Raw genomic sequence first — 1,153,433 nt, 5'->3', positions numbered from 1 at the left:
GAGGAAACTGGTAAGCTGCAGTCCATGGGGTCGCGAAGAGTCGGACACGACTGAGCGACTTCACTTTCAATGTCCACTTTCATGCATTGGAGAAGGAAATGGCAACCCACTCCAGTGTTCTTGCCTGGAGAATCCCAGGGACGGGGGAGCCTGGTGGGCTGCCGGCTATGGGGTTGCACAGAGTCGGACACAACTGAAGTGACTTAGCAGCAGCAGCAGCAATGTATAGAAATGCAATTGACTTTTGCATGTAGATCTTTTATCTAGAAATTTTGCTAAATTCTTTTACACATTACAAAAATCTTCAATAGATTCTTTGAAATTTTTGATATAGAAGATCTCATCCTCAAAAATGACAATTTTATTCTTGGTTTTCAGTGCATTTATCTTTTACTTCCTTTCCTTGTTTTATTTTGTTGACTAGAAATTTCCAATAAAATACTGGAAATATTTATGATACCTATCATTTTCATCTTTTTTCTGATTGTACAGAAAATACATTATCTATTCTACCAGAGGTATAATATTTGCTGCAGGGTTTGTGTATATATGTTAAAAGCAATTTTTATTTTATTTTGTTTTTTTTGGGGGGTTGTTGTGTTTTCATTTTCATTTGTTTCTATGCAAATTTTGATTTCTTTTTTGATTTCTTCTGTGATTTGTTGGTTATTCAGCAGGGTGTTGTTCAGCCTCCATATGTTGGAATTTTTAATAGTTTTTCTCCTGTAATTGAGATCTAATCTTACTGCATTGTGGTCAGAAAAGATGCTTGGAATGATTTCTATTTTTTTGAATTTACCAAGGCTAGCTTTATGGCCCAGGATGTGATCTATCCTGGAGAAGGTTCCATGTGCGCTTGAGAAAAAGGTGAAATTCATTGTTTTGGGATGAAATGTCCTATAGATATCAATTAGGTCTAACTGGTCTATTGTATCGTTTAAAGTTTGTGTTTCCTTGTTAATTTTCTGTTTAGTTGATCTATCCATAGGTGTGAGTGGGGTATTAAAGTCTCCCACTATTATTGTGTTATTGTTAATTTCTCCTTTCATACTTGTTAGCATTTGTCTTACATACTGCGGTGCTCCCGTGTTGGGTGCATATATATTTATAATTGTTATATCTTCTTCTTGGATTGATCCTTTGATCATTATGTAGTGACCTTCTTTGTCTCTTTTCACAGCCTTTGTTTTAAAGTCTATTTTATCTGATATGAGTATTGCTACTCCTGCTTTCTTTTGGTCCCTATTTGCATGGAAAATCTTTTTCCAGCCCTTCACTTTCAGTCTGTATGTGTCCCCTGTTTTGAGGTGGGTCTCCTGTAGACAACATATGTAGGGGTCTTGTTTTTGTATCCATTCAGCCAGTCTTTGTCTTTTGGTTGGGGCATTCAACCCATTTACGTTTAAGGTAATTACTGATAAGTATGATCCCGTTGCCATTTACTTTATTGTTTGGGGTTCGAATTTATATACCATTTTTGTGTTTCCTGTCTAGAGAATATCCTTTAGTATTTGTTGGAGAGCTGGTTTGGTGGTGCAGAATTCTCTCAGCTTTTGCTTGTCTGAGAAGCTTTTGATTTCTCCTTCATACTTGAATGAAATCCTTGCTGGGTACAATAATCTGGGCTGTAGGTTATTTTCTTTCATCATTTTAAGTATGTCTTGCCATTCCCTCCTGGCTTGAAGAGTTTCTATTGAAAGATCAGCTGTTATTCTTATGGGAATTCCCTTGTGTGTTATTTGTTGTTTTTCCCTTGCTGCTTTTAATATTTGTTCTTTGTGTTTGATCTTTGTTAATTTGATTAATATGTGTCTTGGGGTGTTTCGCCTTGGGTTTATCCTGTTTGGGATTCTCTGGGTTTCTTGGACTTGGGTGATTATTTCCTTCCCCAGTTTAGGGAAGTTTTCAACTATTATCTCCTCAAGTATTTTCTCATGGTCTTTCTTTTTGTCTTCTTCTTCTGGAACCCCTATGATTCGAATGTTGTAGCGTTTAATATTGTCCTGGAGGTCTCTGAGATTGTCCTCATTTCTTTTAATTCGTTTTTCTTTTATTCTCTCTGATTCATTTATTTCTACCATTCTATCTTCTAATTCACTAATCCTATCTTCTGCCTCTGTTATTCTACTATTTGTTGCCTCCAGAGTGTTTTTAATTTCATTTATTGCATTATTCATTATATATTGACTCTTTTTTATTTCTTCTAGGTCCTTGTTAAACCTTTCTTGCATCTTCTCAATCCTTGTGTCCAAGCTATTTATCTGTGATTCCATTTTAATTTCAAGATTTTGGATCAATTTCACTATCATTATTCGGAATTCTTTATCAGGTAGATTCCCTATCTCTTCCTCTTTTGTTTGGTTTGGTGGGCATTTATCCTGTTCCTTTATCTGCTGGCTATTCCTCTGTCTCTTCATCTTGTTAACGAGATGCCAGTCCAGGTCCAATGCACAACGCTGGATGCCCGGGGCTGGCGCACCGGGACGACCCAGAGGGACGGCATGAGGAGGGAGGAAGGAGGAGGGCCCAGGACGGGAAAAAAAGAAAAAAAAAAGAAAAAAAAACAAGATGTGGCCTATTTCAAGGAATCATTGAAAACAAAAATGAGTGTCATTTGAAGACTTTATGTAATAAATTTGAAATTACCAAATTAAAAAAAAAAAAAGAAAGAAAATTGACTTCCAGAAAATACAACTAATAAGGAAGCAAATGTTCAGAAATTACTAAAGGATTTTCTCCTCCCTCCTATTCCAGACAATCTTTTCTCCTACCTCTCAATCCAGGTAATATTTTCTCTGACATTCCATGCAACTGTCATACAGGGTAGATGGTTCCATTTCAAATTTTATTTGTCCAACATCTTTGAAAGTTTATTTTCCACTAATTTCACAATGCTTATTCGGTTGTTCAGACATCTTTGAAGATTCTCAGTTTCCAGCGGCTCAGTGGTCCAGGGAAAAGTAGAACTATGCCAACTGCTCAGGGCCTCATAAGGCTGAAATTAAGTTTGCTAGTCAGGCCATGTTCTTTTCTGGAATTTAAGATCCTTCTCTAAGCTCACACGATGGTAGACAAAAATGAGTTTTTTGCAGTTACAAGAATAAAGTCCCAGCTTTCTTGCCTGTGGTTCTTAATTTCTAGAGGCCAAGGAGCCCTCAAAACATGGCTGCTTTGAACTTCAAGGCCTGTAGAAGAAACTAAAAGCAATTTTTAAACTCCAAATCTGAGAATTATAATGTTATTAATTGGCATGGAATTTTGATAAATTCATTTTTGTATCCATTGAGGTGATCATTTATTAATAATTTCCCTCTAACTTGAAACACAATGGTTATAATAACAAAATTTTCTAATTTGAAATAACCAGGCATCCTTGGAAGAAACTTGGTCATGCTATATTATATATTTTTATACCTATGGATTATTAGATTTAGAGTACAAGTATATTCAGGAGTGAGATTGATCTATAATTTTTTGTCATTATGATTGCATGGTATAGTTTTGATGTCTAAGTTATGGAAGGCAAAGAGTTGGGAAATTTTTCATCATTTATTTTTAAAATTTATTTTAAATTTATATATAGTAAAATTCATTATTTTTTATGCATATTTGGCAAGGTTTATTTTTTTCTATTTCAGCCTCCAAATGCACTGATAGATGTGCACTGATATCTCAAGCAGTGACTAATGGTGTTGAATATCTTTCCACCGAGCCACCCATATATCTTCCTTGTTAAAGTATCTGTTCAGATTACCTGCTCATTTTTTAAACTGGATTATCTGTTTTATTATTGTGGCACTTTAAAAATTCTTTATTACTCATATGTATATATGTATATATATATATATATATATATATATGTGCTTCCCTAGTGGCTCAGATGGTAAAGAATCTGCCTGCAAAGCAGGAGACCCAGGTTCAGTCCCTGGGTTGGGAAGATCCCCTGAAGAAGGAAATGGCTACCCACTCCAGTATTTTTACCTGGAGAATTCCATGGATAGAGGAGCCTGGTGGGCTACAGTCCATGGAGTCATAAAGGGTCAGAAATGACTGAACAACTAATACTACACATATATATGCATATATATATGATTTAAAATATTTTCTCACCCTTACAGTTATGGTCATTCTTCAAGTTTTGATTTCCTGCTCCAGTTGGCCTGTTATTATTTTTTAGAATTCTCGGGTAGTTACTTTTGGGGGGAGTGAAGCAGGAGTCTAGAGCTTTGTTGTAATCAATGGGAAAGACATGCTATAAAAAACTAATTTCATCTCGACCTGCATGAAAATTCAGTCATTCTTTTATCCTCAAAAACTTTTTTATGAAAGATTGGAATGATTAGTTCTTTATGTTCCACAGAATTCACATATAAGACCATTTGAGCCTCTTAGGGTAGATTTTAATTATCTCCAGGTTTTGAAATGATCATAACATCATTCAGTTTTTCTATTTCTCCTTTAGCAGGTTCAGTAATACACATTTTGGAGGGAATTTGTGATATTACTTAAGTTTTAAAATTTATAAGCATAAAGTTATTCATAATATTCTCTTTTCAATTATTGTTTATTTCTAGTTATGGCTTTCTTTTGTTACAGTATTGTTTATCTTTGGCTTCTCTTTTTTGTGGAAGAGGGATGTGTCAACTGTGACAGAGGTTGACAAATACATTACCTTTTATAGAAAAGGACTTTCTATTTTTTTATACATTTGCATTCTATTTAATCTCTTCCTATTATCTTCTTTATAATTTCCTTCCATCTCTCTTCTTTGAATTCTATTTTATCCATAACTTTTCTAGTTGGCTGTGTATTTCATTTATCTCCATCTCTTCAGGATTGTGAGCATTAAAAGTTATACTTCTCCTCTATGTAGTTTTAGTCCACATGAGTACAGGTTTGTGGTTAAGAATTCTTACAATAGAGTCTTGCATTTCTTGGTTATGCATTTCTAATAGTCTATCCCACGGGGAAAATACAGGCTTTTGTTTGAGGTTTCTGCAGTTTCCAGTCAATTTTACTAGCCTCGCATGAATAGCCCATGCCTCGTTGGTCTCCCCCCAAGAAGAGTCCATCTGGGTATGACATGTCTGATTCTCATGCCTGATTTTCAGTATCTATTGTGGCAGAACCAATGGGGAATAAGTGACTGGCAATCAGCAGCTCACCCAGAAAAGTCTGATCTCTCTCTGGGGTTTTCATTCTTCTATTTTTCTTTGCTCTCATAGCCCTCAGTTATCTTTCAAAATATGAACTTGCAGTTTACTAATTTTTTCCAGTTAATACAAAGGGAAAGTGAGTCTGCCTCAACCTACAACATATCACTTAGAAATAAAAGTCCTCTTTGTACATTTTAAAACCATTTCTCATTTTCTTATGATGCATAAATTTATATCTCTAGTCCTGACCTCTTTCCTGATTCTTGAATTCACATGTTCACCTGCCCTCAGACCCATCAACAAGAACGCTCTGCTTAGAGTTTCAACAGGGTATCCAGAGTGGAACTCCTTAGGCACAGCTTCCCACACAGCTCAGTCCTCTCATGTTCCCTGCCTCAGTTGATGGTTCCCCCATCTCTCCAGTCATCCCAGGTGTTTCCATACCACGCAGCCCTAATGTGAATTGCTATCTACTTATATCTGTAAGCATAATGATTGGTTAATGAACGAAACATGCCTAAGCCTGAAATAAGAGGCCTTTTTTTCCCATCTAGAAAGACATGTGCCTGAAGCTATTTGAGACCATGGTCCCAGTCTCACGGATAAAGCAGGGTGAGAGGGTGAGACAGTAATGATAGCTCCCGTTACTTGAGCACTTACCATATGCCTGGCACTGTTCTTAACGCCTTGCATGTATTAACCGTTCAAATACTTCTAATAACCCTATGAAGAGGAACTAAAAAGCCTCTTGATGAAAGTGAAAGTGGACAGTGAAAAAGTTGGCTTAAAGCTCAACATTCAGAAGATGAAGATCATGGCATCTGGTCCCATCACTTCATGGGAAATAGATGGGGAAACGGTGGAAACAGTGTCAGACTTTAATTTTTTGGGCTCCAAAATCACTGCAGATGGTGACTGCAGCCATGAAATTAAAAGACGCTTACTCCTTGGAAGAAAAGTTATGACCAACCTAGATAGCATATTCAAAAGCAGAGACATTACTTTGCCAACAAAGGCCGTCTAGTCAAGGCTATGGTTTTTCCTGTGGTCATGTATGGATGTGAGAGTTGGACTGTGAAGAAAGCTGAGCGCCGAAGAGTTGATGCTTTTGAACTGTGGTGTTGGAGAAGACTCTTGAGAGTCCCTTGGACTGCAAGGAGATCCAACCAGTCCATTCTGAAGGAGATCAGCCCTGGGATTTCTTTGGAAGGAATGATGCTAAGGCTGAAACTCCAGTACTTTGGCCACCTCATGCGAAGAGTTGACTCATTGGAAAAGACTCTGATGCTGGGAAGGATTGGGGGCAGGAGGAGAAGGGGACGACAGAGGATGAGATGGCTGGATGGCATCACTGACTCGATGGATGTGAGTCTGAGTGAACGCCGGGAGTTGGTGATGGACAGGGAGGCCTGGCGTGCTGTGATTCATGGGGTCGCAAAGAGTCGGACACGACTGAGCGACTGAACTGAACTGAACTGAATAACCCTATGAGGTAAGTCGTATTATTCTCCCCATTATACAGATGAGAAACTGAAGCACAAAAGCATAAACTAACGGCCCAGACAGTCCGGTGCGGAGGCCAGACTAGGAACACAGGCAGCCTGACTCTGCTTTTAGTCGCTATGCTATACTGCCCCCTAATGGTTAGTCAGGCATTGTAGCTGAAGCACATCACATGCAAAAGCATGATCACGTGCAAGTTCATGGGAACAAGTATTCCCATTTGTATGGAGTAAATGTTCCTACAGAAAAGAAGTAGGAGAAAAGACTGAGTTCTGTCACTTGCTCAAGGTAGCAGATCCAGCACTCAAATTCAGATCTCACTGCTAGCAGCAGTGATATTTTAGTCCATTCAGCCTGCCTCTTTATCATCAAGGTTACACAAGATTTCCGCCATGGACACCGCGCTATTGATGAGCCAGTGCCAGGGGAAAGCTGACCAGCTGGTTCCTGATCAATCACACCTGGGATCAACTGTTGTCATTCAGTTGCTAAGTCCTGTCTGACTCTTTGTGACCACATGGAATGCAGCACAACAGGCTTCCCTGTCCTTCACTATCTCCCTGAGTTTGCTCAGACTCATACCCATTGAGTCAGTGATGCCATCCAACCATCTCATCCTCTGATCAAAGACCCTGCTGAACTTCCCATCAGCCCAAGAAGGCTTAAAGAAAATTAGCTTCCGGGTTGGAAAGGTAATAGTCCACGGAGTGGACTGCTGTTTGCTCTGAATACCACCAGCAAATAAAGCACAGAAGACAGGTGAGCAGTGTTCCTGGCAGCCAACGAAAGTGAAAATGAAATCTATTCTAAGCTGCCAACTCGCACCTCTCCTTCAGTTTAACAAGTATATTATTGTCAACTTTGCAGCTACGGACATGCCAGTTATGGTTCAAAACCATTTCTGTTTTAGCCCCAACTCAGTCAGATTTGGCAGGGAAGGATTTAAAAAAAAAAAAAAAAGAATACTTTTCAGTCATTGTTCTCCAATGTGAATCTTAAGTTACTGTGACTGTGTGTGAGTAGCAGTTGGAGAAGTCCCCGGAGGTTTTTCTCAGGTCATTGAAGAGGGCATTTGGCCCCGATTCCATTCCCTTATCTTTAACTGGTAACTTCTTCAAACAGATTTTTTTTTTCCCCTGGAATTGTTTAAAATTTCAAACATCAAACACAGCCTCCAGGGAATCCTGGTTGAGGGCATAGAATCCTTGCTGAGCCAAAGGAAAAAAGAGATGATTTTTAATTAAGGAACTTACTCCCTTGAAGAGATGCTACATTAAGACCTGAAGATGGATGACGAGTCAAAGAACCAAGAGATCCGTTGTAAGAAACAAGAAAAGGAAGAGAATCCTGCCACTCCTGCTAGGTGTCGGGTGCTGTTCTAAAAATTTACACTTATTAATTCATTTAAACATCACAACACCTTGACTGGTCAAATGCCATATTAGTCATCTCCTTTTACAGATAAGGAAACCGAGTCACTGAGAAGTTAGATAAATCACTCAAAGTCAAAAACATTGGTAGAGGTCTGGTTGAATGCAAGCTGTTGGACGCTTGTTTGGATATTGACCATCATGCCACATGCCTCTGAGTGCTTGCTTTGTTTCAAGGGACTTTCATGAAGACAATTCTCATGCAGCTGAACAGAGGAAGAGCTTAATCAGGGTACAAGCAATGTGCAATGGGTGCATACAAGAAGAAGCTAGAGGGGATGGAAAATAAGCACCCACCTTAGAGTATGGGTAGATTTGGGCAGGATCATGGGAAGTAGGTAGGATTTTAAAGGATTATAAACAAGAGGTTTGTGGATGGTTCCTTGCTCTTGAGTTCAGGCATGCAACTTCTTTTTGGACCTTCTAAACTTGGCCATTCACTGTGATTTCAACTCAGCATATCTGAAACTGAACTCAAAAGTTTTCCTCTCCCTCCAAACCTGTTTCTCTTGCACTCTGCTTCAAATAGTGGTCCCTTCATTCCTTCAACCACCCAACTCAATAATCAACCTTTATTCACTTCCTCAATATCTCATCAACAATTATCCTGACTCTCAAAATTTCTTATTTTGACAGGAAACCCAATTTATCAGGAAGGCTTGGCCTAAGGGACACACAGGGGAGTCTTTGGGAAACTCCACATGGGAAATACCCTCAAGAAGCTTGATTTGTTAAACTTAAACTGCTGCAAAATGAACACATATCCTTGGGGCTCAAATTCCTCTTCTGTAAAATGGCAGAAGAAACAATAAAGAATAAAAGTTGATGGACTAAATTATTTCTAAATTTCTTTTTAGTTTTAGCATTCTCTTGTTCTTTGCTTTCTGTCTTTGCTTGCAGTTACTTAAGAATTTATGATAGATTTTGTTTGGTCTTCATCAAGTTATAATTAATCCTTTTCCCATCCTTCATAAGTTCTGAAGGCAGAAAGAGCTTGATGGACCTGTAAATTCTGATTCCTACAAAATCAGAGGCCCTAGGGATCCTCAGGAGGCTCAGTGGTAAATAACCTGCCTAACAATCCTAACAATGTGGATGATGGAGGAGATATGGTTTTGATCCCTGGGTGAGGAAGATACCCTGGAGAAGGAAATGGCAACCTGCTCCAGTATTCTTGCCTGGGAAATCCCATGGACGGAGAAGCCTGGCCGGCTACAGTCTATGGGGTCTCAAAAGAATCAGACACGACTGAGTGACTAACCACACACACACACGGAAGCCCCAGTGAATCACCTTGCTGTCTTCTTGTTCTTATCTTAGTTATCAAGGTTAGTCCGTTGGTTTCTCTATCCTAGATCAGAGAGCAGATCTATGGCCTCAACAAAGCTTATTTCTCTATAAACCACACTCTGATTCCTGCCAGGTCCCTCAGGATGAAGTTTTCTCTTGAGAAGAGGCATTCCTTGATCTGCCTTATCGAGCCAGTCCCATGGGATGGAAAAAAGAAAAAAAGAATCAGATGAGAGAGAGAGGAGTCTAAGAAAGAACAAAGGAAAGAGTATCATAAATTCCCCAAATTTGAAACAAGAAATCTCAAAATACAAAGGTACCCAAATGCAATAAGAAGTTGATTTTTCCGTCCCAAAATTCCACTCCTTCCCTCTTCCCCCAAGGTCATGGCTCAAAACGGAGTCTTTGACAAAGAAACTCTCCTTTGGAGTAAAATAAGGCAGAAGAGACCTTGAGCTCCTCTTAGAACTCAAATCCTGCCACTGCTATACAACCTGCCAAATAAAAGGTAGATGTTCAATCAATATCTGTCAAGTGAAGGATGAATACATTAACATTGTTATGTTCTTCTCAACACTATATTTAATAAAAAATCTGATTCAAGCCACCATAAGTATTTGACCAGATAAAGCTGAGTTTCCTTCTCTCTGTTTTCCAATCATTTGGGCTTTGGATCTCTACTAATGTTGCTTTTATTTTTGTTTTATATATTTGTCAATTGAAAACATACTCATTATTCCATTCTTTTCATCGACGAGGAAACTGAATTTCAGAGAGTCTAGATGCTGACTGACAAGTAATAGAGCTGTGAGGGTAGCCAAGATTCAAATCCATTTCTACCAATTTTCAACTGGATAGCTTTTCCATCTCACTGTGTACTGATAGGAACAGATGTGAGCAAAATTCAGGACAGATAGACTCAAGTTTTATCATCCTCATACCCTCTAGCTTGCTGAGAAAGTAGAAATTTAATTTCCACTTTGCCTGTTCAAATATGTCTCTTAGGAGCTACATCAAGAGGAAGATAGTGTTTCTTGAAGGAGTATCCCATTTCCATGTCTACATATGATGGCAATACTGCAAGGCTGACAATACATTGCTATAGACTTTTTTTTACTTAATTGAAATTAATGAGCATTTCAGCTGGGACTCTCCTCCTAAGAATCCATCCTAAGATGCTAAAAGTACAGTCAGGTATATCTTTGTTACTCTCTTCCATTTCAAAAAAGAATAGGGACAAAACAGCCTTCTTACCAGGTGTGCAGGATGAGTGTGAGAGGCTGACAATTTTTTTTCCTTTTGCCCTTTCCCATCTCTGTCACAGCAATCCAGTCTATTCCACTTGCAGTTTAAAGAAATTATTAGACCCTTGTTGATAATAGTTCAGTTGGTAAAGAGTCTGCCTGCAATGAAGGAGACCCCAGTTCTATTCCTGGGTCAGGAAGATCTGCTGGAGAAGGGATAGGCTACCCACTCCAGTATTCTTGGGCTTCCCTGGTGGCTCAGCTGGTAAAGAATCCACCTGCAATGTGGGCGACTTGAGTTTGAAATCTGGGTTGGGAAGATCCCCTGCAGAAGGGAAAGGCTACCCACTCCAGTATTCTGGCCTGGAGAATTCCATGGACTGTATAGTCCTGCTGCTGCTGCTAAGTCGCTTCAGTCGTGTCCGATTCTGTGCGACCCCACAGACGGAAGCCCACCAGGCTCCCCCGTCCCTGGGATTCTCCAGGCAAGAACACTGGAGTGGGTTGCCATTTCCTTCTCCAATGCATGAAAGTGAAAAGTGAAAGTGAAGTCACTCAGTCGTGTCCAACTCTTTGCAACCCCATGGACTGCAGCCTACCAGGCTCCTCAGTCCATGGGATTTTCCAGGCAAGAGTACTGGAGTGGGGTGCCATTGCCTTCTCCAACTGTATAGTCCATAGGGTAGCAAAGAGTCAGACACGACTGAGCAACTTTCACTTTCACTTTCACTTATACTCTTGTTGGTTCTTATGGAGCCCACTGTTCTTTTCAAAAGACCTGTGCCCAAAATACAAAGACCTAAGTCAAACTCTTAGAGGTATCAGCATGAGCTGCAGGGCTTATCTAGATATTAGCTCAGCTGAATGTAGATGCTAAATCTTAAGGAAAAAAGAGACAATGTATATACATTGCAAAGGTTTTGGTCTTCCAAATGAATCATACACTTATAACTTTAAAGAGTTTCTGTTCTTTAAAGATAATTTTTTGTGATGATATTTCAATTTATGTATCTTGTCAAGGTAAAATACTAGTAAAATGACTGGTTGGATAGTGCCAGTATTCATCAATTCATATTGATCCATATTCACCTGTGCCCATGTATAAGTACCCACACACAGCAGCTCCCTTTTCACCCCTTTCCACTTTAGAATTGGTAGACAGGAAGTCTTATTCCTGTAATTTGATGTTTACTTGCAAATGAATTAATATCCACTAGAAAGATTCCCCTGTGTCTTGCTTACACCTCATCCCCTCCTCCTCTGAGTGTGAGGGGCTTGCTCTGGTAACATTTATATGTTATATGACTTTGAGAAGATGAACCAGGTACGAATAGAGATCTACCTCTTCCATTCTTATTATCTCTTTAAGAGCACCCTTCTGTCAACCACAAGGTAAGTTTACCTGTAAAGTCCTGCCTCTTGTTAGTGAGACTTTCCCTAACCCTGCTTGTGTCTCATTCTAAAGCTTGGTATCAGGAAGCCCACAGTGGCAACTCATCCAAGCCATGAATCTAGCTTTAATAATGCTAATACCTTCTCTCTCAGTGCTGAACACAGGCAGGAGGAAGGGAAATTATGTATTTACAACAACAACCCTCAACAATGGCAACTACAATTGCCCCTTACTATGAGAGAGTCAATTCCTAGGCAGGTTGATAAGAAGTTCAGGGGTCCCCAAGGAGAGAGGGGTCTGGAATTCTCAAGGAGGAGGAAAGGGCAAACTTTTTTTGGCTACATTCCTTATTCTTAGTCAATTACACAACTCAGTTTAAACTCTGTACTAGGGATTATGCAACAACAATGTATCCTGCTTGAGGACAGTTTCACCTTCCTGAAAACCTTCTGGGTAATCCTGTTATCTTAAAATGTAAATTATGGGAGTGGGTCTAGTGAGGTCTTTACAACCTCCAGACATTCTTTTGATTCACTGTAATAAGTAATTAAAAAGTATATAACTCCCTTGCTAACACTAGGGGGGGGGTACTCTTTCTGCCCCCTTCTGATGTCTATGTCAGAAACTTTCTCTATCTCCTTTATACTTTAATGAAACTTTATTACACAAAAGCTCTGAGCGATCAAGCCTCATCTCTGGCCCCGAATTGAATTCTTCTGGAGGCCAAGAATCCTGGCATCTTTCATGGTTCAGCAACAGCCCTTCATCTATCTGTGGAGAGCTGGTTCTAGGACCCATGGCGTACCCCAAACATTATAGATGCTCTAGAAACATAGTTGACCCTCTGTATACACAATTCTCAGGGAAGGCAATGGCACCACTCCAGTACTCTTGCCTGGAAAATCCCATGGACGGAGGAGCCTGGTAGGCTGCAGTCCATGGGGTCGCTAGGAGTCAGACACGACTGTATAACTTTCAAGTAGACAACCTGAGCGACTTCACTTTCACTTTTCACTTTCATGCATTGGAGAAGGAAATGGCAAGCTACTCCAGTGTTCTTGCCTGGAGAATCCCAGGGATGGGGGAGCCTGGTGGGCTTCCATCTGTGGGGTCGCACAGAGTTGGACACGACTGAAGCGACTTAGCAGCAGCAGCAGCATACACAGTTCCACATCTGAGGACCAATAGACAAGTCTGAATGGTGCAATGCTGTATATATTTACTGAAAAAACTTGCATGTAAGTGGACCTGGGCAGTTCAAACCCATGTTACTCAAGGGTCAACATTATTTCCATTTTCTAACCTGTAAGTGGACACTGGCTAAAGGAAGGGAACAAACACATGCTATATTGATGGAACACAAAAGTCCTCCCCAGACAACAGCTCTCAAATATCCCTTCCATTAAATGGTGGGGGTGGGAAGGGAATTCTGGCTTCCTTTTTGGGCTCAGCCATGAAACCAGCACCATCACAGTACCACCAAACAAGTTACACACACTCTTATGTTCATAGCAGCACTATTCATAATAGCCAAGACATGGAAACAGCCTAAATGTCCATCAAGAAATGAATGGATAAAGCAAATGTGGTGCATATATACAATGGAATGCTACTCAGCCATAAAAAACAACAAAATAACATTACTTTGTCAACAAAGGTCTGTCTAGTCAAGGCTATGGTTTTTCCAGCGGTCATATATGGATGTGAGAGTTGGACATAAAGAAAGCTGAGCACCGAAGAATTCATGCTTTTGAACTAGGGTGTTGGAGAAGACTCTTGAGAGTCCCTTGGACTGCAAAGAGATCCAACCAGTCCATCCTAAAGGAGATCAGTCCTGGGTGTTCATTGGAAGGACTGATGCTGAAGCTGAAACTCCAATATTTGGCCACCTGATGTGAAGAGCTGACTCATTTGAAAAGACCTTGATGCTGGGAATGATTGAGGGCAGGAGGAGAAGGGGACGACAGAGGATGAGATGGTTGGATGGCATCACTGACTCAATGGACATGAGTTTGGGTAAATTCTGGGAGTTGGTGATGGACAGAGAGGCCTGGTGTGCTGCAGTTCATGGGGTCACAAAGAGTCAGACATGACTGAGTGACTGAACTGAACTGAACTGAATGCCATTTGCAACAACATAGATGCAAATAGAGATTATCATACTAAGTGAAGTAAAGATATCTTCACACTGTGAAGTGAAGATAGACAAATACCGTATGATATCACTTATATGTGGAGTCTAAAATATGATACAAATGAACTTATCTATGAAACAGAGACAGAATCACAGACGTAGAGAACAGACTTGTGGTTGCCAAGGGGGAGGAGAGTCAGAAAGGGTGGGAGTGGGAGTTTTGGGATTAGCAGATGCAAACTGGCATATATAGAATGGATGAACAGAAAGGTCCTACTGTACAGCACAGGGAACGATATTCAATATCCTGTGATAAACCATTGTGGAAAAGAATATGAAAAAGAATATATATAACTGAGTCACTTCGCTGTACTGCAGTAATGAACACAACATTGGAATTCAACTACACTTCAATAAAATGTAAATTAAAAAAAAAAAAGATACTTCCCCCACACCCCTTGTGAGCATAGAGATCCTCTACTGACCCATTTTATAGATGAGGCACCTCTCTGGGCTGTACCTCTTTCACCTTCTGGGGATAATATGTAAATAATAGTGTTATCCACCTTATAGGGTTACTGGCGGATAAAATGAAGACACCAGACAGAAAATAGTTTTGGACACTCTAGAGGTCTCAGTAATAGAGACTTTATCCAGATTTGTTATTTCTTTGCTTTGTTTTTACTTCGCTTTGTTAGTTTTGACAATGAGGCCCAGGGAGGTTATGCATCTTCATGCAAACATTCATTTCACAATTTGGCATCTGTTTGCTTTGACATCTCACCCGTCTCTCATCTCAGCTCGTTGTTAGCATAATGCCAAATTAGCCTAAGTGGGCAGGTCTCCTTTTCATGAAGATTGAGTTAGAATCCTAATCATTTTTTCTAAGTGATCACCTTTAGTCAAGAGAGACAGGACCTCTGTGTACACAAGAGTCCTCACTCTTTCCTGCATTGATTGGTAAAGGTGTTCATGGCACCAAGTCTATAATTAATTACGCAACCCTCATAGGTCAGCTTTTCCACTATCTCCAATTTTATTACAGATGCATCCAAAGTGAGGGAGGAAGGCACAGGGGAAGAGTCTAGTAGGCTCTTCAAGACAGTTACAACCCTGTGAGGACTCTGGGAGCCATAGCTGCAGAAGAAGCAGATCAGGTCAAGAGGAAGTGATGATTTCAGATGCGTGCATGCATGCTAAGTCGCTTCAGTTGTGTTCAACTCTTTGCAACCCTATGGACTGTAGCCTACCAGGCTCCTCTGCCCTTGGAATTTTCCAAGTAAGGATTCTAGAGTGGGTTGCCATGCCCTCCTCCGGGGGATCTTTCTCCATCCAGGGATTGACCCTGTGTCTCTTATGTCTACTGCACTGACAGGCAGGTTCTTTACCACTGGTGCCATCTGGGAAGTCTGATAGTTCAGAAAGCTGGGCCCCTGAGCAGAAAGGGTATGGCTTTGAAGTTTGGAGTTCTGGGTTCAGGTCACCTGTCTGCCTCTAAGTGGCTGCCTGAACGCTGACAATAGAAGGAAACTGGCATCACTGAATGCTTACTCTGCCAGACTGCTCATGAATTTTATTTCACTTCTTTAAAATCGCCATGAGAGAGACATTATTTCCCCTTCCCCCAATCTACAAAGAGTAAAAATTAAGCTCAGACCAACAAAAACTGACTCAAGAGCACACAGTGAGTAGATTGCAAATATGGGATCCAAACCCTAGAGACAGGCTTGTTGCCTGGCATCCTTCTGTCTCCAAGATACCAAGCTTCTAAACTGCAAGATGAAGGATGCCTCTACATCACAAACTGTTCACATGTTGCCCACCAGCCAGCGGAAGCTCTGTGCTATTTCATCCATCACATTGCCTCTGACTCCATCCAGGTACTATTATCTTTTTGTCCTTTAGATGCCAAGGTTATGGTCATTTAGAGGAATCTTCTCCATTACCTCTGCCTTAAATATACTAGTCCTTTAAAAAGCATTTTGCTTGTGCCTATAATGGACATAAATTATTAAGACTTCCCAGAATTTCTCCCTTCCAACGGGAATAGAAATTTCTTTTCCTGGAGCTTCTCTTCCTGCAATTTCAGCCGTGGTGTTCAAGTGGCTACCACTCTCTTCTTACAAGCCCTATCTTCCTGACTACATTGAGTTCAAACCAGTCTATCATAATAGCACATCTCCCAGTCTTTCTCCACTCTTGCTATGAAACAAGCAAAGGAAAGACTCTGAAAGTGGAAGCAGCAGGATTAAAAATGGGTGGCCCATGGAACTCATGGGTGGCTATATCCCATGCCAAGCAGAGAAAGCAGTGTGTGTTGGAACTGATTGAAACAGATGATTAAGACCAAGGCAAAGGGGGCCCTGTTATTGTTATGGCTCAGTTGCTAAGTCGTGTCCAACTCTTTTCGACTGCATGGACTGTAGCCTGCCAGGATCCTCTGCCCATGGGATTTCCCGGGCAAGAATACTAGAGTGGGTTGCCATTTCCTTCTCCAGGGGATCTTCCTGACCCAGGGAACCTTCACCTCCTGCACTGGCCACCTGGGAAGCCCAAAGGGCATCAGCTCAGTTCAGTAGCTCAGTCGTGTCCAACTCTTTGTGACCTCATGGACTGCAGCACACCAGGCTTCCCTGTCCATCACCAACTCCTGGAGCCTACTCAAACTCATGTCCATCAAGTCGGTGATGCCATCCAACCATCTCATCCTCTGTTGTCTCCTTCTCCTCCTGCCTTCAATCTTTCCCAGCATCAGGGTCTTTTTCAATGAGTCAGTTCTTCACATCAAGTGGCCAAAGTATTGGAGCTTCAGCTACAGCATCAAGGGCATCCAGCGATGTTCAAATCCTCCAGGTCCTGTTTAGCTGCATCTGTACACTGCCTGCCACATTGTAGTTCAGCTAATACCAGGATACCTTCACAACAACTTCTAGTTTTTGCCTTCTTAAATTGAGTATACTGATAACAAAAATATCCTAATTTAATATCTATTCACTCCTCTTTTAGAGAAAGAGAAGGAAAATCAATCCTCATTATTCAGATTCCTAGTCACAAATTTTTATACTTGCTGAAATTATTTATAAAAATTGCTCATGGCACTTTTGCAGTCACTTGTAGATATGTAGGGATACAAAAATACTTGTTGCTGACATGCATGTTTTCAGATGAGGTTGAACGAGGCATTGGTCTGCTTTCTTGTTTCATGTCATACTGTAAACAAATGTCCTTTTCACAGTTATTTAGTTCTACTTTTTTTTGGTGATGCTATCCAACCATCTCATCCCCTGTGCCCTCTTCTCCTCCTGCCCTCAGTCTTTCCCAGAATCAGGGTCTTTTCCAATGAGTCAGCTGTTCACATCAAATGGCCAAAGTGTTGGAGCTTCAGCTTCAGCATGAGTCCTTCCAATGAATATTCAGGATTGATTTCCTTTAGGATTGACTGGTTTGATCTCCTTGCTCTTAGAGGGACTCTCAAAGAGTTTTCTCCAGCACTGCAGTTCAAAAGCATCAGTTTTTTGGCTCTCAGCCTTCTTTATGGTCCAACTCTCACATCCATACATAACTACTCAAAAAACAATAGCTTTGACTATACAAACCTTTGTTAGTGAATTCATGTTTCTTCTTTTTTATACATTATCTAGGTTTGTCATAGCTTTTCTTCCAAGGAACAAGTGTCTTTTAATTTCATGGCTGCAGTCACCATCCACAATGATTTTGTAGCCCAAGAAACTAAAATTGGCCACTGTCTGCATTTTTTCATGATCAATTTGTCTTGACTGCATGCCATGATCTTAGTTTTTTGAATGTTGAATTTTAAGTCAGCTTTTTCACTTTCTTCTTTCACCTTCAAGAGGCTCTTTAGTTCCTCTTCACTTTCTGCCATTAGGGAGGTATCATATGCATATCTTAGGTTGTTGATATTTATCACAGCAATCTTGATTCCAGTTTGTGATTTATCCAGCTCAGCATTTTGCATGGTGTACTCTGCATGTAAGTTAAATAAGCAGGGGGACAATATGCAGCCAATTTTTATTATTCACACACACACATATATATGCCTGTAAAGAGAATATTACATATATATGTATGTATATAAAGAGAACATAACTGCCATATATATTTATGTGTGTGTGTGTGTGTGTATCTTCCCTGGTGACTCAGTGATAAGGAATACACCTGCCAAGCAGGTGGGTTTTATCCCTGGGTGGGGAAGGGCCCCTGGAGAAGGACATGGCAACCCACTCCAGTATTCTTGCCTGGGAAATCCCATGGACAGAGAAGCCTGGTGGGCTACAGTCCATGGGGTTACAAAGAGTTGGACATGAAGGGGCAACTAACACTTTTACATACACATACACACACGTATCCATATATGTGTGTGTGTGAGAGAGAGAGAGAGACAGAGGAAAAGAGAGTGAGAGAGATTTATTAGAAGTATTTTCCAAAATCTTCCGATGGATAGGGACAATTTTATACATACTCTTAAACCCTTTCTTCACCACCACCCTACTTTCCTCTTATTATTGAGTAAATAAATGCCTACTCAATGAAATGATGGTTTTCTCACCTATCTAATCAGAGGCTGATTATCAAGCACCTACTATATCACCATAGACTGTATATTATGACTCATCTGCACAGAAATCCTGCAGAAGCAATCATAGCCACTCCCAGTAAAAGGAGAGCAGCTTATCCTGGGTTTGCCCATTGTCAGGGGCATTGGAGAGTAACTTCAAGGGGAAACAGAAACATGAACTTGGGTAGTCTAATACCTGAGTTCGATTTTTAGCACTCATTAGCCCTGAGACTTTGGCCAGTCACTTAATATTTGTCCCATAAAATATTCCTCTCGCCATGAGAAGGTGCTCTAGAGAAACCCTTGACCAGCAATCCTCTGAGATGTGTGATGGGCAAATGTCCCTGCAATCATGCAGAGGAAGGGGTTCTAGAGAATAATACACTCTCAATGCCTCCCCTGATAGTGACTCATATGACAGGTAAGACGAGAGAGAGAGTTCGCATAAGACAACACAGAGAAAGCTTGAGCCCACAGCTTCATTCTGAAACCACCAGAAATAACCTGCCAGAGTCAAAGCTGAAGATGTCAGCAGGGATAAAAGGAGGTTGAGTAATTAAAAGCCCCAGCGAGGGTTCTGTAATAAGGGGAAAGGTGAATTGTGGCATGGTGGGCAGAAGCTATCCTGGAGCTATTTGCAAGTTAGGAGAACAAAAAGACAAATCTCTGAGGAACCTTTAGTGATCTGGGGAGCCAGGTCTCTATGGCCGAGCCTCCTGTGCATGCTTGGAAGCTGCTGACTAGCTAAATTTGTTGCATAAAAGAAAATAACTGCTTACACATGGCCTAAGCACTTTTTAGTCAGCAAAGCACTTTCCCTATGTTGTCTCACATTTGATTCTTGCAAATACTCTAGAAAGTAGGCACTTTTACAATAAGGAAATAGAGACACAAAAGTTAGGTGAAATGCATGAGGTTACACTGGCAGTGAGGGCAGAGCTGGGGCCAGAACTCAGGTCATCTGATTCCAAACCCAGAGCTCTTTCTGCCCACCATCACTGTGTCCACTAGACATAGGGACCCTAGGGACATTAGGAGTATATTCTGGACTTCTTCATAGAAGACAACAGTGATAAACCTAATTTCCTATACAGAAATCAAGGAAATATGATATCAACAAAGGAACAAACACCAGGGTGGACCCAAACATCTTCACATGGAAAAGGGGAAAGTGTTTAAAAATATTCCTCAGGTGATTCCAATGTGCAAACAGGAATGAGAACCACTGGACTAAGATAGTGTTTTTCAAACTTTGATATGCATCAAAATCACCTGTATGATTTATTAAAACCCCTGTTACTGGGCCTTTATGTGCCAAGTTTCTGATTCATTCGGGGGGTCATTCATTTTCACTTTTAATAAGTTGTCAGGCGGTTCTAATTGATACAGCTGGTCCAGGGACCACACTCTGAGAACCACTGGGTTACAGCATGACAGGCTCAGGTGTGCCTCTCTCCCCTCTTCAGCCCTACCGGTTTGCAGAGGGATTTCTTTCTAGGCAGCTTCCCTGCCTAGGTGGTAAACTGCATTGGAGAGACTCTTACTCCATCAGAGTGAGACGTGCAATTTTTTTAAGGGAAACCAAATAAATCTCAGACTGAAGCTGTATTTCCCAATCCAGCTGTGCTTGAAGTGAAGTTAATGTTTCTGATTCCTTGTACAATTTTCAATTGATTCCATACCCAGAAGATGAAGACAAAGTTATAGTTCATTGGTACTCTTCAAGCTCCAATAATAGAGAACATAATTTTCAGAACTTTGAGCTTGATGCTGCTGCTGCTGCTAAGTCACTTCAGTCGTGTCCAACTCTGTGTGACCCCATAGACAGCAGCCCACCAGGCTTCCCCATCCCTGGGATTCTCCAGGCAAGAACACTGGAGCGGGTTGCCATTTCCTTCTCCATGAGCTTGATGCTAGATGGGATGAAACTTTGGGGGCCTTGGGTGAAGGTGAATATATTTTGCATATGTGACCAAGAAGGTTGCTGTGATAGATGGAATCATTAGCCCAGATGCCTCATTCCCCCACTGTGATGTTATGTATCCACAAGCATGCCATGTCATTGATGATGTTTCCCTATCTATGCTTTGACTTGACTTCACTCAATGGGATTTTAGCAAATGTAACATTGACAAGACTTAAAATATGCCTTCCTATTTGGATTTTCCCTCTTGTGCTTCTGAACATGTCACTGTAGGAAGAATGTGTCTAAAGAAGCCATGTTCCTCTGACCTCTGCTCCCCTAAAGATATATGGAACAGTGTTAATCTGACCAACACTCAAAACTGAAGCTCCAAGCAGAGTCATCTGTGAAAACCTGAGTGAGAAGTATCTGCTTATTACTAAATGTCATTGCATTTTATAGCGAACTTATGTAGCACTATTATAATGATGACTGACTAATACAGGAAGAATGATAGAAATTTCAGAATGAGATTAAATAAGAAATAGAGGAATGAAAATATCTGGAGAAATTATACGTGTATCAGTCAGAGTTGTCTATTAAAAAGAGACAGTGGCATACATATATATTAAGAAATTGGTTCATATGATGTTGGAGGCTGACAGGTCCTAAGATCTGCAAGCTGGGGACCCAGGAGATTTGGTGGTATAGTTCTAGCCTGACCTGTAGTCAGCAGACCTAAGACTCAAAAGCGTCAATGTTTCTGCTAAAGACTGAAGGCAAATAAAGAAAAAAAAATCCCAGCTCAAAGGCAGTCAGGCAGGAGGAGATTCCCCTTATTCAAGAAAGACTCCACATTTCTGTTCCATTCAGGCCTCCAACTGATTGGATGAGGCCCACCTACATTAGGGAGGGCAATCTGTTTTATTCACTTTATTACATGGCTCAGTAAAGTTGACACATAACATTAACCATTATTATCTGCAAGAATGTTCCCAAAGTAAAGAAACAATAAGACCGCATATTGAAAAACCTCATGCAATACCAAGCAAGATAGAAAAAAGAAGCCCTCAACTCAACATACATAGTGATACTGAGCACAAAAGGACAAAGAGAAAAATATAAGTGCTTATGAGAAAAACGTCTTTTTGTAGTGATCACACCAGTCAATCTTAAAGGAAATCAACCCTGAATATTCATTGGAAGAACTGGTGCTGAAGCTGAAGCTCCAATACTTTGGCTACCTGATGGGAAGAGCTGACTCATTGGAAAAGACCCTGATGCTGGGAAAGATTAAGGGCAGAAGGAGAAGAGGGTGTCAGAGGATGAGATGGCTGGATGGCACCATTGATGCAATGGATATGAACTTGGACAAACTTTGGGAGATGGTGAGCAACAGGGGGGCCCAGTGTGCTGCAGTCCACAGGGTCACAAAGAGCTGTACACGACTGGGTGACTGAACAGCAATGAGATAAATGGAAGGCCAAGTAAAGAGAGAGAATATTTGGTTTGGGGAGTTTGGGGTTGACATAAATGCATTACTAAATTTAAAACAGATAATGGAATTTAGAAAGATGATAACAATAACCCTGTATTCGAGACAGCAAAAGAGACACTGATGTATAGAACTGTCTATTGGACTCTGTGGGATTGGGAGAGGGTGGGATGATTTGGGAGAATGGCATTGAAACATGTATAATATCATATATGAAATGAGTCGCCAGTCCAGGTTTGATGCACGATACTGGATGCTTGGGGCTGGTGCACTGGGACGACCCAGAGGGATGGTACGGGGAGGGAGGAGGGAGGGGGGTTCAGGATGGGGAACATATGTATACCTGTGGGGGATTCATTTTGATATATGGCAAAACCAATACAATATTGTAAAGTTAAAAAATAAAATAAAATTTAAAAAAAAAAAAACAGATAACCAACAGGAACCTGCTACATAGCATAGGGAGCTCTGTTCAATGTTGTATAATAACCTAAGAAAAAATTTAGGTTTTTAGGGAATATTATTTTTAGGGAAAAATATTTAAAATAATAGATATGTGTATACGTACAACTAGATCACTTGGCTGTACACCTGAAACTAACACAACATTGTTAATCAACTCTACTTCAATATAAGACAAAAGTTAAAAAACAAAGATCTTATTTAAGAGAAAAAAGCAATATTGCATAGTCAAATTCAGCTGGACCGATGGCTAGCAACATATCATTAGTCAAGTGATGTAACTTCCTGTGCCTCATTTCCTTATCTGTAAAAAGGGTTAATAATGGTCATACCCACATTTATGAAGTCTTTATGAATAGTAAATGGACTACTACACATCAAGTGCCTAAAATAAGACGTGGCACATCAGGACTGATGTTTAAGTGTTTATTTCTGTTATCTGGCTAAAACTTGTAAAAAGCACCAGATGCTAGAATATGATGTAATATTTTAAAGTGTTGTATGATGAGGATTTTGGATTTATATTTTATGCTTCACTAAACTAAAAGTTAAAATTAATATAAAATATATTCTTGGATGTTTAAGCCCTCTAATGTTTACGTTTAAAAAGACCTTTATGAAAATGTTCATGAAGAAGAAATATGGCAGGGAGGAACCAGAGAAATATGGTGCCAAGAGGGGGGATTAATGGGACTCAATAAGAGTTGATGTTGATTAAATAAACAGTAACCAAACATACAAGGAAAGGAAAAGCATACTTGTGACAGCACAGACCAAAACTTTTTGATTAAATCAAATTGCTGGGGTACACACCATGACAAATGAAATCAAATGTTCATGCAAAAATTTGTGCACAAATGAAAGAACTTGCCAGCCAATGCAAGAGATGTAGTTTTAATCCTTGGATTGGAAAGATCCCCTGGAGAAGGAAATGGCAACCCACTCCAGAAATCTTGCCTGGCAAGTTTCATGGACAGAAGAGCCTGGTGGCCTATAGTCCGTGGGGATGCAAAGAGTCAGAGACAATTAAGCAACTGAGCACGCACATTCATAGCAGTGCTGTTCGTAATGGCCAGAAAGCAGAAACAACTCAAATTTCCATCAACCAATGAATGGGTAACTAATATGTGGTATCCACAGCAGATTATTATTTAATAATAAAAAGTAATGAAGTGCTGGTACATTTCACAATGTGGATGAACCTTGAAAACACTGTGCTAAGAGAAAGGAGCCAGTCACAGAAGACCACATATTTTACAATTCAGTTTATATGAAATGTTCAAAATAGGCAAATCTACAGAGTCAGAGAGTAGATAAGTGGAGTCTAGGGCTCAGAATTGGAGGCAGGGGAGGAACACAGAGGGTAACTTAGTGGGTAAAAGTCTTCTTTTTTAGGTTACTAAACATAACCTAAGATAGATCATGACAATGGTTGCACAACTGTGAATACACTGAAACTATTGTACTGTGCAATTTAAATAGGTAAATTGTATAATACATAAATTACATCTCAACAAAGAAAAATGAAAGTTTAAGCAAATTTAAACAAAAATTCTTCAAGAATTCATAAAAATAATTCTAGGCAATAATCATTTCAAAAAGGTCATTAAAATGAATAAAATATTAATACCAGACCCAGAGGGATGGTATGGGGAGGGAGGAGGGAGGGGGGTTCAGGATGGATTTTCTTTTAAAAATTTAAAATAAATAAAAAATAAATAAAAAAATATTAATTTCATAGTGATTATAAAAGAATCACTCATCTTAAAGGTCAAGAAAAAGATCAAAATTTTTATTTATTAGATGAGATATTCATAAAAACAATCTTTGAGAATGACTTTAATACCCCTTTCTTGCTTTGGACAGAACAGAATGTGAAAAGAGAATGACAAAGAAGGTTTAATCATTTAAACAGTATGAAAAAATTAATAAACTATATATACAAATATACTGACATTAAACAGAAGACACACCTTTGTAAGTATTCCTGTGATGTTTCCAGAACTAAATTATATTGTAGAAATCATACAGGCCATATTATATTCTCTGGCAACATTGTATGAAAGCTAGAAATTAATCACAAAGTGTAATCTAAACAATGTGAAAAAACCACTTGGAAATTAAACAACATTCTATTAAATAAGGATTGGTTCAAAGAAGAAATAAAAAGTATAATTACATGCCATTTAGAAAACAGAAAAAATGAGAACAATATTTATCAAAACTGATGGGAAAAGTTACCCTTTACGTAAAGTCACAGTCAACAAAAAAGTCTGAAATGCAGTACTTGGATGCAATCTCAAAAATGACAGAAGGATCTCTGTTCGTTTCCAAGGCAAACCATTCAATACCATAGTAATCCAAGTCTTTGCCCCGACCAGTAATGCTGAATAAGCTGAAGTTGAACTGTTCTATGAAGACCTACAAGACCTTCTATAACTAACACCCCCAAAAGATGTCTTTCATTATAGGGGACTGGAATGCAAAAGTGGAAGTCAAGAAATACCTTGAATAACAAGCAAATTTGGCCTTGGAGTACAGAATGAAGCAGGGCAAGGCTAATAGAGTTTTGCCAAGAGAACACACTGGTCATAGCAAACACCTTCTTTCAACAACACAAGAGAAGACACTACATGTGAACATCACCAGGTGACCAACACCGAAATCAGATTGATTATATCCTTTGCAGCCAGAGAGGGAGAAGCTCTATACAGTCAGCAAAAACAGAACCAGGAGCTGACTGTGTCTCAGATCATGAACTCCTTATTGCCAAATTCAGACTTAAATTGAAGAAAGCAGGGAAAACCACTAGACCATTCGGTTATGACCTAAATCAAATCCCTTACAAGGATATAGTAGAAGTGAGAAATAGATACAAGGGATTAGATCTAATAGACAGAGTACCTGAAAAACTATGGACGGAGGTTCGTGACATTGTACAGGAGGCAGGGATCAAGACCGTCCCCAAGAAAAAGATGTGCAAAAAGGCAAAATGGTTGCCTGAGGAGGCCTTACAAATAGCTATGAAAAAAGAGAAGTGAAAGGCAAAGGAGAAAAGGAAAGATATACCCATTTGAATACACAGTTTCAAAGAATAGCAAAGAGAGATAAGAAACCTTCCTCAGTGATCAGTGCAAAGAAATAGAGGGAATGGGAAAGACTAGAGATCTCTTCAAAAAAATTAGAAATATCAAGGGAACATTTCATGCAAAGATGGGCTCAATAAAGGAAAGAAATGGTATGGACCTAACAGAAGCAGAAGATATTAAGAAGAGGTGGCAAGAATACACAGAAGAACTATACAAAAAAGACCTTCATGACTCAGATAATCACAGTGGCATGATCATTCACCTAGAGCCAGACATCCTGAAATGCGAAGTCAAGTGGGCCTTAGGAAGCATCACTATGAACAAAGCTAATGGAGGTGATGGATTTCCAATTGAGCTATTTCAAAACCTAAAAGATGATGCTGTGAAAGTGCTGCACTCAATATGTCAACAAATTTGGAAAACTCAGCAGTGGCCACTGGACTGGAAAAGGTCAGTTTTCATTCCAATCCTTAAGAAAGGCAATGCCAAAGAAAGCCCAAACTACCACACAATTGCACTTATCTCACATGCTAGCAAAGTAATACTCAAAATTCTTCAAGCCAAGCTTTAATGGTATGTGAAAAGTGAACTTCCGGATGTTCAAGCTGGATTTAGAAAAGGCAGGGGAGCCAGAGATCATATTGCCAATATCTGTTTGATCATTGAAAAAGGAAGATTTCCAGAAAAACATCTTTGACTATGCCAAAGCCTTTGACTGTGTGGATCACAACAAACTGAAAAATTCTTCAAGAGATGGGACTAGCAGACCACCTGACCTGCCACCTGAGAAATCTGTATGCAGGTCAAGAAGCAACAGTGAGAACTGGACACGGAACAACAGACTGGTTCCAAATAGGGAAAGGAGTATGTCAATACTGTACATTGTCACCCTATTTATCTAACTTATATGCAGAGTACATCATACGAAATGCTGGGCTGGATGAAGCATAAGCTGGAATCAAGATTGCCAAGAGAAATATCAATAACTTCAGATATGCAGATGACACCACCCTTATGGCAGAAAGTGAAGAAGAACTAAAGAGCCTCTTGATGAAAGTGAAAGAGGAGAGTGAAAAAGTTGGCTTAAAACTCAACATTCAGAAAACTGAGATCATGGCATCTGGTCTCATCACTTCATGGCAAATAGATGAGGAAATAGTGTCAGACTTTATTTTGGGGGCTCCAAAATCCCTGCAGATAGTGATTGCAGCCATGAAATTAAAAGACGCTTACTCCTTGGAAGGAAAGTTGTGACCAACCTAGATAACATATTAAAAAGCAGAGATATTACTTTGCCAACAAAGGTCCATCTAGTCAAGGCTATGGTTTTTCCTGTGGTCATGTATGGGTGTAAGAGTTGGACTGTGAAGAAAGCTGAGCACTGAGGAATTGATGCTTTTGAACTGTGGTGTTGGAGAAGACTCTTGAGAGTCCCTTGGCCTGCAAGGAGATCCAACCACTTCATCCTAAAGGAGACCAGTCCTGGGTGTTCATTGGAAGGTCTGATGCTGAGGCTGAAACTCCAATACTTTGGCCACCTCATGCGAAGAGTTGACCCATTGGAAAAGACCTTGATGCTGGGAGGGATTGGGGGCAAGAGGAGAAGGGGATGACAGAGGATGAGATGGCTGGATGGCATCACTGACTCAATGCACATGAGTTTGGGTGAACTCCGGGAGTTGGTGATGGACAGAGAGACCTGGCGTGCTGTGATTCATGGGGTCACAAAGAGTCAGACATGACTGAGTGACTGAACTGAACTGAATGGGAGGCAGCAGAAAGAAGTAATCATGCTCACGATGACTGTAGATGTGGGAATTATCAGATAGATGGCATAAAACTGAATATACAATTTACTTAAAAACAAAAGAGGTCAAGGAATTTAGAGTTCAATATGCAGTTATTGTTTAGTTGCTAAGTCATGTCCAACTCTTTTGCAACCCCATGGACTGTAGCCCACCAGGCTCCTCTGTCCATGGAGTTTCCCAGGCAAGAATATTGGAGTGGGTTGCCATTTCCCTCTCCAGAGGATCTTCCCTACTCAGGGACCGAACCCTCATCTCCTGCATTGCAGGTGGATTATTTACCTCTGAGCCACCAGGACAGCCATAGCTCAATAGAATGTCTATCAAAATCCCAATGACTTTTTTTTTTTTTTTTTTTTTGCAAAAGTAGAAAAATCCACCCTAAAATTCATATGGAATCTTGAGGGACCCTGAATAGCCAAACAAAATGTTGAAAAGGAAGAATAAATTTGGAGGACTTATACCTTCTGTTTCACTTACTGCAAAGCTACCACATACAGCAGCAAAATTAAAAGAATTATTCACAATGACCAAATAAGAGTTACCTAAGAAATGCAAAATCACTTATTATAAGGAGATCTATCAGTGTAACATTTCATATGAATATACTTAAGGAGAAAACAGGAGTAACAATTTTAATAGAGGAAGAAAAAAAAAGTCAGTAACATGCAAAGTACAGGATACAATCCCCAAATTTGCTTTTTTGGGGGAAATATAAATAGAAGATTTTTTTAAAACATATTAAGGCTTTGAGTCTGAAACTAACTACTAACATTATCTTTAAGAGTGAAAACTAAAAAAGAATTCCTATTAAAACCATAGGCAAAGGCAAGCAAACAAGATATCATTGTCATCATTATCATTTGCCATTGTTCTGAAAATTCCCAGCAATGCAATCAGCATGAAACAAGAAGAAGAGATATGATTATGAAAAAGATGGCAAAACTGTCTCTTTGTACAATAATGCAATTATATTCTTTAAAACTTCAGAGAATCAATCTTTAAAATTTATCTTTTTAGTTTTGTAAAATAGCTTCATAGAAGGTATTGTTAAAATCTGTATTTTTATATCAGTTCAGTTCAGTTCAGTCACTCATCGTGTCAAGACTCTTTGCGACCCCATGAATCGCAGCATGCCAGGCCTCCCTGTCCATCACCAACTCCCGAAGTTTACCCAAACTCATGTACATCGAGTCAGTGATGCCATCCAGCCATGTCATCCTCTGTCATCCCCTTCTCTTCCTGCCCCCAATCCCTCCCAGTATCAGAGTCTTTTCCAATGAGTCAACTTTTCGTAAGAGGTGGCCAAAGTATTGGAGTTTCAGCCTCAGCATCAGTCTTTCCAATGAACACCCAGGACTGGTCTCCTTTAGGATGGACTGGTTGGATCTTCTTGCAAGTCAAGGTACTCTCAAGAGTCTTCTCCAGCACCACAGTTCAAAAGCATCAATTCTTCACCACTCAGCTTTCTTCATAGTCCAGTTCTCACATCCATACATGACCACTGGAAAAACCATAGCCTTGACTAGACTGACCTTTTTTGGCAAAATAATACCTCTGCTTTTTAATATGCTATCTAGGTTGGTCATAACTTTCCTCCAAGGAGTAAGTGTCTTTTAATTTCATGGCTGCAATCACTATCTGCAGGGATTTTGGAGCCCCCAAAATAAAGTCTGACACTCTTTCCACTCTTTCCCCATCTATTTCCCATGAAGTGATGGGACCGGATGCCATGATCTCAGTTTTCTGAATGTTGAGTTTTAAGCCAACTTTTTCACTCTCCTCTTTCACTTTCATCAAGAGGCTCTTTAGTTCTTCTTCACTTTCTGCCATAAGGGTGGTGTCATCTGCATGTCTGAGGTTATTGATATTTCTCCTGGAAATCTTGATTCCAGCTTGTGCTTCTTCCAGCCCAGCATTTCTCATGATGTACTCTGCATAGAAGTTAAATAAGCAGGGTGACAATACACAGCCTTGACGTACTCCTTTTCCTATTTGGAACCAGTCTGTTGTTCCATGTCCAGTTCTAACTGTTGCTTCCTGACCTGCATATAGGTTTCTCAAGAGGCAGGTCAGGTGGTCTGGTATTCCCATCTCTTTCAGAATTTTCCACAGTTTATTGTGATCTACACAGACAAAGGCTTTGGCAGAGTCAATAAAGCAGAAGTAGATGTTTTTCTGGAACTCTCTTGCTTTTTTGATGATCCAGCAGATGTTGACAATTTGATCTCTGGTTCCTCTGCCTTTTCTAAAACCAGCTTGAACATCTGGAAGTTCACGGTTCATGTATTGCTGAAGCCTGGCTTGGAGAATTTTGAGCATTACTTTACTAGTGTGTGAGATGAGTGAAATTGTGTGGTAGTTTGAGCATTCTTTGGCATTGCCTTTCTTTGGGAATGGAATGAAAACTGGCCTTTTGCAGTCCTGTGGCCACTGCTGAGTTTTCCAAAGTTGCTGGCATATTGAGTGCAGTACTTTCACAGCATCATCTTTCAGAATTTGAAGTAGCTCAACTGGAATTCTTTCACCTCCACTAGCTTTGCTCGTAGTGATGCTTTCTAAGGCCCGCTTGACTTCACATTCCAGGATGTCTGGCTCTAGGTGAGTAATCACACCGTCGTGATTATCTTGGTCATGAAGATCTTTTTTTGTACAGTTCTTCTGTGTATTCTTGCGACTTCTTCTTAATATCTTCTGCTTCTGTTAGGTCCATACCATTTCTGTCCTTTATCAAGCCCATTTTGCATGAAATATTCCCTTGCTCTCTCTAATTTTCTCGAAAAGATCTCTAGTCTTTCCCATTCTGTTGTTTTCCTCTATTTCTTTGCATTTATCATTGAAGAAGGCTTTCTTATCTCTTCTTGCTATTCTTTGGAACTGTGCATTCAGATGCTTATATCTTTCCTTTTCTCCTTTGCTTTTCACTTCTCTTCTTTTCACAGCTATATGTAAGGCCTCCTCAGACAGCCATTTTGCTTTTATGCATTTCTTTTCCATGGGTATGGTCTTGATCCCTGTCTCCTGTACAATGTCACGAACCTCCATACATAGTTCATCAGGCACTCTATCTATCAGATCTAGTCCCTTAAATCTCTTTCTCACTTCCACTGTATAATCATAAGGGATTTGATTTAGGTCAAAGCTGAATGGTTTAGTGGATTTCCCTTTCTTCAATTTAAGTCTGAATTTGGCAATAAGGAGTTCATGATCTGAGCCACAGTCAGCTCCTGATGTTATTTTTGCTGACTGTATAAAGCTTCTCCATCTTTGTCTGTAAAGAATATAATCAATCTCATTTCAGTGTTGACCGTCTAGTGATGTCCATGTGTAGAGTCTTCTCTTGTGTTGTTTGAAGGGGGTGTTTGCTATGACCAGTGCATTCTCTTGGCAAAACCCTATTAGCCTTTCCCTGCTTCAAGGCCAAATTTGCTTGTTACTCCAGGTGTTTCTTGACTTCCTACTTTTGCATTCCAGTCCCCTATAATGAAAAGGACATCTTTTTTTGGGTGTTAGTTCTAAAAGGTCTTGTAAGTCTTCATAGAACAGTTAAACTTCAGCTTCTTCAGCGTTACTGGTTGGGGCATAGGCTTGGATGACCATGATATTGAATGGTTTGCCTTGGAAACGAACAGAGATCATTCTGTCGTTTTTGAGATTGCATCCAAGTACTGCATTCCAGACTCTTCTGTTGACCATGATGGCGACTCCATTTCTTCTAAAATATTCCTGCCTACAGTAGTAAATATAATGGTCATCTGAGTTAAATTCACCCATTCCAGTGCATTTTAGATCGCTGATTCCTAGAATGTCAATGTTCACTCTTGCTGTCTCCTGTTTGACCACTTCCAATTTGCCTTGATTCATGGACCTAACTTTCCAGGTTCCTATGCAATATTTCCCTTTACAGCATCGGACCTTGCTTCTATCACCAGTCACATCCACAACTGGGTATTGTTTTTGCTTTGGCTCCATCCCTTCATTCTTTCTGGAGTTATTTCTCCACTGATCTCCAGTAGCATATTGGGCACCTACCGACCTGGGGAGTTCTTCTTTCAGTATCCTATCATTTTGCCTTTTCATACTCTTCATGGGGTTCTCAAGGCAAGAATACTGAAGTGGTTTGCCATTCCCTCCTCCAGTGGACCACATTCTGTCAGACCTCTCCACCATGACCCGTCCGTCTTGGGTGGCCCCAAATGGCATGGCTTAGTTTCATTGAGTTAGGCAAGGCTGTGGTCCGTGTGATCAGATTGACTAGTTTTCTGTGATTATGGTTTCAGTGTGTCTGCCCTCTGATGTCCTCTTGCAACACTTACCTTGTGTCTCACTTGGGTTTCTCTTACCTTGGACGTGGGGTATCTCTTCACAGCTACTCCAGCAAAGTGTAGCCGCTGCTCCTTACCTTGGACGAGGTCGCCCCTCCTGACCTTGGACGTGGGGTAGCTCCTCTCACCTGCTCCTGCGCCGTTGCTGCCTGGCGCTCTCAGTCGCCACCCCTGACCTTGGGCGTGGGGTAGCGCCTCTCATTTTTTTTTTTTTTAATAATCCATGAGAATGCCAAAAAAGACATTTTACCATGGTAATCAGAATATAAAACTCTGAGAAAAAAAAGACTTTTGGAAGAATAGGTAGAATTTATGGGGTACCCTAAAAAATTTACTGAAAATAACAAGAACAATTTTTAACTTACAGGCAAAAATATTCATGCGTGAGAGATTTGTATAATAATTCTTCTGGAATTAATTTATGGGCTTAATGAAATCCCCATTACAATCCTAATGGAATTTGTTTGGAACTTAATTATTGGATTCTTAAGTTCTCCTGGGGGAAAAAGCAATAATAAGACAAACAAAGCAGATTAATAAAAAGAAAAACTACAGAGAATTTTTTTTTAAGAGTGATTAGGAGAGAATTTTCTTACAAAAAATAAAAAAATCAAAGCATACAACCATCAAAATCATGTGATAAAAGCAAAAGGAGAAAGCTCATTTGAGGAGGGTGGTTGAGAAATAGGACTGTTTCCTAACTGAGTAGGAAACCTCTACTCAGGAAGTGAGAGAATATTCACAATATTTTAATGGAAAAATTCACTCTAGGTTTAGGGGAATAAACTGTAACTTCAACCAAACCACTACACACAAACTTTGTTAAGAAAAAAGTTGAAACAAACAAACAAATATACAAACTCAGAAATCAGAAATAAGGGGAAAATATGGGTAAGTGTTTTAACTTCTGTAGCTCATCAGAGTTTCTTCATCAAGCCCTGCCTTCCTCCTCACACCCCACCACTACCCCGATCTCACCCCTCATCAAGTCCTTTGGAGCTAAGTTCTACAGCCTGTCTCGAATGCTTGCCCATTTCTCCATCTTCTCTGCTACCTCACCTGCCCAGGTCACTCTCCCCTGGACCACTGCTGCTATCTCCAGGGGTCTTCTGGTCTTTCATCCTTCCAATCCATTCCCCACCTAGCAACCAAAGTGACCTTCATCACACACAAATTTATTTGCATTATTGGTATCCTTACTTCCCTTCCAGGATTCCCAGGTGGCATTGGTGGTAAAGAATCTGCCTACCAATGCAGGAGACGCAAGACACACCGATTTGATTCCTGGGTCGGGAAGATCCCCTAGAGGAGAAAATGGCAACCCACTCCAGTATTCTTGCCTGGAAAGTTCCATGAACAGAGGAATCTGTGTGGGTCACAAAGAGTCGGACACGACTGAGCACGCACGCCAGTGCACTTCCCTTCCTGGCAATCTGTTGCACTTAAATACATCCCACAATCTAAAGAATTTTCTTATCTGTCTCCTCTTTGCCTCTCCAATCCCAAATTTGCACATCTCCCTCTCTCTCATCTTCTGCTCCAGCTACATTGCATTGATCAGTTTTCAAAAATAAGAAGCTTGGGAAGAAAATAGAAACAGGCAATGAAAGAATAGCTAAGAGTAAAGATTGATAGACCTGATAACATAAAATTTTAAACCTTCTTTCCATAAAAATCATCACTGAAGAAAATCATCATTAATAAGAGGATGAGAGATGATGAACTGGAGAAGGATTTGCCACAGATAACTAGACCTGGATTCAGATGCACTGCTACTTAACAAGGCTTTTCAAATTAGTGCAATAAGACCCCAAAATTCTGATTGCAATCTGGGTCTGGAATACACCCGGGAAATTCACCAACTAAATGCTTAAGACAGATTAACATGTGAAAGATTTTCTTTCTTACTGAGTCAAAGAAATGAAAGTTTGAACTACAAGATAGCATTTTTCACCTATTGCTTTGGTAAATACATTTTTTCTTTAAAAATATGTTTCTATTGAGTTTTAATGTATACACTAAAATATTCATATATGAAACATACATAGTTTTTGTATCCATGTAACCACACCCATTGGAGAAGGCAATGCAACCCCCTCTAGTACTCTTGCCTGGAAAATCCCATGGACAGAGGAACCTGGTAGGCTGCAGTCCATGGGGTCGCGAAGAGCCGGACACGACTGAGTGACTGAACTGAGGTTTGAAGAGCACCCCACTCCAGTACTCTTGCCTGGAAAATCCCATGGATGGAGGAGCCTGGTAGGCTGCCGTCCATGGGGTCGCGAAGAGTCGGACACGACTGAGCGACTTCACTTTCCCTTTTCCCTTTCATGCACTGGAGAAGGAAATGGCAACCCACTCCAGTGTTCTTGCCTGGAGAATCCCAGGGACAGGGTGCCTGGTGGGCTGCTGTCTATGGGGTCGCACAGAGTTGGACACTACTGAAGTGACTTAGCAGGAGCAGCAGCAACCATACCCAGATCAAGATATAGAACATGTACAGCCCCCTGAGAAGCTTCTTTATGACTCTTTCCAGTTAATACCTCCCTCATAAAAAGTAACTGTCTGGCTTCTGTTTCCCTAGTTTAGTTTTGTCCACTCTTGAATTGGACAAAGGTGGGATTTTATAAAATGTCCTTTTTTGTATCTGTCTTGTTTTGCTCATATGTAGAAAACACTTCACCCCACTCCAGTACTCTTGCCTGAAAAATCCCATGGACAGAGGAACCTGGTAGGCTGCAGTCCATGGGGTCGCTAAGGGTTGGACACGACTGAGCGACTTCACTTTCACTTTTCACTTTCATGCATTGGAGAAGGAAATGGCAACCCACTCCAGTGTTCTTGCCTGGAGAATCCCAGGGACTGGGGAGCCTGGAGGGCTGCCGTCTATGGGGTCGCACAGAGTCGGACACAACTGAAGTGACTTAGCAGCAGCAGAAAACACTTCAATGTATCTCTTCATTCTCTTTTTGATGGACATTAAGGTTGTTGTTTGGAGAAGGCAATGGAACCCCACTCCAGTACTCTTGTTTGGAAAATCCCATGGATGGAGGAGCCTGTTAGGCTGCAATCCATGGGGTCGCTAAGAGTCGGACATGACTGAGCAACTTCACTTTCACTTTTCATTTTCATGCATTGGAGGAAGAAATGGCAACTCACTCCAGTGTTCTTGCCTGGAGAATCCCAGGGACGGGGTTGCCATCTATGGGATCACACAGAGTCGGACACGACTGAAGTGACTTAGCAAGGTTGTTGTTTAGAACAAATTTGAAGAGATTTGCTCTGATACAGGCATGTGTGCTAAATCACTCTGTTGTGCCCAACTCTTTGTGACCCTATAGACTGTAGCCCGCCAGGCTCCTCTGTCCATGAGATTTTCCAGGAATGAATACTGGAGTGGGTTTTCATGCCCTCCTCCAGGGGATCTTTGTGACCCAGGGATTGAACCTGTGTCTCTTAAGTCTCCTGCATTGGCAGGTGGGTTCTTTACCACTAGCACCACCTGGGAAGTCCTTGCTCTGATATTCTTGTATATATATTTTGGGGGACATATATATTCATTTCTCCTAGATATAAATCTTGGAGCTGGACCAGATTGCCTGGGTCATACATATTTCATACGTTCGGCTTTGGTTCAGCTCAGTTCAGTTCAGTCACTCAGTCGTGTCCGACTCTTTGCAACCCCATGAATCACAGCATGGCAGGCCTCCCTGTCCATCACCAACTCTTGGAGTTCACTCAAACTTATGTCCATCGAGTCGGTGATGCCATCCAGTAAATAATACCAAAAGTTGTTCAAAGTTATTACATCAGTGATTGGTGCTCAAGCCTTCTACAATGGAGTTTGGTTCTCTTTCCTAGAATGTGAAGATAGAATATTGTTTCCTTCTTTTCTTCCTCCACCACTCCTTCCTCCCATCCTTCCTTCCTTTTCCAATCTCTCTCTCCCTCCTTTAATCTCACACTCTTTTTTCTTTAATCTTTCCCTCTCTTTCTTTCCTTTACTCTCCCTACTCAACTTGTCCTCTCCCCATTCTCTCTCTTGCCCTCCTACAGGCACCATTTCAGACCACTTACAGCTGGAGATGCTTCTGGCCTGAGCAAGGCTGTAAACTAGATTTTGTGCTCCTTGGATCAGCAACTGCCTAATTAGAGACACAATTTGCGGTCCAGTGAAGTCTCCACCAGCCTAATGTGCCTCACAGAGCTGCATCCTGCCTGTAATTACCTCCAACTTCCAGTTAACAGAAGGGCAAGAGCAAATGTATCAAGAGTGATGAGAAAACCCTTGCCCAGGGTCTTCTGCAACAAGAATGTAAAGCAGGGAGCCAGCATGAATGGTCCTTCTGTGGGCCATCCTTTACTCCTTCTGACAGCTCCTCGGCACCTCCTGTCCTCTGTCTCTCTTGCTCAAAGGAGAGGACTCAGTTTCTGCTTTTGGAGCCAGTATTTATCATTTAAATGGGAGAAGAAGGACAGAATGAGGCTTGTGTGCAGCATATATTCTTATTTTTAAAAATTAATTTTTTAATTTTATTTTTGGCTGTGCTGGGCCGTCGTTGCTGTGCAGGCTCTTCTCTAGTCGCAGTGAGCACGGCTACTCTCTAGCTGTTGTGCATGGCTTCTCTTGCTGCAGTGGCTTCTTTTGTTGCAGAGCATCGTCTCTAGGGTACGTGGGCTTCGGTAGTTGCAGCTTCTGGATTCTAGAGAACAGGCTCAGTAGATGTGGTGCATGGGCTTAGTTCCCCTGCTGTGTGTGGGATCTTCCCAGATCAGGGATCAAACCTGTGTTTCCCGCATTGGCAGGTGGATTCTTTACCACTAAGCCACCAGGGAAGTCCTGGAGCCTGGATTTTTAAACATAAGAACACTGAGGCATGTTGCAAAGTTAGTCGGTTCCTAATAATTAAAGCACCAAAATCTCCAAGTGATTCTCTTTTCCTATAGATAGAAGATGTACATCTTTCCTTGCAATAGCAATTCAATACCATGCGTTTGACTCTCTTTAGTACCTACCATGTGCCAGGCAGTGGAGATTCAGTATAAGAAAAATAGAAGCTGTTCCTATTGTGGTACTTTTACAGTCTAGTTGTATATTAACCAAATCATCTCTCAGTTATTTACTTAGTAACTATTTCATGTTAGGAAGTAAGGGAGAGGTTACGGAGATCTAAGGGCAAATTTCAAGGGTCTTAAAGAAGGGTGAGGAGGTCAGGAAAGGCATCACTGAGGAAATGACAGTTGTGGGCTACAGGATGGATGGTTGTTAGGAGGTTGGAGGGCCATGGATCAAATAGTCCAGAGTGAAAGGGTGCTGTGTTGGTGGGAAAGAAGGGGCCAGAATGACAATCAGGTACTGGAATTACCAACTTCCCTGGTCATTCCCATTAGAACATCACAGGCATGCAAAATTTACTGTAGCTTAATTGGCTGGAACAGATAAAAGCAGAAACTTGGTCTGGCAGATATCATTTCTTGAGCACTTACTATGTCCCATGCATCAAACCAGTCAATCCAAAAGGAAATCAGTCCTGAATATTCACTAGAAGGACTGATGCTGAAGCTGAAACTCCAATTCTTTGGCCACTTGATGCAAAGAACTGACTCATTGGAAAAGACGCTGATGCTGGGAAAGATTGAAGACAGGAGGAGAAGGGGATGACAGAGGATGAGATGGTTGGATGGATGGCATAACTGTCTCAGTGGACATGAGTTTGAGCAAACTCTGGGAGACAGTGAAGGTCAAGGAAGCCTGGTGTGCTGCAGTTCATTGGGTCACAAAGAGTCGGACACAACTTAGAAACTGAACAACAACAACAATGATTTAAAAGTATTTTCTCATTTAATCTTTACACTCATTTTTTGAGCTTGGCCCTCTTGTCATCCCCAATGTACAGAAGTGGAAACGGAGGCACAGAGTAGTTAAACAAACTTCACAAAGTTGCCTTACTAGTAATTTCAGAGCCAAGTACACAAAAATTCCTATGTTCGGTGGAAGCAGCAGCAGGCCACCATCCATCCTGGGCCTTCTCTTTAGTTGCAAACCTATTGTCAGCCCAGGGAGTTCCCAGACTCAGTGAAGCCAAAAGCTTCTCAGGGGCCTCTTCTTTCATGCAGACACAGCTGCTGGTCCTGACCTTGCCCAACTGAACTTCTGAGATATATCCACCCAAGGAATCTGGAGAAGCCTAGGAATGGCATGAGGCAGCTGGTAGAACAAACCCTGTACTTTCAACATGATATTACCCAGTGTCGCAAGCATGACTTTACTCCACAAATTTCAGGTTGAAAAATATTTCAGAATGTGTTCTCTGAACCAAAAGAAATCTGGCTTCTAGGGTCATTAACAGGCAGACCATTCCACTTTCTAAGTTCACTCAAGGGCTCAGAGGGACAGAATCGGTACAAAAAATGTTGTGAATACCACTGCTTTCTTCTTTCCTCCAGACTTAGTCTTCTCCGCTCCCTCTGATGAAATTTGGACTTCTCCCCATCATGGGAGTTCCAGACCTAAAGCCCAGCTTTGGGGGTGGGGGGGCGGGGAATGTTCATTCATACCCTGTTGGGGCAAGTGGAATCCAGCCCTCCACTTGCTACATGGCAGAGCAAAATAATATATCACTTAGTACTTTCTAATGAGCTTAGGGGAGAATCAAGTTATCTTGGGGAGTCTGTGTGAGAGAGAGGAGACAGGAGAAAAAGACAAAAATCTAACTAGAAGAAAATACTCCAAATATAAATACTAATTATCTCAGCATATCAGGATTTGGGATGATTTTTGCTTCTTAACATGTTTTGCTATTTTCTAAATTTTCTAAGACTGACTCTTGTTACCGTCATAATCAGAAAGGAAACAGTAGAAGTCCTCCCTCTCTCCTGCATTTTTCCTTCCTTCCTCTGTTTCTTTCTCTCTCTCCATCCCTCTCTCTCTCTCTTTCTTTTTCTCATTGGCTCTTGTGTTTATTCAACTCTGTATAATTGCAGGGTGCCTTCACAGAACGTGAGCTCCTAGAATTCCACGGCACTTTCAGCTGCATTTTTGTTTCCTTCTGTCTAACTGGCATCAGCAAGCACTGTTATTATCACCAGCCTTCCCCCTGCCTCACGGTCCAGGGAAATGGGAGCTCAGACACCCAGCCTCCGCATCTCACAGCTGCAAATTAGGTCTAAGTTTGCGGTGACCGTGGCCCGCGCCAGGAGTCCAGAACTGAGAGGGAATTTGTTGAGGCCACTTGGGCCTCCATTAGGCTAGGAGGAGAGAGGGGGAGGCACTTGGGACAAAGGGACCTGAGATGCTGTCGTGCTGGCTCTGCAATTTTGTGTGTTTTGACAAGAGTGATTTAGCTCTAATTACCGACAATAATTATTTTCCAGCCACAGTGGGAAGCTGTCAGGCTTGTAGCTATGTGGATTCTAAGGACCTCTACTTGGGCAATGCCTCTGCTGAGAAGCGGTTTGGACCCTAAGGGCTCTCTGGTATGAAGGACTGAGCCTAGAGATGAAGGGGAGTGGGGAGGAGGAATTCCAGGAGGGCGAGAGCTGCTGGAAACCAGGCTGATGGCCAGAGCGCCTGCATCAGAGCATCTGCCTGTGGCAAGAACACTAGCCTCAGCACCAGGAGCCCAACTCTGATGCTAACTTGCTGTGTGAATGCAGACCTCTTTAAGCCTCAGATTTCTCATCTGTAAAATGGTGATATAATGCCAACCTCACAGGCTTGTTGTGAAGATTGAATGGAAAGCTCTGGAAGAGAGAGCCTTTGTTGGGTTTTGGCCTCCCAGCCCTCTTCCTACCTTCCCTGAGTTAATGACACTTCAACTTCTATCTGAGGAATTTCTCCCCCCCCCAATCTTGGTTCACACGTTTCAGAGGCTTCCCTCTCTTGGCTCAAGTGGCCCCAAGTCAATCAGTGCATACGGATCCAAGACCCTAGGGTCTCACACGAAGAATGTGTGTGCGCATGTTGAGTTACAAAAGCCAAATGGAAATTGTACATGTACTCAAAGCGAGGTCACTCAAGCAAACTAAAACGTCAAATTTTCTCCCCCCCCCTTTTTTTTCCAAACTTAAGACTCAAACTATATTCATTCAATGTTAAAAAAAAAAAAAAAAACTGATTAATTCGTGCCCATCAGTAGGTCTCTTTGTGGAATATCTTTGGTTTTCAAAAAAGCATAAGTACAAATTAATTATTACTTAACAGATGCACTCTTTTAGATATAGCCTTCTGAAACATTCGGTCCCAGGGGAAAATAGCTACAGGGCTGCTTGGGTGTTAAAAATGATGAGATCCTAACGAATTCCCTTCTGGCTCTAACCATCTAGGAGCATCCTGTGGAAATTGTAAGCCTCCTGACAGACAGAAGGGAGTGTTTGAGGACTCGAAATGTAGGTCAACAAACCTGAGACCGCGCTGGACTGCCAGGTGAAGGAATGGCCGAACGAATGGCTCTGCTGGGCTCCTCCCATGAGTGTTCTCACTGAAGTCTCACAAAACCCTGAGACGTAGGAAGATTATCCACATTTTATAGGTGGGAAAATTGAGGCTTGGTGAAGTGAAGTAACTTTCACAAGGTCCCTGTAAGAGAGCAGTGCAGTGAAGGCTAGAAGGCAGAATTCAGAACTTTAAAGGGATGTTACGTCCAGCCTCAGGCCCAGCTCCCCCAAGCCGGCTCAGAGGCAAGAGCTACAGCCAGTTTCCTGACCCCTGAATCGTAGCTCAGCTGTTTTGCACCTGAAGCCAAAATTTCTAGTGTTGGAACTTCTTAATCCCCCAAATTCTTGAGAGTGACCAAGGAAGCAGCTCCATGGGTGGGCTAGTTCTGTAGTGTCATTCTGGGATGTTCTATGAGCCCAGACTTCTGGCCACTCCTCTATCCTTTCCAAAGATTCTGAGATATCCTAATCTTCTGTTTGGGCTTCCTAGGTGGCTCAGTGGTAAAGAATCTGCCTGCCAAGGCAGGAGAGGCAGGAGTGTGGGTTCGGTCCTTGGGTCAGGAAGATCCCTTGCAATTGTTGTTTTTCAGTTACTAAGTCATGTTTGACTCTTTGTGACTCCATGGACTGAAACACACCAGGCTTCCCTGCCCTTCACTATATCCTGGAGCTCGCTCAAATTCACATCCATTGAGTTGGTGATGCCATCCAACCATCTCATTCTCTGTGGCCCCCCTACTCCTCCTGCCTTCAATCTTTCCCAGCATCAGGGTCTTTTCCAATGAGTTGGCTCTTTGCATCAGGTGGCCAAAGTATTGGAGCTTCAGCTTCACTGTCGGTGCTTCCAGGTAATATTCAGGGTTGATTTCCTTTAGGATTGACTGGTTTGATCTCCTTGCTGTTTAAGAGACTCTCAGGAGTTTTCTCCAGCACCACACTTCAAAAGCATTGATTCTTCCATGCTCAGTAACCCACTTCAGTATTCTTGCCTGGAAAATTCCATAGACAGAGGAGCCTAGCGGGCTACAATCTATGGATTCGCACAGAGTCACACATGACTGAGCAACTAAGCACAGCAGACAGCAGTCCTCTGTTTAAAATACTTCCTGATGAAAATACCTACCATAGTCTCTATGCTTGCAACTGATTCCTGATTGAGTCAACTCTCAACCTCTCGCACCATAAACATGCTTCTCTTATCTGGGAACAGGAGGAAAGGAAACAGCCAGCATGTCTGAACACAAAGCAGAATGCCTCCATGGGGCTTATTTTCATTTCTTTACCCAGTGGGTTCTGTCCTCTTACCTTGGGATATCTGTGACTATACTGGTTTTGGGGCTATTAAATCCACTCCTTTTTTTTCTACTCTGCAGCAGAATGTCTCCCAGAACACATTTGCTTATGGAGCAGTGTGAGCCTTCTTTCTGAGATGTCCTCCAAGGGTAAACTGGCATTTAGGAAGTCCTTGCACGTTGATAAAGGGTTTAGCAAAACTATTTATCTAGATATTCCTTCTGCTGATATACCAAACTAGGCTCTGGAATAGGGCCTCAGAACGCATGTCAGCAGGAAGCTAAAAATTCCTGCAAGCAGAGTACAAATAAGCACATTCTAGGGACCCAAAGGTACCTCTAGGATCTCCCCCATCTCCCAATCCTTGCTGGAAGGCAGCATGGTTCTCTGGAGCCTCCCAGGTCTAGAGTAAGTATTTTGTATTTATACCAGTTTTCCATAATACTATATAACCATGGAAAAATTTTTAACCACTTGTGTTATTGTTGCATTGACTGGAAAACTATGATTAAATGGTACCTATGTACTCCGTAAAGTGGTTGTCAGAATTAAATGAAATGATGTGTATATTTCACTTAGGACAAACAGGTCCGAGTAAAATTAAGTTCTGTACAAACACTCACTATTATTATTGTTCACTTAATGTACAAGGCAGACGATATTTCTCCATGTTACATTTGAGGAATCTGAAGCTCAGAGAAGTAACTCACCTAAAATCTCTGCTGCCACTTCCTGTCTGTCAAACAAAATGTCACCCCACTTCCTGGCCCAGTACGAATGCTCTTCTCTGTGAAGCTCTTTCTAGTACATGTACACTTATGGATGGGCAAACACACACACACACAAAGAAACAGCCGCCATGTTAGGTGTAATGTTTCCTTTTACTATACCCTTCCCATAAGATTTAACACACTTTGACATATACAATTGGCAAGGGCACTAACGTTATCCACTTTCACAAATTGCAAGTGAAATTTCTATGAGACAAAGACACTGTATTTCAGTGTTTGAATTTGCCCCAGTGCCTAGCATTTTTCCTTTCACATAATAATTATAATGATCACAACACGGGTATGTGGCCTTTCAGTTTATATCAAGCTTTCATTTGGTCCCTTAGTTCTCACCGTCCCCCTAAGGATTGGGTATCGATCTCCACATTTTACAATAAAGAAACAGAGCTGGGAGACGTGGTGGTAGAGTGAGGGTTTGAACTTCAGTCCGACATCAGAACTCGTGGCTTTTGTAATACACTACTATTACTTCAGTAAGAATCTTTGAGACAGAATGGAGTGAAGGAGGATGGACTGGGGAGATGAGACAGATGAGAGGCAAGGCGAGGACCATGTGTACAGGAAAAACAGGATGCCTTATCAGAGTCAGACGGAAGAGGTGAGCAGCACAGCTTGATCACTGGATCACACTTTCACAATAAAACCACTGGTACCTTCCTTTTCTTCAAGGCTGTTGTGAGAGTGAAATGAGGGAAAAAGCTGAAACTGTTGAGGAGAAAACAGTGCTTTCTGAAAACATAAAGGATGGTTAATGTCATCCCACGTCATCTCAGTGACGACCAGAAGATGACAAAATTCCTGGGCACTCTCTGGGCACTCTCTCAGTCAGAAAGCCCTGGTCAGACAATACTGACACTGAAACTATTGAGGGCAAATCATGCTTTCCTCTCCTCTCACAAATGCAGTGCCCATTTCTCCTCTCCATGGAGCTGGGATGCCAGAACAGAAGGTAAAGGCTAGACCTACTAGGCTCAGGGCAGCTCAGAGGAACTGAGGCCCTGGGTCATGTTTCTAGCTGGTCAGTCAAAGGCAGGAATTCCTGTGGGGATAGTACTGTAAATCTGAGGGGGAACCATGCAGAAGCTCAAGACCTTAGTTTTAGGTCAGCATCTGGACACCCTGATCTAAGGCAGCAAGGACTCACTTCACCAGAACAGACTTCACGCTCAAAACTCCATTTTTTTAATGAATTTTGTACAGAAGCAATATCTTTCTGTCTCACTTATTTCACTTAGCATAATGCTCTCCCAGTACATCCACCTTGCTGCAAATGGCAAAATTTCATTTTTTATGGCTGAGTAGCATTCCACTGTGTTTGCGTGTGTATCTCACATCCTCTTTGTCCATTCATCTTCTGATGGACACGATTCCATATCTTGGCAATTGTCAATAATGCTGCTATGAACGTTTAGGTAAATGAAATAAGTCGGACTGAGAAAGACAAATATGGCGTCTTTGACAAATGTGGAATCTAAAAAATACAAAAAAAAACACTAGTAAATATAACAAAAAAGAAGTAGACTCACAGACATGGAGAATAAACTAGTAGTTACCAGTGAGAAGCAAGATAGGAATGGGGGAATGGGAGATACAAACAAACTACTGGGTATAATATAGGCTCAAGAATGTATATTGTACAACACAGGGAATATAGCCAACATTTTGTAATAACTGTTAATGGAAAGTAACCTTTCAAAATTATTCAAAACATAAATTTAAAATTGTAAATATTTGACACTCTTTCCACAGGCAACGCGCCTTGCAATGGATAGGAACTGGACTACAAGGACGTTCAAAGCCACGTTGACTCAAATGGAGGCACAGTGGCCAGAGCAAGTCTAGGAACAAAAGTTCTGTGATTCTGAGTCCCAGGAACTCCCCAGCAGCCATAGTCTAAGCATCAGAATTGACCAGGCTGCTCTTCTAAGCAGAGGTCAAGAGTTTCCATCTTCAGGAGTTTCCATCTTCCAGGTCATGGGTCTGCTCCTATTCATGCAAAATAAAGATATCTACTGCCGATTGTATTCAAACCAAGTCATGCCCTTGCTTTAATATTATGGGATGTATATAAGATATGGGATGAAATCTTGGAATCACAACCTGAGCTATGGACACCCTCCCTCCTACATTTTTAGATATTTCCAGATTTCAAGAGTCCATTTATATGAGAATTCAAGAAGCACATAGCAGGGCCAATGATTAAACACGTGTGATCAGGGACCAAGGTCACACATTCATTCATTCTTTTTATTTTTTACTTATCAAACATGACAAATGGAAGATTGTCCCTGACTTTAAGGATCTTGCATGAGATAAACATGTAAATAAATGATTGTGTTCTTTGAGCAAAACACCATGCCACTGGCAAGCATGTTAGCATTGAGAAAAACATCTTAATCACACTTGGGATGGAGAGAAGGCTTCTAGGAAGAGATGAGGCTTAGCTTGAATCAGTTCAGATCAGTTCAGTTGCTCAGTCGTGTCTGACTCTTTGTGACCCCATGAACTGCAGCACACCAGGCCTCCCTGCTGCTGCCCCTAAGTTGCTTCAGTCGTGTCTGACTCTGTGCGACCCCAGAGACGGCAGCCCACCAGGCTCCCCCATCCCTGGGATTCTCCAGGCAAGAACACTGGAGTGGGTTGTCGTTTCCTTCTCCAATGCATGAAAGTGAAAACTGAAAGTGAAATCGCTCAGTCGTGTCCAACTCCTAGCGATCCCATGGACTGCAGCCTATCAGGCTCCTCCATCCATGGGATTTTCCAGGCAAGAGTATTGGAGTGGGGTGCCATTGCCTTCTCTGCCAGGCCTCCCTATCCATCACCAACACCAGGAGTGTACTCAAACTTATGTCCATTGAGTCGGTGATGCCATCCAGCCATCTCATCCTCTGTCTTCCCCTTTTCATCTTGCCTTCAATCTTTCACAACATCAGGGTCTTTTCAAGTAAGTCAGCTCTTTGCATCAGGTGGCCAAAGTATTGGAGTTTCAACTTCAACATCAGTCCCTCCAATGAACATCCAGGACTGATCTTCTTTAGGATGGACTGGTTGGATCTCCTTGCAGTCCAAGGGACTCTCAAGAGTCGTCTCCAACACCACAGTTCAAAAGCATCAATTCTTCTGCACTCAGCTTTCTTTATGTCCAACTCTCACATCCAAACATGACCACTGGAAAAACCATAGCCTTGACTAGACAGACCTTTGTTGACAAAGTAATGTCTCTGATTTTTAGTATGCTGTCTAGGTTGGTCATAACTTTCCTTCCAAGGAGTAAGCGTCTTTTAATTTCATGGCTGCAATCACCATCTGCAGTGATTTTGGAGCCCAGAAAAATAAAGTCTGACACTGTTTCCATGTTTTCTGATCTACTTCCCATGAAGTGATGGGACCAGATGTCATGATCTTAGTTTTCTGAATGTTGAACTTTAAGACAACTTTTTCACTCTCCTCTTTCATGTACATCAAGAGGCTCTTTAGTTCTTCTTCGCTTTCTGCCATAAGGGTGGTGTCATCTGCATATCTGAGGTTATTGATATTTCTCCCAGCAATCTTGATTCCAGCTTGTGCTTCTTCCAGCCCAGCATTTCTCATGATGTACTCTGCACATAAGTTAAATAAGCAGGGTGACAATACACGGCCTTGACATACTCCTTTTCCTATTTGGAACCAGTCTGTTCCATGTCCAGTTCTAACTGTTGCTACCTGACCTGCATACAGATTTATCAAGAAGCAGGTCAGGTGGTCTGGTATTCCCATCTCTTTCAGAATTTTCCACAGTTTATTGTGATCCACACAGTCAAAGGTTTTGGCATAGTCAATAAAGCAGAAATAGATGTTTTTCTGGAACTTTCTTGCTTTTTCAATGATCCAGCGGATGTTGGTAATTTGATCTCTGGTTCCTCTGCCTTTTCTAAAACCAGCTTGAACATCTGGAAGTTCATGTATTACTGACACCTGGCTTGGAGAATTTTAAGCATTACTTTATTAGTGTGTGAGATGAGTGCAATTGAATACTGGGGGATAAGAATGGATGATTAAGAAGGAGAAGAACATCTGGGGAAATATTTAGTTTACTGAACATGTATTTGCTGAGACTATATTATGTGCCACGTCCTCTACTAGTAACTAGGCATATACAGTGAATGAAACAAGCATGGTCCCTGGCTTCATGGAAATTGCCTCTAAGTACTTAACTGTAGATACCAAATAAATTTACTTCCAGCTGGCATCCCTAATAGAAAAATAAATTGCAGAGAGACTTATTTTATATAAAGTTGTGGGAAAGAATGGTAACAGTTAATGAAAAGCTGGATCAAGTTTCCCATGGACATAAGCAATGGCTTTTATCTAGGAACTTGAACCAATGTCCTAGGAAGCAGAATCCACTCATGCTGAAGCTGAAGATCCAATACTTTGGCCACCTGATACCAAGAGCTGACTCACTGGGAAAGATCCTGATGCTGGGAAAGATTGAAGGCAAAAGGAGAAGGGGGCGGCAGAGGATGAGATAGTGAGACAGTATTACCAACTAAATGGACATGAATTTGAGCAAACTCTGGGAGAGATGGTGAAGGACAGGGGAGCTTGGCATGCTGCAGTTCATGGGGTCAAAGAAAGTCGGACACAACTTAGAGCCTCTGAACAACAAAAATAAAAAGGGAACAGAATCACGATATAGGGTGGCAACTTGATGCTAAAATAAGACTGCATTCAAGGAAATGGCTATATCTCTGCATCTTTTGGTGGAAACCAAAGCTTTATAACCCAGTGAGAGAAGGCAGTGTGGGTAAAATAGAAAATGAATTCACAGGGATTCACTTAACAATTTTTGGAACAGAAGAAATCTGTTAAGTTGTTAGGGAGAAGTGTTATCTCACCTCAGTAGCTTTTAAGTAGAGAAAGGACTACCCTTCAGCTAAAGGGTCATTTAGTGGTCTGTATCAAGGGAGGAGGAGCTAGAAGTTGCCACGGATGGAAGGAAATGGTGGGTGCAGCCAGTGGTGATCCCTACAAGGCACCCTCATGGACCCCTGCAGGGAAGGGCAGAAGGTTTGCATTGGCGGGGTCCTAAGGACTCATTGTAGGGACTGAACTAGGGTATTAATTTTGGTGTCATCCAGAGAAGTCATGGTACCCCAACTCAAAGACCACCACCTCTCGCTCATCAAGTCCCCCCTCTTTGAGATCAGAACGGCAGACCACACTGCTGGGGACTGGGTAAATTGGTACACACTTTCTTTAAAATACTTGTAAAATTTCTATCATGAATGTTTTTTGAAAAAAAAAATCAGGCAACATGATATTTTGATATCTATACACATTGTGAAACTATTAGCATAGCCAAGCTAATTAACATATCCATCATTTCAACAGTGGGAGAATGCCACTGAAAGAACTTCTAATTGACACCAACTCAGTACCCCCAGATCTGCCAGGATAGCCAGTAAGGAAAGGTCACATCCTTCCCCACCACTGGCTGCCAAGCCATCCGCATCCCCTTGTGCTGCTGCCAAATTCCACAGCTCTCAGTGGGGACACTTCAGACGAGCAGGAGCAAGTGGCCCACGGGAAAGACAGACACTGGGGACTGGCAGAACACTTGAGACATAAAGTCAAAACCCAAGATTCTGGGAACAATGCAGCCTGCAAAGCGTACACTGTCAGCAAGTTCCAGGACTCTTCTTCCTAGAAAGTTTTTGAAAAGAGAGAAATAGGGAGTGAGAGAAAGCATTATTTTACTGACTTTAAAAGCCCTGACCTTTCAATCCAGCCAAAGAGAGAACAGTTTGTGTTTCACAATGTCTTTGGAGTCAATGAGCCTGAATACGTTCCTTGAAATAGGCGCTCATAAATCTATATATATACAAGTTAAAAAGATAACTAAGTGCTCTGATTCTGAGAAGCAGCAGTCCTTAACAATTAAAAAACTGAAAATGCATTCATCTCAAACTCTTCTCTTCTTAGACCCAAAGACCTTCCTTCCTATTCTCACTCATTCTCATAATAATTCAATCAAAGCAACACCCGGAGCATATTTTCTTGTCCAGCTTGAAGAAAGCCTTGCAGAGAATACAAAATAAATAAGAGAATGTGGACCCTAGACTCAAAGAACTTAGACCTGGGGCAAGGAAAATACAATTATTTACCCCACACGTATTGTCAGGTGCTAGAGCTATAATAGGGACCTATAGAGACACAGTCTTTCACCATATGGAGGTTAAAATCTATTGAAAATAGGTAATGGGCAACCCAAAGTGAAACCCCGAGGCTCAGATAAGTGGCAAGGACAGGAAGAAGCTGAAAGTGTAACTGGGTGAGGCTGGTACTGAACCCAAGTTCGGCTGCTCGCCACTCAAAAGGCCAATGCTTTTGAGACAAGTGTTAATGGAAAAGAAAGAGTTGCTTTATTCACTAGGTCAGCAACCTGGAAAGATGGTAGACTAATGTCCTAAGACCATGTCTAAGTTGAAAATTAGGAGACAAAGGTTTTAAAGACAGTGTGAGGGAGGGGTCTGTAGGGTGTGTGGTCAGCTTGTGCTCAGTTCTTGGATTGATTGGCATCAAGGTGAAGTTTTGAGCATCAGTCTTCTGGTTTCAGTGGTTCTGAGATCTACATGCTCACAGTCAGCAGTTCTTACCTGGTGGGGTCTGTTTCCTGTTAAAACAACTTAGTAGTGTGTGTCAGACCTTTATATCTTTCAAGGAACTGGGAGTTCGTTTGGTAACTCTGCTAAGTGGTTGGTTTATAGTCTAAATTGTTACCAGTTTCCAGGCCAAACAAGTAATTCTTTGTTTCTACATCTTCACATTTCCTAAGAGAAACCTGGTGGGCTACACTCCATGGTGCTGCAAGAGTCAGACATGACTTAGCAACTGAACAACAACAACTCTTGAGCCATCCTTTTGACACTCAGGAGAGGCCCTGGGAGTGTCAGGGCCAAAAATCCTTTTACTTTAAAGGACAGAGACACAGGAGCTTGTATGCAGTTTCAATTCCCCCTTTTCTGTGATGTCCCTCAACCTTGAGGGGAGCACATGTTGGATAAGAAAGGGAATAAGGTTTTGGATAGAGAGGTTAATCATACACTCCTCAGAGGAGTGCTTGTTTTGTGCCAACACCATGAAGGATGCTTGGCATGCACTGTATCATTTAATTCTAGAAGGAAGGAGTAGGGATTGTACTCCTTGGTGGGAAATCGATTGCCTCCAGATTTCATGAAGAGTATGATGACATAAGCCAGGTCTCACTCCAAGTGTGTGGTCTTCCAGCAATAATAGAAGTGCTACAGGGACTTCCCTGGTGGTCCAGTGGCTAAGACTCTGTGGTCCCAATTCAGGGAGCACAGGTTCAATCCCTGGTCAGGGAACTAGATCCCACAGGCTACAATGAAAAGATCCTTCATGCTGCAACTAAGACCCAGCACAGCCAATATGTATTTTTTTTACAAATACAAATTGTAAAAAAAAAAAAGAAGAAGAAGAAGAAGAAGTGTCACAGCTTAAGATCCTGGATCCAGGGACCAAAGGATTGATTGGCTCCCCAGTAAGTGATACTAGTAAAGCAAATTCCTCATTGGATACTGAGGGTCACTGAAATAGACAAGATTCCTCACAGAAGGAACAGGCATACTGTCATTTCCCTGCCTCAGATAAAATCCTGCTTTGGAAAGTCTCTGTTTCCAGCTCCCCTTGGAGTGAAATTGAAAATTCCCCTGTTTGTTCCTGGGAAGCATCAGTATTGATTTTCTAGGGCTGCCATAGCAAGTTTCCATATACTTGGGGTGATAAGTTTAAATAAAAGAGATGTATTGCCTCCCAGGTCTGAAAGCTAGAAGTCCCAAATCAAGTTACTGGAAAGGCCACACTCTCTCTGAACTTGCAAGGGCAAGATCTTTCCTTGCCTTCAACTTATGGTGGTTCTGGGTGTTCCTTGGGCTTCTCTGATGGCTCAGATGGTAAAGAATCCACCAATGCGAGAGATCTGGGTTTGATCCCTGAGTAGGGAAGATCCCATGGAGAAGGGAATGGCAATCCACTCCAGTATTCCTGACTGGAGAATTCCACGGACAGAGGAGCCTAGTGGGCTGCAGTACATGGGGTCGCAAAGAGTCAGACATAACTGAGCAACTGATACTTTGGATGTTCTTCGACTACAACAGTTTAACTCCAGTCTCTGCCTTATCTTCACATGGCTTTCTTTCCTGGGTGTCTGTGGCCTCTCTTCTTTTTATAAGGATACAAGTCATTGGATGTGGGAACTACCTTACATCAAGGAGGATATCTTGATATCCTACTATATTTCAGAGACTCTATTTCCAAATAAGATTATATTCTGAGGTTCTGAATGGATATTTTTGGGTGGTACTATACAACCTATTGCTGGACCCCATCACCCATTTCTTTGTTCTATAAAAACACCTAAATGTTGATCAGTTTAAAATAATTCTTTCCTAAGCTTCAAATAGGGTATAAGGAAAAAGTGGAAGGGAAATGGTCTTCACTGACCTGAAACATTTTTATGATTTTGAGAGATGTGGTAGTGACAGTATAGAATATGAACTGGGAGATATTGCTTTCAGTATTAACCCCATTGTTTGCCAATAATGAGACTTCAGATAATTTATTTGACATCTCTTGGAACTCCATTTTTCAGGTCAAGAACTGGAGGCTTAGAGAGGTTTAGTAGGTTGCCATTTCCTTCTCCAGGAATAGCTCACCAACCACCAAAGAGTGTTGTTATCTCTTCAATAGTATAGGTTATTGCTTCGAAGTAGTTGACCAACCAAAGGTTACATTTCAAGTTCACCTTTCATCTTACTGAGTCTTTTGAAAAGATCTTGCCAATGGGATTGTGTCACCTTCAGGCTGAGTTGGCCAAGAATTGGTAACGAGATGCCAGTCCAGGTTCGATGCACGATACTGGATGCATGGGGCTAGTGCACTGGGACGACCCAGAGGGATGGTATGGGGAGGGAGGAGGGAGGAGGGTTCAGGATGGGGAACACATGTATACCTGTGGTGGATTCATTTTGATATTTGGCAAAACTAATACAATTATGTAAAGTTAAAAAAAAAAAAAAAGAATTGGTTACACCTCTTCTATCCCCTACTTCCCTGTATGGAGATTGGATGAAGAGGATTCTGAGGGCCTCTGAGAGGGTGGAGAATGGGCAGAGCCTAAGTTCCTGAATCACCATATGGAAGGCTGCCCAATAACAAGGAGCACAAAGGTCAAGTTCTTAAGTGAACAAGAAATATGGAGGACAGTGTGGAGATTCCTTAAAAAACTGGACATATAACTGCCTTATGACCCAGAAATCCCACTGCTGAGCATACACACTGAGGAAACCAGAATTGAAAGAGACACGTGTACCCCAATGTTCATCGCAACACTGTTTATAATAGCTAGGACATGGAAGCAACCTAGATGTCCATCAGCAGATGAATGGATAAGAAAGCTGTGGTACATATACACAATGGAGTATTACTCAGCCATTAAAAAGAATACATTTGAATCAGTTCTAATGAGGTGGATGAAACTGGAGCCTATTATGCAGAGTGAAGTAAGCCAAAAAGAAAAACACCAATACAGTATACTAATACATATATATGGAATTTAGAAAGATGGTAACAATAACCCTGTATACGAGACAGCAAAAGAGACACTGATATATAGAACAGTCTTTTGGACTCTGTGGGAGAGGGAGAGGGTGGGATGATTTGGTAGAATGGCATTGAAATATGTATAATATCATATGTGAAAAGAGTTGCGAGTCCAGGTTCGATGCACGATACTGGATGCTTGGGGCTGGTACACTGGGACGACCCAGAGGGAGGAGGGATCAGGATGGGAAACACATGTATACCTGTGGCAGATTCATTTTGATATATGGCAAAACCAAAACAATATTGTAAAGTTACATAAAATTAAATTTAAAAAAAAAAGAGAAAAAAAACATCAATTACATATCTCTTACATCTGGGGCTTTGTCATTCATCATAGCACATAGTATCACCCTAGATAATAATCCTAGGGTGCGCTGACATGTGATTAAAGCCCTTTCCCTTAAGACCCATATTCTTCACCATACTTTCCTGTTGCAAGATGTGAAAGGAGTGGACCTGGACTCAGGCCAGTATCTCCATCCCACAATCTAGATGAGCATTTGGCTGGAATACAGCTCATCCTAAAGCCTTAGGGAACTGAGCTTGTTGGAAGCAAGTACTAAAAGGGGTCACAGAGCGAACTGGAAAGGTGAGTGAGTGAGTGAAAGTCGCTCAGTCATGTCTGACTCTTTGCGACCCCATGGACTATACAGTCCATGGAATTCTCCAGGCCAGTAGATTGACTGAATCAGCATGAAGGTTGTTGAGGATGAGTTCAGGACCAATACTGGAGGGAATATTGTACAAGCTTCCCTTGTCGTTCAGTTGGTAAAGAATCTACCTTCAATGTAGGAGACCCAGGGTTTGATTCCTGGGTTGGGAAGATCCCCTGGAGAAGGAAATGGCAACCCATTACAGTATTCTTGCCTGGAAAATCCCATGGACAAAGAAGCCTGGCAGGCTACAGTCCATGGGTTGCAAGAGTCAGACACAACTCAGCGACTAAGCCACCATTGGAGGGAAATCTCCACACCAATGAGCAAGTCCTCAGTTTCGCAAAGGGTGCTATCTTTGAGATGCAGGGTAACCTCTTTCAGACCTGCCTCTTCCTCATCTTCCAGACGACCAACCCAACAACTTCTCAAAGATGTATAATTGTTCTTTTAATAAACCCAAGTTTCTCTTCTCTTTCCTGTCACAGAAATGTATGGGCCTATGGTAAAAAAAAAAAAAAAAAAAAAACCCTAACGACAAAGTCAAACATCAGATATTAAAAGTCAACTGTTGGAGTTTAAAAAAAAATAATAAAATAAAAAGAACACTTCTTGTACAGCACATTCCTTTGAAAAGCCTTTGTATTTCCCATTATTGAAGTGATGGTATTTTATTCAGCCCAGCATAAGAAATTTGAAGCCATTGTAGAATATCCAGAGGAAGTTTGCAGATGGAATTTTCTGTCTGAGATTAAAGGCGTGTTAGAGCAAATGCTTAGCATTTTATTATACAGAGGAGATCCCATCAGAGCTCATGCTTTGTTAGGTGGTGGAAAGGCCTTTATTGCTACATTTAATGCCTTGTGTTATACCAAGTTTTGTACATTCAGAGCACTGGATTTGAAGCCTGACAGGCGTGATTTCAGGAATTCATTGTAAGAAGGTTTTGGTCTTTGGAACCCAAAAGAGTACTCAGATCCAGCCATCCTGGCTTCATCCCAAGGGAGAGACACTCACAAAGGACAATGACAAGTGGGAAAACTCGGTAAAATGTTATTATTAGTTGGGCTTGTGCCTAAAGCCACATGCAGAGCTTTCTGGTGAATATAACTGGAGAATGAAGAGGTTCACGTGAAGCTTGGGGCAGAGGGATCTACTCCAACCCCAAGGGACCAAACCCTATGTTTACCTGATGACAACATTCAAGTCCAAGGAACAAAGAGAGAAGAACAGAGAGAGAGAAGACAGATAGATAGAGAAACTATTATCATCCCAGTGCTGCCTTCGTATGGATAATCAACCCCACCCTCTAGGACAGGGGTCCCCAGCCTCCAGGATCTAATGGCTGATGATCTGAGGTGGAACTTATGATGTAAGAAAAACAGAAATAAAGTGCACAATAAATGTAATGCACTTGAATCATCTGAAAACCATCCCCCTCCCTGGTCCATGGAAAATTGTTTTTCATTAAACTGATCCTCAGTGCCAAAAAGGTTGGGGACCACTGTTCTGGGATACTGAGCCAAATCAGACTTTTCAAATGTACCTATCGGATGAAGAACTCCTGAGTGAAGGGTTAAAGGACAGTAAAATTGCAGGGGGAAGGAAGACACATGATTTGGGTGCATCTCACATCCTAAAATCCTACCCTCCCTCAAAACCCATCCCTCCCGCTCACTATTTGTGTGCCCTTGGGACAGTCATTGGTCCTTCTGCCTCGACCTTCTTCAGATGATTGACAGAGGCAGTAAAAGGAGTAAAATACATAAAGTTTCTACAGCAATACCTGGATTCTATAGAGGTGGTGCTATTCCCAGGTCAGATCAAAATAGACCCTACAGATTAGGTGGAAGGATGAGCTGAAGGTAGAGGTTAGGTTTGTCAGATGGCAACTAAGAAGGATGCAAGCCTGATGAGGTTTCAAAAGTAGGGTGACAAGCCAAGAATGAAGACAAAAACTGAAATTCCTTGCTTGGAAGCAACAAGAGCCAGGGTCACCCTGGGTTTGGAGCACAGGTCACCATGAGATCCTCAGATAGGCTAGGTAGCCAAAGATTTCTGCCCCCCACCCCTACCTCTGATTAAGAGGCTGATTAGTTTCAGAGCCTGAGGCAAGTCAGACCTGCTTTGAGGACTAAATTGCTAGTGCTGCAGAGGATTGGAGAAATATGGGGGCAGGGAGCCAGGCAGGTTTATTACGAATTCCAGGTGCCAAGCTACAAAGGAAGTAGGGTCTGGCAGTCACAGGCCAAAGAACTGCCAAGACTTTTGACAATTGTCATTTAAGATTTAATTGTTCTGAGGCAGCATTGCTCAGAAGTAAATACACTTAGGAGGCTTGCAGAGAACTGGGATATTCTGGTGGCCGTTGTGGCATGATAAACAACTGAATAACTCTGTCAAAGAGGAAGCAGGCCAGGGGAGGAAAGGAGACCCCTGTGAAGGGAACTGTGCTGCCCCATTGTTTTGGCAGAAAAATGTCCAGGACTCAGAGCTCAACAGTCCCTCTTCTGGGCCCTGATCCCTGGTCTAGAAGTTTATTTAAGGTAATTTTTGTTCAGAACTCTCTGCCCTACCAGGGAAGCCAGGGATAGTTGGGCTTTTCTAGGTCTCCCAAAGCTGGGCGTGTGCAAAGGATTTTCCTTAACCAAAGCCGTTAAGTGAAGATTATAGAAAGTAAATTGTATTTCCTTATATTTGTTAAACATTTCTAATTTTCAAAGCACTACAGGAGTGCTTTCTAAGGATTATTTCATTTAACCCTCTAAATAGCCCTATGGATTCAGAACAATTATATACCCCTTGTTTAGATGAAGAAACTGAGGCCTATGTATGTTAAATAACTTACCCAAGAATGCCCAACTGGTCAGCGGTCAGTCAGAAACTCATACCAATGCCCACATCCCTAGCTATTATACATCGCCATTTGCTAGGAACCCAAGAGCCTGAAGAAAATATGTATTTGGCACCATTTCCACTAGAATACATTTGAATGCAAGTAATAGATTGTTTCAGAGCAGCTTAGAGCCTAAAAACAGTTGCTAGTAAAGTCAGCACTTCATCAACGTAAACACTGGTCAAAGCTTTTGAAGTCTTCTTGGACTTTCCCTGGTGGTCGAAAGGTCTTGCCTCAGCTGTAAGGGTTACTTCCCACCTAAGTGTCACCACCTCATTTCTCTGACCCCCTTTACAGGGCAGCTCTTCAAAATCATTTTCCATGCCCTCTCTTTCTCCTTCATCTCCAGCCATTCTCTCTAGAAACAAATCCAATCTGGCAATTTTTCACCCCAAGCCCACCGAAACTGCCTCTTTGCAGGTCACCAATGACCTCATGTTGTCCAATCCAAGAGTCAGTTCCCAGTCCTGATCTTACGTAGCCCACTTACAGCATTTGATACACAGGACAACTCTCTCCTTTGTGAAACACTGCCTTGTTTTGCTTCTGGACATCACTCACTCTTTGTCCCCCTTTCTGGTCACTATATTTCAGTCCCTCTGCTGGTTTCTCCCCATCTTTTCCAACTTCCAAATGCTGGTGTGCCTCCAGGCTCAGGAGTTAGACCTCATTGTCCTATATTCCATACACAATCCATAGGTAACATAACCCAGCAAGGTTTTAAACACCATATGTAAACTCATCATTCAAAATGTATCTTTCCAGCACTAACTTCCAGATCTAAATATAAGACTGACTTTTTAATAGCTTCATTTAGGTACATTCAAAGTTAACATACCCCAAACAGAATTTCTGATCTCACTTTCTCTCCCAAACTTAATTCTTGTTCAGTTTGACCCTTCTCAGTAAATGACAACTCTATTTCTCCAGTCACTCAAGTCTTAGGATTGTCTTTATCTTTCACCTTTATTTATCACCCCATGTCCAACTTATCAGAAAATGTGCTGGGTCTTTCTCTGAAATAAATCTATAATCAGACCACTTCTCACCACTTCTAGTTTTCGGTTCCAACCACCACCACCTCTTATGTAGACTGTCACAGTAGCCTCTGTCTGTTCTCTGTGCCTCCACCCTTGGCCAATTACATTGCATTCTCCAAAGAGCGACCAGAGTTATGTTTTTATTGTATTTATGTATTTTTGGCTGGGCTGGGTCTTCTTTGCTTCATTTGCTTTTCTCTAGATGCAGCAAGTGGGGGCCACTCTCTAGTTGTGGTGAGTGGGTTTCTCATTGTGGTGGCTTCTCTTGTTGAGGAGCACAGGCTCTAGGGTTTGCTGGCTTCAGGAGTTGCAGCTCCTGGGCTCTAGAGCGCAGGCTCCGTAGCTGTGGTGCAGGGGCTTAATTGCTCTTCGGCATGTGGGATCTTCCCAGATCAGGGTTTGAACCCATGTCCCCTGCATTGGCAGATGGATTCTTTACCACTGAACCACCAGGGAAACCCCAGAGTCAAGTTTCAAACATATAAATTGCTCTTTAACTCCAAATGTTTTAATAGCTTTCTTACCCAGTCCCCTTTCAGAACCTGAAAAGCACATTCTCTGCCCCTCATTACCTCTCTGATCTGAATTCCTACCACTCTCAACCTATCTCAGTGTAACTGTGGGATCTGATCTACTAATAGGTAATATAATCTATACAGATAATCATGACCAGACTTTTTTTTTTTTTAATTGGGGTATAGTTGATTCACAGTGTGTGTTAGTTTCAGGTGTACAGCAAAGTGAATCTGTTACACATATTCATATAGCCATTCTTTTTTAGATTCTTTTCCCGTATAGGCCATGACAGAGTATTGAGTAGAGTTCCCAATGCTATACAGTAGGTCCTTATTAGGTAACAAAATAGAATAAAATAGAATAGACAACATCAGGGTGCACTGCACAGGATAAAGGCAAGCATTCCTTTGTGAAATTTTGAGTTCAGTGTGTGTATGTGTGTGCAAGTGAGTGAGTGTGTGTGTATCTTGGTTCCAGCAGAAAATTTATGTCTCACTGTGGGTCATGGTCCAAAAGTTTGAGCCCCAGCTCACTCTGCTCCAATCATTCAGATTCCTGTTTAATTTCTCCAACATGCCAATCAAACCATTGCCTGAAGGACTTTGCCCTCTGCCTGAAATTCTCTTGCACCAGATATCTGCTTTCTCACTTCTTTTCAATCATTTCTCAAGGTTCCCCTGATGAGAGAGGTCTTCTCTGGTCACATTATATAAAATAGCACCTCATCTCTTTCTGCTCTACCCTGCTTAATTTTTTTTTCATATGACTTCTCACCACTTGACATGCTGTGGATTAATTTTTAAACTAATTCCTATCTTCCTTCTTCCAGTATAAGTTCCATTAGAGTAAAGATTTTTCTGTCCTGTTCCTTACTGTTTCCTGGCAAATATTGGCAACTCGACAAATATTTTTCAAATGAATGGATTACATAACTCAAATAATATCCTTCCTAGAGATGGGAATAAGGTATTCTCCCAGTATATTTGATTTCTCTCACTAAGAAGAGGTAGAAGAAGCCTCCTTCCAAATGCTGCTTAGTCGCTTCAGTTGTGTCCGACTCTGTGCAACCCCAGAGACGGCATCCCACCAGGCTCCCCCATCCCTGGGATTCTCCAGGCAAGAACACTGGAGTGGGTTGCCATTTCATTCTCCAATGCATGAAAGTGAAAAGTGAAAGTGAAGTTGCTCAGTCGTGTCTGACTCTTAGCGACCCCATGGACTGCAGCCCACCAGGCTCCTCGGTCCATGGAATTTTCCAGGCAAGAGTACTGGAGTAGGGTGCCATTGCCTTCTCCATTCCAAATGCTGGGTATACTCAAAATTGGGAAGGAAGAACCTAGACTCCAGGGTAGAATTATAAACTGAAGGCTTACGGCTTCTCTAAATGAGTTCCTCACCCAGCAGACCCAAATCCATATTGGGCTCTGTGTCTGGGCATCAGATTGGAAGGCTTCTTATCTGCCATCCCCAGCTCCTGGCTCACACTCAGGAGTGGCCCCAGCCCCATTTTGAAACAGCAGTGAGAATTTAGCTAGCCCATCTCAGGGGATAGTAACTCATTCATATCCCAAAATGTTGAATGAACATTTTTATATGAGGCTCTGCTCTAAATTCTTGGGATAGAGCTGTGAATAATACAGACAGAGTCCCTGCTCTGATGAAGCTCGTGTTGTAGTCAATTTTAGAATAATTAAACTAATGAATAGCTTCAGCTTGATGTAAATGCTATGAAAAAATTAAATAGGATAATGTGACAGAGTGACAGAGTGACAGAGGGAGGAGGAACAGGACCATCTGAAATAAGGCAAGTTAGGGAAACCTTCTCTGAGAAGGTACATTTGAGTAGAGACAGGAAAAGGCACATGGTAGGATACATCACTGCTCTTCCAAATACATGCAGACATTGTTGTGCACAGGAGTGTGGGATCAGAAAAATGGCCATGCAAGTAGAACAAAGCAATCTTAGCAACAGGAACAATTATGATCATTCCACGGCCTTGAAAATGTTTGTCAAAGCATCACACTGCCTACCATTTGTAAATCCATACAGAAATGAGAAAATTTAAAAATAGATACAATAGTTCTGCTTCTCTTCCAAGGTATCCCCTCTCTGTGACAGGATTATGTTTCTGCCTCATTCCTGGGAGATTTGATGAGGACAATGGAATGTAAATTCAGAGCAAAATTGTTTTTCTTTTTAATATATATATATATATTTTTTTTTTTTTTAATTTAGCTGCATCAGGTCTTAGTTGCAACGTACGGAGCCCTGCAGCGTGTGGGATCCAACTTCTCCCACAAGGAATCAAACCTGTGGCCTCTGCATTGGAAGGTAGATTCTCAACCACTGAACCACCAGGGAAATTCCCTGAAGTGAAGTTTTAAGAGCTAACTCTTGGTTTGTGTCTCTCTTTTCGGTCTCAGTAGGGTGTGCTCCATATGCTAGCAAAGTAAGATGTAGAACAAAGCTACAGACAATCCCCAGTGCTTTTGTAAGTTTAATCAAAAGCAAACCTTTCTTATTTAAGTTTTTAAAATTTTAGTGTACACCTAAAGCAACCAGAGGTCTCGGTAAAACAAGAGAAATGGGCCCCATCCCAAGTTTTTCGTTCAGGAGGTCTGGATCTGCATTTTTACCAAGTCCCCACATGAATTGATGCTGCCTGTCTAGGGATCACACCTTGAGAATCATTGTTCTAAATCACTCTAATTTGGGGGTTCAGTTGTTACGTGGGATAACTTAGCCTACACTGACTAGTACGAGGAGAATAAACAAGTTCTGTACAGATAGAGGTAAAGAAGGATGCAAGTAGAAGTTACTTTAGGGCTTTGAAATTAGACAGATTGGAATTAAAATCTTTGTTGTTGTTGTTCAGTCTCTAAGTCGCATCTGACTCTTCAATCTCATGGACTGCAGCACACCAGATTTCTCTGTTCTTCACTATCTCCCAGAGTTTGCTCCGATTATGTCCATTGAGTTGGTGATGCTATCTAACCATCTCATTCTCTGCCACTCTCCTCTCATTGTGCCTTCAATCTTTCCCAGCATCAGGGTCTTTTCTAATGGGTCATCTCTTCACATCAGGTGGCCAAAGTACTGGAGCTTCAGCTTCAACATCAGTCTTTCCAATTAATATTTAGGGTTGATTTCCTTGAGGATTGAAAATCCTTACAACTGCTTATCATATATCAGGCATTGTGTCAAGATTCATGAAGAGGAGAGTTGCTACTTTCAAAAGTTTATACCCTTGGAATGTTTGTCTGGATTTTTTTTTTAATGGTTCTCTAATTACTTCTATTACTCAACAAAATAACACTTATTATTCCTCTAGGTAATTTTACACTGAATCAAAAATGGGCCAATTTGAATATTTCTCCAAGAAAGTTAAAATTTGATTATAGATATTCTAGTTAAGGCTGACCTATACTTGCAAAAAGATGGTAACTCAAGATTCTACTGTGTGGCCAAGGATAGCTTGGCATGTGTAATGTGGAATATAAAAGAAAGCTTTAGAAGAATATGACGTAATTGTTCAAAGAAAAGTGAACATGTGAGTTAAAAAGATTGTCCTGATGTGTTTCCAGATCCTGGTTCCAATTTTTTTTCCTGAGACTCAGCTACTTTCTTCCCCTTGGGTGATGTAAGACACTTAAGTATTTTTATAATGAAGTCCTCTAATCCCTCATGATTTTTTTTTTTTTTGGTTTAGCAATCTCCAGTGGATATCTACAATTTATACTTTAATAAAGTTTATAAGAATGGAGTTTTTAAATAAAGAAATACACTATACTGTGAGAAGTATAATGGCATTAATCCATTGGATATATTCTGAATGGTTTTGATGAGTTTAATCATCCTAACAACTCTGGCAAACACATTATCCTTATGCTCTAAAACTGCAAGACAGATGTAATGAAATGTTTCTTTGGCAGCATTTAAATATATAATGACTCGCTAAATTCTCATCTGACTAGACACTGCTTTTAGACAGGATGCCATATAGGCGATGGTAGGAGGTGGAATGTTTGTTTTCAGAGTCAAGGACGGAGTAGTCTTAGAAGAATGAGACTTTATGTCAAGGATTTATCAGTTCCACCCTAATCTCAACCCCACGTTCTAGAAAGGCTCACTGCTTGGTTTTAGTAACCAACTTCAGGCATGCTCCCTACACAGAAGACCTTGAAGTCTTACCTTGGTCATCAATGTATGTCATTGTCTGCTGCTGGAAAAGTTTGTTGTCATTTTCAAACTGAGGTCTGTTCAGGGCACAGTCTATCAGTGGGTTGGTGAGGCATTGTTGCATCTCCAGATATATTCATTTCTTCATCCAGCCAGCCAGCCAATCATCCATTCATTATTCATTATGGTGGAAGGGAGGCTCTGTATGGGGGTAAAACATATCAGTTCAGTTCAGTTCAGTCACTCAGTCATGTCCGATTCTTTACGGCCCCATGAACTGCAGCATGCCAGGCCTCCCTGTCCATCACCAACTCCCAGAGTTCACCCAAACTCACGTTCATTGAGTCGGTGATGCCATCTAACCCTCTCATCCTCTGTTGTCTACTTCTCCTCCTGCCTTCAATCTTTCCCAAACCAGGGTCTTTTCAAATGAGTTAGCTCTTCACATCAGGTGGCCAAAATACTGGAGTTTCAGCTTTAACATCAGTCCTTCCGATGAACACCCAGGACCGATTTCCCTTAGGATGGACTGGTTGTATCTCTCTCTCCTTGAGAGTCCAAGAGTCTTCTCCAACACAACAGTTCAAAAGCATCAGTTCTGCACTCAGCTTTCTTTATAGTCCAACTCTCACATCCATACATGACTATTGGAAAAACCATAGCCTTGACTAGACAGACCTTTGTTGGCAAAGTAATGTCTCTGCTTTATAATATGCTGTCTAGGTTGGTCATAACTTTCCTTCCAAGGAGTAAGCGTCTTTTAATTTCATGGCTGCAATCACCATCTGCAGTGATTTTGGAGTCCCCCCAAAAAAGTCAGCGACTGTTTCTGCTGTTTCCCCATCTATTTCCCATGAAGTGATGGGACCAGATGCCATGATCTTAGTTATCTGAACGTTGAGCTTTAATATAACTTTTTCTCTCCTCTTTCACTTTCATCAAGAGGCTTTTTAGTTCCTCTTCACTTTCTGCCATAAGGGTGGTATCATATGCATATCTGAGGTTATTGACATTTCTCCTGGCAATCTTGATTCCAGCTTGTGTTTCTTCCAGCCCAGTGTTTCTCATGATGTACTCTGCATATAAGTTAAATAAGCAGGGTGACAATATACAGCCTTGACGGACTCCTTTTCCTATTTGGAACCAGTCTGTTGTTCCATGACCAGTTCTAACTGTTGCTTCCTGACCTGCATACAGGTTTCTCAAGAGGTAGGTCAGGTGGTCTGGTATTCCCATCTCTTTCAGAATTTTCCACAGTTTATTGTGATCCACTCAGTCAAAGGCTTTGGCATAGTCAATAAAGCAGAAATAGATGTTTTTCTGGAACTCTCTTGCATTTTCAATGATCCAGAGGATGTTGGCAATTTGATCTCTGGTTCCTCTGCCTTTTCTAAAATCAGCTTGAACATCTGGAAGTTTATGGTTCACATTTTGCTGAAGCCATGTATACCTATGGCTGATTCATGTTGATGTATAGCAAAAGCCATCACAATATTGTAAAGTATTTATCCTCCAATTAAAATAAATAAACATCAAAACAAAGCAAAAAGTCTAATTATCAATCACCTTTCATGAGTCAGATCTCATGTTGTAGATATACAGACACTATAGATATAAACATTGTTGTTCAGTTGCTAAGTTGTGTTCAACTCTTTGTGACCCCATGGACAGCAGCATGCAGTCTTCTCTGTCCTCACTATCTCTAGGAGTTTGCTCAAACTGATGTCCACTGATCTGGTGATGCTATCTAACCATCTTATCCTCCATTGGCCCCCAGTCTTTCCCAGCATCAGGGTCTTTTCCAATGAGTTGGCTCTTTGCATCAGGTGACCAAAGTATTGGAGCTTCACCTTTAGCATCAGCCCTTCCAGTGAATATTCCAGGTTGATTTCCTTTAAGATTGACTGATTTGACCCCATGGTCTATAGCCTGCCAGGCTCCTTTGTCCATGAATTACCCTGGCAAGAATACTGGAGTGGGTTGACATTTTTTCCTCCAGGGGATCTTCCTGACCCAGGGATTTAAGCTGCATCTCCTGTGTCTCCTGCATTGCAGGTGGATTATGCACTACTGAGCCATCAGGGAAGCCCAGATAAAAACATAAATACAGTTTTACTCCTACCTTCCAGAAGTCTAAAGTCTTTTGGTAGTCAAGAGCATAGACTTTGTGGTTTCTTTATCTTCAAAATGATGGCTTATTCATCATAAATTGTTTTAAATATTCTTTGAGGTTGGGACTTTCCTGGTGGTCCAGTGGTTAAGACTTCATTTTCCAATGCAGGGGGTGTGGGTTCTCAATGCCTGTACAGGGAACTAAGGCCTACATGCCTCGAGGCCAAAAAACATAAGGACTTTTTAAAATGGTCCACGTAAAAAATTTTTTTTAAATTTATTGAGGTAATGCATGTAAATAAAACACTAAAACAGCCTAGAATTTTGATAAGTCTTTGCATGATGTGTGTGTGTCTGTGTGTACACTCTCCCTTTTACTTATGACCTATGTTTTTATATTTAAAGTGGTTTATTGTAAGTAACATATAGCTTGGTGTTTATTTTTTATCCAATATGAGCATCTCTGGAGCATCATACCATTTTGATTTAATGTAATCATCAGTGTGATTGTGTTTTAAACTACCATATTGCACATTTGTTTTCTTTTTATTCCATCTGTTCTTTGTTCCCTTTTCCCTATTTTCCTGCCTTCTTTTGAATTAATTCGGTATATTTTAGCATTTCATTTTGTGTCTATGATTGGCTTCTTGACTATGCCTCTTCATTTATTTTCTTAGTGGTTGCTCTTGAGTTTACATTATATAACTTTAATTAATCATAGTCTACCTTCAAACAATATTATAATACTTCATGGATAGCATAAGAATATTATAGTCTTGTGCTTCCTTGTCTCCTCCTTATTTCTTGTGTTATTCTTATATTTTTTTCTATAGGTTATAAACCTCAAAACATATTGCTAAAATTTTTGCTTTAAACAGTCAGTTAACTTTTAAAGTGATTAAAAATGAGAAAAAGGAAATTCCCTAGCTGTCCAATGGTTAAGATTCAGTGCTTTCACAGCTGTGGCCCTGGGTTCAATCTCTGGTTGGGGAGCTAAGATCCCGCAAGCTGTGTAGCCAAAAGACAAAATGAGAAAAAGCACTTTATATTTATTTCAACACTAGTCACTTCTGGTTGTGTTTATTTCTTTACATATACTGAAATTTCTGTCTGATATCATTCTCCTTCTGCTTACATAGCTTAACAATTTTCATAATGTGGTTTGTTCATAAACTGACCCAGCTTTTAGTTTTCAATTACTTTTGAATAATATTTTCACTAAATGAACAATTTTTCTGATCCTGTCAAATTCGTCACTCCGATGTCTTCTTGCTTGTATAAATTTTGATGACAGGTCTGCTGTGTTTACTAAATTTGCTCCTCTACATGCTATGTGATTTTCTTTTGCTCTGACTTTTCTAATTTTCTAATTACTACTAGCTTTTGGCAATTTAATTATGATATATATTTGTGCAATTTTCTTAATTTTTTGTCAATTTTTATTGGAGTATAATTGATTTACAATGTTGTGTTTCTTACTGCTCTACAGCAAAGTCAATCAGTTATACACATACCAATATCCACCCTTTTTAAGGTTTTTCCCATATAGATCATGGCAAAGTATTGAATAGAGTCCCCTGTGCTATACAGTAGGTCTTATTAGATGTCTATTTTTATATGGTAATGTGTATATGTCAATCCCAATCTCCCAATTTATCCCTTCCTTGTTACCCCCAGTGAAACTATAAGACTGTTTTCTACATCTGTGACTCTGTTTCTGTTTTATTGACTTTCTTACTAGTTTACTTAGGGTTCACTGAGCTCTTTGTTTCTGTGAGTATATACTTTTCATCAAATATGGGCTTTCTTTAGCTATTATTTCTTTAAATACTTTTTCTGTTTCCCACCTGCTTCTGAAATTTTAAACACATGTGCTACATTGTTTGACATTCATGCACAGAACGTAACAGATTTCTCTGCAGCCTATTATGAAATATTTGAGTTCTCTAAGCTTGGGTTTCCTGAGTGGTGATGCAAACTCTCTTGGGCCCTTCTGTGTTGCTCCTGTTGGATTTGGGAGGCAAAGAAAACCAAGGAAAATCTGAGGCTTAGGCTTCTTGCTGTGCTGTGAGTGATCTGTGTCCTTTGACTCTAACTCAGGAATTTCATGTCTCCTACCAGCACCCAGGAAGCTGAAGCAGTCGTCACAGTTCTTGACAGTTGACTCCACATCAGACCCTATACCACACAGTCTAGGCTAACTGTGATAATTCTATCCCCTTTTACAGACCTACTAAGGTGTGGACATGAGCTCTGATTTTAACCAATGAGATACAAGAGGAAGCTAGCTTCATAGTGCCTCTGGGCAAATTTTCTTGTTTTCCAAGAGAATGAAAAACAGGAGGAGGAGGAGGGCAGGGGAGAGGAGAGAAGGAGGAGAAAGAGAAGGAGGAGATTTCTTCTGTTTCTCTCTTTGTATAGGATGATAATTTCTGAAATTAATAGAATCATATTTAAACTAGTATAAAAATAAAGAAGTTTATCTCAAGAAAGCAAGGTCTATTTAATGGCTGAGTAATACTCCATTGTGTATATGTATAATATCATATATGAAACGAGTCGCCAGTCCAGGTTCGATGCATGATACTGGATGCTTGGGGCTGGTGCACTGGGACGACCCAGAGGGATGGTATGGGGAGGGAGGAGGGAGGAGGGTTCAGGATGGGGAACACATGTATATCTGTGGTGGATTCATTTTGATATTTGGCAAAACCAATACAATATTGTAAAGTTTAAAAATAAAATTAAAAAAAAAGAAAGCAAGGTCTAAATGTAGGAAGCTTCCAGGGTTAGGAATCAAGAACTCAGATTTTTTTTCATGTTTCTTCACTCCTATTTTTAGTGTTTTTTTTTAAACTGATCTTTGGAATGATAACCAATGGCTACTCATTCAAATATATTTCGGGGAAAAGCAGGGTCAGAGGCTGTGCTGTCACCACTTTCTTCTCCACTCTGCTCCATTACCCTGCCTTTTTTCCTTCTCTGCTTCTTCCCCCTTCCCTTCATCTTCCAACCAGAGATGTCTAAGTGTGCACTAAAACCACAATGGAGGGCTGCCATAGTAAGCACTAACAGGGACCATCCTGATGATACTATGATCACCAAGAAGGAGGCTGCTGTGGCTAAAGCTAGGATCATCCCAAAAGGGTAAAACTTTTTCTGGAGACAGTGCCAAGAGCAGAAAAAGAGAAAGCAAATATAAGGCTTTTCCCCCTCCGACAGTATCTTTTTATTGGCAAAACTGAACAAAAAGCCAGATGGTAAGTGAGTTCAGGAAATGTAATTTACACAGGCTCCTGGCCTCAGCATTACAGACAGAGGTACAGGTGTATCACTTCTACTGGAGAAAGGAAAACGGACTGGAAGGGAAGAGATGATGATGACGATGATGGCATTGATGATGATGGTGGTGGTGATGATGCTGGTGATGAAGAAGATGGTGGTGATGATGACGAAGATGATGACTGTAATGATGAAGATGGTGGTGGTGGTAACAGTGATGATGAAGATGATGATGATGGTGGTGATGATGATGATGGTGGTGATGAAGATGGTGGTGATGATGATGAAGATGGTGATAAGATGGTGATGACAGTGATGATGAAGATGGCGGTGGTAATGATGATGATGAAGAAGATGATAGTGGTGGCCGTGGTAACAGTGACGATGAAGATGATGACAGTTACAACAGAAAGACTAACAACAACAGAAAAATTAGGATTTGTGGCCAGGCCCTGTTCTAAGCACTTTGAATGTATTTGCTCAGGAGAGAGAAGGAAAGAAAAGAGGAGAAATCAGGGGGAAAGGATGGACAAGAAGAAAACTCACTGCTCTGATATATAGCTTATCATCCCTGAGAAACTTCAGTTTGCCCTTGTTCTTGCTCACTGCCGTGCTCTAAGACACAGAGGAGAAAAAATTAGCATATGTTGAATGAGAAGCCAGGGACTAGATATGGTGCTGAGGACTCCTTACCATTTATCTCATCCAATGTTTGCAATAATTGTATGTTAAAAAGGGCACAAGGGGACTTCCCTGGCAGTCCAGTGGTTAAGACTCTGAGCTTCCAATGCAGGGGATGTAGGTTCTATCCCTGATCAGGGAACTATGATCCCACAGGCCCATGGTATGGCAAAAATAAAAAAATAAATAATAAATAAATAAATAACCAGATAAATAGTTCCACATCATTTTTAAAAAGGAAAAGAAAGAAAGAAAAAGGAGTACCAGGACAAGTTAAATAACTTGCTAACCATCAGTAAATAGCTTACAGAAATAATCAGAATTATTTCTGATTTTAGAGCTCCTGCTCATTCAATCTAAGTGAAAAAAATAAAAGCTATTCTCACCTGGATATCCAAACCCCGTGCTCATACCTGCACCCTCTCAGAAGGCTGCTTCCACCCACGAGAGGCACAGGGGATATGGTGCTGTCTTTTAACTGGGAATCTGAGTGAGTCTAGAGCCTCTGGCCTGGGGCAACCCACTCGGGCCTAAAGAGGATTTGCTTTGAGAAAGGGGTTTTGAAATTGACAATGAAAGTAATTTTCTCCCCAATAGAGCAAAAATAGCAGATCATGAAAATCTGTCAAGCAAAGAATAGTTTAAAAGAGAGAAAAATTCAAAGTGCTACCACTATCCACCTTCCTTCCCCCAAAGCGGGGACATAATTCAAGACATAGTGAATTATCTAAATTAAATAGTCACAACCAACCAATAAACCTTTTTTTCCCCAGCTTTATTAGAACATTATTAACATATAATATGTGTCAGTTTAAGGTGTTCATTGCAGTAATTTGATATGTATGTATATTTGTGAAATGATTATCACAAGAAGATTATTTAGCACTTCCATCCTCTCACATAATTACCACTTTTTGTGTGTGTAGGTGATGATAACAGTTAAAAATCTATGTTCTTAACAATTCTCAAGTATGTTGTATGGTGTTGTCAATTATAGTCACCATGCTGTATATTAGATCCCCAGAACTTATTCATCTTATACCTGGAAGTTTGCCCCCTTTGACCAAAATTCCCCTTTCCCCCATCCCCCACCCCTTCATAGCCACTATTTTACTGTTTATTTCTATGAGTTAGGCTTTTTTAGACACCACATATAAATTAGATCATATTTGTCTTTCTCTGAATTTTTCATTTAGCATAATGCCCTCAAGTTTCATCCATGTCACAATGGCAAGATTTTCTTTCCTTTTTATGGATGAATAAAACATATAAGGGAGAAGGCAATGGCACCCCACTCCAGTACTCTTGCCTGGAAAATCCCATGGACAGAGGAGCCTGGAAGGCTGCAGTCCATGGGGTCGCTGAGGGTTGGACACAACTGAGCGACTTCACTTTCACTTTTCACTTTCATGCATTGGAGAAGGAAATGGCAATCCATTCCAGTGTTCTTGCCTGGAGAATCCCAGGGACAGGGGGACAGATGGGCTGCCATCTATGGGGTCGCACAGAGTCAGACACAACTGAAGTGATTTAGCAGCAGCAAAACATATAAGACCATATATACGCATATGTATTTGGCTTCCCAGCTGGTACTAGTGGTAAAGAACCCTCCTGTCAATGCAGGAGATGTAAGAGACAGACGTTTGATGGATTTGATTCCTGGGTTGGGAAGATCCCCTGGAGGAGGGCATGGCAACCCACTCCTGTATTCTTGCCTGGAGAATCCCATGGACAAAGGAGCCTGGCAGGCTACAGGCTATATGGTCACAGAGTCAGACAATCTGAGGTGACTTAGCACACATGTGTGCGCGCACACACACGCACATAGATAGATATACATCACAACTTCTTTATCCATTCATCCATAAGTGGACACAGGTTGTTTCCATGTCTTAGTTATTATAAACAAAGCAGCAGTGAACACAGGAATGCAGGTATCTCTGCAAGATAGTCATTTCATTTTGAATATATACCCCAAGTGAGACTGTTGGATCATATGGTGGTTCTATTTTTAATTTCTGGAGGAATATTCATGATGTTTTTTATCCTGGCTGCATCAGTTTACATTCCCACCAACAATGCATAAAGGTTTCCTTTCCTCTCCATCTTTATCAGCATTTGTGGTCTCATGTTTTTTTGATAATAGCCATCATAAAAGGTATGAGGTGATATCTTATTGTGGTTCTGATTTGCATTTCCCAAACAATTAGTGATAGTAAGCATCTTTTAATGTACCTGTTGGACATCTGTATGTCTTCTTTGGGAAAATGTCTATTCACATTCTTTCAGTTCAGTTAAATTCAGTTCAGTCGCTCAGTCGTGTCCAACTCTTTGCGACCCCATGAATCGCAGCACGCCAGGCCTCCCTGTCCATCACCAACTCCCGGAGTTCACTCAGACTCACGTCCATCGAGTCAGTGATGCCATCCAGCCATCTCATCCTCTGTTGTCCCCTTCTCCTCTTGCTCCCAATCCCTCCCAGCATCAGAGTCTTTTCCAATGAGTCAACTCTTCACATGAGGTGGCCAAAGTACTGGAGTTTCAGCTGTAGCATCATTCCTTCCAAAGAAATCCCAGGGCTGATCTCCTTCAGAATGGACTGGTTGGATTTCCTTGCAGTCCAAGGGAGTCTCAAGAGTCTTCTCCAACACCACAGTTCAAAAGCATCAATTCTTCAGCGCTCAGCCTCCTTCACAGTCCAACTCTCACATCCATCCATGACCACAGGAAAAACCATAGCCTTGACTAGACGGACCTTTGTTGGCAAAGTAATGTCTCTGCTTTTGAATATGCTATCTAGGTTGGTCATAACTTTTCTTCCAAGGAGTAAGTGTCTTTTAATTTCATGGCTGCAGTCACCATCTGCAGTGATTTTGGAGCCCAAATAAATAAAGTCTGTCAAGTTCTTTAATCATTTTTAAATCAGATTTTTTTTTCTTGCTACTGAGTTGTATGAATTCCTAATATATTTGATAAAGGGTTAATATGCAACAGTTTCATTTACAAGTAACCACGGCTTTTAAGGCTCCCTGTGTATGACAGCTTCTGTTGGCAGAGTAGCTAGTTAAGTTCATGTAAGTGTGAATGGATTTACTGTCCTTTTCCAAGAGGCATTTGTGATGATGGAAGAAATAACATCCAGGCCCTAGTGCTCAAGGCAGGAAGGAAAAGGGGCCACTCCATTCATTTTTTATCACTGTTGGTTTCTGCCACTGCAGACATTACATGTTTATTATAGATATTACACATTTATTATCTCACAGTCTCTGTAAGTCAGGAGTTCCAGCATGGCTTATAGTTCTCTGTTCATGGGTTACAAGCCTGCAGGCAAGGTGTCGACCAGACCTGGACTTCATCTGAGACTGAAGGTCCTTTTCCAAGCTCATTTAGTTTGCTTGCAGCAGTCAGTTTCAATCTTAGTTGTAAGATTCCTAGTGGCTCACTTCTTCAAGTCAGACACACAGAGAAAAAGATTGTCTAGAGTGAAGTGAAAGTTACTCAGTCGTGTTTGACTCTTTGTGACCCTGTGGACTATACAGTGCATGGAATTCTCCAGGCCAGAATACTGGAATGGGTAGCCTTTCCCTTCTCCAGGGGATCTTCCCAACCCAGAGATCACACTCAGGTCTCCCACATTGCAGGTGGATTCTTTACCAGCTGAGCCACAAGGAAAGCCCAAGTGAACTGGTCAGCAAAATGAGCCTTACATATCCCGCTCACAGGATGTCTTATCACCCTTGACATGTCCATTGGTTAGAAGTGAGTGGCAGGGTCCATCCACACTGTGGGGAAAGAACTTACACAGGGGTGTGAACACCTGGAGTCGAGGATCATTGGAACCACCCTAGAGTCTGTCTGCCACAACCACTGGGGCTGCAGAGCAGAGTAGTGACAAGATGCTGATGGGGGCCTTCTCAGCTTCCTCACTTTCTCTCTATCTTGTGCCCTTCACCCACTCTTTTCCTACTTTGCCCTGCCACCATCCTCTAGACCACGCAGCAGCCTCTGATCACACCTCACATCTGCCTAGAAGCAACACTGGAAGTCTTTGCCACTCAGGGCTCTCCTAACAGGTCCAGGAGCAGGAAAGGAGGCCTTCAAGGGCTCTGTGTGCCTCGGCAGATCCACGCCTAAGGCCCCTGCACCAGGGCCTATGGTGGGAATGAAGAGCAGGGGATTAGCAGGTGATGAGAACAGGCAGGACTGTGCTTAAACCTTCTCCCCTATCTAAGCTCTTATTGATCGAGAAACATCACAAGGAGGTGTCTGGGAGGAATTAACACTAATCCCTTTCCAACTCCGCAGTGCCTTCATTCACCAACCTTCTCCTCTGCCTGGATGCTCCACTGGGGATCTGTCAGTCACAGAGGATCCTGGGTAATCAGTTAAGATGCTCACACACCACCTTCAGAAATGCATTAGCTATGGTCCCACCAATACATTTTTAAGTAAATCACAATAGAAGTGAGATCTGGAGCATCACAAATGAATTAAAAGGGGAAAATGAAAGTGGGAGAGACAGGCATGGTACAGGTTTTCACTTAAATAGGAAAAGAGAGATAAGAAAAGGAAAGGAAGACAAAGGGAAAGGAGAGAAGAAAAAAGAGAAAGGAGCTAATTTTTCTTTTAAAGCTTAATTCTGCTGCTATAAACTGGGTCTGACAAAGTCCCCAAGAACCTACTTGAAATACATAGTTAGGCCTGCCAAAAGGTGAAATTCACAGTCGTGAAAGTGTAACAAGAGTTGAATGGTCCAAAATGAGGGACTTGTGCATTAGAAAGAAGTCTGATCCTTATGTCTTGGGTCATTTTGTCCAGCACATGGCCTGATACAGAGGAGACATTTTGGAAATGTTTTGTTAAATGAATTATTTTTTGTTTCCTATACCAATGTTTAATCACGTTATCTTCCTCCAAGTTTCTGCTTACCCTATTTTCATTCACTCATCTATCAGTTCATCTATTTATCAGGCATTTATTGAGTTTAACCCCATCTGTGCCTGTCCCTATGATAATAAGTGGTGACATAACAGTGACTGAGATGACATTACTTTTCCAGCATACCCCTTTAATTGGGCAGATATTCATAAGAGCTAGAAGATGTTAATAAGTGATTAAGTATTAAGTTAGGACCCATAGGAAAGGCACTTAACCTCTGTTTTATGGGATATAGAGAACATTCAGGAGCTAGTTACATCTAAGTTAAGACCTAACAAGCGAAAGCAGGCAAGGGAGCTTGGGACAAGAGTCTTCCATTCAGAGAGAAGAGCATACTTGAAGACTTGATGTCAAAGCAGCACATCAGAGGAGATCAGCATGGTTCAGAATGACAAGAGCAGGGGCCAGGTACAAGTTACCAAGTATAATAAGTACAGGGGTGTCTGAGACATAAGCCTGGAGAAATAAGCAGCATCAGATTATGTTTCATGTTTTGTTCTCAGGGCAACAGAGGCCTCCTGGAGAGTTTCAGGGAAGAAAAATGGCATAAATCGATTTGTGTTTAAAAAGTGTTACCCCAAGTCTAGAGAAGTCTCAAGGAAGTAAAACTAGAGGTAGTCAAACTAGTCAGGAGGCAGACTGAGACAGCACTCTTGGTAATAGATAAAGGTGACTTGAATGTGGGTAGCAGTGGAGGTGATGGGGAAACGAAGAGATTTGGGTGGGGGGAGGGTGGGAAATTGGCAGAACTTAATGGCCGATTGTGCCTGGGTGGAAAGTCAGGAATGGCTTTTCTCCTGGTATCTCTCTTGCTCAACTGGGTGATTGGTGGTTCTGTTTACTGGTAGAGTGGTAGGATTGGGGAGGGAGAGAGGTGCTGAGTTTAAGTATAGGGACTCTCGTTTATCCACAGCACATCCAAGCAGAGATTTCTAGTAGGCTTTAAGGGAGAAATCCTGGCTAGAGGCATCATCATATGGATGGTGATCAAGATCATGGAACTAGATGAGATTACTCAGGGAGATGTGGGTCCCACAGGCATGCCTTGCTTTACTCATTCTTCCTTCCCCCATCAGATCTTGACTCCCAGCCCATGTCAGAAGTATAGGTGTGGCTGAGCTCCACTAAAACGGACTTTATAGCAGCTTTTGGTGGGGAGTGAGAGTTGGGGAGGGACCACTTCCTTAGCATTAGGTTTGGACCACAGAAAAGCTTTCTGCTGTTCTCACTGTGATTCTTAGAGCCAGAAATATGTATTTGGAACGCTAGCTATTTTTATACTGCCTGTTTTCACTGCAATTATTTCCTTTCAGTTTCTCTTAGTGTTTAGTAAAACTCTTTCTGAAAATACCAGCCTGTCTCAGTTGTGTTAAAGAAATAGAAGAAAAAGGAGTTTTGTCAAGCTTGGGTTGCACTGTTGAAAGGGTAACTGTGGCCCTTGGGGCCCTGGCATGGTGTCACAGCAGGGACCAGCCAGGAAGAGACCCAAATGGAGGGTAAAACCCTGGGGAATGGAGTTGGGGGCCATGTACACATCTGTCCCCTCTTACATGAAGGGGGACATATCTGTCCCCATGTACACATCTGTCCCCTCTACATGAAGATGGTCTTCCAACCTGATTCTCTGCTCTCACTTGTTCTGTGAGATGTGGTGGAATATTGTGAAAAGCAGAAGGAGATTGGAGGTAGACAGAAAGGACTTTGATCCTCAAGACTGACATTTAGTAAACTGAGAGATTTGGGGCGAGTGATTTAACCATTCTGAGCATCTGTTGTCTCACAGGTAAAATGGAAATAATGATAAACAACCTTGCAATATTGTTAGAAAATGTCTATAAAACTCAAGGCACAGAGTAGGAACTCAATAGATGGTGATTATTGTCATGATTATCCCTGTGAGTAGCTGTAAGGAATGAAAACGGCTGAGGTCTAAAATTAAAAAATTAAAGATGAGCCTAAAGGAGTTGAATCTAGGGAACTAAAGGAAAAAAAAAAAAAAAAGGTCAACATTGGGGTCAAAATCAAGATTCAGACCCGCTGGTGAGAAACAGGAGACCTGTCAGAAACAGAAGCACAGAACAGAGAGAAGATAAGAGGCCCCACCTTCAGAAGATACCAACTTGAGATCAAGTCATGCCTCAGCCCTTGCATTCTTGTACTTTTCCTTCTGGGGCAGAAGTCTACCCATCAGCTCAGTTCCCCTGTGATCTGAGGCTGGCCCAATGGCCAGAGGGAGCAGGTGTCTGGAACATAGATGGAAGATTCTGGTGTTCTTTCTGGGATGTTGAAGTTATTGACCTATTCACACTGAGCCCCTACTACCTACCAGTGACTCTGGGTGTAGCCTGTATGCTCTATTTACCTTCTCTACTTCTTCTCTCATCCCTAAGAAATGGATTGGGATGAGATTTCAGTTACCTTTCAAAGACTGGGTGGGTGACTACAGAGAACAACTGGTGGCCTCCAGCTCATTTCCTCCCCCTTGCCAGTTGTCTGCATTCCTCTTCCCATCTCCAGTGGTGGGAGGTGGTTGGATTATAGTTATTTCCTAGGAATTACAGATGTGGAGATGACAAGATGGCTAAGAAGTAGGTCTACCTGGCAAAATTCACCCTTTTTGGGTAGATATTTATGATGCCAGGGATGAAAGAAAGAGCTCATGAACTCACAAAATACAGAAGTTGCAAACTAAACTGCCTCACCTCAATCCTATGTGCCCTTGTCCCTGGGAGACAAGGTACCCAAGCCAGAGGGATGCACTCTCCCAGGTGTCCACCAACCAGTACATGCATTCTTCTGTGGGTACAGGACTGATGTTGTCACAAGGGAATGAGCTTCAAGACATTCATTCAGTGGTTGGCAGGTAAAAAGTCATCTCTCTGCTTCTAGATGTGAGTGAGGGACCAGGTAGCCCCAGGAGCTGTCAGCATCTATAGTGTTGACCTGAGAACTGAGCCTGAGATCAAAGCCAAACTACAAAGAAGTAGAACCAAGACACCTGGGGGGAAATGGAATGGCAGCCCCATATCCCTGGTATGTCCCTAAATGCAACAAACGCTGAAACCTGCTCTCCTGGTTTCCTGGATCACTGCCTGTAAGCCACCTTGAGTCAACTTCTCATAATTTGAAATATCAGAGCTTTCTCTTGACTTACTACATGGAGAGTCTTACTGTTCTGCTCCCCTTTGGATCAACATGGGCCCCAGAAAGTACATGCACATTCCCACACTCTTCTGTACTCCATATGGAGTGCTGACTACCCTTTTGACCTTTGGAAAATTATGTAACCTCAGAACCTCAGGTTTTATTATCAGCAAAATGGGATAATAATAGATGAACTGCAAAGAATGTGCTCAGACCAGCACATGAGTGCTCACTGTACACTGACAGCTGTTGTTTCAAACTGTAGTAATAGCACTGATGGTCATTTTATCATGTTGGTATTATTACCCACAACTCTAATTCTGGGACAGTTCTTCATTTTTTTCCCCTTGCTCTGTGGTCTGGAGTTAAGTCACTGGGGATAAGTATTAACTTTGTATTTAATAATCCCCAAGTCTGGGAAAGAGCCTGGGTCTAAGAGGGAGCTAGGTGGGGAGATCTGGCCAGGTATCAGTCATGTGGAGTGTGCTGTGATCTGAGTGACAAGGGGTGACAGCCAGACAGCCAGACTGAGAGGTGCTTATCAGAGGAGAGAGGAAACACATGAACAGGCAAATTCAAAGCAAACCCAAACAAACTGAAGTTAACCAAGTCTAAACGTGATTAACCAGGTCAAAATTCAGGCAAAAATAAGAACAGAACTAGGGTAGGGGAGGAAGGAAGAAAGCTTCTAGGGAGATTGCTCTCAGGCCATGTGGTCTTTGGTGAACTGGACTGCCTCCTCTAGACACTGTTGTCACTGAGGGAGTTAGCATGTTCTCAGCTCCACCTTACTGGTCATTGCTTGTGTGGGTCATGGGGATGGGGGCAGGGAGAGCTGCATTAAAGAATCAGGGTCAGGGTGGACAAGAGCTACTGAGGATTCAATGTCAGTTACTGCAAAGCCCCTATGGGTCCTGTGATTCTGTGAACCCTAAAAAACAGGAGCAATCTTTCCTGTTGTTTTTTGTGGAATTGTCAACTTCCAATGGCATCCTGAATTTTTCTTACTGCAAAGTAGTCATCAACCTGCCTGATGCCTTCCTGATCAGTGCTTCTTCCTGATACCAAGTCATTCCAGGTGGACAGAACAATTTTCCAGGGGAACCAAGAGATATCATTTTGCTTTCTTCATAATACAATTTGTCTCTGATAATCAGCTCGTCATTTCTAACTTTCCCCCTTCCTACCGGCAGCAACAAGGGCTCTTCTCATTACATGGCTGCCAGGCTGTCTCCAGCCCAGCCTGCTGCAGAATTAACTTGTCATGTCCACCTCACTATGGGGACTGGCAGGGTGTCAGAGACACCAGCAGATGAAATGCCTGAGGGAAAGGGGACCGGCTTCCTGTGTCAGTTCCCATCTTCAGCACCACGGCCAGCTCATTAAGGAGTGCGTTGGAAAGTGCTGTGGATGGATAGTGTACAAGGAGTATGGGGACTTGTTTTCGAACTTAAAGCCAGGAGGACACGTGTTTGTAGGACATTTTACACCTTCCAAAACACTTTCTCACATTCTCACGTGTGAGGCAGGCCGTTGGGAGGTGATTATTTCTCTTTTCACAGAGTTAGCTGCCATGCTGCAGGAAAAGAATCCCTGAACTCTGAGTCAGGAGCACTCGTCTAAGTAATGTCTCTGCTACCAACCAATTTGTGAATTTGTGCAAAGTCACTTAACTTTTTCAATCTTTGGTCTTCTCAGCTTCAAAATCGAGGCCATAAAACCAATGTTAAGAGGATTTGATTAGGTGAACATGATTTTAAAATGTTTTATAAATTCTAAAGTGTTGCAAACATTAATCCATTATAATGATTCAATTATGAAGCTGCAGTTCATGCTGAAGTTATGAAGTGTCAGCAAAGGCAGGAGGGCAGCATGTGCCCTGGGGCCAAACTCCCCAGGTTCCAATTTTTTTTCCTCCTCTTCCTCACTCTGTGGCCTGGGGTAAGATACTTAACTTCTTTGTGGACTGATTGTTGCATCTGTAAAATGAAAAATAATAAAAGCTACTTTGAGGTTTATTTCTTATCCCTCTGTGCTATCCTTTGGAACTCTGCATTCAAATGGGTATATCTTTCCTTTTCTCCTTTTCCTCTCACTTCTCTTCTTTTCTCAGCTTTCTAAGGCCTCCTCAGGCAGCCATTTTGCCTTTTTGCATTTCTTTTTCTTGGAGATGATCTTGATCACTGCCTCCTATACAATGTCACAAACCTCCATTCATAGTTCTTCAGGTACTCTGTCTATCAGATCTAATCCTGTGAATCTATTTGTCACTTCCACTGTATAATCATAAGGGATTTGATTTAGGTCATACCTGAATGGTCTAGGGGTTTTCCCTACTTTCTTCAATTTAAATCTAAATTTTGCACTAAGGATCTCATGATCTGAGTGACAGCCAGCTCCCAGTCTTGTTTCTGCTGACTGTATAGAGCTTCTCCATCTTTGGCTGCAAAGAATATAATCAATCTGATTTCAGTATTGACCATCTGGTGATGCCCATGTGTAGAGTCTTCTCTTGTGTTGTTGGAAGAGGGTGTTTGCTATGACCAGTGAGTTCTCTAACAGGGTAAAACTCTGTTAGACTTTGCCCTCCTTCATTTTGCACTCCAAAGCCAAATTTGCCTGTTACTCCAGGTATTTCTTGACTTCCTACTTTTGCATTCCTGTCTCCTATAATGAAAATGACATCTTTTTTGGGTGTTAGTTCTAGAAGGTCTTGTAGTTCTTCATACATCTGGGCCCATAACCTCATGGCAAATAGATGGGGAAACAATGGAAACAGTGAGAGACTTTATTTTGGGGGGCTCCAAAATCACTGCAGATGGTGACTGCAGCCATGAAATTAAAAGACGCTTGCTCCTTGGAAGAAAAGTTATGGTCAACATAGACAGAATATTAAAAAGCAGAGACATTATTTTGCCAACAAAGTTCCATCTTGTCAAAGCTATGGTTTTTACCGTAGTCAAGTGTGGATGTGAGAGTTGGACTATAAAGAAAGCTGAGCACCGAAGAATTGATGCTTTTGAACTGTGGTGTTGGAGAAGACTCTTGAGAGTCCCTTGGACTGCAAGGAGATCCAACCAGTCAATCCTAAAGGAAGTCAGTCCTGAATATTCATCGGAAGGACTGATGCTGAAGCTGAAACTCCAACTCCAATACTTTGGCCACCTGATGTGAAGAACTGACTCACTGGAAAAGACCCTGATGCTGGGAAAGATTGAAGGTGGGAGGAGAAGGGGATGACAGAGGATGAGATTGCATCACCGACTCAATGAACATGAGTTTGAGCAAGCTTCCAGAGTTGATGATGGACAGCGAAGCCTGGTGTGCTGCAGTCCATGGGGTCTCAAAGAGTCAGACATGACTGAATGACTGAACTCAACTGTGATTTATTTTGAGGATTAAGTAAGATAGTGCAGGCAAAGTACACAACACAGAGACTAGAACATCATTACATGTTCAGTGAATACTTAGTATTGTCATCATCATCATTATTCACTTCTAGTTACTAAACTATAGAACTAGAAGCCAGAATCCATGATTCCTTGTCCAGTGCTGCAGAAGTCTCCCATCAATTTGATGACTCTAAAGGGGTACTGGCAACCACAGGCCGCCTTTCTACTATTATAGACAAGACAACTGGTGTTCAGAGAGGGAACTGAGCTACTCAAAGTCATAGGAGGTAAGGAAAGGGCTCAGACTTCAACTCAAGTTCCTGGGCTCTCAGTCCAGTTCTGGCACCATCCTGCTGAGCCAGAGACACATAGATCTTGGAACTGTGAAGAGTGTGAAGGGCCATCTATGCCTCATCCCATTACTCATGATGGGAAATGGGAGGCACGTCCTATTAGTCATGATGGGAGATGGGAGGCAGTCATGACACAGCAGACAAGGAAACAACGTTGCTACTCCAGGGTCCTCCTGATTCACCTCAAGTCTCCTAAGAAACTTTGCTCTGAGCACCAATGTCAAAATGAAAATCTAAAAATTCCAAACCAAAAGGAGAAACTGCCTTCAGAGAAACAAAAGAAACAAAGATAACACACTTATCAACAGATACCAGCAATGCCAGAAAACAAAAGGAATGGCCTCATAAAGCTCTGAAAAAAGCAATTGCCAGTATACAATTCTACTCAGAAAAACCATCCCTAAGAAATGAAGGCAAAACAAAGACATTTTCAGAAAAACACAAAAGGAGAGAATTTGTGGTCCACAGATTCACATTGCAAGAAATGAAACCTTTTGGAATGAAGAAAATTTACTCCAGATGATTGTACAACAGTTCAGGAAGGAATGACCAGCACTGAAGGGCCTAGATCTGATAGACAGAGTGCCTGATGAGCTATGGAATGAGGTTCATGACATTGTACAGGAGACAGGGATCAAGACCATCCCTGTGGAAAAGAAATGCAAAAAAGCAAAATGGCTGTCTGAGGAGGCCTTACAAATAGCCGTGAAAAGAAGAGAAGCAAAAAGCAAAGGAGAAGAGGAAAGATATAAGCATCTGAATGCAGAGTTCCAAAGAATAGCAAGAAGAGATAGGAAAGCCTTCTTCAGCGATCAATGCAAAGAAATAGAGGAAAACAACAGAATGGGAAAGACTAGAGATCTCTTCAAGAAAATTAGAGATACCAAAGGAACATTTCATGCAAAGATGGGCTTGATAAAGGACAGAAATGGTATGGACCTAACGGAAGCAGAAGATATCAAGAAGAGATGGCAAGAATACACAGAAGAACTGTACAAGAAAGATCTTCACGACCCAGATAATCACGATGGTGTGATCACTGACCTAGAGCCAGACATCCTGGAATGTGAAGTCAAGTGGGCCTTATTAGAAAGCATCACTATGAACAAAGCTAGTGGAGGTGATAGAATTCAAGTTGAGCTATTCCAAATCCTGAAAGATGATGCTGTGAAAGTGCTGTACTCAATATGCCAACAAATTTGGAAAACTCAGCAGTGGCCACAGGACTGGAAAAGGTCAGTTTTCATTCCAATCTCAAAGAAAGGCAATGCCAAAGAATGCTCAAACTCCTGCACAATTGCACTCATCTCAAAATTCTCCAAGCCAGGCTTCAGCAATATGTGAACCATGAACTTCCAGATGTTCAAGCTGGTTTTAGAAAAGATGGAGGAACTAGAGATCAAATTGCCAACATCTGCTGGATCATGGAAAAAGCAAGAGAGTTCCAGAAAAACATCTATTTCTGCTTTATTGACTATGCCAAAGCCTTTGACTGTGTGGATCACAATAAACTGTGGAAAATTCTGAAAGAGATGGGAATACCAGACCACCTGACCTGCCTCTTGAGAAATCTATATGCAGGTCAGGAAGCAACAGTTAGAACTGGACATGGAACAAGAGACTGGTTCCAAATAGGAAAAGGAGTACATCAAGGCTGTATATTGTCACCCTGTTTATTTAACTTATATGCAGAGTACATCATGAGAAACGCTGGACTGGAAGAAACACAAGCTGGAATCAGGAGAAATCTCCTGTGCCAGAAGAAATATCAATAACCTCAGATATGCAGATGACACCACCCTTATGGCAGAAAGTGAAGAGGAACTCAAAAGCCTCTTGATGAAAGTGAAAGTGGAGAGGGGAAAAGTTGGCTTAAAGCTCAACATTCAGAAAACGAAGATCGTGGCATCCGGTCCCATCACTTCATGGGAAATAGATGGGGAAACAATGGAAACAGTGTCAGACTTTATTTTTCTGGGCTCCAAAATCACTGCAGATGGTGACTGCAGCCATGAAATTAAAAGACGCTTACTCCTTGGAAGGAAAGTTATGACCAACCTAGATAGAATATTCAAAAGCAGAGACATTACTTTGCCAACAAAGGTTCGTCTAGTCAAGGCTATGGTTTTTCCAGTGGTCATATATGGATGTGAGAGTTGGACTGTGAAGAAGGCTGAGTGCCGAAGAATTGATGCTTTTGAACTGTGGTATTGGAGAAGACTCTTGAGAGTCCCTTGGACTTCAAGGAGATCCAACCAGTCCATTCTGAAGGAGATCAGCCCTGGGATTTCTTTGGAAGGAATGATGCTACAGCTGAAACTCCAGTACTTTGGCCACCTCATGCGAAGACTTGACTCATTGGAAAAGACTCTGATGCTGGGAGGGATTGGGGGCAAGAGGAGAAGGGGACGACAGAGGATGAGATGGCTGGATGGCATCACTGACTCGATGGACGTGAGTCTGAGTGAACTCCGGGAGTTGGTGATGGACAGGGAGGCCTGGCGTGCTGCAATTCATGGGGTCGCAAAGAGTCGGACATGACTGAGCGACTGATCTGATCTGATCTGAAGAGGGTAAATATATGGGTTCACTTTAAGAAATATATGGATGGTTTAAAGCAACATTAAAAGCAATGCCTTGTGAAAAGTACAACATATTTTGAGAGAAATATATGATAAAAAAGAGAAAAAACTGAAAAGAGATAAGTGGAGTTAAACTACAGTAAAGATGAAGCAGTGTTCTGAGTGTGATAAAATATTAACTGTAGGTAGATTATAATAAGTTCAAAATGCATTTCATAATTTCTGGGATAATCACAAAAATATGATATTGAAAGGAAAAAAATGGAGGAGATAAAATGGACTAGTGAAAATACATAATAAATACCTCATACATAGTAAACAGGGAGTAATAGAGCAAAGAACAGGATGGACATACAAAAAATACCAACATGGTAAATTTGATAATCTTAACCTCAATTTTATAAGTAGCTGCCTTGAATTACAATAAATACTTCAATTAAAAGATTTCCAATGAAGCAAGAAAAAACAAGACCAGCATGTGTGTTAATTACAAGAAATACATTTCAAATATAAGGGATAGGTTGAAAGTAAAAGGATGAAAAATATATATCAGTTCAGTTCAGTTCAGTCACTCAGTCGTGTCCGACTCTTTGCGACCCCATGAATCGCCACACGCCAGGCCTCCCTATAACATTTATCAAAACAGACTGCAGTGCAGGCTACAAATCAAGTCTTAAAAGAATTCCAGGGCTTCCCTGGTGGCTCAGTGGTAAAGAATCTGCCTGCCAATCGATGCAGGAGACACAAGTTTGATCCCTGATCCAGGAGGATCCCACATGCCAAGGAGCAACTAAGCCCATGTGCCACAATTACTGAGCCTGTGCTCTAGAGCCTGGGAGCGGCAACTACTGAGCCCATGAGGCAACTGCTGAAGCTCATGCTCCCTAGAGCCCGTGCTCCACAAGAGAAGCCACCCCAATGAGAAGCCTGTGCACCACAGCTAGAGAGTAGCCCCTGCTATCTGCAACTAGAGAAAAGCCCAGGCACCAATGAAGACCCAGCACAGCCAAAAATAAATAAAATTATTAAAAAGGAAGAAATAGAAACAATTATTTTAAAAGAACTGCAAAGAAGAAAATAATTCAATGCGTACTCTGATGAATGTGAAATTAAATTAAAATTCAATAACAGAAAGATAACTAGAAAATTTCCAAGTGATTGAAACTTAGTTAACATAGCTCTAAATAACCCACATGTAAAATGGAAATCTAAATGGAATTTAGAAGATATTTTTATCTGAATACTGAATATCTCAAATACTAATATCTAAATTTGTGAAATGAAGCTAAAGTAGGACCTGGGAGGAAAGTATATATTTATATGCATATATTAGGAAAAAAGAAAAGTTGAAAATCAATTATCTAAGCTTCTAACTCAATAAACTTGAAAAATATCACCAAATTAAGCCCCCCAAATGTTAACAAAAACAAAAAGAGAAGCATAAAAAATTATGAGAATATAGATTGTGGACAGGCTAAATTTATACAGCTAAAAGTTGATTCTTGAAAAGATCAATAAAATAAAACAATAGTGAGACAAAGAAATAAAACAAAAAGCAAACACAAATTATGAGTATCAGGAATTAAAAGTTACATTATTATAGAATTTGTTGACATTTATGTTGACATGTTGACATTTCATGATAAGAGATCATGAAAAATTTTATTCCAGTAAATTTACTAAATACATGCAATGAACAAATTTCTTGAAACACACAATTACCAAAACTTTTACTGGGAGAAATTGAAAGTGAGGACAATCCTGTAACTACAAGGCTTCACTGTCAGATAGCAGAGGATCAAATAATACAAATCTTTTTGAAAGTCTTCCAGAAAACAGAAGAATAATGAACACTTGCTAACTTCTATCATAGTTCAGTGTACTCTTGTTCTAAAACCTGACAAGAACATTGTAAGAAACAAAACTTGAGATTAATATCCTTCCTGAATAGAGAAGAAATCAGTCACATCAAAATATTAGCAAATCTAACTCAGTGGCTGTTTTTATTTGTTCCACTAATGCACTGAAGAATGAACATTACAGGAGACATTTTAAAAAGTTGCATGTCAACCTCTCTTGTGAACATAGTAGTAAAAATTGCAAAGAGCACTCCTATGTATGTGTACAGGAGAAATGAGTGCATATGTACAGAGGCATGTACAGAAATTTATATTCATTTATTCATCACAGTCAAATCCTAGAAATGGTCAAAATGTCCAACAACAGAAAAAGGGATAAAATTTTCTACATTAGGTATGAAATACCGCACAGCAACAAATAAGAACAAAGCACTCAAACACAGAGCAACATGAATAAATTTCACAGGTATTAGCACGAGTGAAGCCAGTTTCCATCTTCTGATTGGACTCTGATTATTGCAAACACATACTGTATGATCTTGTTAGACATGCCTGAACAGACCCAATTTATCTATGGTGCTAGAAATCAGAACAGAAGTTACCTCTGGGGTGGTAATATTGACCAGGAGAGGACAGGAAGAAATCTTTTGAAGTGTTGGTGGTATTCTATATTTTGACTAGTATGGCAGCTACACAGTTGTATACACATTGCAAACACTTATTGAGTTTTCACTGTATGTAAAAAAGAAAAATACTGAACTTCCCTTTCAAATCATTTTACTGTTACAGTATCTTTTTCTTGTCAAGCTGTAAGCACATTTTTAGTTTACAGATACCATGTCTTGATCTTTCAGCAATATTAAATTTTTTCAGATCTATTATTTATTGATTCTGTCCATTGCTTTTGTTTATGGCATCTTTCATCACACAGAGTTTAAGTTTTTTTTTTTTATATAGACAAATATTCTGCTTTTAAATCTTCTGGGTCTCTAATTATGGTTAGCCAGTTCTCAAGGTCCCAGATTGTGTATGTTATTCCCTGGATACATTGTAAGATATTTATTCATTTTCCTTACATACATATTTCAATCTATATAGAATTTTTTGTACATTGTGTGTTCTATGGGTTGAGTTCTGTCCACTCAAAATTTATACACTGAAGCCCTAACCCCTAATGACTATATTTGAATATATGGCTTAAAAGGAGGTTAGGTGAGGTCATTAGGGTGGGACTCTTGACACTATAGAATTAATACCTTTGTAAGAAGAGACATGAGAGACAGATCACTCTCTCTTCATTATGTGAAGACACAGTGAGAAAATGACTGTCTGCAAGTCAGAAAGAGAATCCCCACCAGAAACCAAACACTACCAAGAACTTGATATTGGACTTTGTAGCCTCCAGAACTGTGAGAAAATATATTTCTGTTGTTTAAGCCACCAGTCAATGATATTTTGTTATGACAGCCAGAGGAGACTAAAACCATCTGTTACGTTAATCTATTTTTTATTTTCTTTGAGGTATATAATCAAACTCAAAAGATTTTAAATAATATTTCTTTATCACAAATATTTTGGGATCAATATCTGGATTCTCCATTCTATTACATTAATAAGTTTGCCATTTCTATATACATTTCAATACCGTATGAAAGAATAAATGCCCAGGAATAGTCACAAAAAAAGAACACTATACTACAAAGCTCCTAAAATCAAATTAACATAGTGTTGCCAAGGGGGATACACTTAGAAGTGCTTTCACATATTGCTGGTGGAAATGTGGAGGCCACAGCTCTCGTAGAAAGCGAATTTTCCAACATCTATTAAAATTAATAATACATAGTGTCTTCAATGAACCATTTCAATTCAGAGTATATACCTATGGAAATGAAAGAATAAGTACACAAAGGCATGAATTCTGGGGTGTTTATTTCAGTATTTTTCTAAGTAGAATGCACTGGAAATCAAGTGAATACCCATTAATAGATAAAAGACTGAGTAAACTATGGAATATTTACATGCAATAGTATGTAGTCCATTTATAGAAAATTAATTAAAACTATCTGAGGACTTGGAAACATTTCTAAAAGGAACTGTTGAGTGAAAAAAGTAAGATGCCTGAAAGATCATAAACTATGACTCCATCTGTGTAGGTTGAACAATACTATCAAACGTTTGATATGTATGTGTATTATGTGTGCTCAGTCACTCAGCCATGTCTGACTCTTTGCTATCCTGTGGACTGTAGCCTGCCAGGCTCCTCTATCCATGGGATTTTCCCAGCATGCATACAGGAATGGGTTGCCAAAATATCTATATAGAATCTTATGGGCTTTCCAGGTAGCTCAGTGGTAAAGAATCTGCCTGCCAATGCAGGAGATGTAGGTTCCATCTTGGGTCAGGAAGATCTCCTGGGGAAGAAAACAGCAACCCACTCCAGTATTCTTGCTTGGGAAATCCCATGGACAAAGGGGCCTGGTGAGTTACAGTCCTTGGGGTCCCAAAAGACTCAGACATGATTGAGAGACAAAACAACAACTCAGAACTATATGGATACCAATAGAAATATGGAAGAATTCATCATAGTCTATTAATACAAGTACACAGGGAGAGCAAGAAGATAAAAAGATTAAGGATGTGGGGGGAAAAGTCACACTAAGGAAAAGCAGGTTTATGACTACATTTATGTATTACTGTAAAACTCTGTGTGTGTGTGTGTGTGTGTGTAGGGGACAATGTACAAAATCTTTTAAAGAATTTTTACATAAAAGGAAAAACATTGAAAATTTAAAAACTGAGGTTAAGCTCAAGAAATTACAGTAAAAAACTGAGAAATAGAGGATGAAACAACATAGAAAATATCAGAAAGTAAATAAATAGAAAAAAACAACTATAAAGGTGAGTAATAAAAAAAACTTGCTATTTTAAAAAGCTAATAAATACATCAAATGTCTGACAAAATAAATCAAGGGAAAAGGAAGAGGGAGTGCTACTGCATACAGCAGCACACAGAAACCAGAAGAAATCTGCTAAATGATGTAACAGATTGTCCTAAGAATCTAGGTTTGGAAGAGGAGTTAAATGTCACTCCAACAATTTAAACAGTGATGGAATTCTCATTCACCTTAAGAGTATCTATAATCATTTGTGCAGCTACATAGCTATTTCAGCACTACAATGGGCTTACAATGGGAAGATCTGGATCAAATTAAATGTCTACAACAACAGGACAATGAGAAACCAAATCAATTTTCTAAATATTCTTTGAAGCTTAATTCAGTGGCAAGCCTTGTGTTAAAAGCTTTAGTTGCTTTCTAATTTACTCTTCACAGCAATCTTGTAAGATAAGAACTATTATTATTTTGCCCATTTTTTGTTTTCAGGTGAGCAAGTTTCAACATGAGGAATTAAATTGTCCAGAGTCAACTCACTTGTAAATGATAGAGCTAGAACCCACTCCAGTGTTCTTGCCTGGAGAATTCCAGGGATGGGGGAGCCTGGTGGGCTGCCGTCTATGGGGTTGCACAGAGTTGGACACGACTGAAGCGACTTAGCAGCAGAATCATCCCACGTACTCAGAACCTCAGTTTCTCATTTATAGAAGGTGGCTAGTGACCTCTATCTCAGAGGGTGGATCTCAGAACAAAGAGATCAGGAGATTGAATGCTGGACATCTACTAAATGTGGATGAATGATTACCGGGTTTCCAGAGACAAACAGATCTAGGTTCAAGTCAATCTCCGTTAACTGAGAAGTGGTCTTGAGAATGCTGACTCTCTAAACCTCCACTGAGAGCTGCTAGATTTAACAGGTAAAATGCAGAAGTGGAATTAAATTTGATTTCAGATACACAGTGAATAATTTGAGCATAAGTATGTCCTAGGCAACATCAGAGACATAATTGTACTAAGAAAATGTTGTTCATTTGAAATTCAAATTTACCTGGGCAGCCTCTATTTTATCTAGCAACTCTACCTCAGTTTTCTTGTCTGAAAAGATGAAAATAAGGTGGAAGTAACTACCAAGAACATTAGTGTCACTGAGTGTGTTAGTTGTGGCCAAGTATCCATCCTCTTCTTTTCCCTAATAGAACCCTGATTTGTAGCTTAGCATTTAGGTACCCACCTAAATAACTGCATTTTCTAACCTTCCTCATAGGAAGTTGTGGTCATGTGACTTCGTTCTGTCCGATGAAGAGATAGAGGAGTATAGAATGGATTTCCAGGAACTTGCCTTGAAAGTAAAAAGATATGCCCATCCTTAATCTCATTTTCCTCCATCTTACTTTTCAAAACATGGATGTGATGGCTGAAATTCAAATAGCCATCTAGACCATGAGGTTAGCCATAAAGCTCATGTCTGTCCTAAGGTTTGCAGTGCCAAGAGTTGGAAAAATTGGGAAGTAATGACCATTATCAATGGTCTGTAACTTGCCTGCCTATTAGAATTACCTGAGCAGCATTTAAAACTCTTAATATCTCAAATGTTTAAATTAGAACCTCTGTGGGCATCTGTATTTCTTAAATACCCCTTAGGTTACATTATTTGGCCAAAGTTGAGAAGTTCTCTTCTTTTTATTTTATTTATTATTGAAGTATAGTTGATTTACAATGTTGTTAGTTTCAGGTGTACAGCAAAGTGATTCATATATACATATATATGTATATATATTCTTTTTCAGATTCTTTTCTCTTACATGTTATTAAAAATAGTGAGTATAGTTCCCTGTGCTGTACAGTAGGTCCTTCTTGTTTATCTGTTTTATACATTGGTGTTGTTTAGTTGTTAAGTCAATGTCTGACTCTTTTGTGAACCCGTGCACTATAGCCTTGCATGGGATTTCCCAGGCAAGAATACTGGAGTGGGTTGCCATTTCCTTCTCCAGGGGATCATCCTGACCCAGGGATGGAACCTGTGTCTACTGCTTGGCAGACAGAGTCTTTACCCCACTGACCTACCTTATATGTATGTATATATATTTATTTATTTATTTATACTGTGTATATGTTAATCCCAAACTCCTAATCTATCCCTCTTTCCTCTTTCTACTTTGGTAGCCATAAATTTGATTTCTATGCTCGTGGGTCTATTTCTGCTTTATATATAAGTTCATTTGTATCATTTTTAAAAGCTTCCACACATAAGTGATATCATATGATATTTCTCTCTTTCTGACTTATTTCACTTAGTATAATGATCCTAGGTCCATCCAGGTTGCTGCACATGGCATTGTTTCATTCTTCTTCCTGGCTGAATAATATTCCTTTATTTATATATATATATATATATATATATACACACCCCATCTTATTTATCCATTCATCTGTCAATGGACATTTAGGTTGCTTCCATGTCTTGGCTATTGTAAATAGTGCTGCAGTGAACACTGGGGTGATCCCATATACCTTTTCAAATTACAGTTTTCTCTGGACAGAAGTCCAGGAGTGGGATTGCTATATCATATGGTAAGTCTATGTTTCACTTTTTAAGGAACTTCCATACTGATCTCTATAGTGTCTGTACCAATTTACATTCCCACAACAGTATAGGAGGGTTCCTTTTTCTCTATACCCTCTCTATCTTTTATTACTTGTAGAATTTTTGATTATGGCCATTCTGACTCTTGTGAGGTGATACCTCATTGCAGTTTTGATGTACATTTCTCTAAATTCACGATTTCTCTAATAATTAAGTTCTCTTCTGTGTTTCCCAAACAATATCCAATGAACAGCAAGAGTTACTATGTCCTTCCATACCCACCCAATGGGGACTATAATTCAGTAAATTTACATGGGGACCCAGGAATCTGTTTTGTTTCTGTTTTCACTCGGCACTCTGAGAGATGCTTATCTTTAGTCAGGTTTGGGAAATACTAGGTCAGTGTGTCTGAGTCTGCACATCTAAAATTATAATGAGCATCAAAATCACCTGGAAAGCTTGCTTTTTTAGAACAACTTTATTGAGATATATTTTACATATCATAAAATTCACCTATTTCACATGCACAATTCAGTGATTTTTAGTAACTTGACTGAATGGCACCATAAATCAGTTTTAGAACATTTTCATTCTCCCAGTAAGATCTCTCAAGCCTGCCAACAATTAATTCCCGTTACCACCCCCAACCCCGGACAACCACTAATCTACTTTCTGTCTTTATAAATTTTGCCTTTTCTGGACATTGCCTATAAATGGAATCATAAAATGAGTGGTCCTCGGTGTCCGGCTTTTTTCACCAAGCATCATGTTTTTGAAGTTTATCCATGATACAGCATTTATCAGAGTGCAGTCATTTATTTTTGCTGAGTGGTGTTTGGACAGTTTGTTAAAACTCAGAACTACCAGTGGGATCCACCCCTCAGAGATTCTCATTCAGTATAATTTGCATTTCTAACATGCTCTCAGGTGGTACACCACACTTGAGCAGTGGTCCAGAAAATGCCAAACCACAACTGCCTATACTAACACACCTGTCTACTAAATAGCACTCCCACTTTCCTTTAAGTGCCAGGATGTCATTATGAAGGTGTCCCCAGCATAAGGGCTCATCCTGAGGAGGCTTGTTGCTGGAAGTTACCTTTTATTTTTACTTTATCATTTACTGACACAGATGTCGCTGCATGCATGTCCCTGCAAAAATCTCAGAAGTCATTTAGAAAAATAGGGAAATCAGGTCATTGACATGTGGGAGCATTGCATTTGTCCAATAACTGGGAAGAAAATGTTAAATTTCACTAATAATTTAAAAGATAAAAATTAAAATCATCTTATCAAATTGCCAATGATGCATTTAAATATCAAATGCTCAGAGTTGTGGGGGTCATCATGAACTAAGTGTCCCCAGCTGATGGAAGATTAATGGTAAAACCATTTTTACCAAAAATGGTAAAACCATTTTTGAGGATAATGTAGCAATATTGTCTGTATCAAGATCCTTAAAAAGGTTTGTGCTTCTTTCTCTTCTGAATTCTATTTTTAACTTAATCCTAACAAAATAAAGATGTACACACATAAACAATGTTATTTGAAGCAGTGATGTTTTTCATGTTGAAAGCTAACTGCAACTTAAGTCCTCAGCATGATAAGGAGAGGGGTTACACATATTTTAAGGCATTATATGGTAGAGGCCAAGAGCAGGAATTTTTTCTCTAATTTAGAAGAGTTCAAATCCCAGCTGTGTCAATTGTTGGCTCCATAACTGTGGGAAAATAACTTAATACCTCTCTGCCTTAGTTTCCCCATCTGTAAAATAGATACAGTAATATTACCTATAGGCTTCCCCAGTGGCTCAGTGGTAAAGAATCCACCTGCAATGCAGGAGATGTAGGTTAGATCCTTGGTTGGGAAGATCCCCAGAGAAGGAAATGGCAAACCACTCCAGTTTTCTTGCCTGGGAAATCCCATGGATAGAGAAGCCTGGTGGGCTACAGTCCATGAGGCCACAGAAGAGCTGGAAATGACTTAGTGACTAGACAACAACAGTCTACCTCCAAATATATGATGGTTAATTCTATGTGTTAATTTGACTGGGCCACAAAGTACACAGCTATCTGGTCAAACATTATTCTAGGTGTTTGTATGAGGGTGTTTTAGAGAGGAATTTAGACTGACTTAAGTAAATTGTCACTGGAAAAGACTCTGATACTGGGAGGGATTGGGAGCAAGAGGAGAAGGGGACGACAGAGGATGAGATGGCTAGATGGCATCACCGACTCGATGGACGTGAGTCTGAGTGAACTCCGGGAGCTGGTGATGGACAGGGAGGCCTGGCGTGCTGTGATTCATGGGGTTTCAAAGAGTCAGACACAACTGAGCAACAGAACTGACCTGAACTGAAGTAAATTGTCCTCAGTAAGTAAGTAAATGGGCCTCATCCAATCAATTGAAGACATGAATAAACAAAAAAGGCTGACACTTCTCCAGATAAAACCTCCCGAGATAAAACCTCCTACCTGACTGCCTGTGATGTGAGACAATGGGTTTTCCCTGCCTTGAGAGTCAACTGAAACATTAGTTCTCATGGTTCTCCAGCTTGTTGACTGCCGATCTTGGGACCTGTCAATCTCCATCCTCATGGGGGCTGACTTCACATAGATCTATTGCCATAGATGACAGATAGAAAAATAGAGAAAATATATGTAATGTACATATATCCTCTCGGTTGCATTTCTCTGGAGAACTCTGGATAACATAAAATGGCACTATGGTGATTTCTCAAAACCTTAAAAATAGAATTACTGTTTGACCCAGGAATCTCACTTCCAGGTTTATTCCAAAATAATTGAAGGCAGAGACTCAAAAAGATATTTGTGCCTCCATGCTCCTAGCAGTGTTACAATAGCCAAAGGGTTGAAGCAAACTCAAGTGCCCATTTGGCCTATGACTTGATAAACAAAATGTGGTCTATATACATTAAAAATAATCCTATTCAGGCTCAATTAGGAAGAAAGTTTTTGACATATGCTACATGGTGGATTAACCTTGAAGATATTGTGCTAAGTGAAATAAACCAATCAAAAAAGGACAAATGTTGTATAATTCCACTTGAATGAGGCACCTAGAATAGTTGAATTCATAAAAACAGAAAGCAAAATGTTGGTAAGCAAGGGCAGCAAGGAAAGGAAATGGAGAGTTAGTATTTACCAGGTCCAGATTCACTTTGGGAAGATGAAAAAGTCTAGAGATGGATGGTGGGGATGGCTCCACAGCCCTGTGAATATACTTTACCCTACAAAATGATACACTTAAATGGTTAAAGTGGTAAATGTTATGTGTCAGTTCAGTTCAGCCACTGAGTCATGTCCAACTCTTTGCGACCCCATGAATCACAGCATGCCAGGCCACCCTGTCCATTACCAACACCCGAGGTTCACTCAGACTCACGTCCATCGAGTCAGTGATGCCATCCAGCCATCTCATCCTCTGTCAGCCCCTTCTCCTCCTGCCCCCAATCCCTCCCAGCATCAGAGTCTTTTCCAATGAGTCAACTCTTCACATGAGGTGGCCAAAATATTGGAGTTTCAGCTTTAGCATCATTCCTTCCAAAGAAATCCCAGGGCTGATCTCCTTCAGAATGGACTGGTTGGAACTCCTTGCAGTCCACGGGACTCTCAAGAGTCTTCTCCAACACCAGAGTTCAAAAGCATTCTTCGGCACTCAGCCTTCTTCACAGTCCAACTCTCACATCCATACATGACCACTGGAAAAACCATAGCCTTGACTAGATGGACCTTTTTTGGCAAAGTAATGTCTCTGCTTTTGAATATGCTATCTAGGTTGGTCATAACTTTCCTTCCAAGGAGTAAGCGTCTTTTAATTTCATGGCTGCAATCACTATCTGCAGTGATTTTGGAGCCCACAAAAATAAAGTCTGACACTGTTTCCACTGGTTCCCCATCTATTTGCCATGAAGTGATGGGACCAGATGCCATGATCTTCGTTTTCTGAATGTTGAGCTTTAAGCCAACTTTTCCCCTCTCCACTTTCACTTTCATCAAGAGGCTTTTGAGTTCCTCTTCACTTTCTGCCATAAGGGTGGTATCATATGCATATCTGAGGTTATTGATATTTCTCCCAGCAATCTTGACCCAGCTTTTGCTTCTTCCAGTCCAGCGTTTCTCATGACGTACTCTGCATAGAAGTTAAATAAGCAGGATGACAATATACAGCCTTGACAGACTCCTTTCCTATTTGGAACCCGTCTGTTGTTCTAGGTCCAGTTCTAACTGTTGCTTCCTGACCTGCATATGGGTTTCTCAAGAGGCACGTCAGGTGGTCTGGTATTCCCATCTCTTTCAGAACTTTCCACAGTTTATTGTGATCCACACAGTCAAAGGCTTTGGCATAGTCAAGAAAGCAGAAATAGATGTTTTTCTGGAACTCTCTTCCTTTTTCGATGATCCAGCGGATGTTGGCAGTTTGATCTCTGGTTCCTCTGTCTTTTCTAAAACCAGCTTGAACGTCTGGAAGTTCACAGTTCACGTATTGCTGAAGCCTGGCTTGGAGAATTTTGAGCATTACTTTTCTAGCATATGAGATGAGTGCAATTGTGCAGTAGTTTGAATATTCTTTGGCATTGCCTTTCTTTGGGATTGGAATGAAAACTGATCTTTTCCAGTCCTGTGGCCACTGCTGAGTTTTCCAAATTTGCTGGCATATTGAGTGCAGCACTTCACAGCATCATCTTTCAGGATTTGATATAGCTTAACTGGAATTCCATCACCTCCACTAGCTTTGTTCGTAGTGATGCTTTCTAAGGCCCACTTGACTTCACATTCCAGGATATCTGGCTCTAGGTGAGTGATCACACTATCGTGATTATCTTGGTCATGAAGATCTTTTTGTACAGTTCTGTGTATTCCCACCACCTCTTCTTAATATCTTCTGCTTATTAGGTCCATACCATTTCTGTCCTTTATCGAGCCCATCTTTGCATGAAATGTTCCCTTGGTGTTTCTAATTTTCTTGAAGAGATCTCTAGTTTTTCCCACTCTGTTGTTTTCCTCTATTTCTTTGCATTGATCGCTGAAGAAGGCTTTCTTATCTCTCCTTGCTATTCTTTGGAACTTTGCATTCAGATGCTTATATCTTTCCTTTTCGCCTTTGCTTTTCGCTTCTCTTCTTTTCACAGCTATTTGTAAGGCCTCCTCAGACAGCAAAATGTTATGAACCTCCATCCATAGTTCATCAGGTACTCTATCTATCAGATCTAGTCCCTTAAATCTATTTCTCACTTCCACTGTATAATCATAATGGATTTGATTTAGGTCATACCTGAATGGTCTAGTGGTTTTCCCTACTTTCTTCAATTTAAGTCTGAATTTGGAAATAAGGAGTTCATGATCTGAGCCACAGTCCGCTCCCGGTCTTGTTTTTGTTGACTGTATAGAGCTTCTCCATCTTTGGCTGCAAAGATTATAATCAATCTGATTTCGGTGTTTACCATCTGGTGATGTCCATGTGTAGAGTCTTCTCTTGTGTTGTTGGAAGAGGGTGTTTGCTATGACCAGTGCGTTCTCCTGGAAAAACTCTATTAGCTTTTGCCCTGCTTCATTCCGTATTCCAAGGCCAAATTTGCCTGTTACTCCAGGTGTTTCTTGACTTCCTACTTTTGCATTCCGTCCCCTATAATAAAAAGGACATATTTTGGGGGGTGTTAGTTCTAAAAGGTCTTGTAGGTCTTCATAGAACAGTTCAATTTCAGCTTCTTCAGCATTACTGGTTGGGGCATAGACTTGGATTACTGTGATATTGAATGGTTTGCCTTGGAAACGAACAGAGATCATTCTGTCGTTTTTGAGATTGCATCCAAGTACTGCATTTCAGACTCTTTTGTTGAGCATGATGGCTACTCCATTTCTTCTAAGGGATTCCTGCCCACAGTAGTAGATATAATGGTCATCTGAGTTAAATTCACCCATTCCAGTTCATTTTAGTTCGCTGATTCCTAGAATGTCGATGTTCACTCTTGCCATCTCCTGTTTGACCGCTTCCAATTTGCCTTGATTCATGGACCTGACATTCCAGGTTCCTATGCAATATTGCTCTTTACAGCATCAGACCTTGCTTCTATCACCAGTCACATCCACAACTGGGTATTGTTTTTGCTTTGGCCCCATCCCTTCATTCTTTCTGGAGTTATTTCTCCACTGATCTCCAGTAGCATATTGGGCACCTACTGACCTGGCGAGTTCCTCTTTCAGTATCCTATCATTTTGCCTTTTCATACTGTTCATGGGGTTCTCAAGGCAAGAATACTGAAGTTATTATGTTATGTGTACTTTACCATAATAAAAAAATGAAGGAAAGTTACTTACCTCATAGAGTCTCTGTGAGAAATAAAAGCATTAATATATATAAAATGACAGACACACTGAGCATGATATAAATATATTTGTTTCACAAATACAGATCTCACATATTTTCCAAGTACATTAACACATAAAAATACTCATGAGAGAAGGTAAAATTAAAATGCAGAATACAAACCTATGCATTACCAGTATAATTCCAGCTTTACTTGAAATATTTTTTAAGATCTACATATATCTCTGCTTGGCCATCTGATTCAAAAAGTTGACTCATTGGAAAAGACCCTGATGCTGGGGAAGATTGAAGGCAAAAGGAGAAGGGTATGGAAGAGGATGAGCTAGTTAGATAGCATCACCAACTCAATGGACACAAATTTGAGCAAACTCCAGGAGACAGTGGACAGAGAAGCCTGGCATGCTGAAGTCCATGGGGTCACAAAGAGTCAGATATGACTTAGCAACTGAACAGAAACAACAACAAATATCTATGCATGGAAATGTGATCAAGAGTCTTGACATGTTTCTTATTTTCCCAGTTTTGACAAAGGATGTGTATTATTTTATTAGCTTCCCCCCTAAATGATGATTGTACGTGCTTAAGGGGAGCTTATCTGTATCCTCTGTTCTAACACTTCCTCATTTACAGGGGAAGACTGTCTGTGCACTGTTTATATCCCCCAGACACTTCACCTATATGTCCAAGACAAAGCAAGGGTCTAAGTACTAAGGACATTTCTTGGCCCATTTGTTTCACATCCTGTCTTCAGAAGAATTTTGAGAGTCCACAGAGACATGGAGACTATAAATTAGAAACAGGAGTCAGATAAGAAAGTTGGCTCCTGTCAGATATGGGCAAAGTTGGCATTTCTGTGTATGTTCCACTTTTTTTCAGTTAAAGAGACATCAGGGAACTCGCCCCACATCCCATGTAATCAGGGCTTAGTTGGACATCTCTGAGACTTCTTATCTCTGGGCTCTCTGTTGTCAACCACATCTTCTCTTGCCTTCTGTGTAGTTGGAGGGTTTCAGAAGCAAAACTTCATAGAATGTCACTTACGTCCTTCCAAATTTGGCCTCAAGTCTCATCACCTTACTCCAGGAGTTCTAAATCTAAAACATACCAGCTACAGCTTTCCACCATCCTCTGCTGGGCACATGCACAGTATGCTTGTGCTCTTCTCCCTGCCTAGATGTATTCTTCCTGTCTTCTGCCTTTCTATTTCCCATTTTTCAAGGCCCACATGAATTGTCACCTCTGGACAGCCATTCCCAACTCTCTAGGCAGAGTGGAGTTCCCCATCCTCTGAGTTGCCAGGGCAGTTGGCAACCACCCAGATGATTCATTCTTGATGTATGTCTAGGGAGACAAATCAAGAAAGAATCTGAGAATGTGAGCTTCCTGAGGGCAAGGATGGTAGTCACTCAGCTTTGTAGCCAGAACTCATTGACTATACATCAGATATTAAAGTATTCTGTTCAGCTTCCTCTCAGCTGTGACATATCCAGGTGGCGCTAGTGATAAAGAGCCTCCTGCCAATGCAGGAGACATAAGAGATGCAGGTTTAATCCCTGGGTCAGGAAGATCCCCTGGAGGAAAGCATGGCAACCCACTCCAGTATTCTTGCCTGGAGAATCCCAAAGAAAGAGGAGCCTGGTGGGTTACAGTCCATAGGGTCCCAAAGAGTTGGACACAACTGAAGGAACTTAGCATGCATGCACAAACTTGATCAATAACGGTATCCACAATGGGAAGACCATTCTTGTCTACTTTGCTTGGTTGGCAGAAGGTGAAGATCCAAAAAGTTATTGAAAATCTCTTATTCAGAAAGTTTCAAAATTATCCCAAAGGATCATGATAACAACCATGAACTTGCCTGACTCCAACAAAGCAAGCCTGAGCCAAACCATTGCTCTGGTCACAGCATTGCTTAATACTGCTAGAAGTGGAAGCTTTTCAACTGCATTCACCTGAATAATTGAATGGTTCCGTGCTTGGGAGAGGAACAATTGAGTATTCAACTGTTGGGAGAGGAACAATTGAGGATGCTCCATTGTTTGGGAGAGGACTGATTGAATGTTCCATTGCTTGAGAGAGGAACAATTGAGCATGGAACTATTTGGAAGAGAAATAATTAGGCATTCCATTGTTTAGGAGAGGAACAATTTAATATCCCATTCCTTGGGAGAACATTTAAGGACACACGTACACCAAATTAAGCTGCTGTTCCACCTAAAAAGTTAGTTTCCAAGTCATTTATTTGTTTGGAACAGAGAACATTTTTATCCAGAAAAACAATGTTTATAATGATTTATAGATTTGTAGATTTCCAGAGTAGCAGTTTCACCCCCTGCAACATCTATTAACTTTCCATTATATTTGAAGGAGAGTGCTGGCTTCGATTTTCCCTTTCAACGTATCACCACTTCTGATTGTGCATCAGTAAGAAAGTGTGTCTTGGCAATACAGTCCATGGAATTCTCTAGGCCAGAATACTGGAGTGGGTAGCCTTTCCCTTCTCCAGGGGATCTTCTCAACCCAGGGATCAAACCCAGGTCTCCCGCATTGCAGGCAGATTCTTTACCAGCTGAGCCACAAGGGAAGCCCAAGAATACTGGAGTGGGTAGCCTATCCCTTCACCAGAGGATCTCCCCAATCCAGGAATCGAACCGGGTTCTCCTGCATTGCAGGCAGATTCTTCACCAACTGAGCTATCAGGGAAGCCTGCTCAGTCACTCCGTCATGTCCAACTCTTTGGGACCCTATGGAGTGTAGCCTACCAGGCTCCTCTGTCCATGGGATTTTCCAGGCAAGAATCCTGGAGTGGGTTGCCATGTCTCCTCCCAGGAGACCTTCCCAACCCAGGAATCGAACCTGTGTATCCTGTGTCTCCTGCATTGGCAGGCAGATTCTTTACTACTGAGCCACCTGTAAGCCCTTCGGTAAGGAAATGCAACCCTAAATTCAGCCCTGGATGGCAAGAGTTTGCATTCCCTGCCTTCTCTGCAAACATGTGAACTCTTTTTTGTTTTTTGCTGTCCCTGTTGTTTTGGTCCTTCACAAGTAGAACGTGCTGGATAGCCCAGACTGGTCACTCTCTCAATCACTCTATGTACATTGAAATCAGTTCTGTGTATATGCAATTAAAGAAAGTAACTCTAGGCCATTCACTCCTCAGTGTGTCCCAAATGTCCAAAGGTCAGTGTTATACATCAGGTTACCATAGTTTCATTGCTTTATATTTCTTATCTTCTAAGAGCAAGTTACAGTGAATTGTACCAACTGCTAAGCCACTGGTACAAGATTTCTTTTTTTCTCTATTTTTTAAATTAAAGTATAGTTGACTTAAAATGTTGTACTAATTTCTTCTGTACAGCAAAGTGTGTACAGCTATAAACATATGCACATTCTTTTTTAATATTCTTTTCCATTATGGATTATCTCAGGAAATTGTATATAGTTCCCTGTGCTGTACAGCAGGACTTTGCTGTTTATGCATTCTAAATGTAACAGTTTACATCAACTAACCCCAAACTCCCAGTCCATTCCTCTCCCCGCACTTCCCTCTTAGCCACCACAAGTCTGTTCTGTAGTCGGCTTCTGTTATGTAGATAGGTTTCAGTTCAGTTCAGTCATTCAGTCGTGTCCGACTCTTTGCGACCCCATGAATCACAGCACGCCAGGCCTCCCTGTCCATCACCAACTCCCGGAGTTCACTCAGACTCAAGTTCATCGAGCCAGTGATGCTATCCAGCCATCTCATCTTCTGTCAGCCCCTTCTCCTCCTGCCCCCAATCCCTCCCAGCATCAGAGTCTTTTCCAATGAGTCAACTCTTCACATGAGGTGGCCAAAGTACTGGAGTTTCAGCTTCAGCATCATTCCCTCCAAAGAAATCCCAGGGCTGATCTCCTTCAGAATGGACTGGTTGGATCTCCTTGCAGTCCAAGGGACTCTCAAGAGTCTTCTCCAACACCACAGTTCAGAAGCATCAATTCTTCGGCACTCAGCCTTCTTCATAGTCCAACTCTCACATCCATACATGACCACAGGAAAAACCATAGCCTTGACTAGACGGAACTTTGTTGGCAAAGTAATGTCTCTGCTTTTTAATAGGCTATCTAGGTTGGTCATAACTTTCCTTCCAAGAAGTAAGCGTCTTTTAATTTCATGGCTGCAATCACCATCTGCAGTGATTTTGGGGCCCACAAAAATAAAGTCTGACACTGTTTCCACTGTTTCCCCATCTATTTGCCATGAAGTGATGGGACCAGATGCCATGATCTTCGTTTTCTGAATGTTGAGCTTTAAGACAACTTTTTCATTCTCCACTTTCACTTGCATCAAGAGGCTTCTGAGTTCCTCTTCACTTTCTGCCATAAGTGTGGTGTCATCTGCATATCTGAGGTTATTGATATTTCTCCCGGTAATCTTGATTCCAGCTTGTGCTGTTTCCAGCCCAGCGTTTCTCATGACATACTCTGCATATAAGTTAAATAAGCAGGGTGACAATATACAGCCTTGACGGACTCCTTTTCCTATTTGGAACCAGTCTGTTGTTCCATGTCCAGTTCTAACTGTTGCTTCCTGACCTGCATATAGGTTTCTCAAGAGGCAGGTCAGGTGGTCTGGTATTCCCATCTCTTTCAGAATTTTCCACAGTTTATTGTGATCCACACAGTCAAAGGCTTTGGCATAGTCAATAAAGCAGAAATAGATGTTTTTCTGGAACTCTCTTGCTTTTTTGATGATCCAGCGGATGTTGGCAATTTGATCTCTGGTTCCTCTGTCTTTTCTAAAACCAGCTTGAACATTAGGAAGTTCACGGTTCATGTATTGCTGAAGCCTGGCTTGGAGAATTTTGAGCATTACTTTACTAGCGTGTGAGATGAGTGCAACTGTGAGGTAGTTTGAGCATTCTTTGGCATTGCCTTTCTTTGAGATTGGAATGAAAACTGACCTTTTCCAGTCCTGTGGCCACTGCTGAGTTTTCTAAAGTTGCTGGCAAATTGAGTGCAGCACTTTCACAGCATCATCTTTCAGGATTTGAAATGGTTCAACTGGAATTCCATTATCTCCACTAGCTTTGTTAGTAGTGATGTTTTCTAAGGCCCACTTGACTTCCTATTCCAGAATGTTTGGCTCTAGGTGAGTGATCACACCATTGTGATTACCTTGGTTGTGAAGATCTTTTTGTACAGTTCTTCTGTGTATTCTTGCCACCTCTTCTTAATATCTTCTGCTTCTGTTAGGTCCATACCATTTCTGTCCTTTATTGAGCCTATCTTTGCATGAAATGTTCTCTTGGTATCTCTAATTTTCTTGAAGAGATCTCTAGTCTTTCCCATTCTGTTGTTTTCCTCTATTTCTTTGCATTGATAGCTGAGGAAGGCTTTCCTATCTCTTCTTGCTATTCTTTGGAACTCTGAATTCAGATGCTTATATCTTTCCTCTTCTCCTTTGCTTTTTGTTTCTCTTCTTTTCACAGCTATTTGTAAGGCCTCCTCAGACAGCCATTTTGCTTTTTTTGCATTTCTTTTCCATGGGGATGGTCTTGATCCCTGTCTCCTGGACTACATCACGAACCTCCGTTCGTAGTTCATCAGGCACTCTACCAGATCTAGTCCCTTAAATCTATTTCTCACTTCCACTGTATAATCATAAGGGATTTGATTTAGGTCATACCTGAATGGTCTAGTGGTTTTCCCTACTTTCTTCAATTTAAGTCTGAATTTGGAAATAAGGAGTTCATGATCTGAGCCACAGTCAGCTCCCGGTCTTGTTTTTGTTGACTGTATAGAGCTTCTCCATCTTTGGCTGCAAAGATTATAATCAATCTGATTTTGGTGTTGACCATCTGGTGATGTCCATGTGTAGAGTCTTCTCTTGTGTTGTTGGAAGAGGGTGTTTGCTATGATCAGTGTGTTCTCTTGGCAAAACTCTATTAGCCTTTGCCCTGCTTCATTCCGTATTCCAAGGCCAAATTTGCCTGTTACTCCAGGTGTTTCTTGACTTCCTACTTTTGCATTCCAGTCCCTATAAGGAAAAGGACATCTTTTTTCGGTGTTAGTTCTAAAAGGTCTTGTAGGTCTTCATAGAACAGTTCAGCTTCTTCAGCATTACTGGTCGGGGCATAGACTTAGATTACTGTGATATTGAATGGTTTGCCTTGGAAACAAACAGAGATCATTCTGTCGTTTTTGAGATTGCATCCAAGTACTGCATTTCAGACTCTTTTGTTGACCATGATGGCTACTGCATTTCTTCTAAGGGATTCCTGCCCACAGTAGTAGATATAATGGTCATCTGAGTTAAATTCACCCATTCCAGTCCATTTTAGTTCGCTGATTCCTAGAATGTCGATGTTCACTCTTGCCATCTCCTGTTTGACCGCTTCCAATTTGCCTTGATTCATGGACCTGACATTCCAGGTTCCTATGCAATATTGCTCTTTACAGCATCGGACCTTGCTTCTTTCACCAGTCACATCCACAACTGGGTATTGTTTTTGCTTTGGTTCCATCCCTTCATTCTGGAGTTATTTCTCTTCTGATCTCCAGTAGCATATTGGGCACCTACTGACCTGGGGAGTTCCTCTTTCAGTATCCTATCATTTTGCCTTTTCATACTGTTCATGGGGTTCTCAAGGCAAGCATACTGAAGTGGTTTGCCATTCCCTTCTCCAGTGGACCACATCCTGTCAGACCTCTCCACCATGCCTGCTCATCTTGGGTGGCCCCAAACAGCATGGTTTAGTTTCATTGATTTAGACAAGGCTGTCATCCTAGTGTGATTAGATTGACTAGTTTTCTGTGATTATGGTTTCAGTGTGTCTGCCCTCTGATACTCTCTTGCAACACCTACCATCTTACTTGGGTTTCTCTTACCTTGGGCATGGGGTATCTCTTCACGGCTGCTCCAGCAAAGCGCAGCCACTGCTCCTTACCTTGGACGAGGGGTATCTCTTCACCGCTGTCCCTCCCCACCGTGAACGTGGAATAGCTCCTCTAGGCCCTCCAGTGCCCGCGCAGCCACCACTCCTTGAACGTGGGGTTGCTCTTCCCAGCAGCCGCCCCTGGCCTTGGGCATGGGGTAGCTCCTCCCGGCTGCTGCTGCGACCTAGATAGGTTTATTTGTGCCAAATTTTATATTCCACATGCAAGTGGTGTCATACAGTATTTGTCTTTCTCTTTCTGTTCTATTTCACTTAGTATGGGACGAGACGTCAAAGCATTCATTCTTTTGGAGCTGGTTGCTTCTTCTAAGAGAGAAATCTCTGACAGTGACAGTTTTCTTCAGATAGGATTTTGAACACGTCCTTCCCTCTTTCCTTCTCTTCATTTTATACCTGTGATAACTGTTTGCCAAACTGGCTGCCATAGTCACCATCCTTGTGACCATACCCCTGGGTAACCTCTTTCCATGCTGACTCTGGGCTTGACCGTATAACTTGATTGAGCAACAGAACAACAGAGAATGCAAAGCAGGCAGAGACTTGAAAAGTGTTTATGTGTTGGGGCTTTATCTGTTCTTAAAGCTCAGCTATCATGTGGGCAGGCCTGACCTAGCTTGTTTGATGATGGGAAACACATAGCCAGTTACCCCTGCTGCCTCAACTTTCAATTGGTTTTCAACTTCCATGTGTATGAGTGTGGTTACAGATGACTCACTCAGTCACTGGTCATTCTGCCAGGTGACAAGAGGCTCATGAGTGAACCCAGCAAACATCAGCCAAGTTTGGTTGGCCCAAACCAAAAGTAAGAGTCGGTCCATGGAATCAGAAGCTGAAAAAAAAAGTGTTTAGTGTATTACTCCAGTGAGTTCTAGAGTAGTTCTGTATACAAAGGCTTCCCAGGTAGCGCAGTGGTAAAGACTCTGTATGCCAATGCAGGAGATGCAAGAGATTTGGGTTCAATTCTGGGTCAGGAATATCCCCAGGAGTAGGAAACAGCAAACCATTCCAATATTCTTGCCTGGGAAATCCCATGCATAGAAGAGCCTGGCAGGCTACAGTCCATGGGGTCGCAAAAAGTCGGACCAAACTTAGCAACTGAACTCACGTGCACACACACACACACGCACACACACGCACACACAAATTATATAACAAAAGCTAACTGCTACAGGAATTGACACCTAAAAGTTGGAAGCTGCTGTAACTAAAATCTAAGGTCTCTAGATCAAAGAGACCCACATTCAAAGAACCACAGCCACAGAGCCTCATCATATCTGGGCTTGAAGAAGTTTAGGAGATCCCAGACTTTCATTCTACTGTTGTAACTGGATGATATTTCAGAGGATTCAGAGATGGAACAAGTATGTTTTGCACGTGGGTGGAACGTAATTGATTTTTCAGAGGGAAGACTGTGGTAGATTGTATAGGGAGCCAAAGACTCTTCTTAGAAAGGCTTGTACACTATGTTTTCACTTTCTTGCTTCTCTTGAAATGTGTGCCTAGTTACTCAGTCATGACCAAATTTTTGCAACCCTAAGTACTGGAGTCTGCCAGGCTTCTCTGTCCATGGGATTTCTCAGGCAAGAATACTAGAGTGGTTAGCCATTTCCTTCTTCAGGGGATCTTCTTGACCCAGGGATCAAACTTGGGTCTCCTGCATTGCTGGTGGATTCTTTACCATCTGAGCCACCAATAAGCCTCGGTAATTCTGACATGTGGAAAAGTCTTAGCTAGCCGTGAGTCTGAGTGAACTCCCAGAGTTGGGGATGGACAGGGAGGCCTGGCGTGCTGCGATTCATGGGGTCGCAAAGAGTCGGACATGACTGAGTGACTGAACTGAACTGACTGAACTGAGCCTGTTGGATGATGAGAGACCTGTGGCAGACATGCTCCTTGCCAGTAACCCACCAGAAGTTTGAGTGATGCCATCTATGACCAGCCAACCTGCTGAGGCCAAACGATACAAAGTGAATGCAAACCTATGAGCAAGCTCTGCTGAGATTCACAGAGTCCCACCTGTTAGAAGAGTCATACATCAGAAATGCGAGCAAAAACTGACACACCTCTAAACACCTATGATTTACTATTAACTGGAGCTTCCCAGGTGGAGCTAGAGGTAAAGAACACACTTGCCAATGCAGGCAATGTAAAAGACACCGGTCCAATCCCCTGAGTAGAGAAGATACCCTGGAGAAGGGTGTGGCAACCCACTCCAGTATTCTTGCCTGGAGAATTCCATGGACAGAGGAGCCTGCAGGGGTACAGTCCATGGGTGCACCATGAATCAGACATGACTGAAGTGACTTAGCATGCACAATTAACCACTTTATCAAAACGATACCATAAAACCACTGGAATAAATTATACATATTCTAATTTTTTGTTTAAGATTTCTTTTTTTTTTGACATGGAGCATTTTTTAAAGTCTATTGAAGTTGTTAAAATATTGCTTCTGTGTTTTGTTTCAGTTATATGGCCATGAGGCACGTGGAATCTTAGCTCCAGAACCAGGGATTGAACCCACAACCCCTGCACTGGAACTTGCAATCTTAACCACTGGACCACCAGGGAAGTCCCTACATATTCTAATTTGGAAACTTTAAAGATGCTCCAACTATACCATGTACTTACCGCTCCCTTTTATCCATTCAAAACAAGGCTTCCTCCTTTATTTATTAAGGAGAAAATCTCACCTCTTCCCTATCTATACTGTAAACTCTACCCACCTCTCCCCCCCAAAAAATGTGGCATAATGGTTAACTTCACAGACTTTGGAGTCACACTATGTGATTCAGGTCTCAACTTCATGACTACAAGTTCTGTGACTTTGAGTAAGCCATGTGACCTCACTGTATTCAATTTTCTTAGCCCTAAAATAGGTGAGTTTTATGTGTTTCCATTATTTGAGGTTCAAGATGAGTCTTAGACAATGCCAGATCCCCCTTAATTCCTCATGCTTTGATTGGTAGTACATATCTATAAATTGTTTGCTGTTTCATCACTAAGTCAAAGTCCAACTCTTTTGAGATGCCATGGACTGGAACCCACCAGGCTCCTCTATCCATGAGATTTTCCCAGACAAGAACACTGGAGTGGGCTGCTCTTCTCCAGTGGATCTTCCAGACCCAGGGATCGAACCCATATCTCCTTCACTGGCAGGTGGATTCTTTACCACTAAGCCACTAGGGAAGCCCGCATCTATAAATAAAGTAATGGTTAATCAAAGATGTGGGAAATTCCAGGGATTAATTAGACTAGGAAGGAGTGAAATAGATGTAATATATTCATAAAGTTGTCAGTATATGGTATTTGTGCAGCACTTTGCTTTTAAGAATCTGGGAGTATTCCTCAACCATTATCACAACCAGCTCTGCCACATGCCCTGCTATGTTCTAAGCCTAAAAATGGGTAGATGACTTTTTACACATTAAAGCTGTGTTTTATTATTAGAATCTCCCTTCCTGTGCAGTGAAAACAAGAAAACACCTGTGGTACTTCCTCCAAGTCTGGCCGAGGCTGACAAGGGCAGCCCCCAGGTGTTCACATCTCACCTTCTTGATGGGATCTACTGTGTGTTCTGTGAGTTCTGCTTTTCACAAGGCCTTTGTCAGGTCTCTGGACAATCAAGCAGCACAATGTCTTTGAAGGCAAAGTCACACTTTGTTGCATGAGACAAAATCTGGAAAGGAGTCCTCTGTGAGTCAGCACAGGTGAATTCTCCATAGACGGAGGAAGGGTGAATAGGTAATTCCATGAAAAGAGGAAGCTGCCTCAACGCAAGGAATCTTCATCTCAGGCGTGAGGCTTGTCATCCCTCAGTCCACTGTGGTCTTGGTAAGAATGTCCACTGGACAAGTCAGGCATAGCTGGTTGCTATCAATCAACACCTGCATTGATTTAATCTGTCCTTGCATTATGGATATTTGTAAAATATGATCCTTGACTCTACATCTGAATCTCCATGAGCCAACTCAAAATTCTGATGCTGAGCTCAACCCAGGCATATCAGGTACATGTCTCTAGGGTGGGTGAGGCCTGGGAAACTCCTCTTAATGATCTCCCAGATGCCCCTTGCACCCACTCACGTGTAGGTCAGGTGCTGACTTGTGTTATAATGACGAGAAGCACGATGAAGAGATTGCAATAGAGAGGAAACAGAGTGCATCAAATATCCATCCTTAACACATTTCTCCTTTCATTAAAGACAGAATGAATGCCTGTGCAGAACATTTTTTACATCAAGAGCTGACAGACATACCCAGAAACACACACACTTAACCAAAACAAAAGTTTCTGAAAATAATACTTACAAAAACTTCCAGACACAACTTGGATTTCTTCTATCTTTTCAGTATACTTTTTTAAGAAACCAGTCACATTCAAGTAAATTGGTTTTTTCCACCCACTAATGGTTTGTAAAAAGCATTGGTGTGGATGAATTGGTTGGTGGTAACAGTGGAAATTGAGACTCTCTCCAAGTGAGAGTTCCTTGGACTGCAAGGAGATCAAACCAGTCAATCCTAAAGGAAATCAACTCTGAACATTCTGTGGAAGGACTGATGATGAAGCTGAAGTTCCAATACTCTGGCCACCTGATAGGAAGAGCTGACTCATTGGAAAATACCCTGATGCTGGGAAAGATTGAAGGCAAAAGGGAAAGAGGGTAGCTGAGGCTGAGATGGTAGATAACATCACTGACTCAATGGACATGAGTTTAAGCAAACTTCAGGAGACAGTGGAGGACAGAGAAGCCTGGTATGCTATAGTCCACGGAGTCTGCAAAGACTTAGTGATTGAACAAAACAACAATGGAAATCAAGGTAGATGAGAATCAGAGATTGGGCTTTTTCTTCTTGCAGGGAGAGGTGATAACTAATATTGCTCAGAAAGAAAAAGAAATCCCTTTATTCCCCTTGCCTCAGTCACTTTCATGACATGGATCTTATGGATTCCCTATGATAAATAAAAATCTTGGGAAAGATGAATTGAGAATAAAAATGGTAGCTAGCCAGGAAGCAAACACACTGAGTTGGAGGAAGAGAATAGAATAAGATGACTTTCTGGGGACAATGAGGTTTATACCAAAGCTGTTTCTCATGGAGGAACAGTTGTCCTTAGGTCAACATGAATCTCCAGAAGTCTGGAGACATTCAGCTCTGGTTTGTGCCAAAATACCTAACTTCCCACAACATTCTTTTGCTCGTCCAACAGAGATTTATTGAATGCCTAGTGAAATGAGGGATAGAGCACTGAACTAAAAGAGAGGAAATCCCCTGCCTTCATGGAGCTCATATTCCAGTGGAAGAAGGCAGAATTTTTTTTAACTTTTTTATTTTGTATTGAATTATAACTGGTTAACAATGTTGCAATAATTTCAGGTGAACAGCAAAGGGACTCAGCCATACATCTACATGTATCACATTCTCCCTCAGAAGTCTTCTTTAAAGTGAGCAACATATGTGATATGTTTAATAACAGTGGGTGTTAAGGAAACAAGGAAGACAAGAGTAACAGAGGATGTTGGGGAAAGGGTTGCAGTTTTAGATAGAGATAGCCAGAGAAGGTTTCACTTCAAAGTGCCTGTAGTGGTAGAATTGTGCCACATCCCCACTTTTCCCACTTTGGGGGTAGGGATATGGTTGCTTTACGATATTGTGTTAGTTTCTGCCATACAATGAAGTGAATCAACTATATATGATTACCTCTTGGACCTCTACAGATACCTGCAACCTTCCTTCAAAGAGTGTTAAACTTTGCTTTAGCAAGTACTTAAGTTACTGGATGATCACCTATTCATTTTGAGATTTCTTTTGAAACTTTGCTAGACTGTGTTTACAGCAGACTTTAATCCAGGCTAGTTTCTCCTTGGGCTTCCCTGTGGCTCAGATGGAAAGAATCCATCTGCATTCCGGGACACCTGGGTTTGATCCTTGGGTTGGGAATATCTCCTGGAGCAGGGCATGGCAACCAGTTAATCCTTAGTACTAAAGTGTGACTCCACTGGGGTCTCTACTGAATGCCTATTGTTCATCAAGGACTCTCTACTGAAGCTGATTGGAGCTCTAATGCCTTCAGCCCTGTATGGGGTCTGGAAACGATTTAACTTACAGCTTCCTGGCTATCCTTTGCCCAACCTTGCAGTTACACCCTATACATCTATGTAATGTATTAGTGATTTAGAGTCCTCCCAAGTGGCGCTAGTGGTAAAGAATCTGCCTGCCAACATAGGAGAAGGTAAGAGACGCAGGTTCGATCCCTGGGTCAGGAAGATCCCCTGGCGTAGGGACTGGCAATCCACTTCAGTATTCTTGCCTGGAAAATTTCATGGACAGAGGAACCTCACGGGCTACAGTCCAGGGAGTCACAAAGAGCTGGACACAACGGAGTGACTGAGCACATGCATTAGTGACTTAGTAGTCATCAGCAGACTCAAGAAAACTCGTGTTCAGATGTCTGAAGCTTTCTTTTTATTGCATTGATTCTCTGCTGCTAAGTCACTTCAGTCGTGTCTGACTCTGTGTGACCCCATAGACAGCAGCCCACCAGCCTCCCCTGTCCCTGGGATTCTCCAGGAAAGAACACTGGAGTGGGTTGCCATTTTGATTGTCTAGGTTAGACTAATCTCAGTTATTCTATCATAGCCAGAAATAAAAATATTGTTTGGGCTTAAGTACTATTGTAAAACACTGAAGAACTGTACAAAAAAAGATCTTCACAACCAAGATAATCACGATGGTGTGATCACTCACCTAGAGCTAGACATCCTGGAATGGGAAGTCAAGTGGGCCTTAGAAATCATCACTACGAACAAAGCTAGTGGAGGAGATGAAATTCCAGTTGAGCTATTTCAAATCCTGAAAGATGATGCTGTGAAAGTGCTGCACTCAATTTGCCAGCAAATTTGGAAAACTCAGCAGTGGCCACAGGACTTGGAAAGCTCAGTTTTCATTCCAATTCCAAAGAAAGGCAATGCCAAAGAATGCTCAAACTACCGCACAATTGCACTCATCTTACATGCTAGTAAAGTAATGCTCAAAATTCTCCAAGCCAGGCTTCAGCAATATGTGAACCGTGAACTTCCTGATGTTCAAGCTGGTTTTAGAAAAGGCAGAGCAACCAGAGATCAAACTGCCAGCATCCGCTGGATCATGAAAAAAGCAAGACAGTTCCAGAAAAACATCTACTTCTGTTTTATTGACTATGCCAAACCTTTGACTGTGTGGATCACAATAAACTGTGGAAAATTCTGAAAGAGATGGGAATACCAGACCACCTGACCTGCCTCTTGAGAAACCTATATGCAGATCAGGAAGCAACAGTTAGAACTGGACATGGAACAACAGACTGGTTCCAAATAGGAAAAGCAGTATGTCAAGGCTGTATATTGTCACCCTGTTTATTTAACTTATATGCAGAGTACCTCATGAGAAACTCTGGGCTGGAAGAAGCACAAGCTGGAATCAAGATTGCCAGGAGAAATATCAGTAACCTCAGATATGCAGATGATATCACCCTTATAGCAGAAAGTGAAGAGGAACTAAAAAGCCTCTTGATGAAAGTGAAAGAGGAGACTGAAAAAGTTGTCTTAAAGCTCAACATTCAGAAAATTAAGATCATGGCATCTGGTCCCATCACTTCATGGGAAATAGATGGGGAAACAGTGGAAACAGTGTCAGACTTTATTTTTGGGGGCTCCAAAATCACTGCAGATAGTGATTGCAGCCATGAAATTAAAGGACACTTACTCCTTGGAAGGAAAGTTAAGACCAACCTGGATAGCATATTCAAAAGCAGAGATATTACTTTGCCAACAAAGGTCTGTCTAGTCAAGGCTACAGTTTTTCCAGTGGTCATGTATGGATGTGAGATTTGGACTGTGAAGAAAGCTGAGTGCCGAAGAATTGATGCTTTTGAGCTGTGGTGTTGGAGAAGACTCTTGAGAGTCCCTTGGACTACAAGGAGATCCAACCAGTCCATTCTAAAGGAGATCAGTCCTGGGTGTTCTTTGGAAGGACTGATGCTAAAGCTGAAACTCCAATATTTTGGCCACCTCATGTGAAGATTTGACTCATTGGAAAAGATTCTGATGCTGGGAGGGATTGGGAGCAGGAGGGAAAGGGGACGACAGAGAATGAGATGGCTGGATGGCATCACCGACTCGATGGACATGAGTTTGAGTGAACTCCGGGAGTTGGTGATAGACAGGGAGGCCTGGCGTGCTGCAATTCATGGGGTCACAAAGAGTTGGACACGACTGAACAACTGAACCAAACTGAACTATTATAAACACAGATTTAAGTATGTTTTGTAGTTATTATTCTCTTTTCACCAATAGATGTCTCATAAAGGTAAGTTTCAGGTCTTCCGTACATATTCTCATTAATTACAATAGCTTTCTGGGTTCTACGAAGATGGTTCAGGCTTGTCTTATTATTTTGTCTGTCCAAGATCTGGAGTCAAACATTTCTACAGATGCCCTGGTTTCTTCCATTTGGAAGTGGGGTTGGGGACCACTCTGCTTCCTTTGCAGCTCAGTCTGTAAAGAATCTGCCTGCAGTGCAGGAGACCCACGTTCGATCCCTGGGTTGGGAAGATCCCCTGGAGAAGGAAATGGCAACTCACTCCAGAATCCTTGCCTGGAAAATCTCACGGGCAGAGAAGCCTGGTGGGCTGCAGTCCATGAGGTCACAAAGAGTCGGGTACGAATGAGCGACTAACACTAACTTACTTACTGTGATACTAGGGACACTCATTGCTACAGGACTGGTCATCGAATCCCGTACTTCTCAGTATGCTAAGCTAGGAAATAAGATTTTTATTTTCTTTTTCATTTGAGGGGATTCATTATGAGTCATATGCAAACTTCCAAATCAAATTCAAGACTAAGGAGTTTTTATTCTCTTCAATCTGACACCTTTATATCTACTACCCCCCACCACACACACACGCTAATAATTTTAGTTCTCAAGATACCAATATAAGCACTCATTTAATTTATCCCACAACGTACACACAGAAGTCTCAGAATAACCATAGCCACACTACACCAACATTATTACTGCAGATGTTTAAGTGTATTTTATAGCTATTTTTATCCATGGAATGTATGCCACTAGAGATGTAGTCAAATTATTGTGTTTGGAAATCACTCAAAATAATTCTTCTCTATTTGATTATTGAACACACGGCTAAATTCATTTCTTTCACTTTGCTTTCAATCTTTAGAGATTGCTATCTTCTAAATTTGATTTTGCTTTGTAATTATGTAAAATGCCTTTCTGGTTCCAGAGTTGAGTCTATAAAGCCAGGTATATTCAGAGATATTTCACTTCACCCTCTATGTCCTTCATCTTGTTTCCTCACTGTCCTTAGAGGTATGTGTAACCTTTTTATTTGTGTTATCCTTCCAGCATTATTCTAAATATCCATATATATATGTGTGTGTGTATATGCATGGGCTTCCTTGGTGGCTCATATAACTTATAAACTTACTCCTGTTTTCTCAAATTACACATGCTTCTTTCCACTTTTTTTGATTTACTTGCTTTATCCCAGAATATACTCTGAGATCACTCCATTGCCGTTTATAAACATACTCCTTGTTATAGCCCTGTGGACATTCCAAAGTTTATCCAGTTAGTGCCCTGTTGATGAACTGCATTTAGGTTTTCCCACTCTGTCATATGCCTTTCTTTTTGCCCAAGAGTATTTTTAGGCTCTCCTGTGGATTTTTATGGAATCTTTGACTCTATAGACAATAGGGTCTTTAATCAATGGCGAGAAATATACTCTTTATGCCTTATTTCAACTTCAAGGATATTATTGATCCTGTGCTATGCCCAAAGCACTGTGCTAAATAAGTGTACAGGCAACACTAAGATAATGAGAACCATCTTGCCCTAAAGAGCCCCAAAAGAGTCACAAAAGCATGAGACAATTAGTCATTAATAAAAGGCACAATAAGATCAGTGTTACAGAGAATTACAGATGAGAAGATGAAGAAAAAATATGGGATGACATAGCTGGGAAGAATCAGATATAATATCATGATGGAAGAATATTGGATCTTTTAAACAATTATAAATTTTTGACCAACAAAGGTAAAGGAGGATGGGCATGCCAGGAAGAATTACAGGGCATAAGCACAGCTGTGCTCAAGGGACATGTGACTTGAAGCTTGGGGGATTCAAAGGGAAGCATTCAGAGGTAACATAAGGATAGCATAAAATTACAACTCGGGAGTCAGACACCAGCCTTCAAGTCTTGGATGTTCACTTAGGCTCTGGTCTTCAGCAAGTTCACGCAACATGTATGTTTGTTTATACTGGACCTGTTGTGACATATAATTTGCTTATATTGCACTTATTAGTTTTCCCTTGTCCAGCCGAGTCCTAAAATAGAGTTCCACAGTGCCTGACATTGTTGATGACCTCTTAAAACTCTTCATCATGGACTTCTGAGATGACCTCCTCATTTTCTGAGACTAACTCCCCATTCTTCTCTCCTCTGACTGGCTGCCTTTCTCCTAAGCTCACAGGGAGGAGCTCTAGCTGCAGAGGAAGCCGGACCTTTGTTCTTAGCACAGATTTCATCTTCCTCAGGTTCCTGCCTTCATGGTGTGGTGATGTGATGGCTTCTATGGCAACCATCTCCTTCATGTGCACATCTCTACTTGCATGGCCCTTTCTTCAGACATCTCAAGACATCTTCAGACATCTATTCCATGCCTGAGATGCTGGTTTGCACCAGCAATATCTCAGCCATCCTACGACTATATAGGTCAGAGAAGTTTCTCCAAACCATCTTTCCCAGCACACCTTACTCTTTGTTTCCATACCAAACTCCTTCAGGCATGTGATGTAAAATTACCCTTCATCTCTCCTCAATTACAATAATAATGATCAATTGATAGCTGACATTTTAATATATATTCAACAAATATTGATTGATTGCCTCTTTTGTACCTGGCAAAGTTCTAGACATTGAGGATAAAGTCATGAACAAAATACCCTGATGAAGCTGTTAAGGAGCATGCAATATATCAACTGTTTAGTCACTAAATTATGTAGGACTCTTTCGACCCCATGGAATTTAACCCAACAGGCTCCTCTATCCATGGGATTTCCCAGGCAAGAATACTGGAGTGGGTTGCTATTTCCTTCTCCAGGGGATCTTTCAGACCCAAGGATTGAGCCTGTGTCTTCTGCACTGGCAGGTGGATTCATTACCACCAAGACACCAGGGGAGCCCTAAAGAGAGCTGGGACACTCAGCTGAGGCACCACTGGGGTATATGCCAGTCAGTCCGCTAAATATTTTATGTCTATCAAATGACTGAATCCTTGCAACAAGTCTGTGGGATCAGTATTTTTCTTGAGTTTGTTATAGGTAAATAAAATGAGTGTTGGTTAGAGGAACTAATGTGACACCTGAGCTTGTTTGTATTTTGCTCTTCCTCTGACGAGTTGTCTAATTTTGACACAAATTTCTTTTGACAGCTCTGTGCCTCACTTTCCCTACCTGAGAAATGGGGATTATAGTCACTCCCTCGTAAGCCTTGTGAGAAATAAATGAGCTCTTTCCTGGAAAGGAAGTAGTAGCAGTAGTGACAGGGTATTTCATAAATGTTAAAATTATTGTTGTATGTTTCCAGACTTATCATGCTTCCCTGGTGCCGTAGAGGCAAAGAATCCGCTTACAATGCAGGAGACGTGGGTTCGATCCCTGGGTGGGATCTCCCGGGGAAATCCCCTGGAGAAGGCAATGGCAACCCATTCCAGTATTCTTGCTTGGGAAATCCCATGGACCGAGGAGCCTGGCGGGCTGCAGTTCACATTGTCAGAAAAGAGTCGGACACGACTTAGCAAAGAAACAAGAACAACAAAGAGTGTCCTACTCATGGGACAGGACAGTGTTGGCAATTTATACTCTTGCTACTTTCTAAGTCTTATATGATATGACATTCATTTGTTTAAGCATTTGTTCCCTTAGATTGTGAGAGTCAAAGGATCTCAATTTTGCTTTATTTCAGTTTCAAAATCCTCATGTATAAATGGGGTTGCTAATACTTTGCAGCTGAGTTGCAGGATTAGTGTGAGTATTTTGTTCTTGTTAAAAGCACAGTTCCTAATCTATAGTAGATGCTTAATAAATTTCTATTTTTATAATTATTATTGTTATTACTATCATCACTATTAATTCTTTAATGATTAGCACAGTTCTAGTAATGAGAGAGTGTTCAAAAAACATTTTGTGACTCAAATGGAAATAAGTGGGAAAGAATTGATTTGGAAGCACCCCTGCCGTCCATGAGACCTGAGGGCGTACCATTGCCCCCTTCTGCTTCCTAAATGGCAACTCATCACTCGCTTTGGTTGACACTGAGCAGGAAGGGCTTACCCTTGCTAACTACTTAAAAACTAATATTGAGTTTGCAAAAACTGCTTTTAATGATCTTCAACAGCCCTCCAGAAAACCTCATTAGCAGGCATCAAATCACTTGGGGCTGTGCAGAGTGGGGTTTGCATGCATGGCCAGAGGTCATCAGCACCCATTTGTCTCTGATTAAAGGCAGAGCATGTGCTCTGTACGAGCTCCACAGAGACACTTCCCCCAGGTTCCTGAGAATCACTTCTTCCTGTCCATCTTATCTGGGGTCTCAGGGCTCAGCCACCAGCCACCTGACCCACCAGATTCCAGACTTTTCCTGCATGGATCCTCCCTGGTCCTAACAGATAGGCACCATTCCCCTGCTCAAATGTCCAGCAAGGATCCCTATTTCCTCTGCCACCAACTCTGAGCTCTTTACAGGGGCCCCTTCCCACCTCCAGCACTTGCTTCTCATGACTCCCCCACCCTGAGACCGTCTGAATCAAGTAAATCAGGATGCTGTGTCCCAGACCCACAACTTCCCTGCTTCTAAGCTTTTGCCCATGAAGTTACCACCACGTGGACTGCCACTACTCACTCCCCAGTTGCCCCTGTGGCAACGTGGGGGAAGAAAAAGAACTCAGGAAGTGGATTCCATAGATAGGGGTTCTGATTCTATCTTTGTCCCTAAACAATTCTTTGTGAGAGAAAATTCCATGGTCCACCTGTTCTTTATGATTCAAAATATTTCTACAGTACTAACATGTAGGGCCAGGTAATTCTTTGTTGTTGGGGTGGGTTGGAGGCTGCCCTGTACATTGTAGAATGTTTAGGAGCATTCTGGACCTCTATCCACTAGATGCTGGTACTTGTTCCCTTTCCCCAAGCATGACAATTCAAAATGGATCCAGACATTTTCCAATGTCCCCTGGGGAGCAAAACTGCTGGCAGTTAAGTAGTATTGCATCATACTGATCATAAGAACCTTTCTCATATTCTACCTAGGATACTGTAATTTTCCTCTTCATATATCTAGTATCCCTTTTAACAAAAACAGCAACAGCAAATACTTCTGCAACCCTCATTAAATGCCTAGCATTGTCCTTAAGAGAGCTACTTACATTAGTTTATCATCACCTCCCCAATGAAGTAAGTACTTTTATTGTCTGTTTTACAGAGATGAACATAAGAGTCACAGGGAAGTTAGATAACTTGCCCACAGTCACACAGGCAGAATTTACTCCCAGGCACTGTGTCTCCAGGATTTCCCCTCTGAATCCATAACAGCTCTTGAATTAAGCAAATATTTTGAAATAAGAAAGATCTAGGTTTACATTCCAGCTCTGGCAAATGTGAGCTCCAGAGTTTTGGGCAAGTTGGATCTCTGATTTCCTTAGTCATCAAAATGGAGATGAAAATATTGATGTTGCAGGACTGTTTGAAGTTTAAAACTAATATGTGTGTGTGTGTGCACTCAGTCATGTCCAGCTCTTTGCAACCCCATGGACTGTAGCCCACCATGCTCCTCTGTCCACTGGATTTCCCAGGCTAGAATACTGGAGTGGGTTACCACTTCCTTCTCCAGGGGATCTTCCTGACCAGGGGTCGAATCCATGTCTCCTGCTGCATAGCAGGTGGATTCTTTACCACTGAGCCACATATATGTATGTGTGTGTGTGTGTGTGTGTGTGTGTATATATATATAGGAAAGGTCCCGGTGGGAGGGAGAGGGAAAAAGAGCTCCTAGAATAGGTCTGGCCCAGAGAAGATGCACCATTAAGAGGGCCAATGGTGGTGGTGGTGACTGAGATAAAAGAGAAGTCAAAAAAGGAGAGAAGAAACTGTAAAATCCTAGGGAAAAAAAAAAGGTCAGTGCCCTTTTTCTTCTATATATTCCCACAGTTCAGACGGTTCCTGACATAGAGGAGATGTCGTAACTCTGTCTTCCTGGGCCCCCAGAGCATGGGCTGGCAAACCACAGTCCACAAGCCAACACGGCCCACCACCTATTGTTGTTAATGAAGTTTTACTGGAATCCAGCTCCACCTGTTCACTATTCATTGTCTATGACCACTTTGATACCGCAGTGGCAGAGTTCAGTAGTTTCAACAGAGACTGATGGCCCACAAAGTCAAAAATATTTGTTACTGGGTTTTTTTTACAGAAGAGGTTTGCTTACCTCTTGTATATAATGTGAATTATAAAACTCTGAATGTTAAGACCTCCAATGTTCTTTCCTGACTCAAATGCTTCCTGTGATTTTCTGAATTCCCAGCTCCAGACTCACTTCTTCCACATTACCTTCTGTAATCGACTTCACCCAGTTCAGGCTTTGCTGATTGTTTTTTTCTCGTTGTCCCTCTTGCACCCTCAGATGAAGGCACTGTGCTGTTAATTTTCACCATCTCTCATGTTGTCAATCTGCAGGTGTCTCACGATTGCTTCCAGCATAAGCTTCTGCAGACAAACTCCCTGGGGCTAGCTCAATGTTGTTGCCAAGGGCTGCCCTCTGAAGCTTTCTGACAGCACAGCTGCTGGCTTCCAGACTGGAGAAACAACACTAGTCTTGCATTCAAAGGGAGCAGACTGAGGCAGGCCCACAGCTGACCCAACCCTTTGCATCCTGGTTTCCCTCCATCCCTCCTAGGGTCTCCAGATCTGATTGATTTCCTGTAGATATTGCCATGACACTCAACAGCTATCAAAACTCCTCTCTATCTTTATCAGTTACAATAGAACAAAGTTCTCTCTTAAGAAGAATTCAGAAACTTGAAGGGAAGAATAAAACAAACACAAAAGTATAAAGAAAAAGAAGTTCTGGGTCCATTTTGCTTTCTAGAGACAGGTGCTTAATTTTTAAGGTAGCTTCCAACTCCATAACTCCATTTTCCACAGATTGATGCTGTGATATTAACAGACAGGGTGTTCAGCAAATGTAGATCAGGGCCACTTACCAGCTGTGACACTGAGGTATCTCTCTTTATTGGGGAAGAAAACTCTTAAAATAGGTTCATATGCTCTTGCCATAGCTGCATGAGAGTTTGAGGTAGTGAGCACCTGTCATTCTCAACATCTGTTGTGAGAAGTGGTCTCTTCCAAAAGGCGGAAGAGAGAGGGAAATGGCTGTTGAGCAGGAGCAATCTGTGTTTGTCATCCTGAGTCACTACTATCCACGAATATATAATAAAATGCCCTATGTCTATACACAACAATGTATATTATTGTTTACAAATGTCAGCTACCCAGAGGGCCCACACTGTGAGTCCCTTTTCATTTTTGCTCACAGAAAGACAAGGCTCTATTCATTCTAGCAAGATGCTTTTTTCCCTTTCAAAAGGCTTGAAATTTTTAACAAATTCCTTGAGTCACCTTTCCACAGCCTGTTGAGATTGGCACATTGGAGACGGGAGCTCAGTATGTGAATATTCACTGTCCCCATGTACCCAACATCCCTCTAATTACTTTCAATGCATCACTTTATTTAGACTCAGGTAGGCCTATATCTCTATCTCATATCAACCCTATGAGAAAGAGATATGATCATCATCAGGGCCAGGGGACTAGGGTGAAGGATTGGGTACCTAAGGCTAAAATTTTAAGGAGATTATTCTCAGGGCTGAGCCGGTGGCTTCCCTGTACTGACAAGACCTAGAGAGTGGGTGCCTCCTTAAATTTTGCACTCTAGGGTCCTCACTCAACTTAGCCTCAATCTGGCCTGATCATCACCCCTGTATAGAGGAGACCATCCTAGAGGCTGTAACTTCTCCAAAAAGTTCTCCTGGAATTCTCCTGAAATTTGACTGTCTGCCTGACTCCAGAGAACTCACCCTTAAACACTGGATTCTGCTGCTTTAAGTGATGCAGGCAGGTTCCATGGAAATGGGGTGGAGGTCTGTTAGAAGAGCTGGGACCTACTAGTAAGCCAGACATCTTAAAGAAACAAGGCTCCACTTTGCTGAGTAGCTCAGCCATTAAGGGTATGTGTTGACCACAGGTGGTAGAAGGCAGCTGCTTCCCTCCCCTCCTTGGCTTGCTGTTAAGTCCCACCCACAGCTCCAGCCCCTTTTGTTCTGTTCCTCTCTGTGGCATTTGCCTTCCCTCCTGGTAGAATACACCTGCAAGTCCCTAGAGCATTCCCCAATCCCTCTTCTGAGTAATTAATTAAAAATCTGAAATACAGCATTACCCCATGCCTCCCTGGTGTCATTCAACAAGAGATAGCTTGTTGTTTACCACTTCTTAGCTTAGATTTCCTGTGTGCTAAGTATTGAGGCAACTTAGTAACAGAGTTCTTTTCCACCTCCAGGTGAATGTCACAAGACAATTTGTCTAACTGTGTCTATGCCCTTCCAGTTAATCACAAGAATCTGAGTATAGAAAAAAAAAATCCATCTGGTGTCCAGAAAAGAAGACAATGTTCAAATGGTGTTTAATTTGATTGGCAAGTACTTGGTGAGTTGTTATGATGTGTGAGACACTGTATAAGTCTTTGCCAAGGACACAAGGACACATGTGCTGAGCTGCTGAGGTTCTGCCCTCCCTGTAACCTAAATTTATGGGCCAATTAACACCTACCCATAGATCCATCCTGCCACAAATGTGGTGACAGATTTTTATTACTCAAGTAAGGGGTACATTACAAAAAGACATCCAAATCTACCCAGCCCCATGCTTTAGCTTTTATTTCCTTAATTAGATGAAGTGTCATTTTACTTTATAATTTAACAGCTAAGCTTCTACTGTATATCCCACATTTAGGGAGCAGGTTTCTCTTACCTCACCAGGCTTATGCAGCACCTTTTCTATCCCTGGGTAGACTTCATGGTGTAATGAAAAGAACATGGACTTTGGAAGGAGTTAGATCTGTTTAGGAAAACCTGAGCTGAAGCAGGAAGGTTCCCTCCCAGTCTAAATATTACCTATGGATACTAGCTAACACTTAACAGAGATCATTTGCCAGGGACTGTTCTGGGTAGTTTATATAGGTGGACTCATTGACTCCCCATAGAAATTCTTAAGCACAGTTGTTATGTCTGTGAGGAGGTCGAAGGCACAGAGGGTTTAAATATCTTGTCCAAGTTTGCATAGCAGAGTGGTGGGGCCTCATCAGCCCCAGCAGTCACATGTGAGAGACTGTGATCATAAATACTATGCTTTACTGCTTCTCATATGAAATTATTGGACAAAAGTAAGGACAACAAAAATTAAAATTATTTTTCACTTTTAGAGATAATTCTCAGATGCCACAAAGAGAGAATTTAAAGCAAAGAAGTAAGCAGGGGTAGAAGTAAATATCCAAATTGGTACTGGAATAAAATGTGGAATTTAGAAGCTATGACTAGGGTTCTAATATCCATTGAGGAACAGGGACTGATATCTCATAACATATTTAAAGAAATAAAATAGGGTAGCAAAAGTATGACAAAAGATCATCTCTTCTCCTCCTATCAAAATTGATGGGGAAATTTTGAAAAAGAATTTCAAAATGGGAACTTTAATAACTGAATAAATAATACTAATTTAACACTATGAATAGATTACATAGTAGATTAGGTAGAGGTGAAGAATCTTGGTGAACTGGAATATAGGTTTAATTAATTACCAATATTGCAATCAAGAAAGACAAAAAGACAGGAAATATGAAAAGGAATCATAGAAGATACAGCAAAAGATCTAACCCAACAGTTGGTGTCCACAGGAGACAAGAGAAAGACTAGAGAGACAAAGGTCATATTTAGATTGTTACTGAAAAATTTTCAGAATCACTGAAAGGCATAATTCTATAGTTTTAGGAAATCTAATAAGTCCCAGAAGACAAAAATGAATGTTACTGTCAAAAGGGTTACAGACTAAAATATGATTTCTCATTCACAAAACTGAAAGCCAGAAGATGATTGAATAATATCAAAAATAGTGAAAGAAAATCATTGTCAATCTAGAATATATATAGTCAGAGAAACCATCTTTTCATAGAAATAAAGACATTTTCAGACACACAAAAACATAGTATTTACTACCAAGAAACTTTCATTAAGTATGTATTTAAAAAGGAAAAAAAGTGAGCCTCAAAAAAGGAGTTACATACAAGGAGGAATGGTAAGGGAAGAAAGTAAATGTGGGAAAAGTAAATGTGGGTGAACCTAAATACTTTAGAAATGTACACAGCAATAAAATGAAGTCTTAAAAAAAATGAAGTCTTGTTTGTCAGGCTAAAAAGGAACTTAAAAATGCATCAATTTTTATTACTGGAGGGTAAGAAGTGAACAGCAACTAAAGAGCCTCTTGATGAGGTGAAAGATGAGAGTGAAAAGCTGACTTGAAACACAACATTCAAAAGCTAAGATCATGGTATCTAGTCCCATCACTTCATGGCAAATAGAAAACATTGACAGATTTTATTTTCTTGTGTTCCAAAATCAGCGTGGACGGTGACTGCAGCTAGGAAATTAAAAGACTCTTGCTCCTTAGAAGGAAAGCTGTAACAAACCTTGACAGTATTAAAAAGCAAAGACATCACTTTGCTGACCAAGATCTGTATGGTTAAAGCTATGGTTTTTCTGGTAGTCATGTATAGATGTGAGAGTTGGTCCATAAAGAAGGCTGAGCACCAAAAAATTGATGCTTTTGAATTGTGGTGCTGGAGAAGACTCTTGAGAGTCCCTTGGACTGCAAGATCAAACCAGTCAGTTTTAAAGGAAATCAACCCTGAATATTCATTGGAAGGACTGATGCTGAAGCTGAAACTCCAATATTTTGGCCACCTGATGTGAAGAGCTGACACATTGGAAAAGACCCTGATGCTGGGAAAGATTGAGGGCAGGAGAAGAAGAGGGAGGCAGAGGAAGAGATGGACAGATAGCAACCAACTCAATGGACATGAATTTGAGCAAACCTCAGGCGAGAGTGGAGGACAGAAGAGCCTGGTGTGCTACAGTCCACGGGGTCACAGAGTTGGACACGATTTAGCAACTAAATAACAACAAGACATATAAAAGCATTCTCTGATCCTTTTATTGGTCTATGCTATGCTTAGTTGCTCAGTCGTGTCTGACTCTTTGCGATCCCATCCCATGGACTGCAGTCTGCCAGGCTCCTCTGTTCATAGGGATTCTCCAGGCAAGAATACTGGAATGGGTTGCCATGCCCTCCTCGAGGGGATCTTCCCAACCCAGGGATTAAACACAGGTCTCCTGCATTGCAGGCAGATTCTTTACTGTCTGAGCCACCAGGGAAGTCTTATATTTATTCATCAGGAAAATATAATTAGTCCTTTTATTTGTCAGCAAGATAATTGGGCTTCCCTGGTGGCTCAAATGGTCTAGAATCTGCCTGCAATGCAGGAGAACCAGGTTCAATCCGAGTCAGAAAGATCCCCGGAGAAGGGAATGGCAACCCACTCTAGCTTTCTTGCTTGGACAGAGGAGCCTGGCAGGCTACAGTCTGGGGTTGAAAAGAGTAGGACATAACTGAGCAACTAACCCTTTCACTTAGATTATTTTAAGTTAAATATACATTTTAAAGGGCTTCCTTGGTGGCTCAGTGGTAAAGAACCCGCCTGGCAATGCAGGAGACATGGCTTTGATCCCTGGGCCAGGAAGATCCTCTGGAGGAGGGCATGGCAACCCACTCCAGTATTCTTGCCTGGGAAATCCCCATGGATGGAGGAGAGTGGAGGGCTACAGTCCACGGGGTCACAAAGAGTTGTACACAACTGAGTAACTAAATGACAACAACAACATACATATTAAAACATCTAACTACTAAAAGAACAGAAATAGCTAACTTTAAGACTAACAGTAAGAAAACTATAAAATGAAAGATCTCAATTCACAAGATGAAGCAAAAGGAGATGAAATCGAAACATAGAAATTAAAAACAAACAAAAGTAAACCATATTATCTTTATTCCCTTCCTTCCTTTATTCCATATTATCTTTATTTCCTTCCTTGGAGAAGGAGCAATGAACTTTCCTGACCACCTGAGCTGGAGGAAGTTGTCTTCACTGGATATCTCCATAAGTCGGGACATATGGGCTCCACAAAAGTTGCAACTAAAAATGAGCTTGTAGTAAAAAAAAAAAAAAAAAAAAAAATTAGTAACTACATGAGGAATGTCAGTGAGAGTCAGTACAAGTGTTAGAGTCACATGTCAAGAACCGTGTATGATAATAACAACAACAAAGACAATAATAATATGACAGCACTATTTTATAAACATAGAACTCAGTTTTAGAGAAGTTAACCTGTTTTTCTAGTATTCAGTATGTTACTTTCTACTCAACATTCTGACATTTTGGAGCCAAGGCCAGGTAGAGGATGAGGCTTCCAACTTAAGTATGTTTAAAAATATTCAAAGAGATAAAAGAAGGAAGAGATTCACTAATACAATAACTACAAAAAATTACCACCAGATTTGAAAAAGAACAAAAAGAAACTCAAGAAGTGAAAAATATAGCAATAGAAAACAAATAAAACTTCAGTAAATAGATCGAATGGAAAATCTTTCATTGAATTTCAATTCTATAACCTACTGATTAATCACAGTTAGGCAAATTATTTTATTTCTCTAAACCTTTGTTTCTATATTTATAAAATGGTCTATTAATAGCTATCGCATAAGACTATTATGGTATTTAAATGAATAATATACGTAGACTGTCATGTGGTTATGCTCAACCTTGTTCATTTTCCAAATGCTTGCCTGTTGTTATTTTTTTTTTTTGGTCCTGTATTATAGTTATTTTTATACTTGAATTTTCCACTATCTAAGTTCTTCACAAGAAAGATCTACCACAAAGTTTGCTCAGAGAGGATTTTGAATAAATAAAATTATGTATGTATAATTAATATGAGAAAACTAAAATATATTGAAAATGAAGTAGAAAATGAAGGATCTCTGTCCAAACACACTCAAAAAAAGAACCTGAACAGTGCCCCAAATTTGAACTGATGGTTCCTGGCATTCAGCCACACTCATTAAAATAGCTTAGAAATCAACAACCTTTTTCTGTTAAAGACTTGGAAGTAAATATTTTAGGTTTTGTAGATCATATGGTTTCTGCTGTAACTACTGAACTTGGCCACTGCTGTGCAAAAGTAAGCTCTATTTAAATAATTGAGTGTGGCTGTGTTCCAATAAGATTTTACTTATACAAACAGGCTGGATTTGGCACATAGGGCATAGTTTGCTAACCTCTGAAGCAAGCTGCTTTTCTCTATGCTCTTTCTTCTTTTCGTTCCTTCCTTTTCTAGTCACTATCATAATATATGCACATTAGGGGTATGCATATCTGCCTCTATTACTGAACCATAAGCTTCTCCAGGTTAGGTATATGAATAATTCTCTTTCATAACCCCCAGTAGTACTTAGCCATGCCTTGACACAGGAGAGGAGCTCTGTAAATACTGACTGTGGAAATGAAAGCTTGAGAGGTGGGGTTTAATACCCCTCTGCTTGAATCTGCACTGGTCTTAGGACTTACTTAACTAATAGAATGTGACAGAAATGATGAGGTGGGGGGGGGGGGGTTGTTCCTGAAACTTTGACATAAGAAATCTTACTGCTTCTGCTTGGGTTTCATGAAACACTGTCTCGTAGCCCTGAGTACCTATGTGAGAAGTCAGACTATTCTGCAGGAGAGAATGTTTGGAGTGGCAGATGCTGAGACTACATGCAGTGACCTGAGACTGGTCTTCTAGTCACTCCTGACAAGGAAACAGTGTAAACAAGTTATATTGGACCCTACAGCCCAGCCCAGCCCAGCCATCTCTTGAATACCATGGTTCTAGGTGCAACATGGAACAGAAGAATCATCCAACTGAGCCCTGTCTGAATTCCTGACCAACCAAGTTATAAAATTAAAAAGTGGTTGTTTTGGGCTGCTACAATTTGGGGTGGTTTGCTATACAGCATCAGATTATTGGAACCCTTGAAGATGTATTTATATCAAGGAGGTAAGCTCCTTCCATGTCTCTGGGTAGCACTTGTTTGAGAAGCTGTCTTCTCCAGCAGTCTTAGAATTTTTCTGTTCCATTCATCACTTTTCCAGAGGGCTCTCCTGGCTTATGCTGACCTTTGAAAATCTTGCCTTCAGGATCTAGACCAAGCCTTGTAGACCCCAAAGAAAGGCCTTTCTGGGTTCCTGCAGGCCATGGTCAACACTTCCTTCTCTACAGATCAATACTACTTATTTCCTGGTCCACCCTCTGGAAATTCTTACACTGCTATTACCTAAAATTGTTGTTTAAGTCTTACTTAGGTTTTTATTAACACATTTTATGTTCCAACATTTGTGGGAGATTGGGCTGTATGACTTCTGAATTCTCTTCCAGCTCAGCAATTCCTAGGTCACATCTAGGATAGCTGAGCACTTATTCTAGCTGGGTCTAAACTTCTCTTTAACAATATAAATAGCAAGGATAAAGCCTGGAGCAAACCCTCAGGATCACTGAATGCACAGGAAGAAGGGCAACACGTTTCTGGGTCCCCTGTAATCTCTTCACCTGCAGTGATGGATACTTGGGTCTGGGCACAGCTGGACAACCTGTCAGTCTGAACTCAAGAGAAGGGACCCCACCTGTTGCTCTCCCTTTGTAACAGGTGATCATGAATATGACCTTGCAAAGGGAAATACACATTCTGGACTTGTACACAGGCAGACTGAGGCTGGGTGCCAGATACTGAGAGGCACCTTGGGGATGACCAGATGCCCAACACCTGGAGACCTGGGGAAGCAGGTGTCAAGCATAGCCCCTCCCACTAGGGGCAGGGCTAAGACCCCTCTCACTGGTTGCCAGGCAACGTGAAGAGAGCTGGAGAGGTTATTCAGCCGTTCTAGGCTGCCCTGGAAGCCTTGTCCCCCATCCCTTTTATGCTGTCCTATGGGCTAAAACAATCCTAAACTTTTGCATTGCTGGGCCCCCTCCCCCACCAGCTCTGCCTGATGGGGAACAAACAAACATGCCCTGTGCTCTTTAGGGCTGTCAAGAATTTCTTTTTCTCACACTCTGTATCCTTGAGCAGTCCTTCATGAATCCACAGCAGATGTTTCTTAGTCCTTTCATTTTCCTTTTTCAGAGGAATTGTAATCGGCTGCGCTTTAATTAGGATCTCCCTCAGGATACTCCTGCTTTCTTCCACACCCGCAAGTTTGCAGCTTCCTTCTTAGTGCACCAGCCTGATTAGATTTCTTAATTCTCTAAAATTTCCTGTCTCAAAGCCTAATACCCTTGTAGTGATGAGGTCTGCTCCTCTCCCTCTCTTCTCCCTGTGCTCACTCCAGGCACCTGTCCCTGGTTAAGAGGCTGATTCTCTGACTTGGGATCCCTTTCTCCAGCAGGTAAGCTGGCCTTGCAGATGGAGCCTCTCCTGGGCGAACAGCTTTGCTGTGCCCTCTGCATTGGGATTCCCAGGTGGAGCCAGAATTAAAGAACCCACCTGCCAATGCAGGAGATATGAGATGATGGTTCAATCCCTGGGTGGGGAAGATCCCCTGGGGGAGGGCATGGCAACCCACTCCAGTATTCTTACCTGGAGAATCCCATGGACAGAGGAGCCTGGCAGGCTACAACCCATAGGGTCGCAAAGAGTTGGACACCACTAAAGTGACTTAGCATGCACACACTGCACTGATTTGGACAGTCCTCCTCCTCAGCAGATTGCTCTGGCCCCACCGGGTTGAGGGCTTCCCAGGTGGCTCAGTGGTAAAGAATCGTCCTGCCAACCTGGAGACTCTGGTTCCATCTCTGGGTTGGGAAGATCCCCTGGAGAAGGGAATGGCTACCCACTCTAGTATTCTTGCCTGGAAAATTTCAGGGACAGAGGGAGCCTGGCGGGTTATAGTCCATGGAGTCACAAGAGTCTGACACGACTGAGCATGCATGCACACCACCGGGTTGAGTCTAATTTGGAGGCACAAGAATCAGCCTAGCGTGGGCTATAGCTTCTTATTCATTCACCCTCACGCCTTCCATGAATTTTTATGGGGTGCCTACAATTTGCAGTGGAGATATCATGATAAACATGGCCATTAATTTCTCAGAAATTATTAAGAGGGAGAGACCAGTAAGTGGAAAGACAATTAAATACTTGGTGGTGAAAATGCCTTTGAGCAAAGCAGGACACCTAGGTGGGCATCTCATCAGTCTTTGTGGAATAGAGAGGAATTTCTGGAAAGAGAGAGGAGTTTCTGGGAAGAGAAATATTTAAACTGAGACTTGACGTGTAAGTAGATGTTTCAGGCCAGGAAGGCATGACAGAAAAGAAGGTCTTCTAAGCAAAAGGAAGACACAGTGAGGCTTGTGGTAGGACTTGCAAGCAATTCATTGTTTCTGGAGGGTAATCCAGTGGACAAGGAAGTGAGGTGGGATGTATTTGTGTAAGGAGTGTTGAGAGCAAAAGCTGGCAGAGCAGGCAGAGGCCACAGCAAGAGTCAGTGAAGCAACGGGAACCATTGATCACGTGCAATGCATCTGATAGAAGTGCTGCTCTCACTGCTTTCAATCCCTTATAATGTGGGGTTTATGACCTGGCACATCTGTGTTCAGTTTACATGTGGCACACCTGTGCCAGTTTACACCTGGCACCTAGTGTTCATGGGAATTGGGAGAGTCCATCACTACTCACATCCTAGTTCAGGCTGGTCCTGGCTGCAGTGTTGCCATCAAAATCTAAAATACACACCATCTCTGCTCTTTGAAGCCTGTAAACCACTCTAATGGCAGAAACTGAGGGGCAGCTAAAGAGCCTCTTGATGAGCGTGAACGAGGAAAGTGAAAAAGCTGGCTTGAAACTCAACATTCAAAAAACTAAGATTATGATATTCGGTCCCATTACTTCATGGCAAATAGAAGGAGAAAAAGTAGAAGCAGTGACAGATTTTATTACCTTGGGCTCCAAAATTACTGCAGATGGTGACTGCAGCCAGAAAATTAAAAGACACTTGCTCCTTGGAAGGAAAGCTCTGACAAACCTAGACAGTGTATTCAAAAGCAGAGACAGCACTTTGTCGATGAAAGTCCATATAGTCAAAGCTACAGTTTGTCATGTATGGATGTAAGAGTTGGACTATAAAGAAGGCTAAGAGTTGAAGAACTGATGCTTTTGAATTGTGCTACTGGAAAGACTCTTGAGAGTCCCTTGGACTGCAAGGAAATCAACCAGTCAATCCTAAAAGAAATCAACCCTGAATATTCATTGGAAGGCTGATGCAGAAGCTGAAGCTGCAATGCTCTGGTCACCTGATGCAAAGAGTCAACTCATCGGAAAAGACCGTGATGCTGGGAAAGATTGAAGGCAAAAGGAGAAAAGGGTGGCAGAACATATGGTTAAATAGCATCACTGACTCAGTGGACATGAATTAGAGCAAACTCAGAGAGATGGTAGAGGACAGAGGAGCCCGGCATGCTGTAGTCCATGGGATCTCAAAGAGTCGGACACAACTTAGCAACTGCACCACCGCAACAAACCTTCTGACCAAGGAAGCAGTTTGGAAAAGGCAAAATGGGTCCAGCAAAGAAGCAGAAAGAAAATGCTCACAGCCTCTGTGAACCAGAAGCTGGGTGTCCTGGGCTCTTAAAGAAGAAGCCAGAGTGATGGGGCAAAGCTGCCTTCAATTTTCTACTGTCAGAAATACCCTCGCTACATCCAAACATGGCCAATAGCCTCTCCAGGTGGACCCTGTCATTGATACTTGACACAGATGTATGGGTTGTCTTTTTTTTTTATCTTTTTGAAGTTTTGAAACTTTAGTTTGTCTCAAAAGCTTCTTACTAAAGGGTAGAACAATGGAGGAATGGGGCAGACACGGCAGTTGTGTTTATTATTTTTTTAATCCAGATTCAGGGAAACACAGAGAAATAGAGCTTTCTCAGAGGATCCAAGATCAGGATAAATAGGAATTCACAGAGACCAGAGAATGACTGGAGTTAGAGACTAGGATAGGAAAAGAGTAAAAGGCAAGAAGACATCAGAAACTGAAGCCAGCCAGGAGACAAAACCCACAAAATCCCAGTAGCAGATTGGGCAAAAGTATCAGGTATGAGGGCTTTTCTGATGGCTCAAATGGTAAAGAATCTGCCTACAATGCAGGAGACCTGGGTTTGACCCCAGGTTAGGAAGATCCTATAGAGAAGGAAATGGCAAACTAATCCAGTATTCTTGCCTCAGAAATCTCATGGACAGAGGAGCCTGGCAAAGAGTCAGATATAACTGAGCAACTGAGCACACACACACAAACATCACTCTTTCCTCAAGCCATGGGGTCACAAAGAACTGGACAAGACTGAGTGACTCACACACACACACACATCAGGTGTGAACGTTAATAAATATCAACCAGTTGATAACACTGTTATCAACATTAGTTACAATGATTGTTATTGTTAACATGATAATCTGTTATCAATCAATTAACACTATCAATGATCATTAACAATCAGTGTGCCATTATCAGGCATTTACTTTGTGCCAGGCACAATGTTTTCTAGAAGATTGGTAGACAAATACACACACATACATACATTTAGATATCTAGGTAAGTAGGTAGACACATAGCAGGACTGTCTGTCTCCTGTTCCCCCTTATTAGTAGCTAAAATCCAATTACTTCAAAGCCATAATTGGGCAAAATAGTGGTCATGTATAGATGTGAAAGTTGGACTGTGAAGAAAGCTGAATGTCGAAGAATTGATGCTTATGAACTGTGGTGTTGGAGAAGACTCTTGAGAGTCCCTTGGACTGCAAGGAGATCCAACCAGTCCATTCTAAAGGAGATCAGTCCTGGGTGTTTTTTGGAAGGACTGATGCTACAGCTAAAACTCCAATACTTTGGCCACCTCATGCAAAGAGTTGACTCATTGGAAAAGACTCTGATGCTGGGAGGGATTGGGGGCAGGAGGAGAAGGGGATGACAGAGAATGAGATGGCTGGATGGCATCACCGACTCAATGGACATGAGTCTAAGTGAACTCTGGGAGTTGGTGATGGACAGGGAAGCCTGGCGTGCTGCAGTTCATGGGGTCACAAAGAGTTGGACACGACTGAGTGACTGAACTGAACTGACATCCGAAATTAATTCAGTTCAGTTCAATTGCTCAGTAGTGTCCGACTCTTTGCAACCCTATGAACTGCAGCATGTCAGTCCTCCCTGTCCATCACCAACTCCCGGAGTCTACCCAAACCCATGTCCACTGAGTCGGTGATGCCATCCTACTATCTAATCCTCTGTTGTCCCCTTCTCCTCCCACCTTCAATCTTTCCCAGCATCAGGGTCTTTTCAAATGAGTCAGCTCTTCACATGAGGTGGCCAAAGTATTGGAGTTTCAGCTTCAACATCAGTCCTTCCAATGAACACCCAGGACTGATCTCCTTTAGGATGGACTGGTTGGATCTCCTTGCAGTCCAAGGGACTCTCAAGAGTCTTCTCCAACACCACAATTCAAAAGCATCAATTCTTTGGAGCTCAGCTTTCTTTATAATCCAACTCTCACATCCACACATGACCACTGGAAAAACCATAGCCTTGACTAGATGGACCTTTGTTGGCAAAGTAATGTCTCTGCTTTTTAATATGCTATCTAGGTTGGTCATAACTTTCCTTCCAAGGAGTAAGCGTCTTTTAATTTCATGGCTGCAATCACCATCTGCAGTGATTTTGGACCCAGAAAAATAAAGTCAGCCACTGTTTCCCCATCTATTTGCCATGAAGTGATGGGACTGGATGCCATGATCTTAATTTTCTGAATGTTGAGCTTTAAGCCAACTTTTTCACTCTCCTCTTTCACTTTCATCAAGAGGCTCTTTAGTTCTTCTTCACTTTCTGCCATAAGGGTGGTGTCATCTGCATATCTGAGGTTATTGATATTTCTCCTGGCAATCTTGATTCCAGTTTGTGCTTCCTCTAGCCCAGCGTTTCTCATGATGTACTCTGCATATAAGTTAAATTAGCAGGGTGACAATATACAGCCTTGACATACAAAGTTAATAAAAAAGGTTTATATTGGGCAAGAAAGACATACAAGCACTGTGAAAAACTGAATCTTATATATAGCCCTCAGGGAGGACTTTTGGCAGAATATTAACCCTTGAGGGACAAGGTATCTGATTTAAAAAAAAAAAAAAGAAAAGAAAACTACTCCAGACTACTGAAGGGAAAGAGGGGGATAAAAGAGTCAAGAAGGGACCCACGGCAAATGGTTCTCAAGTCTTTCCCTAACCCCACTTCACCTCCATGGTTTTCTGTCTGCCCTCACCCAGCAATAGAAATACATGCAAGAATCCTGAGATGCAGAATGAGGCTGGAAACTTGATCATTGCTAGAGAAGGATGATGGTCTGGGAAAGGAGTGGAGGGGCCTTTCTGAGAAAGGTAGGAAGCTGCTTGACATTCTTCACAGACTAGAAGATTGTCTGCAAGGGCTCCTGGAGACAGGCAGCTGGGGAACTGCTGCAAAAGCCCTAATCCAGAGCAATTAAAACCAGCTAGTTGAAAAGATGGTTAAGGAAGAGAAATCTTTAAAAATGAAAGATGCATATCTTAAAAATTTTGTTTCCACCTAAAACATATTCATGAACATGTGTTTGCCTTTTTCCAGAGGGCCCATATCTTTTTTCCACATCATCCTGCAGATTGGATACCCCCAGTCTTCTTCACTGGGAAAGACCCTGATGCTGGGAATGATTGAAGGTAGAAGGAGAAGGGAGCGACAGAGGATAAAACGGTTGGATGGCATCACCGATTCAATTCACATGAACTTGGGCAAACTCCGGGAGATGGTGAGGGACAGGGAGGCCTGGCATGCTGCAGCACATAGGGTCTCAAAGAGCAGGATATGACTTGGCGACTGAACAACAACACAACAATCTTCTTGTGGCTTCCCCAATGGCTCATTGGGGAAAGAATCCACCTGCAATGCAAGAGTCACAGGAGATGTGGGTTTGATCCCTGGGTCAGGAAGATCCCCTGGAGAGGGAAGTGGCAACCCACTCTAGCATTCTTGCCTGAAAAAGTCCCATGGACAGAGGAGACTGGTGGGCTACAATCCATGGACTCACAAAGGGTAGGATACAACTGAATAACCAAGCACACACACAGTCTTCTTTTAGAAACCACCTTTATGTTTCAATTTTTAGTTTCAAATCCTTTAAAATGGAATGAGAGTACAGAGACCCACGTGAAGCAATCAGACTGAAGAGTCATTTTCCGTTTTTACTACTATTTTCCAACCACTTACTATTGCCTCACGTACACCTGATGGAACAGCATTTTTTAAATGACTTGCCTTTTCCAATTTTTCCAATTAATTTAACTTTATTTTTATGGGCACGCTGCTCTATTTCCTTTTACATGCACATTTTATCAACTTATATAATTTCTAATTAGGTTAAAGTAACAAGAGTAGCAGGATCTCAAATGCAATTTTTACTGTTGACCCAGAATTAGCAAATGACAAGGTGGTGTTGAGTAGCCCATATGCTAAAGAGAACTGAGAAGACCCTCCCTCAGGGTGTCTAGGGGAGGCTGAACCCGCAAACCTCTCCTGTGTATGAGCAGATTGCTAGGGGAAGGATGAGATTTCAGATACCAGCAGAGTCCTCATAGGCGTCAGTATGGTTTTGTCCCTCTCTTCTCGCAGGGGAAAGAGAAGATGGCCCCTTCTTCCAAGACACGAAAGGAAGATGATGAGGGCCCCCCAGTAAAGGCTGGGGACACTTCAACCTTTAGTGAGTTGTTGGGTATACAGCATATTTCTGATTTCCCTTTGCTCCATGCCTGTTTGAGCAGAAGGAGAAGACAGCAGGGAAGAAATGCCAGGGCTAAGAGGAAGAAGCAGCAGAGAAGACTGTACTCTCACAGCTGTGGCAAGGAGGGAGGGCCTCCTGTGGGTTAGTGGATACTGCAGAATGTAGCCATGAGCTGGGAGCAGAGGGTTGGTCACTAGTGAGAAGACTTTCTTAGCCAAAGTATGAGAGTTGTAATATAGGAAATGAGCAGAAGACAGGCGTTACATCCTAGTACACACAGTAGAGAGCCCCCCGCCCCCCCACCACAAAGGCCCACACGTGTGTCTGAAGAGTCAATCTATCACCACACAAAGGGCATTGCTGGCAATCAATGATGGACACAGCTGGCTTGCTGCTGCTACTGCTGCTAAGTCGCTTCAGTTGTGTCCGACTCTGTGTGACCGCATAGACGGCAGCCCACCAGGTTTCCCCGTCCCTGGGATTCTCCAGGCAAGAACACTGGAGTGGGTTGCCATTTCCTTCTCCAATGCATGAAAGTGAAAAGTGAAAGTGAAGTCGCTCAGTCATGTCCGACTCTTAGCGACCCCATGGACTGCAGCCCACCAGGCTCCTCCATCCATGGGATTTTCTAGGCAAGAGTACTGGAGTGGGGTGCCCTCGCCTTCTCCGACAGCTGGCTTATAGCATGGTTTATTTTTCCCTGTTGCCCATTTGTATCCCAGGAGTTAAAGAGATGCTGGTAATTACTGAAGGCAGTAGAGAGTACTTCTAGAAACTGTCTGAATATACATATAAACCTATAGATACCTAAATGACAAAAAAGATACCAAATCTTTATATGGTACCTATTAGTAGGCACTACTTTAAATGCTTCACCTCTGTGCTAATTAATTTCTAAATATTTATTTGCATATTTATATATAAGAAGATAAAAGAATACATATAACATATGCATTTTATCCAATAAAAGTGGAACTTATTTATTCAGGAATAGAGACCTGTGGCAGATACTGCTAGTTGCTTACCCACCAGCCATCCTTCTTTCTTCTTCCTTTCTAACAGAACCTGACTTTATTTCAGGCAAAATCATGCCCATCTCCAACTGATGAATTGTGATTGCTCTTAGCCTTTTTTCCCTTGCTACCCGTCTGTTTCTTCCCAAGGGGTAAAAAGGAAAGTGTACCAGGAACTTTTCAGAAAGGTTTTGCTTTTCTGATTAAAGAGGCCACTGAAGCTGCTCCTTCTCTCCTTCTTTCTCCTTGGATATGGATGTGGTATCTGGCACAGCAGCAATCATCTTGCATTTATTAGGTAATAACAATTATTATCATTGTATTATAATTATATATTGTTATAATTATGATATTATATAATTATGATTAGGAAAAGCCAATGTACTAAGGATAGTGAAGCAGAAGGACAGAAAAATGCATAGTCTTTGACAACATTTTTCAGCAGCTGAATCAGTAACAACAACAAACTCCTTAATGGGGTAAAGGTGGGTGTTATTTAACCATCACTTAGGTTTTATGCTATTAATTATAGCCACCCTCAAATAGTCTTATTCCTAAACTACTACATATCTAGATTTAAAATCCTTTTTGATAAAATTGTATCAGTTATATATTAAGATACAAAATAAAGTTTGGAAGATGATATGAGTTCATAAGAATAACATATAAATAGTACTGTAACTGAAAAGTAACTTCTACATAACTAGTCAACCTCATATAAGGGACTGAATGACTCTGAAACATGGTTCTGATTAGAAATATACATATCATCACAGGGTTTTATCAGAACAAGCAAAGTTACATTCTCATTATTTTTCTGAGCATGTCTGCTCTAATTATAAAAGGATAAGTTTTTAAAATGAAACAGAAGAGATGTGCACCAGTCGCTGGATTTCTTGAGCAAGACAGAATAAAAACAAGGGGGGGGGGGTGCTATTCAATAAATAAAAGGATTGCTTCTGTATTAATTAGGAATAACTAAGAATAAGATGTCACACTCCACAGTGATCTTCATTAACTTCTGCTACCCCTAGCCGTCAGAAGTTAACTCACACTGTGGTTTATCAAGCATTCTGTATGTTTGTTCCCCATTTGCTGAAGTTGTGCGTTCAGACCCAGGCTGAAAGGTGCCCCGTGAGAATAGTAACCATCTGACCTTAGGAGTCTTCTGAATGGACCACTCCTGATACACAAGTAAACTTGATCTAAGGAAAGCAGTAGCAGGACCTTCACTTTTTGAAAAGCAGAGGCTAGAAGCATATCTTGGTCAAATCTCTTTCGACTGCAAATGACAGAACTCAACTCTGCTTTAAAGAATGGAGGGGTAGCTGTTGGTGGCTCATTCAAAGGCAGAATTGGGTATTCTAGCTTTAAGCAAGACTGGATCCAGTTAGTCAGACAATATCAACAGAAATCAATCTCCCTGTCTTTTAACTGTTCTTTCCATTGTATTGGCTTCATTTTCAGCCAATGCTTCTCCATACTGGTTGGAGGAGTGGGGATAAATGGCAGAAGCTCTTGCAAGCTTCATGTTTGCATGATCCCAGCCTCAAGGCAAGAGGAAAGAAAGGTTCTTCTTTCCAGGAGTCCCAACAAAACTCTGTAATTGCATCTTATTGATGCCTGGACTGGGTCACATGCCCCCTGATTTGGTCTACTCAGACTGCTCTAACAAAGTACCATAGATTGGGAAGCTTAAACAACAGTCACTTACTTCTCATGATTCTGGAGGCTGGGAGTTCAAGGTCAAGATGCTGGTATGGCCATGTTCTGGTAAGAGCCCTCTTCGTGGCTTGCAGATGGCCATTGTCTCATTGTGTCCTCATATGGCAAAGAGAGAGGGCTTCACTTTCTGTTTCTCTTCTTATAAGGACACTAATCTTATTATGGGGATCCCATTAGCATGACCTCATATAACCCTAATGATCTCTCAAAGTCCCCACCTACAAATTCCAATACATTGGAGGTTAGAGCTCCAGCATATGAATTTGAGATGGGGCTGGGGGACACATACCTTCAATTCTTAATACCCATTGTGAACCAACTGCTGTGCTGAAAGGGAAGAAGCTATGCTGTGAATAGCCCAGCTCACAAGGGCTAGGTACCCTTCCCTGGGGTGAGGGGTGAAGTCAGCTCTACCTGAACCACATAGACTAAGCTAGGAGAGCTTTCCCAGAGGAGTATCAGGACACTGTCAAAAGGAGAAGGGGGATGGATCCCTGGTAGGAAAAAAATCAGATTTCTTCAACAGATAAGGAAGGTTATTGCACTGCCACTAACAGAGAGCATACTATGTGCTAAGAGAGCTACATGCCTTGTGTCTGTTCATCCCCACAACCACTTTGAGAGACAGACAGCATTATCCCTATTTCACAATAAAATAAACTGAGACTCAGTACCTTGAGAAAACTTTCCCCCAGCATCACAGAACTAGTAAATAAAGTTGCAGGGACTCTTATCTAGAATACATCTCATCTCTAAGTGCCTAATCCCTGGAATTCTGCCTTCTGTTGTGTCATTTACAAATCAACCAACATAGCAAGCAAGTCCCTGCTCCATTTGATGTGGGGGTAAGGTTGGTGTTTATCTTCCATAGTCTTGGGATCAGCAGGTAATTTCAATGGTGGGCAGAGAACTGAACGGGATTTTGAAGGCGAGGCATAATTAGCTAATTGTGGGGGGGAAAAAACATTCAAAATTATAAATACTGAATAGTTTATTAGAAATGTAGAAAAAGAAAAAAAGAAAAACACACAAACTGGAATCATATAACCCAAAGGTTGAGAATAAATGCTTCAGCGAATTAAAATGTAAGGAATTCTTTTTTCCTCTTTATATTTTTCTGATCTTTCCAAATTTTCTGCCATGAGAATGATTTCTTCTTAATCAAGGGAAATTTTCTTTTTTTTAACAATCCTGGAAATACAGGGTGAGAAAAGCTAAAATAACCACTAAAATATTTGAATCAGGTTGATAAGCTGGAAAAGCTAAAAATCTCATCAGGTTTCTGTGAATGAATTTTTAAAAAAATGAACCATTGGAGTTAATAGGAAATTCTCTGCATGAACAGAAGCTGATATTTTCATGCCCTCTGGCTCTCGGAGGCCAGAAGCACAGAGGGCAGGTATATATATTAACAACCCAGACATGAGTGCAAGTAGCAAGGTTGAAAATTTTTTCTGATTCAGCCAAGCTCCCAGGGTTGGAGGAGATGAAGCAAAGGCAAAATTCTGAGAACTCTTCCTGGAAGAACTAGAGCTTCCAGGATCATAGACAAGGGAAAGGTGAGCGATGAACCTGGAAAAGGAAAATGAAATGGAATTTTCCCCTGGGATGCAAAGCTCCAGGCAATACTTGGTGGTGGCTCCCTCCTGGTCACCCCCTAAAATGCCTCTCAGATCTTTCTATTCATTACAGTTTAAAAACCACTTTCTCATTTACAACCTCATTGTATTCTGGTTGTATCAAAGAATGATTTTGTTTTTAACGAAACACACACTGAAGTATTTGGGGGTAAAAAGGCATCAAGCTCTCAAATGAAATTATTCAGAGAGAGCGAGAGAGCAAAGAAGCAATGGAGAGGGAAAGAGAGAGGTCTACACACACACACACACACACACATATGCACATACAGAAAGATAAAACCAATGGTATATAAAAGTAGACATAGAGATATAGGCATAGGTATAAAATAATAAAGCCTGCTGACAGTTGGGCAATCTGAGTAGAGGTTATAAAACATTTTTTTTTACTCTTCCTGCAGCTTTTATGTCAGTGTGAAACTCTTTCAAAATAAGAAGTTTAAAATAAAGAAAATAAATAAATGAAGTACCTCTGAGTGTATAGATTTGGGGTAGATGGGCACCTGAGAAGCAAGTTCCCACTGCATTCGACAGAGGCAGGAAGAGGACAGGTGGTTGAATATGGTCACGGATGGGACTCATGAGGTGTACATTACTTGTTTCCAAAATGAGGTGTACCTGGCTTGACTCTTTTATTTTTTCTACACAAGTCACTGTCTGGAGAAAACTCACTACAGTCACATGAGAGTTGCAATCATACCTGGACAGACATCCTAATGCATGTGAATATCATGCCTTGGATCCAAGAAATGGAGATGAGGGGAAATTAGCTATTTGTGACTCCTCTAATAAATACACTTCAGTCTTGAGTATGAGTGTTAAAAGCATTTATTTCAACTGGTCCATCTGGACAGGTAGTTGAGGAGCGTAATAAGTTGTTCTTATGACGCTGAAATAATGGAGCTTATCCATGAGCTGGACAAGTCTCTCATGTTAGCTATAATAAGATGGTCCAGCAGAGCCCAAAGCATCTATCTTCAGCACAAATGAAATGGATCGACCACAGAAACCCTGCCCACAGCAAGATGCCAGTGAGGTACATGAGATTAAGTGCCCAGACTAGGACAGCATCTGAGGAAACAGCAGAGAGATGTCTTAAATAACTTGTGTGACTTCTTCATGGTGTTTTGAAAGACTGCCAATACCACCCAGTCATGGATTAAATTTCAAATCCTCCACATCGGTGTGGGGGCCCTCTGCTTATCATCCTATCTAACCCAAGGTCTCCTGGGAAGGACAAGTCCCTTTTCCATTTTGAAGGTGAGAAAAGCCCAGAGATTAAATGACTGGCTCAAAGACACACAGAACAAGACTATAGACCCGAAAATTGCACATCTTACATCCTCTTAATTGCACATCTTAGAAGAATCACTTTTAGAACTTGTGATTTTCCACACAGTATTTCCATCTTTGTCCACTAGACAAAAAAAATTTGTGGACAAGATCTTTGTAGATTTCATTTTGAATTTACCCCAATTCTAGGATAATACCAGTTATGAGGTTAGTGTATAATAAGTGTTTGTTGAGTAGATAGTCATGAAACCTTAGTGGTCATCTCAACCAGTGGTTCTCAATCATGGCTATAGATTAGATTTATCTTGGAAGGCTTATTTAAAAATCTCAGTCCCCCCAAAAAATGTGGATACATGTGTTATATGTATAACTGATTCATTTTGCTATACAGCCGAAACCAATACAACATTGTAAATCAATTATACTCCAATAAAATTTTAAAAAGAAAAAGAAAAACTTGCAACTCCACTCTAATCATGAAAAATCCTCAGTAACACACGAAATGAAGGACACTCTACAGACTACCCAACAAGTACTCCCCAGAGTGTTGCTGCTGCTGCTGCTAAGTCGCTTCAGTTGTGTCCGACTCTGTGAGACCCCGTAGACGGCAGCCCACCAGGCTCCTGCATCCATGAGATTCTCCAGGCAAGAGTACTGGAGTGGGTTGCCATTGCCTTCTCCAATGCATTAAAGTGAAAAGTGAAAGTGAAGTCGCTCAGTCGTGTCTGACTCTTATCAACCCCACGGACTGCACCCTACCAGGCTCCTCCGCCCATGGGATTCTCCAGGCAAGAGTACTGGAGTGGGTTGCCATTGCCTTCTCCCCCAGAGTGTTAAGGTCATAAAATGTGAGCAACTGTCACAACCAAGAGGAATCTGAGGGGACATGACAACTAAATGTCACACGGAATCCTGGCTGGGATCTTGGAACAGAAAAAGGACATTAGGGAAAAACCAAGGATGTCTGGATTAAAAAAAAAAAAAAAGACTTGAATTAATAAGAAAAAAATTTTAAGTTAAAAATTAAAAACTGAAAACAAGAAAACAATCACTGACCTACCTTGGATTATTGTTTTTATTCAGTCTGTCTTTGATTTATTTATCTGTTTTATTTATTGTCTTTATTTAAGTCATGTCTGACTCTTTGTGACCCAAGGAACTGCAGCACACCAGGCTCCTCTGTCCTCCACTATCTCCTGGATTTTGCTCAAGTTCCATTGAGTCAGTTCAGTTGCTCAGTCATGTCCGACTCCTTGCAACCCCATGGACTGCAGCATGCCAGGCTTCCCTGTCCATCACCAATTCCTGGAGCTTGCTCAAACTCATGTTCATCGAGTCAGTGATGCCATCCAACCATCTCATCCTTTGTCATCCTATTTTCCTCCTGCCTTCAATCTTTCCCAGTGTTGGGGTCTTTTCCAATAAGTCGGCTCTTCGCATCAGGTGGCCAAAGTATTGGAGCTTCAGCTTCAGCATCAGTCCTTCCAATGAATATCAGGGTTGATTTCCTTTAGGATGGACTGGTTTGATCTCCTTGCAGTCCAAGGGACTGACTAAATTCAAATACATGGGATTGGGGGAAAAGTTGAGGAAGTCAGAGGTTCTATAGTTCTTTAAAGTTCTTCAAGTGATTCTAACATGCTGCCAGGATTGAAACCACAGATTAAACCAAAATCTCTCACATTTCAGAGGCAGAATTGAGAAATGTGGAGAAGAGAAGTGAACTTGTTAAGGTCTTACATAATTAAATGGGATGACAGAGACTGGAAGGCTCTTTCCTGGCTATCAGCCCTATAATCTTTCCATTCATCATGATGCTTCCTAATTCAGTCGCATTGTCTGGAATGGAATGAGGTGAGAATAAATGGGGAGGTACAGGGTGGAAACGGATGCAAGAAAGAGGAATAAGATGGGATGGGAAGGAATGGGATTGGATGAGAGGATAGGATGAGATGGGTTGTAATGGTCTGGAATGGAATGAAACTGAATGCAATGGGATGGGCAGAGACAATATGTTATAGAAAGGAATGAAATAGAAAGAGCTGTGATGCAGTGTGGTACCCTGCAATGTGTGTGATAGGATTATAAAACGGGAAAGACACCATCAGGCAGAAAACAGAATGTGGATGACAGATCCTAACATTCATGGCAGGAAGCAACATTGCACCTGGATAACGCACTCCATACTCAAAATTCTGCACGATTTAGTTCCATGTTCTTCTATATTTAGATCCATGTTCCTCTCAGAGAGAAGTTCGTAATATGAGCATCTGACTTGCCAGCCAGGAAGATCAAGATATTTGTATCCACTGGCCAGCCAGGCAACTTTGGAAAAGTCCTTAATCTCTAAATCCCCCAAGCCTTACCTCTGTAAAGCTTCCAGAAACATCTGATACAATCCACTGCCAAATGCACAGAGCACAGAACAGCTCCCTGGAATAAATGCATTATGTTCCACTGCCTAAATTCAGGGTTGACTCCATTCACCCCATTACAGGCTCCTGAAAAGATCAACTTGAAACTCATATCAACATATAAATTGTCAGGGTGTGATTAAGCCTTAGAGAAGATTAATTACTGACTTTCTTATGTATTAACCCTCCTCCTCTGCTCACATTCCCTACCCCCAACTAAGCCTCTGAAAGAATCTAACATTATAAACAAGGATCTAATTAGCAACTTGAATTCAGACTTAAGATCTTTTGTGAAGGTTTGGTCACAGGTGCTGCTTTAATCTCTGAGGATTATTCCTCAGCATCCAGAGATACATCAGTTATTTTCCAGGGCCTTTGAGGAATTTTATCCCATTTGAATACTGCTGCCAGCTTCTGAAGACCTGCTGAGAAGTGGACCCAAGATTAGCCCTGAGAGTGCTTAAAAGAGCTCTCTCTCTAGCATTAGACTTCCTTCCCATTCTGTTTTCATCTTCAGAGGAAGCTAACTCCCCTAACTCAAGTTCTTGGTTGGGATGACAAGGAGAATGTAAGTCTTCAAACGCTGGCTTCATGTTGGGGAAGATACAAGAGAGCACTGGTTTGCTTGCCAACTCTAAAGAGCTTTGATGGTCAAGACCCCCAGTGTGGTCTCTGGAGCTGACATTCCTTCCCTCCCCTCATTCCCACTGTTCCATCCTCACAGGAGTTATGAAATGAAATGTTTTCTGCTCTATGTTTACAAGTAAACAAGCCTTTTCCAAATGCAGGCTTCCAGTCCCAGGTGAAATAAAGTCAGCTATTTGGAAGCCATCAGCTACTTCTTCCTCAGCTACTTTCTTCCCAGCTACACACTCTCCACTGGAGAAGAGAATGGCAACCACTTCAGTATTCTTGCCTTGAGAACCCCAAGAACAGTATGAAAAGGCAAAAAGATAGGACACTGAGAGATGAATTCCCCAGGTCGGTAGGTGCCCAATATACTACTGGAGATCACTGGAGAAATAACTCCAGAAAGAATGAAGAGACGGAGCCAAAGCAAGAACAACACCCAGTTGTGGATGTGACTGGTGATGGAAGTAAAGCCTGATGCTGTAAAGAACAATAATTCATAGGAACCTGAAATGTTAGGTCCATGAATCAAGGCAAATTGGGAGTGGTCAAACAGGAGATGACAAGACTGAACATCAACACTTTAGGAATCAGCAAACTAAAATGGACTGGAATCAGTGAATTTAACTCAGATGACCATTATATCTACTACTGTGGGCAAGAATCCCTTAGAAGAAATGGAGTAACCATCATAGTCAACAAAAGAGTCCAAAATGCAGTACTTGGATACAATCTGAAAAATGACAGAATGATCTCTGTTCGTTTCCAAGGCAAACCATTCAATATCACAATAATCCAAGTCTATGCCCCGACCAGTAATTCTGAAGAAGTTGAAGTTGAACACTTCTATGAAGACCTACAAGACCTTCTAGAACTAACACACAAAAATGATGTCATTTTCATTATAGGAGACAGGAATGCAAAAGTAGGAAGTCAAGAAATACCTGGAGTAACAGGCAAATTTGGCCTTGGATAAAAGAATGAAGCAGGGCAAAGGCTAATAGAGTTTTGCCAAGAGAAGGCACTGGTCATAGCAAACACCCTCTTCCAAAAACACAAGAGAAGACTCTACACGTGGACATCACCAGATGGTCAACACCGAAATCAGACTGATTATATTCTTTGCAGCCAAAGGTGGAGAAGCTCCATAACAGTCAGCAAAAACAAGACCAGGAGCCGACTGTGGCTCAGATCATGAACTCCTCATTGCCCGATTCAGACCTAAATCAAAGAAAGTAGGGAAAACCACTAGACCATTCAGGTATGAACTAAGTCAAATCCCTTATGATTATACAGTGGAAGTGACAAATAGATTCAAGGGATTAGATCTGATAGACTGTCTGAAGAACTATGGACAGAGGTTCATGACATTGTACAGGAGGCAGGGATCAAGACTATCCCCAAGAAAAAGAAATGCAAAATGGTTGTCTGAGGAGGCCTTACAAACAGCTGTGAAAAGTAGAGAAGTGAAAGGCAAAGGAGAAAAGGAAGGATATGCCCATTTGAATGCAGAGTTCCAAAGAATAGCAAGGAGAGATAAGAAAGTCTTCCTCAGTGATCAGTTCAAAGAAACAGAGGAAAACAATAGAATGGGAAAGACTAGAGATTTCTTCAAGAAAACCAGAGATACCAAGGGAACATTTCATGCAAAGATGGGGTCAATAAAGGAGAGAAATTGTATGGACATAACAGAAGCAGAAGATATCAAGAAGAGTTGGCAAGAATACACAGAAGCACTATACAAAAAAGATCTTCATGACACAGATAATCACAGTGGTGTCACGATTACTCACCTAGAGCCAGACATCAACATCCTGGAATGTGAAGTCAAATGGGCCTTAGGAAGCATCGCTATGAACAAAGCTAGTGGAGGTGATGCAATTACGCTTGAGCTATTTAGGATCCTAAAAGGTGATGCCTTGAAAGTGTTGTGCTCAATATACCAGCAAATTTGGAAAACTCAGCAGTGGCCACAGGACTGGAAAAGGTCAGTTTTCATTCCAATCCCTAAGAAAGGCAATGCCAAAGAATGCTCAAACTACCACACAATTGCACTCATCTAAAATGCTAGCAAAGTAATGCTCAAAATTCTTCAAGCCAGGCTTCAACAGTATGTGAACCATGAACCTCCAGATGTTCAAGGTGGATTTAGAAAAGGCAGCGGAACCAGAGATCAATTTGCCAACATGTTGGATCATCAAAAAAATGAGAGTTCCAGATAAACATCTATTTCTGTTTTATTGACTATGACAGAGCCTTTGACTGTGTGGATCACAATAAACTGTGGAAAATTCTTCAAGAGATGGGACTACCAGACCACCTGACCTGCTTCCTGAGAAATTTGTATGCAGGTCATGAAGCAGCAGTTACAACTGGACATGGAACAACAGACTGGTTCCAAATCGGGAAAGGAGTACGTCGAGGCTGTATATTGTCACCCTGTTTATTTAACTTATATGCAGAGTGTATCATGAGAAATGCCAGACTGGATGAAGCACAAGCTGGAATCAAGATTTTGCGGTGAAATATCAATGACCTCAGATATGCAGATGACATCACACGTATGGCAGAAGGCAAAGAAGAACTAAAGAGCCTCTTGATGAAAGTGAAAAAGGAGAGTGAAAAAGTTGGCTTAAAACTCAACATTCATAAAACTAAGGTCATGGCATCTGGTCCTCTCACTTAATGGCAAATAGATGGGGAAACAACAGAAACAGTGACAAACTTTATTTTGGGGGGCTCCAAAATCACTGCAGATGGTGACTGCAGCAATGAAATTAAAAGATGATTGCTCCTTGGAAGAAAAGTTGTGACCAACTTACAAAGCATATTATAAAGCAAAGACATTACTTTCCTAACAAAGTTCTGTCTAGTCAAAGCTATGGTTTTCCAGTTGTCATGTATGGATGTGAGAGTTGGACTATAGAAAGCTGAGTGCAGAAGAACTGATGCTTTTGAACTGTGGTGTTGGAGAAGATTCTTGAGAGTCCCTTTGACTGCAAGGAGATCCAACCAGTCCATCCTAAAGGAAATCAGTCCTGAATAAGCTGAAACTCCAAGACTTTGGCCACCTGAGGCGAAGAATGGACTCGTTGGAAAAGACCTAAAAGACCCTGATGCTGGGAAAGATTGAAGGCAGGAGGAAAAGGGGACGATAGAAGATAAGATGGTTGGATGGCATCAGCGACTCGATGGACATGAGTTTGAGCAAGGTCTGGAGTTGGTGATGGACAGGGAAGCCTGGCGTGCTGCAATCCATGGAGCCGCAAAGAGTTGGACACGACTGAGTGACTGAACTGAACTGAACTTCCTCCCCAGTAAGGGCTGAGGAGCTGGGCGAATGTGATAGGTGGTGACCTGCCACATTCACCATCTCTTACAGTAAACAAGGAATTAGTATGTGAAAAAATAAAGAAAGCAAGATTGGCCCCAGATAGCTAGATGCATATGAAAGAAATTATTTCAGCAAGCCCAGACACTTGCATCTTCCTATACATAGAAGATCACTAAATCTCTTCATGTGAGAGATTTAGTTTTCTCTTAACGAACAGTAATCTTTTAGTATTCGGATTACCTGCCCCTTGTTGCAAACTTGTATATAGCCTGGTTATTTCACTGGCTCCTTCTCCGCCTTCTCAGAGTCTGCTTTCTCAGGGTCACCTGAGATGGTATATCCCAGGCTTGAGTCCTAATATTCACACTGAATAAAACCTAACTCTCAACTTGTAGGTTGTGTGTATTTTTTTTAATCAACAGGTTCCATATGCCTCATGCCTGGACCACATCTATCTTCATTCCACTCCCATCTGTCTTCACTCCTACATAACTTTTCTGCTACAGCCAGCTTCATGGTCTTCGAAACAGTTTTCATCGTATTACTGCGTTCAAACAAACCTTTAGTGGCTCCTGGTTGTTCAGTGACCAAAATCCAGAGTCCCTGCTATGGATCCAAACCACCATGTCTACCCTTCTGCCTTACCCTCACTGACACACTTTTATACCAGGTTCTTCAAGCTGCTGGCAATGGCTTATTAAGAAGGCTCTACAGGATGTCCCTGGTGGTCCAGTGGCTAACCCTTTGAACTCCCAATGCAGAGGGCCTGGGTTCAATCCTTGGTCAGGGAACTAGATCCCACATGTCACAATTAAGGCTCAGCATAGCCAAGTAAATAAATATTTTAAGAAGGGGGGGTATCAACATTTAAAAAAAGGAGGTCCTGAAAATCAATTAAGTGTATTGTGATCAGTATTTTTAATGAGGTGTACAGCAAAATGGCAAATATGCATTAATATTTGGCTTCATCCCCTGGAAAAGGGAATGGCTACCCACTCCAGTATTCTTGCCTGAGACATCCCATGGACAGAGCAACCTGGCAGGCTACAGTCCATGGGGTCATAGAGTCAGACACAACAGAGCGACTAACACTTTCACTTTTTCCTTAAAGCAGGCTCTGTGCTAAATCCTTTACATTAGACTCACAGATGAGGACACTAGGACCCCATGAGTTTAAATAAGTTGCCTAAGGTGGTTAAGCCAGCCGCCTGAGGGCAGAGGCCGTATCCCTAACCACCATGCAGTATGGCCTCCTATGCTATAGAACTATATGGAATAGAAGAGAAAATCCAGGTGCACTGCTTCCATAAGGGTAACCGTTTTATGAAGGTCTGTTGCAGATGAATGTAAATATATATATACACAAGAATGACAGAAAATGTGTGTCACCTTGAGCACACAGTGTAAGAGTGTCTTATTGGCACTTGAGGTCAAAATGTGTGAAACCCTCTCTTCCAGCCAAACTGAAGGACCCTCCAGTGGTTCCCTCACACTTCTCTGCCTCCATGCCTTTACCCACTCTGAGCCCAGCACTTGAAATGTCTTTCCTTATCTTCTTCTACCTATGCATCTTCAATCCAAATACTATCTCCTCCACAAAGCCCTTCTTAGTTCTTCTCTCCATTCTGTCTTCTAAAGTAGAACATTCTCAAGGACTTGTGTATATTAATTTCATGCTTTCTGATTGAGCCTCATCCTCCCAGAAGTTTTCACTCTTACTCCCCATCAATTTGATAGTTTTCTTGGTCTTCAACTTATTTCTGTGTCAGTTCAGGGCAGTGGGAAGTGTGGTCCCCAGACCTACAGCTTCAGCACCACCTGGGAACCTGTTAGAGATGCACATTCTCAGGTACCGATCATCACCTACTGAATCACAGATTCTGAGGGTGAACAACAGGAATGTGTGCTACAACAAGCCCTCCAAACAACTCTGCTGTTTGCTCAAATGTGAGAATCATTGGCTTAAGAAAAAATCATTCTTATTCAATATCAGAGAAGAGTTTCCTCCATGAATCTGGGCCAGTTGATGCAATGTGATGTTGATAAGGACAAGGTCACGGGATCAACCTCATGGATGCAGGTCGGAGATATTTCTCACTTATATGCTGATCTCTAGTTTTAGCCTTTGTGCAATTGTAGGCTATTTAGTCCTAAGACAAACAATGGATGCTTCAGTGCTCATCTGTCCCCTGTTCAAGGCTAACTTGCAGCTCTAAATGATTACTGCATAGCTCTGGCTCATTTGAGGAGCCAGGCCTGGGCCATGTGCTATCAGCACTCAGAAGCAGGCAGTAAAAGCAAATCTAGGGATGGACAAGGATATGGTCAGAGGCCAAGAGAACCTGGGCAGAATAGCAGTCTATAAGGCAAAAGCATTTCCAGAAGTATAGCCAAGACAGATTGAAAATGATTCCAAAAGATAACGCAAGTCCATGTGGGTTTAGAATGGGAATAAAATTTCACAGGACATTCAGTGAAAGTCGCTCAGTCATGTCCGATTCTTTGTGACCCCATGGACTATAGCCTGCCAGGCTCCTTTGTCCATGGGATTCTCCAGGCAAGAATACGGGAATGGCTTGCCATTTCTTCTCCAGGGGATCTTCCTGACCCAGGGATCAAACCTGAGTTTCCTGAATTGGCAGGCATATTCCTTATCATTGACCACCAGGGAAGCACACAACCCCAAATGCCACCATGTCTGATCCCAGGGCTCTGCCCTTTCTGTTTGTTCTCCTTTAAGTATTCTGCCCCAGAGGTTCCCACAGCTGCCTCCTCCTCATCCTCTCAGTCTCAAATGCTGCTTCCTCATAAAGGTCTTCTCTGACCACTCAGGCTACCCTCTATCCCTGAATTTGTTTCCTGAGGCTGCAAAAATCAATGGCCACAACTGGATAGCTGAACACAACAGGAATCTATTCTCTCATGGCTCTGGAGGCCAAAGGTCTGAAATCAAAGTGTCAGCAGGACCCTGTCTCTCTAGGGGAGAACCTGCTCCATACCTCTCTCTTGGTTTCTGGTGGTTACCAGCAACCGTTGGCATTCCTTGGCTTGTCAATGCTTCACTCCAGGCTCTGCCTCCATCATCCCATGGCATTGTCCTCTCTGTGTCTGCGTCCATGTTTTCAGAAGGACACCACTCACTGGATTAGGGACCACCTTGACACACATGAGCTCACCTCAATTTGAGTACATCTACAAATATCCTATTTCCAAATAACGTCACATTCATAAGTACTGGGGATTAGGACTTCAATATATCTGTTTGTGGGAGACACATATCAACCCACAACAGCCCCAGACACTTCCACCACAGTATCTTGTTTTATTACCTTCATAGCACTTATCAGTACATGGTACTATCCTATTGACTGATAAGCATATTCATTGTTGCCTACTCCTACAGTCAACTAGAAAATTGAGAATCCTTCCAGCCAAGGTGTCTCTCTATCTTCTTCACAGCTAAATCTCCAGCACCTAGAATGGGGCCTGGCACAAAGTGATGTTTATCACATATTGATGACTGAAATCCCTCTCTCCACTGGGATCTTTAATCACCTGGACCCACCTCTGCAACCACAGGGATGAGTGTATGACCTGGGCTGGCCAATCAGAACCATTTTAAGGAGATAAGATTGTGTAAAAGGGGGAAACCATGATCTTTCTTTGAAGTTACTGGCTGTGCAGATGATGAATGATACTGTGGGGTTGCCAGATAAAGATCAGAATAACTAATACATGTTTTAGTATAAGCGTAAACCAAATGGGCTTCCCAGGTGGCACTAGTGGTAAAGTACCTGCCTGCCAATGCAGAAGACATAAGAGATGCAGGTTCAATCCCTGGGTTGGGAAGATCCCCTGGAGAAGGGTATGGCAACCCAGTCCAATATTCTTCTTTGGAGAGTCCCATGGACAGAGGAGCCTGGTGGGCTACAGTCCACAGAGTCACAAAGAGTTAGATACCACTGAAGTGACTGAGTATGCATGGACGCATATCTCAAATATTGCATGGGAAATACTTATACTAAAATATGTACTAGCTGTCTGAGATTCAAGTCTAACTGAGCCTTCTATATTTTTATTGGTAAATCTGGCAATTCTATGATGTCAGCCTCAAACCACCAGCAGCCAGGTTGTCCACCCCATGGAGAAAGCATGCCTCAGAATGAAACTTTCGAAAAGAAGACAGAGCCAAGATAAAATGACTGATTCCTGGTGATATTTTCCAAATGTCTGCATCCTGTCATGTCTAAATTCTTTCTTTGCCACAGGGACTTTCTGGTAATCTGGCTCAATAAAATCATCTTTTTTTATTTCCTTAATTTTTTTGAATTAGGTTTTGCCACCTGCCAATGAAGGCATTCTGGTGAATACAAGCTGTCTTCCAATCAGCACCAATTCATAGCTCCATGAACAGCAGAAAGTCCATGATCTCTCCATTTCCCTCCTTGCTTTTCTACCACTTTCTTCATGTATCCCTATTTCATTCTGATGTGGTCCTTTGTATTCAGGCCAGACATCTCATCTGCACACCCTGGATCTGTATTATCAAGTCCCACCAAGATGCAGAGCAAGAATCAACAAGATACAAAGCCTTGCATGTTGATGTTGATCACCTTTCAGAGCATAAATTCAATGTGTCATTTGATGCAATTTAGTAGTGATGAATGAGAGGGACAAAAAAGGTGAAGAAGACAGAGAACCCCATCCTGTTGCAGCAAAAATGTCAACAGAACCTCAGGAGAGACAGGCCCTAGTGCTTGAGCTGGATGCTGTAGATTTCCTGAGCAACAGGACCCCAGCCTTTCATTCCCTTCTCCAGCTTCACAGCAGAAGCCCTAGAGAAGACCTAGTTGACCATACAAGAGAGACAGCAAAGGGAGGCCCCCAGAGGGAAGAGAACACCCCAGAAGGCATTACCTGGAGAAGATTTGTGCATTATTTTCACTGTAAAATGTTCTCCTTTGCTTCTGCATAATAGATCTTCTCTTGTTGAAGCGGCAGATAGCTGGGATCGCTACATTTAGTGTTGACAGATCTTGATTTAATAAAGCTTGACTCTTTCATTCCAGGAGAAGAGAAAAAAGAGGCCAAATACCAATGTGCCAGTCTCTGACCATCTGAGCAGGAGAGAAGAAAGAAAACTCATGGCCTTATCAAGAGATCATTCAAATGGCCATAGGCAAGGTCATTGACCTCCATTCAAATGAAACAGTCAGGCTTCTGAGTCCCGTATTTGCCAAGCATATACTTCATAAAGACACTGCTTATTTATCCACCAAATATTTATTAAGCATAAAGAATATACAGATGTTGTGCTCTGCATTTGGGAAACAATAGTGAGCAAATGTGAATGTGATCTCTTCACCCTGGCTTCTCTAGTTGGGAAAATGAACATTGATCGAATGAACACTCAAGTAAATGAAAACATTATTGTGCTAAATGCTTCCAAAAAGAGAAATATGTAATATGAGAACAAATAAGAGAGATTCAACAGACTTTATTCAATATTCAACAAATATTTGTTGAACCCCTGCTGTGTGCCAGGCACTTGTGGGTAAGTGACAACCACACTCTATTCATCCAGGGACTGGATGTGTTTATTAACTGGAGTTATTTACCACCCCACCCCACCACCAAACACCCAGTGTAGAATCTCCTCTTGGTCCCAACTTATATAATGAATATTCCTTCCATCCTGTTGCCCATTTCCTGGTTATCTTTAGCCCAGAATAGACACTTGTCATACCTGTTAGTTTAAACCTGCAGAAGTCCAGGGTCTGCAATCAGTCAGACTCTGGGCTCTCAGGGAAGCAGGGCACAGGCAAATGAGGTCCTGAATCTGAACAGAGCAGGCTGTTATTTTGTTTTTGGCCTCCACCTGAGAAGGAGTAGAATTGAGAGAATTACAGAGTGGTGTTAATGCAGTACCCAACTGGTTAGCATTCAGAGCGCTACACTTTGTTGATGACTCATGAGGTGGGAAGTCTGGAATTTTAACTGTTACATATGGACCTTTGCAGTGTTTTGTTTTGTTTAATATTCCTGACTGCCCATGGCATCTCTCCAAGTGATGGGCCCTGTGATAGCCTGACTTCAGACCCACTCACCACAGCCAGCTGAGGAAAATCCAGTGGTGGTTTCCTTGCCATGAAATTGCCCTTGCTCTTCCTATAGTTTGGCTATTTGCCCAGATTCAAAATTCTCAAAAATTTTGCAAACTTAGAAAGCATCTTCCAGCAGTTCTGGATCACAGCAGTTCATGTGTTCATCAAGTCTTTTGAGGGTAAAAGCAACCCACTCCAAATGAACTTAAGCAGCAAAAACAAAAAGTGGAGAGGGACATGCCTGGTGGTCCAGGGGTGAAGACTCTGCTCCCAATGCAGCTGGATCAGGTTCGATCCCTGGCTGGGGAACCAGATTCAACAGGCCACAGCTAAGATCTGGGACAGCTAATCAATAAATAAAAATAAATATTAAAAAAAAAAGAAAAGGGGGAGAGGTAGGAGGATGTATTTGGAGGACACACATGTGACTTACAGAACCCAAGGGAGCAGAATGTCACCGGCCCCTACAAGGGTCTGGAACCAGGAATTGGGAAGCCCACAGGGAACAAAATGATCACAAGTTAATTTCCTCAGTGTCCCCAAGGTCCCTCCTCTTCACTGGCCTCTATGTTACCAGAGTCATTCATCTTGTGCAGAATAGCTGTCTCTTCACTCTGTGCCCAGATGGAAGGATGACTACAGTTTCTGCATTTCTACGTCCTTACTTTCTGCCACACAAGAGGTTAACTAGCTGTTGTTTTCCTCTGAAGTTGTAAAATTCAGCCACATACTCACTTAACTGCACTTATGACAGGTGACTCAGTGGTAAAGAGACCACCTGCCAATGCAGGAGAGGCAGGAGATGCAGGTTCAATTCCTGGGTTGGGAAGATCCCCTGGAGGAAGAAATGGCAACTCACTCCAGTATCCTTGCTTGGAAAAGCCTATTGGCAGAGGAGCCTAGTGGGCTACGGTCCATGGAGTCGCAAAGAGTCAGACACAACTAGCAAGCATGCACGTATTATGAAGCACCTGCCAGAACCCTGTTCTAAGCACTCTACAAATATTCACAGGTTGAGGTGAGCCCTTCAGAGTTATTATTGTGAGGGTTTTTTGTGAGGGTCTGATAAATGCCATCCCCTCCCACATGGTGTATGGAATAATTTGAGAGACAAGAATATCAAGCCAAGTGCAACTGAAAGTCACTCAGTTGGGTCCGACTCTTCGCAACCCCATGGACTATACAGTCCATGGAATTCCCCAGGCCAGAATACTGGAGTGGGTAGCCTTTCCCTTCTCCAGGCTATCTTCCCAACCTAAGGATCAAACCCAGGTGTCCCACATTACAAGTGGATTCTTTACCAGCTCACGTAGGAGGGAAGCCCAAGAATACTGGAGTGGGTAGCCTATCCCTTCTTCAGCAGATCTTTCTGACCCAGGAATCAAACTAGGGTCTCCTGCATTGCAGGTGGATTCTTTACCAACTGAGCTATGACAGAAGCCCCATAGCAGTAGTATGTTTTTATTATTTTCAAACCAAGTAGTATTGTTTTTATTATTAAGACTAGGTTGGATTACGTGAGTTCTATTTGTACATTTTCAAAAACTGAACCCCAGAATTTAAGACATACCCTCAATGGCAACCCACTCCAGTACTCTTGCCTAGAGAATCCTATGGACAGAGAAGGCTAGTGGGCTACAGTTCATGGGGTAGCAAGGAGTTGGACATGACTGAGTGACTAACACTCTCAGACATAGGCGAACCTGCCAGGCTAGGCCTAAAGCCCTAAGCAGAGATGAGAGCCACTGCCTGCAGGAACAGCTTAGAACTCGTATATCCTAAGGGCAGCTTATCCCACAGAAGAACCAGGAAGAGTTTAGATGAATGTGACCCGTTTACTTTTTCTAAATTTACCAAATAGATAAATCATTTTTCCTCCCCTCCGGCAGAGCGTCTGAAGAGGCAGAGAGAGCTCAGGAGTAGCAGAACTATCTTGCTACATGGGAAAAAAACAAGAAGAATAGAAAAAGCACCGTTCATCCTGAAATAATCATGTATACTATTATTCTTTGTCATTATCATTTTTTTAAATCTTTCATTAAAAAGCCTGATTTTCTTTATTTTTAAACTGTGTGGGCATGTTTTGCTGCTGATATTTTGGAAATTTGGGGGCTTTGTTTGTTCCAAGTGGCTGTCTTTATAACTATGTGTGATACTTAATTCTCTATTCTTCAGCTGATGTCTGTCAACTCTCTAATATGAACTATGACAACAATATATTTTCTCTTCCTCACATATCTTCTTTCTTTTTGTTAGTACTCAATTTTCATTGAAGTATGTTGACTTAACAATGTTTTGTTAGCTTCAGGTACATAGCAAAGTGATTCAGTTATAAATTCAGTATAAAAATGTGTATACATTTTTAGATTTTTTTTGATTATTTTTCATTATAGGTTAAAAGCTATGATAAACCTAGACAGCATATTAAAAAGCAGAGACATCACTTTACTGACAAAGATCTGTATAGGTAAAGCTATGGTTTTTCCAGCAGTCATTTACAGATGTGAGAGCTGGACCATAAAGAAGGCTAACTGGTGAAGAACAGATGCTTTCAAACTATGGTGGTAGAGAAGACTCTTGAGAGTAGCTTGGAGCTCAAATCAGCCAATCCTGAAGGAAATCAACCCTGAATATTCTTTGGAAGGACTGATGCTGAAACTGAAGTTTCAACATTTTGGCCACCTAATGCGAAGAGCTGACTCACTGGTAAAGACTGGGAAAGGTTGAGGGCAGGAGGAGAAGGGGGCACCAGAGGATGAGATACTTGGATGGTATTACTGACTCAATGGACATGAGTTTGAGCAAACTCTGGGCGATAGTTAAGGACAGGGAAGCCTGGCACACTGCAGTCTGTAGGTCTGCAAAGAGTCAGACACGATTTAGCAACTGCACAACAACAACACAGTATTGACTATAGTTCCCTGTGCCATACAGTAGGGTCTTTTATCTGTTTTATATATATTTGTATGTGCGTCTCAGTCACTTCAGCCGTGTCCTGCCAGGCTCCTCTGTCCATGGGATTCTCTAGGCAAGAACACCAAAGTGGGTTGCCATTTCCTTCTCCAGTGATAAAGTATGAAATGAGTGAAGTGAGTGAAGTGAAGTCGCTCAGCCGTGTCCGACTCCTTGCAACCCCATGGACTGTAGCCTACCAGGCCCCTCCATCCATGGAAATTTCCAGGCAAGAGTACTGGAGTGGGTTGCCACTTCTTTCTCTTATATTTGTAGGTATCTGGTATCTACTAATCCCAAACTCCCAATTTATCCTCACCCTGCTTACCCTTTAGTCACTGTAAATTTGTTTTCTATGTCTGTGAGTCTGTTTCTATTTCATAAGCAAGTTTATTTGTATCATTTTTTGGAATCCACATATAAATGATATCATATGGTGTTTGTCTTTCTCTGTCTTACTTCACTTAGTGTGATAATCTCTACGTCCATCCATGTTGCTACAAACGGCATTATTTACTTCTTTTTTATGGCTGAATAATATTCCATTGTATATATGTACTACATTTTCTTTAATCTGTTGATGGACATTTAGGTTGCTCTAGGTGATTCTTATATTTTTAAATATACTTCTACTACTTGATTTATCAGCTTTGTGTTGTTGTGTTGTTAGTCACTCAGCCATGACCAACTCTTGCAACCCCATGGACTGTAGCCCACCAGACTCCTCTCTCCATGGAATTCTCCAGGCAAGAATACTGAAGTGGGTTGCCATTCCCTTCTCTAGAGGGTCTTCCTGACCCAGGGATTGAATCCAGGTCTCCTGCATTACAGGCAGATTCTTTACCAACTGAGCTATCAGAGTAGCCCCTTCGCCCTTACACACCCTGACAAACGTCTCTGTATCCTTCAAAACACAGTGGACTATTTTGCCTACCCTGCCCCACCTGCAGACTGCTTCTTGGGTTTGTGGTTTGTCTGTGTGAATTTCCCATTCAGTCCTCCCTTCTCTGCTTCTCCATCAGGTCAAACTGGGTCCAGGGAAACTACTGCCATGAATTTATATACCAGTCCCTGGTGTTCTAATAAGGGCTCACTGGGTTTGCCTTCTGGCTGTACCATGGACTTTGGAGAATGTGTTTGACCATTTTCTCCTGAGGATCTGTAGTGTGAACATACTCTCTCTGTACTTTCCCTCCCTTCATTTGATCTTCACTCTATCAGCAGCTCCTCTCTATAAACTGTGGTTCAGGGTTGCCGATGTCTCCTGGCATCGCTAGAGATGGAGATTTCATTTCTTTCCACACAATCTTTGTTGCTTTGAGGGTGAACTCCAAGAGGAAAAAGAAGAAATAATCTCTCTCTACCGTATGAAAGTGGAAATCACAAGATATGCGATTAGTAATTTGCTTTTAAGAAGATAAATCTTGACTATAGTAGTTAGGTTGGACTGGGAGTAGAAAACAAAAGGGCAGGTTTATACTACTTGGTAATAGCAGATGGTCCAAAGAGAGGTGTCCAGGAGGCTGTTGGAAGTTAGAGTCCAAAGAGGTTACCAAAGGATTCAGCAAAACAAAACCTTAAACAATGTATTCACTCCAGTGAGCCAGTCAGGGCTCAGTTGTAAATAACAAAACTATTCTTTTTAAATTTTTTAAAAGATATTTAAGGGAATCAAATCAATACAAGACCTATAGAAGCAAGTTCTAAGTAGGGAATTGACCAGGCATGACTCTGAAAGAGCACCCCAGAACTGACTCATCAAGGGAACTCTGCAACAAAAAGGCTATTAAGGAATCAGAAAGCCAGTGTTCTAGCTACTGCTTCCACAATCCAGGCCCAGTGCCACAAATGTTGGATCCAGGAACAATGCACCTTAAGAGTCATGTAAGTATACATTACCATATGTAAAATAGATAGCCAGTGGGAATTTGCTGTACGACACAAGGAACCCAAACCCAGTGCTCTGTGACAACCTAGAGGGGTGGGATGGGGAGGGAGGTTCAAGAGTGAGGAGACATATGTATACCTATGGCTGATTCATGTTGATACATGGCAGAAACCATCACAATACTGTAAAGCAATTATCCTCCAATTAATAAAACAAAATTTAAAAAAGAATCATGTGGGGTCTGGGAAGCCACCATCAGCATGATAACCCCTCTTGAGCCAGAGTGGTCCAGACACTGGCAACATAACACTTCATGTGTTGTCCCCTTCCACTCACCTCAGTTCTGAATCCGAGTCTCACATGTGTCTGATTGGCAGGATTTTTACATCAAAAACTACACTTTCAATGGAGCATGTTATTTTTAGATTCCCAACCTGTCTAGTTTAGAAAAGCATATAAGAAGAACACTGGAGCAGATGATGAGCAAAAATACCCAACTTTGGTCCAACTTTCTCTTGCCTCCTCTTGAGCTCAGTTTATTGATGCATTGGCTGTTATTAATGTGGATTCCCTCAAACTCCAGTCCTCTCCCACAAATACCTCTCTTACTGAATATCACATACTATCATATTTTCTTTTTTTTAATGTTTTTAATTTTTATTTATTTTTTAAATTTTATTTTATTTTTAAACTTTACAATATTGTATTAGTTTTGCCAAATATCGAAATGAATCCACCACAGGTATACCTGTGTTCCCTATCCTGAACCCTCCTCTCTCCTCCCTCCCCATACCCTCCCTCTTATCAAAACAGCCCTAGATATTATTAAACTTCATTTTATAGAGAAAGACACTGAGACCCATAAACGGTGAAGTGATGTGCCTAAAGTCACCCAGACGACAAATGATGGATTTGGGACTTAGCCTCACAATCTAACTGCAGCAGGAAACGGCTACCCACTCCAGTATTCCTGCCTGAAAAATTCTACAGGATCACAAAGAGTCAAACATGACTGAGCGACTGAGCACATACATACCTCACGATCTAAGGGCTTCCCAGATGGCACAATGGTAAAGAATATACCTGCAATGCAGGAGACACTTGTTTGATCCCTGGGTAGGGAAGATTCCCTGGAGGAGGAAATAGCAACCTGCTCCAGGATTCTTGCCTGGAGAATCACCATGGACAGAGGAGCCTGGAGGGCTACACTCCATGGGGTTGCAAAGAGTCAGACACGACTGAGCATGCGCACTCACGGCCTAACTCTGAATCCCATTGTGTTTCTTCTGCCTTTTAAATTTATTGTTCTTCAACTATATTTCCTTTTAAACTGAGAAGGGCTTTGGCCTCTTCTGAGCAAGTAAAGTTGGTTTCTTAATCCCTATTTTTTTTTTTTTTCAGAAGCCTGGTTACTCTGTACCCCTCACCACTGCATGTCCAGACGGTTAATGTTGTTGCCAGCCTGGCTGAGGATACACATAACATTCCCCTATTCTTAAGGGGCTGCCACCTTATTGGCTGCTTCATTTTGCCTGTGCAAATCATGAATCAAGTTTCCCCACACTGGCCAAAGTTACTGATGGTCACTTGCTCCTGAATATCTAAAAGGAAAACTCTGGGCTCTCTGATCCACAGTACTGTTCAGTCTATAAACTGACTGGAGCCCTCATTGTCCCAATTTCCCCTGATAACCATCACTTGCCTCCACAAATCTGGCTGAGTTATTCTTGGGCATGCCCCTGCTTTCATGCCTTTGTTGATAACTATCCTCTTTGCCTGAATTTTCCTTCTTTTTCCCAATGCCTGGGAACCCATAACTTCACTCATCTTACATGATTTATCTCCATCAACCCCTTGTCCACAATTCTAGACTCCTGCATAGATTTCCCCAAAATCTCCACTCCCAAATTTGAGTTCTTGCCACTGCAGACAGTTCTCTGCACCGGACATAGAAATGTGGTAACCTATAAGCACAGTTATCTTCAAAGTAGATCTAGAGGTTCAGTCGAAAGGATGACCTACTTCTCTTTTCTTCAGCACCTCAGGCCCCCTCTTAGTTCAGGGACTGTTGGCTCTGGCACTGGCCTCACCCCTCAGCAGCTGGGAACAGTGGGAGTTCATGTTTGCGGAGAGCCAGCCTGACTTTGAACACAGCAGGGGAAAGTCAGAGTCACCCTCTCCTACTGGTTGTGATTTCAACAGCATGCAGGCTGTCTGTGCTGTCACAGAAAGCTTGGGGCCATAGAAAGGGGCCTATGATCTGGAGGCACTGGTTCTAATACCTGATCGCTGGTTAGTGGTCAATGACCTTGGACAGGGCACATAGTCTCTAAGACAACTCAGTATTCTAATCTGTAAAACAGGAGCAACAAGAGCTAAATTCCAGGGGTGAGGTAGGCGTTTGAATGAGATAATGCACGTGTTCACCTATAGCGGTTGCTCTGCATTCGTTGGTCTCCTCTGCACTGACCCCTTCATTCTTCCTCTTCATGCATCAGTCAGGATAGATACATGGAGGACACAACACTAAGACAGAAGGACAGACTGCAGTAATGCATCCGCAAGCCAAGGAATGTCAAAGAGTGTTGGCAAAGGGCAGAAGCTAGAAAGAGACAAGGAAGGAGCCTCCCTTAGAGCCTACATAAAAAAAGAGGATGGCCCTACCAATACCTGGATTTTGGAAACACGAGACAATACATTTTGTTTTCTAAGCCACTCCATCTGTGGTACCTTGTTACGGCAACTAGAAGAAAATACAGTTGGTTATCGTTCTTATGTGGCTATAAGGCTTCTTGAAGACAAGAAGGATTTCATGCCTTTCAGACATCCTCTTTGGGTTTCTGGAGCCCTTTGGGAGCCTAGAGAGAAGGCAGTCTGGTTTGCAGAATCACGGGAGATTTTATGAATTCATCCTTTTTATGACATCATGGAAACAAAACCACGAATTATCTCCAGCCTCGTTTACTAGGTGAATTTTAACTGAGGCTTATATAAGGCACACACACAACTAAGCACTCTGCTCCTTTTTGAATGCCTCCTAGCTCTCTTACAGTTTCAACCTAACTTCCATCACCATAATAAGACATATCCCAGGACAAGCAGCAGGAATGTCATCTAGAGAGACAAGGAGAACCAGCCAGGCAGTGTAGCCTCTGTCTTCATCTCAGAAGACTTGTCATTACCAGTTAGGTCACAGCCTAACTGGTTCACTTTCTGCATTTGATGTTCTTCCCTATGAGCTCTGAAAGGGCTCCATATGGAATCAGACTTCAGACAAAATCTTGACTCCAGGTAAATGACTTAAAAACTTCCTCCATGTATTTTTCCACCCAACTTCTACCTGCTGATCACGTCAACTGGAAGGCATGTATCTTAGTGGATGGATGCGTATCCATAGTAGCCATAGTTGGTTGCTCACTCAGCATCCATTTATCCATTTCTCCCTCTTCCTCTTCCACAAGCCATGGGTCTCAGGAAACCCATCCCTACTCCCTGAGTTCAGGAATAGATCCTGATTGGTCTAAACATAGTTTTATTTCCCTGGCCAGGGGTTGGTGCAAGACTGAATGGTACCCAATTCAGAACCATAATATGAGCGGGATTCTGCAGGTGGGCTAGTGAGAAAAACGTCCTCACCCAACCAAAGAATGGCAGAAGGAGGCAGGAAAGGGCAAAGAAGACAAAGAGGAGAGAGAGATGCAATCTTTTTTCTTTTATGGACATTACTGGGTCTGGATATAACACTTCGACCCTAAGGATGAAGACATCATGCAGAATAGCAGAGGAGAGATTTAGAAACCGGATTGTTGATAAAAAAAAAAATGCTGAGCTGCTAAACCAACCAATTTGGAAGCCTCACATGTTCTGGGTTTTTTTTTTTTTTTTTCCTATTATATGAACTTACTATATTTACTTTATTATTTAAGCCAGTTTGAGTCTGTGTCTGATACCAGCAAAATAAACGCATTTCAACAAATAAAAAATATATTTTAAAGCAAAATTACCATATTGAAAATAAAATTTACCTTGCTTTTTCACTTACCAAGAGAATTTTCTTATGTTGGTAGATAAACTTTATAAATTTAATTCTATAGAAAGATTATTTTTACATCATAATTTACTTAACTATTTTGGGCTAATTAGGTTTAATTTCATTTTCACTATTATAAACAACATTGAAAGCAACATCTACAAACAACTCTTTTTAGTTTCCTCAACTAGATCAGAGAGGTAACATTTCTGGTTCAAAAAAAACTTTTTGAAGGTTTTTGATATTGCCAAATTGCTTTCTAGAAAGACTAAATCTATTTAAACTTCCATTAGCGTGATATAAGAGAACCTCTCTCACCACAATGTAAATCAAAGGTATTTTATTAAGATAAAAGAATAGCATTCTCATCTTAATTGAAATGTTTGATTACTAGTGATGCAATATTTTCCTCTGTTTACTGGCCACATATATTTTTCTTCAATAAATTGCTTGTTCATGTTCTTACTAATTTTTAAATTTAGGTTTAATATTTCCCTGCATAATTATAAAAGCTCTAGGACTAATATATGCAATAAACTTTCAATTCATAATTTACTTTAATCCTCAAAATAATTTTGTTAGGTTGTTGTTGTTTAGTCGCTCAGTCGTATCTGACTCTTCCATGACCCCATGGACTATATAGCCTGCCAGGCTCCTCTGTCCATGGGATTTTCCAAGCAAGAATACTGGAGTGGGTTGCCATTTCCTACTCCAGGGGAATCGTCCCAACCCAGGGAGTGAACCCATGTCTCCTGCATTGCAAGCAGATTCTTAATGGCTGAGTCACCAGGGAAGACCAATTTTGTTAGGCAGGTTTGATTAAACCCATCTTGGGATAGGATGTAGGATCAGAGAAGTTAAGTAAATTTGTAGCAGTCGTCAGGGTGTGATTCAAGGCTGAGTACAGGTGCACACACAATACCAGCTTGACATCTGCCATCTGAAGTGACTCAGCTGTCACCCAGGCTCTGTTCTTTTTCTAGCAGGTGAGCTTTATATCTGGGTAATAATCTAGTTCTCCATGAAAAAGAGATATTGGTAAATATATGGATGTATTTTTTCCACTTGGTATGTTTCCTGTTCTTTTGATATAACCTCAGCTCCCTGAGAGTGACATATTTCCTACCATTGGAATGCCCCCCAATGCAGCAACTGTAGCGATAAACACAAATGTTTCTAATGCATGAAATATGACCAGTAATTGCCTTCACCACCTGCTTCTTGCTTGTTAGCAATTGCAGGGACAATTGCATCCCATGCTCACACTGACAGATGACACAGTGGTCGTGGGACACTTTGAGCTCCCACTTTGGCAGAAATCATAAAAAGTAATCCAAAGAAACTGGTGGGAAGGGGGTGGGTAACATATCTGGGTTAGGAACCATAGAGCACCAGTTTTGAAACCACATATAAGAATCACCAGAGAGATTTTTAAAACCATCATGCTTCAGGTCACACTCAATACCAAGTAAATCAAAAGCTCAGGTGGGTGGGATCGAGACATCGGTGTTTTTTATACAACCTCTCAGGTGACTCTAACATGCAGTCAAGTTTGAGCACCAGTGCTGTAGAATCACACCTCTGATTTTCTGTCTTGCAAAGGAAACCTTGCACTCAGAGATGCAGGAAGGCTCCAGGAGAGAGAGAAGAAAGGTAGGGCTCAGGAAGAGCTTGGAGACCTGGCAGGAGCAGTCAGACCATGCTGAGATGGCTTCTACACTGCCTGCCTCAACTCCAGGACGTTCTTTGATTTAAAAGTAAGGTACCTCCACTGGCTTAGGTGACTGATGTTGAGATAGTTCTATCTTTGAGTAAACTCATACACTGAAAAAGTCAGCTCATTGGAGAAAAGGGCACGGGTAAAATACTGAGGCGGGTCCTAGGCTTAGAAACCAAGTCGCTGTTAGGAGATGGAGCTTATGTTCTTTTAAAAAGGAAATTTCTCTTGAGCTCAAGAAAGATACAAGCATGAGGTGAAAGGATCCAGGGACCTTCTTAATGAGCATGATGATGCTATAAGCACTTCCCAAACTCTGAACTCTTGTTACATCCTTCTGATTTTCTAGAGACTGGGGACTCATAAAACAATATCCCCCACTACTGCCAGGAAACAAACCAGAATAAAAAGAGCAGATATGCTGAAGGATCTCTTCCTGCCTCTAAGCACAGCAAACTCCCATTTCATCCTTTTCTCCTTTGGTTTTTCTTTCCACCACCTCCACAATGGTAGAACTAAATTAGGTTTCTCCTGAACCTAATTAAATGGTGATTATTTATGCACAAGCATTCTTCAACATTTCTACTGTCCTGAAATGTCTTTCTCCCCCATGATCACACTTTGAACTACAGCTTTATCTCCCCTTATGATATGTGTCTTCTACTCTCCCTCGCCATTTTTAGTAAAAATCCTCAGATGTGGAACAAGAGCTACAATTCCTAATTTACAGATGAAGAGATCAAGAGAATTCCTAGGGTCCAAATCTACTCAGTGGAGAAGCTGAGAGACAGTAAGACACAGATGTGGCCAGTGAGAAAGACTAGCCCAAAGACAACCAGAAAGGAGGCAGATGTTCACAGATTCAAAGGAAAAGAAAGACACAGATTCTGGTGGATGCAAAGACGTAGAAACATGAGAGAGATCCAAAGTCAGGAACAGACGAGCTTTTCTTCCACTGCAGACAGGTCTTAGCAGAAAAACCTATTCGTAGGTTCTGCTGCAGGTGTTGGGTCATTTCCCCCGCTCAGGTTCCCCCCTGTGCGACTGGGAGTAGAACAGTGGTGACAAATGAGTATCATTTAGTGTGCCAACTCCAATCAGCAGTCACTTACACACTGTATTGACAAGGCTTTGAGGCTACACCTGGGTTCATAGAAAAAGACCGCAGTGATGGATTAGCAATGTCTGCCATGGATGCGGGTGACGAGAACTGCAGCACACATGCCAAGTGTTCTCCAGCTCTGAAGTGGATTGTTTTTAAATTCTAACTTTGGCGCTAACATTCTATGATTCGATGCAACCATGGCAAAAATGCAGAGTCTTTTCACTAGATCACTGTTTTCTTCTAAAATTGTAACTATTAACTGCCATCATTGAGTCTAAGGAAAAAAAATAGGATTGAAGGAATATTTAAAGAGGGAACATTTGTGGGTTTTCGTTTCTCCCAGAGCTTCTAGAAATACGAACATTTTAGAGTGCTAGAGGCTGCTTTTTTGCATCCCTTGGAGAGATGGAAAAAGGGAGACAGCTGGAAAAATTTAGGACACTTCTAAATTATTTAAGACCCTTTGCTTTACTTGTACTTTCCAAAAGAACACAGGCGCCAAGGCTTCAACCCATGCACCCTGCTCACTCAATAAGAAATATGGAAGCTTAAGCTGTGAAAATAAAATAACCACAGCATGTGCTCAGAAACATCTGAAAGCTGGAGTTTAGTGATTTGTGTTTTACAGTACAGGTGATTGGTCCTCCAGGAACTGAAATCTGTGAAGGGATGGGGTGGTTGGCAAGGAGTTCAGACCCATGGTGTTCAGAGGGTGGTGATCTTGGGAAACAGAACTGTCTAGCTTAGGGTCTAAATACAAGAATGCCAATGGGTGGTCTTGCCCTCCTAATGACCTTACAGCACAGGCAGTCTGTTATGAGATGCTCTGGACTTGGGAGTCTAGAGATCGATTTTAGATTCTGAATATTTCAGAAATCTGTTTCTTTCTTTCTGACTCTCCCACTAATTCTCTAGGTATGTCCTTATCCAGTTTCACCCAGATTCCTCCTAAGGTCTTTTATCTCTTCTCTTGACCTGTTGGTCCATCCTCAACATTGTAGCCAGACTGATCTCTTCAAAATTTATACTTGACCACACTACTCCTACTTAAAACCCCTTAATGACTCATGTGTGTATAAGTTTATTTTTATTTTAAATGAATTTTTATTGGAGTATAGTTGCTTTACAACATTGTATTACTTTCTGCTGTACAGCAAAGTGAATCACTCATACGTATACACATATCCCATATTTTTTGGATTTCCTTTCCATTTAGGTCACCATAGAGCACTGAGTAGGGTTTCCTGAGCTGTACAATAGGTTCTCATTAGTTATCTATTTTATACATAGTAAATTCAAATTCCTGAAAGTGTTCTAAGAGACTTTGATCCCTACTTCATATGTACTAACACCAACACAGCTGAGTTTCCCCTGCATGGTGTGCTCTGTTCTACCTTTAATCCTTCATTGGGAGTGGCTGATCCATAGCTGTCTGCCTGGCTAATTCTTTAGCCTCCCCACCCCTGCCCCTGCCCCAACTCTGCATATCATGACATTTATCATATTTTGCTATAATAAATATACTGTTTCTCTACTCTTCCAGACAAGAGCACCTTGAGGATAAGAACAACATCCTGCTCATCTCTAAACTTTTGCCATCTGAAAATGTACCAGGACCATATAAATTTGTGTTGAAAACAATGAATGGAAAATATAAAGTATCTACCTTTTACAAGAATCACTCCTGTTCTTTAGCAAATTTACCCAAAGAAAGTTACAGTGTATCTTTAAAAGGATGAAATAAAAATCAGCTTGAAGTTCAAAATGGGTTTGTATGAATAGTCTACTATCCCTTTTCTTCCCATTTGACCATCTTCTCAGTGAAACCATACTCGGCTACCTACCTCTTCCTGATTATGTGGAATTATTGTTTCTTTTCATGGTTTCCTTAACATCTAATTTCAGATCTTCAATACAAAGTAAATTTTATATATCAATAAAAATATCAGTCTCCCTAGAAAGAATATGAGCTCCTTGAAGGCAGGAATTGTGGTTGATTTGTGTTTGGAGTAAAAATTCACAGTACAGATAGTAATGATTTAATAATTTTTAAAGCAAAAAAGTAAATAATTTATTATTATAATACCTTGTATTTATTGAGTACTTATCTAACTTAACTCTCATAGCAACTCAATGAGCTAGATACTATTATTATATCTATTTTGCAGATGAATCAACTGAGTCTTCTAAATGGTAGGTGATTTGTCCAAGGTTACATTACCCCCAAGTAGCTGAGCCAAAACTTGAAGTTCGATCTGGCACACAATGAAGTGCTTCAGTGAATGGATAGGTTGATGGATGGATGAATGGATGGGTGGGTGGGTGGATGGATGGATAGGTGGATGCGTGGATGGATGACGAGCAAACTACTTGGATTCTAAAATCAAAGGGAAACATTAGACATTCTTCACCACCACTACTATCACCACCACCCCCTGCTCCAATGTCTTGAGAAGACTAATAGCTCCAGCACTCACTGAAAATGATGATTTTGTAACTAGCAGAACCCACTGGGCCCTTCCCAGCACAGATTCCCCTCCCCACATCCTCTGCATGCCTCTTGTCTTGAGAAAAACTTTAGCCTCCTAAGTGAAAGAAAGAAAGTGAAGTTGCTCAGTCGTGTCCAACTCTTTGCGACCCCATGGACTGTAGCGTATCAGGCTCCTCCGTCCATGGGATTTTCCAGGCAAGAGTGCTGGAGTGGATTGCCATTTCCTCCTCCAAGGGATCTTCCCGACCCAGGAATCGAACCCGGGTCTCCCGCATTGCAGGCAGATGTCTTACCATCTGAGCCACCAGGGAAGCCCCCAGGCCTCCCCCAAGTCCTGAAGAATAAATTTAACCAGATAAGTAAGAAAATGCAGAAAGGAAAAGTCAAGCAAGATAAAATAATAATGACAATAAGATACTAAATAATAAATTAAATAATAATAGTTTAGCCATTATACAAAGTCAAGGACCTATAGTTCCTCAAGTGCTTATGCTCAGTTGCTAAGTTGTGTCTCTTTGAGACCCCATGGGCTGAAGCCCACCAGGTTCCTCTGTTCATGGGGTTCTCCAGGCAAGAATACTGGAGTGGGTTGCCATTTCTTTCTCCAGGGAATCTTCCCAAACCCAGGGATCAAATCTGCATCTCCTGCACTGGCAGGCAGATTCTTTATCACTGAGCCACCAGGGAAGCCCCTCCTCCTCCAGGGCTGTAGATAATATTCTTAGCCATATCCTCTGAACTGTTTTGCAGATACTAAAATCCCTACGAAGTGGAAGAAGTTAACTGTATGCTGTCCACAAGCACATAGACCTCAAATCAGCTGGAATCAGAAGGTTGATGGTGTTGACTCCCGATTACCTCACCACCAACCAATCAGAAGACCGTACACAAACTGATCACACACCCCAAACATCCCTCCGTCACCCTATCTTTAAAAGATGGTAACAATAACCCTGTGTACGAGACTGCAAAAGAGACACCGATGTATAGATCAGTCTTATGGACTCTGTGGGAGAGGGAGAGGGTGGGGAGATTTGGGAGAATAGCATTGAAACATGTATAATAACATGTATGAAACAAGTCGCCAGTCCAGGTTCGATGCATGGTACTGGATGCTTGGGGCTGGTGCACCGGGATGACCCAGAGGGAGGGTAGGGGAGGGAGGAGGGAGGAGGGTTCAGGATGGGGAACGCGGGTATACCTGTAGCGGATTCATTTCGATATTTGGCAAAACTAATACAATATTGTAAAGTTTAAAAATAAAATTAAAAAAATAATAATAATAAATAAAAGCCTTTCCATGAAAGCCATTCCTGAGTTTGGGTCTTATAAACACTAGCTGCCTAGACTTGCTAGGTGCTCTGAAGTAAACATTTTCCTTCACCACAACCCAATGATAAAAGCTTGACTTTACTGCATGCAGGCAAGTGGGCCCAAGTTTGGTTTAGTAGAATTCTTTGTGGGGAGCAGGGAGAAAATCTTGGAAGAGAAGCCTAGTTCGATTCATCAAGAAATGATAATTTCTTAGTACCTGCATTGTATCTGAAAGCTTGTTTTAAGTTATAGGATCTCAGCCTTTGTCCGTATTCATTCTTCTTACTCCTTGAATATTGCTAAACTATTATATGTGTCTCTGTGTTAGAGATGAGTCTCTTCCCTTTTTACAAAAGAAATACTGACTTTTTTTTTAAGTGATTCTTGACATTTTCCCATGCCAGAAGGAATTCCCACTTAGTCTAATTAGGCTCTCTCCTTCCTTAGGTCCCTATCACTCATTTGTTTCCAGCTGAGTGATGCATTACAGGGAGCTTTCTAATTACTTTTGTTTTGTAGGCAGCCTCACCTGCAGGTAGCCAGTGAATGCTTACCTAAGCCAGACTACTGATCTCTACTGACTACTGACCTAATAATACCTACAATCTGCTCCCCCCATCTCCTCTCACCCTATTAAGAAATCAAGAACAAAGACCCACACCATACAGTAAAAGAATATCACCAAATAAAAATTTCTTAGAGGAGCATCATACTCCAGATGAAGAAGCAGAGTTTCACTTTTGAACCTACCTTTCTTAAAGCCTCAAGTTTATCTACCGCATGATTTCTCAATCAGAGCACACTGGTCCTGCAGTGGCTCTCCATGCTCTACCAGATAAAACCTTTAGCTGCTTCCTACCAACTGCCATTCTTTTGAATGCAGCAGCAGCTCACAGAAATTTTCAATAACTTGAGTGACTTTATAATTTATTATCCCAAATTAGTGCATTTTTGGGAGTCAAAGTGGGCATTATCCTGATGACACCAAGGAAATAAGTGCAAACTAGGATCATCCCAGTCAACAGCCCTATCAATAACTACTTAAGCATCTTTGTATTCCACCCCTTAACCTCTGTCCATGTTTTCCAAGCCTCGTGAGGCTTTAGGATGAAGCTGCCTGAGCTACGACTCAGTTCTTACTATGGCTCTCGCCACATGCTTCCACCAAACTTCTCACAGAACACAGGTTTACTCCGTCACGGTTGCTTGTGTCATCGTGTTCCCTTCTAGACGATAAGCTAGATGATGGCAGGAATTGGGCCTGTGTCCCTAGCACTTGGCACAGTTCCTAGTATAGAATCAGTGCCTAATAAATACTTGTTTTGCACATGGACAGTAACTACCATGTAACCTGCTTCACTGATGACCCAATAAAGACCTTGTGTAGGTGGCTCAATTGTGTCCAACTCTTTGTGACCCCATCGACTGTAGCCCACCAGGCTCCTCTGTCCATGGAATTTTCCAGGCAAGAATACTGGCGTGGGCTGTTGTTTCCCACTCCAGGGGATCTTCCCGACCCAGGGATTGAGTCTGCGTCTCTTACTTCTCCTGCATTGGCAGGCAGATTCTTTACCAACCGCACCACCTGGAAAGCCCAATAAAGACCTTAGGCTCATGGTACTAAAGATGACGCAATTCACCCATTCATTCCTTTTCCCATCTACTGAGCACATATTAACATGAGCCGCCAGATCTTCATTTGAGAGCAAACTAACCCAGGACTATGGGTCATCTCTGTAAATCGATTTCACATTTTCTCCTAAAGTGAATCAGCTGATATCATGTGGGCCCTGTGCCTTATAACTCTTAAATTTTCCTTTTCCTTTTGCTGTCCAAAACACTACGCCTATTTTCTAAAAACCGGGTCAGAAGATTTTGATCCTGACAGACCACAATGGCATAATATGATAGATTAAGCCTAGACAGTCACAATTAATTCCTAAACGCACTTAATTTAATTTCCCTTCTCCAATAAACCCAATTTACCTCAGCGGAGGTGTGACACGTCTGATTAGACACAGCGATGCTGAGAGCAACCGGCCTTACAGAGGAAGGGTTGTGTGCACAGGGCGATAAGAAATCAAAGCGAAGTGGGATTCCTCCGCTGCGTGATTAGCAGTAATTCACCAGAACCTCCAGTTCTGCCGTCCCTCTGCTGCTCTTTAATTGGAGGGATAATTAAGCTGGAAGAGGGTGGGGAAGGGTAGGCGGGGTCAGCCCTCGCTTAGCGTTGGAATTACAGGGCGAGGAGAGACTTGTTCAAGGAAACAATTTTATAATTTTTGAATGCTAACTCAGAGTTCTGCTCCCATGCAGTCCTACTGAGGAAGAAATGGGGTCAAGCCCAGTGCTTCAGAGATACTCAGTTTTCTCAAGAGCAGCTAGAGAAACTGATGTTTAAGTCAATGTGCAAAGTATGTTTTTAAATTGAACAAGCATGATAACTGTCAATGCTTAGGGCACAGAACTTTTAGACCTCTCTGTTCGATGTACTCTGGGTGTTGAGGGTAGTGAAATTAATAAGACACACCAGTTTTTTTTTCATTAGTTCCGAAAAACTCAAGAGGTTGAGTATCACAGATTTGGAGTTTCCCCCATCCAGTTGTTATTGTTAATTCCCCTGATGAACTGATAATCAAAAGCATTTACTGAAGCATTAATAATTGCTTCAGACATTTGAGGTCTCCTCCTTTATAAGGGCAATTTCATCATCCTACCTCTCACTCCTTTAGTATCCTTCTCAAGACATGGCAAAGACAACCTACTGGGGACTCCCCTGGTGGTCCAGTGGTTAAGATTCTGCCTTGTAGTGCAGAGGACACAGGTTTGATCCCTGGTTGGGGAACTAAGATTTCCTAAGCTCTGGGGCTACAGCTACTGAGCCAGCAGCCTCTGGAGCCCACCCTACCCCATATAATGCAATGAAGACCCCACATGCTGCAACTAAGACACAATGCAGCCAAATAAAAATAAATGTGTTTTTAAAAGACAGCTGAGGGCTTTCCTGGTGGGTCAGTGGTAAAGAGTCTCCCAGCCAATACAGGAGACACAGTTTTGATACCTGATCCGGGAGCATCCCACATGCCTTAGAGCAACTAACCCTGTGTGCCACAATTATTGAGTCTGTGCTCTAGAGCCTGGGAGCCACAGTTACTGAAGCCCATGCGCCCTAGAGCCTGTGCTCCACAAGAGAAGCTGCTGCAAGGAGAAGCCTGCACACTGCAACTAGAGAGCAGCTCCCACTCACTGCAACTAGAGAGAAGCCTGCACAGCAATGAACACCCAGCACAGCAAAAAATAAATAAATAAAATTATAGGTATATAAAACAGACACCTGATTCTGTTTTTAATTCTTGTTCATGCCCTGACAAGCTGTGCAATCTTAGGCAAGCTACCTAACCTCTCTGAGCCTCAGTTTCTTCTCAGCATTAATGGGGATAATATGACCCGCCAAATGGAAATCAAACCAAGTAACTAACAGAAAGCAGCACTTAGTATGTTCTCCATAGAACATGGTACCTTTCTTCCCTAGGAATCACTACAATGACACACTGCCCATGGGAATAGTTCAATTTCCAGATGAAGCAAGGAAGCCTCACAATCAGGGGTCTTCAAATGATAGTAGGAAAAAGAAAGACAAAAGCACCTCTGAATTGTGACTCTGTAGAACAGAACTGACACGACTGAGCGACTTCACTTTCACTTTTCATTTTCATGCACTGGAGAAGGAAATGGCAACCCACTCCAGTGTTCTTGCCTGGAGAATCCCAGGGACAGGGGAGCCTGGTAGGCTGCCGTCTATGGGGTCGCACAGAGTCGGACACGACTGACTTAGCAGCAGCAGCAGCAGAACAGAACTGAATTTTAATTAAGCAACAAGATAGGAGACACCATGCATTTCCAGGCAATTATGGAGCACCACAGGGGGTGTTGTAAAGTAAAAGGCTGCAGGCTGAGCGACTTCAGAAGCTCACCAATTCCACTGAAACATGGACCCCAGGATATCTTGTTGCGAATGGGGAGCAGTGTCCGTCAATGAAAAGAGGAGAGAACTCTGGTGGCGAGTCATCGGACGGAAAAGCTGGATTCTCATGTCTGAACAGAATGATCCTGAGCTCTTTCTGTGTAGTGGTGCTGAGCACATACCAGGCTTTCCCGGTGGCTCAGTGGTAAAGAATCTGCTTGTTAATGCAGGGGACACGGGTTCGATCCCTGGGCCAGGAAGATCCCACATGCCACAGAGCAACCAAGTTCATGTGCTACAACAAGAGAAGCCACCGCAATGAGAAGCCCACGCACCACAACTAGAGTAGCCCTGCTTGCTGCAACCAGAAAAAGCCCACGCAGCAACAAAGACCCAGCGCAGACAAAAGTAAGTAATACATTAATAGTTTTTTTAATTAAAATAAAGATTAGACATTTTGTTAAAAAAAAAAGTTCTTGATGGACAGATGTTAATATCTTACCATGGTTGGCTCTACTCATGTCAGTTTGAGGCAGGACTCAAATTTAAGTTTTCAGAATAGAATTGTTGATACTCTACCCCAAGCCTACCCTTCTCCTAATCTTCTCCATTTCATTAAAGGTTACCACCATCCACAACATCCTTGCTGCTGCTACTGCTGCTAAGTCGCTTCAGTCGTGTCCAACTCTGTGTGACTCCATAGACGGCAGCCCACCAGGCTCCCCCATCCCTGGTATTCTCCAGGCAAGAATACTGGAGTGGGTTGCCATTTCCTTCTCCAATGCATAAAAGTGAAAAGTCAAAGTGAAGTCGCTCAGTCGTGTCCGACTCTTAGCAACATCATGGACTGCAGCCTACCAGGCTCCTCCGTCCATGGGATTTTCCAGGCAAGAGTACTGGAGTGGGGTGCCTTTGCCTTCTCTTCATGATCATCCTTAATTTCTGGCTATTTACACACTCTGTGTCCACCAGCAAGTCTTTTAGCTCTTATTTCAAAAAATACATCCCACATCTAACCACTTCTCACGTTTGTAGCGTCCTTCCAACCGTACTCTCCACTTCCTCTTTTGCTTTGTATATTTTATTCTCTACATAGCAGCTTGAATCCCCTTTAAAAGACATAAATCTCTCCCCTATACAAAACCCTCCAGTGGCCCATATTCACTCAGAATAAGATCCAAATTCTTTCCTGTGACCCACAAGGTCCTACTTGATACAAGCCATACCTTCACCTCTCACTCTTGTCTCATTCCACTCTCCTTTCTCACTCTATTTCAGCCACATTGATCTTGCTATTTCTGTAAAATGCCAAGCTAGTCACCACCACAGGGACTTTTAATCTGCTTTTCTCTCTGCCTGAACGATTTGCCTCACAGAACTATCATATAACAATCAATAACATGAGGCTTGCTTCCTCATGTTACTCAGTTTCTACCACAGTGAACTTCCTTCAAGAATATTTCCCTGTCACTCATATATCCAGACAAAACTATAATTCAAAAAGATACCTGCACCCAATGTTCACAGCAGCACTATTTACAACAGCACAAACATGAAAACAATCCACATGCCCATCAACAGATGAATGAAGGTGTGCTGCATGTATGCAATGGAATATTACTTGGCCATAAAAAGAATTGTGTTGCCATTTGAAGCAACACGGGAGAACCTAGAGCTTATCATACTAAGTGAAGTAAATAAAAACAGAAAGGAAAATACCATATGGTATCATTTATGTGTGGAACCTAAAATATTACATAAATGAACTCATCTACAGAACAGACTCACAGCCATAGAGAACAGACTCACCATGGTGGTGTGGGGAAGGGATGGATTGAAGTTTGGGATCAGCAGATGCAAATTAGTGTATACAGAATGATAAACAACAAGATCTTACTATATATAGCACAGGGAACTATATCCAATATCCTGTGATGAACTGTAACAGAAAAGAATACAAAAAAGAATGTATCTGTGTGTGTGAGTGTGTATAATTGAAACAGAAAAAAATATTTCCCCATCACATATTCTTCTTTTCCAATTTCCCCCAAAGTTTACATTCTACCTACTTTATTTTTCCTGATAATATTTCTCTCTGCCATAAATTATACATTTATTTGTTTATTTCCCATTTTCCCTGCTAGCATACAGATTCTACCAGGGCAGGAAACTCATCCATCGGACTCACCTCTATGCCCCTCATACCTATTACAGAATCTGGCATGTGGTAGGAGCCAGAAATATTTGTTGAAGAAAAGAATAAACTGATAGTGGAAGATGGGTAACCATTTAAGATTTAACTGGAATAAGGGGAAAAGAATGGTGGGCAAGTACTGGCCACAATGTATCCCTATATAGAAGTATCTGGTTAGCAGATCAACCCATTTTCTGAATTTCCAGTAACTAAGAGGAACCACATGTAGTTGTAATAATAACAACACACATAAGAGACCAGCCTTTTCCTGGCTCATCCAAAATACTGGGTTTATTAAATATGTTCAAGAAAGACCCTGATGCTGGGAAAGATTGAAGGCAAAAGGAGAAGAGGGTGGCAGAGGATGAGATGCTTAGTTGGCATCACTGACTCAATGGACATGAGTTTGAGCAAATTCCAGGAGATAGTGAAGGACAGGGAAGCGTGGCATGCTGCAGTCCATGGGGTCCAGGGAAGCCTCGCATGCTGCAGTCCATGGGGTCCAGGGAAGCCTGGCATGCTGCAGTCCGCAAAGAGTCGGACATGACTTAGCGACTGAACAACAAAAAGAAGAAAAACTACTGAGATGTGGGACTCGCGTTCTGGGCTATTTAGACTTTTGGTTCAGAAATTCAAAAGTAAACAAGAAGTTTGTGAAGGAGCTGCTTGCTGTAAGTGAGGTTGCAAGGTACCAGTGAAATACACCATTTCATATTTCAATTTAGCATCAGAACACGTTGACTGAATATTTCCACCTTCCTTTTTTACACAAGAAGAACTATAAGGATGGGTATTTAAGAAAGTAAAGGTAAAGATTTCATCATCCTAAACTGGTCTGATTTGATTTCAGACATAAAAGCTGAACTACTTTGAATGCATGAACTAGATCATTCTCTTCCTATAAATACAGCAGAGCAGCCTAACCTATTTTCAGGTGATGTGGCGCCTTTTTTTTCCTTCATAAAGCTTGTATTAAGAGTCTGATTTTAAGAGCAGATGATCAACACTATGGCCTCATTTGCAATGATGAAAGGCTGAAATTTTTTTCCACTTGTATTCTTCACTCTCTTTCAATCAATTGCCTTAAGATTTTAGAGATAGCTTCATTGATTCCCCAAATCTCCCCATCCACCCTTCTATCAATACTGAGTTCAAGGTTACAGGAGGTACCATTTGTCTTATTGATGTAATTCTTCCTTCTATTTCCACTGGCCTAGCTTGAATCAATTTTATTAATAATACAATTGGTATCTTTCCACCCTTTCCCCCTCCCTCAATCCCCAAATACACTTCAACTTCAACCTTTCCATTAAAAGTATTCCCTCTTTCTCAGAACATTCTGAAAAACTGTGCTGTCAAGAAATAACCCTCCCTCGGCTGTCTCTGAACTGAGGATGTTTGACCTCCAATGAATGTTTGAAAAACTCCAAGCTTAGGGAGTCTTTGTCTCCAATGTTTGCATGTTCTTTTCATCGCAAAAGGTTCAAAAGTCCAATCTCATTTTATTTATCTTTCTACTATGAATGATCTTTCTTTTTGTATGTTTCAAATTTACTTTTTTTTATCATAAGCTTCTTGGAGGTAGATATTGTATTTTAGTCACCTTTAAGCCTCCCCTATGGCTTAGCAAGGAGCTTGACACATAGGAGGCATTCAATAAGTATTTGGAGAATGCATAAGTAAATGGATTGTTAAGGTTTCCATAGGGACATTTATGTTATCCTCCTACAGATTTTCTAGAAGGTAGATTCAAAATGAGTGAACTGACTCCACCGGACTGAGCTTCCAGGAGCCTGGGTGTCCCTTATCTCTGTATCCCCAGGAGTGAACAAACAGCTGGTGACACAGAGGAGTAAAAAGAAATGAAATATTGTTGAAAGAAAGAATAACAGCAATACTTTCAATTTTTTGTTTACTAGGGTGAAAAGTTGCATACAAAGCTCCTCGAATTCCACAGGATGCTAGACTTTTTCTGCTGGAAAGAGAAACTTGATGAAAGGTACTGCATGGGTTGAATGGTAACCCTGACTTACCTAAAAGATGAGTCCAAGTGCAAACCCATAGAACCTGTGCATGTGTCTCTATTTGGAAGAAAGAGTCTCTGAAGATATAATTAAGGATCTTGAGATGAGATAGATCATCCTGGATTTCCTGCTGCTGCTAAGTTGCTTCAGTCGTGTCCGACTCTGTGTTACCCCATAGACGGCAGCCCATCAGGCTCCCCCGTCCCTGGGATTCTCCAGGCAAGAACACTGGAGTGGGTTGCCATTTCCTTCTCCAATGCATGAAAGTGAAAAGTCAAAGTGAAGTCATGTCTGACTCTTCGCGACCCCATGGACTGCAGCCTACCAGGCTCCTCCATCCATGGGATTTTCCAGGCAAGAGTACTGGAGTGGGGTGCCATTGCCTTCTCTGCCTGGATTTCCTAGTAGGCTTGAAATCCAATGACAGATGTCCTTAAAAGAGACAAAAGAGGAAAATACACAAAAAAGACGAGAATGTGATGTGAAGATGGAAGCAGAGACTGGAGTGATGTGGCCACAAAGAAAAGGATGCCAGCAGACACCAGAAGCTATAAGAGGCAAAGAAAGAGTCTCCCTTAGAACCTCCAAAGGAAATGCAGCACTTCTGGTCTCCAGAACTGTGAGAGAGTATGTTTCTGTTGTTTTAAGCCACAGAGTGTGTGACAATTTTTACAGCAGCCTCAGGACTCTGATACAGATGCTTACATTGAATCCTTATCCTGTTGAATCCTTTCAGCTTTCACTATTTTCATTTTTTCACGAGGGGAAAGTTGAAGCACACAGAAGTGAAGTGATGGTAGTCTCATAGCTGGTCAGTAAGAGAGCTGAGATTTCAAACAATGTGCATCTTGAATAACAGCTCAACAGATTTTCAATGAGACCAGGCTTTTGCTCCCAGCCCAGGTGAGACTCCGGGGTTATAGACCCAAATAAGGTGTGAGATCTACCTTTGAGGAGCTTTCAGGAAACCTATGCAGGGAGGAAAGGAAGAAGAAGAAAGAGAAAGCCAATCTCCAAGAAAGTGGTAACAAGGGAGTATTTCTGTGATGAAGGACACTGGCTATCTGATACACAACTGGAAGCTAGTTTTGCCCTCTGGAGTGACAAGAAGTTTAAAAAAAAAATCTTTCTCGGGAATTCCTTCCGATATTGAAAGCCAGCTATTATATTCTACCTATGTGTACTCTTTTTCAAGTACATCTTGTATTACTTTAAGGTTTGAAAAACTCTTTCATCACATATTAAGATGTTTAACCCTTCTCATGATTGAATGAGGTAGGAATAAAATTTTAACTTAGTAGGAAAGGAAATAGTTTCATGGATAGTACATGATTTTCCAGATTAGAGATAGAATTCACATCCAAGAACTCTGAATACACATTTCCTTACATCTGCACATGAAAAATTAGGGACAGGGAGACTTTGTATCAGGGGAAGCTAGTCCTCTAAAATTCACTCTGCCTGTCAAATTTTAGCTAGGCGTGTGGTCACTCAAATAAAAGCAACATTTCTTAGGCACCTCAGCCACTAATTGTGGCACGTGACTAAGTTCCAGCAAAAAAAGAAACATACAGAAAGTTATTTCCAATTCTTAGAATAAAGTCATACACAGAAAAACTATGTTCTTCTTTTCTCCCTGTCTTCCTGATTCCTAACTGGAATGTTGATGTGTTGGCAAGACATGGGCAGTTATGGACTATGAGGTGAAGCTGTTTTGAAATGGTGGATTAGATGCTAGAAAAGAACTAAGTTCCAGTGATCATGGTAATGTCTTGTCCACCATGGATTATTTATATTTACCCACATGTACTGGGGGGGCTTCCCTGATAGCTCAGTTGGTAAAGAATCCACCTGCAGTGCAGGAGACCCCTGAGTTACCCAGATGACACCATCCTTATGGAAGAAAGCAAAGAAGAACTAAAGAGCCTCTTGATGAAAATAAAAGGGGAGAGTGAAAAAGTTGGCCTAAAATTCAACATTCAGAAAACTAAGATCATGGCATTCAGTCCCATCATTTCATGACAAATAGATTGGGAAACAATAGATACAGTGACAGACTTCATTTTGGGGGGCTCCAATATCACTGCAGATGGTAACTGCAGCCATGAAATTAAAAAACACTTGCTCCTTGGAAGAAAAGCTATGACTAACCTAGACAGCATATTAAAAAGCAGAGACATTACTCTGCCAACAAAGGTCCATCTAGTCAAAGCTATGGTTTTTCCAGTAGTCATGTATGGATGTGAAAGTGCGACTATAAAGAAAGCTGAGTACCAAAGAATTAATGCTTTTGAACTGTGGTGTTGGAGAAAACTCTTGAGAGTCCCTTGGACTGCAAGGAGATCAAACTAGTCAGTCCTAAAGGAAAACAGTCCTGAATATTCATTGGAAGGACTGATGCTAAAGCTGAAACTCCAATCCTTTGGCCACCTGATGCAAAGAACTGACTCATCAGAAAAGACTCTGATGCTGGGAAAGATTGAAGGTAGGAGAAGAAGGGCATGACAGAAGATGAGATGTTTGGATAGCATCACAGACTGGATGGACATGAGTTTGAACAAGCTCTGGGGGTTGGTGGTGGACAGGGAAGCCTGGCATGCGGCAGTCCATGGGGTCGCAAAGAGTAGGACACAACTGAGTGACTGAACTGAACTGAACATTTACTGGGAAAGAATTAATTTCAATAAAGTTTGTTTAATTTCAGTTCAGTTCAGTTGCTCAGTCATGTCCGACTCTTTGCAACCCCATGAATGTTTAATTTATTATTACCTTAACGTTTCTGTTATTTTCTCTGAAATCTAATTTTAACTGATACAGTTTCTAAATCTTCAAGGAGACCTACTGGTTCAAAATCTCTTGGGTTTAAGGTTCAGGTGACTTGCCAATGTTAAATTTCTTAAAATTGCTTTTGTTGTCTGTAAAAACTGTAAAAATGGAAGGACATTAAAAAATCAGAATTGCACTAAACTGTGGCATACTCATGAGGAGCTGGGATTTTGTTAAGAAAGAATTATTGACACGGATATCGAGTCACTCTATTTCTCTTGGGCCTTGCTACAGGTTGAACTATTGCCTGTTAGAGAGATTGGTTAAATAATTAGGTTTGGTGTAGTCAGCTTATTTCATCCTTTTTTGGCATCAGCTTTACTGTGACATAATTTACTACCATTCAATTCATCCATTTGAAGTATACAATCCAGTGGTTTTTATATTTGCAGAGCTGCTGGCAACCACTGCTGTAGTCAGTTATGGCACCTTTTCATTATCTCCCCAAAAGAAACCCCATGCCCTTGAGTAGTCACTTCCCATTGCACCCTATCCCTCCAGTCCTAAGCAATCAGTAATCTACTTTCTATCTCTATGGGTTTGCCTATTCTAGACATTTTTATATAAATGGCATCATGTCATGTGAGCTTTTTGCCTGGTTTCTTTCATTTAGCACAAAGTTTCAAAGGTTCAACTGTGTTGCAGCATGCATCAGTACTTTCTTTTATTGGCATAATAGTATTCCGCTGGGGGGATATACCACATTTTATTATCCAATCATCAACTGGTAGACATTTAGGTTGACCCCAATTTGGGGCTTTGATGAACATGGCTGCTGTGAACACTCCTGTCTTATCTCAACTTTGAAGAGTTCTGACCATTACAAAGTTTTTATTCACAGTAAACCACATTCTAGGACTAAGTTACTATTGGTCTTGATTTACTTTCTTGATAATTATTTTAGAAGACAAAATATGTTCCCATTGGTCAACTGGAGTCCTGTCATAGCATCAAGGGAAAAAGCAACTTGTTTCTAGGGTCAGAGTTTAACAACAGCAAAGATATTAATAACAATAACAGTACTATTAACTGTTGAGATTCTCTTATGTGTTTATCACTTCCCATTAATGCTGTTGATGCATCTTAATTTGGTGAATAATTCCCCTATCACTCCCATTTTGTAACATGAAGGTTAATACTTCAAAAACCATTTTCAGGCAGAAAAGTTTTTCTTCTTTCCCCTAAGAGTATCTTCTCAGGATAAATTCCCAGGTGGCGCTCATGGTAAAGAATCAGCCTGCCAGTTCAGCAGACGCAAGAGACCTGGGTTTGATCCCTGGGTGGGGAAGATCCCCTGGAGAAGGGAATGGCAACCCACTTCAGTATTCTTGCCTGGAGAATCCCATGGACAGAGGAGCCTGGCAGGCTACAGTCCCCTGGGGTCACAAAGAGACAGACATGACTGAGCACTTGTCAGCAGCAGCAATAGAAGCCTCTTCTGAGGATAAATTCACAGTGCTGTTGGTGAAAAGGATAAACCCTCCTAATGCCTAAATGCCATATTGATTTATAAAAGCATTTAGAAATACTAATTTCAGCACACTTCACCGTCCCTGGGTTCTAACCTTTAAAACTTTTACAAATTTAATCAGTGAAAAACACAAACTTCTCAATAATGACTTAATTTGCATATCTTTGATTACTTCTTTATTGTTTTGTTGAGAACTGGGGCTGGGTTACCCCATGGAGTCTTTGTGAAAAATTGGATTTAAATGAACACAAACTTTAACCCATATCCTTATGAGCAACTGACCAAAGGAGTGATGACATATTCGAATTAAAGGTGATTTCCTGGAACAAGAAGGAGCCTCAGGGGAATTTCCCAGAAATGCCTGCAAAATTCAATTTCATTGAATGTGTTATCTTCATTAATGATTTGGGAGAAAAGAGTAAACAGCACTGAAATTAACTTCACAGATGGCTCTAAATTGAGAGGATTGTAAATAGCAATGAATAATGAGAAATTACACAGGGATCAGAAAGGTGAGAACCAGCAATACATAAACACCAATCCATCCTGGGAAACAAGACTGCCATGGCAGGAAAGCAGAGGCTTATGACCAATACAAAAGTGGGAAAAAAAAAGAGAGGTCCAACACACCCACACCCATGGACACCCACCCTGCATCAAGCAAGTGCCAGGGCCTCTCAGATTGCCACATGCAACCTATTATTTCATCCATGACCACTCACACACAATGTTCCCTTTACCTGAATGTCTTATTCTCCAGTATTTACCCAATGGAACACATTCCTCTGGGACTTTGTTCAGACAGCAGTTCCCTCCTCAAACTGACCCCCAACTCTTGCCCCAGTCTTCCTCCATACTTCAGGAGTATCCCCTGTCTACAGCTAATTTAGCACTTAAAAAAAAAAAAAAATTGGGCCACACCATGCAGCATGTGGGATTGAACTTGTGCCTCCTGCATTGTAAGGCAGAGTTTTAACCACTGGATCGCCAGGGAAGTCCCTATTTTAGCACTTTTAGAGCTACATTTTGGAATCGTGGAAAGATGGCTACAATGGTCCGGTAGTTTTTGGATCCCTTCCCATGAGACCATACAGAGCAATTATGATAGCAAACTAAAATCCCACAGACAATGAATATTTCCAACACAACCAGGTGATAAGATATTCTCAAGAGCAGCATAACAAGTCCCAGTGAAGACAACCCATGGCTGTCTGTGCTGCACAGTATCAGCATGTGTGTGTCAGGTAGGAGAGGGAAATAGTTAGGAATCTGGCAGCCTGAGGCCAGAAGAGCTTCTAAAAGAACCTCATATGTTCATTAGGAAGTGCAGTGAGTCAACCTAAGAAAGACCGGACACACGGTGAAGCTTCCTCTGTTGTTCGTGAGTGAATGCCAAGGGTTCTCACAAAACTGAAGCAGTCCATGCCCTATAAACAGTCAAAACTAACTGGTCGACCTACCACACCTTTTCAAGACCAAGATTCACACTGAGGAAAACCTCTGGAAAGAGAGCTGGTATTGATCAGGATAGAGACAATAGAAGCAAAGGTCAGAGAAATCTAGATAAACGTGGAAGGAGGAAAAGCAATCATGAGCTCTCAGAATTCATAGGGCCTTGACTTCTTAAAACTGCAAAAACAGCAGAAAAGAGAACTCCAGAGTTCTAAAGCTAGAAAATCTATCCTGACTCATCCCTCCCTCCACAGACTACAGGAAAAGAAATTTCATGTAAAACTGAGCATGAGAAAAAGACTATACTTAAATACCACACAAAATGATTATGAAAACAGCAAGGCAAGAACAGGAGGACAAGGGGACGACAGAGGATGAGATGGTTGGATGGCATCACCAACTCAATGGACACGAGTTTGAGTAAACTCTGGGAGTTGGTGATGGACAGGGAAGCCTGGTGTGCTGCAGTCCATGGGGTCGCAAAGAGTCGGACACAAATGAGCAGCTGAACTGAACTGAAGAGGAGAATAATGTTCTTACATATGATAAAAGAATGACCCCTCCAAACTGTACAGACAAGAGGCTGTCATATAGAGGGAAGTAAGTCAAAAGAGAAACACAAATATCATATATTAATGCATATATGTAGAATCTAGAAGAACAGTACAGATGAACCTATTTGCAAAGCAGAAATATAGACACAGACACAGAGAACAAATGTCTGGACACCGGGGTGGGGGGTGGGGGGAGTGGGATGGACTGGAGGATTGGGATTCACATATATACACTACTGTGTATAAAGCACCAGCTTCCCTGGTGGCACTAGAGGTAAAGAACTCGCATGCCAGCACAGGAGAAAAAAGAGACATGGGTTCGATCCCTGGGTCAGAAAGATCCCCTGGTGAAGGAAATGGTAACCCACTCCAGTATCAGTATTTTTGCCTGGAGAAGCCCATGGATAGACGAACCTGGTGGGCTACAGCCCATGGGGTCGCAAAGAGTTCAACACAACTGAAGCAACTTAGCACATGTATAAAATAGAGAACTAATAAGAACCTGTTGTATAGCACAGAGAACTCTACTCAGTGCTCTGTGGTGACAAAGAGAAGATATATGTTTATAGCTGATTCACTTTTCTGTACAGCGGAAACTAGCACAAATTGTAAAGCAACTAAACTCCAATAACAAAATAAGAGATAAATTCAAAAATAAATAAAATTTTAAAAAGCGGTGACTCTTTAAGTTTTCTTGTTTTCTAGGGGCAGAAAAATGTATTGCATTATGAATGATAAGTCCTGAGCCTGTTCTGTTAATTAAAGTCATGAGAAAAAAAAATATTACTTCTTAGTGGGGAATGAGAGGAGGAAGAATCTGTTTATTAATTGCAATTGCTTATAGCAGAAAATCAACAGACCATAACTAAAAACAAGGAGATTGAAGGTGTTAGTATACAGATGAAAAAAAAAAGAAAGAAAGAAATATCTATACACTGCTATGCAGTTAAGTCCCAAATTACATGTTTAAGGGAAAATAAGAAAATATATCAATACAATATTGTAAAGTTAAAAAATGAAAAAATATATATATAAACATGCATTTGATATGCTCCTATTTATTGAGAAAGATTATGTATATACTTCAGTTCTTAAAAAACAATAAAAGATAAACCATGAGTATTTTTAATGGTTATCTATAAGTGAAGGATTAGGTTAGAGTTAGCTTCCCTGGTGGCTTAGTGGTAAATACCCTGCCTGCCAATGAAGGAGAGGTGAGCACAATCCCTGGGTTGGGAAGATCCATTGGAGGAGGAAATGGTAACCAACTCCAGTATTCTTACCTGGGAAATCCCACAGATAGAGAATCCTGGTGGGCTATAGTCCAAGGGGTCACGAAAGAGTCAGACATGACTTAGAGACTAAACAGCAACAACATAAGGGAAAGAAGGAGTAGGGTGAAAGGCACAGAGATCGAAGGTGGTCTTATTTGAATACATTTTGTCTTACAAGTTTGATTTAGAATTATAAACTATTTTATGTAATTGTAAACTAAACTAAAAGTACTGAAAATGAAAAATAAATCAAGTTAATAACAACAAAAATCCCTAAAAATGCATCTGATTTGTGGCAGAGCCACACAGACAGGAATTATTCCAAATTATTTATTTATTTTTGGTTTTATGATTTCTTTTTTTAAATTTTATTATATATATATATATAAAACTTTACAATATTGTTGGTTTTGCCATACATCAACATGCATCTGCAACGGGTGTACACATGTTCCCCATCCTGAACCCCCCTCCCTCCTCCCTCCCCATACCATCCCTCTGGGTCATCCCAGTGCACCAGCCCCAAGCTTCCTGTATCCTGCATCGAACCTGGACTGGCAATTCATTTCTTATATGATATTATACATGTTTCAATGCCATTCTCCCAAATCACCCCCCCTCCCTCTCCCACAGAGTCCAAAAGACTGTTCTATACATCTATATATGGAATTTAGAAAGATGGTAATGACAACCCTGTATGCGAGACAGCAAAAGAGACACAGATGTATTTCAAATAACTTTAAAGGACAGTAATTTTACCTGTACATCCCTAGTGGACTACAGACCAAGGATTTTTTTTAAGATACAATATCAAAATACTGTTTTCCATAATTATAGTGCAAGAGATGGTGTTGGTATTCTTCTCCCACTGTGTGTTCAATAATTAGGCAACTTTCTATAATACTCTAATTCTATTATTCCCAATTTTCATGAGATCAAGCATCTCCCAAGAAAGGAGATAAATATGTAACACAGAAAAGATTAAGGAAAACCCCTATAATCCTGGCATTAAATTGGAAATATCAGTATAAATTCACGATATAGATTCTCTTAGAAAATATTTCGTGTACCCCAATGTTCATTGCAGCACTGTTTATAATAGCCAGGACATGGAAGCAACCTAGATGCCCATCAGCAGATGAATGGATAAGAAAGCTGTGGTACATATACACAATGGAGTATTACTCAGCCATTAAAAAGAATACATGTGAATCAGTTCTAATGAGATGGATGAAACTGGAACCTATTATACAGAGTGAAGTAAGCCAGAAAGAAAAACACCAATACAGTATACTAACGCATATATATGGAATTTAGAAAGATGGTAACAATAACCCTGTGTACGAGACTTCAAAAGAGACACCGATGTATAGATCAGTCTTATGGACTCTGTGGGAGAGGGAGAGGGTGGGAAGATTTGGGAGAATAGCATTGAAACATGTATATTATCATGTATGAAACGAGTCGCCAGTCCAGGTTCGATATACGGTACTGGATGCTTGGGCCTGGTACACTGGGACGACCCAGAGGGAGGGTAGGGGAGGGAGGAGGGAGGAGGGTTCAGGATGGGGAACGCGGTATACCTGTGGCGGATTCATTTCGATATTTGGCAAAACTAATACAATATTGTAAAGTTTAAAAATAAAATAAAATAAAAAAAAAAAAAGAAAATATTTCTTAGCTTTGTTGACTGAAAAGACTTAAAACATTGAAAACCTGATAGCAATGAACATTCCCAAAGCACAGACTGCAATCTTGAAATTTCATTTCCTAGTAGAAGAAATCAGGTTCCTAGCAGAAAAGACTGATTCTCTACCTGAAGCAGGAAATGCACAAGGTGAGCCTAGAACATTATTAATATAAATTAATAAATTAATATTAATATTGCCACACTGGATTCCTATAAAACTTTCCAAGATGACCGCTAGCATAGTGTCAGAATCAGGAACCAAATCAAAGAGACTTTCACTGGCCAAAACAGGACATTTTGAGCATCAGGCGGAAATAACTTCAATTGGTTAAAACACAACAAATTTCTTTGCACTCATGAGAACATAATGATGATTTCAAAATGTAAAGTAATTGGTCACTATTGAAAGATAATAGAGAACTCAGTTTACTATTTTTGAAACCTTGACTTCCTTACTCTAGGTAACGAGAGTAGAGGGGAAAAGTTTTTTTATTCCTAAGTCAATAATTCTATACTGAATCAATAATTCAATGAATCAAAAAGAAGCAATAAAATTAGAATGTTGCCATTTTGTAACCCCTGCTTAATAAACAAATGCAGGTATTGACAATTGTCACCAACATAACAAAAAGAGACTTCATGTGCCTCCTGGTGGAAAGTCTTGTCAAAGAAAAAATAATCAACCTGAATACTTTAGATCCAATTGCCAGTTTATAAGAAATAGAGGACAGAGAAAATGTCTTAAATGTAACATGTGGATGCAATCACTCAAATCCAGAATTAGGGAAGCTATGGGGTCACTAAGAGTCAGACACGACTGCGCGACTTCACTTTCACTTTTCACTTTCACGCATTGGAGAAGGAAATGGCAACCCACTCCAGTGTTCTTGCCTGGAGAATCCCAGGACGGGGGAGCCTAGTGGGCTGCCGTCTATGGGGTCGCACAGAGTTGGACACGACTGAAGTGACTTAGCAGCAGCAGCAAAGACAAAAGACATAGTTGCAAAGGGGAAAAAAGAGATGGAGTGAATGTTAGATTTAGGATCTTAAAATACATGTCAAACAAGGTATGGACTTATTCAAACAAAGTTATTAAAAAGTGACGCATGAAAAACGGAAATTTGACTACCACCTTAATATAGTGTTGAAGAACTCAAGTATTAAGGTTACTGAAGAATTATTGTTAACTTTTGAAGGTATAATAATGATATTCTGTGTTGTTTATAGATTCCTTGATTTGTAAAAATATATAACTAGTAATTCTGGGAGCAATTATATAATGTCTGAGATTTGCTTCAATGTATAATATTATGGACAAAACACACATATGAGTACAAATACACAGGTGAAACAGGGAGAAATCTGAATAAGATCGGCAGATTGTAGCACTGTTAATATCCTAGTTGTGATATTGTATGGCAGTTTTTGTTTCGTTTGTTTGTTTTTATTTTCTGTACAGCATGTGGGATCTTAGTTCCCTGACCAGGGATCAAACTTGCACCCCTTGCATTAGAAATAAGAGTCTTAACCACTGGACTGCCAGGGAATTTCCTGTATTACAGTTTTCGCAGGATGTTACTTTTAGGGGGAAAACTGGGTGAAAGGTATACAGATCTGTTTCATTTCTTACAGCTTCATGTGATCTACAATGATCTCAACAAAAATTCAAATTAAAAAATAATAATTTTGAGGATATTGGTGGAAGCATAGACAAAATAAGAATGGCAATGTTGGTGATTAATTTATAATTGTTGAAGCTGAATTTTAAGTTCAAGGGAGTTTATTATACTATCTTAAAGCTCAACATTCAGAAAACGAAGATCATGGCATCCGGTCCCATCACTTCATGGGAAATAGATGGGGAAACAGTGGAAACAATGTCAGACTTTATTTTGGGGGGCTCCAAAATCACTGCAGATGGTGACTGCAGCCATGAAATTAAAAGACACTCCTTGGAAGGAAAGTTATGACCAACCTAGATAGCATATTCAAAAGCAGAGACATTACTTTGCCAACAAAGGTTTGTCTAGTCAAGGCTATGGTTTTTCCAGTGGTCATGTATGGATGTGAGAGTTGGACTGTGAAGAAGGCTGAGTACCGAAGAATTGATGCTTTTGAACTGTGGTGTTGGAGAAGACTTGAGAGTCCCTTGGACTGCAAGGACATCCAACCAGTCCATTCTGAAGGAGATCAGCCCTGGAATTTCTTTGGAAGGAATGATGCTAAAGCTGAAACTCCAGTACTTTGGTCACCTCATGCGAAGAGTTGATTCATTGGAAAAGACTCTGATGCTGGGAGGGATTGGGGGCAGGAGGAGAAGGGGACGACAGAGGATGAGATGGCTGGATGGCATCATTGACTCAATGGACGTGAGTCTTGGTGAACTCCGGGAGTTAGTAATGGACAGGGAGGCCTGGCATGCTGCGATTCATGGGGTCACTAAGAGTTGGACACGACTGAGCGACTGAACTGAACTGAATTCAAATTTGTATATGTTTGTAATTTTCTATGACACAGTTTTTAGTAAATTTATTTTTCATATCTCTCCATCTGTGAAACTTTTGAAGACAGTATTTGTATCTCATATATCCCTAGTTGTTTGCATAGGACTTGGTTGAAATATGTCAACCAGTCAAGCTCCTGGTTCAATGAACTAATAGAAAAATGGAATAATGAATGAAAGCATATATAAATAGAAAAATACATCATACTGGTGAAGGTTTTAATCCGGGAACAGATGCCAATGTCCAATTGTTATCAACTGTGCCAAAATAAAGACTTGGGATAACAGAGCTACAGTAGACGATGAAAGTGTGTGTACTCAGTAGTGTCTGACTCTTTGCAACCCCACGGACTGTAGCCCGTTGGGCTCCTCTGTCCATGGAATTTTCCGGGCAAGAATACTGGAGTGGGTTGCCATTTTCTGCTCCAGGGGATCTTCCTGACCTAGGGATCAAGCCCACGTCTCTTGTGTCTCCTGAATTAACAGGTAGATTTTTTAATACTGTGCTACCTGGGAAGCCCAGTAGACTATGAAACTACTTGCCAACATTTGATTACCCACCTTGGTGGTGTATAATTTTATTGAAACTTTGTTTGTCATATGACTTGCTTCAGTTCAGTTCAGTTCAGTCCCTCAGTCGTGCCCGACCGTTTGCGACCCCATGAATCACAGCACGCCAGGCCTCCCTGTCCATCACTAACTCCCGGAGTTCACCAAGACTCATGTCCATTGAGTCAGTGATGCCATCCAGCCATCTCATCCTCTGTCTTCCCCTTCTCCTCCTGCCCCCAATCCCTCCCAGCATCAGAGTCTTTTCCAGTGAGTCAACTCTTCGCATGAGGTGGCCAAAGTACTGGAGTTTCAGCTTTAGCATCATTCCTTCCAAAGAAATTCCAGGGCTGATCTCCTTCAGAATGGACTGGTTGGATCTCCTTGCCGTCCAAGGGACTCTCAAGAGTCTTCTCCAACACCACAGTTCAAAAGCATCAATTCTTTGGTGCTCAGCCTTCTTCACAGTCCAACTCTCACATCCATACATGACCACAGGAAAAACCATAGCCTTGACTAGACGGACCTTTGTCGGCAAAGTAATGTCTCTGCTCTTGAATATGCTATCTAGGTTGGTCATAACTTTCCTTCCAAGGAGTAAGCATCTTTTAATTTCATGGCTGCAGTCACCATCTGCAGTGATTTTGGAGCCCCAAAAAATAAAGTCTGACACTGTTTCCACTGTTTCCCCATTTATTTGCCATGAAGTGATGGGACCAGATGCCATGATCTTCGTTTCTGAATGTTGAGCTTTAAGACAACTTTTTCACTCTCCACTTTCACTTTCATCAAGAGGCTTTTTAGTTCCTCTTCACTTTCTGCCATAAGGGTGGTGTCATCTGCATATCTGAGGTTATTGATATTTCTCCCAGCAATCTTGATTCCAGCTTGTGCTGTTTCCAGCCCAGCGTTTCTCACGATGTACTCTGCATAGAAGTTAAATAAACAGGGTGACAATATACAGCCTTGACATACTCCTTTTCCTATTTGGAACCAGTCTGTTGTTCCATGTCCAGTTGTAACTGCTGCTTCCTGACCTGCATATAGATTTCTCAAGAGGCAAGTCAGGTGGTCTGGTATTCCCTTCTCTTGAAGAATTTTCCACAGTTTACTGTGATCCACACAGTCAAAGGCTTTGGCATAGTCAATAAAGCAGAAATAGATGTTTTTCTGGAACTCTCTTGCTTTTTCAATGATCCAGTGGATGTTGGCAATTTGATCTCTGGTTCCTCTGCCTTTTCTAAAACCAGCTTGAACATCAGGAAGTTCATGGTTCACATATTGCTGAAGCCTGGCTTGGAGAATTTTGAGCATTACTTTACTAGTGTGTGAGATGAGTGCAATTGTGCAGGAGTTTGAGCATTCTTTGGCATTGCCTTTCTTTGGGATTGGAATGAAAACTGACCTTTTCCAGTCCTGTGGCCACTGCTGAGTTTTCCAAATTTGCTGGCATACTGAGTGCAGCACTTTCACAGCATCATCTTTCAGGATTTGAAATAGCTCAACTGGAATTCCATCACCTCCACTAGCTTTGTTTGTAGTGATGCTTTCTAAGGCCCACTTGACTTCACATTCCAGGATGTCTGGCTCTAGGTCAGTGATCACACCATCGTGATTATCTGGGTCGTGAAGATCTTTTTTGTACAGTTCTTCGGTGTATTCTTGCCATCTCTTCTTAATATCTTCTGCTTCTGTTAGGCCCATACCATTTCTGTCCTTTATCGAGCCCATCTTTGCATGAAATGTTCCCTTGGTATCTCTAATTTTCTTGAAGAGATCTCTAGTCTTTCCCATTCTGTTGTTTTCCTCTATTTCTTTGCATTGATCGCTGAAGAAGGCTTTCTTATCTCTTCTTGCTATTCTTTGGGACTCTGCATTCAGATGCTTATATCTTTCCTTTTCTCGTTTGCTTTTTGCTTCTCTTCTTTTCACAGCTATTTGTGAGGCCTCCCCAGATAGCCATTTTGCTTTTTTGCATTTCTTTTCCACAGGGATGGTCTTGATCCCTGTCTCCTGTACAGTGTCACGAACCTCATTCCATAGTTCATCAGGCACTCTATCTATCAGATCTAGGCCCTTAAATCTATTTTATTTTTAATAATTTTATTGAAACTTTGTTTGTCATATGACTTGCTTAGCCAATTACATATGATGAGAAGTCATTAGTGTCACTTCTAGGAAAATCGTTAGGCAATAAATCACCAGGGGTAAAAAAAAAAGAAAGAGAGAAAGAGAATTCACCATGTTCTCTCTCCTTCTCTGTGACATGAAGACAAACATTAATTATTTCAGAAAGTGTTTGCTGCATTTCAATGTATGGATCCCGAGTAATGTAGAACAGAGATGCAGACAGCCAGTGATGAGTATGTAAAGTATGCAAGAAAGAAACCTCTGTGTTGAACACCACCAAGATTTTAGAGTTGTTTTTTACTATATGATAAGAATAGCATCACCTGATAGAGAGTTACTGGGGTTTTGCTTTATTTTAGCAGGAGCAAGAATAGTAAAAGCCAAGCTCACAACACCCCAGAGAGGGGTTGATGAAAACATAAACTAATGGCAGTAGAAAGTGATGGAGCTGAGAGACATCATAAAAGTAACATCCACAGGACCAGAAAAATGAATAGAAGGCATCAGGGAGAGAAAGATTCAAGAAGTTGTCCAGGAATGTCTGGGTACATGGTGCTACTATTACTGAGAAAGCACTGGGAGACGAAGAGAAGGCTGTTATGGAAGGGGAAGATAATGACTTTGGTCAAGCAAGACTAAAACTATACTCTATTTGTGTTAAAAGCTCTGCTCGCCACCCAACAGACCAATAAAAGATGCTGGGATAGGGAATAATGACTTGGAAAGCTGAAAGTCCAAGAAGATGGCAGACTAATGTCCTAGGAAATCATCTTACCCAAGTCAGAATTCAGGCTTCTTTTATACTAAAAGAGGAGGGAGTATGACTGGCTTTTGCAAACTTCTTGAGGTTGGAATCCTTTGTTCTTGCAGCTGTCCACAGAGGCCAGGTCATGATGTTCCTATAAGCCTCCATCAGGACAAATGTTACTCTATTCTGCAACTTCCTATCTCCTTATGAATGCTGCTAAGTCGCTTCAGTCGTGTGCGACTCTGTGTGACCCCATAGATGGCAGCCCACCAAACTCCCCGCCCCTGGGATTCTCCAGGCAAGATCACTGGAGTGGGTTGCCATTTCCTTCTCCTTATGAATAGGAACGTGTTAAACTCTTAAACGGAGAAGGCAATGGCACCCCACTCCAGAACTCTTGCCTGGAAAATCCCATGGATGGAGGAGCCTGGTAGGCTGCAGTCCATGGGGTCTCGAAGAGTCGGACATGACTGAAAGACTTCGCTTTCACTTTTCACTTTCATGCTTTGGAGAAGGAAATGGCAACCCACTCCAGTGTTCTTGCCTGGAGAATCCCAAGGACGGGGGAGCTGGTGGGCTGCCATCTCTGGGGTCGCACAGAGTCGGACACGACTGAAGCGACTTAGCAGCAGCAGCAGCAAACTCTTAAAAGTCACAACCTTGACAATGGATGATCTTGTATATTTCCGGCTACAGGTAAAATTCTTAACTGGAAGAAAAAACAGTAGAATACAAAGATTAAAGAAATAAATCTAATATGGAGTCAGATTTGTTTTTTCCCTGTTAATTTGTACAGTCTATCTGTTCAGTAAGCAAAGTAGAATCTCAACACAGACTGCAGGTATCAAAAGGGTAGTGATATGAGAGGGGGCTCCTCCCAGGGTTGTGTACGTGTCCAGCCAGGCTAAGCCTGCAAAATCCCTGACAGATGGGGGTGTTCCTGCTTCTCCACCTTTGCCAAGGAAGGCAAATTCCCTGACTTCTCCAGGACCCCAGCAGTGTCTGACAAGGCCAGTCGTCAGCAGGTTTTCCTCTTAGTAGGCAGGCAGCATCCACCCCTGGGGTGGGCAGACCGCAGAGCATCAATCAATAATCACTTTTATCAGAGCTTTCAAGATTTGGCATTGGAGGTAGTGTTCCTGGATTCCTGGAGTCTGTCTGAGCTTCAACCTTGAAAAGGCCTCTTTCCAGAAGTCTCTTTCCTTGCCAAAAATAAAACAAGCTATGAGAGATCTAAGCCATATATCTTTATTTGGGAGCTTTCTGTGGGCAGTCTCTTACTAGCAGTGGTAATAATAAAATAAAAATTATAAAAATTATAATTTATTTAGCACTTCATTATATTCCAGATATTGTGCAAATGGCTATTGTGCAAATGGCTATTGAGCCTGGCAGGAACGGGGGAACCTGGGTCTTTCCAGTCTCAGCTGGCCTTTTCCAAACAGTGAATCCAGCCTCAGTGAAGCAAGATGCTACCCACTCAACCCCATAACAGATCAGGAGCTTCCTTCTGCCTATCCCCACTACTGACCCCAATCACCCTACCAGAGAAGCAGGTGGATCTAGCCTGAAATGCCAAGGACTGGATCCCTTGAGTGACGTAATTTATCAGATTCCCCAGTTCCCCGACAAAATGAGGACAATGGGCAAGACCTACCTAACAATGAGCTAGTCAGGCTCAAATGGACTTACGTATATGAAAGAACTAACGACCAGGCTTGGTAGCCATTCAGCCAAAACACAGACATAGCATCTTCCATCTCCACTACTGGGAGACTCAGGGCTTTTCTCTTTGAGGCATGACTTAGAGACAGGAGCTGGAAACCAGATATACCAGGGCACACATCTCTAGCTCATCACAAGTTCTCCAAACTCTGCTCATTTGTAAAATGGGAACAATGACAGGGGCTCCTTCCCAAGACTCTTCTCAGGTCCCAGTGAGATCTTACACGTAAAGCTCTCAGGATGGAGGCTGGCCTGTCATCGTGTTCACCAACCAGGCTGTTAGAACGCTTGGTTTGGTTTCGTTTTCAAACGCCTCTTCTCCCATTTCCCTGTCATGTGCTACCATGTGCAGCGCCCACCTGCACTCATTTGAGAGGACCGCGTTTTAATCACCACTCAGGCTGGTCTGCAGACGGGCAAACTCAGAGCCTCAGTCACGTCCTAATGCTTCACAGGGTACATGAAGCAGCCCCGGACTGTACTTTGAAAACATCCTGTTACTGGCTTCTGGGGAATGAATAACTCCTTCCAGATCTTTATTTTAGAGATGTCTCTGCCTAAAAGGGCAAAAGTGTTCAAGGGAAGAGGATTATATTCTTGTTCTCAGACGTTGTTCTGGAAAAGGAACACAAAGTGCTCCCAGTAGGTCGGCATCGATACAATTCTATATTTAATGGTGTGGTTTTGCTTTTGTGAATTCATTATTAGCTGGTCATTAAGAGTATAATCACTGATTGGAATTGGTGCAGAGGGAGGAATTTTCTTGCTGTCTGCTTCTGAATCTTAATTGTAAGGCAGATGGAATGAGTTTGTGAACTGACCTGGGAACGTGTCTGAAGACATCTTTCTGGTGAAGATGAAAACAAACAAATCAGCCCACAGGCAGCCTGGTTCCCAACTCAGTCTGAATGGTGGGAGGGAGGGAAAAGCAGGCAGACCTTTCTTGGGCTGAACTCTGGCACCAGTGGCAAAGGAATTTGAAATCCACCAAAGATATTTGAATTGACCACCAGAGAGACAAAAGCTAGAGGGATACTCAAATAGATTCATCAAACTTGTTCATTACCCCTAGGAATAAGCATACCCACCTAGATGCTTATTACGTACCAACCACATGCCCCTGGGAAAGTGCCTTTTTCTCCCTGAGCCTATTTACCTGCCTGTAAAATGGAAATAACAATGTTTTCTCAAGATAATTTCTGTAAGATTTAGTGAACCTATGCTTGGTATATGGTAACTGTTCAGTATGAATTATAATATTATATTATATTATTATTGTATATATTATGCTATAATATAATAATTGCAGGTTTTACTTGTTAAGTAGTTTATATAGGTTTACACACATTACACAGATTAGTTCATGTAATACACACAATCCTATAAATAATCATTCTTATTCTTTAAAAAGAAAAAAGAGGAAAACAGAGGCAGAACACTCGATGACACAAATCAAAGCAAGATCCTCTATGACCCACCTCCTAGAGTAATGGAAATAAAAACAAAAGTAAACAAGTGGGACCTAATTAAACTTAAAGGCTTTTGCACAGCAAAGGAAATGATAAGCAAGGTGAAAAGACAAGCCTCAGAATGGGAGAAAATAATACCAAATGAAACAACTGACAAAGGATTAATTTCCAAAATATACAAGCAGTTCATCCAACTCAATACCAGTAAAACAAACAACCCAATCCAAAAGTGGGAAAAAGACCTAAACAGACAATTCCCCAAAGAAGACGTACAGATGGCTAACAAATACATGAAAAGATGTCAACATTGCTCATTATTAGAGAAAGGCAAATCAAAACTAGAATGAGATACCACCTCACACTCATCAGAATGGCCATCGTAAAAAGTCTATAGACAATAAATGCTGGAGAAGGTGTGAAGAAAAGGGAACTCTCTTGCACTGTTGGTGGGAATGTAAATTGGTACAGCCACTATGGAAGACAGTACGGAAAGTCCTTAAAAAAAAACTAGGAATAAAACCACCATATGACCCAGCAATCCCACTCCTAGGCATATACCTTGAGGAAACCAAAATTGAAAGAGACACATGTAACCCATTATTCACTGCAGCACTATTACAACAGCTAGAAGATGAAAGCAACCTAGATGTCCACTGACAGATGAATGGATAAGGAAGTTGTGGTACATATACACAATGGAATATTACTCAGCCATAAAAAGGAACACATTTGAGTCATTTCTAATGAGGTGGATGAACCCAGAGCCTATTATACAGAGCGAAGTAAGTCAGAAAGAGAAAGATAAATATTGTACACTAACATATATATATGGAATCTAGAAAGATGGTACCAAAGAATTTATTTGCAGGGCAGCAATGGAGAAGCAGACACAGAGGACAGACCTATGGATATGGGTAGAGGGGAGGAGAGGGTGAGGTGTATGGAGAGAGTAGCCTGGAAACTTACATTACCATATGTAGAACAGATAGCCAATGGGAAATTGCTGTATGTCTCAGGGGACTCAAACAGGGGCTCTGTATCAACCTAGAGGGGTGGGGTGGGGAGGGAGATGGGAGTGAGGCTGAGAGGGAGGGGACATATGTATACCTATGATTGATTCATGTTTAGGTTTGACAGAAAACAACAAAATTCTGCAAAGCAATTATCTTTCAATTAAAAAAAAATAAATTTTAAAAAAGAGCATTTACAACTCAAAACAAACAACCAAAAACCCCAGAAAATTTAGACTTAAAGAAGGTAACTTACTTTCCTGGTCTCAAAGCCAGCAAGTACAGGGTAGAACAGGTTTTAAATTCAGATGATAATCTGATTTCAAATCTTAAGTCTTAATTCCTACAATATCATGGTCAGCAGCAGAAGCAGGAACATCTGGATTCATCAATAAATAACCCACCATCCATCCTAGCCCCCAAACAGCTTGCAGACTGATGGGGGAGTCAGACATGGAAACACATAAATGACTCAACGATGTGTTAAGCACTGGAATAGAGTCACAGACAAATGCTGTGAATATGTCAAGGAGAGACAAGCTTGTCTGTCTCGTCAAGTGAGAACAGAATCACAGAGGAGACAATATCGAAGCTCAGGAGCCCACCAGGCTGAGAAAAGGGAGCTGAGGTCAAACCAAGGAAATGGGAAAACAGGCACAAGGTCATAAAATCACATGGGCATGCTTTGCCCAGGCTGATGGAAAGTCCAGTGTGCCTTTAGTGGATAGAGCATGGATTGAGAGGGCAGAAAAAGCTCAGCATGGAGAGGTTTACTGGGCCAGATTATGAAAACTCTTATGTATGACAAGTTTCAGCATTTGTCCTGTAAAAACCATGGAGTGAATGGCAGGGAAGTAGACCCATAAGGTTATCAAACTGCATTTTTTTAAAGAAAACTCTCCCATGGCAGTTTAGGGTAGTGGAGGCAGAACTTGAAACGGTGGAAGAGACTTTGAGAATCAAAGAACTGGTGAAGGACAGACAAATAGAACACAGTGTCAGCAAACTGTAGCCTGCAAATAAGGCAGAGTAAATTCTCTGGTCCAAGAACGAAATTCATGTTCTAAGATGGGGAATCATGTCTGCATAGAGGTCAGACACAGAGATGGGGAGGCTTTAAAATGAGAAATGAAGGAGGCAGAAAATGCCCAGAAAAGGCCTTTTGCTTGAAGAAGACAAGCATTTACTCAGACATTCAATAAATTCATATTAAGTGCTTATTTGTAGGCACTGGGAACACAAAGATGAACACATTGCTGTAGTTATGTCGTTCTCTCCCCTGAGCAGAGTCAGTACATGAGAAGAACACAGAGGACAGGAGGGCTCAAGGGTCACGTGGGAAAGGCCTTACAAAACATGCTCAAGTATCTCTTCACCTTCCAGCAGAGCAAGCGTGGATGATGAACGACTTGACCTGGGGGTCATCACCCAGGGAGGCAGTGCGCTCCCAGAGCACCACAGGGATCTGGTGAAACAGGATTTGAAATAGGATGACCAGGATGGAGAAAGGTATTTTTTTTCTCCTCAAGAAGGATGTAGAGTCCACAGACCCAACACTGGTAATCTGAGTGACAATGGAGAATAACTTTCTGTGACAACATTAGGACAAGATAGAGCAGCCTGGCGCCACTTTAGGAACATGAGATCTGGAGTTTGGCCAACCGAGATTCTCTACTATTGAGTCTCTGAGTGATCTTGATTGGCAACTTCATCTTTCTCCTGTTTCTCCAGCCTCTTCATCTGAAGAATGTGAACAATAATATCTTCCACCTAGGTTTGTGGAGAGGAATACATGGGACAAATATGAAATGCCTGTTGAAGGGACTGCAATATAGCAGTCGAATGCTGGGAGTCTCTGAGGAAGACTAAAATGTTTATCTCTTCTCCTTGCCCACATTTCTAAGCAAGGGGAGAAATAAAATATAAGAATGTTCTGTAATAACCTAAATGGGGAAAGAATCTGAAAAAGAATGGATCCATGTATATGCATAACTGAATCATTTTCCTGTATATCTGAAACTAATATAATATTGTAAATCAACTATACTCCAATATAAAATAAAAATTAAGATTAAAAAACACAAGAGTAAAGATGGAGGTCCAATATTAACTTTATTACTCATGTGCAACTCTTTGCAACCCTTTGGACTGTAGCCCACCAGGCTCCTCGGTCCGTGGGATTTTTCAGGCAAGAATACTCGAGTGGGTTGCCATTTCCTCCTCCAGGGATCTTCCTGACCCAGGAATTAAGCCCATGTCTCCTGTATCTCCTGCACTGCAGGCAAATTCTTTACTTGCTGAGCCATCTGGGAAAACCATTACTAATTATCTGCATAACAAAGCACCTTAAAATTTAGTGACTGAAAAACAATCTTCATTTTGCCTCTAAAGCTGCCATTTGGACACAACTAAATGGGAACGCCTTGTCTCTGCTCTACTGAGAATCAGGTGGGGCAACTCGAAGGTCAAGGGCTAGAATCATGTGATGATTCAGTCACACAACTGGCAATTGAGGCTGCCATCAGCTGGGCCCCACGGCTGGGACACTGATAAGAGTCCCCTCAATATACCAGTTGGATTCTGTGAGCAAGCCTCCCCAGAGGACCAGGCGGAAGTTGTATTGCCTTTTATGACTTAGCCGTGGCATTCACCTGGCATCACTTCTGCCATTTCCATGGTCCCACCCAGAAGTAGGGGTGGGGACACAGATTCCCGACTCTTGATGGAGGAGCATCAACATCACATTTTAATAAGAACACATGTGAAACAAGATATGTATTGACACAATCATCTTTGGAAAATACAATCTGTCCCATCAATAGGTGTAACCAGTCAGGCTAAGCTGTGGAGGAGGGTTTAGTATACACACAGATGTGGGAAAAGTTTAGGAAAGGACCTGGACCTAATTATGGTGGAAGTTGTTACCACATCTTAGCCTGAGGGATAAGGGAGAGGAGTGGTTGCCTGGCAGACTTCAGTAAAGAAAGTGGCCAACCAAAAACAGTCAGTGCAGAGAGAGCCAAGGAAATAAATACCCCACCCTCACTCTCCTTTTGATCTCCCTCCAGACCCCTCATTCCAAGTCTTCAACCAGAGGGCAAGATAGTGTGTCGATGCAGGAGGCAGTTCAGGATGCAGCAGAGAAGAGAGAAAGCAGAATATGGATCTGGAGGGGCAAATAAAAGTCATACAATACAAAATCCACGTTGGGATATCTGGGTTTAGGTAGGATGGCTAAATGGTTTAACTGTCTTAAAGCCTCTCAATCTCCAAGTAGGGCCAGCCCATCCATAGGAAGCTGGCATCCTCAGAGTAGAAACTTTTACCCTGGCCATTGCCCGCCACACGTTGTGTAGAAAAAGGAGGAGGAAGGGACCATATCAGTCCCCTTTGCTTCATTAACCCAAACAGAAATGCAGATGGGTCACCAACTGGAAAATTCACTCCACCACTCCAGAGGTGGGAGGTGTAAAGAGGATGGGGGAAGGGAAGTCCCAATTAAGGAACTGGGCAGGGGTCAGAGGGGGGTTCCCTCCAACAGGGTTCAGTCCTCCTCTCCCTCTTGTCTACCAGCCCCTTGCCTCCTGCTAAAAAGGAAACCATGACACTAAGTTATGTGAGTGGAGTGTAGAGAAGGAGATTCTGTCTACATTAAGCCAGCAGCACAATCCATCAATTTCAGGCACATCAAACAGACCAACTGAAAACAAAAGACTTTGCACTGGATTTCTGCATTTCCCATGTACGCAAATAATACGAGAGGAGACAAGCAATGCCCGAGCATCTCAATCTTCCTCCTTCCAGATCCTAATAGAAGCTGACACTCTGCAGGGCAACTTCTCAAATAAACAGCCAGGGATGGACAAGAAGCAAATGCTTTGTGCAAACACCAATAATTCTCATTCTATCCTCTTATGTATTGACATGTTCTAGCTGTAATCTTTAAAAAAAAAAAAAAAAAACTTTCTCCTTTGGGAGAAGGTAAAGTGGCTCAGAAGGCAATTCCAGTGACAGAGAGAGCAGAGGAGAAAGAAGGGTGACATGGAAGGTGGTAGCCTGGTGGTGGCCTCATCTGGGAACCCATCCCAGATCTCCCATGCATGACCAATAACCTCTCCTTTTTACTCCTTCCACACGCTGAATTATACATGGTGTCTCTCTGTTCACATGGTCCACCCTCCTTAAGGGTAGAGGCAGCTTCCTACAGGTAGAGGCTGCATTTTTCTCACCTGTACCTGGCTCATTAAACATGAGGCATTTAATAGCGTGAAGTAGGATTGGATGGGGCTTCCCAGGTGGCACTAGTGGTAAAGAACCCTGCCAATGCAGGAGACGTAAAGAGATGCGAATTCGATCCCTGGGTCAAGAAGATCCCTTGAGGAGGGCATGGCAATCCACTCCAGTATTCTTGCCCAGAGAATCCCATGAACAGAGAAGCCTGGGAGTCTACAGTACCTAGGGTCACAAAGAGTCAGACATGACTGAAGCAACTTAGCACACATGCAGGGTAGGCCGGAGTGCACACACCTGCTATGGAGAAAACTGTAACATTCTTCCTCTTCTCCACTTGTAATGTTCTGTATATGATACATGGGAAATTGCAGTACAAGCCATAATGACTACAGTGTACTACACTCTCTGAGTGCTGAGAGGCGCAGCAGTCAAGACCCAGGGGCTCCATGGTCAGAATAGTACAGACTATTTCAAATCAGAAATACAGTACAGTTGTTAAAAGCAAGATGGCCTTGGTTCAAATCCCAGTTCAACGTATTACTCACTGTGTGATTTTTCTCAAGTCACTTACCCTCTCTGTGCCTTGGTTTAAACATTTGTAAATTTGGGACTATCATGCCATTACCTCATGGAGTGGCTTGAGAGTCAAATGAGCCAATACAGAAAAACTCTTGGGGGACATCCCTGGCAGTCCAGTGGTTAGGACTTCATCTTCCAATACAGGGGGCTATGGGTCCTATCCCTGGGCAGGGAGCTAAGAACCCACATGCTTTGAGGCCAAAAAAAATAAAACAGAAACAATATTGTAATAAACTCAATAAAGATTTTTTAAATGGTCTACATCAAAAAAAAGAAAAGAAAGAAAAACTCGTGAAACAGAACCTGGCATAGAACATGCACTATATTATTAGCTGCCATTGATAAACATTTTTATTTTCATTATAAATATTAATAACCTATATATAGCTAGTGCCTCAATCTCCTGCAAATCTTAGAGGTATAATATTCCATCCTCTTGCCACCGCACTTCTGGTGGACAGGTGCACACTGTCACACTTTTGTCTCCATAAAATTCACTGAGGTAGATATCATTATTCCCCCATTTAGTAGATGAGGAAACTGACGTTCAACAGGAAAGCTACTCCTGGTCACACAGCCAGGAAAGGGTAGAATCGGAATCCCAACAGAGCTCGCCATACTGTCAAGCCCTAATCAGCCCTTTCTTAGCCGGAGGATCACTTTGGGCTCCAGTCACTATGTGTGAGCTAACCTTCCCTCTCCCACCTGCTATCTCCTCCTGCTCCATCCCTTCCACCCACTTTCATTTAGTAAGTGTAAAAATACTTCTACTGATTTATTTATTCATAATTTTCTGAACACCCACATGTGCCAGTCACTAGCATGTGTGCTGTGGGTTAAAAGAAAAAAAGAGTACTCCACAGTCCCTGACCACAGAGTCTAGGGAACTCTGAGTTTTTAGTGCCAGGCAAATATTCATTAGGTCATTTCATGATGGAGCTGGAGGGAGAGGGATGAACACAGTAAATGGCTTAGGCTGAGGTCCTCCTGGAAAGCAGAGCCTGAGTCAAGGCCTTATATGCAGGTATTTTGTTTTGGACAATGAGCCAGGGAACAGGAGTGGGAGACTGGATAGTGAATCATAGAAGTGGAACCCATGTAAGGCACGATGCATGATATTGTGCAAGTATTAAGTTGGCCCACACAGTGAACACTTGGGACATGGCCCCCTGAGACCTTCAGAGGAACCCTCTAGAATGCATCTCAGAACTGTCTACCAATATTTGTCTACTATCTCAGTAAAATATATAAATGGAAAATAAAATCATATAAAACCTAGAAGAAAATCTCAGCAAAAAAAAAAAACAAAAACAAATTGTGACCTTTGGCAAAAAGTTCTTAGACATGAAAGCAAAGGCATGATCCACAAAATAACAAATTTATAAACTATACTTCATTAAAAAAAAACACAACAAACTTCTACTTTGCAGAAAGAAATGTTAAGAGGATGAAAGGGAAAGCCAGATACTGAAAGAAAATATTTGCAAATCCCCCAAATTTTGTATTCAGTATATATAAAGAAAGTAAAAACTAAGCAATAAGAAAACAATCTGATTTTTAAAATAGGTAAAAGATTTGAACAGATACTTCAAAGAAGATATCTGTATGGCCGATAAGAAAATGAAAAGATATTCAACATCATAAGTCGTTAGGAAAATGAAATTAAAATCATGGATATCCCGAATGTAGAATGGCTACAATCAGATCAGATCAGATCAGTCGCTCAGTCGTGTCTGACTCTTCTCGACCCCATGAATCGCAGCACACCAGGCCTCCCTGTCCATCACCAACTCCCGGAGTTCACTCAGACTCACATCCATCGAGTCAGTGATGCCATCCAGCCATCTCATCCTCTGTCGTCCCCTTCTCCTCCTGCCCCCAATCCCTCCCAGCATCAGAGTCTTTTCCAATGAGTCAACTCTTCGAATGAGGTGGCCAAAGTACTGGAGTTTCAGCTTTAGCGTCATTCCTTCCAAAGAAATCCCAGGGCTGATCTTCAGAATGGACTGGTTGGATCTCCTTGCAGTCCAAGGGACTCTCAAGAGTCTTCTCTAACAACAGTTCAAAAGCATCAATTCTTAGGCGCTCAGCCTTCTTCACAGTCCAACTCTCACATCCATCCATGACCACAGGAAAAACCATAGCCTTGACTAGACGGACCTTTGTTGGCAAAGTAATGTCTCTGCTCTTGAATATGCTGTCTAGGTTGGCCATAACTTTCCTTCCAAGGAGTAAGCGTCTTTTAATTTCATGGCTACAATCACCATCTGCAGTGATTTTGGAGCCCCAAAAAATAAAGTCTGACACTGTTTCCACTGTTTCCCCATCTATTTCCCATGAAGTGGTGGGACTGGATGCCATGATCTTCGTTTTGAAAAGCCAACTTTTTCACTCTCCACTTTCACTTTCATCAAGAGGCTTTAAGGGTGGTGTCATCTGCATATCCGAGGTTATTGATATTTCTCCTGGCAATCTTGATTCCAGCTTGTGTTTCTTCCAGTCCAGCGTTTCTCATGATGTACTCTGCATAGAAGTTAAATGAACAGGGTGACAATATACAGCCTTGACGAACTCCTTTTCCTATTTGGAACCAGTCTGTTGTTCCATGTCCAGTTCTAACTGTTGCTTCCTGACCTACATACAAATTTCTCAAGAGGCAGATCAGTAAAAAATTGTTAAAAATCCAACATTACCAAGTCCTGGTAAGTTCAGAGAGCACTGGATCTTTTGTGCTTTGCTGTTGAGAATGTAAAATGATACAGGAAAATATTTTGGCAATTTCTTATAAAATTGTAAACATACACTTATTACATAGCTAAGAAATCACAATCCTTACATGTACACTAAAGGAATGAAGTGAAAGTGAAAGTCACTCAGTCGTGTCTGACTCTTTGCAGACCCCATGGGCTGTAGCCTCCCAGGCTCCTCCATCCATGGGATTTTCCAGGCAAGAATACTGGAGCGGGTTGCCATTTCCTTCTCCCAAAGGAATGAAGAGATGTATTTACTCAAAAATCTATATGTTAATGTTTATAGCAGCTCTATTCAAAATCATTCCAAAAAAAATTGTAAATAACCGATATGTCCTTTAGAAGGTGAGTAGATAAACAAACGATAAATAAATAGATAAATAGTAGATAAATAAACATCCACACAATGGAATACTACTCATCAGTACAAGAAACAAATTATGGATACTCACAGCAGCTTGGCTGAATCTCAAAGGCACTGTGCTAAGTGAAGGAAGTCAAATTTAAAAGATTATACAGTGTGTGTGTGTGTGTGTGCGCGTGTGTGGGTGTGTGTATCTTCCCAACCCTGGGATCAAACCCACATCTCCTGCGTCCCCTGAATTGGCAGGTGGATTCTTTACCGCTGTACCACCTGGGAAGCCTATGCACAGTATACGGCATGAGATTTTAGAAAAGACCAAACAGTTGCAAAGGCTAGAGATGGGGAATGGTGAGACTACAGAGGAACAGCACAAGGGAGGTTTTCTAAATCTTGGGGCTGTCGTGACTGTGAAGGTGGTCACAGAAACATATATGTAATAAAACTCCCAGAACTGTAACAACAAAATCAAATGAGTTTTACTGTATATAAATTAAGAGCAAACAACCCAAAATAAAACCCAGAAGGTAGGCTCTAGGATCATTTTATCTATTTGGTTCTCAGCTGCAACTCTGGCTGTGTGACCTTCAGTGAGTCACTTAACCTCTCTTTGCCTCAGTGTTGTAAAATGAAGACATTTTCTGCCTCATAAAATTTTGGGGAGGACTGAGAAAATCATACATATCCAGAATGTGGTGTATAAAATAAATGTCATTATAAAAAAATGCTTACTCTCATCATTAAGTTTAGTCCAGTTGTACACTGATTTTACTTTGTTATTCAAAGACTGATCTCTTCAGGGGGTTTGTACAGGAATTCTCACTTAATTCAGAATATCCTTATTTCTCAATGAAATTTTTTCATCTGTACCAGATTCAGAAGGAGTTTAAGAATTTTGTAATTTACCCTTATGAGACCCTGAGATCATCCTTCTGTATTAAGCTGTCTGCCAGGTTTTGAAGATTTTTCAAGTTTGCCAGTTTAAACTAGTTTTGGGGAGGAAGTCGGGACCAAAAATTGGAGTCCAGAAATGGAGTGGTGTCATCTGCTTAACACTGCATGGCTCAAATTCTTCCTAGCCTGTCTTGAATACCATCACTTTGATAGAGTGAATTGTGATTCTTGACACAGAACAACAAATGACTCACACACTCTTCCTCAACCGTGGAATTTCCTGTTATTCTTTTCTTTCGTGTCCTGTGGTTCTTGAAATAATCTCTCTTTTATATTCCTTCCATCTCCCAGTCCCCAGCTTCCCACCGACTCTAACACGCTCAAATAAGGAGATGATGGCCTTTGATATGCCATTTTCGTCTTCAAAGGACTAAGTGTCTCCGCTCTCCTTCTTGAGTCATCATTAGACTCCTTTAGCACATTTTCCACTGGAGATAATTGTTGTGACATGTCCTCAATTCCTTTCTAATGAAAGTGGAGCATAACCCAAGGCTTTTCAAAATTTGAACAAAAGGATTTCATCTCAGGCACACAAAACGCAGTCATAGCCAGTTGCCAGTTCCACGCCTTAACAAATGTATATTGAACACTGTTTGTGCAACGCACGAAAGGAACAAACACGACTATGAACAGCCCCATGAAGCCACAGGGATTCTCATATATTGCTGCCGAGAGTGTAAGTGGGACTAACACTGGAGAAAACAGTTTGCCATTATTATTAATGCTGAAGATATACCCTGTGACCCAGCCATTTCACTCATGGGTCTCTATCTTAAAGAACCCACGCACGTGTGCACCAAGAGAAGTGTCTAAAAATGTTACACAGCATTGTTCCTGACAACACCCAAACCTGAACAGCCCAAAGGCTCATCAACATCTGAATGGATAACATACTACTGTCTGTTTATACAACGGTACACAGAAATGAAAATTAATTAACAACAGCTATGCACAACGACATGGATGAGTCTCACAAACACTGTCAAATGAAAGAAAGTCAGACATAAAAGAGTACATTTGATTTAAATAAAGTTCGAAAAAGGTATAATTAAGTCATACTGTGGTACAGATGGTAAATAAAAGATAAGTATGGAAATAGTTCCTATAAAGTCAGTAGTTAACAGTCACTTCTAGCAAGGAGGGGAATGAGTCATCAGTGATATCAATAATGTTTTATTTCTTAACCTGAGTGGTTGTGTCAATTCATACTAATTTAACTATATATATGTGTATATATATGCATATATTGTTATATATGTATTTATGCTCTTTTCTTATGTCAATTTATACTCATTCAGCTATATGGATATAACTATATATGTGCATATAGTTATATATATATATCTCTTATGCTCTTTTCTTATGCAAATTTGTTATGTAAATTGATACTCATTTAACTATATATATATGTGTATATAGAGTTATATATATATCCCTTATGCTCTTTTCTTATGCATATTATGTTTCATAATAAAAACTTTTTTAAAAAGGTAAAGTTAAAAGAGAAAAGTAAAGAAACAGGCTTACCATCTTTCTCCCACTGGATGCAGACTGCTAAAAAATAAACAGCAGGGGACGTCATTGGTGGTCCAGGGCTGGGGATGTGGGTTCCAACCCTAATCAGAGAACTAAGGTCCCTATGGCACTGAGTGCTGCCAAAAATTTTCAAAAATAAATAGCATCAGGTAAACTAGCGAAGATGAGAATTTGAACCACCAAATGGGAGGGGGGTTTGGGGATTGTTTTGTGGTTTTTTTTACTAATTTTATTTCTTTTTTATTGGAATGTAATTGTTTTACAATGTTGTATTCGTTTCTGCTATACAACAAAGTGAATCAGCAATCTGTATGTATGGACCCCTTCCCTCTTGAACCTCCCTCCCACCTCACACCCTTCCCGCCCCTCTAGGTCATTACAGAGCAAGGAGCTGTGCTCCAAGCTTCTAGCTGGGGCTCCAGACTCAGAAAGAGTATGAAAACACTCACCTTTTCCTTCTCTCTGTTCACAGGTATCCATGATCTCAAGGGGCAGAGGGTTCTATGGGAAGCCACGAGGGCCAAATTGTGAGCTAGGCGATCTGGCTCTGATCCGTGCAACTGTGATCCCAAGAAGGTGGGAGAAGGTGGGACTTTTAAAAACATGCATTTTTATTTTAAAATAGTTTTAGATTTATAGAGAAGTTGGGAAGGGAGCACAGAGAATTTCCATTTACCCCACAGGCAATTTCTCCTATAGTTAACATCTTACAGTCTGAGCTGGGCCCTGAATACACGCACAGTTTAAGTGGTTGGTGCAGAAATGTACTTAACACCCTACCTTTCTACCCAAAGGAGAGGAAAGGGGACCCTAAACAAATGTAAGGTGCCAGAGGCATGAGGGAGACATGAGAGCTCAGGAAAGTGATTGCATAAAGTGGTTGATGAATTCCTATGCTCACATCCAAGCTGTGCCCGAACAGGTCTGATCTGAATCTCTCTTAACCCTGAGACCTGGATCAGCAGCTACACCACTACTCACATACTTAGAATAACCACTGGAGGGTGCAGACATGGGCAGACATATAGCATTATGGAGTCTTGGAAACAATTGATATTAAAATCAGAGGCCACACAAGGAAAGTTGGAACTTTCCACCGGAGTCTAAGCAGATTGATTTCCTACCTGAACAAAAATGTTCCACCAGGTCCCAGAGTTACATAACAGGCAATTCAAAATGTCCAGAGTCTAATCCAAAATTATTTAACATACCAATAATCAGAAAACTTTTAACTCCTATGGGGAAAAACAGTTAAAAAATGACATAGATGTTGGAATTATCTAACAAAGGTAGTCAACATACAAAAATTTTATTAAAAAAAAGAATAAAAGTATAGTCTAACTATAATAATACTTATGTTAGATACCAAAAAAATAAAAATAAAAAATAAAACTCAATATACAATATAATATACATTGTATATTATATTGTATTATATATTATGTATATGTATATATATATGTATATATATATATACACATATGTATATATGTATATACATATGTGTATATATATAATATAATCATTATATATATATAATACACACATATATATGTATATATATACATATATACATGTATATACATACATATACATACATATATATACATATATACATATATATACATACATACATATATGTGTATGTATGTATGTATACATATACATACATATACATACATATACATACATATATACATATATATATAATATAATCATTATATATATATAATACATATATATATACATATATATGTATATACATACATACATATACATACATATACATACATACATACATATACATACATACATACATACATATACATACATATACATACATATATATATACACATATATATACATATATACATATATATACATACATACATATGTGTGTATGTATGTATGTATACATATACATACATATACATACATATACATACATATATACATATATATATAATATAATCATTATATATAATACATATATATATATACATATATATATGTATATACATACATATACATACATATATACATATGTATGTATGTGTATATACATATACATACATACATATACATACATATACATACATACATACATACATACACATACATACATACATATACATACACATATATACATACATATATATACATATATATACATACATACATATATACATACATATATGTATATATATATAATATAATCATTATATATATAATACATATACATAATATATATGTATATGTATATATATATTATATATATATAATGATTATATCATAATAATACAATATACAATATACAATAAGCAATCAGCAACAATCTTGAAACACGCAGAAACATAAAAAGTCTTATTAAAGAAATAAAAGATCCATCAAAGAATCAAATAGAAATTAAAAAAAAAAAAACTGAAATTAAAAAAAAAAGAATCTCCCTGGATGAATTCAGTTGCAGATTGGATATGACAGAGAAAATATTTAGTGAACTTGAAGGTTTATTAGTAAAAATTATCCAATTTTAAGAACAGAGAAAAAAGATTGAAAAAAAACAAGCAATCCATTACAGGCCTGTGGCATTATAACAAAAGGTCTAATATTATTGTCATCTGAGTCTAAAGGGGGCAGTTAAAGAGTGTGACAGTGAAAAACTATTTGAAGAAATAAAGGCTGAAAACTTCCCCAATCTGGCACTTTGGGATTATTAAAAGGAATATAGTCAAAGTCTAAATAGAAACATTAAAACAAAATAATAAAAAACATTCAAAATAATCCATAAGAAAGCAGGATAGAGAAAATAGAGAAACAAAACCAAAGGGAACAGAGAACAAAAAACAAAAGAATAAACCTAAATCAGAACATATGCCACCTAACAAGTTTCAAAACACCCCAAGCCAAAAAAAAAATCCACATAAATCCACAATTATGGTATGAAATGTTTAACCCTCGTCTTTCAGTAATAGATAGAACTAATAGTCAAGAAATTAGCAAAGATATGGAAGAAATAACAAAAACATCAACTGACCAGACCTCATTAGTTTTATAGAACATTCTACCCAACAACATCAAAATACATATTCTATCCGTGTGCATGTGGAATACTTACCAGGTAGACCATATTCTTAGCCATAAGACACACCTTAACAAACTTAAAAGAATCAAAATTCTCCAGAATATGTTCTTTGACTACAACTGAATTATATATTAACAAAGTCTGGAAAATCCCAACACAGCTGTTTATTAAAAACATCCTTCTAATTAATCAATGAGCCGAAGAGAAAATCTCAAGAGAATCATGTTGAACTGAATAAAAATATAACACCAAATTTGTCAGGTGCAGGTAAAGCCGTGCATAAGGGAAATTTCATAACATTAAATGCTCATGTTAGAAAAGAAGAAGGGTCTCAAGTCAACAATCTAACTTTACACCTTAAGAAACTAGAAAAAAATGAGCAAAATAACCCAAAATTAAGCAGAAGGAAGAAAATAAAAAAGAGCAGAAAGAAAAATGGAGTATTACTCAGCCATTAAAAAGAATACATTTGAATCAGTTCTAATGAGATGGATGAAACTGGAACCTATTATACAGAGTGAAGTAAGCCAGAAAGAAAAACACCAATACAGTATACTAACGCATATATATGGAATTTAGAAGGATGGTAACAATAACCCTGTGTATGAGACAGCAAAAGAGACACCGATGTATGGGTCAGTCTTATGGACTCTGTGGGAGAGGGAGAGGGTGGGGACATTTGGGAGAATAGCATTGAAACATGTATAATATCATGTATGAAACAAGTCGCCAGTCCAGGTTCGATGCACGGTACTGGATGCTTGGGGCTGGTGCACTGGGACGACCCAGAGGGAGGGTAGGGGAGGGAGGAGGGAGGAGGGTTCAGGATGGGGAATGCGGGTATACCTGTGGCGGATTCATTTCAATATTTGGCAAAACTAATACAATATTGTAAAGTTTAAAAATAAAATAAAATTAAAAAATAAATAAAAATGTAGAGTGAGATATATATTTTGAAAAGAGATAAATATCACCTAAATAGCCATAAACAAAGAATATTAACTTTTAATTATAATTGTTTTCTAAGTTATCTGCTCTAAAGATCAAAATGTATTCTGTATTATTCCTATTATTACTTGTTACAAAGTTTAAGTTATTTAGTATAACAAATCTGGAAACATTTTTATTGAAAATATTTTTAGCATAATATTATTTAAATATGTACAAATGTAAATTAAGGAAAAAATAAAATCCTCATTTGTATGGCCCTTATTCACCAATGCAACCAAAATAAGCATATTAATTAATAATAAACATAATAAAAGTTAGCAAAATTTAAATTAAAAAAAATGAAAAGAGAAAATCAATGAACTGCTATTTTAAAAGACAAAAAAAAAAGATAAATCTCTGAGACTGACTGTAAAAGACACCAATTACCAACATCAGAAATAAAAGAGGAGAGAGAAAAAAAAGAAAGAAGGAAAGAAAAGAGGAACTAGTAATAGAACCTACAGACATTAAAAGGATTGAAAAAATGTTATGAACAAATTGACAAGGTAAGGTAAGGTAATTGACAAGGTAAGGTAAACTTCACTAATTGGAAGAAATGGACCAATTCCTGAAAAATACACGAACTTCTCGATTTCATCCAAGTGAAACAGATACACTGAATGGACTTACACCTATTAAACAAGTTGAATCCAGAGTTTTAAAGTCTTCCAAAAGAGAAATTTCCTTACCCAAACTGTATCAGTGCAAATTCTCCCAAACATTTAAGGAATGAATAACGTCAATTCTAAACAATCTCTTAAAGAAAATATAAGTAGAGGAAACACTTCCCAACTCATTTTGAGACCAGCATTACCGTGATACCAAGGACAGTTCAGAGCTGGCAGTACAGAAGTGCGAGTCATAGTGTAACAAGGCTTTCCGGGTAGCTCATCTGGTAAAGAGTCCTCCTGCACTGCAAGAGACCCCAGTTCGATTTCTGGGCCAGAAAGTTCCCCTGGAGAAGGGATAGGCGACCCACTCCAGTATTCTTGGGCCTCTCTGGTGGCTCAGATGGTAAAGAATCTGCCTGCAATGCAGGAGACCTGGGCTCTATCCCTGGGTTGGGAAGATCCCCTGGAGAAGGCATGGCAACCCACTCCAGGATTCTTGCCTGGAGAATCCCCTCCAAAGGAGCCTGGCAGGTACAATCCATGGGGTCACAAAGAGTCATGGGGTTACATGACTGAGAGACTAAGCACAGCACAACAGCACAGTGTAGTAGGAAATAGCAGTGCACATGCAAAATCCGTGCAATTAGCTGAGATTATCCAAGAAGAACACATCTAATAGGAAGAACCCGGAACCCATGGGAGAACACTGGGAAACCACAAAGGACTGGCAGCTGAGAAGTGATCAGAACTGAGAGCAAGGGAAGCAACAGCTTCACACACACACACACACACACACACAAAACGAGAGGTCAATAGCATCAAGAGAAGCAGTGTGATGCTAAATGAGAAGAAAGGTGCCTACAATTATTGTCCACTTACGAGTACAGGCTCCCTAAAAGGGAACCATTGTGCACTCACTGTTGGGATTGTAAAGTGGTTCGACCACCATCAAGAAGAGTATGAAAGTTCCTCAAAAAATTGAAAATAGAACTATAAGTACAACCCATCAATCCCACTTCTGGGTATATAGCCAAAGGAAATGAAAACAGGTCATTGAAGAGCCATCTGCCCTCCCATGTTTATTATAGCATGATTCCCTGGTGGATCAGACAATAATGAATCTGCCTGCAATGCAGAGGACCCAGCTTCAATTCCTGGGATGGGATGATCCCCTGGATAAGGGGATGACTACCCCCTCCAGTATCCTTGCCTGGAGAATCTCATGGACACAGGAGCCTGGCAAGCTACAGTCTATGGGGTTACAAAGAGTCGGGCACAACTGAGCGACTAAGCACACACACACATTCACAATAGCAGCTATGGAAACAACCTATGTGACCGCCAGTGGACAAACGGATAAAGCCGTAGAATGCATACATAATAGAATACTGTTCAGCCATGAGAAAAGAAAGAAAATCCGGTCATTTGTGACAACACGGATGGACTTTGAGGACATGATGCTAAGTGGGATAAATGAGAGAAAGACAAATACTGTATAATAGCCCTTTTACCTGGAGTCTAAAAAGAACTGAACTCACAGAAACAAAGGGTGGAACTCTGAGTTGGGGAAATAGGAGAGATACTGTTTAAGGTGCTTGTGTGTGTGCTAGGTCACTTCAGTTGTGTCTGACTCTTTGTGATACTCTAGATTGTAGCCTGCCAGGCTCTTCTGTCCATGGGATTCTCCTGGCAAGAATACTGGAGTGTTTGCTAACACCTCCATCACATAACTGCAATATAAATGCATCATCTTATACAATAAATAAATGCAAAACTTATGCAATGAAAAGTGAAAGTGTTAGTGGCTCAGTCATGTCTGACTCTTTACAACTTCATGGACAGCCCACTAGGCTCCTATGTCCATGGGATTTCCCAGGCAAGAATACTGGGACAAGTTTTCATTCCTTTCTCCAGGGGATCTTCCTGAGCCAGGAATGAAACCCAGATCTCTTGGATTGCAGGCAGATTCTTTACCATCTGAGCCTCCAGGAAAGCCCCATATTGCAATATAAATGCATCAAATCAATATGATGCACCCCTTATACAATATTATATGTCAGTTATTCTTTAATTTTTTTAAGGGAATATAGGCTGTCAAGTTCATCTCACTGGGCTCAAATCCTGGCTTCAGTAACTTGGTGCTGAAGTTACTTGGTGCCTTATCTATAAAATGGGCTGATAATGGTTCCTGTTTCAAAGATTGCTGTCAAAGAAAAGAATGAGCTAACAGGAGTAAACACTTGGAATAGTTGCTGGGCACAAAGAAAATACTTGATAAATATTGTGTATGTATGTGTGTGCTCAGTCGTGTCTGACTGCTTGTGACCCCATGGACTGTAGCCCTCCAGGCTCCTCTGTCCATGGATAAATATTAGCTACTAATATTTCAGTGTTCTTCCTGCTGACTTTCCTGGCAGGAACTATACATAACATGCTGCTGCTGCTGTTAAGTCGCTTTAGTCGTGTCCAACTCTGTGTAACCCCATAGACAGCAGCCCACCAGGCTCCCCTGTCCCTGAGATTCTCCAGGCAAGAACACTGGAGTGGGTTGCCATTTCCTTCTCCAATGCATGAAAGGGAAAAGTGAAAGTGAAGTCGCTCAGTTGTGTCCGACTCTTAGCGACCCCATGGACTGCAGCTTTCCAGGCTCCTCCGTCCATGGGATTTTCCAGGCAAGAGTACTGGAGTAGGGTGCCATTGCCTTCTCCGATGTGGAGGCAAAATGAAGTGAACAACCAACCCCCACCCCCCACCTTAGCTGGTCTTAATGTAAACACATGATGGCCCTTGCAGCAAACTCTGACATCAATAGAGCTTCAGTCCTTCTCTGAAAATGCTCAGACAGCACAGTGAAAACCCAGGTATGGGTGTGACCTTGTTTTCTGACTGTGCCATGTAAATGAGCCTATCTTCCACATACAATTAAAAGACAACATGATATTTATATAGGATCTGTAGGCCAGTTCGCCAAAAATAATGGTTATAGCCCTGGATTCTGCCTCCAACTGGCTGTGTGCCTGAATGCTCAGTTGCCTCTGAGTCTGACTCTTTCCAACCCTACGGACTGTAGCTCACCAGGCTCCTCTGTTCACGGGATTTTCCAGGCCAGAATACTTGAGTAGGTTGTAGTTTCCTCCTCTTTCGGACTGCGAGATCAAACCTGCATCTCCTGCATTGGCGAGTGAATTATTTACCACTGAACCACCTGGAAAACTCTGAAGTGGCCACAGGACTAGAAAAGGTCAGTTTACATTCCAATCCCAAAGAAGGGCAATGCCAAAGAATGTTCCAACTACTGCACAATGTACTCATCTCACACACTAGCAAAGTAACGCACAAAATTCTCCAAGCCGGGCTTCAACAGTACATGAACCATGAACTTCCAGATGTTCAAGCTGTATTGAAAAAAGAGGAACTGAAGATCAAATTGCCAACATCCACTGGATCATAGAAAAAGCAAGAGAGTTCCAGTAAAACATCTACTTTTGCTTTATTGACTATGCCAAAGCCTTTGACTGTGTGGATCACACAAACTGTGGAAAATTCTTCAAGAGATCGGAATACCAGACCACCTTACCTGCCTCCTGAGAAATCTGTATGCAGGTCAAGAAGCAACAGTTAAACTGGACATGGTACAACAGACTGGTTTCAAATTGGGAAAGGAGTACATCAAGGCTGTATATTGTCACCCTGCTTATTTAGCTTATATGCAGAGTATATCATGTGAAATGCTGGGCTGGATGAAGCACAAGCTGGAATCAAGATTTCCGGGAGAAATATCAATAACCTCAGATATGCAGATGACACCACCCTTATGGCAGAAAGTGAAGAAGAACTAAAGAGCCTCTTGATATAAATGAAAGAGGAAAGTGAAAAAGTTGGCTTAAAGCTCAACATTCAGAAAACTAAGATCGTGGCACCCAGTCCCATCACTTTATGGCAAATAGATGGGGAAACAATGGAAACAGTGATAGACTTTATTTACTTGGGCTCCAAAATCACAGGAGATGGTGACTGCAGCCATGAAATTAAAGATGCTTGCTCCTTGGAAGAAAAGCTATGACCAACCTAGACAGCATAATAAAAAGCAGAGACATTACTTTGCCAACAAAGGTCCATCTAGTCAAAGCTATGGCTTTTCCAGTAGTCATGGATGGATGTAAGTTGGACCATAAAGAAAGCTGAGTGTCAAAGAATTGATGCTTTTGAACTGTGGGGTTGGAGGAGACTCTTGAGAGTCCCTTGGACTGCAAGGAGATCCAACCAGTCCATCCTAAAGGAAATCAGTCCTGAATATTCACTGGAAGGACTGATGCTGAAGCTGAAACTCCAATCCTTTGGCCACCTGATGCGAAGAACTGACTCATTTGAAAAGGCCCGGATTCTGGGAAAGATTGAAGGTAGGAGAAGAAGGGGACGACAGAGGATGAGATGGCTGGATGTCATCCCGACTCAATGGACATGAATTGAGTAAACTCTGGGAGTTTGTGATGGACAGTGAGGCCTGGTATGCTACAGTCCATGGGGTCTCAAAGAGTCAGACACAACTCAGCGACTGAACTGAACTGAACACCTGGAGTTCCCAATGGGCTGTGTGAACCTGGGCAGTTCCATTGACTTCTCTGAGCCTCAGTCCCTCCTCAGTTTTGACTCTTATCTTCCCGTCTCATATCACAGCTGTAGGGCTTGAGCAATCACTGAAAGCAGACTCCTCTCTCACCTCAGTATTCCTGAAGATCTTCAAGGTGCAGCTGTGTCTGAAGTTGCCAGCCTGAGACTTAGATGGGAGGGTTTGAGGATCAACAGGCCAGTGTGGATGGTTTAGAAATGACACAATCACTCCTTTTAATCCTGGGGTTAGAAAGAGTCCTTGGAGAAGGGAATGGCTACATATTCCAGTATATTTGCCTGGAGAATTCCATGGACAGAGGAGCCTGGCTATGGTCCATGGGGTCACAAAGAGTTGGACATGACTAAGCTACTAACACTTTCACTTTCCCATCACTCCCTAGAATTTCAAATCCCCTTCTAAGAGGTCAAGAGGTTACCCAAACTTTCTGCCATAATGTTGGTGATGGAGATCTCACTATATACCAAAGCCAGACCCCAAAAGCCTATTCTGCATTTGAACAGTTCTCACCATTCAAGAGTCCCTGAGGATGTGGGTATAGCAGAATCACTCATACAACAGTCATGGGAGCTGAGTGCCAGGCCAACTCCTGACCCCAGTTAACTGTGAGATCTTGAACAAAATACTTCTCCTCTGTGGACCAGTTTCCTCTGTGGAACTACCCAAGGAGATAAACAAAAACAAGTAAATTTCCAACCAGAATACTTTACTGCTATTCAATAAGAAGGTTTTCTTCCCTCCTCCTTCTCTTTGTCTTTGGGTGGCATTTAACGTCCATGGAAAGTGTAGGTTTTAAAGCCACCGTGGCAAAAATGCTAGCTGACAGTGATGCCAAATGGGATGAGGGCAACGTCACCTCAAAACTGCTTATCATTTGGGGACACAGGAGGAAATCAACTCCCTGTTATTTCCCAATTATTTCTCCTTCTGAAGCTCATTAAGGCATTCTTAATTCATAATCAATACATTAAAGTCCCTCTGTTTTATAAAATAGTTCATCAATATTTTATGGTTTTAATAATTTATGTTTTATTACAGAAGCAGATGGAACCCTACAGCACACATGTTCTCAAGAGAGTCAACAGAGGAGAAAGAAAACCTGAGTTGCAGATTCTGGGCTTCAGTAATCAGCCTTTCTGGGCCCCTGACTCCAATTTGGAGCTTTGGGAGGCAGAATGGAGGCTGGAAGATGAGCCACCTGACCAGACACTTCAAGAGGGAGGATCTGGATCCGATTATTTCCTGACCATCTCCCCCATGTCAGTCATTACACTGAGTACTCTGTCATGGCAGTCCAAACGCAGGTTAGAAAAGAATTTCCAGACACAGAGTATAGCAGAAAGGAGTGAGTTAATTAACAAAGAGCAGAGACAGTGCGGACAATGGGAGCATGGCAGGCCGACGCCTTCTGATATGCCAGGGAGAGTCGACCCTCTTCATGGGTTAGTGGCCAATTTTTCTAGCCTCAAGACAAATAAAATTCCTGCTGGAAGGGTGGCATTAGGTGGTTATTTGGGGCATTTTTGCCTAATGCCCCAAATTTAGGGGTCAGGAGGCTGGCTGGGAAGGATCATGGGGACTTCTGGCAATGGTTCCAATGGGGCTCAGTCAGTTTCGAAGGTGACCTTATTTCTCCATGTCCGCGGCCTTGGTGCAAAGCCTTATGTGTGTGGGCTAGGACTCCACTCCACAAACTCAATGGGTGTTATATCATCAGCTCTCCCTAGTAACCTGACGACAAATCTTAGTTCAGGCATATAAACCAGAGTCAGGCAGTCACTGAGAATCTGATCCCAGACACATGCCTGTAGCACTGAGAACCTGAACTTTCTGGACTGTACCAGAGCTAAAGACACCACCAGTCATTTTTTAGAATATCTGCTAGCTGCCACCTTGTAGTTTCAAGGATCTCTCCTTGCAACTAGGCAACCAATTCAGACTCCAGCCAATCCTTGCTTAACAAGTACCCTTCTTACCAGCTCCAATCATAGTACTTGAAAAACAATGTAAGTGTCTAACTGTGGCCTTGTGAGTTTTGCCTTTATAAGCCTCCTTCATTTTATGGTCCAGGAGAAAAAACACAGGGGCTTCCCAGGTGGCTCAGTGGTAAAGAATCCTCCTGCAATGCAAGCGAAGAGGGTTCCATCCCTGGGTGGGGAAGATCCCCTGGAGAAGGAAATTCTAGTATTCTTGCCTGGAGAATTCCATGGACAGAGGAGCCTGGCGAGCTACAGTCCATGGGGTTGCAAGGAGTCAGACACGACTTAGTGACATACAGCAGCAGCCACAGAACAAACACAATTCAAGTGCTTCTTGAATCTGTGCTTCCCGGCCTGCAGTCCTAAAATAACCCCAAATAAATGCCTCTTGACTTCAATCAGGTCTTCATTTCTAAAGTTTTGGTTAACAAACCATAGGAGATATGTATCCTTGTCCCCACTGCCCAGATGGAAATTGGGGCTCGCAGTTAGCGTGTAACTTAGCCAAGACAGCACAGTCAGGAAACAGCAAAGCTGGGATTGAAATAAAGTCATCTGACTCCAGCATCTATGCAGTTAACAGCTTGCCATACAAGCTGTTACATTACAGTCAACAATTTCTTCCTTTGGAAATATTTGTTTACTGATCACAGGCTTTTCTAAGCATCCAGGATGCTAAGATGAGCCACACAGGCAGGAACCTGAACTCATGGAGCTAACATATTGGTGGAGTTAGACCACATACAAGTAAAGGTTTTTAAAAATCAAGAGAACACAGAACTCCCACCAGCATCCATTCAATTTTGCCTTTGCAACAAAGCTCCTGAAGCAGCCCATTTTGCATCACTAGCCAGGTCATGGCATGACGTGATCATCTCAGCCAGGCTCATGTGGTTGAGAGCAAAGACCTGGACTGGACAAAGGAGAGGTCAGACTAGGTTCCAAACAAGTACCCCCAGAAGTACATGATTTGATTGACTTTCCCGCTGGGAGTGTGTTTTCCCTATGTACCTATGAGTATTCTCCTGGGTGTTAATGTTTTCCCCGCAGCTGTTATTCTCAAGGGAGCTGTGGTTTACTGCAAGGCCAGGAGAGTACCTTCTTTCATAAGCTCACAAAGGAACTTCAGGCTTGGAGAAATACTTACTTTGATTTCCAAGACGAAGACAAATGTATAAAGGCTTGTTCCACTATAATTTCACTGTCTGCTTATGAATCTATCTCCCATATTAACTTCTTAAAATGGAGGTCTGTTTCATTACGTGCTAGACTCCATTGCCTAACACAATGCTGCTGCTGCTGCTGCTAAGTCACTTCAGTCGAGTCCGACTCTGTGTGACCCCGTAGACAGCAGCCCACCAGGCTCCCCCGTCCCTGGGATTCTCCAGGCAAGAACACTGGAGTGGGTTGCCATTTCCTTCTCCAATACATGAGAGTGAAAAGTGAAAGTGAAGTCGCTCAGTCGTGTCCGACTCTTGACAACCCCATGGACTGCAGCCCACCAGGCTTCTCCGTCCATGGGATTTTCCAGGCAAGAGTACAGGAGTGGGATGCCATTGCCTAGGTGCTCAATAAATGAATCAAGGGATCACTCCTATGCGACTTCGTGCTAGGCACTTCACGCTCTGTGCCTCCATGTCCTCATAGATAAAATAAGCCATAGAATAGTACCCACCTCAAAGAGCTTTCAGGCTTTCCTGGTGACTCAGTGGTAAAGAACCCATCTGCCAATGCAGGAAGCTCGGATTCAATCCCTGGGTCGGGAAGATCCCCTGGAGAAGGGAATGGCAACCCGCTCCAAAATTCTTGCCTGGAAAATCCCATGGACAGAGGACCCTGGTAGGCTACAGCCCATGAGGTTGCAAAAGAGTTGGAAGTGACTTAGCAACTAAACAACAACAAGGTAGAACTTTCATGAGAATTAAGTGAGCAAACAGACATGAAGCTGTTAGGGGAATGCATGGTCCATAACATACACAAAATAAACAGTAGTTTCCTGTTTGTCACAGTGGGTATGTTTAGTCATGACCATTTTCCTGATGAATATAATTTTCTCATGCATATTTTGTGCATAAGTATTTGTCCCATCCAGGATACGTTTTTGTAGGTATTTTAAATATTAAGTGTAGTTTTTTTTCCAGAATATATTTTTATCTGTGCCTATTTCTGGAGCACTTTTTTCTCCTAGTGAAAATTTTTCTTGTAGGCATTTTTTCCAGAAAGACTATTTCTCCAGAGGTTATCCCCACCTCACCCCTATTTTTTGCAATGATTTTTTTCCAGTGTATACTTTTCCTAATGAATATGTTCCTGGTGACCATTTTCATAATTACCATTTTTCTTAGGGAGCATTTTTAGTTAGAATTCTTCTTGATGTGTATTTTTCACAGTAGGTACTTTGATTAGACAGTATATGTTTCCATGGAAAAGGAAGTTTGTATCCAGTGGTTGTTTTTCCAAATAGGCATGTTTTCCCAGAAGTTATGTGTTTCTCCTTGAGTATTTCCACCAAGAAGCATGATCTTCATTATGGACTGAATTTTGCACCACTCCCCCCCAACTCAAATGTTGAGAGTACAAATGTGAGAGTTGGACCATAAAGAAGGCTGAATGCCAAAGAATTGATGTTTTCAAATTGTGCTGGAGGACTCTTGAGAGTCCCTTGGACAGCAAGGAAATGAAATCGGTTAATCGTAAAGGAAATCAACCCTGAACATTCTTTGGAAAGACTGATGCTGAAGCTCCAATATTTTGGCCACCTGATGCAAAGAGCCAACTCATTCAAAAAGACCCTGATGCTGGGAAAGATTGAAGGCAGAAGAAGGGGACAACACAGGATGAGATGGTTGGATGGCATCATCAACTCAATTGATGTGAGTCTGAGCAAACTCAAGGAGATGGTAAAGGATGGGGAAGCCTAGTATGCTGCAGTCCCTGGGGTGACAAAGAGTCAGGCGTGACTGAGAAACTGAACAACAACAACTCATATATTGAACAAGAATCCCTATGTATTTGGAGGTGGGGGGGCCTTTAAGGAGGTAATAATTAAGGTTAAATGAATTCATAAGGATGGGGCTCTGATCCAATAGGATGAGTGTCCTTATAAGAAGAGAGAGAAACACCAGGAGTGTGTGCACTGAGAAAAGGCCATGTGAGGACATGGCAAGAAGGTAGCCATCTACACACTGTGAAGAGAGGTCTCAGGAGAAACTCATCCTGCTGACACCTTGATCTTGGACTTCTCACCTCCACAACTGTGGGAAAATATGTTTCTGATTTTTTAAACCACCCAGGCTGGTGTTCTGTTATAGCAGCCCAAGAAAACTAACATAGCCCCCAGTATTTCATATTTTTTTCAATGAAGCCAAAATAGCTGTAACCTTTGGCCACTTTCTGCTGATCACTCAAGAGCATCTCTTGCTCACTCCACATTGAACATTAAGGCCTAACACAGTAGAAGCAGAAAACCTACACTGGTCTATGGCTCCCTTGTGTGCTGATAAAAGGAGATACTGTCTTTAATCCAATTTATTTCCCAGCCAGCAGCCCTCCATAACTCTAGCCCTGCAAAATCAGCTCAATAATGAGTGCCTCCTTCCCATCCGTGCAGCCTGGAGGTCATATCACAAAGTGCTGCAGACACATAAAAGATTGTGAGGAGTGCAGAGAAATGGCTTAGGTCCCTTTGCCTGGGTAATCACATCAGGGGGGCACCCCAAGAGTCCTCTCCTCAAAGGTCCATCCCTTCCATTCTCAGGATGGTTCCAGAGACCTGATTTGGATTTGGAGACTTCAGACTCTCTCCACTAGAGGTCTTTCAATGGAGACTGGCTTAGCATTTGGGAAGATGCACCTTATATTGCATCTTCCCAAATGATATATATCTGATATAATGATATATATCTCCTTTTATCTCCTGAGACCTCTCTCCACAGCATGAGGGCTTCCCTCACAGCTCAGGTGGTAAAGAATCCACCTGCAATGCAGGAGATCTGGGTTCGATCCCTGGGTTGGGAAGATTCCCTGCAGAAGGGAAAGGCTACCCACTCCAGTATTCTGGCCTGGAGAATTCCATGGACTTTGCCGTCCATGGGGTCACAAAGAGTCAGACACAACTGAGCTACTTTCACCTTATATTGAGGGCTTCCCTGGTGGCTCAGACATTAAAAAATCAACCTGCAATACAGGAGACTGGGGTTCAATCCCTGAGTCAGGAAGATCCCCTGAAAAGGGGAATGGCTATCCACTCCAGTATTCTTGCCTGGAAAATTCCATGGACAGAGGAGCTTGGCAGGCTACAGACCATGGTGTTGCAAAGAGTCAGACACTTTTCACCTTATATTAATACATTTACATGTTAGACTTTGAATAATCATATATTAACTCTGTGAGCATAAGGAGAAGTGCTGGGCAAAATAGACCAGAAAACGACGTCCTTGGCAGTCCAATGGTTAAGACTCCACATTTCCAATGAAGAGGGTGTGGGTTTGATCCCTGGTCAGGGAACTAAGGTCCCACATGCCTTGTGGCCAAAATAAAATATGTATTTCTTAAAAAAAAAAAAGAAGAAGAAGAAGAAGAACTGAGTTCTGGCCAATGAAATCTGAACAAAAATGATGTATGTCACTTCTATGTCCAACTGATAAAAGCCTCTTGGCTTGATCCTCACATTCTTCCTCCAGCTAAACAGAGATGTCTCTGATGACTTGTAGCAGAGCCACAAGGTAAAAAGAATATGGGTTCCTGAGGGACTGTGTGGAGGAGAGCCCTGCCCGCCCATGCTGGATGTGATGTGAGTGAGAATTACAACTTGAATGCATTAAGCCACTAAAATCTTTGGAGTCTTCACTACAGCAGTTAGCCTACCTTTGGCCATTTACTGCCCCTAGTTGAGCCTCAGTTTCTGGATTAACTAAAATAAGGCAACCATGCAATTTCTAAGATCACTTGCCTTAAAAAAAATCTACAAAACTCTTACCTTACTTTAACACTCATGTAACAGAAAACATTTGGAAGCAAAAAATAAGGCAGATTTCCAATTTTCATTAAACACTTCTTAATTACCTACAAAAAAAAAAAAAAAATCTGCATGTCTCTGACTTTCTCCAGAATTTGGTTCCAAGTCTTCAGGGATAAAAAAAAAGTCAAGCGTGTCCATCCACCAAGTGAGCCCTTAATGTTATGTATGTTATGCTCTGAACAGATCCATTTGTTTTAATAATAGAACACCAGTTCCATCCATAACTGGCTCATTCTGAAACCAGGTTTCAATTGACTGAGCCTCAGAGCGTTTGAATTCCATAACAGAAAATCAGTCAGCGATTGACTGAGTTTAACTAATTTCAATTTGTGGGATGGCTCCTGATTTAAACACCATTTCTTTTTCTTTTTTCCTATCACTCAGCTCTTTGCCAGCTGTACACTTCCAGATGGATGATTCTTCTAGATTTTCCAGCTAAGAGAGCTCTCTGGGGGTACCGTCCGTCTTAATGGAGCAAACACGTATCTTGATCGCCTCTGTTTGGGAAATTTGGGGCACAGCTAGAGGGAAGGACCTCTCTCTCCCCAGGCAAACTGTATTCACTGACAATAGTGAAGTCTTTCCCAGTTCCCATGATACTATCTGCCGGTGAAATCCACCAGGGCAAGTGAGAGAAAGAAAAGGTGTGTTTTGTTTGTTATATGATGATGACTGATCTTCCTAATGGTCCCACTCTTTCCCTGCTTGACCCTAGAGTTTACGCTCAACCCAGCAGCCAGTATGATCCTATTAAAACACAAGTTGGACCAGGTCACACCTCTGCCTACAGAATTTAAAAGAGTTCTATCTTGTTCAAAGTCAAAGCCATAGTCCTTCCAAAGGTTCATGGGGCCCTACATTTTCTGGTCTGATGACATTTCCTTCTCATCTATTGTTCTTCCAACCCTGTGACTCGAACACTCTAACCAAACTCCTGCCTCAGGGCCTTGGCACTTGCTGTTTTTGCTTTCTGGAACAGACTTCCCGAGATCTCTTTGTATCCACCCCCACTTCCTTCAACTCTGTTCTGATAGAGAGCTCTTCCCTGCAAATCCTATTTATAACTCCTGTCACCAGTGTACTGCCTGTGCTTCTTCCCTGATATTATTTCCTCTGATATTATTTCCTTTTCACCTTCTATATAGTCTTACTAGCACACCTAGGTTTTATTTTATTGTCTACCTAGCCCTTCTGTGAGAGCTTTTGGTGTTCTTTTGCTGCCATTCCCCTAGCACCTGGACTACTGACTGGGACATAGTGAATACTCACTAAATATGTTTAACCAAACTGAAATTTCGCTCTGCCCTCGTATTTATCAAATGATATTTGAGGCACATTGTATTCAACATATTCCATTCCGTGCTCTGGGCGGGTGTCAATTGTTTTTACCATAACTTTCCAGTAATTGCAAGTTTCTCACCCAAAGGTAGAAAATGCAGTGGCATTGCCCCACTCTGAAAAGCCAAACTTGAGAAAGATGGTGGTGGGCACTGCTGGATCATGGAGATCCCTTTCACTGATTTTTGACTGCATGGAAGGTTGGCTCCCGTAACTCCAGCATTGTTCAGGGTCAACTGTATATGTATATATAAAGTCATATAGGCCATGATATGATATTTTATATAATTGTTTCTTTTTTTAATTTTATTTTATTTTTAAACTTTACATAATTGTATTAGTTTTGCCAAATATCAAAATGAATCCACCACCGGTATACATGTGTTCCCCATCCTGAACCCTCCTCCCTCCTGCCTCCCTATACCATCCCTCTGAGTCGTCCCAGTGCACTAGCCCCAAGCATCCAGTATCGTACATCGAACCTGGACTGGCATCTCGTTTCATACATGATATTTTACATGTTTCATTGCCATTCTCCCAAATCTTCCCACCCACCTTTATATAAATATAAAATTATATATTTTATATAATTGATTGCATATTGTGTTATGCTATGTTGTGCTATAGTCAGAGCTTCTGTTATCAATCAAATAACCTTAGCTGTAATCAGATCTCAAAAGGATCTAGGATCTCCAAAGTTTAAGAATAGTGTTCTGGAATCTCAGCCATAGAGAATGGACTAGTGATTGCCCAGAGGGAGGGGGTTGGGAGACGGATGGAGTGAGGGGCTGGATTAGCAGATGTAAGCTTTTTTACAGAGAATGGATAAACAATAAGGTCCTACTGTATAGCACAGAGAACTATATTCAATATGTATAGGATATTCAATGTCCTATGATAAATAATATTGGAAAAGAAAATTTAAAAAATAATACATATATATGTATAACTGAATCACTTTACAGTAAAGCAGTAATTAACACAGCATTGTAATTAAGTTATACTTCAATACAAAATAAAATAGTGTTTTGGAGTTTTATTAATCAAATTATGGCCTGACCAGCATCAGCTTCACCCAGGCAATGGTTACAAATGCAGTCTTTTGGATCCCACCCCAGACCTATTCGATAAGCACCTGCACTTTCACACAATCCCCAGGGGACTGTTATGGAAACTTGAGGAGCCCTGTGTGAGCATCAGCATGATGTGGGAGGAAGCTGTCAGAATGGAATTCAGGAAACCCGGGTCCTAGATTTGATCAGTCCAGATCTATACTAGTGTTCAGGAAATGTTTTTGAACAAATGATTTAATTAAAAGAGTCCTTTAGAAACGCACACTGAATGCAGAGAGCAAGGTAGTTTTTAATTATTACCATTATTATGAGGATTATCTCTTTAGAGATCCCTCCCCAGTTCCAACAGCCTATGAATTACGGAATGAGTCACTTATCACTTGAAGGGCTAGCAAGGATGGGTGTTTTGGAAATCGCAGACCCTCAGCTGATGCTTTTCTTAAGAAGATGTCATCAGCAGGTTATGTCGACCCACTCATAGAAACCTTCTTAGAAAACAAGGATTAACAAATAATTCACCTGCCTAGAAAAAAAAAAACAGGTGCTAACTTCAACTTTATGGCTAAGCCTTGGGGAGGGGGAGTTGATAAAAGGGACTGTTTCCATAGCAACAGAAATGCACACATTAAAGAACATAGTGTCTTGCTTAAATCTATTTATAAAAGAATGTGTAGGAAATACAATTAAGGAAACTAACAGCAGATGAAGTGCTTGGGCTCTGGCTTAATTGTCTGTCTTCCATCCTTTAGCACTCGAGAAAAATGGGCTGCAAGAGGGTTGAGGGGTCAGCGCCTGAGTGGGGGTGGGGGCACCAAGAGGAGCAGTGACTTTCCTGCATGGCTGCAGAGAGCTGAGCGGCCCCCTCCCCCCAGCACCCTGGTATTCCCCCGCCCCCAAAGCAGTAGCTCCTTCTGCCAGAACCAGAACTGACCCTGTTCAGTTTTTCAGAGCTGACCAGAGTTGTAGGTTAGTAAGCCATCACCTCAGGGGCTTGATTTAACTGTCCTCTGAAGCTGCAAAAGTCTTTATTGTTGACCTGAAATTCCCACCATGAGATCCCCAAAGCTTCATCTATATTCCTTGACTCTTTCCCCAAACTCATAATGCTACCTGGTACTTCAATAGTGCTGATAACTCAGCCTTTTTAAAAGCAGTTGCCCTTCCTGACTGGTTTCCTTCTGTCCCATCACCCTCTCTAGCTTCTAGAACTGATACCTCCCACATCCCTAAATCTTGCTCACTTTTTATCCTCAACTGTCTCTTACAAACCTTTCCATTGTTGTATGCCAAGATTGCACAAAACACAGCTGAGCCCGGCTGAATGCAGGTCTTCTGAGGACAGTTCTGGGCTGTTTCCTGAGCCACGTCATCGCTCCCATCACACACCCTGGTCCCAGGTTCCCAACCCAGGGTGTACTCAGCTGTCTAAATCCAGTATGCTAAGCAAAAACTCAACCACACAGTTCCTGAACTTCCTAGCCCAACGCTTGAGGATTTGATGCTGGAGCAAACACAGGATGGCTTTATTCCCTGTACAGTATTGCCAGGTGTTTTCGGCCTTCCCCTGGTTTTGTGGAAGCTGGGGTTCTGAGCCTTCCCCCACCACTTCCACCTTCATGCTGCGTGAGGCACTCAGGACATGGCCAACTGTCAGTGGTGACTGCTAACCTCCCTCCCCCATCCTCTCAAGCTCCACAGCATTCACAGGCTCTTATTCAACCTGGAAAAAGGAAAAGAACACCCAGAATATACCTATGTCTCTCTTACTAATGAGACGAAGCCAATTGGGCCACCTGAGACCAGCGCAAGCATGCCTGTCCTCATCTCCTCATCACGTGGGTTGATAATGACCCAACACTGCAGCTGACAGAGAAAAATCCTAAACACAAGAACACACAGCCCCTTGCTTGTTCAACGAGCTCTCCTGATTCGTTTTTTCAGCACCCTCCTCCCTTCCACCAAACTGTAAATCTTCCATCTTTTCTCTGTAGTAACTAAAGGTCAGGATGCTGCTGGAGGAACTTCACCCTTAGGTCATCGTCCTCGAGCCAAGTTCAGGTTCTCTTCAAACAATCCAGGTGCATTCCCCTGGGACAGGCTGCTCCCTCTCCCTGAATCTCTTTCCTCCAAATCCTTCTCTGTTTGGCTCCTCCTTCCCATTCTGTTCTCAGCTCAGAGTAGCCTTCCTGGACCATCCTGTCTAAAGAACCTCCCCTTCCCAAAAATGCCATTCTGTTTGCTGTTTCCTTCATGGGATTTGTCCCTGCTTGCGATTATTTTGTTCATTAATAGTTTCACTTACTTTCTATTTCCTCAGCTTGGCTATCCATTTGTTGAAACAAATACCTTGTCTATGTTGTTCACCGTGATATCCCCAGAATAATGCCTGAAAAGAAGTAAGAGTTCATCAAGTATGCACTGCATGGATGAATGGTTTGTTCATACAGCCTAACGCTTAGAACCATAGGCTTCAAAGTCTGTCATCCTCCATGTAAATCCTGGATTGAACCATCAGTAGTTACCTGACTGCAAACTGTCCAAGGTCTTTCTCTCTCTCTCTCTCTTTTTTCTCATTTGTAAAGTAGAGTAAAAGAAAGCGATTTATCTCATAAGGTGATTGTGAGAACTGAGAGAGAAATCAGGTCAAACACTAAATACAGTGTCTGGCACATAACCTCAACAAATGGAAATGATCATTATCTTCCTATTTACCCTTATTCTACTTTAAAATGCTCTTCCTATTATTGCCAATTAATAAAAATTAAAATTCATATTCTATCTCACCTATAGTCTTAAGGAGGCTCTGGTCTAATCCAATTCTTCCCTATAGCCATATGGAATTCCTATCTCTTCACAAGTTACTGTAAAACAAGAACAGACTGCTTATTTATCAAGCATCTACTGTACTAAGGCATTTGACATATATTCTCTCTCACCCTTGGGGAACCCTGCCAGGAAGAGGGCAGACACTGACAACTGTCACACAATATCCTTTCTACCTTCCTTCTTCAGTGACATGGCCCTGATTATTGGGGAAGAGGGAGCAAAGAGAAGATTTCTCAGCCTCTTTTCCTTAATTGTATTCAAGTCAGTGGTACCTGGGTTTTTTCTCCCTAAGTAGGAAAACTTAATCCCAATCTTTACCATAGGCATTAAAGGTCCATGTTCTTGAAAAGCAACCAGAACTCAGAAAGAATGAATAATGTGCTTAAGATCGCACAGCTAAAAAGTCACCACCTCGTATTTGAAAGCAGATGAACTTCATTCCAATATACTAGTCTTCATAAGACATTAATCTGCAAGCTGTTTTTCAACGCAGAACAGAAACATCAGAGCAGCAGCCTAGTGATGGAGCAAAGCTACCACAGAAGCAAAAAACCAATAACATATCAACACAAAAACAGAAGGCACCAAAAACATGACAACAACAGCAACAACAACAAAGCCCACTATAATGAATAAGTCAAATAAAAACAGGAGCCGCTGAAAGAGCTCCCAACTGCAAAAGCTGGAAGAACGTGAGCAACAAAATAAATTACTATTGGGTTATAACCCAAACCAGAAAATATTCATGAGTTTGTGCGAATCACTGAGTCAGTAAATAAATGGGAGGAAAGAGAAAAATCTCCCACGCAGAAAAATTTCAAACAATATTTGGAAAAACTCCACCCTCAAGCAGGTGGAGCTTCATTTCATACTCCTTAAGTGCCAGCTGTGCAGAGGGACTTCCTTCCGAAGAAAACAATGTGGCAAGTGGGCAGGATAACTTTGCAGTGGAGAAGCCGGGCATACGTGACTTTGAAAGGTGACCAAGATCAACACCAACAGTGACAAGTCATGCTGACGATGTGTACCCTTTACCTCTGTGATCTTCCTCCCCGAAACCCTTAAGTCTCCTTAAGACTATAGGTGAGATAGTCGATAAGGTGTGTCCAACTCTTTCGGCCTCATGGACTACAGCCTGCACAGGCTCCTCTGTCTATGGGATTTCCCAGGCAAGAATACTGGAGTGGGTTGCCCTTTCCTTCTCCAGGGGAGCTTCCTGACCCAGGGATCAAACCTCACTGCAGGTGGATGCTTTACCTCTGAACCACCAGGGAATCCCTCCAAAACCCATAGCCCCTGTCTAATCACAAAAAAACACTGGACAAATTTCTACTGAGGGACAGCCTTCAAAATACCTACCCAATACTTCTCCAAATTGTCAAGGCCATCAAAAGCAAGGCAAGTCTGAGAAAATGTCACAACCTAGAGATGCCTAAGGAGCCACGATGCCTAAATGCAACATGGTGTCCTGGTTGGGGTCTCGGAATAGAAAGAGGATGCTAGGGGAAACTGAGGAAATCTGAATAAAGTACAGACTTTAGTTAATAATAATGTATCAATATTGACTTCTTAATTGTGACAAATATGCCATACTAATGTAAGATGTTAAACACAGAGGAAACTGGATATGCAGTCTATGGGAACTTCCTGTACTATCTTTGCAATGATTCTGTAAATCAAAAACTATTTAATGCACTAACATTAAAAGTGTATTAAAAACACAAAACAGATGGCATCAGACCATGTGTGTTTCAGGGCTCTGCACATCTGTGGAGAGAACCCTGACCAGCCTCTCTAGAGCAATGACCAGTAAGGGTCTCAAAGATTTGATCTGAATTCAAAGGCCCTATTTCTCTCCTCTTTAAGATCATCTAAGATATGCTCTCCCTTTTTACTCAGATTCTAACTTACAGAGACACAGGGGAGGAAAGGCACTCTAAAAATCAATGAATTATCACAGATAAAAAGGGAGCTTAAAACACTGGACTTTGATTACTGCTTGGACCCATCCAGTGGGGCAGAGACACTTGAATGATAAGAATGATCTTGGGGAAAAAAAGAAGCTCCATTTATGCTGCACAATTAAAAAAAAATTTTATTGAAATATAGTTGATTTACAATGTTGTGTTAATTTCTGCTTTATAACAAAGTGACTCAGTTATATATATCATTTTTCATATTCTTTTTTTTTCACTTTCTTTTCATATGGTTTATCACAGAATAGTGAATATAGTTCCCTGTGTTATACTGTAGGACATTTTTGTTTACCCATTCTATATATGATAGTCTGCATCTGTTAATCCCAAACTCCCAGTCCTTTCCTCCCCCACTCCCCACTTCCTCCCTGGCAACCACAAATCTGTTCTCTGTGTCTGTGAGTCTGTTTCTGGTTTGTAGATAAGTTCATTTGTGTCGTTATGCTGCATAATTAAATGTTATGTGCCTGAAGAGCTAAGATTGCCAGAGAAAGAATGAAAAGAACAAAAAGTTGTGAGCTGTAGATTTGTGAATAAAAGTTTCTCCCATTCTGCTGGATATACTTTTTTTTGAGGCTCTTGCCCCCAGGATCTGCCTTCCCAAGTTCAAAAATAAACTTTGACTTAAATTGGTGAGTTGTAAAGAACAAGTGATTAAACAAGGACTCCATGGGCTGAAAAGTCAAGGCCCTATTAAACAGAGGAGAGTTAGTTTCCTATCCTGCCCTTGATAAAAGGTTGGTTAGCAAGCCTGTTTTAATAAAGGCTGCTCTCAGGGTGTCTGGAGTTAAACTGACATTCATAACACCCATCCAAGGAATGGACAATAATCTCATCTATTGTGCATTTATTTTAAAAGTAATTGCTTGTATTGTACTCTTGCTAAATCATTCATTGAACACTTACTACATATTATGGTTCCTGGGAATAGAAATGAAGGACCAGACCCTACTCTTCAAATGGTTCACAATCTAAAGAGGAAGAAGGACAAATAAAGGGTCTGTGATAATGCAATTTAATGGGTACTGTGATGAGATGTATTTGCAGAGAGGGAAGAGGAATTGACATCTGAACCAAGAGTTGAAGGATGAAAAAAAACTTGGCCTACGTCATGAACTTAACTGTATGTTGTTTGCTGTTGTGGGATTACCCTGGGGGCTTGACAATAAGGAACCCACCTGCCAATGCAGGAGACAAGGTTTCGATCCCTGGGCTGGGAAGATGCCCTGGAGAAGGAAATAGCAACCCACTCCAGTACTCTTGCCTGGGAAATCCTATGGACAGAGGAGCCTGACAGTCTACAGTCATGGGGTCACAAAAGAGTTGGACATGACTTAGCGACTAAACAACGTCATGATTGTTGTTTAGTTGTATCCCTCCCCCAGTTTTGAAGTCTTAACCCCTAACATGATGGAATTTGTAAGTGGGCCTTTAGGAGGTAATTAGGGTTAGATGGGGTCATGAAGAAGGGTCCCATCATGATGGTGGGATGAGTGGCTTTTTAAAAAGAGGGAGAAAGAGCACTCTCTCACCCAGAGAGGACACAGAGAGAAGGTGCTGTGGATGAAAAATGTTGCCTGTCATTATCAGCAAACAAAGGACGCTTCAGACATCATGCCATCAAGCCGCTATAGCTGCTCTCAACAGTGAGCCTGAGGGAACTGGGAGACAGATGGGCTGCATGCCAAGCCCTCAACCACTGCAGCTGCCTGAAAGGGTGTATCCTGAGGGGCTCAGGGTAGGAAAGCACAGGACCCCGAAAGAAAGAAAGTGAAAGTCACTCAGTCATGTCCAGTCTTTAAGACTCATGGACTGTAGCCTGCCAGGCTCCTCTGTCTATGGAATTCTCCAGGCCAGAATACTGGAGTGGGTAGCCATTCCTTTTTCAGGGGATCTTCCCAACTCAGGGATCTAACCCAGGTCTCCCACATTGCAGGCAAATTCTTTACAGACTGGGCCACCCCTAGATATCAAAGGGATGATTTCAACATGTCTGGATTCTTGCATCTTCCATACACAGAAAAGCACTAAATTCATTAACTGAAAATGTCTGGTTTTCTTTAACAGTAACATTTGATGTTCTGACTACCTGGTCTTTGTCGCAAAACCTCCTATACACCCTGGCTCCTCCCTTTCCTCTTAAGAGCTGTCCCTCAGAGCTATCTGAGAGTCTGCCTTCCGGGCTTCCAAATAAAATGTAATTCTCAACTTTTCGGTTGTGCATTTTTTTTTTCAGTCAACAGTTTCCATCTGAAAACCAGGAAGATGGTTTTCACCTGGCACCTTAATCTTAGATTTTCAGCCTCCGGAATTGTGAGAAGTAAATGCCTTTTGTTTGAGCCTCCCAGTCTGTGGTAATTTTTTTTTTTTTTTTAATGCCAGTCCAGGCAGACTCAAACAGACTTAAAGGGAGAGACAGTATTCTAAGCAGCAGAAGCAGCACAAGTAGACTCCAAAAAGATGTGCTGAGTTTAGTCGCTCAGTTGCGTCCGACTCTTTTGTGACTCCATGGGCTGTAGCCCACCAGGCTCCTCTGTCCATGGGGATTCTCAAGGCAAGAATACAGAGTGGGTTGCCATGCCCTCCTCCAGGGGATCTTCCCAACTCAGGGATCAAACCCGGGTCTCCAGCATTGCAGGCAGATTCTTTACTGTCTGAGCCACCAGGGAAGCCCCCCAAAGAGAGGAACTCCTGCCATTTTGGGGGAGCTATAAACAGTTCCAGAGTTCACAGTTCCTGTATTACTGGTGCTACAAGAGAGGTAACAATGACAATGAGAATTAGAAATGAAAGGCAACAGATACCCAAGTCAACCTAATTTGTATATGCCCTTCCAAGGAAGGGCAAGTTCAGTAAATGGTGAGCAGGGGCCACGGGGCAGGAAAGATGCTTGGAGGGGATGTGGCCACAGAGGGGGCAGGCGCTGGCCCCAAGCCCAAAATAGAATCCAGTACATCCCTATTCTACATCCAATTGTAATATGAGCAAGGCCTCCTTTCTCCTCTCAGCCCCTTTGCAGATTTTTTTTTTTTTCCCACCCGGAAGTTGTTGAGGGGCTTGTTTTTTTATTTGATTAAGGCAGATTAGAGAGGCGAGGCTTTGGTAAATGTACATGGAGTTCTTTCAAATTGGATAAATTAAAGTACCTTTTGGCCAAAGGATTCCCAAAAGTCTTTGCCAGGCAGGTTACACAGAGACAGTGCTATGTATCGTATCCTCTGATACTATTTCATGGGCTGGGTTGTACATCCACTGTGGACCCCTATACCAAGGTTACAGGTAGGGAGCCCTGTACCAGGGTCACAGGATAAAAACCTCAGGAACTGACCAAGTCTCATAGCAACTGTTGCCTTGAGCCTTCAGATCTAAACAGGCCAGTTTCCTGACCCCATATTAGGTACCACCCCCCCATCACCCACCCTATAGTTTCCTAATCAATCACTTAATTCCACTATTCCAGTAGGAATTTTCTCTGTCTTGAGGCTATAAAAATTGGCTACTAGCCTGAGAAAGGTTCAGCTCCCCCTTGAGCCAGCCCACTGTTCTAACAGCATCTCCCACTCTAATAAACTTTATTCTTCTTTCATTCTGTCTCGCATCTCGAAGAGACACGCACAGCTCTATTAAACCATTTAACACTACCATCCTCAGGCACTTGGGGCCAGAAAAGATGGTGTGTTTGAAGGGTGGTATTTAAAAAGACTCATTCCAAGCATGTACAGAAATCATTTTTTCTAACAATTAAGAAACATTTTCAGATACTTTACTTTTATGGGGTATTTCAGAAACATTTGTGTCTTTAAATGCCAGTTTCTTCAGACTGGTTATTGTAGAAGTATGGAAAAAATTCTATTTGAAGACATTTGTTTCAGAATGCACTCAGTGGTTCAGCATGGGGGACTTTTTAATTCTTTCTCAAACTTTGAAGCCTATCCAGGAGTGGTTGGGACCTTTGAGGACCTTAAGACCAGCTCCCTACCTCTATAGTTCAGTTCAGTTCAGCTCAGTCATCGCTAAGTCGTGTCCAGCTCTTTGTGACTCCATGGACTGCAGCACACCAGGCCTCCCTGTCCATCATCAACTCCCGAGGTTTACTCAAACTCATGTCCATTGAGTCGGGATTCCATCCAACCATCTCATCCTCTGTCGTCCCCTTCTCCTCCTGCCTTCAATCTTTCCCAGCATCAGGACTTTTTCAAATGAGTCAGTTCTTCACATCAGGTGGCCAAAGGATTGGAGTTTCAGCTTCAACATCAGTCCTTCTTATGAATATTCAGGATTCATTTCCTTTAGGATGGACTGGTTGGATCTTCTCGAAGTCCAAGGGACTTTCAAGAGTCTTCTCCAATACCACAGTTCAAAGTATCAATTCTTTGGCACTCAGCTTTCTTTATGGTCCAACTCCCACATCTATCCATGACCACTAGAAACAGAATAGCTTTGACTAGTCGAAACTTTGTTAGCAAAGTAATGTCTCTGCTTTTTAATATGCTGTCTAGGTAGTCATAGTCTTTCTTCCAAGGAGCAAGTGTCTTTTAATTTCATGGCTGCAGTCACCATCTGCAGTGATTTTGGAGCCTAAGAAAATAAAGTCTGTCATTGTTTCCCCATCTATTTGCCATGAAGTGATGGGACTGAATGCCATGATCGTAGTTTTCTGAATATTGAGTTTTAGGCCAACTTTTTCACTCTCCTCTTTTACTTTCATCAAGAGGCTCTTCAGTTCTTCGATTTCTGCCATAAGGGTGGTGTCATCTGTATGTCTGAGGTTATTGGTTTCTCCCAGCAATCTTGATTCCAGATTGCGTTTCATCCAACCCAGCATTTCACATGATGTACTCTGTGTATAAGTTAAATAAGCAGGGTGACAAGATACAGCCTTGACGTACTCCTTTCCCAATTTGAAACCAGTCTGTTGTACCATGTCCAGTTCTAACTCTTGCTTCCTGACCTGCATACAGATTTCTCAGGAGGCAGGTCAGGTGGTCTGGTATTCCCATCTCTTGAAGAATTTTCCAGAGTTTGTGTGATCCACACAGTCAAAGGCTTTGACACAGTCAATAAAGCAGAAATAGATGTTTTTCTGGAACTCTCTTGCTTTTTCGATGATCCAACAGATGTTGGCAATTTGATCTCTGGTTTCTCTGCCTTTTTTAAATCCAGCTTGAACATCTGGAAGTTCACAGTTCACATATTGTTGAAGCCTGTCTTGGAGAATTTTGAGCATTACTTTACTAGCGTGTGAGATATGTGCAATTGTGTGGTAGTTTGAGCATTCTTTGGCATTACCTTTCTTAGGGATTGGAATGAAAACTGACCTTTTCCAGTCCTGGCTGGAAATTTGGCTATGCCAAATTTTGTGGCATAGTGAGTGCAGCACTTTTAGGATTTGAAATAGCTCCACTGGAATTTTATCACCTCCACTAGCTTTGTTCATAGTGATGCTTCCTAAGGCTCACTTGAATTCGCATTCTAGGATATCTGACTCTAGGTGAGTGATCACACCATCGTGATTATCTGGGTCGTGAAGATTTTTTTTGTACAGTTCTTCTGTGTACTCTTGCCACCTCTTCTTAATATCTTCTGCTTCTGTTAGGTCCATACCATTTCTGTCCTTTATTGAGCCCATCTTTGCATGAAATGTTTCCTCTGTATCTCTAATTTTCTTGAAGAGATCTCTAGTCTTTCTCCTTCTATTGTTTTCCTCTATTTCTTTGCATTGATCACTGAGGAAGGCTTTCTAATCTCTCCTTGCTACTTAGAACTCTGCGTTCAAATGGATATATCTTTCCTTTTCTCCTTTGCCTTTCACTTCTCTTTTTTCACAGCTATTTGTAAAGCCTCCTCAGACAATCATTTTGCCTTTTTGCACATCTTTTTCTTGGGGATGGTCTCCATACCTGCCTTTGATACAATGTAACAAACTCCATCCTTAGTTCTTCAAGCACTCTGTCTATCAGATCTAATCCCTTGAATCTATTTCTCACTTCCACTGTGTGGAATTTGATTTGATTTAGGTCATACCTGAATGGTCTAGTGCTTTTCCCCTACTTTCTTCAATTTAAGTCTGAATTTGTCAATAAGGAGTTCGTGATCTGAGTCACAGTCAGCTCCTGGTTCTGTTTTTGCTGACTGTATAGAGCTTCCCCATCTTTGGCTGCAAAGAATACAATCAATCTGATTTTGGTGTTGGCCATCAGGGGATGTTCACGTGTAGAGTCTTCTCTTGTGTTGTTGGAAGAGGGTGTTTGCTATGACCAGTGCATTCTCTTGGCAAAACTCTATTAGCCTTGCCCTGCTTGATTCTGTACTCCAAGACCAAATTTGCTTGTTACTCCAGGTATTTCTTGACTTCTTACTTTTGCATTCCAGTCTCCTATAATGAAAAGGACATCTTTTGGGGGGTGTTAGGTCTAGAAGGTCTTTTAGGTCTTCATAGAACCATTCAACTTCAGCTTCTTAAGCATTACTTGTTGGGGCATAGTCTTGGATTACCGTGATATTGAATGGTTTGCCTTGGAAATAAACAGAGATCATTCTGTTGTTTTGAGATTGCATCCAAGTACTGCATTTCGACCTCTTTTGTTGACTATGGTGGCTAGTCCATTTCTTCCAAGGAATCTTGCCCACAGTAGTAGATATAACCTCTATTGGTTCATTTCTTTTTTGGAAAGTCTTCCGTTTATCTACTATACTCAAATACTGCCAAAATGTCAATAATCGACCAAACATTTCATGCTATTGGGTGTCTTTGTTTTTGTGCTGTTTCCTTGGCCTAGAGAGAACTTTCACATCCATCTGCCTGGTGAACACTTTCTTTTATTTTTTAATTTTTTTTAATATAAATTTATTTATTTTCATTGGAGGTTAATTTATTTACAATATTGTATTGGTTTTGCCACACATCAACATGAATCCGCCACGGGCATACACGTGTTCCCCATCCTGAACCCCCCTTCCACCTCCCTCCCCATACCATCCCTCTGAGTCATCCCAGTGCACCAGCCCCAAGCATTCTGTATCAAACCTGGATTGGTGATTTGTTTCTTATATGATATTATACATGTTTCAGTGCCATTCCCCCAGATTGTCCCACCCTCTCCCTCTCCCATAGAGTCCAAAAGACTGTTCTATACATCTGTATCTCTTTTGCTGTCTCGCATACAGGGTTATCATTACCATCTTAAAAGCCTCTTGATGAAGGTGAAAGAGGAGAGTGAAAAAGTTGGCTTAAAACTCAACATTCAGAAAACGAAGATCATGGCATCTGGTCCCATCACTTCATGGGAAATAGATGGGGAAACAGTGGAAACAGTGTCAGACTTTATTTTGGGGGGCTCCAAAATCACTGCAGATGGTGACTGCAGCCATGAAATTAAAAGACGCTTACTCCTTGGAAGAAAAGTTATGACCAACCTAGATAGCATATTCAAGAGCAGAGACATTACTCTGCCAACAAAGGTCCATCTAGTCAAGGCTATGGTTTTTCCAGTGGTCATGTATGGATGTGAGAGTTGGACTGTGAAGAAGGCTGAGTGCAGAAGAATTGATGCTTTTGAACTGTGGTGTTGGAGAAGACTCTTGAGAGTCCCTTGGACTGTGAGGAGATCCAACCAGTCCATTCTGAAGGAGATCAGCCCTGGGATTTCTTTGGAAGGAATGATGCTGATGCTGAAACTCCAGTACTTTGGCCACCTCATGCGAGGAGTTGACTCATTGGAAAAGACTCTGATGCTGGGAGGGATTGGGGGCAGGAGGAGAAGGGGACGACAGAGGATGAGATGGCTGGATGGCATCACTGACTGGATGGACGTGAGTCTGAGTGAACTCTGGGAGTTGGTGATGGACAGGGAGGCCTGGCATGCTGCGATTCATGGGGCCGCAAAGAGTCGGACATGACTGAGCAACTGAACTGAACTGAACTGAACTGATACTGTATTGGTGTTTTTCTTTCTGGCTTACTTCACTCTGTATAATAGGCTCCAGTTTCATCCACCTCATTAGAACTGTATCAAATGTTTTCTTTTTAATGGCTGAGTAATACTCCATTGCGTATATGTACCACAGCTTTCTTATCCATTCATCTGCTGATGGACATCTAGGTTGCTTCCATGTCCTGGCTATTATAAACAGTGCTGCGATGAACACTGGGGTACACGTGTCTCTTTCAATTCTGGTTTCCTCAGTATGTATGCCCAGCAGTGGGATTGCTGGGTCATAAGGCAGTTCTATTTCCAGTTTTTTAAGGAATCTCCACACTGTTCTCCATAGTGGCTGTACCAGTTCACATCCCCACCAACAGTATAAGAGGGTTACCTTTTCTCCACACCCTCTCTGGCATTTATTGCTTGTAGACTTTTGGATCGCAGCCATTCTGACTGGCATGCAATGGTACCTCATTGTGGTTTTGATTTGCATTTCTCTGATAATGAGTGATGTTGAGCATCTTTTCATGTGTTTGTTAGCCATCTGTATGTCTTCTTTGGAGAAACGTCTGTTTAGTTCTTTGGCCCATTTTTTGATTTGGTTGTATATTTTTCTGGAATTGAGCTGCAGGAGTTGCTTGTATATTTTTTAGATTAGTTGTTTGTCAGTATACATCCTTTGAAATAGTAGAGACATGACTTCCTCCAGAATCCACAGGATAAATTTACTCACTTCCTCTCTGCTGCAGCAACACCTACAAGTTCAGTTCCTACTCTTGGCTACTTGGAGAGTAGAGGTGAGCTTCTGACCCTCTCCTCCCTGCCTTATAAAAATGGAGAATCATGGCAGTTTAAAAAAAAAAAAAAAGAATGAAATAATGCCACTTGCAGTACCATGGATGGACCAGAGATTATCATGCTAAGTGAAGTAACTCAGACAGAGACAAATACAATATATCACTTATATGTGGGATCTAAAAAAACTGATATGAATTAATTTATTTACAACACAGAAATAGACTCACAGACATAGAAAATAAACATGATTACTGGAAGGGATGGGAGGATAAATTAGGAGATTGGGATTAATATATATACACTGCTGGGGACTTCCCTAGTGGTCCAGTGGTTAAGAATTCACCTGCCAATGCAGGGGATACAGGTTCGATCCCTGATTTAGGAAGATCACATATGCTGAGGAGCAACTAAGCCCAGGCTTTAGAGCCCAGAAACCACAACTACTGAAACCTGTGTGCCTAGAGCCTATGCTCTGCAGCAAGAGAAGCCACCACAATGGGAAGCTCAAGCACCGCAACTAGAAAGTAACTCCCACTTGTCACAACTAGAGAAAGCCCACTCGCAGCAACAAAGATGCAGCACAGCCAAAAACAAATAAATAAATACATGCTGCTGCTGCTAAGTCACTTCAGTCGTGTATCAAATACATATACGACAAGGCCTACTGTATAGCACAAGGAACTATATTTAATGATTGAATGTCTTATAACCTGTAATGGAGAAGAATCTGAAAATTTTAGTATATAAATATATGACCAATGTCTTATAATAACTTACAATGGAAAAGATCTGGCAAAGTTTATATATATATATATGAATCACTGCTGTATATCTGTAGCTAACACAACATTGTAAATTATACTTCAATTATTAAAAATTTAAAAAAAATGGAGAGTCAGAACCAGCTTCAGAACATGACCCTTTGCTCCTTGTCCATCCCAGACACTCATCTTCCCTGGCTCTGGCCCAGGCTTATTCCAAAGCTCTCTCAAAGCTCAAGTGGGCACATTCCTTCCCTGGTGAGTGTTAGAACTGTGTCCATCCTCTTGATGAACTTATAGGTACCTGGATGCACACACAATGATATCTGACAGTCTGTGCTGTGAGCTTTCCTAAGTATGTCTGGCGTCTTAACAAGTAAATTATGTTTTACTCTCAGTCTTTGTAGGCCTGGGCTTTTGGGGCAGTGCAAACCAAAGCTCAGCCTCATATTGGCCAGCCAGCCAGGAATGAGGATTGAATTTTAGGCATTCTGATGAGTACTTAATAGAATTTTTGGCACAGAGTGCTGTGGGAGCACAGAGGATGGAGCTGCTGATTTTGCCCAGGGAACAAAGATAGTTTCACAAAGGAGATGATCTGTACAATCATTACATCTATGCCAGCGCATCCTGGACAACAATGTGGGCTTATTTGGGCTATTTGGTAGTTCATGGATGAACATTTAAGTTTAAAATATGTGTCAGTTTAAAGATAAAAAATAGTAAAGGTAGAATATGGGTTTGGCAAATATTCAAACAACCCAAGTTTATCATCTGCAATTCTATTTGCTTAGTTGATGAATGCCATTTTGTCCTTACTGTGAGAGGGTCACTCATTTATTGTTTTCAAATATTAATTCATTTGATAAAAAATTCATTTGAGAACAATTCTGTGAAGTAGATACTCTACTATGTTTAAATCCAAAGGATAGAGGAACTAAGGCACAGAAATGCTACAGAATTTCCCAAGGTCATGAACTAGCAAGTGGAAGCATTTGATCCCAGGCAGTATGGGGCTAGAACTCGTACACTTAGATGCTGTAGTATGTTGCCTGCTATGCAAATACATTTGGAAAAACCGTAAGCTCTAGGAAGCTAAGATTCATATCTCTTTTTTTCCCCTCCACTGTATATCCATCCCTGAGCTTACAGCATGACTCATAATAGGAGCTAAATACTAAATACTTTTGAAAAAACGGACAACAGAAACAATCCAAAAAAATCTTTTGGTTGCATTGCTCACACTATTGTTTATGTCTGTTTACATATTTGTCTTCTCTTCAGACCTTGAAATTCTTAAACATAAGAACTAGATTTTTTTATTCATCTCAGAATCTTCCCAGGCCCAGCCCACTCCTGTCACATAGTATTTACTCGGTGAATTAATTAATTTAAAAGCCATGTATTTAGTCCTTTAAAACTAAGTATCACATAATAGAAGATCTGTAAATGCCGCTATAATGGTGCTCTAAGAACTTGGTGGGGGAATTTTTTCAATCAAAAATTATTAGCACATCAATCATAGGCCTATATTTGTGTACAGTCATCACCACAGCAAGGGTAACCCCTTTAAGAAAGTCCGATTTCACAAAAGAGAAGTTGACAGAACACCATGCTACTTGTGTTACAAAGAACACAGTAGGGTTCCTCCTTATATTGTGTTCTAAGCCACTTCAGTCGTGTCTGATTCTTTGTGACAGGATGGACTGTAGTCCGCTAGGCTCTTCTGTCCATGGGATTCTCCAGGCAAGAATACTGGAGTAGGTTGCCATTTCCTTCTCCATCCCTTGTATTGGTTCCCCTGAAACAGATTTCAAAGTTATAATTTTCAAAACTTTAACTTACACTTGTTCGAGGGCAGTTCTGTGATGTAAAATGAGTGTACCCATAAATCAATCAACTTACATTACACACATATATTTCACAGTGATGCCCACAGGAAAGGGCACAGAGCTTTCTCATCAGATAGTTCATAATTCTTCCAGCAAAATGATGTGATGGTTCCCCTTTCAGTTGTAATTAGTGATGTTATCTGGTAGAACATGTTGCAGAATAGTGAGTAACAATCAGCTTTAAAGTTGGACTTACATGGGTCAGATTTCAGTCCAACACCTCTAGTTGTATGCCCTGGAACAAATGAATCCTGAAAAAAAAAAAGGAAATAATAATTGTTCGTCTACATGGACATTGTGAAACACCATATGTCAAGTACCAGATGCATAAGAGTTCCGAAATAAAAATTGCTTCCTTTTCTTTTTTCTCATGATCCTCTATATTCATAAAAAGTTATCAATTGTATATTATTAATAAGAAGCACCTAAGCTAGAAAATATATGCCTTACCAATGTCTTGACCCCTCCAGTGTTACTCAAGGAGTCTGGTTATCCAGGATGACTAATAAGGGCTAGAAATTGAAACAGGGTAATAGAATTGACTTCCCCCAATACTTTCAGGGTCATTTTAGTGAGTTCTTTGAAAACTCAATAAAGGGAATTCCCATTGTATTGTTTCCTGAGGTGAGTGATACAAGCTCCAGCAAGCTATTTATAAAATATGTATGCATGCACATGGGCTTCCCCAGTAGCTCAGCAGTAAAGAATCTGCCTACAATGCAGGAGCCACAGGAGACCCTGGTTCAATCCCTGGGTCAGAAAGATCCCCTGGAACAGGTCATAGCAACCCACTCCAGTATTCTTGCCTGGAGAATCCCACGGACAGAGGAGCCTGGCAGGCTGTAGTCCATGGGGAGTCAAAGAGTCAGACACGACTGAAGCAACTTAGTACTTACATACTTAATAGTATGATATAGTTTTCAAGAATGTGGATCCCAGAGATGGACTACCTAAATTAAAATTTGAGATTTCACATGTACTAGTTGTGTGTTCTTAGGAGATGTATGCAGCTTCTATATGCCTCAAGTATGTCCTTTGTAAAAGGGAGTTGAGAATGGTATCTATCTTTAAGGGTTGTTCGGAGGATTGAATGAAATAAGGCATGTAGAACACTTAGATCAGTGCCCACCATGTTGGAAGTGCCCAAACAACCATGAACATCCAAATATTTAACAGGATTATGTGGGTGGTGGGATAATGGTTGACTCTCAGTACTTTATATTATTACTTATTTCTTGAATCCTTTACAATGTGAGCATATTCATTCATCCTCTTACACACACACCGAAAACCTTAATTTTGTTTTGACATGAGAGACTTTTTAAAAGTGAGCAACCTTTAATTCAAAGAGGTGAGAGTTGGAGACTTGCATAGAGTCAATGCGTAGAATACAGGAAGAACCAACAGCTAAAGATGGGGTGATACAGTCCAGAGAAATTTCTAGGGGGAAAGTAGCTGCAAAAGCTTTTCACACAGGCCTCAGGGATGAAAAATCTTTTAAAAAATCTTTTTATGGAGTATAGTTGTTTTACAATGGTGTGTTATTTTCTGCTGTACAGCAAAGGGAATCAGCTATATGTAAACATATATCTCCTCTTTTTTGAATTTCCTTCACCACAGAGGATTGAGTAGAGTTTCCTGTGCTAAACACCTAGATTCTCATTAGTTATCTATCTTATACCTAGTAAGGCATATACGTCGATCCCAATCTCTCAATTCATCCTATCCCTCCTTTCCCTGTTGGTGTCTGTCTATAATTTTGTTCTCTACATCTGTGTCTCCATTTCTCTTTTGCAAATAATTCATCTGTACCATTTTTTTCTAGATTATGCATATACAGAGGTGAAAAATTTGTAAAGTAAGATCCAAAATCAAATACCAGCAGATGATACAAATGAGTGAGGGTGAGAGGTTGCAATGAGTAGGGAGTGGCGGGAACGCTGGAGAAACGACAATACACACAGGTTCTCTAGAGAGGGCACTTCTTGCTTGCTGTGGCCATGCAAAGTTTCTAGAGCTTGTCTTTTTTAAAGACAACTAAAAAATCTGGAACTTTATGTAAAATATACTAAAATTTAAATGTTGGAAACTAAATTTAAAAAAATATATATATTGAAAGCTAAATAAACTTGTCATGAAGCCATCAATTTACAACCAACCAATGCATTAAAAGCTCATCTCTATCCCCAAAAGAAGTCTGTAGAAGAACTCCATCTACTGTGCACTTTATTTCTGTTATTATTACATCACCTCCGTTTCAGATCATCAGGCATTAGATCCTGGAGGTTGGGGACCCCTGATCTAGAGAACAATTTCATGTCAGGCAAGGTGAAGAAATAAAACTGTAGACTTGCCTTTGGCTGGCTGCCAAGAACATGGAGCCTGAGTACAAAAATCAAGGACAGAGTGTTTAGTCGGAGGCCTCAATGCCTTATTCATAACTATGTTCATCTGGCTGGTATCTGGGAAGGTCCTGGCTCTCATCTACTTGTCACTTTCTTGTACTGTCCAATTTGACAGCATATTTTCCAGTTTTCCCTTCTCAGATACTCCCAAGGCCTGAAATGAGTAGATAAGTAGAGGAGAAAACTGGGAGAAGTTAGGGAGACTGGGTGTCTGGGAGGAAGAAACTGGCTGGAAATCACTGCCTTAGGAAGATGAGCAGGAAGTTGTTATTCTCAGGGTCTCTGTTTGTAGCTCCTCCCTCTTATCTGCCCACCATACTCTTCCTAACCCTAACCCTATCCCTATCCCTAACCCTAACCCTGGTATAGACACTAATGCCAGCTCTGGAGAAAAGCTGAAGCTGGTTCAACTGTCTCAGAAATTTGAGTAAATCAAAAGATGAGAGCCAGGTGTGTCCAACAGGAAAGAACCTCTTCTTTTGTTTCCACATCCTTGTGCTCAGAAGTGGAAGCTGGGTGCATGCCACAAAGGGCAGGAAAGAGGATTTCTTCCCCAAAGAGCCCTATTTCCTTCTCCAAAGCCCTCTTCAAATAGGAGACATGTTTTTCACCTTTCTTCCTCAAACCAGAATTAACCCTTTGTGACTAAGGCCAGGCACATTTAAGTACTTAAAGCAGCAGCCCCCAGCCTTTTTGTTGAGTGACTAACTGAAAGAAAAATAGCATCGCAGAACATGTCACTTGGAGGAAGAAAATGAAGGTGAGGGATGGCTGTTCAATCTGCTCTTCCTCCTTCCATCCCTGTGGCTTCTCTTTCGCTCTCCCTCCCATCTTTTCATTACCAGGAAGATCACAGAACTTGAAAACCATCTCTCATCCTCAACTTTCCTATGCTAGTTCTACTTCTGGCAGATTGACTTTTGACTAAGTGTCTTAAATCTTTCATGCTCCCTCTATAGCTAACAAGCTTCTAGTCATCACTCAGAACCCAACTGAAGTGGTACCTCCTCAGCAGAGTCGTCTCACCTCCATCAGGGAATATAAGCACCCACTCCCCAGATTCTAAAGAACTTTCGTTGTTGTTCACAGTTCTGCTCTTACAATAGCCAGGCTGAAATCTTTGCCATGTATGTCCTCCTCCTCATAAGAAGAGTTACCTGGGGGCAAGGACTGAGTCTTCCTCTCTCTACCTCTGGCATCCAGCAGAGAGGCTGGCAGCTAGCAGGTGCTCAGGAAATGCATTGAATAAATGAATGAGTGAATGAATGACCAGGATGTGTCCAGTTTTTTTAATAGAAGATTTCTCAGAAGGCAATAGCATTCAGACATTCCATAGCTATTTCTTAAGTGCCTATTCTGTGCTGGGGACAGTTCAAGGCCCTGGAGCTAAAGTGTTGTACAAGGTAAGAGAGATAAGAAGCAAGTAGAGAATTAAACAAGATTAAGTTGTATAGCCGTGATGCTATGAGGGAAATCATGTGGGAGGATGTAAGAGAGAGTCACTGGGATTTCTTATAAACAAGAGATTGGGATGGCCTCTCTGAGGAGCTGAGGCCTGAATAACCAGCAGGAGCTGGTGGGAAAGATGAGTGAGCAAAGCTGTAACAGGCAAAGTGAGCATTGAGGGACCTGTCCTCAGGAAAAATAGGTTTATCATGTTGGAGGCAGAGTGAAGGGATCTGGGTATCTGGTGAGGTGGGAATGAAGAGGGTGGAGGAGATGAGCTTGGAGACCATATGTAAGGATCAGATCATCCAGGCTAGTGGATCATGGTAAGGACGTCAAAGGGTATGCAAAAGGACAGTGACTTGATCTCCCTTTTGTCGTTGGGAAATTCCTCTGGTTCAGGAGAATGGGTTTGATGCTATAGTGGGAGGAAACACAGGAAAACAAGTTAGGAGACCACTGCATGAGTCCATTGTCAGCTGATGGCAGCTGGTCCAGGATGTATAGTAGGGATGTAGAGGAGAGGTGCGATTCGGAAGATGTTTCAGAGGTGGGACCTACTGACCTTGCTGGTGTAGTCAGTGCAAAGAGTGAGAAAAAGACGAGAGTGGAGGGGAGTGGTTGTTTGCACAAATGCATTTATAAACTAATACATTTCCATTATTCCTTGCTTCCAGAGAGGATCGCTCTCAGTTTCGCCCCTCCACGGATCTGGCGGAAGGTGCTGGAGCATGAAATCTACCAGCACACTGGGCTGCCTTCTTCCTATTTTCCAACCCTTCTCCGCTTGCCTCCTGCATCTTTTCCTCTCAAAAGCACGGCCTAAGCCTGCAAGTCATTGCTATTGATTTCTCCAGCAAAATGTAATTTGGGAGGCTGGTTTACTTTTTTTAAAACATCATTTGTACACAGGAAAGCGTTATGTGGGGGCTGATGGCTTCTATGGAAAGCCATGCCATCTCAGGCGTGGTAAGGCACTGGATGAGTCAACAGTGTGGGGATGGGATGGGGGGCTGTAACATTTCATGAAGTGCTGATTCCTTGTGGGGTTTCGTGTCATGGAGGGAAGTGACCTGAGCCGATCTCAGGCTTCTTTGGCTCATGGTTGCCAGAGCTCTTTAAGGAGGTTTAGAGGTTCATTGAGAAAAGAGCCTGTCATAGATCAGACCCCATTGAATCCTAGGCCAGGCTATTAAATTGATTTCTTGTACTTTATTTTCATGGTTTAAATAGCAAATGGGGGTGTCTGTGGTTGGTCTACAAAAATCCAGAAATTGAAAAGGCACCCTACTTCCAGATGGCCCATTCTCTCCTCCCCTCATTGATGTACATTGGTCAGGCTGAGCTCTTCCCCAGGTTTTCAGAGCATTTAGTCAGTCAGACAATATACAAGCATTGAATGCCTCTGAATACTCTGGAGTTAAAGCCAAAATCAAGGCAGAGGTCCCCACTCTCATGGAATTCACATCCCAGTGGGGAAGGGGAGACTGAAATAACAAAGGAGATGATTTCATAGAACAGTATAACAAGGAAAATAGAACTTATTGCTATAGAGTGACTCCAGAGCTGGGCCTGGCAACTGTTTTCTGTCAAGAGCCAGAGAGTAGATATTTTTGGCTTAGTGGGCTGTAGGGTCTCTGTCACAACTACTCAGCTCACCTGTTGCAGGATGCAAGCAGTCATGGACCATATATAAAGAAATGAGGAATGAAACTTTATTCTGAGAAACAGGTGGCAGGCCCAGGGACTATATTTTATCCACCCCTTCTTTAAGGGAAGGTGGGAGGAGTATTGAATAAAGTGGACTGAAATAGGGTGACATTTAAGCTGAGGTCTGAATAAAGAGACAGAACCAGCCCATAAAGATGAAAAGGGAAGACATTCCAGACAAGGAGACAGAAGTGCAAAGCCCTGAGTCATGTCTATTTCAGGAGCAGAAACACCCACCCATGTGTTAGGGCAACAGGAAGTTGGAGGGAGAGAGATGATAGGTTGACAGTGATCAGGCTGTGATTGGCCTCATAGTCCACGTTGAGACCTGGCACATAGTAGGTCTTCAATAAATTAATTATGGCTCTAGCAAAGGAAATTTAAGGAGCTATAGGTTATTACTCAAGTCTTCCCCAGTAGCTCAGATGGTAAAGAATCCACCTACAATACAGGAGACCCAGGTTCAATCCCTAGGTCAAGAAGATCCCCTGGAGAAGGGAATGGCAACCCACTCCACTATTCTTGCCTGGAAAGTCCCATGGACAGATGAGCCTTGTGGGTGAGAGTCCATAGGGTCTCAAAGAGTCAGACGTGACCTGAACACGAGTCCAAGGTTACTACTCAAATAATTAGATGACATTCCATAATCTTTGAAATACTGAGGGTAGGAGGAGAAGGGAGTGACAGGATGAGATAGTTGGATGGCATCACCAACTCAGTAGACATGAGTTTGAGCAAACTCTGGGAGATTTGAAGGACAGGGAAGCCTGACCTGCTGCAGTTGATGCAGTCATAAAGATTTGGACATGACTTAGCAACTGAACAACAGCAATCTTTGTTAGCTTTATGTGCATCATTTGTGCCAATTCTAGAATCTTACTTTGCTCCTGTGATCAAACTCCCACCTAGAACCTAGAACCTCAGTTCCCTGAATTATGTTTAGCCTTGACTCCTATAAGGGGCCCACCTGTGCCTAAACCCTGCCTCCATAACCTAACTTGAGATCCCAGATCTTTCCAAACCAAGCCCTCATTAACTTGAACCTAAGGAATTCTTGCCTCTGACCCCTTAGAAGGAAGGGTATTCCTATGTGCCAACTGCTTACAGGTGAAGACTTGTTAAGACAGTTATTGGGAATATTCACGAGTATTCTAGTCATAATTTTTCCAGGTTCTTCCTCATTCCCTGAAAGTTTTATGCAATCAGTGACTTGCTTTAGCCAATGAACTGTAAACAGACAGGGCATGTGTCACTTCCAAGTACAAGCTTTAAGAGTCCAGGTACAAATTGCCATCTCTCTCTCTGTCACCACAACTGTGGGAGCATCTGCCAAGAGGGAAATATGGTATCAGCAGAAATAAACTTGTGTCAAAGCACAAAGACTTTGTGGTTATGATTCCAGCATGGTGAGCTCCTCCATCCTGACTAACACGGAAATGAATACTTAGAAGTAAGAGACTGTCATAGCAAAAATCTAAAATGTGTTGCATTGACCTAGAAGTTGGACAGTAGGTGAGTCAGGATATCCAAAATTAAGTCAAGAGAGAATAAGCCATGGGACGGTAGGAACACAGTAAATCTAAGAAATATGGCTCCTCAAGAGTTGTGGGCATAACCATGGGCTCACAGGAACCACTAGAGATGAATTCTGGCTCTAGATGCTCACACTCTATGAAGAGCACATCCGAGTAAGCAAGGAAACACAATGCACTGTGTAACAAATTCCATGGTAGGGTCATGAACAGAGTCATTGGGGATCAGAGAAAGTGATGTGTCATGAATACTATCTTTAACTGTACAGTGATAGTAAGATTAATGGGCCAGGCTAACTTTCATAGATTATGTAGGCTGGATGAAAGTTGGGATTTGTCTGGCTAATCCTCTGTTATATTCCTGGAACCCTCCTATGGGACTGGTGAGTAGGTGTTTAATAGATTTTTGTTGAATAAATGAGTTTTGAATTTCAGAAATTTAGTGGTGAAAGAGTATTTCAGACAGAGGCAAGAGCATACGCTGAGGCATGGGGCTTATCTCTGTAGTCTAAAGATTTCCACTTACCTGATAATGTGTTGTGCCAAGGATGAGGCTGAGGAGACAAGAGAAGGGGTTGGAATGGTCCTGGAGAAGTAATGTGGGAATCTGTTTTGCAGGCACCCTTGCATGCTTCACTGTGGCTGACTATTAACTTAGAGACCACGCTACATGAATGTGTGAGGTCATAAGTTGTCAAGACAATATGTGCCGGTGAAAACCAGGACAACTTGATGAACTATTGGTGCATGTTCTCCTGAAAGCTGTAAGTAAGTGATGTTTAAAAATATGATGGGGCTTCCCAGGTGGCAGAGTGGGAAAGAATCTGCCTGTCAAGGCTGAAGACACAAGAGAGTCCCGTTAGATCCCTGGGCTGGGAAGATACTCTGGAGTAGGAAATGGCAACCCACACCCAATATTATTGTCTGGGAAATTCCATGGACAGAGAAGCCTTGTGGGCTACAGTCCAAGGGGTCACAAAGAGTCAGACATGACTGAGCATGAATGCATGCCCCAAAATATGATGATGGCCAAATACAACATGTCTGTAGGTCATAAACCAGTTGCAAGGCACCAGTTTTCAAATGCTGCTAAAAGAGACAGTCAGAAGCTGACAGAAGTTTCTAGAAAAAGATTTCAACTCCACAATCCATTAACCCTTATCTTAAAATTCTAAAAGCCAACAATCGAAGACTTTTTCATGAGTTTGGCACAAACTCATTTGTCAGTGAACACTAAACTTACATGAACGCTATTTGTAATCTTTATTTGTCCCTCTTCATGTAAGTGCTCTTTTGCATTTCAGGATAGAGTGATGGCTCAGAGTACACTACAAGGCCTACACAGTGTCCTGAATCTTGATTTTCTTTCATCCGAAAGATTCTGAACTTTTGCAACACTCCAAGTTTTAGATAAAGGATTATGGATCTCTAGCACCATCAGATTCATAATCTTTTGGTGGAAAACTTTGGCAGCAGCATTAATGATAAACCGGAGGAAGGAGAGAAGGAAGCTGGTGAAAGAGCTGTGGGCAAACCAGTGGTGATAAACACTGACGGCTGCAGCAAGATGGAAATTCTGGAAATGGAAAGCTCTGGGGGCTATTTCCCAGTCATATCAACACAGCTTGGAGCCTGATTGGAGGTGGGAGGTAAGAGAGGAAGGAATCTAAGATGAGCCTCATGCTTCTAGCTTGTAAGACTGGACAGATGGTGAGCCTTCCACCACAAGAGAAAATTGAGAATGATTAGAAGTAAGAAAAAATGATAAATGTCAGTTTGGACCTGTGTCTATGAGATTCTTCTGCACCCTGGGGTTGGAGACGTGTGGTAGGGAGTTGGCAATGTGGATCTGGACCCCAGAGAGCAGCTGGTGATGGAGGTACCAATTTGGATGGGTGAGGGGGGGTAGTGCTTTGAATAGAGTCCCTCCCTGAAAAGGTATGTCCAAGTCTTAATCCCTGGTAAAGTGAATGTGAACTTATCTGTAGGTAGGGTCTTGGTGGATGTAATTAATTTAAGGATCTTGAAATGAGATAATCCTGGATTTATAGTGGGCCTAAATACAAAGAACTGGACAGGACTTCATGACTGAACAACAACAACAATGAAACACAGTAACTGTTGTCCAAATAAGAGAAAGGAAAAGGAGATTTGAGACATGGAGGGAAAGACATATGATGATGGGGGTAGAGATTACATGGATACATCTGCAAGCCAAAGATTGCTAGCGCCTCCAAAACCTAGGAGAAAGGCATGAAACAGAGGCTCCCTCAGTCCTTCCTGGAAAAACCAAACCTATGACACCTTGATTTTGGACTTTTGGCCTCCAGAACTCTGAGAGGATAAATTTCTATTACTTTGCATGCATGCTAAGTTGCTTCAGTTGTGTCCAACTCTTTGAGACCAAATGGACCATAGCCTGCCACACTTCTCTGTCCATGGGATTCTCCAGGCAAGAATACTGCAGTGAGGTGCTGTGCCCTCTTCCAGGGGCTTTTTCCTGACCCAGGGATAGAACCTGGGTGATAGATAAGAACTGGGAGAGTGGAGGATCAGAAAGGCATGAGCTCCAGGCAGGAAGCTATGTTCCATGGTGTCAAATTTTGCAAAGAAGACATCTAGGATTAAGGTTTAGAAGAGAATATCAGATTTAGAAATAAGGTCATTGATGACATCAAGATGGAGCAGTTTCAGTAACTAAGAAAGAAATGTCAAATCAGTAGAGAATTCTTCCAAGATGTTTAGCAGTAGTGAAGGGGACAAAGAGGCCATGTCAGTAGCTTGAGAGAGTTTAGAGTAAAGAGAAATCATAGGTAGGATGGGAAGCAAGAATATATCTAAGACTTCTGTGGAAATTGTGCCAAGCAAGGCTGTCAGTGAAGGAAACAACAAAGAAAATGAAAGAACCAGGATCATATGACAGCAATAGTTAAATGTCCACCAACATTTGGTGTATAGAGTACAGAGGATTTCTTAATACAGAGTTGTTTTTGGAAAGCAGGTACCATTGAGAGGCAACCTTTCCCAGCCTCCTTTGCATCCAGATGAGGACATCAATCAGTTCTAGCCAACAGAGTAGAGTGGAAGTGGTAAGTCGCCTTCAAGCCACGGTGGGTGTGCTTTCCCTACTCTTTCCCCCATCTTCAACTGGAAGTAGAGGATTTCATAGTCCTCAGAGATTGCAGAACCACAAAAGTGAAGTGTCTCAAATTCCTGAATCACCATTTCCCATTAATAGGAAAACCCACAATGGATTGTTATACAAGCAAGAATAAAGATTGTCTTAAGTCACTGAAATATGGAAGTTCATTTGCTACAGCAGCTAGTGTGACTCTAATACAGACTGCATTTTATATGTGTCCAGATCTTACAATGTTAGGTTCCCACCACCTGTCAAAGAGTCAACTCCCACCAGCCTAGCCCACTAAAGACCATCTACCTGGCAGCACCTGGGACCTATCCCATTCTGACTGAAGGTCTTTCATTCATTCAACACAGAGTTATTAATCTCCTACTATGTGTAGTATACTGGACTGGAGTCAGGGATGTGGTCATAGATGTGATCAAGACCTGCCTTCAGGTAGATTATATTCTAATGGAGCAGATAGAAACTAAACAGATAGACACATAAAGAAACATAATAACATCAGGTAGGAAAGTATGATGTGCTATTTAAAGAATAAATAAGATAGCTTTGGCTATTCGAGGTTTTTTGTATTTCCATACAAATTGTGAAATTATTTGTTCTAGCTCTGTGAAGAATACCGTTGGTAGCTTGATAGGGATTGCATTGAATCTATAAATTGCTTTGGGTAGTATACTCAGTTTCACTATATTTATTCTTCCAATCCATGACAATGGAGTATTACTCAGCCATTAAAAAGAATACATTTGAATCAGTTCTAATGAGGTGGATGAAACTGGAACCTATTATACAGAGTGAAGTAAGCCAGAAAGAAAAACACCAATAAGTATACTAATGCATATATATGGAATTTAGAAAGATGGTAACAATAACCCTGTGTATGAGACAGCAAAAGAGACACTGATGTATAGATCAGTCTTACCGACTCTGTGGGAGAGGGAGAGGGTGGGGAGATTTGGGAGAATGGCATTGAAACATGTATAATATCATATATGAAATGAGTCGCCAGTCCAGGTTCGATGCACGATACTGGATGCTTAGGGCTGGTGCACTGGGACGACCCAGAGGGAGGGTATGGGGAGGGAGGAGGGAGGAGGGTTCAGGATGGGGAGCACGGGTATACCTGTGGTGGATTCATTTTGATATTTGGCAAAACTAATACAATATTGTAAAGTTTAAAAATAAAATTAATTGAAAAGGCTAAAAAAAAAAAGAATAAATAAGGCAGAATAAAGGGATAGAAAGTGATGAGCAGGATATGGTGCAATTTTATTTTTATTTATTTTTTTTAATTGAAGGATTGCTTCAGAATTGCTTTACAGAATTTTGTTGTTTTCTATCAGTGCAATTTTAAATAGATTGGTCTGAAAGGCTGCTTTGAGGATGTGGTATGGATGCAGAGACCTATGTGAAGGGATCAAGTCAACAAAGAAAGAGCTGGAGGAAGGATAGCCTGGACAGAGGGAGCAGCTCATGCAAAAGTCCAGAGCAGAGCACAAGCTGGGTGTTTTGGAGATGATCAGGAAGGCCAGTGTGGCCAGAGCAAAGCAAACAAGGTGAGGAGAAATGACCAAAATGAGGCAGAAAGATAGCAAGGGGTCAAATTACAACGGGTCCTGGTGAGGACATCAAGTTCTATTCTAAGAAATAGAGTGACACTGACCCTGCCTAGCCTCCCAGGCAGGCAGAATTTCTCCCACCACTCCCCATGAGTCAGCTTCTTCCTCGCAGACCTGTCCAGCAGCCAGGACCCAGATCCAGTCCATCTGTTAACTTGCTCTGAGCTCCCCTGGGCACTGAGTCGGCAGACTGCAAGGTGCATTTGCCAAGGGTGAGCAAAGCAGAGGAAGTCTTTTTTTTTTTTCACGGAGAGGTAACTCCTCTGCAAAGAAAATAAAGTTCATAGGTTTCCTAGGGGAGAAGCAGCACCCACGAGGCACTGAGCACTAAGTCTATATTTGAGCTGAAAACATGCAGACGGGCGGGCGGGAGCCCAAACACAACTGCTTCTGCCTTCTGCGATGGCAAATGAGTAATTTTGCCTCCTGGAGTTTCAGGAAGCTCCTCTAAGCTCTGAAATGGAGCCATTCCTCATACTAGAAGGCTGCAAAGATACGTGTGAGGGCTTTGGGGCCGCCACAGATGGAAACAATCCTAAGAGCCACAGCAACTCTCATTTGCAATCTACACTTCCCTCCTCCCATCCAAGCTGTTCCATCTTCACAGCAGTATAGGATGGAGCCTGGACAACTTCATCCTACAAAGGACATTCTGGCCATGAGAGGTGAAGTGTTAGGACTATATGATCACAAAGTCAGTGACTTGGCTATTCTCATGAACCACATTTAAAAATAATCATGATTCCCCTGCTTGAAATTGTCCATGTGTACTTAAAATTCAAACCTCTCCCAAGGTCCTACAACATCTTGTACCAGGGACCAGTTAACTGCAGCCCATGACCCGACTCTGTAAATATAGTTTTACTGGGACACAGCCATGCCCTCTCATTTGCATATTGTCTATGACTGCTTTTGTACTATGACGCGAGAATTGAGTCGTTGTTTCAGAAAGTATTAGAGCCACAAAGCTGAAATATTAGCTGTCGAACCCTTTACAGAAAAACATGTCTCCCTGGCTCTTTGAGATTAGTCCAGCGCCCATTCTCTCACGTGTTCTGTCTTCCATCTGCTCAGTCTTTTCCAGGCACCTTATTCTTTCTTCTCTCCCCAAACAAGCCTGGATTTCCTGCCTCAGGATCTGTGCACTTGCCACTGTCTCTGCCTGAAACTCCTTCCTTCATGATTTGACTCTCTGACTTTCTTTCACTTTTCAGGCCTCAGATCCAATGCTGATTCCACAATCTCCATATCTAACAGCCTCCCCACCCCCACAGTACTGTCTCAAATTCATTCCTTTATTTATGGCATATATAACCTTCTAAATTATCTTATTTGTTTATGTACTAACAGCTCCACGGGAACAAGTACCCAGACAGTCTCGATCATAATGAAATCCTTGATGTATAGAATAATGTCTGACACATTCTGGGTGCTTCACTGTCAACAGCTAAATGAATAAATCAAATGACTATTGAATAAATCCTAACTGTCCTTACTCTACATCAGAGTTTCTCATCACTCAATGATCTCATCAATTTCAAATGTCCAGCATCATTGACAGTTGGGGCTGGATAATCCTTTGTTGTATGGGGCTGTCTTGTGTATTGTAGAATGCCGAGTAGCATCCCTGGTCTCTACACACCAGATACCTGTAGCAACAACCCACTACCAAACTTTGACAATTAAAAATGTCTCTGTGTGTATGTGCTCTGCTGCTGCTGCTAAGTCACTTCAGTCATGTCCGACTCTGTGCGACCCCATAGACGGCAGCCCAGCAGGGTCCCCCATCCTTGGGATTCTCCAGGCAAGAACACTAGAGTGGGTTGCCATTTACTTCTCCAATGCATGAAAGTGAAAAGTGAAAGTGAAGTTGCTCAGTCGTGTCCAACTCTTAGCAACCCCATGGACTGAAGCCTACCAGGCTCCTCCATCCATGGGATTTGTATGTGCTCAATCGTGTCTAATTCTTTGTGACCCATGAACTCCTGTGTCCACCAAGCTCCTCTGTCCATGGAAATTTCCAAGCAAGAATACTGGAGCAGGTTGATATTTTCTCCTCCAGGGGATCTTTCTCATACAGGGATCGAACCCGCATCTCTTGTGTCTCCTGCACTGGCAGGTGGATTCTTCACCACTGTGCCACCTGGGAAGCCAAAAATGTGTCTCCAGATATTGCCAAATGTCCTCCTGGGGGAGAACCACTGGGCTACATGGTTTGAATTTACCCTTGAAGCTTAAAATATAACAGTAAGTTTGTGCACAAGACCACAATCACTCTGGACTTCTGATTAATTGTAGTTGTACCTAAGGATGACCTTGGCATTGGGGCCAGCTTCAATAATAAGTTGATGAGATGGCTCCTGAAAGGAAGTATCAGCATGTTTTGGAAACAGAAGTCCCAAGTTAGAAATCACTTTCGAGTTTTCAGTAGGGAACAATTAATAACAAGAAAGCCAGAAGGTATAGCACTACAAGTTATTACCACAGTCCAGACTGACATCACTGCAAAAAGATGCTGTTGTGTGACAATGAGAGTGGCAGGAGGAGGAGGCAATGAGCATGGCGAGGCCAAGGGGCTCTCTTGGGGATTTGGCCATTTACGGGGCATCAGAATTATTGATGTGAGTGTTTTGTTAAGTCTCCCTCCATGACAACAAGAAAAATGAATGAGAACAGAGATGGAGCAAATGCACCTACTGGCAAGGCCTGCCGGTGATCTCTGGGGTCCGTGGATGAAGGAAGGATATGGAAAGTCATTTAGTGATCTTGTTTTCTACAAGGAAAATGCTGAGTGCAGGGAGGCTGTTACTGCTGCAATCTGGCCACTGCTGCTGCCTTTGATGTAAAGGTTGGTCAATGTATTTTGCTCAGTTCCCGGGGATGGAGTCTATTTTAATAGCTCTGGCCCCCATGGGGCACAGCTTAATGTGCTATCCAATGGCTATAGTTCTGCTCACTAGAAGGAGGCTTGCCCTCCAGCAGATGACCCATGGGGCACCATGGTATTAGCCAAGAGGAAGGACTCAGGTCACATAGGCTTCCATGACCTTTAAGCTGCATTTTCTGATGAAAGTGGGGTTTGGAGTGGAGATATGGGGGCATCACAGCCAGCACCCAGGCACCAGGCCTATTGAAGTAAGTAAGTTTCTCCCAGACCAACTCCCCATGGGTCCCTCTTCCCTCCTGAAAGCCTCCAGGGATGAATTCTGCTTCCTATCCCTCCTCCCTACCATCTCTATTTCTCAGATTTGTCTCCCACCAAAGACTAGTTTCAAATCAGGATGTAGTCCTGGCTCCCAAATTTCACTGTGGAAAACAAGCCTCCAGTCTTTTCTTCCTTGGATGTCAGGACTAGGAAATAGAGGGATGCATATAAATAGAAAAAGGAGAGAAACAAATATAGCATAATCTGTTGTTTTAAAATATTTCTAGCATCTATTTCCCCTTCCTATTTTAACACTTACATATTGGGGAAGATCCATTGTACCCTAACTCTCAGTCCTTGGAATTTGTGTTATGGCTAGACTCAGCCATACCAGACTCAGGGGCAGGCACATGGCCCAGTCCTGGGGCCAATCAGGATGTTCCATCTTCTGTTCATGAAAATGGGTGTCCAGATGGACAAATGACCCAGGTCAATTCAATCATCATTAATTCAAATTTATATGCTCAAGAGTTTAGAGAAAAGGAATGTTTCTTCTGCCTGGATTGAGGAGAGAACAGGAGAAAGGCTAGGAACTGCTAGAAATCATTTTGTCATCACTGGTAGGGAGTCTGCCAACAGTGAAAGATAGCAGATAGAAACAGGAGATGGGACAGTGTGACTGCATCCTGGTGGCCACTCGATACAGCCATGCCTGAAGATGGTCCTACTATGAATTTAGCAATTACACAGATGTTCACTATATAGAATACTCTTTGTTGATTTTTTTTTTCTCAAGCATGTTTCAGTTCAGTTTGGTATCACTTGCAACAAAAGAATCTTGTGTTTTAACTGACAAAGTTCCAAAACTCTCTGAATTTCACAGGGACATGCTATTTGGTCAGTATTAGTTTTCCTTAGTCCCTTAAACAGTGGGTGGGTACTTTCTTAAGTTTAAGAGTATTCACTCTTTAATCCCAGCTACTAAGTATTTGTTGAGCACCAAATATATTCAAGGCATCATGTTTGGTTTTTAGCTAGGCTTTTTCATTTACCTTAGGTTATAAGAACATGTGATACACAGTCTTACTCTCAATTTAAAGGTAAACAAACTGGAATTCAGAAAATAGAGAAAGTGCTAAGTCATACAGCTAATAAAGGGTAAAGTGAACCTTTAAATCCAAGACACATTTCCTGGGTCACAGAAACTCTCCCATTGAAGCCTGAAGTCATAATTATGTACTGCTTGACAGTTCAATGTAAGTAATACAACTCACCATTTGAGTACCCACTAGAAGCCCGTGCTCTAGGCTAAATACATTGCCTATGTTTCTAATAACGATACAGTAGGATAAGGATTCTTTTCTTTTCGTCATCATCTCTTTTTTAATAAAGGAAGATACTAAGGCTTAGAAAATGTGAAACAACTTGCCTAAGATTATATATACAGTTAGTTCAGGAAAAGATTGGGTACAAAATCAAACAGACTCTAAGCCCGTTGCTCTCTCCAGTAGTTAAATTTTCTCCCAAGTCTCTAGTGAGAAATTAGCATCTTAAGAGTTTTGTCTTCTCCACCCCCAGGTATCCCTAATATGTAAGAGAAGGCTCTCTTAGAAAATTTCGTCATATACCATCCACTTAAATACTTCACGCAGGAAAAGCATGAATCCCCAGTTAAAATAAGGTACTTGGAGGCTGGGTTCATGAATTACACATCCACCCAGAGGCATAGCAAGTGTGCGGTAAATACTTACTGAAGCCTACACTCTTTCCATACCTTTAAAGCCTCCATTTACACCTTTTCCCCAAGTGTGGTCTATGGAGATTTCCCCAGGAATTCTGCTAAAATTAAAAGTAGCCAGATCTCAGCCCAGGCCTATGAAATCAGACTATATGGGATGAATGGATAAAGAAAATGCAGTATATTGAAATAGTGTATACATATAACATATATAAATGATATAATTTATGTAAGCTATAAATTAAATATGCAGCATATATAATATGATTTATATATTACAAATTATGCCACATAAAATTGTATATTATATACAAGGTTCCAATAATGAGTATATTATTTGTTTATGTATCAATATAAATTAATGTATTATAAAAGTATTTTTATATTAATGAATACATCTACATATAAATAAATTTACATGTAAACTATATAATTGTATATAAATAATATATAAGTTATATGACATTTAATTATATTGTATATAATTATATATAATATTATTTATCATTACACATATAATAATTACTATATATCAATGACATGATTTATATAAATCACTATTATATAACAACCCAGTGAACCACATAGTCCTTATATATTTATATGTAACACTCATACTGAGCTCTGAAGGTTGGGTAGGAAATTACCAAGTATACCGGCAAACTGTTGCAAGCATGAAGGTCAATATGTGCAAAGGTCCTGAGATGGAAAGGTGAAAAGAGGATTCTAGAAACTGAAGGAAAGGGAAAGAGTCTATGTCCTGGAGACAGAGAGTGAGAGAGAGCTCTACATCCTCAGGCTGGAGAATCACAGCACACAGGAGTCCCTACCCCACAGTCAGGGTCACATTTTTGAGCTCTCAGTCCAGCTGCTTTGTTGAGACGAGAAGGGAAGAGGACCAGGGTGAAAGCAGAAAAAGCAACAGGACTGTGATCGTTCTCCAAACTGGAAAGGAAGGTGACATGGACTGTGTGATTGTAGACAACGGACACAACAGTGTTTTGGGGAAATAGAAACAAGTCTCAGTGATTGAGCTGATACCATGGTTAGGAGAAGAAAGAGTTGCATGACTAGGTGGAAACTCCAGAAGAGAACCAGCATGTGTCAAAGGATGGGATGAACTTGGTCTTAAAAACGTTGAATTTAGGTATATATCAGTCAAGGCTCAGTTGCAGACAACAAAACCCCCTCTAGCTATTTTAAGCAATAGTGGATTTATTTCCCAGATAGGTATTCTCTCTGCTATCTCTGGCTGTGTAACAAACCACTCCAAACTTTGTGGCTTCTAACAAAAGCCATGTACTTAGCTCATGATCCTGTGGGTTCTTTGGGTTGAGCTTAACTGGGTTTTTCTTCTGGTCTTGGCTGGGTCACTCTTTCCTGTGTTCAGTTGCAAATTAGCTAAGCCTCACTGCATCTGTTGCTTGAGCATGATGAAGACAATGGGGCCACGTATTTATGATCATTCAGCAGGCTAGCTTGAGCTTTTCACAGAGCTGCCGAGAGAGTTGCAAAAGGGAAACTGCCTCTTAAGGCACAGGCTGAGAATGGGCACAATGTTACTTTGCCTCATTCTGTTGGTTAAAGCAAGTTACAAGCAGCCCAAATTCTAGGAGTGGGGAAACAGACTCTCTCCAAGGGATGGGTTGCAAAGTTTCATTGCAGAGTCATGAATTTTAGAAGGAAGAGGGGAAATTGTGGCCATTTTTTGTGACCGATCTACCATAAGTACTTAACAAATCGTTCAAATGATAGCAGAACATGCTCAGCCTCTAAGAATGAGTCTGCTCACCAGGGGAGCTTATGCCTCTGCCACCATCAGGAAGTCTATCCCAGGACCATTGATTCCAAGAATATACCACTGTCTTATGATCCTACAATCAAGAAGCCTCTTGAGCTATCCCTTCAGCAGAACACATTCAGGAAAGCAGTGAGTGGAGCCTGGAACTCTGCTGCAGAAAAATCCAACATCCCAGCTACTGCAACAAAACAATGACCTCAGCTTCCAAATCTCACACAAGTACATATAACTGATGGAGTTGATGGTTTTGATCCAAAACTTCAAGAGAGTCTAAGAAGTGTAACTGCTAGCTTTCCAACTTCAATAATATAGGAAGTCACTCTGGAAGGAGTTTGGAATGAATTCTGCATGACAAATCACTATATACATTCCATATATTATGAAAAAGCCAAAGAGAAATCATAATGAAGCAGTAGAATGGATGCAACTGCAACTCAGAGGATTCTGGGCTGATCTGGGATTTGAGCAAAGACCTGAGCAGGGTCCAGAAATTCATCACTGTGTGCCTAAGACTCATGCCAAGATCAAACATCCTAACCATTTCTGGAATGTAGTTAATGTCCAATCCTATTCCCACTGACTTGGTGATTCATGCTTCAAGAGCGGAAGAGTAAAAACATTTTTCAATTACACCAAGGAGACCAGAGTCTAAGCTTGTTATTCAACAGCTCTGTGAGCTTGACCACCCTCTTTCCTCCCATAGCCTGGTATTTTCCCTATCCAACAAGTTGAGTGGGATTTGTCTACATGGGTGAATGGCAAAAGCCTCTTTCAGCAACAGAATCTATGAAAGTTCCTTGCTCCCATGCCCAGGTAGGACTCACCTACATGACAGAGTCTCTTTGTCAAATGTATACTTCCCAACTGGTGCGTGTATGCTCAGTCGCTTCAGTTGGATCCAACTCTTTGCAACCCCATGGACCATAGCCTGCCAGGCTCCTCTGTCCATGGAATTCTCCAGGCAAGAACACTGGAGTGGGTTGCCATGCCCTCCAGGGGATCTTCCCAACCCAGGGATCAAACCTGTGTCTCTTCCACTGCAGGCGGATTCTTTACTGCTGAGCCAGTGGGGAAGCCCAGCTGGTAGAAGGGCTTATTCACTCAACACTTGGGCAATTAAAGCGAGGGAGGTGCCCTGGATGCTTGCCAGGCTGTCCTGTTCCCCACTCCTGATGGAAGCAGCTGTGCCCCCTGCACTGGGATCCCTTCTTTTTCTTTCCCACTTCACCCTTCCTTCTGATAACATTCCTACCCCATCCTGCCCTGGACCTGGTCTCTGCTGGGGGCCAATTATAGGACATAATCCATCTGTCCTACAAGAGCAGCTTAATGGCTGGGATCTCAGTAAACTCCTAATCCATCCATTACAAATCCAATAGTTATTCAGGGACCAGCCAGATGGTTGGTAAATTTGCATTCAACTCACAAATGGTATAAATAACACTCCTATGCATCCTGGCCAGAGAAGATGCCACACCAACCCTGATCCTCAGTTACTAGCAGTATCCAGAGAATGGTACCAATGCAGTAACCCATCCATTTCTCCAGACTGGTCGAGAAAAATTTATTGGACAATTACTTGGAGCCAGGCGTGGTTCTCAGTGGTAGAGTTTCAAAGGTTAACATATTTGACAAAAGCTGTGCTGTTGTTGAGTTTGCCTTCTAGAGAGGACACAGTGAATAGAGAACTGAGCCCATAAATGAACAACAAACACTAGTGAGTGTTAAGTGCTATGAAGAAATCAAAACAGGACAAGGGAAGGTTGAGGGACTAAAACAATATGCTTGATTCCAGTGACTAAGAAGGCTGCTCGCAGGCCACAGAGGGCATCACCAAGCAAGTGGCCCATGAACTTGAACTGTGCCCGATGGTGAGAAGCATCAGGAGACAAAATTATGAGAGTATCAGGTTCCAGAAAGATGCGGGAACAAGTGCAAAAACTCTGAGAGGGGATCAAACTTGAGACATTCAGGTACAGAGAGGCAGTCTGTGTGGCTGGAACTCAATGAGTGAACTGTGGGATGTGTCAAGGCCCAAGATGTCTGCAGGAATTGATGAAGTAGAATTGAACAGGTCACTCAAGGAGGGGATTTTATTCTAAGAGCAATAGGGAGGAGTCAGAGGGTTTTAAGCATGGGCATGTGTAATCCAGCTTGAAAGATCACTCTGAGTGCTACAGAAAGAGGAGATAAAGGGGTGAGAGAAGGAGGTGAATTGATCAGGAAGCTATTGCTGAGACCTAGGTAGGAGGAGACGTGAAAGATGATGGAGCCTCTGCAGAGGTAATGGCAGGAGAGATGGTTGAGCTGTGGTCAGATTGGGGAGGGGGAGAGTTAGCCAACAGGACTTGCCATTGCAAGGGGTTAAGGGAAACAAAGAAACAGAATGACTTCTAGTTGGTTTCCTTGAGCTTGCGGGTGGGTCATGCCAACATCACTGAGATGGAAAGTTCTAGAAGAAAAAGTTGAAGAATAAAAGTGTCAAACTTGGCCCAAGTCACAGTTGAGATGTGCATACAGTGCTGAATTAGATGTGTGAAATAATAGATAATGGATATGGGGATGTGGAGACAAGGAAAGTCACGTCCAGAGATGACAATTTTAGCATTATCACAAAATACATGGTTTATAAAGGTTTGCACTGTTTATATGTGGAATCTAAAAAGAAATAATACAAATGAACTTAGTCACAAAACAGAAACAGACTCACAGACTTAGAAAATGAATTTATGGGTTGCCAGGAGGAAGGACAGAGTAAGGGATAGTTAGGGAGTTTGGAATGTACAGGACACATTGCTATATTTAGAATGGATAACCCGCAAGGACCTATTGTATAGTACAGGGAACTCTGCTCAATGTTACGGGGCAGCCTGGATGGGAGGGGAGTTTAGAGGAGAATGGATACCTATATATGTATTGCTGACTCCCTTTGCTGTCCACCTGAAACTATTACAACATTGTTAATCGGCTATACTCCAGTATAAAATAAAAAGTTAAAAAATAAACAAAACAAAACCAAGTGGAAAAATATTTTTAAAGATCATAAAGGCTTAGGCTGGATGCACACACAAGTAAAGGATCCTGGACTGAGCCCAGGGGCACTTATTTTTTTGCAATTCAGTTCAGTCGCTCAGTCGTGTCTGACTCTTTGCAACCCCATGAATCACAGCACATCAGGCCTTAGAGGATAACAAATCATCAGGGCAGAATGACCAAGCTAGTGAGGTAGAAGTGAAAGCAGGAGATGGTGGTATCCTGAAGCCAAGAGAAGCCCAGCACCTGAGTAGAGGAGGTTTGCTCTTGCTCAGTCACTTCAGTTGTGTCTGACTCTCTGTGACCCCATGGACTATGGCCCGCCAGGCTCCCCTGTCCATGGGATTCTCCAGGCAAGAACACTGGAGTGGGTTGCCATTTCCTACTTCAGTGATAAAGTATGAAGTGAGTGAAATGAAGTCGCTCAGTCATGTCCAACTCTTTGCGACCCCATGGACTGTAGCCTACCAGGCTCCTCCATCCATGGAATTTTCCAGGCAAGAGTACTGGAGTGGGTTGCCATTTCCTTCTCCAGTAGATGAGGTTAGGAAAGTCCAAATCAATCACCCCTTCTGGAAGTACATTCAATCAGGGCTATTATCTCCATAGAGAAAGGGGAGGCACTTACTGAGGAAATGATGTTGGGTAAATAACTACATGATAATCAATAACCATCACCAGGGAGAAGAACTATTTGGTTCAAACAGTAATTACAAGCCCAAATCACAGATCATGGTTTGAATTAATTTTGAGAGCTTAATCTGGTAAACCCCAGTTCCAAGAATATGTTGAGACCAACTAGACAGGAAATATCATGAGAAACTCTACTCCATCCTTTAGATGATGTCTCCATAGCGGCCATTAATTTTTTAGAAAGGTCTTAATATTTAACTTGCTTAACTTACAATTGCTTTGCAGTGTTTTTAATTGTAGATAATCACTTGCAGCTTCAAAGTGAAATGAGATGCATCAGTTGCAGGAGACAGAAGAGCACCAGGGAAAAAAAGAGGATTGATTTCAAATTATTCTAGAAGCAGGGATCCCTTGAGGAGCTGTGGACAGAACTCATGGGTCTGTAAAACTGGGGGGCAAAATTTTTCATCTTTATTTTTACTAACTGCTGATACTTGGCACTTCTTTCAGTGCCTTTGTCACCCAAATCAGTCCCTTATGACTATACTGTGGAAGTGAGAAATAGATTTAAGGGACTAGATCTGATAGAGTGCCTGATGAACTATGGATGGAGGTTCATGCCATTCTACAGGAGACAAGAATCAAGACCATCCCCAAGAAAAAGAAATGCAAAAAAGCAAAATGGCCGTCTGAGGAGGCCTTACAAATAGCTGTGAAAAGAAGGGAAGTGAACAGCAAAGGAGAAAAGGAAAGATATACCCATTTGAATGCTGAGTTCCAAAGAATAGCAAAGAGAGATAAGAAAGCCTTCCTCAGTGACCAATGCAAAGAAATAGAGGAAAACAATAGAATGGGAAGGACTAGAGATCTCTTCAACAAAATTAGAGATACCAAGAGAACATTTCATGCAAAGATGGGCTCAATAAAGGACAGAAATGGTAGGAATCTAACAGAAGCAGAAGATATTAAAAAGAGGTGGCAAGAATACATAGAAGAACTGTACAAAAAAGATATTCATGACCCAGATAATCGTGATGGTGTGATCACTCACCTAGAGCCAGATATCCTGGAATGTGAAGTCAAGTGGGCTTAAGAAAGCATCACTACAAACAAAGCTAGTGGAGGTGATAGAATTCCAGTTGAGCTATTTCAAATCCTGAAAGATGATGCTGTGAAAGTGTTGCACTCAATATGCCAGCACATTTGGAAAACTCAGCAGTGGCCACAGGACTGGAAAAGGTCAGCTTTCATTCCAATCCCAAAGAAAGGCAATACCAAAGAATGCTCAAACTACTGCACAATTGCACTCATCTCACACGCTAGTAAAGTGGTGCTCAAAATTCTCCAAGCCAGGCTTCAGCAATACGTGAACCGTGAACTTTCTGATGTTCAAGCTGGTTTTAGAAAAGGCAGAGGAACCAGAGATCAAATGGCCAACATCCACTGGATCATTGAAAAAGCAAGAGAGTTCCAGAAAAACATCTATTTCTGCTTTATTGACTATGCCAAAGCCTTTGACTGTGTGGATCACAATAAACTGTGGAAAATTCTTCAAGAGATGGGAATACCAGACCACCTGACCTGCCTCTTGAGAAATCTATATGCAGGTCAGGAAGCAGCAGTTACAACTGGACATGGAACAACAGACTGGTTCCAAATAGGAAAATAAGTACATCAAGGCTGCATGTTGTCACCCTGTTTATTTAACTTATATGCAGAGTACATCGTGTGAAATGCTGGGCTGGAAGTAGCACAAACTGGAATCAAGATTGCCGGGAGAAATATCAATAACTGCAGATACACAGATGACACCACCCTTATGGCAGAAAGTGAAGAGGAACTAAAGAACCTCTTGATAAAAGTAAAAGAGGAGAGTGAAAAAGTTGGCTTAAAGCTCAACATTCAGAAAACTAAGATCATGGCACCTGGTCCCATCACTTCATGGGAATTATATGGGGAAACAGTAGCTGACTTTGTTTTTCTGGGCCCCAGAATCACTGCAAATGGTGATTGCAGCCATGAAATTAAAAGACACTTACTCCTTGGAAGGAAAGTTATGATCAACATAGCATATTCAAAAGCAGAGACATTACTTTGTCAACAAAGGTCTGTCTAGTCAAGGTTATGATTTTTCCAGTGGTCATGTGTGGATGTGAGAGTTGGACAATAAAGACAGCTGAGCACCAAAGAATTGATGCTTTTGAACTGTGGTGTTGGAGAAGACTCTTGAGAGTCCCTTGGACTGCAAGGAGATCCAACCAGTCCATCCTAAAGGAGATCAGTCCTGGATGTTCATTGGAAAGAGTAATGTTGAAGCTGAAACTCCAATACTTTGGCCACCTCATGCGAAGAGCTGACTCATTTGAAAAGACCCTGATGCTGGGAAAGATTGAGGGCAGGAGGAGAAGGGGACAACAGAGGATAAGATGGTTGGATGGCATCACCGACACAATGGACATGGGTTTGGGTGGACTCAGGGAATTGATGGACAGGGAGGCCTGGCATGCTGCAGTTCATGGGGTTGCAAAGAGTCAGACATGACTGAGCAACTGGACTGACCTGTCACCCAAAGAATCAAGGAATTTCTCTATCATATTAGAGTTGTTACAGGTATCTTGAAATATTATTGATGCTCACCTACTACACTGGAGGAAACTGACATCTAGGTCTTAAAATTTAATGTGTTAATAAAGAAGTGCATAACATCATTAAATTATGATGCTTATTTGTTTCATCAATATTTTGATAGCTGAATTTCAATGTAACTCCTTAGTACTCCCTTGTGTTTTACTTTCTGCATTTAAAAGCATTACTCTGAGGGGGGCCCATCAGCCTCACCAGACTACCAAGGAATCCACGATGCAAAAAAGATGAAGAGCCTGTGTCTAGAAGGAAGCCTGGGCCCAGCAGGGGAAAATTATTTCAGGAAAAATGGAGAAGATGGGTGACTCCAGAAACAAACCTGATCCAGAAGAGAAGGTATTCAACAGGGAAGATTCCACACATGAGAAGAACAGAGCTAAGTGGAAACGGCTCCTCAGAAAATCCAAAAAACATCAAGCAGCTCTTACTACCTGGGAACAGCAAAGAAATAAACCCCCACTTTGGAAGTATCTGAGGCAGAAAAACCCAAAGCAGCAATTTTATCGTAAAATTTAAAAAAGACCATCAGATCAGATCAGTCCCTCAGTCGTGTCCGACTCTTTGCGACCCCATGAAGCGCAGCACGCCAGGCCTCCCTGTCCATCACCAACTCCCGGAGTTCACTCAGACTCACGTCCATCGAGTCAGTGATGCCATCCAGCCATCTCATCCTCTGTCTTCCCCTTCTCCTCCTGCCCCCAATCCCTCCCAGCATCAGAATCTTTTCCAATGAGTCAACTCTTCGCATGAGGTGGCCGAAGTACTGGAGTTTCAGCTGTAGCATCATTCCTTCCAAAGAAATCCCAGGGCTGATCTCCTTCAGAATGGACTGGTTGGATCTCCTTGCAGTCCAAGGGACTCTCAAGAGTCTTCTCCAACACCACAGTTCAAAAGCATCAATTATTCAGCACTCAGCCTTCTTCACAGTCCAACTCTCACGTCCATACATGACCACAGGAAAAACCATAGCCTTGACTAGATGAACCTTTGTTGGCAAAGTAATGTCTCTGCTCTTGAATATGCTATCTAGGTTGGTCATAACTTTCCTTCCAAGGAGTAAGCGTCTTTTAATTTCATGGCTGCAGTCACCATCTGTAGTGATTTTGGAGCCCATAAAAATAAAGTCTGACACTGATTCCACTGTTTCCCTATCTATTTCCCATGAAGTGATGGGACCAGATGCCATGATCTTCGTTTTCTGAATGTTGAGCTTTAAGCTATAGCCCAGGTGATATATTCTTACATTAATGGTTTTCAATATAGAGATGCCAGATTTGGCCAATAAAAATATTGGGTGACTGGTTACACTTTAATTTTAGGTAAACAAAAAATAATATTTAATATAAGTATGTCCCAAATAGTGCATAGGACATGTGCTCAGTCACTCAATCATGTCCGACTCTCTGATCCCATGGACTATATAGCCCATCAGGCTCCTCTGTCTGTGGAATTTTCCAGTCAAAAATACTGGAGTAGGTTGCCATCTCAAAGAAAAAATTTTAGTGTGTTCCCCAAATATTGCATGTAATCCACTTATACTATATATATATGTAATATATATATGTATACTATATATATATATATATATATAATTTCTTTAACTGAAATCCAAATACAACTGATTGTCCTGTATTTCATTTGGCAACCCTACCAATAAACTGTAGCTCCCAGCAGCCGTAGCTTTGCATGCCCTTCCCACATTGACTCTGGTCATGTGACTTGCTTTGGCCAATAATATGTCAGCAAACGTAACACAGACAGAGACTTGATAAATGCTTCTGCAGTGAGGCTGATTCTTTTGAAATGCTGCTGCCACCATGTGAGGAAGCTTGGTTTAGCCTCTTTGAGGATGGAAAGCACCATGGAGAAAGAGGACCAGCTGGCCAGTTGGCTTAATCCCAGCTGATGCTCCAGCTGAACGCAGCCTCATGAGGGACCCAAGTGGGCCCAGCAGCACAATCCAGAGTGCCAACCCACAGGATTTAAAAAATAACAAATCATTGCTGTTTAGTGGTGGTTTGTTATGTAGCAACAGATAATTAATATGGTGCATCTTCATCAAATTCACTTAATGATTCTGGAGCACCTACTACCTGGCAAACACTAAAATAGGTTGATGAGCTGTAATTTCCAGAGCACTGTGATCCACCTGCATTAGAATGACATGGGTTATTTGTTAAAACTCCGTATTCATGGACCAGTCGGATTGAAACCAAACCTTTGGAGGCTGGACTGCATAATTTGCATTTTTGACAAGCCTCCCTGGTGATGTGTGATCCTCCCTCTTTAGAATTTGAAGATCACTGAACTAAAGAGACAGAAATACGTTAGACACCGCTCTGCCCTTATGCTATGCAACCTAGGAGAGGAGATAGAGAGGTACACAGATACCTATAATACAAGACTGAAGGAAAGGACTGCCCCAAATAGGTCTAAAGGAAAACTCCATGAGCCACAAAGAAAGGTTAGATTAACTCCCAAAGAGAGGTACAAGAAGGATGGGTCAGCCCTGGATAATAGAAAAGGGCTGGACTAAGAACTGGGGTTCCTGGGTTTGGGTCTCAGCTAATAATAGCCATCATTCATTGAGCGACTACTATTTGTAAATGAATGAGCTAGACTCTTCATACGTACTGTTTTGAATCTTCACAAAAACTCTTCAAGGTAAGTACTGTAATCCCATTTCTAAATAAGAAAAGAGGCTCAGAGAGAAGACATCACTTGCCCAAGGACACACAGTTAGGAATTGGCAGAATGAAGATTTAACGCTACTGCTAAGTCACATCAGTCGTGTCCGACTCTGTGCGACCCCATAGACGGCAGCCTACCAGGGTCCGCCGTCCCTGGGATTCTCCAGGCAAGAACACTGGAGTGGATTGCCATTTCCTTCTCCAATGCATGAAAGTGAAAAGTGAAAGTGAAGTCACTCAGTCATGTCCGACTCAGCGACCCCATGGACTGATGCCTACCAGGCTCCTCCATCCATGGGATTTTCCAGGCAAGAGTACTGGAGTGGGTTGCCATTGCCTTCTCTGGAAGATTTAATACCTGTATACCTGACCCCATGAATTAGGTACCTTTCACTGGCTCACACTGCCAGCTCACCCTTCTGGGCTGCCCTCTACCTTCTCATCTATGAGATGAGACAGGGTGTACAAGATGATTTCTGAGGCCCTATTATTGGGGCCTAATCAACTCTACTCCACATAATGATTGTACTTGTTGGGTGGGGGGAGGAGGGAGTGAAGTCACTGAAGGAGTGAACCTCAGCCCTTGGGGATTTGTTGCTATGTCAGCTTGTGCTGCTACAGCAAGGTCATCAACTGGGTGGTAAGTAAAATGTTTACTTCTCACAGCTCTGAAAGTTGAAAGTCCAAGATCAGGGTGGCAGGATGAGTGACTTCTGGTGAAAACCCTCTTACAGGTTGCAGACTGCCAACTTATTGCTGTAGCCTCACACAGCTGAGAGCAGAAACAAACTCTCTTGTGATTCTTATAAGGGCACCAATTGTATTCATGAGGACTCCACCCTCATGACCTCAACCTCATGTAATCCTATTTACCTTTCAAAGTCTCTACCTCCTAATACTATCCCACTGTGGAGACAGAGTTTTAACATACAATTTTTGAGGGGACACAAACATTCAGTCCATGACAGAACTCAACCCAGAATGCCAGTTACAAACAGTAACTCTAAAGACTCTGCTGGTCTCCTTCTCAAGGAAGAGAATGAGCAGGAAAAAAGGATGAAGGGAGTGATGCAAGTTAATGAATAACTGGATAATTATTTGAGAATAACTGAATGACCAGATGAATGATTGAATGGATAATAAGTCAATAAATAAATAATGGGGAAACAGGTGGTTGAGGAAACTCTCATAGATTGGCTTCCATTTACTCAAATTAAGAGGAAAATTGGGGCTTCCCTGGTGGCCCAGTGGTTAAGAATCTGCCTTCCAATGCAAGGGGCACGGGTTCCATCCCTGGTCAGGGAACTAAGATCCCACATGCCATAGGGCAAATAAGCCCATGCTCCACAAATAGAGAGAAGCCCCCACACATCATAACTAAGACCCAGCACAGCCAAATAAATAAATAATTTTTTAAGAAGTAAAAATCGAGTGACTGAGAAGGAGGCAAAGGGGGTAATCTGTTTTTGGAGCAAGAAGAGTTTAGCAAGCATGGACTAAGGAGTAAGACAAGGTGTGAATGAATGGATGATGAGACCAACAACTTTGGCCATGATGGTTCAGGAGGAAGGGCAGAGAGGATCCAGCAGAGGGTGAAATAGAGCCAGAGTCTTGGGGTGGTGATAGCAGCCAGCTTGCCATGAAATGCAGGCTGAGTGAGGAGCATGTTAACACCCTCTGCACAAGTTCTACCCACAGTGGGATCAGTCACTAATTAATGATGATGTAAACAGGGAGATTTCACTGCAAAAGGTCAGAAAGGCCATTCAGATGCCTGGGTGGTGAAGTATTGGAATCATCAGATTCTGAGACAGTGAAGGCTAATGTGATGGTCAAGAATATCAGCCCATGCTGAGAGACCTTAATTCTGTACTAAATGAAATCAATTCAGATCATTTAATTAACTGTGTTTCTCAAGTCTTCTTACTTTGAAGAGAAAAAAATGCTTTCATTTTATTCTGATTTCTGAGAAAATTAGACTAGGCTCTAAGACTGTGCATGTAAGCACTTTGAAAATATGAAGTGCTTTTAAGTACAAGAGATTGCTTTGTTAAACAAAGCAATCTGCCCAGAATGGGGAAAAGGAACCAGCATTTATATGCCAAGCTGTGTACTTGATGAACATCAAATCCTGTAATCCATATCACAACCCTCAATGGTGTCTTGTCTCAACTATACAGGTAAGGAAACCCAACCCAGCAGTATCCAGCCAACAAGAAACCAAGCCCCCAGTTTGGAGCTTGGCCAAGGGCTTTCCTGTAGGACTGTGATGTGTGTGTCATTGTTTTATTTCCTTTCTCAGGGCACAACCCGGAGAGTACATCTCTTCCAATATTTGCCATACTAAAATACCTTTTCCATTCCAAAACCCATTCTATTTATTGAATTTGGGAATCCTGACTAGGGTCTAATAATTTGATATTATTTAATACAATCGCTTTCTCCTAGTTAAAAGGGTAAATGTAAGAGATGGAAAGAAATTTTCAATCCAGTGTGCCTCTAATCAAGACTCTGTTTCTGGGAGAATAATGATAAATTATATTTACATGCAATGTCATAAAACTGCAGGCATTTCATGCCTGACACATTCAGAACTGAAGCCTGGATTTTCCCTGAAGTTCTCCATCCTTTTACTATCTTTCCTCATCTCAGTCAGTGTCCCTGGCACCCATCATATTGCTCAGGCTGTGTTTAGCAGGGATTGTAGGATTTCCATTCCCCAAATAGGGATAGAACCTGTGTTCCCTGCAGTGGAAGTGTGGAGCCCTAACTACTGGACCATCAGGGAGGTCCCAGGAGACATTTAATTTTTTTTCCTTTACCCCCAATTTGTTCCTCATAAAAACCTTGAGTCCCAAACCCTTTCATTTTCTCCATCCTCATTGTCAGCCTCATATCCCACCATCTCTCACTCAGTTCCCCACTGTGGCTTTCTAACTAATCCTCCATTTCCAGCCTTATCCCACTCTGATTCATTCCCAGCCAGGCCATTTTCTACAAAGACTGTCCCTCTATTATGTTTATCTTAAAGATTAGGAGACTATGTTAATTGGTTATACCCCAATACAAAATAAAAAGTTTAAAAAAGATTACTTGGACTAAAATTCAAACTCCTTCCTACAGCCCACCTGCCTCCCATAAAGAGTTATTGTTACCCTCCCACGCTCCTTCTTCTCCATTCACTGCAGCTTCTTCTCGTAGAAAATGCCAGTCATGAAAAGCCCCTCCTCACCCCTGGATCTTGCACCTGCCATCTTTTCTTCTGGTAACTCCTTCCTCCGCTTTTCATATTGCTTTTTTTGGGTCCTTAGGTATCAGATGAAAACTGCTCAGTGTCTTTCCTGATGCCCCAGCCAGCATGGTTTCCTCTCTGAGGTACTAATTCTCCCAGTTGCATACATATAGTAAGTAGCAGAGTCAGACTTTAAACCCAGGTAGTCTGGTTTTTGGAGAAAGCAATGGCACCCCACTCCAGTACTCTTGCCTGGAAAATCCCATGGATGGAGGAGCCTGGTGGGCTGCCGTCTATGGGGTTGCAGAGTCAAACACAACTGAAGCGACTTAGCAGCAGCAGCAGCAGCCTGGTTTTTTATTCTGTGCACTTAAATCTAAAAGTCTTACCTATCTTTAATGAGCAAAGAGAAATCTGCTCACTAAAAAAAAAAAAGTATTCTTATTTGAGGGAAATGAGAATGTACAGAATGTTAAACTTTTGGTCTACTTCCTTTTAGGCTTTCTTGTTTTTTTTTTCTAACTTTGTTTAAGCAGACTATAACCACAGTTTACATACAAATTTAAAGCCTGCTTTTGAAGGAAATGGCTACATAATTAACTTTGTTACAAATATCTTTGTAAAAAAGTTTTGCAAAGTGAAAATAATAAACATGCTTATTGCTTGCAAGTAATGGTACCCAGCCCACAAGTTGGAATTCCTCTCCACCAAGGGTTGTAGGGACTCTGACAGAGCCTCCATCTCAGAATTTCAATCTGAAATGTAGAAGCTGACGATATTTAGTTGGTGCCTTGACTTTATATACTCAAGAACATTCCATTGCTTTCCATCTAGTGTTACTGTTTCCTCCACACACTACTCGATACCTTCTTTCCTTTGCTTCCCTTCACATCTCCCAGCTAGGGTTCTATTTGGACCACTGCTATTGAACATAGCAGGGGACAGTAAGTCCTTGTTTTTCCTTTGAGTCCTTGTTTATCTTCTGGGGCCTGTGAGTTACACTTTGCAGAAAACAGAGTCTATGCCTTTCAAAAGCAGTTAATAAAGTGTTACAGCTAAACCTTGTACACCCTTCGCCCATTGTTTATATCCAAACACAGCATTTATTAAGCCTTCCTATGTGTTGAAAAGAATGTATCAAGTGAAAGATTTGGAAGTTTTTATTTTCCCCTGATATTGACCTGAAATATCTAAGTAGTCTCCTTATTTCTCAACATTACTTCTCCCAGGAATACATAAACCAATGTTTATATATTTTATATGATTTAAATTTGGCTGATTAGTAGTATCTCATGCATAGTTTGATTTAAATACAAATTCTAAAAATTTCCTTATCCCTCCTCGATTAGAATTTCCAAAGATAAGACGCAAAATGTTCTGATTTTGAAATATACCCCAGTGTATCTGATGGTCAGTCATACTGGGAACCACAAAACTAATTCAAGGTATACTGAAAGATACTGGGTAATTGAATTTCAACTGAAATTTTATCTTTTCACTTGGAAAACATTAATTAAGATGTAACTTGATAGTAAAAAGACCAACACAAGTGAAAGTGGGCAAAGGATCTGAATAGACATCTCTCCAGAGTACGTATTCAAACAGATACAATAAACACACGGAAAGGTCTCAACACCATTAGCAATTAGGGAATTGCAAATTAAAACCACAATAAGATATCACTTCATACCCGTTAGGATGGCTATAATAAGAAGGTAGATAATAACAAGTATTGACAACATGCGGAGAAATTTGAGCCCTCATACACTACTGGTGGGAGAAGGCAGTGGCACCCCACTCCAGTACTTTTGCCTGGAAAATCCCATGGATGGAGGAGCCTGGTAGGCTACAGTCCATGGGGTCGCTAAGAGTCAGACACAACTGAGCGACTTCACTTTCACTTTTCACTTTCATGCATTGGAGAAGGAAATGGCAACCCACTCCAGTGTTCTTGCCTGGAGAATCCCAGGGACAGGGGAGCCTAGAGGGCTGCTGTCTACGGGGTCGCACAGAGTTGGACACGACTGAAGCGACTTAGCAGCAGCAGCAGCACACTACTGGTGGGGATGGAAAATGGCACGGCTACTGTGGAAAACAGTCAGGCAGTTCTTCAAAAGATTAAACATCAGGTCACAAGGTGACCAAACAACTCCACTCCTAGTTACATACATAAAAGAAATGAAAGCATATATCCAGGGAATTCTCTGGTGGTCCAGTGGCTAAGATTCCAAACTCCCAATGCAGGGGGCTGGGTTCAATCCCTGGTTAGGGAACTAGATCCCACATACCACAACTAAAAATTCGCATGCCACAGCTAAAGATCCCACATGCTACAGTGAAGATTGAAGACCCCATGCACTGCAACTAGGACCCAGAGCAGCTAAATAAATAAATACTAAAGAAAGAAAGAAAGAAAGAAAGCATATGTCCATACAGAATTCATATGCAAATGGTTATAGCAGCACTAATTATGATAGCAGAAACAATCCAAATATCCATCAACTGATGAATGGATAAATAAAATGTAGTATATTCATATAATGAAATATTATTTGATAATAAAAAGAAATGAAGTCCTGACAGATGCTACAGCACAGAAAGGTCTTTCCATGTTTTCCTTGAAAACACACTAAGTGAAAGAATCCAAAGATCACATAATGCATGTTTCATTTGTATGATATTTCCATAATAGGCAGATTTATGCAAATAGAAGTAGATTAATGGTTGCTTAGGGATCAAGGGAAGGAATGATGGGAATTTGAGAATGACTGCTAGTAGGTACAAGATTTCTTTAAGGGGCTATACAAATATCCTAAAATTGATTTGGTGATGATTACACAACTTTGAGGGCTTCCCTGGTAGCTCAGGTGGTAAAGAATCCTCCTGCAATATAGGAGACTCCAGTTCAATTCCTGGGTCAGGAAGATCCCCTGGAGAGGGGATAGGCTACCCGCTCCAGTATTCTTGGGCTTCCCTGGTGGCTCATACAGTAAAGAATCTGCCTGCAATGTGGGAGACCTGAGATCGATCCCTAGGTTGGGAAGATCCCCTGGAGGAGGGCATAGCAACCTGCTCCAATATTCTTAACTGGGGAATCCCCATGGACAAAGGAGCCTGGTGGGCCACAGTCCATGGGGTGGCAAAGAGTCGCTCAGACACAACTGAGTGACTAAGCACAACACAGAACAAAACTCTGAATATGCTAAAAAAAATTAAATTATACATTTAGATGAGTTAGATGGAATATAAATTACATCTCAATAAAGCTATTTTTAAAAAATTGATTAAGATAAACAATTAGCTTAGTCAGACAGCAGTCATTGCATCATTAAGATAGTCGGACACACCAATCAGATGGGAGGGAGGAGGAAGGAGGGTTCAGGATGGGGAACACGTGTATACCTGTGGCGGATTCATGTTGATATATTGCAAAACCAATACAATATTGTAAAGTTAAAAAATAAAAAAAATAAAAAATAAATCAGACATTTTTGACTCAGTCTTTTCCTTTGTCTGGATATGCTAACCATCCCAAAATACAGTATCTTACAATGGCAATCACTTATTTAGCTCATAGACCTGTGGATCCCTTGTGGTGATGCTGGACTGGGTTGAGCCTAACTTGGCTGATCTTGGCTAGGCTGACTCATGTCTGTAGTCAGCTGGCCAGTCATTGGGGAGTGGTGAGTTAAAGTGATGTCCACTGCAGTGATTCATGTCTGTCTTGCATGCTCTCTCCTTCAATGGAGTATCCCAGTTTTGTTTTGTTCACATGGAGATAGTAGAGTTCTAAGAGGAGAACTGGAAACCTGCCAGACCTCTTGAGCCCTAGCCTGAAATTGGAAATTGCAGTACAGTCACTGCCACCACATTGAATTGGATAAAGATGGTCATAAATCCAGTCCAGATTTAAGGGGGTGGGGGGGTGTCCCTGAAAAATCATACTGCAAAGGGCAAGCATATAGGAGGAAATAAAGAATTGAGGCAGTTTTTATAATCAATCAATTTCATAGTCTTGGAGCCATAAGTCTAGCTTTTAATTTCATATTAACCACTCATCTTACAGGTAGTGTTGGCCACGTTTATTGCTTCTTCTTGCAAAGAGATCAGGCACATTTGACCTTCCATTAGATTTCTTGGTTGAAATTAGATTTAAAACTTCTTTATGCTACCTATTAAAAAAAATTTTAAAGGTTAAATACAAAGAGAGTATTCCATACTTATTAACAGTAAATGTCTTATGATCCATGGATATAAATAAGGCAGAGTTTAAGCTATCACATACTGGAGAGATCTGAGATTTCTGAGAATTAAAAACCTATTTAGGTAATGCCTTCCTTGGAATAAAAACAGAGTACAGAAAATCCTTACATACATAGTATGAGTCACCCACTCTAGCCTGTTCAGTTCACTATGACACTGTGTAAGACACTGGGATACAAGAATGAACAACACCTGACCATTCCTTCCAGGAGCAGGTTTAGGTGAGACTAGGAAAAGAAAAGATGCATTCTAGAATCCAAGGTATGAGAGCATTTCAAGAAGGATGACCAGTCAGCAACATCAAAGGCATCCGAGAAGACTCTTAGAGTGACAGTGGAAACGGTCCATTGGGTTGAGCTGAGCTCATTCACTCTAGACAAGTTAGTTGACCACTTCTCTGTCTTTTGGCTAAGACCAAGTGTAGTCTTTCTTCTTATCAGTTTACTATAAATGTTAGCTAAGAAGTTACAATCTACTAGGCCTTCTGTTGGATGCTGCTGCTGCTAAGTCCAGTAAACTTTAGAAATACCTGGAAATGGCAATATATTTGAATTCAAAGTAAATCTCCCTCGACCGTCTCTCTTTGATCTCAAGTGACCCAAATTGCTCTGTGTTCAGATATTTGGTTAAAAAATATGAGCCCTTCTCTTTAATGGAAGAGTTTGAGTAGGATAGGTGTTGCTAATTCACTTCAGTCGTGTCTGACTCTGTGTGATCACACAGATGGCAGTCCACCAGGCTCTGCCATCCCTGGGATTCTCCAGGCAAGAACACTGGAGTGGGTTGCCATTTCCTTCTCCACTGTTGGATGCTAGAGTACAGTATTTTTTTAATCTTTTTTTATTTTTTGGCCTTGCCACACGGCTTATGGGATCTTAGTTTTCTAACCAGAGATCCAACCTGGGCACCCTACCGTGGAAGTGGGGAGTCCTAACCACTGGACAGCCAGGGAATTCTTTAGAGCACAGTATTGATAAGGCTCTTAGATTTCTAAGAACAGGCCAGTGGGAGAAGAGAGACATCGAAAAATAACAGTAAGTGTTTTGACGGAGTTTTTTGGTCTCCGTACAAAGTATGCTTTCAATGGAAAGAGAGTCAGAGCAAGAACAAGACCGATGCAGGATGGATAATGAGGGAAAGGTAAAGATAATACTAGTAATTGAAGAGAAAAATAAATCAGGGAACACCTTGAGGAGAAGGCTGAATTCTGGGAAATGTTTAGTGTGTTTTGTCTTGGCTTTTATTTTGGTTTGAATTTTGTATGTATTTTGCACAAACCTCAAAGTACATTTGAAGGTTACCAGAAGAAGCCAGTGGAAAAGAAGAGCTTGGAAGTCAAGAGCCGGGGAAAGCAATAGCATTGCCTCCTAAAAGGGAACTGGATCCAAGACACATGACAAAGATTTATTTGGAAAGGAAAAAGGAGCACTTTTTTTCTGTATGTAGGAAGGATAGGAGTAAACTTGAGCAAGGGCTCATATTTTGTGTGTGTGTGTATGTGTGGCAAGCTACTGTCTTTTTAAATTTTTTTTAATTTATTTTATTTTTTAACTTTACAATATTGTGTTGGTTTTGCCATATATCAACATGAATCTGCCACAGGTATGCACGTGTTCCCCATCCTGAACCCTCCTCCCTCCTCCCTCCTCGTACCATCCCTCTGGGTCATCCCAGTGCACCAAGCCCAGGTCCAGATGGCTTCACAGCTGAATTCTAACAAAAATTTAGAGAAGAGCTAACACCTATCTTCGGAGAAGGCAATGGCACCCCACTCCAGTACTTTTGCCTAGAAAATCCCATGGACAGAGGAGCCTGGTAGGCTGCAGTCCATGGGGTCTCTAGAGTTGGACGCGACTAAGCGACTTCACTTTCATTTTTCACTTTCATGCATTGGAGAAGGAAATGGCATCCCACTCCAGTGTTCTTGCCTGGAGAATCGCAGGGATGGGGAAGCCTGGTGGGCTGCCATCTATGGGGTCGCACAGAGTCAGACACGACTGAAGTGACTTAGCAACACCTATCCTACTCAAACTTTTCCATTAAAGAGAAGGGCTCATATTTTTTAACCAAATATCTGAACACAGAGCAATTTGGGTCACTTGAAATCAAAGAGAGACGGTCGAGGGAAATTTACTTAGGATTCAAATATATTGCCATTTCCAGGTATTTCTAAAGTTTCCTGGAAACAAACAAAACAGAATAATTGAAATGGGGAGCTTCCAGGAAAACTCTGACATGAGTTTGCTCAGTTATTCTTTTTTAGAGATGAGTGTGAGGGAAGCTGAGAAACATCAGGGCAACACATCTCCATTTTTCTTGGTAGGGTTGGAATAAGGTCGTCTGCTGAGAGTAGCACTGAAGCAGGGGACTTTCAGGAGGCAATGAATTGGACCAACTGACATGAAGGTGGGAAAGGGTGCCAACCAGCAGTCATCTCCCCAATTTATTGGATATAACTGAAAATGAATTTATATAGTCTGGGATAGATGCTAAAGATCATAGGTGCTAAAGACCAGCTAAACCATGCTGGTTTGTGGAAAGACTAATTAGGAAAGTTAATCAGATGCAAAATTATCCCAGTGAATTCCATGCATTCCCAAGCTCAAGCATTATTATTTGAGAATTGCCTGCTGTTTTGGACCCTGCACACTGCCAACTCTCCTCTACTATTGGAGATAACTGTATTCATGGTATAGGGTGTCTCTATATACAAATGTGCAGAGCAAGCCACACTTTTCCTGGGAGCCGCTTGTCTCTATGCTAGCTTGTTGCCTTGAAAACAGAAGTACTTGTGGCTGTGCTTGGACAAACAATACAGCCAGATACCGCTACCGCTTGATACAGCTACAAAGCCTTTGATGGTGTGTGAGTGTTAAGTGTACCGTCCTGATTCCTAAAACTACATATTCTCTATCCCCAAAATGTCAGCTCCAATACCTCTTATTGAAATCTGCTTTCTTATTTGCTAGGAGCACAAATAGTTGAGGGAGATAGTTGACACTTTTGTATTTTTCCTTTCTTCACAGGAAAATTTTAAATGACTGTACTGAAAAAGACTTGCTGGCTACTTTATTCATAATCTTAATTAGTTTTTAAAAAAACAGCACAAGTTTTGGAGTCAGGTAGTTTAGACTAGAAAGTCAGCTCTGTCATCTGGGGTCTGCTAAGTTTTCTGAGCCTTTTGTTTTCTTCTCTGTATTACTGGGCTAACTATATGTACACAAATATGTGTATAGAGTATGTAAACAGTAGAAAGATGATTGATAGAGAATGGTAGACAGATAAATAATGGATATTATGATGGTGGTGATGAAGATAGATAAATAGATGATAGATAGATAGCTAGATAATAGACAGTGAAGGAGAGAGAGAAGAATAAAAATGCACATGTAATTTGAAGTATACTAGTTAAAAGCACAGGCTATAGAGTTAAACTGCCTAAATTAAGTCCAAAATGTTTTAGTTACTAGCTATGGTAACTTGGGAAGTTCTGACTCATCGGATGGTTATGGGGATTTAAACTCACTAATCCTCTAAAATCCCTGGCACATAGCCATATTAATAACCAATTGTTATTGCATGCCTATTTTGTGTCAGCTTCCAAGCTAAGCAATTTATGCACAGTAACCTACTTAACTCTCCCAAGATCCCCAGGAGGAAAGTATTGTCCCCGTTTTCAGATGAGAGGATGAAAAGTCCAGGCAACGTGTACAGCCAGGAGGTCTATGCTTTGCCTGCCCCATGGCTGCCGTCCACGAGGACTAGATGGGGTTGAGCCGTCATGGAAATTAAGTAACTTGCCTGAGGTTATACGGAAAGCAAATAGTGAATCAATTACTTAAATCCAGGTACATATAATATCTAAATAAATTTGTATTTTTAACCCCTAAATCCCTTCTACCATAAACACTGTTTATTTTGTTACCTAAATCAGGCTGGTTGAAAACTCAGTTTAGTGTTCAGAAAGGTAAAGAAGGTAGGGGGATTAAAAAAAAAAAAAAAACTGTTGAAAAAATTATCTTGACATGTCTCCTTTTCTTCACTGACCCTCTGTCTCGGGCATTGCACAAGTTCTATTAGCAAGCTTACAAAGCCAGCTTACATAGGATTTAAAATTTTTTGCACTTAAGCTCTGGTTGCTCCCTACTCTCAACCAATTGGGTGTGGCCTATCCCTTGCAAATCCGTTCCTTATTTCCCAACCAGTAACTATTGGCCACTCTTGCCTCTCTGTCCTTCAGAGTTTGCTGAGGGAACAAAAGCCAATTTAAATCATAGCCCTAGGAAATCTCCATTAGGACGTCTGTATGCTGTTCCCTTTCTCTTTCCTCTGACAAATTCCATGCCCGAAGGTCCAAGTCTTGGCAGGATCAGAGTGGAGACACTTATCAATGTTTAGATAATCTGGCCAGGAATAGATGCTGAAGGTGCTAGCATGCAGGTTCCAGCTCACTCAGGAGTTGTCAGCATCTCACCCCAATCTGCTCTTCCAACAGTGACTTCAGCCCATTTTCTTCCTCCTTCTTAGAGTCCTCTCCAGATGACATATATATGTCCACCAAAAGATTTAAAGTAGGGGAATAATATAGCCAGATTTGCATTTCAGGGAAAATCATCTGACGGAAGAATGGATTGAAGTGGGGGCAAGACTAGAAAAAAGAAAATAAATCAGAAACCTATTGCAACTTGTTCAGAATTCAGATGGAAGGACAGATATGACTGAAGAGATACTGGAGGAATTTCTCTATGTGACTTCCCCCAATTCTCCCATTCTGCTCCAACCTCAGACTAGAATTTGCCTCTTTCTTCTCAGAATGCCATTTTTATTGATAATTTTCTTATAGTCTTGGCAATTTTCACCATTCATTATAGGCTTACCTACTCAACTGGATTGTTGCCTTTGGTGACTAAACTTTGATTTATTTCTCCTCATTGACTGGAGTCAGAGTTAGCCGTTAATAAATAAATTCACAAAATGGATTAATCCTTACAAGTTAGAAAAGAAACACCTGGGCAAAATCAACAAAGGGTAAACCTGAAAAGGGAGCTGTAGCAGTTACCTGTTGCTATATAACACACCATTCTGAAAACATACTAACTTAACCACAATGATGATTTCCTGCTCACAAATTTACAGGTGAGATGGGTGGTTCTGCTGACCCGAGCCAGGCATCACCTCATTCATGTGTCTGTGGTCATCTGGCAAGCTGCTGAGGACTGATCAAGAGAGGACAATTGTCAGCTGGGTAATGAGGACTCCTGGACCATGTGTCCTCATCTAGCATGCTAGGTTTGGTTCTCATGGTAACAAGGCAAATTTCCAAAAAAGTAAACAGAAGCATGGGAGGCCACTTGAGGTCTGAGTTCAAAAGTGGAACAATATCATTTCTTCTGTATCCAGTTAGCCAAAGCAAGTTGTACAACCAGTCCAAATTCACGAGGTAAGGAAAGAGAGATGGGAGGAGCTGACAAGTCACACTGTTAGGGACACAGAATAGGGAGGGGTAGAAAACTGGGGGCATTTCTGCAATGAATCTACCATGGGAAATTTCCACACACAGCTTTGGCTGAGGCAAAATCCCCTCTTACCAGCAGTGACCAAGAGAGAGATTTGTTTAATGATTACAGATGATGATAATGATGATGCTGATGATAATGAAGATGTTGATAATGATGATGTTTATAAAGATCACACATCACAAGGGTTCTCCTCCATAAATATCTTAGGTAAATGCTGCTGTGATCCCCATTTTACAGATAAGGAAAGGTAGTTTTCAAGCAAGGAAGTGCCTTACTCAAAATTTTCTATCTACTAAGATGATAAATAACAGAACTAGTAAAATACATCTTGTTTGTGCTTTACATGAAGTATTTTCTTTAAAAGCTTTGTGTACAATTAAAATGTGTATATTTTCCTGCAGATCTCCATTGTGACTTTCAGAGATATAGCCTTAAAAAAAAAAAAATTGGTCCTGAGAAATTTCTTCAGTGTTTTTCCAGGCGACTTCTATACATTGAGGTTATTAGGTCTCCACTAGACCCAATGGCACCCCATTCCAGTACTCTTGCCTGGAAAATCCCATGGACGGATGAACCTGGTAGGCTGCAGTCCATGGGGTCGCTAAGAGTTGGACACGACCGAGCGACTTCACTTTCCCTTTTCACTTTCATGCATTGGAGAAGGAAATGGCAACCCACTCCAGTGTTCTTGCCTGGAGAATCCCAGGGACGGGGGAGCCTGGTGGTCTGCCGTCTCTGGGGTCTCACAGAGTCGGACACCACTGAAGTGACTTACCAGCAGCAGTAGCAGTAGAAGCAACAAACATAATCACCTTATGGAATGCTGGACAGTTGACTTGGGATCCAACTGCAGGGGAAATTTGACACAGGCTGCCCTGCTTGGTTTGGAACTACAGAAGATTTTTCATTGAGGTCTTTTCTTCCTATTGCATCTTCTTTGTTTTCTCATCCCTCTTGACTATTCCTATTCCTGTTACGTATATTTTTAAGATCTAGTTCATAATGTTTTATAATAAAAAAACTTTTTTCATTGCTTTATAGAGACATGGAGAGGATTAACACTTCATTTAATATTTGCAAATGCCTTAAGCACCTTGGAATTAAACATGTCATGTGCAAATAAATAAATAAAGGCTTTAGAGTAGAGCCATAGGTCTTCCTGAATTATATACTCAAAGCATCTAAATGCATGCATGCACACAGTTGAAAAATCCCTAGACAGGGACCAAGTGACCCTAAAATTTGCTCTTTTTCATGAGGTATTAGAAGGAAGAGATGTAAGACAAGATTCCATCATCCACCACATTTTCTATCTGTACATGGAGGAGATAAAAATAAATTAAAAATTCTAGGTTGCTTCCATGTCCTGGCTATTATAAACAGTGCTATGATGAACATTGGGGTACACGTGTCTCTTTCAATTCTGGTTTCTCCAGTGTGTATGCCCAGCAGTGGGATTGCTAGATCATAAGGCAGTTCTATTTCCAGTTTTTTAAGGAATCTCCACACTGTTCTCCATAGTGACTGTACTAGTTTGCATTCCCACCAACAGTGTAAGAGGGTTCCCTTTTCTCCACACGCTCTCCAGCATTTATTGCTTGTAGACTTTTGGATCATAGCCATTCTGACTGGCGTGAAATGGTACCTCATAGTGGTTTTGATTTGCATTTCTCTGATAATGAGTGATATTGAGCATCTTTTCATGTGTTTGTTAGACATCTATATGTCTTCTCTGGAGAAATGTCTATTTAGTTCTTTGGCCCATTTTTTGATTGGGTCATTTATTTTTCTGAAATTGAGCTGCAGGTGTTGCTTGTATATTTTTGAGATTAGTTGTTTGTCAGTTGCTTCATTTGCTATTATTTTCTCCCATTCTGAAGGCTGTCTTTTCACCTTGCTTATAGTTTCCTTTGTTGTGCAGAAGCTTTTAAGTCAGCAGATGAATGGATAAGAAAGCTGTGGTACATATACACAATGGAGTATTACTTAGCCATTAAAAAGAATACATTTGAATCAGTTCTAATGAGGTGGATGAAACTGGAGCCTATTATACAGAATGAAGTAATCCAGAAAGAAAAACACCAATACAGTATACTAATGCATATATATGGAATTTAGAAAGATGGTAAACAATAACCCTGTATACGAGACAGCAAAAGAGACACTGATGTATAGAACAGTCTTTTGGACTCTGTGGAAGAGGGAGATGGTGGGATGATTTGGGAGAATGGCATTGAAACATGTATAATATCATATATGAAACGAGTCACCAGTCCAAGTTTGATGCACAATACTGGATTCTTGGGGCTGGTGCACTGGGATGACCCAGAGGATTGATATGGGGAGAGAGGAGGGAGGAGGGTTCAGGATGGGGAACACATGTATACCTATGGCGGATTCATTTTGATATATGGGAAATCCAATACAATATTGTAAAGTAATAAAATAAATACAAAAAAAAACCACACACAAAAATTAAAAATTCTTTCCTTAATGTTTGACAATCCAAGTACACACACACATACACACATCTTTCATATGTTTTTATATTCCCTCCTTTCTCTATTCCGTCTCTCCAAAACTCCTTTACTTCTCCAGGATCCAATCACCTGGTGGGTGACTGAACAAAGAGGGGGAATTGGAGGGTCTGCTTTAAAGTAGACCCAGAAAGAAGTTTGATGCTTACATGAAGGCAATGCCTAGTTTATTAGCATGCTTTTATAGCAATAACCAGTTTATTGATAACCTCTCTGGCTACTGCAGTTAGGGTTTTCACCCATGTTATCCAATCCTAGCTTCATGACTCAGCTAAGTACTACCCTGAGAACTCAGCATGCACAGAAACCTGTGATTGGAGAGAACCTCTGGAACTTGTAATTTAGCTGAAATTACACATAAACTTAATATGTCTTTGTGGGTTTCCCTAAAACCACTTAAAACATCTTCTAAACAACCAATGTATGGATGGAGTTTTAGAATAAAAATCTATGGTTGTCGAGTATGTGGCATGCATGCTAAGTCACTTCAGTCGTGTACGACACTTTGCAACCCTATAGACAGTAACTCACCAGCCTCCTCTGTGCATGGGGCTTCTCCAGGCAAGAATACTGGAGTAGGTTACCGTGCCCTCCTCTAGGGGGTCTTCCCAACCCAGGGATCGAACCTGCATCTCTTTGTATCCACTTGCATTGGCAGGCGTGTTCTTTACCATGAGCACCACCTGGGAAGCCCTAAACCATCGCACCGCTTCCTAACTCCCTAAACCCTATACATTCTCAGAGAAATGTGGGAAACAGATGGAAAAGCAATCTTTACTTCCTCATCCAGAGCAGAAGTGGCCTAAGACACATGTGGGAGGCTTCCAGCCCAGGACCCTAGTCTGGTTTCTGAGGTATCCAGATGTAAGGGAAGAAGAGCCTCCCAAAAGGAAGCAATTGGGTTACAGGAGAGACAAAGAAAACAGCAGCTTGCCATGAGAAAGCAGGTCTTGCATGAAACTCTTTGTTTCTTCCATGGAAAACTCCACTCCATCCTCATAGACAATTGGCAACTTTATAAGAGCTCCTCCTTCCAAGTAGGGAGGTGAGGTTAGAGCTGGGGAGAGACCTGGAGAAACTCCGAAGGGCAGAGTTTGTCCAAGTGCGGTTGTTCTACCACCTGCATCGGAGCCTCCCGAGATACCTGTTAACATTTCCATCTCCGTTGCATCACCCTCCACACATGTGCTAATCAAACTCAGAAACTGGGGTTTTTCCAATGGGCAAAAGTGATTCTTAGTCTTGATGAAATGAATCAGACTCACTTAGGAAGGTCACTTAAAATGTACATGTTGAGAACTTCCCTTTCTATCCAATGGTTAAGACAGTGCTCTTCCAATGCGGGGGCATGGGTTCAATCTCTGGTCGGGGAACTAAGATCCCACATGCTGCACTGCACAGCCAAAAAATAAATATAAAATGTACATGTCTGGGCCTCATAAGAGGAGATACTGACTCAGTAGATCCAGGAGAGGGCCCTAAAATCTACAGGTTGATGAAGATTTACAGGTGATTTTGATGCTAGTTCAAGTTAGACTTTGCAAAAAGCACAGATTTTCTTTTTCTTTTTTATTCTCACAGGATAAGCTTTTTTGAATTTCTTTGCCAGAAAAATCTAGGAATTGTCATCAAACACTGCTAACCACATAGTGGAGACTTAATATGAGCAGGCACTGTGCTGAGCTTTTTAGCATGGATTACTTCATTTAATCCTCAAAGCAAACCTGTGAGGTAGAAATGTCTATTGCAGGTACAGAATATATTATTATTCCCATTTTATAGATGAGGAAATTGAGGCTTGGAGAAGTAAAGTCATTTCTGTGAGGCCAAAAATCTAATGAGGCAAAGCCAGAATTTACACCCAGGCAGTTTGATGCTGGGACCTTTACCCTTAATTATTAAGCCTATTGCCTTCCAAAGATGTTCAGACTAAAACGATCAAAAAATTTAATTTAAAAACCTGGCCAACTGAGCAAAAGTTGTTGGTTTTCTTTTTTTTAATCTTAAACATTTCTCCAAAATGTCAAATTCCATTTTTCTGGATTTTCCTCATATAGAAGTTTGAACTAGTTAAAATGGATGTATATGGGTGGAAAGCAATCAGAATAATTGGTTTGAGTCGAGCAAAGTAAGCAATAAATTAACTTGAACAAGACCTTTCTGAGGTGGCCTTCTATTTTGTTCCTATTCTCTGGCCTGGCTTTGTCCCTCATTAATTGGTAATTTGTTCTCTAGTCGGGCTGCCTTTTTCTGACACTGCGTAATGTATTATGAGATAATCTACTTTCTGTGACTTCACACAGTTCCCATGGCAACTGTCAATGCCATTTCCCCGCAGAACGGCTGCTTCATTTGTTCCCAATGTGTTGCAGGAATGTAAACATCTTCGATAAAAATGTCCACTAAAATGACAGTCCAAGAAAAGGATGAGATCTATATAATTACAAAAGGGAAACAATCTATAAATATACCAACTTCTTTCCCCAAATTAAAAAAGCAAGGGGAGGATCTTGTTACTGTTGTGTTTTATTTTAACTTGTTTCAGGGGGGCGGGGGGAATCCAGAAAAGGTTTGCTTAACAAAACTAAATTGAAGAGACACAACACTTCCGTGAAAAGATCTTGTTCATTAAAGCTTTAGTTCATTGAAGTTGAGGTGGCAGAATTTCTAGAAGGAACATATCTATCAGCCCAACCACCCCAAATGCAAGGCAAGTGCTCACCGGGAGCATTGCCTCAGGTGATCTAGACATCTGGACATTCGAAACCAATAATTCAAGATTTTCCTGGTCACTAGAAAGAGTTCTTTATTTTTTGTTCTTGCTAGCTAGCCACTTGTGTCCTCAGAGTGAGTTTCTGAGAAAATCTCTCCAATCAAAACTCTAAGATGCTATCCCAAAGTGAAGGAAATCAGAGTCTAGGTTTTTATAAGCTTTGTGTGTGTTAGTTGCTCATTTATGTCCGACCCTTTGGAAAATCCCATAGACTGTAGCCCTCCAGGCTCCTCTGTCCATGGAATTCTCCAGGCAAGAACACTGGAATGGGTAGCCATTCCCTTCTCCAGAGGAACTTGTGACCCAGGGATTGAACCCAGGGCTCCTGCATTACAAGCAGACTGTTTACCATCTGAGCTCCCAGAGAAGCCCATTTTTAAAGCTTTATTAAGGTATAATTCATACACAAAAATATGCACATATTTAATGTATACAACTTAATCAGTTTGGACTAGCATTTGGATCTTGAGATCCAAGAGCATCTGCTCCTTTTCTCTACCTTCTTTGCTCTCTCCTCTTTGTACATGATGTTCCTCCTGCCTTGCCTGCTCATCCCACCTTTTAGGTCAGTTCACTTCACTGTCTTTTGGAACTAAATTCAAGTGTCACCCACTCTGGCAAGCTAGAGCAGGCAGGATTTTAAGATTATCCCCAAGACGCCCATCCCCTGGTATACACATACTGTGTAATCTCCCCTTGGACGTGGGTGGCATGTATGAATATGATGGAATTTATCTCCTGGCATTACAGTAATCAAGAAATTTATCCACAGTGGGCCTGACTTAATCAGGTATCAAAAGAAGTTACTATGGGGCTATCTATTTCAACTTGGATATATGAAGAGCTTAAAAATTATCACTCCTATCCTCACACCAACAAAAAATTAAACAATCTGAAAAATCAATAAATTTTTTGGACCCTTGAGATAATTGAAGATGAAGAAGAAGTCTTGTCCAGAGAGAAATAGCTAAGATCATCTTACCTGGAGCAGAAACATCTGGGGTCATAAACTGATAGGAAAAATCAAAGGGCGATTTTGATGAATTTCTAGGGGCTCAGCATGTTCTAGCATGTGAGTGAGAAACCCCTGGGGACAGCAGGCTTAGGAAGACTCCCACACTTATGAACTTTACCTCCAGGAATTCTACTAGGTTTATGTGGTGAAGGTTCAAGAAATATGCTTTTCTGGCTCAGAAGCATGAGGGGAAGAGTTCAGTTCAGTTCAGTCGCTCAGTCGTGTCTGACTGTGATCCCATGAATTGCAGCACACCAGGCCTCCCTGTCCATCATCAACTCCCGGAGTTTACCCAAACTCATGTCCATCGAGTCGGTGATGCCATCCAGCCGTCTCTTCCTCTGTTGTCCCCTTCTCCTCCTGCCCCCAATCCCTCCCAGCATCAGGATCTTTTCCAATGAGTCAGCTCTTCCCATGAGGTGGCCAGAGTATTGGAGTTTCAGCTTCAACATCAGTCCTTCCAATGAATACCCAGGACTGATCCCCTTTAGGATGGACTGGTTGGATCTCCTTGCAGTCCAAGGGACTCTCAAGAGTCTTCTCCAACACCACGGTTCAAAAGCATCAATTCTTTGGTGCTCAGCTTTCTTCACAGTCCAACTCTTGCATCCATACATGACCAATGGAAAAACCATAGCCTTGACTAGACGGAACTTTGTTGGCAAAGTAATGTCTCTGCTTTTCAATATGCTATCTAGGTTGGTCAGAACTTTCCTTCCAAGGAGTAAGGGGAAGAGTAATCACTTGGAAATATACCAGTGCTTTCTCCAATACAAAGGGCTAGTCTACAGAACAACTTTGCCAGAGCCATCCAGCTTGAGGGAAGCAATTCTTCCACTCTAACCCCCTTCAATATTTCTATCTCACCAAAGGGGAGGAAACAGATAGTCAAGAAGGGAGTCAAGGAAATAGATAGGAAACACCATAGCCAGAGAAAAGAGGATACAACAAACAAAAAACTCTATTCCTGGAGAAATATTCGCGAGGATCACAGCCTCAAAACACAAGCACAACAAAAGATTGAGATTTAATGGGAAGCTTATAGAATGCTCCCCCTCCTTCATACCTTACCACTGCATCAACAGGATTGTTGATATATGGCAAAACCAATACAATACTGTAAAGTAATTAGCCTCCAATTAAAATAAATAATTTTTTAAAAATTAAAAATAAATAAATAAAATTAAAAAGCAAAAACTAAAAATAAAATAAAAGGTAAAAAAAATAATAACTTAGCAGGTCACAGTTGAAAGAGCTACAAGACACAGACTCTGAGAAGGAGCATTAAGGACGATCCAAGTCAAGAAGAGAGGCACAAATAAGGACAGTAATGAATTTGAAGCCACTGGCACCCATAGCTAAGTAACCATTAAACAGAATCCAACTTCTTCCCAGATTAACATAAACCCTTACACTAAAGGCCTACTTACCCTGGGGAGCTGGCTCCTATTGCCTAATACAACACATCTGGCTTTCAATAATAATTATAAAGTAGGTCAAAAGGCAAGGAAAAAAAAATGTCTAAGGAGACAAAGCAATCATCAGATCTAGACTCAGATATGACACAAATGTCAGAATTATCTGTCAGAGAATTTCAAATAGCTATGGTTAATATATTAAGAGATCTAATGGGAAAAGTAGACAACATTAAAAAAATAGAAGGCTGACATAAACAGGTAGAAACTCTAAGAAACAATCAAATCATGCTAAAAATCAAACACAGAAATAGAAATTAAAAATTTCTTCCAAGGGTTCATCAGTAGACTCAGCACAACCAAGGAAAGAATCAGTGAGCTTGAAAACAATTAAAAGAAACATCTCAAAATAAAATGCATACAAAGGTAAAAAAAGAAAGAAAAATAATAGAACATCCAAGAATTGTGGAACAACATCAAAAGGTGTAACATACACATGACAGAAATACTGTAAGAAGAAAGAGAGAGTGAAACAAAGAAACATGTGAAGCAATAATGTTTGAGAACTTTTCAAAATTAATAACAACACCAAACCACACGTCCAGAGAAAACCAGTGAGGATAAATGAAAAGAAAAACATTAAGGCATTCATATTCAAACCTCAAAAAGACAAAGAAAAAAAATCTTAAAAGAAGCCAAAAGAAAAGTACACCTTACCTATAGGAGAACAACAATGAATCACAAGGGACATTGCATCAGAAACCATACAAGAGAGAAGATAGTGTAGTGAAATCTTTAAATGTTGAAATAAAAAAATACCATCAGCCTAGAAATTTATATCCAGCAAAATTATTCTCCAAAAGTGAAGAAGAAATAAAGACTTCTTGCACAAAATTGGAGGAATTTCATTGCCCAAAAGACCTGCCCTACAATAAATATTAAAAGAAGTTGTTTAGGCAGAAGGAAAATTATATGGATCAAAAACTTGGATGTGCATTTTAAAAATGAAGAATATTGGAGGAGGAACAAATGAAAGTAAAATAAAATCTTTTACTTTTCTAATTTTTAATCAATCTAAAATAAAACATTATAAGGCAACAATGGTAACAAAGTATTGCATAATTATATCATATGGATAGTTGAAATAAATAACAGTAATATCACAATGGATGAGAATGAGAAATTGGGAATACTCTATTATGACATACCTGCAGGACCTGTGAAGTGGTGTAGTATTATTTGAAACCAGACTTAGATTATATGTTAAGGTGTGTTGCAGATAATAAATGGAATGTGGTATCCTGAATGGGAACCCAGAACAAAAGAGGATATTAGAAGAAAACATGAGGAAATTTGAATAAAATATGGATTTCAGTTCATGATAATGTATCAATATTGGTTCATCAATGATGCTAAAAGTAAGATGTTAATGACAGGAGAAAAGAGGCGTGGGATAGATGGGGAATTATCTGTGTTATCTTGCAACTTTTTCATAAATCTGAATCTGTTCTAAATGGAAAGGGAAAAGAAAATGAAGCTCAGAGAGATGATCCCGCTAGTGCCAAGGAAGAAAGCAAACACAGCTGCCTCTGGAGAAGGGCTGCTGCTGTTGCTGCTGCTGCTGCTGCTGCTGCTAAGTCTCTTTAGTCGTGTCCGACTCTGTGCGACCCCATAGACGGCAGCCCATCAGGCTCCCCCATCCCTGGGATTCTCCAGGCACTGGAGAAGGGCAGAATCTAGTAACCGAGGGACTCAGTCTCACAACCACAAGTAACTGAATTCTGCCAAAATCCAAAAGGAGCTTGGAAGAGGATCCCAGGCTGCAACTGAGAACCACAGTATGGTCAACATTTGATTGCAGCTTGATGGAGCCTGAGCAGAGGTTTCATCTGAGCTGTGCCTGAATTCCTGACCCACAAAACTGTGAGATAATAGGTTTATGTTTTTTTTAAGGTGCTATATGTGTATCCATTTGTTATACATCAAAAAAAAAAAAAAAGCACAAGTCTTCCCTGACGATTCTAACCCAGATATATGTGTTTCCCCTGGGGGTGCCCATCTCCTTTATCCATTCATGCAGCCTACACATATTAAGACTTACTACCTGCTACACATTGTGATAGACAATGAATGCATTCATGCATGCTCAGTTGTGTATGACTCTTTGTGACCCCATGGACTATAGCCCACCAGGCTTCTCTGTCCACAAAATTTTTCAGGCAAGAATATTGTATTGGGTTGCCATTTCCTTTGATAAACAATGAGTAGATAGTGGTAAATGAAATATACTCCTTACCTTCTTGAAGCCTTGAGTGTGGTGAAAGGCACAAACAAACACCATGTAGATGCTTAATTTATAAACTATGGTATCTTCAAAACTAAGAAAAAACAGGATTTCACAAAGAGAAGAAATTTTTAAATACTGGAGAATCTGAAGAATCTTCTTTGAGGAAATTGAAATTAAAGCTAAGACCCAAAAGATACATGTGAATTGGCCAGACAGCAAATGAGAGCAGAGAAAATAATATGTGCTAAGGCTCCAAGAAAAGAAGGAGCTGGAAGGTTTTGAGGACCTGGAAACCACCACATGATAGGAAACTGAAGATCAAGAGAAAATCTTGAAAAGAGCCAGAGAAAATAGCCAGTGTGGCTGCTGTGAGTGATCAAGGGGAGAGACACAGGAGGTACATGTAGAAGGGTAGAGAGAGGTTGACTGTGTAAGGTCTCATGGGCCAGAGTACGACTCTAGGAAGCCCTTGAAGGGTTTAAGCAGGATGGTGCTCAGATTTGCTGTTTTAGAAAGTTCAATCTGGCTGATGGAAAACAGATCCTCTGAGGGCAAGAATGGGCTTGAACACAACAGTGAGGAGAGGATTCCAAAAGCCCAGGTAGGAAACCAGTCAGGGAAGAATGGTTGCCATAGATATGAAAAGAAGAAGACCTGAGAGCAACTCGGATGCTGGAGTAACTGGACTTGAAGTGAGTTGATGAGAGCATGAAAGAAACATCCGTGCCAAGAAGGACCTTGAGGTCTTCCACATCCTGGATGAAAGCATCAAATGATGCTAAGGTGAGGAAGGATAAGCAAGAAGCCCACCTGTTCTCTTTCAGGACTACACCTTTCTATTACTATTTCCTCTGCCTCAAATACTCTTCCCAGCCATCCTTACCGAGCCAGTTCCTATTCTACCTTCAGAACCCAGCTCAATGCCACCTCTTCTGAGAAGCAACCCTTGACTACTCATTCTTCTTATTCTTGAACTTCCTCTTGTCCCTGAGCACTTGGGCACCACTCTTACAGCACAGTGTTCTATGACATGTATGTATACTCCCTTGCCCCACAAAAAAAAAAAAGAAGAAAAAAAAATGTACTTCAAAACTCTCTATTTCCAACTGGAATATATTTGGCATACAATAAAGGTTTACTGCATGAGCAAATAGAGTAAAAATGTAAGAATGATTCAACATAGGGAGCTACTGTTCCTCAGCGCACAGCCCAAATGTGAGGAATAAAGAAAAGTCCTTTGAAACGTGGAAGGAAATACCTTTAAAGGCAAGCAGTAAAGTTCATGCACTCTACTCCAATGCGAGACACCTTGACAGAATTGAGAAGCAGTTCACAATTTTAAGAAATACGACTTCTCAGGTCTCCTCATCCAGAACAGATTAGTTGGAATTTATGGAAGTTGCCACCCTGAAAATGAGCACAGAGCAGGAAAATAAAGTGCACTTGACTGTTGAAACCGGGGCATCTTGTAGCCAAAAAGCAGCCAGTGGGTGTCTAATCTCCAGTCCGTAGCCACATACTGATTGCAGATTTTAAAACAAGGTAATTGTAATAATGAGTATTTACATCGCACTGTCCACAAACAAGATTAATTCAATCTTCTTAACAAATGTATGAGAAATTTAAAAATCTGTTTCAAGAAATGATCCATCGAAAATTCTGGAGGGGGCTTTTCCTGGCCATCCAGTGGTTAAGACTCAGTGCTTCCACTGTGAGCAGCTCAGACTCTATCCCTGGTCAGGGAATTAAGATCCCACAAGCTGCGGAGCATGGCCAAAAACTAAAATAAAAAGCAAAATAAAAAATATAAATCACCAAAAAATAAATAAAATAAAATTCTGGAGGTAAGGGGATGGCGTGGCACAGAATACAGAGAAAGAGGATTATGAGATGAAAGATGAACTCCCCAGGGCCTCCATGGGTGTTGGTGATGATCTGGGTGATAGTATTAAGATGTTTATTTATAAGCTTTTACTTGAGAATTACATTCAATGTTTTTATTTGCATGTAGGAATTATAAGACATAGCTTGCTTGCTCAGGGTTACGCGGCAGAGCTGGTTGAAACTTCAACTCAGACTTTGCAATTCTAAGTCTAGTGCCACTGCCAGCACTCTTTAATGACATTGTTGCATAGCAAGTGTCACCATGTGCTACATCATGGCGCATCGCAACTAGTGTCTGTATGTGACAGGGGTATCCAGGGAGATGTGCGCATCTTCTTTGGTTAATATCATAAAGTTTGATAATAATCATGCCCATGTTATGGTTACTCTTATGGTTTTTTCACTGCATGGGTGTACATTGCTTCACTCTATAACTGAGTTTATATATAGAAAAATCACTCAATCACATCACAATTGCCCTTCAGGACAAGTCATATGACTCCCATTAAACAGAAAAGGAGATTAGGGCTAAGTAACTCAAAGACTAGGTGGAGTTTAACTCCTTTCTCCCTGATTCCAAAATGTCATTCTAGCTCTAGTCTCTTCTGGTAGTGTAGGTCTCTACTCAACCTGTTCATCATACTTCTCAGCAGTAAAACATGGTGCACACAAGATTGCTCAGGTCCTCACTTGGCCACCATGGCACCTGCTTACACAAGGGACAATTACAGAATGGTTGTCAAGACTTCGCTTCAGCCAGTTTCCCATTAGCTGAACTCATCATTGTGGAGTTCAGGTACAATGCTGAGCTTGTGGCTCAGATCTCGGGTCTAAGCATCCCTCCACCTTCTGACACTGAGGGTGAACATGCTCAAACAGACATGCAGCAAGACAGACAGAAAGACAGAGAGAACTCTTGACTCCAAGGCCCTCTGATTCCTCAAGAGGGCCCTGAGCCCAGCTACCCAGAAAGCCATGTGGATAAGAGGGAGGAGGTGTTGAGATTCATGTCTTGGTAGTCACAGTGACCTGGAACCCAGGTAATTTGAAGAGTAATTTGATATCATTTTCCTTCCTTATAGCGGTTCAGTGCCTGAAATGTGCACTGGGAGTAGACAGAGTACTTTCTCCAGACCCAGATGATGCTTTCCATATTGCTTCCAATACCAGCCTTAATGAGCCTAGGCACTGCACAGGCACTCCTGTCTTCTGAAGCACATCAACCTTATCTCTACATGCAAGAGTTCAAGGTCCAGCTCTAAGTCATAAGTAAAAGTGAGGAACCCATTCTCCCTTTTGTTGCATGCTGCATGGGTTGGTTTCCTCCTAGAATCAAACAAGACAGTCTCATGTGAGCATCACACTTAATGCTCTCTCAGCTGGATGCCCATGACTGCCCTGCAGATACCCTTTGTCCTGACACATTATTAACTTGAAAAGCTTGAGGTTATTTGCATCCTTGAAGATGCTATTGTGAAGAGCAATTGTGAAAGTACTTAAAGTCTAAGACCTCACAAATCCTGCTCTTTGAGTGTCTCCCTCAAGAGAAAGGTAATAGTCATTAGATTCTAAACATTAAGCTGGTCTATTCTGTAGTCCTCTTCCATGAGTAATTTTTTCCCAATAGGTACACTTCCACATAGAATAAATGTCTATTTTGTTTTCATATTTGAATGATAGTTTCACCAAGTTTGGAATTCTATATTGACAGATTTGAGTTTTGGTCAGTATGTTAATCTACTTGGGATCCCATTTAAACAAATCATAGACTGAGAAGCCTAAACAAAAGAAATTTCTTTTCCCACTGTCCTGGAGGCCAGAAGTTCCAGATCAAGGTCTAGCAAGGTCAGTCTCTGATGAGGGCTCTCTTCTTGGTTTGCACCAAGGCTCTCTTCTTGTTGCACCAACACACTCGTTGCTGTGTTCTCACAAAGGGGAGAGAGAGATAGAGTCTAGTGTCTTTTCTTATAAGGACACTAATTCTGTTGGATCAGAACCCCACCCTTATGACACATTTAATCTTAACTACTTCCTTACTCAAAATACTGCCGTACTAAGGGTTAGGGCTTCAACATACAGATTTGGGGGTTCAGGGGGGACGCATTCATTCAGTGCATAACAGTGGTGATTTTAATTTTAGTTTATTGTCTTCTAGTTTGCTCTATTTCTGTCATGAAGACTATAGTCATTCTTGTCTTGACTCCCCGGTACATCCTATGTCCTTTTTCCTGGCTGGTTCAGGTTTGTTGAGTTTTTTAGACCTGTGAATTTATAGTGTTCAGCAAATTGGAAAGTTTTCAATTATTTCTTCAAATATCTTCTCTGTCCCTGCTCCTGTCTACCTAGAACTCCAATTACACCCATATTATATCACTTGATATTATCTTACAACGTCAAAAGTGACACGTTACCAAAACTTTGTTCATTTCTTCTTTTATTTTAAAATTTCTTTTGATTCAGCTTAGATGATTAGATTTCTATTGCTACATCTTCAACTTCATTTGATTTTTGAAGTCCCTAGTCATCCAGTGAATTTTTCATTTCAGATGTTACATTTTTGATTTCCAAAAGTTTTATTTGGTTCATTTTTAATATCTTACTCTCCTTAATATGTTCATATTTTCTTTTAAATCCTGGTATCTTCCCAAGTGATACGAGTGGTAAAGAATCTGCCTGCCTGTCTGCAGGAGACTCAGCAGACAAGGGTTTGGTTCCTGGGTCAAGAAGATCCCCTGGAGGAGGAAATAACAACCTGATCCAATATTCTTGCTTGGAAGAATCCCATGGACAAAGGAGCCTGGAGGGTTACAAACCATAGGATCACAAAGAGTCAGAGACTACTGAGTAACTGAACATGCACACATATACACATATTTAGAATAGCTTTTTTCATGTCCTTGGCTGATTATACCATTGTTCCTGCTATTCCTGTATCTGTTTAGATTGCCTGGTCACATTTGTTTCTTTGTATGTGAAATTTTTTATTAGATTAAATTTTTGTCTTCCCTTCAAAAAATGTTGGGTATTTTCAGGCAAGCAATGTGTTACTCGGAGTTCATTCTTTTTAGTGTTACTTTTAGACCCAGGCCTTCCCTCTGGGTCTAGTCTAGCCTCACTACTAAGGCATGATCCTTCTGGGTCTCCACAAATTGCCCTGGGTATTCAAAGAGCCCTTCCACCCTGGATAGTCACAACTCAGATGTCTTCAGCCCTGTGTGAACTCTGGGAATTCCTCAGCTTATAGCTTACCAGTCACTTTGCCCAGCCTCATGGAGTTTCACCCTACACACACGGCTTAGCACTCAGCAAGACTTGGATGAATTCCTATGGAGATTTCTGGAGTTTTCTCTTTCAACTTCCCTCTCTCTCTCTGTATCCTCTCTTACTCTCTGTGTGTGTATGCTCAGTTGCTTCAGTTGTGTCCGAGTCTTTGGGACCCTATGGGCTGTGACCCACCAGGCACCTCTTTCCACGGGATTCTCCAGGCAAGAATACCGGAGCAGGCTGGCATGACCTCCTCCAGGGGATCTTCCTGACCCAGGGAATGAACCTGCATCTTCTGCATTGCAGTAGATTCTTTATCCACTGAGCCACCTGGGAAACCCATCCTCTCTTACTCTATGCCCCATAAGTGCCAGCCACCACAACCTCCCTGACCTCCAAGCCCTATGTCTTCATCTCAGCCAGACCACCATGCAACATGGTTAGGACAGTGCCTCCAAGCCAAAAGCCAGGACACCGGCAGGAATTACACTCTCGTTCCACTTCTCTCAGCAGTCATTGTCCTACACCGCCTGCTATCCAACGACTGAAGACAGTTCCATATACTTTATCCTGTTTTTTAGCAGTTTATAGTGGAGAGTGCAATTCTGGTCCCAGTTATTCCATCCTGACTAGGAACAGGAATCTTGTCCCTTTTCAAGCTATTTTTAGCCACAAAATTCTCTTTTTGAATGAAACCTGTCATAGGATCACAATAGAGCAGAGGGGTAAGTGTGAAAAATTTGGAGTGCCTCTGAATTTAAATCATATTCTTAGACATAATTCTTTCATTATTTATGGAACCCCTTATTGCTCCTCTGTATGCATGAAGTTTGAAAGTCATCCTCTAGATCAGTCTTCAAATCTCTAGAACAAAGAAGGCTCAAAATGAGCCTTTGGGGTTTTGGAAATAATACCTGAATTGATCTTTATTTTCAACTCATTTTTAAATGTCCATTTTGCATAAATGCTTTATGGTTAAAAAATATATTAGTGGCATGGTAGGACATTTAAATACTACTTCATAAGTAAACAAATATACATATGTAGGTCAAAAGATGTGGGTTTTTTAAGAGGAGTCCATGATCAAAATAGCTTGAAGGCCTCTGGACTTGATGTGGTCAGTAAACTTTTCCTGTAGAAAACCAAATAGTAAAGTATTTTGGGCTTTGGAGACCATATGGTCTTTGTCAAAACTACTCAGCTCTGCTCTTATAGCATGAAAGCTGTATGCACATAAATGAGCATGGCTGTGTTCCAACAAAATTTTATTTGCAAAAACAGGTGGTAGGCTAGATTTGGCCTGCAAGCTATAGTTTGTCAACCCTTGGTGTAGGTGATTTCTGAAGACCCTTTCAGCAGATTGACCCTTTCAGCTCAATCTCAATCTACAAACTAGACCGGGACAGAGTGGAATCTCTTTGATATGTCCAGCTCCTATACTTTCTTAAAGGGCCAACATGATTTATATCACTTAATCCTAACATTCCCACAAACAAAACCCTCTTCTTTCACAGCATTGAAATATATAATTAAAAACTCTCTCTCCCCTTATGCAGGCAAGGGCAGGGGGCGGCAGTGGCTGCTTGGTCTGCCCAGAGCCCCCAGTGGGTGAGCCTGGAGCCTCTCTGGTCGTCTTCCACGATGTTGGCGTGCTGACAGACAAGCTCTTCCCTGTCGTGGAGGCCATGCAGAAGCACTTCAGTGCTGGCTCTGGGTTTTAAGTTTTTTAAAAAAATAAATAAATAAATAAAAACTCTTCCAAAATCACTGAGTAGTTAAAACTCAGGCACTGGAATAAAAGAGAAGTCAAAATCCTTATGCCATTGTGTAGAGCTAAGCTCAGCTTTATCATTACTTCTGTGGACTTCCATCCCCATCATGTGTAACACAGGGACTCCAAGCTAGCTAGCAGGTCTGCTCCACTGCTTGAAAGAGATAATGTATTTGAATTTGGCAGCACGGGTTTACAATAAATGCTCCTCCAATCTTCACTCAAGGACCTTTTCGCCCTCCAAAGAAAAAAATGGAAAGAGAAAAACAGGGAGAGAGCAAATGGAAAGATGGAGAGAGAGAGAAAAAGAGAGAAAGAGTTTTGTTACACCTTTGTCCTTCTCCCAAAGGTTTTGCTTCCTGTATAGGGAAAGATGAAGCTCTTTAATGCTTTAGTAACCACACCAAAGGTACCTCCCTAAGGCAAGAAAAGTAGGTAATGGCTAGCAAACCTGGTAAGATATCCCTTAAGATGTATGCATTTGAACTGCTCAGTTTGTCTGAATCTTTGCAGCTACATGGACTGCAGCACACCCGGTTTCTCTGTCCTTCAGTATTTCCTAGTTTGCCCAAATTAATGTCCACTGAGTCAGTGATGCTATCCAGCCACCTCATCTTTTACTGCCTCCTTCTCCTTTTGCCTTCGATCTTTCCCAGCATCAGGGTCTTTTCCAATGAGTCGGCTCTTTCCATCAGGAGGCCAAAGTGTTGGAGATTCAGCTTCAGCTTCAGCATCAGTCCTTCCAATGAATATTCAGGACTGACTTCCTTTAGGATTGACTGGTTTGATCTTCTTGCTTTCCAAGGGACTCTCAAGAGTCTTCTCCAACACAATTCAGAAGAATCAACTCTTTGGCACTCAGCCTTCTTTATGGTTCAACTTTCATATCCATACATGACTACTGGAAAAACCATAACTTTGACTATACAGACCTTTGTTGGCAAAGTGATGTCTCTGCTTTTTAATATGCTCTGTAGGTTGGTCATACCAAGCTCTTTTAATTTCATGGCTGCAGTCACCATCTGCAGTGATTTTGGAGCCCAAGAAAATAAAGTCTGTCACTGTTTCCACATTTTCCCCTTCAATTTGCCTTGAAATAATGAGACTAAATGCCATGATCTTTGTTTTTTTAATGTTGAGTTTTAAGCCAGCTTTTCATTCTTCCTGTTTCACCCTCATCAAGAGGTTTTTTAGTCCCTCTTCACTTTCTGCCATTAGAGTGGTATCATCTGCATATCTAAGGTTGTTGATATTTCCCCAGGCAATCTTGATTCCAGCTCATGCCTCATCCAGCCCAGTATTTCGCATGATTTACTCTGCATATAAGTTAAATAAGCAAGGTGACAAAATACATTTAATTACTGCTTAATAATAAAATGTATTCTCTCTCTTCTCCAGGTAAATGACTAGGGGGAAAGCATCTGTGATTTGGCTGTTGGTGCAAATGCTCAGTGTCGGGCATGCACCAGGATGCCCAACTCGTCTGCTTTGCAGAAAAACCTCATAAAGAGGCACAGTGCCCTTCCTAAGACATTATCAGCTCTTTCCCATTTAAGTTGACAGAGAAATATTTATCCAGGGTTGCAAAAATCCTCCAGGAGGGCATTACATGGAAAAAAAATAGAGAAAAGAAAAAAGAAAGAAAGAAATTTCTTGCCATCTTGGAAAAGCAGCGCTTCCCTTTTGACATTTCATAAGGCATAAATTTGATAGCAATAGAAGCCCCAGAGACATGCTGTTAGCTGAACTGCAGGTGAAGGCATATTGCTGGGCAGCCTGGGAAGCACCGTGTCCTTGCCTCTGTTATCCTGAGCAGAGCCTTGTCTACAGCATCTCTGCTACACATCTTCCTTCCCAATATTAACTCACCGGGGACTCCAGCTTCCAGTTTACCCTCTTAGAGATGCATGCTTTAATCCCCATCCCTGGCTCCCTCCCAGAAGCCGTCCTGATGGCAAATAACTCCGGGGTCTGAGTTTAAAAAATTTGGCAGAGCTCTCTGGGCCCTGGCAAGAGCTGATTATTATTATTTCTGCTGCCTTTTAAAAGTCACCCCCCTGCTCTTGAGTAAGAGGGAGAGGAAAGCCGGACTGCCATCCAGATGGTGACATTTGGACCAAGGGGAGGCTTTAGACAAGAGTGCATTTCCTGAGCTACCAGCAACTCCTGGTGGGTTTCAATGAGGCATGTGCTGCCACCAGCTTTAAAAAGAAAAAAAAAAAAATTTATGGTTGCCAGGTCCATGGATGTCATGTACACATTGCTATATTTAAAATGGATAACCAGCAAGTTCTATGACACATGGAACTCTGCTCAATGTTATGTAACAACCTGGATGGGAGAGGTGTTTGGGGGAGATTGGATATATGTATATGTATGGCTGAGCTCCTTCGTTGTTCTCCTGAAACTATCACAACACTGTTAATCAGCTATACCCCAATAGAAAATTAAAAGTTAAAAAAAAAAGGAAAACAATTTTAAATAACAAATGGGTGGGGTTCAGAATCTGACCCTTACTGAGATGAACTTCAGTTCAGTTCAGTTCAATTCAGTCGCTCAGTCGTGTCTGACTCTTTGTGACCCCATGAATCGCAGCACGCCAGGTCTCCCTGTCCATCACCATCTCCCAGAGTTCACTCAGACTCATGTCCATCGAGTCAGTGATGCCATCCAGCCATCTCATCCTCTGTTGTCCCCTTTTCCTCCTGCCCCCAGTCCCTCCCAGCATAGGGATCCTCTAAGTTAATTAGAGAAGGTTGACTTGCTGTGGCTCTTGACCTTTCATGTATTTGATTTGCCTGCTTGCTTTACTGAAAATACAGAATCCTAGCCCCCATTCCAGGAAAGTCTGATTCAATAGGGTGGTATCTTTGACTCTGCATTTTGCAAGTCATAGGTATAATTTTGATGCAGATGGCTAGGAAGTCAACTTCAGGAAATTCTGATTAAATGAAAAGAAAAATAACTGCAGAATCAGAAAGCAATATCTACTCTGATTCAAACCCTCACTAGGTCATTGATTTGCTGAGTGACTTTGGGCATGGAGCTTAACCTCTCTGGGCCTTGGTTTCCTCATCTGTCAAGAAACCTCTGTCTCAGGGAGACCGCCACCACTTGGATTCCTGATCTACTGAATCTTTGAGTGGAAGAGAAAAAAAACAGGAACCAGCATTTGATCGAGCCCCTGTGGTGTAAGCACTGAGCTCTTCCCCTCCTGTGCCCTCTCAGCTGAGTATGCCTCCTTGCCAAGTCAAAAAGCCTATACTAATGTCTTTGGGCTTCTGGAAAATATAGGGCAGTGGTTTCTGACCCATATTCTAACACAAAATATGGGTGGTGGGTTAATTTTGTTCAACACACTTTAGTTGTTTTATGAAAAGAAAGTCGTTTCACATGGGTTATTTAATGCAGTTCAATTTCTTTTATTCAGCAATCATTTAATGACTGTGTTCCCAGCCATGTGTGAGATGCTAGGGATCCCACCTGGAAAAAGCGCTAGGCTGACCTCTCTGGGCTGGGCGCACTGGCCTTCCTGGCTGGCCCACAGGGCAAGTTTATTAGAAGCAGCAGGAGCAGACATTTCCCTGCTCATTCTGGGCAAGGAGAGGCTGAAGAGGAGCTGGGAGGGATTGGCTCCAGCGGCCAGGCTGAGCTGTCAGAGTTTGGCTGCTCTACACTGCAAGAGGCTCAGGCCAGGTTCAGAACACCTGCATAAGACAAATAGCAAGATAAGAATAATGTGACATTTAAACCCTGGCATCTAGACCTTTGGGGCTTCCCTGAGGCTCAGATAGTAAAGAATCTGCCTGAAATGCAAGAGACCCCAGGTTTGATCTTTGGTTCAGGAAGGTCCCCTTGGAGAAGGGAATGCCAACCCACTCCAGGATTCTTGCCTGGAGAATCCCATGGATAGAGGAGCCTGGAGGGCTACAGACCATGCGGTCGCAAAGAGTCAGACACGACTAAGTGACTAACACACATCGAGACCTCTTATCAGCTGTGCAGGTGTGTAGGGAGAAGGTTAAAACAATGGAAAGGCCACACATATCCCCTTAGATGGAAACACTGTGACTCAAACAAGCAGGATTTCTTTAAATGTGGTTCCCAGGCCACTGGCCACAAAACTACATGGGGAGCTTATTTAAAATGCAGATTCTTCCCTCTTACTCTGTTGGCGGGAATGTAAATCGATGCAGCCACTGTGGAAAGCACTATGGAGGCTTGTTAGAAAAACTAAAAATAGATGCACCATATGACCCAGTAATTCCATTCCTGGGTATTTTGGTATCAGTCGCTCAGTTGTGTCCAACTCTTTGAGACCCCAAGGACTGCAGCATGCCAGGCTTCCCTGTCCTTCACCATCTCCCAGAACTTGCTCAAACTCATGTCCATTGAGTCAATGTTGCCATTCTACCATCTCATTTTCTGTCATCCCCTTCTCCTCCTGCCTTCAATGTTTTCCAGCATCAGGGTCTTTTCAGATGAGTCAGCTCTTTGCATCAGATGGCCAAAATATTGGAGCTTCAGCTTCAGCGTCCATCCTTCCAATGGATATTCAGTGTTGATTTCCTTTAGGTTTGACTGGTTTGATCTAAAAACAAAAACACTAATTTGAAAAGACACATGCACCCCAGTGTTCATCAGTTCAGTTCAGTCACTCAGTCATGTCCGACTTTTTGCAACCCCATGGACTGCAGCACACCAGGCTTCCCTGTCCATCACCATCTCCCCGAGCTAGCTCAAAATCATGTCCATCGAGTCAGTGATGCCATCCAACCATTTCATCCTCTGTCATCCCCTTCTCCTCCTCCCTTCAGTCTTTCCCAGCATCAGAGTCTTTCCCAATGAGTCAGTTCTTCGCATCAGGTGGCCAAAGTATTGGAGTTTCAGCTTCCAATGTTCATAGCAGCACTATTTACAACAGCCAAGGCATGGAAACAACATAAGGGTCCTTTGACAGACAAATGGATAAAGAAGAGGTGGAATGCATATACACTGGAATACCGCTCAACCATAAAAAAGAACAAACTTCTGCCATCTGCAGCAACTTGGATGGACTTGGAGGGTATCGTGCTAAAAGTGAAATAAGCCAGACAGAGAATGACAAATACCATCACTTATATGTGGAATCTAAAACATACTACAGACTAGTGAATTAAATGAAAAAGAAGGAGACTCACAGATACAGAGACCAAAATAATGGTTACCAGTGGAATGAGAGCGAGAGAACAGGGTTAGGGCAACATAGGGGTAGAGTAAAAAGGGGTTATTATGGGATTATATGAAATCATGTGTGTGGAACTTCTGAAAATTGTAAAACACTACAGAATTAAGACTTTCACTCAATAAAAAAATGGAAAAATTAAAATAAAATAACGTAAAAATGAAGATTCCTGACATCCCTCCACCACCACCACTCCCACCTCCACCAAAATTTGCTGCGAAGAACTCAGATTGGGGGGGTGGTGGGGGTTGGTGGTTGGGAAGCTTGAAAGCTGCATATATAACAAGCTTCACCCCTCCCCTCTCCCACAGTGAATTGCTACAGCTAATCTGAGAATTGCTGGAATCTTTCTGTATCTAACCTGTATGGGTTTTGCAGTAGATGTGTCTTCCTCCTTTGTGTTATTAGTGCCAAAAAAAAATAATAATTGATAATGTTTCCTGAGCACTTTCTATCTGCCAGGGAGTGATCTAGGCACCTCACCTGAACTTGTTTTATTGCTACCAAAAAACTCTATCTGGGTCCTAGTGTTGTTCTCCATTTTATAGGTGGGGAAACTGAGGCACCAACCTTTCCAGAAAGATTGGTGATCTTCAGGGATGCAGCCAAGATTCATTCTCAGACCTATAGGCCACCCAAGAAAAAAAATCCAACATTTTGTAAAAACGAAATAAAATAAAAGCAAGATATTGGTGGCCGATCTTAGGGTAGTGGGAATACAAAGAAGTTTAATTGTTGCCTATATACCTTTCTAAATTTTCTACAATGTTTGTGTGCCTGTGTGTGTGCTCCATCATGTCTGATTCCTTGGAACACTATGGACTGTAGCGTCCCAGGCTCCTCTGTTCATGGAATTTTCCAGGCAAGAATAGTGGAGTGGGTTGCCATTTCCTTCTCCAGGGGATCTTTCAGACCCAGGGATCAAACCCACGTCTCTTGCATTTCCTACATCGGCAGGCAGATTCTTTACCACTGCAGCACCTGGGAAGCCTTTTTCTACAGTAAACATGCGTTTTTTTGTGTTTTGTTTGTTTGTTTGTTTTTAGTGTGAAAACAGACCTTGGTTCATATTTGTTATTTTGCATTTATCTGCCATATGAATTCAGGTAAATGCCTTAAACTCATTGAAGTTCAAGGTTTACATCTGTAGAATGGGTATAATAATTATTATCATCAGATTGAACTAAGATATTTTATGCTAAACAGATGGCTCAGGGCAGTTGTATAGCTATTGGTGCCAAAACAGGGTCCTTTTCCCTGCTTCTTTTTCATTGCTAGTCTCTGCCCTCAAAAAGGCATCCTTGTTTCACCTATCACAAGTGATGAACTGGAGTCTTTCTGCCCTAAGGATGGTCCTGGACCACAAGCACTCTTATCCCTGGGAAGCTTGTTGGACGCTTGTGTTCCTACCTCCAAGATCTACTGAATCAGAATTATGCATTTGGGGACTTCCCTGGTGGTCCAGGGGCTTCCTTGGTGACTCAGTGGTAAAGAATCCGCCTGCCAATGTAGATGATTTGGGTTTTGAGCCCTGGGTCAAGAAGATCCTCTGGAGGAGAAAACAGCAACCCACTCCAGTATTCTTGCCTGGAAAATCCCACAGAGGAGTCTAGAAGGCTCCTCAATGGGGTCACAAAGAGTCAGACATGACTGAGCAATTGAGCAGGCATACATGCTGGTGGTCCAGTGGTTAAGGATCTGCCTTCCAGTATAGAGGATACCCATTCGATCCCTGGTGCAGGATCTAAGATCCCACATGCTGTGACCCAGCTAAGGCCACATGCCACAACTACTGAGCCTGCACACCACAACTAGAGAGAAGCCCGTGAGCCACGACAAAGATCCCATGTGCAGCAACTAAGACCCAACGCACACACACACACACACACACACACAATATGCAATTTAAGATCCACAAGTGATTCTCATGGAAACTTGGGCTGGAAGATTAGTTTCCACATGAAGTGGTATTACACAGGAATTAGAACAATGATCTCCTGGGGTACAAGAAGAAATTATTAGAGCTTCTATTTATATTTAAGCTCCCATTTTAATGCCTGATATTTGTGTATATTCTGTGATGCCTTTGGTTGATGAGTACCAGGTACAGACATATATACAGTTTATAAGCAAACATGGTTATGGTCCTGAATGAAGGGTGCACTCAGATTTTCACAAACTCAGATAACATCGTCCCTTTGGCCCTGGATCACTGCCTTCCAGGGGCTCTGTTGATTTTAATGGGGATACCCCTTCCCCACAACCTTACTTTGAGTAAAGGACTCTCTATTTTGGTAATATGTCCAACCTCTATCCTTCCTGGGAAAGGGAGAGTGAATTAATCACTTCATAAGTTGGTGACCTAGCCCCTTTCTCTTCCACCTCCTTGGGGAAAAGACATTTCACTCTGTTTTCCCATGACGTGTGCTATAAAGGGGCTAGTCTTTCCCTATAGGGTACCCCGTGGTCACCCCCATGCCTAGCCTGTCAAGTCTCTTGCCTGTCCTTTCTCCATTGAACTTGCCTGACAAAACTCAAATCCTGGTCTACTCCAACACTCAGCCTGTCGGCTCCTCTCCCAGAAAGTTGGATGTAATCTGCAAAAACACACACCCAGCTGACAGCACTCTCCTGGAATTTATGTCCATGAAGGTCGAATGGACCTTTAATTTTGCGTGACCTTCCTACCGTGTTTTCCCTGTCAGTTACTCTCACTTTCTCCTTTCCCTCCTTCCTCAAACCTCCAAAATCTCCTTTCCCTCCCCACCCTGAGCTCGGGACCTCTGTCCCATGCTTCAAGTTTTGGGAAGATGCCTGTTCCTTGCCAGGGCTGTTCCCACCTGGATTCTATATTCAGACATTTCAGCCCTCTGGGATCAAATCAGATCATCTCTAGTTCTGTGTTCTTTCCGGCACACACAGCACTGCAGGCTCCCTATCAGTGCTGAATCCAAACACCACAGCTTCAGAAACTGCCCCTTTTCTGAGAACCTTGTGTTGTGTTAGTAACTCAGTCGTATCCAACTCTTTGCGACCCATGGTCTGTCCATGGGACTCTCTAGAGTGGGTTACCATTCCCTTCTCCAGGGGATCTTACTGACCCAGAGATCGAACTGAGGTCTCCTGGATTGCAGACAGATTCTTTACCATCTGAGCCACCAGGGAAGCCCCTACTAACCTGGTAAGAGGGTCTAATTATGTTTTAACTCTGTGTGCTCAGTAGCTCAATCGTGTCTGACACTTTACAGCTCCATGGACTGTAGTCTGCCAGGCTTCTCTGTCCATGGAAGTTTCCAGGCAAGAATACTGAAGTGGGTTGCCATTTTCTATTCCAGGGGCTCTTCCCCACCCAGAGATTGAACCCATGTCTCTTGTATCTCTTATACTGGCAGGCAGACTCTTTACTACCTGGAAGGACCCATGTTCTAACTCTAAGGGAATCAGAAAATACAAAATGCAAGGATTTCTCCCTGGCTCCCCAAATGAGTTTATATAACTAGTCTGGAAGATTTCTACAGATGTGGGCTAGTTTCAAGACCCAAAATCCAAGAAGGGTGTGAGGGGTGCCAGGGAGAGATCAACGCTCTCCAATGAGAACTTTTTAAAAAAACAAGAATGACCCGATCCAAGCTGGCTGCAAAGGGCCCTCAGATCTTTAAGTAGTTCTCAAGCACTAGGCAGGCTGATGATGGGCTTTGCAGAATCCCCTAAGTCTATTGCAAATACATATTTCTAGGCCCTAACTTACACCAACAGTATCAGAATCTCCAGAGTAGGATCAGAAAATCTGTATTTGTAACAAACTCCTCAGCTGTTCATGATACACAGCCAGGTTCGGGAAACCTTGAGTGCCCCTCATTATGAATCTATTTCAGTCCTAAAATGACAAAGCTGGCAGGGGCATAGAGATCCTTTAGACCAACTCTTCATTTTATAGATAAGAAAATGAACTCTCAGAGAGCTGTTGCCTGTCCAAGTTCCTAGACCCAGGGTGAGTTAGCTGTGGCCCATTTGACTTTGAGTTACAGTCTCAGATCTAATTTCAGGATCAAATCAGTACCACTGAAATACACTTGAATGTTCATCCATGATGTTGCAAATGGCAGGATTTCCTTCTTTGTTAAGACTAAATAATATCCCACTGTGGTGTGTGTGTGTGTGTGTGCGCGTGTGCGTGTGCGTGCGTGCATGCGCACCATGTGCTACATCTTTTTTTATCCATTCAGCTGTCCAAGGAAACTTGGGAAGTTTTCATGTCTTGGTTATCATGAGTGATACTGCAACAAACATTTGAGTGCATACAACCCCAACCCACTCCAGGTTGTTTACTGTCTGTGGATCCCTCTTCAGACAGTAAACACCTCAAGGGTAGGGATCTTTGTTTCTGTTTGCTAATCTTGCCAAACATCTGAAACAGTGGCTGGAACATGGTAGGTGATTCACAAATATTTCTGAATGACTTTGATTCTGATGGAGTCTGGATTCCAGTCTCCTTTCTGCTTATTGTTATCTCTGGATCCTAGGACAATGCTGTTTTTTCGTTAGCTTCATTTTCCTTACTGGTGAATCAGGAACAGAGACTCATTCCCTAGTTTAGGGTTAGAGGCATTTAGGATCATTGGTACCAAAATCCTGGGCTTTGGAAAAGCCAGATAGACTTTCTGCCTCAATTACATACTTGTTATGACCTTGAGCAAGCCACTTATCTTCTCTGGTCTCAGAAGTCCCTGCCCTGATGGAGCTTTCAATCTAGTTCATGTTATTTCATTTATATTCAACAGCCCCATCGGATGGATAGCTACTGTAATTATACCTATTTTATAGGTGGAGAAACAGAGGCCCTTAAAAAGCAGCTGGACAGCACAGTACACAATGTTGAGGAATCTATCAGTCTCATAGGGTGATTAAAGCAACTTCAGTAGCTGAGAAGGCCCAGTCCAGTGAGTGAGGGATGGCAGTTCAAAATCAATGCTGTGATTATGTGATCATATGAGCACATGATTATGTGATCATATCATATGATCATAGAAAGTCCTTTATCAGCAGAGGACAGGCAAGACTCACCTCCGACCCCAGGGGATGGATGAACAAGAAATAAATGGCAAGAACCCATGTGTACCAGGGGCACAGCTTCTGGGTAGTCATGAACATCTGTGCTTGTAATCCCTCAGTTTGTGAGCTCACCTCTGGTCGGCATACATCCTAGGCAAATCTGTGGGAGATTTCCTAAGTTGTTTTCTGTGACTCTTATACCCTCCTCACAAAAAAATTTACCACATCTGCAAAAATCACGATACAGCTGAATCCAATATAGGAATCAGTGAAGGGTCCACTTTATGGGAAGGTTGACTCAAAGCCAGAGCAAAGCCAACCTATACAGTCAAAGGGACCACTGATGGTTAGCCAAACTGTACAAGGTAATGTTCCAGTTGAGCAAATACTTACCTGTGTGCATGAGAGAGTTGCACAGATGATCTCATTCAACATTTACAGTATTATGAGAAGCAAGCACTCTTATTCTCTGCATTTTGAAATTTAAAATATAAAATAAGGGCCAGAGAGTTTCAGTAAGTTGCTCAAGGTCGTTAAGGAGTAGAACTTGGGTTTGAACTCCATTCCATTTGACTCCATGTTCTTGTTCTTAATTACTATACTCTCCAGCTCCTCAAATTAAAGGACTGGGTGTAGCCTGCAGAGAGGAGAGTCTGGGGAAGAGACTGACAAGGAAGCTGTTACTCTTTTTTGACTCCCCGTTACCCTTTCTGCCTACCTACCAGGCACTTTGCTTTTACATTTCGGTGGTGTTTTAAAAAATTGGAACAAGAGCAAAGATCAACTACACGGCCCTGCATCCAGCTCTCATCCCCAAATCCTGTAACTAGTAGAACATATTTGAAAGACTACATCTACAGCAAGGATGAAAATCAATAAAGGACAAGTGGATCAGAGGAATATCTGAGAGACTGAAGGCAAATTGGATCAGACCACTGATGGAGGGAAAACATGACCTAAAACACCTGCAGGGGCTTCCCAGGTTCTGGGGATGCTCGAAGATGAGAGACAATGCCTGCCTTGCATCGCAGGAGAGGGCTCTGAAGCAGACATCAAGGTGATTGGTCAGGGAGCCTATACTTTAAGCATCAAGGCACTGAGCCCCTTCTGTGTCTTACATCTTCTTATGCCAAGCAATGGGCAGGGAGGTTCCTGTCCCACTCCCCCGTCCAGAACAGAGTTATGAGTGTAGTGTTTGGGCTAAAGAACCTAAGTGGTGCCCAAATAGTACCACCGAGAAAGAATGTTCAGTCGCTAAGTCATGCTCAACTCTTTGCGACCCCATGGACTGCAGCACGCCAGGCTCCTCTGTCCTTCACTATCTCTCAAAGTTTGCTCAAATTCATGTCCATTGAGGCAGTGATGCACTGCCTCAAGATCAAGGCAGTGATCTTGAGGAGTCCCCATATATTAAGGGAAAAATTACTGAGACACCATCCTTGGATTATGTCCTATCGTTTCTTCATAGCTATTAGAGATAGAAGGTAATAAAAAGAGAAGCCACAGAAGGAAGGCGGGGCATCTCCAAAACAAGTGAGTGAAAGTCACTCAGTCGTGTCCAACTCTTTGCGACCCCACGGACTATACAGTCTACGGAATTCTCCAGGCCAGAATACTGGAGTGGATAGCCTTTCCCTTCTCCAGGAGATCTTCACAACCCAGGTATTGAACCCAGGTCTCCCACATTGCAGGCAGATTCTTTACCAGCTGAGCCACATGGGAAGCCCAATAATACTGGATTGGGTATCTTATCCCTTCTCTAGCGGATCTTCCCCACCCAGGAATCGAACCAGGGTCTCCTGCATTGCAGGTGGATTCTTTACCAACTGAACTATGAGGGAAGCCTCTCTCCAAAACAAAGAGGGGCATAAAACCTAAAATCACTGATAACCTGAGGAAAAGCAACATCCAGAGAGATGTATGTACCACCAGCCTTAGAAGAGAAGGAAATGTTGTCATATGCTACAACACGGATGAAACTGGAGGATGTTATTATCATAAGTAAAATAAGCCAATCACATATAGGAGGTATCTAAAACAGTCAAACCTGTAGAAGCAGAAAGTAGAATGATGGTTTACAGGAGCTGGGGGAAAGGAAAATGGTTCAATGCATATAGTTTCCATCATGCAAGGTGAAAAAGTTCTCGAGATCTGCTGTAGCTTAATGCACATATAGTTAATGATACTGTGCTGTACACCTAAAATTTTGTTTAGAGGGTAGATTTCAAGTTATGTTTGTGTTTTTTGTTTGTTTGTTTGTTTGTTTCACCACAATGGAAAGAGAGGGAGAGAGGAGCAGAGAGGGAGAGAGAGACAAAGAAGAAAAGAGGGAGGGAGAGAGGGAAGGGAGGGAGACAGAAAAAAAAGGATTTATTCTTCTCTAGAGCCTTCAGAGGGAGAATGGTCCTGCCAAAGCCTTGATTACAGCTACCCAACTTAAAAAAGACCCTGATGCTGGAAGAGATTGAGGGCAGGAGGAGAAGGAAGTGACAGAATGAGATGGTTGAATGACATTATTGACTCAATGGACATGAGTTTGAGCAAACTCCGGGAGATAGTGAAGGACAGGGAAACCTGGCGTGCTGCAGTTCATGGGGTCACAAAGAGCTGGACACGACTGAACAACAATAACAATCTCCAGAACTGTGGAAGAGCACATCACTGTTGTTTTGTGGCCATTTGTTACAGGAGCCCTAGGAAACCAATGCAAGACAGAAACAGCAAGCTCAAAAAATGAAAGAACTGATGCCCAAGGAAATATGAGGACGAAAAAAAAGGAAAAATATTTTCAAAGAATAAGAAGTAAACATTTTCAATGACAAGGGAAGATATCCATAAAATAGAAATAGGCTCTTAAGAGATAAGACCAATTAGCTACCACGGATAACATCCTAAAACAAAACAGATTTGATAGTGTAAGGCACAGGGTATACACACATGGCAGAGGGCAGGGGGGGCCGACCATGTGGTAGATGGAGCCTGGGAATTCTCCCAAAATGCTGTGCAAAAGAATAAAAAGGTAGAAAATAAGAAAGAAGGTTCAGATATAGAAAATAATTTGAAAAGACTCAACATCTTCAAACAGGTATTCTAGAAAAAGAGGACAGAGGAAACATAGGGAGGTGAAAAATGAATGAAGGACTTTTCTCATGGTCCAGTGGTTCATGTTTCCAAGGCAGCGTGAGGAGTGGGGCATGTGTTGGATCCCTGGTTGGGGAACTAAGATCCAACATGCCTGGTGGCAAATAAATAAATAAAAGTAAAAATGAATGAGAAGACATTTCCAGAGTTCATGAACGACACAAGACTTCAGACTCCATGGGCATTAAAATGCTGAGTGTTTGATGGGAAAGACAATATTTTGATGTTATAAATTTGGCTCCTTTGCTCATGAGATTGCTCAGAGGCAATTGGTTCCTCACCCTCAGCCCTGACATTTATATTAAGCACATGCCTATCTGGAGGTGTTCTCCTTTCTCTCTCATTTTCAATGCAACTTCTCCTCTATTATCTGAAATGCAATAAAAACATCGGCTCAGACTTCATCCTTGATTCGGGGCCAATATTTGTGGTGTATGGAATTGGAAGTGTCCATTTCAGAAGAGGCCTGTGGTGTAATTAAGTTTATTAGTCTCAGTAGTGTATATTCATTAGAAGTTCACCCCATTTGACACAGTCTTGGCCTGTGACAGGCTAAAGCTTTCATCCTTGCCAAATTAGAAGGGAAATCAAAATAAGGAATCATCTCTGGGATCCTTTATTGCATATAAAGTGTGCAAAATGCTAAAAACAACAACAACCTCATGTAACAATCTGTTTGGATAATATTGGAATGTATTTATTGGAGATGTTAACATGTTTAAGTGAGACAACTATTGTTCATAAAGTGAAATGGACTGGGGATTATAAGAATCTCTGACCAGATAACAAAAATAAAGAGCTCCATAAACCAATCAATTCTTTAAATTAAAAGAGCATTAATCTGGGCTGTGAGATATCAATTTTGTAAACATGGTTCAGGAATCGTCCTGGGTGACCTCCAGTGTCTCTTGAGAAGTCAACAATTCACAGGATTATTTTGTTAATCAGCTCTTAAGAGACAGAATCAGACAAAAAAAAAATTTTTACTTAGTAAATGAAACATATTTAATTTGCTATCTCCTTCTGTGTTAGGCCGTCTTTAGAGGAACCCATATCAAGACATATAACAACAGCTTTCCATCAATAATTATTTGACAGTTACTATGCTACTGGGTGTACCTTTCAAATTTATAATTAGGAAGACTTAGGCAGATGGGACACATTGATCAATAACATAGTCAATTTTCCATCATGGAAATAAATTGATATTTCCATTGTAAAAACATTTCTTTCAGTACCTGAGAATACCACCATTTATTTCTAGCAAGAAAGTAACTAAGGGGAAGTATAAATGTTAGACAAATAAGTGGTGCAGTGGTAAAGAATCTGCCTGCCAATGAAGGAGATACAAGAGAAACAGGTTTGATTCCTGAGCTGGAAAGATCCCCTGAAGGAGGGCATGGCAACCCCCTCCAGTATTCTTGCCTGTAAAATCCCACAGACAGAGGAGCCTAGCTGGCTACTGTCCATGGGGTCACATAGAGTCGGACAGGACTGAGCAGCAAGCTTGGACCAGTCCTTTCAAATACACTGCATTTTCAGCATCCCTAGGAGATGTCAGTTGGAGAAGGAAATGGCAACCCACTCCAGTGTTCTTGCCTGGAGAATCCCAGGGATGGGGGAGCCTGGTGGGCTGCTGCCTATGGGGTCGCACAGAGTCGGACACGACTGAAGTGACTTGGTAGGAGGAGGAGGAGGAGGAGGAGGAGGAGATGTCAGATTTGCTCAGCAACTTCCTTGCAAGAGTTTTATTCCTAGATGGCTGCCTCAGGTCAGGACAGCTGGACCCAAAACTTATCTTACTGTTCATCCAAAGTGAGTGTTATTGGAAATGGAGTTGGCATCAGTGGCAGGTGGGAGGCAGAGGAATACAGAGCACAAATGTAGAAATCAAACAGATCTGGACATAGATCTTGGCCTTGAACTTGAACACATTACTGACTCTCTCTGAACCCTAGATTCCTTGTCTATAAAATGGACCTGAAGGAATCGAAAGAGGGAGTGAGTGGCCTTAGGAATGGAAAGAAAGATATTTTAAAGGTTTGGTGGAGGAGCTGCAAATTGCTGCTCTCCTCCCCAGGGTGAGACTGTGCTTGCCAAAAATGGCTGCAACGACCTCTCCCATCTCACACACTCATCTGCAGTGTGACCTTGACTCTCCTCCATTGACACATGGTATCTAAGTTCCTTCCCTTGAAATTTGAACTCATCTCCTGACTTGCTTGTAACCAGTAAAACGTATCAAAAAAGGCATAGATACATGTATGTGTATAACTGAATCACTCCACTGTACACATGAAACTAACACAACATTGTTAATCAACTATAAGTAATTTGTGTGCCAAGTCGCTTCAGTCATGTCCAATGCTCGAAACCCTATGAACTGTAGCCCACCAGGCTCCTCTGTCCATGGGATTTTCCAGGCAAGAATACTGGAGTGGGTTGGCATTGCCTCTTCCAGGGGATTTTCCTGACCCAGGGACTGAACATGCATCTCTTACGTTTCCTGCATTGGCAGATGGGTTCTTTACCACTAGCACCACCTGGGAAGCTCCAATATAATTTTTCTTTAAATTTTTTAATTAATTAATTAAAAAAAAAGAAGTGACTCTGACATTTCTAGGACTAGGTCAGAGAGTCCAGGCAGCTCCCACCTGGTTTTTGTGAAACCAGGCACTATGCAGTGAGAGGGTTGTGCACACCTGTGTGCTCCGGATGAGTCACCCCAGCCCGGGTACCAGACCAGCCCAGACCTCCAGATGATTGTAGCTCCCAGGTGTCTAAGTCCCCACCAGTCATTTGAGTCTCCCCAAGGGAAGCTCCACGCACTGTGGAGCAGAGACAAGCCGTCCTCTTTGCTCCCTGCATTCCTGATCCGCACAATCTGTGAGCTGGACAACACGCCACCATCTCACCCTGCTGAGTTCGGACTGTTTTGTCGTGTGGCATCAGTGACTGGGACACTTCCCAACGCAGATAACAAGTAAGCACAAGCACACACACACTTGTGCATGCTCGCCCATAGTGGGAAGTAGAGCAAATGTTACAAAAGAGAGACCGACTCACTAACTCTCCATGGCCCAGTTTCCCCACCTGCAGGTGATGGGGAGGTGAGATGGGGCTCCCAAAGGCTCTCTCAGTTCTAACGTTCTGCCCCTGTGATCTTCTCTCCCTCCTCTTCCATTAAAGCCCAGTCTGAAATCCTTCAGGTTCTCTGAGGTACACATGACTGACAACTCCCCAGCAGTGGTTGTATTTTAGGCAGCATCAAAGCCTAAAGGAAAAGGAATAAAGCTTTGATGGTGGAATTTTAGAGCCCGTGGTTATTTATTTATTTATTTATTTTTAGAAGATGACAGAGATGGGTTATCCTAAGTCTTGAAGATGTAACTGCATCTGCATATCCTTATGATATAAATGAGTTCTATGATACAAATTAGACACAGTGATTATTTTACATGGAGTGTTACCACCTGTTGATTCGAATTTTGTGCTGAACGTAATTCCAGGCACTGTGCATGCATTATGCTCCCACCTCATCATGAGTGGTACCTTCCCTGACACCATATTTGAGAACATAAAGGAATCTGTCCCCTGGGGAGATGAGTCTGCCTGAGAATGCTACACTAAATGAGAGCCCATCTAGCCCAGAGGTTTTCAAATCTCATTACACTGAAACACTTATATTCTGTATTCTGAATCAAGGTGTTCTGCTGGTAAAAATTGAATAATGGTCATTTCTTCATTTGCATGAGGAATATGTTAATGAAGAGGGTTTTCAATTTTCCTCCCATAATTTTTTAAACATCGACATTCGGCACCACTTGCTGGTTAGGAAAACCAATTCTAGCTCGAAGGAGAGGAAAATATTAAAGCAGTTATTCAAATGGGCTCTAGAGTTAGACCAAAGTTTGAAAAATGAACAAAAATTAGCTATTTACTGCTGTGTAACCTTGGGTGAGTCACTGTTCTAATGCTTAATTGTATTATTTGTAAAGTAGAATGGCTATAGTTTCTTCCACATAGGATTGAGTTGGGACTGAAGGAGACAAGGCATTAGGTATAGTGCCTAGCACACATAAATAGTTAATCCAAGTTTGCTACTTTTATCAATAAACCATTCCTGTATCACTGTAGCCAGACACAAGGCAGAAGGCAGTTTTGTTTTCAAAGTGATTTGGACCTGCCAGAGAAAGTCTTAGGAAAAAGGGAAATTGCCTGTGAGCATGCATTCACATCTGAGTTTTGCAAAGTAGATAACGTCTTACAATATAACTTCCAGATGGGTTGTTTAATTTTCACTCGTTTCTGATCTATAAATACCCTAGAGAAAAAGAATACAGTGAAGCAGGAATAGCATGGGCTTTGGAGTAGGACAAAAATGGATTCTAATCCCAGATTAGTTACTTGTCTTCTCTGAACCTTGGTGCAAACATGTATTAAGTGTTCAATAAATATTTGCAAAGCAGAATTCTAAACTTTTAATACTATTTACCTGTTTCTTTTTTAGGATTAAATGAGATATAGAGTGAAAGTATCTAGCTCACAGATGCTAGCTGGCAAATGATCGTTTTCTTTATCCACACATGATTTTTTAAATGCCTGGCATTTTTTATTAAGAAACTCCAAATTTGATCAGTTCTTTTCATCCTGATACATGTCAGTTCCTCTGTTTATCATGCAGGTAACTGTTTTAGCCACAAACCTGGTTTTGTGTACTCACTCTATTCTATCCCAGAGATTCTCTAAAACTATACGCTGTGTGGATAAAGCAATGGTGCTTCTTGAAGGAACTCAGAAACTGCACAGATATTAATCCTCATCTTGATGAAAATAGAAAACACATCATTTTTCATTAAGAGCTAGCTGAGTTTCCTTTTATCATGGAGACACACATACACACACACTCTTACCCCTTGAGTATGCTGTCTCCTTATAACCATGAAGTTCTATACGGTCATGGAGTCATTAGACTTTTCTTCCTCTGGGGATAAATTTAGATCTCTATGATTTCCTGAAAGAAGATAATTTGTTTCATCTTTAAAATGAAGGAGTAGAAGGGAAAAGTTCCAGTGATTCTTTTTTTAATGTTCAGCAACTTTTCCACTTAGAAGCAACTAAATTCACATCATGTGACTTACCTTCCTGTCATAAATCTGGTGATCAATCTATAAGCCCCAGCCAGCCAGGCATTTCCTACATAACCAACCCCAAGTGGCTTTAATGGACAGCCCAAAGCAGTCAAAAACCAGCAAGAGAAAGAAAACACTTGCCCTTCTGTACTTTTCTCAATATGTTTAAATAATTTAAAACACCATCAAGAAGCTAATCCATAGATAAAATGACATGTAAAATATGATTGCAGAGTTCTCCTCTCCCTTCATTGATTCACTCAGGAGGGGAAAGAGCCACTTACTCAAGGCTTTACTCGTCCCCAAAGAAACTTCTTCCAACCTTTGAAATGAAGTTAGAGTTATCAGGCTCAGTCTTGTCCATTGGATGAGTTACAAATGGGCATGAGCTTTAAAAGTAACAAAACTGGGTCATTTGCAGAGACGCGGATGGACTAGAGACTGTCACAAACAGTGAAGTAAGTCAGAAAGAGAAAGACAAATACCATATATTAACACACATATGTGGAATCTAGAAAAATGGTATGGATGATCTTATTTGCAAAGCAGAACTAGAGACACAAACATAGAGAACGTATGGACACCAAGGGGGAAAGAGGGTTGGGGGGTGGTTGGGATGAATTACAAGATTGGGATTGACATATGTACAGTACTATGTATAAAATGAATAGCTAATGAGAACCTACTGTACAGCACAGGGAACTCTGCTCAATGTTCTGTGATGACTTAATGGGAAGGAAATCCAAAAAGGGAGGAGGAGGAATATATGTAAGCATACAGCTGATTCATTTTGCTGTACAGTAGAAACTAACATCGGAGAAGGCAGTGGCACCCCACTCCAGTACTCTTGCCTAGAGAATCCCATGGACGGAGGAGCCTGGTAGGCTGCAGTCCATTGGGTTGCTAAGAGTTGGACACGACTGAGCGACTTCACCTTCCCTTTTCACTTTCATGCATTGGAGAAGGAAATGGCAACCCACTCCAGTGTTCTTGCCTGGAGAATCCCAGGGACAGGGGAGCCTGGTGGGCTGCTGTCTCTGGGGTGTCACAGAGTCGGACACGACTGAAGCGACTTAGCAGTAGCAGCTTAGAAACTAACATATAGCAACTATACTCCAATAAAAATTAAAAAAACAAATGAGCATGAGCTAAATGTTTGCAACAGTCATGACTTCTAAGTTTCCTTTTAATTTGGAAATATCATAAACTGACTCTTTTTGGAATGTTCACTGGATTAAATTTAGTAATTCAAGAAAGTATAAAGGTTAAAGCATCCATCAGGGAGTTAGTCCACAGCTGAATCCTGACTCCAACGTGTAACAGTGCATGACCTTTGGAAAGGATACATAATCTTTTGAGACTCTATGCATTGCTTCGTTAGGTGGGAGGAATGAAAATAGATTGTATTTCATCGGATTGTTGGGGATGCCTAAATCAGGTAATACAGGTCAAACGCCTAGCACAATGCTGGTCACAGGATAAGCATTTAACAAAGGTTAGAAATAAATGAAAAAAAGAAGGAGGGGGGAATCACTTTCTTATATGTAAGTACCTCTGAGTGTCAGGGACCAGATTAAAGCATTTATACACTTGAAAATACAAGAGCCATAAAGAGTTAAATGGCTCTAATTGGAAGAAAAAAACCCTTTAACTCTGGAATATCATGGTTGACATCATAGACAGCAAACATATACTGAGCATCCTTTTTGTGCAAAACAGAGGAGCAGATGGAGAGACCATGGGTTTAGAATCAGATAGATTTAGGTTCAAATTCTGTTTTTCCATATTAGTTGTATGACCAGGGATAAACAACAGATCTCATCTTCAAAACAGGTACAGTTGTCAGGGCTTATGGTTGCAATCTACATAAATGGACTCAGCAAATTTAACCAAACATGCAATTCATGAAAAGTACTTGGAACACTTACAGAGTCAACGAGAGACTGGAAGACCAATTTGGAAAACTGGTTAAGGTTTGGGAAGTTCTCAGACAGCTAGGTGGAGAGAACCACAGAAAGGCTACACAGTAGTCTGTTAGAGGCCATCAATATTACCAGCATAAACGCGACCTCCAATTGACTCCCTGCCCTTAGATCACTGGCTTAAGATTCAAAGTCCTTGCTTGTGACTGCCACATGATTCACATGCTGCTGCTGGCTCTGCAGGATCCAAGAGACCTCTTTAACCTCCATCACAGGACTGTGATGGTCCCTCCGCCAGCCCATGCATGATGAGCTATTCCAGAAAAGGACAACTGGGCACCAGACCAGCAAACACCCTCGTGAGAATAATGGTGTTTATAACAGAATATCAGAAACTTGTGAGGATGAAAGTGCATATCACAATTCCTGGCACGTAGTTGACACTCAAGCTATTATTACTAAATGTTCTGAGCATAGGCTCTGGAAGAGAGAAAACTTTAAATTTTTATTTTATTTATTTTTAATTAATTAATTTTTTTTTTTTTTTGGCTGTGCCACATGGCATGTGGGATCTCAGTTCCTCGACCAGGGATTGAGCCCATATCCGCTACATCAGAAACTTAGAGCCTTAATCCCTGGACCAGCAAGAAGTCCCAGAAAAGTTTAACTGACCACCTATTCTGCGCCTGGTCCCACGCTAGACTGAAGATGGACTGGTGAAAATATAGCTTAATATAGTATGACATCTGCTCATAATGAGATTACAGTGGATTGAGGAAGACTGAGAAGTCAAAAATAATAATAGCAATTTTAAATAGCCATGATGAGGACCATATGCTCTGGGTAGAAGTGAAGTGCTCTAAATTCTAAAAGGAAAAAAACTTTTTATTCTGTCTTGGATGGCTAGAGAAAGTGAGGGGGAAAAAGGAATTTCCCACTGGAATAGTGGCAGTTAAGCCTGGAAAGTATTCTTCTGTCTTCTCTGCTGATTTCGTACATTTTTCAAGGTGCTGCCTTGAATGAAACAGTCTTGCTACTTAATCCAAAATGCTCATTGAGGACTTGAATAGATAAAAGTTCTGGGACAAAACCTTCCAAGTGAGCAAGAGGTTGCCAGTCAAAGACATTCTTACATTCTGGGTTTTGTTTTGTTTTTTTCATTATTAGTCATTGTCATCTTGACATTATTCCCAGAGAAATATTTTTCATCCTTAATTAATGGTCTGGTGCAAATAAAAGGTTTTTCTCTTACTTACTCATTTATGATTCCAATAGATGGCCAACATTCTCTGAAGTGACCCAGACAGTAATTTTTAGTGGTTAAGCCCTGGGATGATGGAATCAAGCAGATCAGGATCTAGACCCTACCTTTACCCTTACTCACCAAAAAATATTGGGCAACTCACTGAAACTGTTTGTTGTTTATTCACTGAGTTGTGTCCAAATCTTTTTCAACCCCAGGCTGTAGCCCACAAGGCTCTTCTGTCCATGAAATTTCCCAGGCAAGAACACTGGAGTGGGTTGCCATTTCCTTCTCCAGGGATCTTCCTGACCCAGGGATCAAACCCACATCTCCTGCATTGGCAGGCAGGTTCTTTACCACTGAGCCACCAGCAAAACCTTAAAAATGTTTCAGTTCAGTTCAGTCGCTCAGTCATGTCCAACTCTTTGTGACCCCATGAATCGCAGCATGCCAGGCCTCCCTGTCCATCGCCAGCTCCTGGAGTTCACTCAAATTCACTTCCATCAAGTCGGTGATGCCATCCAGCCATCTCATCCTCTGTCGTCCCCTTCTCCTCCTGCCCCCAATCCCTCCCAGCATCAGAGTCTTTTCCAATGAGTCAGCTCTTCGCATGAGGTGGCCAAAGTTAACTACGTGCAAACCAGGAATACACACAATATACATGATTCTCAGAGTTGTGACCCCACACACATATATCCTTACAGGATGACAGGTGTTCAAGAAATGTTAGCTGTAATAATGAAATATGAGAGAAGTGCTTTCCATTAGCAAAAGACAGCCTAGAATTTTCAACATGTATATAAATACAAGCAGAGCCAGGAAAGAAATAAAGAAAGTTCAAGAAGTACAAAAGTTTGACCTAATCAAGAAGAGATTTCTGATTCTTTCATCACCATTGCTGAGAGAGGAAAATGGGCAGGTCTGCCTATGGTAATAATTTATGGTGGTAAAAGAGTAGAGAAATGAGGTCAGGTTCCCACGTGGCTCAGTGGGTAAAGAATCCACCTGCAAAGCAGGAGATGCAGGAGACATGTGTTCAATCCCTGGGTCAGGAAGATCTCCTGGAAGAGGGCAAACCACTCCAGTTCATGCCTGGAGAATCCAGTGGACAGAGGAGCCTGGCGGGCTACCATTCATGGACTCACAAAGAGTCAGACACGACTGAATCTACCGAGCGCACAGCACACACAGACCTGGATTTAAGCTTTTTACTAAATTGTGTGATGTTGGGCAATTTACATTGGGAATCTCAAAATTCAATGAACTGTGATTCATAGAGTGCCAGGCGGAAGGGTCAACCCTGAATAAAAAGTAGTTATAACTAAAGCTTCCCTGATTGTTCCACAGTGATCGATTCTTCTGCAACCCTCTCTCACATTCAGTCTAAACAGAGTTAGCAAAGCACAACCAGTGGATCAAAAACAGCAGGCTATCTGTGCTTGTAAATAAAGTTTTATTGAAATGCAGCCAAGCTCATTCACTTACTTTATCATCTATGGCTGCTTTCACACTACAATGACCAAGTTGAGTTGCTACAGCAGAGACCAGATGTCCCACAAAGCCTAAAATATTTTCTATCTCACACTTTGCAGAAAAAAGTTGGCCCATCCCTGATCTAATCACCAACTGAATACATTTTCTGTGCTGTTTATGATGATGAAGATCTATTGTTACATGCAAACATCCTCTTCCACATTAAGATTTTAAGTTCTTTGAAGTTGGACCACTGCATGTAGTTTTCCTCTAATAATACTACTTCACATTCACTTCTTGCTTGCCAAAGAACTTTGATGTGTGAGCTGTCATGTCCCACAGAGTAGAGTATAGTGTTGAGCAAACAGAAGACACTTGAAAAATATTTGACTGATTGATTGCCTTTCTCTGATATATTTCAAGTTCTAAGCAATTGGGCCAATGGTTATTTTTATCACTGACATGATAGGTCATGAAGACCATACAAATCCCTGTATCAAATGGAGACAGAATATTTCAAACCACTGTATGAAATGGCTTTTTTTTTTTTTTTTGGTAACATTTCTGGTTGTCACTCCTTTCCATCTGAATCCTTTATAAGCATTATGTGATTTTTTTCCCCCATAAGAGACAGTACTGTTTCTGTAGAAAAGAACAATGTTTAGAGTCAGACTTGAGCTAAAAATCCCAGTTTGACCACTTCCTGTCTTTGAGGCCTCAGCCATATGGCTCATGTTTCAGGATCATTTAGAATCTAGACAAGTCAGAAATACGTTCCTCTTTCAGTCATCTGTCTTAGTCTCACTTTTCTACCTAGCAGCTCCCCAGAAACAATGGTTTAGAATTTACCAGTTCCTGGGAAATCATATTGGTAAACTGTCTTTTTTAATTCTAGGCAAAGGCACAGACTGACCTAAAGTCAGAAAAGTTCACTAAGAAAAAATAATGATAACAGGCAATGTTCAAGGCAGGAGCTAAAGAGATGCTGAGAAATACACATGCCTGTTTGAGAAGCTCTGAACTGATGTGACGTTTCTTGTCATTGGCTTGACCTACTTATTGCTCCTCCATGTAACAAATGGCAAAGCACTCAACACTACTAAATATTCTAATTCTGCACAATGTGCAGTTAATTTTAATAATGGCCTCTAGTTATTTTGTGCTTTTTCTTTTGTTTGTTTTAACTTTTTATTTTATATTGATGTAGAGCCGATTAACAGTGCTATGATAGTTTCAGGTGGACAGCAAAGGGACTCAGTCATACGTATACATGTATCCATTCTCTCATGGACAGAGGAGCCTGGCAGACTACAGTGCATGGGGCTGCAAAGGGTCGGACATGGCTGAGCAGCTAACACTTTGACTTTCACACTTGTCTCCCCCATGGGCAGGAAACAGGTGGTGCTAGTGCTTAAGAAACTGCCTGACAATGCGGGAGATATAAGAGACATGGGTTCGATCGCAAGGTCAGGAAGATCCACTGGTGGAAGGCAAGTCAACTCCAGTATTCTTGCCTGGAGAAGCCCATAGACAGAGGAGCCTGGTAGGCTACAGTCTATGGGACTGCAAAGAGTTAGACTCCACTGGAGCAACTTTGCATGCACGCATTCTCCCCCAAACTCCCCTCCCATCCAGGTGGCCACATAACACTAAGCAGAGTTCCCTGTGCTATACACCAAGTCCTTGTTGGTTATCCATTTTGAATATATTTGTGCTTTATATCATGTGAACAAGGAGGACCTCTTAGAAAAAATTGAATTTACCAAGGAGATTTCACTACAAAAACAAGTTGAACATGGTCCAACTACTTAATATTGTGGCTAAATGTAAACCTGATGCTGAAGATTTTAAATGGGAGATTTATGCAATTATTCTGAATTAATTCTGTCTTTATTCCAGGTATTAGATTCTTCTTTGTTGGAATCTTGTATTTACTAGATGCATTTTTTTGCTGGGTAATTTATTTTTAAAAGCCTCTGAAAGGGATTATGTAGCCAAAAAACAAGGCCGAGTGTGGAAGAGATGTTTTTCAACTAAAGGAGAATATGACATAGTCACTAGCAATTCTGCACACCATTGAAGGTAACCAAAGGCATGAATTGCCTTCCATATCATCATATATTTGACAGCAAAATGGATTTCATATTTATATTTGAATATGGAGAGAGCTTATATTATGGAAATTCACTTCAAATTAAATAATGAACCATGAAGACTTAAACATGGTTGAACGAGCTTGAACTCATCCTTCAGAACTTTAATAGTGATATGTCTTGACTAATAAGTAATAATATTCTCCCCATGTCACTTATCTTATCTCATTTGATCACCATAGTGATCCCATAAGGTAGGCATCAGTTCAGTTCAGTTCAGTTGCTCAGTCACGTCCGACTCTTTACGACCCCATGAACCGCAACATGCCAGGCCTCCCTGTCTATCACCAACTCCCGGAGTCCACCCAAACCCATGTCCATTGAGTTGGTGATGCCATCCAGCCATCTCATCCTCTGTCCTCCCCTTCTCCTCCTGCCCTCAACCTTTCCCAGCATCAGGGTCTTTTCAAATGAGTCAGCTCTTTGCATCAAGGGCCAAAATATTGGAGTTTCAGCTTCGACATCAGTCCTTCCAATGAACACCCAGGACTGATCTCTTTCAGGATGGACTGGTTGGATCTCCTTGCAGTCCAAGGGACTCTCAAGAGTCTTCTCCAACACCACAGCTCAAAAGCATCAATTCTTCTGCACTCAGCTTTCTTTATGGTCCAACTCTCACATCCATACATGACAACTGGAAAAATAATAGCCTTGACTAGACAGACCTTTGTTGGCAAAGTAATGTCTCTGCTTTTTAATATGCTGTCTAGGTTGGTCATAACTTTCCTTCCAAGGAGTAAGCGTCTTTAATTTCATGGCTGCAATCACCATCTGCGGTGATTTTGGAGCCCAGAAAAATAAAGTCAGCCACTGTTTCCACTGTTTCCACTATTTCCCATGAAGTGATGGGACCAGATGCCATCTTAGTTTTCTGAATGTTGAGCTTTAAGCCAACTTTTTCCCTCTCCTCTTTCACTTTCAGCAAGAGGCTCTTTAGTTCTTTTTCTTCACTTTCTGCCATAAGGGTGGTGTCATCTGCATATCTGAGGTTATTGATATTTCTCCTGGCAATCTTGATTCCAGCTTGTGCTTCTTCCAGCCCAGCGTTTCTCATGATGTACTCTGCATGTAAGTTAAATAAGCAGGGTGACAATAGGCAGCCTTGACGTACACCTTTTCCTATTTGGAACCAGTCTGTTGTTCCATGACCAGTTCTAACTGTTGCTTCCCGACCTGCATACAGGTTTCTCAAGAGGCAGGTCAGGTGATCTGGTATTCCCATCTCTTTCAGAATTTTCCACAGTTTATTGTGATCCACGCAGTCAAAGGCTTTGGCACAGTCAATAAAGCAGAAGTAGATATTTTTCTGGAACTCTCTTGCTTTTTCGATGATCCATCAGATGTTGGCAATTTGATCTCTGGTTCCTCTGCCTTTTCTAAAACCAGCTTGAACATCTGGAAGTTCATGGTTCACGTATTGCTGAAGCCTGGCTTGGAGAACTTTGAGCATTACTTTACTAGCATGGCAGGTATTAAAATTTCTATTTTATAGGGAAAGAAAGTAAGCCTCAGGGAAAGCAAGAGATTTCTCCATGCATACTACTGGGTTTTAAACCTGTGTGTGTGTCTTAGTCGCTCAGTTGTGTTCGACTCTTTGCAACCTCATGGACTATAGCCCACCAGGCTTATCTGTCCATGGAATTCTATGGGCAGAATACTGGAGCGGGTTTCCATTTCCTTCTCCAGGGTATCTTCCCAACCCAGGGATTGAACCCAGTCTCCTGCATTGCAGGTAGATGCTTTACCATCTGAGATACCTGACTTTAAATTGGTTAAGATGTCTAATCTTTTATCAATGTGCCATCCTCTGCTCTTCAGAAAAGGAGCAAGCATGATCTTAACAATTGTCCTATGTTCTCCTTCCCTACAGAGTCCGTCTGGCTTCTGACTTTTTCTTTGGTCTTGTCTCTCAACTCTAATCTACACCATCCCCTTGGGAGCCAATAAAGAATTCACCTTCTCTTTGGGGGCCATATTTCTGGCTCCATGTTGTTTCAAGGTAAATAGTACTACCCAATGCACCTGCAAGGCCTGGATCTATTCCTCTCCACTTTTGGAAGACAGTTCCTGCTCTAGTAAGTTATTTTGGTCGCCAAAGAATCTCTGTACTCCATTTACTCTGGGAGCATATGTTCAGATCTAATAGCAGAGACTAGAGTTCTGGTTGAGGGCTGAGGATTGAAGAGAAGACAAAGACTATGAGGAAAATATTCCCCACCTGGCAGGCTGCTAGAATCAGTTTTGGTCCCTATTGCTAAAAGAGAAAGACAGGATTGTTTTATTGAGAAACTTTATGAGACTCTGAGCCAAGTCCAAACTTCTTTGGTGCCTGGCGCCTTATATAGGCATTCATTCAGCAAATATTTAATGAGAAACTACTGTGTGCCATATGCTGTTAATAGACATGAAAGAAACATCAGGGAATGAAACAGGGGAAGATTCCTGCTCTCAAAGAGCTTACATTCTGGTGGAAGATGCAGACAATAAACATAAACAAAAATAAAAACATTTTAGCTTTCCAATCCTTGAACATATGTTTCAATTTACTTATTTATTTCACTTCTCTCAACAATGTTTAATAATTTTTAGTGTACAGAACTTGGCCTTTGGTATATTTAGTTATAAGTATTTCATGTTTTCAGTTTGACTGTAAATAGGATTTTTAAAAATTTCACTTTCCAATTTTTTCCTACCAACATGTACAACACAGTTCATAGGTTTATAACAACCAAGAATTGTGTGACCTTGCTAAATTCACTTACTATTTCTTGTAGTTGTTTTATAGATTCCTTAGACTTTTCTATGTAAATAATCATGACATCTGCAAATAGAGACAGTTTTACTTCTTTCTTTCTGATTTATAAATTTTTTAGTAAATATCTTTTGACAGATTAAGGAAGTTCCCGTCTATTCCTAGTGTGCAGAGGTGTTTTATTATGACTCAGTATTGACTTTTGTCAATGTGTCTTTACATCTACTGAAATATTTATATGGTTTTTCTTAATTATTCTGTTAATATTATCAACTATATCAAATTTTTAAACACAGATATATAAGAAAGTTGTAGAATAAATGCTATAAAGAAAAATGGACAAGTTAAAAGGAATAATACTAATAGGAAGTACTGTTTCAAACAGAGTGGACAAGGAAGTCTTTTTTAAAGATATAATATTTGAATAAAGGTATAGATGAAGGGAAGGAGCAAACTATGCAAAAGCATGAGGAAATATTCCAGGCACCAGATCGTAGAAGAAGGGTTTAAAGAGATATCCAGGGGCTGACTATAAAGCCCTGGAGGATATTTTAAAAAGTTTGAAATTTTGTTCTGAGACCATGGGGAATCATCAGTAGGTTTTCAGCAAAAGAGCACCATAAAGTGATCTATTATCTTAAAAGATAATTCCAGCTGTTAAGTGGAGAAGTGAATGTAAGTGGCAAGAGTGGAATGGGGAAATTAATCAGGAAACAGTTTTATTATGCCACCAGGGATTCTAGCATCCTGGATTAGAATGGTAACAGGAGGTGGTAAAACATGATCTCTTTTGGAATTCCTGTTGGGTTGGATCTGGACCCAAGGGAAAATGAGAATTCAAGGAGAAATCCTAGAGTTTGGAGCCTGAGAAACTGGATGCATGATGTGCCATTAACTGATGGAGGAGAAGAGGATTGGGAGATTGAATCAAGAGAGCGGTTTTTGCAATTTGGATATTCACCTCTTTAGATGAATTCAACATACATGGCTGGATATAGAGTGCTGAAGCTCAGGGAAGAAGGGAGAGAAAAAAGGTCTCAAGAATACAGGTGGTATTTAACTCCACTGCAACAGGTGAGTTCACAAAGTATATGAGAATAAATAGAACCATGTACTGGGAATTTCTAAAACAGGTAGAATCAAAAAGAAGAGGGAAGGCCAGCAAAGGAGGTTGAGAAGGAGCAGCCAGCAGGGTAAGAGGAAAACAGGAGGAGTAGGGTGACTCAAAAGCCAAGAGAAAAAAGGTTTTGAGAAAGAGGGAATGATCTACTGTGTCCAATGCTTCCAGGAGGCCAAGTGAAACAAAAATAAAAAGTTGAGAGGTTTGGGAATATGGTGGTGCCTGAGGTAACAAGGGATGGGAGGCATAATGGGATCAGGGTCTTGTAAGGGGAGTTAAGTTCCCAATTTTCATTACGGACTCCTCTTAGGGATTGACCAAGTGGATAGTCAGTTGTGGGGGCCAACTGTAATGGTCTATCAAGTGTGTATAGATTTCCAGGGGCCTATGATGGTTACACCATGAGATGTCTCTCCTCACATCTGCACAGAAGCCCATACTCCAAGTCCTGGCAGTTTGGGAAGGACTGGGTCACTCTGCCCTTCGTAGACCAAGGAAGCATTGTGATGAGCATGCAGAACAGTGACTGCCCCAGACATGCTTTAAGCAGATTCCAGAGTGGTCAAGATGAATGATGGGAGCTGGAGCAGGAGAAGAAGGTCATCCTTTTAAGAATTCCCCCCAAATATCCTACATCCTTGCATGGGAGAATAGGGGTGGAGAGCTTCCTAGTCACTGTGACTTGAACGTAAGTGTGAAGTGACTCAATTCTGTAATCATGGGTGGATGAGGCCAGAGGCCATAGAAGTTACAGGCAACTGTTCTAAAATCAAGTCTCCTTGCAAAACTTTTCCCAAATAACTCACTTCTTGCTCCCTCTCTTTCAAAAAAAAAAAAAATTGAAATTTGTGTTTTTTGAAAGCATTCCCTGGAGCCTGCTCCTTGGAAGGCAAATCTAGACAGTGTATTAAAAAGCAAAGACATCACTTTGCCGACAAAGGTCCATATAGTCAAAACTACAGTTTTTCCAGTAGTCATGTATGAATGTGAGAGTTGGACTATAAAGAAGGCTGAGTGTCGAAGAACTGATGCTTCTGAACTATGGTGTTGGAGAAGATTCTTGAGAGTCCTTTGGACAGCAAGGAGATCAAACCAGTCAATCCTAAAGGAAATCAACCCTGAATATTCATTGGAAGGACTGAAGCTCCAATACTTCGGCCACCTGATGTGAAGAGCCAACTCATTGGAAAAAACCCTGATGCTGGGCAAGACTGAGGGCAAATGGAGAAGAGGGTGACAGAGGGTGAGATGGTTGGATGGCATCACTGACTCAATGGCCATGAGTTTGAGCAAACTCTGGTAGATGGTGAAGGACAGGGAAGCTGGGTGTGCTGAAGTCCATGGGGTCACAAAGAGTTGGACACAACTTAGCAACTGAACAGCAGGAGCAGCCATGGCTCTTCACCAGATAGACTTCAAAGAATGTCTTCATTGGCAGAGCTATCCAGAGTTGAGGTGTCAACAAACTAAGTGAGAAAGTAGAGCAGTCTAGCGTCTCACATACAGCCGTGCAAGTTCTACATGGGGCACCCAGAACAAGGAGCGCTATTTTCTAATCTGAACGAAGGCAACATATGGGCTAATGGCAGTCCTGAGTGGATAAACCTGAAAACAAAGCCAGAGCATGTGTCCAAGAGGCAGCAGAGTACTCTTCATCTGTATAAAGTGGGAGGACATGGACTTCATTTATGGAAAGATTCTGGTGAAAGATGGAGAAAAAGACCTGGCTATTTAAATACTTCTCAGTGTTCAACATTTTTTTAGCAAATCTTTTCAAAACAAGCAATTCATGATATTTTGTCTTCCATTCTACATGGCGTGAAGGATCTCTCAACATCTGTTCTAGCTCTATTAAGATATTCACTTCTATGTTTCCCTTCCCTTTCTGAGGGTTAGGATCATAGTCTAATTCCTCTTATATTCCCAGGATTTGACCAAACATGGATACTCAGAATATGCTTGTTGAATGGAACTGAGCATCACATTGTCTGTAACGTGAAGCTTCAGTTCTAAGACAATTCTGAATTCAGAATTTTAATCTTACAAAATCAGAATGGAACTAAGAATAACTAATTTTTATTGAGTTCTATATGAATTATATTATTTAGTCCTCACAGTATAGTCTGTAAGGTAGGTATTGTTATTACTTCTTTTATAAATAATAATAACAACAATAATAAATAACATATAGTACCTAATATGTTCCATTCAGTGTTCTAAGCACTCTTGCTTATGTTAGCTAATTTAATCATCTGAACAAACCTTTCAGGTAAGTACTATTATTCTCCCCCTGTTAATAGCATGATAGGAAAACTGAGTTGTAATTAATGCACTTAGTAAATAGTAGAGCTTGGAATATCTCCGGCTTCAAGGTCCAAGTGATTTCATTGCCTCTCTCCAAATTCCCCAGCCCAAATAACAAACATTCCAAGATTTTCCTAAACATCTATATTGACCTCCATCTAAAAAACAATGTCATTCTTAACACTAAATCCAAAAGATTCTGTGTTCTTAGGAGAGGAGGGAGTAACTAGAAATGGGAGAGTGTGTCTTTGAATGTATTTCATCCCGATGTAATCTTCATGGGAGAAAAAAAAAATATCAAGAGTTTAGAAATGTTATTGCAAAGCTTGACTGCACCCTTTCAATGACCTGTGTGCCCCCCTCACGGTAAGTGGCTCAAGTACAGATTTCCCATTTGGTCATTAACACCCATTATTTCACTTCCCGCCCGCCCCCGCCACAGACTTGCCAAATTTACTTTTAACTGCTCTCAGCACTGAGACAGAAGGGGGGCCAAGATAATGAGCCTCCACAATGTATAATTATTATAAATGAGCAGAGATAAACTACACCTGTCAAAATAAATGATCAGCATCCTAAATCGCTGGTTTCTCCACGTACTGTTTTGTAAACTCGAGTTATTCATTCCTGCTAATTTCTCCCACAGCCATTCCCACAGCTTTTTTCCCCCTGATTTGAGCTCCTAGAGTTCGCTCAGAAAGTGCTTGTCACCCCTAGATTCTTCAGAGGATAAGAGACAAGCTCGAAGTAAATTGTTCCTGCAGGAAATGAATTACTACATCGCGAGAGTTCCCTTGAAAGGATGTCAGACATAGGCTGGTTCATTGTGGCTCTGTCTATCAATGTTCAGCCCTTCAATAATATCCCCTTTTTGTTCTTTTCCTAAGATTCTGCCAAAGTGACAAAAAGACAATGGTGGCACGGCATAGAAGTCAGGCTAATTCTAAGTGTAACTGTATTTAAGGAATGTTCAGCTGACAGTATTTTGGATGCAGAAAAAACACTTACTTCATAGTCTACAAAGTTCAAATCCAACTAAGAAAACTATTGCTGGTTTCAGGTCTATGCATCTACACTCATGTAAAATAACTATCTATGTGGTTTTTAATGAGAGTACACACACCTCTTTTTGCTGTGATTTTCTTTTACCTTACTACCTGGGTCTATTGGTCAGGATCCCCAGGACGCAAGCAACCAAAAAAAAGAAAGGAAGAAAGGGAGCTTTGTTTAGAAAGACAATGAGTTCATTCAGCAATTCAGAAATAGAACAGGACAAACAGACAGCGTGTTGGCAATAAGGACACAGTTCCTCCTAGGGGGACTGAATGGGATTGATTTGAACACCCCCATTCTTTTGAGAAAAGATCTGATTGACCTTGAGAGACCCATGTGGCCAACCACAGGGTTGAGTGAGTCTATAACCAAAGGAAGGGAAAATAAGAACAAAAGCAAAAAATACATAGCTTACACCCTCTGATTGATCTGTTACTCCACACAAGGAACTCTCAGGCTTCCAGAGTTTAGTTCCTGTTCCAACACATGCTCTGGCCCAAGACACAGATCTGTTTTCCTTTGAGTTCTTGGGCGACAAGCAGATCTGTGGAAAGAAAGGCAGGTGGGAGTCAGCACACGAAGTTGTTCAGATCGTGCTGTGTCCACTGCCTGCTCCTTGCTGCACTGGTCTGGATATTCAGAGTTTAGGAAGAAAAACGATTGTGTAGCTTCATCTCTATATATTAAATGCCCTCAAAAGTCGCTCTCACACTCTCAATCGACTGGTGATCCTGTGGTTAACTTCACCTTGAGGGTAAATACATCCAAGGATGCTATTCAAAGCCTGCAGTAAACTGCATTGCTCAGGCTACTGGCTCCCCTGCCCCCCACCCGCCCAGCTCAGTTCAGTTCAGTTGCTCAGTCGTGTCTCACTCTTTGCGACCCGATGAACCGCAGCACGCCAGGTCTCCCTGTCCATCACCAACTTCCAGAGTTTACTCAAACTTATGTCCATTGTGTTGGTGATGCCATCTAACCATCTCATCCATTGTCATCCCCTTCTCCTCTTGCCTTCAATCTTTCCCAACATCAGGGTCTTTTCAAAAGAGTCAGCTCTTCGCATCAGGTGGCCAAAGTATTGGAGTTTCAGCTTCAACATCAGTCCTTCCAATGAACACCCAGGACTGATTTCCTTTAGGATGGACTGGCTGGATCTCCTTGCAGTCCAAGGGACTCTCAAGAATCTTCTCCAACACCACAGTTCAAAAGCATCAATTCTTCGGCACTCAGCTTTCTTTGTAGTCCAACTCTCACAACCATACATGACTACTGGAAAAACCATAGCCTTAATTAACTAGACGGACCTTTGTTGGCAAAGTAATGTCTCTTCTTTTTAATGTGCTGTCTAGGTTGGTCATAACTTTTCTTCCAAGGAGTAAGCGTCTTTTAATTTCATGGCTGCAATCACCATCTGCAGTGATTTTGGAGCCCTCAAAAATAAAGTCTGACACTGTTTCCACTGTTTCCCCATCTATCTGCCATGAAGTGATGGGACTGGATGCCATGATCTTAGTTTTCTGAATGTTGAGCTTTAAGCCAACTTTCTCACTCTCCTCTCCAGCTCAGGACAGATCCAATTCCTGCTATGCCAAGAATTATCCCTTTAGTTGCTGGATCATGGGAGGTCCAAAAGCTAGTGGGGTGCAGAATATTTGCAGGAACACTCATGGGTCTCAGCACAACAGCTGTTTACCAACCAGCAGAGAACATTTCAGTAGGTGAACAATCTGCATGGCTGTGCTGATGTGTTTCTGATACCAACCCTAAATATAGACTCTGAAAGACTTAAGCCCATGGGCCTTTGGGGTTTTTTAAACCCAAATAAAACCCAGATGAAATCTAAGGGCAGTCTTAATGATGAGAAATTTTGATTGAGTAGAGAGAAATAGAGGGGACCAAAAAAAGTAAAAAAGGCAGATACATCCCAGCACAGACCAAATGCTTACTCCTCAGCCCAGGTGATGCTTCCTCCAGCCGGCCAGTCTCCGAGACCCTTCCCTCTTGCTGCTGCCTCTGGAGGCCCCCCTGCCAGTCATTAGGAGCATGCTGGGAGCTCTAGTCTTGGTCTTGGCATCAAGTCCTTTGTGACACAACTGAATCAGGTGTGATGAACCTGTTGTATATCTGGATTCCAGTTCTATTTTTGAGCAAGAGTCCCCACGGAGTGACCCATTATTTAGATACTACAGACACTCTTTGTCCCCTGGAACCAGCTTCCATTCCAGTACTACGCCTAGGACCTCATTCCCAACCGAGGACATGGACATGGACTGCTGGGCACCATTTCCCCTGCCATTCATCCACTGGTCCATTCACAAATATTCCCTGGGGACTCTGAGATTAATTGAAACATAATACTTGGGACTTACCTGGTGGTCCAGTGGTTAAGAATCCAGCTGTCAATGCAGGAGACATCTCTGGTCCTGGAAGATCCCGTGTGCTTCAAGGCAACTACGCCCATGTGCTACAACTATTGAACCCGAGCTCTAGAGACTCGTGAACTGCAGTTACTGAAGCCCTCAAGCCAAGAGCCCATGCTCTGCAACAATAGAAGCTACCCATAACCCTGTGTGCGAGACAGCAAAAGAGACACAGATGTATAGAACAGTCTTTTGGACTCTATGGGAGAGGGAGAAGGTGGGATGATTTGGGGGAATGGCACCAAGACGTGTATATTATCATATAAGAAATGAATCGCCAGTCCAGGTTCGATACAGGATGCTTGGGGCTGGTGTACTGGAGTGACTTGGAGGGATGGTACGGGGAGGGAGGTGGGAGGGGGGTTCATGATGGGGAACACGCATATGCCTGTGGCGGATTCATGTTGATGTGTGGCAGAACCAATACAATATTGTAAAGTAAAAAAAAATTAAAAATTTAAAATAAATAAAACCACCAGGAACTTCAAAATAAAAATAAAAATGTTTAAAAAGCAAAAAAAAAAGAAGCTACCCCAGTGAGAAGCCCAAGCATTCCAACTAGAAAATAGCCTCTGCTTGCCTCAACTAGAGAAAGCCCACATGCAGCAAGACCCAGAACAGCCAAAATAAAACAAAACCCACAATCCTTGTCGAGAGAAAAAAAATCCTATTCTTTGAGCAAAGGACTGGCTACCTGCTTGTGGAACTCTTAGAAAGCAATAACCTTTTGGTTTATTGCCAAGTCTAAAATTGAAGAAACTGTCCTCTACTCATTTCTTGGGAAGGCTGAATACTGAGATGGACACTACCGACTGGAGAGCTTGGATATTAGGATTCCCTGGTAGCTCAGATGGTAAAGAATTTGCCTTCAATGCAGGAGACTTAGGTTCATCCCTGGATGGAAAGACGCCCTGGAGAAAGTAATGGCTACCCACTCCAGTATTCTTGCCTGGAGAATCCCGTGGACAGAGGAGCCTGGAGGGCTACAGTCCATGGGGTCGCAAAGAGTTGGACGGGACTGAGCAACTAACATTTTCACTTTCACTTTTCCTTCAACACTAGGAGCTGCTCCATTCCCCGCCTCTCCCCACCCCCCGCCCACAAATGGTATTAATTTAGCTCTCTTTACCCTCCTCTTGGTTTCACAGATGGCACTAGTGGTAAAGAACCTGCCTGCCAATGCAGGAGACATAAAGATACATGGGTTTGATCCCTGAGTCAGGAAGATCCCCTGGAGGAGGGCATGGCAATGCACTCCAGCTTTCCTGCCTGGAGGATCCCATGGACAGAGGAGCCTGGCGGGCTACAGTCCATAGGATTGCGAAGAGTCGGACGTGACTGAAGTGACTTAGCACACAGGTACCCTCCTCTCACATTTCCAGTCTTACTAAGTTACAAGACACACCTAGCTACATCCCCACATAGTACCCTTAAACTCACCATAAATTTCTGATTCATTGTTATCATGGGGTCTCTTGTGTTTACCCTAGGACAAGAGTAACTCTAAGGCCAAAGGCTGTCCTAGTCTGTATAAAATGTGAATGTTCAGCTTTCCCCAAAGCCTCTGCTTTAATATAAAAAGTATATTAGCTTAGAGAGGTCACCCTAAAAAAAAAAATCACCAAAAATAGGTTATTAATTCAGAAGATGCCTGATTTTGAGATGTCCTACTTTATTACCCTAAATTTCAGACTGCTATATCCATATCCATGACTAGATATTATATAGCTATTGTAGTGTTCACAAAATATAGGAAATTGGAAGCATTGGCTGAAATATGTTTGAGGATATATTTGTCCTTCAGAACAGAAAATAAACTCCCAAAGACAAAATGTCACTGTGGCTATCAGACAAAATTTTTTATTCAAAGGCAAGCAGGACACATAGCTGGTGAAAACTGAGAAAGTACCAGATTGTCTTCCTCTACTGGTTCTGTAGTTAAGTGAAACCTGCAAAGGTTCATGGGTAATATTGGGTTGGCTTTATCTTGTCATTGCATCTTGTCAGTGCTGTAAGATGTAAAGAGGGAACATTTTTAGTAGTAAACAGCCACTGGCCTTCAGCCCTGCAAGAGCCTGTCTCCCTGATTCATCAACCTGGATCTGGAATGCCCAGAGTTACCTGGCTCTGACCCTCTTCCAAGGCCCACTCAGTGCATGCACTGCATTGCAACCTGGCTCCAATCCCCGTTTCCATCATTCTTTCCTGTTGATGGTCATGGTCCATTTTTAAGGTCTGGTGTTCAGTCCCTCTTTCTCTCCTTTCTTAGTATGACCTTCAATGATATTTAAAAGCCATTTCCAGCTACTTTGCCTCTGGATGCTCTGGGTAAATACCTATCCCAATTCTTTTGGATCACTGGGCACTAGAAAGGGGCTCTAGAAAAAGGAATGTTAGACAAGCAATCCTTCTCTACAATAAGCTAACATTTATCTTTCCCATAAAGACTGGCCATGGCAGGAGGCCATTCCCTTCTAAAGAAGCTGTGAAGTCTATTGCCCTTGTTTCTATCTGAGCATCCTGAGGATGCAGGATTGCAAGCATCTGAAGATGGTTTCAGAACTGATTAAATCAAGGTTCAGAGAGTGACATATATTAAAGATCCATCTCTCTTCTCTTTTTTGACAGTGCCATTTAAAAAAAAAAAATTATTTATTTGGCTTCACCAGGTTTTAGTTTTGGCACACGTGATCCTTAGTTGCTGCATATGGGATCTAGTTCCCTGAAAGTGAAAAAGTGAAAGTCACTCAGTTGTGTCTGACTCTTTGCAATCCCATGGACTATACAGTCCACAGAATTCTCCAGGCCAGAATACTGGAGTGGGTAGCCATTCCCTTCTCCAGGGGATCTTCCCAACCCAGGGATCAAACCCAGTTCTCCCTGTCCAGGGATCAAATCTGGGCCCCCTGAATCTCAGCCACTGTACTATCAGGGAAGTCCCCCATGGTATTAGCTTCATGCTTGGTGAAATCATGGTCATAGGACAGCTGCTGTCATTTCAAGCATGATATGAACACACTAAAGTGTCCAAAGGAAGGGGGGGCTATCTCTTCTATCGTGTCCCTTTACATCGGTAATGACACCTGTGCCGAAAGCTGCAGAATATTTATCACATCTCTTTGGCCAGAACTCCCTTAAGTCACAACTCTAAACCAATTTCAGGCAAGGAGTACCTCAATGGTAGATTCAGACTAACAAGCATTTCTTCCTGGAGCTGGTGGTGGTTTAGTCGCTAAGTCATATCTGACTCTTTTGATCCCATGGACTATAGCCCACCATGCTCCTCTGTCCATGGGATTTTCCAGGCAGGTATACTGGAATGGTTTGCCATATTCTTCTCCAGGGGATCTTCCCAACCCAGGGTTTGAACCTGAGTAGGTCAGCTCGTAAAGAATTTGCCTATAGTGCAGACCTGGGTTCAATTCCCAGGTCGGGAAGATTCTCCTGGAGAGGGAAATGGCAACCCACTTCAGTATTCTTGCCTGGAGAATCCCATGGACAGAGGAACCTGGCAGGCTACAGTCCACGGGGTCGCAAGAGTTGGAGACGACTTAGCAACCAAACCACTCAGGCCTGGAGCTGGGGACTTTGCCAATAAGGATGAAGGAAGAATAGCCTTGGCAGTGGGCGGGGCACTCCATCTGGATGGCAGAATTACTGTGGACAGTTTGCATACTGGTTGCTTTTCAGAAAATAATCAGGCCTCCCAGGATTGCTTTCAGTGGAAGGGTACACAGTGAGTGGCCTAGGAGTGTTTTATAAACAAATATTTAACAATGAGCTGCTCTTCTGAGCTCTGGGTGATAAGGGAACAGACTTGGAAATATCGCCTCAGGCTATTTCCTGCTAGATGTGCATTTCTGGCAATGGACCAAAATTTTTCTGTGCACAATGGATACTCCAAACTTCCCTTAAGATTCCCTAGCAGAAAGAGTCAGTTACACTACAAAGTTAGTGTGAGATTGTGATTTATAAAAAGCAATCTGTATTTAGTCTTTGTCCTTTAGAGCACAAAGTTCCAAAAACCCTTAGAATTTCCTGAAAGATTTGAAGTATCTTTTGTTATGTTAATGAGATGCCTTTGGACTGAACCTAAGGTTGGAGGCTGATTACCAGGAAACCAACTGGGTTATTAGAGGGTTGGAACTCTCAGTAGCCCCCTGACGTCCAGGAAGGGGAGATGGGTTAGAGGTTGAATCTGTAGCCAAAGACTAGTGCCTTATTCAACTGTGCTTGTGTAAAAAAAAGCCTCCATAAAACCCCAAAATGTGGGGTTCAGAGAGCTTCCAGGTTGGTGGGCACCTGGAGGTGCTGGGAGAGCCTGGATGCTCTGTTACCTGCCTCCCAACCTGTCCTATGTATCTATTCCATCTGGCTGTTCTGGAGTTGTATCCTTTTACAAGAAACCATTGATTTAGTTTTCTTTAAAGCTATGACAAACCTAGATAAATGTATTACAAAGCAGAGACATCACTTTGCCAGCAAAAGTCTGTATAGTGAAAGCTATGGTTTTTCCAGTAGTCATGTATGGATGTGAGAGTTGGATAGTAACGAAGGCAGAGTGCTAAAGAATTGATGCTTTTGAGTTGTGGTGCTGAAGAAGACTCTTGAGAGCCCCTTGGAGAGCAAAGAGATCAAACCAGTCCATCCTAAGGGAAATTAACTCTGGATATTCATTGGAAGGACTGATACTGAAGCTGAAGCTCCAATACTTTGGCCACCTGACATGAAGAGCCGACTCATTGGAAAAGACCCTGATGCTGGAAAGATTGAGGGCAGGAGGAGAAGTAGGCAACAGAAGATGAGATGGTTGGCTGTCATCATTGACTCAATGGACATGAGTTTGAGCAAGCTTCAGGAGTTGGTGATGGACAGGGAAGCCTGGTGTGCAGCAGTCCATGGGGTCCCAAAGAGTCAGACACAACTTACCAACTGAACAACAACAAAATGGTACAACCATTATCAAGGCCATGCCTCAGAAAGAGTGTGATTAGGAGACCACTCTGGGTCCTGTCATTCTAACGTGTTAGCTTTCTTTAATTTCTGAGCCTACACTGCTGCCATACCAGCTTTTCAGTGGTCACTGGAACCATCTCCAACTGACCTGGGTGTCTGCTTTACTCTCTCAGATGTCAAAGTCTTTGATGGGGACATTTGATTGGCTCAGCCTAATTCACCTGCTCATGCCTTAGTTCCCAGAGAGTGCCGGGAGGGAATATCTGCCCTGTGATATGTATTTGGATATTTGTCCTGGTTTTGGCTGCCCAGTTCCTTTTGATCACTTTGTAATCTCTGAGTAATCCACGCCTTTCCCAACAGGTCTCATCTTCTCAAGGTAGAAATCCGAAAAATAATTTTTCTGGATTCCTTCCAAGTCTCGGCCTAGATCTGTGACCTCAGCTCCACCCACTGACAGAGGACAACACAAGGAAATGGGTTCTATGTGAAGCTTCCATTTTGTGGAAGGTTAAGAACCATGCAGAAGTGGCATCTGAACTGTAGCAACAAGTCTAGTTCCTAACAGGGGCATAAGCTCTAGAATCTAAGACTCAACGGCAGCTCCAAAGTTTCCTTACTGGACCAGCTCTCCAGAAGTTTGGTGCATGGTCATCTGCCTATTTCTTTCACCCTCCCAATGATCTATAAATGATCCCACTTTGTGTTGATCACGATCAAGATCCCTGCCTGATGATGTATCCCTCTCCAGTTTCTTCAGCTGAAGTCTGGAACTTGCCTCCTACCAAGACCAAAATAACAGGGATTTCCCCCAAAGAGGAGTGGGATTCTGATCCTGGGAAGCCAAAGATAAAAAAATACGTATTATTTCTAGGACTGCACTCTCACATACATTATCTCAAACTCTCTCAGTGGTCTCTAAATTTTCTATTTCTTGTTGCTGTTGTTGTTTAGCTGCTTAATCATGTCCTACTCTTTTGCAACCACATGGACTGTAGCCCGCCAGGCGCCTCTGACCACGGGATTTCCCCGTCAAGAGTACTGGACTGGGTTCCTATTTCCTTCTCCAGGGTATCTTCCCAACCCAGGGATCAACCTGCGTCTCCTGCATTGGCAGGAGGATTCCTTACCACTGAACCACCTGGGAAGCCAAAGTTTGCTATTAGTATAATCATTTCAGAAATTAAACCAAGGCTCAAAGAGATAAAGCAACTCCAGAGAAGTCACATAAGTCAGCAGAGCTGTACCTAAGCCCGTCAAGTTCTGATTCCCAGAGAGCATTCAAAGCCAGTTCTTTCTAATTCTTGTGTGGTGTAGTGCATGCGTGCTCAGTCGTGTCTGACCCTGCCACCCCATGGACAGGGCCCACCAAGCTCCTCTGTCCATGGAATTTTCCAGGCAAGGATACTTCCCTGGAAATAGGAATGGGTTGCCATTTCCTATTCCAGGGGATCTTCCCAACCCAGGGATTAAACCCACGTCTCTTGTGTCTCCTGCATTGGTAAGTGGATTCTTTACCACTGGCACCACCTGGGACACCCATTACTATTTTTTCATGGTAACACATAAAACACATTTCTTTTTGTTAACAGAAAGCAAAAACACAAAATGGCACCAAACACAAAAGTCAACATCCATAAAAACCCCTTCCCTTCAGGGAAATTTTACTACTAGAGTTTTCCAGAGTCCTTAGCTAGGAAGATTTCATAGGGTGACAATGTCCTTGGAGAAGGAAATGGCAACCCACTCCAGTATTCTTGCCTGGAGAATCCTGTGGACAGAGGAGCCTGGTGGGCTGCTGTCCACAGGGTCACACAGAGTTGGACACGACTGAAATGACTTAGCAGCAGCAGCATTGTCCTTACCAAGACATTCACAGCAAACACGAGGGGTTCTGTGGGTTCCTGAGGCAGCACTGCATCATATCTAGCATTAAAAAAAAAAAAAAGTAATTAACCTTCAATTAAAATAAATAAATTTATGTTTAAAAAATTATTTATTAGTTTATTTTGGCTGTGCTGAGCCTTTGTTGCTGTGTGCATGCTTTTCTCAGTTGCGGTGAGGAGGGGCACTCTCTAACTCCAGTGCTTGGGCTTCTCATTGCGGTGTCTTCTTCTGTGGAGCATGGGCTCAGGGCACATGGGCTTCAGTAGTGGTGGCACAAGGGCTTTGTTCCCCCAAGCCAGGTAGAATCTTCCCAGACCAGGAATCAAATCTGTGTCCACTGCTTTGGCAGGCAGATTCTTAACCACTGGACCACAGGGAAGTCCCAGCATACCGTTCCTAAGAGTGCAGGGTGGGGAGACACACACACCGGACTTTGAACCCTGCCTGTGTCACTGAAGCTGCGGCATCCCGGATGCATTCCTCAACCTCTCTGAGCTTCATATTAGTCTTCTGAGCAACAGGGATAATAATAGAACCATCCCCTTTGTCATGAGAGTTGAAAGATAATGCTTTTAAAGCACTTGGGGAGCACAATATCTGACATAATATTAAAGTCTCAACAAAGGTTGGCTATTCTTATCCTTGGGTGACCTTTGCTAAAAGGCGAAGGCATTGCACAAGGAGCAAGTCAGGCTCAGAGGGAGACTGTAGTGATATGGCTGAAGCCTCACATTGGTCCAGCTTGATCCTGAATCTCTCTCTACAGGAGCAAATTAAGGCTGAGTTTTGTTTTATTTTTTCCCCGGGGAGATAATAACATCCACCCTCCCTGATTCACAGAGTCATTAAACAGACAAAATAAGATAATGTATGTGCAAAAAAAGCACTAGGCAAAGAGTTAAGCGCCATCAAGTTGCAAGGTATTGCTGTCCTTGCAGCTGTTATCACTTTTGGAAAGCTTTTACCATGGTAAGAAGACTTGCCCTTGAAAGCCCTTAAATACATAAGGTCCAAGTGTGTGACCAAAAAAGGGGGAAAAAAAAAGTTTAAGGGATTTAAATTAGTCTAGCAAAAGGAAGGTTGAACGGGGTGATTTAATTATTTTTTTGTAACACAAATATTGACTCCACAGGGAAGGTTGTGACCAAATCATCTGGTTTCTACCAAGGTCTGAACAATAGGAAATTAGTTGCAAGTGCAAGTGGAAGAGATTAGGTTAACTCTAACAGATTTTATTGGAAGGATTAAAACTGTCATACGAGAATGCTCTCTGTATAACCGTAGGGGCCTTCTAGTACCAGGAGCCCAGGTGAATGATTGGACAAAATTTAAAGGTTTGTAAAAATAAGATCGTGGTTTTTATTTTAAAGGTAAGCAGAGATGGGATATGAGTTTCTCAAAATGGAAACTCAGAGTTGAGCAATATATTAGAGGTGGTCCCGGTAAAGCCAGATTACTGAAAGGTCATCCCATTCCCACAGGGAAGGAGATGACTGAGGATGGGATGAGGGACACTTTTAGAAACTATAATAGGGAAGAATAAATCTGACTCCATACCAGATCTGTTACTTTAACCTGGGTATTCTATTGCTTTTGCTACAAGTTAATCACTAAAGATGGACTTCCCAGGTGGCACTAGTGGTAAAGAACCTACCTGACAATGCTGGAGACATAAGAGATGCATGTTCAATCCCTGGGTCGGGAAGGCCCTCTCGAGTAGAGCATGGCAACCCACTCCAGTATAATCCCATGGACAGAGGAGCCTGGTGGGTTGCAGTCTGTAGGGTCGCAAAGAGTCAGACACAGCTCAAGCAATTTAGCATGCATGCATGCATACAATCACTAAAGATAGGTTGCCTATAAGTATAAATTACATATCATATGGCCCATCTCTGGGAACCCTGCCTCCCAGGTAATGAGCATTAAGCTGAAATACCTGTGTTTAGCTCACAGGAAACATCCTGACCAGGTCCACCTGTGAATGACTGAAGATAAGAAGAAATGAATACATCCCCTCCAGATGCAGACTAGAACCAAGAAATGTTTGACTTTACTCCTTCCTCTTTCAATATAAAAGAAGCCTGGATTCTAATCAGGCAAGAGGGTTCTTTGGGACATTAGTCCACCATCTTCTCAGCCTGCTGGCTTTCCGAATAAAGTTGCTGTTCCCTGCCCCCACAATGCTTCTCTTGATTTTTTGGTCTGTTGTGTGGTGAGTGGTACAAGCTGGGATTCAGTATCAAAGCCAGCTCAGTTCAGAGTCAAAGACATATTGACAGCTTTCCAATAATCTCTCTGCTTAGGATAGTGTGTTCCCAGCATATGATTTAAGGGGGTTAAGTAGGTCTTCCAGCACAAATGAGAGAAATGCAGAGGGAAGGGAGCAGGGAGACCATCACCAAGAGTAAAGCTGGGTTTCCCCACGTCTCCTTAATAGGCAAAACTGAAAGACAGACAGAGTGATAGGATTTTGCTGGAGAAAATTCCAAAACGGTGCTGACTTGGATCAGCATTAATTTGTGTGAAGTTCAAGGGACCACACTGCTCCTTGGCAATGCACTTATTCATCTTTTGTTGATTCCCCCAAATGCCCTCAACAGCTGTTTATATCCTATTCCTTTCTGTAAGACTCTGCCTCCTACTCATTAACCTCCAACTGCCCTGGCCTTCTTTCAGTCCCTCCAACCTGCCATGTTCTCCTGCCTCATTGCTTTGTACATGCTCTTCCTTCAACATGGAATAGCTTGTCTTCATTCATTGCCTGAATTACTTCTACTGCAACCTAAATCACCCTTCCTTGGAGAGATCATCCTGAACTCTAACTTTGGTCCTTTTCCCATTGTACCGATTTGGTTTCCTTTTTAGTATTTCCCTAATTAACAATTATGTATGTTTTTTGTTTTGTTTTGTTTTTTTACTTAATGTTTGTCTCTCCAACCTGATCATACTCTTCATGAGGCCCACGGGAAGTCCTGGTTGAACACATGTTAAATATCTTCAGCAGAGATAACTTCCACCAGCAATCAGCACATAATAGGTTGGGCAGGAAAGAGTTAATTCATTGCCACATTTGTCTCAATGGAAGGGCGAATCCAAAGCAACAACCAGGCTAATTGTTAGACTAATCTAACTGGCTTTGCTGTGATAATTGAGCACTAAATAGGCCTTTTTGTATTCTTCTTATGTTCCCTTGAAGTGGATGATTGTTCTGAGAGAAGATGCAATATTTGAATTCTCACAACCTGTTTCCATTGGGAAGCTGGAATATATACTTTTCACTAAATCGTAGCATCAAACAAATCCTTCAGCAGGTGATGTTCATAAACAAATTGCCTCATAACCCAGTACCAGAAAATAATAAGCTGTGGTCCTCTCCCTTGTGAGCGTGGAATAGCTTTGATTGGTCACACATTGCCTTTTGTGACTTCTTACCACAAAATAACATGGAAAAGTGGGCCTCACAGTTGAGTTATTATTTCTACCAACTACACAGCTGTTGGTGAGATGGAGAGGCAAACAGTCATGGGTCAGCTTTATTGAGGCAATTGAAGCATCAGGAGCTTGAATTCATAGGTAGACCCTTCCTCTGTTTGAGAAAGTCTAGGTCTCAACTCATGAGAATCTGAAAGATATAGTCCCTGCAGGTACATCAGTATAGGGATGAGCAGTGAAGGGAACAGCTAAGAACCTTTGCCTGCTTCTCTTGTTCAGAATGTGGCTTCCCTGGTGGCTCAGTGGTAAAGAATCCACCTGCAATGCAATGCAGGAGATGGGTTTCATCCCTGAATCAGGAAGATCCCCTGGAGGAGGAAATGGCAACCCACTTCAATACTCTTGCTTGGGAAATCCCATGGACAGAGAAGCCTGGTGGGCTACAGTCCAAGGGGTCACAAAAGAGTCAAACATGACTTAGCAACTAAACAACAAAAGGAACTAGTTCAGAGTTTTGGAGAGCCAGGTGGCAGGGAAAGAGAAGATTCATTCTCAATCCTCGGCAAGCCACACGTGACCCACGTTGGCCAAGGAGGGGACATTGGGCGAGGAGCTAAGTATGCCTACCAATCTCTGCCCAGCTGTAGATCTGGAAAACAATTCCAAGCTACCACTCTTGAGGCTTGAGCTAAGGGAAATCCATCATCAGTGTACTGGTGAATACTTCGTGTAGGTGGATGTGTTCTTATTTGAGGATAAATAAGCAGAAAACCACAACTACTCAAAGCCATCAAAAAGCACCACAGAATAAGGGAAAGGGAAGAACACCTTAAAGATTCAAGGAAAGAGGAGTTCTCTCAAAATGATTTACTGTTGGAAATAAAGTAATACTTTAGAACCTGACTGACATCCATAAAACTGGAGCAGAAAGGCCAAGATGTCAAGGCAAAGAAAATGAAGTTAAAGAAGAGACAGATGACATAAATAAGAATTGTAAGGAGAACAACAACAGCAAAAAGAAAATACAAACAAAAAAATTAAAATTTACAATGAAACAGTAAAAAACAGAAGTGAACATATGGAAATGTGGATCAGTGCAAGGGAGGACAAACCAGGGTAGCCCTCTCTGAAGGTATATGTCAATGATAGGGTGCTAAAGATAATGAGATGCTGAATGGCATCTATATGAGATGACACACGTGGACAAAAACATAGGGAACTAGCCTGCATCTTTATCCACCTCTTCCCCAGCCATTATTCAAGTTGTGAATAACCTTTCAAAAGCTCCTGCAGCTCTGTTTTGGTGGCTCAGAGATGTGCCTCCAAATTCATACCTTAGTCTTGTTATGATCTTAATTTGTTTTTGATTGCATTTTACAGAAGCAATATGGCAGAGTGGTTAAGAGCAGATGTGTTTGTGCTCACTCAGTCATGTCCAACTCTTTTCCACCCTGTGGACTGGGGCCTGCCAGGCTCTTCTGTCCATGGGATTTTCCAGGCAAGAATACTAGAGCAGGTTGCCATTTCCTACTCCAGGGGATCTTCCCAACCCTGGGATCGAACCTGTGTCTCTTGTGTCTCCTGCACTGCAAGTGGATTCTTTACCACTAGTGCCACCTGGGAAGCCCAGACTAGAAATAAATCATGTGTGTTTGAATTCCAGTTCATTATTACTAATTGTGTAAACTTTGGTAAGTTATATGACTTCTTTATGTCCTATTTATCTAATCTGTAAACTGGTCATGATGATGATAGTAGAGATGTGCCCTGCTGTATGAAAGAAGAGCATTCCTATGTCACCTTTCGTAAACTGACCTTAAGACACATCTTGCTAACAGATGCACATATAGATGGAGACGAAGCCTAGATGCTCACAGACATGGTTCAAAGCTATGGGGGCTTGAAGCAGAGATGTTTAATATATCTCCCTGGGAAGGAGCTCACAGGGCTGCTCTCACAGCTTGGGGTCCAGTCTCCCTGCAAATAAATGCGAACACTGTTTTCGTTTTTTTGCCCTTTTTCATAGAAACAAAAATCCTCTTTAGATTTCTTTATGTTAGCAAAAACAGGTACTAATGTAGGGCTTCCATAAAAGAGAGGTGGTGTAAAGTGAACTTTGAAAATGTGTTATAATATACTATTCTCATAAGATGTAGTAGGATTAAATGATCCAATGTATGAAAGTGTTTTGAACATTGCCTAGTGGATTGCAAAATCCATACCAAGTCACTATTCGTACCTTTTGGTTTGTCCCTGGTTTCTTGTTTTTACATTAATTTTTAATTTTATATTGGAGTATAGTTGATTTACAATGTTGTGTTAGTTTCAGGTGTACAGCAAAATGATTCAGTTATACATACACATATATCCATTCTCTTTCAGATTATTTTCCCATATAGCTTATTATAGAATACTGAGTAGTGTTCCCTGTGCTATACAATACGTTCTTGTTGATTATCTATTGATAGTTTATATATAGTAGTCTGGGCTTCCCTTGTGGCTCACTGGTAAAGAATTTGCCTTAATGTGGGAGAACTGGTTTTGATCCCTAGGTTGGGAAGATCCCCTGGAGAAGGGAAAGGGTACCCACTCCAGTATTCTGGCCTGAAGAATTTCATGGACTGTATAGTCCATGGGGTCGCAAAGAGTTGGACACGACTGAGCAACTTTCACTATATACTAGTTTGTACATGTTCTGGAGAAGAAAACAGCAATGCACCCCAGTATTCTGCCTAGAGAATCCTATGGACAGAGGAGGCTGGTGGGCTGCTGTCTATGGGGGCACACAGGGTCGGACCTGACTGAAGCTATTTAGCAGCAACAACAGCAATTTGTATATGTTAGTCTCAAACTCTTAATTTATCCCTACTCACCACCATGGTCTGTTCAGTTCAGTTCAGTCACTCAGTCATGTCCGACTCTTTGTGCTCCCATGAGTCACAGCACGCCAGGCCTCTCTGTCCATCACCAACTCCCGGAGTTCACTCAAACTCACATCGATCAAGTCAGTGATGCCATCCAGCCATCTCATCCTCTGTCGTCCCCTTTTCATCCTGCCCCGAATCCCTCCCAGCATCAGAGTCTTTTCCAATGAGTCAACTTTCCGCATGAGGTGGTCAAAGTACTGGAGTTTCAGCACAACATTCCTTCCAAAGAAATCCCAGGGCTGATCTCCTTCAGAATGGACTGGTTGGATCTCCTTGCAGTCCAAGGGACTCTCAGAGTCTTCTCCAACACCACAGTTCAAAAGCATCAATTCTTTGGCACTCAGCCTTCTTCACAGTCCAACTCTCACATCCATACATGATCACAGGAAAAACCATAGCCTTGACTAGACGAACCTTTGTTGGCAAAGTAATGTCTCTGCATTTGAATATGCTATCTAGGTTGGTCATAGCTTTCCTTCCAAGGAGTAAGCGTCTTTTAATTTCATGGCTGCAATCACCATCTGCAGTGATTTTGGAGCCTAAAAAAGTAAAGTCTGACACTGTTTCCACTGTTTCCCCATCTATTTCCCATGAAGTGATGGGACCAGATGCCATGATCTTCGTTTTCTCAATGTTGAGCTTTAAGCCAACTTTTTCACTCTCCTCTTTCACTTTCAGCAAGAGGCTTTTTAGCTCCTCTTCACTTGCTGCCATAAGGGTGGTGTCATCTGCATATCTGAGGTTATTGAGATTTCTCCAGGCAATCTTGATTCCAGTTTGTGTTTCTTCCAATCAGCGTTTCTCGTGATGTACTCTGCATAGAAGTTAAATAAGCAGGGTGACAATATACAGCCTTGACGTACTCCTTTTCCTATTTGGAACCAGTCTGTTGTTCCATGTCCAGTTCTAACTGTTGCTTCCTGACCTGCATATAGGTTTCTCAAGAGGCAGGTCAGGTGGTCTGGTATTCCCATCTCTTTCAGAGTTTTCCACAGTTTATTGTGATCCACACAGTCAAAGCTTTGGCATAGTCAATAAAGCAGAAATAGATGTTTTTCTGGAGCTCTCTTGCTTTTTCGATGATCCAATGGATGTTGGCAATTTGATCTCTGGTTCCTCTGCTTTTTCTAAAACGAGCTTGAACATCAGGAAGTTCATGGTTCATGTATTGCTGAAGCCTGGCTTGGAGAATTTTGAGCATTACTTTACTAGCATGTGAGATGAGTGCAATTGTGCGGTAGTTTGAGCACTCTTTGGCATTGCCTTTCTTTGGGATTGGAATGAAAACTGACCTTTTCCAGTCCTGTGGCCACTGCTGAGTTTTCCAAATTTGCTGGCATATTGAGTGCAGCACTTTCACAGCATCATCTTTCAGGATTTGAAATAGCTCAACTGGAATTCCATCACCTCCACTAGCTTTGTTTGTAGTGATGCTTTCTTAAGCCCACTTGACTTCACATTCCAGGATGTCTGGCTCTAGGTCAGTGATCACACCATCATGATTATCTGGGTCGTGAAGATCTTTTTTGTACAGCTCTTCTGGGTGTTCTTGTCACCTCTTCTTAATATCTTCTGCTTCTGTTAGGTCCATACCATTTCTGTCCTTTATTGACCCCATCTTTGCATGAAATGTTCCCTTGGTATCTCTAATTTTCTTGAAGAGATCTCTAGTCTTTCCCATTCTCTTGTTTTCCTTTATTTCTTTGCATTGATCGCTGAAGAAGGCTTTCTTATCTCTTCTTGCTATTCTTTGGAACTCTGCATTCAAATGCTTATATCTTTCCTTTTCTCCTTTGCTTTTTGCTTCTCTTCTTTTCACAGCTATTTGTAAGGCCTCCCCAGACGGCCATTTTGCTTTTTTACATTTCTTATCCATGGGGATGGTCTTGATCCCTGTCTCCTGTACAATGCCACAAACCTCAGCCAGGCACTCTATCTATCAGATCTAGTCATCAGGCACTCTATCTATCAGGTCTAGTCCCTTAAATCTATTTCTCACTTCCACTGTATAATCATAAGGGATTTGATTTAGGTCATACCTGAATGGTCTAGTGGTTTTCCCTACTTTCTTCAATTTAAGTCTGAATTTGGCAATAAGGAGCTCATGATCTGAGCCACAGTCAGCTCCCGGTCTTGTTTCTGCTGACTGTATAGAACTTCTCCACCTTTGGCTACAAAGAATATAATCAATCTGATTTTGGTGTTGACCATCTGGTGATGTCCATGTGTAGAGTCTTCTCTTGTGTTGTTGGAAGAGGGTGTTTGCTATGACCAGTGCATTCTCTTGGCAAAATTCTATTAGCCTTTGCCCTGCTTCATTCTGTATTCCAAGGCCAAATTTGCCTGTTACTCCAGGTGTTTCTTGACTTCCTACTTTTGCATTCCAGTCCCCTATAATGAAAAGGACATGTTTTTTGGGTGTTAGTTCTAAAAGGTCTTGTAGGTCTTCATAGAACCGTTCAACTTCAGTTTCTTCAGCATTACTGAAGGTTGGGGCATAGACTTGGATTACTGTGATATTGAATGGTCTGCCTTGGAAATGAACAGAGATCATTCTGTCATTTTTGAGATTGCATCCAAGTACTGCATTTCAGACTCTTTTGTTGACCATGATGGCTACTCCATTTCTTCTAAGAAATTCCTGCCCACAGTAGTAGATATAATGATCATCTGAGTTAAATTCACTCATTCCAGTCCATTTCAGTTCACTGATTCCTAGAATGTTGACGTTCACTCTTGCCATCTCTTGTTTGACCACTTCCAATTTGCCTTGATTCATGGACCTGACATTCCAGATTCCTATGCAATATTGCTCTTTACAGCATCGGACCTTGCTTCTATCACCCGTCACATCCACAACTGGGCATTGTTTTTGCTTTGTCTCCATCCCTTCATTCTTTCTGGAGTTATTTCTCCACTGATCTCCAGTAGCATATTGGGCACCTACTGACCTGGGGAGTTCCTCTTTCAGTATCCTATCATTTTGTCTTTTCGTACTGTTCATGGGGTTCTCAAGGCAAGAATACTGAAGTGATTTGCCATTCCCTTCTCCAGAGGACCACATTCTGTCAGACCTCTCCACCATGACCCGCCTGTCTTTGGTGGCCCCACAGGGCATGGCTTAGTTTCGTTGAGTTAGACAAGGCTGTGGTCCTAGTGTGATTAAATTGACTAGTTTTCTGTGAGTATGGTTTCAGTGTGTCTGCCCTATGATGCCCACTTCCAGTCATGTTGCTGCAAATGGCATTATTTCATTCTTTTTTTCCCCCCACAATTGGGTAATATTCCAGTTTGCTTCCCAGGTAGCTCAATGGTAAAGAATCCACTTGCAAGACAGAAGACACAGTTTTCATCCCTGCATCAGGAAGATTCCCTGGAGAAGGAAAAGGCAACCCAGTCCAGTGTTCTTGCCTGGGAAATCCCATGGATAGAGGAGTCTGGTGAGCTACAATCCATGGGGTCACAAAAGAGTTGGACATGGCTAGATGACTAAACAACAGCAACAACAATTCCAGTTTAAGTAAATGAATGACTGCATGAAAGTGTTTTGAACAGTGCCTGTGGGCATGTTAAGTCATTTTAGTCATGTCTAGCTCTGCATCCCTATGGACTATAGCCCGTAAGGCTCCTCGGTCCATGGGATTCTCCAGGCAAGAATACTGGAGTGGATTGCTATGCCCTCCTCCAGGGGACCTTCTCTACCCAGGGATAGAACCTGCCTCTCTTATGTCTCTTGCATTGGCAGACAGATTCTTTATCACTAGAAAAGCTTTATGACTGGAAATCCCCTCTGAATAGTGCCTATTGGTTTGGAAATCCATGGTAAATCATTATTCACATCTTTTGCATTGTCCCTGATTTCTTCTGTTGTACTCAAACCTGACTGGTATTTCAGGGTTGACACTTCACTTGAGGGTTTCAAATTAAGTTCTGAACTTTAGGCTTTCCCTTGGCTCTACACTCTGCAGCCCTTGGAGCTCTGGGATCACCCCAAACCTGTCTGGGGTTGGTACCCAGACCCCCACACAGGGAAGTCAGACTAAAATTATAAACATTTTTTTTTTTTGCAAAGTAAATGGAATAAATAAGACATAGGAACCATGAGTTTCGAGAAGGCAATGGCAACCCACTCCAGTACTCTTGCCTGGAAAATCCCATGGAAGGAGGAGTCTGGTAGGCTACAGTCCATGGGGTCCCAAAGAGTCGGACACGACTGAGCGATTTCACTTTCACTTTTCACTTTCATGCATTGGAGAAGGAAATGGCAACCCACTCCAGTACTCTTGCCTGGAGAATCCCAGCGATGGGGAAGCCTGATGGGCTGTCATCTATGGGGTCACACAGAGTCGGACACTACTGAAGCGACTTAGCAGCAGCAGCAGGAACCATGAGTTAATAAAAAATACACTTAGATATACTCGGTGGAAGTAAATTGGTTAATATGTAGGTATGGGGAAAGGCCAGTGTTAGGAAGCTGAAACTAGTAAGTGGGTTTTGCAGTATTTCAGGTGACAGATAAAAATCTGAGATAAGACAGTAACAGTTTGGATGAAGAAGTGGGAATGGATTTGAAGGATATTTTGAGGGTAGGATGGACAAGAATTGGGGACTGAGGAAAAACAGTGGATGAGTCGAAGAAAAGTTAAAAATTTAACCCTTCGTCTTTTATTAGTAATATTTCCTCTCTGTAACTTGGCATATGCTATAAAAGAAGAAGAATTGTTTATTTTTATTAAAATCCTCAATGGCCAACATAATAACTGACACACAGTAGGGATTCAGATACTCTTTGTCAAATAATTCTAGACCCAACTTACATTTCCGGTTTCTGATCCCTTAAATAAATGTGTCACGTTAGCCAATCACACCTTCTGCTTAACATCTTTGTTGCTTCTCAAAGATTGAAACTTCTTCCTTTTACATATGGTCCACTCTTGCCAGATCTTCAGCCCAACAAGAACCTCCTGCTTTTAGACGTTTTCCAAAGACTAGATGAACCGTGTTTCTCTCTCTTCCAGATTCACAACACTGCTTATCTTCACTGCATCTTTTGACAACACTCAATGACACCCCTTTATATTGACTTAATGTTTGCAAAGTCATTTAACTCTTCAAAGTAAATGCTTGACTCCTGAATTGAGAATTGGAGGTTCTCAGTTGCAGGACTCACATCCACCTTCCCCACCACTCCCAATCCCATAGAATGCATAGAATGGTAGTAATATATGAATAGTAACTACTTATAAGCCATAGGCTACACCATTCTAAACACTCAAGTTACATGTTTTGATTTCTTAAGTTAGCAATTTAAAAAATCATTTAAGATGAGAAATCTTTGACTTTCTAGAAATCTTTGTCAGTGGGTAAAACACTGTCAGAAATGGCCCTTCCGTAGCTTCTGTGCATACCCTAATCTCCCATGAGAGAGGAGACTAATTTGAGGCTTGGGTTTGGAGTTTAACTGGGACAGCAATGACTTGACCCATCTATACATAGGTCATCAATCTAAATTCCCTAGTTCTGTGACCGTAGCAATCCTCAAGTCCAAACATACAGAAATAAAAGCCAAAGGTCAATTGACATGGTAGAGAAAAGAGTTGTTACGGGCACTTTGAGTCATCAGCAGTTCTCAAGTCAGATTCTTGCCAGAATGTAGATCTGCAAAGGTCAAAGCAAAGGTTCTGGAGGCAGCATCCAGCCCCCATGACAGAAATACTGGAAGGAACTATGGGGCAGGGGTGAGATGGCTAAAGGATCAACCAAGCAGGCTGGGTCTCAGGATTAGCTTCAGACTCAGTGGGGGGTTGGTGTGTTAAATAGATCCTCAGGCAAAGCGTAGTTGTGGTTCAGGAGACCAAGCATGGATGACCGGCATTAGGTTGAGAATTGCAGGTTAATGTTCATGAGGCATGTAGGTCTCTGTTCATGCCAAGCATAAAATAGCAAATGATTTCCAAACCAAATTTCACTCTTGGGAAGAGGGGGAGCACCTTGAACCCTTTGAGGATCAGCCGTCATTGCATCCAGGAATAAGAAGGATGAGATCTGCTGTATCTGAGTCTTTGGACAGGAAATCTTTTTATCTATATTGGTTAGGATGTTCTTGGATCCAAGTGAGAGAAACAATTAAAATTTACACAGTAGGTGGATTTATTGACTCATGTAAATGAGGAATTCAGAGTGAGGGTAAGTTTCAGGGTTGGTCCTATTCAGTGGCTCAGTGGTGTCAACAAGTGTGAGACACTATTAGTATGTACCCAAGAGCCACGTCCTCTCTTTCTTTGCTAATGAAACTCCACAGTGTTCTATTTCTAGAAGGTGGGTCATGATTAGCATAAGTCAATCCTAAGAGGGAAATATAGCAAAAGAGGAAATACTTTCTGCCTGTCTTTTTCTTTCTGCTTTGGATGTTGGTTTGAGAAGATGATGTTTGGAGCTACTGCAGCCATCTAGTGACCATGAGGCAACCCGTAAAGCCAATGTGGCTGATAGCAGAGCAGCAGACTGGATATAAAAATCTTGGGTCCATGGGGCTTCCCTGTTGGTCCAGTGGTTGGGAGTCTGCCTGCCAATGCAGAGGACATGGCTCAATCCCTGGTGTGGGGAAAATCCCACATGCCTCAGTGCCACACCTACTGAGCCTAAGAGCCCATACTCCACAACAAGAGAAGCACTGCGATGAGAAGTCTGTGCACGATAACGAAGAGTAGCCCCTGCCTGCTACAACTATAGGAAACCTGCACATCGCAACAAAAACCCAGTACCGATAAATGAATCAATCTTAAAAAAAATTCTTATGTCCTTGAGCTGTCACACCAAATCTGGACTTGCCTACCTTGAGACTTCTCATTATGTGATATCATTACTTAAGGTCCTGCTGCTGCTGCTAAGTCACGTCAATCGTGTCCAACTCTGTGCGACCCCATAGACGGCAGCCCACAAGGCTCCCCCGTCCCTGGGATTCTCCAGGCAAGAACACTGGAGTGGGTTGCCATTTCCTTCTCCAATGGATGAAAGTGAAAAGTGAAAGCGAAGTCGGTCAGTTGTGTCCAACTCTTCACGACCCCATGGACTGTAGCCTACCAGGCTCCTCCTTCCATGGGATTTTCCAGGCAAGCGTACTGGAGTGGGTTGCCATTGCCTTCTCTGACTTAAGGTCCTGTGAGCTGGGTATTCTGTCACTGGCAGCTCAAAGCAATCCTAACCAATACAAACTGGGTTTTCTGTCTCTGAGTGCTCTGCTGTTCTCCATGTCAGTCACATCCTTTGTGGCAGCAAAATCACTGCAGTTTTGTATCTGTGGATCACGTGGTCCAGAGGTGACAGAATCTTTTCAGTAGTCCAGCATCCCAAAGTCCCAAGAGTCACCTTGATTGAACCAGCCTAGATAATCTACTAGGCTTTGCACCAAGATGGTCATCAGGAGTATGGAATGCATGGAAGAGCTTATGCTATTCAGGGTCTACTCCTGGAATGAAGGAGAGGTCAGGTCAGGTCAGGTGCAGACAAAAATCTGGATTCTTTTAGCAAAGGCTGTTAGTACCTTGCTCATCTCTCCTAGACCCATCTCCTTGGGGATCACCTCCATCTGTGATGGACAATGTCCATATACACTGAAGGTTTCCTACTTAGGCACCTGTGACTCTTTGCTGTGGGTATGCTCTGACCAGGGGAGCATGGTAGAACTACTAGGAACTGACCAATTTCCAGGAATAACCCTCAAGAAGGAAGAGATTTGGAGGGTAAATACCCCTCTAGATTTCTTGGTCCTTAATGGGACAATTCCAAGTTATTTTCTATACCTATTCTGTCCAACACAGTAGGCAGTAACCTCATGTGGCTATTTAAATGCAAACTGATGAATATTAAAATAAAAGATTTAGTGTCTAAGTCACACTAGTCTCAATTCAACTGCATAGTACTCACAGATGGCTAGTGGCTGCCATATTGGACAGGGCAAACATATAACATTTTCATCACAGGTAAGTTTTTTTCTTTTTTTTTGGACAATGGCGTTGTATACAGGGGCTTCTCAGGTGCCTCAGGGGTAAAGAATCTTCCAGCCAAGCAGGAGACATGGGTTCCATCCCTGGGTAGGGAAGATCCCCTGGAGAAGGAAACAGTAACCCACCCCAGTATTCTTGCCTGGGAAATCCCTCTGTCCATGGGGTGCTGGTGTGCTACACGAGGTCAAAAAGAGTCAGACACAACTTAGCGACTAAACAACAACAGCAACATTCTACACAATCTCTTACGGGGTCCTTACCAGAAGAGCACCATTGACAGTTTATTGATTCACCCCTTATTGGTCTTCCTCCCTTTCCTATTTCATTTCCTCACTCTCATTGAAGCTTCCAAATAAGTTTCTTGCCCCTAAACCCTTGTCTCAGTGTTTACTTTGTGGGGAGCACTGCTAACATAATACCCTTGGGATAAGAAAGGGGACACAGGATGTGGTTGACTACAAACAAAAGTCCTCTACAGTCTTTCTACTTAAAGTTTGGTCCGTGGACAGGAACTAGATGCCAAAGCAGAATGCTGGGCCCTACTCTAGGCCTGCTGAATCAGTGTTAACCTTTTAACAAAATTCCCTAGTGATCTGTACGCACGTCGAGGTTTGAGATGTCCTGATCTATGAGTCCTTTAGACAGAGAGAGGGAAAAAAAGCAAGACCTGATAAAATATACCCACACAACTATGACAGCTTTTTAAACAGAGGTTTTTCTGCTTAAAAGTCCCCAAAGGCATGTGCCATCATCTTTTATTTCAGAACTTCAATTTCTTTACCAATGTTTGATTTTTTTTGCTTCTTTTGAGGGTCTTGTGATCCATTAGCTTGAGGTCCCCTTATCTTTATGGGGGCCATGATCTCAGGAGAAAAACTCACTCTGTGCTTTATTTTTTTTTTTAAACCCAAGTGCATTTTATTAAGATGCAAATTGTACAAAAATATCTGGTATTTTATTTCACTTTGTCATCATCTGTATTACAAGCAATAATAAAATTTCCTATACTTCTCCCTTCCAAAAATTAAAAAAAATTCCTTCTTTTAAAAAGTTAGTTATTTATCTCAAAAAACCTATCATTAAGGCCAGAAAGGAGATTCAGTCAGAACCTCCCTAGAGTCTAAAACTCAGGAAACACTTTAATACTGAGGAAGGTCTTGTTTATAACTGCCTCTAGATTTAATCTAAACTCAGTGGATAAAGGAGCATATTAAGATTTTCCACAAAATTTATTCTTTTATTCTCTTATTTCAAGTGCACATTTGTAATGACCCACAGTAATAGTGTGGGGTGTTTTCCGTTCCATCTTAAAACAATTCAAGGATAATGAATTAGTACCTAAGTAAAGGACCATCTGTTACTCTTGTACTTTAAATTCATCTCTTTAGCACTGATGTTTCCTTCCTGTCTTCAGAGGGGCTTTGAGTTCCCAGTTGAGCATTTTGTCATAAGGTGATCAGGGTGCTATATACCTGGCAAGGTTTTCCTCTAATGGATTTTCACAGTCAGTGAGTGAATAAACTCTCTCTCCTAAAGACAATAGGATTCTCCATCTAGAACCAAATTTGTTCTCATTAGCTGGCTCTGAGGCTTTCAGTGGCAAGTTTTCTGGATGTTAATAATGCTATTTTGAGAATACCTGTACCTTACCTGCTTAATGAACATGATGATGGAAAAGCAAACTATTTTTCATTCCACTAAGAAAGACTTCATGCCCATTCCCTGTCTCATGTTTCAGTTCTAGACTTGCTTTGCTTTTTGTGAAATTATGTTCAAATCACACTTCCATTAGTGTTAATTTGGTGGCTTTTGCAATGGTCTTTAATTCTTCAGCTAGCAAGTAGCTTGTTCCCTGCTTATCCCTGATGGAGGCATTTTGTTTGGCTCAGGAATGTCTTTTGAATACTGGCTTCAGTGACAGAAGAGTGTCACAAACGGTGCTTAAATTTACACCTTAAACGTATCTGGAAAGGACATCTGTTGTATCAGCAGATTATTTATACAGTACTGGTTAATTAAAGAATAATCAGGCTTCTCCATATATGTGCAATCTGAGTGCTGTTTGATTCTTGATCCTCATAAAAGACATCTTAATCTTATTTACTGGGAAGATGTGGGAAATACATTATGTGACAGCTAAGGATTTGGAAGCCCTGAAAATGTGATTGCTAGATATTAAAGTCTAGGAAAAATTTGGGGCAACTTTATGTATGGTCAGGCTGATATTCAGTTGTTTTGAAAAATAAAACATTATTGTTAAAATATTAAAATATTTCCACATTGGCTGTTAAGTGTTTCCAGAGGTAAGCTCCCCCACCACACACACATGATTCCTGCTATACCCTGCCTCACCACCCCAGCAGCCACTGTTTTCCCCCCAAGGAATCTCCACCTTCCTCCTACCTCTAAAATTTTACCATTAAATCCACTAAAGATTTAACACCTGGCCTTCCGGGTTCTTCTGATCTCAAGGAGATAGCAGTGAGCAATGGCTTGGACGGAGAAGGCAATGGGATCCCACTCCAGTACTCTTGCCTGGAAAATCCCATGGACGGAGGAGCCTGGAAGGCTGCAGTCCATGGGGTTGCTAAGAGTTGGGCACGACAGAGCGACTTCACTTTCACTTTTCACTTTCATGCATTGGAGAAAGAAATGGCAACCCACTCCAGTGTTCTTGCCTGGAGAATCCCAGGGACGGGGGAGCCTGGTGGGCTGCCGTCTATGGGGTCGCACAAAGTCGGACACGACTGAAGCGACTTAGCAGCAGCAGCAGCAGCAGCAATGGCTTGGAGTGAGATCTTAGTTCCCTGCCCAGGCAATGAACTTGGGTAGCCTGGTGAAAAAATCAGAAATCCTAGCCACTAGACCAGGAAGGGTTAGAGGCTAGAGGCAAAGTTTCCCTGGCTTTTGTTCCATTTGAAAGTAAAAATGTTTCAAGGAGGCAAAAACTGTAAAAACAAGTAAAAAGTTTATTATTAGAGATATAGCCTAACAAGTTGGAGAGGGCACAAAGAAACAGTTTATTGAAGACAGAAGCAAGGCAGAGATGCACACCTGGAGAGAAAAGGGTGTGGGTATCGTCCCTAATGGGGAGGAGTGCCCCAGAGAGGTGACCATTACTTACATAGAGCACTTCTTCTGGGCCTGTGTTTCCCTTTGGCCAATCATCTCATTGCTTTCACATCTGACTTGTCCTAGGTGCCTCCTTGGCATGCATGCACATCTTTTAATCAAGAAGGATTCCAACACAGAGGCCTATGGGAAGGTTGACAATCCCTTATGAGGTGGCACCTCTCCTTTTTGACCCCTAAGGAGACTTTCTGCGCATGAATAATCAAGGAAGTCTCCTTGACCTGGAGAGTGAGAAATACATGGTTTCTTTATCTTTTATTCAAGCAGGACGCAGCTCTTCCTCACTCCTGTCATCACCTTTATCTTGGAGTGTCTGCCCACAGGGGGCAGTTTTCAGCTGCTCAGCCTGGGGACCTTCTATCTCAAGCCTCACTTCTAGGACTTTGGTTATTGCTAGTGCCCCTGTGGCTAGCTGGCTTTCCATAAGTTGGCTGGTGGATGTTCTGCTGTACAGGTTGCTTAAAGTTTTTTCATGTCACCCCTGTGATTTATTACTGTGAGGATTCATTCATCTTGCTACCTATCACTTGAACATTCAAAGCATTCAGAAAACAGCCCTACAATCTTAGACGGAAGGTTCTATTTGGAATAGTAAAAATAACTGAGTCGACTTAAAGTGGGTAAGACTGGCCACTTTCATCTCAATGAATCCAATATTCCTTTTACTGTTGTATTTTTTGGAGGCAAGCAGAGTGGGGCAAATATTCTTCACTCGTCAGTCAAAATGAGACTCTGGTCTTTTAAGACGTAATGCTCAACTTTCCTCCAAACTTTGCACCATGCTCCTAACTTGTTTTTAGATTCCAGTTTCATTAGTACCCAGAAAATAAGACCTGGAAAAACAGAGGTGAGAGCAGGTTTTTCTCCTTCCTCTTTGAGATGCTTTTAGGGCCCCCTAGTGGCTGTTTTGAAATAGGTTTCTTATGATTAGATCTCCTTGACCCTGATTTTTTTTTTTTTTTTTTGAAGAGACCTTTTTGAATCTCTCCTATGACAGGTGCAATAACAGTATGGAGATAAATAGATAACAGTCGGTTTAGAGGGCTCAATATTTTTTTCAGTTCTCAGCTCTTAACAAAAGCAGTGTAGATTCCTTAGAAATAACAGATATATCACCTTACCTATTCTGTTCTGCATTCCTCATACTATATCATAGCTGAAATCCTTTGAAGACATTTATATTTGGTTTGTGTCAAAGGGCTATAATTCATAGGCAAGTACATCCTACTTTTGGAGATAAAGATACAGATACAGGTATAGATAAAATCTCCCACTGGTGGGGGAAGAAATTCTTCAAATGTGGGGTTTGACGTGATATTAACTAACAGAAGGGTTCAGTTTGTGGAATAATTCAGTCTGGCAACATTCCTATCATTTACAGTATTAGATATTCCACTGACTTTAAAACACTGCAAAACTGAACTGACAGAGGAAAGCTTTTACATGTTTAAGGTGCTTACTGACTGATGCAAGTAATTTTTGTGAAACCCCTGAATAATGAATGTACCTTACTGATCAAGGTGACTATTATTCCCTTCCCTACCATGGTCATATTTTTCTTTCTAAAATCAAATCTCAAGAATACACTATATTGGGGTAATCATAATGGAGATGTTTATTTCCCACATGCTTATCTTTTAGTTTCTGATGTTATTCTATTGTTTTCCCCTTTGCTTGTAAATTTCAGGTCTCTCCTTTGTCAGTCACATTACTCTTATTCATATGCTAATATAATAATGTATTTTACACCACTAATAAATTGAAGCAAAGCAATGAATAAAAAGAAAGCCCAAATTCTTGCCATAACTTTACCCGGATCTGAGGCGAGGGTTGGACTAGCGGGGAGTAGGAGGAAGCAAGGACAGTCGGCCGCAAAAAATAAAAATGATCCCCTTGTTTTCAGCGAGTTCTAGAACAGAGCTGCACGTCACAGGAAGAGAGGAGCAGCTTTCGAGCTAAAAGGGTTGGCATTAAACTTTGACACCTAAATGGCCTCTAAGGATATTAGATAGTATTTAATCATTTAATATTCTCCGACACAGTAATGGCATCAAAACCAGAGATCTCCTATCCCTGCAAATGTGCAGGGTCAGACTCGTCCCCGCGGAGGTAAGACAGCAGGACCCCAGCTTCATAGTTAACTTATCCCAAAGCTCCAATGCAAACGTTTTTTACTCCTTCGCCGGGGCCGCTGCTGTGCAACCACTACCTTCTTTTCGCATTCTCCTCGGCTCGGTGTGCCACAGAGATTAGGTAAACTGCGCTCCGAAGCTGGACAAGAGCGGGTGGTGGTGTTGCTCGCGGTGTAAGTTGGGGTGGGTGGGTTGGGGAGTCGTTGCTAAAAGAGGCTGGAAAGAAGGGAGCGGGTGGGGGGAAGGGTCCTGGCGATGACTCGGGTTATTGAGGCAGGAGTCAGCTCCCGAGCGGAGCGAGGGACAAACGTCCGGAGCCCTTGGGTCCCCAGCCTGACCTCTGGGGAATGTGGTCAGCGCAGCACCCCGAGCTCGGCGTCCTTTCCTTACGCACCCACTCCCTTCCCCACCCTTGTACTTTCTCTTTTTGCCTCCTTTCCTTGCCTCTTCCAAGAACTAGGGTGGGCTTTCCGCTGCCTCCTCTGAAACCCAGGCTAAGAGAGCCCCGCGCGGAGGCGAGGCGGAGACCCGGCTGCCCACCCGGCTGGGGAGAGGTGGGGACCCTGGGGGGAAGGGGACCCCAGAAGCTCTGGGACCGAGCTGAGGAAAAACCCAGGAGCTGGATCGCGCGCCGGAGCTCCGGGCTCCCAGAGTTGTCCATCCTTCTCCCTGTCTCTCTGCTTTCTCCGTCTCTGGGTTTTCTCTCCGGGCCTCCACGTTCCAGCCACCCTCACCGCCCCCCTCCCCCCAACCCCCGGCCCAACCGATTTCACCCTTTCCTTCCTATAGAGAAGTCTCGGCGACCCACGCTGGTCTTTAGGATTGGGAGGCTGGAAGTCCATTCAATGGGATCCTGCGCTCGGGATTCTTATGCCGAGAGGGAAAGAGCAAGAATGAAATCAGAACAGGGAGGGGGCGTGTTGTGCTTGCATGGGGGTGTGTGTGTAGCGTGGGGGGTGGGGGGCGCAAAGAAATGCAGTTTCCCCGAAAGAATACGGAGCCTTGGACCGGATTCTTGAATACGTAGCTCCAAATGATGCTGTCAAAGCCCTTCAACGTGGCTTCTCGCAGCCTCAGCCTGTCCCATATCCTGCCCACCTTCGAGAGGAGCGGCGACCCGAGTAAAAGTGGAGGCGGGGAAACTTCCTACTTTCCACGACGGCTGCTTTGTATAAGCAGGCGTGGACAGGCTGCACGGCCTCGCGAGCTTGCAACACGAGTGTCTACGGCAGCAGCTGCGGACCCGTCCCGCTTCCCTTCCCCCTCTTTCCGCGAGGCTCGCCAAGCCCGAGGCGGCCGGGAGCGGCCCGGCTGGGGAGGGAGAAGGGCGGGGAGCTCCCAGCTTGCACCCTTTCATCTCGGCCCGGGCCAGAATCCCGGCTCCGGGTGTTGCTTCCGCCTGCGTGCGAGAGAGCAGAAGAAGTAGAAGGGAGGAGCCTCGCCCGGGGGCGGAGCCTAGGCGGGGGGCGGCCGCTAGGTCCGTGAGGCTGAGGCGCCTGCAATTGGCCGGTCCCGCCGTCACGGGGTGGAGGCGGGCGCCGAGGCGGGCACTGGCCCCGCCCCCGCTCGGAGCCCGGCCGGGGCTCGCGGTCCCCCCCAGCTGCACAGACATGACACAGACACACAGTCACTGCAGCTGCTGAGCGAGCCCGGCGCCCTGGGCACGCGGCGGCGGGGCCAGCCCGGACCCCGGACCCCAACGCTCGCCCGTCCGCACCCCCGCCGAGCCCCGCGCGGCGGCCCCCGCCTGGTCCGGCGCGCGAGGCGGGGATCGCGCGCCGGCTCCGGCCAGCGGCGCCCGGCTGCCTGCGGCGGCTGCAGCGACCGCCCAGCTCCGAGTGCCGGGCGCTCGGGGAAGCCGGCGCGTTTCGGAGGCGGCGGCGGCGGCCGAGGCCGGCGAGCGCTCCCGGAGGCAGCGGGGCCGCCCGCCTCGGCTCCCCGCACCCACTGCTCTGCGCCCCGCCTCCGCTCCGGTGACCTTCCCGGGGCGCCTCCCCCGGCCCCGCGCCCCCGGCCCCGCGCCCCAGGCCGGGGCGAGGCCCTCTCCAGCGTCTCCTTACCGCGGAGCCGCGGGCGGGCGGCGCAGGCCCGGGGGGAGGGGGCGCCGCGGCCGGTTGCAGCCCCCTAGCCGCTGCGCTCTCGGTGCCCGGCCCGGCCGGACTGCCGCCGCTCCGCCGCCGCGCGGGAGCCCGGGCGCCCGAAGCTGGGGGCGCGGTTGCCGGGCAGGGAGCGGGCAGGCCCTGCCCTGAAGGGGCGAAGCGGCTCCGGGGAGCGCGGGAGGTGGAGCCGGCCCCGGCGGCCGCCCCGCGTCTCTCCCCAGCGCCACCTCCCCGGACCCCAGTCCGAGGCAGACCCAGGCCCCATCCCATGCGGGGCGCCCCCGGCTCGGAAGAGTCCGGGGGGCAGGGAGCAGCTCCAGGCAGCAGTGCCCAAGGGAGAGGAAGAAGAAACGGTGCTCAGCTCGAGCGGCCCGGACCCTCCCCGCCGCCTTCCGAGGCGGGGGCTGCCCCGAAGTCTGCGCTTGGCACCGACGCTCGGACTCGGGCAGCGCCTGCTGGGACCCCGACCCGGAACCCCTGCGCCTCGTAGGCGGCGGCGCCGCCGCGCCACCCGGCTCTTCCGCGGTCTCCCTCTGCCCAGCGGCAGTCACGGCCAAGGTAGGAACCCCGGGAGTGCGAGAGAGCCAGCGCGGGGCTCCCTGGTGAGCGGCGCCGGACAAGTTCTCCCGACCTGTGGCTGGTACTCCCTGTACTCAGGATGCCGGGGAAGAGGGAGGGAGTGAGGGAACACCCTCTGCCGCCTGGGCCCAGAGCCCTGGAGAGGCTGGAGTGAGAAGTCGCCGAGTTTCTGGAGTCCTGCTGGACTCGTCCCCGGGCCTGCCCTCCTCCTAGGCTCTCGGGCTGCTAACTGGAAGCAAGGAGGAATTTCCCGTTAACACCAGGAGGTGTTATCCACTCACCCTTTCCCATGCTGCTTGTTAGCTGTGAGCATCTGTGCTTTAGGGGAACCTGCTGTATTTGAAGCTGTCCCTTTGGGCGATCCCCACCAGCCTTTCCAGGCGTGATGCTGTGAAGAACTTTCTTTGATCCATGTTGCAGAGTCGAGGCCAATTTGGGGTGAGAGCCACAGATTGCGAGTCCCTCGATTGGACAGTGCGATTTCGGTGACAGTGGTAGCTGGAGGCAGGAAACCCCATCAGTATCACCCCTATTAGACAAACCTGCTTGTGAGGGGTAGTCTCTAGGTAGCGATCCAGTCTTGTGAAAGTCATTGTTTCTGAAGGGTGGAATGACTCCAAAGTTTGTGCATTCTTAAGTTGTTTTGCTTACTGCCTTAGCACCTTCTTTGAAATTTTCCTCTTAAGGAACCTCAGTCCCCGCAAGCCTACCCTTGCCTGTTTGAAATTTACTGAACCCTTGAGCTTTCCTTGGAACGATCTGATTTTAAATGGGTCACCTAGGAGGGAGCAGATTGTCTCTCCTGCCCTGAATATGTCCCCCCGGGTGACCCTGTTAATGGGGATGGATTTTTTTTTTTTTTTTTGTCCCTGAGCTGATGTACCTCAGTTGAGCAGGTTTTTGCCCATTTCTGAATCTGTGAATTTTGTCACTCAGTCATTAAAATGAACCCCCGAGGGAGCAGGATAGCAGCTTACACTCTGCTTGAATGTCACAGGAAGTTTTCCAGGGTCTTATGTAAGTGCCCCCAGAGTGGGCTCTGGTGCCAGCTTCCTTCCTGGGTGGGAGTGGGACTGGGGAAGGGGCACCAGGTGGGCATTCGTCTTCCCTAAAGGCAAGTGCCAGCCCTCTTCGACACAGGTGAAAACCCAAAGTGCTTATTCACTCCCTGCCGGCAGTCACTTCAGGTTAATTTTCCTCCTCACCTCTCTTGCCTCCTTCCCACCTCAGGAGTCAGCTTTGATAGACTTAAGATAAAGGAAGATTCTAAATTGGGAAAGGAACACGTGGAGGTTTCTTCTCTCATCCCTCACAAATGGGTGACATGAATGAATTACTCACGGGCATGGAGAGTCCTTGCTGAGGACTAAAAAAAAAAACAAAACTGGCTTGAAGGTTTCACACGTCTTTTAGTGCACCTTTATTTTTCAAGAGTACTTTACACTTTAGTGAAAATTGCTTGCGGAGAACACACATTTATCGAGCCTGGCCCTATTAATTCCATCCCGGGAAGAAAACTAAATGGAACAGAGAGGCAAAATCGTCAAGGTTTAGCTCTTAGTGGGTTTTTGAGAATGGTAGGGAAAGGAAATAAATCTCCCTAGTGGTTTTAAAAGAAAATACGGTATCACTCTGGGATAAGTGGATGTTGCTAGCAAGTATGGCTAACACTGAATGAAGTGTGCTGGGTTGGGGGTTAACTTTTTGGCGTGGGATAATGCAGATTCCTTTGCCTTTTTAAAACATAACTTAGAAGGGCCTCCATAATGAAATGCAAGGTTTTTCCATATCATTGCAGGTCCCAGGAGTGCTTCCACCTCTTGGGAAGGAAGCGAAGGTTTCCTGTGGTTCTGGGATCCTGAGTCCTGCTTGAAAGTTGATGCAGGAGTGCCTCCATCCTTCCGCTTTGTACAGTGGCAGGACACTAGGGGGGACTAGTTTTCTATTCCATCACCGATGAAGAAAACACCAGGACCTGTGTTACAAAAGGCTGTGGTTTATCTTGAAAGCTCAGGAATCCAAGTTTTTGGTACCCAGTACATGCTTGCACTAATGAGTGGATTCTGAATGCTTAAGCAGTAGGCCTGCTTACATCTAAAGTGTCATTTGGGCAATGACAGGTGATCTACAAAGTACTGTGTGAGACTCTGAAAAGACTCGGTGATAATCTAAGTACATGAGGGCTATAAGTTTTGGGGAGACAGAACCTCCTGCAAACTCTCTCCTTGGGCATTAGATGATGGTCTCATTTCCCTGGGGGTTTGTAATCTTAACACCCCCTTTTGGTTTTTTGAGCTGTACATCTCCTGCTGTCTTCATAAAAACATGCCACCTCCATTCTAGTTGGTGCCTAAATTGACTCCATTAAGCTTAAAGTTTCTCACTGCCATTCCCTTAAAAGTACATGCCTGTATTTATACAGATGTAACAACTGTTGGCAGTGTGGCTGTGCGCTCATCTCAGGTGCTCTCTGTGCACTTTTAACAGTATTAAATCATTAGTGTCTAGGTGTTATGCAGCAAAAATGGAAGATAATTCTATTTCAGCTGAAGAACAAAGCTGCCTGGCCCAGGCTTACCCACCGTGGCCAAGTCTTATCAAAACTGACTCCAGAGATGGGCAGACAGGAAAGGTTGGAGAAAGAGTCCAAGAAGAGACTGCCCAGCTTGGAATACTGGCACAAAGAGAGGCAGATGTTGCCAAGATTTAGGAGTTACTGGAGTCTTAAAGACCCAGCACAGCATCAAGAATCAGACTCAGCCTTTGGGTCTGTGAAGCTGCTGGAGTCATTACATTTCCCAGAATTTTGGAGTCTAGTAGGCTGTATTTGTGATCCTTTACCCATATGTATAGTGCATATTTAAGTAGTTTGAGGAGAGCTACTGATGGGACCTAGGGGAAATGGTCAGCATAAAACTATTTCTGCTATCAAAGGCTTTGTAGATTGATTCTCCTAAGCACAGTATAGCCAGGGGGTAAGAGATTAGAACAGGAAAATAGAAAACTGGTCTTGGGGAAGGTGTGTCCTGTAATCTTAAGATATGAATTAAGTCTTGTGACTTTCAAGGAAGCCACGTGGCAGAGGTTGAGTAAGAAATTGACGCATGATTTGGGCCTCCTTTAGGGTCCAAGAATAAGGTGAAGGTGTGTTTGCAGCCAGGGATTCTCAGAGTGGGTGCACACAGGGTCATGGATGTAAGACTTAGGGGACTAAGAACTCCAGGTCACCCCCTCACCCCCAGCCCTTGACACCCTTGGTGATTCAGCCACCTCACAAGATCTGCTAGTGTTGATGAGGCTTTGAACCTCTGCTCCAGAGCATTTGACAGTGAGAGGCACTCAGGTCCTCTGTTCCTTCCTGACCCTACTGACATTTGGCGAGCAGGAGGCAGCAGCCAGTAAAGCTAAGGCTCGGAAGTGAAAGTCACTAAGTTGTGTCCAACTCCTTGCAACCCCATGGGCTGTAGCCTGCCAGGCTCCTCTATCCATGGAATTCTCCAGGCAAGAATACTGGAGTGGGTAGCCATTCCTTTCCCCAGGGGATCTTCTTGAGTGTATTCCAGGAGGCTTTTCTTCTTTTAACTTAGCAGATGATAACAGAACATCTGTCATGTGACAGATGCCATGCTCTGTGTGGAGGCTCCTGAGGGCCCATGATTAGTTTATAGTCTTCTGGGGGCAGGCAGACATTGAACCACTACAATGAGGTATTCTAGAGTACAGGTTTGTTTGAAGAATGAGCTTGAGTTTGCCAGGATAGTAGAATGGGAGGGAATGCCAGGCAGAAAGAACAGCATGGAAACCTTAAAATATGTAGTGTGAATGGAGAACAGTCAGTAGTGTGGCTGGAAGATAGGATGTTCTGGAAGAGGAAAGCTTGGTGTTACTTAGCAGGGAAATAATTTAACAGGATTCCTAGTTTCATGCTCTGTGTATTCAAGCTGTGGCAAGAATGATTGCTGGATAAGGTCCAAGAGTACCAGTTGATTATCCCACATTGTTATTAAAAGCAGAAAAGGACATTTTCTTTTTTTGTTCTTTATCCTACATGTAGCATTTTGCCTGTTTGTTGTTTTTTTTTAATAAACTATTAGCAATACAAATAAAGAAAAGGTCCCTTATCAACCATAAGTCTGTCCTCCTGTGTACATGAATTACATCTGCGCCTTTCATTAGGTGATTATGCAGCAGTGGGAGAAATGACAGTGTTACTTGACAAATGATACAGTGAGGGGGAAAATTCTTCCCTATGAGAGCAAATTCCATTTTGTCAGATTTGCTTCTGGGTAGAGTTATGGCTGCATTTAACCCTCAAAAAGCGTCTTGTGTTTGGATTGTCTCAGTTGTGGCCTCAACTTTCTTTGCTGTTGGAAAAGGAAGAGTTTTGTAGTATTGAGGATGGGCATGCGTGTGCCCATGACTGTTTTGTGGGATGAAAACTTGAAGTGAGGAACAGAGGCATCCGTCTTCCTTGATGGCACTAGTGGTAAAGAACCCTCCTGCCAATGCAGGAGATGTAAGAAATGTGGGTTTGATCCCTGGGTTGGGAAGATCCCCTGGAGAAGGACATGGCAACCCACTCCTGGATTCTTGCCTGGAGAATCCCATGGACAAAGGAGCCTGGTCAGCTACAGTCCATGGGGTTGCAAAGAGTTGGACGTGACTGAAGCGACTTGGCACACACATACACACTGGCCAGAGGATATTAGAGAGAACGGAAAACCACAGTTGCAGTAGTGATCCCCAGGGTCAAATATATTTAGTTTTCCCAAAACAGTAGTCAGGATGAAAGTGAAAGTAGATGTCTCTCTCTCTCTCTCTCTCTGTGTATATGTTGTCTCTGTCATCCTTCCCTGAGTTCAATTGAGTTGACTGGGAGGCAGCAGAGTTTAGGTAAAATCTGGAGATCTGGGTTCACATCTTGCTTCAACTTATGCTGATTTGCACTTCCTGGCAAATAGATGGGAAAGCAATGGAAACAGTGAGAGACTTTATTTTCGTGGGCTCTAAAATCACTGCAGATGGTGACGGCAGTCTGAAATTAAAGGATGCTTGCTCCTTGGAAGAAAGGCTGTGCCCAACCTAGACAGCGTATCAAAAAGCAGAGACATTGCTTTGCTGACAAAGGTCTGTCTAGTCAAAGCTATGGTTTTTCCAGTGGTCATGTATAGATGTGAGAGTTAGACTATAAACAAAGCTGAGCGCTGAAGAATTGATGCTTCTAAACTGTGGTGTTGGAGAGGACTCTTGAGAGTCCCTTGGACTGCAAGGAGATCCAATCAGTCCATCCTAAAGGCGATCAGTCCTGAATATTCATTGGAAGGACTGATGCTGAAGTTGAAACTTAAGTACTTTGGTCACGTGATGTGAAGAACTGACTCATTGGAAAAGATCCTGATGCTGGGAAAGATTGACGGCAGGAGGAGAGGGGGTCGACAAAGGATAAGATGGTTGGATGGTATCACTGACTCGATGGACTTGAATTTGAGCAAGCTCTGGGAGTTGGTTGTGGACCAGGGAAGCCTGGTGTGCTGCAGTCCATGGGGTTGCAAAGAGTCAGACACGACTGAGTGACTGAACTGAACTGATGCTGACTTACTGTGTGACCTTAGACTGTGTATTGACATCTCCGGGTGGCTTCGGGTGCTGTCTCCATACTTCATTGAGTTTTTTGTCTTGTAACTAGGAATGCAGAGGCCAGAGGAAGGGTTTGTCTAAGTTAGTGGCAAAGCCCAGAGTACTTAGGTTTTCTAGTTTTCTAGCTCTAAAATGGGAAGAGACCTGACCAGTTCAAAGGTGTACTGTACCTTGAATTATCAAACCACTGCAAGCATACGGTGATGAAGAAAAGAACCACAAAACCTTTGCTGTGTTGATTTTAGATTCCATAGAATTGTAGATTGCAATAGAATTTCTCTGATATGTTAGGCCATTGATATGCATCTGGGCTTGCTTGCTAAGTTCTGTATTATGGAAACCAGTGGGTTTGGAAGTATTATCTATTCTTTGAGAACTACATGATGATGATGCACTTTGTGATAAAAGCGATGCTGAAAATTGTAATTGTTTCCAAATTAAGTAGATAAAAGCTGAGTTGACCCTGTGGCATTTTGCAAAGCCTGGACTCTAACAGGGAAAGGGGAACCTTCTCATTTCGCCTGGGAGATTACCTTGTAGGGGAGATGTGGGGTGAGTGTGAAGGGAGGAATTTTGGGAAGAAAAACAGATGCAGAAAAGCAATTGTGTCGAAGTAGAAGTCAGGAAAATTGCAAACCAACTTAACTTTAAGCCTTCAAATTTGTGTTGCTAGAAAGAAGTTTCCTCACCACTCTGGCTCTGATGCTCTCCTGGGTAGAAAGGGCTGTGCTTATTGGAAAGAGGAGATTAGAAGTAAGTGCAATTGTAAATATAAGGTTTGTGGCATTATTATTTCAATATTGAAGCTAAGTGGCCTATTTTAGGAGAATTGGGAGAATTTTTTTCAATCTTTAACTGTTTATTTTGTAATTGTAGCTAAGCATAGGAATGCCCTGTTTTAGGAGAATTTGGCTTATAAATCTGATTTTTAGAAGCAAATAATTCAAAGGAAGTAATTAGGGTACAAAAGTATTTTTATTTTACAAAAATGATTCATAGCAAAGCTTTTTGTAATAGTTCCTTTATTGTATTTCAGGTTATTTGAGTAACACAATCATGATGGACACTTTTGAGAGCCTTGCCTATTATAGGAAAACCAAGGATTTTTCAAATATAAACTTTTCAAGGAATAGAACTATCATAACCCCCAGCAATCCCACTACTGGGCATATACCTTGAGAAAACCATAGTTGAAAGAGATACATGTATCTCAGTGTTCATTGTAGCACTTTTTACAATAGCTAGGACATGGAAGCAACCTAGATGTCCATCAACAGATGAATGGATACAGAAATTGTGGTACACATTTACAATGAAATATTACTCAGCTATAAAAAACATATTCAAGTCAGTCCTAATGCGATACATGAACCTAGAGCCTATTATACAAGTAAAGTAAAACAGAAAGACAAATATTGTATATTAATGCATGCATATGGAATCTAGAAAGATGGCGCTGATGAACCCATTTGCAGGGCAGTAATGGAGATGCAGACATAGAGAACAGACTTGTGGGCACAATGGGGGAAGAAGAGAATGGGACGAATTGAGAGAATAGCATGGTAACATATACATTACCATATGTAAAATAGATAGCAAATGTGAATTTGCTGTATAACACAGGGAGCTCAGGGCTTCCCTGGTGGCTCAGATGGTAAAGAAGCCACCTGCAGTGTGGGAGGCCTGGGTTCAATTCCTGGGTTGGGAAGATACCCTGGAGGAGGGCATGTCATCCCACTCCACTATTCTTGCCTGGAAAATCCCCATGTACAGAGAAGCCTGACCCGTGACAGTCCATGGGGTCGCAAAGAGTTTGACATGACTGAGTGCCTAAGCACAGCACAGGGAGCTCAACTCATATCTATAACAACCTAGAGGGGTGGAATGGGGTGGGAGATGGGGAGGGGGGTTCAGGAGGGAGGGGACATACGTATACCTGTGGCTGATTCGTGTTGATGTGTGGCAGAGGCCAACACAATATTGTAGAGCAAGTGTCCTCCAATAATTGTATTTTGTTCCCTACTTCTCAGTATTGTACAGGTATAACCTTTGGTGATTATAGTTAACTCAAAACAAAACAAAACACCTACTTCAGTATTCTAACAAATAATACCAGCTTCTCCTGCCAAGGAGCCTAATATTGAACTGTGTTACGGAAAAGAAGTAGTTGCATAAACTTTGTAACCACTGACTGCATAGTGTTACTTTGCTTGCTTACCTACTGGGGCCAGTTTGTCAGTTTAACCACCATTCCTCCTGGCGATTTCAGTCATAACTTCCTAACTATCCATCTGCATGAGTTCCTCAACCACCCTCATGTTCTATGTCTTAGGACATACCAGGAACAGAAGTGGTTTAAAAAGTAAATTGAGTTAGAGTTTCCAGGCTTCTGAGTTTTCCTAGTTGGAGAGACATGGAATTAATTTTGTTCCACCGAAGTATACAGTTGAGGCGATATGCATGAGACATTTACAAAAAAATCGAAATCGTGCTCACTTGCTGGCTCCTTTTTCCCTGCCCTGAAATATCTAGGGCTTTTGGGTTTTGGTTTTTTTTTCCTTTATCTCTTGTGAAAGTTTCCAAAAAAGAATTGGTTCTAGGAATGAAAGAAAATGGAAGGCGTTTAAGGCTCCAGAGGTAATTTTGGGCAACCTGGAGTGGTAGATAATCACAGGCTGGGGTGAGAATGGGATGTGCAGTCTCACCCATAATTTTAGCTTCTCGTGTCACATTATGGGGCCATGCTTTGGATGGGCAGCAAACGCAGATGGAGATGGAACCTGGGCTACTGGATGGAGCCTGCCCTTAACAGAGCCCTTTATTTTGACATCCCCAGGCCAATTGGAAAGAAAGGACTTTCGCTGATCTTTCTCATGCTAAATGGTAGCCTGAGAATTTAGGGGGATTTCATTCTTACTCTTCTTTTTTTTTTTTTTTTAAATTCAGTAGCCAATCATGGACTCTTTAGTGTTACTCTGTGGTTAGGGACTGCCTTGATGCATTAGACACATGTTTGTTATTATTGAGGTTAACATTTTTGTGGCTAACTGGGAACCATCCCCTCCTGCTTTTGTTTCCAGAACAGTTGCATAGATCTTTAATCTGCCAACACTATTTGTGTACCAGCCTCCTTGACTGATGCCAGCTCTCCTCCGGGAAGGGAATGGTATTTCGTGGCTGCTTGAGGAGCCAAAACAGGCGCAGGCTGAGTGATTCACAGGGTGGGGCTTCTCTCGCCTACAAGCATGGCGCCTGTCACTTAGTGGGTCTGCAGTGAATAAACAGTTGTGTCCACACAGCATGATTTGCTGGCAGAGTTGTGTTTCCAGCTTCAGAGTCGGGTGATGGGGAGAGATAGCTGAGTGGATACTGGTGGACTCACAGACATGGGCTTCTTGAGGTCTCTGCCGAATGCTGTTATCTTAAAAATGCGAGGGACATTTCAGATCAGCGAAATGAATTCTCTTAGGGGTTCATTGTTGTGGTTCAGACATTGATGACTTTGTAAAAAGGCAGGAGAAATAGGATCCTGGAATGCAGCGTGTGTCTCCTTTCCTCTGGGTTTCTAAGGACTGTGACTTCTCTGGCCTGGGAGGAGTGGACAGGCTCTGATGCTGATTCACATGTGCATGTCAGGTTGCCTTGAAAAGCATCTTAAATACAGCACACCTTTGGATGGATGGTGGATGATGACCTTTCTGTTGATGAATGTGGAGGGACTTAGATGTGGATGTGGCCAGGGCTCCCGCATTTGGAGGATGAAATGGACCTGAGTAAACAGAGGGGGGACTCAGGTGCTAAACATCCAGTAGGAAGGACTTTCTTTGCCATCTTGGCATCTTCTCCCCCTTCTCTGTTGGCATAATTCCTTCCTGCCCAGGCTTGGCAGTACCTTGTAAGTACTCACGGATTCCTTCTTGGTGGACATCTGAGCTGCAGTGTTGAGACACCGCTGGGGCTGCAGCTGACCCTTGAGCCCACTTGACCTTCATTTCACGGTCGGGAAACTAAGGCTGGGGAGGTCAAGAGAATGGTCCAGAAGGGAGGCAGGAGAGGACCCTGGCTTCCTGACCATCTCGTGCAACCTGAGGCTCTCCCTCTTCATATCCCCTACCTTCTGGGTGTCTGCCCTCTGCCCTTTCCTCCAGCACACTCAGCTCCAGTTTTTTCCACGCCCACATTTCTTGTGTGCTGCTTTTGTGCCAGCCACTCTTCCATTTGTTCATTTTATGTCACTTCATCCTTAACAATCACCCTATGAGGTAAGTGGTCTTACTCTCCCATTTTCCAGTTGTGGAAGCTGAGGTTTGCCCAGATCACACAGTCATGGAGCATGGAGCCAGGATCCAACTCACAGCTGTCCCAACTCCTCTGTCTGCTGTCTCTGTACTGACCTGGCTTCTAATCAGAATTTCTCCTTCCTGCCCACAGGCCCTCTACACTTTCTGTCTCCTTGAGGTCATCAGTCAACATCTTCTTAGCCCGTGTTCATTCATCAGCCACCATTCAGGAAACTCCTGCTTTGTGAGATCTCTGTTTGACGTTAGGAACATGGAAATGAGATCAGGCCTTGCATCCTCTAGTAGCCTTGTCTTGGTGAGGGAGGTCGATGGGATGAAGGCATGGATGGAGGGCAGTGGGCGTGGGGTCTTGGGTAGCATTTTGCTGGAGGGAGTCAGAGAAGGAGAGAGTTTCGATCTGGGTCTTAGTGACTAGGAGCTGGAAGGACAGAGTGAGAGGGGGCATCACCTAAAACACCCCAAAATGTGCTTGTCCTCTTCTCCTTGGCATTGTCAATATCTGTCTGCTTTTCTTATTTTCTTCCTTCTGCGTCATGCCTTGAAGCACTGAGACTGGCTTATACTCCTCCCGCTCCTCTCCTAGCACTTAGGAATCCTTCAAGAAACATTTATTAAATTACATTGAAAGCCTTCTGTCCTTGCCCTCAGGCAACATAGTTGGAGTGATTGGGGAAAAAAAAAATGTGTGAGAAGTTAACAACAGAAGATTCAAATGAATGGTTCAGAGCAGCAGCAGCAACAGTGTGGCAGTGCAGTAAAACGCAGTGGATTATTGGAGCCGAAAGTTGATGGGAAATCAGAAGTGGGAGTTTACTTTAGCTGTTTCAACTCAACTGAGGTAGGATTTGACTTGGGTCCTTGGACACAGGATAATTAAAATTTGAATGGAAGGATTAAACGAGGTAGAGGGGCCGGCTTAGGCTGATGAATGCACACATAGACATTTTGGGGTTGTGAAGTCAGTCAGCTTGGGTTTCCGTTAGTGAGGAACTGGAGATGAAATTGGCAAGCTAGACGGAGGCTATGGGCTTTTGGAAGGCTTTTGATCGGGAAGATGGTGTATGTACGCAAAGCTCTGTTTTAGGAAGCTGAACCTAGTGGCAATATTGAGGCCAGACTGGAGTGGGGAGAGATGGCAGCTGGGAGGTCACCGAGTAGGCTTTTGTACTATCGGATATGAAGTTCTAAAGGCCACTGGGTTAGAACCAGTCCAGGTGGATGGAAACAGAGGGATGCGTCAGAATTTTCCCCAGGTCCCACTCACTGAAGTCCGAGATGATTTTCACTGCCCAATGGAAAGTAGTCTCATTGGAATGAAGTCTGTTTGTGGCAGTAGCAGCAGTTCTTAGTGGTACTTTCTCCCTTGTCTAGGCTGGGCATGAGGATGGGTTTGGGGTAAAAATGAACCCTTGGACCCTGTCTTATTGGGGGCTTGTTCAAATGAGCTCTTGATGATAGAATAACCCTTTTCCTAGTCTTGGAAAATTTTCCTTTCCTTGTGAGCGGTTCCTAAAGCAGCTCTGGAGGGATGAGTGTGAAATAATTGGAACTCTGACATCTGGGCTCCACATCCACCTTGAAAGTGAAGCTGGGTCGTGCTCCGTGTGACTGGTGGTGTGTCTGCCTGAGGAGGGCCCTGCTGTGAGAGATCACAGTACACACTTTTCAGAATTGTGCAATTGGCCATTATGGTTAACAGAATTTTTCAAATAGGATAGTCCAGTTCCTTATAGAGAGTCTTTCTTTTGAATCTTTAAAAAGAATGAGGGCTTTTCTAGAATGTCCTATGTATTTATCCTCACTGACTCACTCTCAGCCACTGGAAAACATCCAACTTTCTTATCAGGAAGCACAAAGCTTGCTGTGAACTGGCCCCTGCCTTTCTCTGCAGTCTCATCTACCCCCACCACCACCCCCCCCAGTCCCTAGCTTATTATTTTTCTTCCTTACTGTTTGGTGTGTGTGTGTGTGTGTTAGTTGCTTCAGTCTTGTCCGACTCTGTGACCCTATGGGCTGTAGCCCGCCAGGCTCCACTGTCCATGGGATTCTCTAGGCATGAATACTAGAGTGGCTTGCCATGTCCTTCTCCAGGGGATCTTCCTGACTCAGGAATCAAACCTGCATCTCTTTATGTCTCCTGCATTGGCAGATGGGTTCTTAACCCTTAGTGCCACCTGCGAAGCCCTCAATGTCTTATTTGCCCTCAAACCTACCCAACTGGGCATCTCCCTCTCCTTCTGCCTGATAAGCTCTTTCCCTCTTTATCTGCTTGGGGTACTTCTATTTTTCCTTCAAACCCAGCTCAGGCAGTCTTTCCTTCAAGCTTTTCTTGATACTGGGCACTGAATTGCATCTGTCTTTGCACGGCTTCTCCTGCTGTGCTTTCTGCACTATGTTCCCTGTGCCTCCAGCTGGCTGGCCCGCCCGAGTGTAGGAGCCCTTCAGTATAGACAGCTTCTCACAGCTCTGGTTGTACCATGTGCCTGGACCATGTTTTATACCCAATGAGTGGTGGATGGTGGTGGTGGTGATTTTGGATTTCATTGAATTTGCTGTCCAGGCATAATGGAATACTTTCTAGCTGAACCTGGAGTATTCTGCTGTCCTGCAAGGGGATACTCAAACCTAAAGAAGGTATACTCCCTTGCCAGTGACCAGATGGTGGTGGGTCATCCCTGGGGTCCCTTGATGCCTTGAAGGAATGTGGTGGAGGTGGAGGGGAAGGGGGTGGTGGTGCCTTACCATTTCTCCAGGTTAGACATGTCTTCACACCAGCCTTTATACCAGTAACCAAGGGGACGGGCGGGCTGGAAGGCCTTTGGTCTCTGTAATCTCCACGACTGTGTTGCCACCACTCTCATCCCCATCCCTCTTCTACTTACTGCTTTTCCTGCTATTTCCCTGCTACATTTTTCTGCTTTTTCCATTTTCTCAGATCTTCAGCCTCCTCATTCCTCTCCTCTTAGGCTTTTTAAGCCCTGATGGAGTTATCGTCAGGCAATCCAAAACACACCTTTTCTTCAAGTGTTTGATTGAAGGCCTTACCCTCAAGTGTTTCCTTTTTTCTGGCCACAGTGTCAGTCCCTCGATGCTCACGGAGGCTTGGATCGCATTTTCCGTTTACTAGGCTTAATACCATTCCACATTCCTAGAGAACCAGTTGCAGAATTGCAATTGTAATTGACTGAGAAATTATCAGACAGTGAAGGGGAGTGGCTGGGGAGGGTTGGCTGAATTTGTGCAGAAGCCCAGCGCCCAAAGACTCTTCACTCGATAAGCACGTGTTTATGTTGGAATATTTATTATTGCCTCTAGTATTTGTGAGGTCCATTTGGGTTTTTATTACACTGCCCTTGTAAGCCAGGCATTGGTGCTGCCTGAATAGGTTTGCTCAGCAAATTACGGAGGAGTGATGGATGAACCCTAGGCTTATCAGACGGGTCGTGTGATCCAGGCACCACAGTTTGTGAACCTGCATGCGGCGTGGGCTCTGGTTACATGGTTCGGGAAGTCCTGCTGCTTTTCCGGCGGCGGTCTGATTTAACGCATACCCAGGGGTGCTCTCTCTGTCTTGTTCTTTGTGCCAATTTCCTTTTCCTTCTGCTCGGATTTATCCATAACGCCTGTTGAAATGGCATTTTTGAGCTCAGTAAATCTGTTAATGCGTGTGTAATGCTCAGGACAGGAACTGGTACACAGAAAGCACTCTATACACATTAGCTGTTGTAATTGTTGTTTTTATTTAGAGTCTCTCCATTGTGTCTCCCCCATCTCTCCCCCTTCTGGTAGCTGTGCTTAGTGAAATAGGAAAACACAGTACCCAGGGATGAGGAGAGGGGCCACTGACTTTCTCTGTTCAGCCCTGTCCGGAGGTCTCAGAAAATCTGCAGAAATTGGAAGGTGAAGGCACACACTTACCCAGTAATCACTCGAGGCCATTTTTTTCAGGAGCTTTTGGTCCATCTTGCTGCTGACTCTCACTGGGGATTTGGGCTCCAACAGGTAAAGTGGCTGAGAGCCAATAAAGAGTATAGGAAGGCACTCTTAAGTAAGTTGTCATGAGCAGTATTTAAAATAACAGTAACATGATAACAGGTGATCACCATGATAGCTCCCATTTATCAGATGCTTCTTATGCACTTCTGAGACGTGCTTGACATGCATGGGAACTTATAACCCTCCGAGCCATACAGGTTCATGTTACAGATAGGAAACTGAGGTGCCCAGAGGCTATTTGTCCATGTGATAAAGCCAGAGATGGGAACTCAGTTCTGGCTCTAGAATTGTTTCCTTGTAATCACTGGTCCATGATCCACTAGCCCAGGTATCTTGACACTGGATTATACAGACCCCTGGGGATACATGAAGCCTTTCATGGAGTATGACAGGTGCGGGTAGTTTTAAAGGGGAGTCAACATCCAGAATTTTGACCTCGTATGTGGACGCTTTCTTGAAATTGATTGGACTGACACCACCACTTCCACCTCCCCTTTCATAGTCCTTTGTCTCCATTTTATAAAGCCACATCTCTTGTCCAGCACTAATCTTACTGACGTACATTGCTCTGAGTACAAAATCCTTAAGGGGCACTGAACAAAGGAACTGTTTGAATTGGTGTGTGGGAAACTTCTAAATAAGCAAGGCACTTCTGCAAGGCTGCCTCTTCCTCCTTTTTTTACCTGTTTAAACTTGGTGCTAAAAACAAGGCATTTGGGTCCCTTTCGTATACTAAGGAATGCTATAAAAATTTCAGATCTTAAAAAATAACTTGCTTTTAAATCTTTAAAAATGAATGATAGGTATCAGATTTAGATTCCATTTAAAAATATGATGTGAAAGTTTTATTTTAAAATGTTTGTGTTTACCATATGCTCAAAATTCTGTTCTTAGAAGGTACTCAGTTTATAATGAAAACATTAGACAGTAGCCTAAAAATAGGTGAGGTTTTCAAATCTCAGAATTCAAAAAAAGCTTGAAGATCACTGTAGTATACTTCTTCCTAAGATACTGCAGTTCAGAGGGGACAGTTCTAAAGTTGTTTTCTGCCACAGACCCTTATACACTACTGTATGTGTTTTGTTTTGTTTTTTTTCCCCATAGAATTTTAGCAACATCAATGTCTTCCCAGGTAGTTCAGCTGGTAAAGAATATTGCCTAGAATGCAGGAGACCCTGGGGTTTGATTGCTGGGTCAGGAAGATCCCCTGGAGAAGGGATAGGCTACCCACTCCAGTATTCTTGGGTTTCCCTGGTGGCTCAGATGGTAGAGAATCTGCCTGCAATGCGAGAGACCTGAGTTCGATACCTGGATTGGAAAGATTCCCTGGAGGTGGGCATGGCAACCCACTCCAGTATTCTTGCCTGGAGAATCCCCATGGATAGAGGAGCCTGGCGGGCTGTAGTCCATGAGGTTGCAAATAGTCAGACAAGACTGAGTGACTAAGCACAGTGCACAGTGTCTTCAAGGCTCCTTCACTGTACTCCTGATTATGTTGTTGTTGTTGTTCAGTCACTCAGTCGTGTCTGACTCTTTGCGACCCCATGGACTGCAGCACTCCAGACTCCCCTGTCCTTTACTATCTCCTGAAGTTTGTTCAGATTTATGCCCATTGAGTCAGTGATGCTAACCATCTCATCCTGATTAAGCATCCTTCAAATTGTACAGAATTTCAGTAAAATGCAATCATACTTTAAATTTTGATGAAACTTTTAAGTATGTAACTAGATATGTGGTCTTGTATACCAGAGTGCCTAGTGACTCAGCAAGGACTGTTTCAGGCACAAGTGATAGAAACCCTATTCACACTGATGTTAAAGAAAGAGAAATGGACTTTATCTGCTTCAGTAACTAGATTCTAAAAGGCACCTTAAGGTAGTGCTGGATCCAGGTCCTCAACCTTCATCATGAAGTCCTTGCTCTGTCTCTTGACTCTGCTCTCTTCTCAGGCAGAATGTCCCCATGGGATGGCAGGGATGGTCCTCAGGAACCCCAGGCTTACATCCTAGCCATCTCAGCATCACAAAGGAGAGCATCTTTTCCCAACAGATGTGATGGAAGTCCTGGCTGTGAGCCGATTGGAAGGGCCAAGATCACATCCTTGAACCTGATCGGGAGAGACGGGATCCATCCTATTTGAATTGCTTGGAGAGAGGAGACAAGGTGGTTCTGAAGGAGAAGCTGAGCAAACAGAAAACCCCAACATGTTCAGTAGGAATATTAACCCGAAGACCTTGAAGATCAAATGAACTACAGGTGTCTTCTCTAAAACTCTTTCACTCTCCTGGGCATGCGTCTTCCCTTCCACGCATTACCAGCCAATACTTGTACTTGTTGTGACACCCATCTGCCCATCGACAAAATGACATTAGTGATACCGTCTGTTCCCTGCGTTGGTAATCTCAAGACTTTTAAGGCAGTGCCAGAAATCCCTGACTTAATGTATTTTGTGATTTTTTTTAAAGCCATTAGTTATGCAATTAAAAAAAAGAAATTAAAAATCATGGAACTCCATCTGTGTTAGTTTGCTAGGGCTGCCATAGCAAAGTACCAGGGACTGGGTGGCTTAAACAAAAGAATTTTGCTTTCTCACAGCTTAAGAGGCTATAAGTCCCCAGATCAAGTTGTCAGCCACGTTGTCTGTCCCGAGGCCCCTCGCCTTGGTTATGAGACAGCCATCTTCTCCCTGTGTCTTCACGTGGCGTTCCCTATGTGTATATCTGACACATAGTCATACTGGATTAGGGCCCATGACCTCATTTAACCATCATCCTCTCTTTAACCTATTCTCAAAATACAGTCACTTTCTGAGGTCCTGGGTGTTAAGATTTCAGCATGTGAATTTGTGGGGGATTCCTTTCAGTCCATACCATACCTGTTATTTTAACTCTGTGCGTGGGTTATATTTTGAAAAATAATATGAATGCACACACCTTTTTAAAAATCCAAATTAGTAACAGGTTCACCTGTGCAAACACAAACTAACAATTTTAAATTGGACACAGTTTGTTATTTGAGTATAGTTTCCTTTGAATAGGATCAGAGAGAAGACAGAGTAGAGATGACACCTGGTTGTGAGTTTGTCAAAGTTGATTGGGATCAGAGAGTAGGAATCTGGACCTTGCTCATCCTTAAGCTCAGTGCTGCCGCTGTTATTGTAGTAACAACTTCCCTGATCTGGCTGGGAGCTCTCCTTGTACCAGAGCTGGTGTGTGTTAGAGAGAATCTTGTCATTCTACTTTTTATGTCTTAGGGAGCAAAGTTTGTACACAAGGGGCTTAATGAGTCACTTTGACCCAGGTCCCTGAAGGACCGTTATTGCATCAGAAATCGCTTTCCATTCGCATCCAGGGCTCAGCCTCTTTAAACGCCGCAGATGACAAACCAGCCCATTATTCTCTTCTGCTAAGCAGTTGTCACTGTTCTTTTCCCAGCATTAATTATTGTTTTAATATGGCTTGTGTGTTCATTGTCTGGTCTGTCGATGTTTGTAATGGAACATCACAGCCAAAAGGATGTGGAGAGTAGGTAGGAGCTTGTCAAAATGGTAATCTTTTCATGTCAGAAACCAAAAAATCCCCCACCTGAAATTTAGCTTGCCTACAATCCAGAAATTCCAAAGCTTCAATGCTTTGCAAAGCAGTTTGCTACAGGATGTGTTTGAAGTGCACATGTGTTACCTGGGAGGAGGATGAGGTTTCGAAAAACCCATCCACATAGCATCACCCCTTCATATGCCAGTGTGGATGGTGGTAACTGATTTGGAGACTGACTTATTAAGAGTAAATCCCAGTGAGAGAACAGGACCCAGGAGCAAGAAGTTTTCACTGAGCACAGTGTTATTAGACGGCTCATCTTGGATGAGGCACCTTCCTACACTGTATGGACTACATACGGCTGCTGTAACAAAGCACCGCAAACTCAGGGGCTTAGAACAACACAAGTGCAGGGTTTCACAGTTCCGAAGGCTAGAATCCAAAATCAAGCTGTCCCCAGGTGTCAGCAGGGCCACAGTCTCTGTGTTGGCTCTGGGGGACAATCCTTTCTTGCCTCTCCTAACTTCTGGTGTTTGCCGACAGTCCTTGACAATCCTTGGCTTTGAGATGCATCACTCAGGTCACATGACCATGTTCTCACGGTGTGTTTTCACATCGTTTTCCCTCTGTGTGAGTCCCTGTGTTCAGATCTCCCCCTTTAAAAGGACACAGATTATACTTGGTGGCTCAGTAATAAAGATCTGCCTGCAATGCAGGAGACACAGTATATGCAGGTTCTATCCCTGGATCCGGAAGGCCCCCTGGAGAAAGAAATGGCCATCCACTCCAGTATTCTTACCTGGAAAAATCCCATGGACAGAGGAGCCTGGCGGACTATAGTCCACAGGGTCGCAAGGACTCAGACATGACTGAGCGACTGAGCACCCATGCAATCATTCTGGATTAGGGCTCAGCTCAGTGACTTCATTTTAACTTGAATCCTTTGTAAAGACCTTCTTTCCAAATACGGTCACTCTCTGAGGCCCTGGAGGTTAGACCTTCATCATATCTTTCTTGGGGAAATGCAGTTCAACTCATAACTCCACAAGCTTTATTTTTCCTCCTCTAGGAAACGAGGTACACCTTCAGCCTAAGGTTCAAACACAGTCACAAGAGAAAGCACCCTAGGAAATACAACCCCTGGATGATGGCAGAACGCCCCGTGGGACGTTAGATGTCTCTTATTACTGCTGTATGGTATCTAGTGAGTGTTTGGATCTGATACTCGTGACTTCTGTTCTATGCAGGTTTTCTATGGTAAGTCCTCCAGGGGTGCTGCGAATGTTTGACCCGGGCTGTGTGCTCAGTGGAAACTTGGAGCAACTTGTAAGCTGGCAAGACTTGCAGGGGAAGTGCCACCCTGAGGGTCGAGCTGTGGCCCCGTGTAGACTTTCTGACAGTTGTGTCGGCTGCTTCATCCTGACTTGTCCATTCGCTGTTGCCTCGTAGGACTGTTTGTTTGTAAATCCTGAGATATCTGTCCCAACTCTTGAATCCTTCACGGAGAGCATGGGAATGTGTAGTAGTTTTATTGGTTTCTTTTCAAGAGTTGTGTTTTGGTATTCATAAGAGGTTCACTGGGGCAGAGGCTAAGCGTGTTTTCAGAATACGTTTCTCTTTTGCCTGCTGCTAGTAACTTGCAGTGATAAGGAAAAAGCGACCTAAGAAACAGGCCAAAAGCAACCCTTAAAGCCCTCACACTGACACTTAAAGGATTTGGTGTCTCTAATTGCCTTTTACATAAGGCACAGGCATGTATTGCTGTCTGATATATGTACATATAGGTGTTTTCTTTGAAATGCTCAAAGTTGCACAGAAATCTCACTTTATTGGTTAGTTTTAGCTCTCTTCCCATTAGCTGGATCCAGGTTTTTTTTAGAAGGGGCTACAGGTCCTGGGGGCCACTTGGCTTCACTTCATTTCTTTACTCACTCATTCAGTGAACACACTGCCTTTGGTCATCCGTATGTGCCAGGCACTGAGCTGAGCTCTGCAGCGGAAAGGAGAGCAAGGGCCCTGGCTGAATGGAGCTTTCACCCTGGGTGGCCTGGTTCATTGTGACCAGGTTTGCTTATCTCCCAAATCTCCATCCTCTTTGCAGGCAAACCTGCCTCCTCTGCCACCTGCCCCCTGCATTCTCGGCTAAAAGCTACCATATATCTAACTCCACTTGGTATTTATTGGGTTGTTACACCAAATTTTGCAAAGCCAGAGGCATCACCTGGTTAGAAGGAATCCTCTTTATTCTGCTCCTCAGAGGCCACTCAGTAGGCTTTGATGATCCGTAAAACCCAGCTCCAAATCTAACATGGGAGCTTATAACTTATTTTTTGCCTTTGAGCTCTTTATAGAGTATTTTGAGAGTTGGGCACCATCAGGCGGGTTTTATGTTGCTGCCTCTCGGATGGGTGATGAAGTTCTGAGATCAATTTTGTTATATGACAGCCTCCCACAGCACGGCTGTTGGAAGCATGACACCATGAGAAGTGGTCTTTTCATGGCATGATTTCCACATGGTAATTGACATGGGGCTTCCCTGGTAGCTCAGATGGTAGAGAATCCAGCTGCAATGCAGGAGACCCAGGTTTGATCCCTTGATGGGGAATATCTCCTGGAGAAGGGAATGACAACCCAGTCCAGTATTCTTGCCTGGAGAATCCCATGGACAGAGGATCCTGGCAGGCTACAGTCCATGGAGTCGCAAAGAGTCGGATACGACTGAGCGACTAAACACAATTGAGACAGAGACGCCAGAAAGGGCTATTAGTGTCTCTATGCTGCACACGGGAGTCCACAGCCATCCTCCAGAAGACCCTAAGGGATTTGCTGTCCTGCTTGCTTCTGATGGGGAAGAGTGCATGCTGGTCTCCCTCTTTGGGCATCTGGCTCAGCACATTCTGTCTTTGGGTATCCAGCCTTCCATCCACTTCCTGACGGATAACTCTGCGACAGGACTTGTTTACAGTACTTAGGTTGTGCTGCCTTGAAAGGCAACTCAAGGGGTGAGGGAACAGGAGGGAAGAAGGTTTCTACATGAGGGAGGATGTCTAGGACAGTTGCGTATGTGTTGGTTTTATCTTAAGATGAATCTTGTAATGATTTTATTGAGGAAAAGGTGGAAATAGAAGCTATTATTATCTGGCTTAAAGCTCTTTGCACTCTGCATCTTAGAGCAATGCAACCTTCCAGCTCCAAAGAGGCTTGTGGACAAACTGTATTGTTTGGACAGATGGAACACTTCCATCCAGGAGGTCAAAGGACTTGCCCAAGGTCACACCAACTTAATGGTAAAACCCAGGCCCCCTGGGTTCCAAACTCTTACAGTATCCTTCCAGCCCAGGCTGCCTGCCACATGATTTGGTGGCTCTTTAAACATGACTCAGGCTGTTTGGGGGGCAGGTGGGTGCTCACAGAAACAGCACAGCCCTCCTGGAAATAGTTGGGTATCTTTGGAGTTGCCACAGCCATGGCCACATTGATGTTAGAAGGCATGTCAGGGCTGGGTCTTGTTTTTTTTCTTTTTTAAAGCAGGGGTCTCATTGCTATAATTATCGAATGTATCTTTTAAAGATGAATATAAAACAGCTACCCTCCCAAGCAAATCATAAAACAAATTATACCCTTGCCACCCAGAACTACAGAGAAACAGCAGGCTCTTCGTGGCACAGAGAGTAATGGCTGCAATATTAAAACAATGATGGGGAAACCAGGATCCAAGAGCCGAAAGGCAGGGAGGGAAACAGTCCCGTAATCCCCCAGGGATAATGGTTCTCAGTGACAGGTTCCTGTGATTTATTGTGCTTAATGTACTTATTTTTATTTGTCCCCTTCAACACAGAGCTTTGTCACTGAAGAGATTTGATAATGGCCTGTTTGTAGTCACTTAGACTCCATAATAAAGCGCCACATTTTGGCTGTCTGGGGATCCGGCGGCCTCATTGGCATTCCCTCTCCGATTTCACCTTCACTGGCTGAGATGGGATAGAGGGAGATAAGGGCTTCTCTGCTGCCCTTGGCGTTGTCCCGTCAGGCCACCCATCCCAACTCCTACCCCAGAGCCAGACTGGCTTGGCAGCTGTCCAGACCCCCCTGCCTCCCTCTCTCATCTGGTGCTACTTGGGGACAGCAGGAAGGAACCCCTTATTCTGCTGTGATCATAGATCTCCGAGACTTTGTTTTCCTGAACCACCAGTGAGAGTTTACTGCTTACAGCTTTGGGGCTAAGCAAAAATAAGAATGGAGGAGTAGACGTGGGAGGTTTTTCAAAAGAATGAGCTTGATTTGAAGGCTGTAGCTAGTCGGGTCGTGGTGGCCAGCTGTTTTGCAGAAATGGGGGTGTCCCCTTCAGCAGCAGTGACTGAGTCAGCCAAAGATTTCATTTCGGCTTCTTCCTGGGTTTTAGGGGACAGGAGCTGGAAGACAGGGAGCATGTCAAAGGACTGGAGAACTGCCCACAACCTGTGAAGGTGTGGGCAGAGAACTCCACGATGCAGCAGTCTAGGGAGATGGCAGGAAAAGAAACTCCAAGTCTTTTCTGATCCCTGTTTGCTCCCTTGAGAACCCCTGCTGGAATTCAGCTGTTGGGTCTGGTGGGCAGGGAAGGGGCTCTGATGTGTTGTATCCACACTCGGGCCCTGGGGTGCTGCTGCTGCTAAGACTACTGCTTTCGCTGTGGCTTGTCTGAGGACCAGGAGAGAGCAGATAAGTTTCTAATTACAGAAAACTCAGAGAGCAGAACCCAGAAAGACTCATTTCAAGTGCAGAATAATAGCAGAAGTCAGGAGCAAGGGTGGGTGCTGGGGGTGGGCAGTGTCCCTGGGCCTCTGTAGGTGGGTCCCTGCAAACACTGTTATGTTTGTACAACATCGCAAGGCAGCGGCACCAGGAGGTCAAATGGGGACAGGTGATGTGGCTGTGTTACACTGCTCTTGGCTACTTGGGCACTTTTTTTAACTCACTCTCTGCTCCTATAAATCTTAACAGGTTCCCAAGCCACTCTGTTCCAGTAGAGGTACATGGAGCTTCAGCAGTGTTCATAGTACCATGTGATCCAGCAATTCCCCTTCTGGATATATATCCCAGAGAATCAGAAGTAGGGACTTGAATGAATGTTTGAACACCCAGGCTTACACTAGTGTTACTCACAGTAGCCAGAAGCAACCCAGATGTCCACTGATAGATGAATGGAAAAATACAGTGCAGTTATAGCCATACATTGAATGTTGGTGATTGTGGTTCATGGTTACGTGCCTAAGTCATGCCTGACGCTCTCGCGACCCTGTGGACTGTAGCTCACCAGGCTTCTCTGTCCATGGGATTTCCCAGGCAAGAAAACTGAAGTGGAATGCTGTTCCCTTCTCCAGAGGATCTTCCCAACCTGGGGTGGAACCTGGTCTCCTGCGCTGCAGGCAGATTCTTTACCAACTGAGCCACCAATTATTCAGCCTTAAAAAGAAGGATTTTCTGATACATGAACCATCCTGGATGAACCTTGAAGGTATCATGCTATGTGAAATAATAAGCCAGTCACAAAGGACAGATAATTATGATTCCACTTAGATACCTCAAGTAGTCAGATTCGTAGAGATAGGAAGGTAGAGTAGAGGTTTCCAGGGCCTGGGCCATTAGTGTTTCTGGGTACAGAGTTTCCCCTTGAGAAGATGAAAACTCTGGAGATGGATGGTGGTGATGGTTACATGATAGTGTGAATGTACTTAATGCCACTGAACTATGCACTTAAAAATGGTGAATATGGTTATATATATATATATATATATATTTTTTTTTTTACCATAATGAAAAAAAGAAACCGATTCCCTGTATCCCCATGTCCTGATGTTCATGCCCTTGTGTGATAACTGTATCCCCACTGTATCCCACTGTATCCCCAAGGGCATGACTTTCATGCCCTTGGGTAATCACATCCACTTGGGTGTGAGTGGACGGAACCAATGACTCGCCTCACCAACGGGATACAGTAAAGGTGATGGGATGTGATCCCTATGACTGCATTTATTGGCTGACTTTGCTGTAGCATCTCTCCTTGCTGGCTTGATGCTGTTGGAGAAACCCACGTGGCCAGGAACTGTAGGTGGCTTCTAGGAGCTGAGGGTGACTCCTAGTCAGCTGCCAGCAGGAAGGTAAGACGCCCTCAGCCCTATGGATACATGGAAGTGAATTCCGCCAACACCCGCGCTTACAGGTGGATTCTCCCCACCCACCCAGAGCCTCCACCTGGGGACACCTAGATTGCAGCCTTGTGAGTCTCTCTTCTGCTGCAGACCCAGCTAAGCCATGGCCAGACTGGTGAGCCACAAAAACTGTGAGATAAAGTGCTATTTCAAGCCACCAACTTTGTGATAATTTGTTACACACCAGTAGCTAACTAAAACACAGCCTCGCCAGAGGCTTTTCTGAATCTGTTCCATCCTCACTTTCTGCCCCAGACAGCCTCAGACCTCTTGCATCCCTTGTTGTCCACTGGAAGTCTGGATAGCCTGCTTTTCTCTTTTCTACATATGTTCATTGTTGGGGCCACTTCATCCTTCTGGTTCCTACCTCCTCCCTTCTGGTTTCTGCCTTAAGGGATGTGTCCCGTCCCTTAAGGAAGAACAGTAGGTTTTGTTGTTTGCTATTTTTATTGAAGTGTATTTGATTCGCAGCGCTGTGTTAGTTTCAGGTTTGTAGCACAATTTCAGGTTTAGATCATTGTGCTATACACAGCTTATCTATGTCTATATATGTATTTTTTTTTTTTTCAGATTCTTTTTCCAATATTACAAGATTTTGAGAACAGTGGGTTTTAATGCAGTGACTGAGTCCTGAGACCCAGGATACCACCTCCACCCACCTCTGTGCAGGCGAGCTCTTCTCTCCATCCACTCAGGCATAAACCCATGTCTTCTTGGTCACAATGCTCATTACACAAAATGCATGTAATCAGATTTTTCTAAGGTGGCTCTAATTTCAAATATTCTGCCTCATTCATTGTCCCCATAAACTTGGCAGCTGTCCCACATATTCTGTGTTGGTATATAAATGCTTATTAGACTGGCTCTCTTATGATAAATTAGTAAAAGCCCCTGCCATGTGAGGGAGGGAGGCATGTGCTATATGTCAGACACTTGATTAATGATTCTCATTGTGTCTTCCTATGAGCCCCAGTGAGGCTGGTATCACAGTGCCTGATTTACAGAGGAGCACACTGAGACGCTGTGGGCTTCATTTTCTTGGCCAAGGTCACATGGAGCTTGTGTATGTCCAGACCAGGATTTGAATGCCAAACTGGGCTCTAACTTACTTGCCTTGCAAAAAGAGTACGGGGGTATTTTTGCCAGATCCTGTGTCCCAGCTTTGTTGGATAATAGAGTTGCTACACACAGGCCACCTGGAAGGTTCTGGTGCATCCTTCCTACTGGACCACAGTGGGATAACGTGGAGCTGAGGAGCATAGCTGAAACCTTAAGTTGAAATAGTGAAGGAGCCCAGATGGTCAGGGGTGGAGGTGCAAGCCTGGTGAGGGGAGAGAGTGTTCTAGGTTTCCCGTGTGTCTTAGGACATCTGGGAAGCTTTAATGTCTACTGATGCCTGGGCTCATCCCTGGAAATATTGATTCAGCTGGTTTAGGATGCAGCTTGAGTCCTGGGATCCAAAACTCCCCAGGAGATTAGCATAATGCCCCGATTCAGAGCTGTGGAAGGAGGGCCTTCGTATGACGGGCAGTTGGGCAGGAGAAAGAGAAGACAGAGGCTAAGGATGGGGCATGGTTCTGACACCACCACAGTTCCCAACCCCATTGAGAGGCAGACCCTGTGTTCTTCTAGCCTTGGACTTGTAGAGTCACGTCTCACAAGACTGGCCTCTAGGAACCCAGTTTGGGGACCCAGGGAGGCAGGCTTGTGGTTTCCTAGGGATTTGATAGACCCTCCATTGTTAGTGCCGTGAACTCACTCCTTACTCAACACACAGTGAAAGGGATTGAGGACTTGGGGCACGCACCTAAAAGGCCTTAATCAGTCAGCTGTCGGTATCTACATGGGCTGCCTTTTGCCATTGCTCAGAGTGAGTGGTTAAATCTGGGCCTTGTGGTTCTTCTGTGTTACTTGAGTTCCTCTGGATTGCAAACACCTCGTAGCTAGGGCACCCCACCTTTGTGTCTGCCAGAGCAAATGACACAATAATTCACCTGTCCTGGGCGTTTTTTGCAATTTCATTTGGTGGTTGATTTTAAAAGCTTTTCAAAGTGAAAGCACAAAGAACCTAAGGTTACTGAGGGAAATGAAACACCTGGTGCTTGTGCTTGTCTTTAAGTGTGCAGCTTTCTGTTAACTCGACCCGCTGGTTTCCTCCGTCTGCTCCGTTTTTCCCAATAGCATCACTGTTAATACGATGTGCCATTTTCTTGAGTATACGCTGATGACTGCAGAAATTTCTGCCCTGTTCTGTCTTGCACAGAAGCCTTTCAATAAATATTTGTGGAGTGAATGAGCAAATGGTGGCTTGTAGCTGGTGTCAGTGGGATCCAGAGGGAGAAATAGACTCATCTAAGACTCATTCCTTGGCTTGAGCTCCAGGAGGGAGCTGTGGGCATTTCTGGGGCAGGGGGACTGGGGAGTTGAAGGTTAATTTTATTTTGCTTCTTCTTTTGGAACAGGTGTCTCCTTTCTCAATTAAAATGTATACATATATATATATATATATATTTTTTAGCAATTACCTTGTAACAAAAAACGATACTTCTGTAGGTTTTCAATCTTTAATGTCTTCTAAACAGTGCATCTTCCCCTGCTGTGGCTTCAATGATGCATCATTTCATAAGTTCACGGACTTTAATGTGTTTCTGTGGAACCTCTAGTCTCAGCTAGGTAGTTAAATGGAAATTAACCACCATGGGTTTGATTTAAAGTCAACTTTTCACCTTCTCTCTCTTCATCCCCCTCCACCCACCCTATATAGGCAAAACGGTGTTGCATTTTCCTTCTTTTACTGAGCAGGTTGATGTGTGTGTTCTCATGGACTCCCAAGTGTGAATGGATATATTGATTCATTTTATAATCAGAGAGCCATGAAAAAATAACCATGTGTACATACAAGTTTTTGAAATTCCACCTCTCCAGCTAAAGTGCAGTGGTGTCTAGGGACCCATCATAAACTAATATTAATGAGAGTGGTACTGATGAACCAGATTTCGGATTCATAATGACTGCTGGTAAATTGTCTTGTGTCTTGAAGACGCTGAAATTTACTCAGTATTCATTCATTCATTCAGTGTCTGAAGATTATTTTATATGAGGCACCTGGGTGGTGGATGTGGTTTGCTGTTTGTATGAATGACCCAATTCTTTTACAACTTTCTGAATTCCTACCCGAAGATCCTATCGTTTTCTGCAACTTTTGACTTTGGGCTTAGCCCTGTGGCTTATTTTGAAGGACGAGGCAGAGGTGATGGGGTGTGCTGGATCTGAGCCTAGTCCTTAGAAGACCCTGAGTGTTTCTCCTTTCTCCACACCCCCTGCCCTCCCTGGCTTCTCTGCCTTTGCTTTGAGAACAGCATGCCCTGGTAGGCTGGTTGGTCCAGGGAGCAGCAGGATGAGCGACACTCGGGACGGAGCTGCCCAGCCAAGCCTAGAGTCTTCAGTGAGAACCCAAGCCCACCTGAGGTCACCGAAGTTCCAGCCGACCTGCAGATGCACGAGTGAAGATGAATGCTTGTGGCCTCAAGACGCTGCTTCCTGGGGTGGCGTGTTAGGTGGTGTGCTTATACAGCAGATGACTGATAACAGTAAGATATGATATGACCCCTGTGTGATGTGGATCCCGTTTGCAGGAAGAAGTTTAGTGACGGTGGTGGGAGGGCCAGGACAAGATCAGTAACTCTTCCAGGGTAGAGAAAGTGCTAAGTGCCCTCTATGATATGACCCTTGTGTGATGTGGGTCCTGTTTGCAGGAAGAAGTTTAGTGGCGGTGGTGGGAGGGCCAGGACAAGATCAATAACTCTTCCAGGGTAGAGAAAGTGCTAAGTGTCTTCAGAAAGGACTCGATATGAGGGGAATTTAAGGAGGGAGAGTCTTCCGTTAATTTGAAAAGATGCATGTACCCCAGTGTTCATAACAGCACTGTTTACAATAGGCAAGACATGGAAGCAACCCAAATGTTCATCAACAGACGTTGATAAAGAAGATGTGGTAAACACACACTGCGTGGCCTGTTAGTCATAAAAAAAGAATGAAATAATACTATTCATAGCACTATGGATGAACCTATAGATGACCATACTAAGTGAAGTCAGAGAAAGACAAATATCATATATCATTTATATGTGGAGTCTAAAAAAATGGTACAAAGCAAATTTACTTACAGAGCAAACAGACTCACAGACACAGAAAACAAACTTGTAGTTCGTAAAAGGGAAAGGGGGTGGGGAGGGATAAATTAGGAGTTTAGAATGAGCAGATGCAAACTATTATTTATAAAATACCAATAGACAAGCAACAAGGTCCTACTTATAACATATTCAATATCTTGGAATAGTCTGTAGTGAAAAAGAATATGCGTATTATGTATAACTGGATCACTTTGTATACACCAGAAACTAACACAATATTGTCAGTCAACTACATTTCAATTAAAAAAAGAAAAAGGAGGGGGAGTCTTCTGGGTGAAGGATCAAAGAAAGCCTCATGAGGGTGTGGGCTTTGAAAAGGTGTTTTTAGATGATGTATCAAAGTTTAGAGTAGAAAGGCATTGACTAGGCTTCTGAATTTAAAATACGTGATGTTTCAAAATTGATTTCTCATCTGAGCCGATAGACTATGACAATTTCCCATTAAATAGCCAACAACTTTGCTTTCACTGTTACCAAAACAAAAAAAGACTCAAGACTTAAAGCTTCATTGGTATCAGAAAGCGACACCCCACCCGCCTTGATAATAGCCAACATTGACAATGCTCATCACAAAGAATTATCCCGAATGGGTTTGGCTTACATACTGAGCGCCATGGATCTGCTTGCTCAGCATTTTATAAGCATGATATCATGTAACCCTCTTCATCTTCTTAAAAGACAGTAATAGATACTAATATTAATTCCACTTTCCAGATAAACCAAGCCAGAGAGAGGAGGTTACTTGCTAAAGCCACACCGTGACGTCAAAGTGTCATTCCTGACTCCCTGTACCTAACTCTCCTGTTTGATTGACTTCCTTTCCATTAATTTCTCTATCACCAGCACAATGCATGAGGCTTGGCACAGAGTAGGTGCTCCAGAGATGTTTGTTCAAGGAAAATATGAATAAATCTCTTAAAAAGGAATCATGGCTTCATCTACATCCAAATGGAAGTCATCGTCTGGTAGAGAGACAGATTCCTGGGCTGATTCTTATAAAACAGGCAAGGTCAGTGGCGGAGAGGTAGGGAATATTGATCAGTATTTGGAAGAGCACAGAGGAGATGCCTTTGGTATAACCTAGAAAGGTAACACCTTCTGGAAATGGTAAACTCTGGAATGAGTCTCAGATAAGGAGCCTGAATTAGACAAGGGAGGTGTAGGTGGCTTGCGTTCAGAGGAGACGTGAGGTTGCAGTTTATAGCTTCTGGAACACAGTAGTTGCTCTGTTATAAATGTTTATTGTTCTGACCTGGTATCTGAGGGAGACACTGGCCATGAACCTTCTGAACTGCTCTGACCAATAAAGCTACAAAGATTGAGTCTTGGCCGTCTCATTACCTCTTTCTTTCCAAATTTCCCAATACTTGTCACATTAGGGAAACTGAGGCAGCACAAAGGGATTATGACCTACTTTGACCTAAAGATCTTGAGGAATTGTTGCCTAATAAGACCAGCTTATAATTGAGATAATGATCTTGATGAATAGTCCTCAGAATTGTGCAGGTATAAGATACACCTGAAGTAGCCTACTACAAGGTAACCTCACCTTGAAGGTTTTAAAACTATTTACTGAAGACTCAAATTGACCCAAATCTGAATCCTGGCTTCAGCGTTTTCCTGTGAGATTTTGGTGTAGTTCCTTAATAGCTTTCTGAGCCTCAGTGTTTTCATCTGTGAAATAGGGATAAAATCTACATCCTAGAAATATTACTCAGCCATAAAAATAAGAATGAAATAATGCCATCCACAGCAATGTGGATGGACCTAGAGACTGTCATACTAAGGAAGACAGATACATGATACCTATGAGTCTAAAAGGGATACAATGAATTTATATACAAAACAGAAACAGACTCACAGACATAGAAAACATAGTTAGGGTTATCAAATGGGAAAGAGGGGAAGGGATAAATTAGGAATTTGGGATTAACAGATTCACGCTACTATATATAAAATAAATAACAAGGACCTACTGTATAGCACAGGGAACTATATTCAAATTCTTACGATAAATAACCGATGATGGAAAAGAATCTGAAAAAGATATATGTATGTATAAATGAATCACTTTGTTCTGTACCTGAAACCAGCACAGCATTGTAAACCAATTATTTTGTTGTTTAGTTGCTAGGCTGTGTCAGTCTCTTTGCAATCCCATGGACTATAACCTGCCGGGCGCCTCTCTCCATGGGATTTCCCAGGCAAGAATACTGGAGTGGGTTGCCATTTCCTTCTCCAGGGGTTCTTCCCCACCCAGGGATCCAACCCATAGCTCCTGCATTGGCAGGTGGTTTCTTTACCACTGAGCCACCAGGGAACCAACTATACTTCATTAAAAAAAAAAAAAATCCTAGAGTTGTATCAGTTCAGTTCAGTTGCTCAGTCGTGTCTGACTCTTTGCGACGCCATGAATCGCAGAGTTGTATAGGTTAATTTAAAAAATAGCTACAATTTTATTTTTTTAAGCGCCAACTATGTGCCAGGCCCTCTTTTAAACCTCTGTATGAATGGATCTATTTGACATTTTAAGTTCTTACCAAAAAACCTTATGATGACCTTCACTTTACAACATGGAGTTTATAACTTGCCCAGATTACAGGGCTAGTTAGGGGAGCAACTAAGATTTGAACCCCCAGATTCATGCTCTTCACACCTAAACTGTACTAACTCTGTACCTGGCACACAACAAGCACCCATTGTCCCTTGTCCCCGTTGCCTTATCTCTGCAGGACTGACCACCATTGTTCTCCCCCTGCCCTGAGGACCCAGTGGGTCTGCTGGGCTAGGGAGGTCTCTCAGCACAAGCATGGCGGGTACAGTAAGTCCCTTACATACGAATGTGTTCCCTTCCAAGAGCATGTTTGGAAGTCAGTCCAGTTGGTTCCTAAGTCCAGCAGCATTAGCCTAGGTACCATCTAACACAGTCAGCTATATAGTACTGTACTTTAATTGGTTTATAATACTTTTCACATAAATAGTACATAAAAAGCACAAAAAAATCATTTTTATCTTACAGTACAGTAATTATTACCAGCTACATCCCCATTGCTTTTACTTTTATTTCTGGACATTCTGGGCTTAAAGATTCTGTACTCTGTATTGTGCTATAAAGTACCCAAAAGCACAACCACTTGTAGAGAATGCATACATGTGACAGTGTGCACCAGACACATAACTAACTTACGTGGTTGGATGTGTGAACACACTTGCATCTTTGAAAGTTGAAACGTGAAGGCTCATATGTAGGGATTGTTGTTCAGTTGCTAAGTCGTGTCTGACTCTTTGCAACCCATGAACTGCAGCATACCACCCTTCCCTGTCCTTCACTATCTCCTGGAGTTTGTGTAAACTCCTGTCCATTGAGTCACTGATGCTATCTAACCATCTCATCCTCTGTCACCCTCTTCTCCTCCTGTCCTGAATCTTTCCCAGCATCAGGGTCTTATCCAATGAGTCAGCTCTTCTCATCAGGTGGCCAAAGTATTGGAGCTTCAGCTTTAGCATCAGTCCTTCTGATGAATATTCAGGGTTGATTTCCTTTCAGGTTGACTGTTTTGATCTTACTGTTTGCCTATGTGTTTATCCTGTGAGATTGCACAGTTCACTGGGGCCGGGGCTGTGTCTGGTTTCCTGGACCACATTGTATTTCTGGTCCTAAGCTTTGTCCCTTTTCTACATTGAGCACTCAGTAAATACTCAAGGAATAAATATACTTTTGTTCACTTCTCTCCCCACCACCCACCTGATCTTCTGGTTACTCCAGACCATTCTCCACTCAAGGTCTGGCTCAAATGATCCCATCCCTTCTCTTGGAGAAGCTAGCAGCTAGAACCTGTCTGTGATGCTGGCATTTTATGTCGGTGTGTCTGTGGGTCTTGGGGTCTCCTTTCCTCCCCACTGGTGAGCCCCTGGGGACCCCCAGAGCCCACCTCCCCACATTGAATATTCTCCATCAATGGTGTTGACGTAAGTTGATTGAACAGAGGCCCCTTTTGAAGAGTCTGACCTCTGCCTCTGCTAGAATTTCAGAAGGGACCAAGAAAACAAAGTTTATTTATGGAAGCCCTTCTGCAGAATTTCCAAAGATGTATTATTCCAGTTTCAAAATCTCAAACTTAGGAATGGATGGATTCCAAAGCTTGCATTTTCTTTTCTCCAATTGAGAAGGCTGTCACAGATGCTGGGGAGTGGTGGTCAATGTACAAGAGGCTGCCTAGCCCAGGAGAGAGCAGTCTTCCTGGACCTTTGCCATGAGAATCATCAGAGAGCTGCACTTGCAAACCTGACAATTAAAACCGGAAGATGAGAAGATTGAATAAGAATCATTTTCATTTATATTGAATGAAGGGGCTTGAGGAAAGGCTTCTGTAATTAAAAGGAGAACCATGGTACTTCATAAAGGAGCTTGAGGAGAGTTTTAGAGGCTCCACAAATTTCACTGCAGCCAGTTCTGTTTCAGAAGATAGAATTCTCTTTGGAGGAATGAATTGATGTCCTGTGCAAAACTTAAGTTTTAGGGTCAGGTCAGACCTCAATTTAAATAAGGTCCTTGCATATATCCAGAGAAAAAAATTATAGTTTGAAAAGATATGTGTACCCCAATGTCCATAGCAGCATTGTTTACAATAGCCAAGATGTGGAAGTCACTCAAGTGTCCAGAGACAAATGAATGGATAAATATGTATATATACAATAGAATATCATTCAGTCAGAAAAAAGTAATGCCATTTGCAGCAACATGGTTGCATGTAGAGACTGTCATATTAAGTAAAGTAAGCCAGACAAGGACAAATCCCATATGATATCCTTTATATGTGAAATCTGTTAATAAAAATGACACAAATGAACTTATTTACAAAGCAAAGAGACTCACAGAGAAAACAGATTTACAGTTACCAGAGGGCAAAGGGTGGGAGGGATACATTAGGGATTTGGGATTAGCTGATGTATACTATTATATATAAAAATAAACAAACAAGGACCTACTGTATAGCACAGGGAATAATACTCAATATCTTGTAATAATTTATAAGGGAAAAGATTCTGAAAAAAGAATATACACACACATATAAAAACTAACAACATTGTAAACCAACCTTAGTTTCTGAAAATTAAGGAAAAATAGGAAAAATAAATTGTACCCTTGACTATATGTGCATCTGACTTAAATCTGCTGAGCACCACCGATTTTTGCACCTCTAAAAAGGATGAAGTGTTTGTCAAAACTGTTCTGAGGATTGTGTGAGCATATATTTGAAGGTGCTCTGTAGGTGGGAGGGGCTCCAGTGTTGGCCGCTTTCCTACCCCCATCCGTGATACAGAAACATCCTTCTTACATTGATCCGCCAAATGCACAGCGTTCCCTGGATTGGAAGGACCATGGAGAGGCAATTGAAAATGAAGCAGGGAGGGGCTTTTTAGAGGCTGTCCAAGATTTTGACAAAATTGAAGAGAAGACTTACTAGGAATTTGTTTCTCCAACAGTGTGGGCTTGCAGGTGTTCTCGGAGTCACTTTTTAAAACTGTGCCAAGTCGTGTCTGACTCTTTGTCGCCCCATGGATTGTAGCCCACCAGGCTCCTCTGTCCGTTGAATTTTCCAGGAAAGAATACTGGAGTGGGTTGCCATTTCCTACTCCAGGAGATCTTGCAGACCCAGGGATCAAACCCATGTCTCCTGCATTGGCAGGTGGATTCTTTACTACTATTCCCACCTTTTTGTTTTTCATTGACATGATTTAAATTGACATGTTGATGTCATCTCGATACAAGTACTCTCTGGGTTATTCACATGACCACAAATGGCCAAATACTGCTGGATGGGTACACATCCTGTGCCATAAATATTGGGTTTGAAGCAAGCTCTGCTACTTCCTGGCAGAGACTCAGCTTCCATGTGGGTGAAATAGGGGTAGTAGTGTTTCATCAGGGCACTGGGATGAAAGGAGTTGTCATCTGAAAACATCCCCATTCATCCCTCAAGCACAATATTCCTGCCTGTTAAGTCGCTTCAGTTGTGTCTGACTCTTTGCAACCCTATAGTCTGTATCCCTCCAGGCTTCTGTGTCCATCGGATCCTCCAGGCAAGAATACTGGAGTGGGTTGCCATGCCCTCCTCCAGGGGATCTTCCCAACCCAGGGGTTGAACCCATGTCTCTTATGTCTGGTGCATTGGCAGACAGGTTCTTTACCATTGATGCCACCTGGGAAGCCCTTTTAATATTCCTAGTCCCCCCAGATTCTTACCTGTTATTTAATTTTTTTAAGTTTTATTTATTTATTGGTTTATTTTTGGCCATGCTGGGTGCGTTGTGGGTCTTACTTGCTGTGCACAGGCTTTTCTCTGATTGTGGTGAGTGGAGGCTGCTCTCTAGTTGCAGTGAGTGGGCTTCTCATTTTGGTGGCTTCTCTTGTGGAGCACTGGCTCTAGGGTGCGTGGGTTTTGTTGTTGTGGCGCACAGGCGCAGTTGTTAGCTGCCCCTCTGTATGTGGGATCTCCCCACATCAGGGATCCAAACCATGCCCTGTGTATTGGCAAGTAGATTCTTAACTGCTAGACTACCAGAGAAGTCTTGTTCTTTTATTTAAAAAAAATTTTTTTTTCCAAATAAATAGTCTCCCCAACGCATGTGCTGTTGGTATGATGACGGACTCAGGTGACCACCTCTATACTGGGCAAGCACCTTAGAAGCACAGGGAGCTTGGGCTTCAGAGCCAGGAAGGAGGTGGTTTTGAACCACTGGGAAAGCTGGAGGTGCTCCTGTCACTGTCTCTCAGACATGAGGCTTGGCTTTTGATGTCAGTGCATGGGTGCCACCAAGATGGTGACTTGTGGGAAGTGGGGGGCCTCTCTTCCCTGGCCAGGCAGATCAGAGGCTGTGGTGTGGCCCCCAGTGGTGTGAGTAGCAACCTAGAGCATCTGGTAGCTCTGCAGGGTGGTGGCATCTGTGCTTTGAGGTCCTGCCCCATCTGGTCCTGGGCTTCCCAGGTGGTGCTAGTGGTGAAGAACCCACCTGCTGATGCAGGAGACATAGGAGATGTGGGTTCGATCCCTGGGTGGGGAAGGTCCCCTGGAAGAGGGCATGGCAACCTACCCACTCCAGTATTCATGCCTGGAGAATACCATGAACAGAGGATCCTGGCAGGCTACAGTCCCTATGGGGGGTCACAAAGAGTCAGACACGACTGAAGCAACTTAGCATACAGGCACACATGCATCTGGCCCTGCCCAGCTGGTTGATCCCTCGCATTGCTGTAACACTCCAGCCAAACTCACAGTCACTCAAATGTGACATGGACCTTCCCACGTCAGGCACCCTGTAGGGCTGGCACGGTGCTGGGGCCTCAGAAGAGACGTAGAGGGTGATACGTGGGCAGCTTCTCCTGGATGGACTCACCTGAATGTAGTGTGTAACGAGCACGCTCTTTAATGCCAGCAGACGAAAGGGGTCCCGGGTACGTGTATGGAGACCCAGGCCTGTGTCTTTTGCAAATATACAAGTGCTTTCTTTAAAGTGATGTGTTGCCCAGGCTGGAGGGACAGCAGGTCAGTGATGACTAGTTGATGGGAGGAAACCCATGTGGATTAAGGCCCATTCTGTGGGCTCAGTTCCTGCCCTCATGGGTCTTAAGCTCTGGTTGTGATGGAGAGAGGTGGTGCGATGAGCAGAGACCACCCTGTGGCAGTTGTTCAGTCGCTGAGTCACGTCCGACTCTGCAGCAAGCTGGTCTTCCCTGTCCTTCACTGTCTCCTGGAGTTTGCTCAAACTCATGACCATTGAGTCAGTGATGCCATCCAACCATCTCATCCTCTGTCGTCCCCTTCTCCTCCTGCCCTCAATCTTTCCCAGCATCAGGGTCCTTTCCAGTGAGTCAGCTCTTCACATCAGGTGGCCAAAGTACTGAAGTTTCAGCTTCAGCATCAGTCCTTCCAATGAATATCCAGAGTTGATTTCCTTTAGGATGGACTGGTCTTTCATTCAAATCTTAATTTTTTTTTCATTCGTTCGCACAGATATTTATTGAATCCTGTGTGTGAGTCACTGCTCTTGCACAATGGATCTATTAATAAACTGAGTGGTAGAGGGCCCTATCCTCAGGGAGCTCATCTTCTAGTTGAGGGAGGGATGTGTGTGTGTGTGTGTGCATGTGTGTGTTTATGGTGGTGGTGGCTAGAGTTTGCAGGTTTAAGTTGGTCACAAAGGGATTCTCAGAGAAGGTGATTTGAGCAGACACCTGAGAAGGTGAAGAGATGAGTCATCTGGAGACATCTGGGGGAAGAGCTAAAGCTGAGGTAAGTGCAAAGGCCCTGAGACCACTTCTCAGTTGCTGACTGAGAGACCACAAGGCTGTCACATGGCTGCAAGGGAGGGAGCAGGTCCTGGAGGATGAAGTCCCAGGGGAATGGGGCTCAGTTCAGGACTTGTCTGTGGCTCAGCCGGTTAAGAATCCACCTGCAGTGCAGGAGATTTGGGTTCGATCCTGGGTGGGAAGGATCCCCTGGAGGAGGGCATGACTCTCCACTCCAGTGTTCTTGCCTAGAGAATCCCATGGACAGGAGCCCAGCAGGCTACAGTCCATGGGGTTGTAGAGTCAGACACAACTGCGTGACTAACAGGTGTAAGCCCTTGAGGGCCGGGGTCAGTGGATCAATGGCATGAGTTGCTCATCACAGGCACTGGTACCTCTCCTATGTTGAGAGTCGCCCATCAAGAGCAAAGATGAGGAGGGGTGCCATGTAGGAGGGGCTTCAATTCAGGCAGCACTGAGGATGACCCGGCTAGGGTGACACTGGTAGAAGGCGTTGAAAAATGTTGGTTCTGGGTCTCTCTGGCTTACATCTCTGCTATCCTGGGCGGGCCACTCAGTGTCATTGACTTTCCATTTTCTCTATGCTGCAGCAGAGTTAATAAAACCTGCCTAGTCAGAAAGAAAAAAAAAAACAAAAACAAATATTGTACATTAATGCATATATATGACATCTAGAAAGATGGTAGGAAGAACCTATTTGCAGGGCAGCAGTGGAGACAGCCACAGAGAATGGGCTTGTGTGCATAGTAGGGGAAAGAGAGGGTGGGATGAATTGAAAGAGAGCATGGAAACGTACATTACCGTATGTAAAATAGATAGCCAGTAGGAATTTGCTGTTAAGAGGCAGGAAGCTCAAACCCACCAGGTGCTCTGTGACAGCCTAGAGGGGTGGGATGGGGTAGGAGGTGGGAGGGAGGGTCAAGAGGGAGGGGACATATGTATACCTATGGTTGATGCATGTTGATGTATGGCAGAAACCAACACAGTATTGTAAAGCAATTACCCTCCAATTAAAAATAAATTTAAAAAGAGAAACCCTGCTGCACAGGGTGGTTACAAGGTATCAGCCAAGCATTGGCCTGGCTCTGGAGGGGTCCTGCCCTTATGTTGCTGGTGCTGGAGGTTCATGTGTCACTGCTTCCATCACATCACAGGGAAAGGCTCTTATGTGGCTGAGGCTGTTGAAGCATGAAAACTTCATGCTGCGCAGGCTCCTCCAGCGTTGGCGGCCGGGGAGACCTTTAGAAAAGTTCTAACCTGACCTTCTCGTGTTATTGATTCGGAAACTGGGGCCCAAAGTGATGAGTTTTCCCATTTTCCACATAATTTGTCCAGCCGTATGTCGCATCTCACAGCCCCTGTGGATTTGTGAGGAGGCCAGTGACTTGTGGTCCAGTGTGAAGAAAATTGGATTATGGAGTGATAAATTAAAAAGAGTGCTCTATCTGTCTGTTGAACTCCCTGTAACTTTGGGTTCCTGGAGTTCAAGGTAATCCTAGAAAAGAAAGTAGAAGAAGGGTGGAAGAAAATAAAAGTTTGAGTTCCGGTTTGTAAGCAGGGAATACACTCCTGTTGGTGCAAGACTGAATCTCAGGAATTTCCTACAGATGCTGGAGTGGGGTAGTTAAGTGCATTTGATTGCTCTGAAGAATGTGTGGAACTTGGAATTTGAAAAGTGCTTTATTTACCCTTTGTTAATTACTTTATATGACTAGGTCAACACTGCTGTTCAACAGGAGACCCCATGCTTTCCTTGCAGAATTCATCCTGGGTGTTTTTCCTACACTCTAACCATGATTCCTGCTGGGAAGTCCCCTGACCCCTTTCAGGGGTGCTAGTGGCCTGGCCAGTCTGGAGAGAAGCTGGGCCAGCTTTAGACACAGGTTCACTTGCATGAGGTCATAGGCCTTTGTCATGATGCAGATGGACAAGGAGTATGGAGGAACAGAGGCAGTCTTTTTTTAAAAAAATATTTTTATTTTTGGTGGCTCTGGGTCTCTGTTGCTTTGTGCAGGCTTTCTTTAGTTGCATTGAGCAGGGGCTCCTCTTCTTACAGTACACAGGCTTATTGCAGTAGCTTCTCTTGTTGCGGAACACAGGCTCTAGGGTGCCTGGGCTTCAGCAGTTGCGGCACACAGGCTCAATAGCTGTGGAGCATGGGTTTAGTTGCCCTGAGGCATGTGGAATCTTCCTGGACCAGGGATTGAACCAATGTCCCCTTCATTGGTAGGCAAATTCTTAACCCACTAGACCACCAGGCAAGTCCCAGGGGCAGTCTTGCTGGTGCAGAAATAGCGTTTGCACCTGCTCTCCGAATGTGCTGGGGTTGACTTTGCTCCATGTCATGAGCCCATTCTGGTTGTTAAACCCTGAGGGCTTTTGCAGCATCAGTCCTGGAGAACAGGCCCCAGAGGTCAGCATCCTGTCCACCCACAGGAGAGCGATCCTCGACTTCAGCTCTCTGTTTCATCCACAGCCCTTTAACCCCTTGTAACAATGTGATGAAACTTGTTTCCCAAACCCTCCAGGTGCAACCAGGATGAGATCGACTTGGTAGATGGGTTCTTCTCCAAACGGGATCCATGGGGTCTGAAATCTGTATATTCTGGGAGAGGGAGATGGTATTTCAACAACACTTTTTAATTAGGGGCTTATATTTTGAGGATAAACAATGAAACAAAACCTCCCTGTGATTCTTGGCTGAACTCATTTGCAATGGAAATGTAGTCTCATAAAACTAGACCTGTGCTTTTTTACCAACTTCCTGCTCTTCTTTAAAAGGGTCAGTTTATTACCCACGTTTGGAAGATTTGATAATCCTAATTGTTTGACCTTCCATTTCTCAAATCCCTCTCTAGGCGGTGAGGCTTAGGTCAGCCTTCCCCCGCAGATGCTCATCTTGCCTTTCAATTCTCTACCTGCTCATTCGAGAGAGCGCCAGAGTGACTTCACCTGGCAACGTAGCACGGGGGCTCCTGGGCCGCTGCAGGCTCTGAGCGGCTCGCTCGTTACGCGGGACTGTAAGCCATGTGGCGCGTCTGCTGTGCAGCACTGCTTTTCCGGTCCCAGGGGGCTGGTAACTATGCTTCTGGAAACCTGGTACACGGAGGCATCTGGAATGTCAGCCTCTCCATATGGGAGCCTGTCAGGGCCTGTCATCAGGAGTCGGCCCAGCGGCCTCTGTGGCATCTTTATTGAATGTTTAAAAAAAAAAAAAAAAAGCACTACTTATAAAATGAAAGGGGACAATTTGGAAGGGTAACATTCATCCTTTGCAAGCAGAAGCTTGAAAAGTGCATTCTCATGTATAGGAAATCCCTCCCTCTTCCTTTGGTCCTTGTGCTTCTGTGTTTCCTGCCCGCCAAACGAGACACAGCAGGCAGGAGTGAAGGACAGGGAAAATACCTGCCTCCAACACCTGTGTTCTAAGACGGGCCAAAAATGTTCCGATGAAAAATGTTTTCGAGTTGGAAAGCAAGATCTCGAGGGAGGTTCAGATGAAAACATCTTAAGGTGTGACAACTAGAAGGGTGGATAAACCTTTTCGGCACAGGAAAGAAAACGTCGATTGCATGAGGCTGCCTGCTTCACTGAAGTGACTGGCAGGTGGCTGGCAGGTCTGGGGGAGTGAACCAGGCCACATGTAAGAGGCAGGAGTGTGACCATCAAGTCTTGGGTGGCAGGGACTCTGCAGGACTCCTGCAGTGATGATGAGTGAGTCTGGGTCTTAGCTCTGTCTCATCCAGCTGGGTGACCCTGGGCAAGTCTGTAGCATATTTCTCCATTGAGCCTCAGTTTCCTTATCTGAATGCTGGCATAATAACAGGAATCTCAAAGGATGGTGAAAGGACTCAGACAAACAAGTACATCAGAGTTCACTCAGGTACCTACCTGCTGTATAGAAGCTATGCATGGCTGAGATTTTGATCAAGACTGTTCTTCCATCTAATCTGACTCAGACCCAAAGGTTCTGAAAAACATGGCAGTCGAACAAGATCCAAAAGACTGTGATATCATTCCTTTTGCTTCAGCTTACACCTTGTTTTCTTGGCCATCCAGAAATGCTTTCATGTTAGCGTGGGTGGGCAAAATTTGGAGTGCTTGATTAACCCTGCAATTAATAAAAGTGGAGAGGTGACAATTGGTGTTACCGAGCTACAGTCGAAAGCGTTGCACTTGGCCTTTCTCCATGCAAACAGATTGGTGGAGAAGCCGCCCGTGGGGAAGAACATCAGAATGCAGAAAAGGGAAGCTGGTTGGCAAGAGGGATGCAGAACAAAAACCAGGGTGTCAAGACAGGTTGGTTGATTATTTCATTCAATCAACAGATTATTTATTGAGTACTTCCTATGTGCCTGATACTGTGCCAGGAACTGAAACTGTACATATGGACAAGGTAAGGCTTCTCTGAAGAGGCTCAGGCTGTTGTGGAGGTAATAGACATGTAAGCAATGAACTCTAACACTTAGTGGTAAGTGCAAGATTTGTTGTTGTCGTTTAGTCACTAAGCTGTGTCCGACTCTTTTGTGACCCTGTGGACTGTGGCCCACCAGGCTTCTCTGTCCATGGAATTTTCCAGGCAAGAATACTGGAGCAGGTTTCCATTTCCTTCTCCAGGGGAATCTTCCTGACTCAGATGGAACCCAGGTCCCTTCATTGGCAGGCAGTTTCTTTACCACTGAGACACCTGGGATAGATGAAGTTTAAAGCTCATGGGTGATCAAAGAAAGGAGTGATTGGGTTTATGAAAGAGGAGAGAGATTTTTGACTTTACAGAAAATGTGGTTTGAGCCAGACCTTGCTGAGGATGAGGGGGCATTCTAAGCCAGGGGACCATAGGAGCAAAGACTCGGAGGTGTGAAGCAGGGATTCATCGTTGTTAACGAGCACTGGGATGGAATTCCAGCTCTGCCACTTCCTAGCTGGGTGACTGGGCAGATCACTGAGCCTTCCTGGGAGTTTGTTTGCTCATCTGTAAAATGGGCATAAAGAATCCAGGTCTCAGGGGGTACAGAGAGGATTCATTCTTAGTTCATGTAAGGCACAGCTGATCCAACGTGACCCCTCTGGTAGCAGTTAGAGCCCTGCAGCGGCTCGAGTTCCTTGAGTGATTCCGAGTAAGAAGTAGCCAAGACTGGACTTGTCATTTGACACCTGATCTGGAATGCAAAAGTAGGAAGTCAAAAAACACCTGGAGTTACAGGCAAACAGGGCAAAGACTAATAGAGTTTTGCCAAGAAAATGCACTGGTCATAGCAAACACCCTCTTCCAACAACACAAGAGAAGACTCTACACATGGACATCACCAGATGGTCAACACCGAAATCAGATTGATTATATTCTTTGCAGCCAAAGATGGAGAAGCTCTATACAGTCAGCAAAAACAAGACCAGGAGCTGACTGTGGCTCAGACCATGAACTCCTTATTGCCAAATTCAGACTTAAATTGAAGAAAGTAGGGAAAACCACTAGACCATTCAGGTATGACCTAAATCAAATCCCTTATGATTATACAGGGGAAGTGAGAAATAGATTTAAGGGACTAGATCTGATAGATAGAGTGCCTGATGAACTATGGAATGAGGTTCGTGACATTGTACAGGAGACAGGGATCAAGACCATTCCCATGGAAAAGAAATGCAAAAAAGCAAAATGGCTGTCTGGGGAGGCCTTACAAATAGCTGTGAAAAGAAGAGAAGTGAAAAGCAAAGGAGAAAAGGAAAGATATAAACATCTGAATGCAGAGTTCCAAAGAATAGCAAGAAGACATAAGAAAGCCTTCTTCAGTGATCAATGCAAAGAAATAGAGGAAAACAACAGAATGGGAAAGACTAGCGATCTCTTCAAGAAAATCAGAGATACCAAAGGAACATTTCATGCAAAGATGAGCTCAATAAAGGACAGAAATGGTATGGACCTAACAGAAGCAGAAGATATTAAGAAGAGATGGCAAGAATACACATAAGAATTGTACAAAAAGATCTTCACAACCCAGATAATCACGATGGTGAGATCATTGACCTAGAGCCAGACATCCTGGAATGTGAAGTCAAGTGGGCCTTAGAAAGCATCACTACGAACAAAGCTAGTGGAGGTGATGAAATTCCAGTTGAGCTACTTCAAATTCTGAAAGATGATGCTGTGAAAGTGCTGCACTCAATATGCCAGCAAATTTGGAAAACTCAGCAGTGGCCACAGGACTGGAAAAGGTCAGTTTTCATTCCAATCCCAAAGAAAGGCAATGCCAAAGAATGCTCAAACTCCTGCACAATTGCACTCATCTCACACGCTAGTAAAGTAATGCTCAAAATTCTCCAAGCCAGGCTTCAGCAATATGTGAACCATGAACTTCCTGATGTTCAAGCTGGTTTTAGAAAAGGCAGAGGAACCAGAGATCAAATTGCCAACATCCGCTGGATCATAGAAAAAGCAAGAGAGTTCCAGAAAAACATCTATTTCTGCTTTATTGACTATGCCAAAGCCTTTGACTGTGTGGATCACAATAAACTGTGGAAAATTCTGAAAGAGATGGGAATACCAGACCACCTGATCTGCCTCTTGAGAAATTTGTATGCAGGTCAGGAAGCAACAGTTAGAACTGGACATGGAACAACAGACTGGTTCCAAATAGGAAAAGGAGTACGTCAAGGCTGTATATTGTCACCCTGCTTATTTAACTTCTATGCAGAGTACATCATGAGAAACGCTGGACTGGAAGAAACACAAACTGGAATCAAGATTGCCAGGAGAAATATCAATAACCTCAGATATGCAGATGACACCACCCTTATGGCAGAAAGTGAAGAGGAACTCAAAAGCCTCTTGATGAAAGTAAAAGTGGAGAGTGAAAAAGTTGGCTTAAAGCTCAGCATTCAGAAAACGAAGATCATGGCATCCAGTCCCACCACTTCATGGGAAATAGATAGGGAAACAGTGGAAACAGTGTCAGACTTTATTTTTGTGGGCTCCAAAATCACTACAGATGGTGACTGCAGCCATGAAATTAAAAGACGCTTACTCCTTGGAAGGAAAGTTACGACCAACCTAGATAGCATATTCAAAAGCAGAGACATTACTTTGCCAACAAAGGTGTGTCTAGTCAAGGCTATGGTTTTTCCTGTGGTCATGTATGGATGTGAGAGTTGGACTGTGAAGAAGGCTGAGTGCCGAAGAATTGATGCTTTTGAACTGTGGTGTTGGAGAAGACTCTTGAGAGTCCTTTGGACTGCAAGGAGATCCAACCAGTCCATTCTGAAGGAGATCAGCCCTGGGATTTCTTTGGAAGGAATGATGCTAAAGCTGAAACTCCAGTACTTTGGCCGCCTCATGCGAAGAGTTGACTCATTGGAAAAGATTCTGATGCTGGGAGGGATTGGGGGCAGGAGGAGAAGGGGACGATAGAGGATGAGATGGCTGGATGGCATCACTGACTCGATGGACGTGAGTCTCAGTGAACTCCGGGAGTTGGTGATGGACAGGGAGGCCTGGCGTGCTGCAATTCATGGGGTCGCAAAGAGTTGGACACGACTGAGCAACTGATCTGATCTGATCTGATCTGACGGCCTGGTATCAAAAGTGTGAGAACATCTCACATTCTAATCTTACCTCTGCAAATGCTCACTCACACCCTGGTTAAGCCACGTTCCTCCTTGCCCCCCTCGAGGTACCAGTCTTACCCTTTAAAACACAGCTACCCACTGGGGGTCCTGGTGAAAAGTAACAGACAGTTTATTCTTTCCTGGGGTGACTGTGTGGAGAGACCAGCATCTCGAAGAGATCAGTGTCTCGAGATTTGGAGACAGGACTGAAATAGAGTCAAGAGCTCAATTCAGCACCTCTCTGGACCCGGAGTCGAATTCTGGCTCTTCCATTGGTCAGCCTCATGCCCTTAGGCGACTCACTTCATCTCTCCCAGGCTCAGTTTCTACATCCATGGAACTTGGTCTAAAATATATTTCTGTATCGAGAGGAGACATCTATCTTAAGAACTGGGATGAAAATTCCTTTGAAAGAGAAAACTGCCTTTGTGTACGAAGACATGTTGATAAGCTGAAACAGTGCTGCACAATAGAAATACGTATCAGGTCACATATGAGATTTTAAATTTCCCAGTAGTCATATTAAAAAAAAGAGTAAAAAGAAATAGGTGAAGTTAATTTTAGTAATATGTCAATATAGCCAAAGTATATTAAAAAAATTCTTGAGATATTTTAACTCTTCATTTCATGCAAAGTCTTTGAAATCCGGTGTATGTTTTACATGTATAGCGCAATTCAGGTGCTCAGTAGCCACATGTAGTTACGGCTACTGTACTGGACAGTATCCACGTTGGTAAAAAACCAAAGCCAAATGTAAAGTGGTTCCACAGAGAAAGTGAATTTCCATCCTCCCTATATCCCCATCCCCATCCCTTCTCTCTGTCTCTCTCTCCCTTATTTGGGTCCCCTTTCTGAGAAGGTAAATGACTTGTGAATGCTCTGGGTTGGTAGGGTTTCATGGGAAAAGAAGACAGGTAAATTTCATGGACAGATGTAGCAAAAGACACAGCTCACTGGGAATTCGCAGAAATTAACGAAAACAGCCAGAGTGCATTAAGTGCCTACTATATGCCAAGCACTGCTCTAAACATTTTACTGCCTCGTCTTATATAATTCTCTCAGAACCCTGAGGGGGAGTCATTACTCCCATTTTCAAAAAGAGAACACTGAGGGTTAGAGAGGTTAAAGAGCTTCACCTAGAGATGATACATGTGCATCAGAGCTCTGCTGTGCTAGATGCCTCAGAAAACCTTGAAGGGAAAAAAAATCATAACCAGACTCTTGGCTTCCAATAGGCATGGACTGGGAGGGAGGGCTGCAGCTGAGAAAGCCCCAGGAATCATATGGAGGCACCTGAAAGGAAGCCTTTTTGAAAGAAGGAGCATTCTTAGTTTTCTTCTTCTCCGGGCCCATGCCTGGCCCACAGTAGCTGCTCAGTGAACATTTGTGCAAGCCAGTGAGGATGGTTTGGCATCACTGGCTGGGATGGCCCTAAATCCACTGGGGGTGGGGGGTCTACAGATGCCACTGGGTCATTATGGGATGGCTTTATGAATAATTTGCCATGGAATTAAAAGATGCTTGCTTCTTGGAAGAAAAGCTATGACAAACCTAGGCAACATATTAAAAAGCAGAGACATTACTTTGCCAACAAAGGTCCATTTAGTCAAAGCTATGGTTTTTCCAGTAGTCATGTGTGGCTGTGAGAATTGGACTCTAAAGAAAGCTGAGCACCAAAGAATTGATGCTTTTGAACTGTGGTGTTGGAGAAGACTCTTGAGAGTCCCTTGGACTGCCAGGAGATCCAACCAGTCAATCCTAAAGGAGATCAAAGCAGTCAATTGTAAAGGAAATCAGTCCTGAATATTCATTGGAAGGACTGATGCTGAAGCTGAAACTCCAATACTTTGTCCACCTGATGCAAAGAACTGACTCTTTGGAAAAGACCCTGATGCTGGGAAAGATTGAAGGCAGAAGAAGGGGACAACAGAGGATGAGATGTTTGGATGGCATCACCAACTCGACAGACATGAGTTTGAGGAAGGTCCGGGAGTTGGTGATGGACAGGGAAGCCTGGCGTGCTGCAGTCCATGGGTTTGCAAAGAGGTGGACACGACTGAGAGACTGAACTGAACTGAGCTTGTGATAAGCCCTGGGGGAAGGGGCCCACGTGGCAAGGTAACTGGCATGTTCAGATCCAGGTTCATTCTTCGAGCTTAGGTCAAAGGCTGGTTTATACATCCCTCCCAAAGCTTTGTTTGTTTGTTTGTTCTCATAAATTCTAAAAATTGAACATATTCTACAATATTGTTTATTCTACAAGCAGCAAAGTACAAGAAGCATGCAGTGTGAAGCTTGGCATATTTTTACAAAGGGAGTCCACCTTTATAACCAGCTCCCAGATCAAGAAGTAGGACTTTACCAGTACCCCTGGGCACCTGCCCCTCCTACCTCCTGCCCTGGCCCTCCTCTCTGCCTCCTTGCCCCTCGCAAAGGTGCTTGCCCTCCTGGTTTCTGATTTAATGGACTATCTTTTTGTGCCCACGCCTTTCAGTGAATTCTGAATATTGTAGTTATGGGGTTCATGGTCTCCAGGGTTGGGGTTCTAGGCTGGTTGTCCTGTCCATTGCATAGATGAGAATGACTCAGAGGCTGTGCAGCTTGTCTGGGTCTCATGGCTTAAGAATATGTCAGTGATTCAGACTCAGAGCTGTGGTGTGCCAAAGTCCATGCTCTTGACCACCCCCTGGGTTTTCTTCTCTGACGTTTTGCCTACAGTCCGGAGGTTAGGATGCTCAGGTTGAGATTGCTGGATTTCACAATATCCAGGTGTGGCTACCATGGTGCTGTACTGTATTTGTCCTGAAGGCATGCTTCCAGGCCCATGGGGACAAAAGGCCCCACCTCCCCTGCCAGAATGACTTGGCTGGTGGAGCCCATCCTGGGTGGGACTGTAGGAGGCATCAGCATTTGGAGCAGGGAGGGTTGTTCCTTGTGGCCCCATGCTTCCCATCTCCCCTTGCTGCTGACAAATGTGCTCAGGCTCTGGTGGGAGAAGCTTTCAATTAAACAAACAGCTCCCTCCCACTGCAGTGGAAGGACTGTGTGCTGCCAAGTTCAGGCTGAAGGCGCTGGTCGGCTCTGGGGGCACAGCTGGGGCTGCTGCCCAGAGCATGATGGATTTCAACACCAGTCAACGCTTGCTCAGGATGGAGCCAGGGGAGGGCAGTCCCCGTCCAGCTTGCAGGCCCCTGGGAATGGTCGGAGGTGGGCCTATCTGTGTCAGGCTGGGGAGCTTTCCTCTCTGCATGGAGTGGCCTTCTGCCCCCACCGCTTCCCATTCGAGAGTGACAGGTGGTGGCTGTCATTCTGCAGTTGGCCCTGGCCACGGAGAGATTTGCCAACAATTCTAGAGTGCAGATACCCCCAGCCTCTCCAGCTCAGAGAGTGCAGCCTGACCCATGAAGCTGTGCGTAGGCAGGCAGTTTCCTGAGCCCAGCTTTCTTTCCAACAGGATGGGAATGGATAGCCTGCAGAAACATAAGCGATTACACTAGGTTTTGTGCCCCTAGGATGGAAATTTAATTCAAAAAGGCAAAATAAAAAATCACCCCCCTGGAGGCAGTGGTGTTTATAGAAATAAAGACAGTGTATTATGATAATCCTAGCGACTGAGCTGTTGAACAGCTTACTCTCTGCTGTCCACTGAGCCTAACGTCAGAGACTGGACAGTGTAGGTCTGGAGCCAGACTGTCTAGAAGTGGAGTCTACATCCTCAGCTCAGCTGTGTGACCTTGGGCAAGTTACTCGACTTCTCGGTCCGTCTGTGAAATGGGACCATAACAGTCCCCAGTGAGGGTTATTGTGTTAATGAATTAATCCATGTTAGACACTTACTGTCTGACATGTTGACATCTCAGTAAATGTTCACATAACAATGATGAAGCACCAATACTTTGGCTACCTGATGTGAGGAGCTGACTCATTGGAAAAGACCCTGATGCTGGGAAAGATTGAAGGTAGGAGGGAAAAGGCTGGATGGCATCACTGACTCAATGGATATGAGTTTGAGCAAACTCTGGGAGGTGGTGAAGGACAGGGAAGCCTGGCTCATGCTCCAGTCCATGGGTCGGTCACAAAGAGTCAGACACTTAGCAACTGAACAACAGCAAATAATGATGAGGATGTGTATAGGGTCAATATCAGGTATTCTGGGTGGGTTAGTGGGCTTCCCAGGTGGTAAAGAACCCACCTGACGGTTCAGGAGGTATAGGAGACACTGGTTCAGCCCCTGGGTCAGGAAGATCCCCTAGAGGAGGAAATGGCAACCCACTCCAGTATTCTTGCCTAGAGAATCCCATGGACAGAGGAGCCTGGCAGGCTACAGTCCTTGGGATCTCAGAGAGTCAAAAACAACTGAGATGGCTTAGTATTCTTAGTTTACCCACTAAGAAACTGAGGCACAGACAGGGTGGGTTCCTGGCCCTGTAGCGGAGGTGGGATTTGAACCCAGAGCTGCCTGATGGCATGCTTTCCAATGAATGGTGATCAAAGTCTTGATTGGCTTATTTAGGATTTATTGCCTAAAGAGTGAATGTATTTCAGAACAGCCTCCCTCACCAAAATTGTTCCAGTAGAAACAGGATGAGTTCTATTTTATGACTCTTTTAAAATAATAAACATAACTATGTCTGTTAAGGGCTTCCCTGGTGGCTCAGATGGTAAAAAATCTGCCTGTAATGTGGGAGACCCAGGTTCAATCGGGAAGATCCCTTGGAAAAGGGAATGGCTATCCACTCTGGTATTCTTACCTGGAGAATTCCATGGACAGAGGAGACTTGCAGGACGCAGTCCATGGGATCTCAAAGAATCGGGCACGGACACGACTGAGCTACTAACACAAACAATGTCCGTTAAGCGCATTGGCCCATTCCAGCCTCTACATCTCTGTCACCTTATTGTTTGGGCCATGTCCTCTGTGCAAAAGTTTTGAGATCAGATCCAGTTAGAGGTGCTGCTTTTCTCAGCAAGGCTGTCGGCCGTGCTCCTGAAAGACAAGCTGCCTTGGTGTGTGGGGGCCCTCGTGGTGGCATCTTTGGAGCCGGGGATCCTGCTCTTTCATCTGTGTCAATGCTGTGTGTCCTTCATGGGAAATATGCCCGTCACCCCAGCTGGCTGTCCCTCTTGTGGCCTGCCCGTGGTGTCTGTATCAGCTCTCACAAAGGCCCAAATCATCGAGGAAAGATGAGGTTTGGGGTTTAACAAAGGTAGGACGGCACAGTGCAGTCTGCGGAAATAATGTACAGAAATTTTCTCATTTAAGTTCTCTGAACAGAGGTGGGAACACAGAGGACCGGAGGAGAGGCATAAGAGGGGTGGGAGAGAGAGAAAAAATACAGGATGGAATAGGGGGTGGGGACGAACTCTCGGGGTGGGAGAGTGAGAGGGGAGGGCAGGGGCAGGAGTGGAGTTGGAGGAGGAGGCGGGTACAGTGGGTGATTTGAACTTGGATTTTTGTGACATGAGCAGGATGGGGCGAGACCTTGCAGGAGGCAGATGCTCAGCCTGGTGGGAGCCGGGAGAGGAATGTGAGATGCAGCCGTGGGAGGGTGAAGAATGCGAGTCGATAGGAGAAAGGCTCTACAAGTTTGTTTTTTTAATTAATTTTTAAAAAATTGAACCATAGTTGATTTACAAGGTTGTTGTTAACAACAAAGTGATTCGATTATACACATAGATACGTTTGTTTAATGTTCTTTTCTATTGTGGTTGATCATAGTAATTTTTTTTTTTGTTAGAGATTTTCTTGGTTTATTAAATTTTTATTTATTTATTATTTTTGGCTGTCCTGGATCTTCAGCGTGATGCTTGGGTTTCTCATTGTGGTGGCTTCTCGTTGCAGAGCAGGGGCTCCAGGCGCGTGGGTTTCAGTGGTTGCAGCACTTGGGCTCGGTAGTGGGGGCACACGGGCCCAGTTTCTTTGTGGCATGTGGTATCTTTCCAGAACAGGGATCGAACCCGTGTCCCCTGCATTGGCAGGAGGATTCTTATCCACTGCGCCACCAGGGAAGTCCCATATCATAGGATATTGAATATGGTACTCTGTGCTGTACAGTAGGACCTGTTGGTTTATCCATTCTCTCTATGAAAGCTCACATCTGCTGACCCCAATTTCCTACTCCATTCTTCCCCCAGCCCCCTCCCCTTGGTAACCACCAGTATATTCTTTATGTCCATGATTACTATTTTTATTTTGAAAGATGCTTACTCAAATTTATTTTTATTTGTTTATTTTTTGGCCATGCTGTGCCGTATGTGGGATCTTAGTTCCCCCACCAGGGATTGAACCCATGCTCCCAGCAGTGGAAGCAAGGACTCTTAACCACTGGACTGCCAGGGAAGTCCCTCTATGTCTGTGATTCTGTTTCTGTTTCATAGATAGTTTCATTTGTAACTGGCTGGCGGAGGCCCACTGTTGGCCACAAAACTGATGGGTGGCAGTTTCCTAATCCTGACCTACTGCTCCTCAGCCTTGTCGCCTCTCTGGCCAGAGGGCAACAAGCTCACTGAGCTGGGTCTGCTGGGTGGTTCGGTCGGGATGTGTGCAGCATTGCCCTCCCACATCAGAGCTTCCTGGGGATGCCAAGCCCCGGGGCCGGAGCAGGCACTGTTTGACCTCTTTCAGCAGAGACCACACCAGTGAACCTCACGGTGCTTTGTTAGTCGGGGGACAGCTCAAGCTGATGGAGGCGTGCCTCTGTTGTGCAATGCTCATGCCAGGGGTTAAAAAAAGAAATACTCATGTAGATCCAAGGGCTTTTTGTAAGCAGTGCAGAAATAATAAACCCAAGCACAGAGTCCAGCCACTTCAGGCTCGAGGTTGCACGTCCTTTAGGGCCAGGAGATCAACGAGGCTGCCAGAGGCGGTTGACTCTGAACCCTTCTGGGGGGCAGCTTCCTCAGTGCAGGGCAGAGGTGAGTGGGCATGTTTTCTGTTCATAGGATCCGATTTTAGTGGAAGGGGCTTGTTTGTTTACTTGGTGAGACCAATGCCACGGCTCTGTACTGTGGCCCCAGAACCACTCCAGTTGGGCAGCTTCTGGTGTGAGCGGGGCCTGGCCTCACTGTGCCAAAGTGTCACGTATTGTCCTCACGGTCCATGAGAACTCACTTAACCAATGTGGAAATTCAGGCCCAGGCTGTAAATGACCTGCCCAAAGCTTATGTGCAGCTTTGGTGGCAGTGATGGTGATGATGATGGTGAGGATAAAGGAATAGGATCGTCAGGTTCGCTGATGGTGAAGACTGTGTTCATTCAACACTGTCGTGGCTAACGTGGATTGCGTGTCTGTGCTCTGTAACATCCCACTGGTGCTGGGAACGCCTATCAGGCAGATTCTCTGTGTCCTGTTTACAGTGCAGATAGCAGAGGTCTGGGTCAAGTCAGAGCCTGCAGTCTTTCTGCTAATCCACCTGCAAAGTGATGGCTGTGCCAGCTTGCTGAGTGTGGTGTGACCCTGTGGGTGGGTGAGTGGCCGGCTGAAAATTGGTGGCAGGGCACACCTTTATTCTAGATCTTTCTTCTTTGGCTCCCAGGAACCCATGTCCCCAGCTTCCTGGCATACCTTCCACCGCCTGTGTCCCCATCCCTTTTTCCAGGGCTGTGTCCTCCTCCATTGTTGGTAGAAATAGACTATCTCTACATCTGTTAATCGAGGGGGAGAGAGTTTAGCCGAGGACTTCCCTGGTGGCTCAGTTGTAAAGAACCCACCTGCCAATGTAGGAAACTTGGGTTCGATCCTTGGGTCACAAAGATCCCCTGGAGTAGGAAATGGCAACTCACTCCAGTATTCTTGCCTGGGAAATCCCATGGACTGAGAAGCCTGGAGGGCTTTAGTCCATGGGTTTGCAAAAGAGTCTTACATGACTGAGCAGCTAAACAACAGTTTAGCTGAATTAACATTAACCATCACTGGTTATCTATTAACTTCAGTTATTCAAGGCTCTGGCCCTAAAAGTATTTTTTCTGAAGATGACCAATTACTTCTGTTCCTTTCATTATGGATGAGAAGTCACAAACAATGATTATTGCTGAATATCTTGTTGGTCACCTGTGGGCTTCCCAGAGATGCTAGTGGTAAAGAATCTGCCTGGCAACGCAGGCGACCTAAGAGATGTGGGTTTGATCCCTGGGTCAGGAAGATTCCTCTGGAGGAGGGTATGGCAATCCACTCCAGTATTGTTGCATGGAGAATCCCCATGAACAGAAGAGCCTGGTGGGCTACAGTCTGTAGAGTCATAAAGAATCAGACATGCCTGAAGCAACTTGGCATACATGCTCGTGGTTCATGCAGTGAAAAAAATCTAGTATTTAAGGGGAAAGTTGCGTAAAGAAGGCTAGAAAGGAGGAAGGAGGGGGGAAAGAAAGATGGGTGTGTTTGTATGTGTTGGAAAGAGGTAGGGTTAGATTAGCCTTAAAATAAGAATAAAATGCATCTTGAAATTAAAGATGCGTTTCAGATGTCACCTGCTCTGAAACCATGAACTAGGTCTTCCAACAGCACCTCTGTTCTGACTTCAGAGTTAAGACTTCTCAGGATATATGGCAATCTGATCATGGGCATGTCCCTCCTGGGCTGGGGTCATGTCATTTATGCTGCCATTACCTGACACTGTACTGGCACATAGTAGGAGCTCATTAAATGTTTACTGAAAAGGCTTAGTACCTGAAAGCTTTGTAAGGGAGAAGCTTCATGTCACTTGGCCTGTTTAGGGCTCCAATAACCTAGTTACTCGTTTCCTGATTTCTGTTGTCCATATGGACCTGGGTCAGCCTCAATTGCTAAAATGAGCTAATTTAAATTTAATTTGAACTCATGGGATGTATGCAAGCCACCGCTCATTTGATTAATTTGTTTGTGTCAGCGGATAAGCATTTTAAGGGGCAGCTCAGTACAGAACATTCTGTTTGGCAGGTGGACGACAAAGTAGAAAAAGGATACATGCGTTGAAACCAGACCACCTGAGTTCAGGTTCAGATTCAATACTCTTCTGGCTTTCGGTGGTTATAGTGGTTAAGAGGACAGATCCTGGGTTTGAGTTTGAATCCTGACTTCACCACTTAAACGCTGTGTGACCTCAGGCAAATTACCTAACCTCTCTCTGCCTTACTTTTTTTATTCTTCATTAAAGTGGGATAGCTTCATGGGGTTGGTGTAGGACTAGGATTTTTGTGGGGATTAAATGAGTTACTACTCTATGTAAAGCACTTTGCACCATGTTGGTATTTGTTATTGGTAAAATTTGCTTTTGATTAAGCTTCAATGCCCTCATGTGTAAAACCTGACTTTTTAGTACCTAAGTCTTCATCAAAGTGTGATGAGGATTGTATTAGTTTCCTGTGGCTGCTGTAACAAAATATACTAAGTCCTCGACATACAAATGTTCACAGAGAACATTTGTAAGTCCAATTTGTTTGTAAATCCAACAACGTTGGGCTTCCCAGGTGGTAAAGAACTCACCTGCCAGTGCAAGAGACATAAGAGATGCAGGTTCAATCCCTGGATCAGGAAGATCCCCTGGAGGAGAGCATGGCAACCCATTCCAGTACTCTTGCCTGGAGAATCCCTTGGACAGAGGAGCCTGATGGGCTGCAGTCCATAGGGTCACACAGAGTCAGACATGACTGAAGCAACTTAGCACACACACAACAAAGTTAGCCTAGGTACCCAAGTAGCACAGTATGCTATACTGTAATAGGTTTATAATACTTTTCATGCAAATAATATGTAAAAACAAAAAAAAAGAAACACTTTTAATCTTACAGTACAGTATCTTGAAAAGCACAGTAATAAAGTACAATAGCTGGCATACAGGGGCTGGCATTGCCTGAATAGGCAAGAATAGTTACTGGAGGAGCGAGAGGAGGCGGGAGATGGTGGAGCTAAAGGATCATCAGTAGTAGGAAGTGGAGGGTATGCTGCAGTGTCACTCATGCCTGATGTTGATGGAATGTACATTTGCATCTTTGAAAGTTTGCAACTTGAAGGTTTGTATGTAGGGGACGAACTAGGTAGCCTCAAAGAAGAGAAATGTATTGTCTGACATTTTGGGAGGCTAAAAATTAAAAATTAAGGTGTGTCACCAGGCCCCAACTCCCTCTAAAACCTGTAGGGTAATCATTCTCGCTTCTTCCTAATGTCCAGTCACTTGCTAACAATCGGATGTTCCTTGGCTTGTAGATATATCACTCTAATCCTCTGTCATCACATGCCTTTCTCTCTGTGTCTGTCTTCATGTGGCGGTCTTTTTATAAGGACATCAGTCGTAGTGGTTTGAGGGCCCATTCTCCTTCAGTATGATCTCATCTTCATTACATCTGCAGTGTCACTGTTTCCAAATTAGGTTGAGAGATTGACGGCAAAAGGAGAAGGGGCAGCAGAGGATGAGATGGCAAGATAGCACCACTGACTCAATGGACATGAGTCTGAGCAAACTCCGGGAGACAGTGAAGGACAGAGGAGCCTCGCATGCTGCAGTCCATGGGGTTGCAAAGAGTTGGACATGACTTAGTGACTGAAAAACAGCACCACTACCAGGAGTTAGGACTCCATCCTACCTTTTTTGAGCAGACAATTTAGCCCATAATAAGGATGAAATGGGAGAACCAGTAGGGCACTGAGCACAGAACATTGAACGAAACGGTGTCAGTAAACGTTAACTACGGTTGTTCTTAACTGTTACCCTGTCCTCATTGTCATGAGGACTGCCCTTGGCTGGATGGCTTTGGGTGGTTCTCTGGCCATCTTTGAACCCCAGTTTCCTATGTACTAAGTGTGAATAGTGTGGCCCATTGCAGGGTGGCTGAGGTACTCATCTTCCCAGATCTGCATTGTCTCATCTCCGAAATGAGAAGGAGGTAGACCCACCTTCGGGAAGGTCCCCCCGGGCAGCCTGGAGTGAGGGCAAGTGTGTACTGGTGGCTCAGACATACGGGGTCTCCTGTGTTTGCCCCTGCTTATTTCCTGCTGGTGCCTTGTAGCTCAGTGAGGTCAGGCCCCTATGGGTGCCACTGTGCTGTCCAAGAAGCCTCTTCTCTCCCTTTTCATGGGGTCAGGAAGGCTCAGAGATGTCTAGACCTGAGAAGCCTGGGATTCCTCCAGATCCCCAGTTGCTTTGCATTCAGAACAGAAAAAAAATTTTTTTTCTTCACTTGGGAGCTGAGCAGATTTGCTACAGAGAAGCCTATATCTATGGAAACAGCCCTAATTTTAGCCTTGCTGCACTTAATGCCAACTCTGAGAGTGCAGTGTTGGGTCAGGGCCCAGGGAATGGGGAGGATGAGCAGGCGGAAAGGGTCAGAACGGGTGCAGAGTAGCCAACTGACAAGCAAGATGCTGTGGCAATCTAAGTGGTCCACCGAGGGGCTGGGGTTTTCTTCAAGGAGAAAATGGATCTGAAGAGAAGGGAAGGATGGGCATGTATAAAAATTAGCACTTTGAACTGAGGGATCTCCTCGCCCTCCCCATCCCTATCTGAATTCAGCTTGTCTTCAGCTTGGTTTGAGACCCCTGTTTCCACTCTTGCCCTGAATTTGTACATCTTTTAGAATTCTCTTGAAGCACTTATGGCAGTCCACTTAGTTTTCAGGTAACTCTATGTCGTTGCTGTCCCGCATTTGTTTTTGAGGCCCTCAAGGTCAGCTATGGCCATTGTCCTGTGTGTGTGCTGAGCTTGCCATATAGAAGACATGCAGAAAATACTTAACGGGTGGAAATAGACATGGCTGGTGATTTCTGGGTGACCAGCCAGGCAGCTACTGGAAAGGGGCATTAAGCATGTGACTGTTACAAAGTGTACAGAAGCACTTTCAGTGGAAAGAATCCACTTGGATGGAGATAGAAGTTGCTGGGTAATTCTGCTCAGGACATGTTGGGGAAGGCCACAGCAAAACAAGGCCATATCTGGTGGGCATTGAGTGCTGTGAGTGATGGATGACATACATGGAGGCCATTTCAGCAATGCAGACAGAGAGCGTCACTTTCCTTGGGTCAGCCCCATCTTTCCATCCAGGTCAACCCCTAGCAGAAATCACCATAGAATATAAAACAAGGGAAGGTTTCCCAGGTGGCTCAGTGGTAAAGAATCCTCCTGCCAATGCAGAAGATACAGAAGCCATGGGTTCAATTCCTGTGTCGAGAAAATCCCCTGGAGGAGGAAATGACAACCCACGTCAGTATTCTTGCCTGAAGAATCCCTCAGACAGAAGAGCCTGGCAGGCTACAGTCCATGGAATCGCAAAGAGTTGGACACGCCTTAGTTGACTATGCACGCACCCACATATCAAACATAGGAAGAACCCTAGATTTCATCTACATCTGTGTGTTTTGAAGTGTGATAATCAAGACAAGCATTTTTATGTTAATTCTTGGTGATTTATTTTTATGTGTGAGACCTGTAATCATACATCCTGGTCCTGATGTGAGCATATGGATGGAGAGGTTGTTGGGGTGAATTCTGGTACTGAATTTCCATATGCCTTGTATTCTTTTCAGCAGGATGAAAAGCAGTGTGGTTATAAACTTAGGAAGGTCATGTGCAAGAGATTGCAGGGTGGGCAGCACGGCCAGATCCCACTCCCCCCTCCTTTGAGTGACAAGGTGGTGGGTGAGACACAGGTAGACCAGATGGCCGTGATAAAGTAGTGACAGGATTAGGGCCTTGATCCATATCTCCTCCTGTCTGACCATCTTGACACATGAGGTAGAATATAAACTAGTTCCTACTGAGTATAAGTTATCTCATTTAATGCCACAAACAATGTTGTGAAGCAAACAGTGTTTCTTCTTACTACACCACAAGGCTGAGGCTGAAAGATTTGAAATGCCATGCTATGGCCTGCCTTGCTGGTAAGACAAAGATTCAATGATTCCACATAGCCCCTCCTGTGACTTTTAGCTGTGTCAGGGAGCTGCAAACCTACCAACATGAGCTTCAGGGTTTGGAAATAGAAGCACATTCAGAGCTGTGGTGCCATCTTCCTCTTCCTGGGAGAATTCTGCCCACTGAGTCCTAGAAGCCAGGCCAGCAGGCCAGTCTGAGGGAGGGTAGGAGTTTTCAGGGCACCCTCTTCCTCTCGGGTGACTCTGTGTGTCCAGAACCAGTGCGGGGCTATTTGCCCAGTGGGAGAGGTGGGTGCCAGCTTCCTGGCTGGTTCTGTTCCCCCCTGGGTACTGTAGAGGGGAGGGAGCCGGCCCTGTTGACAGCTTGAGTCAGAGCACAGCCCAGAATAGAAGCCGGAGGGCACGCATGTGAAGGCTTCTCTATCCCAGTTACTAGGGTTTCAAGATTCTCTTGTTAAAGATGATTAAGCTTTATACAGAACCCAGCTTGTGGACTGCTTGGGAATCATTTATTAGTGTTGCTTGGCAACAACTCTCTGAGCTAGCCACACCCATCAAAGGGTAGTTAGCTGAATCACCCAGGGCCCAGCTCCCTGCTTATGCATCTATTGGGTCTGCTCTCGGCTCCTTTCCTCCATTTGTTCATTCACTTTCATTAGGCACCCTCTTTGTAGCTACCTTTGTATTTGACAGCACTCCTTTTTGATTGGTGGGGATCTTTAATAGGTGGTTAAAAATGGAAATGTTGGTATTTCTGTTGCATTGACATCATCACCCCATTTATTGAGACTGTAAGCTTCATGAGGGCAGGGCCTTTATTTGCTTCTGTGTCTCTAGAGCCTAGAAGAATGTTGAGTACATAGTAAGTGCTTCATGAACATTTGTTGAAAAAAATGAGTGTGTGAACTGAGTATCTCTTTGGCCCCATGGGATGGGCTTTACATAAAAGTCTTTCTAATTCTCCCAACAGTCCATTCTGTGTGTACCTGTCTGTCACTCACTGTAGGGTATCAGCTGGTGGCATTTATAAGCACTTACCAGGCAGGTGATCCTCACCATGACTGAATAATACAGTGACTATTATCCCCGTTCAACAGATGAGGGAATGAGGCACAGAGAGGTTAAATAACTTGCCTAAGGTCACACAGACCCTCTAGAGTCAAGCCATTTTTCTTTACCTCTATGCCATTGCAGTCCAAGAGAACTTAGTGCAGGATGGAACTCCCCTGTGTCTACCCTGTCCACTAGCCACAGGTGATGACCGAGCACCTGAAAGGTGTTAGTGAAATTCAGCATCTGGCTTTTAAATTTAATTTTAATTAACTCAAATGCCACCTGCAGCTAGTGACTGCTATATTGGACATTAAAGCTCCCTATGATGCTATCTCTAAATAATAGTAACAATAATAGTAACATTTATTGAGTGCTTTCTATATGCTGAAATTTTTTACATGCTTTCCCTGTAGTAAGTGATTTAAATCAGTCCTCACAACCACAGATGACTGGAGGTTAAGCACCTCTTCCCATCTCCAAGATTTTACAGCAAGAAACTGATGTAGCTGAATTCTACCCCAGGGAGAACTCTGCCTGAGTTTATAAGTTCTCACTGCCCCTTTTCCTATTTTCCATGAGTATCACCATAAAAAACAGGATTTCATTGTCCGAAGTGTTTTTCAGCCCCAAACACAATGTTGCCCACTGTACTTCTTGATAAAGGGGTCATTCCATTTGCAGACTTGCAAACTCACTGTTCCCACCCAATGACTCATTTAGGCTGAAAACATATACTTGAAATAGCGTTGGGTCAGTGTCACTCTGAAAACACATATAAACACACACACACACACACACACACACACACACACACACACACACACACACCAAGGGGCCAGTATTCCTTACCAGAATGTTCATTAATGTAAACCAACCAAATGAAACCCACTTCTTGGTGTAATGGTGATAATAGTTTGAGGTGGGACTGGAAAGGAGAGAAAGAGGAGCTGAAATTTTCCATGTCTTGCTGGGTGAAACAGGTAACTGCAGCCTGTGGGCATAGTAATCAGACTTGACTACTCCCTTCTCAAGGATGGGTGGGTGAGAGTGGGCTCTGTGTAAGGGCTGGGCATCAGAGGAGGAACCAGAGGTCACTGGATTTTGTTCCATGGTAGAGATCAGCCGTACTTGGGATAAAAATTCATCTGAATGTGTTCTGTGTGCTGGACTGGATCTGTCATGCATGCCTGTGGTTCATCCCGAGGCTGATCTTGAGGCAGGGCCAGGAATTGAGGTTAGGAGCAGAATTGGGGTAAAGGTGATTGGGAGAGGCACAAGGAAAGAGTGACAGAGAGAGAGGCTTGAGGGATGAGACCACATCAGGAGCACAGTCCACATGTAGGCAGTAGTTTTAAACCTGGGAACGCAGGTCAGGAGTGCTTTGGGTTTTGATCAAAAGGAAAAGGAGAAATGTGACGATAGACCTCTGTGGAAAACATTGTTTTGAGGACTTTGATTAACCAGTTAAATTCATGTTGTTTTTCCTGTTGCTGTCTCGACAGTCATGCAGCTTCCCAAACCATCCCCATCTCTTTCATCTCTTTGTTCATCTGTCCATTCATCCATCCATCTGTCCGTTCATTCATCCACCATCTATTCATTCATCCATCCATCCATCTACCCACCAATCCAGCCATCTATCCATCCACCTATTCATCTATCCACCAGTCCATTCATCTATTCATTTAACATTATGTCTTATCTCTTTCCGCAGTACTGGGGATAGTGTGGTGAACAGGTACCATCCCTACCCTCAAGGAGCTCACAGTCTTGTCTAGAGATCTATGTTTCTGAAGCAAGTAAAGGAAGTCTTTGATGCTCTATATCCCAAAGCTAACTGCATCTTGCTGGTGTAGCTTTCCCTAATAACATGAAGCCAGCCTTGGTTTCTCTACTTACCCTCTCGTCTTTATCATACATGTACTTATTATGTGTATTGTGCTTTGGGATAGGTATTTAATTTATACTCAGTATAGCACTTTATTGAATCTTTATGGTGATCTTTTAAAATATGGGCCTCCTTGTCCTCCCCGGCCCAGTTCAATTGTAGTAGGCACAGCTGGGAATTATTGAGATAAATCAGATCCCTTAAACCTAGAAGGGACCTAAACAGTCATCAGTGATCTGAGGGGTTACTCTCAGTCTTGTCCTCTCTGCCCCTCTTAGATGAGGTCCATCTGGATAGATAAAATCATAAGCCATTGCAGTCAGTGGAAGAAGAAAGGGAAGCTCATCCCTCTCTGAAAATTACACCTCCTCCCACTTCACAGTCCCCTGGAGGTATGGGAGGGATTTGTTTGCCAGATTAACAAATGTGGGATTTTGCACATTTACTTTGCATTTAGGTAAACCTGATGTGAACATACCAGTTTGTTTGGCTACCAAAAAGAAAAAAAAGAAAATCCAGGTTATATTGCTGTCCTCGAAGTAGGGGACCACAATTTGTGATCTTTTGCAAATAAAGGCATGCCTGTGTGCATGCATGCCAAGTCACTTCAGGCATAGACTGTAGCTCGCCAGGTTCCTATGGAATTTTCCAGGCAACAATAATGGAGTAGGTTGCCATGCCCTCCTCCAGAGGATCTTCCTGATTCAGTGATTGAACTCACGTCTCCTGAGGTTCCTGCCTTGCAGGTGGATTCTTCACTGCTGAGCCACCAGGGAAGCCCCAAAGGCATGCCTGCTGCTGCTGCTGCTGCGTCACTTCAGTCGTGTCCGACTCTGTGCGACCCCATAGATGGAAGCCCACCAGGCTCTGCCGTCCCTGGGCTTCTCCAGGCAAGAACACTGGAGTGGGTTGCCATTTCCTTCTCCAATGCATGAAAATGAAAAGTGAAAGTGAAGTCACTCAGTTGTGTCTGTCTCCTAGCGACCCCATGGACTGTAGCCCACCAGGCTCCTCCGACCATGGGATTTTCCAGGCAAGAGTACTGGAGTGGGGTGCCATTGCCTTCTCCAAAGGCATGCCTACTCCCCTTCTAGTTCTAATAAAAACCTGAGCCTAGAACAAGTCCAAGGCCTGGCCCAAATGCATATTGGAATGGCATTGTCCAGGCCTTGTGAGGTGTCCAGTAGGCTAGGAGCAAGCCCAGAGGGCAGAGATCTTCAAACTGCTAAAAGAAAAGACAGTGACATTATAGGAGTTTCCTTGGTGTCAAGTATTTGAGTCATGTTGCTTCATTTTAATTGTCTCAGTTACCCAGGGAGGCTGGGTTATTTCTTCACTTTAGAAATGAGGAAACTCTGTAAGCCCAATGAAACCCATTTGGGACTTATAACCTTCAGAAGTAAGATAATAAATTTGTCTTAAGCCAAAAAGAAAAGAAAAAGAAAGAAAATCCCAGGGAAAAAAACCAAAGACTTAAAGAGATGACATGCCCAAGGTCAAACAGCTGTTGAGTAGCAGATCTGAGACTTGAACTCTACCTAATCTGTTGGCTCTGGTGTTTCCATCTGCCACCCTGCTGAGGCCCCTTGTGGAGGGAATGCCCTTTCTGGATGTATTCACACCATCTCGGGTTACTCAGCTGACTTCAGTGCCTGTGTTCTCATCTATAAAATAGGTTAAAAATAATAGTCTTATCTTGTAGATGAGTAAGGAGTAAGTGAGATTGTGCACATCATAAGCACTCAGCACAGGTTAGCTCTAAAATAAAAAGCTGTAATAGTGGCACTTCCCTGGTGGTCCAGTGGCTAAGACTCCATGCTCCCATTGCAAGGGGCTTGGGTTCGATCCCTGGTCAGGGAGCTAGACTCCACATGCCCTTAACAAAAGATCCTGCATGCTGCAACGAAGCTCGAACATCCCTCGTGCCACAACTAAGACCTGGCACAGTCAAATAAATAAATAAATATTTAAGAAACTATAATCGTAACATGAATGATCATTATGGTTTGGATAGTTTTTACTCTTCCTAACAATGTTGACAATTGTGTTGCTGGACTGCCCCTTCTGTGTTAATAGAATTGCTGTAATGATGAAGATACAGCTCTTAGAATAAGAATTTGTATTTTGGGTTATTAGGCCCCCATTGGAGAAGGCAGTGGCACCCCACTCCGGTACTCTTGTCTGGAAAATCCCATGGATGGAGGGGCCTGGTAGGCTGCAGTCTATGGGGTCGCTAAGAGTCAGACACGACTGAGTGACTTGACTTTCATTTTGCACTTTCATGCATTGGAGAAGGAAATGGCAACCCACTCCAGTGTTCTTGCCTGGAGAATCCCAGGGACGGGGGAGCCTGGTGGGCTGCGTCTATTCGGTCACACAGAGTTGGACACGACTGAAGCGACTTAGCAGCAGCAGCAGTAGCAGAGTGTGTTCTGGGCACTTTTCTAGGCACCGTCCACACATTCATTCTCAGAATGGTCTCCTCTGAGCTCTGGGCTCTTCAGCTGCCTGCATGGAGGCTGGGTGACTGTCCTCAGGCCAAACTGGAGGCTAAGTGGAGAAACCAGGTTTGTCTCAGGGCATTATGACTGCAGAGTTTCTGACTGCTGTGGTTTCTCTTCTAGGCACTTATCTTGTCTGGGTCACAGCTTTCTTTTCTTTTTCCTTTCTTTTCTTTTAATTGAAGTATAGTTGATGTACAGTATTGTGTCAGTTTCAGGTGTCCAGCAAGGTGATTCCGTTGTATATATGTATTCTTTTCAGATTATCTTCCATTATAAGTTATTACAAGGTATTGAATATTGTTCTCTTTGTTGTACAGTAAATCCTTGTCATTTATCTATTTTATATGTAATAGTGTGCACCTGTTAACCCCGTGCTACCCCTGCTAGATGTGACCCCAGGCACTGTAGCCCGCCAGGCTCCTCTGTCCATGGGATTCTCCAGGCAAGGACACGGGAGTGTGTGCCCAGGCCCTCCTCAGGGCATCTTCCCGACCCTGCAGGTGGGTTCTTTTACCCAGGTTCTGCTACCTGGGAAGCCTGTTAATCCCATACTCCTAATTTATCCCTCCCCTGCCCCCTTTTCCCTTTGATAGCCATAAATTTGTTTCCTAGGTCAGTGAATCTGTTTCTGTGTTGTAAATACAGCTTGATTTCTTATTTTGAAAATAAAGGCAATGGCAGTCACAAATATTTATTTAAACACCTCTTGTGTGCCAGGTCCTATATTTAGATTATGGACATTATATTGTCTAAATCTTGTTTCAAGCCCTGGGGCTTATGTATCACTCTGTTGATTTTTTAAAAAGACGTATTTAAAAGTTTTTAATTGTGGTATAATGCACATACAATGAACCATCTTAACCACTTTTAAAGGTACAGTTTAGACACATTAAATATATCCACATTGTTGTGTAACCAGTCTCCGGAATTCTTCAAGACCAAGTTCCCATAGATAACTAACGAGAACCTACTGTATAGCACAGGGAACTCTACTCAGTGCTCTGTGGTGACCTAAATGGGAAGGAAATCTAAAAAAGTGGGGATATATGTATTGGAAGGACTGATGTTGAAGCTGAAACTCCAATACTTTGGCCACCTGATGTGAAGAGCTGACTCATTGGAAAAGACCCTGAGGCTGGGAAAGATTGAAAGCAGGAGAAGGGGACGACAGAAGATGAGATGGTTGGATGGCATCACTGACTCGATGGACATGGGTTTGGGTGGACTCCAAGAGTTGGTGATGGACAGGGAGGCCTGGCGTGCTGCAGTTCATGGGGTCACAAAGAATCGGACACGACTGAGCAACTGAACTGAACTGATACATATACATAAGACTGATTCCTTTTGCTGTGTTGCAGAAACTAACACAATGTGGTAAAACAACTAAGCTCCAAGAAAAACTGAAAAAAAAAAAAAAAAAAAAGACTGAGTCTCCACACCCATTAGACAAGTCCACTTCCTCCCTCCTTCCAGCCCTGGTGACCAGCATTCTACTCTCTGTCTCTATGAATTTGACTACTCTTTAGGTACCTCATGTAAGTGGAATCTTACTGTGTTTATCCTTTTGTGACTTGCTTATTTCACATTATTTCACAATCTCCTCAAGATGCATTCACGCTGTTGCATGTGTGAGAATTGCCTTCCTATGTAAGGCTGAGTGATACTCCCTTGCATGAATAAACTACACTGCATTTCTCCATTCATCTGTCAATGGACACCTGGGTTTGTTTCTGCCTTTTGCCCGTTTTCTTGATTTAAGTAATCAGTTGAGATCAAGGTCACATACGGCTGCATTTAAACCCAGGCCTCTGTTTGATGTTCGACTTTTGACTTCTTTTTACAGCTAAGAAGTTGAGACTTTCGCTATATGAGAGAATGATGTTTTCCATAAGGGAGCCAATGGGGAAAGTTCTAGAAATGGTGTCTGTGGGTCTTCTAGCCCCTCCTGCAACCTGGCTGCTGTGTGCTGCTGCTTTTCCACCCAGGCTTCTGCAGTGCCTGCACAAGGGGTTCTGGGGAGTCCAGGGAGGTAGAACAGCAAGAGCAGAAGGCGCCTGGTTTCTGGCCCTGATGCTGTCTCCCGGCATGCGCCTGCACCCACCTCCTCTGCTCTGTGCTCAGTAAGTCATCTGAAGAAGTTCTCCATGGTGTCCAGTACCTGGAGCTTTCATGTGCCTTTGAGGTCTGGCCCTGCTTGGCCAGCGAAGTACGTTGACCAGGCTCTCATTAAACCTAGAATGACTTTGGACCCTTTTTGAATCACTTCTCAGAGTATTTCTCCCAGAAGCTTTACAGAGACCCACTTTCTATCACTGGAAACCAGTGAAAAAGTGAAAGTGTTAGTTGCTCAGTCCTGTCTGACTCTTTGTGACCCCAGGGACTATAGCCCACCAAGCTCCTCTGTCCATGGAATTCTCCAGGCAAGAATACTGGAGTGGGTAGCCATTCCGTTCTCCAGGGGATCTTCCTGACCCAGGCAGATTCTTTACCATCTGAGCCGCCAGGGAAGACCCCATAATCTAGAAGTAAAGGCTTTTGTTTGTATTCTGTCGGTGCCCATAATTTTCCCAAGGTGTACTTTCTCCAAGTATTTGACTGTATCCCAGTTTGCTGGATTCATGTAAAGCTCTTGCCTTTCTTTTTGTATCTAAAAACTGAGTATCTTGAGTAGTTCTTCTGAAATTAGCAAGTATAGTAATATAACACTATTGTCATTATATTGGTTTGAGTTTTCATGGGTGGCTTCCTTGAGTCTTAAGAGTTTATTTCTGCAGACCAATCAATGGATGGCACAGTCATGGGGCTTATGGTGGTACAAGCCAGGCCTCCTATGGGATGTGCCAAGAGTTTAGCATTTTGTTTAGATTTTATTGTTGTTGTCCCTCTGTTTATGAGATTTTCCAGGCAAGAATACTGGAGTGGGTGAGTTTTTTTCTGCAGACCGATCAATGGATGGCACAGTCATGGGGCTTATGGTGGTACAAGCCAGGCCTCCTATGGGATGTGCCAAGAGTTTAGCATTTTGTTTAGATTTTGTTGTTGTTGTCCCTCTGTTTATGAGATTTTCCAGGCAAGAATACTGGAGTGGGTTGCCTTTCCCTTCTCCAGGGGATCTTTCCGACTCAGGGATCAAACCTGGGTCTCCTGCATTGGCAGGTGGCTTCTTTACCACTGTGCCACCTGGGAAGCCCCTTTGTTTAAATAGGAGAGCGTTAATTACCAATTGCTAACATTCAGGTTGTTCCGGAAGAAACTAACTACCCTTGAATGCTTAGTTTAGCTGTACCTTCCTCTGACCCCTTTTCTTACAATTGTGTGTCCACTGGGGATGTTTCTTGCTCCCATCTCTTGAACTCCAGTATTTGGGGCTTTCCTTGTTATTTGAGTGTCAAAAGCTCATCATGGATGTTCTCCTGATCCTGAGAAGAGCCTGTTTTTTAGCTTCCAGCTTAGAGCAAAAGAGATGTGTGAGCAATAAGGTAAACTCCCAGAGGTCACCAAGCTCCGTCTGCCCCACCAACCTTAAGATGCTATTTCTGCCTTTTCCGCTTGCTCTTGGCAAAACAAAAATGGGAAGAAAAAGAAAAAGATAATGACAGGTTCATCAGACAGCTAACTTACAGGATTCTAGACTCTTTTAGAAACTACATTTAGAAACAAATTCAGAGGTATCAGCCCATTGGGGAGCACCTGTTGTGGGCCAGGTAAGATGAGAAGCATTTTCAGAGTTTTATTAAATCTCCATGGAAATGCCTCTGAGTTCAGGGCTCTGTTATAGTTCTCCCATCACAGAAGATGTAATGGCTTCTTCATGTTGACCCAGAAGTGATTCTAAGTCCTAGCTCCAGAGGGACTCTCTCTCTCTGCATTTTTTTATTTTTTAAAATTGAAGTATAATTGATTTACAGTATTTCTGGTGTACAGCAAAGTGATTCAGTTATATATGTATATGTATATATATGTGTGTGTATATATATATATATACACTTTTTCAGATTTTTTTCCATTACAGGTTATTATATGATAGTGCATCCTAAAGGAGATCAGTCCTGGGTGTTCATTGGAAGGACTGATATTGAAGCTGAAACTCCAATACTTTGGCCACCTCATGTGAAGAGCTGACTCATTTCAAAAGACCCTGATGCTGGGAAAGATTGAAGGCAGGAGGAGAAGGGGAGGACAGAGGATGAAATGGTTGGATGGCATCACCGACTCAATGAACATGGGTTTGGGTGGACTCTGGGAGTTGGTGATGGACAGGGAGGCCTGGCATGCTGTGGTTCATGGGGTCACAAAGAGTTGGACATGACTGAGTGACTGAACTGAACTGAACTGAAATATAATTTCCTGTGCTAGACAGTAGGACCCTATTGGTTATCTACTTTATTTATGGTGGTGTGTATCTGCTAATCCCAAACTCTTTATTATCTCTTCCCCTCTTTCAGTTCAGTTCAGTCACTCAGTCGTGTCCGACTCTTCGTGACCCCGTGAATCTCAGCACACCAGGCCTCCCTGTCCATTGCCAACTCCTGGAGTTCATCCAAACACGTGTGCATCGAGTCGGTGATACCATCCAGCCATCTCATCCTCTGTCATCCCCTTCTCCTCCTGCCCCCAATCCCTCCCAGCCTCAGGGTCTTTTCCAGTGAGTCAACTCTTCCCATCAGGTGGCCAAAGTATTGGAGTTTCAGCTTCAGCATCAGTCCTTCAAATGAATACCCAGGACTGGTCTCCTTTAGGATGGACTGATTGGATCTCCTTGCAGTCCAAGGGACTCTCAAGAGTCTTCTCCAGCACCACAGTTCAAAAGCATCAGTTCTTCGGCGCTCAGCCTTCTTCACAGTCCAACTCTCACATCCATACATGACCACTGGAAAAACCATAGCCTTGACTAGACGGACCTTTGTTGGCAAAGTAATGTCTCTGCTTTTTAATATGCTATCTAGGTTGGTCATAACTTTCCTTCCAAGGAGTAACTACAAGTTTATTTTCTATGCCTGTGATTCTATTTCTCTTTTGCAAATAAGTTCATTTGTATCTTTTTAAAAATTACACATATAGTCAACATTGATATTTGTCTTTCTCTGTCTGACTTACATGTAGTATGATGATCTCTAGGTCCATCCATGTTGCTGCAAATGGCCTGATTTCATCTGTTCTTACGGCCAAGTAATATTCCATTATATGGCTGTGAGTGTGTATACATATACCATATATACACAACACCACAGCTTCTTTATCCTTTTCCCCTTGTGTCTGTTCTCTCTGCCGATGGTTGGTACATTCTTTCTTCATCACTCCTAGGAGCTGCAGAGACCTCAGAGGCATTGTTTTAGCCTCTTAGTTTGGTCTTCACTGAAGCCCTGAGAGGAGAATAACTACTTAGACCCTTCACACAGCTGTTTCATCAGGAATGATTTCTGTCCTTCTGTGAAGGGTGCATGACTTTCTGAATGGAGAACATTTCCAGAGGAGCATGGCGCCCAAGAGTGGATTCAGCCATGATTGTGGAGCATTCTAGAATCTCTTCAGACTGGCATGGAACTCTCTTCCTTGGCTTCCCCCACCTTGCTCTGATCCCGCTTCTGAAAATAGAGGCCATTCCTTATGCTTATCACCCAGGGGCTATCTGCAGGAGGCCCCGTCAGTTAGCAGCCCTGGGGTAAAAGATGCTTCTCAGAAAGCTCAGGCTGAACCCTGACTCTATGATATATTCTTTGTGTTCACTTAGCCTTCTATTTCTCAGTTTCTTTATCTCAAAAAAAAAAAAAAAAAAAGGACAGGTGAGAATAATACCCCCATGGTTTTGCTGCAAGGATTTAGTGAGCAACAATGTTTAATGAAGGCAGGTATTTTTGTTTTATTCTGTGATGTAATTGCAGGGAGGTATTCAATACATATTCGTTGAATGATTGAAGAAATACGGAAACCTTTCATTCTGCCTCATTTGCCCCACTTTGGAAAATAAGGTAATAGTGTTGATTAGTGGTTCTTAAGGGGTTTGCTCATCAGAAATTCTTTGGGGGCCTTTTTTGGCTTTTTAAAATTTTTACAAATTTTATAATTTGTTTGAAAATTGGTGGATAACTGCTTTACAATGCTATGTTAGTTTCTGCTGTACAACAACATGAATCAGCTGTAGGTATACATGTCCCCTTCCTCTTGAGCCTCCTTTCCACCCCCGCACCTCCCAGTCCCATCCTTTAGGGCATCACAGAAAGCCTAGCTGAGCTTCCTGTGCTGTACAACAGCTTCTAAGCACATGACCAAGCCCTGCTTCTGAAGTTTTGGCTCATTATGTTTGGGGCTTGGCATGTGCATTCTGAAAACAAGATTGCCAGGTGATTCTCCTGTGCAGCCCTGGTTAAGGATGAGGGGCCTCCTGGCCTTCAAGGTCTCTTTCCTGATTCTGTGTTTGAGATGCTGGGGACAAATGGAATGGCCAGCACATCGTCAGAGTCTTCTCAATGCTCATGCCACTCCTCCACTTCCCACCCATTCTTCAAACCCAGCTTAAACGTCACCTCCAGAAGACTCTCCTATTTCCAGATTTAAATCACTCCTCTCTGCTGGATGCCCCAGGGTCATCCTCCTTGGCTTCTGTGGTGCCCCCATCATGTAAGGGCATCTTGTTTATCAGGTGTGTCTTTATGAGATGTGTCTTCTTTATCAGCCAATAGACGAGTTGAGGACAAAGTCTCCCTGATTCAATATGGTGCTCCTTGCAGCATTTTCAAAGCCTAGCCTCTTGGATCTAATTGGGACATCGTATATATTTAAATATGTCACCAGTAAATTTTATGAAAGGCGATTTCAAAAGCTAACTTCTTTGGTTTTATGTGTGTGAATCACAGCTGTCTCCCCGGAGATTCCTTCTGTACTTATTCAGACCAGTAACAAAGGGCATCTTTGTTAGATGGGTCTTTTTTTTTTTTTTAATAAACCAGAGACAGTTGTGGGGGTGGGGGGGTGGGAAGCGATTTACTCTTCCTTTGCAATTAGCCTTGATGATTAGACTATCTTTTCTATTATGTTTTATTTTTACTTTCCTGGAATTTATCAAGTGGCCTCTTTTCTGTGAAGGTTATCCTTCAGATGAGTAAGGGAGCTTGATTAGAGTGCTGTGGGATTTATGTTGTGTTTTATGTTGTGTTTTTTAAAAAATAAAGAATATGATGGAGAGGGCTGATGTGAGCAGATGGGTGAAAGGTCAGCCCTTGGGATATGAAGAGACCTTCGTGAGAAACTGAAACTGATGCTCCAAGGACAAGACTTTTTTTTTTTGGCTGACTGACGACTGCTAAAGCAATTCATAGTCACTTTTGTGTTTTGAATTTGCTTTATATTTGACAAAGCTCCCTGACCAATTCTTCATGGCTTGACCTTTATGTTCAGGGCAATTTCCTTTTCTTTTTTTTTTAAAAAAGCACATTAATAATTGCATTCATCAACTATAACATTATGTTAGCTATTTGAGTGTGATTTTTATTTTTTTGGATACAGATAGATTTCAGAGTCAATTCTAGAGTGCCTTGGTAGGCTACTTAACCCTTACAAAGCGACTTAATCTTCTTGTTCAGGATCTAAAAGAAGTGTCCAGTGAGGCCAGACTGGGTACCAGATGCCTTTCTCCCTTCCTGATTAGGACTTAGCTGGGGATTTGCTGAGAACACTTTCACTTTAATACTTGCTTTCTCTTGTCCATGGCTGAATCATGAGGCTTTCTTGGTGGAGGAATGGGTGCCCTGGAGTGTTGAGAGCAAAGAGCAGAAGGAAATGCTTTCATCCATCCATCTATCTACCCATACATCCATCCATCATCCATCCTCCATCGATCCATCCACCCATTCATCATTCCATCCATCTACCATCCATTGATTCATCCATCCATCCATCCATCCATCCATCATCCATCCTCCATCCATGCACTCACCTATTCATCCATCCATCCACCTGTCATCCATCCTCCATCTATCCATCCGCCCATTCATATATCCATCTATCCACAATCCATGCATCCATTCACCATCCATCCATCCAATGGCTATGTAGTTCCTACCCCAAAACAGGTTCTGAGGAAACAGAATACGACCCCAAATCCTGTCCCTGTGAACATTCTTCAGCACCAAGCTCTTTCCAACTCAGCTTATGTGGGAAGGGAGGCGTCCTTGCTGCCTTAGACCTACTTATTTAGTATCACAACTCTGTGCAGTAAACCATCGTTAGTGCATACACACACATCTGTAAACATTATACTGGTGTGTGGTGTTTTGCAAATCATTTCTAGCTATGGAATTATGAAGTCTGATTTGAAGATAGACTCTGCCTCTTAGCAGCTATGTGGTATTGAACTTCAGCTTTATAAACACAACTTTATAGACTTGTGTCCTTTGCTGAATGAGGTTAATGGTTGGACCTACATGTTGGGGTCACTGAGATAACACATGAAGGGCTTAGCAGATAGCCTGACTACACATGGTAAGCTCTTAGTAAGTTGGAACCCTAACAAGGAAATAAAGATTTTCCTCTGCCCTGTTAGACTCAGTGGCCAGGCCTATGAAATAAACCGACAAAGGTAGATTAACAGGAGAAAAGTGTACGAATTTTATTGGATGTTAAGAGTTTTACCTGGCCAGGGCTTAGGGCAAGGGTGGGTGGAGGAGTGGAGGAGGTTTTATAGAAAGAAGAAAAAAAAAAAAAACAAAAACCCAAAGAAGCAGCTAGGGGACTTCCCTGGTGGTCCAGTGGCTAAGACTCTGCTCCCAATGCAGGCGGCCTGGATTCCGTCTCTGATCAGGGAACTAGATCTCACATGCCCCTACTAAGAGTTCATGCTGGCATGCCATAACTAAAGATCCTGCATGCTGCAATGAAGATCAGAGATCCTGTGTGCCACAACTAAGACCTGGCACAGCTAAATAAATATTAATAATAAAAAACAGAAAGCAGCTAGGCTGGAAGGCTTGTCTATATTCTGACAAAGGATGATAGGTTTGTAGAGAAGAGACAAGACAAATGAAAGGGTTTCTGGATTTTTTAGGGGCAGTAAATTGTGGGAATATACATATATGGAAAGTGTTTTCCAGTAGTCATGTATGGATGTGAGAGTTGGACTCTAAAGAAGGCTGAGTGCTGAAGAATTGATACTTTTAAACTGGGGTGCTTGAGAAGATTCTTGAGAGTCCCTTGGACTGCAAGGAGATCCAACTAGTTAATCTGAAAGGAAATCAACTCTGAATATTCATTGGCTGGACCGATGCTGAAGCTGAAGTTCTAATACTCTGGCTACCTGAGGTGAAGAACTGGCTCATTGGAAAAGACCCTGATGCTGGGAAAGATTGAGGACAAGAGAAGAAGGGGACGACAGAGGGTGAGATGGTTGGATGGCATCACTGACTCAATGGACATGAGTTTGAGCAAACTCAGGGAGATGGTGAAGGACAGAGGAAACTGGCATGCTGCCGTTCATGGGATCTCAGAGTCGGACACAACTGAGCGGCTGAACAACAACAACAAATATATGGAGGACAGTAATGGCAGACAAAGGTTATTGAACAGAATTTGTTTATGTTGCTGCTCCTTGGTGTCATCTGCATCTCTAATAATAAGGATGCTCTCTCTTTGTTCCTGGTTTTGGAAGATGGGGGCATCTTCACAGGGGAATTGATGCCCTGTTTTCCAGTAGATATGGAGAGGGCAGAAGACTCATTCCGTGTCTGCTTTTCCTCGGTGCGTCTGTTCTGTCCTATGCCAGAGAGGCATCGTTTGGTGGGGGCTGTATTCTGATTCTCTTCAGTGTGGATCTGCAGTTCTAGCCACAGCCCATGGGAGAGTGAGAAAGCAGAGGCTCTTCCTGGTTTCAGGCCTCATGCTTCACCTGGCAGTCTGGAGTCACTCTGGCTTGCAGTCCTGAGTCTGAGATCTGGTTTGTTGTTGGAAAGAACTTGCCTGCCAATGCAGGAGATGCAGGTTTGATCCCTGGGTCGGGAAGATCCCCTGGAGAAGGAAATGGCAACCCACTCCAATATTCTTGCCTAGAGAGTCCTATGGACAGAGGAACCTGGCAGGCTTCAGTCCTTGGGTTTGCAAGAAGTCAGACACTGCTGAACGACTGAGCACTAGGCAGATTGCGGCAGAGTGTTCGGAGCCCCGAGTGCTCCCTGGCTTCCCCATATAATTGCTGGGCAGTCTCAGACACACTCCCTGGCCCCTCTAAGTCTCACTTTTCTCATTTCTGAACTGGAACAAGGGTGATGCTCATTTTCACATTTATCTCCTCCACTTCCTTCATCTGTTTAAATTTCCTGTGGAGGAGGACTTCTTTGGTTACTCTGCTTATGTTGCTACTCTAGCCTACCGCTCCTAGTCCCTCTGACTCTGCTCTGCTTTTTCTTTCCTTCCCCCCCCCCCATAACACTTATAACCTTTTAACAAACTGTAAGTTTTTCTTTTAATGTTTATTTTTAATTATCTCATTCCCCCCTTGGAATGTCATCTCATTTAGGGTTGGGATCTTTACTTATTTTGTACCAAGACCCCCTTATAATTGCCTGACACAAGCAGGTGCTCTAAACAGTTGAACAAATTACTGGGAAAAGGAAAAAGAAAAAACAAAACCAGCAACTTCTGACTGCTGTCAGCTCGGAGCTGGGCGGGCTGTGATACTGGGCCCTGGTATTCTCCTCTGGACATGAAGAATTTCACAGCACACTGACATGTGACAAGGTTTCTCCACGATGGTGATAGAATAAGACAAAAACAAGACCACTCCATAGTCAAGACAGAGCACAGATGAAAACAAGAACACTGCAGTCCACAAAACTGACCAAACATCTGCCTGTCTCAGAGCAGATGAGTGACTGCTGCGTCTTTACCAATTACAGCCAGAGCCCTGTGTCCCTGCCGTGTTCTAGGTGAATGTTTACAAGGAAACCTGAGCATCGCAGTTCTGCTTTATGACTGCACCCAGCAGGGCAAAACTGTTTCCTAGAACCTTCCCCCAAATCCCCCAAGCCACATCTGTACAGTGAGCACCCCCTAACATCCTCTACTGAGATACCAAGGTTCTCTGTGGCATGGTGGCAAACCCAACTGTGTCTGACTTCACGTATGTTCTGGGTGGCCTTCTGCTGGAGGCTTCAGCATCATGTCTCATGGCAAATAAAACTTTGTAACTAGGCATCACTCTACAACTGTGTAGGTTATTACAGCTGGCTTCCCTGTCCGTGGGTTCCATGTCCAAGTGTTCTGCATCCATGATACAACTAAGTGTGGACCGATTTTCATTCTTCTGTCCATGGTTGGTTGAATCTGAGAACATGGAACCTGTGAATATGAAGGCTTACTGTGTCATTCAAAAAAGGGACTGAAATATCCATGGATTTCGGTATCTGGGTAAGGGGCAGAGCAAGGATGCTGGAACCAATCCCCAGTGGATTTCGAGGGATAAGTATATTCATTGGTGAGCAAATTGAACAGGTGTGCTGTCTGCTGAGCCTGAGTATTCTAATCTACAGCATGAGAGGGTTGACCAGATGACTCTCCTTACAGGTATCACATTCTGTAATTTCTGAGTATTACTAAGCACTTACTGTATGTTGTACATTGTAAGGACTATAAAAAGAAGAGAAGCAGGAGGTGGCATCTTGGAATTCTCTGCTTGGCTGCAGTGCTTACTTGCTGTGTGACCCTGGGCTAGATACAGAACCCTGAAATTTTTTAAATTGTAACATTGTGATGATGTTGGTTAATAATAATATTAATGATAATAATAGCATAAAATTTCCAAAAGCTAACTCTGTTACCTGAATCAAGCTCTCATTGATTCTCACAATAACCTTAAGAGGTCAGCACTAATACTCATTAAACCCATGAGGGAATGAAGTCATATAGCAGTTAAATAACTTTCCTAAGATCACACGGCTCAGTAGTGTCAGATCTGTGATTCACACTGAGGTTTTTGTCATATGAAGTTCCATGTCATGTTGTGATTTCTAGGCTCAAACTCTTAACAACAACCCTAGTGAACTAAGGTGGTTGCTACTTAAGAGATGTCAAGCCATATTTAACATGAATCCTGCTTTAAAGGGTGAACAGTTTAATTGCAGAACGAAGTCATACATACACTTGCTGGTAGTTGAAACAAACCAGTCTGTGATAACAAAAATTCAGGGGTTGGGGTGTACAGGCCAATAGCCATGAAGATGAGTGAAAGGGAGTGGAGTGGACTGATAGAGGACGAGGTACACTCTAAGAGCAGTGCCCCAACTCAAGTAAGCACCAATTTGGATGCTGAAAGACCCAAGGTCTTATCTTGACCCTACTACACAGGAGCTCTTAACAACTCTAATTGTTATGTTCTTAATTTGTAAAAATAGAGTCAGTCATCTCTCCACGTCCTCTCACATAGTAGGTAACACCTGTGAGAGCACTTTATAAATGCCCTGGCTCCAATTGTGGAGAAAAAAAAATTCTTATGCAGTTTTAAGGCATTTCACGCAACCTAAGCCAGGTGCTAAGTGATCCATGTGCCTTCCGCTGCCCCAACTTTAGAAACAAGGGTTGCCATAGGAACCTTGTCATTATCATTCAGCAGATATGGACTTGTTAGGGTGGAGTACTTCCTAAAAGACCCTTTAGGTTATAGGTAGGGTCTTGGGAGCTGGAGTGTGATGGCAGGGGCATGCTGGAGATGGGGAGGGATTAGAAGAAGGAGGGGAGCAAAAGAAGCCCTGCCCTTCCACCAGTTGAGGGAGGGGCCCAGGCTCCATCAGTCACCTTTAGAGCATTCATCCTATCTCCTCCATTCTGAATCAGTCTTAATGGTTCAAGGATTTAAACTGGAAAGTGTGTTAGCCAGATTATCCTTCTGAATCAGGTTCTTGGAAGGTCTTACCTGTATTAAAGAAAGGAGGAGCTCCTTCTGTGGACTTTCAGATCACAATGATGGGATGGTGACAATAATACTGCCATCTCCCACATTTTGGGCTGTGGATACCAGACACCGTATTCAGCATGTGCCCACATAACCTTACTGAGCACTGCCCTTTTGCAGTTGAGGAAACTGAAAGAAGTGGAAGTGAAGTCACTCAGTCGTGTCCGACTCTTTGCGACCCCATGGAGCCCTACCAGGCCCCTCTGTCCATGGGATTCTCCAGGCAAGAATACCAGAGTGGGTTGCCTTTTCCTTTTCCAGGATATCTTCCTGACTGAGGGATTGAACCCGGGTCTCCCACATTGTAGGCAGACGCTTTACCATCTGAGCCACCAGGGAAGTCAAGGAAACTGAGGCATAGGCTAAATTACCACCCACAGTCACGAGGTTTTATAGCCTAGATTTGAACTAAGTTCTTCAGGCCTCATGTCCCAAAGCCTTAAGACTGCTCACTCTGTCCTTACAGATAATCCTATAATATAAGACCTATTGTTTAGGACCATCATCTTTTAGAGGGGAGAAAGGTTAGAAGACATGAGGTCCCTATTGAAAGGCTGTGTCATTACTGGTGTCAGGGACTGTGATTGAGCCTGGATCTCCTTATTGATCCAGGGAGTTTACATTTCTTTTCTCCAGATGGATTTAATGTGTGTTTGTGGCTGCTCTGGTTTCTCAGGCAGAAGTATGCACCTTTTGTTTTTCAATTCGGAAAGACCTAAGGCTATGAAATGCAGGACCCTTTGGCCCTTGCTTTCCCACCCCACCCCCAGCCCCTGCCATGTCCTCGCCTGCCTTTTGTCTGTGGAACAGCTTTAGCCAAAGAATAAGTTTAATCAGATGGAGAAGGCAGTGGCACCCCGCTCCAGTCCTCTTGCCTGGAAAATCCCATGGGCGGAGGAGCCTGGTAGGCTGCAGTCCATGGGGTCACAAAGAGTCGGATACGACTGAGCGACTTCACTTTCACTTTTCACTTTCATGCATTGGAGAAGGAAATGGCAACCCACTCCAGTGTTCTTGCCTGGAGAATCCCAGGGATGGGGGAGCCTGGTGGCCTGCCGTCTATGGGGTCACACAGAGTTGGACATGACTGAAGCGACTTAGCAGCAGCAGCAAGTTTAATCAGAGAAGTGAGAGAACACAGAAACAAAGGAAAACAGTCCAACAAGACTAAATAATAATAGTTTAGACATTAAGCATAGTTAGGGACCTGTAGTTCCTTCTCAAGGGCTAGAGATAATATTCTGAGCCATATCCTGTAAGCTGTCTTGTAGAGACTGAAACCTCCACCAGGTGGAAGAAGTTAACTACATGATGACCAGACTGTAGCCATGTCATAGCCTGCCACAATTCCAAGAACTGACCTCAAGGAAACTGGAACAAACCAGCCCTGGAGCTGAAAATTAACTGTACCTAAAACAGTCAAGATAATTCTAGTCAGACCACAATTTCAAGATGAGTGTCAGAGCAGACTGTGCTGTTTCTGCGTGTAGCCCCATCCTTGGCTACTGGTTGTCAGTGGTGGGGGTGAGGGAGTCAGTCTTTAGACAGGCATCCACACCCCTGCGCCCTTACCAGCATCCAAAATAAAGCAAACGCAAACTTTCTTTTTCACCAGCTTGGCCTCTTTATTGTCTTTTGAGCGACAAACAGCCAGACCCCACTTTGAGTTACAGTTACAGAGCCAGGGCCCCCAATCCTGTTTGTACTAGCCCTGACCAGCCATATGACCTGGGCCTTGTCACTGAATCTCTTTATACCTGTACGTCCCTGCATGTGGAAAATTGAGATGCCAGGGTTGTGATGGGAACTAGTGGAACTGATATAGTTACAACTTTTAGCCCAGTGTCTGGTCGGTCGGGAGTTGTCTGTGCGTACTTTGTTGTTCAGCCACCCAGTCATGTCTGATTCTTTTTGACCATATGGACTGTAGCCCACCAGGCTCCTCTGTTCATGGGATTTCCCAGGTAAGAACACTGGAGTATGTTGCCGTTTCTGTCTGTGAGTGCTGTCTGGTGATGAAGTGCTTGTTTGAAGTTGTAATCCTAAGTGGAGTCTGTTCCAGTTGGCTGAGGTTCCTGTTCTTTCCCTGCCCGAACCCATACCTTCCTGAAATATGGATATTGTTGAAGATATAGTGAAAGTGGTGAGGTGCTGGATGGTGGGGCAGAGAGTTTCTGGTTCATGAAAAAATATTTGTTGGCCATGGTCACCCTGGTGGTTGGGGTGTCTAAGGAGTGGACTTCATATGTGTCCGCTGTACCTGGTGTTTAGGAGACAGGTTTATTTTAATGCAGCATCCCAGCTTTGGTGACTCAGGGAGGCCGAGGCATTGCCTGGTGATTGAGGCTGATGACGCACCATCACCCCTAGACCAGGAATGGCGCAGGGCTTCCGGGTTATATTCTGCTTATCTTTCTCTGCACGGCCCCTGTGGCAGAGCCTGTGCTTGCTGAGTGAATGGTCCAGGAACTGTCCTCAGTGGTCAGGTGCAGATAAAGTAGATGGGGTATGCAAATGAAGAACATGGAAGGGAAGCAGAGAGAATGAAAAGGGATAGGATGGAAAAGAAAGGAATTAGCCTTTCTCATGGAATTCGCCTTTTTAATCCTTTACAGAAACCTTAGGATCTTCCAACTTGACTTGGAGAGAAGAGAGGTTTCTTAGATGAGGTATTTGTACAGGCTAGTTAGAGATGGATCGGTGGCTCAGTGGTGAAGAATCTGCCTGCAATGCAGGAGACGCAGGAGATGCAGGTTCGATTCCTGGGCTGGGAAGATCTCTTGGAGGAGGAGATGGCAACACACTCCAGTATTCTTGCTGGTATAATCCCATGACAGAGGTGCCTGGTGGGCTACAGTCTATGGGGTCGCAAAGAATTAATTGGCTATACTCCAGTACAAAATAAAAAGTTTAAAAAAAAAATAAGGTGTCTGTAGTTGGTAGGTATGCCTTTGGTGAGACCACTGAGATCAAGGTCCAGTGTCTGGTAGCCTGTAAAGAGGGCTGGGCATTCCTGAGCATTAGGCAAAGCCCCCTCCCTTGTCTGGCAGAAGTGGAACCTGGGTCATGGTGGGGGTGGGCTCCGGCTGTGGGGACAGGTTATAATCTGCCTCTTTCTTTCTCTTCATTAACCCAGGAGGGAATGGTTCACACTTCGAGGGATTCAGTGGCTCTTGAGGAGTAGGAAGAAGAAGAGAGCTGCTGGCTGAAAACTCTTAATGCCTGCCCTTTTTTATCGCTTGGCCTCCTTGGGCCTATGAACTGGGTTTAAAACCCACTTAACCACCATCTTGTTTCCCTCCATATACACTCCATACTTTAGATGTAAATAGGTTTGTAATGAAAAATATTGTCGCAGCTGAGATAGACTAGGTGGAAGATTGTTTTTAATAATTTTGTTTATTTATTTATTTACTTCTGATTGTGTGGGTCTCCCCTGTTGTCCGGAGGCCTCTTATTGTGGTGGCTTCTTCTGTTGTGGAGCACAGGCTCAGTATTTGTGGTGTACAGGCTTAGTTGCTTTGTGGCGCGTGGGATCTTCCTGGCCCAGGGATTGAACGCGTGTCCCCTGCATTGGCAGGCGGGTTACTGTTCACTGTACCACCAGGGAAGTCCTAGGTGGGAGATTTTTTATTAGACTTTTCCTAATAAGCACTCACTTTATGCTCTGAGCTTTCATGGCAGATACAAGTATTAGTAGCCTTCTAGTGTAAGACAAAATAAAAAACGAACGCCTACAGAGGACTTAAAAATCTATTTTGCCTGATTTAATTTTGATTGCTCATGTCTCTGGCTGCTTTTGTAGGACAATTAATTGACTGTTGGGAGTGGCTGCTTCTCGCCACAGTAAGTTCCCAGTCATGAAGTGGAACGGTGACATTGATCGTTTTGGGTCCTTGAGACTCGGCTACACAGAAACAGGCTGCTAATTTTGTAACCACCAGTTAGCTTTAGTGGGGGCGGCAGGAATTACTGGTTTGATTATCGATCAGGGGCTATGATTTATGCTTCAGCTATTTGGGGGAGGAGAAAACTGATGAATGGGTGAGTTAAGGCAGTAAAAGATGGAGTCATATGGGTTTTAGGCAGTTGTTTTAAAAAAAGGACAAAATGTAATATGGTGAAGAACACGACTTGCTTGGCTTTGCTTAATTTATAATCTGAGAAGACAGTGGGAATTTTTAGAAGACTTGGTATAACATACAGTACAGCTGGTGGAGCCCTTGTGTGAATTAAGTGATAGTGTAGCAGTACTTCTAGGAAATCCACTGGATTTACTGGTATTGCTTATTTATTCAGGAACTATTCATCAGTCACTTTTTTGGGGGGGCCACTCCATTTAGCATGTGGAATCTTAGTTCCTTGACCAGGGATCTAACTGGTGCCCCCTGCCTTGGGAACGCAGAGTCTTAACCATTGGACCACCAGGGACATCCTTGTCAGTCACTTACTATGTATAAAGCACTGTTCCATACACATGCCAGAATTTAAACTATAATTGTTAATGTGTATCTTACTGAATTTTAATTTCTTTAAATTAATAAACTTACATTGTAAAATAAAAAGTTTCAGAACAGGAGTGGAGTTTAACACAATGTGGGTAAAAATTTTAAAATACAACTTTGTGTTTATGTATGAAACATTTTAGAAGAGACAGAAGCTGAAAAATAAGCTAATATAGAAAATGGTCATCTATGGCTGTCAGCAACACAAAAAAAGAGAAACAACCGGATGTTATGTGCCTCCCGATGCAACTTGAATGTAGTTAAGACCCTGGATTTGACACTGGGATCACTAGAAAGTTCGTGTTAAATGATGAACAGAGATGCAGTCAGGGAAATTCAGGCAATGGGAAGCTGTAGAAAAATGACTCAGTTCTTCTTCAAATTAATTGTGAGAAAGAGCACAGTGCAGCAGTGATCTTGGATGTCAGATGATGGTAAATAATTCATATTCTTATTTTTCTTGGTGTAGAAACCGAGGTCTAGTTTTTCAAAATCTCTATCTTTTAGATTACTATACTGAAATGTTTTTAAGTAGTTGGATAATATATTGGAGATTTGCTTCAAAATAATCTCAAGTATATGGAAATGGGCTGAGTCGAGATAAAACAATATGATAATTGTTGACGCTGGGCCATGAGTATGTGTGTGCATGTATGCTCAGTTGCTTCAGTTGTGTCCGACTCTTTGTGACCCCATGGACTGTGGCCCACCAGGCTCCTCTGTCCATGGAATTCTCCAGGCAAGAATACTGGAGTGGGTTGCCATGCCCTCCTCCAGGGGATCTTCCCAATCCAGGGATCGTACCCTAGTCTCCTCCATCTCCTGCATTGCAGGCAGATTCTTTACTGCTGAGCCACCAGGGAAACCAGGGCCAAGAGTATATGCTTTGAATATTTTTCAAATATTTTTGACATTTTTTTCATGATAAAATTAAGTGAGATCATCAGTCTAGCCCTATTTTTTATCCATTCTACATTGAGAGGTGTCATAAAGTCCGTTGTTGGGAACATCCTGAAATATTCCAATTTGATGTGATCTTAGAAAAATGATCTGGTTGGCTGACACATTCCCTGAGTTTCCAGGATTCTGGGTGTTCTAGGGGAAGGGAGAGAGGCTTAAGTAGATGGGGCTTCATAAATCCCCTTCATAAATGCACTGTGATCATAGCTGCTCTGCTGTATGTTTTATATTTTGGAGTTTCCCCATGAGATTTCATTTTAGACAAAAGGCACTTTTTTTCCCTTAAAACAAAAAAAAAGGTTGGGAACCTCTCCCCTCCCTCAATTTTATAGACAAGGAAACTGAAGCCCAGACAGGGAGGGTGGTATGTCCAAGTTCATAGAGCAGGCAAATCGCAGAGCCCAGACTTCCTGTTAGATGTTGGTTACACTACTCAGTCGTGCTACAGGGTACCCTTTACACCTCCTGCACAGGGTCACCGGGGAAGATCGGTCACCTGCATTCTGAATTCTGGTGCTGCTTTGCCGTGAAGTAGATGCCGGGCTGACCTCATTCCCTGCGTGCAAATAGCCAAAGAGAAAGCCTGGTTGGAGATGCACTTGCCTTGCATTCTGCACACCCTGATGTTGTCTCTTACTAAACTCCTGGCTGAGTGCCGGTGCCGGGGAGTCTTGTAGCAGGAGGAAGACATTGAATCTGGGAATAAGCACTCCAGTATTCTTGCCTGGAAAATTCCATGGACACAGGAGCCTGGCAGGTCACAAAGAATCAGGACACCTCTAAGTGACTGAGCACACACACACACAGTACCCCTGACACTCTACATGGGCTAGAAAGCCTGTATATTGAACACTTAAGCATTTTTTTTTAATGCTTGTTTCACCTGCCACTCATCTTCATTTACCTTCAGTGACACCTCAGAACCTCAGAGGGCCTCAGGAGATGTCCCCATCATTCAGGGTTAGATGCATAGGTGGAGTGCAGTTAGAGTCTAGGTGTGTAGGATGTTTTGGTAAATTGAAGGTTTTTCTCCCCCCTCCCCAATCCAGATATCCACCTAGGAAAATAGGGGGACAGGCAAACTAGAAGCTTCGTGTTTCTTACATGTATCTGTTATGTTAATGTTAGACTACTGGCCTGTAAGCTTTGATTACTGCCCCCCAAAATCTGCAGGATACATCTTACCTCCATCAGAAACATTTTGACCATGTCTTGGGGATTTGGAGAGGGTCCGGTAGGACATCAGGGGAGGTGGTGGGGGAGTCAGTTTGGATGCACTTTGACTAAGAATGCATAAAAATCTTTAATCTCCCTGGGATCTCACCCTTCTGCCCTTGCCCACGTCTGATTGAGATCTCTTTTTTAGTCTCTTTCACATTTAGAACAAGGTTTTTTAGTCTTATGGAGGGTATTCAGAACCTAGTTTAAGATTAATCATCTTTAATGAGTGTATACTGTGTACTCTGACTCCATATTGGGATGGCTAAGGCCTAGTACCTTCTTAAAGGTGTGTAGTCTAATAATTTGATGACAAATAATGATCTGCCTCTTGAGAAATTTGTATGCAGGTCAGGAAGCAACAGTTAGAACTGGACATGGAACAACAGACTGGTTCCAAATAGGAAAAGGAGTACGTCAAGGCTGTATATTGTCACCCTGTTTATTTAACTTCTATGCAGAGTACATCATGAGAAACACTGGACTGGAAGAGCACAAGCTGGAATCAAGATTGCCGGGAGAAATATCAATAACCTCAGATATGCAGATGACACCACCCTTATGGCAGAAAGTGAAGAGGAACTAAAAAGCCTCTTGAGGAAAGTGAAAGTGGAGAGTGAAAAAGTTGGCTTAAAGCTCAACATTCAGAAAACAAAGATCATGGCATCCAGTCCAATTACTTCATGGGAAATGAATGGGGAAACAGTGGAAACAATGTCAGACTTTAATTTTTGGGCTCCAAAATCACTACAGATGGTGACTGCAGCCATGAAATTAAAAGACGCTTACTCCTTGGAAGAAAAGTTATGACCAACCTAGATAGCATATTCAAAAGCAGAGACATTACTTTTCCAACAAAGGTCCGTCTAGTCAAGGCTATGGTTTTTCCTGTGGTCATGTATGGATGTGAGAGTTGGACTGTGAAGAAGGCTGAGTGCTGAAGAATTGATGCTTTTGAACTGTGGTGTTGGAGAAGACTCTTGAGAGTCCCTTGGACTGCAAGGAGATCCAACCGATCCATTCTAAAGGAGATCAGCCCTGGGATTTCTTTGGAAGGAATGATGCTAAAGCTGAAACTCCAGTACTTTGGCCACCTCATGTGAAGAGTTGACTCATTGGAAAAGACTCTGATGCTGAGAGGGATTGGGGGCAGGAGGAGAAGGGGATGACAGAGGATGAGAGGGCTGGATGGCATTACTGACTCAATGGACTTGAGTCTGAGTGAACTCCAGGAGTTGGTGATGGACAGGGAGGCCTGGCGTGCTGCGATTCATGGGGTCGCAAAGAGTCAGACATGACTGAGCGACTGAACTGAACTGAACTGAATGTATATGAGGGCTTCCCAGGTGGCACTGGTGGTAAAAAAATCTGCCTGCCAATGCAGAAGATGCAAGAGAAGCGAGTTAGGTCCCTGGGTCAGGAAGATCCCCTGAAGAAGGGAATGGCTACTCACTCCATTATTCTTGCTTGGAAAATTCCATGGACAGAGGAGTCTGATGGACTATGGTCCATAGTGTCGCAAAAAGTTGGACATGACTGAGCAATGAGCAAAATGCATATGAGCTCAATCTTTGCTCCTTGCCAGGCAACCTGGTAATGTTTTATCTGCATTTGGTCATTTAACCATAAGGAGTTATCATTAATGACTTGATTTTACAGATGGGGCATTGAGCTCAGAGAGGTGGTATAACTTGCCTGATGTTATAGAGCTACTAATAAGTGCTAGAGCTGGGGATTTGACACTTGGCAGCTGTCTGTGGAGCACTCATTCGTAGTACTGTGTCCTACCCCTTCCATTGTGGAAGGGATGGGCTTGAGACTCATCAGAGTATGGTAAGTCCAGTCACAGAAATACGCAAGCACAGAGGCAGTGGAGAAGGAGAGGTGACCCAGTCTCATGAGTGGGGAAGAGAGAAGAAGCAGCAGGGAAGGCTTCAGAGAAGCTGTGACACTTGGACTAGGTCTAGGCGATGAAGAGAAGCCTACCAAGCAGGCTAGGAGTGGAAATTCCAGACCAAAGGAACAGCATGTATAGGAGTTCAGAGCTACCAACAGATACCCTGTTTGGGGAACAGCAGGTGACTTTCTGTTGGGATAGAAAATGCAAGTGGGAGAGAGCAATCGATGACATGCCAGAGAAATTTTCAAGGGTGCCATCTGTATTGCCCTCCAATTCAGTTACCACTAGCCACATGTGGCTACTCTAATTAAATAATTAGAATAAAGTTTAAAAAAAAACCCTCCAATTTGTCAGTCTCAGTAGCTCATGTTTAACTAGTGACTACCGTACTGGACAGCACAGATATAGAAGTTTTGCATCATCACAGGAAGTTCTGTTGGACAGTGCTGGGCTAAATCATTTTCTCATTTGGCTCATACCCAGCAGGCTCCACCTGGTGTTCTGTGCCATGAGCGTGTGTCGGGTTTTAGAGGATGTGGTGGCTCTGGGGGAAGAGCATGTGTTGGCTGCCTCAGCCTGCTGTGGAGGAGTGGAGTGATGGTTTGTGCAGTTAGAGGAGAAGCATTGAGCAATTTCTCAAGATATGAATATTGGTAACTTCTTTTAAATGTGCTGCTCAGATCAATATGTAAAAATCCCAAGAAATATGTCATTTCCTCTCTAAGCTGGCAGAGCTAGCAGTTTCATTAGAAAGGCAATGGCAAATCTATTTTTAATTTTATTTTTTATTAAAAAAGGCCCTCTTTCTTGAGATTCTAATCTCCAGCTGAATAATAGGTGTCATTTTAGAGTTGCAAATAGCCAGTGCAATAGCATGCGTTGATGCCACTTAATAAATAGGAGTCGGGGCTGTACATTAGCGTAGGGACAAAACTAGGTCAAAAAGCTTTCCCTTTTTCCTTTTGAGTACAATGTCCTGACTTTGCAGATGGTGAGGAACCATTTAGAGCTGTAAAGGGATTTTGATTTAGATAATGCTCACCATGTTTAATTTTACAAAATTCATATTTTGTAAAATGAACTTGGCTTTCTTTGAAGTTCTGTAGGCAGTCGATCAATATTTTAGAATGTTATTTGTGACCAAGAGATTCCATTTGGGAGACTGCTTGTGATTTACTCTCTGTGTTTTAAACCAATTTGCCACTATTTTTGGAGCACTTGGTTTCAGAGATTGGTACTTGAGTCCTTCCTGATTTTTGTCTGCTTGTATCTGAGACTTCGGGCAAGTCATATAGTCTATGGCTGGCTCCTCTTGGTTGTCCAACCTTATTCACCCTGCTCCGTTTTTCTTTGGGAATCCACCGTTCAGCCCATGAGCATTGGTATAGATGATATTGCAAGACTTTAGGGTGAGAGAGATGATTCAAATTACCCTGACCACAGTAATTTGAGTGGGCATATAACCTTGTCAGAGCCAATAAAACATGCTGGGGATTTTTTGTAGAGACTGTTGAGAGAGGTACATGTGTTCTTTTCCATTGGGCTTGAGCCTGAGAGGATGAGGCTGTGCACATCCTTGTTACATCCTACCTACAACTGTCTGTCTACATTTGGGAATGAAGTTGGTATGATACTGACCAGGGTTCTTGGCCTTCCCCAATCAATAGAAATTGACTAGAGGCCAAACAAGACATCCAAGCAAGGTCATGGAACCCCTGCTGCAGCAAGAACAAGCAACAGGTTCCTTGCTTGATCCTTCCTGAGCAGGGACAAGCTTGTTCCTTATATGGGGTGACATAAGGTGTGTCCAAGGGTCAGGCTGGAGTGGAGCTTGGGTGGCTTGCCCCTAGGTGGAATACAGGGTGCACGTGCAGTACACTGCTTTTGCTCCTGGCTCTTCAGAAGTGGTTGTTGTGGTTTTGGTCTTTTTGTATCTTTTGTCCAGAATTTGCCCCAGTTGCATGCATGCAGTTATTTTTAGTCCCTTATAGTTTCTTAGTATTTTGTTGTTCCAGGAGAGGTTTGTCCAGGTGCAAGCATTGCAGCTCTGCAGCAAAAGATCCCAGGTCCTAGCCTGTTTCAAACATGAATAAAAGCAGAGGTGAGAAGTGGAGAGAGATCAGGTCCTCCCATCTACCCAGATGGAACCTTACCTGAAGGCAGGTCTACCCTTGGGCTTCGTAGATAATAAACCACTAAATTCTGTGTTTTGTTTAGTTTTTTTTACCACTTGCTACTGGGAAAGCCTTTTTTTTTTTTTTTTTTAAACACATTTCTAAGAGGAAATAAACAATGAGTATTTATCTATGACCTAGGGTTGTTGTAATGACAAAGGAAAGAAATATATTTTCAAAAGCATTTTCAAAGTGGTAAAACCATAATTGGATATTAGATATCTGCAAGGGAAAATGAGCTAGAACCTTTCAAAATGGATTTTGACTTTGTCTTCGTTAGAGAGCAGTAACTTTTCACAGATGAAAGCTAACGGAAGAGATTAGACTATATCATAACACTCTGTATTTTCCCAAAGTGAGTTGACTTTCAAAAATAATCTTAAATGAATATACGTAAAAGCAGTTCTAAAGGACTGGGAGTAAAACTGCAAAAGGATTCTGTATTTATTTTTAGGACCACTTTCACTTTTCTGAATTAGATTCTTTTCTTAGTATATGTGCATGCTGAGTTGCTTCAGTTGTGTCCGACTCTTTGCAACCCTATGGACTGTAGCCTACGACACTCTTCTGTCCATGGGGATTCTCCAGGCAGGAATACTGAAGTGGGTTGCCATTTCCTTTTCCAGGGGAGCTTCCCAATCCAGGATCAAACCCGCATCTCTTCTGTCTCCTGCATGGGCAGGCAGGTTCTCTACTGATGAGCCACTAGGAAAGCCCCTAGTATGTGTGGCCTCGACTCATTTTCCTTGATTTTTTTTTCTTTGAACTTTTTACTTTGTGTTCTTGCCTGGAGAATCCCAGAGATGGGGGAGCCTGGTGCACTGCCGTCCATGGGGTCGCACAGAGTTGGACACGACTGAAGCGACTTAGCAGCAGGAGCAGCAGCATAGCTGATTTACAATGTTGTGATAGTTTCAGCTGGACAGGGAATGGACTCAGCCATACCTATACATGCATCCATTCTCCCCCAAACTAATTTTCCTAGATTTGTAAGTAGGGGCTGTTCATTGTGAGGGGTGCCTATTTGGTGCAGTACTAGCTGGTTTGCTTATGATGTCATTAAATTGAGTACTTTGTGTTAAGTATGAAGTAGGAAAGAATCCCTAACCTGGTCAGTATGGATATGTGTTCTTCATATTACACATTTTCCTCTGTAGGTTTGCATAAGCTTTTACTTTTTGCAATTCAGAGGCATTTTAGAGGCTTGTTCTCAAGTGATTTGGCCAGTGCGTCATTTCATGATTTTATAATCCACAAGTGACTGGAATGAACAGTTTTAAGTCACATGCAGCAGAAAGGGCCTAGATTTTAAGGCTGTGTGGATCTGGGCTTGAAACCCTGGTGCCCGCAACACCCTGAGTTTGGGTGACCTCATCTGAAAAACCAAAGGACCATAGTTCTGTATAGTATGTTTGTTATAAAGATTGAAAGAGGCAATGCATGTGAAAGTGCCTCATACCAGGTAGATAGTCAGTAATCACATTTCTTATCCTTTTATTTATTCATATAAATGAGATATTTTAAGGCAGTCATCCTGGCTCTAGGGAAATTAAGAATTTTATTAAGAATCGATTGGTCTCTATAGCTTTCATCTTGCAACTCTTTAGGCTACTAAATCTTATTCTCATGAATTGTTCTGTTTTTGTGATCTGGACTAGTTTTGAGAGAATGTTTTTTGATTAGGCATACTAAAAGATGTTTATTTGTTCATTTATTCATCCAATCAACAAATACATAATTCATTATGTGCCAGGTCACCTCGAGGGAATATCTTTTTCTTTTCCTAAGTCATTTCTTGACTTCCTGGTTTGTCTGTGAACTAAACTATTTCTGAAGCTGATGTTGAGATAAAAATGGAGTTTTCTACCAAAAATTCCATGTAGGCGCCCTCTCTTGGGATAGATTTTTCTGTCATGGAAGTAGTCCATTCCTTTCATTTCTTCCTCTCCTGCAGCAGATAAAAATGTGGAGAACTCTCGTGGGGAAAATGGACTGGCTAGATTCTGCAGATGTCACTGGGGAGACCCAGGAGCTCCGGGGAGATGGGGAGGCACCCCCAGTGGAACTATCAGCCCTGGAGCTGTCTGCCTGCAGGATGGGACCTTGCAGGATGCAACTGAGACCTGCTGCAGCTCATCAGGACCAAAGGATAATTTCTAACAAAGATGATCTGAGGTCCTAGTAGTTCTATGAGTCACTGAACACTGAATAGAGGAGATTCCAGCAGCCTCCGTTCCAGTAAAGACTGTCAGAAAGACCTTGACATTCTGACCACGTGATCACAGACAGCAATGGGGAATGTTTATAGCAGGAGTTGGCAAAAAAGTGTGCCCTGCCCCTGCCCTGCAAAGAAGGACGTTTCCATTTACATTTTTCAGTGGTCCAAAAGAAACAAAAATAGAGAATACCATTCCGTGGCGTGTGAAAATTACATGAAATTTAAATGTCAATGTCCATAAATAAGGTTTGCTGGCACGCAACCACACCTATTCATTTACCTTTGTCTCTGGCTGCTTTCTGCTACTGTGGCAGAGTTAAGTAGTTGTAGCAGAGACCATATGACCTCCAAAGCCTAAAATATAGACTGTCTGACGATTTACATAAGATGTTCGAAGATCCCTGTACTAAAGTACAACTTCCTGACTCCTGGCAACCTGAAGCTTAGTGGAAAGTGCTAATGTTTGCACAGCACACTGGGATAAATGGTGACAGATGAGGCATTCAAGGAACATGAGGAAACAGACAGTCCTTGCCTTCTTGGATGTTATGTTCCAGGGTAAGGAAATATGAAAAAAGAATTAATGATTAGTGCTATGGAGAAGTAATCCAGATTATGGCTAGAGAGTGGCTGGTGAAATGGAAAAGTTAGATGGTTAGAGAGGGCACTTGGGGAGGGGACAACTGAAGGCTGTGATAAAGCTGCCATGCAAAGACAGGACAGTAGAGAATTTCAGGCAGAGGGAATAGCAGGTTTAAAGGTCCTGAGATACAAATAGACTTTGCTTGCTTAAAGGACAGAGAAAAGCCATTGTGGCTGAGAGGTAGCAGTAGATGTGGGTTTGGAAAAGACATGACCAAGGAGCAGCTGAATCAGCCTATGGCCGAACTCATACTTGCCCAGCTAGGTCCCTTGTGTCGCCTGGGCTCTAGCTTCCAGCTCTACATTGCTTACTTGCACTATAGCTGCTGTTGTGAAGTTCACGGGAGGGCCTGCCTTCCATGTGCTTTCTAAGTGTTACCGGGAATAACGACCATTATCTGAGCTGGTGTCATCGAGTCTCTGTGTTCTGCAATCGGTTACTAATCACGGCTAGGACTTATAATACGCTGGGCCTTGTCCTTACACTTTGTGTGTGTGTGTCAGTTGCTCAGTTGTGTCCAACTCTTTGCAACCCCATGGACTATAGCCCGCCAAGCTACTCTGTCCCTGGGATTCTGCAGGCAAGAATACTGGAGTGGGTAGCCATACCCTTTTCCAAGAATCTTCCCAACACAGGGATTGAACCTGGGTCTCCTGCCTTGTAGGCAGACCCTTTACCATCTGAGCCGGAAGCCCCTCGCACTTTGCATGGGTTACCTATTTTTTTTCCCAGTGAAGTAGATAATAGGATCATCCCCATTTTATAGGTGAGGAACCTGAGTCACAGAGATATTGAGTTACTGGTCTTCAGCCATCAGCTAGGAACTGGGAAGGCTGATGTTTGAACCTCGGTGGCTCATTTCTGAAGCTGTGTTGCTTCTTGAAACCAAAGAACACAGCTGGGACTAGGCAAGGGGTGGAGTTTGGTAGCAGTAGAAAGAATGTTGCGCTGTAGGGAGGCATAGACAGGTGAGGTTGAGCCTGGCCAGATACGGGCATAGTGAAGGTGGGGGTGTTCATGGGGTGCAGAGAAGCAGTCAATGGACAGAAAGGTAGGACAGTTGCTCCTATTGGCCAGAAAGAACCTTCTTTTTTCCCAGCAGACACTGAATGGAGAGACGGACACTCAGTTGGCACTGCTGCATGCCAAATATTTGCTATTGTATTTAACTCTCCCAGCAGCCCTGTGGGGAGATAGCCTTGACCCTGTGTTACTGAGGTGGCCACAGTGCTCAGAGGGGTGGAGAGCCCAGCCAAGGTCACCTAGTGAGGAGGGCACAGAGCCAGGATTTGAACTGCTGAACCATCTGACTCCTTTGTTTTCCTTCTATCACACTACCTCTCTCCTGCCTGCAGGAAGCAGGCTGAACCAGAAGAGAGCTGGGCTCCACACGGCTCACTGTCAGCTCTTTCTGGTGGTGATTCCTTTTGAGAGGCTGTTGTAATTTGGCCTCTTTCCCAAAAGTGCTTGCTTGTGCACATGTACACAAACACACATACACACACACACACACACACACTCACACACACACACACAGAATTCTGCATGCAGATTGAAGGGCTTTGCTGAATCCCTCTGGAGGCCCAGAACCCCAGAGGTGTAAGGTGTTCTGACCTTACAAAGTCAGGCTGAACACAGAGCTATAAAAGTCGGAAGGAAGAGTGATTCCTAACCTTGGTCCTTGTCCAGATCTTTCTGGCTAATAATCACTGAACTTGTTCATCTAAATAGCATCACTGGAGCACCTAGCATGTGTCAGACCTAGGCTCAAGAGCTCACATGCCTGATCTCATTTCCACGTCAGTTTAATCCTGTGACGTGGGTATTGTGACTTTTATTTTAAAGATGACAGAGCAAAGGTTAGAACTGGAGGGATTTATCCATACCAGGTGGGCTCCGAATTGCGGACTTTAACGTAGCTTGCGTTCTGGCTCCCCACATAGCTGGGTGCTGCTGTCGGCGCTGCTGTGTGCTTAGTGTAAGTGAGCGCATGCCGGGAGATGCCACCAGGTCCTCAGGTGTCATTTCTCACCTGCCTTTGTCAGGCAGCTCAGATCCACCAGCCTGCGGGATGCTATTGAGTTTCTGGTTCTGGTCTTGAATGCCATCTGATGCAAGACTTAATGTGACTCTGGAGGCATCTCCCACTCAAGTAGGGGTATAGAAATGAGAAATCCTCGTAGCCCATCCATTGCCATTGGTGCCATTCATCCCCACTGACACTGCTCTGAGCCATTGCAGGGGCTGACAATTACAGGGGGCTACACAGACTCACCTGTCATTACAGACCCCAAAGTGCAGACTTGTAAATGGAAAAAAAAAAAAAAAAACACTTAAAGATGCCACATATTGTGTAAATGCTTTTCTACAGGTAAAATATTATGCCAACATAAAACCCTTATAAACATGTAATAATAATTTATGCCTAAGCACCAGCCATAAAGTGAAATTCACCTCCATCCAGTTTTGCAAGAATTTTCCCTTGCAGAAAGTGCTAGCTAGCCATTGTGTGAATTCTCATCTGGGTGAAGAAAAACAAAATCCATTTCCCTGAGCATGGTTATTCTTTGAAATAGCTTTGGCCTCAAACTTTAGAGGGAAACGTTTTTCCTGCATAGGAAATGCTTAACTGTATCACTTCTAAAACCGCAGCTTTGTGGCTGAGTCCTATTAACATGATAGAAACTTTTACCCAGAGCTGATAACTTGATCCTGTCTGCTGTTTTTCATTGACTTAAAGAAGAATGAAATAAATAAGCAATACTCTCTGACCCCCTCCCATCCCAATTTCCCTTTGAATATTCACTTTTATGGTTTAGCTTTCCTTTTTAGAAAGGAAACTGTGTTTGTCTTAAATGTTTAGAATCAAAATTTAGACTAGAATGAGAAAAAAAAATTGCTTATATTCTCAAAATGTTTCACTTATTTCTGAAGGTTGCTGTTGTTTCATTGCTAAGTCATGTTTGACTCTTTGTGACCCCATGGACTATAGCCAACAGGCTCCTCTGTCCGTGGAATTCTTCAGGCAAGGATACTGGTGTGGGTTGCCATTTCCTTCTCCATTTATAAAGGTAGTATTTTATATTTATATGATGATAGTTATTTACCTCCTTCTCTAGTTATAAGCTCCATGAGAGAAGGGACTTCTTGGTCATTACAGTATCCTTAGCACCTTAAATAGATCTTGTTGTCATTCAGTCACTGAGTCGTGTTCGACTCTATGACCCCATTGACTGCAGCACGCCAGGCTTCCCTGTCCTTCACCATCTCCCTGAGTTTGCTCAAATTCCTGTCCATTGAGTCAGTGATGCTATCTATCTCATCCCCTGCTGCCCTCTTCTTCTTTCGCCTTCAGTCTTTTCCAGCATCACGGTCTTTTCTAATGAGTTGGCTCTTCGCGTCAGGTGGCCAGAGTATTGGAGCTTCAGCTTCAGCATCAGTCCTTCCAATGAATATTCAGGATTGATTTCCTTTAGGAATAATCTTAGCACATGGAAAATATTCAGTAAATGTTGAATAACTTTCAGATCCTCAGAAAGTAGTGGCAATGGCTAATTCTCTTGATTCTCAACTTTATCACTTGGTGTCTGACTGGCTCGGGCAAGTCTGAGATTCCAGTGTTCTCACGGTAAAATGACAGTAATCACATCAAGACTGGTGCATTACGGGGTATTTTGGTTAGTTAGGGCTGCTGTTACAGAGCACCATAGACTGAGTGGCTTCAGAAATAGAGGCTCATTTGCTCACAGTTCTGGAAATAGATCAGAGCGTCTGCAGGGTAGTTTCTCCTGAGCCCGCTCTCCTTGGCTTGTAGATGGCATCACCTTCCTGTCTTTATGTGGTCATCCCTCTGTGTGTGTCTGTGTCCATATCTCCTTTCCTTATAAGGACACCAGTCAGATCGGACCGCCCAGTGATGTCATCCAAACACCATTACTTTTTTTTTTTAATAATTTTATTTACTTACTTATTTTTGACTGTGCTGGGTCTTCATTGCCAGGCAGGCTTTTCTCTAGCTGCAGCGAGACGGGGCCACTCTCTAGTTGTGGTGTACAGGCTTCGCATTGTGGGGGCCGCTCTTGCTGTACAGCATGGGCTCTAGGCGTGTGGGCTTCGATGGTTGTGGCTCCTGGGCTCTAGAGCACAGGCTCAACAGTTGTGGTGCACAGTCTTAGTCACTCCATAGCATGTGGGATCTTCCGAGACCCAGGACGGAACCCATGTCTTCTGCATTGGCAGGCAGATTCTTTATCACTGAGCCACTAGGGAAGCCCTGCCATTAAAGAATTAAAGACCCCATGTCCAAGTGCAGTCACATTCTGAGGCCCTGGGAGTTAGGAATTCAATATATGATTTTGCATGCAGAGAGGAGGGAGGATGGGAAAGACACAGTTCTGCCCATATCACAGATTGTCGATTTGATTATATTTTGTCATCGGTAAGGTGCTCTTCAGGGGTTTAGGTGTTATTGGGGAGTTTAAAATCTAATTGAGATAATATCATTAACAACATAAAAGTCAACTTGCTGCCCAGGCTTATAAATTCTTAGCTCCTTGGTGAGTGTGGTGCTTTTGGGCTTCTGGAGAAGACTTCATTGTACCTCCTTAGTGTGACAGAGGGGCATTCTCCAGACTGGACCTTCCAGTCGACGATACCTGTATGCCCTGGGGCTTATGGAATCCCCGTGGCCTGCCTTTACCCACCTGCGGGCAGGGCTACACCTCAGTCAGTACAGGGTGCCTGCCAGGCCCTGCCTGGTCCAACAGCAGTGGACTAACAGCAGCGCTTACCATATGCTGGGCCCAGTTCCAAGTGTAGTCTCAGAAGGCTCCCCCACAATCACACCGCATGTGCTGGAGTCTGCATTTGAACCCAGGGCATCTGCTTCTGGCTCTGTGTTCCTCTCAGCTGCTGAGCTGTACTGGTTCCATCCTCAGGGATGCTCAGCCTTGCTGGCCTGGGCTGCAGATGGGTGGCTGCTGAGCCTAGAGGCAGCTGGAAACCCCCAGGGGCAAGTCTGTGGCCGCAGCTTCCAACAGCTAGTTTTGAGGTGCCCTGAGAGTGCTCCTGTGGACCAGGGCCATCCAAGGCCATTCTGGGGTGGGCATGGGGTCCTGGTGCAACCAGGGGAAGGTGGCAGATCCTGAGGAGCTGCCTGCCTACCCTCCTGCAACTTTCTTCCAATTCTTGGCATCTTGTGAGCTCTCCAGACTGTCCCCTTGTCTTCAGGGTTGTTACTGGAAGACTAGGAAAGCAGATGCAGAGAGATGGAGCTCATATGCACCCACGCACCAGCTAAAATACAGCATTTTTACAAAACTTCATGAAATTTTTGGTCACCCCTTTTCCCTGCGTACCCCAGAATCTCTGCCGACATGTGAATGGTGATGTCACCACCATCACTATGACTCTTCCACCAGCACTATCTCCAGCGTCACCATTTTCATCTTCTTTCCTTTCTCTTCCTCCTTCCTCCTCCTCCTTCTCCATCATCACCATCACCATCATCATTATCACCACCAGCATTCTCATCATACCATCATCATCATCATCTCATCACCTCTAGCCTCTTGAATGCTTTCATGACCCTCTTGATATACGTGAACTCATGTAAGTCACGTAACAACCCTGAGTGGCCATTACTTGTTGGGATCCTCATGTAACCTTTGAGGAAACGGAGGCACAGAGGTGTTAAGTGAGCTGTCCCTGATCGCATCATTGATAAGCAATAGAGGTAGAATTCAAAACCGAGGCACCTGGCATAGTGTGCACGTTCCTACCTCTTATAGAGGATGGGAAATGTGTCCTTGATGGTTCCTTATTCCTGAGCTGGGAAGAGGGAAGGACAGCAGCTGCCAGCTCCTCCTACCTGGGCATCTGCATGGCATTGGTTTCCTCTTCTCTCTGGAGCTCCCTGAAGTTTTATGTTCTCATTGAATGGGCTCGGTACTTGCCCATAGCAATTGATGAAACTGGACAACCTCTTTCTGTACTTCAAAGATAGAGGGTCCCTTGAAGACAAAGTGGCCATGGGTCTCAGGCATAAGGACTGGGAGTGTACACACTGCTTTAATAAATGAGCTGAAGGCACCGTTGGTTCCCAGCCGTAAGACCTCCGTTGACTGATGGGCAAATGGTGTGCTACATGTCATGGTGGCGTCATTCCTCATGGCCCATGGCCATTATCTTGCCTAAGCACTTTTTCTCAGAGTTTCTCCATCTCATCTTTTCCTGGAACAAGTCATCTGTAATCTCCCAAGTAGCGATCCTGCCTGTCTCCTGCCTTCATTCTCAGGGAAGGATGGTTTTTTTTCTCAGGATGCCTGGAAGCTCGGTGACTCCTGGCTCGGAAGGAGTTAAGTCCAGCCCGGCTGCCTCCTGGGAACCTGTCCCCCTGGATCACTGTTGGTTTTTATCTTCATTATCTTGAATGACAATGCTGTCAGCACCCAGGATGGGTCCTTGAACAGCCAGATGGTGGCTGGATTTTTCTGCTACTCATCAGTTTTCATCTGATTGCAGTGCAGGTGCGGGGGTGGGGGGAGTTATTTCTCAGCACTCCCCCTGACTTCCACTGTTCAAGTACATTCCTCCAGGAGCCCTTAAAGTGGCTACCAAGGCTGAGAGAACTCCGGAGAGGTAAGAGAGTGGATTCAATTCATTTAATAGATATTGACTGAGCACCTACTATGTGCCGGCAACTACATCAGGCACTGAGGGTACAAGAATGAACAAAGCCAAGCTGTTGCTCCAGTGGATCTTATATTCTAGTAAACAAAGAAACAAGTGTGGAGTCAGTCAAGTGTAGGGGCAGGGCTGGGGAGGAAAGATACAGCTGGTTACAGTACAAGGGGTCAAATGGTGATCAGCCCATGAGTGATGGCTAGGATTTGTTTTAGAAAAAGAGATTCTTAGCAGCCTCTCAGAGAAGATAACAAGTGATTGCAACACTGAATGAAGTCACCTAGGTGAGCGGGAAGAGCATTCCAGGGAGAGAGCAAGGACGGGGCTCTGAGTGTGGCGTGTCATTAGCACTGAGTGCGGGGTGGGGAGGGTTACACACCCATTACCTGATCAAAGAATGCTTCGCTTCCTCTCATTCTAGCATTCTTACTTCATTCAGTGACCCTTTACTAAGGCTGCCATCGGTACCAAGTACTGCTTCAGCACCTGGGGATTTAGAAACACATATAATCCTTTGGGGAACCCCCTGGGATGCTAGGTGCTGGCATTTCGGCACTTCCGGAGTTTCCATTCACTTGTTTCACTGATTCCTGGTACTCAGGCCATCCATATCACTTCTCTTACTTACCCCTTCCATCTCTCTTTGTATGACTTTTGTCTCTGTGGAGAATGGCTCCTCATTGTAAAGATATAAAACCCTGTCTCTCAACCCTGCTTCCTTCTGCATCCACCTTCATCACCAAAGAAGAGCCTGCAGAGAAGGCATTGACTTTCTCATCTTGGCCACCAGCGTCTGGCTTCTATCCCACACGCTGCTCTGTGTACCGCTGGCGGCCTGGTTGTCACATCTAAATGACATCTCTGCCGTCCTTACCTTTCCTGAGCTTGCCTGCTGATCTCATCACATTGACACCTCCTTCAGCAGAGACCTCTTTGCGATTTTGGAAGAGGGCTCGCTGGAGATCCAGCTTACTCTTGAGAGCTCCCATCTGGTCCCCTCTTGCATTTCAAAGGCAGGCTGTCTCTGGGTTCTGTGGCTTTTTCTCATCTAAGAACTCACCCCCCCCCCCGCCCCGGGGTACAGATGTATTTTCCCGCCTGTCCCACTGGTGGCTTTATATCAACATGTCAGTTACAGAGTCCTTCATCTTCCCTCCTCTGCTCTATCGGTGAGCCTTACCTTTGTCCCTTTCTGCCATCCTGTGTCTTCTCATCCCTCAGAATGTTAGGGATTCTCCCAGGACGGTCTCTGACATACATCTCTTGGGTTCCATTTCTACTGCTTTTCTCCTTCCTCACCGCCCCTAGCAGCTTCACCAGCACCTGGGAACTTGTTAGAAATGCACGTTCTTGGGACTCCCCTGGTGGTGGTCCCATGGTTAGGACACCGTACTTCTACTGCTCGGGTTCAGTCCTTGGTTGGGGAACTAAGTTCCCACATTCTTCAACTAAGAAAAAATGCAGATTCCTTGGCCTTACCCGAGATTTACAGAAGTGCAAACTCTGGAGACGGGGCCCAGTAATCTGTTTCAACACAGCTGTCCAAGTGGCTGATGCTCCCTGACATCTGAGAGCCGGGGAAGGAGACGCTGCTTCCTTCATGGTGGCCATGGCTCAGTGCTTGCTGCTCCAGGCAATGGTGCACCATGATGCCAGCTTGCCTTCTCCAAGAGCAGCCCCCATCTCAGCCCTCCTCTCATCAGCCATCTCTTGTGGTCCCCTTATCAGCCGCGGTGTCTGAGTTCACATGGTCCAGATGTGAACCCAGGCCAGAACACTTGAACTTTTTATCTCCAGTCTGCTGAGCTAACTCGGAGATTACTTTTTTTGGTAAATGATATCCCAGGTGGCGCTAGTGGTAAACAACCTGCCCGCCAATGCAGGAGACGTAAGAGATGCAAGGTTTCATCCCTGGGTCGGGAAGATTCCCTGGAGAAGAGCATGACAACCCACTCCAGTGTTCTTGCCTGGAGAACCCCATGGACAGAGGAGTGGTCCACAGGATCACATAGAGTTGGACACAACTGAAGCGACTTAAGCATGCATGCGTTCCTTTGTAGGGGCTTCCCTGATGGCTTAGTGTTAGAGAACCCGTCTGCCAGTGCAGGAGACTCAGGTTCTATCCCTAGGTCAGGAAGATCCCCTGGAGAAGGAAATGGCAACCTACTCCAGGATTCTTGCCTGGGAAATCCCAGGGACAGAGGAGCCTGGCAGGCTACAGTCCCTGGGGTCACAGAAAGAGTTGACGCGACTGAGTGACTAACCAGCAACAACAATCTCTTTGTAGAGATGTGGCTCTTTTTATACAGTAGATGGGTTCCAAATTTTATGCACAGTGTGTTTTTCTGGGTGGGGAGGGAGAGAGGGTGATAGATTACTATTTTCAAGGAACTCTTTTAAATGCCCTGGGAGAAGCTGTGAATTGAAATAGCTCTTGTGTGCTAGTAGGGTGAATCTTCTGAAAGTGAAAGCAAATCACTTGCACTTCCGGCTTCCTCTTTTTCGTTGGAGGAAACAGGAGTTTGCTGATTTCCAAGGCTATTCTCAGCTTGGATGTTTTAGCTTTATGCTTCTTCCTCATTTGTTTTGAAAGGTTACCTATATGATTTTCTTAAGATTAGGTAAGATGAGAATTGTAGCAGGATGAAAAAAAGTCCCCCAAATACATCAGGTCCTAGTCCCTGGAACCTGTAAATGGTACCTTATTTGAAAAATAGGGAAAAGCCCATGGGAGATAATTCTGGCTGATAGGCGTAGAGTGGACCCTAAGTGCAACCCCATGTGTCCTTATCAGAGGGTGGCAGAGGGAAATACTCACACACCAAAGAGGAGAAGGCGAGGTGACCAGAGGCAGAGATTGGAGCCGTGCAGGTGCTAAGACGTGGGCTGCTGGCAGTCTCTAGGAGCTGGGAGAGGCGAGGAGCGGGTTCTCCCCTGGAGCTAGCACAGCCCTGTGACACCTTGAGTTTGCATTTCTGGCCTCTCAAGCCGTGAGAGAGTAAGTTTCTGTTCTTTTAAGCCACCGAGTTTGTATTACAGCAGATAGGGGATTTTCGTAGTTACAGTGTTTAATCACTAAGTCACGTCAGACCCTTTTACGACCCTTTGGACTACGGCCTGCCAGGCTTCCCTGTCCATGGGATTCTCCAGGCAAGAATACTGGAGTGGGTTGCCATTTCCTTCTCCAATGCATGAAAGTGAAAAGTGAAAGTGAAGCCGCTCAGTCGTGTCCGACTCTTAGCGACCCCATGGAGTGCAGCCTACCAGGTTCCTCCATCCATGGGATTTTCCAGGCAAGAGTACTGGAGTAGAAATTAAATAGAAGCTGTAAAAAAAAAAAAGAGAGAGAGAAATGGCTATGTCTGTGTATAAAGGATGTCCCGGATGGCAGGTCTGTCTGTCCTTGGAATCAAGGTGTGGGACAGGTGGGGTTTGTGTCCTCAGCCCTGGCCTTCCCCAGCTCTGTTCTGACAATTTCCTAACCCTCCTACTCTGTCTTCTCCCTCAAGACTGGCAGTCCTGTCTCGCATTCCCAGCCGCTCCCTCCACATCATGGTGCTCCCCCACATCCACACCTGCTCTTTTGTGCTCACTGATTGCCACGGGGGAGTTTAGCAACATCCAGTCCCTTTTGGAATTGGGATGGACCGGTGGCGGGAAGAACCAGGTGGGCTTTCTCCTGTCTCTGTCCCTACCCAGTGTCTGGAGACCAGACAAATATCCCAATTCTGAAATGAGCAAACTGGCCTCTGGAATGTTCCTTTAGGATGCTTTTCCTTTAGGGCCCCTCCATAGTTTTTTGTAGCAAAGGCCAGTGTTCTCTGCAAGGTGCACTTGCAGAGCTGCCTGGGATGCTTAGTCATTAAGTTACCCGTTTACTGGTCAACCACCAGAAGCACAGAAATGGGGACAGGAGTGCCTCGGGCTCTCAATTCATGTTTATAGGTGAAAGAATAGAGATGAACAGGTAAGTCATGGACTCAGAGAAATAGATGGAACTAAGAAACATCAGTCAATAAAATGCTAGCAAGATTCAGGGGACTGTGTGTCTCATGGGGACAAGTGACATGAACTTTTGGTTCTGTTGTTTTCTAGTCTTTGAAGTGAGGGTAATAATATCTACCTTATAAGACTGTTCTAAGGATTAGATGGGGTAATTGTATAAATGAAGTACCTAGCCCAGTACACACTATAATGGCATTTTTGAAATTAGTGAACACTCAGTAATTGGCTACAGTTTTTGCTCACTCTTAGGTAATGTACTTAATGCAGATAAAGAATTCATTGTCATGGGTCGTGGGGTGCCCTGGGGTAACTGTAAAGTCTTGTACCAAGATCTGCCCTTTAATCAGGACAGGGAGCATGAAGTACTGATGACTCAGTTTGAACAAGGATATCTTGACCCAAAGGGCTGCAGAAAAAGCTCTGCCCACCAATGGACCTGGCCAGAAAATTCCTCCCCGTCTAAGGGGAAGGCCAAAGAGGACAGAGGGTGCTGTTGGCTTTGGGCAGACGCATCTGTCCATGGTCACAGTGTCTCTAGGCATGAGTCATTGGCTCTGTCCTCAGATAGAGGGCAAGGACAGGGGACACGCCATGTCATCAGACCTCACCCATCAGTGAGTGGGTGGGTGGAGCTCTGTCCTTGTAGAAGGATGGCTGGGCCTAATTCCTTCTTTAGTGACAAGCTTCATGTAAACTTGGGCAAGTTGTCATAAAGATTTTCTCCTCCTTGATATCCAGCAAGAGGGTTAACTTCGATAAATATGTAATATGTATTGACCTCTACTCTGTACCAGGCCGTGTTATTAGGTTCTGGGAAGACAGGAGGAAAAGACATGGTCTCTATCCTTGGGTCTTTAGGCAGCTTAGAGCTCCTAGTAGACTTGCACTGCAGGGAAGCAGCAGTGACAGGTGCCCTCTAGTTCTGTGGATGTATTTACACACACACACACCCTTTGGGCAGCCAAGGTGTGTGTCATGGTCTGAATATAAGCTTATACAGTTTTCTCATTGGAGGGCCTCTTGGCTGATGACTCATGATCTTGTTATTTTATTTTTAATATACCATTTATATTTATCAGGATGGATAGGGTTATGCTATTTATATTAACAACCCCCAAATCTCTGTGGTTTAAATAACAGAGATGCATTTCTTACTCATATTAACACTTTCATCTGAGGTGGGTATGTGTGTATGTGGAGGATGAGGTCCTGCCCTATGTTGTATTCTGGGACCCAGGCGGGTCCCAGCACTGGTATGTCAGAGCTCACAGTGACCAGAGGAAGTTGGAACCTGGGGAGTCATGTTCTGGCTCTTGAAGCCTTTTCTCCTAGTTCACTGGCCTGAGCTAGTCACCCAGGCACTGTTCACTTCAAGGAGCTAGGGAAGATTGAGTCTACCTGTGACGGTGAGAAGAGGAACCAGTGGATTCCTGACAGCCTGAAGGACCCCTACGCTACACCGACTGGCTTCAGGTTTGAATTCTTAAGCTAGAGAATATAACATAATGGTGTCCTTGGAAGAGGAGCTCGAGAAGCTGGTCAGAAACGTGAGAGACGAGTGGGTCTGACCTCTCGGAAAAGTACCAGGAAAGCTGTGTCCACAAGCTGTAAGGTCATGTAGATCTACTGTATAGGACTCTTTGTAACTCCCAAGGGCACACCTAATGTCATTGAAGCTTAAGTAAAATTTAGTGCTACACAGTTCCTTTGCCAGGCACCATGCCAAGGGAGGGGATACATGATTAACTGGGATCATTAAGAAAAATTTAGAATATATTTATTATACTGATTATAAGATCAGGGAAGCATCTTTTCGCTTAGTTAAAACTAAATGTTTTAGCAATATAAACAGTAAGACTTTTGTTACCTAAAAAAAGTCTCTTAAATGGTACCTGGGGAATTGGGGCATTGCTGTTTGTAGTTTTGCATTTCCTTCCTGTACTGTTTGTAAGTGCTGAATCATGTGGGCAGTCTTCTGTTTCACTCCCTTTTTCTTATTTTCTTTCTTGTTCATCATGCTTATGACTGTTGAGCATTTCTAGTAGTGTATTGAAATTGAGCCACTTTGATATAAGCATATTTGTGTACATACACACGTACACACACACACACACACACACACACACACACACACACGCCTGCCTGCCTGCCTGCCTGCCTGCCTGCCTGCTAGGAGATATGTGGGCTTTACCAAACAGAAGCTCATTGGTTGGGGTGAGAGAAGGTACATGGCATCATTTTGGAGTGATCTTGCCTGTTAATCTCTACTCTATTTTCCTCACATGCTCTTACTCTTCCTTTGTGCAGGTGGTTGGAAAGAAAGCTTCTTAAATATCTTTGGCTCAGTTTCCTGGAGATCTTTACTACCCAATCAGTCAAACAGACATTTATCAGACATGGTTTTTATACCCAAGGCATGGTGTGGGAAAAAAAAGAGAAGTGTCAGGTATGACCCACCCCCACTCTCTGGTAGTTTACAATTTAGGGATGGGGACATAAACTAGTAGGCACCTGCTGTGTGCCAGGCACTGTTCCAAGCCTATTCTGGATACATCATCTCATGTAAACCTATAATAGTCCCCAATAGCTTCTGGTTTTTCTACTTTGTGATGAAGAGATTGAAACTCAGAGAAGACCACTGACGTTGCCATGCCTATGTAGTAAGTGACAGCATTTATAAACAAAACTAGAATACTCTTTTAAATCCAGTCAATGCTCTTACCGCAATGCCTGCCAGCCAACACAAAGCAGTTAGAGAACCCTAAAGCAGAGTAGGCTCTCAGGATAGCAGAGATTTTTGTTTGATCTCTTCACCATTGTGTTTCCAGGGACTAGGTAAGAGCCTGACACAGATACAGTGATGATCGAGGTCTCCTGCCTTCAAGGAGTGTATAGTCCAGAGCAGTGACACTGACAAGCACATTTATCATGTCAGCGTGGGGTGTCGTGGACCTCAGGGCAGAGGAGGGTGCATCCTGTGAAGGTTTTCAGTAGATGTATGGGTTTTAGACATTGTGCCTCTTGAGCAGCAGCCTGGAGAAAGACTGGAGGGGGCAAATATGGAGGTAATAAGGCCAGTCAAAACCTTGAATGAGTATAAATGAGAAGGGACTGGATCCAGACAGTAGCAGTGGGATGATGTTACAAGGGGTGGCACTGGAGATGTTAAGCATCGGCAATAAAGGAGCGAGAAGAATCTGGGAAGACCTGCACATTCCTGGCTTGTGCAAATAGGTGGATGATAGTGGACAAGGAGGAAGCCCAGGTTTGACCAAAAAGATCCTCCTATGGGATGAGAACCTCCAAAGCCCAGGTTCTGTATTAAGGACTTGTCTGGTGGCTCAGTGGTAAAGAATCCTCCTGCCAGTGTAGGAGATGCAGGAAATGTGGGGTTGATCCCTGGATAGGGGAGATCCCCTGGAGGAAGAAATGGCAACCCACTCCAATATTCTTGCCCAGAGAATCCTGTGGACAGAGGAACCTGGTGGGCTACAGTCCATGGGATCACAAAGAGTTGGCTATGACTGAGTGTGCACACAGCATGCACACGCCTGGTTCTATATTAGCTTTTTGACCTTGGGCAGAATTCTTAACCCCTGAGCCTTATATTCTTATACTGTGGAAATACTAATTATACCTGCCTCATAAGGTTATTGTAAGGATGGTATGAAATCATACACATAAAGCACTTAAAGTTTGACATGTAAATGCTGGCTTTTGGTAATTATTAATAATTAATAATGAATAACTAATGATGAATATGGATAAACTTAACTGTAGTGGAGAAGTTAATATCTGGTAACCTGTATTCTCCTTTTAACGAGTTGTGGCAAAAAGCTATAGGAAAAAATAAAGAGAGGAGGAAAATTATTAATCAAGTATCTGTTATATTGCCAGGGTCTGTGTCTGGTCCTATACACTGTGTTTTGCAAATTTTCACTGTTTAATTATCTTAACCATCTGTCAAGCTAGGAAAATGGTGCCTTAGGTAGAAGCCAGCCGAGTAGACCCAAGAATGTCTAATGACTTAAGATGTTTATTTCTCATTCTCAGAATGAGTATGTTGGGAGAATAAAGGAGGAGATGTCTCTGCTCCACACAGTGACTCAGGCCACAGGAAACCTATCGTCCACAAGTGATGTCTAAGCTCTGGACAGCAGAGAGCAGGATCGCGAGCAGTGAGTGTGGGACCACATCTTTGCTGCTCACATCCCTCTGGTTAGAACCTTGTCAGATAGGTGAACTCCAGGAGAGAGTGGAGGACAGAGGAGGTGTGTGTGCCACAGTCCATGGGGTCGCAAAGGTTCAGACACGACTTAGTGACTGAACAACAGCACCTCTCACAGCATGGAGGCTGGGGAATTGTCTCACCCTGACCAATTGCTGGACAGTTGCCCTTCTCCAAAAGAGGCCCAATTTATAGATGAAGAAACTGAATTTTTGAAAAACTAACAGTCTTATTTAAGGGCACATTGATTATTTACAGGGATGGTAAGATTCACTTTCAAGTTTGTCTCCCCCCATCAACACCCCACGGAATATGTAGAGGATGGTTAGGGAGGCTGTGTGGGTTAAATGAAGTGGATTTGGTTGGATTAAGTACTTGATAAAGTATGTATGTAAGTAAGTAATAAAGGAAGGATATTGGAAGTCAGGGTTGTTGAGTCAGCTCCTAGAGGATGTGGAGGGCCGGGAGCTGGTACCAAGGAGGTGCAGGTGCAGGTTGTTGGCATCAAGGAAATGAGTGACTTGGTAAACCAGTGGTGTGGGTGAGTAGCCACAGTCCTGCTGGAGTTGCCCTGGATGGCAGTATACTTTGAAAATGGAGGAGCCAAGATTTCCTAAAGGACAGCAGAGGGATACAGAGCTTGTGGCCAGAAAGCCTAAACTTCAAAAAAGTCATCTTGAGCATTTGTATATGTGCACTGTTTTTTAGCTCTGCCATGAATATTATAGAATATTAAACTGATGGTGAGCTTTGAGCTCACGTACCACAGGGAGGAGATAAAATGTGATGTGATGATGGGCCTGACAGAAATTGGCTGTTGTGATCAATATCTTTGGATTACAGAGACCACAGGGGCCTGTGTGAACTTTCAAGTTGCTTGCCATCTGGGATCAGGCTGCTGGTGAAATCGATGAGTCTAGTTCTCTTCAAACTGGTGGTCTTTGAAGTTGCTTTTGAACGTGGGGATAAATCAGTACATCAACATGTATTTATTGAACATGTACCACGTGCCCAAATATTTTCAGCACCAGTTCTTAGGATGACAATGGGGAACAGGAATGAGGAATAGTCTGCAGCCTTGGCTGGAATCCAGTTGTAGAGAGGATGCCCTCCTGGGGAGTGGTTGAGGGATCACAGAAAACAGAGCCCTAGATGTTGGGATGACCTGAATTCTCATCCACTGAGTTTGTGAGCCTTTGACAAGTTACTGGGTTGGCTGGTCCTTGGGTGTCTCATCCATTTAACAGTGGACTTCCCTGGTGGCTCAGATGGTAAAGAATCTGCCTGCAATGTGGAAGATCCAGGTTTAGTCAGTGGGTCAAGAAGATCCCCTGAAGAAGGGAATGGCTACCCCCTCCAGTATTCTTGCCTCCAGAATTCCATGGACAAAGGAACCTGGCGGCTACCATTCATAGGGTCACAAAAGAGTCAGACACAACTTACCAACTAAACAACAACAATAGCAAATATTGTGAATGAGTGTGTGCACTCAAATATACCACCTGTATTTTTTTTTATGAAAGATTTTCTCCTACTTTTTGCATTAAAAATGCTCTGACTGTTGAAGGACTGTTAAACATACACATGAACAAATTTTATAAACTGCACTCTCACCCTGCACTGTTCATTGACTGAACCCGGGAGCCCCACATTGGTATCTTCAGCCCCCCGTTCCCTTGTGCCCCACATTGAGTAGGAGGGGAAATGCCACGTATTCAGCAATTATGAACTGGCCCTTGTGTCATAGGGAGATCTGAATATTTGTGCCATTTGAGTAGGTATAGTAATACCCCCATTTTTATAGTTGTAAACTGTCCAAGGTCAAGTTAGTTAGGGAGCTGGGGTCTATACCTGCGAAGGCCCTTTGACCACCCACCCTGTTCTTGCTTCCTCCCTCCATCCTTCAGCTTCCCGGTCTGTCAGCTGTGGATAATGATTTTGTCCTGTCTTACTGCTGACCCCCTCAATAATATTGACCTAGCAGGAAGTTGTAAGGCATAACTAATAAAAATGACAGGGAAGCCTTCTGCCAATAGAAGGTGTGCTGCTGCTTGCTAATTCACGGAGGAGCCCAGCAGTGATGGGAGGGCAGATTTATTAGGCAGCTATTTATCTAGTGGATTTTTCCTGCCCTCAGTTCAATTAGGAAGCTGCATCTGGCTCCAGCAGCTCCATCCTCTATATTTTTGCTCTGTTACCTTCCGTGATCTCTCCATATGTGGATTTGGGGACTTCGCGACCACTCGACAGCACTGTTACTTTGGGAGTTGGGTTTGGGGATGCTGTGTTGGGTGTCCAGCCATGAAAGCTGTGGGGTCTGGCCCAGGGGTCTCCTGGTCTAGAGGGAGGGCACAGATGAGTAAGTGACCAGGAGCAGCAAGGGATGGTGAAGCTGGAGAAAGGCCCTGAACACAGCGCTGTGGAACACCTTACCTCTGAGTGAAGGAGAGGGAAGAGGCAGTCAGGGGGGCCTTCCACAAGGAGTGGCACTGGCAGAGTCTGAGCCAAGGGCCCTTGCAGGGGTCAGGAGCTTAAACTCTGGAGCCCACCGGCCCCTTTCTGGCTGGGAGACCTTGAAAGTGTTGTGAAAATGTTAGTTGCTCAGTTGTGTCCGACCCATAGACAGCTAGATGGATGGATGGATAGCCAGATAAGACATGCTGCGCTGGATTAGTTGCTCAGTCATATTCAACTCTTTGCAACCCCGTGGATGGCAGCCTGCCAGGCTCCTCTGTCCATGGAATTCTGGAGGCAAGAATACTGGAGTGGGTAGCCATTTCCTTCTCCAGAGGATCTTCCCAACCCAGGGATCAAACCCGGGTCTTTTGCATTGCAGGCTGATTCTTTACTGTCTGAGCCACCAGGGAATTGACTCTCTCTCTATGGCTGTAATACGGAAGTGGCGAGACTGTCATCATAGCATGACAGTAGGGCTGTCTTGAGCACTAAATGAATTTTTACATGCAGAAGGCTTACAACAGTAGGTGATACCTGAGTAGTTTAAGCATGAGTGTGTGTGGACCTGCGTGTTCCCAGCAGAGGCATCAGCACCTGCACGGGCTGGTGGTGAGAATGTATTTACTCAGGGCTGGGTGGGAGTTGGGGCTGGAGGCAGGTGTCAGGACACCCGTGTGACAGGCAAAGAGGGACCTACTGAGGCTTGGGTGTATATATTTGACATTGTGTGCATATGTGTGTGTGTGTTTGTGGGTACATACACACCTGTGGCACTCACTCAGTGTCTTAACTCTAAGGACAGGTTGTGGTGAGTGAGGTCAAGTGGAGGAGGATGACACCTGAGAAAAGGATGACAATCCATCACCATCACCTTTCCAGGAGAGTATTCTGGAATTGGAGATGAGTGAGTGAGAGTCATGGAGGGGATATTAATTTGGGGGGCTAGAGAGGCCTGAACTAGAATCTTGGTCCCCAACATATCTATCTATCTGTTGCTCCATCTATCTAGCTACCACTCAGTTAATCATCCATCACTCCATATGTTTATATCTATGCATGTTTTATCTATCTCTCTCCCCACCTCTATCCATCTATCTAGCTATCTAGCAGTCATCTATCTCTCTGTTTACTTATATCTCTCTGTGTTTTATAGCTGTCTATCTACCTACTTATCAATCATCCATCTCTCTATTTGTATCTATATATATCTTATCTAGGGGGCTTCCTAGATAAGAGAGCTTCCTAGATAAGAAAGCTTCCTCAGTTCAGTTCAGTCGCTCAGTCATGTCTGACTCTTTGCGACCCCATGAATCGCAGCACACCAGTGTTCCCTGTCCATCACCAACTCCCAGAGTTCACTCAGACTCACGTCCATCGAGTCAGTGATGCCATCCAGCCATCTCATCCTCTATCGTCCCCTTCTCCTCCTGCCCCCAATCCCTCCCAGCATCAGAGTTTTTTCCAATGAGTCAACTCTTTGCGTGAGGTAGCCAAAGTACTGGAGTTTCAGCTTTAGCATCATTCCTTCCAAAGAAATCCCAGGGCTGATCTCCTTCAGAATGGACTGATTGTATCTCCTTGCAGTCCAAGGGATTCTCAAGAGTCTTCTCCAACACCACCACCACCACAAAAGCATCAATTCTTCAGCACTCAGCCTTCTTCACAGTCCAACTCTCACATCCATAATGACCACTGGAAAAACCATAAACTTGACTAGACGGACATTTGTTGGCAAAGTAATGTCTCTGCTTTTGAATATGCTATCTAGGTTGGTCATAACTTTTCTTCCAAGGAGTAAGTGTCTTTTAATTTCATGGCTGCAGTCACCATCTGCAGTGATTTTGGCCCCCCCCCCCCAAATAAAGTCTGACACTGTTTCCATTGTTTCCCCATCTATTTGCCATGAAGTGATGGGACCAGATGTCATGATCTTCGTTTTCTGAATGTTGAGTTTTAAGCCAGCTTTTTCACTCTCCTCTTTCACCTTCATCAAGAGGCTTTTTAGTTCCTCTTCACTTTCTGCCATAAGGGTGGTGTCATCTGCATATCTGAGGTTACTGATATTTCTCCCGGCAATCTTGATTCCAGCTTGTGCTTCTTCCAGCCCAGCATTTCTCATGATGTAATCTGCATATAAGTTAAAGAAGCAGGGTGACAATATACAGCTTTGACGTACTCCTTTTCCTATTTGGAGCCAGTCTGTTGTTCCATGTCGAGTTCTAACTGTTGCTTCCTGAACTGCATACAAATTTCTCAAGAGGCAGGTCAGGTGATCTGGTATTCCCATCTCTTTCAGAATTTTCCACAGTTTATTGTGATCCACACAGTCAAAGGCTTTGACATAGTCAATAAAGCAGAAATAGATGTTTTTCTGGAACTCTCTTGCTTTTTCCATGATCCAGCGGATGTTGGCAATTTGGTCTCTAAAGCTTCCTAGATAAGCTCAAATCTTCAGCTGGTAAAGAATCTACCTGCAATGCAGGAGACTCCAGTTTGATCCCTGCATCAGGAATCCCTGGAGAAGGGATAGGCAACCCACTCCAGTATTCTTGGGCTTCCCTGGTAGCTCAGATAGTAAAGAATCCTCCTGCAATACAGGAGACCTGGGTTCAATTCCTGCATTGGGAAGATCCCCTGGAGGAGGGCATGGCAACCCAGTCCAGTATTCTTGCCTAGAGAACCCCCAGGGACAGAGGAGCCTGGTGGGCTACAGTCCATGGGGTTGCAAAGAGTTGAATATGACTGAGCAACCAAGCCAGCACAGCATGTCTTATCTAGCTATCCATCCATCCATCTAGCTATCAGTCATCCATCTCTGTATTATGTATGGTTTATCTATCTATATATCATCTATCTATCTGCCTATCAATTAGTCATCCATCTCTCTATTTATATTTATATATGTTCTCTCTCTCTCTTTCTCTCCTTCTCTCTCAAAACCAGAATACCTCTTGAGGATTAAGTCAGGAAGGAGAACCCAGATGCTGCCCCGCTCTGCTCTGAGATAGTTTTTCACTCTTCATTTCTTTCCCACGCAGACCACAGTGGGGCGTTGTCTGAGTCAAGCCTTGAGTTTCTATGTCTTAGACACTTTCCATTTGTGAAAACTGTGCAAGCGTCCAAAAGCCAGGCCATGCCTTTGTGTGCTCATTTAATGAGCAAATTGAATGCAAAAGAGGAAAAGTTTGGAGATAATTGGACTCAGGAGGGTTGCCTGCTTTTTGGGAGGTGATGAGCAGTTGATAGTCTCATAAGAAGTGCTTATGATGATCTGTACATGGTTCAGCAGCTGTATGCCTTCCTTTTGAAGCACCTCCGGGAGGTTTTCCCTTCACGATGAACCCTCCCCATTCTCTGCAGATGCTGAACTCGCAGGGCGGTGGTATAGACGGAAGCACACACATCTTCCAGCACCATCCCCTGTGGGAAGGATGGAGAAGGAGCTCAAATCTTCGCTGTAATCCTGTGTCGAGGCTTCATTTTTCACGGCCAGCCAGTCTCTTCCCTGAAGTCACAGCCCCAAGTGTGTGGGCCCCTGAGCTGGGTTGATGGACAGGTGCCTGCACTTTGCACTCTGCTCTGTTTCCAAGATCGTACCTCGGATGCAAAGAGTTCTGTTTGGTGGTTGTCGAAGCCACTGTCCAAAGCTGATCACTTACCCACATGTCTTAGAACAAATGAGGGCCACACAGTGCTTTTTCTCCAATGGCAGATTTGCCCGGCATGAAGAAAGAACATAATTGGAAAATGGGCAATATTCACATAGCAATTACTGTGCCTGTTAATGAGGTTTACATGAAGGCTTCCAGTGAATGGATGAAGAACAGTGAGTTTGGCATTCATGTTGAGCAGCTGGACAGCCTGATAAGGGAGCAGACGAGGGGGGCCTGGGCTTAGCCAAGGGGAGCAGGACCAAGAGAAACCCTCGCCTTGGCTCTCCCCTTGCTCAGTGCTGCCCTGGTCTCCTTACTGTCCTGGGAGAAACTGAGCCTGTTAGACTCCAACCTCCAGACTGCACCGCCCCAGCCAAGAGGGAGAGGAGCCAGTTTGGCTAGGTTGTGGGACCCCTCGGGCTATGCTCAAAGTGTAGCCAGTGGCAAACTATTAAATCTCCTTTTCTTGGTATTAGGACCTGTGGTAATTTTGGGGGACCACATGTCAGGGAAAGCATTATTACCATATTGAGTGTGAAGGTCTGAGCCTAAATCAAGGCTCTGTTAGTAACATCTGTGTAATTTGGCTGCAGGGAGCTGCGGTTTCCTCATCCATAGGAAAGTCAGTCTAATGGAAGTGAATGGTTTACATGACATGACGTTATGCATATGGTGGTTGCTGTTTCATTCAGTGTTCAGAGCAATAGAACCGATGGGAGCTGTAGATATAAGCAGATACAGATATACATATTCCCAGAGGTTTAGGTGTAAGGGATCAGCTCACATGACTATTGAGCCTGGCAAGTCTGAAGTTTATGGGGCAGCCAGCAGGCTGGGACCTCAGGCGGGAGAGAATGCTGCAGTCTGAAGGCAGAATTTCTTCTTCTCTGGGAAACCTCCACCTCAAGTTTTGCCCCAGAGGCCTTTGACTGATTGAATGAGGCCCACTCCCATCATTGAGGGTCCTCTCTTTTACTTAAAGTTATCTGACTGTAGATGTTGCCCATGTCTATCTACAAAATACCTTCACAGGATTGCTGAGACTAGTGTTTGGTGAATACCTGGGGACTCTAGGCCAAGTTGACATCAAAGGAACCGTCACAGCCACTGTCGTTGTCATGGGCGAGCCAGAAACCAGGTGCTGTGCTTGGCCCCGTTGGAGGTGATTGGTAAACTGTCACTTCTGGCCTGACACACACCTGGTGTCTTAGCTCCAGGGACGGATTGTGGTGGATGAGGTTGGGTTGAGGAGGATGACTTGAGTGATTGAGGCGCTTAGAGGAGGGTGACAGTCCATCATACTAGCCTTTCGAGGAGAGTATCCTGAAATTGGAGATGATTGAATGAGAGTTAAACGTATGTCATCAAGAGGATATTAATTTTGGAGGTCAGACAGAGCTGACGTGGAATCTTGGCCTCAAGACATCTTCTTTCCCACCCCACATTATGATCAGTAACTTAATCCTAATGATAGTTTTTTTTTTTTTATGTTGTTCTGTAAAATGGGAAAAAAACGTTATCTTTTAAGCTCATGGCAAGAGTTTTGAGTATATCTGATGTGATTTGAATACTCAGTAAATTTTTGTTTCCCTCTCTGTATCTGTTCAGTGTTCATGGGATATTTGTTTCAATCTTAAGATTTTCCTGTACGGGCTTTTAAATTGGGAGCATTACAGAATGCAGGGGAGTTAAACTGGAAATACCCATCAAAATGGGGAAGAGTATGTTGCTCAGCAGTGCCTGGGCTTACTGTGTTCTTAGTGAACATGCATTTCCCCATGAGCTTTTTGTTTGTTTGTTGGACAGGCTGGGCTGGGTCTTGGTTGCTACATAGCCATTCTCTGTGCAACAAGCATACGAGCGATGAGCGGGGGCTACTTTTCTCTGTGGTACATGGGCTTCTTACTATGGTGGCTTCACTTGTGGCAGAGCACAGATTCTAGAGCAGGCAGGCTTCCGTAGTTGTGGCACACGGGACCAGTAGTTGAGGCTCGTGGGCTCTGGAACTCTGGCTCAGTAGTTACGGTGCGTGGGCTTAGTTGCTCTGTAGCATGTGGGATCTGCCTGGACTGGGGATTGAACCAGTGTCCCCTTCATTGGCAGCTGAGTTCTTAACCACTAGGCCACCAGGGAAGCCGCCCTCCCCCCATACACACACACACACACACAACATCTTTGAGCAGAAGATATAGAGTATCCTGAGCAGTGTTTTGTCATCTGAGTGGAGAGCTGAGATAGGTAGAGGTAGAGGACTGTTTCCTGATGATTGTGTTTACATGGGACCAGCAGCACATCACTGCCTCTGAAAATGAGTGCTCACTCTTCTCCATCCTTTTTCATGTGTCCCCTGGTCTCTTAGGCAAAAGGGGTCCTACATGCGAGATGTACCTTTTCTACCAAGATGTGTGTGGGTGGGGGACAGCACGGGCACCCTGTTCTGTTTCTGATCCTGGGATACTTGACTGTCAGGGGCTGAACAAAACAATCTATGTGATACTGGTTATATTTCTACAAGCTTGACATCCTTATCTGGGACAGCTCCTTAGAATGGCACTTCTTAACGCACTAGATGTTTCTGATAGCACCCCTGCAGTAGACTGGATGTCTGTGTCATCTCCCCTCCCCAGTCATTCATATGTTGAAATCTAGTCCTTAAAGTGGTGGTATTAGGAGGTGGGACCTTTGGAGTTAGTTATGATTAAATGAGAGCATAAAGATGGAACCCCCATGAATGGAATTAGTGCCCTTATAAGAGTCACCACCACCTGCTCTCCACTACTGACTCCAAAGAGTCGGACATGAGTGAAGCAGTCTACCTAGCACATATACATGTCGAGGGGGTGACACAGACATTCAGTGGTGCTGTTACAAACATCTCCTGCATTCAGAAGTGCCATTCTAAGAGGCAATAAGCTATCCCAAATAAGGATGTTAAGCTTTTAGAAATATACCCATATCACACCCAGATTTCAGACTCTCCAACCTCCAGAATTATGAGAAATAACTTATTTTTTTTATTAGCCAGTCAGTGTATGGTACTTTGTCATAGCTGCCTGAAGTGACTTAGGACAACCACTGAAACCAAATCTAAACTAATAGCCTGAATTTATATGCTAACTTGGTACCACCTAGTGGGAAGAAAAACCAGAAAGCCACCAGAACCAATCACAATAAATATACCTGTACTTTGTCTTCTTCTTTCTTTGTCTCCTTGAGGAAGCCATGAATTCCTTGAAGGACAGCTGGTTTTCTTTTCATCTCCATGCTTCACTGTCTGGGGTCTGGTGTGCTGTCACGGCCGAGTTCATGTTTGTGGATGAGTGAACAAACTGTGAAGGAACATCCTGATCAGTGTTGTGTTCTTGGCCTGGACAGCTGTTGAGGTCTAACTGTGTTTATGGAATGAATTACTCTACACAAAGGGAAACTCAGCAATGGACCAGCATCCTAAGGGGATATCTCAGAGGGTCTGTTAGATGGATGGACCATCTGTGCCCTGGCCATGTGGATCAAAGATGAACATGTGATTGAGTGAGGTCTTAGCAATGACAACCAACCCTGGCTGGAATGTGCAATGGAACGCTCTGGTTTGAGTCCTGGTTTCCCTTGGGGACTTGAGTGGATGGAAATGACATTGTGTTACAGAGAGCCATCACTTGGGCAAACATCTGGGGGATGTAATGACAAGGGAAAGACAATACATGCCCAAAAGAGCCTTGTCCAAAACGAAACTGTCTGTCACAAGCTATGGGCAGGTGAGTTACTCTTTTGGAATCCTAGGAAGGCAGAGTAGGGCAAGCATGATTCCCAGTACCTTCAGAGCTTGCTGGAGCTTATTAGCATGGCTGTGATCTCATGAACAGGTTCTCTGGGGCCTCTGTTCCTGGAGCATCAGATATTAAATCCTCTTGAGGAAGAAAAGAAATGAGTTTTTAAGGTCTATATTTACATGTGTTAATTGTCTTCTGCACTGGTCCACTAGATTAAACCTATCAAAACAAATTTTTCAAATCTCTTTTAGTGGCATCATTATGTCCCCAAGGTTGACATCTCAGAGTCATCCTTAGAAACATATTCTCTCTACAGTTTTCCCTCTCCTTGCCCCTGTCTTGCTTAGGTCATCAGGTTGAGCTTTAGACCAGGTAGTCCATTCCCTCCTGGTGTTGCTGGCAAGTCTTTTCACCTCCATCTGTCACGGCCTTGGGCAGGGTTCCCATCCTCTCTGACCTGGAGTGTTGTACTAGCCTGGTGTCCTCCTCCCTTTTTCTTCTAATCCATCATTCTCCTGCTGCCACAGTGGTTTTTCTAAAGCTCAGAGCAGCTCATGCAGCCCCTGCTTAAGCCTCCTTGGTCACTCCTCATTGCCTCTAGAAAAAGTCCAAACAGCTTAATAGGATGTATAAATCTGTTCCCAGGCGGGGTCCTTCCTGGCCTTGGGCCCTACCTCTATACATCAGATCTCAACTTCCCCACTCTCTAGATCTGACATATTCTCCCATGTTTCCAAGATTTGGAGATTCTTTTTCCCTCTTGGAAAGCATATTAACTTTTTCTGCCTGTCAGACACCTCCTTATCCTTCAAGACTTCAGGTTTTGTTGGTAGAACTGAATTGCAGGCAAATGATGACTCAGAAGGTGCTGAGACTGGCAGGCTTCTGTGAAATGCATGGCTTTCTTTTCGTGGAAATTCTCTCCAGCTCAAGCCAGCAGTGCTGCACAAGGGAGCCTGGTTTGTTCATGCCTTTACTCGCTCTGCTAAATTGTGTTTTATTAATGTGTGTGATTGTACTGATGTTCGGGCTACTGTGCTAATGGCTGATAATTGCCTTAATGAGATATTTGTGAGAAATACAGTAATACCCGGAGGAATGAAAGCAGTCCCACCACAGCTGGTGATGGAACAGCCCTTTGGCTGACTTCAGGGAGGAACAGCTCGTAGGATTCTGGCAGTTAGAAGAAGGAAGAGCTCCAAGTTCCCCACTTATTTTGAATGCCCAAGTTACCCAACTTCCACTCAAAAGTTAACCACGCACATGTCAGGAGAGCACATGATGCTGGGCAGCACATCTCAGAGGCAGATGATAATCAGAGTTTTCCCCATACTGTGTGTCCATCCAAGTTCAGTCTCCTGGGGCTCCGTTCCGTGCTGTTTTCACCATGGGATCCAGGATGGTGAGGCCACCCCATCAAGACTATTGTTGGTCATCTTAGCAGAGAGAGGAAGGCACACAACTGGTTCTTAAAGCTTCCTCTTCATCACTTGTGTTCTTATTTCATCGGCCAGAGTAAGTCATGTAGCTGTGCCTGGGCAGAGCAGTTCTGTCCTGATGTACTCAGAGCCTGACGATGGTATTGTGAACAGCCTGAGGGTCCCTGAAGCACAGTATAGTGGATTGTGAAATTCCTGTTGTCACATCCTCGGAGAAATACAATCCCCGTGCACACATCACCATTTGGACTGCATCTGTCTCTAGTATCAGATCTTAAGCATCCTTGGGATGGGGAGATTTCTGGGTCTTATTTACATTTGATCCCAGAGTTGTGCAAAGTGCCTCCTTCAAGATTTGTAAACACTCAACAAATAATAGTTGATTAAATTTATATGTGACTGAAGAAGGCGTGTCATCTGGATTCCCACCCCCCTCTCACACACACTTATTTGTGTCAAGCACCGTTGTGACAGGTGGGGAGGGTTTGTGTGTGTTCTCTTGCTGACTTCTCCCAGCTCTCTGGCAAGTCTTCACCCTTCTTATTTCGGATAAGGAGATGAAGAAACTTAAAGAGCAGGAACTTAAAAATTTAATACGTGGTTGTAAACACAAAAGCTTACTAAGTAAGCACTTACTATGCACTGGTCCCTATTGTAAGCACTTCTTATGGATTAACTTATTCACTTCCCAACAGTTCTGTGAAGCAGATGGCTATCATCCTGGTTTTGCAGATGATGAAACTGAGCGCAGAGAAGTTGAGAAGGTTAGCCAAGGTCACACGCTTGGAAGTGGCAGAGCTGGGATTTTTATCCAGGCAAGCTCTCTCCAAGGCTTTGCTCTTTATAACTCTCTGTGGTCTCACCTGCTGTGCCAAACTACTGATCACACTGGGTTTTTGGGAGCTGCACAGTTTGAAAATGCAAGGGAGAAGATTTGAGGTCAGCTCTGAGTCTCATTGACTCCCTTTGAGCAGGGCAGTCGGTATCCCTGACAAGTTTCAGGGGCCTGAGTACTGCTCTGGGGACCAGAATGTAAAGATAAATAAGCTCACTTCCCATTTTCAAGGAGTTTATAGTTGGGGAGATGTCATGTTACAGATAATTTCAATGTAATGACATAGCCATGTTCTTGGAAAGTGTTCAAGAAGCTATTTGTTTTCGTCCAATATGTGATTACGTAAAGAGGTGTTTTTGCTGAAGGTCCAGTAAGCACTGCATCTAGAAAACACCAGGTTCATTTGTACAGCTCCAGACTGTCCTGAAGGCCAGACTCAGACTCTGGGCCATTCGAACATGTGTGTATAGCCAGGTTTGCTGCCGCCATCTCTGGATTTGGTTTCACAGTTACGTCTGATCCTCTCAACTCCTTCAGGGAGCCTTGCTTCAATCTGCTTTTGCTTATTTCTTCTTATTCTGGATGATGTGACCCTTTATTCATTCATTCATTCATTCTACTTGTCCATCTGTTCATTCACTTAACAGACACTTAAAAATTTACCTACTTGTTTTGTTTTTGTATTTTTGTGTGTTTTTTTTTGACCAGGCACAACTTCTTGGCACAGGAAATACAAGTGGTGAATAACACAAAGACTTGTCATAAGCTTAAATTCTACTGAGAGACAGTGAAAGAAGTCAGACACTAGAAAGGTCCCATATTGTATCATCCCATTTATGTGAACCATCCAGAATAGTTCATCTCTAGAGACAAAAATCCAAGTTGATCATGATCAAGGTTTGCTGGGGAAGGGGGCAGAGAGGGGATGGGGAGAAACTGCCTAGTGTATAGGGGTTTATTTGGAGTGATGGAACTGCTTTGAAAATAGATAGAGATGCTGGGTGCACAGCACTGTGAGTGCACTAAATGGTGGTGGATGGATAGTTCACTTTAAAATAGTTAATTTTGTGGTATGTTGCATTTCACTTTGATAAATTTATTTAAATGGTAAAAAAAATTCTAGGGAGGAAAGATGGACATTAAACAATGCTCACAGTGATAGTGAATGTTTCAGCATATAAGAAAGGAAAGGTAAGGGAAATAGGACATGATGTGGTGGGGGGTGATGGGCTGTCATTTTACATAGGCATGTATTAGGGGACAGCTGAGGGATCCTGAGGGAGGTGGGGGAAAGAACATCCCAGGCAGAGGACATAGCAAGGCAAAGGGCTAAAGAGAGTGTGGCCATGTGACGGAGTCCAAACTCATACTGCTTGCTGTACAATACACCAGTGAATCAAGAGATGAAGGGCTGAACAAGAAAGAGCAACTTTATTCAGAAAGTCTGTTGATCAAGAATGTGGTGGACTAGTGTCCCAAAGAACTGTCATCTGAATTAGAATTCAGGCTTCTTTTATACAAAAAGGGGAAGGGGTGCGAGAAGTCTTTGTTCTTGAAGCTGTCCACCTAGGTCTGGTCACAATGTTCACATAAACCTCCAGCAAGACAAATGTTATTCTCTGTTCTGCAAGTGTTTGTCTCTGTATGAATGAAAAGTGTTACACCTCTAAAGGTCAGAGCCCAGAGAATAGGCTGTCTTGTATATTTTGGGGTATAGACAGCATTCTTAACTTTATAGCAAATGCAATAGTATACCAAAGTTAAAGAAACAGCTCCAGTATGGAGTCATATTTGTTCTTCCCTATTATAGCCATTGTAGTCTAGAAACAGGCTGAGTGAGGAGGAGGGTGAGACAGCACTTCCTCTGTCCCCCAGGTGCCTTTGTACAAATGAGAAAGACAGCTCCTTGGAGGTACAGCCTGAGGCCAGGGCCCATGAGAGGGGTGGGTTGGATTTTCACCTGTCCTGTCCGCTCCCCTTGTTCAGGGCACGTTGAGCTTGTGTCACATGGTGGCCCTGCTAAGAGCTGAGGTCAGACAGGGAAAATCACATGTAGGGTGTTTACTCGAAGTGAAATGGAGTAAGAGAACCACTGGAGGGCTCCCAGCAGGGTAGAGATGACCCGCTTGCTTTTCAAAAGAACTCCTCTGATTCCAAGGGTCAAGGAAGCAATATAGTTAGGAAACAGGGACAGTAATTCAGGCAAGAGATGCTGCTGGCTTGGACCAGAATTGCAGTAGCAATAGTGGTGGGAAGTAATCAGAATCTGGATGTGCTTTCAAGACTGGTTCAATACTTTGGCTGTGCCAACTAACAGAAAGCAAGGAGTCAGTGGTGAATCTAGTTTCTCACTGAGCAGCAATTAATAGAAGGAATGGGGGAGACTTCCATTTTCTGTAATGGGAAAGATCATAGGGATAACCAATTTGGAAGAGGATATTAGTAGTTTGGTTTTAGTCTTATGGAATTAGCAATGCTTTTCAGGTGGATAGCTGCGTGAAGACACTGGGCTGGCAGGTGGCTGGCTACGAGCCTGGGGTTCTAGAGCAAACTTGGGCTGGGAGATAGAGTTTGGGAGTTGCCGGCATTTGGGTGGCATTTCAGGCCATAAGCCTGGCTGAGATTGGTAAGAGAATGAGTGAGAGCAGAGAAGGGGAGCCTGAACTTGGCTGCTCTCTCTTCGTGCCCTGGAAAAATAAAATCTGGGCTGCACTGGGAACACTGGGGGCCAGTTCAGTTATTTTTAAAAACAGATTTCCTTTTTTTTTTTTTTTTTTTTTAAAGCAAAGAGTTACAGCCTTACTCCCAGGGGAAAATAAAAGTAGGTTGTTCATGGTATCAAAACCACACAAATACAGCTGGCTCTCTGCAGAGCTTTCCCTGGGAAGCAGTGCCCAGGTATGTGCATGGTAAGTGTTTATTGTACTGAACAGCAGTGAGTGGGGCTGTGGGTTCTTACAGCCATCTTTCTCATACGCGTGTCCCTAGCAACTAACAAATCATCTGAAGTCAGAGGTGCCAAATACATGTTTAGGGCTCCCGAGGTGGCACTAGTGGTAAAGAATCTGCCTGGCAATGAAGGAGATCCAAAAGACGTGGGTTTGATCCCTGGGTTGGGAAGATCCCTAGAGTAGGAAATGGCAACCCACTCCAGTATTATTGCCTGGAAATTTCCATGGACAGAGGAACCTGGAGGGCAGAGGCTGCAAAGAGTTGGACACAACTGAACACACACACACAAATATGTGTTTGAAGAATGAATGGAGGGATGGCCTTTGCCCTCTGTGTTTGGAGACCAAGATAGAAGGATCCAGTTTTATTATTTTATTGTTAATTTGTGGTTTGAACCAAAGAGGCTTGTCTATACCTTGGTTGTTGGAGATAAGGTCCATCTGCATGGGTTGAAGTTTCAGAAATATTGCACACAGGGCTCTTAGGCAATTGCCAAAGAGAAATCCCAAACTGTTATGAACAAAGGCAGCATTGTTGGAATCAGTGAATGACTTCCCAAGAAGACTACTCTGGCCAAAATTCATTTGTGTGTACCCCCTCTGGAGAAGAAGTTGACTTAATGAGCCTGACCACTATCTGTAGAAAGCCATTGGCTTGAGGCTAGGGATCAAGGGATCCCACCTTTCCTAAAGCTCAGAAGAGTGACTTCCTGTGCCTACACCATTTGTATAGACAGTATCGTTCATGCTGAACACTTCTTTCCTTCTGCATGTCCAGGCTTTTAGTACATGTTAGGCAAAGGATGCTTAGCTGCGAGTCCCCAGTGGAAACACTGGATGCTGAGTTTCCAAGGAGTTTCCCCTGTGGACCATGTCATATGTGTGGTCACAGCTCATTGCTGGGTGAATTAGGTGCATCCTGGGTGACTCCACTGGGAGGGGACCCTCAAAGCTTATGCCTGGTTTCCTCAGATTTAACCCCACTTTCCTTTACCCTTTGCTGATTCTACTTTGTGTCCTTTGGCTGTAAGAAGTCATAGTCATGAGTATGCATGGGTTTGTGCTAGGTGTGTGAGTCCGGCTGGAGAGTCATGGAACCTGAGGGCTCTGACACCCCCATCCCCTTTTCTTTTTGTTTGCTTTATTAAACCATCAGTCATATTACGTTATAGACCACTTAATGCCGTTAGCATCTCCTGGGTTCTCACTCTATGCATAACACATCATAAAATGGGCAGCTCTCCAGGTGAGTTTAACTTTAGAAACTGACTCACATCCTAACATGCTTCCATGGGTGACTTGTTCTCGAGCCATTTCTGCATATGGTGCGCCGTGTAAACTATAGACGTGATAGATGTAGACAAATACAATCTCAATTTGAGGGAGAAAATGTAAGTTCTGTAAAAGCAGAATTCCCTGAACTTTGGGGAAATGAAGTTCTCTGCCACTTCTCTGATGTAACAGTAGCTTTTATTGAAGAGAGGCGTTATGATTCTTGTCTCGAGGGAGATACAGAAGTGACTGTAAGGCATTAGTAGAGTTGGATGATTTGGAGAAAGAATACTTTGCTTTTCCCTGGCATCCCTTACTCTTCTTTCAATTTTTATCCGTCTGTCCATCCATCTACCCATCTTCCTATCCATCCACTTACCTGTTCACCCAGCCATCCAGTGTTGCCAGGCAACTTGTTCCATTACTGAACATTGATTATGTCCCAGGCACTGAGGTACAAGAGAGCTGACTGGGGTCCCTGCTCTCCTGTGTATGGCCTGGGGTAGGGAGATGTGGAAACAAATACTTCCAGGTGGAAAGTAACAGGCATCCTACCATGTGTCCTGGGAGATTATCCAAACAAGGGCACCAGCGCTGGGCTGTTCTCTGTCCCCACCTTCATGGTCATTTAAGCAAAGTAAAGGGAAGACAGCCTCCTCTTGTGGGAGTTCCCCAAAGGTTAATTTAAAATACTCTTTTCATTTGGCATTAAGCTGGCACAGAGCCACCCATTAGTACACAGCTAAGGACACAGCTGTGTCCTAAGGCAAATGGAGATTACCCTTCCTCACCTGCCAGTGGGAATCAAAGGACACACTCACACTGAGTGGTTTGGAACATTCAGCAGGGCCTAAGAACTTTTCTCTAAATGCTCAGGCGTCCAAAGCCCCCCTTTCTTGTGCCTCCTTTGCAATGCTGAGCTCTTTGAAATGGGAACAGTGGTAATGGAGTCTGCAGTTGTGAGGGGAAGAAGCCAAATTATAGATTTTATTTTGGCTTTGCCTTGGGTCACAATTCCTTTTGTTTCTGATTTACCTTTTGTTTGAGAAACTTGGCCCAATTTATGTATTCAGGGCATTCTTTAGTCATCTCTGCCTCCACCGGGTCTTTACTTTGCACAGATGTTTGTTCACCTGCATTTTTTTCATAGTTTATTATCCGGCATTTGCTGTCAGGATTTTCCCAAGGTCGTCTGAGCAAACGAAGGTATTACACATTTTCTAATAATAGTACTAATAATAACAGCAAGCACTGTGTGTTGGGTACTGTGTAAGTGCTTTATATAGCTCAACTCTGCATTCTTAAAATAACTCATTAAGTAGGTGCTATAATTACTCTCCCCATTTTACATGTGAGGAAACTGAGTCATAGGAGGGTTAAGGATTGACTCAAGTGTCTTTACTAATTTGGGGTTAAAAAAGAGGGGGAGGGGGACACACAAGTCACAACTCATAAACAAAAAGGATACATTGGGCTTAATCAAAATTTAAAATGCTGTTTTGGCAGAGGAGTCTGTTAAGAGGAAAAAAAGATATTGAGAGACTTCCTTGGTGGTTCAGTGGTTAAGACTCTATGCTCCCAATGCAGGGGACCCAGGTTTGATCCCTGCTCAGGGAACTAAGATCCCACATGCTGCAACTAGAGAAGCCCATGGGCTGCAATGAAGACCCAGCATTGCCAAAATAAAAAACAGTAACAGTAAAACAAGATAAGCCACTGACTGACCGGCTGATCTTCAGGCCAAGATTGACCAGGGCACAGACTGTCTCAGGCGTGTTTCCAGGCTGTGTTCTCTTCCCTCAACCACTGTGGGTTCTACAATCATCAGAGCAACTCAGACCCCATGCAGACCCTGAGTCAGTCACTGGCATGGGGGCTTTAATTACACTGAATGCAACCAACCAGAAGACCTGAGGTGATGAACCCCCCTCCAAACCCAAAGGGCTAGGTCATGGGGACCTTTTGGGAGGTGGGGAGAGGAGCAAATGCCTGGGAGGTAAAGCGGGTGGATGACAAGTTTCAGAGGCCTCAGGTCACCTGCACAAGGCAAGGTGGGGCTATGAGGGCTCCTTCCGAGAAGGCGATGGTAGCTGAGGGACTGAAGGCACAGCTGGGAAGGTGGATGGCCGGGATGCGAGGGGTGTCCTTCCCTCCCATTCATCCACCTACTTCCACATTTACTTGAAATCCAGTCACCCACTTATGCACCCACCCACTCCATCTGTTTCTTTTTCCAAAAAATGTATTCTTTAAATTTATTTTTTATTTTGTCTGCAATTTTTAAAGGTTACTTCCATTTATGATTGTTACGCAGTGTTGGCTGTATTCCCCCAGTTGTACAGTACATCCTTGAGCCTGTTGTACACCCAGGAGTTTGTACCTCTCACTCCCCACCCCTAGATTGCCCCCTCCCTGCCACTGGCAACTGCTAGTCTGTTCTCCATATTTGTGAGTCTGCTGCTGCTTTGTTATCATTGCTAGTCTGTTGTATTTAGATGCCACATATCAGCAGTATCATATAGGATTTATCCTTCTCTGTCTGACTTGTCTCACTTAGCATAGTGTCGTCCAAGTCCATCCTCCTGTGCTTAACCCCGTGCTCAGTCACTAAGTCGTGTCTGACTCTTTGTGACTCCATGGACTGTAGCTTACCTACCAGGCTCCTCTGTCCATGGAATTTTCCAGGCAAGAATACTGCATTGGGTTGCCATTTTCTTCTCCAGGGGATCTTCTCGACTTGGGGGTCGAACCCATGTCTCCTGCATTGGCAGGTAGATTCTTTATCACTGCGCCACCTGGGAAGCCCCAAGTCTGTCCATGTTGCTGCATGTGGCAAAATTTCATTCTTTTCTGTGGCTGAGTAGTATTCCATTGAATATAACCCATCTGTTTCTCATGTTTTTTGTAGGGTTTCACTTTAATGAGCACCTTTCGAAATGCTCTTAGAAGAACCCAAGTCTTATCATGTCACTTTTAAGGTAGAAACATCCTCTCCTCTTCCTTCGAGGATTTTGCTATTTTCATATATAATGTATACTTAAACGTCACAAAATCCCTATGAGATAGGTATAATTTTTTATCACATTTTACAGATGAGGAAACAGGTCCAGAGATGCCAGTTGAATTGCATAAAATCACACACCCTGTGGGTGGCAGAGGCAGGATTTGAACCTAGGCAGTGTGCCTCCAGAGTCTACACTCAATCATTATGTCTACTGTGTTTACAACACACACACACACACACACACACACACACATGAACACACACACACATATTTGTATACCTCCATATACATATGTCCATTAATCTGCCAGAATCAAATTGGTAACATCTATGTAAACAGAAATATAAGTAAGTAGCAGTGATTGTTATCACTAAGAGTTCACCAAATATATACTGTACGCCAGGCATTCTGCTCATTGCTTTACTTACATTATTCCACGCTGAGCTTTCAGTAGTCTTACAGGTTGCTACTATTGTGTCATCCCACTTTTTAGATGAAGATATGTGAGGCTGAGAGATTCATTCATTTCTGCTGGGTAACACAGTTGATAAAAATGGAACCAGAATCTCTTTGGGGATCAGTTCTCTTCAAACAGGACCCGCAGCAATGATGACCACTCACTGAGTCCTAGTCCATGCTTAGAGATGAGGAAGACCACTCATGGAGTCCTGTTCTGTGCTAGGGACTAGGAAGACCACTCACCGAGCCCTAGTCCATGCTAGAGATGGGGAAGCCACTCCTAACATCATCATATGTCCACCACCGTCTGGTATTTGGTTTCTGTGAATGGAGCTCCTTTTCACTCTAGAGATGGTCTCACTTTAGGTGATTGAGTCTGTCTGCTGCACAGATGAGGACACTTGAGTTTAGAGAACTTGTGTGAGTTGCCCATGGCTACACAGCAGTGAAAGGGCAAGTTGGCTTTGAAATATCTGCCCGAAAAGCCAAGAGGATCAGCTGTCATAGCCACTGGTTCCTGTGAGATCTGCTGCCTCCGTGCTTCTCCTGAGAGCAGTATTGGCTGGAAAAGTTAGGTCTGTGGACAGACACCCCATGCTCTAGCCCGAGTCTCCAAGGCCTCCTGGAACTACTGGTGCCTGAGATGCCACGGCTTCGGCCCGCCTCCCCTCTTTCACCCTCCTTTCCCTCCCTCCTTCCTTCCTTCCCACCAGACACCATCTTTTGTGGTCCACTATCTGGTAAAAAACACAGTGTCCTTCAGCATTTGCAAATTATCCACAAATTATATGCACAGATGCATGGGGTCCTGCCAACTACTTCACGGACTTGAATGCAGGTCTTGGGAAGATTGTGGATTTGGGAGTTTAGGAGAGTGAGCATCTCGTCAAGCATAGACTTATCTTCATGCCTTTGGCCTTACAGTATCCACACCCAGGTTATTCTTTATTTTGCTTGCAGTTGGAGGAGAGAGAGCCCCTACAGAAAACTTGGAAATTAAACACATTCTTTTGCAAAAAAAAAAAAAAGAACAAACCCAAAATGCAGAAGAAAACAAAAGAAAAGCTACCTCTATCTGTTCTGTTTTTGTTAGTTTTTCTTTATTTTCAGATCTGTTTGCATGAAAGCAAGAAATTCCTTCACCTTTTTTTATGATTATAACAGAGAGGCAAGAAAAAGGCAGATTTTTGAGGAAAAGAGGGGGCTGGCCTTATTTAAATAAGCAGAAGCCTGCCTGGAGGAGGAAGGAAGGCAAACCTCCCAGGTGGGTTAGGAGAGGAGCTAGGGAACGTTCTCTGTAGGAGGAAGTTTCCCTGAGTTCTTGAGGGGTGGCAGGGGGCACTCGGAAATTGACAGCTGCTGTCCATATCTTTGTAGCTCAGATGGTAGAGAATCTGCCTGCAACGTAGGAGATCTAGGTTTGATCCCTGGGTTGGGAAGATCCCCTGGAGAAGGAAACGGCAACCTACTCCAGTATTCTTACTGAAGAATCCCATGGACAGAGGATCCTGGCGGACTGCAGTCCATGGGGTCGCAAAGAGTCGGACACAACTGAGTGACTAACACTACTACTACTACATTCATATTCTGGAAGGAAAGTCTTGCTCCTGAGAGAAGGGGAATTCTTCTCTCCTCACTCACAACCAGTGCTGGGTTTCAGGTTTGCAGGTGGGGACTGGGCAGTGGAGGCTTTCATTTCCTACAGTGAAATTGTAATAAAATGAAACCAAAGTCCTAATTCAAATAAAGATGGGGGAGCTGTTGGGAGCAGCTGTTCCCTGGTTGGGAGGGTCCTTTCTGCTCAGTTGTGGGGATGCCAGGCAGGAGCTGAGATCTCTGGTGTTCTTCCTCCTCTAAAATTGGAGAAGGCCAGTGTCCCCTACCAGATACAGGGCAGTTGGCTGTTTACTTTCTTCCCCAGCTGTTGCAGTTTTGGAAATTGGCAGTCCTGGAGCAATCCAGAATGGTGAGAGAGTGAAATTTCAAACTTCTGGGACATGTTTCCAAGTCTTTTTCAGATCACTAATGTGAGTGATGATGTCCCATGGAAAACCTGTCTTGGAGACGCCTTGGGAGTGCAGTGGGCATCTCCGAAATCAGGAAGGCATGGTGTGTGATGGCCCAGCCAGTCACGGACCTCCCTTCTCTGAATGCACATGGGGGTCTTTGTTGTTTTTGTGAAAAATCATTTGTGGATGTTGAATAAAATAGTACTAGATGGTCAGTAATATGGTTCCTTCTGCCTCTCACCCTGTGTGGCCCCTGCCCTCCTTTTCCTTTCTTTGTTTTTTTCAGGTGTGGTGTTTGGGGAAAACTCTTGGGCCCCTCAGAAAGGGAAGTCTGTGTTCCCCTGGGAGTCAGGCGTGTTGGGTAGCAAAGGGAGTGAGGGAGACTGGTGTGAACAGTGGGGCAGGGGCTCTTCCTAAGGAGGGACAGTCTGGAAGCCTGTATTTTTGGTGTGTGTACTTTTTATAATTTTTATTGGAAGATAGTTGATTTGCAGTGTTGTGCTATTTGTATACAGTACAGTTGATTCAGTTATACATAAACTCATACCCACTGTTTTTTCAATTCTGTTCCCATGTAAGTCATCACAGACTGAGCAGAGTTCCCTGTGCGGTACAGTAGGTCCTTATTTTTGTTGTTGTTCAGTTGCTCCAGAGAAGGCAATGGCACCCCACTCCAGTACTCTTGCCTGGAAAATCCCATGGATGGAGGAACCTGGTAGGCTGCAGTCCATAGGGTCGCTAAGAGTCAGACATGACTGAGCGACTTCACTTTCACTTTCATGCATTGGAGAAGGAAATGGCAACCCACTCCAGTGTTCTTGCCTGGAGAATCCCAGGGACGAGGGAGCCTGGTGGGCTGCCGTCTGTGGGGTCGCAGAGAGTCGGGCACGACTGAAGCAACTTAGCAGCAGTTGCTCAGTTGTGTCTGACTCTTTGCAACCCCATGGACTGCAGCATACTAAGCTTCTCTGCCCTCCACTATCTCCCAGAGTTTGCTCAGATTCGTGTCCATTGAGTTGATGGATATCATCCAGCCATCTCGTCCTCTGTTGCCCCCTTCTCTTCCTGCCCTCATTCTTTCCCAGCATCAGGGTCTTTTGCACTGAGTTGGCTCTTCACATCAGTTTTATTTATATATATATATTTATATATATATATATTTATATATATATATATATATACATACACACACACACACACACATACATACATACACACACACTACTATACGTGTTGATCCCAGTCTACCAATTTATCTTCCCCCACGTATCTCCTGGTAACTGTAAGTTTATTTTCTACATCTGTTACTCTGTTTCTTGGTGTGTGTGTGCTCTGCTTTTCATTTTCGAAGACGGGATGATGAGTCTAGTTTGTAATGCCACCTTAGGGTGTAAAAGATGCTTCTCATTCCTTGCTGGTCCCCTACATTCTGCCCTCTTTGTGAGGATCCCTAATGTCAGGTTTTCCTGGTCATGTTCTTCTCCTCCTGATCTGTTTCATCCCACCAAGTCTGCAGTCCTAGTGTGTCCTGTCGCACAGAGTGACAGTAACACTCGCCTTGAACTTGGTGTGTCTGAGCATGGACATTGGCCCTGTGCTGGTGGCAGGCGCCTCGATGTCCACTCGGTCTCTCTGACATTCTGTTCCTCAGATAGAAGAGGGGACAGACGATAAGAGTATCCTTTACTCCTTAGGGCTATTGTGGAGCATTAAGTGAGATGATATGATCCAGGGGCTCTCCATGCTCGGAGCAGGCGCCTAACAAATAAGATGTATGAAGGCTTCCTTTTCCCTTAGACAGAATAAGAGTTACAGTATTTTACTAGAAAGACAGCAGTAGTCATTATTAGTGATGGTAGTGCTATAGTAGCGATACTAGTGCTAGTATTAATATTTGGTTGGCCAAAAGGTTTGTTTGGGTTTGTCCATAACTTGAAGCACTGTACTGTACACCTGAACTAACACAACATTCCAAATCAACTCCACTCTAATCACAACTATTAAAAAAGTACACACACCAGAAGCACAAGCTTCTACAAACTGTCCCTCTATAGGAAACACAGACATTTTCCATAACACGGGATGGAAAAACCCAAACAAACTTTTTGGCCAACCCAATGGTAGCAGCAAACCTTTGGCTTAGCTTCCATAGGGAAGTCCATGAGGATTTCTATATAATGATCCACTGTATTATTATACTGAATATAACATGCTGCTGATAGTATTATTCATAATTAATAAATAATAATGTAACATAATATTAATCATCAATAATATTATTAACAGTTCAACTGAGCAGTAATATTCCTATGGAAATTTATCCATGAAATGCCCCCAAAGCCTAATGATAAGGCATTATTAGTAATTAAGTATTCCATACACTTGAATTTCCAGATGAAGGAACAGTTTGCCTTTTTTTGGCAGCAAAATTTCCCAAAACAAACCCCAAAATGCATAATGCTTTCCTGGAAGATGTTCTAAACTTGTATTTTTTTCCCTTCTCAAAAAGGCAAGTCTGAATCTTTTAAAACTCTTCCTTCTTGTGGCTCATTTCGCCTTTGTACTGTACTGTAATCCAGGGGAATTACCCAGGTGTGAAGAACCATTTGCCCCAACAGTCAATGGCCCCAAACTAGCCTGCTTTTGTAGTTCTTGTGACCACTTTTTATTGTTCGTCTTTCTTTAGCGCTGCTGTCAGACCATCCTCACCATGTCTCAATTACTTGGTAAAAATTTGAAAGTGGCTACAGCTTTTTCAGTATGGAGCTCATAGACATTTTAATTTGAATGATTTATCTCATCACTCATGGGCTTTTCTCATTTACTTCTAGGAAAGTGGATTCTTTCTTCATTTCAAGCCTCGTCTTTATAAGTAATACAAGTTATGAAGCAGAGCTCTTTATGTTCTTTTAAGAAAATTTTGTTTATGGTGCATGGAAAGAAAAGTTACCACAGCTGTTTTTGGTAGAATTTTTACCTGAAGTTCACTTTGAAAGGACGTGTGCCTGTGGGCATTTAAAGCAAAAAAAAAAAAAAAAAGGATTGAAACTCCAGAAGTCATCTAAATAAATATTCTGGATATTTATTATGGAAAAAAATTCAAGTCAACTTTTGGAAACACCTGTCAATTCTTATATCTTGCTGAATTTAGGAAGGTGGCATGTGAGACTTGTAGATCCTCTGGGTGTGGAGTTTTTCAGGGTAAACCTAAACTTGGATCAACTTCCATGGATGGACAGTTGGCCTTTCATCATATCTTTGAAGGCAAAAGAATAGATGGAGATTACTGGGTGGTATGAATTCCAAGTATTTCTTTGCGGTTACAAATACCTCAAGGAAAAGAACTATTTTAGTTTAATAAATAACAAATATTTATTGGCTTTTGAGTTTGGTATAGAGTTCCAAAGTTGAAAACGTTTGGGTCTTAGAGTAAGAAGAGTCTTAGAGTAAGAAGATGTGCTTGAAATTCCAGCTGTGTCCTTGCATGATTCAGCTGCGTTCCTGAGTTTCAGGTTCCCTCCACAAATAGTTATTGAGTGGCTAGTTCATTCCAGGTACTATGCCAAGTGCACAGACAGAGCTGAGAACCAGCTGGACACTCTGTCCCTGGCCCCATGGAGTTTACAGTGGGGCAGGGCTTTGTCCCAGGTGGCTCAGAAGTATAGAATCTGCCTGCAGTGCAGGAGGACACAGGTGATGTGGGTTCGATCCCTGGGTGGGGAAGATCCCCTGGAGGAGGCCCTAGCAACCCATTCCAGTATTCTTGCTGGGGTAATCCCACGGACAGAGGAACCTGGTGGGCTACCGTCTGTGAGGTCACAAGGAGTTGGTCAGACACAACGGAAGCAACTAAGCACGAGCAGGCACAGGGGTTTGTCAACTCCGTCATTACCGTTTTTCTGTGCAGCGTTTGGTCACATCTTCTAAGACCTTATTATTTATACGAATGCTTTTATGGTAATAAGAATAAATCTCTCCATAAGCAGCAGATAACCAAAGGAACCATCCTGTGTTCAAGTCTGGCCAGGTGCCATTGTCAGCCAGAAGCTGTGCAGTGAGAATTCCCAATTCCCCTTGTCAAGTGTTGGAGGCTGTAAGGATATACTAGTGCCATATTGAGGGTTGAAAAGGGAGGAAGAAACCTTCTCACTGATTCCTTTTAAACTGAAATAGGAAGATTTTTAACATGGAGTTGAGTGAGTGATTTTCTCACTCAGATGGAGCTGAGCTCTGTCTGATGGGGAAGACTTCACGGAGGAGGAGATGGTTGGGTGGGGTCTGGAAAGACAATTAGGAGTTGACCTGGCAGATAACTGGGAATAAGCATATTTCAAAAGAATGGTCATCAAAATTGATTTTATTGGTTTTGAAATATATTTTATTTGTTGTGGTTGTTCAGTTGATAAGTTGTGCAACCCCATGAACTGTAACACGCCAAGCTTCCTTTTCCTTCACTATCTCCCAGAGTTTGCTCAAACTCATGTCCATTGAGTCAGTGACGCCATCCAGCCAGCTCATCTTCTTTTGCCCCCTTATATTTGGTATAAAATATAGAAGTCTGAAATTGCGGAAATTAAAAGACATTTCTCCTGTAATGAAGAATGTTAAGACTTTACCATGAAGACTTATTTTTAATAAGATCATAGGGGGAAATGTCCTGGTCAGTCCCCACCTGCTTTTACTTCCTGCTAAGGATGAAAACATCACCTCTTGGATTAAAGTCACTAGCCTGCCTCCTAGTCCTCAGGCCATGAAACTTTACTCCCCAGCAATTTTTCAGAAGTTTGGATTAACCTGTAAGTCAGGGTGTTTCAAAGATCTTCAGAAATTTTCTATCGTCCCTGTTTAAAATTGGGTGAAAAATAATATGAGCAATTTTACTTGTATTTATTTTACTTAGAAAGAAGCCCTGAGGGAACTTACACTCTAGAGGGGAAGAAAGTAAAGAAATAAAATAACCTTGCAAATAAGTGTATTTTGTAAAGATGGTACATGCTTAGAAGGAGTGGTATTCCCTGAGCAAGTGAGAACTGAGACTTGTGTGGGATGTTAAGGGGATAAAGGAGAAAAGGATCTGGAAGGTGAAGATGCTCAGAGACCCTCTGGAGAGAGTGGGCAGAGAACTGTCTGGGGAGTAGGGAGAGAACTGTGCCTCTGACCTCCCTCCATGGTGGCTTTATATAAGGTCAGGATGTTTCATACCATTTCCCAACTTCTGGGGAAAAAAGAATCTGTCTTCTCCTACACAATCTGCCAGCTCTGGAGAGTCTGAAATGGAATTCCAAGGGATGTAACTGTGACATGTGCACTGCAGCATGCCAGCTTCCCTGTCTTCCACCATCTCCGAGAGTTTGCTCAAGTTTGTGTGACTTGAGTCAGTGATACCATACAACCATCTCATCCTCTGTCACCCCCTTCTCCTTTTGCCTTCAGTCTTTCCCATCATTAGGGTCTTTTCCAGTGAGTCAACTCGTCCCATCAGGTGGCCAAAGTATTGGAGCTTCAGCTTCAGCATCAGTCCTTCCAATGAATATTCAGGGTTAATTTCCTTTAGGATTGACTGGTTTGATATCCTTGCTGTCTGAGGGACTCTCAAGAGTCTTCTCCTGCACCACAATTCCAAAGCGTCAATTCTTCAGCACTCAGCACTAGAAAAACCATGGCTTTGACTATATGAACCTTTGAACATAACTAATTCCTCAAAGGAGAAGTGCCCCTAGGCTATGGAATAGCAACATTGAATCTTACCTTCCAGCTTATGATGGCACAATTGGGAAACAGATATTGGGGATGCTTTATTATTCTGATTCAGTCAGTTCACTTCACTCAGTCGTGTCCGACTCTTTGTGACCTCATGGACTGTAGCACACCAGGCCTCCCTGTCCATCACCAACTCTCAGAATTTACTCAAACTCATGTCTATTGAGTTGGTGATGCCATCCAACCATCTCATCCTCTGTTGTCCCCTTCTCCTCCCACCTTTGATCTTTCCCAGCATCAGGGTCTTTTCAAATGAATCATTTCTTCACATCAGATGGCCAAAGTATTTGAGTTTCAGCTTATTCTGATTAATACACTTGTATAAGAACCTTCATGTTCCTTTGCATTACAACATGCATGTCATATTAAAACATCAGTTTTCCTCTATCAAGGGCCTTATTAGAATTTGGAAAGCCATTTTTCCATCTTCCCAGCGTCTAAACAGTGTGCCCTACTTACTTATGCCCTAGACTACAAGTTTCTTAAGGAATTCTTCATTTTCTCATGATCCCGAGTTTTATAATTTGAAACCATGTTTTTGCTACTTACAGGATTAAAAAAAAAAAGGCAGGCAGAGTTGGCTTCCAGGCGATTTAGAGCTGCCTATGGCTTGAGTGCCAAAGAATTGATGCTTTTGAACTGTGGTGTTGGAGAAGACTCTTGAGAGTCCCTTGGACAGCAAGGAGATCCAACTGATCCATCCTAAAGGAAATCAGTCCTGAATATTCATTGGAAGGACTGATTCTGAAGCTGAAACTCCAATACTTTGGCCACCTGATGTGCAGAACTGATTCATTTGAAAAGACCCTGATGCTGGGAAAGACTGAAGGAAAGAGGAGATGGGGGTGACTGCCGGGAGCCAGTGTGAGGAACTCCGCCCGTGGCAAAGGTCATGAGGAAGGAGGCTCAGCATATGCAAAGGCGGGATCGAGCCTCAGGAGTCCCCCTGGAAATTCTCGAGCATCTACCCCTAAAACCAGAATCTGCCTACTTTACTGCTTTGTGCTCTCACCTACACCTCTGACTTTACAGGGGGCTGTCCCCCACCACCATCTCTCTCTCTGAAAAAGCGTTAACTTACAGCTCCAGTTAATAAAGTTCCTGGGCATGACAAGAGTGTTTCAACCTACAAACTCCTTTGGAAGTCCTCTAGCATGCCTGAATAGGTTCTTCCGGCCACATGTGATTGTTCAGAGCCTCCCAACTGTGAGAAGCATGAGATGTTCTAAACTGTCTAAATACAGATTCTTTGAGCAGTTAAAAAATTGATTAGAAATTGTATTGGTGAAGGTTTTTTCACTTGTTGGGCCAATGTTTGCTACTAAGTTTCCATATCCCTTACCTACTGTGTCCCTGGGAGTGTACTGATTAATATAATTGGTGTATAGGAATGTAAGTAGTAGCTTTAATGTTTGTAACCTTGGGCCCTTGAGTTAGTTCTTTTCTTGTTATAGCCCACCACACCTTTGCCCTATAGGAATGCAACTTTATCTAATGCTTTTGGAGGGTGGCGCCTGACTTTAGAATAATCACCTTTAGAGAAAAATAAGTTTTCTGAAAAAAGGATCTTAAAATGTTGACAGGCCTCCAGGCCAGAAGATGATGTAAATCACCTAAACTTTTGCATATGATAAGTTTGCAGGAAGAAAGCCTGGCTTACTGCTGACTCTACCCCTTCCCCCATTATCCCCTATGCACAACTTAAGGTATAAAAACTACTTTGGAAAATAAAGTGCGGGCCTTGTTCACTGAAACTTGGTCTCCCCATGTCGTTCTTTCTCTCACCTGGCTGAATTCCCATCTGGAGCATGGAGGCTCGTCAAGCCTACTAATTTTGCCTGGGCTTCTAAGATCTGACCAGGGAGGCCTTAGTGTCTCCTCTCTTTGGGGAGAACTGGAGGACGCCTGCGGCCTACATGGGTGACGCAAATTCCTTGTCTGGAATTTTATTGGCTTTCCACATAAACCAAGTTATTCAGCCTCTTTTCTCTGCTGAATTTTCCTACTGAGCTATCCTTATTCTATTACTCTTTATGTCTCTGATTAATATTTAATTAAAGCTATTGTATCCAGTTCACCGATGCCATCCCCGCTTCGAATTCCCTGGATCCACTGGGGCTGGACCCCGGCAGGTGACAGAGGATGAGATGGTTGGATGGCATCACCAACTCAATGGACATGAGTTTGAGTAGATTCCAGGTGTTGGTGATGGACAGGGAGGCCTGGTGTGCTGCAGTCCATAGGGTCAAAAAGAGTCAGACACAACTGAGTGACTGAACTGAACTGAACTGACTATGGCTTCCAACTCGGGGCATTTTAAACATTCTCTGTCTTTCTCCTTTCTTGTGTTTCTTCATCGTCCTGCCCTGGTTGTGGAGACTTAATATCTCATGCCTGTAAATATCTACTCTTTGTTTGCACAAAAATAGTGCACAAAATGGATTAAATAGCATTTCCTTTGGAGAAGGAAATGGCAACCCACTCCAGTATTCTTGCCTGGAGAATCCCAGGGACAGAGGACCCTGGTGAGCTGTCTATGGGGTTGCACAGAGTCAGACACGACTGAAGCGACCTAGCAGCAGCATTTCCTTTCTCTCCTGACAGCTTGGACTTTTTTTTTTAAGTGTCTTTGACAAGAGTCAGCGCCAAATGGCACCCCACTCCAGTACTCTGGCCTGGAAAATCCCATGGACGGAGGAGCCTGGTAGGCTGCAGTCCATGGGGTCGCTAAGAGTCAGACACGACTGAGCGACTTCATTTTCACTTTTCACTTTCATGCATTGGAGAAGGAAATGACAACCCACTCCAGTGTTCTTGCCTGGAGAATTCTAGGGACGGGGGAGCCTGGTGGGCTGCTGTCTATGGGTCGCACAGGGTCAGACACAACTGAAGTGACTTAGCAGCAGGGCCAAATTACTAAATCATCAGGGTGACCCTTTCTGTTCATCAGCTGGTAATGAGCTTAGGAAATTGGGATCTCATCTGGCAGACAGAATCATTTTGTTTGACAAACAACTTAAAAGTATTTGTAAACAAGAACAAATTGGGATATGTCATTTCCAACCCCCCCCCCACTGCCCCCTGCCAACAAACTGGGCCTATGATCAGGATTGCCTGGGTTTTAGAGGTTTCTTTTGTCTTTAAACTTTACTGAGAAACAACGCACTGAATTTCTTCATATTTTAGTTACTACCATTGTGTTGTCAGCCTGGTGAATCCCGAATACAGCAGCCCTTCCAGAATTAATGAGTAGGGTGCATTAGACAGTGGTCCCCACACTTTCTGGCCCCAGAGACTGGTTTTTTGGAAGATAATTTTTCTAGGAGGGATGGGGAAAATGGTTTCAGGATGATTCAAGCACATTACATTTATTGTGCACTGTATTTCTGTTATTATGTTAGCTCCACGTCAGAACATCAGGCATTAGATCCCAGAGGCTGGAGACCCCTGCGATTAGAAAGGATGCTAGAAGCTGTGCGAGTGAGATGTGGTTTGACCAGTTATGTGTTGATTTGATGATGATGATAAAACTGAAACAGCAGCTCAAGAAAACTAAAATTCAGAATCTAGACTTAATTCTGATCTTATGCTCTCTAGATAACTTTGGACACGTCATTCCCTTGTCTGAGTCCCCGTTTCCTTATTCACATAATTTGTATTGGATTCAAGAAATGCTCCCTTTGCAACTTTTCTTTTATATTTAAACGTATTGATTTTTAAATCTGTACCTATATATATCAATTTGCCTTAAATATGCTTGTTAAAGTTTCTTTCTGCTTTTTCTTATCCACAAAGCTGAAATTACCTTCTTTCTTTCAGTTTCAGTGTTCTAATAAATACAAAATAAGTAAATGTATTATATATTCCCATTTGTGTATGGGTGTACATAAAACAGTGGCTTTTTTTCTTTCAGGCCCCTCTCCTCCGAGAACTAATGAGACAAGTCATGTAAATTACTTAGCACAGGGCTTGGCACATGGTAAGTACTAGGTAAAAATTCTTTGCTAGGTAAATAATGGGTCACCCTGGGTAGACCAGTTGACCTTTACCCATGTGCCCTTGTTAAATTAATTGTCCCAGATGATCCCAATTGGAAGCTGCTTTGGTCTCAGGATGGGGCCTCTGCTATCTGCTCTCTTTACCTGTCTTTGCCTTCACTGGTTTGTGGAATGTGTCAGTGTGAAATTATAGATTTAAAAAAAAAAAAACAAATGTCATGAGAGGAACAATTTACCTTATTCCTCTCTCTTCAAGTGGCATGGGAAATGAAAAACGTCCAAATGAAGACAAATTTATTGGATACCAAAACCACCAGGCTATTGATTCTTAAAGCCAGACAGCAAGGTTATGAATTGGGTGATAAAAATGGAAAGCATTTAGCTTGACTTCTAAGATGGGAACCGCGTTGTGTTATCACAGCTCTTGGGTGCTCCTGACAGCCCCACAACTAATGAACTCGCACTTCTTAACTAGACTGTTTACTTTATGTGCTGCATCTGTCTAATGTGCTGTGGGAGTGAGATATATCGGAACAATTTGATTTTTTTATAGAAGGCTGGATGCCTGCGATTTAATCTGATTTAATTTGAAAGTGGCAGGAATGTTAGCTGAAAGTTCTTACCTACAGCTAGAAAAGGAAAAGATTGTTAGAAACCATGAATAGTTCTGGAGTCCTGCAGAGAAGGGATTTAAATCTCCCCATGGATTTTGGAACTGATAAGCAGATGTTGTGTTTTGGGTGTCAGAGATCAGTTATGGAACCTGTAATTATTTTAATTGGATGCTGAGGCCTCAAGAAAGTGAGGGTCCAGTTGGGTCATGAAGTCAGTTGCTAGAACTCAGTGTTCTAGAACTTGCCTTTTTGCTGTTCCTTTGACACCATTTAAAGTATTGACCACCTGATGCGAAGGGCCAACTCACTGGAAAAGACCCTAATGCTGAGAAAGATTGAGGGCCAGAGGAGAAGGGGGTGACAGGAAGTGAGATGATTAGATAGCATCACTGATTCAAAGGACATGAACTCCAGGAGATAGTGGAGGACAGGGAAGCCTGTCGTGCTGCAGTCCATGGGGCTGCAAAGAGTCAGATATAACTTAGTGACTGAGCAACAACAGAGTGTTGAGACCCGTGGTAGTTTTCAGGCCATCTCATCCATCCTCCACTTGTCTTGAGTCAGCCCCACTCCTCTTTGACCTGTGACCCCTGGGGACTGGGTATCCCTGACCCTATAGAACCAAACTACCTCTTCCTGACTCTTCCTCATGTTGCTTTCTTTTCTTTACCTTTGTGTGATGGTGAAGGTAACTGTTATGGAATAAATCGTGTCCCCGCAAAATTTATATGCTGGAGTCTCAGCCCCCAGGACCTCCATATATGTTAAGATGTCATTGATGTCAGTAGCTGGAATGAGATCATACTCGATGAGGGTGGGCCCCCATCCATGTAAAGGCCAGAGCTGTGCTACCCTAGCTGAGGAACCACCAGAAGCTCAGAGAGAGATCTGGAATGGGTCTTCCCCTAAGTGTCTTCAGAGAGAGCATGCCCTACTCACACCAAGAGCTTGGATTTCTAGGCAAGTAATGTGAGCAGTGGGGAGCAGTAGATGAAACTTCACTTGCTTGCCTGGCACTCACCTCTTACTGTGCAGCCCAATTCTTAGCAGGCCGTGTGGACCAGTACTGATTAGAATTTCAATATATTAAACCTCAGGAGATACATTCAGTTCATTGTATCCACCTGTGGAGCATGTCCCCAAATCAAGGACATGGCTCTTGGCTTGGTCCCCAGCCATCAGGTTAGCCTCTGGGTTGCACTTTCTTTGGCACAAACCCTGTCCTGACACTACTTGCAGAGTTGTTGGCTTCCTCAAGCACAGATACTTAGGAATCTCTCCAGGAGACATGGAATGAAGTTGATGTCTTCTTCACTTGCAAGTCAAGGCCATCTCAATCTTACTCCCTCCACCCATCAACCTTGTCATGTGATGGCTCTGTGTTCTGCTCACCCAAAGGAGTGATTGGCTGCCGTCCACTGCCCCAGGCATGCCCTTTCACTTTTCCCGTGGTTCCCTCATCTTCTAGGATGACTGCTGTCTCTTCACCAGCCTTTTGACATTGTGGCATCCTCTTTGGCTCCAGTCAAATGTTTTTCTCCTGAGAATCCTTCCTTCCCTGGCCCTGTCTGTGTTCATGTTCATGGCATCTATGTCTGTCTGTTTGCTGCATTCTCACAGGGGATCCTCAAGGCAGGGATGGGGTAAAGGACAGCTGTCAGAGTCACTTCTGTATCCCTAGCCCCAAGCCCTGGGCCCAGAGTAGAGCATGGGCCCAGTAAACATGGCCTGTGTGCAATGGATGAATGGCAGAGAGTAGAGGAAAAGTAAAGAAATCACTGCCTTCATTTTCATTTGCCACAAGAGTTATTTGCATAAAATCTCCATCGGTCTCTGCACGCGGAGGAAAAAATAGACTCGGCAAGTTAGACACGTAATCCTCCAACAGTCGGGAGGACTAGAGTGCATTTTGCAGTATCGGCCCTTGTTAAATGCTTGTGAGTGTTTGCTTAAGCAGAATGAAAATGTGAGGCAGGCCTGCCTAAGTCATCCCTTTCCAGAATGGATATCAAAAGAATGAAGACCAAAACACTCCGATGGGTGGCTTCACGGGTAGCCTTGTGGATGTGATTAAGAGCTGATTTAACATTCAGAAGAAAAACATGAAAATCAGCCTTCGTGGAGCTAGAGTCTGACCCCAGGAAAAGTGTATATCCTCAGGAAAGATCAATTTGCATTCAAGATCTCTTTGGCAATGCATTGTTCAAAGAGATTAATATTGTAGGTGGAAATTTTTGATTGCTTCACAATTCTTTTCCCCCTTTCTGCTTCTCCACCTGTGTCACCCCAGAGAGAGCTCTACGTTAGAAGTGATATTCACAATGCCTGCCTGTGGATGTCTCTATTAAACTTGAGTTCCTGTCCTTAAAAAGCAGAATCCAGGTTGGATGGTGTAATAGAAGGGGAGGAAATTAGGAAAAGTACCTGGAATGGAGATCAATGTATTTTGCTTTCCCAGGCCACAGGAGGTGACTGGAGGAGAAGATGACCACTGTGAATTTGTAGTTCTTCCTGGCAACTGCCCCTTGGAAACATGCACTGAGCCCTTTAATATGGGATGGACAGGTCCCCCCTGAAGAGGTGGTGCCTTCAACCTGGGTTCCCCAAAGGCAACAAAGGGTTTCAGCCCTTTGTTATTTTGGGCTTTATAACTGTTTGGGGGCTGTCCTGTGCTTTGTAAGATGCTTACTAGCATCGCTGACCTCTACCCACTAAATGTTAGTAAAACAGGAGGGAAGGGGGCAGGACACAACCTTTAAAAGAATGGCATAGCCATAGGACATGACAAAGACTGGTTAGAATCAATGGGTCCAAGATGGTGGAAGATTTCACTTCCAGTAGACCTTAAGCCTCATTATATGCTGATGTTATACATTAGCAACATCTAAATGACACACCCACCAGTGCCAAGATAGTTCTGGGACTGACCATAAAATGTAAAAATGTGGGTGGTGGCCCAAATCCTGGAAATCCCTGTCTCTTCCCCCAAATAATTGGAATAATCCTCCCACTCAGTAGCCTATGAAACTACCCAGCCAGTAAAAACTAACCAGGCCATATTTCAAGGCTCTCTCTATCCTTCTGAGATGGCCCACACTCTGTCTATGGAGTATGTTTCTCTCTAACAGATCCACTTCTTACCTATCACTTCATCTCCAAATTCAAATTCTTTCCTAATGAAACAAGAACCTCAAATTCACTGGGAAGATTGGTACCCCATTCTCTCCTGTCTTGATCAAAAGTGTCCCTTCAGTTCAGTTCAGTTCAGTTGCTCAGTGGTGTCCTACTCTTTGTGACCCCATGAATTGCAGCATGCCAGGCCTCCCTGTACATCACCAACTCCCAGAGTTCACTCAAACTCACGTCCATCGAGTCAGTGATGCCATCCAGCCATCTCATCCTCTGTCGTCCCCTTCTCCTCCTGCCCCCAATCCCTTCCAGCATCAGAGTCTTTTTCCAATGAGTCAACTCTTTGCATGAGGTGGCAAAGTACTGGAGTTTCAGCTTTAGCATCATTCCTTCCAAAGAACACCCAGGGCCGATCTCCTTCAGAATGGACTGGTTGGATCTCCTTGCAGTCCAAGGGACTCTCAAGAGTCTTCTCCATCACCACAGTTCAAAAGCATCAATTCTTCAGCACTCAGCTTTCTTCACAGTCCAGCTCTCACATCCATGCATGACTACTGGAAAAAAACATAGCCTTGACTAGATGGACCTTTGTTGGCAAAGTGAGTAGGGCACTAGACCATTCAGGTATGATGTAAATCAAATCCCTTATGATTATACAGTGGAAGTGAGAAATAGATTTAAGGGACTAGATCTGATAGAGTGCCTGATGAACTATGGAAGGAGGTTTGTGACTTTGTACAGGAGACAAGGATCAAGACTATCCCCATGGAAAAGAAATGCAAAAAGCAAAATGGCTGTCTGGGGAGTTCTTACAAATAGCTGTGATAAGAAGAGAAGTGAAAAGCAAAGGAGAAAAGGAAAGATATAAGCATCTGAATGCAGAGTTCCAAAGAATAGCAAGAAGAGATAAGAAAGGCTTCCTCAGTGATCAATGCAAAGAAATAGAGGAAAACAACAGAATGGGAAAGACTAGAGATCTCTTCAAGAAAATTAGAGATACCGAGGGAACATTTCATGCAAAGATGGGCTTGATAAAGGACAGAAATGGTATGGACCTAACAGAAGCAGAAGATATTAAGACGAGGTGGCAAGAATACACTGAAGAACTGTACAAAAAAGATCTTCACGACCAAGATAATCACGATGGTGTGATCACTGACCTAGAGCCAGACATCCTGGAATGTGAAGTCAAGTGGGCCTTAGAAAGCACCACTACGAACAAAGTGTCCCTTAGACATTGCTAAATGTCCCTATGTATAGAGCAAAATCACCCCCAGTAGGGAACTACTTGTTTTAGAGGCTTACCATGTTGATAAGCAGGAGGTAGTCTAATAGGAACAGGAAGCAGCTGGTGGAAAGGCAGGGAAGTATGAAGGACATGGTGCCCCTCATTTACCTGGTGGGACTGTACTGGAAGTTGTGGTTATGGTGGACCTGCAGTGACTTAGTTAGCAGGATTCAGACCTCAGAGGCCTTTAAAGTCATCCTGAGGAAAACACATTGAATCTGAAGTCAAAAGTCTTGGGGCGAATCCAGTGCCCCTCTTCCCAGCTGTGTGACCTGCGTTACTGAACCTTCTGAGCCCTGATACCCTTATCTGTAATGGGGACTCTCACAGATTGATTGTGAAGCCTGAGTGAACCAAGGCTGTCGGGGAGTGTCAGTGGGATACCTGGCATCCTATTTGTGCAATGAACATTGTCTTCTTTCCCAAGCACTCCCACCTCAGTTAAATCCAGTTCTCTCTAGTTCTGCCACCACCAGCTCAGACTACTGTTAATCAAACTGTATTACTACAGACTCACCTGGGCTGTCTGCCTCAAGTCCATTCTTAAGCCCACAGCCAAACTTACTTCCCTAAACAGGATGGTGTGAAGGCCTGGAAGATATTTAAACTTTGTACTGTCTAACATCATGGCTCTCTAGCACCTGAAGTGTGGATAGTTCAGATGGAGATAGGCTGTTAATATAAGGAGCCCTTGAAGGAGAGAGTGAAAAAGTTGGCTTAAAGCTCAACATTCAGAAAACGAAGATCATGGCATCTGGTCCCATCACTTCATGGGAAATAGATGGGGAAACAGTGGAAACAGTGTCAGACTTTATTTTGGGGGGCTCCAAAATCACTGCAGATGGTGATTGCAGCAATGAAATTAAAAGATGCTTATTCCTTGGAAGGAAAGTTATGACCCACCTAGATAGCATATTGAAAAGCAGAGACATTACTTTGCCAACAAAGGTCCGTCTAGTCAAGGCTATGGTTTTTCCAGTAGTTATGTATGGATGTGAGAGTTGGACTGTGAAGAAAGCTGAGCGCCGAAGAAGTGATACTTTTGAACTGTGGCATTGGAGAAGACTCTTGAGAGTCCCTTGGACTGCAAGGAGATCCAACCGATCCATCTAAAAGGAGATCAGCCCTGGGCTTTCTTTGGAAGGAATGATGCTAAAGCTGAAACTCCAGTACTTTGGCCACCTCTTGCAAAGAGTTGACTCATTGGAAAAGACCCTGATGCTGGGATGGATTGGGGGCAGGAGGAGAAGGGGACGACAGAGGATGAGATGGCTGGATGGCATCACTGACTCGATGGACGTGAGTTTGAGTGAACTCTGGGAGTTGGTGATGGACAGGGAGGCCTGGCATGCTGCGATTCATGGGGTCACAAAGAGTCAGACACGACTGAGCAACTGAACTTTACTGAATGGAGAATAGTATAGCAATCCTCTCCAGTATTCTTGCCCGGAAAATCCCGTGGACAGAGAATCCTGGCAGACTACAGTCCATGGGGTTGCAAAGAGTTGGACACGACTGAGCGACTAACACTTCAGTTCACTTAGACATGCTAAATTGAACAAAATATATTATTAAAACTAACTTCCCTTTTTAAAAAATTTTTTTAATGTGGACCATTTTAAAGGTATTTATTGAATTTGTTAAAATATTGCTTCCATTTTATGTTTTAGTTTTTTGGCCCCTTTGGGTTCCCAGGTAGCACTAGTGGTAAAGAATTTTCCTGCCAATGCAGGAGATGTAAGAGTTGTGGGTTCGATCCCTTTGTTGGGAATATCCCCTGTAGGAGGACATGCAACCCACTCCAGTATTCTTGGTTCGAAAATCCCATGGACAGAGGAGTCTTGTGGGCTACAGTCCATGCGTTTTCAAAAAGTTGGACACAGCTGAGCCTCTGAGTCCAAACAAATGTGGAGTCTTAACTCCCCAAGCAGGACTTGAACCCACACCTCCTGTACCAGAAGGCAACGTGTTAACAACTGACCTACCAGGGAAGTGCCTTAACTTACCTTATTTACTTCTGCCTTTCAAAAAGTAGCTATGGAAAATAGGATGAGTTTTATAAGAGCTGCTATTGTCTTGTCCAGGGAAGCATATTGGTTCCTCATAGGAGAATCATTTCCAGGTACTAAGTACTGAAATAGAATTTGTTTCATGAGGTAGTCCCTTTTTAAAGTACAGAAGTAGTCCCTTTATAAACAGCAGTGATGTATTGAGTAATGTGGTTATTTAGCACAGTTTATTTTCTTCCCTCCTAGTGGATGTTAGGATGGGCTTCTCAGGTGGTGCTAGTTATAAAGAACTCACCTGCCAACACAGGAGATGTAAGAGATGCTGATTCGATCCCTAGGTCGGGAAGATCCCCTGGAGGAGGGCTTAACAACCCACTCCAGGATTCTTGCCTGGAGAATCCCATGGACAGAGGAGCCTGGTGGGCTACAGTCCATGGGGTCACAAAGAGTCAGACATGACTGAAGCGATTTGGCACACACACACGTTAGGATGTTCTTTCCCTTGTATGGTACTCCCTCTTCTGATATGTGCCACCTTGAAGCAGAGCATGGCACAGTCTTGTTTATTCATCCTCTCTCCTTTGTATGGATTGAGTGTTTGTGTCCCCCTAAAACCTGTAGGTGGTACAGTAGTAAAGAATCTGCCTGCCAATGCAGGAGATGCAAGAGATGAGGTTTTGACCCCTGGGTCAGGAAGATTCCCTGGAGAAGGAAATGGCAACCCACTCCAGTATTCTTGCTGGGAAATCCCACGGACAGAGGACCCTGCAGGCTACAGTGCATGGAATTGCAGAGTCTGACACGACTGAGTGACTGAGCACGTGCACACATGCACACACACACACACACACACACATATACAATCTGTGTGTTGAATCCTAATGCCTCAGTGTGATGGCTTTGGGAGGTGATTAGGTCATGAGTGTAGAACTCCCATGAATGGGGTCAGTGTTCTTATAAAAGAGATCCCAGGGAACTCCCTCACCTTTTCCATTTGAGGGCACAAGGAGAAGGTGGCCACCTACAAACCAGGATGCACCAGACACCATCCTCACCGGACACTGAACCTACTCGTACCTTGATCTTGGGCTTCTTAGTCTCCAGAACTGTGAGAAATAAGTGCTTGATGTGTATGTCACCAATGTATGATATTTTTGCTGTGGCAGCCCAGATGAACTCAGACGCCCTTCTGCACACTTTGTGGATGTCACAGCAAGGAGGCGGTACTCTCTATACTATCTTTAGAATTTGATCAAGCAGCTAAAAGTCAACTAATTCATTTTAATGTTATTACTACTATTAATACATAGCATCTTATGTTGTTGTGTAAATGTATTTGGAATTCATTTGCTGTCCTTTGATCCTTGCATCAACCCTTAATACTTGATATTTGCCATGGGTTTTCAGACAAAGAGATGGATGGTCTCAAGGTATTGAATGACTTTCTGAGATCCTGAAGCCAATGGGAAGAGCCCAGGTCCTGACTCCCATTCCTCTGTAAATGCCATGAGGTCTGTATGAAATCATGCTGTGCCTTGGGGTTGTATTTTAACATAATTAGAAGCAAAATGGTCAAAACTCTCAGGCTGTAGGTAGCATGTCCTAACTGCAGAGTTTTAGAAAGATGGGTGGTTAACTACTGAGGTCATGACCCTAGGAAGGGCTCCGCCCTTGATGTGGGCCATAGCAGTTGTTCCAAGGGCAGAAGAACCTATTTTCCCACAGCAGGAGAATTGACTCTGCAGTGGGATAAAGACAAAGTAAGCTGGTGGGGATGGACCCTTTGAGACCTTAAATCACAGTGAACTCCACGTTGTCAGCGTTTGTTTCAAAGCATATTGCATGTGGCTATTACTCTTGCAGTTCACATGACCAATCTTTACACAGTGCCTCCAAGGCCAAATGTCATTTTCTAAATGAAAAAAGAGATCAAGAGTGCCAGTTTGATAGGCCAAAGGGTCATCTACAGGAGACTGAGGCTTTGGGGCCTGATACACAGAAAGGAGATGGAGGAGGAAAGTGACTGCTGATAACTTTCAGGAGGGGGATGCTCTAGGCCCAGTGCCTCTTGTGTGCTCTTCCTCCAGGGGCAGAGAAAGGAGAGGAAGTTGCCAAGGTGAAGTTTGCAAGCAGCCACAGACATCACAAAGGATTTCTGAAGGGCACACCATTACCGCAAGGCCCTAATTGAGATACTGTGAGAATTTTGTTTCTCATATTACAGATGGCATATGGTCAGACCACTGACTGGCAGGCTTTTGTTTAAAAGGGATTTGGGGACAATACTAGAGTGACAGCAAGGTGCGTGCTCGCCTAGGCTCTCCTGGCACCTTTGACCATTCATTCAAGGAATACCTCCTGGAATTTACCATTCAGAAAAGAAGACATCTGGGGAGAAAAGGAATGTATAAATTAATTATCTCAAAGGACAGGATAGTTAAGGAATCTGGGATGGACATGTACATACTACTATTTTTTAAATGGATAACCAATAGGAACCTATTGTATAGCACGTGGAACTCTGGATATAGCCTGGATGGGAGGGAAGTTTGGGGGAGAATGTATACATAGTATGTATGGATGAGTCCCTTTGCTGTTTACCTGAAACTATCACAGTATTGTTAATTGGCTATCAGTCAGTTCAGTCACTCAGTCTTGTCCAGCTCTTCACTACCCCATGGACTTCAGCATGCCAGGCTTCCCTGTCCATCACCAACTCCTGGAGCTTGCTTAAATGCATGTCCATCGAGTCGGTGATGCCATCCAACTATCTCATCCTCTGTTGTCCCCTTCTCCTCCTGCCTTCAATTTTTCCCAGCATCACAGTCTTTTCCAATGAGTCAGTTCTTCGCATCAGGTGGCCAAAGTATTGGAGCTTCAGCTTCAGCATCAGTCCTTCCAATTAATATTCAGAACTGATTTCCTTTAGGATTGACTGATTTGATCTCCTTGCAGTCCAAGGGACTCTCAAGAGTCTTCTCCAATACCACAGTTCAAAAGCATCAATTCTTTGGCGCTCAGCTTTCTTTATGGTCCAGCTCTCACATCCATACATAACTACTGGAAAAACCGTAGCTTTGACTAGACAGACCTTTGTTGGCAAAGTAATGTCTCTTCTTTTTAATGTGCTGTCTAGGTTGGTCATAGCTTTTCTTCCAAGGAGAAGTGTGAGTGCTGCTGCTGCTGCTGCTGCTAAGTTGCGTCAGTCGTGTCCGACTCTGTGCGACCCCACAGACGGCAGCCCACCAGGCTCTGCGGTCCCTGGGATTCTCCAGGCAAGAACACTGGAGTGGGTTGCCATTTCCTTCTCCAATGCATGAAAGTGAAAAGTGAAAGTGAAGTCGCTCAATCGTGTCCGACTCTAGCGACCCCATGGACTGCAGCCTATCAGGCTCCTCCATCCATGGTATTTTCTAGGCAAGAGTACCGGAGAGAAGTGTGACTAGGACTTGCCAAATGACTGACAAGGACAGAGAGAACCATGGGGGTCACCAAGGAACAGTGATCTTCCTTCGAGGGAGGGGCAATACGATTCTGTAGTGACAGCTGGAAACCAGGAGGGTGGAGACTGTGCACTAAAAATTAGTCACAACCTGAAATTAGAGTTATTTTATTTGGTGGGAATGTTAAGGACTTCAGGACCGGGAGACAGTATCTCAGTAGCTCTGAGAAAACTGCTCCGAGGAGTCAGGAGAGGGAGTCAAGCTACATACTAGTTTCCATAAAGGGGGCAGGCAGTCTGAACATCAAAGATTTTTGTTAAGTAGTGAGGAAAACCAGATTCAAGCCACGGAATTTAGTGTTCTATGTATGGAAAATGCAAGCCTCTGGGCTCACCGAATTCATTCCTTTCATATGCACCTCAGCTGTCTGGGGCCAAATCCTGTTTCCCGTCACTGTAAGGGGTGACAGGTGTGGTGGATGGCTGCTGCTTGCTTCTCACCCCCACCCACCCCCACATCCTCAGCAACCTCCATGGGGAAAGGGGTGGGGGCATCTGCTGGATTTCAGGCATTGTGTTCTCTTTTGGGAGCCCTCATTCACATTAGGAGACCAGAAATTGCTGATAGCTGTGACTTTTTTTTTTTTTTTGCCCACCTATATGGCAGGAAATATTTCATTTCACAAGACCAAATTCCTAGCCCTTAGGTATGTGGACTCGGAATGCCACCTGCCATATCAGTAAACTTAGAATGTTGGGGCCATCAAACCCTCAGCTACTGCAGCCGCCCCCAGCTGTGCACCCTGAGGGGACTCGAATGGGCAGGAACAGGATCCTGGCCTCAGATAGCTAAGATGCTTATCAAAGGAATGATTTCAGGGAGCCCAGACCCTTGTATCTTCCCATACATGGAAAAGCACTATATTCATTAATTTGAGATGTCTGGTTTTCTTTAATTAACAGCAATCTTTTGATGTTTCAATTACCTGTTTTTTTTTGTTGTTGTTGTTGTTGTTGCAAAACTTCTATACATCCTGGCTCCTCCCTTACCTCTTCAAGAGCAGTCCCTCAGAGCCATCTGAGAGACTGCCTCCAGGGCCTGAAATATTCAGAAAGTCCACCAAATAAAACATAATTCTTAACTTTTATGTTGTGCTTTTGTTTTTTCTCCCTAGTTGATGTGTATTTGCCTTGAAAGAGTAGGGGAAAGGCTTTTCTCCTGGGAAAGCAGTGGTCTAGGGGACAGCTGTTGCCTTCACTCAAGAGCTGGAGGTAGAATGAAGCAAGGGGAAGTTGAGGATAAAGCAGAATTTGTTGCTCACATAATAGGAGTTCCGCAGGATTCCATGTTGGATTGGGGAGGAAGGAGTGGGTTGGAGGTTGTGTGACAAGAGTCGTTTGTATGATAATGAACATCCAGGGAGGCTGCTGGCTGTGCCTGAAATATTCATACCTTGACCCACTCAATACATAATTATTGATCACCTTTTTATATGCCAGATACAGTGCTGACAACAAAGAAAACAGGAGTGACCAAATGGACAAGGTGCTTGCCCCTTTGAGGTATCCGCTCTGACTGGGGAGGGACAGATTGGTCATCACTGGTGTGTCCTGTAGCAAAGAACTGATTTTCTGTTTTTCCAGAAAATACTAGAATTTGAGTTCCAGGGTTTCCAGTAACTAATTCAGCACCCTTAGCCTCTCTTAGTCTTCCCCTTCTGTGAGATGGCTGAAGTGATGCCTCTGTGGGTGATGTCGGTGCTGTTCAGTCATTATTCAAATGTGTAAGAAGAGTTTTGATGGAAGGTCAGGATGGGTCCTGATGGCATTAGTGGTAAAGAATCTACCTGCCAATGCTGGCAACTCAAGAGATGCAGGTTCAATCCTTGGGTCAGGTAGATGCCCTGGAGAAAGAAATGGCAACCCACTCCAATTTTCTTGCCTGGAAAATACCAGGGAAAGTGGAGCCTGGTGGGCTACAGTCCATAAGATTGCAAGGAGTTGGACACAATTAAAGTGACTTCGCACACACACACAGAGGATGGGTCATCAGAGCTACCGTTAGTCCTTAAGATGCTTCTTTTTAATTAGACACTTTTCCTTCTAGAAACCTGCTTCCAACTGCCAGAGAACTGTTGTAGTAAATATGCAGTCAAAGAAGTCCAGGAAGTAAATGGTGCTGTCTTCTGCACTGGCTGGTCCCTGTAGGGTAAGGTGAGGGGTAAGAGAGAGATATGTACATGCTCAGTTGCATTAGACTCTTTGCAACTCCATGGACTATAACCTGCTAGGGTCCTCTGTCCATGACATTTTCCTAGGCGAGAATACTGGAGTGGGTTGCCATTTTTCCTTCTCTAGGTTAGGCGAGGTGGTGATGCTGAAAACCCGGCCTCTGTGCACTGGTGCTGAATCAAATCTCAGAGACAGAGTTTGGTGTGCCATGGAAAAGAATAGCTTTATTGCTTTGCCAGCCAAAGGATGACACACAGTGGGCTCATGCATATCAAAACATTGTGTCCCAACCCAGAGGGATTTGGTGAGGAGTTCTACAGCAGTGGTTCAAAGGCAGAGTTGCTAATAGGAGCAGAGTGTGTATAAGGCCTGCACTCCTTTAATCTGGCCTCACGTGGTCTCCTGATGAGTGTCTCTGGTTCATGGATGAAGAATGCTAATACCTACCATTGGCTCAGTGGTAAAGAATCTGCCTGCCCATGCAAGAGACCTGGGTTTATTCTCTGGGTTGGGAAGATCCCGTGGAGAAGGAAAGGCCCATCCACTTCAGTATTCTTGCCTGGAAAATTCTATGGACAGAGGAGCCTGGTGGGCTGCAGTCCATGGGGTCACAAAGAGTTGGCACTATTGAGCACATGTGTATAATGAACTTTTGTTGGGAGTTTTGGTTCTGTAAAGAACTCAGATATAGTTATGTGTATCCCTTGAGGTGGAACAAGGACCCTGCCCCAAGGCTGCAGTCTTATTTCTTGACTGCTTCTTTCTTGTCTCCCTTCCGTGATTAGCAGTTGTTCAGATTTGCTCTTTGAAACTCAGGGAAGCTCAGGGAGACTGGAATCTGTTCCCTACAAGCTAGAAATGGGAGAAACGGAAAGGCTTCTGTGCCCAGGAGCCCCACAGAGTCCTGCTTGGTTTCAGTGGGAGGCCAGCTTTGGGTATTAACTAGTTATTTACTAAGTGCTTGGGTACAGGCATCTTAAACAGTAAGGTGTGCTTGAATCACCTTGGATCTTGTTAAAATGCAGATTCTGACTTAGTAGGGCTGGGATAGGGGCTGAGATTCTGCATTTCTACTGTTACTGCTGGTTCAGGAACCACACTTTGAGTTGAGATGGCTAAGTATAAACTTCTGTCTTAGTTACTGGTAGAAGACTGGGATTCTTTGCCCTTAGGGGTTTTGATCTGATGCAGAGAGATTAATGCACAGGAAGTGACTAGAAAACAATTATGTGATCAGGAAATGTGCTTTTGACACCTATTGGGATTTAGGAAAAAAAGGAAGGAATGCCATCAAGCCTGGACTTGCTGGAGAGGTTCCAAAGAACAGCAATGACTTGAAATTCCTCCTGAGGTTCAGCAGAGGAGGAAGGACATTGCAGGTTCTGGGGCTGTGTATGAGAGGATGGCTTGGGTATAGACATGAGATAAGGGTGTCATACCAGCAATAGTATGAATAATGGTAATAGCCAAGCTAACATCAGTCGGCTATCTATCTGCTGTGGGGGGGGGGGGGGGGAGGGGTTGGGGTGGGGTGGGTGTATGTGTGCTCAGTCATATCCAACTCTTTGCAAATCCCTGGATTGTAGCCCTCTGTCTGTGGGATTTCCCAGGCGAGAATACTGGAGTGGGTTGCCATTTCCTATTCCAGGGAGTCTTCCCGACCCAGAGATGGAACCTGCACCTCCTGCATTGGCAGACAGATTCTACACCACTGAGCCACCTGGCTTCCTCTCTGCTATAGGACCTATATTATAAGCTCAGTGAAAGACAATTCTTTGCCTACTTGCTATAGGGGTGACAATGCTTGACTCTCAGGATTTGGTCAATCTTTTAGTGAGGCAAATTAGTGGCCCTTATCTGCTACATGTCTGTAGGATCAGTTTTTGGATCCTAAGTGATTCCTTTGGATTTTGACCATTGAATTCCTTAGATTTTTTTTTTTTTTTTTTTTTGAAGGTTACTTAGATTTTTATTCCCTCTTCATGTGCAGTGTTTCTGGAAAATCTGCACATCTTGAACACCCATGAAGAATCATTTCTAATATCTGATGCTAATGAAAGGACAGCCCCTGTGCTGATGAGAGATGGCTGAACACAGCAGTGTTTGGAATGTAAACCTCTGGCTGGTCTTTTGAGTGGTAACCAGCCAACCATGGAGGGTATATTCCCAACTGGCATCCTACAGATGTTAACTGACTGCCCCTAGCATGCAAAGAAGGAGTAACACATACATACTACACTGTCAGCACAGAGGTATTTTGAATCACAAGCAATACAACAAGAAGTCATGGTGATTTAAGTTTTTAAATATTTTTAAATGATAAAAGCAATGCATGCTCCTTATATACTATTTAGGAAAAATATGTGTTCGTATTTGTTGAAATTACCCATATGCTATACCCAGCGATAACTTCCAAAACATACCTTTTTCATATCTATAGCTATGATAGTATTTATACATTTATAAACAGTTTATCACATTGGATGAAGGATACTTGCAATCACATTTAATGTTCAACTTTGAATCCTACTTTTGTGGCTAAACAGATCATGATCATTTTTCTGGCACATACAGTGTATTTTGTAGATTTGAATTTAATTGGTTAAGATAGATGGGAGAAGACAAATGGAGTAGATACTTAGGAGGAGTGTTGGCCAAGAGATTGGATTTGGATTTGAGAGAGGGGTATTTAAAGATGACTCTTAGACACCTGGGTTAATAAATGAGGCCTTCTCCCTTCCCCCAGGCAAGAACAGTTTAGAGACTGGTTTTCTAGTTAATACATGAATATTTGCATATGCTTGGGATGTAATTTGCAGCCCACCTCTGTTTTTCCCCTTCCTTTCTTCTTCTTGTGTTGATTCCAGTATTAACTTCCTGGAGGAACCTCTGATATAAATTGAGATTTTTCTTTAAAATGTGTTTTTAGTGCACAGAGGTGTCATTTAAAAGTCAAATTCATGAAGGAATATTTTTTACCTGCTGGGTTTAATTTCAGATGCCAGTGTTATCATAAAATGCAAACCACCCTAGACTTGGTTCTAAAACTTTGTACAAATTGTGCCAGTTGAAATTAACTTCTGCAGATGGAGAGAGGAGAGGACGAAAATAAGTGTTATAAAGAGTCTTAAAAAATGTTATTTAAATATTAATGCCACTTGAGTTCCGCTCCATATATGTTCCATCTTTTCCCTAAGTATCAACTTTTCTATAGCTTTCCAATTATATTTTTGTCTATTTAACCTTTTTTTGTGTGTGTGTGTGTGCAATGGGAGCAAACAATGGTGATATGTTTGACCCTGGGAAAGAAAATAATCATAAGATTCAAGATGAAGGATTTAGGTTTGATCAGAAAGAAAATGCCCCCCAGCAGAGTTGATAGAATGAATTATTTAAGGAGAGCAAAGCTTGAGGTGTCTCTGCCCCAGATGTGTGTAACCTTTGGCGAGTTAATTCATCTTTCTGGATTTTAGTATTCTCATCCATAAAATGGGGAGGAAAAATAGTATTAATACCTACCTCAGGTTATTTTAAGAGTTAAACAGGTAAAAAACATAGGAAAGTGTTTGACAGATAATAAGTGCTATTTACTGTTGGTTTTCTTTACCTTAAGTGAACTGTAAAAAAAGAAAAAAGTGATTTGAATATAATGGTATCACCTGAAGGGGACTTCCCTGGTGGCTCAGTGGTAAAGAATCCACCTGCTGATGCAGGAGACGTGGGTTCGATCCCTGGGTCAGGAAGATCCCCTGGAGAAGAAAATGGCAACCCACTCCAGTATTCTTGCCAGAGAAATCCCATGGACAGAGGAGCCTGGCAGGCTGCAGTCCAGGGGGTCGCAAAAGAGTCGGACATGACTGAGCAACTAAACAAGACACCCACCTGAAGGAGAATTGAGTAGGCAGGTCTTTCAGGTTTAAAACACCCCTGTGGAATGTCAGGCAAGACCTACTGATTGAGATCTATTTTTTTAAACTAAGCTCTTTGGGGGTGGGGGAGAGTGGCCGGTGAAGGGATAATAATAGAAGTAAGGCTGTTTTTTGGCATTTTGGAAGGGGGTTAGGGTCACCTCTGCCAGGTGCTTGATCACTTTGCTAGTCACTTATTCTAGAGCATTCTCATTTAAGACTCATAACCACCCTCCTTGACAGAAGACGTTGCTTATCTTAAAGAGGAAAAAAATGAAGTGTCCCCAGAGAAGAGGGGGCTTCCCCCGTGGCTCTAATGGTGAAGAATCTGCCTGCTAATTCAGGAGACGTTAGAGACACAGATTTGATCCCTGGGTCAGGTAGATCCCCTGGAGGAGGGCATGGCAACCCACCCCAGTATTCTTGCCTGGAGAATCAATCTCATGGCCAGAGGAGCCTGATGGCTATAGTTCATAGGGTCAGAAAGAGTCGAACATGACTAAAGTGACTTAGCACACGATGCACAGAGAAGTGGGACTTGCTAAGGTCACAGCTCTTCAGGTGTGGCACCCAGATTTGCATCCAGATGTTTCTAACTGCATAGCCTCTGCCAACACTCCCTCTCCCTGAGAGATCCTCAGCATATCTGCCATCCCCCTTCTTAGTGACTAGCAGTCTGTATGTAGGGTTTGTTTCCTGTGCTTCAGAATGTAAAACTTCCCTAAGAGGGACTTCTCAAGTCAACATTCTCCTTGTTTAAAGAGATTTTGCTTTTTCAGGTTTTACTTCCTCATCCACACCCTCTAGCCCTGTGGTCTTTGATCTGTTTTTAGAAAGAGCCATTCAGGAAATCCCATCAGAGTGGTTGCAGAAGAAAGCTTGGCCTTAACAGCTGAGATTGACTCCATTAGGTGTTCATTGCCAACAACTTGGCTAACAAAGACTCCTGAAGCTTGAGAGGGTCGCCTTTGGTTAGGATCCAATTTTGTTTATTTGTTCAACAGACAATCAGCAAGCCCTGCAGGTGACAGGCAGTAGGCTAAGTCTTAGTGAATATGAGGTGAGTCGGAGGGGGCACCTGCCTTCTGAAAGCACCAAGGGTGGTGGGGAAGGAGACACTTCAACCGGACCTTTGTCCCGTAGGGTTTAAGGGATACATCTAAGGGAACATTCAAATCAGCTCTTCCATGGCCATACCTTCCTTAGGAATCTGCAGGCTTTTGTGCCTGTCTGCCCTGTGTCCATGTGGACTTTTCACTTTCAGCCAGTATGTGATGTCCGTGTTAGGACTTGGGAGGAGATGAGACTGTATGACCTGCTGGTTTTTACATTTTTTTTTAAATAAGTCATGTCCCTTCCTGGTCAAGTACTTGGGTGAAAGATCCTGGGCCCTCTAGTCCATCTGAATTGACCTTCTGCCTCTTCTTTGGTCCTCTCTCTACCAGCCTTCTGCGTGGTCTACAATTGTCCCTCTGCAGGCTGGTTGTAGGTTGTCTGTCTTCTCCTCTCCAATCTGTTCCTGTTTGAATTGTTTCATGCTTTTCTGGACATCTTCCCTGTGAAAGGGGTAAAACTGTAAAGACAGCCTCTGTGGAATGTTTCTAGGTTTTCCACAGTGACTGAGGTGCAGCCTCCCGACCATGATCTTGGGGCCTCTCCAGTCTCCTTTCCTTTGAGTGTGTTGTTCATCAGCCTGATGGGCCTTCTGCATCTCTCTCTGCTGGAACATGGGGACTGTTCTGCCTTCTTGACCAAACACAGATGGATCAGCTTCACTGGTTTGTGAAAGAATGGCATTGAAACATGTATAATATCATATAAGAAACAAATCGCCAGTCCAGGTTTGATGCAGGATACAGGATGCTTGGGGCTGGTGCACTGGGATGACCCAGAGGGATGGTATGGGGAGGGAGGTGGGAGGGGGGAGATGGGGAACGTGTACACCTGTGGTGGATTCATGTTGATGTATGGCAAAACCAATACAATATTGTAAAGTAATTAACCTCTAATTAAAATAAATAAATTTAAATTAAAAAAAATCCCAGTCATCACATTCTTGGGGTTCCTGATGTTGGTCTTTCTTGTTAGACTGTGCTTTTAGAGCCAGCCCTTGTTTTGGTCAATTTTGAAAATGCAGCCCTTGTTTAGTGCTTGGTACTTACAAGATGTTTACTAGGTACTCTTTTTAATAAGTGTTAGTCCAGGCTTCAAAACTCACCTGTGTACTTGTCTGTGTATATATGCATGAGAGAGAGAGAGAAACAAAGTGGGGGGTGTCTGTTACAGTTCATTTCATCCTGCATTTGTTTATTTTGTAAAGAACTCTTTTTGAGATTTGACAGAAAACAAAGAAATTCTGTAAAGCAATTATCCTTCAATTAAAAAATAAATTAATTAAAAACAACAAGGGAAAGAAAAAAAAAGAACTCTTGCAGTTTGGGTAGACTGCAAGACTACAGCATCATCTCTTGCGATGAAGTTGTAGATGAGCTGAACCACTCTCAGGATCTGCAGGATGTTTCTCTTTTGCAATTTGCATCCATTGACAATGCTAAGAACTCAGCCCTTCCTCTTTGCTCTTCCTTCCAGAAAGTATTATGAGGGAGGCTGAGGACGCCACGCTCGGGGCAGAGACACGGCGCTGGGATTAGGGACTGCCACTTCTGAGAGGATGCTGGGGGTCTGCAGAGGGAGACGGAAATTCCTGGCTGCTTCGTTGACTCTGCTCTGCATACCAGCCATCACCTGGCTTTACCTGTTTGCCGGAAGCTTTGAAGGTAAGAAGGAAGCTTTTCCACAGGGAGAGGGGTGGAGGGAAGAAGGAACACTGGCTGCCCTGGAGTCCTCGGAACAAGCTCCAAGTCTTCTAATCCCAACTTCTCATTCTTTTGAACAGTGGAATATTGGTGCCCCATCACAGGGAAAGATTTGTATAGGTTTGGGTCTTCCCAGGTGGTGCTAGTGGTAAAGAACCCATCTGCCAATGCAGGAGACATAAGAGACATGGCTTCGTTTTCCTGGGTTAGGAAGATCCCCTGGAGGAGGGCATGGCAACCTCCTCCATGCCTGGAAAATCCCATGGACAGAGTAGCCTGGTGGGCTACAGTCCATAGGGTTGCAAAGAGTCAGACATGACTAAAGCTGCTTAGCATGCACATACACAGGAAACTGGAGGGAGTCAGTGATGGGAGGAGAAAAAGGTAAATACAAAGATAAAAATAAGGTGCCTCTGGATGCAGCAGTATAGTGGAGGTTACACAAATGTCAGATACCAGCCTTGTAGGCTGATCACTGTGTTGATAATGGGAAAAAGGTTGGGTCCTGCAGGGATTACTTCATGCAGTTTATGGAGTCAAATGTTTCATGCATTCTTCCATCTATTCATTCACTTATCTGTTCAGCCAACATTTTGCAACTGTTTAACATCTGTGCTAAACTAGGTGCTGGGAATCTGGTGAAAACAGATTTGAACCTTCAGAGTGTCATGGAGGAGATAGGTTAACACGTGATTGCTATGCATTGCTGTACCTGGTAACTCCTTAAGATGAGGCAAGCTCACAGGGCTGGGAGATAGGGTGGTCAGAGCCATCAGGTGGGCTGATTGTAGAAGATGAGTGGTGATGCTGATGGGCTGAGTACAGAGGTTCAGCAAAGGAGATGCCCTTCCTGAGCAAACAACAAACACTCCTCCCTGCCACTTTCCTGAAATCCATAGAAGAGATGCACGCACCATCCTTCTAGCCAGGAGTTTCTAATGTAGTGCGACGCTCTGCGTATCAGAGATGCTTTTCTAAGCTTTAGGAAGGGAAGGAATGGAAGTATTGAAGAGCCTACTTTCTTTATATTTACCCCCAAACTTGACTTTAAAAAAAAAATGTATGTATATATATATATATATACACACACACACACACATCTCCAATGAAAATCTGTCTCCAGAAAGTCACTACAGTGTTTTTAAACATTTCCTTTATGCATAATTGTATTGACAGCTCAAGGCTACCTTTTAATTAGGAGTTCCACTTCACTTTCTGAGATTTGCCCTGAATTTGCTTGGCTGAATATCAATGAGCTGAAACTCTTCCCTTCAGGTCAGGGAAGGGCCTAATACCACACCCCTGTCCCTTTCCTGTCCCCAGACCTCCTTGGAGTGGCAGATAGAGCTTTCACCTAAGCATCTAGATAGAGTGGATTATGCCCTGGCTGTGGGTGATGGATTATGCCATGGCCGTGGATGGTTAAGTTTTGGTAAAGAGATCAGAGGGAGGATGGTGAGTTGGTATTGGCAGTAGAAAAAAGAAGAAGGAAGCATTCTCCAGGGATGATGGCAGAAACCCTGTGAAAGAAAGCCAAGAGCATTAGTGCCGGTACAGGTTTAACACATTGAAACGTTGACTTTGACAGGATGACTAGACTGGTATAAGAGTATAGCACTGGTATAGCAGCAATAATGATAATGACAACAACATACACTGTAATATTCTGAGCATTTCTACATGCCTGGCATTGTTGTGAGGATTTAATGCATATTAACTCCTCCTTCACAATAATCCTGTGTGGTGGGTTCCAATGAGGAGGTCTAGGAAGATCAGCTGTGGTGATATGCCCAGGGACCCAAAGCCAGTCAAGATGGGGCCTGGGCTGATTGGACTTGAGAGCAGGAGGTTTTAACTGCAATTCCATGTTGTGGACTGGGCTTCAGTGAGGGGAGACTTTGGGTGGGAAAACAGGAACCTGCAAGGTGTCACATGACCTTTCTGGATGTGTGAGGGAAGCTGTACAATTTTGATTTCTGCTCATTGGTAGAAACCCAACTCCAGATGATTTTGGCAAAGAGGGAATTTGGTGACTACTGAAACTAATAAGTTCAAAGGAAAAATTCGGCTTCAGGTAGGGTTGGATCCAGGGGCTCCAATGATATTTTTGTAGCTCTGTCTCCCTACTTTGTTTTGCTCTACTTTTCTCTGCTGTAGTTCTTTTCAGGATAGCTTTTCCTCTCCGGTGAAAACTTTGGCCAACAATTTATTCTCACCAGTCCCTTGTAGAAAGAGGGGGATTCCTCCCCCATAATTCTCCAGCATCACCTCTGGTTAGATTACCGCTGGTCCCTCTTGGTCTGGAGAGCAATTACTGTGGTTGGGGGAGGCGAATGAGGGCATCTCTGAGCTCTGTGGCTATTTCTAGACCAGAGTTCCCTGAAGCATGTGAAGTGAGACTGGGGAAGTGTGGTCCCTAAGGGTACGTGGTGCAATTCCCCAAAGAGGGGAAACTAGAAGTTGGTCTGGGTTGTGGAGAACTCAGATCTGGCTGTGCTTAGTGATGGGTTGATATCAACTTGAAGGTCTCTTTCCAGCATCATGCTCTCTAGTCCAGCTCTGGCTGATGGAGTGACTGTGCCCATGGACTTTTATTAGACTGGCAGATAGATTGCATTAAATAGGGGTTGGATGATCCAGATACAGAAAAGATCTTCATGACCCAGATAATCATGATGGTGTGATCACTCACCTAGAGCCAGACCTCCTGAAATGTGAAGTCAAGTGGGCCTTAGAAAGCATCACTACAAACAAAGCTAGTGGAAATGATGGACTTCCAGTTGAACTATTTCAAATCCTAAAAGATGATGCTGTGAAAGTTGCATTCAAAATGCCAGCAAATTGGGAAAACTCAGCAGTGGCCACAGGACTGGAAAAGGGCAGTTTTCATTCCAATCCCAAAGAAAAGCAATGCCAAAGAATGCTCAAACTATCACACAGTTGCACTCATCTCACACGCTAGTAAAGTAATGCTCAAAATTCTCCAAGCCAGGCTTCAACAATACATGAACCATGAACTTCCAGATGTTCAAGCTGGTTTTAGAAAAGGCAGAGGAACCAGAGATCAAATTGCCAACATCTGCTGGATCATCAAAAAAGCAAGAGAGTTCCAGAAAAACATCTACTTCTTCTTTCTTGACTATGCCAAAGCCTTTGACTGTGTGGGTCATAACAAACTGTGGAAAATTCTGAAAGAGATGGGAATACCAGACCACCTGACCTGCCTCTTGAGAAACCTGTATACAGGTCAGGAAGCAACAGTTAGAACTGGACATGGAACAACAGACTGGTTTCAAATAGAAAAAGGAGTACATCAAGGCTGTATATTGTCACCGTGCTTATTTAACTTATATGCAGAGTACATCATGAGAAACACTGGGCTGGATGAAGCACAAGCTGGAATCAAGATTGCCTGGAGAAATATCAATAACCTCAGATAAGCAGATGACACCACCCTTATGGCAGAAAGTGAAGAAGGACTAAAGAGCCTCTTGATGAAAGTGAAAGAAGAGAGTGAAAAAGCTGGCTTAAAACTCAACATTCAGAAAACTAAGATCATGACATCTGGTCCCATCACTTGATGGCAAATAGATGGGGAATCAATGGAAACAATGGCAGACTTTATTTGGGGGGGGGGGGCCCAAATCACTGCAGATGGTGACTGTAGCCATGAAATTAAAAGACGCTTACTCCTTGGAAGGAAAGTTATGACCAACCTAGACAGCATATTAAAAAGCAGAGACATTACTTTGCCAACAAAGGTCCATCTAGTCAAGGCTATGATTTTTCCAGTCATCATGTATGGATGTGAGATTTGGACCATAAAGAAAGCGGAGCACCAAAGAATTGATGCTTTTGAACTGTGGCGTTGGAGAAGACTCTTGAGAGTCCCTTGCACTGCAAGGAGATCCAACCAATCCATCCTGAAGGAAATCAGGCCTGAACATTCATTGGAAGGACTGATGCTGAAGCTGAAACTCCAATACTTTGGCCACCTGATGCGAAGAGCTGACTCATTTGAAAAGACCCTGATGCTGGGAAGGGGAAAACAGAGGATGAGATGGTTGGATGGCATCACTGACTCAATGGACATGAGTTTGAGTAAGTTCTGGGAGTTGGTGATGGACAGGGAGGCCTGGCATGCTGCAGTCCATGGAGTCACAAAGAGTCGGACATGACTGAGCAACTGAAATGACTGATCCAGATACATTAACAGAAGCAAGACCTAGGTTTGATCCCTGAGTCGGGAATATCCCCTGGAGAAGGGAATGGCAATCCACTCCAGTACTCTTGCCTAGAGAATTCAATGGACAGAGGAGCCTGGCGGGTTATAGTCCATGGGGTCGCAAAGAGTCAGACATGATTGAACGACTGACACTTCAACTTTCTAGCTAGGAGGATGAAGGTGACACATTTGTTTTACCAGGTATCAGTTAGTCCATAGCCGGGCCACTGCATTTATTTCTGGATGCTACACTTTGAGAGCAATCTAGATAAGTCAGCACATTTAGAAGAATCTAGGTGAATGACAGTGCCATTTCAAACTTTATTTTGTACGAAATAGTGGAAAGAATGGGGCTATTTACCCTGGAGAAAGAGAGGCTCCAGGTGTATATGACCAGCTTCAGCAAACAATCAAATGGCCACCATCTGAAATAGAGATTGGGCTTACTCTGACAGTCCCTGAATCTATGGAGGGATGTGGCAGGGAGCCAGATATCAAGATCATCATAATAAGGGTCATTCTGTCCAGTGCTGGGATGAGAGGGAAGGAGCCCTGGGAGGGAGAGATGAGAGGTGTGCAGACAGAAGGGTGATCATCAAGGCAGTTGCACAGGGGGAACTGCCTGCCTGGTCCTAACCCAGAGATCCTGAGACTCTAGAAAAGCCTGAATGTTTATTCAGAAACAAAAATTTCCTCCTTGGAGTTCTTGCCAGTTGCCGCAGGCATCAGTACACTTCCAAAAGGGCCTGCAGAGACATTCTTTTCTCTGTAGTTAAACATAACAACTTTGAAATCCATTTATTGACACCCTTGAGTTTTCTGTCTCGAGGCAAGTGGAACCATAAATAAGGGACAGAGTTGCTGCCTGAATTCGGAGTTTATGTGGGTTTATTTATTTCTCAACCCTGTCTAATTTCGATGGATGATCTCCTGAGAGCAGAGCCTAGAACTCTTCCTGAGATGTGGATGCTTTTAGATAGAATATGATTTTGGAGTCAGATTACACACAACATCATGATATATTGAGAGAGCAAGGGAGGGAGTCAGGTCTCAGACTATAAAGTCAACTCAGAGTAGCTGGTAATTTGGGGCATAATCATGCTTCTCTTCTCCTTCTGCTTGAAATGATGTTATAAAAGTGAAGCTCCCCTATTGGGGCACAACATTTTACATGTCTATGATTCTAAGCATCAGATGTGAGTGAATGAGTTGGAAATGACCAGAATCTTCTCCAGTTAATGGGAAATAGGACAGGAGGAGGAAAAAGTCTTACTGTGATTTGCTCTGGAGTGTGGTGGCGCTAGTGGTAAAGAACCTGCCTGCCAGTGGAAGAGATCTAGAGACATGGTTTGATTCCTGAGTTGGGATGATCCCCTGGAGGAGGGCAAGGCAACCCACTCCAATATTCTTGCCTGGAGAATCCCATGGACAGAGGAGCCCGGCAAACGACTGTGCATAGGGTGGCAAAGAGTCGGACACAACCAAAGCAACTTAGCACACGCACACATGTGGATCCAGGATCAGTGCATAAAAGTTATGGGGAAGCAGGCATTTTCTTAATGTAAGAAAGAATACCTCTTCTAACTCCTTTGCCAGGTGTTAGAATTCACCATTTGGGAAAGCATTGAAATCTTCCTTCCTGGAGCTATTTGTCAAAAGCCAGGTGACCATTGGTTAAGAATGCCCATCAGGGATGTTTCTGCTGATGCTTCAATCCCCAAATTCCTAAACACTACTGACTCCATGTCTTCCCACACCTTGTGTTCCTCTACCATCTTGGGTAACATCCCCAGCTGCCCATGCTGCAGGCTCTAAGCTTTGGAGCCTCCCTTGGTTGCCGTATCCTGTCACATCTGATCTTGGCCTCATGCAGCTGTGTCTTTTGTTTCCCCCGCTTTCACCACCTCTGATGCACTGGCTCTGCTGTCCACGTTCATCCTTTGGGGTCAGGTCTGATGCAGCAGCTGGCTCTCCTACCCATCTCCTCCACCCTCAGTCACAGCACCTCTCTGCTCCTCATCTGCCCTGCAGCCCCATGTCCTCACACCCTCCTCGCATTCCTGTCCAGCCAGGCTAGACTTCCCTCCATGCTCTGTGTCCTCTGGGTTTTGGATATGCTGTTCCTTCCCCTCCCGTCTTTGCTTGGCCAACTTAGAATCTCCTGTCTCAGCGTAAACATGAGAGCTCCTCACCCTTAACTAGGGTGCTCAACTTTAACTCTGGCTTCCTCTGCTCCAGCCCCCACCCCTAACTCCTTGTCCTTTTCCCTCCCTCATACTCAGGACACTTCGTTTTTCTTGTGTTTGGAATTGCTGTCTTCTCTACTGACTGTATTTCTCTATTGACTATTTTGTCATCTGATGACATTTTGGATTTATTTTGGTCATCTGATGTGAACAGACTACTCATTGGAAAAGTCCCTGATGCTGGGAAAGATTGAAGGCAGAAAGAGAAGAGGGCATCAGAGAAGGAGATAGTTGATGGCATCACCGATGCAATGAACATGAACTTGGCCAGACTCCGGGAGATGGTGTGGGACTGGGAGGTCTGGCATGCTGCAGTCCATGAGGTTGCAAAGAGTCAGACACGACTGGGCAACTGAACAGCAGCTACTGACTGTAAGCATCAGGAGGCAAGTGGTTTACCCTGTTCATTCTTCCATCTCCAGCACCTACTGTGTGCCAGGATAACTGCTGAATGCATGAATGAGCAAAGGAACGTGCGCTCTTCAGGCTTTGAGTGTTGCCAGCTCTCTTTGTTGCCTCCTGATTAACGGCAGACTCCTTGTCATGGTGCTGGGGTCTTTCACAGGCTTTCTCTCTCAGTCTATAATGTCTGTCTTCACTCAGGTGAGGACGCCTCATCAAACATCCTGAGAAAACCCGTCTTCATTTTCACTCTCTGTTCTTTCTGCCCAGGATACAGTTCTCTTTTCCACAACCCTTCCTCCCAGCCTGCTCCTTTAGTGCCCGTACTCAGCGTCACTTTCTCCTAATGTCTGATCCTGTCTTAAAACTTCTGTGACAAAACTCACCAAGGGATATTTTGCTTGCTTGGTGTCTTTCTAGGCACTTGTGTATGAAATTCTTGAGACAACAGACTGTTTACTGATTATCACATCCCCAAAGCCTGGGCATCACTCTGCTCGATTCTTTGTAAATGTTGCCTAGAAACGATTCTGCTATTAAGGGCAGCAGGAGCCCATGTAGCTTCCCAGTTGGCGCTAGTTGTGAAGAACTTGCCTCCAGTGTGGGAAACATAATGAGGCATGGGTTTGATCCCTGGGTCGGGAAGATCCCCTCAAGAAGGAAATGGCAACCCACTCCAGTTTTCTTGCCTGCAGAAATTCCCTGGACAGATGAGCTTGGGAGGCTACAGTCCATAGGGTCATAAAGAGTCGGACGTGACTGAATCAACTTAGCATGTATGCACGCACATAGGAGCCTGTGTAGACAAGGGCTTCTCCTGGTGCTCTGAGCATCTCTGATTTTGAGACCTCAGGATATGGCACTGGATGCCTCACCTGCCTTCTGGTAGGGATGTTAATTCTGGGACTTGACTAGTTCTGCTTAAACAGATCTCTCTTTGAATTTAGATCCTGCCTATTATTTTCTGCCAGAATCGCCTTTTCTCGTGGGCATGGGAGTGGTTCTTTCTTCTCTGACCATCAAGGAGATGGCGTTCAGCTGCCATTGAGTTATCAGCAGGTGGAGAAGGGTGCTTTTCAGCCACTCAGAAAATGGTTCACACATGGTGCCCTCCGAGCATTTATTACTAGCTCCGCACAGGCACTGCCTGTGGTCACGGGAGGCGGGCCAGTGAGGGTTGCGGGGGTTATTTAAAAGCAGATGCTTTCAGCGGTGTAGCACCTAGAACGTTTAAAAGCAGTACCATGAATGGGCACAGGATATTAATTCCTGGCTGATTTCAGCCGGCACCCACGTTTGTCATTCCTGAAGCCTCCCCTCATTGTTCATGCACTCTTTATCAACACAAGCTCCTCTTGAAATGAATGGTTTGCAAGTCGTTACTGTAAATTTCAACAGGAGAAAATGAGGTGGGCATTTGGCCATTTTGAAGAGTTGCAGTGAGAACCAAGGAGTTGTAAGTTAAAGCGTTTTCCTTGTTTGTTCGTTATGGGGGACCATGGAGCACGTGAACAGTGGGGTAGGGGAGGTGGGGGCTTGTCCAAACATAACCACTTGCCCAGCCCCACATTCCTTTGCCCCATCCTTCAGCCTGGACCTGATGCAGGAGGTTTGTGAATTTCAGACAAGGTGCTAGTGGATACTTTGCTGAAGGTTTCATTAGCCCCGGAGGCTGGGCTGTGTGGCAGCTTTGATGGCAGCCAAACCATTTTGCCTTCCTGCCGATGGCCCCAATGTATCACTTAATAAGGATATTATGAGGTATAAGAACATAGGATGCTGAATGCAAAATGAAATAGGAAGTGTAATATAAAAGTTTTATTGATCTTAAAAAAAAAGATCAGAAATGAAGGGCTTTTCTAGCCAGGGCTTAATAGCATTAGTGCTGAGCTTAAGCAAAAGTCTGCAAAGGATGAGAATGTACAAGAGGCTGCAAGTGGTGCCCTGGGCACAGGGCACAGTGGGGCTGTGTGTGTCAGTGGTTCTTACCTTAGACCAAAAAGCATCTCTTCAGGGTCTTGGAATCTGAAAGTGCAGCCCAAGTCTATCGAGGTCCACGGTTTTATCTGGTTGTGAGATGGTTGCTAAGGCGACCTCTACTTTCCTTATACCCAGCTTTTAACCTTAAAATACTATCAGTGGTCCTGCTGGGGTGGAGAAAATGACCCTGAAGAGTCAGTTGGCTGCATCTCCTGGAAGAGCTCATAGCAAGAGCCTTGGGTGAGGCGTCAGGAAACCTGGTTTCCACGAGCCCCAGCAGCCCCCTGTATTAATTTTTTGTGGCTTCTGTAGTGTGTTACCACAAATGTAGTGGCTTCAAACACAGATTTGCTGTCTTACAGTTTCAGAGGTCAGAAATCCAAAATGAGTTTCGTTGGGCTGAAGCCAGGATGTTGCCAGGGCTGGCTCTTTCTGGAGGCCCCTGGAGAGAAACCGTTTCCTGGCCTCATTCGTCTTCTGGAGGCTGCCATTTCCCTTGGCTTGTGGCGTCTTCCTCCGTCTCCAAGGCCAGAGGGGTAGCATCTTCAGATTATTCTTTCTGACTGCGACCTCTGCTTCTGTGGTCACATCTCTTTCTCCAATTGTGACCCCCCCTGCCTCCCTCTTAGAAGGACCCTTGTGATTATGTTGAGCCCATCTGGATAATCCAGGATAATTGTCCCATCTTAGAATCCTTAATCTAATCATATCCACCAAGTCATTGTTGCCATGTACAATAGCATAGTCACAGGTTGTGGGGATTAGGATGTGCACATAACTGGGGAACCATTATGTGGTTCTCCATACCCCTCCCGTGCAGTCCTCTACTCCTGCATCCCCTCCATCATCATCTTCTTTAGAGACAAAGCAAAGGGGGGTTGTACCATCTACTTTCTCGTAAAGACATCTTATCCTGCTCCAGGAGTTTTGACTTCAATCATTTGGATACATGAATGTCTAGCAGGACTTAGCACTCATGAAAAAGGGCATTGTATTTAGACGTGTTTGCCTGTTCGATTTTGACCCTAATACTTTGTCTGTAATAGGTGCTTCATCAGTAACCAGTGATAGGTTAAGGTTTTCTGAAATGAAAGGCTCAGAACTTCTGCTCTTTGAGGATTCTTGTCTGAAAATGGTTTATTTTCTAGTTTCAGATACCAATTTAACAAAAGGAGGGGGATTTCATCAACCTATTGATGGTTGAGTACATCAATTTTAAGTAAATAAAAGCCACTGTGTAACTATTTGGGCTGCTCTTCGTATTATCACCTAAACCTATCGCCTACCTAAATCAGCCATCTACCAAAGAGAAATGTGTCTATATCGGCACAAAAGATGAGTAAGAAGAGGTTTACATGGGTGTGTGTAAATGCTTGTCCACAGTAAAAATAAACACATCAATAGTGGCATATTGTGAAATATAGCAGAACAATTAAAATCTACTCATGGTGTTAAGCAAAAGAAGCCAGACACAGAAGAATAAATGCTGTATGATTTCAATTATACGGGCAAACAGTCAACTTAGGGATAGAGATGAGACTGGGGCAGGACTAAAAGACTTTGTGTGCTGGCAATAATTGAATTTACTTTTTAACCTCTGATTATATGATAATACAGATGTGTTCACTTTGACAGTTCATCCAGTTTTTCATTGATCTATTTTCCTGTGTGTGTGTGTGTTTTTAATAAAAAACCTATGCAGGCTTTGTTAAATAAGTACCTGAATTTGAAAAGATGGTGTAGATCTTGCATTCTTTTCAGATGAGAGGGATTTTATTAACTTTTGCAATTTACAAATCTATGTCACTGTTTAATTTTGAAATTCAAATGCTTTTCAAGCATGGGACTTTTCTTTGGGGATAGATGTTTAACATTTCTGTGCAACCACATTTCCATTTTTCCTTCATGCTATACCTCATCATTTGGACACATATTCTCCCTGTGAGAGTCTGATCACAGCTCTGACTTCGAGTTCTGAAATTTGCTCATAAAACCCTAATTCTGAAAGTGTTTTTATCCATTTGCAACACGACCAGTATTCCTACCCGAATTCTGGCAATAACATAGCTCCAATTAATATTAAAATGGTATTATTTCATATCAAGGACACCAAACCACGTTGGATAAATGGTCCTATCTGCTTTAGTCAACAAAAATGCATCTTTATAAAGCCCTGGTGCCTGGAAAAGAAGACTTTTATTGTGTTATAGGGAATAGAAAACATGAAAAGGCTATGTACTATTTAAACTATAACTATAATGGAAGCAATAGCAATAGTTTCTGTTTGTGTGTTAGTTGCTCAGTCGTGTCCAACTGTGTCTGACCCCCATGGACTGTAGCCCGCCAAGCTCCTCTATCCATGGAATTCTCCATGCAGGAACACTGTTTCTGTTTATCGCTTGTTAAAACAAATTGGCTGCCTCTGGTCTGCAGGTGTATTGGGTTTGGCTTGCTGAGAGCTTTTACCATTTTGGAATTGTTACTAATAGTTAAATTTGGAGATGGCACTTAAAAATCATGATTTCTGGCTTAAGTAATAAAGTGGAAAGATCTTAGCAAATTGGACCCACATTGCACAGCGTCCATTGACTGGAGCTTAGTGCTGCTCCTTTGCACAGTGCACGATGCTTCAGTTTGCCATGGTCTCCACCCTCCCTGGTTGTCCCTGTGTCATTCTATGCACAGAGCCAAAGGGAGAAGAACGAGCCCCTGGTCTTTGCTAATGTCACTTACTGACTCCCAGCTGGCTCAGGTTAACTTTGGACTTTGGGCTTACTGTCTGCCATGTGCTGTGTTGGGTATTGTACATACATAATCTCATTTATTTCTCCAAACACTTTCCCATTTTATAGACGAGGAAACAGGCTTTGGGATGTTTCGTTCTTTGGCCAAGTTCACCTAGCCAGCGGGTAATGGAGGCAGCATTGGAACCCAGGCCGTGCCTGTAAAGGCCCTGCACACTGCTCTCCCGGTAACTTGTAGATACAGAAATAACTGGTAGATGACATTTTAAAGTCAACATGCCCAAGTTCTAGACAAGGACAAGACAAACCCTGTGACGAGGGAACAGGGCCATCTTAGACTAGAAGGCAGACCATGTTCTGTGGCTGGCAAGATTATTATAAGCCAATAATAAGCAGAAAATTCAATCAGACCTTCAGTGCAATTTGCATTTTGTCTCTGCCATAGGCTCATACAATTAAGAGCACAAAAGGACAGTAGGAATCTAGTCAGGCTTACAACCCAAACAGATCAAGCCTTTGAAAACTGCCCAAGGACTTTAGAGCAAGGGCTGATGGTGGAGGGGAGGTGTCCATAAATGACAGGTGACACTTAAATCAGTGATGACAAGTTGCTTAATATCACTGCTGGTCAGTTTCTCCTCCATGAGAAGGGGAATGTACTATGTAGCTCATACAGGTGTTAACAGGGTAAAGTTGAGTACATACTATTGAATGGCAGTGAGTATTTTTTCCCCTTCTCGAATTTTCCTAGAATGTTGGAAAGTCATTGTGTGTGCATGCTCAGGTGCTTAGTCTTGTCCAACTCTTTGCAGCCTCATGGATTGTAGCCCTCCAGGCTCCCCTGTCTGTGCGATTTCCCAGGAAAGAATACAAGAGTGGGTTGCCATTTCCTTCTCCAGGGGATCTTCCTGACCCAGGGATAAACCTGTGTCTCCTGCATTGGCAGGCGGATTCTTTACCACTGAACCACCTGGGAAGCCCTAAGGTCATTCTGGGAAAGACGCAGAAGATCACCCACCTGATATGAATAAGGCTCATTGAGGGACCTGAGGTCTAGAGCATGTGATCTAATGAACTAAACTCACAGCCTCGGTCGGTGGTATAATTGGAACCACCGCTCAGGTGTGTTGCATTTGGCCTGCTGACTGCTTTTATATCATTTTGGAATTTGTTATTAGCAGTTAAAAAATTTGAAGATGGCTCATAAAAAATCATGATTTCTGGCTTTCCTTAATAAAATGAAAAGACCTGATCTCACTGCTTGATATCCATGTCTTCATTTTTAGTGAAGGCAAGAGTGAATGTCCATTTATTTATGTCCTATCCATCTATATTTCCAGGCATTTTGCAGTTAGAAAGCAGCAGGTTAGGTGGGAGGGGACAGGGAGACTCTTGAGACATAGTATATGTGTGTGCTCAGTTGCTTCAGTTGTGCCTGACTCTTTTCGACCCAATGGACTGTAGCCTGCCAGGCTCAGCCATGGTCATAAACACACCAGCATCTCACTGTGGACCCAGCAGCCATGTTTGGAGAAAATTATTTCACACACATTTAAAGAGTCACAAAAAGGAAAGGACCATCCTCTGATGCAAAGTGAAATCACTTTTCTATCTGAAGATTTTTCTGAGGGGGCTGTAGCTGAATCAGCACACTTTGAATTCCATACCTCCCCTTAAATGCTGTGTGTCATTAATAGAGTGACTTAACCTCTCTGAACTCAAATGGTTTCCTCCAAAGTGGGAAGTACTGCTTCCTATTGAATAGGGGTTTTCTACCCTGATCTTCCCTGTAGCTCAGATGGCAAAGAATCTGCAATGCAGGAGACCTGGGTTTGATTCCTGGGTCAGGAAGATACTCTGGAGAAGGGAACGGCAAATCTACTCCAGTATTCTTGCCTAGAAAATCTCATGGATACAAGCCTGATGGGCTACAGTTTGTGGGGTTGCAAAGAGTCGGACACGGCTGAGCAACTAACACTGCTACTGCAGATGAAAAGGAATCCGTTGTGCCTAGCATAGATTTTCAGAGTCACTTTGTGTTCAGCCAGGTTCTATGTGCTGACTATGTGTCTGAAGCAAATTGTTTAAGGAATAGAGAGTTAAGTGTTAAGATTACACTATTTGGAAGAACCCTGACAATGCCAGATTCCTTTTCTTTCTAGAGTGGGATGTTCAGACAGTGGGTATTTGTCATTTTTGCCCCAGCAGAGGGCACCCCATACCCCGTCTCCTGTCCATCATGAATTCTCCTGTTGATACAGAGCCAGTGCTGGGATTGAAGCTTGCACTGATGCCTCAGAAGGAAGTTGCTGCATTGAACCAATAGTAGCTATTTGAGGTAGGGATCAGGGTGGTGTTGAACCAGAGCTCTCCCATATACATTTAAATAACCCTCTCATTACCCCATCAGGGAGTGGGGATCTTCCATTTCTGAGATGAGGTGATCGAACTTCAGAACCCTTAGGTGACTCCTCCAAGGTGGTTCATTCCTTCAACTAACACCATCAGACACTATTTTAGGATGTTAGGTACAGAGCTGTGAATTACACAAGCATGCCCCCTTTTCTTGTGCAGCTCACTATCTAGGGCAGAAAGAGAGATGATTCATAAATTCATAGTCTGCTGAGTGGTGATCCGCACCACAGACAGAAAGCAGGGGAGCTTTGGTGAAGAAGGTGTTTTTGATAAGATGGTCTGGACAGGGGCTCTCAAGTGATGTTTAAGCAGAGTCAAGCATAAACTGAGGGCTTCCCAGGAGGTGCTAGTGGTAAAGAACCCGCCTACCAGTGCAGGAGATGTAAGAAATGCAGGTTCGTTCCCTGGGTCGGGAACCCTGGAGGAGGGCATGGCAACCCACTCCAGTATTCTTTCCTGGAAGAATCTCATGGACAGAGGAACCTGGGGGACTGCAGTTCCATAGGAGTCAGACATGACTCAATCGACTTAGCACTCATGCATGCAGGCAGAGAAAAAGAGGCACAGCATTTCAGGCAGAAGGGGATAGCTGGATGTGTAGAGGGCTTGGTGCCTTTGCAGAAAAGCAGGGAGCAACCAGGGTTGCTGGAGGGAAGGGAGAGGACGGGGCAGGGTGGACAAAGCCAGGAAAGGTGGGTGGACCCACTTCACAGGCTTTGTGACCGGGTCTTAGGACCTGTATTCTGACTTCTCTTTCCTCATCCTGTCTCCTCCTTGGGAAGCTTATCCCTTACGATCCGGACTTGCCTTTGGCTGCTTGCCTCGAAGGAACCTGAGAGTGTTTCCTCCTCCAGCCTGGAAGGAGGTCACCTGGCTCTCTGGTTCCAGAATTGCCAGATAAGAATCACCTGGACAGGACTTTCCTGGTGGTGCAGTGGCTAAGAATCTGCCTGCCAGTGCAGGGGACACAGGTTCAAACCCTGGTCCGGGAAGATCCCACATGCCGTGGGGAAACTAAGCCCGTGTGCCACAACTACTGAGCCCATGCTGCACGAGAAAAGCCACCGCGATGAGAAGCCCAAGCACCACAACTGGAGAGTTGCCCTGGCTCGCTGCAACTATTTATAGAGAAAGCCCATGCAGCAGCCAAGACCCGGCGTAGACAAAAAGAAAGAAATTTAAAGAGTCACCTAGGCATCTGTCAAACATGCAGTCAACTCAGCCCACCCTGGGGCAGTGCTTAGGAGAAACACAGCGTCAGGGCCCTGTGCTAGGTCTGCTAAACCAGAGTCTGCAGGGGGATGCCCCCGTATCTGCATTTTTAGCAACGACCCCAGGTGATCCTTACCTTCTGGCCCATTTGGGAAGTTTAACCTGGATCAGCTGAAACCCCTGGGTGGGTGATCTTTCTCCTCTCCTCAGGCCCCGGCCTCCAGGGCTTGGGTTTAAGAAGGTGGAATCAGGCTGGTGATGACAGCGCTGATGGAGGGCCTGCTGTTGTCTCACAAAGCAGCTTTGTCGCCTTTGACATTTAAGTCTTAGTCTTCACACCAGGTTCCTGAGGACGATATTATTATCCTCAGCCAATCTATCATTTGTGCCTCTGTTAATCCCTTGTATTGAATTGCACCTCACTTACATAACTTACCTCCTAGGTTGTATAGACCTAATAGTGTGCATTACTTAGAAAAGTGCTTGGCGCGTAATGAACTCTGGATAAATTGTCATTAGTACTTCCTCTGATTTCTACACCTTCAGATGGCAAGGCCTCGCCTTTCTGTAGTCATCTCCGAATCCTTAGTCTTTGGCACAATACCTGGAATAAAGTAGATGCTTAATAGTCATTGAAGTGCCAGAGACGAGGATAATATTAGCTGCTCTTTATGGAGCATTTAATCTTTGACTTGTATTAACTTGTGTGTCCTTCAGAAGTGCCCTACATAAGGTAGATACTGATAGTCCCATTTTGCAGATAAGGAAAATGAGGCGCAGGAAAGTTCAATAATCAGCTCAAGTTTCCAGAGCTAGTAGGTGATAAGGTTTAACCCGAGCATACCTAGAACAATCAAATTCATAGAGTCAGAAAGTACACTGGTACGTGCCAGGGTCCCCAGGGATGGGATGGGGAGAGGGACGGGGAGTTAGTGTTTAATGCGGACAGTTTCCGTTTAGGAAGGAGAAAAATCCAATGATGGTGAGAGTTGCAAACAAACAATGTGAATGTCCTTAGTGCCGCTGAACTGTACAGTAAAATATGGTTGAAAAGTATGTTTTATATTATGTGATTTTTACCACAATAGGGAAAAAAAAGCATTAAAAAAGAAAAAGATTTAACCCCGCAGCCGTGTTCACTGAGATCTCTCCAAGGTTTTGTTTACCTCTTAAATTGACATAACTTTTAAAAAAAACAATAGGGTTTGTTTTTTTTTTTTTTTTGGCTGCACTGGCCTTCATTGCTGTGCGTGGGCTTTCTCTGGTTGTGGCAAGCGGGGCCCACTGTCTAGTTGTGGTGGGGGCTCCTCATTGTGGAGGCTTCTCGTTGCAGAGCACAGGCTCCAGGTGCATGGGCTTCAGGAGTTGCAGCCTGCAGGCTCCACACTTGCAGCACTTGGTCTCTAGTAGCTGTGGCTCACAGGCTCAGTTGCCCCTTAGCATGTGGAATCTTCCAGGACCAGGGATCAAACCCGTGTGTCCTGAAATGGCAGGCAGATTCTTATCCACTGGTCCACCAGTGAAGTCCTTAAATTGACATTATTGATCTTCCTCTTTGCTAAGTAAAATTCTTTCCTCTTGCTGCGCTCTCCATGGCGATTGGGAAAAGTTGGTCATTTCCAAGTATAACCTTCACATATACTTGAAAAAGATACTAGATTCAAACTTCTGCAAGCTCAGTGAACTCGGTTGTGTTCACCTTTCTGACTTCTCAAAGCATGCCTTTTCCTTGCTTGCCTCTGACCCGGTGGCTGGTTAGATGCAATCCTCGGGGACAGGTGAGGGTTAGCCTGTCCTGAGCAGTAAGGTAACTGGGCCCTCGCCTTCCCTTCCTAGGAGCTGTACCTGTGGTTTGTGGTCCCCAGGATGCTTGCCTGGCTTGCTCCAGAGAGACTTGGAGACAGTCAGGGTTCCAGGACTCCTGAAGTCAGCAGTCCAGAAATGAATGCAGACACCTTCATGCCTGGAGAGGCAGGGCACCCCCAGGGCTGGTTCCAGGGTGACTGTGAGGGAGACAGGTCAGGAGAGAGAGGAGCATCTCACACACGACTTCCTCTCATGTTTTAGGTAAACACTGAGTGAGTGGCATGAAGGAGCGGGTAAGTAAGCATCTCTGGGAGCGAGTATTCATGAAATTTTTCTGTTTCTCTCTCACCAGTCTCTCTTCAGAGAGTCCTGCTCTGATGCCTGTCTGAGCAGAAAAGAGTCTGCTTTTCCCTTTGATCCACTTCTCTGCCCCAAATAATCTCTGCCTTGCTTTCCAGATCCTTCAGGGACATGTAGTAATCAGAAAGAGACCCTGGACTTGTGTATTTTCTCCATTTCCTCACTAGTTCCATTCCCAGGTGACATCGCTGGTCTCCTCTTGGCTGTGAGGCAGTTCTTCCCTTCTTGTCCTTACTGTTCAGTTCAGATGCTCAGTTGTGTCCAACTCTTTGTGACCCCATGGACTGCAGCACACTAGGCTTCCCTGTCCATCACCAACTCCTGGAGCTTGCTCAAACTCATGTCTATCAAGTTGGTGATGCCATCCAACTATCTCATCCTCTGTTATCCCCTTCTTGTCCTGCCTTCAAGCGTTCCCAGCATCAGGGTCTTTTTCAGTGAGTCAGTTCTTCACATCAGGTGGCCAAAGTATTGGAACTTTAGCATCAGTCCTTCCAATGAATATTCAGGACTGATCTCCTTTAGGATTGACTGGTTGGATCTCCTTGCAGTCCAAGGGACTCTCAAGAGTCTTCTCCAGCACCACAGTTCAAAAGCATCAATTCTTTAGTGCTCATCTTTCTTTATAGTCCAACTCTCATGTCCATACATGACTACTGGAAAAACCAAAGCTTTGACTGGATGGACCTTTGTTGGCAAAGTAATGTCTCTGCTTTTTAATATGGTGTCTGGGTTGGTCATAGCTTTTCTTCCAAGGAGTGAGCATCTTTTAATTTCATGGCTGCAGTCACCATCTGCAGTGATTTTGGAGGATTTTGGCCAGCATCTGCTCTCAGCACTGTTCTCAGCCCCCGTCTCCATCATCCCCTTCTTGTAGATCACGTGCAGGAGCCTCCCCTGGTCACAGAGCCAGTTCATGCAGACCCAGCTTGTCAGACTCGGAGCCCTGCTCTTAACTGCTGATGCTCAGCCTCCTGCTTCCCTCCCTGCCACCTTGTCCCCCTTCCTTTCTGTTCTGAACAGTAGCCTGCATGAAGTTCTTCTCTCTTCTGAGCACCATACCAGTCATTAGGTACCAGAAGTTAGAGATTTAGACACAGGAGTGAAACAGCCTGGGTGAAAGGGAAATTCAAAGGTGTCCCAAGTGTTCTGAGCTTCTCCAGTGCCTGTTGGAGAGGAAGATCACCTCCCAGGAGTGAGGACAGCAGGTCAAAGTTGGGAAGGACTTGGCTTTGCAGCCAGAAAGCTTTGGGTTTCTGTGCCACACATATAGCAGCTGTGTGACCCCAGGCATGTCTCTTCCCTTTTCTAAACCTCCGTCTTATCATATATAAATGGAAACCACCCTATCTCCCATCCAGATTTATGTGAAGGTCTCATCACTGATTTAGGCAGGCAGCTGATGTATATTGGTAAATTCCTACTCCTTTTTTTATTGCCTTTATTTTTGATGAGGTCGTTTATCGATGAACTTCAGATCTGTAATTGCAAATAAAGTATAGCATAAGAAAATCTCTTGGCACATGGTTGTTGGCCAATAAATATTAAGCAGAGGGTTCATCTGCATGCAGTCAGACTGGTTTCATGGCCGCATAATGGAAAAAGCAAAATGAGAGCAGAGAGTGGGTAAGTGGATGGCTCGGGGTCACTCGGCTCGTAAGTGTCAGGGCTTTCTCATTAGTTCTGCAGCAGCTCTGGGTCAAGCGAGGATAGCATTGTCTTCCTCTTAGAGAAAATGTGGATCTGGGAAAGCTGAATACATCTCATCCAAGCTTTCAAGTCATTACTGCCTAGAATGGACTTCATCACCAAACAGCAATGTGGCACGACAAGGACTAGGTTTCCTCATCTGTAGGATGGGAGTGATACTGTCTGCCCTGACCTCCTCTAAGAGTGGTTCTGGAGATCAGATGGAATATATTATGAAGGAAACCATGACATACAAAGGTGAGCTGGCCTGACACAGGACAGAATTTTTTTCTTCTTTTATTTTTTATTTAAACTTTTTATTTTGTACTGGATTATAGCCAATTGACAGTGTTGTGATAGTTTCGGGTGGACAGCCGAGTGACCCAGCCATACGTATACATGGATCCATTCTCCCCCAAACTCCCCTCTCATCCATGCTGCCCCATGACATTGAGCAGAGTTCCCAGGACAGGTGGAATTTCATTGCCAGATTGTAATTTCCCAGGGCTCCCCTATTGCGTCCATTTTCATTTTCTAGAAATGGGGAAAGCATTTGGAAATAAACTGTTTTTGGTCCACACGAGGAGCTAGGATAGAAGTCGAAAGATAAATGTCTCCTCCCTCTGAATACAGCTGAGGTCTGCGGGATAGATGGTGAAGGTATTTAGCGCCATAGGAGAATTTCTGAATTTATTACATGCCTCATTGCATCATTCGGAGAGTAGCTTCGGAACCTGAGCTCACACCTTCACTTTCCCAGCTCCAGCCCACCTTTCAAACCCCAGCTTCAAGCCACACTGCCCTCCCAGGGCTCTTCCCCAAGCCTTATTCTTCCCAACCCCCAGTGATCACTCTTCCCTGTGCTATCCATCCACCTCCAGGCACTGAGAAGCAGGGTCTTCAGTCTTGTGTTGATTTCATAAGCTTCATGTACTTATTCACTCAAGAAACATCACTGAGGACCTGCTTAATGTAACTCAGGCACGCTTGAATACTTTGGAAATACTCCAGTTCCCATGGAGCTTATAAGTTAACTTATAGACAAGAAAATGATGCCTGCATGCACCATTTTGGATGTTGTAATGAGGAAGGACTTTGATGAAGTGATATTTGCACTGATACCTGGAGTATAATTGTGAGCCACCTGTGTGGGGACAACACCCCAGCAAAGGGAGCAAGCATAGTTGCTCAGAGGCTAGATGGGACTGGATGTGTATGGGAAAAGCTGCTGGAGCTAAACACTTCTGGTGGATGAGCAGAAAAATACAGGTCAGAGATGAGGTTGGGGACTTTGGCAGACACCTTGTGGACAGGCCACTGAGAGGAGTTCGGACACTTTTAAAGTCCACAGGTTGTCTGCCTGAGTCTAGGCTGAAGGCATGGCTATGTGTATTAGTTTTCTGTAGCTGCTGTAACATATGGTCACAACCAGACTCGCCTTCTGTTGAAACAACAAATTTATTCTTAGAGCTTGGAGATCAGTTGTCTTGAGTCAGTCTCACTGGGCTTACATCAATATGTCTGCGGCATTGATTTCCTCCAGGGCCTCTGTTTTCTTTCCTGCCTTTTCCAGTTTATAGAGGTGATCAGCATCCCTTGGCTCTTGGTCCCTTCCTCCACTTTCAGAGCCAGCCGTCACATCACCCCAACCTGTTTCCATCATGACATCTCTCTGACTTGGATCCTCCTGCCTCCTCCTTATAAGGACTTTTATGATTACGTTATACCCACCTGGATAATTAGGGTAATCTTTGCATCTCAGGCTGTGCGTTAATTTAATCACACCTGCAAAATCCTGTAAGTCAACCTAGTCATAGCTTCAGAGCTCAGGATGTGGACAACTCTAGTGGTTATATCCAGCCAAACATGCCTGGTGTGTGTTTCCAAACAGTCTTGTGTCTGTGGAGAATGACTGAAGGGGCATAAGAATTTAGGCCAGGCCTCCAGCTAGGTGACCGCTGTACTCATTCAGGTGAGCAGTGAGGTGACCTGAACTTGGATGGTGTCAGTGGAGATGAGGAGACAGGTTTTGGAGGCCGAGCCTCTGCATCTTGGGGGGATGTTTGGGCTGTGAAGGTGAGAAGTGGAATGAATCAAAGATGACTCCAGGTTTTGATGGGAGCAAGTGGGTTTCAGGTGGAGAGGCCTGGAAGCAAAACAGGGGTGGCACAGGCGATCGTTTGCTGGTTGGGGACAGAGAGCAGAATAAATATCTGACAGTCAGCACCCCTACCCTGCTCCCACCTGGATGTTGGGACACTTGAACTGGTGATGCCCAGCATGGAGGTGAACTAGGACTCCAGGTCAACCGTCTTTCCTAGGGGGGAAAAAAAAAAAAAAGGTAATATGGAAAAAAAAAAAATAAAAGTTTGAGATGCCTTTTTCAATTTCAAGATGAAGTATATACTGTACTACAGCTTTTATCATAAAAGTGTGGTTGAAGTAGCACTGGAGTGCCAGCCGTGACTGTCAGGGGTGCGGTAGAGGTGTGTTAGGGTGGGTAGTGCATGGGATAGCACGTAGGGTGGGTAGTCTGATTCTGCCACTCGCTAGCTGCATGGTAGGAGCCACCTTTGCCCTTTCTGACCCTCCGCTCCTCATCACTGGGGAGTGGTTGTGATATTTAAATGAGCTAATACGTGAGCCTTGCATGCATGGTGCTAGGTGTATAGGGGTTGTTCTGCAAGTGTTTGCTTCCTTTAAGGGAGCAGTGATGGGAAAGAATGTAATTATCATCTGTAATAATAACCACTAATTCAGTGAACACTTACTATAATGCATCATGACACACTTGCTGGATGCAGGTGTGTAAATTACGTAGATTTCACTCATTCAATCCTTACAACCATCTTGAAGTCGGTCCTATTAATATCCCCAGTTGCAGGTAAGGACCCCGAAGCCCAGAGAGGTTAAATTACTCTGTCCAAGGTCACTCAGCTTGGGTTCAGACTGGGGAGCCTGCCATCTGGCCCCCAGGGACCATTCTTGTAAATTACTGAACTGTACAATCTCTGTATGTTGGGAGGAACCGTGGTCACTCCCATCTTACAGGGGAGGAGACCCAGCCACTGAGACATTAAACAGAAAACTCAGCGGGTCCGTGGCAGTTGGCACGTTTCTCACTGGTGGATGAATGTTCAGAGCTGAAGCCGATTCTGCTGGGACTCTGAGTCCAGGAGTTCTAGATCCTGGATCCAGCAGAAGTTCTGTCTGGAGGTTCTGCATGGATCCAGGCTCAGATGCTCTTACTTGGCTCTCTCCTTCCAGCCCTGGGTCTTGGGAAGGCTGGATTTTTTTGCAAGGTTTTGCCAGTGCTGCTGCCCTTTTCTCCTTTCAGGGGCACTTGACTCAGCTGCCTCACTCAGCATCCTGGTGCCCTGTAGCCCCTCCCGCTGGGTCTCCCCTGCCCCTGCCCCTTCCTGTGGCTTGGTGAGAAATTACAGTCTTGAGTGCTGGGGGCCTGTTGGTGCTTCAGCCATAATCCTGCCTCTCTGAGGACTCACAGCCCAACCGGGTCAGGTGTAATTGCTGGCTCAGCATTTCTGCACTTGGCTCGGGCATACTTGGACATTTAGGAAAGTCTCCATTCCCCTCAGCTGCTGACTTTTCTGTGGATACATACATTCCTATCAGCCTGGAAATGCCTTGAAGGTTCAGACTGGCTCTGCTGCTGCTGCTGCTGCTGCTAAGTTGCTTCAGTCGTGTCCCACTGTGTGACCCCATAGACAGCAGCCCACCAGGCTCCCTTGTCCCTGGGATTCTCCAGGCAAGAACACTGGAGTGGGTTGCCATTTCCTTCTCCAGTGCATGAAAATGAAAAGTGAAAGCGAAGTCACTCAGTAGTGCCCAACTCTTAACGACCCCATGGACTGCAGTCCACCAGGTTCCTCTATCCATGGGATTTTCCAGGCAAGAGTACTCCAGTACACCCAGTGGGGTGCCATTGCCTTCTCCTCAGACTGGCTCTGGGGCTCTTCAAATCCCTGTGGATTTGACAACTGTATGTTGTCCACAGTGGAACTGATTCAGTTGTGGAGGAGGTCCTGTATCAACCACTTTTTAAATTTCTTTTTAAACTTACTTGAGAGAGCCATGTCATTGCATGATGTATCAACTTGGGTTTTGTTTGTGTTTTTGGTATTGGTGAGCTACAGTGTTGTCAGAACTAATCTACAGGCAGACCTCATTTTATTGCACTTAGCTTTAACTGTGCTTTGCAGAGTACATCTTTTAAAAAAACAAATTGCAGGTTTGTGACAACCCTACGTCAAATCTATTGGCGCTGTTTTCTCACAGCAGTTTCTCACTTTGTCTCTGTCACATTTTGGTACTTCTTACAATATTTTGAACTTTTTCATTATTCTTCTTAGGTTGACCTGCGATCAGTGATCTCTTGTTTTAAATTGAAGTATAGTTGACTTATAATGTTAATTTGTGCAGTTCAGCAAAGTGATTCAGTTATACATACATACATATATATATATACACACACACGCATTCTTTTTTATATTCTCTCCCATTATGGTTTATCACAGGATACTATGAATATGCTTCCTTGTGCTATACAGTAGGACCTTGTTGTTTATCCAGTCTCTGTGTTTGCATCTGCTAATCCAAAACTCCTGCTCTGTCCCTCCCCAACTGCCTTGGCAACCACAAGTCTTCTGTCTGTGAGTCTGTTTCCATCTTGTAGATAAGTTTATTTGTGTCATATTTTAGATTTCATGTGTAAGTGATATTGTATATGTCTTTCTCTGACTTATTTCACTTAGTATGATAATCTCTAGTTGCATCCATTTTGCTACGAATGGCATTATTTTGTTCTTTATGGCTGAGTAGTATTCCTGTGTGTGTGAGTGTGTGTACCGCATCATCTTTATTCCTCTGTTGATGGGCATTTAGGTTTCCATGTCTTGGCTATTGTGAGTAGTGCTGCTATGAACAAAAGGGTGCATGTGTCTTTTATAATTATAGTTTTGTCTGGATATTTGCCCAGGAATGGGATTGCTGTGTGATCATTGATCTTTGATGTTATTACTGTAATTGTTTTGGGATACCATTAACCACACCCATTGAAGATGGAGAAATTAATCAGTTGTTGATAGGACAACAATGGATTCAGAATATTAAATAAATTTATTTGATAAAGCTAAGATTTTGAGAGGACTGACTTTAAAAGAGGCCCTACCATGGGTGAAATGTTATAAAACAGCATTGCATGCTGCAGAGAAATCCTCCCTGAAAGGAAGAGTCAATCAGTGTGGCAGACTTCACTGTGGTCCTATTTTAAGAAATTGCCAAAGTCATCCCAGCCTGATCAGTCACTCAACAGCCATCCACACTGAGGCAAGACCCTCAATCAGCAAAAAGATTACAACTCCATGAAGGCTCAGATAGTGGTTAGTATTTTTTAAGCATTATTTTTAAATCAATGAAGCATTATTTTAAATCAATGTTTTTAAATTATAGTATGTACATGATTTTCTTAGACATAATGTTATTGTACACCTAAGTATGCATAAACATAACATTCGTAAACACTGGGGAGCCAAAAAATTCATATGACTCACTTTATTGTGATATTTGCTTTGTTGTGTCTGGAACCCCGCCTCCGGTATCTCCAGGACATGCCTGTGATGAAAAGCTGGGGCAGAGAAGCCTCCATACTTCTCAGGCTGCCCCATTTATTCTGTGTCGCATGTGCTTTGTGTTCCCATGAGCTGATGATTCTATACCTAACACAGATGCTATGTTCGTCAGGCACATTTTGGTGATGGCTTGTCCTTTTGAGTGAATCCCAGACTAGTCCCCCTTCACATTTGAAGCTTCATGCACTTAATGCAATGATTCCAGTTCACTCTGAAATAAGAGGTTAATTTCTTCTGCAGGTGATCTGCCCTTCAGGGATTCTTCCCTTCTGAGCCCACATGTCCCAAGTCCTTAAGACCAATTGTCCGCTGGGGTGGGATTTGGGGAACTGGGAATCCTGAGCTTATTTGAGATGAAAATTCACCCAGCATTTGAGTGAGGATTAGTAAAGTGTGTGGAGGAGATTAAAGGCAGGAGACGAGGGTGACAGAGGATGAGATGGTTGGATAACATCACTGATGATGACATGAACTTGGGCAAACTCTGGGAGATGGTGAGGGACAGGAAGGCCAAGCATGCTACAGGCCATGGGGTTGCAAAGAATCAGACTTGATCGAGCAACTGAAGAACAAGTGGAGGAGATACTCCTTTTTGCTGCTGTTTTTTTTTTTTTTTTTAATGACCACGTTTTTAAGAGTATCTTAATACTTTTGAACAGGTAAGAGCTGTGTTACCCCTGATATATTTGTACATTTCATCGTGATCCTGAGGTTTCCTCACCTGCATCCTTCTCAGTTTTGATGCCTCTATTTTCTACTCCTCTGTTCTGTTATTTAGATGATGGGACAAATATTAATATTAAGCCAATGTGTGGTTAGTACTGGACTAGAGTCTGAGAAAGACACAAAGAACTTTGAGACATGGTTCTTGACCTTAAAAATAAATTGTTCTCTGGGTGGTCTTGGGTGATAATGGCCTTTCTCTGTGTGCTTATTCCTCAAAGATAGTGGATCCTTGGAGGAAAGCAGGAGATGAGGTGATAGAGATACTATTTAATGGATAAGGAAAGTTACAGGATGATAGGAAGCAAACATTCAACTCTAAGAGTAGCAATCTCTTTTGGAGGATGGCTCCCAATTGCAATCCACAGGAATTACTGTAATAGAAGTATGTATACCTGTATATGGGAGTCCAGAAGGAAGACTCATAACTCTCTGGGGATGGGTGTCCAGGAAAGCTTCATGAAGATGGTGCCTCTTGAGCTTTGTTTTGGAACATGGCTTGGAGTCATCCATGGAGAGTGGAGTTGGAAGGCGTACCCAAGCTAATAACCTTGGCTGGGGCCTTAAGATTGCAAGGGGGTGATGGTCTCTCCTGAGACCATCCAGTCTTTGAAATCAGCATGTTTAACCAAATTGATCCAGTCGTCTTAGTAGGAAAAGCGCCAAGTACACCTAGTACTGCATAGTGTCATGTGCTGCCTCAGCCAGCAGGTTTCTGTTATAACTTTTGAGCCTTGAGGAAATCCTGTCTTTGTGCATTCAGGGTGTCCCTTTCTGCTTTTGTATAGTATTGGCAAAGCATTCTCATCCCTTCCCCCACTTCCCTCCACGCCCCCCTCTTTGGCCCTCAGTGATTCTGTATTAATAGAAGCGATTAAGCCCGCCTCATCTCATCAGGGAGGAGATATTAATCTTCATCAGGCCCAGGAAGGGGCTGCCTTTTTTTCCCCCTGCTCTCGCCTCCTCTCCCTGGACTCCCTCCATGAGCTCAGAGACTACTCCAGTGTCTGTGGGGAGCTTTCTAATCTGCTTCTGCAGATGCCTTTCAGGGGGTCACTTCCCTGCTCACCTCCCTTAGCCTCCTGGTATCCAAGCATCACACACTGTAATTGAAGACTACTGTTGGAGGATGGAGGGAAGGGAAAAAATGTTCCCTCAAATGGAAACTCCCAGCTTCATTGTCCTCGCTGCTGCTAGGGAAATTAGAGCAGGGCAATACCACAGCTGGAAGCTGTAGGCTCTTTTTGGTTTATGAAATCCTATTCAGCCCTTGGAGAAGTATGCTGGCACCTGGGTGCCTTTTTTTTATGCTCTGTTTCTGTGATTAGCAGTAAGCCAAGGACACTGGATGCCAGGGGGCAGGGCAGGAGGAAGGGAGGCTTGAGGATCACTCAGAGAATCAGGATGGAAAGGATTTTTTCCCCAAAGCTCAGTGTCCCAGCACTTCTGATCTGAGCTTAACTGCCAATAACAACTTCACATGCCTTGAGGTTCTATTATGTGCTGGCATAAGGAAATAACATACATTGTCTTGTGGAATCCTCACAAACTTGTCAGATGTGTATTGTTGTTCCATTTTTCAGATGAAGAAACTGAGACTGGGAGTTTCAGAACCTCTGTTGGGGTGGCATGAGGAGCAGCGTCTATGTTAAGTCCCTTCATTAATGTCCGACTGTATGTGACCCCATGGACTGCAGCCTGCCAGTCTCCTCTATCCATGGGATTCTCCAGGCAAGAATATTGGAGTGGGTTGCCATGCCCTCCTCCAGGGGATCTTCCTGACCCAGGGATCGAACTTGTGTCTCTCACCTCTAACCTGACCTGAATTGGCAGGCGGGTTCTTTACCACTAGCACCACCTGGTTGGCTTCCCTGGTGGCTCAGATGGGGAGCAGAGAGGGAACCACATTCTCTCCTTGGTTTCTTGACTCTTCCTTGGGAGAAAGCTCCTTTGCATCCTGATTCTCTGAGTGATCCTCAAGCCTCCCTTCCTCCTGCCCTTCCTTCTGGCATCCAGCATCCCTCAGCTCATCACTAATGTTGTGCCCACTGGACCTAGGAATGTGGTTACAATTTATTGTCCAAGCTGGGGTGCTTTAAAGGATGCTATAATTAGGCTGGAACAGCAGGCATAAATGGGGATGGTGCTTAGTCACTCAGTTGTGTCTGTGGACTGTAGCCCACCAGGCTCCTCTGTTCATGGGATTTTTCAGGCAAGAATACTGCAGTAGGTTGCCATGCCCTCCTCCAGGGGATCTTCCAGACCCAGGGATTGAACCTGCGTCTCCTGTGTCTCCTGCTTCCCAGGTGGATTCTCTACCCACTGAGCCATCGGGGAAGTCCATTAAATGGGGATTGGTTCAGGGTAAACTAAGACGCTTCTGCTGTACCTGGGGGCAAGGGGATGCTTTCATGCTCCTTTGGAAGCAGAGGTGGCACAATGCACATTGCCCTACCCTGGCTTCTGCAGTCCCCTCCTTTCACCAGGAGTCATCTGAGGTCCCTGAGAGCCCCGCTGGCCTGCCACATGCCTGGTGCCAGAGGGCATGATGAGTTTGATTCCACAACATCTCAAATAACCACTGCCCCTTCTGCTCAGCATGCAGCCTCCATGCCCAGATCACCTTGAAGGATCTGTTTAACTCCCTCTACCCGGAGGGACTGGCCTTCTCTGCAGCCTTTGAGCACACCTGGGTTGAGGAAATGATTCTTTTTCCCAGAATGGGCTCTATTTGCATTCCACCAGCAATCTTCTTACTCAGAGGGATTCCAAACACATTAAATTAACAGAAAATGACATTAGCACTAAGAACCAAACTCGATTATCTGAAATACAAGTATTTATTGTAAGGACTCAAACAACCTCATCTCTGCCTCCCCACACCTCGATCTTATCCTTGCACAGTATTTCATTAACACCATTTTCCTTTTCGTTGGCAGTGAGTGTTTTGGGGGAGCGAGGCAGATTGTTTCAAAGGCAGAGTCTGCTGCAGTGATACTATGTACCAGCACAAGGGGAGTCTGTCTGTGGCTTTTCCCCATGTAACTTGCTGGCTCTCCAGGCAGTGGTCCATGAATATGAATTCTGATAGAAGCCACACCCTTCCCCTTCGCTTGCTTCATCTCCTTCCTCTGCTCACTTTTGCCATCAGATCAGATCAGTCGCTCAGTCGTGTCCGACTCTTTGTGACCCCATGAACCGCAGCATGCCAGGCCTCCCTGTCCATCACCAACTCCCAGAGTTCACTCAGACTCACGTCCATCGAGTCAGTGATGCCATCCAGCCATCTCATCCTCTGTCGTCCCCTTCTCCTCCTGCCCCAAATCCCTCCCAGCATCAGAGTCTTTTCCAATGAGTCAACTCTTTGCAAGAGGTGGCCAAAGTACTGGAGTTTCAGCTTTAGCATCATTCTTTCCAAAGAAATCCCAGGGCTGATCTCCTTCAGAATGGACTGGTTGGATCTCCTTGCAGTCCAAGGGACTCTCAAGAGTCTTCTCCAACACCACAGTTCAAAAGCATCAATTCTTTGGCGCTCAGCCTTCTTCACGGTCCAACTCTCACATCCATACATGACCACAGGAAAAACCATAGCCTTGACTAGATGAACCTTTGTTGGCAAAGTAATGTCTCTGCTTTTGAATATGCTATCTAGGTTGGTCATAACTTTCCTTCCAAGGAGTAAGCGTCTTTTAATTTCATGGCTGCAGTCACCATCTGTAGTGATTTTGGAGCCCAGAAAAATAAAGTCTGACACTGTTTGCACTGTTTCCCCAACTACTTCCCATGAAGTGATGGGACCAGATGCCATGATCTTTGTTTTCTGAATGTTGAGCTTTAAGCCAACTTTTTCACTCTCCACTTTCACTTTCATCAAGAGGCTTTTGAGTTCCTCACTTTCTGCCATAACGGTGGTATCATCTGCATATCTGAGGTTATTGATATTTCTCCTGGCAATCTTGATTCCAGCTTGTGTTTCTTCCAGTCCAGCGTTTCTCATGATGTACTCTGCATAGAAGTTAAATAAACAGGGTGACAATATACAGCCTTGACGAACTCCTTTTCCTATTTGGAACCAGTCTGTTGTTCCATGTCCAGTTCTAACTGCTTCCTGACCTGCATACAAATTTCTCAAGAGGCAGATCAGGTGGTCTGGTATTCCCATCTCTTTCAGAATTTTCCACAGTTTATTGTGATCCACACAGTCAAAGGCTTTGGCATAGTCAATAAAGCAGAAATAGATGTTTTTCTGGAACTCTCTTGCTTTTTCTATGATCCAGTGGATGTTGGCAATTTGATCTCTGGTTCCTCTGCCTTTTCTAAAACCAGCTTGAACATCTGGAAGTTCATGGTTCATATATTGCTGAAGCCTGGCTTGGAGAATTTTGAGCATTATTTTATTAGCGTGTGAGATGAGTGCAACTGTGCGGTAGTTTGAGCATTCTTTGCCATTGCCTTTCTTTGGGATTGGAATGAAAACTGACCTTTTCCAGTCCTGTGGCCACTGCTGAGTTTTCCAAATTTGCTGGCATATTGAGTACAGCACTTTCACAGCATCATCTTTCAGGATTTGGAATAGCTCAACTGGAATTCCATCACCTCCACTAGCTTTGTTCATAGTGATGCTTTCTAAGGCCCACTTGACTTCACATTCCAGGAAGTCTGGCTCTAGGTCAGTGATCACACCATTGTGATTATCTGGGTTGTGAAGATCTTTTTTGTACAGTTCTTCGGTGTATTCTTGCCATCTCTTCTTAATATCTTCTGCTTCTGTTAGGTCCATACCATTTCTGTCCTTTATCGAGCCCATCTTTGCATGAAATGTTCCTTTGGTATCTCTGATTTTCTTGAAGCGATCCCTAGTCTTTCCCATTCTTTTGTTTTCCTCTATTTCTTTGCATTGATCGCTGAAGAAGGCTTTCTTATCTCTTCTTGCTCTTCTTTGGAACTCTGCATTCAGATGCTTGTATCTTTCCTTTTCTCCTTTGCTTTTCACTTTTCTTTTCACAGCTATCTGTAAGGCCTCCCCAGGCAGCCATTTTGCTTTTTTGCATTTCTTTTCCATGGGGATGGTCTTGATCCCTGTCTCCTGTACAATGTCATGAACTTCATTCCATAGTTCATCAGGCACTCTATCTATCAGATCTAGTCCCTTAAATCTATTTCTCACTTCCACTGTATAATCATAAGGGATTTGATTTAGGTCATACCTGAATGGTCTAGTGGTTTTCCCTACTTTCTTCAATTTAAGTCTGAATTTGGCAATAAGGAGTTCATGGTCTGAGGCACAGTCAGCTCCTGGTCTTGTTTTTGCTGACTGTATAGAGCTGCTCCATCTTTGGCTGCAAAGAATGTAATCAGTCTGATTTCGGTGTTGACCATCTGGTGATGTCCATGTGTAGAGCCTTCTCTTGTGTTGTTGGAAGAGGGTGTTTGTTATGACCAGTGCATTTTCTTACTTGTGTGCCTTTATTTGTGCCCCTTCTGTTTTCTCCCCAGAGAAAAATTCCTGTGTCAGAGTTCAACCCCAGGTCCCCTTGTATGTGGGGCTGTGTCCCCATCCACACTGTGCTCCTGGCCCTTACTCGCCCTTCTATTAGAGTGCCTTGTGTAGGATTGGTGCCTCATATGCACTGTAAACAGAGGACCAACAGCCCTACGTCATAAAGTTAGAGTTATGAATGCATGTAGAGCACAAAGTACAGAACCGGGCATTTAGTAATTAATATTATAACTGCAGTTGTTGTTATTCAACATTGGGAAGGTGATAAAGTGCCAGCTCTTGGTGTAGGTCCCCCTCACTGAAGTGACAGCTCCTCTAGGGCAGGAGCCGTATCATCTTGCTCAGTTTTGTATCCCCAGGGCTGAATACAGGTGCTGCTCAGTGTTCAATAAATTTAATTCTTATTGCAAGGTAACAGTCCACTTGGGAAAGATCCTTTTGATAAAGATCCTTTAGCCCCCTACATACCTGGGGGTCAGTGTGTGGCAGAGAGCAGGACACAGGGTCTGAGATTAATTAGGGTTCTGTGATAAGAAGCAGATGACAGATATGGCAAGTCTTGCAGGCATGCAGAGTCATTTCAGGTCACTGCAGGGCTGAACCTTAGTGTTTACATGGGGTGCCACCGCCTCTGTGGAGAGGGAGAGAGGACCCTTCTGACCCCTACACCGTTGGAGACGTGGGTGCGTTGCAGGAGGTTTGGTCTTTATTGTCAAGATGCTCCTCCTTTCTAGAAGCTTTACCATAAGGTGGCTTGGTTTTGGGAAAGTTAAATTTCATGTGGCATACCATCCCCTCAAAGGGTAAAAATGAGTATCAACTCAAAATGGATCATAGATCTCAAATAAACATAATGAAAGCTGTAAGGAAGGAAGGAAACACAGGAGTAAATCTTTGGGACCTTGAATTAGGCACTTGTACTTAAATATGACACCAAAAGCATGAGCCAAAAAAAAAAAAAATTGGACTTCATCAGAATTTAAATCTATGGTGTGAATACCATTAAGAAAGTGAAAAGAGAGCCAAAAACATAGAAGAAAATATTTGCAATCATATATCTGATAAGGGACTCATATCCAGAATAGATGAGGAACGTTTGTAATTCAACAAAGACAAATAACCCACTTTAAACAGGGCAAAGGACTTGAACAGACATTTCTCCAAAGAAGATTTACAAATAGCCAATAGGCACTTGATAAAGATGCTCAGCATCATTAGTCATTGGGGAATGCAAATCAGACCCACAGTTGGGTACCACTTCATACCCACTAGGGTGGTGATTATCAAAAAGATAGAAAATAGCAAGTGTTGGATAGGATGTGGAAAAATCGGAACCCTTGGACCTTGCTGGAGGGAATGTGAAATGGCCCAGGCACTTTGGAAAACAGCTGGGCAGTTCCTCAAGGTTATACATAGTCTACAACCCAGCAATTCTACTCCTACATAAATGCCTAAGAGGACTGAAAACAGATACTCAAACTTATGCACAAATGTTCATAGCAACTTATTCATAATATTAGGAAAGAAACTACCCAAATGTCTATGTATTGATTTTTAAAAATGTGATATAGCCATACAGCAGAATGTTATTCAGAACCCACTCCAGTATTCTTGCCTAGAGAATCCCTTAGAGGAGCCTGACGGGCTACCGTCCACAGGGTCACAAAGAGTCAGATACAACTGAAGCAACTTAGCACACAGCCCGCAAAAAGGAATGACGTACCGATACCTGCTACAGTATGGCTGAACCTTGAAAATATAAGTGAAAGAAGCCAGCCACAAAAGGATGTACTTATGATTCCATTCATATGAAATGTCAAAATAAGCCATTGCATAGAGACAGCAAGTGTTTCCCAGAGTCAGGGGAGGATAAAACGGGGTATGACAAGGAGTGGGTAGAGGGTTTGTTTTTTGGGTCATGAAGTCATTCTGGAATTAGATGGTGGTGATGGTTGCATAACTCTAGGGATATACTAAAAACCACTGAATTATGTACTTTAAAGGGGTAAATTTTATGATTTGTGAATTATAATGTCTCAGTAAAGGTGTTATTTTAAAAAAGAAAACCAGTAGATAAAAAGGGAGCTGTTTTGGGTAAGGCAGGACCAGGAGGCCTGGGTTGTCTCAGCTGTTCATTGTCTTGACCTCACCTTTCAAGGTGTTCCCATCACCTTTCCAAGGGGCAGAATCTGGAGGGCCTCTGTGTCCTCTGGCTTGGGTATCATCTGGTTCTAGGAAACTAATGTGAGGGATGTCAGGGCAGCAAGAGGAGGTGTGGAGATGGTTCCCTTTCTCTCTTAAAAAATATTTGTCTTTTTTCGGCTGCTTTGGGTCTTAGTCGCAGCGCTCAGGCTCTTGTTTGCGTCATGCGGGGTCTCTCACCGAGGTGCACACCCTCTGCCACTGTGGCGTGCAGGCCCTAGAGCACTCAGGCTTTGGCAGTTGCTGTGTGTGGACTTAGTTGCTCCATGGCATGTGGAATCTTAATTTCCCGACCAAGGATCCAACCCACGTCCACTGCATTGCAAGGCAGATTCTTAACCCCTGGGCCACCAGGGAAGTCCTAAGACGTTTCCCTTTCCATTTGGTTCTGACTCCCTGGCTGTGAAAGGGGTGTGCCCGCCAACCTCCCAGTCTAAATAGAAGGAGGAGGTCACTGTGATGACTTGGCACTTGAGGTACAGGTCAGTTCTGTGCCAGAGTGGAGGCAAGGTTGTTAGGAAAGAGAAACTTGAACCCCAGCCTCCCTCCCCCATTGTAATGTGAAGGTTGAATGAGACTCCCCTGCCAGTTCTTGGGACAAAGGCAGACAAAGGGACAAAGTAAAAAGTATGTTGCAAACGGCCACGAATATGTTGCAGAGCACTGTACTGTTGTCGCAGTTCCGTGCTTCAAGCCCTTCAGTGGTTTCTTGATTCTATTAGGATGGGAGCCATTGTCAAGGCCTTGAGTGACCTTATCTGATCTTCCATGCCCTGACCTGTGTCACCAGCCTGCTTGCTGGACAGTCCTACTCTCTCCTAGTCTTCCATTCCCTTGACCGTGCCTGTGATCTTCTGTCCTGTCGGTGAGCTTGTGTTTGTCCTTTAAAATCCAGCTTTTCACCATGTTGTGGGTTGACTTCTCTCCCTACCCTGCCACCTGCCACAAACAATATTGAAGTTACAATTCCCAGTGCCTATAGATGTGACCTTACTTGGAAATAGAGTCTTTGTGGTGGGTCAGGTTAAGATGAAGTCATTAGGGTGAGGTCTAATCCAACATGACCGGCATCCTTACAAGGGGAAACGTGGATGCAGACATGTACAAAGCAAGGACTCAAGGAGACCTAGACATGAGCCAAGGAGTGCCTGAGGCCACCAGCAGCAAGTAGAGAGGCCTGGGACCATTCTCCCTCAGGGCGGTCAAAAGGAACCAACCCTGCTGGCATCTTCATCTTGGACATCCAGCCTGCAGAAATGAGAGGGAAGGCATTTCTGTTGTCTGTGCCATCCTGTTTGTGCTACTTTCTTATAGCGGCCCCAGGAAATGGATGTGTACCATCTTCATGAATAGTTTTCTTCAACAAACCATTTACTACTTGTAGCTGTTTATCATTTGACTATTATACTTAACACATTACATTATATTTAATTCTGTGTGTGCCTCTGAATAGACTGTGATGGTAGGGATGACCTGTTTGAATTCCTAAGGCTTAATGGTATATATGTCATACAGGAAGGACAGATGGATGGATCAAAAAGTCAGCTAATCTTTCTTGATTCCAAAAGAGAAGAGCTAAGTTCTTTGTATCAAAGTTAAAAATGCAAATTAACATTTGAAAGATAGATGTGTCACCTCTATTTGAGTCTCTCTTTGGCAAGCAGTCTTCGGGCATGCATATCCCAACATAAATAACTTTGGATGTGTTAAAGAGGTCACCAGTGTTTAAGTTCATTAAATTAATGTTGTCATTTGAGTTGCTGAGTGTGTTGCAGGTTGTAAACTATTCACTGCATTTCTGTGATTCTGCCGTAGAGTCATCTTCAGGAATATGGGGTGTATTAAATATAGAGTTGCTTCATACTATAGAGTCCTAGACCAGGAATTAAACAGTGCAGGTCTACTGCTTAATGCTGTGTGGATTTTATTTGTTCATCCACTCAGGTGTTCAACCAAAATTTAAATGCAAACATTCTGCCAGGATCTCTGAATATCAGGGGTACAGAGATAAAAGCAGTAAGCTGTTCCCCTTTAGGGGCTTGTAGTCTGGATGGCATGTGAGAGATGAATGAAGTGAAATTATTGTTGTTGTTCAGTCACTAAGTCATGTCAGACTCTTTGTGATCCCGTGGACTGCAGCATGCCAGGCTTCTCTGTCCATCACTATCTCCCCGAGTTTGTTCAAACTGATGTCCATTGAGCCAGTGATGCCATCCAACCATCTCATCCTCTGTCACTCCCTTCTCCACTTGCCCTCAATTTTTCCCAGCATCAGGATCTTTTCCAATGAGTCAGCTCTTCACATCAGGTGGCCAAGGTATTGGAGCTTCAGCTTCAGCATCAATCCTTCCAATGAATATTCAGGGTTGATTTCATTAAAAGTGATATGATGGTAGTGAGGGCAGGGGAGCTGTGGGCATTGAACAGGATACTCATTCTCTAAAGGTAGTTGTCAGGAAAGGCTTGGTCACGGGTGATTTTCCTGGCCACAGGTAACAGGGAGGGTGGTGTTCTGGACTCAGAAAAGCGTATGCAAAGGCACTGTGGCCAGTCCAAGGCCCCACAGGCAGATCCCTGAGCAAGGCCTGCAGTGACAGCCAGCAGTGGCTGCAGCATGAGAGTAAGTAAAGTGGCCTCTGACTGTGAGTACTTTGGAAGTGACTGCAGTTGTTTGGGTACAGAGGTTCCAGGGTACTTTTTGGAAATTAAGTCACATTATTGTTTTTCTCATATGCAAATGATTTGCATACTTTTCACTTACCCACCACTCACCTGTCCATCCACTGGCAGAATGCATACACTTGTGCACACACCTTGTGTCTGCAGGAACTGTACATTTCTGTCTCATTCCCAGGACCACTGCAGGCCTTGGGACAGCCTGGTCCCTCCTCTCACTAACCCTGGGCTGCTGACGTGCCTATCATGTCCCTGAATTCCACTCCTTTATTACTGTCTCCTCACATTATCCGATTGGAGTGTGCCATCTTCCTGCCAGGAATTTGACAAGCTATTCCCTTTCCTGAAATACAGGGTTCCCCCCCCACCTCAGATACCCAGCTTTTGCTGAAAGACCACCTGCTCCATAATTTCCCTCTGATCACTCAGTCTGTTTATTGGATTGGCCGAAAGTGAATTAGGATAAAACCCTAACAAGCTTTTGGGCCAAAGCAAATAAAAATGCAAACCTGTCTCCCATGACTTATCTCTAGTTTCTACTTGATTTTTCTCTTTAGTACTTGTCACTTTTTGTGTGCTTATTTGCTCAGTCATATCCATCTCTTTGTGACCCCATGGACTGTAGCCTGCCAGGCTCCTCTGGTCCATGGGATTCTCCAGACAAGAATACTGGAGTGGGTTGCCATGCTCTCCTCCAGAGGATCTTCCCAGCTCAGGGATCGAACCCAGGTCTTCCACATTGCAGGTGGATTCCTTACCAACTGAACTACCAGGGAAGCTCTCACTCTTTAGTATGTTGCAGAAGGTGTGTGTGTGTTGTTTTTTGTTTTGTTTTTTTTTTTAACTTGGGTCTTCCCAGGACACATACACACAAATAAAACCTTCATGGGATGCTCAACATCACTCATTATCAGAGAAATGCAAATCAAAACCACAATGAGGTACCATTTCATGCCAATCAGAATGGCTGCTATCCAAAATTCTACAAGCAATAAATTCTGGAGAGGGTGTGGAGAAAGGGGAACCCTCTTACACTGTTGGTGGGAATGCAAACTAGTACAGCCACTATGGAGAACAGTGTGGAGATTCCTTAAAAAACTGGAAATAGAACTGCCATATGACCCAGCAATCCCACTGCTGGGTATATATACCGAGGAAACCAGAATTGAAAGAGACATGTGTACCCCAATGTTCATCGCAGCACTGTTTATAATAGCCAGGACATGGAAGCAACCTAGATGTCCATCAGCAGATGAATGGATAAGAAAGCTGTGGTACATATACACAATGGAATATTATTCCACCATTAAAAAGAATACATTTGGATCAGTTCCAATGAGGTGGATGAAACTGGAGCCTGTTATACAGAGTGAAGTAAGCCAGAAAGAAAAACACCAATACAGTATACTAACCCATATATATGGAATTTAGAAAGACGGTAACGATAACCCTGTATGTGAGACAGCAAAAGAGACACAGATGTGTAGAACAGTCTTTTGGATTCTGCGGGAGAGGACGAGGGTGGGATGATTTGGGAGAATGACATTGAAATATGTATATTATCAAATGTGAAACGAATCGCCAGTCCAGGTTCGATGCATGATACAGGATGCTCGGGGCTGGTGCACTGGGATGGCCCAGAGGGATGGTATGGGGAGGGAGGTGGGAGAGGGATTCACGATGGGGAACACATTTGCACCCGTGGTGGATTCATGTTGGTGTATGGCAAAACCAATACAGTATTGTAAAGTAATTAGCCTCCAATTAAATAAATTAAAAAAAAAAAAAACCTTCATGGGACTAAGGATTTTTCTCTTTGTGGAATGGTGTTGTACCCCAACACTGAGAACTGTACCTGGCGTGTTATAGGTCTCTGTAATTATATGCCAAAGGGATGCGAGGGGTAGGCAGTGTGTGTGTGTGTGTGCGCGCGTGCGTGCAGGTCCTCACACAGCTGTCTCTTCTGCTTCTCCTGACAGCCTTCTGCAGGAAGCTGAGAAATTGACATCTGATGTGTAGGAGGAGCCAGGGCCGGGGTTGTGTCCATCCTGCATTCTGACTATTGGCCTTCGTCATTGTTCTCAACATTGTCTGTTGCTTGAGAGTAAGCTCTGAAGGCATATCTAAACAAGGGCAGTGCCACATTTGGGGCGATGGTGGCATTTTTAGCTGACTTTTAGTTGGAGTAAATGAAACGCCTCTTAAGATGCTGCTCTGGGGGAGACAGAAGTCAGTGGATGTGGGAGGCCTGGAGGGTTCCAATCTGATTCATTATGTTCTTAGCACATTGCTCTTTCATGCGTCCAAATAAGGATATCTTTGGTTCCCTATCTCTTAATACAATGCATTGAGGCTTGTATATGTCCCCCAAAAGCTGGCTTTGAATGCTTTCCCCATGACATTGTTTATTGCCCCTGCCCTGGTCACATGAGAAAGACTTTCTTCAACTCATCTGCCTTTCCTGCCCTGACTGCCCCTTTCAATGGGAGGGTTGATTGTAGTCACTGTCTTTGCTGGGACTCAGTGTGTGATTATCTCCTTTCCAACACCCTACCCCATCACGTATCTCCTCTTGCCAAATCTACACTTGGAGTTCTTTATATATTGTGTTTAATCACCCATGATAAAATCAACCATGGCCACTTAATGAAAGCAAAGGGTTTGGAGCACTTCTGGGTGGGTGAACACTTGGAGGTGCTGGGAGGGTGGTGCATCTGAATGGCATGGGTGTGCTGTGCCCTTCTCTCCTATTTCCTACCCAGTGCATCTCTTCCATTTGGCTGTTTCTCAGCTGTATTCATTAAAATAAACTAGTGGTTGTAGGTAAAGTGCTTTTCTGAGTCTTATGAGTCAGTTCAGCAAATCATAGAACCTGAGGAGGGGATCTTGGGAACTCCCAGACTGGTTGGTTCAGGAGGCCCAAACTTGTGTATGGTGTCCAAAATGGGACACATTCTTGGGAGCTGAGCCTTTCACTTGTGATGTTTGCATTGACTCCAGGTAATGTCAGAATTGAATTGGATTCGAGGGCACTCAGATGTGCAAGGGGGAAAAAAAAAAAAAAAACACATATATTTGATGTCAGAAATGTTGAGTTCAACCTGTTTGTTGCTTTGCACTGTTGTCATTGTGTAATTCAGCATGGTGTTCGCTGCACTCTCTTTGGGTAAGTTAATAGCCCAGTGGCTCAGCTTTTTCAAAGAGTTATTAGGAGGATTAAATAATTTCTCAGGTTCGGCACTTAGACATTTGGGACCTGAAAATTCTTTGTATTTGAATGAAGTTTGGCAGTTTACCTAGCTTCTACCTGCCAGATGCCAGTGGCTCCCTGCTCATGACACATGCATGTCCAGTTGTGATACCAAAAATGTCTCTGGTCATTGTCAAGTGTCCCGGGGTGGGAGGCAGGGGGCCAGTACCCTCAGCTAAGTACTGGCATAGAATAAGACTTCATTAAGTGTTTTTAAAAGCATCGCCATTCTTCTTCTGATGATGATGGTGATAGAGATGTAGTTCTTTAATTTATCTCCCAAGTATTTATATAGTGCTTACTGTGTATATTGCATGGCATGAGTTCAGAGAGATAAATTGTTGTTGTTTAGTCGCTAAGTCGTGTCTGACTCTTTGCAGCCCTATAGACTGCAGCATGCCAGGCTTCCCTGTCCTTCACTATCTCCCAGAGTTTGCTCAGATTTGTGTCCCTTGAGTCGATGATGCCATCAAACTATCTCATCCTCCATTGCTGTCTTTTCCTATCCTCAGACTTTCCCCAAATCAGGGTCTTTTCCAAGGAGTTGGCTCTTCCCATCAGGTGGCCAAAGTACTGAAGCTTCAGCTTCAGCATCAGCCCTTCCAATGAATATTCAGGGTTGATTTCCTTTAGAATTGACTGGTTTGATCTCCTTGTAGTCCGAGGGACTCTCAAGAGTTCTCCAGCACCACAGTTCAAAAGCGTCGATTCTTCGGCATTCAACCTTCTTTATGGCCCAGCTCTCACATCCGTACATGACTATATGAACCTTTGTTGCCAAAGTGATGTCTCTGCTTTTTAATACACTGTCTAGGCTTGTCATAGCTTTTCTTCCCAGGAGCAACCATCTTTTAATTTCATGGCTGCAGTCACTGACTGCAGTGACTTTGGAGCCCAAGAAAATAAAATCTGTCACTGTTTTCTTTTTTTCCCCATCTATTTGCCAGGAAGTGAAGGGACCAGATGCCATGATCTTGGTTTTTTGAATGTTGAGTTTTAAACCAGTTTTTTCACTGTCCACTTTCATGGAGACAAATAAATAATGTCAGCCTGTGGTTCTTGCCCTCAAGCAGGTTATGATGGGGTAGGAGAATCTTCCATTGTTGTCTGAAGTGTTTTGGCCTGACTTGATTACAGCAAAAGAATGATGATGAGGCAAGCTTACTGGCTCTCAGGCTTCTTCCTGGTGGACAGATCCCCTCTTTTGATTTCCAGTGAACATGGCGATGCAGAGAGGAAACACCCCTGTGGATTGATGCCCTGGTTCCTGATGAAACCTGGCCTAGGAAGGGCTGACCCTGACCCAGAGCAGTGGCTCTTTGAAAGGGCAGCCATTGTCCATTGGGGCTGCTCTTTGATGCTTTCAGAATTCCTGCCAGGATCTTGTGGGGAGAGCACTGCCACGTCCTCAGTTTGTATCCCATAAAGCAGCAGAAGGGTCCTTTCCACCCCCAGCACATTGCACAGCACCTCTGCTCCATAGTCTCCATCAAACCTGACCACTGGCCTTCTGGAATCTTCTGGAACTGCTGCACCCTGCTCCTCCCCCACCCCTAACTGACTTCCACCAACTCCTCTCCTGTCCCTGCTCCTCCTCCTCCTGCCCAGTTCGCCTGTTCCCACCACAGTTGCTCTCCTGGCTGCCTCTCTGGGAATATTCTCCCCACCAAGATCCATCAGAGCTCATTCCTTAACTCCCGCTTCCCTTAGGGCCCTTTATAAAATAGCAAGCCTCCTCCTCCCCCTGCCTGTATCTCCTTGCCTTGTGTTCTTTACAGCTCTGATCACCACCTGACACAGCCACTGTGTCCTGCCATCGTTGAGGCTGTTGCTTGTCTGTGTTCTTCCTTTAGAAGGTGAATGTCCTGAGGACCGGCCATTTGTCCATCTTATTCAGTGTCCAGAAGAGTGCCTGGCGTGCCTGGCACTCAGTAATAGCCAGTGGATAATAAATGAATGCACAGATGGATGGACGGACAGATGGACGGGTTCTCGCTTGAGAAAGGAGATGTTAAGGTGATTCTGTGTTAAGAAAGACAAATATCAGATGATATCTCTTGTCTGTGGAATCTAAAAAGATGACACAAGTGAACTCACAAAGCAAATAGACTCACAGACATTATAAACAGCCTTAGGGTTACCAGAGGGGATAGTGGGGATGGGGGATAAATTAGGAGTTTGGAATTAACAGATACACACTACTATATATAAAATAAACAGCAGGGACCTACTGTATGGCCCAGAAAACTATGCTCAATATCTTGTGATAATCTATAATAGAAAAAAGTCTGAAAAATAATATATATATGTGTGTGTGTGTATAACTGAATCATTTTGCTGTACACTTGAAACTAACACAACATTGTAAATTATACTTCACTTTAAAGAAAGACAGACTCTGTGTTAATACAAAGTTGCCAAGATTGTGCAGAACCTTTGTTCACCCTTTTCTGGGAGGGATGGGCTTCTCCTACCATGACCTGGGTGCTGGCGGAGTCAGTACCTATTTAAAACTCTCACTAAGGTCAAGTCCAGGGCTTCCCTTATAGCTCAGTTGGTAAAGAATCTGGCTGCAGTGCAGGAGACCCTGGCTGGATTCCTGGGTCAGGAAGATCCACTGGAGAAGGGATAGGCTACCCTCTCCAGTATTCTTGGGCTTCCCCTGTGGCTCACCTGGTAAAGAGTCAGCCTGCAATGTGGGAGACCTGGGTTCGATCCCTAGGTTGGGAAGATTCCCCTGGAGAAGGGAAAGACTACCCACTCTAGTATTCTGGCCTGGAGAATTCCATGGACTGTATAGTACAAGGGGTCATGAAGAGTCAGACATGACTGAGTGAGTTTGACTTTCACAAGGTCAAGTCCGTGTTATGACAATCCTTCCCTCTCTATCTCGAGATAATTTTCTCCTGGTTAATGAGCCCACCTGGGCATATAGATGAGGGCATGAAGGGCGACCCTTGTAGAACTCTGTGTCTGACAGCCCCAGGGTCTCACCTTTGACCCACAGCATCATCAGTCTTGTCTTCATATTTTGGGTTCTTCGTCCCTGGACCTTTGCTGTGCTCTCTGCTTTGCTCATCCCTAACATGCAAGACAGAGAAGGCAATGGCACCCCACTCCAGTACTTTTGCCTGGAAAATCCCATGGACCTAGGAGCCTGGTGGGCTGCAGTCCATGGGGTCGCTAAGAGTCGGACATGACTGAGTGACTTGACTTTCACTTTTCACTTTCATGCATTGGAGAAGGAAATGGCAACCCACTCCAGTGTTCTTGCCTGAATAATCCCAGGGACCGGGGAGCCTGGTGGGCTGCCGTCTATGGGGTCGCACAGAGTCGGACATGACTGAAGCAACTTAGCGGCAGCAGCAGCAACATGCAAGAAGGATATTGCCATCCTTTTCATCTAATGCATGTGGAGTTTTCAGGAGGAAATAAAAACATGCATTTTGTCGTTGTCACTCCTCCAACTGGTTGTCTTGCACTCAGCATCCTGTGCAAATTTGCCCATCACCCTGGTGGGCTCCATCACCCACACACCTCTGCTTCCCCAGCCTGTTTCCTTGTACATGTCCCCTTCTCTGTCCTCTGTTGCTCTCACTCACCATCTCTCCTGTTCCCCTCTGCCCCTACCCTGAGCCTGGTCCATGCTTTTCTCTCCAGTAAGCCTCCTTTGACTCTTCTTCTCTTGGTATGTACAGCCTTCTTCACCTGATGTATCAGAGTCACTCCATTTCTAAAGCAGGCAACTGTCTTGTTTGAATAAGCCTTCGTGACCTTTTATCTGACCTTGCCTTCTGCCTCCTTTTACTCCTTTTATTTTTTTATTTAAAATTTTTATTTTTTTGTCTACATCATGTGGTTAGTTCCCCAACCAGGAATCAAACCTGTGCCCCCTGCAGTGGAAGCACAGTCTGAACTACTAGAATCACTAAAAAAAAAAAGGAAATGGAGTTGGGGTTGTACACAAAGCTTTTCTGTTCCCAGGTAGCAACAAGGAAAATAACTGCTCAGACCAAGTCAGTGGTTTTTTGTGCAGAGGCGGTGTGAATTCTAGAGCTTCTGTGAGAAGAGAAGTTTGTTCTTAAACCACTTGTAGTTTTACTACTGTACCTTTAGGCTGCACTGACCAATCAGTGTAGAAGGGGCACTGCTCATGTTTGTTCTCTGGCTGCCCTAGTCTCATCTGTTGAGTTTTCACAATGCCCTTCAACTGGGAATCTAGATTTGACTTAAAAGACCCCTCTTCAAGGCACTTCATGAAAATGCTGGAGTGCATTTCTTCTTTGTGCTCATCATGCCTTTGTAGCCTTTCTTACTGTTTGTCTCAATTCACCCGGACCTTTAAGTGAGGAACTTCTAACTTTATGGTCAACCTCCCGTAATTGTCGAGTGTTGTATTAGGTTGGCCAAAAGGTTTGTTTGGGTGTTTGTAAGATGGTACAGGAAACCCGACCAACTTTTTGGCTAACTCAATGCTTAGAAGCGACTCACCTATTCAGATTCTCATGTAGTCTTCATAATAAAGCTGAGAAGACAGGTATTTCTGTCCACATCCTCTGAATGAGACAACTGAAATTCAGAAGGAATACACATTTTGTTGTTGTTCAGTGACTTGCCCAAAGTCACAAACCTGGAGAACCAAGATTTCCATCTAGAGCCGGTGGCTCCAAGTTCAGCACTCTTTGCCCTACGCCTGATTCCAAACTCACTTTGACTTAAAAATCTGAATCATGCAAGTGGTTGTAAATAATAAAGCCCAGTTATGTTGTTTAGTTGACACTGCACTGCTGAATCCCACTTCCTTCTGCCTCTGGCTTTGGTTTTGTTTTCCATAATTTTTTTTTCTTCTTTTTGCCCCCACTGTGTGTCATGTGAAATCTTGATTCCCTGACCAGGGACCAAACTCATGCCCCCTGAGTATTAACCACCAGACCTCCAGGAAAGTCCCTCCATCAAAATCTTCAAAATCTGACTTGCCTTTACTGCTTTGAATTTGTGGCTTCCTTCCAAGCTCTCAGGAATACCGTAGGCACTAGGAACCCAGGAATCGCCCTTCCAGAGCTGAGCCAGGGCTCTGCATGGGGATGGCAGTCCTGGAGGACCAAGCTCTGCTTCCGCCGGCCCTCTGGCTTCAGTCACTTCAGTTTTTATCAGCACCCATCTTCTACTCTGCAGCCAGACTTAACCTCCCACCACCCCGCCCCACAGTGGCGTAAGACAGTGTAAATTTCTGGATCTGTTCAGAGTAGCCCCTGCCCACCTTGCATCTCTGGCCATTTCCTTCTGTGACATCTTACATGTCAACCTTGTATAACCATAGACTGTCTTCTCCAGCCTTGGGCCTCACATGTGCACTAGTATACCAATTCTCAGAAAAGAGGGATTTTTAAAAGGCTCTGATAGGTGGCATTTGCCCATTTCTGTAGTGTAAATTCTCCCACCAGTCAGGAGCCAGCTCTAGCACCCAGCTGGAGCCAGGCTGCCTGGAATGCCCTTCTCTATTCTCCTTGTTGATTCTTAGACATTGCTTCTTTCAGGGTGACTTTCTCAACCAACGCCCACCTGTCCCCTGCCTGGCAGAAGCTCTGTGTTTCTACATGCCCCCTTGCTAACACCAGTTATAAATAGCACTCACCAGACTGGCTTATAATTGTGTGTGCTTGGCCATCTCCCTTCTGTTTTCTGCACTCTGTGGGTGGGTACCAGCTGTGTGTTGATTCATTTCTCTAACCCAATGCTACATACAAGGTCACAGACATACAAAGATGCTCAAACAAATGTTTGTTCGATGGAGGCGCGTTTTGACTTTAAAAGGACAGTAACCTTTGTACTTAGTTCAGGAAGAGGATTTCGTGTGGATGCAAGTTCTAATCTTCCATATTTTAGTTGCAAGACATACTGATCTGCTCGAAGAGAGGGATGGCTGTCATGACACTTGGGTATGTGTCCAAACACCCAGGAGCAGGAAGTACAGCTCAGTTTTTACCTGAAAATTTTGGAATCGAGGCTCTTTCTTCTAGGAGGTAGGAGGGACTGTCTAGTTCTGTCTCTTGTCTCTGTCTCTCCATCTTTTCCCTCTGATTCTCTCGTTCTGTTTCTCAGTCCTCCACCCCATGTGCTCTCCTTGGTTTCCTTGTTCACCAGCTGCGTTCTTTTCCCCTTCACCTGTCCAGCTCCCTCTGTTCTTTCATCTTTTGCGTGACTCAGGATGGTCTCCCAGCCCCAGCTGTAAATGACTGTCAGCTTAGACACTTAACATCCATGAGAACTTGATTTTGTGCCTTCTGTAAAATTTCCATGATAATAAATATGTTTGGCTCAGCACTGCTGGTTGAACCACCCTCCCCTCTGCCCAGTCCCCATCTCAGATCGGGCATCCCTGGCTGGTGTGATGAGCAGAGGGGAGAGTGGGGTTGGGGTGGGACACACAGGCATGACAGACCTGTCCAGGCCTCTCGAAAGCAAAGATGTTTCCCTCTAGATGTGCAATCCCAGTCTGTTTGAAGCTAAAAATGATGGCAACTTGGAGTTGGTAGGGTAACCACTTCATTTCTCAGTAGAATAATCATGGATCAGAAAGAAGAGAACTCAGCCCATTGACCATGTGGCCAGGCAGCTCTTGTATTGACTTACATTGCATCCACCCAATAGGAACCTAAGTCTATTAAAATAATCATGGCTGCAGCTTCTGTGATTGCCTTGGGGAGTCCCATGAACACATTAATTAATTATCCTCAGTGTGAGCAGATTTCCTCTCGAGAGCCTCTTGTCTGTTTTCTTAGCCTCGTTCTGTGCCTTCCAATTTTTCCACCTTGCTCCCTTCATAAATTATCCACTGTCTTCAATTTACCCCCAGAATCTGGTTTGGCTCTGCACAGCATGGTCTTGGTGAGCCAGCTGTGGTTCTGATGGACTACACTTAGCCTAGAATCCTTGAAGCAGAAAGGTGGGGATTTGTTATGGTCTGCCTCTTGATCAATACCTCAGGGTATTGACATCCTTGGACATTTTCTCTGTAGACACAGTCAAAGTGCTAATAAGGGACTGTGAACTGATAAAGAATAGTAGCCCATTGGCTTGATTGAACTGTGAACTGATAAAGAATAGTAGCCCATTTGGCTTGATGAAAGAGAGGTAAAGACAGTACCTCAAGTTGTCAGCAGTGCAACAGAAATAGTTGTCTACACTGCAATATTGTGATGGAGCTTTTATTTTATTTTATTTTTTTTATTTGTGGCTTTTATTTAAAAGTATTACAGGAACCTAGAGGCTAGAAAGAGAGAAGCTTTAGAGCTGAGATGGAAGGAATAAAAGCAGAGTGATGACAAATAGAAGGATGTCTCAGATGGAAAGTAATGGTGAAACGAGTGGGAAGGCCCAGCTCAGGAGGGCTGAAACAAGGATAGACAGCCTGACCCTTTGGGACAAAGTGACTTCAGAAGAGTATATTTGAAATGAAATTTTAGGATGTGGTTGGCTAAGTGGTTTCATGTATGGTTGTGGTAACCTTTAATCCTTCATGCATGAAGTTTCCTTTGCCATTTGTTGCACCAGAGAGAGAAATAAGTGCCAGTTAGTTTCTTAAGCACAATCATTAGTGCTTGGGATTGTTTAAAGAGGAAGAATCTGTTGGGTCAGCAGCCTTCTCAACCTGTGGCTGGGAGCCCTCCTGCCCCACTGTGGGTATGGGAATGTCCTGGAGTGGATTTATTAGTGTTCTGGAATGGATCTACAGGGTTGTGATCTGAACTTAAGGAAGTATACTGAGTAGGTGAGGAGAGAGTCCAGTTCAGTTCAGTTAAGTCACTCAGTCGTGTCCGACTCTTTGCGACCCCATGAATCACAGCACGCCAAGCCTCCCTGTCCATCACCAACTCCCGGAGTTCACTCAAACTCATGTCCATCAAGTCAGTGATGCCATCCAGCCATCTCATCCTCTGTCAATCCCCTTCTGCTCCTGCCCCCAATCCCTCCCAGAATCAGAGTCTTTTCCAATGAGTCAACTCTTCTCATGAAGTGGCCAAAATACTGGAGTTTCAGCCTTAGCATCATTCCTTCCAAAGAAATCCCAGGGCTGATCTCCTTCAGAATGGACTGGTTGGATCTCCTCGCAGTCCAAGGGACTCTCAAGAGTCTTCTCCAACACCACAGTTCAAAAGCATCAATTCTTCGGCACTCAGCTTTCTTCACAGTCCAACTCTCGCATCCATACATAACCACAGGAAAAACCATAGCCTTGACTAGACGGACCTTTGTTGGCAAAGTAATGTCTCTGCTTTTCAATATGCTACCTAGGTTGGTCATAACTTTTCTTCCAAGGAGTAAGCATCTTTTAATTTCATGGCTGCAGTCACCATCTGCAATGATTTTGGAGCCCCAAAAAATAAAGTCTGACACTGTTTCCACTGTTTCCCCATCTATTTCCCATGAAATGATAGGACCAGATGCCATGATCTTAGTTTTCTTAGTGTTGAGCTTTAAGCCAACTTTTTCACTCTCCTCTTTCACCTTCATCAAGAGGCTTTTGAGTTCCTCTTCACTTTCTGCCATAAGGGTGGTGTCATCAGCATATCTGACGTTATTGATATTTCTCCCGGCAATCTTGATTCCAGCTTGTGCTTCTTCCAGTCCAGCGTTCCTCATGATGTACTCTGCATATAAGTTAAATAAGCAGGGTGACAATATATAGCCTTGACGTACTCCTTTTCCTATTTGGAACCAGTCTGTTGTTCCATGTCCAGTTCTAACTGTTGCTTCCTGACCTGCATACAGGTTTCTGAAGAGGCAGGTCAGGTGGTCTGGTATTCCCATCTCTTTCAGAATTTTCCACAGTTTATTGTGATCCCCACAGTCAAAGGCTTTGGCATAGTCAATAAAGCAGAAATAGATGTTTTTCTGGAACTCTCTTGCTTTTTCCATGATCCAGTGGATGTTGGCAATTTGATCTCTGGTTCCTCTGCCTTTTCTAAAACCAGCTTGAACATCTGGAAGTTTATGGTTCACGTATTGCTGAAGCCTGGCTTGGAGAATTTTGAGCATTACTTTACTACCATGTGAGATGAGTGCAATTGTGCGATAGTTTGAGCATTCTTTAGCATTGCTTTTCTTTGGGATTGGAATGAAAACTGACCTTTTCCAGTCCTGTGGCCACTGTTGAGTTTTCCAAATTTGCTGGCATATTGAGTGCAGCACTTTCACAGCATCATCTTTCAGGATTTGAAATAGCTCAACTGGAATTCTATCACCTCCACTAGCTTTGTTCATAGTGATGCTTTCTAAGGCCCACTTGACTTCACATTCCAGAATATCTGGCTCTAGGTGAGTGATCACACCATCATGATTATCTGGGTCATGAAGATCTTTTTTGTACAGTTCTTCTGTGTATTCTTGCCATCTCTTCTTAATATCTTCTGCTTCTGTTAGGTCCATACCATTTCTGTCCTTTATCGAGCCCATCTTTGCATGAAATGTTCCCTTGGTATCTCTAATTTTGTTGAAGAGATATATTAGAAGGAAAAAAGTCTGGACTCTATGGCAGCCCCTGGGGGCAGATTTACAAAGTACTCTTTTAGGGAGGCTTTTGATGGTAAACATTGGCGATTGACTCTCAGAGTCCATTAGAGGCACTAGTTGGGCTGTCTCCCCACAGCCCTAGAGCATTGCTCTGTTGGATGTTACAACTGAATAAAAAGACAAGGTGATATACATTGTGTATCCCTGGTGGCTCAGACGATAAAGAATCCACCTACAATGCGGGAGACCTGGGTTCAATCCCAGGGTTGGGAAGATCCCCTGGAGGAGGGCATGGCAACCCACTCCAGTATTCTTGCCTGGAGAATCTCCATGGACGGAGGAGCCTGATGGGCTATATAGTCCATGGGGTCACAGAGAGTCAGACATGACTACACCACTGAGGGACTAACACAGCACAGCACACTGTGTGTAATGGGCGGGCAGGTAGGAGGACGAGTAATGAAAGGGAAGGAAAGAAGAGATCCAGCAATCTGACTCTTCAGCAGAAACAATTTTTGGTCCACTTGGAGAGGTAGAAGATAACATACATAGCAAAGACGAGTATCTTTTGTGTATCAGTTGGGAATCATTTTGGTACTAGTAGCAGAAAACCCAACTAACAGTGTCTTAAGTAAGGGTATATTTGTCTCTTTCTTTAATTGGAGTGTAATTGCTTTACAACATGGTTGGTTTCTGCTGTACAACTGAAGTGAATCAGCCATCTGTATACATATATCCCTCCCTCTTATATCTCCCTCCCACTCCACTCCCATCCCACCCTTCTGGGTCATCACGGAGCACCAAGCTGAGTTCCCTGTGCTGCACTGCAGGTTCCCACTAGCTACTTCTTTTACACATGGCAGTGCATCTACATCAAACCTAATCTCCCAGTTCATCACACTCTCCCCTTTAAAAAATGAAGGAAAAAATGTACATTATCCAGAAGAAGTGTATTTGTCTTGCTGTATAAGATCATGAGAAAGGTGGTTGTTGCCATCAGTGGCATGGCTAAATGATCTTGTTGCTCTGGGTGGGCTTTTCCGCTGACCTGTCGTCTCCTCATATTTTTGCAAGCTGATTGCAGGAAATACAGTCTCAGAAAATACTGAAAATTATCCCCACCCTAACAAATACTTTTTAAACATTTACCTTACACCCCTGCCTATTTGTCTTGTAGCAAGCAACACATCAGTTCAGTTCATTCACTCAGTCATGTCCGACTCTTCAACCCCATCAGTCACAGCACACCAGGCCTCCCTGTCCATGACCAACTCCCAGAGTTCACTCAAACTCATGTCCATCGAGTTGGTGATACCATCCAGCCATCTCATCCTCTGTCATCCCCTTCTCATCCTGCCCCAAATCTCTCCCAGCATCAGGGTCTTTTCCAATGAGTCAACTCTTTGCATGAGGTGGCCAAAGTATTGGAGTTTCAGCTTTAGCATCATTCCTTCCAAAGAAATCCCAGGGCTGATCTCCTTCAGAATGGACTGGTTGGATCTCCTTGCAGTCCAAGGGACTCTCAAGAGTCTTCTCCAACACCACAGTTCAAAAGCATCAATTTTTCGGTGCTCAGCTTTCTTCACAGTCCAACTCTCACATCCATACATGACCACTGGAAAAACCATAGCCTTGACTAGATGAACCTTTGTTGGCAAAGTAATGTTAATGTCTCTGCTTTTGAATATGCTATCTAGGTTGGTCATAACTTTTCTTCCAAGGAGTAAGTGTCTTTTAATTTCATGGCTGCAGTCACCATCTGCAGTGATTTTGGAGCCCAAAAAAATAAAGTCTGACACTGTTTCCACTGTTTCCCCATCTATTTCCCATGAAGTGATGGGACCAGATGCCATGATCTTCGTTTTCTGAATGTTGAGCTTTAAGCCAACTTTTTCACTCTCCTCTTTCACCTTCATCAAGAGGCTTTTGAGTTCCTCTTCACTTTCTGCCATAAGGGTGGTGTCATCTGCATATCTGAGGTTATTGATATTTCTCCCGGCAACCTTGATTCCAGCTTGTGCTTCACATAGTAGAGGTTTAATATATATCTTTTGAATGAGTGCACAGGTATAGTAGCAGTGTCAGTTAAAACACAAGGGTCTTTATTTTTTTTAATTGGGGTATAATTGCTTTACAATGTTGTGTTAGTTCCTGCTGTACAACAATGTGAATCAGCTCTGTGTATACATCTGTTCCCTCCTTCTTGAGATTCCCTCCTCTGCCCCCAGTCACACCCTTCTGTGTTATCACAGAGCACAAGCTGCTGCTGCTGTTCAGTCACCAAGCTGTATCTGACTCTCTGCGACCCCGTAGCCCAGGCTCCTCTGTCCATGGGATTTCCCAGGCAAGAATACTGGAGTGGGTTGACATTTTTTTCTCCAGGGAATCTTCCTGACCCAGGAATCAAACCTGTGTCTCCTGCATTGGCAGGTGGATTCTTTACCATGGAGCCAACTGGGAAGCCCACAGAGCACAAGAATCTTTATTAAATCTGAATTTCAGATAAATGTTTAACAATTTTTACTATAAGTACATCCCAGATGTTTCATGGGACATGCTTATATTTTTTAAAAAATCTTATATAGTTCATCTGAAATTCAAATATAACTGGGTATCCTGTATTTTTCTTCTCAGTCTGGCAACCTAAGGGCATAGGAGTGACTTTATGGAAATAGATTTGAAGATTTACCTCTATTTTGCAAAGTGAGGGCTACCTGTCTGAATCATTCTTCAGCATATGGGATGAGGTAGAAATTTGGTCACAGATTGTGCAAAGGGTTGGAACAATTTATCTAGAGGGAAACATGAAATTGGAAATAGTAGTTAGTGATGGAGAATTAACTCAACATTAAATAAATTGTGGATGGTTTGTAACTCCTTAGAGAGTTGTTTTTTTTTTTTTTTTTTTTTTTTAGTGTTGGTTTCAGAACAGTGAAAAGAAAGTTTCCTGCCAGCTGGGACCCATAGGATGTCAGTACGGGGTCCCTTGCTCAGTGACATTTGTCTGTGATCTCAGGAGAGGTCTGAGCTGTGTCTGAAATCAGAATGACTTTAGTCAGGTATGTCTGATGCCATTGGCATCGCAGATGGGGGCTCTGATTTGCGATTCTTGGCCACATGTCACCGGATGGGGGAATTTGGCAGAGGGAATTTCTGAACCTACAACTTGTTTGAAATGCAAATTCTTGGACTCCACTCCAGACCTACTGCAACAGGTGCCTTGGTGGCATGGGGCCCTGCATTCTTATATTTTAGCCAGACCTCAAGGTGACTGTGATGTCCACTGAAGTTTGGGAGCTACTGTTCTAGTTGGTAGAGGAGCCATGGAAGAGTGGTAGGTTTGCATTCCACCAAAGGGCCACTTGCAGTGTGGGGTCAGAACACAGCTGGCTTGGAGAGACCACTTGTGGACTAGGTAATCGCCTAGCTGTTACTGTGATATTGATATATGCTTTAAGTGATTACCCTGATATCGATTACCCTTTATGTGATTATTGATACACCCCTTAAGTGAACATTCACTTAAACAGATGGCAAAGGATCTGTGGCACTTCTGAAGGAGGAGTGGGGAGGGCTCTGTGGTTGGTGGAATGGCTCGTGTTGATGGAAAGATGTGGGTGATAGGTAGGTACCCTGGGTTCTAGTCCTCACCTGGCCAGGAACTTGCTGCCCAGTTCTTGCTTTTTCCTGGACTCCAGTTTCTGACTGTGTAAAATGAGGATCTCAGAGGAACAGCCCATTTCCAATTCTTTCTAGCCCAGAGTGAAAGTGTTAAACACTCAGTCGTGTCTGACTCTTTGAGACCCCATGGACTGTATCCTGCCAGGCTCCTCTGTCCATGGCACTCTCCAGGCAATAATACTAGAGTGGGTTGCCATTTCCTCCTCCAGGGGATCTTCCTGACCCAGGGATCAAATCCAGGTCTCCTTCACTGTAGGCAGATTCTTTACTGTCTGAGCCACCAGGGAAGCTCCAAGCTTATGGGAAACACGTAGAGAGTGGAAGGCAAGGGTTCCCCCCAGTTGAGCATGACTTTCAAGTCCCCCTGCTTCCGTCCAGGCTCCCTTCTCTCTGTGCTGTGGACGTCATTTCTCCCACCACTGCTTGTACACAAGCACTTCTGGCAGTGTGTCTCATGAGGATGTAAGTTGGGGACGGCTTGTATTTGAATTCCAGAGAATGGCCTGGGGTGAGCCAGGGGGATCTTGGAGGACTTCAGAGCTAAGTTGACCTTACTAAACTGGGCAACAGACAAGAGGATGTCGGATGAATAATCTATCGAGCCTCACTTTTTCCATCTGAGTAATGGGCTAAGGAGCCCAGACTCAGCAGGGCATGGTGATGGGATGAGTGAGGCATTGAGAGGCTAATTCCCTCCCTCCCTCCCTCCCCTTCCACCCTCCCTCCCCTTCTCCCCTCTGCTTGTTCTGATAGGATCATCTCAGGATGTCTCCCTGGGGCCGCCTCTGCATATTCAGAGCCCAATGTTCAGGACACGTGAGATGGCCACCCTGAATCCTTCCAGAACCTGAGGTGGCTCACATAGGAATTCAGGGTGCCCCATTGGCAGCATGAGGTTTAAATGGGTCAGAGAGCTGTGCTTGGTTGGCTGGTCTTAGAGGGGCTGGTGATGGGTGCATGTGAGGCAGTATGGGTGGCAAGATTTTACCTGGACACTGCAGATTTTTTTTAATTCCTTTTGTTTTTCTTGTGATTGGTTTGTTACTCAGGTGCGTTTGTATTACAATGCCCAATTGAGCACTTATATGATCAAAGCAGTGCTTACTGTCTGTATCTCCAATGTGGTGTCTTTAAAAAAAAATTAATTGGAGGATAATTGCTTTACGGTATTGTGTTGGTTTTTGCCATACGTCAGCATGAATCAGCCATAGGTATACATATATGCCCTCCCACTTGAACCTCCCTGCCACCTCACCCCCCACCCCGCCCGACCCCAGGTTGTCGCAGAGCATGGGGTTGAGCTCCCTGCTTCATACAGCAGGTTCCCACTGGCTATCTGTTTTACATATGGCAATGTATATGTTTCCATGCTGCTCTCTCAGTTCGTCCCACCCTCTCCTTCCCCCACTGTGTCCACAGTCTGTTCTTTATGTCTGCGTCTTCAGTGTGGTGTCTTTCATCTCAATTTTGACTTTGCCCATCTGATCCTGTGAAGCAGGTGTAATTCCTTCCCCTGGTTTACAGGTGAGGCCACAGGCTTAATGAGGGAAGTGCTGTGCTCAAGAGTGCACAAAGAAGTCAAGATTTAAAGTGGTTTATCTGACCCCAGAGCAGGCAGTTGAATCTTTCCAGGCAAAGATCAACTTTTTCATTCCCCTGGAGTTACGTGGTCAAGTGGCAGAGTAGAAAGTCCACCTCTGGCCTGTCAATCACCATAGTGACATCATGACACCACTGTAGTTACCACTATCCTTCCAGCTGTCTTAGCCAACTTAGTAGAAAGGCCGGAAGCAGTCCCCACTCGCCTGGACCAGTCTGCTAGATGGCCTGGTTTATCCTTACTGACTGGTGGGGGCTGATTTTTAACCCAGACTATTGAAGAAGACTAAATACAGGGATTCATCATTTATAACTTAAGAAATTTATACCTGGGGTTGAGGGAGCCTAAAACAAAACCACCAACTAGATAATTAAGGAACTGTCAGATTAAATAGAGTGTCAAAACCTGGTTTTCTGTGTCCAGCCATGTGTGTGCCAGCTGTTGTGTTTAAAAATAAACCACCAGTAACTACAGTAAGGAGTGAACCCCAAACTGTAATTGATGTGCTTCCGAAAGCCAGAGATGATGCCCTGAATTTATATCCTTGAGGAGTAGCCAAGGTGGGAGGTTCTTAGCGAAAGGCTGTCTGGGGATACATTTTAATGTGGTTCCAGAAGGAAGTAGAGATAACCCTCTCTTTTTTCTTTATCCAATTCAGGGGAGGCAGGGGGAGCTGGAATTTTTTTTTAAACCAACTCCATCCATTTCTTTAATGATCATCTGAACAGCAGAACCTCCTGGGACTCTTATGCATAATTGTTCTCTAAATTGTATCCATTTTCCTTGGTCTGTAGATATATATATATTGCCTTCCTTCTCTTTAAATAAAACTGATTAATTATAAGAGATTGAAGCTCCAAGATTCACTGATCCCTTAAGTATATGTGATTTTGCTCTTAAGATGGAGAGGTTCATAAAGGGGAGATTTTTGAGGACAAACACAAAACAAAGCCATGGAGATAGGCAGCTTAGGTGGCTGTTAATTAGTAGCTGTCCTTGTCACCATTGCCAAATATTTATAACACACCTCTGTGAGGACTGCCACGCATGGCAAATTCCTGAAGGCGCTAGAGTCTGTGCCATGGGAATATAATTTAAACTTGGTTCTGGTTGAGGCTGTTGAAGGAAGTTGGGGGCCAAGGTCACTGGTCCTTCTTCCCCCTGTTGTTGCCTCTACTTCCTTTTAAAAAATAAAACTAGTATATTACTAGGTTTTGTTGCTGCCCTCATTAGGATGCATGATACCCACATGTGTATGCACACACACACAACACACAAACTCATTGTCTCTCCCTTCATCCTTCACCCCTGTGTCCATCCCTCCTCCCCTCTCTCCATCTCTTCATTCGCCTCTCCATTCTCCTCTCCCTCCATCCTTCCAGCTCTCAGTCCTCTTTCTCAGTTGCTGTGACTCTAACTCTTCTTCATTTCCTCCAGTTCTCTACCTGTTCCCTTCTGTGTCTTGACTACCCTGGAGCCGTTGAGATTTCCTGATGTTTTTCCATCAGTGATGGAATGGAGTGCGTGGCTTACCTAGTTGCTCAGTGGTTGGGCTTTCATTCTGCTGTGTCTCATAGCCAGTGAGTCCCTGGCCTTAGTGAACACTCCCCTTGAAGACCTCAGGTCCCATGAACCAACTGATCCTGCCTGCCTCGAGACAGCTTAGATGCTCAGGAAAGGACCATTTCTCCAACTGAAACTGACATCCTTCCTGGTACAAGGCCTGGCATCCAAGTTCCTGGCTTCCCTCCCAAGTAGTTCCAACTACCAAGGTGGCATCCACCGTCTTGTTCTTCACCCCACAGGGTGGTTACATTGGGTAGCAGGAGTGATTGAAGCTCTCTAGAGGCAAACTCGGAGAAGGCAATGGCACTCCACTCAAGTACTCTTGCCTCAAAAATCCCATGGACGGAGGAGCCTGGTAGGCTGCAGTCCATGGGGTTGCTGAGGGTCAGACATGACTGAGCGACTTCACTTTCACTTTTCACTTTCATGCATTGGAGAAGGAAATGGCAACCCACTCCAGTGTTCTTGCCTGGAGAATCCCAGGGACGGGGGAGCCTGGTGGGCTGCCGTCTATGAAGTCGCACAGAGTCGGACACGACTGAAGTGACTTAGCAGCAGCAGCAGCAGAGGCAAACTATATGGTTTGAGTCTTGGCATTAGCTTCTAATGGCTGGGTGATTGTGACAGGTTACTCTACTTCCCTGAGTCTCAATTTCCTCATCTATAAAATGGCACAGCACTAAATATGCAGCTAGCAGGAACTCTTACCTTCATTTTGTGAAATCTGGAAGAAGCAACTTTTATTTAAACCCCACATTTCTCCTCGCTTTCCCCGCCTCTGTGCTCTTTTCTGTCTGTCTGGGCTCGGGTATTTCTGCTCATATTGTTTGGCTGGAGGCAACACATATTTTTTCTGAATGGCACGTGCCATATGGATCAGTCTACTGTGGGCAACTTACCTTCCTTCTCTACAGTGAGATCATCAACCCTTTTCCTGGTTTCCAGAGCACTCCTCAGACTTCTATTCCGTGTAGTATTTTAGGACACATTTAAATGCACGTATGAAGAATTTGAATTGAGGCTGAGTATAGCAGAGTCTTACGTCACAGTTAGAAGGCTTGACAGGGCTCAGTGCAGTCTGCTTTTGGAGTCTCAGTTTCCTCCTCTCTTGCAAAAGCTATGTTCTTCCGTCCCTCCTCCTCTCTGTCCTTTGTTTCTCCGTCCTCTGTCTCTCTGTCCCTTGGCCCCAGCGGTTGACAAATTTGCTGGCCCTGAGGCCACACTTTGTCCTTCTGCCTTAGCACAGACCCTTTTCTCTCTCCTGCCTTGGTTCCACTATTCACTGTGTGAAACTGCCACATCTCTGAGGAATAAAGCTGGAGTCGGGTGTTTCTCGGGCTTCCCTGGCGGTTCGGACAATAAAGAATCTGCCTGCAATGCAGGAGACCTGGGTTTGATCCCTAGGTCAGAAAGATCCCTTGGAGAAGGGAATGGCTACCTACTCCAGTATTCTTGCCTGAAAAATTGCATGGACAGAGGGGCCTGGTGGGCTACAGTCCATGGGGTTGCAAAGAGTCGGACAGGACTGAGCGACTAACACTTTGACTTTTTTGCTTCAGGTGTTTCTCATCCCCTTGCTGCTGCTGCTAAGTCGCTTCAGTCGTGTCTGACTCTGTGCGACCCCATAGACGGAAGCCCACCAGGCTCCCCGGTCCCTGGGATTTTCCAGGCAAGAACACTGGAATGGGTTGCCATTTCCTTCTCCAATGCATGAAAGTGAAAAGTGAAAGTGAAGTCGCTCGTCGTGTCCGACTCCTAGCGACCCCATGGACTGCAGCCTACCAGGCTCCTCCGTCCATGGGATTTTCCAGGCAAGAGTACTGGAGTGGGGTGCCATTCCCTTCTCCTCTCATCCCCTTACTGCTCTTGTAATACCTGGCACACTCATGCCTGCTCCGTGCCTAGCATGGTGCCTCATACACAGTGTGGGCTCAATAAGTGATGAATGAATGACTCCCTAAAATAAGGGTTTGGAACAGTTTGCTCTTAGAGCTCTTTTTCCAGTCTGTGATTTGTTGCTTTGGAAATCTCTAAAATTTATAACTGGTCTTTTGAGAAAAATGTCATATAACACTTATATTCCACTCTAGTGCCCTATCATTGAAGGAATATCTTCCTGTTGAAACGTGTCCCTGGTTTTCAGGAACTTTGCTCTTTCTTTCTCTAATGCATGGGTCCTCCTCACTGCCCTCGAATCATCGTGTCTGCCATTGAGGGTCACCTCTTTGATTCATTTGACTCCAATCAAAGCAGTGCAGTTGGAATGCTGTCAATTCCTCAGAAACCGCCTACATAATTTTGTTCCTCTGCTCAGGATAATGGAATGGCTTTCTGATGCCCATTATGTCCAGTCTAAATGTCTCAGTTGAAAGGATCACTTATGGCCCCCCAGGAACCTCCTACACCCTGTGGTTGTCAGCTCCATCTTCCTTCTCCAGACCACCCCACCTCCTTTTTGTCCCTTTTCCCATGACATGTGTTATAGCTTCTGGGCCTTTAATTTAAGGCGCTGTTCTTTCTGACTTGTTTACCAGCCTGGTCAATCTATGCCCATGGTCATCCGTCAGACCCAGACCTAGCTATTTCCTGTGGTCAAGGCCAAAGTTTCCAGTTTGAGTTTCCCATTTAATTCTTTGATCTACTGATTCACGGTCTCTTCTCTTCAAAAAGACTCTAAAATCCTAGCTATCCACTGGTCACTGAGTATTCTTCAAAAAATAAACATGTGTTAATATAATTTGCATTATATCATTCTGCATTCTTGTATTTTTTATTTCCTTTAATTACTTGTAAATGCCTTAAGTTATATCATCTTTTGCTTCTTTGGTAAATGCTTTCTTTGGAAAATGCTTATGGTAACTCTTTGCTTATAGAATTACTCAAACACATTCCTTGAATGACAGTGGCATTTTCCATAAAGGAGCATAGATCACAGGGACAGTGGAGTCAGATAATGACTGAAATTTTCCTTCTTTCTTTCTACTCAGTAAGGGTCTGGCAAGAGAAGAAAGAATATCAAGTTAGTGTTGGGATTAATTCTAAGGGAAAGTTTCATTGGTCCCTGGACTCTCCATGCTGTACCTGGGTAAGGGCTGTTATCCTCAAGGGCACTTCCATTTCCATTGGTGATGCTGCCCTGATTTGCTGACTGGGTGGAGGAAGATACACAGTAGGAAGGAAAGGCACTGGTTTGGGTCTGATACAGTCCTCACCCATGAAGCAGCAATCAAGTGTCACGTCCTGTATCAGATCGTGGAATTTAAAACTGGTTGCCTTGACTACTCCTTCCATTCCTATGTACATTCATCCATTCAGCAAATATTTATCAGCTGTCTACTACATGTAAGGTTTTCTGCTGGGTACCATCATGAGGCTCTTAGGAAGCATGAAATCCAATTTAGAGAACAAGCATCAATCAAATGGGGACTTTCTGAGGGTTGTCATGATTCTACAGTTGAATGGCCTGCAATGAAGTTTTTTTTTTTTAAAACATTTTTGCTGTGCTATGGAGAGTGTGTAGCTCTGCACATCATGGTGTCTAGACAACCCTGAATAGAGGAGAGTGAGTCAGGATGATGGGCAGTTACTGGCTCAACAAAGAGCAGTTTTCATCTGAGTAGTCTTGGCATGTTCTGTGCAATTAACTACTGGGGATAAAATTAGCTAGACCCTGGATGCAAGTCCCAGTGGCACGCTTTTAAGATTCATAGCTGTCTGGTAAGCTACTTCACCTTCTTGAGCACTGGTTGGAGGCAGCTCTTCTGTTTGTTTGTTTGTTTGTTTGTTTGTTTTAATAGTTTATTTATTTCTGGCTGCACTGGGTCTTCGTTGCTGTGCATGGGCTTTCTCCAGTTGCTGTGTACAGGCTTCTCATCGTGGTGGCTTCTCTTGTTGCAGAGTCTGAGCTCTAGAGTGCAGGCTCAGTAGTTGTGGTGCATGGGCTTAGTTGCCCCCTGGCATGTGGGATCCTAGTTCCAGCCCAGGGATAGAACTTGTGTCCCCTGCATTGGCAGGCAGATTCTTAACCACTGTACTACCAGGGAAGTCCATGGAGGCAACTCTTTTGGAGCAAAAGGATTGTGTTTTTAGGGAATAGGAAAGATGGGTTTGAATCTTAGGTGGGCGTGGTGTGTCTTTTGAGAAGTCAATTGCCTCCTGTGTGCCTCATGTCCCTCAGTGGTGTATAGATGGTAATGACTTTGACGGGTTGACTTGTCCCCCTTAGCATTCTTACGTTCAAATCCTAACCCTCAGTATCTCAGAACGTGACTGTGTTTGCAGTCGGGACCTTGAAAGAGGTAATTAATATCAAATGAGGTCATGTCTAGTGTGACTGTTGTCCAGTATTGACACTGTGGCTGTCCTAATCCAGTGTGACTGTTGTCTTTATAAGAAGAGGAGATTGGGACACAGAGAAGGACCGTGTGAAGGAACAGTGAGAACACGGCCATCTGCAGGCCAAGGAGAGAGGCCACGGAGGAAACCAGCATTACCGACACCTTGATCTAGGACTTCCAACTCCCAGAACTATGAGAAAGTGAATTTCTGCCATTTAAGCCACTTTTTCTGCCATTTAAGCCACCTGACCTGCCTCTTGAGAAATTTGTATGCAGGTCAGGAAGCAACAGTTAGAACTGGACATGGAACAACAGACTGGTTCCAAATAGGAAAAGGAGTACGTCAAGGCTGTATATTGTCACCCTGCTTATTTAACTTATATGCAGAGTACATCATGAGAAACGCTGGTCTGGAAGAAGCACAAGCTGGAATCAAGATTGCCAGGAGAAATATCAATAACGTCAGATATGCTGATGACACCACCCTTATGGCAGAAAGTGAAGAGGAACTAAAAAGCCTCTTGATGCAGGTGAAAGTAGAGAGTGAAAAAGTTGACTTAAAGCTCAACATTCAGAAAACGAAGATCATGGCATCTGGTCCCATCACTTCATTGGGAAATAGATGGGGAAACAGTGGAAACAGTGTCAGACTTTATTTTTTTAGGCTTCAAAATCACTACAGATGGTGACTGCAGCCATGAAATTAAAAGATGCTTACTCCTTGGAAGAAAAGTTATGACCAACCTAGATAGCATATTGAAAAGCAGAGACATTACTTTGCCAACAAAGGTCCGTCTAGTCAAGGCTATGGTTTTTCCAGTGGTCATGTATGGATGTGAAAGTTGGACTGTGAAGAAGGCTGAGCACCGAAGAATTGATGCTTTTGAACTGTGGTGTTGGAGAAGACTCTTGAGAGTCCCTTGGACTGCAAGGAGATCCAACCAGTCCATTCTGAAGGAGATCAGCCCTGGGATTTCTTTGGAAGAAATGATGCTAAAGCTAAACTCCAGTACTTTGGTCACCTCATGCAAAGAGTTGACTCATTGGAAAAGACTCTGATGCTGGGAGGGATTGGAGGCAGGAGGAGAAGGGGATGATAGGATGAGATGGCTGGATGGCATCACTCACTCGATGGACGTGAGTCTGAGTGAACTCCGGGAGTTGGTGATGGACAGAGAGGCCTGGCGTGCTGGGATTCATGGGGTCGCAAAGAGTCGGACACGACTAAGCAACTGAACTGAACTGAAGCCACTTTTTGGCCTTGGTTACGGCAGCCCTACTACTGTGACAGTCACCTGAAGAGATACAGTGACTCAGAAGGCATGCCATTGGATGTCTAGACGAAGGTACATGGCACATGGCAGGCATCCTGGCAAAGCCATGTGAAACAGGGTCAGGCTGGCCTCTCTGTGGACACGTTCACTACTGCTGCCACCTTCTGTGGTGCTCCTTCTGGTGGACAGACTCAGGGCCTGGCAGTAGCAGCCTTTAACTAGATTCCTGTATTATTGGCAGCTCCTCTGCATGTCAACAGCTTCCCTTCAATCTGGGGAGGCTGGTCGCATGGCAGTGCCAGGCTCCGTTGAAGGCACGTTTTCTCCTCCAGGCCATGTGGCTGATGAGTTGAGCTCTCCATCCTGGGAGATGGTCAAAGACCTTTTTCCTAAGGGTCCTGTCAGGTGTCATTTGGGGCCACACCATTCTCAGCCCCTCAGACTTTGTCGGCCTGGTGGAGTGTTTCTACCTCTGAAAGACCTTGGCTCAGTCTGGCTGACACGTGTGCACAATGTCCTTCTGATGGGTCTCTGCTTGGCAATGCTGCAGACATTTTCAGAGCCAAGGACACATTGGTTCTCTCGTTTTTATCTCTCTGGCTTGCTCACATGTGCTTGCTGTTGTTGATTTTTATGGGGGTACTTGCCCAAGGCCTGCACAGTACTACTAAAATCACACCAGTGCCTTCAGCCTCTTGGGTGTGTGGGTAGCCAGTGGGAGGCAGCTCCATCTGGAAACTAAAAAGAGAAACAAAATCCTCTTCTTTTACTTCCCCCGGACTTTTCTGTGTTTTTACAGGTAGACAGGGCCAAGTAGGGAATTTACAAATTGACATCTTTTTTCCCCCAAGCAGCTTGATTTTTTTTTTAAGTTCCTTTGATTCCAAAGAACTGGGAGCAGGGAGTCAGTTTGGCTGGGAAGCCAGAGCAATCGGAGAGAGATTGGGCTTGGGGATGCTGATGCATATATGCCTGGAGTCTTGTGTGCTCAGAAAATCTCGGTTGAACACTGTGAATATGGCTGTAAACCCCAGCAAGAGTAACCCACTAACCATTTCCAGCTGTTAACACCTGGAGACTTCCGAAGTTATGATGAAAAGAGCATCTCTGGCAAGCCAAACTTGACTTTATGAATTTTGTTATGTTGGCGTGAATACTTTTCCTTCTCACCTGGGCATTCTGTGTACTTTACTGATAGACACACAAGAAAAGCATTATGGTGCTGGTGACAGACAGCAGGGCTTTAGCCGTTGCACGAGGATGACAAGGATAAAGGCACATTCTGCTCATACTGGGGCAGTAGGCAGGGAAGTAGAGTGACCTTTCCCCCTTCTCCCTCCTATTTCTTAACTAGTCATAGCATTGTTCAGCTGGCATTGGCGTCCCTTCTGCCGATTCTGGATCTCTTGGAGATGATCAAAGTCTTATTTGATGGAGGTAATGATTTATTTCTTAGACTGTTTTCAGTCTGCAGTATTACTAAGCTGTGAATTGGTGTAAGATCATGAAGATGCTGTGATGGTAGCTGCCTTAGGGCAGAAAGGGTCCAATGCATGGGTTTTTGCCTGTGCATTTTGAGGACGAGAACTTCTAAGATGAACGGTTACTTGTGCAAATGATCTAGGACCCAGGTATCTTGTCTTGATTTGCTGAATCCTTTCTTTAAGAATTTAAGTCATTCTTTACTAAGAATCGCCCCCAGTTCTTCCAGAGGGAAGTTCAGAATTACATCATGTTGTTTAATAACTGTGCTAGTGTCCATGAAGCCAAGACTGACTTGCTCCAGGTCACACTTTGGGTTGTGGGCAGGGCTGGAACTTGAACTTGTGACTTCTTTCCTAGCCTGATGCTGTTCCCCTTACACAAACCTGTTAGCTGCTTTCTACTCCTGCCTCTGCACTGCAGAGGGCGCCCCTGAGAGGGAGCCTTCCTGTATTCTTCCAGGCTCTGGTGACAAGGTCCCTCTTAGCCCTTGGAGGCTTGTGTCAGGATATGTACCAATCCTTGTGGCTTTCCTTTGCTATAATGGGAAGCAGCTCTCAGAAGAGCGAGAATGCGTTTATATGCAGCCAACCTGATGGTGTTGAAATAAACGCTGCATGGATGAAACTACACACAGCGAGTGCATCGTGGGGAAGAGGAACCAAAATGGAATGCTGATTTTTCTCACCGTCTTCTTTAGAAACCCTCTTCCTCGCCACCCACCAGATGATGTTGGCTGTTGGGGCAGTCTAGCATTGCAACAAAATGATTAGGTTTGGGAGACAGCCCTGTGTTCAAATTCGTTTATCAATGGATGTGGTTTCCATTTATAATCTGTGGGTGCTCTTGAGGGAAGTTGCTTTTCTGAGCTTTACTCTTTCATCTATAAACCAGTCCTGTTAGAGACTCGCTCATAGGTGTTGAGAGTTAAAATAATCGATGAATGTAAAGGGCTTTGCACAATGCCTCACACGTGTTAGCGTTCAGAGCCGGTTGGTGCCAGCCTTATCAGAGGCAACATCATCGTTATGACTGCCTCATTGACTTGGATGGATGTGGGAGCATATGTAATAAAGTACCCATTCTAGAACCTGGACTATGGCTATCATTAATAAATGAAAGCTGTTGTCATCATCGTGTGGAAAAGCTCAGAGATCCGAATCATTCAGCAGATACAACACAACTGGAGGATTCTGGGACTTAGATTCTTCTCCCAGTCCTGTCTCAAAAGAACTGTATTGCTCTGGGCCAATCACTTTATTACCTCGCTTTCCACATCAACTGAATGGGGCTTAACTGAGGTTTGTGGTTGCCAGGTGGCTCAGTGGTAAAGAATCTACCTGCCAAACAGGAGACTAGCATTCGATCCCTGGATTGGGAAGATCCCCTGGAGGAGGGCATGGCAACCCTCTCCAGTATTCTTGCCTGGAGAGTCCTATGGACAGAGGAGCCTGGTGGGCTATAGTCCACAGGGTCACTAAAGAATGAGAACATGACTTAGTGACTAAACAACAATTACTGACCTTTGTGGGCCACTGAAAAGAAGACAGAAGAGAGGTGCTTAGCTCAGTTTTGTGACAAAGCCAGGGCTCCATCAACGGCTGTCCAATCTGGATTGCTGGTCACATCTGCATCGTTCTTTCTAGAGAGTAAACTGCTGGTTCATCCCAAGAACTATAAATTGGCCTTACCCTTTAACTCAGTGATTCTCTTTTTAGAGTGTACTGTCTCCACATATGGATTCTTAAAGGAAAGTTGGAGCTGGGTAGCGTAGAGCCTGTCAGAGGGCTTTGTAGCAGTGCTCTTTGCATGCGTGCATGCTAAGTCCTTTCAGTCGTGTCCAACTCTTTGCGACCCCATGACTATAGCCTGCCAGACTCCTCTGTCCATGGGATTCTCCAGGCCAGAGTGGGTTGGAGTGGGCAACTGGAGTGGGTTGCCATATCCTCCTCCAGGGGATCTTCCCAACCCAGGGATCCAACCCACATCTCTTATGTCTCCTGCATCGGCAGGTGAGTTTTGTTTACAGCAGGTCAAATAGACTCCACATGTGCTCAAAGGTGTCAGGCATCTTGGGTGTTTTAATACCACAGAGCCCTCTGGGGCTGTGGGGAACGTCAGAGCCTGGGAAGCGTATGTGGCCTTCACATTGTGGGGTATCCCGTTTGGGAAGGAGCCAAGCGCTGCTCTGAAGGCAGTGACTTATTATTTTAACTGAGGTCCGAGAGGGCTAGTGATGTTTGAAATTTGTTCTTCAGTTAGTTGAACGCCGCTCCCCTGGGTCCCCTGCTTTGGCCATAGCCAGGGCACTGCCTTGGAACTGGGCCTGTGCCATGGCCTCAGGGGTTGGGTAGTGGTGCCAGAGCAAAGCCAACTTGTTCAGATCTAGGGCTGCTTTGATGCCACCTTGGCAATGCCTTTGGAAGCAAGTGACATTCGGCCAAGGGCGTGGCTGGAAGAGGAGGGTGTTGGGGGAGGATGTGATGCACAGAGAGGGTCTGGGGAGCAGGGAGCCTGGTGGTGGCTGCACTTGTGTGTGTCAGGCTGTTCTGTGTGTAGACCCTGGGCAGAGGCTTGGGGGGCACAGGACGGAGGGATAGTCTCCTGTGCCTGGTTTCTCTGGTGGGCTTTATGCTCGGGGAATGGAGCTCAGTCACACGAGACTCACAGAGCCCCTGGCACCTAGTGTGTGCTGAGAAGGGTGACCATCGCCCATCCTCAGAATCCACCAAGGTGGTGTTCACATGCTAGTGGCCCTGAGTCAGCGCTCAGTATGTAGGTTCCTTCCCCCTTCCTAGAGGTGGAGAAGGGGGCTGTTGATTATTTGAGTGTGTGGCCTTTTTATTTTTTAGTTTTTTAAATTTATTAACTCATTTATCTTTGGCTGCACTGAGTCTTTGTTGCTTTGCATGGACTTTCTCTTGTTGCAGCAAGTGGCAGCTACTCTTCATTGTGATACGTGGCTTCTCATTCTCGAGTTCTTCTCTTGTTGCAGAGCATGGGCTCTAGGGTGCTTGGGCTCAGTAGTTGTGATGCACGGGCTTAGTTGCTCTGCAGCATGTGAGATCTTCTGAGACCAGGGGTCAAATCTGTGTCCCCAGCATTGGTAGGCGGATTCTTAACCACTGGACCACCAGGGAAGTCCTCATGGCCTTTTAAGACATACAGTAATCATCTGGCTAGAATTTGGGGGGAAACTCCCAATTCTGGTGCAGTCCAGCTGCCTGCTCATGCATGCTCATCCTTGATTGCAGCTCTACAAATATAGCCATGCATGCGTCTTCAAAAACATTTTAATGGAATCAGGGGATTGGAAATAGTTACACCCACCAGTTATTCCTTCTTTTCCTAAATTCATTACAGCCCATGAGAAAAATGTGAGTCAATAAAGTGGGGAATTAGACATGTGGTAATTCCTAAGATGTAAGGTCTCCAAGTTTGAGGATTCAGAGATTTAGCAATCTTATTCTCTCATCCCCCTACTTAATATCTGTTAGCAGCAGCTTCACGTGGAAGATAATTCAGCCCGGTACACAAAGCCTTTCATGCTTTGGCTCGTGGCTTGTGTCCTCAGCTGGTTTCATCTTTCTGACATGTTTCTTTAATACTAGTGAAGATGCACCTTAAACAATGTATGTATTATTAATTTCTTGCTGCTCTAACAAATGACCACACACTTAACAACTTAAAATAATACAAATTTATTCTTTTATACTTCTAGAGATTTGAAGTCCAGCATCAGTCTTTCCTGGATAATGTCAGGGTGTCCATAGGGCTGGTTTCTTATGGAAGCTCTGGGGGGAGAATCCATTGCCTCACTCTTTCTTAGCTTCATGTGATGGCCTGCATTTCTTGGCTTGTGGCCTCATCCTTCATCTGTGAAGTGCATTTCTTCAATCCCTGCTTCCATTAGTACAGTGACTTTTTCTCTGATGCTGACTCTTTCTGCCTCTCAGTACAAGGATTTTGTGACTATATCAGATCCAGCCAGATACTCCAGGATAATTGCATGTCACACTCTTAATCATACCTACAAAGTCTCTTTTGCCATGTAATTGACATCTACAGATTCCAGGCATTAGCACTTGGGCATCTTTGGGGACTGTTACTCAGCCTACCGTAATGTGTCCCCAGTCTTTGTGCCTCATCTTTTTGCTGCCTCGAATGCCTTTTCCTGCCTTCTTTGCCAGGCCAACTCCTGTTCATCCTTCAGAACCCAGCCTCAGGGTCTTCCTGGTAAGAAGACTTTCTTGAACATCTTTCCTCTCCTGTCTCACTGGTCGGGTAGTGTGCCTCTCCTTGCTTACCTAGTATCTTGTGCCTGTACTCTTAGTATCATTATCTCACACTGTACTATAGTTGTCAGTTTGTCTGTCTCAGTCACCCTTGCAGGGGGACTGCACTGTAATCGCTTTCTCACTCCTACCGTGTAGACTCAGGGCTGCACTTCTTAGGCACTGGTTGATGCATGTTCAGGGGACCAGGGTAGGAGTACGACTCCCATCTTGAAGACATTCCCAAGGAGAAGCCCCTTGTCCTGATTTCTATTCCTTGTTGGCCTGGAATTGCATTTCCTCCCAGGACCTGAAGTCCTTTGGGCTTCAGTATGTCCAAGTCCCATGTTTTCCTGTCCCTTCTGCCATTTGATTCCCTCTTTGTTGGGCTGCAGGAGAGCAGCCTAAGTTAGAGCAGAGAGACAATTTCTATTAACATTTATATTGCTTTGCTTTTCTATTTCTTGGCGAGACTCTGAGGACTGGATGGCTGCAGAAAATGTTCTTTCATCTAAATAATGTCCCTGTGGGGGGTGGATTTGGGCTTTTTTCTCAGCTGTGGAGAAGAGCTGGTGTGATAGACGTATGAGCCCAGGAAAAATTGAGGCGCAGACATCAATGCAGAAATTGCAAGTTCAATTCAGTCAGTGTTTATTGAGAACCCACTGTGTGTCTGCTTCCATGTGAGGGCTTGGTGTCCAGGATTAATGTCTAGCATTTATTAAGTGGTTATTATGGTAAAGAATCTGCCTGCAATGCAGGAGATACAGGTTCAATTCCTGGGTCAGGAAGATCCTTTGGAAAAGGGAATGGCAACCCACTCCAGTATTCTTGCCTGGAGAATTCTGGGGACAGAGGAGCCTGGTGGGCTGCAGTCCACAGGGTCGCAAAGGGTCAGACATGACTGAGCAACTAACACTGACATTGGCTAGGTATCAAACATTGTTCCAAATGCTTTGATTCTCTCACCTCTTTGAATTCGTAGAACTACCCCATGATACATAGAGTCCCATTGTTTTCTGAGTCTTACAGGTAAAGAAACTGAGGCAGAGAGAAAATGCCTCAAATGTTTTAAGTTACACTCTAGTAGGTGGCATGGGCTCCAGAGCCCACTGCTGTACCGCCTTGCTGACGTGGGAGACTTGGTCTCTCTCCCCAAAACCCTCATGGAGGCGGCGTCTGAACTGAGAGCACATTGAAAGGTGAATGAGGGGATCCACAGATTTTCAGAGGTTTCAGAGGGATCCCAGGCAGAGGGAATTAGGAGGAAAAAAAAAAAGGGCATGTAAGTATTTTGTCCATGAAAGAGTGAGTAGCAATTCAGGGTGGTCTAGGTGGCGTTTAGGGTTGTGGCAAAGATTGAGAAAGAGTGAGAGACCCAGGGGAGGGGAGAGGGTGTAGCCAGAGCCTGCGTCTCCCAGTCTGTGGTCTGAGGTGAGCAACTGCAAGTGAAGATGATGGTGGCAGTAATGTCTCTCAGGCTGTGATGGACATAGACACATTTCCTGGGATTTGGTCAAAATGCAGGCTCTGATTCATAAGCCTGGGGTAAGCCTGAGAGTCTGTTTTTCCGATAAACTCCCAGGTGACACTGTGGAAGTTGCTCCCTGGGTCATACTTTGAACAGTGAAGTGTAAGGGGGAATGCTACAGGGTGTGTGGGTGAAAACACTTGGAAAAGATACCCTTATTTTGTTGTCAGCCTAAAGGGTTGGGTGGGTCTATGAGAATGTTCTCAAGAAGAACAACTGTGGATGGAGGGGAAGATGGGAAGTGGGAGCTGAGGTATTCAGCAAGAAGAACCTGGAGTTTTGCAGACCTGAAGGAGGCTGATGGAAAGAGAGCAGCACGCCAGTGATAATTCGGCTCCATAGCATATGACAGCAGGTCCCCTGTAACTGTGGTTTCACCAGAGGGAGGCTGGTTTCTCTCCCCCATCCAAGAAGTCAGGGTGTTGGCAGTGTCAGGTGGCATGGTAGCCTCACAGTGTCATCAGATCCCAGCATGCTGTCTTGCAGTTTTGCCATCCTCAGCTCTGAGCCAAGGCATCTCAGTGTCCAGTGTGGCTCATGGGCATCAGTGTCCTTGCGGACCAGCAGCCAAGAAGCAGCAGGGAGAAGGCAAGGATGGGCACACATCTCAGCAGGCAAACTGCCTCCGAGTGGTCTTCCTGACCACTTGGTCTTCTGAGTTGCACACCCTCACATGGTGCCTGGCATAGGATGCATTCTCAGAATGTTCTAATTAAACGTCAGTGAGTAGTTGAACTTGAGTGATCAAGCTGCTGGTATATGGTGCTTGGTGATTTTCCTGAAATAGGGCCTCTTAAACACTACAGTGCATCAAAATCAACTGGAAAGCTATTTATAATAACTCCCCTCCACACAATTTCTGATTTAGGAGGACTTTGGAGGGCCTGGGGCTTCCTGGGTGGCACTAGTGGTGAGGAAACCACCCGCCAAGGCAGGAGACACAAGAGACGTGGGTTTGATCCGTGGGTTGGGAAAATCCCCTGGAGGAGAGCATGGCAACCCAGTCCAGTATTCTTGCCTGGAGAAACCCCATGGACAGAGGAGCCTGGTGGACTATGGTCCATGGGGTCATAGAGTCATACACAACTGAAGCAACTTAGCACGCATGCATGGGAGGACCTAAGGGTGTGCATCTCTAAAAAATTGCCACATGACACTGATCCTGCTAGCCCTAGGACAATCCTTCAAGAGGTCATTATCCTTGAGAAACACTCAGATTTGCTTCTTCCCTCTGGGGAAATGCATGATATAAATCAGGCCTGAAAATAGACACAGGGATTAAATACAGGAAAATTAAGTCAATGGATAAACCAGGAGAGAAATACTTGGGGTCAAGAGTGCATTAGAATTTTGTTGCCAATTTTTTTCTCAAACAAATTTCCTATATCGCCTAATCTTAGATACTGCCAATTGTAAGATGCACCATCATTTTATCTTAAGCCAAGAAATTTTAAAGGCTTTTAATTAAGCTGTGACACAATGCTTTCTCATCTGTTTGAATCTTTTATATTTATTGAAAGAGCCCTTTTAGACCTAATCAAATGGGATTTTATCATATTTTACTGCTCTGCCTACGTATGAAGGAAAATATGGGCAAACATGTTGGTTCACGTATTCTTAAAGCTTCCTCATATTGAGCCTCACTCTTTGGAATTCCTCCTCTACTTAGTGTCATTGCCATCTGTGTTTTCTGCATCATACTGTCCTCCGCATTATTGTGAGTGTCAGGTTTCTTATAAGAATCCCACGAAGAAGGCCCTTATCCCCACTTTGTAGTCGAGCAAGCCTACTCTTGGCTCCTCTTTTGGGAATGCTGCAAACACATCTGACCCTCCACCTGCCCCTTCCCACAAGCATTTGGTGCACAGAGTTACAAGAGAGAACCCCCTTGGCCATCAACTGCCAGATGTTCCTGGGGCCCCTGACACCTGTTGTCCACCTATTTCTGAATGTGCAAGCTGTGCAGCTATGTTACCACTGCTGTGTGGTCTCCGGTTATTGCTGTTGGCTGCTTGATTTCAGAGGTGTTTTCAAATGTTAAAACCAGTTTGTCCTAGAATCAGTAAATTTTCAAAAACATCCGCCACATGTGTTTCACTGTTATGGCTTTTCATATAACCCATCTCAGTATTTATGACGGTTGTTAAAAGTCAGCATTGTGACCTCAGGTTTAGAGGTGAGACCCTTGGGTCCCCTTTAAACATGCAGACAGGCAGCTTGAGTTCATTCCTCACATTCATTGAGCTCCTACTATGTGCCAGTCCAGAAAAGGCAATGGCACCCCACTCCAGTACTCTTGCCTGGAAAATCCCATGGACGGAGGAGCCTGGAAGGCTGCAGTCCATGGGGTCGCTGAGGGTTGGACATGACTGAGTGACTTCACTTTCACTTTTCACTTTCATGCATTGGAGAAGGAAATGGCAACCCACTCCAGTGTTCTTGCCTGGAGAATCCCAGGGACGGGGTAGCCTGGTGGGCTGCTGTCCATGGGGTCGCATAGAGTCGGACACGACTGAAGTGACTTAGTAGTAGTAGCAGTATGTGCCAGTCATCATTCTAAGCACTGGGAATACTGACCTGGAAAATAGCTACATCTGGCCATCTGTTACTGTGCATTCCACATCTCTGGATTCAACCAACCTTGGATCAAAGATATTCTGGGAAGAAAATTCCAGAAAATTCTAAAAAGCTAGAACTTTGATTTTCCATAGGCCTGTAACTAATTAGCAATTCCATTGTATTAGATATAATAAGAAGTGATATATTCTAAGATATATAATCTAGAAGTGATTTTAAGCATAGAAAAGGATGTGTATAGGTTATATGCAAACACTACACCATTTTATATATGGGACTTGAGCATTTTGATATTCCTGGTATGGTGTGGGGGTGTCCTGGAACCAATCCCCCATATATACCGAAGGAAGACTGGTCATAAGACTGAATCACATATGTGCTATAAGAACAGCAAGTCAGGATATGCCGGTATTCATTTTTTCATTCATGTTATGCTCAATTGTGTCCAACTCTTTGTGACCCTTTGTACTGTAGCCCACCAGTCTCCTCTGTCCATGGGATTTCCCAGGCAATCCCATGGAGTGGGTTTTCATTTACTCCTCCAGGGTGTCTTCCTGACCCAGAGATGGAAGCCACATCTCTTATCACCTGCATTGCAGGCAGATTATCTAGTGAGCCATTGGGGAAGTCATTCCAGTTATTGCTGCTGCTGCTGCTGCTGCTGCTAAGTTGCTTCAGTCATGTCCAACTCTGTGTGACCCCATAGACAGCAGCCCACCAGGCTCCACTGTCCCTGGGATTCTCCAGGCAAGAACGTTGGAGTGGATTGCCATTTCCTTCTCCAATGCATGAAAGTGAAAAGTGAAAGTGAAGTCACTCAGTCATGTCCGACTCTCCGCAACCCCATGGACTGCAGCCCACCAGGCTCCTCCGTCCATGGGATTTTCCAGGCAAGAGTACTGGAGTGGGTTGCCATTTACTCCTCCAGGGAATCTTCCTGACCCAGAGATGGAAGCCACATCTCCTATCGCCTGCATTGCAGGCAGATTCTCTATCTGCTGAGCCATTGGGGAAGTCATGCCAGTTATTAGGGAAGGCTTTTTGAGTAAACACTAGAATGAAATGAAGTGCATGCCATACAGATCACAAGGATGCAGGCTCCAACCAGAGGAAATTGCAGGTGCAAAGGTCCCATGGCAGGAGTCTGCTTGTCTTATTGGAGGAACAGCAAGTCAACACAATTTTTATCTACACTTCTGACATCACATACATGGGGGTTACTTCCCACACCAGTTTTCCAACTCCCTGCACTCCAGCTGTGTTCTGGCACTCATTCCTCAAGTGCCTCATTTGAGGAATGCAGGGCCTCATTCCTCAAGACTGTTCCTACTTCAGTACGTGTCTCAGGTTGGCACCTGTCCTTCTGACCAACTGGGTATAAATTCAGGGGGTTTCTACACCTCCCTCCCCTGGAACTCAGGAAAGTGCTCTACTTACTATCCTAGTTTACTCTTCAAGGATGCAACTTAGGAACATGGTATGGTGGGGCAGGGGGTGCATACTCTTACATGCTCCCTAGGCATCCTTTTCTTAGGACCTTCTCTGTCAACCCAGAAGCTGTGTTGAACCCTGTCCTTTAGGGGGGTTATAGACAACTGAGCAACTGAACAATACAATACAATACAATAATAGAGGTTCATTTTACAGCAATACTTGATTAAATCATTGGCCCCTGGTGCTTAACTCAGCCTCTAGCCCCTCAACTCTTCCTGGACTTTGGGGGCCTGGTAGGGCTGAAAGTTGCAACTCTCTAATCTTACCATAGTCTTTTTGGCAACCACACCCAATCCTCAAGCTACCTAGGAGTACCCAGCCACCAGTCAACTCATTAGCATATGTAAGACCCTCATCATTCCAGAACTCCAAAGGTTTAAGATGTAGTGTGTCAGGAACTGGGCACAGAAACCAAGTATGTTTATCACAGCCAGGAAGCCAAAGGGGCTGGAGCAGTAGAAGCTCAGAAAAAAAAAGGCTTGATCAGTAACCCAAGTTGGGACATAGCTGGACTGCACTTTTCAGATCTTTGAGTTCCAAGTTCAGGGTTTGTCCACATGCAGGTGAGCATGGGAAACCACTTTAGATTACATCCTTCTCTGTTTACTAGAGTGAGTTTAATCTTCAAAGAAACAAATGTCTTGATTAATTCAGATCCAGCGGTGAGGCACAGCAGAAAAATGTCCCCATGGATGTCACCATTGTGCTATCTGGAAAGTACCCACAGTGTCTGGGTCCAACCCAGGTAATGATGACGGCGGGTGTGGGAAAGTGGGCAAAGGAAATGGCATAGTAATACAAACATTTTATTCCCAGCGCATGTTCTCAAAATAGAGTATGGGACTTCCAACTCTTTCTCCTTTGAAGAACGTTGTCAGGAGAGAGACTCCAGCAGCGCATAGTAGAAGAAAGAACAGAGATCAGGTTTTGATCCCTGCTCTGCCAGTAATTAGTCATGGGACTCTGTCTATCAGAGTTCAGTTACAGACTAGAGAATGCATGAGTTTAAGCAGAAAAGGATTTACTGCCGTTGTTAGGTGCCTTGCAGAATTCTAGGAGAGGCTGGAGGCACTGACTCTCAGCTGAGCTGCGAGCAGCAGTTCTGGGAACCACCCAGAACCAGACCACCAGGGAAATTGTGGTTAAGAAGCCCCAGGACCGCTCTTCCCATAAGGAGCACCTTGTCTGCAGACATCTGTGAGGGCAGTTCAGGCAGTGTGTTTTGGCTCTCGTGAAGCTCAGGACTGGACTTGGGGATCTAACTACAGATGGCTCTGAAAAAACCAAACATCTCTTCCTTGCCAGGAAAGACTCAAGGCAACGGAAGAGCTGCCCTACCTCCTGTTGTTCATTTTTGCATCTAATCTCACACAGGTGTGTCTGCTTGTTGGAAACTAAGTTTCACAGTAGGTGTCCAAGATATAAAGGCATTTTGAAAATGTCTGATGTGGCTTTCGATGTATGTCAGGGAAATATTAAAACAGTTTGATTGTAAATGGGAGAGAATAAAGGGATGCAAAGAGAGGTAAGGTTTCTGCACTTTGCTCAAACTGGTAAAATGTCTGCCCCAGTAGGTGTTACTAAGTTTTGTGGGTATAATGCAATATTCAGAGCAACCACTTGAAAAGCCATATGAAGAGATACATTGAGAAACACCATAAGCAAATTAATGGAATTCTATTCAAAGAAAAAGTTTGAGGACCCCACAAAAAGGCAGGAAAAACTGTGACGAGATGCTTCCACAAACCCACCGGAATGGCTAAAATTAAAAAGATTGACATCAAATATTGGTAAGGATGTGGCACAACTGTAACTCTTCTACTTTATTGGTAGGAGTATAAAATGGATCATCTATTTTGAAAACTGGCAGTTTCTTATAAAACTAAACAGACACCTGCCTTCTGACTCTTCAGTTTGAATTGTAATCATTGCCAGAACTGCAAACAGACCAGGTGCTCATCAATAAGAGAGTGATAGTGATTTGTTAATACAATGGTGTATCATTCATTGAGCAGTACAAAGAAACAGCCGATAAATGCAACAACATGGTTATATCGCATAAATGTTACACTCTGAACAAGGCATACCCAAAAGATTATATACTTTGAATCCTAATGAATGAAGTTCTGGGATGGGAAAAACCAATTTATAATGGAAATAAATTTAAAAATGGTTGCATATGGGGAGTGTAGGCAGAGATTAAGTGGAAAGTGGGTTGAGTGAATTACATCATTACCCCAGTATGGTCTGTATCTTAAAAGTGATTTGGGTTATATACGTATAGACATTTGTCAAAACTCACCCAGTGGTTGGCCTGTGCATTTCGTTGTATATAATTTTATCAAACCCTAGTTGATGCAATACATACCAAAGTGGCTAGAGAGCAATACTGAGCTGATGACTAACGTACTATTTTGAAATGCATTTTAAGAATAGGTTGATGGATGGTGAGAAGAATGGATAGGTATGATATAGCAAGTATGATAAGATGTTAATAATGGTAGAATATACATGTGGGGATTTTCATATCCACTGTGAAATTCTTTTTTTTTTTTTTTTTTTAATAATTTTGTATGAGGCCATTGCGGAACCACGAGAGGAAGGCTGTCTCATGCGCCTTCCGGAGGAGCCAGGCGTCTGCGCGGTCCAGCTCGGACACGGGCGGCGGCGAAGCCCCAGCGCGGGGGCCATGGCCAGGGGCAAAGGACCCCCGAGCGCTCCCGCTCCGGGGCCGCGGAGGCGGCAGCAGCGCCCCCCGGAAGCGGAGTCGGGCAAGGCGGGCGGCTCGAGCCCACCACCAGCCGCCTCCCATGGTTCGCACTACGGCCGCCGAGCCCCACCCCTGAAATTCTTTTATCTTTATGTTTGAAAACTTTCATAAAATGTTAGGAGAAAAAAATCTGGAAAAAAAAAAAAAATCACAGAATTACTGGTTCCTTCCTCTCCTGCCGCAGGTAACAGTTGGTTAAGGTCACTCCAGTTCTCTGACACTACTTTATTGGACAAAGTGATTTTTGCTGAACTGGAAAGCTGTTGTTCAGTCGCTCAGTCATGTCCAACTCTTTGTGATCCCATGGACAGCAGCATGCCAGGCTTCCCTGTCCTTCATCATCTCCCAGAGCTTGTTCAAACTCATGTCCATTAAGTTGGCGATGCCATCTGACCATCTTGTCCTCTGTCATCTCCTTCTCCTCCTGCCTTCAATCTTTCCCAACATCAGAGTCCTTTCTAATGATTCGGCTGTTTGCCTCAAGTGGCCAAAGTATTGGAGTTTCAGCTTCAGCATCAGTCCTTCCAATGAATATTCAGAATTAATTTCTTTTAGGATCGACCGGTTTGATCTCCTTGTAGTCCAAAGAACTCTCAAGAGTCTTCTCCAATACCACAGTTCAAAAGCATCAATTCTACTGTTCTCAGCTTTCTTTATAATCCAACTCTCACATCCCTACATGACTACTGGAAAAATCATAGCTTTGACTAGACGGACCTTTGTCGGCAAAGTAATGTCTCTAATTTTTAATATGCTATCTAGGTTTGTCATACATTTTCTTCCAAGAAGCAAGCATCTTTTAATTTCATGGCTGCAGTCACGATCTGCAGGGATTTTGGAGCCCAAGAAAATAAAGTCTGTCACTGTTTCCATTGTTTCCCCATCTATTTGCCATAAAGTGATGGGACTGGATTCTATAATCTTAGTTTTTTGAATGTTTAGTTTCAAACAAGCTTTTTCACTCTCTTCTTTCACCTTCATCAAGAGGCTCTTTAGTTCTTCTTCACTTTCTGCCATAAGGGTGGTGTCTTTATGGGACAAAGTGATTTTTACTGAACTGGATGGAGACCACCGGGGCGGGGGAAAAAACTCTCAAAAATGTAGGTAACTAAAATAGTTGAAATTGAAGATCAAGTGTGGATAGAAAATCCATCCACAGATGATGGCCAGTAGGAAGCTAACTACTACTCTTACTCTTGAATGATAATCCCAAACTCTGACTTCTTTTTTTCACCCCCATCCCAGTCTCTGCACCCTAGACTCAGGGCCAGCCATGCAAAGACTACAACCAGCTATTTCAGAGATGAGATTAATAGCTCAGATGGTAAAGAATCTGCCTGCAAGGCTGAGACCCTGCATTGCAAGCCCAGGGACTGAACCTGAGTTGGAAAGGTCTCCTGGAGAAAGGAATGGCTACCAACTCCAGGATTCTTGGCTGGAGAACCCCATGGATAGAGGAGCCTGGTGGGCTACCCTCCATGTGGTCACAAAGAGTTGGACATGACTGAGTGACTAATTTTATAGTTGGAAGAGACCGAAGGACTACCTGATCCTATTTCTGTTTTATATATATATATATATATATATTTGGCTGCTCTGGGTCTTAGTTACAGCTCACAATATCTTCTATCTTTGTTTCGCCAAATCTTAGTTGTAGCATGTGGGATCTAGTTCCCTTACCAGGGATCCAGCCCAGGCCTCCTGCTTTGGGAGTGTGGAGTCTTAGCCACTGGACCACCAGGGAAGTCCCCCTATTTCTTTTTTTGTGTGTGTGAATTTACCTAAATCAATTCAGTCATGCAAAAATCTTGAATGATTTTGTTTGGTAACACCAGTGGCCAAAAGGTTTTTTGAGGTGAAAGAGGGTTAGCATCCCACTACACCCTCACTATATTCATTAGTCAAGAGTCCTCAGATGATTCTAGCAACCTCTCTGCCTTAGATCATTTCAGATGCTCTAGCCAGCGCCTCGCAGACAGGCTAACGAGAGGCAGGCATGGTGTTATTATAGGGTCCATAACTCTCACATTATTATTAATAGCTCATGTTAGGCAAACAGAAAGAAGTCTTTCCAAATAGAGTCTGAAAACAAGACTGCTTAGCGATCACCCCTGGGATGACCTCACTAAGGCTGCTCACTCTAGTCTCTCTAGATGTTCAGTCTGCTTATGAAAAGGAGGAGAGAACCTCTAAAATATTTCATCCAGTCCACATTTCTTGAACACCTTGTCTCACCAATGAGCCCTCTTTTCCAACAGTCCAAATGCCATTTAACAAGCTGCTTTGTCACCAAGAAAACTTCATTCCAAATTCACTAGATCCAGATATTGATAACATACAACCTGTAGCATGCTTCTGGGTTGAGGTTTTCCAAGTAGAGTACCTCTCATTTAATTGTCATAAAATAAAACATAGGGACTTCCCTGGCAGTCCAAAGGTTAAAACTCCATGCTTTCACTACAGGGGGCATGAGTTACATCCCTGGTTGGGGAACTAAGCTCCTACATGCCTCTTGGGGTTGCAAAACCAAAACATATATATATACATACATAACATAAAATTTACCAGTTCAGTCATTAAGTGTGCACCTCCCTGGCATTAAGTACATTCACAGTGTTGTGTAACCATCGCCAGGTTTCATATCCAAAACTTTCATTACGGCAGTTTCTCATTCCCCTCCCCCGGCCCCTGGTAACCTCAGTTCTATTTTGGTTCCATCAGTTTGCCTATTCTAAGTTCCTCACATATGTGAAATCATGCGTTGTTTGTCCTTTCAAGTCTGGCTTATTTTACTTGGAAGAGTATCATTAAGGTTCCTCCACATTGTAGCACGTATCAGAATTTCCTTTCTTTTCAAGGCTGAGTGATACTCCCTTGTATGTATGTACTGCATTTAGTTTATCCATTCATCTTTTGATAAATATTTGGATTCTTCTATCTTTTGTGGACTGCAGGTAATATTATTGCTCCCCTTCTTTTTTTTTTTAATACTTTGTATAAAGTACGTATCTTTTTTTGTGTGTGGAAAATTTTTTTATGAATGTTTTTCTCACCCTTTAATTTGGGTGATTAAACTGCAGGAAATTTTATAAAAAAACTGACATGAGAAATGAGCCTGGTGGCTAGATATGAAAATATGTGTCTATTCTTCCTTTTTTTTTAATTAATTTTTATTGCATTAAATAGTTGCTTTACAATGGAAAGTACATATCTCAGTGTATTTGGGGGATGATATTTATATAGAGATAATTTTTATTTGCAAAATCAATATATTTTAAATAAAATAATACAATAAATAAGTCCTAGACCAGATACAGTTAGTAGAAAATTGGAATTGTCTACAGACACTCTGGAGCCTCCCTGGTGGCTCTGTGGTAAAGAATCTGCCTGCCAACGCAGGAGATGTGAATTTGATCCCTGGGTTGGGAAGATCCCCTGGAGAAGGAAATGGCAACACTCTCCAGTATTCTTGCCTGGAAATTCCCTGGTCAGAGGAGCCTGGTGGGCTAGAGTGCATGGGGTCACCAAGATCAGACCACAACTGAGCATGCACGCACACATGCACATCCTAATAGACACTCTGAGACACCTCCAAGCCTGAACAAGCCAGGGATGTGTGTGCTGCCGGCACTGAAAATGGCCAGGCGGCCTCACGCGCAAGTGCAGGTTGACAGCAGCACGGAGCCTGTTCTGATCAGGAAGCAGTGTTGTAAACATTTTACATCCTCACAGGAGAATTTGTCACTTCTGCACAGGTGTCTGATGTTTACGATGTCTTTATTTCATTTTAGGAAATTGGGAGGGGAGAGTTGGTGTCACATCGAACGCATTGTTAAGTTTCAATTACCATCTAAATTTATAATTTTAATTAGAACTTTTCCCATTGAAAATTATGGGAAATTGGTTCCCTGTTAGCTTTGTGACTCAGGACATTTTATTTAAAGGAATGAATTACTGGGATAAGGGAGATGCTTGCCTTTAAAGGTGTGTGACAGAAACTAAGACACAGAAGAAGGGATGTGGGTGCAGAGGAAGGAAGAAGCCTGCTCCCTCAGATTCTTGGTGCTACCTGAAGATGAACAGTGTGGGTCCCTCCTAGACCCTCTCTCTCCCTGGTTCCTTAAAGGCCTCCCATTGTGTCCATATAAGAACCATCAAGAGGCTGGCCCAGAGAGTTGGGCCAGGTTCACTGTTAAGAGGAGTCGTGGCCTTTGCCCATGCTTGTTAGGAGTGGGCCAGGACACACTGGGAAGCTTAGGAGAGGTGACTGGGGGGCTTGGTCAGTTTTTGTGTCTGAGTGTGTATGGGCGATGGGTGGATGTGAGCTGAGAGGCATGGATTTTGCTTGCTGACTCGCCCACTCATGGCCTATGAAGGTCCATGATCCAGTCTTGGACTCGCAGGCTTTCTTACTGCACAGTCAATATTTGTGGGTGAGAAATGAGTCCACTGGTACCTCCATGTCCAATACTCAGCCACGTGGATTCTCTCTGATCAATGTCGTGTGTGTGGCTTGCAGTGTTACGGCGACAACAAATCTATTTTTAATTCCCCCTTCCTCCCATCTTTTAGAAAGGTATGAAACCGTTCTTCCTGACCAGCAACCTAATCTCCTCCTCCCCTCCTCCCTGAATATGTCAATTGAATTCAGATTTTGCAGTCGGGGCCGACTCCACATCTGCTTACAGCACGTGGCTGGACTTTGGAAAGCCTTTGCATGGAGTCCTTGTGGAGTTTCAGTATTTATTTTCTCTTGGTAACGTCCACAGCAAATTTACTCTGCTCTCGAGCCAAAGGGTGATGCGTGCAACTGCCAGGGCTGCACAGTCGAGCTGGGTGCTCCCCAGGCAAGGGCTGTGGGGCCTGATGCTTCATCAGCTGTAATGCAACTTCTGAAGCTAGGAAGGGATCCTCATGCTTTGAAGAGGTTCCGAGGCAGGGTCTGTGGGAGCCCCTGTTCTGTGCAGCAGCAGTGGCTTTGTGGTGCTGGATGAGTCCAGGAGAGTGTTGGATGCTCTATGGGAGGACCAGCCCAGTGGACCCCTTCCTAGAGCTGGCCTCATTGGCTAGAGGGACCCAGTTGGCCGGATGGGGATGGTCCCTCAACTTGGTTACCTTTGTCAAGGTCGGGCTCTTTCTGCCCACTCCACCCCTTTGTTCTCTTCCCTCTTCTCTGATTTCTTTGCCTTCTCAATGTCTTCCATTTCACCTAAAGAGAAAATGATGCTTCTTCCTCCATTTTTGGTTTTTTCTCTTTTACATGCTCTCCTTCCCTCCTTCCTCTCTCCTGTGGTCTGTAGTCTAAGGAGCTTGAAGTGTGTTTGAGTTCCATCTCCTGCTGCTTATTGGGTGTATTAACTGGGGTACCAGCATCTTCAAGGGTTAACTGGGGATGCAGGTATCTCCATCTGGGGTTGTTGGGAGGATGAAGTGATCAGAGCAGTCGTGTAAACTTGGGTAGCTCTGATGATTATATGACACTTACTGGTTCTACATGTGTGCATTCAATCCTTAGGACCACCCATGGGGCAAAACTGTTATCCTCAATGTAGATGAGGAAACTGAGAGCTGGAGAGGTCCGCCAACTTGCTGAGAGTCATAGAGCTATTACAGGATGAAGGCTGTGTTTGGCCCCAGCCTGCCCGGCTTCACCCCTCACACCATGACAGGATTACCCTGGAAGCATCTAGTGCTTGGGGCAGTGACATTTAGTGAACATCTATGAGCAAAAGTTCTTTAAGATGCATTGTGAAAGATGTATATTATATGCGTTTAAAATATTTTCTCTCCATTTTAATTATCCTTTTTTTTCTCTCTCTCTCTTTATGTTTCTACTTATCCCTTCTCTTGGGGACTTGGTCTAGCCCTCCATCCTCTTTCCTTTGTCTCTCTTACTTTTTGGACTCCCCCAAATATGTTTCTCCTTCCCTTTTTGTTTATTTTTTCCCCAGAGATTCCCCCTTCCCTTTTTGTCTCCCTAAATCTCTCCTCCTAGCCCTCTGCGCCATGCCTGTTTTTTGGGGGTTTTTTTCTCCTTTCTTTCCCTCATCTCTGTCTCATCTCAGTGGTTTTTTCCTGTCTTGATATTTGCCAAACTAAATCCTGAAATTCCAGCAGGGTTTGAAGTCGGCCCCCAGATGCACAGCATGACATGAGCCCCAGGATCTGTGGGGCCTCCCACGGCATGATGGACAGGAGCAGAGGATGGAGCATGGCTGCTTGAGCGTCATCCGGGCTCACTCTGTATTTGCTCCCGTTAGAGGAAATGGACCACATGCTGACGGCGGTCACTGCCTCATGACTGTGGCTGAGGATTTCATCTCCCCAAATCAGAAAAGTTCCAGAATGAATTTTTGCGTTCCTCATAACTTAACCAGGCACATGCGCATGCACACACATATATAAAGGAGGTATGTTTGTCAGCCCATACAGTAATACACGGTTCTAAGTAGGAACACAGTAGGAAGAGAGATGGTTACTATGGGATCTGTAATTTTTAATTTACTGACTTGGAGGCTCTAAACCAGGGCCTGGTGCTTAATGTAGTGTTCTTACATTTGGATTGGAAAGGCATAAAATCTTGCAAAACGCAGACCAGTGTTGTGGGGGAAATCACTGGAGGGGGTTCAGGCTGTGGAGTGAGTGGTGGTTGAAGAATTTGGAAGATGAAATGGGGCCAAGTACTGTGCCTATATCAATCAGAGGGAAGAAGCAGACAGATCCCAGAGAGCCCAGCTCATCAGCTTGGGCACTTAATGACCAGCCACGGCCACTTCTGTCAACTTTTAGATGAGACCCAGGTCCAGAGAAAAGGGGTGATGTGTCTGGAGAAGGAGGAGGGTACCCAGAGGATATGTTCAAAACAATGCAAAATACAAGGAATTTGGACTCCAAACATCTGAGCTTAAAGAGATGCTGACCACTTAGGTTCTACTTGCTCTGTGCTGGGTGCTGTTCTCAGCAGTTAAGACTCACACATTTAACTTTCGTTGCGTCTCTGAGAGGCAAGTACTCCTCTTCTTGTAGTTGCTTTATAGATGGACGTTATGGTAGAGAGGGTGTTAGGCCTCGGTTTCATCTTACGCATCCCAGCTATCAAGTTCTTACGTTGAACATGTTATGTTTCACTGCATTTAAATCCTGACTTGGTTACTTCCTCTCTTTGCGGTCTTGTGTATGTTACCTAACCTTGCTGAGCCTGGGTGACAGAGGATGAGATGGTTGGATGGCATCACTAACTCAGTGGATGTGAGTTTGAGCAAACTCCAGGAGATGGTGAAGGACAGGAAAGCCTGGAGTGCTGCAGTCCAGGGATCACAGAGTCAGACGCAACTTGGCTACTGAACAACAACAACAATAAAATGAGAACAGTCATAACTACCACGTGTGGTTGCGTGGAATCTCGGGGGAAAGTGAACATATGGAAGGTCTCTGCAGCCACGGTGTTTTATTGTTTACCATGCATAGGTAGAGAAGCTGATTGAGGGCCCTTTTTTTTTTTTTGTAAAAATTGGGGTATAGTTAGTTTATAATGTTGTGTTTCAAGTGTAGGGCAAAGTGATTCAGTTTTACATACATATGTATATATTTTCTTCAAATTCTTCTCTATTGTTGATTATTACAAGATACTGAATATAGTTCCCTGTGCTGTATTGTAGGTATTTGTTGATTATCTTTTTCATATATAGTAGTGTGTATCTGTTAATCGCAAACTCCTCATTTACCCCTCCCCACGCCTTTCCACTTTGGTAACCCTAAGTTTGTTTTCTATGTGAGAGCCCCTCTTTTTGAGGAAAAATAGGCCAAGGATTGGCATTGAGGTATCTTTGCTATTTAGGTAGACATCCCGGTTGGCATCAGCCCTCCCTGACAAACAGGTCCCCTGCTGCCTCCCAGCCCCCTCCTGCCCTGCCACACTTTCCCAGCATGATCTGTACCTGAGTTCATGTCCACTCCTGAACGGCCACCTGCCCATCCCCCACCTGCCAGGTGTTTCTGGCTCGCACAGCTTCTGTGGGGCTCTCATGAGTGGAGTGGAATGCAATGCCTTCTCCAACATTCCTTCACTCCACGATTATTTATTTTGTACCCACTATGTACCACCCATGTTCCTCAGCTCTGGGAGTACATTCATAACTAAGAGAGGCTTTGTCTTCATAAAACTTGCTTCCCAGTAAGGGCAATGATAAGAAATTCTGTCCACTAGCAATGAATATCGGAGAAGGCAATGGCACCCCCCTCCAGTACTCTTGCCTGGAAAATTGCATGGACGGAGGAGCCTGGTAGGCTGCAGTCCATGGGGTCGCTAAGAGTCAGACAAGACTGAGCGACTTCACTTTCACTTTTCACTTTCCTGCATTGGAGAAGAAAATGGCAACCCACTCCAGTGTTCTTGCCTGGAGAATCCCAGGGACAGCAGAGCCTGGTGGGCTGCCATCTATGGGGTCACACAGAGTCGAACACGACTGAAGCGACTTAGCAGCAGCAGCAGCAATGAATATTATAAAATAATAAGATAAACAGCTAGACCCTGAGGGAGAATGTCTTTGAAGAGGCTGTCTTAGATTATAGTAAATTCCCTGCATAGGAACGTTCAAGTTATGGTTTCAAAGATGCAAACATGCATCTGGTGCCTGCAAGGAACCTGTGCTATCAATGTTGGGTGTGATGAAATTGCAGCTTTCCTTCCATCTCCTATTGCTGAGGATCCTTCAGCTCTGCCATCTCCCACGTCCTATCCCTCCTCCAGTCAGTAACTCTTCTTGACTATTCACTTGATGCCAGCCCCTGTATGCTGGCTGTTGTCCTGTACTGCTGTACTTTTCATGTTACTGTGTGGTGGTGGTTCAGTTACTGTGTCGTGTCCGACTCTTTGCAACCCCATGGATTGCAGCACACCACACTTCCCTCTCCTCCATTCTCTCCTGGAGTTGGCTGAAACTCATGTCCATTCGGAGAAGGCAATGGCACCCCACTCCAGTACTCTTGCCTGGAAAGTCGCATGGACGGAGGAGCCTGGTAGGCTGCAGTCCATGGGGTCGCTAAGAGTCAGACAAGACTGAGCGACTTCACTTTCACTTTTCACTTTCATGCATTGGAGAAGGAAATGGCAACCCATTCCAGTGTTCTTGCCTGGAGAATCCCAGGTGGGCTGCCGTCTATGGGGTCACACAGAGTCGGACATGACTGATGTGACTTAGCATAACATAGCATAACATGTCCATTGAGTGGGTGAGGCCATCCAACCATCTCATTTTCTGTCACCCCCTTATCCTCCTGCCCTCAATCTTTCTCATCATTAGAGTCTTTTCCAATGAGCTGGCTCTTTGCATCAGATATTGGAGTATACATCAGGTATACTCTTTGCCAAAGTATTGGAACTTCAGCATCAGTTCTTTCAAGGAATATTCAGAGTTGATTTCCTTTAGGATTGACTGGTTTGATCTCCTTGCTGTTCAAGGGACTCTCAAGAGTCTTCTCCAGCCCCACAGTTCAAAAGTGTCAGTTCTTTGGTGTTCAGCCTTCTTTCTGGTCCAACTCTCACATGCCTACATGACTACTGGAGAAACCATAGTTTTGACTATGTGGAACTTTGTTGGCAAAATGATGTCTCCGATTTTTTATTACACTGTCTAGGATTGTCGTAGCTTTTCTTCCAAGGAGCAAGCATCTTAATTCCGTGGCTGCATGGTACTGTACTGTAAGATTAAAAATGTTTTCATAGCAGATCCTCAAAAAATTTTGTTGTTGAGTGAATAGTGTGTGTTTGAATACAAAATTGTTATGCATATACAAATTTATTTTATGAGTATATTTCAACAAAAATTATTGAAAACAAAAAAATAAGTGTATAAATAGAAAATTTTTATTTTTGTGTTTGTTCTTTGTGTGAAAAGTATTATAAACCCTATTATAGTGTAGTATTTTACAGCTGATTGTATTAGTTGGGTATCTAGGCTAATTTTGTTGGACTGACTTATGAACAAATCGGACTTACCAACACACTCTTGGAGCAGAACTCGTTCATGTGTAGAATACTTACTGTTAAGGGCTGAATGGAGCCAAGGCTAGAACCAAGCAAAGATCTGAGAGAAGAACGTCATAGATGGAGGGAATGACAAGTGTAGCCATCCTAAGGCTGCAAGATAGATGTGCTCAGGGAACAATGAGAGCAGGAGGTGAGAGCAGAGGGTGAGGCCGATGCCAGTGGTGTGAGGCTTGCAGATGCTAGTCCAGAGATCGGTTTTGATTCCAAGTGCAGCAGAAAGCCATTGATAAAAGTTGCCAGATAAAATACAGGATGGCCAGTTAAATTTGAATTGCAGATAAACCATGGTTAATTGTATAGTTTGGACATAACTGGGCATTCTGTATTTTTATTTGCTGAATGCTGGCAACCCTGCATTGATGGGCTCGGAGCAGGGGCCTGCTGTTTGGAGAGAGTGTTCGCTGGGAGTAATTTTGCAGTCGGGACCCAGAAGGAGGCATTGTCTTCCACAAGCTGGGGCTGGTCCAATCCCTGGTGGTCCCGTGTGGAGGGGCTAAGAAGTATTTGGGTTGGACATGCTTTCGAACTTTGGTGCTGGAGAAGACTCTTGAGAGTTCCTTGGACAGCAAGGAGATCAAACCAGTCCATCCTAAAGGAAATTAATCCTGAATATTCATTAGAAGGACTGACGCTGAAGCTGAAGCTCCAATACTTTGGCCACCTGACTTGAAGTGCCAGCTCATTGGAAAAGACCTTGATGCTGGGAAAGATTGAGGACAAGAGGAGAAGGGGATGACAGAGGATGAGATGGTTGGATGGCATCACTGACTCAATAGGTTTGAGCCAGCTCTAGGAGATGGTGAAGGACAGGGAAGCCTGGCATGCTACAGTCATGGGGTTGCAGAGTTGGACACAACTGAGGAACTGAACAATAAGAACAAATATTGTGATACCTATGGGACTTGGTGATGGATTGGATATGCCAGGGAAAGAGGGAGTCAGGCGGTCTTAAGTTGGTTCCTAAGCTCTGGTTCACAAAAGAAAGCATTTTTTCTCAGCCTGGTAAGCTGTAGGCTAGGTTGCCTGCTGTATCCCTGAGCTCTGATGGGTTAAAGGTTCAGATGCCCAAAAAGGAGGGCAATTTGCCATGTTTTGCTGCATCTGTTTGTATACTTGTTAAATTTATATGCAACCATATAGATGGATCGACAGATACTGTCATAGAAGAATATATCATCTTGTGAGCACTTAGGCTGTGCCAGACCCTCTGCTAATTGCTCTCCATGTCTGCCTCCTCTTGTCTGAGTCTTGCACAACCAGCTGGGATCATCCACATTTTACATCTGAGAAAGTTGAGGTGCCATGAGAACGTGACATGCATGTTCTTTGCTTTACTTATGTCAGGATTATTTCTCTGTTCTCTACAGGGTTGTGGGCATGTGAATACCAGTCCCACATTCAGCCCTCAGCAAGGACATCGCTTAGATGAGGGACATCTTCCAAAGATGTCCTCATCCTCAGGACCAGACTTAGAACCTAGTTCTGAGTCCCCAAATTTATATCGCTGTGTCCTCTGTCTTTAGTGGGAATAAAAACCACTGAGGGGCGTTGTTTAAAAAAAAAAAAGCAGATTCCTGAAATCCTTGCCTGGGATTCTGACTTGATCAGAACGGGGTTATGGCCCAAGAATATGCATTTGGATAAACCTTACAGTTGATTCTGATGCCATTGTTTTTATAGCATGCCAAACATAGAAAACCTCTCCTCCCCGAGATGTCCCAGTGGGTATGCTTCGATTCCATAGTCTGGCTATTAGGAGTGCAATTTTGAATGCAGTTTAATAGCACGTGTTCCTCATATTCATATTTTCAGGAATTTCCACACGTCTTCATAGATACTTCCAGGAGGATCTGTTTTCAGCATTTCAGGCAGAGTCACTCTGGATTTCTTTTGTGTATCAATGCCCTTGTGTTTTCTCAGCACTCACCTAGTACCAAGGGTTTCCCAGCCTTCATCATGCTGCCTTTGTCCTTCTTCCATCTCCAGGACCTGTGACAGCTGTCCCCACACCCCTTCCTGAGCCAGATGCTGTCTCCTCCCCTCCCTGGGTGCAGAGTTGAAAGACAAAGTTCAGTGGACTCTGTCTTGGTTACATACTCATTGCCAGGGAGATCTCTGCTGTTAGGAGTCTGGAGAAGCATGGTGGTTCCACTGTAGGAAGTCATCAAAATGAAGACGCAAGATGATGTGGACCCTCAGCAGAAGTCACAGGGCACCTTAAGGAAGGGAAGTAAAAAGCTCAGACCTCGGCTGGGACAGTAGGAGGCCTGGAGGGAAGAAAGGGGAGGTGGCTGTGAGAAGCCAAATGGGACTGGAGAACCACCATGGCCAAATGTGCAGGGGATTTCAGGGAGGAGAGGGTAGCATTCTGTAGCTGGTTCTCTGCTTCTTGGCTACACTTGAGCAGGCTTGGCAACATTTTTCTCCATCCCTGGGTGCATGACTCATGACTAATGAGAAACGTGTTGTGATATACACAGTGACCTCCAGTGCATTAGGTCCTGAAATTCCACAGTTCCACACGGGGTTCTCTGCAACTGTGACTGTCCCTAAGTGAGCCACTCCCTTGCCAATAGGCAGTACTACTTAAGAAGCCAAAGAAACACAAGATTAATCCTCAAGGAAAACGTCATCAAGGGGTCTCTTGCATCAATCCTGTTCCTTGAGGGTAGATTGCACCCTAGTTGCACCAGCGATGTGAAGTTATAAAACACATGGATAGCCTGTGGCCAGTCTTTGCACTCTTACTGGTCTCTCTCACTGTGCCACGGTTCTCTCATATGTTTCCTGTAAGTTGTCGTCTAGGTGCCATTGGTTGGATGTTTGAGTAGAGAAAGGGAACAGATGCCAAAGAGAAGGGATTCCAGAGAGAAGGGTCTTATGACGTTCCTTCCCCAGCCACATTCTGTGCTCACCGTGGGTACCACCCGAGATAATTTCTGGTGCTGCTGACTTAAGGGCAAACACATTTGGTACCAAATCTTGCTTCATGTCTTATTAAAGAGCTTCCCACTGTAAAACTCTTATGTTAGTATCTCAGGATGATTTAGTGTCAACACCACCCTCACCTCCTGGCTTCCATGTCAGAGGGCAGCTTTCAGGCTCGAGCCGTCTTGTTACTATTACAACCAATGCTAGTAATGTGAAGATGCTGCGTGTCCTGGACTCTGGGTCAGGGTGGGGCTGGGGGGCGGTATTTGTCTCCAGTAAGACATCTGTTCTAGTCTGGTAGTTCTGGACCCACACTTGAGCTTTCCACCAAGGGCTGCCAAAAGGGTTCCCCGGTATCCTGGTGGGGTACAGTCAGCCTGCTGGGAAGAGGCAGGTATGGTGGGTGGTTCACATTGCCATTTCCGCCATTTAGTTGCTGTAGGCTTTGTGGTACCTTGCCTAATCATTCTTTTCCTCAGTTTCCTCTCCTCTAAAAATGGAAATAATAACAGCATACATCTTACAGTGTTGTAAGGCTAAAATTAAAATGCAAAGTGCCTAGCGCAGTACTTGTTACATGGGAGGGTTGTAACGTGTTACCTACTGCTATTTCCATCATCGTTACTGTTTCCTCTTATGTGGTAGGTTGAAGCCAGGAAACCTGGGATGAACTTCTTGCTCCGCTTCCTGCTCTTGGTGTCACTTTGGGCTAAGGATTGGCCTCCCAAGTCCCAGGGAAATCAAACCACATGTCTCCAGTGTTCCCTTGGGTTCAGATAACACAGTGGCAAGCACCCAGAAGAGTGCCTGGCCCACAGTGGGTTGTGCACTCAGAAGTGGATTTTCACCAAGCTTCTGCTCTATGGCACATTGTGCGTTAGTTGGGGTAAATCCGGTGATTCAGAGGCACGTGCTCTATGGTTTGCAGCAGGCTTCTGTTTTCTGAGAACACAGATGTGACCAGAGAGGGTTTCATACAAAGAGATAGTTACTGAAGTGGAAGACTGCATGCACAGTGGCAGAACCAATCGAAGAAGAACTAAATTCTGCCTGTGGGAGTTCTATGGATGGGTGTTAGGAAACGAGAGTTGTTTAAGAATTTTCCATTTGGAGGAAATAGTAGAGGCCTGAGTGATAGGGAATAGCATGGGGTGCTCTAGTGAAGGATAAGGGATGGGAGTGGGTGTGCACCAGGGCCAGGTCACAGGCCCTTTCATCTGTCTCTCTTCAGGCTAAATTCTTCAGCTTGAGTATCTTGCAGTCCCCTTCCCAAGCAACACAATTTTCACAGACATAAGTAACTTTCATGGTGTTACTTTCATGTGCAACTTTGTTGCAACTGCTGTGAAAAGACAGTTTGAATTAATTGGAATAGCGCAATACACAGATTTATATAATATTTCTAACAAAACTGCAGAGTCAACAAGAAGTTCACATTATCAACGTGATGTTAATACATCAGGTGATGCTGTGTTGGTCTCCCAGCATGAGTGTGGGAGGGAGCTTGGTAACAGAATTTGGAATATCCCTGTGTCGTGTGATTGCTTGCTTTTCCTTGCTTTCCTCTCTCCTGCCCAAGAGTCTGGCCCTAGATCCCTTGTGCCTAAAAATTACAGACATGAATTGACCTTTCAACTTGTCTTTTGGTAGCTACCTACCCAAATAACTAATGACCCTTTTTCATCATTCTCTGAATGTGTTTAGTGGTTGACGACTTGTTAAAACTTAATATTCAGAGCCATGCTGCCCACCGCTATTTGACAATTTCAGATATAAATCTATCTTAAAGATGTACAAGTACAAATTATGCAATTTGATTTTTAAGTGCTTTTCCAGCAATATAAATAATGAAGGGTGTTGGAACTGGCAGGTATATACATTAAATTGAGTGCAATTAAAACACTGTGCTATTTTTAAATTAACAAGAAAAAATAAGTGGCAAAATTATAAAATCCAAATCTGTCTTTGCAGCCTCCTCCAGCTGATAGCAGGCTGGGTGACTGCAGAGGGTATTAGTAACATTTATGCTCTGGATTTCAAGTGAGATGATAGTCACATTTAACACAAAGAGCACTTTGATTTGCTTCTGCGTAACAGGCAGATGACATTTCCAACAACATCATCTTTTCAGTTTTTTTGAAAGCAGATGACAAGGGGGTATTCTGGGAAGACATCTGAGTTGAAATAATGACTTGCCTTCTGGGTAGCGTCTCAATGAGACATCTGAAAGTCAGGATTCTCTTTGCTAAATGCAAGAAGAATCTGCATCTTCCACCCTCATGGGTGGGCTTCGCCCTTTCCAAAAGGCAAGAGTCTGTTCTTTGGGACCCAGGAGGATGGCACAGCTGTTCAGATTGTTTTTCATGTGCCTCCCAAAAGCTTGTCAGGTGGGGCAAGAGTTGCTCCCAGCTAATCGTTACTGTAAAACCTGGTGGATACATGTTTGTTTATCAAAGATCTCCTTTGGACTTCCTCTCAGTTCTGAAGCTGGGAAGGTTCAGACAAGAGACTACTGACTGATTTTGATGTAAACATGCCTGTACCTCTGAATTCATGTGAGGGTATTTGCCCCGGAAATGGTTATCTCATTTACCTGTCCACTTACTCCCAATGCTTATTTCCCTTTATCATTGCTCAGAGGCTCTGTGAAAGTGTTAGTTGCACAGTTGTGTCTGACTTTTTGTGACCCCATGGACTGTAGCCTGCAAGCTCCTCTGTCCATGTAATTCTCCAGGCAAGAATACTGGAGTGGGTACCCCTTCCATTCTCCAGGGGATCTTCCCAACCCAGGGACTGAACCTGAGCCTTCTGCATTTCAGACAGATTATTTACCTTCTGAGCCACTAGAGAAACTCGGTGTTCAGAGGCTCCATGGAAATCCCATTTTTTGACAGTAGCCTGGAGAATGTGGTTTCGGGTGGCCCAGCTGGGAACTGTGAATAGCTCCAGACTGGAATGGAATATCCTTGGTTTGGAGTCCCTGTGTATTAGTCTGCTAGGGCTGCCATGATACAGTGCCACAAACTGAGTGGCTCAAACAAACGAAATGTATTGTCTTAACATTTCTGGAGGCCAGAAGTCCAAAATCCAGATATGAGTAAGTCCGTGCTCCATCACAGGTGCTAGTGAAGGTCTGTCTAGGGTCTCCCTCTGGTCATCCCTCAGCTTGTGGCTGCATCACTCTGGTCTTTTACAGCCTTCTCTTGCCTGCATGCTTCTTTGCAGATTTCCCATTTTCTAAGAACACCAGTCATACTGGAATAGGGGCCCACTCTGCTGCAGGGTGACCTCATCTTAGCTAGTTACCTACAACTACCCTGTTTCCAAGGTTAGTGTGTCAAAGTACAAACTTGGGGGATACGTGGGCCAACCCATTACAGCCTGTAACCAGCCAGTGGCTGTACATGGATCGGTTCCTACATTCATTGTTCAGTCGGTGAAGACCTGAGAAATTTGTGCCAGGTGCTGTTCTAGACATTGGAGGTAACCAGTCAGCGAAACAGACTTCTTGATCTCAGGAAGTTTACTTCATGATGGGAAAGACAGACTTCTAAAACAATATATTTATTTTTAGGGTCTTTAGTTGTGGCATGTGGGGTCTAGTTCCCTGACCAGGGCTAGAATCGTGGACCCTTGCATTGGGAGCACAGTCTCAGCCACTAGACCACCGGGGAAGTCCTGGGAAAGACGAATACTAAATTTTAAAAATATAATGGCAAATCGTGGTATGTTCTAAGGAAAAATAGGAAGGCAGATAACCAGTGGCACTTGGCATGGGAGGCTGTTTGAGACAGAGTGCTCAAGGCAAGTGTCTTGGACCTGCAGACATGTGGACCAAGTTTCACTGAAGTCAGGAGTAAGCCATGGAGAAATCTCGAGAACGAGTGTCTTCGAGACAAGTGCTCATTGTACGTTCATTAATAGTATGTGTAGAGTCATTTCAAGGAGGTATTTTGCGGTGAGGAGGTTATTTTTAAAGCACCTTCTGAGTATTTGGGAGTGAATTTTGATAAATAAGAAATGGATAAGCATGTTAGGGGAAAAGGGAAAAGCAACTTAGGTTTAATACATGGTAGAACTCTCAGAATCTTCTGTCACATTGAATCTGAACATTGGCCTGGAAAACCATTCCAGAGGCCACAGGGCATCCTACCTTGTGTGAATCTTGGATTCATGGAGTTTCAGAGAAACTCCACATCCACTCAGCCCCTCCTCCCACCTGATGCAGAGATGAGCCTCCTCTTCTGACATCTCCAGTGTGGCTCTGCCTTCAGCCCTCTCCTGAGCCACCTCTTAGGTGTGAACTCAGCTGCAGTACACAGCCCCTGCACAAGCAGCTCCAGACCTCACTTGCTGGACCGTAGAGATCTTTATGTTATGCTAAGTCGCTTCAGTCGTGTCCGACTGTGCAACCCCGTAGACGGCAGCCCATCAGGCTCCGCCATCCCTGGGATCCTCCAGGCAAGAATACTGGAGTGGGCTGCCATTTCCTTTTCCAATGCATGAAAGTGAAAGTGAAGTCGCTCAGTCGTGTCTGACTCCTAGTGACCCCATGGACTGCAGCCCACCAGGCTCCTCAGTCCATGAGATTTGCCAAGCAAGAGTACTGGAGTGGGTTGCCATTGCCTTCTCCAATAGAGATCTTTATTCATCTGCTTTCCCTCCTTGGCTAAGGTGTCTGCATCCTTGTTTAAATGTTTCTTGCCCTAAACCAGCAGTCTTCAAGGCTGACTAAATGACAAGAGCCATCTGAAGGACTCTGTGCTTGTGCTCAGTCAGTTCAGTTCAGTTGCTCAGTCGTGTCCGACTCTTTGTGACCCCATGAACAGCAGTACGCCAGGCCTCTCTGTCCATCATCAACTCCCAGAGTTTTACTCAGACGCATGTACATTGAGTTGGTGATGCCATCCAACCATCTCATCCTCTCTCATCCCCTTCTCCTCCCGCCTTCAATCTTTCCCAGCATCAGTCTTTTCAAATGAGTCAGCTCTTCGCATCAGGTGGCCAAAGTATTGGAGTTTCAGCTTCACCATCAGTCTTTCTAATGAACACCCAGGACTGATTTCCTTTAGGATGGACTGACTGGATCTCCTTGCAGTCCAAGGGACTCTCAAGAGTCTTCTCCAATACCACAGTTCAAAAGCATCAATTCTTCGGTGTTCAGCTTTCTTCACAGTCCAACTCTCACATCCATACATGACCACTGGAAAAACCATAGCCTTGACTAGACAGACCTTTGTTGGCAAAGTAACACCTCTGTTTTTTAATATGCTGTCTAAGTCACTTCCTCATGTCCAACTCCTTGGGACCCTATGGACTATAGCCCACCAGGCTCCTCTGTCCTTGTGATTCTCCAGGCAGGAATACTGGAGCGGGTTGCCATGCCCTGCTTCAGGGGATCTTCCCAACCCAGAAATCGAACCTAAGTCTCTTAAGTCTCTCATATTGGCAGGTGATGGATAATTAATTCCTAGATCCATATTAAACTAAAAAACATAATGTGATACATGCTGAATTGGAGTTTTGTGTGTGGGTACCTGGCAAATTTTTTTTTTAATTTTTTTTCGTTTTTTAAATTTTATTTTATTTTTTAACTTTACAATATTGTATTGGTTTTGCCATATATCAACATATTTTTATTACAAAACTCTAAAGATAATTCTGCCATTAAGACTCACTGCCTAAAGCCCTGAGACTATGTCCTCAGTGTGCAACTCTTTTACTAGCAGAACATCAAGAAAAAGAATGGGGGGGGGGGGGTCACTTGTGCCACGATGTCTTGGCCATCGAGATGCAAAACTGTCTCAGATGCTCTTCTTCCTCGTGGTGGTCATGAAGGGTTCCGTCCTGTAGCGGAACTCCGCTCAGAATTGTGGAGGATCAGCCACCTCGTAACCACACACTGTCCTCAGATCTCAGCATGTGTTTAAAGAACGCTGAGAGATCTGGGTCAGCTTGGAGAAGCAGAGGGAGAGAGCTGGTTCCAGTGCTTATGCTAAAAACAGAACTTGAGCAGAGATTTATTTTCTCATTGCCTAAGGTCCATTTGGACAGAGAAATCAAAGAAATTAATGAGGTTTCCTGGTCTAGCATCTCCATGTTGAATTCTGGTACAAAGTGAAGAATTGTTTGCAATGCTAGTTAACCTCCCCCTTCCCACGTTCTGTGTACACATTCAGGTTAACTTATACCTAGTTACTTAAGTCGATTCAGACACTGTGTTGTACCCATTCATGGCCTCTGTTGGAATTTACTATCAACTTCTTCATGTCAGACAGGTGCCCCTGCCTGGGTTCTTGTTCTCTGGTATTCTCCCCTTCATGGGGTTAAAAAGCAGCTTTCTGCAACTGTTCAATAGTACCCCTTTTTACATAAGATAAGAGCAGCCTTCACCACAATTGTATTTTTATAGTTTTGCATACTGGAGTTTTTCATCCATATGATTATTTTTATCACTTTCATTTGGTCTCTCTCCAAGAATCTTCAGATTCTTCCCGAACTGAGTAAACACATCCCACTTCTTTTAAGTACTTTTTTGATTCCAGCTTGGCTTTGTGCTCCTCCAGCCTGTCTGCTGTTGCTCTTGGATTGTAGATCCCAGTCACCCTTCCTCTCTTTCTGATGTTAGGCATGTTTGAGGTGAACGCCAGCCCCTCTCAAAGAACTAGCTGTTGCCCATGGCTCCGGCAGGCATCCCTAAATATGTCTGGCATCACAGGTCTGCTCCATCCTTGACCATGGCTGTTTGGGCTAAGAAAGCGCCTGTGACCCAGGCCTGGTTAATCCCTGAGCTTGTGACCAGTTGGATGCTCCATCCCAAGAATTTGGACAGAGAGACACTGGGCGGAAGCTGTGGGTCCAGAGCAGAAGGAGAGGGTGGCATCAGGGCACTGGTGCCACTCTGGCAGGTGTACCCATTCTCACATCAGCTGGGGATGTGGAGGCAGACACCCGAGAGTTAGCAGAGAACATTGGATGGTAGAGCAGGGAGAATGTTGTGGACACCTAAGGAGAGCATCGCTGGGAGACTCTGGGACTTTGGACAGAGAGGTAGGGAGGTTGGGAGGGAAGGAGAAGAGAGAGAAAGGGAAGGTGAAGGAGGGGAGGGATCGAGGGGGAGGTAGGGAGGGAGAACAAGGGAAGGATAGAGAGAGGGAGAGATAGGGAGGGTGGCGGGGCGGGGGGTGGAAGGCAAGAGGGTCGGTAAATTATGGACTGCAGGTAAAATCAGGCTCACTGTAGGTTTCTGTAAAGAACATTTTCTTGGAGCACAGCTTTTTTAAATATACTGTCTGTGGCTACTTTGAGCTACAGGTGACCCAGCTGAGTCAAAAATATTTAGTATCTGGACCCTTATAGGAAAAGTTTTCCAACACCTTTTCAAGGATCTCAGAGTCTCCGTGGGAATTAATAAAATAGCATCTACTATTCCTGTTGTATATTATCTTAGACTCTAACTTTCACATTTTATTGTTTAGCCCTATTGGTCTTTATGTATTTTGGCTTTTCACTTAAATTTGTCTAGTATACTTGATGCCATTCTTGGTTCTGTTTAACTGTCTTTAGAAAGCATTCTGAGATAGGTGGTAAAGAATCCACCTGCATGCAGGAGACGCATGTTCCATCCCTACTGTGGGAAGATCCCCTAGAGAAGGAAGTGGCAACCCACTCCAGTATTCTTGCCTGGGAAAGCCCATTGACTGAGGAGCCTGGTGGGCTGTAGTCCATGGGGTTGCAAAGAGTCAGACACAACTGGGCAACAACAAATGTTTTTTCTTCCCTTTGAGTCTGTAACCATGTGATGTTCCAGATGAACCCACCAGACACACTGTCACATGCAAAGAACCGCTCGTGGCCACTGACATGGCTCGGAGGATTCTCCCGCCTGTAACTGACTGGCTCTTGCTCCTCTGGTTTCATTTCCAGAACCTGGCTTCTTTGGGGAAACTTAGAGCTGTGACATGAGTCTCCCAGCAAGTACAGTGAGCACTGAATCTGTATTAGCTACTTTTTTATATTTTCTGCAAAAAAAAAAAAATCCCTAATATCCTTTGTTACTAAAATATCACCTACAACTTGCATAGACTGCTGTATTGTCTATGATGCCTCAAAACATAGAACTGTCTTTTGGAAGAATTTAAATAAGTATTAAAAAAGAAAAAAACAAAAACAAAAAAACTCCAGGCTTCAAAAGGACATGATTTGGTGAAAACTTCATGGATGTTGAAGACAAATCTTGTCCAGATCTCAGACTCTCACTTACCAGCAGAATGACCTTGGGCTAGTTACTTGTCTTTGCTTCAATTTACTATCCTATAGATTGGAGAGGATTATTTACTTCAAAAAGGTGTTGGGAGGATTAATTGAGACAATGCATATAAGAAATTAGAGTTATTGCCCTGCCTACAATCCTTATGTGTGGGGTAAGGGTAGTCTTGGAGAGTTACTTAGAGACGGTTCTTTTGAAAAGCCCCTCAACAGTATAGTACTTTTTACACTAAAACTTGCTGGGATTGGAAGTCTTCAGAGCTTATCAATTTGAAAGTGAAAAAGTGAAAGCGTCAGTTTCTCAGTTGTGTCTGACTCTTAGCAGCCCTGTGGACTGTAGCCTGCCAGGCTCCTCTGTCCTTGGAATTCTGCAGGCAAGAAAACTGGAGTGGGTAGCCCTTCTCTTTTCCAGGGGATCTTCCTGACCTCGGGATTGAACTTGGGTCTCCTGCATTGCAGGCAGACTCTACCACCTGAGCCACCAGGGAAGTCTAATTACCTCTTTGCTCAGGCCTTTAGGTCCTGTTGCTTGGGGCAGTTCATCTCCTGGAACCCCCTCCCTGTTCATGCTCCTCCCCCCACTCTGGTTTTTGCTTTGTGTTATGTAGTTTGTTTTCCGGTTTCCTGAGTCTACCAACCTACTTCTCCCATGAGGACTTTGACTTCCTGCCCTTCTATTTTGGATCTACTATCTCTCCTGTGTTTGCTAATTAATCTTTTTATCATTTTTTAGTTCTTGGATCAAGTCTCCCTTTCTCAGGCATATGCCTTTCCTGAACCCATGCAAGGCAGGTTTTACTCTTGTGCTCATTTGTTCCCCAATGCTGGGTGCTGCAGAGAATGGAAATCAGGCACTTGTGAGCCAAGAACATTCTGCTAGGCGAGGGAAGCCAGCTGTCCAAAGACAGATCTTGTGTGATTCCTCTTATGGGGGCTACCTAGAGTAGTTAGATTCAGAGAGACAGAAAGTAGAATGGTTCTTCCAGGAGCTGAGGGGAAGCAGTATGGAGAATTTTTGTTTGATGGGTACAGAGTTTCAGTTTTGCCAGATGAAAAGAGTTTTGGAAATGGATGGTGGTGACGGTCAGAACAATAAGGATGTGCTTAGTGCCACTTCCTTGTACATTTAAAGATGGTAAATTTCATGCTATGTTTATTTTACCACAATTAAAAACACTTTTAAAAAAAACAATGGATCCAAGCAGATCAATTGGGAGATGATTTGCAGCAGTCAGGTGAAGAGACCAACTGGGAAACTGATGTGTGGAGTTTCTGGGAGGGATGGAGAGAGTCTGATTTGCCTGCAAGGTGATGGGAAGATAAGTAGCTAGGACTGAATGATGGATTAGCTCTGGTCCAGGATGGGGACTGGTGCAGAGAAGGCAATGGCAACTCACTCTAGTGTTCTTGCCTGTAGAATCCCAGGGAGGGTGGAGCCTGGTGGGCTGCCATCTGTGGGGTCGCAGCCTGAGGTGACTTAGAAGCAGCAGCAGGAAGTGGGGTGGAATGTTGGTGTTGAGAGTGGTTCCTGAGTCTTAGCTTGCCCATATGGTGGAGACATTGACCACAATAGAGAATTTCTTTCTGTTTTGTTTTTTTTAACTTCTTATTTTGTATTGGGGTATAGCCGGTTAACGATGCTGTGATAGTTTCAGGTGACCAGCGAAGGGATTCAGCCATATGTACACATGTATCCATTTTCCCCCAAACTCCCCAGACATCTAGGCTGCCACATAACACTCAGCTGAGTTCCCTGTGCTATACAGTAGGTCTTTGTTGGTTATCCATTTTAAATATAGCAGTGTGTACATGTCCATCCGAAACTCCCTAACTTCCCCTCTCCTTCCCTCCTGCAACCATAAGTTCGTTCTCTAAGTCTGTGAGTCTCTTTCTGTTTTGTAAGTAAGTTCTTGTGTATCATTTCTTTTTAGATTCCTCATATAGGGAATGTCATATGACATTTCTTCTCTAAGACAGAGATTCTTGATGAGGTCTCTCTCACAGCACTTTGCACTTATCACAAATATGACTAAAAAGTAACTGTGGGGGCGTTGATTATACTCCTGTTGAACTATAAATAGCTCCCAAGGAAAAACCGTATCTGCCTTCTTCCCCAAGTGTCCCCATCAGCTAAATAATGTCTTGAATACAATGGAGACTCCGTATTATATTTGTGCTCAGTCGTGTCTGACTCTTTGTGACCTCAAGAACTGTAGCCCACAAGGTTCCTCTGCCCATGGAATTCTCCAGACAAGAATACTGGAGTGGGTAGCCATTCCCTTCTCCAGGGGATCTTCCCGACACAGGCATTGAACCTGTGTCTCCTGCATTGCAGGCAGATTCTTTACTGCTGAGCCATTGAGATGCAGATGATTTGTGGTTTGTCAGATCTACCTTTCAACCAGCTGACTTGGTTCTTTGCCTTCTTTATAGAGTTAAGGTTTTAGGGGTCAGTACATAGTACCCCACCCCTTCCATGTCTGAGATGAGAACACATTGAGAGAGACACAGGACTAGGCAGAAAGAGATCAAGATACTACTTTTTTTGATGAAATAATTTGGGGAATGAATGTATCTCCACGAGGTAGACTTATTTGCTCACCTGAATCAGACCATCTTAGCAGCAGAGTAAACCACATCAGGTCCTTTTCCTGGGGACTCGTGACACATGCTCCCTATAGGCAGATGGAGCTTGAAAGAGCAGGGAGCAGGGTCAAGCTGAGAGCTAACACATCCTTCACACAGACTCCTGACCAGCTGTGTCACTCCGCTTCCCTGGGGAGGGGAGAGTGATGGCTGGGAGGACAGCCTGAGCTTGTTTGTGGCTCTGTAGGGCTCCCTCTTCCTGGAACCCTGAGCAGTGAGGTGGAAGGGTTAGTAAACATATGATAGCTTTTCTAGATGCAGTTTTCAGAGCTAGTAGGTTTTTCTGCTGGAAATCTTGGGAATAGCCAACGTCTCTGTCCCCTGACCATTCTCTGTCCTGTACAAGAGAAGGAGCTTGTGATACACACGTGCTCCTGGCTCCTCTGCTAGGTGCTCACTCTCGGTCAGCCTTTAAGACATCCCCTCCTTCCATCTTTCAAAGACCCAGGGTGGCCAGGAAGACTTTTGTCTTCCTGTTACTGTAATTTTTTTTTTTTTTCTAACTAATGGACATGCCAGGGACTTGGGAGTGACAAAGTCAGTTTAGCTTTAGGCTGATAAAGCTTTTCTGTGACTGGTAAGAAGTTTTTCTTCAATATGACACTTTAAAGGATAAAAGAAACCTTCATGTAAATGTTTTAGGAGATGGGTTTTCCGTATTTATTGTAAATCGTATCACACAGGCAGACAAGAAGAGTCAGCATTCTTAAAACTCTTAGATTACACTTCAGAGAAATGACAACATGCATTGTTTCAAATGCTTTTTCACAATGGGCTATTATTGAGCCATGAAACAGAATGAAATAATGCCATTTGCGGCTACATGGTTGGACCTAGAGATTATCATACTAAGCAAAGTAAGTCAGAAAGAGAAAGACAAATACCATAGTTCAGTTCAGTCTCTCTGTCATGTCCGACTCTTTGTGACCCCATGGACTGCAGCATGCCAAGCTTCCCTGTCCTTCACCAACTCCCGGAGCTTACTCAAACTCATGTCCATCGAGTTGGTGATGCCATCCAACCATCTCATCCTTTGTTGTCCCCTTCTCCTCCTGCCTTCAATCTTGCCTAGCATCAGGGTCTTTTCCAATGAGTCAGTTCTTCGCATTGGAGAAGGAAATGGCAACCCACTCCAGTACTCTTGCTTGGAAAATTCCATGGACTGAGGAGCCTGGTGGGCTACAGTCCATGGGCTCGCAAAGAGTCGGACACGACTGAGTGACTTCACTTTCACTTTCACTTTCTCCTCCTGCCTTCAATCTTTCCCAGCATCAGGGTCTTTTCCAATGAGTCAGCTCTTCACATCAGGTGGCCAAAGTATTGGAGTTTCAGCTTCAGCATCAGTCCTTCTAATGAATATTCAGGACTGACTTCCTTTAGGATGGACTGGTTGGATCTCCATAGGATATCACTTACATGTGGGATCTAAAATATGACACAAATGCACTTATCTACCAAACAGAAGATTCACGGACATAGAGAACAAACCTGTGGTGCCTAGGAGGAGGAGTTTAGGGGAGGGATGGAGTGGGAGTCTGGGACTAGCAGATGCAAATTCTTACATACAGGATGGATAAAGAATAAGGTCCTACTGCACAGCACAGGGAACTATAGTCAGTATCCTGTGATAAACCATAATGGAAAAGAGAAAGAATATATATATATATATATATATATATATATATATAGAATCACTTTGCTATACAGCAGAAACTAACACAATGCTGTGAATCTGTATACCTGTGGTGGATTCATTTTGATATTTGGCAAAACTAATACAATTATGTAAAGTTTAAAAATTAAATAAAATTTAAAAAAAAAGAAAACTTTAAATGGATAAAAAAAATTAAAAAAAATAAAAAAATAAAAATAAACGACTCTTGAGGTTAAGCAGTCTGGAGAAGGGAATGACTACCCACTCCAGTATTCTTGCCTGGAGAATTCCATGGACCGAGGAGCCTGTTGAAACACAACTGACTAACACTTTCAATAAAAACAAATGCCTCCTGAAGCTAAGCAGTCCAGAGTTCACCATATAGCTCTTTCTTGGTTTTTCCAAAAGTTGTTTTAAGGATTAGAGGAATAACCATGCATGAGCTTTGGAGGTGATACAGAATAAGGAAAGGAGATGATAGCAACCCACCAAAGAAGGGGTCAAGGCAGGACTGATATTCACTGTTGGTTGGCTACTTTTAGAATATGCAGCTCACATATCGGAATGCTAGCTAGTGATAAAGCATTCTACACTTTACACTGTTTTTCCTTAGGTTCAATGAATTAGGTGATGGTGCAAGCCATTCTGCAGAAGCCTCACAAGAGCTTCTGCCAGAACTGTCTGGTTCTCACCTGTTCTCACCCATCATTCCTCAAGTGGACTCCACAGTTTGGTATCCACATGGCTGAAATGCAGCCCTTCCAAGAACTGAGTAAAATCCAGTAAAAGTCGGGTAGTATTTTGTGCAACAATGAAGTTTAAAACTCCTGTGGCTTCCCCTGGCCTCAGAGTGAAGGCCAAGTTCATACAAGTGCTTGCAAAGCTTTCTGGGATCTGTCCTATCTACCTTTCCAGCAGCATCTTTCACCAGTCCAGTCCTCACCTTGTCCTCGGTGTCTTAGTCAGATGAAAGGATTTTCTGTCTGCTCTAAGGATTGTCTCTCTGGGCTCTAATCCAAAGGTTTCCCACATTTTCTTATTTCTTGGACCCTTGGTGTAAAAATTTCAGTAATTTTCTCACCCTACTCATAGGCCAAATCAAAGACTTAGCTATTCCATTTACTAAGTGGTTATGTCCTAACAGTTTAGTAGTTGTTTGAAAAGAGAACATGCATAAACTGAAGGAAAAAGTATTTTTATTTCCCTCTTAAATAACCACAACCATTTATTTGTGGGATGTTTCAGTCAGTCAGTTCAGTCGCTCAGTCGTGTCCGACTCTTTACGACCCCATGGACTGCAGCACGCCAGGCTTCCCTGTCCATCACCAGCTCCTGGAGCTTACTCAAACTCATGTCTATTAAGTCAGTGATCCCATCCAACCATCTCATCCTCTGTCGTCCCATTCTTTGTTTACCTGTTGGGCAAACATCCACAGACCTTCTTGTCAGACTTTAGCATCAGACTGGACACCCATTGCACATTAATTTTCATGCAGCTACTGCTTTTTATCACAGCGAATTCTGAAAACCCAGCTTTGCAAAAAATTCAGGGTGCGGTATAATCTACTGTGGAAACCCTGAGCTACCTAGTCACGCAGGAAGTGCCCAGAGATACTGAGAATTGCTATACTTCTCGGGAGCTTTTCAAATGTCCACGGTGCCCCTGGGAGTTTACTGTGGTATGCTGGGGCACCTGGGCAGACAGTATGGGAACTATGGTTCTGAGCCTTTGTGTTTGCTCTTAACTCTGCTTGAACGTGTCTCCTCGCATGCTTTAGCTCTCAGCATGGATGCGATGACTCATAGAAGGTTCCCTGAACCTCTCAGACTAAGCTCGGAGGGGCTCCTACGTGTTCCCTAGCACACACTGTCCTTAGTCCTATAAGTAATCTCTTCACACCGTCATTTTGATTTCTCTTTCCTTGCACTGGGCTTTCAGTTCCTTGAAGAGCTGCCCTCATGTTATTATATTGCAGATGCTTTATAAAGGTGTAGATTGATTGAATGAATGAATGAGTGAGTGAAAAGCTATTGGTTTGTAATAAGCTTGTATATTGCAGGAAATAAAATAATAGTTGACATGTACGCATACAGGTTGACATGTACACGGCTCTTTTCATTTGTATGAGGATGTCTTTTGAAATGGCCTGACCTTAAGGACATGCCATATATATTTCTCCCCATGGCCTCATTTTCTCTCTGGCCACTTTCTACTGACCTCTCTGGGAACAAGCACACCATCCTCCTAAATCATAATACCGACCATAGTGGAGGGCAGTTTGATTCTTATGCATTTATTCGTGTTGTGAGGCATTGACCCATACATACATCTCTGGGCTCAGAAACTGTAGATACAACCTGTTTCAGATGTGTTTGTTGTTTCCTTGAGAAGGAAATATATTAAGTTGCCTGATGGCTCGGATTCCCAGGCCCCTGTAATATTCTAGAAAATACAGCTGTGCTTGCAGCTACTTAACTGAAAGGTGATGGCTACTTGGGGACTGGGGCACGGCTCCTCTCAGAGGGAGTAGGGCTTGGGTTTTACACTAAAGCAGGTGGGCAAGGTCACTCCAGGCCTCGACTAGCAGATGGTGGCCAGTTAGGGGCCTGCTCACTGTCTTGTTTATTGTTCATGTCTGTTCCTGGAACTAATGTAACATCAGGAGCCTTCTGACATGATGAGTACCCTCCACCAGGTTGGAAGGACTCACATGGCTTTTCAGAGCTCTATGAACATTGTTCGTCTTCAGTTTTGCCTTATCTTTATAATATGAGGATGGCAATGCTTTCATGAGCACAGAGGGCTGTTTTTACTAGTAAATTAAACAACAGGCTCACCTGAATAGTAATACAGACTTAGTCCTGTGTATCTTCACTTAGGAAGAACATTGTTTCCTGTTCCCATAAGATTGCCTGTCCAATCTAGGCCTTTTCCATAGGCTGTTTTTTTAAAAAAACATTTCCCAATGGCCCTGGAAAGTGACAGAAAAGTTTGTTCCTTGTTCATTGAGGCTTAGCAGTGTTCAGCGACTTACCCAAGGGCAGCGCAGCTGGGAAATCCTCTGCTTTCTCCTCTGCATTGACTCCCTCACTGCAGACAAAGATTTTGTTCCCTTCTACTGCAACTGTGCAGTCCTTGAAGACTTTAGTTACACAGACTGAGGCTTCAGGACTGAAGGTCTGGCCAGTGTTTCATGTGGGAGCCCATGGAGGGCTGAGGGGTCTGCAGAGATGTTTCCATCTACTCACTCCTGATGTTTTTGCAAAGGAATATCTGTTTCTATTCCCCTTTTCATGTCATTAAATAATAGCATCTTTATAACTTTAGAAGAAGTATAAGAAGCAGCATCATATGCATTAGAACAACTTCAGAAAATGTGAAATAGCATGAAGAGAATTCCTTTCACCTTCTGGTCCTGCTCCTAACATTCTCAGAGACGTTAGGCAACTGCCTGTTGTCCCTGGATCTCACTTGCCTCATGGAGAAGTTATCGCTTCTCCACCTGCATCACTTCACGTGAAGGAACAATGGACTAGCACATCCACGGGTGCTCCAAATTGGGCTCTGGGTGTTCCACCAATGGGAAGGACTAGTATTTTTATCAGAAGCACATGGGAAGTGATTTCAACGCTAGCATCCATCGTTGACAGGAAAAGTGGCTTGACTGATGTAATGAGATAAATTACTACTAAGAAATTTTTACCAAGTCTTGATTTCATACCTATTATGGGAATCTAAATGCCTCTTGTGCACTGTCTTATGTATTCATCCCAGCAGTGCCGCCAGGTAGATAGTCAGTGGAAGATTTCTTACTCCACATAAGAACACACCCAGTAACCTAGCATTCCTCCAGGCCCTCTCTCAAGCACTGTCCACTGTCTGGGCCATGTGGAGTCTCTTGCTCTTGGCTGTTTTCTAAGGCTGTTTGGCACTGCTGATTCCCCCCACTTGAACTGTGTTCTTAGCTAAAGTCATTTTAATATATCATCAAGACTTTTGGGTGTACCTTTACCATATAATTAAATAATATAATTAATATAACTAAATTATAATTAATAACAATTTAATTGTTACATAACAATGACATAGTATAGGAAGAAGCATGTCAATAAACAACTAAGTTGTATATTTTGGAACAATCTTGATTGCTGTAAAAATTAAATATAAACAAGACAACTGAAAAAAAGGAGGGAAAGATAAAAATGAGAAAGGAATGCTGTACTCTGATTAGTTCACAAATGTCTTTTTACATTTTCCCTACATCTTAAAGATACCTAGGCCAAAAGCATTTGGCAATTTCTTTGTGGTTTTAGCACATGAAACAGGAAGGCAATGTTTTAATAGAATTTCCTACCTGAGCATGTTCTTACAGGAGAAGTCTTAGTTTCATATCAAAACATTGTCTAATGAAGGCATGTTTATAGATGTCTGCTACTGCTGCTGCTAAGTCGCTTTAGTCGTGTCCAACTCTGTGCGACCCCATAGACGGCGGCCCACCAGGCTCCCCCGTCCCTGGGATTCTCCAGGCAAGAACACTGGAGTGGGTTGCCATTTCCTTCTCCAATGCATGAAAGGGAAAACTGAAAGTGAAGTCACTCAGTCGTGTCCGACTCTTCGCGACCCCATGGTCTGCAGCCTACCAGGCTCCTCCGTCCATGGGATTTGCCAGGCAAGAGTACTGGAGTGGGGTGCCATTGCCTTCTCCATAGATGTTTATAGATCTTATATTAAAATGTAGTTGGCCTCATGTAAGAATTCCTGCAGAATCTTTACTCCCATTTTCCAGATGGGGCAACTGAGGTGCCAAGAGGATCATGGACTTTAGCTCAGAATGGAAAGACCCAGAGTTAATCATTTATATTGTTTCTTCATCCTGTTGTCTGTTTCTGTCTTTAGAATGTCATGGGTATCATCTTAGACATCCTACACAATTTAGACAATCCTGGCAGCTTCCTTATTACAGTCATGTCCCAGCAAATGACATTGGTCTTTTGAAGTCCCTGATTTTTCAAGCCATGCTAAGGACAGTGTCCTCGCTATACTCCTGGGAATGAAGGCTTTTTTCTGTGTGCCATCTTTTCCCGTGGGAGGAGAGACAAGCCCAGTAACTTTCCTCCTCGCAAGCCAAGATAAATGTCATAACAGAGATGAGCCATCAGATACTTGGAATTTGATGCTGTTTGCGTTTCCTTCTTGCTTCTTTGGGGCTGAAGCTTCTTAATCGACAGGTGCCAAGATTGAAAAGTGTCAAATATGTGAGGAGGATAAAAGCCTTCTTTTTGGAGAAACTAATAACCGCTCCATCATCCTGTACAATAACCCAGGTGTGTGTGTGCCTGCCCACATGTACCAGATTGGGTAATCTCAGGCCTTACAGACACCTACCACAGTAGACTGCCTCTTCACCAGAGCTGAGAGGGAGGTCTCTTATCCGAGCTGGGGATTTTGACAAAGGCGCATTTTGAGATGTGGGGTTTATTTCTGCTGAGTATCTGGCTTGATGAGTATGGAGAAGCACGTACGAAGCAGGCTGGAGCCCCGCCCGGCCCCAGCCTCCCCAGGGCTGCACAATCAGGAAGTGCTTCTCCCTCCCATTGTGGCTTCAGAGGGAAGTATGCTTTACATATGCAAATACAAGCCCCCAGTTTCACTTAATAATTATCAGCTGGAGATTCTATTGATGAGCAGCTGAAGCTACTCATCAGGAGAGAAACTGTGAGTTAACCATTTCTAGGTCCCCCTGGAGACTGCTGCTTCCAACCAGCCTCTGAATATTCTGTTGATGGCAGACAAAGGTTCTGATTCCCCCCATTCTTCCCTTCTCCTGCCTGGTGGGAGTCTGGCAGCTGAGCCTTCCTGACCCCTTTTATCATCGTGTGTGTATCTTTCCTCTGCCCCCACCTCCTCTCTGTTGCATAGACTACGGAAGGCAAAATAGGTCCATCTCTATTTACAGCCTTGGGATTGCTTACAGCTTCACAAATAATGGCCTCGTGTTAACTCCTACAGTAGCTCTCCAGCTTAGGTGACCAAAAGGCTGGCATTCTTTCAAAAGGACCCAAGATGGGGAAGGGGATTGGGAAGAATGAACTGGGAGTTTGAGGTTAGTAGATGCAAACTATTATGTTTAGAACCGATGGACAGCAAGGTCCTACTCAGTAACACAGGGAACTATATTCAATGTCCTGGGATAAACTATAATGGAAAAGAACATTAAAAAGAGGAATTTCCCTGGTGATCCAATGGCTAAGACTCCAGGCTCCCAATGCAGGGGGCCTGGATTTGATCCCTGATCAGGGAACTAGATCCCACATGCTGCAACTAAGATCCAGTGTGGTCAAATACATGTTTATTTTTTTTAATAAAAGAATGCAAATACATGTATAAGTGAGTCACTTTGCTGTACAGTAGAAACTAACACAGCATTGTAAGTCAGCTGTGTTAGTCACTCAGTCGTGTCTGACTCTTTGCGACCTCATGGACTGTAGCCCGCCTGGCTCCTCTTATCTTTCCAGGCAAGAATACTGGAATGGGTAACCATTCCCTTCTCCATGGGATCTTCCCCACCCAGGGATCAAACCTGGGTCTCCTGCATTGCAGGCAGATTGTTTATTGTCTGAGCCACCAGGGAAGCCCCCGAGGTCAAATGTACTTAAATTTAAAATACAAAATTTGATGGTGAAATAACACAAGAGGACTTCACAGCAGGGCACCCAGGATGCTGAGATCAAGATCAGTCAGTCAGTTCAGCTGCTCAGTCATGTCTGACTCTGAGACCCCATGGACTGCAGTACACCAGGCCTCCCTGTACATCACCAACTCCCGAGTTTACCCAAACTCATGTCCATCAAGTCGGTGATGCCATCCAACCATCTCATCCTCTGTCGTCCCCTTCTCCTCCTGCTTTCAGTCTTTCCCAGCATCCATTTTCCAATGAGTCAGTTCTTTGCAACAGGTGGCCAAAGTATTAGAGTTTCAGCTTCAGCATCAGTCCTTCCAATGAATATTCAGGACTGATTTCCTTTAGGATGGAATGGTTGTGTCAGGCGAGTGTATTCTCCTTGGTTCTGTCTTGTCACAACAAAGATTTGGAGCGACAGACATTAAAGCCCTCAGCGCGTCATAGCTCTCGGGTCTTGGACAAACCATGTTATAGCTCTTAGACAAATCAGTGTTACAGCTCTATTTTATTTAGAAGATAGCAGGAGAATCCATCCTCCAAGTATGAGGGCATGCCAACCCAAAGACGCGAAGAGAAGAGAGTGGAGGAGTACGCCGCTGGGGGGCGGAGAGAGAGAAGGCCGCGGCGGGGGGCGGGGGGGGGGGGGGCTTTGGCTCCTCCTCTTGTATGTTTTTTTCCTCCCCTGGGCCTGCCCTATGTAAATTGGGCTTAGCCAGGAGTGCTGTTTGTTCTTCCTGAGGTCTTCACTCCAGTCCTCGGGACCTTCCTTTGACCTTCCTTTGTTCTATTTTCTTGGGCTTTTCCCTTCCTTGTCTTTTAGCCACCGCCATTTTAGACTCCTGTTTTCTATTCTAACTACCTAAGAGTTGGATCTCCTTGCAGGCCAAGGGACCCTCAAGAGTCTTCTTCAACACCACAGTTCAAAAGCATCAATTCTTCAATGCTCAGCTTTCTTTATGGTCCAACTCTCACATCCATACATGACTACTGGAAAAACCATAGATTTGACTAGGTGGACCTTTGTCGGCAAAGTAATGTCTCTGCTTTTTAATATGCTGCCTAGGTTGTCATAGCATTTCTTCCAAGGAGCAAGTGTCTTTTAATTTCATGGCTACAGTCACCATCTGCAGTGATTTTGGAGCCCAAGAAAATAAAGTCTGTCACTGTTTCCATTGTTTCCCCATCTATTTGCCATGAAGTGATGGGACCAGATGCCATGATCTTAGTTTTCTGAATGTTTTAAGCCAGCTTTTTCACTCTCCTCTTTCAGTTTCATCAAGAGGCTCTTTAGTTCTTCTTCACTTTCTGCCATAAGGGTGGTGTCATCTGCATATCTGAGATCAAGATACCAGGAATTTTCCTCTCTGCTTCCCCTTTTCTTTCTTCTGCATGTGCTTGTCCTCCAGGACATCTGATAGTGTAGTTGGGTTGCTTTGTCAGCCTCATGTGTTCTGGCTGTGTTTGAACAGAGTTCAGAGGGCTGTTAGAAATGGTTTTATGAGGATTTTCTTCCTATCTGTCTTTTTGCAGGAAGTTCTTTACTTTCTTGATCGCTACTGAAACTGTTCTGCTACTTGTCTCTCTCATAAGTATACGCCATGCAGGGTGTCCCCACTTGTCACATGGGAATGCAACCTTGATTTCCTGGAAAGAGCTATTTAGAGGCAGAAGGTGAAATGAAAACAGGGGTTTGGTGGGTGGTGGGGGAGGTGGTGTGGTGTCAATTCAACCTCATCCCTTTGTTTGCAGAAAGTCTTGGCAAGTTACTACAGCTCAGCAAGCCCTTGCTTTTTCCTTTTTAAAATGGAAACAATAAAACCCTCTTCAGAGATTCAGGACCTAAATAAGATAATGTCTGAGACTCACTCAGCCAACATGCGTGGTCAGTAAGGGTGCTCAGAATTGTCATCCTCATTCAGAACCCAATCACTGTCATTGACCTATTCTAGTAATTGCTTGTATTCCTTGCCTTGGTCATTTAAGATCTTGATTGCAAGCCTATTACATGCTTGGTTCTATAGACTCTGGAGGTATAATAGTGGCTGAGACAGATCCACAAAAGACCCTTCTACCACTGAACTTGTATTCTAGGGGTAGAGACAGGCCAACAAGAAGGAAACAAAGAAATGTCTACATGGGGAGAATGCTGTGATATGTAGAGAAGAAGAGCTAGAGATGGAGTGAGAGAGACTGGGGCTGACAGATGGGCAGGGGTGGGGCTTCAGGAGCTGGTGCACAGATTCTTCTCTAAGGACTGGTAATGAAGCAGGCCCCCTAGTTCAGAGTGTGAAAGCCAACAGCGGGTGCAGAAGCCCCAAGGTGAGACAGTGCTTGGTACATTCGAGAACGCCTAGAAGGCCAGTGAGGTGGCTGCAGAGGGAGTGGAGGAACTTTCTAAGGTCAGATAGATAACTGTGGTCAAGGTTTCGTGGGACCGTGTAACCCATGGTGAAGTGTTTGGCTTTTGTCTCTGGTTTAATGGGAAGCCATATGAGGGGTGGTTTGAACAGGGTGCTAAGAGGGTCTGAGAACCATTTTTAAGTGTCCTCCGGCTGCTAAGTGGGGAGTGGACTGAAGCAGGGTGGCTGGGTAGGAGGCTGTTGCATGAATCCAGGTGGGAAATGGTGGGGCCTGGGACTTGCGTGGTGATGGTGGTCAGATTGTGGATTCAGGGTGTACTTTGAAGGCAGAGTCAACATTCCGACACATTGCTCACACAGCGTGTGTGGAAAGTGAGGGAAGAAATTCAGGGATGAGCCCTGGGTTTTTGGCCTGTTGCACTGGGAACAGCAGTAATGCTGTTGACTGAAGTAGGGGGCAGAAGGTTTAGGAAGGTCTCTAATCTGTTTGGCTGTTTCGTTTGGCTGCACCGGGTCTTAGTATGGCACGCGAGACCTTCAGTTGTGGCATGTAGGATCTAATTCCTTGACCAGGGATCCAACCTGGGCCCCCTGCATTGGGAACACAGAGTCTTAACCACTGGACCACCAGGGACGTCCCAGGAAAGGCTCTCTTTGGATGAGGGGCATCACTTCACTCCTCAGTCGTCGTCATCTTTCCGCAGTTGGGAGCATGTAAGAATGCCTATCACTTACAGACATGCTGCTGGACATTCAGGAAACTAAAGTGGCGCAATGTCATCCCTGCCTTCCCTGGCACAGTATCTGCCTTGAACAGGTGCTGAGGGGATGGGAGTCCCAGTGCCAAGCAGTTTGCACAGACAGCTGCTACAAATATAGTAAGACCCCTCACCTTAGATCCATGGTAGGGGGTTCCAGGAAATCTAGTTACTGGGAGAGGAACAGAGCAGCCAGCCCACTCTGGGCAGATTGGATAAGGCTGCCTCGAAGGGACTTTTGAACCAGGTACTGGAGAGGCAATGGTAATTCACCAGGTGACAAGACCTGCAAATGAAACAGCACAAACAATGCTCATTCCAGTTGCCAGTGGTGCCAGCCAGCATCTTAGCACAGGGCTTCCATGTGTAAGGGCTTTGGAGATAACTGGGTAGTGAAGATCCCTGGTTCTTGGAGGTACACTTCAGGCAGAAAATGGAGTCAGAAAGTGCAGGAGATTTCAAGAGCAGTTCCAGAAAGCCCGATGAATAAGGATTTCCTCTTGATAGATCCTCTCCGATTATCCCATCTTGACGTGGCTTCTGAGGTCAGTCCCATTAGTACAGCCTCAGGTGGGCCTCTGGCCTGCCAGGGGATCTTCTATCTGTGGCCAGGAATTGCAGTCTGGCCCTGGACCACCACCACCCAGGTATCCCTTGGGTCCTCTCTAGGTGCTCCCTGCACCCAAGCCCATGCTTCTTTGAACTTGCCAAGGAAACTCCTAGCTTTGTCCCCTAGTGGAGCTGAGTTGAGAGTCCTTCATTTTCTTTTTGCCTCTGTGATAAGGTTGGAAGCACCTTCTAGAAAAATCTCTATTACCTCTGGAGTAGGACTTGGGAGAAAATAACAATCTGCCAAAAGTAGAGATGGAAGCTTTTTCTTAATAGGTATTAGCACGATATTTTACCCAAGCATCTATCTTGCTCTTGGTAATGTCTTATCTTTGCCAAGTGCCCATCCTGATAAAATACTATTTCTGTCAAACTGAACTCCTGATAAAAATCTTCTATCTATCCCTGCCCCCAATCTATGCTGATAAAACCTCATGCTTCATTTCTTATTTCCTCCCAAGGGATAGTTTGGATTTGTCAGAAAAGGGTGAAAAAAGGATGATAAGGGTTTTTCTTCTTCTTTTTAAAAATTTTGTCTCCATATATTAATAGATGCTCATGGCAATTGGAGTATAACTTGAAGTCAAACTGATAAGGAGGGCATTGGAGACTGTGAAGAAAGGAAAAGGAGAGAAGGAAAAGCAGAGCAGTCATTTATAGGCAAAGGGATGCTCAGGCAGGCTTTTGCTTGCTTTCTCTTGTTTTTAATTTACAATTGAGCCGAGGCTGGTAACATTGATTTAGGTGACGTGGCAGTTTACAGGAAGGGGATGCTGTTGAAAGAATCAACCGCATTCACAAAAATACTCGCTTCCTCTGGTCTTTGAAATGTGTAGAAATAGTCTCTTTTATTATTGAAGTATAATTGCTTTACAGTTTCTGCTGTACAATGAAGTGAATCAGCTGTGTGTTTTATATCTATCCCCTCCCTCTTGAGCCTCCCTCTGCCTCCCTTATCCCAACCACCTAGGTCATCAGAGTACCAAGCTGAACTCCCTGTGCTAGACAGCAGGTTCCCACCAGCTGTTTACACATGGTTATGTGTATATGTCAAACCCAACCTCCCAATTCATCCCACCCTACCCTTTCCCCATGTCCACATGTCCACCTTCTGTGTCTTCATCTCTATTCCTGCCCTGGAAATAGGTTCATCTGTAGCATTTTTATAAATTCCACACACATGTATTAATATACAATATTTGTTTTTTTCTTTTTTTCTTTTTTTTCTCTTTCTGACTTCACTCTGCATGACAGATTCTAGGTCCATCCACAACTCTGCAAATGAGCCAGTTTTGTGCCTTTTTATGATTGAGTAATATCCCATTGTGTATATGTACCACATCTTCTTTATCCATTCATCTGTTGATGGACATTTGGGTTGCTTCCTTGTCCTGGCTATTGTAAATAGTGCTGCAGTGAACATCGGGGTACAATGTGTCATTATGAATTCTGTTTTTCTCAGGGTATATACCCAGAAGTAGGATTCCTGGGTCCTATGATAGTTCTAATTTTAGTTATTTAAGGAACTTCTGTTTTGTTCTCCATAGTAGCTATATCAACTTACATTCCCACTAACAGTGCAAGAGGCTTCCCTTTTCTCCACACCGTCTCCAGCATTTATTGTTTATAGATTTTTTGATGATGGCCATTTTGACCAGTGTGGGGATGATACTTCAATTGTAGTAACAGTTTTGATTTGCATTTCTCTAATAATTAGTGATGTTGAGCATCTTCTCATGTGCCTCTTGGTCATCTGTATGTCTTCTTTGGAGAGATGTAGGCATATTCTTTATGGCATTACTGGTGCTGGTGGTGGGCTCCATAACCATTTCAGACTTTAACCATGCACGTCAAGAGTCCTGCTTGTCTTGGATAATTCTTTCTGCTGGTCTGCTTCCCAACTCCTTTTTTTCAGCATCTCATCAGGTCTAACTATATCATGAACACTGCAGGCCAAGTTGGGTTCTCCTGAGGCAGGGCTTTCTGTATGAGGTTTGCATGAAGAGCAGTGGCTATGTCTCAAAGCCAGTTCAATGTAGAGCAGATGAGGTGTGTCAGAGGGCCCAGAAAACGTGATGCAGATCAAGCCAGTCCTCACTGACACAAGACCTCCTGAAATACCAGAGGTGGGAGATGGGGTTTTTCCCCTCACTTACATGCAGCCCAGAGAAAGAGCCTTTGCTCAGATTGGCACCTGCCTCATTTCAGATGCCGTGGCGGATAAGCACAGTGATCCCTGTCACTGACATAGAGCTTGGAGAATACTGTCCCAACTTCTAGTCATGTTTTGCACTCAGTTTTCCTTTTTCACTCCCAGAACATTCATGAGAATGTGCCAGCCTCCAAACTCAGGAGAATATCAAGTCGAGCTGTGCTGTTTGTTTGTCCCCTTCTTCCCTAGATGAGTGGAGCACCATCCTTCAAGTCTGACACGGTCCGGTGAAAGATGCATGCGTGCTAGAAGGTGATCGTTCTTTTTAGTCCTTTTTACAAGAGTCCTTGACTCTTTTCCCTAGATCTGAATTCCGCTCTGACACTTCACTTCTAAAATGAGATAACCTAGGAGCCCTGGGGGTAGGGGGGTTTCGCTGGTGGCTCAGTGGTAAAGAACCCACCGGCTAATGCAAGAAATATGGGTTTGATCCCTGGGTGGGGAAGAAGCCCTGAAGAAGGAAATGACAACCCACTCCAGTATTCTTGCCTGGAAAACCCCACGGACAGAAGAGTCTGGCAGGCTATAGTCCATGGGGTCGCAAAAGAGTCAGACACGACTTAGCAACTAAACAACAACAGCAACAAAGAGCCCTGAGGAAGAGAAGGGAGCAGCATGGATGAGTGAGGGCTTTGCAGATTTGTCTTGAGTCCTGATGCAGCTGCTGTCTGCCACTGAAATCTTCTATTCCTCCATAATCCAAACCAGACATTCATGTCAATACTCCTCATTAAAATTATTTTTCAATGTTTTCTGATGAATAAAAATGGCCACCAAGAATGACAATGTGAGGCTTACGCCAAGTATGAGTTCACATTTTTAGAAAAGAATAGTTTTCAGTATCCTTAGTGTGATGGATATAAAATTTAAAACCTTGATGAAGAGTTCATCCCATGTAGCTTCCTTGATGTGAACAAGATTTTAGTTACCAAAAAAAAAAAAAAAAAGTAAGCCTCATTAAGAATGGTTTACTATAAAATATGATTCTCTCCAATGTATATGATTTGCTACTCTTGGAACATATTAGTGGGATTTTATAAGGGCTATGAATATTTCATATAAAATAGCACATTTATTGCTAAGGTTAAAAAAAAATAGATCAGTGGAAAAATATGAAGTCATTTATCTTGAGTGTTTCCAAGAAGGAAATTACAAGGAAGAATGCTAGAATATTTCTGAGTCTGATTATTTCATCAAAGGCCATGTTGGTTGGTAACTTGGGGTGGCATGTCCATTTCACACTTTGCAAAGGATAAAATCATTGTCCTCATTTTGCTTCTGGTTTTGAAGTCTCTCCTAATTAAGGGAACTTTTTCCAACTATTGCAAGTATATGAACTATGTCTCAAGGGACTATAGAACAGGAAACAGCCATTGAAGATCACCAGTAAAGCTGGGCATCTTTGAGGCTATGCAAGAAACACATGATTGAAGTTAATGAACTAAATGGGGGCAGAGAGTGATCAAAGGTGATGGGAATGTGAATTTATTTTGCTCTCACACACTGGTTGATTCTTGAGATTGGAATAAAGACCACATTTTCTGGGGTCCACCGTATTGTTAACCTCCAATAGTTGTTTTCTAAACTACCTAAGTGGTCTAAGAACTCAACTCTGCTCCCCATGTCATTCAATTATATAAAAAATAGAGCTCTAAATACATTATACTTTGTCTTGTTTGGTGACGATTTCAATGCTAACAACAAAGTCTTTCTGTTAATACTTAGATTCTTTGGACATCAAAGAGAAATAAGATTGGCCAGATTTAGAAGCGGAAAGATTCAGTTACACTTCTATAAGAACAGTGGTTCAAAGACCAACTGTCTCTGACTTTCAGAACTTAGGATGTTTGGGGGGGGGGGGAATTGAAGCTTTGAAATCATTGATCCTGAAGTTTCAAGGGGCAAACCACTGACACTGTTGCTTATTAGGATCCCTTTAAGCACTTCGAGCCAAAACCCAGCTAGGGAGACAGCAAATTGGTGCTAAAAATGTCTTCATTTTCTTGACTTAATGAAGCTGTTTAAGACAAGGTTCTGGAAAACAATTTCATGAAGGAAAAATCTATTACGATGAGATGAATCTAGGCCACTTTTCCTGGCCTCCTGGTTGCAGTTCTTTTCTGCCTTTTTTTTTTTCTTTATAGTATATATATATATATATATTTTTTTTAATTAGAGGATAATTACTTTACAATATTGTGATGGTTTTTGCCATACATCAACATGATTTGGCATTAGTTATATGTATTGTCCCCTCCCTCTTGAACCCCTATCCCACGTCCGTCCCCATTCCACCCCTCTAGGTTGTCAAAGAGCACTGGCTTTGGGTTCCTTGTATCATACAACAAACTCCCACTGGCTGTCTATTTTACATACAATAATGTATATGTTTCAATGCTGTTCTCTCATATCATCCCACCCTCTCCTTCCCCAATGTGTCCAAAATGTCTGTGTTTCCTTGGCTGCCCTTCAAGTAGAATCATCAGTGCTATCTTTCTAAATTCCATATATATATACATTAATATGATATTTGTCTTGCTCTTTTTGACTTACTTCACAATAACAGGCTCTAGGTTCGTCCAGCTCATTAAAACTGATTCAAATGTGTTCCTTTTTGTAGCTAAGTAATGTTCTATTGTATATATGTACCACAACTTCCTTATCAATTCATCCAGCGATAAACATCTAGGTTGCTTCCATGTCCTAGCTACTGTAAATAGTGCTGCAGTGAACATTGGGGTATATGTGTCTTTGTCAGTTCTGGTTTCTTGGGGTATATGCCTAGTAACAGAATGACTAGGTCATATAGTAGCTTTATTCCTAGTTTTTAAGAAATCTCCATACTGCTCTCCATAGGGACTGTATCAATTTACATTCCACTAACAATCTAAGAGTGTTCCCTTTTCTCCATACCCTTTCTAGCATTTATTGTCTGTATACTTTTTGATGATAGCCATTCTGACTGGTGTGAGATGATAACTCATTGTAGTTTTTATTTGCGTTTCTCTAATAATGAGCAATGTTGAGCATCTTTTCATGTGTTTATTAGCCATCTTCTTTGGAGAATGGCTTCTTTGTCTTCTTTGGAGAAATGTCTGTTTAGATCTTCTGCCCACTTTTTGATTGGGTTGTTTGTTTTGCTGGTATTGAGCCACATGAGCTGCTTGTATATTTTGGAGATGGGAAAACTGGCCAACTATGTGTAAAAGAATGGAATTAGAACACCTCCTAACACCATACACAAAAATAAACTCAAAATGGATGAAAGACCTAAATATAAGGCCAGAAACTATAAAACTCCTAGAGGAAAACATAGGCAGAACACTCTCTGACATACATCACGGCAAGATCCTCTATGACCCACTTCCTAGAATAATGGCAATAAAAATAAACAAATGGGACCTAATCAAACTTAAAAGCTTTTGCTCGCGGAGGAAACTATAAGCAAGGTGAAAACTCAGCCCTCAGAATAGGATAAATTATTAGCAAATGAAACAATTGATAAAGAATTAATTAATCTCCAAAATATACAAGCAGATTCTTTTTAGAAGCGTGTGGGGCGCTCTTTCCTTACTGTTGTGTTTGATCTTTGCCAGATGATCTTCAGGGTCTTTGCTGGAACTCAAGTTTGCTTTGGTTGCTGAACATGACTTCCAGAAAATGACTTTGGAGAATCTTGCGGTAAAACATACCCTATTTATCCCATGACAAGTAAGCAGCCTTTTCATGTCATCACTCCCATTTTTCTTCTCTGGGTGAGTCGGATTCCACAGGTTCAGAACTTGGGAAAATGGCTCCACCCAGACCTGCGTCTTTCTCTGAAACTATCAACTACCAAGAATTAGTGATACCTGGACTTGTGACATATCAGTAGAATCAACTGTCACGTGGGGCTCCAGTGATTAAAATTTAACAACAGTTTTATCTGCCTGCACCGCGGGAGACTTGGGTTCTATCCCTGGGTTAGGAAGATCCCCTGGAGAAGGAAACAACTACCCACTCCCGCATTCTGGCCCGGAGAATTCCATGGACTGTATATTCCATGGGGTCACAAAGAGTCAGACACAACAGAGTGACTTTCACTAAAACGTGCAACTTTCAAGGTTGGACTGAGATTTCTAAATTTTTCTAAAATGACTTTGGCCACAATGTTTAATTTATTTTTCAATTTCAAAATGCACTGAAGGAGGGTGTGAAGTTTTTGAGCTTCCCAAGTGGCCCTAGTGGTAAAGAACGCACCTGCCTATGCAGGAAGATGTAGGAGATGCAGATTCCATCCCTGAGTTGGGAAGTACCCCTGGAGGATGCATGGCATCCCACTCCAGTATTCTTGCTTAGAGTATCTCATGGACAGAGGAGCCTAGAGGGCTATGGTCCTTGGGGTTACAAAGAGTCAGACAACTGAAGCGACTTAGCACGCACGCACGTGAAGTTTTTATGTTGATTGAAAGAAGGGCATTGTGTTTTGTAAAATTACAAAATGCATCCCTAATGAGCAGAACCTTAGGTGGAAGGTGAAGAGTTGGACAGGTCATTGGAATGAAGTGACCTATTGGTCTTAGAGATGGGTGTCTGGGTGAACCAGGGAAGCTGCAAGTTCTGGCTGCTGCAGTCATAGGGCCCTGCTTTGGGAAGAGCTCTCATCCTGGAAGGAAGGGGGATGGATAGCAGCAACAGCCCCAAGCTTGGAGGAGCTAGAACACCAGGTAGCCTAGGGTATAAAGGAAATTAAGTTTCCCTGGGTTATGTGATGGGAGCTTCTAAGAATATAGTAGAGACTCAAACAAAGAATCTGGGCCCTGAGTTAGAGCAGCACCAGAATTAAGTGCAGCAGTGCTGCTAAAGACCTCTTTGTATCTAAGCCAGTTTCTTAAATTTGCTTTAAGGAGCAAACAGTGGTGGCTGGGGCTTGTGGTATCTCAGCCTGAGAACTGGGGGAAATTCCTAAGCCAGCATTTCTCAATCTCAGCTACACAGGAGAACCAGGAGAGTGGTGCTTCTTAAAATTCTGATATCTAGACCTTAATCTCCAGAGATTCTGAGCTAATTAATATGGGAGTTTTTGTTGTTGTTGTTTCTCAAGGGATTGTAATGGTAGCCAAGACTGAGAACCACTTGCCTAAGGGACCAAGAGATGAAGCAGAAGAAACAACAAACTAGATTGTACTTGTTTGGAGAGGGGCAAATAGGAAACATTATGGTTGGGGCAAATAGAGAAGTTGATCTGGAGCCAATGAACCTGGGTTCAAATTGCTCCGTTTGCTGTTTGTTGCTGGGATGACATTGAACAAGTTAAATCATGAGCCTGTTTCTTCTTCTTTTTCCCATTTGTCTAACACAGTGAGAACACCCACTTCATTTAAAGTGTTATATGAATTAAAATGAAATGACACAGCCTCTAAGCGCAGGACATGTGCTCAATAGGAACTGACGAAGTGTTTGATTGATGACGTTGAAGCAGACAGAGTGGCTTCTGTACATTTTTCAAATTGCAAAATGTGACGGAAATAGAGTTCTCATTAAGAACATGATCCTTGGCACCTGTGAGTAAGGCTGGCTGGAAGAGAGAGAAATTGGAAGTGGGGAGACAAACTGAGGAGACCAATGTGCTAGAACAATGGCCCAGGCTAGGGCTTGCAGGCCAAATCTGGCCCAGCACTTGTTGTTTTAAATAAAGTTTTGTTGGAACACAGCCATACTCATTAGGAATTTCTGTGTCTGCTTTTGTGCTGCCATGCCAGTTGAGTCCTTGCATTCGAGACTGCACGGCCTGCAAAGTAAAACATATTTAGTCTCTGGGCTTTTATAGAAAAAGTTTGACCCCTGTTTTAGGATACCATTAAAAGGCTGGGTTTGAGATGGAATGTTTGAAATAGAATGAGAAACAAGTGCTTCAAACATCAGGAAGGGAAAATTGGCAGGCCCTGGCAACAGATTGTACGTAGGGGGATTTTGCTGTATAAAGGTTAGGGATGCGGTGTCTTCATCATGGGTAGGATGATGTAGTTGGGGTGGTGTGGGGTGGGCAGGGACAGCCTTCATGAAATCTGAGGATGAGTGCAGGGACTCTGGTGTCCTTGCCTAGAAAGATCTAGGGGTGTCACCTCTGGAAGGAGCTGGTGTGAGCCCCCAACATGTATGGCCTCAGGGCTGAGGGGCCCTGCCTCCATTAATGAGCACCCAGTTCTATCTATCCATTTTCAATGATGGATATCACGGTGTGAAATGCCAGCACTCCAGAGAGATTTCAGCACACACAAATTGATTCAGATCATCACTTAGGAGGTTCTGGATGCCAAGTCCCTAATCTCTGTCACCGCACTGCACGGAGGTTGATTTTCAATTTACCTTTTTTGTTCTGAATCTTAGATGTTTTGATTCTTAATTCAGAACATTCATCTCAAGTGGATTCAGAGATTCAAATCCAGTGATAAATTCATGTTTTTTAAGAAGTTTGGGAGGGAGGAGGAAGATGTTGTCAAGTGAGATTTCAAATGATGTCTTGTTTGACATTGTAAAAGTGGGCTGAACTGTAGAGCAAAACGTATAGGCATTATGTGATAAAGATGCTCTCTGTGTGCAAATTGAGTGTAGATCAAAAAAAAAGAAAGAAAACTGGAAGGAAAGGTAACAGAAAAGCAAAGGTCAGGGGGGCTCAGAAATAAAGGGTCCTCTTCACCATGTCCTTGTGTCCTGCCTCCAGATTTGGTGGGGTGGGTAGAAAGGGGAAACTTGAGTGTCTACTCTGAATAGGCCTGATGCTGGGTAATATGCTTGAGACACACACACACACACACACACACACACACCACACACACACACACACACACACACAAACACACACACACCACACACACACACACACACCACACACACCACACACCACACACCACACACACACACACACCACACACACACCATTTTACATATGGGGACAAGGAGTCACAGAAGGTAAGTACTTTGCCTGAAGGGAAACCCACTCCAGTACTCTTGCCTGGCAAAATCCCGTGACAGAGGTGCTGGGTGGACTGCAGTCCATGGCGTCACACAGAGTTAAACATGACTGAGTGACTAACACACAATTATAAACAGGTGGCAGTACCATAATACAGACTCAGCCTTTTCTTATTCCAAATCCTATGCTCTTAGGAATAGATGTGATTTGTTTGCTTTTCTTGGCTATCTCTCCCACTTCCCCCAGCAATTCAGATTATAATGAGGTCACTTTGTAAATACAGTTGATCCTTGAATGACACAGGTTTGAACTGCACTGACCCTCAACATGCAGATTTTTTTCAACAAATATGTATCTCACTTGGTTGAATCTGCAGGTGTGGAACCACAGGCACCAGTGGACCTATCTTGGTGACTAGTGTATAGACTACTTGGTTGAATTCAGGTGATGAGTTGCATGTGGGGCGGGCTATGTGCTCGGCATGTGTATTGGGCCGGAATTTTATCCAAGCTGGATTGGAGGGGAAAGCTTCACCACTGCCAGCATGACAAATAATTGCTGTGGGTACAGTAGTTTCCATAGGCCAAAAAGTCCCATGTGATGGGAGAGACCAGGGCCCAGAAAGCATCACAGAGATGTTCAAATCACTTCTAAGAGAGCAGAGCTTGCACTGTCCTAACTGTCTCCTCACCCCACCTCCAGAGGGCTAGGAGCAGCAGGAGCAAAAGGGGCAGGAGCCAGAGAGGAGAGTAGTCCAGGAACAAAAGCCAGAGTCAGGCTGAATAAAACTGGAATGAGCAGTGGCAGGGCAATGGGCCCCACTGTCTTGATTTCTGCCCACGAAGTACTGGATGGGTCGCCCGGGTTAGAGACAGAGGGTCCATCTGTACTTGAGCTCCTGGGAAGTTAGAGCGAGAAGGGCATTGGAGCACATCTCCAGGACACTCACTCCCTGTCAGAATGAAAAACCAGCTGAGGAAGATGAAGGGTCCTGCTCAAGGTGGTGCACTGTTCAGACAAACACACAAACCAGCAATTCTTTTTTTTTAATTTATTTTTTAATTGAAGGGTAATTGCTTTCCAGAATTTTGTTTTCTGTCAAACCTCAACATGAATCAGCCATAGGTATACATATACCCCCTCCCTTTTGAATCTCCCTCCCATCTCCCTCCCTGCTGTTTACTGAGCCCTTCTTAGGTGCCAGGCACTGGGCACAGTCAAGCATGTTGCTTTAACATCAGCTCCCCCCTCCTTGAGGCCTGGCTTTTATTACTTTATTATTTTTATGTGACTTCATCAATGACAAATTTATGGAGTTTTATGGTAGAGAAAACACCTGCAAGTCTTTGAGAGCTATGTTTGGTCAAAACCAGCTGGGATTTAAAGCAGGAAATGGACACAGGTTACTGAAAGCATTCTCACTACCCTGGATTTAGAATTGCTTCGGGATTACATAATTGTGTCTTTACAAGCACATAATCAAAGAATTAGAAATAACGCAAAATGCGGAGCTTTGGGGAGAGGAGCTAGAGGAAGTGACCACGTCCCCATGGGAACCCTGTTTGCCTTTCTCTCTTGCCTCTGGATGAAATTTGACCTGCCTAAGGCTGAAGGGAAGAAGGTGCAGGGATGCCACATATCAAAGTAAGTGAAAGTTTGCTGGCCACTTGCTCCCAAGGACCACTCAGAGAACAGCCTGTATTCAGTAGATGGAGAGCCCTCAGCACCCTAATTTACAGCATCAGCTCATTTTGGCCATAACATCACGTGCACCCCTTGGACAGGGGTTGCGGGAACTAATTGACACCAAATGCCTTCCAATGAGAGGCCAAATGGTTGGTATTTCAGTGTCTTACACTTCCTGTCACCCTTGCAGGGTGAGGGTTTCCACTCTCAGAGAATGGAAAACCAAAGTTGAGAGTATTTAATCCCTCTAAAGAACAAATTTATTAGAGTTTCCATTTGTTATATTTTTTTTCCGGAGCTTCTGGGATCCTGGTGGGCTTTCAGAGCCTCCTGGGTTCCTCCCCAAATATGCTAAGGTCCTTTCAGAAAAAAGAAGACCCCTGAGACACCAGAACAACTATACCTCCAATTCAGGGCCTAAATGCAGGAGCTCGGCCACGTGCAGTCACAGAGACCTTGTTTCCTGTCACCACGAGGGGAATACGGCTTAAACTTTTAGAGGCTCAGTTCCCTCATCTGTAATGGGAACGCCAATGGCCACCTGCTTGTGCTGTGATAACCCAAGACATTACCATTGTCAGCTACCCAGCCCCACACAGAGCCATAGCAGGTATAAAGCCTAACTGTCCTGCCCACTGATGGAGCTAGGTGGTCATCTTCCTCACCCCTGCTGGAAGGGTCGATGTTGGCTGAGAAAACACAATTGCTGTTGCTACCTTTTCTTCTTCGTTTTCAGTGAAACTAATTTGGTTTTACCAACCAAGGAGACAGGTTTCAAAAGCCTGGGTCGAGCTTGTAATCAGAGAGCTTGGTAACAATGCAGTCCTAATCAACCTGTGATTTCATGTCCCCACACACTCTGCCTCGGCCTTTGATCTGTGGTCCCGAGCAGTGGAATTCAGCAAGTCATATTTGCTGTGTGGATAGCAGAGGACCCAGAGCTCAGGTGTTTTACCCTGAGGTGATTAAGAGGGAAAAAAGGAGTTGTGTTTGTGCAAACCCACAGACACATCAAAAGGCCCTGGGCAGAGGCCGTCACGGCAAGGCAACACAGGTGAAACTCATAGGGTGTAATTCATCACAGTCTTTGATCCTCAAGTTTTGTGAGTCACACAGTCTCCCTGGGACAGTCTGCAAGCTCAGTGGGGTCTGGGCAGGAAGGAGAAAAACTCCAAGTGGGAGGAAAAAAAAGAGCATATATATATATATATTTTTTTTTTTTAGCAGGCGGCTGAGAGAGGATAATTTTCTAGAGACGTGATTTTTGCTTGGTTGTCTCTGAGGCAGCTGTGTTGTAGCTGGATCCCGGGATTTCTGCAGCATGGGACAGTTTGGGGTGTGTCTTGTGTCCCTGTGGCTCCTCAACAGTAAGATTGCATTGAGCACCTACTGTATACAAGGAGTTATGCTAAGTATCCTTAGAGAAGGGGCTTTTGTATTCATTTTTAAATCCATGGCTCTTTATGTGGCCTTTTATGAAATTGCATTTAAGTGGAGATTGCACAGGCTCTGAGACAAGAGTAACCTGGTATAAATTCTGATCCCCCTATGTTCCGTTCATGTGACTTTGAGAGATGTAGTTGCCCTCTCTGTGTATGGTTTCTGACAGTGTATAGACTGTTTCTGGCATTCAGTTACATGATTATGCTCCTACTTCCTTCTTCGTTTTTGCACTTAACTATTTTACTCTTGGCATGGACAGATGCATCTACCATGCCAGCATTTATCAGATATAATGTTACCACAAAGATAAGTAAGACCCAGTTTTTATCCTTATTAAGCTCTCAATCTTCAAAGGAAACATTTAGTAAAACAATTTACCAAATCCAGTATGATAGATACATATTTGTCTTAGTGCTGTGTTGAAATATGCTGATAGATATTTTATCTGAAAATTGAAGAAGGCTTCCCTTGAGAGGTGATGCTTCTGGAACTGGGTTTTGAAGGATGAATAGGAGTTTACATAGGAAGAACTAAATAAACTTAGTAGTTAATATTTCTCCTTTTTATTTCTTCTCTTCCTTTTGCTCTTCTCCACTTCCTCCTATCCACCCCCATTCTTCTCCTTCCCTCCCACCACCGCCTCCTTCATATTCATATTTTATTGCTAACGAGAATATCTACCTGGAAATGTGCCCAGTAGGGAAAAGAAGACAGTGGATTTAATTAGGAAAATTACAATTGTCTTCTCTAAACAGCCTGTTAGTTTTTCTTTTTTTAACTGAAGTATAGTTGATTTACAGTATTGTGTTTCTGCTGTACAACAAAGTGAATCAATTATACATATATACATATTCTTTTTCATATTCTTTTCCATTATGGTTTATTACAGGATTTTGTATATAGCTCCCCATGCCATACAGTAAGACCTTGTTTATTTTATATATTGTAGTTTGAATGTTCTAATCCCAAACTCCTAATTTACTCTCCATATCCCTTTTCATAACCAAAGTTTGTTTTCTAAGCCTCTTGAATCTCTTTGTGTTTCATAAATAAGTTCGTTTGTATCATATTTTAGATTCCACATATAGTAGATATCATATGATATTTGCTTTTGACTTAGTATGATAATATCCAGGTCCGTCCATGTTGCTGCAAATGGCATTCTCTCTTTCCATGGCTGAGTAATGTTCCCAAGGGTATATACCACAGCTTTATCCTGTCAATGGACTCTGGTCTTGGCGATTGTAAATAGTTAAGCAGCATGTTAGTTTTTTACCCTCATGGCAAGTCATTCTGTTTTCAACTCTGTTCCCAGTTCACTCTGGATGCATATATGTGTAACTCACTTTCCACCTGCTTTCCCTTCTCAGTGGGACTGTGCAAGGAATCTGGATGTCCCGGGCACGTGGAGGGGCTCACGTTGTTTTCCTCGACCTTAACTGTTCCCATCTTGCCCACAGATGGGAAGCCGGTGTCTCTGTCCCCGCTGGAGGCCCAGCCGCACAGCCCCCGGTACACTGCGTCCAGCCAGCGGGAGCGCGAGAGCCTGGAGGTGCGCGTGCGCGAGGTGGAGGAGGAGAACCGTGCCCTCCGCCGGCAGCTCAGCTTGGCCCAGGGCCGCAGCCCATCCCACCGGCGTGGCAACCACTCTAAGACCTACTCCATGGAGGAGGGCACCGGCGACAGTGAGAATCTTCACGCCGGCATCGTGGCAGGCAACAGCTCCGAGTGCGGGCAGCAGCCAGTCGTGGAGAAGTGCGAGGTAAAGAGCCCTGGGAACCTTCCAAGGACCCAGCCCCGCATTGCCCATCCTGGCCCCAGGCCAATGCCTCCTGGAAGCATGGCCAGGGGCCTGGAAAGAGCTGGCATCCTTGACCCAGGCCTGGGCGTGAATCTGGCCTGGTTACTCACTTTGCCTGGCAGATTGTTTAAGCCTCAGCCTCAGTTTTCCTTATCTGAAAAATGGGGATAAGAAAGCCTGCACCACAGAGGTATTAAGAGCAGCCAGTTGATGGAAACTGCTACTTGTTTCTTTGCGGCTCATTTTGGCATGCTGAGAATTTCTAGCTGTCATCCTGGGGGCCCTGTTTCTTAGCCTCCAGTGACAGTGCTATCCCTGGCCTGTGGCTCAGCTGGGCAGTTCCCCTGGACCTCATTCTCACTTTACACCCAGCTTCTGTAATTCAGAACCAGAGACTTGCTCATCTAAAGCAGTTTTTTGAACTTCGATAGCTTTCCTTCATTTTCCCCCTTTTAGGGTATGCTGGCTTTCTTAGCAACTCTTTGGTCATTTGAAAAACTTACCCACTGCCTCTCCTTGCTGCCCCTCAGCCCTCTCCTTCATACATCTATGCTCTTCTGTGCTCTGAATGTGCATGAGGACAGACACACACACTCATTTTATACTTCTTCTAGTCCTAGTGGAGGGAAATTAGAGCATCTCTGTTAAGTGTTAGTCACCCAGTCGTGGCTGACTCTTTGAGACCCCATGGACTGTAGCCCTCCAGGCTTCTCTGTCCGTGGGATTCTCTAGCCAAGAATAGTGGAGTGGGTTGCCATGCCCTTCTCCAGGGGATCTTCCTGACCCAGGGATCGAACCCGAGTCTCCTGCATTGCAGGCAGATTCTTTACCGTCTGAGCCACCAGAGAAGCCCCTCCTTGTTAAAAGCAAGACCTTTTGAGATAAAGAAGCCTGAGTTCACTGCCCAACCCTGTTGGCTTTAGCTGTGAGTGCTTGAACAAATTACCTAACCTCTCTGAACTTCAGATGTGCCTCCTCAATAAACTTTAGAAAATAACACCTGCTTCATGCAGTATTGTGAAAAGGAGGTGGGATGGCCAGAGAAAGCCACAAATACTGTCTGGTACAGACTGTGTTTTCAATTGTGGGTCATTTTTGTTATTTTTAGTTAGATACAGACATATATTACTTGGTGTTTGTTTATTCTGTTTCCTGACCACATTCTCATAATGTTTAAACTTCGAACTCCCTGAAGAGAGAAGAATTTGCGAACTATAAGATGCTATTCACGTGAAGAAGGTTTTTAGTGATATCAGTGAGACACTGTAGTATGTCATAAGCAGATACAGGGCTTAGTTATGAAGTGATGTAGACTCAGGTCTGTGCAAGGTCAGGGAGGGGATTGTAGACTGTAGTGGTCAGGGAGAGCCCCTGAGGACTGGAACATTTCTTGTGGACTCTCCACACTGGTTGAAGTGTGGGCTGGTGGAGAGGTGGAGAAAGGTAGATGGGGGATGTCCTATGAGGACTGTGTGTGTGGGTAGGGAAAACGTGAAGCAAGACTCTGTCAAGCAAGAAAGGATTTAGGGCATGGTGAGATGGTTGGTCAGGTGAGCCCAGAGAACCCAGGCAGGGAAGTGGCTGCAGTTTCGTCATCATTCATCCAACGAGTATTTATTGAGTCTCTGTTGTGGATCTCACACTGTTTTCTGTGCTAGGAAATAGCAGTGATGGGAAAAGAGACAAAATTCCCTTTCTTCTGGTTCTTACCTTCTGAGGTGGGAAGTCAGGAAGAGATGATGGACGAAAAGAGAAATTCTGTTTGTTCCCAAACTCAGGTTTGTCTGCTCACCATTCAAAAGTCAATAATTTGAGAGGCAAGTATTAATAGAAAGGAAAGATGTTTTAATCCTAAATCTGGCAGTCTGGGGAGAAGATGGACTTGGGATCCGAAACCAACTCTGAAGATTGTGCTCTGCCATGATCATTTTTTTCCTTCATAAATTTCATTTTTGTTTCATTTTGTAAAGAAAATTTGTTTATTTATGTATGTATTTTCAGCTGTGCTGGGTCTTCACTGCTGTGTGCAGGTTTTCTCTAGTTGTGGCCAGAGGGACTACTTCTCCAGTTTATATGGGCTTCTCGTGGTGGTGGCTTCTCTTGGGGAGCATGGGCTCTAAGTGAGCGGGCTCAGGAGCAGTGGCACACGGGCTCAGTTGCCCCACAGCATGTGGAATCTTCCTGGACCAGAGATAGAGCCCGTGTCCCCTGTATTGCCAAGTGGATTCTTCACTACTCGACCACCAGGGAAGTCCTACAGGTTTGAAAGGGGAAAGGGGAGAAGGGGAGAATCTCATTGAGTCATCGAGGCAGGAAGTTGGGTTCTGCATCCTTCTCCATCGTGTGACTGACTCCTCCAAGTGTTATCTTGCCTGCATGGTCCACCTGCCAGGTTGCTTGGGGGCGCTGTTGGGGAGTAGAGAGCCAGCTAGTCATTTGTTAACTGCATAATTCTTCATTCTTCCCTCTATCTAGGAAAAGAATCAGTGGGTTAGCCAAGGCATGGTATGCATTCAGGAGAGCATAAGACAGGAATTATGTTAAATTGCCTGGTGATCTGCTTCCTATAAGTAGGTACTGACTATATGCCAGGCCCAGTCTCATTTAATTGTCTACAACCATTGCTAGTGGCCTCTGTTATGGAAGATCTCTGTTTTACATCTTTGAAAATGATCACTTAGCAACTTTAACAGTTAAATGTTGATGATCTAGGCTGGTCTGGGCTGGGCCCTAACTTGGGAATGGTCTTTCCCTGCCTGAGGGAAGGCTGGTTTGATTTCTTTCGGCTTCTCTACTCTCTGGTTATGATCATGACATCAGTTTAGAATGTGGGCTGGCCCGGGGGAGGAAATGCTTTTCCTCGAGTGTGTTTACATTATTATGACTCAGACTGACTTAAACCACTGGGTAAGATTAAGGAGGTGAAAAATAGAAAAGGAAAAGGAAAAAAAAATGGGAGGGTGCAAATGTAACAGAGGGCGAAAACTGAGGATTCCTCTTCCTGCTGTTGCCTGTGTGGCCAGTGGCTTCCTTCTCCTGCTCAGCTTTCTGAGATACACACATCCTATTTCTAAAGAGGGCTTCTGCCCCAAGTGTCCCACAAAATAGTGTGGGCAAAAGACCACTGGCTTTTTATTCCTGCCCTGTATCATTTTTCTAGATTCTACATACATGTGTTGATATATAATAATTGTTTTTCTCTTTCTGACTTCACTCTGTGTGACAGACTCTAGGTCCATTCACATCTCTACAGATGACCCAATTTCACTCCTTTATATTTTCTGAATAATAATAATTTTATTATTTATATAATTTTATTTATTTATTTAAATAAAATTATTTAAATAATTTTATTATTTATACATTACTGAATAATATTTCAGTAATGTATATATGTACCACATCTTCTTTATCCATTCGTCTGTCAGTGGACATTCAGGTTGCTTTCATATCCTGACTGTTATAAACAGTGCTGTGATGAACATTGGGGTGCACAAGCTTTTGATGGATGGGAGGGAGATCCAAGAGGGAGGGGGTATATGTATACATGTAACTGGTTCACTTTGTCATACAGCAGAAACCAACACAACATTGTAAAACAGTTATACCCCCATTTTTTTTTAAAAAAGGCTTTCAACGTGGGAGACAGGAGCCCAAATCTGGCTCCCTTCCTACCTTGATGGTGGTGAGGCTCTGAGCACTTTACATCACTCTTCTGAGTGTTGGTTTCTTTATTTGTGTGTTATGGATTAAAATCAAGTTCTTGCCTCAAACTGTTTCAGTGGTAACAATGTAACAATACTAGAACTTTAGGCAAACCGTGGCATTATTATTGTGTTAGTAGTTGATTTCACTGTTTATCAAACAATTCTAAGTAACAGCTACTTTGCACCTTGTTTCTATTTACATATAAGAAATCTGGAGGCTGTCATGTAGGGATGTTCATATCTGGAATGCAGGCTTCCTGTATCTTGTCACCCAGCTGGCTTGACTGGCATTCTCAAGGTCATTGCATGGTCTTTAATGACTGTCAGAGCTTCAGCTCTGTCAGTCACATTCCAACTAGCAGGAAGGGTGAGTGTATCAGCTTGCTTTAAGAACACGTCTTAGAAACTTCACAGTCAGTCCCTTTTAGATCACATTGGCAGAACTTCATTTAGCTGGTACCTTTAGCTGCCACCTGGCTGCAAGGGAGCCTAGAAAACAGATTTTTCTTCAAGGAAGCCACATTCTCTGTTAACATTTTGGAGTTTGGCTACTAGAAAGTGAAAGTGTTAGTCGCTCAGTTACGTCCAACTCTGTGTGATTCCATGGACTGTAGTCTGCAGGCTCCTCTGTCCATGGAATTCTCCAGACAAGAATACTGGAGTGGGTAGCCATTTCCTTCCCCACGGGATCTTCCAGACCCAGGTAACAAATCCAGGTTGCCTGCATTGCAGGCAGATTCTTTACTGTCTGAGCCATTGGGGAAGCCCTTGGCTACTAGACAACCGATGTTATGGTTACAGTGAACATTCTCTGTCAAATGAGTAGTTACCGGATTGGGTTGTACATTAGAATTACATAACCAAACATCCATATTCATGGAACCCATCCATCCTACTGATTGAGAATCCCTGAGAATAGGGCCCAAAATTTAGGTATTAAAATTTTGTATCCAAATGATTCTGAGATAGTAGAAACTGTTTGGAAACTACTGCTTTAAAGAACAACTAAAATAAATTGTGGGGTTCACTTTATCTCTATGCTCTTTGAAAGATAAAGATCTTGGGCTTGTTGCTACCATAACTTATTTTTTAGTCTTTTGTACCTGAGAATTAAGGTTTTGTACATTTATTTATTGAGTACACCCCATGGCATGAGGGACCTTAGTTCCTCGACCTGAACCCATCCCTGCTCAGAGTCTTAACCATTGGAGTGCTAGAGAAGTCCTTGTTCGTTTATTATACTCTGTGTGTGTCTTGATAATGTTACTTCTTTTTATTTTATTTATTTATTTATTTATTTATTTTGGTGGAATTCACCTGTGAACGCTGGATTCTGTTCAGAGGTTCCATAGATGAATTAGCAAGTTCTGGCCCGCTGGCATCTTATTTCAATGTTGTCTCCTCCAGGGGCACATGTGCCCTGCGATGCTGGCTTCAGACCTATTAGCAATAAGCTTCCTCTGTTTCCATCACTTGGCATCTTTAAAGATTTTAGGGAAAATTCCATATAGGCAAACAAGAAATGTCAGTCAGAGTCAAAATAGAATCCTCCTCCTTTGGCAGCGCTTATGGTTATGAGTGCTGAAGCTGGTCCTGACACCCTGTCAGCATGCAGGGCCTCATAACTAGGGACGTTGTCATCATCTCTGGTGGCACTGGAACTTCTCTGGGCTATGACAAGTATTTCTGAAAACGCTTCTGTAATGACACCTGGGCTGTCAGCTGAGATCGCTGGTGATAGAAATTGGAGCCTTGTGCCCTCTTATCGTTCCCTAATGATGTCCCCTTCAAGTCACTGCTGCCCATTTTCTTCCTGCATGTTTCTGTTGTCAGGGCAATTCTGCTTCCATGAGGGACTGGTTTCTCTGTGCTTCTGGACTTGGAACAGAATGATCCTCTTTGATCTCCAGTTCTGCCTCTGTTTGTACAGATATGTGCATTTTTCTTGCATTTCTGGTTCTGGTCCATTCTGGGAGTCAGCCATGGTTCAGCACAAAAACTGTAAACTGGAGTCAGAATGTCTAACCAGAAATCTTTACTTTGCCACTCACTAGCCATGTGACCTGGAGAAGGCAATGGCACCCCACTCCAGTACTCTTGCCTGGAAAATCCCATGGATGGAGGAGCCTGGTGGGCTACAGTCCATGGGGTTGCTAAGAGTCGGACACGACTGAGCAACTTTACTTTCACTTTTCACTTTCATGCATTGGAGAAGGAAATGGCAACCCACTCCAGTGTTCTTGCCTCGAGAATCCCAGAGACAGGGGAGCCTGGTGGGCTGCCGTCTATGGGATCGCACAGAATCAGACATGACTGAAGCAACTTAGCAGCAGCAGCAGCAGCCATGTGACCCGGGGCAGTTCAGTTACTCTCTTGGAGTCTATTTTATTAATACAAAATGAGAATAATAATGTGTTCTTCCCTGTGCAGATGAAATGAGATAGCAGGTGGGAAAGTAACCCTGGATAGGTGTCACATATGCTTATTATGAATCTTCCGGTTGCCAATTGCTGCCTAAGAGATCACCTAAAACAAAATGGCTTAAAACAACACCAATCATTTTGTTAGCTCTCATGGTGTCTGTGGGTGAGGGATTTGAGAAGGGCTTAGCTGAGTGATCCTGGCGGGTAGAAGGGCTCGTGCAGTTAGTTAGTGGCTGGAGCTGGAACAGCGAGGGTTGGAGCTGTGGGCATTGGCCTGGTGTCTTTCTTCACTGTTATAGATTTGGGGCCTTCCTTGTGGTCTCTCTCTGTGGCTGGTTTGAGCTTCCTCACAACATGGCAGCTCCAGGATGGCCAGCTACTTCCATAGCAGCTGATGGCTTTAAGTACAAGTATTCCAGTGAGCAAGGCAGAACAGAAACACTTTAATGACCTGATCTCAAAAGTCACATGGTGTCACTTTTGTCCATAGTATAGTCTGTTGGTTGAAACAGTTACAAAATCCCACCCACTTTGAAGGGAGAAGGGCATACACCCCATCTCTGAATGGAGGGAATGTCAAAGAGCTGAAACAGCAACAATTGATATTATTATTACGGAAAGTCAGGTGAATGGTAATGGCTGATGTCACACCACCCCTTGAGGAAGTATCCCTTTCCTTCTATCCCATGCTTTGAACGGTATTCAAAATTGTAATAGCAATGTAATAATAACAAAAGTGAACATGTATTGAGACCTGCAAATGTAGGAAACAGCATGCTAAAATTACATGAAGTATCTCATTTAATCTGCATAACATGCGTTCTTCTTTTTATGGAGTAGAAAGCTACCACTGAGAAAAGTTAAATAATTATGGCAATGTCATACTGCCAGGAAGAGGTGGAGCTCACATTTAAACCTAGGCAGTTTGCTTCCTAGAGCCTGTGCTTGGAACCACTGTGCTGAACCCTGTGAATTAGAGCTGCTGGGACCAGTGCTCCATCAGCTCAGAGCTGCAGTCCTTATTCTCTGCCTGGCAGGTGCCTCATCTCAGAAGGCTTCTGGGTGACAGGCATGAATGATGTGGGGGTCACCTTTCAGTTTGGGGGCTGTCGCAGCCCTATGGGGAGTACTCATTCCTCTGTGGTCTAAGCAAAGACATGACTGTTCTTTAAAAAGAAGTTGGGTTGTTTTACGGTGCCTGCCAGATTGTGATTGCATTTGTCAGCTCAGTAGGAGTTGAGCATTTTGCTTTAGGTTTTATGTTTATAAACCTTGACACCTCTTACCTGCATTTTCTGGGTCCCTAACAAACCCAACAGAATTTTGATCTGTCTTTTTGTTTTTACTTCGTCTTCAGGGTCTTTCTATAATTACCCCACAGTGAAGGGGTTTGTCTGACATCTTTTCATACACCGTGTCACTATTGGAAGATACTTGTACAGCCTTTGGATTCACATTTCATCAGCTTCATATGTTGTCTCTGAGGCTCCTTCAAGGACATAAATCTGCTAAAATATTTTCCCCTGAATGTCGCACCCTTGAACTAGGGAACTTGTACTAGAAGGTACCTCCATACGAAGCCGCTTCAGTCATGTCCCAATCTCTGCCACTCCATGGACTATACCCTACCAGGCTCCTCTATCCATAGGATTTACCAGGCAGGAATACTGGAATGGGTTGCCATTTCCTCCTTTAGGGGATCTTCCTGACTCAGGAATTGAACCGAGTCTGGTGGATCTCCTGCATTGGCAGGCAGGTTCTTTATCACTAGCACCACCTGGGAAGCCCACTGGAATGTACCTAGTAGGACTTTTTTCTGTAGTGATTTTCAGGGACCCAAGCTCTAAGTGACCCACTCCAGTGTTCTTGCCTGGAGAATCTCAGGGACGGGGGAGCCTGGTAGGCTGCCGTCTATGGGGTCGCACAGAGTCAGACACGACTGAAGTGACTTAGCAGCAAGCTCTAAGTGTGACCTTTCAGATGCCTCCCTTGAGTATCTTATTTATTGCTTCAGGGCAACTTATTCCCAAAACTTAACAGTTTCATGCCACATGCATTTTATTATCTCATAGTTTCTGAAAAGTGGGAATCTGGGAGCAGCTTAGCTGGGGGTTGTGGCTCAGGTCTCTCCTGAGGTTGCAGTTCAAGCATCTGCTGGGGCTGCCTCAGCCGAAGGCTTGATCAGGGCTGGGGCGTCTGTTTCCAAGCTGGCACACTGGCCTGACTGGGGGCCTCTGAATCCCTTTATAAAGGAGTCACTGAGGACCAGAGAGGTTAAGTCACTTGTCCAAGATCACCCAGCTGGCCAGAGGAAGAGCTAGGCCCACCATCTGGCTCTTCTGACTTCCAGGGCTTTACTTTTGTGCAGGAGAAGCCTGTGTTCCCTGTTCTTCTCCCTCTGCCTTTTCCTCACCCTGAAGGAGGAAAGGGAGACTGGGGTAGCTGTGGGCGGAGCTCTGCCTCTCCTTGTTCTGTAGAAGTGAGGGGGGTGGTCCTCCTCAGAGAAAGTCGGAAACAGATTCTGTGGACACCCCTCCTCTCCCAACAGAATCACAGCTAACGTCTGTGGAGTGTTTAACCAGAGACACTTCTCAGAGAGCTTTAGCTAGAGTGGTTCTTGAGGTGGGGTCCCTAGACCGCCAGCATCAGCATCACCTGGTTGCAGGAAATCCTCGGGCTCCTACAAAACCTCCTGAATGAGGAACTTTGGGGGAGGGACCCCGCACTCTGTGTTAACACACCCTCCAGGGCTTCTGATGGATGTTAGAGTTGGAGGACCACTTATCCTCAACGACCCCTAGAGGGTAAGTAGAATCATGTCCCCATTTTACAGATGAGGACGTTAAAGCCAGGGGATGACACCCAGCTTCTCTTTGTGCTGGGTGCAGTCAGTGACATGAACAAGCATCAGTTCAGTCATGCACGTATGTGTCTGATCCCCTCAGTTATCCAGTGGGGTATTTATTTTTATCTCCATTTTACAGGTGAGTCAATGAGGTCCAGGGATATAAAGCAGCTGTTCCAAGATCACACAGTGACTTGTGTTGACACTGCGGCTCAAACCAAGGTCTCTTCTACCTTTGTTGGGTTTTCCCTACTAACTGGGGAAACAGCCTCTGTGGCCAGCTGTGTGCCTCTCCCCAGCTGCTGCGACAGCATCTGTCTTCTGGGAGGTCCTGCCTCCCCACCCCTGTCCCCGGCAGCTTCAGTCCAGGGTCTAGACCTAGCCTTGACTTTTCCCCTCGCATCACATGCCAGCATTTAAATAGGTTTCCCTCTCACTCCCACTCCCAAAGGCTCCCAGTGAGCAGAGGCTTTCACTGCATTGTGCCCCTGGGGCAGAATGCCCTGAGGGGAGCACCTGAGCTTTTAGGCCTCTGCTAATGGTGTCAGTGGTGGAAGCAGGGTGAGCAGAGTGGTGTTTACTTCTGCCTGGGCCACAGCTTGCCTGCCATCCCTTATTAGTTTGGCCCAAATTTCATTTGGGACAGAGGTTCTTCTCCTGCATGCATGTATGAGCAAACAGCCCTATGGGACTCTCTCCTGTTGGAGGGCGGTTCTCTCTCAGGTTATGAGGAGGCTGACATAGCTATGAATCTGTGCTGACTCTGGAGACTGGAGTGAGTGTTGCCCTGGTCTAGTAACTGTCGTGTCTTCTGCTGGAAGCTCATGCTGCATCCGCTTGGTCTCAGTGCTGCTGGCCGCTCTGGGGGGCAGGGACCCTGAGCCTGTGTATATAGGAGCATCCGCAGTCTCTGATGCGATTGTCTGGTTGACTGTATTTCTCCCTCTCCCTTGACCAGGGGGACAAAGGCCGATTGACCTTTTTGTCCTTTGAGCCCAGGACAGCGCCTGGCACATCAGTCTCTCTAAAAGCACTCATGTCATGCCTGAATTCTTCCTGCAGGCCCCAGCAGTGAAGGTCACTTGACCCCAGTGGTGTCAGGAATAAAGCCCAGTTCACAGCTCTGGCACTCTGACCTGTGTCTCCAGCTACAGCTTGCAGCATCATATTGATGACTAAAGGGAGAAAGCAGGACGCTTTCCTTATTATAAATCGTGTAGTCCCTGTGTCTGAGAATTTTGTATAGTGCTTTAACATTTTTTTTTTAAATTAAAAAAAAAATTATTTTGGCCGCACTGCATGGCTTGTGGAATGTTACTTCCCTAACCAAGGATCGAACCCAGCTCTCAACAGTAAAAAACACTGAGTCCTAATCACTGGATCTCCAGGCAATGTCCCTTCCAATTTATACCTACAACTTATCCATTCTCAGGTTCATTTGGATGCCCTTCTACCTTGCTTTGCCTTAGGGATCAGTGATACGTCTATGGATGCTCCAAAGTCATCAGAGGTCCCCTTCTAGCCCCCAGGATAAATGGGGTGCTGAGGAATAGTTACCAGAATTAGTCAGGTCCTGGGAAGAAATGGGGGCACACTCACAAAAGGTGGGGAGAGGATTTAACACAGGGCCAGAGGCATGGGCGGGGTTCAGGGGAACCAGTGAGGGTTTTAAAGCTCGCAGGAGGGAGTCACCACAACCACTGGGCCTGCGGGGGCAGGAGGAGTACTTGTGGAACCAGAACTAGAGGTAAAGAGGGAGAGGAGCTTTGTTCTCCCACTGAAGTCCCCCATTGACCAAACTCAGCCAGAAACCAGAGGCAGGAGGAACACAGTTTGTTATTGTTGTTGTTCAGTCGCTGAGTCATGTCTGACTCTTTTCCACCCCATGGGCCACAGCAAGCCAGGCTTCCCTTTCCTTCACTATCTCCCGGACTTTGCTCAAACTCATGTCCATTGAGTCTGATGCCATCCAACTATCTCATTCTCTGTTGTCCCCTTCTCCTTTTGCCTTCAGTCTTTCCCAGCATCAGGGTCTTTTCCAGTGAGTCAGCTCTTCCCATCAGGTGGCCAAAGTATTGTAGCATCAGCATCAGTCTTTCCAATGAATATTCAAGACTGATTTCCTGTAGGATCGACTGGTTAGATTTCTTTGCAGTCCGAGGGACTCTCAAGAGTCTTCTGCAACACCACAGTTCAAAAACATCAATTCTTCTTTATGATCCAACTCTCACATCAGTATGTGACTACTGGAAAAACGATAGTGTTGACTAGATGGACTTTTGTCAGCAAAGTGATGTCTCTGCTTTTTTATATACTTTCTAGGTTCGTCATAGCTTACCTTCCAAGTAGCAAGTATCTTTTTATTTCATGGCTGCCCTTACCATCTGCAGTGATTTTGGAGCTCAAAAAAATAAAATCTGTCACTGCTTCTACTTTTTCCCCTTCTGTTCACCATGAAGTGATGGGACCAGATTCCATGATCTTAGTTTTTTGAATGTTGAGTTTTAAGCCAGGTTTTTCACTCTCCTCTTTCACCCTCATCAAGAGTTCCTCTTAGCTTTCTGCCATAAGGGTGACGTCACCTGCACATCTGAGGTTGTTGATATTTCTCCTGGCAATCTTGATTCCAGCTTGTGCTTCATCTAGCCCAGCATTTTGCATGGTGTCCTCTGCAGATAAGTTAAATAAACAGGGTGACAAGAACCCAATTAATTCGGTCTAAAAAAGGTTCTCAAGGCACAAATCCAGTTGGAAAATGGCAGTGAGTCCATGATCACACTATTCAGACTTTCTGACCAATAGAGACAAGTATGATGTCTGCCAAGTATAGGGGAGGAATGGACAAGTGGTCACAGAATCTGATGCTAGACCCTTTCTTTTGAGGGGAGGAACATCCAGGTGTCTGGGACCACCTTTAAGCCACCACATTGAGAAACTTGAAACCTGGACTTCATAGCTTCAGAATGGAAAATTCTCTTAGTGAGGCCATGTATGCACCCCTGGTCCTTCAAGGAACCTTCATCCCTGAACCCAGACTGTCCCCACTCCTGCCTTGAGCCTCGCCTCACTCCTGCCATTCTCTTCTGCACCCATAAAATTTGGGACCATCCCAAGCTCTTTCAGGTACGTGTTCGTGACACTCCAATTTTCTGCCTTCCTGGGTAGCAGGGCTCTGCGGTGGCGGCTGCAGATGATGAATTTATTCATGGTGGCAGGTGTACGGGATGAAGCTAAAGAGATTTGGGAAATTATGTAAAATGTTTGAGAACGTGCGCGCTTGTGCTTACATTTAATGGGCCCATTTTAAAAAGTCCCTGAACCCTGAAGCCAAGACAAAGTTTGATATCTCGGAGGCCGGGTATTTAAATATTTGCGATTCCAAAGAGCCTGATTCAGCGTGCATTTACCCATTCTTGTTCCCACCCTGGTTATACCTCCCATGGGCAGGCATTTTCCTATTCATCTCCTCCACTATTCAAACAGTGACAGTTGCATCTGCCTTACAGACTTTGATTCTGAGTCTTTGGGAGATGTTTTCTAGAGATAAACAGGGCTGTCGTCATTTTACAGGTGGGGAAGTTGAGATGTGCAGAAATGAGATTGAAAAGGTGGCTTTGGTGTTCTGTGGGATCTGAGCCTTTCTCACTGCCTCTCTCCTTCCTTAAAACAGGGTTTCCTAGAGACAGTGCTCTTGACCTTTTGCACATAGGGTGATTCTTTTGGGACCACCCTGTGCATTGTAGAATGCAGAGCAGCATCTCTGCCTCCCTCCGTAGAATGCCACTCCTCACATCCCCAGGAGTGACAACCCAAAACGACTTCAGACATCGCCACATGTCATAGGGGAGGCAAAGGGGAGTGGATTACCCCCTATTGAGAACCACTGCCTTCTAGTAGAGTAGTTAAGGTCTCGGACATATGAGAGTGTGAGTTAATTGGTGTGACACAGGGCTGGGGCACAGGGTACATTTTTGAGATCTTTTGGATGTTTCTGATGCACCACCAGCAGGGTGAAGAATCTCTTATGCAGAATTAAAATGCCATCTCTCTCAGCCTGTTTCCTGATCTCTAATACTGAAACAGTAACCCTGTACTTGTCTCGTACAGCTTAAACCTGGCAATCTGTATAAATTGCTGAATACTGTACCCAGTATGTACTAATTTGCTCAATAAATATTAGCTCTTAGCGTAGTGATTCTTCTCTTCTGTCTTCCCTCGTCTTCCTTCTTGGTCCCCCATGTAAGTGTGGAGCAGGGATCCTGCTGCCCTGACTGTGGGGTGCTGGCTTGTGTATTGCATGTGGGGCTGAACATTTCAGGGAGCCAAGGGCAGGGTAGATGGGTCAGGTAACCAGGTAGGGCCTGATACACAGGGCAAAGTGAGGGGTCTCCGTGAGGGGTCTCCATGAGGGGAAGGGGCAGCTGCAAGAGTGAGAGGCTCTGAGAATCCTAGAGCTGTGGGTGAACTGATAATTTCTCAAAAGTGATGATCTGGAGGAAGCTGAGGTTCAGTACCTGGCGCTGAGAGTGAGTGGCCAGGGTGGAGTAAAGGTCATTGGAATTGAAAAGGTCTTGCAAGTGCATCCTAGACTCTCGGTTGGTTTATCCTGGATATGGTTACCCTTTCCTTGGTGATGTCAGGAGGCATAGGCTGATGTAGGTCTGGGGAAGCCTGTATGGAAGTGAGCAGGACATCAGAACTGCCCTGTAGCTGGAAGTGGCTGGTGAGCAGAACAGGCAGTCTGGGAGCCATGCGCTAGGAGGAAGGGCCATGCATGGTTCTGAAAATGAAGCAGTGCCTATCAAGACCCCTTCTTTGAATTTCAGTATTGGGTGCCCAGAGGAACATAAAAATTTCAGGCAGCAGAGGGCAGCCAAGCCTGAGGGGTAGCCCTGCCTGGTAGCCTGGAACTCTCACTTGAAGACATGTGTTATCTTCATCACCTGTAATTCATTCATGGCACACCAAGATGGCAAATCACCCCCGTTTCGGAAGCTCAGTTCTCAAGGGCCTTTCTTCTGTGATCAGACTGCAGTGTGCCGCATCTCTGTACTTGACATAGTTGCCTTCCGTGACATCCTGCATGATGTGCGTCCTGACTGTCATGTTACAGTGAGCCACCTGATGCTGAAGCGTTCCTGGGTCACCAGGGGTTAATGGGCATGCTGGGGCCCATGCCCTCAAGTGCTTTGGTGAGATGATCCATCCATGTCCTATTGATTCTGCCAGCCTTCAGCTCTCTGAATGGTATCCCAGCCTTCAGCTCCCTGAATGGTATCCCAGCTGGGCCCTTCGGTGTTTCTTGGTTCCCTTTGTCCTGTTATCAGATTGCCCCTGACCTGAGATGTCCTGTGAGAACATTTCCTGAACTCTGAGCCACCACATCTCCAACTGAGATCCCCGGTTGTCAGTTCATACATTCAGGCGTATTTCTTTCTCCTCTCTTGTTACCGATTGTCATTGTCTCCAGGCTTGGGGGCACGGGACGCACTGTTTGCCTATTCAAGCCAATTGCCATTTCTCTCGTCCCCAAAATGTAATTGAAAAGAGCCTTAATGGTTTCTAAATGATGATAGCTCCATAAACCGATTAAAAAGGCCTTAATAAAACTGTCTGGAGTTATTCTTCACAGCTGCTGCCAATGTTCCTTGTGTCCCGACCATCCCAACAAGAATTAGGGCACTTTCTCATGCCGTCAGAAGCACCAGGAAAATCCTTCTCCTCCATCTAATTGCTCCTCTGTTCTCTTCCCAGACAATTCACGTTGCTATTGTCTGTGCCGGATACAACGCCAGCCGGGACGTAGTCACCTTGGTGAAGTCTGTCCTGTTTCACAGGTAAGCGCGTGGTTGTCCTCTGCAGGTTCCCGTGTGTAGCTGCCGGCCCGCGCCTTTCCTCCAAGAAGGGTTAAAGTAAAGCAACATTTCTCATCCATCATTTAAGCTGCCATGAAAATGTAATTATTGTCTGAAGCCCCGGGGAGATTATTGTGTTAATAATGTTTAACAGCAGGGTTGAGGTGCCCTCTCGCAATGTTGAGAATCGTAGCTCTGAGACCTCAAGGGACCTTCAAGGATGCTCTGAATTTGTTACTTCAGTTTCTTTATTGGTTTCCTCTGGTTGACAGCCATCAGACCTCTGTTTACACATCCCTGTTGACAGGTTGTGTTGTGGACTGAATTGTGATCCCTTAAAATGTATCCTTGGGAATCCTAAACCCCAGTAACTCAAACTGAATTTGGAGTTAAGGTCTTTGAAGAGGTAATTCAATTAAAATGAGGTCCTATGGGTAGACCCTCATCCAGTGGGACTGGGGTCCTTATAAGAAGAGGATACAGGATGGAGGCACAGCCATTTGCAAGCCAAGGAGAGAAACCTTAGAAGAAACCAACCCTGCTGACACTTTGACTTTGAATTTCTAGCCTTCAGAACTAGAGAAAATGAATTCCTGTTATTTAAGACACCCAGCTTATGGCATTTTGTTGGGGCAGCTCTAGCAAATTTATACAGATGCTTACTCTGTGCCAATGTGGCCCACCCTACCTTCAGGTGTCTCTGACCCTTAGACAGTCCTGCTTCATGTCAAACTGAACTTTTCCAATCTTTGGATGGTGTGATGATGTTCTCTGACACTAGTGTATTGCCATGGAGACAGTCCTATGAAAGATGGATTCCTCTTCCACCTGGAAGTGACCATCCTCTCCTGAGTCACCTCTTCTCCAAGTTAAACACCTGCCGTTTACTTTTCCTTTTTCATGGGACTTTTCTTCTGTCCCTTCACTGTTTTGATGTATATCTAATTATATTCAGAGTATATCCAGAATTGGGTCTACAACTCCAGCTAAGGTCCTTGGTTCTGCCTCTACCTTCTTACCAAGGGTTTGGATGAAGCTTATCCATAACTACAGCCACCAGTGTGGGAATGTATCAGATATCCATGGCAGGATCCAGAAGGATCTTACCAGAAGGAACAGGCATGAAAAGCTCCCAGAGTTTAACTGAACAGAGATCAAAGTTTTGCACCCACATCTAACTGTCAAGAGCATAAACAGAGTTGGGAAAGATGGTGGACACCCAAGACCTACCCACCCTGCAGGAAACTGGGGTTCATCTTGTGTCTACCCTCTCTCGCATTCCCCCAGCCAGCCTGTCCATTACCAATGCCTCCAGCTTCTCCCTCTTGAATAATTTTCAGTTCCACCTCTTCCTGTTCATCCCCACTGTGACTGGCATAGTTCATGTCTCCATGGACTCTCACCTGTCCTTTCTGTCTCCCTGACCCATCCTCTGTGATGCCAGAATGATGTTTCAGAGATGCTGATCTGATTTCCTAAAACCTTTCAGTAGCTTCTCCTTGTCCAGGATAGAGCATTGAAGCTTTTTGCCATGGCACGTGGAGCATCCAGGGCCTGATGTCATTCTCAGCAGTGTTCCCATGCTGCTCCTCAGTCTCCAGCAGCACTCGCCTGCTGGCAGCTCCACACCCTGTCTGAGGCGCACCCTGCCTCTTGTCTCTTCTTACTGCTCTACTGTGCCTTTCTCCCATCCTCCTCCACTCCAAGCTGGCAAACTCCCTGTCTTCTTTAAGCCTTGCCTAGGCATCATTTTTTTTTTCCTGACTTTTTTCTTTTTTTTGGAGTATAATTGCTTCGCAATATTATGTTGGTTTCTGCTATACAATGAAGTGGATCAACTGCATGTATACATATATCCCCTCCTTCTTGGACCTCCCTCCCAACTCCCCACCCCACCCCCAGGCCATCACAGAGCACCGAGCTGAGCTTCCTGTGCTTTATAGCAGTTTCCCACTGTCTGTCTCGTTTACTCATGGTAGTGTATATATGTCCCTCCCATTCATCTCATGCTCCCCATCCCCGACCATACCCCGTGTCCACATGTTCATGCTCTGCATCTGCATCTCTGTTCCTGCCCTGGAACTAGGTTCGTCTGTACGATTCTTCTAGATTCCACATACATGCATTAATATATGATATTTGTTTTTCTCTTTCTGACTTATTTCACTCTATATGACAGACCCTAGGTCCATTCCCATGTCTACAAATGACACAATTTCATTCCTTTTTCTGGCTGAGTAATACTCCATTGCATATATGTATCACATCTTCTTTATCCATTCACCTGTCCGTGGACACTTAGGTTGTTTCCATGTCCTGGCTATTGTAGATAGTGCTGCAGTGAACAAAGGGGCATGTGTATGTTTTGAACTATGGTTTTCTCAGGGTATGTGCCTAGTAACCGGAAGCCCACCTGTACCTCTCAGCCTGAGTCAGGCCTCCCCTTCTACCCGCCCATAAAGTCCTATGCATTTATTATCTTTATTACATTATATTTTGTTTATCTATACATGTTATATTTTCTAGTAGAATCTGGGCCTTCTGGAGATAGGACACCATGCTTTGATTTTCCTGTTTTCCCAGTATCTCAGCCAAGTACTATTTATATGCTCCATAAATGTTTCCTTATTTAATAACTAAACCTGGGAGGCTCTTGAGAGTACCGTGGACAGCAAAGAGATCCAACCAGCCCATCCTAAAGGAGATCAGTCCTGGGTGTTCATTGGAAGGACTGATGTTGACGCTGAAACTCCAATACTTTGGCCACCTGATGTGAAGAGCTGACTCATTGGAAAAGACCCTGATGCTGGGGGAGATTGAGGGCAGGAGGAGAAGGGGACGGCAGAGGATGAGATGGTTGGATGGCATCACTGACATGGGTTTGAGTAGACTCTGGCAGTTGGTGATGGACAGGGAGGCCTGGTGTGCTGTGGTTCATGGGGTCACAAAGAGTCAGACACAACTGATCGACAGAACTGAACTGAGGAGCCTGCGTTAATAAATAACCTAAAGACATATTTATTCAACCAGTTACCTATTAGCCCAGACTTAATTTTATTTCACTTCACATTCAGGCCACTATATAGCTCAGTGATTTTCAGCAGGCCATTTCACTCTTTAGACTGGAGTTTTTTTTTATCAGTTAGCTTATATCAGTTAGTTAGGAATCAGTTCACCCCAAAACTTACTTGGTAAAAGACAGCATTTATTTCCTAGCTCAGCTATTTGTACTGATCTCACCCGGCTGGTTCTTGATGGACTGCCCTGTTCCTGCAGTCAGCGGGCAGGTTAACAAAACATCGCATTGGCTGCCTTCCTGGAGCAGGGAAGGGAGGTGGGAGCTACTAATGACAAATACATTACAGGGTCAGTTACTGCTGGGGACGTGGGCCCTCCTGGTAGCTCTATCCATTTGCCACTGTGCTTTCAGTTGTACATCCGAGGAGAAAATGGGAATGTGGAATAAAGAGGAGCCTTTTCCCAAAACCCTGGTTTCTGTGCAGTTTTGGGAACTTGTGGTTCTGCAGCCTTGATCTGCTACTTGAAACCAGCCATCATGTAGGCTAAGCATTGAATTAGACAAGTGATTTTCAGCCTTTATGTATTGGGGTGGCCAAAAAGTTCATTCGGGTTTTTAAACTTTTTGGCCAACTCAATATTTATTCCTTGTCTGCACTAAAGAACTCATGGTTGGGAGGAAAAAAGGAAAAAAACACTCTTTAAAGAAGAGTATTTGCACAATTGGGCTTCCCAGTGGTGCAGTGTAAAGAGTTCACCTGCCAGTACAGGAGACACAAGAGATGTGGGTTCAGTCCCTCGGTCAGGAAGATCCCCTGGAGTAGGAAATAGCTACTTGCCCCAGTATTCTTGCCTGGAGAATTCCATGAATAGAGGAGCCTGGCAGGCTTCAGTCCATGGGGTCGCAAAGAGTTGGACACTACTGAACATGGCAGACATACATCGTATGATTACAGATAGTCATGCTCTTTCTCAATTATGGCACATTTTAAGATCATAAAAAGTTCTTATGATAGTATTGGGTGTAAGTACTATTCCAGCTACAATAATGTATATGTATACACCTAAATAATTCCAGTAGTTGTTGAAATTGTAAAAATCCTATTGAGTATAAACTCTTCCTCCTACAGTAGCTGCAGCACAAAGATGTTCAATTTAGAAATAGCAGTAGTTTTATTATCAGCTGCCTATGGCAGGCCATACTTTCATGGAGGCATGGAGATCTGAGAAGAAAGCAAATTCTCAACATGTGATGTGAAAATTCTGCACCCCACATCAGGGCCTGCTTGATCTCCCTGAACTGAGCAGCCAATTAAGTCCCTCCCATCCTTGGGATTCTACAGATACGAATGATTCTGTGAATTGATATGCTGGTCATAATGATTTGAGATATCAAGACAAAAGGACTTTTGAAAGACATTCCATTCAGGAAGTCCAGCTATAAATAGCTTCATTGCTTCCAAAGCATGTTATGAGGATTAACTAATACATGATTATAAAATACTTTGACAAATGGAGTACCTTCCTAATGTTAATAATATAATAATAGTGGTGCCGGATGCTTCTTTTGGCTTTCACTGTTAATTACAGTAATTAGATTTATTTTCCGGACAAGATTTTTAGCAAAATTTCATTTAAGGTTTGCTTTGTTACATCAAATCCGTTTTTCTGCAGCATGCCTGATGACAGTGGACACACTATATTTTAAAAGGTAGGAAAGGAGTGCTATGGGCACAGTTCTTTTTTTTTTTTAATTCTTCTTAGTATTTATTTGGATGCATCAGGTCTTTGTTGTGGCGTATGGGATCCTCAGTGGCGCACAGGCGTAGCAGTTGCAGCCTGCCGCCTTAGTTGCCCTGCAGCATGTGGGATCTAGTTCCCTGAGCAGGGATTGAACCCGTATCCCCTGCATTACTGCTAAGTTACTGGTAAGTTGCTTCAGTCGTGTCCGACTCTGTGTGACCCCATAGACAGCAGCCCACCAGGCTCCCCTGTCCCTGGGATTCTCCAGGCAAGAACACTGGAGCAGGTTGCCATTTCCTTCTCCAATGCATGAAAGTGAAAAGTGAAAGTGAAGTTGCCCAGTCGTGTCCGACTCTAGTGACCCCACAGACTGCAGCCTACCAGGCCCCTCCGTCCATGGGATTTTCCAGGCAAGAGTACTGGAGTGGGGTGCCATTGCCTTCTCCGTCCCCTGCATTGGAAGGCATATTTTTAACCACTGGACAGACCACCAGGGAAGTTCCTGTGAGCACTCTTATATACTGATGCTGGCATTAAAAATTGCTATAACCTTTTAGAAAGTTCATAGTATTGTTGCCTAAGATGTTTACCCTATATGACTACATTAAGGGATTCTGCCTTAAAGGGATAATCCTAACTACAGAGGAAAATTTTTTGTGAAATACTGCTCATAATCCTAAAAATTCTATTAATACTTAAACAGTAAGTCTAAATTTAATACTTAATAAGTCTAAATAATGGAATATCCCTCTTATAGTAAACCATATTCTTAATTGGTTATAAAAAGTATATTATAACATGGCTAAGTGATAGTTTATGATATAAAGTAAGTGACAAGACAGCTCAAAAACTCACACTTATCATCGTTCCACTATGTAAATACATGCACACATATGTGTCATGCATACACATACACATCTACATGGTTGACATACAGGGGGTGAAAGAGTTGCAAAAAATACATGAAAAATGGAATTTTTGCATGTTGTGTTCAGAATGGAAAAAGTACAAATGATCTTGGTTTTGTTTTCTCTTTACATACATCTTTGGTCATCTCATTTTGCACCCTTTGTAATGAAGAAAAAAAGTGGATGAGAAAAAATAAATACAAGGTATATGTGAGCAAAGGTTTACCTCGTTGAAAATAAGACAGTATCGTGTCTTCGTCACCTGGATGGGATACTATTTAAACAAAAATTGGGGAAATGCCTGTAACTCCAATCCTAATTGCAGATAAACTGGGAGATATAGCTATTCTGTAAGGAAACTGAGCTTTTAATGAGCAGAGAAAAAATTCTTACTTAGTCACTAAGTGGTTACCTTAGTGGTCAGAAAGGTGGACCAGCTTGTAAAAAGTTAATATTTGTTTGCTAGGAGGATCTATTTACTCGCTCACTCCATCACCCTGTTGGCAGGAGGAGACGGGGTGGTTTGCCTTGCTTTTCATATCAAGCAACTTTTTTGTGTGTTTGTTTTTAAATCTGTGCCCCTCAAGAGCAGAAAGGATAAAACAGCATAGCGTCTTCATGAACAGTATTTGCCTCTAATTGTCTTATTGCTTATTCAGGCTTAAACTTGGTATAGAAGCAGTTTCTAGATCCTGCAGGGAGGAACCTAGGATTGAATAAAACAAAGAACTAGAAGTAGGTTCTGATTCTGTCTTTCTGTCTGTGAGCTGCTGACCCAGGGAGGTCACTCTCCTCCTTGGAGCTTTGCTTTGTTCCCCAGTCTCTCATAGAGCCCTGTTGTGACTATCAAAAGAGGTAGTCAATGTGAAATGCTTCTGCATTTTATTTATTCAACAAATAGAAGGGTAGTTCTCACTCTGTTAGGCTGTGCTCTGAGTGTTTTTCAGATACCAACTCACTGAATGTTCTTCTAATTCCATGAGGGGGTCTACTGGGTATCCCCGTTTTACAGATGATGAAACTGAGGATCCATATGTGAAGTCATGAATCAGGGTCACAGAGAGGAAAGGCAGGGCTGGGTTTGGACCCAGACAGTCTAGCTTCAGAGTCCAAACTCTCGAAAAGTTACTGTTTTGAGTATGATTTTCTTATTTTCACTCATCATTTTGGGTGACCATGTAGACATTGTTACTATTCCTGTGATCCATTTCCATCTTTATCCCCCACCCAGGTTATGTATTTTTGAGGTATTAAATATAAATAGTGGGGTTTCTTTTTTGGCTGCCCCATGAAGCATTTAGGATCTTAGTTCCCCAACCAGGGGTCAAACTTGTGTACCCTGCATTGGAAAGTGGAGTCAATTGCTAGACCACTGGGGAAGTCCCTGGACTGAACATTACTGTTCTGGTAAGGCTTAAGAAAATGCATGGGGAAATGAAAATCTTCATGAGGCAATATATACATTAATTAGCTTGATTGCAATGATGATTTCACAATGTAGACATATATAAAAGTATCACCTTAAGTGTTTCATAGTATTAAATGTACTTTGGAAACACAAAGTATATAATACACTTTGCTGCTGCTGCTGCTAAGTCACTTCAGTCGTGTCTGACTCTGTGCGACCCTGGCAGCCCACCAGGCTCCACCGTCCTTGGGATTCTCTAGGCAAGAACACTGGAGTGGGTTGCCATTTCCTTCTCCAGTGCATGAAAGTGAAAAGTGAAAGCTAAGTCGCTCAGTTGTGTCCGACCCTCAGCGACCCCATGGACTGCAGCCTTCCAGGCTCCTCTGTCCATGGGATTTTCCAGGCAAGAATACTGGAGTGGGGTGCCATTGCCTTCTCTGTAATACACTTTAGATATACAGATTTTTATTTGTCAATTATACCTCAGTAAAGTTCGGGGGAAGAAAATAGCAAGGACATGTAATATCTTTGAACAGGTAAAAGATGTATGCTATGTAGTCGTGCATGTAAAAGCAAAAAGAATTAGTTAATATAGTTTATAGGTCCCAAGGATAGGTCATTTGACTTTCATCCCAGCCATGTACAAGTGCATACCCACAAATGGATGAGGAAACTGAGGCCCAGAGGTTAAATCCTGTGTTCAAGGTCACAGGTAAATAAGTGATGCTCCTGAGGTTCTACCCTTGGCTCTGGCCAACCTTGGAGTCCATGCTACTTTTACTACACTATGAGGTCTTTGATTTGCTCTGTTCTTCTCCGCTGGAGAGCTCTTCTGACATGATACTGAGATGTCCTCGATTCTCTCCACATTATCAAGGCCACTTGTCCTCCCCCACACCAAGAGCTCACACCAAAAAACCCTCATTTGGGCTTCTGTGCTTTTCTGCAGTGAGTTCCATTAAATCTCTCAGTGTAACAGATTCACTGAGCATTCGAGTTGCTGTCACAGGCTCTTTCTTTTTCTAAAATTGCAATTCCATTGTAAACTTAATAATTAAGGATTATTCAACTCAGCTGTCCTTGTATATTTTAATAAAAAACAGACCTTGGGTTGCCTTATAGGGACTGTGACACATTCCTGACAGAAATAAGAAAGGAAAGGCAGGGAGAAAACTGGGGTTTAATCATCTTTGCCTCTTTGTATTACCATATTTATTGCATCCCAGCCTGAACAGGGGAGCAGTTAAGGAAACCAGAGGCAGCGGGAGCATTGCTCATTATGAGCAAAATCTGCAGGCTCTGCTGAAGATGAAGCATGCACTTGCTTCCTTCTTTGTTAGGAAAGCGTGATCTGGTCTGAATTAGAAGAGACCTAATGTCTGGGTTGCTCGACCCCAATCAAGCTATGTGGGACCCATTGTATTTGAAGACGTGTACTCAAGCTGGCCCATTCAAGTAGAAGCCTTTTCCCATGGGCTTAAAGCATTGCTCCTAGAATGCATATGTAACTGGTGGACTGATATTAAAGGCTATTTTAGTTGTTTTATAGACACTGAATCATATATTAAGAAAATCATTCCTTTTGTGATTCTTCTGAATGAGTTCTTATTATCTTCAGTTGATGAAACTCATTTTGGTATAAATATGTCCTTAACATCTGTCCAACTCTTGCTAATCTCCCTCCAAACAACAGAGAATAGGATGGAGGCTCACGGCCTTTGGCTGGTTTGGGGATTTGCAGGCCTCTAGCATTAAAACGATTTTACCAGCCTGAGTTAGGAACCAAATGCAAAATCAGCCTTGGGGATTACACATTGGGAATGAAATTATCACCAGTGTTGCTGTTTGTCCTGAATTGTGGAATGTTCTTTGAATTGAGGGCACTTTTTTGTCCTCATGAGTTGGGGTTACTTATAGTCTGAGCCAACCTGGACAATTGCTGGCTTTTCCTACCTAGGCAGATCTTTTCTTGTACAACACAGCTTCTAAGACAGCTGAGTAGACCAGACCTCATTCCCGCTCCCAGACCCATAGGTTAGACTGTCACTCTCCATCTCAGGCCAGTGGAGAAGCATTGGGATGTAATTCACATACTATGAAATTCACTCTTTAAAAGTGGACAGTTCAGTGGTTTTTGGAACATTCAGAATTGTGCAACTATCCCCACCATCTAATATTATCAATGGCCCATTTTCAGCATCTCATAAAGAAACACCCGTCCGCATGAACAATCACTCCCCACTCCCTCTCCCTCCATCCCCTGGCAACCACTAATCTTTCTGTTTATGTGGACTGTTCATTCTGAACATTTGCTATCAATGGGACCATATGCTGTTTTGTCTTCTTGTAACTGGTGTCTCCTATGTAGTATAATCTTTTCAAGGTTCATCCACGTTGTAGCATCTGCCAGTCCTTCGTTCCTCTTCTTTGCCTAATAATGTTCCATTGTATGGATTTACTTCATTTTGTTTATTCATCACTTGGTGACCATTTGGGTTGTTTCCACTTCTTGACTGTTATAAATAATGCCAGGGTGGATGTTTGTGTTAAAGTTCTTGAGGGAACATATTTTCATATATTATTTGTTGATATCGGATTGGCCACAGATAGTTCAGGTGTTTCCAAAACATGTTACAGAAAAATCCCAGTAAACTTTTTGGCCAACCCAATAGCTAGGAGTGGGATTTCTGGGGAAGTCAGCAATGGTAACTTTATGCTTCATGTTTTGAAAAGCCGCCAAACTGTGTTGCAGAGCAGCTACAGTCATTGATTGTATAATCCCACAAGTAGCAGCTGAGGGTTCCAGTATCTCTACATCCTTAATGACACTTGTTATTGGCTGTTATTTTTACCTTAGTCGTTTTAGTGGGTTTCAGAGTGGTATCCCAGTTCTGATTTGCATTTCCCTACTGACTAGTGATGTTGAGCATCTTTTCCTCTGCTTATTGGCCTTTTGTATGTCTTCTCTGAGAAATGACTGTTCAGATCCTTCGCTCCATTTCTAATCTGCTTACTTGTGTTTGTATTGAGCTGTAAAATATTTTTATACTATGGTTACAAGTCCCTTACCAGGCATATCTATGCCTTGCAGATATTTTCTCTCATTTGGTGGCCCTCTTTTTCACTTTCTTGATGGTGCTTTTTGAAGTACAAAAGTTTTTAATCTTTTGTATTTTTCTTTTTCTTTTGAGCTTTAGATGTCTTATGTCAGAAACCATCACCTAATCCCAAATTAAAAGATAACGCTCTCACATTGTCTTCTAAGGGCCTCTACGCCAGACTTGCAAGTAATTGTGTCCACTCTGAGGGAATTTGGATCTCTTTGGTAATTATTCATTTGTCCTTTTATTCTTTTTTTTTTTTTTTTTTGATAGACTATTACTGGATGAGTATATCTATAAGGAATTGTTTTAAAAATCTGAGGAAAAGATTATTTTTAATAAAATTTATTTCATAGAACAGTTTTCGATTTACAAAGAAATTACGAAAGGAATAGCACAGATTTTCCAAAACCCTACAGCCCATTTCCCCTCTCATGACATCTCATGGTATATTTGTTGTAATTAATGAACCAGTCCCTAGTGGCTCAGCAGGTAAATAATCTGCCTGCAAGGCAGGAGACACAAGTTTGATCGTTGGGTTGGGAAGATCCCCTGGAGAAGGAAGTGGCAACTCACTCCAGTATTCTTGTCTGGAAAATTCCTTGGACAGGGAAACCTGGTGGGCTACAGTCCATGGGTCCTAAAAAGAGTTAGACATGACTTAGCAACTGAACAACAGCAACAATTGTATCTTTCTTATACAATAATAAATGGTAGGCATCCAGACCACCGATGCTGGTTGGGTAGTTGTATTAGTGCTAACTTACAGACTTAGTTTCCTTTCCCTGGTGGCTCAAATGGTAAAGAATCTGTCTGCAATGCAGGAGACCCAGGCCCGATCTCTGGGTGGAGAAGATGTCCTGGAGAAGGAAACGGCAACCTACTCCAGTATTCTTGCCTGGGAAAATCCCATAGACGAAGGAGCCTGGAAGGCTATAGACCATGGGGTCACAAAGAGTCGGACATGACTGAGCACATAAAACTCATTACTCGTTGATATATTATTATAAAGTCCTGTCCTTTGTTTCAGATTTCCTTAATTTTTGCCTAAGTTCTTTTTTCTGTTCCAGAATCCCATCCAGGATATGATACTGCATTTAATCATGTCTCCTTCGGCTCCTCTTTCTTGAGATAGCTGGGTGAAAGATTATTTACAAAATGTAGTTCCCAGTGCCAAGACTCCATCTAATAGGGAACAATTGCAAAAGTGTAAGTTTTGAGCCCTGAATTCAGTGGGAGGCTCTGAGAAAGGGCATCTTGACACCATGGAATGTCTTCCTCGGAGCTGTGGTGTCTGAACTGAGAGCCAGAGGCTGGAAGCAGGAGGTGTGGTACCATGCAGGCAGCTGTGGACACCACTCCAGCGTCAACACAGCCTATGGGAAGGTGTGGCTAAGCCCTGACCTGACTCACGGACAGACACTTTCTAGGCACCAGGGTTGTGGAGAAAGTAGACAAGAGAGTAGGTGCTTTGTGAAATAAGACAGTCTCTACCTTAGACAGCTTGTGTTCTACTGGAGGGTGGGCATAGATCTGTAGATGTATAGGAAGATTTCCAGCCCTGCTAGTCACTGCTGGAAAGAAACCAGTCATGGCAGTGGGGTGAGGCATGATGGGTAGGGAGAGGGGCTTTGGATGGAGTGGTCATGGCGGGCCTCTTTGTGGAGGTGAGATTTCAGTGTATTCCTGAAGGAGACTTTGGTTTATTCCTGAGGAAGAATGCAGAAGAGGGAGAAAGTCCCATAGAAATGCTGGCACCATCATCCTCTGAGAGCCTGTTCTTCTTACCCACACTGTCCATCTTCTGCTTGGTAACCAGATTAACCTTCTGAATTACAGCTTCGGTCTGCTGCCTGCCAAGCCCTATAAACCTTATCTGGCTGTCTTTCACTTGGAGAATCGAATTCTGTTTTTAGGAATTCACACACCCTGGCCCATCCTGTTGTTAATACTCTCTCTCTCCTTTTCTTTCCTCCCCATTCCTGACATACAGTGGACGTTCAATAAACATTGTATGATCTGCTCTAATAAGACTGTGGTTCTTTCACAGACATACTATGAACTTCTCCACCTGTGTTCTTTTCCTAATTCTGTTACATACTGCAGGATACATTTCCCTCTCCTTCATCTTTTCTCATCCAAATGTCCGGTTTACTTGCCACATTATCCGTGGAAACTTCTAGATTTGCCACTGCTGAGGAGCCGTCTCTCGTTCTTATTCTCCGTGAACGTGTGCGTTTGTCCTTGTGTAGCTGTTCTGTACGGTCGTGCAGGCTGTTCACTGTCCAACTCCAGGAATCCCTTTACTCACCATTCAGGTCAGTGTCTTCACATGGCTGCAGGGCAGCAGGGAGGGCCTGCTGTTCCCAAACTTGCAGCTGTGTGTGCAGCCCAGTGTTACAGAGCCCTTATGTACTAACATTTATGTGGTTATTTGTATTCTTTCTCTGTCTCTGCTACATTGATTGCTGCCTGAAAAGAGGACTCTGAGCTCATTCATCACCTAAATCCCTATTCTGCCTTACTTGATGCTTGATAGCTCTTTGTTGGATGTTTATCCATTCAATGCATTTTTTGGTCTATGAGTGGAAGAACTAATTGAAAATACTTTATTTGAAAAGTGATGTAAAAGCAGTAGAGAAAATAACGGTTTCATAAGTTCATGTTGATAACAGTTCTGGTCCATTCAGGCAGCTGTAACAAAATAGCAGGCCAGGTGGCTCATAAACAACAGGAATTTATTTTTTCCTCTCAGTTCTGGAGGCTAGGAAGTCCAAGATCATGACACCAGCATGGCCTGGCTCTGGCGGGGGCCAGCTTCCTGATCACAGACTGCAGACTTCCTTCTGTGTTGTCTTGTGTTAAAAAAAGCCAAGGAGCCTCTTTTGTAAGGGCACTAACCCCTTTCAGGAGGACTCTGCCCAGGGACCTATTCACCTCCCAAAGGCCCCACCTCCTGGTACTCTCACCCGAGGGGTTAGGGTTCAACATAATGAATTTGGGGTGGGAGTCAATGAACATTCAGACCATACCAATTATTAACATATATCGAAATATTACCCACGTGCCAGGCAATTTGCTAAGCACTTTATATATATCACATGTCACAATTAGCCAATATATTGATACTACTGCTTACTTACCATTATTGTTCCTGATTTGAAATGAAATTGAGGCCTAGAGAGATGAAATCACATGCTTGCATTCACTTAGTCATTAATGCAGCCAGGGTTCCAACCCAAATGTTCTGGAGCAAAACGCCAGCCCTGAACCACTGATGTAAGCATGTCTTCAGCTGCTTCTGCTTCTTATGGGGAATGTGAACAGTGATGGGGAAGGAGAGAGCACTGGCTTGCTTTTCCTGTTGTATGAGTGTTTCTTGAGCACACGTTACTTGCCAGCCTCTCTGCCCAGCACTGGGGGTGGAAATGAAAAGATGGCTGCTGTCCTTGGAGGCTTCATGGTGGAGGGAAGGAGCCAGGTGTTTGAATTTTTTGTTTGTTTGTTTGTTTTATTGAAGGATAATTGCTTTTCAGAATTTGTTGTTTTTTGTCAAACCTCTGCATGAATCAGCCATAAGTATACATATATCCCCTCCCTTTTGAAACCTCCTCCCATCTCTCTCCCCACCCCACCCCTCTAGGTTGATACAGAGCCCCTGTTTGAGTTTCCTGAGCCATACAGCAAATTCCCATTGGCTATCTATTTTACATATGGTAATGTAAGTTTCCATGTTACTCTTTCCATACATCTCACACTCTCCTCCCTTCTCCCCATGTCCATAAGTCCTCATGTCTCTATGTCTGTTTCTCCACTGCTGCCCTGTAAATAAATTCTTTAGTACCATTTTTCTAGATTCTGTATATATACATTAGAATACAATATTTATCTTTCTCTTTCTGACTTACTTCACTCTGTATAATAGGTTCTAGGTTCATCCACTTCATTAGAACTGACTCATATGCACTCCTTTTTAAGGATGAGGAATATTCCATTGTGTATATGTACCACAACTTTATCCGTTCGTCTGTCGATGGACATCTGGGTTGCTTCCATGTTCTAGCTATCATAAATAGTGCTGCAATGAACTCTTTTTCAATTTTTATTTCCTCAGGGTATATGCCTAGGAGTGGGATTTCTGGGTCATATGGTGGTTTTATTCCTAGTTTTTTAAGGAATCTCCATGCCGTTTTCCATAGTGGCTGTATCAATTTACATTCCCACTAACAGTGCAAGAGCATTTCCTTTTCTCCACACCCTCTCCAGCGTTTATTGTTTACAGACTTTTTGATGATGGCCATTCTGATCAGTGTGAGGTGATATCTCATTGCAGTTTTTTGATTTGCATTTCTCTAATAATGAGCAATGTTGAGCATCTTTTCATATGTTTGTTAGTCATCAGTATGTCTTCTTTGGAGAAATGTCTGTTTAGGGCTTTTTCCCATTTTTTGATTAGGTTGTTTTTCAGGTATTGAGTTGTATGAGCTGCTTGTATATTTTGGAAATTAATCCTCTGTTGTTTCATCTGCTATTATTTTCTCCCATTCTGAGGGTTGTCTTTTCACCTTGCTTATAGTTTCCTTTGATGTGCAAAAGCTTTTAAGTTTAATCAGGTCCCACTTGTTTATTTTTGTTTTTATTTTCATTACTCTAGGAGGTGGGTCATAGAGGATCTTGCTTTGATTTATGTCATTGTTTGTTCTGTCCATGTTTTCCTCTAAGAGTTTTATAGTTTCTGGTCTTACATTTAGGTCTTTAATCCATTTTGAGTTTATCTTTGTGTATGGTGTTAGGAAGTGTTCTAATTTCATTCTTTTACATGTAGCTGTCCAGTTTTCCCAGCACCATTTATTGAAGAGGTGTCTTTGCCCCATTGTATATTCTTGCCTCCTTTGTCAAAAATAAGGTACCCGTAGGTGCATGGGTTTATTTCTGGGCTTTCTATCTTGTTCCATTGGTCTATATTTCTGTTTTTGTGTCAGTACCATAGTGCCTTGAATACAGGTGTTTGAATTTGATCTCACAGTGCTTTGCTGTGAGTGCTCAATTAGCTTTTCATTGGAGGCACCCAGTTACGAGGAAAAGGGAAGGATAAGGATCCACTCACAGAGGAGGAGATGACTGACAGACAGTTGGAAGGGATGAACAGGAAATCACAGGCATTGGGAAGAATTCTGTGGGGAAGGAACAGCACAGGTAAAGATATAGATGTGTAGAAAATGTAATGTGTGGGAGCAAATATGTGTACCTTGGTTTGTTTGGTATTGTTATCCCCATGTCTAAAATTATGCCATCCCTCCACCGTGGATAAAAATGCAAGTTGACAATTATACAGTTTACATTTATCCGTTCTTCATACGTAAGATTCCTTTGTGGTTCCCGTGGGAGAGGGAGGTGGTTGTGACAATACTGAGGGCTAAAGGGACCCTCTGTCTTCCCAGGAGTGACAAGTTACCACTGGCTTAGCATCCAGGTTAAGTCACTGGCCAGTGAACAAACACACCATCACTCCCCCACGCCTCTGGTCATCACTTAGGACCTCAGGAAGCAATGGCCGCTGGCAGTTTTTATAGGGAAGCTTCTTATAGAGCTTCCAGGAAGGCTGTAGGGCAGGCATGCCACTTGCTTCTGAGCATACGTGGCTTAATCAGAGAGTTTGCAGTGTCCAGGCAGTGGGTACCGTGGAGAAGTTCAGTGGTGCTGATGGCTTCTTTGTCATTGATTCAGCTCAGCACCCTTGAGCACCTATTATCTGTTTGACAGATTGACCTTGGATAATAACTTTCTTCAGGTCTAGGCTCATCCTCCCAGCTCCACTTGGCTTTGCTTCCCTCACCTTCAACTTGCTATATCCAATACCAAACCCATCATCTTCCTCCAGTGTGCCTTTCTTCCCGTATCCCGTGTCCTAGAGGCATCACCACCAACCCAGGAAACCCCGTTGTATTCCTCTTCCCTGCTACTTTCCTCATATCCGTGATCTCCTCTGAAATCCCTCAAGATTTGACTTCTTCGTTCTTTGTTGCTCTTCTCCAGACGCGAAGTCAGGTTTTCATTTCACATTCATTTTTTTTTAATCGAACTCTTACTGCATCCGAGGCATGGAGCTCCATCCTGGGACTCTCCATTTCAACATCATTGGCATTATCCTTCATCTTTTTAAGCTCACAGTCAAGGAGGGATGCAGACAAGTAAGCAGATAGTTACAGCCTAAGGATGGTACAGATGCTGAGAGGACTGTGTGTTAGGAAGGGCCCCTGACCTCGTCACAGGTCATCAGGGAGGGATTCCAGGAGCACCCGATGGCCAACCTCAGAAGTGAAGGCTGGGTGAGAGAGAACCAGACGCTGAATGGCGACTGTGAAAGGGAGGGAGGAGGAGGAAGGAGAGGACAGGACTGGAATACGTGAGAGCAAGGACGGTGGGTTACCACCATGTCCCCAGCAACCTGCTCATCGCTTGGTGGGTAGCAGGTGTTCAGAAAGTGTAGAATAAGCAAATGCATGAGGATTTCCTACCCAGTAAACCACATATGCAAAGGTCTAGGTGGAAAGGGTGCATGGGGGAAGGGAGAATTGAAAGACGTGTATGTGTCTGGAACTTAGAACAGTGCTGGGGAGCCACTGTACAGGGGTTGAGAGCTATGGGGCAGGTCGTGTGACCCCCCCCCCTGCTGAGCTGATGAAGTACAGACTGTTTATTGCACTGCTTACTATGTACCTGCATCTCTCCCCTTCTCTGTTCCAACCCCCGAGTCCCTGCTAACCTTCCTGTCCCAACACACTCTCAGCGCCTGCTGGGCTCCATTCAGTCTCTTATTATTCTCCCTGGATCATGTCCCCTCTTCCTTTGCTTCCTGTGCCAAGGATAAAGCATCCCCAATGCTTACAATCCTTCTGACCCAGTCCAGATTCACCTTTTGTTTTCTTTAGTCTTCTGGAGCCTTGTATTCTGTTGTAGCTGTTACCACATTCCACCTCCTGTTTATATTTAATTATGTCTATATTTAACTATCTCTTCAAATAGTAAGAGCTCCTTGAGATTGGGGCAAGGGGTGAGGTCCTTCCCATCTTTAGATTTCTCAGCGGTGCCCCTTCATTACAATGCATGCTCTTATTATTACTAGTGCTGTGGTGTCTATGGTAGTAGTTCTGCTGGGTTCAACTGCGGCTTTGTTCCTGGCAGTCCCTCAAGAAGGCATCTCCACTGTCTATTATTATCCCACCTCTGTTTGCTGTTGAGATGCAGCGAGTGTTGTACTACCTATCTCATCCAATTGACCCAGTAGCCCCAAGGGGACTCTTCATTGTGCACAGTGAAGAAGCAGTACGGAGGTGTAAGTGACATGTTCAAAGCCCCCTCCATAGATGCTAGGTCTGGGCTTTGGACCTATTTACATTTGAATCAGAAGCTTTGCCCTTGTGTGCTGCTGGTTTGTATTTTGGGTGCTGGCTCAGTATGACAGCCGGCCAACTGAGATGGAATGCTAAAGACTTTAGAAATATTACATATGAGGGTGAGCTGATACTCAGTAATGGGAGCCCCAGGTGATGCCATTGTGGCTCCCTGGGGGATGGGAATGGACATGGTGGGGGGAACAAGCAGGAGACAGGATTTAGTGCTGTGCTATGAGAGAAGTACTTTCCAGCTCCATACAGCCAGTCTAAAGACCTCACCCTCTGTCCACGTGCTTCACTGAGGCCAGTACATCCAGCTGGTAAAGATAAAGCATTGACCAAATTGTACACATGCTATGATTTTTGGAGATATAGATGCCATAATAGCAGGTATGGTGGTTGGCTTGCATTGAGTGTCACCACGGAGAAGGCAATGGCACCCCACTCCAGTACTCCTCCCTGGAAAATCCCATGGACAGAGGAGCCTGGTAGGCTGCAGTCCATGGGGTCGCTGGGAGTAGAACACGACTGAGTGACTTCACTTTCACTTTTCACTTTCATGCGTTGGAGAAGGAAATGGCAACCCACTCCAGTGTTCTTGCCGGGAGAATCCCAGGGACGGGGAGCCTGGTGGGCTGCCATCTATGGGGTCACACAGAGTCGGACACGACTGAAGTGACTTAGCAGCAGCAGCAGAGTGTCACCAATGATTTTACCCTCTCCAGTCCTTGGAGTTGCCACATCTCTGAAATCTTGAGGTTGGATTAGGTATCCTCTCTCCTTGTTACCTCTGACATCCTCCCGAGCAGGCACTGGTTAGGCAAAATGCCTGGTTGACCTTCCCCATTGCTGTTACAAATTGGTTGTGTGTGTGTGCTCAGTCGCTTCGGTCGTGTCCAACTCTTTATAACCCTGTGGGCTGTAGCCCTCTGGGCTCCTCTGTCCACGGGATTTCCCAGGCAACAATACTGGAGTGGGTAGCCATTCCGTTCTCTAGGGGATCTTCCCAACCCAGGGATCGAACCCACATCTGCTTTGCAGGAGGATTCTTTACCACTGAGCACTGAGGAACCCAAATATTACCAGTTGGTAAGAATGGGGTTTTGTGGCTAGAATTCAAAGGTCTTGGTTCTCCCTCCTGACTCCTCCTCTCACTGCCCACAGGCGGAATCCTCTCCATTTCCACCTCATCGCCGACTCCATTGCCGAGCAGATCCTGGCAACACTCTTCCAGACCTGGATGGTACCTGCGGTGCGTGTAGACTTCTACAACGCTGATGAGCTCAAGGTACTGGCGGGAAGGGGGTCATGCTTTTCTTGTTTATGGTTTAGTAGACAGAAGCAAAGGCAGAAATCTCAACTCCCAACTCGAAATGTCCAGGTGTATCTGAGGGTTTTTGCCACTTGAAATTGATTTGATTATCTGAAGTGTTAACCACCTCTTTAGCACAGGATACATGTTGGTCTATGCAATTCTGACCACCAAGCGTTTCTGTGGAGACTGGAGGCCTCTGGCCTGGTCCGTATCTAAAGGAGGCCCATGATGGCTGATATCTGGAGAATTCGATTACCTGGTCAGGTCACCACTGAACTCAGAGTGTGATGGGACTGGGTTTGAATTTGTGTATTGTCATTTACTGGTCATAAGACACAAAGTTATACCTTTGTTGGGTCTGATTTTTCATGAGTAGAAATGTGATTATAACAACAACCTCATGGAGTAATGGCTCAAATGAGAGAATATATCTGAGTGCACTTTAAAAGACTATGCTGAATAGAGACTTCCCTAGCAGTCCATTGGTTCAGACTCTGCACTTCCACTGCAGGGGCCACAGGTTCGATTCCTTGTTGAGGAACTAAGATCCTTCATGCCATGTGGCATGGCCAAATAACCCCCACAACATTAGGCTGAATAAATATTAAGGATTATGTTGGGCCAGAAGGTTTCAACCAAATGAAGATCATTTGGCCATATAATTACCTTGCTTGAAATCCTGCTGTGGTACCACGTGGTCTGTGTCAAGCTTGAGTTTCACAGTCTGATTAAAACGCCCTTCATATACTGGCTCTAGACTCTTCTTCCAGTCTCGTCTCTGGCCGTTCCTGCAAATTCACTTATTACTTAGCTTTAAGAAACCACCTCTGGGCTCTCTTCCCTCCTTCCTGTGTTTGAGCCTTTCCTTCTATCCGACATGCCCTTCCAGCTACTTTGTCACCACTCCACTCGTCCTTCAAGACTCAGCTCCATGGCCGCCTCTTCTGAGATCTTTCTGTGACTCCCTCAGGGGAGAGGAAGATCTTTTCTGTTCACTTGTCCAACTACTGCTTTAGTTTAGAACCTTCTTAATGGGGGACGGGGCTGGGAACACTTCTTGTTCTTTTCTGTGTTTCTGATGCATTGCTTGTTACCCTGTGCTGCTAGTGGATTTTACAAATTGCTGTTATTAGTGGAACACGTAACTTTGCAGAAATTGTGGCTGCTCCATCTCCAGTCACCTTGGGAAGGACTAAACACGTAGGCATGAGGCTGATTTTAGCAAATTGCTTGCTCTAAACCTCATAAAGCCATTATCTTTTCATTTCAGAGCCATAACATTTTAAATAGATCACTCAGATGCCGGCCAGAGTTTCTGATTTTCCCATATTTCAGGCTCTGGGGTTGATCGAGATGTTGAGAATTTAGCATTTGGGGATTGTCGTGGCAATTTGTGTGCCATTCCAATCTATTCTGAGCTAAAATTGATTAACACTCTTAAAAAGGGAAAAACAAAATTTAGCAAATTGCTGCACTAATTAAGGTGAAAGCAAGCCACTCTGTCTCCCAGGGTCTGAGCACCAATTCCATGGGGAAGAGCTATGGGAGGGGAGGAGCTGTGTCTGGCACAGAAGGCTGCTGCTTCTGTCTTAGTGTGGTTCCAAGTCTGTGCTCTGTGTAAGCCTGGACCCCCCTGCTTTTTAAGAGAACACGGAGTGGTTGAAAAAACCCCAACTTCATATCCCATCTTGCCACTAAAGAGCTGTCTGACTTGGGTTTGAGCCATGAAAGTGAAAAGTAAAGTGTTAGTCAATCAGTTGTGTCTGACTCTTTGCAACCCCGTGAACTAATATAACCCTGCCAGGCTCCTCTGTTCATGGAATTCTCCAGGCAAGAATACTGGAGTGGGTAGCCATTCACTTCCTGATCCAAGGAATCTTCCTGACCCAAGAATCAAACCCTGGTCTCCAACATCACGGGCAGATTCTTTACCTCTGAGCCAAATGGGTAGGACACTGCCAGACACAGAGAAAGATACTGGATTAAATAAGACAACTCACGTGAAGGCCCAGCTGTGCCTGAGATGCAGCAGGTTCTTGATAGTCCCTTATTCCCCTTTGTAGCCATGGCAATGTAGGATTAAAATGCTCTTAATTGTATGGCCTACAGGGAAATCTCCGGGCCTTTGGGAGGTTGAAAGGTAAGGCACTGTGGCCTGTAACCTACCCTTGGGAACCCCAAGAATTTCTTAGGGTCCTGGAAGAAAGGAGGCAGGTGAGATTGGGAAAGACTGGAGTTCTGACTCCATCATGCCCACATGAATCCAAGTATCCATTATTTTTACACACTTTTTTTTCTTTTGGCCACACTGGGTCTTCATTGTTTCGTTGCTTTCTCCAGTTGCAGCGAGCAGGAGCGACTCTTTGTCGGGGTGCGTGGGCTTCTCATTGCGGTGGCTTCTCTTGTTATGGAGCATGGGCTCTAAAGTGTGGGCTCCATAGTTGTGGCACAAGGGCTTAGCTGCTCCTTGGCATGTGGAATCTTCCCGGCCTGGAGATCAAACCCCTGTCCCCTACATTGGGAGGCAGATTCTTAACAACTAGACCACTAGGGAAGCCTGCACACTGAATTTTTATCCATTTGAAGACTGCATGGCTTAAAAAATAAGAAAAAGAAAATTGCCATGTGATGTATTCTGAAGGATATGGTCTCCGGAGTCCTGCCCTTGACCCTGCCTTCTACTGATGATTGCAACACAAAGTCCCTCCCACCTGCATTTCATTTCCCTACCACTTAAACATCTATCACCCACAGTCCTGTATCCCATGAGGCAAGTTGTCAGAATCCAATAAGGACAATGAGTATGAGGCATTCTGTAAAATGTAATTTTTCCATAATTCATGAGAATGATCATAATAATTTATGCATAATTCTGCTTGACAAACCTAAATCATGATCTGCCCACTCTCCCGACCTGAGCCTTCCTCACATCTAGCACCACCATCTACTTAGCTGCTCATCCGGAACTAAGAGTCTGCCTTCAATGTGTCCCTTTCCCTCTCTCTATATCTGGCCATTTGAGGTCCAAGCTTGTCTCCGTCTCCCCTGATACTATCATAGTCTAAGCACGTGAGATTTTCCCCCAGACAAGTATCTTCCCTTCTTATCTGCCTACATCTCCTTTACTGAATCTATTCTTCATCAGTAACAAATCAACTTTCCCACAGGAAAGCCCAACACACCATCCCTGTCCTCTGTGTAAAACCTTTGATGGTTTCCTAGTGCTTTTAGGATGGAGAGTGCACTCCTTAACTGAGTTGTGTTTCTGGCTCCTGCCTCCTTCCAACTTCTAGTATTGTTAGCACCGCTGCTCACCTGCTAAATTTTCCAGGCTACTGTGCTCCTTCCCTTCTGCTGGGGGCCTTTGCACAAGTATTTCTTCTGTCTGTCGTATTAGGAGTCTGTTCTTTCCCCATTGCTAATTAATTCCCTATTATTTTGCTGAACCTCTATGTACTTGAGGAAACCTTCTCTGCTTTCATCATCTCATAGGGGTTTCTTTGTTATATCTTCTTGGAGGATCACATACGTTTCTTCTGTAAACTCACCACTGAGTGTAAACTTTCATGCCTTTGTGTGATGAGCAGGTAAATGTCTACCTTCCCTCAAGTGTAGGGTCCAAAAGAGCTAGGCTTCTGTTTTTTATCACTCTTGTTATCCCTACCACCTGGCATGATGCCTGGCCTATGAAAATATTTACTAAATGGATACACAGTAAACTCAATGCTGGGTGCCTAAGAGACAGACGCAAAGTCATTAGGAAAGGATTTCAGTTTGTTTGTTTGTTTTTTAATTGGAGTATAGTTGATTTGGAATGTTGTGTTAATTTCTGCTGTACAGCAAAGTAATTCAATTATGTGTGTGTGTGTATGTATGAGTGTGTGTACTGAAGTAGGAAATGGCAACTCATTCCAATATTTGCCTGGAAAATTACAGGACAGAGGAGCCTGGCAGGCTACAGACCTTGGATTTGCAAAGAGTCAGATGCAACTGAGCATATATTAATATATATGCATTCTTTTTTATATTCTTTTCCGTTATGGTTTATCATAGGATATTGAATATAGTTCCCTGTGGTTTACAGTAGGATCCTGTGATTTATCCATTCTCCATACATAAAATAGTTTGTATCTGATCCCAAACTCCCAATCCATCCCTCCCTCAACCCATTCCCCCTTAGCAACCAGTCTGTTCTCTATGTCCGTAATTCTATTTCTGTTTCGTACATATGTTCATTTGTGTCATATTTTAAATTCAACATATAAGTGATATTTGATGTCTATTTGTCTGACTAACTTTACTTAGTGTGGTAATCTCTAGTTGCCTTGATGTTGCTGCAAATGGAATCATCGCCCTCTTTATGGCTGGGTAGTATTCCATTGTGTATATGTACCACATTTTTATCCATCTTTATCCATTCATCTGTCAATAGACATTAGATTGAGGAAAGAGTTCTGGATCACCGTCAGGACTTTACCACATTCCTGAGGCCCATTGCACCTCAGGGCACTGGCAGCCAGCCAGGTGTTTGTTTGACCCTGCAATAGTATAGAGAAAACAGCTCCATCTGTACCAACCCACCTTAATCCCAAGAGCAGCCATGGGGCAGACATCTTTCCATGACAAGTAAACCAGGAAGGGGATGTATTGAAACACCATCCATCAGATGGTGTTAGAGGAGGGACAAATGATGTCGTGGAATCGTGCTGATTCTGCACTTGCATCCAGGAAACATATTGGATGGTACCCACAGCGGACGCATAAGACGGCCTCCCCCGATATGGCTGAGAAATCATTTTATATAGCTGTTGGAAATGACATTTTTCAGAAATACTCCTCTGGGGCCCTTATTCTGTCTGTTAGTGCTGGAGAATGGACAAATAGGGGAAAGGAAATTATGAAGGATCAGTGTGTGATTAAAAACAAGCTGTGAGAAATTTGCGCTGGACTGGTATGCTTCTCTCCATAATGACCAGTTAGTGCGGAATTGCAAACAGTGATCGCTCAGCATGCTCGTCCCCGTGGCCTGTGAAACACTCATTGGTCTTTCTGATGTTTTTGTGGTTCATTCATTTCCGGCTTTCTAGTTCCCGGATCCACAGGCTCCCAGGACTGAGTGCCTCCACATCCACTCAGGACACGAAGCCCCTGTCACCAGGGGAAGGAGCAGCAGGATGAGGACCATGACTTCTTTTTGCATGGAGCTTTGCAGGTGGTGGCATGCATCACTCATGCCTTGGGACAGCCCTGTGGAGTAGAAAGAGGAGCTTCATTACCTCCATCTCACAGGCAATTTGTAAACTGAAGCCCAGAGGTGAAGGATATTTCCCTGAGATTAGGCAGTGAATAAACGCCGAGACCACTATTTGATTTTTCCTTTCCAAATGAAATGGTGTGAGATCCGGGGTCATGTAACTCAGCAGACACGGAGGTGGGATGGATCTGAAGAAAAGGAGGGGAATGTGGGCTGCCACCTGACTGGGGGATGAGGTTGCCACTGTTGACTTGCACTTGAACTCAGAATTCCATTTTCATTGACTTTGAACCCCATATGCTATGGTGTGTGTTAGTCACTCATTGATATTCGACGCTTTGCGACCCCATAGACTGTAGCTTGCCAGGTTCCTCTGTCCATGGAATTCTCCAGGAAAGAATATTGAAGTGGGTAAGTAGCCATTCTCTTCTCCAGAAGATCTTCTCAACCCAGGGATTAAACCCATGTCTCCTGCATTGCAGGCAGATTCTTTACTGTCTGAGCCACCAGGGAAGCCCAGGCTACAGTATAAACCTCTGCTATATATGGAACAATTTCTTTCTTATGTTCTATGGTTTTCACATGGAATGCTCACCATAACTCTGTGGACTGATTCTATTATGATCCCCATTTTACAGATAAGGAAACTGAGGGTTAAGGAGATAAAATAACTAACCCCCAATCACATGCGTAGCTAGCGTTTGGCAGTTGTCATTTAGTTGCTGAGTCATATCCAACTCTTTTGTGACCCCATGGACTGTAGCCCACCAGGCTGCTCGGTCCAGGGGATTTCGGAGGCAAGAATACTGGAGTGGGTTGCCATTTTCTCCTCTAGCTGATATTCCCATCCCAGGGATAGAACCCACATCTCCTGCACTGGCAGATGGATTCTTTACCACTGAGCCACCTGGGAAGCCCAGTACGTGGCAGAGCCAGGAATAAAACCCAGAACTGACTCCACAATCCATGTTCTCTCTCCTCTGTTCTGGTTCCTTCACTGTGGGCTATTTTTAAGCTAAGATACCACAACTGTGTCTAGACAAAGGTCCTCTGAGCTCTCGGTGCTGTTCTTTTTCTGGTTGTTCCTGAAGAACAAATGTATTAAACCTAACTCCTCCATTTAAAGGCCTGCGGGGAGCGGCCTTCCTGCTGTGGACGAAAGTGTGTCTTACTAATGATGCTGTTGAGAGCTGGGACGGCCCCATCCCTGCCATCCAAGGATCACTAAACTAAGCAGTCCTCACTCTGGACAGTTTGCCTTAAATCAGCAAGATATTTGCCAGTGTTCAGATGAGGCCCTGAATACCCTGCCTTTGATCTTGCCCCTGGTTGGCCCAGGAAGTCACCCCTGGCCCCCACTGGGGGATAATCCAGAGCTCAGGAAGGGAAGTGGCTGGGGCAGGAGCTGTCTCATGAGGCCCCTGTCTCACTGGGAGCCCTCATTTATCTCCTTTTCTCTTAGACCTGATGCCTGCTCATTACCAGCATCAGAAAGATGATGAAGTAGGATTCAGGACCATGGTTACAGAAAGTGTTGATGGTTGACTCTAAAAATTAGCTTCCTACTCACATTCAATTGCCTTTGTGCTGGTCCCTATGGAGTATTGTAGAGGTTCTCTTTAGATAACCGCCGTCTTTCATCACCTGCTGTCCTCTGGGAGACAAACTTCTATTGTTCCTCTTCCTGGGGCAGGTGGAGACACGACTGCCTGCCTCATCTGTTTCCTAGGAAGCTATGCCTCCTAAGTGATGGGCATGTTCACTCGGCAGGGATTGATAATGGCATGAACTCATAGAGTCTCGGGGTTAAAAAGAAGCTCAATACTCATAGCTATATTTTTGACAAATGAGGCCTTGTGGTGGAGGGTTAAGCAGATTGACCAGAATCTCACATAGGATTCTTTCCGATCAGTCCTCTTCCTCAAATTGGATTCAGGTTGTATGATCTCGGGGCCTGGATTATAGTTCAGGGGGACCACACACTTGGCAGTGGCCAAGCTTCCAGTGCAGTGACAAAATACCCCCATGGGCAGGAGCAGTTCTGATTAGACTTGACCTGCAGAGGAAGGACCAACTCCCCCAGACGTGTCTTTCTCATGGAGGGTAAGGTATGTTCAGAGATGCCCTGCACAAGAATGAGAGATGAAGCAAGCGATATTTGGTCTTCAGAATTACCTTGTCCAGCATCACTAATTATATGGTGACAAGGAGAATGATCATCTTTCAAAGTTAGTGGCTCTAGGTCCCCTTTATTGGTGAAGAAATGCAGTCAAATGAGGTCTTATAAAGGAAAGCATGGTGCTTGACACATAATAGGCCCTCAACCATCTCATCTCATCCTCTGCCACCCTCTTCTCCTTGTGGACCATGGAGTTGCAAAGATTCAGACACGACTTAGGGACTGAACAGCAACAACAAAGGCCTTCAGCAGATTCTGTTTCCTTCCCTTCCTCTTTTGTGTATTTGAAGATGGCTGTGATTAACCTCTTAAGTCTTCTCTTTTCCAAACCTACCACATCAGCACACCTCTTCCCCTACATCGAAGAAACAGGTGATCGCTGACCGCTCCTTAGAGGGTGTATGTTTTAGATTGCTTTCCTAGAATAGTTTATGAATGTAGGCTCTTGTTCTTACGCAGGAGGACTGGCTGAGGTTTCCGGGTCTGGAAAAGGTGGCATTTTCCCACTTGCTTTATTGTTTTATGGTTCCTAGATTATACACATGATTTGTGAGTGGGAAAGCTGGTTCTTTAAGGCCTGCGATGGACCTCGGGCTTTTGTCTCAGGCTTTTCTAATAGTGAGGATGAGGTCACAGAACAAGTGTGGATAAGTGACATGTGTAACATGCTATTCTATATTCAGAAGACTGATCTGTGGCTTTTAAATATGAAACATGGAACCTTGTAGACAACCAACAGAAATTCATCTGTGTTAGAAAAGAAACTGTGTCAGTTGTACAATTCACTTTATGCTCAGGCAAATGTTTCTTTATGTAACATGGTGTCTTAATGAATGGGCCCTGTCCCCTTTTGAGAATCACAGAATCTTAATTAGGCAGGAACTTGGCATTCATCTGACACAACCTCCCATTTTCTTCTATAATATTCTATATAAATGGTCATTAATCTTCTCTTTTTGAGTCCTTCCAGAGATAAGAGATCATTACCTCCCAGAGGAACTTGTTCCATATTTAGAAACACAATTAGAAATGTTCACCTTGTGCTTTGCTAAAATCCTCATCTTTTTTATCTCCCCCCTCCCCCCTCCCCCATATTGGTCCTGAGTATTAAGAAAGGCCAAATGTCAGTGTATCTGTCATTGTCTGGTCACTCATCTGCCTTCCCCACCAGACTGGGAGAGGCTGGACTACAAGGCCTATACCGTTTATCTTTAGGCCCAGGGTTTAGGATAAAACCTGGCTCATGGTGGTTTCCAGAAATTGCATGAGTTCTGTCTTGGAGTAAGTCAGACAGGGGGTTGAGGACCTACTGTATTTACTGAGTCCACTGTTCATCATCCCTGTTCCCTCACCCATGATCAGAATGGCAGTGCAGGGAGCCTAGTTAACACTTAAAAGTGTCCTCTGACCTGTTAACATGATAAGTGGTTTCTGAGTTCTTATCTTCCATGAATGGGCTCACTTTTTTCTCTCTCTTTCATGTGTGCCATTCTCTGTGGTTCTTCAGCATACAACAGTTGTTCCAGATGTGTGTATGTGACATACCCCAGCTGGAGCTGTAATTGGTCTGAGCGCAGACTTAAACTCATTTTTAAAGCAATTAAGTGTCCCCTGACTCACCCTTTCCCCATCTGGAACACTGAGCCCTTTGCATTTTCATTGCTGTGGTTTTCTTGTCCATTCCTCTTGATAAAGAAGGAAATGCTTTCCTGTACCTGGTTTCATTGTGTGTTTTCAAGAATCCCATGCTATAGAAACATCATATGTTTTCTGTGGTTAATAAAAATTTATCAAAGGAATTAGCAGCATGCTGCTAATCAGAGATCTAAGTGATGCTAGGATCTAGTTCTCTTGGCCTTCAGTAAAGTACCTTCTCTTGTACCACAGATCTTCCCTGCTCAGGATTTGAGTTGAAAAACAACTTAAGTGATTCAAGAGAGTAGCTGTAATGAAGGATTTGGGGAATATGAGCTGCACCCCCCAAAATAAAAAAGACCGAAAAAGAGACCAGAGGTATTTATTTCATGGATAGTAAAAAGTGACAGCCAGAGCAAACTGGAGATTATGGTGTGGTTAGAAAACTTTTATAGTGAGAACGGGAGTTTCTGTCCAAATGCTTTAAAAGAATAAAAGGCTGGATTTGGGGAGTGAAACATTAGAGCTTCAGTGTTTCAGAGGAGGTACATTTTTGGCATGTTACCCTGGGATGGAGTGACTGAGTGTGAAAAGCTAACGAAAATTAAGGGCTGTAGGCTCATCACTTCAAAGTCAAGGTGTTAGATGGTTCCTCCAGAGTTTGATGAAATCTAAGAAAAATTTTCAGGAGCAGAAAACAATTCTATGCAGGTAGATCAAAAGGGGCCCCTACAATCTAGGTTAAATCAGTGGTAAGTTGCCTACATCAGGCTACACCCTGGAAACAAAATTTTTCAGTTTATTTTATTGAAGTATAGTTGATTTACAATGTTGCATCAATTTTCACTGTATAACAAAGAGATTCAGTATATATAATATTCTTTTTCATCTCATTTGCCATGTGGTTTATCACAGGATATTGAATATACAGTACGACCTTGCTGTTTATCCACTCTGTATATACTAGCTTGCATCTGCTAATCCCAAACTCCCAATGCATCCCTCCCCCATTCCCTCTCCCCATTAGCAACCGAAAATCTGTTCTCTGTGCCTGTGAGTCTCTTTCTGTTTTGTAGATAAGTTCAGCTGGGTCATATTTTAGATTCTACATATAAGGGATAGCATATGGTATTTGTCTTTCTCTTTCTGATTTACTTCCCTCAGTATGACAACCTCTAGATCTATCCATGTTGTTGCAAAGGGCATTATTTCCTTCTTTTTTGTGGCTGAGAGGTATTCCGTTGTGTACATATACCACATCTTCTTTACCCATTATCTGGTAATGGACATTTAGATCGTATCCATGTCTTGGCTATTATTAGTAGTTCTGTGAACATTAGGGTTCGTCTATCTCTTTGAATTATAGTTTTGTCTGGATATGTGCCCAGGAATGGGATTGTTGGATCACATGGCAACTCTATTTTTAATGTTTTGAAGAACCTCCATGCTGTTCTCCATTGTGGTTATACCAACTTACTTTCTCACTAATAGTGTAGGAAGATTCTCTTTACACCCTCTCCAGCATATGTTATTTGTAGACTTTTTAATGATGGCTATTCTGACCAGTGTGAGGTAGCACCTCATTGTAGTTTTGGTTTGCATTTCTGTAATAATTAGCTATGTTGAACATCTTTTCATTTACCTGCTGACCCCTATATGTCTTCTTTAGGAAAATGTCTATTTAGATTTCCTGCTCATTTTTCATTTGAGTTGTTTGTTGTTGTCTTCTTGAGTTGTATAAGCTATTTGTTTGGTTTGGAAATAAAGCCCTTGTTAGTTGCCTCATTTGCAAATATTTTCTTCCAGTCTGTTAGAAAAATAAATTATAAAGAAAAAATTCTTCCTTTAAGAATAATTCTCATTAAAAAAAGAATAATTCTAATTAATAAGAATTGATTATGTGCCAACTTAATAGCTTCACATGCATAATCTTATTTTATTTCCATAATAATCCTTGAAGTGAGTGTAACTATTTTCACCCATTTCCAGGTGAGGGAATAGAAGCTTATAAAAGAGACTTGTGGAAATTACTCAATACTATGGAACCAAAATAGGAATCCGAGTAGTCTGTGTCTTGAACATTGCCTTTGACTTCACTTTCCCTTTTCACTTTCACGCATTGGAGAAGGAAATGGCAACCCACTCCAGTGTTCTTGCCTGGAGAATCCCAGGGACAGGGGAGCCTTGGTGGGCTGCCGTCTATGGGGTCACACACAGTCGGACACTCTGAAGCGACTTAGCAGCAGCAGCAGAGCTGTAATGGTGAATCACATGGAATCAAAAGTTCCCTTGTTACCGTTGTTGTTCAGTTGCTAAGTCATGTCCAACTCTTTGCAACCTCGTGGACTGCAGCACACCAGGTTCCTGTGTCCTCCACTGTCTCCTGGAGTTTGCTCAAATTCATGTCCATTGAGTTGGTGATGCTATCTAACCATCTCATCCTCTTTCGCCCCCTTTCTCCTTTTGCCTTCAATGTGTCCCAGCATCAGGGTCTTTTCCAATGAGTTGGCTCTGCATCAGGTAGCCAAAGTATTGGAGCTTCAGCATCAGTCCCTGCAATGAACAGTCAGGGTTGATTTCCTTTAGGATGGACTGATTTGATCTCCTTGCAGTCCAAGGGACTCGCAAGAGTCTTTTCTAGCACCACAGTTCAAAGGCATCAATTCTTCGGTGATCAGCCTTCTTTATGGTCCAGCAAACTGAAACAATTGAAGTGAATTTTAATACTACATTTTATTTAATCCTGTATATCTAAAATATCATCTGTCAACATGGGATCAGTATTTTTTAAATTACTAATGAGATATCTTGCATACCTTTTTCCTACATGAAGTCTTTGAAGTCCAGCATATATTTTATTTTTCTCAACTTCAACAGGCTACATTTCACAGGCTTAGTAGCCACATATGGTTGGGACCATGGGCAAAGGGTAGAGTTTGCTATCTAAGCCTACCTCATAAGGCAAAGGTGAGTGGAGAAAACCCTCCTGTGTTTGAAGAACCAAAATTTTCACTATAATGATAAATGCCCTACTACAATGTCTATAGAGTTTTGAGCAAGACAGAGACCCAAGAATACCAGTCAAGTTCTCTTATGTAAAAGACAACAGAAAAAAAAAAAAGAAATGCTCTGCAAGTGCTCACAAAATATGCACTAGTATATAGTTCTTGAAGAAAGTATCATAAGTTATTTGCCAGCCAACCAAAAAAGCAATCAAAATGAATATTCATGATTGAAGAGGTCTTGTTTTAAAGGGGCAGGCATTGTATACTGGAAGAAGTTACACATGGAATTATCTGTAAATAATTATTTTGAGTCAGTTTCTAAGCTGAATGCAGATGTCAAAAGTTACTCTTGCAAACATACAAGGAACCAGCTGATCACAGGCATTTTAAAGCAGCTTTGGAATTATGGGTTTGAAACCTGCTTTGCTTCAGGCATTGTGTGGGGTAGCTCAGATGGTATTTAACCCTTCATTCTGATTATCAGGAAAAAAAGAGATGTTTCTGAATAGCTTAAAAGAGACCACTGGTAAAGTTATGTTGTTGTTCAGTCGCTACGTCATGTCAGACTCTTTGCAACCCCATGGACTGCAGCACACTAGGCTTCCCTGTCCTTCACCATTTCCCGGAGTTTGCTCAAACTCATGTCCATTGAATCAGTGATGCCATCCAACAACCTCATCCTCTGTCGCCCCCTTCTCCTCTTGCCCTCAATCATTCCCAGCATAAGGGTTTTTTTCAGTGAGTCGACCCTTTGCATCAAGTAGCCGAAGTATTGGAGCTTAAGGATCAGTCCTTCCAAAGAGTATTCAGGGTTGATTTCCTTTAGGATTGATTGGTTTGATCTCCTTGCTCTCCAGGGGACTCTCAAGAGCCTTCTCCAGCACCACAGTTTAATAGATTTAAAACTAAGTTATTGGAGATGATTACTACAAAGGAAACAGATACTATATAAAATATGTAGGAAGCAAAGAAAATGAGAAAAAAGTAATGATGCTGCAGTATTAAATAGCCATATGTGGAAAAATGAATTTTGACCTTCAGTATATAGTATATGCAAAAAATAACTTGAAATGAATCTGAATCTTATACCTCAGTGTAAGAGCTCAGATGGTAAAGAATCTGCCTGCAATGAGGGAGATCTGGGTTCAGTCCCTGAGTTTGGAAGATCCCCTGGAGGAGGGCATGGCAACCCACTCCAGTATTCTTGCCTGGAGAATCCCTGTGAACAGAGGAGCCTGGTGGGCTACAGTTGCAAAGAGTCAGGCAAGACTGAGTGACTAAGCACTCCACAGCACATATAGCATATACAAAAATTAACTTGAACTGAATCTTACACCTCAATGTAAGAGCCACAAATGTAGAACTGGTAGAAGAAAACAGGGGTGAAAATCTTAGTTAGGTAAAGATTTTGTCAATAGGATATGAAAAACGCAAATTAAAATAGAACGATACTGATAAATTGGACTTCACCTAGACTACTGGATTTTGTTTTTCCAAAGACATTAAGAAAATAAAATGACAAGCCACAGTCTGGAAGACGATGCTTGCAAAGCATATATCTGATGAAAGATTTGTATCTAGAGTGTATATAGAGAACTCTTATAACAAGAGCATAAATGACTCAGTTTGAAAATGGGCAATCATATTGTGAGATGTATCACTGGACAGGCCATAAAGATAGCCTACAAATGAAATCCCTGAAAACTGTTCAACATTGTTAGTCATCAGGGAAATGCAAATTAAGATTATCATCTTCACACTCACTACAATGACTAAGGTCAAACAGTCTGACTATAATGAGTGTTGGTGGGAATGGGGAACAGCCAGAACTCTCGTACATTGTTGGTGGAAGTATAAAATGGTACAGCCACTTTGGAAAACAATTCCTCAGTTTCTCAAAAAAAAATAAATAAGAAAACCTGTACTCACAATATGGCCCAATGATTCCACTCCTGGTTATTCATTCAAGAGTAATAAAAATGTACATGCACACAAAAATTTGTGTGTGAATATGCATAACTTTATTCATAGAACTCTAGAGTCTCTCCATTGGAGAAGACAATTGTGGTATATCCATTCAGTGGAATGTTACTCAGCAATGAAATATATGATGCCTGTAACAGTATGAATGACTCTCAAAGCGGTATGCTAAGTGAAAAAAGCCAGGCACAAAAGACTGGCTGTTACATCATTTCATTTATATGGAATTTCTGAAAGCAAGTCAGAAGTTACTAGGGATCAAATGGCAGTGTGATAGGGATTGCCTTCAAAGGAGCATGAAGAAACTTTGGGGCCTGATGGAATTGTTCTAGAAAGTGCTTGCAGTGGCAGTTTCAGACTATGCTTTCATTGAATTGTACATTTTAAAGGGCTCTTTGTAATGTACTTAAATTTTTTTTCTCAAAGCTCAAAAATAGTTTTTACTCAAAGCATAAAAGTACTATTCCAGAAACAAAACCAAAATCCTTTGTTTTAATAAATATAAATGTTTTAAACTCTTCTATTGTTGGACAAAACTCTGGTGCTTGATTAAATAGTCGTATCTTAGCTGTGTGCTTACTGTGCTTAGGAAGTACACCTAATATAAATTATAAAGTTTAAAAATAAAATATATATTATGTTTCAGACTTACAAATACAGCACAGATATGTTAATTGCAGATGAATACAAATATAATTAAATATATTTAATTGGATAAAATTAATAATTTCATCAGTTCAAAATTATTAATTTTATCCAATTAAATGAATTTGATTTAATTACATTTGAAGGAGTGTGGTTTTCACAAGGGGATATAATAGCCAACCTGTTTTCCAAGTAGAAATCTTCCAAATATATAAAGCAAATGCTGATAGAAATAGAAGGTGTATTGGGAGAATTTCAGCCACTGAGAAGGCAAATTGTATTCTTAAAAACATAGTTTTAAAACTATTCCAAGAAGGCAAATTGTATTCTTAAAAACATAGTTTTAAAACTATTCCATATCAATAGGTATCAAATTTCATATCCATAACATGGAATGAAAATGGATTTTCAAATGGAATAAAAATGGATTTTCAAGTGTTCATGAAAAAATTACATAAATTGAAGGCCAAAGAAAACCTTCTTAAAATTCAAATCATAAAAACTATATAGGCCCCACTTTTGGCCACAATGTAGTAAAACTGCATGTCAGAAACAAACTTTTAAGTCTAATCTCTGTGTCTGTGAGTCTGTTTCTGTTTGTAGATGGGTTCGTTTGTGCCAAAGGGAGGGGATTGAGGGGGGAGAACTGGGAATTGGGGATTAGCAGATGTAAACTGTTATCTATAGGATGGATAAACAAGGTCCTATCTGTAGCACAGGGAACCATATTCAATCTCCTGTGATAAACCATAGTAGAAAAGAATATTAAAAAAGTATTTCTCCATGTGTATAACTGAGTCACTTTGCTATACATCAGAGATTGGCACAACTTTATAAATCAACTATACTTCAGTTTCAAAAAAATTTTAAAGGAAAAACAAATTTTTAAATGGGTGGTTCAAAATACTTTGGAAATTAGGAGAGGGTGAAGAATTTTTCTAAATGCTTATTTAATCGAAAAGGAAATAAAAATTAAAATGATCGCCTATTCTGGAAACAGCAAAAGAAGAACATTTCACAATAAAGTTTATGGCATGTGCCCAAAGCTGTCACTGGAGATGTTTTAATATCCTTCAATGCTTTCATTACTCAAAGATGATGATCAATGAATCTCACATTCCAATTGGTAGTTTAGACAAGAACAGTGGTATGGACCTGAGGAAAGCAGAAGGGAAATAAAGTTAGCAGCACAAGTCCATGAAGTAAGAAAAAAAAAAAAGAAAACTATTAAAATTTTAAAAGCTGCTTCTGTGTATAGAAAATGACAGACATCTGGCAATCTAATAATGAACAATGGAGAAATTATTAAGCTAAAGAATAAAGAAGATAGTATACAATGATACACATAAAAAATGATAACAAATACATTAATATCCAATAATTTATTTGGTATTTATCACATACCAGATATAGTCATAAGCATTTAATGTACATTATCTCATTTATTTCTCGCAACAACCCATTATAATCAATGCTATTATGATCCCATTTTGCAGATGTGAAACCTGAGATGAGAGACTGAGACAAGAGACAATTTGGCCAGAACCTCCGGGTTAGAAAGGGGTGGAAACAGGAAGGAAGCCCCTCAGCCTCGCCCTAGGTCTGGGTTTTAACCAACACATAGCACTGTGTAAAACCCCTTGCTGATTGGTGAAATCGGTGGGGTGTAACCCTCTGTTGGCCTGAAAGAGTGTTTGCATTTATTGCTGCCAGTTGCCTCAGGCACTGTCAGTCCTGATTACTTTGAATTAAATTCTCCGTTTGATGTTTATTGGAGTAACAGGTAGCCTGAGTATGGTAGAGCTTACAGAATGGGTGCTCATTCTCAAGGCTCCCTGCCTGTGTCCAGCCACAGTCCCCCGCCAGGTTTAAGGACCAGGTGTTTCCTGTCTTTTCTCTCCCGGATGGTGGAGTTTATTTCTAGATCACCTTTATGCAGGGAGTAGTCTTTCAGGTCCTAGCTTTATACAGTGCCCTCTCTCCTTACTAGGGCAGACCATGATCCCTGCCTTCTCTCTTCTGCACCCCAGCCACGGCAATGAAAGCAGAGTTCAAGGACTGCTTCCCTCAGGGCAACAGTTGGTTTCAGGAATTACTTATAGTCTAATTGTCCAACTTTGCTTTGCTCTTAATGTTTGTAGTTTTTCCCAATTATGTTTTATATATATATAATATATATATAGTATAAATATATATAATTATATGTACATAATAATGACTTATGCATAACTATTATATAATATATATCTTAATATATATGATATGCATGTGTGCTCAGTCGTGCCTGACTCTTTGCCCACCAAAGAATGGGCAAAAGACTGTAGCCCACCGGGCTCCTCTGTCCAGGGGATTTTCCAGGCAAGAATACTGGAGTGGGTTGCCATTTTCTCCTCCAGGGCATCTTCCTTACCCAGGGATCAAACTGATATCTCCTGCATCTCCTTCATTGGCAGGCAGATTCTTTACCACTGAGCCATCTGGGCAGTCCAATATATACTGTGTATATATAAGGTATATAATATGCACAGAATATGTATATATTATTCCTATATTGAATATATCATATGTAAATATATATGCATATAAAATAGGGATAGGGAGGCCTGGTGTGCTGCAGTCCACGAGGTCGCAAAGAGTCAGACATGACTGGGCGACTGAACAACAATATATATATATGTCCCAGAGAGAGTGGTTTGGGGTTATCTAGCTCATGATGTTACCTGAAGCAGGCATCTATCATTTAGATCTCTGGTTAATCTCAAGGCCACTGCTCTTGGCCCTCCATTCTATTGCTATTTGGGTCCTCCTCTTACGGATTCTCATGCCGCTCTGTGCTTTCTTTGTCATACACTTGTCATTGTATAATTATTTGTTCAGTATCTTCCTTGTATAATTGTTAAGTATCTTCAAAGTCTGAAGTTCTTGGTTATAAGTCTGACTCATCTAGTACAAAGTAAAATCCACTGGATGGTCTTAACTACCCCATCCCTGTTGGCATATTGCTTTCCCATAATTGACTCTAAGTAAACAATTGAATGAAGTCTCGGTAAGGATGCTGAAATTTTTTCCTCCATTCAGCAAGGAAAAGTCCCAGGAGCAGTTATTTCTCTCAGCTGTGTATATGAAAAAGAGCAAGAGAGATACCTTATGTTCTAGGTATTTGTCACCCCTTTCTTTTTTTTAATATAAATTTATTTATTTTAATTGGAGGCTAATTACTTTACAATATTGTAGTGTTTTTGCCATACATTGACATGAATCTGACACCCCTTTCTTAAGGAAGAGTTAGCAACCTATAGAGAAAGAGTGGATTATGTAGCAAAAAGCATTATTATAAAGATTAAGGATTTGGGGGAAAAGTCAAATAGAAAATCGTCAGATGCAAAAGATAAATTTTGGGTTGATTAAAGAGTTAAGTTTAAAATATAGCTGGAAGAAAATATGAACATTAAACATATTAAACAAAGTTGGAAGAAAAATACAAACGTTTTCATCCAAGGGTAAGTAAAATTTGCATATGGCCAAGGGAGACAGAAAAAATTGTCAAAGGAAAAGTCTAGTAGATGTGATTAATTAAAATGGGAAAAAAAAGGAAATTTTTGAATGTCAGTCAGCAACTGAACCAAATTAAACGGCAGACAATAAATTGGAAAAATCATACTTTAAACAAACATAGCAGATAACATATAAAGGACTTTTACAAATCAATAGGAAAAATAAATAGACCAGTGGAAAATGAGTAATGGATAAGAATAAAGGAATTCACACAATAAGATAAGCAAATGGTTTAAAATATACGTATAGAGAAATATAACAATATTACTATTTAATGAAATAGGAAATAAGATTTTTATATCTAAATGGCAGATCAAATTGCTACCTTTTGTTGGATCCTAGAGAAAGCAAGGGAATTCCAGAAAAATATCTACTTCTGCTTCCTTGACTATACAAAAGACTTTGACTGTGTGGATCACAACAAACTGTGGAAAATTCTTAAAGAGATGGAATACCAGACCACCTTACCTGTCTCTTGGGGAACCTGTATGTGTATCAAGAAGTTAGAACCTTACATGGAACAATGGACCATTTCAAAATTGGGGAAGGAGTATATTGTCAACCTGCTTATTTATCTTATATGCAGAGACATCATGCTAAATGCAAAGCTAGATGACTCACCAGCTGGAATCAAGATTGCAGGGAGAAATTTCAACAAGCTCAGATGTGCAGATGATACCACTCTAATGGCAGAAAGTGAATAGGAACTAAAGAGCCTCTTGATTGAGGGTGAAAGATGAGAGTGAAAAAGCTGGCTTAAACTCACCATTCAGAAAACTACGATTATGGCATCTGGTCCCACCACTTCATGGCAAATAGAAGGGGGAAAAGTAGAAGCAGTGACAGCTTTTATTTTCTTGGGCTCCAAAATTACTGCAGATGATGACTGCAGTCATGAAAATAAAAGATGCTTGCTCCTTGCCAGCAAAACTATGACAAAACTAGACAGTGTATTAAAAAGCAGAGACATCACTTTGCCATCAGAGGTCCACATAGTCAAAGCTATAGTTTTTCCAGTAGTCATGTACGGGTGGTGAGAGCTGGACCATAAAGAAGGCTAAGCACTGAAGAATTGATGCTTTTGAACTGTGGTGCTGGAGAAGACTCTTGAGAGTACCTTGGACTGCAAGGAGACCAAATCAGTCAATCCTAAAGGAAATCAGCCCTGAATATTCACTGGAAAGACTATGCTGAAGTTGAAACTCCAATACTGTGGCCACGTGATGTGAAGAGTCAACTCACTGGAAAAGACCCTGATGCTGAGAAAGATCTAAAGCAAAAGGATAAGAGGGCATCAGAGGATGAGATGGTTAGATAGCATCATGACTCAATGGACATGAATCTGAGCAAACTGTGGGAGTGTAGGGGAAGCCTGGTGTGCTGCAGTCCATGGGGTCACAGTGTCAGGCATGACTTAGTGACTGAACAACAATAATATAAATGGCAAAAGCTTTAAGCGTGTATCACCTAATATTGGCGAGTATCTAGCAGGACTAACTCTCATGTTATAGATGAATATCAGAGTAACCTTTCATTTTAATAGTTTGGCAGTACTTATCAAGATTCTTTAAAATGATATACAAGTTAGATGGTACAAAAATGTGTGGTCAAACAGAGTCTCATTGTGGTATTGTTTGCTTAGCAGCAGCAAATGTTAGACACAGCTTACAGCTCTACAGTGGTGAAAGGGTATCTACACTATAGTACATCCTTACAATGACACACCTGAAGCTTCTCAAAAATCGCTCTTTTTAACAAGATTTAATGGTAAAGAACCTGCCTGCCAATGCAGGAGACGTAGGAGATGTGAGTTCAATCCCTGGGTTAGGAAGATCTCCTGGAGGGAGGGCATGGCAACCCACTCCAGTATTCTTGCCTGGAGAATCCCATGGACAGAGGCCTACAGTCCATGGGGTCACAGAGAGTCAGACACGGCTAAAGTGACTTAACACGCACACACATGTTGATTTAATAACATAAAGTTGAGCGTCACTTGAATAAATGAAAAATACTTGCAATGTAATACTAAGTTTAAAAAAAGACAATGCTACTTCTCCTATACCTTGATGTCATCGATACAGTAATTATTGCAAAAGGAATAGTAGGTCCCCTCTGGGTACTAGAAATCTAGTTCTCTTTGTTGATTCATTTTACAAAATTTCTATAGTACCACAGTTTTTAAGAAGTGTGATTTTCTTTCTGAAAGAAGGGAGGAAAAGAGGGAGAAAAGGAAAGAGAAGATAGTGACATGAAACAGATAAGTAACCAAAAGAAGAGCCTTTTCTCCCAGTGTAGAGGGCAGCACGGCTTGTTCACAGGTATCAGAGTGCACATGCTGTGGGTCCAGCCTGCCTGAATACGCATCGTGGCTGTCAGGGGTGTGATCATTTATGTATGAGGGGCTTGCTGGCGAGAAGCTGGTTGGAGGGGCCTCTAAGAATTTCTCAGGGCTTTTTGTCCTTTGGAGAACCCATCCTTTTCACTTAGATCAGGGGTCCCGCAACCTCTGGGATCTAATGTCTGATTATCTGAGGTGGAGCTGATGTCATAATAATAGAAAATAAAGTGCACAGTAAATGTGTACTTGAATCCTCTGGAAACCACCCCCCCTGCCCTGGTCAGTGGAAATAGTATTTTCCATGAAATCGATCCCTGGGGCCAAAGAAGTTGGGTAGTCCTGACTCAGATCATATCTGCGGTGTGTTTGTAGAATAGATAACGGGGCCTAATGTGGGCAGAGAGCATTAGGAATTTGCTTCACACCCTTTTGTCAGCCCCAGAGACACCTGCTCTATCTGTGTGGTCAGAATATTGTTGGTTCATCTATTCCAGGCTTAACCATTTTGGACTACAACAGTTCTCAGGAGAATTTCTGAAAGTGTTTTGGTTAAAACAAAAGTGTTTGGCTTCCTAGTCTTTAACATGATGATCTTATATAAAATAGATTGCTTTTGGTGCAAGTGGAGGTGGGGGAAGACCCCAATAAAGACAACTTAAACAACTTGGTTATTTTTTCTCACATAGCAAGAAGCCCAAAGTTTGGCAATTTTATATGAGACTGGTAGTCTTCCTGGGGATTCTCTTGGGTTCCTCATGGTCACTGTGGTCATTGCAAATCCAGCAGTCATCTCCTCGCAGGACAGGGGAGGGAAAAAGAGAACCTTAATTCCTCTCTACCAAGGAAGGACTCTTTCTCCCCAAATCTCCCAGCTGACTTCTCCTCAGCTGCATTGGCCATGATTGTGTCCTCTGTCCACTCATATCTACAGAGGAGACTGGGCAAGTGTGTATGTTGAGGGAGGGAAAGGGAAAGATTGCAGTCTTTACAGTTGAGAATGAGCAGAGTGGCTTAGGGTGGGCAAACAGTCTCTCACACTACCCTGAATAGGCTTACTGTAAGAAAATGTGTGCTTAGGAAGCAAGAATGATCACTGTAAGTGTTGCCATCCCCATCTCTTTCTCTCTCTCATCTGAGACTTCTGAGTTAACTAGTTTGGAGCTTGGGTTGTCTGGCTTTGTTGGGATTTCCTGAGGCACTTAGTCTGTACAAGAGGAGGTGCTCACACGCCCTCAATAAGACCAAGGTGAATGGACTGCCAGCAGTTGCCATTCTCTCAGCAGTGCAGGGCAGCTGGCTGGCTTGGGAAAGTGGATACTGACTAATTAATAGGTAGCTGAATTCTCTCCTAATTAAGAGGAAACAACTCAGGTTGGTGCCTGGGTGCCAATCAATCAGGAGATAAGGATGGGCTGAATGCACACTGTGGAGAAAGCAGATGCAGGAAAGCTAATGTCTTTTCCAAGGATTTATTTGGAAACCAGAGAAATAGGGAGGGACTTCCCAGGTGGTACAGCGGTAAAGAATACACCTGCCAGTGCAGGAGACGCAAGAGACGCAGGTTCGATCCCTGGTCGAGAAGATCCCCTGGAGTAGGAAATGGAAAACCACTGCAGTATTCTTGCTTGGAAAATTCCATGGTCGGAAGAGCATGGTGGGCTACATACAGTCCATGGGGTCACAAAGAGTTGGACATGACTTGAGCGACTGAGCACAGCACAGAGAAATAGGAAACAGAGCCGTACCAATCTGTTAGCAGCTGGATAGTCAGGGAAGGCTTCCGGGAGAGATGGGACTTGGAGCTGGGCCTGGGGGCAGTGTGAGATCCGGAAGGGACAGAGCATTCCCCATGCTAGGTGCATCACTATCAGGAACAGGTGGAGAGCTTTTTATCTTGCTCTATGAATTAACGATAGGCTTTCATTGCCTGAAGAAGAGAGTAGCTTTCCCCAAGCAGAACTCCTCTGCCTGCTTATGATCTGCTGAGCTTAGCTATAAAACATAATACCCTTATCATTGCACTTTTTCTGTCAGAAAAGAAAGAAATGCATTTCTTTTATCTGCCTGGCACTTCTTTCTATTTTTCACTTAGGAAGGCTACAACTTTTCATAGGGGAAGCACCTAATAAACTAGATTACGAAAAGTATCTCCCAGCACTGCTGAGGATGCCTGTAGATGGGGAAATTGGGATCATTTTACCTCTGGTCTTCACTGTCCAAGTAGTCATTGTATCCACATTCGAACGAAAAACAAATGGAATGTCTTTTATTTGCAAAATGTCTTGGAAAGCACTAAGGTAGTTTCCAAGGTAAAAATTGTGAGTCTTCCACAAAGGATAAAAAGGATGCTTGTATGGGGAGATAATTAATAGATACACGAATGCTGGAGTGTGTTACCTGTGTAGTTAATAAGGTGGAGAGGAGCATGCTTAGAAGCAGATGAGCGTGGACCTATTTGGCCTTACATTTGGAGAACTGAACTTTCATTTTATGTCCAGAGTTCTTTTTGTTTGTTTAAATTTATTTATTTTATTTTATTTATTTTTTAAATTTTATTTTATTTTTAAACTTTACAATATTGTATTAGGTTAAACCAGTTTTCCTGACCTGTTCAGTGGGTTTGAGGGCAAAAGAGACAGCTGGATGGGATAGGCATTGTTAAACTCCTGCCTGAAGTTCTTTATCTCTTATTTATTAGATAATGTGCAACAGAAAGCCAGCTCTTTGCCCTAGGGGCATTGCCAAAATGAACCAGTGAGTCCAAGATACCAAGCCTAAGGTTCTCAGGTCTAGAGACCTGGTGACAATGTGGTCAGATGTCATGGGAAATGAGTAGAACATCAGGAAAGAATAGAGTTGGCTCCTCTGCTCCAGATCTACCATTGTATGCCATGATATTTCCCAAAGAGAAAGCTCATAAGTGTTTTTGTTAAAAACTGCCTCTGGAGGCTGCCTTCATCCTCTCCAGGTAACTGCCTTGAAAGGCAGGTATGTGTTAACAGCAGGTGTGACAGGATTTGGACCTGCTGGATGTAGGGAGAGAGGGATCAAGTTCAACTCCTAGAATTCTGGAACAAGCTGGTGGGTGCCCAGTGCTATTAGCAAAGGTTGGGAAAACTGAGGAAGAGACAGGCCTTAGTGGCAGAAGCAGAGGTTCTGTCTGCTGGGTTAGGGTTATCAACATTGTTCAGTTGATAAGTCATGTCTTTTGCAACCCCATGGACTGCCACAATCCAGGCTTCCTCTGTCCTTCACCATCTCCCAGAGCTTGCTCAAACTCATGTCCATTGAGTCAGTGATGCCATCCAACCATCTCATTCTCCATCACCCACTTCTCCTCCTGTCCTCAATCTTCCCCAGCCTCAGGGTCTTTTCCCAGGGAGTCAGCTTTTTACATCAGGTGGTCAGAGTACTAGAGCTTCAGTCTCAGCATCCTTGGTTCAGTGTGACGTTGAGTTTAAGATGAGGCTTACCTGGTTGGCAGAGGAGACATTCAGCCACGTGGAAACATGGAATCCCTCTTGTGGAGGGTTCATTGCTCCAACTGTCTCTTGAATCTGCCCCTGGACAGTCTTCTTTGTCTCAAGTTTGTATTCTTTCATTTGTAAAGCCTCATTTAATTATCTTTCTTACTTGTGGAGGGTTGTGGACTTGTCACTTTTTCTTTAATTCAAGATGCTGAGGAGGTTAAAGCCTTAACCTCTTTCCTCAGAAGCAGTTCCTTAACTTTGGATAATGTAGAATTTTCTAGTAGGTCAAAATTGAGCAAAACGTGTACTCTTGTACAAGGATCAAATTAAGAACCTGCTGTTCACCCACACATTTTTGTGAGTCTTCACTAAAACTTCCCATCAAGGGGCCTCAACTCTTGATGTTCTGGGCCTGATATGTCTTTGTCATGGGGGCCATCCTGTCTGATGCTGTTTGACAGTCTCTCTAGCATCTGTCCTCTAGGTACCAACAGCATTCTTTACCTCATGTTGCAACAGCCAAAATGTCTCCAAGTATTGCCAAATGCCCTTTAGGGGGGAAATTTACCCCTGGTTGAGAAGCACTGCATTAGAATCTGAAAAAATTAAGGGTGACTCCACTGTTTAGGCAAGCCCTGACCAACCTGTGGTACTTCAGGTGGCAATGGGATAGAAAATTAAGTCCCTATGTCAGAGACCAGCCAGATAGATTTATGTCTTTTTATTCCCAGTCACATCAAATGTAAATAGATGTTCGTTACTAGATGCTTGATCTGAGGACCCCATGGTCCATGGTGATATTCATTCATAATTCTGACCTCATTTGGGATGCCAAGGGGCCAGATCCTCTTTGGTCCCTAATTGATATATGTAAAAAACTCCAGGATTATTGCAAAACAAGGATAACATTGAATAGGAAACTTGGAAACATTTCAAGTTTTCACACCGTGTTATACCATGTCACCAACTGGATTTTGGCAAAAGGTGTCAAAATGTGAGTTTTGTTTAAGAACAATAGACAGGACTTCACAGTCTGTAAATTCTGTCTGGTCCCCATGATCAAATCAAAGTATCACATAGAGGCATCAGAAGGCTGTAGACTTAATAAAAGTGATTTTCCTAAAGGTCAGAAGAAGCAGGTTTCAACCTTACCATTTACTAACTATGGGATTTTGAACAATGATGCTTTTGTTTGTTTTTAATTTTATATGGAGTCTAACTGATAAACAGTTTTGTGATAGTTTCAGGTGAATAGCAGGAGTGACTCAGCCATACATATACATGTATCGATCTGTGTGTGCTGAGTCGCTTCAGTCTTGTGCAACAGGGTTGCTCTTTGGGACCCTTTGGACTGTGGTCCACCAGACTTCTCTCCATGGGATTCTCCAGGCAAGAATACTGGAGTGGGTATGTTTCTGATCCAGGGATCGAACCCATGTCTTCTGCATTGGCAGGTGGGGTTTTTACCACTGGTCCCACCTGGGAAGCCCGTACATGAATCCATTCTCCCCTGAACTCCCTTCCTATCCCAGCTGCCACCCAACATTGAGCAGAGTTCTCTGTGCTATTTAGGAGGTCCTTGTGGATGGTGATGTTTTGAAGTTTCAGTTTCCTATATGTAACATGGAGATACAAATTTCTTCCTTGCTTAATTCACAGAATGTTTTCAAGAATCAAATGAAAGGGATATAAAACTGCATTGCAAACCTAGCCAATGCCCTGAATCCATGATTGTTATCATCAATACCATCATTATTCCTATTGTTTTTGAAAGATGGACATCTTTAGAAACTGACCTGTTAAATATCCTTTTATATACTCAACTCCCTTGGCTAAAAACTTATCTAACTAGGATGTTTTCATTGGATTTAACCACTCATTCAGGCTAAATTCAAGAACCCCAGTGGGTTTTAAATATGCTCACTACTGGCTAAATAATATGTTTGAAGAGAAAATAGCAAGCAGTGATCAACATCTTATTCACAGGCATAATAGTGCTGCTGAAACTCCCCTTTCTCATCCCCTGTTATTATTAATATGGTGCTATTACTTAATGTACATTGTGTCCCCGAGTGTGCTTGTTGCCTTTACATTTATATACATAATACATAAGCCCTCCCCTCCACAACCAGCCATTATAAAGAAGCGAGGGGAATCACGGGCGCTGGCAGCTGTGGTGAGGCACTGGCATTCTGAACTCCCTCCCTGTGATCAGACCTTTATTCTACTTGTCAAGTAATGAAATATTCCTTATTCTGGATTCAGAATTAACTAGCAGCTCCTAAACGCAGACCCTGTCAGGCCCTCTGCTAGCTGCTTCTGTGTACATCATCCCATCCTCAGTCTCTCAGGACCAATGTCAATGGCTTTGTCTCTGTTTTTCAGATGTTGAATCTGAGACAGCTGAGAATGGACCAGACTCCAGCTTGTGCTTTCCAACTCTGAGTCCAGGCTCCTTTAATTCTTCCAGGTTGCTTTCAAATCAAGAAGGCTTGAGTATTCCCACACCAGAGAGTAGAAAACAAACAAACATCTATAGTTAGGGACTTGCTGATATCTTTGCAGGTAACAACAGCACACTGAAGTTACAAAGCTGTGCCGTTAATCTGAGTGTTGATGGTCCCAGCCAGAAGTTAGCATGGATTGGTTGGTTCATTTCCCCAGTTGTTGGGTACCTAAGGCTTGATTGCACAAAGGAATCACTTGATAGCTTTTTTAATGCCAAGCAATACCCAAAAAACAATTCCAGGCCTTCCTCTTAACTGTATGTTAGCATCACTCCTGTGTGATCTTTATGAAACCAAAACAAGCAGTGATGCCAGGCCCCATCACTAGATACCCCAAGTTAGTTTTTCTGGAACAGGCCTGGGAGTGGGCCCAGGTGATTCTCATCTGGGTTGTGACTGCAGCTGATCTTCATCCACTTTCTGGAGAAGGGCACCCAGCCTCCAGAGGGCTTTTGCTCTGGCCCCTCTGAGCATTGCTATGAGCGTTGCTCATATAAAAGGCTGAGCATCAGAGGCCAAGATTTTCTCTGGCTCCCTCTTGAGGTGCTAAGGATTAACAGATAGACAGAGACATGCCGACAGAGGTCCATATAACCAAAGCTAAGGTTTTTCTAGTAGTCATGAATGGATGTGAGAGTTGGATCATAAAGAAGGCTGAGCACCAAAGAATTGATGCTTTCAAACTGTGGTGCTGGAGAAGACTTTTGAGAGTCCCTTGGAAAGCCAGGACATCAAACCAATCAAGCCTAAAGGAAATCAACCTTGAATATTCATTGGACTGATGCTGAAGCTCCAATACTTTGGCTACGTGATGCAAAGAGCCAACTCATTGGAAAAGACCCTGATGCTAGGAAGGATTGAGGGCAGGAGTAGAAGTGGGTGACAGAAGATGAGATGGTTTGATGGCATCACCAGCTCAATGAACATGAACTTGAGCAAACTCCAGGAGATTGTGAAGTACAGGGAAGCCTGGCATGCCACTGTCCATAGGGTTACGAAGAGTTGGACACGACTGAGTGAGTGAACAACAACTACTATATATAAACAAATAACCAACAAGGACCTACTGTAAAGCACAGGGACCGTTATGGGGGGTGGATGCCAATATATCTCCAGTCTAAGTCATCTTGAAACAAGGCTTTTGGAATCTAGACTTACTTTTCAAGCTTTTCTTTCTGCGTTTTTATTTGATGTTATTGACAGATTGCCTAGTAGAATGTTACTGACCACTTGGAAAGCTACAGAGGTTGTACATTTGTGCTGAGAAGGTTGGTGACTCTTTGTTAGTTGCGTTGACTGTCTCTGTGTTGCAGGGTTCGTTTGTGTTGCAAGTATGAGCTCAGTATAGTGGTCACCTTCTCCTTTTCTGATTTCACTTCCTACTTCCAGGTGCAGTTGGTGCTCTATTTCAGGAATTCTAATAAGACTTTATATTTAGCTTTCACTGCCTAATGATCATTTGAATATCTTCTTTGAGTCAGTTTCCACAATGACTAAGACTTTTGGAACGAAGCAAATCAGATTTTCTGCCCCAGCTCCTATAGTTCTTCAGGATTATGCGACTTCCTTGAAGTCGACTTTATTAGGGTTATTGTGTAACGTAAAAGATAACATTTGTAAATTTCTTCTAGTGTCTGTTACAAAGTGAGTATTCAACAAATGTGTTATTGTAATTATCATAAATATAATACTCTTTTCCTTTAACTGTGATCTCCTAGGAAATCGAAATGTTCCATGTTTGTTTTTTGTTTTTTTCCCATAACATCCAGTACAGAATCTGGCACACACAAAGAATGTTTAGATAAATGAGTCATTTTCAGAATTAGGTGATTTTTTTTTGAAGGGGGTTTTAAAGCATTAGGAATTCCTTTGATCAGTAACCAAATCCCCAAGTGGAAGCAAAGGCTTAAATGGTATTATCTTGTACTATGCACCATCATCTGTAGTACTTTATAAGGGTGACATTCTGTTCCATTCTGCATTCTCACGTATGATAAATTGTAAGTTAGACAAGTGAGGCAGCTATCCTCAACACCTGGTTTCCTTGACAACCCTTCATATAAATAGTAAGGGCCTGTTATGGGGGGTGGATGCCAATATATCTCCGGTCTAAGTCATCTTGAAACAAGGCTTTCAAGGTCAAGGTTAAAATATTTGAAATGATAATAAAACCTTTGGTTAATGTTTCCTAGATGCATTATAAGAGTTGAGTAAAGGCATCATCTCTTCAGGGGTGACTAGTGAAGAGGGTCATCTCTGGCTGTGAGCCAGGAGACATTGTGACTGTCATTGACCAGATTCTCCTTTGGATCTTTTTACAACACCAGGAGAGTTTTGCCTTCCATGTTTCATTAAAAGAAAACAGTTTTCAAACCAACCAGAAATTAATTAAGTGGCACCTCTGGTTCATCCTCCTTAACCCTCCTTCCCTGCTTGGCGTTGCCCTCCCCTGCGTTTAGAGTAAAGCTGACCTGCAGGGCGGATCTCTGAAGCCAGGAACAGAGTGTGTCACAGGCAAAGGCTTCACCTCCAAAGGATGACAGAGCCCTCTGAAAGGGGAAAAGCTGCTCATTAACGCAGAGCAGCATGGGGCCTCGTTAATTGCAGCCTCTGAGGCTGCCCTTTAGATGGTTCCCTGTGAGGGAGGTGGTGAGCCTGGAGGAGGAGGAATGGGGGTAAGAGGATGAGAATGGGTAAAGTATCCTCCACTCTCCAGGTGAACTTGAGAACAGATCGCTGGCATGTTTTGTGATTAAACTGCCTTCTGATTAAACTCAGGAAGGCAGCAAGAACCGCTCAGCTCAGCACATGCAAGTGTCTGGATTCAGGTTTGGGTTTACTTTTCTGTTCTCAGACACTTTTCTGTTTTGTAGCTAGTTTGGTGTCATATCCTACAGAGTAAAGTTTTTCAACTCTTTTGAAAAATGTGTTATCACCCACCCCTCCCCAGGAGCCTTTTAATATATTTTTTAATTGTCCCCCCCCCAGTAGATTTTAATAACATATCATAGTAATATCCAAGATTTTTTCATCCCACAAGAAGCAATTTTTGCTTTCTTGCAAGAAGCAAAATGTTTGCATTTTTAAAGAATGAATGCTAAAGAGTAATTTGTGGTAAGGAAAGAAGAGTTTTTTCTTCACATTTACTAGCAAAGTGATTGTCTGCATTCTTAGCAGGAGCTGAGTGTGCATGTCAGTGTATGGGTATATTTGTACACGTTTGTGACTTTTAGCTGGGTCCCCTTAATTGCTAGGTTCACTCCAGGTTACATTCTTCCCCCTTGGTCCTTTGTGATGTCTTTCTGTACACACAGGCATACACAAATGGTTGAAGACTGCAGATTAATAGATTATGACCTATACCAATAAAACACCACGCTATCTAACTTAGAACTATAACAGTATCACCAAATATACCTGGATGCCTTCCCATTCCATCACCCTACCTCCTCCAACCCCAATCAAGATAAACCTCTAATTTGAATGCTGTAATAATGCTTTTTGAAATTGTTTTTGTGTCTCCTCAACTGTTCTGTAATCTCTGAGCATTCATCTAATCTTTGAAGGAAGGAATGATGAACAAATGAATGAATGAAGCAGGGTTACCAATGTATCCCCATCAAAGGAATGGTTCTCAATAAGCATTGCTTGTTTACATGTGTTGTTCTAGTTTTTCAAAACTATTCATTGATTTGCCTCTGTGTGTCAGGCACTGTGCTAAGTAGACATACATAAATATGTGCCATGGATTGTAATAAGAATTGCAGCTTCTAAAAATATTAAGTCCAGGCTATGCAGGAGCTAATGCAATTTTCTCCTCAGTGCATTGAAAAATCTATTAGTTAAGAAGGCAGCAATATTTCAGGAAATTAAACCACTGTAACAGTCCAGTTCACAAATCAGAACTCCCAGTGCTTTGAAACGCTCCATTTCATAACATAAAGTACTCAGAGAGGTTCAGACGATCCATAAACGCTCCAGTGACCAATCCCCCCAAGCTTCACAGAGCTAAATAGAGGATGCTTCTTGCCAGGCATGAGCAAGGAAGGGGTCTTGTTGCTACTGATACTGGGAGGAATGTGTTTACAGATCTGTGATCACATTCCTCTTGATTCGCTGCCTTTGTCATCATCCTCGAATTAATTATGCTTGTGGAAGATGGCTGCTCAGTCGATTTCTGAATAATGAGCATTTCAGGTGAAAGCTAGATAACTCATTTTGGGCTGGGGTTATATTTTCTGAATAAATGTTCATTGATGCCTCATAGTGAGCTGGGGTTGTATTTTCTGAATAAATATTCACTGACACCTCATAAGGTCACTGTCACCCATAAAGACTAATTTGGGGGCTCTTACAAGGTTTCCTGTGAGACCCCATTGTGGGAAGATGGGAACTGTTTCACTTAGCTCTCCTGTTGCTACTGGTCACTTAGAATTTCACAGGAGGTGACCTAGAGATGCTTTTATTGAAATGGGATTTCTGAGTTTCGAAGTAGAATAGCCAGGAAGCCTCCATGCCATGTGACATAGGGTTATCTAAAGGAGCCCTGATCTTCCGTCAACACTTTCTTTTGTTAGTCCTTGAAAAGGGTCCTCTCTCCCTATACATCCAACCCTGTCAAGTTCAGGACTATCTTTAAAGACTTTTTTTTTATGTGGGCCGTCTTTATTGAATGTGTTACTATATTGCTTCTGCTTTATGTTTTGTTTTATTGGGCAGGAGGGATATGGAATCTTAGTTTCCCAACCAGGGATTGAACCTGCACCTTTTGCATTGGAAAGTGACGTCTTAACCACTCTACTACCAAGGAAGTCCCAGGGCTATCTTATATCTTGTTTCTGAGCAGTAAGCTACCTGGTGATCCAGTGTAAATGACTCCACCAACAACACCTGAAGAAATAAATGCTTCCTATTTCTCCAAGTTAGTGTTTCTTAGGGTGTATTCTGGAACACCTGCTTTAGGGTTCATGGGTCTCTGGTTAACAATTCAGATTTCTGGGCTCTACTCTGGACCTGATAAATCATCACTTCTGGGTATGATCCTGGCAATCTGCATTTTCTGTAGACGTCCTCCAAGGTCTTGATGCCTGTCAACTGCCTTCTGTTAATCTTTCTTTTCCATGGTTTGCTAGAGTATATTTCAAAATTACAATTGAGATTTTGTGTCCTTGCTAGTGAAAACCTTTTGTTTCTTCCGCCGGGCCTGAGGATATGATCCAGAATTCTTTAGCGTGGTATCCAGAGCACTCCAACATTTGTCTGTCTCCTCCTCCCCAAGGCCTTTTCCATCACTACCAGCTTCAAGCTTTACCTAGATATATCAGATTATACTTATTTTACACACACAAACACACATGACTGTTTATTTATAACTCCATGCCTCACTGATGCAGACACCTCTCCCAACCTGCTTTTCTCGCAATATTTGAAAAACTCAACTTTCAGCTCATTTTGTCCAGATCAAATTGAAGGCTCATCTTTTCCAGACATCTGTGATTATTCTCCCTTCCTTCCAGCGACCCTCCTTTGACTGTCCTTCTTATAGGCTGCTGCTGTGCATACACCTGGAGTTTATCATACTCCATTTATTACCATCTTAGTATTGGAATTGTGGAAGCCAGTTTCTAAAATAGCCCTCAGTGACGGCATCTCCTGGTACACACACTTTTGTCTGATCCCTTCCCACGTTGCCCAAGGCTAACCTGTATAATCAATAAGATGTTGCAAAAATGACACCATGCAACTTCTGAGGCCAAGTCATAAAAGACATCCTAGCTTCTTTCTTGTTCTCTGTTGGATCTCTTACTCTGGGAGAAGCCAGCCACCACGTTGTAAAGGCATCCAGACAGACCAAGGGGTGGTCCATCTGGTGTAGAACTGAAGTTTCCTACCAACAGCCCTGGTGGGCTTCACTGGTGGTGCAGACTGTAAAGAATCTGCCTGTAATGCAGGAGACCCGGGTCCATCCCTGGATCGGGAAGATCCCCTGAAGAAGGAAGTGACATCCCACTCCAGTATTCTTGCCTGGAGAATTCCATGGACAGAGGAGCCTGTGGGGCTGTAATCCATAGGGTCACAAAGAGTCAGACACGACTGAACAACTAATACACAACCAACAGCAAGCGTCACTTCCCAGGCATGTAGTAGGAGTGAGCCATCTTGAAGCAGATCCATTGCATTCAGATGTCTATAAGGTCAACCAAGGTCTTGACTACAGCCTGATGAGAAATCCTGAGCCAGAGCCACCCAGAAAGTGGGCTCCCAAATTCCTAACAGAAACTGTGTGAGATAATAAACAATTATTGCGGTTTTAAGCTTCTGTGTCTTGAGATAACTTGTTATGCAGCAAAGGATAATGAATATCCATTAGACCATAAACTCTTCAAGCACCAGCCATGTTTTATTCATTGTGGACGCTAGTCCCTAGCCCCTTCTCAGTACCTGACCCATATTAAGTGTTCCGTCAATGCTGATTTAAATGATTCCAACTGAGCTAAACTGGAGCATTTTTTTTTTTGCTGGCAAGGGTAAATACAAATGGAGATGACTTTATCTTGTAGGCAAGAATCTCATCTTCTCTTCTAAATATCATCAGTAATACTAACAATTAAAAATAATAGTCAATCCCTATATACAGCATCAGAATTCTCACAAGCCTGTTGAGTATGTTCTGTGTGGATGCCCATTTTGCAGATGAGAAAACAGAGGTACATGGAGCAGTGTTTAATTACTTGGCCAAAGTGACCCAGCCTGGTGAGTGATGGGGCCAGGATTCAAAGCCAGGCAGTCAGACTCCAGAGTGTGAGCTGCTAGCCAATTGAAAAGCTTATCTTGAGCGCTTGCAGTATAGCACACACTGTACCAGACCCTTTCATTCTCTTGCCTCATTTAGTGCTTTTGCAAACCTCATGGGATACATATTTATTTCCCCTCTTTTTTGGGTGAGCAGATTGAGGATGAGAGCAGTGAGCTTGCCAGTGGGAATCTGGCCGTTCAGACTCCTGAGCTTATGTTTAGTTCACAGTCCTCCACGGCACGGCCCAGGGTCCCCCACCCACCCACCCACCTGAGCTTCTTATCCTCCATTTCTCAGCAATTATGTTCTGAACACACAGGTTGGTTGCCAAGACAACCACTCAGAAACAACATGAAAGGCAAATGACTTTTCAGACATTCTGCAGCCAGGATGGTTTCTTCTTTAACTTTTAAAAATGAGTCAAGGTGATTTGTAATCCACAAGAAAAAGTGGATAGGTAAAAGAAATGTATTATTTTTTCCTTTTTGAAATAAATGTATTGGAATATAGCTGCTTTACAGTGTTGTGTTTCTGCTGTACAGCAAAGTGAATCAGCTATATGTATACATATGTCCCCTTGTTTTTAGGTCCTTCCCATTTAGGTCACCACAGAGCCCTGAGTAGAGTTCCCTGTGCTATACAGTAGGTTCCTGTTAGTTATCAATTTTATACACAGTATCAATAGTGTATATATGTCAATCCCAATCTCCCAGTACATCCGATGCCCCTCCTTCCCCCCTTTGGTGTCCATACATCTGTTTTCTATATCTGTGCCTCTGTTTCTGCTTTGCAAATAGGTTCATCTGTACCATTTTTCTAAATTCCACATATATGCATTAATAGACGATATTTTTTTTTCTCTTTTTGATGTAGGTCACTCTGTATGACAGTCTCCAAGTCCACCCATGTCTCTATAACTCAGTTTCATTCCTTTTAATTATTGTTGTTGCTAAGTTGTGTCTGACTCCTTGTGACCCCATGAACTGCAGCATGCCAGGCTTCCCTGTCCTTCACTATCTCCCAGAATTTGCTCAAACTCATGTCCATTGACTTGGTGATGCCATCTCATCCTCTGTCACCCTCTTCTCTTCCTGCCTTCAATTTTTCCCAGCATCAGGGTCATTTCTAGTGAGTCAGCTCTTCGCATCAGGTGGCCAAATTATTGGAGATTCAGCATCAGTCCTTCCAGTGAATATTCCAGGTCGATTTCCTTTAGGATTGTCTGAGTCTTCCATTGTATATATGTACTACATCTTCTTTATCCGTTTCTCTGTCGGACATTTAGTTTCTTTCCATGTCCTAGCTGAAGAAATTTATTTTGAGCAGAAAATATTTCTAGGATGATGAGGAAAGATTCCAAATTAGAAATAGAGCAATTCCCTAGGAAGGGAGCAAAATATACTACTCTTACTCCCGTTTTTTCACATGAAAAAATTAATCTCCACAGAGATTTTCAATTCAGGAATACCCAACTCCAAAGCCTTTGTATCTAATTGCCTTGAAAAAAGCTGCTTCTTGGTGAACATAGATTTTACTGATGAAGGCAGGGGCGTGGCTACGACCCTACAGTTACTAGCCCTGAGGAGTGGAGGACAGCTCTGAATAGACCAATAACTATGGGAAGGGTAAAGAAGAAAGAAACACTGCATCATTTCAGAGTAGAGCATCTAAGGCTGGGGGGCTGAAATTTGAGGAAGGGGAAAGGACTCGGTCCTCTCCCCACACAGTTCATATACTGCGATATTAAGACCTGACCTTTAGTCTAGTTGGAAGTAATGTAAATAAGATAGCACATAGAAAGCTCTCCCCACAGTGCCTGCATGCTTGCGTGCTCAGTCACTAAGTCATGTCTGACTCTCTGCAACCCTATGGACTGTAGCCCACCAGGCTCCTCTGTCCATGGGATTCTCCAGGCAAGAATACTGGAATGGGTTGCCATTCCCTTCTCCAGGGGATCTTCCCAATCCATGGATCAAAGTTGCATCTATCTCTTGCATTGGCACGTGGGTTCTTTGCTACTAGCGCTATCTAGGAAGCCCCCCAGGGAGCTCCCTGATGGCCAGTAAACAGCTCAAGCCCCAGCAAAGGCTAGATAGTATTATCATTATGGGGGCATCCCAGTGCCCCCATAAGAATTGCTTATGCTCCTTTATGTAAGTGGATTCAGTGGTATTCTTAAGCTCAGTTGCATTTTTGCTAATTAAATCTTAGAGCATGTCTGCTTAGAATTATTAACAGCCATTGCAAGGATAATAATCTATCCATTAACATAAACCTAGCTTTCATTCTTATTATTATTTTAATTACATGAACCCTTTGGCGTGTTCAGTGATGAAGAACATGCTAGGATATTGCTCAGCTAGGTGATGGTGTTTCTACAGGGTACTCTGGGGGTCAGTCTGCATGACACTTTCCAGGTCTCTGTAACTTGCCTCTGAAGATGGTCTTCTCCACATTGATTCCCTGGTGGCTCACATGGTCAGGAATCTGGCTGCAATGCAAGATACCTGGGTTCCTGCAGGTCAGGACAATCCCCTGGAGAAGGGAATGGCTACCCACTTCTAGTATTCTTGCCTGGAGAATTCCATGGACAGAGGAGCCTGGCAGGTTACAGTCCATGGGGTTGCAAAGAGTTGGACACTACCGGACGACTAACACTTTTACTTTCTGTTGATTCCAAGAATTTAATATCCTCAGTTGGACTGGAGTTTATTGTATGTAGGCTGGAAGTGAGATTAGTAGCAGTGTGGATTGTATGAGGAGACTCCCCCTAAAGGTTATATAGGCGAACACTCACACCCATTTCCGCGCCCCCCCCCCCAAAACCCAGGAGTGTGGTCCAATTTGGAGATTCACTAGAGAGGGCTTCACATTTCCCCATAGATCCCAGTTTGTGATTTATTAATCTTATATATAGAAATATAGGGAAAAGATATGGGTGATTTATTTTCCCTGTTAGAACTATCTCTGTTCCCTGTTTCCTTTTTATTGTCAAAGTTATTAATACCATGGGCTTCCCTGATAGCTCAGTTGGTAAAGAATCCGCCTGCAAAGCAGGAGACCCTGCTTCAGTTCCTAGGTCAGGAAGATCTGCTGAAGACGGGATAGGCTACCCACTCCAGTATTCTTGGGCTTCCCTTGTGGCTCAGCTGATGAAGAATCTACCTGCAATGCAGGAAACCTGAGTTCTATCCCTGGGTTTAATGTCTTATCTTTATCAAATTCCAAATCATGTATCATCTGAATCTGGGTAGCGCTGACACACACTCATTGGGAGAAGGGAAATGGACTTTACTTCCCTCCTCTTTTTTTAAAAAAATAATTTTATTTATTTATATGTATATTTTGCCTGTGGTGGGTTTTGGTTGCTGTGCGGGCTTTTCTCTAGTTTCGGTGAGTTGGGGCTACTCCCTAGTTGCGGTGCCTGGATCTCTCACTCTGGTTTCTCTTGTTGCTGAGCATAGACTCTAGGGCACATGTGCTTTAGTGGTTTCAGTGGAGCACAGGCTCAATAGTTGGGGCACACGGGCTTAGTTTATCCAAGGCATGAGGATCTTCCCGGACCAGGGATTAAACCCGTGTCCCCTGCTTTGGCAGGCAGCTTCTTTACCATAGACCCACCAGGGAAGCCCATTTACTTACCTTCTCTTAATGAATAGATGCTCTGTAATCCTCACAGCAATATTGTGAAGTGAGCGTTTGAAGTTCCCATTTTACAGATGAGAAAACTGAGGCTTATGGTGGTTAAGTGACTTGCCTTGAGTCACATAGCTTATAAGCTTATTAGAAGTGGTGCTAAAAACCAGGTTCTGGGGCTCAACAAGCTGTGCCTTTTTCAATGTACTGTACCGATCTGGACCCAAGCAATTACAGATGCCTCTTCTCCTAATTGGCAAAAATATCACAGGTGGCATTTGAACTGAGGCCTGGTTAAGTCTGCATCATACACATGGTCAAATGACTGTGTTGTTACCATAATATGAATGACATCATGCCTACCTCAAGGGTTTCTAGTCCAGAGCTGGAAAGAGACATGGAAAATTAGACAGTGTGATGGCTTGTTGTGCCGAAGGAAAGGAAACAGCTCGATTTGGGAGCCCTCACCCAGCCTTGGGCAGCAGGGAGGGGGGCCGGAGGCTGGTGCCTTCTAAGTTGGGACTTGAAGGAAGAGCAAGATTTGGACAGAGGCAGACAGCACAGGTTCCATGCTGCTGCTGAGAGAAGGAGCCATTTGTAACATATACATCTGCTTCTCACCACACGTTCTTCCCCCCTCTAGATTCCTTAGTTTTCTTTCTGGGATTTTCTTTCTGAATACAAACCCATTCGAATGCTTCCTCTACCTCTAATTGAACACTCTACTTAATTGATTATGTATTAAGTCGGGGACTTGGGGTGACATTCAGGCCTGGGCTTATGTTGAGATTAATTTATTCCTGTAGTCCTACTGTTCTGTGATGCATCCGAGTGCCTCGCCTGTGTGTGAAAAATAAAGCCGGGAGTTGGAGCCGCCTAATTAGACGGCTTAACCCAACGTCTCCACCAAGCTCTCTTGCTTTGATGGTAACCAAAATAGATGAATAAGTTAATCAAAGGTCTGATTAAATAGCACGACTCTGCGGCATGGGCCGGTGACTGCCAAGCTTCAGTTCAGGCAAATTCTCAGGGGAGTGAGGAAACCAAGCTGAGTTCCAAAGGCCCAGGCTTACGCGAAGAAGAGTTTTATAAAACCCACGGGAGGGAATTATTCAGAGTCCTCAGGCGTCAGATCTTAAGGTGATGGCTGGCCTGGAAGCTGACTTCAAAGGAAGACTATGGTTTGGGAAAGGAACACAAACATTTCGCCTGACAGATTCCAGCTATAGCTTTGCATCTTGCTTGGTGAGGATTTGCGACTAATCAGTCTCCTTCCTGTGCCATCCATCTGTCCGTCCGTCCATCCATCTGTCTTCCCATGCATCCTTCCATCTCCCCAGCCATCCTGCAGATGTGTGTTGTGTCTGTGATGTGTGAGGCTTGGTGCTTTGATCTTGCCATCATTTGTTTAAATTAATGGCCATTCTATTCTGTTAGGTTTGTCCCTCTGGATTCTTTCTCATCTTTCTTCACTCTTCCCCTTGAGCTGATGCCTAAGGGCTGCATCCCCAAGCTTACTTTCTCACTGGATTATGTTTGGGTTTGCCCAGTGGGCTACCCTGGCAGGAGTCCTAGGGGCAGGAGGAGAGGGGGAGCTGAGATCTCTCTCCCTGATCCATCCTGAGGGATTGTTGCAGCAAGGTCATGTCTCTCTTCTGAAGGTCACTGCTCCTGCTAAGGGGCTTATTCATCTGACTCCCCTCTTTGGACACTAGCAGCAGCTGGCATTGGCCCTTCATGCGTTGAGTGGTAACGGCCCCCAACTCTTCCGCTCACCAAGTCTGCCCAGTGCCTTGTTTCTGCCCTTAAATTCTGCATTCATCCACACCCTGACTGATAATGATACACTGGAAGTGACTCCCTTTTATAAACGGCAGAGACTCCCCTCGCAGATTTGGCCAAGTTGACGTGGTGATTAATTGACAGTGTCAGAATATGAACTCAGGTGTATCTGACTCCAGGACCCAAGGTTCAGTTCTGTACTAGATCCCAGAGATGCCCCCAGACTTCAATATTAAGTATTGAAGAGGCATATGCGCGCACGTGTGTGTTAGTTGCTCAGTTCAGTTCAGTCACTCAGTCATGTCCAATTCTTCGCTGACTCCATGGACTGCAGCACACCAAGCCTCCCTGTCCATAACCAACTCCCAGAGTTTACTCAAACTCATCTCCATTGAGTCGGTGATGCCATCCAACCATCTCATCCTCTGTCATCCCCTTCTTCTCCTGCCTTCAGTCTTTCCCAGTATCAGGGTCTTTTCAAATGAGTCAGTTCTTTGTATCAGGTGGCCAAAGTATTGGAGTTTCAGCTTCAGCATCAGTCCTTCCAATGAACACTCAGAACTGATCTCCTTTTAGGATGGACTTATTGGATCTCCTTGCAGTCCAGGGGACTCTCAAGAGTCTTCTCCAACACCACAGTTCAAAAGCATCATTTCTTCATTGGTTGCTCAGTCACGTCCAAGTCTTTACAACCCCATGGACTCCTCTGTCCATAGAATTTTCCAGGTAAGAATACTGGAGTGGGTTGCTGTTGCCTTCTCCAGGGCATCTTCCTCACCCAGAGATCAAACCCAAGCATAGCTATGTACATACTGGAAATGGGGAGAGAGAATCGGGATGAAGGGTGGGACCACATTTGCTGAGGATCTTTTGTGTACCAAGCAGTTGAGTCCTTTAAACTCCTTCAGTTTTTACATTAGCCATCTATTTGCTATGCTGGATGCCATGATCTTAGTTTTCTGAATGTTGAGCTTTAAGCTTTAATTTAAGCTTTTTCACTGTCCTCTTTCACGTTCATCAAGAGGTTCTTTAGTTCTTCCTCGCTTTCTGCCATAAGGGTGGTGTCATCTGCATATCTGAGGTTATTGATATTTCTCCCAGAAATCTTGATTCCAGGTTGTGCTTCATCCAGCCCAGCATTTCTCATGATGTACTCTGCATACAAGTTATGTAAGTTAAATAGCATGGTGACTATATACAGCCTTGACATACTCCTTTTCCTATTTGGAACCAGTCTGTTGTTACATGTCCAGGCAGATAGATGGGTAAACACTGGAAACAGTGACTGACTTTATTTTCTGGGCTTCAAAATCACTGCAGATGGTGATTGCAGCCATGAAATTAAAAGACGCTTACTCCTTGGAAGGAAAGTTATGACCAACCTAGACAGCATATTGAAAAGCAGAGACATTACTTTGTCAACAAAGGTCCATCTAGTCAAGGCTATGGTTTTCCCAGTGGTCATGTATGGATGTGAGAGTTGGATTATAAAGAAAGCTGAGTGCTGAAGAATTGATGCTTTTGAACTGTGGTGTTGGAGAAGACTCTTGAGAGTCCTTTGTACTGCAAGGAGATCCAACCAGTCCATCCTAAAAGTGATCAGTCCTGGGTATTCATTAGTAGGACTGATGTTGAAGCTGAAACTCCAATACTTTGGCCACCTGATGCGAAGAGCTGACTCATTTGAAAAGACCCTGATGCTGGGAAAGATTGAAGGCAGGAGGAGAAGGGGACGACAGAGGATGAGATGATTGGATGGCATCACCGACTCAATGGACATGGGTTTAGGTGAACTCCGGGAGTTGGTGATGGACAGGGAGGCCTGGCATACTGCCGTTCATGGGATTGCAAAGAGTCGAACACAGCTGAGCAACTGAACTGAACTGTGATGTAGCAGCAGCTCCATTTTTACTGATAAAGAAACCAAGGCTTAGGGAGATCAACCCTTCCTGTGGGGCTAGAGTCCAGATTTGAACTTTTGTTTCTTTTTTCCCTCCTCCATGCTACCCAGGAACAAGGTGACAGGTTGTAGGCAGTCAATGGTTCTTTCTCTTGAAATTGACACATGGTGAAGAGTTCAGTTTATGTTTTCTTTTTTTCTGCTCAAAATTGTACTCACTTAATGCAAAGAGCCATTGCAAAACTGAGAATAAGGAATAGCTAAAATTGTATTTTCAAACAAATTGGAGATGAAAACAGCATGGAGTAGGTGTGAGAAATGGAATGGGTCATATGGGTTATCAGAGAAGGTCCTTTCTGATAGCTTTCTTAAACTGACTTCATACACTCCGGTTTCCCATCACTGGATCCTTATATGTTTAAAATGAAGACTGTCACACTTAGTTTTTCTTTACAACATTAGTAGTTGATAATTTTTAAAGTTGGCAAGTATAGATTAAATGTGTGTATGTAACCTGAATATATATATATATATATATATATACACACACACACACACACATATATGTATGAATGTATGTATATCTGTATCTGGGGCTTCTCTGGTGGCTCAGATAGTAAAGAATCTGCCTACAATGCAGGAGACCCTGGTTCAATCCCTGGATTGGGAAGATCCCCTGGAGAAGAGAATGGCTACCCATTCCAATATTCTTGCCTGGTGAATTCTGTGGACAGAGGAGCCTGGCAGGCTACGATCCATGGGGTCTCAAAGAGTCAGACACGACTGAGCAATTTTTCATATCTATATCTATCTATAGAGAGAGACTGTACTCCTATCATCCCCCAAATGATTGATGTCAGTGGTTTGATGCTGTGCTTCCATTTCTTTTTTCTCTGCATTAATCTGAGTGGATATGTTTTCGTATTGTTTGATTATATCTAGTAGTTAATAAGCAAAAGCAATTTTTAAGCTTCCTTTTTTTATTTTTTTTTTTTACTTTTAACATGTCAGTTTCTTTTCATTTCATCTTAGTCTATATTGCTTGTAACAACTGCACAGTGTGCTATCAATGTTTTTTGTCTGCATCAGTTTTTAGTTGTGACATGCAGGGGTTTTTTTTGTTTTTTTTTTTCTTTAGCCACAGCATGAAGTCTCTTTGTTGAGAAGGAAATGAAATGGCAACCCACTCCAGTAATCTTGCCTGGAAAATCTCATGGACAGAGGGACCTTGTGGGCTACAGTCCATGGGGTCACAAAGAGTTGGACACGATTTAGTAATTAAACAACAAATATCGGCTCTTACCTATGGCATGTGGGATCTTAGGGTATATGGGTTCTAGTTCCCTGACCAAGGATCGAACCTGGGGTCCCCTGCATTGGGAGTGTGGAGTCTTAATCACTGTACCACTGGGAAAGTCCCTTATCAAATTTTTTAAATACTTTGTTTATATTAACTGTTTAATTTTTCGGCATTTGGATTGTTGCTATTTATTTACTTTTATGACATGGTGATGAACTTCAGGAATAAAACTTTGATCTCGTTCTTAAGCGTGACTTTAAAAAAAAAAAAAAGTGTGTCCTCGAATGGAATTATAAGGACCAAAAGGGAGAATATTTTTTGGAATTTTTATGATGTGACCACATTTTCCATTAAAGGGTTCCATTCCAAATGTTCATTTCTTGAAAACAAGTGTACTTTGGCTTCCATGGAGATTCCCGTGGCAGCTGAGACAATACCCTGTCCATAGGGTCTTCATAAATGACCTGTGCTTCTGGAAGCTTTCATCACACTGGTGTTCAGTATTACTGTTAGCCTTCATTATCATTAGTACTAGTCGTAGTACTAGTAGTATCATTAGTAGTATCATCAAATGGTACTAAGGTGTGTGACTCGCTGATGTTCCCACCACCTGAGGGACATTGGTTGTTCCTTTGTTTGCTCTTGTATGTTCTCAGTTGCTCGGTCGTGTCTGACTCTTTGGGACCCCATGGACTGTAGCTTGCCAGGCTCCTCTGTGTATGGAATTTTCCAGGCAAGAAAAGTGTACGCCTTAATGATACTATTAAGTAGTCATTTTTAATGACACAGAAATGGAATAAGACTTTAAGAAATATATCTATCCAGGAACAATTAGACATCGGTTGCAAAAATATATACAGTATGATTCAATTTTTGAAACTTTTATTTATTTTGTGAATATTATTTTCTCCAATGAGCCTATATAATTTCTATAATAACAGTAATCTTATTTTAAAATATCTGAGTGTAGTATTTGCATAGGGTAGTTATTTCAAAAACATTACTCTCCTTCTCCCTTGATTCAGGTACATTTTTCTTCCAAAAGAACTTCACAAGCCAAACTGTAAATTACATGAATAAATCTTTAAGAAAACATTCATTCATTTACTCAACAATTTTTATTGGAACCTTTTTATGTGCCAGGCACTATTTATAATGCTTGTACAAAAAAATTAAATGTAGTGATTTTTTTTTTTTTTTTTTTTTTTTTGCTTTCTCCTACTCTTTCTCTTCACTTCCCTGTCTAGTCTGAAGTTTCCTGGATCCCCAACAAACACTACTCTGGGATTTATGGTCTGATGAAGCTCGTCCTCACCAAGACTCTTCCTGCCAACCTGGAGAGGGTCATCGTCCTTGACACAGACATCACCTTTGCAACAGACATTGCCGAGCTCTGGGCTGTGTTCCACAAGTTCAAAGGTAATTGTAGCCCTTTTTTTTCCCTGATATCTGAAGGTGTCAAATGACATAACGAGAATAGCAATTGTATTTTTTTTTTAATGTGAGGGCAACTCTTAATGAGGTCATGCTAATGAAATAGACAAGGAATTATAAATAGAGGTGAGCATCAGTTCTCCTCTCACTTGGTACTTGTTAGAGGAAAACAGGGATTGGCTTGTATGTCTTTAATAATTGAAAAAGTAAGATCTGTGTTCATAGGAAGAACCCAGTTGAGGGTTGTTGAATTGCTTTGTAAGAGACAGATATCAAATGTGTGTATTTTGTGTGCCCATAATTGAGTGTTGGCTTCTTTGTGTGGAGACGCACATTTATCGGTTTTCCCTTCTTATCAAATGATACTTTGATTGCTGAGAAAGCCTGTGAGATGGTGGTGATGGGTATTCATTATAGAGTGTTTGAAAATGTTCTTATGACTTTTTCTTTCATTAAAAAGTTGATGGTTTATCATTTAAAGAAGTATGTAAGTTTGGCTTTCTAAGAGGTTCTTTCTAGTCAGTTTCTTCGTAGTTTTTATTGTTAACTCTTGTCACTGCCCCAAGGTATGTGTGAGTATCAGGTGGGAAATTGTGAGGACAATCAGTGTTTATAACTGGTGTGGATTCATGAGAGAAGTGGCAGGCACAAACCCTACTATTATTTTAATACCCCTCTACCAGGTGTCATCCTTTAAATTATGATATTAGTTTTATATTCTCAATATTAGACAAATACATTGAGAGATAAACCTAGCGGTGTTTTTTTTTTTTTTCCTGACTTTTGCACTCTGGCTTCTGTGTTTAAAATCCCTCCTGCCTCTTCTCTATAGCTCCTTATCCTCTGAAGGTGAAATATTGCTTAGTGATTTTGAATCACAGCATTCTCAAGAATCACAGGCTATTCCAGTTGGTTTCTGTTTCCATTCACTGACAGAAGAGTAAATTCCTCACCCACTCCAGTCTCTGCCTGCTTCCTTCTGGGAGCCTCCCAGCTTTGGGATAATTGAAAAAAGTCCTCAGCACACCACGGGGGCAAAACACTCTGACCCTTGGCTCTTTTCCTTGTCAGGATCAAAACTTTCCTTATTCATGTCAATAATGACACTAATAGACTGTTGAAACAGAGCATGTCTCAGCTTTCCGATCTCTTCTTCATAGAATGTTTGGATCTGTTTTAGTTCACAGATAAAGGAACAGAAGCTTGGTGGGATGCAAGGTTCCACTTGGAGCTGAGACCGCAGTGCATGTGTGTGTTGTCTTCCCTGAGCATCTCTTTTCAAGTCCCCCATCACATCTATTTGTTTTTGTTTTTTCCTGATTACACTGCACTCATTAGGGACTTTTTTTTCTATAGTTATGTGGCATTTTATTCCTATTTCAGTGCTGACCTTCAGTATTCAGTGATGTATTTATTCAGCAGGCATTGTTGCATCCCCGCCAGGGATCACCGGCTATAAGAAGTCACCCACTGGGCCTTGGCTGATGAAAAGTGAAGGGGAGGGAGAGTCACCACCTCCCATGGAGGAAGGGAACTCCACCTCCAGCTGGGACCATGTGACTGTAGAGGTGATGATCATGTCTGTCTTGCAGGATGAGAGTAGTGATTGTGTGTGGTAGACACTCACATTCCCCTTTGGGAGGAAAGGCTCATTCCTCCAGCTGCTGGAAGACTACCTGCAGGTGGGCTCTGCTCTCAGCCCTCTTTGGGGAGTGGTCTCAGGTGAAGAGAGTCACCTTGCCCGGGGCCACACCCCACCCCATGGACTGACTAATGCATGTGATATCTTGCAGGATCCACTGGCGTCTGCCTGGCAGCCCCATTTCTCCCTGTGCCCAGTCCTGCTGGCATGCCACCCCTTTCATAGATGTTGTCCTGAGAATTCTCCCTAAGTTAACCCCCAGCGGGCTCACTCCCATTCCCGCGTCTACTTCCCGAGAAACTCAGCCTGCCATATGCATTCAGAGCTGCAAGTCTCTCCTGGATGAGTGTAACCCAGCAAGATCCCAGGGACAGGTGGTCCCTAAAGGTAACCTGTCACTGGGAAATCACATCTATTCTGTCCCAGCAAGGACCTGCCACAGCGCTGGTAGGGTTCTGTCACCAGTCACAAGCACAGTAATAATCTGGTGTTAAGCCCGCCCACCCCCATATCCCCGTGGATGGGAAGGCATCCAAGGCTCTTGCTGCTCCCGGAGATGACCCAAGGACGTGGATTTGGAGGGCTCAGAGACTCAAGGCAGCTCCTGGGGCAGAGCAGAGTATGTGGGCCAAGGTCAGGGCCAGGGAAGTTTGACTGCAAGGAGTTCAGTTAATGGGCTGCATTTTATTTGCTCATCCTCTCGTTGGTTCATTTCGAGCATTAGTCAGGCCCCCACAGTGCAGAGGAATCTATTAGATGCTGTTGTTAGAACAGGGCACCTGCCTTCAAGGAGCTCACAAACAAGGGGTACTGTGTATGTGTTTACCTATCACCAGCAAAGGAGTGTAACAAGCGTCTGAGGTTTTCCCATGCCCGCCCTAACTTTTCTGGGGAAATAAGGAAATGAAAAGTAAGTAAGCTCTTCTCTTTTCCATATGGCGCTCTTTAGTATAGGGGTGTGTGTGTGAGAGAGAGAGAGAGAGATTATTTTTTCTAAATGGAATGATTAGAAGCCAGTTCATGGAATAGGAAGGAAGTCCCTTAGGACAGACCCATAAATGTGGAACACTCTGATCCAGGAGGGAAGGTTCCCCTCTCATAAAGGTAATCGCAGTTGATATGTTTCACTGTAAACCTTTTGAGTGACATTGATGCCATTTGGCCTTGCTGGGTTTTCTCTGGTCTGGAACACCTAGTTTATCTGGGCTGCAGTGACTCTAGTGTTCAGTCTCATATAGACTTGACTCCTTAAGGATGCTGTGAAATCCCCCTTGCCTAAACTCATTACATGGAGAACCTAGTAAAGAGCTTTTTAGTAAGGACTTAGACCAGCCTCAGTCTCTGCTGTGGTCATCGCCTCCGTGGCATTTGCCTGTCTCTGCATCCTGATCAAGTCTACTCCAACTGGCATGGGGGCAGAATCAAAGGCATAAGGAAGTGTGATTTTCCCCAGATTTGAGAAATAAAACCTCCATCTGCAGAATACTGGCCCAGCTTGCGAAGTTCCAGGACACCCTCTTTAAAGTAGCTGTGAGCCCTAGGAAGTCTCCGCATGTATTCATCATGGTCCAGTAGAATAAGCCAGAACTAGAGCCCCTCTGGAGACTCTGTGACTACAGGCAGGTTACTTGACTCCTCTGGGCCTCAGTGAGCCAAGAACAATGCCAGCAGGGTCCTTGCAGGAAATGCACAGATAGTTTGCATTATTCTTCCCATGTTCCATTTTCTCTAAGGACTCCTGCCAGCAGGTGTGGGGTAACAGCAGATACCATTAATGGGTGTCTGCTCCATTACCTTGCAACTTTGCCCACAAAGCCATGGGGCAGCTGTAAAGTGTACAATAATGTAAAAAGGCCAAATATGAAGAACTTTGGAAGTATTGTTTTTGAAAAGACATTTAAGAACTTCTGTGGTTTTAATCACTTGCCTTGAAGGGGTTTTTGGACCCTCTTAGAACCTTTGTGTGGGACCTTCCCGCATCCCTTCTTCCCTGTTCCTCCAACCCCACCTTCCACATCTATTTGGTCACTCATTCATTAATTCATTATCTTTTGAGCCCTTGGACCTGTCCTTGGCCCTGGGGATAAAAATAGTAAGTCACACAGACCCAGACCTGCCCCCGTGTTGCTAATTCCTATCAGCTGTTTTTTTTCTGTGTCAGGAGCCAGACTATCTTGTTTCCCCCTCAAAAGTCTCTAAGTGTCTTGCCTGAGACCCTACAGCCTGCACGAGGCCGTGGTGGAGCCTGGATGGAAGCCAGCCCGACCCCAGGCTGACCTCAGAGCCTACTAGGTGTTTAACCACTAGATTCGAGATCCAACTGAACTCACAGTTACATTAAAATGTGGAAAGTACCTTGAAAGGCAGAATTGACGGTGAAGTAGAATCACATTTGAGGGTGCCTTGGCAATGGCACCCCACTCCAGTACTCTTGCCTGGAAAATCCCATGTATGGAGGAGCCTGGTGGGCTGCAATCCATGGGGTCACTAAGAGTCAGACACGACTTCACTTTCACTTTTCACTTTCATGCATTGGAGAAGGAAATGGCAACCCACTCCAGTGTTCTTGCTTGGAGAATCCCAGGGATGGGGGAGCCTGGTGGGCTGCCGTCTCTGGGGTCACACAGAGTCACACACGACTGAATCGACTTAGCAGCAGCAGCCTTGGCCAAGGGGCTTCCCTGATGGTTCAAACAGCAAAGAATCTGCCTGCAATGCAGGAGACCCAGGTTTGATCCCTGGGTCAGGAAGGGCCCCTGGAGAAGGGAATGGCAACCCACTCCAGTAACTCTTGCCTGGAGAATTCCATGGACAGAGGAGCCTGGTGGGCTATAGTCCAAAGGGTCGCAAAGAGTCAGACAGGACTGAAGCGACAAAGCAGCAGCAGCAGTCCAGGCCAGGGAGGCTTGTGAAGGGAAGAAGCAATGGCAACATTAGCCTGATGGCCCCGCTTAGAAGGGATGCAGTATCCAGAGGCCAGAGGTCCAGAGAGAGAGCCGTGCAGACACTGAAACACACTGCAGTCTGTTCCTCAAACAGACCAGGCGGGCCCTGCCTTGGTCATTTGCTCTGATGTCCCCGTGCTGGGAATGCTAGTCCCCTAGGTCCCTCCCTGTCTTGCTGCCAGAACTCCCTTTAAGGTTTTGCTCCAAGCTCAGCTTCTCTCAAGATTTCCGCCAACTGGCCCCTTTAATCCTGCAACCTGGGATACCATCCTATCCCTCTCACACTGTTCTTTCCTATTTTTTACTGCACCCATCATCTTCTAATCTAGTCCATAATTGCTTATTAAGATTGTTCTGCTCCACCCAGGCAGCCACACAGACTCCCAGATACCAAGGACCTGGCTGGCTTTACCTGATTATTCTGTGTCTTTCCAGCTAATACATATGTACCTTGAGGGCAGGGGTCTTTGTCTTCTTCCTGACGATTTCCCAGCACCTAGAACAATACCTGGCAGGTGCTCCTTAAATGAACAGATAAAACGTGATTCCAGGTTTGCAGAATAGGAAATAAGGCAAGAGAACCACAAAAGGTTTTGTCAAGTGCAGCTTTGGTTTTTATCTAAAGGTAACTGAAAACCAGTTGAGAGTTTTAGGTACAGAAAAGGATGCTAAGATTTTCAGATTTGAAAAGGCTCCTTTGGCTGCAGCGTGGGGTTGTTCTATAAGATGAACCAGGAAACCAGTGCCTTGAAAGAAAGTTTTGGCAGCAGGTGGGAGGTTGTCTACTGCTGTGGTCCAAGCAAGATATGACAGTGGACTTTCAGCAGGATGTTGCCCTTGGGGGCAGCAGGTGATGTCCAAGAGAGACGAAGGCGGGAGTGGAGTGGATGGCCCCAGGTGACGGATTCCGTGTTGGGCGTGTGCAGATGGAATGAATAGGTCTGGATCTTACAAAAGAGTCTGGGCTGGAGGTATCTTTAGGTGATTGATTTTTGGAATGAAAACAAAGCTATTTTATTAAAGTGTTCCCTTTGGGCTATGATAGTTTCCTTTTCTGATTTCCAGGTATAGAATCCAGGGGTGCCGATGCTGTGGTTCCCAGCCCTGAAGGGAGGGTGGCTGGCTGGATCTGCTGTTTATCCAATGGGAGGTTCACTGGGTGATGGCAGGTAGGGGTCAGCACATCCAAAGGCTGGGCAAGGTGTGATTGGCAGGCTGGGATTAGCAAGGACGGGGAGCATACTTCTCGGGAGAAAGGGCCATGGAGTGCACCCTGATTGTGTCAGGAGACCCTGACGGTGCAGCTCACACCCAGTGAGCAATGTCAGTTCCTGCGTCTAGTTACCACTATGTCACCAAGCCAACCACGTCCTGATTGCCCTGTCTGCATGACTCATGGGATGGGACAGGACAGCCACGCCCATGCTCCCCAGGGTCCCCCGATGGGACAAAGGGACCTCTGTCCACTGTGTGAATTTCCTTCATGCACAGGGATGCAGGCTCTCTATGAAGTGAGCTAGAGAGACACTATGAGTCACCTAGGGAAAAGAAAGAAAGAGAAGTTTCTGGAGTCCTGTGAGGTATGTCTTCCACCTCATCCTCGTTCAGCTCAAGGGTCCACTCCCGGAGCTGCTGGACATAGACGTCCAGGGCCTTTCCTAAGGCTGCCTCCCACACATTCCCTCACCGCCGTTCTAACCTTGGCACTACTCACGTCTCTGGACCTGTTTCTTACTGGCAGAGTGGGGATGATGACGTGGTGAGGGTGATGTGAAATAAGACGTAAAAAGGTCTCAGAACGGCGCCTGATGCAGAGGAAGGACCAGCAGTGTGTCATTGCTGCTGTTTCAAATATATGAGAGTCATTTTACTGTCGTCACAGTAAGACAGCTGTCTGCCTACCTAAAAGAGTCAGGATGGGAAAATCTTCATCTTAGATGAGACGGTGTTAGTCCTCTACGAGTAAGAAAATTTCCCCAGATATCCTCGATCAAGATGAGGATGGGGTGGTGGGGGCGGGGTGGGGGATACAATTATACAATGCAATATTGCTCAGCCATTAAAAAGAAGGAAATAATGCCATATGCAGCAACATGGTTAGACCTAGAGATGGTCATCCTGAGTGAAATAAGTCAGAGAAGGAGAAAGTAAGTCAGAGAAGGAATGTCAAAAATAAGTTTGACATCCCTTATATGTGAAATCTAAAATGAAATGATACACTTGAACTTAGAAAACAGAAAAGCACTTACAAACTTAGAGAACAAACTTCTGGTTGCCTGCACATACTGCTGTGTTTAAAACGGATAACCAACAAGGATATACTGTAGAGCACAGGGAACTCTGCTCAATGTTACGTGACAGCCGGGGTAAGAGGGGAGTTTGGGGGAGAATGGGTACGTGAATATGAATGGCTGAGTCCCCTTGCTGTCCACCTGAAACTATCACAACATTGTTAATTGGCTATACTCCAATACAAAATAAAAAGTTGTGTTTTTTTTTAAAAAAGCTAAATGATAAAAAAAATTTTTTTAATGAGGATGGGGGCTTGGGAGGAAGGTCATGTAAGAAGAAGAATCAAGATTTTGTCCTGATGGGAGTCACCAACTGTGTGTCTCAGTGGGGAGAGCAGAGACCATGGAGTGTGAGGTTCTAGGACCTGAGTGGAGGCCCGGCTGTCCCCTGCAATTTACACTTCAGTTTTAATAGAAATAATATTTCAGAAACAAAAGATGTAACTCACCTAGTCCTTTGCAGAGATCTGGTAAATTATCTCACTTTTTGATGCAGATTTTTTCACATTTTACAGTTTCTGAAACTGAGATGTGACTTAACAAAGCCCCTTGACTGTTGATCTTTTTCTCCTAGAAAATGTTTTGCTATATCAGTGTCCCCTTAGAATCTAGAAAATATGCCACTGCTATTTTTATCAGTATTGTTTCTCTAGGTTTTCCTTTTGTCTTAGAGTGCTGGAGGGAAAATGGAGGGTGGGTTGAGTTCTGGGCTAGACAAGGAAGAACTGAATTGGGAGGCTGATTAGAATCAGTGAGAGAGAAGGATCTTAGGGTCTCAGATCTTAGGGTCCCCTTGAGGACCTTTTATTGTATGACCATAGGGCCCTGGAACTTGTTCTGTTGCCATCTTTGGTAAATACCCTGAGTCTCACAGTTAGAATGGTTACCACCTCCTGACGGGCCCACAGGATTTTTTTTTAAATTTCAGGGAGAAATAATGATAAGTTTAAGGATTAAGACTATAGGGAGTTCCTCTGCCCAAAGGTATTTTCTTTCTCATTCAGACACTCGATAAATGTTTACTGAACACCTACTTGGTACTGGTTGCACAAGTTATGCAATCTAAGGCCTAATGCAGTAGAAATTCATGTGACTAATTCATCCTTATTTGAAAAATATCAGACACTTCCGGGGAACATTTTGGGGTTACCTGCCATTAGTGTGAATTACTCACTTCAGTTGCTTTTCTAATATTTTTCTGATATCAACTACCTTGAGTGAAGGAAATTTTGATCGTGAATGTAGCCCCTGTGGGTGCCTGGATGCGTGGGCTGTCCTAGGTCATTCTGGGGGAATTAAGAGATGAGAAGGTGGGGCAGGATCAAATAAAGGTACTGAAGACTTAGTGGGGGTAACTGTGAGAGACATGCAGACCAAGTAGCAGATGCAGACCAAGTAGCAGGAAGAGGCAAGAAGCAAATACTTGCTGAATCAGTTTATGAAGGGACTTCCCTGGCAGTCCAGTGGTTAGGCTTCACCTTCCAACGCAGGGAGTGCCAGTTTGATCCCTAGTCAGGGAGCTCAGGTCCCACATGCCTCATAGCCAAATAATCAGAACAAAGAACAGAAGCAATACTGTAACAAATTCAATAAAGACTTTAAAAGTGGTCCACATCAAAAAAAAAAAAAAACTTTAAAAAATAAATTTATGGAGTTAGAGACAAAGCCCATCTTGAGAATCACGTGCTCAGGAAAGAAGGTTTTTTGTTCTTTTTGTTCTATAAGTATCTGGGCCAAAGGGGTCTTCCCTGAGGGTTAGCTCTGTTCCAAGTCTATATTAGTGAAATACCAAATCAGATTAACAGGCATATGCTAGTCAAGCAGCTAATGGTCATTTGCAATTGTGTTCTCTGAGCAGTAATTCTGAATTGCAGGGTGGAGGCTTTCAGTATCAGAATTAATTACCTGTGGTGTCTTCGCAAACTGTGCAACTCCAAGGCCCCTCCCATCTCCTGCCAGCAGTCTGGACAGCACCAGTGCTTTGGCTACCATTGCTTTCATGCATTCAGAGAAGGCGATGGCACCCCACTCCAGTATTCTTGCCTGGAAAATCCCACGGATGGAGGAGCCTGGTAGGCTGCAGTCCATGGGGTCGAGAAGAGTCGGACACGACTGAGCAACTTCACTTTCACTTTTCACTTTCATGCATTGGAGAAGGAAATGGCAACCCACTCCAGTGTTCTTGCCTGGAGAATCCCAGGGACAGGGGAGCCTGGTGGGCTGCCATCTATGGGGTCAAACAGAGTCGGACACGACTGAAGCACCTTAGCAGCAGCAGCAGCTTTCACACAAGGTTTCTCCACCTCGGTGCTCTTGACATTTGAGGTTGGGTAATTCATCATTATGGGGGGCTGTCCTGTCATCCCTTGCCTCTACTCACTAGATGCCAGTTGCACCCCCTTCCCCAGTTGTGACAAGCAAACATATCTCCAGGCATCTGGAAGTGTCCCCTGAAGGACAGTCTTTCTCTGTTGTGAACAACTTCCTTAGTGGTTCCATTACTGATTTTTGAAAAAGGTATAGGATGTCCAGTGCTGGTGGTGCTGCTTTACGTGGTTGATAATGGCCAGTGCCAAAGAAGAAATGAAATCTGAACTTTCTGCTGCTTGTTTATTGGTTCACATCTTGGAGACCCCCTTACCATGTGCCCTTAATGAATGACTTTCAGAGTCAACCCTATGCTCAAGCTTCTACTGTGTACACTTCAGACTTCCTGTCCCCCTTTTTTATGCTCAACGCTAGCTTCCAAGATGCTTGATCTGTGAATTTTTTCCTCTCTTAGGGCTACAGATAGTTGAATAGCCACTAGTGAATTTCGTCCTTCAGAAGATGAATTTGTTGTTGTAAGTAGCTAAGTTGTATCTGACTCTTTGTGACCCCATGAACTGCAGTACACCAGGCTCCTCTGTCCTCCACTGCCTCCCAGAGTTTGCTCAAATTCATGTCCATTGAATCGGTGATGCTATCCAACAGTCTTGTCCTCTCCTATTGCCTTCTCCTTCTGCCTTCAATCCTTCCCAGCATCAGGGTGTTTTCCAATGAGTTGGCGCTTTGCATCAGGTGGCCAAAGTACTGGAGTTTCAGCTTCAGTCCTTCCAATGAATATTCAGGATTGATTTTCTCTGGGATTGACTGGTTTGATCTCCTTGCTGTCCAGGAGAATCTCAAGAGTCTTCTCAAGAGTCTTCTCCAGCCCCACAGTTCAAAAGCATCAATTCTTCAGTGCTCAGCCTTCTTTATAATGCCTTCATTCCCTTGTACCTGGAAGGAAACTCGATACCAAGGGAAGGCATGATTGAATTGACCTGACGCAAATGCATTCTTAGCCATAAATTTGGGTAGGACCCTCTGGAATTTATTATTTTTCCCTCAAAAGAAGAGCCAACATGCTGCTCATCTCCATACTTGTGAAGAGAGGAAATCATGTCATTCTGTGACTATTGCAAGGACACATTTTTTTTTCTCCTAAACACGTACACATAGATTATTAGCAGCATCTAATATGTGACAAGGACGGACGTGGCCTGTCAGGGAAGACAAATGGCTGTTCTCTTCTCCGTGCGGTGCACTGGGCTTGCGCATCTGGACAGTGTAGTGGGCAGGGTTGTGTGTGCTGAGTCCTTATTGAGATGGATGGAGGGGCCGTTGAAGGGAACACTGTCAGCCAGCACAGGACGGAGTGAAATCACCAGCTTCCCGAGAAACAGAAGGACATTTCTTTTCATTATCCACCATCTCCATTTGACCAGGAAGCTTGGGTTTCTGTTTTCCTGTTTGCCTTTTGATGGGTCTCAGGACAGAGAAGGTGTGGCAATTTTGAGGCTTCTCTTCTTTATGGCTTAGATATCAAAAGATCATATCCCATGATGGCAAAAATGCTTAAAAGATTAAAAAAGGATTTCCCAAATCTACCCAATAATCCATTTTCTGGGGCAGGGAGGAGAATGATATGATACTAGAATATTTTTTAAAAAAGAGGCATCCTTTGAAGGATTTTTGGAAAGAAGGAAGGGAGGGAAGAGTTGGTTGGCAGAGATGGAACTTGCTTTTTTCTTATTTAAGTGAACTTTAAAAATCTTTGAAACAGTTTATTATTTACAGAAAAAATATGAAGTTAGTACAGAGTCCCCATATACCTTGCACCCAGTTTCCCTTATTATTATTAATATCTTGAAGAGTTTGGTACATTTGGGGGATACCTTGCTTTGATGAGATGCCTGATGCAGTCCAGATTCTGCGTGCACTTGGATGTTCCATATACATTAGCTCCTTTCATCCTCACAACAGTCCTGACAGATGGCTAGTCCAATCTGTGTCTTACAAGAGGGAGAGCTAATGCTTACAAAAGTTAAACAACACACCCACATCATCTGCCAGGTAAGTGGGAGAGCCACAGCCTCAGCCCTCAGCCTGTGTTTTTCATTTGTGGATTTAGTCCTTAGGTTTTTAAGCAGTGCTCCTTGTCCTTCTCAAAGTCAGTGCTGAGCTGTAAGGATGGGTAAGACGATACACCAGCCTTCATGAAGGTGAACTCTAGTTGAGAATTCAGAAGGGCAAATAAATAGTAAGAAAGGGTTATAGTGAGAGATAGGGGCATGTACGAAGCACAATGCTGCCATCATGGGAGGAGAGATTAACTCTGGGAGCTGGGAAAGTCATCACTAACAACACAAGAAAAAATGGGTCGTGGGTTGGCCGGAGATCTCCACATGGGAAAGTGGGACCAAGGAGAGCAAAATGGACCAAAATCATGATGTGAAACAGGACAGCATGTTGTCTGAACTTCAGGGCACTCCTACTGCTGGAATTTTTTTTGTGCAAAGAATTGAGTATGGGCGGATGGATGGGGAACCTGAGGGAAGATTGCCAAGTACTCGGGAGCTAGATCACGGAAGGTGTGGCGTGGCGTGCCACACCAGGGAATTTGGGTTTTTCTAGGAGATGGTGAGAACCCATTGACAGTCTCTAAGGCAAAGAGTGACCTAATCAGGCCGGTATGTCCTCAGGACAGAAAGGTAACTGGGCTACAGTGGGTGGGATGGGCTGGATGGCGCAAAACCAAAAGCAGAGTCCAGTCAGTTGGCCGTGTCAGTAATCCAAGAAACCAGTGATCATTGCCTGAGCTAAGGTGGAGGTAAGATGGAACAACATAATATTTAAAGATGGGTGTCCCAGTAAGACGTGGTACACGAGAGAAGAGATTCATCCCTACTTTCCCCGTTTAGACGATTAGGTGGGAAACAAGGAGAAAGCATATATTTAGGGCAAGAAAGTTCAGCTCTCTTGGCTCTGTGATTCTTTGCTGCTGCTGGTGAATGTTTATGTAACAAATGCTTCCTCATTATGCACCCCATTTGTGCTCCACTGTGGTAGAAGTTCTGTCTCAGCTGCTCAGCATACGTACCCCGCTTCCACCAGCATCAGCAGGATGTCTCTCCTTGTCGTGATTGGTTTTCGGTGTGTGTAACGGTTGGTGATCCTATCCCTGGTTGCAGGGATAAGGGCATGACCCTGTCCTGCCTAGCAGTGGGACTACAGTCATCTCTCAGGCTCTGCTGACTGGTCCACAGTGGTGGTATGCCTGAAGCTGAATCCATCGCAACTAATGAGGATAAGCCAAGAACTTTTATTGGAACTTTTGGGAAAGATTTTCTATTACAGTTGCTGTTACTATGAAAAGATAAGACCGGAACTTTTGTTGGTCACTTTGCCACTGTGTCAGGGGTCCCCAAGACCACCCCTAGATTCGGTGTTCTGTTAGGAGGACTCGTTCTGGGAGTCAACGTGAGTGGATTTCATGGCTGTGACTTATTACAGCAAAGGACATAAAGTAAAATCAGCAAAGACAAAGGTGCATGGGGTGAAGTCTAGGGGAAACAAGGCTGAGGCTTCCAGAATCTTCTCCCAATGGAGTCACATGGGACACACTCGATTCCTCCGGCAGTGTGTGAAATGCTGTCCACCAGAGAAGCTCATTAGAAACTCAGCACCCAAGACCTTTATTCGGGGCTGGTCATGTAGGCACCTCTCTTGTTGTTGTTTAGTCATTAAGTCTCTCTGACTCTCTTGTAGCCCGCCTGGTTCCTCTGTTCTTGGGATTTCCTAGGCAAGAATACTAGAGTGGGTTGCCATTTCCTCCTCTAGGGGATCTTCCTGACCTGGGGATCGAACCCATGTCTCCTGCATTAGCAAGCAGATTCTTTATTACCTAGCTACCTGGGAAGCCCCAGGCATCCTCTAGCACATAGCAAAATCCCAGACTCCCAAAAGGAAAGCGGGTGTTCATCATAAACTATAATATTTGCATAAGCAATTTTAAACACATTGGGCCATTCTTACCAGGGAATAATATTAATATCAACCTTCCTGGAACCCACATTCACACATGCCAGCCAAGGGCCAGCTTTGCAAGCAGGTCTTTCTAAGGATGGCCACCTCAGGCTGGGTGTGTAACCTCTTTCCTGCACAGCCACTGAGTCTGAGAGTGAAAGCAACTCTGATATCCTGAGAAGAGAGACAAATTCCATATTATGCTGTGTTGCAGTCTCTAGTTCCAGCCATGCCGGGAGCAAAATATCTTTCTTTTTTTTAATTTCTTAAAGTCAGTTTAAATTTCTGTCACTTGCAGCCTTAAGGAGCACACTGGCTAATAGAACCCATTCTACATACAGTGTTCTTTTTTTATTCCCTTTCCACACACCCCCATCACCACTTCCTGTCTCAGACAGACAGGGTCCTCCTCCGTGACCATAACAGGTAATAGACATTTGCACATTTGTGATACATGAAGAGATTTTTCTTTAGCATTTTAGAGTGCTGTTATGTCTAGATGGAGAAGGTAGATTTTGGAACCTACTGGCCCACAGATGTGGCCTAAATTGAAAGTTTAACATACCTGAATATCTCCTTGATCTTCCCTTTTGCAAATTGCTCTGCTCTGAGAAATTGTACGCTGCTCGTGGTAAGTAGTACCTGCAGCTTGGGCTCTGTTCTGGGCTTTCTTTCTTGTTTGGTCTAATTAATTGTGTCATCATTCAAGCAGATGAGGTGTGTGCCTTCCTGGGACATCAATTACAAAATAAATCAGTGTTTGTCAAAGTGAAAAGGTGACATGTTGAAAGATAAATTTTCTTTCCGGTCTTGTACAGAAACAACAGGAAACAAGGGAAGTTGTAGCGTGGCTTTGCTGGCATGTACACAAATAGAAAACAGGATTGAAAGGAATCTTAGGGATTGGGAACTAGTGCACCACTTTTTGTTGCAAAGGCAAGGAAGATCCAGAAGGTCTTTCATTTGTGTGATGCAGTTGCAAGAGTACTTAACTTGGATGCAGGTCTGTGTTCTACCGTCACTAGCCTCAGGCAAGTCACTCTCCCTTTCTGATCCAAGGATATCTGTTCAATAAGTATTTGTTGAATGACTGGTAAAGAGATGAATGAGTCTGTAAAATAGGTTTGACTGGGATCTCGGTGCTCCTTTCAGGTCTGCGAATCTTATACAAATTCACACTGGCAGAAGCAGAGCCAGAACCATATAAGGTGTGAGTACCTTTGATATCTTTCTTGCCCTCATGCTCTGCATTTATCTGTTGGCTCAGCCTTCAAGGTCTGTCCCAGTCTGAGCCTGGCTGATGCTAAAAAATTAGTTCCTATAGTCCCCCCTTATCTGCAAGTGGATGCCTAAAACTGGATAGGACCAAATGTTTTATAGGCTATGTCTTTTCCTACATTACTTTGGCAACAAAGGCCCATCTAGTTAAGGCTGTGGTTTTTCCAGTGGTCATGTATGGATGTGAGAGTTGGACTATAAAGAAAGCTGAGGGCCAAAGAATTGATGCTTTTAAACTGTGGTGTTGGAGAAGACTCTTGAGAGTCCCTTGGACTGCAAGGAAATCCAGCCAGTCCATCCTAAAGGAGATCAGTCCTGAGTGTTCATTGGAAGGACTGATGATGAAGTTGAAACTCCAATACTTTGACTACCTGATGTGAAGAGCTGACTCATTGGATAAGACCTGATGCTGGGAAAGATTGAGGAGGATTGGGAAAGGAGGAGAAGGGGATGACAGAGGATGAGGTGGTTGGATGGCATCACCAACTCAATGGACATGAGTTTGGGTAAACTCTGGGAGTTGGTGATGGACAGGAGGCCAACCTCCATGGGGTTGCAGAGTCAGACATGACTGAGTGACTGAACTGAACTGATACGTACCTTGGACTACAAAGAGATCAAACCAGTCAATCCTGAAGGAAATCAATCCTGAATATTCATTGGAAGGACTGATGAACAGCCGAAGCTCCAATACTTCGGCCACCTGATGCAAAGAACTGACTCACTGGAAAAGACCCTGATGCTGGGAAAGGTTGAAGGCAGGAGAAGAAGGGCATGAGATGGTTGGATGGCATCACCAACTCAATGGACATGAGTTTGAGCAAGCTCCGGGAGTTGCTAATGGACAGGGAAGCCTGGTGTGCTGCAGTCCATGGGGTCACAAAGAGTCAAACACAACTGAGTGACTGAACTGAACTAATATGTACCTACCTATGATAAAGTTTAATTTATAAATTAGGCATAGTAAGAGAGTATCCACATTGTCAACATCAGTACTCTTGGCTTTGGGCCATTGTTAAGTAAAACAAGGGTTCCTTGAACATGAGCATCACAATACCTAAACATCCCATCTAATAATCAAGGCAGCTATTAATACTAAATGACTCGTGTGTGGGCTTGTTTTCAGTTGCTAAGTTGTATCTGATTCTGAAGTCCCATGGACTGCAGCATGCCAGACTTCCCTGTCCTTCAGCATCTCCTGGAGTGTATTCAAACTCAGGTCCATTAAGTTGATGGTGTCATCCAACCATCTCTTCTTCTTTATTCTCTTCTCCTCCTACCCTCAACCATTCCCAGCATCAGGGTCTTTTCCAATAAGTCTGTTCTTTGCATCAGGTAGCTAAAGTATTGGAGCTTCAGCATCAGTCCTTCCAATGAAAGACATTAGAAATCAAATTCAGGATTGATTTCCTTTAGGATTGATTGCGTTGATCTCCTTGCTGACCAAGGGACTCTCAAGAGTCTTCTCTAGCACCACACACAGTTCGAAAGCATCAATTCTTTGGCACTCAGCCTTCTTTATGGTCCAACTCTCACATCCATATATGACTACTGGAAAAACCATAGCTTTGACTATCTGGACCTTTGTCAGCAAAGTAAAGTCTCTGATTTTTTAATACACTGTCTAGGTTTGTCAGAGCTTTCCTTCCAAGGAGCAAGCATCTTTTAATTTAATGGCTGCAGTCACCATCCACAGTGATTTTGGAGCCCAAGAAAATAAAATCTGCCACTGTTTCCACTTTTTCCCCTTCTGTTTGCCATGAAGTGATGGGACCAGATGCCATGATCTCAGTTTTTTTTTTGAATGTTGAGTTTTAGGCCAACTTTTTCACTCTCCTCTTTCACCCTTTTCAGGAGGCTCTTTAGCTCCTCTTTGCTTTCTGCCATTCGTGTAGTATCATGTGCATATCTGAGGTTGTTGGTATTTCTCCCAGCATCTTGATTCCAGTTTGTGATTCATCCAGCCCAGCATTCTGCATGATGTACTCTGCATATAAGTTAAATAAGCAGGATGACAATATACAGCCTTGTCTTGAATGAGAAAAATTAGCTTTTCAGTTTCTGTGGCTCTTTGGGTTCTACAACATTCTTTTTTTTCCCTTTCTGCTCCTGTGAAGTGGCAAACCACAGACGCCCTGGAGTCACCCTGGGGGCTTGTGCCACCAAGTTCCTACACCGGCAAAAAAAAAAAAAAAACACTATGTAAGGTAGAAACAGAGACACAGAGTACAGGGGAGTGATGATGTCAGGCCCCAAACAGAGTTCTTAGAGAAGTTAGATCTCCCAAGAGTGAGTGGTGACATGTTGGCTCAGCCTAGTGAAAATCTCAGAACAGATATCTGGCTTCCAAACCCATACTAGGTTCTAGTCTCTATCTCTGGAGATCGTCTTGGAAGCCACTATGGTGGGAGGTGGGGTTTTGAATACTCCTGGAAGCTGTACATAGCAGCATACAGTAGGCGCTCTTCCCCAAATGCTTGTTTCCCTTAGGACTTTAGAGATGCATTGATGGCATATGACATCACCTCCCCCTCCCCTCCCCCCGACATATATATATATATATATATATATATATATATATATATATATAGAGAGAGAGAGAGAGAGAGAGAGTGTATTTATTATACAATATATATTATATATAGTTTTTGCTTATTTTTTGGTCATACCATGTGGCATATGGTATCCTAGTTCCCTGACCAGGGGTCAAACCCATGCCCCTGCTTTGGAAGCTTGAAGTCTTAACCACTTGATCTCCAGGGAGGTCCATATTATATATATCAAATATGTACACACGTGTGTGTGTGTATATATACATATTCATTTCAAGGAAAATATGTATTCTTTGTAGAACCATAAGATCAGAATTCCAGACAGGACAGGGTGACTGCAGCATAAAGTGTCCCCAGGCATTACAGTAATACTGAAAGGCCTTCACTTCAGAGGCAGAAACAAGTATTTACTGGACCCTTTCAAAAGTAGACTCTTCTGTCGCAGGCATCATTAAGGTTCAGTTTGTGGATCTCCTTTATATGTGTGTGTCATGAATAAAACAGTGCCTATCCATAACACACAATGAAGAAAATACAATTCCTCCTGTGTTTCTACTACCTAGAGTTTTATTTAGAGTACCATTAACGTTTTAGGGTAAAGTGTTAGTTACTTGTTATTTAAGTGTTGTTGTTATAGTTATGTTGGCTTCCCTGATAGCTCAGTTGGTAAAGAATCCTCCTGCAATGCAGGAGACCCTGGTTCGATTCCTGGGTTGGGAAGGTCCACTGGAGAAGGGATAGGCTACCCACTCCAATATTCTTAGGCTTCGCTTGTGGCTCATCTGGTAAAGAATCCACCTGCAATGCAGGAGACCTGGGTTCTATCCCTGAGTTGGTAAGATCCCCTGGAGAAAGGAAGAGCTACCCACTCCAGTATTCTGTCCTGGAGAATTCCATGGACTATGTAGTCCATGGAGTCGCAGAGTCAACACAGCTGAGCAACTTCCACTTTCATAGTTGTTAGTTATTTTCTTTCAGGCACTTTTCTGTTTTTCTAATACATAAATTGGGATCATATTATAGTAATGTTTATATTCTAGTATTTTTTTCTTTACCTCCATATTATAACCATTTCCCCACCTTATGCATCGGGTCATTTGTTATGCTTCCTGGTATTCCATGATTATTATTTATCTGTTCAAGCCTTGGATTCTCAGTCTGTTTCCAGTTGCTTTGGGTCTTCTAAAAAGAGCAAAATGCTAGTCATCTCTTGAACTTTAGAAGACTATAGCCTGAGGCTGCTCACATACAGATGTCTATAGATGCTCTGAGCTCAACAGTGCAAAGTCATGGCTACAGAAAAAGTCAGACAGCCCTGCATCCAAGTGCCAAGTGGCTATGTGATCTTGGGATAAGCCAGTTAACCTCTCTCTGCTGGTTTCATATTCCTGGTATGAAACTGAGCACTTTCTCCACCAGTTCACAGAGGCGGGCCGGAGTACTGGACCAGATCATCCACGTCTCTGTTCCCTTCACTTCTCCCAAACACAGTTATATTTCACACTGGCTGCAGGTTAGAATCATGGCTTGGAGTGGGGATTGCATCTTAAGAAGAATGATGCCCAAGTCTGCCCTTTGCCAACCAAGCCAGAATGTCTAGTCTGGCCCCTCGACAGCCATACTTTCCAGGCTCCTTATCTAAGGCTTAAGTGCAGATGGGTCCATGCTCACTGCACAGAAGTTACTGGCCCAGGATCTGCTGTCGCCTGCAACAAAAGAGACATTGTGTCTTGGCCGTTTTGTCACTGGGGCAGGGTGGCATTTGGGAGAAGTGTTTGGAGACCAGGATTAAAATCCTGGCACTTGTACCTCCCAGGGAAGTATGCCAACCTGTTTACTTTGTGTTGAGAGCTCAAACAGTGATCAAAATCCGATCCGACATCATAAATACCAGAAAAGGTCAGGGTTGGGCTGGTTATGGGATCAGGCGCACACAGCCGCACTGGGGCTGGCACTGGGTCAGCTCCAGACTTTCAGTTGGGGGCAGGGGGACTCAGCCAGACCCAGGCACACAGCACCCCCAGCCAAAGAACGGGGATTCACATGGCTCTGTTGCTTTTACTGAAGGAGGAGAAATGCCATTTTCTCAGCAGTGGTTCTTCTTGACTCATTAGTGAAGTTGGCATGTGGTTATTTTGTAACTTCTCTGCAAACATTCATAGAAAGAGAAGGGGAGCAGAAGGCGGGAGGTATGAATGTCTGCTGAGCTCCTATTCTGTGCATGCCTTCCCAGGGGTTGACAGGACATCTCCCTTACCCCAGCCCCTGCCCACAGTGCAGCTGAGGGTCCCGCGTCAGTCACGTGGCCACCAAGTGGCAGAGATGGGGATTTTGTTCCAGGTCAGCAGAACTTTAAAGCCTGCCTTTTACTTTTTCTCCTCAAGGCTACACATCATAATAGTTAGGGGGATTTAATTAGGCCATTTCTAGATAATCAGATCTTGATTGTGACAATGAGAAGGAAATCCCATTGAAGGCTGTTTAAAAGAACTTTCCATGTACATTTTTAAAGCCAGTGGAGATAGTGGAACAAAATGATCAGGTCCTTTCCTCCTTGGGGCTCAGATGGGAACCCCACTGGCTCCTTTAATAAAAGAGCATCCCAATCCTCAGGGATGGCAACAGAGGGGGTGTGAAATACAGATACCCGTGGGCTTGGGGAGCTTGCCTGCTTTTTATTAAAAGAGCTGGTGGGAAAGATGCCCAATAAAATGCATTACTGGTGGAAAAAAATTACGAGCTGGTGGAGTCCATTGCCAGGCTTTGCTTTTTCTTTGTAACCAGGTGGAAATATTGGCCCATCTGTACTTTTCATAGCTTATTGACTTATTGTATCCCACAGTAGGAAATACATTTCGCGTCACAATCCAAAAAATGCATATGTGTGTGTTATACACATCTATACATATATGTGTGTGTCAGTCACTCAGTCGTGTCTGACTTTTTGCAATCCCATGGACTGTAGTCCACCAGGCTCCTCTGTCCGTGGAATTCTCCAGGCAAGATGACTGGAGTGAGTATCCATTCCCTTTCCCAGAGGATCTTCCTGACCCAGGGATCAAATTCGGGTCTCCTGCATTAGCAGGCAGATTGTTTACCATCTGAGCCACCAGGGAAGCCCACATATGTATGTACAGACACATTATGTAGATGCATAACCTAAATTTTTCTTTCATAAAACAATACTTCATCTTACTGTGTTCAATGAAGTTTATATGTTCAGTTTATTTGGTGTTTTAATTGTTAAAAAGCTTGTCAAATCCACTCAATTATTTTCACAACCCTGTAGTGTGTGGCAAACTCTAGTTGCAAAATATTGGACCAGAAGGTCTCTTAAGGTGCCTTTTAACTCCGTGTTAAGCATTCTGAAGTTCAGCAGAGCCGCCTATAATCATGGAAGAGATCATGAACTCATTTTCTAAAATCTATGTGCTGGCAGGGGGCACGGGGATCTCATTGAGGCTGCTTCCCTCTTCCCTGGCAGACCTCCGCTGAGGTCCTTTAAATGAGCTAATGTGTAGGGGTGTCATGCACAGTGGTGGGCACATAGCAGAGGACTCAGTGTATCTCATTATCCTTTCCTCCCAGGCAGGTGTCATGTTTTATTCATCTCTGTGTTGCCAACAGCTGGTATAATGCACAGCACTGGGCTCAGTAAATTGACGGAGGGGAAATGAAAAAAAAAAGTCTCAATTCTCTTTTACTTAGTCTTTGGGGAAGGCTACACAGTCTGCCTTTTATCATGCAGTTCCTTTCTTTTTTTTTAACTAGTTTCAATTTAATTCAGGAACATGTAATGAATGCTCTGCTATGTGCCGGGTAGTGTTGGGCATGGAAGACACTAAACAATCCATATAGAAAGGGATTCCTGTATAAACAGGAAAAAGAGAAAAAGCAGAAATAACTGCCAAGTTATGTGACTGTTGCTTGTACAGACAAGTTACCAAAGTTCTGCAGGGGCATTGAAGATGGAGAGCCAGTCCTGCTCAGGAGTGGTAGGAAAAAGATACTGAGGAGAAGCACTTGAGCTGGGCCTTGAAGTTTCAGTAGGAGTTTGTGAGGCACCAAGTAAAGGGAACTTTTAGGCAAAAGAAACCTAAAACCATGTCTTGGAAAAGACATGGAGGAATGGCCTTGTAAAGGTGTGGGGCACTGTGATCATGGGTGTGGCTAAAGCTCAAGGTTCAAGGGGGAAGTGGGTGTGCAGGGTAGTTGAATATTTGGTCTTTGGGCACAAGATTCTGGTCTGAACGCCAGGCTTTTCTCTTTCTGCGGGCATACATGATAAGTCACTTCAGTTGTGTCTGACTCTGTACGACCCCATGGACTGTAGCCTGCCAGGATCCTCTGTCCATGGGATTCTCCAGGCAAGAATACTGGAGTGGGTTGCTGTGCTGTCCTCCAGGGGATCTTCCCGACCCAGGGATCGAACCCGAGTCTCATATCTCCTGCAATGGCAGGCAGATTCTTTACCACTAGCACCACCAGGGAAGCCTTGTAGAAGAATATCTTCATCCTAATTGCTGGAACCTATGAAAGTTAACATATAAGGTAAAAGGGACCTTGCAGGTGTGATTGAGTTAAGGTTCTCGAGGTGGGAAGATCGTCCTGGACTGTAAGTGTCAGCCCTAAATGTGTCCATGATATAATAAAAAATATGTAATTGGTCTTTGTCGCAGATTCCTCACACGAGAGTTCCTAAACTCTTTGGAATTTTCCAAAGGAAAATAGGAACATCTTTTAGTCTATTAAGGCCACTCCTGGTCCCTCAATAACTTTAGGATGGGGCTGGTTGCTGGAAAGACCAGGGCATGATTAGAGGTTAGGAACTTTTAGCCACACCACCTCAAGGCAGAGGAGAGGGGCTGGAGACTGAAGTAGTCACCACTGGCCAGTGATTTGATCAATCCTTCTATGGCCTGAAACCTCTGATAGAAACCCTTAAATGATGGGATTAAGTGAGCTTCCAGGTTGGTGAATACAAGGAGGTGCTGGGAGGGTGGTCCACCCAGAGAGAACCTGGATGTTCTGTGCCCCTTACTTGTCCCATGCATATCTTCCATATGGATGTTCCCAAATTGAATCTTTTATAGTAAATGAGTCACAGTGTGTAAAGTGCTTTCCTGAGTTCTCTGAGTCTAGCAAGTTATCAAACCTGAAAGGCAAGGGTTGAGGGCACCCCTGGCTTTCTAGCCAAGTTGGACAGAAGTGTGGGTACCCTGGAGACCCAACACTGGCAACTGGCATCTAAAGTGAGGGCATCGTTTAAGACTGAGCCCCTCAACTTCTAGGGTCTGTGCCAATTCTATAAGCATGAGAAATAAATTGGGTCGAAAGACACCCAGGTGGTGTCCAGACTGTTGGGAATTGACTGGTGTGAGGAAAACGCCTATACATTTGATGTCCCAGGTGTTATGAGTAAAAGCAGTTCCGAGTATCTTCAGAGGAGGGGGAGAGGGAGATTTGACTGCAGGGAGAAGCCTCATGATGACAAAAGCAGTGGCTGGAGCGATGCGCTCTGAGGAAGGACCATGAGCTGGAAGATGCAGGCAGCACCAGAACTGCAAAGGGCGTGGGAGACAGAGTTTCGTCAGAGCCTCCGGAGGGACGCGCCCTGCTGACACCTTGACTTTAGCCTCATAGGGTTTGTATTGATCTCCAGAACCATGAGATAATAAATGTATGTGATATTAAGCCACTGAGTTTGTGGTATCTTGTGACAGCAAGGAAGACACTAACACAATGCCAAAACAGCCTTTGAAAATGACCTCTTCTCTTAAGCGCAGGGATAAATGGGAATAATCGTAGTGGAGGAGCAGCCTCATAGGGTTCTAGTGAGGATTGCATATGTAAACTTTACCTGAGGCTTGGCTGAGGATCTGGCACCAAGTAAGGCTAGGAAGCAGATAAAGATGAGCTAAGAGAAGCAATCACAGATGGGCTTTACATCTTATTGGGAGTGCATGTTGACATGTCTTTGTTTCTGGTGAAATATGATGGGAAGGGACCACACCTGTCTAGTCATTGCTGTCTCCTAGTATATAGTGGGGTCCCAGCCTGTTTCACCTTCTGCAGTTAACTGGTGAACGACTGAACGCAGGAACTGTTGTATTTAAAGGTCCTGAATCAGAGCAGAGAAAGGAACAGCACAGAAGCTGTTTATAGAGGGAGGGGTCCCAGGTAAGTGTGGTCAGCACACTGATCCAGAGGAGAGATGCCTTTTCTTCATATCTGTTTAAAATTCCTTTATTGTTGCTCTTCCGTGCTCAGGACCTGTCATTCCGTTCTCAGAGCAAGAGAAGAGCTGCCAACTGTCCTCCAACCGTCTCTCCTATACGTTAATTTGTTCTTCCACCTTCTCTTTCCAAGCAAAATGACCCAAATTATTTTGGCTTTCCCTTACGTAGGGTCTAGTATTACAGTGCCTGGCGATGTCCCAGAGGAGGAGTCTGACTTGTACATGTGTTTTAAGTGACCCACACATTCTTTTTTAAAAATGTGGTTTATACAAGATGGCAGATTGAACACAGGAGCTTATTGTTATACTTTCCCAAAGTCCACTAGAGTGGAGAGAAAGAATAAAGAAAAGACATAGTTCACAAGGGCAAAGATAATAGAAAAGGAGAAGAGCAGGCAAGTCTGGGAGCCAGAATGTAGATGGAAGGGCAGGGCATGGCATCTCAGAGCATCAATCTGATTGGGTCACAGGACAGCAGATGAGTGCTTGGCTCCATTGATCTCAGACAAGGCTCAGCCAGGAGAGGCTGCAGGTATCCCAGATGCAGCATGGAATGAGTACAAAGACAGCTGGGACTCCAGCCTTCCTCAGTGCAGCCAGGCAGCCATTCACCCCTGTCCCCCAAGGCGCTGGAGCTTTTCTCTTGGGACACACCACACCCTCATGGCTCAGGACACAGCTCACCATGCACAGATAGAGCTGGACAAGGTGCTAGAGTAAAAGTCTGCATCCAGAAAGAAAAGACCCCTCAGCCCCTTCCTCTACTCAGAACTTAAGAGGTCAGAGGCTGGTACTGTATTCTGCAGATAAGAAATTGTGTGATGTCTTCTGGGAAAAAACCCAGCCAAAGAATCTGGTACTGATGTTTGGGATACCCACACCTCACTGTGCTCACTTAAGGTAATTTTAAGTTATTAGTCTCAGTTTCAAACCCACCCTTCTGGACTGAGCTCTAGGCAGGGACCCTGCTAATATTTCGGTGTTGCCAGGGGCTCCTAGGAAGGTCGGCTTCGGGGAAAAAGGGAAACTGAGGCTGGAGAGAGTGAAGGGTTCTGCTTCTGCTTGTCCACTTTATATCTTGGGGAGCACCATCGCAGCGGGGCTTCCTCATCTGGTTGTGCAGTTCCTTCTGGTCTGCAGCCCTGCATTTAGATTCCCCCTTCCGCGAGGCTGGGTCCTTGTGCTGTGGCCCCCTTTCCAAGCTCCAAAAGCCTAGGAATCCTGACTCCTTCCTGTCACTGACCCAGCCCTAGGAATGGCAGCTGCCACTTTAGGTGCTATTTATGGACTGTCTTTGTATTCCCCTCTTGCTTTTACGGTCCATTGTACCTGGTGAGCAGGTCTTTATTAACATTTCTCTGTGAGGGCTTCCTGTTTCTTGAATGGACCCTGATGGATGGACCCAATAAAAGCCCATGGTTTGCTTTATTACCCTTTAGTGAAGACCAACCACCAAGAAGCCCACCCCCATGAGATGTCAAAAGGTACAAACTTCCACTTGCAAGATTAGCAATTTGGGGACTCACTGTGCAGCAGGGTGATGATAGCTAATAATGCTGCGTCTTGTATACTTAACCAACATGGCAAGAATAGATTGTAAATGTTCTTACTACTGAAAAGAAATGCAACTGTGATGGGACTGAGGGGCTACCTAACACTACAGTGGTGATCATTTTGCAATTTGTAAATGTATTCAATCAGTATGTTGTACACCTTAACGTACAGAGTGGTATGTGTCATATCGCAACAAAGCTGAGGGTAGGAAAGAAGCTTACCCACAGACTCAAAGCTACCAAGCCATCTCTAGGGCCTTACCCATCTGTACTGTGAAGAGTCAGCAGATACTGGAGGGAAAAGAAATGGAAAAGTCAAGGGTCTGTTTTGACAAATTAAAAAAGGAGTAGGTAAGAAACAAAGATATGGCAGAGGGGAGCAGGAAACTTCAAAGAAAAACTAAGGTCGGTGCCCTCAGAGAGGAGAAAATGGCTATTTCAGTCATAAGATATGAGCAGATCCTATGCTTAAACAAACAAAAAAAAAGGATTATTCAGAACACAGTCACTGTAAAAAATGAAAGATCTGAGAGCTGATAAGTTATAGAATGTTTAAAAGTTAGAAGACAAGGTTGAACAGTTCTTGAAGCAACACAAAGAGACAGATCTAGAAAAGAGGAGATAGAAGATAATTAGAGGATCAATTTGGGTCGGGGGAGATTTCTACATCTAATCAGTAGGAGATGAAGATGAGGAAAACTTTTTTCTTGTTTTAAATTTTTATTGAAATATAGTTGATTTACAGTGCTATGTTAGTTTCAGGTGTTCAGTTATGTGTGTGTGTGTGTATGTATTTTACATTCTCTTACATTCTCCATTATAGATTATTGCAAGACACAGAGCATAGTTCCCTGTGCTATACAATAGGTCTTTGTTGCTTATTTTATATTTTTTACAGCCTGCATTTCCAGATTGAATGGGCTCACCAAATGCTCTGCACAGCGAATAATTAAGAAACATCAAGGCATATCCTTGGGTAGGAATTTCTGACCCTGACACTTAATAACTTTTGGTCTTAAGAAAGATACTAAGTAGTTCTGGACTTCTATTTTCCTGTAAATAAAATGGGGATGACAGTACTTAGTCCCTCAAAGAACTCTTGTGAGTGTATATCATAAAATATAGACATCTAGCAAAGCTCTTGACACAATATTGCATAAACATTTTAATAATACTGATAAGTAATAATAAATAATAAGGATTGTTCAGCTTCATATCTGCTTAGCAAGGGAGCCTTACCATCTAGGTTCTTTCACATGTCTTTAAGCACACGAGAGAGAAACACAAACTAACATTTATTGAACACCAAGTGCCAGATCACTGGGCTCACTTTCCTTCCCTTTCATTATCCCATTTATTACTGGTGAGAAATCCACAAAGTTGAGAGTTTTACCTGTGCTGCATTGAGAAATTGATGCTCAGAGATCACTGCCTGATTCACAGCTCCTGTTAAAAATCCTCTGTGCCTCTGAGAAGGGGAGCTGCCTGAGAAGAGGCAGCATGCCACAAAGTTTCTGAGGGGCCATATGGACAGACAGCCTCTTCGTTGTCTAGTTAATTTAAAAACAGGAAGGTGTTCCAAATAGAACCCGGCTGATAGGAATAGTCCCAAGTGAAGTCTTGTTCTTTCAGGCATGGACGGGGCCACCCGGCAGCTGACAGCATTAATAAAATTGTCAGGCAGCTATTAGAATAGCTTAAAATTATCCACATTTGTATAGATACCTGAGGAGTTCGAATAGCTCTTGCCTTTGCTCATAAAATGAACATCTGTTAGCTCCTGAAAGACTGATATCTGCGCTTTGTGGCTGAGCCTTAGTGGCTCACTCCTTGTGGGATGCTCAGTGATACATCAGGTTTTTACCCCCTTCTCTAAAGTGGTCCTTACAATAAGTGCATCTGCTTGATGTTTCTTTGTTCTAAATATTTTTTACCTTTTTTTCTTTTAAATGACCCCCACTGAAAGATCTTGAAGTCAAGAATTCAGATTCAACAAGCATACCTCCCGTGTGTCTTGCTCTGTGCTGGCATTTGGTACTCTAGTTTACCATCTCTGTGACCATTTCTCATGAATCAGTTCAGTTCCGTCGTCACTCAGTCGTGTCCGACTCTTTGCAACTCCATGGATTGCAACATGCTAGGCTTCCCTGTCCATCACCAACTCCCGGAGCTTGCTCAAACTCATGTCCATCTAGTCTGTGATGCCATCCTAACTGGAGATTATCTCGCAGCCATTGCCAACCCAGTTGTGCTTAAACACTGTGTTTGGCAATCAGGGAGGAATGAACACAAACTTGTATATATAAAGGAAAGGGGTCATAAGACTGAATACTTTCATCCTGGTATATCAGCACAATCTGAATGTTATGTCTTAGAAATTCCAGGAGGAAGTAGCCTATAACTTAAGCAACTATTAATAATGGTGATGATGCCGATCCTTTGCAGACAAGAGCTATGATCACCTGTTAGTTGTCTACTCTTGAATCAAGGACAGTCATACCCTCTTAGCTTCAGTTTTTATATCTGTAAATTAGAGTGGTAGTATCTTAATTATTTGAGATAATCCACATGAAAGGCACAAATTGGCACCTGCACAAGAGTAGGGCTCAATAAATAGGTGTTCGATGTTGTTGTCCAGCCACTAAGTCATGTCCTACTCTGCGATTCCATGGACTGCAGCATGCCAGGCTTCCCTGTCCTTCATCATCTCCCGGAGCTTGCGCAAACTCACGTCCTTTGAGTCAGTGATGCCATCCAATCACGTCATCCTCTGTCGCCCCCTTCTCCTCCTTCGCTCAATCTTTCCCAGTATCAGGGTCTTTTCCAATGAGTTGGCTCTTCGTATCAGGTGGCCAAAGTATTGCAGCTTCAGCATCAGTCCTTCTAATGAATATTCAGGGTTGATTTCCCTTAGGATTGACTGGCTTGATCTCCTTGCTGTGTTCTATAATCTCCCTCTTTTTAGGACTTGCACATCTGTGCATTCACCTGTTACAGGCACAGACCCATCTTCCATCCTTGTGGGAACAGAAACAAGCATAACTGGTGTTATAGGTGGGGGGAAAATGGGACATTGAAAGATTAACAAGACCATGGCTCTCATTGTACAAGAAAAGAAGGATTTATAGAGTTTAATACCATTAGCACATGATGGAGATAAAATAAGGGAAATACCTGGTCCTCTTCATCCCTGTTCTATTCAGTTCGCTTGTTTGGCAAATATGTGTCACACATAGAGTTGTACCATTATTGCATCTAAGTTCATTTAAAAATTGTGCTTAAACAGGCTTCTGAATCTTCTTGGTGCTCCTGAGGCGTCAAGCCCTTGCTTATAAACCCTACCTTGCAAGTGTGCAGCTGGTGGCTCAGATGGTAAAGCATCTGTCTACAATGCAGGAGACCCAGGTTCGATCCCTGGGTTGGGAAGATCCCCTGGAGAAGGAAATGGCAATCCACTCCAGGACTATTGCCTGGAAAATCCCACGGACAGAGGAGCCTGGTAGGCTACAGTCCATGGGGTCGCAAAGAGTCAGACACGACTGAGCAACTTCACTCACTCACTCACTCACTCACTCGTATATATACCTTGGAAGGAAGCTCATCTGGCAAGACAGTCTTCTCTGTTTCTGGGCATCTGGAATAAACTTGGTATGAGCCTGAACCAAGGCTCTGTTACTTCCTCTCTCTGGTGTGAGTTCTGTCCTTGAGACCATACGGCCAAGGTTGGTTAATCCTCTTCTGACTGTCCTTCTAGTCACTGAAGGCTGTTTCCACACTGCCTGGGAGTTTCTCTACTCCAGCCAAATACTCTGAATTACCCTAGGAAAAGGCTCCCAAGTTCACAGGACCCCTGGCTGGGACAGCAGCGCAAAATCACAGGGTAGGAGCTGTTTCCTGTTACGCTCTGCCGTTTTCCAGCTGCGTGACCTTGAGGTAGTAAATCAGTCAGTCTGCATTAGGGCCCCTCAAAGGAAGTGGAGGTCACAGTGGTGTCCAGCCCCTGGGTCATGGGAGGTTAATTGATGCAATTTTACATACGAGTGTTGTACTTGGGAGTGGGGGTCCCAGTTGTCCACAAGTGCAGAGCTACTGGTCTCAGGTCATCAGTGAGGAGGCTGCAATATGATAAGGACAGGCCAGTCTCCCAGAGTGGCTCATCTGATGAGGGTGAAAGAGGAGATTGGAAATGCTGACTTAAAACTCAACATTCAAAAAAAAAACTAAGATCATGGCATCTGGTCCCATCTCTTCATGGCAAATAGAAGGGAAAACGTGGAAACAATGGCAGATTTGATTTTATTGGGCTCCAAAATTATAGATGGGAAACAATGGAAACTGAGAGACTTAATTTTGGGGGGCTCCAAAATCACTGCAGATGGTGACTGCAGCCATGAAATTAAAAGATCCTTGCTCCTTGGAAGGAAAACTCTGACCAACCTAGACAGTGTGTTAAAAAGCAGAGACATTACTTTGCTGACAAAGGTTTGGATAGTCAAAGCTATGGTTTTTCCAGTAGTCATGTATGGATGTGAGAGTTGGACCATAAAGAAGGCTGAGTGCCAAAGAATTGATGCTTTCGAACTGTGGTGCTGGAGAAGACTCTTGAGAGTCCCTTGGACAGCAAGGAGATCAAAGCAATCAATCCTAAAGGAAATCAACCCTGAATTTGATTTCTAATGTCAGTGATGGTTAACATTGGCACTCACTTTTGAGGGATCCTCTGAACTGCCACTCAGGAACCACCAACCACGAGTCTTGTGAAGATTGACCTCCAGTGTGAGGATAAATCTCACCGCCCTTGCTCTTGCACCCACTCCACACCCACCTGGCCCTTTGGAGCCCCTGCCACATGACAGTATCGTTGTCCCTGCGCCTGTGTTTCTCAGAGTTGTTCTCAGGACCACAGGCCAGAAGCGTGTGGGGCATCCTTGGGAAAGCAGATTTCCATGTCTGGCTCCCCAGACCCACTAGGATTCGTCCTTGGTGATAAGTATTTTTAACCCTCCCACAGTGGTGGGACCGCAGTCTTTGGGCCATGCTTTGCAAAACTGCTTGAGCTGCATGGGAGCAATTCTGTGCCCCTGTCTTTGCATTCCCAGCACCTTGCCTGATGTAATTGTTTTTAATTGAATGGTGAGTTAATTGAGTTACTTGATTAATTAGGTTACAAAGAGAACAGGAGTTATTCCAGGAAATGGAAAGTTGTAGTTTCCTAAGAGTAAAGCAAAACAGAATTAATCAAAGTTGCCCTGAAAGACCAGAATGGCGTTTATGATTTAAGGACTTGTGTTTGACTTCTCCATGTGAGCTTTCCTCAGGACTACACTCAATGCAGGTGCTGTCCTGAGTCATACACACTGAGACTGCAGGCTCTGGATCTTGTACTTGGCAGAATATAATCTCAAGCCAGACCCTCAGTTGGAGAACCTCACTGAAATATAAACAGATGCCTGTACTAGATGGATTCACCTGATCACTGCCTCCCAAGGCCCCCTTCCGGTGTGAGCATCACCTCCTCTCTCAAGTGGATTCTTCTCTCCCCAAGACGAGGATGAGATGAGACGAGGTCTCATCCCCAAGATGGACCCCAGACGAGGTCCATCTCTGCTTTATATAAGCACTGCCTGTTTCTAGAACAGACCTCTTTAAGAGCTTTGCATTGTAGTTATTTAATATGTTCATGTGTGTATCTCCATCATTAGACTAGAAGCTCTTGAAGTCAGAACTGCCAGTGCTGTATACATAGTTGGCATTTAAATCTTTCTGGAATGCATAAATGGTTAATGGAGTGACCATAGTTAATGGTTAATGGTTGAGTGATGCTGGTTATGCTTCTTCTGAACTAGCTGACTTCATCCCCCTGCTTCTGATTTTCTAGAATCTTAGAAAATGAATGATTAAGTAGTGGAACAGGCTATGAATGGAGGAAGATGCTAAGAGGTGGGCTGAAGGCTCTTTATTATCCTTTTATAACATGTACCATAGAGACCAATTACTTTAACTCATCTTCCAAAGTTATAAGGATGCTGGTTAACTTGGCTTTGATTTTTTTTTTCCCCTAGTACTAATTTTTTAGCAGGCATTCATTTACTGGGTCTTTCTTCAAGTATTGTATTTGGTAAGCCCATTTCTTTCTTTTTTAAATAGCAGCTTTATTGAGATATAATTCTTACAATTCACCCTTTTAAAGTATGCGGTTCAGTAATTTTTTTAGTATATTTGAGTATTCGAAGAGCTGTGCAGTCATCATGGCTTTCTAATTCAGAACATTTGAATCACCCCGAAATAGATACCTCCTTCCCGTCAGCAGTCACTCACCATCATTCTTTCCTCTACGGGTCCATGGTAACCACTAATCTGTCTCTAGAATTTGCCTGTTCTGGATGTTTCATATACATAGACTCAAACCGTTAGTGATCTTTTGTGACTTGCTTCTTTCGCCTAGTATCATGTTTTCAAGGCCCATCCGTGTTGCAGCATGTAACTGTGCTTCTTTATCTTTTAAGGTCAAATCATATTCCATTGTATGGATGTACCACAGGTTTAACATGCATTCATTCACTGACAGACATTGTTTCCACTTTGGGCCCATATGAATAATGCCACTGTAAATATTCACATACATAGTTTTTGTGTGGATATACTTTCAGTTCTCTCGGGAATAGACTTAGAAGTGGAATCCCTTAAGTGTCATCCCTAAGCAAGGTGACTCCTGTTTAATATTTTGAGGCACTGCCGGATTGTTTGTGCCCAAGCAACTAGACCATTTGCAAACCTCTATCTTGGACTTAGCTGTTCGTGTGCTAAGAATACCAATGCTTTGTATCTTTGTTGCATGCCAGCTAATCAGACAGGTGGAGCAGGTGATAAATGTAGAGTGGAGAATTGCAGAATCTTCTCATCCCTGCAGCCACGCTGGGCACCAGTTCAAACCCAATGAGTTGATCCAGTGCACTGGGTTCAAACACAGAGGATCCTGGGTATAGGGGTCACCAGAGAACAGATGAAGTTGTTTAACCATGAACTAAAGGCATGATGCTATTTAATAGATTCCCATGTCTGCGCCTATATCCTATTTACATATCATATATCACTTGCATTTGTTTGTCTTTAATTTCAGTGACATGTAACAAAATTATTTGAAAATCTATCTTTTGCAGCTTCTCCACTTGCTTAGATCTCTTTTTTCCTTTGCACAATAGTCACAATCAAGATTCTTAATCCCTCCAATCTCTAATTGGAGGTTACACGCTCTAAGCTGCAAATTGTGCTCATACTGTGGCCCTGGGATGTTGGTGGAAGTTGCACAGGACACAGTTTCATTGAAGACATCTTTTCTCTGGACCAAGAGAAAGAATGGAGCTGAGCATATTCTTGCCAGAAGGCCCAGGGATCCCTCTGATCCTGATAGCAGAGCATGTAATGGGACTTTTCTGAACAGAGTCAGGGCTGACCCTTGTCCTCTATCCTCCCTGCCCTGATTATGTATCTCAACTGAGATGGAACTTCCATGTTTATGACAATATCTGCCTGACAGAAAGATCCGAAACCAAAATTAAACACGTAAATGCTTCCTAAACCACAAGAGCTTTGTACTAAATTAATAAATGCTTATCCATCTCAGCGGTAGCAACCCTGCTGTGTTTCAGGCAGATTCTCTAGAGTCCTTCTTGCTGTGCCAACCTGAGACAAAGTTAGTAGATATGCATGGGGAAGAAAAGGCTACTGGGCTGTGCCTTCTCCCACTGCTGCTGCTGCTAAGTCGCTTCAGTCATGTCCGACTCTGTGCGACCCCATGGACTGTAGCCTACCAGGCTCCTCTGTCCATGGGATTCTCCAGGCAAGAATACTGGAGTGGATTGCCATTTTCTTCTCCGGGGGATCTCCCCAGCCCAGGGATCAAACCTGTCTCCTGCATTGGCAGGTGGATTCTTTACCTCTGTGCCACCAAGGGATCTTTTTTTTTTTAATCTCTACCTTGTGAATTTTGGTAGACCTGTGACTTCAGCTAGCCAGAAAAAGAGAAGGAGCCTTTTCAGACCGCCAGGTGCACATTTTTCCCTTTCTCCTCACACCCACATTGGAATGAGAAAAGAGATGGGCTGCTCCTAAGATCTCTGGACTGGGAGACAGTTGTCTGGTACCTGTGATAATTCTAGAAAAGGGGTAATTATAGAGAATGGGGGAGTTCAGGAAAGTGACAGTGAGTGAGATGGTATGTGACCCAGGACCAGTCAGAAGTCTGCTCTGCTCAAGTGAACAAGTTTTATATCTAATCCTATACCTGGAGCACTAGAGAAGATTTTATAAGTTGATGAGAGTATGAAGAAACAATCAATATATTAGAAAGGAAATAATATTAGCAGTGGCCAGGAGTTAGGGGTGATGGGGGAGGGGAGAGTGCAAGGGGATAGCTGTGATTTTTAAAGGGTTAAATTAGGGAGATCTTGGTGGTGATGAAACAGTTCTGTGTCTTGACTGCTGTGATGGTTTAATGAATCTACACCTATGATAAAGTGGTATATACACATGATACTAATGTCAGGTTCCCAGTTTGGTTGCTGTAGCCATCTAAGGCGATGGTACTTGAGACCTCTTTGCACTGTGTTGTAACTTTCTGTGCATTTATAATTATCTCAGAAATTTTAAAAAAATGTTTAACCTGGGAGGTAAAAAAAGGAAAACAGTAATGCAAACAGAAAAAAGTAAATGATATGATAGACAGTGAAAATAATGGCATAGCCTCTAGGTAGGTATAACCTCTATTAGGCTTCTGACAAATGGTGACATTTAAAACAGAAAGATAGCCACACTGTGACTAATGTAGTGGCTGTCATTAAGATTTCCCAAAATGTCTGTGACTCATGTCACAGACAGTGGGCTAATCTCAAAATTATATACAAAGAACTTCTAGAAATTAATATGGAAAAGACCAGTAACCATGGTCAAAGAATATGAATATATAGTTCATAGAGGAGGAAATACAGATTTTTTTATATTTTTTATTTTTATCTGTTTGGTCATCCTGTGAGCCTTGTGGGATCTTAGTTCCCTGACCAAGGATTGAACCTCCGACCCCTGCAGTAGAGGCATGGAGTCCTAACGACTGGGCCACCAGGGAAGTCCTGGTGGTCTTCCAGGACTGGTTCTTAAACTCAATTTTACCACTATCAAAAAAAATTTTTAAACAGTAAAGCAAATTTAAAGATACCAAGATGCCACTTTTTAAACTCCTAGTTTACTGAAAAATCTAAAAATTTGGTAATACGTTCTGCTGGTAATGCTGAGGCCCTCTCAGGCTTTACTGGTGGCAGCCCAGATGGATACAGCCCCCTACAGACACCTACTTGGCAGTCTTGACTCAGTTCCTGGAACAGAAATGGCTAAGTGTTCACCAAGATTCATTTTTCCCTTCCATAGTAATACAGATGCAACTGGAAAGTGGCTAGGCAGATACAGAAAGCACTCTTCAGCTCCCCTGCCAGACACATTGCACGTTCTTTCCAGTGGGATATGAGTAGAAAAGTAGCGTGTGCAAATGCTTGTGCATGTGTGTGTGCCTGTTTGCAAAGGTGGCCAAAAATTCTTCCCCTCCCTGTGCCTGGGTCATGACTTGGCAGCCCCTCCCAGGAAGAGAAGTCCGTCTTAACTTCCTGAATCTGGCCTGCCCTTATTGCTTACTGCCAGTGCAACAGTAAGAGACGTGCTAGGAGCAGAGACCTGAAAGCGCTTGCATTGGAGCTCACTCTCCTGCTGCTGTTGGAAGACTGCTGCTGTGATAGGAACAAGCCTGGGCCAGCCCGTCAAAGGATGGAGGACCATGCAGAGAGAAGCCCCGGTCATCTGAGCTGTCAGGACTGGCATGTAGTAGCTTTGCCAGCTGGTCCACAGGTGCTGAACAGGAACAGCCAAGAGATCAGCCATACCGGGTCAGATCCAGACCAGCCCGACTGAGTCAGGCCAGATTGCCCACCTGCACCTATAAGCCACTATATTAGGAGTGATTTGTTACACAGCAGTGCTAACTGATACAACGTCCTACTTCCAGGACAAGGTTTCTCGGAACTACGTATACAGATGTGGACCTGGGAAGCAGTGGTGGAACGGACCTTGATTCAGAACTGACCTAACTCCCAGAAGGGTAGTGGGGGCATGTGCTAGAGATGTGTGTTAGAGATGACCTTGTTCTGTGTTTGGCAGAGAGAGGTCTGTTACCTGCGATGCTTGTTGGAAACAGAAGCCTGGAGGGTTCTTTCTGCCCAGCTGTGGGTTCCAAGAAAGGACATTTTATGAACTCCCGCACATGTATCTCAGACCCACAGCAGCTTAAGAACCACAGGAACAGACCAACAGTCTCTTAGCCTACCAGAGGAGGCCAGATGGAGAAACTTTTTAACCCCAAAAAGAAGAAAATGCTCCTCAAATGAATAACTGATCCCCCTTTCCTTGAGAACATGACTTGGTCATCTTCTCTTTTATGCCTCAAAGTAAAAACAGACTGTAGGCTGGCGATGTAGTCCTCCAGATCAGATCTCTGAGCGATTGGCTTTCCTTTACTTTCTTTTTTTTTTTTCCCCCTCTCCTTTTAAAATACTAAGTTGTTTCTTTTGTTAAGTAACAGACTTTCTTCAGTAGAGGATGTAGAAAGGGCAATGATTTAGATGAAATCTGAGAAGGAATCTATCAATTTTTAAAAAATATTTAGGAGGTTAACTGCTTAGGGGCAGGAGATGGGGAGCCTAGTGTCTGATCTGGGACCTGAATGGCAGTTTCTGAAGGGTCTGCTTGATTATTAGCAGCTCAGGTAAGTAGCCTCAAGACCTGTATCTTAAGGTGGGTTTTAGAGGTAACAGTGCCCCCTTCTGGTGCGAATGGGGTTTTAAAGTATAATGTGCAAATCTGAGCCCACTGGCAGCTTTCGTCTCCTGAGAGGTGGAATCCTTGCCTTAGCAGATCTTCTAAGGGATAAACCTCTCTCTGGGATGTCTCTGTCTTCCCCGACGTGGGCAGCTCAGGGGCCTTTGAGTTTTGCCAGAGATCACTGCATTCCCTGGTGGCTGAGACAGTAAAGAATCTGCCTGCAATGCAGGAGACCCAGGTTTGATCCCTGGGTCGGGAAGATCCCCTGGAGAAGGGAGTAGCTACCCACTCTAGTATTCTTGCCTGGAGAGTCCCATGGACAAAGGAGCCTGGCAGGCTACAGTTCATGGAGTCGCAAAGAGTCAGACATGACTGAGCAACTAACATTTTCACTTTCTTTTTTTTTTCCCCCCACTGTGCCGAGTGAGGAGTTCTTCACTTGCTTTTCGAAGTCATCTAGGGTTCGCTTTCCCGTGGCTCAGGTTGTAGGGCCTCCAGATGATCAGCCAGGACTTATTCACAGATAAGGAGTATATACAGAAAAGAAAGGCACAATTGCCTTCTGGAGCTGGCATTCTCATCAGCTCGTCTGAATTACTCACACTCCTCACTCTCTTTATTGTTGTAAATAAGAGTTTGCTGCAATTTGGAGTCCAAGGACCCAACACAAGAGTGTTTACATTATTGTTGATTTATTTTAAGGCTCTAGTAAACATTTAAATAAATGATGATGCTGTCCTTGTGGGCTTTGCTGTGGGAGTCTTGCCATCACTCTCTAGTAAATGAGAGACAGGTGCTTAAATAGGAGAAAATTGGGGTGCTCACCCTGGTTAATGCAGGCGTTGTTCTCTAGGGTGCTCTTGGTCAGTCCTCCACCAATGGTGTGGTAGGAAGCAGGACCAACTTTGTAATCTGTGGGGTCCAGTGCACAATTAAACTTGGGGCCCTTTTAGAGTGATAGTTACGAATTCCAAAATGGTGACACAGCAGAGCTTCAAACCAAGCAGGCTCCTTCTCAGCACAGGGCCCTGTGTGATGGTGCAGGTCACAGGACCCCAAAACCAGCCATGGCTGGGATGCTAGCATGTGGGGCTCCTTCCCCTAGCCCCACTGCCCTTCAGTCTTGCTCCCTGCTGTGCCTTCATCATGCCGATCACACGCCTGCCTCATAGCTTCATGCTTGCTGTTCTGTTCCTCTAGATTTCTGCTCAGATGTCATTTAGTGGTGACACCTGAGTCTGTCTTCATAGTCTCCCTGCATCCTTTGCAATAAAGATATGACTCATTATGTATTTCCTAGTTTATCATTTATCAGTGCTCTTACCCCAGCAAAGCGTGAGCTCCTGGAAGACTGGTGCTTGATTGGCACTGTTCCCCAACATCATCTTTAGGGCTAGTGCAGTGCTGGGCACACAGGTGTGTGTGGAGTGCACAAGTCAGGGTGCTTGGGCCAGCTGATGAAGGCAAGCCAAGAGTTAAGAGTTCAAGGAAATGGTGAAGGTTTGCTTCTGACTCTTGGCCCACTTATCATTGATCTTCTCAAGTAGAAACTCTTTCTTCCTCCTGGTCTCCATCCCTCTGGGTGCCATTTGTAAGATTCAGGACCCTGACCATGAAACAGAGAAACTGCCTTGATGTGACAGAGGCTGAATTTGTCACTGATTTTTGAGAATCTGCTAAAACATACTCCTTTCCAAGGCGTGTTAAGGGCTGTGGTATAGGAGGGCTCTGAAGGAGTATGAGTTAGACAAGGTCACCTGATGCTTGACTGCAGGATGCTCAGAGCCCTTTGTTCACTGATACACATTCCTTTTCACCAACTTACTAGGCCACAGGAAGCTATAATTCATCAAGCATCACAGGGCACCAGTGATCTCTGAAGTATGTTCATACCTGCTAAGTCTCTTCAGTCGTGTCCAACTCTTTGTGATCCTATGGACTGTAGCCCACCAGACTCCTCTGTCCATGGATTCTCCAGGAAGGACTACTGGAGTGGGTTGCCAAGCCCTCCACCAGGGGATATTCCTGACCCAGGGATCAAACCCGCATCTCCTGTGGCTCCTGCATTGCAGGTGGATTCTTTACCACTGAGCCACTGGGGAAGCCCAGTCTATGAAGTATACATGGTTATATATTCACCCTGGCGTGGCGGCCTGCACGTCAGGAGACTAAATCCTGTCCACCCTCAGCTCTGCCTTCTAGTCAGATTAAGTCAAAGCACCACCACCCCTCTCCTGGGTTCTTGAGTCTGTAAAAGGAAGACTTTTCTGCATTTTACTATTGAATATGTTCTGGTTGATCCCAGAGTTCCTGTCCAGCTCCAACATTCTAGAAAAGACAATCTTGGCTGCTTCTTCTCTGATCCCTGTCAAAATTCATTTATTCAACAACTGTGTGTTCAGTGCTTAACATATGCCAGGGATTCTTCTAGCCCTTCAAAAAACAGCAGTGAAAATCAACACACCAAACCTCTGCCCTCTGGAGCTCGTTTTCACAGATGTCCGGGATGCACAGGCTGGTGGGGAAGGGTTTGCTGTCTGCCAAGGTCTGAGTGGATCAGTTAGCATTGACAAAATGCATCATCACACTGTAAAGAAAACAGCATTGTGACCCAAGTCTAGAGACCCAGCTTAAAGTCTAACCCTCGCCACCATCAGGAGTGACTTTGAGATCAAGAGCTTGTGCTCTCAAGTCTCTCCATGCAGGTCCTGTCTTGGCTCTCCTGCTTGCTGAGACCATGAGCTCATAACTTCTGAGGATCAGTTTGGGTTTGTTTTTGTCTTCATCTGGAGGATGGGGTCAGAGCCCCTTCCATCACCTTGGAGACACTGCCCATGAGGCACTGAGTCCAGGTCCTGGTTCCTGCTGTTCCTGCGATGATGCTGTTCACAGTTTCTTTCTGTTGTCACACCCTCAGCATACTTAGACATGTCAGCCTATTTTGACCTTGCTGTCTTCTCCTATAAGATGAAGTGCGTGTCTGAGCTCCATGTGAGTCTGCGTTTCAGACTCAGTTTGAGTAGTGTTGGAACTCGGATGACTGTCTCTCCTCCACACGTAGGCCAGTCAGCTGGAACGTGGCTGTGTGTGACGTCTTCATCTCTGTGTAGGTTCAGGCATACCTCGGAGATATGGCAGTTGAGTTCCAGACCACGGCAAGTAAGGCAAAGGTTGAAAAAGGCAAGCCACTTGGGTTTTTGGTCTCCCGGTGCATGTACAAGTTATGCTTTGCTGCCGTTGTTCAGTTGCTCAGTCACGTCTGACTATTTGTGACCCATGGACTGTAGCACACCGGGCTTCCCTATCCTTCACCATCTCCTGGAGCTTGCTCAAACTCATCTCCTTTGGGTCAGTGATGCCATCCAACCATCTCATCCTCTGTCGTCCCCTACTCCTGCCTTCAATCTTTCCCAACATCAGGGTCTTTTCCAGTGAGTCAGCTCCACTGTGGTCTACTAAGTGTGTAATAGAATTATGTCCAAAAAACCCAATGTACATGCCTTAATTAAAAATATTAGTAAAAAATGCTAACCATCATCAGAGTTTTCACTGAGTTGCAGTAGTAACATCAGAGATCACAGATCGCCGTAACAAATTTAGTAATAATGAGAAAGTTCAAAATATTGTGAGAATTACTAAAATGTGACACAGAGACATGAAGTGAGCAAATAGTCTTGGAAAAATAACACTAATAGACTTGCTAGACACACAGTTGTCACAAGCCTTCATTCTGTAAAAAAAAAAAAAAAAAGCTTAAAAAACACAGCATCTGTGAAGTCCAATAAAACTGAATGTATCTGTATAAATATATATGTATACATAAGTCTCCGCATATATATACCTGTGCTATGTGTATGTATGCGTCATCACTGGTGTGTGTTTGCACGTGCATACACACACACACACACACACACACACACCTCAGTTTCCAAGCCTCTAAAGCTTTCTGCACTGCACCACAACCTTTCAGCCAGCCTTCTGGCCTCTGAGACCTGTTGCTTTTGCACTTGCAGGTAGGCTCCAGGGTCAGAAAAATGAATTCCTGACCCTTCCAACGCAAGAATTCTATCATTCCTGTTGTAATCCAGGGAGATCTCACTTCCTCTTTTGCATGTGTCTTAGTTTTTTTTTTTTTTTGCAAGTTAACTCTTCCTCCCTCCTGGGTCTCTACCCATCAACCTGCTTACCACTTTCAGATTTCCTGGGGCAGAAGCATGTTCTTGCTGCTGGTCCACATCCATCTGCCTTTTGTAAGATTCAGGACCCCAGCCTTATAACAGTCTGGAATTGGAACCAAAAAGTGCTTGAATGGCTCCATGCTCAATAATATTCAGATTTCACAAGAGTTAGCCCATTTAGCACACAAAGGAGGCTCAGCCAAAATTTAGACATGGGTAGCTTTTCCTATTACCTTGAAATTAGTCTCGATTACCCTTAAATTTATTGAAGATTGACCAGCATGCAAAATGGTTTCTCTTTTCATTAATCTTACTAACCGGCTGCATTTGTTACAAGTCTTTTTTTTCCTAGCCAGCACATGGTTCCTTTTCTGCAGAAAGCCTTCTGTCCTGCAGTGCCTTTATTTTACATGACTTACTTTTATTTGAGCATTTGATTAATGGTCACACCAGAGCACATCCTGACAGCCTGTTTCTACCTGTGTTTCGCCAACAATGGCATCTGGATGCAGTGTTTGCATCGTCTGGGATCCTTGGGTACTAAGGACTTCTTTTTGCAAAAACTTTGGTCTGAGTGATGCAACACATCTGGCTCAGGGATTTAAAAAATGATATAAAAACTAAATAACAGTGAATATGCTTCTTTGTTATAGAATAAAGCATTTACATCACAGAATATGTTGGAGACTAGAGAAAATCAGGAGGGAGGAGAGAGAAATCATGTATTGCCTACCTAGAGATTGCCGTTATTTGATTAGTTACTTCCAATTTCTTTTTCTGCATATTTTTAAATATAGTTGTCTTCCTTCTGTGCACAGTTCTGGCTCCTGCTTTGTATTTTCACGTAACATTGTTGATCTTCATAATCGCTTTCACTGGCTGGGTTATGTTCCATCTAGTGACTTGTCATCATTATTACTTTTAAGACAGTCTCTTATTTGGGACCAGTTAGGATGTTTCTGAATTTTTGTAGATTTAATGAAGACTTTGTTGAATTTCTTTAGCATATAGCATTCGTTCTTTTGGTTCATCACTGAGTATAAATGAGCAGAATGTGATTTCTGAGTCAAAGGACTTGAATTTTCCTAAGGTTCTTAATCTACAGTGTTGATTTTCTTCTTAAAAGGCATGTGCTGCTTTATAGTGAAAAAAAAAAAAATATGTCAGAGAGAACCCTAGCAGAGATAAAATTTAATGTTTAATGCAGTTATGCCCATGACTTTGATTTTTCTTTAAGAGGATGGTTTTTATTTAAAAAAAAAAAAAAAGGTGGAGGGGAATAGTGGCTTTCAGAAAAATCATTTTAATTGTATGCCCACCATCTGACAAAAAGATTGTTCCATTTTCTGGACTTCAGTTTTCCTCCCTGTAAAATGAAGAGATCAGATGAGATGTTACACCCTGGTCCCTTCTTGCGTGGGGGTGGCCATTACAGGTAGACAGTTAGAAGCATCTCTTCTGGTGGAGTAGAAGGAAGAAAACCTGGCCACTAAGTAGAAAAATGGCATTTGGTTTCATGGGGAAAAAGCAAGTTTGACATCACTCAGATTTGTCTCACCAAGATGGAGTAGGCAGAAAGGGCCTCGAGATAGAAACAGGATGCCATGGAGGCAGTTAGATGTGAGAAGACATGCTCTGTGTAAACATATTTCTTCTCGTTCTCCTGAAGCATGCCATCCCTGCCATAGGGGCTTGCAAATGTCATTCTCTAGTCCAGAGTCATCCTGTCTTTATGGGATTAATCTCAGTGGTGAAACTGCTTAGTTCACCTAAATCCTTAGAATATTCGGGAACTTATGATAACAGAGCCGAAAAGGCTCTGCGGTTTATGATGCAAAGCTGATTCCTGCTTTGCTCTCTGTAGTAGCAACATGGATAACATGTAGAAAACCTCCTTAAATGCCAGGAAAATACCACCCGTGCTGTCTGTGTCAAAGCCTTCAAGCCTCCTTAACAGTGTAAAGGAGACGCAAATATTACCACGTAAAGTATTTAGCTTCCAGATCTCTCCATGTAAAGGCATAAGGAAGTGAAGACACAGGTACCACTCACGTGGGTGGTACCAGCGGCATGAGGAAGAGGCAGCAATAAAAGCTGTGTGTGAAGATACCCAAGTGCAGCTGCCACATGTGGAAACATCTGGCCAAATGGGAGCAAAATCTGGCTCCCCCAGATTGGTGTCATTAGTCATTTAATAGCCCATCAGTAGAAGAGGAAGAGAGTTGCTTTATGTGTGATGGATGGCATGACACTATAGCACCACCATGGCACCCTCCACCTTAAAACCTGTGCATTTATGAGCCTGCCACTTTCAAGAACAGGAACTATGTATCTGTCATCAGAAAGCCCTGGGAATATAGCACAGACTTCAGAATCAAAAGCTAAGTCAGTTTCTAACTTTGCAGGTTTCAGTTTTCTTACCCACTGAAAGATGGGCGACATCAGTCACCAGCAGCTTAGTCCTTAGTCAGTAGGACCCTCTGGAGCCAGTTAATGTGGGCACACATTTTACCTCCACCTTTTATTAGTGGCATGGCTTTGGCCAAGTGACTTAACCTCTCTATGGCTCAGTTTCCTCATCTGTGAAGTTCCTACCATGCAGGGTTGTCTGGTGCTGAAATAAATAAGCAAATACGTGCACAGCACTCTGAGGGAGTGTGGGACCCAGCAGGCACTGTGTGCACGTTCCCTGGCATCAGCAGTCCTGCCTCATTCTTTCAGGGGGGCTGCAGGGACAGAGACTCATACCCTGCTACCGCTTGGGACACGCAGCAGGCTTCATAACTGGTTGTTACAATGACCACGCTTATACTCTGAGGCCAGTGATTCTCAACAGACCGCCTGGGACCTGCAGTATCAGCACCACTTGGGAACATCTGAGAGATGTTCTTGGCCTCCCATCCCAGACCTACTGAATTTCTGGGGGGTGGGGCCCAGTGGTCTGTGCTTTCATAACCCTCCTGGTGATTCTGCCACATGGGAAAGTTTGAGGGCCACTGGGTTAGGCTGAACATTTCAGGTAGGTGATCCCTTTGATAAGACCAGCCTAAGGCCTGGTATACTTGCTCTTTTTCCTCACTCCCCAAGCAAATATATACCTGTGACCACACAATCAGAGCGGTAAATTGAAGCCAATTAGCAGCTAAGTAACTGCCAGCACTTGTCACCAGGGTAGTTGTTAGTAATTAGCACTAATGACTCTAGAGAGGAAAGCAGTTGTGGTTCAAAGACATCCCCACCATTTGAATTCACTCAGAGTTTTCTTCAATATCCGCCTGCCATGTTTGTCTTTTACATGCAAACACCATCTCAGTAGGATGGATGCTTCTCTTGAGGCAAGAGCACATGAAGCAGTAATACATGGTGGTGTTTTTTAATGAATGCCAGGATGAGCCGATTCAGTTGGGGTGTGCTCCAAAGTGGTGAATCAACCTTTGGGATGCACCCTGCATAGTAACTATAGAGATGTCAGGATATACCTTGTAAATTTCTCCAGGAAGCGCAAAGTGATTTATCGGCATGACAGAAATTGATGGATGAGCTCACCAAATGACAGTTCTTTCTGAATTTTGTGAGAATAGACCCAAGGGGAAGGAAGAGAAGCCAAGAAAGAATAATTTTCAAATAGGAAATCAAATATGTAAACTTTGGTGTGGAGTTACCAAATGCAGGTTTTTAATTAATGCATCATTGATTTATAATGTTGTGTTAGTTTCAGGTGTACAGAAAACTGATTCCTTTATGAATATACAAACATATATATATTCTTTCTGAGTTTCTTTTTCATTATATGTTATTTTAGAATATTGAATATAGTTCCCTGTGCTATACAGTAGGTCCTTGCTCGTTATCTCCCCTGCTTTCCTCTTTGGACACCGTAAGTTTGTTTTCTATGTCTGTGGGTTTTTTTTTTTAAGTTCATTTGTATATTTTTTTATTCCACATATAAGTGATATATGATATTTGCCTTTCCCTTTCTAACTTGCTTCACTCAATATGATAATCTCTATTACATCTATGTTGCTTCAGACTGCATTATTTTCTAACTTTTTATGGCTGAGTAGTATTCTGTTGTGTATATACACCACATCTTCTTTATCCATTCATCTATCAATGGATATTTAGATTGCTTCCATGTTGGCTATTATAAACAGTGCTGCAGTAAACATTGAGAAACCTATATGCAGGTCAGTAAGCAACAGTTAGAACTGGACATGGAACAACAGACTGGTTCCAAATAGGAAAAGGAGTACGTCAAGGCTGTATATTGTCACCCTGCTTATTTACTTATATGCAGAGTACATCATGAGAAACGCTGGGCTGGAAGAAGCACAAGCTGGAATCAAGATTGCTGGGAGAAATATCAATAATCTCAGATATGCAGATGACACCACCCTTACGGCAGAAAGTGAAGAGGAACTAAAAAGCCTCTTGATGAAAGTGAAAGAGGAGAGTGAAAAAGTTGGCTTAAACCTCAACATTCAGAAAACGAAGATCATGGCATCTGGTCCCATCACCTCATGGGAAATAGATGGGTAAACACTGGAAACAGTGACTGACTTTATTCTCTGGGCTCCAAAATCACTGCAGATGGTGATTGCAGCCATGAAATTAAGAGACGCTTACTCCTTGGAAGAAAAGTTATGACCAACCTAGACAGCATATTAAAAAGCAGAGACATTACTTTGCCAACAAATGTCCATCTAGTCAAGGCTATGGTTTTTCCAGTGGTCATGTATGGATGTGAGAGTTGGACTGTGAAGAAAGCTGAGCAGCGAAGAATTGATGCTTTTGAACTGTGATGTTGGAGAAGACTCTTGAGAGTCCCTTGGACTGCAAGGAGATCCAACCAGTCCATTCTAAAGGAGATTAGTCCTGGGTGTTCATTGGAAGGAATGATGCTAAAGCTGAAACTCCAGTACTTTGGGCACCTCATGCAAAGAGTTGACTCACTGGAAAAGACTGATGCTTGGAGGGATTGGGGGCAGGAGGAGAAGGGGATGACAGAGGATGAGATGGCTGGATGGCATCACTGAGTCCATGGACGTGAGTTTGAGTAAACTCCAGGAGTTGCTGATGAACAGGGAGGCCTGGCGTGCTGCGATTCATGGGGTCGCAAAGAGTCGGACACGACTGAGCGACTGAACCGAACTGAAACATTGGGGTGCATGTGTCTTTTTGACTTATGGTTTTCTTCAGATATACCCCAGGAGGAGTGGGATTGCAGGATCATATGATGGCTCCATTTTTATAAGAAGCTAAAAATAGAGCTACCAAATGCAGGTTTTAGAAAATTCTTCCAAGAAATAGTGAGGGATAGGATTAATGTGATTCCCCAATCCACTTGTCCATGAACGTGGGGTGTGTTGGAACAGGGGACGGGCTACCTTGGAACCCATGGTGCTCCTTCCAGTTGGCAGTGACTGTATGTTCCTTACCCAGGGTTGACTTTCCCAACGGTCTTCAGGAGGTTGGATTAAGTCGAGTGGCATTGGAGTGAATGGTCTGATTTGGGCTTTGTGAAACTCTCCTGTTCAGAGCAGATGCTGCGTGCTGTACTGTGATCAAAGCTCATCACTGTGAAAGTTTTTGAAATTGGCAGATGTTTAGTTGTGCAGGGTCTTGTTAATTAGAAGAAGGAGCAAGTTATCAAAGGGAAGCCTGGCTGTCTCAGCTGTCTTCTTCCTTCCCTCAACCCAAAGGTATAAAATTAGGGGCATTTGTTAAAAAAAAAAAAAAAAAAAAAAAACTTGGGGAGGAGGGGAAAATTATGTGATTGGAAGTTTCACCTCTTTCAGGAGGTGACAGCTACTTAAAACTGCTCGATTATTTGTAAAGAGTGAGCCTGAGACAGTTCCCACGAGTATATGATTTCCATATCGCATCAGCGCAAAACAGCCTGAGATTTCTGAGTTTCTACAGATTAGAGAAGGGTGGTCCTAAACATGTGTTTACCAGCACACCATCCTTCCTGGGTGCATTCTTTTTTTAAAAAGAGAATTATGGTGGTAAAATATACATAAAAGAAATCAGCATTTTAACCATTTAAGTGTACAGTGGCATTAAGTACACTCACACTACAGGCAGCCATCACCCCATCCACTAATCTTCCCAAACTGAACTTCTGTATCCATTTAACACTGACTTCTCATCCCTCCCATCCCCCTGCCTGGCAGTTACCATTGTACTTTTCATCTGTATGAATTTGACTGCTCTAAGTACCTCCTATGAATGGAATCATTGGGTATTTGTTCTTTCTGTGACTGGCTCTTTTCATAAAGCCTTCGGGGTCCATCCATGCAGTAGCCTGTGTCAGTTTCATTTCTCTGGGCATGTACTTAAGGACCATCGGCATCCTTAGCTATATGTTCAGGGTTCCTCTCTAGGTTTCCCTTCCAGCCCCAGGCGTCCACACAGATCCTTTGTTTCAGCCATACTGAACTCTTTGTGGTTCATTAGACTCACAAGTTCTCAGGTCTTTGTGCCTTAGCAGAAGCTCATACCTGTGCTCCAAGGCTCATCTCATCAACCTGCTAAGTTCCAACTCATCCTTAAGGCTTCTCTCAGGTGTCACCACGGGCTGGGTACTCAGATCCCTCTATTTACGTGGCTCACACCTGTGACATTCTCATAATTGGCAATTCTCTGCCCCTATTATAATTGTTCCCTATCTCTTCACGATGCTTCGCTCCTGGTCCCTTCAGCCTGTGAGGACCCTGAAAGCAGAGACTCTCGCTCTGAGGTCTCCCAAGTATCTGGCACAAAGCCCTGCAGTCTGTGCTCGTAACCTCCGTTGTTCAGATGATTCTGAGCAGCTTGCTAATCTTAGGCAAGAAAGCCCAAAAATTCACTAGAATTTTTACAAAAGAAGGGGATCCATTTGGGACCAAATGGATTCTTTATCTAGCTCTATTATACTATCTCAGCTCCTTCCTGGGTGGAATTATGCAACTGGTGTCCAGGCGAGGCAAAAAAGAAGTCTTCCCCATAGGATACGTCAGCAGTCATACACCCCTTATGTTGAATCCTTGCTCCAGGGGAGTCAATTTCTGGCCCCAGGAGCTGTGTGGTTTCTATGCCTGGTCCGCAATTGTCACTTACTGCTGGGTTTAAATGGAAAATTGTTCCAGAAGTAGCAGCTGCCTCCCTAGCCCTGAGTAAGAAGAATATCTCTTTCTCTGATTAAAACATTATATAGATTTTATGCAGCAATACTATGTTCAAGGGTTTTCCAGGTGGTACTAGTGGTAAAGAACCTGCCTGCCAGTGCAGGAGACATGAGAGATGTAGGTTCGATCCCTGGGTTGGAAAGACCCCTTGGAAGAGGGGATGGCCACCCACGCCAGTGTTCTTGCTTGGAGAATCCCATGGACAGAGGAGCCTGGCAGGCTGCAGCAGTCCATGGGGTTGCAGAGAGTCAGACACAACTGAAGCGACATAGCATGCAGCACGCACCGTGTTCAAGGCATCTTGTGAGGCCCAGAGGTTTACAAGGAGACTCATTCTCCCTTCAGGGAGAGTCAGGCAGGTGTCGGGAAGAATGCATTGCCGTGAGTCTTGAAACTGAGTGAGAACATTTTGTAATTGTAAAGCATAGTGGATGCTGCTGCCACTCTGACTTGGACTTTAAGCTCTGACTGTGCCTTAGGGCCCCAGAGTGTCTGGGACTAGTGGCGCCCCTGGCCAGGCTGGCAGCACAGCACCACCATGATATCCAGTATAAAATGGCCCAGGCTTTGTTGAGCAGAGGACAGGTTGCCCTGGAGAATAGTTGTCGTCAGATCCTTCTTTTTCTTAAGCATTGATAAGTGAGGGAAGACAAGGGAAATTGATTCCAAATGACAGGAAGTGAGAGATAACACCAAAAATGACCCACTCTCAGCATGACAAGGAATCCTGAAAGCCTGGGATGCCTGCGTGTCTTGCCTAAATCATCATCAGCCTGTGTGCACACACACAAACACACCCCAGTGACAGGGAACTCACTACCTCTCGCTGCAGCCCACCACACCTGCTCCAAAGAGCTCTTGACCTTTGAAAATTCTTCGTCTTGAGTCCTAGATCTCCTCCTGTAAGTTACGCGTGGGCTCTTGAAGTCACGTGCCTGCTCGGTTTTGGCCAGACTGACAAGCAGAGACTCTTCAGGAAGACCCTATGTTCTGAGCGTTTTCAACTTCGAATATTGAGCTGTTAGAAATGGAACAGCTTTTTCTGTCAGTCTGGCAGTCAACCCTTCATTGCCTGCTCACCCCTGATGCCTTCAGCCACTGCCTCCCTTCGGACCTGGGCTGGCCACCTGAGTCCTGTCTCCACATGCAGACTAGGACAGTGAACACATGAGTAATGCAGCACTTGCCTGAAAATGTGATTCACTGTGCTCCTGAATTCCATTTGTTGTTTCAGTAATCACAGCATCTAACTATGGGATTTAATTTTGTTAACTGCTCTATTCCCTTTGAGATGCGGGTGTCTTATGGGAAATAGGGTGCTTAGACTTCAGGTGAAATATTTCATTTCGGAGCGGCAGCAGCCCCATGAGTTGATTTATGCATCTTGCACAGATGTGGAAACGAAAGCTTGGCGAGAAAAAGAATTCACCTGCCCTATTTCACATGGCTTAGCGATTAGTAGAACTGGGACTCAAAATCCCGTTAGACTCTAGTATTTGAACTCTTACTTACTGTTCTTTTTTAAGACATAGTTCAGAGGTAAAAATCCACCCGTTTATAGAGTACAGTTCAGTGGTTGTAGTGTGCTTGCAGAGTTGTGTGACCATCACCACAATCTAATTTTAGAACTTTTTCAAAAGGAAACCTGTCCCCATGAGCAATCATTCCTCATTCCTTCTTCCTTTCAGCTCTAGGTAACTGCTAATCTACGTTCTCTCTCCATGGATTTGCCTGTTCTGAACATTTTATGTCAATTGATTTATACAACATATGGCCTTTTGTGACTGGCTTCCTTGGCTTAGCATAATGTTTTCAAGATTCATTCATATTACTGCAAGGAGCAGGGTTACATTTCAGTATGTAATATAGATGCATGAATATGCTACATTTTTTTATCCATTCATCAATTGATGGACATTTAGGTTATTTCCACTGTTTAATTTTTATGACTAGTGCTACCATGAATATTTGTGTACAGATTTTTGCATGGATGTATGTCTTCATTTGGTGTATACTTAGAATTTCTGGGTCATGTAGTAGGTCCATATGTAACATTTTGAGCAACTGCCACCCCGTTTTCCATGGTGACTGCACCATCTCCTACTCACTGTTGTTGACTGCTTTTCTGAGAGCAGGAATTGTGTCTAAGGTATTCTGGGCAAACTTTCCCCACCTCATTATTCTAGTTCAGTAACTCACCTGGTGATTTTTTACTCCACTGCACAAAACGGGAAACTTCCTGAAGCATACTGGATTGGAGTCTCACCCTTGGGATACACCACTTCCATAACTCTGGGTTTATCAAGTCTCTGTCAGTAAGATGAGTTGATTTGATGAGAATCAGTGTGGGACAGGATATAGAAGCCTGGCACAGAGCCTAGCACATAGTAGGTACTCTTTCATTCACTTGGTATTTCTACTTGAACTCCTTCTATGCACATTCAAAGCACATAGCAGGAACTGGAGGGGTAAGCAGTGGACAACACAGACAAAAGTCCACACCAGGCTGCTTTCAGCTCTGCCTGTGCACACCTCCCTCTTCCCAGCTGACTCCAGAAAGACTGGTGTTCTGTGTTTCTGGAGTGAAACTCCTTCCCTCCTCAGGCCCTTTCCACATGTTCCTCCCTCATGGTGGAGCGGTCTTCCCTATGTTCAGATCAGTTCCTCCTATTTTACCTCTACATAAACACCATGTGTTTCCCCCTGTAGCACTTATCTTGGCTGTCATTTTATGTTCATCTGTGTTTGCATGATTCTCTGATTAATGTCCGTGTCCCCCATTAGACTGTAAGCCCCAGGAGTGCAGGACCTGGGCTGCCATTGTTCATCGATGTATCCCCAGCACCTGACACGCCGTAGTAAATGCTCAACTAACATCTAATGAGGGGACGAATACCCATTCCTCTCCCCGTCTTTACAAACTGTCCAACGTGACCTGGTTTAAGCTGGAAGGCAGCATCATCCACACCATGCCTGGGTGAGTGAACAAGCCGCCTTGCTGTGCAAGCTGCCTGCCACCCCATCTGGACCTCTGTGTTTATTTAGAACATGAGATGGTGGACAGCCAGGTGTTCAGCAAGGCTGAGACTAAGAAAGACTTGGACCACTTCCTACCGGATCCAGGAAAGGACAGAGCACATGAGACCAGAACTGAGGGCTGTCAGAAGGCAACTGCAGGGCAGCCAGCCCATCTCCCACCCCACAATAAAGTTCATTAATCGTCCCTCTGATCCACTGTGCTCCCCCACCCCTGTGACCACTGCTAGCTCCTGATCACCAAAGGTGCATGCATCCAGACCCATGCCCCCTGGAGCTGGGCTCTTTTTGCAGCAGGGACCCAGGGGCAACCTCCCACACTCTATCCAAAGCAGCATGTTCTGTTTCCTGCTCCTCTTCGGAGGAACAGTGCCTCTCCCCAGCCCCTCTGCTGCTCACTGCCTTTGAAGTGTAAGTAATAAACTTTTACAGATGCTGACAAGAAAAGCCTCATTAGCTCCGTCCCTGACTTGGAGAGTGGCTCTAATCCACTCGCCTTCTCAGTCCAACTCTTTAATGTATCATTTCCAATCCCGTACTTCTCACATTCAGCCCAGCAGCTCCTTTGAAGTGTCTCAACACCTCCCCCCACCCTCCTGCACCGCACCCTCACTCTCTTGGTTCCTCTTTATGTTCTAAGCCTGTCCATGGAGGGGCCTGGGCTGGGCCTCCCATGGGACCTCCAGAAGCTTGCATCCTTTCACTGATCCAGAGATGGAGGTCTGCCTCTCTCCACTGCACTCACATCTGAGCTGAGGGCGTGTGATCCTCCTCCCGTCCTTCTGGGGATGGCGACTCTTCCTTTAACTGCTCAGTGAATCTCCATTAGGTCATTTGCTTGGACTGGCCTCAGTGTTACCAAGTACTAAAGTCATAACAATGATAATAATAGTAATGCCAGCAGTAATAATAAGACATTCCATTTATTGATAAAACTGATCATTAGACTAACAGCTTCATACATATTGCATTATTTAATCTCCCAACAATCATTGAAAGAAAAGTGTTTTTGTTCTTTTTTTTTTTTAGCACCATTTATGGATGAGGACACACAGATTTAGGGAGGTTAAGTAGTCAGCAGAGAGAGGCTCTGCACTTAGAATCGGACAGAATGGTGCAAGCACATACACTAAGCACCTTATAAACCAGAAGTGATGGGATGTGTTTTTCTTCCAATAGAATATTGTAAAGTAAAAATAATAATAATAAAAGAAAAAAAAAAGAAAAACGCACTAGAATTTGTATATCTGAGTAGTGTCCCTTGGGAGATTCGGCACTTTAAATAATACTTTCCCTTGCGTTAATTGTCAACATCATGGTTTTCAAATGGCATTTGTTCCTATAACTGGACAGGTGAGATTAGGGATTTGGGGGAGATTGAGATGAAGTAAGTATCTTGCTAATTCCTTCACTGCCTAAAGATGTTCCAAAGCTTAAATGTAATGGTCTAATTTTTTTTTAATTGGAATATAGTTGCTTTACAATGTTGTGTTACTTTCTGCTGTACAATGAAGGGAATCAACTATATGTATACATATATCCCCTCCCTCTTGGATGCCCCTCCTCCCCCCACCCCCATCCCACTCATCTAGGTCATCACAGAGCAGTAAACTGAAATCTCTGTGCTATGTGGCAGGTTCCCACTAGCTATCTGTGTTACACATGGCAGTGTATATGTCAATTCTAATCTCTGCTTGTCCCACCCACCCCTTCCCCGACTCCCGTCCACACATCCATTCTCTACGTCTGCGTCTGTATTCTTGCCCTGCAGATAGGTTCATCTGTACCATTTTTCTAGATTCGTATGCTTTAATGTATGATATTTGTTTTTCTCTTTCTGACTTACTTCACTTTGTATGACAGACTCTACGTCCATCCACGTCTCTATAAATGACCCAGTAGCATTCCTTTTTATGGCTGAGTAATATTCCATTACAATAAGCCTGGCATGCTGCAGTTCATGGAGTCTCAAAGAGTCGAGCATGACTTAGTGACTGAACAATATTCCACTGTGTGTGTGTATATGTTATATACCACAGTTGATGGGGATGTAAATTGATATAGCCACTATGAAGAACAGTATGGAGATTCCTTAAAAAAATAAAAGTAGAACTAACATATGATCCAGCCATCCCACTACTGGGCATACACCCTGAAAAAACTATAATTGAAAAAGATACATGCACCCCAGTGTTCATCGCAGCACTATTTACAATAGCCAGGACGTGAAAGCCACCAAAATGCCCATTAATAGATGTGATGGTCTTTTGAGAGAATCCTCTCCCACTTAGCACCTCACTGTGTGCTAAGCACCAGGGATTCAAAAGTGAATTAAACCCATTTTCTACTTTGAGAAGCTTACACACAGAAGAAAAGAGAAACGTATAAGCAGAGCTACATATTATCTCATGGATACATATGTACATATGTGTTTTAATGTATATATATTTATGATATAAAATTTTGACTCTGCATTCACATATCTAATAATTATTGTAAGGCCTGATGACATAAGGTGCTATGGAAACAGGGTATTAGGAAAAAAGTCAGAAGTAACTAATAATATATTACACTGATGCTCATGCCTCACGCTAGAAGTGTTGCTCTTACTTATTCAATAGTTTCTGGACACTTTGTATGTTTTATCACATTGAGAAAGTGACATGAATATAGCCCTGTGCTTCTGGCAATAATCTTCCATGAATCATCTCCACTGAAGTACAGGACTCTTTTTAAAACTGTGCAGAATAATGACTGTAGCTGGCACTTACATAGCCCTCTTGGCCAGTCACCACAAGGCAGGCATTTTATTATGGTCCTTAGTGTCTAATGAGTATACTGAAGCATAGACTGTTTATTTCCCTTAATTAAAAAAAAAATAGCAAAAATAGGGTCTTAACATGACGGTCTGGATCTTGAGCCTAGGATCTGGGTCCTTCTCCAAGTATCTCAGAATGCTACAGAAAGAGCCCAGTTTTCGTTAATAGAAGCAAAAAACAAAAATCAACAGATATAAAAAACATACAAACAATAAAAAGAAACAAAACAAAGTTGAATTTATTACTTCCTTGTCAGGTCAGGGAACACACACCAATGGGGAAAAATTACTGAATAGATGGCAGAGAGAAAAGTTAAGAGTTTTTAAGTGCAAAAAGGGGAAGGTCAGCTAGGAGATGAAGTCTGAAGACTGTGTTCTGCATAGGAAGGAATAAATTCATAGGTTTGCACAGAGTTGTTCATTGACTAGAAAAGAGGAGAAAACATCACATTGGACCAAGTCAGAGCTTGCCATGATGCCAGTCTATTGAAATACAAACTTCAGTTTTGATCTCCCCCAGGCAGGTACTGGTGAGGGCATGAATCTTTCTTTTCCTGCTAAATTCCAAGAGCTGCATGAAGTGAACAATATAGGCACCGGGCTTGTAGATTTCTAGTTGGGGGAAACAGACCATAAAGAAGGGAGTTATCTCAGATGGGAGTCAATGCTATGAGAAGTGCAAGAAGGAGCAACATAATAGATTGAGGAGTGAGAGTTGAAGGCTGTAAGAGGCTACTGTTTAAAGTCACAAAATATGAGGGACTTCCCTGGCGGTTCAGTGGTTAAGACTCCAGTTTTCCAAGACAGGGGGCATGGGTCCCATCCCTGATTGGGGAACTAGGATCCCACATGCCATGCAACACTGCCAAGAATTTTAAAAGATTAAGTCACAGAAGATGAGAAGGTTCAGCCGGGAGAAGATACCATCACCTGCAGGAGGAGGAGTGTTCTAAGCAGACAGGAGCGTGTGCAGAAGCAGGAGCGAGTTTGTGATGTTTGATGAAGAGAAAGGAAACCAGGGTCACTGAAGGGAAGCAAATGGAGGAGCAGGAGTCAGAGACTAGTTCCTGAAGGACTTCCTGATGAACTGCAGGCAGGAGGCAGAGAGAAGAGAGGAAGTCCTTAACTCATCCTGGACTTGGGGCTTGGATGGCATCTGTGAATGGAGTTTGGCTCTCCCTCTGAACCCCAGGATGCAGCCATCTGCCTGAAGGCAGCACAGGGAGAGGACAGAGACTTCAGAACAGTTTCCTGCCTTCTCATGGGCTTGCTATGTGGTCCTGGAGAAGTCGATGAGCTCTCTTGGCTGTGATTCTGCAGGACCTGCAGGTTTTTTCTAAAAGCAGTGGCAGATTAAAAAGGAGAATCCAGTTCCTGGTCTTAGCCACATGATATTCATTAACCTAGTACCTTGAAGCCAGTTCTTTAATCTCACATTTCTCATCTGCAAAATGAGTATATTAGTTGAGCTACCTACCTGCAAAGGGAGTTGTGATTCTCCACTGGAAAAACTAGTGGGAAAGCAGTTTGAGACAGTTGAAAAGATACAAATTCACAAGGCATTAATGTTATTGAGCTGACCAGTTCAAAGTATAAATGGCAACACAGTGTCTAATATTTTGACGCAGTTATTGTCATCATCAGCTACCACTTACTGAACGCTCACTACGTGGTAGGCACTGTAGTGAACACTTTCATGGGCAGTAATCTGTGTTGGATTTTAGCAGCAGCTCAGCCATTCCAGTCACTTATACAAGCCATCACGTAGCACTTACCTAGGGAAGCTCATCTCCATTGCTTTTTACAAGAGCCCCAAGAGACGAGCATTGCTATCTGCATTTTACAGGTGGGGGAAACAAAGATGTTGGTTAGATTCAGTGCTCAGAAGCTTGCAGCCCATAAGTGGAAAAATTCCAGATGTACACTCAGGGCTGTTTGTCTCCAAAGCTGATCATCTGACCACGATGTACTGCCTCCTCTCAGCAAAGTTCTCTATAGCTGTAAGCATTGCTGGTACCTACAAATTACCTAATACTCAGACTCAGCTCTTTGGCTGAAGAGATTCAAAAGCAAATGTCTCCTGGGCATTTACCCCTGTACCATGTTAAACTTAGGATGGGCATAGCCATGCTTGAAGTAACACCTTTGAGATGAGGACCTGTAGAAGGGATTGAATGACTGCTGTGTACTTTGCAAAAAGAAAGCGCCTCATGAGTACTACTGTCAGAAGACAGAGGATCCAACAAATATGTTAGCAGGGCTTCATAGTTGTGTCAAGAGAATGGATGCTGATATATACTAGCTTTGTATGATGCATATGTGGACCAAGGAGATAAGCTGCCTGGGACCACTGGGTAACATGAAGGCTCTTGAGTCCAATTACACAGCTGTGAATCCCAGTCCCAGGATGTCCTAGCTTGGGTCCTCTCCTGGGGCAGTGGCTCAACCACTGTGTCCTCAGTTCTCTCATCTGCAAAATGTGTATGACTGTGCTGCCCACCTCATAGGGTTGTTGAGGATGGGTAACTGGGCAGATCTCATGTAAAGCCCTTTGGCCAATGGACTGGACCAGCACTCAGAGTCAATCTGTCATTTCCATTAGACTGAACAATTGTATTACTTCCACAAAAGATGCTTATAGAGGTAAGCATGTAAAAACAAAAAAACAACAACAAAACCACACCATGCTGGTAGGGACATCCACTTGGACAGAGATGAATTTTACCAAGAAAGTAGCAGAGATAGGTTCTTTCTCAGTTCAAGAGAGTACACACATTTTACTTGCCTGAGCCCAACTACCCTCCTCACCAACCCAGCCATTAAACATAACTTTGATGGGGTATGCTGCTGTTTCCTATTTGGCCTTGGAAATGAAATGTTAGCAGGCAGGATGGTAGAATACATTGCCTTCAAGACAGAGTGCTCATCATCCCACATTGCCCTCCCAAGGGGACTCGCTATCATGGCAGATACTGTTCTAAACCCCAGGACAAGGTCAATAGACCCTTCCATATAGTTGTCGTTGTTGTTCAGCCACTCAGTCACATCTGACTCTTTGCAACCCTATGGACTGCAGCATGCCAGGCTTCCCTCTCCTTCGCTGTCTCCTGGAGTTTGCTTAAACTCATGTCTGTTGAGTCGGTGATGCCCTCCAGCCATCTCATCCTCTGTGGCCCCCTTCTCCTCCTGACTCATTTGAGCATATATTCATTCCTAAGGACTCTTAGGGATTATGTTAGTGATAGGACATGCAGAGCTCTGGGAGCGCACGATCTGTGCCTTTGGACAGATCAGCCTGAGTCTGTACTTGCTTCCCACTTGCTGTGCAACCAGAGTGTTGCTCAGAGCTTCAGTTTCCTCTGCTGTAGAATTAAGATAATATTGCTTTCCACTTGGGTGGTTTTGGGGCAGCATCAAAAGAGATGACCCGCATCCAGACAGAGCACAGTGCCCAGCAGATGGCTGACACCCAGTTCATCCCCCACCCTCCTTCAGCTTCGCTTTGGCCTTGGGGAATCAAGGTGGGCTCTGTTGCTGGCCTTACAGTCTGCAACCCGAACTGCTAGCCCTCTGTTCCTCCCCGCTACAGAAGCTTCATCTGGAGCTCAGAGCATCTCAATGCCTTTCTCACATCTCCCTTGGTGACACATTGTCTCCTCTGTACCTGCTAGTGGACAACCAGTCTCCATCAGTCTTGCTGTTACCTATTCATCTGCTTGCTTTTCTTCTTTTCTCTCATCACCCCATTAGTACTTCAGCACTTTCCTGGCACCCACTCTGTGCAGACAGAACACAGCAACTTTTGCATCTTTCTGGTTCTCTAATATTTGGTGAAACTCTTGTCATCTGTCTAGTCCCAGGGCCCCTTCAGTGGGTTGGTCCCCATCTCAGCAAAAACTTTGCTTTATGGCTGCCTCTGGAATGCTTTTTTTTTTTTTTTTTTTTAACCCCTGACCGTGTCTGCATTTTATAGTAGTTCAGCTGCATCTTGGATTCCTCTTCTTTTCTGTGTCAGTTGGACAGTTATGCTTAGTTTCAGCTACTCAGGCAGCAGTAGTCGAAAAGACAGATGGATCCATGCTATCCAAAAGCTTTTCAAACCTACCCAGTGCTGGGCACAGAATGGAGTTGTAAAGCCAGTGATAGAGTTCCAGCTTCAGAGTAAGTGGCTTATTGTCTAGGCAGAGACTTCTGTGACTTCTTCATCATAAACAAAGAGCTATAAGCTCAGGGGAAATGTAGCCAACCAACACTTTAATTAAAAGGAAGCTTTGAGAAGATTCTTTCATCTTCAGAATTTCCTCTCACCTTGAAATGAGTGCCTGGCATTGTCTTTTAAATTACTGAGTCCTGACTGGTTGTGATGCACAGTGGAGAATATGCATTCATCTTCTTAACTACTTTTATCAGCAGTTCTGTCTGACCTGCCTCTGATGCAGGTCTAGTGACCTCAGTCTCTTCCTAGCTCTATATAAAGACATAGTTCCTGCTTGAGCCTAATTAATAATTCTTGAGCTGTGTCTTACATAACCACATCAAGTAGATGGCCAGCTATTCAGTGAGAATGTTTTTGTGTCCTCAAGCTTTCAGAAGTCCCTGAGCTTGGAAGTAGACACAGAACAGCCATGGCGCTAATAACAATTCAACTATTTAAAAGCCAGTGTTGGGTCTTCCCTAGCAGTTTAGTGGCTAAGACTCTGCGCTCCCAATGCGGGTGCCTGGGTTCAATCCCTGGTTGGGGAACTAGATCTCACATGCTACAACTAAGACCCAGTTCAGCCAAAATAAAAACAAACAAAAAGCCAGTGTTGTCCCCACTTTACAAGAACATTCTGAAACCAAGACATATCTTCCCAAGTTGGTCTCACACACTTAAGTGGGACAGGCGGGTGCCACACTCAGTTTTGTCTGGGTGAGCTGCTGAGGTTGTTTGTGGTTTCTAAAGGACGATCTATGGGCAACATAAAAGAGGAGAAATAGGGGACGAAGAGGGAAGAATCCCCTGGGAGTTGGCAGCAGTGGTGGGAGGAGGCAAACAGTAGAGAAGGTTTATGAAGCGAGGGCTGCTCTGCAGCTCAGGCTTGGGAGCAAAGGGCCACCAAAGGGTCAGCACTGTAGGCTTTGAAGACAAAGAGTCTCTCCACCAGGTCTGAGTATGGAGAGTATTGGAAGTGACATAGGTCACCTCTGACTCAGCTCATATTTGAAGACATTGCACCATCTCGTTAGTGAGCAGACAAGCTGTACAGAATTCCCAGGAGCTGTAGCACCCACTGCGGGGCTACTCTGGTCAGAGACTAAAATCAGAAATGTATCAATAGTATACTAGGTAACAGAACATGTTATTATAGTGGATCTCCAAAAATTGATATAGATTAGTAATAATCTAAATTGCCCATAAGTCCTGAGCAGTTTACACATTCTGGTACTGTTGTATATGAGACACTTGCCAGCTATTATTTCATTTAAATAGCACATGAGTCCTTTGTTACAGATGAGTGCAGTAAAAAGAAAGGCAGTCTTTCCAGCAAGGACAAAATGTCAGGGGTTCCTCTTTTATTCTCTACGATAGGGAAGCTGGGCAGGCTTTGCCCTGGGTGTTCCATGAAAGTTTCTAGAGTGAATAAGTGAGGATGAATAAGACACAGTCCTCGTCCTCCAGGAATTTGAGCCCAGCAGAACTAACAGAAACCTAAACACAAAAGCATAAAGCAATATCATGTGATACTATGTAAATCAGAGTATTTGCAATGTACAGGGAGGACCAAGTTGAGAGAGGATCCAAAAAACTCCAAGGAAGCACCATTGCAGTCAGGGCTTGAAGGAGCAGGCGGCCCCATGTGCACCGTGGGGAAAGCACATTCCAGCAACTGTAAGCCAAGTGCATATGTCATCTGCATGTGCAGGTATAGTGACCTTCTCTACGGGTGGGAACGCCATCTATGCCAGCCCCATCTGTGTACTCCCATCTTCCTTCACCTGCTTTATCTGCCTTACCTTCATCTGAGCTTTTACAGTATTATCCTGTTTATGGTCTCTCTCTGCCGCTAGAAGGTAAGCTCCCTCAGTTCAGTTCAATTCAGTCGCTCAGTTGTATCTGACTCGTTGCCACCCCATGGACTGCAGCAAGCCAGTGTTCACTGTCCATCGCCAACTCCCAGAGTTCACTCAAACTCGTGTCCATGGAGTCAGTGATGCCATCCAACCATCTCATCCTCTGTTGCCCCCTTCTCCTCCTGCCTTCAATCTTTCCCAGCATCAGGGTCTGTTCTCATGAGTCAGTTCTTGGCATCAGGTGACCAACATGTTGGAGCTCCAGCTTCAGCATCAGTCCTTCCTATGAATATTCAGGACTGATTTCCTTTAGGATTGGTAGGCTCCCTCAGGGCAGAGCTTTTGTCTTTTCTGTTCATTGGTCTAATCCCAGCACACGTAGCATCTCTCAGCACATACTAAGGGTTCAGCAAAACCTCATTGAGTGAATGAATAAACAAATACAGCTTCAAAGGCTTTAAGAGAATAATGTAATGTCTAAATACAAAAAACGGCCCCACCACCACCCATTTTTTTGGCCTCTGTAGCACCATCACTATTTGGCATCCTATCAATATATATCTTAAACATGTTTATTTCTCTGTTGTCTGTCCTCTCATATTACAATGGAAGCTCCATGAGTGTAGGAATCTAATCTTGTTTTCTGTTGTCTCCAATACTACATTTCTAGTGCCTAGAGTAGTATCTGGCACATAGCAGTGCTGGATTAGTATTGTGGAAGGAATGAGTGGCTGAATGAGGCAGCCGCTGGAGGGTTGGGTGGAGAAAAGGCAGTGAGGGCAAGGGCGGAGTGATGGAGAGAGATGTGACAGATTGCATAGTCCCTTTGTGAAGGGGATCCTGCCACAGCTCAAGGGTTTCTGATGGGTACTCTGGGAATTGGAGTGCTTGAAGGGAATTTTGAAGCTGGGTGATGTGATCACATTCGCATTTTACATGGAGCATTGGGTGTGACCTGAGACAGGCTAGGAACACTAGTACATGGTAGGTTAAACTAGGCTTACCACCACTCCTTGTATTTGGGAAGTGGCCCCTTAGGGACAGATCGTCAGAATTAACATTGTCAGGGTAAATGGTAGGAGTGGATTCTGTATGCCTTTTTAAAAAATGTCTTTATTTTTGCTAATTAGAAAAAGATCTGAAAATACAGTACTTTTGAATGATGCTGAACTGTTGGTAACCATAGCTATTAAAGCTGCCTTATAAAGCAGTTGTTCTACATGCTCTGCTGCTGCTAAGTCGCTTCAGTCGTGTCCAACTCTGTGCGACCCCATAGACAGCAGCCCACCAGGCTCCTCCATCCCTGGGATTCTCCAGGCAAGAGCACTGGAGTGGGTTGCCATTGCCTTCTCCAATGTGCTCAGTCATGTCCAACTCTTTGCCACCCCATGGACTGTAGCCCACCAGGCTCCTCTATCCATGGCTTTTCCAGGCAAGAATACTGGCAGTGGGTTGCCATTTCCTCCTCCAGGGGATCTTCCTGACCCAGGAGAAGGTGAACCTGCATCTCCTGTGTCTCCTGCATTGGCAGGCGGATTCTTTACTGGGGGGGATCGGGGGGTGTGGGGTAGTGGTAAAGAAAAGCCCTATAAAGCCATTAAATATCCTGAAAGCACTTTTTCAGGACAGTCCACCAATGAGAACACTGTTGGTCCCCACAAATGTTTGAAACCATATAAAAATTGCATGAGCCTCTGTGGAATTGACCCTCAGGCCCTCCTGTTGACTTTTCTGTTTTTCCTGTCATAACTGATTTTCCATCTCCCAAGTCTATCCAACAGAACCTTCTGCAATGATGGAAATGATTTATATCTGCACTGTTCAATAAGATAGTTGCTAACCACATTGGTCATTAAGCATTTGAGATGTGGCAGTTGTAACTAGGAGAGTTAAATTTTAATTTGATCTAATTTCAATTAATGTAAAATTGAGTATCTACATGTGGCTGGTGCCTATCATATTAGTACAGCTGTAGACGTTTGGATCAACTCTGTCTGAGATTTCACCAAATTTTGTGTGCACCATTGATTTAAGCCTGGAACTATCTTGGTTGCTCCAGGAAAACATTCTTCCTAGCAAACAGAAATGGCAAATCCTTCACCAAGGCTAGCATGAGTTCAAACAACTGAGATTAAATAAGATTCTGTTTGTGAAAATGCTTCACGTGCTGCCTGACTCATTGTAAATGTTCAATAAAGGGAGCATTTACTTCATCCTCACAGTAACCCTGAGGCGAGATCTCTTTATCTCCATTTTACAAATAGGGAAACTGAAACACATTTTTTTTTATTAGGGTATAGTCATGTATGGATGTGAGAGTTGGACTATAAAGAAAGCTGAATACCAAAGAATTGATGCTTTTGAACTGTGGTGTTGGAGAAGACTCTTGAGAGTCCCTTGGACTGCAAGGAGATCCAACCAGTCCATCCTAAAGGATATCAGTCCTGAATATTCATTGGAAGGGCCGACGCTGAAGCTGAAATTCCAATACTTTGGCCACCTGATGCGAAGAACTGACTCATCTGAAAAGACCCTGGTGCTGGGAAAGATTGAAGGTGGGAGGAGAAGGGGATGTCAGAGGATAAGATGGTTGGATAGCATCACCAACTCAATGGACGTGAGTTTGAGTAAATTCCAGGAGTTGGTGATAGACAGGGAGGCCTGGCGTGCTGCAGTCCGTGGGGTCGCAAAGAGTCGGACACAACTGAGCGACTGAACTGAACTGATAGTTGTTTTACAATGTTGTGTTAGCTTCTACTGTATAGTAAAGTGAATTAGCTACATGTACATACAGCTCCTCTGTTTTGGATTTCCTTCCCATTTAGGTCACCACAGAGCACTGAGTAGAGTTCCCTGTGCTATACAGTAGTTTCTCATTTAGTTATCCATTTTATACACACTATCACTAGTGTGTTTATGTCAGTCCCAGTCTCCCAACTCATCTCATCCCTCTTCTTTCCCCCTTGGTGTCCGTACGTTTGTTCTCTACATCTGTCTCTGTTTCTGCTTTGCAAATAAGATCATCTGTACCATTTTTTTCAGATTCCACAAATATGTGTTAATAGATGATATTTGTTCTTCTCTTTCTAACATACTTCACTCTGTATGACAGGCTCCAGGTCCATCCACGTCTCTTTTTTAAATCAGCACCCGAGATGGTCCTGAAGCCAGTGAGTAGCAGAAGAGAAATTCCTTACCCAGGTCTGTTTGTGCTTTCCTGGATAGCAGGCCAAAAAGCAAACTTGTTTTCCAGATTTCAGTGCATGTTATCACCTTCTTCTGCTAAATGAGGTCAGTGACCTCTGCACACCACCAGTACATACACTGTCTTTTGCAGCTCGTTTGCCCGTCTCCTTTATTCAGTCCATATGCTGACTCTGAGAGATGGATGGATAGGTGCTTTCTCTGAGTACTCAGCTAGGAAAGGCCTTTAAAAACCAATTGCTTTCCAAAAGTCCAAAGGTCCTGACTCTGGTAACTCACAAGCCAGAAAAGCTGCCAGGGGGGTGTGTACTGGGGACAAGGACTTGGAAGGGAAAAGGAGGAACATACGCTGCCACAGAGAAACCCCCAGACTGATGTAAGTCAGAGCAGGAGGTCTCCATCTCCAGGTGGGAGCAGGGTCCAGGGATTCAGCAGACCTGCAATGAGGACAGGAGACTGCTTTCTAACTGCTGGCTCTGGTGACTGGTATCTTTTTCTCCAAGTTTGAATGACATTCTTTATCCCCCTTGCCTGGATCAGTGACTTGTTGATAGGAGATGTTCAGTAACTATTTGGTGAACGGATGAACAGGTGAACAAATAAATCACTTGATGAGTATAAATTTGCTGTTGTCCTGAAGCACTCTTCCTTTAAAAAAAAAAAAAAATGGTATTTGCTCTTGCAAGCTTACAGCAATCCAGAAAGACTGGAGAATAAACTTGGACTGCAATCACTCATCTGGAGAGAATGTGAAAAGGAATATTTGTGTCGGCAATTCAGATCTAGCCTTTTGATAAAAGTCACAGAATCACAATAAGATAGTTATATAACGCAGTAAACAAATTTGATAGGAATCTGGATATATTCTCCTAAATGAGTTATGGGAGATTTAGCAGCAGCTTTCAGAGGATGCCACAACCCTTCCTAGTTTTCTGCTCCCCCTCTCAGGGGTGGAGGAGGAGGCGCCAGGTTCAGATTGGCACCTGTTTGAGTAATCCCCGTGGAATTAGTGCAGTGTGACAATTGCATAAGGAGGACTTAAATAAGATTTGGATGTATTGTGTGAAAATTAACTCCCCTGCCTTTTTGGGGGCTCTTCTTCTCCTTTTCTCTGAAGTTAGCATTTAATCTGATGGATGGAGTTTCTCCGTCTTTCTCACCTGCCTCTCCCTATCTCTTCTGTTTAGTCCTGCTCAGTCAAGGTGTCTTGGGTGCCCTCCATGCTTCTGTTTGAGAATCTTAAACTGGTTAGCCAGTAGGTGAATTCATGAGATGGGCTTCCCTGTTGGCTTAGCAGTAAAGAATCCACCTGCAGTGCAGGAGACACGGGTTTGATCCATGGGTCAGGAAGATCCCCTGGAGAAGGAAATGGCAACCCACTGCTGTAAACTTGCCTGGGAAATCCCATGGACAGAGGAGCCTGGTGGGCTATAGTCCATGGGTTGCAAAAGAGTCAGATATGACTTAGCAACTAAACAACAAATTAATGAGATAATTGAAATGAAATCACTTAGAGAACTGTCCATTGCTGTGCCAGTGGAAGGAGGTGGACTGCATGGAGAGGTCGTGGTTAGACACACACCCTGCTTTCTCTGGGTTCATGTTGTTCTCCAAAGAGTCTGTGTAGTATTGAAGAGCAAGGCAGTGGAAGAGCCTGTAGGCATTAGGCCCTCTCATTTGCGTTAGCCAGGAGACTGGGTCTCAGGGTAGACAAGCCACATGCTCAAACTCAACCCAGAAATTAGCAATGGAGCCCACACTGGCCACAGGTCTCCTCTTCTCCTCCCTTCCCTCTGCTGGCAGAAGTGCTAAGGAGCAAGCCAACCTGCAAAGGCCATCGTTTGTTCCTAACAGCTCTTGCTTCTCTTGGCAAAGAGAAGCAGTCTTGGTTTTCTGGATAACCTGGGCTTATTCTTCAGCATCCTTTGCCCTTGAGCACTGGGGATATGGCCACAAACAAACAAAATCCATGTCCTCATGGAGCTCATGTTCTCCCTTGGGAAAATGTGTCAATATATACATACTAGATAGTATTATCTGCCTTGATGTAAAGCAAGCCAGAGTTAGGGGGACTGGAAACTCCAGGGTTCCCGGAAAGGGGGTCTCTGTGGTAAATGGCAGGTGTGGGTCAGCAAGGTCTTGCCGATAGCGTGATACTTAGACTAATTATTGAATTTGGACAGTGGTTGAATATAATTTATTGACCAGAGACGTATTAGTACATCTTCTGTTGCTGCTGCTAAGTCACTTCAGTCATGTCCAACTCTGTGCGACCCCATAGATGTCAGCCCACCAGGCTCCCCTTCCCTGGGTGTTTCAGTGTTCGTTTACATAAAAAGTTGTTGGCTGCAGACATTAGTTTCTTCAAACCACTGCCCCCTAGTCAGTAATGTGTTAAAATCCAAATTCAAAGTAAGAATTTGGTAGAAAGTAGTTCAAGATTTTTTTTAAAGCAAAATTGATAAGGTCACTGAATATCTACCAAAATGTTCACAATGCCAATCTCTAATTCATGGGACTACAATTATTTTGAATTTGTAGGGGTTTTTTTCTTGCCACATAGTATGTAGGATCTTAGTTCCCTGACCAGAGATCAAACCCATGCCCCTCACATTGGAAGCGTGGCATCTCAACCACTGGATGGCCAAGGAATTCCTTGTTTTGTATTTTTTTTTTTTTTTACTTTATGAATTTTCTACAAGGAATATATAATCCTTAAGTAATTTTAAAAGCAAACAAAAAACCCCCAAAGACTCATTGATTACGTTGGATGTGGGGATTTTGCTGTAGTGTGGCGGCAGCAAGCCACTGTGGGAGGGAGTGAGAGGTGTGGGGGAAGAGAGATTGAACTCAAGTACCACATGAGGGCAGGGCTTTAGTTCTGGCTCAGCATCTGTTGGCAGGTTTAACTAAAAGAATTTGGGAGAAGGAAAGAAAGAGCAGCCATTATGATTGACCCTTAAAGTCAGCAGGGGAATACCTCCTCAGCCTCTCCAATATCTGTGTTTCTCCAGTTTGAAAGCTCCTCCAGAGCCTTCCTGCATGCCTGTCCCTCCTCAATTTAAGACAGAGTCCTCAAGCTCGTTAGCATTGCTCCCACCTTCAGATGCAGAAACTCCAAGAAGATGGGAAAGAGGAATTTATCATCCTTTAACATTTGTTTTCCAGAAGCATTATTCCAAGTATGATTCATAATAAGATTTATTAAGTTCTGTACCTGCATTTAAATCATGATGACATTGAGTTTCAGTTGCGGGGGGAGACTCTTAAATAGTCATTAAGTTGAATCTCTTCAAGGTTAGAGACTGTGGCTCATTTTTCTTTGTATCACCTGTAGCACCTAGCCCCATAAATATTTATTGATTTTATCTGAAAAGAGTGTTTGAGAAAGTGAAAGGAGCCGTGGAAATGTAGCTAACTAGTTTTTTAAATATAGAGACATCAGAATCTCCCCCAAGTTGTCCATTATCCCAGTGTATTTGTTTATTTAGTGAAGAGTGTCTTTGAGAATTTGGTCATCTTCAGGAGCATCTTTGGAGAGAGAAATGTCTATGTAAGGAGGAGGCAGTGGTCATCAGCCTAGATCACTGCTTTCCGTTCCGTACAGTCAACTGTCTTCTCAGATGTGCTTGAGGATTAACAGAAAATCTAAAAACTTCGCAACTATCTTGGCATGGGTCTCACCTTGCCAAACCACCATGATGACTGCACCTATCACAAGGAGATGCCCAGCAGCAGGCTGAAATTCACAAGCAATGGGAAGTGCCTGCTAACAGGTACACCTCCCCTGCCCATCCAAGTGTGTTACCCCTTTGAGATCTCCAGCCCTCTGGTGTGTCATCCCTGTTTCTGAAGAGGGTTCTAAAAGCCAGGGGCCCACTGCCCTGCCTCCATCAGTTTAACTGACTGAAGATAATTTAATTGTTCCTTAACAAGGCAGGATCCGCAGTGCCTCTGGTTATAATTAAGAGCATCAGCGATCGTTATAAGCATCTATTATTCTGGTGTGGTCTCCTCCTCTTTTGTTCCCTGTAGTTACTCCTCTGCCCACCCTCACTTACCTCCCTCTGAGTTTAAGTGCCCTGAGCTTCCATCTCACAATTTCTAACCTGCTTCTTCACTGTCCTTACCTGCTTACCATCCATCCTTTCCTCCCCAAACTTTGCTGGACTACTGGTCATATGGGAGAGCATTTCCATTAATACATACTAAATAAATATATTAATATTGATAATAATTAATGCAAAGATTAAAAGTAAAAATGCCATCTTTTCTAAGAAGAGTTTGGTGCCCTCTAAATCTGTCATGGACTACAACTCAGTTGACACATGTGAAAATTTCTATGGCACAAGTAATCAAAAAAGGAAAAATATAACGGGGATTAAGCACTGGCAGTAATTTATATACACAGTTTCAGTGATGGTAAAGATTTAAAAAATGTAGACCCTTCTTGCTGGAGATACTATAAATTACAAAAGCATTTTTGTAGGACAGTTTGACAAAATGTATCTAATTTTTAAAACACTATATATATATATATATATTTATATATATATGTGTGTGTATGTAACATAGCACTTTTAAAAAATTTGTTTGGAGTATAATTGTTATAGTTTCTACTGTACAGCAAAGTGAATCAGGACATAGCACATTCAATTTCTAGAAAATCATAGCAGAAGAAAACAGGGAGATCTTACCATTATTTATGACAAGAAAAAATTTCAGACGAACCTAACTTCTAAAAACAAAGGCTTGTTAAATTTTGGTGTGTTCATATAACAGAATAATATGAAACTAATAAATAAGATGTAGAATTGGCATATTGCTGCTGTTGTTGTTCAGCCACTCAGTCCTCTCTGACTCTTTGATACCCTACGGACTGCAGCATGCCAGACCTCCCTGTCCTTCACTATCTCCCAGAGTTTACTCAAACTCATGTCCATTGAGTTGGTGATACCATAAAACCATCTCATCCTGCCGCCCCCTTCTCCCGCCTTCAGTCTTTCCAGTCTTTCATAGATAAGCTGTTAAAAGTGGGTTACATAATATTTCTACCGTTACCCTATTTTTGTCAAGACATGTGTCTGTATATCCAAACATGTTATAAAAGTCTGATTACAGTCTAATATTATCTCAAGGTGGTAAGATTGCAAGTAGTTTTTGTTTTTGTGTCTATGCTTTTTCTGCTTTGCACGTTTCATGCAAGGAACACTTTTTGGTTTTGTCCTCGGAAATAAAGGTAATATACGTGTAAAGTTATTGGAAACATGAGATTTGATTTACTGGGATTCCATCTATGGAATTGCCTTTGGAGAACGTGTTTATTGTTGAAAGCAAAGCCCATGACTCTACAACTAGAATAAGGGTTTCTTTCTGGAAAATATGCCCAGGGATGACAGGACAGTCTGCTCTAGGGCACTGGAGGCTCACCTTTCCTCCCTGGGCCGGGGGTGGGGGGGGGGGGTGGGGACAGAGAACCAGAGAAACGAGCAAGAGATTTATACCCACTTGACTTCCTGTTCTTATCCCTTTTGATTAAAAAATACGTCAAGACATGAAACGGATGGAAAAACCCATAAAAATTGTTTTACTGCATCATAAAAGGCTTACATTTCTGACACTGGGATCACAGAGGGATTAATTGATGCTGTCAGTCTCTGCCTTGCTATCAGAGTACACTCCAGTTGGGATGGGTGTCCCTTCTCAGCAATCTTTGAAGCCGAGGGTGGTGTTCCTTCTCCCTGAGCTGCTGTCAACCTGGACTGCTATTCAGTCCAGGCAGGGTTCTGGATCTTCGTGCTCTTGGAGGGCAGTGACCTTGTCTTCTTGCATCCCCTGAATTTTGTTTGTGGCTTAGCACACAGGAGACACTCATTTTTCTTACTGGCCCTCATTTTGGATTATATGAAAATTAAAATACCTGAATAATTTGGGAGAATAAACAGACCAGAAAGCAATCTGAGAGCAGTTTCATCTGTCAGTGAGTAAGTATCTTTAGGAGCCAGTTTTCCCAGTGGTGGCTTGGCTTATTTTTCAGTCATGCATCTCTTCATTCAATAGTTTCTACCAGTGCCGGGCAATGTCCTCGTCCCATTGGATACATGAGAGCTAACAAAGGACAAAGGTGTTGTTTTTAGGGAGATTATATTCCAGGAGCATTGCGGTTAGTTCCTTTCTTTACTCCTTCTTTTCTTTCCTATCCTCCTTCCTTCTTTTTGTCCATCTACCATTTATTGAGTGTTCTTCAGGTGCCAGGTGCTGTGCTGGGCATTGGCGGACACCAGTAAACGAGACCCCATCCTTATTCTGAAGGTCATAGAATTTAATGGGGGAAATGAGATGAGGTCCGGAGCATTCACAAGACCTATCCCAGACATAACTCCAGGGTGCCAAGGGGGGCATATGGGCCCACCCTCTACCAGCAGCAGCTCACCTCAGTTCCTACCACAGAGGTACCTGCCATGATCTAGTTCCTGCCACTGTGGTTCATCTGTTCTGGTAGAAAGGGGGGCCTCAGGAACTGGACATCAAGAAGTCAAGAGATATTGCCATTTTTCCAAAATCACACTGGTGGATAGTACAGCTTCTTGAGGAGGTAGCTGCTGACACATGCATTACAGAATGCAAATAATAAGACTCCTTGGGGAAACTGGTAAAATCCTCGATGTCAACCACACATTGAGCTGCCTCCTGCATTTTGGGATTCAGTGAAAGTGTAAGTCTTGGGAAACCCAAGGTCTAATCCCCAAGGAGCATTCTGAGAAGAGAGCTTGTAGTACTCACCTACACCTTTAAATGCCAAGTCAGTGACTCAGACTGTCCCTAGGAAAGGAATTCCATGAACTAAGAGGAACAAGTGCCAAAGAATTGATACTTTCAAATTGTGGTGCTAGAGGAGGCTCTTGAGAGTCCTTTTGACAGCAAGGAGATCAATCCAGTCAATCCTAAAGGAAATCAACCCTGAATATTCACTGGAAGGACTGGTGCTGAAGAACCAATACTTTTGGTCACTGATGTGAAGACCCAACTCAGGAAAAAACTCTGATACTGGGAAAGACTGAGAGCAGGAGGAGAAGGGGGCAACAGAGGATGAGGTAGTTGGATGATACCACTGACTCAATGGACATGAGTTTGAGCAATCTCCGGGAGATAGTGAAGGACAGGGAAGCCTAGCATGCTGCAATCCATGCGATTGCAAAGAATCAGACATGACTTGACTACTGAACAGCCAGAGGGACAAGAAACAAAGTCCTATCTATCACCTGTTAGATTTCTTCCAGGCATTTTATCAGATGCCTCCATGTGCTATCTCATTTAATTTTCACAGAAATCCTGTGACAAACAGTTCATTATGTTTTCATAGATGATGAAATAGTAGTTCAGAGAGGTTAATTGACTTGACCAAGGTCACAGGTATCTAACTGCTAAACTCAGTTCCCAAACAGAACTGTCTCACCGCTCCCTCCTTCTGCAATTAGGAAAGCCACATGGAGGACAGTGTACCCTCTGGCACTTTATTTGAAGTTCTCTCCCAGCAATTATTTCATCCTACTTTCTAATGCAATGCTGTGTCCCAGACTGTTTTGTAGAAGACCAGATGCCAGTAGGTGTTTGTGGTTAAAAACATTGAGGAGATACTGAGTTAAATAGGTTTAGGAGGGAACTCTTTCATGCCTTCAGTATACCCCCAAATATTGTGAAACTCAAGGAGAAATTGCAGTAGGTGTAGACGAACACTGGAGAAGGCAATGGCACCCCACTCCAGGACTCTTGCCTGGAGAATCCCATGGACGGGGTAGCCTGGTGGTCTGCAGTCCATGGGGTCTCGAAGAGTCAGACACAACTGAGCGACTTCACTTTCACTTTTCACTTTCATGCATTGGAGAAGGAAATGGCAATCCACTCCAATGTTCTTGCCTGGAGAATCCCAGGGATGAGGGAGCCTGGTGGGCTGCCATCTATGGGGTCGCACAGAGTCAGACATGACTGAAGTGACTTAGCAGTAGCAGTAGACGAACAAACAGTGCCTCAGGGCACTGATGTCCTGTGGAAGCCAGTTTGGGAAGTATTGTTCATTTAACAAGCATCTGATGAGCTGCTGCTCTGAGAATGGCCTGTGGTCCATGCTCTTGCCTCCCTCTGGATATAAACAGAGACTGTGTTGTGTTCCTCTCACCAGTGCCCACTGACTTGTCGTGGTTAGAACTTAATTAGTGTCTGAGGAAAGGAGTGAAATGGGCTTTGATCTTGACCCTGAAGGAGGTCATAGAAATAGTTGTAGACTGAGAAGTGGGCTTCCAGGAAAAAGTCATAGGAACTGACAAGTAAATTCTTTCTCGGAAGAGACCCATTGGTCATGCCTCCCTTTTGCTTGTGTTGTAATGCCAGTCTGCTGAGCTCCTCCCGATTCATATAAGAAGGGAGAATCTATACACTCAAGTGTCAGGATTTCTCCAGCCCCAGGTGGGACTTTTTCTAAGAGCATTGCTAACAGTCCCCTTGTCACCAGCGGCACTTTGAAAATTGTAAGTCACAGCGAAGCTCTTAGCACTTCTTCTTCATCTCTTTGAAAACTTTTTCCAAGGAAGTTATTTCTGCATGACCTGAGAAAGGAGAGCTTGTGACAGGCTCGTGAGGCAGCCTCCTACAAGAAGTTCCTTTGTGTCCTGGGCAACAATGTGCCTCCCCACTGCCCTTCATTTCAAGCAGGCTAGACTGAGGAGTAGCCAGTGTATTAATCTGCTCAGGCTGCCGTCACACGACACCATAGACCAAGTGGCTTGGACATTTATTTTCTCACAGTTCTAGAGGCTGGGAATGCACGTGCATTCATACTCAGTCGCTCAGTCGTGTCTGACTCTTTGCGACCCCATGGACTGTAGCCCACAGGCTCCTCTGTCCATTGGATTCTCTAGGCAAGAATACTGGGGTGGGTTGCCATTACCTACTTTAGGGGATCTTCCTTACCCAGGGATTGAATCTATGTCTCTTGTATCCCCTGGGACTCTGCATTGGCAGGCAGATTCTTGCCAATCTGAGCTACCTGAGAAGCACAGAGGCTAGGAAGTCCAAGATCAAAGTGCTAGCGAGGTAGGTTTCATTAGGAGGCCTCTTCCCTTGGTGTTATAGGTGGCTTCCATCTCACTCTGGGTTCACACAGCCTCTTCTCTGTGTCCATGGAGCAGTGGAGTGTGGGGCGGGGAGCACATGCTCTCTGATGTCTCTTCTTAAAAAGTTATTATAAGAGCACTAACCCCATCAGACCCGGACCTGCCATCATGACCTCCTCTAACCTGAATTACCTCCCAAAATCCCCCTCTATAAATCCCATCTCTTTGAGTTACAGGCTTCACTAAAAGAATCTTGGAAGGAAGTAAACTTTCAGTTCCTAACAGCAAGATATCACCTTGCATTTAGGAGTCCTGTCACTGAATTTTGTTGTGCATAAATAAAGAAAAATCCTATGTTATCCACACCCCAATGCAGCCATTCTGGTCTTTGATTCTTCTCCTTATTGTTCGTGACCTTGCCATGCATTTAGGGCCTGCATAATGAATACTCAGTTATTCCCTGAGGTGTAGGTATGGAACAGAATAGGAATGAAATGTTACTTTGTTTAAATGACAGCCTTCTCTAATTGTTCCTATTCAAGCTATGGTTTCTGAACAGTGTGTTGGTGGTGGTAATATGATTTAAAAGAATGCCTACTTGTTCAGTGCATTAATTATATCTTAATAAAACTGTAAATAAAAGATAAATGATGGATAACTGATACTGAATATCCAGAATAAAGCAGGAACTGGACAAAACATTTTCTCTGCATGTTCTCCTTCAGTTTTCTTCAGAACAACCTCTGTGGTATAAATTCTGTTATTAAAGAAATCAACCCTGAATATTCACTGGAAGGATTGATGCTGAAGCTCCAATACTTTGGCCACCTGATGCGAAGAGCTGACTCATTAGAAAAGACCCTTATGCTGGGAAAAATTGAGGGCACAAGGAAAAGGGGACAACCAAGGACAAGATGGTTGGCTGGCATTACAGACTCAATGGACACGAGTCTGAGTGAGCTCCGGGAGATAGTGAAGGGCAGGGAAGCTTGACATGCTACAATCCAAGGGGTCACAAAGAGTTGGACATGACTGAGTGACTGAACAACAACAAATCATCCTTACCAAATAAGGCAGCCAATTCTTTATTAGTCAACTTGGCTTTGACTGATAGGGTTATGGAAGAAGGAAAGGATTAAATAGGAATTTGAACCCTAGTGGTCCAACCCCAGAACCCACATTCGATTTTGGATCAGGCAAGATTTTGGAGAAAAAAAAAAAACTTATTCTAAATGCACTGTTTTACATCCAAAGCTCTATGCCAGTGAGTTGACTCCCTATCCCCTTTCCAAAATTCAGGTCTTCTGTCTGTGCCTTGTTGCCAGGGTCCAGCCCCGGTGGATCCAGGTAATTCAAAGGGGAGACGGCTTCGGCGATCAGGATACGATAGAATTAAAGATATAAAGAGTGGTTAAATAAGGATAGCTCAGAGAGAAAATACAGTGGAGAAAAGAGGCTGAATAACTTGGTTTACGTGGAAAGCTAATAAAATTCCAAAATAAGGAATTTGCATCACCTACGTAGGCCGCAGGCATCCTCCCGTTCTCCCGACATCCTCCCGTTCTCCCGAAGGAGAGGAGACACTAAGGCCTACCCGGTCAGATCTTAGAAGCCCAGGCATAGTTGGTAGGCTTGACGAGCCTCCACGCTCCAATTCAGCCAGAAGGTGAGAGAAAGAACGACATGGGGAGACCAAGTTTCGGTGAACAAGGCCCACACTTTATTTTCCAAAGTAGTTTTTATACCTTAAGTTGTGCATAGAGGATAATGGGGGAAGGGGTAGAGTCAGCATTAAGCCAGGCTTTCTTCCTGCAAACTTATCATATGCAAAAGTTTAAGTGAATTACATCATCTTCTGGCCAAGAGGCCTTGTTAACGTTTTAAGATCCTTTCTTCAGAAAACTTATTTTTCTCCAAAGGTGATTATTCTAAAGTCAGGCACCACCCTCCAAAAGCATTAGATAAAGTTGCATTCCTATAGGGCAAAGGTGTGGTGGGCTATAACAAGAAAAGAATTAACTCAAGGGCCCAAGGTTACAAACATTAAAGCTACTACTTACATTCCTATACACCAATTATATTAATCAATACACTCCCAAGGACACAGCAGGTAAGGGATATGGAAACTTAGCAGCAAACATTGGCCCAACAAGTGCAAAACCCTTCACCAATACAATTTCTAATCAATTTTTTAACTGCTCAAAGGAATCTGTATTTAGACAGTTTAGAACATCTCATGCCTCTCACAGTTGGGAGGCTCTGAACAATCACATGTGGCCGGAAGAACCTATTCAGGCAGGCTAGAGGACTTCCAAGGGAGTTTGTAGGTTGAAACACTCTTGTCATGCCCAGGAACTTTATTAACTGGAGCTGTAAGTTAACACTTTTTCAGAGAGAGGTGGTAGGGGACAGCCCCCCGTAAAGTCAGAGGTGTAGGTGAGATCACAAAGCCGAAAGTAGGCAGACTCTGGTTTTGGGGGTAGATGCTCGAGAATTTCCAGGGGGACTCCTGAGGCTCAATCCTGCCTTTGCATATGCTGAGCCTCCTTCCTCATGACGTTTGCCACAGGCGGAGCTCCTCACACTGGCTCCCGGCACCTTGTCATACTGCTTATAGGGTTCCCAAAGATGGTTGCATATAGAGGTGTGGCTCAACCTAATAGGCCATGCTGCTAAGTCACTTCAGTCATGTCTGACTCTGTGCGACCCCATAGACAGAAGCCCACCAGGCTCCCTGGTCCCTGGGATTCTCCAGGCAAGAACACTGGAGTGGGTTGCCATTTCCTTCTCCAATGCATGAAAGTGAAAAATGAAAGTGAAGTCTCTCAGTGGTGTCTGACTCTTAGCAACCCCATGAACTGCAGCCCACCAGGCTCCTCCATCCATGGGATTTTCCAGGCAAGAGTACTGGTGTGGGTTGCCATTAAGAGGCCATGCTGCTGCTGCTGCTAAGTCGCTTCAGTCGTGTCTGACTCTGTGTGACCCCAGAGATGGCAGCCCACCAGGCACCCCAGTCCCTGGGATTCTCCAGGCAAGAACACTGGAGTGGGTTGCCATTTCCTTCTCCAATGCATGAAAGTGAAAAGTGAAAGTGAAGTTGCTCAGTCATGTCCGACTCCTAGCGACCCCATGGACTACAGCCATGAGGTCTTGTTAAATCCTGACATTTCAGAAGCAGATGCTCTTGGCTTCTCACTTCCATTCGTCTGTCTTCTTTTGCAAACAATTCTCCCTTAAACAAAATTGCTTCAAGATTGCAGATGAGCAGCTGTGCTTTGGGTATAGGCACTTTCACATTTTGCTGACAGCTGAGTTTCCTCTGGGGACATCAGCCCACCAACAGCACCCTGCTCCTGTTCTGCCTGCCTTTATTTTCCTGAGAGCTTTGGTCGGCTTCCTCTTGTGACCACAGCTTAATTTCACAGAGAACCGTTTTTTAGTTAATACTCATTATCTCAAAGCAGATGTTCAAGGTGAGACTCAAGATCACATATCCAAAATATAGAAGGTATTTGTGTCTCCAAGTCACAGAGCATGCACTCAGACTCATATGTATGCAGGCAGAAGGGAGGTCATGTCAGTGCACAGAGCTTTCCAAATGCAGGTTGGGAGGCATTCTGTCTCAGGAATCATAACTGAGTGTGTCACCTGTCGAGTTATATTGCCTCTTAAAGGGCAGGCTATACACAGGGGCCACAAATACATGTCTGAGACCCTTTGAGTGAAAAAGATTCTTCCATTTGAATGATTTTGAGGTTCCAGTGAAAGTCCATGATCCTGTGATGATATGATTTCTTTGTGGAAGTTGAGTCAACCTATTTGCCACTGAAAAAAATGTGCTGGGGAGCAACTTTGCATTCAACTGTAATACTGTGTATGAGATGTCATCACGTTACAGGGTGGTCAGAAGGTGCACCTTCATATAAGCCACACATTTCTAGAAAGGAGCATGAATGGGGGTAAAATTTGTGTAACTGAAAAAATGCCCTCCTCTCTCTTTTTTTTTTTTTTTCTCTCATCTCTCATTCATTTAATGATATTTTTTCAGCACTTTCCATGTGCAGGTACTAGGGGAAACATGGAAACAGTGAGAAAGACTTAATTTTTTTTGGGGGGGGGGAGGTCTCCAAAATCACTGCTGATGGTGACTGCAGCCATGAAATTAAAACACGCTTGTGCCTTGGAATAAAAGCTATGACCAACCTAGACAGCATATTAAAAAGCAGAGACATTACTTTGCCAACAAAGATCCATCTAGTTAAATCCTCTATGTATGGAGGGTATAAAGGAAAAGAGGTGATATGATTTTGAAAGTATATTTTGGGGGGAGGGGGATTTTGTTTTTCTTTGGTGGGTTTTTTTCCCCCTTTGGCCACATCACATGGCATGTGAGTTCTTAGTTCCATGAATCAAGGCAAATTGGAAGTGGTCAAACAAGAGATGGCAAGAGTGAATGTCGACATTCTAGGAATCAGTGAACTAAAATGGACTAGAATGGGTGAATTTAACTCAGATGACCATTATATCCACTACTGTGGGCAGGAATCCCTCAAGAAATGGAGTAGCCATCATGATCAACAAAAGAGTCCGAAATGCAGTACTTGGATGCAATCTCAAAAACGACAGAATGATCTCTGTTTGTTTCCAAGGCAAACCATTCAATATCACAGTAATCCAAGTCTATGCCCCAACCAGTAATGCTGAAGAAGCTGAAGTTGAATGGTTCTATGAAGACCTACAAGACCTTTTAGAACTAACACCCAAAAAAGATGTCCTTTTCATTATAGGGTACTGGAATGCAAAAGTAGGAAGTCAAGAAACACCTGGAGTAACAGGCAAATTTGCCCTTGGAATACAGAATGAAGCAGGGCAAAGACTAATAGAGTTTTGCCAAGAGAATGCACTGGTCATAGCAAACACCCTCTTCCAACAACACAAGAGAAGACTCTACACATGGACATCACCAGATGGTCAACACCAAAATCAGATTGATTATATTCTTTGCAGCCAAAGATGGAAAAGCTCTATACAGTCAGCAGAAACAAGACCAGGAGCTGACTGTGGCTCAGATCATGAGTTCCTTATTGCCAAATTCAGACTTAAATTGAAGAAAGTAGGGAAAACCACTAGACCATTCATGTATGACCTAAATCAAATCCCTTACAGTGGAAGTGAGAAATAGATTTAAGGGCCTAGATCTGACAGATAGAGTGCCTGATGAACTATGGAATGAGGTTCATGACATTGTACAGGAGACAGGGATCAAGACAATCCCCATGAAAAAGAAATTCAAGAAAGCAAAATGGCTGTCTGGGGAGGCCTTACAAATAGCTGTGAAAAGAAGGGAAGTGAAAAGCAAAGGAGAAAAGGAAAGATATAAGCATCTGAATGCAGAGTTCCAAAGAACAGCAAGAAGAGATAAGAAAGCCTTCTTCAGCGATCAATGCAAAGAAATAGAGGAAAACAACAGAATGGGAAAGACTAGGGATCTCTTCAAGAAAATTAGAGATACCAAAGGAACATTTCATGCAAAGATGAGCTCGATAAAGGACAGAAATGGTATGGACCTAACAGAAGCAGAAGATATTAAGAAGAGTTGGCAAGAATACACAGAAGAACTGTACAAAAAAGATCTTCGCAACCCAGATAATCACAATGGTGTGATCACTCACCTAGAGCCAGACATCCTGGAATGTAAAATCAAGTGGGCCTTAGAAAGCATCACTACGAACAAAGCTAGTGGAGGTGATGGAATTCCAGTTGAGCTATTTCAAATCCTGAAAGATGATGCTGTGAAAGTGCTGCACTCAATATGCCAGCAAATTTGGAAAACTCAGCAGTGGCCACAGGACTGGAAAAGGTCAGTTTTCATTCCAATCCCAAAGAAAGGCAATGCCAAAGAATGCTCAAACTACCGCACAATTGCACTCATCTCACATGGTAGTCAAGTAATGCTCAAAATTCTCCAAGCCAGGCTTCAGCAATATGTGAACCATGAACTTCCTGATGTTCAAGCTTGTTTTAGAAAAGGCAGAGGAACCAGAGATCAAATTGCCAACAGCTGCTGGATCATGGAAAAAGCAAGAGAGTTCCAGAAAAACATCTATTTCTGCTTCATTGACTATACCAAAGCCTTTGACTGTGTGGATCACAATAAACTGTGGGAAATTCTGAAAGAGATGGGAATACCAGATCACCTGACCTGCCTCTTGAGAAATCTGTATGCAGGTCAGGAAGCAACAGTTAGAACTGGATATGGAACAACAGACTGGTTCCAAATAGGAAAAGGAGTACGTCAAGGCTGTATATTATCACCCTGCTTATTTAACTTCTATGCAGAGTACATCATGAGAAACTCTGGACTGGAAGAAGCACAAGCTGGAATCAAGATTGCCAGGAGAAATATCAATAACCTCAGATATGCAGATGACACCACCTTTATGGCAGAACATAAAGAGGAACTAAAATGCCTCTTGATGAAAGTGAAAGTGGAGAGTGAAAAAGTTGACTTAAAGCTCAACATTCAGAAAACGAAGATCATGGCATCCGGTCCCATCACTTCATGGGAAATAGATGGGGAAACAGTGGAAACAGTGTCAGACTTTATTTTTCTGGGCTCCAAAATCACTGCATGTGGTAACTGCAGCCATGAAATTAAAAGACACTTCCTCCTTGGAAGGAAAGTTATGACCAACCTAGATAGCATATTCAAAAGCAGAGACATTACTTTGCCAACAAAGGTCCATCTAGTCAAGGCTATGGTTTTTCCTGTGGTCATGTATGGATGTGAGAGTTGGACTGTGAAGAAGGCGGAGCACCAAAGAATTGATGCTTTTGAACTGTGGTGTTGGAGAAGACTCTTGAGAGTCCCTTGGACTGCAAGGAGATCCAACCAGTCCTTTCTGAAGGAGATCAGTCCTGGGATTTCTTTGGAGGGAATGATGCTGAAGCTGAAACTCCAGTACTTTGGCCACCTCATGAGAAGAGTTGACTCATTGGAAAAGACTCTGATGCTGGGAGGGATTGGGGGCAGGAGGAGAAGGGGACGACAGAGGATGAGATGGCTGGATGGCATCACTGACTCCATGGACGTGAGTCTGAGTGAACTCCAGGAGTTGGTGATGGACAGGGACGCCTCTCGTGCTGCAATTCAGGGGGTCGCGAAGAGTCGGACACGACTGAGCGACTGAACTGAACTGAATTGAACTGAACCAGGGATTGAACCCACAACCCCTGCATTGGCAGTACAGAGTCTTAATCACCCAGTTAGTCTGGACCACCCAGCGTATTTTTAAATGTTCCTGTTAATAGGCTGTCCAGCTCATCCCACTTTGCCTGAAACTTTCCTGATTTAGCATGAGAAGTCCTACATCCAGGAACCCCATCAGGACAATTAGTCACCCTAACGCTCAGAGTGACCACTCAAGAAGAAATGCTGGGGGCATCACAGGCAAGCATCAACATGTAGCATTCCTGTGCGTGTGACAGCCATACATGCAGAAGGTGCGAGGGTGGCTGTGTTGGTGACTCGGGGACTCCAACCAGCACTGCTGTTGTTGCCATTATCTTACAAAAAGATGAACAACTCTTGGTAAAATTCCAAACAAAACAGAGTCAGTCTTCCCTCAATTTCCACAGCTGTACATTGCTAGAAAATCCAGCATATATCAACAGGTGCATAAACCCTGGGATAGCATCAACAACTCAATGGGCATGAATCTGAGCAAACTCCAGGAAATAGTGAAGGACAGGGAAGCCAGGCATGCTCTAACCATGGGGTCACAAAGAGTCAGACATGACTTAGTAACTGAACGATGACAAAACCCTCGAAGCTTGAGTGTAAAACATGACTTAGATTTTATACACAGATGATTATTGACATCTTTTTCACTTAAATGAATATCTTTTGAAAGCCATGAGAAGCAAGGGACAATTCTTTGTTGTGTGGAATTGTCCCATATATTGCAGAATATTGATATCCCTTGACTTTGTTTCTCCATTTGGCCAATGGCATCCTTCAGTCAAAGCAACAACAAACCATATGCTTCGACTTCCGAAATATCCACTGAACAGCAGTCTTTTTTCCTTGGAAACCACTCTACTAGATATTTGAGAAGAAATAAGTATTTAAGAAAAGATAAAGTATTAGCTGAATCCTTTGACTGTCCTTTTCTCTTTATTCTTTTTCCCCCTCCTTCATCAACTATAAACTGTTCACATTTCTTTATGTACAACATCCTGCAAAGTGCTTCCTGAAAAGTCTACATATAGGTACCATCTTTGTCCACAAATGGCTTAAAAGTATGCTTGGATATACGAGCAATCTGAATGTCCATCAGCAGATGAATAAATAAAGAAGACGTGGTATCTATAGACAAGAGACTGTTCACTTCAGTTCAGTCGCTCAGTCATGTCTGACTCTGCAACCCCATGAATCGCAACACGCCAGGCCTCCCTGTCCATCACCAACTCCCGAAGTTCACTCAGACTCACATCCATCAAGTCGGTGATGCCATCCAGCCATCTCATCCTCTGCCATCCCCTTCTCCTCCTGCCCCCAATCCCTCCCAGCATCAGAGTCTTTTCCAATGAGTCAACTCTTCGCATGAGGTGGCCAAAGTATTGGAGTTTCAGCTTTAGCATCATTCCTTCCAAAGAACACCCAGGACTGATCTCCTTTAGAATGGACTGGTTGGATCTCCTTGCAGTCCAAGGGACTCTCAAGAGTCTTCTCCAACACCACAGTTCAAAAGCATCAATTCTTCGGCACTCAGCTTTCTTCACAGTCCAATTCTCACACCCATACATGACCACTGGAAAAACCATAGCCTTGACTAGATGGACCTTTGTTGGCAAAGTAATGTCTCTGCTTTTGAATATGCTATCTAGGTTGGTCATAACTTTCTTTCCAAGGAGTAAGCGTCTTTTAATTTCATGGCTGCAGTCACCATCTGCAGTGATTTTTGGAGCCCAAAAAAATAAAGTCTGACACTGTTTCCACTGTTTCCCCATCTATTTCCCATGAAGTGATTACTCAATCATAAAAAGAATGAAATAATGCCATTTGCAGCACCATGGATTGACCTAGAGATTATCATACTAAGTATGTAAAACAGACAATTATCATGTATCACTTGTATGTGGGATCTAAAATATGATAGATGAACGTATTTACAAAACATAAACAGACTCATATAGAAAACAAATTTATCATTACCAAAGGGGAAAGAGGAGGCATAAATTAGGAGTTTGAAATTAGCAGACAGATACAAACTATGTAAAATAGATAAACAGCAAGGTCCTACTGTATAACATAGGGAACTATATTCAATACCTTATAATAAATTATGACAGAAAAGAATATGTGTATAACTGAATCACTTTGCTATGTAGCAGAAACTGACATTGTAAGTTAACTGTGCTCTGCTGTGCTTGGTGCTGTGCTTGTGTCTGATTCTTTGCAACCCCATGGACTGTAGCCCGCCAGGCTCCTCTGTCCATGGGGATTCTCCAGGCAAGAATACTGGAGTGGGTTGCCATGCCCTTCTCCAGGGCATCTTCCCAACCCAGGGATCGACCCAGGTCTCCTGCACTGCAGGCAGGTTCTTTACTGTCTGAGCCAGCAGGGAAGCCCAAAATTTCCATTTAAAAAAATAAGTAAATAAAAACGAACAAAAGTTGGATCATCTGTAAGATGACCCACAGCACTGACTCAGGGATATCTGCTCACCTCCAACTGTAGCTAGTAGACTGGAGGGTGGGCTTTCCATCCCTTCCCTGACTTTCATCCAAGTCTCCACTTCTCTTCTGTTCTTGTTTTCAGTCGCTAAGTTGTATCTGACTCTTTGCAACCCCATGGACTGCAGCACGCCAGACTTCTCTGTCCTTCACTATCTCCCAAAGTTTGCTCAAATTCATGTCCATTGAGTCGATGATGCCATCCAACCATTGTATCCTCTGTAGCCCTCTTCTCCTCTTGCCCTCAATCTTTCCCAGCATTAGGGTCTTTTCCAGTGAGTTGGCTCTTCACATCAGGTGGCTGAAGTATTGGAGCTTCAACTTCAGATCCACTTCTCTTTTATGGGTCATAAAATCAGCCCAGTGTCTCCAGCCTCTTTTTGTCTCCTAGCTTGGCAGTGAGAGGGAAGGAAGGAGCTACGACCCATACCTGCTAGAGTAGAATATCCTGGATGGTCTTATATTTGCTCTCAACCAGTTATTCAACATATTACATATTGGCATTTTTTCAAGTGGGGTGAGGTTCAGTGGTGAGAAATAAGATGGATAAGACATACAAAATTAGAGATGAATGAGAAAAGAGACCTGAAAGAAATTAGAGAAGCACGTTGAGAATGTGAGCAGATGTTTCCTACTGCTCGAGAAGCAGCAGTAATAACAGCAATAATAATGTAGAACAATAAAAATATAATAATTGTTTTCATACTTCATGGGGTTCTTTTGGACTTTTCCAAAATCCACATTTCAGGGCTAGAAGAACAACTCGGATGTTGAATCTCACTGCATTTATAAGTCACTTTTAGAAACATTATCATATAAACAGTCATCCCTTGGTATCCATGGGGATTGGTTCCAAGACTCCCTGCAGATACCAAAATCTGCAGATGCTCGCCTCCCTTCTATAAAATGATGCAGTATTTGCATGTAACCTACGCATCCTCTGTATACTTTAAACCATCTCTAGATTACTTATAATACCTAAAACAATATAAATGCCATGTAAATAGTTGTAAATGCAATGTAAATGTTATGTAAATAGTTCCCTGGGCATGGAAGATTCCAATTTTGCTTTTCAGAACTTTCTGGAATTTTTTTCCAAATAGTTTCCATCCAACATTGGTTGAATCCACAGAGGCAAGCCAACTGGGCTCAGGAGAACCTACTTCCTGTCCCCAGTTTACAGAAGTGTAACCTGAGGCTCAGTGAGAATGGGTGATTTGGCGAAGGTCTCACAACCAGAAAGTAATTGGCTCCTATGGCTGGTGTGGTTTCTGTAACACCACACTGGTCTTTACATAATGGGTGTTTGTGGAACAAATCTACATGAAGCATGAGATGTGTGGGCTATACAAGAGGGATGGCAGGGCCTGCTCTCCCTAATGGAAGAACTGAAATTCAAACTAGGTCTAGAAATGGGGGGAAGATTTCTGAAGGGAGTGAGGGGCTCTTCCTGGGAGATGAGGGAGAGGGGCATGCCTGCAAGAGAGCCCAGAGGCTTCATAGTGAAACCAGGATTATTGGGCCAGTAGGTGCTTGTGTGTGTTTTGACAGGGAGGGGAATGTGGAACAAAAGGAACAGATTTTGAGGTCTTTAAGGCCAAAGTCTGCCTATTCATGTTTATCTCCCCAGGCTACGGAATATAGATGCCTGAAACAGAAGTAGGTGCCTAAAAAATGTGCACTTGAAGGTTGTGTGGGCAGGTTGAAGTCAAGCTTTTTTTTTTTTTTTTTTTTGAGATTTCTTACATATTAGGACAGACTTTTTTATTTGATTTTTTTTTATTGAAGGATAACTGCTTTACAATATTATATTGGTTTCTACCACACATTAACATGAATCAGTCACAGGTATACATACGTCCCTTCCCTCCTGAACCCCACTCCCAACTCCCTCCCCCTCCCAGGGCTCTGGGTTGTCACAGAGCACTGGGTGGAGCTCCCTGTGTCACACAGCAAATGCCCACTTTCTGTCTCTCTTTCATATGGCAGGGCTTATGTTCTCATGCTCTTCTCTCAATTCGCCCCACCCTTGGCTTTTCCCACCGTGCCCACAAGTCCATTCTCTGTGTCTGCGTCTCCGTTGCTACCTGCACGTAGGTTCATCGATACCATTTTTTAATGTGGACTGTTTTTCAAAGTCTTTATTTAAAATGTTACAATTTTGCTTCTGTTTTATGTTTTGTTTTTGACCATAAGGCACATGGGATCTTAGTTCCCTGCAAGGATCAGATCTTTACCCCCTACATAGAAAGGTGAAGTCTTCACCCTTGGACCACCAGGGAAGTCCCCAACCAAGGAGTTTAGACTTAAAGATGTCAGCAAGAGAGAACCTGTCTCCAGCAAGGGAGAACCTATCAGTCCATTAATAATATTGTGGTTTCTAATTACTAATGAAACTCACAGCTCCCAGGTAATGATTAATGGTGGACATGGTGTTATAGGAAGAGTAATCTGGTGGTGTGAAATGGAGGAAGATTCGGATAGAGGTCTGGGCTCATGAGCAATCCAGATGGGAAGAGCTGAGAGGCTATGAGACCCTCCAGGAGACAGGCCTGGGTAATTGAAAGAACAAAATTTTGTGGTCTCGCAACCGTGAGTTTGAATCCTGGCTCTACCAGTGTCTAACCATCTGCCCCAGACAGGAAGCCTCAGACATCAACCTCAGTTTCCTCATCTATAAAAAATGAGGTACATACCTCAGAAAGCTACTGGGAAAAAATAAAGCAGAGAGTACTTGTGAAGTTCCTGTGCCTAGGAAATAATCAACAAATGTTGTGCCTTTTTGTCTTTGTTTTTTTTTTTTTTTCCCCAAAGGAATGATTGATCAGAAGTTGATAACCAGTTGAGTTCAAGGCCCCAGATGTGTTGCCTAAAAAAATACTGACCATGTTAGAAAATGTAGGAGTTTGAGTTTTTGATGTGTTGAATTTGAGTGAGAGCCTAGGTGGACGTCTGGTGTGATGTTGGTGACATGAAACTCAGAAGAGATTTGATAAGAGTGAGTAGCTCTGGGAATGTTGATGTGGAATGAAAAGTGAAAATGTTAGTCATCAGTCATGTCTAATGCTTTGTGACCCCTGGCCTGTAGCCCACCAGGCTTCTCTCTCCACAGAATCCTCCAGGCAAGAATACTGGAGTGGGTAGTCCTTAGCAAATAGATCCTTCCTGCTGAGAGGGTGACAGGATCAGAGTAGAGACTGGGGTCTTTGTGTTCAGTAGCATCACCATGTTTTAGAAAACAGGCTGCTTAATTCCATTCAACAGGATACTTCTCAGATGTTACTGTCAGATTCCTCATGGGGCCACCCCTCAGAGCCCCATCACGATAGGAGAGAAACTCAAGCTGGAACTTCATAGCATTCTGGAGAGGCTGAGCTCTGCCCATCCCCACAGATGAGTGAACCAATGAGCAAGGCTTCAGGTGGCTTGGGACTCAACCAAAGCCACTCCAGATGTTAGAATCAGAGCACCCTGCTCTGTTGCTTTTCTCCCGTGTAGCATTGAAATTATCCAGAGCGCGAGTGCCAAGTAATGAAGTCTGGGTCATTCCCCGTCTGTCTCAGTAAATGCCACTTGGAGCCAGAGCCTTCTCATTTGACAATAAAATCAATGAATGAGATATTGCAGGGTTGCCTGCAACGCTGTGCAGAATTCATTACGGGCGGTGCTGTGTTCAGGGAATGGAAAGGCTTGGCCCACTGTACTTTACTTTCCGGAAACATCAACACATCTACTTAATGAAACTTGAACCTTCTGTTAATCCTTCACCTTATTTGCTTTTTAAACTTGACTCCTTTGAACAAAACTCAGAAGTCCTTCTCTTTGGATTCTGCCTCGTTATGAATGAGCTGTAATGAAAAAAATGGAATATTCATCAGTTAAGGCAAAAAGGGACTATTTAATTAGGAAAATAGTTGATGAGATTAGAGGGCTTTTTCTGGTAATCACCAGGTCCAGAAATAGCGCATGAACACTATTTCTTTTGGAATTGTTCTTTCCTTCCAGGGATCATCTCAATACTGAGTACACTGAACTGAGTATTAGGATTTGTATAGATTCAGAGATAGCCATGGGGTCAGTGGGCAAAGAAGGATGACCAAGGGAAGGGAGGGTTTCTCTAGGCTTTTCTTTGGAGTTGGCCCTGCCCCTTGGAGAGTATAAGAGACTATTGAAACAATAATATCATTCCTTCAGAAGTGATGAGAAGATAGGATTAGGGTGGGAAAACAACCTCTTAAGCTGTGTATGTGGCACAGTGGGGAGAACAGGAAAATCAGGGAAAAGTGAAGCAAGGGCTGGTTGTTCTGCTGCCCTTTTGTTACAAGGAAGTGTTCTTTCCTTAAGAAAGCAGGTGTTAAGTGAGGGATCAGGAAAGAAGAAGAACATCTGGGATCACAGTTAATGGCTCATCTAAGGAATACCTTCAATTTTAATCCAGGCTACCACTTTTTTTTTTTCCACCTTCAACAGATAGTGGACTTTCCTGGTGAGTCAGTGGTTAGGAATCCACCTGCCAATGTGGGGGACATGGGTTCATCCCTGCTCTGGGAAGATTTCACATGCCGTGGGGCAATTAAGCCCATGCTCCGCAACAAGAGAAGCCACCACAATGAGAAGCCCTTGCACAGCAACTAGAGAGTAGGCCCTGCTTGCCAAACCTAGAGAAAGCCCACACACAGCAACGAAGACCCAGCACAGCCAAAAAATTAAAATTAAGAAAGAAAAATTATTGAGCACTTACTATATTCCAGACCCTACTGGGCTCTAGGTATTTATATATAATAGCAACAACTCATAGCCTTTACTAAGAGGCTCACATCCAAGTATGGAAGAGAGGCAAGAGAAATGTATCAATGGGAGCTATGAGAATAAGGGCCTAGGAGCTACTTTGGAGGGAGGGTTGTGAAGGAAGGCCTCAGAGTTGCTGATACTGAAGAGGAGAGAAAGTGGAGGAAAGCATTCCAGCTTGTGTGGACCCTGGGGTAGGAAAGAGCTGATAGCCTTGGAGGAACAGGAAGTCCCCTGTAGCTGGATGAGTGAGTGGGAGGCACTGTTGGGAGGGACAGGAGATGAACAGGGGCTTGTTCCTAAAGGGACCCGGAGGCCATGAGAGTGAGTTTGCTTTTTATGTTTATAAATAGAGTTTTGTAGTGGGGGGCTAAGAGCTATAGTGATATGTGATTTGCATTCCAAAAGCCCTGCTGGTGTGCTGTGGATAATGAACTGGAGGAGACAAGCATGCAAGCAGGGTGACCGGTACACAGCAGCATTTGCAGAGAGATTGGACCTCGCATGCATTTGAGATGTGCTATTTTGGGATGCTAGGATGTGGTTGATGAGGGAGGGGGAGGAATCAGGGTTGACTTTTAGCTTTCTGGCTTAAGCAACAGAAGGAGGATGTGGTCACCACAAGTGCTGGTGGCCCGTTAACAATGTGCTCTGTACCTCCCCAGCCAGGGCTAAGGAAATGGACTCAAGTGGACTACAGGCCCTGCCCTCTCTGGGTTCACAGTTGAAACAGAAAGACACTTAATAGAATGTAATAGAACCTGTAGGTACAAACTTGCAGCTGGAGGTTTTATTAGAGTCCCCCTGTTCATTTGTTCTCCCCACTCCGGTTTATATTTATTTTGTAACAATTGTTGTCATTTTTGGTCTTGCTTAGATATTTAAAATATATATTGGGGGAGCATGGATACATGTATAGGTATGGCTGAGTCCCTTCACTGTTTACCTGAAACTATCACAACATCGTCAGTCAGCTATACCCCAATACAAAATAAAAAGGTAAAAAAAAAAAAATTATAACAAATGCCTATGAATATAATGAGTAATTAGAAACAACTCAAATTCCTCCAGATAGGAGCAACAGTAAAAATGAAATAAACGCTGTTTCAAAATTCCTCATGGGTGGTCAGCGTTTACATTGAATGTGCCAGGCAGCAGTAGAGCCATGTGGAATGCTTTACATGCATTAAAATGAAGCCAAGGAGAGGATGGAAATATAAGTAATTGTAGCGTTGGGCTTATTTTCAGTTTTTATATGCATTTCCTAAATGTTTCCTAAAAGCTATCATCTAAAAATAAGTACATCAACATCATTGTAATACGTGAGAAAGTGCTAATTACCTTAAAATGTTCAAGATTAAAGAATAAGGACATTGTAGTCTATATGGCTGGAAAAAATTTCCTTCTAACCTGTGATTTTGGAATAAAAACAATTAGTGTTCCAACAAAAAATAAAATGTATGATACATACTCTACATGGATAGGAATATATATTTACATTTTGTTTAAGTAATAAGAACTCCAACATCCATATATCTACCACCAAGCCAAACAAGTCAACCTTCATCAAACCCTTTGAAGCCCTATGTACACTATGACTCAGAGTTAAATATTATTCTGTATTTTGGATTTATCAATTCCATGATCTTCTTGGTAGTCAAATTCCCATGTTCCCAAACAGTATTTGCCTGTTTTAGCTTTATGTAAATGGGAGCATTCTATATACACACTTCTATGACTTCCTTTTTTGGCTCATTGTTGTAACATGTTAATTGAGCTCATTCATTTTCATGCCATGTATGAATAAGTCACAGTATATCAATTCTTTTGTCACAGATCACTTAGACTATTCACAATAATACTTCTGTGAATGTTATTTTAAAATCTGCTGGAGTTTTCCTGAGAACTTTGGGTTATAAAGTATATATGCTCAACTTTGTTTATAATTGACAATGGTTTTGCAAAGTGGTAATTACAGCTTACATTCCCATCCTAGTGATGAACAGTTCCCACAGCTACCCATCTTCAGCAGTATTTGCTCATTACTTTCCCTTTTTAATCTTTACCAACCTAGTAGATGAAGTATTATATGTTAATGGCATATTAGTTCACATTTTTATTACTAATGAGGTTGTACATTTTTAATATGTTTATTGGCTGGTTGAATTTTCTATTCTAGAAGTATTTGTCCATGTCTTTTGCACATTTTTAGTTGAGTTGCTCATCTTTCCCTTATTGATTTGTGGCCATTCCTTATACGTTCTGGATGCCAAGCCTTTGCCAATTTTATACGCTACAATTATCATCCCTGGGTTTACTGTGTGTCTTTCCACTTTTTTATGGTGTCAATTTCAGTTGATATACTGAAGTTCTTAATTGTAGTGTAGTTGAATTTATCAGGTTTTCCTTTATGGATAGCATGTTTTTATATTTGGTTTTAAAAAATAATTGATACTCTGAGGTTGTGAAAATATTTTCCTTAGAGTTTTGCCTTCCATTTAATTCTTTCATTCATGTGGGAGTGATTCCTATCTGAAGTATGGATTAAGTTTTTTGTTTATTTTTTGTGTAGTAACCAGTTGTTCCAAGATAATTTTTCAGATAATCTTTCCCTCATTTATCTGCCATATATCAAGTTCCTACATATGTATTATTTTGTTGCATTGCATATCCCTGTCAATATCATATTATCTTTATATAATTATACCTTTATAATAAATCTTAACATCTGGTAGCTCTAGTCCCCTCACTTGTTCTCCTTCCTTTTTAAAAACTTTAAAAAATTGAACTGTAACAAAAATACTGTGTTTACACATTAATAAGTATGTAACATAATGAATTATCACAGTCTTGGCTAATCTCAAATATACGTGTTTTAGAATAGACTTGTCAAGTTCTGTGCATGTGCATACATACACACACATATAGACACACAATGGAATTTTGATTGAAATTTTATTGACTCTCTATCCATAAATCACTTTGAGAATTGTTATCTTTATGGTAATGAGTCTTCCTGTCTATAAAATTGATTTGTTATTCTTTTGGTTTGTTCTTCTTTCATATCTTCCAATAACATTTTACAGTGTTCCCCATATGAGTTTCACACATCTCTTGGTACCGGTATTTCTGGATATCTAATATAGTTTGTTGACATGGCCAGTGATATTTTAGTGTATTTTTTTACCTATTGCTAGTATATGAAAAGGCGATTAATGTGTGTTATTCAGAACCTACTAAACTCTCTTGCTGATTCCAATAATTTATCAATAGAGTTCAAGTTTTCTATAATGTAAACATGTCCTGTAATAATGTCTTCTTATTAATAGCCATATTTCATATTTGCCTTTTGGATATTTTTTCATCTTTTTTATGTTCAGTTTCTTTGTTTTCAATGATATGAAGCTGCAGTTTTAAAATTTTTGTGTAAGTATCTTTCTCTCAGGAAGTTTAGTTTATTAAGCCAGGTAGCTGTTACCAATATGGTTGCTGTTGTTTCTGCCAGTTGATTTTTTGCTTCCTGTGTGTCTCATATTTCTTCAATTCTCCTTTCTTATCTTCTGTGAACTGATTATGGATTTTTATTACTCATTCAAAATTTAACATCTACTAGTTGAAAGTTACACAGAAGGGATCTTAACATGAATACTTAATGTTTGAAATTAGTATCTTCCCTTTTCTAAACAATGTGAGACCTTTAGAATACTTTGTCTATAATTACCTCCTCCTGAATTATATGCCTGTTATTTAAAGTATGCTTATTTATTTTCTGGTTGTTCCAATTTCTTTCATCACATGGTATTGTTGATTTTCACTTGGTGCCTAAGTGCATGCTCAGTCACTCAGTTTTGTCCAACTCTTTGCAACTCCACAAAATGTTGCCCACCAGGCTCCTCTGTCCATGGAATTCTCCAGACAAGAATACTGGAGTGGGTTGCCATTTCACTTTGTACATTTTAAGAATTTTATCTATAAATTGGCTGTTTTCTTTTTTCACTCTCCTTTCTCACATTTTAGACTTCCTTCTGGAATCATTTTTCTTCCTCCTGAAATATATCTTTTAAAATTTCCCGTAGTGAGTGTCTGCTACGAGTAAAATCTGTTTTTGATTCTGAAGAAAAAGTCTTTATTTTGCCATCCTGAAGGATGTTTTCACTGGATCTATAATTCTTGGTTGACAGTTATTCCTCTTGGCACACCAAAGATGTTATTCCACTCTCCTGGGCTTACATTGTTGCTGTTGATAAGTCAGCTGTCAGTTATTTTTCATTTCTATACCTTTTGCTTGGTTCATTTTCAAATATGCTGGGTCATTTTTTGACAGTTTTCATGTTCTTTGTTGTACTTTTTATAGTCTGTATAGTTGTCTATTCATGTATAACAAGTTACAATAAAACGTAGTAAGTTCAAACAAGTTGCTTTATTAGGTTGTATGGTTTCTGTTAGAAATTCAGCAATGTCTCAGCTAGGCACCTCTCTTTTGGCAGCTCTCATGCAGTTATAGTCATGTGTCAGCTTGGGCTGGATAATTGATTTTTTTTAATTAAAAAATGATATTGTGTTATGGTGTTTGTATTTTGGGTTTTGTTTGTTTTGTTTTCGGTTTTATTGAGATATGATTGGCTTATTGTATATATATTAAAGTCTACACTTTGTTGATTTGATACACTTAAACACTGCAAAATGATTACCACCGTAGTGATAGGTAATAATCTCCATTATGTCATATTACCACTTCTTTTCTTGGTGATAAGAACATTTAAGATCTAGTCTCTTAACAACTTTCAAGTATATAATATGCTATTATTAACTTTAATAACCATGTTCTATATTATTTCCTCAGAACTTAACTCATAACTGGAAATGTATACCTTTAACCAACATCTCCCAAATTCCCTCACCTTCCAGCTACTGGCAGCCACCATTTTCGTCTCTGTCTTCTAGGAGTTTGACTTTCATATTTCATATATAAATGATATCATACAGCATATATTTTTCTTTTTCTGATTTATTTCATTTAGCATAATGCCCTCATGGTCCATCTGTACTGACCCAAATGACAATATATCCCTGTTTTTATGGCTGAATAGTACACCCTTTGGCAGGGGACATTTTCCTTATCCATTTATCCATAGATATACACTGAGGCTTTTCATCTCTTGGCTGTTGTGAATAATGCTACAATAAATGTGAGTGTGCAGAGATCTCTTTGAGATCTGTTTTCAGTTCTTTTGGATATGCACCAAGAGGTGGGATTACTGGATCATGTGATAGTCTGTTGTTGGTTTTTTAAGGAGCCTCCATGCTGTTTTCCATAGTGGCTGCACCAATTTACATTCCCACTAACAGTGCACAAGTATTCCTGTTTCTCTACATTGCTGCTAATGCTTATTATCGCTTATCTTTTTGATCATAGCCATTCTTTTTCTTAAATTGGAGTACTGCCACCCCGTTCTAACTAGACGGGAAGTGATGTCTCAGGGTGGTTTTCATTTGCATTTTCCCGATGATTCATGATGATAAGATACTTTTTGTGTATCTTATATATCTTTGAAAAAATGTCTTTTCAGTCCTCGGCTCATTTTTTTTTTATCAGACTTGACTTTTTTGCTGTGGAACTGTTAAGAATTCTTTTGGACATTAACCCTTATCGTATATACTATTGGCAATATTTCTCCCATTTCATAGGTTTTGTTTTCATTTTGTTGATTATTTCCCTGTGCAGAAACTCTTTGACAATCCCACTGATTAATTTTTGCTTTTGATTCCTATGTTTCTTTTAATTTAATTGGAAAAGAATTGCTTTACAATGTTGCGTTGGTTTCTGCCGTATAATAGCATGAATCAGCCATAAGTACACATATGCTCCCTCCCTCTTGAATTTCCCCCTCCCACCTCTCTAGGTTGTCCTGTTTTTTGTGTCATATCTAAAGTATATTTGCCAAGATCAGTGTCAAAGAGCTTTTTCGCTGTTTTCTTCTAGATGTTTTATAGTTTCAGTTATCTTTAAGTTCGTAATCTATTTTGAATTAATTTTTGTGACTGGTATAAGATAGGGGTCTAATTTCATTCTCCTACATGTGGTTATCCAACTTTTCCAATATCATTTATTGAAGAGGCTAGATAATTGACTTAAGATACACTGACATAGCTGGCAGATTGATGACCGCTATAGGCCAGGGCCTTTCTTTTCCTTCCTTGGGAGCCTCTTCACAGTACATCCTGAGTATCCCATGACATGGAGACTGACCTCTCTCAAAGTGAGTAAACGGCGAGAGAGAGAAGGACAGAGAGAATAAGAATAAACAGGCAGATAGATAAGGAGGGTGAGGCAACAGAGGCGGTATCCTTTTCATCACCTGAATTCAAGGGTCGTATATAGTATCATATATAGTCATATATAGTATCACATCTGTCACATTCTGTTCATCAGAAAAGAGTCACTGAAATGAAGCATTTAATGGGAAGGGGTTTTGTTGTTGTTCAGTCTCTCAGTTGTGTCCGACTCTTTGTGACCCCATGGCCAGGTTTCCCTGTCCTTCACCATGTCCCAGAGGTTGCTCAAACTCAAGTCCATCGAGTCAGTGATGCCATCCAACCAATCTAGTCTTCTGTCATCCCCTTCTCCTCCTGCCGTCAATCTTTCCTAGCATCAGGGTCTTTTCCAGTTAGTTCTTCACATCAGGTGGCCAAAGTATTGGCGCTTCAGCATCAGTGCTTCCAATGAATATTCAGGATTGATTTCCTTTAGGATTGACTGATTTGATCTCCTTGCAGTTCAAGGGACTCTCAAGAGTCTTTTCCAATACCACAGTTCAAAAGCATCCATTCTTTGGCACTCAGCCTTCTGTATGGTCCAACTCTCACATCCATACACGACTACTGGTGAAAACATAGCTTTGACTATTCAAAAATACTTTGTTGGCAAGGTAATGTCTCTCCTTTTTAATATGCTGTCTAGGTTTGTCATAGCTTTTCTGCCAAGGAGCAAACATCTTTTAATTCTATAAGACCAAGGAGGGGGTTTAGGCTCTGTCTTTTCATGCAAAAAGAATGAAAGAATCTGGCGATATATTGTAAAACCACCACCTATTTCTTGTTACTTCTTTAAATATACTAAACAGATCTGCCTTGTCTTCTACATATATTAATTTCAATCAGTCTTTTGGAGTTAAATTCACTGTTACATCTGCAGCATTTGTTTCCTGATAGATTTTGTGTGTGTGTTTGTGTGTCAGTTCATTTTCCTCGAATATTTATCTGTGGAAATTGAGACCAGGTTTTAAAATACAGTCCTCTAGAGAGAATCTGTATTTACTTCCCCCAAACAACAGTTTGCACCATGGCCGTGAGACCAAAAAGATAGCTATGAGTTCTGGCCCTCAAACTACCTAACTCTGGGCCTAGAGTGAAGCATTCTCAGTAGTGACCCCTTGATCATTGCCTTTCACCCAGATCCAAGACTAAGATGAGTTTTTTACCCTCTTCTGCTATGGTGCTGGCTTTCTACCACTTCACCCTCCGAGGGTCTGACTTTTGGGAGACTGGATGTATACCTTGTTCTCCAGGCTGCTTTCACACAGAGCTATGTTTGGCTCATTTAAAATAGTGCTTCATGATGCCAGGGATGGGCAGGTTCTCCAGCTTACATCCTGCCGTCAGCCCGCTTCCCTGTCTGAACTATGCTCTCTTACAATTTTCATTACTGAGTCTGAAGAATTACCTTATTTTCTTGCCTATTCATTTTTTTTCTTACATTCACATGTGCATTGATACATACATATATTACTTTTTATTGATTCAGCATTTTTAGATTGTTCTCTACCATGGTTTTATTTTTCAGGATATATTGCCTTCCATGGTATTGGATAGTCATGGACCTAGAAAGCACTTTAAAAATACAAATTCCCTGGCCCAACCCAGACTTAGCAAATTAGAATCTCCTGAGATGGAGCCAAGTGCATGTATATATTTTTAAAAAGTCTCCCCAGAGGAACCTGATGCCCACTACTGCTAAGAGATAATTATTCTAGTGAAGACATGGTCCAGAAGCAACAGAAGTGCAGCAGGAGAGCTAAATTTGGCCCACAAAGTTGGGGAAGGTTTTATAGAGGAGGAAATTGCTTTTTTTCCGAACACTCTCTTTTATCCTTTAACTGCTGCAGTTAGCTTTATGGTGTGTGAGCACCCCCACATCAGCATCACTCCATGTATCCGAACACCCCTGGGGGATGTCCCCAGGCAGCCATCTTCTCACTGCGTGTGTATCAGGATCACATGACCTGACCTACGTTGTGGTATAAGGCTCCCAGCACTTGCTAATGCCTATCCACATGTCTGCCCGTTGCGTGGGCTCAGAGCTACCAGGAGTCAAGCTTACAGAGCAGGAACCCACTGGCATTGGTCTCTGGTCCAATTGAGGGTATGCAGTGGGCTTTCTGAATTGACAGGTAGAGCATGAAAGTCAAAGAATTTCAACTATATTGCCTGGGCAAGGAAGATTCTGCCAAGAAGACAACTCTCAGAAGGTCAGATCCCATTCTTACACAATCCTGAGCTGTACCAAACCCTATGATGTCAATAGAGCTTTGTTTAACCTTATTCTTCACTATTGTGTAAAGGCTTTCACATCTAGTCGATCTAGTGAACCATACCCCTAGATCCACTTTGAAAGGAGATGCTGAACAATTCAAGAGGCTTCCATACCTAGGGTCAGGAAGACCTAGTTTTGAATCCCAGCTCTACAACTTACTAGCAGCATAACCAGAGGCAGAGGACTTCAATCTTTCTGAGCTTCAGAATTTTTCCATTTCTGTTACATGGAAGATAATGATATCTGTCTTAAAAGGTTGTCAGAAAACTTAAGTACCCAGTATAGTGGGTACTGGGTGCTTCTGTTTGTTACTTTTGCTGTTGCTCTTGATTCTTAAAAACCCTGAGAGATAAATAGGACAAGGATTATTTTCATGTTCTTCTCCTATTTAGAAAATTGAATATGCACTTTTCGCTCCAAAGAGGTTGAGACCAGCCTTCTGTCTTCACATGCTGACTGAAGTCTGCTAAAATTTCCCAACTTCAGTGTGCAAGTAAAAGAAATTCCCTCTGTCCGAGTCGCATATGATGTGGAAATGGTGGCTGGATCCAATCTCCTGTTCCCAGTCCACGTCTTTCTCTCCAGCCCCCTTTGGCATCTCAGTTCTCACCTGGCATGGTATTCCAAGTCTGCAGAAGGTGACTGGACAGAATGTCAAGTTCTCTCCAATCAGAGCTGCAGCTGCCACCATGTACAGGCTTTTTAAAGTGATTCACCATGACGAGCCTTACACACGAGTTCCTGGGTCAGCATCAGTCAAAAATTGCATAAATGGAGTGGAATTAGAATCTCTCCAGGGCCAAGAGGTTGCATTTGTAACAGGTTCTTCCATTTCTCTGATGTCTTTCATTCAATGACATCTCAGTGGAAAGTTAATTGAAATGGAAAACGTCAAGCACAAAGGCAAAAAGGACTTGATAAGATGTTCAGGATTAGTCTACACTTGGATTTAGGTACAGATGCAAAAGTCACAGGCAAGCCGAAAACTGTATGTTTGAAAACTGTTAAGACAGTGATATTTCCAAAACCTTCCTTTCTCTAAGATTCAAAACACCCAAAATGGGGAGCATTGAGTCAGCAAATAATGTAAGGTGGGGTTCTTAGATCATATGGGAGATTTTTTGGTACAGATGGACTAGTGATTGGGTCTAGATCTTAAACAGCCATGGAATGATTGACAGCCATAGAATCCTAGACTATGAGAACCCAGCAGAGCCTTTGGGGTTATTTTTTGGAAATCTTTTGCAAAAGTGGAGGTCAAGGTCTCAGAACAGTTGGGCCTGGCCTAGATAGAACTCAAGGTCTCTCATTGCTTTTTTCTAATACCGACTGTAGCAATGACTCAGACTATCACAAAGCTGGCCACAACATAGGAAGAAAATGTATAAACAAATCATCACTGTGTGATAGGAGAATTGCTCCAAGTGAAGGTGATTTTACAGCCACAGATATTTCTTTGAGTTAGAGTCCATTTATTAGACTTTTGTGGCATTTTTCTTACATAGCCTATACCTGTAATGTTATTTCCAATTCCAGTTATTTAAAGCAGAGTTAATATTTAAAGGCATGCTTCAAGCACTGAAATCCAGAATCCAGCTAGATTCTTACTACCTTTCTGAGTTGTCTAGTACAATAGTATTTTTTTAAGTACTCATCCTTATCAAATCTTTTTCAAGAATTCAATTTAGTTTTCAGAGAAACAACTCTCTTTTCACACTTGTAATTAATCCATTTACATAATATTTACTTAGCATACTTAATTGCAACAATAAAAACTGATATAAAAAGGTTTGAGAACAACCACAACTCACTGTTGGTAAACACACAACCCGATGGGTGTGGGGACAGGGACAGTCCACATGCTGAGAGCTGCTCCCACTGAGCTTTGTTCTGTGTGCCGTGTGCTCCCATCCGTATAAAAATACTCCTGGGAAAGAAGGAAAGGGCTGGTAGCAGGCCCTCAGTGTATTGCAACCCAGTCCCTCCTTTTATTGGAGAAGACAATAGCAACCCATTCCAGTATTCTTGCCTGGGCAGTCTCATGGACAGAGGAGCCTGGTGGGCTACATACAGTCCATGGGGTCACAAGAATCGGACATGACTTGGCAATTAAACCACCACCCTTCCCTTGATGGACCTAGGAAAGAAAGAAAGAAAGGTGACTTGGTATGTATCAGCATGTCATGATGGAACTTCCATCACTCACTCGTAGTACTTATTGGGAGGGAATTCGTATCTATCATCTATTTATCTGTCTCTTTATCTCCATCTCTCTACCTCTCTGGCTGGCTGGCTGGCTAGTTAGCTAGCTGTGCCAGGTCTTATTTGTGGCACACAGAATCTCTAGCTGCAGCATATGAACTCTTAGTTGCAGCATGTCAGACCTAGTTCCCTGACCAGGGATCAAACCCGGGCCCCCTACATTGGGAGTGTGGAGTCTTAGCTGCTGGACCACCAGGGAAGTCACTGGGAGGGAGTTCTTATCTGTGGGTCTCTTCTAGCAGGCTGTACTAGGATTAATATGGTGTGTTAGTCTCTTTGGACTGTGGTAACAACCCCACTCCAGTACTCTTGCCTGGAAAATCCCATGGACGGAGGAGCCTAGTAGGCTGCAGTCCATGGGGTTGCGAAGAGTCGGACACGACTGAGCGATTTCACTTTCACTTTTCACTTTCATGCATTGGAGAAGGAAATGGCAACCCACTCCAGTGTTCTTGCCTGGAGAATCCCAGGGACGGGGGAGCCTGGTGGGCAGCCGTCTATGGGGTCGCACAGAGTCGGACACGACTGAAGCGACTTAGCAGCAGCAGCAACAGCATACCATAGACTACGGGACTTAGAAACAACACGCATTCATCCTCAGGGTTCTGGAGGCTGGGAAGTTCAAGATCAAGTCACCAACAGATTCGCAGTCTGGTGAGAACCTCCATCCTGATTCACAAATGGCCATCTTGCTGTGTCCTCAAGTGGAGAAAGGGGCAGGGGATCTCTCTGGGGATCCTTTCTAAGAACACTTATCCCTTTTAGGAGAGCTTTACCTTTATGACATAATTATCTGCGAAATGCCCCACCTCCACATAGCACATTGGGGGTGAGATTTTTACATGTGAATTTTGGAATACATAAATAGTCTGTATGTGTGCTCAGTAGCGTCTGACTCTTGTGACCCCATGGACTGTAGCCCTCCAAGCTCCTCTGTCCATGGAATTTTCCAGGCAAGAATACTGGAGTGGGTTGCCATGCCCTCCTCCAGGGGATCTTCCCGACCCAGGGACTGAACCCACGTCTCTTGTGTCTCCTGCATTGGCAGGTGGACTCTTTACCACTGACACCACCTGGGAAGCCCACTCAGTCTGTAGCGTCTGGTAAACAAAGCTAATCAGTGGATTTATGGGACAGGGCTCCATGGACAGTAGCACGTAAGTGGTGTAACTGTTGGAATATAAAATAGGGATGTTTCATGGCTGACATGTTCCCTTAGTGTAAGTGATGGCAGGATACATAACACAGCTCAGAGACCTCATATGTTTCATCTGGGCCAGAGCACTTGCCAGTGAGGAGAGGAATCAGGGCGTGACACTGGCCGTCCTGGCTTCTCTCTGCCTGGCTCATGCCTCGGGATTACTTGATTTTAGGAAGGAGCTCCAACCATTGTAGATCGGACCCTCGATGTCATTTCAGTTGCTTCATCCAGTACGTAGATTAAATGTGCTTCAGTGAAGAGCACCTCTGATGTATGTTCAAAATGTTCTGGGTAAAGTATAAAATGAGGGGTTTTCCCATTTTTCAGTTTTCTGAGAAAACTTTGAGAGAACCCAGGCAAGTAGTGGAAAACACAGAAAGTAAAACAATCATAGGAAGTGGAGATCAGAGCAGAGTTACTACTGTGTGAATTTAGCCAGAACCAATTATTTAAAAAAAAGAAAAACAGAATCCAGGAGAGAGAGGGAGACTGAGTCAGATGGAGTTAGAATGAGGAGGAACTTGCCCCAGTCAGCTGTTGGCTGTGCGCCAGGTCAAGGTTCGTGTTCAGGGCCAGGTCCCTTGGTCATGGGTGAACCTCTCTCTCCTTGACTGTAACTGACTCTCTGGGCATAAGATGTAGCTTGTAAACCCCACCCACTGCGGGTGGGACGAGTGGCTTGCTGTGTGGGATACTAGACTGTGTGTATGGAGTTGTCCACATTTGGAAGCCAGCAAAAGGACAGCATCTCAAAGTCTTAGCTCTAAGACAGTCCTAAGTTTTTATATGGTGACAATGAAGTCACTTCGTCCCTGGCCCACCATTAGAAACTGGAAAATGGGAAACAGGTTTTGAAAACTCACGTACAGCAAGTCACAGAGACCATGGAAGACGTTTAAACAAAGAGGAATCTAACAGGCACTGTGTGTGTGCAAATGTTCTGTTTTATTTATTACTCATTTATAGCCTGCTTTCTTTTACAAAAGGTTTTAGGCAACTTGGAAGAAGAGACACAGGAATTTATGGACAAGCATCATTGTGTGTGCTAAGTTGGTTCAGTCGTGTCTGACTCTTTGGTACCCTAGGGACTGTAGCCCACCAGGCTCCTCTGTCTGTGGGATTCTCCAAGAATAATGGAGTGGGTTGCCATGTCCTTCTCCAGGGGATCTTTCCAACTGAGGGACTAACCTCGCATCTCTAAATCTCCTGCACAGACAGGCGGGTTCTTTACCACTAGCGCCACCTGGTTATATCTGACTCTATTTTGAAAGTTGAACTCTGAGCCTCTTGGCAGTCTGCTTAGTCAGTTAGAGGATTCTTACTCCAAAAGAATATATATCATTTATTTTCAGTGGATTTGAGTTAACCCCATTGTTTAGTTTTGAAAGGAATTTCTTACCTTGGATTTCCCAAAAGGAATACTGACCTAGAACCATGGTAGACAGTGTCCTCAACAGTATCCCTGCCATAAATGCAACAGAAAGTTTTATAAAGCCTTTCTGTTCCATGTCCAGCATCCCATTTTCCCCTAAGGCACTAGCCTTCCGTGCAGACCCTGGCAGTGTGGGTCAGGCATGCAGGATTCTACGATTCCACTACTGGCCTTCAGAGAGTCAACCACTGTGTCTTCTCTCTGCTGGGCCTTTGGCAGACCTACATAGCAGATTATCCAGTATTAATTTCTGGCACAGAAAAAAAAAAAAAACAGGCCATTTTTTAAACTATAATGTAAATTAATTGAAGTAGTCCTCACTTTGGCTTAGGAAAGAGGATGGGAAAACTGCAACCATCTGCAAGGGAGTCACACTAGAACTTCTAAACCTGTGGGCTGAAGGGAGTGTGTCATTTTTCTGCAGTTTTCAGTCTTTACCCAAGTTGGGCATCTTCCCCTCCTTGGATGTCTCTGGAGTGTTATTCTGACATATCCACCATGCGGCCAGATCCCTTGCTGACCTATTCATTGTCAAACACTCCTGAGCCCTAAATAAGGAACAAATGTCATCCCAGGCCTATTTTCACCTGCCACTTGCTACAAAGTCGGTGACCTTTTCCAAATCGAGCCTGTGACAACAGCTTTTTACGCAGTCAGCTCACCTGGGACAGACACGTGGGAGCTGCCCCCAGCGTGCCTTTTCTGGAGGCCTCAGCACTGGAGCCTCACTGTTCACCTGCAGCTCTTTCTGCTTCCCCTGGCAATGCTCTGAGCAGGGAACATGTCCTTTCTCCTCAAATATCAGCTCAGCTCTGCTTTCAACCCTGCCCTCTGTCTTCTCTAGCAGATATCCCTCCCCGTCACTCTCCATGCCTTCATCTATGTTACTTTCATAGTATCTCTTAGCATCACTCGGAGTTTTATCATATATCTATTTGTCCAGCTTCCCTGCTGCAATGAACATACCCAAGAGACAGAGACCTTGGGATTCAGGCTTTGTTTTTGTTGTTGTTTATGACTCAGAGCCCAGAACAGTGCCTGGCACATAATTGGCACTTGGATGGAGGATGGATGGATGGATGGATGGACGGACAGATGGATGGGTGGGTGGACAGACAGATGGATAGGTGGATGGATGAGTGGGTGAGCGGGCGAACTTGGATTGAAGTGCAGTCTCTGGCTCCATATTCAATGTCACTGCTTAGTGCTCATCGCAGGCATCCTCCCCTTTTGCTCTCCCAGCCACTGCCCAACCATGGCTGTGACTTTACCAGACAAAAACGTTCTACCCTAAACTTGGAAGCCTGCACTTAGTTTCTATCAGAAAGGATTTCAGAACTATGAAGGGCAAGGTTCTGCTCCTTGTTATTGTTGGTGATTCGGTGCCATTCCAGGGGAAGGCCATTAGCTCACTCCTCTGAGCATGTTGCCCTTGGCTTGCTAAGAGGACTCTCTCCCAGAAGGGCAGCAAGGTGCAGGCTTATAGAGGGGGCCTTCTCTAGCTGAATCCCCAGGGGCCATGTGGCATGCTTGCTGCTCAGCATTCAGGGATGTTGGGTGGGAATAGTCTGTGTCAGGGCCTGAAGGAAGCTATGCTTCATCTATGCACCCAGTTCTAGCTGTTCATTTCAGCAGCCTTCATTTCCAAGTTGATATGGAGTGGCTGAGAGGCTCAGTTTTGTTAAGAAACAAGGGTTCTGGTCCCTACTCAGCTGTGTGATCTTTAGAATATCATTTCCCCTGGCTACAACTCAATTTCATCTGGTATACTGTGGAAAAAGTTAGACTACATGATTACTAAGGTTTTTGCCAGGTGTAATGTTTTTAATTATGTTAAGATCTCCTACTTGTATGGTCTTCAAATTTCCTCTTAAAGTCTGCCTTTTGTTAGCATATCTCCATAACACGTATTAATAGTTCAGTCTATCTGGTCATGTGTGCTTTGTCCCACAGCCTTTTCAAGGGGGAGAACCCCATCTCATCTACAGACTTGGCACCCAGAGACTGACACAGTGCCCAGTACTCGTGCATTCAGTGAGCAGTACAACCCACCTCTTCCTTCTGCATTTGCATACTCATTGGTTGAGTTATAAACGTGCGTGAAGCATCCCCAAAGACAGGTAACTTGTGCAGAATTCATAAATCATCCGTGCATAGGTTCTCAGAATCTTATCACCCATGCATGCCCTCTCTGACACCTCTTGGAAACGGAAACTTCTTTCTAATCCTTCTCCTTTAACTTCATCCCAGTGAAACAACACCAAGGCTTTGGGATCACACTCAGATCCCAGCTCCATCATTTGCTACCTAGTTGTGTGAAACTGTGCTGGTTACTTTGCATCTTTGAGCTTCAGGTTTCTTCATTGTAAATAAGGATAATAATACTAACCTTGCAGGGTTGGTTGCAGGATCAAAGTAGCCTCTAGCGCAGTACCTAAGATGTACTCAGTGATTTTAGTTGTTCCCTCCTGGGTTTAGTGCAAGGTACCCTTTCCCCTCAGAGCTTTCCCAGCCAACCCTTGGCAGTTGTTCTCTAGGCGTCTTAGTCTATGACACCTTTATTGTTATCTGTCTTGAAACATCTGAACTGACTTCTGAAAAAGGACCGTAGGGTGCTACGAGCCAGGGCACACCGTGGTACCTACGGAACTGTTTCCTCCTTTCATAGCCCAGTGTCCTGAAAACAACGGGTGCTCAGTTCATGTTGCTCGATGGCAAAGGCGACAGCACAGTGTGCAGGAGCGGAGCATCTTCACCATGTGGCCTTGCTCAGGTCGCGGGCCCTCTTTCTGCTTTAGTTCTCATCATTCAAAAGAAAAGTCTGGATCAAAATATTCCTCAGGCCCTTGCAGTTTTGATATCCTGTGCTGTGACGCTGTTATCAGATTTTAACAAAAGTACAAAAACCTCCTCTTGGGTGCAGGAGTTTCCCTCGACACAGAGAGGCCTCCTGCATATGGGAGCGCAGACTTCTTGCGTGAGCAGCTGCCCTCAGGTCGTTGACAAAGAGGCATGTGTTTGGGGCTCAGCTTTCCTTCAAAAGTAGGCTGGCTTGGCCATCCCATTGTTCTAGGGGGAAGGACCGGCACTGGTTTCTCTCCCGGAAGAATGTGCATCATGACACATGGGTACCAGGTGTTTCCAGCTGAAGCAGAAGCGAGGAAGAGACCTTGATTTTTCACTAAGAATGCTGAGGATGTCTATTACAGATCCCAGGATCTCACAGAGCATCTTGTGAAGGAAAGGTGGGGACAGCTATAATTAAATGGTGGTAAATATGAACTTTGGGATCAAGACTGCTTGTTGGCAGATTTCAGATCTAGAAAGATCTCACACAGGGACCGTCTAGAATCTCGACCCTTAGATCCCCATTGGCTCCTCTTGACACAACACCACATGGAGGCCTTCTGCTGTTCGCTGGGGGAGGAGGGGGACATGCACAACCTCTTTCAGGAAGACTTCTTTTCTGGCTTCTCTTCCTCTTTTGCTCAACAGCAGCTAAGCATTGCGGGGGAGGGGTAGCCCTCCACCTTGGTCTTCTTTTCCACTAACCTCTCCTATACATGAGCTTATGTTTTTAAATATCATTTAAGGTCAAAATCTGCAGTTTGGATCTCAGGCATAACTTAGGAAAAACAGAACTCCTGATTCCACCCAAATGGTTCTGTTGCCATACTTTGGAAGACCACTCAGTAATGAAAAGGAATGTGATAATAATACAAGTGACAACTTGGGTGAATTTCAGAAACATTATGCTGAGTACAGGGAGTCAATCACACAAAACTGCACACTCTGTGGTTTTGTGATTCTTTTCATGTGCAATTCTAGGAAAGGTTAAACTGTGGTAACAGGAAGGAGATCAGGGGTTACCTGGAGCTGAGTTTCAGGGAAGTGGATTAATTGCAAAAGGGCCATAAAAAAACTTAGGCTGCTGGAATAGTTCTGTATCCTGATGGTGATGATGGTTATGTGACTGTACACAACTGCCACCGTTTGTCAAAGCTGCACTTACTTAACGTGGATGAACTTAGTGAGTTTTATTGTACTTCAGTAAAGCTTAGGGGAAAAGAATGACTCCATAGTTTCTGGCCTAAGCAACTGGGCAGCTGGAGAGAGTGAGCAGCTCTTTCCTGACCTGGGTGACACTGGTTAGAGCAAGTGCAGAGGAGAAAAGTCAAGATTTCAATTTGGGATTTTAAATCTGAGATGCCTCTTAGCTGTCCAGAGTAGAGGCGTCAGGTGGGCAGTTGAATTTATGATTCTTGAAGTCAGTATAGAGGTCAGACTAGAGACATAAATTTTGGAGTTATCGACATATAGGTGGTATTTGAAGCAGTGGCCTGGAGGAGATGACCGAGGGTGCAGGGCTGGAATGGAAAAGAGAAGAGCTTGGGGAGGTGAGGGTTGGGGTCAGGAGTGAGGGCGTCCCAGGCACAACAGCCTTTGTAGTGAAGATGCAACAGGACAAACTGTGTAAAAGTACTATTGGCCTACTGCAGTTGTTCCTGCCATGCTAGCTGACCATTCTCATTTGTTTTATTAAGTTGAAATTCACATGATTTATAAATAGCCATTTTTTAAATGTGCCGTTCAGTGGTGCTTAGTTACTTACAGCATTATGAGGTGATCTCCTCTGTCTAGTTTCAGGACTTTTTCATCACCCCAGATAAGCACTGTGTACTCATCAAATAATCACTCCACATCCCCTCTCCCCTGTCCTCTGCTAACCACTGATCTGCTATCTTTATGGATCTGCCTCTTCTGGATACATCCTATAAGAGGAATCATAGACTATACGGCCTTTTGTGTCTCGCTGCTTTCATTGAGCGTGATGTGTCTGAGGTTCGTCCAAGTTGCAGCGTGTATCAGTACTTTGTTCCTTTTTATGGCTGAATACATTATTTTATTTTATTATTCTTCTACTTCTGTCCCCACACTGACTCCTGAGGATGCATGCGTGATTGAGTGTTCTTGCCCGAAAACTTTTCTCCAGTTCTCTGAAAACTCAAGTGGGTGTCCTACAGTTCATTTCAATTCCGGTAGTGGTGTGAGCAACAGACCCCACGGGTTTAGGGCTCAGACCCACAAGACTGCCTATACTTCAGATACCAGTGAAATGAGGTCATTAGGGTGGGCCCTGATCTAATCTGATTAGTGTTCTTTTAAGAGGGGATGAGGACATAGACCCACAGAGGAATGACCACACGAGGACCCAGGGAGAAGATGACCCTTTTGTGGGCCCAGGAGAGAGACCTCAGAAGAAACAACTTGTCAAAACCTCAATCTCAAACTTCTAGCCTCCAGAACTGTGAAGGTGTTAGTCACTCAGTAGTGTCCAGCTCTTTGCGACCCCATGGACTGAAGCCAGCTGGGCTGTTCATTTCATGGTATTCTCCAGGCAAGAATACTAAAGTGGGTAGCCATTCCCTTCTCCATGGGATCTTCCTGACCCAGGGATCGAACCCAGGTCTTCCTCACTGCAGGCAGATTCTTTACCATCTGAGCCTTAATTATCCACTGTTTAAGCTACCCAGTCTCTGGTACTTTGTTACAGCAGCCTTATACACACTATAAGGATGTAAGCTCCACCAAGGGGAGGAACCATCTCAGGGTCCACCCATCTTTGCATCCACGCAACTCATCTTGGCTCTGATGTATATTCACTAGCTGTTTGGTGAATGTATGAATTACTTACCTCAAGGTGAAGATAGAGATCTTTGAAATATGGATATTCTGTTAACCCTGTACAGAGTGGTCCATGGGCAATGCTCCTTTATCCTTTCAGTTTCTCTGTTTTGAATTTCCTGCCTGTCCTTCTTCACAGAAGAAGCATAACTACAGCTTGATAATCTGCCCAAGGACCAGCCTTAAGAATATAGAGAGATTTTTGTGCTCAAGCTTCCTGAGTGCTTCTCAGACACACAGGGGCCTCTCTGGATAACTCCCACCTGCTAGGCTGTGTGTCAAAGAATAAAGTTTGCTCAGTATCTGTATTTTGCAGAAATAGAATACCAGTGAATAATAATGTTATAATTTCAGAAACACTGCTATTGAGGGAAAAAAATCAGGTAATAGCTACATAAGATTCAGAAAGGCTTGGTCATAATGATAAGACTGAAAGTTAAGCAGTATTTTATAGTTTACAACCTTTCATTTCACCCTTAAAACAACCTTATGATGGCATAAAGGTGAATTTTATCATCATCCATTTTGTAAAGTGAAAATAATAACAAAATGATAAAAACTAAAGCTCAAAAGTGGAGTCGTTTGGGCCCAGGTTGTGTACAGTAAGTAACTGGAAAAGCCAGAAGTTTAAATGTTGCCCTTTGAATCCTGCAAGCAAGTACTTCTTATGGAACCCCAGTGGGGAAAGTTAGAGGGTTTCTCCTAGGCCCTTTTATTAGTGATTCAAGGAGTGTCTGTGAGTGAAGGATCTGAAAGATGCCAACCCACTGTGTTTTTAAAGAGAGACTGACCCAAGGAGTTCACGGATAGAAGTGGTAGTAGCTGGACTCAGGCCAGCTCTGTGCCCCAGCTGAGGCCCCGTCTGAGAGGTGACAGCAGCCGAGTGTCCTGGGAGTCGGTGTGATAAAAGCAGCCTTGGAAGAGAGCCCAGCGGCTGGCTCCACGTCCCTTTTTCATTTTTCCCATTTCCAAAGACCAGAGATCACGGAAGGAAGAAGAGAGAGATCATTATTTGAGATCGAGCAGGAGTTTTCAAACCGTAAATTAAGTTAAAGTGGGCTCACTTGGGACTGACTCGAGGGATGGGAACTTGTCCTTGTAACTTGGCAGACGAAATCGTCGTCTGGACCTTTATTGGATTGCAGGCTCTTCTCTGTGTCTCAGCCCTGCCTTTTTTATTCTCCCTAGATGCTCCTGGGTAGGATGTGCTCTTAGCTCAGCACCCTGGGATTACCGCTAAAAGAGATTAGACTCAGAGTGCCCTGATGGGGACCAAAGGACTCTTTAGAGCCCCCTAACCCTAACCTCTGCCTGTAGTCCCAGGAGGTACCATGGGCAGAAACAGTGGGCTTATCACATATTCCTTGACCAGCCTTTTCCCCCATCTTCTCTAGGTCCTTTGGAGCTTTTTGCCCACAGCTGTGCCAGCTGCAGCCCTTCCCCTGGGGAGAGGAATACCTTACAGCTGGTTCCCAACCACGAATGTAGCTATAAAACATGGGTTTTTTGCAACAAGGAGACCTGAACACAAGCCCCAGCTCTCTGGTCCTTAGTCACACGTCTTTGACACATGACTTTCCCTCTCAATCTCAGTTTCCCTTCTCTGCTCACCTCACTGGCTTGTTGTAAGGCACTCTGAAATGATGCAAGACAAGCACATTGTCTGGTGCCTGGGCGAAGTGCTCATGGAGCAGGGACTGCCCTGGGAACACAGCCTTCAGCTGTGCACACACACAGGAAGAACGTGTCTGAGGACAGTCCAGCATGAGGAGAAAGGCTTTGCTTGCCTAGAATAAAGAGATCTCACGACCAGGTTGGAAGGGAGCTTCAAGCTCCTCAAATCTAGTGTTCTGCTTGATGTAGGTGAGCCCTCTCCCACCTGCAGCCTGCTGGGTGACCTCCCACTCCCAAAGGTCCCCAGGCCCGCTTTGCATCAGAATTCATGCTGCTGTCCTTTGCAGAGAAACTCCTTGGCCTCACCCTGGGAGAATCTGCTTCAGTAAGATTTGGGCAGGGCCTGGCAGACCACAGCCAAAAGGCTTGAGAAGCTTTTTGTAGAGATCACATAACCCAGAAGGTTATGTTCTGGGTCTGTTCCTTTACCACTGTGTCTCCAGCAGTTGGCAGGGTCCCCGGTGCACAGTAGGAATGTGATGAACACCTGCCAGGTAGGTGTTCAATCATGCAGCCTCATCTAGAACTGTCCCAGTGCCCAGAAGCTTCTCCCTGAAAATGCAGCTCACTTCTGTTTGGGCAAACTCCGGTGGTACTTACAGTCTGGCCCATAAGAAGCAAAATCTATCTTCCTTCAATCTTAACTCATGCAGCCTAATTCTACCTTCTAGAGTGACACTGATTCTAATTCCTCTTAGAAGGGATTATCCCTCAGCTATAGAGGTCAGTAAGGGTGAAGTATTTTTGTCCAAATGAAATCAGGGTTGGCTGAACCAAGGTATAAACTGGAGCCAGGGGTGCTTCAACAAGCAGCCCAAAGGAAACAAAAGGATGGACGATGGGACCTTTTTAATTAGAGCATGTGGACTCCATCTCAAGGACAAAAACGTGGGGTATAGAAACCTGGTTAAGGATCTCAGTGCACCCTCGTGAAATAGAATCCTTTGCCATTTTAGAGAGGCAGAACCTGAGAGGCTAAGAACTTGCCCAGGATTACCATTCAGGCATAGAAGAGCTTGAAATTTGAACCAGATGAGAATTAAAATTCAAGGAAAGAAGAGGAGGCCAAGTTGGAGAAGCTTAAACATAGGGGAAAAACAAACCACGTGGTGTAGAGTTGGTGGTGGAGTCCCAGCTCTTGTGTTGATGGTGTAACATCTCCCTCCCTTTCTGTGGGCTTCATCTGTCAGAGTAGGCGATTCGAGGGGAATTACTAAGCCCTCCTCAGCCCCTGTGAACCTCTGTGATCCGAGAGTGCATTTAGCTGGAGCTGAACGGAAGAAGTTGGAGCTGTGAAACCTGCAAGTTCAGAAACAGTCCTTTCAAGCCTTTCAGGGTTGTTTAAATACCCTTTTGTGTCGCATCTTCTCAGGAGATGTTTTATTGTTCGGCACCCACTCGTAGTGGGGGGGTGGGGGGTGCACCTGTGGCTGTGAAGGATTCTGTCAGATGTTTCGTAAATGACAATGTGATACTCTTGTGTTTTCCTTATTACAGCCATCCTGCACTCACACATGCATGCAATGGTGCTATTAAAGCCTTTCTCTTTTAAAATAGCTTAGTAGAATATGTAAGAGGTTGGAAGTGCATTGTTAACTTTCTCTGCTGATACTCAGGACAGTTTTCATATTCACCTGCTGCCTTAAGCACAACTGGTTTGGTGTGCAGCAGTGATTGGCAGACTCCCTCTGTGTACCCAGGAGCTTCCCAGGGGGTGAGGAAAGAGAGCTCTGGAAGCATCCATGATCAGGACGAGAGCTACTGCTCCTGGTGTTTACCTGGAGAGGTTAACTAGTGCCCACCTAATTCCATGCCATTCACATAGAGCCCACCAGTTCCAGGCTAGGTTTATGGGTAACAGATAGTATTTACTTTTCATTTATCCATTCATCTGTCCCTCCATCCACACTATACTAGGCCCCAGGAGCATTAACTTTTTCAGTCAAGAAAGCAAAATCATTAAATTTGACTTCTAAATATTTCTCTGGCCAAGTAAAGCAAAATATTGGGTTGGCCCAAAAGTTCATTTGAGTTTTTCCTTAACAGCATACTAAAACCCAAACAAACTTTTTGGCCAACCCAATAGAGTAGCAAGGGGCTTCCCTGAGGGAAAGGCGACCAAGTATGAATCTGCTAAGGTGTCAGGGAAACAGAGGTGATGAGGATGGAGCCAGGAAGGGGATGAGTTTGAAAAATAAAAGATAAAACCTGTAGGAGCTGGTTATAGCAGTGATGTGAGAGGTGAGGGGGGCAGGGTGTCTTGGTTGACTCAAAGGTCCTGGCTTTGGTGACAAGTTGGGTCTTGATGCTACCAACCAACAGAATAGGCAGGAATCAGGCTGTTATTTATGAAGAGAAAATTATGGATCTGATTTTGATCAGTTTGAGTTGAAGGTCTCTGTGAAAGAGCCAAATGAACCCGTGAGCAGGTAGTTGGATTTAAGAGTAAGAAGCTCTGGAAAGCAGTCTGAGATGGAGATGGGTAACGATCTTCCTTTTGGTAGTATTTGAAGCCACTGGAGTAGATTCCATCACCCAGGGATAAAATGTAGAGCAAAGAGAGGGGCCGAGGATGGGCGTTGGGGAGCCCAGCTTTGAAGGGGAGGCAGAGGGAGGCGAGCCCCTGAAGGAGGCAGGGAAGGAGTGTTCAGAGGGAAGAAAACAGCCCAGAGACTAGTGCCACAGAAGTTAAAGGCTTCAGTGGGGCGGGGGAGAGGCCAGTAGGGCGGCAGGTAGGGGAGCCGTTGGCCAAATTTCCTAGAGTCCTGCCTATGTAGCTAGTGTCAGTGCTTCAAGCAGAAAACCTAGACTTCACGAACAATGACGATCACAAAAGAGAAGTCAAAAAATGCCTCTAGTTGAGCACCTACCAAGGCCCGGGTGCTTTATTTATGCATATTATTTATCTGCACATTTATTTTTGGAGGCAAGTGGGGAAATTCTATTCTTGTCCTTTTACTGATAAGGAACTTGAGGCCCAGAGAAATTATGCCTTGGTCAAGCCATAGATAACTGGGGCTAGAACTCTGTTTTGCCTCGTTCTAAAACCCTTTGTCTTTCTAATTTACACCTGGTGGATGAATGCCCCACCTGTCCTTGCCACATCCAGGGTGCCCCCTGGAAGCATCACCATGCCCTGCTCCCTTGGGCCCTCACCTCCTGAATGGCAGGAGCCTTGCCTGGAGCCAAAAGCTGCGGAAGGAGGGAGCCAGGGGAGCTCCCAGTCTGGAGTCATTCGTCTGCTGGCTGGTGACACCAACACCAGGGCCCCACCAGAAGAGCAAGCTTGTTCGCTCTTGTCTGGCTGTTCATGGTGATGTATGAATAAGCAAAGAAGACAGCTTCATTTTCATAAGTTAACTTGTGCCTAGAGTAAGGAAGACGGGAAACAGTGCACTTAATCATAACCACAGGGCCAGCACAGAAAACAATGACAAAGCCTTTTCTGTTTGCCATGGTGTTTTATGATAATAACTCCTAAGGAGAGGAGACAGACGGTGTGGGATGCTGAGGGAGGCGGCACACCAGCCACCTGAGTCATCTCCCTGAGAGGATTCCCTGGGATTTTTCCTCTTAATGGAATGGCAAGCCCAGGATGTGTTTGCATCATCAAGATTAAGGTTTTAGACTTTGACGTCCAGAGACCACACCCTGATTGCAGATGCCGCCTGGCTGGTGAGCTGGGATTGGCGAAGCTGTGAAGGATAATCTGTCTCACATGTGCTGTCACTGGGGGCCTGGGGGGACCTGATGTCTAGGAGGGTGTGACAGAATAGCAGTGTCATCCAAGAAGCTTTGGGGGAAGCCCAGGAGCTTGGAGGTTGGGTGGAAGGGGCAAGTGTGGCTGCGGTTCGGCAGGGGCTGTGGTAGATGCTCCAGGGGAGATGGGAAGTAGACTTCACCCACCCTGCCCATAGAATCCACTACTCCCTGCCCTCCACTCCTCTGACTTATCAGCATTTCTGTCATTGCAAGCATCTTGCTAAGTCATAATTGTTTATCTTTCTCCTTCTAACTGCCTCTAGGGTGCAGACTGTATTTTATTTGTCTTTGATTCCTTAGTACTTTGTGTGGTATCTGACACAAAGGCAAACCCTCAGTCGGTATTAAACTTAACCAAAGCCTAGGCAGAGTAAGGGTGGTGTCAGCTAAGGAAGCAAGGAAATGGCTGAGACCACAGATGCCTGAATCCAGGTAGAGGGGAAAGAATATAGGGCTGGGGGACTCTGGGTAGAATGTTAAGTGTAGATACCTACTGAACATTTTACTGTTTTCTGGACATTGTTTACTGGCGATCTGTGAATAAGCAAAGAACACAGCTTCATTTTCACAAATTAACTTGTGCCTGTGTGTGTGTACTCAGTCATGTCTGACTCTTTGCAACCCCAAGGACTGTAGCCCACCAGGCTCCTCTGTCCATGAGATTTCTCAGACGAGAAAGGTGGAGCGCGTTGCCATTCCCTACCCAGGGATCAAACCCACGTCTCTCGAGTCTGCTGCATTGGCAGTCAGGTTCTTTACCACTAGCGCCACCTGGAAAGCCTTAACTTGTACCTAGAGAAAAGAAAATGTTTAAAGTATGTACTTTTTGTCCACACCGTGTTATAAATGAACGGAAAAAAAAAAAAAAAAGGCACAGAGAGATTAAGTAACTAGTCAAAGGTCACACAGCTATCAGCTGGGCAGGGAGCCAGGATTGGAGCCCAGGGAGTCTGGCTCTGTTATTCACTTTCGTCACCACTGTACTACACTAGGGAAGTGTAGCACTAGAGGAGGCCGCTGGACTCTGCTGGTCGATGAACTGGATTTATACACCACATGAGTTGATTGTGTGCTAGTGGCTCTTCAGGGGAACCTTGCCATTGACTAAAGCAGAGACAGAGCTCCCAGACCTTGATGAATAATTCTCAAATTTTAATATACATCCAAATTACCTGGGGAATTTTTGAATGCATATTACCAGACTCAATGGCCAGAATTCTTATTTAGATGAGTGTTAGGTGACAAGGTAATTAATATGTAATATTATACCCACACTCCCAGACCTTAGAGATAAAATAGAAAAATGAGAACAAAATGTCACCTGATTTTGCTGGTAACAGTAAGTTTGGAGGATTTAACTTAATGTGCATCTACAGTGGATATTCACTTTGCAGACAAAGGTCCGTATAGTCATAGTTATAGTTTTTCCAGTAGTCATGTAGGGACGTGAGATTTGGACCATAAAGAAGACTGAGAACCAAAGAATTGATGCTTTTGAACTGTGGTGCTGGAGAAGACTCTTGAGAGTCCCTTGGGCAGCAAAGAGATCAAATTAGTCATTCCTAAAGGAAATCAACCCTGAATATTCATTGGAAGGACTAATGCTGAAGTTGAAGCTCCAATACTTTGGCCACCTAATGCAAAGAGCCAACTCATTGGAAAAGACACTGATGCTGGGAAAGACTGAGGGCAGAAGGGCCATCAGAGGATGAGATGGGTTGGATGGCATCATCAACTCAGTGGACATGAATTTGAGCAAACTCCGGGAGATAGTGAAGGATAGGGAAGCCTGGTGTGCTGCAGTCCATGGGGTCACAAAGAGTTGGATACATCTGAGTGAGTGAACGACAACAGCAGTGGATATTCAGAATACCAACCCCAGAGCTGGAATGGCCCAGCTTGTCACAGGAAGCATGCGGTGACTGCAGCCTGGTTCAGAGGGGGCCTGCCCTGTGAGACTCATCCAAGGCTACCCTCTGCTGGCAGGCTGGCTCCTGGGAGCGAGGAGGAAGGAGGGCGGGGCTGACTACCTGAACTCAGGTCTCTCTGAAACTCATGGGAGCAGGTAATTCCTTCCACATGTCCTTAATGAGAAATGGGAAGCAGCCTTCCAGTCACAATGAATTTCACAGCTGAGGCCCAGAAATCTGTCTTAACAAGAAGCTCTGGTGTTTCTTGATCTTCCCAACCCAGGGATTGAACCCAGGTCTCCTGCATTGCAGGCAGATTCTTTACCATCTGAGCCACCAGGGAAGCCCTAATTGGTCCTCAGACCACACTTAAAGAAACAAAGTTCTAGCGACTTTCCTGGCAGTCCAGTGGCTAAGACTTTGCCTTCCAATGCAGGGTGTGTGGGTTCAGTCCCTTTTTGGGGAGCTAAGATCCCGCATGCCTCATGGCCAAAAAGTCAGAACATAAACAACAGAAGCAATACTGTAACAAAGTCAACAAAGACTTGAAAAATGGTCCATGTCAAAAAAAAAAAATCTTAAAAAAATAATATTCTAGAAAGTCTTTGTTCTAGAAACAAAGTGCTAGCTGACCTCCAAAAAGAAAACCATGTGGATGGACTTGCTATCTTTCAGAAGCTGACAGATGAGCTTGAATGATGGTATTTCAAAAGAGCTGTTACATTACTTACATGGTGTTTCACATGGCCCAGCCCCTGTGGTTAGCCTTAACATATGTGAAGTCATTTAAACCCGTGAAGTCGCAATAGTTAGATATTAGGGCAGAGAGAGGTTAAGTAATTTTCTCCAAGCTGCACAGCTGAAACGTGGCAGGGCTAGAAATTGGAACCAGGATGTCTGGCTCCAGTCTTGCCCTCTGGCTACACTGCTACAAGTGGTTCCGTATCCACTGACACAGATTTCTGCAGGGGTGAAGGCACCAAGCAGTCCGCCCAGGGTGTTCCCAAACCCACTGGCAAACCCCAGCTATCAATTTACTCATTGACAGAGCAGCTAATGAATTCATCTAAAAAAGCAAAATGAAGTCTTAGTAGCTGTTTATTATTTTGCCTTCCCAACCAGTGGATATTAAAATTCTAACTATCATGTTGCTAATTAAGGATTTTGTTTTCTTCACCTTGAAGAGGACTGGCATAACGTGAAAGGGCTGTATGCCACCATCATAAGAAATGCAGCCTGGGTGCAAAGCGAGAGAAGGAGCACTTGGATGTTATTCTTTGAGATCACATGTTTTAAGGTTAACAATGCAAATTACTCCTTCTCTGGAGATGAAGACCTTCAGTTGAAGACTCCAGTAGAGCAACCCATATAAAAAATGCTTCAGGAGCTGTCACCCCATGTTGGCAGTTTTCCACGCAGCTGAGGATAATGCCAGGGTTCCCAGAGCTGAGTGGAAGAATGTGTTGATTTTGGCAAATGGAGAAAGGATGAAATGTTTTGCAGTGTCAGAAATGTGGGGACACTAATATACTAACATAAATGGTCTCCAGTCAGGAGAGATTTATGTACCAGACATCATTTATTTAGCAGACATTTATTAATGCGTTAGTGTGTTTGCTATTACACAGTCCTTGCCCTTGGTCAAATGGAGAGATGGACATTTACAGATGAGATGTGTATGTGAATATTATCCACTGTGTCCTTGGCAGGACGTAAGTCAGCAGACGGCAGAAATACCCAGAAGTGTTAGGTAGAAATGTCCCCCATCACAGGCATCTTCTTGCTAGAGATGAGCCTGAAAGGAATACTGTTGAGGGTTGGCAGGTGGGCAGGCCTACCGAGAGCTGTATGAGCAAGACAGATGTGAGGACACAAGCAGCAGAACTGTGCACTTTCGTGTGGCTATTAGAGAATTCACCTGTAGAAGTAGATTGAGGCAGAATACAGTTCATAGAATTCCAGAAAGTGGAATTTGGACTTCCAGACAGCTGAAGATTGTCTTTTGTGAAATTCAGATGGCCATCCTAGATTCAATGAAACCTCATTCCCTTTTGTCATTTCTGAGCAGGTGACACTCTTCCTTCATCGTACCAAAAAGCCATGATGGTGCCAACTAGGGTCATTAGTAATGATGAACAAGCTCCCCCAAAGACCCCATATCCCCTTTGCATTCTAACCTCAGAGCGAGATTATTTAGTAGGCTCTCTAACAAAGTCACAGCATCGGGACTCGGCACGCAGCTTGCTTGACTGAGGGCACCGCGCCTTTCAGTTCTGTTTTACACAAACGTCCCAAGCTTGTTGCGTGTGAAATTGATTGGCTCTTGCACTTGCTGAATTGGTGATCTGTTTTTCTGAGGGATTCTACATGTATTGGATATGATCATATACAATGACAAAGTGGGTGGTAGTATTTTTCCTATGCCTCTAATTTATGTATTTGTGCTGGGGTGATGATTTAGATGGGAGCTCGATAAATTGATCAAGTAAATTACACCAAACCCACACACCATCATTTCAAGGAGCTGTCATCACACCAAGGAGGTTTTATTTCACCCAGCATGGTATTCTCGGAGAACCACTGTTTTCTTCACGTGCTGCTGGGCTTTCATTTGGTCAGAAACGGCTTTATTTCTCAGACTGGCCAACAATATAAGAATTTTAGCTCCAGAAGGCATTGGTTAGCTGTGACAGACAGTGCCTGTTCATCTCCTGTGACCTTTAGCAAGTTATTTAAACTTTCTGAGTCTCAGTTTCTCATCCTATAAAATGTAGATTCATCATTTCTACCTCAAACATTTGTCCTAAAGGTAAGCAATAATGCACTGACAGTGGAAAGAATCCGGACGTTAGACGACTATGGATGCATATCTTAGCTCTGCTGCTACTTGTGCAAATCATGATCCCATGTGAGCCCACAGTTTCTTAGTCTATAAAAGCTGTTGATCATAGTTGCATGGAGGAATGGCTTCTGCACGTGGCAGGATAGGGTTGTCTAAGAGAAGACAGCTGATTCTGATGCCTACCTGCCCCACCTAGAAGACCTGAGTCTAGAAACATTAACACACAAGGAAGTTGGGGTGAGTGGCGGACTCACCTGAGGTGCTAAAGCTGCTAAGAAATTGCCTGAGAGACCTGACTCACCTTTGATCCTATGTGATTCTCATTATACTCACAAGCAACGCCAACGTCAGAGCCAAGCTCTGGGGACAGAGAAGCAGTTGTTCCTCTAGAAAACACTCCTGCCTTGCTGACACAAGACAGACTGGATGTGATAGTCAAAATGCTGTGAGAGGGAGGCTCTTCTCTGGGATATCCTTTCTCATTAGCCAAGGGTCCTTTCTTCCTTTCTGAGTGAGAAAATTAGCTCATGCCCTGAAAGCCAGTACATTAATATACCTTGAGAAAGAACTGGAACATTTAAAGAAGAGTATAGCAGTAAATAATACATGTTGCATGAGTTAAGGGATGGATGGATGGATAGATGAATGATTGGGGATTCTGGCTTTATCACAGACTAACTGAATGACCTTGCATACTGTCAGTTCAGTCCTGTCCGACTCTTTTCGACCCCATGGACTGCACCCTGCCAGGCTCCTCTGTCCATGGGATTCTCCAGGCAAGAATACTGGAGTGGGTTGCTGTGCACTCCTGCAGGGGATCTTCCTGACCCAGGGAGCAAACCCACATCTCCTGCATTGGCAGGCAAATTCTTTGCTACTAGTGGCACCTGGGAAACCATGAATGACCTTGGGCAAGTTAATTAGCTATTGTGGGTGACCTCCATTTCTTTTCTATAAAATAGGGATGATGAAAATGGCTAAGCTGCCTAAGTGTGAGAATTAAATACGTTAATAGAAGTTAAGCACTTACATCAGGTCTCGGTACCTCATAAACGAAAGCTGCATTACGATGATTTGCTGCTGTTCCCTGTTCTGTACTCACATGGCTCGGCTTCTTTTATGACTTTTGCATTCTCTGTACTTTGCAGGTCAGCAGGTCCTGGGCCTGGTAGAGAACCAGAGTGATTGGTACCTTGGAAACCTGTGGAAAAATCACCGTCCTTGGCCTGCCCTTGGAAGAGGCTACAACACAGGTAAACTCAGGAGGGTGACATGCTGGGCACTGGAGGGTGGGGTGCGATGTGATGTGAGGACTTTCTCAGGAAGAGGAGGTAAGTCAAAGCACGGAGAAGCCACCTGGTTGCCTGAGCTCGGCAGCAGACTGTACTCGAGTTGGCCCTCTGGTGCTTGCTTAGGGCTGCAGCTACAGGCAGTGTCGTTCCTGGGCCGTGGCAGTCGGTGGCATTCTCTCCTGACCTCCAGTCCCTGATCCAGCTGGCATCTTTATGAGTGTCACCTGTAGGATTCATTGTCTTTGTATGGGGATCAAAGTAGCTGATTTTTTTTTTTTTTTTTTGGCTACAACCTGTCATAGTTGCAGCATGTAGGATCTAGTTCCCTGTGTGGGTACTAAGTCACTTCAGTCACGTCTGACTCTTTGCAACCCCATGGACTATAGCCCACCAGGCTCCTCTGTCCATGGAATTTTCCAGGCAAGAATACTGGAGTGGGGTGCCATTTCCTCCTCCAGGGGATCTTCCCAACCCAGGGATCGAACCCACATCTCTTACATCTCCTGAATTGGCAGGAGAGTTCTTTACCACTAGCGCCACCTTGGAAGGCCTTAATTCCCTGACTAGGAATCAAACCCAAGCACCCTGCATTGGGAGTGTAGAGTCTTAGTCACTGTACCCCTGGGGAAGTCCCCTGATGTCTTACTGACTCTTAAAGTTTCTGATTAAAAGTGACATAATTTTCTTTTGCAATTTTTTTTTAACTCGAAGTATAGTTGATTTATAATGTGTTAGTTTCAGATGTATGGCAGTGATTCAGCTATACATACATATTTTTTTTCAGATTCTTTTCCCTTATAGGTTTTTACAAAATATTGAATATAGTTCCCTGTGCTATACAGTAGGTCCTTGCTGGCTATCTATTTTTTATATAGTAGTATGTATATGCTAATCTCAAACTCCTAATTTATCCCTCCCCCCTTCCACCTTGGTAACCATCAGTTTGTTTTCTATGTCTATGTGTCTATTTCTGCTTTGTATATAAGTTCATTTGTACCTTTTTCTTTCAGATTCCACATATAAGTGATGCATATGATGCTTGTCTTTCTCTGAATGGCTTCCTTCACTTAGTATGATCATCTCTAGTTGCATTCATGTTGCTGCAAGTGGTATTATTTCATCCTTTTGTGGCTGAGTAATATTCCATCATGTGTATATACCACATCTTCTTTATCCTTTCATCTAACAAGGAACTTTCACGTTGCTTTCGTGTTTTGGCTGTTGTAAATAATGCTGCAGTGAACACTGAGGTGCATGTGTCTTTTCCAAGAAGTGACATTTCCAACAACATTAAATTGGCTAAAGGATACCATGTGGCTGTGCCCACCTTCAGTGGGTGTGGCCAAGTGTAACACAGCCATGTGCCTGGAAGGAGAAAAGGCACATATATTTGGTAATTGGTAGTTAAAAGGAGCATAGCCCCTAAACACCCTGTGTCAGAAATCAAATCCATTTTCTGTCTTGCTGCTAACCCCACACATGGGTCTCTTCTCTTCTTTGTCTCTATTAGTAGTGTCATTCATTCATTCATTCTTCGTTCACCTCCTGTCTGTCTAACACTTACTGTGTGCTGGGCCCTGTGCTAGTGTACCAGACATAGCCCATGACCTTGTAGAGCTTATAAAGAAGGAAACTAGAGTAATCTCCCCTCTTTAGGCTCTGGTCCTGCCACTGTCTACCTTCAGAATGCCTCCGGAGATCCTCTTTGCTTTGATACCCAGTTCTCAAGGGTGAAGACCTGTGTTGTGGGTCAGGATGAGAACTTGGAGCTCAGGGAGAGCAGTAGGATAGGCCAGACCAAGAAGGGCTGGGACTCAGAACCTAGACCAGCTCTACTGAGTTAGGGCAGGGGTCTGGGGGTGGTGCCCCCGAAGGTGATATGTGGTAGACGATCCTGGAGACTCAGGTGAGTCTGTAGTGGGAGGAGTCAGTCAGCTTTGAGTGCTGAGGGTCAGATGCAAATATGAGACCCCAGCGGCCACAGGATGAAGGATGAGAGTTGAGCATCCAGATGTGCACATTCAGAGATCGGGTCAGAGTGGGGTCAGAGCTGGAATAAGACAAGGAAAGAAAGGTCCAGGCTGAATGTCCTGGGCAGCCAGAGGTCAGGGATGCCTGTATTGAAGGCCGTCCTGAGTGGGGAGACATTCCTTAGCTGACATTTGCCAGAAGGTCCAGGCGTCCCTCACAGGATGTCATTTTCCTCTGTAACACCTACCAGGCGTCACAACCTGTGGGGGCTGCAGTTGACAAATTTTAACCTCCAGCACTTCCCTGCTGTACAGGGTATTAACCCTTGAGTCACAGAATGGTGGGGGATTCTGGCCATCCCTGAGAGAGGCCATGTTCAGGGTGGTTGTTGTTCGGTCGCTCAGTTGTGTCCGACTCTTTGCAATCCCATGGACTGCAGCACTCCAGGCTTCCCTGTCCTTCACCATCTCCCGGAGCTTGCTCAAACTCATGTCCATTGAGTCAGTGATACCATCCAGCCATCTTGTCCTCTGTCATCCTCTTCTCCTCCTGCCTTCAGTCCTTCCTAGCATCAGAGTCTTTTTCCAGTGAGTTGGCGCTTCACATCAGTTGGCCAAAGTATTGAAGCTTCAGCTTCAGCATCAGTCCTTCCAATGAATATTCAAGGTTGATTTCTTTTAGAATTGACTGGTTTGATCTCCTTGCTGTCCAAAGGACTCTCAGGAGTCTTTTCCAACACCACAGTTCAAAAGCATCAATTCTTCAGGTTCAGGGAGGGGGCCCCAAAATGGGCTCAAATCAGCAGCTCTGATTAGCTGGTGTGGAGGTATTTCTGTTATGGTAATGGGCAAGGCGATGTCTCTGTATCCCAGCTAAGTACTGGCCAAGTGCTGTGCCCAGTGTGTTCTAGGTGTTACTCTCATCTGATCCTCACACTAACCTCATGGGGCAGGAACTATTCTCATCTCTATTTTATACCTAGGAGACTCAAGCTTAGAGAGTTAAAGGTTGGAATCTGATAAGTAAGGAGCCTGCTGTTGACCACTAACCTTCCTAGCTTGAATTTTAGTGGCCTCAGAATCAAGAATCCTTTTTTAAAAGGTAACCCTGTCTCAGTAAATCACTTTCAGTTGGGACTGTCCGCTGGTCACCTGGCTCTGTGTCAAAGATCTGGGGACAGGTGAGATTTGACTACTTAAATCTATGAGCGTATTAGATCATTTTAGCTGCTAGAAAGTTCTGAACGAAGTGACTTTGGTCTTTGTAAAGCCTTTTTATGTGAAATTCCTGGACCGTGCAGGTTATACAAAGTGAGGAAAGAGAACTGCAAAATTGTTTAAATCATTTCTCTACCTTAACTACAAAGTTAACAATGCATGGAGAGAAATTTGATCTGATCAAGAAGAGAAAGCATGAAAATAATTTCTTCTTTCTGTGACTTCGGAATCATTGCAATATTTTAGGCAAACAATAATGTAAGAACTCTTGATGCTTTTGTTATCTTATTCAACAAATCACAAAATACAACAGAATAATACTGTTTTTAAAAAATGTGGGATCTTGACTCTGCACCTTGAAAGGTCTGGAGGAGCCCAGGGTTCTACATTATACAAAGTCTCCAAGATGTTTCTGGAGCAGAAGGTGCAAGGATCTGCACTGATTAAATATGATACCTTGTTTCCCCTTCCCCTCCAAGGGACGGTTTTATCAGTGCGTTTGAGGCTGGACCCTTTAGAGACCCACAGTGGGCCAGTGAGAGGGCTTCCCCTGCTTCTTTTGCTCAGAGAATGATCACCTCATGTTGATCTCCTGTGCCTGGATTTCTACACCTTCACTCCAGGCTTTCTTAAAGCTGGAGACACCCATGCTTCTCTGAAGGGTGAAGGGGCATTGCAGGTAAACCCCGGTGTGTGTTTAGTCCCTGCCTTCCACAGCATGGAATAATAGAAAATGTCACATGGAGATAAACTATAGTGCCTCCAGGGCACAGGATCAGGGCCGTGATTATCCACATCAAACAAAAACCACCGGTTATCAATCTGGGTTTGCAAGGGGAAAGAAAAATGTAGCACACTGGGGAATTTATTATGACCAAAATGGCATGTCCCCTCCTGCTCCTCCTGGTCTATCTCTGCCTGTGAGGTTAGGAGACAGACAGGTACCTAAACCCTCTCAGCTCCTACTTGGTATGCCAAGACAGTGAGTTCCTTCCCTTCTTGCTGCTTTTGAAAGGGCAGAGCAGATGGGGGAAAACCCTGGTAGAAGTGATGTGTCCATTTAAATCAGCCAGTGACATCAAGTGATCATTAGAAAAGGATTTATGGGACATCAAAATGCATTGACTTTCATGACGGGATTTGTTATTTTAAGACTGAGGATTGTGCCACACATCAGTGGATGAGTCATCCAGGCCAGTCATTTAGATTCTCTTGGAAATTGTGAGGACTCCACTTGAGGGAACCTGTCTCCCTGAATCCAAGTGCATCTCAGGCATCCAGACAGGGTGTCTTCAGCCAAGCCCTGTGCTGAGCCTTCAGCTTGGTGCTGGGAAACTAAGGCAGTTTCGGATTAGGCTGGAATTCAGCTGCTTAGTCTCTGGGAGCTTAGCCAAGTTGCCTCCTTAAACCTTAGTTCTCTCCCTGGTAAAATACGATAAATAACAACAGTACCTAGTGTGTGAATATTAATGAGGTTAGTTGTTTAATCAGCTTTTAGTCTATGGCCTGTTGTATTTTTCTACCACTTATTCCATTAGATGAATGAGATCCACCTGCTTTGTTGTTTTTTTAACATCTTTTTTTAAAAGATTTTATTCACTTATTTTTGGCTGCACTGGGTTTTTGTTGCTGCACGTGAGCTTTCTCTAGTTTTGGTAAACAGGAGCTGCTTTCTAGTTGCCGTGTGCAGGCTTCTCACTGTGGTGGCTTCTCTTGTTGCAAAGCACAGGCTGTAGGTGTGCAGGCTCAGTCGTTGTGGCACGAGGGCTTAGTTGCCTCGAGGCACATGGGAACCTCCCAGTTCAGTTCAGTTCAGTCGCTCAGTCGTGTCCGACTCTCTGCGGCCCCATGAACCACAGCACGAAGGCCTCCCTGTCCATCACCAACTCCCGGAGTTCACTCAGACTCAAGTCCATCAAGCCAGTGATGCCATCCAGCCATCTCATCCTCTGTCGTCCCCTTCTCCTCCTGCCCCCAATCCGTCCCAGCATCAGAGTCTTTTCCAATGAGTCAACTCTTCCCATGAGGTGGCCAAAGTATTGGAGTTTCAGCTTTAGCATCATTCCTTCCAAAGAAATCCCAGGGCTGATCTCCTTCAGAATGGACTGGTTGGATCTCCTTGCAGTCCAAGGGACTCTCAAGAGTCTCTTCTCCGACACCACAGTTCAAAAGCATCAATTCTTTGGCGCTCAGCCTTCTTCACAGTCCAACTCTCACATCCATACATGACCACAGGAAAAACCATAGCCTTGACTAGATGGACCTTCGTTGGCAGAGTAAAGTCTCTGCTTTTGAATATGCTATCTAGGTTGGTCATAACTTTCTTTCCAAGGAGTAAGCGTCTTTTAATTTCATGGCTGCCGTCACCATCTGCAGTGATTTTGGAGCCCAGAAAAATAAAGTCTGACACTGTTTCTCCATCTGTTTCCCATGAAGTGATGGGACCGGATGCCATGATCAAACCCATGTCCCCTGCAGTAACAGGTGAATTCTTAACCACTTTACCACCAGGGAAGCCGCCACTTGCTTTAAAAATGGGGATTAACTGATTGCCTAGGGTTTGCTAAGGTTTCCTAAGCCCTTGGGTCAGAAAAAGTCCTTTTTTTGCCTTTCCCCAAGTATGACATAGTCACCTTGCAGATTTTAATCTCTCCACTGCCTAGAAAAGGTTAACTTTTTCATATTATTTTAGAAAAAAATGACAACTTATATATATCAGCTGTGTTCTGCTTGGAAGATCCCCAGAAAATGCATGAAATGTTAGAGTTGGAAGATGGGCCTTCAAGACTTGACCTTGTTGCTTTGTGCCTTTGGAAAGCTGCTCAGGTTCGATCCCTGGTTTGGGAAGATCCCCTGGAGAAGGGAATGGCTACCCACTCCAGTATTCTGGCCTGGAGTATTCCATGGGGTCGCAAAGAGTCAGACAGGACTAAGTGACTTCCACTTTCACTTTCAGGCTCTCCAAGCCTTGAGTTCCTTGTCCGTGATCTGAGAATGATAGTCCTACCCAGAGCCGTCAGAGAGACTCTGAGGTCGTGGTATAGCTCCAGGCAGGGCTGCTAAATCCAAGTGATCTTGGAATTTGGTTGTTTTTCTTTCTCTTCTTGACCATAGCCTAGCCGAGTACCTGTTTTCAAGGAATTCAGGTTTCAGCCATGTTGATCAAATTCAGCTGTGTTCACCAGGCATCCTACAGAGCACCGTAACCACGTGTTGTCTTTGTTAGATCTTAGAATTATCTTCTCGGAGAAGGCAATGGCACCCCACTCCAGTACTCTTGCCTGGAAAATTCCATGGATGGAGGAGCCTGGTGGGCTGCAGTCCATGGGGTTGCTAAGAGTCGGACACGACTGAGCGACTTCACTTTCACTTTTCACTTCATGCACTGGAGAAGGAAATGGCAACCCATTCCACTGTTCTTGCCTGGAGAATCCCAGGGACAGGGGAGCCTGGTGGGCTGCCGTCTATGGGGTCGCACAGAGTCAGACACGACTGAAGCGACTTAGCAGCAGCAGCAGCACCAGCAGAATTATCTTCGGAGAAGGCAGTGGCACCCCACTCCAGTACTCTTGCCTGGAAAATCCCATGGACAGAGGAGCCTGGTAGGCTGCAGTCCATGGGGTCGCAAAGAGTCGGACATGACTGAGCGACTTCATTTTCACTTTTCACTTTCATGCATTGGAGAAGGAAATGGCAACCCACTCCAGTGTTCTTGCCTGGAGAATCCCAGGGATGGGGGAGCCTGGTGGGCTGCCGTCTATAGGGTCGCACAGAGTCAGACACGACTGAAGCAACTTAGCAGCAGCAGCGGCGGCAGAATTATCTTTTGTGATAGACATTCACCTTTGAAGAGCCAGCCAGATCCCCTTCCTCTTTGTTTCCCTTTCCAGTCAGCTGTACAGAACCCACAGGCCCCTAAAATAGGAGGGAAGATCTGCCTACCTCTCCCATTTATCCCCCTCCCTCCTTATTAAAGCAATTTATGATTTAACTCACTACTGACCAGGGGATTTTTGTAGACACTAATGACTATGGCTTGGCGGTTTTTCTTTTGGCTGCCCCAAAACTAATTAATTCTGGTATTTCACTAGCAGTGGGTTATAATAGTCAATAGTTACACTTGACATACCTATAAAGTCTTCTAACTTTCGTGAAATGTCTTCAACCCACTCTTTTATAGAAGCTAAGGAGTGTTTTCCAGCACCCTGAGTTTCATGTTCACTGAATGTATCAGAATCAATCACTAAAGTTGTTGGTCTTATTGTTGATCCAATATTCACGTCTTCTGAATCAGAACTATATTCTGAAGAGCTATCATCTTCTGAGACACTAGTATATGTGTTGCTCGGATAATAAGAGAAAATGTCTACATAAAATTCACCTAAAACTTCTTCTTCACTCAAAATTTCACAATGGGCCGTTTTTTAAAATTTTGCATTTATAATATATGCAAGATTGGAACAAAAACATAATGGAGCAAAATGTGAATGATAACAATCCTAAGCTGTATAATGAACTCTTGATCAACTTTAAGTTCTAACAACTTCCCATGGTGATGTTTATTGCATCACTCTCTAAAAATGTATTGATATGTCTCCAGTCAATAACGTTCAGGTAACAAAGATGTATTAATATGTCTCTGGTGATGACAATATGCCATGACCAAATGTCTGTAGTCAATAATGTGTTAATTCTGTGTTAAGGGAGCCCCTAAAGCATAGCAGCTGTGGATGACTAGATAGACACCAGCACAGGGTCCTTGCTGCAGCTGCCCAGGTGGAATAAAGGGGAACTCCCACATCCTTGCACAGAGATGTTTTCACTCCCAACTGTTCTATCTATTCATCATCTCTTCTGTGCAAGCAGCTGTCATTCACCCAGCACTCAGCTGTCTGTAGAACTTTAAAAACAAATAAAACTAAGATGATGATAGTCTCATAAAGATTCAACCCACTTCAGTTCATATGCTGTTAGTGAGTATCTTAAAAACAAACACCAGCAAAAAAGAGAAGGGGAAGACAACTCAAAGTAGCAGGTGATTGGAGAAGGAGTGGGGGAAGGCAGGCCAGCTGAGAGAAGATGGCAAGTTTATAGGAGGCTTATTTGCACAGGATCCCAGACATTGCTTACAGAGAGGACGTGTTCTTCTGTATTAAGGACATAACATTAACCAGAAGATGTGCTTTAAGGAACAATTTAAAAGTAAACTGCATCCTGTTCCTTTCAGTCTCCAAATTAGGCCAGAGACAGGCAGATGGAGACCTGGCTCTCTAGGGAGGGAGGAAGAATTTCTCTAGGAATCCTTATCTGCAGAACAACAAAATTGGGATATTCAAGGACTGACTCACCTCTGAGTTTGGATCAAACTGGGTCATGAACAAGTAAGGGAAAGGTAATGATGGCAAAGTTGGACACCGTGGTAAATTTCATGGTGGTGATTAAGGAAACCAACATTTGACAACTTGCTAAATAACCGTTGAAGAGATACTTTGAGTGGGATGACTGGCAGTATGAGATGTAGGTCAACCCTCTGCTCTGGCCTCTGATACAGGGCGTTCTACAACCCTAGGCAAGTCTTCATTTCCCTGAGCCTTCCTTGGGTCAGGAACCAAGATCTCTTCATGCTGGAAAGCAATATTGTGTTTGGATGATTTCTGTCTATAATAATTCCATCCAAAGAAACCAGATTTAAATGTAGCTTATTCATTCAGCACATGCTGAATACCTGTTATTTGAGACAGAAAATTATTTTTTAAATGTGATACCAAGAGCCTTCCTTCAAGAAGATGATTGTCTAGTAGAGGAGAGTTTGCATATCTACAAATAAATTCAGTGTGACTTGAGCCTGTAGCCTGGTTGAGATTCACATTTGAACATCAGCCCTGCAGTAACCCTGGACTGGCATTTTCTAGACTAATTCTGGGAGATATTGCAGGAGACGGTAATATGTGCTCAGAAACTGTGGACGGAGAGGTTGAGAAATCCGCATATTCTACCCCTCCCTTGGACGTTCAGATTACATGCTGGCATATTAGAAATGCTGGGAAGTCCAGAAGTAAAGCTGTTAAACCCACTAGCATTCCCCACTCCTACTTGATCCTAAAAACATGGAAACAGGTTTGGGAAAAACCACCTTTACATGAACTCAGGACAGAGATTATCACTTTTTGAGCTCTGTAGTCCTTGGTCACCTCTCCATAGCCCGATTTCTCTGCTTGAGTCCTTGGCATACAAGTATTTAAATGGAGTGTGTAGAATAGTCCCTATGAAAGATGCTTGCTGTTCTAGGAACCATTCATCTGATACCACACTTAGTAGAAATGTTTATTATCTTTCATACTATAGGATCTCATTCATTTTCCTACTGTAAGGACATAGACACCATATTATTACACCTTTTCTTATGAATTTTTATTGAAGAATAGTTGATTTGCAATGTTGTGTTGTTTTCTACTACATAGCAAAATGAATCATATACATATATCCCCTCTTTTTTTAATTTCCTTCCCCTTTTAGATCACCACAGAACACTGAGTAGAGTTCCCTGAGCTATACAGTAGGTTCTCATTGGTTATCTATTTTATATGTAGTATCAATAGTGTATACATTGGACCTTCTTAACAATATGTGTGCAGTTGCATATCTGAAATAGTCATCAGACAACAGCCCTCTAGAACTTTCCATATGAAAGAATGGGGTGTGAGATGGCTTTAATCTTGATTGGTAGGTCACCTCTCCATAGCCTGATTTCTCTGCTTGAGGGTGACATTCTAATTCTGATGGCATCCTCTGGCTCTTATCAGACTATCGGAGGCTCACACCTCTGCCTGTACACTTTCGCACACTTTTCTGAATCATTTAACATGCCTGTTTAAGGTGTCACTTTTTAGGCCCTAACCTGGAGAAACTGATAAGAACTAAAATCCTTGTGTTTTTTATTTGGCTGCATTTTAGTTCTTAACTTAGGGTCCATCAAAAAAATAATGAAAATGGCTTCTTTTCATTCAGCCCATGGTCTTGCCCTGTTTTTTGTGACACATATTTTGAGCACCTCTTTTACAATCCTGGAGTAAAATTCAAAGATTACCTATATTACACTGTCTACAAGTGTAATTTCAATAAAATCAATACAATGCCCTAGCTGTGATATAAAGACAAAAAGGAAATTAATTAACTATAAAATAATATTGACTGCAACATGTAATTGTTGAGGCTTGGCTACAAAGTACATAATGAAGTACTAAATGCTTCTTCATTTGGAGTAGAGTTGTCTTCAGCATGACTGCACAGCAAGATGATTCTGATGGGAGACTGGTGATCCAGGTTCCTTGAGTGGGGTTTGCCATTTGTGACAGTTTTTCAAAGTAGAGAATAACTCTTCAGAGAGCAGGATGTACCGTATTTTCTTGATTTGTATTCCAAGTTCAGTGTCTATTAAATGATGCACCCCCCACCAAAAAAAAAAAAAAAACTGTTTTGTAAGTAGTAGTATTAACAGTTTCAGGCTCAGATAGTTACAGCAATTATACACAAGTGTAACATGAATGTTCAGTGGGGCCCAAGTGGGATGCAGGTATACTCTTCATTGTGCCAGCCTGTCTTGGAAAGGAGTTCTCTGTCACCATTGAGGATCATGAATCCAAGATCTTACAGGCTGGTTCATGAAGCTGTGATGCACCCAAGATCCTCCTGGACATTGACGTCAATGAGTAAGAGAGCTCCTGCCTGGAGTGGTGGTGGGGAATGAATTGGGAATTTGGGATTAGTAGGCACTAATTTGGGGAAGGCAATGGCAGCCCACTCCAGTGTTCTTGCCTGGAGAATCCCAGGGACGGGGGAGCCTGGTGGGCTGCCATCTATGTGGTCGCACAGAGTCGGACACGACTGCAGCGACTTAGTAGCAGCAGCAGGCGCTAATTTACTGGAAAGGACCCTGATGCTGGGAAAGATTGAGGAGGAGATGGGGGTGACAGAGGATGAGATGGTTGGATAGCATCAGTGAGTCAGTGAACATGAGTTTGAACAAACCCTGGGAGATAGTGAAACCCAATGTGCTGTAGTCCAAGGGGACACAAAGAGTTGGACATGATTTAGCAACTGAACAACAACAAGATGGGTAATAGCATGAATGAACAGCAAGGTCCTACTGTACAGCACAAGGGACAATATTCAGTATCCTGTGATAAACCATAATGGAAAAGAATATGAAGAATATATATACATATATATAGTATATATGTATAACTGGGCTTCCCTGGTGGCTCAGATGGTAAAGCATCGGTCTGCAATGCGGGAGACCCAGGTTAAATCCCTGGGTTGGGAAGATCCTCTGGAGAAGGAAATGGCAACCCACTCCAGTACCCTTGCCTGGAAAATCCCATGGACAGAGGAGCCTGGTAGGCTATAGTCCATGGGGTCGCAAAGAGTCATACACAACTGAGCAACTTCACTTCATGTATAACTGAATCATTTTGCTGTACAGTAGAAATGAGCACAATATTGCAAATAAACTATACTTAAATAAAATAAATTGTTAAAAAGAGTGCTCACAGAGATGGTTCAATCCACCAGAAATCTACTCAGCAGATATTCCATCCAAGCTACTTTTCTGCACTTAACTTTTTTCTAAGGTTTGGTAATTTTACCTGAGGCATGTCCTAAACCAAAATCTCCTTTGGCCTTAGTGCTGCCTTGTGGATTCACACAGGATAAATCTGTTCCCTTGGCTACCTGATGACCCCATAAGTATCTGAGGGAGAAAAGATGAATAATACATCGTAGTCTCCTCTTCTGGGGACTCATCACCCCTGGTTCCCTGCAGGTACTGATTCTGTGAGCCCCAGTTTATTTGGAGTAAGATGCACATGGCTGGTCCTTCTACCTCACAGAGGATTGTTGTAGGCCAGTGAGATCACAGAGTACATTTAAGATGATAAGGCAAGATGGGCTTATCAGGGCTAATTAAGTCAAGGCTCAGTAAATGTATGTTGCATGTTGTCATCAGTTACAAGGTAGAAAAAGAGACTGCAGGATGTCTGACCTCTAACCGTGTTGATCACCCTATGCTTCTTGAGCTCCTATTTCATTTTTCCTATTAAAAGATAGTATTGCTTATGTCCTGGAGAAGAACTATCCTGAGGTAGTCTTGCCTCCATGATTTGGGGCAATGGCCAGTTTCTTTCTTTAGTTATCATATCAGGACAAGAAGAGTTCCCACCTAACAAGGCTGCTTTGAGGAAGAAATGAGATCATATTTGAAAAGTGCTTAGGACGATGTTTGGATCAATAAATTGTCAGATATTAGTATTACTTGCCCCTTCCTTTTCTATTTGAGATCCACAGGCAGGACAGACAAGTGTGACTCTTCAGCATCTTTTGATATTAGCTGTCTTTTGTCCAGTGAAGACAATTGGGGCTGAGCTCTCCCTCCCCAGAGCTGACCATCCATGTGTCCATTCATTAGGAACATTCATCAGGCACCTTTCAAGGCCCTGGAGATGCCACTGACTGAGACAAACAGGAGCCCTATTCATAGGAGATCTCTTGTCATCATGGGAGAGATGCAGTCTTCCCCTGGTGTCCTTTGATGTTGTCATCTCCTGGGCTCCCACACCCACCCAACTCCAGCCCTTCTGCCTTTCCTGCTGTCCCTTGAACATCCCTATTTAACCCTGTGAGCCTCTCCATCCACCTCCAGACTGCAGCCTCACTCTAACCCTTGCCTGCCTCATTCTTCTCCATAGTGTTCATTGCCATCTGGTCTGTGATCATTTTGTCTATTTTCTTCATAATTATCTGTCTCTTTTCTTTTCCATGGGGATGGTCTTGATCCCTGTCTCCTGTACAATGTCACAAACCTCATTCCATAGTTCATCAGGCACTCTGTCTATCAGATCTAGGCCCTTAAATCTATTTCTCACTCCCACTATATAATCATAAGGGATTTTATGTAGGTCATACCTGAATGGTCTAGTGGTTTTCCCCACTTTCTTCAATTTAAGTCTGAATTTGGCAATAGGGAGTTCATGATCTGAGCCACAGTCAGCTCCTGCTCTTGCTTTTGCTGACTGTATAGAGCTTCTCCATCTTTGGCTACAAATAGGCCTTACAAATAGCTGTGAAAAGAAGAGAAGTGAAAAGCAAAGGAGAAAAGGAAAGATATAAGCATCTGAATGCAGAGTTCCAAAGAATAGCAAGAAGAAATAAGAAAGCCTTCTTCAGCGATCAATGCAAAGAAATAGAGGAAAACAATAGAATGGGAAAGACTAGAGATCTCTTCAAGAAAATTAGAGATACCAAGGGAACATTTCATGCAAAGATGGGCTCGATAAAGGACAGAAATGGTATGGACCTAACAAAAGCAGAAGATATTAAGAAGAGGTGGCAAGAATACACAGAAAAACTGTACAAAAAAGATCTTCACAACCCAGATAATCACGATGGTGTGATCACTCACCTAGAGCCAGACATCCTGGAATGTGAAGTCAAGTGGGCCTTAGAAAGCATCACTACGAACAAAGCTAGTGGAGGTGATGGAATTCCAGTTGAGCTGTTTCAAATCCTGAAAGATGATGCTGTGAAAGTGCTGCACTCAATATGCCAGCAAATTTGGAAAACTCAGCAGTGGCCACAGGACTGGAAAAGGTCAGTTTTCATTCCAATCCCAAAGAAAGGCAATGCCAAAGAATGCTCAAACTACCGCACAATTGCACTCATCTCACACGCTAGTAAAGTAATGCTCAAAATTCTCCAAGCCAGGCTTCAGCAATACGTGAACCGTGAACTTCCTGATGTTCAAGCTGGTTTTAGAAAAGGCAGAGGAACCAGAGATCAAATTGCCAACATCCACTGGATCATGGAAAAAGCAAGAGAGTTCCAGAAAAACATCTATTTCTGCTTTATTGACTATGCCAAAGCCTTTGACTGTGTGGATCACAATAAACTGTGGAAAATTCTTCAAGAGATGGGAATACCAGATCACCTGATCTGCCTCTTGAGAAATTTGTATGCAGGTCAGGAAGCAACAGTTAGAACTGGACATGGAACAACAGACTGGTTCCAAATAGGAAAAGGAGTACGTCAAGGCTGTATATTGTCACCCTGCTCATTTAACTTGTATGCAGAGTACATCATGAGAAACGCTGGGCTGGAAGAAACACAAGCTGGAATCAAGATTGCTGGGAGAAATATCAATAACCTCAGATATGCAGATGACACCACCCTTATGGCAGAAAAGCCTCTTGATGAAAGTGATAGAAGAGAGGGGAAAAGTTGGCTTAAAGCTCAACATTCAGAAAACTAAGATCATGGCATCCAGTCCCATCACTTCATGGGAAATAGATGGGGAAACAGTGGAAACAGTGTCAGACTTTATTTTTCTGGGCTCCAAAATCACTGCAGATGGTGACGGCAGCCATGAAATTAAAAGACGCTTACTCCTTGGAAGAAAAGTTATGACCAACCTAAATAGTATATTCAAAAGCAGAGACTACTTTGCCAACAAATGTCCATCTAGTCAAGGCTATGGTTTTTCCTGTGGTCATGTATGGATGTGAGAGTTGGACTGTGAAGAAGGCTGAGTGCCGAAGAATTGATGCTTTTGAACTGTGGTGTCGGAGAAGAGACTCTTGAGAGTCCCTTGGACTGCAAGGAGATCCAACCAGTCCATTCTGAAGGAGATCAGCCCTGGGATTTCTTTGGAAGGAATGATGCTAAAGCTGAAACTCCAGTACTTTGGCCACCTCATGTGAAGAGTTGACTCATTGGAAAAGACTCTGATGCTGGGACGGATTGGGGGCAGGAGGAGAAGGGGACGACAGAGGATGAGATGGCTGGATGGCATCACTGACTCGATGGATGTGAGTCTGAGTGAACTCCGGGAGTTGGTGATGGACAGGGAGGCCTGGCGTGCTGCGATTCATGGAGTCGCGGAGAGTCGGACACGACTGAGCGACTGAACTGAACTGAACTGTCTGTCTCTCTATGAGGATGTAAGCTCCTCAAGGGTTGTAATTATGTCTGTTAACTTCACTACTTTATCTCCTGTCCCTAGAATTATACCTGGCATATAGTATACTACTTACATATTGAGTAAGTAAGTTTTTGTTGTTGAATGAAATAATTTTGGAAGATGGTGTTTTGAAGACTAACATAGAACAGTGGTCATCAAAGGATGTTGGTGGCACATTTGATGTCCTAGGGGACAACTGAAAGTGTCCAGAGACATTTCTAGTTATCACAACTGGGGAGATACTGATGGCATTTAGTGGATAAAGGCCAAGGAGGCTGCTACACATCTTGCACTAAACAGGAGGGTCTCCTACAACAAAGAGTTATCCAACTTAAAAAGTCATAGTTCTGAGTCTGGAAAACCCTGACAGAGTGTGATGGCTGAGAAGCACGGGAGGGAATTGGATTCTTCTAGAAAGAACCTTCTTTTACAGAAGGGTTCTCTGAGAAAGTAATATTTGAGCTAAAGATCTTAGGAAGGGAAGTTGGCAGAGATCTAGAATAATAATATTCTAGGCAGAGGCCTCTCTTGACGGCAGAGACTTCTGAGTGGAAGTGGACCTGGATGTATCTGTTTCTTTCACATCATCATGCCTCACACCCCCTGGTCAGAGACATCAAGCAGGCAGGAGTTCACCAGGCTCCAGATGAGTAGCCCATGTCCAGGCCATTCCTGTCCCCCTCGCCTACACTCTAGTGATACTCTAGTGAATCAGATTCTGCAAGTTCTCAGACTGAGAATGCTGTCAATTCTTCCTTCCATGCTCTTTGAGCTCCCTGAATTAATTAACATGCTTTAGAGCTGTGCATTTGATCCTGTTTTCCTGCCTTAGCTTTAGAGTTTGTAAAGAACACCAGCAGCCCAGAGTGAATTGTGTCAAAGCCCAGCATCTGGGCAAGGGTCTTCCTGGGCTGGTCTTGGCTAGCTCTCCAGACACATGGCCTCTTCTCTTCCCTGGGCACTCCTGTTGAGCCCTGCTGGCCTCTGATTGTTGCCCAAATGCATTCCCATCCCTGCCTCAGCCCTCTGCCTGGACTGTTGTTCCACCAGCCCCCCACACTCCCACTCACTCCATTACTTCCTTCAGGCCTCTTGGGTGTCATCTCCTCATGGTGGGCCTCCCTGTCTTATCCAAAGTATCAATAGCACCTCTAGTGCCCTCACTCAGATTCATTCTACATTGTACTTTCTAGCAACATTATAAAATATATAAATCAAATACAAATATCAACTACAAAAATCAGATAACATTTTGATTATTCCCCTGCTGCCGCTTTGGTAGGCAGAATGCCTACCCACCCAAAGATGTCCATGCCCTAATCCCTGGACCTGTGGTTGTTATGTTACATGGCAAAAGAGATTTTGCAGCTGTAATTATGGAGCTTAAAATAGGGAGATTATCCTGGATTATCTGAGAGGCCCAGTCTAATCATGGGAGTCCTTAAAAGCAGAAAACTTCCTCCACTGGGGAGCAGAACAGATGTTGCAGAAGGGAATTCAGATTTGAACCACAAGGAAGACTCATTGTGCCTTAACTAGTTTGAAGATAGAGGGGACAAAGTGACAAGGAATGTAAGTAACCTTTAGGAGCCAATAAAGTGTCCCAGCTCACAGTCAGCAAGTAATAGGGAAGCTCAGTCCTACAACCATAAGAAAGTGAATTCTGCCAACAACCTGATTAGCTTGGAATAGACTTTCTCCCAGAACCTCCAGGTAAGATTCAGCGGGCTAACACATTGATTGTGACTTTGTGGGAGTTCAAGGGAAGAATCCAGCCCAGGCCCTAGATTTCTGACCTATACAACTGTGAAATAACAAACTGATATGTTTGAAGTCACTAAGATTCTTTGTTATGGCAGCAAGAGGAAACTCATGTCCCTGACTTTGCCTGTAAAAATGAAAGTTCCTTGAGAGAAAGGATCTTGTTTTGTTTACTCCTGTGTCCTTATCTGGAACATGAAAAGCTCTCAATAAATATTTGTTGAATGAAGAAGCGAATTCTAGCTTTCTGTACTCACGCCTTTCTGGTCATGGGAGAGAGCATGGAAAACTGTTGATGGGAAACATTCTGTATTCCCAGGTCTTACCATGTTTCCCATTCAATAGGCAGAGCCCTCAGCAGGTACTGGCTAGCTGGCATTGGATCTTGCACCAGGAGTTGAAATTAGAAATAAGATAGTAGTCTCCACAAAGAGGACTGAGCACCAAAGAATTGACACTTTTGAATTGTAGTGCTAGAGAAGATTCTTGAGAGTCCTTTGGACTGCAAGGAGATCAAACCAGTCAATCCTAAAGAAAATCAACCCTGAATGTTCATCAGAAGGACTGACATTGAAGTTGAAGCTCTAATACTTTGGTCACCTAATGCAAAGAGCCTATTCATTGAGAAAGACCCTGATGCTGGGAGAGATTGAAGGCAAAAAGATAAGTGGGCAGCAGAGGATGAGATGGTTAAATAACATCACCTACTCAGTGGACATGACATTGAGCAAACTCTGGGAGATAGTGGAGGACAGGGAAGGCTGGCACGCTGCAGTCCGCAGAGTCACAAAGTCAGACACGACTTAGCAACTGAACAATAACAGAGTCTCTGCTTACACCGTCATGACCCCCTGCCCCCTACAGTTGGTCCACCATATAATTAAAGGTCAGCAGGTTAAGGACAGCTAAATGCCACGTGGTTGGGTGCTGTGATGGAGGAGCACATCCATGGTATAAAGAGCTAGGTTGGAGGTGGGCTTGGCTACATTGAGAAGGGTGTCAGAGCCAGAAGGGCTGTAGGTGGGGAAGATGGAGTAGATGTTCCAGGCCAACAGAAGAGCAAGTGTGGAAATACTTGGCAGGGTTAGGGAACAACACATAGTTTGTCTATTTAATCACTTGTGTAATCTGCCCAGTACACAGGGTATGCTGAAGTGCCCAAACTCTGTCTCCATCCTTATTAGTAGAACAACCTTGGGTACATTCCTTCATCTTTTTTTGTCTTGGGTTTTGTTTGTTGGTCAGACTTTTCTCATCTGTATAGTAAGGGTATCGTTACAGACTCACAGGATTGCTGGAAAGGTGTTTTTAAAATTTTATTTGTTTTATTTTATTTATTTAAATGCACCGCTCTGCATTTGGGATCTTAGTTCCCCAACCAGGGATTGAACCTGTGCCCCCTGTAGTAGAAACACAGAGTCTTAACCACTGGACCACCAGGGAAGTGCCACGGGAAAGATGAAGTGAATGGAAATGCTCAGCAAACAGGAAGCACTCTGAACAGGATTACTGGAACTCCTAGTCCCACCATGGAGCTAGATGGGAAGTACAGGCAGGGTAGGCAGGGAGGCTGGGAGCTGAGTGGGTCAAAGGTCTGAATGCTAAAGAGGCAGTTCAGCTTTATCCACTGGCTTCAGGAAGGGTGTCAGTTAACAACGCAGTTTCACTCCAGGCCCCAGGGAGAAACCACCCTCACCCACCATCTTCTTCTCTTTATATGGTCTCCATTTATGTCTTGTCCCTGAGCCGAGTTTTCATCTCCTAACCCAGGGGCTCAGCCTGTTCAAACACTATGCAAAAGTTCCCATCAGCAAGCCCCGGGCACTTAACCCACCGCATCGCCTTCAGTGGCGCTGGGTCCTCTGAAGTACCCTCTGGAGGCAGCCAAGTGGGAGCGCTGCTCCCCGCCTTATTGGGCTTGGTGGGGGGCCTCTTATTAAGCTGAACTGCTGAAGAGTTCTCCCAGCTGCATCCTGGAAAGATGGGAAGATTTCCCATCACCCGCCCTCCTGAGCCAAAGCCACTGTTATAGAAGAGTTACCCTGCCATTGCTTCCCCCTTCCGGTTGCACAGCCTCTTGGTGGGGATAGAATGTGTATTTAATTTGAGGCTTTCAGAATCTGACCTTAAGTGCAAGAAGACTGCCCCAACTTCTCCTCTCCCTCTATCAAACCTTTTCGCCTGAACTATTTTCCTTATAAATGATTCTATTTCCTGAGTGGTTCTGACGGTATGGTTTTCCTCCCTCTTTGCTAAGTAAATCGCAAGGCTTCTGCATGCTGGATAATGAGAACAAAACAAAAAGAAACCAAAACCTTTCCACTAAACTGGGCCTCACCTGCCATTGTCCACATGAGCTAGAAGGGCTGCATCTGTCAGGCTGTAGAACTGGACACAGGGCGCACCCTCCTGGGGTTGTAACTTACTGCTTATGCTTCTGAACTTAAGGCATCTCCAAGCCCCAGTGTCCTCTTCTGTGAATTGAGACTAATGATGCTCTCTTAGTCTTTTCAGGCTTCTGTAGCAGAATACCGTAAGCTGGGGGCTTATAAATGACAGATGTTTATTCCTCCCGGTTCTGGGGACCTGGAGGTCCAAAATCAAGGCAGCTGGTAGATTCTGTGACTGGCGAGAGCTCACTTCCTGGTTCATAGTCGGCTGCCTTCCTAGTGGAAGGGGTGAGGGAGTTTTGTGGGGTCTCTTCCATAAGGGCACTAATTCCATCCCTGAGGGCTCCAACCCAATGACCTTTTGTTGTTGTTTACTCGCTAAGTTTTTTCGATTCTTTGCAACCCCATGGACAGCAGCACACCAGGCTTCCCTGTCCTTCACCATCTCCTGGAGTTCACTCAAACTCATGTCCATTGAGTAAATGATGCCTCATCCTCTGTTGGCCCCTTCTCCTCCTGCCTTCAATCTTTCCCACCATCAGGGTCTTTTCCAATGAGTCGGCTGTTTGCATCACGTGGCCAAAGTATTGGAACTTCAGCATCAGTCCTCCCAATGAATATTCAGGGTTAATTTCCCTTAGGATTAACTGGTTTGATGTCCTTGCTGTCCAAGGGACACTCAAGAGTCTTCTCCAGCACCGTAATTCAAAAGCATCAGTTATTCAGTACTCAGCCTTCTTTATGGTCCAAATGCTCAAAACTCTTTACTTTCTAATCATTTTACTGTTACCTAGGCTCTGGCACCCCACTCCAGTACTCTTGCCTGGCAAATCCCATGGATGGAGGAGCCTGGTAGGCTGCAGTCCATGGGGTCGCAAAGAGTCGGACACCACCATCGGACACGACTGAGCTACTTTGCTTTCACTTTTCACTTTCATGCATTGGAGAAGGAAATGGCAACCCACTCCAGTGTTCTTGCCTAGAGAATCCTAGGGACGGGGGAGCCTGGTGGACTGCTGTCTATGGGGTCACACAGAGTCGGACATGACTGAAGTGACTTAGCAGCAGGCTCTTAAAGTTATTTACATCTGCTCTGTCTATATGGTATTAATAGAAACACTGCATGTCCTACTGCACATAGCTTCCCAGTTCTGGTTAGTAGCCTGAAATCTGCCATGGCAGGACTATTTACACCATGGGAATGAGCAAGCAGTACAAATCAGGGCTTTTCTTTCTGTCTGTCTGTCTGTCTGTCTCTCTCTCTCCCCCTCCCCCCGCTCCCTCCCTGTCCTCTTCCCCTCCTCTCTTCCTCCCTCCCCTCCTCTCTTCCTCCCTCCCCTCCTCTCTTCCTCCCTCCCCTCCTCCCTCCCTTCCCTCCCTTCCTTCCTCATTTCCTCCCTTCTTGTCACACCTTTACCAACTGCCAATGAAATAGATGAATATAAAAAATCCCCTCTCCTCATCATGTTCTCTAGAATTAAACCCTGCTAGAAGTTTGCAGTATATTCTTCTCTTTCCACTTGTGTAATTATCTATTTCTCTCTGTATATGCATTTCCTTTTTAATTATTAAATGCTCATTTTACTTAAAAACAAAATGCTGGTTATCTTTCTATGTTGATACTTAAAGTATTTTTTTGAGAACAGCATAGTTTTTCCATTTGATGAAGGTACCATAATTTATCTCATTTCCTCTTAATTGGTATTTTAGTTCCTAGATTCTCCATGCCCCCAGTTATAAGCAGCAGCACGCACAAACATCCTTTATATTCATCTTTGTTTGCTGATACAGTGGATTCTCTGAAATGGTACTGCTGTAGTATAGATATTTTAAATTTTTATGCTTTGTAAAATGTCAAATGTGTCAGAGGTCAGATAGGTAAAAATAGAAGTAATATTTGTAAGTAAACCATTTTAAAATTAAACAAATGTGTGTGTGTCTGTCTGTCTGTCTTTTGCTTGTTTGGTTTCTGTGCTGGGAATACAGTGTGTGTGTTGTAGAAGAATTGGTATTTTGCAGAGTAGCTGCTTTAGAAGAACCTGCTTTGGACTGAATTGTGTCCCCCACCCAAAATTTATGTGTTGAAGCCTTAAACCCCAATGTGAGTTATTTGAAAATAGAGTCTTTGGGAGGTAATTAGGTTCAGATAAAGTCAAGAGGGTGGGGCCGTCAGGGTGGAATTAGTGCCCTTTTAAGAGGAGACCAGAGAGCTTGCTTTCTCTGTCGTCTGATCACACAGTGAAACAGTTCTCTTCTGCAAGCCACGAGGAGAACCCTCATTGTACCAGCACCTGGATCTGAGACTTCCAGCCTCCAGAACTCTGAGAAAATTCTGTTGCATAAGCTACAGACTCCATGGTATTTTGCTGCAGCATCTCAAGTCACCCAACAGAGAACCTAATTTCAGCTTTTGTCAACGTGGGCAATGGTCTCTTAACTAAAAGGGTCAGCCAGGCTTTTGAAGCCATAAATGATGGATGTTTCCTTGCTGTGGATAACTTTACATGGCTCTGATATTTCAGTAAATTGTTCTGGCCTGTGAGTGGACACAGAGGGTGGCCATTTCCTGAAAGTGTTTCTGCCCTGCTCTGCTGACCCATGCAAGGTCAGTGGTTCTGTGTCACTCACTCAGGTCTTGGCATAGTAAGCACTAACAGGAGCTGTGCCCTAGCCACCCTGACGCTGTGTTGTTCAGTTTGCAGTGCAAGGGAGAGAAGGGAAGATGTGATCCTGAATCCTCCTGCCATAAAAAAAGTAATTGTGTGTTTATTCAGTGCACAGTTTCCATGAAGGCATATTTATGATGAGAAAAGGCATCTGATTTCCTGGAGGTCTCTCGAGTTCACAGTCCCCAGCCCTTCGATTTGACTCATGCATTCATGTGCATTAGCTCACGTAATCCCCATTTCAGAGGAGCCAGTGGAGCTGCAGAGAGACTAATCGACTCCACAAGTTGGCAGCTAGTAGACCACAGAGCCCAGTGCCTCAGCCTACCTTCCAGTCTCTTCTTGGTGCTTCAGTACTTCAGGTTGGTGGAGCATTTGCTCAGAAGAGACACTTCCTCAATACACAGGACTAGACAGCTGAGAACCATCTTGTAGACCTGGTGCCATCTTTTAATTGAGAACCCATACACACACACACACACACACACACATATTCATGTCACCAACTAACATTCACTGAGCATTGACTTTGTGCCAAGTCTATGCTAAGTGCTTTTCATGCTTTATTTCATTCAGTTCTCAGTATATTCTTTGCAAGGTTTACATGCTTATTCAAAAGTCATTCTTTAGAACATCCTTCAGAATCATGGCTATACATGGAAATCACCTGAGGAAATTTTAAAAAGCTCTGAATCCAAGGCTCTCCTTAAATCATCAGGACCTCTGATATGGGACCCCTCCATTAGTAGTTTCTAAAACCATGCAGTTTTTTGTTGTTGTTGTTTAATCTCTAAGTCATATCTGACTCTTCATGAGTCCATGGGCTGAGCCCACCAGGCTCCTCTGTCCATGTGATTCTCCAGGCAAGAATACTGGAGTGGGTTGCCATTTCCTTCTCTAGAGGATCTTCCCAACCCAGGGATGAAACCCACATCTCCTGCATTGCAGGCGAATTCTTTACCCCTGAGCCTGTGGGAAACCCAAAACCATGCAGGTATACATCTATAATATAATACTCTAAGTCAATTATACTTCAACAAAAAAAGTAAAACCATGCAGGTGATTCCTATCTACTAGACAGAAATGCTTGCTTATCTTTGCAAATGTTGCATTAGAAAAACACATTAGTACCATTTTTTTGTAACCTTCTTTCCCTCTTTATTCTGTTTGTCCTGTTTTCCTAACCATCACCAGACTCTGGGACTCCATAGCTGTTTGAATTTCTGTATATTCATTCAGGAGAGATATTTTGAGTATTAGCTATGAATAATACCATTCCCCCAACTAGGCTATGGGGATGCTTAAGTGACACCAGAATCCTGACCTTGAAAGGCTACTGTCAGGAAGGATGTAGGACAATGAAATGCCCTTCAGATTCATCCCTGGTATTACAAATGGCAGGATTGCTTTTTTTTTTTTTTTTTAAGGCTAAGTAATTTTCTGGTGTTTGTGTGTGTGTGTGTGCATGTGTACACATTGTTTATACCCACACTGAGGAAACATTTCATTTTTAATCTTCATATATATATACACACACACACACACATTTTTTTTTTTTTCTTTATCCATTCATCCTCTAGGGACATGTAGGTTTTTCCATATCTTGGCTATAATATTGCAGTGAAATGGTGTGTGGATGTCTTTTCAAGATACTGATTTCGGTTCCTTTGGAGAGTTACCTGTGTGAGGTGATGGATGTGCTAATTGTCTTGATGATCATTCTGCAGTATATACCATATCATCATGATGGACACTTTAAACATACACAGTTTTGGGTCAGTTATTCCTCAATAATATTGAAAACCAAAGGAAGACTTATGAGAAATTACAAGAGATCATCATGCATAAATGCCCAGATGGAGAAAGCCCTTGGGCTACTTGTAGGGAAAAGGGGGTGCAGGAATGCCCCTTCCAGGGGTTGATCTGCACCTGGTTCTTGTCTGGATTACAATCCTGTGCTTTCTCTGGGACTGATGGAACCTGGCAAAAAATGTGAGTGACAGTAGAAAGGGAGAGAGCAGCCTGCTGGTCGTTTTCAGCAACCTTTACACTTGAGCATCCCCATTGCCCTACCCCTGCCCTGTCCCCCGAGCCCTCAGTTACTGAATCTCCGCTTAGATCATAGGTGACTTTTTGCCCCAGCAGGTCAGATGTATTTGAATCAGAATGACATGGTTGATCCTGAATTGGTTACTGGAGCCTTGTGGAACCTGCCACAAGTAAGGGAATCTCAGCTCAAACAATTATCCAAGAGAAATGGCCCATCTCTGGGCCCCTGATGCTGCTCTTTACAGGCAAGCTTTGCTGACTAGACCCACATGTGTTCATTCAGGCTAGACTGTGTGCCCAGCGTGGTGGAGAGGCTCCTTATCATCTCTGTTCAAAGTGAAAATGTTAGTCTCTCAGTCATGTCCACCTCTTTTCGACCCCATGGACTATAGCCTGCCAGGCTCCTCTGTCCTCTGGATTTCTCCAGGCAAAAATACTGGAATGGGTTGCCATTTCCTTCTCCAGGCAATCTTCCTGACTGAGAGATCAAGCCTGGGTCTCCTGCATTGCAGGCAGATTCTTTACTGTGTGAGCCATCAGGGAAGCTTGTTCAAGGGAGGCAAGAAAAAAAGTAGAAAACATGGTTCTTGGTTCAAAAAATTTAAAAAACCCTAACATCAAGTTGGAGTAGCAGGCAAATACACTGAGGAAACATGTAACTCTTAATCTTATTGAGAGTCGATTTAATATCGTCCTGAGGAATGCTTAACTGTTTACAGCAGGGGTTGGTTCGTGCCAGATTTACCTGCTTTTGTCTGTCTCAAGTGAGGAATGGTTTTCACATTTTTAATAATTTAGGTAAAAATCAAAAGACAAGCTATGTTTTGTGGCACATAAAAAAAATACATAAAATTCAAATTTCTGTGTCCAGTAATTAAGATTGAGTGATAACACAGCCACACCATTCATTTTTGTGTTGTCTGTGGCTGCTTTGGGGTTGAAATGGCAGAAGTTGGGCTGTTGCTGCAGAGACTTTTTGGCTCACAATGCCAAATATATATATAGAGAGAGAGAGAGAGAGAGAGAGAAAGAGAGACTGGCCCTTTAAGAAAAAGATGACCAGGGAAAGCTTGTAGCTTAGCAGAAAGAGCATAATTTGGGGAATTCAGGCTTGGATCAAGATGTTACCTCTGCCACTCAGTTTTCTACATCAGGAAAATGGGAATAGGAAGATGTCCTTAGTAGGCTATTGTGATGATTAAATAAGCCATTGTAAACATAGCACAGAATCCAATGATCTAGAACGTGTGTGTGTGTGTGTGCACGCGCGTGTGCGTGCACACGCATGTGCACACGCGCCTGCTTTGTAGCTTCAGTCATGTCCAACAAAGAGTTGTAGCCTACCAGGCATGTCCATGGGATTCTCCAGGCATGAATAGTGAAGTGGATTGCCATGCCCTTCTCCAGGAGATCTTCCTGACCCAGGGATCGAACCAAGTCTCTTGTATTAGCAGGCAGGTGATAACTAGTGTAGATGCTCCATCAATATTGGTTATCTTCTCCTACCTTAATTGTTGTTCAGGTATGATTTCATTTCTAGGCACCGAAAGAAGGACAGAATTGCTTGAGATTTAGTCCTACACTTAAGTGGAGAGTTCAGTTCAGTTCAGTCACTCAGTCGTTTCCAATTCTTTGCGACCCCATGGACTGCAGCACACCACAGGCTTCCCTGTCCATCACCAACTCTCGGAGCTTGCTCAAACTCATGTCTATTGAGTTGGTGATGCCATCCAACCATCTTATCCTCTGTCGCCCCCTTCTCCTCCTGCCTTCAATCTTTCCCAGCATCAGGGTTTTTCCAGTGAGTCTGTTCTTTGCATCAGGTGGCCAAAGTATTGGAGTTTCAGCTTCAGCATCAGTCCTGCCAGTGAATATTCAGGACTAGAGAGAGATGTCCCCAAAGGTAAAGAGGAAAGGAATGGGACTCATGTATGTATATGATCTGTTGAAATCTTCACTCCCCACCTATAAGGAAGAGACAGAGGGAGGGAAGAAAGACAGGAGTTATAGGTTGTGATTACTCCCTGAAGTAATGAACCAGGACTCTGTGGGTGAGGATATCAGCACAGACTTCTCTTGAGGGGATGGTGTTTGAGCTGAGACCTGAAGGGTGCACTGGAGCCGACCATGGGCCGATCTGGAAACAAGAGCACAACAGCCCTGATGGAAAGTACGCCCTTGCCTCATTCTGGAACTGACTGCAGGGTGAGGGGCAGGAGAAGCTGGAGGTGAGGCTGGGAGTCACACAAGAGCCTCCTGGGCTGTGATGAGATGCTTTGGAGTGTGGATTTTATTCTCTAACACGGTGACAAAGAAGCCTCTAGCTGAGAACATCAGTGATCTTTTGTCCATTAGTAATTAGTAATAATGACTATTATAAAATCAATTCCCATTTATCATTACTCATTCAATGCTGATTTTACAGGACATGCCCCCACTTGCATCTCAGTAAGATGTTTATCAGTGTGCTTTGCTTTGCCCGCCATATCTGGTACTCTCTCCAAGTGTTCATACGATTGTAGGACATTGAGGGAGACATTCCCAATTCTGGGTCCCAGCTGTGACTTAAATGACTGGGGTGAAAAGCACTCCCAGTAGCCTTCACTTGCCCTTCAGTGTTTCTTAGCCAGATGTTTGCATCATCTCCCCACCTCTGGCCTCCTGTGGCTCCTTCCAGCACTCAGGTGAGATACTCCAGATGGCTCTGGACTGTGGAGCATGGCCATTCCAGCACCTTCTACTGCTTTATCTTACCATCCTCTTCCCCCGTTGCCTCCCTTCTTTGGAATTATCACCAAAAGGTATGTTAAAATCTTTGTATAACTGAAGTATAAGTATTGTATTGGAAGGACAGAGCCACAGAAGTAACTGCTCACAGAGTAGAATATCCCCAGAGAGAATCTTGCCTCTGGAGAAAAGAGCTGTATTTGCTGTCCCCATTTCACAGGTGAGAACAGGGACGTTAAGTGACTGTCCCAGCATCACACAACCAGGGAGCATCAGAGACCAGGTTCAGACCCAGGTCTGTCTGACTTCCAACCCTAGCTCTTTCCAAAACCCTCTGCTTTGGCCCAGAGTTAGCAAGTGGGCTAAGGAGAGGGCCTGAGGAACTTTATGATGCAAAGTTGTGACACCTTTCACTATGATTGGGAGATACTGACTTCTTGGTCTGATTTGTCCTGGCCACCCTTCCAGGACACGCTTACTATGCTCCACAGGGCTTCTCAGATCTCTGTCTTTAACCAGTTTATTTGCGTGTATCGAAACCCTCTTTACCATTAGCCATTCAGTAGATATTAACTGAACTTCTGTTGGGTACCTCTGGGCAGGTTCTCTATCTTATTTCTGAGCTCATTCATTTGTTTATCAGCTCAGTCGTAAGTGTTCTCTGTGTCTGTCTGCCGGGTCTGCCATAGGGATGGGTTCTCCCTGCCTCAGAGAACTCATCGTCTATAGGGGACCCCAAGAAGTAAGGTGAGTAGTGTAAGGGACTAGCTTATGGGCAGAGAGGTGTGTAGCCAGCTGTGCTGCAGGGTCCAGGAAGGCATTCAAAGAGAAGGCTGGGAAGGGCAAGAAGCAGAGAGAGAAGCGGGTAAAGGAAGACAAGAGGGAGAAGAGCTCAGAATTTCATGATTTTTTTTTCTTCCAGTATTATTGACATATAATTAACATACAGCCCTGTATAAGTTTAAGGCGTACAGCATAATTATTTGACTTACATATGTCATGAAATGATCACCACAGTAAGTTCAGTGAACATCCATTGTCTCATATGGATACAAAATAGGAAGGAAAAAACAACATTTTCCTTGTGATGAGAATTCCTAGAATTTGTTTTGTTAACATTTAGTTTAATTTTATTTATTTTGTTCACATGTAACATATAGCAGTGTTAGTAGTACTTGTGTACTATATCACTAGTACTTACTCTTCTTATAACAGGAAGTTTGTACCTTCTGATCACCTTCATCCAGTTCACCCCCCCACACCTGCCACCTCTGTTAACCACAAATATGATCTCGTTTTCCATGAGGTTAGTTGGTTGGTTTTTAAAGTATAGTTCCATGATTTTAAAGAGATTCATCATTGTCTTGAAGAGACCAATTATAAGAGACCTGGGAGGGTTGAGGGTAGAAAGTAAGCATAGCTTAGGATAACTGCATGCCCTTAAAAGCAAACATCAGGAGGCCAGCAAATTCCTTTATCTTCTGATCCCCAGCCTCCCAATACAGAGTCCATCCATCTGGTATCCCCTTTGGTTACATCATTCCTGAGAATCTCCCTGAACAATTGCTGACTGGTTCAGCTCTCACCACATGCTTCCCCTCCCCCATTTAAGAGAAGCAGAAATTAGTTTCCAGGGTAAAAATCTCACCCTGCATTAAACAGCTCCTTAAAAGGATGAAGGACTTGGCTCCACCATCTCCCACCTCGCCTTCCTCCTTTCTGTGTTATTGAATGCTAGAAAAATTATCAAGGGAAGGACATTGATCACTCTTACCCAAAAGCTTGAACCAGGGATCATTTTGCACATTCTTTAAAATCATTGACACCACATGACACCACAACAAAGATGGGTTTATTATTAGTTCTTCCTTCTTTTTCCCCAGCACTCAATGCATGCCCTGCTAATCCAGTTTACAGGAAATCCTCTCCCAGGAACTGGACAGCCCATGGGTTTGCCACATCAGGCTGGCAGAGCGCACATAGTCCATTCATTAGTGAAGGTCCAGACCCCAAAGAGTGACCATGGCCTCCTCACCTACCAGAGTCACTTTCCAGTAAATTGGGGCCTTTATGTGCCCACAGGAATAACATTAATAGTCCTAGCTAACATTTATTGAGCACTTGTTATGAACGTGATATTTAAAATGGATTATTATCTTGTTTAACTTTCACAGCAACCCGGGAGGCAGGCACCCCTCGTTGTTGCTACAGTCAGTCAGTTCGCTCAGGGCCTTTGCACTTGTCGCTGATTCTGCCTGAGTTCTTGCCTTGTATCAGCATGGCATGCTCCCTCGCCTCCTGCAGTTCTTTGCTTGAATCATATCCCTTCTCATAGAAGCCTTTGCCAACCACCCATTGAAAATCTCAATAGTTTCCCCACCTGAGTCCCCTTGGCTTTCCCTACTCTGTCATTATCATATGTCATCCTGTATGTTTAACCTACTTACCTTGTTTAATGTCTGTTCTCTATTTGCCTGAAGCCTCCATGAGGATAAGTATTTCTATCTGAAGAATGGGTTCTGATATATCTGAGTCTCTCAGCAGGTATCCATTGAGTGAAAAAAATAAATGCAGTATCACCATAACCATTTTACAGGTTAGGTAGGAGAAGTTTACCTAACATTCAAAAAACTAAAATCATGGCATCTGGTCCCATTAGTTCATGGCAAATAGATGGAGAAACAATGGAAACAATAACAGACTTTATTTTCTTGGGCTCCAAAATCACTACAGATGGTGACTACAGTCATGAAATTAAAAGAGACTTGCTCCTTGAAAGAAAAACTATGACAAACCTACACAGCATATTGAAAAACAGAGATATCGCTTTACCAACGAAGGTCAGCATAGTGAAAGCTATGGTTTTCCCAGTAGTCATGCGTGGATGTGACAGCTGGACTATAAGGAAAGCTGAGCACTGAAGAATTGATGCTTTTGAACTGTGGTGTTGGAGAAGACTCTCAAGAATCCCTTGGACTGCAAGGAGATCCAACCAGTCCATCTGAAAGGAAATCAGTCCTGAATATTCATTGGAAGGACTGATGCTGAAGCTGAAACTCCAGTATTTTGGCCACCTAATGAAAAGAGCTGACTCATTAAAAAAGACCCTGATGCTGGGAAAGATTGAAAGCAGGAGGAGAAGGGGACGACAGAGGATGAGATGGTTGGATGGCATCACCGACTCAATAGACAAGAGTTTGAGCAAGCTCCAGGAGATGGTGATGGACAGGGAAGCCTGGCCTGCTGCAGTCCATGAAGTCGCAAGAGTCAGACACGACTGAGCAACTGATCAGCAACAACAAAGAGAAGTTTACAGACATTCACCCACAGGCCCCAGGTTCTATGGAGAACAAGTAATGGATCCAGAATTAACCTGCATCTCTGGCTTCTAAGTCTTTTTGACATTACAGAGCCAGCACTCAGCCAAATCCAAAGCCTTCTCTTGAACTGTGGTTTTGCTGGGAAACAAGGGGACAGAACTACCTGTTCACCGATTGAAATGTCCCATTGAAGTCAGCTTTGGTACAATAGGGATTTACCTTAATAGAAGAACCATCTCAACCCCTCCTCTGCTCTGGGCACTTGCTTATTGAGATCCAACTCCCTGGAGAGTATTCAGTTCCATTCAACATCAGTGCAGGTCATTATGCTTGAATGAGCAGACTGACTGTGTGCTGTAGATAGTGTCGGAAGCTGTGGATACAAAGTCAGTGAGATGCATGACTGCCTGTATGTATCTACACTCACTGTGCATTTTAAGGTCACACATAGACTGGTCACTTAGTGCTTTTCTGCCTCTAGTTTCCTATACTAGTCACATCCTACTTCATGTTATGGGCTTCCCTGGTGGCTCACATGACAAAGAATCTGCCTACAATGTGGGAGACCCTGGTTCAATCCCTGGGTCAGGAAGAACCCCTGGAAAAGGGAATAGTTACCCACTCTGGTATTCTTGCCTGAAGAATTGCATGGACTGATGAGCCTGGTGGGCCACAGTCCACAGGGTTGCAAAGAGTTGGGCACGAATGAGCGACTAACACTTTCATTTTCATTTTATCTTATCAACAGTGGTATTAGAAAATGCATGGGCTTGGGAGCCAGAGGAAATGATGTATGAATCTGGGTTCTTCCTTATTAGCCCCTTACTTACTGAGTATTTCTGGGAGGTTATAAGGAGGAGGGGTGATGCCTGGGGCCTGGTGGGCACCAAGCAGTGGTGTGCTGCCAGCTTTGTTAGCTGTCACTGCCATCATTTATTTTTGGTCAGCTTATGAGTGGTGGCTTTGGTGCCTACAAGAGAATAGGAACTTATTTTGAGTTTTTTAAATATCTGCCCGAGGTAATAACAATAGCTCTTATTTAATTGAGACTAGCCTTTGCATTGGGCTTCCTTGATGGCTCAGTGATAAACAATCCACCTGCCAATGCAGAAGACTAGGGTTCAATACCTGGGTTGGAAAGATCCCCTGGAGAAGGAAATGGCAACCCACTCCAGTATTCTTGCCTTGGGAAATCCTGTGGACAGAGGAGCCTAATGGGCTACAGTCCCTGGGATCAAAAAACACTCGGACATGATTTAGCAGCTGAACAGCAACAAAGCCTTTGTGTTAGTCACTGTGCTGAGTGGTCTCTTTTATCTTCTTTAATCCTTACCACAGTCCTATGCTTTTGGAGTCTATAGGTGAATAAGAGCTTAGTTTGGGTTTTAAAAAAATCTTCCCCAGGCAATACCTGTGGCTCTTATTTAATTGAGACTACCCTTTGTATTGGGCTTCCATGGTGGCTTAGATGGCAAAGAATCTGCCTGCAATGCAGGAGACCTGGGTTCAATCCCTGGGACAGTAAGATCCCCTGGAGAAGGAAATGGCAACCCACTCCAGTATTCTTGCCTGGAAAATCCAATGGACACAGGAGCCTGGTGAGCTACAGTCCATGGGATTGCAAAGGAGACCAACATGATTTAGCAACTAAACAACCACAAAGCCTTTGTATTAGTCACTATGCTAAGTGGTCTGTTTTATTTAAACCTTGCCACAGTCCTATGAGTCATTATTTATACCTATTTTACAGAGGAGTACATAGAGCAGTAATTTGGGCACATAGCCAAGGTCATAGAGCTGGTAAACGGGGAGCTGACATGTGGATGGATGCTGGGACCTTACTCTGATCTTTGTGTCAATTCCCCCAGGTGATCCAAATGTGGGACTTGAGAGGGGACTCTCTTCTTACGATCTTTCTCAAACTAGTCAGGGAAGCAACAAAAAGTACTGAAACTGGAGTCAGAAGACTTACACTCAAATCCTGATTCTGCCACTTGCGTAAGCATCCTGGCTTTAGGACATTGAGCTCACTTCTCTGAGTTTTGATTTCTCTATTTATGGCAAATTAAGAGATTGCCCTGGATGATGTCTGTGAGTCCTTCCTACTCGATGGACTTCTTTATTCAAACTGAGACAGGCTGAAGAATCTTTAATAACTACCTTAACTACAGTAGGTTTGAACTCAACAGAAATGCATACCTATGACACCAAAAGACATGTTCAAGAAAATTATGTCAGCTTTCAAAATTGGAAACCACCCACATATCCATTAGCAAAGTAATGTATAACTAGGGTGAGATATATTCATAGCGTGGGTAACAATACAGCATTATTGGCCTTTGATTCATGCCTGTTTGTTCAGCATGCTGCAGGCCTGCAGAGCCAGTCAGCCACACTGCCACTGGGGTCAGGAAGACCTCAGTGGAAATACCAGCTCTGCCACTCATGAGCTGTATGACCTCTCTGAGCCTCAATTTCCTTATCCATAAAATAAGCATTGTTGTTGTTCTTTAGTCAGTAAGTCATGGCAAACTCTTTGCATGAGTTGTAGCCTGCCGGGCTCCTCTGTCCATGGGCTTTCCCAGGCAAGAATATTTGAGTTTCCATTTCCTTCTCCAGGGGATCTTCATGACCCAGGGATCTAACTCATGTCTCCTGCTTTGGCAGGCAGATTCTTTACCACTGAACCACCAAGGAAGCCCAGAATATGCATGATCATTCCAATTTCCATGGGGGCAGTCCAGGGAATTAAATAAAATAACATATGTGTAATAGGAGCCCATCATCTTATCAGATTAATTCCAGTTCTTTTAATGAAAGGACTGTTTATGGAGTGGACAGAGAGCATTGATGTATCAGCAAGCAGGCTGAGGCCCCAGAGACCAGCAGAAGTGGTCACTGTTACCAGCTCTGGGCCAAGAGATATGTGTTAGTTTCCTGAGGCCACTGTCACTAAGGACCACGGACTGGGCGGCTTAGCAGAATTTATTTTCTTACGGTTCTTGAGGCTGAAAGTCCAAGATCAAGGGTTGGTTCTTTCTGAGGCCTCCAGCCTTTACTCACAAGATGGCTGTCTTCTCCTGGTGTGTTCACATGGTCCCCTCTCTGCCTGTCTGTCCAGATGTCCTCCTCTCATAAGGATAACTGTTCCTTCTGAATTAGGGCCCGCATTCATGACTTTAACACTTCTTTGAAGACCCTCCCTCTGAATATAGTCACATCCTGAGGTCCTGGGTGGGGGTTAGGACTCCAGCATATGAATTAGGGAGAGGACATAGTTCAGCCCATAACAGGATGCGAAGGAGGTGATGCTGTCAGACACCAGTTGAGACTTTGAGCTGTGAAGGGTAGCTGCCTGGCAGAAGCTGCAGGGGATGGGAGACAGGCCCTGCTGGAAGCACTACCCAGACCCAAGAATGTGCCAAGAGGACCGCCCCCTCCTGCCTCCCTCCCTCTGGTCCATTGCAGTGTTTCCAGTGGGAAACCAGCCACCAGGGATCCCAAGCGATTCCGTCTGAAGGCCATGAGCTCTACGTTCTTCACCAGCTGTTCTTTCAGCGCCTACTTTTCCTTCAAGTGTGTGAGCAAGTTAGCAATGAAGATACGTAGGGTGCCCTTCCGTGTGGGTTGACTTTGTTTAAGTTGGAAGTTGCAGAAATTCTCCTTGCCCTTCTGCTGTCCATTAGCTCCGTGTTCAGTCAGGCTCTAGTGCACATTCGGCTGGTCCACACACTCGGCCTCCCAAGCCGTATCGCCCTTCTTGGTGAGCAAATGAGACATCATCTTGTGCAGCAAAGCATCTAGCCAGACTGGTAGGGAGATGCAGGCTCATTATTTGTTAAAAATTAAAATCTGCATGCCAACAAGCCAGGCAGCAGATCTGACTTCTCTTCAAAGAGTAGTTATTTTTCTGTTCCTGATAGAAAGTCTGTGGGCCTTAGGACCCCTAGGCAGGCTCGGCACTGTCCTCGGCTTTTGCACCCACTTCTGACTTTTCTAAGCATCATAACATGTCCCGTTTTGCTCAGTGGTCATTTTAAGATCAAAATCTTGGACACTCTGTATTTTTCCCCTATACAAATCCAAAAAACACTTTCTTCAAACTGAAAGAGATGGGCTGAAGTCTTTAATAACTACCTTAAGTACAGTAGGTTTGCACTCAACAGAAATGCATACCTGTGACACCCAGAGACACGTTCCAGAATGTTATATCAGCTTTCAGAACTGAAAACAAGCTACATGTCTGTCAGCAATGTAGTGGAGAAGCAGGGTGAGATATGTTCATAGTGTAGGTAACAATGCAGCGTTAAGTGAACAGACTACAGTGACGTGCAGTAACATGAATGGGTTTCACAGATTTAATACTGAGCCAAAAGGCCAGGCATAAAAGGAGTCCATACTGTATGATTCAATTTATGTATAATTCAGAACCTGATGAGGTATCCCAGGTGGCACAGTTGGTAAAGAATCCACTTGTCAATGCAGGAGACACAAGAAACACAGGCTCAATCCCTGCGTCCAGAAGATCCCCTGGAACAGGAAATGGCAACCCCCTCCCCACCCACCCCCCGCCCCAGTATTCCTGGCCTAAAAATTCCGAAGACAGAGGAGTCTGGAGGGAGCTCAGTCCATGGGGTTGCAGAGAGTTGGACATGACTGAGCATGCACTGCTAGCTGGCGGAACCTGATGAAACTGAACTATGGTGTGAGAATTCAGGATCACAGCAGGGCGGTGTGTATGTATGTGACTTTGAGCCCACAGTAAGAGAGATTCTGGTCTGTCTGTGATGTTCTGTTTCTTAGTCCAAGTTCCAGTTAAAACAGTAATTTCACTTTGTGAAAATTCATCACACTATGTACTTAAGATCTATATACTTTTATGAGTGTATATATTAATAATACTTCAATATAAGTTCGCTATAAAAGGAGTGGTTAAAAGGTATTTGCCAACCACACCATCCCCATGGAAAAGAAATGCAAAAAAGCAAAATGGCTATCTGGGAAGCCTTACAAATAGCTGTGAAAAGAAGAGAAGCAAAAAGCAAAGGAGAAAAGGAAAGATATAAGCATCTGAAAGCAGAGTTCCAAAGAATAGCAAGAAGAGACAAGAAAGCCTTCCTCAGTGACCAGTGCAAAGAAATAGAGGAAAACAACAGAATGGGAAAGACTAGAGATCTCTTCAAGAAAATTAGAGATACCAAGGGAACATTTCATGCAAAGATGGGCTCGATACAGGACAGAAATGGCATGGACCTAACAGAAGCAGAAGATATTAAGAAGAGGTGGCAAAAATGCACAGAAGAACTGTACAAAAAAGATCTTCACAACCCAGATAATTACGATGATGTGATCACTGATGGGACATCCTGGAATGTGAAGTCAAGTGGGCCTTAGAAAGCATCACTATGAACAAAGCTAGTGGAGGTGATGGAATTCCAGTTGAGCTGTTTCAAATCCTGAAAGATGATGCTGTGAAAGTGCTGCACTCAATATGCCAGCAAATTTGGAAAACTCAGCAGTGGCCACAGGACTGGAAAAGGTCAGTTTTCATTCCAATCCCAAAGAAAGGCAATGCCAAAGAATGCTCAAACTACTGCACAATTGCACTCATCTCACATGCTAGTAAAGTAATGCTCAAAATTCTCCAAGCCAGGCTTCAGCAATATGTGAACCGTAAACTTCCAGATGTTCCAGCTGGTTTTAGAAAAGGCAGAGGAACCAGAGATCAAATTGCCAACATCCGCTGGATCGTAGAAAAAGCAAAAGAGTTCCAGAAAAACATCTATTTCTGCTTTATTGACTATGCCAAAGCCTTTGACTGTGTGGATCACAATAAACTGTGGAAAATTCTGAAAGAGATGGGAATGACCAACCTAGATAGCATATTCAAAAGTGGAGACATTACTTTGCTAACAAAGGTCCATCTAGTCAAGGCTATGGTTTTTCCAGTAGTCATGTATGGATGTGAGAGTTGGACTGTGAAGAAGGCTGAGCACCGAAGAATTGATGCTTTTGAACTGTGGTGTTGGAGAAGACTCTTGAAAGTCCTTTGGACTGCAAGGAGATCCAACCAGTCCATTCTGAAGGAGATCAGCCCTGGGATTTCTTTGGAAGGAATGATGCTAAAACTGAAACTCCAGTACTTTGGCCACCTCATGCGAAGAGTTGACTCATTGGAAAAGACTCTGATGCTGGGAAAGATTGGGGGCAGGAGGAGAAGGGGACGACAGAGGATGAGATGGCTGGATGACATCACTGACTCAATGGACATGAGTCCGAGTGAACTCTGGGAGTTGGTGATGGACAGGGAGGCCTCTCGTGCTGCGATTCATGGGGTCACGAAGAGTCGGACACACTGAGCGACTGAACTGAACTGAACTGAAACCCTTTATGTTCTTCCTCCTATCACAGCTCTGTTCAGTGAGAAGAAGAGATTATGGTAACATTGTATGCTCTTAAAGGACCACTCCCTATGATGTGAGATCTGAACTCACCTCTTTTTGAACCAACCTTGCTTGCCCAAAACACACCTTTCTTATTTCAGTGCCCCAAACACCTCCAGGCTCTTGAGAGCCGGGACTACTGTGTTGTTTATCTTTGTATACCTAGTGCCTAGCATGTAAAAGTCACTTGATAGACATTTATTGAATGAACGAATAAGTAAGTGAGTGAGTGAATGACCACCAGCCTTTTATAAGATTGAGCTGCTTTTTATACTTCATCCATTCACACTTTCAGAAACCCCAGCAAAGTCAGGGAACACTTCAGGAGAAAGGATTTCTATATTCTCTCTCTCTGATAAAGAATTTTCGAAAAGGAAAACACTTAAAAGCAAAAAGCAGAACCTTTTAATTTATATGATCAAAAGTAAGTCCTAGGTAAAATCAGCAGGGGATTTTAAATTAAGCGAATTTTAATAAATTCACTTTCCATTGGGTCATCATGCATAAGAAGAGAACTCTAGTGCTTCAAAGCAGAAGAGAGGAAAGTCAGAATTATGTGGGACATTGTCATAAACATTTCTAGGATGAGAGCCGGCATCTTCCCCAGAGGCTCCTGCGTAGACAACCATTCCATCTCCACTTAAAGTTTTGTTTCTTTGATGAAGCCAGCAAAGCTACAGGAAGGGCTAAAGGAAGGACCAAGGGATAGACTTCCATTTTCATATATCAGCCCTTGAAGTGCAGGCAGAAAGTTGAGAAAATGCAGACAGAAGCCAGAGAGGACTCAGGCAAAGGGAAAAAGCAATATTCTACCAGTTTCCTGGGGGAGAGATCCTGGTAAATAAATCTAGAAAGTGTCAGATGCAGTAACCACCTTTGAGATTCACCAGGCACATTGATAAAATCACCACAGTTTAACTGTATTTAACCCCCTATCTCCTAAACTTATTTAACATAGCAGACCCTGCTTCCCATAACATCTGTTAGCATCCTGCAGCAGGCCATGGAACATACTGTGGGAAACACTGCCTCTGGGAATAAAAGGTTTAATCTGAAATTTGTTCTCCACTGGTCGAAGGCATCAGGTAGCCACTTTGTACCTCAGTTTCTTCTGATTTAAGTAAGCACGTGATTGGAATTGACCTTTAGTCTGTCCCAGCCGTATTCTTTAGCTTGGCTGAAGCTTGAAAGCAGACTGCATGGAAAGAAAGAAAGAAAACAGAGGCAAAACCTCCTCATTTTTTACTTTTTTTTAAAAAAAAGTATTTGTTTGACTGTGCCAGGTCTTAGTTGTAGCACAGAGGATCTTTGATCTTCATTGCAGCGCGCATTCTCAGTTGTTAAGTCATGTCCAACCCTTTTCGGTCCTATGGACTATAGTCTGCCAGGCTCCTGTGTCCTTGAGATTTCCCAGATAAGAATACTGGAGTCCGTTGCCATTTCCTCCTTCAGGGGGTCTTCCCAACCCAGGGATAGAACCTGTGTCTCTTGCATCTCCTACATTACAGGAAGATTCTTTAGCACTGAGTCACGGTGACCTTTTTAGGTATGCAATCTTTAGCTGTGGCATGTGGGATCCAGTTCCCTGGCTAAGGATCAAACCCAGACTCCTTGGAGCATGGAGTCTTAACCAGTGAAAAACACCAGGAAAGTCCCAGAACCTCCTCTTAAACAGCAGATTTTCTTTAATACGAGCTTGAGGTCTTCCCTTTGGTGGAAGGGTTTTAAGGGATTCTCCTGGCCTGCAGGAGGTGGTACAGCACAGGCTAAGAGGTTAGTTGTGGACTCAGATACAGAAAGAAGAGAATTTCTGTGCCATGCGGGAGGGGAATTGACATGTTAGCTATAGAACAGCACACTGTTTTAAATTATTCTTGGCTGAAACCCCTGGTCCCTTACACAGGTTCAGACTCCACCTACATGAGCAGCCTCAGTCACACAGGTCTCCCTGTCTCTCCTGTCTTTGTATGCTTGGTTTCTTCCAGGTTCTGACAAAAGCAATCTGATTTTGGCCTGTGGTCTTCACAGAATCCTCCAAACATTCCCTAACTGTTCCTCTAGGAGCTCCCTGGCTTGTTTTGGCTTCAGGTCACAGATTCAGCAAAGTCTCGCCATATTTACTATGGTCATGTACACAGACGCACACTACCACAGGTGATCTAGTGTAGCTCAAAAGGCCACAGGGCTAAGAGTGAGAAGAATTTGGTCACCTACCAGCTAGACAAGAGCCTTAGTTTCTTCGTCTCAAAAATGGAAATAATTCCATGAACCTAGCTGGCCCATCATAAGAGTCGGAGGTTATCTAGGTCATGCACCTTGTCTTTCGGATACAGCAGTTGCTTAATAAATGGCAGGTGACACTCATCAGCTTGTCACCATTTTTATTCTGCTTCCCTCTTGCAGTTGCAGTGGTTAAAAAAAAAAAATCAGTATCTGGCTCATTTTTTTTTTTTAAAGCGTTATATTCTGTCTCTGCATTCACATCCAGCCTCCTCTCCCTGCCATATTGGCTATCAAGCTGTTGCTACATATTCAGTTTGGGAAAAAGAAACATTGTCCTCTGATCCAGAGATGAAACGCCCCACCACTGGACCAGATGTTCACAGGAGAAGCCTTTGATTTTTCATTTATTTATTCATTTATTTATTTAGTGTTAGTCTCTTAAGCTCCCAGCACAGCAGCAGAAGGTAAGGCTGTGCAAGCCCCACGCATACCAGCCAGCTCCATTGGGAGGGCTTTTCAAATTCCAGGCATGCTGCCTCCGTGCAGAGCTCTGGCCTCCGGGGCCAAGGGCTCGCTCTTCGCTCCCAGACCCCAACGGCAAGAATAGAAATGGCAGATCACGTAGCAGCAAATGCCAGGCAAAGGCCAGAGTCAAGCTTTTTGGCACCTCTGTCCCCCTGACAGCAGGAAGCAGTGTCAGTCTCTGTCCTGGGGCCCATATTCCAAAGCCAAAGCTGTGTTGTTTCAGCTTGAAAGGGTCCAATTGCAGAAGGAGCCATTTTCATCATTTTTAACTAGGGTTCACTGAAAAAGCTTCCTCCCACATTGTGTGTGTGCCCATTAATTTGTGTTAATTCGAGTGGGAATCAAGCCAGTTCAATGAGTGATAATTAGGTACCTTAATGAAGAAATGTATAGTTTCTGTAACTGTTATTTACAAGCTTTTATGTACCACTTCATATTTCCAGAGGCCTTCACAATCATTCATCAGGGCAACTCTCAGTACCGTAGGAGTGATGTCAATAAGTACTGAGAGTTGTGGTTCCCTTGGAAATGTTGTTTTCCAGCTCTTGTATAATCGAGGTACAAATTCCCCACCTTTGACAAGACAGAAAGATTATCTTACAAGTACATACCCATGTGATTATATTTAACAGCTTAACAGACTCCTTAGCTGCTTGAGGACACAATTATATACATGATTGTAAATACTGTAAATGATTTTTCTTAAATCATTAATTTTTGTATTTTGTTTTTTGTTTTTTTTTTTACTGTGCTGGGTCTTTACTGCTGAGCAGACTTTTCTCTAGTTGTGGCCAGTGGGATCTACTCTCTAGCTGTGATATGTGAGCTCATTGTTGAGATGGCTTCTGTTGAGGCTCTAGGGTGCGCGGGCTTCTGTAGTTGTGGCTTCCGGGCTCCGGAGCACAGGCTCTAGTGGTGCACAGGCTTAGTTGCCCTGCGGCATGTGGGATCTTTCCTGATCAGGAATCCAACTCGTGTCTCCTGCATTGGCAGGTGGATTCTTTACCACTGAGCCATCACGAAGCCCTGGAGTGTATTCTCTTTCCTTCAATCTTCTTTTTTTTTCATTTTCTGTGGGTTGTATGCCTTGGCAGCTGCTTGCAATATCCCGAAGGGAGATCCTAGTCACAAAAGTGCTTAAGTGATGAGCCCCTAAGCTGTTGCTGTTCAGTAGCTCAGTCGAGTCCGACTCTTTGTGACCCTGTGGACTGCAGCACACCAGGCTTCCATGTCCTTCACCATCTTCTGGAGTTTGCTCAAACTCATGTCCATTGAGTCAGCGATGCCATCCAACCATCTCATCCTCTGTCATCCTATTCTCCTCCTGCCTTCAATCTTTCCCAGCATCAGAGTCTTTTCCAGTGAGTCAGTTCTTCGCATTAGGTGGCCAAAGTATTGGAGCTTCAACTTCAGCATCAGTCCTTCCAATGAATATTCAGGACTGATTTCTTTTAGGATTGACTGGTTTGACCTCCTTGTAGTCCAAGGGACTCTCAAGAGTCTTAAGCTACCTATTGACAGAAGACTAAGAAGCAATATGGACCTGGCAATATCTCACAGTTTTTAAGTGTCCAGTGCATTCTACCTGCACAAGGGGATTTTTAGAAAGACCAAATAATTTAGGTTCATAAATAAATGAGTGTGTATAGACATTTATTATCAATATTTCTCAAGTCAGCAGTATTGAGAACAGTTTCTACTGTACTCAGTAACTTTTTTAATGTCATGGAATCTTTATTTCAAGGTAGAAAATCATAAATCATGGCTTATACCAGACACTTTTAAAGTTTTAGAGCTTCAGCATCAGTCCTTCCCATGAATATTCAGAGTAAATTTCCTGTAGGATTGACTGGTTTTATCTCCTTGTCCAGGAGATTCTCGAGAGTCTTCTCCAGCACCACAGTTTAAAGCATCATTTGGTGCTCAGCCTTGCAGCCTTCTTTATGGCCCAACTCACATATCTGTACATGACTACTGGAAAATCCATAGCTTTGACTATATGGACTTTTGTCACCAATGTGATACCTCTGCTTTTTTAATACTCTATCTAGGTTTGTCATAGCTTTTCTTCCAAAGAGCAAGTGTCTTTTAATTTCATTGCTGCAGTCACCATCCACAGTGATTTTGGAGCCCAAGAAAATAAAATATGTCACTGTTTCCACTTTTTCCCATCTATTTGCCATGAAGTGATGGGACTGGATGCCATGATCTTATTTTTTTGAATGTTGAGTTTTAAGCCAGCTTTTTCACCCTCCTCTTTAACCCTCATCAAGAAGCACTTTAGTTCCTCTTCGCTTTCTGCCATTAGGGTGGTGTCATTCACATATCTGAGGTTGTTTATATTTCTCCTGGCAATCTTGATTCCCACTTGTGATTCATCCAGCCCAACATTTCACATAATGTACTCTGCATATAAGTTAAGTAAGCAGGGTGACAATATACAGTCTTGATGTACTCCTTTCCCAATTTAGAACCAGTCAGTTGTTCCATGTCTGGGTTCTAACTGTTGCTTCTTGACCTTCATACAGATTTTCAGGAGGCAGGACAGGTGGTCTGGTATTCCCATCTCTTTAAGAATTTTCCACAGTTTGTTGTGATCCACACAGTCAAAGGCTTTAGCATAGTCAATGGAGCTGAAGTAGGTCGTTTTTTGAAATTCTCTTGCTTTATCTGTGATCCAGCGGATGTTGGCAATTTTATCTCTGGCTCCTCTGTCTTTTCTAACCTAATTTGTACATCTGGAAGTTCTCAGTTTACATACTGCTGAAGCCTAGCTTGAAGGATTTTGAGCATTACCTTGCTAGCATATGAAATGAACACAGTTGTATGGGAATTTGAACATTCTTTGGCATTTCCCTTCTTTGGGATTGGAGTAAAAACTGACCTTTCACAGCCCTGTGGCCACTGCTGAGTTTTCCAAATTTGCTGGCATATTGAGTGCAGCACTTTCACAGCATCATCTTTTGAGGTTTGAAATAGCTCAGCTGGAATTCCATCACCTCCTCTAGCTTTCTTCATAGTAATGTTTCCTAAGGCCCATTTGACTTCACATTCTAGGATGTCTGGCTCTAGGTGAGTGACCACATCATCATGGTTATCCAGGTCATTAAGACTTTCTTGTATATTTTTCCTATGTATTCTTGCCACTTTTTCTAAATCTCTTCTGTTACAACGAGATGCCAGTCCAGGTTCAATGCACGATACTGGATGCTTGGGGCTGGTGCACTGGGACGACCCAGAGGGATGGTATGGGGAGGGAGGAGGGAGGAGGGTTCAGGATGGGGAACACATGTATACCTGTGGTGGATTCATTTTGATATTTGGCAAAACTAATACAATTATGTAAAGTTTAAAAATAAAATAAAATTAATTTAAAAAAATAAATAAATAAATCTCTTCTGTTAGATCCATATGATTTCTGTCCTTTATTATGCTGATCTTTGCATGAAATCTTCCCTTGGTTCTCCAATTTTCCTGAAGAGATCTCTAATCTTTCCCATTCTGTTGTTTTCCTCTGTTTCTTTGCATTGTTTACTTATGAAGGCTTTCTTCTCTCTCCTTGCTGTTTTCTGGAACTCTGCAGCATTCTGTTGGGTATATCTTTCCCTTTCTCCTTTGCCTTTCCCTTCTCTCCTTTTCTCAGCTATTTGTAAGACCTCCTCAGACAACCACTTAGCCTTCTTGGCATTTTTTGCAATGCTCATGGTTAAAAATTTACCAGCCTACCACTGGGGGCATGCGGCAGTTTTCTGAGTTTGCAAAGGCAAGTAGCCCTGGTGGCTCAATGGTAAAGAATCAGCCTGCAATGCAGAAGACATGGGAGTTCAATCCCTGGGTCAGGAAGGTCCCCTGGTGAAGGCAATGGCACCCCACTCCAGCCTGGAAAATCCCATGGATGGAGGAGCCTGACAGGCTACAGTCCATGGGGTTGAAAAAGAGTTGGACACAACTTAGCAACTAAACTACAACAACCCAGGTAGAAACCAAAAGTCAGAAAATGAACAAGTCTTGGTCTGAGTCACAGAACTCCACAGAGGTATTGCTGGGCCTCTGGTCTGTGTGGTGTCGCTGAAGAAGCTCTGGCTTTGGAGTCAGGCAGATCTGACTTTGGATCTCATAGAACTGCTCTTACACAGTAAACTGTTTAAGTGTCTGACCCAGCGTCTACCCCACTCAGCCTCCCCACCTGCAAAATAAGGATGACAATATCTAGCTTATCCATGTGCCAAATAAACCTAACAAAGCACCAGGGAGATGTGCAATAGGTATGATTTGCCCTTTTGACTTACAAGTTCAGATCTGTGTGTATTACCCCATTCTTGCCATAACCATATATATGTTTTTTTTTTTTATTTCAACTCTACCCAATGGACCAAACACCTTTCACAAAATAGTAAATATTCTTTTTTCTCCAAATATGTTCCACTGGAATAAGTTTTTTTAAAAAGTCTCAGTGCTGACATTCATGTGTGATTTGGGGAATCAGTTTCTTTCCAACAGTCTTAGAAATGTATGTACTAGGTATCAAGTAAGATCATTTTTCAGCCGCCCGGAGTTTTCTCCACCGACTGTTCTGCTGAGCTAAGCTTCCTGAGGAGGATTGATTTGGGAGCCCATGGGTGCCATGGTTCCGTCCACCAAATTAACTGCAATAGCCTGCAGGGTGTCCTTCTCGCTGTTGTGTTCTGTGCCGTGTGCGTTCTCTGCATATGCTCACCAACCAGTTAGTAGACACTCGCTCCTAAGCTATTCAGCTAAGCCAAGAATGTACTTTTCTTTTTAGACTTTTACTAATTTATTTTTACCCGAATAATACATTTAGTTGTTTTTAACATTTTTAAAAATACAAAGGTGTATAAAATGACAATTGCCGTTCCTGTGTGGTAGAGTGTGCTCTGTTCAACTCTTTGCAAACCCATGAACTGTAGCCCACCAGGCTCCTCTGTCCATGGGATTTCCCCTGGACAAGAATACTGAAGTGGGTTGCCATTTCCTTCTCCAGGGGATCTTTCTGACCCAGGGATCAAACCCGCATCTCCTGCACTGGCAGGTAGATTCTTTCCACTGAGCTACCAGGAAATCCCTTCCCTTCCTATACAATCACCCCATTCACTCAAGTCTCTCCCATAAACCGCCCCCAACACTAAAAAGAGGGTAGAGAGGAGGAGGAAGCAACCTCTGACAATTAGTTTCTTATGAACTTGAAGGCTCCTGGGGCCCCATCTTGAACACCCAGCGTCAGCACAGCCTTCACCTTAGTTTCTACCTGTGTCTAATGCATTGGGCCAAAGAAAGCTATTAAAACCAGCAATACTGCAATGAGCTCATATGGCTTGTCAGGAGGTATAAAGCAAATTGGCAAAGACATACCCATAATAAAGTTGGAGAGGATCTGCTTTGTTTCTGTAAAGATAAATGACACAGGTTGTACAAACACCATCTATCAGCTAACCCTCAGTAGGTTGTCATTTATCTGGGGAAAAACAGGAGAGAATCTGTGTTTACAGGGTATGTACCATGTGTCAGGTGTACAGTGCTAGGCTCTTTTTTTCTTTTTTCTGGTGGTAAAATATACAAAACATAAAAATGCCATTTTAACCGTCTTTAAGTGTACAGTTCAATGGCATTAGGTACATTCACAATGTTATACGACCATCACCACCATCCATCTCCAGGGAGTGCTAGGCTCCTTTGCCCATCTCACTTGTTCCCTGCAGCAGCTTCTGAAATCTGTGTTAATATTCTCCATACAGTGAGGATATTTCAGAGAGACTATTTAACGTCTCATACCAAGTACCTGGCAGAGCCTGGGGTGAACCCAGGCGTGTTCGTCTCCAAAACACATGGTCAGGCGTGCCTGGCTCACTCTCTTACCTGTGGTTTTTTCCCTCTGTTTCATCCTATACTGTTGTCCAGGGGTGATCCTGCTGCTTCTAGATAAGCTGCGGAAGATGAAGTGGGAGCAGATGTGGAGGCTGACCGCAGAGAGGGAGCTGATGGGCATGCTCTCTACGTCCTTAGCCGACCAGGTGAGTCACCAGCCTAAAAGGTATGGTTATTCCCAAGCCCCCGGTGTGCTGCTTCTCAAACTTGCATGGGGCTGGGTCTACATTATTTTTCCAGCTCTTGCATGACTTCATACTTGGATAAATCTGCTTCATTCTTGCCAGCCGAAGACCACAGCCCTCTCCTTAGTTCATTCCCCCTGTTCATCCGTGTTCATCACACTTTTTCCTGCACACTGTGCATGCCAGGAACTATGTTCAGAAACAGGATTACAGGGATAAATGAAGGACAGAATCCTTGGCCTCAGAAAGTCCATAGTTTATTGATGTAGACTCTCAAGTAAGTGATAGTTTGGTGTGTTAAGAGGAGGTCACGGTCTTCACCTCAATGCAGAATGCACAGTGCCTGCCCCCTGAGATTCTGAAATGCCAAGGCCTATTTCCCGGACAAGATTTCATTTGTCTTTTTGGCAAATAGAATCAAACTTTTAAAGCCACGCCTTTTGCTTAGCTCCTGTACTGTGACCCCCATCCTCAAGGGGAATGGATTTAAATAGAAGGGACAAACCTCCTTGGCTGGTGAAATCAGCTTTTAATCCAGGCAGTCTGAAAAAGTCCATGAACTCCAGCAAGCAACTAACATAAATTCCTAAAACCCCCATTTCTCATTTCTGCTGAGCCTTTGACTTTGAATCTACTAGGGTCATACATCTTGATTCTGAGATCCCCATGTTATATGTGGCCATCTCAGAATGTAAAGATATCTCTGAGTTCGTTGCGTGTTATTCTTTCCTGTTCAACCAAAAAGCAAGCCCACTCTCCTTGTTTTTGCTCATCATTCAGCTGCCTGATTCATTGAATTCTTACAGAGTTTTCTAGTATGAAGGAAAACAAGAAACTCTGTAGGGTTACTTTACTATTTTTTTTTTTAGCATTGTTATTATTCAGTATTTCCCAAGCAGCCAGAAACTAATTTCCTTTTTCATACAGGAGATATGGTATAATGGATGAGTTAAAAATTACCCAGGTAGCTGTTTTAAACCTGAGGGGGAAATTGTCCTCCATCATCATATTTCAAGTCGGGTCACAGTGACTTGAGTGTGTCCCCAAAAGCTAGCAATTGCATGTCCATGTCCAGAGAAGATAGTTTATTCAGCCATCTCCTTCTGTGAAGGCCCATAATTCACCTTCCAGCTCCACTTGTCAGCAGCTAGTTAATAAGCATGGCCTGGTGGTGCAGGAGCTTGAAGAAGAGCTGGAAAGAGGGAAAGCCCCATAGAAAAGTCAGAGTTGAATTTGGAGATGGGGAGCACAGATACAGGCACCCTGGCCCATAGGAATCCCAGGGACATCCATCATCAAGTCTGCCCAGAGCCCCAGGAAATGCGGCTGAAGCAGGATGTATCATTTGTCTCAGCCCCTGAATCAGCAGAGCAACTTGTCATCACACAGTTTCCTATCCAGGAGGCTCAGGATGGATGACATGGGGTTCCTCTGTGAGGTAAGAAGCGGGCCAGAAAAGCGGCTTCATTTATTATATACCAGCTCGAGTGGAAAAGATGCTCTGTGTCTGCCCCCATGTCCCTTTGCTGGAAGGGGATCACTGAGACCAGCAAGACCCGTGAACATCAAGTCAGCATGGGGCATTCCCCCCAGTGTAGGGGGATCTATCCAAACAGGATTGCTTGGTTTCTAGAGATAAAAGGCACGGGAAATGCCCAGCAGGGCAAGCCAGCCTGTGCTCCAAGCAGGAGGCTCATGAGAGATTGCACGGGAGATGTCATGCCTCAAGAGCCAGCATCACAAGCTGAGCCCATTTGACTGACAGTTGTCTCTGGCTTTTATCCCCCAGGACATTTTCAATGCTGTCATCAAACAAAACCCCTTCCTCGTGTATCAGCTGCCCTGCTTCTGGAATGTGCAGCTGTCAGACCACACCCGCTCCGAGCAGTGCTACAGAGATGTGTCTGACCTAAAGGTAGGATAAGGAAAGCCCCGGTGGGCATCAGCTCACCCCCCGGGTAAAGTGAGGTGCCCAGCAGTGGCAGAGGGAACCTGAATGGGGCATGAGTGGCTCGGAGCCTGTGTGCAGTGTGGGGAAAGAGAGAAGGGTGCAGGAGAGCAGAATGAATGTGCTTTTCTTCTTTGTTTGGTTCCCCACCCGTCTTGTTTGGGCTTTCTGGAAAGCATAAGGCCTCCCAGCACAAGAACCAGCTTGTGTGGTTATGTTTCCTGCCACCTGCTGCTGGCTGTTTGGGTTCATGTCAGCTCCCCAAATCCAATCATTTAATTCAAACAAAGCATTTAGGGAGGGTCTACTCTGTAGATGTTATACAGCCAGATGCTGTAGATATGGATATGAACAATTTATTTTCTACTTTCAAATCAGTCTTGGCAGAGAGGAACAGAGAAACAAGTAAAGTTATGATAGCTATCCATGAGGTGAGCTGTTGAATAGTTATATGGATAGCTAGGGCTTCCCTGGTAGCTCAGATGGTAAAGAGTCTGCCAGCAATGCAGGAGACCCAGGTTCGATCCCAGAGTCAGGAAGATCCCCTGAAGAAGGGTCTTGGAGAAGGAAATGACAACCCATTACAGTATTCTTGCCTGGGAAATCCCATGGGCAGAGGGACCTGGTGGGCTATACCCCATGGGGTTGCAAAGAGTCAGTCATGATTGAGCAACTAACACACATATATGGATAGCTATTTATGATAGCATAAATTTCTCATTCAACCCCAGGGAGAAGGGACAGTGACAGAAAAGCCTTCACTGTAGTGTCTCCAAACACACCCGGTAGGGCCTAGCATTAGATAAAGAAGAAGGGATGTATCAGTTACCTACTGCCATAGATAATGCTGCATAACAAGCTGTTCTAATAATGGCTTAAATCATTGATTTAATCATCAATTAAATCATTAATTGTAGACAATTTAGTTGATCAGTCTAAAAGTTGGCTGGAAGATTGTCTGATAGTGGCTTAGCCAAATGTCTGTGGTCAGCTTCAGACCAGGAGTCTGGCGGCTAGCGCAACTTGCTTCTCCTCTAGTACCTACTGTGTCCCATCACCTGGCCAGTCTAGCTTGTTCCACAGCAAAGCAGAGGTAGAAAAGGAAGCCCTCGGGCACATAAGGAAGCCTGAATCCTTTTAAGGCTGCTGGCCTCCCATGTACCAAAGAATGCTGGCATCCTATGTACCAAAGGAACTGTGGGACTGAGCCCAGAGTTAAGCGGTGTGTCAGAATTCCTTGCTGTGGAACATATACACGATGGAGTATTACTCAGCCATTAAAAAGAATACATTTGAATCAGTTCTAATGAGGTGGATGAAACAGGAGCCTTTTCAGTGAAGTAAGCCAGAAAGAAAAACACCAATACAGTATACTAACGCATATATATGGAATTTAGAAAGATGGTAACGATAACCCTGTATGCGAGACAGCAAAAGAGACCCAGATGTATAGAACAGTCTTTTGGACTCCGTGGGAGAGGGCAAGGGTGGGATGATTTGGGAGAATGGCATTGAAACATGTATAATATCATATGTGAAACAAATCACTAGTCCAGGTTTGATGCAGGATACAGGATGCTTGGGGCTGGTGCACTGGGATGACCCAGAAGGATGGTATGGAGATGGAGGTGGGAGGGGGCTTCAGGATGGGGAACACGTGTACACCCGTGGCGGATTCATGCTGATGTATGGCAAAACCAATACAATATTATAAAGTAATTAGCCTCTAATTAAAATAAATACATTTATATATTAAAAAAAAGAATTCCTTACCTATCGTTGTGAAAGAATGAAAGAGTGAAGAGCTGACTTCAGCTATTAAATGACTGCTTAACGATTTAACCTAGGCCTGTCTGACACCAAGTGTGTTTGCCCTCTGGCTGTAACAAAGAGGAACAAGATACGTGTATCCATAGGGAGTTTATTTCATTAAAAATTTATACCCATCGCCCAGGTAACAATGTGATAACAATAATTGCAAGTTATCAAAAGGAAAAGGGGACCAAACCTTACTTTTCTAATAAGTCAGCCTTTTCTTACTGACTTTTGGGCCGTGTCTACATTATGTGTGTGGTCCATGTCTACATCGTGTGCATGTTATGTCTTATTTATGGTCACAATATACATGGAATTTTATACTTTTCCATTACATCGCCATAACTGATACTTTAGTTGTTTCCAAATTTTTGCAAATATAAATATGTTAAAATCAACAGCTCAAAGTTCACACCTTCTCAGGAGTAAGATCACAGAGTCAAAAAGAAAGAACTGTTTTTTTAAACGCAGTTGAAGTTCATTGCAAAATATTTAAAACAGAAGTACTTGCATTATTCATTCTTTCAATCAGCATTTATGCAATTCGTTCAATAGGCCATGTACTTCATAGACATAAGGAAAACAGATGAAATGCACATTTTCTAAGAAAATCATGAACAAAAAGTTCAAAGGGGAGGAAAGTAAAAACAGCCTTATAAAGAACACTTAAATATGCTGCATAACGATGCTGGATGCTTGGGGCTGGTGCACTGGGACGGCTCAGAGGGATGGTATGGGGAGGGAGGAGGGAGGAGGGTTCGGGATGGGGAACACATGTATACCTGTGGTGGATTCATTTTGATATTTGGCAAAACTAATACAATTATGTAAAGTTTAAAAATAAAATAAAATTGGAAGAATAAAAAAAAAAATATGCTGCATAAAATTTTTTTAATGTTTTGAAGGCATAGTTGATCAGTTCATATGGTAAATGAAGTAAGCAGAGTCCAGAAAACAATGATAACGTGTAACTCCAGACTGATAAAAAGCAGCTACATGTGCTACTTGCTGGGTATTTGCTGATTCTTGGTGGCTGGGAGCCTGGTGTCAAGGTAGATAACTGTATAATTATTTGTTCAAACAAGGGAATGCTATCGTGAGTTGCATGGAATAATAGTTGTCTTTCACCATCTCCCAGAGTTTGCTGAAACTTATGTCCATTGAGTCGATGATGTCATCCAACCATCTCATCCTCTGTTGCCCCTTCTTCCTTGCCTCAATTTCTCCCAGTATCAGGGTCTTTTCTAATGAGTCGGCTCTTTGCATCACGTGGCCAAAGTATTGGAGCTTTAGCTTCAGCATCAGTCCTTCCAGTGAATATTCAGAACTGATTTCCTTTAGGATTGACTGGTTTGATCTCCTGGCTGGAGATCCCTTGGACTCTCAAAAGTCTTCTCCAGCACTGCAGTTTGAAAGCATCAATTCTTCAGCACTCAGCCTTCCTTATGGTCCAATTCTCACATCCATACATGACTATTGGAAAATCATAGCTTTGACTATACGGATCTTTGTGGGCAGTGATGTCTCTGCTTTTAAATATGTTACCTAGGTTTGTCATAGCTTTTCTTCCAAGGAGCAAACGTCTTTTAATTTCATGGCTTTAATCACCATCTGCAGTGATTTTGAAGCTCAAGATAATAAAGTCTGTCACTGTTTCCATTGTTTCCGCATGTATTTGCCATGAAGTGATTGGACTGGATGCCATACTCTTAGTTTTCTGAATGTTGAGTTTTAAGCCAACTTTTTCACTCTCCTCTTTGACTTTCATCAAGAGGCTCTTTAGTTCCTCTTCACTTTCTGGTATCCTCTGCATATCTGAGGTTACTAATATTTTTCCTGACAGTTGACATTTGCATGATGTATTCTGCATATGAGTTAAATAAGCAGGGTGACTGTACACAGCCTTGCCATACTCCTTTCCCAATTTTGTTGTTCTGTGTCCAGTTCTAACTGTTGCTTCTTGAACTGCATACAGGTTTCTTAGGAGGCTGGTAAGGTGGTTTGGTATTCCCATCTCTTTAAGAATTTTTCACAGTTTGTTGTGATCCACACAGTCAAAGGCTTTAGTGTAGTCAGTGAAGCAGAAGTAGATGTTTTTTCCAGAATTCCCTTGCTTTCCCTTGTATGATATAAGAAATTAAAAAAAATAATAATACTGAAAGTAGGTTAGGAGAACAAGAGGTTACCAAAAATGAATAGGCCTATTTGGATCAACTAGAACTTTTAGAAGTGAAAAATATAATTATTGAAATTATAAATTAAATGCATATGTTAAGCAATAGATTAGTGCCAGCTGAAGAGAGATTTAGTGAACAGGAAGAAATATCTGAGGAAATTACCCAACCCAGCACACTGGGAAAAAAAGATGGAAAAACAGAGGGAAGATAAGATACTGGGATGTGTCTAATTAGATTATAGGAAAGAAATAAAGAGAAAAATTGGAAGTGAGGCATCACTGGATGGGATGGTGACTGGGAATTTTTCAACTGTTAAAATGTGTCCATATGTTTTCTGAACAGTTTAAAGAGAAAGGATTTTGTTTGCAAAACACAATAAATAAATAAAGAGAAAGCCATGTTTAGACTTACAACAGTGAAATTTCACTGAGGTAAAGAAAAGTGGTTTTAACAATAGCCAGAGTGAAAAGACAGATTCTCTACACAGCAGTTCCATGTGTGATGAGACTTCCAACAGCAATGGATGTCTGAAAAGAGTAAAAAGAATACCTTCGACATGCTGAGAGACAATAACAACACATTGTATACCCATGAAAACAATCTTCCAAGCATGAGAGAGGAATATCCAGATGAGTAAAAACAAAGAGGATTTACCATCAACATACATATGCAAAGCAACTTCCAAAGGGTATGTTTTGGAGTCTGTTGGAAAATGGTTCCACATTCAAGAAGGAATGTTGAACAAGCAAGTTAGAAATGTATCAGAACTCTAAATAGAGTTTCTAAATGATAGCAATAATAGTAATAATAATGCTATGGCATGTTGGTTTAAAAACATTATACCTAAATTATCAGAAAATGACAGTGTGTAATCAGGAAGGAAATGATGAGAATTAAAGTACTCTGACGACCCAGAGGGATGCTATGGGGAGGGAGGAGGGAGGAGGGTTCAGGATGGGGAACACATGTATACCAGTGGCGGATTCATTTTGATATTTGGCAAAACTAATACAATTATGTAAAGTTTAAAAATAAAATAAAATTTAAAAAAAATTTTCAAAGTAAAAATAAATAAATAAATAAATAAAACAACTCTTGGTAGGAAAATAAAATTTTATAGAGGAATAGAAAACAAATTCCCCCTCACCAGTATACGATTCTCCTATTCGTCTCATACACCTAAATACTATGATTAATTTCTATTATGTCCACACAAAATTTTCTGTAATACACATGCATATCTTTATATGGACTTTACTTGCTAGTTTAGTCAACATAATGCCTTGCTACTTTCTCTTTGTTATGTATTTATGTGTGTGTTTGTTTGCATATGAAACCTTTCTATATTAGCACTCTCTCACATTTCAAGTGATTATTAAATAAATATAGACCTTATGAAAATAAAAATAAATAAAGTACTCTGAAATTATTGCTTTATTGAAGAGGGTATGGGATAAGTTAGAACTGTATGTGTGAGCTTCCCTGGTGGCTCAGATGGTAAGGAATCTGCCTGCAGTGCAGGATACCTCGGTTTGATCCCTGGGTCAGGAAGACTACCTGGAAAAGGAAATGGCTACCCACCCCAGTATTCTTGACTGGAGAATCCCATGGACAGAGGAGCCTGGCAGACTGCAGTCCATGGGGTTGCAGAATTGGACAGGATTGAGCGACAAGCATTTTCACTTCACACTTTGCACTTAGCACTAGCCTATGCATGCTAACATTTCGAGATTAAGCTCTCATAGAATTGAAAAAGGAGGTGGGATGGTAAGGAATAAGAAAAACCAAACAACCAAACAAAACACCTCAATTATTTAAAAGAAAAATTAGATTTCAAGGAAAAAAAAAATAAGTGAAAGTAAAACTAGGGAGAAGTAGAAAACAAAAAATCAAGATGATATAAATAAGTCCAGATATATTGATAATCAAATAAACTAATTTTGCCAGTAAGAAGATAGGTTGTCATATTGAATAGGAAACAATATCCAACATATGCCATTTACAAAAGATATGCCTAATACAAAACAACTCATTAAGTTTGACAGTAAAAATTTTGGAAAGACTATCAAGCAGAAATTATCCCAAAGGAAACTAGGTAACTATCTTGATATCAGACAAAACATTGGTAGGCACAGAGATTGTCACAACTTAAAAACATAAAGTACATCAAGAAGATATAAGAATTCTAAACTTGTGTGCCTGTCATGCTGTAGCATATCTGTATGCAAACCTGAATAGAACTCCAGAGAGAAACTGACAAGTCTGCTATCATAGTAGAATATTTTAACATACCCTTTTCAAATTGAAAGATCAGACATGAAAAAAATGACATATATTCTTCTCAAACTTACATAGGACATTTATTAAAGAGTAACCACGTATTAGACCATAAAACAAATCTCAGCACATTTCAAAGAATCATACTAAACCATACATTCTAAACAGAAATCATAATTGAAACTGAAAAGTACTTAGAACTGAATGAAAATAAAAAGAGTACATGCCAAAATTAGTGAAATGAAATAACATACAGGGAAACTTATAGCCTTAAATGCTTATAATAAAAGAAAAGCCTGAAAATTAACCCAAGTATACAACTTAAGATGATATATGAAAAACATTAGGATAAACTCAAAGTTAAAAAAGGACCAGAAATTGATCAACAAAATCTTCAACAAATTCAAAGTTGGTTCTTTGAAAGACACCAATAAAATAGACAAAGCCATGGCAGGATTCATTGAGGAAAAACTAGAGAACTCACCAATAAATCAATCAGTAGGCACACATGCAATTTCATTCATTCATTCATTCTCCACATGTTTTTGAGCCCAGTGAATCGTCTGAGTTTTAGGAATACAACAAAGATTAAAGCATACAAAAGCCTCGCACTTATGGGGCTTTCAGTCTAGGAGATACAGCAGAGTTATAGGGGATAATATGAGAATACTGTGAACAAAATTATGTCAATAAATTTGAAAACTGTGAAAGGAACATATTCCTAGAAATGTATAATTTACTAAAACTGATTTAAGGAAAAATAAAAAGTCTGGATTATTTTCTAGTCATTAAGCTTCCTTACAAAGAGAGTAGCAGCCCTAGATAGTGAAAAGTTGTTCTACCAATTTTTTTAACCAAAAGATATTTCCAGTTTTAAGTCAACTTTTCCAGGGAATAGGAAAAGAGGACACTTTTTAATTCATTCAGTGAGGTCAGGCTATCCTTGATACCAAAACCAGTCAAGGAGATTACAAAAAAAAAGAAAATTGCAGGCCTACCTCATTCATGAATATTGATGTAAAAATCTTAAGCAAAATATTAGCAGACTAAATCCACCCATGTATAAAACAGATCATACATCATGGCCAAGTTGGGCTTATTCCAGGAAATCCAAAAGTGATCTAACACTGAAAAAATCCATAGCAGTCATTTAGCATGTTAATAGGTTAAAGGAGAAACACTGTCTGGTTATCTAAATAGATGCAGGAGAATTATTTGATAAAATTAAATATTTGTGACGAAACCTCTTATGAGTAGTATCTACTGAAAACCTACAGCAAGCTTTTGCTAAAGAGCTGTGCTAAAAAATGAAAAGAAAACAATAGGAAGCCCAGAAACACCCACACATTTATGAAAATTTGATATATGACATTATATGAGACATATATATGATATGGCATTGCTGGCCATTGGAGAGAAGATGTAATCTTCCATAAATGGTGTTGAGACACTTGATTATGTATGAGAATCAAGAAAAAATGAAAATAGGTCCCTGTCTCACACCATACACAGAACTTATTCTGATAGAGACTTAAAGGCCAGAGGGCTTCCCTGGCAGTCCAGTGGTTAAAATTCCACGCTTTCACTGCAGGGGGCACAGGTTCAATCCCTGGCCAGGAGACTAAGATCCCACATGCCAAATAGCACAAACAAAAAAATAAAAAGTGAAAGGCCAAATTAAACATTTATTTTTAAAAAACTGGAAAACTAGCCTATTACCTTAGAATAGGAAAGAATTTACTCAGGAAGACACCAAAAGTCATAGTTACTCAGTTGTGTCCAGCTCTCTGCGACCCCATAAACTGTAGCCTGCCAAGGCTCCTCTTGCCGTGGAATTCTCCAGGCAAGAGAATGTTTTAGCATTGTCCACTGGAGTGAGTAGCCTTTCCTTCTCCAGGGGATCTTCCCGATCCAGAGATCAAATCCAGATCTCCTGCATTGCAGGCAGATTCCTTACCGTCTGAGCCACCAAGAAAGCCCAAGACACCAAAAACATATATATCAAAATGAAAATGTCAGTGAATTCAACCACATTGAAATTAATAACTCATCAAAGTGGTATCAAAAAGAGAAAACAAATAAATAGTTGCAACATGTAGCACTAACAGTTTAGTTCAGTCGCTCAGTCGTGTCCGACTCTTTGCGACCCCATGAATCGCAGCACACCAGGCCTCCCTGTCCATCACCAACTCCCGGAGTTCACTCAAACTCACGTCCATCGATTCAGTGATGCCATCCAGCCATCTCATCCTCTGTCATCCCCTTCTCCTCCTGCCCCCAATCCCTCCCAGCATCAGAGTCCTTTCCAATGAGTCAACTCTTCGCATGAGGTGGCCAGAGTACTGGAGCTTCAGCTTTAGCATCATTCCCTCCAAAGAAATCCCAGAGTTGATCTCCTTTAGAATGGACTGGGTGGATCTCTCTGCAGTCCAAGGGACTCTCAGGAGTCTTCTCCAACACCACAGTTCAAAAGCGTCAATTCTTCGGCGCTCAGCCTTCTTCACAGTCCAACTCTCACATCCATACATGACCACTGGAAAAACCATAGCCTTGACTAGATAGACCTTTGTTGGCAAAGTAATGTCTCTGCTTTTGAATATGCTATCTAGGTTGGTCATAACTTTTCTTCCAAGGAGTAAGCGTCTTTTAATTTCATGGCTGCAATCACCATCTGCAGTGATTTTGGAACCCAAAAAAATAAAGTCTGACACTGTTTCCACTGTTTCCCCATCTTTTTCCCATGAAGTGGTGGGACCAGATGCCATGATCTTCATTTTCTGAATGTTGAGTTTTAAGACAACTTTTTCACTCTCCACTTTCACTTTCATCAAGAGGCTTTTTAGTTCCTTTTCACTTTCTGCCATAAGGGTGGTGTCATCTGCATATCTGAGGTTATTGATATTTCTCCCGGCAATCTTGATTCCAGCTTGTGCTTCTTCCAGCCCAGCGTTTCTCATGATGTACTCTGCATAGAAATTAAAGGACTAGTAAACAAAGTATAGAAAAAGTTTTAATTTTTAAGAAAAACATGTAAAATCTATAGAATCATTTCACAAAATTGCAAAGAAGATGGCCAATAAACACTTGAAAGAATGGACAACCTTTTTGTTAATCAGGGAAGTGAAAATTAAGACCACAGATAACTGGAAAAGTGATAGTAATACAGTCTCATTTATCAGTAGGAACACTTCTATACTGTATTTTTTGTTATTTGAGTTTCTTATTTCTAGTGTTTACCTTGACTGTTCCTAAGTTTCACTGGTGATGAAGAATGAAATAAGTACTCTTTTTTTTTTTTTAACATTTATTTATTTATTTCACGTGGGACCTTAGTTCCCCAACCAGGGATCAAACCCAGGTGCCTATATTGGAAGGTGGAGTCTTAACCACTGGACTGCCAGGGAAGTCCCTCTCCTATAGTGTTAATGCAAGTTTCAGTTCAGTTAAGTTCAGTCACTCAGTCATGTCTGACTCTTTGCGAGCCCATGGACTGTGGCACCCCAGGCTTCCCTGTCCATCAGCAACTCCTGGAGTTTACTCAAACTCATGTCCATCAAGTCAGGGATGCCATCCAACCATCTCATCCTCTGTCGTCCCCTTCTCCTCCCGTCTTCAATCTTTCCCAGCATCAGGGTCTTTTCTAGTGAGTCAGTTCTTCACATCAGGTGGCCAAAGTATTGGAGTTTCAGCATCAGCATCAGTCCTTCCAATGAATATTCAAGACTGATTTCCTTTAGGATGGACTGATTGGATCTCCTTGCAGTCCAAGGGACTCTCAACAGTCTTCTCCAACACCACAGTTCAAAAGCATCAATTCTTCAGCACTCAGCTTTCTTTCTAGTCCAACTCTCATATCCGTACATGACTACTGGAAACACCATAGCTTTGACTAGATGAACCTTTGTTGACAAAGTAATGTCTCTGCTTTTTAAATATATTGTCTAGGTTCACATAGCTTTTCTTCCAAGGAGCAAGCGTTTTTTAATTTCATGGCTACAGTCACCATCTGCAGTGATTTTGGAGCCCCAAAAAATAAAGTCTGTCACTGTTTCCATTGTTTCTCCATCTATTTGCCATGAAGTGATTGGATCGGATGCCATGATCTTAGTTGTCTGAATGTTGAGTTTTAAGCCAACTTTTTCATTCTCCTCTTTCAGTTTCATCAAGAGGCTCTTTAGCTCTTCTTTGCTTTCTCCCATAAGGGTGGTGTCATCTGCATATCTGAGGTTATTGATATTTCTCCTGGCAATCTTGATTCCAGCTTGTGCTTCCTGCAGCCCGGCATTTCACATGATGTACTCTGCATATAAGTTAAATAAGCAGGGTGACAATATACAGCCTTGACATACTCCTTTTCCTATTTGGAACCAGTCTGTTGTTCCATGTCCAGTTCTAACTGTTGCTTCCTGACCTGCATACAGGTTTCTCAGGAGGCAGGTCAGGTGGTCTGGTATTCCCATCTCTTTCAGAATTTTCCACAGTTTCTTGTGATCCACACAGTCAAAGGCTCTGACATAGTCAATAAAGCAGAAATAGATGTTTTTCTGGAACTCTCTTGCTTTTTTGATGATCCAACTTTTGATGATCCAGATGTTGGCAATTTGATTTCTGGTTCCTCTGCCTTTTCTAAATCCAGCTTGAACATCTGGAAGTTCACGGTTCATGTACTGTTGAAACCTGGCTTGGAGAATTTCGAGCATTACTTTGCTAGTGTATGATATGACTGCAATTGTGCAGTAGTTTGAACATTCTTTGGCATTGCCTTTCTTTGGGATTGGAATGAAAACTGACCTTTTCCAGTCCTGTGGCCCCTGCTGAGTTTTCCAAATTTGCTTGCATATTGAGGGCAGCACTTTCACAGCATCATCTTTTAGGATTTGAAATAACTCAGCTGGAATTGCATCACCTCCACTAGCTTTGTTTATGGTGATGCTTCCCTAAGACCCACTTGACTTCTCATTCCAGGATGTCTGGCTCTAGGCAAGTGGTCACACCATCATGTTTATCTAGGTCATGAAGATCTTTTTTGTATAGTTCTTCTGTGTATTCTTGCCACCTCTTCTTAATATCTTCTGCATCTGTTAGGTCCATACCATTTCTGTCCTTTAATTGTGCCCATCTTTGCATGAAATGTTCCCTTGGTATCTCTAATTTTCCTTGAAGAGATCTCTAGTCTTTCCCATTCTATTGTTTTCCTCTATATCTTTGAACTGATCACTGAGGAAGGCTTTCTCATCCCTCCTTGCTCTTCTTTGGAACTCTGCATTCAGATGGGTATATCTTTCCTTTTCCCCTTTGCCTTTGGCTTCTCTTCTTTTCTCAGCTATTTGTAAGGCCTCCTCAAACAACCATTTTGCCTTTTTGCATTTCTTTTTCTTGTGATGGTCTTGATCACTGCCTCCTGTACAATGTCATGAACCTCCATCTATAGTTCTTCAGGCACTCTGTCTATCAGATCTAGTCCCTTAAATCTATTTCTCACTTCCACTGTATAATCATAAGGGATTTGGCTTAGGTCATACCTGAATGTCTAGTGGTTTTCCCTACTTTCTTCAGTTTAAGTCTGATGGAAGTGTAAGTGGATGCAATCCAATTGAATAAAGACTTTGGCACCATCTTGTAAAATTGGAGTTGTGCTGTTTTACAACCTAAAGCTTGGCTGTAATTGGTCAAAAATTGAGATGTGGATGACTTCCTGCTAAAAGGAAACAGAGACGGATGGAAGTCAGGTCCCGCGTCCTCATAGTAAATGACGTTGTTTGAGTAGGAGAAGATGTGGTGGACTTAAACTCTCAAGTTGTATTTACATATCAAAAAGAAAAACATGAAACTTCCACTAAAATTGGCGCAACTAAAAACCTTGGCAGACCTTAAAAAAGAAGGAAATTATGACACAGGCTTTAGCATTGATGACCTTTGAAGACGTACTCAGTGACATACTCCAAACACAGGGCAAATATTGTATGAGTCCACTTATGTGAGATACGTAGAATAGTCAAATTCACAGATACAGAAAGTAGAATAAGGTTCCCAGGGGCTGGGATGAGGGGAGAATGTGGAGTTAATGGGTGCAGCGTTTGAGTCTGGGCTGCTGAGAAAGTCCTGGATTGGGCAGTGCTGGTGGTTGCACCACTGTGCAAATGCGCGAAGGGCCCTGAACTGTCCTCTTAGAAACGCTTGAAGTGCTAGCTTTTATGTATATTTTACCACAGGGAAAAAAAAATTATAGGGGTGGAAGGAACTTGGCAAGTATCCTATGAAATTGGTTGTTCCTAGAAGGATTAGTATGAGCTTCATTAAAGAAACTCTATGGGAGAGGTAGAGGGTGGGAAGATTTGGGAGAATGGCATTGAAACATGTAAAATATCATGTATGAAACGAGATGCCAGTCCAGGTTCGATGCATGATACTGGATGCTTGGGGCTAGTGCACTGGGACGACCCAGAGGGATGGTATGGGGAGGGAGGAGGGAGGAGGGTTCAGGTTGGGGAACACATGTATACCTGTGGCGGATTCATTTTGATATTTGGCAAAACTAATACAATTATGTAAAGTTTAAAAATAAAATAAAATTTAAAAAAAAAAAGAAAAGAAACCAGTCCTAAGCCAGTATATTTGGCATGATTTCTGAATAGCTCTGTATTGGCAGCCAGTTGTGAACTTTCAGTTTTGACATTTTATAGATGCACTTGGTCTCCAAATGTGTGTCCCGTCTTCCCCCCACGCATGTACCAGTGTGCTCATGTTCCAGTCTTTACTGGAGTGGTACTATACGCCAGGCACTGTTACAGGTCCTCATAATGCTGCAGACAAAGCCACTGGCAACATCCAGCTTAGGCATTGATGCAGCAAATTTGATTTTGCTTAGTGGTTGCTTCATTATTTCACTTGATGGGTTCAAAGTGACAAATGATTTGTGAACCCTCTTTGGCCGCCTCTTCTGTATGTAAGTAGAGGAATTTCCATGATATGACAAAACCACAAGAATGATTTAAACCAAGTTTATTCATCCATATCTTTTTAGATAAACCTAGAAAAGAAGTCATTTTATCCACTTATAGCTTATCTCACAAAGGCTGCTGCTGCTGCTGCTACTAAGTCACTTCAGTCGTGTCCAACTCTGTGCGACCCCATAGACGGCAGGCTACCAGGCTCCCCCGTCCCTGGGATTCTCCAGGCAAGAACACTGGAGTGGGTTGCCATTTCCTTCTCCAGTGTATGAAAGGGAAAAGTGAAAGTGAAGTCGCTCAGTCGTGTCCGACTCTTAGCAACCCCATGGACTACAGCCCACTAGGCTCCTCCGTCCATGGGATTTTCCTGAACCCTGAAATACAGGCCATATATAAGAAGAGGAACTGCCCTGGAGTAGGGGAAGAGAATTAAGGGATGAGGGAGAGAGATTGGAAGGTCTGAGCCCCACCTTCGGGGTCTTATCAGAGTTTGAACATTGATGAGGAGCCTAAAGAGCTGGTCCAAGAACCCAGCATGTCTGTAGGTCCTTTCAGGCCAAGCTGGGCCTCAGATTCCAGTTAAAGGTGCAACTTTGATGTTTTCTTTCTTCTTCCACCCTCTTCATTCATTCATTCATTGTGTTCACCATCTATAAAGAAGCTCCTGTTTGCTGATTATTATGTCACTTCCTGGGGAGTATCTAGGGTACCCTGAGCTCTGCTCTCCATCAGCTTACACTCTGTTCCCCAAAAGGGTAGCCAACCTGAGAAGCCCACCGGTGGGACCCACAGGCTCCTGAGCTGGGTCAGCTGATGGCAAATGTCAGTTTAAGCAAGAACCATAAAAATATGTTAACCTGACTGTCCTTTAGGGCAAACCAGGGCCGGGTCTTTTTGTGGCGGATTGTGCAGTACGACACTCATGTGACTCTCCTCCTGGTCCTCTGTGGTTTTCACGGTTCCTTCAAGTTAAGCAAGAACTTAAGGACCTTCACAAATCAACTGAAGAAGAGTCCTGGATTTTTGCATTCCCTCCACTCTTTTACGCTCATCTCACCCACACCTCATCTGACTTTTTTTTTTTGTCATTTATTTTTATTGAGTTGTTCCAGAATGTTTAACTTGCCTTTCATGGAAATAGTGACTCTCACTTAATTCAAAGAATGTTAATTGCATTTCCAATCACATTTGAAGTAGAAGTAGCGTAGAAACACATTTGGTAACAAATGCGGCTTCCTCCTGGTAGTACGGAGCTCAAGTGTAGGAGATGACAGGCTCCCACCTCCTGCTAGAGCAGGGTTTACCAGCCTTGGCATCTAGCCTGCCCTGGATGTCAGCTGACAACTTTGTGCTAAGTATAGGTTGGTTAAGAGAAGGTCTAAGGGGAGTAATGGTTTCATTGAGGAGGCAGAAGTAGATAGGCTTTTGGAGCTAAGCAATCTTGTAAATTCTAATGACAGTTCTGCCTCTTACCAGTTCTGTCTCTGAAGGACTTGAATAAGTCACTTCACCTCTCAGGCTCAGTTACAAGATTCTCAATAAATTGGAGGCCATTATTCTCGGCCCCATTCTCAGCCAGGCCCCTTGAGTGCTCCATTGAAATGCACTTGACTTTACCTCAGCCTTTTGTGTTTCAAAGACCTTCATTTTTATCTCTTCCATCCTAAAGCTTGATGACTCAGCCTTCCCTGGCTGAGTCTTAAAAGAGAAGGACCCAGAGGAGCAACTTTTTATTCCTTCCTCCTGCAGACTCAGGAGACCAGCAAAGAAGCTGTGGGCTGGCTTAAAGGAGGGAGATAGGAAGATATTCTAGGGAACTGTCTGGTCTTTGAGTCTTGAATAGACTGTTTATTAGGTGAGGAAGCCCTAGTCAGAAATAATGGGCAAAGCCAGGAAGTGGCAAGCAGAGGGTCTAGTCCTCAGGTCTAAAGAACCCAAGGTTGAGTAAGCCATGATTCCTGCCCTTGGGAAGGTCACAGACCAGGATTAACCAGTAAGGAAACAGAAAATCCCAGTGCAGCCTGCTTAGTGCTGTGAAAAGGGAAGAAGTGATAGCGTTAGTCACTCAGTCGTGTCTGACTCTTTGTGACCCCACATAGCCTGCCAGGCTCGTCTGTCCATGGGATTCTCCAGGTGAGAATACTGAAGCGGGTAGCCACTCCCTTCTCCAGGGGGATCTTCCCAACCCAGGGATCAAACCCACATCTCTTAACATCTCCTGCATCTGCAGGCAAGTTATTTACCACTAGTGTCACCTGAGAAGCCCAAATTCTTGTGAACCCTCTTTAAATTAAGTGGATTTTTGAGAGCTAACCCTAGAACAGAGACCCTTAGTATAACATTCTCTCCTTGAAAGAACATTTGAATTTGAAGCAGCAGGCACAGATGCTGAATTTTTGAATTGGGAACTGCATGTACTTAAAAAGAAAAACCCTAAAGGCGAGGAGAAAAACCAAGAGAAACCATGCCATCCGTATGGGGAAATGATCTATGTTCCTAGAGGCAATCTGTAGCATTTGCATAAGAGGAGCAGCACATAACTCAAGTTTTAAAACATTTTATAATACTTAGAGAGGTGTCAGATTTCGCATCTTTTGAGGAAGATAAGGGACCGCCATGGATTAGCATCCTGAGCTTGCCTTAGCTAAGCAGACTGCAGTGAAAAATGAAGCAGGGGAAGCCTGAGAGAGGGTAATAAGAATGATGAATGGTGAGGTTGATTTTGGAAGATTGGGATGGATCGAGGAAGAAAAAACAGTTGCGTTGGGGGAGAAGATCTAAAATCTAGAATTACCACCTTCCATCCAGCCCACTCTTTCCTTCAGGCCAGTGCCTGTTTGATTTCATTGCATGACCCACGTCCGAGGACTCGAGTGTTATTGTCTCCGTGCACTGCCGTGCTGGTAAACCCGAGGAGTTCTGGGATTAAATATGAGGCAGCTGGCCCCTATCCAAGGAGCCTGTCTTTTGGTACCATCACCCATGCTCATACCTGGGAATCACCCATTCACCCAGCAAACTGGGGAGCACCCACTGTGGGCCAGACTCCAGGGCTGTTACTGGGCTATCTAACCTCTCTGCACCTTGTCCTCATCTGAGAAATTAGGGAAGTAATAATTCTACAGAGGAGATGGAAAGATTAAAAGAAGTGGTACGTTAATATGAGACGTAGTGAGCCTAGCATTCTTTCTTTTTTGCCTTTTGTATTTTTTTAAATTGAAGTATAGTTGATTTACAATGCTGTGTTAGTTTCAGGTGTACAGCAAAACGATTCACTTGTATATGTATGTGTGCGTGTATGCGTATATATGTTTATGTATATATGCACACATATGTATTTTTTCAGATTCTTTTCCGTTATAGGTAATTACAAGACACTGAATATAGTTCCCTGTGCTATATAGTAGGTCTTGTTGTTTATCTGTTTTATATATAGTAGTATGTATCTCTTATACCTAGTATTCTTTTAAAAGAAAAAAAACCACCAATTTCTTAATCCCATTTGTTTTCAAAGAGAAGGATGGTTTTTCACGTGGCAGCGCTAAAGAGCCCCAGCCTATAAAAAGATATTTTCCTATAGCACATCCTAGTTGTGGTCTTTTGTTTTCTTGTCTTTTTGTTTGTCTATTTCAGGACTGTTATTTGACGTGAAAAGGTGCATGCCTGCTGTATTCCCATTGTGAATTGTACTCCAGTCCATTAAAGATAGGTCCTTTGTTTTAGTTTTCTTTTGATATCTGAATTTTTGTTTATTTTTAATTGGAGTATAGTTGCTTTACAATGCCATGTTGGTTTCTGTTGTACAACACTGTGAATCGGCTATATGTATACATATATTCCCTCCTTCTTGAGCCTCCTTCCCAACGCCTTCCCCATCCCACCCCTCTGGGTCATCACAGAACACTGAGCTGAGCTAGGATTCTTATTACTAACAAGCTATGAGTATTGTTTGCACTCTCTCTTGGGGTAATATTCAGTCAGACTAGTAGGCAAAACCAGGTGTCTTCTTCCTCATCCATTCCAATGCTTACATTTCGCAGACCGGAATCAGGGACCCACAGAGGGGAATGGGCTCACCCCAGGTTAAGCACTGATGGGTGGCCCATCACCTGATGTCTTGACATTGTGCTAGAGAATGGCTCACTCAGTGGAAGGGACTTAAGGTGCTTTTAGCCTTAGTCTTTCGTCTTTCCTCAACACTCACCCATTCTTGGCTCATTGGGTAATTTTTAGAACTTAACTCCTTTGATTGTTATTAAGTTATCCATTGCTGGCTTGGTTACACAAAGCTGATAAAGTTCAGATGCATTTATTCCTGGAAACATCAACCCTAGAAGCCAGGTGATGACCCTTGGAGAGTTTGCCTTGCTATATAGCACTTGGTGGAGCGTGTGGCCAAACGGTTCTGAGAACCATTAATGGGTTTTCTTTAAGACAGAGGAGACCTGGGGAGAGGGGATTTCTGTATACTATGTACTGTTCCGAATGCCGTATTATAAAATCCTGCACCAGGGAAATCTGACCAATTTTATGGACCCCCCCCCTTTTTCCCCCACATATTCTGTGTCAACACACAGAACTGTGAGTGTGGAATGCCTTTCAGACAGTTTCCTGAGAAGCCCACCATAAGAAACACTTCCCCAGATACACTGGGCTCTATTTAGAAGGAGAATGATTTTGAGAGAGTGGAGCACCAACTAAGCAGTATTTGTTAATTATGGACATGAGTCACTGAAGTTTTTAAGAATGGAGAAATGATGAGTTTGATAGGGAACAACATTTTACCTAAAAATCCCTATATAAAGAGGGAAACAGTTTCAAATATTTATTTCTAAAAGCTCCATCTATGTTACAGATTCTTTATAAAAGGAGTTACTTTTACATTCATCACATTTACATTGAAGGTCAGATTCAGGGGCGTATTTTTTTTTTTTCCAAAAGCATGAGATAGCATAACACCAACAACCATTTTTTCATAAAAGCAGAAATGTGTGAATCATCTTTACATATACCATCTATTATACTTCCTTTGCCATGAGTTAACTAGTGAAGCTCTACGTTGGCCAGAGGGTTTCATTCTCATTCGCATGTCATCAGAATGTATTGGAAAAAGTCTGTGATACCTTCAGTCTTTATAGTTACCCAAATTGACGCCATCTATTAATAATAGTACCAAAATACTGATGCGCACGGGCTTCCAGTGTTTTGTTACAACCTTGCCCATCAGTGGTGCAGGACAGGAATTCAGTAAGGGGCACTCCCTCTGTAACTTTTCTTAGAATCCTTTTGTTATTCCAGTTAAAGCAACTGTACCTTCAGTGATTCCACACATGCACTCTCCATAAAACATTATCATCATTGAAGTAGGAATTCACTGCGCAGAATAGAATGTCCTCAGGACATCTTTCCTGTAGCACTCACTGGGGAGTTGCTTTTTGTGTATTTCATTTTCTAAACAGAAGCTTGCAAATAACGTAAGATGATGCATGTTGGAATCCTCTGTACTTTGATTTAACTCTATAGCGAATCTCCCATGTAATTTGTTCTAATACTAGTTTCTTCACGCTTTCATCATCTGTTTTCTAGGACTCTTCCTACAATATTTGCTGACCAAGGAATTTACTTCGTTTGTTAACAGATTATCTTCTGTGTATTTTTCCAGCCATTTTTGCCAAGGCAGGAAAAACAAGTGTTTTCCTTATTGGGTTTTATTATCTTTCATTTTGATGTATGAAATCTCCAAAGAGACTGCAGAACCCTTTTCATGGGGTTTTGGTGAATGTGGCAAAGTTCAAGACTGGCTATCAGAAGACTTAAAACATCATCAAAAATTTATAAAGGCTTATCTTCATATTCTGCATGCTTTGTTTTTAAATGTCTTGCTAATCATGCATCTCTGTACTAATGTTAAGTAATATCTCAAGGCATAATACACACTTGGGGTGAAGTTCTTCCTTAACGATCATGGTTGTAAATTGTTTTTGAAGTAGTCTTGAGGATTTAATTTTTCTTTAACCAATTTCTTGTCAGATCTAATTAGATAGGCATTGCTGTACTTGAAGATGTAGCTAAGAAAGAGCTTGTGTTGGGAACAGAAGTATCAGCTCAGCTGTTTTCTTGCTGGTCACATACTTGTGTTCTTAGTATGCTCAATCTGTCGTCCCTTTGTAGAGCTCTTTTTTTGTTTTTAATATACACTTTTATTTGGAAGAATTTTAGACTTGAAGAAAAAATGTGAAAGTAGCAGGCAGAGTCCAGTTTTCCCTAATGTTCATATCTTGTGTGTGTGTGTTCAGTTGTGTGTGACTCTGCTGTCCTCTAGGCTGTAGCCCTCCAGGCTCCTCTGTCCATGGAGTTTCCCAGGCAAGAATACTGGAGTGGGTTGCCATTTCCTTTTCCAGGGGATCTTCCTGACCCAGAGAAAGAACCCGCATCTGCTGTGTCTCTTGCATTGCAGGCAGATTCTTTACCTGCTGAGCCACTGGGGATGCCAACATCTTATGTAACAATGGCCAACTTGTCAAAACTGACATACCAACATGGGTGCGTTGCTGTTACTAAACCCTCAGGCGTTAGCTTCATTTCACCAGTTCTACCGTTTATGTCCATAGTCTCATTTAGTCTCTGACAGTTTCTCAGTCTTTTTTTGTTTTTCTTTGATGATTGACCTTGATACTTTGGAGGTGTGAACTGATAAGGTAGTTTATAAATATCCCTCAAATGTGTATTCTCTCGTGATCAGACTGATAAGTTGTATGTCTTTGGCAAGACTGTCTCAGAAGTGAAATGCCCTCCTCATGACATTCTGTCTGAAGGAATCTCATCTCTACCTGTGGCACCACTAAGGTTGATAACCACCTTTTCCTTTTTTTTTTTCTTTTTGAATATTTTATTTTATTCTTTGTGGGTTTTTTTGGTTGTGCTGGGTCTTTGTTGTGGCATATGAGATCTTTAATTGCAGCATATGGGATCTAGTTCCTTGACCAAGGATCGAACCCAAGCCCCCTGCAGTCTTAGCCACTGGACCACCTTGGCAGGCTTCTCTGCTGTAAATTACTGTTTCCCTTTCCTTCTTCCTGTTTCGGAAGTGAGTCATGATACCTACCCCACACTGGAAGTGAGAAAATTGATCTCCGCTTCCTGGGGAGGGGGTGGAATCTACGTATATCATTGGGGTTCTTCTCCAAGGAGTTTTGTCTCTTTCCCGCATTTATACTTATTTCTTAAATCATGAAGTCATATCCCCATGGGCTCATATAGATTTATTTTGTACTTTGGGTTATAATGCAGGACTCTTTTTAAGTCCTTTGTTCATTTTGTGACAGTTATTTTAGCTAAATATTATTGTTATTATCAAGTAATATTCATAAGTGCACTGAAAGAGATATTAGTATGATTGGTAATACACTTAGCCAGGCATATTTGTTCCCAGTACATCTCAACATGAGAGTTCAGGACCCTGCCCTCTGCACTGACACAGTGAGACACGGACACTCCAGTGACAGAGCCCTCCCTGCCTCTCCTCCTCTCTCTGTTTCTTGCTCTCTCTGCCTCCTCTGTCCTGGCAGGGTGACTTCCGGCAGCCTCCGCAGCTAGTATGTAGAGCTTCGTCATTCAACAAATACGGATCGCACGTGTGCTGTGGACCAGACACTGTTCTGAGCACTGATCATACATGGTGAACCAGACAGTGGGGGCTCTGCTCTCCGAAGCTTATATTCCAGTGCAGAATACAGATATCAACTAAGAAAACAAATGATCAAACTGGTCCTTTCAGGCAGGAAAACACTGTGAAGAAATCCAAGCAAGGAAATATAAAAATGACTAGTACTCAGGATCTCAAATTGAAGAGAGAGACCCCTCTCTCCCTCGGTGCCCCTGCAGGGCAACTCTGTTGACCCTTTCTGGGACTCATGCCCGAGAATGGTCTGGAATGTCTCATTGGTTATGCCCTTTGAGTTGCATGCCCTTGCTCTGGCAGGTCAAGCCTGACCAGTAGCCCTGTTATAATCATCGGAAGAAAGCAAGGTCTGGTTCTGTGAAGGAAAGCACAGAGCACACAGAAAATCGACAGCCAGGCCTGCTGGGATCCTGAAGCCAGCTCTGCCTTCTCGGAGTCTCCAAGCAATGACTCAGGGGGTGTTACTAACATTCTACCAAACTGGCTTCTCAACCAGCCTTAATAGCATCCCTCACCTAAAGACTTCATACCTCTCTCTGGAGGTGGAACCTACTTCCTTCTGTCTTCCTGTCCTCAAATCAACAGAGACACCCTGGAGGGCCCTGTGCAGATTCTTTGAAAGTGAGTACAGTAAGTCCTCTACAGACGAACCTTCAAGTTGTAAACTTTCAACAATGTGAACATGCATTTGCATGTCCAGTCTTGTAAGTTAGTTCATGTGTCTGATGTACATTGTTACATGTGTGCATCCTCTACAAGTGGCTGTGCTTTTGTGTCCTGAACAGCACTGTATGCAGTACACCGTATGCAGTATACAGTACTATACAGCAGAAGATATTAAGAAGAGGTGGCAACAATACACAGAAGAACTGTACAAAAAAGATCTCCACGACCCAGATAATCACGATAGTGTGATCACTCACCTAGAGCCAGACATCCTGGAATACGAAGTCAAGTGGGCCTTAGGAAGCATCACTACGCACAAAGCTAGTGGAGGTGATAGCGTTCCAGCTGAGCTATTTCAAATCCTAAAAGATGATGCTTTGAAAGTGCTGCACTCAATATGTCAGCAAATTTGAAAAACACAGAAGTGGCCACAGGACTGGAAAAGGTCAGTTTTCATTCCAATCCCAAAGAATTCTCAAACTACTGCACAATTGCACTCATCTCACATGTTAGTAATGTAATGCTCAAAATTCTCCAAGCCAGGCTTCAGCAATATGTGAACTGTGAACTTCCTGATGTTCAAGCTGGTTTTAGAAAAGGCAGAGGAACCAGAGATCAAATTGCCAACATCTGCTGAATCATTGAATATGCAACAAAGTTCCAGAAAAACATCTATTTCTGCTTTATTGACTATGCCAAAGCCTTTGACTGTGTAGATCATGATAAATTGTGGAAAATTCTGAAAGAGATGGGAATACCAAGGCACCTGACCTGCCTCTTGAGAAACCTGTATGCAGGTCAGGAAGCAACAGTTAGAACTGGACATGGAACAACAGACTGGTTCCAAATAGGAAAAGGAGTACGTCAAGGCTGTATATTATCACCCTGCTTATTTAACTTATATGCAGAGTACATCATGAGAAATGCTGGACTGGAAGAAACACAAGCTGGAATCAAGATTGCCGGGAGAAATATCAATAACCTCAAATATGCAGATGACACCACCCTTATGGCAGAAAGTGAAGAGAAACTAAAAAGCCTCTTGATGAAAGTGAAAGTGGAGAGTGAAAAAGTTGGCTTAAAGCTCAACATTCAGAAAACTAAGATCATGGCATCCGGTCCCATCACTTCATGGCGAATAGATGGGGAAACAGTGGAAACAGTGGCTAACTTTATTTTTGGGGGCTCCAAAATCACTGCAGATGGTGATTGCAGCCACGAAATTAAAAGACACTTACTCCTTGGAAGGAAAGTTATGACCAACCTAGACAGCATATTGAAAAGCAGAGACATTAATTTGTCAACAAAGGTCCGTCTAGTCAAGGCCATGGTTTTTCCAATAGTCATGTATGGATGTGAGAGTTGGACTATAAGGAAAGCTGAGCACCGAAGAATTAATGCTTTTGAGCTGTGGTGTTGGAGAAGACTCTTGAGAGTCCCTTGGACTGCAAGGAGATCCAACCAGTCCATCCAAAAGGAGATCAGTCCCAGGTGTTCATTGGAAGGACTGACGTTGAAGCTGAAGCTCCAATACTTTGGCCACCTGATGTGAAGAACTGACTCATCTGAAAAGACCCTGATGCTGGGAAAGATTGAGGGCTGGAGGAGAAGGGGAGGACAGAGGATGAAATGGTTGGATGGCATCACCAACTCAATGGACATAAGTTTGGGTGAACTCCAGGAGTTGGTGATGGACAGGGAGGTCTGGCATGCTATGGTTCATGGGGTCGCAAAGAGTCAGACATGACTGAGTGACTACTGACTGACTGACAGCACTGTATAGAGTACAATAGTTTAGTATCTTTATTTCAAGCCCAGGATGTCCAGAAGTAAGCATTAACAGCAGCAGTGATGTAGTTGGCACTGCTATACTTTTCAAGGTACTGTACTGTAAGATGAAAAATGTTTTATTTTTTGTGTTTGTTTGTTTTTTATGTATTATTTGTGTGGAAAGTATTATAATCCTATTATAGTACTATATAGCCAGTTGTGTTATTTGGGTGCCTATGCTAACTTGGTTGGACTTATGCACGTGCTCTTGTTCATATGTTTGGATATAGGGGACTTAGTGTAAAGTTTTAGTAATTAATTCCCTCTGCAGGGAACACATAGGGCAGGTCCCCATCCACAGGTCGAGTCATTGCAGAGAAGCCATGTTAGGCAACATCACAGAAGATCCTTGTGCTGAGTGCATCACTTTCCCACTTCTGGCTCTCAGAGGTCCATCTGGAATTCTTCAGATAGACCAGACAGAATCCAGTTCAAGTTGATTGGTATTCCCATTTTTATAGCAAACAAAACAAAACATTGAACATGATGAATGTTAGAGAACATAACTGAATCTTCTTAGAGTTACGACCCTCCCAGCCCTGAGTATTTTCAAAGCTATCTGCTTTCCTGGTTTGTTTTTGTTTTTTTTTTTTTTTTGCCTCTCCTCAACCTCTACCACCTCAGGCAGGGAAAAATGAGAAATGTTACATATGACAGACTAGACATGATCAGCTGTAAGACAGGCCTCAGGTGCATGCCCTGGCCTAAGTGTCTACATTTTCCAGATGAGGGAGCTAAGTAATCACTAGTTTGGTCTTTCTTCCCCTTTCCTGGGTAATGATGCATTTTTGTCTGGGGAGAATTTTTTCTGGGACTTGTGAAAACCGAGAAGCAACAGGAACCTTTGTAAAAGGAGGAGGAGAGTCACAGAGGATCTGTGGCTTGTAGTCTTGAGCATCAAGGACACCGTTTTATTTAATAGCAGCTACCTGGCACTTGTCAGGAATGAGAAAAGAGAAGGGAGAGAACTGGAATAGAATCTTTAGCAGTTGATGGTTGGGGAGCAGGAAATGGAAGTGGATTCCGTGGCAGTCAGGAAACACTGACCAAACACTGCCACTGTGCGTGTGGAGACGGGCAAACGCAGGTCTCGCATTCACAGAACCAACGGTCTAGGTTTAAGTACAGCCTGAGGGTCAGCATCACTTTAAAGACAATCCCATGGGGACAGATCACATATATTCCTGAGACTCCTGCACACTGAGTGCCGGTCTGTTTCAGGCTCCACAGCGGACACCTTTCCATTTCTTGTCTCACTGGTCCTCTGAAGCATGTATTGTTATTGATAATTCCTTTTAACAGATTGGAAAATAGAGGTGCAGATATGTGAAGTTGTTTGGATGACAGAGTTGGGAAAAGCAAAGGTAACATTTGCCTCTCTCCCCTGCCTTTCAGCACTCTCCAGTCTCTGCCCAAGGAGTTAAATCCACCTGAGTGTCTGCCTTCCTGCATAGCCCCTTCTTGAGGTTCTACCAGGAGGACCTTCCTCTGGGCTGTGTTGTCTGCATGCATCCTACCGTTCTGCCCCTGGCTCCCTCAACCTGCAGTTTATCCTCTTAAGTCTTATTGCTGATTCCTCTTTGCTTTCCTGTTTTCATCCAGCCTTCCTAGTTGATAAGGTGGCTGTTTCATGAAGTCTAAAACCAGGTTTATTTTGTAATTTAATAAACACAAGTGAAATGCCTTCATGCCCATCAATCCCTCAGCCCTGGTCTTGACCACACACTGAAAGGCAGTTGCTTTTAGTCCCTTTTATAGATGAGGGACTATCTTCATGATACTAGGCAGCCATGTCCAAGCCACCTTGCAGATAAGAGCTGGAGCTGGGACTCGGATAAGGTGTGTGTCTTGTTCTTTTCTAGCATGCATCATAATCCTCAAGATGACAAGGAAAGGAACTTGTGAGACCATTGTCCTTCTTGAAATACCAGACAAGGGAAGAACAGAGGAGTTTAAACTCCTTCAAGAGAAAATGGCAAGCTGTTTGGTCCTTAGACGAAGAAAAGAGAATTGTGTTCCTCCATCCTAAAGCCCACATGAATAGGGCTTTTATAACTGATTTGCTGTAGACAGACAGAAAATGAGGATTATTGAGAATGTCATCATCATGATTTCCATTCTTGAATGAGATTGCAACTACTGAATACTAACTACCTGGCAGGCTGTATGGCACTCAGAAAGAATAATAAGTCATGGTCCCTGCTGGTTCAGAAATTCCTATGCCAATGCTGCCAGGTGCAGGAATGTAAATAAATAATTACAAGAGCATGCAATGAGTTCTCTAATAGAATTAAATATAAGAGCATTAAGGAAGGACCCAACAACTGCCTTGGGTGTTATATTACGAATGCTTACAATGAAAATCAGAAAACCCAATTTGTAGTGGCTAAAAATAAAATAGGGGGTTTGAATTTCTTGCCTGAGAGTTCTGGTGTAAGCACCTGTAGAATTGGTTTGTAGATTAGCAGTGTGTTGACCTCACAGTCACAGAATGGCTGTCATGGTGCCAATCTTCACATCTCTATTCACAACAGAAAGGTGAGCAGGTAGGAGAATGATATCTGAACCTTATGACTAAGAAATCAAATATATGCTTTGCCATCTCATTTTGAGCAATCCTGGGCCACATGGCCTCCCCTAGCAGCAAGGTAGTCTGGGAAATCAGAGTAGAATCATGATGATTAGCTGGATCTTGAATGAATCGTGAGCCACTCACGGGGGCTAGGGACATTGCAATTACAAACAAAATCAATGTTAGGAATGAAAAATAGGGAAGAGAGAAAGACTGCTCAGAGGCAACCTTCTGACATGAGTCATCAAGGAGAGAATTACAGAAAGTCATCAAAGAGAGAATTACATGAGCTCATCCATGAAGGATAAGCAGGCTTGTGTATGGTAGAGAAGAAATAAGGATATTCTGGGGGCGGGGGGACATATGCAAAGGCACTGAGTCATGGAAGACATGTTCAAGAAATACCAGAAAGTTCTTTTCTCCTGGAGTTAGAGTTGTAATTTTTAAGTGGAACAGGTTTCACTGCCCATCTAAAGAGGATAGTTGTTATTCTGTAAACCAAGAAAGTCAGTGGAGGTTTTGAGACAGAGACCCATTTTCCAAATACTCTTTATCTCAGTAATTTGGAACACATTAGCCCTGTGTTCTTATTTACCTGGCATTTGGACACAGGTTCTGATTTCTTAGCAGTTTTGCACCATCTATTATTTTTATGAGCCCTGATGGGTGACAGTTTGTTTCTCCTTTAATCACGTTGACTTCCGGGTCTTCTCAGATACTGTTTAAGTTTCCTGGACAGTAGTCAGTTTCCATCAACTTCTCAGGCTTATCTCAGGCTGACTCTAAGGCGGCACATATTTTCAGCCTTTACAGACTTTTCAGATCCAATCAGATCACACCCCTGGGGCCCCTAGTGCCTGGCAGCTTCTGCAGCCCACCTGCCATGCAATGTGGATGCCACCCCTCAACTTCCCTCTCAGTTGGAGGTTCAGCTTGTGTATCTAAGAAGCGCTAAGTCACCCTGCAGCCTTTGTATTCCAGGTTTGGGTGCAGTCTCTACATTCAGGAGGGGAGAGCAGGTATCGTTTCTCATCCTGTAATCTGAAGATCTCATATTCATTGCTGTAATCAGTCATTTGATGATCGCATGGGAGAAATAAGAGAGAGAGAGAGATTCTTAATGTCTCTACCTCTGTGGGTTCGAATCCTGCATCTCCCACTCTCTAGCTATGTGGCTCGGGGAGATTTGCTGAACTTCCCTTACCTGTAAGATGGGATCTTGAGAATATCACTTGTAGTATTAAGTAAAGGACCAATGAGCTATGAAAAGTGAAGTGTCCAGAGCAGTGCTTGGCACATAGCAAGCATCCAATATATGTTAGCTGCTAATATTAGTAATATTTTTATTACTGTGCTAATGTGTCCCAGCAAGCAGAATAAGTTAAGATCGGTTTTCAGAGACTCAGAAGTACTTGCAAAAATGTTTTTGGGGCACATTCCCAGCATCAGTTTCTCTCATAGGTGAAAGCTCGTCAGTGTATACCATCTACACCACCAACTTGCTGCCCCTGAGCTAGCGATGATGGGTGATTCTGCCCCTCAAGGGACCAGGAAATGACATTTCTCAGTAGTCAGACATGTGCTGATCAGAATTATCAGAAATCCTCATCCTGAGTCGGAGTTTCAGAAGCAGGCTGATGACTAGTGGCAGGAGCAGTGGCCTGGGAGGCAGAGCTGGGCCCTGCTTCTCCCTCTGCTGTGACTCTGGGCAAGTCCCTTTCTCCCTCTGTGTCTTAGTTTCTCTAAACTTGCAGTGACCCAGCCCAAAAATGACCACCAACAGCCTCTCTTTACCATCTCTTTAAAAAGCACACGTCATACTTAATGGATGGTTATGTAATATCAGCCTCTTCCCCTCAGTTGTAAATTCCAGAAATAGAACTTTGATCTTTTGAGTACATCACTGCAGCCAATTCAGGAGACCTAAGAAACATGAGTTCCATCCCTGGGTTGGGAAGATTCCCCTGGAGGAGGGCATGTCAGCCCACTCCAGTATTCTTGCCTGGAGAATCCCATGGAGTCTGGAGAGCCACAGTCCATGGGGTCACAAAGAGTCAGACACAACTGAAGCGACTTTGCACATGCACGAACTGCAGTCACAGACCCTGTCAGTACCTGACACAGAGTTATTGCTCATTCTAATATTTTTTTGAATGAATGAATGATGTGGTAGAAAGAAAAAGATTTGGGAGTAAGACCCAGTTTAGAATTAGGATTTGCTGCTTACTGAGAGACTCTCAGGATTATTGCCTGTAAAATAGGAATGATAACAGAAAAAAATTGCCAGGTTGTTTTGAGGACTGAATGTGAAAGTTTACACACACACACACACACACACCAGCAGCCCTGGCCTATGCCTAGCATATAATCAGTGTTAGGTAAACAGTAGATATTTTACTTACTTCTATAGAGCCTAGCAAAGGGGAATGGAGTGTTCTGTGTTCTGATGATTAAATCCTAGGTGGCAAAGGTAAATCTGAATATATATTAATAGACTTTGAGTGCACTTACCTATCACAGGGCAGCCTGGTTCATGCGTGCTTAGTCGTTCAGACACATCCAACTCTTTGGGACCCCATGGACTGCAACCCACTAGGCTCCATTGTCCATGGGATTCTCCAAGCAAGAATACTGGAGTGGGTAGCCATTCCTTTCTCCAGGAGATCTTCCTGACCCAGAGATTGAACCCAGATCTCCTGCACTGCAGGCGGATTCTTTACCGTCTGAGCCACTAGTGAAGCCAAGTTCCTAGGGTTTTCTAAAACCCCCTTGGCCTGCTAGTGACCCACCATCTTCTCCCCCTACCTTCCTTTAACTTTTGCTGCTTTTTATATAACCTCATATTTTGCCTTAGATGATACACAAATCTAGATCCCTGGGCAGACACAACAGAATGAGGCATAATGGGATGCGAGATGGCCGGGAGTAAGTGGAGGGTGGGAGGCAGTGGGGGAGCACCAGGAGGCCCATATCCTCTTCGCAGCCCTGGCCTGGTCCAAGCTCACCACGTGATTGTGAGCAAACCGTCTCCTCTGCAGGTTTCCCTCTCCACACCTGTAGAACTCTCAGCCACTGACACAGACCACGACAGCACTCAGGAACCTGGGGTCTGGGGTTCAGAGCTGGGTTTGTGTCTCAGCTCTGCACCCTGACTGCTGTGAACTATGGGCAGGTCAAAGTACCATCTTTGTACAATGGACAGTGGGATTCAGATGGGCTCGTTTAGAGCAAGGACACGGTGTCTCCAGAGTTTCCAGCAGGCTTGTGAATGCGAAGTTACAATTTGTTTGTTGGGAGGCTCACAGGCTGGCCCTGACTTCCCCCTTAGTTAAAGTTTCTCCCTGATGAAGAAGCTCAGGTTTCCTGAGTCAGATGCACATCCATCAGCCTTCCTGCTGGCTCAGCACTTGGCAAGCACCGGCATCTTTCACAGCAAAGACATGATCCCCACTGGGTGTGAGTGTCACCAGCTCGCATGCAATTATTTTAATGTCTGGCCCGGGACCTCCTTCTGCCCCGATTGGGCATATCTCAAGAGAGTCTCCCCTCTTTCACCCTTCAAGCCCCAGCTTGTGGCAAGGGCTAAGTCTCCTTCTAAGAGATGCTTCTCTGACCTTCCAGAGATGCCATTTCTTCTTGATCTTCCCTCCATGATTGCCTTCTACTAGCTGTCTGGGGACCCATCTCCCCAGCAGGCCACAGATGGGCACTGCCAACAGGGGCCTCTGCCATCTCCCAACTCTGTGTAATGTAGGCACCTAATAGTCAGAACCTGCATGTACCGAGCACTCATCCTACGCCAGGCAGTACTTCCATGCTTTACATGTATTAATGAGTTGATTTTTCCCAGCAGCTCTGGGAGACAGTGCATCCGTCAGTCCTGGCTGGAGGCAAAAACCATACCAATTATTTGAACAGAGAATTTAATCTTTAAAAATGATAACTAGATGTAAAGAGTTCACTTGGTAACTATAAAAGCAAAAATAGAAAATTGCAAGAAGCAGTTCCCACCCCTGGAGCTGAAGGAACAGAGGGAAGAGGTGGAAATTAGTCCAGCTCGGGCCTGGAAGCCACACTCTGAGGTGGGGTCTGCAGGCAACTCCTGAGCCAGCAGCACCCGGCGGGGACAAAGGACCATGAAGTGGGGGCTGAGTTTTGGAAAAACTGCAGAGTGGGTTTAGCTGCTGCTGAAGGAAGGAAGTGCCACAGCTGGTATGGAGAAAGGACATAGGGACAGGAAGCAAAAGGAACGGGCAAGTCTTTCTTTCTCCCCCTCCTGACTGTCTCCCTCTCATGAATAGGAAGTGGCTGGCAGAGCAGAAGTAGAGTTTGCAGAGCCCTGGCTTCAGCATCACAAAACAGGTTTGGAGCTGAGAGGCAAAAGCTTAAAAGACTGATCTCAGCTGGAGCTGTCACTATTCAGTTTCACAGATGAGGAAACTGAGGCACAGAGAGATTCAGCAATCTGCCCAAGATTAAACCACTACCTAGAGCAGAGCCAGGATTTGACTCCAGGCAGTCTGGCTTCAGCACCCTGGCTCTTAACCCCTGGACCATAAATGCTGAATGATGAATGGATGGATGAATGAATGGGCAGGTGGGTGGATGGATGGATGGATGGATGGGAAGGCCCCAAGATAGTGCTTAGACCAGTGCCAAGCCATGCTTCCCACAAGCACAGGTCCTCCTGGCCTGACTGTCTTTGTTGCCCACCAGGTCATTCACTGGAACTCCCCCAAGAAGCTGCGGGTGAAGAACAAGCACGTGGAGTTTTTCCGCAACCTCTACCTGACCTTCCTGGAGTATGATGGGAACCTCCTGCGACGGGAGTTGTTTGGCTGCCCCAGTGAGGCTGACGTCAACAGTGAAAACGTGAGTGGCCCCAGGGCTTGGCCATGCAGGCAGGGGGGCCTCTCTGCTGGTCTGCCAAGGACTGCCAGTGCTTGGCTCTGTGCCAGGCTCAGGGCAAGCCCAGGAGGAACCAGGCACCATCCCCCCCTTGGAGTGGGGAACAGGGCGGTGGAGCGGGGGTGGGGACACATCAGTAGGTCACTTCCACGCTCATCTCTGTGGATGCAGAGGGGATACGCGTGCCCAGACCAGGTGAAGTCAGAAGGGAGCTACCAAGCAGAGGGATCAGTGTTAGAAAAAACTCAGTGAAACAACAAGCAAAGGGTCTCTGCACACCTGGGGACTCTGAGGGCTTTGTGGACAAGACACCCACATAGGAGACCCAGGATTCAGGGTCAGTACATGGGGTGGCACAAAATATCTTCATAGCTAGATCACAGACATAGCTGGCATCTACTTTATTATCCTGTTTCTTCACTGTTTATAATTTCTTTGTATATCTTATTTGATGCTCATAGAAACCTTTTTTTTTCCCCCAATTAGAGTTGAAGACATTTTAGACACAGAGAGGTTTTGCAGTTTGCTCATTGTCCCACAGCACGTACAAGCAAAGTTGAGACTGATTTGAAGCTGTGAGGAGCAGGATGTGGGGAAGCAGCTTACTATAGTGGAAAAGGCAGGGTGTGTGGGGTCAGCTTGGCCTGGTTGGGCTTTAATCCCTTCTGATTTCCACTTCTGTGATCTCAGGCAAGTTACTCAATCTCTCTGTGCTTCAGTTTCCTCATCTGTCACATAGAGATAAAAACTGTCACAGGGCTATTCTGAGACTGAGACTATGTGTAATCCATCTCCGTCAGCATCTGCACTGCGTTGCTGTTGTTGTTGAGTTGCTATGTTGTGTCCAACTCTTTGTGACCCCATGGACTGCAGCACGCCAGGCTTCCCTATCCTTCACCATCTCCAGGAATTTGCTCAAACTCATGTCCATTGAGTCCTTGATGCCATCCAACCATCTCATCCTCTGTCATCCCCTTCTCCTCCTGCCTTCAATCTTTGCCCTATGTTAGATGCTTGATAAATATTTGCTCCCTGTCCTTTCCTTGACCCTTAGTATTAAACACATGAGTAACTGGTTCATTCAGTCAGTCAACAAACATTTATTGAAGGCCTTATTCTGAGCACTGAGGATTCATTCACAGGACAATGATCCCTGCTCTCATGGTGCTGATATTAATATTTTCGTAGGGAAGACACAATGACTAGACGAGCTATCAGGAAAAATTATCAGCCAGTGGCACGTGTTACATAATGACATATGAAGTCAAGGAGGACTTCTGAGGAGGTGACATTTTATCTGAGACTCAAATTCAAGAAAGAGACAGCTGTGGAAGAGCACAGGATCAGGGGAATACAAGTCAGAGTCACACAAGGGGGCGGCACCTCCTCACACCTGTCAGGAAGGCTGGTAACAAAAGATAATAAGAGTTGGCAAAGACGCAGAGAGGTTGAAACCTTGTCCACTGTCGGTAGAATGTAAAATGGTGTAGCTGCTATGGAAAACAGTATGGAGGGTCCTCAAATAATCATAATAATAGTAGAACTGTCATATAATCCGGCAGTCCTACTTCTGGGCATATGCCCTAAAGTGAATTGAAATCAGGTTCCTGGAGCAGTATCTTCATTTCCATGTTCAGTGTAGCAGTATTCTTAATAACCAAGCTATGGAAGTAACCTAAGTATCCATTGACAGGTGAATGGATAAGGAAAAGGCAGGATGTACATGCACAATGAATATTGTTCCACTTTAAAAATAAGGCCAGTCTTATCATCTGTGACAACATGGATGAACCTGGAAGACATTGTGCTAATGAAATGACTCAGTCACAGAAGGACAAATACTGCACAAGTTCTCAATATGAGGCTTCTGAACTAGTTCCACGTATTGATGCTGACAACAGAATGGTGGCTACCAGGAGCTGGGGAGAGGGAGTCATGAGGAGTTGATGTTCAGGGGCTATAAAGGTGCAGTTAGTTCCAGAGATGCCCTCTACAAATATATTTAAGAGTGTAGACTTCACGTTAAGTGATCTTACCACATACACACACACACACACAAAGGAAAAACCAAGAAAGTTTTGGAGGCGATAGTTATCTTTAATACCTTAAACGTGGTCATAGTAGCATGGGTACATAAATATAGCCAAACTCACTAGATTGTTTTAATTATGTGTCATTTTTTGTATGCCAACTATACTGCAGTAAGCCTTCCCTGATGGCTCAGTGGGTAAAGAATCCACCTGCAATGCAGGAGACACAGGAGATGTGGGTTTGATCCCTGGGTCGGAAAGATACCCTGGATGAGGAAAGAGCAGCCCACTTCAGTATTCTTGCCTGGAAAACCCCATGGACAGGAGCCTGGCAGGCTATAGTTCAAAGGTCACAAAGAGTCGGACACGACTGAGTGACTAAACATACACATACTGCAGTAAAGGCTGGAAAGGGGAAAAGAACAGCAAAGGAAGCGTATTCCAGGTGGATGAAGGTGCTGGCACGGATGTCCTGAGGCCGGGCAGGTTTGCTGTGAGGACTGGAAGGATGGACCGTTTGCCCAGGGGCTGATAGGAAAGGTGGAGAGCAGGAGATGCCGAGCAGCGGGGAAGCAGGAGGCAGGCTGGAAGGATGCTGGAAGTGTTGTTTGTATTCTTGGATGTCAGGAGGATTCTTTTAGGCTCTAGTGCAGGTGGGGGCGAGGGGTGGGGCAGAGCAGGAAGCTCTGCCAGCATACACCTACCTGGCCCTTTATCAGGATGACCAGTAGCACGGCCACTCTTGCTCTCTGTCACTTACCCCCAGGTCACAGCATCATCCCCTCAATCTCCAGCCTTTCTCTAGTCACCCTCCGTGCCTTCCTCAGCCTCTGCCCTTCTTTTCCACTCACCAGAGAGGAAACAAACCCATTAAGCTCTTGACCTCCATCTCAGACTCTGGGACGCCCTTAGAGGTCTCCACAGACACTGTGTTATTCTGGGTTTTCCTTCCGTTCTTTTCACTCAAGTCAGAATTTGTTATCATCACCAATATTTGAGTGCCCATTCAGCACTTTTCCCCCAAACATTAAATATAAACTGTTCTCCTGCTCCCTTTTTTTTTTTTCTTTCCTCCATGGACGAGGCTCAAATACAAAGCCTTGCAGGGTGATGTCATCCATTAATCTCTGTAGGGGTGAGTTCCCGTGGTGTGCTGCTCAATGCCTTACGAAGTGGAACTGCCTTTAACAGTGACTCACCAGCCCTTCCTACACCAGTCTCCCCTGGTGGATCATCAGAGGGGAGAAATCTTCCGTGGTCCTTCTTGGAATCTGTGGCTGCATTTACTTGGTGAATAAGCACTTATGAGAGCTGGCCACCTGCCAGGTGCCATGCAGGGCACCACGGTTGAAATTAGAGGCTGCTCCAGGCCCTGGAGATGGAGCTCACCATGTGACAGTGTCGGAGACGGTGAGAGGACAGTCTGCCTGGGTGTGGGGAGAGCGGCCTTCTCTAAGGCTCACCCCACCTGTCCCCCCCAAAACTCTCCCCTTGACACTGAGCCCGCACCCACCACCTTTGTGTTCCTTCCACCATCCCAGGCTCCCCCACCCTCCTCAGGGCCTTTGCACTTGCTTTTCAATTCCTGGCACACCCGGCCTGTCCCAGCCTCAGGTAACCCTTTACCTCAATCTCTGTGAGGTGCCCTATTTTCTTTTCATTGGCACATACATGCTGTCCACAATTACTTTTTTCATGTCATTTTTTCCGTCTTTTTCCCCCAAGTATAAGACTGTTAGACACTCTACCTGTACCATTCACCCCAGCAGAGCAGCAAGCACATAATGAACACTCAATAAATATTTACAAAAAGAGCAGAATGAAGGACCAGACCTGAAGAGCCAAGTAGAGAGTTCGCAAAGGACATGCTGGTGCTTTCTCAACTGGAGCAGAGGCGAATCGGGAGAAGGGCAGAGAATGAAGCTGACCCTTGCGGGGCCTTGGCTATGCTTGGGCATTTAAATTGAATCCTGTTGACCGTGAAGAGTCCCCAGAGGGCTTCAAACATGGTCAGGTTTACATTTGAGAAAAGTTTCTCTGGGTGGAGAATAGAATGGAAGTGTCTAGACTAGAAGCAGGGAGCCTAGGTAGAGGCCATTGCTGCATCCCAGGCAAAAAAGGTGGCGGTGGGGCTCTGAGCAGAGGCAGTGGCAGTGGGGACAAAGACAGCTGGAGTGTTTTCTGGGCACTGAGAACAGGGGAGCAAGTGCAGCCAATACCCATAAACCGAGGCGGCAGGTCCCTGGGCCCTGTTGCAGTCAGCCGCCTCCGGCCCGGCCGGCCCAAAGTGAGAGGGGCTAGAGCAGGAGTCTGTAACATACAGCCTGGAAACACATCTCTGCACCCCTGGTCCCTTGCCGCCTGCCCAGTGTTATTTGCAAACACTGCCAGAGGGAAAGGGTAAGACCTTGGATCTGGCCCAAAGCCGACTGCTCTCAGTTCTGGGAAGAGGTCATTGGAGCCGTGAGAAGCGTACTGATAGTGGTCCTCCTAAAGAGAGGAAGTCAGGGACCTCTCCATTGGACTGCGGATCCCAGGTGGGAAAGGGCTCCAGTGGCAGGCGCCAAGTCTCAAGACACGTTCATCCACTCGGCAGATAGTCATTCAAATAGTCATCAGCCACAGGGCCAGTGATCTGGGGCAGCAGTGCAGATCGAAGCCCGACTCTCACAGTGCTTGTCTATTGAGGGGTGCGGACAGGCAGGAGGTTGTCATCAGTGTGAGAAGTGCCGGGACAGGGTGGTGCTTTGAGAGCGCACAAGAAGAGGAGAGAAGGTGCGTCAGGGAAGACTTCCTGGAAGAGGTGGGATTCAAGGGATGACTAAGGAGGAGTGAGAAGGTGTGGAGGGAGCAGCATGGTCAGTAGGGACCAGAGGGGAACAGGAGCATGGCACTCTGCCTCTAGCAAAGCCAGCATGCACACAGGGCATTGCGCAAGTTCATTTTGTGTCATTATTGTTCCTTCATGGAGAAGGCGATGATGATAAGCTTCCTGGTCATTCCAGGCTGCTCATTCAGTAGACACAGGAACCTTGGAGAGGTCACATGGATGCTCTGAGCCTCGGGTTCATCCTCTGATAAGTAACTGCAGGCAGTGATGCCTTTGTCATAGTGTCTCACAGATAATTTATGTTAAATCACCAAAAATAGGGCTTAGGACCCAGAACACAATATTCATTGAGAAGGGTTTTTTTTTTACAAACCACCTGCCTGATCATAATCTGTTGTTATACAAATGGGTTTGGGATCTTTAAGATTTTTTTTTTCTAGGAAGGTCTAGTAGAGAGATGGACCTATATCTCTGTGTATAAAGCATGGGCGGGGACTGTCACATTTGCTCTGGTTCAAACAATCCCAGGTAGATTTCCCTGCAATTAAGAGAATTTGGGTAGGAAGGAAGAGGCCATTTGGTTGGTCTCAGTGCCAGAAAGAAAGAGGGAAAGAGAAAGGAAAAAGGAGAAGTAGGAGGGAAGGAGCATAAATTCAGGAAGTTGGGGATTCAGCCCTTCAGTAAGCAGCAGACCCCATCTTCCAGCCTCTGAGGTACTTGATCCAAAGCAAGATGATTTTGTTTGGAAGAGTTCAGGCTCCTCGTGTGGTGTAGAATGACAGTAGCTAATGGGACACAGTCACTCCTGTGTAGTTTGTCTGGGCATCTCTTCCTGGAACCAGTAAATTAATCTGTGTAATACAATAAGCATTCACTTGGCCTTAGTTACTATAATTTGATTGAAGTCGCAATGAAGGCTAGAATTTTATATATTAGCATTTCTCTCCCCTTTCCTCAGCAACCCAGCCCCTCAAGCATAGCCAAGAAACCCTGGGACTCCTCAGAACACAGCTGGATAATCATGGATATTCTCCACCCCCTAATCCATGCAAAAATCCTTCTACAGCATCCCTAACAGGCTCGCATCTGGCTTCTGCTGGGATCTTCCCAAAGACAGGGAGCCCACCATCTCCAACAGCTTACTGCACTGTTAGAAGGCTCCAGATGCTAACCCATTCTTCCTCATGTTGAGTTGAAATCCCCGCTTCTGGAAATAATCCATTAATCTGAGTGCTGTCCTTTGGAGCAGTGAAAAATAAGGACACCCCCTGTGGTCCCCAACAACGGGGCAGATAGTGTCGCTTCCATACAATGTGTTATCCAGAAACATGTAACTCTCCCCCAGGCACTGTATTTATAGCAGGCTGCTTTTATCATCAAGAGTGCCCTGCTCCACCTCAGGGATTTTTTTTCAGATAAAAGAAACTCACCTTTTTAAATGCAAGGCCATTAAAATATACATTGTTATAGATGTTTTATACTTTCCAATTTGGATGGGAAGTACATGCCCTTCCTCAGTAACCAAAGTGTACCAAACTCAATTTACAATTTGCAGTGACTAAGGTTGCACTGAGTGGGCTGAAGGGGCAGGAATTGGCCAGAGGAGGGAAGATGCTGTTTATCCTGGCAGGAAATGGCCTCGGACTGTTTGCTGCTTATTCTGCAGATTTCATTCTGACAGCTGTCACTTTCAGTTCATCAGCTTCAGAATAGTCCTTTCTGGACTCACCACCCTGTACATCCTTCCTCTAGCAGCCAAAAAAAAAAAAAAAAAAAACGGGAATCCAATAGTCAAAGTCCAATGGTAAAATAATTATCTACTGTCATGTTAGAAGTTAAATTATGAAACATAACATCCAAGGCGTGGGAAAAAAAACAAGACCGGACATCACTGAGTTTTCACATTTATATGTAATTGTAAGTCAGTAGACAGTGTCAGCAAACAGAGTTTTCTTTCATTTCTTTCTTTATTTTGGCTTTGCTGGGGCTTCACTGCTGCTTGGACTTTCCTCTGGTTGCCCTGAGCAGGGGCTACTCTCTAGTTGCGGTGTGCAGGCTTCTCATTGCAATGGCTTTTCTTGTTGTGGAGCTCAGGCTCTAGGCCATGTGGGCTTCAGTAGTTGTGGCACATGGGCTCTGTAATTTCGGCTCCCGGGCTCTAGAGTACGGGCTCAATAGTTGTACCCAGGCTTAGTTGCTCCATGGCACGTGGGATCTTCCCTGACTGGGGATCAAACCTGTGTCTCCTGCATTAGCAGGCAGATTCTTTACTACTGAGCCACTAGGGAAGCCCCCAGCTTAGAACTTTCTTATCCCATGCCCACAGCAGGCGTCACTAATTGATGACCTCACTCAGCCATCTGGGGTCAGCCCCAGACTCAGAATCCTCCCCAAGACAGCACGCCAGTGAACCAGTAACAGTTTCCCAGTGATGACACGAGATGCCGAAGCCTACTGGGGCATCCACGCCCTATGCCTTAGTCACTGTGTTCTCTCCTGCCTTGGAAGTGCTCTCTGTGCTGCTCAAAGAGCTTTCTCTGTTTCTTCTGGCCTTTGACAATTAGAGATTTCCTGCAGAGAAAGTAAAGAGGAAATGCAACTTTCTTCTTCACCACAATCAAGGGAGGGAGGCATTAACAAGTCACATTTCACAGAGAAGAAAGCTCAGAGATGAGTTACGTGCTCGAAGTCAAGCAGCTCCTACATGGTGGGGCCGTTATTGGAAACCAGGTTGCCTGACTTTGAAGCCATGCTTCTCAAGTGAATGTAGATCCCTATTTAAAATTAATAGAAGATGGACTGCCCTGGTGGTCCAGTGGTTAAGACTCCGTGCTTCCACTGCAGAAGACATGGGTTCAATCCCTGTTTGGGGAAGTTCCGCATGCCATATGACATGGCCAAAAAAATATATTGTTGTTGTTTAGTCACGAAGTCATGTCAGACTCTTGCAGCCCCGTGGACTGCCAGGCTCCTCTGCTCATAGAATTTCCCAGGCAAGAATACTGTAGTGGGCTGGTTGCCCTTTCCTTCTCCAGGGGATCTTTCTGACTCAGGGATCAAACCTGCAACTCCTGCTTGGCAGGCAGGTTTTTTACCACCTAGCCTCCAGGGAAGCCCCAGAAAGACATACATAATTAACATAAGAGGAACTACAAGTTATTCGGTGATTCTCCTAGCGTCTTTTAGTGTGTATCATTTTTCTTACTCTTTTATGAGCCTGCAAGGTGGTTATTATTAGCATTATTTTTTAGAGGAGGAAAAGGAGGCTCAGAGAATGGAATTCAGAGGATAGGTTGGCTTCAGCTCTGGAACTGGTGTCAAGCTGAGTGGTCATTTTTCAACGACTGAAAACACTCCCCAATCTAAAGTTGTCATACCTTCCCCAACCCCCGCTCCCCGTCTCCCAGAGCTCTTGCTTCTCATTTTCTCTGCAGCTCTTATCACCAATCAATGATTATATTCTGGACTTATTTATTTTTTTGGTTATATCTCTCCAACTAGAATGTAAGCTCGGGGATCGCGGGGCTGTTTATCTTTCATTCATCAGTATATCTTTATGCCTGTAAAAGACTGCCTGGTATGTGCTCGATAAATTTTGTCAAACAAATTAACTATTACAAGTCCTTGTCTTAAAGTATTTGTGGTGCTCTGGAAGGATCCCTGTACTTAAAAATCAGAAAACCTGGCCCTAGGACTAGATCTGCACCTTCAAATGTAACTCTTGCCTCCCATGAGCTTCAGTTTTCTCACTTATAAAATGGTCAATAAACAAACCGAGCCCAGGCTGGGATGAGGGCTCAGGCGGGTAAGGTGTTAGCAGGGCTGCAGGGTGCAGGAGGTCTCGTTACTAGTGTTGACCAGAAATCTCATTCTGGACACCTTCCCGTCCAGCTGCTCTGAGATCTCTGCCTCATTGCTGAAATGAGGGCTTCCAAGTTCAATGCCCTCGTGCTACAAGGGTGATGGGCTGCCTGCAGGGTCACATACCCAGATGCTGAGCTCACTAAGAAGGAAAGAAAACGGCAACACCATGGTTTAATGAGAAGTTAAAAATAAGACACATATAAACAGATCCTACAAACCCTTTACAGCATCACTGCACGGCAGTTCCAGGGAACAGATGGCTCTGTAGAAACAGCTGTATCCCCGAGAAACCCCAGAGAAACCCCGGAGTGCATCATTGCTCTCACATGCGAGCCGCGTGTCACCAGCTCCTTTATCACGCAGTGGGCAGAGGAACCCAGAGTGGATGGCACTCAGAGTCCCATGACAGGTTGCTCAAGGCTGGCCTCCAGTGACCCTCCTTGGCATGTTAAATCTCAGAGCTGAAGCATCTCAGTGTTTGCCTGGGTGGCCAGGAGAGGGGATGAAGAAGGAGCCCAGGGTCCAAAGACTCACAGGGCCACGGGCACACATCCCTCCTTCACACCCCTAGTCTCTGATCTATCCAAACATCATCTGTCCAAACCTGCCAAGTGCTTGACTCTCCCACATCTTTGTCACGGACCTCTGCCTACTTTTACTTTTGCCCTAACTGGCTCCTTGCATGAAACATAAGAGGAAAGCTCTGAAGCAACATTGCCTCATGTAAAATGGTAGGAATACTCCCTGTGGGATTTCAGGCCACTCAAACTCTGTGCCTCAGTTTTCTCATCTGTAAAATGGGAATCAGGTAGCACTGTTCCTACCTGGTAGGCTTGATGAGGGCTAAATACAGAAAGATAAGTCAGGAGCTTAGGTCAGTGTAGCACATAGCACACCACCACCCTTCCCTCCCCAGCTCCCCGTCATTTTATTTGTATTATGAATACACAGTTTTTACAGTCGCTTCTTTATTCCCCCAACCAGACGGTATAAGCAATTTAAATGCAGACACTTGGGTTCATTTCGCATTCCTAGCATGGGGCTTGGCATAAAATAAGGGCCTATTGATTGTGTGGGATGTTCACGTTAATACTGATACCTGGGAGGTAGCAGACCATGCCATTTTCTTCTTTATTTTCTCAGAGCCTCGATCAGTGCTGGGCAGATGTCTCTGAACCTTCACTGAATGGTCCTGAGCCCATGCCTCTCCCTTCCCACGAAAGAATGAAAGTGGCCCATGGTTTGGTTTCCTTGGAAGACAGTGTTTTGGGTTCCTGGAACTTTGATCATTACTATACACAGCAGGCAACCAGTGAACTGGTAATCTTTTTCTGCCTGTCCATGTGGTTTAATAAAATTTAACTGCTTCATGGAAACCACAGGGAAGAACCATGAATGAGGTTCCAAGAGATGTGTTAGGGCCCCAGCTCTTCTGAGCACATCCCTGGTGCCTCAGTTTCCTCATCTGTCAACTGAGGGCAAGAGGGCAGCCCTCCTGGTCTCATACACTTACTGGGAGGGACAGATGAAGAAATGGATATCAAGGCTGCTGAAAGCGAAAGGTGCTGAAAGTATAAAGCAACACTCCTGAGTGTTATTTTATCCCGATGTTTCTACGCATTGTCCTAAGGCATCAGAAGGACACGTGTCACGAGAAGGGGTGGCCTTAGAGACTTCTGAATTGGTCTGCTGTACTGTCTTCATCACTTACTCAAAGAGTTCAAGTAAGCATGTTAGTTAAGGGAACACAACTACTTATAAAATGGGCTTGGCAGGCTGGAAGTTTATGACTCACACAAAGTCCAAGTGGGTGTTCCTAATTGGCAGGTGGCTCTTCTCCATGTTCAGGGTCCAGACTCCTTCCATCTTGTGGCTCTGCCCTCCACGGAGCATCCTCCACTAGGCGCTCTTGCTTTTGCATGAGACAGTCTTAAAAATGGAGCCTGTAGTAGCCAGAATCTACCCACGTTCTACTGACCTGAACTTGGCCACTTCTCTCAGCCTGAGCACCAAAGATCTCTGTCACCAAGGGGGACACATGATTCAGAACTCTACAGTCACTGAACCATCTAGCATTAGACCCAGAGGTTGATGAACAAGGCATTGCAGTGACTTTATTACGTACAAGAACTTGGAGGAAATACCGCTAGTTGTGAATCTCAGCTGCTCTGTTCATTTACTGTGACCTTGACTAAATGGCCAAACCTTTCAGATGATGATCATCTTCGTCTGTAAAACAGGACTGCTGGTGGTCCCTGACCCATGTGAGTATTAATGAGGAAGTGCCTGCAGTGCTCTCAGCACTCACCTGGCCTGGTGAGCACATGATCCTTGCAACCCAAAGTCTTTGTCCTGCTCTCGAGAGAAGTGACTTGCTCCAGGTCACATAGCAAATGAGGGTCAGAGAAGTCAGGCCTCATTGCCCACTGATCCCCATAATCTCTCCATGTAGTTTTTCCTGACTTTGAGCAGAAGTTCAGAGGCCAGAGCCCCAGGACACAGTTCCTATCCCTCTAGAGTCCGCAGGCATGACAGCCATCATCTCTGGCATCTCAGGGGTCAATCTAGGCCACTGTCCTTAAGGATGGGAAGAAATAAATGCAAATGGCTTAAAGGCCATTTTCCTTTGAGTCCAAATTTCCCTGTGCCTCAGCTGGCTGCCCAAAGAAGCAATTTAGCAAATGCATTTTATCTCAGGAGGGATCTGTCTTTTGTTTCTGCAACTTGCTGGTTGGGAAACCCCCTGCTCCCCGAATGACTGGAATGTGGAGCGGGGGTAGCATTCAGACCTGTTAACAAAAGCCACGCCACCGTTGCCCTCCAGCTCAGCATCTCCCTGGAGATATTACCTGGATGTGAAGGAGACAGGTTTCAAGCTGCTCGATTCTTCTCCTTGGGATCAGCCTGAAATCCCATCAGCCATGCAGTCAGCAGTGAGCAGTTCTAGATTAGAATTTGAAAAGGAACATAATGCAATCATAATATTTCTGAGGTGTGTGTAGCACTCTACAGTTTACAAAGCACTTGTACATGCATTAGCTCATTTGAGAAAATTGCAGGGAATTACTTAAGTACAAAAAGTATAACAAGGCCAATAAAATTCATCTGTGAATCCTCCACTCAGAAAAGAGCTTGGTTAACATTGCAGTGGATTCCCTTTGGTCTGTTTCCGCCTGGTCTGTCTCTTTGCTGTGTTGTGATCATACTGCAAATGCATTTTTGTGGCCTGCTTTGTTCACACTGCATGGTATCTTCCACCAGCACATCTGACCTTCACATCCATCCCCCAGGAGAGAAGTAATTGTGTCGTGAGATGTCCCTGGTGTGAAAGGTCCGAGGGCTGGATTCACAGTCCAGACTGCTGCTCTCTAGCTGTAATTGGCAGGTGACAGACACTTTCTGGGCTTCATTCAGTTTCCTCCTTTGTAAAACAGAGATCTGTGCTGAAAACAAAGCAGTGCGTCTGATTTAGCACTGCACCTGGCACACCGGAGGTGCTCAGTCCACATTAGGACAGAGGTGCGAAGCACCATGTTGATAATTAATATTAAAACTCAAGAAAGGCATTGGTTGGTACAGAGTCCCAGACTCTAATGTATGTCTAATGTCATATCCACTGGGCTCTCCGCAGCCCGCTGTGTGGCTGGTAAACAACACTGTTATAGATCCTAGCCTTTAAGCATTGTGATGGTTAAGGGTGACCTTGGGAAGTGGCTGCCACTGAACCACATTGGTTCCATGCGGTTCCTAGATGGAGGCTACTTATCCCCCAGGACTGCTGGTAGACCCTCTTAGAAAGTGACTCTAGAAGCACTTTCATTGGCCACTGTTCCCTTTCTTAACATGCTATGAGTGGCTATGAGTATATCCACTAGAGGCTTGCTGGGCATACAAGGATCAGGGAGGAGTCCTGTAGGCCAGGAGACATTGAACTTAATCCTGCAGTCAGAAGGGGTCACCTGGCTCCTAGGGCCTTAGGCGGAGGGAGAATTCTAGTTTCCAGCCTTATATCAGTTAGCTACCCTGTTGGCATAGGGGGAACTTTCAAATAGGCAAGGACATCAAATTGGTCTTGAGAAGCTGAGGAATATCCCTGACTGCATCCTTTCTAAAGGTTAAAAATGTTCAAGATAGCTGAGCATATCTCAAAAATCACTGGATCACAACTGATTACCCAAGTGGCCTTTGGGAATGTATGGGAGCATTTGGAGTTATACTCAGTCATCTGGAGAATGCTACGATCATTTATTGGGCTGGGGCCCAGGAGGCTAGCAGCCCTGTGTTGTGTGGGACAGACTCGTGTGATGAAAGTGACACTATCTGTCGTCTAGTGCTCAAAACCCGTAAAACCTCAGTGGTGTACAGAGAGAAGCGTGAACAGTGAGAAGTGCTCGTAGAGGCAGCTGACCTTCGCCAGGCTTACTCGCGTGATGGGCAGCCGGGGAGACTCCACTCTGTGCCATCTGTCTCACCTCCCAGCAGGCCAGTCCAGGCACTTTCCCAAGAAGCATGCACTTCCTCTTGAACCTGATCCCTCACGGTTGGGACATCACTGCTTCCCCTCCATTCTGTTTGCCAAAGCAAGTCACAAGTCCAGCCAAGGAGGTTCAAGGATTGGGGAAATAATCTTTGCCTCTGTAGTAGGCAGCACCAAGGGTCACATGACAAAGGGCAAGGATATGGGGCAGGGGAAGTGAAGAAATCGGACCATTTAACGCAGTCAGCTGTTAGAGTACACATCTTGAGAAATAATATCATAGTTTAACCCAGCGGTTCCCAACCTTTTTGGCACCAGGGACTGGTTTTGTGGAAGACGATTTTGGACCGAGCTGGGGTGGGGCGGCGGTTTCAGGATGGGTCACACATTACATTCACTGTGTACTTTATTTCTAGTGGTATTATATTGTGATAGATAATGAAACAATTACACAGCTCACCATACCATAGCATCAGGGGGAGCCTTGGGCTTATTTTCCTGCAACTAGATAGTCCCATTTGGAGGTGATGGGAGAGTGATGGGTGCTGCTGTAAATATAAATGAAGCTTTGGTTGCTCGCCAACCGCTCTACCCTCACTGTGCAGCCTGGTTCCTAACAGGCCACAGACCAATACTGGTCCAGGGCTTGGGGACCCCTGGTTTAACCTATCAAGGCAATGGTCTTAACTGATAGAAATCATATGAAAGTCATATGAAGCCGTAGAAGTCATATGAAGGTCATAGAGAAGTGAGTGAATGTATTTTTTTATTGATTACTACACTGTTGGTTTGGAGATTTTAAAAAAATATTTATATATATACACCTTCTTGGAAAAATGTTCTATTGTATTCAGCTACTAATCTTAATAAATCTAGCCATGTAAACTTTCATCCATATTCAACTATGTATCATCATATAATGGACAAGGCTCAGGTACAGAAAAAGTATTGGAAGCAACCATGTGACTTTTGGCAAATTATTGTTTTCTTTCAATAAATTTTATTGAAATACGATTTGCATATATGCTAAATCCCCCCATTCTAAGTGTACATGTATTTTCACAAATGTGTGCTCCCATATTACCATCACCCTGATTGCGACATAAAACATCCCCATCACCCAAAGAGCTTCTCTCCTGTCTCTTCCCAGCCCTTTCATTCTGCTACTGCATATCCACTGGTCTGATTTCCAGTGGATATCGAAGTTTTCATATCCAGTGGATATGAACTTTTCTATTGAAGTTCATTAAAAAGCTGGAGTCTCCCCAGCTCCCCAGCTTTTTCATTGCCATTCTTCACCTGTAGAACAGGTATAGTCACCTCTGCCTGGGAGGGATACTGTGTATCGAACATCTGTGTATCAGCAGATCTGGAAACCTGCAGATCTGCATGTGTTTATGTTGGATGCTAAGTTCCTCCTTTCCTGTTAGTGGAACAGCTCACTCTTTCACTAGTTGGTTAGGAAGGAGGATAGAAGAGCTAAGTGAAGGAGTCCTCCTGGCAGATTAATGAAGTAAAGGATCTCAGAGTACCAGAATAGGAGAAAGAGAGAAAAGCAGGAACTGAGACTGATTGAACATGGATGAAATTAAAGGAGGAGGTTTTTTATTTATGGGATTGCTTTTCCTTTCCAGTACATGGTATAGAGTTTTAAGTCTGTAGCTCTAGGGAGAGAAAAGCATCAGGTCACACAAAGGTACTGTTCAGTTTGGTTTTCATTACTCTGTTCTTTGACAGTTACCACCTGTTGTTTGAAATTGTTGTGCTGGGTCATCAAAGAAAATGTTTTTTGTTTTATATAAGGAGTTGTGGTTGCTTATCCACTTGTCAGTGCTGCCAGCATCACTCTCAGCTCAGAGGGTCTCATTCTTCAGATGATGAGGCAGCTGCCCTCTATCATCACCTCTTTGAAATCAGATTATATTGCAGAAGAACATGAAGACAGGATCCTGTCCTTCTCTGACTGGCCGATCAACAAGGTCCAGTGGATAAGAAACTCAGGGAAGGACAGGGCACAACAGGCCAACCCCCTTGGGGATTTCCTTCTTGTTCCCAAGCCTTCTTTCCTATCTTTCAGCTCCAGAAGCAGCTCTCAGAACTGGACGAGGATGACTTATGTTATGAGTTCCGGAGAGAGCGGTTCACCGTCCACCGAACCCACCTGTACTTCCTGCACTATGAGTATGAGCCCGCTTCAGACAACACAGACGTCACCCTGGTGGCTCAGCTCTCCATGGACAGGTAGGCAGACGGACCCCACTGCCCACACAGTCTCCTCACAGCTGCCCTTCACCTGGAGAAGGCAGAAATGGCCCCACCAGCTTGGAACATGGAAGCCTGCTAACACAGGGCCTAGTCTTATCCCTTCTCCAGCACTGAAAACCAATGGCTCCTGTATGTTGATGATGCTGGTTGTTTTTGAGGATGGAGGAAGAACTGATTCTAAAAAAACAGAGTTCTAGTCAAATTACCTCAAGGAAAAGGGGAGGTGTGTTATAAGGAAACACCTGGACTGGACCCACAGTTGATGTTGGAAAGCAACTGCTACTTCTTTTCTTACACATGTATTGATGCAGGGATCATTCTTAGAGCCTTTATCAGGAAGTACTGCTGTGGTCCCTACCCTCATGTGGCTTACAGTCTATTGCACTGATTCTCAGCCTTAACTGGGGACAAATCAAATTACCAAAGGAGCTTTAGAAAAGAAAATTCATGGTCCGGCTCCATTGCAGACTAGTTCAGTAAGCATCTTTGTGAAGACCTTGCATCATTTTAGGTTTGCCGTGTGCATCCAGTATTGCTAATATAGGGCTAGCAAATAGTTAAGTCAAACAATTAACATTGTGATAAGTGCTTTGAAGGAACAGTGATCGATATTAACAGTGTCAAGTGAGGGACCTTCTTTAGGTGGTATGATCAGCGGGAGGTCTTTCAAAGGAGGGGACATTTCTGCAGAGACTTGAGGATAAGAAAAGAAGTCAAGCATAGTGGGGGAGTGTGAAAGTATTAGTTGCTCAGTCATGTCTGACTCTTTGTGACCCCATGGACTGTAGCCTGCCAGGCTCCTCTGTCCATGGAATTCTTCAAGCAAGGATACTGAAGTAGGTAGCCATTCCCTTCTCCAGGATATCATCCCAACTAGGGGTAGAACCTGAGTTTCCTGCATGGCAGGCAGATTCTTTACTGTGTGAGCCACCAGGGAAGCATATGCATTGCCAAAAAAAAAAAAGAAAAAGTTTTCCAGGCATTTAAAATAGCAAGTGCAAAGGCCCTGTGGTTGGAAGAGCCTTGTGTGTTCAGATACCCTGATAGAAGACCAGTGTGGCTGAAGCATCACTTGAGAGGGACTTGAGATGGAAGCTGCATGAGGTTAAGATTATAAACATTAGAAACTCATAAAATATTTGGGTTTTATTCTAAACGTGATGGGAATTTATTGTAGACATTTACACAGAGTTTTTGCTTTGGTTTATGTTTTTGAAAACATGTCTGGCTGCCAGGAGGTGAGTGGATTTAAAGCCTTTCAGGGTTATGCAGTTTTTCTATTTCTGGCCACCCTGTGTGCTTCCTGCCCACCTCTGCTAGCCAGCTTCCTCTCCAGTTGACACATGGTGTGCAAATGGCTGCCCTGGCCCCAGCTTTCTCCATGTCATTCCCTCTCGACTCCCATAGTTAGGAAGGGAGTTTGATGGCCTTATTCTGTCTTTGAGCCACTTTGGAGATGCCTGTGGATATGATTTCATGGGGTGGTTTTAGGAGGAAATAAGTTCATGCCTTTAAAGTGCTGAGGACAGTACCTGGCACACTTAGTAAGTGTTCAATAAATGTCACTTATGATTAGTCACGAGTGATTGGAGAATGAGCAAAATGAAGAAACAAGCACTGGGGCACAAAATGGTTCACAGACAGTAAGCAGCCTGAGAGTCCCAGAGAATGAGGGGGCACCTGGCCTCCGGAGGTATCCGGGAATGATGCGTGTTGACAGTAGCTGTGGAGGCGGTGAGTCCCACTGCTTCTTAGCAAATGACAGCTCGTGTAATTAAATCGCTTCATGGCTAGTGTCCTGGAGATTCAGACTCCAGAACACCTGTGCAGAACTTGCTGGCCATCGTTCAGTTGCTAAGTCGTGTCCGATTCTTTGCAATCCCATGGATTGCAGCACACCAGGCTTCCCTGTCCTTCACTATCTCCCAGAGTTTGCTTAAACTCATGTCCATTGAGTTGGGGATATTCTCTAACCATTTCACCCTCTGCCACCCTTTTATCCTTTTGACTTCAGTCTTTGCAAGCATCAGGGTCTTTTCCAATGAATCGGCTCTTTGCATCAGGTGGCCAAAGTATTGGAGCTGCAGCATCACCCCTTCTGATGAATATTCAGGGTTGATTTCCTTTAAGATTGACTGGTATGATCTCCTTACAGTCCAAGGGACTCGCAAGAGTCTTCTCCAGCACCACAATTTGAAGCCATCAGTTCTTCAGTGCTCAGCCTTCTTTATGGTCCAACTCTCACATCTGTACATGATTACTGGAAAAATCATAGCTTTGACTATACAGACCTTTGTCGACAAAGTGATGTCTCTGCTTTTTAGTATGCTGTCTGGGTTTGTCATGGCTTTCCAAGGAGCAGGGATCTTTTAATTTCATGGTTGCTGTCACTGTCCACAGTGATTTCACACCAGATAACAACAAAGACCAAAGGGACGAAAAGGACAAGTAGAGGTTCTGGCACCCACGAGGTCCTTGTCCTGCTGTGTCCTCTCAGGAAAGGTCTTTCCCTTCTTTTAACCCCAGTTTTCTCATCCCCAAAATTCACGTGATCTCTCAGCAGACACTATGTAAGCATCTATTACTGTGTTGTAGCCGACTCTTGTGGGGCTGGGACTATATAAGACCCTATTCCGCCCTCACAGAATATGTAGTGAACTCAGGACTCAGATCATGTATTTGTTTTCTGTTGTGGTTTAATCAGTCACCACAGATCTTGCAGCTTTAGAAACACATTTTTTCCTTTCTGACTGTGTCATGGATCAGAAGTCTGGATACATGTTAGCAGGTTCTCTGCTTGGGGTCTCAGGCCTGAACTCCAGGTGTTGACTAGACTGTAGCCTTACCTGGGAGTCAGGGTGCACTTCTAAGCTCATTCAGGTTTTGGCAGAACTCAGCTCTAGGACCAAGGTCCCCATTTCCTTGCTGGCTGTTAGTTGGGATCCTTCTGGGCTCCTAGAGGTCACCCTTAGGTCTTAGCTGTGTGGAGCAGCTTACTTCTTCGAAGCCAGTAGGAGAATCTCCCCAGTCTGTTATGTGACATGATCACAGCTGTACTAGTCTATCATATAGAATAGTACCAGCTTCTGCTCACACTCGAGGGAGGGGTGATCCAGGACCATACACCAGGAGCTGGGGCAAGAGTCTTGGGGCCAACTGAGAATTCAGGCTGCCACAGACAGGGAACAGTTTTGACAACAGACAGGTGCTATGAGAACCCATGGGAGGAGCCCCTGTCCTGGCTGGGGCAGAGAATGGAAGAAATGGCAAATATCCCCAAGAGGGGTTCTGCCTACATTGAGCTGGAGGCTGAGTCGACTGACAGTAGAAGGCTTATAGGGAGAGAAGGAGCCCCCTGCAAGGAAGGAGAGGACACCAGGCCCGCTGGGATGCACAGTTAGGGCTTAAGTGCTAGGGTGAGGAAGGACAGAGCAAATGATGTCAGCCAGGTAGGCAGGGCTTGGGGAAACCAGGGTAGGTGGCCAGCCCTTCCAGCTCAAACCTGCCAGGCTGCCAGTGAGGCTGCATGAGGGACTGACCTAGACCCATGTCCCAAGTCACCCCTACCCTTCCTCACCAGCCTGGTTGCACACGCCCTCTCCCACCAAGCACAACAGCAGGTCACCCACCAGAACAGTCCACTCTTCGTGTTTATTTTTCCTTCTTCTCTGTGCCATTTAAAATGAAGACAAAACCTAATCCTTGATCCTTGTGCTGAACGATGGTCAGGTTTGGTCTTCTGTTCTCCAGGCAGCATAAGTATATCTCAGTCCCCCCAGAGGAGGCACATGAAGCTCAGATACTATGATCTGCCCAGGTGAGTGAGTTCCAAGCGATTCCAGTTTCCCATCTTTCAGAGCATCCTGGTTTTCCTTGGTCACATTCATACCTTCTATTTGTATATTCAGTTTATCGCCAAGATATTCTCCATCAAGATCAGTAGCCAATGGCCACCTGTGAACTCAGGAGAAAAATGTGAGACTCTCTGGGGAAGCCCTGGGACATAATGATGTTCATTTAGTGCTTGCTGGATCCAGAGACTCTGACCACAGCTTCTGCACAGGGTAGGTATTTAGGAAAGGGAAAATGAAGTAGGGGGATAAAGGAGAGGAAGACTTGGGTTCAAAGTCAAGTTGCACTACAGACTAACCATATGAATTTAGACAGTTTATTTAGGCTGTTTGAGCCTCACTCTACTTACCTATACCCCACTCCAGTACTCTTCCCTGCAAAATCCCATGGATGGAGGAGCCTGGTAGGCTGCAGTCCATGGGGTCGCTAAGAGTCAGACACGACTGAGCGATTTCACTTTCACTTTTCACTTTCATGCATTGAGAAGGAAATGGCAACCCACTCCAGTGTTCTTGCTTGGAGAATCCCAGGGACAGGGAAGCCTGGCGGGCTGCCGTCTATGGGGTCGCACAGAGTCGGACACAACTGAAGCGACTTAGCAGCTTAGCAGCAGCAGCTACTTACCTATGAAGTGACAATAATACCGTCAAGCTCATAGGTTACCATCTATGCTTTATAAAGTAAGAGACTGGAAAGTGCCCAGTGATTAGCAAATGTGCCACAAACACTAGCACAGTTCTCTCAATGGTTTTTACCTTTATGCTGGCTATGGCATTTGCAACCTGGGATTCACAATTAGAAGGAAAAGACTTACGAGGTGGTCTAGTGGTTAAGAATCTGCACTTCCACTGCAGGGGGCACCGGTTCAATCCTTGGTTGGGGAACTAAGATCCTCCATACATCTAAGTGCCCCCCCCCCACAAAAAAAAGGAAAAAAATTAAATTATTAACAACCCAAATCCATCCTTATGTATATACTTGTTATCAACGAAACACAGATAGAACAGAGCCCCTCCTTCTGTGGCTAGCCCTGAGCATCCTCCCGGCCTGGGCTGCAGGAGACCTGGCACCTACCCTCACCACCCCCTTAAAGACAGGCCAGGCACCTCTCACATCAGCTGCAAATACCAACCACAGATGCCTTCCCTTCAAAGCACACGCATCCCCCAGCATGGCAGACGTGTGATCCCCCCTAACGCATTGTGACAAGTACTGCCATCCAGACAATACCTCAGAGAACTCAAGGAATTCTACACCCAAGCAAGAGACACTTAGCGGGACATAATCAGAAATTATAAAGCAGTAGCACACAAGCTGATGAAGACGGCGGAAATGCCTCCTTCCACTCCATCCCACACATCCAATTACGATGCAGCGGGCTGACTGGTGCCTCTTGGATTGATTTTTAATTGAAGAAACATTTTGGGTATGTTTGTAAACCTTTGAGTCAGAAGTAGGCCCTACGTGAGTGCCACAACAAATTAGGGGAGCCGGCATGCGGGCTCCTGTGCCCAGCTCCCTCTGGAATTCCGTTCAGAAAGAATGAATGTCGCCTGCTGCAGTGATGGACCCGGCAGGGCTGCTGCTTGCCCGGCCACTCACTCTGGAGGGTGATCGAAAGGACAGAGGGAGCTGGCCTGATTACAGCATCCCTGCCACCTGGCCAGGAGACGCTTGCTCTTCCCTGCTTCTTGAATGAAGCCTTTGAAGTGCCATCTGCAGTTCCAGGGACTCATGTGGCTGATGGGCCTGCTCTTTGTTTTCTGCAAGTGAGGGAAAGAGAACATGAACTGAGCTAACGGGGTCCCATTCTTAGGTCCCATCGCAGCACAGCATCTCTTGGGACTTTGTTAGAGCGCAGATACATGGATCTCACCCCAGATCTGCCCAACAGGGATCTCTGCAGTGGGGCCCAGGAATCTGTGTTGTAATAAGCCTCCCAGGTGACCCTGAGCCTGCTGAAGCTTGGAAAGCATCATTCTAGAGAGTGAAAAGTACTTTCACCATGTGACAGCCAGGGCAATCTTTAAATACATACAGCAGGTCACATCATTAGAACTCTCTGATGCATTCTTATGACCTTAAGAATAGTCTTAGAGCTGCCCACCAAGACCTTGATGTCCCTGTATGACCTGATCCCTGACCATCCCCGAACACCTCTCTCCTTCTGCCCCTTGCTTGTCCATCTGCCATCCATGCTGGTCCTGTTGCTTCTTACTTGTGTGAGAACACACTAAACTCTGTATCCCAAGGGCTCCTCCCTCTTGGAAAACTTTTTTCCCAGGCTTTCTCAAGATCAAGACCAGTCTTTCTCCTTGTCCAGGGCTCACACTGACTTTTCCACTTGCCCCCACCCTTACTCTTCATCCCGTTTCCTCTTCTGTGGCCCCTCTAGCCCTCAGTTCACTCTAATCTTATCTTGGTCTGCTTATTGTCTTCTCTCTCGGAACTGCATTTGAAAACCTTGTTTTTCTCATTCATTCTGGGGCCCAGCACAATACCTGCATGTTGTAGATGCTCAGTAGATATTTGCTGGAGGTGTGTGTATTTGAAAGGCAGGAATCACAGGTGTCAAGTACCGAGTGTGGACGTGTGCTGTCACTTCAGTCGTGTCCGACTCTTTGCAACCCTGTAGCAAAGAGTAGCCCACCAGGCTCCTCTGTCCATGGAATTCTCAAGGCAAGAAGACTGGAGTGGGTTGCCATGCCCTCCTCCAGGGGATCTTCCCAACCCAAGGATCGAACCCACATCTCCTGCAGCTCCCCCGTTGCAGGCGAATTCTTTACCACTAAGCCACCAGGGAAGCCCCCATGTACCGAGTGCCTGCTGCATATCCAGTTCTGTGACAGACACTTGATGGTCATGACTAAGGCTGTTCACAGGGCAGTGGTCACAAGGTTCCTGGGGCTCTGGGCAAGCCCCACCAAACAACCACTTTTCAAGTCCCCTGTTTGTGTCATTTGTTAACGTCCCATTGACCAAAGCATGTCCCATGGCCAGCCCAGAATCAGTGAGGGGGGAGGGTAATATCAAAGCATGTAGATAGAGGGGAAGAGTTTATAGCCAATTTGTCATTGACTAAGGTATTATTGTCCCCTATATGCATGTGCGGAAATGGAAGCACGAACAACTACAGTCACTTGCCCAGAGATACTGACACAGGTCAGAGTTCAGACCTAGTTCTGCCTGAGCCCAGAACCCTCAGTTACCCTCTGGACCCCTCAGCCTGCCTTGCTTAGGGTACCAGATGGGAGTCATCTGCCTTGTAGGGAGCGGGTTCCCCATTCCAGCAGAGGCTGAGTGGCCACCTGCCTGGCTGCTTGGAATGACTGACATTCTAGAATTCCTTCCAAGCCCAGTCTTCTAGATTTTGGACTCTGCCATCTCCCTGCCTGCTCCCTGACACCTCCACAGACTGTCTGGGGCTCCCTTCCTCAGTAGGACCCCCTTGGGGAAGCCCTGCCTCTTTCAGACATCTGAAAGCGGAAGGCCTCCCAGACATCTCTAGGCATCCCTGAGCCTTTGCCCTCCTCTTCCCAGCTCTGACAGGGCGGGGAGAGCAGGGGACAGAGCATCAGGACGGGTCCTGGTGTCAGCATTTCCTCTCCGACACTGTGTGCTCTTCAGCAAGTTAAGACCCTCCCTGAGGCTGAGCCCTTTCATCATCATGATGGTGTAATCAGATTGAAAATCTCAGAGATTCTTTCTAAATGGATGATACTGCACTTGCAGAATTAATCTTTGTCTCTTGAAACCCTCTCCATTGGTCCAGGTCCTTGATATGCCAGATCCTTATCTTCCTACCTAAGAAAGACTCAGCACAAAACTCGGTCTCAACAAGAACGACACAGGGATAGACCTTAGGGAACAAGTGTGTTTGAGGGGAAAACAACCAGGAGAAGAATGAAGAGGATGGGGGACCTCTGACCCCAAGAGAGACCAAGGAGGAAGAGGAGGAGGGGGGAATAACGGGAAGCTGATGCCAAGCTTAGACCAGTTTCCTGTTTGGGGAGACAGGTGATGGGGACATCTTTCTCAGCCAAACCCAGTTCATGTTGAATAGTGGTCTGGATCCCGGGCGCTGGAGTCAGACCTGGCTGTGTGGATCCAGCCTGTCTACCTTGTGACTTGAAAGAAGTCACTTCACCTCCTGGAGCATCCTCCCCTGTAACACAGTGATGAGAATCTGCACTGTGTTTAGAGCATTTCTGTGAGTCTTAAAAGTGCTACCAGCCCAAATGTGGCTGGCATGCCGTAAACAACAGGTATGTGGTAGAGATTTATTGTATCATGATCACATTCTCTCCATTATCATTATGATGAACCTCGGTTTGTCTGTCTGCCTGTTGCTCAGATCCCGGCAGAGAGCTTTGTTTTAAGGGACAAGAGAGATCGGAGCTGGTGGCAGAGAGACAGGAAGTGGTCGTGGCACCACTCGTTTTCACTCACTGAGGTTTTTTGGAACCTCTGGCGCTGTTTCCTGTAGAGTCCACGTGGATGTGACGTTTGTCACATTACCAGCACCTTTCTCCCGAAAACCCTAAGTATTTTGTGTCTCTGTCCTCACTCTAAAATCTTTGCTGAGGGGGGAAGACGAGCTGGATTAGGCAGGGCTTGCTCCCTGCTTAGAAAACTCCTCAGACACAGAGTCCAAAAGCAGGTCAGTGGGAGAGTCCACAGCCAAAGCTGTCCTCCCTTCACACTCAGTCATGCCTCCTGCATCCCATCCCCTCTAGCAGTTCTGACATACACATGGATGCAGAAATTATCCTTGCCCTTTACTCCCCAAATTTCAAAGGCTTTGTATAAACAGCTCTCTCATCCAATTGCAGAGTCCTTCCATTCTGCAGACAGAGACCGAGATGCAAGTGGGATCATTCAAAATCCCAGGTTCTTAGAGCCTAGCAGAAACCAGGGGCCTTGTAGCAGAGGCTGAACACAAATTTCAGTGAAATCAAGCATTGTGGAGAATATAGTGCCTCTTTCAAAACTGGCTGTGGTCAATTTGATTAACAAGTGCTATAAAGTATGAGAAATGGAGGGCATTTTACCCCGATGAATACCTTAATCCTCCTTAGTGAAAGAGGAAGCAAATCCAGGCAATACCAATTCACAGAATTACTGAGAAGAAACTGAAAGTCCATCAGGAAAACCATTGACACAAGATAGGTGTGCCCATTTTCTTTTGTTTAGAAGCATGGAATCTATTTCCTGGTAATTGTCCAAATAAAGTGAGCATTCTGATTCTGTACCTCTTGCTGGGTAGGGGAAAAAAAAATTGAAATAGGCTTTTGCTGTTTTTTTAACCATAGATTTTATGTAGTAGGCACTTCTAATGCTTCTGGGGGAAAAAATATTTTTTTTTCTAGATCTCTCTCCAAACATTTTTGCAGAACCCTCTTGGTTGGGAGCACCTTTTGTTTTTTATCTGTGCTCCATTCCCCTCCCCTCCCCCCTCCTCCCACCCCACCACTCTCCATGGCCCAGTGTCTCCCAGGTAGCCTTCCAAAATTGCAAGGTACCCTGGAGCTGTAAGGGCTCTGAAAAATGAAGACAGCATCACCCCAGGCTCACTTTTGTTTCCAGCATTCACGTATTTGGGGTTTTTTCCTTCCCTTTGCCAGTGTTTTCTTTTCACTGTCTTCAAAGTCCTGTCCAGATACCTGTCCACACAGTCCAAGCTCAAGAACTAAAGCTGACTGGACGCCTGGAGCCTCAATTCCTTCATCAGGAGAATGGGGGAAATGACAGATGGGGGCACAGGGTTTGGGAAGTGTCTGGTGCATAGTAATGAGTCAGTAATTGTGGTTATTATTATTATTCTTATTTTTACAGCTTGTTTTCATGCTGCTTGTAACTCATGGCCTCCCTTTGGCTAAGCCTCCTATCCCGGTCCCTGCTTCAGGAGAGTAGTAGCACTGCTGTCTACCTTTGCTGACCGAGACGGGGAGGTGGGGGAGTTTTAAGCTGGAAAGCGATCTTTACATCATTTAATGTACATTTCCCCACCCACTGTTGAAAAGAGGAGCCTGAAAAGGCTTATAGTGAAATGTGACTCCATGTCAGCTGTCTGGTTGTAAACATTCAAAGGCTAGAAGCAAAAAGGTGAGTGTTTTGTGCCCATTTTATAGATAAAGGAACTGAGGTTTGGTGATTGGCCCCCATCACATAGTGTTTAACTAATGCTTAGCGCAGGGGTTTGGATTTGGCGCCAGTCCCAGGCTGGCGGACGATGCGCAGATGCACAGATAATGGTTGGTTACGCGGGTGCGTCCCGCGCATGCGCACGTGCGTCAGGTGGCCTTTCTCCTCGCAGGCTCCAGATGCTGGAGGCCATCTGCAAGCACTGGGAGGGGCCCGTCAGCCTGGCACTCTACCTGTCGGACGCCGAGGCCCAGCAGTTCCTCCGCTACGCACAGGGCTCCGAGGTGCTCATGGGCCGCCACAACGTGGCCTACCACATCGTGTACAAGGAGGGCCAGTTCTACCCTGTGAACCTGCTGCGCAACGTGGCCATGAAGCACGTGGGCACGCCCTACATGTTCCTGTCCGACATCGACTTCCTGCCCATGTACGGACTCTATGAGTACCTCAGGTGAGGACGCGCGGGGTGCGGGCTCCAATGCCCCTCTGAATGGGGCGGCTGGAACACAGAAGGGGATGGGAACTACCTAAATCCACCCAGGGATACGGCCTCTGACTGCCTGACTATTGGCTTGAAATCCCAGGTTACCTCATGAAATGTTCGAGGCAGAGCTTGGTCTAGGAAGCATCTCTTGTCTCCCAGTCTAATGCTCTGTCTATAGCTTTCATGAAAACATCCCTCTTCTAATTTTGGATCAGACAGCCTTCATCTAAGCATTCTAGTAAGATCACTGCCTATTCTGTAAAACAAATCAAAGTGGTAGTGATGGCTAACATGTATTGAAGTGCTCGCTGAGTGCCTGGCACAGTTCTGAATGCCTGACAAGTGGGATTTCATTCCCTCCCCTTGCAATCCTTGCCACAGGTACCATTATTAATCTTTGTTTTCCCAGTGGGAGACTGAGGGACTGAGATGGTATGTGGGGCTGCATACCTACGAAAGTGGGAGCTGAGGGCAGCTGGCCTGACCCCGGGGTCATGTACTGACCATTGCTGCTGCCTTGGTAGCTGTGACTCCCTTCCAGCCCTCCCAACGTGGAGGGCAGGTGTCCAGCAGCTGGAGAAAGCTCTTGGCTTGTGAGAGGCATAGATGGCTGTGTGGGGAGTGGCATTTGTTACGGAATAACAAACCATCTGAAGTGGAAGGGACTGTAGAATCCACCTAGCCTGAAAGTCCCTAAGCAAGCAAACTGAAGTCACAACATATAACTGGTCAAAGTTTGTTTTAACCCTTTATCCCTGTCATATGTCAGCATGAGTTACCTCTGTTCCTGAATGCCTTCCTGATCCAGGTACCATGAGGGGTGGTTTGCATATATTGTCCTGCTAGATCCATACATCAAGTTTAAAAGACAGATATGGTTACACTCTCCCTGTTATCGTGGTGAACAGGGAGGCTCAGGAAGTCAAGGTATCCTGCTCAGGTACACGTGGGCTGCTTCAGGATTTGAACCAACATCTTTCAGACCCCAGCTCTACAGCCTGCCCACTTCATACTTGTCTGGCTGCTCTGTGGCTTATGACTGTGCCTAACGGAGCAGGATCAGAATTCTTTCTCGCCTGGACTCTGGCCCTCCCTACTTCCCTCCGTCATGTGTACCTGTCTGTCTCTCAGTCTTACAGTCTTAAAAGAACTCTCCCAAGAGTCTTTAAACCTTTGGTCCTGAAGCCAGAGTATGTGTTTGATGTGAGCACATCCGTTCCCCACCCCCCAACCCCCACCCTGCTCTCGAGAGCAGGGGAAGGCAGCCAGTGTTCTCTGTCCACTTTCTGAATTGAGTTTCCATCCAGGCTTATCTTGGGATGTTTCTCCCCTCTGAGCAGGTGGAGTCCCTTCCAGCCTGTCTTGGTTAAGAATCACAGATGAATGACCTCAAGGCAACACCCCTCAGTCAGGCAGGGTGGGAGGTGTCTTCCCAGAACACGTGGGCAGTGGCACTGAGCACCATGAACCCACGACCCTGCAGGGGCTTCAGGAATGGAGCTGTCCTCTGGTTCCCGCTGGGCCTTGGGATCTCTGTGGGTGGAGTGAGGGCGCCCCCGCGTGGCAAGACCATGCTTTCAGCCCCTGATTCTTGTGAATCCTGAGACCTCAGCTGCTTGCAGGTTGGTGACAGACTCTGGGTGCACTGGGTAGGGTTTCCAAGCGAACAGGTGGTGGTGGGGAAATCTGAGCTCCACCTGCCAGAGAGAGGCTTCGGGACTGGGCCACAGCCCACCCTGCACCCTCTGAGGCTCTTGTTCAGGAGCACCTGTGGAGACTGCCTTCCAGCTGGTTGAAAGGTAAACTGGCCCCATCTTAAAAGTCTGGTCTCTGCTCTCCCATCCAAAGACTGTTTTATTATTTTGCCTCATGGTCCTCGTCATTTGAAAAACATTACACGTGAACAGACTGTTCAGAATGTGTTTTATCTTCCTGTGTTTTATTGATCAAAGACATCAATCATTGCTAATCATGACCTTACCCAATGTGATATAACTGGTATTGCCCATTAATTAGCACTTTCTTACTGCAGAGCGACCTGAAGTTTCTGCTGGCCTGTAGCCACATCAGAGGAACATGTGTGGCTTCCCGTGTGCATTTTGAAATATTGCAAATTGCCCCTAAAAGCCCATTCCTTTCTTCACAGGCCAAGACCCTGAGCCGAGAATAACTGCTCCTATCCAGTGCTTTTTAATTATTTTTAATTGGAGAATAATTGCTTTACAATGTTGTGTTGGTTTCTGCCATACAGTAACATGAAGCAGCCTTAAGTATTCATGTCTCCTCCCTCTTGAACCTTCTCCCCACCCCATCCCGCCACTCTAGGTTGTCACAGAACACAGCATTAATTTCCCTGTGTTATACAGCAGCTTCCCACTAGCTATCTGTTTTACATGATAATGTATATATTTCAATGCTACTTTCTCAATTCGTCCCACCCTCTCTTTCCCCCACTGTGTCTGCATGTCTGTTCTCTGTTTGTATCTGTATTCCTGCCCTGCAGATAGGTTTATCAGTACCATTTTCCTAGATTCCATATATATGTATTAATATACGATATTTGTTTTTCTCTTTCTGACTTCACTCTAACAGGCTCTGGGTTTATCCACCTCACTGGAACTGACTCAAATGTGTCCCTTTTTATGGCTGAGTAATATTCTGTTGTATATAGGTACCACAACTTCTTTATCCGTTCATCTGTCAATTCGTCCAGCCTCTTTTAGTGCACACGTGAAGAGAGACCAGAGAAGCGAAGTGACTTCCCATCTAGGGTGAAAAGATAGTGGGACTTCCTTGACTTTTCTTCTCCTCCATCCAGAGTCTCCATTCATTGAATAACCACGACAAGGTACCTTAGGGCCCCCATATTTGTGACCCACACAGATAGGATCTGTGAATCCCATAGCTTTAGACCAACAGGAATGATGGTTGATTAAAGACAGACTCTTTAGGTACCCTGATGGGTGTGTCCTGTCCCAGGGTTGTCAGCTGACCTGGGGTGGAGGCAGTATAGGACGGATGTCCTACTGAGTTCGACCTAAATGGAGGCTTGAAGAATGAGCTGGAGTTCACCAGGGGAGGGGTGATGTTCCAGGTGGAGAGAGAGAGAGATCCATTCTGGAGAGGCAGGGTGGTTAGAGCCCTGATGGGGAGAACAGCAAGAGCTGATGTGGCCAGAAATGTAAGCCAGGGTGGGTCCTGCAGGACTTCTCAAAATATGCTAAGGAGTTTATGAGCAGGGGTGGAGGGACAGTGGAAAAACACTGAGAGCATGGCATGACTAGATGTCCATTTAAGGAAGATCATTTTCATTGCATCAGGAAAGGATCATAGTCAGGGCAAGAGAAGATAAGTTAAGGGACGACTGCATTCATTCTGGTGAGAGATGAAGGCCAGCAAAGGGATCAGAAGTAGCAGCAGAGACAGGTAGATGGACCAGAGAGCAGTTCTGCAGCTGAAATCAAGAACTGTCTGCAAAGGTGGCTGGACTTTAGAAGGCAAGACAGGGAACCTCTTTCAAATGTTGCCACCCAAGACTTCCTCTGCAAAAGTCTGTACCTGGAAGTCCTGCCTGCTTTGGTCTGTTTCTCGTACTGGCCCCCTCTTGATCTGCTGTGCCTATGTCCTTGGGCTGAGCAGGATGTCATTGAATTTGAGTGTTACAGTGGATGAGGCCTGCGAGGTGACCCTGGCTCCAGCTTGCGCCCTGTGCCATAAGTAACTGTGTGACTTGCAACAGTTCAGTTTTTTTCAGCCTGTTTCCTCATTGTGAAATGAAGAAACAGGCATATCAGGAGTCGCAAATACAGATGCCCGCTGGGGCCAGGACCTTGGCCTAAAGGAACCAAGGGTGGTGAGCATGATTCATTGCTAGGGAGACAGGAGTCCCCATCTCAGGCAGCTGCCATCTGTGCACTCCGATGTGGAATTCACTGGTGAGGGTAGAGGTCAGGCATAAGGTCTTTATATTTTGCAAGAGGAATGAGAAATCTGGATTTTCATGTTTTAATTTCTAGCGTTGACAACTAATTTAAAAAAAAAAACTGAAACACTCTTGAGTCAGACCAAACATGTCTTCAGGATGAATAGAACCTTCTTACCTCCAAAGACCACCAGTTTGTGACCTCTGACCTTTTAAAAAAATTTTATTGACGCATAGTTGATTTACATTGTTGTGCTAGTTTCTGCTGTACAGCAAAATGATTCAGTTATATTTCTTTTTTAGGGTCTTTTCTCATATAGTTTATTACAGTATATTGGGCAGAGTGCCGGTCATCTACCTTAGACATAGTAGTGTACATGTGTTCAACCCATGTTCCTGATTTACACCTCCCCACCCATGTCTCCCCTTCAGTAACCATAAGTTTGTTTTCAATATAAGTCTGCTTCTGTTTTGTAAATAAGTTCATCTGTATCTTTTTTAAAAATTAGATTCCACATATGACTGATATATATTTGTCTTTCTCTTTCTGACTTGCTTCACTTACTATGTAATCTCTAGGTCAAGCCATGTTGCTGCAAATGGCATTATTTCATCCTTTTTATAGCTGAGTAATACTCCATTGTATATATGTGTGTACCACATCTTCTTTATCCATTCCTCTCTTGATGGACACTTAGGTTGTTCCCATGTCTTGGCTGCTGTTAATAGTGCCGCTGTGAGCATAGGGGTGTGTGTATCCTTTAGGATCATGTTTTTTCCAGATGTGTGCCCCAGAGTGGGATTCTGGATCCTATGGTAAGTCTACTGTAAGGGTTTTAAGGAGCCTCCATACTGTTCTCCATTAGTAGTTGTACCAATTTACATTCCCACCAGCAGTGTAGGAGGGCTCCCTTTTCTCCACACACTCTCCAGCATTTATTGTTTGTAGACTTTTTGATAATGGCTGTTCTGACCATTGTGAGGTGATACCTGATGGTAGCTTTGATTTGCACTTCTCTGGTAATTAATGATGTTGAGCATCTTTTCCTGTTCTTTTTTGGCCATCTTTATGTCTTCTTTGGAGAATGTCTTTAGATCTACCCATTTTTTTTTTTTATTCCATTGGGGTTTTGTTTTGTTTTTTACATAGAGTTGCATGAGCTATTTGTAAATTTTGGTGATTAATCCCTTGTCAGTGTGACCTCTGATCTTGATCATCCCTAGGAATTAAAATTTTGAGAAATGGTAAGGAATATGATTGTATCAGAATAAGTCCCAAATCAGCACGCAGTCCTTTTCATGTGAAGATAACCATATTGACTTGCCGTAGGCTTAAGGAAAATTTTTTCCAGTGAGCGGGATAGACTTGTTCCTGATCCAAACACTAAAAGTGGATATGTTCGTGACCAGCATTATATAGCATTGGTTTGGGATGAGGTTCAGGGCACAGTTTGCCATGGCAGCTGTGAGCCCCAACAACACCCCCAAAGATTGACTTCTTCAACGTGGATATCCAACAAAATACTCTACCCAAGCCTTGTTAAAGCATTACTGCTAAAAATGATGATAGTTGCCACTTACTGAACCCTTACCAGCTACCAGCATCCCTGCCAGCTGCTTTGTATAAATTTCCTCTACTCTTCAACACTTCTTTATGAGGTAAGTGTTATAACGGGTGACCAAAATGATGCCCAGGGAGGTTAACTCTTTCTGTCCAGGAGAAAGGTAGATAGCCCTACACTAGGCTGCTCGGTAAATGGAAGCAGCTATATTCCCCCTTGAAACTCAGTATACCAGAGCAGTCTGATTGGCAGTCTTTTGATCAGACCCCCAAATACTTACCCATATCACCTTTTTTGGGGGGAGGGGGGTTATTTGATTACCAAAAAAAGGTCAGCATCCTAGCTCTCCAGCAGTTGCTTAGTAACCAGCTAACATTACAGCAAAAACAAACAGATCAATTGGGAAATAATGAAATGGGCTCTATGCATAGACATAGCTGCAGAGTTTCACTGAAATCTCTCTCCCACCCCCTCCACCTGTTTCTTCTAAAAATCGAGCATGGAGATGTGTGGCTTTCACTCCTGATTTCAGAAATGTCAAGTGAAATTCCACAGGCATGGTGGAAGTCACGCAGACCTGCCTTGGAACCCAGGTTCTGCTGTGCTCATCAAGGATGTGCCTTGGGGCTGCTTGTTTCATCTCCCCAATCCCGTTTCCTCAGTTAGTAAAGGGGCTAATAATAGCTTTGTGGGGGCTCTAGTAGGCGTTCAACAGGAGTTAATTGTCTGTGTTTTGGCCCATTGTCAGCACACGGAACTGAATGTCTCTGCCAGGCCCCCACCCAGAACCCCCACTCTTGCAAACTCTGCTGCCTTCAGTACAGCCTGGCAACTTAGTGTAACGATCTCGTTTTTTGAGAAATGAGAAACTATGTACTCATACTCATTCACTCTTAAAACTATTGAGTGAGCACCTGCTATACACTCGGCGGCAGGCAGCACTGTGGCTGTGCTGTCCCTGGAGTCACTCAGACCTGCATTTCGACACTGAGCACATTCTACCCTACATTCACTGAACCTTCCGAAAGGTACCTAACCTCTCAAGCTTTCTATGAGTGGGGACCATAAGATTTCTTCACACTTAAGGTTCTGGGAGGATTAAGTGGAGTAATAGTTGGGAAGCACATGGCTGAAATGTTCTACACTGCACAGGTGTGGTGGTGCATCTGCATGACCAGGCCCTGTTCTAGGCACTCGGGCTGTCGCAGTGCATGGGACAGGCCAGGTTCCTATCCATACAGGGGCTGCGCTCTAGAGGGCGCTCCAGCTGTGGGCACTGCCACTACTCTTAGCAACACAGGTACAGAGATACATATACAGGAGCTGAGACCCACAAGATGACGACCCAGTGTGGGTGGGTAGGGCGGCCTTGAAAGTAGTTCAGGCATGAAGGACTAGTTGGTAAACAGGCATGGAATGTCTTGGCATGTTTGAGGAATGTTGCAGAATAGCCGGAGCTCAGACAGCTCCATCAGCTGGCACTTCCCACGTCCATAAGACTGGGGCAGGTTTCTCACCTCTTTCCCTCACCCAGCAGAATCCTCATCTTTGTTCAGTGCTTATAGTTTTAAACCTCTCTGCTGTGCTTTTTTTTTGCCAATGTTGCCTTGCTCCCCAGGGAACAGACCTGCCCCATTGGTCGAGACTATATATCCTGGCTGTACAGGAGTGACAAATTCCACTTTTATTGTGTCCTCTGCAGGGTGGTGTCTCACCATCCTCCCCCATCACAAGTCCCCTGGCCCGTGATGGCTGCTCTGTCAGCACCGGTTGAATGAGGGTAGACAGGTGAACAAGGGGCCAGGAACAGGTGGTACCACACGAGGCCAACTGGCTACTTGATGAGGGACATGACCAGGTGGCGTTTCCTTGTGTTCGTCATTGTTTCTGCAACAGGGAACATTTGTTGAGCACGTAGTATAGGCCAAGCACCGTGGCAAGCAACGTCTGCATGTGTTTTGTCATTTAACCTCATCACAGTTCATTTAACAGATGAAGACACCTGGGGGATATCACACACCCACAGGCACAGCACTACTAAGAAGAAAACTCACTTAGCCTGGGTTAATCCAAAGGCATTCTGTGCTTAACCTGCTTTTTTTTTTTTTTTAATTGAAATATAGTTTATTTACAATGTTGTGTTAATTTCTGTTCTATGGCAGTGATTCAGCTATACATATATATACAGTATGTATCCTCTTCAGTTTTGGTTTATCGTAGGATATTGTATATAGCTCCCTGTGCTTATAGTAGGACCATGTTGTTTATCCATTCTATGTATTAATATAGTAATTTGCATCTGCTAATGCCAAACTCCCACTCCATCCCTCCCCAGCCCCTTGACAACCACAACTCTGTTTTCTATGTCTGTGAGATTGTCTTGCAATAAATTCATCTGTGGCATATTTTAGATTCCACATATAAGTGATGAAAATGTTAGCTGCTCAGTCGTGTCTGACACTTTACAACCCCGTGGACTGTAGCCTGCCAGACTCCTCTAATCCATGGAATTCTCCGGGCAGTCTTCCCAACCCTCGGATCGAACCCAGGTCTCCTGCATTGCAGGCAGATTCCTTGCCGTGTGAGCCACTAGGGAAGCCCGATGTAAGTGATACCATATGGTATTTGTCTTTCTCTTGCTGGCTTACTTATATGATAATCTCTAGGTCCATCCGTGTTGCTGTAAACGGGCATTATTTCATTTTTAATGGCTAATATTCCATTGTCTATATCACATCTTCTTCATCCACTCATCTGTCGGTGGACATTTAGGTTGTTTCCATGTCTTGGCTGCAGTTAACATAGGGTTGCCTGTACCCTTTTTGAGTTTTGTCTGGATATATGCCCAGGAGTAGGATTGTCAGATCATGTGGCAAGTCTATTTTTAGTATTTTTGAGGAGCCTCTATACCTTTTTCCATAATGGCTGCATCCACTTACATTCCCACCAACAGTGTAGGAGAGTTCCCTTTTCTCCACACCTTCTCCAGCATTTATGGTCTGTAGACTTTGATGATGGCCATTCTGACTGGTGTGAAGTGATACCCCATTATAGTTTTGATTTGCATTTCTCTAATAATTAGAAATATTGAGCATCTTTCCATGGCCTGTTGGCCATCTGTATGTCTTCTTTGGAGAAATGTCTGATGAGTATTTCTGTCCACTTTTTGATTGGATTGTTTGCATATTTTGGAAATTAGGTTGTATTGTTTACAAATGCTTTCTCTCCATAGTTGTTTTTTAGTTTTGCTTTTGCTTTCCTTTACTGTTGTGCTTAACCTATTTGTGGGTCCAAATGCCTGATGGGCCCATCTCTGCCATCATCGTGACAGCCGTGATCACCCTCAGCTTGTAGTTATCAAGTGCCTTCTATGCATTGAAGAAATGTCTCTGCTTCTACATGAGATGACCCATTTAATCTGTAGAGAACTCCCCTGACCAGGTCCTGATACTAGCTCCAGCTCAGAGAGGATAAAACAGTGGCACAAAGATGTAAGTTGCTGGAGAGTAAGAGCAGGTGAGTGTCCATGTAGGGCCTGAATCTGCGCAGGCTGCCCTCCAAACTTTGAAGCTCTTGACAGCCCCCCCACTGACCTCTGGCTCACAGCTAACCCAGGACAGCACACAGAAAGCACCCTTGTTCCTTCAGCCATAATTGCTAACAGGTAGGAATGAATAAGGATGTTGAGCCGGACATGAGACACTGACTAGAGTCCCTGGCAGAGATCCGGGTGCAAGCAACAGTAGCTTTTCTTTCTTTTCTGCCCCTCCCTCCCTGATATAACTTCACCTGGATATGTTAACACCGCCAATTCAGAAACCGCCCAGTCTTGCTGCCCCCCATCCCAGCCTTCAGAGGGCTCTGCCATCTCTGTCTGTGTTCCTGATGTGCCTTACAGCTCCATTCCCTGTAGTCAGTCTTGCCTCCCTCATTTGCAAGGCCTTGATGTTGTCCCCACATTCCTCCTGGAAGCCTGTCTGCTGGGAATTTATTTCCTAGGCAACTGGAATAGAATCTGAGGAAAACCATATTACCTGGCTGCCCGAGCAGGGGTGTGAAGCAAGGCCTGGGGTGGGCTGTGCCCAGGTCAGCCTCCATAGTTATCACACTAATGAGCAGCACACCCAGCCCAGAGGTAGGCTGCTAAGTTCTACCTGAGAGGTGTTATTCAGATGATCTCTCGTTGCTCTAGTGGAGGCCAAGCTTCTTTCGGGTCCTCTTGAAGCTAGGCAGTGTGAGGGGTGTGGGGCAGCTGGAGACAGGGGGGCTTCTCAGAGCTACACACACGCTTTTCTGTGGCCATGTTAACCCTGCTGCTTCTCACCATCTGCCAGCTTGCTCACTGGTTCGTTTGCACTGTACCCACACAGTTCCAGGAATAAGCAGAAATCAGAGAAATACGGGGGCATTTCAGACATGTCTCAGCCTCCTCTTCAAGTAGGGATCACCCCAGCTGTGCCCATCAACTCCTCGTGAGCCTCCCAGGAGGATATGAGGGTGCAAGCAATCCCTGCAGACTGGAGGATATACAGGCACCCTCCATGCACCAGGAGTTGTGCTAGGTGCTTGACAAATCTGATTGTTTTTATCACAAACATTACCATTTTTTAAACGCAGAAGATAAACTTGATCAAAAGCCCCATGTGGCAGAACTACAATTGCCATCCGGCCCTGTCCTGTCCAAGGGCCTTCTTCACAGTACTATCTATCTGTCACGTAAGATAACCGCAGATTGATTCCTTCATCCCCTGCATATTTATTTAATGCCTGCTGTGTGCCTGGCATGGTGCTGGAGCAAGAAACATAACCATGAGCAAGGCTCATCCCTGACCTCAAGCGTAGCAGAGCTGATGGGTACATGAGCAGGCAGTCCTGTGTGTGACTAACGCTGCCGCCACCCACCGTCCCTGGTGAGCAAAAAAGTCCAGGATGATGCTCAACATTGCTACTTATTAGAAAAATGCATATCAAAGCTACAGTGAGGTATCACCTCACACAAGTCAAAATGGACATCATCAAAAGTCTACAAACAATGCTGGAAATGATGGAGAGAAAATGGAACCCTCTTACATTGTTGGTAGGAATGTAAGTTGGTACAACCATTATGGAGAACAGTATGGGGGTTCCTTGAAAAACTAGAAATAGAATTCTCATATGATCCTTCAATCCCAGTCCTGGGCGTATATCCAGAGAAAACCGTAATTTGAGAAGGTACATGTACCCCAGTGTTCATGTTGGCACTATTTACAATATCCAAGGCATGGAAGCAACCTAAATGTCCATCAACAGAGGAATGGATAAAGATGTGGTACAAATATACAGTAGAATTCTACTCAGCCATTATAAGGAATGAACTACCATTTGCAGCAACATATCTGAAAACTAAAAATGCTACAAATGAACTTATTTACAATATACAAATAGGCTGAGACTTCAAAAACAAACTTATGATTACCAAAGGTAGGGAGGGATACATTAGGAGTTTAGGATTAACATACACACACTTGTTGTTTAGTTCTAAATTGTGTCCAGCTCTTTTTGTGACCCCATGGACTATAGCCCACATTGCTCCTCTGTCCCTAGGATTTCCCAGGCAAGAATACTGGAGTGGGTTGCCATTTCCTTCTCCAGGGGATCTTCCCAACCCAGGGAGCAAACCAGAGTCTTCTGCACTGGCAGGAAAATAAGAAAATCCATAAGGACCTACTGTATAGCACAGGGAACTCAGTATTCTATGAAAATCTATATAGGAAAAGAACCCGAAAAAGAATGGATATTTGTGTAATGGAACCACTCTGCCATACACCTGAAACTAACAACACTGTAAATCAGCTATACTGCAATATGAATTTAAGTCCAGAATGAACTAGTCCATAGAAGATGTAGCTCCCCATCAAGCAGGACACATCAAGACCAACAGAGGTGGTCAGGGGAGGTACAGGGAAGCAAGTTCCTCTAATTGGCTGCTCACAAAGCCTTGAGAGAGTGATGCTGTTCTGGTTTTGGAAGCGGAGGCACACTCCAGCACACATTTCTTTCCCTCCTCCTGTTCCTTTTACTATATAACTTTCCTGTGAGTGAGTCCTGGGAACTTGTATAAGCATCGCTTAGATTCCTTACAACTCAGGTTTCATTAAAAAGCAGGCTCTCTGACATTTGATATCCAAATGTGGGTATCCAAGCTCTGAGAGCTGAGGTCTCGTTCTCTCCTGGCAGCCTGACAGCAGACCCTGTACCTTCAGCCCCATGGTTCCCAGCAGTTTGTCACTTGTCAGCATCAGCCTCAGCCATTCATTGCACCAACACAAGGAAATCACCACAGCCACTTCTGTTAATGGAGTAGAAGCTTTCATGACCAGAGAGTGAGGATTTTCACCCCTACCCAGGGAGTAGGGGCAGCAAGAGCTGTCCAGATGACAACGAGCATCAAGAGGGCTCATGCACAAAGCAGCGAGAGTGGGGGAGAGAGTGGGAGACGGTGTTCTCAAGCTAAGGGCAGAGGGATTGGTCTTCAGCACCAAGTGCAAAGGAAAGGCAAAAATGAGAATGGCAAAATCTGTTGGATTTGACAGTGTGGGGCCATTTCTGACCTTGGCCTGATCCAAGGAGTCAAAAGCAGACTGTAGTAGAGAAACTCGTGGATGGTACAGAAAAGAAAAATCACCAGTGTAGGAAGCTCAGTAAGCCAGGAGGTCGGTGCACGCCTCTGTATCTCCAAATGCTGCCTGCATCCTGGCCTCTGCTCAGTTAGCTGCTACAAGGTGGGATCCCCCCGTGGGGATGCCGTGTAAGGAGCATCAGCATGCAGGCTCCAGCCTCCTGCCATCTCCCTCCATCCCTTTCCTAACCTCTCCCACCAGCTGCCTTGATCCATGAACTCCCACAAGGCTCATTGCTCTAGCTGCCAAGTCACCGCATTAACAGACCTGGTCCATACAGATCCTGTGATTGTTGATCTTTCCAGGTTATTTCTACACTGGTGTAGCCTTGATTCATACAGTACTGATTTCAGCATCTTCATCCTTTGTTAATGATGGTGGTGACCACTAGCTGTGCTTTAAGGCAAATTACTTAGCCTCTCTGAGACTGAATGTTCTCTTCAGTAAACTCGGAACACTAGTACATATGTCACAGGTTGCAGTGATTCAAGGAGTAATGTTGATATAAAGTGCCCGGCACGGGGATTGATACTGAATACATTGAAGAAATACAGGTAATTCTGATAACTGTGTATTCACCACTTACAATATATCAGGCACATTATAAGAAATTCAGTTCCCCTGGGTCCTTTATGCCTCCTTATTTCCAAACTTTGCAGATACCTTGAACCCCCTTCTCCTCCTGACTGGCTGACTCCTGCTTCTTAGAACACAGCTTAATCAATGGCATTTTTCACAGAATTAGAACAAAAAAAATCTTAAAATTTATATGGAAACACAAATGACCCCAAATAGCCAAATGAAGCTAGAGGAATCAGACTCCCAGATTCAGGCTATACAACGAAGCTACGGTATTCAAGACAGTATGGTAGTGACCTAAAAACAGAAATACAGATCAAGAAAAGGATAGTGAGCCCAGAAATAAATCCACACGCTTATGGTCAATAATGCACAATGAAGAAGAGAGAGTCTCTTCAATAAGTGATGCTGGGAAAACTGGACAGCCACCTATAAAAGAATGAAATTAGAACATTCTCTAACACCATACACAAAAATAAACTCAAAATGAATCAAAGACCTAAATGTAAGGCCAGACACTATGAAACATAGGCAGAACACACTTTGACATAAATTGCAGCAGTATCTTTTTTAATCCACTTTCTAGAGTAACAAAAATGAAAATGAAAATAAATGGGACCTAATTAAACTTAAAAGCTTCTTCACAGCAAAGGAAACCATAAACAAAACCAAAAGACAACCCACAGAATGGCAGAAAACATTTGCAAACAAAGTAAGCTACAAAGGACTAATCTCCAAAATACACAAACAGCTCATGCAGCTCTGTGTCAGAAAAAAACAAGCCAATTGAAAAATGAGAACTAAACAGACATTTCGCCAAAGAAGACATACAGATGGCCAACAGGTACATTAAAAGATACTCAACTTCACTAATTACTGGAGAAATAAATGTAGTTTATTATCTATAAACGCCAATCAGGTATCACCTCAAACCCAAAATGGCCATCAGCAGAAAGTCTACAAACAATAAATGCTGGAGAGGGTATGGAGAAAAGGGAACCCTCGTACACTGTTGGTGGGAAGGTAAATTGTTACAACCACTATAGAGAACAGTATAGAGACTCCTTTAAAATCTAAAAATAGAATGACCATATGATCCAGGAATCCCACTCTGGGACATATATCTTGAGAAAACAGTAACTCATAAAAGATATGTGCACCCCAGTGTTCACTGAAGCACTGTTCACAATAGCAGATGACTGGATGAAGATGTGGTGCATATACACATTGGAAGAGTACTCAGCTCTAAAAAGGAATGCAGCAGTGCCTTCTGCAGCAACGTGGATGGACCTAGAGATGATCGTACTAAGTGAAGTCAGTCAGAGACAAATATTACCAGTCATGTGTGGCATCTAATGTTTTCAGAAAGAGATACAAATGAAGTACTTACAGAACAGAAATAGACTTAAAATTATCAAAAACAAACCTGTGATTACCAAAGGGGAAAGGTGGTGGGGAGGGATAAATCAGGAGCTTGAATGAACACACAGACACACTACTAGGTATTATTAATAATTGATAACCAACTCAATATTCCATGATACTCTATGTGAGAAAAAATGATGAAAAAATAATGAACATATGTATAATTGAATCACTTGGCTATACACCTGAAACTGACATTAAAAAATGACTATACTCCAATAAAATTACAATTTTTAACAATGCATCATCCTAACCCATCTGTACATCTTTTAAGGGTAGAGTTTGGTGCATTCATAGTTTTGCAACCATCACCATTATCCATGTCCAGAACTATTTGTACCTTCAGAACTGAAACTCTGTAACCAAACAGTAACTCCCCACTCCCTCTCCCTTCAGTTCAGTTCAGTTGCTCAGTCCTGTCCGACTCTTTACAACCCCATGAATTGCAGCACGCCAGGCCTCCTTGTCCATCACCAACTCCCAGAGTTCACTCAGACTCACGTCCATCAAGTTAGTGATGCCATCCAGCCATCTCATCCTCTGTCGTCCCCTTCTCCTCTTGCCTCCAATCCCTCCCAGCATCAGAGTCTTTGCCAATGAGTCAGCTCTTCGCATGAGGTGGCCAAAGTACTGGAGTTTCAGCTTTAGCATCATTCCTTCCAAAGAAATCCCAGGGCTGATCTCCTTCAGAATGGACTGGTTGGATCTCCTTGCAATCCAAGGGACTCTCAAGAATCTTCTCCAACACCACAGTTCAAAAGCATCAATTCTTCGGCACTCAGCCTTCTTCACAGTCCAACTCTCACATCCATACATGACCACAGGAAAAACCATAGCCTTGACTAGATGAACCTTTGTTGGCAAAGTAATGTCTCTGCTTTTGAATGTGCTATCTAGGTTGGTCATAACTTTCCTTCCAAGGAATAAGCATCTTTTAATTTCATGGCTGCAGTCACCATCTGCAGTGATTTTGGATCCCAAAAAAATAAAGCCTGTCATTGTTTCCACTGTTTCCCCATCTGTTTCCCATGAAGTGATGGGACAAGATGCCATGATCTTCGTTTTCTGAATGTTGAGCTTTAAGCCAACTTTTTCACTCGCCTCTTTCACTTTCATCAAGAGGCTTTTGAGTTCCTCTTCACTTTCTGCCATAAGGGTGGTGTCATCTGCATATCTGAGGTTATTGATATTTCTCCCGGCAATCTTGATTCCAGCTTGTGCTTCTTCCAGCCCAGCGTTTCTCATGATGTACTCTGCATATAAGTTAAATAAGCAGGGTGACAATATACAGCCTTGACATTACTCCTTTTCCTGTTTGGAACCAGTCTGTTGTTCCATGTCCAGTTCTAACTGTTGCTTCCTGACCTGCATACAAATTTCTCAAGAGGCAGGTTAGGTGGTCTGGTATTCCCATCTCTTTCAGAATTTTCCAGTTTATTGTGAACCACACAGTCAGAGGCTTTGGCATAGTCAATAAAGCAGAAATAGATGTTTTTCTGGAACTCTCTTGCTTTTTCCATGATCCAGTGGATGTTGGCAATTTGATCTCTGGTTCCTCTGCCTTTTCTAAAACCAGCTTGAACATCAGGAAGTTCATGGTTCACATATTGCTGATCTTTAATATAGTGATACTTTGTCTCTCTAGGAAAAAAAAAAAAAGAACCCAGCTCAGTGATGAGAGACTCCACACCAGAGACCCTACATTTCTGTGTCCCTCACTCCCTGCTCTTTGGGTTGTCACGACAGAGATTATCATCAATTTGCTCAGTTCTGGACTCTCTTTTCCTGGCTTCATAAATATTCACTAATTAGTGAATATATTATCTTAGCTTTCTTAATAACCAAGCCTGTGAAGTAATTATTCTTACCAAGATAAGGAAACAAAAGCCCAGAGTTAAGAAAATTGCCTGTGATTACACAATTAGTGATATTGAGATAGAATCTGCATCATCCGATATAGAAGATGCTCTTTTTCTCACTGCTCAGTCTCTCTTCAAATCGGCATCCCCTGCGAGACACCCAGCCTTCACGTGTTGAAGATCACTTTAGTTGGCTCCTCTTGAAACATCAGAATATCTGGCCATCTTATGCGGCAGCACCTATATTATGTCAAGGGCTTTGTGATTGATCTCCTGGGAGACACTACAGTCAACTCTCAGCAGCAGAGTGATTTTTTTAATACAGAAAACTGATCCTCTCACCCCTCAGCTCAGAGTTCTCCAGTGGCTTATCTCACTAGTAAAACCCAAGATCTTTGTATGAGTTTCCTGTGGCTGCTGTAAGGATTCTGAGAAGGGTCAGGGTATCTGCAGGGCTGAACAGTCTCTGGGGGGCCCTAGAGGAAAAGCTGTTTTCCTGCTCCCTGGAGGCAAGACCTTTGTCCGCATCACTTCAGTCTCTGCTTCCGTCATCCCGCCTCCTTTTCTGACTCTCACGTGTGTGTGTGTGTGTGTGTGTGTGTGTGTGTGTGTGTGTGTGTGTGTATGTATTATTCGCTCAGTTGTGTCTGACTCTTTGTGACCCCAGGGACTGTAGCCTGCCAGGCTCGTCTGTCCATGGGATTCTCCAGGCAAGAATACTGGAGTGGGTTGCCATTTCCTTCTCTTACCTCCCTCTTACAAAGATCCTCACTGTTACAATGAACCCACCTGAATAATCCAGGATAACCTTCGTATCTCAGCATGCTTAATCACATTTGCAGCATCGCTTTGCCCTGGAAGGTCACATATCTGCAGGTTCCTGGGATTAGGAGGTGGATGGCTTTGGGGGCAGGGGGTTCGTTTGCCCACCACACCTTTCAGTGGCCTGTGAAGCCTGTATAACCTGCAGGAGCCTCTCCAGTCCCCTTTCTGGGTCCTCTCTCTGCTCCTTACTGTGCTTTTGTCAGGTGGGCCTTTGCACTGGCTGTTTCCTTAACCCAGAAAGCTCTTACCCCAGATCACCGTGCGGCGTGCTCCCTCACCTACTCCAGCCTTTTGTTTAAATATCCCCTTCTCTGTGAGGCCTGCCTGGACCACCTTATTTAAAATCACAACCCATTCCCCACCTCTGGCATTCCTAACATCCTCTCCCAGCGCCATTCTCTCTCAGCAGTTCTCACTTTCCAACATACCATACTGTTCACTCTTTGTTCTTCTCATCTGTCCCCTGACCACAAAATGTCAACTCCACGAGGGCAGGGATGTCTGCCTGTTCTGTTTACCAGTGTGGTCCAGGTGTTTGAGCAGCTCCTGGTACAGGGTGCAACAAACCAGGAAATGAACCAATGACAGTGAAATGGGAAGATCCAGGATGGGTGCCAGGCTGTGGACAGGCCAGCATAAAAAGAGGACAGGTGCCCATGCTGATGAGCAGTGCACACCACAGCTTGTCATCTGCCAGGCACAGGCTGAGCACTCGATGCGCACCAGCTCAGTCCTCACCAGCACCCTCTGAGATCAACGTTGGGATCACCATCCCCATCTTACAGACAGAAACTGCAGGACAAAGAGGTTAAGAAGTCAGCTGGGATGCATACCTAAGCCCCCAGCCTCAGAGCCCTCATCTTTACTGCATCAGAACCCACAATGTATCCCTGTTTCTTATTTCTCTGAGACTTTCCCATCATCTCCTCGTGTCAGAAACCTGGGCTGTTTCCTGATGACAGAGGCCTGCCTCTAGGATGGAGGATGGAGTTATAAAGAGAAGGGCTGTGGGTGTGTCGGGGGGTGGGGAGTGGGTATACACGTAGTCAACTACCAGGATCAGTCTTGCAGTTTGGTCATTTTAAGCACCGGGAAACCCATCTACCTACAGTAGAAAGTCTACCCTTTCGTGCTATTATTTGACTTAATGCTGAACCCCACGAAAGCCTACAGTCTCTACCCACCTCCACTCCCTCAACTGGAAACCTTGCTACTCTCACATTCCCTCCTCATCCCCACCAGCTTTAGCAAGTGGGAGCAAAACTGTCTGTGAACAGTTTGCATACTTGAGTAAACTAACACGAGAGGCTGAGGGGAAAAGACGCACAGGTGAGGAGACGGGACTTGGAAGACAGTGCTGGCTCACAGTCTCCTAGCAGGTCAGCTGGGCCAGGCTGGATGGGATGAATGGACTCTGTCAGGAACACTTGAATTGTTTGTGACGTGAAAGAGGACTCAGGGAGCTGGCTAGAGACCGAAATCAAATCAACTGTTTCCATAGACAGGCAGGCTGGCAAGCCAGAAAATGACCCTGGTTTAAGCAGTTGGTGGCCTTTACTGAGCCCTCTGTTCTCACCCTTTCACTTGCTCTGACCCACCGGGAAGCTGAACCTGAAGAGAGAACGCTAGCTCATTTGTTACTCAGTTATTCTAGAGTGTCTCTAGAGCAATGGTTTCACTTCATCCTCATAGCAGTTCCGATTGATAAGATCATGTCCATTTTACAGATGGGAAGGCTGTTAGTACAAGGTCCCCAAGGTCACAGGAGGGTGACAAGCAAGACCTGAACCTGGTGCTGGCTGCTTCCAAGTCACTGTGTTTACTGGGCGCTCTGTTACACCAAAGATTCTGAATACTGCTGTAGATAACTAAGCTGCCTTTTAAGAGTTCTGCATGCCCGAAATATTCTAGTAGGCTTGTGAATATTTTTGAAGGGGTCGTGGACAAAGGCAAGTGGGCCAGTCAGGATTTTTCAGAGAAACAGAACCACAGGATGATTAGATGGCTGGATAGTGACCTTAAGGACCTGTGATGGTGGCAAGTCTGAAATTCATAGAGCAGACCAGCAGGCTGGAAACAGGCAGGATTCCTGTGATACAGTTTGGGGGTAGAATTCCTTCTTTCCCAGTAAAGCTCAATTTTTGCTCTTAAGGCCTTCAACTGATTGGACGAGGCCCATCCACATTATCAAGGGTAAGGGTTTTTACTTGATCCTAAATGTTAATCACATCCATGAGATACCTTCACAGCAACATCTGGCAGGTTATTTGATCAACCAGATGAGCACCACAGCCCAGCCTAACTGACACATAAACCATCAGGAGCGGCCACCATCAAGTGGTCAGTGCCTAGCGCATACCAGGCACTGCACCAAGCGTTTCTACATGCAACGCGTACCTTTTCTCATCAGAATGTTTTACACGTGCGTGAACCCTGAGACTCAGAAGGGTCCAGGTGACTTGCCCAGAGGAGTGATGGAGTCCGGGCCAGAAACCAAGTTGCCTGGTTACTACCATACCAGACTGCCTTCCAAAATCTTCAGTTGAGGGCCTTCCCTCGGCGGTCCAGTGACTAGGACTCCATGCTCCCAGTGCAGGAGGTCCAGGTTTGATCCCTGGTCAGGGAACTAAATCCCACATGCTGCAACTAAAGATTCCACATGCCACAAGAAAACCAGAGAGCCTGTGTGTGCCACAACTAAGACCCGGTGAAGCCAAATAAGTAAAAATGTTGTTTTTAAAAAACCTTCAGTGTGACTACTCTAGATTAACTAGTCTCAGAGGAATGACAGGCTGCAGAGCCGTTGAGCCTGTCAGAGCTGGCTCCAGGCTGCAGGTCTCTTGGCCCCTGGGCCAGCGTGCCCACTTCACTGTCCTCCCTCTGCTCCTGGACGAACCTGCACTGGAGACATTGTGTCCCCTCCTGGACTCACTTTCAGGTAAAAGTGGCCATAGACCATGCCGCTCAAGGTGGTCAGCAGGCCAGCCAAGGTGGGAGGTGCTGGCTGGACACACTAGTGCAGGAAAGCCCAGGCTGCCGTTACCAGCTCAGGGAACAGATGTTCTCAGAGTTGGTGCCCTGAAACCACTTTGTTGCTGAAGCAACTTCTTAATAGGAACCATTCAGGACATCGATATCAAAGCCCCCTTGAACTGAGGCTGAAACGAACCTATCTAGTGACAAATCCGTCTCCATGGCATTTTGTGTCTCAGCGAGATTAAATGGAATTTACAGAAGGCACTCCAGAATCTCATGCTCTCTGTGCAGAGGGAAATAAGTTTTCTCAGAAATCAGTTTTGGGCGGCATGCTGCTGACTGGGTATGCTTACTCTGGACCTTGCAGTGTATTGGTTGTTTGGTCACAAGCAACAGAAACCAATGCTGGATGCTTAATTAAAATGAAAAGAAATCAAAGGGGAAGCATAATTGCTGAGTGGTTTATCTTATGGAATCAAAGTAGGATTCAGAAAACTAGTACTTGAGAGCATAAGTAACCCGTGGCAGCTCTGGGCCCCTGTGCAGCAGAAATTCAGAAACCTCGGGAGTGCTGCCTGATGTTAGCACAAGTGAGCTCTGTGGTCTCCAGCCTCTGCATCTGTTCAGATTTCCAAGAGTGAGAAACTGATTTACTCAGCCTTAGTGTCTGCCCCTGAACACCTGGTGAGGGCTTCACGTAGGGCAGCACAGCTCAGGGCTGCCCCTGTGTACAGGCACCATGAGAAGGGGAATTAGCTTCTATTCCAAGAAGTGGCTTCTAGAGACTTCCCTGGTGGCCCAGTGGCTAAAGCTCCATGCTCCCAGTGCTGGGAGTCCAGGTTCGATCCCTGGTCAGGGAACTAGATCTCACATGCAGCAACAAAGATCAAAGATCCTGCATGCCTCCACTAAGACCCAACACAGTCAAATAAATAAAATGTTTTTTTAGAAATTTTTTAAGAAGTGGTTTCTACAATAACCTTGATTGTAACAGCATTTGAGGTTCATGTAGAGATACCCACATTCATAGATCTCTGTAACTGTTGTGTACGTGTGCACACTTTGCCATTCCCTTTGTCGTTCAGCCCTCCCAGCCTCCCACTCCATTTCCACAGCAATCATATCTTCACATAATTAGCTGCAAATGCAAGCTTGAGTCCTAGTTTAGCTATCCTTGCCCTTGGGCTTTTAGCATCCTGAAACATTTTAGATGAGAATGTCAGCATCAGGCAGGGAGAGACTTTGGAGGTGGTGGTCTGTATTTACAAGCAGAGTGCCTGGCACATAGTAAATGCATGGTGACTGTTGAAGGAATAATGACCACCCATCAATGCTGGGATGTCTTCCCTCCCTCCAGGGGCTTTGGCATTTTGATCCAAGGATATTCTTTAGACCCATATGTCCCATCCCTAACACCCATGTCAATAAATAATATGCATGCCTTTCCTGGGTCTCCTAGGTTGCTCAATGGTAAAGAATGCATCTGCCAAGCAGATGAGCATTCGATTCCTCGGTAGGGAAGATCCCCTGGAGAAAGTAATGGCAACCCACTCCAGTATTCTTGCTTGGGAAATCCCATGGACAGAGGAGCCTGGTGTGCTGCAGTCTATGGGGTCACAAAGAGTCAGACACAACTTAGCAATTCAACAACAACAACGTACCTTTCCTGGAGGAAAGGTAACAAGCCCCTGGTCTGCCAGTGTCCAGCATAAGGTTGATATGAAAGAGAATGTCTGGCCACAGGCCAGGGAACCTTAGGTGTTTGTATAAAGGCATTGCTTAGAGGAAGAAGAGGAATGCAGGCCAGAACAGGCTGACTCAGACTTCTGATCCTCCAACCGGCCAAGGGTAGCTCACCCAGATTCTATCTTGGTGTCATCCTTTACAAATCTGTCTTGAAATAGTGATGTGAGGGTCATATCATTTGGTATATACTTAACTGAAGCATAGTTATAGAGTGAACTGCAAATGATACTTGAAGAATTCTGTCAACTTCCAGTCCATCTCAACCACCCTCTTGCACTGGGAGCTGATGAGACCCCTTCACCAAGAATGGTTCCGAGAAACCCGTCCTTATCTCGAGCTGGTCCAGATTCCCCTCATCTGTGGCTATCAAACCCTGCTGCTCTTCTTTTTTGGATTGCTTCCCTGTTCGTGTCCCAATCTGGCCCAGGCTCACAAGTTACTTCCTTGCACAAGTTACTGCTCCTTGCAGACCAACCTGGCCTGCACACAGAGCTCAGAGTCCTATTGAGTAAAGTTACTTTAAGTAAGAAGCAGTTGTGTTGCACTGGATGACTGCTCCTTACAGCATTTTTGCGAAATACCTCGTGTTACTCCAAGGGAGAATTCTTTCTCTGTCTCAGAGATAACGAGCATCTCAGGCTGGCCTGAGACCCCAGGGTCAGTAATCTGAGCAGGAAGCCAGCAGGAAGTATCACAGCCATGGCCAAAGAGATGCCTGGGAATAGGACGGCACTGCAGTATGTTGGGGACTGTTTGCCGTGTGCCCGGTACGCCTGGCAGTACTAGTATTTCTGGTACCTTGTCCAGTTTCCACAACAGCTCAGCAGGGAGATGCTATTGCCCCATTTTGAGGAGGAACCTGAGGTCATGAGAAATCGAATTACTTGTAAAATATAGCAAGACACCCAAAGTGAAGAGCCAGGCTTTTAAGTCCTATCTGTGGTTCATTACCAGCCTCATGCGCCGTGACCTTTCTGTCTTTCAAATGATGGCCTCAGAGCTGGCCCCAGGCAGACAAATCCAGAAGACAGGAGCTGGGTCTCAGAGATGCAGAAGGCAAGAGTGAGAGAGAGGATGGCGGGGTCCAGAGCTCTGGCATGTTGGGTGCTGACTCTGTGGGGTGAGTCAGGCGAGTTTGAAGGTTTAGCATCGGAAGGAGTCCAAGGAGTGAAGAGTCCCAGAGATGGGACCACAGATGCCCAGGTTGACAATCATCTCATCAGCGTTATATCCAGCTCTCCTTGTGGCCAGTGATGCATCAGGCATGCGGCCAGCCCAGGGGACCCAGCAAGCAGGCTGGTCTGCACATCTTTGAATCCTGGTCTCTTGGCTTTTGCACTTGGCTCTGACAGGGGCACACACTGTGAATGTACAACCCCTCCACTTCCTCTCCAGAAAGACTCTGCCTTCTGGCCCAGAGACAGCCAGGCTCCTGAGTGCTGCTGGACAAGCTTCCAGGCCTCCCTCAGGTCTTGGATTCCCTTGTGTTTAAACTGAGAGGCTTCCCCTGGCTTTCTCTCTGACCCCTCCTTGTGCCAGCCACCTCCACGCCCTCACATGGGGCAGCCTCTACCTGGCATTACAGGGGCCCTGTCTCTCTGCCTACCCTCTCTCCAGGAAGTCTGTCATCCAGCTGGACCTCGCCAACACCAAGAAGGCCATGATCGTCCCCGCGTTTGAGACACTGCGCTACCGGCTCTCCTTCCCCAAGTCAAAGGCAGAGCTGCTCTCGATGCTAGACATGGGGACCCTCTTCACATTCAGGTGAGTGGCCCTCACTGCCACGCACTGGGAGAGGGGGAGCCGAAAGTCCTTCTCGCTACTGGGAAACCAGAAGCCAGGAGAGCTGCTGGCCCAGACGGTTGGCATTGGCATTAGACCATCTTAAGGCCACAGAAGCACTGCTGGCCCAAACTGTGTGCTTGGAATACTCTTTGTCTTCCCACGTGCGTGTGCTTTTTGTGTGACTGACCTGTAGGGCTTCCCTGGTGGCTCAGTGGTAAAGAACCACCTGCCAATGCCTGAGACCTGGGTTCGATCCCTGGCTGGGAAGATGCCCTGGAGGAGGAAATGGTAACCCACACCAGTATTCTTGCCTGGGAAATCCCATGGAGAGAGGAGCCTGGCAGGCTACAGTCCATAGGGTCATGAAAGAGTCAGACACAACTTAGCAATGTTAGAGAGTTCGCCCTGTGTACCCAGATGGAAAGGACGGAAGGCTGGGTAGGGTGGTCAGCTTCTTTCTTTCCCACTTTAATCAGTTGATGTTCTGCCCCTGTCTGCTGACTCTGACTTCTCCTTTTGCTTTGCTCGTCCATTCACTCTTTTGATCAGTGGGTTTCGTCACATTAGGGCCATGGTGTCCATCTCTCATTTTCTTTTCTTGTGAGCGGTCTGTTCTCTGAGGTCCTCAGGCCTAGGATGGGCAGCAGTAGCTTCAACAGCTAAAGGCATCCAGGTGACTCCAAGATTGGATACAGCAGTGTGGCAGCTGTCTGTCCTGTTGCCCGAGTGACAATTTCGAACAAATCCCTCATTTCCCTGACTTCCCAGACCCCTCAGTCCTGCAGAAACATAGCAGAGGAGCTACCCATCCCCCTGTCCAAAGGGCCAGAGAGTCTGCACGATGGCACAGATGCAGATGGCTTCTGTCCCCAGGGACAGACTGCAGCATTAAGGGGAGCACCCCTAGGTGAGTAGGAATCCTGCTCGGTCTCCTGATTGTAAGAGAGAGCCGTGCTCGCCTTCTGCTCCCATTTTAAAGAAAGGCCTCCCTTTTAAACAGTATAAACACTTCCTTTGAACTAAAAAAAAAAACCACGTGCATGCTCAGTCACTTCAGTCACGTCCGACTCTTTGCGACTATATGGACTGTAGCCTGCCAGGCTCCTCTGTCCATGGGAATTCTCCAGGAAAAAATACTGGAGTGGGAAAAAAAAAATACTGGAGTAGTTTGCCATGCTTTCCTCCAGGGGATCTTCCCAATCCAGGGATCGAACCCACGCCTCTTATGTCTCCCACATTGGCAGGTGGGTTCTTTACCACTGGCATTACCTGGGAAGCCCCCCAAAACATACATTTCTATGCAATCTGAATTTTGCTGAAAAGATCCTAATAATAACTTAGGTTTTTATACCACTGTTAAGTTACTAGAAGTTTCTAGAAGGTTCTCTCAAGCAAACATTATTTTGTGAAGAGAACTTTATGAGATAGGTTATTCATGCAAAAATTCAGAGGTGCTCCCTTTTCACCTCTCATACAGATAAAGGAATTGAGGAGTGGAGTGAAGGACAGGTAAGCCTGGTGTGCTTCAGTCTATGGGGGTCACAAAGAGTCAGACACAACTTAGCAACTGAACAGCAAAGCATGAGCTGGGCACTGGGATCAGCTCATTTAATCCTCACAACAAATCCATGAGGCAGATATGCTGTCCCCATTTTACAGATAAAGAAACTTGAGGCTCTGAGAGGCTACATAACTAGCCCAAGCCACACAGCCAGTACATGACAGAGCCTGGATTCAGCCTAGGTCTAAAAACCACAGAGCCTAGGCTCTTAACCAAAATACCATGAGACCACTGGTCAAGTCCTGAATTTACTTACCAGCATCTGAAAATGCAGGCAAAAGTGGGGACTTTGGACTCTGTAGCCTACTGGCTGTGTGTGCGCTCAGTCACTCAGTGGTGCCTGACTCTGAGACCCCATGGACTGTGGTCCTCCAGGTTCCTCTGTCCATGGGATTTTTCAGGCAAGAGTACAGAAGTAGGTTGCCATTTCCTACTCCAGGTGATCTTCCCAAAGGCTGACCACCTGGCAAGTCTCCAAAGCACCCTTCCTTCCAAATCCCCAGGTTATTTAAGAACTCATTTCAAGGCCAAGTCCAAGGGCCTGAGAGCTGGGAGAGCTGAGGGTTGGCCTGCTGTGTCCGAGATTGCTGCTCTGGCCAAGAGCTTGCAAGCCATCACGCCAAGTGCTGAATTACAAACCTTCCTTCCAAGAAACTGCTTTGTCACCTTCCCTCCAAATGATGAGCTCTTAAACCTCCTAGCAGCTGAAGTCTACTCCCAACCGCACCTGAACTAATAAATCATGCTCAGGTCTACCCATCCTCCAGGGCAGCGGTTCTGAGCGTGGTCCCTGGACCAGTAGCATCAGCACCCGCTGGGAACTTGTTAGAAGGACCAAGTCTCAAGCCCCACCCCGGCCCTACTGGATCAGAAACTCTGGGGGTGGAATCCAGCAATCTGACTGTTAAGTAGTCCTCCAGGGGATTCTGATACACATGCCAACTGGAGAACCTCTGCTCAACGCAGAGTGCCCCGAGTTTCTTCTAAGCAGCATCCCACAAGGTGGACCCAGGAAATGTCTCTCATCACTGGTTTGTTTTTGTTGTTGTTGTTTTTTGTTTTTTTTTTTTTGAAGGCTAATGTTGATTTTCTCAGAAAGCAAGTTCTGGAGACCACTGTCTACTAGTGTGACAGTAGGTTTCTTGGGGCATTTTCTGAAGCTTTTCTTTCTAGAATTTTCTTTTTCTTGAACCCCATCTGCTGCTTCACTGGCTCTCAGCCCCCATCTCTTTTAGCATCCAGGGACATATTCCTGCCCCACTAACTGGCTTCTGTCTTAGGTGCCTCTCAGGTTTTTAGATTTCTTTCATTCATTCAACTTAGTGTATAGGCCCCATTGACTACTTGTTCTAGATACAGGTCAGAGAGTGTGCTGACAGTGACATATAAAAAGAGGTAATCAGCATAGTTAACTTAAACCTTAACCTGATTAAAGGTCCTATCCCTTGAACCAGGCTGCCTAGGTATGAATCCCTGATCTACCTATTGCTATTTGTACTTGATATTGGGTATATCATGAGAACTTAAAATTAAGGGTAGTACAATATAACCAGTTTAGAGTTAAGTGCTTACTAGAGCTTATTATCATCATTATTGTTGTTCAGTTGCTAAGCCATGTCCAAGTCTTTGTGACCTTATGGACCATAGGCTTCCAGGCTCCTCTGTCCATGGGATTCTCTAGGCAAGAATACTGGAGTGTGGTGCCATTTCCTCCCCCAGGGGATCTTCCCGACCTAGGGACTGAACCTGCATCTCTTATGTCTCCTGCACTGGCAGGTGGGTTCTTTACCACTAGGGCCACCCATAATTATATTCATTTCTATTGCTGTATAACAAATTACCACAAATTTAGAAGCCCAAAACAATACAAATTTATTCTCTCACAGTCATTTTCTGAGGGTCAGAGGTCAAAGCATGCAATGACTGGATTCTCTGCTTATGGTTCTCATTTGGCTGAAATCAGTGTGGGCAAGGCTGCAGTTGTCCCTAGAGTGTGTGGTTCTCCTCCAGGCACATTGGTTGCTGACAGGATTCCTTTCCTTGTGGTTGGAGGACTGAAGTCACCATTTACCTACAGGTTTTTTGCCACATGACCCCCACAGGCAGCTCACACATGGCTTTTTGCTTTCTTCCAAACCCAGATCTAAAGGTTCATATGATTAGGTCAGGCTTACCCCAGTAGTCTCAAGTCAACTGATTAGTAACCATAACTGCATCTACAAAAATCCTTTTTGCCATATAATGTAACATAACTGTAGGGGTGATATCATGCTCATAGGTCCTGCCTCAAGAGGAAGGACATTATACTAGGGCAGGGTCACCAAAAGTCATCCCAGACTTCTGCCTTCCACTTCCTGTTACAGACTAACCTGCTGTTCCACATAAATGACAGACAGCAATCCAGAAAGTCATGTACCTTTTCATAGTGATAGCCTCTTCATTAGTGAAGGATGTACTGGATTGGTCAGAAAGTTCATTCAGGGTTTTCCTTAAGATGTCATGGAAAGCCCTGAACACACTTTTTGGCCAACCCAAGGGGCTTCCCCAGTGGCAGAGCAGTAAAGAATCTGTGTGCAATGCAGGAGACGCCGGAGACACAGGTTTGATCCTTGCGTCAGGAAGATTTGCTGGAGAAGGAAATAGCAACCCACTCCACCATTCCTGCCTGGAAAATCCCAAGGATGGGGAGCCAGGCGGACTACAGTCCATGGGATCTCAAAGAGTCAGACACGACTGAGCACATGAGCACAAGGGTAGGAAAAAACAAAAACAACAACTAGGAATTCAGGAAAAGTAAATTTCAACGTTAATTACTTGGTCTTGGTCAAGCTGCTCAACCACTCTAATGCTAAAAAAAAAAAATGTAAGAGGCTGTCTCTCTTGCTATAGGGCTTCCCTGGTAGCTCAACTGGTAAAGAATCTGCCTGCAATGCAGGAGACCCTGATTCGATTCCTGGGTCGGGAAGATCCACTGGAGAATAGATAGGCTACCCACTCCAGTATTCTTGGGCTTCCCTGGTGGCTCAGTTGGTAAAGAATCTGCCTGCAGTGTAGGAGACCTGGGTTCAGTCCCTGGGTTGAGAAGATCCCTGGAGAAGGGAACAGCTGCCCACTCCAGTATTCTGGCCTGGAGAATTACATAGACTGCGTAGTCCATGGGGTCACAGAGAGTCGGACACGACAGAGCGACTTTCACTTGTGTTGGTAGAGCAAAGTACTACAAGCTGGGTGGCTTAAAATGATGGAAACTCATCCTCACCACTCTGCAACCACAAGTCCAAGATCCAGGTGCTGGTGATAGTTGCTTGCTTCCTCCAAAGGCTCAAGGGCAGATTTCTCTCTTGCCTCTTTCTAGCTTCTGGTGTTTGCCAGCAATCCTTGGCATTCCTTGGCTTGGAGGTGTCTCACTTCGTCTCTGCCCATGTCTTCACATAGAGCTCCTCCTGCATATCTCTGCGTCCAAAATTTCCTCATTTTATAAGGACTTTGGATTAGAGACCACAACAGGCCACTGTGACCTCCTCTTAACTTGATTACATCTGCAAAGATCTTCTCTCCAAATAGGTTGCATTCATGGATACTAGGGGTCAAGACTTGAACATAGCTTTTGCCGGGGCCAGGGTGGAGGGGTAGGGGAGGAATGGGGACAAAAATTCAACCCACAACAAAGACTATATCAGCATATACCTCTTCATCCTCCAGACCAGCATTTGGAAACCTCTGCTTCCCTCCCCTCCACCAATGGCTTTTCTGCTTGTGTCCCAGGTACCATGTCTGGACGAAAGGCCACGCACCCACAAACTTTGCCAAGTGGCGGACTGCCACCACACCTTACCGGGTTGAGTGGGAGGCTGATTTCGAGCCATATGTTGTTGTGAGACGGGACTGCCCTGAGTACGACCGGAGGTTTGTGGGCTTTGGCTGGAACAAGGTGGCTCACATCATGGAATTAGATGCCCAGGTGAGAACAGTAGAATGTTATGGCCCCAGTACTGTGGGGGTGGGGGGGGGGTGCAGTGGGGGTGGGGGAGGCCTGGACCTCAGAACTGAAAGGGCCTTGGAGATAAGAAGGCAGGGACTCAAGAAGGAACAATATGTGTTCACGGTCCTAGAGTAAGAATGTGACAGTACTTGTTCTCAGCTCTGTTGATTCCTAATCCATTTTTCTTTCTCCTCCCTTGGGTGAGAGTTGGGTTCCCAGCCAAGTCCCCAGCACATCTGAGTGTCCTAGAACAAACCATTTCACCCCCTCATCCTCATTCAACCAAGTGATGAAGATGAGTAAATGATGACCATTCATCACTCAGCCTGTCTGACACAAAGCATTCTAGGAATTCCACATAAATGACACAAAACATGCAGATAAGGTGCAGCTATTCTATCCTGTAACTAAAGGAGTGATTTAGTTACATGTGTTTAATCATGAAACCCTTTCGTTCATTCAGCTAATACTTATTGAGCACCTGCCTCAAAAGAAACTACAGAATTCTAATAGATTAAACCAGAGGTCTGCAAAGCTTTTCTCCAAAGGACCAGATAGAAAATTTAGGGGGATTTGTGGGGCTGGTAAGTTTCTTTTTGAGCTCCTCAGTTCTGCCTTCGTAGTTCAGTTATAGACTGTATACTATAGGTGTGACTGTGGTAGTAGTCTCAAGGTAGTAGAATTACTTTCACTTTATAGATGAGAAAACTAAGGCTCAGAGAAGCCAGGTAATGTACCCATGGCCATGGAGACAACCTTGAACTAACTGCCCTCATCCACGTGGTGGTGCTGTCCATGGTGCTGCCCTGGTACTGGTGTCATACACGACTTCATTCCTTTGTTTGCTTGGGCGCTCATTATACATCACTGGGGGACTCTGCAGGTCTCAGACTGCTCTTGTCTGCTTCCAGGAGTATGAATTCATCGTGCTGCCCAATGCATACATGATCCACATGCCTCATGCCCCCAGCTTCGACATCACCAAGTTCCGGTCCAACAAGCAATACCGCATCTGTCTCAAAACCCTGAAGGAAGAGTTTCAGCAGGACATGTCCCGCCGCTACGGCTTTGCTGCCCTCAAATATCTCACGGCCGAGAACAACAGCTAGCACCAGGAAGCCCACCACAAGCGACGGACGTTCTACAGAGTGGGGAGAGCCACTTGCTGTTTGGGGCCCAGCCTTCAAACTCAAATTGAGCATCACTGTTTTGGTTTGTTTTTATTTGTCTCTTTGGCCCAACTAAGCTGCCCTCATTATGGAGATCTGGGGCAAGGATCTGGCCAACCCCACTCTGGCCAATGATCCATCATTCCCAAAGCAGGGGAAATCACCTGTCTATGCAGTCTCTCCAAGAATGGGACACGGAGGGTGAGAGGGAGCAAAGGGGTTATCCTTCCACAAAGCCACACAGCCAGGTCTTTGGGATGTTTTGTTTTGTTTTTTTCTTTTTTTTTTTTTTAAGGGAAGGCAGGGTTCTGGCGGTTATCCATCCCAGGAAATAAAAGCAAAAATGTCTCTTTATCAGAGAAAACTTTCTTCTTCACCCTACAGTTTAACCATGTATCCAAAAGGAGGGCACGCCAATGATCGAACTATTGTACTTGACGTTGTACTTGACAGGTCCTGGAGGGAGGATTGATTGGCTCCTACCCTCAAGGTCACTCTTGTTTTGTTCCAGGGGGTTTTGTTTGTTTGTTTTGAGTCTGGGAATCCCAAATAGAAAACCTGATCCTTTAAAGCTCCGAAGGAAAACCAGCTGCCTCAGCTAATATCCCTTGATCAGCAGTGGCTCAACCAAGAAGACAAGAGTCTTCAACCAGTATTTAAACATGGGTAGCCTTCTTCAGGATGGTCCTCAAGGCCCCATGACCTTAAATTTCCAACTGTTCAGAATCCAGGGGCTACAGAGGACTGTGGAAGTGCAAAGACCAGCTGTTGTGCAGCTGGTCACGTTTTCTTTGGGCAGTGACTGAGTCATGGGGACAGGGCTTTAAATGGATGGTTTCTGTGCACGTGAAAGGTCTGAACCTCTCAGGCCTTTAGAAGAACTTTTTCAGTCCTGAAGATTCATGAGCCCGTTGGGAGAACTTTGGGAAGAATGTGTGGGGCTCCTCTGTGTTCATGTCTGCTCTGCTGCGGCTGGGCCAAGGTCATGACCTCAGGCTCCCTTGGGGACCCATCCAAGGGTAGGCCAGCACCTTCACCATCACACAGACTGAAGGGACACTGGACTTTTTACCCATTTTCTTGAATCTTCAATATTAATGTTGTGTTTACATTGATGAGAACAAGAGTCAGGGCCCCACTCTCTGCCGGGCTGTTTGTATCGAGTTGCAGTGTGACCAGCAGACGCTGCATCAGTAAATGCAAGTACAGACTGCTTCTTCCTCACTCCCCTCCCACTCTCTCAAGGACCTGCTGGAAACACTTCAGTGTAGAAAGCAAAGTCGATAAACAGCAACTTTACACTTCTGTCCTCCCGGTGTGTTCGCTCGTCATTTGAACTTGAACTTCTTTTTCTCCCTACCTGAGGTTAGATCTCATTTCACACTCGCGACCTCAGAGCAGTTTCCCACTGTCCGTTTAGCTTCCATCACAACATAGAAGCCAGGGATTTTAGGTACCAGATGTGCGCTAGCAAGGCAAATCATGGCAGCTTATGACAATTATGAAATTATGAAACCCTGCGACAGCCGGATTTATGAGAGCCCCTCAGTGTGTTACACACTCAAGTGCATTCGCTCAAATTTACTAAAAACTTTAGGAAGACTGTTAAGACTAACTCTCACACAGATATGTTGGGTTGACCAAAAAAATTGTTCAGGTTTTTGGTACGATCTTATAGAAAAACCCAAATTTTTTCAGCCAACCCAATATGTAAGTTCATGTGTATATTTATGTCTGAGTGTGTGTATGTATATGTATATATATCATGTACATATACTACATATATGCAGGATTTGTTATTATGAAAGTTATACATGAATATTGTAAAAAGTGAACCATCACAGAAGTATTCAAAGTTCATGTTAAATCCCCATTTTCTATTACTGCGTGGGAGCCAGCTCATACCAGCTCACGAGGACTTACTGCGCACATCTCTTACTCCTGTGTTCAGTAACATCACTTTTGTAGCATGGAATCACCTGTGATCATAGTATTTACACCATGGAAATCAGGAAACACCACAAATCAGGGCACCAACACCCTGAGAGCCAGTTGTTAAACATCCACTGGCACACCACCTTTTCCTTTCCCCTGTGTACACACACACACACACACAGTCTCTTTCAAACTTTCATATGCTGGTAGCTGTAATTCCTTGCTTTCACTCGCATTTCTGTGAGTATGGTTGTGTCTACATAATTTGTTATCTGAAGTGGGTCACCTCTGAGAACAAAAGAAGGTGCTAATTACTTAGACACAGTAGGTATAAATTGGGGGATGGTATTGCTTCACATACACTGAATTTATTAAAGCCAGAATCTGACACTCTATACCAATAAGAGAAAAATCCTGTTTTCCCCCAAGACAGGTGCCTGACACTCTGAAGCCAATCTCACTTAAGGCTAGAGCTCAGATGTTGGCTGATGCCCAAGTTCAACACAGAGACTGCCAACCCAGTGGAGACTGAAGTCTGTAGAGCCAACGGCGTGAATTCCCAGAACTTATGTTGAGAGCAACAGCTCATTGCCAGCCCCAGCTCCTGTGTGGGGAGCTGCAGCCACTTGGGCAGAAGCAATTGCTGCAGATGTCGATTCCTTCGTATCAGTTTCCTAGGGTAAAACAAGCTTATGAATGGGGCACACTGATGTTTTCATGCTTAAATAAGCCAATACCGTCTTGGCTTTCAGCTGGGAGGAAGGAAAGGATTGTCTCATTCAGCCCCCATAATACTCAGTGTACAAGAGAGCTGAGATTTATTGAGTAACCACTGTGCAAGGACCTTTGGCATGTATGAGCTCACTGAAGCCTTGCAGCAAAACAGCAAAGTGGATATTACTGTTTATTGATTGGGACCCTGAGCTCTGGGAAATTAAGTAACTTCCCCAAATTCACATAGTCCGTATATCGCAGAATCAAAATTTAAAACCCAAACCTACCTGTTTAAATCCAAAGCCATGTAACCTGCAATGATGCTCTCTTCCCCAATAAAAAAAAAAGAAACATACTAAATATTGCCAGAGGGCCTTCCCTGGTGGTCCAGGGGTTAAGAATCTACCTTCCAATGCAGGGGATGTGAGTTCAATCCCTGGTTGGGGAACTGAGACCCCACATGCCGTGGGGCAACTAAGTCTAAGCGCCACAAACTAGCGAGTCCACACGCCACAACTAGAGAGAAGCCCCCGCACCACAGTGACGAGTCCCCGGGCCACAACTTACTGACAGCCATAAACAAATAAATACTTAAATACTGACAGAGGATTTGAACCAATGGAGTACTATGAGATTCCTGATCCTTCACCATCCCTCCAATAATGCACACACCCTAGAGAGCAACCCTTCTTCAGATGCTCCAAAACTTGCAATGCTCATGGGCTTTCTGAAAATTCATTTGAAACAGGTCTGGGAAATCTATAACCATATATAGACAGCTGAGATCAACTCTAGGAGGGCAGTAATTGATTCCCTGCACACTTCTCCTGGGTTATTTCCTAGATGGTGTGGCCCAGGTAGAAACACTTAAGTTTTCAGCTCCCCTTTGGACCTCATCTGTGTGCTGCTTCAAAGTCATCTCTCCGAATGCCTTGAGCTGATTTACAGAGGACATATTTGCTGAATTGACTAATAGCGTCTTTGTACCCCATCATGAAAGGACAGACCCTACTTTAATTCTATTCCTTTCAAAGACTCTACTGTCTTTGAGTTAAGGCTTCATTTGTGGTCACCAGGCCTTTAGGGAGCTCTGTGTTAGTGGAAGAAACGTGATTAAAATCCCCTCTCAGATGCGGCCCCTGCACCCTCTTGCTGAAGATAATAAGAGCTGCCATTTACAGAGCCAAGACTTCTATGTGAGTTGGCACTGATAGGTCTTCACATCAACATTATAATATAAGGAAGGTATTATTATCTCTATTATTTAGCTAATGGAAGTGGTCCTGAAAGAAATTATGTTACTTACCTTAATTCACACAGAGGTTGTTAAGGAGGTGCTAGAATTTGAATCAAAATCTAGCTGACATCTGAAACCCACGTTGTTCTGCTCTGTGCTGCTATGTCCTCCTAAGATATTGAAATCAGCTTGGCTGATGGGCTTATACAGTTCTATCTTCATGTAGCTCATGACTATATGCTTTTTTTTTCCTCTTGCTTTTTTAATCCCAAGGGTTTATTTTTCAGTCCAATGTCAGTAAAGTTTAGGATAGTCAGTTATCTACCAAATGCATTCTAAGAAGTTTCAGATCCCGAAAATCTAGTATCAAAGATATACCTGTCTTTGTTTTCATTCATTTAACAAAAATGTTCTTAGTAAGTGTCCTCTAATTTCAAGGGATGATTGATGATATCTGAAAGGAGACAGTGGGGTACCACAAAGATGTAGGGGTTCTCTTGTGAATATTTGATGGATTTGATTATTGATTTATTACAACACATTCAATAGTCTTCAGAGATAGCATCTTCTGGAATGCAGGAGTGTCTGTCAGTCAGTAGGGAAGTGTTTCTCACTTGGTTCTCAGGTACCAAGACTATCTGGTCAATGAGGCTGGACATTGTCATGAAATGATTGACGGCTTGCTCAGAAGAGACTCATCAACAGATTCCTGGGTAAGTAATGCTGCTGTGGTTCCAAAGGAAAGAAGTCAAGGCTGTGGTAGCATCTTTATCACTTCTTCTGTATTCCACACAGCTGAGTATCTGCTCCATGATGGGCATGTGAATACAATAGTAAGCCAGGCACAATCTATTTTTGTGTCATGTAGAATTATATAGTTAACTGAAAAGTAAACAGACGATGCCAAGATGTTTCACCATATTACATTCATGGAAACAGCTTATTTTCAAACTTACAGTGCAGAAGAGTAACAAAAATAATACAAATGACTTTCGTATACCCTATTTAGTTTCACCCATTGTTAACATTTGGCCACATATGCTTCATATCTCTGTCTATAATATTTTTTCTGAAACATTTCAGAGTAAATTGCATATGTTATCCCCTTACATCCCAATATTTTAGCATGTGTTTTTTAAATAAAGACATTCCCTTCTGTAACTGCGGTGCACTGATCAAATTTTAGCAATTTAACACTGATGTAATACTATCATCTAACTCACAGCCTACATTTAAAGTCTGCCAGTTGTTCTAGTAATGTTTCATATCGGTAACACTTTTAATGTCCATCCCTTACCTCCACCCCTGATCCCAAGACCCTGTCCAAGATATTGCATTTTAGTTGCCCATAGTCTTTAATGAGAAACAATTCCTGGTTCTTTTTTTTTGCACCTTACGACAAGGACATTTTTGAAGAGCACAGACAGTTGTCTTGCTAGCTTAGTGTTTTGAATGAGAAGTAGGTACACATATACAGGGAAATTCAGAAAATAGATATGTATATATATGTGATTTTTTGAGTTCATTAATACTATATAGCACAAGATGTAACAAACATTTATGGCAGATGATGCTGAAGAAGCTGGGACTCAGAAGGCTCCCCACCAATGTGTACACATGTGTATTGCTGAGACGGTCACATGAGTGGTACCCTATAGCAGTGCACACTGTCACAGGACACTTCCTTCACCCCACTCTGCTGCCTTATCACCTGACAATGGAAGTGATCATGTTCTACCTGCTTAAAGTTCTGTAGCAACTTCTAAGATATAGCCACTAATTGAAATATTGTGTGTGTTCTGATGACTGCATGTTATATGCAGATATAAATGTGAGCCTTTTGGATTTTTTTCAGCTTCCCAGATTACAAGAAAAAGGTAAAACAACAATTCTAGGCCTTTCCCTGACTTCATTATATATAAGCCCACATTATCTTTCCCACTAATATTTCCATTCTCCCCAAGGATTATTTAGGTAGAACATTTAGGTAGAACTTGAGAAATCTATATGCAGGTCAGGAAGCAACAGTTAGAACTGGACATGGAAAAAAAAAAAAAGAACTGGACATGGAACAACAGACTGGTTCCAAATAGGAAAAGGAGTACATCAAGGCTGTATATTGTCACCCTGCTTATTTAACTTATATGCAGAGTACATCATGAGAAACACTGGGCTGGAAGAAGCACAAGCTGGAATCAAGGTTGCTGGGAGAAATATCAATAACCTCAGATATGCAGATGACACCACCCTTATGGCAGAAAGTGAAGAGGAACTCAAAAGCCTCTTGATGAAAGTGAAAGTGGAGAGTGAAAAAGTTGGCTTAAAGCTCAACATTCAGAAAACGAAGGTCGTGGCATCTGGTTCCATCACTTCATGGGAAATAGATGGGGAAACAATGGAAACAGTGTCAGACTTTATTTTTTTGGGATCCAAAATCACTGCAGATGGTGATTGCAGCCATGAAATTAAAAGATGCTTACTCCTTGGAAGGAAAGTTATGACCAACCTAGATAGCATATTAAAAAGCAGAGAAATTACTTTGCCAACAAAGGTCCGTCTAGTCAAGGCTATGGTTTTTCCAGTGGTCATGTATGGATGTGAGAGTTGGACCATAAAAAAGGCTGAGTGCTGAAGAACTGATGCTTTCAAACTGTGGTGTTGGAGAAGACTCCTGAGAGTCCCTTGGATAGCAAGGAGTACAAACCAGTCAATCTTAAAAGAAATATACCCTGAATATTCATTGGAAGGACTGATGCTGAAGCCAAAGCTCCAATACTTTGGCCACCTGATGTGAAGAGCCAAATCCTTAGAAAAGACCCTGATTTTGGAAAAGGTTGAGGGCAGGAAAGGAGGGCAACCGAGGATGAGATGGTTTGATGTCACCATCGACTCAATGGACATGAGTTTGAGCAAACTCCAGTAGACAGTAAAGGACAGGGAAGCCTGGTGTACTGCGGTCCATGGGGTTGCAAAAAGTCAGACACACCACCACTGAACAACACACACCACAGATTATGTATTAATAGTTGGTCCTGCATATGTGGTAAGTAATGGGAATAAGCTCAGAGATGAGCTTTGTCTACATATTATTTTTGGAACTTTATGATTTCCACCAATCACTGCATATGAGGGGCCATGAGCTCAGGAAAAGAGCAGCTCCAGTAAACAGAGAGGAGATGGACACTGCTTTGTGGTCTTCCTCCTGGCAGCAGAAAGCAGCAGTCTGAAGGCCTGGGAATGGGCAAGACAGAGAGGACCGAGACACTTCCACTGGTCTACAGAGACCTGCCTGTCCTACCTGCCTGACATGACACAGCAAATCTACCATTAGAACTTAAAAACAATGTTAACAGGATTCAGCAACTGGGGCTTCCCTGGTGGCTCAGTGCTACAGAATTTACCTGCCAGTGCAGGAAGACATGGGTTAGATCCCTGGTCTCGGAAGATCCCACATGCCTCAAAGCAACTAAGCTCGTGTGCCACAACTACTCAGCCTGTGCTCTAGAGTCCAGGAATCACAGCTGCTAAGCCCAAGAGCCACAGCTACTGAAGCCTAAAGGCCCTAGAGCCCATGCTCTGTAACAAGAGAAGCCACTGCAATGAGAAGCCAGCACACTGCAACTAGAGGGTAGCCCCCACTTGCCGCCGCTGGACAATAGTCTGTGAAGCAATGAAAACTCAGCACAGCCAAAAAGAAATAACAGATCTCATTTTGAATCAAGGATTCACTGCTTCCCAGCTAGTTATTGCACCTCTCTGAGCCTCCATGTCCTCATTTGCAAAGTGACAATGCTAAGGATTCCTACTTTCCAGGACTAAGAAATTTATGTGAAATAGTACCTGGGACATAGTAGGTACACAGAGTTGATCCTTTCTTTTCCTTTTATCTTCCTTGTGGTTTCCCTGTCCCTTTCACAGGTGTTTCCTCTGCAAATCCTTGCAGGAAAGAAAGGTCTTTAAGTTTGGACTCTGAGAACCATCAAGAGCGTAGGGGTGAGAGGGGGAAGAGAAGGGTAGAGCAGCGAGACTGGGATGGGAGGGAGCAGGATTGGGGATATCAGAAAGTAGAGCGGGCAGTACAAGATACACAGAAGAGGAAAAACAGAGGGCCAACCCCAACGCCTCTTGTATTTTTAATTACAGTCCTTCCTAGTGTTCCATCACTCTACACGCCTTGTATACATTGTCCCATCTGCCTCACAAAACAGCCCCGAGATATAGGCAGTGTGTACATTTTTAACCTGAGTTTGCAAATGAGGAAGTTAAAGCTTAGAGTGGTTAACCAGGGTGCCCAGGTCATACATAAGAAACAAAGTCGGCACTGGAACTCAGGCCTGACTCCAAGCCCTCTGCTTTTAAGATAACTCTTTGATGAGCCATCATCAAGAGGGGAGCAGCTGGAGGAAACTTTAGGTCCAAGCAGTTCATCAAAAACCCACTCTCAGAACCTGTCAGGGTTGGCAGGGGGCTTATTAATGGGAAAATAAAAGGCTCTGGTTGGCTGGAGGTTAACAAATACAGGAAGCAAAGGTTGAAGAGCTTACAATAAGTCATCCACAGATTTTCTTCAAGATTCCTGGTTGACTGAACAAAAACAACAAAAATGAGCAGGCAGAAAGCAGACAGCAGAGGCAGCTCTGCGTTACAGACAGGAGGAGAGAACGCACGGGCAGTAAGCAGCCGCCATGTCCTGGCCCTGTGCTGGCTGCAGGACCTTCATCACCTCATTGCATCCTCAACCAGCCCTGGGACACAGATGCTGTGATCCTCTTTTCTGTGCATGGGAAGTAAGGGTCATGGAGGGGAAGCAAGGGGACTTCCCTGGTGGTTCCCTGGTTGAGAATTCACCTTCCAGTGCAAGGGACATGGGTTCGATCCCTGGTCAAGGAACTAAGATCCCACATCTTGTGGGGCAGCTAAGCCAGTGCATCGCAACTACTGAACCCAGGAGCCCACATGCCACAATAAGACAGAAGCCCTTACACCACAATGAAGATGCCACGTGTGGCAACTGAGAGCCAATGCAGCCACATAAATAAATAATTTAAAAAAAAAAAAGGTGGTGAAGCAAAAGCCCACAGTCTTGCAGCTGGTAAGGGGTGCATCATGGAAATTAACTCAGGTGTGCCAGGCTCCAGAATCCTTGCCACTCCACCAGCATACTTCCCAAGACCAGAGGGATGTCACACGGGATTTCGCAGAAGGGAATGAAAGAAACCAGTCTGAGGAAGAGGTTTTAAAATATTGCTTTCAGTCACTAAATCATGTCCAACTCTTGCAACTCCATGGATCGTAGCCCACTAGGCTCCTCTGTCCATAGGATCTCCCAGGCAAGAATACTGGAGTGGATTGCCGTTTCCTTCTCCAGGGCATCTTCCCAACCCAGGGGTTGAACCCACATCTCCTGCACTGGCAGGTGGATTCTTTACCACTGAGCCACCTGGGAAGCCCTTTAAAATGTAGGTTTTGCTATTATTCAGGAATGATGAGGCCAACAGATTAGGAGATGGTTGTCACTGAAAATAGAGTTTGTTACAGTTCCCAAGGCGGCAGGGGGACTAGCACACCACACAGGGCCATGTAGGGAAGTAGCAGGACCAGTTTGGAGGCAGAAGGAATAGGAGAAAAATGTGGACAGGAGGCCCTGCTGAGGTTTCCAGGGAAGGAACAGGTGAGACAGACTAAGCAGGCTTAGGGTTGGCTAGTTAAAATTTTAGTAGGCTCTAGGTGAAGGGCTTTCTCTTCTTGTCTGGTACCTGACCCTGCAGTGACTGGTGCAGAGAAGTGGCTCAGTGTCAGAGCTTGATAAAGGAGGCAGAAGTGAGCTTTGCATTGGCTGACTTGCATATGGAAGATGAGCTCTGGGAGGGGCCAACTCTCCAGGGTCAACAAAGCCCCAGATGTTGGACACACATGGTCTTACAGAAGAGCAATATTTAACCAGGCAAACAGGTTACACCACAAAACTTCAAAGTAGCTAATAATGGTGCTCCTGGGTCTTCTCTTCATTCTGGAACCAGAGAGTGGAACAATACCAGGAAAGACCTCTCAGTTGCACTACCATCATTTGGAGAAAGCAGGATGGGCATTATTTTCAGCACCCTGACAGCAAGTGATTGCAGATCAAATGACCCAAGGGGATAAACTAATTGTAATTAAATGAGATTAATCAAAATAAGCTCTGTTATCTCTATATCAGGAATGTCAAGACATTGTTTCCTAAAATGAAGAAGTGCATATGAAGCAAGTGTGTGTGTGTGTGTGTGTCTGTGTACAGTGTTCACACAAATCCAGATTGGAAATATTGGAAATAAAGAGAGGGCATTTGATTGCCTAGGCAGGCAGGGAAGTAGGATGAAGCAAGGGACTGAAGGAATGTTCTTTCAAGTTTATTTTTTGCCCTTTCGATGATTTCTGGATATAAATAGAAACTGAATCTGCCTCCTCTATTACTTATCCTTAACATTATTTGACAGGGCGATTAAAGGTAAGGAATAGAAATAGGAATCAGATAAACCTTGCAATATTTCTAGGATAAAGATAAAGTTTCTTATCATGGCTTATAGGGTGCTGCAGGCTCCAACCTCCACCTCCATTTCTAACCTCGTCTCGCACCACACTCTACCCCACTGCCTAAAATGCCCTTGCTCCTCCATCAGCTGCCTAGCACCCTTTCATTCTCAGCTTTAGCACTATTCCATCAAGAAAGGGTTCACTGAGAAGTCACAAAGAAAAAGACAAATAGCATATGATGTATGTGCAAACTAGAATAGGACACAAATGAACTTATCCATGAAACAGAAACAGGCTCGCAGACACAGAACAGACCGCGCTCGTGAGTCGGGAGCGTGAAATTAACAGATGACTACTATATGCAAAATATAAACAACAGAGTCATGATGTACAGCTCAGGGAACTACATTCAATGCATAATGGGAAAGAATATGAAAAAGAATACACATATATGTATATATATAACTGGGTCACTTTGTTTTATACCAGAAACACAACATTGTAAATCAACTATACTTCAATTTTAAAAAAGGATTAAAAAAATCCTACTAACAGAGAAAAACAAAGTGTTTATTGAGCTCCCTGCTCAAGTCAAACCCCCAAACTATGTTCTCAAAGCACCAACAACGTCTCCCTTGCAACATCTGTCACAGCTGAGTTTCACACTTGTTTATGTAATGATTTGTTCAGTAAGGTTGACCTGAGGCTGTAGGCTCTTGAGGTAGGTAAGAACTGAAACTGTTTTCATTCAAGATTCTAACAGGCAGGAGGTCCTAGATACTTGTTAGATGAGTAAACACATGAATGATCTTGCATTCTCTCCCCAGACCCATCCCTATACAGCTCCTCATTCTTCAATAAGTAATTCCCCCAGCTACCGGCCTCCTTTATCTGTAATATGAAAGCATTGATTGCAATGGTTTCTAAAGTTGTTACTGGTCTGATGCTGTGAAGGGCTGTTTAAAGGCTTTCTGTGTCCTGGAAGGAGCAGTTTTATTTCCTCCTTCTAGTAAGGAGAAAGGGACTTCTTTCAGACGTGGGAAGGCTGTAGGGAGAGACAGCACTCAAAATGTTGAAGGGTGGTCAGGGGAAGTCTCACTGAGACGTTCAGAGACTTGAAGGAAGTGTGTGAGTGAGACGTGTGGACATCTGGGCAATAGCAGATGCAAACGCCCAGAGGCAGGAGAATCCTTGGCAGCCTAGAGGATTGGCAAGATGGCAAGGAGCATGGGAGTAGGGCAGACTAGGGAAGAGTAACAAGCAAGGAGGACCAGGAAGTAAGGGTGGGAGAGGACAAACACACAGGGCCCGTGGGGCCATTGTGAGCCTGGCTTTCACTCAGAGTGGGCTGAGAAACCACTGGAGAGCTTTGAGCAGAGGGGTGACACGAACATAAGACCTAAATGGGTTCCTGGATGATGGTGAAAAGATGAGTTATTGTAAATTGAGCTTATATTGTCTACAGGTGCAAATTCCCTGGAGTTCCATGTCCATAAATTCATGTCATGCCATAAAAATATTGCAATTACTGAAGAAAACAAACACCAATATATGTCATTAAAAAAGGTGCCCTTGGAATTCCAGCTACTCATTCCTTCACCTCTCTTTCCAATAGTGTAAACAAGCACTGGATGGATCTAGAGTTTGTCATACAGAGTGAAGTCATAAAGAGAAAAGTAAAGATCATATATTAATGCATATATGTGGAATCTAAAAAAATGGTATAAAGGAACCTATTTGCAGGGCAGAAACAGACACAGACATAAAGAACAGACTTGTAGACACAGGGTGGAAAGCGGGGATGGGATGAACTGGGAGGTCAGGATTGACATATATACACTGCTGCTGCTGCTGCTAAGTCACTTCAGTCGTGTCCAACTCTGTGTGACCCCATAGACAGCAGCCCACCAGGCTCCCCCGTCCCTGGGATTCTCCAGGCAAGAACACTGGAGTGGGTTGCCATTTCCTTCTCCAATGCATCAAAGTGAAAAGTGAAAGTGAAGTCACTCAGTCATGTCCGACCCTCAGCGACCCCATGGACCGCAGCCTTCAGGCTCCTCCATCCATGGATTTTCCACGTGTTAAATAGCTAGCTAGTGGGAAGCTGCTATACAGCACAGGGAGCTCAGCTCAGTACTCTGTAATGACCTAGAGGGTGAGAGGGAGATACAAGAGGGAGGGGATATATGTATACATGTAGCTTATTCACTTCATTGTACAGAAGAAACTAACAAAACATTATTAAGCAATCATACTTCAATTTTAAAAAACAGCTTTGTAGTAAACCTAGGACTTTAATTTTGTCTCTGAAAGTTATCAACTATGTGACTTTGAACTTAAGTCATCACTTAAATTCCTGGAATCTGGTCTACAAAATGAACACAGAAATAGACCTTAATACATGCTTCACTGGGCTAATGGAAAAGTTAAATGAAAGTGCACATGTAGTAACCTTCCGATAGTACTTGGGTCATACTTGGTGCTCAGAAGATGCTAGTTTCCTTTCCTCTCCTTTTTGCATGACTTGAACAATTCTCCATATGGGAACGGCAGACTGGGGCTTGGGGCATGTAAAGATCATGACAATAATATACATTTGACCAGAAATGAATTATGTTCCTAAACACTGGTACCAGACAATTTTGTGAGCTATCCAGAAGAGAGAAAAGCGTCTCCATTTTATAGTTGGAAAGAGTAAAATCCAGCAAGTTAGAGAGGCTTCTGTGGGATCACAGCATGAATAAATGGCAAAGCAGGCGTTTTGAGCTTTACACTCCAGTGCCCATTTCTGTGTTCTCTCCAGCTACTTCACTCCAGTGTTTGGCTTCAGTTTGTTTGAACAGTCAACCAATTTCCAAAAATGCTAGAATCTGTGAAAGGTTTAAATAATAAAGGCAGTCCCCACAGGTGTTATCCACACCATGCCTAAGAATCTCTTCTCATATCCTCCAGATGTATAAAAACCACATTTGAAAGATTCAAGGAGCCACATGTCTCTCGGTAGATTAATTCTGCGGGAGAATTACAGCTGATAAATTCTTGGCTCGCCTTGCTGACAGTTCCCTGCTCAGCTGGTAGAGGAAGCAGCAAGAACTGCCATTCTGGACTTGATTTAGATCAATAAGGAAACACTGACTGCTTGTCTGGCAATGACACTGAAATGAAAGAAACTGATCAGCGTGGGGTAAAAGGAAGAAGCCCCAGCACTCACCTCCTGGGGATCTAAACTTTGATAACGCAGATGTCAAAAGTAAGGCAAAAAAATGAACATGATCCCAGAAACTGACTCTTCAAAAAAGCAAAACATTTAATATAGAAGACCCTAAAAATGAAATCTGACAATATAATTTACAATATTCCTAGTCAGAGATGAAAGAAAGAGACATCTTAAGAAATTAATACAGCTGCCTAGGTGGGGCCTATATCTTAGGTAGGGTCCTTTTGGGCAGAAACAACAAATCACTTTGAACAAACTTTAGAAGAATCAAATAAAGCAGAATACATTAAAAGGATTCTGGGAAATATCACAATATCCACAGGTAGCTAAGTCCCTTTAGTGCTTCTGGATTTCAAACAGTAAACTCAGATATGCAAGAAATATTGCATCAATGTACATCTGGTTGTGGTTCTCCCATTTGCCAGGCTGAAGGGGTATAAAATCTTGGTTATCTGGGGGACATCCTTGCCCATCTTTGTCCATGGAGCACCAGAGAAGAGAGGAGGTCTCTCTGGTCTTTGGTTAGCAGTTCTCAGTTTCCATCTGTTGTTCTATTTTTTTCCTATCATCCCAGTCTGCAATTCAGGTCTTGAAACTCTGTTACTTCCTTGCTGAATCACATAAAATTCAATATGGCTATATACAAAACTTAAAAACAAAATAGCAATGGATTAAGATAGAAGTCTAAGGGGCTTCCCTGATGGCTCAGCAGGTAAAGAATCCGCCTGTGATGCAGGAGACCCAGGTTTGATTCCTGGGTCAGGAAGATCCCCTGGAGAAGGAAACATAACCCACTCCCATACTCTTGCCCCCAAAGTCTATTTCCCTCTCATAAAAAAAAAAAAAAAAAAGGGAAATCCAGCCACTTTTACAGGGATGACCAGCTAAAATTTGGCATTCTTTTCCTGAATAAGAAAAAAAGACTGGAGATTGGGAAGCTGCTAGCAGTCTGACATCCCTGCCGTCCTCTGGGCCTAGGGACGTCCAGTGAAGCTCAGGAGCACAGTCCTGCTTTTCCAGATTCATGAAGAAGGCAGTGCTCCCCTCTGAGGCTTGGCCCATCCTCAGACACCAGTTCAGAGTATTGCACGAACTGCTGCTCTGCCAGGCCACCCTAATCTCTACTGTCTACATGGTCTGCTCCTCCCAACACACACAGTATCCTACATGGTGCTCCTCTCCCTCATCTCATCCTCTGGGGTACTGTTCTTCAATTACTTTGGGTCTTCGGGGCGGGGGGGGGGGGGGCGGGGAACTATGATAATAAAAATAACTTGCACTTATTAGTTCCTTTATGACATGATGATGATTGTTCTAAGAATGTTATGTTTTTACTTAATTTAATTGTCACACTAACACCATGAGATAGGCAGCATTATCTCTACCTTACAGATAGGACAACAGGTAGATTAAGTTATTTGCCCAGGTTCACAGCCAGGAAGTGATACAATATCTTCTAAATCAGATGGCCCAGCTGGAGAACATTTGCTATTATTCACCACCCTATACTGCTTCTGTGTTATCTTTAGGCAGCTCTTGCTTTCTACCCTATAATATGAACAGCAGTAATCCAGCAACCACCTCATAGTGGGAGCAGGGACACACAGAAACGCAAATTGAAGTTTCAAAAAATAATCCTGCCATAATTTGCTCTATAAAAGTGAAACTCGCTCAGTCATGTCTGACTCTTTGTGATTCCACGTACTGTAGTCCATCAGGCTCCTCTGTCCGTGGGATTTCCCAGGCAAAAATACTGGAGTGGGTTGCCATTCCCTTCTCCAGGAGATCTTCCCAACCCAGGGATTGAATCCGGGTCCCCTGCATTGCAGGCGGACTATGTACCATCTGAGCCACCAGGGAAGCCATGATTTGCTAGGACCTGGAAAGTCATCAGGAGCTCATCTCCTTGGTTCACCATCTGTATGTCATTCTGTACATCTGTCCATTTTCCTCTCTCACCAATTCATTGTGTACAGTTCAATTATGCTGCATTGCACAACCTCTGAGGTCCCAATCTTTCCATTCAAGCAGTCAACCCAGACTAAAAGACCAACTCATTCTCAGCTCCAAATTGCTGGGAAAAAGAGTTTGATTCCCTAGGTGTCCATCCTTTTTCCAGTCTGCAATCAAGAGGGATGATGACCTCACATCAACCCTACATCTGGTGGTAGGCTCAGAGAAAGAGAGTGACCTCAAAAAGAATCGCCTAGGTTCTGTTTTCTTAAATAGAAGCGTCGTACAAAATCCAGAGAAAGGGAATCATAGCCAAACAACAATGACAAATTACTGAACCCAAAAGAATTTTGCCAGGAAAAGCAGAGGTTGACATAGTTGTAAATAATACAACAAAGCAAACAAAGAAAGGAATAGACTCACTTCTTTACGGCAGATATTAGAATGTTATCACATGAAACAGAGGAAAGTAAATGATTCAAGTCCTACTTTGCTTCACTGCCAAGGGGAATAATTCTAACAATAAATGGTAGAAAAACTGTCTTTAAAAGGACACTTCCCCGAAGATAAAAGATGATAATAAAAGAGCATTTAACATACTTTAAATTCCCAGGACCAGAGTAATTACATCTCAGGGCACAAAATGTATTAATAAAATGTATCTTTGTTGATGCAGTCAACATTTCTGCTCTTTAAGAAATGATGGAGAAGGACAGTTAGGCTGGAAGACTGGGGGAAGGTAAATGTCATTCTGTTTTACCAATAAGGTAAAAAAGAGGACTTTTAGAAATAACTATTAATGTTTTTGAAATTAGAACAAAAAAAAAACGGAAGGAAATATCATTAAAAACATGGTTTATAAGCATTTAAAAACTTTAAAAGATTATTAGGAGCTAGAAAAAATAACTTATGATTAATTTATTCATTTGTCAAACATCTATTGACTACATAATACATGTGTTGACTGAAAAAATATACAACCTAAAAGTTGAGAATTATGTTTTATTTGGTGAACTCGCTGAGGACTTAAGCCCAGAAGGTAGCCTCTCAGATAGCTCTGTGGGAGGGCTCTGAAGAGGTGAAGGAGGAGCCAGGATATATAGGAGTTTTTACAAAATAACAGGTAGTCAAAGAGTACTGGTAATTAAAGAAAACCAGACACCTCAAGCTAATGAATTTAATCCTTTTATACATATAGGAAGATGCAAGAATCTGGGCCTTACCTTTGATGTGCTCCTTAACTATATAGGGCCAGGATCCTGCTTTTCTCCATCCTGAAGCCCCTCAGGGGCACAGTAGAAGCAGCTGCAGTGGCTGATGGCTTGATGGCTGCAACACCATTTGTTTACTGATATGGCAGGGGTCAGTCTTCATCCACATGTGCCAGACAGAGAAGTTATAAAAATATATAACTTGGACTTCCCTGGAGGTCCAGTCCAGTCAATCCTAAAGGAAATCAGTCCTGAATATTCACTGGAAGGACTATGCTGAAGCTCCAATACTTTGGCCACCTGATGAGAAGAACTGACTCCTTAGAAAAGATTCTAATGCTGGGAAAGATTGAAGGCACAAGGAGAAGGGGATGACAGAAGATGAGATGGTTGGATGGTGTCACTGACTCGATAGACATGAGTTTGAGCAAGCTCTGGGAGTTGGTGATGGACAGGGAAGCCTGGCGTGCTGCAGTTCATGGAGTTGCATGAGTTCATGGGGTCAAAGTTCATGGGGTCAAAGAGTCGGACACGACTGAGTGACTGAACTGAACTGGTGGTCCAGTGGTTAAGGATCCACCTGCCAATGCAGGGGACACTGGTTTGATCCCTAATCCAGGAAGATTCCACATGCCATGGGGGAACTAAACCCACATACCACAACTATTGAAGCCCAAGTGCTCTAGAGCCCATGCTCTGCAACAAGAGAAGCCATAGCAATGAGAAGCTCCAGCCTGCTGCAACTAGAGAAAGCCCGTCTATGGCAAAGAAGACCTAGCCAAATAAATAAATAAATTCTTTAATTATATATATGTATGTGTACACACACAAACAGATATGATGATTTCAAAATGTGGTGCTGGAGAAGACTCTTGAGAGTCCCTTGGACTGCAAGGATATCAAACCAGTCAATCATAAAGGAAATCAACCATGACTTGTCATTGGAAGGACTGATGCTGAAGCTCAAGCTCCAATACTTTGGCCACCTGATGCAAAGAGCTGACTCATTGGAAAAGACCCTGATGCTGGGAAAGATTGAAGGCACAAGGAGAAGGGGGCAACAGAGGATAAGATGGTTGGATGGCATCAATGATTAAATGGACATGAGTTTGAGCAAACTCGGGGATATAGCGAAGGACAGGGAGGCCTGGGGTGCTGTAGCTCATGGGGTTGTAAAGAGTTGGACACAGTTGAGCAATTAAACAACAATACATACATACATACATACATATATATATATATATAGCTTTACTATCAATTTAGTAGCATTTTCCTAGCAAAAATTCATAACTAGCCTCACTGTACTTTTTGATACTTTTACTAGCTTGGTAGGGATACATTTAAATTCCAGTAAGCCCTTTGAAATGGACTCTGATAGCTTACAGACAAGATGAGGATATATGGACTGACTGGTATTTGTTAAATCACCATAAACAAAGGCCATTGACAACTTGTCAGTCTGACCACAGTGAACTTCTCTGAGGCCCAGGCATATTGTTTCCCAGCTGATGGGGACAAGGAGTGAGCTGAAAGGCTGTGTAGATTCCCAGCACCAAGGTGGGAGATCAGTGGAGGAAACTGATCTGGCAACAGAGGCCAGGTTTGGAATTTGAACAAAGTTGAATAATAGCATCCCTCTTCTAAGCTTTTGAATTAGGTGAGAGAGGTGAAACTATAAGTAAAGGGAGAACAAAAGTTCTACTTCGTTTACCGAGAAAAGGTGATATTGGTAAATGTGCCACAAAGGCCAGCTGAATCCCTAATACCAAGCCCTGAAATAGACAGATTCGTCTACCTTGTCACAGCTCGTGGGGGACGTCGGCCAGACTGCCTGTGTGAGGGCAGCCCCTTTTCTGTGTTTCACATGGTTCTGAGAGGAAACGAGAGGAAAGCTCTGGGTTACTCATGCCCAGTTTCTTCTTCAAAAATCACAAATCCCAGACTTCCCTGGTGGCCCAGGGTGGAGAGTCTGCCTGCTAATGCAGGAGATGTGGGTTCGATCCTTGGTCTGGGAGGATTCCACACACCACGAGGCAAATAAGCCCATACGCCACAACTACTTAGTCCATGCTCTAGAGCTCATGAGCCACAACTACTGAGCCCCTGTGCTGCAACTCCTGAAGCCTAGGCACCCTAGAGCCCATGCCCTGCAACAAGAGAAGCCATCACAGTGAGAAGCCTGTGCACCACAAACAGAGGAAGCCCATGTGCAATAACGAAGATCCAGCACAGTCAAAAATAAATAATTTTTTTTTTAATTACAAATCCCACAAAAAAAGGATAATTAAGGCCTGGTGTGTTTGACTTGTGGAGCTACCTCCACATGGAAGAACCCATCAGGAGTAAAGAAGAAACCTGTCTTTCTCAACAACAAGCTCCAGAAGGACACAAGTGGTCCATATTGAAAGGAACACTGTAGTCCTTCTTACCGCCAAATTTAAGCACTTGGCTCCAGGATATTCAACTGAGTGGGTGCAATATCAAGGGCCCAAGTGAGTGTACAAGCATGCAAAGTCACTTCAGTTGTTTCTGACTCTTTGCGACCCCATGGGCTGAAGCCCGCCAGGCTCCTCTGTCCGTTGGATTCTCCAGACAAGAATACTGCAGTGGATTGCCATTTCCTTCTCCAGGGGATCTTCCTGACCCAGGGATCAAACCCATGTCCCTTATGTCTCCTGCATTGGCAGGGGGGTTCTTTACCACTAGCGCCACCTGGAAATATCAAGTAGTGAGCAATCAGATTTAGTCATGGGTCAAAAAATCAAAGAATGGTTTCCAGTCTTGCGGGGGAAAGATGTGGCCAAAATGAGGATTGATGTTAACTAAATCAGTGGTCTGTGATTCAAACTGATTTTCTGCTCCAGAGGGAGGGGCTTTTAGAGGAGCTGCTACTGCTAAGTCACCTCAGTCGTGTCCGACTCTGTGCGACCCCATAGACGGCAGCCCACCAGGCTCCCCCGTCCCTGGGATTCTCCAGGCAAGAACACTGGAGTGGGTTGCCATTTCCTTCTCCAATCAGAATTTCTAGCACCGTCTCAATTTCTCAGCATTTGCAGACACTTCGTGGGCATTTGTTGCACACCAGGCACCAGTCTTAGGTTGTCCATAGCCAGTTCCATCATGAACAGCTTGACACATGTCCAGCTTCCACAATCAGTAGATAATTCCTTAATCTTTACACCTTCTAAATTGGAAGATCCCAATTCATCATTGTAAGGATGTTTAGATAATTCTGACTATTCAATTAAAACACTGACTCGGGAAGAACAAATTTATCACTGAAGATTGCTTTCCATGTTCATTAGACAAAAACACATCATAGGCAAAGTTTTAACTTTAATCTTTCAACCTGAAAGAGGAATACCAATTCATTCTCGGGTTGAATGCATCTCTGGAAAATATTTCTACATGGTTTGTGACAGCATTTTGATGTGATTTTTCAAACACTATCAATAATATATCATTAGTTTCTTTATCTGACAGTGGGAGAAAATAATTATCATGATGACTGAAGAATTTCTTTACAGTTTGGTCTTCTTAAGAAATTCTGCTATCTTGTCCTAAATATTAAAAATTATAATCCTTTATCTCTGAAATGATAGATTCAGTTTATTCAAGATATTGACTCCCATTTTGAAATATATCAATTCATTCCAAGTAATTGAAGTTATCAAGTCACAAAGAAATGTTTCCTTTTTATCCCTAACTTTAAAAAAAAACAGAACATTTTGTTTTTATCAGCCCCTATGCATCAGCATGAAAAGAACAATAGAGTTTTGTATACATCAACCATTTTTTCAACACATAGCACCAGAAAATTCACACATATAGGCTTTCATTCATCATGGTAAAAATTTCCATTTTTTTTCAACCTTGGATCAAGATTGGGAGGCATATTGTTGGCTACTGATGAGCCTCTGGGAATAAAATATTCTAAAAAATATATGTGCTCTATTGGTATGGGTCCTCTGCATCTCTACTTCTCATGGCTCACAAAATCACTTTAATTTAAATGAAAAAAGTTTTCTTACAACACAAGCTTTCAATGATCAGAGGTTACTGAATGCTTTTATGTCATATATGTGGAAAAGAGCAGGACTCTATGGGCCCTTCTCATCCTCATCCATGTCCTCTGTCTGCCTTTTGTATGTAGAAAAACCTTAGCTTCCTAGGCCTTCCCCAAGTTCCAAAGAATAAACTTAAACAAAAAAGTGAGAAAATTCAGAAAGAAAGAAAAACAAAGACAAATAATAGTAGCTTAGCTATTAAATAATTTCAAGGACCTTTAGTTTCTCAACAGCTATAGATAATATTCTTAGCCATGTATTTTGAGCTGTTCTGCAGATACTGAAACCCCTAACAAGTGGAAGAAGTTTACTGTATACTGCCCACAAGCACATAGGCCCCAAACCCACTGGAATCAGGTTAATGATGTTGACTCCTAATTACCTCACCAGCAACCAATCAGAAGAATGTCCACGAACTGATGAGCCAAAATCTCCCTCTCTCACCAAGTCTTTATAAACCTTTCCCTGGAAGCCATTCAGGGAGTTTAGGTCTTTTAAGCACTATCTGCCTGGACTCCTCTCTTGGAGCCTTGCAATACACTGCATGTTCCTTCACCACAACCTGGTCTCAGTAGATTGGCTTTACCAGGAGCAGGCAGGTGGACCCAAGTTTGTTCATGTAACACATGCACTATACATGTTTAAGGAGTTGACTCATGTTCTGCAAACCAGTGTGGTGACGCTGCTGCTGCTGCTAAGTCACTTCAGTCGTGTCTGACTCTGTATGACCCCATAGATGGCAGCCCACCAGGCTCCCCCGTCCCTGGGATTCTCTAGGCCAGAACACTGGAGTGGGTTGCCATTTCCTTCTCCAATGAATGAAAGTGAAAAGTGAAAGTGAAGTCACTCAGTCGTGTCCGACCCTCAGCGACCCCATGGACTGCAGCCTTCCAGGCTCCTCTGTCCATGGGATTTTCCAGGAAAGAGTACTGGAGTGGGGTGCCATTGCCTTCTCCGAGTGTGATGAGCTACATATAAAGCAAAGCACACACTAGAAATGTACACCTAGTAATTCTTCTTCACATTTTTTTTTTTTTTACAGTTGATAAGATGTAAGGTCAAAAAAAAAAAAAAACGCAGACATTTCTTTGCCAACAAAGACCCATCTAGTCAAAGCTATGGTTTTTCCAGTAGTCATGTATGATGTGAGAGTCAGACTGTAAAGAAAGCTGAGCACCGAAGAATTGATGCTTTTGAACTGTGGTGTTGGAGATGACTCTTGAGAGTCTCTTGGACTGCAAGATCCAACCAGTCCATCCTAATGGAAGTTGGTCCTGAATATTCATTGGAAGGACTGATGCTTAAGCTGAAACTCCAACAGTTCAGCCACCTGATGCGAAGAGCTGACTCATTAGAAAAGACCCTGATGCTGGGAAAGACTGAAGGTGGGAGGAGAAGGGGGCGACAGAGGATGAGATGGTTGGATGGCATCACCAACTCAATGGACATGAGTTTGAGTAAACTCTGGGAGTTGATGGTGATGGACAGGGAGGCCTGGCGTGCTGCAGTCCATGGGGTCACAAAGAGTCAGACATGACTGAGTGACTGAACTGAACTGAAGGTCCAAAAATGTTATATGGTGAAAGAATTTTGCAATTTTTTTTTTATTTTGGCCCTTCCTTAATCCAAAATGCACTAACTTTTTGACTAATTTGATAACATTTTCAGTGGTATGATTGGTATAAAGTTTGAATAATGCCTCTGGAGTTTGGAACTCTTTTCTCCATTTGTATATACAATTCACTTATATATCATACTATTAAGCATTATTTGGTGCAAGGACTGAGGGGAGAAAACGTGACTGGATTACCAAAGAGGTCACTATTTTATTTCAAAATAGTACATTTCTATGGCTATCTGTCAGTATTTGCAAGGATTCAAAACTGACAGTTCCCTAGGCAGCAGATGTAAATGGAATGCAAGCTCAATAAAATACACTTTCAGATACTATTATATTTAATATTTTTTGGCTGAGGATTTATTCTTCACTCTGTGTTGTATGGAGACCTTTCCTTAATTTATATCTATAATGTTATTTTGAATTCCTCTTCACCATGTATTGTATGGAGATCTCTCCACAATTTACATTTGTAATACCATTACTATTTTCATTATTTTTATGTTTCAAAAAAGTACTTTTGAATCAGTAGTATTTTGCACTTTGCAGAATTTAGCCCAAAGCAGAATAGTTCTTGTCATCACTTTTTAAAATATGACAGCACTCTAAATGTTGTCTTCATGGTTGTCATTAAGAAATTAGACAGAAATTAGAGAAGATGTAGGAAACTAGCACAGAGCCAGACACACAGTAAGCAGCTCCATAAATGACAGAAAAGGCCAAGAGAGGTGCCGTCACAGAAGTAAACGGGAGCATGAAGACAACATTCAGATAAATGGCTTTATCCAATTTAATCTTCCAGATAACCCCTTGATTCTACATTCTCCTCACCTGGATGCTATAGCCTAAGGGCTTACTCTAAATGTCACTTCTCAGGGAAAGTTTTCACAGCTCTCTACCCCAGTCCCCAGACAAGGCTAGATAATCTTGTTCTATGCTCCTATTCAATTCTGTAATTTCTACCTCATGGCACTTAATTTCTGGTTGATGCTTTGTTATCTTTACTCCCTCATTGGATTACATGTTTTATGAGGGTAGTGACTGTGACTGTTTTGTTCAGTGTTATACCCTTCGTAGCTTAGACAGTGATTAGTTTAAAAAAAAAATAGAGTAAAGATTGGGTAAATGAATGAATGAATAAAATTGGGGTCCAGTGTTTTTTGAGATGCTAAAAATCTCATAGTCTGCAAATCTCATAGTCTGCAAATCTCATAGTCTGGGAGGTGTCTAGAGCTACATACTTATACTGAAGTCCTAATGCCAGGTACCTCAGAATGTGATGTTAGGAAATAGGGTCATTGTAGGTGCAATTACATGTATCTAGATCAGGTCATACTGGAGTAGGATGGCCCTTAATCCAAAATGACTAGCGTCCTTATAAAAATGAGGAATTCTGACACAGAGATACACACAAGGGGCGCATCCCCTGAAGAAGAAGGCAGGGACTTCCCTGGTGGTCCAGTGGCCAAGACTCCATGCTCTCAATGCATGGTGCCTGGGCTCAATCCCTGGTCAGGGAATTAAATCCCACATGCTGCAACTAACAATTAGCATACTGCAACTAAAAAAAAGATACTGGGGGTTTCCCTGGTGGTTCAGTGGTAAAGAACCCACCTGCCAATGTAGGAGATGCAGGTTTGATCTGCATCTGGTGGGGGAAGATTTCCCCATGCCACAGAGCAACTAAGCCCTTACACCACAACTATTGAGCCTGTGCTCCAGAGCCCCGCAAGCCTCAACTACTGAAGCCCACACACCCTAGACCCTGTGCTTTGCAACAGGAGAAGCCACCACAACGAGAATTCCATGCAGCAATGAGGACCCAGCACAACCATAAACAAATAAAAATATTAAAAAGGAAAGATCCTGCATGCCACAATGAAGACTGAAGATCCTGCATGCCACAAGACCTGGGTAGTGAAGAAAGAAAAAAAAACCACGAAGGCAGAAATCAGTATGATGCTTGTCTAAGACTGCCAGTATACTACCAGAAACTAGGAGACATGGGACAGACTCTCCCTTACAATCTACGGAAAGAACCAATCATGCCACCACCTCAGACTTCTAGCCTATAGACTTATGAGAAAGCGCATTTCTGTTTTTAAGACCAGCTTGCAGTTCTTTGTTACGACAGCCCTAGCAAACTAATTCATGTCCCTTGAGTTTACTGTTCAGCCTTGTTAACCATTAAATTCAATTTATGTTTATCGAGTGTCATCAAGATCTTCAACATTAACTTAGATCCTATTAGGGGGAAAAACAGGAGAAATAAGAGCTGCTCTCCTTGGGGAATGTATATATGAAAAAAAAAGGAAGAAAAACTTGTTTTTTTTTTCATTCCCAGAAGAAGTTCTGAGATTGTATCCATGTCAACCAAAATTATGTAGAACTGCTTTAAAAAGTAGAGGCCAAAACACTCTTTTACCGCATATATCTATCTACTATTATGTGTTACCCAGCCAACACATATCTGTTCCAGTTAAGAATCTGCTTGGGAAGGGCTTTGAGATTAGAAGCTTGGTTGGTGCAAATATACTGATTTCGGACAAGGGATATTTTTTAACAAGTGTTGGGGGAAAATAGGTCACCTGTCTCCACCACAGGTACACGACTGCCATAAGGTCTTTAGTGAGTCGGGGTTCCCATCTCCTAAGAGTATTCTATGAACATATTGACAGTATCTATTAATTTTTTTAATTGATTTCTTTTTTTTTTTTTTTGGCCACACTGAGTGGCTTGTGAGATCTTAGTTCTCCAGCCAGGATCAAACTCATACCCCCTGCAGTGGAAGTGCAGAGTCTTAACCACTGGACCACCAGGGAAGTCCATCTACTTATTATTCATTCTTTCCTCTAACAAATATTGGTGGAGAGCCTTGTCTGTGCTGGGCACTGTACTAAGAGCTGGAAATTTAACAGTGAGAAAAACCCAGCTCCTGCCTTTGAGGAACACGGCATTAAGTGCTGCTATGAGGAATTGCAAGACGCTGTCATGAGAGTTCATAGAGGAACATCTTAACTACCCTTGAGGAATCAGGAATAATCTCTAAGCTAATAGGATGGGGAGTGGGTGTATCTGGGGGAACATATTGTTTGAGGTGGAAGTAACAGGGTGTGCTAAAGTCCAGATTTGAGAGAAAGTGTATGCGTTCACCAAAAGAGATGGCAGGTGTTCATGTGTTCATGAACATGTGTTCATCTTCTGTGAGAACATGGGTTCGTCATCTTTGTGAGAACACCAAAATTGCAACTAGCTGCTAAACAATCATCGACAGGAGAATGTTGGAATCCACCCAAAAAAGATACCCCATGTCCAAGCACAAAGGAGAAGCTGCAACAAGATGGTAGGAGGGGCTCAATCACATTTAAAATCAAACCTCATACCCGCCAGAGACACTTGAAGGGCATAAACAAAACCTTGTGCAGAGACTTCCCTGGTGGCACATTGGATAAGAATCCACCTGCCAAGGCAGGGGACACGGGTTTGATCCCTCATTGGGGAGGATCCCACATGCAGAGGAGAAACTAGGCCCATGCGCCACAACTACTGAAGCCCATGCTCTCCAATGAAGAGTAGCCGGTTCCCCACAACTAGAGAAAGCCTATGTGTAGCAACAAAGGCCTGCTGCAGCTGCTGCTGCTGCTAGGGCGCTTCAGTCGTGTCCGACTCTGTGCGACCCCATAGACGGCAGCCCACCAGGCTCCTCTGTCCCTGGGATTCTCCAGGCAAGAACACTGGAGTGGGCTGCCATTTCCTTTCAGTGAAAACTGAAAGTCAAGTCGCTCAGTCATGTCTGACTCTTAGTGACCTCATGGACTGCAGGCTACCAGGCTCCTCGGTCCATGGGATTTTCCAAGCAAGAGTACTGGAGTGGGGTGCCGTCACCTTCTCTGAACAAAGGCCTAGCATGCCCCAGAACAAATACATTTTAAAAACAAAAACCTGTGTGTACCGGGACCCAGGGAAAGGAGCAGTGACCTTCACAACAGACTGAACCAGACCTGCTTGTGAGTGTTTGAGGGTCTCCTGCAGAGGCATGGGTCAGCAGTGGCCTGCCATGGGGGACAGGGCCTCTGGCAGCAGCAGTACTGGGAGGTGCAGTGTGTGGGTAAGCCCTCTTGGAGGAAGTCGACATTAGCCCCACTTAAAGCCATCAGGTAGGCGATTCATAAACTAGAGAACAACTCTACCAAAGAAGTTCTCACACTGCTGCGAAAGTTCTAGGCCTACATCAGACTTCCCAGCTGATGGATCCAACAAAGGGACTGAGAATCCCCAGGGAATCTAACTTTGAAGGTCAGTGGGATTTGATTACAGAACTTCCAGAGGACTGGGTACACAGAGACTCTGGGAGGGCACAAACAAAGCCCGGTGCATACCAGGACCCAGGAGAAAGGAGCAGTGATCCCATAAGAGGCTGAGTCAGACTTGCCTGTTTGTATTTGGGAGTCTCTGGCAGGGGCATGTGTCAACAGTGGCCTGCGTAGGGTCAGGGGCACTGACTACAGCAGTCCTGGGAGGCACGGTGTGTTGGCATAAGTCCTTTTAGAGGAAGTCGCCATTACCCTAGTGTAGTTTGGCCTCAATGAAATTATGAGCCATGCTGTGTAGGGCCACCCAAGATGGACGGGTCATGGTGGAGAGCTCTGACAAAACCCCCTGGTGGTCCATGGAGAAGGCAAAGGCAAACCACTTCAGCATTCTTGCCTTGAGAACCCCATGAAAAGTATGAAAAGTCAAAAAGATATGACACTGAAAGATGAACCCCCCAGGTTGATAGGTGTCCAATATGCTACTGGAGAAGAGTGGACAAATAGCCCCAAAAGGAATGAAGAAGCTGAGCCAAAGAGGAAACGATGCCCAGCTGTGGATTTGTCTGGTGATGAAAGTAAAGTCCAATGTTGTAAAGAACAATACTGCATAGGAACCTAGAATGTTAGGTCCATCAGTTCAATTCAGTTCAGTTGCTCAGTCATGTCCAACTCTTTGTGACCCCATGGACTGCAGCATGCCAGACTTCCCTGTCCACCACCAACTCCCAGAGCTTGCTCAAGTTCATGTCCATCGAGTCAGTGATGCTATCCAACCATCTCATTCTCCTCCCACCTTCAATCTTTCCCAGCATCAGGGTCTTTTCCAATGAGTCAGCTCTTCGCATCAGGTGGACGAAGCACTGGAGTTTCAGCTTCAGCATCAGTCCTTCCAATGAATATTCAAGAATGATTTCCTTTAGGACGGACTGGTTGGATATCCTTGTTGTCCAAGGGACTCTCAAGCGTCTTCTCCAATGCCAGTTCAAAAGCATCAATTCTTCTTCTTTTTTTTTTTTAAAGCATCAATTCTTCAGCGCTCAGCTTTCTTTACAGTCTGACTCTCACATCCATACATGACTACTGGAAAAACTATAGCTTTGACTAGATGGACCTTTGTTGGCAAAGTAATGTCTCTGCTTTTTAATATGCTGTCTAGGTTGGTCATTGGAGAAGGCAATGGCGACCCACTCCAGTACTCTTGCCTGGAAAATCCCATGGACAGAGGAGCCTGGTGGGCTACAGTCCATGGGGTCGCGAAGAGTCGGACACGACTGAGTGACTTCACTTTCACTTTTCACTTTCATGCACTGGAGAAGGAAATGGCAACCCACTCCGGTGTTCTTGCCTGGAGAATCCCAGGGATGGGGGAGCCCGGTGGGCTGCCATCTATGGGGTTGCACAGAGTCGGACACGACTGAAGCGACTTAGCAGCAGCAGCAGGTTGGTCATAAATTTTCTTCCAAGGACCAAGCGTCTTTTAAGTTCATGGCTGCAGTCCCCATCTGCAGTGATTTTGGAGCCCCCCAAAATAAAGTCTGTCTCTGTTTCCACTGCTTCCTCATCTATTTGCTCTGAAGTGGTGGGACCAGTGTCCTATCTTTTTTGCCTTTTCATACTCTTTATGGGGTTCTCAAGGCAAGAATACTGAAGTGGTTTGCCATTCCCTTCTCCAGTGGACCACATTTTGTCAGAACTTGCCACCATGACCCATCCATCTTGGGTGGTCCTACACAGCATGGCTCAGTTTCATTGAGTTAGACCAAGGTTGTGGTCCACGTGATCAGATTGGTTAGTTTTCTGTGACTGTGGTTTTCAGTCTGTTTGCCCTCTGATGGAGAAGGATAAGAGGCTTATGAAAGCTTCCTGATTGGAGAGACTGACTGAGGGGGAAACTGGGTCTTGTTCTGATGGGCCATGCTCAGCAAATCTTTAATCCAATTTTCTATTGATGGGTGGGGCTGTGTTCCCTCCCTGTTATTTACCTGGGGCCAAACTATGGTGTTTCCCTTGTGGCTCAGATGGTAAAGAATCCACCTGCAATGTGGGAGGCCTGGGTTCGATCCCTGGGATGGGAAGATCCCCTGGAGAAGGGAAAGGCTACCTTTATACAGAATACTCCAGTATTCTGGCCTGGAGACTTGGATATGACTGAGCGACTTTCACTTTCACAAACTATAGTGGAGTTTGTGAAAGTGGAGGTAATGAAGATAATGGCGACCTCCTTCAAAAGGTCCCATGCATTCACTGCTACTGAGAGGGTAACAGGCAGGAAGGCCAGGGGTCTCCAAATGGAGGAAATAGCCTGCAAATGTCAGACATTTTTACCTCTCTTAAGCGGCAGGAGGAAACAAACTAGCAATATTTTTTCCTTCTCTATACAAATTTAAAGGGAGGTTTCTCTTAAAATACTGTGTTGCCATAATGACACCTGATTTGGCCTGAAGTTAGCTATTCTTGAGCCTAGAGATAGCCAATGCCTTTTTCTTATGGAAATGTTCGTCTTAAGCTATGCTAATGTACTATGCCTTTACCCCAAACTCTGTCTCCAAGTCCTTCCGCCTCTTGGCCCAGAACCTACTTGACAAACCAGTATGTTGTTCCCCTAATCTATGTAAATGAAACTATTTGTATGGTGGTCTGACCTTCTTCAAGATTCAAGTTAATCATTTTATGGCCCGGGATAAACCATTTGGTGCCAAGATTATCCCAAAACGCATCTTACGGGTGAGGGGCCTGGTGCCATTCTGAATTTTAAGACATTCCTTTCTTTCATTAACTGCTAGTGACTATATAACATCCAGCTGAAGACTAGCAGGGGGGTACTCTTTCTGCCCCCTTCTGATGCCTATGTCAGAAGCTTTCTCTATCTCCTTTATACTTTAATAAAACTTTATTACACAAAAGCTCTGAGCGATCAAGCCTCGTCTCTGGCCCCGGATTGAATTCTTCTCCTCCAGGGGCCAAGAATCCCGGTGTATTCGGGTGATTCAACAACAACCTTTCACTACATTCAGTGCCCCCAAGCCTGCAGCAGGCTACCACCGACCCACGCCTCCACCAGAGACTCCTGGACACTCACAGGCAAGTCTGGGTCAGTCTCTTGTGGGGTCACTGCTCCTTTCTCCTTGGTCCTGGTGCACACAAGGTTCTGTTTGTGCCCTCCAAGAGTCTGTTTCCCCAGTCCTGTGTAAGTTCTGGTGGCTCTATGGTGGGGTTAACAATGACCTCCTCCAAGAGGACTTATTCCATACCCAAGTCTGCTGGTCCCCTGCCCCTGCGGCAGTCCACTGCTGACCTGTACCTCCACAGGAGACACTCAAACACAGTTCTGTCTCAATTCTCTGGGGGGGGTCTCTGGGTCCTGGTGTACACAAGGTTTGTTTGAACCCTCTGAGTGTCTCTGGCAGGTATGCGGTTTGATTCTAAATGTTAGGTCCATGAGTCACAGTAAATTGGAAGTGGTCAGAAAGGAGACTGCAAGAGTGAACATTAACATTATAGAAATGAGTGAACTAAAATGGACTAGAATCAGCAAATTTAATTCAGATGATCCTTATATCTACTAATGTGGGCAAGAATCCCTTAGAAGAAATGGAGTAGCCCTCATAGTCAACAAAAGAGCCCAAAATGCAGTACTGGGATGCAATCTCAAAAATGACAGAATGATCTGTTCATTTCCAAGGCAAACCATTCACTATCACAATAATCCAAGTCTGTGCCCTAACCACTAATGCCAAAGAAGTTGAATAGTTCAATGAAGACCTACAAGACCTTCTAGAAATAATGCTTTAAAAAGATGCCTTTTTCATCATACAGTCTGGAATGCAAAAGTAGGTCAAGAGACCCTGGAGTAACAGGCAAGTTTGGCCTTGGAGTACAAAATGAAGCAGGACAAAGGCTAACAGAGTTTTGCAAAGAGAATGCACTGGTCATAGTAAACACCCTCTTGCGACTTCACAAGAGATGACTCTACACATGGACATCACCAGATGGTCAATACCAAAATCAGACTGATTATATTCTTTGTAGCTGAAGATGGAGCTCTATACAGTCAGCAAAAACAAGGCTGGGAGCTGACTGTGGCTGAGATCATGAACTCCCTACTGCCAAATTCAGACTTAAATTGAAGAAAGTAGGAAAAATCATTAGACCATTCAGGTATGATCTAAATCAAATCCCTTATGATTATACAGTGGAAGTGACAAATAGATTCAAGGGGTTAGGTCTGATAGAGTGCCTGAAAACTATGGGAAAATAGCTGAGAAAAGAGAAACCAAAGGCAAAGGAGAAAAGGAAAGATATACCCATCTGAACACAGAGTTCCAAAACATAGCAAGGAGAGAGATGAAACCCTTAAGTGAACAATGCAAATAATAATAATAGTACAGGAAAACAATAGAATGGGTAAGATTTAGAGAACTTTTCAATAAAATTAGAGATATTAAGGGAAGTTTCATGCAAAAATGGGTACAATAAAGGACAGAACTAGCAAGGAGCTAACAGAAGCAGAGGAGATTAAGAAGAGGTGGCAAGAACACACAGAAGAACTATACAAAAAAGATCTTGACCCAGATAACTACAGTGATGTGATCAGTCACCTAGAGCCATATATTCTGGAGTGTGAAGTCAAGTGGGCCTTAGGAAGCATTACTACAAACAAAGCTAGTGGGAGTGATGGAATTCCAGCTGATCTATTTCAAATCTTAAAAGATGATGCTGTTAAAATGCTGCACTAAATATGCCAGCAAGTTTGGAAAACTCAGCAGTGGCCACAGGACTGGAAAAGGTCGGTTTTCATTCCAATCCAAAAGAAGAGCAATGCCAAAGAATGTTCAAACTACTGCACAATTGTACTCATTTCACAGGCAAGCAAGGTAATGCTCAAAATCTTTTAAGCTAGGCTTCAACAGTATGTGAACTGAGAACTTCCAGATGTACAAATTGGACTTAGAAAAGGCAGAGGAACCAGAGATCAAATTACCAACATTTGTTGGATCATAGAAAAAGCAAGGGAATTCCAGAAAAAACATCTACTTCTGCTTCATTGACTATGCTAAAGCCTTTGACTGTGTGGATCACAATAAACTGTGGAAAATTCTTACAGACATGTGAATACAAGACCACCTTACCTGCCTCCTAAAAACTTGTATGTAGGTCAAGAAGCAACAATTAAAACCAGACAAGGAACAACAGACTGGTTCCAAATTGGGAAAGGAGTACATTAAGACTGTATATTGTCACCCTGCTTATTTAACTTATATGCAGAGTACAGCATGTGAAATGTTGAGCTGGATAAAGCTCAAGCTGGAATCAATATTGCTGGGAGAAATATCAATAACCTCAGATATGCAGATGACATCACCCTAATGGCAGAAAGGGAAGAGTAACTAAAGAGCCTCTTGATGAAGGTGAAAGAGGAGAGTGAAAAAGCTGACTTAAAACTCAGCATTCAAAAAACTAAGATAATGGCATCCAGTCCCATCACTTCATGGCAAATAGATGGGGAAAAAATGGAAACAGTGACAAAGTTTGTTTTCTTGGGCTCTAAAACCACTGCAGATGGTGACTGAAGCCATGAAATTAAAAGACTCCTGCTCCTTGGAAGAAAAGCTATGACAAATAGACAGTGTATTAAAAAGCAGAGACATCACTTTGCCAACACAGGTCTGTATAGCCAAAGCTATGGTTTTTCCAGCAGTTGTGTACAGATGTGAAAACTTGACCATAAAGAAGGCTGAGTGCCAAAGAGATGATGCTTTCAAACTGTGGTGCTGGAGAAGACTCTTGAGTGTCCCTTGGACAGCAGGGAGATCAAACCATTCAAACCTAAAGGAAATCAGTCCTGAACATTTATTGGGAGGACTGATGCTGAAGCTGAAGCTCCAATATTCTGGCCACCCTATGGGAAGAATGGATTCATTGTAAACGACCCTGATGCTGGGAAAGATTGAGAGCAAGAGAAGTGGGTGGCAGAAAATGTAATGATTGGATGGCCTCACCAACTCTATGGATGTGAGTTTGAGCAAACTCAGAGAGATAGTGAAGGACAGGGAAACCTGCCATGCTACAGTCCATGGGGGTCACAAAGAACTGGACAGGACTGAGCAACTGAACAGCAACAAACAAAATATACGTTCAGGGGACTACTAGTGGCTTATGATAGCTGAAGCAGTAATATAAAATAGTGAGGTTAAGTGAGGAAATCAGAGAGGTTCCCCCATTCAAAAGCTTGTCTACCACACTGAGCTGTTTGGAGATTGTTCTCCTGGCTTTTCCCAGGAGTACAAGGCATCCCATGGAATCTGTAAATGAGAGTGCCTGGTTCCCAAGACAGAGAGGTCACAATACTGAGTAGATAATCTGAGCAGAACTCACCCAGGAAGAAGAAGACAAGCCATGAACTCAGAGATAAGCTATGGATTGGTAATTAGAGGAGAGGTAAGGCATCAAGAGAGAATATTGGTACCAAGCTAAATTTAATTGGATGACAAAGTGAAGAGTCTAGGAGTTCAGACACAGAACAAGCAGCAAATAGTCCCTAGACCTAGGGTAGATTAGTAGTGGACAAGAAAGGGTTCCTCCAAATCAATGGCTTTTCAATCAATATGTAAGAATGTCCACTCTCTCCAAGCTGATTTATTAATACAAGCTAAATACAATATCAATCAAAACGTCATTGATGGACTTTCCAGGTGATACAGTGGGTAACAATCTACCTGCCAATGCAGGGGACATGGGTTCAATCCCTGGTCCAGGAAGATTTCACATCCCTCAGAGGAACCAAGCCTGTGTGTCACACCTACTGAGCTTGAGAGCCCATTAGCCACGGCTACTGAGCCTGCATGCTGCAACCACTGGAGCCCATGCATCTAGAGCCCATGTTCTGCAACAAAAGAAGCTGTCACATTGAGAATCCCCCGCTCGCAGCAACTACAGAAAAGCCACGCAGCAACGAAAACCCAGCACAGCCAAAAAAACAAAAAAATTATATATATTCTTCATTGACAAGCTTATTCTAAATTTATATGGAAACACAAGGAATTTTTTAAAGTTCATTTATATCATTTTTTTATTCCAAATACAAGTGATAGCATATCTTTGTCTTTCTTTGACTTACTTCACTCAGAATGATAATATCTAGATCTTGTTCTTTTTTTATGACTGAGTAGTATACCACATCTTCTTTATCCATTCATCTGTTGATAGACATTTAGGTTGCTTCCATACCTTGGCTGTTGTAAACAGTGCTGCTGTAACACTGGCGTGCATGCACATTTTTGAATTCGAGTTTTCTCTGGATATATACCCAGGAGTGGGATCACTGGATCATATGGTAACTCTATTTTTCATTTTTTGAAGAATCTCCATACTCTTCTTCATAGTGGCTGAACCTATTTACATTCCCACCAAGAAACACAAAGGATGTTAAAGAGCCAAAGCAATGCAGAAAACTGAGGAAAACCAGACACTATTACAGACACAAGGAGAGACAGACAGATCAATGGAACCTAACAGTTCAGAGGTATACTCACACATATATGGTCAACTGATTTTTTTGCCAAGGCACCAAGTCAATTCAGAGGAAGATAGAGGATTTTTTAAAAAAACAAATGGTACAAGAATAAATGAATATTATTTATGAAAAAAATTAAAAAGGGGGGACTTCCCTGGCGATCCAGTGGTTAAAATTCCACACTTTCACTGCAGGGGTGATTCACTGATTCCTTTTCAGGGAGCTATGATAATGCATGCCATTCAGCCAAAAAAGAAAAGAAAAAAAAAATTCATACCCAAAATAAAAGAATATAAACAAGTCCTTGAAATCAATAGTACAAAGGCAAACATTCCCCCAAATGGTCAAAGACTTAAAGACACTTGAAAAACAGTTATGAATGGGCGGTATGCAAATGTTACTAGTCTTCAGAACATTGAAAACAAACCGCAAGAAAGAATATGTCACACCCATTATAATGACAAAAATTTAAAGGGCAGACAAAATCAAATGCTAGTGAGAATGCAAAGCAACATGAACTTGTATACATTGCTGGTGGGAGTGTAAAATGATTCAACTATATTGGAGAATGTTTTGTCAGTTTCTTACAAAATTTAATGCATTTCTGTATTATGATCCAGACTTTCCACTTTCAGGCATATAGTCTCTAAAAATTAAAATGTATGTTCACAAAATGACTTGCAAATATACTTTCTTCCACTACAGGAGAAATTTTTTCTGCATTTAAATGACATAATATTATTGTCTGGAATTTACAACAAGCTTCTACAAGTGGAATTTTAACCACTAAGAGAAAAATGCAAACAATATGATAGTAAAAATACAGAATTTGAAAGGCTAGTCACAGAAGATAATATATAGAAATATCATTAAATTACTGACAACCAAGGACGTGTAAATTAAAATCACTACGATACACCATCTCACCTGGTTGCAACAAAAAGCCCCAAAGAACAACGTGTTAGTACTAAGTGTTAGCAAGCCTGTGGCTAAGTGAGCACTATCACCCACTGCTGGTAGAAGTGTGAATTATTATAATTATTTTGGAAATTCATTGACAATACACAATATCCTCTTTGACCCAGAAATTTTCCTAGGTATATACCCTTCCCCCAAATTCCAGCATAAATAGAATAATAAGAATTTTCAGTATAACACATTGATCTCTTTTTCTTTCCTGTCAATAACAATTTTATTCCCATACACCATCAATCACTGAATCAAAATAAAAGTTTCTAAAATCACCAAGAAAAATGACGTTGAGACTTCCAAAGTAGAAAATACAACTCATTCATGAAAGGCAGTCTACCAAATTGTTAACAGTACTGGATTCTGCCTACTACTTAGATAGGTTTCTGGGATGTTCCTAAATAAAAGGAGATCAATTTCCACCAGCAACAAACATAATTATCTAATAAGTCATATTTGTTATTTACATTTTAATGTATAGCTCTGCCTACTTTTTCCATTCCTAATAAGGTCAATTTTTGCTCTTTTTTTTTTTGATTGATATTTTATTCAGTTATTAGTCTTTTAAAGGGAACATTGGTTCTTTTGTTTTCTCTGTCATTAATTTTGACTCCTACTCTTCCATTCTTTTCCCTTTGGAGAGTATTCTGCTCTTTTTCTTTCATCTTCTTGATTGTGACAGCTTCCTAAATTATTTTCAGTATTGCTTATTTCTCAATATATGAATTTAAAGTTATAAATTTCCCACAAGGCATCGCTTTAGCAATGTCACAAAGTCTGAATGCACTAGTTTCATTGTTAAATGATTCTTATTTGCTGTTTAGTCGCTAAGTGTGGTATTCTGACTCTTTTTGACACCATGCACTGAAGCCTGCCAGGCTCCTCTGTCCATGGGATTCTCTAGGCAAGAAAATTGGAGTGGTTTGCCATTTCCTTCTCCAATAATTCTCCATATGGTTCTTCATATTTTCTAATTATTACTGTTACAATTTCTTTTTCAAACCATGAATAATAAAGATGTATATTTTCAGTTCCAAGCATGGTTTTAGCAGATTGTATTTTTGTTACTGATTTCTAATTTTATGGCACTGCATAATATTTATTCTTTGGTATTTGCTAAGTTTTATTTAAGGACTACTTTGTGGTCAATGTGGTGGGAAGATTTGTTAAGAACTGGACTAGAGACCATCACTGTCTAACCGTCCATGGTAATCTCTGCTGTCTTACACTTATTACATTTTTTAAAACAAGTCCCTATCCACTGTCTCACTTGACAATGAGATGTCAGTAGTTTGATGGTCTTTAAGGTTCAATCTGTAAGTCTTACATGACTGAAAGCCACTCAGTCGTGTCTGACTCTTTGTGACCCCATGGACTGCAGCCCGCCAGGCTTCCCTGTCCATCACCAACTCCTGGAGCCTACTCAAACTGTAAATCTCAGATTCTGGTAAACAGCTGGACTTCCTGTCTCTCTCTTCTACAAGTATGGTTGGGACACGCTCTATTCTTTCTAGATCCATGGATACTGGTCACATATACCCAGTTCCTGTGGTCGCCTCCTAGCTTTGAACTGGACTGGCCCTTGTGCCTTATGGGGAGAAGTGCCAACAGCCTCCAACAACACCTGGGTGATTAATTATGGCTCCTTGATCTCAGCCAGATGGGAGCTCAGAAATTGTCAAAGCTTTAGCTCAATCTCTACATACTGCTGAGAAAAGTTTAAAATTCAGTCTGGCAGAAAAAACAGTGAAACTTACACGTTGACATGTAAGCTACAGACCTACCCCAGGGGAAAATATTGTTGGTGTGTTCACACCCCAACACTTTCCAAAGAAGATATTGAGACTTACAGCAAGGAATACGCACACATATCACACATCATGGGTCACCCATAGAAACAGAACATAGGAATTACTAAAGGGAGAGGAAGCCAAGTTGACTGCTACTGTGGCTGTTACTGTTTGGAGATACGAACAGTAACAGCAAATTGTATTTTGCAAAGGTGGGCCTGACAATGTGTGTTTGTATGCTCCGTCACTCAGTCGTGTCTGAATCTTTGCAACTGCATGGCCCTTAGTCCACCAGGCTCCTCTGTCTGTGGGATTCTCCAGGCAAGAATACTGCAGTGGGTTGTGATTTCCTCCTCCAGGGGATCTTCTCAACTCAGGGATTGGACCCGCATATCCTGTGTCTCCTGCACTAGCCCGTGGATTCCTTACCGCTGTGCCACCTGGAAAGCCTGGGCCTGACATTGTCTCCCATTGTTATTCTTTTCTTCTTCTATGTGACTTTAACACATTTTTATCAAGTGGTGGAGTTCATTTTTTCACTCATGCATTTGTTTTCTAGGGCTGCTGTAACAAATTACCACAATTTGGGAAGCTTAAAACAACAGAAGTTAATTTTCTCGGAGTTCTGAAGGCCAGACATCCTAAATTAAGGTGTCAGCCGGGTTGGTTCCTTGTGGGGTCTCTGAAGGAGGATGGTCCCTGCCTCTTTCCAGCTCCTGGAGTTGCTGACAATCCTTGGTGCTCCTTGGATTAGAGTTGCATCACTCCAGTTTCTGCCTCTATCAGCACATGGGTTTCTTCCCTGTATCTCTGTATCCCACCTCTTACAAGGATACCAGTCATGATGTAGGGCTCACCCTAATCCAGTGTGACTTCATTTTAGCTTAACTAATCACATCAGCAAAGACCCAATAAAATGAGGTCACATTCTGAGATGGTGAATGAAAATGAAGTTTTCTGTGTGTGTGCTTAGTCACTCAGTCATGTCCAACTCTGCGACCCCATGAACTATAGCCCACGAGGCTCCTCTGTCCATGAGATTCTCCAGGCAAGAATACTGGAGTGGGTTGCACAAAAGTATGAGAAACCCTTTCATTTCTTAAGTGTTCCAAGTTTGTCCTGACACTAAGGCCTTGCAATGAACTTTTCTCCCCAAATGACTTTTCTTTCAAGCATTCACATGGGTGACTCCTTCCTATCATTCGGGCTTGAGCTCAAATGTCACCTCTCAAAGTAACCACTCTATCATAAAACCCCTAAATATTGTTGTTAGCTGACATTCACTTGCTTGCATAGTTGTTTACTTGGCTTTTATTCTGGATCTCCTCTTCTTCCTCTAAAATATATGTTCCACGCTGAAGAGACCTGTCTTGTTTACTGCTCTATTCCCAAGTCCTCAAGAGTGTCTGACATACAGGGGACTCTCGATAGGTGACTGTTGAATGAATGGAAAAATGACAGCTTGTGCTTTAAAGTTGGAAGTTTCTTGAATCAAGCTGTCTAGGGGTTCAAATATTAGCTGTAGCATTTATTAGTGTTCTTATGTGAGTTACCTAATTTTCCTGAGCTGTTTCTTCATCTATAAAACAGGAATAAAACTATTCATCTCAAAGTATTTCTGGTAGTTATTTGATGAAATCATTCATTGTAGCATGTACAGATCTCAGCTGGGAAACACTTTTTTTTCCTTTAAATACAATTACTTAATTTTATTGAAACTGGATTTTCTTGTAAGTCCCTTGTGTCTGAAGTATAATCTCACAACATTTGGGTTTCTCAGTTTCATTTATATTGTAAGTGCTGGGCATGTGTGGTATCACCAGGACATCTGGCCAAACAATTCTCCTTTCTTCCAGATATATGTGGTAGGGTTGGACCCTTTGAGGATAGGCATGACTTTATGATGCCCATTGCCCACTGAAATGTAAGCAGACAAGACACGTGTCACCTCCTGTAGAAGCATTAAGAGTGTCTTATATGTCACAGTCTCATTCTACCTTGGTAACTGTACAAGCAAAAATTAGGATAGAGGCTTCATGAACTGGATCCATGAGCAACTATGATGAGCAGAGACCCTTGCTGATACGTTAGACATGGAGCATGAGTGAGATTTTGTAGATGAGTCCATTGGATGTGGAGGCTGTTACTGCGGTCTATCCTTAATGATGCAAGGTGTTCCCTAGTGCAGGCATTGGTGGTGACACTCTGGTCTATGGGAGGCAGTAAAATATTGGGGCATAGAGCAGGAATAATGTTCCAAATATTTAGCAAACACTGTGGCACAAGCATTTATCTATCTGTGGTCTTATTTGGGAAAGAAGATCTAGCAAATCCTTTGAGTTTCCCCTTCTGCTCCTGATCCCTTAGGCTATCATTATGGACTGAACTGTGTGCCTATAAAGTTCCCATGTTGAAGTCTTAACCCCTGGAACCTCAGAGTGTGACTGTGTTTGAAGATAAGTTCTTTAAAGGGGTAACTGAGTTCAAATGAGTTTCCCCAGTGGTTCAGGCAGTGGTTCTGCCAATGCAAGAGACACAAGAGACATGGGTTTAATCCTTGGACCAGGAATATCCCCTGGAGGAGGGCATGGCAACCCACTCCAGTATTTCTGCCTGGAGAATCCCATGGACAGAAGAACCTGCCAGGCTACAGTCCATGGGGTCGCAAAGAAAGGGACATGACTGAAGTGACTTAGCACACATGCAGTGGTCATCTAATCCAGTATTACTAGGGTCCTTATATGAAGAGGAGATTAGGACACAGAGTCACTTAGAAGGTCATGTGAAGACAGCGGAGGGAAGACAACTATCCATAACTCAAGGAGAGGTGACTCAGAAGAAACCAACACTGTTACCATCTTGATCTTGAACTTTTCAACTTCAGAATCATGCGAAAATAAATTCCTGTTGTTGAAGCCACCCAGTCTGTGGTGTTTTGTTAAGGCAGCCCCTAGAGAACTAATACAGCCATCTCTGGAGGTGTCCAGCTATGAGACTTTTTTCTTAGAGACCAAAGCTTTGTGTCATCTCTCATACTGTCCCTTCACACTAGCCTGGGAAGTCTTTTCTCATCTGCAATCATACTTCTAACCAAGGAAAGCTGATCATGCATTCTCTATCGTCTGAGGTCCCCCATGACCTAGACCTTTCAATCCAGAGGTCAAATGAGTAAAGAGGGGAGGGGACTAAAAACACAGGATGTAGGATGGAGGCCAGAGGGAAGACAGGAGGTAGGAGAAGACACATGACACCTTTTATATACAGAGGTTCTCAGCGTAGGTTCAGTATAGAGTAAGTGCTCTGCAAGTGGTCACTGCTACTATTGTACTGCCATCATCTCCACCACCACCATCATCTCCATCATCACCACCACTACACAGGCTGCTAACAACCTAACTTAGCCAACTCCCTCTACCTGGAAGTTCACTACTTCTCCACCTTCATTGTGTTCTCTCCCAAGAGCCTCCCAGAATTCCTCCTCGCTCCCGAGCATGCTCAGTGTCTGGACCTGCCTTAGAAAACCAGTTCCTGATAATGGTTGGCAACCCTTGGAAAAATGAAAACTTCAATAAGTTGTAATAACAGAATTCAAAGCACAGCCTACCTTGGAAGCTCTGCAAAGGTCCCCAAGGCCTATGAATTCCCCCGCCCGGATGATAAATGGTGCACACAGATGCCTCATGAGTCATGAGGGTAAAATCCTGCTTTCTGCTCCCAGAAAGCTAAGTTGTATTTGGTGTGCAATTGCTTTCTCACTTTTCTCCATTGTTTTGAAACATGATTGCCAAGTCCTGAAAGACTTATAGGTCCATAAGTTAAGTACCTTGTGAAATGGCTACCATCGCTCTCCCATTCTTCACCCTGCCTTACCCATCAGCCCCATTTATCTGCGGCTTCCATGCCACAGAGCTTCTTCTCCCCTTTACTGCTTTGTGTTTCTGTCAAACAGACCTCACTAAGGTCATCACCTAGGATGCGCTTTGTCAAGAGAATCATGGCAAGAGCTGGAAGGGAGGAGCCTAAGTGAGAAAGCAGAAGCTCAGGCTTTCCAAATACCAGAAGGAAGATGGAACTTAATCTTCAGGCCGTCCACTGCCAGACTCACGGCCCCATGGTGGTTTTCTCTGGTTTATTTTCTCTCTTTCTTCCTGCAGATGAGCTTGACAGAGTTCATCCTTGCCTTTGGTCCCCAGAGGATGTACACAGACTTGTCATTTGCAGGAAACATTGCAAGTCAGTGGGTGTGCCACACTTTGGTGCTGTTACAGTTCTTAAAACACAGGCAGCTGCTGGGTGTAGAGAAAGCTGTTGGCCTGTGCTTTTTCTAAATAATTAATATGTCACTGGCATTTTGACAAATTGGCACCGATCGTCAGGCTCAGCAACCAGGAGCAATCTGTTTTGCAGGCTGAGAGAAACAGCTGTAAAACTCTGGTAAAAAATCTGTTCCATTGTGTTCAAATACATTTTAGGTTGAAAATTGTTGAAGTGGAAGAGGCATGGTTTGGGGATGCAGAGGTATCTAGGTTTGAATCCTGATACTTCTGCTAACTGTGTCTGAGTGGTGAGCAATTTTTTTTAGACATTTTCCTTGTCTGTAAAAATGGAGAGGTAAATACAGTCCTTGCAGAAATGCTGCAATGATTCAAGATAATGCCTTTATTTTAAACATGTCTAGTGTAAGATCGGTACATACATGGTTTCTGGTAGTAAGACAGAATTTCACAGCAGCACTATTAGTTATGGTTGTGGTAATAGGAGCTATAATAGCAGTAGTTGAAATTAAGTATTAGTAATAGCAGTTATAATAATAGTAGTAAAGTGATGAAGTTGCTGGTCATGAGCCAGGAGACTGAGGTTGTATAAGTGATAGAGATAATTGAATAAGTGGTAGGTTAAGAATCAAGAGACCTGATGTCTAAGTCTTGGTAGCTCCTCAATATTTTGTGAGTCGGTGTAGAATTTTAGAAAATTGGAAGATTTTATGGTCCTCTCCAAATCTTCGTTTAAATGTCTTTCTCTAATTGCAATAACATGGAAGTTGAATAGCAAATGTTTCTTCCTTGTTCTGTGTGATTTAAGTGTTAATAAAAATAATAGCAATTTATGCTGACTTATATTGAGCATTGCCATGTATCCAGAATATTTCAATTTTATGCATATTTCTTCATTAAATTCTTAAAAGTACTCTATGAGCTACGTCTTCTTTTATTCTTATAGTTCCATGTTGAGGTATAAAGAAATTAAACATCTTACCCAAGGCCACAGAGCTAGTGCTAGAATCAGAATTAGATCCTAGGAAACATGGCTCCAAAGCTTGTGTCTAAACAGTTTACTATACTATCCTGCATTAATGAAAGTTGTTCCAGTTTGGAGGGTAGGGCACATGGCTTGTATCATACAGAAGATTTCTTTTTCTATGTATAATCTGGTGTTACACTCTATCGAGTGGTTTAGTATAGCTGAGAAGCCAAGACTTAAAGATATATAAATTGCTTTTGTCTATTCAACCATTCAGCTAATCAATCAATAAACAATCAATATTTATTTAATAAACAGTTCATAAAATATGACTCATTTTCAAGGGTTGGTGAGTAGTCCAATCATTTTGAGGGGAGGGTTAGTCTGGGGAGTAGTAGATTATCTGAAAGGACTTGATGGTGAAAGGCCTAGGGTGTCAAGCTAAGTCTGAACTAGATAATGAGACAGACACCTCCTCTGGGTGGCTATCACATCCCATTTCTCTACTTAAGAGCACACCCATTCTTTATAATGAATATGAACTTATTGCATTCAGTGTCTTGTAAGTTCTTTGAGATCTGTGACAATTTCAATGTCCTCCTGGTCAGTCCAGACAACTGTGTGTGTCTTCCATTAGAACCTCCCAGGCCAGTAGGCAAGTTCAATCACCTACCCATATACAGACTTCCCTGGTGGCTCAGACAGCAAAGAATCCACCTGCAATGTGGGAGACCTGGGTTCAACCCCCGAGTTGGGAAGGTCCCCTGGAGGAGGGCATGGCAACCCACTCCATTATTCTTGCCTGGAGGATCCCCAAGAACAGAGGATCCTCGTAGGCTACTGTCCATGGGGTCACAAACAGCTGGACATGACTGAGCAACTAGCACACAGCACTTACCCATACTACCAGCCCAGCCCATCTCTGAGAAAGGATTTACTCCCAGAGGTTGGAGTAAGTTAAGAACCTAAAATCAGCACAAACTTATCTGCCATGAGTGTCTTTCCTTTTTCTAGAAAGGAAAAGATGCTTTATTTTTAGGAAATTCTAGGTCCATAAATACTGGCATCCACTCTGATTTCCAAGGGCCTTTTCATTGCTCTACAAGGACAAGGTTTGGAACTAATTGTTCCAGGATGCTCATCAATGCAGGGTTTCACCACGGCTCTTGAATAGGAAAGAGTTGGCATTAATTCCAGAATAGGTATTTAAGAACTTCAAAGATACTATTCTACAGTTCTCTGGTCATTATTGTTCATAAGAACTCTACTGTTAATCTTTTTTTTTTTCTACTGTTACTCTAATCATAATTCTTTTACAGGGTAGTCTTTTTTCCTTTCTCGTTGCTTTCAAGGTTTTCTTTTTTGTCTTCGATGTTAAGTTTCACCATGACGTGTCAACGTATGGGTTGGATTTTATTTATTATTCTCAAGATTCAGCGTGCCTTTTCAAGCCATCTTTGTTCTAGAAAACTTTGCCACTAATATCTCTTCAAACATTGCCTCTTCCCTATTCTATTCTTTCCTTCTGAGGTATTGATATTCTACCTTTCTGAAATTTCTATTAGATGTCTCCTTGCATCTTATGTCCTCATTTAAAACGATCTCATAAATTTTATTCCTCTTTAATATAATTTATTTCCTTGGGTTTATCTTCCAGTTTATTTGATCCTTTTTCCAGCTATATCTAATCTTGTATTTAAATCCACCATACTGTTTTCAATTTTAATGACTGTATTTCTTTATTCTTCAATATTTTGATAATTTTTAATATGTGGTTTTTCCTTGCTTTTCTTGTTTGTTACTTCTATTTAATAATTTTTCTCTTTATTTTACACATCATTTAATATTTTCTCAGGTTGTTTTCTTTTCTCAATCTGTGAGTACTAATTCTCTTTATTACTTGTTGAATTTTATCATGATAATTGTTATTTCATTTATAATTTTATATGGAAACTCATGTTCATATGATTTTTTCCCCCCAGTGGGAGGTCCATGCGTCTCATAGGTATCCTTACAGAGTGCTTTTGAATTTCCAGCTGCTAAGATCCTTGTGATCACACTAATTCCACAACAAATTAAGACTTTATTTCCTATTTGGGGTTTTCTGACATATGGTAGTAATGTTATTCAGCTTACCTACCAGGATGCTTCAGGCTCAATATTTCTATTTCTTATGGTGACTTTGTTTTTTCACCCATTTATATTAAAGCTTACCTGAGCAGGAAAACAAAGTTTTATTTCCTTCTAACAGATGGAACAGCACTTCAAGGCTCCTAGCTTTGTTAAAGCTCTCTCCTTCTCTCTCTTACCTTGCTACAAAAGCCAAGACTCTTTGCCTTCATATGGCTATAAATATCCCAGTCCATAGCTAACATGACCTATTTATAAGACCACTAACCCTGTGCAGCATCATTTCTTACTTAATATTTTCCTCAACTTCTTATTTTGTTTCTAGCAGCTACATATTTCTTTTTCTTCCTTTTGGGCTCAACATAAGGTCAAGCACATGGCTGCTACAACAGAAAAAGTGTATTTTCTTTTTTATTTTAATTTATTTTTAATTGGAAAATAATTGGTCTACAATATTGTGTTGGGTTCTGTCATACATCAACATTAATCAGCCATAGATATGTATATGTCCCCTTCCTCTTGAAACTCCCGTCTACTTCCCATCTCATCCCACCTCTCACAGAGCACTCATTGATCTCCCTGCATTATACAGTAACTTCCCACTAGCTGTCTATTTCATACATGGTAACGTATATGTTTCAACGCTACTCTCTCAATTCGGCTCACCCTCTTCTTCCCTCATTGTGCCCTCATATCTGTTCTCTACGTCTGCCTCTCTCTTCCTGCCCTGCAAATAGGTTCATCAGTACCGTTTTTCTAGATTCCATATATATGTATTAATATACAGTATTTGGGACAAGGTATATTTAAAAAAAATCTTTAGCTGAATTTATTTATTTGGCCGCACCTCCCAGCATGTGGGAACCTAGTTCTCCGACCAGGGATTGCACCTGTGCCCCCTGCAGTGAAGCAAGTGATCTTAACCACTGGACCACCAGGGAAATTTCCAAAACAGTACATATTTTACAGGCTCTGTATTAAACTTTTTCTGATTTTAACTTAGTATTTGGAGCGCTAAGAATTTCTGCGACATCAGGTCTGACATACTGTCAGAAGTTGCCCTCAATCAGCATCACAGGTGTTTAGTTTTCAGACAGAGCCAACATTCAAAACATACACAAGGTTTTCTTCCACGCTGCTTCTGTAGCATCCCTCTGATTTTGAGGCAACTAGTTAAGGAACAGAACAACTGTGCTGGGTAAGTATGTACTCCCATATAATGCTTGCTTCACAATGAGGCTGTCAAGGTAAGGATGTACTACCATCTCATTTATAATGATTCAACTTGAGCTCCAGTCACACTACATTTATCTTTTATCTTATATCATGGGTATCTATCATTACAGTTGGCAAATGATAAAAATAACAACATTTATTGAGTTCCTACTTTTGTTCCAGGCACTGTTTTACATACTCCACACATACAATTTCATTTTATCTTTACCACAAAGAACTGAGGTGCAGAGAAGCTAAATAACTTGCTGATGGTCACACAGCTAGTACGTGGTGGATCCAGTACTCAAGGGCTTACGCTATGGCTCCGCAGTAAAGGATCTGCCTGCAATGCAGGAGACATGAGTTTGATCCCTGGGTAGGCAAGATCCGCTGGAGGAGGGCATGGGAACCCACTCTAGTATACTTGCCTGGGAACTCCCATGGACAGAGCAGCCTGGCAGGCTACAGTCCATGGGGTCTCAAAGGTCGCAAAGTGTCAGACACAACTGAGCATGCGTGCAACTGCACTAGTATTCCAGTCTGGGCATTCTGATAGATGAGTACGTCTAGTGAGTACCTACAGAGACACCCATTGGATGAATAGGAAAATGCTGACATTACTATTACTACTATCATCATCATTGTATTTGGAGAAGAATGTATTTGAGTGAGATCCTCCCTGAGTGTGAGCAAATGGAAGACTGATGGGCAAGAGAACCAGGAGGTAAGAAGCGTGTCAAGGAAGCTATGCAGGCATGCGTCCAGCCCAGAGGTTTACATTCCATTTAGAACCGTGGCAAATTGCTCTTTCCTTCTGCCATGGCCCCAAGCACATTACTTATGCAACTGATCATTACAGGCAGCTTTTCTTTGAAATCTAGCTTTTCTCCTTCTAAACTCTGCAAGCCTTATAACTGTAGATAAAAGGTTTAAATGGAGCAAATTTTAAAATTATCTTTGGTAGCACCATGTAGATACCATGCTCTGTATTGTGCAATGAGCATGTTTTTTAAAGTCTAGACAGGTGTAGGGTCAAATCCAAGCTCTACCACTTACTCGCCTCCTTTTTTCCCAGAGGTGAAAGGGAGAGAACATAAACCAGCAGGGTTGTTATAAGAGAAACTTAGATAATACGACTGGGGGAGGGGCTCCAGGATCTAGTCAACAATATTTCTGAAACTTTGATGGCAGAAAGAGGGGACACAGTTGACAGCACTTCTTTTCTAAGGCCCCACCATGTAAGCTTGGTATTGTGTTTGGGACTAGGTCTCTCTCTGGGCAGAGGGGGACCACTGCAGGGAAGCCTAGTCCAGTAGTTAAGAGCATTGCTCCTCAGCCAAATGGCTTGGGTTAAATCCTGCTCTGTTACTTGCTGGCTGTGTGACATCAGGCAAATTACTCAGGCTTTCTGTGCCTCAGTGCTCTCATCTATCAAAATGGATGTTACTTCATACGATTATCATGAGCTAAGTATTTGGCACTCAGGCAGTATTCTGCAGGTCTTCTAAAAACATACCGACAGGGACTCCCCTGGTGGTCCCGTGGTTAAGCGTCTGTGCTCCCACTGCAGGAGGCACAGGTTCAAGTTGTGGTGCAGGGTGGGGATGGGGGGTGGGAGCACTAAGATCCCACATGCCACATAGCCAAAAAAAAACAAACCCTACTTACCTACATTCATTTATAACTTAGTCACTCAGAACTAAAGGCAAATGCTAAGTTTCACGTGTATATACTTGAATGGCTACTTTTTTTGTTTAATAATTACAGTGCTATCTTCATTACAGGTGGTATAGCTCAAGTGAATTGTTCCTACTTATTTCTTTTTAATTTTCCTCTTGTGAGGCTCTGGGAAAGAGGGGAAAGAGAAGGGGGCTGGAATGGCAATGTTAGGACTTAGAGAATTCCTGTCTGGAGAGATGAATGCGCCTGAGTGGGTCCCAGTGACAAGACAAGCTTCACGAGAAGGGAAGGGCTGGTGTGGCCTAGAAGCCGTGCCTATGGGTGTCCAGGTGCTGTGCAGTGTCCTTGTTTTATTCTTAAACTCTGGTCAGAAGCATCCAGCATGAATTAGCTGTGTGCTGGGACTTCAAAGAGGGTCCTGCCTACAGTGTGGTGGTGAGCAGGATGTGGCAATGTGCAAAGTGGCCCCAGCAAGGCTGGTGACAGCGTGGAAACATGATTTTGAGGCAGCCAATGCAAAAAGACATAAGTTCATAAAGCAGCCTAAAGGGAGTGGTGGGCAAGCAACAAATGGATTTTTGGAACATAAAGTAGTCTGGGAAGTCTCAGAAATTCCTGGGAGATGCCTTGTCCTTCCAGCAAGCTGCAGGATGAATGCTGATATTAGTTATTTAGAAATAAAAGACTTACTCTAAAATTTGGTAAAAGACATATAGCGCCTATCTTTAGAGCAGCCAGCATGGTCCCTAGCACATTATGGATGTTTAAACGTTGATCATTTTCTTCCCCTTAATTTTTTTTTAACCTTCGTGAACTAAGGTACTCCAAAGGCACCCCAGCATTCAGACCAAGAGGTTGGCAGCTCCTCCAGCCCTGCTCCTCAGCTCAGAGCATCCTCCAGGGCTTTGCTCAGCAAGTCACTCTCGGCTGCCTGACCTGGCTGGTCCCTGACACCACTCAGCAACACCTGTTCCCTACATCTACAGCCAAGCAGACGTAGGAAAGTGGTGTCTTCTGTCAGATGCTGAGCAGAAACTTTCTCAATGAGCCATTGAGATCCCTGACAACCAGCGTGGAGGGGACTTCATCGGGGAGTGTGGAGGACGGGACTGTCTGGCTTTCCAACCAGACCTCTGACAGGAGCTTGTCTGTCCAGCAGGCTCCACAGTCACCTAAGCACTTCCTGCAAAAGACGACAGTCTCTTTCTGCTTCTCCTTCAGACAAATGACTCTGAATAATTATTCTGATTCATTACTTTGGGCTGTCAGGCCCTGCTCTGTCTCCTTTTGACAAGGGTTGACAGCCTGGGAGCCCGTGGCCTACCTCTCCTGGTTCTTCTAAACACTGGCTCTCCCTGTCCTGTTACTGACACATGTCATAATCTGAACCACCTTTGATGAGGCCTGCAGTTAGGGATCAGATTCATTATTCACCTGGCACCAGGGAGCTTGTTGAGTCCCGATTCAAGACATGGTGGACTCCAGAACCCAGATCAGTGTTCTCTGAAGTGTGATACCTCTGAAGTGTTCATACCCTACACAGTTTTTGGTCATGTGAGGTTGGAACAGTTTACTGTGATACGATGCTGTTTACCATTTAGAATATGAAAGTGAAAGTCGCTCCATCGTGTTCAAGTCTTTGTGAACCCATGGACTATACAGTCCTTGAAATTCGCCAGGCTAGAATACTGGAGTGGTAGTCCTTCCCTTCTCCAGGGGATCTTCCCAACCCAGGGATCGAACGCAGGTCTCCCACATTGCAGGAGGATTCTTTACCAGCTGAGCTACAAGAGAAGCCCAAGAATACTGGATTGGGTAGCCTATCCCTTCTCCAGCAGATCTTCCCAACCCAGGAATCAAACCAGGGTCTCCGGTACTGTAGGAGGATTCTTTACCAACTGAGCTATCAGAGAAGCCCCTATTTAGAATTTAAAGTACCCTTTAAAGTAGGATTTCTACTCCTCAAACATTTAAGAAAAAAAGGTGATTCAATTTAAAGAATATCAAAAATATACTAGTATGGGCAGAATGTGGGTATAGAAAAACAAAGGTTAAAATAAGAATGAATACATTTGGAAGGGGGGTGGGAGGAAGATCCAAGAAGCAGGGGATATATGTATACATATAGCTGAGTCACTTCGTTGTACAGCAGAAACACAATACTGCAAAGCAATTATATCCCGATTATTTTTTTAAAGTAATGATATGTTATACTATGCCTTGCAATATCCGCTGAAAAAGTTGGCAGAATCAACCAGTGACTGATTTGATGTCTATTATTAATCCTAGCTTATAGTACTCTCCTCCTCATAACAACAACAAATCTGTTGAAACAGTTCATCCATTATCTGACTTGTGGAATTATATACACAGTCTAAGATGAATCTTTTATTGGTGATTAGACTTCTAAATTATGCAACTTTCATCTTTTTAATAAGAAATAAAATGTTTTCAATTTAAAAAAAAATTAATACATTTTAGGCAAATTTGACACCAGGAGGAAGCTGTACTGTGTACACAGAAGGGGAATGTGTTAATTTATTCATTCATTAAATAGCTTTTTGAGCACCCACTATGCTAGGCTTTTGCAGAGATGGTGAGAATTGGAGTGGCAATTGTACAAAGACACTGGGTTGCATGAGCATCAGGGAGTTGTTTTGGGCTTGGGTGATTGGCATTTAGAACAGCAAGCTGCAGGCCCAGGAGCTTGGTAGATCTGAAAAAGGTCCTGCACCAGAGACCTAAAATCAGGTAATGCTAGAGGCTGGTCCATGAAGAACTTGGATATCTTCATTTATGTATAACAAGTATGGTTCCAAGAGTCCAAAATGAGTCACACATGGCCAGTTTGAGAGTTGGCCTTTGAGGGACTGAGTTACATGAAGGATGTTTCTACTGAATGAGGGAAGAAGGAATTTGGTGTATGGGTGTCTGTCCACTTTCCCCCTAATATGGTGTTGGACACAGCATTGACTCATTGACTATAGGACAGATTGGGTACTACGCAACCCTGGAGGGCATTGTTCCCATCTGAAGCACAGACCATTTGAATTGTGGCAGTTTCTGGGCAGATGATAGTAAGCTGTTTTCTTCCATCCAAATTAGCATATTATAGCCACTTTCCCATAGATGGAAGCAAAATGTTTTGGGGAAGGTACACTGTAGGCAAATTCCCAAGTGATTCACAAGGAGCATCTTGTTCCTTAAATTTTGATTTTGCCTACCATCAACATTCTTGGCTCACAGAAATAAACCCACATGCCTACAATCGATCCTAAACAAGAGAAGCAAAAATGCACAATGGAGAAGACAGTCCCTTCAGCAAGTGGTACTAGGAAAGCTGGACAGCCACACATATATCAGTGAAGTTAGAACACTCCCTCATAAACTCAAAATGGCTTAAAGACTTAAATCTAAGACACTTACATTAAAATTTCCAGAAGAGAACATAGGTAAAATATTCTCTGACATAAATAATAGCAATGTTTTCTTAGGTCAGCCTCATAAGGCAACAGAAATAAAACAAAAATAAATAATTAGGACCTAATCAAACTTATAAGCTTTTGCACTGCAAAGGAAGCCATAAAGAAAACAAAACAAAATGTATGGACTAGGAGGACATATTTGCAAATGAGACAACCAACAAGGGCTTAATTTCCAAAATATACAAACAGCTCATTCAACTCAATAACAGAAAAACAAATAACCCAGTCAAACAATGAGCAGAAGATGTAGTCATTTCTCCAAAGAAGACATACAGATGGTCAATAACACATTAAAAGCTGCTCAACACTGCTAATTATTAGAGAAATGCAAATCAAATCTACAACAAAATATCACCCCACACCATTCAGAATGGCCATCCTCAAGAAGTCTACAAATAATAAATGCTGGAGAGGGTGTAAGAAAAGAAAATCCCACTACACTGTTGGTGGGAATGTAATTCCCATTCTTTGGCATTGCCTTTCTTAGGGACTGGAATGAAAACTGACCTTTTATCCAGAGAAAATTCTACTTTGAAAAAGATGCATGTACCCCAGCGTTCATAGCAGCACTATTTACAATAGCCAAGGCATGAAAGCCACCTAAATGTCCATCAATAGATTAATGTATAAAGAAGACATGGTATGTGTATACATATATACATACACACACACACACACACAATTCAGTATTACTCAGCCATAAAAATGAAATAATGCTATTTGCAGCCACATGGATAGAGCTAGAGTTATCATACTAAGTGAAGTCAGAGAAAGACAAATATCATTTGATATCACTTATGCATGGAGTCTAAACTATGATACAAATGAACTTATTTACAAAACAGAAACAGACACACAGATATAGAAAACTTATGGTTACCAAAGGGGAAATGCATGGAGGAGGAATAAATGTGGAGTCTGGGAGTAGCAGATAAAAATTACTAGATAAAAAATAGGTAAACAACAAGGCCCTACAGCACAGGGAACTGTGTCGATATCTTATAATAAACTATAATGGAGAAAACCAGTTCAATTGCTCCTCATGGGAATGCCTCGTTAGCATTGATTATTTTGAGATTTTAGGGAGTAAGTAACAGCCTATCTTCTCCACCTGAGAGATGGTCAAAAAAGTCAGGCAGATGGATATCAAAATGTTACCCTTATGACAGACAAGACTGGAGTGAAATGAATCAGATTTTTTGTAAAATGGTCTTGCTAATTTTAATACTGAGTAAGACATGCTCATTCATCCTGATACTGACCCAACTTCTCACACTCACAGAGCTCCCCATGCAGGGGCAGGCAGGCCCTTTACAACAAGGCAGAGAACAGGTGCGAAAAGACATGCAGGTAAGCAGATCCCATATGAGAGGAGATAGAAAGGTCTGGAAACTATGTAATAGGTCATTTTGCTTCCTATGGAGAAAAAGGCCAGGAAGATTACTCAAATGTCCCTCCTATCCAAAATGATCTACAGATTCAATGCAATCCGTATCAAAATTCCAATGGCATTCTTTTCACAAAAATAGAAAATACAATCCTAAAATGTGTGTGAAATCACAACAGACCCTGAATAGCCAAAGGAATCTTGAGAGAAATAAGCAAAGCTGGAGTCTTTACATGTTCTGATTTCAAACTACATGACAAAGCTGTAATCATCAAAACAGTATGGTGTCAAAACAGACACAATGATCAATGGAACAGAATAGAGAGCTCAGAAATATACCCAGGCATACATATGTGGTCAATTAATTTCTGACAGATGCACTAAGAACACTCAATGGGGAAAGATAGTCTCTTCAATAAACGGTATTGGGGAAACTGGAAAGTCACATACAAAAGAATGAAACTAGAACCTTGTCTTATACTACACACAAGAATCAACTCAAAATGGATTATAGAATGTAAAACTGGAAACTGTAAAACTTCTGGAAGAAACACAGGGATAAGCTTCTTGATACTGGTGTGGCAGTGACACATCGGATTTGACACTGAAAGCCAGCGGAACAAAAGCAACAATAAACAAGTGGGACTACATCAAGTTATACTCAGTTTCAATAACTAGTATTTTTAATACAAAGCAGAAGCAACATTCAGACTTCAAAACTATGGCCTGGCCTTCATTTGGCAGGTAGCCACTTGTAGAAGAGTATCAAGGTGAGCAGAGGGGAGGAAGAGAGGGAGAGGGGGTGAGGGGGAGAAGGGGAGAGAGAGAGGCGGGTATAGGAAAAGACAGCACAGCCACTTTCCCTGGATGTTTATAGTTGACTTTGCTAGAGATGTAAACAACATAATATTTGTTACCAGAATTGTATGTCAAATTAATTCTTTTGTTCTTTGTGTATGCATGTTCAGTCATCTCTGACTCTTTGCGACCCCATGGACTGTAACCCACCAGGCTCCTCGGTCCATGGGATTTTCCAGGCAAGAATACTGGTGTGGGTTGCCATTTCCTTCTCCAGGGAATCTTTCTGACCCAGGGCTCTAAGTGCCTTCTGCATTGGCAGGTGGATTCTTTACCACTAAGCTCCCCTTCTGTTCTTCCCTCTCCCTTTTTTCACAAGTGCAAAACATTGAGCAGAAAAGTGATATACCTTATAATTTAATAAGTTCCTTAATGGTAGGAGGATATCCTATACCTTTGCTTCTGGTGTGTGTAGTGGGGAAGATGTGGTGGGGACTGGAAACCTAGGGCCCCATGGAAACCTTCCCTTTCAATTTTTCATGGTCTCTCTCTTGTTGGAGTAGGAGAGATAATAAGGCAGACTGGAGCCCAGAAGTCTTGCTCTACCCATGCAAGGCAGAATCTCTGTACCCTAAATAGCAAGGGATTACAGTCAGCTGTCTTCCTAAGAGAACGAGCTTGCAAGATTCAGCTGAAGGGTTTCCAGGAGATGAAGGGAGAGGAAGGAGGGCAGCCAGTGTGGGCTGTTAAAATGTACAAGATGCAAAAATTGATTCCTTTCTGCAGCTGTATCCTCTGTTAAACAGCATCTGACTCAGAGGAGTCTATGCACAGCTTCAGTGCCACGCTCAAGCAATTGAAAACTTTCTAAGATTACCCTTCAAAACCTAAGAGAAATTGAAGAGGAAAAAAAGAACAGGGTCATGGACAGTCTGGGTGGGTAGGGGCGTCAAGAAAGTGAAAAATTTATGCCACACTTCCTTCAAATGAAAGAGAGGAAGGCAGGACCTAAATTTTCTTCCCCTTTTCAGGATAGCAAGTTCTTTTATCTATTTGCTCTCTTTTTCTATGCTTACTCTCCACTTCCCCTCCGTTCTTTCTTTAGTCTTTTTACTTGGTGTGGGGCTTTTTTCCCCTCGATTTTTCCACATTTTAAACAACTGTTAAAACAAAACATAAAGCTGACAAAACAGGCAAATATCATTTTATAACCTAACCTCTGAGCTCGTAACAATATTAGCATAATATCACTCCCCAGAGAAAGCCATTTTGAGAAAATGGCTTGAGCTGGCAGCAAACTCAATAAATTCCATGCTCCCTGAGCTGTGTGTGACCTCACAAGTCCAGAGAAGGCCTTTCTTTGTCCTCTTCCATTAAGAGAGGTTAGCAGTTTTCCCCAGAGTCCACAGTAGTGGAATTCAAGATGGAATCAAATTCACCATCAGTTGGATGAGGCTAGCATTATCAGTCTTATAGAATAGTACAACACACACCAAGGTTATAGTGGACTTTTATCAGAAAGTAACCTCAAAGTTTCTTTTTCCTCCTCAGGACTAAGGCTTTTTGAGGGGGAGGATCCTTTATGAAAGATTCTATTGGGAATAAATTATCCCTGGTGACAGTGGGGGGAAATCTGAGTTTAACCACTGCTCTAAGCTTCAGACAAGTTACCTGCTTCATGGGCAGGCTGGACAGTAAGTCCGGCAGACATGAGGTCTGAGTTGTGACAGCTTGAAAGACAGCCTTCAGAATCAACAGCAGAGGGCCCATTGTAGCACTATTGACAATAGCCAAAACACGGAAGCCAGCTAAATGTCACTGACAGAGGAATGGATAAAGAAGATGGACGTATTTACAACGGAATACTACTCAGCCATAAAAAGGAGGAAACAATGCCTTTGCAGGACGTAGGTGGGCCTAGAGATTATCATATTAAGTGAAGTAAGAGAGACAAATAAACGGTATCACTTATACCCACTTATATGTGGAATCTTTAAAAATGATACAAATGAACTCTTTTATAAAACAGAAATAGACTCACAGACTTCAAAAACAAACTCATGGTTATCAAAGGAGAAAGGTGTGGGAAAGAATGAATTAGGAATTAACATACACACTGCTGTTGCTGCTAAGTCACTTCAGTCGTGTCCAGCTCTGCGCGACCCCATAGATGGCAGCCCAGCAGGCCCCGCCGTCCCTGGGATTCTCTAGGCAAGAACACTGGAGTGGGTTGCCATTTCCTCCTCCAATGCATGAAAGTGAAAAGTGAAAGTGAAGTCGCTGAGTCGTGTCCGACTCTTAGCGACCCCATGGACTGCAGCCTACCAGGCTCCTCCGTCCATGGGATTTTCCAGGCAAGAGTACTGGAGTGGGGTGCCATTGCCTTCTCCCCCATAGACACTACTATATACAAATAGTCAACAAGGCCTGGTGCATAGCACAGGAAACTCTACTCAACATTCTGTAATAGCCCGTATGGGGGAAAAAACCTGGAAAAGCATGGAGAGAGAGAGAGAGAGAGAGAGATATAAAACTGAATCACTTTGCTGTACACCTGAAACTAAAACATTGTAAATCAACTATATCTAATATAAAATAAAAATTAAACCAAAAGTAAAAAACAAAACCAAAAAAAAAAAAATACCAGCAGAGGGCCATTTCTGACAATGGTTGTTTTTTTTTTTTCTGACAATGGTTTAATGTCTTCCTGACTCCAGAAGGGATCCTGAGGGTGTTATCCAATAGGGATTAGGGAAACTGCACTGGATTTGGAATGAGGAAGACATGAAAGGTCTGGGGTGCCTTTCCAGATAAATGCCCTGCTGGCTCATACTTTTTGTTCACTCGTGTCCACAAAGCTGCTGGGTCTCTACTCTGTGCAAGCACTATGCTAACTATTAGAAGGAGACAGCACAGAGTGGAAAAGAGTTGCTCAATTTTTAGCATGTGCCTTCCCAGGTGGTGCCCTGGTAAAGAATCTGCCTACCAAGGCAGGAGATGTAAGAGACACACACGGGTTCAAACCCTGGGTCTGAAAGATCCCCTGGAGTAGGAAATGGCAACCCACTCCAGTATTCTTGCCTGGGAAATCCCATAGACAGAAAAGCCTGGCGGGCTACAGTCCATGAGGTCCCAGAGAGTCTGACAGGACTGAGCACGCACTCACAGTGTGAGTTCAATTCTCCTGGGGAGATTGTTAATAATGCTGATTGTTGTTGTTAAGTACTGGAGAGATTTTAATTCAGAAGACCTGGGGCGAGGTCCCACGTCTACATGTTAGGAGAGCCTCAGGTGATTCTTGTGAAGAGAAAACGTTACAAGACAGCCATCGTTATGAGAGACACTGGCTTTCGATAATGAAAACTAGGCGTTGGATCTTACGGATAACTCTACATCTTTATATTATTCCTTCAATCAGAATCAGAATAACTTAAAACTATGAAAAAGCAGGGCTAAGAGGGAAACTTAGAGTTGTAAATGTTTACATTAAAAAAAGGACTAGGGGAATAGTCAAGATGGCGGCAGGATGGCCCTGAGCGCACCTCCTCTCTCGAGCACACCGAAATCACAACTACCTCGGGACAACCATCTATGAGAAAGACTGGAACCTAACCAGAAAAGGCCTCCTACAACTAAAGACAAAGAAGGAAACACAAGGAGATGAAAAGGAGGGGTGGACTCGAGATACAATCAAATCCCATCCTCCCTGGTTGGGAGACCCATAAACAGGAGAAAAATACCACAGAGGTTTTCCTGTAGACATGAGAGCTCCAAGCCCCACGTCAGGCTCCCCAGTCGAGGGCAGAGGGGTGGGGGGGCCCTGCACCGGGAAGACGAGCCCCACAGAACTAGGGGAAATAAGAGTCTTCACTCAGAAAGGGCATACGAAATCTCGCTCTCACTGAGTCCAAGCGCAAAAGCAGTAATTTGATAGAAGCCAGACCTGGGCCAGACCTACCTGCTGGTCTTGGAGCCTCTCCTGGAGAAGTGAGGAGTGGCTGCAGGTCACCATGGGGACGGAGACACATATTGGGGAGCATTCAGCCACAGGGCCCTGTGACGGCTGATATCTTGCCTCGCTAGCCCTGAGGCCTGGCTTCAGCCAACAACCACAAGCCAAACAACTAGCTGGGCGGGCACACAGCCCTTCCCATCAGCCCACAGGCTTCCTAACCACTAAAGAGCCACAGCTGCCTTTGGACATGCCTCCAGGCAAGGCCAGCCCACCTGAGGGCAGAGACCCAGCTTCACCCAGCCCTGCACCTGCACTGCCCCCTCCCACTGCTGCTGCTGCTGCTGCTGCTGCTAAGTCGCTTCAGTCGTGTCTGACTCTGTGCGACCCCATAGACGGCAGCCCACTAGGCTCCTCTGTCCCTGGGACTCTCCAGGCAAGAACACTGGAGTGGGTTGCCATTTCCTTCTCCAATGCATGAAAGTGAAAAGTGAAAGTGAAGTCGCTCAGTCGTGTCTGACTCCTAGCGACCCCATGGACTGCAGCCTACCACGCTCCCCTGTCCATGGGATTTTCCAGGCAAGAGTACTGGAGTGGGGTGCCATTGCGTTCTCTGGCCCCCTCCCACTAAAAAGCCTTAATTAACTTCTGAACCCCCAGGGAGCATAAGCAGAAAGCCATAACCCTGCATTACAGGCCGGATACTACTCTGGAACCAGTTGGGCCCTGGCCCTGCCACTAGGAGGGCAATGCAAACTTCTGGACACTCCAGACTGTCTGGAGTGCTCAGTCATGTCCCACTCTTTGCGACCCCATGGACTGCAGCCTGCCTGGCTCCTCTGTCCATGGAATTTTCCAGGCAAGAATACTGGAGTGGAGCGCCATGCCTTCCTCCAGGGGATCTTCCCAGCCCAGAGATGGAAACTGAGTCCACTATATCTCCTGCACTGTAGGCGAGCTCTTTTCTGCTGAGCCACTGGGGCTTCCCCAGACCTCATACCAGACTGTATGAGTAGTTGTCCCCATCCGGTCCTCCACCCACACCCACTGCACTTCCCCCACTCCCCGAAATGACCTGAACAGAGCTTTGGGACCCCGGGCCCTGCAGCCAGACTCCAGAAACCAGCTCTGCCTGCCAGTAGTCCTACACTAACCATGGGACCTGACCTTACCTGCGAGTGGATGGGGCAGCAGCCTCAGAGACTTTGGGACCCTGACTCCACCTACCAGGCAGCCAGGACGAGCCCCAGGGCCCCTTAGGATTCCACACCAGCCTCCTCACGACCAGGCCCTTTAAACAGCAGCCAGAAGCAGCTTCTGCACAAGTCAGAGCCTGACAACCAGACCAGGGGCCAGCCAAGAAAAGAACTACCTCAATTTAACAACCTTGCTTAGAGAATTCCCTGGTAGTCCAATGGTTAGGACTCTGTACTTTCACTGCTGAAGGCATGGGTTCAATCCCTGGTCAGGGAACTAAGATCCTACAAAGCCCTGCAGTGCAGCCAAAAAAAGAGAAAAACCCAAGCCCTAACTTTATACTTCAAGGAACTAGAAAACAAAGAACAAACAAACTAAACCCAAATCTAGCAGGAAAAAGGAAATAAAAAAGATCAGAGCAGAGATCAGTGAAATAGAGAACAGAAAAACAATTTTAAAAAATCGAACTAAGAATTGGTCTTTTGAAAAGATTAACAAAACTGACAAATCCTTAGCTAGATTAACTAAAAAAAAAGAGAAAAAATTCAAATAATAAAACCAGAAATGAGAGAGCTTTATGACCCATGCCACAGAAATAAAAAGGATTATAAGAGAATACTATGAAGATTTGTATGCCAACAAATTGGATAGCCTAGATAAAAATGGATACATTTCTGAAAACACACAGCATACCAAGACTAAATACTGAAGACATGAAAATATGAACAGACCAGTATCAGGTAGGGAGACTGAGTCAGTAATCACTCCCCTTCCCCCACTTTTGCAATACGATCAGTGTCTTCATAAAAGGAGATTAGCACACAGACAGAGGGACAACCAGGTGAAGACATGGGGAGAAAGCGGCCACCCACAAGCCAAGGAGAAAGGCCTCAGAAGAAACCATGCTGGTAACACCTTTATCTGGGACTTCAGCCTCCAGGAACCTGAAAAAAAAAATGAATCTTCTTTTTTTACTCCACAGTCTGTGGTCCTTTGTACTTCATTTGTTACCCCAGCAAACTGAAACAATGCCATGATCATCAGCTTCCTCCAAATTTGGGGGAGCAGCAGCAGTGCCAGGTATAGAAGGAGGCACAGAACCTGAGGGGAGCCTATGAGCCAGTGAGAATCAGAAGCACCCCTTCCCATGTGTCTTGCCTGAAACCTGGGAGACCCAGCCAGGGGACAGAGCGCACTGACCCTTTCTCAGTGGCAACAGTGGGTGACACGTGGGTGGTGTGAGGCTGGAGGCCTCTGGACTCACACCTGTGAATGACACCAGGGCTGGGAACAGAGCCACAGAGGGTGGTCAGCAGGCAGGCAGAGCACGGGGAAGGCGAAGACCAAGTTCAACAAAGACCAAAACTTCCCCGCTGAGTTTCCAAGGGTGCAGTTCAGGCCAGGCATCTTCCTGGAGTGGCTTCAGTTACCTGGGACAAAAAAAAAAACACTGCTGAACCAGTGCAAGGAGGTGTGTAGACTGGGTTCTCCCACGGACTTGTAATTTTTCAGGGAATGGGACAATGGGAGAATAAATTCATTTTCACCACTGGATGTCACCCTTGTGCCAGCAGGCTTCCTTCTTCACCAAGTTCAGTAGAGGGACAGAGATGATCCTGTCACTGCTTCCCTGTGGAGGTTTAACAGTGGAGGCAGGCAGGGATCCCTTCATCAAGGACCAAGGCTGAGGAGGATTTAAAAGGAAAGTTGCACACTATTATATACAAAATAGGTAAAAAAACAAACAAACAAGGACCTTCTGTATAGCACAGGGAACTATATTCAACATATTGTAATAGCCTATAATAGAAAAGAATCTGAAGAAAAAATACATATAACTGAATCACTTTGACGGACACTTGAAACTAACACAACATTGTGAATCAACTATATGGGTGCGCGCGTGCTAAGTCGCTTCAGTCGTGTCCGACTCTTTGTGACCCATGGACTGTAGCCCGCCAGGCTCTTCTGTCCATGGGATTCTCCAGGCAAGAATACTGGAGTGGATTGCCATGCCCTCCTCCAGGGGATCTTCCCGACTCAGGGATAGAACCAGCATCTCTTACATCTCCTGTACTGGCAGGTGAGTTCTTTACCACTAGCACCAACTGGGAAGCCCTAAATCAACTATACTTCAATTTGAAAAGGAAATTGATGGACTAATGGGAAAGGAGCACTTCCTCTGGATTACTTTACAATAGTGTCTCTTCACTTTGTCTACATACCAGAAACTCCTGGAAAGCTTTAAACAATTTTATGCATGAATCGCACCCTCAAGATCTTCTGTGTGGATTGACTGCACGTGTAGCAGGGACATTTAGAGTTTCTTCATGCTTGCCCATTCATTCATTTTCAATTATTTATTCATTCATTTCATAAATGTGCTTTTAGCACTTGCCATTTTCCATCCTTGTGCTAGAAATAAAGACTGTAAAGATACCAAAGCTTTATAGCCCACTTCAGTTACTTTCAGCCAGTGGAGGGCAGACCAAGAGACTTCCAAAAGAACTTAATAACTTCTATAATAGAAGTTTAAAAAATGTAGGAATAAGGGCATCAACAATGCACAGTGGGGACACAATTGAGAAGAGTTCACCTCTGCTTCGTGAAGTGGGGAAAGTCTCTTCTCAGAGCTGGGTCTCCAAGAAAAATGCTACCTTAACCTTCTTTGAAAAGGGATTTTAAGATATTCCTGGTGAGAGAGTCATTTCCTAGGCAGGTTGATAAGGAGTCTATGGGTCCCCAAGGAGAGAGGGGTCTGGAATTCTCAAGAAGGAAAAAAGGACAAACTTTTTTTTCTTTCTCTACATTCCTTAGAAGTATATAACAATAATGTATCCTGCCTAAGGACAGTCTCTGGATTAAGGACAGTCTCTGGATTAAACCTTCTGTTATCTTAAAATGTAAATTATGGGAGTAGACCTGGTCTATACAAGGATGTATCCTGCCTGAGGACAGTCTCTGGATTAAACCTTCTGGCTAATTCTGTTATCTTAAAATGTAAATTATGGGAGTAGGTCTGGTGAGGTCTTTACAACCTCCAGACATTCTTTGGATTCATTGGAGAGTATATAACTTCATTGCTAACACTAGCAAGCGGGTACTCTTTCTGCCCCCTTCTGATGCCTATGTCAGAAGCTTTCTCTATCTCCTTTATACTTTAACAAAACTTTAGTACACAAAAGCTCTGAGAGATCAAACTTCGTCTCTGGCCCCGGATTGAATTCTTCTCCACCGGGGGCCAAGAATCCCGGTGTCTTCGTGTGATTAAACAACAACCTTTCACTGGCAGGGGAAATGGCACATTCAAAGGCATGAAGTGAAAGTGTTTAAAGGTCGAAAAGAGCTTGACTGGTTCTGGGGGCCCTTGAACTGAGGCAAAGGTCCAGCCCTGCAGAAAGCAGTGGGGTCTAAGATTGGTTGTACACAAAGGCAGTGTGTGAAAGTTGTGCCACACCAAGGAGTTTGGGCTTCTTCTTTCAGACTGAGCATATTCACCTGGGAAGGGGCAGAGCATCTGGGTTTTAGAAAGATTGCTCAAGTAGAATGACCTTGAGATGGATGATGGATTTGAAAGGGGGGAGTTAGGGCTAAGCTGGTGAGGGGACTGTCAGAACGATCTCAGTGAGGAATGATGAGAGACTAACTAGCAGCCTGACAGGAGCCAAGCAATGAGACATTTCTGGGGTCACAGCATTTGACTTTGATTAGTTGGGTGTTGGGAATTAGGGATATAGTGGCGGATTAGAGATATCTTGATGGTTTCTACCTTGGGAGGATGATGAGCCCATAAATAGAGACATTTCCAAGCAAGAAACGTGACATTTCAGTGAAATGCAAAGTTAGAATCTTCTCTAATGGTTTTAGTGATCTTCTGAATTGTAGCCCCTTAATTTCTGCATAAGCCTTTATGTGGCTCTCTTGTCCTTCTGAAATAATAAAGATAATGATTGTCATTATATGAATTTTAGCATTACACAATAGTGCTTTCTCTGGTAGTGAGATGAGTTACTTTCTTAGAATTCATGATCACTTCCCGTTAGCTCTTAGCTCTTCCAGCCTCATGTTTCCAGTATTTCTTCCCTCTCTCCTAATGATATTCATTTTTCTGTTCTAAGAGCATTTAATCTGGTTCCTCAGAACCAATGTGTATATTTTCCCATTTGTTCTTTATTTTAATCATGCACCTTATAATATGAAAAACCCGCTGTTAAACCTTGGGAACATACAGAATAATAAGATGGTCTGTCTCATTTCAGGACCTAGAGTTTACATGCAAAACAATTATATAAACATTGAAACACATATTTAAGTGGTATAGGGAAGAGGGCATGAAGGAGCAGAAAGAAATGCATGACTGATTTTTACCAGGGAAAGGCAAGGGGCGGTGATCAGACAGAGTTTCATAGAGAAGGTGATAGATGTTCCAGCTGAACCTCCCAGGAAGAGTGGGCATCTCAAGGCAGAGTGGGTGGGGAAAGCATCCTGGGAAAAGGAACCAGAACAGACAGAGTCACAGAAACCCAAAATGTTTGAAATGCGGGGAGAAATGAGCAGGTCTGTGTGCGTCTTAACTTAGCATGCATGTCATCACCCCTGCTTGCCTTTCCAGCTTCATCTCATGAAACTCTACCCTCGCTATAAACAACCTTTCCATACACTAGTTAAAAGCATGGAAAGCTGTAGAAGCCTTGCTGCTGCTGCCGCTGCTGCTGCTGCTGCTGCTGCTGCTGCTGCTAAGTCGCTTCAGTCGTGTCCGATTCTGTGCGACCCCATAGACGGCAGCCCACCAGGCTCCCCCATCCCTGGGATTCTCCAGGCAAGAACACTGGAGTGGGTTGCCATTTCCTTCTCCAATGCATGAACGTGAAAAGTGAAAATGAAGTCGTTCAGTCGTGTCCGACTCTTCTCGATCCCATGGACTGCAGCCTTACCAGGCTCCTCCATCCATGGGATTTTCCAAGCAAGAGTACTGGAGTGGGATGCCATTGCCTTCTCCGGGAAGCCTTCCTAACCATAGCCAAATAATACAGATATTGTTGGCACACCTGGAAATTGATGGAGAAATGGAGCAATAAGGCATTCAAGGATCATTGCTCAACAGTTCCCCCTTAGAACACTGGGTGGCGGTGTCCACCCACTAAGCGGGAAAGACAATTTGAAGCCATTTTCAGCAATCATTTTCTTGGGAGTTAGGACCATTCATCCCACCTGAGGAATATGTAAGGCAGTTGGGCTGCCTGCTCTGAATTGGGACAACTAAAAATGTCTGACGAAGAGAAAGAGGGAACCTGGCTTTCAAACTGATTTTGAAGTGGAAGCAGAATTGAGACCCATGATACCAGCCCTGGTTGGTTGATAACATGTTTTGCTAGGATCAGGAGCACATACACACACACACACACACACACGTCATGTAACATAAATGTAAAGCAATTTTATTGGTGGACTACTTCAGACAGATGGGTCAGCTGGGTGTGCTGTTCCCCTTCTCTTCTTGTTCTCTTGAGAAGTATGTCAATAGCTTTGGCCACCCTGGAAACACCAAAGAAAGTTCCAATAGCAGGACTCATTCCCATAATTGTACAAAATCACAGGGAATTTCAGAAATAAAGAGGAAACAGTTCACCTGGCTGGTGAACTAACCTGACTAGGGCTTAGTTAGGAGAATTTCCATTCCAACACTGTGGCTATCAATTAGAGAACCCATGTTTCTTCAATTAGCAAAATCAATTCTGCTGAGCCAGCTCCAAGCCAAATAACCCAAAGTGGAAAGAGAAAGAGCCCCTGGACTGTGCAGTAGGACAGCCAAATGATGGGACAGCCAGATTCTTTCCTAAATACACTGCCTGGATCTCCTATAATCCACCTTTTAAATTTTATTTATTTATTTATTTATGGCTGCTCATTGTGATCTTGGCAAGGCAACAGTGAGCAGTGGTGTGAAGCGAGATCTTAATTCCCTGCCCAGGAATTGAACCTGGGTAGCCTGGATGAAAACCAGGAATCCTAGCCACTAGATCAGTGAGAACTAGAGGCTAGAAGCTATTTTCCCCCGGATTTTTTGCCTCTAGTAAAAAATGCATTTATCACAGAGGCAAAACCATGAATGCAGGTACAAAATTGTTAGAGGCAAAGCACAACAAGTGGGAGAGCACACAGAAAAATGGTTTGTTTAGATGAGACAGAAGCAAGGCAGAGATGCACACTCAGAGAGAAAGAAAGAGTGTGGGTGTCCCCCCTAGTGAGGAGGAGCCCAGTAAAGACATGGTTAAGTCATTTATATAAAGCAGTTCTTCTGGGTCTTTGTCTTCCATCAGGTCAAATATCTGGTTTCTTTTTCACACCTGACCTACCCTGGGACCCTAACCTGGATGCACATGCACCCCTCAGCCAAGATGGATCTCAAAGTGAAGGATTCTGGGAGGAGCAAGACTCCTATGACCTGGCATTATCCCCTGACTTTTGACCCACAAGGAGCTTTTCTGCGCATGTGTAGTGTCTCCCTTGTCCCCAAAGAGGGGGGAATGGAGATCCCTTAATCCTTTACTCAAGCGAGGTTTTGCCCTTCTTTGTCCTTGCCATGACTATTACCATAAGCTGTTCACAAGAGACAAACACTGGCTATTTACCCTGTCTCTGTTGTTACTTCCAATTTGGAGGGCAAACAGGAGACTGTAAATTCCTCAACTAGAGCCTACCTATCTCTTGTCTCAGAAAATGCTAACAGTTATGAGTATCCAGCCCACTTCTTCATTCCCCATGAAATGCAAACAGGAAGCCAGTTGTAAATATCTAACCTGGAGCCCATCTATCACCTAACTCAATTGCAGAGGCTTCTCATTGCAGAGTGTGGGCTCTAGGGAGCACAGTGTTTAGTAGCTGAGGCTCGTGGGCTCAAAAGTTGTGGCGCACGCATTTTTCCTGGACCAGGGATCAAACCCATGTCCCCTGCATTGGAAGGCAGATTCTTAACCACTGGACCACCAGGAAAGCCCTATAAGCGATCTTCTTATGGTTAAGGATGTGGCAAGGTGCCCATAGTCACGTAACTTATTAATGGCCAAGTTAGAAGATAAACCTATTAGTTTGGATACTGAAGGACATACCTGTGTTTTAGAGAGGCAAAATATTCATCAGGAAAGTAGAGAAGTTCTTCCCACCCACAAAACAGTAAACACGGTATGTTGACTTGGTGGATTCCCATGTGCTACCAGGGCTTGACGTGTTTAGCGTGAGCAAGGAGAAAGACTCAACAGAAAATATTTCTGAGCCCTACTCTCCTCTCCATTCATTCCCTCATCAAAGTTGGCTCAGAGAAAGAGTCATCAGCACGTTTTATTTTTATTGTAATTTAAGCAGTTGTTCACCCTGCACAGAGACATTTACATCAGCAGCGTCATCTTTAGTTGTAAAAGGAAAGACTCTGCCCCCAGGTCTTTCCTTTTACAGGAAAGGGCAGGGGGGTGGGGTGGGTGGTGTTTAGATGCCGCAATTAAGTGATGGAGGGGAATTTGTGAACACTTGGATGTCTTAGAATCATTGCAATTAAGCACTGCTCTCTTTCTACCACACAAACATGTGCATAAAGACTGGCACCTTTCTGGGCATGTGAGACATAGCCAAAACAGTAGTTTAATGAACTCAAGGTTTAGTATCCTATTGAGTAATTCTGCCTAACCCAAAACAATATCCCCAGGTAACCCTTCCAGCCCTCTTGGTCCTGGAATCCCACAGGGTCCTCAACTCCAAGGTCAACAGGGTGGAACGAGGTGCTTGTGAGTCATTTCCACTGTCAATGGCTCTTACCCCTCTCTACCTCCTGCCTTTTCAGTTGTCAAATGTATTTGAGACATACATACTGTGAGAAAAAGAATTTCATTCTTTTTACCAAAAGGAGTCACAGAGGTGGGAGTTAGGGCATTAGATAAATTAACTGTTGTTGGCTCTAAGAACTAACTGGGTTTCAGCAAATTTTTACCCATCTAGGCAGGAAGGCAAGTTAACTCTTAACACAGTTCTGACCTCAAATATTCCTGCTTCAATGAGGATGTAAATATAATCATGTATGATTTATTTGAGGGAGCTAGGGTCCCCGGGGAACTCTAAGTACATAAAACAGAACTTGGCTTCCACAGGCGGAGAAGAAAAGGATTTCCTTGAGAAACAAATGCTAACAAGTTGAATATTAAATGCAGCATTATCTTAGTTGTAATTAACATCTAGTCAAGCCTGGGGACATCTACAAATAAGTAACTATTTCCTGTGGCAAGAGATACTTTTTAATATATTGTGGAATTCTATTTTCTGATGTTATCAAAGAATTATATGTCAGTGTTCACAAAAGATTTACTTCTGTGAAGCAAAATGTTCGTGAATGGAGTCAGGGTACCGTGGTTAGTTCCTCATAATTAAAGTGGAGGGAGAATACAAGAGACTATACTGTGAAGTTTGTTGGTTTCTGCAATAACGGAGTCCACATGTTATTGCCTCTCTGTGTGGTCCATGAGCAGATCTGCTACAAAACTCAAGCTGGTGCTCCTAGATTTCGAGCAGTGGCCCCCAACCTTTTTGGCACCAGGAACCACAGGAAGACAATTTTTCGTGGACCGGGGGATGGAGAGGGGAATGGTTTCGGTTGCTTCAAGTGCATTACACTTACCATGCGCTTTATTTCTATTGTTATTACATCAGGTTCACCTCAGATGGTCAGGCATTATCACATCCTGGAGGTTGGGGACCCATGGTTTAGCAAATTTTAGGCGGAAGTGTCGAAGTGATAGTTCTTCAGACAGAGGCAAGTCAACTACTGCACTCTTGAATTCCATCACTGCCCCCGAAGTTGGAATTGTGGGTCCTGTCAATATGCACAGTCCTGGAGCTGGGACAGTGTTCGTGGATTAGGATTAGGAAATTGGTCTGGCTTGTTAGAGCACGAGGACAGTTCCTGGAAGGAATGTGCTGGGATGTACCTGGCTGGGAGTTACAATAGGAAAGAGAACCTAGGGCAGAGATAGCCTGAGTCAGATGTTATATTGTCAGCCTAGTTGGGGTTGTCTGTATTGAATTTTTAACTTAAATTCATAAGAATTTATAGATTTACAAATTGTAGATTTAGACAGACATTTCACTAAATGTGCCTCTGTTTTCACAATGAATGCATTAAACAGAACAGAATACATGGCACTTATTGGGTTTATAGAAACAGGTCAATAGAGCAGTGGTTAAAACCTGTGGCCCCTAGGGTCAAAGTCCCTGTTTCAAAGGTGGATTCTGAACAAGTTTCCAAACAATTGTTTTGCTTCCATTTCGTTTTCTATAAATTGAAGATAATAATATAACAAATATTATGAGCTCGTTGCATATTAGGTAAAATAAATATGCAAAGCCTGGTACGTAAGAAATTCAGTGTTAGCTATTAGTTTTGTTGTTGTTGTTCAGTCGCTAAGTCTGTCTGACTCTTTTTGACCCCATGAATTGCAGCACACCAGGCTTCCCTGTCCTTCACTATCTCCTAGAGTTTGCTCAAATTCAAGTCCATTGAGTCAGTGATGCCATCCCACAATCTCATCCTCTGTCATCCCCTTCTCCTCCTGCCTTCAATTTTTCCAAGCATCGGGGTCTTTTCCAATGAGTCAGCTCTTCGCATCAGGTAGCCAAAGTACTGGAGCTTCAGCTTCAGCATCCATCCTTCCAATGAATATTCAGGGTTAATTTCCTTTAGGATTGACTGGTTTGATCTCCTTCCAGTCCAAGGGATTCTCAAGAGTCTTGTCCAGCACCACAATTCAAAAGCATCAATTTTGGGGCACTCAGCCTTCTTTATGGTCCACCTCTCACGTCCACACATGATTACCGGAAAAACCATAGCTTTGATTATACAGACCTTTGTTGGCAAACTGTTGTCTCTGCTTTTTTAATATGCTCTCTAAGTTTGTCATAGCTTTCCTTCCAAGGAGCAAGTGTCTTTTAATTTCACTATTGTTTATAAATCAATAAATTGAGATTTCTCAAATTATGAAGTTATATATAATAGGATGAGATATTTGCATTTTTTGTCTTAAACTTCTGAATAATCACCTCTCAGATCAAATCAGTTGCTCAGTCGTGTCTGACTCTTTGCAACCCCATGAACTGCAGCACGCCAGGCCTCCCTGTCCATCACCAACTCCCGGAGTTCACTCAGACTCACGTCCATTGAGTCAGTGATGCCATCCAGCCATCTCATCCTCTGTCGTCCCCTTCTCCTCTTGCCCCCAATCCCTCCCAGCATCAGTCTTTTCCAATGAGTCAACTCTTTGCATGAGGTGGCCAAAGTACTGGAGTTTCAGCTCTAGAGTACTGTATGTTTCTTTCTTTTGTCTAGGGTAAGTTATTCTACATATTATAGGAATGAAATAATTAAAAGTGTATTAAAAACTCAAAATCAGGCTTGAAACAAAGTAAGCAGTTTTAATATTGTTGCTTTTATTGAAGGAGGAAACAGAACAGGCTCTGTCTTGAAAGCAGGGCTCCATCTTGGGCCGGACTGTGGACTTTGAGCTATATGGCCAGTATCTATGGAAACGACATACCAAGTGGAAAACCAGACCCACCCCCCTCCCCCCCTCCCCCCCACCCTCACCGCAAAGGAAGAGCCCCAGGGCTCTCCATCACCTAAAAGAATACCCTAATTACCTGTGTATCCGAATAGAATCATACATTCTATTATGCTTATTAGGATATGACCACAAGCCTATTGATAATTGTTTACTGTTAACTACCTAAGGCTTAAAGCTTATGAATCGCAGGTTAGCTTTGATTGTATCTTTCTTTTTCCTTTGTTCAGACTAGTTTCAGGGAATTTGGGGGAAGTGGCTTTGGGCACCTACGCTTAGGGTGTATAAGGTTTTCACAAAATCTGGTCGGGGTCCTTGACTAAGAGGAGACTCTGCCTTGGGCCCACCGGTGTAATAACCTGCAATCCACTATTACATTGTCCTTCTGAGCGAGTTTGTTTCCCAGAACACAAGGCTACAAGATTATAAGGAACTCTTATCTGTAATTCCCATGAAGAAAATTCCTCCTCCTTCCCCAGGCATCCTGACTTGTGGAAAGAAATTTAAACAACTATAGAGCCTCTTGGTTTTTCTGTTCTTATCTCCTGAGCTTCATTTAGATAGATTTAAGTAGGCTGATTAAATGAACTGATCTCAATAAATGTTTGATTTCTTATCTCTCTTAAGGCTAATAGGCTGGTTAATTTTTAACCAGAGAAAATTTAGGGCGATTGACATTCACACTGGAGTCCTTCCCTCTAAACCCCTCTGGAAGTGAGTTGCTGGAGACCAGAATCTAATTATTGAAGTAAGTGGACTCCACCCTTGATCTATTCCTCTTTGAGCCACATGAGAGCCCCAGAATATGACCTCAGCTGCTGCCTTATTTTTCCTTCTACCTACAGAATAGGACTGGGTTTATGAGCTTGGATTTTGTCCTTGGCATTCACAAGGGCAGAAGCTAAGGAATTAAAGGATGCCAGTGGGAAAGGCATGAAAGCTACATGTGCGTCTTGATGGCTGACATGAAATTGCCACAGATTTAGAAGCTAAAACAGCATCCATTTATTATCTCATAGTTTCCATGAGTCAGAAGTCTGGGTGAAACTGTGGGAGTGGGGGAGCACCATGTGGGTTCCTGGGCATAGAAGCCTTTTTTTTGTCTCCTGTTTCTTGTAGGCAAGATTCCAGCCTCCAAGACCTTCCCTGAATTCCAAAGGGTGGATTCCAACTGTTACTAATCAAGGGAGGAACAGCCAAGAAACCACCCAAGGCAAGATTGAAGGGACCAGAGAAACTAATCAAGATTAGGAAAACCACCACCTCAGACCATGCACACCTGAACCTTGTCAGCAACGGCGCACTGAAGTATTGAATTCTTGGGTTGGGAGGATCCCCCGGAGAAGGAATGGGCTATCCACTCTAGCATACTTGGGCTTCCCTGGTGGCTCAGATGGTAAAGAATCTGCCTGCAATGCGGGAGACCTGGGCTCGATTCCTGGGTTGGGAAGATCCCCAGGAGGAGGGCATGGCAACTCTAGTATCCTTGCCTGGAGAATCCCCATGGACAGAGGAGTCTGGCGGGCTACAGTCTGTGAGGTCACAAAGAGTCGGACACGACTGAGTGACTAAGCACACACACAGTTTCAGTTGCAGCACGTGGTTATCTTCCACCTTCATTGCAGTATGTAGGGTCTAGTCCGCTGACCAGGGATAGAACTCGGGCCCCAAGCATTGGGAGTGCAGAGTCATAGCCACTGGACCATGTCAAACTCTGTCTTTGAGATTCAATTCAGCACAGGAGCACAGAGACCAAGCTTTTGGTATCATGGGCATAATATAGATAAGAGGACTTCTCTGCTGAGAGTCCCAGGAGGCCAAGATCAATGTGCCCATAGGGATGCCTTCCTTTCTGAAGGCATCAGAAGGAAAACTCTGCTTCCAAGCTTATTCAGGCTGCTGGGAGAATCTGTTCCATGAGAATGTAGGTCTGAGGTCCCTGTTTCCCTTCTGGCTTCAAGTTCAGGACCATTCTTAGCTCCTGAAGGCTGCCCTTAGCCCTCAGCTGTTCATTTGTCTGCCTTTTTCTTTTGCCTTCCTTTTCTGCTTATGAGGGCTCAGGTGATTACATTAGGGCTGCCCCAGACAATCGAGGATTATCTCCTTATTTTAAGATCAGTCTGTAAGCTGATAGGTAAGGGGTCTCTGGAGAAAGAGAGCCAGGCAGGCTTTCTTGACTTAAGAGAAGCCATTTTGTGATCTAAGCCTTGCTGCAGTGCTTGCCTTTGAACAGGTCTCAGTCATCAATGATCTTAAGGGAACAAAGGAATTCAGGGACAGAGAAAAGGCAAATGAACAACCCTATTGCACTGATGGGGCTTCCCAGGTAGTGCTAGTGGTAAAGAACCTGCTGCAGGAGACGTAAGAGTGCAGACCATCCCCGATTGGGAAGATTCCCTGGAGGAGGGCATGACAACCCACTCCAGTATTCTTGCCTGGAGGATCCTGTAGACAGAGGACCCTGGTAGGTACAGTCCATGGGGTCACAAAGAGTCGGAGAAGACTGAAGCGACTTAGCAAGCACACACGCATTGCATTGATAATTCCTCCTCAAGGCTTATACATAAGAATATATCTGAGTTCTGCAGGAACTAAGGCAGAGCATGCGGGATGGAATGATGATGCTGACCCTCCTGACTTCAATCAACTAAAGCTGGAACTCTGTCAACTATGCCCCAATCGTACACTGAATTCTCCTCTGCTCGAGCGCCTTCATGAATATGCATGTACCTTAGCTTAAAACTTACTCAGTTTTGCTGCTGGAGAGACACTGATTTGGGAAATATCCCTGGTGTCCTACTTATTTGCTGCAAGTAATAATAAACCCTTTCTTCTCTCAGTCTTTGGCTTGGTTGTGTCTATTGGCTCCACATCCAACAAAAGGCAAGCCTAGTTTTCAGGTGACAAGTTGCACGTACGACAAAACACAATCACAGAAGTGAAATCACATCCACAGGAGGCTGGGCGTGAAATCCTGGGGGAGTGACTCTCTCAGCCACTATATGTTTTAATTTCTCTCAGGATGGACACCCAAGATTGGAGTTGCTGAATCATACAGTTGGTATGTTTAATAAAACTCCCAAACTGTTTTCCACAGCAGCTGTACCATTTTACATTCCTTCTAACACTGTGGGGGAGCTTCAGTTGCTCTGTATCTTTCTTTAAAATTAATTAATTTACTTTAATTGGAGGATAATTTCTGCTCTATATCTTTGTATTATTAGTATTTTTAAAATTTTAATTTTCCTAGTAAGTATGTAGTCATGTCCCATGTTGACTTTAATTTGGGTTTCCCTAATGACTAATGGTTTTGGAACATACTTCAATATATGTTTTTAAATTTTCCATCTGTATATCCTCTTTGGTGAAATGTCTGTTCAAGCCTTCCATTTTCTAAAAGAATTGTTTGTTTTCTTACGCTTAGGTTTAGAGAATTTGTTGTGTACTCCCTTTACAAGTTCTTTGTCAGACACTGCAAATACTTTCTCCAGTTTGTGGCTTGTCTTTTCCACCTCTGAGCAGTGTTTAAGAGAAAAATTTTTATTTTCCAGAAAGTCCCTTTATCAGATTTTGTCTTTCGTGATGTAAGTTTTTGATGTCATTTTCAAGAATTCTACCTAGCCCAAGATTAGGAATATTTTTCTCCAATGTTTTCTTCTAAAAGTACTACAGTTTTGCATTTTACATTGAGATCTGTCATAAATATTTAGAGTCAATATTTGTATGAGGCATGAGGTTTTCATTGGAAGGACTGATGCTGAAGCTGAAGCTCCAATACTTTGACCACCTGATGTGAAGGGCCTACTCATCGAAAATGACACTGATGCTGGGAAAGATTGAGGGCATGAGGAGAAGAGGGCAACAGAGGATGAGATGGTTGGATGGCATCACTGACTCAATGGACATGAGTTTGAGCAAACTCCAAGAGATGGTGAAGAACAGGGAAGCCTGGGGTGCTGCATGTGGTCCATGGGGTCGCAAAGCATCAGACTCAACTGTCAGACTGTTTAGTGACTGAACAAACAAACAACAAGTGAGGTTTAGGTTAATATTAATTTTTTCAACCACCAATTGTTTCAACATCATTTTTAAATTTTTTTTGGAGTACTATTGCTTTATAATGTTGTGTTAGTTTTTAGTACACAGCAAAGTGCATCAGCTACACGTATACATATATCCCCTCTTGTTGAAAACTATCTTTTCTCTGCTGAGTTGGCTTTGCATCTTTGTAAAAAATAGGCTGATTGTGTGTAATTTATGCAGACTTTCTTTTATGTTCCACTGACGTGTGTTTATATCCCTCTGCCAATACCACAGTGTCTTGATCACTGACATTATATACTAAATCTTAAAATTGAGCAGATCATAAATCATATGACTATATCAATTGATGCAGAAAAATAATTTGACAAAATTCAATACATATTCATAATAAAAACTCTCAGCAAACTCGGAATAAAGGGGAACTTCCTCAACTTGATAAAGAACATCTTCCAAAACAGCTACTGTTGACATCATATTTATGGTCTGAAAATTATGTCTGGTACATGCATGATCATTTAATTCTCTTCCCTGTGGTTTTGGCTCCAGCTGCAGCCACATCAAAACACATATTCTTAGCAAGGACTCTCCCCAACAAGAAGTACTTTCTCCAAACAGAATTTAGGGCACACATGAGAAGATAAAATGTTTCCCCATCTTATTCTATGTACGGTCAAGTTCTAACCTTTCCTTGATGAAGGAAATCTCTATTATCATCAATTAGATATATCCTCAGTACAACATTGACTAAAAAAAAGGGATCAATATTTTATTACACAAAAGCAAAGTAATGACAATGGTTCAACCCTTTGCTTGCAAAAAATATTCTAGAAGCGAAGTCAAAGGATTCACTCACCTACATGTTCTAGGTTGCTTACTGGGTATTTACAGTCCCCTGCTAGGTCAAATGGAGAAGGCAATGGCAACCCACTCCAGTACTCTTGCCTGGAAAATCCCATGGACGGAGGAGCCTGGAAGGCTGCAGTCCATGGGGTCGCTGAGGGTCGGATACCACTGAGCGACCTCACTTTCACTTTTCACTTTCATGCATTGGAGAAGGAAATGGCAACCCACTCCAGTGTTCTTGCCTGGAGAATCCCAAGGACGGCGGAGCTTGATGGGCTGCCATCTGTGGGGTCGCACAGAGTCGGACATGACTGAAGCGACTTAGCAGCAGCAGCAGCAGCTAGGTCAGAGTTTATTCCCTTTGACAACCATTGATATGCCAGTTGGCCTTGCATTTTAGGCAAGTAGTGGTTTACAGGAAAATAACAAGCAGTTATTCACTTTTGAGTTATAGTTCACCCACTTAATTGTGTTCAGTGCTGAGCTGTCCCCTACCCTAACTCAGAACTAACTTCTAATTTATTCTCTTTATAAAAATGTCTTCTAAAAAAAAAAAAAAGTCTTCTTCCCATATATTTATATATTTGATATAGATACGAAAGGAGACATTTGACCCAAATTTTAGAGTTCATCAAAGTTCAGGGCCATAAGAATTCCAGGGAGAAAGAATTAAAAAAGGGTAATAAGAATATGAAGTGTTCTATAAATAGTTTGATTTGTGTAAAATATAATAAATTACAGATATTTTCATTATAAGATTGTCATTGGGATCAAAAGAGGCAAGTGCCATGCATGTTAAAATAACGCGTGCATGCTAAGTCACTTCAGTCGGGTCCAGCTCTTTTCACTCCTATGGACTGTAGCCCTCCAGGCTCCTCTGTCCATGGGATTCTCCAGGCAAGAATACTGAAGTGGGTTGCCATGCCCTTCTCCAGGGGATCTTCCCAACCCAGGGATCAAACCTGAGTCTTACATCTCCTGCATTGGCAGGTGAGTTATTTACCACTAGCATCACCTGGGAAGCCCATGTTAAAATAGTATCTAATATTAATTAGCTCTGCATACTTTACATTTGTTTGACCACTTAATTATGTATCACAATGTTGGTTCCCCTAGTACATTATTCTTACTGGGAATTACCCTCAATTCTAGACTCCCTGCTCTACATTTGGCCTTCTGTTCAGAAAATGGTCTGTGATGACTCCAGATCTGTGGTTAAACATAAGGAATAAGCCTTCAGAAAGAAGTCAGAATAGGAGAAATGGCCTCCTTATCCTGGTCTTATATGTATTGACAGCTGCTTCCATAATAGACCTGCTGGAAGGGAAATCTGAAAATGATTTAGGACTTCTAGTTGATAATCCTACTGGGCCCAAGATCCAAATTCAGAAAGAGTGGGTGACCTAAGTCCACTGTGTGATTAAATATTAATTTTGTTGTCTCAGTTTGGACCAGGAATAAATATTTGAACAGGCAGCTTCATATCATTTAGCTAAGGCCTTGACGGAGTGAGCCGTGACCAGAGCCCAAGCCTCAGACACACAGCTAGGCATTTCAGAAAGAAATCTGAGAGACGCCCATCCCACAGAGGAAAGGCTCTGTCCTGAGAATGGCTGGTAGGAGACAGACGGAGGTTGTGGGAGGGGGGTCAAGTATTTGTAAGCGGATGGATCTAGTGTATCATTTTTTTAATAGAGGTGAATATTCTAAGTGCCAAAAATGGGTTTTCTGAAATTATTTCTCTGGAAGAGAGAAACATGACATAAACATAGAGTGAATATATCCAAATTAAGGTGCTTCTTGGGGGTTGCTGTGCTATAAGACTTAGCTGGACGAGAAAGGTGAAAGCCAGGAGCAGAGGGTTTGGAGAAACGAGAGGGCAGGGCCGTCAGCTAACAATTAACTAATTAAAAGTACATAGCTGAGAATGCTGATTCTTAATTCAGAATGCTTTGAATAAGAATCTTGCCTCAGACTGTAACTGGGGTTTCCCAGGTGGCTCAGTGGTAAAGAATCCACCTGCTAATGCAGGAGATGTGGGTTCGAACCCTAGATCAGGAAGATCCCCTGGAGGAGGAAATGGCAACTGGCTTCAGTATTCTTGCCTGGAAAACGCCATGGACAGAGGAGCCTGGCGAGCTACAGTTCATGGGGTTGCAAACAGTCGGATTCCACTGGGCGCATGAGCACGCACCCTCAGGTTGTAACTGACTAGCAATCTGGTGGGAAATAAGTAGAATCACCTCTTTGAATCTCAAACCACTAATCTGTAAAATGAAATATAAACTTTCCCTTGTAGGGGTGTAATGAACAGTTAGGTACAGTTCTAGACCACCAGCTTCTTTGCCACAGACATCGTGGTCGCACGCATTTTCTTTTTTTCTTTTTTTTTTTTTTAGGACAAAGCTTTTTATTTATTTATTTATTTATTTTAAATTTTATTTTATTTTATTTATTTTTTTTTCTTAGTGAAATTTTTTTTTCTTTCTAATTTTATTTTATTTTTAATCTTTACATAATTGTATTAGTTTTGCCAAATATCAAAATGAATCCGCCACAGGTATACATGTGTTCCCCATCCCGAACCCTCCTCCCTCCTCCCTCCCCATACCAACCCTCTGGGCCGTCCAGTGCACCAGCCCCAAGCATCCAGCATCGTGCATCGAACCTGGACTGGCAACTCGTTTCCTACATGATATTTTACATGTTTCAATGCCATTCTCCCAAATCTTCCCACCCTCTCCCTCTCCCACAGAGTCCATAAGACTGTTCTATACATCAGTGTCTCTTTTGCTGTCTCGTATACAGAGTTATTGTTACCATCTTTCTAAATTCCATATATATGCGTTAGTATACTGTATTTATGTTTTTCCTTCTGGCTTACTTCACTCTGTATAATACGCTCCAGTTTCATCCACCTCATTAGAACTGATTCAAATGTATTCTTTTTAATGGCTGAGTAATACTCCATTGTGTATATGTACCACAGCTTTCTTATCCATTCATCTGCTGATGGACATCTAGGTTGCTTCCATGTCCTGGCTATTATAAACAGTGCTGCGATGAACATTGGGGTACACGTGTCTCTTTCCCTTCTGGTTTCCTCAGTGTGTATGCCCAGCAGTGGGATTGCTGGATCATAAGGCACTACACACATATTGTCACCTCGTAACTAACTGGCCATAAGGCAATTTTGCTCTAAAAGATAAAAATAATGAAAGATAAAAGAGGGTCACTTAGAAGGATATAACAAAACATTTAAGAAATGAATAATGAAATTTTAAAAACTTAATTGTGAAATACAATTATTTGAATACATTAAAAATGTGCAGATTCATGACAATATCATGCAAATAACTGATTTTACTTTGTAGATTGTACTTAAGCACTTGTCTTTTTTTTTTTTTTCTTTTGCTTGTGAAGTTCTCTCTTCATTCAGCATTGCACTTTTTTGCTAAAACTTCCTCCTTCAGTTTTCAAATACTAGGATGCATATTTGTAACTGAGCTCTGTATTGCATTGTGAAATCCTCTACAGGATTGTTGCTCTCTTAACATTGTGTCACATGTCCAGTGACAGATGTTCCAAAGTTCCATGGGAAATACTGGTTCAACTTTTTGCCTTCAAATCACCCAAGGATTTGCAAACTGATATGTTGTTATTTTCTAGGATGATATGCAGTCTGACTTTGTACTATCTTATTTCACACTTGTAGTAAGTTTTATCCACTTATTTTCTATCATGTCTTTATATGTAGCTGTTATCATTCACTGTTTTAAGATCACCACGCCTACTCATCACTATTAGGACCATTATGAGGACTAAGATTTATGTAACATAAAAATGGGAGTACTGCATCCATGGAGAAATAAAACCAAACAACGGTCAGCCAGTTGAAACTGAACTCTCAGCCAGTTATTTTTTCTTTTAGGGCAAAATTGCCTTATGTCAAATTAATTATGTAGCAAAAATGATTGTGGTGAAAATGCTTGGGGCAAAGATGCTTATGGCAAAAATAGCAGGCATGTGATGACTTCTTACTGATATGATGTTTCTAGCCCAATGTCTTTTCCATAATAAGCATTCAATATGTAGTAGGTTGGGGCTTCTCTCTTAGTTGGTAAAGAATCTGCCTGCAATGGAGGAAACCTGGGTTCAATTCCTGGGTCGGAAAGATCCCCTGGAGAAGGAAATGGCAACCCACTCCAGTATTCTTGCCTGGAGAATCCCATGGACAGAGGAGCCTGGCGGGCTACAATCCATGGGGTCATAAGAGTCAGAAATAACTTAGCGGCTAAAGAAAGAGAGAGAGAAGAGAGGGAGAGAGAGAGATGTGTTAGGTTCTCATAAGAATAAAGGATTTTGTATTTAAGAATTGTGTTTGAGTGCTTTCTGTGTTCTATCAGTTCAAAGACAGATGAAGAAAAAATGTTGACCTTTCAGGATTCAGAAACAGTTTTAACTGAGTAATTATTGCTGTATATGAACGATAAGGAAGTTTCAGGGAGTAACTTGCTCGGTTTACTAGTAAGAGCAAAGTTGTTATTTGAATCCGTGTGTTTAGTTCTAGACATGATATCTTTCCTGGGCCAGGTTGCAACTCTACCTATCCACCCTTCATATATAAATAAAACAAAATAAAAAGCAGAAAAAAACCCCTTCTCTTTGTTTCTTTAATCAAGATCTCCGGATACTGGTCAGCATCATCCTAATGACAAATGCTGTCCTGGAGAAAGGAGGGTGTACCGGACCTCCGGGGCCACCAGGACACCCAGGGCCTCCAGGTATAAGAGGGCCTCCAGGTATAAGAGGTGAGAAATACATTCTTCTGCTTTTTATTTGCACCTCCTGTTTCATGTTTTTGGTAGGAATGTCATAATCCTCATAAACTCAGGAGCACAAGGCATTGAGGATTAAAAGAATGTGGAGGAAATGGTCAGCTGTAGGGCTGGGTCCCAGGGCAGGGGAACCAGAGCTCAAATCACAGGCAACAAGAGAGACTGGCCTAGTTCTAGAACCAGGGTACTGGGATCCATGCGGGTTAGTCATGGTGGGAACATGTGCTAAGTAGAGTCAGTATCATGAATCAGACTGTCTGATAAGCAGCAAAAAAAAGGGTTTAATAAGTGTAGCAGGGCATCATGTATCGTCAGAACATTGTGTTTCATTGAGCACTTAGAGCCCCAAACCTGCTGCTAAGTCGCTTCAGTCATGTCCAACTCTGTGCGACCCCATAGACGGCAGCCCAACAGGCTCCACCGTCCCTGGGATTCTCCAGGCAAGGACACTGGAGTGGGTTGCCATTTCCTTCTCCAATGCATGAAAGTGAAAAGTGAAAGTGAAGTCGCTCAGTCGTGTCTGACTCTTAGAGACCCCATGGACTGCAGCCCACCAGGCTCCTCCATCCATGGGATTTTCCAGGCAAGAGTACTGGAGTGGGGTGCCATTGCCTTCTCCAAGAGCCCCAAACCTAGTTCTTATGAATAGGATGATGCCCAGGGAGCACCTGAGTACAAAGCAAGATTCTTCCCAGATTCTGTCCTGATTACCAGGACTTCTTTGTAGCCAATGAGACCAGACCAAGAGGGGCTCTCAGGAAAGATCACAGTTTTGTGTCATCTCTTATGGGGCCATTATCATGGGCCTTAAGGGTTAGATTTGGTAATCAAAAGGCTGTCTGGTCCCCAGACTTAGACACCCAGGCCTTTTTATCGTCTTCAGTAAGATTAGAATTATTAGCAAGAATTTTCCTTCCCAAGGTTGGGACGACCTCCTGGAGAAGGAAAATTTCTGCTGGGAAGATCCTCTGGAGAAGGAAAATTCTTGCTAATGATCAAACCCGGGTCTCCTGCGTTGCAGGTAGATTCTTTACTGACTGAGCCACCAGTGAAGCTCTTAGCAAGAATTAGTCCCACCCAAATCAGGATGAAATAATATACAGGAAAAGGTTCTTTACTGACTGAGCCACCAGGGAAGCTGTAGCAAGAATTAGTCCCACCCAAATTGGGATGAAATAATATATAGGAAATAATACGTATGCACCACGCATAGGTACTATAAGTACCTTACGCGCATTGTCTCTTTACAGCTTCACAATAATCACATGAGACGTCAATGATAATATTTTCAGATGAGGAAATACAGCCCAGAAAGAATGATTAACTTTAGTAAGATTACACAGCTGGTCAGTTTCAGAGATGTGACTTGAAACCATTTAATCATACAGCAAAGATCAATCTCTTAACCATGATATTATTTAAAAAAAAAAAAACTGGTGGTTTCACACATTGACTGGATATCATCTTTTTATTGGATTCTATGACCTTCTTACTGTGTCTTATCCATTTCTCCAAGGAATACCAGGTTTGCCAGGTCCGCCGGGAACTCCAGGACCAAGTGTAAAATGCCCATGCCACAGACAGTCCGCCTTCACTGTGAAGCTCAGTGGCCAGTTGCCTTCCCCTTCAAAGCCTGTGCCCTTCACAGAGGTCCTGTACAATGCCCAGAGAGACTTACAGGAGGACACTGGGGTCTTCACATGCAGGGTGCCAGGAAATTACCATTTCCTCTTTGATGTGGATCTCCATCACTGCAAGGTGACTGTTCAGCTGATGAGGGACAAAAGTTCTGTCTTAGAAAAGCATCAGGTCTCCACCAAAGAGCCCAGGAGTCTCTCTGGCATGTTGACCCTGCCGCTGCACGTAGGCGAGAAGGTGTGGCTGGAAGCAAAAGTGGAAACTGAGAAGCCGGAGCAAGCCCGAGTTACAATTTATTTCTCTGGTTTCCTGACATAGTTCTGGCCTCTTTCTGTAGCAAAAGCAAATCCCTTATGATTCTGCTGTCAAAAGCAAACAAATAAATATGCACTATATCTTGGCCTCTTGTGCTTTCCTTTCCTTAGCATTTTGGAATTTTGGTGAATAGATTCTCTGTTCATATGAGAGAACTGGTAGGTTTGGTCACAGTAGAACTGGACCTTAGAATTCTACTTCAGAAATCATGACATTATTTCACTTAAATCACTCTTCTGATAGCTTTCAGGCCCAAGCTGCCTCCCTGTCCCCAGATCCCCATTACTGGATGGACACCCTCTTATCCAAGAGAAATAGGCTCATGGTGCCTCCCATTCCCCGATCTACTTCTCCACCTAAGTGACAAGTTTCACCATGTGCGCCTCCTCATCTCTCTAATTCTTCCCTGTATGTCACTCACACCATAAATCTGGTCAAGTCATTTTTATGGTTAAAGAAGGTTGAAGAAAAACACACTGCCATCATCCTGCTTATGATAATGATAAGATTTAGTCTCCTTCTGTAACAACAAAAACTTGGGGAAATTTATATGATTTAAGCTAACACTGATTGATGAAATGGGGAAAAGAACTTAACTCAATAGAGGTTTATTTCTCACTTATTAAAATTCCAATATTGGTATTCCTGGCTGGAGGGTGAATCTCTCCTGAACAGTGATTCTGGGATTCAGACTCCTTCCGTCCTTTATGGCTCTGCTATCTTTGACATGTGGCTTACGAGCTTCCATTATTCTTACATCAAGAAAACCAAAGTGGAAATATCCTGGAGAGTCCTGTGGGAGATGTTTTTTTTAACTGGGGAATGCCAAGGGATGGGTCACAAATGTTTTGCTTGCATGCCATTGACAAAAATTCAGTCATTGATTATCCCTAACTTTACCTCCTTCAGAAGCGTGGAATTTTGGTAAATAGATCCTAAACACTTAAAAATCACTCTTCTCATAAAGTCACAGATGTAGAAAACAAACTTATAAAGTGGGGGAAGAGAGGGTGGAATGAATTGGGAGAGCGGGACTCACATATATAGATTACTATGTGATAGAAGCAAGGTCCAATGCTGTAAAGAGCAATATTACATAGGAACCTGGAATGTCAGGTCCATGAATCAAGGCAAATTGGAAGTGGTCAAACAAGAGATGGCAAGAGTGAATGTCAACATTCTAGGAATCAGCGAACTGAAATGGTCTGGAATGGGTGAATTTAATTCAGATGACCATTATATCTACTACTGCGGGCAGGAATCCCTCAGAAGAAATGGAGTGGCCATCATGGTCAACAAAAGAGTCCGAAATGCAGTACTTGGATGCAATCTCAAACATGACAGAATGATCTCTGTTCGTTTCCAAGGCAAACCATTCAATATCACAGTAATCCAAGTCTATGCCCCAAGCAATAATGCTGAAGAAGCTGAAGTTGAACGGTTCTATGAAGACCTACAAGACCTTTTAGAACTAACACCCCAAAAAGGTGTCCTTTTCATGATAGGGGACTGGAATGCAAAAGTAGGAAGTCAAGAAACACCTGAAGTAACAGGCAAATTTGGCCTTGGAATACAGAATGAAACAGGGCAAAGACTAATAGAGTTTTGCCAAGAAAATGCACTGGTCATAACAAACACCCTCTTCCAACAACACAAGAGAAGACTGTATACATGGACATCACCAGATGGTCAACACCGAAATCAAATTGATTATGTTCTTTGCAGCCAAAGATGGAGAAGCTCTATACAGTCAGCAAAAACAAGACCAGGAGCTGACTGTGGCTCAGATCATGAACTCCTTATTGCCAAATTCAGACGTTAATTGAAGAAAGTAGGGAAAACCACTAGACCATTCAGGTATGACCTAAATCAAATCCCTAATGATTATACAGTGGAAGTGAGAAATAGATTTAAGGGCCTAGATCTGATAAACAGAGTGCCTGATGAATTATGGAATGAGGTTCGTGACATTGTACAGGAGACAGGGATCAAGACCATCCCCATGGGAAAGAAATGCAAAAAAGCAAAATGGCTGTCTGGGGAGGCCTTACAAATAGCTGTGAAAAGAAGAGAAGCGAAAAGCAAAGGAGAAAAGAAAAGACATAAACATTTGAATGCAGAGTTCCAAAAAATAGCAAGAAGAGATAAGAAAGCCTTCTTCAGCAATCAATGCAAAGAAATAGAGGGAAACAACAGAATGGGAAAGACTAGGGATCTCTTCAAGAAAATTAGAGATACCAAAGGAATATTTCATGCAAAGATGGGCTTGATAAAGGACAGAAATGGTATGGACCTAACAGAAGCAGAAGATATTAAGAAGAGATGGCAAGAATACACAAAAGAACTATACAAAAAAGATCTTCACGACCCAGATAATCACGATGGTGTTGATCACTAACCTAGAGCCAGACATCCTGGAATGTGGGCCTTAGAAAGCATCACTACGAACAAAGCTAGTGGAGGTGATGGAATTCCAGTTGAGCTATTCCAAATCCTGAAAGATGATGCTGTGAAAGTGCTGCACTCAATATGCCAGCAAATTTGGAAAACTCAGCAGTGGCCACAGGACTGGAAAAGGTCAGTTTTCATTCCAATCCCAAAGAAAGGCAATGCCAAAGAATGCTCAAACTACCGCACAATTGCACTCATCTCACATGCTAGTCAAGTAATGCTCAAAATTCTCCAAGTCAGGCTTCAGCAATATGTGAACCGTGAACTTCCTGATGTTCAAGCTGGTTTTAGAAAAGGCAGAGGAACCAGAGATCAAATTGCCAACATCCACTGGATCATCGAAAAAGCAAGAGAGTTCCAGAAAAACATCTATTTCTGCTTTCTTGACTATGCCAAAGCCTTTGACTGTGTGGATCACAAGAAACTGTGGAAAATTCTGAAAGAGATGGGAATGCCAGACCACCTGATCTGCCTCTTGAGAAATCTATATACAGGTCAGGAAGCAACAGTTAGAACTGGACATGGAACAACAGACTGGTTCCAAATAGGAAAAGGAATACATCAAAGCTGTATATTGTCACCCTTTTTATTTAACTTCTATGCAGAGTACATCATGAGAAACGCTGGACTGGAAGAAACACAAGCTGGAATCAAGATTGCCAGGAGAAATATCAATAACCTCAGATATGCAGATGACACCACCCTTATGGCAGAAAGTGAAGAGGAACTAAAAAGCCTCTTGATGAAAGTGAAAGTGGAGAGTGAAAAAGTTGGCTTAAAGCTCAACATTCAGAAAACAAAGATCATGGCATCCGGTCCCATCACTTCATGGGAAATAGATGGGGAAACAGTGGAAACAGTGTCAGACTTTATTTTTCTGGGCTCCAGAATCACTGCAGATGGTGACTGCAGCCATGAAATTAGAAGGCACTTACTCCTTGAAAGGAAAGTTATGACCAACCTAGATAGCATATTCAAAAGCAGAGACATTACTTTGCCGACAAAGGTTCGTCTAGTCAAGGCTATGGTTTTTCCTGTGGTCATGTATGGATGTGAGAGTTGGACTGTGAAGAAGGCTGAGTGCCAAAGAATTGATGCTTTTGAACTGTGGTGTTGGAGAAGACTCTTGAGAGTCCCTTGGACTGCAAGGAGATCCAACCAGTCCATTCTGAAGGAGATCAGCCCTGGGATTTCTTTGGAAGGAATGATGCTAAAGCTAAAACTCCAGTACTTTGGCCACCTCATGCGAAGAGTTGACTCATTGGAAAAGACTCTGATGCTGGGAGGGATTGGGGGCAAGAGGAGAAGGGGACAACAGAGGATGAGATGACTAGATGTCATCACTGACTCGATGGATGTGAGTCTGAGTTAACTCCGGGAGTTGGTGATGGACAGGGAGGCCTGGTGTGCTGCAATTCATGGGGTCGCAAAGAGTCAGACACGACTGAGCGGCTGATCTGATCTGATCTCTGAATGTGAATCTGCTGTATAGCCTAGGGAACTCTGTTCAGTGCTCTGTGGTGGCCTAAATGGAAAGGATATCTAAGAAAGAGGAGACATATTATGTATATGTATGACTGACTCACTTTGCTGTACAGCAGAAGCTAACACAACATTATAAAGCAAGTACACTCCAATAAACATTTTTTAAAACTCCCTCTTCTCATAGCTACCAAGGTCATCTTTCTTCTTGTCCCTAAATCCACATCACTGCCTGGAAGAATCCTTTATCATAGTTACAAATTAAATGAGAAAATCACATAGCCATTTAAAAGGACAATAAAAGCACTTGGTGTTTTAAAAAAATCAGAACTTCTTAAAAATTTAAAAATCTGTTAGGAAATAAAGAATAAAAGAGAATTTTCTTTTTTAATTTTAAATTTATTTATTTTTAATTGAAGGATAATTGCTTTACAGAATAGTGTTGGTTTCTGCCAAACATCAATAGGAATCAGCCATAGGGATACATTTGTCCCCTCCCTCTTAAACCTTCCTCCCATCTACCTCCCCATCCCACTCGAGAATTCTCTTAATCTGATAGTGACTACTGAAAAGTTATACACAAAGCCTCTCACCCTGGAATGTGAGCTTGCAGACTGAGACCTAAAAGTAATATGTCCACAATCACTTCTACTCAGTACTGTACCAGAGATTTTCACCCATGGCATAAGCAGGAAAAAATATAAAGTTAGAAAAGAATCAAAGTTTATATTACCAGTGTATGAATTCAAGCAGAAGAAAAAAAACCACTTATGTGTAATTAAATTAATGAAAATTAACAAACATTTTGGATATAATTTAACTAAAAAATCAATTGTGCTTTCTATAGCAGAATCAATTAATCAGAATATAAAATGAAACCATGCAATTTAACTAGCAACAAAAATAGCAAATATAGGTAACCTGGGCTGGGAAAGAGGGAGCCAAGCTCACCGAGTGAGCCGGCAGAAAAGAGCAAGAAGGGGTTGATCCAACCGCATCTCCCATTGTTTGGCGGTTCCCAGGGCAATCTCTGCTCTGCCTCCGACAGGCCTGTGCGTACTGACTGCTGGGAGGAAGGCTCAGAGTAACGGAGGGCACTGCATCTTTTATTTTTTAAAGCAAATGTATCTAGGATGAGACCTAACAGAGTTGTGAAACGATTATGGAGAATAGTATACATTTTTACTGAAAGGTTTTAAATAAGATAGAGAGAAACCCTGTTCAGGGATTGTAAGACAACATACATGCATTTTTCCCCCAAACTGGCTGATAGCATTCATCGATGGATTTCTAGTCAGATAAAGAAAGATGTTATGGGGGAGTGTTTTGTACACAATATGCCTAGAGTGTATCCTTAAAGAACTGGCAGGCATATTGAACAGCAGGTAAGTGTGTTGGCAGTAGCATAGTACAACTCCGATGCACCTTGACAGTAGCATAGAAACAGGATTCCCGGAGCACACAGGTCATGGAGTGCTATACAATGAAATTAAATGAGCATTGCCCACACATGTTACACGTACTGTGAAGTGAAAGTACTATCGACTTAAAGGATTCTTACAATAATATCCCACGTTTATAAGTTTAAAAAACATGCAAGCCGGGAGCTCCCTGGTGCCCTAATGATTAGGATTCTGGGTTTAATCCCCGATTGGGGAAACTGAGATCCCATAAAAAAAAACAGAAACAAAAACAACAAAAAAGCACGTACTAAAATTAATAAATAAACATTAAAAAAAACATGCAAACCTAGACTACATTAAAACTTTTTAAAATTAGTTTATTTATTTATTTATTTTTGGCTGGGTGGGGTCTTCATTGCTTCATGTGGGCTCTCTCTACTTGCCATGAGCAGGGTCTCCTCTTTGTCCTGGTCACGGGCTCTAGGTGTGCAGCTTCAGTACTTCCAGCTCTCGGGCTCTAGAGTGTGGGCTCAGTAGTTGTGGTGCATGGGCTTAGGTGCCCTACAGCATGTAGGATCTTCCTGAACCAAGGATGGAACCCATGCCCCCTGCACTGGCAGGCGGAGTCTTGACCACTGGACCACCAGGGGAGTCCTAAACTACATTTTTAAATGATTGATGTGTATGTATTAAGATGAAGAAAAATTAGCAACAAGTCCTAAAAGGAGCATGGGGTCTTTCAAAAGAATTCTGCCCAGGCAGTTATTTTATAGTTGCTTATCATATTGTTCATTTATGCTTTGCACTTTTTGGTATTCAGGCTTTGTTCACAATTAGGAAATTGTTAGTATGCAGCCACAGTGATTTCACTCTCAATTCAGGACCAGTGGTCACAATTAGATCCTTTGCGTTGCTTAGCAACTCCATGCTGTGTCCTTCACTCCCATTTACAATTTCACACCCTCATTCTCTCTAAAGATCTCCAGCACCAACATTCAGCTGATTACCCTGTGTTCTGTTTTTCCTAGAAAAATAAGTATTAGAAGCAAACTTTTCAAAGTGCTTCCATCGCACTGACTCACAGTTCTGCCCCTCAGCTGAATTTCCTGCCTTCTGTCTTGTTCCTCAGACTGACATCTACACTGCTACGTAGGAATTCCACTTATGCACGTGGTCCTGTTTTCTTGAGCTACTTGCAGACATAGTTTTAGGAAGTCTCCCCTCTCTCACCTAGTTTTGTGCTCTACTAGATCATTCCTTCTGTATGTAAGCACACCAGGTTTCCACATCTTCAAAGAGAAAATTCTCCCTTGACTCCGAAGGCTTCTCCAACTACTGCCTGGTTTATCCTCTTTACACAAAATCTTCTCAAGAAAGTTTCTATGGGCTGAGTTATATATCCATGAAATTATCATGCTGAAGTCCCAAGCCCTAGCACCTCAGAATATTACAGGACTTTTAAGGAGGTGATTTGAGTCATGAGGGGGAATCCTGCCAATTCAATCCAATTATGGATTGGCAATTTGGACACAGGAAGGTGCAGAGGGAAAAAACATGTGAAGACTCAGTAAGAAGGTGGCCATCTACAAGTCAAGGAGAGAGGCCTCAGAGAAAGCCAGCCCTACCAACACCTTGATCTCAAATATCCAGCCTCCAGAACCATGAGAGAAGAAATGTCAGCTCAGTCACCCAGTTCTGTGGTCCTAAAACAGTTGTCTGTACTTCAGTTCCTAATTTCTCTTTCTTTTCAACACACTTCACTCAAGCCTTCTGTACTTTCCCACCAATAGTATTGTTATCAATGTCACGAATAACCAGGAAATTGGGTCCAGATGATCAGTCAACCTTTTACTTGACACACTTGATCCCTGACTTGTTGCTACATTTCTCCCTTGAGGCCTGTGTCACCACACTTGCCTGATTTTCCTCCAACCCCAGAGGTTTCTCTCTCAATCCCCTATATGTTGGCATGTCCTGTTTTTTAGATTTGTTCTTTTGACTTCTTACCTCCTTTCACCCCAGGGGCTTTCCTGGGGGCTCAGTGGTAAAGAATCTGCCTGCCAGTGCAGGAGATGCAAGAGACGTGGGTTCAATCCCTGGGTCAGGAAGATTCCCTGGAGAAGGAAGTGGTAATCCACTCCAGTATCCTTGCCTGGAGAATCCCATGGACAGAGGAGCCTGGTGGGGTACAGTCCATGAGGTCACAAAGAATCGGACACAATTTAATAAATAAACAGCAACAAGAATCCATTCACCCCACATGTGATTTCATCCCATGTTGTGCTTTTAAATAGCTTCTAGATGCTGACAGTTCCAGAAATGTCTCTTTCCAGACCAACCTCCTGGATGTCAAACTCCAGCTGAGACATCAGACAGTGCTGAATGGTCAGCACAGTCCCATGAAATAGTAATTCTACAGGAAACACACTTTACTGAAAATGGGCAAAGAACACGACAGAGAAGCCATCACAAATACTACAGAGACATTTGGGAGATTCTGAATATGTCAAGCAGAGATTATGGGATCTCTTTTCTCATCCCAGAAAATGATCAAGTTCCAGAGTGCTGGCTGCTAACTGTGGGATCAGGACAAGATGGCGCAGGAGAGACATTTCATTCAGGGATCTCTAGGGTTTTATGCCTTCCCTGGTGGCTCAGCATTAAAGAATCCACCTGCAATGCCAGAGCTGCACGAGACACGGGTTCGATCCCTGGGTCAGGAAGATCCCCTGGAGAAGGAAATAGCAACCCACTCCAGTATTCTTGCCTGGGGAATTCCATGGACAGAGGAGCCTGGCAGGCTATAGTCTATGGGGTCGCAGAGAGTCCAACATGACTGAAGCAACTAGACACGCATGCAGGGCTTTGTACTTTGAGAGTCACCTGGTCCTTCTGGTCATAAGGGTTACATGACTAGCTTCCACATTTTATCAAGACATGAGTAAGTTGCATATTTATTTAAAATAAACCACTCAAGAGCATTAGCTCTAAGGTTTAGAAAATGTCTGACTGGTTACATTTACAAACTTCCTTGAGAAAGGTGAGGATCACATGTCAGAGCAACTAACTAGTCATCCTTTCTTTATTTAAAAAATAATTTTTAATTGACATATAATTGAATTACAATATTCGTTTCAGGTGTACAGCATAGTGATTCAGTATTTTTACAGATTAGCCTCTGTTAAAAGCTGTTACAACGTAGTGGCTATAATTTCCTGTGCTATACAATATATCCTTGTCACTTATCTACTTTATTCATAGGAGTTTCTATCTGTTAATTCCTTACCCCTAATTTGTACCTTCCCTCTCTTCTTTGGTAACCGTGAGTTTGTCTACATTTGTCAGTCTGTTCCTGTTTAGCATATATATTCATTTATATTTAAAATGAGCTATTTAACGATTGTATATTTTGCTAAATTGGGCTTTCAGAAAATAAACATCCTAGAAAGAATGATAGAAACTCAAAACTTGTTGAAATATATATTATAAATATTTTGTAAGAATTAACATTATACCACTTACATTTCAAAGCAAACTTCTAGTAGCTTGATGAATTATGCTGAATCATGTAACATTTGTCCAAGGGTCATTGAGAGTTTATTTCTTTTCCTTCAATATTTTCTCATTCTGTTTTTTAGATTGGGTAATTCCCTTGATCTTTAGTTTACTGATCCTTCCCCCTGCCAGCTTCAATCTGCTTTTGACGTAATCTAGTTAATTTTTATTTCAGTATTTTATTTTCCAGCTCTCAAAATTTACTTTTTGAATGTAATTTTTATTTTGCTATTGCAATTCCCTCTCTAAACATGTATTTCCTTTATTTTTGAACACACTTCCCTTATTTAGAAATGTATATATTTATGATAGTTACCTTTAAGTTTTTGTTAATTTCAACATCTGGGCCTGGTTGAAGTCAATTTCTATCAACTGTTCTTTTTTCTCCGCTGAAGATGGCCACATGTTTCTCATGTTTCTGTTTCTTGTAATTTTTTTGCTTGAAAACTAGTTATCATAGATAATACATTGTTGAGACTCTGGGTTTTATTAAGCTGTTCTGAGGATTGTTATTTTCTATATTGTTTCTACTTATTTATCATATATAAATAATATATATTTCCATATATTATATTTCTATATTATTTTCTATATTGTTCTATTAGGCGGTTAACATGTCTGAACTCTAGCTGCAAATATTTACCCTGCTAATATTTCTGCTCTCTTTCTTGGGCTTCTAACTCTTGATTTATTTATTTTTAACCAGCCCTCTGTGGGTTTTCCCCGATGCCTGTGTGATTTGGTGCCAAACATACAAGTAGAATTTAGAGAGAGATCGGGCTCACCCTGTGGGTAGCCTGCTTGGGGGGATGACCTGATTTCCCACTCCAGGGCTGGCTGCACCCTCTACCACCTTGAGGCCACAAGGCCTCAGTGTTCTTCTGTCCAAACTGCATTACTGTGAGAGACGTTCAGTTGCAAAGGCGGAAAATCCCAAGTCTTGTCCTGGGCTGCTATGTCTTTCAAGAACAGATTTCTTTCTGCCTCTGCCTGCTTTTTCAGGAGGCCCTCTGTTGTCTCATGCATGTAATTTTCAGCCAGCACTTGCTTAGAGTTCATACTCACACCTTGGGTCTAGAGACTCTTCAGCTGCCAACACTTCCTTCCTTTAAATTTCTAGGTGATTTTTCCAGCTCTGAACTCCTCATTCTGGCACCTTAGGTGGGTGGTAAGGCTACAGACTTCCTGCTGTTTTTGGCTATAGGGGATGTGAAGGGTTGGGGAGTGTGCTAGGCCAGAAAGGCACACTGCTGCAAATTCTACCCCTTCTAGGGGAACACTTTTAAGCATATACACTTTGCCATCTACTGTCTTATTTTGTATGCTTTCAGTGTCGTTTCAGTATTTTATCAGGTTATTATAGTACCCGTGGCATAAACGTCAGGCCTTTTACTTTGATTGTTATCCTGACAGTCAATTAAGTGATATACTTACGGGAGCAGACCTGACGTAAGATGTTAGTTGGAAAAGCTTTACATCACAGCTGTGCAAACAAGTTAAGTGGAATGAAATCTGAGCCTCCCATGTTCTTCAAAGTTGCTGCCATATTTCAGGGCCTTTCTCTTCCTTCACAGTTTTACACTGATTCAGCTCCTCTTATTTTGTTATATATACACCCACTTACTTTTTGGCTAGAAGACTATCTTTTCAGATCTAAGGATTTTTTAAAAACAGTCTGTGTCCTTGGAAATTAGAGGGCCCCTCAAGATTGATTTCTAAAGAGGAAAGCTTATAAATATTAATATATAATTATATATACGGTTTATATATATAATTATATATACGTAAAATTTCGTATACATATATATTCACACACATTCTGTATGTTTTAGGATCATATATGTGTTCCTGTATGATTGTTGCAATAAGTTAGTTTGTATCTGTGTTATTAAAATCTAAAAGTATAAGGTGCTAACTCTAATATACATAAATAAATACAAATGATATAAAAGTAAGTGCTAGGAAGTTGAGGGTAAAATTGGACTATTTTTTGGCAACATATCTAAAAGTAGGGGTTAGGATTATGTTTAGGGACAAACCTCTGAACTCCTCACGGCTCAGTTCACCTGCGGTTCATCCAAATGGGACGAAAGGGACTTAGAGCATCGGCCGCAGGGAACAGAAAGACAGTCTAAGTGGTCACGCTACTGAAATCATGTCCGTATTTCTTGTGAGACAAATGATGTGTATACTTTCTATTACACTGAAAGTAAACATTTAGCAGAGACGCATGGCCTGGTCAACATTTCCATACCCTAGAACCATGTTAGTGTTTAAACAAAAGGTCATTCATTCGGGATAGTAGAAGCTATGATGTTTTAATCTTTCCTTCTTCTCCCTCCCACCATTGTTAGTGTCAACTACAAATTGGCACTTGCCATAAGGATTAAATCATGTGCTGCTGCAGCTGCTGACCTTCAACAGCCCCTGAAAGGAGTTCAGGGTAGAAAACAGAAATGAGATACTCTGTGCTCAGGGAAAAACTGGCAGAACAGGTCTTCAGATAGTTAGATATTTTCCAGAGCCAATTTTTTGAGCCCAATTCTTGTGTCTTCTCATTTCTAGAAAGCACTAAAATCCTTCATGGTGACGACTGTTGTTCGTGACTAGCAAAAGCTTCACGAGACCAGCAGAAACTTTCTGGAAAAATATGTGCTTGATTCCATGTAGCCTCTCTTTACCAGAATCACATATATACTGACCTTCTCCCCGACCCTGACCCCACCTCTGTGGAGCTGAGGTGCTGTCTCCTGGCTGCAGTCCTCATTTTTGCCCCAAATAAAATTTAGCTCGCAACTCTCACATTGTGTATCTTTTAAGTCGACGTGCAGTTCAGTTCAGTTCATTCGCTCAGTCGTGTCTGACTCTTTGCAACCCCATGAATCGCAGCATGCCAGGCCTCCCTGTCCATCACCAACTCCCGGAGTTCACTCAGAGTGAAGGGCTTAGAGCATAGTAAGTACTTAATATATATAATTTTTCTTATATATAAATATATATAAATTTTATAAATAATTATAAAATTTTTATAAAAATTTTATAAAATTATATATATATAAATTTTCTTCTTGTTCTCTTTGCTGCTGCTGCTGCCGCCGCTAAGTTGCTTCAGTCGTGTCCGACTCTGTGTGACTCCATAGACAGCAGCCCACCAGGCTCTCCCATCGTTCTCCCTATCACTCTGTAAATATCTGTCTACTGAATAAATGCATGAATGGTTTGAGTGAGTGTAGACTAAATCACACTACAAGTTATGATTGGAACAAAGTCAATTTTTAGTAACAACAAAATAAGAAATCTGATTATAGCAAGTTAAACTTACCATGTGCTAACAACTGTGCTGTTTCTCTGCTCTCATTATTTCAAAAACTATTGAGCACCTAAAATGTGCTAGACACATGTGGGATTTTGAGATTACAATAAAGACCAAAATAAAAGCTAGTTTTTGATATCATGAAACTCACAGTTTAGCAGAGGGGAGAGACATTAGTCTGAGAATTTTTTAAAATGTAAGAATAAAGTGATGGCTGTTATTACAAAGTAGAAAATCATAACGTAAGAATGCATAAAAGGGGCCAGTTAGTTTATTATCAGTTCCTTTCTCAAGAAGCTATTTCTGAATTCTGACTGAGCACAAAAGATGTTGGTGGTTATGGAGATAAGTGACCTGGGAAGAGAGTTGAACAGTGCAAATGCCCTGTGGCAGTGTGGTCCAATGACCATACATTATTTAAGGGACTAAAATTTCAGCGTAGCTGGAAACCAGTCACTAAGGAAAACTGTAGGAGGAAGAAAATATGGAGAGGTGTAAAGGAAATCATATTAATAATTTATTTCTTTATTGAGGTATCATTGACAAAATGAAGTTATTTCCAGATGCACAACATAATGATTCAATATTTGCATCATAGTGAAATGATCACCATAGTAAGTCTACATAACATCTGTTATCATACATAGCTACAGAATTTGTTTTCTTGTGACAAGAACTTTTAAGATTTACTCTCTTAGCAATTTTCAAATATACAATTACAATTTGATTTTTATCCTAAGAAAAATGAGACGCCATGAAATGATTTTGATCAGAGATTAGTATGATAACCTTGTCTTTTGTGCAATGAGCATTCACTGCTGGGACGAGATAAATCCGATCAAAGAGGCACCAAGTGGAGGACTGGCCCACCAGTTAGCACAGTGACAGGTGAAGATGATGGTGTTGCTTGTAGGAATGTCATGATGGAAATTGATTTAGCTTGGTGACAGATTGGACTGTGGAGGTGACATGAAGGGAGGTAGGTGGCACTAATCAGTGGATGGTGATGTTCATGGGGAAAGGAAACAATGGAAATAGAAGAGGTGTTGGAGTAAGAAGCAGTCATGAACTCAGTTTTGGACACATCAATACGGCAACCCTGAGAATGCCTCTGTGTGCATCAGTGATCTCTGATCTCCTCTGCCAACACATTACAGAGATGTAATTCGTTCTCGTGTCTGTGTGTGAACTAGAGTGGGACCGTTAAGGTTAGAGATTATCTCTTAGCACAGTATAGAAGTTTAAGAGATGATGGAAAGGAAAGGGGGAAGAGTAAGGAGAGTGGATGGTAGGTGAAGTCTCTAGGGGAGAGCAAGTCTGTAAAGGAAAAGAACAGGTTTATCAGGGCTGCATTTGGTTACACTTAACAGAAACCAGTCTGCATTGGCTTACTCAAATCAGGGATTGTTATTCTCATCTGTAAGTCTGGTGTGTCTGTGCAAGGACATTACCTGATCTGTTTCCTACTCCTTCAGTCTGCTTAGCAATACATGTCTTTTGTTCTCAGGTTTGCAAAACTGCTGCTTCAGCCACAGGCATTGCATCTTCCTAGGTGTGGGAGTGGGGGAGCGGTGATGGGTGAGAAGGGAAGAGTAGAGGGCAAAGGATAAAAATCCAAAGAAACAAGTCACTTGAGGATTTGTCTTTGAAAGAATCATCCAGGAAGCCCCGCCTGAGTATATTTCATTCTCCAGATGGTGTCACAGGTGACCCACGGTTTCAAAGAGGGTGAAGATCATGCCCTTAACTAGGTTCATTGACAACCCAAAGTTTGAGCTCTGTTAGAAATAAATTTAACAAGTGATAGAATGGGTACTGCATAGTGTCTGAGGAGTATTAAGCAACAAAATAATTCCTTTAATCTGTACCATTGGTCCTTGCTCAAACCATCTTCAAAGTATACTGCTGCTAAGTCACTTCAGTCGTGTCCGACTCTGTGCGACCCCAAAGACGGCAGCCCACCAGGCTCCCCCATCCCTGGGATTCTCCAGGCAAGAACACTGGAGTGGGTTGCCATTTCCTTCTCCAATGCTTGAAAGTGAAAAGTGAAAGTGAAGTCACTCCATCATGTCTGACTCTTCACGATCCCATGGACTGCAGCCTATCAGGCTCCTCCATCCATGGGGTTTTGCAGGCAAGAGTACTGGAGTGGGGTGCCATTGCCTTCTTCAATATGCATCAAATGCAAAATATGTACTTGGTAGACTGTAGTGTGACTTGAAGCAAATTTTCTTCATCTCTTTGGGATATTTTCTTTCCTAGCTATACTATAAATTGTGAAATTGAACTGGTGTCGAGGGCTGTGATCAAGACTATGTTTTTCCCTCTGGTGAAAAACTATCAGAAAAAAACAAAAGGCGGGATGACTTTCCTGGTTCCCCAGCCTCAACCAGCCCTTGTTTCCTGACCTACCCTCTTCCCAGAGTTCCTAGGATATAGCAGAATATATGAAATTTCATGGGCTTTCCATAAGAAATTGTTGACCAGTTAATGAATAATTAATCTTTACTGCTTTTTAGGGTTACATTCACATGGGTAAATTGGACGTTCTGAACGTAATTTATTCAATGATCACTGAAAAGTACTGGGGCAGGGAGGGAAGTTTGCTGGGAGGTTTAGGACCACTTGAGGAATTCAAGGGTGCCATTACCCCTTAGCCAGGATAATTTCCATAGAGCAAATACCCAAAGAACATACTTTGAATTGGTCCTTTCTCAGTCTCTGTTGTGTCTAGCTTGGATTCCAGCCAGACTCTGTCTCCCAATGTCAGCTGCAAGACGACATTTCCAGAAAGATGCCTATAATTGTCCTTGGCCTTGGACTCCTTCTCCAGGATTTGAGTGTCATTCTTCATGAGCCCTAGCTTCACAGCATGCTGGAATAGCTCTATGTCAAAGCCAAAGCGGTACACGCCAGGGATGGTGCAGGTGAACACTCCCGTGGTAAGATTGAAGTGGTCCTGGTCATTATGCAGGGCTTCCTTGAAGACAATGGGCTGGGAGGGGGCTGGGAGGGGATCATTCATCTTCACTGCAAAGGCAGATTTAGGGGGAGACAAGCAACTCTCAATGTCTCCCGGAATCCCAGTTGGTCCTCGCAATCCTGGAGGGCCTGGGGGCCCTAAACATCAAAGTAAACAGAAGGAAGATAGAGGAGATGTGAAGTTCATACATTTCACAGTCCATAAATGTCTTTCCACACCACCCCTCCTACTAACTTACACTCTCCCTTCAAGGATCACCTTACACATCCTTTTCCCAGAAAGTGTCTCCTCTCTGTCATTACAGTGGCAGAATCCAGCATTTACTTTGATTGTAGCATTTGCTTACACTGAAGAGTCATCTCTCCCATTAAATACCTATTTTATTTCCTTAAATAGATGATGAGCCAGTGCCCTACCTAATTTTGTTCCTAAAACACGATCATATGATATCCAAGGTCCAGATGATAGGCATAGTATATTTTTGGAAGCAGTGATTGAATAAATAATTGCTTCAATTGCCCTTTCAATTCATTTCATAGGTATGATGTTTTTATTATCACAAATGCTAAGTAGTAGGAGTACTCAGGGAAGACACTGACACAGGGAACTCTAGGAATTGTAGCATTCCAGAGATAAAAAGGGGTATTAGAGCAATGATTCCCCGGCTGGACTGTTCACGACAGTCAGCTGTGGAACCTGTGAATAGTAGTGTCTTAGTTAATAATACGTGACCATCTGAATTGGAATTTCAAGCGGATAAAACCTGGAACCTGAATATTAACCAATGTCCACAGATGATTTAAAGGCAGTCAGGTTAAGGAATCAATGATGCTAGATCACTCTGGTGAATAATTTCCAGTGAGATTGAGATGGCAAAGTAAGTTCTCAGAATTGACTCAAGAGCATAATGCCTTATTCTCAGTTGTTTTCTACAATACAATTTTGCCCTTGAGTTTGCAGGAAACTCAACAGTATTCCATAGTGAGTCAAGGGTGAACACAGAGTAATTGTGGACTTCCCTGGTAGCGCAGCTGGTAAAGTATCCATCCACCTGTAATTCAGAAGACCCCAGTTCAATTCCTGGATTGGGAAGTTCCCCTGGAGAAGGGATAGGCTACCCACTCTAGTATACTTGGGCTTCCCTGGTGGCTCAGATGGTAAAGAAGCTGCCTGCCATGTGGGAGACCTGGGTTTGGTCCCTGGGTTGGGAAGATCCCCTGGAGGAAGGCATGGCAACCCACTCCAGTATTCTTGCCTGGAGAATCCCCATGTACAGAAGAGCCTGGTGGGCTATAGTCCATGAGGTTGCAAAGAGTTGGACATGACTGAGCAAGTAAGCACAGCACAGAGTAACTATGCCATATTAAAGAGTGCACCAATATAATGTCTGAACTGTCATTTAGGTTCACATGGTGGCTTCTTCAGAACCCATCCCTGAAGTTTTTCTGGGGTAAAAACCTCATCATCTGCTTTAAGACTCTAGGTGTGTAGATGGGCAGGGAAGTGGGAGACCTTGGTGATTTCCCTCCAAAAACCATTATCTCTATTGTTACTGACCATCAGAAGCATCTGGATATTTCCTTGAGCTTATAGATATTTCAGTCAGAAAAAAGTGACCAATGCAATGTGAAGAAAAATGTTTTCTCACCTGGAGGGCCAGGAGGGCCAGGAAGGCCGGGAGGGCCTGGAAGGCCTGGAGGTCCTTGAGAATCACAGGACTCGGTAACTGGTACAGAAGTGGCGTCAGCCATGACTGATAGAACAGACAAGGCTAAAATCCAGACATCTAGAACAGGGGGTCAAATGGATAAATATTCACAGAAGTTGAAAGATGGTGCTGCTTCTCTTGAAAGATTATGTTCCCAACACTGTCTAGGCAGCCAGGTCTCCCAATGTCAAGAAATAACTGTGAACTCGGTCATAAAGAGAGACTTCCCCCCACTTTCCTTCTTTTTTTTTTAAAAAGTCTTTATTGAATTTACAATATTGCTTCTGTTTTATGTCTTGGTTTTTTCGGCTGAGAGGCATGTGGGATCTTAGCTCCCCAAGTAGGGATTGAAACCACAACCCCTGCATTGGAAGAAGTTTTAACCACTAGACTGCCAAGGAAATCTGCCCCCGCTGCCCGCCTTCCTACTTAATGGGGTGCAATCAGGGCCAAAGATAATCTATAGTTTCCTTGTATTTGCTGTTAATATTCTTACTGAAACGTGAACTTCTGATGACCTAGAGGTTTTCTCTAGGACACTCAAACATCCAGTGTCTTTCCCTCTCTTGTCTCTTTAAGTAAATAGTCTTGTGGTATTCTCCTTATGACAGCTAGGCACCTGCAGCCCTTAACAATTAAGCATGGTGTTTCCTCAAAAACAAGTCGACTAGGGGTTTCATTTATTGATTCTACACTGCTTACTAAATGTTTTCCGTGTATCTGCATGGTAAACTTCTTTTCATCCTTAAAAAACAGTTAGGGTTCAAGACAGGGGGACATATGTATACTTATGGCTGATTCAGGTTGTATGACAGAAAACAACAAAATACAGTAAAGCAATTATCCTCCAATTAAAAATAAATAAATTTTTAAAAAAATTCAGAGTTCACTCATCTTGGGATATCCTCCATGATTTCCTCAAAGGGAACTAATCGTTGTATTTTAAAATGCACAGAAAGAGAAGCTGTCAAGTGAACAGGTGATGATGAACAAATTTATGCCAAACAGTGGAATAACTTCCAATTATTTCCAAAGACCTTAGCTTGATCCGGAAGTATTGAAACACAAGATGGTCATTGGAAATGATGTTGTTGGGTGTTTCTTTTTTTTTAATCAGTAAAAAAGTATCACATTTCATTTTATAATGGTATATATGGTTATGTAAAATATATTCCAGGCCTAAGTGACAAAAATAATTGGTAAATAGACGTATATCATAGCAAAATAAAAATCAGATCTTGAGAAATTTAGTTTCTCTGAATATCTCTTTCCAAACTGTGACATAGAGATAATGAGCATTGTGGTGAGAATCAGTGACAAATAAAGCATGTAATGCACTGTTGGCTGTAAAGAAAATGCTCAACCAGTAACTGAAAATATACGAACACGTAGGACTTTCATTGAATGACACTCCTTTACCTGCCTGAATTAAGCAGTGGTATTACAGCATAGACATGAGAAGAAAATCTGTTAAGATAGATGCCTCTGTTTATGGGTTAGCATATGTACAAAGAAAAATTATCCTAGAAAACTGAAATTCATCTCATCAATGAAACACTGATGAAGTAACTTTTGTTAAGTATACACATCCAAGTGTTAACATTTCAACAGGTAAAATACACTAAAAAACAAAACAAAACAAAAAAAAAAACAGCTCTTTGTTGAGATATAGTTTGTATACCATGAAACTCTCATTTTAAGTGCAAAATTTAATGATTTTAAACAAATTCCCACAGTTGTGTAACCACCACCACCACCCAATTTTAGAAGATCCCCATCATCCTCAAAAGACCTCAGGTGCCTATTTGCAATCACTCCCCCATTTCTACTTCTAGCTCTAGGCAACTCCCTTCCAAAGGCAAGCAAACAATCATCAATTTTCTGCAGCAAAGCTGACTTTCATTTACGATTTTTTTGAAGCTTCAAGTAAAAAGGAAGAAAAGTCAACGAAGACAACAATTACACTCATTTTTTAACGTGTTTTCCGAAGTCATTCAGAGAGAGAAAGTGAAAGTGAAGTCGCTCAGGCATGTCCAACTCTTTGCGACCCCATGGACTAGAGCCTACCAGGCTTCTCCGTCCATGGGATTTTCCAGGCAAGGGTACTGGAGTGGGTTACTATTTCCTTCTCCAGGGGATCTTTCTGACCCACAGATGGAACCCAGGTTTCCTGCATTGCAGGCAGACGCTTTACCCTCTGAGCCACCAGGGAAGCCCTTCAGAGAGAGAGGGGAATTCAAATCCTAGCCGCCTAAGTACGTCCCTTTCGTGGAATGTGTCCCAGGTCACCTTCTGTTCCCTCTGCTTAATATTCAGAATGGTGCAATAAATAGCACCTTCCTGTTAAGTGGTTGTGAGGCTTAAAGAAATGAGGTATGAAAAGGGTCTAGCACCATATATGAACGCTAAGGTGTGGTTCTTGAATATGTTCCTCCCACTCTTCTGACCTTCCTCTGAGTATACTATGCTGATTTCCCAACAAGGAAGGTTACCCCTCAAAGTGCTGGTGGTCACTAATATGACAACCCAGAACATTCATCAAAGCAGTTCTACGATGGACATACAAAAATTGTCTATGGTGTCTACATATGTGTCTTTCACGTCTCTAATCCCCTTTTCTTGACAACTTGTGAAATGGGGAAGAGCTTGATATTGTATTTATCAGTGTAGAGAAGAGAAACAGAAACACACATTCCACAGTCAAATACATGAAATTTTTGCATTATCTCTCCTTCTGTTTACTTTATATCATAACTCCCTTGTGCTAATTTGCTATTAATTAGGGCTATTTACAAATTGATAACATAAGCTTCGGTCCAAACCTAAGGGGGGTGGAAATGGAAGTTTCCATTTATATTTGCTGTATCTGATTGGAAATACTGATATGAAATCTATCTTTTTGTCCTGTGTTGTGGCAAAATTGTATCTCAGAATTGTTATGATCATAAAACGAATCACAAGTGTTGGCAGGAGACAGTCCTTCGGGTAGTTCTTTGTAACAACATATGGAATCCAATGCTCTAGTGATTACACTTACCTACACACACCATGGAGAGAGATTGTCCTCCTCTCCCAGGCATCCTGATGCAAAGATGGAAGTTGTGGTAAGGGGTATGTCTTCAGCTGCTCTGTTCCTCTTTCACTTGTTTGCCTTTCAAAGGTATGAGGAAGATGTTCTAATAAATCAATATTCTTTAATATTTAATTTTTTGCCTGTCTGAGGCCAATGACCTCAGTTGGCTTTTAACCAGAGTGAAGTTGTGCCAGCTGATGTTCCGACAGAAGCTCTATGTGTTATTTGTACCCTCTTTTTCTTTTATGAACTTCTGGAATAATTGAGAATTTAAAACATTTTATTGATTTATTTATTTAGGTGTTAGGCCTTTTGTATTTTTCCATACACATATGCATATAACTTTTCTATTTAGTTTTGCTTTTTTTCAAGTTTCTATTGTTTGTATGTAGTATTGCATATACATATGGATATCCTGTTGGAGAAGGAAATGGCAACCCACTCCAATATTCTTGCCTGGAGAATCCCATGGACAAAGGAGCCTTGTGGACTACAGTCTATGGGGTCACAAGAGTCAGACACAACTTAGCAACTAAACCACCACCACCACCATGAATAGCCTATGCTTAATATAACTATTTCCTATTGAAGAGCATGTACACTGGTTATAGAGGCTCTTTAAACTTTTACTTATTTTTAATCTAATGAAAGATTCTCTAGATTCTATCAGATCAGATCAGATCAGTCACTCAGTCGTGTCCGACTCTTTGCGACTCCAAGAATCGCAGCATGCCAGGCCTAGATTCTATAGTGCTTTACATTTTTCAAAAGTTTCACACACATGATTTCATATAATCCCATAATAACCCTTTCCTTTTTCTTAACCCCCTTCCCTCTCTCCACTGGTAACCACTAGTTTGTTGTCTGTATCTGTGAGTTTGCTTTTTTATCCACTAGTTGGTTGTATTTTTTAGATTCCACATAAAAGTGATATCATACAGCATTTGTCTTTCTCTGTAATGCCCTCCAAGTCACTCCATGTTGCTGCAAATGACAAAATTTCACTCTCTTTTATGGTTGGGTAGTATTCCTTATACAAATTATATACATATACATTTTCTTTCTCTCCACTATTGGGTTATTATCTATACCTTTGGTTTTATTGGGTTTTTTTTTAGTATGATTTTTGTAACGTTTATCATATATATTTTCAACTTATCATAGGCTGACTCCTCAGATTTGTATCCATGAAATTTCATTTCCCAAAGATCAGGAAAAGGTAGGTACATTTGCCCTCACTCTTTTTCAACATAGGACTAGATGTTGTAGCCTTTGTAATAAACAGTTACAGGAGATAAAAGACATGCCATTCGGGAAACAAAAGAAATAAACCTGCCCCAATTGTCTATGTTAAAATTTCAAGGACTCTACAAGAGAAACTTCTAGCACTAATTAGTGAGTTACACAAGGTAACACAAGGTTAAAGGTGAGTTACACAAGATTAAAGGAGACAAGGTCAGCACACACACAAAAATCGATCATATTTCTATTTACTATCAGTGAACTGATTGCAAATAGAAATGAAAAACACAATACCATATATTATAGCTCTGATGAAATGAAATACTTGTGTAAAAGTCTAATAAGACATGTACAGGATATGTATGCTAAAAGCTACAACCAGCAATCCCACTCCTGGGTATTTATCCTGGAGAAATGAAAATGCATATTTCTGTAAAAACCTGTGCATAAATATTTCAGATAGTTTTATTTGTTATAGCCCCAAACCAATGAGTCACTGTTCATGAATGGATGAACAAGCTGTGGTACATAATATAAAAAATATTAGGGAACAATGTCTTTTGGAGGGAAGGAAATGGTGAAAACTTCATCATATGGATTGACTCATTCCTTTGCAGGATGGAAAGAACCTACGTGACATATTACCTCATTGGTGCTGACAAGAAAATTCCAAACTGGTTGATTAAGATTACATTTTGAAGGAAGATCAAAACTACAATTAAGTTAGGTATTAAATCTAAGTTTGGTATCATGAGCTTTAGCACAAGTGATACCATTTTGGATCTGTGATTCTTCTATTAAATGGATCTTATGTTCATTAAGGAGATCCAACCAGTCCATTCTGAAGGAGATCAGCCCTGGGATTTCTTTGGAAGGCATGACGCTAAAGCTGAAACTCCAATACTTTGGCCACCTCATGCGAAGAGTTGACTCATTGGAAAAGACTCTGATGCTGGGAGGGATTGGGGGCAGGAGGAGAAGGGGACGACAGAGGATGAGATGGCTGTATGGCATCACTGACTCGATGGATGTGAGTCTGAGTGAACTCTGGGAGTTGGTGATGGACAGGGAGGCCTGGCGAGCTGCGATTCATGGGCTCGCGAAGAGTCGGACACGACTGAGTGACTGAAATGAATGTTCATTAAACTGAGTCTCAATCACAAAGTCACCCTAATATCCATCAGCAGAAGAGTAGATAAATGGTGTAGATTAGATAAATAGAGTAGATAAAAGAGTAGACAAATAGATAAATGGTGGCATATTTGTAATGGAAGACTACATTTCCATTCAATGAAACATTTTGGATGGATTTCACAGACATAATGATGAGTGAAAAAAGACTAGACACAAAACATTTTATATTGGATTATATCATTTATACAAAGTACAGGTATAGGCAAAGATGACAGCTTCCCAGGTAGTTCAGTGATAAAGAATCCATCTGCCAATACAGGAGATGCAGGAGATGCGGGTTCAATCCTTGGGTTGAAAAGATCCCCTGGAGGAGGAAATGGCAACCCATTCCAGTATTCTTGCCAGGACAATCCCATGGACAGAGGAGCTTCAAAGTCTACTGTCAATGGGGTCGCAAAGAGTTGGACACTTCTGAGCAACTGAGAGGGAGCATCAGTTCAGTTCAGTTGCTTAGTTGTGTGCAACTCCTTGCAACCCCATGGGCTGCAGCAGGCCAGGCCTCCCTGTCCATTACCAACTCCCAGAGCTTGCTCAAACTCTAGGATGCCATCCAACCATCTCATCCTCTGTTGTCCCCTTCTCCTGCACTCCTGAGCATAAGCATAGGCAAAGATAATTGATAAATGATGCCAACAGTCAGAAAAATGGATTCAATGATGCAGATGTGATTGTGGATGGGAAAGGCACCAAGGAGACTTCTGGGATGACAGCAATGTTCTATGTATCAATCTGGATGATGGGTCCATGCTTGTATGCATATAAAATTAAACAGTTTACTTTAGATTTGTGTTTTACTGTATTTAAGTTATACTTCAATAATAAAAAGAAACCTGTCAATATTCTTTTGTTTTTTTAAATACTAATTCATGTATTTGGCACCGGGTCTTAGTTGTGGCATACGAGATGGTTAGTTGCAGCGTGTGGGATCTAGTTTCCTGAACAGGATTTGAATACAGTGCCCCTTTATTGGGAGTGCAGAGCAGAGTCTTAGCCACTGGACCACCAGGAAAGTCCCCAATATTCTTTTAAAAGTCTAGTCATCAGTAGCATAAAGATGACTTATGTCAGTGTACAAAAAACATTGTTACTTTTATCCTCCTATTCAACCATGGATTATGTGGCTTTGATTCAATGCCTGGAAGATGGTTGTTGCAGCTGTAAGAACTGCATCTTCAATCCTTATAGAAGAAAAGGAGAAAGCAAAGGGCAGAGATCAAAGGCCAAAAACATAAGCCAGTTGAGTCAAATCCCTTTTAAATAAGACTCCTGTAAGTACCATGCATTTACGTCTCACCAGGAAGGATAGTGTTTTTTTGTGGCCACCCTGAATGCAATAGCAGCTGGTAAAATTACTTTTTTTTTTTTTTTTAAACTGGGTTCATTGAGGCAATGTGAACAAAATTAGCTAAAATAGAAACTGGTAGAAGGGATATTGGGTAAGTAAGTAAGTAGCAGTTTCAAGTAAATTAATTATTAATCTGAAAACTATGAAGCCACAGAAATTCCTTCACTTCCATCTTTGACCCTCTGCCTTATGCACTATCACTCATCCAATTATCTTTAGGGCGATCATTTGATGGGAAGCATCTTCATTTGGTATTTTAAGCAAACTTGCTATCTCTGCCAGAGATATTTACTTGTATATTTACATCCTTAATTCCCAAAATGGATTTGAGAGTTTCAGTGAGGTTTTTGTCCCCTGGGGGTGAGGTGGGGTGTTGTTGAGTTGTTAAGTCATGATCCAATTCTGTGATCCCAAGCACTGTAGCCCATCAGGCTCTTCTGTCCCTGGGATTCCCCAGGCAAGAATACTGGAGTGGGTTGCCATTTCCTTCTCCAGGGGATCTTACTGACCCAGGGATCAAACGATCAAACCCACAGTTCCTGCCTTGGCAGGGGGATTCTTTACCTACCATTGAGCCACCAGGGAGGAGGGGTGGGGGTAAGCAAAACACGAGCTGAATGGGGGTTTTCCTGGTGTGTTTAACAGCAACCTGGCTGGCCAGCCTCCTACCTCACTTTGTTTTTTCACCCACTTTGTGCCACCCAGGATCTTGAAATTTGGGAATCACAAGAAAATATTGATAAATTGATGAACCATGCATCTTTATTGGTCTCAGCAATTGGTAGTACATTCATTTTGTCCAAGTTGGCCATTACTGTTTTAGTGATTTGTTCATCATTTAACAGTTCTAGATGAAACATTTGGGATGTAGGAAGCTTCTTTTCTTAAATTCAGAGTTACTTGAGGGAGAGAATCATGCAGTTACCCCTAGCTGTCTTAATTTCCATTGAGCAAAAACCCATAAAACACAGCGTGAGTAGTTCCTTTTTCAGATTCTTCTCTGTCCAGCTTAGACTCCAGCCAGACCCTGTCCCCTTTCTCCAGCTCCAAGACGGAACTTCCAGAAGCCTGCTCGTGGCTATCCCCAGCTTCTGCTCGCTTGTCCCGGATCTGGATGCCATTCCGCATTAGACCCACCTTGACAGCACTCTGAAACAACTCAATGTCAAAGCCAAAGTGGTACACACCAGGGACGCTGCAGTTGAACACACCAGTGGCGGGGTCGAAGTGGCCCTGATGGTTGTACAGAACTTCCTGGAAGACAATGGGCTGGGAGGGTCCTGGGAAAGGCCCACTCAGCTTGACGGAAAAGGCAGACTGAGGCAGGGGTGGGCACTTCTCAACCAGTCCAGGAAGCCCAGGTCTCCCTGTTAGTCCTGGCATACCTATGGGTCCTAGATTCCAAAATAAACAGAAAATAGAATGATATCATTTAAGGTTTTGTGTTTTGCATAGTAAATGAATTACTTCTCCTTTCTATGCTTCTTGCCCTTCCAACTACTTTCTTCTCACTGGTCAGAGCCTAGCTCAAGCATCACTGCTTCCAGAAGGCTCGCCTCTCTCCTCTAGATTTGGAAAAGTTCTGTCTCCTTGTACCACATCTGGTATTCATTGTTCCCATAGTTATAAAGAATTACCACAAAGAATTATAATCCTCCCCTTAAGTGACGGCCTCATCCAAACTGGGAACAAGAGTCGTACTTAAGTTTCTTCCTAAATGTCATACTCAGCATCATTTATAAAATTAGCACTCAAAATATGTTCAGTACGTGAGTAATTGAATGAATAAGTATATGAATGGATCTTTAGACATGTTCTGCCATGTCTTTTCTTTACTATAAGGCTGAGTATTAAGGATCATTATTGGAAGTTACCCAGATAAATCTAAGGATCACACTATGGCAGGACTAAATGGAAATTCTGAACAGAGGTATCCAAACATGCCTGTTTATCAGAACAGCTATGGAATGCCATCCAACCAGAGTCCCCCAGTCACTCAGGGCTAGTCTACACTGCAGGCTTCTAGAGGACTCTCTGAGGATGGAGACTAGGAACCTACATGTTTAACAAGTCTGGGAGTGATTCTGATGCTCAACCAGATTTCAAAACCATTGCTTTAGAAGTTGAATACAAGTCTTCAAAGCGGATGGGATCTCCATGGGAGCTTAACCAAATGTACTTCTCAGCAGATGACAAGGGAACAGGATGTCAAAGTATCTGCTGTTTCATATGCCTGTGGTATCACTGGACGAATCTCAGCTTACACCTGCCCCATGTGATGCCAACATAAGTGCTCTACACTTCTAGAGATGGGGCTGTATTCCTATGTCTCAACTTGCACTGCACACCCAGTGTGTCTGAACAGCTGTTTGAGCATACAGATTTCTTGGGAGTTGGAGGCTGTCTTAGTAGATGAATCTTAGGATTCTACAGAATTGAGAAAAAGAGGCCATAGTCATTCGTTATCAAAAAATGACTTATCTCAATGATCAATATTCTCATCAGATCACCTGGAAGATTTCACTGAATCTATGAACACTGAAACCAAAGAGACACTCTGGAGGCTAAGAGAGCCATTAAATTTTTTTTACCTGTATAACCAGGTGGCCCTGGAAGACCACTGAGTCCCGGAGGTCCTCGGGCTCCACGAGGTCCACACAGCTCAGAGTCTGCTGAAGACTTGACATTGGCCACAAGTAAGAGGACAAACTGAGCTAAAATCCAGAAACCTGGATCAGAAGAAAAATCAATGAAGTTTCAGATAGGTTGGGAAATGGATCAGACTCTCTTAAAGATATTGTGCTACAAATTTTGTCAACTGGCTGGATGGTTTTGCCATTCCAAGAAACTGATATTATTTCGATCTTTAGTTCCATGAAGTACTACATGCACCAATGCTGTGATTTATCCAGACAATATCAGGAAGCACTTTGAACTGAGATACTTTCACATTGAACACAATGAAATTTTAAAAAAAATCTTCTAATTTATGCTATATGAAATAATGCTGCTCTTCAATCTTATGCAAACCTCTCATGGACTCAGAGCCTCCTGCCATCTGTTTAGCAGTGATCTTTAAACAATTGGTGAGAGTAATCTCACCAGAAGATACATAAGGAGTAGCTGTTTGTTGGTGAATGAATCGACAAATACCAAAGACTGAATCAGCCAACTACTACTTCCCACTACCCTAAACCTTCTACTTAGTGCAGTAGCCTTCATTCCACATTGAAGTATCAAGCTGATAAGATCAATATGCTTGCATTATACTTGCTCCTATTAATGCACTTGTTATATTGTCCCCTTTATGACACATTGAACCTTCTACCCCTGGTCCATGGCCCGGGGGTTGGAGATCCCTGATTTATGTCATAATGACCTTGTTTCAATTTGAATGATTTGATATTGATTTCATAATGAAAGCAAAGGTCTTGCCTTGTCCCCCGTTAGCTTCTATTCCTTATACTCCCTTTGCAATATCCAATTGGCAAATTTGAAAAAGTGTCTTTATTTTTGTCCAGCATTATAGGCAGCTGCCTTCCAGAGATGTTCTAATTTTTAAAAAATAATATAAATCACATGCTGGGAGACTAAAGTGCTTTAGAAAGTGCTATCTACCAGTGCAATGGGTTAATTTAATTACTGTAGATATTAATAAGAAAACTTACCTGCAATGTTCATGGACCCGACTCTTCTCCTTCCCCCAGGCATTGAAGCGCTTTCGTTGACCACCTCCTCACCTGTCCTATAACTTGATCACCTGCTTGTTTTTGAAAGTTTATGGTAGATGACTTAATAGATTGTTTTTTTCTCAGTATTTGATTTTCTGGTCTCCTGAAGCTGAAGTCAAAGTTAATTTTTAACCAGATCAGTCAAACATTTAAATATGCCAGGAAAGCTCACAAATTGACATTCAAAGTGAAATATTTCTGTCCACCCATATCTGGAAGTCATCTCTTCTTGTGATGGCCAAGCCTGGGACTATTAAGCTGATGAACTTTGTTTGTTAGAGATGAACCCATCTCTGACTCTTCCAGGATAACAGAAATATGAGAGATGGACTATTATCCCATTTCCTCTAGTCTAAATCCATAATTTTATAGACTGTGATACTAGCCCAGGGCAGGAAGTGATTTAGTGGATAAAACTGGAGCTAAATATAGAATAATAAACACTTTTCTCCTACTTTAGAGCCCAGGAGATTTTTCTTCCGCTTGTGTCCCTTACTATCTATATTTTCTGAGAACATTTTGCTTTTCTATAATAATCAATCTACTGACATCCTTGTGTGTGCCAACCAGGCACTCTGTGCTTGCCAAAGTGAACCTAAGTTAATAAAAATATAATTAATTGAGAATGAGACATTGGAAATAGCTGAGGAAAGAGCCTGACAATCTTCTCTTTAAAAAGCAAAAATAAAACGGGGCAAAATTGCCACACACAAAAATTGCAACTTTGGGAAATGATCAAAGTACACAAAAAACTAAGAAATATTTATTTAAAAAGTTCAATGAACCTCATTAAGAACAGTGGTAGTCTATGGCTTCTTTATCGGAGGCTGCTTCCATCTAACTCCTAACTCTGGGCCTGAAGTTCTGCTGGAGTGGGGAGGGCTAGGAGGACTGGTAGGAGAGGGGATGACTTTATTTTGAGCAGTAGGTGGAAAAGCCCACGCCCAGGCCATTGTCAAAATAGTGTTATGAGCATCCAAAGATCAGGGAAAGCCAACACCACAGCTAGTCTGACATCTTGATAATAGTTAGAGCAAACAATGAACTAGCCAGAAATTTTAAAGATTGTTGGGGGAATGGAACAGCCAACCAGGACTTTAATAAGATAGATCCACCAAGGCAATATTCTCTTGACACTCTTCGGTAGTTGGAAAAAGTTGGAAATTTAGTTGTTTCTTTCTTATCCTGATCTAATCATTGGGGAGCTTAGTCACTGGAGGGTTTTTCACAAGACTCCCCATCTTGGATAGTTCTGGGACATTACTTGTGTCTTCATTGTCTCATAAAGCATTTAAGTGGCGGCTCCTATATGAACATATTGGAAAATAACTTCTGTAGGGAAAAAGCAGCTCCTGTGTCTTAATTTCCCTTTTTACTTCTCTTACCTCTAAACTCAGCCTTGTGTCTTTCTTAACATATGTTGGCTTTGACATGCTACTAAGGCAAATATAGATATACATACAGAATATATCTATACATATGGATAGATGTAAATCTCTATATCAGAGACTGGCTACCTGTTCCCCCAAACTGCTTCTCCTTCATCTTGGTTTCATATGGAAATCCTCTTCATCTTGCAGTTAGTAGGGACCATGCAACTGGCTTCCAGTATTGGCACTCGTAATGGGAGTCACTTTGAAGACTTCGCCACAGATTTCTCCCATGTACTCCCATCCATCTTCTTTCCTCCTCTGCCACTTTGAATGTGCAGAACCTGGAAGCACATGCTGAAGAAGATCCCCATCCACAACAAGGAAGGACTCTGGTTCTCTTACTACTAAAAAGAGATTCACTCTTTTTTCAGAAATACCCTTGCAGAGTTTTTGTGAACACTTTGTTCAGCTATTGAGAGTTATAGGTGACTATGCTACAGCAGCTATTGCCACTTTTTCTAATACAATATTTGAATTCATCCTCATGTTTCAAGAAGAGGAATGATCACAATTTGTTAGCCCTCTATTATTGGCAGGGGAAAGTTCCAGTTTCGCCTCAGCCCCTTCAGTAGTACAAATAGGCTTGCCAGAGCCTTGTGTTCATGCTCAGTTGCTCAGTTGTGTCTGACTCTTTGCAACACTATGGACTGTAGCCCGCTAGGCTCCTCTGCCCATGGGATTTTCCCCAGCAAGAATACTGGAGTGCGCTGTCATTTCCTCCTCCAAGGAATCTTCCCGACCCAGAGATTGAACCCTCATCTCCTGCACTGCAGGTGGAATCTTTACCACTGAGCCACCAAGGAAGCCCCCGAGAGAGCCAATGGGGTGAATTACAGAAAATTATTTACACGGAAGAACGCACAGAGAATAAGATCTTCAGGCACAAAAAAACTCTGAAAAACGATGGGATGTGAATAGGGAAAGTGGGGAGAATGTATTCATCACATCTTCCCAAGACAGATGAATTGGGGTCCAGTGGACTCTAGTCGGGGTGGTGTAAACAGGAATATCCTTGGTCTTAAGGATGGGGTTGATTGAGTTCATTTCCTGATTCTGATAACATCTTTCAAGCCCCAGTTTTAATGAGAGTAGATATGCCTTTTTTTAAAAATGCAACCATTTTTCTCAGAAGAGGGAGAGGAATAAATCCAAGATTTTAGAAAGTGAAACCTGGCTTTATTCCCTTCCAGGTTGCAGACTCATATGAGGCTTAGAGTTTCAGGGATGAATTAAGGAAACCTGAGAAATAGTGACTTCTGCTTGCTTTTATTCCTCACTTTCAGATGCTTCTAGCCACACCTTATCCCCCTTTTCCAATAACATAATTATAGCATCAAAAATATTATCATACTCTTCTTTGGCCATCAGATGTTTTTTCCAAAACCTGAGTTTGGTTCATCATTAGTTAAACCTTCACTTTGGAATATTAAAGCTCTATGTCAAAGTTGAAATAATAATTTTCAGGACTCCTGCAGGCTCAGTTCAGTTCAGTCACTCAGTTGTGTCTGACTCCTTGCAACCTGGTGTGGACTGTAGCACGCCAGGCTTCCCTGTTCATCACCAGCTCCTGGAGCATACACAAACTCATATCTATCAAGTCAGGGATGCCATCCAACCATCTCATTCTCTGTTGTCCCCTTTTCCTCCTTCTTTCAATCTTTCCCAGCATCCGGGTCTTTTCCAAGAAGTCAGTTCTTTGCATTAGGTAGCCAAAGTATTGGAGCTTCAGCTTCAGCATCAGTCCTTCCAATGAATATTCAGGACTCATTTCCTTTAGGATGGACTGGTTGGATCTCCTTGCAGTCCAAGGGACTCTCAGGAATCTTCTCCAACACTACAATTCAAAAGCATCAATTCTTCAGCACTCAGCTTTCTTTATGGTCCAACTCTCATATCCAAACATGACTACTGGAAAACCCATAGTTTTGACTAGATGGACCTTTGTTGGCAAAGTAACGTCTCTGCTTTTTAATATGCTGTCTAGGTTGGCCATAGCTTTTCTTCCAAGGAGCTTTTAATTTCATGGCTACAGTCACTACCTACAGTGATTTTGGAGCCCCCCAAAATAAAGTCTGTCACTGTTGTCATTGTTTCCCCATCCCTTTGCCATGAAGTGATGGACTAGATACCATGATCTTAGCTTTTTGAATGTTGAGTTTTAAGCCAGATTTTTCACTTTCCTCTTTCACTTTCATCAAGAAGCTCTTTGGTTCTTCTTCGCTTTCTGCCATAAGAGTGGTGTCATCTGCATATCTGAGGTTATTGGTATTTCTCCCAGAAATCTTGATTTCAGCTTCTGCTTGATCCAGCCCAGCATTTCACAAGATGTACTCTGCATATAAGTTAAAGAAGCAGGGTGACAAGTAAGTCCTTTAAGTCCTTCTGGAAAGACGACAATTGTGGAGGGTGGAGGAAGGCTTGCTTCACTGTGAAGACTGACCTTTCTCCACAAGGGCATTTTACATTTTGACTTGCCAGTCTTGGGATTCCTGGCTCACCTCTCAATCCAATAGGTTCTAGGAGGAACACAGACCAGTCTATGAGAAACTAATTCCTTAGAGGAGCCTGAATCCTTCCAGAATGCACTTGTGGTGTTGTGATTTCACAGACTGATTTTGAGATGCACTGCTCTCTGGGTTGTTCTGTCTAGATTCCAATACATCAGAGTTTCAACTTCTGTTCTAGCTCCCCTTGTGCTATCAGAGTCCTGAACATAGTGTTCCACTGAAAGCAATCCTCCTCCTCCTCCTAAGTCACTTCAGTTGTGTCCGACTCTGTGCGACCCCATAGACGGCAGCCCACCAGGCTCCCCCATCCCTGGGATTCTCCAGGCAAGAACACTGGAGTGGGTTGCCATTTCCTTCTCCAATGCATGAAAGTGGAAAGTGAAAGTGAAGTCACTCAGTCGTGTCTGACTCTTAGCGACCCCATGGACTGCAGCCTACCAGGCTCCTCCGTCCATGGAATTTTCCAGGGAAGAGTACTGGAGTGGGGTGCCATTGCCTTCTCCGACTGAAAGCAATATTAGCTCTATTTCTTCCTGGCATTCCCGGATCCAGATGCTTATCCTTTCCTGGAACAGAGTCTCAAGGACTGCTATTCTGTACTTGGCCAGTACCAAGCACTTCAGAACTGTTTCAGTTTTGTGTTTCGAGACTCTTGTTCAGAGCTTGGAAACTCCAGCTTGTTACCCACTAGCTGTCTCATCCTTGCTCCCCTGAGATTTTCTTTCACTTTCCATCTGAGCAAACTATGCATCAATCAGAATGTCGACATCACATTAGCCTTCCTGTGGGGATCAACATGCTACCTGGGTTAAGAGTTTGAGTTTTGGCTTATAAAGGAAACAGTGCAGGTCATATCTCATCCCTGGTCAAGCTTCTTAACATTTATAAGGGTCCATTTTTTCGTCATCCACAAAAGCAAGTCATAATATGAAATCTCATTGGTCTGTTCTAAAATAATGTTATCATTAAATATTATGTGAGTTATCTTACATAAATTAATAGTACAAAGTGGAGAAAATTAGAAGTAGACAAAAGACAAAAAGTAAAACCATACTAATGGTCAATTAAAGTGCAGATGTGTGCACCTACCCAGTTTCAAAATTTTAGTTGGAAATATGAAGCTGAGTTTCCTGCAGGCAAAACAAAACAGAAAAAAGTCCCCTTATATAATTCATATTGTTCATAATGAGAAATATGCATTTTATTTGGGAATTTGCAATATGGATAGGAAAAAATTATTCCCAAAGATTTCATATAGGAGCATTGTATGAAATAAGTCAACTGATTATTTAATAACACCTTCCAGTGGTGGTTATATTTTCTAATCAGCGGAAGTACTATTACAATATCTCTGAGGACAGTGTAGGCAACCTGTATTGAATGACTGTGTGTGTGAGAGAAAACTTTGTGTTTGAGCGGCAAGCAGGTATATGTCTGTGTATATTTATTTGGGGGCAGGGGGTGTAGGGTACAGTTTAGACTCTGAACATACAAGGTATTCCCCACTCATCTCCAGTCATGTGAGATTCGGCCATAACTAAATAACAGCACAATCACTGAAGAGTAAACAGAACAATATTATAGAACAAAAGTTCCATCCTGTAAAACAGTCTCAAAGAAGTCAAAATACTTCCCTTTCCTGGACTTCAATTTTTTCCTCACTCCAATGAGGAATGTAATGCTGAAACTTTCTCAACCTCACAGAGAGGTCTAGAAAATTACAAAAATAAAATAAGGGCTATGTAAGCCTGAACACTTGGGATTTTTCTCATGACCATCTTAAAATTATTTAAAGATGCTCCAAGCCTTTCATATGAGAAACCATCAATAATTTCTGGTCATAAAGATGCTCAAATATGTACAGTCTTTTCATTAGAAGGCAGAGGGTAGGGGCCAGGGGCCAGGAGTTACTACATGGGACTGTTTGATATACCATGCATCATGGCAGGCATATTTATTACATCATTCTCTTTTGCTTCTAAGCAATTCTGTGACTTATGTCAGCATTCATAGCACCACTATAGCTGAGGCTGAGAAACAGTTTAGTTATTTTCTTCAAGGTTGCACAATTGGGAAGTGTCAGAGCTAGCATGTGTGAAAATGTGTCTGACTTTGACAAATTCTCAGATTATTTTGATAAATAATTGTCTTGATTTACACTCATAATTACTTGACTTAACATTTTGTAAGTCATCAATGGAATCAGAAATTACAGCCAGTTTTCATTACCAAGGATATGACTGGTGGCTTAGTTGTCTTTTAAAGCAAGTGTTAAGATTATTAAGAAGACACAGACCTTAGACTTGTAATAACAGTTAGGACCACTCTGCTACAATAGTTGATTTATCAGCACAGACAGAGCTTTCAGTCATTAGGACAACTAGGGACAATTTCCTCTAGAATTTGTATTTATTGTTGACCTATTTTGTTAGATTTAAATCCATGTTCAGGCTTTGCTTTGTTAATGGGAATAAAAGGATGTCAATAAGGAAAATTTCTACCACCTAGATATATTGACAAGACGAGCAATGGTCAGGATAATCTTACGTAGGATGTCAGCCTTGTGCCTTCACTGTGCTAAATACTTCATTATATTATCCCCAAACCCTATGCTACCCTCTTAGATAGGCGTAATTACCCCTTCATGTATAGGTGGAAAAACCGAGAAGAAATGAAACTAGACAATTTCTCCAAGGAAGAAACCTCAATGCTTAAATGAGTGGACTTCAGATGCCAAACCATCACGACTAAGACCAAGTAGCAGGTGTGGCTGCCAGAGGCTTCAGGCCAGCTGAAGCATAAGGTGGAAGAAGTGACACTGGATTACAATAGGAAAGATCAGCAGGTCCCTTCTGCCTTCTCCATGTCCCATCTAGAGGGCATTTGGGATAATGCCCTTGGAACCTTCCTAACCTTCTCTGACCCTAGTCCCAGCATTGATGTGGACGCCTGTAGTGACAGATACTTCTTGGGATTGTGAGGGTTTGCATCCCTTTGATGGGGCGGGAATACGATCCTTCGAGCAGCAGCACTGGTTTCAAGTCTGTGAGAACTTTTTCTGTTACTCTTCTGCTCTAGGTTTCTGGATTTGGGCTCTGCCCATCATATCAGCCCTAGCTGATCTCAAGACTGAAGGAGATTCTGAACCTGTGAACCTTTGGGACCCTGAGGCCCCCAGGCCCTCCAGGTCCTTTGGCAATACCTGGTGAAGATGGCGAGAGGTAGTTTTGTTTTGCTTTTACTGGTCTTTCCTTTCTCTAGTTGTAATGTTCACAGACCCAGTTAAATTCCCAAATGTGCTTGATAAGATTACTGAAGCAAGGCATTTCTCCTTTTCAGTGCCTACGAATTATTTTCTTAATTCTGATTATGCATCAGAATGTCAAAATTTCATCCTACAGTTACTGAATCAGGAACTTGGGAATAGATGCAAATTACCTATATGTTTAGAAAGGTTTCAGGAAATTTGATGTACCAATAGAGACCCAAGGCTGTAACTCTACTTGCTATTTATGGTGTGTAGAAAGGACAAAAACATGCATTAGGTTCATTTAGTGTGTCTATAAAGAAATGTGGGAGAACTCTTATGAGTAAAAGTATCAGTAGCACAAATTCATTCTCATCCCCTCACCATCTTGTTGAGGAGTGAACTGCGTTTGAGGCAGTTGGTTTGTACTTCGAAAAGATCTCCAAAAAAGGGATTCCATCTGCATATTGTTATTTATAGTAAGCACTAAACCGTTCAAAATTGCTGTTTTGTGGGGCAAAATCAGGGAAGTACTGACACTGCAAACATTTCAATCTAATATACATAAATTGGCAATGGGACAGGTGACACATAGTCAACTACATAACAAGAAGTGCTCCCTAAATGGAATATTGATGTTTGGCCGGAAGCTCACTAAGAATTCACCCACCAGTACTGCAGCTCTTGGCTAGAGACCTGGTGTTTTCCTACTAGTTTAGTTCTTTCTCTAGAATTGGGAAAATGTAGTAAGTAAATTGAGATACATTTTGATTCACGTGGTAAGAAAGACCACTCAGTTAACACATGCACGTGAACACATGCACACACCCACACACATGCAAACACAATGTGAAAAATAACTCACTTGTAAAACATTTAGAGACAAGTCTTTTTTTGCTAGATTAGAGAAAATGGCTGAACCTGGTGAATTTAGAGAGCATACCATACAAGACTTGCATGAATATTCAGATTGTTCGTTAATTTTTAAGTGTGGTCATGTATATGAGAGAATAAGCTAACTTTATATTCTAAAAAAGACATCGATAGTGCCCATATGCTTGGTTATCAGTAAGGATAATTAGTTTGAAAAAATACCTTGTACTATTGTTTGATAGTACAATTGTTTGAAAAATTGATAATAAAAATTGATAGATAATTATTTGAAAAAAGCTAGTACTTTTGCAAATATCATTGTTATTTCCGTGCAGTGTGGCAGCACATATTTCACACTGAAGCAGTGGCGATTCTCATGAAGTCAGGGGCAAGGTGGTATCATGGAAAGATACCAATAGGCTGGGGATTAAGAGATCTCCATTCAGCTCTGAACATCTGCTCTGTCACTTGGATACCTGAGAACAGTGAGTTCCATCAGATTGACCAGTGTACATCATTAACCTCAGCTCCACAACCAGGGACTCAGATTTAGAAGAGAGTGCAGACAGGGTATCAGAGAGCCTTTTGAGCTCCATGGGCAACTGTAATGCTTACGTGGGTTTCAGTATCACTGACCTGTGTCTTTTAGCTATATAGTACAATAAGATTTCTGGATTTTTCTGCATTGATTCCTACAGAAAGTGGTCCTTAGATAGAAGGTTTATAATAAAGAAAACATATTATTCTGCCTATGTGATAAGAAAAACAATTCATGCACTTATACATTCAGAAAATATACTTTGACTTCTGGACACTTCAGGTATAGTCAAGGACACAAGTACTTAGGAGGGGGTTATAATTCAGTGTGGTAAAAACTATGACAAAAGTAAGCACTGGATGCCATTCCCATAGACTAGAGAGAGATCCCTGAAGAGAACCTGTAAGATCATAACTAAAAAAGGATGGGAGGGAGGGAGACAGAAATATGCTGATCATAAAATGCATGAGTTCAGACTTATTTCCTCATTTGTCTATGTATCTTGAGGATAGGTCCTCAAGGTCATCCAGGAAAAATGGGACAAAGAAGGCCACCTGGAGCTTCTGAGAAGTGCCCGTCGCCACCAAAATCTGCCTTTTTCATGAAGCTGAGTGAACCCTTCCCAAAGCCCTTCCAGCCCATTATTTTCAAGGAAGCCCTGTAAACCAACAAGACCATTTTAATCTGACCACTGGTGTTCAGCTGCACCACCCCTTATGTGTTGCACAACTGTGCATGTGACAGTTTATGTATGTGTGCCAATGCAGTTTCATACTGTACCACTGCAATTGTGACTAGTGTCCCTTTCACGCTTAAAATAGCTTTATGAGAAAAGTCTATAATCTACACAACCTGCATGCTCAGTTTCTCAGTCGTGTCTGACTCTTTGCCACCCCATGGACCATAGCCTGCCAGGCTCCTCTGTCCATGGAATTTTCCTGGCAAGAATACCGGAATGGGTTGCCATTGCCTACTCCAACACAATCTGTTCAGTTCAGTTCAGTTCAGTTGCTCAGTCGTGTCTAACTCTTTGCGACTCCATGAATCGCAGCACGCCAGGCCTCCCTGTCCATCACCAACTCCCAGAGTTCACTCGAACTCCATATTTATGTATAAATATATATATTTTTTGGAACCATAAAAAGGCAAGAAATATTTAAAGAGGAAAAGAATCACTTTGCCATAACGTTTGAGCCCTTTATGATAGTGGAGATCATATATTCTATTTTAATATTTTCCAGATTTTTTTCCTAAGCAGCAACACCACTCAATGATAGTGAACTGCCACAGGAACTTTAAAGTTGCAGAATACTTCATGAACATTTTCCTGTGCAATCTTCAGAGCAAGGTTTTTGAAGAGGCATTTTTTGGTTATATTAGGATGACAAACTGTTATGTGTCCAGTGATTCCCTGGTGACTGAGTGGTAAAGAATCTGCCTGGCAATGTAGGAGATGTGGGTTCAATCCCTGGTTCAGGAATATGCCCTGGAGAAGGAAATGGTGGCCCACCAGTATTCTCGCCTGGGAAATCTTATGGACAGAGGAGCCGAGTGGGCTACAGTCCACGGGGTCACAGAGAGTCAGACATGACTTAGCAACTAAACAACGACAACAACCAATGATTAGGTTGTTGAGGGCATTAGTCAGCCTATCTACGTCTCCTACAGACTTTAATCAATAGAAAAGAGAAAAGAGGGGGAAATCAGGAACATAGATCTTCCCTCACCTCACAGTCCAGTGGGTGGTTCTGAGCTGCAGTACTTTCAAGGCTCCTTTGTGCTCATGTGTAATCTAACATCGGCAGTATCCACTGTAAATCTTTGATGGGCGTGGGAACGTATGACTACTTGCTCTTTTTGCCTTACTTCCAATTTTATATGCAACTGGTGCCCTAAGAGTGCACCCTCCAGTAAATTATCTGCACATAAAGGTTCTTCCTCAGCCTGGGTTTTCTGAGGATCTGGGCTAGATGTTTCCATTAACAAGAGCATTTATATGCAATTCACAGGCAAAGAGGTCTTCCATCTTCCTCAAGGAAACCAACTTGAGAAGGAAGCTCTTCTGGTGAGTGATTCCTCAAATGCCCTGTTTTGTCTCACTCGTTTGTTTTTCAAGGTTTTGGTGAGATGTATTATTAACCAATTTCCATTATTATTTGCTAGTCTAGTCTCTTCTAGGCTTCCCTGATGGCTCAGTCAGAAAAGAATCCATCTGCAATGCAGGAGACATGGGTTCACTCCCTTGGTAGTAAAGATCCCCTGAAGAAGGGCATGGCAACCCACTCCAGTACTCTTGGCTGGAGAATCCCATAGATGGAGAAGCCTGGCGGGCTACAGTCCATGGGATCACAGAGTCAGACAAGACTGACCAGCAGTCAGACATCTAGTCTCTCCCAAAATGATACATGCAAGTTAGAAGGCTTTGCTTCTGTATCAGGGTGTAAGCCTAGATATCCAACTCTGCTAATTAATGACCACTTATACTGATGATCATGGATCTTTCATAATTTCCTGATTAGGGCTATTTTCCATCTTCATGTTGCCTAGCTTCCCAGTGGTTCCAGGGCAATAGTGTGTAAGAACAGAAAGACACCTTGAATATTACACTCCATCCCAATAAGTTTATAGATGGAAAGGCTGAGGCTTAAAAAGGAAGTGAGTTCCCACATTTGGGTAGCAGTTTTTAAAACGATTTATCTTTTTTATTTTTAGCTTTTTTGGTCACACCACCCAGCATGTGGGATCTTAGATCCTCAACCTTAACCCATGCCCACTGTAGTGGAGGCATGGAGTCTTAACCATTGGACTGCCAGGGAAGTCCTGCAAATTCATCTTTTTTAAATGCAAAAATACTTTAAATTAACTACACATAAAATCATAAAGTATCAGTGCAATTACAGTAATAATTAAGTGAAGAGTCATGTGTTCACCACCCAAGCCAAACTAATGTAGTGTTGCCATACACCAAAAGCCCCTTAGAATCCCCTCCTGCTTTCCCGTTATCCAAATAACTACTATCCTAAAATTTGTGTTGTTGGTGGTGGTTTAGTCACAAGTAGTGCCCAACTCTTGAGATCCCATGGACTGTAGCCTGTCTGTCTATAGTATTCTCCAGGTGAGAATACTGGAGTGGGTTGCCATTTCCTTCTCCAGAGGATCTTCCCGACCCAGAAATGGAACCTGGGTCTCCTGCATTGAGCTATGAGGGAAGCCCCCAAATTTTTGTTAATTACTTTCTTTATTTGTAAATAAAGTTACTAAGTACATATTTTATATTTTCATTAGTGCTCCTAGGCACTCATCTCATATGCACTTGTCTTTCCTGGATATAATACACCCAAGAGTGGAATTACTGGGTCATAAGGTGGGTATATTCAGTTGCAATAGAAATTGCTAAGCTGGTTTCCAAAGAGGTCATACTATTCTATGCTACCAGCAAGGGTTAAGAATTCAGGTTGTTCCACATGGCCACCATCGCTTGGCATTAATATTTTAAAATGTATCAATTTTGTTAAGTGTGAAGTGATACATCATTGTCATTTTACTTTGCATTTGTCTGAAGAGTAATTACTTGAGCACCTTTTTAACTGTGCTTCCTGGCCACGTGGATACCTTCCTTTGAGAATGAGCTGTTTGTCCAGTTTTAAACTGCTGCTGCTGCTGCTAAGTCACTTCAGTTGTGTCCGACTCTGTGCGACCCCATAGACGGCAGCCCATCAGACTCCCCCGTCCCTGGGATTCTCTGGGCAAGAACACTGGAGTGGGTTGCCATTTCCTTCTCCAATGCATGAAAGTGAAAAGTGAAAGGGAAGGCACTCAGTCATGTCCGACTCTTAGCTGGGTTATCTTTTTTAATTAATTGCAAGAAATCTTACATGTTTTATCAGATGCATATGAATTTTAAGGGCTTCCCTTGTGGCTCAGCTGGTAAAGAATTCGCCTGCAATGTGGGAGACCTGGGTTCGATCCCTGGGTTGGGAAGATCCCCTGGAGAAGGGAAAGGCTATCCGCTCCAGTATTCTGGCCTGGAGAATTCTATGGACTGTATAGTCCATGGGGTCACAAAGAGTGGGACACAACTGAGTGACTTTCACTTCATGAATTTTAAATTTCTATTCTAATTCTCTGGATTACCTACGTACTCTGTTCATGGTATATCTTGAACAGATCGAAAGTCTCAATTACCTACTTTTAAAGTCAGTCGGTTTGTGTCCTGCTTAGAGCAGTTGCCTAACTGAAATTAGAAATAAACTCCTTTATGTTTTCTTTGATAAACTTAACAGTTTTAACATCCTCACTCTAAGAAATTTATTTCATCATTTTCTTTCAGAAACAGAAATAAGGGAACTCCCCAGTGGTCCAGTGGTTAAGACTTTACCTCACAAATGTAATTCCTGGTTGGGGACCTAGGATCCCACATGCCTCAGAGTTGAAAAAACAAACAAACATAAAACATAAGCAATGCTGTAACAAATTCAATAGAGATTTTTAAAATGGTCCACATTTGAAAAAAGAGTAGAAACAGATATGTGTTCTGATTTTTGGTAAGTTGATAATTCTTGCTAATTATTCAAGGCAAAATTGGGTCCTGAATTGGGTCTTATCACACTCTCCTCATCATTATTCACCATAGTACCCCTGCCCCCATCCCCTCTCCTCTTGCGCCTCTACATTCAGGAAATGTGTTGTTCTTCAGGTTTCTTTAGTGACAGGAGTGATGTGGAACTTTAAAAGAACTGAGTATGAGAAAGAATTGGAGATTAAATATTTGAGGATAAATTTTATAATTAAAATTGCAGGGACTACCCTGGTGGTCTCAGTGGGTAAGGCTCGGTGCTTCCAATGCAGGGGGCCCAGGTTCAATTCCTGGCGAGGGAACTAGATCCTGTATACCACAACTAAGACCCAGTGCAGTCAAAATAAATAATAAGTATTTGAAAAATAAAAATAAAATTTCATTCTGTAGTTCACTGTGCTTGAATAAGCTCTTCTCTTCCTTCTTCTGACAACTGAACAGGATATGTTATCTAGATGCCCAAGAAGATAATTCAGGCATCATGTTTAGTGAGTTCCTTAGCCCTGAGTCATTGACCTATTTGGGATTCACTAGATTCAGTTACAGTCCCATTGGAAATTTTTCCAGTTGACTCCCTGTGCTCAGGAAGAGAAATCCTGTGTGGCTTGTTGTCTTCAGATCTATCTGGGGGCCGGGTATATAAGCAGCCAAAGAAGTGCATTGATAGGGAGGGGTGAGTGAAAAAAAGGTGGACCCTCCCTCCCTTGCTCCCTGCTTCTGCATCTCACTCACTCCTGGCACATTTCACTTGCACCAGCAACCGAATGATAGGAAAAGTCTACTTCTCTCAAGTGTAACAAATCCCGCTGTTATCTCTAGCTGTTGTTCAGTCACTAAGTTGTTTCCGACTCTTTGTGACCCTGTAGACATGCCAGGCTTCCCTGTCCTTCACTATCTCCTGAGTTCTATCTCCCGACGTGAGCTCAAACTCACATCCATTGTCTCAATGATGCCATCAAACTGTCTCATCCTCTGCCACCCTCTTCTCCTCCTGCCTTCAATCTTTCCCAGCATCAGGGTCTTGTCCAGTGAGTCAGCTCTTCTAATCAGGTAGCCAAAGTAATGGAGCTTCAGCTTCAGCATCAGTCCTTCCAAAGAATATTCAGGGTTGATTTGCTTTAGGATTGACTGGTTTGATCTTCTTGCTGTCCAAGGGACTCTCAAGAGTCTTCTCCAGCACCACAGTTTGAAAACATCAATTCTTCAGTGCTCAACCTTCTTTATAGTCCAACTCTCACATCAGTACATGTCTCTAGAGGGTGCTCTGAATCCACCAGTCTACACGAAAGCAGCTTCCGAACCTACAGTGAAGAACACTGAGGAGCCAGAGAAAGAATAATGCAAAGAAGGAGCAAAGAGCTAAAATGAATAGAGCAAAATCCTTTTCTCCTTGGGGAAAGAATCAGTGACTACTGAAGTTCTGGCTTGCTAGGCCCCAAGATATCACTCAGCATCTAGTATTCGCCCAACAGGTAGACTTGAAGAGAAGACTCTTTAGAGTCCCTTGGACTGCAAGGAGATCAAACCAGTCAATCCTAAAGGAAATCAGTCCTGAATATTCATTGGAAGGACTGATGCTGAAGCTGAAGTTCCAATACTTTGGCCACCTGATGCAAAGAGCCGATTCACTGGAAAAGACCCTGATGCTGGGAATGATTGAAGGCAGCAAGAGAAGGGATGACAGAGGATGAGATGGTTGGATGGCATCACTGACTCAATGGACATGAATTTGAGCAAGCTCCAGGAGTTGGTGATGAACAGGGAAGCCTGGCAGGCTGCAGTTCATGGGGTCGCAAAGAGTCGGACACAACTGAGTGACTGAATTGAACTGAACAGGTATCCCGAGAGAACTAATCTATGCCATGAAATTAAAAGACTCTTACTCCTTGGAAGGAAAGTTATGACCAACCTAGATAGCATATTCAAAAGCAGAGACATTACTTTGCCAACAAAAGTCTGTCTAGTCAAGGCTATGGTTTTTCCAGTAGTCATGTATGGATGTGAAAGTTGGACTGCGAAGAAAGCTGAGTGCCGAAGAATTGATGCTTTTGAGCTGTGGTGTTGAAGAAGACTCTTGAGAGTCCCTTGGACTGCAAGGAGATCTAACCAGTCCATTCTAAAGGAGATCAGTCCTGGGATTTCTTTGGAAGGAATGATGCTAAAGCTGAAACTCCAGTACTTTGGCCACCTCATGCGAAGAGTTGACTCATTGGAAAAGATTCTGATGCTGGGAGGGATTGGGGGCAGAAGGAGATGGGGACGACAGAGGATGAGATGGCTGGATGGCATCACTGACTCGATGCACGTGAGTTGGAGTAAACTCCGGGAGTTGGTGATGGACAAAGAGGCCTGGCGTGCTGCAATTCATGGGGTCGCAAAGAGTTGGACATGACTGAGTGACTGAAGTGAACTGATGCATTCCTCTGTGGAATAATATTACATATACTATGAATAATATATATACATATATATATAGCATAAATATAACTACCATTATATGTACATCCATTTTGTGTGTTACTTTGTTCACAATGCTTTACCCACACACTATAGCTTATCCTAGCAGCAACACAATAGGATACATTTTATTCCATTTGTTTCATAGATGTGGAAATTGAGTTGCAGAGAAGATGAACAGCTTGACCAAAAGGAACACAGTGTATTGGTATTGTAACAAATTTCAAATTCATGTTTCCTCCCATACATTATTCAGACCTTTTTTCAGCCTCTCAGAAAGTCCAAAATTGACTTGCTGCTGCTGCTGCTACTAAGTCGCTTCAGTCATGTCCGACTCTGTTTGACCCCATAGACAGCAGCCCTTCAGGCTCCCAAGTCCCTGGGATTCTCCAGGCAAGAACACTGGGGTGGGTTGCTATTTCCTTCTCCAATGCATGAAAGTGAAAAGTGAAAGTGAAGTCGCTCAGTCGTGTCCAACTCCAAAGCGACCCGTGGACTGCAGCCCACCAGGCTCCTCAGTCCATGGGATTTTCCAGGCAAGAGTACTGGAGTGGATTGCCATTGCCTTCTCCAAAATTGACTTAAGGTGCAATGATTTACACACATATTGCAAAATAGCAATGCATGATACAAATTGTTAAATACAATATATGGAAGTTTATAAAACAGAATTTCAGGGCTAAATCTGACCTCAGAGGCCATTCAGGCCACAGCACAAATCAATGTGAGTCAATCATCATCATATGTTGAAGTGTCTACTGCAGTTTCTTCATGAATGGCTCAAATGAGAAGGAGTCCCCTACTTTGCAAACACATCCTTCCACTGATAAACTACTGTCAGATTTTCCTTGTGTGAACCCAAATCTGTTGTCCTGAAACTTGCAGCTGTATCTTAAAGGCATTATTTGAGTCCACACAGGACAAGACCATTCTTTATTTTATATAACAATATCTCACATTTACATGCTCATTAAGCTGGCCCTACCCCTAGAATTTCTCCAGGTTTTACAAAAATCCAAGTTTCTTCTCTATTACCTTATATATTGCAAGTTTCAGGTTTATCCACAATTCCCTTTGTCTTATTCTGGACACATTTACACAGATGGGTACCAAGAATGAGCAAATATATATTTGTCACATACCAAAAACCTCATGTATGTCCCACCCACTGCAACTCTTTTCCAGACACCTCTTATGAGTTAATCATACACTTCCCAGGACCTCCTCTTTCTAAAGGCTTAATGGCATGTAACATTTCTGGGTTGTGATTTATACTTTCATTTCTTTAACAAGGATTTGAAGGCAGGAACTATATTCATCTTTACAACCTTAACAGTGTCTGATACATATTGGATGTTCAAAAAATGTTTCTGTTTTCTACATATATTTTGTTTACTGATGTGTACCCATCACTTAACTGCAGCTTGGCTCTAGTCCTAAAAAAAAAAAAAAAAAAAATTATTGAGTGACTGCACACATAACTGAACACAGTGTTCCAGGAAAATCATTAAATCATGTGTTATTTTAAACAGTATCTGCTGAGCATATATTAGGTGCCCAGCATTAATCTGTCCAAAGAGATTCCAAAATTGTAACCCAAAGTGTCATTTTATGATTTTGACAATTTGATATGTTCCAACAGTCTAAGGTTGTTTAACATAAAGGCAAGACTTTAGTCTTTTTTTCAGAGTCTGTTATTAAGCCAACTCTCTCACTTACCCTTTACCACTTTATGACAAACCTTGACACTGTATTAAAAAGCAGAGACAATACTTTCCAGCAAAGGTCCATATAATCAAAGTTATGATTTTTTCAGTAGTCATGTATGGATGTGAGAATTGGGCCATAAAGAAGGCTGAGCACCAAATAATTGATACTTTTAAACTATGGTGTTGGAGAAGACTCTTGAGAGTCCCTTGGACTGCAAAGAGATCAAATCAGTCAATCCTAAAGGAAATCCACCTTGAATATTCATTGTAACGACTGATGCTGAAGCTCCAATACTTTGGCCACCTGATGCAAAGAGCAGATTCACTGGAAAAAGACCCTGATGCTGGGACAGACTGAAGGCCAAAGGAGAAGGAGGTGACAGAGGATGTGATAGATAGTATCACCTACTCAATGGACATGAAACTGAGCAAACTTCAGGAGATTGTGGAGGAGAGGAGTCTGCCATGCTGTAGTCCATGGTGTAGCCAAGAGTCAGATACGACTTAGCACCTAAACGACAATGACTCACCTACCCTCATTCTAGTGTTTGAAAGTTTCGAGGCTATGTTTTAGATTTACTGCTAGCATAATTCAACTTGCTCTTTTCTTCCCTTCATGCCAGCCTATTGACAGTTTTCTGAATCCTGATTCTATAATACAATCCATTTGTTCTTCCTCTCAGCCTTGACACATTCTCAGATTTGATCAGAGAACTATCAATGCTCTCACATGAAACACTGATAAAAATGTTGAACTGGACAAGACCAAAGCCAGAACTCCTCAGAAGAGACCTTTATCCCAGGTTGTCATTAATCAATTAGTCAGCAATCTCAGGACACAGTTATTCAGTGACAATTCCACTCAGCAGTAACACCATCAATATTTGGTCATTTGTTCACAAAGGCATAATGAGATTTTGGAAAATACCACACTAAAATCCACATGTCCATGTCTCTAGTCATCATCCCAACAGATCATGTATAAACAAACCAACAAAGAAGGTGAGTAGGACTTGTTCTTGGTAACACTTTGATGCTTCTTTGTAACCCTGTTGTATCTTCCAAGCTTTCACATGCCATCTTCTTGGTATCCTTATCTAGTCACAAGAAACAATTGTCAGCATGAAGGAGTTTAGTGCTTTTCTGGGTATGAGGCAGTATAAGAATTGGGCTCATAAAATCAGCTCCTGAGAATATCTAACTATCTGAAGACCTGTCCAGTCAGTTTTCCTGGAGCACAGAGTGCCTCATTTCTGCTCCCCACCCTGAACTCCTTCAGGGGTGTTGAAGGTCAGCAGCTGCAGTGGCACATGATTTAATCATTGTAGAGGTAGATGGCAAGTGCCAATTTGTGGCTGACGAAACAGAACAAGGTTCAGGGACATGAAGTAACTTTTCCAAACTAGCAACTTGTAGAAATAGTTGTGTGATTCCGGGCAAGTCACTTATCCTTCTCAATCTCAGTTTCTTCAGCTGTAAAATGGTTAATGTTACCTACACAGTAAGTGTGGGTGATAATTAAATGGCATAAATGCATATAAAGCTCTATGCCAAGTTACTGCCACAAAGTTAGTGCTCAAAATAGTCCCTCTCAACAGTCTGAGAAGTTTATATTGAGCACACATTCTTTTAAAATCCACAAAAACAATAAAAACATTCCCATTTTGAAATGAAACTTCACATGTCATTTGTCTGAGCCACTCGACTTGAATGTATTTAACAGAGCAAGACTGCCTTTTCTTCTCTCATGGATTTTTATTTCTTTATTCCCTCCAACCAACTTCAGTTTCCACTCTCCTGACTGGGTGATTAATTTTCCTGGCAGGCAGGATGGAGGATAGGAACACTCAGGATACAGGCTGTATATCTTCAGTGGGCTCCTTGTACCAAACTAAAAAATAGCCTTTCCATCCGCCTAGATATTTTTAAGCTTTCTTTCCCCACCCTCTTCAAAGGCTTTCCCATCCACCCACCCCACTTGCCACCTTTAGGACACCTTCTCATTAATTCAGCTCACAAAAGCAGGCACACTGACCTCTTTAGACGACTTCCCTCCTCCCCTCTCTTCTTTCCTCACCAGGACCATTTGTAGCTTTTAACCAGGATTTCATTTTTGAGGCGGGCTTGTTCTAGTACTCGCTGCCCATGCGGTTTGTTTCCTTTGCTGCTGCAGCGTGCCCTGAGAGCGTCCTGCACCGTCTCCAGCACCACTGCTGCCGCCACCAGCAACAACGATACTCAATTCCTTCCTGCCAGCGCTCAGTGTGCGGCAGACACCATGCTCCATTCGCTGCATGCATGATCTCATCTAATCCCATAACGACTCGGGGACAAGGATGCTGTTATTATCCTCCATAAGCAACTAAAAAACAAGCTAGGGCTCAGCAAGGGTATCCAAAGCCACAGGATGAGCACATGGAACCATCGCCCGCTTTTCTCTACACCCACCTCCATCTCCCCATCAAGGCTGCCACTCCATCACCTAGACTGGGTCACCAGCCTCCCAGCTGGGCAGCTTGTCTCCAGCCTTGACTCTCTACCAATCTTTTTGCGACCCAGGTGAAATGAAGCTATAAAAACATAAATAAAGTCATGGTACTTCTTTGCTTAAAACCTTTGGGTGGCTCCTCATTTCTTTTACGATCATGTGCTAAGTCCTTATGCAGCTTTCAACTATCTGGATTTGCTTGAGATTTCCAACCTCAACTTACTTCCCCTCAATCCCTTCCCCATAGTTTATTGGAAGTCCAGCTCTATTGGACTTCATCTGTCCCGAGGCCTTGCACTGTCTGTTCTCTCAGCTTAAAAAACTGTTCCTTGTCCTCTACCCTCTGCCCTGAAAGAAAGTAAAGGCATCTCTCTTGCTTCTCTGCCCTGTACTTCCTTCAAAAAAAAAATATGAATATCCAGGTAATTCAATACATTTGTAAGTTTCTATTACATCATTTAATTCACCCCAACCCTTCATAGGAGAGGAAACTGAACTGAAGTGAACCACTCAAAATCCGAATTCTATCAAGAGGCTGAGTTGGGATGTGAACGCATGTCTCTCTGACTTCAGACACTGTGATCTTTCCTCTGAGTTCTGTTGCTATGATGTTGTTCGAGGTTAAAAACCACAGTAGGCAAATATGGCTGGGGGTTGGGATTCTCTAGAGGCTGAAATTAATCAAGTGAATGGGGAGAAAGGGAATCTTAGCCTATGCCCTTGGGGGTAGGAAGGTCAGGCATTTGTCAGAGTGGTTTTCTGTTTTTTTGAATCAGAGTAATGTTTTTGCCTCCCTTTGTGTGCTACAATCACAGGATCTGTTTTATTAAGGCCCTTGGCAAAGCCCAGCAAGATGATCTGTCCTTAGCAATGAAGAGGCAGCTGAAGTCTGGTCTACAGAGCCAGAGGCTCAGCAGGACACGTGCAGGTGAACAGAGAGGAAATCTCCCAAGAAACCAGGTTTTCAGAAATGCTCTTCAGAGAGCTCTCAACATCTCTCCCTCACCCTTCTCTGCCCAGCACTCACCTACTACCTTGAAAGCTCCAGGGAAGGGCGTGTTCCTCATCTCTGACAAAAGACTTTGAGTTACTGCTCTGCTGTGCGACTTTCTCCATGTCCTTTCACCCACCCAGCTTTAGTTTCATCATTTGTGAAATGTAATAAAAGTACTACCTACTGCACAGGTTTGTTTGTAATTTCACTGAAACCATGATATGTAACAGGGACGCACACAGTGCCTGACCCAGAGAGGTTTTCTTCAGTTATCTATGTCATCACTGCCCTATACTTAGAAAAATGAAATTAAGAAAATGCATGAGATTCCAGTGTAAAATGACCCAAGTCTTGCCTACAGCTTTTGGCCTAACCCCCCACCTGATTTCCTGAAAGACCAACCCTTATCTGAGTTCAGTCTCCTGTCCTACCTAAGCATCAGTCTGCTCATTGTCACTGAGTTCCCTGCTATTTGCCAGACATTGAGAAAAGCAGAGACCAAAGCATCTGCTCCTTGCCCACAGCTCAGCAGATGGACAACTGACCTTCTCATCCACTAGGGCTGTTTTAGCTATTAAGCTGCATGGTAACAGTATCTAAGACCTACAAGCTTTCTAAGGACCTAGGGAAATCTTTGAGATTTCAAATATGAAATCTTTGACCCTGAAATATGAAAGCAATAAAATCTAAATTAATATGTGTCTCATCCAGTATGTCTACAAAATGCATCATAAAAACTTTTATAACTTTATTTTTACAACTTATAACTTTATAATTTGTCATGTATAAATTCCATTTATCATGGGATGTGGGACATTCTAATATGTTTGTGTGAGGAACCAAAGTCAGAATGCATAAAGCTAAAGATGGCCTTAAAACAACCTGTACTAGCACAACAGACAAATTCCATCTGCTTCTTGACAAACCTTCACTCATAGTTTTCCTTTTCCCAAAAGGACTCCACCCCTCTGTGCCACTGGTGCTAACAACCAAGCTGGGCCCTCTACATCCTCAGAAAGCTGTCCTCTCTGTGATTCCATCATTCCCCTATCATTCTCTGTCTCTGTGGTATAACCTCACTACCTTTGATCATTAGGGGCTCTCTTTGTCAAGGAGAGAGAGCTGTCTATGTCCTTGAGGTTCTCCCTGTGAAGCAGGGAACTGAACAAATCCACATAAAAACACAGCTTTAAGCCAGCTTTCCAAAGGACAGTAGATTTCCTCGGGCTTTCTCTGGCTTGAGAATTACACGAATCTGCAGGACCTCTAAGTTCCAGGAGCTCTCTTAGCTGGGCCCATGCCTTCAGAAGCTGTCATGATTAAGGTATTTCTATGTAAGATCCTCTATGGTGGGGGGAAATCAGGAAAGTTTGACAATAGCTACAATCAGCTCCTCCAATTGAATAATCAGATCTCAAAGGGAACTGGCATCTAGCCTGTGATAAAAGGTTTGATGCCTTGCTCCTGTCTTTGGCTTGATCCTGTTTAGCTTTTTAAAAAACATGCCAAACACACATCACACAGTTTTACCTTTATATAAGCCTTCTTTTTTAAGCAGAGCTTTTTTATCTCTGCCTCACATGGAATTTTCCCTTTTGTTGTTTTATTATCTAAGCAATGCATATTTATTATGAAAGAATGAGACCAACAGATAAACAATGACTCAAACCACCATCCCCTTGGCATTGTGACTGATGATCAAATCTGCCGCTACAGCAGAATGCCAAAAGCCTCCTGCCAGATGGTAAACAACCTGAGTAGGAGAGCCATGTCTGCAGCCAGGCCCTGTAGGAAAGCGTGGATTGGGGAGCCCACGATTTGATCTTGGACTTGGAGTCCAGCTCCCTGCCTTTCTGGCTGTGCAGAAATCTCTACTCAAACTGCTAGGAACAATAAGGACAGTCATTGGCCCAGGGAACTGAAAGCTTCAGGACTGACTTAATCCAATGGTCTGATTCTCCTGGTCATGCCCACCCCCTGTACAAGTCACACTCAGGCTGATGGTGAGGTGGCTGTGGTACCCAGACCCCAAAACCATACACAACAATGTCAGAGGATGAGATCATCTCCTGCCAAGCCCTGCTTTAAAGAGTGAAGATGATATTTACAGAAGAGAAAATTTTCCCTTGCAGTTTTTTGATTCAAATGGATGTTCATTTCTGAACTAATCCCATAGCCAACAGAATGCTCTGCACTGATTGGCTTAGGCCTGGGTTCTCCCACTGGAAACAGGGATCTGATTTCCGAGGTCTGTTCTGCTTATCAAGTTCTGCCCTTGCAGATGTTGTGGACTGCATGTCGGGAAGTCGATAGCAATTGTGTGGTGTTGGAAAAGTTAGCCACTCCTCTGAGCATCAACTCTCTCACTGATACAATGGGAATAATCATATACATTTTGTGGTGGAGAGGACCTGAGATAATTCATGAGAAATGGCAAAACATCGTGTCTGACGCTTAGGAGGGGCTCAGCAGGTTAATAATATTTGATGAATCCATTAACTTAGCAGCTTCCTGAAGGTGGTGATGACCAAATAGAGGATCATTTCGTCACTCCCTGCTGGCTGGACATTTCAGGGTACATAACTTCAGAAAGTCCTTGAAACAGAGTTAAGGTCAAAAATCTACCCACGCTTGAGCAACCAAACCTGGCTGGGTTAATGATGAAAAGCATGGGCTCTGTGGTTAGATTTCCTGAGTTTTGAATCCACAACTTACTGGCTGTGTGCCTGTGAAGTCATGGCCTTTCCTCCCCAGGCCTCTTCTGCCCCCATGAGATGATGGGTCCATAAGAAGCAACACCTCAAACACTAGCATCACATGGGCGTCATTCTAATCAGTGCACCTCTCTACAACCCCCGCATCTTGGCACTTTCATCACACCACTGCCTGGAAAGGCTAAGTTCTTGCCTAAAACTTTATATTCAGTAAGTGTGGAACAAGGATATTTAACACTAATAGGTTAAAAGTATGTTTTCATAATTGACTTCTATCATTATAATAGTATATACCTCACAGGATTTTTGTGATGATTAAATGATATAATGCATACATGGTGCTCAGTAAGCTCTATAAATATTATTATTAGTCACAGGTGGTGATGAAAGATATTTTTACATTAGCTCAAAACTTCCACTATGAGAGCAATATTGATTTGATGCCCATAAGGGCATACATGACTATTGGTTCTCTCATCTCCCAAGGAGAAAGTACAGTTCCTTCTTCGATTCTCCCCTGTGGTTCATCCCATCCTCCCCACAGGGCACAGTGCCAAGCCTGCTGACATAAGCCTCCATTCTCCGCTCAGCTGTTTCCTGTGATGGCACAATCCACTATCTTCCCACGATGCTGACTGAACAGTGCCCTTTCCCCACCCCCCCACCCCCACCCCGCCCAGCAAATCACTCCTTCCTTTGCATCCAGGAGCCACTGGGTCAAGCTCTCCTTTGGTGTAGATTGTAATCAATTTTCAGGTTCATCAGTTTAATGTCTGTCTCCCCCTCAGTCCTGGGATGGGACATCATGTCCCAGCCGTCTTCTTTCCTCCAGTGCTTGATACAGCAGGGTACAAATTCAATAGATGTTTGTTGAATGAATCACTGTAACACAATTAGGATGAGTACCTACTGAGCACTGACTTGGTACTAGGTATCACCCTAGGTGCTTTTTGTGCTATATTTCAGCTGTGGTTACAAATGACAGATGTGCAGTTTAGATAATCTTATATGGAAAAAGAGAAGACTCTGTCTGACCACATAACCTGATTGGTGCTCACATAGTATTATGAGAATTTTAATATTATATATTATATATATTTTCCTCAGTCTTCTGCATATATATGTTTTATTCATCTTCTTTATATGTGAGATCTTCATTTTCACTTATTTTATTTTTAAAGCTTCAAAACAAAAGCCTGAAGGCAAAATACCTCATTAAGGAGAAAGTCATAAAACTGAATGAAGCCTCATGGTAGCTGAGAATATTAAAATATGTAATTAAATTTTAATATTTGCCTTAAAAGTGGTTCAAAATGCAATGCCATCAATAAATATTTTTTAATGGTTAAAAGACATTTTGGGAATGCTGACTACAGTAAATATATCAGATGATGAGCATAACAGGAATAGAACTGTCACTCTTAGGAATTATTCAGTTTCTTACTCTTGGTATTGGAAGTAGTTTCTCAGTTGAGTGGCCTCCATCATTGTGTGTGAATTATTTTTCTTTCAATTATGGAGAGACTACAGGACAATATGGAGAAGGAAATGGCAGCCCACTCCAGTACTATTGCCTGGAAAATCCCATGGACAGAGGAGCCTGGTAGGCTACAGTCCATGGGGTGGCAAAGACTTGGACACGACTGTGTGACTCCACTCCAGTCCACTCCACTCCACAGGACAATAAATAACCCTGAACTATTCTTGAGGTCTGGAGAAAACTGCAAGGACATTTAAATGTTAAATCATTGGAAGAAAACGAATTTTAACTTCTCTGGTCATTTCATACTGATCTTTCTCTCAGTAAAGTGTTGTTTTTTTTTTTAATTTGGCTGGAGCATGGTTGATTTACAATATTGGGTTTCAGGTGTGCAGCAAAGTGATTCAGTTATACATATACATATATTCATTTTTAGATTCTTTTCTCATATTGGTTTCCACAGAATATTTGAGTTAGAGTTCTTTGAGCTATACAGTAGGTCCTTGTTGGTTAGCTATCTTATATATAGTAGAGTGTGTATGTTCACCCCAAGCTCCTGATTTATCCCCTCCCTGCCCACATTTCCCCTTTGGTAACCATAAGTTGGTTTTCGATATCTGTACGTCTGTTTCTATTTCATAAATAATTTTCATTTGTATCAGGTTTTAAAAAAGTAGGTTCCACATATGAGTGATATCATATTTGTCTTTCTCTGACTTACTTCACTCAATATGATAATTTCCAGGTCCATCCATGTTGCTGAAAATGGCATTATTCATTCTTTTTAATGGCTGAGTAATAGTCCACTGTACGTATGTCCCACATCATCTTTATCCATTCACCTGTGCACGGACATTTGGGTTGCTTCCATGTCTTGGCTGCTGTAAAAAGCACTGCAGTGAACATTAGGGTGCATGCATCTTCTGACTGAGATGGGAAGAGTCTAGTAACAGAACTGAATTCCTACTGAAGCCCACTGGGAATGTTGTAGTCTCTTCCTCATTCTAAGCTCTTTGCATGTATCATTCAATCAGGGCTGAGTAAGAGTTCATACCGCTGATCATCCTGTTGTCCACATCCTCATCTGCTAGAAGCGAGTTCTTAAAGGGACTGTCTCTTTCTCTCTCTTCTGTATCCCCAGCTGTTTCTGAGATGCATGGCAATGCACTCCAGTACTCTTGCCTGGAAAATCCCATGGATGGAGGAGGCTGGTAGGCTGCAGTCCATGGGGTCGCTAAGAGTCAGGCACGACTGAGTGACTTCACTTTCACTTTTCACATTCATGCATTGGAGAAGGAAATGGCAACCCACTCCAGTATTCTTGCCTGGAGAATCCCAGGAACGGAGAAGCCTGGTGGGCTGCCGTCTATGGGGTCTCACAGAGTCGGACACGACTGAAGCGACTTAGCAGCAGCAGCAGCAGCAGCATAGTAGAGGCGCCCAACCAGCAGGCGCTGATGGAGCCTGGTTCAACTGAGCAACAACCGCCAAGGCCACATCAGAATTTCTTTCTCCACTTTTAACTTCCCATACCTGAGAGCTGGGGCCTAAGAGTAAGCTTGGAGACCTGGCATTTGGGGAGCTGCTCAGATAATCCAAAAGCATGCCAAAGCCAGAGAGAAACGTGAAAATCATCTGGGTTTACATTTTCATTTTGTAACTGAGAGAAAGGATACCCGCAGTAGTGGAGGGTGTTACTGATCTGACACACCTGGTAAACAGTGCAGCTGGGACTAAACATCACATCACCTGGCTTCCAGCACCTCCTCCTTTGTCACCAGGCTTTGCCTGTCCAGAGGGATGGGTGCCCTTCTTTTAATGCTGGCACAGAAAGTTTCTAGGCTATGAAGCTCCATGCCATCTGTACGAAGGGAAGCCTGCTCCCAACCTGTGTTAAGAGTGAAAGTGTTAGCCACTCAGTTGTGTCCAACTCCCAGCGACCCCATGAACTGTAGCCTGCCAGTCTCCTCTGTCCATGGAATTCTCCAGGCAAGAATACTGGAATGGGTTGCCATTTCCTTTTCCAGGGGATCTTCCCAACCCAGGGATTGAACCTGAGTCTCCTGCATTGCAGGCATATTCTTTACCATTTGAGACAAGAGGGAGCCAACCTATCTTAGGGGAACTCATTTTTCAGGCTTGCAGCTTTTGGCATAAACAACTCGGACTCAAGGGGGATGTTTCTTACAAGGAGCTGCCATGCAGTGATTGCTTCACTCGAAGAGCTGACTCACCCCTGCCTCAGCCTCTGGGCTTATTTTAGCCCCACGTTTCTGGAGGAGGAAATGAGAACAAGATCAAGGATCCTGTGGGAAGAGCCTGGGGCTTTGGATTTCTCATTGGGGGCCTCAGGCAGTGCCTCACAGCTCCAGCTTCTTTAGAATCTCACAGCCAATTCCTTCTATTGAATTAGGGTTGCCAGCCTGACCCAGTTATAGGGTGCCTGGCTTTAAGAACCGCCCCCCGCCCCCCGCCACCGGAAGTGAGAATTAGGCAAAAGGACTAAATTTTGAAGTTGATTATTGACCCAGCAAAGAGTTTCTTTCCTTTTCTTCAGTGAACAGGGAAGAGCAGAACAAGTAAAGCTGTTGGATTCCCAGCTTCTGTTATTAAGCTATAAAACCTTGGGTCTGGGATGAACCTTACTGACATTGGGGAACTAGGGGGTCTTCGGGGGAGCAGTTTGGGGCTGGGTCTTGAAAGACTGGTGAGGGAAAGGGAAAGGGTGTTAGAGAGAGAGGAAGGGGAGTACGCCAGTTTCTGGAGGTATGAAAGTGTGGGGAGTCATCTGAAACGACTGCAGAAAAGGAAGGGGAAGCCAGCGGGGTCCCCAGCAGTGTCCTCTCCTCACATCTGGCATACTCCTGTCCACACACTTTTGCTTAGACCAATCCCCTTACCTGAAGTCTTTCCCTGTTTTCTCCAGCTCTCCAACCCTGTCATCCATCCCTCTCACGTGGTCCACTTCTCGCTGTCCCAGGCCACGGGTCCCCTCGACTGGCCTCTGGCACCACTTTCCTTCAGCGCTGCACTCAGCCTTTAGCCTTGGCACTGTGTAACCAGTAATGTTTTTCATCTAGAACAGCAACAAAATTCATCTACAGGGACTTCCCTGGTGGTCCAGTGGCTAAGAATCTACCTTTCTATGCAAGGGACAAGGGTTTGATCCTGGTTGGGGAACTAAGATCCCATATGCCAAGTGGCATGGACAAAAAAGAGGAAAAAAATAAAAAAGATTCATCTATGAGCTTTCCCATCACACCTGTTCTCATGCTCCCTCTGTGTTAGTTTTCTGTATTAGTTGCAGGTAACAATTTACTTGGGCTTCCCAGGTGGTGATAGTGATGAAGAACCTGCCTGCCAATGCAGGAGACATAAAAGACGCATGTTAGATATCTGGGTAGGGAAGATCCCCTGGAGGAGCAGGGCTAAGGCAACCCACTCCAGTATTCTTCCCTGGAGAACCCTATGGACAGAAGAGCCTGGTCAGCTATAGTACATAGCATCGCAAAGAGTCAGACACGATTGGAGCGACTAAGCATGCACACTCACAATTTACCGCAAACTTAAAGGTTTAAGACAGCACCCACTTACTAGCTCACGATTCTCTAGGTCAGATATTCAGCCACAGCGTGGCTGGGATCTCTTCTCAAGGTCTCAAGAGGCTGAGATCAAGGTGTCAGCCACATTGTGTCCCTTTTCTGGGTGGTCTGAGGAAATAATCCACTTCTAAACTCCTTGAAGTTGTTGGTCAGAATCAGTTCCTGTGGTTGCAGGACTGAGCTCACAGTTTCCTTGTCAAGGGCTTCTCTGAGCTCCTAGAAGTCACCCATATTCCTAGCCACGTGGCCCCCACAGATGGCTCATGACTTCTTGTTGCTTCTTCCAGGCCACCAGGAGCACATCTCTCTCACCTCTTCCTTAGTGACCACCAAGAGAAAACCCTCTGCTGTGGTCTGTTTTGTTTGCTTTGCCATGTGGTTTATTTTTTTTTAATAATGCACATTATAAATAGAAACAAATGCATATTATACATTTATATTGATTACAATTTAAAAATTAGAAATTATACATATCTTAATTTTAATAGTTATTTGATGATGTTTCTAAAAACTTTAAGCAATTCCTGTTACCATCAGCAATGTTTGAGAGACTGCTTCTCCCCATATTTAAACTAACAATTAAAGATGAGGGCTTTAAAATTTTTTCCAGTCTGGAAAAAAGTGATTGTATTATTATTTTAATATGCATTTCCATACTTCTGTTAAATCTACCATTTTCACATGTTTCTTGGTCATTCGTCTATTCATATCTTTTACTCATTTTCCTTCTGGGTTATTTATCTTTCTAGTCCACTTTTTAGAGTTCATTTTTCATTGTAAAGAAGTATCATTATATGACCATTTTTTAAAAGCTTATCTTTAGTTTTATTTCCATGAGGTTTTGATTTTTTTTTTTTTTTGAGGTTTTGATTTTAAAGGCTCAAATATAATTACATGTTTTTAATAACTTCTGGGTTTCCAATCTTGGTTAAGATCTCCCCTCCTTGATATTGTACTCAGAGTCTCTTAGATTATACTATGAAACAATGATTACCATCACACTTATCTGTGTAATAGGTCCAGGTTTCTTTTAATGGTTTAAGAGCAGGATTTTGCTCCTCATTTGGATAGCTAGTAGTGTCACCATCATGTATTAAATCACTCACTCTTTTACATTTGGTAAAATCACAACTTTAGTCAAATATGAAATTATCAAATATACTAGGATCTACTTTTGGATTCTACATTCTATTCCACTGACTAGTAAATAAGTCAATCTATAGCTATGCCAATGCCATATTTGTGAAAACTTTCTGCTTTAAAAATGCTCACTTGACTAGGTCAAGCTTCTCTGGAATGATCTCCCTTTGTTAAAGTCAACATGCATGTAATATAATCTGATCACAGGAGTGAAATTCAGCATGCTTACAGTCCCAGGTATTATGCAGGGCATGTACCTCAGGAGCAAGGATCCTAGGGGACATCTTAGAATCCTGTCTACCACACCCTCCAAGCTTCTCTCTATTAAGACAGAATGTTTATATTCAGGATCAGTTTGTGAATTCTCCTTTATAATCTGAGAACTGGACAGATTCATACCCCAAAGCAAAGAGAGGTAGGGCTACAACCCCTCTCCCAGTATGTGGCAAGATGTGGAGCAGGCCAGGAGCATGAGCTTTCTGGAAGGAAGTGGCCCTGTGGACATCAAGACTGGAGGAAGAGGAAATCACAGGAAACAGTTTATGTGTGGAGGGATGGGCAGGTGACAGAGGCAAAGCTTAGGCCTACTGGGAGAAGAGGCAGGAAAAATCAAAAGCTTGATTTTATTTTTTAGATATTTATTTATTTATATATTGACTGTGTCAGGTCTTAGTTGCAGTATGTAGGGTCTAGCCTGCTGACCAGGAATCGACCCCAGGCCCCCTGCGTTGGGAGCATGGAGTCTTACACATTGGGCCACCAAGGAAGTTCCACAAGCTTGGTTTCAGGTTAAGATTTGGTAGGAAGGTGAGAATGAGAAAGGGAGTTGAGAGGAATAAGGAAAAAAGATTTTAAGAAGCTCTGCTTTGAGCTGTAAATTGCATCCTCTGGGACACTCTTCAAGGGAAGCCAGTAAAAACATAAATTTGCTTTTACTAATGTTAGTTATTGGACTGTCTCTCCTTGGATATGACTCTGTGCAGACTCGGTGACGTATCTTTCTGTTGAATATGAAAGGACCTTATATAACTAGTTAAGTAGTAAGCAGGGTTGCCCTAAAATGTCAGCAGACATATTGAGCAGCAAGGTAAAGGAGAAGCATATATTTTCATAGAAATGTACCATCTAACATCATGAGACATATTTTTTTAATCAAACTAAATAACATCTCAAACCCAAGACCTATGCCAATGCCAGAAATCTCCAGTGTTACCTAGGAGCCCTTCAAGGTCAGGGATTGTCTTGATCGTATCATATTTTCTAGTCCCTAGTACACAGTAGATATATGAGAAAATAGACTTTGCAATTAAACCTATTTGATTAATAAATATATTAGCTAATGTGTCGGGGCTTCCCAGGTGACTCGGTGGTAAAGAATCTGCCTGCTGATGCAGGGAACGCAAGAGACACAGGCTCTGTCCTTAGCAGGAAGATCCCTTGGAGTAGGAAGTGGCAACCACTCCAGTATTCTTGCCTGGAAAATTCCATGGACAGAGGAGCCTGGTGGGCTACAGTCCATGGGGCTGCCAAGAGTCAGACACAATTGAGGGACCAGGCATACACATAGCTAGCATTTATAAAACACAAAATTTCAAAGGTAAGATATTGCTTTATTTCCTGTTTTGATGATAGAAAATGAGGCACAGAGAGGTTAAGTGACTTGTTCAAGTTTACACAGTTATTACAGTATCTTATATACTATAATTTAACATAGGCATTCTGAGTCTCTAGCCCATGGGCTTGTCCATAAACTATGAACCTTCAGTAAGGGACATGGGATTGATATATGTCTTCTTCCTTGAAGAAAGAAGTAAGACTCAGGATGGGTGTGGAAGGGGTTATGTAGAAGCTCCCTGGGCACCATCTATTTTCTACAAGCACTGGAGAACATACCCTGAGCTCTGAGTCCTTGTTATTGAACAGTGGTTCATGAACCAACAGCCTTGACACCACCAGGGAGCTCGTTAGGAATACAGAATCTGAGTCACCACTTCCAGAACTAATGAATCAGAATCTGCTTGTAACAAGATCCCCAAGTGATTCATATGCACAATTGGAATTTGGGTAGCCTGAGTCATATTATCTAGGCCAGCATAGTCCAATAAAGCTTTCTGGAATGATAGAAATGTTTTATATCTGCACTGTTCAATAGAGTACCCACTTGTGGTCATTAAGCACATGTGGTTAGTATGATTGAAGAAGAGAATTTTTATTTTACTTAATTTTGATCTATTTAGATTTAAATAGCTACATTTGACTAGTGGTTATTTTATTGGACAGCACAGATTCTAAACTTATTGTTCCCCTGTGTTTATTTCCCCATGATACAAGACAAGAGAGTCTTGTCTTAAAACAGCCATGTCAGGGAACTCAGGAGAGGGCTTTGTGTCTCTTCTCTGCTTTGGTTAGAGCATTAGAGAAGACAAGGAATCGTAGCACCAAAGGCATCATGTGGTCTGGCTGATCTTGCTGCCTGCCTGATGTGCCCAGGTACTTCTTCAACAGCCTGTGCACGCTTGTACTGTGATAGGTGTAGTATCTTCTGTTTACTCAACTGTATTCATCACCAATGCAAGCTTTCTAAAGACAATAACCAAGCCTAAACGTTAGGCAACTTCTATAGCCATCAGCATGCCTTCACTATCAGTAACAGAAAAATAGTTATCAGTAACTATTCAGTGAAACACCCATTGCCAACCTTATTTTAAATCACCTCCCTCCTGCTCCATGCTTCTTATTTTTCTCCATACTATTTATTCTCATTCAACACACACAGGGAAGGGAAAAAAGCCTTTTTCTGTACAGGCCTAGGTTCTCTAGGAGGCCAATGCTGAGACCTTGCAGATGAAACTGAGAAGAGACAGATTAACAAGAGAAAAAGAAACATTGTATTAACACATGCAGCATGCATGCATGTGGGAGAAATCCACTGATGAGTAACTCAAAGGAGTGGCTAGAATTTGGGCTTAAAAAGCATCTTAGCAAAGAACAATAAATGTGCAGAGAAGTGATAAAGCAAAGAAAAAGGTTTAGGTTTCCAAGGGCAGCACAACTGGTGAAGAGAAGTACTGGGGGGAACTAATGGAGGAGGTTTTCTTTGTGCAGATGCATCTCATTGCTGGCTTCCTGTCTTCCTCATATGAACCTTTCCCGGGAGAGGGGATTTATGGTGGTCCTCATTTCTCAGAAGTCTCTGCTTTTAGCCAGATAAGGCAAGCTCCTGGAAGGAGTCTTTTTGCAGCTATTGATTCTTATTTGCCTCCAGCACCAAATAATATGTATGTCAAAGTGACATTTTTTTGAGTGGGATACTTTGATCTTCTATACGTGCTATATATTTAACTTATTTGTGTATGGTCTCACTTCAATCAAAGCTTTATGAAGATAAATGTTAAGTGCTAGGAATAGAAGAATGAAAAATACATTCCAAGGGTTTCATAAATCCAGCTATCTAATAATAGCTACCATATAATTAAGTTTGTCACTATGCCAGGACTATCTGAAGCACTTGACAGACATCATGTCATTTAATTTTTACAGTAACCCCAAGAGAGCATAGTATCATACTCGCTATTTTAGATGAAGAAAATGACCATCAGAATAAGTGCACTCACCTTCCTCTTACTTGACCTAAACTCTTAATTCTTCAGTTAGCTAGAGTCATATTAGAAATAATTGGGATAACAAAAGATGTCCTTGTAGGAGGTACTGGAGTGCCTAGTGCTAAGATCCAGAAAAAATGAGCTAATTCTCTTGGATAGAGGTGCCCAAAGAGGCTATTTAGATAGAGCATTCCTTACTGACTTATGCTTTTCTTGGGGAAAAAAAAAAAAAAATCACATTAAGCTTGATTATCTCTTCTGCTGCTCCTTCCTCAGTATTAATAGTTTAATCTGCATGATAGGTGTTGGATGTGCACCTTGGGGCTGTTTACAGCAACTTGTGAAGTACTTAACATTCTAAAGAAATTAGTTGTCTGGTGTAGAGGACTCCAGAGAACAGAAGAGCAAGAAATAGGATGTCTGACAATTCTGGTGTTCTTCCAGAGGGGGATAAATGAGGTTGCTTTCTCCTGGTTCTCCTCCAAACTTGCCGACCTCTTTCATTTTCCTACTGTTATTTATTTCTTTGCTGACCCCTTAAAGGTAGATGTTCCCCAGGTTTATCTTTAGCTGTCCCTTCCACTAATGTTGTATTCCCTCAGTGGACCATCTCATCCATCCAGTGTCCCAGAAGGCAAAGTAAGGGGGCCCATGTGAGGGGTCTAAAGAATCCAGGACACTCAGGACTGGTATTAAAAAATATACTCCCAATTTTTTTCTGTTTTTGTTGGCAATCCTGGAATTCTAGTACCATTAGCTTCAGGAGAGTTTTGAGGATCCTCTAATCTTGTTTGGTCTTTCCAGATGGCACAGTGGTAAAGAATCTGCTTTCCAGTGCAGGAGACTCAAGACATGGGTTCAATTCCTGGGTCAGGAAGATCCCTGGAGAAGGAAATATCCAACCCACTCCAGTATTCTTGCCTGGAGAATCCCATGGACCGAGGAGCCTGGTGGGCTACAGTTCACGAGGTCATAAAGAGTCAGACACAACTGAAGTGACTCCACATGCACGCACGCATATCATGGACCCAGATGCTTTCAAAACTCAGCACAAGTCCTGAAATGATGTCCTCTGAGCCCGAGTGGACTGATAAACTATCACAGGTAAGTGGTTGAGAACAAGCTGCTACCATCTGAGGGGAGGGCGTGGTGGGGAAACTTGCCTAGAACACAGAGGGAAGTAGAGCAAAGACAGAAGGAGCTAAAGACTTGATCACATCACTGGGACCCTTGGATCTAGCCGTGCTTGAAGCAAGACTTTATTCTAGGACTTCCCAATGATATTGTTAATAGAATTTTTAAAAACCCCACTTTTACTGCTGTGCTTTAAGTTAGCTTGAATTAGACTTTCCATCAATTAGCACTAGATGAATTCTACCAAATTTCGCCACCTAAACTTAGATGCCTTGCAATTTGACATCCACCCAGATGTCTTTCCTGAGCTTCTGACTCAGATACTCAATGAGCTATTTCTCTGGAGATCCTCACAGGTCCCTCAACTGAATATGGCACCAGTTAAGAACTAAAGAGCCTCTTGATGAAAATGAAAGAGAGTGGAAAAGTTGGCTTAAAACTCAACTTTCAGAAAACTAAGATCATGGCATCTGGTCCCATCACTTCATGGCAAATAAATGGGGAAACAGTGGAAATAGTGGCTGACTTTATTTTGGGGGGCTCCAAAATCACTGCAGATGGTGACTTGCAGCCATGAAATTAAAAGATGCTTACTCCTTGGAAGGAAAGTTATGACCAACCTAGATAGCATATTAAAAAGCAGAGACATACTGTGCCAACAAAGGTCCATCTAGTCAAGGCTATGGTTTTTCCAGTAGTCCTGTATAGATGTGAGAGTTGGACTATAAAGAAAGCTGAGTGCTGAAGAATTGATGCTTTTGAACTGTGGTGTTGGAGAAGACTCTTGAGAGTCCCTTGGACTGCAAGGAGATCCAACCAGTCCATCCTAAAGGAGATCAGTCCTGAGTGTCCATTGGAAGGACTGATGCTGAAGCTGAAAGTCCAATACTTTGGTCACCTGATGCAAAGAGCTGAACCATTTGAAAAGACCCTGATGCTGGGAAAAATTGAAGGCAGGAGGAGAAGGGGAAGACAGAGGAAGATATGGTTGGGTGGCATCACTGACTCAATGGGTATGAGTTTGGGTAGACTCCGGGAGTTGGTGATGGACAGGTAGACCTGGCGTGCCATGGTCCATGGGGTCGCAAAGAGTCAGACACAACTGAGCAACTGAACTGAACTGAATCTGCCATCCATCCTCCCCTATCATTTACCCTGTTCTATCATTACTCCCCATGAACAACTTGTCAATCTTCATTGTCCCAACTTGTGCATACCCAGTTGTTCTAACCAGGAAACTTGGGGTCTCTGTCCCTCTTTATCATCTCTCAGACCCAATGATTCATTAAAGCCTTCTCCCAAATAGTTTCAGAATTCAATCTCTCCTCTCCAAGGAGAGGATTTGTAATTCTTTGACTCAGTCCACCATCACCTTTTACTTGGTGATAGCCTTCTAATTTAGTCTCCCACTCTGATTTTTCTTTACCAAATGTAATCTGCAATCATCCTACATTACAGTTATAAAGTTATGTCTCTCTATCCCACTTGCCACTTTAAAAGTTTCTGTGTCACCCCATGACTCTCAAGATGAATTTCAAATCTTTTATTGTGGCATTCAAAACCAGATCACTTTTCTGGTCTCCATCTCTGGCCACTGCTCCCCACCCCAACCCTCTGTGCTCCTATACACACACACACACACACACACACACACACACACACACACATAGGATTTCCCAATGGGTCAGGGGGTAAAGAATTTGCCTACAATGTAGCAGACACAAGAGACATGAGTTCGATCCCTAGGTCAGGAAGATCCCCTGGAGGAAGAAATGGCAATCCACTCCAGTATTCTTGCTTGGAAAACTCCATGGGCAGAGGACCCTGTTGGGCTAAAGTCCAAAGGGTCACAAAGAATTGGACCCAACTGAGCTCAACAGGAGTGAGCTCATATACAAACACATATAGCTGTAGTAGACTGTAAAAACAGACAAGAATCTTCCTATCCCTATATTCTTGCCCCTTTCAGGGTGACCTTGCAGCTCCTCTCATCAAAAGGGGGTGACAGTTCCCATACTCCTTGAATCTAACCTTGATCATGTGATTTGCATTGACAAACAAGAGCAGTAAAAACAGCGCAGAAGATGCAGATTGAAAAGTACTTGAACATTAGTATTTGACTTTGTGGCTCTTGGAAATTCTGTGACAACTTTCATTTGAATAAGCCCAGGTTAGTCTATTGGCAAATAGATGGGGAAAATGTGGAAACAGTGTCAGATTTCATTTTCTTGGGCTCCAAAATCAATGCAGACTGTGACTGCAGCCATGAAATTAAAAGACGCTTGCTCCTTAGAAGAAAAGCTGTATTAAGCCTAGACAATGTTTTAAAAAGCAGAGACATCACTTTGCTGACAAAGGTCTGTATAGTCAAAGCTATGGTTTTTCCAGTAGTCATGTACAGATGTGAGAGCTGAACAGTGAAGTAGGCTGAGTGCCCAAGAATTGAAGCTTTTAAACTATGGTGCTGGAGAAGACTCTTGAGAGTCCCTTGGACAGCAAGGAGATCAAACCAGTCAATCCTAAAGGAAATCAACCCTGAATATTCATTGGAAGGACTGATGCTGATGCTGAAGCTCTAATCCTTTGGCTACCTGATGTGAAGAGCTGACTCATTTGAAAAGACCCTGATGCTGGGAAACACTGAAGGCAAGAGGAGAAAAGGGCGACAGAGGATGAGATGGTTGGATGGCATCACTGACTCAATGGACATGAGTTTGAGGAAACTCAGGAAGATAGTGATGGATGGACAGAGAAGCGTGCTGTGCTGCAGTTCATGGGGCTGCAAAGAGTCAGACATGACTCAGTGACTGAACGACAATAACAACAGTCTACTGGAGACACATGGCCCCCAAAACTCCATCACCCCAGCTAACAGCTAGCATCAACTACGGGACATGTGAGTAAAACCATTATGAGCTGACCGTCAGCTGATTGCAGCTGCATGAATGAGCCTAAGCAAGACCAGGAAAAGAACTACCTAAGGGATCTCAAGTCACATTGGCAATCCACATGAGCTAATAAATGATTTTTTTTAATCACTAAATATTGAAATGGTTGTTATGCAGCAAACATTAACTGATCAGCTATGTGACCTTAAGGAAGTCATGTTACCTCTCTAGGCATCAGATTCCTTGTAACTAGAAGGGGATAGCATCTCAATATCCTGGATTAAAGGACTGCCTGAAGGTCAGTTGAAATATGGTTTTAAAATCCCTTTCTAAATTGGCATCAATAATATAAACATGACACTTATTCTGATATATGTAAAATTAATGTACATATTCAGCACTGTTTCAGTCTGTCTTTGGACACTTCTTATGCCATGTCCCTGGTCTAAGACTGCATGTTCCCAGAAGCTGTGGTCAGGTTTTTATTTATCACACAGTCTGAAAAATTAAGACTAAGACCCATTATTAAATGAATATGACACTAATGATGAGGTTCAGAGTATCTGAGGTTACTGGACTTCAAGAGCATGTTTCAACTCTGGAGATTATGTAGAAAGGAAGTGGGCTCCAGCATTTTCCAGAGGCCCAAAGAATTTTTCAAAAAGACTACCAAGAGCCAGAGAGCAAGTGCCAACATCCAGATGCTTTTCAACCTGCATTTGCATCGTATTTACTACTCTCTCATTGGTCAATGTGAATCACATAGTCAAGGTTATAGACAAGGAGTAAGAGAACTGCCTCTAGATTTTGGTGGGGGAGCTGCAAGGTTGTGTTGCAAAGGGGTGAAAATATAGGGATAGAAAGAATGTATGTTTGAATACATTTTGAATACTATATAACTAATTAACTAATAATATTACTATATAACTAATTAATAGTGTCATAACTTACTTCAAAAAGAATCTGCCTGCAGTGCAGGAGACCTGGGTTCGATCCCTGGGTTGGGAAGATCCCCTGGCGAAGGAAATGGCAACCCACTCCAGTATCCTTGCCTGGAAAATCTCATGGACAGAGGAGCCTGGTGGACTGCAGTCCATGGGGTCGCAAAGAGTCAGGCACGACTGATCGACTAACACTAACTAACTTACTTCACCTTGGGCAAACTCCAGGCGATGGTGACAGACAGGAAGGCCTGGCATGCTGCAATCCATTGGGTCGTAAGGAGTCAGACATAACTCAGTGACTGAACAACAACAAACTTACTTCTATGTCCATTATGTCAATAACCTTGAGAAATTGGGTACTATCCCCATTTTACAAGGGAGGAAATAAGACTCAGAGCAGAACAGGAGTGGAGAAGTGGGGACTCAATCCAGAAGAGCCTACAGGTTTATTTTGTGTCTCCTTGCAGAGAGTAAAACTCCCACAGTTGCTGAGAGGGAACAGGCCCCAGTGATCTTCAGGGGATTGGGGGGGGGGGTCCCAGCTGGACTCCCACGCCCCTGAACTCACTGCCAGGAAGGTCCTGAATTAGTCATGAACACTCTGGCATCAGACACATCGGTAGGTCTATTTAAAGCTAACGAATGCAGGGTGAGCTGAGGACTGCAAAAGAACACGGCTGGGAAGCCAGGCACTTCGTGGGAGAGCCAATGATGGTTGAAGCCACATTTTGCTTTCCTCTGTAATCTCACGAAGGGAGGAGCATAAATGGAGGCACACGGTGAATGAGTGTGAACTGGGATAACGAATTCTTCCTTTCACTCACTGTTAGTGCTTTCATCACTGAACGAGCCTTTTTAGGTATCACTTAGATGCCAGGCTGGAGAAGAAAATGGCAACCCACTCCAGTATTCTTGCCTGGAGAATCCCATGGCCAGAGGAGTCTGGCAGGCTACAGTCCACGGGGTCACAAAGAGTCCGACACGGCTGAGCCACTATCATTAGACGCCAGGCAGTGACACTACAAAAATATATAAAACCTAGTGTTGTGGGTTGAATTGTGCCCCCCAATACGACATGTTGAAGTCTTAACTCTCCCTCTGGCTTCCCTGGTGGCTCAGATGGAAGTGTTGCAGAAACCAGTCTGCACCAGTCTGGCTTCCCTGGTGGCTCAGATGGAAGTGTTGCAGAAAGCATTACTTGAGAAACCAAGCACCACACTCAGAGAGTTGGAGAACTCAGGTTTATTACACCGGTGGGCCCAGAGGAGTTAACACTCCAAGCTCTGAGCCCCGAACAAAGGGATTACAGAGTTTTTATAGACTGTAGTGGGCAACACCAGCTGTTAATAGGCTGGTTTAAACTGCAGTGTTTTGCGTGCACGGTAACAGTGGTCAAGATGGGGAGGGGGATGCCTGACCTGGACAGGCAGGATTAAGTAGGTTTGCAGGGGCTGGGTGACTGCAAAGAGCAGGACAAGGGTGAATGAGATAAACTCTAGTTCCTAGTATTGCAAGTCCCCACTTTCTGAGACTACGTGACCTACGTGATCCAGACTTTACAGGGCCAAGGTGAGTTACAGAGGCAGAAGGAGGTAAAATTTTAACTTTTCCTCTTCAGTAAGGAATCTGTCTGTAATGAGGGAAACCAGGGTTCAATCCCTTGGTCGGGAAGATCCCCTGGTGAAGAGAATGGCCACCCACTCCAGTATTCTTGCTTGGAGAATCCCATGGACAGAGGAGCCTGGTGGGCTACATACAACCCATGGGATTGCAAAGAGTCAGACAAGACTGAGCAGCTAACACTTTCTTTAACCCTTTCCCAACATGTGACCTAATGTGACCTAATTTGGAAATAAGGTCTTTGTGGATGTAATCAAGCTTAAATGAGGTCATATTGTAGTCAGGTGGGCGCTAATCTCAGGACTGGTCTTTATGAGACAGAGATACAGAGGAGAAGGCCATGTGATGACAGAGAAAGAGATCACAGTGATGCACTTGCCAGCAGTCACCAGGAGCTAGGAAGAGCCAGGAAGTATTCTTCTCCAGAACCCTCGGAGGGAGCATGGCCCTACAGATATCTTAATTTCAGACTTCTAGCCTCCAGGAGAGTTAGAGAATAAAGTCTGTTGTTTTAAACCAGTTTGTGGTACTTTATTACGGCAGCCCTAGTAATTCACTGAGTCTTTCTCCTCAGTTGAAGGAGACAGATGCATTAAAAGATCATTGTAATACAAAACGCCAATTATAATACAATGGAGGTATGTGCAAAGTGCTGCCCAGCACAGGGGAAGGAGTGATAAACTCGCTGGAAAAAACAGGGAAGTCCTCATAAAGTGATATCTGAGTGGATTTTGAAGAATGGATGAGAGCTCATTAATCAAAAATTATGGACAAAAGCATTTCAGGCAGAGCTGACAGCACATGCAAAGGACTGGAGGCTAGGACTCAAATGGTGTTTGCCTGTTGTTTAGTCACTCATTCATGTCTGACTCTTTTGGGATCCCAAGGACTGTAGCCCGCCAGGCTCCTCTGTCAGGCAAGATACTGGAGTGGGTTGCCATTTCCTTCTCCAAGGGATCTTCCTGACCCAGGATCAAACCTGCATCTCCTGCCTTGCAGGCAAATTCTCTACCACTGAGCCACAAGGGAAGCCTCATGGGTGTTTGGAGGAAATGGCAAATAATTTGGAAAGACTCAAGCTAAGTGTGGGCTGGATGTGAGGTGGGGAATTTCACTGCGATTGGAGTGTGAAGTCTGTTGCAGCCCGGCTCCCTGCCAGGGAGGAATAGCATCATCAGACAGAACTGGAGTGGAGACTGGAGGCAGGACCCTGGTTAGGAGAAACTGCTGAGTGCCAAGGTCCAAACAATACAGGAGAAGCCTCTCCACTGATAGAGACAGAATGAAGGGACAAAATAGGTCATTAGATAGTTAATCCCATTAGGAGATTGTAAGTAGAGAAATATGGGAGGCCCCTGTTAGTTAATGATTACTCGGGAAAGCAAGTTTACTTAACCACAAAACCAAGCAGGCTTGCTTAGCAATAAAGCTGTGCAACAGAAGCAGGCTCCAAAACAGTAAAACAACTGTGGCACGAGACTCACATCCTGCCCAGTGAGCTCAATAAGTTAACAATCCCTAGGAATTTGTGGACATAATTTGACCACACAGGGACAAGAAAATTCTCCTGCTCAACCTGGAGGAGGAGCTGATGATGAAACCAGGTCGCCTGTTCAAGTAAGACAAAAAAGGTCTTCTCCCACTCTCCGCTTTTCCTTTGATTATAAAACTGTAGCCCACTAAGTTCTTGGGGCATGGCATTTCTAGGCCACCCACTGGTAAATCTCACAAGCATCCTGTTCTAATAAATCACGTCTTATCTACCACTTTGCTCTCACTGAATTCTTCTCTGAGCTGACATAAAGGACTGCAGTACTGGAGTTCTTCAGAGCCCCCCCCGAAATGACACCAATCAGTTTAACCACCAGGACGGTGGAGAGAAAGGCTCAATTTGACCAAAGAGCCAGTCTGATAATGACTTGGACAAGCCGCAGCCTTCTCCCTAATTCTCCATCTCCCACATCATAATAGCTACAGCTATTCAGGGACAGCATCTTCTCTGATCCCTCAGCTTCAGATGAGCTGTGAGAGTCACTTTTACTGAAGAGCTATATTGAAGATGCTCTGAGATAGAAAGTTCAGTTAGGACTTCTCTAGTGATCCAGTGATTAAGAATCTGCCTGCCAATGCAAGGGACATGGGTTTGATCCCTGGTCCCGGAAGATCTCACAGGCCACATGGAGACACTAAGCCCGTGCACCACAACTACCGAAGCCCGCACACTCTAGAGCCCATGCTCTGCAACATGAGAAGGCACCACAATGAGAAGCCCACACGCCACGAGGAACGTAGCTCCTGCTTGCTGCAACTAGAGAAAGCCTGCACACAGCAATGAAGACCCAGCACAGCCAAAAACAAATAAATAGTGGAGAACCCCAGGGACGGGGGAGCCTGGTGGGCTGCCGACTATGGGGTCGCACAGAGTTGGACACGACTGAAGTGACTTAGCAGCAGCAGCAGTGTATAATTCGCCTTAAAAAAAAGTTCTAGTTATATCTTTATGCCATATTACAATGCAAGAGCCCAATCTCCTGGATTTAGAATAAACGCTCACTTTATTTGTTACAGAGATAGGCAGCCAGAATGTCTGTGGATCCCTGCATCCACTCTTCCCCATAGTACTTGCTCAGGACACACTGGAATGATTCCCAAAACTACTTCGACAGCCCCTGAGAAGCTGGATCTTGGGCTAGTGAAACTCCTTTGTTGTATTTACTTATTTATTGAAGAAAAGAGAAAAGATAAAACCCTGCTTACTCTACAACTCTCTTCTTACAGAATTAGAAGGAGAGCATAAGAAGTATTTCTGCTGGGGATTTGGGAGACTGGATTTTCTGAGATCTGGCTCTCAGAATAAAATGCTAAAATGGATAGTAATGGGATGGCAGGGAGGAAAACATCAAAGGAATATCAGAGATTAAAACATCAGCTCTGGGGGTAATATCCTGGTGGTCTAACGGCTAAGACTCTGTGCTCCCAGCGTAGGGGGCCCAGGTTTGATCCCTGCTCGGGGAACTAGATCCCACAAGTTGCAACTAAGAGTTCACGTGCTGCAGCTACAATATCCTACATGCTGAGACCAAGACAGACTCTCCTTTGTGCCACAACTGAGACCCAGTTCAGCCAAATAAATATTTTTTCAAAGAATCAACTTTGAACCTTTAGGTGGTCCCAGGCAACTAACAACTCATCAAACCACTAAACTTTTAAAACATATCTCCAAGGTCAATACTACTATCTTCACTTCAGGGACACAGAAACAAAGGTACAGAGATACTAAACCACTCTCCAGAGTCACACAGCACCTGAAGGGGCAGAGCTGGAATTTGAATCCAGGCCTATCAGTTGCAAAGTCTTTCTTTTCCCCCATTCTAGCTTAGCACCCAGCCCAGGCCAAGGATGGGATGGCTCTGGCCTGGTCTGCTCCATCCAGGCACATCTGAGCTTCCTTCTGGGCGTCTAAGAAGAAGACCTGGAGCAGAGTCAGAGGAGAGGAAGTAGATGCTGGAGGTATTTGTCATATGAGGAATGGGGAAGAGAGCACTCTGGGGATGTGGCAACCGTCTTCAAATATTTGAAGGGCTGTCATGAGGAAGAAAGACTAGACTTGTTCTGAAAGGCCTCCAGGGTGTAGAAATAAAGATGATGGATGGTGATGACAAGCAGTCAGATGTCAACTCAATGAAATAGAGACTTCCACCAGGCAGAACTAGGAAGATGGGAAGATGAGAGCTCCCTGTCACCAGGGTGTCCAAGAATAGGCAGGTGACTCTGGTGTCAGGGCTGAGGAAGAAACCCAAGGACTGATGAATAAAAGGACTCAATTCTCTTAGAGGATTCTGATGGCTCTGAGAATCCAATGTTGTGGTCTATTTATACTCTCGGTGACCAAACACGACTAGAAATAACTATGTACTTAGTAACTCAAGCCCCATGGTTATATTCTGTACACCTCAATAACTTCAGTTCAGTTCAGTTCAGTCACTCAGTCGTGTCCGACTCTTTGCGACCCCATGGACTGCAGCACACAGGCCTCCCTGTCCATCACTAACGCCTGGAGTTGACTCAAACTCATGTCCATTGAGTCGGTGATGCCATCCAACCATCTCATCCTCTATCGTGCCCTTCTTCTCCTGCCTTCAATCTTTCCCAGCATCAGGTCAGGGTCTTTTTAAGTGAGTCAGTTCTTCGCATCAGGTGGCCAAAGTATTGGAGTTTCAGCTTCAGCATCAGACCTTCCAATGAATATTCAGGTCTGACTTACTTTAGGATGGACTGGTTAGATCTCCTTGCAGTCCAAGGGACTCTCAAGAGTCTTCTCCAACACCACAATTCAAAAGCATCAATTCTTCGGCACTCAGCTTTCTTTATAGTCCAACTCTCACATCCATACAAGACTAGTGGAAACACCATAGCATTGACTAGATGGACCTTTGTTGGCAAAGTAATGTCTCTGCTTTTAAATGTGCTGTGTAGGTTGGTCATAACTTTTTTTTCCCAAGGAGCAAGTATCTTTTAATTCCATGGCTGCAGTCACCATCTGCAGTGATTTTGGAGCCTCCAAAAATAAAGTCTGTCACTGTTTCCACTGTTTCCCCATCTATTAGCCATGAAGTGATGGGACCAGATGCCATGATTTTAGTTTTCTGAATGTTGAGTTTTAAGCCAACTTTTTCACTCTCCTCTTTCACTTTCATCAAGAGGCTCTTTAGTTCCTCTTCACTTTCTACCATAGGGTGGTATCATCTGCATATCTGAGGTTATTGATATTTCTCCCGGCAATCTTGATTCCAGCTTGTGCTTCATCCAGCCCAAGGTTTCTCATGATGTACTCTGCATATAAGTTAAATAAGCAGGGTGACAATATACAGCCTTGATGTACTCCTTTCCCTATTTGCAACCAGTCTGTTGTTCCATGTCCAGTTCTAACTGTTGCTTCCTGACCTGCATACAGATTTCTGAAGAGTTATTAACTTCACTGGAAGTAAAGCTATAGTCTTTACAGGGTCCCACAAGGCCCTATATTCTACTCCAGACACAGCAGTCTCTCCCTGCCACACTCTGAACAGGCCAGATGCACTCTTCCTGTAGGACTTTTTGAGTGGCTGTCCCTCTAAGCACACTCTTCACCCAAATAACCCTGTGATTATTTCCCTGGCTCTTCTTTTACAGTTTCCCAAGTGCTCTATTCCTAAGCCTTCCTAAGAATTGTTTAAATATTTCCCACCCCTACATCCCATCCTTCCAATTGCCCTTCAGTGTGCTCAGATTTCTTCATAGTGTTTATAATTTTCTAGTACATTGAATAATTTGCTCATTTAATATGTGATTATTTAACACCCATCTCTGCCTTGCTTCTCCACTGAGATGCAAGTTCCACCAGGGCAGGAGTTGTCTTTGTTTGTTTGTTTTTTTACCGTTTTATTCACTGTTGACTCCCAAGCACACAAACAGTATCTGAAACAAGGTGTGTGTGCTTAATCACTCAGCTGTGTCTGACTCTTTGTGACCCTGTGGACTGTAGCCCGCCAGGCACCTCTATCCACGGGGATTCTCCAGGCAAGAATCCTGGAGTGGGTTGCCATGCCCTCCTCCAGGGGCTCTTCCCAACCCAGGGATAGAACCCAGGTCTCCAGCATTGCAGGCAGACTCTTTACTGTCTGACCCACCAGGGAAGCCCAAGAATACTGGAGTGGGTAGCCTATCCTTTCTCCAGGGGAACTTCCAGACCCAGGAATCAAACCGGGGTCTCCTGCTTTGCAGGCGGGTTCTTTACCAACTGAGCTACCAGGGAAGCAAGATAAGTACTCAATAACTATTTCTGGAAATAGTGAATAAATGAATGAGATTTACTTTCATTTCCATTCTTCTGCCTCGGGGGAGTACATTTGGTAAACCTGAGTGAAGAGGCAGAAACTGCTCAGCTTGATAGCACATCAACATTCAACTGTGAAATAGGGTCAAAGTCAGCGGGAAGAGTTGTTTTAACAGATATTCCATTCTGCAGAAAATGGAAGACTTACTGTCTTTTCCAAAGATGGCCTGAGTCTTAAGGACTTGTGATTTCTTAAATTGGAACTAGGGTACTATATGGAGGACTGAGGATTAGTGAGGAAGTAGATGGAGACAAATAAGAAAAGGAGGAAATTCCTAGATGCTCACCCATGGTGCATTTAGCATGGATGATAAAAGGCATTGCCCATTTACTGAGAACTTCAAATATGGCAGGCACTCCTTGAAACACTTTACTGTATAATGGATATCTCTCTCTTAATGAACCCTATGCTGCTGCTGATGCTAAGTCACTTCAGTCGTGTCTGACTCTGTGCGACCCCATAGACGGCAGCCAACCAGGTTCCCCCGTCCCTGGGATTCTCCAGGCAAGAACACTGGAGTGGGTTGCCATTTCCTTCTCCAGTGCATGAAAATGAAAAGTGAAAGTGAAGTCACTCAGTTGTGTCAGACTCTTAGTGACCCCATGGACTGCAGCCTACCAGTCCTCGGTCCATGGGATTTTCCAGGCAAGAGGACTGGAGTGGGGTGCCATTGCCTTCTCCGAATGAACCCTATGAGATATCCCCATTTTTAGATGAGAAAATGACGCATGGTAAATTAATTGATGTGCCCATATTCAAACAGTTGCTAAATCCCAAATCTTAAATCCCCTAGCAGTTGGGGATTCAGAGCCTGGCAGTCTGGTTCAGGAGACTGTACCCTTTAACTATATTAAGATTCACTCCCTGAAAAAATAAACAATTAAGCTCAGATCTCTGAATTTGTGTGTTACTGTGATTGGCTGAGAGGAAGACATCTTTCTGCTATCAACTGTACCTATACACAGCCTACCAGCAACACGGGCTTCCCCGGCTACTTAACAAAGTCGTCCTGCTTTCTATGACATGGGTACTTTCTGAATGGAGTCACATTCAGCCTGAGACAGATTTCTCACTGGCACAGATGAGACAAAAACACAAACATTTGGACAGTGTTTTAAAACTTATAAATAGAAATATTTTAATTTGATCCACACAGCAAATATGTGAAGTGTTATAAGCAATCTCTTTTAAAGAGGAGACATTTAACACACACAGCTAATGAGCAACGGAGTAGAGACAGCAAGCTCAGTCATTGGGTTTAATGTCCCATGCTTTTCCCCGTTACAACCATGCTGCCTTCACCACACATGGATGTCTACACCACTCCAACCTCTAGAATCCCCACTAGACTATTAAACATTAGATACTGTCTATGTATCACCAATCTTAGATTAGAGAGGAGCTAAGTATGATGCATGAAAAGTTCCCTTGGTATCTCTAATTTTCTTGAAGAGATCTCTAGTCTTTCCCATTCTGTTGTTTTCCTCTATTTCTTTGCATTGATCGCTGAGGAAGGTTTTCTTATCTCTTCTTGCTATTCTTTGGAACTCTGCATTCAGATGCTTATATCTTTCCTTTTCTCCTTTGCTTTTCACTTCTCTTCTTTTCACAGCTATTTGTAAGGCCTCCGCAGACAGCCATTTTGCTTTCTTGAATTTCTTTTCCATGGGGATGGTCTTGATCCCTGTCTCCTGTACAATGTCATGAACCTCTGTCCATAGTTCATCAGGCACTCTATCTATCAGATCTAGGTCCTTAAATCTTTTTCTCACTTCCACTGTATAATCATAAGGGATTTGATTTAGGTCATACCTGAATGGTCTAGTGGTTTTCCCTACTTTCTTCAATTTAAGTCTGAATTTGGCAATAAGGAGTTCATGATCTGAGCCACAGTCAGCTCCTGGTCTTGTCTTTGTTGACTGTATAGAGCTTCTCCATCTTTGGCTGCAAGGAATATAATCAATCTGATTTCGGTGTTGACCATCTGGTGATGTCCATGTGTAGAGCCTTCTCTTGTGTTGTTGGAAAAGGGTGTTTGCTATGACCAGTGCATTTTCTTGGCAAAACTCTATTAGTCTTTGCCCTGCTTCATTCCGTATTTCAAGGCCAAATTTGCCTGTTACTCCAGGTGTTTCTTGACTTCCTACTTTTGCATTCCAGTCCCCTATAATTGCCAACATCTGCTGGATCATGGAAAAAGCAAGAGAGTTTCAGAAAAACATCTATTTCTGCTTTATTGACTATGCCAAAGCCTTTGACAGTGTGGATCACAATAAACTGTGGAAAATTCTGAAAGAGATGGGAATACCAGACCACCTGACCTGCCTCTTGAGAAATTTGTATGCAGGTCAGGAAGCAACAGTTAGAATTGGACACGGAACAACAGACTGGTTCCAAATAGGAAAAGGAGTACGTCAAAGCTGTATATTGTCACCCTGTTTATTTAACTTATATGCAGAGTACATCATGAGAAACGCTGGACTGGAAGAAACACAAGCTGGAATCAAGATTGCCGGGAGAAATCTCAATAACCTCAGATATGCCGATGACACCACCCTTATGGCAGAAAGTGAAGAGGAACTAAAAAGCCTCTTGATGAAAGTGAAAGAGGAGAGCAAAAAAGTTGGCTTAAAGCTCAACATTCAGAAAATGAAGATCATGGCATCTGGTCCCATCACTTCATGGCAAATCGATGGGGAAACAGTAGAAACAGTGTCAGACTTTATATTTTTGGGCTCCCAAATCACTGCAGATGGTGACTGCAGCCATGAAATTAAAAGACGCCTACTCCTTGGAAGGAAAGTTATGACCAACCTAGATAGCATATTCAAAAGCAGAGACATTACTTTGCCAACAAAGGTCCATCTAGTCAAGGCTATGGTTTTTCCAGTGGTCATGTATGGATGTGAGAGTTGGACTGTGAAGAAGGCTGAGCGCCAAAGAATTGATGCTTTTGAACTGTGGTGTTGGAGAAGCCTCTTGAGAGTCCCTTGGACTGCAAGGAGATCCAACCAGTCCATTCGGAAGGAGATCAGCCCTGGGATTTCTTTGGAAGAAATGATGCTAAAGCTGAAACTCCAGTACTTTGGCCACCTCATGCGAAGAGTTGACTCATTGGAAAAGATTCTGATGCTGGGAGGGATTGGGGGCAGGAGGAGAAGGGGATGACAGAGGATGAGATGGCTGGATGGCATCACTGACTCGATGGATGTGAGTCTGAGTGAACTCCAGGAGTTGGTGATGGACAGGGAGGTCTGGCGTGCTTCGATTCATGGGATCGCAAAGAGTCAGACACGACTGAGCGACTGAACTGAACTGAACTGAACTGAAGTATGATGCACAGCCACTTCCCTGGTGCTCAGAGGTTAAAGCGTCTGCCTGCAATGGGGGAGACCCAGGTTTGATCCCTGGGTCAGGAAGATCCCCTGGAGAAGGAAATGGCAACCCACTCCAGTATTCTTGCCTGGAGAGTCCCATGGAGGGAGGAACCTAGTAGGCTACAGTCCATGGGGTTGCAAAGAGTCGGACACAACTGAGCTATTTCACTTCACTTCAAGTATGATGCAACTAAGCTTAGGTCTTAATTCCCAGGGCTCAAGTGTAAAGTTGGTAAAAGATGTTTATCTGGGTTTATTTATTCAAAGAATATTTGATGACAGCATACAGTGTGTTAGACCTGTGCTGTCCAATGCAGTAGCCACCAGTCACATGTGGGTTTTTCTTTCAAGGTTAATTTATTTAAGTTGAAGGATAATTGCTTTACAATACTGTGTTGGTTTCTGCCACGCATCAACATGAATCAGCCATAGGTATACACATGTCCCCTCCTCACTTGAAAGTCTCTTCCGTCTCCCACCCCATCCCACCCCCACATGTGGTTTTTGAGTAGTGGATTTAGAACTAGTGTCACTGAGGAACTGAGTTTTTTATATTACTTTTTATTGCTTTATATTTAAAGTTAAAAATGGAAACCATGTAAAATATTTTTAATTAATTAATTAATTTTAATTGGAGGCTAGTTACTTTACAATATTGTGGTGGTTTTTGCCATACATTGACATGAATCAGCCATGAGTGTACATGTGTACATCCTGAACCCCTTCCCACCTCCCTCCCCATCCCATCCCTCAGGGTTCTCCCAGTGCACTGGCTTTGAGCACCCTGTTTCATGCATTGAACTTGGACTGGTGATCTGTTTCACATATGATAATATACGTGTTTCAAAGCTATTCTTGCAAACCATCCCACCCTCTCCTCCCACAGAGTCCAAAAGTCTGTTCTTTATATCTGTGTCTCTTTTGCTGTCTCACATATAGGGTCATTTTGGAGACGGCAATGGCAACCCACTCCAGTTCTCTTGCCTGGAAAATCCCATGGACGGAGGAGCCTGGTAGGCTGCAGTCCATGGGGTCGCTACGAGTCAGACACGACTGAGCGACTTCACTTTGATTTTTCACTTTCATGCCCTGGTGAAGGAAATGGCAGCCCATTCCAGCGTTCTTGCCTGGAGAATCCCAGGGTTGGGGGAGCCTGGGGTCGCACAGAGTCAGACATGACTGAAGTGACTTAGCAGCAGCAGCAGCAGCAGCAGCATATAGGGTCATTTAACAGAGCTTTACTGTTTTGGTAGAAGTACATTTCACCTTAGCTTTTGTGTTGTATAAGACAGCACGACTGTATAGTAATGCACACATGTGCATGCTGTTGTTTCTGCTAATACACATAAACACATAACTGATCTAGTTGGAATTGATGGATTGATTCAGTTGAATGATTTTTTTCTATACATGACACATTGTACTGGGTTTTCTTGGAATACTGTATTCTGACAGCTCCAGTTACTGCATCAACTATGTAAATCTTCATTGATAATTAAATTGAAATACTTGCTAATATTTTAATTAGAATATAGTGAAAATTTTAGTATAAAAATAAGTATGAACAAATTTTTAAAAATGTAAAACAAAAGCACACTACTGATGCAGAATTGAGTGGTGAAGGCAAAGCTACTACTGTGATCAGAATAGAAAAGAAAAGAAGAGACTGGAAGAAAAATATTTTAAACTTTACAATGAATGGCAATTGCAGTTTCCTGTAGAATAAGACAAAGAAGATTGCTGTCTCATAAAAAAAGATAATAGACAAATATTAGAGACATTTATAGCAAATATGATGAATTTGATAAAAAGTTCCTTCTCACTAGTCAAAAAATAATTTACTAAATTGGTCAATAAATTTTAAAGATTTTTAAGAGACTCTGAGCTTGTAATTTTGGCCAGCTATGAAATGGCCCAGATTCTTACACATATATACATATACAGAACCATTTTTTGATAAATAATAAAATGAATTACTATTTCACTTATGAAAATTATTTTTAAATTATTAAGAAAATTATGAGGAAAGTACTAAAAGTGATATTTTACAAAAGTAGAAGATTTTCAACTAAGGCAGTAAGCAGTTGCTCATAGATTATAAGACCTTTTTAACATCAAAGATAAATTAACACAAAATTTTAAAAATTGTTTTGTGCCCTTCCCAGATCCGAGCAGCTCAGCCACTATGGAGAACAGTGTGGAGATTCCTTAAAAAACTGGAAATAGAACTGCCTTATGATCCAGCAATCCCACTGCTGGGCATACACACTGAGGAAACCAGAAGGGAAAGAGACACGTGTACCCCAATGTTCATCGCAGCACTGTTTATAATAGCCAGGACATGGAAGCAACCTAGATGCCCATCAGCAGATGAATGGATAAGAAAGCTGTAGTACATATACACAATGGAGTATTACTCAGCCATTAAAAAGAATACATTTGAATCAGTTCTAATGAGATGGATGAAACTGGAACCTATTATACAGAGTGAAGTAAGCCAGAAAGAAAAACACCAATACAGTATACTAACGCATATATATGGAATTTAGAAAGATGGTAACGATAACCCTGTATGCCAGACAGCGAAAGAGACACAGATGTATAGATCAGTCTTATGGACTCTGTGGGAGAGGGAGAGGGTGGGGAGAATTGGGAGAATGGCATTGAAACATGTATAATATCATGTATGAAACGAGTTGCCAGTCCAGGTTCGATGCACGATACTGGATGCTTGGGGCTGGTGCACTGGGACGATCCAGAGGGAGGGTATGGGGAGGGAGGAGGGAGGAGGGTTCGGGATGGGGAACACAGGTGTACCCGTGGTGGATTCGTTTCGATATTTGGCAAAACTAATACAATATTGTAAAGTTTAAAAATAAAATAAAAAAAATTGTGAGGATTGTTTTCAGCTTCTAATGAGTTAGGAAATCTAAGAGATGCTCCTCAATTAATATTTGGTTACATGTTTCTCAAATTTCAAAAATATTGTCAACCCCTGGCCTAAAGTATACTACTTGTGGCATAGATCATTTTTAATCTTTTGCACTTATATAAAAGAGGAATTTCCTTACATGTGGGAAAAAAACAAGTTTAAGTCATAACACATGATGCTCTAGCCATGTTAAATTTTTTAAACTGATTTAAAAAAATTTTTAAACAACAGGCATCTATTGTTTCATTTCACTGTATGATATATATTGAAAATATTTGGACTAAGTATCCAAAGCATTCTTTATGAAAGGTGTCATGTTTGCAGTTGTTAAAATTCTTTAGTATGTACACATAAACCCTGTGAATCGTTGTCAGTTTACAGATCTATTAAACAAAACCAAAGGCAATGAAGTCAATGATCTTTGGGGTGTTTTTTTTTTTTTTTTTTTTTTACCAGTACTTATCAGTTGTTTTGTAAAAATTTACTGTATTGCTAACTCCAAGATTTTCTTGAAACAAAATTCCCTAAGTCAAAGATGAAACATGTCACTGTAATTTACCTTTCTAGCCATCGGAGAAGGCAATGGCAAGCCACTCCAGTACTCTTGCCTAGAAGATCCCACGTAAGGAGCCTGGTAGGCTGCAGTCCATGGGGTCACTACTAGTCAGACACGACTGAACGACTTCACTTTCACTTTTTACTTTCACGCACTGGAGAAGGAAATAGCAACACACTCCAATGTTCTTGCCTGGAAAATCCCAGGGATGGCAGAGCCTGGTAGGCTGCCATCTATGGGGTCACACAGAGTCGGACATGACTGAAGCGACTTAGCAGCAGCAGCAGCAGCAACAGCAGCCATATGAATGAGCCACTACATAGGAAGGAGCCAGACTTGAGGCTTCATGGAAAGGAAACTTACTTGTGACCCAACAAAACTGGTATGAGAATTTGCTGAAATTAAAAAATTCCATTACACAGGTTGATAATAATGCTTACTTTTCTAGTGAGAATCAATATGCAGAACAGTTACTGAAATTGAAAGAAGTAGGTACTCTGGCTGCAAAACTGACAAGAAAAATTTGAAAAACTTTTTTCAGAGTAAATTTAGAGCTGCTTTTCAATTTATCCAACACCATTTTGCACCCAATGCTAATCCTGAGTTCATGCATGCATGCTAAGTTGTGTGCAACTCTTTGGGACTCTTTGGGACCCCACCAAGCTCCTCTGTTCATGGGATTCTCCAGGCAAGAATACTAGAGTGGGTAGCCATTCCTCCTCCAGGGGTTCTCGCCGACCCAGGGATCAAACCTATGTCTCCTGAGTCTCCTGAATTGGCAGGTGAGTTCTTTACCACTGGGCCACCTGGGAAGCCCAATACTGAGTTCACACAAGAGTCAATGAATCTATATGGATAGACTTAGTTTTGCAATGGATATGCTTTAGCTTCAAGGCCAAATTAATTGTTCTCAACATGATGGACCAGTTTTGTCTATATGGATTTAAATAGTAAAGGAAAATGATATTTTTGGTATTTAATTCCAATTTTAGAAAACTTTTACATATGTTTAGAAGAGTATGAGCATATGACTATCCTTTTTTTGAGAAGAAATTTTGTAAACTCTAAATGTAAATCAAGCACTTCTGATGAAGCTTTGGTTGCTGAATTGAGAAACCAAAGTTTCTGAGATGTGCTGTAAGTATAAAATACCTATCAAATTTTGAAAACTTGGTGTGATAAAAAGAATGTAAACTAATATCACTGATTATTTTCCACACCAATTAAGTGCTGAAATGACGATGTATATATTGGTTTAAGTAAAACACATAAAGAAAATGAATTTCCTTTTTTCATATTCTTTAAATAGGCTACTAGAAATTTTAAAATTACACATGTAGTTTGCATTATATTTCTACTACACAATGCTGAGTTGGGCAAAGAGGATAGAGAGGTGAATAAAACCTAATTCCTCCCTCAGGAAGAAAACTAAGCACAAACATCCCACTGTAACACAGTGTGGAAGTCAAGTGGTAGAATACAAAAGATGTGGAAAAAAGAGAGCACCTAACTCAGACTGGAGAAAACAAGGAAGACTTCTTGGAGGAGGTGATAATAGAATATGGCCTTAAAAGAGGAGTAGGGATTAATAAATGAGAAAAAATAAAAATGGCTTTCCAATGCAGTATTATTATCAGCAAATGTCTGAAGAGGTAAAATTGAATCCTCATATAGGGAATGAAAGCAGATCTGGTTTACCAGGGTATAAAGTGTGAGGAGAGTGTGGTCAGAGATCAGCTGGAGAGATAGTTGGATCACATAGGCCTAGTAGACTATGCTACCACTGGGACTTATTTTGAAGGTGATGGTAAATAGATTAAGTTGGACACTCAGGCAATAAACTCTAGTTCCAAGAAGTTTTTCTTTCCTAATCCGTTTCAATGGGGGAATGGGATCACTGATTATTTTCACTATTTATTATTTATTCTGGTGGATTATTTATTCTGTTGGATAAATAAAATTAGTTACAGGTACCTTTCTTGAGAGATGAAGAGATGTTGTATGGCAGCTGGCTTCATGTCACTAGTTTTAAGTCTTCCCCACATAGTATGTTTCAAACACAGATGATTTCTAAGCCTGAAGTCTTAAATTTCAGCATTTATTGATTGCACTGATTATTGTCTTATATAATATTATATATTCATTTGTGGCGCAGATTTTCCCACTGGAATATAGTTTTCATGAAGCAGAGATTCTGCCTTGTTCACGACGGTATCCCTAGCACTTATAATAAAGCCCTAACATAAAAGTACATGCTCAGTTCAGTTCAGTTCAGTCGCTCAGTCATGTCCGACTCTGCGACCCCCTGAAATGCAGCACGCCAGGCCTCCCTGTCCATCACCAACTCCCAGAGTTCACTCAGACCCACATCCATCGAGTCAGTGATGCCATCCAGTCATCTCATCCTCTGTCGTCCCCTTCTCCTCCTGCCCCCAATCCCTCCCAGCATCAGAATCTTTTCCAATGAGTCAACTCTCCGCATGAGGTGGCCAAAGTACTGGAGTTTCAGCTTTAGCATCATTTCTTCCAAGGAAATCCCAGGGCTGATCTCCTTCAGAATGGACTGGTTGGATCTCCTTGCAGGCCAAGGGACCCTCAAGAGTCTTCTCCAACACCACAGTTCAAAAGCATCAATTCTTCCGCACTCAGCTTTCTTCACAGTCCAACTCTCACATCCATACATGACCACAGGAAAAACCATAGCCTTGACTAGATGGACCTTTGTTGGCAAAGTAATGTCTCTGCTTTTGAATATGCTATCTAGGTTGGTCATAACTTTCCTTCCAAGGAATAAGTGTCTTTTAATTTCATGGTTGCAGTCACCATCAGCAGTGATTATGGAGCCCCAAAAAATAAAGTCTGACACTGTTTCCACTCTTTTCCCATCTATGTCCCATGAAGTGATGGGACCTGATGCCATGATCTTCATTTTCTGAATGTTGAGCTTTAAGCCAACTTTTTTGCTCTCCTCTTTCACTTTCATCAAGAGGCTTTTTAGTTCCTCTTCACTTTCTGCCATAAGGGTGGTGTCATCTGCATATCTGAGGTTATTGAGATTTCTCCCGGCAATCTTGATTCCAGCTTGTGCTTCTTCCAGCCCAGCGTTTCTCATGATGTACTCTGCATATAAGTTAAATAAACAGGGTGACAATATACAGCTTTGACGTACTCCTTTTCCTATTTGGAACCAGTCTGTTGTTCCATGTCCAGTTCTAACTGTTGCTTCCTGACCTGTATATAGATTTCTCAAGAGGCAGGTCAGGTGGTCTGGTATTCCCATCTCTTTCAGAATTTTCCACAGTTTCTTGTGATCCACACAGTCAAAGGCTTTGGTATAGTCAATAAAGCAGAAATAGATGTTTTTCTGGAACTCTCTTGCTTTTTCGATGATCCAGCGGATGTTGGCAATTTGATCTCTGGTTCCTCTACCTTTTCTAAAACCAGCTTGAACATCTGGAAGTTCACGGTTCACGTATTGCTGAAGCCTGGCTTGGAGAATTTGGAGCATTACTTTACTAGCGTGTGAGATGAGTGCAACTGTGTGGTAGTTTGAGCATTCTTTGGCATTGCCTTTCTTTGGGATTGGAATGAAAACTGACCTTTTCCAGTCCTGTGGCCACTGCCGAGTTTTCCAAATTTGCTGGCATACTGAGTGCAGCACTTTCACAGCATCATCTTTCAGGATTTGAAATAGCTCAACTGGAATTCCATCACCTCCACTAGCTTTGTTCGTAGTGATGCTTTCTAAGGCCCACTGACTTCGTATTCCAGGATGTCTGGCTCTAGGTGAATGATCATACCATCATGATTATCTTGGTCGTGAAGATCTTTTTTGTACAGTTCTTCTGTGTATTCTTGCCACCTCTTCTTAATATCTTCTGCTTCTGTTAGGTCCATACCATTTCTGTCCTTTATCAAGTCCATCTTTGCATGAAATATTCCTTTGGTATCTCTGATTTTCTTGAAGAGATCTCTAGTCTTTCCCATTCTGTTGTTTTCCTCTATTTCTTTGCATTGATCGCTGAGGAAGGTTTTCTTATCTCTCCTTGCTATTCTTTGGAACTCTGCATTCAGATGCTTATATCTTTCCTTTTCTCCTTTGTTTTTCGCTTCTCTTCTTTTCACAGCTATTTGTAAGGCCTCCGCAGACAGCCATTTTGCTTTCTTAAATTTCTTTTCCATGGGGATGGTCTTGATCCCTGTCTCCTGTACAATGTCATGAACCTCTGTCCATAGTTCATCAGGCACTCTATCTATCAGATCTAGTCCCTTAAATCTATTTCTCACTTCCACTCTATAATCATAAGGGATTTGATTTAGGTCATACCTGAATGGTCTAGTGGTTTTCCCTACTTTCTTCAATTTAAGTCTGAATTTGGCAATAAGGAGTTCATGATCTGAGCCACAGTCAGCTCCTGGTCTTGTCTTTGTTGACTGTATAGAGCTTCTCCATCTTTGGCTGCAAAGAACATAATCAATTTGATTTCGGTGTTGACCATCTGGTGATGTCCATGTGTAGAGTCTTTTCTTGTGTTGTTGGAAGAGGGTGTTATGACCAGTGCATTTTCTTGGCAAAACTCTATTAGTCTTTGCCCTGCTTCATTCCGTATTTCAAGGCCAAATTTGCCTGTTACTCCAGGTGTTTCTTGACTTCCTACTTTTTCCTGCCAGTCCCCTATCATGAAAAGGACATCTTTTTTGGGTGTTAGTTCTAAAAAGTCTTGTAGGTCTTTATATAACCATTCAACTTCAGCTTCTTCAGCATTACTGGTTGGGGCATAGACTTGGATTACTGTGATATTGAATGGTTTGCCTTGGAAACGAACAGAGATCATTCTGTCGTTTTTGAGATTGCATCCAAGTACTGCATTTCGGACTCTTTTGTTGACCATGATGGCTACTCCATTTCTTCTAAGGGATTCCTGCCCACAGTAGTAGATATAATGGTCAGTGGATACTTTTTAATAACACATTAGATAAGATGGTGACACCTATTGGTAACATGGAGTATTGCTACCTAGCTCTACTGCAGTCTATAGATACCTGGCTAAGTCACCAATGGAAGACAAATTCCACCAACATGGCATAATTATCTCTGAATCACACTGAGTTAACTGGTTCAAAAAAGTTAAAGCAAGTGGAAAGTCAAGGGAGGAAAATGCATATATATTAAAATAATTAGGCAGCCTAATGTAGTGGAAAAATAAAAGAATTCATAATCTCTCAAGCTAGGCTTCAACAGTATGTGAACTGAGGACTTTCGGATTTACAAGCTGGGTTTAGAAAAGGCGGAGGAATCAGAGATCAAATTGCCAACATCCATTAGATCATAGAAAAAGCAAGAGAATTCCAGAAAAAAACATCGTATTCTGCTTCATTGACTATGCTAAAGCCTATGATTGTGTGGATCGCAACAAACTATGGAAAAAATCTTCAAAAGATGGAATACAAGACCATCTTATCTGCCTCCTAAGAAACCTGTATGCAGGTCAAAAAGCAACAGTTACAACCGGGCATGGAACAACAATTTCAAAATTGGGAAAGGAGCACATCAAGGCTGTATATTGTCACCCTGCTTATTTAACTTACATGCAGAGTGTATCATGTGAAATGCCTGGTTGGATGAAGCACAAGCTGGAATCAAGATTGCTGGGAGAAATATCAACAACCTCAAGTATGCAGATGACAGCACCCTTATGGCAGAAAGTGAAGAGGAACTAAAGAGCCTCTTGATGAAGGTGAAAGAGGAGAGTGAAAAAGCTGACTTAAAACTCAACATTCAAAAAACTAAGATCATGGCATCCAGTCTCATCACTTCATTGCAAATAGATGGGGAAACAATGGAAACAGTGAGAGACTTTATTTTCTTGGGCTCTAAAATCACTGTGGATGGTGACTGCAGTCATGAAATTAAAAGATACTTGAAAGTAGGAGAAGAAGGGGACAACAGAGGATGAGATGGTTGGACAGGATCACTGACTCAAAGGACATGAGCTTGAGCAAACACCAGGAAATGGTAAAGAATGGGGAATCTTAGTGTGCTGCAGTCCATGGAGTCGCAAAGAGTCGGACATGGCTGAGCCACTCAATAACAGCAACTTAGACCAAAATAGAATTCAATTCTCCACTCAGGTTTTTACTTGCTCTGTGACTCTGTGCAAAGTAACTCACATCTCTGAACCTCAATTTCTTCATCCTTAAAATGGGGCAATAAAATAATTGGAAATAACAGAATTAGAATTTGTGCTATATTGGATTAGTTTCAACGTAAGGTTAGAAGAAGTTAAGAAATGGGGTTTTCTAGTCTGTTTCCAACGTTTCCTCCTCATTTTGATCAAGGAGGAGCCTTACAATTATTCTCAAGTGTGTGTGTTTTCAGAGAAGGTAGTTTCTTTGCTCATTGAATTATAATCCATTTTCTGGCCTCATATGTCGAGCAAATAAGGTAACACATGGATTGCCTAGACTGCTCAGATCAGAAACCTCTCTCCAGAGGTTTTCCAGGCATGAGGAAATCAATATCCATTGTCAAGCAGCTTCAAAGCTGATTACCTTGAAATGAATGGTCACGCCTCCTTTTTAGGTCTCCATCCTCCCCTTGTTCAAAGGACTGACTGCAATACATTAGGTCCCTAATTAAGAAGGATGATGCTCAGCAAATGACTCCTTTGAGCAGAATACTAAACCACTGGAAAAGTCTTGGAGCAGATCTTCTAGCATTCACAAAGAGGGAGCAAATGTGAATAGAGTTGATGCTGCCTTAATTGGCAGTGGTGTAGGGATTATATTTCACCACTCTGCTGGGAGTAATAAAGGCTGACATTATAATCACTGTGGCAGTAAAGAAATGGAAACTTAGAATCTGAGCTGCTCTGCTATTCAGCTAGAGCCAGTAAAAAGGAAATAGATACTGCTTCAGCTGTTTGAAAATACAGACCCTTCACCTAATAATAAAAATACCATTGGCAGGATGAAATCAGACTCTATATCAAATAAAAATAATATTTCTGGAGAGAAGCCAACTTTAATTCAAATTCATTATCATTTATTACCCACTGAACCTAAAGCATATTGCTCAGCCTTTCTGATATCCGGTTTCAACATTTATCAAATGGGATTATAAAAAACATGTTAAATAAATAATTTATTGTAACTGGCAAAGCCTCTGGCACAGAGAAAGCTTGCAAACAATGTCATTTTCTCTCTTCTCTTTCCCCACTATCTGAAATGTCTTTACATTTTTCAGAGGTTACCAACCTGAAATCTGTATGGACATGAGGGTCTTTACCGATAAGCATGTCTATGGTTTTCTGCAGATTCCCAAAGGGGTTTTTAAATCTCAAAACAAGGCTACTGCTGCAAAATCTTGTAAAAACCACTGATCTGTATCTTTCTTTTATGGTCTGGTTCCTGCCTCCCTCTATACTTTCATTAACTTCCAGATTCCTTCTCATTCATTGCACTGCAGCTAATCTAATCCTCTCTGTTCCCAAACACACCACAGCTTCTTCCTGCCTCTGAGGCTTTTTGCTTGTCATTCTCTCTGCTCTCTAGCTCTTCACATGATAAACTTAGATCAAATGTCACTTCTTGATATGGTCTTTCACTGATGTCCCAATCTAAAGAGCCTTCTCTGGTCACTTTCTATCATATATGCAATTAGTCTACTCAGGCTGAATTACAGATTTCTGCATAGATGGGGTGGCTTAAACAACAGACATGGACTTCTCAGTTTTGGATGTTGAGAAGTCCAAGATCACGGTGCCAGCTAATTCAGTTTCTGGTGAGAAATCTTGGTTTGCTGATGACTACCTTTGAAAATCCCATGGAAGGAGGAGCCTGGTAGGCTACAGTCCATGGGGTTGCAAAGAGTCTGACACGACTGAGCAACTTCATTTCACTTCACTTCACTTCACTTACTTGGTAGAGGAATAGTGATCTCTTGTTCTTCCTGCTCTTATAAAACCACTAATCCCATCATGAAGCCCCCACCCTCATGACCTCATCATTATCTCTCAAAGGCTAATCTCCAAATACTATCACATTTTGGGTTAGGCATTCAATAGATGAATTAAAGGGGAACACAGTCCAGACCATAGTAGTACCACACATTTTACTTACCTCAGAGCATTTATCCTTATCTGGCTTACTGATTTATTTCTTTATTTATTTTATTAATATCCAGGGTCTCCTCAGTTCAGTTCAGTCGCTCAGTCCTATTGGACTCTTTGCGCCCCCACGGACTGAAGCACGCCAGGCCTCCCTGTCCATCTCAAACTCCTGGAGTCTACCCAAACTCATGTCCATCGAGTCGGTGATGCCATCCAACAATCTCATCCTCTGTTGTCCCCTTCTCCCCCTGCCTTCACTCTTTCCCAGCATCAGGGTCCTTTCAAATGAGTTGGTTCTTTGCAACAGGTGGCCAAAGTATTGGAGTTTCAGCTTCAGCATCAGTCCCTCCAATGAATATTCAGGATTGATTTCCTTTAGGATTGACTGGTTGAATCTCCTTGCAGTTCAAGGGACTTCTCAAGAGTCTTTTCCAACACCACAGTTCAAAAGCATCAATTCTTTGGCACTCAGCTTTTTTAATAGTCCAACTCTCATATCCATACATGACTAGTGGAAACACCATAGCTTTGACTAGATGGACCTTTGTTGGCAAAATAATGTCTGCTTTTTAATATGCTGTCTAAGTTGGTCATAGCTTTTCTTCCAAGGAGCAAACATCTTTTAATTTCATGGCTGCAGTCACCATCTGCAGTGCTTTAGGAGTCCAGGAAAATAAAGTCTCTCACTGTTTCTATTATTTTGCTTCTATTTGCCATGACGTGATGGGACCAGATGCCACAATCTTAGTTTTCAGAATGTTGAGTTTAAAGCCAACTTTTTCACTCTCCTCTTTCACTTTCATCAAGAGGCTCTTTAGTTCTTCTTTGCTTTCTGCCATAAGGGTGGTGTCATCTGCATATCTAAGGTTACTAGACCAGGGTCTCCTAGGGCATGGAAGAATATACCCCACATAAGCACAGAGACTTAGGCTTATTCACTACTAATTCAAAACAATTAGAACAATAATTGGCACACAACAGGTATGCCAATTACTACTTATTCATCCACTACCAAGAGTGGATGAATGGTTGGATGGATGATGGATGGATAATGTCTATGTTTACCTTTGTGAGGGACGGAAGAAAGAGATTTTCCCCTAATTTTACATATGGGGAAACTGAAACTTGGACAAGTTCCTGCTACCTGCTACCTCGCTTCAGTTGTTGTGCCTTGAAAAAGGTTTATGCACAGTAATCAAGAGCAGTCTCTGCAGCTGACCACTTGAGTTCAAATCCTAGCTTTTCCACTTTCCGAACTATGTAACTTTGGGCAACTTACTTAACCTCTCTGTTTTCAGCTTCCACCTCTATAAAATGCTGACAATAACAGTATATTATGGTAGCTGTTGGTCAATATTCTGGTTCTCCTATTTTGGGTAGATAATAAGATATCTCTTCCATGCCCACTAGAAACTAAGCAGAGCCATTAAATGGGAGCCCTGTGACTATGTCACTTTCATGTGGAAGCACTGAAGAGACCATGTGTGATTTGTCTCTTCCTTTTCCCTGACATGAAATCTAAAACATTTCAGATGGAGGCTTCTCGAACAGCTTGGATCCTGGGGTAAAGACAGTGTGGAACGGGGTACCCAGAGACCTACCATGAACACACAGCACGAGTGAGAAGCAAACCACTGAGACTTGGTAGCGATTTGTTATTATAGTATGACCTTGCTTAGCCTGACTAATACACCAAATCCTTGAACCTTTGTGATGACTAAGTCAGTTAAAGTATCACATAAACAACAGGGTCTGGCACGCAGCAGGCACGATATAAATGGCAGCAATTATCATTACCCAGTTAATGTCAAAGCTGGGACAAGAATCCAGGTTTTCTGGCTATCATTATGATGTAATTTCCACCGTATTTTGTTATTTCAAAATCTGCAAAAGAACACCTGAGAGAAAGAGGGGAGAGGATAAGCAGAAGCCTCACCCTCACAAGCCTGCTGCCTCTAGCTCTATGAAACCCAGCACTGGGAGGGATGACAGCTCCTGAAACAAGTTCCTGAACACATGCAAGAACAGTGTCACTTTGGCCAATGATTTCATTGTCTGGGGAGAAAGACTGTGATCCACTTTCATAGGTTTCTTCTTCAGCAGAGCATCCTTGCTTTGCTTTTCTTCCTTCTTTCCTTGGGGTCTGGAGTAAAACTGTGCCTTGAAGGGAAATTTCCAAGCAGCCCTAAATTGCTGGGCTCTTCTCAACAGAATGGACCAACAGTTCAAGTTTTAAAGGGAAGAGAAGGCCATATTTTTGCTAGTTCATTTTGTGAGGAAACTGGGTTTGTTAACTCTACTGATATCTCTGGAAAGCATGGCAAAGCTTGAAAGGAAATTACAGTGTATGATCCAGTCTAGTCCGTATGATGTCTAATAGAACAATGAGATAGTAATAAGCATAAAAATAATAAAGATAGTGGGTAAGAGCAATAGCTAGCTGCTATGGAGTGCTTTTAATAAATATGCCCTACTCTGAGTGATGTGCATATCTTAGCCCTCACATTTAATCCTTACTGCACAACCAAGGGGAGAAGGCAATGGCACCCCACTCCAGTACTTTTGCCTAGAAAATCCCATGGACGGAGGAAGGCTGCAGTTCATGGGGTCGCTAGAGTCGGACATGACTGAGCGACTTCACTTTCACTTTTCATTTTCATGCATTGGAGAAGGAAATGGCAACCCACTCCAGTGTTCTTGCCTGGAGAATCCCAGGGACGGGAAGCCTGGTGGGCTGTTGTCTATGGGATCACACAGAGTCAGACACGACTGAAGTGACTTAGCAGCAGCAGCACAACCAAGGAGGTAACAATATTACCATCCTCACTGTATAGCTGTTGTTGTTGCTTATTATTCAGTTGTTCAGTCGTGTCCAACTCTTTGTGACCCCATGGACTGCAGCACGCCAGGCTTCCCTGCCCTTCACTATCTCCCGCAGTTTGCTCAAACTCATGTCCATTGAGTCTATGATGCCATCCAACCATCTCATCCTCTGTCATCCACTTTTTCTCCTGCCCTCAGTCCTTCCCAGCATCAGGGTCTTTTCCAATGAGTCAGCTCTTCGAATCAGGTGGTGAAAGTACTGGAGCTTCAGCATCAGTCCTTCCAATGAACATTCAGGATTGGTTTCCTTTAGGATTGACTGGTTTGATCTCCTTGTTGTTCAAGGGACTCTCTAGAGTCTTCTCCAGCCCCACAGTTCAAAAGCAGCATTGTCGAGATGAGAAACTACAGCACAAAGAAGGCAAGGAACTTGCCACTGACCACCAGGTAGAACTAGGATTCAAATCCAAGAAGCCTGGCTTCAAATCTCTGTGCTGTAGTGTCTCCCATCTGTTTTGTGCCATCCAGTGTCACATTTCCAAGCCTTGGCACATGCTATTTCCTCTGAAGTTTCACTTTTTAAAATTACTTATTTATGTATTTGGCTGCACCAGTTCTGTTGTAAGCATGTGGGATCTAGTTCCCTGACCAGGGATTGAACCCAGAGCCCCCTGCATTGGGAGCATAGAGTCTTAACCACTGGATCACCAGGGAAGTCCCCTGAATTTTAAAAACTTAGATCCAGTGTCATATCTTGTGGAGATCTCCCTGACCACTCCTCTTTTACTCCTCTTTGTCTTCTTCTTTCTCTTATGTAACCCTCTCTGCCTTTATTACAATGAATTTCATACTAAGCCATGAGAACCTCAGGGGAATAATCTTAGCATCTTTGGTGTCTCACACAGTCCCTGGCACAAATAAAAGCTAATTCAATGTTATTGAGTTGATATCTAAGGATTTGAAAACCTTGAGTAGATAGAAAGCAGCAGAACATAGAAACAGACAGCCTGGGCTCTGAAGTCAGACTGCTTGGCTTAAAATACCAGCCACCAATTTTTATAACTAACAGGTATGACCATGGCATGTTGATTTATTTTTCTGTGCCTCAGTTTGTTAATCTATACAGTGGGGAGACAGCACATATCTCAATGAGTCATTGCAAGGATTAAATGAAATGATGTAGCAAAGAACGTAGCCAGGGTCCTGACACATAGTAAATAATAAATGTTAGCTCCTCCTGCCTGACCATCCTGGTACATTTCACACTGAAGACGAATTGTAGCTATGCCTATCACTGACTAATGAGAAAAGAGCTTATAAGACCTTGGCCTAATAATGACAACATGGCAGACTGAGAGGTATAAACCAATTTACCTGTAAAGCTGCTGTACTTAAGTAATTTAGTCCATGCCCAACGGCAATCAACACATGCTTAACATTTTTTTTCCATTCAGATGGATGGAGGTTGAGCAGTCAATAGGGGAAAAAGAAATAGCCCTGAGAAAATTGATTACACCATTACCAGTTATTTTCTGGGAACATAATAATGCAGCTTTCATTATTTCTTTTATATGCCAGTCTCCTACTGCAAATTGAAAATAGTACATACACTTCAGGTATCTCTGAAAAGAAGCCTAGTTTTGAAAAGAACTGAAAACAAAACAGTGGTGTATAAGCACATCCATCCAGATTGGACATGAATTACAGTTTATTATACTCAGACTGCAAGTGGGATTTCAAGTGAAGGATATTCAGTATTCAAGTTTAGACTACTGGCACAATAAACAAAATGGATTATTGAAATTATTTTAATCATTGGATCAGAGGTGAGGGCAGTAAACCAAAAGGCATAACATATTCTAATCTCTGCGTTAATATTAATGATAAAATATACATAGCACATATTTAGGATCTACATGCTAACTGTGCTAATCGGAAATGGAAAGGGAAAAATCCCTTATCTTCCTATGTCCTCAAGGAAAAAGATTAAAATTCTGTAAATTTATCTTGCTGTATGTGAGGCTGTTACATTCCAATACTGAAAGAAAATTTTTAACCCAAAATTCTCTTTGAGCCACCACTGTCTCACCTACAGAAAATACTACTTCCATATCCTGCCTGCCTTCTACATCACCAATTGTGGAAAATCAAAAGTATTGAGAAGCAGCAGTGTTGTGCTTAAGGCCCAGATTTTGGATATAGATAACCTAGTTTCAAATCTTAGTTATAAAAGTGCTATGTGGCCCTGGCAAAGTTATTTAAGCTCTCTGTCTATAAAGTTCCTCTCTTACAAAAGAAATCAGGTCAGATCAGATCAGATCAGTCGCTCAGTCGTGTCTGACTCTTTGCGACCCCATGAATCACAGCACGCCAGGCCTCCCTGTCCCTCACCAACTCCCGGAGTTCACTCAGACTCACGTCCATCGAGTCAGTGATGCCATCCAGCCATCTCATCCTTTGTCATCCCCTTCTCCTCTTGCCCCCAATCCCTCCCAGCATCAGAGTCTTTTCCAATGAGTCAACTCTTCGCATGAGGTGGCCAAAGTACTGGAGTTTCAGCTTTAGCATCATTCTTTCCAAAGAAATCCCAGGGCTGATCTCCTTCAGAATGGACTGGTTGGATCTCCTTGCAGTCCAAGGGACTCTCAAGAGGCTTTTCCAACACCACAGTTCAAAAGCATCAATTCTTTGGTGCTCAGCCTTCTTCACAGTCCAACTCTCACATCCATACATGACCACAGGAAAAACCATAGCCTTGACTAGACGAACCTTTGTTGGCAAAGTAATGTCTCTGCTTTTCAATATGCTATCTAGGTTGGTCATAACTTTCCTTCCAAGGAGTAAGAGTCTTTTAATTTCATGGCTGCAGTCACCATCTGCGGTGATTTTGGAGCCCCAAAAATAAAGTCTGACACTGTTTCCACTCTTTCCCCATCTATTTCCCATGAAGTGATGGGACCTGATGCCATGATCTTTCTGAATGTCGAGCTTTAAGCCAACTTTTTCACTCTCCTCTTTCACTTTCATCAAGAGGCTTTTTAGTTCCTCTTCACTTTCTACCATAAGGGTGGTGTCATCTGCATATCTGAGGTTATTGATATTTCTCCTGGCAATCTTGATCCCAGCTTGTGCTTCTTCCAGCCCAGCGTTTCTCATGATGTACTCTGCATATAAGTTAAATAAGCAGGGTGACAATATACAGCCTTGCCGTACTCCTTTTCCTATTTGGAACCAGTCTGTTGTTCAGCAAATAGTGAACTAGTACATCTCATACAGATAAGCTCTCAATACATTTTAATTAATATTCTGTGTCTTGAATATGTTATTCATGAATATCCTTAGCAAAATGGAAAGAGTAATAATAACTTCTTCTTAGTACATAGCACTTTCAATATTAAAGATTTAGCTTTCAGCATTTTTTGTACACTAACCCCTTTGATTCTCATAAAAACCCTTTGTGATAGTTCTACAGGGTAGAGGAGAAATAATTTGTCCAGGATCATACAACTAATGAGTAGTGAGTAGCACATTAGATTCCTTTTAAGCTTGTCCATGTTTATTTCCGCTGAGCCAACTCATTGGAAAAGAACCTGATGCTGGGAAAGATTGGCGGCAAAAGGAGAAGGGGCAGCAGAGGATGAGATGGTTGGATAGCATCACTGACTCAATGGACATGAATCTGAGCAAACGCTGGGAGACAGTGAAGAGGAGCCTGGTGTGCTGCAGTCCATGGGGATGCAAAGAGTTGGACACGACTTAGCGACTGAACAACAACGAATATTCATTTCACTCACAGGCATACTGATAAACACTATTTTCCATGTCTATAGGTTTTTATGAGGTCTAAACATTTGGTTTTGTTTCTTTTGCCTTTTCCTTGACAGCTAAAAGTAACCACATTTGGAACCCTAATGGCTTGTACAATTCAGCACCAGGGACAGAAGACAAACTTCATTGGCACTAGGAATATATCTGAAGCTTTTCTTTCAAATTCCTGAAGATCTGGTACTTTAGCATACACACACACACATATACACACAGGTATTTAAAAAGATGAAGAATCCTAAAAATTTCTAAACACAAGTCTCTCGAACAGAGAGGGAAATTTGTATCCACAAGGCCATAAACTAAATTCCTAGAACTAGTCTATTTATAATTTATCCCATCTAAAGTACATTGTCACCATCAAGAAGGATTGTGTATACGTTCAGTGGGATGGTGTGGTGTATGGTGACAATTGCCTAAATAAGAATCAAGGAAGAAGCCAGGTACTCTGATTTAAGTTCCACAGGTTTCTTTATTTAGTCAGTTAGGAAGGTTTATTTCCAAATATTAGTATCTATTATTTCATATCCCCATATATTTCCTTATATATTTGAAAGCATGGGTGAAAAGAAGTTCCAGGGTTGATCAGAGGAGAAACAGATCTAAGTTACTATTGTCTCAGACACTGAATTTCTTTGATCTCATGGCGTACATTAGAATTCTTTCTGGCCTATCAATGTTTATTAGATTTGACGCTGCCTAATTCTGACAACCCAGAGGAAGGTGACTCACTCACAGGAAGCGTGTTATCAGTCTCTAAAGACATGTCTAATCTGAATGACATCACCTTGTCTGGAAGATACATTTTAGGTGGATGGTGCCCAGAGCTCATGAAAGGAAAACTTTCCATTTACTGTGCTTCTCTAATCGCATCCAATTAAAGCAGCTACAAGAGGCTGAAAGGGAAAAAGAATGTGATTCTGTGAAAGAATATAGAATTACAGATTTAATCACTCGACTATATAAGGCAAGGGCTTCCCTGGTGGCTCAGAGGTTAAAGCGTCTCCCTGGAATGCGGGAGACCCAGGTTCGATCCCTGGGTTGGGAAAATCCCCTGGAGAAGGAAATGGCAACCCACTCCAGTACTCTGGCCTGGAGAATCCCATGGAGGGAGGAGCCTGGTAGGCTACAGTCCATGGGGGTCACAAAGAGTTGGACATGATTGAACGACTTCACTTCACTTCACTCCACTAGTATAATGCAAAGCTCTTCAAGGAAGTCTTCATAGATATAAATAAGGATCATCATAAATCTTTTTCCTCCAAGAACTTTTCAACAATTATTCAACCTTTAGTACCTCTGAGCTATGTAATCACGGAAAGTTACTAAAGTTCTCTAAGCCTCAGTCACTTCTTCTGAATAATGAGGACTGTTTTACTTATGGTTCCTCATTGGGGCATTATGAGGAATAATGAGAAAATTTGCCACCACTGGTGTATAAGAGTTGCAAGCAGAACAGCAGAAATGAGGCCTAGTCGACTAACGCACCTAAGGGAACTGAAATACTTTTTTTATTTTCTTTCAGAAAAATAATGAACAAAATCTCCTAAAGATTGGTGTAAGGATTTTCCTTGTCACTGTCAGTGAAATTCTTCAACTACTGAAATGTTAAAAACCCACGAGATTTGGAGTAACAACTGACCTCAAATGCCATCCTTATCACATATTAGCTGTCCTACCTTCTACGTCCCCAACTTTTACTTCTCCAGGCTAAAAAAATATAATTCTTTTACTGGAATATGATTATCACTATATTTTTAGTAAAGAATCTAACCAGCTACTTGGATTAAAATGTAGAGAAGCAGAGTTGCAGAGTGGTTAACAGTGAAGGCTCTAGCAAGGATTTGAGTTTAAATTCTGATTCTACCACTCACAAGTGGAGTGTTTTTGGACCAGTTTCTTAATCTCTCTGAACCTTAATTGTTAAAATGGGAACAATATCAATAACCATATTATGAGGACATGCTGATTAGAAATGTTAATAGGTGTCAAGCACTTACAGCAGTATCTGGCACCTAATTAAAAAAACTCAGTAAATGTCAGATATATGGAAAACATGCCAGACCAGATATAAAGTAGTCCAGGCCTTTGGAATAGGTACCCCCTGTCCCTTGTATGCAACCCACTCCAGTACTCTTGCCTGGAAAATCCCATGGACGGAGGAGCCTGGTGGGCTGCAGTCCATGGGGTCATGAAGAGTCGGGCACGACTGGGCGACTTCACTTTCACTTTTCACTTTCATGCATTGGAGAAGGAAATGGCAACCCACTCCAGTGTTCTTGCCTGGAGAATCCCAGGGACAGAGGAGCCTGGTAGGAGTCTGTCTATGGGGTCACGCGGAGTCAGACACGAATGAAGCAACTTAGCAGCAGCAGCAGCAGTCCCTTGTATACTTTCTGGACAGAGGACTAAAGACAGTGAGACCATACTTGGTTTTTCATTTATTTATTTTTCTTAAGGCCATTTCTTGCTCAGATGGTGACTCATACTGTAATCATGATCGTAGGAGGAAACACACGTCAAAGATAATTTACTCTACATTACAATGATGCATAAGGGAATTCTATGGAAGAAAAGGAGAGATGAAAGGGTGTCCTGGCAAACAAGCAAGAGACCAGGCTTTAAAGAGTGAGGAAGAAGACACGAAGCAAGGCTATGCTCTTTCCTCCTAACATTTACAAATGCTGGCCCTCTGCTGATTCAGCCAGTTCACCCCCTTTCCTGTTGACATCAGGGCACAGAAAGACAATAAATATGAATCACCAGAATAAGCAGATAATAGAGCTGGAGGAATTTAAGATGAGAAGGAGAGTGAGACCCAGCAAGGAAGCTCCTAGTTAGAAGAGACAGGAGGTCTGAATGCCCTCCTGTGCATGGGAGGATTACAGGAATACTGTCCTGCTGGCTGTTCACAGGCCTGTCATCTGCAGGGCGATGATAACCCCATCTGTGTTATTAGTGTGCCTATGTTCCCGGCCTCCAAAGTCTCTACTCACCTTTGAAAAATGTTCTTCAAAAGTTGTCTGATTCCACCACTCACAAACTCTCTGAGCCTGGATTTAGTCATCATTAAAATGGGAATAATATCAATAACCTGAGGATGTTATGGTGATTAAAAATGTTAGTAAGTGCTAATAAATGTTCATAATAAACAGCAATTAGTAGAGTTTTGGCATGTTAGTCCAGTTATCAGGGTTCTGTGATAAAATTCAGAATATGAAGAATATGAATGAAGAGACAGGCCTGGAGATCCAAAAAAAAAAAAAAAAAGAAAATGAGAGAGAGAGAAAGGAAGTAAAAGTAAAAGCTGCAAGGGTTGGGTATTAAGAGTCTGAAGGATTTCATGAGGATGAGCTGAGGAGCACAAAAGGGATGAGAAAGAGGAGAAAGAAAGACTAAAAGGGATTTTTAAAAGTTGTTCTAGGGGATTCCCCTGGTGGTCCAGTGCGTAAGAATATGCCTTGCAATGCAGGGGATGGGGGTTCGATCCCTATAAGATCCCACACGTCACAGGGCTACTGAGCCCGTGTGCCACAACTAAAGAAGCTGTGTGCTGCAGCTAAGATCTGATGTAGCCAAAAATAAACACTCTTTTTAAAAGTAAAATTTAATTAAAAAAAAAGTTGTCCTAGGTTACAAGATAGGCTCCTTTTATTCGTCTTTGAGAGAGTCAGGCATAGTTTAAAATTCCTTTTGATCGTTAGTTTGCACTTTGTAAAATATGACTTTATTTAGAGATTTATTTAAGATTCAGTAATCAAGGTTATGTATGTGTACTCTGAACTCTGAACTTCAGCCCCATTCAGTAAAGACATGGGTTGGCACATACAAACCTCTTGACTCAATTAAAGGCAAATTCCTTTGCTATCCTAAGGAACTGTAGTGAAGTCCAGTAAGAAAATGTCAGCAAAATCTATTTAAACTTTGGGAATAAAGTTTAAAGAGAATAAAACTAACCCCTCAGTCTTCTCTTGAGCATAAATAGGAGGCACTTCCATCCTGCCCCTATTCCCTATGGGGAAGACGATCCAGTTGGCAGATGACCTGTGTAAATTGGATGAGCGCTGACATGATGTTCCCATCATCAGGGAAATTACCAACTCCAATGATAGGAAACGTATATCCCTTGAGACAGCTACAGGAAAAATTGATTTTCTCCCTTGCCCAGAAACGTCTGTGCTGAGGACTCACCAGGGGCAGGGTGCAGCTGCAATGGGGGGCAGCCCTGGGGGTTCATAGACCAGCATCTGACAGCCAGGACTGAACAACCTTAGCTGGTAGGGGCTTGGTCCAAGAATTGATGAGAAAGGATCTTGGGGCTGTGCACTGTGGGCTGTGGTGGGTGATGCTGGGCTGTGACTTAGAGTCGGGACAGAAAGAGTCAGAGCTGGCTTAATGAGAGGATGAGACTGTGCTAGGCTGAGAAATGGTCCATCGCCCACATACCTACCAATCTGAACTGTGAGACTGAGAATGAGATTGAGATATGAGAATCTCCAGGGAATATTTTTGGAAATAAGTGTTCCTGTACCTTACCTGTGGAGACCTTGATTCGCAAGATCTCATATGAGGCCTGGGCATAACTCTTTCATAAGATTCTTAGATGATTCTGGTGAAACTTATCTACAAGCTGGAATTTGAGAACTACCTGTTAAGGCTGTCACAACTGTTCTCTTTCCAATCAACCAATTAAGAAAATGATTCTAATTGCCACAAACTTCTGCTTCCAAGGTGGTTCAGTGGGTAAAGAATCCACCTGTAATGCAGGAGATGTGGGTTCTATTCCTGGGTTGGGAAGATCCCCTGGAAGAGGGCATGGCAACCCCCTTGAGTATTCTTGCCTGGAGAATCTCATGGACAAAGGAGTCTGGTGGCCTACAGTCCATAAGGTTGCAAAGAGGTGGACACGACAAATGACTAAGCATGCAGGCATGCCGCAAACAAGTCAATCAGAGACTTTTCCCCTTTCATTTCCACAGGAAACTCTCTCCAGGACGAAATGAAGGAAAGTCTCACAGCCTCTCCTAAAAGAAAACATAGTCCTCTTTCTCTCTTTTTTTAAATTTAACATCAAACACCAAACAGCTTTAAAGCGTACACAGCTTACATGAAAACATAAATGTACTTTGTCTCGTAGGTGTCTTCAAGAGATCATGCAGGCTCAGGAGTGCAGTGCTACAGCTAGGAGGGAGCCAAGAGTGTTGGGGGGAGTGTAGAGAGGTGGATATCAGAAACAAACCTCTCCCTCAATGTCAAGGAGAGATGCTCCCCTTAGGGTTCATGGGCTATGAAGGACCTGTATTGCTCCAGGGTTGATCAGAGGATCCAAGCAGGATCAAGAATTTGGGGTCACTCACTGCTCAGGGGCAGTGAGTCAAGGGACTTAGAGACCCCAAGGGATAGGGATCAAGAATAGTCAGTGTAAGAAGGTTGAGACCTTGATCTTAGTAAGATAATCAAACTTGGGGTCGTCTCTGATTGGCAAACAAGGTTTTCCAAATGCCAGCCCCTGGACATCAGAAGTAGTCAAGGAACTAGTTTAAAATATAGATTCCCAGGCCCCACACCATTTCTGATCCTTGCTACCTTCCGTCTTATTTATGCGAACCATTCTATCTGTCCATAATGCTGCTATGGACCTGCCAGTCTGTTCACTGCAGGAGAATAGGGTTTGCCTCTCTCTTCTTCAGCCTCAGGGTCTAATGTAAGACTGGAAACAACATCCTTTCATTCAAAAATGGAGTGAGTGCTGACTGCACACCAGGCTGAAGTAGGGACACAATGGTTAATAAACACACTCCCTATACCAGGTCTGGTGGGGCACACATCCCAGAGGTCAAGTGCTTACACAACATGTATAAACATTGCTTACCTTCTGAATACACTGCACACAGAAGCCAGGAAGATAATCCTGAAACACCAAACCCAGCCATGGTATTTCTCCAGTAGTTTCCTCTGGTTCCTCCTTCCAAACAGAGGTCTGCAGACTCCATGCAGACAGGTGTCTGGGAAAGAAGTTTTCATGGTCAAGTAACTTCAGAAAACTCTGAGATAAATTCAATAAAATAATTCAAGTTTCTTTAACGGAGGAATTCTCAGAAAACATACGATACAAATGAGCCTGGCAAATCTCCAAAAGGGGAGGGAGTGATATTAAGCGCTTTCTCATTCTTCTTTCTCTGCAGCTCTTTCTGGGTACATCTTAAAGGATTAGTTCTCAGGGAACCAATTTTGGGAAATTCTGGCTGACCGCATCATGCCCAAGCCCCATAGTATGCCTCCTCTGGGGCCCCCAGGATCTCCTGCCACAGCCTCTGCTCCCCACTTTCATTTCTGCACTTTAACAAAAACTGTACCCCTTCCCACTTTCAAGCCTTTGCTCGTGCTGTTGGCCCTCCGCTCGCATTCCCCAAGCCCTACAATTTCTCCCAGGACATACAGAATTTGCCCGAAGACCATATGTGTCCTTGAAGCACCAGCTCAGCCACTAGCTGCACCAGGAGCCTCTTCTGTTCGGGGTCTCTTGGCTTTGTCCGTATAGTGCTCTCCCTGTCTCGCACACAGCATTCCACATGCCTTGTTATCATGGCCCCCCTGGACCAAGAGCTATTGGAGGGGAGGAGTCTTTATAAGCCTTTGTTCCTCTCTGATCTCTGACACCAGAATTTCTCAACCTCAGCACTATTAACATTTGGGGCTGGATAAGTTTTTGCTGCGGGAGGCTGTCCCAAGTACTGTGGGATGTTTAGCAGCATTCTTTGCCTCTGTCCACTATAGCACCAGCATCACCTCTCCCCGTCCTCCAAGGTGTGAAAGCCAAAGATGTCTCCTCTCATTGTTTGACATTCCTTGGGGAACAAATTCATCCCCCATTGAGAACCAGTGTCCTGTATTTTGCATAATGCCAGGTATTTATCAAACAAATATTTGCTGAACATGTATTACTTCAGACTCTGTGTCAGGCATAAGTAATACAATTATGAGCAATCACATGTCCCTGCCTTCAAGATGTTTATCTAGTTGCAGGGACTGAGAAGTAAAGAGATATTATTAAGAATGTAACAACAGTCATAATTCCATGAAAACTGAGACAGACTTGCCTATTTTGCTTATTTTTATATCTGCAGCTCACAGGACAGTGCCTGTTACATATTAAGTGCTCAATAAATAATTTGTTGATATACTGTATTAATGAAAATGTATAGAGTACTTACTTTGCATCAGAAATTGTTCTACACACTTTATATTAAATAACTTTAGCTCCTCGGAGGCTCTGTTATTGTGCTCATTCTACAGGTAAACAAACTAAATCACAGAAATTGTAGGTAACTTCTGAAGGAGATCAGCCCTGGGATTTCTTTGGAAGGAATGATGCTAAAGCTGGAACTCCAGTACTTTGGCCACCTCATGCGAAGAGTTGACTCATTGGAAAAGACTCTGATGCTGGGAGGGATTGGGGACAAGAGGAGAAGGGGATGACAGAGGATGAGATGGCTGGATGGCATCATTGACTCGATGGACGTGAGTCTGAGTGAACTCCAGGAGTTGGTGATGGACAGGGAGGCCTGGCGTGCTGCGATTCATGGGGTCGCAAAGAGTTGGACATGACTGAGTGACTGAACTGAACTGAACTGACAGTGATCATGCAGTGAATACAAGGTGGAGCCAAGAACTGAACCCAAGCCACCCAGTCCAAGCTCTGGTGCCCCATGTGTAGCCATCATTGATTGAATCTTGCTTTGTGCTAGGCATGGCTTCCCTGGTAGCTCAGACTGCAAAGGATCTGTCTGCAATGTAGGAGACCCAGGTTTGATCCTTGGGTCAGGAAGATCCCCTGGAGAAGGGAATGGCAACGCACTCCAGTGTTCTTGTCTGGAAAATCCCATGGACAGAGGAGCCTTGCAGGCTACAATGGATAGGGTCACAGAGAGTCAGACACGACTGAGCAACTAACATTTGCACTCTATTGTGCTTCTTTTATTCTCATCCTTATCAGCATTTTACATATGGGAAATGTATAAATTTGTGAACTGAAGCACAGAAAAGTTAAGTAATCTGAATTCTCCCAGAAGAGGTAAGTGTTTGAGCTGATATTGTGCCCTTAACTACCATGCTATACTGCCTTGAATATGGAGGAGTAATAAAGGAACTCTAAGATAATAGAGGGACAGTGTCTAAACGCTTTCTGCACCTCTCACCAAGCAGAGGGCCTGATACAAGGGCTGCGCCCCAATCATGAGTTTGGAAATGATGGCAATGAAGTATAAGGATGGAACATTAGCCTGGTTTTCATATCTGACTTGTTCTCCTGACTCTGACTCAGAGTTATTGTGTGACCTTTAAGACTTCACTCCCACCCAGCCTGGCCTCTCCAAATGAGAGATTCAGATTTCCCAAGTTCCCTCCAGCTCTGATGCTGATTCCAGCAGCCACCGTCCTGAGTCAACCCAGAGAGTCCTCTTTCTATCTTGGAGGCCAACCAGGTAAAGCTCCTCCTCTGACTGCCCTGATTGGTTTGTTCATCTTCTGATGCAGGTGCTGTTTGGTTGCCTGGCAACACAGTGATGGAGACTGCCAGTTCCCAGAGGAGCAATAAATGAATGAGCAGAGATATTCATGCTGGGAGCAGTGGCCATAGCCAGAGCAGAGCACTGTAGAATTTGTAATTCCACCTGTCCTGAATGTGCTTTTCCCATCATGCTTCGCCAGAAGTCTAATGGGGAATATTTGGTTGGGGAGGAGAGAGAAGAAGAATTTTCATTGCGGAAGTGACAAACTTCCCTATGCACAGTCCCTTACTCACAATCTTACCTGCCCACAGGAGGTGACCCTATCACAAAATCACAAGTGTGCATTTTAGTATCACTAGTACCCTCTCCAGTGTTCTTGCCTGGAGAACCCCAGGGACAGGGGAGCCTGGTGGGCTGCCATCTCTGGGGTCACACAGAGTCGGACACGACTGAAGCGACTTAGCAGCAGCAGCAGCAGCAGTAAAAGATCTCCTTCTACTCTCTTTCATATACAAAACTATACTGTTTCCTGCTTGTAAATGTACATCCCAGGTTATGAATAAAAGGACAGGTCATGTAAACTGGCTCAGTCAATCCCCATGCTGTGCTCTGCTGTATTTTGTCACTATGATCACCCTGCAAAATAGGTAGAACTGAAGTCAGCAGACAGGGAAAACTTTAGAAAGGTTAAGAACAATGATTCTCAAACAATGTAGATGTGGGTTCAATTCCTGACTCTGCTGCTTATAAAGTGTGCAACTTTGAATAACTTTCTTAGCTCCTTTGAGTCTCAGTTTCTCCATCTGTAAAATGGGGATATTAACACTAATCTCATGGTGTCACTGAAAAAAGTAAGATAAGGGAGGTTAAAGACAGCAGAGGCTGGTGCATAAATGCACAATTATTATTATTATTATTGCTTTGGGTCATGCACATCACGTTAGTATACAGCTGAGATTTGAACCCAGATCTTACTAATATCAAGGCAAATTTTTGCCATTACTTCATACTTCCTCTGAAAGGAAAAGCTGTTAAGAAGGTACTCTTTGAACAAATATTTATGTGCCACTGTGCGATGGTGATGAAAATGATACCTAACTTCCATTCAGCATTTTATAGACCAAGTAGTGCTCTCACATGCACTCTCTCTCTTAATATGATGGTGGCGTCTCTGATGTCTGGTGGTATGTCTCTGATGAATGGTGGTAATTTTGGGAAAAGCAATTGTCTGAAAGTTAAACTCTGTTCTTCTCCCAGGGGCTAGAAAGCCAGGAGAGGGAGCCCAATCCCCCAGAGTACCCAGACAACCAGAGGGGATGGAACTCTGCACCCAGGTCACTCAACTCATCCTTCT

General features: G+C 43.2%; 4 protein-coding genes and 1 long non-coding RNA gene across 8 annotated transcripts; 3 read left to right on the top strand and 2 right to left on the bottom strand.

Annotated features, from left to right (window-relative positions):
* Nucleotides 1-359,596: 359,596 nt before the first annotated feature.
* LARGE1 (LARGE xylosyl- and glucuronyltransferase 1) lies at nt 359,597-969,543 on the top strand. 4 transcript variants are annotated; one of them, XM_005206780.5, is made up of 15 exons: nt 359,597-360,651; nt 515,012-515,199; nt 640,129-640,430; nt 655,199-655,281; nt 674,039-674,162; nt 717,419-717,590; nt 833,899-834,003; nt 879,261-879,373; nt 881,202-881,327; nt 912,045-912,200; nt 927,515-927,678; nt 937,871-938,149; nt 961,353-961,499; nt 966,847-967,042; nt 967,975-969,541. In XM_005206780.5, exons 2-15 carry the CDS (start codon nt 515,094-515,096, stop codon nt 968,170-968,172), a joined length of 2,271 nt encoding a protein of 756 aa, XP_005206837.1. In that variant the 5' UTR covers nt 359,597-360,651; nt 515,012-515,093; the 3' UTR covers nt 968,173-969,541. The 4 variants fall into 4 exon arrangements, with proteins under 4 accessions (XP_005206837.1, XP_059742187.1, NP_001192517.1 ...); XM_059886204.1 differs by lacking the exon at nt 359,597-360,651 and adding an exon at nt 411,225-411,351; XM_024991490.2 differs by lacking the exon at nt 359,597-360,651 and adding an exon at nt 628,774-628,836 and having other exon boundaries at nt 515,163-515,199.
* A 68,110-nt stretch (nt 969,544-1,037,653) lies between these two features.
* LOC112446723 (uncharacterized) lies at nt 1,037,654-1,039,804 on the top strand. Its single transcript, XR_003034791.2, has 2 exons — nt 1,037,654-1,037,713; nt 1,038,085-1,039,804. It is a non-coding gene; the product is annotated as an uncharacterized lncRNA (long non-coding RNA).
* Nucleotides 1,039,805-1,043,342: 3,538 nt separating this feature from the next.
* On the top strand, nt 1,043,343-1,048,728 carry MGC137014 (protein HP-20 homolog). Its single transcript, NM_001046584.2, is given in 3 exon segments — nt 1,043,343-1,043,468; nt 1,046,535-1,046,663; nt 1,048,207-1,048,728. Coding segments are annotated over 3 exon segments (576 nt in total). The 5' UTR covers nt 1,043,343-1,043,461; the 3' UTR covers nt 1,048,647-1,048,728.
* Nucleotides 1,048,729-1,063,334: 14,606 nt separating this feature from the next.
* On the bottom strand, nt 1,063,335-1,068,683 carry MGC137211 (protein HP-25 homolog 2). The gene is made up of 3 exons (NM_001046079.1): nt 1,068,576-1,068,683; nt 1,065,479-1,065,616; nt 1,063,335-1,063,967 (listed from the first exon to the last, which is right to left on the bottom strand). The coding sequence occupies exons 1-3, from the start codon at nt 1,068,616-1,068,618 to the stop codon at nt 1,063,501-1,063,503; spliced, it is 648 nt and encodes a 215-aa protein (NP_001039544.1). The 5' UTR covers nt 1,068,619-1,068,683; the 3' UTR covers nt 1,063,335-1,063,500.
* Nucleotides 1,068,684-1,073,132: 4,449 nt separating this feature from the next.
* LOC511240 (protein HP-25 homolog 1) lies at nt 1,073,133-1,076,186 on the bottom strand. The gene is made up of 3 exons (NM_001046080.2): nt 1,076,061-1,076,186; nt 1,074,984-1,075,121; nt 1,073,133-1,073,786 (listed from the first exon to the last, which is right to left on the bottom strand). The coding sequence occupies exons 1-3, from the start codon at nt 1,076,101-1,076,103 to the stop codon at nt 1,073,329-1,073,331; spliced, it is 639 nt and encodes a 212-aa protein (NP_001039545.1). The 5' UTR covers nt 1,076,104-1,076,186; the 3' UTR covers nt 1,073,133-1,073,328.
* Nucleotides 1,076,187-1,153,433: the final 77,247 nt, after the last annotated feature.

The sequence above is a fragment of the Bos taurus genome, chromosome 5 (genome assembly GCF_002263795.3).
Source record: "Bos taurus isolate L1 Dominette 01449 registration number 42190680 breed Hereford chromosome 5, ARS-UCD2.0, whole genome shotgun sequence".
Lineage (NCBI taxonomy): Eukaryota > Metazoa > Chordata > Mammalia > Artiodactyla > Bovidae > Bos > Bos taurus.
Note: the sequence above shows the minus strand (reverse complement) of the source record. Positions and strands in the feature narration are given on the sequence as shown.

Coding starts and splice junctions, on each gene's coding strand:
- LARGE1 (NM_001205588.1), top strand. CDS start 515,094: ATGCTGGGGGTCTGCAGAGGGAGACGGAAATTCCTGGCTGCTTCGTTG. Junction 881,328..912,044: donor GAGATGTGTCTGACCTAAAG/GTAGGATAAGGA, acceptor GTTGCCCACCAG/GTCATTCACTGGAACTCCCC. Junction 938,150..961,352: donor GGACTCTATGAGTACCTCAG/GTGAGGACGCGC, acceptor CCCTCTCTCCAG/GAAGTCTGTCATCCAGCTGG.
- MGC137211 (NM_001046079.1), bottom strand. CDS start 1,068,618: ATGCCTGGGAGAGGAGGACAATCTCTCTCCATGGTGTGTGTAG. Junction 1,065,617..1,068,575: donor TCTCTCCATGGTGTGTGTAG/GTAAGTGTAATC, acceptor CCCCTGTTCTAG/ATGTCTGGATTTTAGCCTTG. Junction 1,063,968..1,065,478: donor TGGCCCTCCTGGCCCTCCAG/GTGAGAAAACAT, acceptor TTTGATGTTTAG/GGCCCCCAGGCCCTCCAGGA.
- LOC511240 (NM_001046080.2), bottom strand. CDS start 1,076,103: ATGCCTGGGGGAAGGAGAAGAGTCGGGTCCATGAACATTGCAG. Junction 1,075,122..1,076,060: donor CGGGTCCATGAACATTGCAG/GTAAGTTTTCTT, acceptor CTTCTGATCCAG/GTTTCTGGATTTTAGCTCAG. Junction 1,073,787..1,074,983: donor AGGGCCACCTGGTTATACAG/GTAAAAAAAATT, acceptor TTTGGAATCTAG/GACCCATAGGTATGCCAGGA.